Source organism: Podospora pseudoanserina, chromosome 5, assembly GCF_035222485.1.
Source record: "Podospora pseudoanserina strain CBS 124.78 chromosome 5, whole genome shotgun sequence".
Classification (NCBI taxonomy): domain Eukaryota; kingdom Fungi; phylum Ascomycota; class Sordariomycetes; order Sordariales; family Podosporaceae; genus Podospora; species Podospora pseudoanserina.
Window position 1 is genome coordinate 3,347,911 of NC_085924.1, and position 1,048,205 is coordinate 4,396,115.

The 1,048,205-nt window shown below is 51.8% G+C and overlaps 312 protein-coding genes and 5 non-coding genes across 317 annotated transcripts in view; 159 read left to right on the forward strand and 158 right to left on the reverse strand.

Annotated features, from left to right (window-relative positions):
- Positions 1 to 1,118: 1,118 nt before the first annotated feature.
- On the reverse strand, positions 1,119 to 4,976 carry QC764_507990 (uncharacterized protein). The gene is made up of 12 exons (XM_062948053.1): positions 4,451 to 4,976; positions 4,354 to 4,399; positions 3,656 to 4,302; positions 3,490 to 3,603; positions 3,213 to 3,436; positions 3,126 to 3,159; positions 2,883 to 3,070; positions 1,998 to 2,826; positions 1,748 to 1,933; positions 1,539 to 1,689; positions 1,363 to 1,464; positions 1,119 to 1,295 (listed from the first exon to the last, which is right to left on the reverse strand). The coding sequence occupies exons 1-12, from the start codon at positions 4,645 to 4,647 to the stop codon at positions 1,266 to 1,268; spliced, it is 2,748 nt and encodes a 915-aa protein (XP_062799449.1). The 5' UTR covers positions 4,648 to 4,976; the 3' UTR covers positions 1,119 to 1,265.
- Positions 4,724 to 8,769, forward strand: QC764_508000 (uncharacterized protein). Its single transcript, XM_062948054.1, has 7 exons — positions 4,724 to 5,270; positions 5,406 to 5,598; positions 5,689 to 6,156; positions 6,212 to 6,799; positions 6,850 to 6,961; positions 7,031 to 7,294; positions 7,364 to 8,769. Exons 1-7 carry the CDS (start codon positions 4,950 to 4,952, stop codon positions 8,619 to 8,621), a joined length of 3,204 nt encoding a protein of 1,067 aa, XP_062799450.1. The 5' UTR covers positions 4,724 to 4,949; the 3' UTR covers positions 8,622 to 8,769.
- A 268-nt stretch (positions 8,770 to 9,037) lies between these two features.
- Positions 9,038 to 9,109, forward strand: QC764_0083740. Its single transcript has one exon. It is a non-coding gene; the product is annotated as a tRNA-Gln (tRNA).
- A 358-nt stretch (positions 9,110 to 9,467) lies between these two features.
- QC764_508010 (uncharacterized protein) lies at positions 9,468 to 11,389 on the reverse strand. Its single transcript, XM_062948055.1, has 4 exons — positions 10,816 to 11,389; positions 10,311 to 10,758; positions 10,154 to 10,249; positions 9,468 to 10,097 (listed from the first exon to the last, which is right to left on the reverse strand). Exons 1-4 carry the CDS (start codon positions 11,075 to 11,077, stop codon positions 9,704 to 9,706), a joined length of 1,200 nt encoding a protein of 399 aa, XP_062799451.1. The 5' UTR covers positions 11,078 to 11,389; the 3' UTR covers positions 9,468 to 9,703.
- A 1,179-nt stretch (positions 11,390 to 12,568) lies between these two features.
- Positions 12,569 to 14,062, forward strand: QC764_508020 (uncharacterized protein; the record flags this gene model as incomplete). Its single annotated transcript, XM_062948056.1, has 1 exon — positions 12,569 to 14,062. One exon carries the CDS (start codon positions 12,569 to 12,571, stop codon positions 14,060 to 14,062), a length of 1,494 nt encoding a protein of 497 aa, XP_062799452.1.
- Positions 14,063 to 15,152: 1,090 nt separating this feature from the next.
- QC764_508030 (uncharacterized protein) lies at positions 15,153 to 16,053 on the forward strand. Its single transcript, XM_062948057.1, has 3 exons — positions 15,153 to 15,362; positions 15,448 to 15,513; positions 15,641 to 16,053. Exons 1-3 carry the CDS (start codon positions 15,360 to 15,362, stop codon positions 16,022 to 16,024), a joined length of 453 nt encoding a protein of 150 aa, XP_062799453.1. The 5' UTR covers positions 15,153 to 15,359; the 3' UTR covers positions 16,025 to 16,053.
- A 393-nt stretch (positions 16,054 to 16,446) lies between these two features.
- On the forward strand, positions 16,447 to 17,478 carry QC764_508032 (uncharacterized protein). Its single transcript, XM_062948058.1, has 4 exons — positions 16,447 to 16,597; positions 16,667 to 16,972; positions 17,024 to 17,080; positions 17,154 to 17,478. Exons 1-4 carry the CDS (start codon positions 16,588 to 16,590, stop codon positions 17,249 to 17,251), a joined length of 471 nt encoding a protein of 156 aa, XP_062799454.1. The 5' UTR covers positions 16,447 to 16,587; the 3' UTR covers positions 17,252 to 17,478.
- Positions 17,479 to 17,784: 306 nt separating this feature from the next.
- Positions 17,785 to 17,896, forward strand: QC764_0083790. The gene has a single exon. It is a non-coding gene; the product is annotated as a tRNA-Leu (tRNA).
- A 112-nt stretch (positions 17,897 to 18,008) lies between these two features.
- QC764_508034 (uncharacterized protein) lies at positions 18,009 to 19,033 on the forward strand. Its single transcript, XM_062948059.1, has 2 exons — positions 18,009 to 18,638; positions 18,699 to 19,033. Exons 1-2 carry the CDS (start codon positions 18,251 to 18,253, stop codon positions 18,806 to 18,808), a joined length of 498 nt encoding a protein of 165 aa, XP_062799455.1. The 5' UTR covers positions 18,009 to 18,250; the 3' UTR covers positions 18,809 to 19,033.
- Positions 19,034 to 22,076: 3,043 nt separating this feature from the next.
- Positions 22,077 to 22,947, forward strand: QC764_0083810 (uncharacterized protein; the record flags this gene model as incomplete). The annotated part of the gene is made up of 2 exons (XM_062940835.1): positions 22,077 to 22,820; positions 22,874 to 22,947. Exons 1-2 carry the CDS (start codon positions 22,784 to 22,786, stop codon positions 22,945 to 22,947), a joined length of 111 nt encoding a protein of 36 aa, XP_062799456.1. The 5' UTR covers positions 22,077 to 22,783.
- Positions 22,948 to 23,014: 67 nt separating this feature from the next.
- On the forward strand, positions 23,015 to 23,386 carry QC764_0083820 (uncharacterized protein; the record flags this gene model as incomplete). Its single annotated transcript, XM_062940836.1, has 2 exons — positions 23,015 to 23,156; positions 23,212 to 23,386. 2 exons carry the CDS (start codon positions 23,015 to 23,017, stop codon positions 23,325 to 23,327), a joined length of 258 nt encoding a protein of 85 aa, XP_062799457.1. The 3' UTR covers positions 23,328 to 23,386.
- Positions 23,387 to 26,393: 3,007 nt separating this feature from the next.
- QC764_508073 (uncharacterized protein) lies at positions 26,394 to 26,564 on the forward strand (the record flags this gene model as incomplete). Its single annotated transcript, XM_062948060.1, has 1 exon — positions 26,394 to 26,564. One exon carries the CDS (start codon positions 26,394 to 26,396, stop codon positions 26,562 to 26,564), a length of 171 nt encoding a protein of 56 aa, XP_062799458.1.
- Positions 26,565 to 28,440: 1,876 nt separating this feature from the next.
- QC764_508075 (uncharacterized protein) lies at positions 28,441 to 29,392 on the forward strand (the record flags this gene model as incomplete). The annotated part of the gene is made up of 3 exons (XM_062948061.1): positions 28,441 to 28,474; positions 28,540 to 28,851; positions 28,914 to 29,392. The coding sequence occupies 3 exons, from the start codon at positions 28,441 to 28,443 to the stop codon at positions 29,390 to 29,392; spliced, it is 825 nt and encodes a 274-aa protein (XP_062799459.1).
- A 494-nt stretch (positions 29,393 to 29,886) lies between these two features.
- QC764_508076 (uncharacterized protein) lies at positions 29,887 to 30,682 on the forward strand. Its single transcript, XM_062948062.1, has 3 exons — positions 29,887 to 30,019; positions 30,075 to 30,392; positions 30,455 to 30,682. Exons 1-3 carry the CDS (start codon positions 29,902 to 29,904, stop codon positions 30,556 to 30,558), a joined length of 540 nt encoding a protein of 179 aa, XP_062799460.1. The 5' UTR covers positions 29,887 to 29,901; the 3' UTR covers positions 30,559 to 30,682.
- Positions 30,683 to 31,044: 362 nt separating this feature from the next.
- On the forward strand, positions 31,045 to 31,518 carry QC764_508077 (uncharacterized protein; the record flags this gene model as incomplete). The annotated part of the gene is made up of 2 exons (XM_062948063.1): positions 31,045 to 31,081; positions 31,142 to 31,518. The coding sequence occupies 2 exons, from the start codon at positions 31,045 to 31,047 to the stop codon at positions 31,516 to 31,518; spliced, it is 414 nt and encodes a 137-aa protein (XP_062799461.1).
- A 446-nt stretch (positions 31,519 to 31,964) lies between these two features.
- On the forward strand, positions 31,965 to 33,027 carry QC764_508078 (uncharacterized protein). Its single transcript, XM_062948064.1, has 4 exons — positions 31,965 to 32,211; positions 32,263 to 32,419; positions 32,482 to 32,621; positions 32,721 to 33,027. The coding sequence occupies exons 1-4, from the start codon at positions 32,178 to 32,180 to the stop codon at positions 32,825 to 32,827; spliced, it is 438 nt and encodes a 145-aa protein (XP_062799462.1). The 5' UTR covers positions 31,965 to 32,177; the 3' UTR covers positions 32,828 to 33,027.
- A 286-nt stretch (positions 33,028 to 33,313) lies between these two features.
- Positions 33,314 to 33,899, forward strand: QC764_508079 (uncharacterized protein; the record flags this gene model as incomplete). The annotated part of the gene is made up of 2 exons (XM_062948065.1): positions 33,314 to 33,389; positions 33,442 to 33,899. The coding sequence occupies 2 exons, from the start codon at positions 33,314 to 33,316 to the stop codon at positions 33,897 to 33,899; spliced, it is 534 nt and encodes a 177-aa protein (XP_062799463.1).
- QC764_508080 (uncharacterized protein) lies at positions 33,899 to 36,127 on the reverse strand. The gene is made up of 3 exons (XM_062948066.1): positions 35,127 to 36,127; positions 34,341 to 35,075; positions 33,899 to 34,268 (listed from the first exon to the last, which is right to left on the reverse strand). The coding sequence occupies exons 1-3, from the start codon at positions 35,623 to 35,625 to the stop codon at positions 33,943 to 33,945; spliced, it is 1,560 nt and encodes a 519-aa protein (XP_062799464.1). The 5' UTR covers positions 35,626 to 36,127; the 3' UTR covers positions 33,899 to 33,942.
- An 81-nt stretch (positions 36,128 to 36,208) lies between these two features.
- On the forward strand, positions 36,209 to 39,157 carry QC764_508090 (uncharacterized protein; the record flags this gene model as incomplete). The annotated part of the gene is made up of 3 exons (XM_062948067.1): positions 36,209 to 36,492; positions 36,772 to 38,170; positions 38,229 to 39,157. Exons 1-3 carry the CDS (start codon positions 36,391 to 36,393, stop codon positions 39,155 to 39,157), a joined length of 2,430 nt encoding a protein of 809 aa, XP_062799465.1. The 5' UTR covers positions 36,209 to 36,390.
- Positions 39,158 to 43,334: 4,177 nt separating this feature from the next.
- QC764_0083910 (uncharacterized protein) lies at positions 43,335 to 44,675 on the reverse strand (the record flags this gene model as incomplete). Its single annotated transcript, XM_062940837.1, has 1 exon — positions 43,335 to 44,675. One exon carries the CDS (start codon positions 44,673 to 44,675, stop codon positions 43,335 to 43,337), a length of 1,341 nt encoding a protein of 446 aa, XP_062799466.1.
- Positions 44,676 to 48,635: 3,960 nt separating this feature from the next.
- On the reverse strand, positions 48,636 to 54,597 carry QC764_508110 (uncharacterized protein; the record flags this gene model as incomplete). Its single annotated transcript, XM_062948068.1, has 5 exons — positions 54,019 to 54,597; positions 53,085 to 53,958; positions 51,252 to 53,020; positions 50,186 to 51,195; positions 48,636 to 50,125 (listed from the first exon to the last, which is right to left on the reverse strand). The coding sequence occupies exons 1-5, from the start codon at positions 54,177 to 54,179 to the stop codon at positions 48,636 to 48,638; spliced, it is 5,304 nt and encodes a 1,767-aa protein (XP_062799467.1). The 5' UTR covers positions 54,180 to 54,597.
- A 739-nt stretch (positions 54,598 to 55,336) lies between these two features.
- On the reverse strand, positions 55,337 to 57,540 carry QC764_508115 (uncharacterized protein). The gene is made up of 2 exons (XM_062948069.1): positions 56,289 to 57,540; positions 55,337 to 56,230 (listed from the first exon to the last, which is right to left on the reverse strand). The coding sequence occupies exons 1-2, from the start codon at positions 56,301 to 56,303 to the stop codon at positions 55,517 to 55,519; spliced, it is 729 nt and encodes a 242-aa protein (XP_062799468.1). The 5' UTR covers positions 56,304 to 57,540; the 3' UTR covers positions 55,337 to 55,516.
- Positions 57,541 to 59,152: 1,612 nt separating this feature from the next.
- Positions 59,153 to 62,215, forward strand: QC764_508120 (uncharacterized protein; the record flags this gene model as incomplete). The annotated part of the gene is made up of 1 exon (XM_062948070.1): positions 59,153 to 62,215. The coding sequence occupies one exon, from the start codon at positions 59,153 to 59,155 to the stop codon at positions 62,213 to 62,215; it is 3,063 nt and encodes a 1,020-aa protein (XP_062799469.1).
- A 1,024-nt stretch (positions 62,216 to 63,239) lies between these two features.
- Positions 63,240 to 64,563, reverse strand: QC764_508130 (uncharacterized protein; the record flags this gene model as incomplete). The annotated part of the gene is made up of 2 exons (XM_062948071.1): positions 63,240 to 64,439; positions 64,510 to 64,563. 2 exons carry the CDS (start codon positions 64,561 to 64,563, stop codon positions 63,903 to 63,905), a joined length of 591 nt encoding a protein of 196 aa, XP_062799470.1. The 3' UTR covers positions 63,240 to 63,902.
- A 678-nt stretch (positions 64,564 to 65,241) lies between these two features.
- Positions 65,242 to 67,174, reverse strand: CAT1 (catalase A; the record flags this gene model as incomplete). The annotated part of the gene is made up of 5 exons (XM_062948072.1): positions 66,999 to 67,174; positions 66,913 to 66,943; positions 66,700 to 66,835; positions 65,648 to 66,645; positions 65,242 to 65,594 (listed from the first exon to the last, which is right to left on the reverse strand). The coding sequence occupies exons 1-5, from the start codon at positions 67,005 to 67,007 to the stop codon at positions 65,242 to 65,244; spliced, it is 1,527 nt and encodes a 508-aa protein (XP_062799471.1). The 5' UTR covers positions 67,008 to 67,174.
- Positions 67,175 to 67,548: 374 nt separating this feature from the next.
- Positions 67,549 to 69,376, forward strand: QC764_508150 (uncharacterized protein; the record flags this gene model as incomplete). The annotated part of the gene is made up of 3 exons (XM_062948073.1): positions 67,549 to 67,710; positions 67,768 to 68,954; positions 69,006 to 69,376. The coding sequence occupies 3 exons, from the start codon at positions 67,549 to 67,551 to the stop codon at positions 69,217 to 69,219; spliced, it is 1,563 nt and encodes a 520-aa protein (XP_062799472.1). The 3' UTR covers positions 69,220 to 69,376.
- A 204-nt stretch (positions 69,377 to 69,580) lies between these two features.
- On the reverse strand, positions 69,581 to 71,415 carry QC764_0083980 (uncharacterized protein; the record flags this gene model as incomplete). Its single annotated transcript, XM_062940838.1, has 3 exons — positions 69,581 to 70,563; positions 70,668 to 71,163; positions 71,227 to 71,415. 3 exons carry the CDS (start codon positions 71,413 to 71,415, stop codon positions 69,581 to 69,583), a joined length of 1,668 nt encoding a protein of 555 aa, XP_062799473.1.
- Positions 71,416 to 71,451: 36 nt separating this feature from the next.
- QC764_0083990 (uncharacterized protein) lies at positions 71,452 to 72,321 on the reverse strand (the record flags this gene model as incomplete). The annotated part of the gene is made up of 2 exons (XM_062940839.1): positions 71,589 to 72,321; positions 71,452 to 71,530 (listed from the first exon to the last, which is right to left on the reverse strand). The coding sequence occupies exons 1-2, from the start codon at positions 72,014 to 72,016 to the stop codon at positions 71,452 to 71,454; spliced, it is 507 nt and encodes a 168-aa protein (XP_062799474.1). The 5' UTR covers positions 72,017 to 72,321.
- Positions 72,322 to 72,457: 136 nt separating this feature from the next.
- GDE1_2 (Glycerophosphocholine phosphodiesterase) lies at positions 72,458 to 74,991 on the forward strand (the record flags this gene model as incomplete). The annotated part of the gene is made up of 3 exons (XM_062948074.1): positions 72,458 to 72,609; positions 72,659 to 74,862; positions 74,911 to 74,991. The coding sequence occupies exons 1-3, from the start codon at positions 72,504 to 72,506 to the stop codon at positions 74,989 to 74,991; spliced, it is 2,391 nt and encodes a 796-aa protein (XP_062799475.1). The 5' UTR covers positions 72,458 to 72,503.
- Positions 74,992 to 77,946: 2,955 nt separating this feature from the next.
- On the forward strand, positions 77,947 to 80,034 carry QC764_508180 (uncharacterized protein; the record flags this gene model as incomplete). Its single annotated transcript, XM_062948075.1, has 2 exons — positions 77,947 to 79,241; positions 79,301 to 80,034. 2 exons carry the CDS (start codon positions 77,947 to 77,949, stop codon positions 79,770 to 79,772), a joined length of 1,767 nt encoding a protein of 588 aa, XP_062799476.1. The 3' UTR covers positions 79,773 to 80,034.
- A 468-nt stretch (positions 80,035 to 80,502) lies between these two features.
- On the reverse strand, positions 80,503 to 83,203 carry QC764_0084020 (uncharacterized protein; the record flags this gene model as incomplete). Its single annotated transcript, XM_062940840.1, has 3 exons — positions 80,503 to 81,180; positions 81,261 to 83,083; positions 83,194 to 83,203. The coding sequence occupies 2 exons, from the start codon at positions 83,201 to 83,203 to the stop codon at positions 82,734 to 82,736; spliced, it is 360 nt and encodes a 119-aa protein (XP_062799477.1). The 3' UTR covers positions 80,503 to 81,180; positions 81,261 to 82,733.
- A 1,460-nt stretch (positions 83,204 to 84,663) lies between these two features.
- QC764_0084030 (uncharacterized protein) lies at positions 84,664 to 89,526 on the reverse strand (the record flags this gene model as incomplete). Its single annotated transcript, XM_062940841.1, has 5 exons — positions 84,664 to 86,602; positions 86,628 to 87,819; positions 87,993 to 88,032; positions 88,087 to 89,049; positions 89,515 to 89,526. The coding sequence occupies 5 exons, from the start codon at positions 89,524 to 89,526 to the stop codon at positions 84,664 to 84,666; spliced, it is 4,146 nt and encodes a 1,381-aa protein (XP_062799478.1).
- Positions 89,527 to 90,722: 1,196 nt separating this feature from the next.
- QC764_508220 (uncharacterized protein) lies at positions 90,723 to 95,204 on the forward strand. The gene is made up of 3 exons (XM_062948077.1): positions 90,723 to 92,917; positions 92,978 to 94,405; positions 94,476 to 95,204. Exons 1-3 carry the CDS (start codon positions 92,827 to 92,829, stop codon positions 94,541 to 94,543), a joined length of 1,587 nt encoding a protein of 528 aa, XP_062799479.1. The 5' UTR covers positions 90,723 to 92,826; the 3' UTR covers positions 94,544 to 95,204.
- Positions 90,898 to 91,908, reverse strand: QC764_508210 (uncharacterized protein; the record flags this gene model as incomplete). The annotated part of the gene is made up of 1 exon (XM_062948076.1): positions 90,898 to 91,908. One exon carries the CDS (start codon positions 91,906 to 91,908, stop codon positions 90,898 to 90,900), a length of 1,011 nt encoding a protein of 336 aa, XP_062799480.1.
- A 570-nt stretch (positions 95,205 to 95,774) lies between the features above and the next one.
- QC764_508230 (uncharacterized protein) lies at positions 95,775 to 97,968 on the forward strand. The gene is made up of 3 exons (XM_062948078.1): positions 95,775 to 96,121; positions 96,179 to 97,555; positions 97,612 to 97,968. Exons 1-3 carry the CDS (start codon positions 96,062 to 96,064, stop codon positions 97,741 to 97,743), a joined length of 1,569 nt encoding a protein of 522 aa, XP_062799481.1. The 5' UTR covers positions 95,775 to 96,061; the 3' UTR covers positions 97,744 to 97,968.
- On the reverse strand, positions 97,894 to 98,710 carry QC764_508240 (uncharacterized protein; the record flags this gene model as incomplete). Its single annotated transcript, XM_062948079.1, has 2 exons — positions 97,894 to 98,290; positions 98,345 to 98,710. The coding sequence occupies 2 exons, from the start codon at positions 98,708 to 98,710 to the stop codon at positions 98,090 to 98,092; spliced, it is 567 nt and encodes a 188-aa protein (XP_062799482.1). The 3' UTR covers positions 97,894 to 98,089.
- QC764_508250 (uncharacterized protein) lies at positions 98,089 to 99,524 on the forward strand (the record flags this gene model as incomplete). The annotated part of the gene is made up of 2 exons (XM_062948080.1): positions 98,089 to 99,311; positions 99,369 to 99,524. Exons 1-2 carry the CDS (start codon positions 99,108 to 99,110, stop codon positions 99,522 to 99,524), a joined length of 360 nt encoding a protein of 119 aa, XP_062799483.1. The 5' UTR covers positions 98,089 to 99,107.
- A 158-nt stretch (positions 99,525 to 99,682) lies between these two features.
- Positions 99,683 to 100,503, reverse strand: DAM1 (DASH complex subunit dam1; the record flags this gene model as incomplete). Its single annotated transcript, XM_062948081.1, has 2 exons — positions 99,961 to 100,503; positions 99,683 to 99,908 (listed from the first exon to the last, which is right to left on the reverse strand). Exons 1-2 carry the CDS (start codon positions 100,407 to 100,409, stop codon positions 99,683 to 99,685), a joined length of 675 nt encoding a protein of 224 aa, XP_062799484.1. The 5' UTR covers positions 100,410 to 100,503.
- A 794-nt stretch (positions 100,504 to 101,297) lies between these two features.
- On the forward strand, positions 101,298 to 103,459 carry CSR1_2 (phosphatidylinositol transfer protein csr1; the record flags this gene model as incomplete). The annotated part of the gene is made up of 2 exons (XM_062948082.1): positions 101,298 to 102,702; positions 102,769 to 103,459. 2 exons carry the CDS (start codon positions 101,298 to 101,300, stop codon positions 103,248 to 103,250), a joined length of 1,887 nt encoding a protein of 628 aa, XP_062799485.1. The 3' UTR covers positions 103,251 to 103,459.
- A 1,325-nt stretch (positions 103,460 to 104,784) lies between these two features.
- On the forward strand, positions 104,785 to 105,346 carry QC764_508280 (uncharacterized protein; the record flags this gene model as incomplete). The annotated part of the gene is made up of 2 exons (XM_062948083.1): positions 104,785 to 105,161; positions 105,239 to 105,346. Exons 1-2 carry the CDS (start codon positions 105,039 to 105,041, stop codon positions 105,344 to 105,346), a joined length of 231 nt encoding a protein of 76 aa, XP_062799486.1. The 5' UTR covers positions 104,785 to 105,038.
- A 1,022-nt stretch (positions 105,347 to 106,368) lies between these two features.
- On the forward strand, positions 106,369 to 108,599 carry QC764_508290 (uncharacterized protein; the record flags this gene model as incomplete). The annotated part of the gene is made up of 3 exons (XM_062948084.1): positions 106,369 to 106,670; positions 106,728 to 107,955; positions 108,015 to 108,599. The coding sequence occupies 3 exons, from the start codon at positions 106,369 to 106,371 to the stop codon at positions 108,597 to 108,599; spliced, it is 2,115 nt and encodes a 704-aa protein (XP_062799487.1).
- Positions 108,600 to 109,473: 874 nt separating this feature from the next.
- QC764_508300 (uncharacterized protein) lies at positions 109,474 to 113,498 on the forward strand (the record flags this gene model as incomplete). The annotated part of the gene is made up of 4 exons (XM_062948085.1): positions 109,474 to 110,058; positions 110,123 to 111,868; positions 111,944 to 112,491; positions 112,569 to 113,498. 4 exons carry the CDS (start codon positions 109,474 to 109,476, stop codon positions 112,852 to 112,854), a joined length of 3,165 nt encoding a protein of 1,054 aa, XP_062799488.1. The 3' UTR covers positions 112,855 to 113,498.
- A 2,256-nt stretch (positions 113,499 to 115,754) lies between these two features.
- Positions 115,755 to 117,411, reverse strand: QC764_508307 (uncharacterized protein). Its single transcript, XM_062948086.1, has 2 exons — positions 116,749 to 117,411; positions 115,755 to 116,691 (listed from the first exon to the last, which is right to left on the reverse strand). Exons 1-2 carry the CDS (start codon positions 116,907 to 116,909, stop codon positions 115,833 to 115,835), a joined length of 1,020 nt encoding a protein of 339 aa, XP_062799489.1. The 5' UTR covers positions 116,910 to 117,411; the 3' UTR covers positions 115,755 to 115,832.
- Positions 117,412 to 117,622: 211 nt separating this feature from the next.
- Positions 117,623 to 118,927, forward strand: QC764_508310 (uncharacterized protein). Its single transcript, XM_062948087.1, has 3 exons — positions 117,623 to 117,961; positions 118,020 to 118,612; positions 118,675 to 118,927. The coding sequence occupies exons 1-3, from the start codon at positions 117,895 to 117,897 to the stop codon at positions 118,792 to 118,794; spliced, it is 780 nt and encodes a 259-aa protein (XP_062799490.1). The 5' UTR covers positions 117,623 to 117,894; the 3' UTR covers positions 118,795 to 118,927.
- A 177-nt stretch (positions 118,928 to 119,104) lies between these two features.
- On the reverse strand, positions 119,105 to 120,175 carry QC764_508320 (uncharacterized protein; the record flags this gene model as incomplete). The annotated part of the gene is made up of 1 exon (XM_062948088.1): positions 119,105 to 120,175. One exon carries the CDS (start codon positions 120,173 to 120,175, stop codon positions 119,105 to 119,107), a length of 1,071 nt encoding a protein of 356 aa, XP_062799491.1.
- A 429-nt stretch (positions 120,176 to 120,604) lies between these two features.
- IFM1 (translation initiation factor IF-2) lies at positions 120,605 to 123,844 on the forward strand (the record flags this gene model as incomplete). The annotated part of the gene is made up of 4 exons (XM_062948089.1): positions 120,605 to 120,625; positions 120,704 to 121,148; positions 121,173 to 123,617; positions 123,693 to 123,844. 4 exons carry the CDS (start codon positions 120,605 to 120,607, stop codon positions 123,842 to 123,844), a joined length of 3,063 nt encoding a protein of 1,020 aa, XP_062799492.1.
- Positions 123,845 to 124,045: 201 nt separating this feature from the next.
- Positions 124,046 to 125,299, reverse strand: TSR3 (ribosome biogenesis protein tsr3; the record flags this gene model as incomplete). The annotated part of the gene is made up of 1 exon (XM_062948090.1): positions 124,046 to 125,299. The coding sequence occupies one exon, from the start codon at positions 125,297 to 125,299 to the stop codon at positions 124,046 to 124,048; it is 1,254 nt and encodes a 417-aa protein (XP_062799493.1).
- Positions 125,300 to 125,556: 257 nt separating this feature from the next.
- GGA2 (ARF-binding protein) lies at positions 125,557 to 128,363 on the forward strand. The gene is made up of 4 exons (XM_062948091.1): positions 125,557 to 126,365; positions 126,421 to 127,099; positions 127,151 to 127,644; positions 127,700 to 128,363. Exons 1-4 carry the CDS (start codon positions 125,820 to 125,822, stop codon positions 127,904 to 127,906), a joined length of 1,926 nt encoding a protein of 641 aa, XP_062799494.1. The 5' UTR covers positions 125,557 to 125,819; the 3' UTR covers positions 127,907 to 128,363.
- Positions 128,364 to 128,900: 537 nt separating this feature from the next.
- On the reverse strand, positions 128,901 to 131,003 carry LCB1 (serine palmitoyltransferase component). Its single transcript, XM_062948092.1, has 3 exons — positions 130,538 to 131,003; positions 129,367 to 130,476; positions 128,901 to 129,297 (listed from the first exon to the last, which is right to left on the reverse strand). Exons 1-3 carry the CDS (start codon positions 130,766 to 130,768, stop codon positions 129,073 to 129,075), a joined length of 1,566 nt encoding a protein of 521 aa, XP_062799495.1. The 5' UTR covers positions 130,769 to 131,003; the 3' UTR covers positions 128,901 to 129,072.
- Positions 131,004 to 131,215: 212 nt separating this feature from the next.
- On the reverse strand, positions 131,216 to 138,778 carry FKS1 (1,3-beta-D-glucan synthase). The gene is made up of 3 exons (XM_062948093.1): positions 137,641 to 138,778; positions 132,257 to 137,575; positions 131,216 to 132,203 (listed from the first exon to the last, which is right to left on the reverse strand). The coding sequence occupies exons 1-3, from the start codon at positions 137,859 to 137,861 to the stop codon at positions 131,867 to 131,869; spliced, it is 5,877 nt and encodes a 1,958-aa protein (XP_062799496.1). The 5' UTR covers positions 137,862 to 138,778; the 3' UTR covers positions 131,216 to 131,866.
- Positions 138,779 to 142,642: 3,864 nt separating this feature from the next.
- Positions 142,643 to 144,412, forward strand: QC764_508400 (uncharacterized protein; the record flags this gene model as incomplete). The annotated part of the gene is made up of 1 exon (XM_062948094.1): positions 142,643 to 144,412. The coding sequence occupies one exon, from the start codon at positions 142,643 to 142,645 to the stop codon at positions 144,410 to 144,412; it is 1,770 nt and encodes a 589-aa protein (XP_062799497.1).
- Positions 143,768 to 146,120, reverse strand: QC764_508410 (uncharacterized protein). The gene is made up of 3 exons (XM_062948095.1): positions 145,190 to 146,120; positions 144,194 to 145,130; positions 143,768 to 143,847 (listed from the first exon to the last, which is right to left on the reverse strand). Exons 1-2 carry the CDS (start codon positions 145,501 to 145,503, stop codon positions 144,833 to 144,835), a joined length of 612 nt encoding a protein of 203 aa, XP_062799498.1. The 5' UTR covers positions 145,504 to 146,120; the 3' UTR covers positions 143,768 to 143,847; positions 144,194 to 144,832.
- HNT1 (Adenosine 5'-monophosphoramidase) lies at positions 146,059 to 146,653 on the forward strand (the record flags this gene model as incomplete). The annotated part of the gene is made up of 2 exons (XM_062948096.1): positions 146,059 to 146,107; positions 146,169 to 146,653. The coding sequence occupies 2 exons, from the start codon at positions 146,059 to 146,061 to the stop codon at positions 146,534 to 146,536; spliced, it is 417 nt and encodes a 138-aa protein (XP_062799499.1). The 3' UTR covers positions 146,537 to 146,653.
- A 55-nt stretch (positions 146,654 to 146,708) lies between these two features.
- On the forward strand, positions 146,709 to 146,779 carry QC764_0084250. Its single transcript has one exon. It is a non-coding gene; the product is annotated as a tRNA-Gly (tRNA).
- Positions 146,780 to 147,369: 590 nt separating this feature from the next.
- Positions 147,370 to 149,366, forward strand: QC764_508430 (uncharacterized protein). The gene is made up of 3 exons (XM_062948097.1): positions 147,370 to 148,495; positions 148,545 to 148,987; positions 149,042 to 149,366. The coding sequence occupies exons 1-3, from the start codon at positions 147,692 to 147,694 to the stop codon at positions 149,217 to 149,219; spliced, it is 1,425 nt and encodes a 474-aa protein (XP_062799500.1). The 5' UTR covers positions 147,370 to 147,691; the 3' UTR covers positions 149,220 to 149,366.
- QC764_508440 (uncharacterized protein) lies at positions 149,208 to 152,768 on the reverse strand. The gene is made up of 2 exons (XM_062948098.1): positions 151,604 to 152,768; positions 149,208 to 151,542 (listed from the first exon to the last, which is right to left on the reverse strand). Exons 1-2 carry the CDS (start codon positions 152,186 to 152,188, stop codon positions 150,037 to 150,039), a joined length of 2,091 nt encoding a protein of 696 aa, XP_062799501.1. The 5' UTR covers positions 152,189 to 152,768; the 3' UTR covers positions 149,208 to 150,036.
- A 3,133-nt stretch (positions 152,769 to 155,901) lies between these two features.
- Positions 155,902 to 158,071, reverse strand: QC764_508450 (uncharacterized protein; the record flags this gene model as incomplete). Its single annotated transcript, XM_062948099.1, has 4 exons — positions 157,006 to 158,071; positions 156,842 to 156,947; positions 155,968 to 156,774; positions 155,902 to 155,906 (listed from the first exon to the last, which is right to left on the reverse strand). The coding sequence occupies exons 1-4, from the start codon at positions 157,222 to 157,224 to the stop codon at positions 155,902 to 155,904; spliced, it is 1,137 nt and encodes a 378-aa protein (XP_062799502.1). The 5' UTR covers positions 157,225 to 158,071.
- A 1,370-nt stretch (positions 158,072 to 159,441) lies between these two features.
- On the forward strand, positions 159,442 to 163,356 carry QC764_508460 (uncharacterized protein; the record flags this gene model as incomplete). Its single annotated transcript, XM_062948100.1, is given in 5 exon segments — positions 159,442 to 159,584; positions 159,626 to 160,456; positions 160,507 to 162,593; positions 162,689 to 163,090; positions 163,106 to 163,356. The coding sequence occupies 5 exon segments, from the start codon at positions 159,442 to 159,444 to the stop codon at positions 163,354 to 163,356; spliced, it is 3,714 nt and encodes a 1,237-aa protein (XP_062799503.1).
- A 66-nt stretch (positions 163,357 to 163,422) lies between these two features.
- On the reverse strand, positions 163,423 to 165,988 carry THI4 (thiamine metabolism-related protein). The gene is made up of 4 exons (XM_062948101.1): positions 165,921 to 165,988; positions 165,222 to 165,827; positions 163,917 to 165,148; positions 163,423 to 163,849 (listed from the first exon to the last, which is right to left on the reverse strand). Exons 3-4 carry the CDS (start codon positions 164,887 to 164,889, stop codon positions 163,749 to 163,751), a joined length of 1,074 nt encoding a protein of 357 aa, XP_062799504.1. The 5' UTR covers positions 164,890 to 165,148; positions 165,222 to 165,827; positions 165,921 to 165,988; the 3' UTR covers positions 163,423 to 163,748.
- A 697-nt stretch (positions 165,989 to 166,685) lies between these two features.
- QC764_508475 (uncharacterized protein) lies at positions 166,686 to 167,630 on the reverse strand (the record flags this gene model as incomplete). The annotated part of the gene is made up of 1 exon (XM_062948102.1): positions 166,686 to 167,630. The coding sequence occupies one exon, from the start codon at positions 167,628 to 167,630 to the stop codon at positions 166,686 to 166,688; it is 945 nt and encodes a 314-aa protein (XP_062799505.1).
- A 932-nt stretch (positions 167,631 to 168,562) lies between these two features.
- On the forward strand, positions 168,563 to 170,976 carry GAD2 (Glutamate decarboxylase 2; the record flags this gene model as incomplete). Its single annotated transcript, XM_062948103.1, has 4 exons — positions 168,563 to 169,316; positions 169,384 to 169,671; positions 169,726 to 169,770; positions 169,828 to 170,976. The coding sequence occupies exons 1-4, from the start codon at positions 169,257 to 169,259 to the stop codon at positions 170,974 to 170,976; spliced, it is 1,542 nt and encodes a 513-aa protein (XP_062799506.1). The 5' UTR covers positions 168,563 to 169,256.
- Positions 170,977 to 171,423: 447 nt separating this feature from the next.
- QC764_508485 (uncharacterized protein) lies at positions 171,424 to 172,050 on the forward strand (the record flags this gene model as incomplete). Its single annotated transcript, XM_062948104.1, has 2 exons — positions 171,424 to 171,545; positions 171,606 to 172,050. The coding sequence occupies 2 exons, from the start codon at positions 171,424 to 171,426 to the stop codon at positions 172,048 to 172,050; spliced, it is 567 nt and encodes a 188-aa protein (XP_062799507.1).
- Positions 172,051 to 173,037: 987 nt separating this feature from the next.
- Positions 173,038 to 173,880, reverse strand: QC764_508490 (uncharacterized protein; the record flags this gene model as incomplete). Its single annotated transcript, XM_062948105.1, has 1 exon — positions 173,038 to 173,880. One exon carries the CDS (start codon positions 173,878 to 173,880, stop codon positions 173,038 to 173,040), a length of 843 nt encoding a protein of 280 aa, XP_062799508.1.
- Positions 173,881 to 174,948: 1,068 nt separating this feature from the next.
- On the forward strand, positions 174,949 to 176,251 carry QC764_508500 (uncharacterized protein). Its single transcript, XM_062948106.1, has 3 exons — positions 174,949 to 175,299; positions 175,351 to 175,740; positions 175,810 to 176,251. The coding sequence occupies exons 2-3, from the start codon at positions 175,671 to 175,673 to the stop codon at positions 175,929 to 175,931; spliced, it is 192 nt and encodes a 63-aa protein (XP_062799509.1). The 5' UTR covers positions 174,949 to 175,299; positions 175,351 to 175,670; the 3' UTR covers positions 175,932 to 176,251.
- On the reverse strand, positions 176,146 to 177,415 carry QC764_508510 (uncharacterized protein; the record flags this gene model as incomplete). Its single annotated transcript, XM_062948107.1, has 2 exons — positions 176,146 to 177,162; positions 177,219 to 177,415. The coding sequence occupies 2 exons, from the start codon at positions 177,413 to 177,415 to the stop codon at positions 176,655 to 176,657; spliced, it is 705 nt and encodes a 234-aa protein (XP_062799510.1). The 3' UTR covers positions 176,146 to 176,654.
- A 1,022-nt stretch (positions 177,416 to 178,437) lies between these two features.
- On the reverse strand, positions 178,438 to 179,823 carry QC764_0084370 (uncharacterized protein; the record flags this gene model as incomplete). Its single annotated transcript, XM_062940842.1, is given in 3 exon segments — positions 178,438 to 179,026; positions 179,077 to 179,692; positions 179,703 to 179,823. 3 exon segments carry the CDS (start codon positions 179,821 to 179,823, stop codon positions 178,438 to 178,440), a joined length of 1,326 nt encoding a protein of 441 aa, XP_062799511.1.
- Positions 179,824 to 180,122: 299 nt separating this feature from the next.
- On the reverse strand, positions 180,123 to 181,086 carry QC764_0084380 (uncharacterized protein; the record flags this gene model as incomplete). Its single annotated transcript, XM_062940843.1, has 2 exons — positions 180,827 to 181,086; positions 180,123 to 180,725 (listed from the first exon to the last, which is right to left on the reverse strand). The coding sequence occupies exons 1-2, from the start codon at positions 180,878 to 180,880 to the stop codon at positions 180,123 to 180,125; spliced, it is 657 nt and encodes a 218-aa protein (XP_062799512.1). The 5' UTR covers positions 180,881 to 181,086.
- A 1,051-nt stretch (positions 181,087 to 182,137) lies between these two features.
- On the reverse strand, positions 182,138 to 186,391 carry QC764_508530 (uncharacterized protein; the record flags this gene model as incomplete). The annotated part of the gene is given in 7 exon segments (XM_062948108.1): positions 182,138 to 183,969; positions 183,982 to 184,568; positions 184,657 to 185,241; positions 185,301 to 185,325; positions 185,408 to 185,631; positions 185,683 to 185,966; positions 186,019 to 186,391. 7 exon segments carry the CDS (start codon positions 186,178 to 186,180, stop codon positions 182,138 to 182,140), a joined length of 3,699 nt encoding a protein of 1,232 aa, XP_062799513.1. The 5' UTR covers positions 186,181 to 186,391.
- A 201-nt stretch (positions 186,392 to 186,592) lies between these two features.
- QC764_508540 (uncharacterized protein) lies at positions 186,593 to 188,644 on the reverse strand (the record flags this gene model as incomplete). The annotated part of the gene is made up of 1 exon (XM_062948109.1): positions 186,593 to 188,644. One exon carries the CDS (start codon positions 188,642 to 188,644, stop codon positions 186,593 to 186,595), a length of 2,052 nt encoding a protein of 683 aa, XP_062799514.1.
- A 440-nt stretch (positions 188,645 to 189,084) lies between these two features.
- MAM33 (Mitochondrial acidic protein mam33) lies at positions 189,085 to 190,423 on the reverse strand. Its single transcript, XM_062948110.1, has 2 exons — positions 189,833 to 190,423; positions 189,085 to 189,768 (listed from the first exon to the last, which is right to left on the reverse strand). The coding sequence occupies exons 1-2, from the start codon at positions 190,186 to 190,188 to the stop codon at positions 189,234 to 189,236; spliced, it is 891 nt and encodes a 296-aa protein (XP_062799515.1). The 5' UTR covers positions 190,189 to 190,423; the 3' UTR covers positions 189,085 to 189,233.
- Positions 190,424 to 190,823: 400 nt separating this feature from the next.
- Positions 190,824 to 191,162, reverse strand: QC764_508555 (uncharacterized protein; the record flags this gene model as incomplete). The annotated part of the gene is made up of 1 exon (XM_062948111.1): positions 190,824 to 191,162. One exon carries the CDS (start codon positions 191,160 to 191,162, stop codon positions 190,824 to 190,826), a length of 339 nt encoding a protein of 112 aa, XP_062799516.1.
- Positions 191,163 to 193,606: 2,444 nt separating this feature from the next.
- TMA16 (translation machinery-associated protein 16) lies at positions 193,607 to 194,220 on the reverse strand (the record flags this gene model as incomplete). The annotated part of the gene is made up of 2 exons (XM_062948112.1): positions 193,607 to 193,755; positions 193,827 to 194,220. The coding sequence occupies 2 exons, from the start codon at positions 194,218 to 194,220 to the stop codon at positions 193,607 to 193,609; spliced, it is 543 nt and encodes a 180-aa protein (XP_062799517.1).
- A 404-nt stretch (positions 194,221 to 194,624) lies between these two features.
- Positions 194,625 to 197,763, forward strand: EXO1 (Rad2 nuclease). Its single transcript, XM_062948113.1, has 2 exons — positions 194,625 to 195,342; positions 195,399 to 197,763. The coding sequence occupies exons 1-2, from the start codon at positions 195,182 to 195,184 to the stop codon at positions 197,395 to 197,397; spliced, it is 2,160 nt and encodes a 719-aa protein (XP_062799518.1). The 5' UTR covers positions 194,625 to 195,181; the 3' UTR covers positions 197,398 to 197,763.
- Positions 197,764 to 197,925: 162 nt separating this feature from the next.
- Positions 197,926 to 200,209, forward strand: QC764_508580 (uncharacterized protein). Its single transcript, XM_062948114.1, has 3 exons — positions 197,926 to 198,115; positions 198,196 to 198,279; positions 198,358 to 200,209. Exons 1-3 carry the CDS (start codon positions 198,095 to 198,097, stop codon positions 199,819 to 199,821), a joined length of 1,569 nt encoding a protein of 522 aa, XP_062799519.1. The 5' UTR covers positions 197,926 to 198,094; the 3' UTR covers positions 199,822 to 200,209.
- Positions 199,663 to 202,249, reverse strand: VPS74 (Vacuolar protein sorting-associated protein 74; the record flags this gene model as incomplete). Its single annotated transcript, XM_062948115.1, has 4 exons — positions 199,663 to 201,058; positions 201,121 to 201,572; positions 201,658 to 201,904; positions 201,983 to 202,249. The coding sequence occupies 4 exons, from the start codon at positions 202,247 to 202,249 to the stop codon at positions 200,969 to 200,971; spliced, it is 1,056 nt and encodes a 351-aa protein (XP_062799520.1). The 3' UTR covers positions 199,663 to 200,968.
- A 1,163-nt stretch (positions 202,250 to 203,412) lies between these two features.
- Positions 203,413 to 205,730, reverse strand: QC764_508600 (uncharacterized protein; the record flags this gene model as incomplete). Its single annotated transcript, XM_062948116.1, has 4 exons — positions 204,911 to 205,730; positions 204,571 to 204,817; positions 203,827 to 204,516; positions 203,413 to 203,769 (listed from the first exon to the last, which is right to left on the reverse strand). Exons 1-4 carry the CDS (start codon positions 205,027 to 205,029, stop codon positions 203,413 to 203,415), a joined length of 1,413 nt encoding a protein of 470 aa, XP_062799521.1. The 5' UTR covers positions 205,030 to 205,730.
- A 7,441-nt stretch (positions 205,731 to 213,171) lies between these two features.
- Positions 213,172 to 218,466, forward strand: QC764_508610 (uncharacterized protein; the record flags this gene model as incomplete). Its single annotated transcript, XM_062948117.1, has 3 exons — positions 213,172 to 215,801; positions 215,937 to 216,089; positions 216,243 to 218,466. The coding sequence occupies exons 1-3, from the start codon at positions 215,788 to 215,790 to the stop codon at positions 218,464 to 218,466; spliced, it is 2,391 nt and encodes a 796-aa protein (XP_062799522.1). The 5' UTR covers positions 213,172 to 215,787.
- Positions 218,467 to 219,488: 1,022 nt separating this feature from the next.
- On the forward strand, positions 219,489 to 221,470 carry QC764_0084490 (uncharacterized protein; the record flags this gene model as incomplete). Its single annotated transcript, XM_062940844.1, has 2 exons — positions 219,489 to 219,598; positions 220,591 to 221,470. The coding sequence occupies 2 exons, from the start codon at positions 219,489 to 219,491 to the stop codon at positions 220,682 to 220,684; spliced, it is 204 nt and encodes a 67-aa protein (XP_062799523.1). The 3' UTR covers positions 220,685 to 221,470.
- A 2,104-nt stretch (positions 221,471 to 223,574) lies between these two features.
- On the reverse strand, positions 223,575 to 225,452 carry QC764_508620 (uncharacterized protein; the record flags this gene model as incomplete). The annotated part of the gene is given in 5 exon segments (XM_062948118.1): positions 223,575 to 223,605; positions 223,617 to 224,590; positions 224,640 to 224,698; positions 224,756 to 224,833; positions 224,881 to 225,452. 4 exon segments carry the CDS (start codon positions 225,450 to 225,452, stop codon positions 223,629 to 223,631), a joined length of 1,671 nt encoding a protein of 556 aa, XP_062799524.1. The 3' UTR covers positions 223,575 to 223,605; positions 223,617 to 223,628.
- Positions 225,453 to 226,161: 709 nt separating this feature from the next.
- NOP9 (Nucleolar protein 9) lies at positions 226,162 to 228,594 on the forward strand (the record flags this gene model as incomplete). Its single annotated transcript, XM_062948119.1, has 1 exon — positions 226,162 to 228,594. The coding sequence occupies one exon, from the start codon at positions 226,162 to 226,164 to the stop codon at positions 228,592 to 228,594; it is 2,433 nt and encodes an 810-aa protein (XP_062799525.1).
- Positions 228,595 to 228,966: 372 nt separating this feature from the next.
- Positions 228,967 to 229,641, forward strand: QC764_508640 (uncharacterized protein; the record flags this gene model as incomplete). Its single annotated transcript, XM_062948120.1, has 1 exon — positions 228,967 to 229,641. One exon carries the CDS (start codon positions 228,967 to 228,969, stop codon positions 229,639 to 229,641), a length of 675 nt encoding a protein of 224 aa, XP_062799526.1.
- Positions 229,642 to 229,868: 227 nt separating this feature from the next.
- On the reverse strand, positions 229,869 to 230,651 carry QC764_508645 (uncharacterized protein; the record flags this gene model as incomplete). The annotated part of the gene is made up of 1 exon (XM_062948121.1): positions 229,869 to 230,651. The coding sequence occupies one exon, from the start codon at positions 230,649 to 230,651 to the stop codon at positions 229,869 to 229,871; it is 783 nt and encodes a 260-aa protein (XP_062799527.1).
- A 4,163-nt stretch (positions 230,652 to 234,814) lies between these two features.
- On the reverse strand, positions 234,815 to 237,246 carry QC764_508660 (uncharacterized protein). Its single transcript, XM_062948122.1, has 2 exons — positions 236,854 to 237,246; positions 234,815 to 236,771 (listed from the first exon to the last, which is right to left on the reverse strand). The coding sequence occupies exons 1-2, from the start codon at positions 236,917 to 236,919 to the stop codon at positions 235,659 to 235,661; spliced, it is 1,179 nt and encodes a 392-aa protein (XP_062799528.1). The 5' UTR covers positions 236,920 to 237,246; the 3' UTR covers positions 234,815 to 235,658.
- A 6,105-nt stretch (positions 237,247 to 243,351) lies between these two features.
- QC764_0084550 lies at positions 243,352 to 243,438 on the forward strand. Its single transcript has one exon. It is a non-coding gene; the product is annotated as a tRNA-Lys (tRNA).
- Positions 243,439 to 244,476: 1,038 nt separating this feature from the next.
- Positions 244,477 to 246,999, forward strand: QC764_508670 (uncharacterized protein; the record flags this gene model as incomplete). Its single annotated transcript, XM_062948123.1, has 1 exon — positions 244,477 to 246,999. One exon carries the CDS (start codon positions 244,477 to 244,479, stop codon positions 246,997 to 246,999), a length of 2,523 nt encoding a protein of 840 aa, XP_062799529.1.
- Positions 247,000 to 249,856: 2,857 nt separating this feature from the next.
- Positions 249,857 to 253,223, forward strand: gap1 (RasGAP protein). The gene is made up of 4 exons (XM_062948124.1): positions 249,857 to 250,450; positions 250,503 to 250,636; positions 250,696 to 250,944; positions 250,995 to 253,223. Exons 1-4 carry the CDS (start codon positions 250,249 to 250,251, stop codon positions 252,747 to 252,749), a joined length of 2,340 nt encoding a protein of 779 aa, XP_062799530.1. The 5' UTR covers positions 249,857 to 250,248; the 3' UTR covers positions 252,750 to 253,223.
- A 792-nt stretch (positions 253,224 to 254,015) lies between these two features.
- Positions 254,016 to 256,693, reverse strand: QC764_508690 (uncharacterized protein; the record flags this gene model as incomplete). The annotated part of the gene is given in 4 exon segments (XM_062948125.1): positions 254,016 to 254,223; positions 254,240 to 254,797; positions 254,878 to 255,276; positions 255,326 to 256,693. 4 exon segments carry the CDS (start codon positions 256,042 to 256,044, stop codon positions 254,016 to 254,018), a joined length of 1,884 nt encoding a protein of 627 aa, XP_062799531.1. The 5' UTR covers positions 256,045 to 256,693.
- Positions 256,694 to 258,000: 1,307 nt separating this feature from the next.
- HPC2 (HIR complex subunit) lies at positions 258,001 to 260,037 on the reverse strand (the record flags this gene model as incomplete). The annotated part of the gene is made up of 1 exon (XM_062948126.1): positions 258,001 to 260,037. The coding sequence occupies one exon, from the start codon at positions 260,035 to 260,037 to the stop codon at positions 258,001 to 258,003; it is 2,037 nt and encodes a 678-aa protein (XP_062799532.1).
- A 1,936-nt stretch (positions 260,038 to 261,973) lies between these two features.
- On the forward strand, positions 261,974 to 263,272 carry QC764_508710 (uncharacterized protein; the record flags this gene model as incomplete). Its single annotated transcript, XM_062948127.1, has 1 exon — positions 261,974 to 263,272. One exon carries the CDS (start codon positions 261,974 to 261,976, stop codon positions 263,270 to 263,272), a length of 1,299 nt encoding a protein of 432 aa, XP_062799533.1.
- A 748-nt stretch (positions 263,273 to 264,020) lies between these two features.
- Positions 264,021 to 265,874, reverse strand: QC764_508730 (uncharacterized protein; the record flags this gene model as incomplete). Its single annotated transcript, XM_062948128.1, has 1 exon — positions 264,021 to 265,874. The coding sequence occupies one exon, from the start codon at positions 265,872 to 265,874 to the stop codon at positions 264,021 to 264,023; it is 1,854 nt and encodes a 617-aa protein (XP_062799534.1).
- Positions 265,875 to 267,290: 1,416 nt separating this feature from the next.
- On the reverse strand, positions 267,291 to 269,563 carry QC764_508740 (uncharacterized protein). Its single transcript, XM_062948129.1, has 5 exons — positions 268,959 to 269,563; positions 268,869 to 268,895; positions 268,679 to 268,701; positions 268,094 to 268,490; positions 267,291 to 268,030 (listed from the first exon to the last, which is right to left on the reverse strand). Exons 1-5 carry the CDS (start codon positions 269,040 to 269,042, stop codon positions 267,848 to 267,850), a joined length of 714 nt encoding a protein of 237 aa, XP_062799535.1. The 5' UTR covers positions 269,043 to 269,563; the 3' UTR covers positions 267,291 to 267,847.
- A 2,126-nt stretch (positions 269,564 to 271,689) lies between these two features.
- QC764_508750 (uncharacterized protein) lies at positions 271,690 to 273,507 on the reverse strand (the record flags this gene model as incomplete). Its single annotated transcript, XM_062948130.1, has 1 exon — positions 271,690 to 273,507. The coding sequence occupies one exon, from the start codon at positions 273,505 to 273,507 to the stop codon at positions 271,690 to 271,692; it is 1,818 nt and encodes a 605-aa protein (XP_062799536.1).
- A 1,861-nt stretch (positions 273,508 to 275,368) lies between these two features.
- On the reverse strand, positions 275,369 to 277,230 carry QC764_0084640 (uncharacterized protein; the record flags this gene model as incomplete). The annotated part of the gene is made up of 4 exons (XM_062940845.1): positions 275,369 to 275,373; positions 275,435 to 275,540; positions 275,601 to 276,094; positions 276,921 to 277,230. The coding sequence occupies 4 exons, from the start codon at positions 277,228 to 277,230 to the stop codon at positions 275,369 to 275,371; spliced, it is 915 nt and encodes a 304-aa protein (XP_062799537.1).
- Positions 277,231 to 278,686: 1,456 nt separating this feature from the next.
- SMC4 (Structural maintenance of chromosomes protein 4) lies at positions 278,687 to 284,992 on the forward strand. Its single transcript, XM_062948132.1, has 2 exons — positions 278,687 to 284,542; positions 284,597 to 284,992. The coding sequence occupies exons 1-2, from the start codon at positions 280,112 to 280,114 to the stop codon at positions 284,939 to 284,941; spliced, it is 4,776 nt and encodes a 1,591-aa protein (XP_062799538.1). The 5' UTR covers positions 278,687 to 280,111; the 3' UTR covers positions 284,942 to 284,992.
- Positions 278,701 to 283,681, reverse strand: QC764_508755 (uncharacterized protein; the record flags this gene model as incomplete). Its single annotated transcript, XM_062948131.1, has 3 exons — positions 279,363 to 283,681; positions 278,753 to 279,307; positions 278,701 to 278,708 (listed from the first exon to the last, which is right to left on the reverse strand). Exons 1-3 carry the CDS (start codon positions 279,520 to 279,522, stop codon positions 278,701 to 278,703), a joined length of 723 nt encoding a protein of 240 aa, XP_062799539.1. The 5' UTR covers positions 279,523 to 283,681.
- A 5,025-nt stretch (positions 284,993 to 290,017) lies between the features above and the next one.
- Positions 290,018 to 291,544, reverse strand: PTH2 (Gluconate transport-inducing protein; the record flags this gene model as incomplete). Its single annotated transcript, XM_062948133.1, has 1 exon — positions 290,018 to 291,544. One exon carries the CDS (start codon positions 291,542 to 291,544, stop codon positions 290,018 to 290,020), a length of 1,527 nt encoding a protein of 508 aa, XP_062799540.1.
- A 9,819-nt stretch (positions 291,545 to 301,363) lies between these two features.
- On the reverse strand, positions 301,364 to 305,203 carry SLM5 (asparaginyl-tRNA synthetase). The gene is made up of 5 exons (XM_062948134.1): positions 305,095 to 305,203; positions 304,587 to 305,074; positions 304,405 to 304,522; positions 302,266 to 304,340; positions 301,364 to 302,203 (listed from the first exon to the last, which is right to left on the reverse strand). The coding sequence occupies exons 2-4, from the start codon at positions 304,922 to 304,924 to the stop codon at positions 303,180 to 303,182; spliced, it is 1,617 nt and encodes a 538-aa protein (XP_062799541.1). The 5' UTR covers positions 304,925 to 305,074; positions 305,095 to 305,203; the 3' UTR covers positions 301,364 to 302,203; positions 302,266 to 303,179.
- Positions 305,204 to 305,421: 218 nt separating this feature from the next.
- On the forward strand, positions 305,422 to 308,133 carry QC764_508790 (uncharacterized protein). The gene is made up of 3 exons (XM_062948135.1): positions 305,422 to 306,887; positions 306,947 to 307,198; positions 307,253 to 308,133. The coding sequence occupies exons 1-3, from the start codon at positions 306,695 to 306,697 to the stop codon at positions 307,807 to 307,809; spliced, it is 1,002 nt and encodes a 333-aa protein (XP_062799542.1). The 5' UTR covers positions 305,422 to 306,694; the 3' UTR covers positions 307,810 to 308,133.
- Positions 308,134 to 310,783: 2,650 nt separating this feature from the next.
- Positions 310,784 to 314,057, reverse strand: QC764_508800 (uncharacterized protein; the record flags this gene model as incomplete). Its single annotated transcript, XM_062948136.1, has 2 exons — positions 313,667 to 314,057; positions 310,784 to 313,607 (listed from the first exon to the last, which is right to left on the reverse strand). The coding sequence occupies exons 1-2, from the start codon at positions 313,810 to 313,812 to the stop codon at positions 310,784 to 310,786; spliced, it is 2,970 nt and encodes a 989-aa protein (XP_062799543.1). The 5' UTR covers positions 313,813 to 314,057.
- A 163-nt stretch (positions 314,058 to 314,220) lies between these two features.
- Positions 314,221 to 317,832, forward strand: SFB3 (COPII coat Sec23p-Sfb3p heterodimer component). The gene is made up of 2 exons (XM_062948137.1): positions 314,221 to 316,450; positions 316,503 to 317,832. The coding sequence occupies exons 1-2, from the start codon at positions 314,629 to 314,631 to the stop codon at positions 317,720 to 317,722; spliced, it is 3,042 nt and encodes a 1,013-aa protein (XP_062799544.1). The 5' UTR covers positions 314,221 to 314,628; the 3' UTR covers positions 317,723 to 317,832.
- A 515-nt stretch (positions 317,833 to 318,347) lies between these two features.
- On the reverse strand, positions 318,348 to 322,158 carry UTP22 (U3 snoRNP protein; the record flags this gene model as incomplete). The annotated part of the gene is made up of 2 exons (XM_062948138.1): positions 321,516 to 322,158; positions 318,348 to 321,464 (listed from the first exon to the last, which is right to left on the reverse strand). Exons 1-2 carry the CDS (start codon positions 321,753 to 321,755, stop codon positions 318,348 to 318,350), a joined length of 3,357 nt encoding a protein of 1,118 aa, XP_062799545.1. The 5' UTR covers positions 321,756 to 322,158.
- Positions 322,159 to 322,553: 395 nt separating this feature from the next.
- Positions 322,554 to 326,882, forward strand: SKI3 (Superkiller protein 3; the record flags this gene model as incomplete). Its single annotated transcript, XM_062948139.1, has 1 exon — positions 322,554 to 326,882. The coding sequence occupies one exon, from the start codon at positions 322,554 to 322,556 to the stop codon at positions 326,880 to 326,882; it is 4,329 nt and encodes a 1,442-aa protein (XP_062799546.1).
- A 214-nt stretch (positions 326,883 to 327,096) lies between these two features.
- QC764_508840 (uncharacterized protein) lies at positions 327,097 to 327,893 on the reverse strand (the record flags this gene model as incomplete). The annotated part of the gene is made up of 2 exons (XM_062948140.1): positions 327,097 to 327,643; positions 327,805 to 327,893. 2 exons carry the CDS (start codon positions 327,891 to 327,893, stop codon positions 327,097 to 327,099), a joined length of 636 nt encoding a protein of 211 aa, XP_062799547.1.
- A 547-nt stretch (positions 327,894 to 328,440) lies between these two features.
- Positions 328,441 to 330,012, forward strand: QC764_508850 (uncharacterized protein; the record flags this gene model as incomplete). Its single annotated transcript, XM_062948141.1, has 1 exon — positions 328,441 to 330,012. The coding sequence occupies one exon, from the start codon at positions 328,441 to 328,443 to the stop codon at positions 330,010 to 330,012; it is 1,572 nt and encodes a 523-aa protein (XP_062799548.1).
- A 58-nt stretch (positions 330,013 to 330,070) lies between these two features.
- QC764_508860 (uncharacterized protein) lies at positions 330,071 to 332,441 on the reverse strand. Its single transcript, XM_062948142.1, has 2 exons — positions 331,362 to 332,441; positions 330,071 to 331,311 (listed from the first exon to the last, which is right to left on the reverse strand). Exons 1-2 carry the CDS (start codon positions 331,502 to 331,504, stop codon positions 330,450 to 330,452), a joined length of 1,005 nt encoding a protein of 334 aa, XP_062799549.1. The 5' UTR covers positions 331,505 to 332,441; the 3' UTR covers positions 330,071 to 330,449.
- QC764_508870 (uncharacterized protein) lies at positions 331,664 to 332,206 on the forward strand (the record flags this gene model as incomplete). The annotated part of the gene is made up of 2 exons (XM_062948143.1): positions 331,664 to 331,871; positions 331,965 to 332,206. Exons 1-2 carry the CDS (start codon positions 331,784 to 331,786, stop codon positions 332,204 to 332,206), a joined length of 330 nt encoding a protein of 109 aa, XP_062799550.1. The 5' UTR covers positions 331,664 to 331,783.
- A 760-nt stretch (positions 332,442 to 333,201) lies between the features above and the next one.
- Positions 333,202 to 335,496, forward strand: QC764_508880 (uncharacterized protein; the record flags this gene model as incomplete). The annotated part of the gene is made up of 2 exons (XM_062948144.1): positions 333,202 to 333,929; positions 333,984 to 335,496. The coding sequence occupies 2 exons, from the start codon at positions 333,202 to 333,204 to the stop codon at positions 335,494 to 335,496; spliced, it is 2,241 nt and encodes a 746-aa protein (XP_062799551.1).
- A 1,362-nt stretch (positions 335,497 to 336,858) lies between these two features.
- ASF1 (Histone chaperone asf1) lies at positions 336,859 to 338,552 on the reverse strand. Its single transcript, XM_062948145.1, has 3 exons — positions 337,921 to 338,552; positions 337,503 to 337,851; positions 336,859 to 337,438 (listed from the first exon to the last, which is right to left on the reverse strand). The coding sequence occupies exons 1-3, from the start codon at positions 338,027 to 338,029 to the stop codon at positions 337,045 to 337,047; spliced, it is 852 nt and encodes a 283-aa protein (XP_062799552.1). The 5' UTR covers positions 338,030 to 338,552; the 3' UTR covers positions 336,859 to 337,044.
- A 90-nt stretch (positions 338,553 to 338,642) lies between these two features.
- Positions 338,643 to 342,374, forward strand: RNA14 (mRNA 3'-end-processing protein rna14). The gene is made up of 3 exons (XM_062948146.1): positions 338,643 to 339,501; positions 339,554 to 341,057; positions 341,109 to 342,374. The coding sequence occupies exons 1-3, from the start codon at positions 339,268 to 339,270 to the stop codon at positions 342,122 to 342,124; spliced, it is 2,754 nt and encodes a 917-aa protein (XP_062799553.1). The 5' UTR covers positions 338,643 to 339,267; the 3' UTR covers positions 342,125 to 342,374.
- A 1,499-nt stretch (positions 342,375 to 343,873) lies between these two features.
- ago1 (Protein argonaute) lies at positions 343,874 to 348,176 on the forward strand. Its single transcript, XM_062948147.1, has 5 exons — positions 343,874 to 344,024; positions 344,092 to 344,225; positions 344,717 to 345,064; positions 345,123 to 345,456; positions 345,524 to 348,176. Exons 3-5 carry the CDS (start codon positions 344,807 to 344,809, stop codon positions 347,893 to 347,895), a joined length of 2,964 nt encoding a protein of 987 aa, XP_062799554.1. The 5' UTR covers positions 343,874 to 344,024; positions 344,092 to 344,225; positions 344,717 to 344,806; the 3' UTR covers positions 347,896 to 348,176.
- A 190-nt stretch (positions 348,177 to 348,366) lies between these two features.
- Positions 348,367 to 351,622, forward strand: SRO7 (Lethal(2) giant larvae sro7; the record flags this gene model as incomplete). Its single annotated transcript, XM_062948148.1, has 2 exons — positions 348,367 to 348,680; positions 348,784 to 351,622. The coding sequence occupies exons 1-2, from the start codon at positions 348,562 to 348,564 to the stop codon at positions 351,620 to 351,622; spliced, it is 2,958 nt and encodes a 985-aa protein (XP_062799555.1). The 5' UTR covers positions 348,367 to 348,561.
- A 399-nt stretch (positions 351,623 to 352,021) lies between these two features.
- Positions 352,022 to 356,470, reverse strand: QC764_508930 (uncharacterized protein). The gene is made up of 5 exons (XM_062948149.1): positions 356,149 to 356,470; positions 353,684 to 356,083; positions 353,378 to 353,624; positions 353,241 to 353,320; positions 352,022 to 353,174 (listed from the first exon to the last, which is right to left on the reverse strand). Exons 2-5 carry the CDS (start codon positions 353,960 to 353,962, stop codon positions 352,287 to 352,289), a joined length of 1,494 nt encoding a protein of 497 aa, XP_062799556.1. The 5' UTR covers positions 353,963 to 356,083; positions 356,149 to 356,470; the 3' UTR covers positions 352,022 to 352,286.
- Positions 354,498 to 358,436, forward strand: QC764_508940 (uncharacterized protein; the record flags this gene model as incomplete). The annotated part of the gene is made up of 3 exons (XM_062948150.1): positions 354,498 to 357,827; positions 357,894 to 357,990; positions 358,059 to 358,436. The coding sequence occupies exons 1-3, from the start codon at positions 357,766 to 357,768 to the stop codon at positions 358,434 to 358,436; spliced, it is 537 nt and encodes a 178-aa protein (XP_062799557.1). The 5' UTR covers positions 354,498 to 357,765.
- A 52-nt stretch (positions 358,437 to 358,488) lies between these two features.
- Positions 358,489 to 359,389, reverse strand: QC764_508950 (uncharacterized protein). Its single transcript, XM_062948151.1, has 3 exons — positions 358,920 to 359,389; positions 358,705 to 358,857; positions 358,489 to 358,644 (listed from the first exon to the last, which is right to left on the reverse strand). The coding sequence occupies exons 1-3, from the start codon at positions 359,073 to 359,075 to the stop codon at positions 358,552 to 358,554; spliced, it is 402 nt and encodes a 133-aa protein (XP_062799558.1). The 5' UTR covers positions 359,076 to 359,389; the 3' UTR covers positions 358,489 to 358,551.
- A 2,503-nt stretch (positions 359,390 to 361,892) lies between these two features.
- Positions 361,893 to 363,881, forward strand: QC764_508960 (uncharacterized protein; the record flags this gene model as incomplete). The annotated part of the gene is made up of 3 exons (XM_062948152.1): positions 361,893 to 362,223; positions 362,301 to 362,366; positions 362,419 to 363,881. The coding sequence occupies 3 exons, from the start codon at positions 361,893 to 361,895 to the stop codon at positions 363,879 to 363,881; spliced, it is 1,860 nt and encodes a 619-aa protein (XP_062799559.1).
- Positions 363,882 to 364,321: 440 nt separating this feature from the next.
- On the reverse strand, positions 364,322 to 365,144 carry QC764_508970 (uncharacterized protein; the record flags this gene model as incomplete). Its single annotated transcript, XM_062948153.1, has 2 exons — positions 364,322 to 364,998; positions 365,120 to 365,144. The coding sequence occupies 2 exons, from the start codon at positions 365,142 to 365,144 to the stop codon at positions 364,322 to 364,324; spliced, it is 702 nt and encodes a 233-aa protein (XP_062799560.1).
- Positions 365,145 to 365,951: 807 nt separating this feature from the next.
- On the forward strand, positions 365,952 to 369,957 carry SPT7 (Transcriptional activator spt7; the record flags this gene model as incomplete). The annotated part of the gene is made up of 2 exons (XM_062948154.1): positions 365,952 to 368,647; positions 368,731 to 369,957. Exons 1-2 carry the CDS (start codon positions 366,392 to 366,394, stop codon positions 369,955 to 369,957), a joined length of 3,483 nt encoding a protein of 1,160 aa, XP_062799561.1. The 5' UTR covers positions 365,952 to 366,391.
- Positions 369,958 to 370,848: 891 nt separating this feature from the next.
- SHM2 (Serine hydroxymethyltransferase, cytosolic) lies at positions 370,849 to 373,392 on the reverse strand. The gene is made up of 4 exons (XM_062948155.1): positions 373,144 to 373,392; positions 373,033 to 373,083; positions 372,600 to 372,964; positions 370,849 to 372,533 (listed from the first exon to the last, which is right to left on the reverse strand). The coding sequence occupies exons 1-4, from the start codon at positions 373,384 to 373,386 to the stop codon at positions 371,543 to 371,545; spliced, it is 1,650 nt and encodes a 549-aa protein (XP_062799562.1). The 5' UTR covers positions 373,387 to 373,392; the 3' UTR covers positions 370,849 to 371,542.
- A 206-nt stretch (positions 373,393 to 373,598) lies between these two features.
- Positions 373,599 to 376,681, forward strand: APR1 (aspartic proteinase precursor). Its single transcript, XM_062948156.1, has 3 exons — positions 373,599 to 375,038; positions 375,101 to 375,257; positions 375,330 to 376,681. Exons 1-3 carry the CDS (start codon positions 374,937 to 374,939, stop codon positions 376,262 to 376,264), a joined length of 1,194 nt encoding a protein of 397 aa, XP_062799563.1. The 5' UTR covers positions 373,599 to 374,936; the 3' UTR covers positions 376,265 to 376,681.
- Positions 376,682 to 376,869: 188 nt separating this feature from the next.
- On the forward strand, positions 376,870 to 380,386 carry QC764_509010 (uncharacterized protein). Its single transcript, XM_062948157.1, has 2 exons — positions 376,870 to 377,532; positions 377,639 to 380,386. Exons 1-2 carry the CDS (start codon positions 377,309 to 377,311, stop codon positions 380,331 to 380,333), a joined length of 2,919 nt encoding a protein of 972 aa, XP_062799564.1. The 5' UTR covers positions 376,870 to 377,308; the 3' UTR covers positions 380,334 to 380,386.
- An 853-nt stretch (positions 380,387 to 381,239) lies between these two features.
- YMC1 (carrier protein ymc1) lies at positions 381,240 to 382,697 on the forward strand (the record flags this gene model as incomplete). Its single annotated transcript, XM_062948158.1, has 3 exons — positions 381,240 to 381,815; positions 381,894 to 381,916; positions 381,996 to 382,697. The coding sequence occupies exons 1-3, from the start codon at positions 381,689 to 381,691 to the stop codon at positions 382,695 to 382,697; spliced, it is 852 nt and encodes a 283-aa protein (XP_062799565.1). The 5' UTR covers positions 381,240 to 381,688.
- Positions 382,698 to 382,809: 112 nt separating this feature from the next.
- Positions 382,810 to 385,403, reverse strand: QC764_509030 (uncharacterized protein). The gene is made up of 2 exons (XM_062948159.1): positions 383,743 to 385,403; positions 382,810 to 383,663 (listed from the first exon to the last, which is right to left on the reverse strand). Exons 1-2 carry the CDS (start codon positions 385,330 to 385,332, stop codon positions 382,914 to 382,916), a joined length of 2,340 nt encoding a protein of 779 aa, XP_062799566.1. The 5' UTR covers positions 385,333 to 385,403; the 3' UTR covers positions 382,810 to 382,913.
- Positions 385,404 to 385,740: 337 nt separating this feature from the next.
- On the forward strand, positions 385,741 to 387,078 carry QC764_509040 (uncharacterized protein; the record flags this gene model as incomplete). The annotated part of the gene is made up of 1 exon (XM_062948160.1): positions 385,741 to 387,078. The coding sequence occupies one exon, from the start codon at positions 385,741 to 385,743 to the stop codon at positions 387,076 to 387,078; it is 1,338 nt and encodes a 445-aa protein (XP_062799567.1).
- A 498-nt stretch (positions 387,079 to 387,576) lies between these two features.
- On the reverse strand, positions 387,577 to 388,977 carry cmk1 (Calcium/calmodulin-dependent protein kinase type I; the record flags this gene model as incomplete). Its single annotated transcript, XM_062948161.1, has 2 exons — positions 387,577 to 388,731; positions 388,798 to 388,977. The coding sequence occupies 2 exons, from the start codon at positions 388,975 to 388,977 to the stop codon at positions 387,577 to 387,579; spliced, it is 1,335 nt and encodes a 444-aa protein (XP_062799568.1).
- Positions 388,978 to 389,966: 989 nt separating this feature from the next.
- On the reverse strand, positions 389,967 to 393,865 carry NAT10 (N-acetyltransferase 10; the record flags this gene model as incomplete). Its single annotated transcript, XM_062948162.1, has 3 exons — positions 393,267 to 393,865; positions 390,224 to 393,193; positions 389,967 to 390,162 (listed from the first exon to the last, which is right to left on the reverse strand). Exons 1-3 carry the CDS (start codon positions 393,284 to 393,286, stop codon positions 389,967 to 389,969), a joined length of 3,186 nt encoding a protein of 1,061 aa, XP_062799569.1. The 5' UTR covers positions 393,287 to 393,865.
- A 129-nt stretch (positions 393,866 to 393,994) lies between these two features.
- Positions 393,995 to 394,682, reverse strand: QC764_509070 (uncharacterized protein; the record flags this gene model as incomplete). Its single annotated transcript, XM_062948163.1, has 3 exons — positions 393,995 to 394,079; positions 394,134 to 394,394; positions 394,450 to 394,682. The coding sequence occupies 3 exons, from the start codon at positions 394,680 to 394,682 to the stop codon at positions 393,995 to 393,997; spliced, it is 579 nt and encodes a 192-aa protein (XP_062799570.1).
- A 189-nt stretch (positions 394,683 to 394,871) lies between these two features.
- Positions 394,872 to 397,951, forward strand: NAB3 (nuclear polyadenylated RNA-binding protein 3). The gene is made up of 3 exons (XM_062948164.1): positions 394,872 to 396,377; positions 396,433 to 396,612; positions 396,668 to 397,951. The coding sequence occupies exons 1-3, from the start codon at positions 395,300 to 395,302 to the stop codon at positions 397,861 to 397,863; spliced, it is 2,454 nt and encodes an 817-aa protein (XP_062799571.1). The 5' UTR covers positions 394,872 to 395,299; the 3' UTR covers positions 397,864 to 397,951.
- Positions 397,952 to 398,470: 519 nt separating this feature from the next.
- On the reverse strand, positions 398,471 to 400,429 carry QC764_509090 (uncharacterized protein; the record flags this gene model as incomplete). Its single annotated transcript, XM_062948165.1, has 1 exon — positions 398,471 to 400,429. The coding sequence occupies one exon, from the start codon at positions 400,427 to 400,429 to the stop codon at positions 398,471 to 398,473; it is 1,959 nt and encodes a 652-aa protein (XP_062799572.1).
- Positions 400,430 to 402,102: 1,673 nt separating this feature from the next.
- Positions 402,103 to 405,966, reverse strand: QC764_509100 (uncharacterized protein; the record flags this gene model as incomplete). The annotated part of the gene is made up of 1 exon (XM_062948166.1): positions 402,103 to 405,966. The coding sequence occupies one exon, from the start codon at positions 405,964 to 405,966 to the stop codon at positions 402,103 to 402,105; it is 3,864 nt and encodes a 1,287-aa protein (XP_062799573.1).
- A 483-nt stretch (positions 405,967 to 406,449) lies between these two features.
- QC764_509110 (uncharacterized protein) lies at positions 406,450 to 409,706 on the reverse strand. Its single transcript, XM_062948167.1, has 2 exons — positions 409,527 to 409,706; positions 406,450 to 409,465 (listed from the first exon to the last, which is right to left on the reverse strand). Exons 1-2 carry the CDS (start codon positions 409,587 to 409,589, stop codon positions 406,505 to 406,507), a joined length of 3,024 nt encoding a protein of 1,007 aa, XP_062799574.1. The 5' UTR covers positions 409,590 to 409,706; the 3' UTR covers positions 406,450 to 406,504.
- A 57-nt stretch (positions 409,707 to 409,763) lies between these two features.
- On the forward strand, positions 409,764 to 412,122 carry SAS2 (SAS complex subunit). The gene is made up of 2 exons (XM_062948168.1): positions 409,764 to 410,923; positions 410,979 to 412,122. The coding sequence occupies exons 1-2, from the start codon at positions 409,931 to 409,933 to the stop codon at positions 411,846 to 411,848; spliced, it is 1,863 nt and encodes a 620-aa protein (XP_062799575.1). The 5' UTR covers positions 409,764 to 409,930; the 3' UTR covers positions 411,849 to 412,122.
- An 818-nt stretch (positions 412,123 to 412,940) lies between these two features.
- QC764_509130 (uncharacterized protein) lies at positions 412,941 to 413,434 on the reverse strand (the record flags this gene model as incomplete). The annotated part of the gene is made up of 2 exons (XM_062948169.1): positions 412,941 to 413,000; positions 413,291 to 413,434. 2 exons carry the CDS (start codon positions 413,432 to 413,434, stop codon positions 412,941 to 412,943), a joined length of 204 nt encoding a protein of 67 aa, XP_062799576.1.
- Positions 413,435 to 414,241: 807 nt separating this feature from the next.
- QC764_509150 (uncharacterized protein) lies at positions 414,242 to 420,969 on the reverse strand. Its single transcript, XM_062948171.1, has 6 exons — positions 420,328 to 420,969; positions 419,872 to 420,224; positions 419,423 to 419,795; positions 418,097 to 419,372; positions 417,475 to 417,663; positions 414,242 to 417,389 (listed from the first exon to the last, which is right to left on the reverse strand). Exons 1-4 carry the CDS (start codon positions 420,353 to 420,355, stop codon positions 418,567 to 418,569), a joined length of 1,560 nt encoding a protein of 519 aa, XP_062799577.1. The 5' UTR covers positions 420,356 to 420,969; the 3' UTR covers positions 414,242 to 417,389; positions 417,475 to 417,663; positions 418,097 to 418,566.
- Positions 414,314 to 416,854, forward strand: QC764_509140 (uncharacterized protein). Its single transcript, XM_062948170.1, has 3 exons — positions 414,314 to 415,932; positions 416,109 to 416,440; positions 416,506 to 416,854. The coding sequence occupies exons 1-3, from the start codon at positions 415,350 to 415,352 to the stop codon at positions 416,509 to 416,511; spliced, it is 921 nt and encodes a 306-aa protein (XP_062799578.1). The 5' UTR covers positions 414,314 to 415,349; the 3' UTR covers positions 416,512 to 416,854.
- A 1,048-nt stretch (positions 420,970 to 422,017) lies between the features above and the next one.
- QC764_509160 (uncharacterized protein) lies at positions 422,018 to 423,688 on the reverse strand (the record flags this gene model as incomplete). The annotated part of the gene is made up of 2 exons (XM_062948172.1): positions 423,240 to 423,688; positions 422,018 to 423,056 (listed from the first exon to the last, which is right to left on the reverse strand). The coding sequence occupies exons 1-2, from the start codon at positions 423,242 to 423,244 to the stop codon at positions 422,018 to 422,020; spliced, it is 1,044 nt and encodes a 347-aa protein (XP_062799579.1). The 5' UTR covers positions 423,245 to 423,688.
- A 596-nt stretch (positions 423,689 to 424,284) lies between these two features.
- On the reverse strand, positions 424,285 to 426,753 carry gpi1_1 (pig-Q; the record flags this gene model as incomplete). Its single annotated transcript, XM_062940846.1, has 5 exons — positions 424,285 to 424,708; positions 424,765 to 424,862; positions 424,918 to 425,379; positions 425,433 to 426,564; positions 426,619 to 426,753. 5 exons carry the CDS (start codon positions 426,751 to 426,753, stop codon positions 424,388 to 424,390), a joined length of 2,148 nt encoding a protein of 715 aa, XP_062799580.1. The 3' UTR covers positions 424,285 to 424,387.
- A 25-nt stretch (positions 426,754 to 426,778) lies between these two features.
- On the reverse strand, positions 426,779 to 428,735 carry gpi1_2 (pig-Q; the record flags this gene model as incomplete). Its single annotated transcript, XM_062940847.1, has 6 exons — positions 428,370 to 428,735; positions 428,268 to 428,305; positions 428,151 to 428,215; positions 427,989 to 428,082; positions 426,903 to 427,261; positions 426,779 to 426,844 (listed from the first exon to the last, which is right to left on the reverse strand). The coding sequence occupies exons 1-6, from the start codon at positions 428,408 to 428,410 to the stop codon at positions 426,779 to 426,781; spliced, it is 663 nt and encodes a 220-aa protein (XP_062799581.1). The 5' UTR covers positions 428,411 to 428,735.
- RRP6 (exosome nuclease subunit) lies at positions 428,279 to 432,335 on the forward strand. Its single transcript, XM_062948173.1, has 4 exons — positions 428,279 to 429,406; positions 429,466 to 429,674; positions 430,166 to 430,690; positions 430,758 to 432,335. The coding sequence occupies exons 1-4, from the start codon at positions 429,044 to 429,046 to the stop codon at positions 432,193 to 432,195; spliced, it is 2,535 nt and encodes an 844-aa protein (XP_062799582.1). The 5' UTR covers positions 428,279 to 429,043; the 3' UTR covers positions 432,196 to 432,335.
- A 5,037-nt stretch (positions 432,336 to 437,372) lies between these two features.
- Positions 437,373 to 440,252, forward strand: QC764_509200 (uncharacterized protein; the record flags this gene model as incomplete). The annotated part of the gene is made up of 1 exon (XM_062948174.1): positions 437,373 to 440,252. One exon carries the CDS (start codon positions 437,373 to 437,375, stop codon positions 440,250 to 440,252), a length of 2,880 nt encoding a protein of 959 aa, XP_062799583.1.
- Positions 440,253 to 441,052: 800 nt separating this feature from the next.
- On the forward strand, positions 441,053 to 441,845 carry PRF1 (peptide chain release factor 1; the record flags this gene model as incomplete). Its single annotated transcript, XM_062948175.1, has 3 exons — positions 441,053 to 441,105; positions 441,198 to 441,663; positions 441,729 to 441,845. The coding sequence occupies 3 exons, from the start codon at positions 441,053 to 441,055 to the stop codon at positions 441,843 to 441,845; spliced, it is 636 nt and encodes a 211-aa protein (XP_062799584.1).
- A 962-nt stretch (positions 441,846 to 442,807) lies between these two features.
- Positions 442,808 to 445,178, forward strand: SEC14 (cytosolic factor, phosphatidylinositol/phosphatidylcholine transfer protein; the record flags this gene model as incomplete). Its single annotated transcript, XM_062948176.1, has 4 exons — positions 442,808 to 443,005; positions 443,072 to 443,121; positions 443,182 to 443,305; positions 443,366 to 445,178. 4 exons carry the CDS (start codon positions 442,808 to 442,810, stop codon positions 444,065 to 444,067), a joined length of 1,074 nt encoding a protein of 357 aa, XP_062799585.1. The 3' UTR covers positions 444,068 to 445,178.
- On the reverse strand, positions 444,440 to 445,235 carry QC764_509230 (uncharacterized protein; the record flags this gene model as incomplete). The annotated part of the gene is made up of 2 exons (XM_062948177.1): positions 444,440 to 444,852; positions 445,079 to 445,235. The coding sequence occupies 2 exons, from the start codon at positions 445,233 to 445,235 to the stop codon at positions 444,440 to 444,442; spliced, it is 570 nt and encodes a 189-aa protein (XP_062799586.1).
- A 717-nt stretch (positions 445,236 to 445,952) lies between these two features.
- Positions 445,953 to 447,593, reverse strand: QC764_509240 (uncharacterized protein). Its single transcript, XM_062948178.1, has 3 exons — positions 447,042 to 447,593; positions 446,898 to 446,971; positions 445,953 to 446,809 (listed from the first exon to the last, which is right to left on the reverse strand). Exons 1-3 carry the CDS (start codon positions 447,220 to 447,222, stop codon positions 446,651 to 446,653), a joined length of 414 nt encoding a protein of 137 aa, XP_062799587.1. The 5' UTR covers positions 447,223 to 447,593; the 3' UTR covers positions 445,953 to 446,650.
- Positions 447,594 to 448,011: 418 nt separating this feature from the next.
- On the forward strand, positions 448,012 to 450,079 carry RPT3 (26S proteasome regulatory subunit 6B). Its single transcript, XM_062948179.1, is given in 4 exon segments — positions 448,012 to 448,709; positions 448,733 to 448,867; positions 448,923 to 449,978; positions 449,985 to 450,079. Coding segments are annotated over 3 exon segments (1,302 nt in total). The 5' UTR covers positions 448,012 to 448,512; the 3' UTR covers positions 449,893 to 449,978; positions 449,985 to 450,079.
- Positions 450,080 to 451,441: 1,362 nt separating this feature from the next.
- QC764_509260 (uncharacterized protein) lies at positions 451,442 to 454,043 on the reverse strand (the record flags this gene model as incomplete). The annotated part of the gene is made up of 2 exons (XM_062948180.1): positions 453,399 to 454,043; positions 451,442 to 452,875 (listed from the first exon to the last, which is right to left on the reverse strand). Exons 1-2 carry the CDS (start codon positions 453,408 to 453,410, stop codon positions 451,442 to 451,444), a joined length of 1,446 nt encoding a protein of 481 aa, XP_062799589.1. The 5' UTR covers positions 453,411 to 454,043.
- A 3,237-nt stretch (positions 454,044 to 457,280) lies between these two features.
- Positions 457,281 to 457,829, reverse strand: QC764_0085170 (uncharacterized protein; the record flags this gene model as incomplete). Its single annotated transcript, XM_062940848.1, has 2 exons — positions 457,281 to 457,478; positions 457,617 to 457,829. 2 exons carry the CDS (start codon positions 457,827 to 457,829, stop codon positions 457,281 to 457,283), a joined length of 411 nt encoding a protein of 136 aa, XP_062799590.1.
- Positions 457,830 to 457,857: 28 nt separating this feature from the next.
- Positions 457,858 to 459,336, reverse strand: QC764_0085180 (uncharacterized protein; the record flags this gene model as incomplete). Its single annotated transcript, XM_062940849.1, has 2 exons — positions 457,858 to 458,717; positions 458,778 to 459,336. The coding sequence occupies 2 exons, from the start codon at positions 459,334 to 459,336 to the stop codon at positions 457,858 to 457,860; spliced, it is 1,419 nt and encodes a 472-aa protein (XP_062799591.1).
- A 1,430-nt stretch (positions 459,337 to 460,766) lies between these two features.
- COG3 (Golgi transport complex subunit 3) lies at positions 460,767 to 463,139 on the reverse strand (the record flags this gene model as incomplete). The annotated part of the gene is made up of 3 exons (XM_062948181.1): positions 462,911 to 463,139; positions 461,250 to 462,839; positions 460,767 to 461,180 (listed from the first exon to the last, which is right to left on the reverse strand). Exons 1-3 carry the CDS (start codon positions 463,016 to 463,018, stop codon positions 460,767 to 460,769), a joined length of 2,112 nt encoding a protein of 703 aa, XP_062799592.1. The 5' UTR covers positions 463,019 to 463,139.
- A 380-nt stretch (positions 463,140 to 463,519) lies between these two features.
- On the forward strand, positions 463,520 to 465,307 carry QC764_509300 (uncharacterized protein; the record flags this gene model as incomplete). The annotated part of the gene is made up of 1 exon (XM_062948182.1): positions 463,520 to 465,307. One exon carries the CDS (start codon positions 463,520 to 463,522, stop codon positions 465,305 to 465,307), a length of 1,788 nt encoding a protein of 595 aa, XP_062799593.1.
- Positions 465,308 to 465,896: 589 nt separating this feature from the next.
- BGL4_1 (beta-glucosidase) lies at positions 465,897 to 468,681 on the forward strand (the record flags this gene model as incomplete). Its single annotated transcript, XM_062948183.1, has 4 exons — positions 465,897 to 466,197; positions 466,252 to 466,743; positions 466,794 to 468,358; positions 468,415 to 468,681. The coding sequence occupies 4 exons, from the start codon at positions 465,897 to 465,899 to the stop codon at positions 468,643 to 468,645; spliced, it is 2,589 nt and encodes an 862-aa protein (XP_062799594.1). The 3' UTR covers positions 468,646 to 468,681.
- Positions 468,682 to 473,779: 5,098 nt separating this feature from the next.
- Positions 473,780 to 476,383, forward strand: AUR1 (Phosphatidylinositol:ceramide phosphoinositol transferase (IPC synthase)). The gene is made up of 2 exons (XM_062948184.1): positions 473,780 to 474,854; positions 474,963 to 476,383. The coding sequence occupies exons 1-2, from the start codon at positions 474,379 to 474,381 to the stop codon at positions 475,951 to 475,953; spliced, it is 1,467 nt and encodes a 488-aa protein (XP_062799595.1). The 5' UTR covers positions 473,780 to 474,378; the 3' UTR covers positions 475,954 to 476,383.
- Positions 476,384 to 478,111: 1,728 nt separating this feature from the next.
- Positions 478,112 to 478,612, reverse strand: QC764_509325 (uncharacterized protein; the record flags this gene model as incomplete). Its single annotated transcript, XM_062948185.1, has 1 exon — positions 478,112 to 478,612. The coding sequence occupies one exon, from the start codon at positions 478,610 to 478,612 to the stop codon at positions 478,112 to 478,114; it is 501 nt and encodes a 166-aa protein (XP_062799596.1).
- Positions 478,613 to 478,663: 51 nt separating this feature from the next.
- On the reverse strand, positions 478,664 to 480,741 carry QC764_509330 (uncharacterized protein; the record flags this gene model as incomplete). The annotated part of the gene is made up of 3 exons (XM_062948186.1): positions 479,597 to 480,741; positions 479,242 to 479,546; positions 478,664 to 479,187 (listed from the first exon to the last, which is right to left on the reverse strand). The coding sequence occupies exons 1-3, from the start codon at positions 480,400 to 480,402 to the stop codon at positions 478,664 to 478,666; spliced, it is 1,635 nt and encodes a 544-aa protein (XP_062799597.1). The 5' UTR covers positions 480,403 to 480,741.
- Positions 480,742 to 480,891: 150 nt separating this feature from the next.
- On the forward strand, positions 480,892 to 483,613 carry GRC3 (Polynucleotide 5'-hydroxyl-kinase grc3; the record flags this gene model as incomplete). The annotated part of the gene is made up of 6 exons (XM_062948187.1): positions 480,892 to 480,945; positions 480,979 to 481,406; positions 481,464 to 481,710; positions 481,775 to 482,186; positions 482,243 to 483,428; positions 483,513 to 483,613. Exons 2-6 carry the CDS (start codon positions 481,328 to 481,330, stop codon positions 483,611 to 483,613), a joined length of 2,025 nt encoding a protein of 674 aa, XP_062799598.1. The 5' UTR covers positions 480,892 to 480,945; positions 480,979 to 481,327.
- A 547-nt stretch (positions 483,614 to 484,160) lies between these two features.
- Positions 484,161 to 486,227, reverse strand: PRI1 (p48 polypeptide of DNA primase; the record flags this gene model as incomplete). Its single annotated transcript, XM_062948188.1, has 2 exons — positions 485,491 to 486,227; positions 484,161 to 485,424 (listed from the first exon to the last, which is right to left on the reverse strand). Exons 1-2 carry the CDS (start codon positions 485,862 to 485,864, stop codon positions 484,161 to 484,163), a joined length of 1,638 nt encoding a protein of 545 aa, XP_062799599.1. The 5' UTR covers positions 485,865 to 486,227.
- A 141-nt stretch (positions 486,228 to 486,368) lies between these two features.
- QC764_509360 (uncharacterized protein) lies at positions 486,369 to 488,948 on the forward strand. Its single transcript, XM_062948189.1, has 2 exons — positions 486,369 to 486,930; positions 487,003 to 488,948. The coding sequence occupies exons 1-2, from the start codon at positions 486,541 to 486,543 to the stop codon at positions 488,863 to 488,865; spliced, it is 2,253 nt and encodes a 750-aa protein (XP_062799600.1). The 5' UTR covers positions 486,369 to 486,540; the 3' UTR covers positions 488,866 to 488,948.
- Positions 488,949 to 489,534: 586 nt separating this feature from the next.
- BCK1 (mitogen-activated protein kinase kinase kinase) lies at positions 489,535 to 496,106 on the forward strand. The gene is given in 4 exon segments (XM_062948190.1): positions 489,535 to 489,828; positions 489,841 to 491,498; positions 491,562 to 495,544; positions 495,616 to 496,106. 3 exon segments carry the CDS (start codon positions 490,233 to 490,235, stop codon positions 495,755 to 495,757), a joined length of 5,391 nt encoding a protein of 1,796 aa, XP_062799601.1. The 5' UTR covers positions 489,535 to 489,828; positions 489,841 to 490,232; the 3' UTR covers positions 495,758 to 496,106.
- Positions 496,107 to 496,172: 66 nt separating this feature from the next.
- Positions 496,173 to 499,191, reverse strand: QC764_0085290 (uncharacterized protein; the record flags this gene model as incomplete). The annotated part of the gene is made up of 2 exons (XM_062940850.1): positions 496,173 to 496,497; positions 496,580 to 499,191. The coding sequence occupies 2 exons, from the start codon at positions 499,189 to 499,191 to the stop codon at positions 496,197 to 496,199; spliced, it is 2,913 nt and encodes a 970-aa protein (XP_062799602.1). The 3' UTR covers positions 496,173 to 496,196.
- A 2,083-nt stretch (positions 499,192 to 501,274) lies between these two features.
- On the reverse strand, positions 501,275 to 502,606 carry TRM10 (tRNA (guanine(9)-N(1))-methyltransferase; the record flags this gene model as incomplete). Its single annotated transcript, XM_062948191.1, has 1 exon — positions 501,275 to 502,606. The coding sequence occupies one exon, from the start codon at positions 502,604 to 502,606 to the stop codon at positions 501,275 to 501,277; it is 1,332 nt and encodes a 443-aa protein (XP_062799603.1).
- A 274-nt stretch (positions 502,607 to 502,880) lies between these two features.
- On the forward strand, positions 502,881 to 506,186 carry msh2. Its single transcript, XM_062948192.1, has 2 exons — positions 502,881 to 503,122; positions 503,180 to 506,186. The coding sequence occupies exons 1-2, from the start codon at positions 503,099 to 503,101 to the stop codon at positions 505,913 to 505,915; spliced, it is 2,760 nt and encodes a 919-aa protein (XP_062799604.1). The 5' UTR covers positions 502,881 to 503,098; the 3' UTR covers positions 505,916 to 506,186.
- Positions 506,187 to 506,419: 233 nt separating this feature from the next.
- On the reverse strand, positions 506,420 to 508,268 carry RPN3 (26S proteasome non-ATPase regulatory subunit; the record flags this gene model as incomplete). The annotated part of the gene is made up of 3 exons (XM_062948198.1): positions 506,420 to 506,563; positions 506,635 to 507,980; positions 508,034 to 508,268. 3 exons carry the CDS (start codon positions 508,266 to 508,268, stop codon positions 506,420 to 506,422), a joined length of 1,725 nt encoding a protein of 574 aa, XP_062799605.1.
- A 1,044-nt stretch (positions 508,269 to 509,312) lies between these two features.
- Positions 509,313 to 511,683, reverse strand: TAF12 (Transcription initiation factor TFIID subunit 12; the record flags this gene model as incomplete). The annotated part of the gene is made up of 3 exons (XM_062948193.1): positions 509,313 to 509,570; positions 509,629 to 510,441; positions 510,469 to 511,683. The coding sequence occupies 3 exons, from the start codon at positions 511,681 to 511,683 to the stop codon at positions 509,313 to 509,315; spliced, it is 2,286 nt and encodes a 761-aa protein (XP_062799606.1).
- Positions 511,684 to 512,937: 1,254 nt separating this feature from the next.
- On the reverse strand, positions 512,938 to 513,993 carry QC764_509430 (uncharacterized protein; the record flags this gene model as incomplete). The annotated part of the gene is made up of 1 exon (XM_062948194.1): positions 512,938 to 513,993. The coding sequence occupies one exon, from the start codon at positions 513,991 to 513,993 to the stop codon at positions 512,938 to 512,940; it is 1,056 nt and encodes a 351-aa protein (XP_062799607.1).
- Positions 513,994 to 516,021: 2,028 nt separating this feature from the next.
- QC764_509450 (uncharacterized protein) lies at positions 516,022 to 517,079 on the forward strand (the record flags this gene model as incomplete). Its single annotated transcript, XM_062948195.1, is given in 3 exon segments — positions 516,022 to 516,345; positions 516,351 to 516,364; positions 516,412 to 517,079. Coding segments are annotated over 3 exon segments (747 nt in total). The 5' UTR covers positions 516,022 to 516,280.
- A 49-nt stretch (positions 517,080 to 517,128) lies between these two features.
- Positions 517,129 to 518,496, reverse strand: QC764_0085360 (uncharacterized protein). The gene is made up of 2 exons (XM_062940851.1): positions 517,926 to 518,496; positions 517,129 to 517,819 (listed from the first exon to the last, which is right to left on the reverse strand). The coding sequence occupies exons 1-2, from the start codon at positions 517,971 to 517,973 to the stop codon at positions 517,172 to 517,174; spliced, it is 696 nt and encodes a 231-aa protein (XP_062799609.1). The 5' UTR covers positions 517,974 to 518,496; the 3' UTR covers positions 517,129 to 517,171.
- QC764_0085370 (uncharacterized protein) lies at positions 517,141 to 517,813 on the forward strand (the record flags this gene model as incomplete). Its single annotated transcript, XM_062940852.1, has 2 exons — positions 517,141 to 517,160; positions 517,216 to 517,813. 2 exons carry the CDS (start codon positions 517,141 to 517,143, stop codon positions 517,811 to 517,813), a joined length of 618 nt encoding a protein of 205 aa, XP_062799610.1.
- Positions 518,497 to 519,606: 1,110 nt separating the features above from the next.
- QC764_509510 (uncharacterized protein) lies at positions 519,607 to 521,393 on the forward strand (the record flags this gene model as incomplete). The annotated part of the gene is made up of 3 exons (XM_062948199.1): positions 519,607 to 519,637; positions 519,735 to 520,131; positions 520,209 to 521,393. 3 exons carry the CDS (start codon positions 519,607 to 519,609, stop codon positions 520,579 to 520,581), a joined length of 801 nt encoding a protein of 266 aa, XP_062799611.1. The 3' UTR covers positions 520,582 to 521,393.
- A 365-nt stretch (positions 521,394 to 521,758) lies between these two features.
- QC764_509520 (uncharacterized protein) lies at positions 521,759 to 522,864 on the reverse strand (the record flags this gene model as incomplete). Its single annotated transcript, XM_062948200.1, has 3 exons — positions 521,759 to 521,763; positions 521,826 to 522,251; positions 522,306 to 522,864. 3 exons carry the CDS (start codon positions 522,862 to 522,864, stop codon positions 521,759 to 521,761), a joined length of 990 nt encoding a protein of 329 aa, XP_062799612.1.
- Positions 522,865 to 523,142: 278 nt separating this feature from the next.
- QC764_509470 (uncharacterized protein) lies at positions 523,143 to 524,788 on the forward strand (the record flags this gene model as incomplete). The annotated part of the gene is made up of 1 exon (XM_062948196.1): positions 523,143 to 524,788. The coding sequence occupies exon 1, from the start codon at positions 523,208 to 523,210 to the stop codon at positions 524,786 to 524,788; it is 1,581 nt and encodes a 526-aa protein (XP_062799613.1). The 5' UTR covers positions 523,143 to 523,207.
- Positions 524,789 to 525,051: 263 nt separating this feature from the next.
- On the reverse strand, positions 525,052 to 529,538 carry UBP2 (ubiquitin-specific protease ubp2). Its single transcript, XM_062948197.1, has 2 exons — positions 529,095 to 529,538; positions 525,052 to 529,040 (listed from the first exon to the last, which is right to left on the reverse strand). The coding sequence occupies exons 1-2, from the start codon at positions 529,120 to 529,122 to the stop codon at positions 525,676 to 525,678; spliced, it is 3,393 nt and encodes a 1,130-aa protein (XP_062799614.1). The 5' UTR covers positions 529,123 to 529,538; the 3' UTR covers positions 525,052 to 525,675.
- On the forward strand, positions 529,460 to 531,146 carry QC764_509540 (uncharacterized protein). The gene is made up of 5 exons (XM_062948201.1): positions 529,460 to 530,050; positions 530,123 to 530,242; positions 530,334 to 530,528; positions 530,597 to 530,908; positions 530,994 to 531,146. The coding sequence occupies exons 1-4, from the start codon at positions 529,840 to 529,842 to the stop codon at positions 530,695 to 530,697; spliced, it is 627 nt and encodes a 208-aa protein (XP_062799615.1). The 5' UTR covers positions 529,460 to 529,839; the 3' UTR covers positions 530,698 to 530,908; positions 530,994 to 531,146.
- QC764_509545 (uncharacterized protein) lies at positions 531,145 to 532,634 on the reverse strand (the record flags this gene model as incomplete). Its single annotated transcript, XM_062948202.1, is given in 3 exon segments — positions 531,145 to 532,087; positions 532,104 to 532,444; positions 532,623 to 532,634. 3 exon segments carry the CDS (start codon positions 532,632 to 532,634, stop codon positions 531,145 to 531,147), a joined length of 1,296 nt encoding a protein of 431 aa, XP_062799616.1.
- Positions 532,635 to 533,539: 905 nt separating this feature from the next.
- QC764_509550 (uncharacterized protein) lies at positions 533,540 to 535,189 on the forward strand (the record flags this gene model as incomplete). Its single annotated transcript, XM_062948203.1, has 2 exons — positions 533,540 to 535,085; positions 535,143 to 535,189. The coding sequence occupies exons 1-2, from the start codon at positions 534,104 to 534,106 to the stop codon at positions 535,187 to 535,189; spliced, it is 1,029 nt and encodes a 342-aa protein (XP_062799617.1). The 5' UTR covers positions 533,540 to 534,103.
- A 319-nt stretch (positions 535,190 to 535,508) lies between these two features.
- Positions 535,509 to 536,013, forward strand: QC764_0085450 (uncharacterized protein; the record flags this gene model as incomplete). The annotated part of the gene is made up of 2 exons (XM_062940853.1): positions 535,509 to 535,695; positions 535,991 to 536,013. The coding sequence occupies 2 exons, from the start codon at positions 535,509 to 535,511 to the stop codon at positions 536,011 to 536,013; spliced, it is 210 nt and encodes a 69-aa protein (XP_062799618.1).
- A 39-nt stretch (positions 536,014 to 536,052) lies between these two features.
- On the forward strand, positions 536,053 to 537,159 carry UBC4 (Ubiquitin-conjugating enzyme E2 4; the record flags this gene model as incomplete). Its single annotated transcript, XM_062948204.1, has 5 exons — positions 536,053 to 536,096; positions 536,314 to 536,359; positions 536,480 to 536,509; positions 536,620 to 536,803; positions 536,863 to 537,159. 5 exons carry the CDS (start codon positions 536,053 to 536,055, stop codon positions 537,000 to 537,002), a joined length of 444 nt encoding a protein of 147 aa, XP_062799619.1. The 3' UTR covers positions 537,003 to 537,159.
- A 2,456-nt stretch (positions 537,160 to 539,615) lies between these two features.
- QC764_0085470 (uncharacterized protein) lies at positions 539,616 to 540,361 on the forward strand (the record flags this gene model as incomplete). The annotated part of the gene is made up of 3 exons (XM_062940854.1): positions 539,616 to 539,619; positions 539,658 to 539,845; positions 540,296 to 540,361. The coding sequence occupies 3 exons, from the start codon at positions 539,616 to 539,618 to the stop codon at positions 540,359 to 540,361; spliced, it is 258 nt and encodes an 85-aa protein (XP_062799620.1).
- A 229-nt stretch (positions 540,362 to 540,590) lies between these two features.
- QC764_509580 (uncharacterized protein) lies at positions 540,591 to 542,450 on the forward strand (the record flags this gene model as incomplete). Its single annotated transcript, XM_062948205.1, has 3 exons — positions 540,591 to 540,778; positions 540,842 to 542,359; positions 542,417 to 542,450. 3 exons carry the CDS (start codon positions 540,591 to 540,593, stop codon positions 542,448 to 542,450), a joined length of 1,740 nt encoding a protein of 579 aa, XP_062799621.1.
- A 990-nt stretch (positions 542,451 to 543,440) lies between these two features.
- FEN1 (Elongation of fatty acids protein 2) lies at positions 543,441 to 544,771 on the forward strand (the record flags this gene model as incomplete). The annotated part of the gene is made up of 3 exons (XM_062948206.1): positions 543,441 to 543,539; positions 543,626 to 544,201; positions 544,250 to 544,771. 3 exons carry the CDS (start codon positions 543,441 to 543,443, stop codon positions 544,769 to 544,771), a joined length of 1,197 nt encoding a protein of 398 aa, XP_062799622.1.
- A 1,171-nt stretch (positions 544,772 to 545,942) lies between these two features.
- QC764_509600 (uncharacterized protein) lies at positions 545,943 to 548,324 on the forward strand. Its single transcript, XM_062948207.1, has 3 exons — positions 545,943 to 546,384; positions 546,467 to 546,747; positions 546,803 to 548,324. The coding sequence occupies exons 1-3, from the start codon at positions 546,270 to 546,272 to the stop codon at positions 548,036 to 548,038; spliced, it is 1,632 nt and encodes a 543-aa protein (XP_062799623.1). The 5' UTR covers positions 545,943 to 546,269; the 3' UTR covers positions 548,039 to 548,324.
- On the reverse strand, positions 548,309 to 549,803 carry QC764_509610 (uncharacterized protein). The gene is made up of 2 exons (XM_062948208.1): positions 549,206 to 549,803; positions 548,309 to 549,135 (listed from the first exon to the last, which is right to left on the reverse strand). Exons 1-2 carry the CDS (start codon positions 549,454 to 549,456, stop codon positions 548,847 to 548,849), a joined length of 540 nt encoding a protein of 179 aa, XP_062799624.1. The 5' UTR covers positions 549,457 to 549,803; the 3' UTR covers positions 548,309 to 548,846.
- On the forward strand, positions 549,747 to 550,726 carry QC764_509620 (uncharacterized protein; the record flags this gene model as incomplete). Its single annotated transcript, XM_062948209.1, has 2 exons — positions 549,747 to 550,241; positions 550,436 to 550,726. The coding sequence occupies 2 exons, from the start codon at positions 549,747 to 549,749 to the stop codon at positions 550,553 to 550,555; spliced, it is 615 nt and encodes a 204-aa protein (XP_062799625.1). The 3' UTR covers positions 550,556 to 550,726.
- Positions 550,727 to 551,819: 1,093 nt separating this feature from the next.
- MSS4 (Phosphatidylinositol-4-phosphate 5-kinase) lies at positions 551,820 to 554,978 on the reverse strand (the record flags this gene model as incomplete). The annotated part of the gene is made up of 3 exons (XM_062948210.1): positions 551,820 to 552,743; positions 552,793 to 553,762; positions 553,813 to 554,978. 3 exons carry the CDS (start codon positions 554,976 to 554,978, stop codon positions 551,820 to 551,822), a joined length of 3,060 nt encoding a protein of 1,019 aa, XP_062799626.1.
- A 1,867-nt stretch (positions 554,979 to 556,845) lies between these two features.
- DAL1 (Allantoinase) lies at positions 556,846 to 560,099 on the reverse strand. Its single transcript, XM_062948211.1, has 2 exons — positions 558,547 to 560,099; positions 556,846 to 558,474 (listed from the first exon to the last, which is right to left on the reverse strand). Exons 1-2 carry the CDS (start codon positions 559,066 to 559,068, stop codon positions 557,191 to 557,193), a joined length of 1,806 nt encoding a protein of 601 aa, XP_062799627.1. The 5' UTR covers positions 559,069 to 560,099; the 3' UTR covers positions 556,846 to 557,190.
- Positions 559,954 to 565,659, forward strand: QC764_509650 (uncharacterized protein). Its single transcript, XM_062948212.1, has 3 exons — positions 559,954 to 561,035; positions 562,023 to 562,114; positions 562,488 to 565,659. The coding sequence occupies exons 1-3, from the start codon at positions 560,851 to 560,853 to the stop codon at positions 565,256 to 565,258; spliced, it is 3,048 nt and encodes a 1,015-aa protein (XP_062799628.1). The 5' UTR covers positions 559,954 to 560,850; the 3' UTR covers positions 565,259 to 565,659.
- A 224-nt stretch (positions 565,660 to 565,883) lies between these two features.
- QC764_509660 (uncharacterized protein) lies at positions 565,884 to 567,041 on the reverse strand (the record flags this gene model as incomplete). Its single annotated transcript, XM_062948213.1, has 2 exons — positions 565,884 to 566,829; positions 566,900 to 567,041. The coding sequence occupies 2 exons, from the start codon at positions 567,039 to 567,041 to the stop codon at positions 565,925 to 565,927; spliced, it is 1,047 nt and encodes a 348-aa protein (XP_062799629.1). The 3' UTR covers positions 565,884 to 565,924.
- Positions 567,042 to 568,196: 1,155 nt separating this feature from the next.
- Positions 568,197 to 569,939, reverse strand: COQ1 (coq1 putative hexaprenyl diphosphate synthase; the record flags this gene model as incomplete). Its single annotated transcript, XM_062948214.1, has 2 exons — positions 568,419 to 569,939; positions 568,197 to 568,358 (listed from the first exon to the last, which is right to left on the reverse strand). The coding sequence occupies exons 1-2, from the start codon at positions 569,619 to 569,621 to the stop codon at positions 568,197 to 568,199; spliced, it is 1,365 nt and encodes a 454-aa protein (XP_062799630.1). The 5' UTR covers positions 569,622 to 569,939.
- QC764_509680 (uncharacterized protein) lies at positions 569,638 to 570,929 on the forward strand (the record flags this gene model as incomplete). The annotated part of the gene is made up of 2 exons (XM_062948215.1): positions 569,638 to 570,332; positions 570,384 to 570,929. Exons 1-2 carry the CDS (start codon positions 570,069 to 570,071, stop codon positions 570,927 to 570,929), a joined length of 810 nt encoding a protein of 269 aa, XP_062799631.1. The 5' UTR covers positions 569,638 to 570,068.
- Positions 570,930 to 572,695: 1,766 nt separating this feature from the next.
- QC764_509690 (uncharacterized protein) lies at positions 572,696 to 574,252 on the forward strand (the record flags this gene model as incomplete). The annotated part of the gene is made up of 3 exons (XM_062948216.1): positions 572,696 to 572,751; positions 572,801 to 573,254; positions 573,319 to 574,252. The coding sequence occupies 3 exons, from the start codon at positions 572,696 to 572,698 to the stop codon at positions 574,174 to 574,176; spliced, it is 1,368 nt and encodes a 455-aa protein (XP_062799632.1). The 3' UTR covers positions 574,177 to 574,252.
- Positions 574,253 to 579,551: 5,299 nt separating this feature from the next.
- On the forward strand, positions 579,552 to 585,452 carry QC764_509700 (uncharacterized protein). Its single transcript, XM_062948217.1, is given in 7 exon segments — positions 579,552 to 579,774; positions 579,787 to 580,923; positions 580,989 to 581,155; positions 581,229 to 582,809; positions 582,860 to 582,946; positions 583,002 to 584,619; positions 584,630 to 585,452. The coding sequence occupies 3 exon segments, from the start codon at positions 582,080 to 582,082 to the stop codon at positions 584,549 to 584,551; spliced, it is 2,367 nt and encodes a 788-aa protein (XP_062799633.1). The 5' UTR covers positions 579,552 to 579,774; positions 579,787 to 580,923; positions 580,989 to 581,155; positions 581,229 to 582,079; the 3' UTR covers positions 584,552 to 584,619; positions 584,630 to 585,452.
- On the reverse strand, positions 585,427 to 588,518 carry QC764_509710 (uncharacterized protein). Its single transcript, XM_062948218.1, has 2 exons — positions 587,493 to 588,518; positions 585,427 to 587,160 (listed from the first exon to the last, which is right to left on the reverse strand). The coding sequence occupies exons 1-2, from the start codon at positions 587,722 to 587,724 to the stop codon at positions 585,641 to 585,643; spliced, it is 1,752 nt and encodes a 583-aa protein (XP_062799634.1). The 5' UTR covers positions 587,725 to 588,518; the 3' UTR covers positions 585,427 to 585,640.
- A 1,989-nt stretch (positions 588,519 to 590,507) lies between these two features.
- On the forward strand, positions 590,508 to 592,710 carry QC764_509715 (uncharacterized protein; the record flags this gene model as incomplete). The annotated part of the gene is made up of 2 exons (XM_062948219.1): positions 590,508 to 591,132; positions 591,191 to 592,710. The coding sequence occupies 2 exons, from the start codon at positions 590,508 to 590,510 to the stop codon at positions 592,027 to 592,029; spliced, it is 1,464 nt and encodes a 487-aa protein (XP_062799635.1). The 3' UTR covers positions 592,030 to 592,710.
- A 1,146-nt stretch (positions 592,711 to 593,856) lies between these two features.
- Positions 593,857 to 597,666, forward strand: QC764_509720 (uncharacterized protein; the record flags this gene model as incomplete). Its single annotated transcript, XM_062948220.1, is given in 2 exon segments — positions 593,857 to 595,617; positions 595,630 to 597,666. The coding sequence occupies 2 exon segments, from the start codon at positions 593,857 to 593,859 to the stop codon at positions 597,664 to 597,666; spliced, it is 3,798 nt and encodes a 1,265-aa protein (XP_062799636.1).
- A 3,365-nt stretch (positions 597,667 to 601,031) lies between these two features.
- Positions 601,032 to 602,233, reverse strand: QC764_509725 (uncharacterized protein; the record flags this gene model as incomplete). Its single annotated transcript, XM_062948221.1, has 3 exons — positions 601,032 to 601,085; positions 601,112 to 601,739; positions 601,797 to 602,233. The coding sequence occupies 3 exons, from the start codon at positions 602,231 to 602,233 to the stop codon at positions 601,032 to 601,034; spliced, it is 1,119 nt and encodes a 372-aa protein (XP_062799637.1).
- A 230-nt stretch (positions 602,234 to 602,463) lies between these two features.
- QC764_509730 (uncharacterized protein) lies at positions 602,464 to 602,942 on the reverse strand (the record flags this gene model as incomplete). Its single annotated transcript, XM_062948222.1, has 3 exons — positions 602,464 to 602,619; positions 602,688 to 602,798; positions 602,877 to 602,942. The coding sequence occupies 3 exons, from the start codon at positions 602,940 to 602,942 to the stop codon at positions 602,464 to 602,466; spliced, it is 333 nt and encodes a 110-aa protein (XP_062799638.1).
- A 406-nt stretch (positions 602,943 to 603,348) lies between these two features.
- QC764_509740 (uncharacterized protein) lies at positions 603,349 to 605,630 on the reverse strand (the record flags this gene model as incomplete). Its single annotated transcript, XM_062948223.1, has 3 exons — positions 603,349 to 604,982; positions 605,035 to 605,242; positions 605,298 to 605,630. 3 exons carry the CDS (start codon positions 605,628 to 605,630, stop codon positions 603,349 to 603,351), a joined length of 2,175 nt encoding a protein of 724 aa, XP_062799639.1.
- Positions 605,631 to 606,488: 858 nt separating this feature from the next.
- QC764_509750 (uncharacterized protein) lies at positions 606,489 to 607,378 on the reverse strand (the record flags this gene model as incomplete). The annotated part of the gene is made up of 2 exons (XM_062948224.1): positions 606,986 to 607,378; positions 606,489 to 606,898 (listed from the first exon to the last, which is right to left on the reverse strand). The coding sequence occupies exons 1-2, from the start codon at positions 607,257 to 607,259 to the stop codon at positions 606,489 to 606,491; spliced, it is 684 nt and encodes a 227-aa protein (XP_062799640.1). The 5' UTR covers positions 607,260 to 607,378.
- A 1,536-nt stretch (positions 607,379 to 608,914) lies between these two features.
- Positions 608,915 to 609,802, reverse strand: QC764_509755 (uncharacterized protein; the record flags this gene model as incomplete). The annotated part of the gene is made up of 1 exon (XM_062948225.1): positions 608,915 to 609,802. One exon carries the CDS (start codon positions 609,800 to 609,802, stop codon positions 608,915 to 608,917), a length of 888 nt encoding a protein of 295 aa, XP_062799641.1.
- A 1,513-nt stretch (positions 609,803 to 611,315) lies between these two features.
- On the forward strand, positions 611,316 to 612,554 carry QC764_0085690 (uncharacterized protein; the record flags this gene model as incomplete). The annotated part of the gene is made up of 3 exons (XM_062940855.1): positions 611,316 to 611,680; positions 612,099 to 612,159; positions 612,499 to 612,554. The coding sequence occupies exons 1-3, from the start codon at positions 611,564 to 611,566 to the stop codon at positions 612,552 to 612,554; spliced, it is 234 nt and encodes a 77-aa protein (XP_062799642.1). The 5' UTR covers positions 611,316 to 611,563.
- Positions 612,555 to 613,658: 1,104 nt separating this feature from the next.
- QC764_509759 (uncharacterized protein) lies at positions 613,659 to 614,093 on the forward strand (the record flags this gene model as incomplete). Its single annotated transcript, XM_062948226.1, has 1 exon — positions 613,659 to 614,093. The coding sequence occupies one exon, from the start codon at positions 613,659 to 613,661 to the stop codon at positions 614,091 to 614,093; it is 435 nt and encodes a 144-aa protein (XP_062799643.1).
- A 361-nt stretch (positions 614,094 to 614,454) lies between these two features.
- Positions 614,455 to 615,073, reverse strand: QC764_509762 (uncharacterized protein; the record flags this gene model as incomplete). Its single annotated transcript, XM_062948227.1, has 2 exons — positions 614,455 to 614,742; positions 614,816 to 615,073. The coding sequence occupies 2 exons, from the start codon at positions 615,071 to 615,073 to the stop codon at positions 614,455 to 614,457; spliced, it is 546 nt and encodes a 181-aa protein (XP_062799644.1).
- Positions 615,074 to 618,104: 3,031 nt separating this feature from the next.
- QC764_509765 (uncharacterized protein) lies at positions 618,105 to 618,866 on the forward strand (the record flags this gene model as incomplete). The annotated part of the gene is made up of 1 exon (XM_062948228.1): positions 618,105 to 618,866. The coding sequence occupies one exon, from the start codon at positions 618,105 to 618,107 to the stop codon at positions 618,864 to 618,866; it is 762 nt and encodes a 253-aa protein (XP_062799645.1).
- A 2,216-nt stretch (positions 618,867 to 621,082) lies between these two features.
- Positions 621,083 to 622,751, reverse strand: QC764_509770 (uncharacterized protein; the record flags this gene model as incomplete). Its single annotated transcript, XM_062948229.1, has 2 exons — positions 621,083 to 622,262; positions 622,321 to 622,751. The coding sequence occupies 2 exons, from the start codon at positions 622,749 to 622,751 to the stop codon at positions 621,083 to 621,085; spliced, it is 1,611 nt and encodes a 536-aa protein (XP_062799646.1).
- A 274-nt stretch (positions 622,752 to 623,025) lies between these two features.
- On the forward strand, positions 623,026 to 627,190 carry QC764_509790 (uncharacterized protein; the record flags this gene model as incomplete). Its single annotated transcript, XM_062948231.1, is given in 3 exon segments — positions 623,026 to 625,531; positions 625,538 to 626,349; positions 626,431 to 627,190. Coding segments are annotated over 2 exon segments (1,320 nt in total). The 5' UTR covers positions 623,026 to 625,531; positions 625,538 to 625,789.
- On the reverse strand, positions 623,154 to 624,656 carry QC764_509780 (uncharacterized protein). The gene is made up of 2 exons (XM_062948230.1): positions 623,539 to 624,656; positions 623,154 to 623,483 (listed from the first exon to the last, which is right to left on the reverse strand). Exons 1-2 carry the CDS (start codon positions 624,269 to 624,271, stop codon positions 623,176 to 623,178), a joined length of 1,041 nt encoding a protein of 346 aa, XP_062799648.1. The 5' UTR covers positions 624,272 to 624,656; the 3' UTR covers positions 623,154 to 623,175.
- Positions 627,191 to 627,642: 452 nt separating the features above from the next.
- On the forward strand, positions 627,643 to 628,754 carry SFH5 (Non-classical phosphatidylinositol transfer protein (PITP); the record flags this gene model as incomplete). Its single annotated transcript, XM_062948232.1, has 2 exons — positions 627,643 to 628,250; positions 628,301 to 628,754. The coding sequence occupies 2 exons, from the start codon at positions 627,643 to 627,645 to the stop codon at positions 628,752 to 628,754; spliced, it is 1,062 nt and encodes a 353-aa protein (XP_062799649.1).
- Positions 628,755 to 629,143: 389 nt separating this feature from the next.
- Positions 629,144 to 629,579, forward strand: QC764_509810 (uncharacterized protein; the record flags this gene model as incomplete). The annotated part of the gene is made up of 2 exons (XM_062948233.1): positions 629,144 to 629,170; positions 629,226 to 629,579. The coding sequence occupies 2 exons, from the start codon at positions 629,144 to 629,146 to the stop codon at positions 629,577 to 629,579; spliced, it is 381 nt and encodes a 126-aa protein (XP_062799650.1).
- Positions 629,580 to 629,632: 53 nt separating this feature from the next.
- On the forward strand, positions 629,633 to 632,397 carry QC764_509820 (uncharacterized protein). The gene is made up of 4 exons (XM_062948234.1): positions 629,633 to 630,265; positions 630,359 to 630,398; positions 630,458 to 632,092; positions 632,148 to 632,397. The coding sequence occupies exons 1-4, from the start codon at positions 630,146 to 630,148 to the stop codon at positions 632,198 to 632,200; spliced, it is 1,848 nt and encodes a 615-aa protein (XP_062799651.1). The 5' UTR covers positions 629,633 to 630,145; the 3' UTR covers positions 632,201 to 632,397.
- An 880-nt stretch (positions 632,398 to 633,277) lies between these two features.
- QC764_509830 (uncharacterized protein) lies at positions 633,278 to 634,846 on the reverse strand. The gene is made up of 3 exons (XM_062948235.1): positions 634,089 to 634,846; positions 633,837 to 634,031; positions 633,278 to 633,777 (listed from the first exon to the last, which is right to left on the reverse strand). Exons 1-3 carry the CDS (start codon positions 634,687 to 634,689, stop codon positions 633,341 to 633,343), a joined length of 1,233 nt encoding a protein of 410 aa, XP_062799652.1. The 5' UTR covers positions 634,690 to 634,846; the 3' UTR covers positions 633,278 to 633,340.
- A 753-nt stretch (positions 634,847 to 635,599) lies between these two features.
- Positions 635,600 to 637,809, forward strand: QC764_509840 (uncharacterized protein). The gene is made up of 2 exons (XM_062948236.1): positions 635,600 to 635,867; positions 636,049 to 637,809. Exons 1-2 carry the CDS (start codon positions 635,811 to 635,813, stop codon positions 637,420 to 637,422), a joined length of 1,431 nt encoding a protein of 476 aa, XP_062799653.1. The 5' UTR covers positions 635,600 to 635,810; the 3' UTR covers positions 637,423 to 637,809.
- Positions 637,810 to 637,897: 88 nt separating this feature from the next.
- QC764_509845 (uncharacterized protein) lies at positions 637,898 to 638,930 on the forward strand (the record flags this gene model as incomplete). Its single annotated transcript, XM_062948237.1, has 3 exons — positions 637,898 to 638,261; positions 638,316 to 638,717; positions 638,775 to 638,930. The coding sequence occupies exons 1-3, from the start codon at positions 638,214 to 638,216 to the stop codon at positions 638,928 to 638,930; spliced, it is 606 nt and encodes a 201-aa protein (XP_062799654.1). The 5' UTR covers positions 637,898 to 638,213.
- Positions 638,931 to 639,491: 561 nt separating this feature from the next.
- On the forward strand, positions 639,492 to 640,494 carry QC764_509850 (uncharacterized protein). The gene is made up of 3 exons (XM_062948238.1): positions 639,492 to 639,674; positions 639,739 to 640,218; positions 640,279 to 640,494. The coding sequence occupies exons 1-3, from the start codon at positions 639,627 to 639,629 to the stop codon at positions 640,435 to 640,437; spliced, it is 687 nt and encodes a 228-aa protein (XP_062799655.1). The 5' UTR covers positions 639,492 to 639,626; the 3' UTR covers positions 640,438 to 640,494.
- A 205-nt stretch (positions 640,495 to 640,699) lies between these two features.
- Positions 640,700 to 641,634, reverse strand: QC764_509852 (uncharacterized protein; the record flags this gene model as incomplete). The annotated part of the gene is made up of 2 exons (XM_062948239.1): positions 640,700 to 641,568; positions 641,595 to 641,634. 2 exons carry the CDS (start codon positions 641,632 to 641,634, stop codon positions 640,700 to 640,702), a joined length of 909 nt encoding a protein of 302 aa, XP_062799656.1.
- A 2,020-nt stretch (positions 641,635 to 643,654) lies between these two features.
- QC764_509854 (uncharacterized protein) lies at positions 643,655 to 644,200 on the forward strand (the record flags this gene model as incomplete). The annotated part of the gene is made up of 1 exon (XM_062948240.1): positions 643,655 to 644,200. The coding sequence occupies one exon, from the start codon at positions 643,655 to 643,657 to the stop codon at positions 644,198 to 644,200; it is 546 nt and encodes a 181-aa protein (XP_062799657.1).
- A 455-nt stretch (positions 644,201 to 644,655) lies between these two features.
- QC764_509855 (uncharacterized protein) lies at positions 644,656 to 645,174 on the forward strand (the record flags this gene model as incomplete). The annotated part of the gene is made up of 1 exon (XM_062948241.1): positions 644,656 to 645,174. One exon carries the CDS (start codon positions 644,656 to 644,658, stop codon positions 645,172 to 645,174), a length of 519 nt encoding a protein of 172 aa, XP_062799658.1.
- A 3,071-nt stretch (positions 645,175 to 648,245) lies between these two features.
- QC764_509860 (uncharacterized protein) lies at positions 648,246 to 651,802 on the forward strand. Its single transcript, XM_062948242.1, has 3 exons — positions 648,246 to 650,056; positions 650,119 to 651,133; positions 651,194 to 651,802. Exons 1-3 carry the CDS (start codon positions 649,639 to 649,641, stop codon positions 651,552 to 651,554), a joined length of 1,794 nt encoding a protein of 597 aa, XP_062799659.1. The 5' UTR covers positions 648,246 to 649,638; the 3' UTR covers positions 651,555 to 651,802.
- A 629-nt stretch (positions 651,803 to 652,431) lies between these two features.
- QC764_509870 (uncharacterized protein) lies at positions 652,432 to 654,345 on the reverse strand (the record flags this gene model as incomplete). The annotated part of the gene is made up of 1 exon (XM_062948243.1): positions 652,432 to 654,345. The coding sequence occupies one exon, from the start codon at positions 654,343 to 654,345 to the stop codon at positions 652,432 to 652,434; it is 1,914 nt and encodes a 637-aa protein (XP_062799660.1).
- Positions 654,346 to 659,843: 5,498 nt separating this feature from the next.
- QC764_509895 (uncharacterized protein) lies at positions 659,844 to 661,697 on the reverse strand (the record flags this gene model as incomplete). The annotated part of the gene is made up of 1 exon (XM_062948244.1): positions 659,844 to 661,697. The coding sequence occupies one exon, from the start codon at positions 661,695 to 661,697 to the stop codon at positions 659,844 to 659,846; it is 1,854 nt and encodes a 617-aa protein (XP_062799661.1).
- An 8,553-nt stretch (positions 661,698 to 670,250) lies between these two features.
- QC764_509900 (uncharacterized protein) lies at positions 670,251 to 673,253 on the reverse strand. Its single transcript, XM_062948245.1, has 3 exons — positions 672,517 to 673,253; positions 670,825 to 672,432; positions 670,251 to 670,702 (listed from the first exon to the last, which is right to left on the reverse strand). The coding sequence occupies exons 1-2, from the start codon at positions 672,999 to 673,001 to the stop codon at positions 671,046 to 671,048; spliced, it is 1,872 nt and encodes a 623-aa protein (XP_062799662.1). The 5' UTR covers positions 673,002 to 673,253; the 3' UTR covers positions 670,251 to 670,702; positions 670,825 to 671,045.
- A 4,807-nt stretch (positions 673,254 to 678,060) lies between these two features.
- QC764_509910 (uncharacterized protein) lies at positions 678,061 to 681,295 on the reverse strand. The gene is made up of 2 exons (XM_062948246.1): positions 679,697 to 681,295; positions 678,061 to 679,623 (listed from the first exon to the last, which is right to left on the reverse strand). The coding sequence occupies exons 1-2, from the start codon at positions 680,154 to 680,156 to the stop codon at positions 678,245 to 678,247; spliced, it is 1,839 nt and encodes a 612-aa protein (XP_062799663.1). The 5' UTR covers positions 680,157 to 681,295; the 3' UTR covers positions 678,061 to 678,244.
- A 3,469-nt stretch (positions 681,296 to 684,764) lies between these two features.
- On the reverse strand, positions 684,765 to 685,095 carry QC764_0085910 (uncharacterized protein; the record flags this gene model as incomplete). The annotated part of the gene is made up of 2 exons (XM_062940856.1): positions 684,765 to 684,919; positions 684,975 to 685,095. 2 exons carry the CDS (start codon positions 685,093 to 685,095, stop codon positions 684,765 to 684,767), a joined length of 276 nt encoding a protein of 91 aa, XP_062799664.1.
- Positions 685,096 to 685,477: 382 nt separating this feature from the next.
- On the reverse strand, positions 685,478 to 686,469 carry QC764_509920 (uncharacterized protein; the record flags this gene model as incomplete). Its single annotated transcript, XM_062948247.1, has 2 exons — positions 685,478 to 685,570; positions 685,630 to 686,469. The coding sequence occupies 2 exons, from the start codon at positions 686,467 to 686,469 to the stop codon at positions 685,478 to 685,480; spliced, it is 933 nt and encodes a 310-aa protein (XP_062799665.1).
- A 1,155-nt stretch (positions 686,470 to 687,624) lies between these two features.
- Positions 687,625 to 692,922, reverse strand: SWR1 (swr1 complex component; the record flags this gene model as incomplete). The annotated part of the gene is made up of 1 exon (XM_062948248.1): positions 687,625 to 692,922. One exon carries the CDS (start codon positions 692,920 to 692,922, stop codon positions 687,625 to 687,627), a length of 5,298 nt encoding a protein of 1,765 aa, XP_062799666.1.
- QC764_509940 (uncharacterized protein) lies at positions 692,280 to 694,125 on the forward strand (the record flags this gene model as incomplete). The annotated part of the gene is made up of 4 exons (XM_062948249.1): positions 692,280 to 693,419; positions 693,481 to 693,663; positions 693,730 to 694,041; positions 694,096 to 694,125. The coding sequence occupies exons 2-4, from the start codon at positions 693,481 to 693,483 to the stop codon at positions 694,123 to 694,125; spliced, it is 525 nt and encodes a 174-aa protein (XP_062799667.1). The 5' UTR covers positions 692,280 to 693,419.
- A 1,068-nt stretch (positions 694,126 to 695,193) lies between these two features.
- Positions 695,194 to 697,219, forward strand: QC764_509950 (uncharacterized protein; the record flags this gene model as incomplete). The annotated part of the gene is made up of 4 exons (XM_062948250.1): positions 695,194 to 695,507; positions 695,557 to 695,612; positions 695,667 to 695,870; positions 695,933 to 697,219. 4 exons carry the CDS (start codon positions 695,194 to 695,196, stop codon positions 696,991 to 696,993), a joined length of 1,635 nt encoding a protein of 544 aa, XP_062799668.1. The 3' UTR covers positions 696,994 to 697,219.
- A 263-nt stretch (positions 697,220 to 697,482) lies between these two features.
- On the reverse strand, positions 697,483 to 698,367 carry QC764_509960 (uncharacterized protein). Its single transcript, XM_062948251.1, has 2 exons — positions 698,025 to 698,367; positions 697,483 to 697,911 (listed from the first exon to the last, which is right to left on the reverse strand). The coding sequence occupies exons 1-2, from the start codon at positions 698,269 to 698,271 to the stop codon at positions 697,661 to 697,663; spliced, it is 498 nt and encodes a 165-aa protein (XP_062799669.1). The 5' UTR covers positions 698,272 to 698,367; the 3' UTR covers positions 697,483 to 697,660.
- Positions 698,368 to 699,495: 1,128 nt separating this feature from the next.
- On the forward strand, positions 699,496 to 704,208 carry QC764_0085970 (uncharacterized protein; the record flags this gene model as incomplete). The annotated part of the gene is made up of 10 exons (XM_062940857.1): positions 699,496 to 699,660; positions 699,734 to 700,344; positions 700,395 to 700,521; positions 700,603 to 701,325; positions 701,402 to 701,550; positions 701,604 to 701,776; positions 701,832 to 701,887; positions 701,946 to 703,238; positions 703,294 to 703,376; positions 703,441 to 704,208. Exons 1-10 carry the CDS (start codon positions 699,519 to 699,521, stop codon positions 704,206 to 704,208), a joined length of 4,125 nt encoding a protein of 1,374 aa, XP_062799670.1. The 5' UTR covers positions 699,496 to 699,518.
- A 264-nt stretch (positions 704,209 to 704,472) lies between these two features.
- Positions 704,473 to 706,268, reverse strand: QC764_509975 (uncharacterized protein; the record flags this gene model as incomplete). Its single annotated transcript, XM_062948252.1, has 2 exons — positions 705,589 to 706,268; positions 704,473 to 705,530 (listed from the first exon to the last, which is right to left on the reverse strand). Exons 1-2 carry the CDS (start codon positions 705,926 to 705,928, stop codon positions 704,473 to 704,475), a joined length of 1,398 nt encoding a protein of 465 aa, XP_062799671.1. The 5' UTR covers positions 705,929 to 706,268.
- Positions 706,269 to 707,689: 1,421 nt separating this feature from the next.
- Positions 707,690 to 708,962, reverse strand: QC764_509980 (uncharacterized protein). The gene is made up of 2 exons (XM_062948253.1): positions 708,812 to 708,962; positions 707,690 to 708,737 (listed from the first exon to the last, which is right to left on the reverse strand). The coding sequence occupies exons 1-2, from the start codon at positions 708,869 to 708,871 to the stop codon at positions 708,057 to 708,059; spliced, it is 741 nt and encodes a 246-aa protein (XP_062799672.1). The 5' UTR covers positions 708,872 to 708,962; the 3' UTR covers positions 707,690 to 708,056.
- A 6,867-nt stretch (positions 708,963 to 715,829) lies between these two features.
- QC764_509990 (uncharacterized protein) lies at positions 715,830 to 717,442 on the forward strand (the record flags this gene model as incomplete). Its single annotated transcript, XM_062948254.1, has 2 exons — positions 715,830 to 716,515; positions 716,571 to 717,442. The coding sequence occupies exons 1-2, from the start codon at positions 716,305 to 716,307 to the stop codon at positions 717,440 to 717,442; spliced, it is 1,083 nt and encodes a 360-aa protein (XP_062799673.1). The 5' UTR covers positions 715,830 to 716,304.
- A 137-nt stretch (positions 717,443 to 717,579) lies between these two features.
- Positions 717,580 to 721,122, forward strand: QC764_0086010 (uncharacterized protein; the record flags this gene model as incomplete). The annotated part of the gene is made up of 3 exons (XM_062940858.1): positions 717,580 to 718,210; positions 718,269 to 718,661; positions 718,721 to 721,122. The coding sequence occupies 3 exons, from the start codon at positions 717,580 to 717,582 to the stop codon at positions 719,155 to 719,157; spliced, it is 1,461 nt and encodes a 486-aa protein (XP_062799674.1). The 3' UTR covers positions 719,158 to 721,122.
- On the reverse strand, positions 719,179 to 721,355 carry QC764_0086020 (uncharacterized protein; the record flags this gene model as incomplete). Its single annotated transcript, XM_062940859.1, has 3 exons — positions 719,179 to 719,895; positions 719,963 to 720,770; positions 720,832 to 721,355. 3 exons carry the CDS (start codon positions 721,353 to 721,355, stop codon positions 719,179 to 719,181), a joined length of 2,049 nt encoding a protein of 682 aa, XP_062799675.1.
- Positions 721,356 to 724,173: 2,818 nt separating this feature from the next.
- On the reverse strand, positions 724,174 to 726,102 carry QC764_510030 (uncharacterized protein). Its single transcript, XM_062948255.1, has 2 exons — positions 724,819 to 726,102; positions 724,174 to 724,739 (listed from the first exon to the last, which is right to left on the reverse strand). Exons 1-2 carry the CDS (start codon positions 725,801 to 725,803, stop codon positions 724,402 to 724,404), a joined length of 1,323 nt encoding a protein of 440 aa, XP_062799676.1. The 5' UTR covers positions 725,804 to 726,102; the 3' UTR covers positions 724,174 to 724,401.
- Positions 726,103 to 726,526: 424 nt separating this feature from the next.
- QC764_510035 (uncharacterized protein) lies at positions 726,527 to 728,016 on the reverse strand. Its single transcript, XM_062948256.1, has 2 exons — positions 727,650 to 728,016; positions 726,527 to 727,590 (listed from the first exon to the last, which is right to left on the reverse strand). Exons 1-2 carry the CDS (start codon positions 727,799 to 727,801, stop codon positions 726,579 to 726,581), a joined length of 1,164 nt encoding a protein of 387 aa, XP_062799677.1. The 5' UTR covers positions 727,802 to 728,016; the 3' UTR covers positions 726,527 to 726,578.
- A 372-nt stretch (positions 728,017 to 728,388) lies between these two features.
- Positions 728,389 to 733,529, reverse strand: QC764_510040 (uncharacterized protein). The gene is made up of 5 exons (XM_062948257.1): positions 733,209 to 733,529; positions 732,825 to 733,138; positions 730,063 to 732,768; positions 729,200 to 729,969; positions 728,389 to 729,139 (listed from the first exon to the last, which is right to left on the reverse strand). Exons 1-5 carry the CDS (start codon positions 733,283 to 733,285, stop codon positions 728,717 to 728,719), a joined length of 4,290 nt encoding a protein of 1,429 aa, XP_062799678.1. The 5' UTR covers positions 733,286 to 733,529; the 3' UTR covers positions 728,389 to 728,716.
- On the forward strand, positions 733,445 to 734,608 carry QC764_510050 (uncharacterized protein). The gene is made up of 2 exons (XM_062948258.1): positions 733,445 to 733,979; positions 734,032 to 734,608. The coding sequence occupies exons 1-2, from the start codon at positions 733,735 to 733,737 to the stop codon at positions 734,213 to 734,215; spliced, it is 429 nt and encodes a 142-aa protein (XP_062799679.1). The 5' UTR covers positions 733,445 to 733,734; the 3' UTR covers positions 734,216 to 734,608.
- Positions 734,609 to 735,103: 495 nt separating this feature from the next.
- CDC24 (Guanine nucleotide exchange factor for Cdc42p) lies at positions 735,104 to 742,299 on the reverse strand. The gene is made up of 5 exons (XM_062948259.1): positions 742,140 to 742,299; positions 739,118 to 742,080; positions 738,521 to 739,063; positions 738,226 to 738,468; positions 735,104 to 738,150 (listed from the first exon to the last, which is right to left on the reverse strand). Exons 2-5 carry the CDS (start codon positions 739,718 to 739,720, stop codon positions 736,432 to 736,434), a joined length of 3,108 nt encoding a protein of 1,035 aa, XP_062799680.1. The 5' UTR covers positions 739,721 to 742,080; positions 742,140 to 742,299; the 3' UTR covers positions 735,104 to 736,431.
- A 171-nt stretch (positions 742,300 to 742,470) lies between these two features.
- On the forward strand, positions 742,471 to 746,486 carry QC764_510070 (uncharacterized protein). Its single transcript, XM_062948260.1, has 2 exons — positions 742,471 to 743,136; positions 743,285 to 746,486. Exons 1-2 carry the CDS (start codon positions 742,944 to 742,946, stop codon positions 746,155 to 746,157), a joined length of 3,066 nt encoding a protein of 1,021 aa, XP_062799681.1. The 5' UTR covers positions 742,471 to 742,943; the 3' UTR covers positions 746,158 to 746,486.
- A 76-nt stretch (positions 746,487 to 746,562) lies between these two features.
- On the reverse strand, positions 746,563 to 747,219 carry VPS60 (Vacuolar protein-sorting-associated protein 60; the record flags this gene model as incomplete). Its single annotated transcript, XM_062948261.1, has 1 exon — positions 746,563 to 747,219. The coding sequence occupies one exon, from the start codon at positions 747,217 to 747,219 to the stop codon at positions 746,563 to 746,565; it is 657 nt and encodes a 218-aa protein (XP_062799682.1).
- A 651-nt stretch (positions 747,220 to 747,870) lies between these two features.
- On the forward strand, positions 747,871 to 748,676 carry QC764_0086100 (uncharacterized protein; the record flags this gene model as incomplete). The annotated part of the gene is made up of 2 exons (XM_062940860.1): positions 747,871 to 748,375; positions 748,396 to 748,676. The coding sequence occupies 2 exons, from the start codon at positions 747,871 to 747,873 to the stop codon at positions 748,674 to 748,676; spliced, it is 786 nt and encodes a 261-aa protein (XP_062799683.1).
- A 361-nt stretch (positions 748,677 to 749,037) lies between these two features.
- On the forward strand, positions 749,038 to 749,980 carry QC764_510082 (uncharacterized protein; the record flags this gene model as incomplete). The annotated part of the gene is made up of 3 exons (XM_062948262.1): positions 749,038 to 749,095; positions 749,269 to 749,564; positions 749,615 to 749,980. 3 exons carry the CDS (start codon positions 749,038 to 749,040, stop codon positions 749,978 to 749,980), a joined length of 720 nt encoding a protein of 239 aa, XP_062799684.1.
- Positions 749,981 to 751,438: 1,458 nt separating this feature from the next.
- QC764_510090 (uncharacterized protein) lies at positions 751,439 to 753,239 on the forward strand. Its single transcript, XM_062948263.1, has 2 exons — positions 751,439 to 752,735; positions 752,790 to 753,239. Exons 1-2 carry the CDS (start codon positions 752,013 to 752,015, stop codon positions 753,150 to 753,152), a joined length of 1,086 nt encoding a protein of 361 aa, XP_062799685.1. The 5' UTR covers positions 751,439 to 752,012; the 3' UTR covers positions 753,153 to 753,239.
- Positions 753,240 to 756,670: 3,431 nt separating this feature from the next.
- On the forward strand, positions 756,671 to 758,480 carry QC764_510100 (uncharacterized protein). Its single transcript, XM_062948264.1, has 3 exons — positions 756,671 to 757,167; positions 757,227 to 757,594; positions 757,657 to 758,480. The coding sequence occupies exons 1-3, from the start codon at positions 756,848 to 756,850 to the stop codon at positions 757,731 to 757,733; spliced, it is 765 nt and encodes a 254-aa protein (XP_062799686.1). The 5' UTR covers positions 756,671 to 756,847; the 3' UTR covers positions 757,734 to 758,480.
- A 4,764-nt stretch (positions 758,481 to 763,244) lies between these two features.
- QC764_510110 (uncharacterized protein) lies at positions 763,245 to 765,151 on the forward strand. Its single transcript, XM_062948265.1, has 2 exons — positions 763,245 to 764,028; positions 764,086 to 765,151. Exons 1-2 carry the CDS (start codon positions 763,887 to 763,889, stop codon positions 764,157 to 764,159), a joined length of 216 nt encoding a protein of 71 aa, XP_062799687.1. The 5' UTR covers positions 763,245 to 763,886; the 3' UTR covers positions 764,160 to 765,151.
- Positions 765,152 to 780,800: 15,649 nt separating this feature from the next.
- Positions 780,801 to 782,332, forward strand: QC764_510120 (uncharacterized protein; the record flags this gene model as incomplete). Its single annotated transcript, XM_062948266.1, has 3 exons — positions 780,801 to 781,084; positions 781,155 to 782,137; positions 782,201 to 782,332. The coding sequence occupies exons 1-3, from the start codon at positions 780,982 to 780,984 to the stop codon at positions 782,330 to 782,332; spliced, it is 1,218 nt and encodes a 405-aa protein (XP_062799688.1). The 5' UTR covers positions 780,801 to 780,981.
- Positions 782,333 to 782,500: 168 nt separating this feature from the next.
- On the forward strand, positions 782,501 to 782,902 carry QC764_510125 (uncharacterized protein; the record flags this gene model as incomplete). Its single annotated transcript, XM_062948267.1, has 1 exon — positions 782,501 to 782,902. One exon carries the CDS (start codon positions 782,501 to 782,503, stop codon positions 782,900 to 782,902), a length of 402 nt encoding a protein of 133 aa, XP_062799689.1.
- On the reverse strand, positions 782,871 to 784,674 carry QC764_510130 (uncharacterized protein). The gene is made up of 2 exons (XM_062948268.1): positions 783,928 to 784,674; positions 782,871 to 783,861 (listed from the first exon to the last, which is right to left on the reverse strand). Exons 1-2 carry the CDS (start codon positions 784,413 to 784,415, stop codon positions 783,057 to 783,059), a joined length of 1,293 nt encoding a protein of 430 aa, XP_062799690.1. The 5' UTR covers positions 784,416 to 784,674; the 3' UTR covers positions 782,871 to 783,056.
- An 18,038-nt stretch (positions 784,675 to 802,712) lies between these two features.
- On the reverse strand, positions 802,713 to 804,302 carry QC764_510190 (uncharacterized protein; the record flags this gene model as incomplete). The annotated part of the gene is made up of 1 exon (XM_062948269.1): positions 802,713 to 804,302. One exon carries the CDS (start codon positions 804,300 to 804,302, stop codon positions 802,713 to 802,715), a length of 1,590 nt encoding a protein of 529 aa, XP_062799691.1.
- An 820-nt stretch (positions 804,303 to 805,122) lies between these two features.
- On the reverse strand, positions 805,123 to 806,529 carry QC764_510200 (uncharacterized protein; the record flags this gene model as incomplete). The annotated part of the gene is made up of 1 exon (XM_062948270.1): positions 805,123 to 806,529. The coding sequence occupies one exon, from the start codon at positions 806,527 to 806,529 to the stop codon at positions 805,123 to 805,125; it is 1,407 nt and encodes a 468-aa protein (XP_062799692.1).
- A 1,165-nt stretch (positions 806,530 to 807,694) lies between these two features.
- QC764_510215 (uncharacterized protein) lies at positions 807,695 to 808,576 on the reverse strand (the record flags this gene model as incomplete). Its single annotated transcript, XM_062948271.1, has 1 exon — positions 807,695 to 808,576. The coding sequence occupies one exon, from the start codon at positions 808,574 to 808,576 to the stop codon at positions 807,695 to 807,697; it is 882 nt and encodes a 293-aa protein (XP_062799693.1).
- Positions 808,577 to 809,816: 1,240 nt separating this feature from the next.
- Positions 809,817 to 810,557, forward strand: QC764_510220 (uncharacterized protein; the record flags this gene model as incomplete). The annotated part of the gene is made up of 1 exon (XM_062948272.1): positions 809,817 to 810,557. The coding sequence occupies one exon, from the start codon at positions 809,817 to 809,819 to the stop codon at positions 810,555 to 810,557; it is 741 nt and encodes a 246-aa protein (XP_062799694.1).
- Positions 810,558 to 810,967: 410 nt separating this feature from the next.
- On the reverse strand, positions 810,968 to 811,653 carry QC764_0086220 (uncharacterized protein; the record flags this gene model as incomplete). The annotated part of the gene is made up of 3 exons (XM_062940861.1): positions 810,968 to 811,207; positions 811,273 to 811,582; positions 811,640 to 811,653. 3 exons carry the CDS (start codon positions 811,651 to 811,653, stop codon positions 810,968 to 810,970), a joined length of 564 nt encoding a protein of 187 aa, XP_062799695.1.
- A 1,771-nt stretch (positions 811,654 to 813,424) lies between these two features.
- On the forward strand, positions 813,425 to 813,792 carry QC764_0086230 (uncharacterized protein; the record flags this gene model as incomplete). Its single annotated transcript, XM_062940862.1, has 2 exons — positions 813,425 to 813,742; positions 813,769 to 813,792. 2 exons carry the CDS (start codon positions 813,425 to 813,427, stop codon positions 813,790 to 813,792), a joined length of 342 nt encoding a protein of 113 aa, XP_062799696.1.
- Positions 813,793 to 814,537: 745 nt separating this feature from the next.
- On the reverse strand, positions 814,538 to 816,857 carry QC764_510230 (uncharacterized protein). Its single transcript, XM_062948273.1, has 2 exons — positions 816,214 to 816,857; positions 814,538 to 816,157 (listed from the first exon to the last, which is right to left on the reverse strand). Exons 1-2 carry the CDS (start codon positions 816,741 to 816,743, stop codon positions 814,597 to 814,599), a joined length of 2,091 nt encoding a protein of 696 aa, XP_062799697.1. The 5' UTR covers positions 816,744 to 816,857; the 3' UTR covers positions 814,538 to 814,596.
- A 9,520-nt stretch (positions 816,858 to 826,377) lies between these two features.
- Positions 826,378 to 831,400, reverse strand: QC764_511660 (uncharacterized protein). The gene is made up of 3 exons (XM_062948385.1): positions 830,719 to 831,400; positions 827,653 to 830,549; positions 826,378 to 827,600 (listed from the first exon to the last, which is right to left on the reverse strand). Exons 1-3 carry the CDS (start codon positions 830,937 to 830,939, stop codon positions 826,579 to 826,581), a joined length of 4,140 nt encoding a protein of 1,379 aa, XP_062799698.1. The 5' UTR covers positions 830,940 to 831,400; the 3' UTR covers positions 826,378 to 826,578.
- A 122-nt stretch (positions 831,401 to 831,522) lies between these two features.
- Positions 831,523 to 832,327, forward strand: QC764_511650 (uncharacterized protein; the record flags this gene model as incomplete). The annotated part of the gene is made up of 3 exons (XM_062948384.1): positions 831,523 to 831,787; positions 831,850 to 832,159; positions 832,218 to 832,327. The coding sequence occupies exons 1-3, from the start codon at positions 831,722 to 831,724 to the stop codon at positions 832,325 to 832,327; spliced, it is 486 nt and encodes a 161-aa protein (XP_062799699.1). The 5' UTR covers positions 831,523 to 831,721.
- Positions 832,328 to 832,744: 417 nt separating this feature from the next.
- Positions 832,745 to 837,006, forward strand: HST6 (ATP-dependent permease; the record flags this gene model as incomplete). Its single annotated transcript, XM_062948383.1, has 3 exons — positions 832,745 to 833,274; positions 833,328 to 834,869; positions 835,008 to 837,006. The coding sequence occupies 3 exons, from the start codon at positions 832,745 to 832,747 to the stop codon at positions 837,004 to 837,006; spliced, it is 4,071 nt and encodes a 1,356-aa protein (XP_062799700.1).
- Positions 837,007 to 837,369: 363 nt separating this feature from the next.
- On the reverse strand, positions 837,370 to 842,166 carry QC764_511630 (uncharacterized protein). Its single transcript, XM_062948382.1, has 4 exons — positions 838,512 to 842,166; positions 837,799 to 838,376; positions 837,680 to 837,729; positions 837,370 to 837,613 (listed from the first exon to the last, which is right to left on the reverse strand). Exons 1-4 carry the CDS (start codon positions 838,622 to 838,624, stop codon positions 837,554 to 837,556), a joined length of 801 nt encoding a protein of 266 aa, XP_062799701.1. The 5' UTR covers positions 838,625 to 842,166; the 3' UTR covers positions 837,370 to 837,553.
- On the forward strand, positions 840,579 to 841,766 carry GE2 (4-O-methyl-glucuronoyl methylesterase; the record flags this gene model as incomplete). Its single annotated transcript, XM_062948381.1, has 1 exon — positions 840,579 to 841,766. One exon carries the CDS (start codon positions 840,579 to 840,581, stop codon positions 841,764 to 841,766), a length of 1,188 nt encoding a protein of 395 aa, XP_062799702.1.
- A 991-nt stretch (positions 842,167 to 843,157) lies between the features above and the next one.
- QC764_511610 (uncharacterized protein) lies at positions 843,158 to 845,002 on the forward strand (the record flags this gene model as incomplete). The annotated part of the gene is made up of 1 exon (XM_062948380.1): positions 843,158 to 845,002. The coding sequence occupies one exon, from the start codon at positions 843,158 to 843,160 to the stop codon at positions 845,000 to 845,002; it is 1,845 nt and encodes a 614-aa protein (XP_062799703.1).
- Positions 845,003 to 845,028: 26 nt separating this feature from the next.
- QC764_511600 (uncharacterized protein) lies at positions 845,029 to 846,433 on the reverse strand (the record flags this gene model as incomplete). The annotated part of the gene is made up of 2 exons (XM_062948379.1): positions 845,029 to 845,456; positions 845,625 to 846,433. The coding sequence occupies 2 exons, from the start codon at positions 846,431 to 846,433 to the stop codon at positions 845,162 to 845,164; spliced, it is 1,104 nt and encodes a 367-aa protein (XP_062799704.1). The 3' UTR covers positions 845,029 to 845,161.
- Positions 846,434 to 846,883: 450 nt separating this feature from the next.
- RPN2 (proteasome regulatory particle base subunit) lies at positions 846,884 to 854,285 on the reverse strand (the record flags this gene model as incomplete). The annotated part of the gene is made up of 3 exons (XM_062948378.1): positions 850,333 to 854,285; positions 847,341 to 850,260; positions 846,884 to 847,288 (listed from the first exon to the last, which is right to left on the reverse strand). The coding sequence occupies exons 1-3, from the start codon at positions 850,470 to 850,472 to the stop codon at positions 846,884 to 846,886; spliced, it is 3,465 nt and encodes a 1,154-aa protein (XP_062799705.1). The 5' UTR covers positions 850,473 to 854,285.
- CET1 (mRNA-capping enzyme subunit beta) lies at positions 849,500 to 854,502 on the forward strand (the record flags this gene model as incomplete). Its single annotated transcript, XM_062948377.1, has 3 exons — positions 849,500 to 853,764; positions 853,837 to 854,289; positions 854,341 to 854,502. The coding sequence occupies exons 1-3, from the start codon at positions 851,815 to 851,817 to the stop codon at positions 854,500 to 854,502; spliced, it is 2,565 nt and encodes an 854-aa protein (XP_062799706.1). The 5' UTR covers positions 849,500 to 851,814.
- A 587-nt stretch (positions 854,503 to 855,089) lies between these two features.
- Positions 855,090 to 856,130, forward strand: QC764_511570 (uncharacterized protein; the record flags this gene model as incomplete). Its single annotated transcript, XM_062948376.1, has 3 exons — positions 855,090 to 855,122; positions 855,178 to 855,597; positions 855,661 to 856,130. 3 exons carry the CDS (start codon positions 855,090 to 855,092, stop codon positions 856,123 to 856,125), a joined length of 918 nt encoding a protein of 305 aa, XP_062799707.1. The 3' UTR covers positions 856,126 to 856,130.
- Positions 856,131 to 857,582: 1,452 nt separating this feature from the next.
- QC764_511560 (uncharacterized protein) lies at positions 857,583 to 859,664 on the reverse strand (the record flags this gene model as incomplete). Its single annotated transcript, XM_062948375.1, has 5 exons — positions 857,583 to 857,867; positions 857,925 to 858,897; positions 858,967 to 859,107; positions 859,165 to 859,390; positions 859,457 to 859,664. The coding sequence occupies 5 exons, from the start codon at positions 859,662 to 859,664 to the stop codon at positions 857,682 to 857,684; spliced, it is 1,734 nt and encodes a 577-aa protein (XP_062799708.1). The 3' UTR covers positions 857,583 to 857,681.
- Positions 859,665 to 862,415: 2,751 nt separating this feature from the next.
- Positions 862,416 to 863,342, reverse strand: QC764_0086360 (uncharacterized protein; the record flags this gene model as incomplete). Its single annotated transcript, XM_062940863.1, has 3 exons — positions 862,944 to 863,342; positions 862,684 to 862,806; positions 862,416 to 862,432 (listed from the first exon to the last, which is right to left on the reverse strand). Exons 1-3 carry the CDS (start codon positions 863,032 to 863,034, stop codon positions 862,416 to 862,418), a joined length of 231 nt encoding a protein of 76 aa, XP_062799709.1. The 5' UTR covers positions 863,035 to 863,342.
- A 344-nt stretch (positions 863,343 to 863,686) lies between these two features.
- Positions 863,687 to 867,128, forward strand: QC764_511550 (uncharacterized protein). The gene is made up of 2 exons (XM_062948374.1): positions 863,687 to 866,186; positions 866,241 to 867,128. The coding sequence occupies exons 1-2, from the start codon at positions 865,599 to 865,601 to the stop codon at positions 866,727 to 866,729; spliced, it is 1,077 nt and encodes a 358-aa protein (XP_062799710.1). The 5' UTR covers positions 863,687 to 865,598; the 3' UTR covers positions 866,730 to 867,128.
- Positions 867,129 to 868,145: 1,017 nt separating this feature from the next.
- Positions 868,146 to 872,442, forward strand: QC764_511535 (uncharacterized protein; the record flags this gene model as incomplete). Its single annotated transcript, XM_062948372.1, is given in 7 exon segments — positions 868,146 to 871,035; positions 871,046 to 871,241; positions 871,299 to 871,342; positions 871,400 to 871,546; positions 871,604 to 871,712; positions 871,765 to 872,288; positions 872,296 to 872,442. Coding segments are annotated over 6 exon segments (1,038 nt in total). The 5' UTR covers positions 868,146 to 871,035; positions 871,046 to 871,174.
- On the reverse strand, positions 868,419 to 870,266 carry COX10 (Protoheme IX farnesyltransferase, mitochondrial; the record flags this gene model as incomplete). Its single annotated transcript, XM_062948373.1, has 2 exons — positions 870,090 to 870,266; positions 868,419 to 869,850 (listed from the first exon to the last, which is right to left on the reverse strand). The coding sequence occupies exons 1-2, from the start codon at positions 870,143 to 870,145 to the stop codon at positions 868,419 to 868,421; spliced, it is 1,488 nt and encodes a 495-aa protein (XP_062799712.1). The 5' UTR covers positions 870,146 to 870,266.
- Positions 872,443 to 873,416: 974 nt separating the features above from the next.
- Positions 873,417 to 873,507, forward strand: QC764_0086400. The gene has a single exon. It is a non-coding gene; the product is annotated as a tRNA-Pro (tRNA).
- A 214-nt stretch (positions 873,508 to 873,721) lies between these two features.
- Positions 873,722 to 877,978, reverse strand: KIP3 (tubulin-dependent ATPase kip3). Its single transcript, XM_062948371.1, has 4 exons — positions 877,663 to 877,978; positions 877,557 to 877,596; positions 877,373 to 877,492; positions 873,722 to 877,319 (listed from the first exon to the last, which is right to left on the reverse strand). Exons 1-4 carry the CDS (start codon positions 877,694 to 877,696, stop codon positions 874,160 to 874,162), a joined length of 3,354 nt encoding a protein of 1,117 aa, XP_062799713.1. The 5' UTR covers positions 877,697 to 877,978; the 3' UTR covers positions 873,722 to 874,159.
- Positions 877,979 to 878,339: 361 nt separating this feature from the next.
- On the reverse strand, positions 878,340 to 881,623 carry QC764_511520 (uncharacterized protein; the record flags this gene model as incomplete). The annotated part of the gene is made up of 2 exons (XM_062948370.1): positions 878,340 to 881,258; positions 881,315 to 881,623. The coding sequence occupies 2 exons, from the start codon at positions 881,621 to 881,623 to the stop codon at positions 878,340 to 878,342; spliced, it is 3,228 nt and encodes a 1,075-aa protein (XP_062799714.1).
- A 1,938-nt stretch (positions 881,624 to 883,561) lies between these two features.
- Positions 883,562 to 884,958, reverse strand: QC764_511510 (uncharacterized protein; the record flags this gene model as incomplete). The annotated part of the gene is made up of 4 exons (XM_062948369.1): positions 884,702 to 884,958; positions 884,537 to 884,635; positions 884,077 to 884,456; positions 883,562 to 884,014 (listed from the first exon to the last, which is right to left on the reverse strand). Exons 1-4 carry the CDS (start codon positions 884,766 to 884,768, stop codon positions 883,562 to 883,564), a joined length of 999 nt encoding a protein of 332 aa, XP_062799715.1. The 5' UTR covers positions 884,769 to 884,958.
- A 197-nt stretch (positions 884,959 to 885,155) lies between these two features.
- QC764_511505 (uncharacterized protein) lies at positions 885,156 to 885,383 on the reverse strand (the record flags this gene model as incomplete). The annotated part of the gene is made up of 1 exon (XM_062948368.1): positions 885,156 to 885,383. The coding sequence occupies one exon, from the start codon at positions 885,381 to 885,383 to the stop codon at positions 885,156 to 885,158; it is 228 nt and encodes a 75-aa protein (XP_062799716.1).
- Positions 885,384 to 885,981: 598 nt separating this feature from the next.
- On the reverse strand, positions 885,982 to 887,490 carry QC764_511503 (uncharacterized protein). Its single transcript, XM_062948367.1, has 5 exons — positions 887,414 to 887,490; positions 887,064 to 887,349; positions 886,757 to 887,001; positions 886,442 to 886,683; positions 885,982 to 886,378 (listed from the first exon to the last, which is right to left on the reverse strand). Exons 2-5 carry the CDS (start codon positions 887,320 to 887,322, stop codon positions 886,315 to 886,317), a joined length of 810 nt encoding a protein of 269 aa, XP_062799717.1. The 5' UTR covers positions 887,323 to 887,349; positions 887,414 to 887,490; the 3' UTR covers positions 885,982 to 886,314.
- A 285-nt stretch (positions 887,491 to 887,775) lies between these two features.
- On the forward strand, positions 887,776 to 888,345 carry QC764_511502 (uncharacterized protein; the record flags this gene model as incomplete). The annotated part of the gene is made up of 1 exon (XM_062948366.1): positions 887,776 to 888,345. The coding sequence occupies one exon, from the start codon at positions 887,776 to 887,778 to the stop codon at positions 888,343 to 888,345; it is 570 nt and encodes a 189-aa protein (XP_062799718.1).
- Positions 888,346 to 891,861: 3,516 nt separating this feature from the next.
- QC764_511490 (uncharacterized protein) lies at positions 891,862 to 894,115 on the forward strand. The gene is made up of 4 exons (XM_062948365.1): positions 891,862 to 893,095; positions 893,156 to 893,337; positions 893,401 to 893,665; positions 893,732 to 894,115. The coding sequence occupies exons 1-4, from the start codon at positions 892,079 to 892,081 to the stop codon at positions 894,077 to 894,079; spliced, it is 1,812 nt and encodes a 603-aa protein (XP_062799719.1). The 5' UTR covers positions 891,862 to 892,078; the 3' UTR covers positions 894,080 to 894,115.
- A 99-nt stretch (positions 894,116 to 894,214) lies between these two features.
- Positions 894,215 to 894,955, reverse strand: QC764_0086480 (uncharacterized protein; the record flags this gene model as incomplete). Its single annotated transcript, XM_062940864.1, has 1 exon — positions 894,215 to 894,955. The coding sequence occupies one exon, from the start codon at positions 894,953 to 894,955 to the stop codon at positions 894,215 to 894,217; it is 741 nt and encodes a 246-aa protein (XP_062799720.1).
- Positions 894,956 to 895,487: 532 nt separating this feature from the next.
- QC764_511480 (uncharacterized protein) lies at positions 895,488 to 896,313 on the reverse strand (the record flags this gene model as incomplete). The annotated part of the gene is made up of 2 exons (XM_062948364.1): positions 895,595 to 896,313; positions 895,488 to 895,531 (listed from the first exon to the last, which is right to left on the reverse strand). Exons 1-2 carry the CDS (start codon positions 895,884 to 895,886, stop codon positions 895,488 to 895,490), a joined length of 336 nt encoding a protein of 111 aa, XP_062799721.1. The 5' UTR covers positions 895,887 to 896,313.
- Positions 896,314 to 897,695: 1,382 nt separating this feature from the next.
- On the forward strand, positions 897,696 to 900,010 carry QC764_511470 (uncharacterized protein). The gene is made up of 2 exons (XM_062948363.1): positions 897,696 to 898,683; positions 898,737 to 900,010. The coding sequence occupies exons 1-2, from the start codon at positions 898,436 to 898,438 to the stop codon at positions 899,761 to 899,763; spliced, it is 1,275 nt and encodes a 424-aa protein (XP_062799722.1). The 5' UTR covers positions 897,696 to 898,435; the 3' UTR covers positions 899,764 to 900,010.
- A 1,643-nt stretch (positions 900,011 to 901,653) lies between these two features.
- On the reverse strand, positions 901,654 to 905,507 carry NMT1 (glycylpeptide N-tetradecanoyltransferase; the record flags this gene model as incomplete). Its single annotated transcript, XM_062940865.1, has 4 exons — positions 903,832 to 905,507; positions 903,412 to 903,782; positions 902,629 to 902,809; positions 901,654 to 902,562 (listed from the first exon to the last, which is right to left on the reverse strand). Exons 1-4 carry the CDS (start codon positions 905,152 to 905,154, stop codon positions 901,654 to 901,656), a joined length of 2,784 nt encoding a protein of 927 aa, XP_062799723.1. The 5' UTR covers positions 905,155 to 905,507.
- A 329-nt stretch (positions 905,508 to 905,836) lies between these two features.
- On the forward strand, positions 905,837 to 907,054 carry QC764_511440 (uncharacterized protein; the record flags this gene model as incomplete). The annotated part of the gene is made up of 1 exon (XM_062948362.1): positions 905,837 to 907,054. The coding sequence occupies one exon, from the start codon at positions 905,837 to 905,839 to the stop codon at positions 907,052 to 907,054; it is 1,218 nt and encodes a 405-aa protein (XP_062799724.1).
- Positions 907,055 to 907,738: 684 nt separating this feature from the next.
- Positions 907,739 to 908,472, forward strand: QC764_511430 (uncharacterized protein; the record flags this gene model as incomplete). Its single annotated transcript, XM_062948361.1, has 2 exons — positions 907,739 to 908,043; positions 908,103 to 908,472. The coding sequence occupies 2 exons, from the start codon at positions 907,739 to 907,741 to the stop codon at positions 908,470 to 908,472; spliced, it is 675 nt and encodes a 224-aa protein (XP_062799725.1).
- Positions 908,473 to 908,475: 3 nt separating this feature from the next.
- Positions 908,476 to 908,891, reverse strand: QC764_0086540 (uncharacterized protein; the record flags this gene model as incomplete). Its single annotated transcript, XM_062940866.1, has 2 exons — positions 908,476 to 908,660; positions 908,848 to 908,891. 2 exons carry the CDS (start codon positions 908,889 to 908,891, stop codon positions 908,510 to 908,512), a joined length of 195 nt encoding a protein of 64 aa, XP_062799726.1. The 3' UTR covers positions 908,476 to 908,509.
- On the forward strand, positions 908,487 to 908,756 carry QC764_0086550 (uncharacterized protein; the record flags this gene model as incomplete). The annotated part of the gene is made up of 2 exons (XM_062940867.1): positions 908,487 to 908,521; positions 908,597 to 908,756. The coding sequence occupies 2 exons, from the start codon at positions 908,487 to 908,489 to the stop codon at positions 908,754 to 908,756; spliced, it is 195 nt and encodes a 64-aa protein (XP_062799727.1).
- Positions 908,892 to 909,287: 396 nt separating the features above from the next.
- On the reverse strand, positions 909,288 to 912,082 carry QC764_511420 (uncharacterized protein; the record flags this gene model as incomplete). The annotated part of the gene is made up of 2 exons (XM_062948360.1): positions 911,478 to 912,082; positions 909,288 to 911,418 (listed from the first exon to the last, which is right to left on the reverse strand). The coding sequence occupies exons 1-2, from the start codon at positions 911,741 to 911,743 to the stop codon at positions 909,288 to 909,290; spliced, it is 2,397 nt and encodes a 798-aa protein (XP_062799728.1). The 5' UTR covers positions 911,744 to 912,082.
- A 269-nt stretch (positions 912,083 to 912,351) lies between these two features.
- QC764_511410 (uncharacterized protein) lies at positions 912,352 to 914,331 on the forward strand. Its single transcript, XM_062948359.1, has 4 exons — positions 912,352 to 912,925; positions 913,000 to 913,085; positions 913,139 to 914,056; positions 914,106 to 914,331. Exons 1-4 carry the CDS (start codon positions 912,759 to 912,761, stop codon positions 914,177 to 914,179), a joined length of 1,245 nt encoding a protein of 414 aa, XP_062799729.1. The 5' UTR covers positions 912,352 to 912,758; the 3' UTR covers positions 914,180 to 914,331.
- Positions 914,332 to 917,134: 2,803 nt separating this feature from the next.
- DHH1 (DExD/H-box ATP-dependent RNA helicase dhh1) lies at positions 917,135 to 920,422 on the reverse strand (the record flags this gene model as incomplete). The annotated part of the gene is made up of 3 exons (XM_062948358.1): positions 917,135 to 920,202; positions 920,261 to 920,321; positions 920,379 to 920,422. 3 exons carry the CDS (start codon positions 920,420 to 920,422, stop codon positions 918,649 to 918,651), a joined length of 1,659 nt encoding a protein of 552 aa, XP_062799730.1. The 3' UTR covers positions 917,135 to 918,648.
- Positions 920,423 to 921,276: 854 nt separating this feature from the next.
- Positions 921,277 to 922,101, forward strand: JID1 (J domain-containing protein 1; the record flags this gene model as incomplete). Its single annotated transcript, XM_062940868.1, has 1 exon — positions 921,277 to 922,101. One exon carries the CDS (start codon positions 921,277 to 921,279, stop codon positions 922,099 to 922,101), a length of 825 nt encoding a protein of 274 aa, XP_062799731.1.
- Positions 921,428 to 922,319, reverse strand: QC764_0086600 (uncharacterized protein; the record flags this gene model as incomplete). Its single annotated transcript, XM_062940869.1, is given in 2 exon segments — positions 921,428 to 921,465; positions 921,471 to 922,319. Coding segments are annotated over 2 exon segments (264 nt in total). The 5' UTR covers positions 921,697 to 922,319.
- An 802-nt stretch (positions 922,320 to 923,121) lies between these two features.
- On the reverse strand, positions 923,122 to 925,566 carry QC764_511380 (uncharacterized protein). Its single transcript, XM_062948357.1, has 2 exons — positions 923,617 to 925,566; positions 923,122 to 923,549 (listed from the first exon to the last, which is right to left on the reverse strand). The coding sequence occupies exons 1-2, from the start codon at positions 924,560 to 924,562 to the stop codon at positions 923,254 to 923,256; spliced, it is 1,242 nt and encodes a 413-aa protein (XP_062799733.1). The 5' UTR covers positions 924,563 to 925,566; the 3' UTR covers positions 923,122 to 923,253.
- Positions 925,567 to 926,074: 508 nt separating this feature from the next.
- QC764_511370 (uncharacterized protein) lies at positions 926,075 to 928,225 on the forward strand (the record flags this gene model as incomplete). The annotated part of the gene is made up of 1 exon (XM_062948356.1): positions 926,075 to 928,225. The coding sequence occupies one exon, from the start codon at positions 926,075 to 926,077 to the stop codon at positions 928,223 to 928,225; it is 2,151 nt and encodes a 716-aa protein (XP_062799734.1).
- Positions 928,226 to 928,320: 95 nt separating this feature from the next.
- On the reverse strand, positions 928,321 to 929,646 carry QC764_511368 (uncharacterized protein). The gene is made up of 2 exons (XM_062948355.1): positions 928,798 to 929,646; positions 928,321 to 928,742 (listed from the first exon to the last, which is right to left on the reverse strand). Exons 1-2 carry the CDS (start codon positions 929,612 to 929,614, stop codon positions 928,576 to 928,578), a joined length of 984 nt encoding a protein of 327 aa, XP_062799735.1. The 5' UTR covers positions 929,615 to 929,646; the 3' UTR covers positions 928,321 to 928,575.
- A 471-nt stretch (positions 929,647 to 930,117) lies between these two features.
- Positions 930,118 to 931,931, forward strand: QC764_511365 (uncharacterized protein; the record flags this gene model as incomplete). Its single annotated transcript, XM_062948354.1, has 2 exons — positions 930,118 to 931,158; positions 931,217 to 931,931. The coding sequence occupies exons 1-2, from the start codon at positions 930,284 to 930,286 to the stop codon at positions 931,929 to 931,931; spliced, it is 1,590 nt and encodes a 529-aa protein (XP_062799736.1). The 5' UTR covers positions 930,118 to 930,283.
- Positions 931,932 to 932,202: 271 nt separating this feature from the next.
- On the forward strand, positions 932,203 to 933,687 carry QC764_511360 (uncharacterized protein; the record flags this gene model as incomplete). The annotated part of the gene is made up of 1 exon (XM_062948353.1): positions 932,203 to 933,687. One exon carries the CDS (start codon positions 932,203 to 932,205, stop codon positions 933,685 to 933,687), a length of 1,485 nt encoding a protein of 494 aa, XP_062799737.1.
- A 15,406-nt stretch (positions 933,688 to 949,093) lies between these two features.
- On the forward strand, positions 949,094 to 950,749 carry QC764_511350 (uncharacterized protein; the record flags this gene model as incomplete). The annotated part of the gene is made up of 1 exon (XM_062948352.1): positions 949,094 to 950,749. The coding sequence occupies one exon, from the start codon at positions 949,094 to 949,096 to the stop codon at positions 950,747 to 950,749; it is 1,656 nt and encodes a 551-aa protein (XP_062799738.1).
- Positions 950,744 to 952,671, reverse strand: QC764_511340 (uncharacterized protein). Its single transcript, XM_062948351.1, has 3 exons — positions 951,459 to 952,671; positions 951,189 to 951,242; positions 950,744 to 951,084 (listed from the first exon to the last, which is right to left on the reverse strand). The coding sequence occupies exons 1-3, from the start codon at positions 951,763 to 951,765 to the stop codon at positions 950,831 to 950,833; spliced, it is 615 nt and encodes a 204-aa protein (XP_062799739.1). The 5' UTR covers positions 951,766 to 952,671; the 3' UTR covers positions 950,744 to 950,830.
- A 350-nt stretch (positions 952,672 to 953,021) lies between these two features.
- QC764_511330 (uncharacterized protein) lies at positions 953,022 to 954,729 on the forward strand (the record flags this gene model as incomplete). The annotated part of the gene is made up of 2 exons (XM_062948350.1): positions 953,022 to 954,516; positions 954,605 to 954,729. The coding sequence occupies 2 exons, from the start codon at positions 953,022 to 953,024 to the stop codon at positions 954,727 to 954,729; spliced, it is 1,620 nt and encodes a 539-aa protein (XP_062799740.1).
- Positions 954,730 to 954,926: 197 nt separating this feature from the next.
- On the reverse strand, positions 954,927 to 956,984 carry QC764_511310 (uncharacterized protein; the record flags this gene model as incomplete). Its single annotated transcript, XM_062948349.1, has 1 exon — positions 954,927 to 956,984. One exon carries the CDS (start codon positions 956,982 to 956,984, stop codon positions 954,927 to 954,929), a length of 2,058 nt encoding a protein of 685 aa, XP_062799741.1.
- Positions 956,985 to 957,687: 703 nt separating this feature from the next.
- Positions 957,688 to 964,752, reverse strand: QC764_511300 (uncharacterized protein; the record flags this gene model as incomplete). Its single annotated transcript, XM_062948348.1, is given in 6 exon segments — positions 957,688 to 958,093; positions 958,159 to 958,236; positions 958,300 to 958,936; positions 958,973 to 960,420; positions 960,436 to 963,754; positions 963,816 to 964,752. The coding sequence occupies 6 exon segments, from the start codon at positions 964,750 to 964,752 to the stop codon at positions 957,688 to 957,690; spliced, it is 6,825 nt and encodes a 2,274-aa protein (XP_062799742.1).
- A 566-nt stretch (positions 964,753 to 965,318) lies between these two features.
- QC764_511295 (uncharacterized protein) lies at positions 965,319 to 965,921 on the reverse strand. The gene is made up of 3 exons (XM_062948347.1): positions 965,709 to 965,921; positions 965,574 to 965,652; positions 965,319 to 965,513 (listed from the first exon to the last, which is right to left on the reverse strand). Exons 1-3 carry the CDS (start codon positions 965,869 to 965,871, stop codon positions 965,408 to 965,410), a joined length of 348 nt encoding a protein of 115 aa, XP_062799743.1. The 5' UTR covers positions 965,872 to 965,921; the 3' UTR covers positions 965,319 to 965,407.
- A 1,095-nt stretch (positions 965,922 to 967,016) lies between these two features.
- AES1 (hormone-sensitive lipase HSL) lies at positions 967,017 to 968,568 on the reverse strand. The gene is made up of 4 exons (XM_062948346.1): positions 968,314 to 968,568; positions 968,093 to 968,246; positions 967,560 to 968,026; positions 967,017 to 967,503 (listed from the first exon to the last, which is right to left on the reverse strand). The coding sequence occupies exons 1-4, from the start codon at positions 968,492 to 968,494 to the stop codon at positions 967,154 to 967,156; spliced, it is 1,152 nt and encodes a 383-aa protein (XP_062799744.1). The 5' UTR covers positions 968,495 to 968,568; the 3' UTR covers positions 967,017 to 967,153.
- A 1,371-nt stretch (positions 968,569 to 969,939) lies between these two features.
- Positions 969,940 to 970,836, forward strand: QC764_511270 (uncharacterized protein; the record flags this gene model as incomplete). Its single annotated transcript, XM_062948345.1, has 1 exon — positions 969,940 to 970,836. One exon carries the CDS (start codon positions 969,940 to 969,942, stop codon positions 970,834 to 970,836), a length of 897 nt encoding a protein of 298 aa, XP_062799745.1.
- Positions 970,837 to 982,861: 12,025 nt separating this feature from the next.
- QC764_500380 (Type I Iterative PKS) lies at positions 982,862 to 991,041 on the reverse strand. Its single transcript, XM_062947302.1, has 8 exons — positions 990,106 to 991,041; positions 989,543 to 990,055; positions 989,381 to 989,488; positions 988,440 to 989,327; positions 984,897 to 988,387; positions 984,585 to 984,842; positions 984,378 to 984,535; positions 982,862 to 984,315 (listed from the first exon to the last, which is right to left on the reverse strand). The coding sequence occupies exons 1-8, from the start codon at positions 990,932 to 990,934 to the stop codon at positions 982,923 to 982,925; spliced, it is 7,638 nt and encodes a 2,545-aa protein (XP_062799746.1). The 5' UTR covers positions 990,935 to 991,041; the 3' UTR covers positions 982,862 to 982,922.
- Positions 991,042 to 991,778: 737 nt separating this feature from the next.
- Positions 991,779 to 994,185, reverse strand: QC764_500370 (uncharacterized protein). Its single transcript, XM_062947301.1, has 7 exons — positions 994,012 to 994,185; positions 993,828 to 993,955; positions 993,588 to 993,775; positions 993,506 to 993,538; positions 993,062 to 993,451; positions 992,646 to 993,008; positions 991,779 to 992,589 (listed from the first exon to the last, which is right to left on the reverse strand). The coding sequence occupies exons 3-7, from the start codon at positions 993,759 to 993,761 to the stop codon at positions 991,879 to 991,881; spliced, it is 1,671 nt and encodes a 556-aa protein (XP_062799747.1). The 5' UTR covers positions 993,762 to 993,775; positions 993,828 to 993,955; positions 994,012 to 994,185; the 3' UTR covers positions 991,779 to 991,878.
- Positions 994,186 to 994,215: 30 nt separating this feature from the next.
- QC764_0086760 (uncharacterized protein) lies at positions 994,216 to 995,130 on the forward strand (the record flags this gene model as incomplete). The annotated part of the gene is given in 4 exon segments (XM_062940870.1): positions 994,216 to 994,234; positions 994,248 to 994,657; positions 994,713 to 994,955; positions 995,015 to 995,130. The coding sequence occupies 3 exon segments, from the start codon at positions 994,516 to 994,518 to the stop codon at positions 995,128 to 995,130; spliced, it is 501 nt and encodes a 166-aa protein (XP_062799748.1). The 5' UTR covers positions 994,216 to 994,234; positions 994,248 to 994,515.
- A 63-nt stretch (positions 995,131 to 995,193) lies between these two features.
- QC764_0086770 (uncharacterized protein) lies at positions 995,194 to 998,163 on the forward strand (the record flags this gene model as incomplete). The annotated part of the gene is made up of 6 exons (XM_062940871.1): positions 995,194 to 995,521; positions 995,582 to 995,976; positions 996,037 to 996,601; positions 996,656 to 997,212; positions 997,261 to 997,653; positions 997,852 to 998,163. 6 exons carry the CDS (start codon positions 995,194 to 995,196, stop codon positions 998,161 to 998,163), a joined length of 2,550 nt encoding a protein of 849 aa, XP_062799749.1.
- Positions 998,164 to 1,001,244: 3,081 nt separating this feature from the next.
- QC764_500350 (uncharacterized protein) lies at positions 1,001,245 to 1,003,491 on the forward strand. Its single transcript, XM_062947300.1, has 7 exons — positions 1,001,245 to 1,001,708; positions 1,001,771 to 1,001,906; positions 1,001,962 to 1,002,140; positions 1,002,194 to 1,002,230; positions 1,002,290 to 1,002,740; positions 1,002,792 to 1,002,859; positions 1,002,918 to 1,003,491. The coding sequence occupies exons 1-7, from the start codon at positions 1,001,643 to 1,001,645 to the stop codon at positions 1,003,328 to 1,003,330; spliced, it is 1,350 nt and encodes a 449-aa protein (XP_062799750.1). The 5' UTR covers positions 1,001,245 to 1,001,642; the 3' UTR covers positions 1,003,331 to 1,003,491.
- A 155-nt stretch (positions 1,003,492 to 1,003,646) lies between these two features.
- On the forward strand, positions 1,003,647 to 1,004,609 carry QC764_500345 (uncharacterized protein). Its single transcript, XM_062947299.1, has 3 exons — positions 1,003,647 to 1,003,729; positions 1,003,802 to 1,003,820; positions 1,003,875 to 1,004,609. Exons 1-3 carry the CDS (start codon positions 1,003,661 to 1,003,663, stop codon positions 1,004,471 to 1,004,473), a joined length of 687 nt encoding a protein of 228 aa, XP_062799751.1. The 5' UTR covers positions 1,003,647 to 1,003,660; the 3' UTR covers positions 1,004,474 to 1,004,609.
- Positions 1,004,610 to 1,018,643: 14,034 nt separating this feature from the next.
- Positions 1,018,644 to 1,020,217, forward strand: AXHA2 (Alpha-L-arabinofuranosidase axhA-2). Its single transcript, XM_062948344.1, has 2 exons — positions 1,018,644 to 1,020,137; positions 1,020,194 to 1,020,217. The coding sequence occupies exons 1-2, from the start codon at positions 1,018,970 to 1,018,972 to the stop codon at positions 1,020,211 to 1,020,213; spliced, it is 1,188 nt and encodes a 395-aa protein (XP_062799752.1). The 5' UTR covers positions 1,018,644 to 1,018,969; the 3' UTR covers positions 1,020,214 to 1,020,217.
- Positions 1,020,218 to 1,021,923: 1,706 nt separating this feature from the next.
- Positions 1,021,924 to 1,022,588, reverse strand: QC764_511230 (uncharacterized protein; the record flags this gene model as incomplete). Its single annotated transcript, XM_062948343.1, has 2 exons — positions 1,021,924 to 1,022,084; positions 1,022,417 to 1,022,588. 2 exons carry the CDS (start codon positions 1,022,586 to 1,022,588, stop codon positions 1,021,924 to 1,021,926), a joined length of 333 nt encoding a protein of 110 aa, XP_062799753.1.
- Positions 1,022,589 to 1,024,507: 1,919 nt separating this feature from the next.
- QC764_0086820 (uncharacterized protein) lies at positions 1,024,508 to 1,025,170 on the reverse strand (the record flags this gene model as incomplete). Its single annotated transcript, XM_062940872.1, has 2 exons — positions 1,024,508 to 1,024,910; positions 1,024,977 to 1,025,170. The coding sequence occupies 2 exons, from the start codon at positions 1,025,168 to 1,025,170 to the stop codon at positions 1,024,508 to 1,024,510; spliced, it is 597 nt and encodes a 198-aa protein (XP_062799754.1).
- Positions 1,025,171 to 1,031,769: 6,599 nt separating this feature from the next.
- QC764_511220 (uncharacterized protein) lies at positions 1,031,770 to 1,035,390 on the reverse strand (the record flags this gene model as incomplete). Its single annotated transcript, XM_062948342.1, has 1 exon — positions 1,031,770 to 1,035,390. One exon carries the CDS (start codon positions 1,035,388 to 1,035,390, stop codon positions 1,031,770 to 1,031,772), a length of 3,621 nt encoding a protein of 1,206 aa, XP_062799755.1.
- Positions 1,035,391 to 1,035,921: 531 nt separating this feature from the next.
- QC764_511210 (uncharacterized protein) lies at positions 1,035,922 to 1,037,607 on the forward strand. Its single transcript, XM_062948341.1, has 4 exons — positions 1,035,922 to 1,035,974; positions 1,036,054 to 1,036,654; positions 1,036,747 to 1,036,940; positions 1,036,995 to 1,037,607. The coding sequence occupies exons 2-4, from the start codon at positions 1,036,266 to 1,036,268 to the stop codon at positions 1,037,285 to 1,037,287; spliced, it is 876 nt and encodes a 291-aa protein (XP_062799756.1). The 5' UTR covers positions 1,035,922 to 1,035,974; positions 1,036,054 to 1,036,265; the 3' UTR covers positions 1,037,288 to 1,037,607.
- Positions 1,037,608 to 1,037,771: 164 nt separating this feature from the next.
- On the reverse strand, positions 1,037,772 to 1,042,133 carry QC764_511200 (uncharacterized protein; the record flags this gene model as incomplete). The annotated part of the gene is made up of 1 exon (XM_062948340.1): positions 1,037,772 to 1,042,133. One exon carries the CDS (start codon positions 1,042,131 to 1,042,133, stop codon positions 1,037,772 to 1,037,774), a length of 4,362 nt encoding a protein of 1,453 aa, XP_062799757.1.
- Positions 1,042,134 to 1,042,842: 709 nt separating this feature from the next.
- QC764_511195 (uncharacterized protein) lies at positions 1,042,843 to 1,043,663 on the forward strand. Its single transcript, XM_062948339.1, has 2 exons — positions 1,042,843 to 1,043,043; positions 1,043,099 to 1,043,663. Exons 1-2 carry the CDS (start codon positions 1,043,038 to 1,043,040, stop codon positions 1,043,411 to 1,043,413), a joined length of 321 nt encoding a protein of 106 aa, XP_062799758.1. The 5' UTR covers positions 1,042,843 to 1,043,037; the 3' UTR covers positions 1,043,414 to 1,043,663.
- On the reverse strand, positions 1,043,610 to 1,045,713 carry QC764_511190 (uncharacterized protein). Its single transcript, XM_062948338.1, has 5 exons — positions 1,045,589 to 1,045,713; positions 1,045,254 to 1,045,526; positions 1,044,988 to 1,045,130; positions 1,044,099 to 1,044,875; positions 1,043,610 to 1,044,028 (listed from the first exon to the last, which is right to left on the reverse strand). The coding sequence occupies exons 2-5, from the start codon at positions 1,045,350 to 1,045,352 to the stop codon at positions 1,043,749 to 1,043,751; spliced, it is 1,299 nt and encodes a 432-aa protein (XP_062799759.1). The 5' UTR covers positions 1,045,353 to 1,045,526; positions 1,045,589 to 1,045,713; the 3' UTR covers positions 1,043,610 to 1,043,748.
- Positions 1,045,714 to 1,045,963: 250 nt separating this feature from the next.
- Positions 1,045,964 to 1,048,205, forward strand: part of QC764_511180 (uncharacterized protein) — a 5,789-nt gene continuing 3,547 nt past the window's right edge. The window contains exons 1-2 of the mRNA XM_062948337.1: positions 1,045,964 to 1,047,368; positions 1,047,550 to 1,048,205. The exon at positions 1,047,550 to 1,048,205 is cut by the window's right edge and continues 2,634 nt beyond it. Of these exons, the coding sequence (XP_062799760.1) occupies positions 1,046,149 to 1,047,368; positions 1,047,550 to 1,048,205 (1,876 nt within the window). The 5' untranslated portion in view covers positions 1,045,964 to 1,046,148. The remainder of the gene's footprint in view (positions 1,047,369 to 1,047,549) is intronic.

Below are 1,048,205 nucleotides of genomic sequence, written 5' to 3' on the forward strand. Positions count from 1 at the left end.
GAACTGATAGACTCCGGACTTGGAAGATACCCGAGGCAGATTCTTTACCCACTGTGCTGTGTTTTTTTGCCAGCCGTGGACTTGAGAGATGAATTCTGCCTCGAAAATCACGGCTCACATAGCTACCCCAATCTGAAGCTCCGCCACCGAGTCGAGGATGAAAAATGGCCAGTCCTCATCCACCTCTCCATTCCATTGGTTACTCGTATGCGCATGACGCGTCCTGGGGTGAAAAACTTGTCGACACCACCCTGCTGCATATCTTGGCAACGCCTTGAAGAAAGCCTTGCGTGCTGGAGACGGAAATTCCTGTTGCTCCCTGAACAAGTGCACAAGAATGGCTAACGCTCTTCGGAAGACAAGACATGCATGCACCTTTCGGTAATTGGAAGGTCTTTGATGGTTGATGAAACAGTCCATATTAAGGCACAAAGGTTCAGCATGTATTGGCTGTCTAACAGTCTGTATGTTTGATGAGGATAACAAGCGACCAGAAGATGACATTGTCCTGTGTTCTGACAAGTGCCAATGCTGTATTGACTTCGAAACACCGCCACCGTAGTTGGGAAAACATATTACGGCTCAGCGTGGCGTTCTGCACGACGCTAGAGACCCTTAAAACGAAAGGGAAATATAGTCCACGTAGTCTTTGGTGGTCACCTCATTGGTTCGCCAGCCCATACATGGGCATCTAGGACCTTGATCAAGGCTTACTGGATCCCTACTGGGTAGATTGATTAGGGACTCAAGGCTTGTTGAGCAAGAAAACAACATGCAAATGCAGCCACCCCTGACCTAGGTATTGGCCTGCAGCCCACCGCTTTAGTTTTGCATGAAGACGCATGCAGAAGGGCTCATAGCCCAATGATTGCTCTCCTGGCGAGAGTCGTAATACTTTCTTGCTTTTCACAAAACAATCAAGTGTTGACAACTGCTCCTTTCTTTTCAATTCTTTTTTTACCTAACCTCAGTGAGTTTGAGGTAACATCGGCAGAGCCGTAATCCAGCGCGCGCATGGCTTGATTTCGGGTTTTCTCACCGTAGACTCGGGATACATATTTCTGGGATCCAATTTACCAAGTCAGATCAATGTGATAGCTAATGGGGGTGTAGCAACAGCTTGAGACAATGCTCAGGTACTCTTTTTGCGCTAGTCATAAGAGAAAGCTAAAGTCGTATTGTGGAAGAGGAGCAAACAAAGAAAGAGAAGGGCCGTTCAAGGCGACTACGTGATACCCCTTCAGATGGCGCCTTAAGACCCGCGTTTATCCACGCTTTTCGACCCCAAATAACCCCTATTTTCCTGTTAGCATTTCTTCATAATATCCACCCATAGAGGCGGGTGAAGAAGGAGAGATATACCAGAAGCGAGTCGAGCTGTTCCGCTCTAATCCCACGCCTGCGCTTTCCAAAGCCTCCACTGGCTAGTTGAAGTTTTGCCTCTTGTCTAGAGAGAACGTTGCTCTGAGAACACATACCATGTCAGTGATCTTTCCTTCTGCGATCCATACCCCAGGAAGATGTTGGGGTGTACTTACATCTTCAATGGTGTGCTTCACGATATATCGTACTATTGCCACCTGTTCTGTTTGCCCCAGACGTAAAGCTCTGCCAGTGGCTTGGAGTTCAACGGAGGGGTTCCACTGTGGCTCCATGAGATAGATACGACTTGTGACGGCGAGATTGAGTCTGCGAGAAAGAGGTATTAGTTTTGAAGTGCTTGGGAATGTAGGACTGCTCTGCCCACCCGACTGCCCCTGTTCCCAGTGTCATCAGGAGGATGTTTGCGCCAGATAAAGATCGAAAATCTTTCAGAATGCGGATCCGCTCACCGAGCGACAGTGAGCCATGGATACAGTAGAACGGAATGCGATAGCTTGTCAGAAGCTCTGATATTAGGTTAAGAGTTTTTTTCCAAGATGAGAAAATAATGCTGGTTATTAGAGGGTCAGCACTTGGATGTTTTGTCTGCATGGGACAGCTTAGGTCATCCGTACCTCTTCTGCGATAAGTGCATGGAGATATCCTTCAAGAGAGCCAGGAGCTTCGAGGGGTATTGAGTAGGCATTTTTGGAGTTGTATGACTAGGATTGCCAAGAGGAAGAGAATTCTGGACTTGTCCGACAGGGTGAAGGGGACATTGGCTGCCTGCGGCGTGGTATTGCGGCATACAGGCGCGGCAGACAAGGTGCAGACAATCCGGGAGAAGTAGGCCTCCGTCGGTATCAGGCCTGTCGTTGATGGAATATACCTGCCTAAAACAAAAAGAGCAATCTGCCTCGTTGTTCTGCTGTAGGTAACTAAGCACCTCGTCCATATCCATTTGGGGCATTGGCGAGGCCGTCCCCGACTCTCGCTTGGGGATTCCGTTGTTGCAAAAAAGTCGAAGTTTGAGCAGTGATTCCAGAACTGTTGAGTTCAGCTTTCCTCGCCCATGTCCACTCACTGCCCTATCAATCTCACGTCGGCATTGTTGTTCTATATTTTTGTACTCCTGGCGTTCTGCTGGAGTGAGCTCAACATCTCTCAGTTTCGGCTCTGGATCTGGCAACCCGAGAATATCTCTAGTTCGCCTCAGACAAATGCTTCCCAAAAGCACACGGAGATTCTTGAACCGCTCCCGTGACTTGGCTGTGGATAAGTTAGCAATATACTTTCGAAACGTTGCTGGGTTTTCGACGCTGGGCACCCTGAGAAAGGATACTAGAGCCCCGAGATCATCGACTGAGTTCTGGATAGGTGTCCCTGTTAAACACCATCGATGTTGAGCACGTAGCTCAGCTGTGGCTTGGTGTTGCTTTGTTGACGGATTTCGAATCTCATGGGCTGTGGACAACCCAGGTCAGCAAACACAAGGTCAAGCGTGGAGATGGTTGACACACCTTCATCTAGCACGATCCTAAACCAGTCAATGAAACGCAAAACAGCCTGCCCTTTACGTAGCTCAGCAGCAACAGTTGCATATGTGGTCAATACAACATCGCTTTCCAGCAGTTGTTTTCGGCTTCTGTCGTCCTGTCTTCCGTGACCGTGGTGCTTGTGCCACGTAATATAGCCGGGGTAAGTGTGTCTAGGACATGTCAGTTCCAGACAGACATTCTTGTTGTGACAATCTCATCACTCACTTCCGAATTTCATCAATCCAACTGTCTATAAGCACTAGAAGCATGTTAGGTTCATATCGCAGGCGGGGCGCGATATTCTGTGCTTACGTGAAGACGGGCAAACGACTAGGGTTGATCTTGATGCCACCACGGCTGCAGACCTCTGTCCAGGATTTTTGCCTTGAGAAAGGAATGCGCTCGCGCGGCCCATAGATCCTGCAATCGTCGACAGGACCACTAGAGTTTTCCCAAGACCCATGTCATCTGCAATAATTCCCCCTTGTACATCCCTGGCCTCTTTGGACCTCCCACCCGTAATTATGTGCTGATATCTGGGACAACGTCAGTATCCCGATGCCGGTAATAGCGTAAAGGAACCGCATACAAGCACTCCTCCAAGTCCGAATCATCATCCTGACACTTCTCCCAGAGACTCATCTCGGCGGGAAGGTCTCCAGTCTCGCGTCTAAGAATAAAATCAAGAGCTTCGGCCTGGTGGCTGTATTACATGTATTAGCAATTGACTTTTCAAGCATTCAAAGGAGACAACACACTCGAGCAGGGTCGTTCTGATGATGCTTCTGTCTGCCACAGACTTAGCAAGGATGCTATGATATGACAAAGAGTTGAGAATGCTATTGATCTCCGCAGTATCGTTGGTGGGCTCGACCTCGTTTTGCATCACTCTTTTAATCGGGTCGTTTTCTGGGGAGTGCGAATTGTGAGACTGGCTGTTGTGAAGGGCGATGGGGGTCTCAGAAACCTCTTTCCCGAGAACCTCTTCTGGGTGAAGATAATGAGGATTGTAGTAAGTAAAGCCGTCAAGCCCGAACTGTGGTTGTTGCAAGAAAAGTTGCGCCTTGGACAGAACTCTACCAACATCAGCTGCATGTCGTCGGCGACCGTATATGTTGAGATCAAAGTTGACGATGGCTGACATCCTTTCTCGCTCCCAGCGACGCATCATCCTCACCCACTCCTCATGTGAGATGAAGGCCTGCAGACGTAATTCTACGTCGCGGGAAAAGGCTTGAAAGTGTTGACACACTTTCTTGTTTAGAACGGCAAACTTCAACCCCTGAAAGTCGAGCGCATAAAAGGCGCCTTGCTCAAGAATATCAAAACACTGGAATGGTGAGAAGGTGGCATCATAACGGATAGGAGGTTGTGTCCGCAGTTGAGCCTTCAAGTCTGGTATCTGGAAAATGTGAGCATCCTGGTTTGCACTCATACAATAGTGGCTTTATACACTTCCAAAGCAAATATCTGCTTCATCGACAGTATGCTTTGTGGTGCTGATCACGACATCAGGCTCGAGATTGAGGTGTGCAGCGGTGGTATCCCACAGTTCAGGTGACTTCCCGGCCGGCTGATAGCTCGTGTGTAGATATGCGTCGCCATAATATTGCCCGTCGAGCAAAGGATCGTACTGTGGTTCAATGTGTTGGCGTATCGCATGAGACTGATCACATTGCCAAACTGCGTCAGGCTCCGTGTCTTGATGGTCATTTGCGAACGGATACGGCCTCTTGGTAGGAAACATTTTGACAACAACAAAGATTGTTGGCAGGAGCGACGAGATGGTATAACGATGTGAAGTGCTGAATCTTGGTTGGATGGTGAGTTGTGAAGTGTGGCTGGGGCAATCAGCTGAACACTGCCTCAACAGGCAGCTTGGCAGTCGCGCTTGCTGGCAAGCCGCAAGGCAACCGATATGAAGCGCGGACCACTGCAATGTTGTCTGAAAAGAAGCAAGTACCTTCGGGTAGTTTTCTTTCACTTTAAACTCTTGCAGACAATTGCCGTCAGAATCAAGATCAAGCCACAGCACTCTCAGCAATCAGGATGGCAGCATCATTGGCTAAGGCCACGGCTGTCACGATGGCCGTGGCAGGGCTTGGAGCGAATGATGTTCATCCGGGAGCTCCGTTTGAACAGGCGCTTGAGCAGTTCAAGAAGGGGCTACGACCAAAGCATCGATCGACATTCCAAACAACCACGCTTCCCGATCTTCTTGCAGCAATTGACAAAATTCAGAAGGAGCAGCACTCCAGTCGACGACTTCAAGCCGTTGGACGATTGAAGCCCACTCTCGAAGCGCTTAATCAATTGGGCAAGGTCGTTGAGACGTTTACGAACACATCAGAATTTGTCGCTTTTGTCTGGGTGAGATTGCATGAGATCTGCGACCGACTCAATTGGCCTGCTAATATCTCAGGTACCCAGGGACCATTGAAGTTCTTGATTCAGGTTCTAGCAATCTATCCTTGGTCTTTGTTCGTCTTGCTGACGGGGAAATAGATTGGTAGCTCCTTTGTGGAAGCATTCACTGAGCTCTTTAGTATCTATGAGAGTCTTGGAGAGGAGCTGCCGCTTGTCCAACAGTACGAAGCCATTTTCTCGAAGGATTCAGACATGAAGAGGGTCCTGGCCTATCTCTACAAGGACGTCCTGGAGTTTCATCACCGGGCGTTGAAATACTTCCAGCAGCCGAGTATGCGTTCATTTCTTACTCCGCCCACAAAGCGTCTATCTTCTACCTGGGGTTCTATGGTTGTGCACTAACAATGCCAAACCCATTCAGTGTTGAAGCAGCTATTTCAGGCGACCTGGAAAACTTACAAGTCTCGGTTCGACGATCTGATCAACGGCATCAAGAGGCACAGGGAACTAATTGTTTATCACGCCAATTTGTTACGTATCAAGGCATCCTTAGACGACAGACGCAACATAGACCAGCAATTCAGCCAGATCGCCGGCGCTGTTAACCAGGCCAGCCTGTCTATCAAGGCATGTTTGGATGAGCGAAAAGTCAGAGACCAACAGCTCAAGGAGATGGCTGATGCCGAGAGCAACAGAAAGCTTCGCGAGTTGCAGGGGTGGCTGAGGGCCAGCAATGTTGCCAATGATCAACAAGAGTTCTGCAAGCTTCGAGGCGAATACCCAGGTACAGGATCATGGTTACTGGATAATCCAAAGTTCAAAGAGTGGTTTGAAACACCCTGTCAGCTGATGCCTCCAGTGTTGTGGCTCAATGGTATTCCAGGTGCAGGTCAGTGTCAGAAAAGGAACCATCATTTGCCTTACGCTGCTGACTTCTTCAAAAGGCAAGACAATTCTCGCTTCTTTAGTTATTGAAAAGGCCCAGCAGCTCAACCCCCCTCCGGCCGTCTTGTACTTCTTTTGCAAACATGGCGACAACGAACGAGACAATTTTGTCTCCATCGCGCGTAGCTTCCTCTCTCAACTTCTTCCGTATAATCGAGATATACTGCTTCCATACTATCACGATAAATATCAGAGTAGCACGGAGGCAGTCCTGGACACCCGAAGCATCATCGAAGATTTACTCAAGGTGTCCATTCAAAATTTCCCGCATGTGTACATCATCCTGGACGGGATTGATGAGTGCCCGAGGAAAGAACGCGACATCATCGCCTCCTGGTTTCGCGAACTTGTTGAGGACCTTCCACAGAGTAATCCCACACAAACTCGATGTTTGTTTGTGAGCCAAGAAGATGGGGTAGCACGAAAGGACTTTGCGGGTGTTTCTGTGATCAAAATTCGAAGCGAGGACAACCTGCGCGATATTGAACAGTACAGCGCCAAGTGGGCGATCGACATCCAGAAGAAATTTGAGCTTCCCAACACCAAGCGAGAATCGATCGCAAAGCTCATTGTTGACGCTGCCGGAGGTGAGTACAGTATTCAACGCCAAAGTCCAATCGCTAACTCACCATCTAAGGCATGTTTCTACTTGCCAAGTTAATTTCCACCAACCTTCTTCATCAACTTGATGTCGAGGAGTTGGAATATGAGCTTGAACCAGGACGATTCCCGCGCGAGATCAATGCTGCGTAAGACTCCTAACCTTCAAGTTGAAAGCGCGGGACAAGTAATTGCTGACGTCTGATTTCTGTTTACAGTTACTCTCGAATTATCGTGAGAATATTCGACCATGTGTCCGAGTCGGAACAGCACGGGAGTAGGATGCTACTGAGCTGGCTGGTTTGCGCCAAACGGTCCATGAAGTGGCATGAGATCCAGGGCGTGAAGTCCATTGACTTGGAAACAAAGTCGGTAGATTTCCGACGCTTGCGGTTTCGCGTTGACTCAAAAGATCTTTGCGGATCGCTCGTTGAAATCCGGTCCGACGGGACGGTAGAACTTGTTCATCTGACCGCTAAACTGTAAGATCCCTATGTCCCCATTCCGTCTTACCATTCATGCTTCTAACCTTGTTCAAGCTTTCTTATCAGTGAAAAACATGTCAACCCAGCGCGAGGAGAATTGCAACTAGCTTCTCTGTGTGTCAATTATCTCAACTTTCCTATCTTCAACGATGAGCTTGAACCCAAAGAGAAGCATTGTCTCATCCTTAATGGGTCCTACGCGTTCATGGACTATGCCATTATTTACTGGGTGCGGCATCTTGAGGCTAGTTTGGCATCTCTGGAAAAAGACGGTACCGATGCGCGCGATATTTCCGAGACCCTAGAAGATTTTATTGAGCTTCACTACATCAATCCAGCCACTCACTTTCCCGTCTCACAAGGAAACGCTGCAAGACTTCGCTGCTTTGAGGATCTGGATTGTCATGACCGACTGCAGCAGGCAGTCATATCGACACGAAAGCAGCTTACATTCTACGGTGAGATGAACAAAGCCGAGATCGCCCTCGACCTTGTGGACATGGTGGAGAGTATTCGAGCTGCACTTGAAAGGCTGCTGCTAGGGATCCAGAACGGGGATGGGGTGGCAGCCAAGCTTGAAAAGCACTATGGTTCTAACCTCTTCAAATGTCCCAGGCTCAGCTGCAAATTCTTCACGAACGGGTTTGCAACCGCTGAGCAACGGAACCAACACCTTGGAAAGCACCAGAGGCCTTTTCGATGTGCCATTGAGGGTTGTTTGAGTGGAACCACCGGTATGGCGTCGGAGAAAGAGCTACAAAAGCACATGAAGGAATCTCATGGCGGGTATCAGTCTCACGACGAGTTTCCAGACAACGATGAGGTATATCGGAGTCTCCAGCCACAGTTATTCATAACCAACTCCGGCAATCAGACAGGTTTAGTAGTTGAAGAGCCTACCGTGGCGGAAACGACAACACCTGAAGCACCTGAAGCCCAAGACCCAGCATCTAATAATGTCGCCTGGGAAGTGATAGGACATCAAAGGCAGCAGAGTAATAAAAGACAAAAGAGGGAGTATATATGCTGGTTTTGCAACAAAGTCTATAACCGCAAATTCAACCTCGACTCACATCTTTTAACTCATAGCGAGGACCGGCCTTGGAAGTGCGACCTCTGCACCAAAGCCTTTGCGCGGGAAAGCGACTTGAAGAGACATCGGCAAGGCCATGATGAAGGGAGCCATTTTCCGTGTCAAGGGTGTGGCAAGAAGTTTGCACGCCGGGATACATTGGCGAATCACCACAAGTCAAAGTTGGGGAAAAGGTGCTTGTCAGCCTTGAATTTGCAAAACCATGCTGAAGAGTCAACTCCATCGGCGTAGAATTCCCAGCACACAAACTGTACAAAATGTACCGCGGCTACCTCAATCAGAGGCCTGGCCGCGGGATCGTATTCCTAGTTCGCCATGTCAATATTAAGCTGATCCCTTACCAAATAACATCGGCATAACCCGAATTCATGATAAGCAGAATGGGTGTGTTCAGGTATCACTCGTAGCCCTCACAAACACCACGCACCAAAGGTCTGTTACTGCAATCCCAGCCCATCCTCTGCAACGTCCAGACGACGTTGCATCATATCACATGTTTCAAGCGCGTATCATGGAAGGAATTTTGCCTTCACCAAAAGTCCCTCGGTCAAAAAGGGGGAAGTTACGAAATGCCAAGCCGGCCACTCGACACATGCCGCTTATTAAGCCAACAGCTTGGCGAACCAATCACGCAACAAATGACGCACGGTTGTATAGTGTAGCGGTTATCACTCCGGATTCTGATTCCGGCAACCCCGGTTCGAGTCCGGGTACGACCTCATCTTTTCGCCTATTTTTTTGGGCCCAGATCGCCGGCGATTTGACTTTTATTGATGTTGGCAACTTTGCCACAAAATATTTGAGACACCAAAGTAGGTTAACATACCTTAAAAGATAGTCATAGGTCTTAAAAGATAGTTTGAAAAGCTTCAAAGATAGTTAACAGACCTTAAAAGATCGTTTAAGGACCTATTAATGTACTTTTGAGGCAAAAGGTAGTTCACAGTATAGTATGGGTTAACTTACTTTTGCTGTGTGAATTACTTTGTGGGCAGGGTGGTTGGGTAATACAGTGGCTAGCATTTTCATCTTCAAGATGACTGCTATATACATGCAGCATGAAAAGTCTAATATCATCAGCATCATCAGCATGAGACAATGTCGTGGTGCCAGTGGAATTCCGTGTTTTCCTCCCACCCCCATTTTCATCCATTTTTTAAAATAAAAAAATCTAATAATCAAAAAGAAATCGCTTCAAACAAAAGAACGTAAACATGATTTTCGCCAGAAAACCAACAACCCTCCTAGTGGTATCATATTTTCCTCATCCCAACATCCAACTCCCCCTTTTATTCCCCATCCCACAACCCCTTCTACCTGGCATGTGCATTCTGGTAAGTGATAGTAGCAGTCTTGGTCTGCACAATACCACCAGGGTTAATCGCCTTCTCGGACCCGCTCTCGCTCTTCCTGATCGGCTCCGAGGAAGCATAGTCATCGCCCGTCTCGATGGCGACAACGGTCTCGAGGGGGTACATGATGTCGTCGTCAAAGCGCTGGTACTTGTCGCGCTTTTGAGATTGGGACTGGTTGCCGCCGCCGCCGCCGCCAAAGGTGGGGGGGCCCCCGGACTTGGAGAGGCCGCTGTTGACGGGGTAGGCGGAGCGGGCGTTGGAGGAGCCGAGGAGGCGGGGGACGAAGTGGTTGAGGAAGGGCTTGATGGTGGGGAGGGTGCCGCAGATGACGGAGAGGTTGGCTTCGGCGAAACTGGGAAAGGGGGGTTAATTAGGGGAGGGGGATAGGGGGGAAGAGGGGAGGCTTACATCCAGAGGAGAACGGGGCCACCGCCCCAGGATTGGTCAATGTCTCCCATGGAGACGATCAAAGCGTGGAGACGCATGATGGAGGTGAAAGACGTGCTGGATGATGGGTTAGGATGGCTCTTTTAGCTGAAGTAAAATGGCAAGTAAGATGGCTTACATTCCACCGACGCTAAAGGCAGCAATCAGAGCGATCTTGTGCTTAAGAGGGACATGAAGCTTGACAACGATGGGAATTGGCACCGCCAGCACCATCAGATCGGTGATGGCACCGAGGATAGCCGTGGCCTGGTACAGAGCGGGCCGGTTGATGCACTCGCCGGGGATGCTGATGTCCCAAGCTGACTGGACGGGGTTGCAAGGGAAGATGGCGGCGAACATGATGGCGAACGATGAACCGACGACGATGAACATGACGACGTAAACGGTAATCTGGTACCACAATTGTGGCGCTAGCCTTCGATAGAGCAGCAAAAGTGCCAGCTTGGCGCCACATTGAACCGGGTTGTATAGAATCGGCAGGAGGTAGAGCGCTCTGAGGAACAGGAGGAACTTGGTAACGGGCATTTCCCACGAGTGTGTTCCCATGATTCCTCTCATAAAGTCCCCTTGATGGCTTGTGTTAGTGTGTGTGGAGATGAGTTTCTGGGTGTTGGGCAACATACGAACGATCATGGACTGCAGCGCGATGGAGCATCCCCAGGCAATGATCAGAGAGGCATCTTCGATCTGAAACCTCCTTCTGATGAATGCCTTAGTGTAGAGATGCTGCATCATGAACAGCAGAGCCAAGAAGTTACCAACTCCAAAGAGCCAGTAGGCCTCTGTCACGCTGTTGCGCGCTGGGTTCTCAAAGTCCACCACATAACCCTCCGGTGGGGGCATGATCACCGGCACGCCATTGACAGTCGGGAGTTGCATAGCCATCTTGTCGTATTCGGCGCCGTCGACTGTCGAGAATCCGTAAGTGTGCCGTCGAGGCTGAAGAAGGGGACAGGTTGAGTTCGATGTTTTGTCTGTTGTTCACGCCCGCGCGCTTATCTATCCGATTGAACTGTCGAGCAACAGGAAGTGTCGAGAACAAAAGAAACAAAAAGGAGTGAAGCGAAGGAGACTCTGTGAAGGAACATTGGCATGTCACTCATGTCAATCCTACCGTGTCTATCTATGCATGACTGTGTCTGCTACCCTTTTCTTCTTCTGCGTGGCCGTTTGGGTGTCAGTTTGCGTGGGAACCGGGCATTGCCGATCAGCTTCATCACATAAACAGCCAATTTTGCCCGTCTTCCTTTCTCCCTCACCGACCTTGATGGCCAGAAAAACGGCAAAAATTTGTGCCGGCAGTCATCTGCGCAGCATTTTGGAAAGCATTCGGTCTGGGGCGGGAGAGTGGGAAGCAGTCAGTACAACGTCGCCAGGGTGGTCGTTGAGACTAAGAGGAGTCGAAACAAAAGCCAAGGGGAGGAGCATGGGATGTGTCAGGGAAGTTGATAGGTGCTGAATCTATAGATGAGGCTAGTCAGGCCAAGTCAAGTTAAGCGTGGCAGAAATATCCACAATAACGGCTGCCAGAATCCACTCTGCTCCCCCCACCCTGCAACCTCTTGCAGCATTTCCTCAGGAAATCACCAACAAGTTCTTCATGCTTTGCTTCTTTGCTTCTTCATTGCCCCCCCGTGTCCCCTCCGTGCTCCCCCACACGGTCCAGCCACTGCCTTCGTCTCGCGCCGCCCCGTGTCTGTGTGTCTGTCCGTTTCCCTTTCGTTGTATCAACGGCCACCCGTACCCCCACATGCTGTCACCTCCTTTCTACGCGATGTCTCCCGTCTCTCTTGACATCCGCCCAAAAGGACGTTGCCGACCAAACTTTTTCCGCTTACCGCCACTTGACGCAATGGAACGGAGGCGTGTCATTGCAGGAAGCTGTCACCTTCTGCCACGACGTCCAAGACCGAGGTCGGTAGAAAGCTGCCGACACGAAACCACAGACGGCGATCATTAACCTGCTCGCCTTCAATTACCGGTGGAGGGTTGCATATTCTCCGTTTCCCCCGCAAATAATGCCCTCTTTCTCCAATCACCACGTCGTGTTCTTGCAGGCACCGGACGATGTCGACACTTTCAACTCTTCCTGCAGCTCTCGCTTGGCCACCCGCAAGAATGGGACGACATGTTTGGGATGGCCCAGCACGCCCAGGTCTTGGGAGATATGCTTTCTGTTGCTGTCCCCAGTCTCCGGGGAGCTTTGCCGTCGACGTACCTTGCATCAATAGCCAAACCTCGGGCTTGAACCGAAACCCGGTAGCGAAACAAACCCCCTACATAAATGACTTGGCCCACTGTTGAGGAAGGGATGAGCATCCTGCACTACCAACACACTCGTTTTTATTGTCCCGTGGGCCATTACACTCCTTCAAGATGCACTTCACTCACCTTCTACTTTCATTCTGCTCCGTAGCATCAACCATGGCCGCCATCACCCCAAGACAGATCCCCTCCAAGGCCAAGTGCCTCCTCGACGCTGGACTCGGCGAGGCAGTTCTGGTTCGTGGAGATCCCCAATATGCTGAACGCGAGGCTTCATATTGGTCCAACAGCGCAAGGCTGAGTCCAGCTGCGATCCTCCGACCTCGCAATACCAAGGAGGTGGCCCTTGCCGTCAAGGCTCTTGCTGCCGCCAAACAGCCATTTGCCGTCCGTTCCGGTGGTCACACCAACTGGGCTGGCTCCAACAACATTGCCGGCGGCATCACCATCGATCTCGGCTTCTTCAACACCACCACCTACAATGCTGCTACCGAGACTGCCGATATCGGCCCTGGCTCCCGCTGGCGGGATGTCTACTCGGAGCTGATCAAGCACAAGCGTGCCGTTGCCGGTGGCCGTGAGGGCAATGTTGGTGTCGCCGGTCTTTTGCTCGGCGGCGGTAACACCTTCTTCACTGCCCGCCGTGGCTTCGCTTGCGATAACGTCGTCGCCTATGAGGTCGTCCTTGCCGACGGCCGCATTGTCACCGCCAGCAAGACCAGCTACCCCGACCTCTTTGTTGCCCTCAAGGGCGGCTCCAACAACTTCGGCATCGTCACCAAGTTCACCATGACCGCCATCCCATCCGACAAGGTGTGGGGCGGCATGGCCTTCCTTCCCAAGGACATTGCTCCCCAGGCCGTTGACGCCGTTGTTTCCTTCACCAACAACGTTGCCAATGACCCCGATAGCAACCTCGTCGCCATATTCACCCACATGCCCGACTTCAAGGACATTGTTGTTGCTACTCTCTACGCCAACATGGCCGGTGTCGAAAAGCCTGCTGCTTACAAGGAGTGGCTTGCTTTTCCCGAGATCATGAACACGGTCAAGAACACCACCATCGCTGAGATGGCATTCGAGTACAACATCCCCGCCAACCTCCACGACATCTGGTTCACCCTCTCCTTCAAGAACGATGCTCGCATCCTCAACAAGGCTGTCGAGCTCCACGTCAAGCTCGTTGAGGACCTCAAGGCTTTTATCCCCGAGCAGACCTTCACCACCCAGTGTCTCTTCCAGCCCCTCCCCACTGTCTTTGGCAAGAACTCGGTTGCTGCCGGTGGCAACATCATGGGTGTTGAGCGCCAAAAGTCTAACGGCGTTCTGTTCCTTGCTACCGCCATGGTCCAGACCCCTGAGCAGGAGAAGAAGGCTTACCCTCTTGTCAAGACGTGGGTTGAGGAAGTCAAGAAGTTTGCCGCTACCATTGATGGCGGTCTTCAGGAGTGGACCTATCTCAACTATGCAGATAAGAGCCAGAACCCTCTCAAGAGCTACGGCCCTGAGAACATCCGCAAGCTGAAGGCTACTGCTGCCAAGTATGATCCTCAGGGTGTTTTCCAGAAGTTGGTGCCTGGTGGGTTCAAGGTTTCTAACCTTTAACACATGGACACCGTTGTGTGGGAGAGCGTGACAACACTGATGGACGATGGATGGGTGAATGGTCGCTGGGATATACGAGCATACGGGTATTGACTGGATAGGGATGATAATTGGGGGAAGGGGGCTTAGCATGGGGGCTTTCAGGAGCGTGTTGTATTTTTGTTTTGTTTGCTTTGCATTTGCTTTGTCATAGCTGTTTTGGTTTGCATTCTGAGCATTAGTTTACCTTTACTATTGTAAAATCGAGACGGGCTCGCTGAGTTCTTGATACCCCTCACACCTATCCAATGTCACTTGCATTCCTCCGTATCACATGATGTCTTCCTCTGCGGTTCAAGCTCGGTTGTCGACGAGAAAACCTCTTGTTATGGCCCCACCCGGCTACTTCCCCGAATGAGGATCAACATTTTGAATCCTGCATAATGTTAAAAATCGCTATTGTCTTACATGCATATCTAGTGATCTGCACACAGCCTAGGGCTCAGGTCTGTGCGCCTGAAATCTTTGATACCAAGGCTTGAGAAGGCATCTAGCGCGTCCAAGATAGATGGGTATCTGAGCCGAGGTCGTTAGGAGAAGAGGTGTTGTTAGTTAGACACCAACGACTTTGATGGCTGTAGCACTTTATGAGACCAAGCAGTAGTTTGCCTGCCGGGCATTCAACATGTCAACTGAGAGCCTCTCACATTCGTCGCCATCATCGAGGCTGTTTGAAGTAGTCAAGGCCAAACAAAGCAACCACTATCTGGTACAAATACGCTTCTGTCCGCCTGTCGCCTTTATCAAAAGCCAGTCTGGAATGCCCTCTGCCGTCACCATGGCAATGCACGGTCCTGTCAACACAGAAAAAGGGGCAACGAAGGGGGCTACAGTGACAAAAGAAGGGTTAGGGTTTTCTTCATGAAGCTTCTGAACCTTGAGAACCAAAACTCGGCTTTGCTTCGGGCATCACATCAAATGAGCAGGAACGTGGCACATTCGCAGCTGATTGGCTGCACTGGAGGATGTGACAGAGGGGCAAATGCAATGGAGTTTCGCGATAAGACGTGGGCCAGATCCTTATCGACCGTTTTACCCCTCCCCCTCATCAAACAGCCCACCTTGTGTCGCGACCAGCCCAACCCAGTTGCGCGCGTCAAACTCATCAGGACCCGATCAAAAGGTTGGGACTTTTTTCTCTATTACCTAGAACCTTGGACCTTCATCATTCAGATTGTTATTGTTATTACTTATCGCTACCTATCTTCTGCGTTTAGTTTGTTATCAGATCGTTCAGTGCACACCCTTCTCAGTCGTCATGGTATGCCTTCACCCCACTTTGCAACTGCCTCATTGTCTTGATGAAAAAGAGACCTGACTGACGATGTCGCCGCCCACTTGCACAGGCACCTCACGGGAATAACCTCTCCAAGGATGAGATTGCTCAGTTCAAGGAGGTGTTTGAGATTTTTGTAAGATTTCCCCTCACTTTCGCACCTCACACCTCTTCTGCATCACCAAGTCACACCCGCCAAGAGGGCCTCCCTCATCCATCCCTCTCAACAAACCACCATTTACCCTCTCCCTGACTCTTCCCAGGACAAAGACGGCACAGGCGACATTACCGCTGCCGAGCTGGGCGCCGTCATGCGTGAACTCGGCCTCAACCCCTCCCCGGAGGAGCTCCAAGACATTGTCAATGAGGCGGACCTCAACAAGGACGGCGTGATCTCGTTTGAGGAGTTCCTGTCACTCATGTCAATGGGCGTCAAGGAGACGGACACGGAGCAGGAGCTGGTCAACGCCTTCAAGGTGTTTGACAAGGACGGGAGCGGGACCATCAGCAGCGACGAGCTGAGGAATGTGCTCAAGTCCCTGGGCGAGAACCTCACGGACGCGGAGCTGGACGAGATGATCAAGCTGGCGGATAAGGATGGGGATGGGCATATTGATTATCAGGAGTTTGCGCATATTATGAAATAGGGGGGTTAAAATGGGAGGGAGGAAAGGGGGGGGATGGGTGGGAGATAGGATACCTGGTATTGTTAGATGGGAATTGATTGAAATTTTTGCTTCCTATGGTTCTATGCAAGATTTTGAGGGGCTTTGTTTGAACCCCTGGACCTTGTTCTTCTACACAACATCAACTCTAGTTCATTTATGTCTTGACAAATACCAACTTGCAAAGGGACGGGGCATGTAGGTGCGGCATGTGTTGTGGTGCTGATAGCTGTTCGTGTCCTTCCTGGGGTGCCCAAGGGAGTTATTTCTATGGCTCAAACCAAAACATGAGAATAACCTCCACGGGCTACGCTTAGGCACCACCTGGGGGCAGTGGCTTGAGCATATCTAAGTTCAACGCCCACCGTCCACTAGCGCATTCCACCTCGACATAGACTTTTCCACAATCTCTCATTTCACGTCAAACCGTCTCTCATGTTTCGCACAAACCTTTTCCATTTTTTGACACATCTTTTTGGACATCCAGTCAGTCACCAACACAACCAAAACCACCATCTCGATTCGAACTGACTACCTCCATCAAGATGAGCATGCGTAAGTACACATGACCTTGCTAAACATCTTCCAACAACTAGTACTCACCCCTCTTTTTGATGATCACAGCAAAACTTCACTGGCCTACCATCACCGACCGCCTCGCTAAACTCCCCTCAACAATCCCGCCTCACGAGCAATACGCCCATGTAGCCAACAATATCGCAAGCGTGGTCCGATGGAATAAGGATCTTCTTGAAGGGATGCTCCTCGAGGCACAGGCCCATTGTTGCGCTGCTGAGTTTGCGGCGAAAGATTGGTCCGAGAGTACCGATGCCAATGATAGAAAATCTGCTGAGAGGACAAGCTCCAAGAAAAGGGAAGAGAACGAGGAAAAGTGCAGGTTTTATGAGATTTTGATCGAGGTTTTGGAGGGTAACATCAATCTTTTCTGCGTCTGAGGAAGTTTTCTAATGATTTGCATAGGAAAAATCAAGAAGTTGAAGACTCCGGTTGATGAGGAGAGTTGGGAGGATGATTACGGTAGGAATCTGGTGTTTTTCTTTTTGGGCTGTCAAGTCGGAAGGAGGTTCGCTGACTGTAGTGATGTCTACAGAGATGGTTGACGAAAATAGAGACTTGGATGACCAGTGGGTGCAGATTACCTTAGGCAGCCGTGCAAGCGGTCTGGCCAGCGCTCAACATAGACTGTAGCATTCTCGTGATCGGGTGGAATTATGTGTGCGCAGAAGAACGTTTTAGTCAAGCTTCTTTTTTCAGATAGGCTCGCCGCACTATGCACTTTGTCAATCCGCACTAGCGTGGGGCTACTTGAAAAGTCAAGGAAGACATACATCTACAACCACTATCGTTATAGCCATACTACCCATGATATTTAATTATTAAAAAATTAAATACCTATATGAAATTGCCCATGAAAACCTATTTCTTGGGAAAAATTAAATTGTTTTCGCCGTTGCACGATGTGTTTGAAGATGGTTCAACGTGAGGCCTGTTGATAGATGCATCCCTAGAATAGGAGTTTAGATGGGAGGGTTAGGGTTATATGTGGGGAAAAGCGGCCCACATAGTATGGATTGACAAAGTGCATAGTACGGCGAATGTGGCTCTTCTTTTTTCTTGAATAGCTCAATGAACCTGTTTTTACAAAGCCTCAATGGTTGAGTGAGTCTTCAACCTTACTTGTTGTTTTGGGCGGAGGGGGAAAAAGCATAGCAAAAGTAAATTGACAACTGTGAGATTCGAACTCACGCCTCTTTCGAGAGTAGAATACCATTCATTTCTGAGTGGAAGATGTGATCTTGAGTCTACCGCCTTAGACCGCTCGGCCAAGTTGCCTGGTGATTCATGTTTTGCTGCATTGGAAATAGACATCACAGCACAGACCTCCCAGGCCATCAAAGGTTGATCACGACAACACCAAAGAGGGAGCGCCACGCTTGTGTTGTCAGGCAGTACAACACTTTGAAGTCATCTGTGTGGATCTTGGCGCCGCCATGGATGCAAGTTGCTCTAGGTGGCGCCACCATGTCCATGGTGTACGAGAGCAAGATCTTGCTCTTCAAGTGAATAATACCTGTTCCCCATTTTGGACTTCCACCTTCTTACTTTCAAACACCAACACAGCCCGCCCTGTTTCAGAGAACCTCACAACAATACCATCACAAACCAACCTCACCAGGCACCGGCACAATGTCCACCAGCAAAATCTTCCCCTGGTCCTCCATCAAGCCGAAACTCCTCACCTCCGAGGGTCGTTTCATCTACGACGACAGCATCTACGCCGACGTCGCCTGTGACATCCTCACCAAAGCTGCCAAACGCAACCCCCTCCAAGAAATGCTCGATGACGCCTTGCGGGCTCTCAAAGACGCCAGAAAGCTCAGGGAGAGTGGTGGGGGTGGTAACGATGCTGAGTTGCAGTTTGCCTTCTTTTTTATCCTGACTGGTATGGTGACTGTCCAGCTTAGAGCGCAGGAAAGAGAGGTCATTTCTGAGAAGATGAAGGGGAGCAAGAGCCCTGGGTGTGAGAGCACGGATAGTGGGTTGAGTGATTGTAGTGGGCAGAGTGGTAATTTTGGTACGTGGGATGTGGTTTGAAATTGGGGAGTGGAAAGACTGACGATGGTGGCATACTTAGTCAAGATCGATCTGGATGAGATCCGGGATGTTATGGCGCGGGAGGGGGTCAAGAGAAAGGGCGTTTTGAACAAGGTTTCCGAGTGGGTTTTTGGGAAGGGGAAGAAATGAGGGTGCTGGGGATTGGAGGGCGATGATCATCTAATTGCCGGAACCAGGCCTTGGCCGGGTACTAAGACAGGTTATCACGACTTTAAGCGTAAATCAGGTGGGCGATGCTGCGATATACACGACCAGGGCAGCATCAAACAGATCATTGTGATGTGAACTTTCGTGTTCAGGTTGCGTGGCGCTCTTGGTCCAAACTCTGGGGTTTAAGATTCTTTCCCTCCTGAAGTTTCCAGTGCCTTATTCTTTGTGACAAAAGCTGGCAAGTCCAGTTGTAGGACATGCAAGTACCTTCCATATGATGCTTTGCTTCTTGTCATTTCGGACGATGCTTCAGTTGTTGTTTAGCTTTTTGACGCTATGAAACCGGGGAGTGACGTGCTCCATTGCCCCAAAGCTTCGGTTATACTCACTTTCCATAGCTCTCCACCACCAAACTGAAAAACGCTCCAAGCCAAAGCTCCCACTGAGGCTGAAACTATACATACCTGAATTGAACTTGATCATTGGAAAAGAACCTTGATCTTCAACAAAAATGATTGACATTACATTTGCTCCTCAAGCTCGACTCCAGCCAACCACCAGTCCACCACACGCGCTTGTACACGATGGCATCCTTTCAATCCCGCAGAGAAGACTGGGTAATGTACCCCCACGACTCCGACTTTTTCCCATGGCCGCAGATGGGAAAGTACTTCTTGAACAGCGAGGGAGAACTCCGCAAGCTAGACAAGGACGAAGTCCAGTACGTGGCAATCGACAGGTACTGCCACCTACGAAAAAACTACAGTGAGTACACCGTCGAAATGATCTCAAGGATATCGTGGATCTTAAGAACGCCATACGCACGAGGATCGATCAAAGTATCAAGAGAGCTCACCTGTTTGCCCCAGAACCAGAAAAATCGTGACTTTCACACAAGCGTTTGACCGTCAGAGAAATGGCGGAGAGGGAAAAGGAAGATGTTGAGCTTTTGGGGGAGTATACATTCTACTCCGTCATGACGCGCATAATCAAAGGCAAGTGTACAGCGCAGACAACATATCAAAACGGGTCTTGATATTGACAGCTTTATCAGCGGACAGGGATGAAGACAAGGAGTGGGTTAACATCACGCAGGACGCGAAGGAAGCAAGGGCCGAAGTTCATGTCGAGAGGTAAGTTGCATTTCGTACGCCAACCTCACCTTAGGCACCTACAGTTTGCGACAGGAGACATACTGACATATATTGGCTACCTACTTGCAGTCATGGTCGATGAGCTAGACTTTGAGGATAGAGAAGAGCACTCAAGTCCCCAAGGCCTTCCAGAAACAGAGAAGAAACAACAATCGTCACTATGTGAGTGGGTGGGCAAAACTTGGGGTAGCTGAACAGTTTGGGGGGCTGGAGACACTCCAAAAGGCCTTTCCCTGCCTTTTGAAAAAATTGAAAACGTTACTGACACGACCTTTTTGCTGTTTCTTTTATTCTTTTATTTGCACTTCACATGGACGGAAAGGAAAAGTCAAAAACGCCACAAAAAAAGGAAAAACGTGCCAGCTTAATCCCCAGGCCCACCATCCCCCAGCGCGGCCTATAGAGGGAGCAAACATACGAGTCAAGCAACCAGGGCATCGACAATTACTACAGAGTACCGCCCACCACGGGAATTGAGCCCGCAATGTTTTGGAATTGTAAGTGGGGCACTCGGAGTGAATGCCAGACCACATGGCCAAACACAGTGTGTGTTCTGATTTGGTGGAAGGAGACACGTGGTGTAGGTTGTTTTGTGGAGCTGATGCGTGTTCAAGTGACTGGTAATTTTGTCAGCGGTTCTCCTTTGATGTTGGTCGCTGCTTTTTGCTACGTTATGCTCTTCCTTTGCTGGTCGTTCTACTTTAAAAGACCCTCCTTGTGTGCTCTACCTGCGGGTTCTACTCTATTCTCTTGAATCCCAGTTCTTTCCTGCTGATTTCCAGCTGACGCCTCTCAACAAGACACATGATGGAACACAAGTGGCCGAGGTGGGAACCGTGGGATTGGGCGTCTCAGCAGTATGCAAAGATACCCATCCCCAACGATGTTTTTCGGGTACAAGTCAGTGCTAATAGCATTGGACTTTAGCACCGGAGATCTACTCCTTGTTGAGTCGTGGCACCCTCGCCCATGAGGTGGGCATTTGAGCGCCGTCCGCGCTCTAGTTGGCACCCTCAATGGCGATGCCGGCATTCCCGCTGTCCTCTTGCTTTCCCAATGCCAGGCGTTGTTCAACGAGGTCAAGGAGCCCTGTGTTTGGGGCATAGATCGTTCCAAGGCTGATGTGCCGGCAAGATTCGCCGCCACGCAGATGTTCTTGTATTACCTGCATGGCGATCTCCACTGCAAGCATATCGATATCTTGTGGTGGGGATTGAGAAGATACAACTAATACATCTTATAGGCCGTTTCCGTGAACAGCTTGAGAAGAGAGTTTGCATTTCCAACCGTGCTTACATGAAGCGCGGAGAGAATACCTATGGTACGTTGTCAGGATGTTGGAATATGTTGATAGAAAACTGATCGAAAATGCATAGGTATCGCTACGTTTGCCAATCACGAGGAAATCCAGAAAGCCAAGGAGAAGTGGATGGAGAAGGAGAGGGCCAGGAGGGAGCCTAACCGCCTTGAGATGGAGAAGAGAGTCAAGGAGATCTTGCCTCACTGTCGGGAGTGCCCGATGACGTAGATGCTGTTTCGATGGAGCGTTATTCCAGAAATACTGATATCTCCAAGGATACAAATTCACGGCAACTTGCTAGGTGTCTTGCATTTTCTTTCTGTTAAAATCCCTTCTACCTCCAAGTCAATCAATCACGTAGAATATGCCATAGGACTATGAACACACAGCATACTTCTGGGCAACGGGACATGGCTGTGGCGAAATATATTGCGACCTCACCACCACCAGTAGAACAGCCTAGCGTTTATAGCAGATAAACCAGGTAATATGCCCAGATGTGGAAAGATTCCAAGCAGCTTCCACAAGGAAATCCCCCATGGTTTCCCATCGTCTTGAATGGCTCCGGTACTTGGTCACGGGGACCGGGCGGTTGGCTGGGGGCTGACAACGTGGAGTGACATGGAGGGAGAGATTTCGAGAGCTTTGCGAACGACGAGATCTATCTGCTACTAGAATTAAAATTGGCTTCTGAAGTAGGCAATATTCATCAATGGCAGGGACTCTACCACTTGCCTGGAGTCGACGGCTTGTAACAGAATATATGGAAATGGATGATGAGCTGTTGAAAAGGATTGGATGGCAAAGCGCCAAATTTATTAAATTTTTTTGATTGGGCGACTTACTGTGTGGAAAGTTCCGGGTGCATACCGGCAGTGTAGTTGATTTGGTCCAGCGTAGCGGGGTGAAATGGGACCGGAAGAAGACGGAAGTGGGGCCGGAAGAAGGTTGAGCTGCGGAAGCCCCGGGTTGCCAGATCGCAACGCCAGATTATCGCGACAGACAGACCTGCAGAGGGGTGAGTACAGAGAGGCAGGCGTAAAGATGCTGACGCAGAGGGATAGGTCAGAAAGCTCTGATGCTCTTGAACAGGCTGCCATTCACTCAGCAGAGCTTCACCTACACAGATATTGGATAAGTTTCAGGAGAAAGCAGCAAGGACTTTCACATGGAAATCCACCCCCAAGAGCGATACTCCGCCTACTGTTTTCTATTCCCTCATCATGTCTGCTCACAAAGTGAATAGACCGCAGACTAGACCCGCTATAGTAACCCTTTAAGAGCCCGGTTGTGTACAGCTTCCTGTCTTGCTCTCTCCTCAGTACATCTTCTTATCCTCTTTCTCACCAAACGCAAGGCAAAAAGCACAATTTTTGACAACAAGTTCAAAGGTCTCCAAAATCTGATCCATCCGCTACGCGGAGCAGCTTTCTTTGAGCTACTACCAGTCCTACTTGCTCGGACGCCCGCTCAAGCGTTCGTTCACCCGAAGATCAAGCCATGGCCTCAAAGAACATCTTTGACTGGGAGGCTATCTGTAAGTTCTCTTTGTCGCCCGCCAACCAACTTTCCTGACTGACACTCGCCCAGGGGCGCGCCTGACCCGCAAACCAGGAACAGCTCACGAGTTCTTTTACTGCTCCATCAAAGAAGTTCGCCAGTGATCTGACCAAGGAGTTGCATGGGGGCAGAGGCATCTCCCTTCACTCCCTGATTTGTGACTGCCGAGCTATGCTTGAGGAAACCAAGAACATGGCTTACATGAGCCCACCAACTCTGGTTGAGAGTCGCAATAAATTCTTCTCGGCCATATTGGAGGTGATCAGGCAGGGCATGCAGGATGAGGGTTTGCTGGAGCATGCGGAGGGATTTGGTATTTTTTATCGGTCAGGGTATTGAGAGTCCAGAAATTGACAAACACATTGCAGAGGTTATCCCTTCCTCTAAAGACGCCATCCAGCACTTGGATGATGATTGGAACGTTGTTACAGTTGAGGAGGCAGCTGGATACAAGAAGGGCAAGAAGAAGCGGGCTGCTAAATAGAGGTGAGCTTAAATAGATACAGGTCAATTCATAAACTGAGACGCACCGGCCGTGCAGCATGAACCGTCTTTTCTACTCTATACTCTATACCGTGATGATACTGTTCCTTTTTCAGGGGCACATGTCTTAGCCATGTGTGACAGCTGCTTCAATTGAATTTGCGCGTTATATTGCACTCGAATATCCGCCCCAGAGTCCTATGCAGGGGGACAAGTCTGTGAGAATGCAGCAGTCCAAAATCAAAAGACTAGCTCATATAAAACAATGTAGTAGGTGACTCTCCCTTTGGTCATGGATATGCCCTCCGAACACATTGAGGCCCCTTGTGCAAATGATATATCGCAACATCATGTTCATATTTCAGCCTTGATACGGGGTACTCATGTCGACATTCCCTATTCACTCAAAAACGCTCTCACTCAAAGACCCTGACAAGGTGAATATAACACGGCGGGTCAAGCCAAGTGAATTAGAGATCTGAATTGCTGGGTGTTTACTTATAAGATATATTCTCCCTCTCTTCTTTGAGATCTCTACCCTTTTCCCATTTCAACCAAGATCTAACAAAGTTGCCAAATCGTCTTGATTACCAGCAAAACTTTCTGATCCCATCACAAACACCGGCCTTTCCGCTTTTGCTTGTTCCATTTATTAGCATCAAAGTTCTCGAACAATGACGACCTCAGACAATGGTAAGATTAAACTCCCTAGAAAAGCTTTGACACAAGGGCAAACAAGAGGCTTTAGATGTCATCCCGTGCGCGGATGATATCCGGAAACTTGAGGAGGATTGGGTTGTGATCGATGCAGACGAAGTGAAAGATGCAGTCATTGTGGAGAAGTCCTAGATAGCTACCAATCCATCTGTTCTTCCTAGTCGAGCGAAATACACCCAATTCTGCTCGTGTGAAGCCATGTTTCATTTTGCCGTCGAATCCAATAAGCGAGTCTGAGCCAGATATTCGGGTCACCGCAGTTGGCAAACAGGCCTATTGCAAGGGCCGTCCATTTTCCGTATAACTTCCCAAAAGTGATTTGAGCTGTTCGCCGTAACTGGCGCTGTTTCTTGGCCTGTGTGGGATTTGTTGGCGATGTGATATGAAAGTTTCCTATCGAGCGGTAAGGTAAGCAAGTTAAATTCTGGGCTCCCAATACCAGATTCCGTTCCCAATTATTTAGTTTCGGCGTCGCTTATGTCGGCCGTATTAGATAAATGTTTAAATAGTTCGGCGCCCGTATCTCGCCATCGCGGCCTATCCGGAACCTTTTCTAGCATTATCTCGTCGTTTAACTCAAAAATATTTTCGTCCCACCGCTCGTCCAAGACCCCGCCCTAAGTTCCTCCGATAGGGCTACCTTAACGGTTAGGTAATCTGACTTAGCGGATGGCTGAGAAGAGACAATTTCAAGTTGACGGGCAAATAGAGTGTAAGGCTTTGCACCGGAGGCAGTACGATACAGAACCCGAGTCTTGTAATCGATGACCCCTCACTGTCGAATGATTTGCAGGGCCTGGTAGAAGAGCTCGTCGTCGTACACATCGTTTTTGTAGCCAAAAGTGTCCCAGTATAATTGGTCCATGTTGTATTGATGCAAAGGGTATACAACTATGTAAGCGGTGGTAAATCAGAGTTGGTGGACCTTGGGGGTTTAGGTGTATGGAGAAGTTGGAGTTGGCGGAATTAGCGGGATTGGTCGAATAAGTATTTCGGTACATCAGACATGGCGTTTTAGTTATCTTAGTTTCAGATCACGCACCTGGCAAATGTGGCTGGTGGGCCTGCTTACCTGGTCTAAACCTGAGATAACCTTTGAGAAGCTTGTCAAAGTTTGCTGCAAATGCCTCTGCCGATGGAAATTCAAGCGGGTGTGGCTCATCCTCTCACATTGACGTACAGTCGGGGCAGTCCACGCAGAGAAGCTCTCATTTTTGGACCCTGAGCAACTTTATTGAATTGCATACTCTATGGTTGTAGATAGGCATGTATAGGCAAAAGATTTGTTGATATGTTCTTCCAAAGTCCCTCACTGTATGTAACCATATGACCCAAGATGTGCGGAGCTGTGACTGGCATGATTTCCGCTGCCTCCCACACGTACATGCTGTGACGCAGGCCCAAGAAACCAAGGTATTCCCTTTGAGAATGGAGAGGGAGTCCATGACCCACAACAGAACAACATGTCACGAAAACAAGTGGTAGAAGTATGACTGAGATATGAGGATTGCAGCTAGACTCACCAGAGTGACTGGACTGCCGTAAGTCATTGACTTTTATTCCGCCGCTTATATCAAACCAGTTTCAATGACATTAGCAGAGGAGCACATCGGGTCGTTACTCCAAAGGCAGTTTCACAATTGAAGCTTTGCCAGATTTCAACAATCAACACAACACGGAGGAATGATGATATTGACCACATTTTGAACTGCAATCTTGACACTGATTCCCTTACCGTATATTTCTCTTGTTGTATAGATAGGTACTTGAAAAGCTTTTCCAACTTCACTGTACACTGGTTTTCAAGTCTGATACCTACCCATCGATTCCATGATGGAGCAATACTGACTCTTGATCACGCGGAACAAAGATAATGAGAGGCCGACCTTTACTTCGGATGATCCTTATCACCTCCATCAGATCTCCTCACAGGTAATGATCGGGCCTGATGGACCCACTGATGACAGAATTTATCTGGCCCTAGGAGTACAAATTAGGTGCTTTCCGCCGTCTTGGTACCCTCCTGCTCTTTTTTCCTTCCTTCGCTTAACGAACAGTCGTCAAGCCTACCGGCCATTGCTACCTCCCTTCTATTTCATAAACTTCTTACTCGTTTTGCAATGGAATCACGTCAACAAGTCACAGTGATGAACGCCTTCGATTGGTCCATGATCCGTAAGTGCCTGACTACGTGCGACCTTGTTTTCTATCTTCTGTTGACCTTTACACTAACATTCTCTCAGGTGCCCGTCTGGACATTATAGATGACGATCAAGAGATTACACGCCTCGGGGACGTCATCAAAGCCGCCGCCAACACCATTGTCGACGAATCATACACCAAGCATAAGATGTCAATCGACGGGCTCCGTCGCGATGCTCTCAGCATGCAGGGTCAATCTCACCATATAGCATTGATCGAACCTCCTACCATTGCCAAGATCTTTGAAACCTTTTTCGCGGCCGCTATGGTCAGAATCGAGGAGCTACACATTAGAGCAGGTCCTGGAAGGTTTTGGTAGTCCGCCACAAACGTTCAAGGTGAGCAAGAACGTTGATGAAGCTGACATGAAATGTAACCCTCAGTGCTCGTCCAGCCAAAGGAGAAATTTCCAAAGGAAGAAATGGGGATCGAGATGCAGTGGGAAATGGTCGCTACGGATAATATTGAGAGTTTCCCGGCCGTCGAGGCCAAGTAGAAATCTACAAGACATATTCATTTTTATGGCCCCATCATGACCTTCGAGCTGTCGTGTCTCTTTTGAAGAGACCGAATCGCTATAGTCTCCCACCACCAATTGTGAACTTGAACAAAGTTCATGCGTTACGCGCTTATATTTTGCAGGCCATGAGCCTGTATTATATAGGTGTTTTTAACCTTGTCTCTTTGAACAAGCAGCTTTCCATGGAATTCCCTCTTCAAACATGTTCTTAGAGCGTCGCCTCGTCATGATCCTCGATTGTGACACAGATCCAGTTTTATCAGTCAAGACCCTCACCGAGGGCATGATGATGGGTTTCCACTTGCAGAAGAAGCTGTTGTTCGAGGATCTTACGAAGATTTATCAGGAGTTGATGCATAAGATCATGGCAATGCCTCAGGAGTTGGCTAACATCTGGGAGAAATAATTTGAGGCCGCGATGGAGGCTACTGAGAAGATGAGAGATGGCGAGAAATAGAATCAAGATGATGAGAAAAAGCTTCAGTGCATCGTGGAGGACTGTGGTACGTTTCCCTCAGCTGGTACATACATGAACAGGTATACTAATAAAAGACGTTATAGTACCTAATTCTTGATCTCAAGGAACAAGTTGACGGTGTAGAAGAGTATTGGGAGGTAATTAATGCAAGCGAGGTTGATAATAGATCTGCGATTATTGAGAAGCCATTTGCTGTTTAGCAGAGGGCATACCACATGGAGTTTCAGTTAGGTATCTGAATGAATCCAAGACATTGATTTCCTAAAGAGCTTCACCGTGCAATTGCTGTGGCTTTGTAATCATCTTCCAGGTTTGTCACCTCCGTGCTATGTAAATGCAAGATTGGAAAGAAGGTACAAGGATAGGTATGGTATTGATCCGGCACCCTTACCACACAAAATAATTGACACATAAAAGCTGTAGTATATTGTGAACCATACCCTGAGAAGTACTTATTAGGCCTCAAAAGATGGTCGATAGGTGAGTGTTTAAAGATACCTGGTAGTTAACAGGCCTTTAGAGATTTTTAAAAGGCCCATTGATCCCCTTTCGCGGTCTGCCATGAGTGATCGAATCTTGATGGTCGACGACGACATCAACCTCACTTCACTGTGCAACTGTGCGATTGTATGATTGGAAATTCCCAATTGGATGATGCCGAATTGTCTCCTCCCCTCTTGAAGAGAAGGTGCACCAGGAATGATCCTGATCCCCTGTTAACGCCGATATTTCTCACTGACAGAGCCACCGACGAGAGCTCTTCGAACAAAAGCAAACAAGACCAATATTTACCTAGCCGACCTGTGAGGGCTCGGGACAGGAGCCCTAAAAGCAACCTGCCTGACCCACACCAGGTAGGGAGCAACTTATTCCAACAGCTCCACGCCGAGCATCAGCTCTATCCTGAAGTGAATGTTGGGGGCCTTGTTCTACGGCGGTATGCCGGCACGGGCCTTAACTGGGCTCCGAGTGTTCACATGGGTCTGGCGAGCAAGTGAATGCTGAGACAATGAAAGCCCAGACTGCGAGTTGTTCCTTTCCGGTGATAAGTACGTGACAGCAATTTTTTCGAAATACCCTTCTCATTCCAACTCTCTCTTCTTTTCATCATCCCAAAACCTTGGACGACCGCCACCCGCCATCACAAAAAAAACCTCCAGACAAGCAAAGACCTCTGCTCTTGTCACCTCATCCATCATGGCCGACAACGTTTACATTTGGAAAGATATCAGTTCGTCACCCTCGGACACCCTACCTCTCTGCCACCTGTAAACTAACATAGCCTGCCCTGTACAGAGAAGCTGATCGACCAGAAGAACAAATACCCCGAGGGTCACGCCGCCGACAAATATGTTCTTAACTGCACTGCTCGTATCTTGACCGGAATACTTCATACCAGCCACTGTGTCGCCTGGTCTATCCTCCTCCGCGACGCTCGAGCGAAGCTTGCCGAGGCCAACGACATTTACTGGCGCGCCAGTGCGCGGGAAATGAAGGACAGAAAGCCGACTGGCAAAATTCATGTGGCCTACGGGCTGGCTTTGCAGAGGGACTTCTTCATCGAGCTGGTGGAGTGGCTCCAGTTCTCCACGAGAAACATGGATTATGGTATGTGTCCGGTTAAACCCCGGAGATATTTTTATGAGTATCATGACTGACGACCCTGGTAGACGAGGAACTCCAGAGGAAGCTGCAGGATACCGAGCAGATGCTGAAGAAGACACAGAAGAAGCTGTGGGAAGCCGAGAAGATGTGGAAGGAAAACGAGAAGTGGCTGGACAACACTGAGAAGGTGGCGGAGAAAATTGAGAAGAGGCTGGGGGAAACTAAGAAGAAGCTGGGGGAAACTGAGAAGACACTGGAGGTAACTAAGGAGAGGCTGGCGAAATTGGAGAAGCTGGAGGGGCTGGAGAAAGCAAAGACGATCGAGGAATCCGCGAAGAAGTTGAAGAAGGCAAAGAAGTTGGATGAACTCCCGGAGACGCTGGAGGAACCCCCAAAGAAGCTGGATAAGGCAAAGAAGCTGGATGGATTCCCGAAGATGCCGGAGGAACTCGCAGACAAGCTGGAGAATCTCTGCATTAAGCAGGACTTGAAAGTTTTCGATGTCGATGAGGATTGGGTCATTGTCGAGGCTGGCTCTGCTTAGAGAATACCTAGGTTTCTACATCCTTGACTTGAGATAGACCAGCAAATCAGACTGTTTTTGACCTGAATGCAAGAAGTAACTTGACGACTTCTGTTTAGGTTCCTTTTACAACAGAGCTCTTTGAGCAACCACCTGTCATGCATAGGTATCTGGGAGTAAACGACACATTTGATATCGTCAAAAACTGCCTCTGTGGCTTCCGCGTTCAGTACGCAGATAAGGTATGCTTGTTTTCTCGGGAGCCACCGGTTCTTTGGAGCAGTGCCTCATTGTAGATAAAATCTTGGGCCCACACTTTACCTTTCCATCAGTGGGCGGTGATGCTGAGCAAGTGAATTGGTGAAGGTAGCGCCAACTGACAGCCTACCAGCAAGTGAATTGACGATGTTGTCCCCAATCCCCACAAGTGAATAAGGTAACCACTATTGTACCTCATAGACCCACCGATACTCAAGTCATCACAATGATAACCACACGTATATATTTGCCATCTCCATTGCTTCCTCCTCATGCCCGCACTTCCCAAACTCCATCGACAATACACCTCTACCTCCTTCTCGAGTCTCAAGGATACAAACAACACCATAATCATCATGCCTTCCAGCGCTTTCAACTGGGGTGCCATCGGTGCGTCTCCTTCAACAAACAACCTTTACAAATCCAGCTAACACACTCTGTGTAGAGGAGGCTATCGAGATGAATGAGGTTGTCCCCGGCAAAGGTAGCAAGATGGTGTTCATGCCCGTCGCTCGCGACGTCATCCAGGACATGCAGAGCAACAAAAGAATCACCATGGCCGCTTTGCGTCAAGACTGCCAGGAAATCCTCAAACAAGTCAACAGGCAGTACCAGTCAGCAGCCCGCTCCGTCGCCGACAGTGTCACCCTCAGTGTGAAGGAGACTGCCTTCAACAAGCTGATCATCAAGAGACATTTCTTTGCCTTTATGCTGGGTTGGATCGAGATGTCGAGGGTGAAGCAAGGCATATCTGAGATTTCTGGTGTGTAGAAAACATCTGAGTGTGGAATAAAAGGAACTTGGCAGCTAACCACATGTATACAGAGTCACTGTCGTCCAACTGGATTCTTGTGCCTATTGAATCCGATTGGGACGTGGATGCTGATGATGCAGACTGGGTCATGGTTGGGAAGGCCGATTTGGTTTAGGAGGAAAGGGATGAAAACGAGGGCAGACACATAAGAGAGAGGAACGAGACATGGAGAACCAAGCACCATTGCCCTATCGATAGATCCATATCACATCAAAGGATAAAAAGACGATGAAAAGAGGAAATCTTCCTCCCAGGTGACAAAGCCAAAACATGAACAATCCTGTCGGTGTCGACGACCCCAATGTCGGCATTGCAGAGCTTAAAGCGGGCTGTTGGGCCCGCTTCCTGATTCCGTTCACTGACTCCGTGGCACGAAATAAATCTCGATGCTCCGATGAGTGTTTTGCCGTCGGTCTTGTGGGCCTGTGATGGTTCTCGACGCTCATGAGCACATGTATAAATTCCGTCCCAACTTCGCCCTTACCCATTTGTTTTTCGTCTTACCACATATTTCACAACAGGCTTCAGTCACTCTACACCATTAGGCACCTACCTAACATATCACCTGCCTCACCCCCCGTTCCCACAGTCAGTCATTGCCATGAATCTCCCAAACATTTTCAACTGGGACCGGATCGGTAAGCACCCTCCAAACCTACCTACCTAGATACCTCTTCCAACATATTAACCATACCCAGGGCGGGCCCTCAAGAAAGGTCGTGGGCCGGAGAAGATGCCGCTGCAGTCCACCTTTGACGAGATTGCCACCGCCTATTTCAAGGAGGTAATCTGGAAGGACAAGAAGGTCTCTCTCCATGATCAGCTCCGTGACTGCCGCGAGATGTTGGAGCACAGTGAGTATGCCTGGGCCGATGTTCCCACTGAGGATGACCGTACCCCCGAGACCGCTAAGACCGAGAACATCATGCTGGTTGAGGTGGCTGTCCGCCGCACATTCTTCAGACTTTGCCAGAGCTGGATTAAGGAGAGGATGGAGACGGCTGGGGTTTCGGAGGGGACTGGGAATCCTGGCGTGTTGGAGGGGACTGAGAGCCATCCAGGTAAGCGATGCTGAGCGGTCATGAGAGCTTTCCAGTGGGAGTGTTCTGATGCTAACAAAGATGTCAAATAGGTACAGAGGTTATTCCCACCAACGACAATGCCTGCACGTCCGCGGAGGATCATAGCTTTGACACCGGCTATGATGATTGGGTTCTTGTTGAGGGAGCCTCGTGCTAGGGTTGGATTGGCAGCACAGTGTCCGATGTGGCGCGAAGGCTTCTGGATGGATTGTTCATCAAGGGTAGACATGTTGATTGCATTGATGGGGACCAAAGAAGAGCAGGACTCCGGAATAAAAGATCAACTCTGCTTTAAAATACTCACTTTACCTGGATCTGGAGAGCTCTGCGACAGGTTTCGAGGAGTAGAATACCAAGTTGCTCCCAGTGACATCAAGGTCCACAATCGTCACATGAGAGGCGCTCGTGGCGCTCCCAAGTTCACTACCAGACCACATTATAGTCACTGCCTTTGACACAAAACTCAAACGCAGGTGAATATCCCATCAGATAACTGTTGCTCCCATAAAGTCCCACCCCATCCTGCCTCATGTATCAAATACATTCCTTATCGCGCCTCAAAAGCTTTCTCTCATATGCACCCTAATCCATCACCTCACCACCACAAACCTTTTTAACCAACCACCTATTCAAGTCAACATAGTGCTTCACAATGCCCAAGAACGTCTTTGACTGGGAGCCAATCTGTAAGCCCGCCTTGAATCTCCTCACAAAGACCTGCTAACAAATATAAACAGGCGCCACCCTCATGGAGGGGCGCGGTCCCGCAGACCTCCCTCCTCCGGCACTCTTCATGTCAACCGCCAGGGCCCTCATTGTCAATCTTCATCAGGAAAAGAAGATTCCGATTCGCAGACTCATTCGTGACTGCAAGGAGATGAGAGACAATAGCGGGTATGCACTGGGCGATGTTTCTACTAGCAAGAAGAAAGCTGACAATGCACCTACATTTTTAGGGACGTCTTCAAAATACAATTCGGGAACTTGCCAGTGAAGGTCATCATCCGTCGCCAGTTCTTTCAGCTTACTTTGACCTGGCTGGAGGGCATGCTGCAGAAGGCTTGTGAGACTGCTGTTGCTGGGGTGGATGATTATGGTAAGTTGATAACACTGAACTGAGGGCTTGACCTTATCTTATCTTATGACCGCTATCAAATCGAAGCTTTATCAGCTAACAGATTCTGTTCAATGGCAGATGGTGTCCCAAGCGACCAGGATATTCTCAACTCGGAGCCTGACTGGGAGGAAGTCACTGGGTTGGAGGATTGGGTCTGGGTTGAAAAAACCGATGTCGAGGCTTGATTGAGCTTGGAAGACAGCATCGCTCTTCTGTTTCTCAAGAACACTCCTTTCTGTGGGTGGCATGCGATGCAACTCAAAAATCCATCAAGAAAGCCAGACGAGCTTTTCCAGGTATTAACCTTTCAATACCTTATCTGTGATTTTTTGTGCCACGTACTAAAGAGCCACAATTGTCTCATGTCAACACACAAAGGTAATGCAGGGCGTTCTTGCAACAACCTTGAAAACTGCGACTGGCCGTGATCTAGAATTTTTTTTCCATCTTCCTCTTACTGTCAAGCCACGTTCCGCAATACCAAGCCACCAGCCGTCAACAAGAAAAGCCAGGCAGCCAACAAAATATTGTCTTTGGTTCCAAGTTAATTTTCCAACTTAACCCACAATCTTACCCAGATCATTCCCACAAGCTCCAGACAACAACTAAAACTCCCTACCCAAGATATCACGCAAAAAACCAAAATCATGGACCTCGACAACAGAGACACCATGGACGTCTCCTCATCCGATGTCCAAAACACACCCCCACCACCAATAGACCTAACCTTCAACTGGGACGAGATCCGTAACGTCCCCTCCCTCTCCCATTCTAAACCCCTCCTAACCACACATCCCAGGCCCCCTCCTCCTCAACCCCCCAACCGACCCCTCCTCCCCCGGCGATCCCACCACTATCCCCCAAGAAAACTTCCAACCTACCTTCTCCCGCCTCCTCGACACCTACATGTCCCTCGACCCATCCGAAACCTTTGACGACATCGTCTATCTCCACAAACTCCGCACCCTCTCCCAAGGATGCACCAACCACCTCGCCATCTGCACTCACCTCGAGCAACAATCGTCCATCCACGACAAAGACGACGACGTCCGGCTCCGCAGAGAGTTCTTCGAGATGCTGGCGCAGAATCTCGACGTGTTTATCAGGGGCCAGGAAAAAGTCGTCGAGAAGCTCTGGACGCAATCGGACTGGAAAAGGGAGCATGATGTCCTCGGTGGATTAATGGGGTTGAGCATGGGTGGTGCGTCGAGGGAAGCGAAGGAGGAGGAGGAGATGGAGGGGTTGGAGGGTAGTTAGGCAAAGAGATAATGAATTTGTTAACATTGATGAGAATAACAGCTCAAATAAACCCCAGCGCTTGGTTAGCTAATCTAACGGCTTCCTTTCCACCGGGGGTATCCCCCTCCAAGGCAACCAGCTTGTCTAGTCCCAGTGATTGAACCCCCACTGGATCACAAAACCTCATGACATAATCTTCAGTCGGCCGGCCGATGTGACGGGACTCGCCTTCACCGCCGGGGAAGTCAGGGGCCGGAGTACCCTCGAGAAAGGCGGCTCTTTGGCGGGCGACGTATTGTGCGCTTGCTTCGGTGGTGGGGCAGATGGGGATGTACATGACGCTTGAGTCGCCGTGGCCGTTGTGGGTTTTGTCAACGGCGTGGATTGCTGTTGTAGCATATTGTTGTTAGCTCGGGGACCATGGTGCTCTTATTAGAGGAAAGATGAGGTGCCACTCACTGTCACAATGCCAAACAACATAATCCCCCGGCCTTACCTCGGGAACATGCACCATCGTCCTCTCCAGCTCTAAATGCGGGTGTAACCCCTCCGGGAACTCCTGGCCATGTCCTGGAGACGCACCTTGCAAATCACTGGTCATCTTTTCTCCGCCAGTAAACTCCCAGTTGTCTACCTCCAGATGCCTCCTCTTGTCACCGCCAAGCTGGTTTAGTGTCTTGATATCCCTAAAGAATGGCCTTAGCAAAGTGTACACAGCTGTTTCCCTCACTAGAGGGTTGACAAGCAGTGTCCCTTCTCCAGGCCCTGACTTGCTCATGGAGAGCCACCCCTGAAATGTCCGGAACATACTGCACGCTCCGAGGCCATCGTGCAAGTTTGTCACAGCGTTCAATCTGCCGCTGGCATCAAAGGGGTCGTAGCTCTCCCAGTCACCGCGGAAGATGGGGTTGTAGATACCGCCGAGGCCGTAGCCGTTTTCCTCCCAACGTTCGACGCTGCCGCCGTCTTGGTGGGGACCCAGGGCGAATTGGGCGTCGCCTGGTTGGCGTATGCGGAGGCGGTCGGCGTAGCAGAGAGGGGTGGATAGGGAGATGGGTGTGCTCCGATTAGAGGCGTGCCAGAGGGAGGACATGAGGGTGGTTTGCGCCTTGAGGAGGGAGGGGTGGAATCTGGCGCGGGCTTGGGTGCTGGACCAGTACAGCTCGAGGACCTGGGGATGATCTGAGGGGAAGCCTGCTTGGTGTTAGGACCGGTTTTGAAGACCGTGACAACCAGAGAACGTACCTTTGGTATGTGGATTTTGGCGGACATATTCCTCAATTTCGTACTTATACGCCCTGGCTTCATCCTCGGGTATCACACCCTTTATGACAGCTACACCTCGTTTCTTGAGCTCTGGTTTCGAGGCGGCGAGGTCTTCTTCGAGATGGCTGAAGCGTATCTCGGGTACGATAGACGGACCACGTTGTGCGATGACCTCGTTCTCACGCTGCAGGACGCTGAGGAGCCGCTTCCAGCTGGCGATGACAGCCTCCTCATGGCCTTGGACCAGTCTGAGTTTGAGTTGGCGATAACGATCTGGAAGAGGCTCTGGGGCCTTGCCGGACATGGAGGCAAAAGCATCTGAGATGTCTCCTTCCCGTTTCTTGGGGCTCATGGACGCCATGGAGACGACCCCCCGCGTCTGGTACCGTGGTGGTTGCCTACATGAGCGGAGGAGCGGGGTAGAAAGTCGTACACGGCATGTTGCCGGTGGGAGTCTCGCAGGGAGAACAGCCTTCATTTTGAATGGCGATATGCGAGCAGTTATCGGAATGTTGATGAGGCTGAAGAAGATGTTGAAAACTTCGAGGGTCAAGAACCAGGGGGGTTGGTGTGTTTGAGGGACTGTAGAACTCAAAATTTCATGATATCAATGCATCCCGTCTTCCCGATAATCACGGCGTGATAATATACCCGAGCCTCGAGGTTGGGTCGCACACATCCCATTCGGAGTTGCTGCTTTTGGTGTCATTGAGCTCACGCGACTAACGTCATGGCGAGGTGACAAAGACATGGCAAAGCAGGGCCATGATGCGGCGGGCTTGCCATTTCGCGGATAGATGAAGCTGCTATCATCCACAGTGCTATGGGGTTTTAAAAACCGGGCCGAATGTTGAGGGCATGCCTTCCATGATATGCACGGCTTCCAGCGTGAACCAAGCAGTTGGGATAGTGGTGGGCTGGGACACCTAGTGGGGGTCAGAAAACAGGGTTCCGGCGCGAGGATCCATTTCTCGCCGCTAAGCCCGCCAAGGCGGGGAAACAGTCTAACCGGATAAGGAAGCCCCGACGTCCCGACAGCCGAAAATCGAGCGGCTGTCTTCAATTGCTCTCCGCCTCTGTCTGTCGGCTACCACGCAGTGCGGACTCAACGGTGGACGGCTTCAATTGCAAGACGCCGGATTGATCACTCTCCGACACTGCTTTGCTTCGCTGCTCGCGGAAATCCTCTCCAGACTGTCTCCACACTTGGTGGGACTGCAACTCGTGGGGCTGCATTTTCACCATGCCTGCCAAACCTGTTGTCTTTGTAGCAACCGATTCCTCCGGCCTGCCCGTCAAGAGGAAACAGGCGCATCAGGCTTGCGACACCTGCAGGAAAAGAAAGGTGTGTCCTGCCAATAATCTCTCCTTACTTCTTTTTCCTGTAATCCGAAGGCTCCGCCGCCGTTCCCTACAGCACATTCGACCATTCTTTGACAGGTTCAACGCAACATGGTAGACCATGGTAGACAGCTTGATGCAAAAATGAAGAGAACATTGCACCAGGGATTATCGGCCTTCAGGCATGCATTGAATTGGCCTTTACGTGTGCTTGGAAGACAAGAGCTTGCTCTGGATATTTCATGGCATACTCTTGGTTATCTACGGTGGCTAACTTTTCCAGAAACGTTGCGGGCATCTTCCAGGGAATCAATCAGTCGAAGATTCCAGTATCATAGATATCGAAAGTCCCAGGCCTTCGCCAAGTTTACGGCCTCAGAATCCAACTCCGCCTCACGCCAGCCAACGCTTAAGCTCAAAACCCCAAGACCCTCCTGACGCGGATGTGTCTGACGCAGCCGCCGAGCTTCTTCTTCGCTTCTTTTCACACGCCCGCGAGAAACCCGGACGCAGCGACTCCAGTCATGACGCGTCACAGAGAAAACAGCCGCCTATCGATTCAGCCCCAAGATTCCTCGGGGACCTGAACCCGGAAGGAATTCTAGCCGAAGCCACAATGAGCACCTGGCCGGGGCCTTCCAACTCATCTGGTACAGCCTCCAAGATCACAGATGTTGAGAGGGATAATCGCCCTGGTGTCTCTATCCCGCCGTGGGCTGTGTCATCACCAGCAGGTGAAGCGACAACAACCTCAAAATCACCGGAAGCCACGCGGGACCCCGGTGATGAAGACCAGCCGACAGGGTTCTTCTCATTCCGTGTAGACGGGTCGTGGCTCAAGGTGCCAGTACGAGATGCAACGACTATCAAACTCATCAAAGAGCTCCTTGGAAGCACCACGGAAATTGCCCCAGCAGTCTTGCCCACAGAACCTGAATGGCTTTTCATGAGGGACATGTACCTTCGAAAGATCCAACCAATATTTCCAATCCTCGACAGAGAGACCCTTGTTGATCTTCCCCAAGACAAAAACGTACGCGAAGCTATCCAAGCCGCAGTTTGCCTAGCCATCTCGACCGATCCGGAGGTCAGCGGACGCTTGACATTGGGATGTAGGAGTCAAGATGGCAAAGGTTGGGTGCGAGAATCCGTGGACTATGAAGACTATTCACAAGCTTTGGCGAGCTTCATAAACACCCGCATCAGGAGCCGGGAGCTTCCACTGGTTTACAACCTTCAAGTCATGGGGATTACTTGTCTGTACTGGCAACCAGAGGAGGTCAACGAGCGGTCTGCTCCGCTGAATCTTTTTGGGAATCTGGTGAGCATTGCTGCCTCGCACGGTGTTCATCTGGAGCTTCAAGGAAAAGGTCATCTAGCCGATCAGAGATATCCTCCGGGGACTGGGAAGCGGCTGTTTAAGTGCATTTATGCTTTGGACCGATTACTTGCTGCCTTTTCGGGACGGCCAGTGATGTTTCACAATGAGGACCTCATGGACCGACCAAAGGCTGATCCTGATGACCCACCCAGCTTCCGGCTGTTCATGTCACTCATTCACGTTTTGGATCAAGTGATAGAGATGTATCGACCGCGGCCGACGGTGACGTACATTGATATTCCTGTGTACGAGCAGATGGCGCTGGATGTTGGGGCGCAGTGTGAGCCAGAGATAATATTGAGCAAGCGCCCACCGTCTTCCCTCCGAAGTTTTCTATTGTTACTGACAGCATGACACAGCCACACTTGAAGTCCTGTACCACGCTATCGGTGTCCTCTCGGTACGAATGACCCGCGAGCGCTTCGCTACCCCTCCAGAAACCGACAACGGCAACAAGACGCCCGTAAGCTATCAGCACTTACCGCCAAGCAGTGTGAACGCACGCAGATCACACTCCTCAGACCGTATCCTCGATGTGATATCAGCGTACAAACTCAGCCCATTCCCGTTTGTGCCATATGCCCTGTCGCTTTCCTTGTCAGTCGCATACAGGAAATGGAAATTCAGCAAATTACCGATGTTCCGCACTCGTGGCAAAGCCGACTTCTTGAAAGTCGCTGCGGCCATTCGACAGCTCTCTCCTATCTGGGCCAACGCTCGTTTGAGCAGTGAGTTGGGAAACGCCGTGGTGCGCAATCTTGAGAGGAGTGAGGCGTTGCTTCGTGAGCGTGCCAAAGCAAAAGGGGGAGTCTGCGCGCCTTCCAAGCCCAAGGCTATCAACGACAGCGGTTCTGCGTTTAACATTGAGCTTCATTCACGTGCGAGATGGCTTATTGAGAAGCCTGATGAGGGCGCGAGGCAAGATTCGACAAATCCCCCTAGTTCAGGCGCCAGGCTTCAACCTGGTCTCGTTGCGGGGGCCTGTGAGCCCCTTTCTCCGTCGTCGACGCTTGCGAATACATCACAGGGCCATCCTGATACTGCAATGGCTGCAGGTAGCTATCAGATACCGGAAACGTCAGGTGTTGGGCATACGAATGTCAACTTGTTCGGGTCAATGGGTGGTGACCAAATGGAATCGGGCTCTGGGGAATTTATGGCTATGAATGATAGCTTGATATTCGACTCTTGGGACCCGACGTTTGCGCAGATGATTGACTATTCGTTTGCGAGTAACTTGGATCCGGGGAATCCGTTTGGGTCGTGTGAGTATATGGGGTTTACATGAGGTTATACATTCGATTCTTCATTTTCGGCGTTGTTGGGACCAACAAGCTTTTGGGGTATCCTTTTGGATTGGAACAGGGGCACATGCATCAACGAAAGGTCAAGGAGCAGTTGTTTGTTACAGAAAATCGAATAAAGGCAGTCAAAATGCCCGAGCCAGGTTGTTCTCATCCCAAACTTTGGTTTCTAGCGCCTTGCTGTCCTACCAGACAGATATGTAACGTCAGTTCCAAACAAAAAAGAACCAAACTATCAGCCTGCATCGTCAAAGCCGCGGTAGTTTGCTATCAGATCCTCTGTCTTGCTCCCGATCCTCCATAGATGGTTGAAGGTTGCTATTGTGACTCCAGCATATTGCAGACAGATACGCACTACCGCACAACACTGCTTTTGGGGGGCCTCGATGGGGGCCGGTCGGCGCTTGATGTGATGGTCCTGCGGCGGCAAGGCAGGCTTATAGCCACCCGCCTTTGATTCTATAACACTGGGGATGGCCTCTTTTTTCTTTTTCACTGTCACCAATTCTTCCTGAAGTACAAGTTCAGTCAATGTCTCCAGCAACGCCAGAGTCAAATAAAGATGCCGGGAAGAGAGCTCTGAGCTACAGCCCCCAAAGCTGGGGCAGCAACTTCGCCCGGACCCCTATTTCAACACTAAACCTTGAATCACCGCACGCCATGAAGAATCTTACGGACTAGAGAGAGTCACCCGAGTGGCGAGAGATGTCGGTCTGAAGCAGTATCGTTTTGAGGAGCGGCTTCGGGAAGAAAGGCTTGGAGAGGGGGTGTCATATTTGGTTGAAAGGTGCACGATAGAGCAAAATGTCTTTGCTGTCAAACATGTCAAGTTTGACCAACATGATAACCGAAGCTCTCTTCGCAAGAACCTCAAGTTAGTCGTCTTGGAAATGGGATAATGGCACATCCAGACTGTCATTTCCAGGGATATCCGATGCAGATGTCGGAAGACATACTGCCAAAAACTGAAGAAGATTTCTCTCCCTATCTTCTACATTCACACCCCTCAGTCTCCCAATGGACCTGAAGCACATAAGCGCCGACAGAAAACAAAAATCGAAAATAAAACGGGCGATAAAAAACATAGGTACTTCGGTACATCGAGCTCGTATTTTCAGGCTCTCAGGAGAAAGGATTATGAAGCATAACTTTTTACATATCTAGATATGTACCACTCCGATCTCTGAAGCCGAAATTTTAATTATCTGTGTACCATTATAAAGAATGTAATTTACTAAGGATTTAGCTGAACGACTGCATTATGCTTAAATATCCGTACGCGTTTGTGCTGGACTTGGCTCATCACTGCGGCACAGCCCAGGCCCTCACCTCAGGTATATAGTCGTTTGCTCCCTCTGGCCTAGCCACAAATATCGGGTCTTGGGATCTTTGATATCGGGGCGATATGCTATAATTATGTAAGATCTGGACGACGTTCGGGAAACCGGCGGTAGGGGGCTGAGAAGCTGAGGTGGAAGAGAACGAAACGATGGAGCATGTTCTAGATGCTGACTAAGGCAGCTTAGTGCTTCCGTGATGTTTCCCACAGCGCAATAACAAGTGAAGGTACCGACCAGGCCCTTCTAAAGTGCGTGCTGTTCGTCACTTGCTGGTAGGAACATAGTTTACATCACAGCGTTTAAACGCGCCACCCTTCCCGCTTGAATACGGGGCTCTTTCGTTCAAAAGCGGTGTCACGGGCTGGACATGTTGACAGCTTGATGACAGTAATATTCAGCTAAGCCACAGTCTGGGCTCTATTCCGTGGGTTACGGGCAGGCTCTATTGTCAAGACGTAGCTCAAAGAGCTACCAACAGGTCTCACATCAGGGCTCAGCCCGTTACAATTGTCACAGCGGTTGCACCGTGACCCTCTTGGATCCAGTGATGGAGCTTGGCACGTGCAGAGCACGGGCCAATGCGACGTGAATGACTTCGCAACTCGCTGCTGTAAGACCTGTTGGTAGCTCTTTGAGCTACGTCTTGACAATAGAGCCTGCCCGTAACCGACGGAATAGATCCCAGACTGTGGCTTAGCTGAATATGACTGTCATCAACCTGTCCTGCCCGTGACATGATGAAGCTATTTCCAGAACGCACAGACCACCAATCCATAACCTTCTAACACCGCGCACTGGCCAACACGCCCAGCCATGTCAGAGGCTCATGTTGTCAAACTTTCGCTTTCTCTTTTCCTTTTCTTCAAGTTCAGTGTACTCGTAGAATGGCCTAGCTAGTTGCAATATACTGCCTTGAGACCGTCATACAAGGCACCTGGGATATAGTATACAGTGGAGACTGAGACACTAACAAGGAGCCAAAAACGGTGACATTTGGAAAGGTTTTACATATGAGATTGTGGACACTGAACCTTCCCGTAACTATATTCATGATTTCTCTTAGAAAGCTCACACATATTGATCAGTGGCAACTCTGGTGGTATGGTGGCAAAAGTCTTATGTCGAAGCTGTCTGCCCATGCCAAGCCATTTGCACACAGCTAGCCTGAAAGATTAGCTGATAAATAGAAGCGATTAGAAAATCAAGGAATAACTCGCAAGTGCTAGATGCCAAATAGTCCTATAAAATAAACCGTCCTCCCCCACTTCCTGTGGTACGCTATGGGAAATAAAATAAAGAGAAATGTCACGTTCTTGAATACGGACTCCCAACAGGATCGGCCAATCAGAAAGGACAAGGGGACGACCAATCAGGAGAACAGGACGCGGACCTATAAGGAGAGGATCGTTGGATCATTGTGACGATCCAACGATCCGGCTCTCGGGATCATTGAGGGAAGACAATGATCCAGGGAAATGATGGTCTATATATACGGAGGAACTAGATAGCTCGTAGATAGTTACGCAGTGTGCAATACAAGTCCCATTCGTTGGTATCAGACTATTGTGATTGAGACAAGCCATTGTTGTGCACTGTTTAGCTGCACCGAAACAATTGTCTAGAAGCACCTTCAACTGAGTATCCCTTTCAGAGGTTCTGGATAGGGGTTCGTCACAAGAAAGAGTGAAAGATTGAAATGAATAGCTAGAGCATTCCGGCGGACAAAAAAGGTAAATCCTGCAACGAAATGGAATTATATCCTGACAACATTAGAAGTATCACCTGGCCTGAAGTGCAGCCCATTGCGATGGTCGTTTCGGATATCGCATACGACGACGGTTGATACTCCACAGGCAGCCATAGAATATCTCGGCAATTAAATGTAATCCGCGTACGGTTGTTGTTCAGGCCATATCCTGTTGCCGCATCCCAGAGCCGTATCGTCTGATCGTCTGAAGCCGACGCAAGCGTCCGGCCGTCCGGCGAGAAGGCGACGCTATTGACCGACGAGCTATGGCCTTTGAGCGTCTGTGTCGCGCGGCCTGTTGCCGCATCCCAGAGCCGTATCGTCTCGTCGTCTGAAGCCGACGCAAGCGTCCGGCCGTCCGGCGAGAAGGCGACGTTACAGACCGGCCTGCTATGACCTTTGAGCGTCTGTGTCGCGCGGCCTGTTGCCGCATCCCAGAGCCGTATCGTCTCATCGGCTGAAGCCGACGCAAGCGTCCGGCCGTCCGGCGAGAAGGCGACGCTATTGACTTTTGAGCTATGGCCTTTGAGCGTCTGTGTCGCGCGGCCTGCTATGACCTTTGAGCGTCTGTGTCGCGCGGCCTGTTGCCGCATCCCAGAGCCGTATCGTCCCATCCCATGAAGCCGACGCAAGCGTCCGGCCGTCCGGCGAGAAGGCGACGCTATTGACCGACGAGCTATGGCCTTTGAGCGTCTGAAGACATGCGTCCCAGTTGTTGTTAATGCCTGAAACGTTCTTGACGAGTGGCAATCTTTCCTCCCAATACTCTCTCTTTACCTTGCTGTTTGTTGGACAGAAAAGCAGCGCGGCAGCATATGTCTGCAATGGTGCCTCTTCTATAATCGAACCGTAGCTAAATGCGAAATTTACAGCATCTCTTAAGAAGTCGATAAGTTGAAACCCCGTATTAACGGTGGATACGTTTGGTGCAGGCGAACTAGGTGTTAACTTCTGATTAGTTAGTAGAGAAGATGCGGATACAGCATTGTACGACATACCCTGAGGGAACGAAACCACTTTCTGGTAGATGTCTTTTCAGATCTACCGCCTACACTAGATGCTGGCTGCATTTATTTAGCAGGTGGAGTATAATTGACCTCTTGTACGACGTACTTGAATTGCATGCAGAAGCCTTCGACATGAAACTATGCCGTCTGGAAGCTTGCGCAAAAGACTCAGGCTCTCAAGCCAATGGGTAAAATGCGTCTTCAGAAACGTATGGATCTCCTCATTGTCAGGGAGTTCTTTCCCTTGATTAGAGTCCTGTCCGTGAGCCTCAAGCAGATGATCGACCCAGTAAACGCAGGAGTACCTCACCGCGCTTAATGGGTCCGGATTAGGCGGCTGCACTTCGTGAACTAGGAGTCCGGGATTACGAAGCCCGTATATATCCTTTTTCAGGGTCCCGGACAAAGCCCGTAGCGAACGTAAGAACAGATCGCGATGAACCGGCTTGGTGCCGGAAGGAAAGACCCTAGGTGACGCATTGCCGGTAAGGTAGTCTTTGGCGGATTGATGGATGAGATAGATCTGAGCGTCTCGGATTGTGATGAATGAGCCACACATATTAATGATCTTTTCCAGCTCACCTGTGCCAGAGGCATCTGCTAAGGCCCGTAGTTCGGAGATATGAAGTGGACGATGCGCAAGAGTAACCATTGCAAGAACATGCCGGCAGGATCTTTCGTATTGCTCGACTTGATTCATCATTCGATTATAGAGTGGTTCCAAACCGGGGGGGATTTCTTCCAGCAGCGGAAGCACGTCCCTGCTCAACACAGGCTTCTGAAGCTCCTGGAAGACTAGTGCTACCCAGAGAAAGGTTCCCTCAGCCTTTTGTCGCATCTGAGATCTGACCTGATCTTGCATGGCTTCGTCATGCTCAATCGATTTAAGCCGGGTGACCTTGTAGTCGATATACAAGTCAATAGCGCGAGACACTTGCTCTGCATTGAGCTCAAGACTAAGCCTCATGCGCGAATCATCGAGGGTAAACTGCTGCTCAATATCGGGCCTATTCCGACTCGACACAATCCATTTGATCGGCACATGTGTTGCCGATGCCGTGTCTCTGATAATCTCCAAAAGTTGTTGCAGGTTTTTGTCGCACTCGTCGAGGGCGTCAACAACCAGATATGCCGCTGCAAGCCTAGAGTCTCGCAAGATGGCGTGAAAGATGTCGCACAGGGCGTAGAAAGCATTTTCGTCTTCGAATAACCGTTTCCCCGCACGGTCATACTTCGTCTGCAGGTACGAAGTAAGGCATGGCTGCTGGTCGACAAGCAAATAGATGAGGCCGCGTAGGACGGCCGTGGCGTTGTCAAGATCGGTATTGGTGCCTTGACAGAAGAAGTAGGAGAGCTGGCCGGAATTGGCCGTCTTCTCGAGCTCATTTATAATGCCGCAGAGCAGCATGGTCTTGCCCTTGCCAGCGTCACCTTTAATCCAGAGCAGCCGACGCTGTGGGTCGTCACGCCATCGTCGGAAGTCGGCGTTATCGAGAATCCAACGATAGGAATCTCTGAGCAAACCACCCTTCGTTTGCTCGATGCGTTTTTTATCAGCACGGGGGTCGGTCAATCGCAGATGGCGCAGGCAGTTCTCTTCAGATAAGTTGTAATTATTCCCGATATGAACGCGCGAACTACCTTCTGTTTGTACGCTGTCGATACGGATCGATTCAGTCTGTGCCTATTCTCGTAGTGTTCTAGATCAGCTTATGCGTAGACCCAAGCGGTCACCCTCGATTTTGACTCACGGACGTGCGATCGTCCATCTCTTGAGCCGCTGTGCACAGGAGAACGAGACGGCGGGTAGGCGGTAGTGGGGCGGTCTAGATCAATGGCGCAGTGTCCGGCAGCGGGCCGATAGAGAATCGGGAATAGAAACCGCTTTGTGATGGATTGTTGAAGGACGGCAAGAAATGGTGTCCGAGAAGTTGGGCTCCCATGGGGTTTTCAAACCAGCCACCAAGAGAGGGGTTGCAGACTCTGTCGCTACCAGACGACCAATGACAACGGTTGGCATGCTGCATCTGAGGCAAACGTTCAGCTGTTGGTTGGAGATGTGGCTGCTGGACTTTCGGCGCTGCATGGGTGTGGGGTTGTTCATGGAGATGTCAAGCTTGACAATGTGCCTGTTTTCCCAGACACAACCAGACCGACGGGTGCACTGGCCAAGGTTGCGGATTTTGGGGGTGCAATATTGTTTGAGAAGGAGTGCGGCGGCTGTGAGCGGTTCGCTGAGATATACCGGAACATTCCTGTGAGTTTTGGAAAAGTGCATTTGGTATCCAGAGTCAAATACCATTTCAATCTGCTAACATGTGCTCAGATACAATGCTCCAGAAGTGCAAAACCAGAAGGCATGCCCGATCATGCAGTCAGGCCTGCCCCTGTGCGTCATCTGGTCATTTGGCATTTTGTTGTGGGAGGCTTGTCTCGGAGGCCTTGTATACACCACTGCGAATGAGGATAAGAGAATCGAGTACACCCATTCTAGTGGGCTTCTGGAGGCAGCAAAGAAGTGCGTACCAAAATGCAGACAAGAGTCGGGAATTGATATCATCCTCAAAGCCACTCTGGACAAGACACTGCAGGAGGATACGAACAAACGAGTCAACTGTGCTAACCTGCCAATTTGCACACAGTGGCAGTGAGAGACCTTATTTCTTTGCTTTCGGCTTCAGATCATCAACCGTTTTATCATGAGCTAATAACTTCTGCCAGCACTGCTGCTTTAAATGGATGTGGACAGACCTTCCCTATCCAAGTCGACAGTCCAGATCCTACATACGAGGTACGACGTGACGTGACGACTTCTGTCACTCAAACACACAAAATGCCTCTTGCTGATGTTGGACCTGACAGATTTTGAGACCCGAAATTCGAAAAGATATCATATGGGATCTTGAACAACAAAACAGATCTTTGCGGACCTTAAAACTATCTACGCAGAGCAGTCCCATCCAGACAACGGTTGCATCGCTTGGCAAATGGCCTTATACTCTAACGGCGGGTTTGGTCGAGAGCGAAAAGACCAAGATGCATATTTCTTTGCGGAGGTTGCAGCGGCTAGGGGACATTCCGTGGCACAAGAGTCCGCTGGCTTATTCACCTGCAACCTTCCTGACGCCCAAGAAGCATATACCTCCAAGGTCGCGAGACTTCTTCGTTTGTCAACCCAGGGGGATCAAACTTCTCCTCTCGCCAGATCATGTCTCGACGGGGATAGTGCCGCAATGGCGAGACTTATCGACTTATCGCTGGAGGCGCCAACCCGAATTCATGATCACCGGGCGGAAGCACGATTTTCCATTGGTTGTTTATGCTCGAATTACCAAATGAAGCCCTACACATTCTGCAGCGACTAAAATCACCTCCAGGACAGCTCTCAGTCAACTTGGCGCTGACGCTAAACCAAGATTTCCATCCCCAATGGCCGCTTCAGCTTACTGGTACACCATTGTGTATGGCCATTCAGGTATATAACTTGCCTGCAGTTAAGACCTTGTTGGCTCTCGGAGCGGATGCACTCGCGCCTGTGTATTCCGAAAAGCAGTACAATCAAACCGACCTTCGATCCTCTTGGACCTCGTTGCACATAGCTGTGCAATATCACCGCCCTGATATCCTCGAGGTCCTTTTGAAGAGCGCTCCGCGTAAGAGGGCAATGGCCTGCATCAACACAAACTCTTTGTGGATAGCTCTTTGCTTTTCGTAAACCCTAGAGCGGCGAGCGATGCATGGTGCCAAAAGCAACCAGAACCTAAAACGCACCATTGAAATGATCCAAAGCCTCCAGCCCTTATCCATAACCGCAAGCAACGGGATCACGATAGGACTAATGCAGGCTATTGACTTACACTACTGTGACACTGCTTCTGCCCTTTTACAGGCCGAGCCAAAGTTATGTATCATGCAGTGTACTTCTCTGAGTGATCAAGGGCGCCTCCATCCCCCTATTAACTTTGCCGCTCTGCTGTCAGCGAGAAGAAACACAAAAGACAACCTACGAATCCTCGATCTAATTCACAAAACACAACAGCAAGTCCCCCACCCTGATCATCCATGTCTCGACAGCCGCAGACGAACCCGCTTACACATGGCCATCAGCGGACCGTCAAGCCTAGCCGCAGAATGGATTCTCCAGCAAGACAACCGTCTGCTCGAAGCCAAAGACGACGAAGGAAGAACCCCCATTATATTACTGCACCTCAGCAGCCAATAGCAACCTCCTCACCAACAACGGAGCCGATATCACTTCCACCGACAAGTCCGGACTCTCACCCTTGCACTACGCATGCTACAGCAATAAAACCGATCTCGTCCAAGCCATGTGCAAGTCAAAATCCAAACCTCACATCAACTTACAAACGGACAACAAATACGGCACTCCCCTCCACTGCGCCGTGATGGGAGGTTTCAGTGAAGTTGTCTTGGAACTTCTTTATACTGGTGCTCCCAATCAGACCTGCCCGATAAACTGGGCAATACCACTGCCATGACAGCAGTCAAACTCAACCGCCTTAGCACTTTGCGGCTTGTCCTGCGGTATGGCGCTGATACTGGGGCGCGGAATGCCAACGGGACAAGTGTGCGGAATATCGCTGTTTCTGCTGGGCCATCACATTGGGCAGTGGTGGATTTTTTGGGGTCCATGAAGCTTGCCTCGGGGCCCCTTGCCCAGCCTGGGGGGTCGATAGAATGTTTGCCTGGTGGCCTTCGTTCAATCATATCACCTGACTTTGGCTGGGAAACCACATGATGGTTTGAACTTTTCAGAGTTCAAGGAGGTCCAAGTGTGAAGGGTCAGATTCCAACAGGAAACACAAGTGTATCAACTCCAAGCAACCATACTTATATAACTTTCCAATCTTTTTTATGTACATACACGTCATAGTCTTCGTTAACCAAAAAAAAAAAAAGAAAAAAAGAAAAAAAGAAAAGAAAAGGCACTTCAAACCACCAGTACAAAAGAGCCAAAAACCTACTCCTGACATCTCTGTATATATACCAACCAAGCAACCACCCTACACCAAACAAACCACCCCTTCCCTCCCCTCACCCCCACTCCTAACCCTCGAACTCTCAAAATACATCAGCCCCTGCACATACCCCTCCCCAATCAACTCATACCTATCATCCTCCCCCTCCAAACTCACCGTCTTCACCTCAGGAGCAACCTCCCCCTCCCCAACCTCCTCCTCCATAACCCCCAACCCACCCCCACCAGCACCAGCACTCACACTCCCCGGCCCCCATGACCCCCAACTTCCCCCCCAATCCCAACTCTCCTGCCTCCTAAAACTAAACGAACTCCTACTCCTCTCCCTCTCCTTCCCAACCTCATGATGCTCCCCGTGACCACCCCCATTCACAGACCCCCCCGCCACCACATCCTCCATACTTCCCACCCCACTATCCAACCCCCCGTAGGAGAAAACTCCGTCATAGTCCCCTGATCCAAATCCCCCCCCTTACTCTTCTTCCTCCCCAACCCCCCACCAAGCGCTTTACTCTTCCACTTCAGCCCAAAACTAGTCCTCATGCTCGCCCTCCGCACAATCTTTGCGAAAGCCGGCGGCTTCGCGCTCGGACTTTCCCTCGGCACCTGTGGTACACTACTACCCTGCGACACGGAGCTCACCTGTCTCGGCCGACCGCTGCTCTTTCTCCTCACCACAAACGGGACTTTGGAGCCGTGGGGAACAAAGACTCGATCGCCCGGCTTGGCTGCGCCTGGGACGATACCCGCGAAGAAGGTGTTATTCTCCGGCGAGACAGTGATGCACACGGCCGGATCGGGGAACCGACTCAGGAACGCGAGAGCAGTGGCCTTGACCTTGTCGAGATTGGCTTGCACTTCTGGCTCGAGGATCCTCCTGTCGTCGTCGGGGTGGAGGGCGAGGATTTGCTGGGCAAAGGGGGTAAACCATCGGTGGGATGGGTCGGACGGTGTCTGAGGTGGGGTGGGGTTGTTGGCTTGTTGGTGGGTGTCGATGAAGCGGCTGAGGGGGGTTGGGTTTCGGGTGGCTGCTGGGAGTTCAGAGTCGCCTGTCAAGAGCTCGAGGAGGTACAAGTCCCGTCGCCATTGGTCCTTGGAGTCTTTTTTATCGGGGTTGGGGTCTGGGTGTAGGGGGGCGAGGAACTTCCTCAGGCGGTGGAGGATGCTTGCGAGGTCTAGAGTTCTGCTGTCCGGGCGTAGATCAAGGTCGAAACAAGCGTGGACGGTGTCGATATAGACGCCTTTTAGGGTGAGAACAGGGGGTGTTGTGGTGCTTGCTGGGCCCTTGAAAGTGGCGGATAAACCCAGGGGTGAGCCAGCGTGAAAGCCTTGATTGACGGCGCTCCAGGTGGTGATCGAGTTTCTCTTTGTAGCTTGAGGGTCTCGATCGTGAATCTCACTGGGCATCCAGGTGCAGAATGGGGAGCTTTTGCGATAACCTGCACGGTAAAGGAGGTCGAGTGCAAACTGGGTGAAGACTTCAGGGCTGTCGAGGTGAGAGTGACCGTAGCACATGGCAATGAAATCCTCGTGCTCACTGCGCTTTGATGTTGTTGCAGGCCTGGCCGTCTCATGCTCCTGGACCTGAAGAAACTTCCAGGGCTCTTTCGCCCTTTTAGCTTCCTCAAAGCCAGTGTCCACTGACCGAGAATGTCTGAGGACAATTGATACTCGCTGTGGGTGAAGTGAGGATTGATCCGCTTCGTTCTCCGGCTCGGGCTCGGGCTCGGGCTCAGACTCAGCTTGCGGCTCTGGTTGTACTTCTGGCTGCACTTCTGGCTGCGGCTCAGGCTGCGGCTCAGGCTCTGGTACGGCTTCCACCTCAGATTCCGATTCGGAAGACTCTTCTTCTTCAAGTTCTGTTAACATGATGTTAGCACTCACATGACCCTCAGTGTCTCCTAAAGAGCCAAACCTACCTTCTGTCGGGCGCCTAACCACCGCCATCCGCTCCCGTCGATACTCCAACTCATCCCGGATGATCTCATCATCATTTGAGTTCAGGATCTGCATCAAAAGCTGAATGTCTTGGTTATTCTTGATGCCGCAAAACTCAACGAGCAATTCAGACAGCCAATGAACTGGAATCGACTTGCGGGTGTCGATGATGTAGAACCGGAGACTGTCGTCAACAACCTCTTTGGCCACACGGCTCTTGATTGGTACACCTTTGACCTCTTTCCCGTTGACCTTGACCTTGAGCTTGATGTTGATCCTTGTGCAAGAGTACACTTGGACATTGACGAGCTGGGTCTTCTTCCGGCGAAAGGATAGCCCTGAGATGGTGTTCGGGATAAGCTCCGCAAGATAGAGCGCCTTGCCCCTTAGCACCTCCTCAAAGGCCACATGCTGAACCGCATCGCCCTTATCCGTCTCCTGCCCAGCCAGCCTCCTAGACACAAGACGTTCCTTGAGACCAAGCTCCCTAACAAGAGCTTCCATCCCGTCCATCTCAAAGAACCCAGCATCCAAAATTGACAGGGGTGCAACTCCAGATAAAGCCTCGATATGAAGCCTTTCCTCTGGAATGCACCACTCCTCCTCTGCAGAGCGCAGCACCACCGTCATCGATTTCTTACCCGTCAACCTGACCGGGAACATGGCACAGCTCGAGAAATCAGGCCTGTCCAAATCATGGGCCGAAACCTGCAGTTGCTGCGATATCTGAACCAGCAATGCCTTGATGTGCTCTGTATCAGACACATCAATGTGACTGACTTCCAGAAACAAGCTGTTCAAGTTGGCGTTGCTGATCTCGAGTAAATTTCGGAACAGGTTGTCGCGGTGAGGATAGAACGTCTTGATGCGCTGGATATATCTCAGACACGGCGGCCCATCCCAGACACACAACGAAGCGGGTGCCCACCACCCCACAGTCTGACCGCCCTTTCTGGGGATGTAGATGTAATTCTTGCCGTTTAGTGCGGATCTAGTCTTGTCAGTAATCAAGTCGAGCTCATAGTTGCACATGTCGCTGTAACTTGCCTGATATCTTTCATATCCCTCTCCTTGTGCCCATACTTCAGAATCGAACTCTCCAACTGCTCGTAAAGCTGCTCCATATCCCTTTGTGTCGTTGCCCTGCCAGACAGCTGGACCAGATAATCAAGAAACACCTTTGGCTCTGGCTCAACATGAACCCCGAAATGTCTTAAAAAATCCCACGACTTATCCTCCGGCTCGTTGACCCTCAGCAGCCGGTCAGAACGAACTGGGCGAGGTCCGGGGCGAGCAAGCATCGACTTGATGATATCGCAAATCCAACAGAACAAGCTATGGTCCTCACTGCAGTGGTATGATAGTCTCTGATCAGCCAGCACCAGTAAGCTCTGCCGTGGAAGGGCCGTGTCCATCAACCTCGCCATGCTCCCACCGTGACACGGAAACTCGAGCATCGACAGATCATTCGTCAGCTCCGACTGAGTGGAAGAAAACGTATGGATGGACTTGATATCCTCCTCGGAAAAGGTCCACTCGTAGCCATTCTGCGTTGTTGGAACGAACCAAGACCGGTAAAACTCCCAGTGGTGCTGCAGGAGTTCCAATCCTTTGATTGGATCGCGTTGCAAAAGTGCTTTGAAATCGCTGTGAAGCCGGTGCGTATTGACACCCCAATCCAGGGGCCCAGGTTGCACCACACGCAGAAACCTTCTCGCTTTGAGGGTGTCAGAGAGCCACAAAAGCCCACCCGGTAGCTGAGAAAACGTCTTCAAATAGAGGTCATGGAGGAAAAGCAATGTCAACCTTGTCTCTTTGGCAAGTGAACTCGCAGAGTAAGGGTCTTTGTCCGGCAGGTAAACCCACGACAACCTCCAAATCTTGGATGGATCAACATTCGCTGCGCACCAAAGCTCCGGGATATCGTTGTTCTTTGGCTTCCAATTCGCGCGGTACAGAAACACGAAATCCTCGATCCTGTCCTGGAGAGTCAACGCAAGGAACCTCTGATTCGGAACATCAGGTTGATGTTCCTGAAGCAAAAGATCACAAAAGCTCATCTTGTCCACAATCTGAGCACCTAGTGCCTGGAAGAACTTGGCCCGGTCGGCGTTTTGTCGGATGTCGAGATCGATCCCTAGTGGGCTGATGCTCACAGGCAGCTTTAGGTCGACATCTGATGGGAGATACAAACGGCGTCCTTTGAAGGAAACCCACGTCTTGTCGTGAACAGGGATAATCTCAAGGGTCTCAATAACCTCGCGGTGGGTGTCCAACAGGGAGTGGAGAGCCTTGCAGAGAGCGTTATGCCACGACACTGGCATTCCCCGGAACTCTGTGGGGAAATTCGAGATGAAGCCTCCCAAGTCGGCGAGGAAGTCCTCCGGAGACAGCAGCGGTACACCGAGTGCTTGAAGTTTGGCGTGAATTCTGGCGGGGTATTTGTCGGAAATGAGGTGTTGCGTCGAATATGCAGCCGGCAGTATGTTCCTTCCGTCCTGATCTTTGAGCCTCGTCGGAACGATCTTCAGCTGACTCCCGCAGACAAGGCGCCCTTTGGAGTCTTCAAGGACGGGATTCAGTGAGCAAAGGTCACGCAGACGATTTTGTACTGGTTCAAAGATGTCACTGCGTGTTGGTCCGGGGGGCAATAGTAATGGCCACCGGTAGAAGAGCTCGTGATAGCCAAATCGGTGAAAGCCAGGGATGGCATTGACCAAAGCCCGGCAGACCCCCTCCACCAAGGCCCTGTTCCACACATTGTCGATGATGCTTTCTCTGCTTGGGACAAGAAGGAAGTCACCATGGATGGACAACTATTGGCGCAGCTTCGTTAGCAAACCTGTTTCCAATACTCAACTTCCCAGAAATCCAACGCACCTTGAAGCCATAATCTCTGATTGGCAAAAACGCATAAACCATCTGAGATTCCGGTGGCTCATCAAGTGGAATCTTGAGGGGAAACACCAAAGTCACCTCCGATTCCAGACACCCTGGGCGCTCTGGTGTGTCGGGCAAGTCCGTGACAAGATGCCGAAAGGCGACCTGTTGGTTGATCACATCATTGTAATACAATGACACCGGCAACAGTGTGTTTCGGTGTGGTGGAATATGATCGGCTTTGAAGACTGCTGTCGGCTTAGCTGTAGCCGTCGAACCCCGGATGAAACTCCTCAACGCTCCAGAACCAACAACCTTGCCGACTTTGACTTCTTTGGCCTTGGAAAGAAACAGAAGATGACCAGGCTTGAGGTTCTCCAGGCCTTGTAAGACAAGGTCCATTGGATCCGAGGTGCCCGTCTGACGATCGTGAGTTGGACTGGCGATTTTGAGAAGGATGGCGGTTGTGAGCCCGGCAGCGTATTCCTCAGCGGGGAAGTCGTCGTCCCAGATTGGCCGTATCCTCCCAAGCTCTCCATCACGGTCGAATCGAAACGAGTAGTGCCCAGACCTGATCCAGACGCTTGATGCCACCTTGAAGACCGATTTGAAACCGAGACCCTTTTCTCCGATTAATCTCCGCTCGATGCCATATCCTCTCTGCGTGTTCTTGGAACTCTCGGCCGCACTGCAGATGGCCCTGACGTTCTTCTTCTTGAAGCCAATCTCATTGGACTCGACGAGAAGGTGGCGTTTCTCGGCGTCATAGGTGAAGTGAACCTGCGGAGACGCGCCCCCATAGTCAAGGTCGTCTGCATTTTGGAGCAGCTCATAGATGAAGCGGGAAGTGGTGGTGGTCAGATTCTCACTCAGTCTGGAATTGTGTCAGTATCGATCGATGTCACCCAGGTGGATCAGCAGAGTTCAAACACACGTCTTCAGCATCCCCTGGAACGCCCGGCTGGTCAGAAAGCCCGAGTCCTCCTGCCATCTCCGGATCTGAAGGATATGATCTATCGCCTCTTGCCTGGTTGCTGGAAGCCTGTCGTCGTCATTGTAAAAGTCCGGTGTTGGGAGACGGCCTGAGGGAGACATGATGTAATGGTGGTGGTCAATTGTCGGTGAAGCGAGAGCAAGGGCCCATAAAGACGACTAGGGGATACACTCTATAGTGGATACATTCTTCGATTGAAGTTTGGGAAAGGTACGGATACCCCGGTCGTTCAATTTGAAGCTGGGTCAGGTCGAGATAATGAAGCGAAAAATGAATTGTATGTATGTATGTACACAATGGGAACGAACGAGTCTTGGAATTCGGTTCCGTGAGGTGCTCGATCGAACTCCACATGTGAAAATGGAGATGGCATGAGCCCAGCCCAACGCGACTTGCTGCATGTTGACGTGCTGCTAGCCAATCCTGTGGCTTGGCGGGTGGTTGGGCGTCGTTGTAAGTGGAGCCAGTTGCGCTGGCAACTGCATCAGTGCAAGCGGAGATGGAAATGGTGATCCGAATGGAAGATGGACAGCAAAAGTGAAGCTGGTGATGCGTGGAAGAAAGATGCTGTTGCTGGTCGAGGGAGGACATGATTGGGTCTTGTTGGGCCTTTGGCAGTCCCAAGAAGTGACGAAGACGCAGCCCCTTGTTCCTCTGGCACAGTTAGCTCCGATTACCCCACATTCTCTGGAACAATGCCGCGGTTAGTGACTTGGGCAGTGTTTTTCTTATGCCCCTCGGCCCCTGAGCCCCTGAGTTGGGGTAGATAAAAAGTAAAGAATGCCCATCTGAGCAGCCACAACATAACACCCGATTCCAACCAAAACAATCACATACGACCATAGGCAGTTGAATACACGGGATCCCGTCCGCTCTCCCCTAGTTAAGCAATTGACCGCCAGACCAGTACTCAGGTGGGTGACCACTGGGGAATCCCTGGTGTTGTATGTTTTGACTTTTGTGTCATTCTTACTTTTTGCCTTTGCTTGCCTTACTAGATTGTGTTAAACTCTTGTTCGGCTTATTGAGTTGATTGAACCAAAAAAAAAAAAAAATGATTGAGAAACTAGGCAGAAAACTGCTGAACAAAGAGTTTACCAGTCGAATGTTCGAGTTTTGATGCATCTTATTCGGCTTGCTCAAAACTCGAAAAACAACGAACCTCAAGTGACTTGTCTTTGATTGGTAACTGGCTCCTTACCTTAACATATCGTAGGTCCAAGACACTGAAAGCCCCTAGTAGGTCAGAGGCACCGTTTGTCCACATAGATATTACATTATCAGGTTTTCTCTCTACTCTAACTTCAAAGGCAAATCCGTAAACCAAAACTTTTGTGAAGGTGTCGACGGCAGAAACTAGCTCAATATAACCATAGTTAGTCACAACTGCCTTTCTTAACAATGGTATCAACAACTGACAATACGTTATCGCACCCATTTACTGACTAACAATGATAACAATCGTCGGATCGCTCTCCTCCTCAGCCCCGGCATCACTATTCCGTCCGGTGCCAGCAGAATCCGTTCCGTTCCGCGCAGGGGAAGAGACGGCCACAGCCTCGGACGTGGCAGTGGCGGCGGCAGAGGTTACAGACGAGACAGGATCCGACTTTCCCGCAGCAGGGGGTGCGGCAGCTTCACCGTCTTTAGCCTCATCAGCTGGAGCGTCTGCAGGCGCACCAGCCACCGGTGGTGCAGTCGGGGATGCCTCGGTCTCACCGGCCGCGGAGGTAGCAGCTTCGGTCCCATTGGCGGGCTTCATTATCACTCCAACACCTGCCCCGGCACCGCCAGTAGCCTTTGCTCTCTCCGTTACAGTTGCGGTTATGGTCGTCTCTCCTGCGGCATCTGCACTGTCGGCTGCTGCTGCAGCTGCAGAAAGAGGTCCGAGGATGCCTTTCACTTGGGACACGAGAGCGTTGACAGCGTCGATGATGTTGCCGGGTTGGCCAGCTTCTGCTCCCGCCCCCGCTTCGGCTGGGTTGGTGATCTGAGCCGGTGGAGCGGTAGCGTTGCCTGCTGAAGTGGCGGGAGGTGTTAGAGTTGAGTTGGCAGCCGGGGCTGAGGCGGTTGTCGGTGTGGGGATTGGTCGGACCACGAGAGGCGAGGCGGACACGGTTGCTGCTGCTGTGAGAGCTATTGTCAAGGCCACCTGTAGTTGCGGATATTGATGAGAATCCTTTTCAAGTGTAAAGGGGAAAGAATCATACCTTCTTGTTGACCATCTTGGATGTGTCGTCAAAATCTATATGATTTGAAAAGAAGTGAACAGCGCCGAACCGAGAAGTATCTCCACGACCAAGAAAATTGAAAGCTGACGGAACAAGTGAAAGAGATCTATCCAGCAGATCAAGAAGGAATGTAAACTTATCGTCAACAAAGAAAGAAAGGTGAGCGTCTAGCGCCTGAAGAAAAGAGCAGAAGTGAGCAGGAAAGCAGTAGCGAGCGTTTGACAGAACAGACAGAATCCGGAGACACAATTGGGATCTCGGGTTCCTTATTATACCGTGTCTTCTGCCTCAACTGTCATCCTTCCTGTCGACCTCCGCATAATGCAACGGGAAAATCATCGACATCGTTTTGCAAATCAAACTTCTGGTAAGCATCCCATATTCCTGATCTGAATACATCTCAGCAAGGCGTGGCAAAATTGAAGTGCTTTGGGGTGAGAAATGTGAGATAAACTCCGACTCGAGAAGTCGTGTGATATACGCTTCAGTGTTGAACATCTGGCCAAACAAAAGACCAGCAGGGGTTTAGAAGGTAGAGGTTTCCGTGGCTGATCGACTAATGTGGCCCATTTTGATAACCTCGGTGGTGAGCCACATGAACTTGGCAGAGGTAATCTTAGCTCAGCACGCGGCGCAGTCGATCACGAATGTCTGTGGGAAAATAAGAGCGGCCGCAGCTGCAGAGTGCCAGAGTCCAGTCTGTGCTTGGCCCCCCATCTTCTGGGATTTTGATCCCCAACAAGAGACATGTTTCGCGGTGAGGCTTGCACGAATCACACTGCAGGGTCTGTCACGACCACGTTCACCAGCAGGCGAACCCTGGTCAGAACAGGTCCATGGTTGACGGCTTGCATACCGAGGGATTGGATAAGGCGAAGAACTGGGGAAAAAGAGGCGAGGAGCCCCTGTGGCGCACATGGCATCGGTGGTCTTTGGGACAGAACAGACAGTCAGAAAACCGTCCCAGGGAGAAAATGCTGCTGGCTCCTCCGGCATCCGTGATAAGCCGGGTACACCGACCGTCGGTTTGGCATAGTTGGCGGCTGAGACGGCCGGCGGACCGATTGGACCAGGTGAACAAAAACGAGGCTACCGGTGTGCTTCTTGTACACCTGAGCTAACCAAACAAACGGGAGCTATCCAGCCTCAGAACAGGCTGTTGCTGATGAAGCTTTGGCGATGTGCCACGGTTCGCCGTTGAAGATTGCGGAAGGGAGGGGTATCAGCTCTGAGGTCCGACAGGGGATGAGGCGCCCAGACCAGGTGGGGGGTGGTGGGTGGGTAGGGCTTGGACGTGATGGGCTCCACCACAAACCGATCCTTCACGGGTTCATCATGAACCTCTTTCCCCATCGAGATGCCTTCATTTTCTGTGCAGCGAAGCACCTCGCATTATTCTCATGCCGGTGACATTGCGATGGCAACACCTCTGTGTTGCCAGACTGTCCCGACGTGACCTCACTGCAGACCGACCGTCGCAATATCAGACAGCCTGCGCCAACAGTGTTTCATGCCACTCAGCAGCGCGTCAACGACGCCCTTGAACGCGACCTTTGTCAGCAGGAACAACACTTGGAACACTTATCACAAGCATCACAGGCGAACACTCGAGCCATTTGCAACCGCAACCTCCTATCAAAAAGACGCATTTCATCGCCATTACACATCCCGCGGCTCAACGTCTCCTTATCAACTGCCCAGACCTCTCCCCAGTCGTCAATCATACCTTATCCGCTAGTGCCATGCAGTCAATGCCTAGTGGACTGCCAGGGGGATCACGGGCCCAGACGCTCCCTCCACACACAACCTCTGCCTTGGAGACCTCGACAGCCTCATCGGTCATCTCGTCCTGCATCAGAAGGTCGCACCGTTGTAGGGTAGCCCCCTCTTTCATATTGGGACAGGGTACACGATGGTGCATCACTATCGTGCCGCCCGGGAAACTGGATGGTTCAGGAAGCCCTGATCCCCAGACCCCAATTCCACGGTACCATCATGGACGACATAAATCTCCTAGGGCATCATATCACGTACCTACTTCGCATGGCTCTTGTTCTGGCCCACGATGGATAGCTTTCCTCGTGAACTGCTGTAGATCAAGCTGATCCGCCTTTGCTTTTCTTCATCTTTCCTTCCCTTTTGTGTTTCCGATCAGCTCCCAAGTATTGCATCTGCTTACTGCCGGCCCTTCTTGTTGTCTTGGCACCTTATTATTGCCCGGCCGATAAGCAGCCCGCAACGTTGATACCTCGCCCGGCCTGCAGGTGTGCGCCGAGATTCCAGACGAGGATTGCGACTGCATACAGCCTTGACCCGAGCAATCGGCTTGGTCCCCGTCTCTGACGCAGCATTCTCGAATAGGAGAGGCCTGAGAACCAACGATACATGTAAGGGAAGACGGACTCCCACTCGCCGCCACATTGGGAAAAAGCAAGCAGCATCCCGTTCCTTTTCGTCGAACGAGAATTTCCACCCATCTTTTTCTTCCCCTCCTTTGCTCTCGACCTCGACGGTTCCTGTTTCTTTCTTGCGCGACATACGCTCCTTTCCCACCCCCTACCCGCGTCAATATAACTGCTGACGAGTCTCAACTTTGCCGTCCATCTGCAGTCCAACGCCCTCCACCGGAGCCGAAGCGGCAGTCAAAAGATTTTTGCAAGCGCCTCTTGAGTGCAGAAACGGCCCGCAACGATCACCCGTGATCACAGACGCCGTTCCCATCAAAACTCTGCCGCGCCCCGCCCATGTTCAAGCTACACCCTACGTTCGACCTAGTTTCACGCACGATTTCTCCAACCTTATTTTCAGCTATACGGCTCTCTTGAGCCTCTTGGACCAGCATCATGTCTGGACGCAGTGCCTACGTGCGCAAAAAGATTACCGAGACGAAGACGGGGGAGCAACAGGGTCATGGTAGAGCCCGGGCAAAATCAACCACCAGCTCCGACAATGTCACCATTAGCGATTACCCGATAGGGTCCATGCCAGCGCTCCGCCAGGAGAGGGATCTTGTGACAGGGGTCGGAACAACAAACGCGCGATTCTTGAAGTTCTCTGAGCATGCTCGCGAAGATGAGACGATGGCATATCGAGGAGACGTTCCCTCATATGTCCCTCAGAGCAGTGGAAGTCAGAGTGGATCCAGTGTGGATGGACGACGAGACGGCGCAAGCACTTCCCAGCGGAATAGGCCGCTCAACGATTTTGCCTATGCTCGTGCGCGGCGGCCGGTCATCAAGACGGAAGATGTGTCAGGGATAGAAAAGTCCGGACTGCGAAGCATGCTGGACAAGAGGAGTGATGACTTTCGGAAGGGGTTGGCCAAGACTTTTGCTTTCAAGAAGAAGGACAAGAAGGGGAGCAACGCTGAGAAGGCTGGCGACTTTAGACCAGAGTCTTCGGCCACTGTGCGACCCTCTCCCATTTCAGCTGACTTCAACGACGGCTATGATGCCGACGTTTCACCTATCCAGTATCAACCATCGCCATCTGGACCACATCCCGGGGTTCCTTGGGACGACACAGGAATGCTGTCGCCTCCACCCTCCGGAAAACTACCACCCACACCGGGCTCCTCAGGAGCGCCTCCTATCAGGCGGTGGATAGGAGCTGGAAGACCAGTTCAGCGCTGGAATAAGCTGCGGAAGGATCCAGAGCTGTGGGACCCCAACGGAGATGTGCTGGTGTTCTTTGGGACCAAGGGTCAATCTCCGCGGCCAAACCCGTCTTTTCGCTTGTCTTCGCACATCATTGAGGCGACCGAGTCTCGGTTCCTCATTACACTTTTACGAGAGGGCTCGACAGAAGAGGATATCCACTTGCCACCATCGCCTGCCGGCGCACCACCGATGCTGCAACGGCATAACACACACGGGCAACATCTTGCTGCAGGGGGCATCGGTCGTGGTGGGCACCCGACACCACCAGTTTCGGAAGACAACAGCTGGGAGGCTGACGGGCAGATCTCGTACGAAATGTACTTCCCAACCCCCGTCAGCATGAGCAAACTTGACCAGTTTCGACATCACATTACTACCCGCAATGTGTTTGCAATGCTCTACCACTCCTCCCTTGTTGGCTTGTCGTTATACCAAGCTCTGACGGATCTTCACTCAAGACTGGAGTCATACATGCCACCCGAAACTGACAATGTTGGCACCATTCTCAACTATCTATCTGCCCGCGGTACTGATGATGTGCGCAATGACCCGGAGACTGCCGTCAGCCTGCTGGCCTGGAGCGAGCAGAGCGACGTCCGGTGGGAGGAGGGCTGGCGCGAGAGCTTCTTGCATTGCGCGGGGATGTACTCACGGCTTGAGACTTGCTCTGATTTCCGATATCTCACTCCTATCACCAGAGCTCTTCTCGAACGCGCGTGTCTCGAGACACAGCTTCGTGTTCAAGCAGCGGAGGAGCGTCTCGCTGCCTTCCAGTATAGCGACATGTGGCCGGCAGCTGTGGCCACAACAGCCAGCACCAGTGGTCCTGTTGGTGCTGCGCCAGCCAAAGCAGCTGCCGACAGACTGCAGAACTTTTTCGTTCAGTACTACACTCGGGAATATGGCTCCTGGCCGCCGCCACTATCACCCTCGGGAGGAGCAGATCCTTATGCCACGGCAATGGTCCAAGGAGTACTGGAAGAAGAGGAAGACATCTGGCTCACCCGGACGGTCGCTCAAGCCTTGCAAAAGGACTTTGCCGCGCTATACGACTACCTCGTCAACCGGGACATTGTCTGGGACGTGTCGGAAGCACGCTCCAGCAGGAAATGGATGATGGTCAGCGAAAGCGGCAATCGAGCCTTTGAGGCTGACACCGAAGACCTCCCGATGACGGACATGCTCATTGAGTTTGACAACAAACACCGCTTCCCTCACATCCCGCACCCTTATCCCCTCGTCCCGGAATCCATCCCCCCTTCTCTCAACCCAAACAAGGACGCGCCATCCACCAGCGGAGGCGGCATGTTTGGTAATAAATCCTCCAAAAAGCCCACCGCCACAACCACCCGTGCTGGTGCGCTCGACCGCCGCATCCAACTCGCCTACACTGAAGCAACCAACATCTGCATCCTCGGCTCAGACTTCACCCACTCCGACCTCCTCGATGCCTTTTCCAAGTTTGAGAAATCCGACAAAATCTCCGAAGTTGACCCCGCCACTGCCCGACGGGGCCGATGGGTTCTTGTCTATGGTATCCTCCAAACCCTCGCATCCGTCTCGGTTGACGCCCCCAACGTCCGCTACCGCGACAATGTTACCTACCACCTCTCTCCCCGGCTCAAAGGCAACACCAAGCTCCCCCCGTGGAAAGGCTCTTCCAACCCCTCGGCCAACCCAGAGGCATCCCACGAGTTGTCCCACTGCTGGGTCATCCCCCAAACTTGGCGAGCCACTTCCCAGCACGGGGGGAGCAGCGTATCCAACAGCGGAGCGGAAGAAAACTCGACCGACGAGCAAGACGATTTTTACCCGGCTTATGGCTACGGTGGGAGGTCGTATAACTTCCCCTTGCCGTCCTCCCGGGCGCCCAGTTCGGCGGGTGGGTACAGGAATAACAACAAATCACTCCGCTCCGGCAGCAGCCGCGCACCGTCTACTGCGTATAGTAATAACTTGTCTTCTGCTGCGTCTGTCATGTCTCACTCCGAGACTGGTTCCGAGGCGGGGGGGTCGAGTATCTGGTCGCCTCCCCCTTCCTCGGCCGGGGGTGGATCACGGAGGGTAGCCTCCTCCTCGCGACGTCGGGACAATGCCAAGGTTTCGGTGGCTCCTGGTGGAGGGGGAGGGAGGTATATTGATCCAGTTGAAGAAGGGGGGTGGGCTGCCCCGGGGCAGACCTATGCCTCCCGCCCTGGGACTGGGACGGGGACGGGGACGGGGACGGGGACGGGGACGGGGGTATAACAACAAGGAGGAGGGGGATGATGGGAGGAGTTTTACTACTGCTTATACCAGTCGCGGGGGTGAGAGGGATGGGAGCCGTGTGAGGGGGGGGAGTGGGAAGAGGGAGAGGAGCAGTCCGCCGGTGATACGGGATTTCGACTTTGATGGGTTGGATGTTATTGATGATCATGCTCCTTGAGGGCGGTTTTTGTTAGGGTGGCAGGTGTAGGTGTTACGATATGGAATGGGTGGTGGTGTATCAATATTTTGAGGGGATGTTTTGGAAAAAGGCATGAGGGAGCAAGTAATGGTATTACACTGACACATCCGTTTCATCCAACGCCGCGAAGAAGGTTTAGCAGTCCTTTCCACAACTTAATCCTGATTTGAAGGGGTGTTATTCCTGGCACAACCCCCCAAGAATCCTCTTGTCCCCCCGTTGGGCATATTCCCACAGTAAATAACCCCACCCATCTTCGCACCGAAAAGTGCCAAGATACCTGGGAAACAATGTCCTCAGCTTGAGGTACGCCTCGACCCTCTTGTTCAAATCTCCCTTCCTCGTCTTCTTTTATCCATATCTTTTTGACCGCGACGATCTCAAGGGTGGGGTATTCTCTAACCATATGTGGGCCGTGTGGTTTCCAGTCCCCGTTTATCGCATATGTCTGCACTATTCCTTTGCTGTCTTTCCCGTAGTAGAGAGTGTTGCGGGGTTGCCAGGGGAGGATGCATCGTTCTGTTACTGTGCGGCCGTTTGATGACTTCTCTTCTAATGAAACCGGGTTGAACAAGTTTTGGTAGTCCTTCAACGCCATCCAAGCAGCTGCGTCGGTTCCGAAAACGGCGTCACAGGAATGGCGAGGGAGGTGGGTGTCGTCTGTGTTGTTGGCGAGGAAGTGGGTGATGTATTGAGGTGATGAGCAGGAGACAAGGGTGGAGAGTATGAGGAGGAAGCGGTTTTGTAACGTGGTGATTTGAGCTGGGGAGGTGCTGGGGGTAGTATCGAGTGAAGTTGGGAGGTAGTCCAGTAGGCTTGGAGGGCGGGGTAGGGGGGGGACACTCGGATGGTGGTAGCGGGAGCAGGCGGTTGCGAAGTCGTTTAAAAGGGGAGGATGTCATATTTATTTGTAGAGCCCTAGAATAAACAATAAACACAGAGATGTCTTGGGAGCAATCGCTTCGTTCACTCATGACAGTTGAAGGCCTTGATGTTGAACGGCCGTGTGGGGTTGTGTTGGTGCCCATCAAACCGCCGCCGGTCTTGACATTTTGCACCAAACACCCCTGATGGGCACCACAAGCTGTTCATCACAAAATATCACAGGGCGGCTACCTATCTTTCGTGTCAAAGCTCCTGCTATTGACTGGCACACAAGTTCCGATGACTTTTCAGACGACAGAGATAAAAGTGATTGGGGATACAAACAACCAAAATCGGGACATTTCTAGCGCAACACCCAGCCTGTTCATCAACAACCACACCGTCGAGGCAAATCTATACAATCCCTAAAAAGCCAAGCACAATATCAAAAAATCCCCCAAATACACAACGCTCAAAACTCAATGGTCGTCACGTCGTAGACTCGAGCCTTAATATAAACACATTAATCCATCACTCGTCAGATCTCCTGCCCTTAAACATCACACCATTTCCAAGAAAAAAAACCTCATGTAACCCCCCACCCCAGCCCTAACTCTCCCACACTCAAACATAAGCCCGATGATGGCTATGCCCCCTGCTCCCAGAATAACTCCTCGACCTCCTCGAGCTCCTCGACCCCCCCCTCGACCTACTCACCCTCCTCGTCTCCACATACCTAACCTTCTCATCCCTCGCCGTATGCCTCCCATGCACCCACGCCATCAGCGCCGTGATAAAAAAGAAGACAACATTCATGATTCCCATCGCAAAGCAAGCCTTGAGCATCCCGCAGGTCTTGTCAAAGTTAACGCTGACAACCAGCCACCCGTTTTGTCGCAGAATCGCCCCAGAGGAGCAATCTGCGTTGGCGATCCCACGGAGGTAGTACACGCCCGCGATGAGCGCGCCAAAGAGACAGAGGTCGATGAACCCGACGAATTGGGCGTTGTTGGAGGAGCGGTGGTAGGAGAAAAGAGTAAAAACTGCCCAGGCGAGGGCGAGGACGGAGACGATGAAGAGGACGAGGATGGAGGTTGGGGTCATGAGGTTGGCGGAGAGGTTGATGTTGACGAAGTAGGAGAGCATGCCGACGATGGGGACCTGGAGGGGATTGTCAGTACAGGAAGGGGATGTATGCATGGAAAAAGGAACGGGAGGGAGGGGGCCGTACGAGGGTCAATATCTCCATGAAGCGCCAAAAGGCGAACATGATTGCGAAGAGCATTTTGGCGATTTGTGCTTTAGGTCAGGCAGCTGTCTTTCGTTATCGTGCACGTATGACGTCCTCAGGGACAAGCGATCGCTGTATGTCTCTGCTCTCGAAAGGAATTCAGGGTCGAGCCTGTGTGTGTGTGTGTGTGTGTGTGTGTGTGTGTGTGTGTGTCGCAAACCAGACCCGACAAACCGGGAGGGGTGGGGCCCGAATCTGTGTTTTTGTTTACCAGCCGTTCGTTCGAGCGTTGCGCAGGAACCCGTTGGACCATCAAACAACCTTATTCTGACGTCTGTGTTGCTGCGTGGATGGAAACAGAAAGATGGGAGGAAGAGTAAAAAAAAAAAAAAGGATTGCTCGCGATTTGTCAAGAAACGCCGCGCCCACCCGACGCGGCGCAGCTGACACGACACCGCATCCTGATTTTTCCCTCCAGCAGCATCCGACATCTTCAACACCTGCAGGAGGAGGCTGGGGGGGGGAGTGGCCCGTCGTCGGTGAGTTGGATGGTGAGCGGGGGGCCAATCAGAGGGGAGATGTTGTGTGACGTTGTGAGGAGGAAGTGGGGCAGTCACCACGTTGTCGCAAAGTGGTCTGTGCGGAAGTGTTTGCAGCGAAATCCGAGAGGTTGGTGCCTGGTGGAGGTTTTTATTTTTAATTTTTTGGATGAACCTTGATGGACAGGCACAACTACTTCTTCTTCTCCTTGGAGCAAGGAGCACTGCTATGCTCTATCCCCGCACCGCCCTCGCTATCCAACTCATCAAGAGCCTTCTGTATCGCCTCCCCCACCTCCTTGTCAACCCGATTAAACATCTCGATCGTCGCCTTCTGTACTTGAGGAAGAGCCTTGCCAACATGGGCTGCAACATTCTTGGCAAAGACCTTGTCTTCACCGTTGCTCTTAAAGATCTTCCAGAGATCACGAGGCTGCTCAAAGTCTTCGTCTGTGACTTCCGACGAGAACTGGGTGACTTTGCCCACCCACTCATCGTGGGCAATATCTGCTGGGCCGAGACGAAGTGAGTGGAAGGAGGATCGGACTGGGACAGTCAGCATCGAGGCTCTGTGCCGAGTGGTCAAGTGGAGGACTTACCATAGTCCGGATCACCGTCATAGTTGCCGTCCACACGCATCGGCCCGTCTCTTTGGTACGGCGAATAGACGTACTGGGCGCGGTTGCATGGCAGCTGTTGGTAGTTGGGACCCACGCGGTATCTGGCTGCATCGGGATAGCTGAACATTCTCGCTTGCAGCATGGGATCGGCACTGGGGCCGATGCCAGGAACCATCGTGCTGGGACTGAAGGCTGCCTGCTCAATGTCCTGGAAGTGGTTGTCGGGGTTGCGGTTGAGAGTCAGCCTACCAATGGGTCTCAGCGGGTAGTCCTTCTGTGGCCAGATGCGGGTGATGTCAAAAACATTCCAGCGGTAAGTTTCCGCCTCCTTTGGATCCATGGTCTGGAAGTACATCGTCCAGGAGGGGTAGTCCCCTTTCTCAATGGCATTGTACAGGTCCTTGATATGGTAGTCAGGCTCTTCTCCCGCCAACTTGACAGCTTCATCAGACTCAAGGTTCTGAATCCCAGCGTCAGGCTTGAAATGGATCTTGACATATTTGAAGGTGCTGTCTTCTGGCTTGCCGAACTTGAAGGTGTGGTTCCCGAAACCGTTGATGTTGCGCAGAGACTTGGGGATACCGCGCCCTCCGAAGAGCTGCATGAGGCAGTGGACACCTTCCTGGTTGTTGTTGTGAAAGTCCCAGAACATGGTCGAGTCAGGGACGTTGGTTTGGGGATGACGTTTGTGGGAGCGGTTTAGACTCGGGAATTTGACGGGATCTCGGATGAAAAAGACGGGAAGATCGTTCCCGACGAAATCCCAATTGCCTTCTTCGGTAAACATCTTGAGGGCGAACCCGCGGATGTCTCGGGTGGTGTCTGAAGACCCCTTCTCTCCGGCTACTGTCGACAGGCGGGCGAGGACCTTGGTCTTCTTGCCCACCTTGCTCAGGAAAGCAACGGATGTAAAGTCTGATACATCGTGAGTGCACTCGAATTCACCCCATGCTCCTGCGGCTTTGGCGTGTACGACTCTGTGCAAATGTCAGTTAGTGGCTGCCTATGGGTGAGCGCGAGGTCGGCCCTACCTTTCAGGAATCCTCTCCCGAGGAAAGTGGGCGAGGGTCTCTATGAGCTGGGTGTCTGATAAAAGTGATAGCTGCCCTCCCTTGGGCTTTTCACCACGTAGAACAGTTGCCGCGGTTGGGTCATGGACAGGCCGGCCTGGGCAGTGCTCAGTCAGTTGTGTGTCACAACATAGAGTGCTTACTCAGAAGAGGTGATAGAAGATGCATAGGTACCCTCGGCCAATGTAACGATGGGGGCGTCGTCCTTGCACTGTCATCAGCATGAACCTGGCCTGCCTCCATCATGGTGTCTGACTTACTGGAGCCATCTTGAAGCTCTCAACCTCTTTTCTGCCGTTCCAATAATAGTGGTACAAAAGGATTGTTTGGAGTAGCAGTTATTGCAGACACAACTTAATCATTAGCACTCGATTGATATACCATCTCGCACACATCCACGCATCATCAACATATCATCAACATCGGTGGATAATCTGGTGTCATTGACGTCACCGCTCTGAGATACTCGCAGATTGCACCACCCATTACTACTTTACGATAATCGAAATTAATCCGATAAGAAGTTATTTATCTGGTGAATCCGGTTCTCGAAAGGTTGTTCGTGGAAATAATGGTAATAACGGAGTGTAAACGCATGACGTGCCAATGACAACATTACCAAAATGTGCTGCTGTAACCGTCCTGCACCACAGTCACTCAGCCACCTGCAGAACCGTGTAAAACACAGCAATCGTGATATCGGAGAAATAGGCCGCTCAATACTACAAAACCGGCAGTCACCCCTTCTTTTTCTAAATACCTCGGCAAAAGCTTGTTTCAACCCACACGTCCGGCCACGCAGACATCCCCATGGCCCCCGCAGAACCCAACGCACTGCCTTTCAGGCCAAAGGGGGAGACACCTCACTTTGCTGAGGAGAAGGAGGGTTGGAAGGGATATGTCGAATGGGAGGAATTCCCCGAGAAGAAGAAGCAAGCTCAGGAAGTCCTAAAGAGATATGATTTTCCCGAAGTGAGTTCTCGCAGCTGACCGCGGTCACCTCAAACACACACTCACCATTCACATTAGCCCCCCGAGTTCCAACTCAACCCCCTCCCAACCACCAACCCCGTCCTCACGGGCGAACGCTGGAAGCAATACCACTCCGCCTTGGGCCTAGCCCACATCTTCCACCACAGCTGGGAAACCGTCCTCCAAGAAAAATCTCCAGACATGACCCACATCCTGCAGTTCCCCTACAACGGCGAACCCCCCGGCGACCGCCTCATCAAAACAGAACTCACAAACAACAAAGACCACTTTGTCCGCAACCACGGCGGCATCCCTGACATCGATCCCGCTAAATGGACTCTTGACATTGGCGGTTTGGTTAAGAACCCGAGAAAACTCACTTTGGCGCAGCTTCAGGATGAGAGGATTTTTCCTAGGCAATCTAATATTGTCACGCTTCAATGCAGCGGTACTCGTCGGATAGAGCAGATACACGAGTACCCTGGCGACGGCGACGAACTGATCAACGCGCCGTGGGGGGAGGGCGCTATCTCCACTGCGAGATGGACGGGGGTTTCGCTTAAGAGGGTTATCAAGTATTGTGGTGGTCTTGTTGATGATAAGGGGGCGGATAATATCGAGTTTTATGGTGCGGACACGTACTTTAAGAAGGGGGGGGTGCACAATTATGTTGTTAGTGTGCCGTGGAGGAAGGTCAAGGCGCATGAGGTGCTGCTGGCGTGGGATATGAACGGGGAGCAGCTGCCGAGGATTCATGGGTTCCCGGTGAGGGTGGTGGTGTTTGGTTATATTGGGGCGAGGAGCGTCAAGTGGCTGTATAAAGTCAGGGCTATTCACCGGCCGAGCATGGCGCCGGTGCAGCGTAAGGAGTATTTGTATTATGCGCCGCAGATTGGGAAGCAGAATGCGAGGTACAGTAATGGGTTTTCCATTCAGGATATGCCAGTTAGCTCGGCGATTATTACGCCGAAAAAGATGGATCACATTGTGCATGAGGGGAGGGTTAGGCTGGCGGGGTGGGCTTACTCTGGGGGAGGGCACTGGCCGGTGAGGGTGGAAGTTAGTGGAGATGGGGGGAGTATTTGGTATGAGGTCCCGGCGGAGAATATGTCTACCAAGTACTTTTACGCCTGGAGGACATGGTGGGTTGATTTGCCGGTTGATGCGGAGGGGTGGTTGGAGATGTGCGTGAGGTGCTGGGATAATGCGATGAATACGCAGCCTACTTTTGTTAGGAGTGCTTGGTAAGTAAAACCCGATTATGGTGGAGGGGTTGGTACTAACTGATAGATTAGGAACTGGGACTTGCACGTCACTTCCTCTGCTCACCGCGTCAAAATCTACAGTATCAACAAATCGAGGCCGAACACTGCTGCGAGGCTCAAGCAGTTGGAGGAGAACAATACCCCCATCGTGCCGATCACGAGACCGATTCACTTTGATTTGGAGACTGATGAGGAGTATGCGAAGGCCATGGAGTTGAGGGCTTGGAGGGATCCGTTGGAGTAGATGCCTGGGGATTTTGCCCATCAGGTTGTTCTAGGTGGGTCAGGGGGTTCAGGGGTACTCAGTGGTAATGTGCCAAGACTTTCTAACTTCTATGCTGCACAAATGTTGAGTCTTATCCAGATTACCGGCGCTTCATCTTTGCAATTTCATGTACCCCTATTTCGTTCTTTCTTGTGGCAGTTGATGTTCTTCGATAATGTATATGCCTGTCTAGTGAACGAGAGACGTTGTCCAGCTCGTGTAGCTCTGAAGAACACGCAAATGACATCAAAGACATTTGCCGAGTGTTGCTCACAGCAGGTCACAACAATCCACGATGCGCACAAACAGCAACGCGTTTGATGACCCTATCTTTACTCATCTAACGCACCTCCGCTGCTGCAATTACCTCCAATTTCTCAACCGTATCCTGAAAACTCTCTACCGACTCCTCATCACTCTCCGGGTCCTCCTTCTTCCTCCAAAAACCATCCTCCCACGTATTCGACCTCGAACCCAAGCAAGAAAAGAATCCAGCCTCCATCAAATCCTCCTCACCCTTCCTCATATCCGGCGCCGCATTGATGACACTCAAAAGTTCATCAAATGCCCACACCAGCTCCTCCGTAACATCCTCTCTTTGACGTAGAATAGCCTTGAAGTTGCCGAGTGTATACTCCCTGTCATGATTTGACCGAAAGTGACTCGCGTTCGCCAGAATATCCATCGTTCCCACGTCACCGTACAACGCCGCAATTTTGATGAGATTCGGCCCTTTGAGACGAGGGCAGACGCTGTATTCTGACCATCGATCGAGAAAGAGGCGTAGGACGTTGTGGCTGTTGTAAGTAATTGCCGTCGTGAGAGGTGTCTCCCCTGTGATGGCCGTGGCGTTCAAGTCAGCACCGTACTCCAAAAGGAGCATGGCAAAACTGGCGTTGTCATTCCTTGTCGCATGGAATAGTGGCGTCTTTCCTTCCACCGTACGGGTGTTGACATCAGCACCGAAATCCAGCAATCTCTTAAGCGGAGTAGCGTCCTTGCTGTTCCGCGAGGCGACGCTAAGCGGGCTGCCTTTCTGGACACCTTTCGGGGGAAGAGGGTCCGGATCTGCCCCTGCCTCAAGGAGAAGTTCGACGCATGCAGTATGACCCTGAGCTGCTGCATTGGACAATGGTCCAGAGATCTGGACATCCATGATGTTGGGGTCGGCACCAAAGCTGAGCAGCGTGGCCACTGTCTGGACATCACCCTTGGCCGCAGCCCACGCCAGCGGAGTGCGTCCCATGGAGTCCTGAACATTCATATCCCCAGGGTTCCGAATAAGCTCCTCTTCCAGGATCTGAAGCGAGAGCCCAAGACAATCTTGTGAATTTGCGTAAACTTGGACGCCTCGATGAAGTCATCGAGAAAATAACTTCCCCGTATGATTGTCCTGAGAGCTTCTGTTGCCGCCTCAGATAGCCCACCTTCCAGCAAGAAATGACACGCCTTGAGTCTTGGACTATTGTCGAATTCGGATATCGGTCGGTAATCTGCGTCCGCGCCAGCGTGAACAAGAAAGTTGACGGTTTCGTACTGCTTCGCATACAAGGCCCATCTCAGCAGAGTGTAGCCGCGGCTTGTGCTGACATCTCGTGGGGAAGCAAGTCCATTATTGAAGAGATACTGCAACCCCCGTGTGTTACCCTTTTGAGCAAAATCAACGGCCTGAGAAGAGTCGGGTATTCTTCTGAGAGAATCGAGATGCAGTGATGGTCCTCCGTTGAGGCTTGTCACGACTTGGAGTCTGATGATGGTGGACCACAGTGAGATGGGAAACCAGTATTCCATGCTGACTTGCCTGGCGCGAGCACCGCGGCATTCTTCGCTGTCGCACTTTGAACTGAGAAGTGGTAGTCCAGAATACCCAAGAAACAATCTTCCCAACAAATTGTTTAGAATTGCTGGCGTTGCAGAACGCTGCTGAGTGTGGCAACAGCATCAGCAGCCGGTGTGGCATGTTGCAATGAAAGGTCGACCACGAACACCGATGGTGTCTTCGGAGCATACTGTCGCTGTTTTCATTTCCAATTTCAAGATTGTCTGTCGTATTGTAGTTCTCGCGAGGCCCTGGTATGTTGAACTAATCTGCGAAAACTGTCGCTCATGAAGCAGTTCTGTCTGCGCCCTGATGAGCGCCTCAACACGGGCAACACGCTCGTCAATGCCTGCCATTGAGCTCATAAACGCCTTGCTCATAGCAAGATGCTCTTATGTGGATTGAATGGAGGATCTGGTGGTGATTGATGACATTTCTTGTATATCAAGTCGAATCTTAACCATGTCTTGTCTGTGTCAGGAGATGCAAATCAGTGTTGCCCTAGAATAGATGGATCCAATAATCATACAAGTTGGAGGCTCCAAGAAGAATGTTCAAACTAGACTTGACTGTTCGAATGTCTTCTTGCAGGGTTTGAAGACGGCCCTGCTCTTTGAGCCATATGCCGGCTTTGAGAACGGGGATCTTGTATTCCGACGATGCCGCGGTGAACCGCTCAACGATGGATGCGAGTTGGTTTAGTTTGAGTCGTGCATGAATCAATAAATGAGGAATGGAGCTTATGGTCTGCTGTGAGCCCAGAAGATTGGACCGCTCCTTCAGGAGTGTGGCGTCCTGTGAAAGAACGACCTCGAGATCGGCCACCTCGTTCCCTATGGCATGGATGCGCCCCGGGAGGCATTTGCAAAGTGAGCGCAATTCAGAGATGGCTGAGCAGGTAGAGGCTGCAAGGCTAGCCACCGTGATGATACTGGCAGCGAGGGATAAGGGGTCCATGACTGTTGGTTGTGTGGTGTCGAAGGACCCGTGGTGATGGAATGTTCTTGGCACCGATGTCAAGTGGCATGGAATCGAACAGAAGATTGTGTCAAATGTCCTGTTGGGTGCTCATGGAGTGAAAATGGCAAGTGATGACAGCCGGCTTGTGAGTTTTGCTACATGTCGACGATGAATTCAAATGCAATGAGCAGGTGTCAAATGTTGCAGGGTTGCCAACGTGGGCAGGAGACAGACTACTCGAATGCCACATTTCTGTCGGGATAGCAAATATCCATTGGGCCAGGCTGCTGCTGCTGCTGCGAAGGCCATGCAAAAGAGTCACCATTCAGCTGAAAAGACAGTGAAACCAACTCAAAGATGGAGACACACCACACGTGACCTGTTTCGGGTGTTCCAATCAGAGATTTCGGGTTGCCCGTCGACATGAGGCAACGGTCCGGCCCGATCACAAAGCACCACTTCTATCCCCATTACCACCGTCAAAATGAGGTTTGGGCAGAATTATCACCGGAATTTTGTTCCGGAATGGAGTGAGCACTATGTCGACTACAACTTGCTCAAGAAACATGCCAAACTGGGCAACATCGCAGGTAAGTACCACAGCATGCCCCTTTACAGCGTAGTATTAACAGTCCGTAGACATCTATGAGTACTTGGACAATGCCGTTCCTGCTCTAAAAGCCTTCTACCAATACGAAATCAACACCGACAGCTTCCAGCAAGAAGATTTGGATAAACTGCAGTGGTTTGAAAGAGTCAACGTGGACGCTATCGAAAGAATTATCACAAAGCTCAAGCGAAATGGTCACACTGGCAGCCCAGATCCCAGCAGATTTGCCTTCTGGAAAAGCTCACGGCAAATGAAACTTTACAATCCGCAAAATGGGAATGGGCTCCAGGATGGAATTCTCCCCAACAAGCCGAGAACAGCGAACCCTCTCCAGGTGGCGATCAGGAATCAAGATGACGAACGGGTTCTTGCTCTGGTACAAGACTCAAAAAACCTGCGCTATCTATCTGCCCGTGGGGAAAACGCCCTCCATGTTGCCGCTCAACTTGGTCGGCTCGATTACACAAATCTTCTTCTCAAAGCTTTGGCCAAAAGTGGTCTCGACCATGACATTCCCGACATATCAAGAGGTTGGACACCGCTCTTCTTTGCCGCCGTGGACGGCCACTTTGATATCGTACAACTACTGCTCGAGGCGGGGTCTAATCAGCACAAAAAGGATCATTTCGGGTGGACTGCCAAAGAGTACGCTGTTTTCAAAGGGCACCTCGCCGTGGCTGGTCTCTTTGAAACCACCGATACCGATGGGCTGACTGGTGGACCTGAGCAGAGTCCAATTGGACCCTCCGTTTACGCTCCTGAGCACTGCAGAGAGGGGGAGCAGATCATTATTGCCACGCTGGGGAGTTCGAGGAAAGACAGGGTAGTGACGGAAGTCGATTTGAGCTACTGCTCCTCGGTATACGCCCCCGGAACAAACCAAGACGTTGCTTCTTTCTACCTAACCATATCAGCCGTGGGAAACAAGTCCCAACTCCGACGGAAAGTGCAGCTTCCCATCCTGGATGATCAAATCAACGACCCCTTTATCTTTACAATTTCTTCAGATGTCGTAGCACAGTTGATATTCCACGTTTACCGCGCCGACGAGGGAAATGTCTTGCTTGGAAGCGGGACCGCTCTTCTAGAGGGGAATTCCCATCAATTTGGAACAGGACGACAGAGTCTCATCCGCGAGCAGACTGTTCCCATCTTGGACAAAGAGACGATGAGTGTGGCCGGAACAGTCACATTCACCTTCCTCATTGCCAAACCATATGTCCATGATCTTCAGGGGTCACAAGGATTTTCTACACCAGAAGAATGGAAATCAGCGCTCACGCCAGTGTCTTCGCCACCTTTGCTCGTTGGACATCGAGGCACCGGCCAAAACCTCATCGCCAACAAACACCTCCAAATAGGAGAAAACACCGTCGGCTCCTTCATCTCAGCAGCCACTCTCGGCGCCTCCTTTGTCGAATTCGACGTCCAAGTCACCCGGGATCTGCAGGCAGTCTGCTTCCACGACTTTTCCCTCAGCGAGTCCGGCACCGATGTCCCCATTCACGATCTCACGCTGGATCAGTTTTTACATGCGAGCAAAATCCAATCTCCGCACGGAAATCCCCTTTCCATGCTTGGGAAGCCTTGTTCCCAAGATGAAGGCAACAATGCCAGACCACGATCTCGCTCACTGGGGGAACAGTTCGAGGCAGGGACGATCCAGATCCGGGATAGGATGAAGCACACGGTTGATTTCAAGCTCAAAGGTTTCAAGCCAAACACCAGGGGGGAATTCATCCAGGATTCATTTGCTACTCTCAAGGACATCCTGACGCAACTGCCGGAGGAGATAGGGTTGGATATCGAGATCAAATACCCTCGTTTACACGAAGCGGTCGATGCTGGTGTGACTCCGGTGGCTATCGAGTTGAACACCTTTGTTGATGTTGCTCTTGATACGATACGGCAGCACAACAAGAAGGGTTCCATGAGGAAGATCGTGCTTTCTTCGTTCACACCAGAGATATGCATTCTTCTGTCTCTGAAACAAAAGGCTTACCCGGTGTTTTTTATTACGAATGCTGGCAAGATTCCCATGACGGACATGGAGGTTAGAGCGGCTAGTGTTCAAGCGGCTGTGAGGTTTGCCAGACGGTGGAATTTGACTGGGATAGTCTTTGCGTGTGAGGCGTTGCTGTTGAGCCCAAGGTTGGTGGGGTATGTGAAGAAGAAGGGAGGGCTGGTGTGTGCTACCTATGGGGAGCTGAATAACCAAGCGGAGGTGGTGAGGGTGAGTAACTATCGAGTAATCATAGGGCTGAGCTAACAACCTTTACAGAAACAGGTAGCGGCGGGGGTGGATATCATTGTTGCGGACCGGGTCCGCTTGGTAGCTGATACCTTGGCGGTGCTGAATTAGGGAGGTTGATGGGGGTTAGGTGCAGGATGTTATCTGTTGGTGCTGGCAGCCTTGGGCTGCGGTGGAAGTGAAACATGTCACAAGTGCCTTGGATCTGCAGGATGCAGCATAAGTGACGTGCCCCGGTTCCATCTCATTGGGTTTAGCTTAGGAAGCTGATGCCGAGTACCTCGCGGATGGTGGGAGATCGCCATATCAGATCTATCAGATAGGCAGTGCCAGCCCATGGATGGACGAGTGACCACCCTTATCTGCCGCGAGGTACTCTCTAGTTATAGGCTGGATAATTGTGAGAAGCAGGTACAAAGCACGCGAAGTGACACTGCATTAGCGACAATGGCACGTGGCGGTTGTAAGGTGTGGTGGTGGTGGTTGAGAGTATAAAGATATCAAGCACCTCTCTTGGTTTGTTGTCGAACTACGGAAGGTTTTCACTGCCACACAAAACACGATCCCAACCCTTTGTCTTACCCTGATCCATATTATTCATCCTCACATCAAACATCCCTAAATTGTCTACCTAGGTACTTGATTTACCTACCATATTCTTTCCTCTTCCCCCACATGCTTAACGGCGTGCCTTGCCCCAGACTTCCACACTTCGTTTGCCGTCATCATGACAGCGGAATTTCGTTCCTCGTATTCAACACGTCAGACAATCATGACTGTTGTTCACCTCCTACTGGGCTAACATCAAGACACCAAAAGCATGGAAGGTCGTTTCCTTCATCGTCACCACCTCCAACCTCTCATCGATACCCACACCAATCCGACCAACCAGACAGCCCAAAACATGTCGATGATTGCTGTCAAACCATCCTCCTTCCTATCCCGGCCAAGACCGGAGCAAGTGCCGCGACTCCAGCCTTGATTATCTAGAGGATCATCATACATGGCAGCCCCCGCCCCCCTCGTCCCTGTCCGAACCGTTGAAGCGGGCGTCGATCATACAGATGGAGATGGAGATAAGTTGGCATGACCAGTGCTTGTTATCCCAGGATTCCCACAACAGGCAAAGATGTCGCCATCAATGACTGGCAGTGGGCAGCAATAGGCTGAAGCCAGTATGGATTCTCTGACACATCGTAACCACCTTGCTCCCCACTTCTTTCCCAACTGAGTCTGACACCAGGCGCGCAGAAGCAAGTCATTGGATTCGGTGATTCGGTAACGGCTTTTTGTCCGTGCTGTTGTGTACTGGGGGATCCACCGCTATCCGATTCGTTTGTTTGTCCTTTTTAGGAGATGTTTTGAGCCTTCAAACATATCGACATGTTTGGTGGTCAAAACCTTTCAAACAACAATTAAGGTGTTTTTGCCAAGAGGCTTGGTATTTTCTAAATCGGACAGAGACTTGCGAGCCAACGGCGGGCGCCGCCGCCCCCTTCTTAGCCGGCTCTTGCAGGTCAGCGCCGGCAGCTTTGTTTGCCTCAAACCCGTTCTTGGGGAAGAGACAGAGTCCCACGCTATGATGGGGGGCGTTGAAGGCATGGCGGTGGGGTTGCCTCGGGTGTTTTACCCCACCATCCGTTGCAGCTGAGGCTAGCGTTATCGGGGGGAGCTTGGACACCCTTTGGAAGAACGCCTCTGACGGTGTTATCAGACGCTAAAACTTAATCTCTGGCCAATCAACGGCCGGGAATTTACCTGTTTCATCGTGAACTTCACTCTCAATACCCACGCTCAACACTTCAACGGCATCCTCGTTCACCATGCCAATCACAATTGCTTCCATGCTCGCCGGCTCCAATGGTCCCTCTACCCCGGTAATTCCACTGTCCGTTTTCTAGTCTTGCGGCTGCTTTTCTTGGAGTTCCCGACTAGATACCGATCGATATCAAAGAGCACGTACTGAAGGACGCGTTTAGTGGCAGATGTACCACGATTAACAGACCCCCACGCTGGGGTCATCAGCGGCTTGCGGTCTTGGTCCATAGGACCCCTACTATCCGTCCAGCCGTCGACGACACCGAGGTCAATCAGATATCGCTTCACCAGCTCGTTGGCCCAAGCTCCCTCGTGGTGGTGCGCCTCAGATGTCAAACCACATCATCAACCTCGCCGTCTCACGTGGCGGTTGTCCCAGATTGGACATGACTTGCATGACATTTCTCTCGAGCACACACGAATACGCCTGAACTTATCTACCAACACCGAGGAGATATCCAGAAGCAGATCATCACAAGGCACTATTCCTTGTTGTCGCCGCCTGGCATAACGGACATGAGCGAAAAAAATGTGTCTTTGTCGTTCCTAATATCGGAATCGATAGAATACTAGTGCTCGATGGAGTTCCCGTGGGTGGAGGGGACGCTGGACAGGAGGGTCTCGCCGACCAACGGCCCCGCACCAGCCCGGGGGTTATGCGGAGTTAACTCTTCTTGGAAATGGAGTCTCTGGTGTTAGACGAGCTGTGGTGGTTGCCGGCCCCGAGCGAGCGGTCCCTCGGTTCCCCCCGCCCGATTGAGAGCTGAAGGAGAGGGCAGAGAACTACTAGCAGCATCAGAAGCAACACCAGCAGCAGCAACCAATGTGACACTCCCAGGAGATACAAGTCGCATGTGTAGACAGCGGGGATATGCACATCCTAGCCGCTTTGGACGCTGGAGGAGCTTGGAGACCTGCCGGGTCCCACACCTCCACTTCGCTGCCTCCAGGATCTTGTCCGCTTGTGGGACTCGTGCACCTCCACCGATAAGGCCTTGCAGCATTTGGCAGCCCACCCGGTTTACAGATCTGCCACCACGACACACCACGCCCTTGAGCCGTTTCATACATTTAAAGTTCTGGGACCTGGCACGTCTTTCTGACAGTCCGGACCATCATTCTCGACATTCCAACTCCATCTCTAGCTACTCTCTTCTACCCCAGCATCTGCCGGGTCCTCCTTTCTCCATCTCAGACGTCATCTGAACCTCAACTCCCCGGTGTCCACATCCGCCTTCAACGTCCACCATGGATGAGGATCAAGGTCCGTCCCAGATTGTCCCTGGGCAGACGCCAAAGAAGACCTTTGGCGATCGCCTCAATACCATCAGAAAGACCTTCACTACCAAGGAGGGTCTCATCGGCGACTATGACTACGCATTCCTTTTCCGGCCGAACCTCCCCTTCATGGCCAAATCCGACAAGGCTCCACCATTCTTCGGCCTCAACGACCGCATGCCTGTCGTCCTCGCCCTGATTCTCGGCTTCCAGCACGCCCTTGCCATGTTGGCTGGTATCATCACACCTCCAATCATCATGTCCGGCGCCGGCGGTGTCAACCTCACCACCGAGCAAACTCAGTACCTCGTCTCTACCGCCCTCATCGTCTCCGGTCTCCTCTCCGCTATCCAGATTACCCGTGTGCACATCAAGGGCACTCCCTACTACATTGGCACTGGTCTGATCTCTGTCGTCGGTATCTCGTTCGCCATTATTCCCGTTGCCACCGGTGCCTTCAACCAGATGTACGAAAATGGCTTTTGCCAAAAGGATGAGTTTGGTTCCAAGCTCCCTTGCCCCGATGCCTACGGCGCTGTTCTCGGCACAGCTGCCCTTTGCGCCCTCCTCGAAATCGCCCTGAGCTTCATGCCACCAAAGATCATGCTCCGTATCTTCCCCCCAATAGTCACCGGCCCTACCGTCATGCTCATCGGTATCCACCTCATCGAGTCCGGCTTCAAGAACTGGGCCGGTGGCTCTGGTCTCTGCGCTGAGAAGAACCCCGCCGAGTTCTTTGCCCGCTGCCCCGATATTTCTGCGCCGAACGCCCTGCCGTGGGGTTCGCCAGAGTACCTCGGTCTCGGCTTCAGCGTCTTCGTTACCATCATCCTCTGCGAGCGTTTCGGTTCTCCCATCATGAAGTCTACCTCTGTCATTATTGGTCTCTTGACTGGCTGCATCATTGCTGCTGCCACTGGCTACTTCAACCGTGCCGGTATCGACAATGCGCCTGTTGCCTCCTTCATCTGGGTCAAGACCTTCAAGCTTACGCTTTATGGACCGCTGGTGTTGCCGCTGATGGCAGTGTTCATCATCTGCGCTTGCGAGGCTATTGGTGATATCACCGCTACTTGCGATGTCTCCAGACTCGAGGTGGAGGGCAAGCTCTACGAGAGCAGAATCCAGGGTGGTGTCTTGGCTGATGGTATCAACGGTATGCTGGCTGCCCTCTGCACCATCACTCCTGTTACCACCTTTGCCCAGAACAATGGTGTTATTGCTTTGACTCGCTGCGCCAACAGAAGCGCCGGTTACTGCTGCTGGTAAGCTCATTTCTTCCCTCGCTGATTTGACCTGAAACATGCTGACTCTCCTGCCATAGCTTCTTCCTTGTCATCATGGGTGTCTTCGCCAAGTTCGCCGCCTCCCTTGTTGCTATTCCATCTGCCGTCCTCGGTGGCATGACCACCTTCCTTTTCACCGCTGTCGCCGTTTCCGGTATGGCCATTATCACTAAGGGTGTGCCATTCAACCGCCGCAACAGATTCATCCTCACTGCTGGTCTTGCTCTCGGCTATGGTGCTACTCTTGTGCCGAACTACTTTGAGAATGTCTTCAGCTACAGCGGCGAGGACAAGGGCCTGCAGGGCTTCCTTGATGCCATCTCCCTCATCATGGAGACTGGCTTTGCTGTCACGGCCATGATCTGCATGATCTTGAACCTGACGCTCCCGATGGAGGTGGAGGATGTTACTGAGGCGGTTGCTGGACAGAATCAGAGTGTGGTGACTGCGGCGAGGCCGACGAGTGCGGGGGATAGTGTTGAGGAGGAGAAGGGTGTCAAGAGCGCCTGAGGGATGGACATTTGGATTTTAAATAAGCGAGTTTTTGTTTTTCTTTTTATTGGGTTGGGATGATAATGGTTTTTGGATACATGTATATGGGCCGGGTGGGATGGGAGGGCACAAGTGTTCAAAAAGGAGGCATGATTTGATGATGACTTGGCGAGCATGGAAGCAAGCATGCGAGAAGCAAAGAAAGGATACCCTGTTGTTATGTATTAGTGGTGGATTTGAAGTGAATGGAATGAATGAAGATCAAAGAGATTGTGCAGTGCTTTGAGTGACCGAACGTGTGGTGTGTTGAGGCTTGGTGCCACGGTGGAAGTTATAGACAACAACTCCGGCATCACTGCGGGAAGACCACTCTATTTCCACCCGGTTCTTCCTGTCAACAACAACCAGATGCAACATGTTTGAGTCAGCGCACTTATAAGCGTAGGGAAAAGTTCTTCTTCATTGGTGGCAACATCCTGTCTGCCCCAAGGAGATTCATGACGAGAGCCTTGCTCAGCAGTGCAAATTTAACCATTATCCATCAGCCGAGTTCGTTGATGGCCAACCTGGAATGCATCGTCAGTAACCATACATCCACCAAGCTCTTCAAGCCTGTCCAGCTTAGCGAGCATCGGGCATGAGACCACTAAGCTTTGCCTCAGAGCGAGGGAACCCTGGCAAAATAGCCAAGCGCTCAGACTCGACCTTGCGGTGAATCTATTCTTCATATCCGCAAGTTCTACAAACGCTCCGGATGTGAGGATCAATGGCCGGTAGCTGCCAAAGCCCGTTATCCTCCAAACTCTTCTTTCCCGACAGAGTCATGAAAACAACACGCACGGCCTTGTCGGTCCCCAGAGAGCAAACCGTTCTCGTTCTAGACGTCGCCTCATCCATCCTCGAGTTCCGATAAACTGCCTGGTTGAGTTCACCATGGAGCAGCAGGACGATCCAACTTGTTGAACTAGCTAACAGTAACACCCCTTGGTTCCTTTTATCGAGGCATGTCTTGGCCCTGGAGACCCGAGGATTGAATTTGATCCACGTGACGCTCTCGTGGAATTTGCAATCCTGGTGTTGAGGATCTGGCATAATAAAACGATTGACGCATGGGCTTCAAATATGTGGACAGACATCAGCACTCCAGATTACAGACGCCTTGCTGCCAGCAAGTGGCTGAAGTCATCACCAGAGACGGAGAGCAGCATGCCTTTCCAGTGCCTGAAAGCTATCGAGCAGTGCTTGAGTCTCTGGATCGGAAGGTTTCAATGCTGGAATGATGATATGTTTTGGAGGTATTATTGTGAGAATATCATCCTGCCTCTGGTCGAAATTTCCAAGGCTCGGATACCTCCAGGCGCGTTTCTAGGAACACATGATATCTGGAGAATGAGTATTTACTTCATCACACTCGATATCCATTCCACTATTTCACGCCAGTCAGCTGTCCCCTTTCTGTACGGGAACCCGAGACAGTGTCCCAGATGCAGACGGTTTCTCACATACCACTTGAACTGCTCTCCTGAACACCCAAACCCGCTCCATTCCCGCTCTCACTCTCGTCCATATACTTGGGTGAAGTGTGACAAAAGAGCATCCACGCCGCTCGAGTCCAGGTTCGTCAAACGTTGATCCCTCCAGTAGGTTGCCTCCACACATACCAGCCCGCTATACTGCAGCGACATTCCAGCGGACTTCCAGCGCGTTGGTGCCCCCGCACAACTCGAATGCCCGAACGGCCCTCCACAGCGGCTGGCTCCGCTTTTGACCTCACTGTTAGTGAGCATGGAATTCCAATGGCTGAATTCCAATCCCTTCTGGGGACGAGGACTTGGTGGGGCTGTGCCTAGCCCTCCTGTCACCCCTCTCCCTTTCCATGATGGCCTCCTTAATTCTCAGCAACCGCCTCTGTCGAGTAGGTACTTCGCTCCTGAACCCTACCCTGCGGTTACTCGTTCGCCACTCTGATAATTCAGTTCAGGCCTAGGCACCGGATCTAAGTAAGGGGGATAGCTGAGAAGATTGGAGCTCCCAAAACAGAGCCTGTCAAAAACAGTCCAAATGACAGGTGTAGGTTGCTGTGCAGCAGCGGGGCGATGTTTGCTCCTGGTAGACCGGGTAACCCGTGCTGGGCTCTATGAAAGTTGAGTGGCTTGGGCCAGCGTTGTATTGGAATTGATGCTGTGCTGGGTGTGCTGGCTGTTGGGGGTGCCGGTTCATCGTAACTTGGGGTGGAGAGGGAATCTGGCAGGTGTGCTGGTAGAGGTCTGTCAACAACGCTGTTGTCGGGGTAGGATCTTCGTTGGAAGTCGTTTGGTCGCTGTTGGTTGTTGGCAGTGTGATGGGCAATGTGACTGGGGGCACCGCAGCCGGGAATTTGTTGTCCACCAACGGGTGGAAACTTGTTTTGAGAAGCTTGTAGATGTCGGTGTAGAGTGTATGTGTTGTGCTGGTGCGGTGATGTTCTGGTTGCTGTGCTGGCCGTCTGACCAACCCCTGAGGGGTCCAGCAATGCCGATTTGCGTTCTTGGGCATCATCCCGATCTTCACCGAGGTTCTTACTGGTGATATCGATGCCCGGTGATGGTGTTAGTGAATAGTGCTGAGATTCGCTATGGAGTAGGCTGGCGGCTTGTGAGGTGATATTTTGAGAGGATTTCTTGTGCCAATCCGAAACCCAGCTATCACCAATGGCCTGGGCCGGTTCAGAGGCACGAGACACCGTCTGAACCTGACAAAGCAACCTCCGGCGAGAGGTGTCATGCAACTCACTCCCCAGACTTGCCGTTATGCAGGTATTGCGGCTTTCCAGCGCCTCTCCATTGGAAATGTCTAAAATTGAGCGAAACTTTACTGAAAGTTCGAAGCCACATCCTCTTTCCCTTCCATCAAGGCATAACATTGATCCTAAAATTACTCCAAGAACTTGCGTTGATAGGCTATCGAGTTGGCGTGTGAAGGGCCGTTGCAGGTTGCTAATCAAGACAGGGATGGTTTTAGTGTCACGATATGCCAGTACCCGCCTACCCCCATGCATAATGTCGTGAATAGGAGCCGACCAGAGTCACCAAAATGACTCCAGACCAAGGTTTCTGAAAAGATGCGTCCCAGGGACCAAACATCAGCTTTTGTAGTGAGATTGGGACTGTAAATATCAGGCTCCGCTAGTTCCGGTGCGTCGAAGTTCGATCTATCCTTCTTCTTGGCCTGAATCATCTGTTTGTGACCGAAGCCAATCATACCGAGGTCGTAAAATTTGAAGCCATACTTCCAGGAAGACTTGTAGCCATTTTCAGCCTTGTTGCTGTAGTATTTGGCCTGAGATACTACTATGTTCAACGGGGTCAGATTTCCGTGAATTCCAAGCGAAGTATAAGTGGTAGTCTGGTCGAGAATCAGAAAAGGGTACAGTGCGTCCACAAGGGTTGACATAGCTTACCATAGACCATGTATTTCAGAGGGGCTGAAGGGTGGTTTGTTTATGTATTCGGAGAAGAAACCTTCCTAGTGGCCTTCATCGGGATGCCCAAGTAGCACGTAGCCCCAATGATTTATTCAAAGGAGCCATAGTACCGAAGGAAGGCTTTGGGGAATTCGTACAGTGTGCTTGTGGCGAATTTTAACATCGATACATCGCTTAGGTATGAGGTAACATGCTGGCATTCTCTTGCTCGGGTTCTTTTGACCAAGACCGTAGTCTGTGAAGAGCAAAGAAGGTCAGCATTGAAGGTCAGAATACATTAGGTAGTTCACTGGGCAGTATTTCACCTACAGCCTCGTGATAGAATTCGCAATCTTCGTTCACAAAGTATTTCTGATAGATGGCGCTGTTTGTTCTCCGCGAAGACCGGTCCAGGTTGCCATGGAACTACACGTCTTGGCATCAGACTGAGGTTGTGTATTATCCCCAGCCTTACAGGCTTGAACATGTTCTGATACTTATATAAGATATCCCGAGTGTTGATTCCAGCTGTCTCCAGAATGAAGATGTTCTCACTTTCCTCGTATTTCGAGCAGTTGACGTCAAGTGGGTTGATACGATCATCGCTATTCAGGTTCAGGAGCCCAGAAATACAGTTGACCATACAAACTTCTAGCGTGGTAGAATACACCAGAATGGAAAAGATACGGAGGATTCGTTTTTGAATCGCATAGAGTGAAATGCTAACAGCGGAGTGTAGGAATGCAGCTTTCTGGCTGAGAAAGGCCAACTGAGGCTGGCTCGTGGTGAATTTGGAAGTCGTTGTCTTTCTCTTTCAGTGGAGCCGAGATTATTGTTGCAGAGAAGAAAGGGAAAAGTGCTCGACGCGGTTGTGGTCTGCGGGGAATGCTATTTGAACTCTAAGCACCACGCTTTCTCCCGAAAGCTGCCTTAGGTACCTGTAATCTTCCCCGCTTACCGGAGGTGGTAAGGTGGTACAACAGGTATGCCCAAGCCTGATCTTAGTTTCTTCACAGACAACATGATGTCTTTGGTGATACGGTGTGGATGGTACAGAAGATATTGCAGAACAAGGGAAAACTCGGCTGAAAGAGTAGGTAACAGAACCCTGATTTGCTTTTGATGGTTGTCTGGCATCTTACTATGCACCCACTATCTTAAATTTCCTTCAGTAGAACCTACGAACCTTCCTCTGTTAAACCGAGCTCAGCTCCAATGCAGAATAATTAGGTATGTAGCTGCCTTCTTCGGTATCTTACACATTCACCTTGAGCGCAAGAACAAAGCACAAATATACCTGGATTAATGCTTATACTCTTGATCAATGCTGCTAAAATACACAAAGATACATACGCCCCCTAATGCAAATACTTCTATGGAGGTACACAACAAGAAATCCACCCAAACTCCAGGAAACAACCAGCAATATCCAAAACAAAGAAACTTCAAACTGAAAAATCTGATCAGTTATTCACTATCCCCCAACCCTGACTGCCCACACCCCTCGACATCATCCACACTCTCCAAACTCATCCTCGAGTCCCAGCTCCTCCTACCCCTCTCACCTCTCACTGTGGTAGCAGGGCTTGAAGACCGGTTCCTGTTAGTATTCCAAAAAGAAACGATTTGCCCGTTGCCAACCCTAATTCCCGCTGCTGCTCTTGGTGGCGAAGTCGACAGTGGTGACGGCGTTCCCCTGCCTGTCCCACTCACAGCCCGATATCGTGAAACACTTCCTCGTGAGCTACTTGGAGGTGCAGGCGGCGGGGGGAAAGATGAGTTAGGCACTGGCATGACCAGAGCAGGGGAATTCCTTGGGATGGTAGGCGTAACTGTCGTCAACTTTGGCGACGTAGAAGGAGTGGGCGAAGAGGCAACACTCAAATTTGACCGCCGAGGCGAGCCTTGTGGTCGAGAAGGGAGGTTGATGGAGGGATAGGAGAGTGACATCCTGTCATTAACGTGGTCCACCTCAGTCTCCCACCTTCTCACATTGATTGGTGGCGGTGGTCGAAAAGGCGAGGTGGTGTGCGCCGGGCTTGAGTTTGCTGATCGGGTACCCCTGTCTCCACTTCCCCTGAATATGGGCGCTGGCGGTCGGGCAATGGCTCGTTCTTGAGCGGGGGCTGACTTTGATAGGGAGGAGCGTGGTGAACTTGACGGCGAAAGCAGTTTCTTCACCGTGGCCGCTGTCCAGGTCTTGGAGTCGGACAGCATTTTGCTGAGACCTGTGGAGAAATCCGACCCTAAGGCCTCGGAGTCGGGGGCTGGTGTCTTTTGGGCTTGTGGGAGGGAATAACTGTTGCGGCCCAGGAGAGTTAATGTTTTGGGTCGAGATGGGGTTGGGTCAGGAGGCGGGACGACAGACGGTGGAGGTGGTGTGGAGAGCTTGATCTTGTTGAGGGACTGTTCAGCGTCGCTTCTGGCTGTGAGATAGTCGCTTCTGGGGATGGGACATCGTGACTGGGATGGACCACGTCTGGTTAGGAGGGAAGCCCGGGCTACTTCGTTGGTGAGCGCTACGCGTGCATTGGCGAGGACGGTTTTGTCGCGCCAGGAACTTGGCCTAGCATGGTCCTCAAAAGAGGGATTCTTGGTTTTCGCGAGGAAGCCGGCGGCATCGACGGTTGTTGTGGTTGAAGGCATGATGGTGGGAAACGGCGGGACCACTGTTGCTCTGTCCTCTTCGTCGCTGCTCGTTGGGTCCGGAAGGTTTATTTCTGGCATGTTGGGCATGGAAGCCATGCTGGGGTATGGCGCCCCTTGATCTTCGTCGTCTTCCTCCAGCAGTTGGGTAACGGGAAATTCCATGGGGTTCATCTCCTCGAGTCCAGGGCTTCGCAACTCAGCTTCCCAGCTGTTCTGGCTCTCACCACTCTGGATAGTCCCGTCGCTCTGCGACTCTGTCCCACTGCCATACCGGACGCGGTCGAAGACGCTGACAGGCTCCTCGTCATCGTCGTCCTCCGAGGCATGCTCACCACCCCGAACATTCACCTGCTCAATCTGCCAACGAATCCTTGCCAGCCTCTCTTCCAACTGTCCCCTTGCCTTGTCCATCCCATTCGGTTTTGGATATCTCCGGCTCTTCTCAAACCTCTTGACATTCTTCAACAGCTTCTCGCCATGGACGCAATACCTCCGATAGTCATCCGGCAGCCTCCCAATCTTTCTCCTCCTTCCCCCATCAAACCCACTGTGCCCCTCGTACCCGCAGTTAATCCTCCAGTCAGCCTCATCATAACTCTTACACCAGATCGCTGTAGACCTCTCCAGCCAAAAATGCGCCTCCCTCCTCTGATGCAAGCTCTCCATAAAGAAAGCCTGAACCACGCTGTGAATCCTGAGAATGTCCAAACTCGGCTCACCACTACCACTCTGCCGCGAGGAGCTTCTTCCCCCCGTACTTCCCCGAACTCTCCACATAGAACTCCCCCGCAACCTCATTCCTCTCCACCAACCCAAACGCAATCAGCACCCTCATCGTATTCCCCAAACTCGGCGCACCCCCCCTCACCCTATCCCTCGTCTTCACCGGCGTTACCTTATCCCCCAACGCCCCCATCCCAATCCCCAACCCCACCATCTCCACCGGAACATGCTGATCCCAAAAACACAACAAACTAATCAAATTCAAGCTCGCGTTCTCCCCTCTCGTCTCCAACTGCCTCACCACCGCCTGGTAAGCCTGCAACCCCCCCAGCCCATTCCTCCCGCTCTTGAAACTAGCCAGATACCGCCCCAACGGCTCTCTCGTAGCCTTGATATGCTGCGCCGCTACGTGAATCATCAGCGGCAGCCTTCCCATGGCATTCACCAACTCCAACCCCAAAGCCAACTCCTCCTGGCTAAAAGGCGGTTTGCGTTCCATTTCCAAAAGCAGCAGCTCCCTCGCCTGATCAGGCGTCAACAGCCCCAGGTGAATAACCTGCGGATTATCCCACCTCGGCTCTGACGCCACCGCTCTTTCAGTGCTAGTATAAATCAACGAGGTGTTCCTCCCGTCAGGTATGAAATCCCCCAGCCCGTCCATATCGAACTGGACACCGTCAAAGACCATCAGCCAGTCACGTCTGTTTGACAGCCAGGCCTTGACTGCCGAGACAACCTCCCTTGTAGTTGTATTCAGCGAGACAAGGGAGTTGGTCTTGGCTATCCGCCAAAACATCTGTTCAATCTCTTGCTTTGATTTGGCGCGTATCCAGAAGATGCCACCGGGGTAGTCGAGGAGGTGGGTAAAGACATACTGGCGGGCGAGGTGGGTTTTGCCTCCGCCGGGGAGGGACGAGATGAGGACAGCGGAGGTTCCCTCTGAGCGGCGTTTCCGGTCTTGGAGCATCTCGTGGAGGCCGCGGAGCTCATCGGTGCGGCCGAGGAAGAAGCTGTTGGGGCGGAAGGGGTCGGGGTGAATGAAGAGGGGTTCCTCCGAGGGTGGTAGTTGCTGAGGAGGTAAGGGTTGGGTTGGTGTAATAGCTGATGTTGGTGATGACGGTTCGGGTTCATGGTCGTGGTCGGAGTGGATGGACTCGATCATCATGGCTGGGGAGGAAGACAAGGAGGTTATCGACTCGACGAGGGAGGGTCGGGGGCGGTGACGGAGGGAGACTAGTTCATTATTGTTGCCTGCTTTAGAGGCAGAAAACTATCAGCCGTTACTCAACACTTGATGATGAAACCAAAAGACACTTCTCCTGTCCCCTTTTGTTCGGACCCTAGCAGCGTTCAGGGGTCATATGGATAAGGCAACTGCCGTCCACAAACACAACCATACTTGGACGGACCAGGCGATGACCTACCAATTCCCTGCTGATGCGCACCCGAAGCCAGCATACTTTCCTGTCGAAACCGTCAGTACATCTGATGGACACAAGGGCACAGCAGAAAACTCACATAATTCCTCGCCCTCTCAAAATTCTCCAAGCTCGCCCTCAACTGCCTATCCTTCTCCTCCAACAACCACCTCGGCGGAATCAAATTCACCCCATCCGCCACCCACTGCCTTAAAGTCGTGCTCACATTCCTCCACCCCGGCGCATTCTCCCCTTCAAACTTGCACATCCCCGAATGGTCCTTCTCAATCCCATAATACGTCACCCCCGGCAGCTGAGGCCCCGCGCTCGCAGCATCAACAACCAAGATCTTGCTCCCCTTGACATCACTAGTATGCCCCTCATGCACCATCTGAATCCTAAACCGTTGATACACATCCAAAAAATGGGAATTAATCTCCTGCAACCCCTCGTTATCCTTCTTCAGCGCCTTGAGCAGCACACTCTGCGTTTCAAACAACTTTCTCGGGATCGCCACCTCGCTCATCGCCTGGAGAACCCGTCCCCATATTGCGATGTCGGAGCCGTTATGTGGTGTCCCCAGGAAGATGATGCCGTATGTGCTGACAAAAACGGATCTGAAATCCTCCTGGTGATGGGCTCTCACATCATTGGAGTAGAGCAACGCCCTCTTGACCAGTATGCCCCCTAGACTATGGGCTACCCAGATGATGGGGTTACGTTCCGTCCCGTCGGCCTTGCGGTGGTGAGTCAAAGAGGTGATGAGTGACTGAGCGTGCTGGTGGATGAAGTTATCTGACGGGGATCGGTTAGGCGTTTTGCGGGAGGAGTACACATCGGCGTTGTACCCATAGACGAGGATATTCGCATGTTGGTCTTTGAGTGCGGCAGGCAAGAGGTCGACGGGCCAGTAGACGCCGTTTTCGCGCGAGGTCCAAGTCTTGAGGGGGTCGCCGTTGAGGCCGTGGACGAGGACGATGTCTGCTTTTGCGAGGGGGTGGGCGTAGACAGTTGTGAACTCGTAGCGGGAGGGGGGCAGGGTGATTTTGCCTTCGAGTTGGTCCTAAATGGTGGTTAGTGACGGGTTGAAAGGGGTCTTTGTTGAGAACGGCCCCGGCCCGTGAGGCGGGTGTGGTCTACCCGTCCACGCCGCTTGTCGACAACACTGAAGATGGGATAGAGCATGATGATATGTAAGCACTCACCATTCTTTCTTGCTTTTTGTGGAGAGCCGTTCAACGGACAGGAATGAGATGAAAGAAAAGTGAGAGTTGACCATTAGTTCCTCCTTGGCATCGACGACGACAAGGAGAAAACTATTGGGTGTGAAAGCCGTGATCAAAAGCGAATGAGTAAAAGAAAGTCTTATACCATGAGTTTGCCTGGTTACTATGCAACAAGCCACCAGCAAAAAAAGGCGATCAAGGCTCAGTCTTGTATAGAAACCACTACCGATCCGGTTTTCCAGATCATCAGAAACATAAACACAATAGTCGGTCGTGTGCGACATGATTCAGTCTTTACTTACACGCCCGCTCATCTTCGGGCGAGAAGTAGGATGGAAAAGCAGCACATCACCCATCAGAGTCATCAGCGGACCTCAACACACGAGCGCCTACAGTGCCCATTGTTTTGCCCCATTGAGGCAGCTGGGCAAGACAAAATGCGACGGGGCAAGGTTGGAAAAAGAGTGCAACTGTCACGAGCCCAGGTGGTTTGAGTGACCATCTGGCAGTGACCACCTGAGCATGTGCAGTGGTTGGTTGGAGTAAGTAGTTGGGGTAGCGTTCAACCTGTTTCATTTGACCGGCACAGAAACAACTCGACCAAAGGGACCTTGAAGGAACGGTCCGTCGGCTGTTGGCTCAAGATTGTTGCAGTTTGAGTGTACGCTATTGGCTTTGTCTTGCTCGAGTTCATGATGTAGCTGTGACCTGAAGCCTTCTCAGAAGTTTGCGAGGTCCTGCGCACAAGCACACATCCCAAGGCTGTCCGGCTCAAAGGCTATGTGCCACATTCGGGACCGGTCCCCGCCTTGGCTTTCTGTGACTTTTGAGTGACCGGCAGTTGAGCGCATGTGGGTGGGTTGCATCTGGGGCTGGGCTGCCTATCAAAGGTGACTGTTCAGATGCGAGTGTTGCGCGTGGCGGGCAAAGGCTAACGTCAGACTTGTGGAACATGACGGTTTGTATAAACGACAATACTTCAAAAACCTGACATTGAGAAAGCTAATAGTGCGAGCAAGAAAACGCACGTAAAAAGCATGGAATACTGTCTCGGGAAGTCTGTCCGCGAATCGAGTTCCGTTAAGCACATCGAATTCGCCACGTCTGGTCGTTTTTAAACAAAAGATAGACTTCTTGCTAGCTGGCGAGAGTGACCGTGATGGGAGAACTAATGGCCGTTAAATTGGAGAAGGATAGACTCTAAACGATAGCCCTTGTCTAGCCGGGACGAGGCAGGGTGACACCAAGGGCTTGAGGGTGCTGTTCTGCTCTACCAGCGTCCCATGGAGAACTGCATGTTCGGCCGTTCCTGGTGATGACTATCACATATGGGCGCTCCAGCTGACCCTGGAGAAAACCGGCCGTATTGATGAGAGGATAAAACTACGAGCAGGGAATGCTCAAAGGTGCCATGCAGTCGGACAATAGTTGACAAGCAACGTTCGGTACAACCTCTAGAATGTTCATGTGGGACAACGCCAGCTGCGCTAAACTCTAATTCGAGAACAGTGAGCTTGTCAGATCAACAGGTGGGGTGTGAACAGAGACCGCGCTTGTGGCGCAAACTACGATACGAGTAATTGTAAGACAACTGGACGTGGTGAGGTTACCACGGGCTTCTTCGGCTCGAGATGACCCCCACGATCCTGCGTGTCAAACTGTCTAGGTGGTGCAATCGATGGTCTTTATGCCCTTGGCGCAAGCATGAGGACGTATTCCCTGGTGCTGGAGCCGAACTGAACCATGTCCTTATTCCGTAGCTCCAAATAGCGACTCTCTGGGACCTTGTCGCCGTTGAGCATGGTACCATTGGCGCTCTCGAGGTCTATCAGGTATGGTTTCACCCGGCCAATCTTGTCGCCAAATTCGTTCCGCTTCTCGGTGTATCGGAACTGAATAACGGCATGCTGCTTGCTGATGCTTGGATGTTCGGCAAGAAGATCGACGACGGCTTGCTCCCTCCCAACTAGCCAGCAGCTGCGACTGCCAAGATCGATAGTATCAACAATGTCTTCGCCCTTGAAAACAAACAGCTTCCACTCGTCGCGTGGTGAAGGTTTCCGTGCCTCTGCTGGTTCATGGTATTTTAGGGTGATGGTCGTTCCGTCCGCTTGGGTCACCGAGTTGGAAGCAGCAGCCAGGGCGCCCGAGTTGCCAAAGTTGGGCTTTTCCTTGGGCTTCTCAGGCTCGCCGCCGTTACTGACTGCAAAAGAGTCATCCTGGGAGGGCAAGGGGCCACGATGTTTGACAAGATTTCGCTGGCTATCCGACCTTGCCTCGCGCGGTGGGCTCGGCCGTGAGGGTGAATGTCGACCCTCTGAACTACGATGGCGCCTCCGACGGTCTCTGCCGCCATTATCCGAGTCGCCATCGTCGCGTCGCTTCCTGCTGTCTCGTTCCGCACTCCTGTCCCTGTGGCTGCGGTGATCTCGGTCCCGATCTCTGTGGCCGTCCCTTTCCCTTCTCCTTTCCCTGTCTCTATCTCTGTCTCTTGAGCGATCCCGACCTGTCGGCGATCTTGAGCGCCGTCTATGTCCGCGCTCGCGAGATCGTGTTCGGTAGCTGCTGCCTCTCTCTGTGTCTTCTTCCCGATGCTTTCTTTTGCGGTCTTCGGCGCCGTCTCTTGGCTCCCTGTTCCTGTCGTGCTTTGTCGAACGCGACCTTTGGCTGTCTTGTCTTGGAGAGTGATCGCCCATTGTTACTGATTTTGAACCCTAACCCGGAAAAGTCGAAGTGAATGATTTTTCTGTGTGTTGATCCAAAGGACAGGTTCAAAGGGTCGATAACAGCAATTGCTGGAGGTGAATGCGCGACGTCTTTCATTCAGTGGGGCTTCCAGCAGCCAGCTCGCAGGGGGCCCGCAGCCTGGGCGTTGTGGGGGCAGCCTGTGCAGGGGCCTTCCAAAAGGCAGCCTACGCTCACAGAGGGATGACCGAATGACTCCAGCCTTACATAATCCTTCCCTGGCCCACCTGGCTGGAGCCTAGCTGCTCTTGGTCTCTCCCACCTTCCAACTGCTCACTGTTCACTGCTCACTGCTGGCTGTTGTTCGCCTGACCACTGCCAACTCCACCCTCTGTCATCAGCCCGACCCTCGGATGCCTCATAGCATCACATCCTCTTGCTCTTTCTGTCCTCTTCAACCATAAACCACATTCTCAGTGCCCTGCACCTGTCATTTTAGCTCCCGGTTTCCCAGCACCCTCTGAACCAAGGAACCCGCGCATACTCTCGGTCGCTAGTGACGAGTAACAAGCCCAGCAGCCAGCCAGTCACCCACCGGCCGCCGTGTCTTCGATCCGTTCTACGTACGGTGCTATTGTTATCAAATCAAGAACAACGGGAGACATTTCTCTCGTCTGATTACCCACCGCTCTTATAAGCCATCGTTTCCCGTCATCCTCCCGCTCTCCCATCGACCTTCTTCGCCTCGGGTGGCGTTACCGACACTGCCCCATCCTCTTATATAAGCCGGCACCATTCCCGCCACAAGAAAGCGGAAAGCCGCTGAGGCGACGATCTCCTCTGGAAATATCACGGCTCCTAACAAGAGGGTTCTCGCTTCAGCTGGCCCAGATACCGCTCCTCCCACTCCCGTCACCACCTCCTCCAACATGGACACTGACGACGAGTTCATGTCTACTGTCTCTAGTGAGGATGATATGCTCCCGGATGACAGCGACAATGACATCTCTGGTGATGATGGTGAGTAACCCGCCTTGCGCCTACTCTCCCGATTAAGCACTGACACACAACCTTGCATAGACTTCGGATTCGACGACGAGCCAGATCCGGATCTCGGCATCCAGCAAGACATAGGCCAGAATAAGAGAGCGCCTTACGATGTCAGCTTCAGGGTATACGAGCCGCAGGACATACAACAACAGCAAGACGTTCTAATCGACGAAGTAAACATGATTTTAAACATCTCAAAAGAGGAATCAGCAATTCTATTGCGGCACTTCAGGTGGAACAAAGAGCGTCTCTTGGAGCAGTACATGGACCACCGGGAGAAGGCTCTTGAGGCTGCTGGTCTCTCCCAAACGACATCGGGTCCACCAAAGCTGGAAGTGATACCCGGGTTCTGCTGCGATATCTGCTGTGAGGATGAGGAAGGCCTACAATCGTTTGCCTTGAAGTGCGGCCACCGCTTCTGCGTCGACTGTTACCGCCATTATCTGGGTCAAAAGATCCGAGAGGAAGGCGAGGCTGCGCGCATCCAGTGTCCTGCCGAGGGTTGTAACATCATCATCGATGCTAGATCATTGGACCTGCTCGTAACCGCCGAGCTGACGGAACGATACCACAAACTGCTCAACCGCACCTATGTCGAAGACAAGGAAACGCTGAAGTGGTGTCCCGCCCCTGACTGCCAGAACGCCATCGAGTGTGGCATCAAGAAGAAGGACCTGACAAGGATCGTGCCCACGGTCGCTTGCTCGTGCAGCCATCGGTTTTGCTTTGGGTGCATCCTGAACGATCACCAACCTGCCCCTTGCGAGTTGGTAAAGAAGTGGCTCAAGAAATGTGCCGATGACAGCGAGACGGCGAATTGGATTTCGGCCAACACCAAGGAGTGTCCCAAATGCAATAGCACCATCGAAAAAAACGGAGGTTGCAACCACATGACGTGTCGTAAGTGCAAGCATGAGTTTTGTTGGATGTGCATGGGTCTGTGGTCGGAGCATGGGACGAGCTGGTACAATTGCAACAGGTTTGAGGAAAAGAGCGGGACGGATGCCCGTGATGCCCAGGCCAAATCCAGGGTCTCTCTGGAGCGTTATCTCCATTACTACAACCGCTACGCCAACCACGAACAGTCTGCCCGCCTGGACAAGGACCTTTTTGCGAAGACGGAGAAGAAGATGGTTCAGCTGCAAAAGGAATCGGGCATGTCGTGGATCGAGGTTCAATATCTCAGCGCAGCCTCGATGGCACTGCAGACCTGCCGACAGACGCTCATGTGGACGTACGCTTTTGCCTTTTATCTTGCCAGGAACAACTTGACAACGATTTTTGAGGACAATCAAAAGGACTTGGAGTTGGCGGTCGAGTCTCTTTCCGAGATGTTTGAGAAGCCCGTAACTGAGCTTGCGGATAGCAGGCTCAAGGTGGACATCATGGACAAGACATCCTACTGCAACAAGCGGCGGATCATCTTGCTTGACGACACAGCCCGGAATTTGTCAGAAGGTTTGTCTCGGCCCTACTTTCCTACCTATGCCCGTCGAATAGTGTCAAAGTTAACAGCAATGTGTGTTAGGGAAATGGATCTTCAATGTGGAATTCAGCAATCCGACGCCAATCAGCGGGCCAAGCTCCCGTAAGTAGGAGTCACCTGTGGAGATACCCAGAGAGTCACGCATGGAGACACCAGAGACCCCAGAGAGGCCCGACAACTTTTGGCGCTTTTTACGACGACTTTTGGGGCTTCTTCATTGCGATATCCAACGACGACTTTTCAGCACTTTGTGATTGAGTGGATGAGAATCTAGACCCGGCATTCAGTATGGCCGTGCGCTACTCTTGCTGCCTTTATCTCGCAATTCTGTTTTCTGTTCCTTTCAGCGGCTCGTGGTGGCGTAGCCCAGGTGGGCGGTTTGGGCTTTTACGGGGCTTCGGGGTTTATTAGTGTTTGCCTTCAGCGTCGGACGATATCTTTTTGACCATGCGTGAGCCATCGAGAACGGTCTTTTTGGCGGGCATGGGTTAGGAACACATTGGTGGGAGTTTAACATTGCTTTGGGAAGGAGCTAGGTCTCAAGCTTCTTGTCTGTTCTGGTATTAGAGGGAAGGGGTAATGCGCATTATCGGGAAACATGGAGGAAAGGGGAGGGGGAAATCATCATATGGACTTTTTAGTTATCGGCTCTTATTTTGTTGACTCCCTTTTTACTCATGAAGAAAATCAAGCGACGAGATATAGCCATAGAATCAAGGCTCAAGGTCGAGCGAGACGATTAGTATATTTTAACAGATCACTTCTCTAAAAGTCGTCATGCGGACGTGGTGGCCGGTCGTCGTGATTGTGCCCCCGCCTTGTGATGTCTTTTTGTCTTGGCTTGGTTCCCGTGGATGGCAGTTCGTGTGGGGTAGAAGTGGCCCCGGAGGCTGAACCGGCATCTAGCATCTGGGGTTTGGGATGGAGGGGGATCCACAGCGCCGAGTTTCGGTCCATTTTTTTAGGTGATGCGCCGGGGAGCTGGTGAGACTGTTCGTTTTGTCTAGAAGAGCATATAGATAATAAAAGGGAGCCTATGCTCAAAGTGATTAGAGTTCCAAAGACCGAGAGTATAGCTACGTGAGAGAGCATAGATTGAAACAGCCAGGCGGCCTTAAACAATTACCCGCAGCTGCATATATATGCAACCTTGATGAACCACCCACCACACCCGCGTAAAGACTTTGGCCGACGGTTTCCGGGTCAGGGTCAATTCTCAACCCTCTGCCGAACAGCCTTTCCGAGGGGCGGAGACATGCCGGGGAAGCAGGGACCACGGCTACTGGCGTCGGCCATTGACGGGATTCGTAGGTAATGAACCCATTCGTTGGAAGTTCGCGCGCACGAAGGAAATGGGCCCGCGGCTCTCCGATGACTTGAGTTTACGTAGGCGCTTGTAGTAGGCTATGTTTTCTTTTGAGTCGTTGGTTTTCCCATTTTCTCCTTTTTTTTTTTTTCCTCTCTCCATCTTCAAATCCTGAGTTTTGGGTTACAAAGTTATAACAGTTACTCCTCCCCCACATCTTGTGACTGTTGTACCTCAACGGCTTGTGGCTTTTATTCCACATTATACCCGCTCTCTCTTAACTCCGAACTCACACTCTCATCGTGAAGTGAAAGCCGTCAAGATGCCTTCCACCGCTCTGCGCATGAAGACCCTCAGGGCCTACGCCAAATATGGCCAGAACGTGAGTAGTAAAGTAGAATAGCTCATCACTCATGTTACTCACGCAAAAACCCCCCAGTACGGCGCCCTCTTCACCCGCGCCTTCTCCCTCACCCCCCGCCGCTACGAGATCAACAAGATCTACCCCTCAGCCGCCGAAGCAATCAAGGACATGAAGCCCAACTCGACCCTCCTCTGCGGCGGCTTCGGCCTCTGCGGCGTCCCCGACACCCTCATCAACGAAGTCCACAACCGCCCCGACCTCACCGGCCTCACCGCCGTCTCCAACAATGCCGGCACCGACACCTCGGGTCTCGGCAAGCTCCTCAAGACGAAGCAAGTCAAAAAGATGATCGCCTCGTACATTGGCGAGAACAAGACGTTTGAAAAGATGTACCTCACCGGCGAGATCGAGCTCGAGCTCACACCCCAGGGCACCCTCGCCGAGCGTTGCGCCGCCGGCGGGAAGGGTATCCCCGCCTTTTACACCCCCGCTGCTTTTGGCACGGTGGTTCAGACGGGTGAGTTGCCTCTGAGGAACAAACCCGACGGCACACCGGATGAGTTTTCTTATCCGAAGGACGTGAAGGTTTTTAACGGCAAGAGCTACTTGCTTGAGCATGCGATTGCGGGTGATGTTGCTTTTGTCAAGGCGTACAAGGCGGACAGGCTGGGGAACTGCCAGTTTAGGCTGGCGGCTAACAACTTCAACGGGGCGATGGGGAGGAACGCAAAGATGACGATTGTGGAGGCGGAGAATATTGTTGAGCCGGGGGAGATTGCGCCTGAGGCGGTGCATTTGCCTGGGATTTATGTCCAGAGGGTGGTTCAGTCTACTGCGGAGAAGGGGATTGAGAAGTACACGTGGGCCAAGGACCCCAACGAGGAGGCTGACCCCAAGGCTGCTGCTGCGTTGGGTAGCGGTGAGACGAGGGCGAAGAGGGAGATGATTGTTAAGAGAGCTGCCAAGGAGTTCAAGAATGGCATGTATGCCAACCTTGGTATTGGCATGCCTATGCTTGCTCCGGGTTTTGTGGGTGAGGATGTGGAGGTTATGCTCCAGAGCGAGAATGGTATTCTTGGTCTTGGCCCTTACCCACGAAAGGGCGAGGAGGACGCCGATCTTATCAACGCCGGCAAGGAGACTGTCACCCTCCGCCCCGGCGCCTCTGTGTTCGGCTCTGAGGAGTCTTTCGGTATGATCAGAGCTGGCCGTATCAACCTCACCATTCTTGGTGCTATGCAGGTCAGCGCCAGCGGTGACCTAGCCAACTGGATGTTGCCCGGCAAGGTCAAGGGCTTCGGTGGTGCCATGGACTTGGTTTCCAACCCCGAGAAGACCAAGGTCGTCGTCACCATGGAGCACACCGACAAGAAGGGCAACCCTAAGATTGTCAAGCAGTGCGCCTTCCCCTTGACCGGCAAGGCTTGCGTCAGCCGTATCATCACTGAGCTTGTAAGTTTTCATCACCCCCCCCCCTTAACTTACTGGATCCTAACAGTGTCCAACAGGGTGTCTTCGACGTCGACTTCGCCCACGGCCTCACCCTCATCGAGATCGCCCCCGGTGTCACCGTCGAGGAGATTAAGGCCAAGACCGAGGCACCCTTCCACGTTGCCGAAGACCTCAAGCCCATGCTCTAAGTCTGAGGATCGGATGAGAGAGAACAGTAGAGAAGAGCAGATTTCCTTAACATGTCTTGGGAAGGTGGTCGTTATGGGTTGGTTGGCTTGGGTAACCGAAAAGATTGAATGGGAATATGTGTATATATATAATGCTGTATGTGTACATTGGGCATGGTTTTGGCTTGTCTTTTTTTTAGGATCAAAAAATAGCAGGCCTTTTGGTTATCATTTTCTTTTCTTGCAAAATGTGGTAAAATCAAGGCTTTTGAGCGCCTCATCTCTTATTCCGCGGCAAACAAACAACATCTGTCTATCATATGACACCGCCCCCCCCCCCCCCTGGAGAACTTCATTTGGGAATAGCTCAAGCCTTACCCAACACATTCTCCGCCAAACTAACACTTGTACCCGTGTTATCCGGCTCAACAGCCACACTCTTCACCTTGCCGCCCTCAACAATAATCGTAAACCTCTTCGACCGCTCATTCCCAAAAATAGCCTTTCCATCCCACAACATATCAAGCGCCTTGGTGAACTCGCCAGACGGATCAGCCAGGAAGCGCACCTATCATTCTTGTTAGCTCTTATAGGTCTCTTTTATTTATCTGTTATCACGTACGTTCTCCCTCCCCTCGGGATTCAACACATCCCCCCAAGCCTTCATCACAAAAACATCATTCACGCTCACCACCGCCACCTGGTCATACTCCTCCGCCTTGGGGTGGGCCAGAAACCCAGGCACATGGGTCGCCGAGCAGGCTGGCGAGAACGCGGCGGGGACACCGATGAGGATCATCTTGTTGAGCTTGGAGGCTTCATCGGCGAGGTTGACCTTGTTGCCGGGGGAGGACTCGTGGAGGATGGCGCCGACGTCGGGGAGGGGCTGGCCCGGCTTGATGAACCGGGTCGTGGTGGTAGAGAAAGCTCTAAGGGGGGTGGTAGCGGGGCGGAGGGCCGCGCGGGCGAGGGGGCGGAGGAGGGACATCCTTGTGGTGATATTCAGTTGGAATTGGTGAGGTTTGTTAGGGGAAAGACTGGACCAGACCTTGGGGAGAGACAAGGTGCAATATGTACGGAGATTGGAACAGGCGGGAGAATATCGCTGTAACCGAGCGCGGAGCGGTAGACGTCGGGTCAATTGGAATTGGCGAGAGCAACTGGCGGGCGGGGGAGGGAGCTTTAGACGAATGACATCACCAGCCCCTTGTCAAAAAATACAGGGGTTGAATGGAGCTTGGGCCATCCCGTGGGAGCACTTTCGGTTCTCAGGGTTACGGATACATCTCGACCAGATCAGTTCACCTTCAACCCTGGCCTTTTTCTAGGTACAAACACCTGCACGGAGGGTCCTCAAAGACTGCAAAGACACAATATCAAGCAAGATGGCCTTCCGCGCCATGTGGTACGTCGTCGGGACCAAGAAATCACCCCACGGCACCCTCTACATGCACTGCAATGTCAAGCCAGGAGCCAGCAAGAACCGCGAGGGTGTAGCTTCGGTGGGCGAAGATGCAGTGGAGATATGTGTAGCTGCACAAGCGAGAGAGGGAGAGGCCAATAAAGCAGTTATCAAGGTTCTCAGCGAGGTACTTCTGCGCCGAAAAGATAATCTGTTCGGATTGTTTCTGACACTGGCTTGACAGGTTCTTGACCTTCCCAAGTCCAACCTGGAAATTACCCAGGGCCATAAATCGAGAAATAAGACTGTCGCCGTGATTGGGCCGTGGGTCAACTCTGGCGAGGAGGAGTGTCTCAAGCGGGTCAAGGAGTATCTGGACAAGGCTGTGGAAGAGTCCTGACGGTCCGGATTTAGCATTGTTCCGCAACACTTGTCCAGCGACGTTGAATAAGGCCCGAATGCTGGCACACGCTATTACCGCAGAGGCGCATCCGTCTGACCGTTTCCACGCCATAGACACAAGCATAAGCCCTTTCCGGCCTTTTGATCCGCCAAGCGTCATCTTACGCCACGGCCCCGACCTCGGGCAGTACTACTTGTCCCCCTTGTTCCTCGAGTACTACTACTTGCGCCACGCGCACCCCCTCTTGTCGTTCCCCCCCTCGTTGACGATGTTGTCCCCCTAACTGAGGGCGGTGGTACTCGGGATGCGCGACCTGTTGCAGAGTATTTCGGGGCTGGCTTCTTGACGCTCGCTGGTTCGGCGAATGATGTATCGGTTGTCCTAGACCCAAGTTAGCTGTCTGACATCTGCCATCTGATGTCTAGATACCCACATAAAAGTAGGGTCCCCATCAAAGCCATCACTTGATTGCTGCTGCTGTTGCTGCTCTTGTAACTGTTGTTCCTGCTCCCGCGCCCTCATCCTCCTGAAACTCTCCGCCATTGGCCCCTCTGGAAAGTCTACGCAGAAAGCATTCATGTTGAGCCCGTAGAGGAAACTGGCAAAACTCTCGCTAAAGCGCGCCAAAGACTCGTGCATCAGCTGGAAGTGCATCATGTTCGCCTCGAGGTCGGCCATAGCATCGGAAAGCTCCGCAAAGGCGGGCTCGAATGCGTTGAGCGGGAAGGACGCATTATCGCCCTGGACACTAGATCGGGCTGATTCGCGAAACGAGGAGCGAGAGGAGGGTCGGAGAGGGGTTGTTGGTCTGCTTCGTGATGTTGAACGGGGGCGCCGTTCTCTGTTGCCGTGTCTGTCTCTTTCCCTCTCGTCCGACGGCATGGTGACAAGTGGTGTTTACTTTGTTTTGTTTGAATTTGGACTTTGATGCCCGAATGCAAGCGGGGCTAGCTAGCAATGGGACGCGATGACGCGCTGGCGCTGGCCTTGTCAATTTGGTGCCCCGCCATCACTCAAAAATGCGACACGTGCCACCTACGGCTAGAAGCGCTAAAACAGGCTGAGGCAGCCACTGAACGGGATGGCGGGGTTCAAAAGATGGAGATGTTCATGCAGGACAGGTTGGATATCTCGGAGGCACCGGCAAAGACAGAGATGAGCTTTAGAAGACGGGAATTTCCCCTTTGATCCAAGCGGCGCGGCGGGCACCCAGAATTCTCCGGAAACCCGGTTCTTGAATCTAGGAGTATTGCCCTGTTCCTGCTGATCGGGATTCCTGCAGTGCCCAGTTCCAATTTTCCAGGGGACGCCCGAGGACCGGGTTTCCGTTGCTCGATATCGATGTCGTCGTACCCCGCTGCCAATTGATGGCCCGTTTTCTTGCAAATTCCATACCGGCTTCCGCTCCGCTTCATCCATCTTTGCCGTCTCTTCAACCCTTCCGTGTCCTTCCTGTGTCCGTCTCTCTTCCTTCCGGTCACCTCCCTCCGAAATCACCTAGGATACCTCTGGAGTTTAGATGCCGGTGTAGGTAGTGTCACCTTTCAACGTAGGTACGTAACCACCCGCTGCGCCTCCACTTGTATCTACGACCTATCCTGCATTAATATCATTTTTTTTATTTGCGCCCTGAGAGCTGACACGGCACGTCCGGGATAGCCAGGTCTCCTTCGCAAATCATTGTTCGGCCGTTTTACGAGTTTGCTTGGCCTTGTTGGGTCTCTCCTGTTCAGCCGTGATCAGAGTGTGATCAAACCACCTGCTCGCCTTATGCAGACCTCGCTGCTTTTTAGTGTCTCGCGGTCTGCTTCCTCCCGTATATTGTTATTCACGTCAAAAAAGGGTTTCGGTGTTTCTTCCGCGCATCGTTGCATACGATTTAACCAGGTCAACTCTTCAACGTCATCATCGCTCACCTCACTCAAACGTGACCTCACAAGCTCACCCAAGACTGAGAACTCACCTCTAGTCCAGCGGCAGTTTCAGCAAAGCCAACCTCTACAGAGCTCAGCTTCAGCACTTTTACTCACTGCCCTTACCGTCGGCTTAGTATACTCAGCTTACTACTCTTACCACAAAACCTCACCCAAACCCACCTCTCACTCTGAACCTCTTCAAGACATCACCCCCGAAGACCTCACAGCTATGGCCTCCGAACTCGCCGCCGGCCGCCCAGGCAACCTCACTTCGGAGCAGGAGGAGAAGCTCCGCCAGCTCTGGAAACTCATCTTCCAAGTGTGCCGCGTAGGCGAAGAAAACCAAGCTCCTGCTGCCAACGTCCCTCAGACAACAACCACTATTTCCGCTCCCCCAGCAGAGGAAGAAAAGAAAAAGTCCCGTATGACCTCCCTTTGGTCCCGCTCCAGCAAGGCCAACAAATCGGAATCTGACGCCGCGTCCACAACTTCTTCTACCGCCCCAACCACCGCCGCCGACGGCGCCCCTGTCAACATCCAGCTCTCCCTCGGATCAAAGGATGGGGAGGCAGACAAGTATGGGCAAACAAAGCACTTTTACGAAACGCTCCAATCCTACCCCCCCTCCGCAATTAGGGATACCATCTGGAGCATGGTCAAGCACGACCACCCTGATGCTTTGGTTTTGCGATTTCTCCGCGCTCGTAAGTGGGATGTGGAAAAGGCGTTGATTATGCTTGTGTCGACGATGGCGTGGAGGGCGAAGGAGATGGATGTGGATGGAGATATCATGAAGAATGGGGAGCTGGAGGCGGTGGAGAAGAATGATGGGATCAGCAAGGACTTTCTGGCGCAGATAAGGAAGGGGATCAGTTATGTTCACGGATGTGACAAGCAGGGGAGGCCGTTGTGTTTTGTGAATGTGAGGTTGCACAAGGCGGGGGAGCAGAGCGAGGAGAGTCTGGAGAGGTATACGGTGTATTTGATTGAGACTTGTCGGATGTTGTTGAGGGGGGGGGTTGATACGGCGGTGAGTTTTTATCGCAAGTTGGAAACAAGGGGGATGGGATTTAAAGGTGGTGGTGGTGGGTTGCATGCTGACGATGAAGGGGACCAGACGATTGTTTTTGACATGACGGGATTCTCGATGGCGAATATGGACTATACGCCTGTCAAGTTTATGATTAAGTGCTTTGAGGCTAATTATCCGGAATGTTTGGGGACTGTGCTGGTTCACAAGGCTCCGTGGATTTTTCAGGGTATGTCTTTTTTTTTTTTTTTTTTACGATCCTCCTCTTTTATCGGTTGATACTTACGAAAAATAGGTATCTGGAAAGTCATCCGCGGCTGGCTCGACCCCGTCGTCGCCAACAAGGTGCACTTTACCAATAACGCCACCGAGATGCAAGAGTACATTCCCCTCAAGCACATCCCCAAGGACCTTGACGGGCAGGAGGACTGGTCCTACAAGTATGTCGAGCCGGTGACGGGTGAGAACGACAAGATGAAGGATACTGCCACGAGAGATGAGCTGTTGAGGCAGAGGGCGGAGCTTTACAAGCAATATGAGGAGGCTACGATGGAGTGGATCAAGACTGCGGATGCGGGGGTGAAGAAGAGGAGGGAAGAGATTGCGGACAAGATGAGGGAGGATTACTGGAGGGTTGATCCGTATATTCGGGCGAGGAGTTATTATGACCGCACGGGGGTGCTGTTGCCGGGTGGTGAGGTGGATTGGTATCCGGGGGAGAAGAAGAATGGGGAGGTCAAGAAGGAGGCGGTCACTTCGCCGGATGATTTGGACTAGGGGGCTAGACGGCGACTGCTGGTGAGGAAGATGAGGAGGGAGAGGGAGGGGTGGAGGAGTTGTGTATAAGACAGATGATAGATCCTAATTACTGAGTCGTTGTTTATAGAGTAGGTATGTTTTCATCTTGGGAGAATGGCTAGGCAGTATATTACTTCCCTGCCAACAAGAACAAAAGCTTTAATCCTCATGTTTGTGTGGATCATACCAAATTAGGAAGTTCGCTCTGGTAAGGTGTTTGACTCGAGGCCGGAGAAGGAGATTGCATTGGTGGCTGGGTAGGGTCGGCTGCGCACTCGCTGTCTAGCTTAACCTATCAATGGGCGGGCGCGGGTGGCGGCTTATTAAAAATAAAATAAAAACATGCTAGATGGAGTCTGAGGTCTCAGGGATGGGAAGGCTTATTGAAGTCGTCCGACGCCCAGTGAGCTCTTGTGCTCTGGCATTCTTGCTGGCGTTCATGATGTTGTAGTGATTATTTAGTTTAGTGGGCAGCGGTGAGTTGCTGTCCAAGCATGCATTGCCGTGGTGAGAGACACAGCCCTGCGTTGCCGGATGTTGCGAGTACGATCGGAGGGCAGTGTTCAGGAAGATCTTTGTGGTTATGAGCTCTGCCAGATAAGAAAGGGGTGTAGGCTGGGGGAAACGATGCTTTGTATACCCCAGACAGGCCATGATGTTCATACCACTTATAGCCATTTAAATCGTAAATTACATAAAGCTCTGGCATTTGAGGGCTGGCTTGCTGCTTCTACATGCCCGGTTTGTTGAGTCCCCCGCCAATAACGGCTGGTCAGTCTAAGGCGCCGGGTTAGGCCGGAGTTCTTAGCTATGTGTATTTAAAGACCTCTTCCTCGTGTGCGAGCGGTAACATACTGTAACATACTGGAATTCAGTAACACACCCCGAGCCTAAGGTTGTCCCGACACGATCACACGCTTTTTGTGTCCTATATTGGAGTAACCAGAAAGCCACTGTCTTTTATCGTAGCACTTTGCTGCAACGGCAGGTTGGGTTGTTTACAGTCCCGATCACATCGTGGCAACCAACGAGCTCAAGGTCACCAGCACGAGTGGTTACGCTATCCTAAAAACAGAGGTCTTGGGGACCATTTTCGATTTATCTGAGCTTATTCGGTGAGTGATTCAGATAGCAGCCTGCCATCCACGAACGTCTTGGCCGGCAGCAGGCTAAGACACAGTCCTCAGAGTGAGGCTGCAAAAAGATGGCGTTTCATCACACCACCCTCGACCATAGTGTGTATTTCGAGGTTGATATGCATACTGCCGTGAGAAGAAGCGGGGCAGGCACCCGGTTTATTGGACTTGTATGCTTTTGATGATGCTGTGCAGCAGCGCCATAACATGTGTTATTAAGACATACGTGGTTCTGGGCGGTAGAGTGCATGCAAGTGCAGATAACCCACATATGGTTGTCCAATCGAGCCTGAGGATTTCTTCGCCGGCGGGATGCCCAGCATGCTCTGGAGCTTGGTGGCGGCCGTGTAATGTGGCCGCGAGCCTTGCCATGGTGAGAGAAAGCTAGCTTGGGCGACAAGGCTCTGAGAAGGCGTCCGACGGTGGAGGTAAAAGGTTGCATTTGGTGTAGAATAATGACGGGCGGTCTATATCTGCGCGGGGGGGAGGAGGATGTTCTGGGTAGGGTATAATAACGTGAGTTCCCATTTGAGTAGGTTGGGAAGATCAAGAATGCCTCGCCATTCTTCCTGTTCTCTCACTCCAAGTGCCTTACCTTATTAAGCTTACCCGATATCTAGTTTCCACAAAGATGGATGCCCAGGTCCCGCAGATGATCAGACAAGAGGTTGATAATTACAGGCTAGAATGGGAGAAACTCCGTGACTACCTTTATACTTTGTTTCCAGAGTACACCGAATACATCGAACTTGAGGTGGGTCAAGGCTTTTTCATGCAGTCAATTTGCCCTCTCTGCTTTCAGCCACCTTTTCTAACCCGGCTTGTGCACAGACACATAGAAACGACGTCTATATCGCCTGGATCCCCAATGAATTGACACCAACTGAGATGAACCATATTTACACCAATCTCAGGACGCGCAGGAAGGGGATTCGGTGAAAGGTTTAGGCCTGCGCCTTGCTGTGATGTTAGGTTGATCGGGGGGGGGATAAACTCATGTGATGTTGATGGTTTCAGAATTAATGCCATCCGAGCTTTCTATTGTATTTTAGAGAAACCTGTCTGGTGATTGGAATCTTCTCTGGATGTCAAATATGGGTGCCGAGGGTAGAAAGACAGGCAGACTTCTTGTGGGATGGGGGGAAGCCAGTGGGGCTGGCTGGTGTTAATCAGGCAGTGTTGCTGTGAATAAACCCCAAACTGCATAGGTATCTACCCACCTAGTCAAGATGAGCCTCATTTTTATACCATTTCCACTGACCATCTTAACTGTCCAGTGTCTATTTGACAGCTGTTGGCTGCTCAGAGTGGGCACTGATTATTTATTAAAGCTTGTTTTGTTTCAAATCGGATTGTATCACGTATTACGCCCCGTAACAAGGCGGACTGCCCGAGCTCTGGCGACTGTGCCAATTTGGACCTCACCAAGCACCCAGCCCACATGCATGGAATGATCAATTTCCAAACAAATACCAACCAATGCCAAAATATCTGCAGAGTCTACACATTCCACATTTCCTGCTCAGAAGCCATTGGACTTATTGGTGATCCTATGGATCATATAACACGACGTCCCTTCAATACCAATAGACCTGGCCAGCCCACGGTCAGGTTGTACACCCAGCCTTTTTCCACGAATGCTGTGCACAAAAGTAGCCAACCCTTTCTGTTTGCAGCTGTGTCGGAGCCAGACAGCTGGAAAATGCCTGGTTAACGTGTACAGCCACGGCACGCCGAGACCACCGCTGTTTCCTTCGCCATCTTCATTTTGCTCTCCAGGCTCACTGAACATTTGGGGGGTAACGACATAGCCGCGATGCGAATACTCAAAAGTGAACTTACACCCGGCGAAGCAGTCGCATCCCCTCAACCACTTCGTGTATAAGACCCCTCGTTGCCTCAGCCAGGTAAGAGTCTCCGTGGAAGAAAGGTATTAACTGCGCAACACACAAGCTTCTCAAATGTCTACCCCGAGCACCATGGTCGACTGTTACGACCAGCTTGAATCCTGCTGTGACATCGCAGAAGCATGGCCTTCGAACCTTTTCCGCTCAAAATGCTTTCGACACACTTCGCAGTCATATCGAAAGCGAATCGCCGAGGTGCAAGAGCGGCTTTTTGATCCCAATCCTGAATATGCCTTGGTGGAGTTCCTCGAAGCATTTCATGGGGAAAATGGCTTCCATTCAACAAAGTGCAGTAGCCTGGTTGACTTAAAGCGACATCTTCGAATCAACCGTAAAGACCCGATATGTCGACATGTGTAAGTCACCTTCCCCTCTACCCAGGACCGCTGGCCAGTGCTGACTATTCGAACCAGATTCTTCGAAGCCGAACACTCCCGAGCACCTCTAGACTGTTCAAAAGAGATGTTTGTATTCAGCATGTCGTTTCTTCAAGTCATGGCTCCTTTTGTGGACCTCCTACTGGGCTTTGGGCAGTCGCAGAACAGGAAGGAGTTCCATTATACATCTTTCCGTCACGAGAACTATCTAGTGGCGTCAAAAGTCCAGAATTTCGAAATTCCACGGCTGGGTCGATCTGGTCTGGAGATCAAGCTCTGTTACAATCTATGGAGCGTGGAGACATCTGTTGGAAACAACTCAGCGGGTTCATTCCGACAGACAGCCCTCTATCACTCCTTCGACCTCCGGTCTGGCCAGTCACTTTGGGTAAACATCAGCGTTAATGCCGAGATGAAAAATCGGATCACCGACGCGGCCAGTTCATATGAGGAATTAACAACGGAGGCGTTGGTAGACATCCAAGGCTCTTTCTCCGCAAGTCTTACTACCCACCTTGTTGCTTTCGAGTGGTGTTCAGAGAACTGGCGTCAATATATTACCAAACTGGAAACGACTTTGCGAGCAATAATCAACAAGGTCCAGCGTGCTCCCGTCGGGAAAATGGAGAGCACTCTTGCGCTGGATACCAAAAATCTTCTCAAGGCACTCAAGGCCCCTATAAGCTCTTCCCAAATAGTCGAGTCGAACTTGGTCACTTCCCCGGATCTTGTCAACCCAGGAAGCCCAGCCAGCCCCTTCAATTCCACGCGAACCTTCACTCGGCGTAGTACATTGAAGTCAGCAGTTATCAGTCCGCTGAACACAAGAGCGTCTACTAATTCGACTGCAACAAGTATGCAGTCCTTCCCGGGTTCCCCTGTCCGGCGAGAAACATTCTCGCCCATACTTGGTTGCCCACCGGAATCATCGACTGAGAAGAAGGGCCGAAGAATCCACCATGATCAAGATCCGTTTGACATGTTGAAAGACATTTCACTTGAGAAGTTACAAGAGCTCAACGGAATTGGAGCGGATCTGCATACCGCTGGCCTCGTGATGAAGTTGGACTCCGATGTCCTTCGTGATGTAATGAGACATTATGAAAGCCTCATTGAAGCGGAAGAGTTTCCAGCGAACCTCAAGGCTTGTAGGCCAGTGCTTGCTGAGTTCTCTCGACGCGCCACGTCGATTGTGAGAGCCCTAGAGATGGAGCAGACACGGATTGCAACGCTGATGCTCCTCTTCCATGATGGCAGGGGACTGGTATGTTCTGCAACTTAGTTGAACCGCAAGCCTATTGCTAACACGAGAGATCATCACAGTTTGAACATGTCCTCCAGTTTCGCAACCTGGAACAGAGCAAGCTCTTTAATGCGAGTGCCAATATAAGCCAACAGCGGATGGAGGAATTCACGGAGCAAATGCACAAGTCGACACTCAATATGGAGTCAGTGACCGAAAGCATGCACGTAATAGCGCAGAAGACCGAGAAGGACACATCTTCAATGCATGTTATCACTATTGTCACCCTTCTCTTCCTACCTGGAACCTTCGTTGCCGTAAGACTCGGCCTGCCGACTTTGATCGCCCATGCATTCACGACTTTGCTAACATACAGCCAGACATTCTTCGGCAGCGGTTTATTCCAGTGGGATGAAGCGAATCTGGAAATGAGCTTTCCAATCTGGAAAGGGGAATTCTTCAAACTGTTTGCCAAGATATGCTTCCCCCTCATGGGCGCTACTATCACCATTTGGTGTTTCGTTTCCTATCTGTCTTTTTGGAGGGAGTGCTTGCGAGCATGCTGGAACAGACTGAGAGCATGTTGGAACAGAAAGAAGCTTGCTGACGAAGAGCAAGGAACAACCGCAATGGGTGTTGCGGAGAGGGAATTGAAGCTAAAATAGGGACAAATATGATGATCGGTATCTAGATGGTACATATGCAAGACCTGAGGAGTTCCTTCTCGAGCATCTGGGCGGCCTCATCTTGATCTGCCGGCTCATCAAGCCTGTGGGAAGCCAAGTCTTCCCCAAAGCATCAAGGACGCTGCATCGCCATGTACGGTGCAGCAACGCCAGGTCAACTGGGCTCTTGGCGAAAGTTCATAAGGCACAGCTATCGTTCACCAGAGAACCGGTACACCAATGAGTGATCGCCTCCCACGTCTTCGACATCGGGCTAGCCGCTTTCCCGGCGGAAGGTACAATGCCGTGAATGCCTGGCTGGGCTGTTGTGATGCGTAACTCGGCTTCCACTCCCGCCTTGCAGAATGCCTCTTGGGTCAGGTACTCTGCACAAGGCTTTTCACTTGGTTTGCCCTACTGTATGTCATGAGAAGCTAATACACTAAATGTGGGTTTCCACCCATACAGCCCTGTTACTCATGGTATCAATTGATGTTAATCCCGATTCTTACGTTGTTGATAGCGGTTAACCTGACGGTCAGCGGTTGGGAAGCGGATTGGGTCGCACAGGCAGACAGGCGTCCAAACCGCACAAAATGCACCACCCACCTCGAATGAACAGAGCCTTGTGAGGTCAACCTGGACATAATCACTCACATTCACCGTCCCCAGCGCGTCTGCGGCTGCTTTGTGACCAGCTGGTTGGTTTTTTCCAAGCTTCAATTTAACTCCGCACCCATCTGCGTGTGAAGCCCAATATGACAAAGCCGCCTCTTTACCTTATAACTTGTCATCGTTTTGCCCTTCATTGAGGGCTACCCTTCACACCTCACCACGCGATCGCGGGGTAATCGGTATCAGCTCAACCATCAAGATGGCCAGGTGGTTGGACCCATTCATCGGCTTCCAGGAAGAGGTCCCATCGCTCTGCTCACGGGGCATCAATGGCTTTGGCCAGGAAGAGAGCTATATCCCTTACCAGGCGTTGGAAAAGTATTGGGATCCCGACAAGATCAACGAGGTGCTCAATTCCCGCAAAGGCGAGTTGCAAAACCTCGATGTCGAAACTATCCAGACAAGCTTTCTCCGCATCTTCTCCATCCTGGTTTTCAGTACGAAACATAACGCCTTCAGGATCAGCTATCTTTCCAAATTCATCAACAATCATATTGACGACCACAATCTGCCCCTATTGCGGGATCAGCATCCTCACTCTGACCCTGCCATGGCCGTCTTTTCCACCGGAGAGGAAGGTCTCGCAGCATGGGAGGCGTTTGACAAGCACCAATTCATGTTCAACCCCTTTATGCTGGAGACAAAGTGCCGACACAACCATCCCCTGGCCGAGCGGTGTATCGTTCCATGGAAACGCGTCGGTGAACTATCCAGGTCGAAAAACAACTCCACCGTCGTTGAGAAATTCAAGATCAACTCGGACAGCGAGTTGCGTCAATTGGTGGTAAGAAAAAGGCCTCTATATAAGCATGCTGAATATTGAAGGTGTAGGCTGAACACAGACACAGGAAACCATTGCCGTGAAGAAGATTTGCCTACGACACGACGACGAGGACCTCACACGCGAAGCCGAGGAAACGTTCTCAAACGAGCTGGTGGCATACATTGGGTTGAAGAACAACTCATTGCAAGAGGATGCATCGCGATATTTCCTCCGATATTACGGCTCGTTCAGGCAGGGGGGTTGGGGCTATGTGCTCCTTGAATACGCCGACAAAGGAAGCTTGACGGAATTCTACGCTAGGAACAATATGCCCTACTACCCCTGGCAGGTGTACAATGTATGGAAAGCCATGCTGAATCTTCTCAGAGGCCTAGAGCTCCTTCACCATTTTAACAATCACAAGGCCTGCCCTGCTGTGCGAGGCATCCATCAAGATCTCAAACCGTCCAATATCTTTGTGTTCGAGGACCGCGAAGACCTCACCGAAGACAAGCCGCCCTACAAGCACAAGTACATCTTCAAGATTGGCGACTTCGGGTTGAGCAGCATGCGCCTAAGGCAGACTCTCCATCCAGACAACAAAGGGACCAAGATGTACGGGGCACCAGAGATCACCACACCCACGGCTGAACTTCGCCATTTAGATGGCGGTGCAACTTATAAGGTAGACATCTGGTCAATGGGGTGTATCTACTTCGAAATGCTCATTTGGATCAACTCTGGCGAGGCGGGGCGAGACGAGTGTCTGATCAAACGTCTCAAAGAGGGCGGCCCTGATGGGGCATTTCACAACCGGGGAAAAGAGCTTGCCGCCCTCGAGGAGATGTTGGAGCTAACGCTCTCCTGCAAACGGCAATGTGACGACCTTACCCAGCCTATAGCTGAACGAATCATGCTGTCAATGCTATGCGTTGACCCTTGCGACAGATCGAAAGCCAAACAGCTTATACGAGAGTTTCAGGCGATCCTAGAAAAGACTGCTGGAGGAGACAACGCCCGCAATGGTCCGACACCACGTACGGCTCTTACAGGTACCCGCACTCAACCCAGTCACAACACGCGTGGCAAAGCAGCCCATTTATCCAACGCTCAACCGCGCGCTATCTACGGTACTCATCCTTCGGGCTCACCCGATCTCATGACAGGATATCCTTCACGTGTTGCAGCAAACGATCACAACAAAAGCGAAGACGGCGAGGACTTTGGCAAGGCAGGCCATTCTCTTGGGCCACCGCTAGGGCCAGTACAAGAACCGCCCGCTCATCGCGTCCATCCTTCTGCCGCATATCGTGGCGACATCCCTACCTCTAACTCACGGGCTCCGCCTAGGAGCCTCCCTACCCGGGTCAGTGCACATGGTGTGCCACACTCCAATCAACACAACCTTGAAGATGTTGTTGTTCCCTTATTTGGCGGACAGCGCCCTCCATCATCTGCTCTTTCACCTACGAACAACCAAGGTCTAAAGCAGGCATTCTTTGTCACACAGCGGCCGTTGTCAGTCGATTCCGGAAGGGCAGCGGATAGGCATTTAGGTTCCATAGAAACCATGGCGGGTTTTCAGCCTGCCTACTCTCAGCCCGATACAACCTCGCCTGTTTACAGCCCCAGGTCAACCCGACAGGGGAAGTTGCCTGCCTCGAGACCAAGCAGTGATTCAACCGCCAGGCGTGGGGAACAGGATGGTCCTTTCGTCTGGGATATTCTTGTTCACAAAGAAAGTAGCAAGAAGAGGAAATGGCCACGTGGATCATTTGAACACTTGCTGGGACAAGCCGACGCTCTGAAGTATCAGCAAGGCAGAGAACAGGTGGGGAACAATCTTTTGTCTTTTAATCATTAGCACCCAAACACTATGGCGTTCATTTATTAACCCGAAGTGTAGATATTCATCGTCGATGACTCCGAAAGCATGTGGAAGTACTGGAAAAGTGTTGTGGATACTTTCGAGGCGCTGTCCTACCTAGTCAAGGCGTGTGATCCCGACGGCATTGAGCTCTATCTCATCTCGGAACCACAGAAGAAGAAGGCGAACAAGAACTCAACTACCGACCTTGTAAAATTTTTAAGAGAACTTAAACAGCCCACCAAGCAGAACAGCAACATCGAGTCGAGCTTCAGTCGTATCTTGGAGAACGTTAGGGTGACGATCTCGGACACGGCGAGCAATTCAAGCCGTGTGTCGATTTTCAGACCCCAATCTGGAGCTGGAATCAGCATCTATTTTTTTACCGATGGTGTGTGGGACGATGACGACAAGCAGGGGAACCCAAACATTGCTCACCCGATCCAAAATTTGATACGAAAAATGCAGCAAAATAACCACGACCGAACCAAAATCATGATACAATTTATCCAGTTCGGCAACGACCCAGCTGGAACCAGGCGCCTGAGGTATCTTGACAACGGGCTCAAGTCAGAGCTGGATGAGTTGTAAGTTCAACTGTTCAAGTCTCGCCTTTATTTCAGCTCTCGTTGCCCTGGCTTACTAACTTTACCGCCCTACCCAGTGACATCGTCGACCGCAAACCATGGAACAGCAATGTCTGGAAAATACTGATCGGAAGCCTCAACCGCAAAAATGACAAGGACAGCGATGACGAAGAACAGGACGTATTCCACAACGCACAAGAGGGTGACAGATTGGGTATCCAGGACAACAGTGTGGCGAGCTCCTCGCCCTTACAAACCACGTGGTTGCCTCCGAGACAGACCACCCGGGTCTCCTCGAACTCCCAGATGCATCCCACGAATTGTCCATTCGGAACTGGACGAGGCGAGTGTATATGCCGTTAGTATGCGGGCTGAACAACGAGATGTTTTTGGGGGGATATGCTCTTTTCTCATCTCTCCTACCGCACTGAACCCCTCCACTTTCCGTTCATACCCCACATAAAGGACGACTGTTCAGGGTATCTCTCTTCTATGTACACATGGGGTTTTGGAGATCGAGATCATTTTTATTTTTCTCGTAGTCGTCAGGAGTCTGTGCTTTCTTCGCATTTTTTTATATACTTTCGGACAACAGAACATGATTGCGGGGACTCTGGTTGGTATATATCTCTTACACAATGGGCAATTAAAGAGTCTTCGTGAGGCTGAGCATACATGTTGGGTTTATGAAAGGAAGGAAATTTGGTAGATGATCTAGGCTTGAGGCGTTTTTCTGGGAAAGCAGGGAATGGTTTACATGATCTGTCTTGGTGTTCAGGAAAGACGAAACAAAGATACCCTTCTTGTATATAATGTTTATATTACGGCCAGTATATAACCTTTCTCGTTTATTTCTCCGTTACCAGTTCAAAACATGGCCTTTTCAGCGTTAGCAAGATATATGGGTATATATCTGTACATACCTGTTACCTTTTTACAGACATGGGAACGTCGTTAAGAGGGGGTTTGGAATGAGTGTATAAGATATGAAAGCTTCCAAGTTACCTATGGTTCTTCGAGGCTTCTTGAATGTTTCTGACACTTCTTTGCTCGCTTCCCCATTCACCTTGCTCCCACATTAAACTTTCCCTCAGGCCCAGCCCAGCACGCCCTGAGCCAGTCAAGGTAGCTTTTAACCATGTTTTTCCTGCCACTGGCAATTGTTTAAGTGAGTGTCCCCTCCCGATTCATCCTTCATCACTTCTTTTCTCATTTCCCTAAATCCATCAACACTTTTTGCTCAGACAATAACCTCCCCTCCATCATGCCTGCCGGACCACAAACCCAACAGGCGAATACCGAAAAACGAGAGCCCTTGAAGAAAGCAGTCGAAGATCTTCTCTTAGACGAACCCCTGTTTGCAAACGAACTGGAGGATTTTCTAGAACAGCGGAGGAATCGCGCCTGCGTCGACAAAGTCTTGACAAATGTCGCGGAACCCAAGGATGAAGACCCAGCACTCGTTCCTGAGGTCAAAATGGAGGAAACCCCTGCACCGATGACACCTGCAGAGCAAGAGATGGCCGAATGACGCGACCTGATCAAGAAGCTTGAGGGCTGGTAAAAGGAGAAGTTCGCAAAAGCTGACGCAAATGTCGGTGACGGAGTGGAAGCCCTTTGATGACTTGCAGATTGCCGCGTGGATGGCGGTTGATATTGAGTCACTTCGGTACAACGTTGACCGAGCAGACCATGGTTTCTTCTCTAGCGAGGGCAAGGAAAGCTTCCTTGACGACGTGATCCTGGTGCCCTTTCTCGTTCGTTGGTGTACGTTGATTTCCTCCCATGTCAGACTTTATCATCATTGCTGATCCGAAAAAAAAAACATACACAGTCATGTCTAAAGACAGGTGGACGAACATCCCTTCGAACCTCAAAGACGGAGCTAGAAGCTATCATCCTCGGGAAGAAAGTGGGGCCAGATAATTCCGGCTCGTCTTGTCAGTCGGCCGAAGATAATGATGAGGAGGATGAAGATGGTGGTGGGCCAAACCGCAAACGGAGAGTCGGCAAGAAAGGCAGCATCAAGAAGAGCTCCAAAAAGAGGAGAGTCACCAAGGAGAAAGCTGTCGTCGAAAGCGATACCCATCCCTCCAGGCGCAAACCTTGGTGGGAAGAGTTGGCGGACCTGCCTGATTGGTTTGGCCTCGATGGCGGATTCAAGAGATTGCCTGAGCCCGACTGGTACGGATTCGAGGTGCTGGCCGCCGTGATTGACAAAGACAAGGCACCGAAAGAATCTTCTTGAAGGCCCAGTTGTGGTTCTTATATTGGCAGCTCTCTTTTTTTGCCGGATATTACCTACCTTTACCCCATTTTCCCCCATCTCAATAAAAAAGTCTCTCCCTCTATCCTGTCCCATCTTGATACCAGCCTTAAAATCTCCACCATAAACACCATATAAACTCGACCAGAGACTCAAGTGACGAAAAAAGCCCACAAGATATTCCCACTTATGTAAGGTAGGTAGACAGAGGATTGACCCCCCCGTTTGCAAACAACAGGCGCGACTCAATGAACACAGAGTTGCCCTCACCATCAAGGCCATGTCAACTCGACCAGAAACCCGATAGAGCGACTCAGAGCCGAATTAGGAACTCGAATTCGGCACAGTCCACAATTGGCCAACAACCTCGACGACCAAAAGAGCCACCTTCCCAAAGCTGGACAGGTATTGCCCCAACGCAGTTCTTGCTCGTTAAATCAGGACTTGTCCCTGAATTCAATCACCTCGCCCGCTGTCCATCGTTATTATCTAATGTTATAGCAAACGACTTTCAATGAAGACGGTAACTTGCCTCTGCGGGAGCTAACGAAGGAGTCTATTATTAGGTAGATAAGTGCCAATGATTTACAAAAAGAGTTTGGTCCAACTAGGTACCAAGCTCATGTCGAGGATGATATTACGTAGTCTACTCCTTTCTATGTATCGTTTGAGACCCCTGCAATATGCTTACCTCCCTTACAAGAGCCCATATCCATACAATAAGAGAGAAACATTTACGGAGCCCCCTATTTATTTTACCAGCGCCCCCCTCTATACCTATCTACTTACCCTTCCTATAATATAATTAAAGACCTTGAAAGAAAATTAATAGGCCTTTAAATTATCTTTAAGGGCCTTTGAATTATCTTTGAAGACCTTCGAATTATCTTCAAAAGCGTTTCAATCATTTTTAAAGGCCTTGAAAAATAGTTAAGATGCCTTGAAAGATAGTCAAGAGGCTTTAAAAAAATAAGCAAAAGGCCCATATAAAAAACCCACCCAACGCCCCATACGCTACCGATGCAAACAAACGCTAATATCACAGTAACTGCGTCCCAAAACAACACCAAGACCATCATCCAAAACTACTCAATAAATCCCCAATCTTCTGCGACTTCTTCTTCGGCTTTACCCCCGCGCTCTCAGTAGTAGCCTTCCTCTTAGGCTGCGTTACTGCTACCGTAGGCGCTTCCTCAGCCTGCACCTCAACATTCCAATCCCTGGAAAACTCCCATACGCACAAATTCCTCAGTAAACCCTTATTGGTGTTCACCTGTCCCGGCTCCGACGGCGTCACCAAAGTGATGGTAGTATACGGATTATCCAGTCCCAGCTCCTCATACTGCAAAGCCATGTCCATGTCCCAGTACACGTACCGGTAACACTCCACCGGCGCCCAGGCAGGCGCGTCCTTCAGCGGCTGGCCGATGACCGGTGGCGGGTTTGTCATTGGCGAGTTGACGTACACTGCCTTGATCTTGGGGAACTTAGTTGCATAGTGCAGCATGTGTATACTGAGCGAGCCTGGCATGGCAAAGAGAATGAGACTGCGGAGGGAAGGGAAGGGTTCTTTTTTCTCGCTCCAACCTCGGATGAGGTGGTTGTTTAGATTCAAGCTCGGTTTGTTGCACGAGAATCCCGAGTGAGCGGCTGTTTTGATGCCGTGGTCTTCCATGTGCAGGATGACCAGGCTGCGCAATTCAGCGAGGAGGAGGAGGTCGCGGGTATTGAATCTCTCAATATCTTTAATTTTAAGAATGGTGAGGAAGTGAACGTTGCCCGGGTGCGGCTGCATGGTTTGGATGCGTCTGGGTAACTCGTCCGGCTCGACGTCATCTTCCCAGCGGAAAGGCTTAACACCATGTGGGGTGTTTGTCCGTGAGGTGTTGATGTAAATGGCATCGGCGAGGAGTTGCCATTGGGTGTATGTCATTCTAGGTGGTGGTGAGCGGTGTGGAGGGTCTGGATGAGCGAGAGAGACATCGACTTACATTGGATTCAAGAGCCTAAAAAGCTGCCTGAGGCGGGGTTCTGGTAAAAGCACGAGATGGTTTGTTGTGAGGCTGGCCATGTGCTTAGCGACCGCGCGCATACACATAGAGACCAGATCCATCTTACGGACCACATCCTGGGGACCAGTTACCGAAGTCATTATACTGTGGGGGGTCTGTGCCAACAGTTGTTGTTGAGAGACAAGAATTGTCAAGGGAGGCCTAACATGAAGTTACAAGGCTTGACGCGTCCACAATGATGTTCGAAACGTTGGACAGTCCATGATCAAGAAAGAGTAAGTGGTGGAGGTTTGCAGCGACACCAAATGTCCATTGTGTTGGTCTGTGCAAAGGCCTCCCAGAGAAGGTTGCGTGGGAAACTCAATAGGAAGGAAGGCAGGAGCGACTGCAAGAGCACTTCTTCAGCCAGTTCAGAAACTCACAAGACGGAGCTCTGTTGAGGTTGCTCTCGTGTGCGTGTGTGTACAGTCAAATGTTCTATCTAAAAGAGGCATGTCTCTGGCATCATGGTCCCCAGTGGCCGATATAGAGCGACCACCGGAGTGTAAATGCAGAAAGTGTCAATCTATCCCCCGCTTTCCCCTCCAGACCGTCATGGTGTAAGACTTTTACCGGAGTGAATACGAAGGAAAAATGAAGTTTTATGTTGTTGAAGAAGAAAAAGAGAAAACCTTCAAATTTGGGACGAGCAGAAAGACTTTTAAAGGAAACTTTGTCGTCGAGAGCGGGGCCACAAACCATCCAATCAGAAAGCGTCGGCCCCTGAGAGAGCCCGGGCCACATCAGGCACCAGCCACACAGAGCCAACTGAATTGCACAGCCCGGGCCGTGGGGAGCCATACCTAACCATCAAGCCCCACAGCGGGGTTCCAAACCGTTTGTGGTTTATCCTTTTCCTCAGGTTGCTATTATTCCTGGCATTGCTGTAAAGTGAATATTATCTGGCCCAGATAAGAAAAGATTCTCTTGGTTCTTAGACTCTTCAGTTCAAAAAGCACCTCTCACCCTCGCAGCCTACGCCCAAGACCAGCAAAACCACAGCGCCTTAACAAAAGCGCCCAACTTTGCGATACCCCGCCATCAAGCATTTAGATCTACCCATCACCACGACCCCCATCAGTCAAAATGGCAGGCGGCAGCGGCGCAGCTAGCTCTCGCGGCAGAGGAAAGTTCAGAAAGTTCACCCGCGGTGGTATGTCCCTCCCCTTTCTCCCTCCCCCTTCCAACCCCATAATTAAACCCCAATCCAGGCGGCAAACACTTCTCCAAGAACCTCCGCCCCCTCGACGCTGACGGCAACGAAATGGGCATGTGGGGCGACGCCCCAGCCAAAGACGAAGAAGAAGACTCCGACTCTGAGGATGACTCCTCGGAGGAGGAATCCGAAGACGACAACGACGCCGTCAAAATCCCCACGGCGGCGGCGGAGGAGCTAAGCCGCGAGGAGCGCAAGAAGCAAAAGAAGGCCGCCAAGGAAGCCGCCATCAAGGCGAAGAAGGGACCTGTCCAAGTGGGGGATATGCCGTCAGACTCTGACGAGGAGGAGAGCGAGGAGGAGGAGGCCAGCAAAATGCCTGCCAACCCGAACCACTCCCGTGCTGCTCGCAACCAGACCAAGGTCCCCAAGAAGAGCGCGGATGATGACGAGGAACTCGCGGCCGGGACGAAGAAGCTGGCTGTTTCGGCGCCGAATAAGAAGGAGAGGGAGGCCATTGCTGCGCAGGAGGCCAAGGAGAGATATATGAAGCTTCATGAGCAGGGCAAGACGGATCAGGCAAAGGCGGATTTGGCGAGGTTGAGGGAGATTAGGGCGAAGAGAGAGGAGGAGGCGGCGAGGAGATTGGTAAGTTGATCGTATTGTCAGATGAGGTTCTACCCGGAGAAGGTGACTAATATTTCAACCAGGCTGAGAAGCAAGAGCAAGACGAGGCCAACCGTCTCAAGAAGGCCGAGATCGAGGCCAAGGAGGCCAAGAAGCGCGAGGCGGCTCTTGGTCCTGCGGCGAAGAAGAAGGGCAAGAAATGAGCAGACGACGACACTAGGCGTTGTTTTTGATGGACGATTCAGGCCGGCTTTTTTTGGGTTCTCTTATTACATTGTCTCTTATTACATGCGCTTTTGGTATCCTCCTCCCCCTTTGCTCGTTACATATATTTATCTTGGATTAACACCATGCCCATATGTGACCACCGTATATACCTCTATCCACCCTTCTAAATGCTATCTATCACACCTGAACCATGTCGTACACACGCATACCCATTAAACACCATATTCAACCAAACTGATCAACACATACCACCAACCCTTTCAAACATACAACTTGACGCAATAATCAGGGCATACCAGCCAACCCCTCCGTCCCCACGGCCTCCTTCCAAAACTCATCAAAATCCACCCCCTTCTCCTTGAACATATCCCTAATCTTCTGCGCCACCTCCACCTGCCTTTCCTCCGTAAAACCCCCCGGCCTCCCCGTCTCAAACTGCACAACCTCGATCCACCTAAAGAACAAATCCTCCTGCCCAATCGCCGCGAGCGCATCCCTAAACTTGAACACCTGCTTCCTTCTCTCATCCTCCTTCGTCCCCGGCTTAGCCCCCGTGTCAGAAAGATCAATGCTCAACCACCCGAAATTCTCATGGTACACCAGCACCAACGTCCCAAAGACATGTTCGTCAACAACCTTCTTGTCGACCAGCTCCGTGGCGGCGACCATACCCGCCCAGTCCAAATCCCAATTCGCGTCCATAGTCAGGTACCCAGTCTTTTGCTGCAGGAGCATAGGGGACGTGGCGGAACGGATCTGGTTCCAAAACACCTTGCGGAGGTCGTCGTTGGCGAGGAGGTCTTTACCTTTACCTAGGATTTCGACATCCCACTTGCGGGAGCGGCGGAGGTAGATTTCTGAGGGGCGAAACCCGACTTTGTAGCGCCAGTGGCAGGGGGAGCCGGTGAGGGGGGAGCCGATGAGGAATTCGTAGGGCCAGGGCCAGACGAAGATTGCGAGGGTGAAGTCGAGGAGGAAGGTGGAGGCGCGGCGGAGGAGGACCCAAAGATATTGGGAGGTGGTGAGGTCGGTGAAGCGGAGGGTGGTGGGGTTTTCTTGACCGGAGAGGGAGAGGAGGAGTTGGAGGTACCAGGGGAAGATGTGTCGGAGCCGGAGGATGAAGAGAGCGAGGACGAGGAGGTTCATGGCTACGGGGACGAGGAAGATTTTGCGCTTGAAGGGGGAGGGGCGGGGGTCGAGGTGGGAGATGTAGATGTGGGAGGGGTCGAGGGTTTCTGTTAGGGGGTTGAGGGAGGGGGGGGCCACCTGGAAGGGTTTGGGGGGGGTGTCTGGGGAGGAGGTGGTGGATTTGGGGGTGAGGCGGGCTTTGCCTTTGGATGTTTTGGTGGGCGCCATGATGGGCGGGGGTGAGGGGTATTGCAAATCGATATGTAAAGAGAAGTGAAATATGAGAAAGGGGAAAGAAAACAGTGATGAAATTTTGTGGTGGTGATGAGGAAAAGTGAGAGACTGATGGTTGGTGAGTTGTTCACGGTCTCTCTGCAAATGAGATGAGGTTTAGCTATTCAGGGGATAACCCTAACCCTTTTGAGCGTTACATCGGGGCCCCGGTTTTTGGAAAGCGCCCGCTAAATCCCCGTGGACGGATTGCGGATCCCTGTCTCTCGGCTGGGAAAGCTTGAGCCTTGGCTGAATTTTTGAAAGTCCAAGAATTCCACGGATGCTGGGAAGAGAGAGAGAGAGAGAGAGAGATAACGCGCCAACATCGCAACCCCTCCTCTCGTTTCCAGTCCGAAGCGCAATGCTCCAACAGTTTTCTACATCATGAGGGGTGGTCTATGGCAGGTGAGTTTTTTCAATTTCCACGCGCCATTCTCCAGTTCTCCATATCATAATGGCCGGTTAACCCCTCCACCACCACAGAAGCAGAGGCGTCCATCCGCCTGCTTGCTCTGCAGTTACAGCTACAGCTACAATCTCCGACACAGCCTCCGGTCAGGCACTTCCGCGAGAATCTTCTCAGCACTCGTTAGCAATGGCCTAACCGAGCCGACGACCTTGTCGACTTCGAGAAGACCAACAACTTCGGGCCAGGTCCGAATCTCGAACAACACCCGCAACAATGGCTTCATGCCAGCCTGGGCAAAGGCGCCCCCTCCGAAATTAAAGCCCCCAGCACCGAAACCTCCTCCACCACCGCCGCCGCCTCCTCCTCCCCCCCCTCCTCCGCCGCCAAAGGCTTCTACTCCTCCTCCACCACCACCCCCTCCCCCTCGTCAATGGCAGCCCTCCCCAGCACGGGACCAAAAATCAGAACGAAGCAGCACCCCCTTCCAGTTCAGCCGCCACAAGAACTACAACCCCGCCGACAAACCTGTCTTCAACCCATCAGACAGACCTACCTTCAACCCATCCGACAGACCTACCTTCAACCCATCCGACAGACCTACCTTCAACCCTCCCTCGTCTTCACAATCAAAACCGTCAAACCCCTTCCCCGAATGGGCCAACCTGACAAGAAGGCGAAGCAACAATGACACCGGCACTGTCAAAGGTTTTGACTTTTCCCGACCAGCAAGATCAATGCCGTTTGATAAGCCAGCTCCTCCTCCGTCGTCAGAGTATCAGCAGACGCATCGAAGACGGTTGACGGCTTCACAATTGGGGGGTGGTGAGCAGAGCCCCGCGCAACAACCGCACAGCAATAGTCCGAGCGATGAGTGGGCTAAGCTTGTGGCTGCGAATAAGGAGGAGTCGAGGCAGCCAAAGAAGATTATGCTTACGGCCGAGGACAAGGCTGCTTGGGCTTGGGCTGATGAGACGGGTCAGCGGCCGCAGGTGAGGAGGGTGGAGAGTCAAGAGCAGGGGGAAGGGGGGAGGTATGTACATCCGGAGGATAGGGTTGCTGCTTCGTTGCGTGGGACGTGGGGGATGCAAGCGGCCGGGACGGTTGTTCAGGTGGTTGGTGAGGAGGGGGAGACTGTCGGGAGGAGGGAAGGTGGTCGTGGGAGGGAGAGGGAGGTGGTGGTGGAGAAGTCGAAAAGGTCAAAGGGTGGAAGGAGGAGGAATGACGATGAGGATGAGGAGTTTGATGTTGACTATGCCGAGGAAAGGCGCCGACGCAAGGCGGAGAGGAAGGCTGAAAAGGAAAGACAGAGGTTGGCCGAGTTGGATGGGCCGACGCCGATTTTGCTGCCCGAGTTCATCAGCGTTTCCAACCTTGCCAGTGCGCTGGGGGTGAAGGCTAGGGATTTTGTGAGGCAGCTGGAGGAGCTGGGCTTTGAGGAGGTCAGTCAGGAGAGTATCTTGACCGGTGAGACGGCTGCGCTGGTGGCGCAGGAGTATGGGTTTGAGCCGACGGTGGAGACGGGAGAGACGGAGGATTTGAGGCCGAGACCGCCGCCGGAGGACCCCTCTTCTTTGCCGTTGCGACCGCCGGTGGTGACGATTATGGGGCATGTTGATCATGGGAAGACGACGTTGCTGGATTATCTGAGGAAGTCGTCGATTGTGAGTCAGGAGCATGGCGGGATTACGCAGCACATTGGTGCGTTTTCGGTTAAGATGAGTTCAGGGAAGCAGATTACTTTCTTGGATACACCGGGCCACGCAGCGTTCTTGTCGATGAGGCAGCGGGGAGCTACGGTGACGGATATGGTTATTTTGGTGGTGGCTGCGGACGATAGTGTGAAGCCTCAGACTATTGAGGCTATCAAGCACGCGCGCGGGGCTAACGTTCCTATTATTGTTGCCATCAACAAGATGGACAAGCCCGAGGCGAACCCCGACCGTGTCAAGGCTGATCTTGGCGCTCAGGGGGTGGAGTTGGAGGACTTTGGCGGTGATGTTCAGGTTGTCGAGGTCAGTGGCAAGACTGGCTTGGGTATGGACGACCTCGAGGAGAATATTCTGTTGCTTGCCGAGATGCTCGACATCCGCGCGGAACAAGATGGCATGGCAGAGGGCTGGGTGTTGGAGTCCTCCATCAAGCCCATCGGTCGTGTGGCCACCGTTCTGGTCAAGAGGGGTACCCTCCGCCCAGGTGATTTCATCGTCGCCGGAAGAGTCTCCACCAAGATCCGTCTGCTGAGAAACGAAGCGGGTGTTGAAATCCCAGAGGCTCCTCCCGGAACAGCAGTCGAGATCTTGGGGTGGAGGGAACCACCCGCGGCGGGTGATCAAGTCCTCCAGGCACCAGACGAAGACACAGCCAAGGTCGCCGTCCGGTACCGTCAGGAACAGAAGGAGCGCGAAGAGGCGATTGAGCAGATGGCGGAAATGGAAAAGGAGCGCAAGGAGAAGGAAGCTGCCGAACGGGCTGCCAACGGGGAGGAAATTCCTGAAGATGATGAAGCCACCGGCACAAAGTACCTCACTTACCTCATCAAAGGCGACGTCCACGGCTCTGTCGAGGCCGTAACGGCATCCATCCTCGAGCAAGGGAACAATGAAGTCCGCCCCAGGATCTTGAAATCGTCGACCGGGCAAATCAACGAGAGCGATGTCGAGCACGCACAGGTTTCTGGCGGGGCGATCATCAACTTTAATAACCCCATCGCGGGACATATCAAGGCCATGGCTGACGCGGCGGGGGTGCCGATCTTGGATCATAATGTTATTTATCATTTGGTCGAGGATGTCAGGGGACGGTTGTCGGAGCTTTTGGCGCCGACGGTGAGCTTTAGGGTGTTGGCTGAGGCGGAGGTGCTGAAGGTGTTTGCGATTAATACCAAGGGGAGGAGGTATCATAATGTGGCGGGGTGCAGGGTGAGGAATGGGGTCGTGAATACCGGGGGGAGGTGTAAGGTGCTGAGGGGGGAGGAGGTGGTTTACGAGGGTGAGTTTACGCTACTTCTGCTGCTGCTAATGATGATGATGATGATGATGGGGGTGCTAACTCTGTGAAAAATAGGGACGATCGATGAACTCAAGCATGGCAAGAAGGAGGTGACCGAGATCAAAAAGGGTGGTGAATGTGGTATCATGTTCGAGGGGTGGGATGAGTTTCAAGAGGGCGATCGTATCCAGATGGTGGAGGAGATTAGGGAGAAGAGGAAGTTGTAAGATGATTAAGCATATAAATGGGATTGGGGAGCATTTAGATGGGGTGTTTATAGAGACCGAGGCAAAATCACGCTGCATCTCATCTTCATGGTCATGAGGGCATGGTTTTTTGGTAGGCAACAAAAAATGCCCAACCAAAATATTTATGTATAAAATATCTGTACATTCCATCATAAGCAGGGACAAGCTCTTCCTTTTACATTACCACCTATTTGGAGCATTTGCTCCTCCTGACGAGAATGTCCGGCTTGTTGTCTGGACCCTGGCACGCTCCTTCTCCAGTTTTGACAACCCAATGCGATCTGTCATAGGTGTGGCATCGATAATGTCGTCAAAGTCCTCGTTATCCGACCCATTGTCCGAATCTGGTTCTGCATCCGAGTCTGGCTTCATGTTTTGCGAATGTGGTGTTGGCCTAGAGATCACTTCTGGTTTCTTCTCAAGTATGTCCTCCTTCTCGGTGAACGGTTTCGAAGCCAGAATCTTCCTCCGAATAGCCTCCATCTCGGCGTCGTCATCGCTGTCGTCTGATATCGCAAACGGGTCCTTCTCTTCCTCCTCTGGTATTGGTTGAGATTGCTTTTGTTTCCCTTTTTGTGGTGGCGGATTGCTTCCAAGGTATATCCCATCAACCTCATCCTCTTCCTCCTCTTCATCATCATCATCATCATCATCCTCCTCGTCGTCCTCCTCTTCCTCATCCGAATCGTCCGAGTCTATTGGGGCTCGTCTGTTGACATTGCCCCCCGCCCAGATATCATCCCCCTCGGCCTCCTCCCTATTCTCAGCATACTCCCTGTCCAACCTCTCCATCCATTCCTCCTGCGCCCTCTTGACCCCCGCCTCATCCTCACAGGCAGCGTACTTCTTGAGCAACTTCTCGTTGATCTCCAAAAACGCCTTGCCATACGAGAAAGGAGCGAGGATCTCCTCGGCCCATTCTAAATGTCCGCAAATCGCAAAAGCGGCCGCGAGAGCCTCGACGCAGTTTAACCTCCAGGGCTTGCCGTAGTTGACTGTGTTGGCGGCGACGAGGTAGGGGAGGAGACGCTCGTGTTTGCCGCCGACTTTGTTCCATTGGACCTCTTGGGTGCGCGCCCAGGAGCACTCGACCACGGCGGCGCCGTTGGCTTCCAGGATGGGGCGGTCGGCGGGGGAGACTGTCTGTTTGCCGTTGGGGGTGATGATGACGCCGGCGTGGCGCTGGCCGAGGTGGAGGTCGCGCATGAGGCCGAGCTTCATGAGTTTCTTGCCGGAGCAGCGTTTGGGGTCGCAGTGGCCTAGGTCCCAGCAGGCGGCTTTGAAGGCCGGGCGGGAGCGGGTGGTGGTGGAGGAGGAGGGGAGGGTAGGGTCATCGTTGTTGGGGTTGGATTCGGGGCGGTTGGAGTGGCGGGGGGGGCCGCGGTGAGGGTTCTTGCCGCCGCGGGAGAAGTTGTCTTTTTTGTGGCGGACCATGGTGATAGCTAGAGGGGGCTATGTTTTTGTGAAGGGAGGTGAGGGTGGTGAGGGTGGTGAGGGTGGTGAGGGTGGGTGGTGATATCAGGAAGCTGAAAAATGTCAGAATAATAATTTATGGTGGGGTGGGAAACGTCACCCCCACTATTACCAGCTGAGGTTTACCCCGCTTATGCAACGTTCCGGGAGCTTTCACAGGGGTCCTGGATCTACATACCCCCTGGGATTTATTCGAGAAACGGGTCGTTCGGGCTTCTTGCATGCTGCCACCTGCTTGTTTGCTGCCACCGACAGTTGCAGTCCAAGCTTCCTAATCTCAACCCCATCCCAAATTCACGTTGCTGCCTGTCTACTGGTGCTTTAATACTGGCGCTGTAGACGACTTTGTACTCATAGCACTACTTGCTTGATATTCCAGCTTCATAAGCTGTCCTTATCCCCCCCGACACAGACACCACTGACGAGCCGAGCTCCCATCCCCGTCGAACCGCCCCCAGAAAGAACAACACCACCATTAACAATGGAGGCGGCCTCGGCGCGATACGCGGCAAGGGACCGCTGGGGAGACCCGGGTCACCCGGCGCCGTCACAGCTTCTACGATACATTGCTTCGGCCTGCAGTCCCGAGAACTACGAACCCAACCTCGCGCTCAATCTCGAGATCAGCGACCTCATCAACGCCAAGAAGGGCTCAGCCCCGCGCGAGGCGGCCGTGGCCATTGTCAACTACATCAACCACCGCAACCCCAACATTGCCATGCTGGCTCTGAACCTGTTGGATATATGCGTCAAGAACTGCGGCTACCCTTTCCACTTGCAAATCAGCACCAAGGAGTTCCTGAACGAGCTGGTCCGCCGCTTCCCCGAACGCCCGCCTATCCGCCCGACCCGTGTCCAGCTCAAGATCCTCGAGCTGATAGAAGAATGGCGCGGTACGATTTGCGAGACGAGCAGGTACAGGGAGGACTTGGGGTTCATTAGAGATATGCACCGGTTATTGAGTTATAAGGGGTATACGTTCCCGGAGGTCAGGAGGGAGGATGCGGCCGTGTTGAATCCTAGCGATGTAGGTTCTTGACGGGCCCGTCTGTGAGCTATGGGCTGCGATGCTAACCGAATAGAATTTGAAATCGGCAGAGGAGATGGAAAAGGAGGAGAGGGAAGCCCAGTCGGCCAAGCTACAAGAGCTCATTCGCAGGGGCACCCCTGAGGACCTTCGCGAGGCCAACCAACTGATGAAAATTATGACGGGTTACGATACAAGATCGAAGGTCGACTACCGCGCCAAAGCGGCGGAGGAGGTGGCCAAAATTCAGCAGAAGGCGAGGTTGTTGGAGGAGAGGTTAGCGCAGTTTAAGCCCGGTGATAAGATGGCGGACGGTGATGTGTTCTCGGAGCTTGCCTCAGCCCTGTCTAGCGCCCAACCAAAGATCCAGAAGATGTGTGAGGAAGAGTCGGAAGACCACGAAGCTGTCGCGAAGCTGCTGGAAATTAACGATGCCATTCACCGGACTTTCCAGAGATACAGGCTGCTGAAGAAGGGAGACTTTGAGGGTGCTGCCAAGTTGGCCGACCCCAATTTCACCCCATCGGCGAGTGCTGGTGGGAAGGGCGCAGCCGGCGAGCTGTCTTTGATTGACTTTGACGACGCTGCGGCAGACACAAACGGTTCTGGCAGTCAAGGGGCATCTCAAGCTTCCGGATCTGGTCTTGAAAATGACCTCCTAGGCCTGTCCTTAGGGGAAACGAGTAGCTACGGCCAAACGGGCGGTATTGCTTTGGGTTTTGGTGCCAATACTAGTATGCTTTCTTTCCTCCTCACCAACGTTGGACTATGGCTAACAGTCCCAGATATCCCTGGCCCGGCTCTTTTGTCTTCGGTTACACAAAACAACAGCGCTGGAGGGAACTACAGCGCATCAACATCAACCTCACCAGCACCACCCCCTGGCTTCTCAAATTTTTCCGCCTTCAGCTCGGCGCCCTCGTCCAAGACGACCACCCCAAAGCCTGTCAGGTCGGCGTTCTCACCGCCCGCCTCCAAACCAGTTTCCAACGATCCCTTTGCCCAACTGGCCTCTCTTGGCTCCAAGCCAGCGACACCCACGCCAGCGGCACCCCAAAACAACGACGATGACGAGTGGAGTTTCTCCTCGGCCCTCCCACCAGAAGCTCCCGCCCAGCCCAGGGAGCACACGGCCGTTATCAACAACACCAATCTCAAGATTGACTTCAAGGCCTTCCGAGCGGCCGAGGGACAACCACCGGTGGATTTGCTCATGCTGTTCAGCAACAACACTCCCTTCCCAGTAACGGAACTGCACTTTCAACTAGCAGTGACCAAAGTATGTTTTTGCCGTTAGTATTGTGTAGAATACCTCATGCTGACTTTTTCGACAGGGCTATGAGTTACAACTCACGCCACAGTCCGGCCGTAACCTCTTGCCAAAACAAATCAACGGGGTCAAACAGGAGGTCAAGGTGTGGCGCTCGGGGGACAAGTCGCAGAAGGTGGAAAAGATCAAGCTGCGGTGGAGGGTGAGCTACAAGCTGAATGGGGAGGTGAAGAACGAGATGGGGGAGGTGCCGGAGTTTAGTATTCCGTAGACGGTTCCAGCGGTGGTGGAAAGTGAGGGTCTGGCGCGTCGTGGTCTGTGTTGTAATATCCGGGATTGAGCCAGGAACGGAACATGATGCATGTTGATAGTTGAAGCGGAGAGCGCGGAGGCTGAAAAAGCGATTACAGTTGGTGTTTTCGAGACCTGCGGGTGTTGGAATTACAAGACGTCTCTTTTTTTTTCTCTTCTTCTTCTTCTCTTGTTGCCAGATGGACCTGCCCCTATTTATACTACCTGACTGCAGTGACTGCAACGGTAGGGCAGTGTGAGCGGTGTGGTGTAATGGCATGGTCTCAGGGGGGAGGCTCCTTCCTCATTTTTACTCAATGACACCTGAGCACCATCCTCGTCATTCGAGCATGACCTCTTCATACTTGCTCGGAAGCCTTGCCGTTATCCCGCAAGACAATGCTGAATCATCTCAACTCGAATATATTAACTGGACACCGCATAACAATCACGAAAGCGCAGCCCGCCGAGATGCTGTGGTACTTGCTGGGCCCTCCTCACCGCCCTCTTCCTCTCCCACGGCTTTTGCTGGCCCATGGAAGAGGGCTGGGGAGAAGGGGGACGTTTTGTGCAGAGCGGTGTGCGGGGCATGGCTTGGGCTGAAGCACAGGGTGATGGGAAGATTGAGGAGAGGGGAATAATGGAAAGGGGGGATAGGCGGATGGTGATGGTGATGTTGTATATGATTTAGACAACAGCGGGGGCTATCTTGACATCTTGGAAGTGGTTACCTCGGTTTTGAGAACAAAAAGTAATAGGAAAAACACTCATCATTACTTGCATTGTAACTGCCCCAACAACCCCCTCAATAGAACGAGAGAGCCATCGAATCCAACGGCAAATACCTAACTAAATACCCTTTCCCCATCCCCATCCCCATCCCCATCCCCATCCCCATCCCCATCCCCATCCCCATCCCCATCCACATGTACAAATTATACACATCCCATTAAAACACATTAAACCCCCTGCACCCCCCCCGCTGTTCATATCTTCATCCCTTAACCCTTTTCTATATATATATACCCATCTCATCCATCCATTTCCTCTGCAGCATTAACCAACCATCATCATTATTACACCCCCACCATGGTCTACCCCATTCTATCATCCCATCGTCTATATAATAGCACGTCCCCATCCCCCTCACGCAGCAGGCAAGTTAAGCTTGTTATTCCCCTTCTTGGTCATAACCTTGGTAATAGCATGCCTGATCGTCTGCCCCGCCTTCTCGATGTCCTTCTTGCTCAAGCCCGAAGTGACACACACCTTGAGCGCAGGCTGGACAATCCAGCTCCCATCCTTCAGGCTGTTATGAGTAGAAATGCTCATCCCCTTGAGCCTGGTGATCAAAACCCCGTTCGCAAGAGCCTATATTACACCTCGTTAGTTAAACCAAGCTCATGTTCGGTACCAAGACGCAGGGGGAAACAAACATACCTCATCCACACACTCCTGCAGCAACCTCTCCTGGTCCTCCAACCCCAACCTCCTCGCCCTCACCACCTCCTCCCTCAACACCAAAAGCTGCACCGGGTTCTCCGCCGCGCTCGTGCAGACAACCCACTCGCTCCTCCCCTCGGCCAGCTGCCCCCTCAACAACCTGACATTCTCCCTGCACCCCGCCAAAATCTCGGGGTTGCTCTGCAACACATTCAAGCTCTCGCTCGCCGTCATGGCCAACATGGCCGGCAGCGCCGCAGAAAAGGTGTACGCCGCCGCCGCGATCCTCTGGTGCTCAACCACATCCCCATCCCCCGCGCAAAACCCACCCCCCGCGCACAGCGGCCCAGCCAAGCTCCCCACGATCATGTCAATCTGCGTCGGATCAACATTCTGATGCTCCGTCAACCCCCTCCCCGTCCGCCCCAGCACGCCAAACGACCAAGTCTCGTCCAGAATAATCCTAAACTTGTACTTCTCCTTCAGTTCCACCAGCTTGGGCAGATTATTCATATCCCCGCACGTCTCAAACAGTCCCTCGGTGACAATAAACCGTCTGGTCAGCTTGCCCTTCTTCTTCTGCTCCGCCACAACGCCCCTCATGACTTGCTCCAGGTCCTCAAAGTCGTTGTGGTTGTACCACCTGATGTTGCTCCTGCTGATCTCCAACCCTCTCCGAATAGAATAATTGACCGCCCTGTCAGCCACGATAACATCCCCGCGTTTGCAAAACGCGGGAATCACGGACGAAATCGCCGAAAAGGCCTGGGCGTAGACGATGCACTTCTCTGTGCCTAGGTAGCTCGCGATATCGGCCTCGGCCTTCATGTGCACGTCCTGCGTTCCGTAGAACTGGGGAGGACCGCAGGGCCCAACGCCGTACGTCCGAAGAGTGGCGATGGCTTTCTCCTTGATTTGCTCGTTGGCGTTGAGGTTGTAAAAGTTGTACGAGGCGAGGTTGGTGACGGTTTTGCCGGTGGAGAGTTTGGATTTGGGGCCCGAGGGGCCGACGAGGATGGGGAGTTTCTCGAGCGAGGTTTCTTCTAGGGGGGTGAGAGGGGCGACGAGGGGTTCGGGGGTCCATTCTTCGACTAGTTCGTCGATTTCCTTGAGCGGGGGGGGGAGGTTAGTAGAGGTTATTGTGGGGGAAGGGGGGAGAAGGACGTACGTCTTCGGTGAGCTTGACGTAGTTGACCTTGCTGGTCGAGTAACTTGGGCTGAGGAGATAACGGATGAAGAAGATGACCAGCACCAGCTCGATGGCGGATCTGACGGGGTCGTTTTGGTAGCTGGACCTGACATAGCGGATGAGGACTGCGCTGCCAGGGACCTTTTGGAAGGTGGTCGCCGCGTGGTCGAGGAAGAGGTTGAGGCGGGTTTGGAGGTCTTGGAGGTCCATGTTTGCTGTTCCTCCTCCTGCTTGTGCTTGTTGTTGTTTCAAGATCGATCTGGTATGTAGGGGAAGACACAGGATTAACAGGTCAATCGCATTGGTCAAACCCGCTCGCTCGCTGAAAAGAAAAGGAGAGTGTAAACGCCGTTCCGTCAGGTAAACTCTTCAAATGCTTGTCGCGTTTGTGTTGCGGTGTCGGTGTCGCGTGGTAAGTTGCAGCTGGGGAAAATTATTCCAGCAGCAGCAGCAAGCAGCAGTGGTGGTAGCGGTCGCGCGCGCCGCTAGGGTGACAACACAGCACAACGGCAGCCTCGGAAAACAGGGGGTCGGTCCCACACACGTCAGACCAGTGGCTCGGAGCGCTGTAAACCCACCCCACTTTACTTTTTTTCCTCTTGTTCTCAAATCCCGTTCCCGACTCAGGGGCAAGTTCTCTTGGCATCTCAAATCAGTTCAGGGGCAACCAAGATATTTCCATTAGGTACCCTCCTCTCTCTCAATCATACACACATTCAAGAACTCATCAATAATCATGCCCTCTTTGCTCAGTGACTCGTAGCCATCCATCCTTATTGAACCCATTACATTACGCAGTAGCACATCGACGACAACACACACAAGCAATCATCTTGAAAAACACGCAATGCTTCAAAGGTAATTGGACAAATATGCAACAACGCAACCCAACAATGCCATTAATCCGCATTAAGCAACTTTCAGAAGACCACATAACAAAAAGCAGCAGAGACAGGGAAATTGAGCTAAGCGTCTAGAATAATAACAAAAAAGCCCACTTTTGTATATGTGATACCAATGCCTTCCGCCAACCCCAAAATCAAAAAATCAACAAAAAAAAAAGAAAAAAAAAAGACAGAGACCAAAAAATCAAAATGAAATGATGCTCATGCTGCCAGAGGTTTGCTGTCGAGTTCCAAGAATACAACATTTCTTTTCATGACAAAAACTCCCCGGGGACCACTCCCCATCTCCCTATTCTTTTCCTTGACCAAAGAGAGGTCCGACAAAATCCCATATGGCTACTATTAAAAATTGTACAAAGTCGTGGCCTCGCGCGAGGCTGACCAAGCTGGCGCTTTGCTTTGCTTAAAAGAGTCTGTCGTTGGTGCCCGCAGTCTCGGCCGGTCTTTTCGCCGCAACTGTCGTTGGGGTATAGGCACCACTGTAGCTCGGGCGACCGGTACCGGTCATGGTGCTGTTGCGGGTGTTGTCCTGATTCACATCAGGCTGCACCAACACCATGTCGCCAAACTTCAACGTCGTTTCCAGAGTCGGCATGATGAACTTGCCGGCAACGAGCGGGCCGGCGATCAAGGCGGCAAACAAGATGAACATGGTGAAGTAGAGGATCGAGTAACGCAGGACGCGTCTCCTCCTCAACTTGGTCTGCTTCATCGAGTAAATCGGAGGCCGGATTTGACGACTGTCAAACATGTCAGCGTGGTCAGCGATAAAGATGGACGAAGGCGGACATACCTTGGGCGGAGCCAGAAGAGCATCATGGAGTGCAGCTTGTCGACCTGAGGAATGAGAATGACAGGGAGCATGAGGAAGAGGATGACATGACCGAGGACAAAGTCGGCCGCGAACATGCTCAGCTCGGTGATCTTGCACAGGAATTCACGGGCGGGCTGAGAAACGGTGTGCCAGCCGAGAGAGTACCACTTGCCGGTCCAGAAAGCGATGTTGGCGGCATCCGTCTTCATTTCTCTGGTCAAGCACAGAGTGACGATGACCTTCAGGATGAAGCGCTGGAGAGCGAGGACAGCAATCATGCCCAGGAGCGTCCTGGTAAAGTCGGCACGCTGCAGGAAGAACATGACCTCGAAAAACACAAGAAGGCCAATAACAGCGACGGCGTGGGCGATGGCGGCGAGGACCGAGCCAAACTTCTTGCAGCACATGCTCAGAACCGGACCCATGCAGCACGCCATGCCGAACATGGCGGCCAGGACGGCAAGGTTGAGACCGATGGGGGCAAAGGCGACAATGGCGACACGCATGACAACGGCCGCGGGATCGTCCACCTCCTTGGTACCAAACTCACCACCAACACCGGTCAGGGAGTTGATGTAGAGATAGGGGATGAGGGTAACAAGAACCAGGCAGAAAGGTGTGAAGATCTCGGCCCACATCATGTTGGTGAAGGCAGCACGAGGGACATCTCCCGACATCTTGGCAGACGGGTCGCCGATGACCTTGCGCTTGTAACCCGTGGTTCTTGTTCTGGACAGGCGGCAGAACGAAATCCAAGACGAGGCGTGCGAGCGCGAGTTGCCACGAGACAGCCAGCGGAGGTAGTCGCGGTAATCGATGAAGAAATCGGTCCAGGCGAACTGGTGGGGGTTGTACAGGAAGGGGGAGATGACCAAGGCCAGCAGCGAAATCCAGAAGTAAATGATGGCGGGGGTCCAGACGGTGATGGTGGCGAACAACAACATCATCAGCAGACGGGCTCCGAAATAGATCGAAGGACCGGCGAAGCGCGAGTAGAGCACACCGAAGGGGATGCGAGCCGTTGCGAAACCGCGACCAGTACCGATGTAGCGAGCACCTCCGAAAGTGACATCCATCTGCACAGAGTTGGCGTAGATCTGGCAGACAAACACTTCAAAGAAAGGCGAGAGAGAGCCGATGTGCTTGGCGAAGCGCGTGGCGGCGCGCAGCACACCGCGTTCCATCATCTCCTGAACAAACAGGGGCACGAACGAGAGGAAGAAGACGAAGAAAATCGACAGAATACTGCGGTAGACCCAGTCGACCAGCGCGTCCGTGTTGGCACAGCCAGTGGGCAACAGAGGATCCGTGATGGGAACGTCGCGGTTGTAGTCGCAGCGGACAGTCTCCTTTCGAAGGGCACCGATCTGCAGGAGGCAGATCATGAAAAGCTGGACCGAAAGCATGATGAACATGTTGTTGACGTGGAAACCAGGATGGGCGTAGTAGAAGGACAAGAAGCGATCCAACGGCAGCTGGGTTCCGAGGTAGTAGTACTCGCGGGACAAGAACTGCTCACCCATGCCCGTTCCGATCTTGGTCGTGAAGTTGAGAATGGAGCCGAAACCCAAATCACGACCCTTGCCGCACTGGTAGTACTCGCAGTGCTTGATGCGGCCACCACGCAGCAGGGCGTTCATGCCGGCGTAAATGTCTTCGTTCAAGTGCAGGCCCTTTTGAGCCTTGGACACACCGCCGCGAGTCGTCATGAAGATGCCGTTGAGGAAGTCGGGATGACCGTAATGAAGCTTGCCACCGATCTCGGCCAGTGTTCTGGCAAAGAGGGTGCCGAACGTCTGCTCCTTACCGGCAGCAACGTCACCAAGGATCCCAATGTTCTCCGAGAAGATGTATTCACGAGCACCCAAGATGGCAACAGGAGTGTGGACCGCGTTCTTGACACCGGGAGTGTAGGGGGAAACGTTGTCCGTCTTCATCTCCTCGAACTCGGCAAGAACGCTACGGATCTTGAGGCACTCCTCGAGGTAGTTGTCCTGGTTGGCGTCGATGAGCTGGATGTACTCGCCGCGGTAGAAGATGATGGCGTGGTTCTGGTTGTCGGATTTGCCGTCGCCAAGAATGGGGTTGCCAGAGAGCTGAATGCGGAACTTGGGGCGACGCTGACCGTTCTCCATGATCTCAGAGTGGCCATCAATCAGGGCAGAGTAGAGGCGGGGCTCCTCGCCCTCGTTAAGGGGAGGCTCCTCGTCGAGGTAGGCAATCTGCAGGTCGGGGTAGGCACGGAGCAAGAACTCGGCATTTTCCATCTCTTCCTTCTTGAACTTGGCGAATCGCTGCATGGAGATGCAGAGCTTGAACTTGCGACGGGCCATGCGCTCAAGCTCGCGCTCCAGCTTGTCCGAGTTGCCGCCAAACATCTGGACAACCTCGGGGTTCTCGACGCGATAGAGCAGCTTGATGGCGCGGGCGTAGTTCATGAAGCCGGAGACAGTACGGTACAGGGTCTGGAAACGGAGCGAGGCCCAAATACGTGTGCGGAGCGTGTATTCGGGGGCCGACGACTTGAAACCAATGCAGTAGAAGGGAAGATCATCAATCTTGCTCTTGGCCGTGTCCTTGCCTTCCGTCTTCTCATCCTCGCCGTTGAACTGCGAGGTCTCATCGGCCAGAATCTTGGTGTCCTTCACGAAGCAGTCCCACTCGTGAGGGTGAAGCTGCTTGAGGTACTCGAGAAGGGTGACACGAGAGTAAGGCTCGTCTTCACGAATGATTTCTCTCAGGGAGAGGAGAATCTTTTCGCTGTAGTGAGGAATCATGACGGTGAAGGTGGGCATGTTGTCAACGGGCAAGGGCTCAGGGATGGGCGTCGAGAGCGACTGGGCGAAGAAGGAGATTCTGCGCTCGGCCTCGCTGTAGGCGGGGAAGAACTCGGTCTTGAAAGAGTGATCTTCCTGCGAGACGAAGAAGGTGGGAGCACGCAGCGTCCTCTTGCCCTCCTGCTCCGAAGGAACCTGGTGGTAGAGAAGCTTCTGGACATGGTCAATGGCCAGGAGGTGCTCGCGATACATGGAAATGATGATGGCATTCCAAATCTGAGAAATCAGGACCTTGGGCTTGTACTTGATCTCCATGTCGGTGGTTGCCAGGACCTTGGAGTAGATACGCTTCGGGAGACGAGAGAAGATGTTTCTCCAGGGAGTCCAAATGGAAGAACCGAGGTAGAAGGACCGGGCGATCGAGAACACCGTGTTCAAGAGCACATACCACAGGTACGTGTCGAGGAAGAAGAAGATCAAATCCGTGATGAGCAAAAGACCGAGCGTGATCTTGGGCTGATGTTGGCAGATCATGTTGCTCAGGAAAAAGTCACCCATACAGGACGACGTGTCCATGATGTGCAGATACCGAATAGGGTCCTTGATGGAGAGGGTGAGGTAGGCATAAGACTCTCCAAACTTGGCGCCAAACACGATAAGCCAGAGGCCGTAAGACATGGCGATGGCCTTGCCCTTGAGACGCGGCCAGCTGGCAGTAAAAGTCTGACTGGCCACGTACCGCCTCGAGTTCTTGGTCAGGTAGCTTCCAAACAGACCACCGAGCGGCATGATGGAGAAGAAGATGAACGTGATGAGAGCAATGAAGAAGTGGGCGATACCGAGGGCCAGCGCGAGAGTAGTGCGCTGCTTGTCGATATAGGCCTTGTCGTCCTTCTCGGGCATGAAGACGTAAACGCCGGGAGCGACGTTGAGGATGAAGACCAGAATGAGGAACATCAACTTTTTGGTCAAGTGCTGCGCGCCCGCCCACTTCCTTGGAACGTAGGCCCATTCCGTGATGGTGGCGGCCACTTGGATACCGGAAGCGATGGCACCACCGAACCCGACGATGGACCAATGGGCAGCCTTCTCGGGCCACTGGTTGACTTCTTGTTCGTACTTGACGGTGATGAGCGTGGGGGAGTTGTAGGCCGTGTAGAACCAGAACATGGTCAGGTGAATAATCCAGATGCGGTTGAAGTTGACGAGGAGATGGAACCAGGAACGCGTTTCCTTGTAGGTCTTGAAGAAGCACTTCTTCCAGTTGACATCCTTGAGCTTGAGGTAACGTTCCGCGGGAGGAACGTCGACGAGCTTGGTCTTGTCCTCGAGCACGATGCGCTCAATGCCCTCGGGGTACCAGAAGAGCTGGTTGCAATCATCGTAGCCGATGATCTGCTCATGGTCGCGTTCGCGACGGACATAGACACCGTTGGAAATTTCGTAGCCCTGGTCTCTGCAGTACTGATACAGAGGCGTGATCACGTTGTTCAGGAAGGTGAACTCCTCCACCGGCTCAACAAGGTTTTGGCAGGCGGGCGAGTTGAGATAATCGTCGGCGCACTTGAAGATAAAGCAGAGACATTCCGCCATGAAGCGAACCTGGTTGGCCTCGCCCCAGCAGAGCAAGAACAGAGCGAGCTGCCTCACCCGATCGTGCTGCGACATGCGGTTCATTCTCGTCTTCCAGCGGTACTCGGCCGCCTCCAACGAGTCATCGCCCTCGAGATCTTCCAAAGCCTCGGCCTCGTTTTCGGGACCCGGGCCCTTGCCCTTCTTCGCCTTCTTCTTGGCCTTCTTGCCCTTCATGTTGGCGAAACCGACGGCGTCGTCCAGGTCAAGATGGGCAGCAAAGTACCACTTGCGGTAGTTGGCGTTGTCGCCACCAATGTAATCGGCATGGAGAGACAGCAGGGCCTGGTTGGGCGTCATGCGGGACGCGCGCGAATCCAGAAGTGTCATCAAGTGGTCGTACATGTTGCGCATGCTGTCGCGCTGGAAACCGAATTTCGCCGTCAAGTCCAAAAAGATGTCCTCCACCTCCTCCTTGGAGAGGGGAATCTGGGCATCCGAAGTCCAGGCGGGATAGGGTTCCCTGGAGCGCTGACCGGCGGGCAGGACATTGCTGTAGTCCATTCCGTAGTTGGGCGTAGAGGCGCCGGAGGAGCGGTTGCCACCATAGGAGATCTGCGACGATGGTGGGCGGTATCCGCGGTTGCCTCCCTCATCGTTGTAGCCGTTATTGTACTGCTCATCACCGCGTCCATAGTAGTCCATGTCGGCTGCTCTGGCCATGTCGGACCTCATCGTGAAGTCGCTGAAGGTCTCCGAATCGTCTTCGGAGCCCTGCCTTGGACCCTGACCATTGCCACCGTAGCCACCTTGACCGTACCCTTGATCGTAGTAGCCATTGTTGCCTCTCTGGCCGTTGTTGTAGTAATCGTCCTGGTACTGGTCGTTGTTGTCGTAGTAGCCGCCATCTTGCTGGTACGGGTTATTGGGGTCGGCGTTGTAGTAACCACTGGGCCATCAAAGTCAACTCTGCCCGCCTATTCTATCCATTTCGCATCAAGAGCCAGAACTTACGATTCGTCATAGTAGCCATCGCCTTGCTGATTGCCGCGGCCCTGGGCGTGACCGCTATTTGGCTGGTTGTCATAGTACTGTTGGTCGTCTTGATAGTAGGCGTCATTGCCGTGCTGGCCTCCGTGACCGCCTTGACCGTAGCCGTCATCGTACTCATCGCGGCCGTTGTAGCCGCCTTGGCCCTGGCCCTGGCCTCCCTGGCCTTGGGGATATCCCGACATGTTGGGCAACAAAGTCGTCTGCTGGCAATTAGCCAAAACTGTCACGATCGTGTCCGGACTCGGAAAGCCGAAGGGTCCAAATCAACATTTCCACCAGGCGTTGCGGGTGCCAAACTCACCGTATCAGAGGCTCATGGAGCAGTTGCCGGGGAAGTGGGTGTGGCGTTGTCGACCCGAAAAATGGGAGTCTTGTCGTGTCAAAATGTCCAAGAAGTGGCCGGCCACCGCAAGAGGAGCAAAAACTCGACAAGCTATGATTTTTGGGTTTGGGTTGGGCGCTGAAGAGCAGAGAAAGGTGCCGGATAACGTGCGTGTTGTTGATTGTTGATGCACAACAGGAGCAGAATCCGACCAACGAGGGTGAGCGATTGGCGGCGCTGTGGGGCGCAGAGAAGAGGGAGGTTGGCTTGGGGATGGTGGCGGTATGCAAGAAAACAGGCCGCTAACAATTCGTGCGTGGGTCCCCCCCCCTTTCAGCGAAACTGGGTTTTCTTTGATTGATTAATGGAAAGGAATCAAAAAGATTATGGATGGATTGGTTGATTGATTGATTGGATATGCTTCAGCGACCGTAGTGTAATGTGTCGTCCTTGAGGGTCGTTTCGGCGCGACGGATCCAGACGGCGTCGTGTCTCGAATGCCGGCACGCAGCTCAAAAGGCAGGCGACCGCTGGATTGCAACGGTTCCTACACGGGGCGACGGGCGGCGGGCGACGGCGGGCGACGGTGGGCGACTGGCGACTTTCTACTACCTGAACGAGAGACGGTAGAGGTGTCGGAAGCAGCAGGTGAGCGAGCGAGCGTCGAGAGAGAGAAAAGAGAGGAGAGGAAAGAAAGAGAAGAAGAAAAAGAGGAGGCACTGGCCACGGAAGGATGTTTGGCTAGTGTTGGCCTTGCTCTTGGGAAGGGAAAGAAGCAGGGAAATGGGCAGGAAAAAGGAGGCATTCATTCGGCCACTCGCTGAGCAGGGGAGCAGGGATGGGCGGTGCGTTTCGTCTCGGGCTCGGAAAGACACCAGGGGTGGAAGCATCTGCCAGGGGAAGACGGACGAGGGAGGGCACCGTGTCGACCTGCCAGCGGAAGCACTGTGCTGCTCCCATTTGTCAGGCACGCGCTTGCTTTCACGCCGGATGCCTCTCTGCCTCACATTCTGTTTTCCCCGGATTCAGACGAAGCTGCTGATGCTTGTTTCGCTGCCGGATACAAGTCACAGCCTCAGACATAAAACACACTTCTCTCTTTCTCTCATTCTCTCCATCTCCCTCTCTCATTCCGTCCATCTCCCTCTCTCATTCTCTCTATCCCCCTCTCTCCCTCTCCCTCACTCTCACATCAACAGGGAACGCAAGTTGGCAGCTGCAGCAAAGTCGCCGGTGCCGTCTGCAAATTGCAACCCCAACTCCTGAAGACTTGCATTTCGTCGCGCCACCATCTCGATTTACATAAGCAGATTTTGACCAATGGGAGACTCCAGTTCGGGATACCGCCGGCTCGCTGCCGGGCTGGCGCGGGCTGGCGACTCGAAATTGCACCGTATCAGAATCCACGGCTCCGCCACCCAGCTTCCAACTGTCGCCCCACCCCCAAAAATCAATTGGCCCTCCAATCGCTGCCCCTGAGAAAAGATTCCGTTCCCACCAAGGTTTCGACAGGGAACAGCTGGCAGGGCGGGCCAAGGCACATCAACGCCAAAGCTTGGTCTTCGAGAAGCACATCGATGACGACGACCTTCAGAATGGATTCCTCTTTGAGCAAGGAAAAAAACAAGGAATCTATCCCACTATTTGACCCTCTCTCCATACAACAACTCAGCTTATCGGAGACATCCCATTGGCAAACTGTCAAAACCGGTCAAAAGCCAGATGGCCGGACTAGTAGCAACTCGGGCGACAGGACGGCATATGCTGGCCACAGATGCTAGATACTACTGCAAAAGAATCCCCTGATCTCTCGACCACGACATCATGTAGCATCTCGAGGATTCGAGGGAACCGACCACTGGGCTGTGTTTCTTGTCAGTGGTCCAATGCAGCTAGAGCCCTCTGGACACGAGCATAATCGACCCACGACGTGCCGGACTGGGCCAGTGGCAAACACCTTTCGATGACAAGGTCCTCACGCCCTCACTCGCTGTGTCTCACAGTTTTATCTCGCGCAATTCCCGAAGCAGCTGAAATCGCGGTGGAGGCTTCGCTGCAGTTTCTTCCAAGGTCTTCCTTTTTTTGGCGGAGCCGCCATGGATTCGGGCTGGAGCCGCTTCAATATTTTGTACGGCACACCCGACAGGGGCTCTTTGTCAGGCTAGGCCCGGTTTTTCCGAACACAGTGCGCCAGGACTTTTTGACAAGTTTGACGCCGTCGAGGTGCTTTTGCACAAGATCTGTGCCTCTTCCCCTTTCAGAAGCTCTTCCCCCCACCCCCTTTATCAAGGAAAACGGTTCCTGTCTAACGTGATCTATTTCCAGCATCAAAAGAGGGGTGCGGCAATACCCCCCGAAAGAGAAAACAACAAGTCTGACGTTGCGCGGTTCACCTGCCGGATGACCGGTAATTAATCGATATATCCAAACGACCAACACCCACCATATTCTTGTTCAAATCTGCAAGGAACGAGGCAACCAGAATGCGAGATTCACACCTCCAATTGTCCCCCTCACTGCCCCATGACGAAGGTTGCAATGTGATTTCTCCCACCTACACTTACCTGTCTGAAACAGCAAACACACTTCACCAAAAACATTTATTTCTCTCTGTCTGCATACTTCGATCGATCGACTCCTCTGTGGATCATTGGTCTTTTTATCGAATTCCGAGTGGCAGGTCAGTCGTTCTTGGCACACTAGCAACCTCCGAAAGGGACGTTTGCTGTTGTGCTGGCCATGCATGATAAACTTACCAGAAAGATAGATATCAACAAAATCAAGAATTTGCCAAAAAAAAAAAAAAAAAAAAAAGAAATGAGCCAGCTCATCGCATGAGATCCGTTTCTTCCTTTGCCTTTTTTACCCGGACCGAGACCAGGACGGGAGACCACTGGACTGACCGGCCAATATGACCGGCCGCCCGTCATCCCATGTTGAAGACCACCTTCGAGATCAGCAGTGTGACAGAACCGCTTGCGTGGTGTGACTTGGGTGAACGTCGTCAAATACTGTGTACTGCTCGGACATTGCTCAAGACAAGTCTGGCCCCGAGCCGGGCATTCAACCTCTGAACCACTGCGCTGGTAACTGCGTTACTTGTGAGTCTGGTGAGGACGGATCTGGTAAGAAGCCCGATGAGGCGAGGAATGCCCATATCAGTCACGCTGTGCTGCTTTTTTGCTGCAACCGTTCGAATACATCTGTCAGGAGGTTACAAACACCGTAATACAGCCCCAGCACACCACCCAACACGCCAGTCTTCTTCTTTTTCCTCGTGAAGAGAACAAGTGTGAGACAGCGTTAGACCCTAACCTGCACGCCCACGATAACTCCTCATACAGATTTGCAGCGCCTCAGTGCAGTAGTCTGAGTGACAGATAGATAACCATATAGAGCAGATCAGCAGTGTCACACGCCACCTGCTGCTCTTTATACAGCAGGTTTGTTACAACACAGTGTATGTGGTGATGTGGAAACCGCGCGGCCCGCGAGGCGAAAACATTGGAAATAAAAAAAACCACATGGCGATCTTCTTGTGTTGGTGTTGGCCAATGAGCCGAGAAAACGACTCAACTTCTGGAACAACACACCCCCACGGGCTGTTCCCGATCACCTAGCTGGACCGTTATCGGCGATTCGGGTCTGTCTTTGATAACGAAAGGTTTGTTCGGAAAGGAGGGAGTCGTTAGTTTCAAGCCAGCGATTCCATCTTTGGTTTGCTGGGATATTAGATCTGAGAAGTTTTGCATCAAAAGGGCCTGTACAAGCAGTTGTCATTTCCCCCTACCATAGGCAATAAACCTTCAATCCAGGGATTGTAACCCTTCACAAAAATTTGTATTCTTGATAATACAATAAAATGAAACGTTCTACTTCCCCCGAAACGCGGAAAAAAAAAAAATAACAAAATTAAGAAATATTAAAAAAAAAAAAAAAACATACCACCCTAATGCCTAATGAAACAAACTCAAACCTTCCGCAAAAATCCACTTGCGGGGCGGGCGGGCATGATGCACGTCCCATCTTTCATCCCATCCACTCAGTCGGGCAGCAGCGGTTGCTCCTGACAACCAGCTCTCTTTTCTTCCTTCCCCAAATCCCAAAGCGCCGAAACCTGCATCTTTTTTCTTGAACGACTCACACACACACACACACACATGCACACACAAATCAATCTCACCTTCCTTATCTCGAACGGTGCTCCATTGTTTTTATTTTGTTTCCCTTTCTACGTCCCATTTTGAAGCGGGAGATAAGGCAGAAATGGCGCGACTAGCTGGGAGCGGGAGGAGGAGGAGGAGGGTGATGCACTGGAGCGATGATCACGAAGACGACACGGAGCAGGACAAGAGCGACAAGGGAAAGAGCAGTGGCGAGGAGGATAGTGATGATGAGGAGGATGAGGAGGAAGAGGAGGAGGAGTTTCCTTCTCCGAGTGCGTTGGGTACTACTAGGAAGAAGGGTGAGGTTGTTGCTGGGATGAAAAATAGCAAGGAAAAGAAGGAGGTGCCACCACCGGCGACGGTAAGGAGGAGGAGGTTGGCGCCTGTCCGGGGGGTGAGTAGTAGTTTGCTGAGGGTTTGGACGCCGGAGGGGGGTGAGGAGGGACGGGGAAAGGGGAGGGGGAAGGGGAGGAGGATGAAGGCGGTGGTGAATGAGGATGAGGTGCAGCCGAGGAAGGGGGTTGAGGGGGGAAATGGGAAGACTAAGGCGGCAAAGGTGAAGGAGTCGTTTGAGGACGAGCAAGAAGAGGAGGAGGAGCCGAGACGGACGAGGGTTGAACTCAGGACTAGAAAGACCAAGGGGTCTTCATTGAAAGAGTCGCTGGAGTCAAAACCAGAGGAGGAGCAGGAATATGTCTCTGCCAGGGAGGAAGTGAGCATTCTTGAGGACGTTTCCATATTCGACGACACGTTTCATTCGTGTGAGTCAGAGGAGGACCCGCAAGATGACAGCGACAGCGACAACGACGACGAGGGGGGGAGCTACACGGAGCAGGGTTCGGACGACGACAGTGAATTTGACCTTGGTCCCCCGCCGAGGAAAGCTCCAGCTGCGGAGTCCCAAGGAAGAGCAAAGCCAGCGCGAAACTCCAACTCATCAGTTAACTCTTCCCAATCAAAAAAAGCCAAGGCAAAAAACCTAGAAGATAGGTTTTTGCGACTTCGCCTGGACAACATCCCCCTCCCACCACCACAATCAATTCCATTGACAATTTCGACCCCCACCGAGGAACCCGGATCTTCACCGTCATCAACACCACCCAGACCCGCCCCTGCTCCCCGTCCAAAAGGCCTAGTATCACCCACCAAACTCCCTCGCATCCCCAACACCCCCCACCGACCATCAACAGACATGTTCTGGTCCCAAGAATTCGTCGAAGACTGGAACGACCAACACTCCCCAGCAAAACAACTTTTCCCTTCCAAACCACCACCACCCCCTCATCCTCCTCCTCCTCCTCTCCCAACCACAACCAGCAAACCACCCTCCTCCTCCTCCTTCTCCTCCTCCCCCGCCAAAAAAACCGCCTCAGAACGCCAATCCCTCAAAGAATTCGAAACCAACCGTCTCTCCCTCGCAGAGACATTCCTCTCCCTCCTCGACACCCGCATCACCTCCTCCCAACTCTCCACCCTGTCCGCCTCGACAGGCGGCATAAAAATCATCTGGTCCCGCACCCTAGCCACCACGGCCGGGCGGGCAAACTGGAAAAGGGAAACGTTCCGCCCGCCGAATTCCCCTCCTGTATTCCGGCACCATTGCTCTATCGAGTTGTCGACCAAGGTCATCACCACGCCTCACAGGTTGTACAATGTGCTCGCGCACGAGTTTTGCCATCTCTGCAATTTCATGATTAGTGGCATCACCACCAACCCTCACGGGAAGGAGTTCAAGGCTTGGGGGGAGAAGGTGACGGGGGTGTTTGGGAAGGAGTATGGGATCGAGGTTACGACGAAGCATACTTATGAAATTGAATTTAGGTATGTGTGGGAGTGTGGGGGGTGTGGGATGGGGTATAAGAGGCATTCGAAGAGTATCGATGTGGGGAGGCATAGGTGTGGGGTTTGTAAGGGGGTGCTGGTGCAGGTTAAGCCGACGCCAAGGGGAGGGGGTGGGAAGGCTGGTGACAGTGGTGGTGGTGGTGGTGGTGGTGGTGGTGGTCAAGAAAAGAAGCAGAGCGCGTACCAGATTTTTATGAAGGAGGAGATGAAGAGGGTCAAGGCGGAGCAGCCGGGGATGCAACAGAAGGATGTGATGAAGGTTGTGGCGGAGAGGTGGAAGGCTGAGAAGGAGAGGAATGGGGGGGTGGTGGTGATGGTGGCGGGTTCAAAGGAGGGGACGCCAGAGGTGAAGTTGCCGGTGAGAGGGGGGAAGAAGGAGATTGAGGTGGTGGATTTGACGTGATGAGGTGATGGGAATATGTATAAGAAAACTAAGATACCCCTGATAGAACATTGTAGGCTGCATACAAGAAAGCAGATTTAAGAAGCTAAGTGAATCAATCAATTAACAGCATTTCGAACATGTGTACAACCTTGTTCATGACATTGATCAAAGATGGCCTTTCGAACAAGAAAAGCAGACTGCGCTTCATTCATGGTATGCATTCAAAAGGCAATATAAAAACACTTCGTGACTTCGTCAAAGATGTCCCTTTAACAAACACACCCCCATTCCCATTTATCCTTCCAACAGCAAGACCGACCCAACACGTCCAGGTAACCCAACCTATATACCATATCTAAACACTTCCAACCGCCAACACCCGGGTATCACACATCCCCATAAATCTCACTTGACACCAAGCTCCCGTCCCCCTCCTCGCTAAATCTCGTTAAACAACCCCCAATCCTTCACATCAAAACTCTCCCAAATCCTCGCCGCATACTCGACCGCATCCCCAATCAGCTCGCCCTGCTTCCCCATCGCCAGGTCAATCTCCTCCTCGTCATACTCCCCCTTGATGTGCGGCACATTGATCGTCACGAGGATATCCGTCTGCTCCTTCTCCAGCCTGATCAGCGTCAGGATCAATGCGGTAAAGTCGGGAGCGCCCTGTCTCTCTCCCTCTCGCTGCCTGTGTGTTTGCGTCGCGATCAAGGTGTAAGCGGGGATATCTTCCCTGTTACGCCCCCCACGGTCAGTATTTGATGGGAAGGGGGAGGGAGGAGGAAAACATACGAGAGGTGGCTGATCTGAGTCTCGGTTGTATTCCACACCTGAACCGTCTCGGCCGCGTCCTCGACGCCGACGAGCTCCTCGAGGTGGGTGGTCAGGGCTTTGGCGTCCCGCTCGAGGGGGTCGTCGGACGAGGACGAGGAGGAGACGCGCTCGGTGATGTCAACTATGATGGAGGTGAAGCCGTCTTTGTCGATGTAGACTTCTTGGTTGTCGGGGACTTGGCGGAGCTTGGAGACGTCGGCGAAGTTGGTGGGGAGGTCGACTGTGAGGGCGCCGCCGAAGAGAGGGGTTGGTTGGAAGGTGTGGCGGGGCATTTTGGAGAGGGTACTCTGTCGGGCAGTGTAGGAGATGCAGTAGGTTGGTGATGGAGCTGGGGAGAGGAAAGGAGGTTTGCGACACAGGTTGCGACTGGGCAGGTGTAATAAGAAATGTAGATCAGGTATGAGTTTGCGCGGCAAGGCGGCAGTGATGGCTGGATGGCGGGGTCCAAACACAGCTTCGTGATCCGTGGGGCTGCTGAGAGTGGGCAGTTTGCGGGGTAACTGTCTCGTCTTTTGCTGCTGCGCCCGGGTTTTGGGCTGCGCCGCAGAAGATGTGTAACAGGGTCTTGGTCTTTTGGGCCTGACTACCTGTCAAGCAACATGGAAATCAAGGCGTCTTTATGTCTGTAATTCGATATATCTTCCGAAGCGCTACAAGTCTCCCTTTTGCCCTAAACAGCTTAGCTCCTTAGCTCAGCTTCCCGCCAAGCCTCAACTCGAACCTCACCTTAGCCAGGGGAGAAAGCTACGTCACTCTTCCCCCCCGCTCTCTCACTCACACACCCTCACAACTTCGTCTCATCTCACCTGAAACTTCTCAGTTGGCAAATGTCAACCAAAATGTCTGCCGCCTGCATCTTCTGCAAGATCATCAAGGGTGCTGAACCTCCCCTCCTCAATCCCCTTTCTCACAACCCCTCACTAACCCCCGCTCACAGGTGAAATCCCCTGCTTTAAACTCTTCGAATCAGACAAAACCCTCGCCTTCCTCGACATCAACCCCCTATCCAAAGGCCACGCCCTCGTCATCCCCAAGCACCACGGCGAGAAGCTCACCGACATCCCCGACGACCAGCTCGGCGAGATCTTGCCCGTCGTCAAAAGGCTCGCTGCCGCCACCGGCGCCAAGGACTGGAACCTGCTGCAAAACAACGGCAAGCTGGCTCATCAGGAGGTCGGGCATGTGCACTTCCACATGATCCCCAAGCCGAACGAGAAGGAGGGGCTGGGTGTTGGGTGGCCGATGCAGGCGACTGATATGGATAAGCTCAAGGCGTTGTTTGAGGATATCAAGGGGAAGATGTAAATCGGAGATATCAATTCCAAACGGAGCTACTGTTGTATCGTCTGTCTGATATAATTACGAACCTCCTAAGACGTCAACACACTCCTCTTTTAAGATTTGCTCCTGTCGTTGCAAAAACTTCTTTGACACATATACCCTAATCTCACCGCAACTCCCATCGAATCAGGAAGCAGCATCAGTGGTTTAGTGGTAAAATCCATCGTTGCCATCGATGGGCCCCGTGTTCGATTCACGGCTGATGCATCTAATTTTCTTTTAGCTTCTTTTTTTCTTTTCTTCTTTTCTTTTTTTTCTTTTCATTTTTTCTTTTTTTTCTGTTTTTCTTCTTTTTTTTTTCTTCTTTTTTTCTTTTCTTTTTTTTTCATTTTTTTTTTTCACTTTTTTTCTTCCTCTCCCCCCGTCTACTCCACCCCCTTTTTGGTCCATCACCTTCCAGACCAACGGCTTTGAGCTTTGCAGAAGTGCTTCAGTACCTAGGTAGTTCATCCTCACACTCAAAAGTTTACCTCGACTTAACCTTTCGAGGCTTCACTGCCTGGACCGCTCATCAAACCAGATGATGATTACATACTTTGCACCATTTATCATCCATTGTTTATAGAAACAACACCATCACACGCGGCCAAAAATGCTGGACTGGATAGATCTTTTCAAGACTAGAAAAAAAGAAGAAGAAAAGAAAGAGAAAGAAAAACAAAAAGAAAGCGGCTAATAAGTAGCCGAGTAGTGATAAGACGGCTCGGGCCATATCACACCACGTTGTTTATGCCGGCAGTGTGTCATTCTAGGTAGTTCTATTTTTCCGTCCACACACGAGCTTTCCCAAACGGTGGGCTTTCTGCCGAATGGGATAGGGATCGACGACGAACCTTCTGCATCCCTACCTACCTTGCCTACCTTGATTGTTACACGACAGTGACAACGGTGGTTCTTGTGTCGATAGGGTTCATCCGGCTGGCCGGGTAGAATGCAGGTAGGTATGGGATGAGGGGTTAGGATATGGAAGTGACGGGTGAGGAGGTCAAGGCAGTTTTATATCGTCCGTCCGTCCGTCCCCGCAATTTCTGTCTCGCTCTTGTCGGGGATTGTTCTCTGTGATGCGATCAAAAGTCATCCACGGCAGCATCACCAAGCATCATCACGAGCGGAGCAAAAATGGGACGCCCCTGGTCCCGCAAAGTCACCATCAGAGATGACACCATCACTTCCGCCGCCCACCTCACCCTTCGACAATCCCTCCTCCCCAACCTGCTCGTCACGACCCTGTTCTTCCTCTGGGGCTTCGCCTACGGCCTCCTCGACGTCCTAAACTCCCACTTCCAGCACCACCTCTCCATCACGCCCACCCTCTCCGCCCTCCTGTCCACTTCCTACTTCGGAGCCTACTTCCTCCTCCCCCCCACCCTCTCCTCCTTCATCCTCCGCTCCTACGGCTTCCGCGTCACCTTCATGACCGGCCTGGCAATCTTCTCCATCGGCTGCCTCCTCTTCTGGCCCTCGGGTGCCTACTCCTCCTTTGGCGGCTTCTGCGGCAGCATGTTCGTTGTCGGGGCTGGGCTCGCCACCTTGGAGACGGCCGCCGATCCCTTTCTTTCCATCTGCGGTCCCCCGCGATACTCGGAGATACGCCTCAACCTGGCGCAAGCAGTTCAAGGGGTTGGCTCCTTCGTCGCGCCGTTGCTGGCGTCAAGGGTGTTTTTCGGAAAGGGACTCGAAGAGCAGGGGGGGGAGGGGCTGAAGAACGTTCAATGGGTCTATCTCGGGGTGGCGGGGTTCGACGTGTTGTTGGTCGCGTTGTTTTGGGTGGTGCCCATGGTGGAGGTGACGGATGCGGATATGGGGTTGCAGGAGAGTCAGATTGACGGACCGAGAGAGGTGGGACCTTTCAGGAGACAGTACAACCTCTTCCTTGCCGTCTGGAGCCAGTTCTGTTATGTCGGGGCGCAGGTCGCTGTTGCGGTGAGTTTTTCTGACCGCAAGAAAGGGGAAAGTGGCTGACAGAGGACAGAACTACTTTATCAACTTTTGCGAGGAAGCCGGTCGGGATAGGGCTACTTCTTCTGACCTCCTGGCTGTGGGCCAAGGACTGTACGCCTTCAACCGGTTCGTGGCTGGGGGGTTGCTGACTATTCCTGCGTTCAAGCCGAGGTATATGCTTGCTGCTTATCTCGGACTATGCTTCGTCTTTGTCACGGCGGCGATGAACACCGCCGGAGCGACATCAATCGCGATGTTGATGCTCGTTTTGTGTTTCGAGTCTTGCTGTTTTGCAACCATATTCACTCTCGGGCTGAGGGGGTTGGGGAGACACACCAAGATGGGGGGATCGTTGCTTGTGGCCGCCATTTCGGGGGGCATGGTCTTTCCGCCCATGATGGGGGCGGTGGTGAGCGCGAGGGATGCGCATACTGCGATGGCGATCCCAATGATGGGGTATATTTTGGCTTTTGTGTAAGTTCTTCCTGGAAGGAGGGTGTCAAGGAGACTGGCTGATGTTGATGATAGGTATCCGGTGTACGTCAATATCTGGAAGAAGGATGTGATGGATAGCCATCGTGAGACGACGGTCGGTATTGAGAAGCCGGCTGTTGGTGAGAAGGCGTTGCAACTAGAGGAGCAACGTTCAAAGACGGAGAAGGAGCATGCTGAGGAGGGACCGGACATCCGGGTGGTGTCAAAGTAGAAGACGACCTGTTCCATTGTGCTATGTGGCTAGATAACTCCTCCTCTGCTCTTGTACCTCCAGTTTGACCCCGAAACGGCTTTCGTAACCGGCCACTCCACGGCTTGGCCGGTGAGCTTTTTGCTAACCTCTGCGTTATTTTCCTTCATGTCACACTGGCTACCTTCCGGCCTTTTCTTTTTTCTTGTGTCTGCTGTACTCATTTGTTTTTGTTTTGTCTACCGGTGGTACCCAGAAGCCATCTCCCACCGACCTTGTAAGCCTCCCTCCATGGCTACATCAAAATAAGAAACGGGGAGTGGCTTGCACAAGCACAACGCTTCCCCGTCTTTGGCTTGGCCTACCCGCCCGCCCTTTCCCTCCCGGCTTTTGTTCAGGACCACCCCTGACCTGAGAGATCGAGATCGAAAGATCCGGGACAAGGTTTCACAGTCGCATGTCCTGTGGGGCAACACATCGACGAGAAAAACTGGATCACGAAATCAGAAGCTGGCACTTATCAATTCATTCCTACCGCTACTTCCTACTCGCCTGCTTGATCAAGCAAACTTTCGTAGTAGAGGCATATTTTCTCATTTTTCATCAGTATAACTCTTCTCCCACCCTCTCCTTCGCAAACCCCACACCCTCGCTCGATACCGCTAGGTTGAACATCCAGGAGGGTAGGTTTCGTAAATCTCGAGTCTCGATTTGCTGTCCAGAAGCAAGTAGCAAAGAAACAAGCTGGACACGAGGGGGAAAAAGTACACAACTCTACGCCGTGCTTTTCCCCTCCGTCATCCTCATATCCCCGAGACTGGTTCAGCACTAATCTCATCTACTGCTCCCTCTCCAGCGCCTCAAGCTCCTTCATGACAGATGGCTTGGTAGCAATCTTCTTCACCTGCGTATCCTCCAGTTTCTCACCACCAGCATGTCTCATCTCCAGGTCCTCGATGGCCCGGATCTTCTTCTGCAAGCTGCGAATCTTCTTGGCGTTGGCGCTTTGGGCAGGCGTCATAGCACCGTCACCGCCGCCGAGAGGGGAACCTCCTTGAGGCTGCTGCTGCTGCTGCTGCTGCTGCGCCGACTGTCCAAAGTGGCCGGGTCGGCTCTGGGAGCGGGCACGGTGCGTGTTGCTACGGTTGCGACCGTTGAAGTTGTTGCGAGACTGGCTGCGGTGCTGGGAGCTGTGGCCCTGACCCTGGTTACGGCGTTCGGGACTGCGGCCCTCAGCAGGGGAGCCGTTGCCATGTTCTCGGGGTGGAGGCGCAAGGCCACCCTCGGAGCCGGGAGCATCCGTGGCATTGCCCTCGCCCTCCTTGGCCTTCTTGTTCCTCTTCTTCTTGTTCTTGGCCGCCGCTTTGGAAAGATCGCCGCCATCAGCAGCGATGGCACCGGGAATGCCGGCGGGCCTTGTGAATTCGGCACCGGGGATTTGGTTGCGGGGGCGACCAAAACCGTTGGGCCCAATCTGGGGCACACCGTTGCTAACCGTGTGCGCAGCCCCGCCCTCGTCCTCGCGCTTGAAGTGAAGGGGGGTGGACGAGCCACGGGCTCCAGGAGGACGGTAGGCGCCCACGGGCTTGGAAGGCGTCTTCACCGTGCCCAAATATTTCAGAGCAGACGGGTGGGGGGTCGGCACAGGGTGCAGCGGGTCCCCGGCCGGGAGGGCATCCGCAGCCGCGGGACGCCACATGACGTTGTACAGCTCGTTGAAATCCTCGTTGTACACGATGCCACCGCCAACGTGCCAGAGCTTGACGCCGTTGTCCACGCGAAGGCGCGGCGAGGTGGTGGCCGTCATGATGTAGCGACTGTCGGGACTCCATTGGCAGACGCTGGGGTTGCCACTCTCAATCGTCGTGACCTTGCGGTTGTCCTTCTCGAGATCGTACACATCGATCTGACCAGCCAAGTTGCCGAAGCCGGCAACGAGAGCAAAGCGGCCGGTGGGCGAGAAGATGATGGTGTTGCGCGGTCCCAGAGGGAAGGAGTGGGTAGGCACAGCCCGGTGGTTGAAGATGGTGGTCTTGGCGGGCATGTAGCCGTAGACGACACCAAACTCCTTGGAGTTGGGCGACCACGACACATCATGGATGGGGCCTTCCTTGTCCAGGGTGATCCTGGCATCAAAAGAGCCGTTGGCACTCAGGAGATACATGTTGGTCTCTCCGTAGTAGCTCTTGTTGGACTTGTCCACCTCTGTTTGTGCCAGCACAATCAGGTTGGTGCCCAGCGCGTTCCACTTGAGCTGGACCTTGTCGCCCTTGAAAAATGTCTTTTGCGAGATCGGACTGCTGAACTGGGGGACGTTGTAGACCTTGACGGCGGCCGGTTGACCCTGGAGAAGTCAGGGTTAGCAAACTGTTCGAGCGTCAGGAATCGAGCGTTGAAGAACATACCTTGCGCTCGGGGATGAAGACGGCCACGTTTTGGCTCTTCCCAGGCGCGATAGCAAAGTCGGTGACGCCCTCGGCGCGGAGACGGTTCCAAGGCGCCGACAGGTCGTTGCTGTTGTAGAACTGGACCTCATTGGTGACAAGACGAGCGCAGAACTTCTCATCGGCCGTGTACTGCAGGTTCCAGCCCGACATGTTCTTGTAGACAAACCTGCCTAGCGGCTGCTTTTCCTGGCCTTCGGGGACGTCCTCGATGGTGCGCCAGACCTTGACGTTCTTGGTAGCGTCACCATTCTCATCCTTGGCGGGACGCTCCCAGGTGCTCATGTAGGTACCGCCTGGGGAGAAGCTGATCTCGTACACCATGGGGAGTGGGAGGCTGGTCAAGACGTGGCCGACCGAGGCGTCGACAACCGAGATGCCGTCGTTGGTAGCATAGGCAAAGTAGCGGCCGCATGGCGAGTAGACACAACACCGGAGATTCCCTTGGGGCTTGACGAACCCAGGGAGGGCTTCGTAGACAGGCGCAGCGTCAAAGACGCCGATGGCCGTCTGGGTTCGGTAGGCAAACTGCAAAGGACTGGCCATGACTAGTCAAAGTCACAGATGGTCGCGATGTAGGTAGGGGGGGGGGCGTTTTCTTTCGGGTTTTGGGCGTTCCTGATGATGTTCCCGGTGGAGGATTGATGCGCAAGAGAGGGGCCGAGGAGGGTCACGCAAGCGATTGTTTTCTTTGTCACAAAGGCGATCGAGGAGGCTTGGGTTGGACCGTGGAGCGAGCGCAGAGGGTCTGTCTGGCAAGCAGCAAGTAGTTTGGCAGGGCCTTTGGCTGAAGAAAAAAAAAGCGGGACGAGTGGCTCGGACAGGGAGGCGGCACTCGGGATTCAGGTTGAGCGTTGCAGGGCAGCAGCACGAACACGCGACGGCGACAGTGGGTTTGTCGGGTCGAGGCTGGAGCTGAAGCTGAAGCTGGACGCAAAGAAATAAAAAACCGACCGTCGATTGGGGGGGAGGGAAGACTGGAGGGAGACGGCGAAAGAAGAAGAGAAGCACCCTAGGGGAAGGTTGGCGAAGGCGGTGCGTGTGTGTGTGTGTGTGTGTGTGCTGGGACACCGAAGAGGATGGGCTGCGGGAGGAAAAGGGGAGGAGGAGGATGGAGGGTTCCACGATATCGTGATCATTTTTTTACCATTTTTTAGTCGCTGATTCAGGCCTGGCCCGCCCCACCCCCAACCCAACTGCCACCACCCCCAACCCTGGAGTAGGCCATCTCGACTCAGGCGACCGGCATGTTCGCTGTAACGTTCTACTATTTTACCACTCGGCAACAGTTGCCCTTCCACTGTTCATTTTCTCAACAGCGATATCTATGTTACCTATGCTGCCTTTTCATTGAAGAGCCCCCATTCGACCCAACAGTGCTCGGGGTTGCCAACTTATCAGCGGCCCGGGATTTGGGCAATGGAGCAACTGATACGAACTGCTCAGTGCTGTCTTATTGCTTTAGTTTATCCAAATCTATGATTTCTGCCGTTTGATCACAGGCCACTCCGCACAATGGATGCCAATTCTTTATTCTCAACGCCGCACCTTCAACCCTAAAGATTGGGAGGAGGCGAAAGCGCTTGCAAAAGGCTCAGAACAAGGCCCAGAACAAGGCCCACGACTCCACCGTTGACGGGGGTGCACGGGCCGCCCGTCAACAGCCGCTGACACTCCACCCCGCTGACACTCGTAGGGCTGTCAGCTGTTCAGCCGCACTCAACGTCCGCCTCACCACCCCTTGACAGATTCAACACCAAGATGATAGTATTATCCGTTGTTTATTTTCCAAGGTATCTGTTTTTTTTTTTTTGTTTTTTTTGGAAGCATTATCAGACGCGAAGGGGAATTCTGCATACGAGGCAGACTTTTGTCGGAGTTCTTAAATGCTTACTGAGCAATATCTTGTCGTAGTCTATTTTTCCATCTACAACTTGCTACTCTGAGAGCTATCTGGCATTTTATTAGATTAAAAACCAGGCAATAAGATGGGAGGGGGCCACCATCCCCTCGAATGGTCTGTCAACGTGGCCCGTCCCAGTGACCGAATCGAACCCTGCCATGAACCAGACAAGGGGCATGGCGAAAGGACGACTACACATGCGGAAGACGCATAGGATGCCCTGTATTTGTAAATGGGTCTTGCGTGTAGGGAACTGCGGTTCAGAAACATGTCGAATGTGTGTTGCGGGTGGAAGAGCGCGTATAGCTTACCTACCTACCTAGGTGGAAAGAGCTGGGGACAATGGGGCGAAGACCATGAAAAGCTCATCGTCGCCGATGGTTTGTTTGTTGCAGGACGGAAGTTAGAAAGGCCCGGGAGGGTGTTGGGCTGGACAACTAAAGAAACTGGGAGAATATTGAGTGGGGAGGTTTGGTGGACAATACGACTTGTCTTTTGGAAGAGTTGAGAGGGTTCATTGACTGCCTGTCTACCCATGATGCAAGACAAAGTCTCTAAACCAATGAGACATTGTTTGAGAAGGTTGGATTTGTTTCTATCGGGATTGTTCCCAATCATATGTCATCTTTGTTAGGAAGTGCTGCCGAAAGCAAAGATACTTGAAAGAGGAGGACCACTCGACCATGAGCTTTCAGACCAGGACATGTGTACTGGAATATTGTTGAAGATTAGGGATGTATAAGAGCGTGTCGCATTTTTCTTGAAATAGATTTCACAGTATCTGTAACTCCCTCGATTAGCAAGCATGCGTTGAGCAGAATTTAGGGGATGGTACTGCAAGACAGGAAAACGTGGAATAACCATCCCTCTCGTAACATCTTCCAGATATAAATTGACCTTTTAGAAGCCGAGGTAAATTTCCAAAGCCTGTCGAGTATCTAGGTGTCTTTGAAGCCCTGCTGGCTACCATTGAGTGAGACTTTGCCCTCTTGTAACAGGTGATTCAAAGGGTCATCTCATGATGTGTGTTACGACTCTGTAGCGCCGGTCTTTTAAGGTGTCCACAGCGTGATAAGGGCGCCATAGTCCTAGAGCAACAGAGACAAAAACGACAAACCAAGAACATCGTCTCTTCGACAAGTCATCATTTTTCACCCACCTGACAGCACGTTTGTCAGCAACAATTCTTCAAACCCCCGGCCCGCCCACCCGCTTCTAGTCTCACAACGCTCGGCTCGGCAATGCAATGCAATGCAGCTCGCCCCGTCACGTCACCCAACCCTTTTCCAAGCGGAAAAACTATCAAGTTGGCTACCATCAATCTTGGCTGCCTTTATGAGGAGAGATCGAAAGCGTAGGAATAACCAATGCTTACGGCAGAGATTACAAATGATCATGAAGACCTGTTCCTTGGCCAAGCCAACACGCATACCTGGGTAATCTAATGCGAATCCGCGAACTACTACAAATCACAACTAGCTACATTTGCGAGAAAAGTACCTTACATATCCCACCCATCCCTTCAAGATACGCCTTTCCCCTGGCAGGTATTTGTCATGTACCAAGTACAGTTACATCAGCCTCGTGAACTGCATACAAACACCCAACTCACAGCCTCATGATGCTTCCCTTATAGCCATACAGCTTCACCCCAACACACTGAAGACCCATCGCTTACTCCGCGAAGAGTGAACATCATTCCTCTAATAACCCCCTTCCCCCCTCCGCTTCCAAGCGAATCCCCTGCAAAGACCTTACTCACCTTCCTCGCCTCTACCCTCATGAACCCTGTTTCATACTGCCAAGTTCCACCCCCTTTTTGCCCCTATCTCAACCACCAAAAAGACCCTATCACGGCTTTCCCCGTTGGATGTCAAAAAAGTATAAAACACACAAATAGTACATTGCTTTTGTAACTACCTACTAAAGTACATAGAGTACACTATTAATCCAGTTCCAATATCCATGCGTGTACTTAACCCCCCCCCCCCAAGCTTATGTATGTACGTAATTCTCCCCCCTCTGCCTAGCAGTGGCGGTGTTATTTCCATATGTATGTTGTTGCTCACTCAATCCAGTCTCCCGTCCTGACGTATATTCAACGAATCGCCAGCCAGCCAGCGGATCAGACTCCAGGTCTAGAACATCAACATCGTACACCCTCCTCTCGTCTCGTCTCACTCCCACCCCTTTCGCCTCACCGCCCCTTTGACCACTCCCACTCACTCCCTCGTCCCCTAGAGTCTGATATTCAACCCCCATCCCTCCCTCCCCTCGCCCCCAGCCCCGTCCACCCACTCCAATACCCGACCATCTTCCACGCCCCCCTCAGGCAAACCCCCCATTCCCCTCCCCATCAAACTCCCTCCCCAGCTCAAACAACGTCCTCATGACCCTCAGCCAAGGCCCATTCCCCACCTACCCTGGCCCGTCCCCCCCTCGTTGCAAAACACGTCGTAAACCGCCCGCCAATCATGCCCCTCCTGTAGCTCCATCCCCATCAGCAACTCCCCATCCACCACCGGCCTCAACTGCGTAACATAAACCAAAACAAACAACAGCCAAACCCCCCTCGCAACCACAACCCTCTGCGTCCCCTCCTCCAGAATAGAGAGCACAACCCTCAAAGAATTAACGGCCGTGACAAGATGCGCAAGATAAAAATCAAACGCCGGCCTCTCCGGCTTGTGCGTGGCCGTGAGCAGCAAAACAGAAAGCGAAGCCAGCTGGGGGAGAAGCAGCGATAAATTCCGACAGTCCAGCTGCTGGACGTACTCCACCACCGCCGCCCTTGCCGACGGGTTGGACAGGATCTGGCTGATGTTGTGATATCCCGCTCCCCCCTTCATCACGCCGCTGAACCGCCCGTCGTAGGCTACCCTTCTTAGTAGCTCCTCTGGCCCGAGGAGTTCTGATGCCGGGCGGGCGAGCTGGCTGCTTGTTAGGAGGTCATAGATGCCGGGCTGCCAGTCTACGGCTGAGAGGGTGAGGGATTGGGCTACCAGGATTGCGGAGCGGAGCTCTATCCCATCCGACAGAAAGGTGAGGGGGAGGCCGAGGGAGGAGAAGAGGCCGTAGACGAGGGGTACGGGGCCCGAGAAGAGCTGGGAGAGGGCTAGGGCGGTCGAGTTGGAGTTGTATTGGTTGTTGAGGAGGGAGAAGTAGGTCATGAAGGCGCGCTGGAAGCGTTTGTCGCCTAGGAGGGCGGTTTTGGTTGCTTCGTCGGTGACTGTGAGCTTGTTAGTACCCCAAGTGCCTAGGTGGTGAGAGAGAGGGAGAAGGGGGCAGTGGCTTACTGCTGCCCGGGGATGGGGTCCAGGTGTGGAGGCTGTCTTTGCGGCAGCGGTAGGCGTGTTTGAGCATCTCCGGGGAGGCATCAAGGAAGAGGAGGGTGGCGAGGACCTTGGGGGGCCGAGTCAGTCTAGCTGGTCATGGGAAGAATGGAGGAGGCAAAGCATACTGTGGGGATGTCGTTATGGCGCCCATCCTGTTGGATCAGGGCGTGTTCGACATGGCTTTTGATCAGTTTGCTATCAAAGACAGGGCGGGAGTTTTGCTGGCCCATTTTGATAGAGAATAGACAGATATGGGAGGGATATCGATACCGGGATATTCTGAAGACACTGGCTGCAGAGACGAATCCCATCACACTGCTGACTGAGCTGCCCTTTATATCCATTCTCAGAGTAGCAACGCCCAGGTACCGGACCGTCCCGCCCAGGTGCCGGTTACCCAGTTATCCTTCCCAAGCATTGCAAATACCAACACCCCATGATGCAGAGTTCTTGGAATCCTCGGAAGCTTATCGACGTCGGTGACGGATGAACCTGGGTTTGTCGAGCTGGGCGGACGCGGGATGACAGCGGGGGACCGATCCGGTGGCGGTCTTGGAAGCCTATCGATGTCTCGACAGGCCCATCCCATCACCAAGGTTTGGTCAGCCCGGACATAGCTATTGGACAGGTTGCGCTGTCAGAAGTGCTGGGGGAGATCACGACGATCGGCCTTGTGTGTGGGAAGACGGGGAAATTTGATGGAGCGGGCGTCTTGTGAAAGTGACGCGGGTTCTACACGAACGAAGCTGAGTCGCCGAAGCCTCCAAAAGTGCGGCATGGGGGTCACCGTTGACGACACGGAGGGAGGGTACGGGCTTCTGTGAGGTGCGAGGTGTCATTATCGATGTTTGCCGCCGCCGCCGTGGCAGGGCACAGCTGGTCGATATGACTGCATATCCCTAGAGGGCTATCCGTGAGTGAGCGGTGATGGTAGTCTGAGGTGAATGGGAACGGGAGGCTTGGCAGGAACATCAAGGCTGAGGCGACGGTATAGGGCCGAGGAGGAGGTCGAAAGATAGGATGAGGTGAGGTTCAAGGTGACAGCAGCGGGAAGCACGTCAAGTTCTCAAAAGCTCCGCTTGGCCCAACACGAATTGCAGGTCGTTGCAACCTGAGCACACGAGGGACTATTGTCGATATAAGGCTATGATTGGCTGAGGCTGGCCGATCACGACCTCGGTCAGAGATCCCTCCCGGCCAGTTGGGAACGCCTGCAAGGTCCCCAGCAGCCACTTAGAGTTGCAGGTCACAGCCGCAGCCACACCGCAGAGGGCTGTCGTTTTCCCATCCATCGGCGGCCCATTCGCCGACCCTTCCGAACCTCCCCCAAGCACATCAATTATTCATCATCCATAGCCCGCCTGGCAGGTCATCATCGACAACGTCACTTACAAATTACTTACTGCAGGAGGACACCGACTAATGCTGTGCAAGGGAACTTCTGGAATCATCTTGCATAGGCACGCTTGCTGTTGCTGCGACGTTACACATTAGTTACCTCACCTCGATTCTGCACAACCGCCTCATCACCTCTTGGCTCTATCGAAGATAGGTATCCGCCATTCTTATACGTTTATACACACCTCCCGACACCTCGGCATAACTACCTCATGATACCCATCCCTCCAGCTTACACAGCCGTCTCATAATCCTGATCCTCGTGCTCGTTGCCACCCGCTAGCTCGGTTCGAGCAGGAGCAAGCGATGAATTGCAGTCTCAGATCTGTGTGCGACTCTCTCTCCAGTCGTCGCGGCGACGCTCGACGCGATCCGATGTGATGCGATGCGAGATCCCCCTTCTTCGACAGGATCGCCCCCCCAGACGCCTCAAGTGCCCTGCTGTTTCGGGTGCAGCTAGTGTCACGGCCGCATTAGCATGTCTCGCTCATTGCTTGCAGCTTCAGCTCGACCTGCCATCCCATCGTCACCCCTTACCCTTAGCCTCGAACCCGGCACTTGGAGACTGGGATTCCCCAGCAAACAACAAGCTCCCTCTCAGCCAACCCGTGCCTGCGTCTATAGGCAGAGGGATCCAACGCCGATCAGCTTTACCAAGCAGTCTCTGATATTGCCAGGCCTACCTGGCTTTGTTTTGTTTACTGGAAAGGGGTCCAGAGTAATGTCCGACACACGGCTGTCCTACAAGGACACCATCAGGTCGCTTGCTACCTAACCTACTCTCTCTCTCTCTCTCTCTCTCTCTCTCTCTCTCTTTCTCTCCCGGCAACAAACACACATGACCCTTTCCCTAGGACTTGAGACCGTCTCGGGGAGAATGCTCTGACTGTCTGGATACCCTCTCGTTTGGCCGAGAAGCCCCGAGTTATAATGGTTACCTTGACTCTGTCTAATCTTAGCCATTTGTGCCGTGACGATGGTGTTGAAATATGACCTGTTGCCCACTCCAGGGCTTGACTGGACTGTTGGATTTGTTTTTTCAGTACTCTCATTTTATTCTTATCGCAGTCCATCCTTTCAGTCAGTCGTTTAACGGCGCATCCTTCAAGGGATACCCCGATCTTGTCACTCATTACCCCTGAACCAACCCCCTTGAAGCCACCATGCACACCATTCACAGTCTTTTGTTGGCGCTGGCCAGCTTGGCAGTCCTTGTGATGGCCGAGGGAAACGTTCTTTTCCCGTACATGTACGGGCTGAACTATACCGAGTACGACGAGGCAAAGAAGCTCGGTCTAACACGTACGTGGGTTGCTATTCCGGTTGGACGAGACCGTAACTGACAAGTCCGAAAGCGTATGCCTGCAAGTCGGAAGACGAATGGAACAAGATGACCACGGCCGACTTTGCCAAGTACAAGTCTATTATTGTCCCGGACTGCCTTTGCAACACAAGCCTGGGCACGATCAAGTTCCTGGACAATACCAAGAAGGTCTGGTCGCCTGCCGTCACGGGCAACATGGTGCTCATCGGGACGGACCCCTCTTACCATTCCAAGTGGTACAAGCTCGCCGGTGCGTCGGCTATGATCCGGGATTCCATCAGCCTTGCTTCCACGGGCAAGAATGGCACCGGCATGTACTTTTCGCTGTCATGCTACTACCAGAGCAACGCAGCTCCGACCACCATCGAGGCTCTGTCGGAGATAGGCGTCTTTAAAGTCCGGGGCAACTTGACATGTCTGAACAAGGTGCACATTGTCGCCACGGACGATTCGATGACGTCCCTTACCGATGAGATGGCGAGCAACTGGAACTGCAGTGCTCATGAGGTGTTTGCGGAGTACCCTACCGAAGGGAATGGCGCCTTTGAGCCCTTGGCGATCGCGCTCAACACGACTGGCCTGGGGCAGCGGACCTTTGCAGACGGCACGCATGGAACACCGTACATCATTGCTCGCGGCGCAACACCACTTGGCTGCGGCAACAATGTCACCGAGGCAGAGTACAACGAGGAATGTGATTATGGCAAGGCCGTCAACGGGATGCCAGATAGCCTCTGCTCGTCATCTTGCAAATGCCTGTTTGGGATGATATCGCCTGGTTTGTGTCGCGAAAACACCACGTCTAGTTCATCGACGTCGATATCGAGCAGCAGCACCACCTTCCACAACACCAGGTACGTATTTCATCTTTTGCTTGGGCTACTAGCTAACCAAAACATGGTAGCTCCATTGCCCTGAGCACCGGTTCACCCACCAACACCAGCCTCTCCACCAGCATGCTCTACACCAACACCTCCTCCCCGCAAACCAAAACCAGAAAACCACCCGTGACCATCACAGTCTGGCCTTCTAGACCCCCATGGGTTTCTTCCTCAAGCCAAGCCCCAACTCCAAGCACTGCATCATCCAACACCACCAGGAGCGACCCCGATACGCCAACCGTCATCGTTACCGCCTCCTGGCCCCCATCACCAAGCTCGGATGTCGCCACGGACGCGGAGCCGGGCACGGTCATCATCACCGCCTCTAACGATCCCGGCTCAGGGTCGCCGTCATTTACCACCTCGACACCACCCGCCCCATCCAGCTCACCGAGCAACTCTGATGACTCCAGTGGCTCCCCAGAGACAGTTGTCGTCACCGCCTCGAATAATGCCACTGAATCTGAACCTGGGACGGTGACGGTTTTGCCTCCCTCGGAAACACCAACAGGGTCGATGGGAGGCACATCATCTGTCTCTTACCCAACAGTAACAGTAACAGCCGGCGGTCCGGACAGTGGGGGGCAAGTCTCCTCCGCAGCTTCAGGCTCTGATACCCCCCCGGTGACGGTCACGGCTACGGCCGAAGTGCCAGGAGTGCCTGCTGATGGGCAGATTCCGACGCTTTCGGACACGACGTCTTATCCGCCTGGGACTGATGAGCCGAGTTGGTCTTTGACGACGACGACGGGGAGCGAACCGCAGGTTACATTGACTTTGAGGCCTTCTGGGGAATCGGGGTCCGGTGGTGCAAGTGGGTCTGAGACGGGGACTATGGGAGGTTCTTCATCACTGGGATTGGATTCATCCATGACTGGTTCCGGAACAATGTCTGGCTCGGGGAAGCCAACCGTGACTGTGTACCCGAGTGGTCAGACTTCTGGCGGGGGAGATGGGAATGGGCCGGGGGCTAGCTCTGCACCGGGGGTCAGCTCTACACCGGGGCTTAGCTCCGCACCGGGAAGTTCGTCTTCGGGTGGGGATGTATCTGGGACGGCGTCGGGAAAGTCACAGTCGACGGTTACTGTTTATCCCTCTGGTCAGAGTTCTGGCGCTGGGGGTGGTGATAGCCCGGGGGTTAGTCCAGCACCAACAACTGCTTTAAGCTCATCTCGAACAACGGTTACCGTCTATCCTTCTGGTCAGTCTTCGGGTGGTGGAGATCTTGGAAACGGACCAAGTGCCAGTTCGGCATCTGAAAGTGCCTCAGGTTCGTCTCGATCAACAGTAACGGTCTATCCTTCTGGTTCGTCCTCGGGCGGAGGAGATTCTGGCAATGGACCGGGTATCAGCGAGACAAGATCTACCAAGACCATGACGGTTGGTGAAAGCTCCGTGACAGCGCCCGGAGCTCCTGATTCTTCGAGCTCGACGAACAGAGGGTTGGGGAGTACGAGCTACATAAGCGGCAGCCTGACAAACACCGCCACGGGAGGGGGTGGTATGGGGACCGCAAGCGGGACGTCTGCGGTGTCTTCAGAGACGGGTGCTTCCGATCCTTTGAGTGGGAGTTCGACTGGCGGCACTGGGTCGGCAACCGGGTCGGCAACTGGGTCTCCCGGAACTTCTGGCTCTGGTGGTCCTGCCTCATCTGACTCGGCTACAGGCGGTGCCTCTGGCTCTGGCACCCCGGGTTCACCAAGCTCTTCCGGTTCACCAAGCTCCTTCACTCCATCAAACCCCCCCAGTCTAACAGGTTCAATCACGACATCAACACTATCCGCCACACCCAGCACCCAGTCCAGCAGCGTTTCCACCTCTGGAACAGCCTCAGCCCCATCATCAAACCAACCCTCTGGTTCCAGCTCAGAAACCTCATATTCTCCCGGAGACACCTCCGCCACCTCCTCCAACCAAGGGGGCACCACCACCAGCACACAAACAACATCCAACTCCGGCAGCCTATCCGGGTCAAACATACCTCTTCCCACATCAGACTGCGACTCCCTCTCCCCCTCCCCCTCCCCAACATCACAATGCGACACCTGGATCGGAATAGAAATAATCCACATCATCGAAATAGTCGAAATCTGCCCCTCCGGCTCAACAGGTACCCTCCCCTTCCCTTCCCCCTCCCTCCCCTCCCTCCCTTTTTTTTTTTTTTTTTCATTCTTTTTTTTCACCATCATACTAACCCAACCACAGTGACGGAAACAAAAACAGAACACCTCTCCACCCTCACCCGCCCCATCTGCGCCACACCAACCCCCTCCCAACCATGCTACCCCTGCATCTTCGGCACACCCTCCGCTTCAGACGACAACTTCACCGTGACGGTGACGTCCTGCCCGGCGAACCCAAAGACTACGGTCACGGTCACGGCGCAGATGTGTAGCACTTGTACTGTGACTACGTGGGTGGGGACCGTGCCGGGGCATACTCCTGGGGGGGAGTGTCACGGCTGCTTGCCTCATGCTAGTTCGACGGTGACGGAGACGGCTGCTGTCGAGACTGCTACCGAGGTGGTGACGCTGGGGAGTGTGGTGTCTGACCCAGCTGCTACCAGTTCTTCTGCTATCGGTGGTGGTGGTGGTGGTGGTGGTGGTGGTGGTGGTGGTGGAGAGGGTTACGGTCAGCCACCCCCGGCATCAGTCCCTCGCCCGGTGGCCACCGCCAGCTCTGTCCCTGCCGGTGGTTACGGTCCTCCCCCGCTGCCGGATGTTCCTGTTGATGGGGCGACAGCGAGCGATTATGCCCCGTACAAACCCTCGTCGACCAGCTTTGTGGTTACTGCTGCTGGGGTTGGAAGGAGGGGCCACCGTGCTGTTACGGGTGTGCTTGCTGGGCTGTTGGGGGCGGTCATGGTTATGTAATATTTGCACTTTGTTTTGATGGTGTGTGGTGGTGATCTAGGGTGGATGGATGTTGCTGTTTAGCAAGCTGTAATAATATTTCTTCTCGTCAAAAATTCGATGACCAAGGTAGAATCTCGGGTGGCAAATCATCTGGTGGCTCTGAAACGTTGATATCACTGCTTGCATTGGGGACAACATGAAGCAACTGATCATAAAGTGATACCCATTTCATGAACGTGTAGCACCCACAATCTGTCTGTGGGCGACCAAGGTAGGTAGGTAGATAGGTCACAAAGCCAAAGCTAAATCTCAAGGAACGTGGCACCTCCCCTTCAGCCTGCCGTGTGTATATGTGTTCCCATCGAGCATGTCCATGTTTGTCTGCTCAAGGTTGTCGTCATGTGAGCCTCTTAGAGCTCGGCATCGTTCTGGGCCTTGCGCTGGTCAAAGACTCTGAGGGTCTCCTCGGCAGCCTTGAGACCAGAGAGGACCATGGCACCAAAGGTAGGGCCTGTCATCTCATGTTAGCCGCAAATTGTTCGTGTTTATACATAGTCAAGAGGGAAAAGAAGACGCACCCATCCTGTTGGCCCCATCAACCTCACTCAGCTCCATACCACCAACCACCAACCCAGGCACAATCTCCCTCGTCCTCTTCACAATCGCATCCTCAGCCTTGCCCATATCCAACCCCCTCATCCCGCCCAGCTCCTCGATCTGCTTCATGCTGACCAGTCTCTTGACGCTAAAAGCGCCAAACGGCCCGTCGTGACCAGTCATGGAAACGACAACGTTGGTGTTGATCGTGTTGGGGTCCATGCAGGACTGGTCATCGTGATGCATGCTCACCAGCGTCCAGTTGGTCACCACACCCGCGATCCTCACCTCCCCAGTCTCCTTATCCTGCCTGGTGATCAAATCCTCCACCGTCGTCGCGTTGAACAGCTTGACGTTGGGCATCTGAAGGACCTTGCTCATGATGGTGCTGGTGAAGAGCGCGGCGTGCTTGACGACGACATAGTCACCCTCGTCCTCGAACGGAACACCGACCTGCTCGAGGAAAAGGTGGGCAGGCTTGCGCATGACCATGGCGGAGAAGAGCTGGCCGCCGAGCCAGGCACCGCCGCCGGGAGCGACGCCGGCTTCGAGGATGGAGATCTTGAGGTCGGGGCGGAGGGTGCCGAGGACGTAGGCGCACGAGAGACCGGCCGAGCCGGCGCCGACGATGGTGATGTCGGATTCGGTGTAGGTGTCCAGGTCGTTGAAGTAGCGGCGGGTCATGGCGCGGGAGACGGTGGACTCGCGGATGGGAGCGAAGGTGAACGAGTCCCAGTTGTTGAAGAGGGCGGCGAGGTCATCCTTGATGGCGGGGGTGGGCGTGACGTCGGTCTTGTTGTCGAGATTGACTGACTTCAGGGGGTGGGTGGCCAGAACGGCGGGCTTCTGGGGAGGGGTGACGGCGGAGGGGGCCATTTTGATGGGTTGTATGTTATCTAGGGATGTTAGGGGGGAGCTCATCCTCGAAAAACAAAGGGGAGGAGCGAGAAGCATGATCCTTTCGCTGGTATTATCCAGATCAAGTTCCGAGGCCGTATGATCTCAGCCACCTCTCCCTCGTCATAATCCAGAAGATGATGAGAAGAGAAAGGGGCACCGGCTCATGCGTTCAGATAATTACCTGATGACATATTGTCTGACAAGTCTTGATCATGAGAGTGGTTCACACAACACCACCATCACCAGCGCAAAGTGACCCATTGCTTCTTCTCCTTTGAGAAAGAGGCATGATATGTACCGGTTTGTGTTTGACCTAGGCATGTATTAGTACATCCAACCAACAGCCACCTTACTACAACAGGTCAAAAACAGGGAGTGATATTTACGAGAGAAGTTGAACTGGTATCTGTTGGATGTCTGAAGTGGTCTGTCGACAGTCGCTTTGCAGAAGAGAGAAGAAGAAAAAAGAAACCTCAAACGCCCCCGGAGAAGAACCCTCCCTTTATACCCATCCACCTCCCCAAACCTCCCACTTGCAAACTCCCCCGACCAAGGTCCGTTCGAAAAGAAGGTTCCCTAGTGCCCTCTCCACACGACTCATCCAAACCCCCACGAGATAGTCCGAACCCCTCACTACCACCACCACCAAGAGGGGTTCAAAGTTTCGAGTTGAGCATCGCCCTGCAGTCTCCAACCAGTGAACATGCTCAAACCACTTAAGAAGGTGGAGTGGCCCTCGCCCCAAGTCCCAAGATGACCACTCCCCCCCGCCCCCCCTTCCTCATGACAGTCCAATGACGAGGGCCAACTCAAACCGTATTCACCACCACCCTCCTCTATCAATCAGTCATCCCCCCTCTCAATAACCCCTCCTTTTCAAGCCATTGATTGATCCCCAAACCTCAACCACGGTACCGCAAAGATCTAGACCATCAATTGATAAGAAAACATGGCAATCAGCGGATACCCACGGCCACTGGCACACTTCTCGGCTTTAGAATTGGTCAATCAGACACAAATAAATCCCCATTGCTGACTGGAAAACCGCTCACAAGAAAGCCAAAAAATGCAAGTCAATGACATACAATACAACTCTTCCCCACTTTGCTGCTTTCTTGTCAAGACCTCGCCTGCGGCTGTGACACCACCCCCCCGACTGTTTCCGCTTCACTGCGGGATCGGAGAGGCTCTTAACCGATGCGGAGGTTTCTTGTCGACCAAAAACAAAACAAACAAACAAACAAAACCAAAAAAAAAAAGTGTCGAAAACTGCCATAATGCTGCATTGGTCATGTGTTATGGCTAGGTAGATGATGACGATGACGATGACTCTTACCCGTCAAGGGTTTGTCTCAATAGATTATATACAGGTAATGTGTGTTAAGACATGGGGGTTTAGACCAAAAAAAAAAACGACAGACAGACGTGCCAATCCACCATCTCCAACAGCCAAAAAATGACCCAAACAAACGCCCCCCCCCGCCTCCCGATGTGTGTGTGGTGTCCATGTGCCAAACGACAAAAATGAAAAATCCAACGCGCAAGTAGGTATCTGTAGGTCAATAATAATATAAAAACCCCTCTCCCCTTTCCGAGATGCCGTCTCCTGGACAGCCAGCCCAGCCATATATATAATACTTTCGTACACTCTCCCCTCCGTCTTAACCAGCCCTCCTTTTGGTCAAAATGAACAACCCTCCGCCCCCCATCCAACCGCATGCACCCCAACACCACCAACACCACAATCCCCATCCTAATCAAAACAATCCCATAACAAAAAACAACAACCCAAAAAAAATAAAGAAAAAAAAAATTAAAAAAATAAAAAATAAAAAAAAATTAAAAAAATATCACCAACACCTCAACCTCTTCCAAAACCCCGGTCTCCCAATCCCCCCCTCAATATTATTCACCCCCCTCCTCCCCAACTCCTTCTCCCCCCCTTCCTCCTCCCCCCTCCGATCCGGCAACGGCGTCAACGGCTTCGTCATCCCCCTCTTATTATTCCCCATCTCATTCCCCCTCCCACCACCACCAAGCAACTCGTCCGCCTCCATCTCGGCCAACCTCCTCCCCTCCACCACCCTCCTAACAATCAACTCAAACGTCTCCTCAATGTTAACCTCCAACCTCGCACTAGTCTCCATAAACCCGCACCCCCTCCCCCTAGCCCACTCCAGCCCAACCTGCGCCGCCACCCTCCTCCCCTCCTTCAAATCGCACTTGTTCCCCGCCACAATCTTCACCGGCGGCACCATCTTATTCCCTTCCCCACCCAACCCCCCCAGATCCACCACCCCCGCCTTCCTCGCCCTCGCAGCGTTGTCCATTCTTGTTTCCGCTTCCATATCAATCAGATCGTTAAAGTACTCCAGCGCGTGCAGCGAGTCAAGACTGGTGATGTCGTAGACGAGGAGGAAGGCGTCGGAGGAGAGGTTGGAAGAGGCCCACATGCCCCGGTATTCTTCCTGCCCTGCCGTGTCGGTCAGGGAGAGGTGGTAGGTGACGCCGTCGATGCGGCGGGTGATGGAGTACGAGTCTTCGATTGTGGGGTCGTAGTCGTCTGTCCAGCTGCCTGGCTGGCCCGAGCGGACGAGGCGGAGGGTGATGGAGGATTTGCCGCAGCCGCCGTCGCCGCAGATGGTTATCGAGATGGGGATGGGGGGGTCATTTCGGGGGGAGGTGGTTGTTGTTGTTGTTGTTGTCGTTGCTGTTGTTGGAGACGACAGGTGGTGGTTGTTTGGTGGTGAGGTGAGGGAGGTGGTGGGGGTGTGGTTCATGTGGGGGGAGCGCATTCTTTCTTTCTCTTTTTGTTGTTGTTTGTGGTTGTGATTGTGGTTTTTGGTTGTGGCTGTCGGTGGTTGTTGTTGGCTTTCAAGTGTAAGCTAGCTAGCTAGCTATGTGTGGTGTCGATGGTGGGTGTGGTGGTGGTCGGCCTTGAGTAGGATAGGGGCGTCGCCAACGGTTCTTCTTGAGAATATGGGAATTTGGAAAATGCGCAAAAGGTGGTTTTGCTGGTGCGGATGGGGCGGAGGAGGTCTTGATAATAAAGTCGATCCTGGTCTAGACGGAGTGCCCGAGCATAGGCAATTTAACAAAAGTCGTTGGCTCCCCTGTCGTCAAATGTCGGGGGCGCGTGGAGTAAAAAGGGACAACTACCGCGTAGAGCAAAGCTGGTGGGGTAGCTAGCTAACTTTATGTCAACCAAGCAGACAAGCAACCAGTTTGGCCCGGACGCGACGTCACGCGCAGAAGGTGATGGATGGATGAAAACCGTTGGCAAGGGAGGAACAGAGAAAGTGGTGAGACATGTACTGAAGTGTATCCGCCGCGTCGGGTATCGAGGGAGGGGAGTGGGAGAGAGAAAAACCGGGACGAGAACGAGAAGCGAGGGTGGTGATGTTTCTTTTTTTATTTTTGTTTTTATAGTTATTTTCCTTTTTTTCTTCCTTTTTTTTTCCCTTTTTTTCCCTTTTTTTCCCTTTTTTTTTTTTTCAAACTTTCTTTTTTCTTTTCCCAATTCCCAAGATCCCGTCAATCAAAATTGGCCCGTGCCTGATAACACGTTACAAGGTGCGCGTAGGGTTTTTCTCGGGGTCCCCTGGACAAGGTGCTCGTGCGCCAGTGTGACAGTGTGCGCGGTCCTGCAGAAGGGATTGGGAAAAGATAGGTAAGTCTAGATTCTTGTATGGCCTGAGAAATAGAAAGACAATCGCTGAGTGATGGTCCATCAGGAACGCAGCCAATCATCTAAGGCCCCTGTCGCGACTGTTCCTGAATCCACTTCCACCCCACTCTCTTCGACTTCTTGACGGCGGTGTCCATCTCCAAAAGAGGGGCTTTCAGCCTTGAAAATTCGACTGGAAATTCCCCATTGATTCCAACGCTAGATATCGGCGTTCCCTTTCTTCCAAGAAAGATTGGTTCAGAACATCACCATCCAACGGCCCCTAAACGCATAAATGCGTGCGCGCCGATGCTTCGGGCCTTAATTGGACCTTCCCGGCCTATAGCAAGAAACATTTCTCCCCTCCTTTTCCGGACAAGTTCACCACCAACACAGCAATCATCTCCTCCCCCCGCCCCAAAATATGGCCAGCGATGAGGTCATCTTGCGACAGTTCGGCTGTTGAGCCGATGCTGACCCCAGGACCCCCCCGTTGTCTCCGAATCCCGGATCCTCGGCTACCTTACGTACATACGCCGCCGTGCCGGGACCGCTCCAGCATGGCCTGCGGGATGAAAGAACGTGGAATGCGGGTGGGTGGACCTCGGCGTATGCACCCGCAGCAGGCTCTTCCCTGATGACTACAAAAAAATCAAAATCTCTCTCTCACTCTGTATTTTCGATACCTTACTTTGACTTGTCTGACTGAACCCCAACCCTGTACTTTGACATCGAACCATCCAGCAAAACAAAGATGAACGGAACCAACGGGGTCAAGAAGCAGACTCTCAACAGGGCATCCGAGGTGGAACATGTGAGTTGTCCATCTACAATGTAAACGTGTCGATTGCAAAAGCTGATCATGTGCTTGTGCTGTGCAGCTCGTTGATGCTGTGAAATCCTTAATCATCCCCTTCATTCAGGCCGCCGATGATGCTGTGCCATCCAGGGCTGCCGGGGAACTGCTCCCAAACAGGAACGGTGTCGTCTGTAATGCCCTAGTCGAGTCCAAGAGACCGGAAGAGCTGGTCAAGGAATTGGCCTTGTCTCTCCCTCAAGTAGGCCGTGGCGAGGAGGGTCTCTTGCAGACGATCCAAGATGTCCTCAAGCACAGCGTCAACACCTGGGACCAGGGGTTCATGGACAAGCTGTATGCCAGCACCAACCCCGTATGTTGCTGCTATAAAACTTTTATTCGTCAGTCATCTAACTCGGTTACACAGGTCGGCGTCATCTCCGAGCTCGTCCTCGCCGTCCTCAACACAAATGTAAGTTGTCTCCCCCTCATCTCACCCATCATCCATCCATTCCTAACCCCCTCCCAGGTCCACGTCTACCAGGTCTCCCCAGCCCTGGCAGTAATAGAAAAGCACACCGCCAAAACCTTCGCCTCCCTCTTCGGTTTCAACGGTCCCCGCGCCGGCGGCGTAACCTGCCAAGGCGGCTCCTCCTCCAACCTCACCTCCATAGTCATCGCCCGCAACACCCTCTACCCCGAATCCAAACTCAACGGCAACTCCGCCGCCTCCAACGGCCCCTTTGTCTTGTTCACCTCCTCCCACGGTCACTACTCGGTCGAAAAAGCCGCCGTAACCTGCGGCTTCGGCTCCTCCTCAGTCTGGACCGTCCCCGTCGACGCCAGCGGCAGGATAATCCCCTCTGAACTCCGCCGCCTCGTCCAAAAGTCCCTCGACCAAGGCTTCACCCCCTTTTACGTCAACGCCACCGCCGGCACCACCGTCTTGGGGAGCTACGACCCCTTTGAGGAAATCTCGGCCGTCTGCAAGGAGTTCAACCTCTGGATGCACATCGACGCCTCGTGGGGCGGCCCGGCCATCTTTTCCGCCGCTCACAAGCACAAGCTTGCCGGCAGTCACCTTGCCGATTCCCTGACTGTGAACCCGCACAAGATGCTCAACTGTCCGGTCACGTGCTCGTTTCTGCTGGGGCCGGACATGTCGGTTTTCCACAAAGCAAACACCCTTCCGGCGGGGTACCTCTTTCACAGCTCGGCTCCGTCTGACGTGTGGGATTTGGCGGATTTGACGCTCCAGTGCGGGAGGAGGGCTGATTCGCTCAAGCTGGCGCTGGCGTGGATTTACTACGGGGCGGAGGGGTTTGGGAGGCAGATCGAGGCTGCTTTCGAGCTGGCGGCGTATTTTGCCGGGTTGCTGGAACGGAGCGGGAACTTTGTGCTGGTTAGTGAGAACCCGCCGCCGTGCTTGCAGGTTTGTTTTTATTATGCGCCTGGGGGGAGGCTGAGGGGGACGGGGGAGGGGAACACGGAGGTCACGAGGGGGATGGTGGAGAGGTTGGTGAGGAGGGGGTACATGGTTGATTACGCGCCGGATGTGAGCGAGGAGAGCAGGGGGAGCTTCTTTAGGGTGGTGGTCAATGCTCAGACGTTGAGGGGGACGGTGGAGGGGTTGGTGAAGGGGTTGGAGGCGGTGGGGAGGGAGGTGGTGCCTCAGTAGAGGGTGGGATGCGCGATCAGGCGAGGGGTAGATGGGGTGTGGTATGTAGAGGAAAAGATAAGGGGTAGATGGATGTGCTTGACAGGTCTGTTTGAGGGCCTGGTAGATAGATACCTTGCAAGAGGAACCATAGCGGATTCGATATATTGGGAAACAGGGTGGCAGATAGCTGCAAACAGTCATGGAGCAAACGGAGGTATGCCTGAGGGGGAGCCGTAAAGCTCCCCCTCATTGTTCGTTACCCACTCACCAAATCGGTACCTCTTTTGCAGGTAAGTAGGTGCCACTTGTTTACCTTTCAAAATATCGACTCCTCGACTTCCCATCTCTTGCCACTTTCATCACCCAACCTTTCTCCTCCCAACACCACGACCTTCAGCCCTTCCTGACCCAGCAAGCCTTGATCTCAAATCGACTCGCATTGTCTGTCCTCTGCCACGTCAGTGGATGATGGCTTCAACAATTCCCAGTAGGCTCACCAGGGTTGGATGGCCTCTGGTGAGACGTCCAAGCTTCCGACCATCACTGCGAGCGCACATCGTCCCGAAAATCAGCCGCTTGGCTGCCGCGTAAGTGAATGTCTATGTGTAGGGGACGACGAGAAGATGCTGACAAAGCAGAATTAGCAGACCTGGCATACTGGGCAGAACAACAGCAAACACTCTCTTTTCCGCCACTTTTCTCCGGCCGTTTCACTACAGCGTCTCCCACAGCAGTGCCTGTGACTTCAACCGCCCTTGCCGCTGCTCTGGTAGTATGAAGGACAACCGGCAACCCTATTGCGAGATTTGCAAAGTTAACCCTACTGCTCACCAAGACGCAGCATTTGCCCGAGACTGGAAGGGTATTCCCGGCTACAGAGTTTCACTTCCTACTGTGATCAATGCTGGGGGGGAAAAACTAAAACTGGGAAAAGCAGCGACTCGAGAGAGAGTGGAGACAGAAACATGGCGACGACGCAGTGTTGAGCACGAAAGAGGCACAATCATGCGAATGGAACCGGGAGGAGAAACGTCAGTTCTCGACAGTAATAGCAATGACATCTCCTTGATGGCCTTCGGGGGGAACTCTTGATCACAAAGGTCCGCGGGAGGCATGCGTGTGACGAGAAACGGGTTGATACCATCGACTTTTAATCATGGATACAAGATGCGATGATGATCATTGTCGGATTGGCGCGTGTGGGCGTCTTGTGGGGAAATGAACTACACTTCCTTGTTGATGCATAGATGGCAGCTGGTTTGGGAGTGTCGAAGGGGTGTCTTGTAGACGTAAGACGAAGATTCGAGGTATAACCGATGGCCAAGACCTCACAAGCCAGGTTGAATGAAGGGTTCTTGCTTACAGACCAGGAAGAAAATAGCAGGCACACGGATTGGAAGACAATAAGTTCACGACACGGCTTTCACGAGATCAGATGGACATCAAACATGATCCCCCAGATCTCCCGCCAAGCCAAACCGTGATGGACGAGCGGGTCAACTCAGGTGTGTTTGCCAATCTTGGCTGTGGTATGGATATCAAGACACCAAAGTGGTGGCACTCTTTGTCGAGAGAGAAGCGGACACCAGAGCTGGGGATGGAAAAAGGTGGGGAGGAGGTGGGTGTGTGAAAAGCAAAGAGTGGACAAGATGGATATTCAATCTGTGGTTGCTTCTGGTTGGAAGGGCGGGATTTTGCTTCATGAGGACCGGTATCCAAGAGAGTAACAGGTATGGCGACCAGACCAGACAGTTGGGATTCTTCATGATGGAACAAAACAAAAGTTGAGCAGACTTGGACTGTGATCATCCGTCTATTTCGCGAGAAAAGCAGCCGAGAGAATGACCACAACTGCAGTAGAAAAGCCGACGAATGCTGTGTGTTGTCCGATGACTTACAAGCCCCCCACCCCCGCAAACATCATCCCCCAAAACCCCGTGTCACCCTTAACCTTCCCAAATCCCAAACCTAAACCCATTTCCCAGCGCCAAATCCCATGCATGTCACATCATAACCCTGCCGTAGCTGTATTACTTGTATCATCATCCCCCCAAACTCGTCTATTCCCCATCTGGCCATCTATTCCCTCCCCTGCTGCTCCTCAACCCACTCCCTCCACTCCTTGTAACCCTCATACTCCAACTTCTCCTTCCGCCCCTGATACCTCACAACCTTCAAATCCACCCCCTCCCACCCCTCCTCCCTCCCCGACCACCCGGCCTTCCTCATCAAGCTGACCAACGTCTCCTCCTTTGTCCACCCCTGCTCGGTAGCCACGTCGGGCAAATACGTAGCCCCGTACCGTCTCCCCCGCTCATAGAAACTGATCCTGATCCCGTGCTTCCCCAGCTCCCAATCCATCTTATCCTTTGCATCCTCAAAGTCCGTGAGCAAGGTAACAGCAACCTGCAGCTTTGGCAGCTCCGACGGCGAAATCGGATGGAACCTGCTGTCCTGCAGGGCCGAAATCAGCGCGTAAGAGGAGAGCCCTGTGGCGAGGGGTTGGGGTTCGAATGTGCCGATGCAGCCGCGGAGGATGTACCCGTGGCGGGGGTGGTTCGTGTTCCAGGTTATGAAGAGGGGGCTGCTGGAAGCGACCTCTTCTCCTTCTGGGGGCGCAGGGGAGGAGGAGAGGGATGTTGCTGGGGTTGAGGAGGTTAGGGAGAGGGAGCTCGAGGAGGAGGACGTGGACGAGGAAGATGAGGCTGCCAGCCGGCGGAGGGCGGGGGATTGTTTTACTGCTGCCTCGCTGCTGCTGCTGCTGCTGCTTGCCTCGGATGTTGTTGTTGCTGCTGCTGGTGTTGTTGATGAAATGTATTCGGCCCATGATTTCTTGATTTGGTCGAGGGTCATGGGCTTGCGGCCTTGGAGCTCGGCGGCTAGGGTTTCGAAGCAGTAGAGGCAGTGTTCGACTGATGCCATTTTGGGTGGTTATTGCTTTGTTGTCGTTGTTGTTGTTGTTTTTATTTGTTGTTTTTTTGTTTGTTTCTTGTTTGTTCGTTTTTTATTTGTTTTTTGGGTATTTCTGACGGCGGTTAGAAACTGACGACGAAAAAAAAAAGAAAAAAAAAGAGGAAACATATAAGTTTCCGGCCCGCCGTCAGGGCCCAAAATCAAGAAAGCTGCTGGCGAAGGCGGTGGCACATCCGGACGGTTTCCAGGAGAGGCGGGGGAATGGAGGGGGCAATCGATCCGGGGAGTGGTGGATAGAGACTAGACCAGAGAGGGGGGGGGGCGTTGCAGTTCAACGGCTGGGAGACACACACTGCCGTGACAGGGGCGGTACTCGTAGCCGCTGGCCCCACCCATGGAATTTTGTTTCTCGGGACGAGTCGGTCCAGTGTTCCCACGCGCGCGCTGAAGTTGGCCAGCTGCCGGTCGTGATCTGTTGACCTGGGAAAGTTTGGGATGAATCTAGGAACTTCTGGTTGTTTGAGCGCAAATGACGAAGGGAGAACCTTGATGTCCACCAGCGGGTCTTCTGGCAGACTCCACACTCTCTGACGCACCCCCGTCATGCATTTGGCCATGCTCTTTTGCTTGTGTTTGAGTACCTGCAATCGGCAGCTGTCGCCTTTCTGTCCTGTTTATGTCCTGCCTCATCACAAAAACCCTTTGTCTCTCTACAGTCGGGTCCAACAAGAGCCCATCACCTACCTCAATTCCCGAGGCGACCGCAAACAATGGCCCTCGACTGGCCAGCACGTGGTCGATTGGTCGATTCATCCGGCCTCTCAGCTTCTTGATGTTGAGGGGGTTGATAACAGCAGCGCCAAGTCTTGAAACAAGGGGAAAGCCCCGACACCTGTCCACCCGCTGTCTCTTGGAAACACCACGACTGCCAGTTCTCCATCATCTTGCAGGTGCTTGTCATTTTGCTGAGCACCGGCGCACGCACAGGGCAGGGAGCTCTGGCAAAGCTGTGCGATGCTGTGGCTCACAGACACGGAAGCCCACTCCGCCATCTGGAACGTCCCAAGCCCGGCTCGCCGTCTTCCGGCAGCTCTTCCCAGCTTCGGCGTCCCTTTTGCCAATGCAACCCCCCGAAGCGGACACGCTGCCGGTTTCAACCCCTGGATCAGAAAAGCTTCATTCCCCTAGCTCCCTTTTCTACGTCGCTTTGTTTCGTGCCATTCGCAACAAGCTTAACGGCTTGACAACGAGAGGCTAACAACCGGCCCTTCCAAGAAGGTCTAGATTCAGCGCCTGGACCGGCGCTTCTAGATGTCTTGGGAGATGTGGTATCTTCTGTTGACTTGATACTCGCATCCCCAGCAGCACATCCCAAAGAGCAACTCCCGGCTTGCTTACCCCGTGTTTGCCATGAAGCCCTCGTCTCAAGTGTGTACGTGTTTGGATTCGCGGGTGTGGCGCATGCTGATTAGGGGGGAGATCTGCTCACAGATCTCCTTGCGTACCGCTTGCCCCTTCTGAAACACACGGTTCGTCCATCAACCATCGTGGATCCTGATCTGCCACCAAAGAAAATACAAATATCAATGCCGTTGCTCCCCTCCCCGATCCCGTGTCTTGTCCCTTTTCTCTCTCCATCCCGCTAGCTTGTTCAACCTTTTGGCCGTGTTTTATTTTCCGTCTTCTTCTTCTTCTTCTTCTTCAAGTCTGCATATTTTCATCTGCTCGTCGCCGGTCGACATTATCTTACTTCCTTTCGTCTCTCCCGACATCAACATACTCAACAAAACCCAGTCAACATGAAGTTCATCGCCGCCGTCCTTGCTCTGGCCACTGTTGCCTTTGCCTACCCCACCGTCAACATGAATGGTGAGTTAAGAGTCAGGAGGGGTGGTGGCAAAAATCTACAGGCAGACACACTGACCGACTCTTATCTAGCCCCGGTCAAGCGTCAAAACATTGTCACCGCCGACGTCTCGGCCCCGGCCATGACCGATGCCTCTGGCAACGTCGTTCCGTTTGACGCCACCAGAGTTGACCAGGCCCGCCGCAAGCTCTAAGAAGCTTCCACAAGCACACAGTAACAGCACATTGTGGGCCTGCCAAACACCAAACATGACGGCCCAGCACAGCCCATATAATGAACGGCTCTACTTTATGACTCTTTGATTGGGGGAAAACAATGGGAAACGGAACTTTATCGGAAAGGAAGGGGATAGGAGGGGGGGGACAGCCACAACATCTTTATCTTTCAGCGCCGGATAACAGGAACCTCTCTGGGCAGATTTATTTTTTTGGCTTGCTTGCTTTTTGGGGTGGATGTTTTGGGGGAAAATAAAACACATTTTTCCTTGGCCTTTTTTGGCGGGGGCATCACTTCATTATATCCTAACCTGAACTCCTTGCTCCGTGAACCAAAAATCATCGACAAAACTCCTGGTATCCAAAACAAACCTCCTGCCAGCATCACCTCAACAACCCCTCCCTCGTCCTCCCTGCATCCTCCCTCTCCTCAAGCAATCACCTCCGTCCTCCAACTCTGCTGCCTAGAAACATGAATCTCCGGCACAGCCATGTGCACCACCCCCGCGTTGCGCACCACGCTGCCACTTCGCCCGGTCATGCTGCTGCTCGGACTGACATCACTCCCTACTTGCCCGCCAGCAGCCCAACCAAGCTCCCCGCTCGGCGCCCTGTCAATCTCCCTCTCCAACCCGGTCCCACTGGGCGAGATCTCTCTGACTGTGACACCCGTCCTGCCTGACGCCACCGAGCCGTGTTGTTCAGAACTGAGGTGACCGGGTCTGGGATTCACATGACGTGTCCCACTTCCCCTCCCCACTGACACGACGATCCTCACTCTCCACCGTCCTGGCGTAATCATACCTGTAACTGGCACTATCCCGATCATAAGGCTTGACAATCCCCGTGATCCTCCCCGCGGCTCCAGCCATAAAAATCCCCGGTTCCGCACGCTTAACCTCGTCAGTGAGGTGATATTGTTCGTATTTTCTCGACTCCCTGTGCTTGAGGACCGCGTACGCAAACGAAGACAACGAAGCAGCAAGAAGACCACAGTCAAGACTGAGCCCGATGGTGGGGTAATGCCCATCTAGCTGTCGCAAATGGGCTACAACATCGAGACCCAACACGGCAAGCGAGAGCACAAGTTTGACGAGGTTGGTGGAGAGGAGGAGGAAGGGGGTGAGGCGGGAGGTGATGAAGCGCGCCAGTTCGAGGATTGTGAGGAGGAGGGAGAGGAGGTTGAAGAGGATGTTTGTTGCTTCCCATCTACGCGTTGCGAGCAAAATGTTAGAGGGTGATGGGCGGGAGGGGGGCAGACATACACTACTTCGACCATGGGAATGGAACCGTTCTTCTTCTCGGCCGAGTAATGCTCGAATGTTTCTGCGAGTCGGTAGGCGAATATACCCATGAGGCAGAGGAGGATGAGGATCTGGAGGAGCCAGGAGGGGAAAAGGAGTGAGCGGCGCCACCGGGAGCGGTCGTGTTGGAAGGCTTCGAGGTCGAGTTTGTTGACCATTTTTGACTGTTTTAACAGCTACGCGACGACAATATCCAAAGCAATGATATTCGACAAAACTCTCAAGTTCTCCAAAGTCTTGTTATCCCATTCCAATTCATAAATATAAAACCCTCTCAAAATCCCAGCCGCAAGATGGTTGGGGCGGGGGACAGAGACAGAAAAGTCCAACCAAGTATCAGGCTGATGTTACTGATGCTGCTGCTGCTGTGTTTTGCCCGTGGCCGTATGTTTGTTGGCTATCAGGCTTATGTCGTGTCGTCGTCGGGTTCCGACGTTTGGTTTCGCACAATTCTCCCAATAATTCGCAAACAAAAAGCTTCATCCAATATATTCATCAAGAAAGAGAAGAAGTAGAAGAAGAAGAAGAAGAAAATAAAAAAGAGAACCCAAAAAGACGAAGCGACTCACACACCCGAGAGGCTGCCTCAACTTCTGCTCAGCCCTCAATCCGCCCGCCATCTTCTTTAACATCACTCACCACCCCACCACGTCCCCTCGACCGACAGCTGCTGCACGTCTTTCTTTTACTCTTCTCCAATTAAACAGCTCAGCCCCTCCTTCCGAAAGCGCGTCGTCGTCCTCTGCCTACTAGCCTGAGCCTTTTTCCCCTCTCGAGCCCAACGGCTGAGGGGTTGCAGATGTCGGTCACCTCATCATCAGGTGCGTCAAGCTCTGTTGTCAGTCCACAGCGCCCCCAGAAGGCTGTGAAGAAAGCAGCGTCCACCTTGGCTTGGCTGGAGGCCGTTGATTGGGCTGATCGCGGTGGAGTTGGCCGCTTTGGGGTAATGTGGCTTACACTGTGGGCGGATCCGGGGCTGTTGGGTTGGCGCGGGGGTTATTTTGGGGTAGCACTGCGAGGGTTATGCATTGGAAAGGTATTTTGTGTATAATTATTTGAGATTTTCTACTGTTCTTCGCTGGGAGCAATGACCGAGCATTAAGAGATCATCAAGACTGACAGACCATTCCACGGCGCGCTGGAATGGTTCCGAGATCCGGGCCGGCTCTTTGTCCTCCTCTTACTGGGTAGCATCAGCATAATAATTCTCCCACGAAAACCAGTCAAACGTCGCCTCCAACGGCCTCTTGACACCCCTATTCTGCTGCTGCTGCTGCTGCTGCTCCTCCTCCTCCTCCTCCTCCTCTCCCGCCGTCCCATCACCAACACCAAAGTCGATATCTCCTGGAAATCCCATGGGCTGGGGCACCCAACTGAGGAACCTGTCGATATCAACACCCTCTAGTGAGAATAAGTCTTGCTGGTCAGGCATCACCATCTCAGGGGGGTGCTGCGAGAGGTCCGGTTGGTCCTGCGGTTGGGAGAAGCCCGTCGGGTGAGTGACATCCTCCTGCAATGCAGAACTGAACGGTATACTTCCAGTTGTTTCGGCCACGTGCCTTCTCGCCAGCCTCAGGAATATCTCGGCCGTTTTTTGCAGCTTGGCCGTCAAATCTCTGAGGAGAGTGAGCAGCGGCTGCAGAGCAATGATGTACTCCACCACCGTCTCGAGCAGTCTGAGGTCGGAAGGCACTGTTTCCGCTCTGGGGTTGGTGACGATGTGCCCGAATACCACGAAGAAGGGGGTGAACGGGTAGTAGAGGAGATGCCTTGTCTCTGTCAGCTTGGATCCCGACCCAGTTGAAAGACAAATACGCACCATATAACCCCGTTGTAAACCGGATCCCACCCCGAAATCGTCATGGGCAAAATCCCAATCGCCTGCCTCGCGCTCTCCACCCTCAACCCCCGGTCCCCCGGCGAGTCCTTTGTCAGAATAATCAGCACATGCAGATACCGAAACTTGACCGTAAACTCATACAACCTCATCACCTTCTCCCTCTTCACATCAACCCCCGCTCCCGGCACCCCCCCTTGTCGTTCCCTCTCCACCCCCCTCCGAAACGTCTCATCCGTCTCCCTGAACCACTCCGCCAACCTCCCCTTCAAGACCTCCCTCTCCTCTTCTGTCCCCTCCCCCTTCCCCAAATACTCCAACACCCTCCCGCTCAGCTTGGCCAGCTCGACATTCCTCAGAAAGATATACCCCCCAAACTCGGCATCCACCCCCTCAACCCCCTTAGCCCTCCTCTGATCCGTCAAGTGCGGCCTGAAAGCCCCAAACCACTCCCCCCTCGGCATCTCCACCCGCTCAACATCCACCCCCTCCCACAACCCAACCTGCGATCGTCCGAACGTCAAAGCACAACACTTTTCCATGTTGTAAATCGCCCAAAACAGGGCCAAACCCCTCTGTTTTTCCTCTTCCCCTTCCCCTTCCCTTCCCTTCCTCTGCCCCCCCTCCCTCCCATAGTCTTAAGGCTTGCGCCATACGGCATAGGTGACTGCAGAGCATCCAGCTTACGTTTGGGCTCGCCGCGAAATCTTCCCCGTGAAAGCTGAGCATGGTGAAGGCTGCGATGTTTACCTTGCTGGGGTGGAGGTATAAAGACGCGTTTTGGAGGGCTAGGCGGACGTTGTGACGCCAGTGGGGGACGGAGGAGGGGAAGAGGGTGGCGGTTATGGGGGAGGAGAGGAGGAAGTAGTTTGTGTAGATTATCCAGCCGGGGCCACGGTGCCGGGGGAGAAGATGATGGTCGAGAGGAGGCGGGGGGAGGGGGGGTGAAGAAGGGGAGGCGAAGAGGGTTAAGGGGTGAATTCTGTTGGCGTCAGTTGGGGGGATCAGAAAAGGGGGTAAATGGGGGATCATACTGGAGATGATGAGGTTGCCGGTTTCAAGGGAGGGACGATGTACTGTCTGTTGTCGTGGGGGCCGAGGTCGAGGGACATGTCGAGGCGGAAGGAGGTGAGGGTGTTGGATAGGTCGGTGAGGTTTTGGAGGGCGAGGTTGTGGTCGTTGTGATCGTCGTGGTCGTCGTGGCTGGGGATGATGTTTCCCAAATGTGCGTTGGCTTCGTCGAGGGAGGAGATGGCGGGGGGCGTGATAGTGCATGTTGCTTTTGAGCGCGTTGATCTGTCTGTTTCGTCTGGTTGTTTTGCTGCCGGGTTTGACTCGGGCTTTGGCTCTTGGGAGCTCTTGGCCTCGGTGACAGCGAGCAGTTTTGTCACGGCGGCTGTGAGAGTCTGCAGCGTGGCCTCGATTCGGTCAAGTCGGTCAGGGAGAGAAGAGCTAACAAAGATGTTTGCTGGTTCCAGGGTTGCTGACGACGGAGCTGCCACCGGAGCTGCCACCGGGTCGGGAAACTGCCTGGCATAGTTGCATGGTCCAGGCCATGGCTTGCAAGCGGCGCATTTGGGAATTTCGCGGGTGCATCTTTCACTGTTAGCTTCCATCTCTGTGCTTCTAGCCTAGAGAGATGCTGACTTTGTCTTCCTCTTCTTACAGCTCTCGCACTTGATGTTGTCAGTTATGCCAGCCCGAGTCCATCTCTCATCAGAGCATTTCTTACCGCATAGCGAGCCACCTTGGGCCGACCCTCCATCTCTGCACTCGAACTATCCATCAATTTTCCACCTCACACAATACTTCAGCCAACTCGAACATCGAACATGTTGTTGAAGCAGTCTTTGTTATGCCAAGACCGTTGGATGCCTTGTTGTGTAACCAAAGCGATCTGGCCAATCAGATCATCGCAAGCACATGCCGTTGAGAAACAACAGCAGTCGTCCCTTGCTTTGTTGGGGAGTTGTTGGCCATGGTGATTTTCTCACAACGCTTCCTTGATAAGCTGTAAAAGTAAGCATGAGTATCACATACGACCATAGGCAGTTGAATACACGGGATCCCGTCCGCTCTCCCCTAGTTAAGCAATTGACCGCCAGACCAGTACTCAGGTGGGTGACCACTGGGGAATCCCTGGTGTTGTATGTTTTTGACTTTTTATTCCTCTTTCATATCGTTCTGTTTCCTTTAAAATGGTGTTGAAGCATGTTTTTTGGCCTTCTTATGCTCAGAAATGCTCAAAGGTGAGGTGTCGTGATTTGGCATTTTCACTCTAAACCGCTGCGAGCGATTTATCCTGACTGAAAGTGCTCTTCTAATCGGAGGGATGTCTTTGCAACCCAGGCAACTGTATTTTGACTGACCCCACGCAGCCCCTTTTTTACCTCCTGGTCTTGGCATCAGAGACAGTTTCTGTTGATCCCTAACCACCCATATCAAGTCATTTTATATTACCATGTATGCAAGTTCGCAACGGTCATGTTTCTGGCTTGATTCTGCTCCCATTTGAATACTAAGGAGAAGAACGTGATGCTATGGTATGAGATGGAGAGGAACTACAGAGCAGAGCAAAAGGATGACAATGTAAACCTTCACTCAGGCTGGTCAAAGCCCCTAGATGAGGTCGACAGGATCGAGATTCGGTCGACTATTATGTAGACACCCTGCCCCACATAATGACCAGCAAAAGTAAGTTAACCTATATTATATTATATCCCATACCTCAAAAGACAAATTAGGTCATAAGCCTTTTAACCAGAAAGGCCCATTAACTCTCTTTAAAGGCCTATCGGCTGTCTTCAAAGGCCTATTCGCTATCTTCAAAAGCATACGACCATTCTTTCAAAGCATAATTCACAATATGATATGGGTAAACCTACTTGTGTGTGTCAACTATTTTGTGGTGAGGGTGATAGGGTCATCCCCACGCCTTGTCGCTCATAAACTCATCTCCTCAAGAGTGAAATGCATTGGACCTTTTTCCGCTTGGGCTGCATGATCCATCATTCTCAGCCACTGTCCTCCCTAGACGTGAACTCTATCTAACATGATTTATGCTTTCCTCCAGCAACTTCCGGATGTTTTGGAGGACCTCCTGACTGGGATCAAGGACTGGCATCTCCCGCGGGGTCTCTTCCTCTCTGTAACCATATTCGCAGAGTAATTTTATACAATCGGCTTGCTTGTGTTTGTCAAGATAGCTCATTGCACTCTCGCCGTCATTGTTCCGCACGTTGACATCCGCCCCATGCTCCACCAAAAGATGCATAACCGATGACGGGCTTGCTTGCATCGCAGCCAACATGAGAGCAGTGTTGCCTTCTTGATCGCTCCGCGCGTCCAGATCCGCGCCGTTCTCGACCAAGAGACGCACAGTTGACAAGTGACCGCCATCTACAGCCCACATGAGAGCAGTGAAGCCGCCTTCATCTCTCGCATTGATGTCAGCGCCGCGGTCGAGCAGGTCCCTGATCCGGGCATCCTTTCCATGACTCGCCGCACTACGTAGCCCCGTCCTGGTCAGCCACATGTTGTCAATCTTGAGCCTCCCCTTTTCGGGCTCCGCTAGGTACTCGTGATGGAGATCAACGCAGTCCATGACTGACACGCCGTTGACCGTCTTGGCCTGGGCGTCGGCGCCGCTCTCAAGCAGCATCTTGACAAAGCAGGTTCGTTTCCTCAGTATGGAAATGTGCAATGGTGTCCAGCCGTCCGGGCCGCCATGGATCGGAGCCCCGGCCTGCAACAAGGCCTCCCCCGCCTCCACCTGCCCATGGTGCGCAGCTATGTGCAAGGCGGACCACCCCCCTCTGTCCGTCAAAGACACGACGGCGCCGTGCTGAATGAGCAGGTCAACGACGGCTCTGTTTCCTGATTTTACCGCTTTGAAAAGGGCTGTGCGTCCCTCATTGGTCTTTGAGTTCACGTCAATGCCCATCTCCGAGAGCAACCGGACCGTCGACACGTGATGCTGTCCTGCGGTGTGGTCCAACGCTGAATAGTCGCCGAGGTCCCGTGACGTTAGAATGGAAGGGTTGTGTTCGATGAGGATGCGGACGATGGCGTCAAAACCCGCAGGTGCCGCTTCATCTAGCGCCGTCCAGCCGCCCATATCGCGGATCAGACTGTTTGCCCCAAGTTGGAGAAGGCGCTCTACGACGGTTGTTTGCCCTTCTTTTGCTGCATCGATCAAGGCGGTACGGCCGTTGGGTGAGTCGGTAACGTCTATCGTGGCACCTCGCTCGGCCAGCAGCTTCACAACTTTCTCGTATCCATTGAACGCTGCTGCGTGCAGCGCCGTGTGATGCTCTCCGCCTCGAGCATCAACATCCGCTCCGTGGTCAATAAGCAGTGTCGCGCACTCTTCATGGCCGTAGCAGCATGCCCCTTGCAGTGCGTAGCCGTAATCACCCGCATACTGGTTTACCTGGGCTCCTTTAGCAAGCAACACTTTGATGACATCCCGATGTCCTTTGCAGGCTGCTGCCTGCAGAGCTGTCCCGTACCGGCCGCCTACAGCATCAACATCTAGCCCTTGGGCGAGTAGCTGTCTGACTGAATCAGCCAGGCCGGCGTGGGCAGCGTAGTACAGAGCCGATGGTAGCGACTCGACGGACCGGTAGATATCGGGATTGTGAATCCACGGCGTGTCTGGATCAAAATACCTGATGTACTTTTGAGGGGTGGTGAGAAGCTCCACGCAAAGACAGTTTAGGTTGATGTGCACATCATTTTCCCCCAGAAGCTGTTGGGAGATGGTGGGAGATAGACCAAAGACTCTCAGAACCTGAGTGATAAGTTCAATGATCAACAGCGACATAATTATCAGCGTGCCAGATGACTGATCAGTCGCAGCGGCGGTGGTTGCAGCGGTGGTTGCAGCGGTGGTTGTAACATGGACATGATAGGACCAGAACTGCGCAGCATATCGGGCAAGCGGGTAGGTCTTTGGGGAATCCTCTGGGGTGTCGATTTGCTGGAGGTAGACAATACACGCTTCCGCTATGCTCTGGTGTGCTGATAGTTCCGTTATATGGAAAATCTTCGCCGGCGAACCGACAATCTTGCTCCCTGTAAGGTAGTCTCGGACGGACAAGTGGGCTAGCCGCAGCTCTTTGTGCGGCTCGCCTTTTGACTTGACCAGCACCACCGAGACCAGATTGCTATGCTTGTGAATGAATCTCGTTGCATTTACTAACCGTCGCCGGGGATCGTAGTGCGGCCGCGAATTCGTCCCTTGGTCAATCGCAAACACTTCGGCCATTTCGTCGAGCTTCAGCGGCCGCTTTGAGTAACACAACCATTGCAAAATATGGCGAAACCCTTGACTCCTCCTCTCTTCGACTGTCAAGAGCTCCCTTTCGTAGATCTCTTCGAGCGTGGCGGGTAAGGACTTGAGAGCTTCATCTAGTTCTTGGATGGTATGACACCCCCACAGGACCTGAAGCTGGCAAGCAACCCATCTGAAGCTGAGGCAGGCAACAATTATCAGCTATGAAAGATACTTTTTTTTTTTTGTTTTTTTTTTGTTTTGTTTTTGGCTGGCAGCAGACTCACTTTCCGTGCGATGCTTCAATAAGGGATTCTGCAATCTTGTCTCTTTCGGGCGAATTCCAATCGCTGAACATCCCATTTTCATCTGACAGTGTTGCCAGGACATGATGTTTGACGTCCTCGCCGAGACCGCTTTCAATAGATATGGTGCGGCTATCCCAGTCGCGTTTCGGAATCTCCACACCGAGCTCGGTTCGACTCGTAAGCAGAACACGAAGTTGAGGCAGCTTCCATTGGCCGACCATGATGTTGAGGAGTTTGAGAAACTCCACCTTCTCTTTGCTTTCGTCTACGGCATCGATAACAAGATAACACGGCGAGAAAAACTCGATGATGTTACGGAGTGTTTGGCAGAGCTCTTCCACCGTCGGCTGTGTTGTTCCATTCCGGTGTCGCTTGTATAGTGTTTTGAGGGGTTGTGTTACCGAACGATTTTGCATTTGCGCCGATAGTTGCACAATGAGCGACCGGACGAGTGTGTGGTGATCTTGAGATGTCGAGGCATCCGTAAAGTCAAAGTAAAAGTAGGCGATCCCTGAAGTCGCCTGATGCTGGCAGTGATCAATGAGGTGGTTGATTATCGTGGAGCTGGAAAGTTGTCAGTGGCCATGGTTACATTTACCGCCAGGAAATTATTAGCTACATGCCAGAGAACAGTCTTCCCACACCCCGCTGAAAGAAAATCCTAGGTCAGTTGGCCCCCGTTTAATTTGCATATAGACCGCTCCTCCTGTCGGTAAACTTCTTCACTTACCTCTGCCTTGTATCCAGAGCACGGAGCGTAACGATTCCTTCCAGGTCCAAAATTCGTTTTCGTTGTTATCGACGAACCAGGCACCCGTGTCGTCCTTGCGTTTGGACGAGGCAATAAATTGTCTCTGGGACGGATTAGGCGGATCAAGCCAACGCAGTATCTCCTTGGAATCCTCTTTCTCGTAGTATTGGTTCATTGTATCCAAAATCCTATTGTTCTGGCGTCTGTTCCATATTAGCGTGGCTGAGGAGCATCACAGAACTGAGGTGACGTACATCAAAATGGAGGTTGCAGCTTGGTGAAGAATCTCGTTGGCTTTCGATACATTATCGCGCAAGTCCTTCAAGGTTTTTTCCTTGAACGGATACAGTGTCCGCTTAAATCTGGTGAATAACTTGATGTTGTCCACCGGTGGATTGCGCCCGTTATCAGAACCGGTGACATGCTTGAGCTCCTCCTCGAGCGCCGTGATCCTATCACGACAAGCCTTAACTGGCCCCTCGGCCGGGGCCTCCACCTCAAGCCTACTGCCACCATCTTTGATAGCAGCGTCAAGGTTCTATCATACTAGTTAGCGAGAAAGCTCTGTGTCGCCCAGAGTAAGTACCTACCTGAAGAATTCGGGTGAGATTGTCGACCTCCTCACAAAGGAATTGGATGTCCTTCTCAGCACTTTTATAGGTCTTGTAATATTCCGTTAGACCTTTGCAGACTGCCAAGCCCGCCGTTACCAAGCCGGCAAGACTGGCAGCAAGACCGATGGTCTCAGCCATTGGGGTCAAGGCAGAGTAAAGTTACCTACTTGCGGGAAGGAGAAGTTCGATGGTCGGGCTGAGAACACGGCTCAGGTAGGTAGGCGGCGATGCGGGGGACTCTGGGCCCATCAAGGGCAGCAGCGGGTCACCCTCACCACAAAATAATTAGCACTCACAAGCAGGTCAACCCCACATTATATTGTAAATCATACCTCGAACTTGCTTGTTGTGGGCCAGTTATTCGGGGGCAGTGCATTGGGAGGGGAGATCGCTTGTGCGTTTTTCGGGCAGAAATATACCCACATAAAAGTCTGGATTTTGTGTGGGATTTATGCCATTTATTGTGATGGAATTCGGAGACAGAGGTTGAGAGTAAAGGTTCGAGGACAGCGCAAAGAATGATAATTCTAGCTAGGTACATATGAGAAATTTAGACCTTATAGAAACCCACGCCCTTGCTCCAGGTCCCGTTCGCAAACCATGTCCCCGCCTCGGTCCAATCCAATGTATTCCCTCCTTCCCCGACAAAAGAGAATCTGAAGTATTCATCAGCCTTTCTGAACCTTGGCCAAGAAAACACCATATCCTCCAGCTTTGTCTTTGTAAACCACCCTCTAAACCGCTCCACATCATTCACCAGCACACTGATGCCCTCAATCTTCTCTCTCAGTCTTGCAACATCGTCCAACGCCGACCACTTGAAATGGATCGTCTCCTGCTTCACTCCCATCTCCAACGTCTCAATGAACGGTGCCACCACCTCCGGCACCAAACTCCCATACTGCCCATCCCCCCTGATGGAATCATATGTCTGCAACACCGAATCGAAGCCCCATCTTGCTACCCCGTTGATAAACAACCCAACCAACAGTCCCTGAAACAGCAAGCTCGGCCTCGTCTGCATCGCCGTCCCCGGTAGTAGGAGCAAAGCAAGAACATAATGGTGAAGCCTCAGCTCCAACCCCGGCATCACCACCAAAGTCGCAATCACCGCTATCGCCCCCGCATAAAACGCCAAAAACTTCGGCAACCTCCCCTCTTGCCAAAAGTGCCACGCCTGCAACGTCCCCAGGGCAATCAGCACCCCCACAACAACCACCAGTGCCACCACCGCCCCAGGCTGCTGCCTCAGATCATGTCCCTCCAGCCTCGAAATCGGAATCCACGCCTCGAAAGTATTATTCGTCAATCCCCCCAACCACAAGCCTCCCATCCACAGCAACGTCTTCTCCCAATTCGCCCCCTCATCCACGCCCTCCAACGTTCTCCTCCCTATCGCCCAGTACACAACCACCATAACAAACACCGCCGGCAACAGCCTCCCAACCATAATCCCGACCAACTCCTGTACTAGCCTCCCGCTCATCACCTCAATATCAGGCGGATCACTCACCAAACCAACATGTAGAAAGACCCCCGTAAACCCCCCGAAGAACATCACCTTCCCACTCCGTGTCCCCGCCCCAAGCAACAAACTCAGCCCAACACTTACAATCAACTGGCCCCACCTCGCATCCCCCCTCCCACACCCCTCCACTTTCTCAACCTCATAACTCATAGGAAAATAACTCCCAAACTGTACACTCTCCACCCCATTCTGGGTGCTATTCTCAAACCGGTAATACTCCCCCTTCAACTTCACCCTCCCACACCCCCCCTTCTTATCCGTCACCACCCCCGCATGAACCCCAGCCTGACAAACAAACGAATCACCCCTATAAACCCCCTCCCCTCCCCCAATGACATAAGCCCGGTAGTTGATCTGCTGATTCCCCACCCACCGTGGATTGAGCAGCTTCACGCCCGCACAATCCGCCGGACACCGAAAAGCCACACTCGTATTCCCAAACGGTTCACACAGTCGCCCGTCCAACCCACACTCTGCATTCCCCCCCCAAAGCGAGCTCACACAACCGAGATGCTTCACTTCTTGCCCATCGGCCACCACTTTTCCTTTGGTTAACACCACCGGCACGACAACAGTCAACATCCACACGATCCCAAACCCCACTAACAACATCCCCTTTTGCCACTTCTGGGGGAAGAGACAGTCAAGAACATCCACCAACCCCGCCTGCAGTCTCGGCAGCAGCCACGCCCTCGGTTCAATCCTCTGCGTTTTGGAAGGCGCAGGACCACCCCAAAGCCAGTCGCAATACCGGTGTCTTTTCCTCCCTTGCTGCCGCGACTTTGACTTCCTGAAGGGTCGGTTCTCGACATCAGAACCCGGGCTCGTCAGCTCGTCTAGTTCCAACCCGTCATCCTCGCTGTCAGAGTGTAAAAGTTGAGCCTCTTCGTTGCTGTTGTCATCATCATCGTCCAGGTGCCGAACCTCAACACCGGATTTGCCCCCCTTTCTCAGCCCATCGCTCGAACTGCTCGACCCACGTCCGATCCTCCCATTGTCGTTGTTGCTGAAAACAACGTCGCCGTCTTCGTCAGCCGCCACCCCAGTGTTGCGGGTGAGGGTGTTGCCGCTCATCTTCACCCACTAGTAAAGGCTGCCGTTTGTCAAACTAACGTTGCGCAAACCAAAAAGCCATAACGGTGCTCCAAAAAAAAAAGAATAAAACGAAAACGATACGTGAAGAGAAAAGCAAAGGTGATGGATGACAAGACAAGCTGAAAAAAAAAACAAAACAAAATTGAATCACAAATTCCAAGCAGCAGCTGGGGGTGGGTGGTGGCCAGGCACTTCCCCAGAGGTTCAGCTCGCTCACCCACCCCCTGATTGAGACCGAGCAAATCGGACCATACCCATCCCAACCACACTAGGTGAGTGACATGACTAAGCCAAACAGGGGTGTGTAAGTCAAACACCACCATCCCCAGCTCACATCAAACAACTCAACTCAATATTCTTTGCTCTCATATCTGTGAACCAAAAGAATGTCCTTCCCAAATCCATATCTTACAATTCATTCAAGTAGAGTTAGTTTACTTTCATATAATTACATGTCATCACATCCACAGGCTTCCTTTTCCACCCCTCCCAGAAACCTCAAAATGACCCCGCCCCCTACCCCAATCCAATCATAACCTCATCATTTAACTCGAGACTCTCAAATCTATCAAGCCTCAACAAACCCCCTCACATTCTCCAACCAAGCCAAATACTCCTTCTGCTCCTTCATATCCATGTAATCCGGCACAAACAGCGCCAACGCAGGCGTGATGCCCCTCTCCTCTAGATACCTCTCCAGCAAGATCTGAAGGTCCTCATCCAGGCTCCCAAACGCAGGGCCAGGGTAGGCATCCTGCGCAGCATGCACCGCATCAGGGCTGCTGCTGTGTGCAAGCTTGGCGTCCTTGTAATAGTAGACATTCTCAACAACAACGGTGCCATCCTGAGCAATCGCCTCAACATTGAGCGCGCCCTTGCCGGGCTTCTCGACGACAATGTTCAGCCGGCAGGGCATGGCATCAGTATCAGCACCACCCTCCATATCCTCCTCCTCCGCCTCCTCAGCCAAATCAGCAGCACCAGACTTGCCGTTCCCGCGGGAGTCGTTCATCTCCTCAAACTCTTCATCGGCGAGGGCGTCGTCCTCAAAGTTTTGCTCTTGGAACGAGGAGAGGTCGGCGATGGAGAAGGAGACGGTGATCCTTTTAGCAAAATTCAGTAATTAGCTTTGGCGCTCACAAGTTTTGATAGTAAAGAGAGGCATACTTTTCATTCCCAAAGTTCCTCGTCAAAAACACATCCTGCTGACCGGGCACGTCTTTGAGCTCAAACTGGCCATTCTCCAAGAAATCCTTGATGCTCGCCGGCAGCGTCTCGCCCTCCTTGACAGAAGTCTCAAACTCGAGCTCCGAGCTCAGCTTGGCGGCGAGCTCCTCGTCCACCTCGCCGGCGGGCGCCCGTCTCAAGGCGGATGTGGAAAAGGCGGCCGAAGCCTTTTGTGTGATGGAGAAAGAGGGGCGTGCAGCGGTGGCGGCAGCGGTTCTGACGACGGCGGGTCTGAGGGTGGAGGGGCGAGCGAGGACTCTGGGGGCCGCACGGGCGATGGCACGGAGGGACATCATTTTGTTGGAAGGTTTTGGGGGTGAGAAGAAAGAAACGAAGGCGAGGTTGTCGATGGGAAGGGGAAAAAAGTCGAGGTGGGATGGGTTGGGAAAATTTAGGTTTACACGGGTAGGATAAGGAATTGGATAAGCTCAAGCTCTTCTTGAGTTCTCAGAAGCTGGGGAGGGAGCTGGCAGCGCTGGGTGGCCCGTGCTTTTTCGAAGTGGGATGGCACATGGATGGCGAGTTCTAGAGGGCAAAAAAAAAAAACAGAAAAGTCAAAGGGAGCATGGACCCGGGCTGGGATCCGTTGTCCAATCAGGGAAGTTATACGTCATTGATAAGAGATAAGGTGGGACCGAGAACATGCTTGAGCAAGCAATTGGAGCTTAGAATATTGGAAAGGTTCTGTCAATTTCTGGAGAATCAAAAAGATTCAATACCTAAACATCATAACGCCGTTGCTTATAATCTCCCCTTTGGTATCCCGTTTGTGTAATCCATCAACGCCTTTGCCTATCCCTGTCCAGGCCAGCTGGATATTTTATCTTGCCTCCTTCTTCTCATGTCTCTCCGAGCCAGCCTGGTGGAAACACCACAAAGAAAAACAACAAAAACAAACAAAAAAAAACAGCATTTATGATATGAAAGAAAATCAGCTCCATGCCCTCGGCCTCTGACCGCCACTGCTACTAGTAGGCACCACACTCCCTCTCCTCCTGTGCCCGCTCCCGCTCCCATATCTCCCCTGATAGCCATACTGCATCTGCTGCTGCAACTGGGCGTACCCCGGCGGCGGACTGGGAATCACACTCTCCTTGCACTGCCAGCACCAATGCCTCGTCGCATCCCTCTCGCTCAGCACCCCTTCCAAACACGCCCCAAAGATGCCGTTCGCTTTTTGGGCGACCGGGCAGAGCTTTTCTGAGATAAGGACTGTATCCTCGCAGCGGCAGGACCCGCAGACCCGGACGTGGGTTGTGTAAGTGCACATCTCCGCTTTCTAGTCTAGGGTGTGTGAGTTAGTGATACTGCCAAGGGAGGGCGTCAAAAGAGACGACGGGCATACCTTGAACAAGAGAGATACCGGCTTGGCTCGGTGATGATAGGATATAACAAGGATGATTTCTTGACAAGGTAAATCAGGTCAGGTCAGCTAAGGTAGGTATCCAGCCCGCCAGCGTAAAACCTGTCCCCGTCCCTGAGTCTCGTGATACAGAACAGAGCAACTGTAAGACGAAGATCGGCTGCTCACTCGCCGATGATGAGCAGCAAAGAGTCGATGACCGAACTGATCGACAACAACCCGATATGAAATGGTGAATATCCGTCTATGGTGTACCGTCAAATCCTCGCCCGCCCCCCAACGTGGGGTATGGGTAGGTAAGTAAGGTAGGTAGGTATCTTTAAAAGGTGAAAAAAAGTATTGTAGATCAGTTCTATGATCTGACTGAGTACCAATCGTGAAGCCGGTTATGATGTAGCCTAAGTAAAACGTAAGGATAACAAAACACAAAACAGCCATCCATCCCAAACCCTACGTCGATCAACTCCCCCCCCCCCTATTTATATACCCTTTCCCCTCCATCCCCTTTTACAATGGTGTATATAAATAACCTCCCTCACCACCAGGAGGTACCTCAAACCCAAGCAACGCAACCACCCATCATCCGATCCCCATCCCAGCAGCAGTGTGTACAACAGCTACACCACCTTCCTCCCGGCGGAAAATCCTTCCATCATCCCATCCTCCCCCCAATCCCGAAGATCGAAGGGTACCCCTCCCATGTTCCCCCCTTCCCCCTCATCACCACCACCTAGGTCTCGCCTTGAGGGGCGAACAGCCACGGGTACCCGCACCCTAGCCTCATCCTTGTCATCTCTCACACCTGCACCTCTTGTATCATGATCAAATCTCCACCAAACAGCACCGCCCTTTCAATCTATCTCTCATCAACCCTGTGTGTTGTTCGAGAGAGAAAAAAACTGCTATTACACAAAATCGGCCAAAGAATGCAGGGTAAACAACCAAGGTAAGTAGGTGGCATACCCGGCCTAATATTCCAATCATGCCCAGACGATACATCCTTCTGTGGCAGCAGAGAGAAAAGATGTGTAATCCCCCAAGGGGGTCGGAAGTAATAGGTCATCACTATCGTTCGGGAATCGGGTTCAAGCAAAAAAAGGGCAATGGCATATGCCGTTAGATCCTACAAAAAAAAGCAAAGAGAGAGAGGAAGAGAGAGAGAGAGAGACAAGGACAGAACACAAGGAGGTTACCCATTCTTCCATGTGATACACACATATCTTCTCAAAAAACATCATCACATCACTCCGCAGCGGAGAAAAAAAAAAGAAGAAACAAGACACTTCCACTGCACTTTAGTCATAAGACAAACATCTTCCCTCAGTCCCGAGGTGAGGCAGCAGCAGCAGGCAGTCAAAGACAAGCGTAAAAACAAGAAAGCCGAAAAGTTCTTGCCCCAGTACCCGGTTGGTCTCATATTCATGACTCGATTAATAATTCTGCTACTTCCCCCCTCTCCTACCAAAAGCTCTCCCGTTGGGTCCCGGCGGCAAGCAGCCGCGCGTGTGTCACCCTCGCTACCCCCGCTCCCACATCCAATTGCCGTTCCGGAAACCAGAGCAGGAGATGGCCCACAAGTCGTTCGTCTTGTGCCCCCACCGCAGGGGAGAACACCACAGTACCGGGCAGTTTCGTCGTGCTGACGGTCATGGAAAAATGGTGGGTTGTACCGCAGCAGCTAACCATTTGGCAGGCAGACACCCACTTCTTCCCCTCCCGGAGCGACGGAGACGGGTAAGATCTGCTACCCGCGAGTGCTTCACAAAACCACTTTACACAAGGCCGGCCCCAGCTGTTCGAGCGGTAGGCTACAGATTCTTTGCACATTGGCCGCGTTTCGAAAGCATGCCATGCAGGGCGTTGTTGGCATGGCGTGGCGTGGCTTACTCCAACGTGCCTTTCGTGCGTTGCAGCTTGCTTGCTTGCTTGCTTACTTGCGTGCGTGCGTCTGCGTAGTGGCTTTGAAGTGCGGAGTAAATGGGCAGGCCATGTTTCGTTTCCGGAACATGGAAGCTCTGGCGGGTTGCATATTCAAGATAGGACAGGACCGGGAAGTTTTCTCGAGATAGATCGAGGACGAATTGTTGGCTGGGGACTGCTGGGAAGGAGATGGCGAGAGACAACAGAGACAGACACAGCATATCTGAACCACACTATCCGCCGTCGCCGATTTGGTCATAATCCGACGAGAGTGTGCCTTCGGAGTTGTCTTAGACAGCATTCTCCGAGCCGACACGAAAGGATGGAGCAAGTGCAGCCGGTCCGGGTGGTTGAAGGCTGTGTCATGGATGCGGCCTATGTGGTCGAGGTGGGCCAAGATGACAAACTTACTCTCTGCCGCACGGCATGCTTCATAGACCTTGGGGAGGGAAGCTTGACGGTTTAGTCGTGCCATCGGCGGAGATTTTGACCCAGGTCACGTTTGTGAGGAAGGCCCAGTTGGACCCGTCCCAGCGCTCAAGCATCTCGAGGTTCTTCTCCGAAGAGAGATCGGGCAGGTCTGTGGAACAGGTCAGCTCGGCTCATTTGAGTCAAAAAGTCAGGCGGTCATGGTAATAAGGTTCGGCTTACAGAAACCATTCTTGTGCTCCGTCTCAAGAGCCTCAATGGCCATCTTCAGCAGATCCTCTCTTGTGCTGGGTGGGCGTCCGGCACGGCGTGTCTTTTTGATCTCCTCATATTCCTCGTTGTGTTGCCCAACAAACTCTAGGATCTTGGCCTGGATGGCAGCTTCATCAAGAGGCTTCAGCTCATTCTCGCGTGCGGCCTCCAAGAAGAAGCGAGTACGGCGAATCAGAGGCTTGTCTTGCTTCTTGCGGGCAGCAGCAAGAGCCTTCAGACGGTCATCACGAATGACGGCTGTGTGAAGTCGCTTGGCGTTTCTGCTGTTGGCGTGAAGAGCCTCAATCTTGCCGCCCTTCTTCTTCGCGATGCGCTTCCTCTCCTTTTCAAATGTCTTGGCCATTTTGAATGATTGCTGTGTGAGGCGTTGCTGTGTGAGGCGTTGCTGTGTGAGGCGTTGCTGTGTGAGGCGTTGCTGTGTGATTGTGTTTACTGCTGTCGTTGAGAGGTGCAAGTGTCAGGGAATTTTTCGATGGGGCGGAATAGATATTGGTGGGGCTGTCCGCGATAAGGTTTAAGTGGCTGCAGGACCCCTAACCCTGGTCGTGGATGCTGGAGGGTCGCATTGCTCCTTGATGTGGGAAGAGGGGGCGCAAAGTCGAAAAAGCTATCCGTATTGAGAGCAACATCACAGAGTAAACATTGGATTGTTGCTCCTCAGACGAGAGCACACAATGGACCACCCCAACTAGTGCCTGCCAGTGAATAATATTCTCCTGCGATGCCCGTGAATAGCCAATGCCAGTGACGCAATTGGACAGAACCCCCAGGCTTCCAGAAGCCCTACAGACCCCGCATTAAAGTGACAGGCGTGTGGACCGTCGCGGGGAGCAACGTCCCTGCTCAACCGACGCGTCGCGCCTTCCCCCGTTAATAGTTTGATTTTGCAGCGCCCGCGAGGTCCTGGGAAGGAGCATCTCATTGATCAGCCAGTACCAGAGCATTGTTGAAAATCCAGCGACTGTTGTTTGGCTTCTCCAAGGGCTCTGTTTTCTATTCAGCATCGCCTTTTGGTATTGTTCAACTTCAGCAATAGGGCTACAGCACGCGTCACCGCCCTCGGCAACCCACGGGTTTTTCTGCTTTTTCTGCTGCACCTGCTGCAACTGAACGAGGAAGCGCGTCTTTCTTGATCTCGACTCTTTTTATCACCACCAACAGTCTCGACTCGAGATCAACCCTTCAACAGCAATTCTTCATGGACAAGAGATTGTAAAATAACCCACCTGTTTCCTTCACATCACGGAAACAATCTCGACATCTTCGGCCACTGTTCTCAAACTGCCTCGGCCGATCTCTCCACCATGGGTATCCAAGGCCTTTTCCCGCTCCTCAAGTCCATCCACCGCACCACCGAGCTCAAGAAGTATGCTGGCGAGACCTTTGGTGTCGATGGCTACGGCTGGCTCCATCGCGGTGCCATTGCCTGTGCCATTGAACTAGCCCAGGGCAAGCCCACTCGCAAGTAAGTCGTTCATTTTCCCTTTCACTGCCTGCCAGGATCGCTAACATTGTCATGAGATATGTCGACTTCGCCATGCACCGAGTCAGGATGTTCAAGTATTATGGTGTCACTCCCTATTTAGTCTTTGACGGCGACTTTCTTCCCAGCAAGGCCAAGACTGAGTCTTCGCGTGAGCAGCGTCGTGAGCAGAGTCTGAAGACTGGCCTCGAGCTCTTGAAAGCCGGCAAACCCTCGAAAGCCCACCTCGAGCTTCAAAAGGCCATCGACGTCACCCCGGAAATGGCTCGTCATCTCATCGAAGAACTCAAGAAAGCCGGTGTCCCGTACCTTGTCGCCCCCTACGAAGCCGATGCCCAGCTCGTCTACTTGGAGCGTGAGGGTGTTATCAGCGGCATTGTCTCTGAGGATTCGGATATGCTGGTGTTTGGTGCGAAGCGCCTGTTGACCAAGATGGATCAGCACGGTCAGTGTGTTGAGATTCAGAGAAAAGACTTCTGTTTGGTCCGCGAGATCTCCTTGACCGGTTGGACGGATGCCGAGTTCCGGCACATGGCCATTCTCAGCGGCTGTGACTATCTGGGCGCTGTTAACAACATCGGCCTGAAGACAGCTTACCGACTGATCCGCAAGCACAAGACACCTGAGCGCATCATTCAGATGCTCAAGTTCGAGGGCAAGCACAGGGTTCCCGAGAACTACTTGGAAGAGTTCAAGCAGGCCGAACTCACCTTTTTGCATCAGAGAGTCTTTTGCCCCAAGAAGAAGGACATCGTGTTCTTCACCGAGCCCGGACCCGCTCTCAAGGTCGATGAGATGCCATTCATCGGTGCTCCGGTCGAGACTGAATTGGCCCGGGCCATTGCCGCCGGAGACGTCAACCCCATCACCAAGAAGCGGATCGTCCTCCCGTCGTCCTCTCTCACCTCGCCGCCGTCCCCTGGTAAGAGAAGGATCAGTCAGACCATGGCTCCGGTCACTGTGCCGACGAGAAATCCTGGCAAACCGCCCGGCAAACCAATCAACGAGTACTTTGCGAAGCACAAACGGATTCCCTTGGGCGAGATGGACGCCAATTGTTTCACCAACAACAGCCAGAACAATTCGCCCAGCAACTCCCCTCGTCCGATCGTCTTTCCTCTTCCGCGCCCATACATTGCGGGCGTGGAGGAGGCGACCCGCCCATCTCGCCGGTATGTCAATCTCGAGGCTGCCCTGGGCGGAGAACGCCGTCGGAGAAGCGAGCCTGTCTCGAACCTCCTGGCGACGTACGAGACCTCATCGAACCGCCGCAAGACCACTGGCCCGGTTGTCGACATCTTTCAGGACGGCACCCCGTCGACATCGACTACGAGGCCCCCCAAGAAAGCGCGCTTGTGTGATGACGACCTTCCCACTTTTACAGACAACAACACCCCTGTGAAGAGCAAGTTTTTCACATCTACCGAGGGAGCCGACTATATTCGGTCGGACGATTCGGTCGAGGAGGCTTTCCGCAGCATCTGCAACCAAGAAATTATGACTGGCACCCGCATCGTTCACGGCTTGCCTTCGCCCGCGCCCAGCATGCTTTCCGCATCCATGGACACGCCTTCTAGCATCGTGGGTACGCCTTCCACTGTCATGAGCACACCCTCTAGTTCCATGAGCAAGCCCTCGGGTCTCATGAACCGGTCTTGCAACATGATGAACACACCTTCCAGCTCGAAGAGCAGCACATCTAGCAGCTCTCAGACCCCTATTTTGACGCCTCTCCAGCGTTTGGGTTTCCAGGCTTTGCAGCGCGGGAAGCCCCGGGTCGTCTCTTCTTCGGTCCTCCAACCCACCAGGCTCTCGACGTATTCCAAGAGATCGAGCTCGCTTTCGGTCAACCCCGCCTCGATTCCTCTGCCTCGTGCTGATTTGGCCGAGATTGAGGCCCTGAGCCAGCCTGTTGGCAGCGAAGATTTGATTTTGCCCTCTAGTGATGGGGAGCTCGAGCAGGATGAGGAGGAGGGTACCAAGTATTCCAATGTTTCCAACAGCGGTTTGGATTTGTCGCGGTTCAAGTACACCTGAACTGTACGAGTTATGAAGCTATCTGTGCACAGCGCTGGCGTTTGGGGGTTTGGCTCTCCCAGTTTTTATTTTGAAGGGGGGGGGGAGGGCTTTTGGGTCAGGACAAGAAAGTAAGGCTAGGGTTGTCATGACATCGGAACAAAACATGGCCAGGCGTTGAAGGGCACGAATTAAAGTATTTTTTAAACAAGGTTAAAGACTATGGGTAAAAGGGCGTTTGTAGTCAGCATCAGCATACACATGTATGGCGTTCATATAGTTTTAGTTTTTGTTTTTTTCCTTGCGGTTTGGTCTTAGAGAGGCAGCAGGGGAGTGTGGTAAAAGTGTAAGAGATAGGTGAATATCAAAGAAAACATCCAAAAATTATTCTTCAGTCCCATTGTGACTTGTGAGATGGAAGAGTTGAGGCGTGAGATGAGGCTCTCACCCAATGCCAAGACACCAATATTCACCGCCCGGCAGAACATCTGCACGAAATGTGGGGGAAGGGACGGGGGCTCCACATTGACCCAAAAAAATCAACGGCGATAAAAATCTCCCCAGACTGCCCACTTCACCCATTTTTCCCACGAGCCGCCTTGCAACAACGACTGCCCCCCCCCCCCGCCCAGACAATTCATCTACTGGGATTTCCTGACCCCGACTCTCCCGGCGCTATCGCCACTGTCACTGTCAATAAATCAACAGCGCAAAAAAGATGGCGGACGAAGAATTGCAGGTACGCAAAGCACCTACCACGGACCAGTTGGGGCCAAGCCCGCGAATCTATCTCTAACCCCCATCTCTTTCCCTCTCTAGGAGCGTCTCCGCGGCAACTCCCAGGCCTTCAACAGCTTGTTGTCGCTCATCCCCGGAACACTGTACTATGGGGAGGATACCAGTGTACGTGGCCTCCCTTTCTTGTCTTGATCTATTTCCTGCCCTGAGCCGAGCTGACCTGCGTCTTCTCCCGCGCAACAGGATCAGTGGAAGAAGAAGAAGCAGACCAAGGAGGAAGCCCGGGCCGCCAAGCGCAACAAGTTGGACCCCGACAGTGAACGTCACCGGAACGCCAAGGATCTCATGGAGGAGAAGGCGCGCAACAAGCGCAAGCTGAAGGAGCTCGAGGATGAGGACGATAGCCACAACTCCAACGACGAGGACGACGACTTTGAGATTGAGGGTATCGAGAAAGAGAAGCCGCTCGAGGGGTTGAAGAGAAAGGATACACCCGCCGCCAAGGAGGAAGAGGAGGAGTCGCCTGTCAAGAAGCAAAAGGTCGTCGCCGAGGATCCAGCCGTCGGGCAAACCCCTAGCAAAGATGCGGCCACGAAGGAATCCAAGAAGTCTGCGAAGAAGCAAAAGAAGGAGGAGGCCAAGAGGTTAAAGATGGAAGCGGCTGCACCAAGCAAGGCTGCTACCAAGAGGGATGAGGAGCCCGCTGTTCGGGAATCTACCGAAGCCCCCGACAGCGATGGCGAGGATGACGAAATGGTTCCTATTGATGTTTCGGGTCTGGTCACAAAGGAGGACGACAACACGTCAGAAACCACGAGAGATACCCCGGCGTCCGACGCCGCCAGAACCGACTCTTTAGCCGCTAGCAGCACGACTTCCATCTCCTCGGCCGTTCCACCGTCCGAAAGGCCAAAGGGTCTCAAAACTCCAGCTAACCCGGAAAACATTGCGAAACTTAAGGAGAAGCTCAACGCCAAGCTCCTCAGCCTGAAGATCGCGCGCAAGGCGGCCGACTCGGAAGGAAATGTGATCAAGAACAAGGAAGACCTCCTCGAAGCGCGGAGAAAACTCGCGCTCAAGCGTAAGGAGCGCAAGAACGAGATGCGCAAGCAGGCCAAGATTGAGGAGGAAAAGAAGAGGGAAGCTGCCCTCGCCACAGCCCGGGACTCGCCCGCGTTGTCCTCGTTCCTCCAAGAAGACGACAATGTCGAGACAAACTTTGCCTTTGGTCGCCTTCGCTTCTCGGACGGCACTCAGCTCTCTCACGACGCCGCCTACGAAAAGACACCCGGCTCCGCCAAGAAGAAGGGCCCCTCGGACCCGAAGACTGCGCTTTTGAAGCTAGAGAACCAGAAGAAGAGGATCGCCAACTTGCCGGAGGAGAAGCAGAAGCAGGTGATTGAGCAGGAGGCTTGGCTGGCGGCGAGGAAGAGGGCGGAGGGGGAGAAGGTGATTGACAATGAGGCGCTGCTCAAGAAGGCGATCAAGCGGAAGGAGAAGGGAAAGAAGAAGAGCGAGAAGGAGTGGAAGGAGAGGAAGGAGGGGGTGCAGAAGAGTATTCATGACAGGCAGAAGAAGAGGGAGGAGAATTTGCAGAAGAGGAAGGATGAGAAGATGGCGAATAGGAGGGGAAAGGGGAAGGGGAAGAAGGGGAAGGGGGTGCAGACTAAGAAGAAGGGGGGGAGGCCGGGGTTTGAGGGGAAGTAGGAGGGGTTCTGCAGGGCTGGGCGATGTTGGGGTGCAGCAGCAGGGATCAAAACAAGCGGGTTTGTGTGTTTTTTCTTGGGGGGGAATTCGGCTGTTTTTGTTTTTGGTTTGGGCGTCTGGGGGTTGCTTATGTATATATGCTCTTTTTGGTTCTTCTCTGTCCTGTTCCGCTGTTTGGGCTTTTTTGCTTGCATTGTTTGAGTGGCATCAAACATGGGTATAGGTGAAGGGGAAGGAGGTGAAAAGTGGAAAGGGGAGCGAGAAAAACACACTTGTCCGGTCGGCTGGCGTTGTTGATATATATCCTCGGAAACAGGCGTGTAGGCAGGCAAAAAGGAAAAGAATGATATAACTCTCCTTTGGAATTCCCCAGCCAATATCCAGGTCAAGTCCTTTTTTTTTTTTTGTTTTTTGAAAAACGTTAATTAAAAAGAAACTAAACAGACAGACAGACCATACATATCATGACAACCTTTGGAACAAAACAAACAAACATGAAAAACTCCAATTTTTGCTCCCTACCAAAGCCAACTACAACGTACCAACCTACCTTACCTACCTACCAACCTCCACCCAGCCAGACCAGTTACATTTCCCGTCTTGTTTTTCCAGCGCATTGCAAACAACAAGCCAGAAGAAAAAAAAAAGAGCAGCATTCAATAGTATAAAAAAACCATACAAAAACCTAAACTTTAAAGTAAAGAAGAAAAAAAAATAAAAAGGTGGTATAGCCCACGGCAGCAGTCCAAACCAAACAAACAGAATTCTAAAATAAATAAAAAATAAAAAAGCGCTTTCCTGCCTGCCTGCCCCTTTTCTGCTTGTTGTCTGTCTGTCTGCCACCTACCGTCCCACCACCCCTTACATTACGTATCGTTTGACATGGTAATTTGTCCCCCTCCACCCCCCCCCCCTTTCTTCCCCAGCTGAATATCTCCATCCCCCATTCAGACCCAATGTTTTTGTAGCCTGTCCCCCCTTGCTTCCATGCCTGCTTCCAGATTCCAGATTTCTACCCAGCCCCAGCGGTCCAGCTTTGGTAACCGTCATCGTCGACCGCATCGCTGCGTGTTGAATTTCCACATGTCGAATGCTGGATGCTGTTGTCGTTGTTCTCACAGCCCAAGTCTCCCACCAAACCAACAAACTAAAGCAGCGAATCCAACCTCGTAAAAACGCACAAACAAGCCGCCACAACCTCGAGCTGCAGCTCCTTGTCCTTTGCCTTGTTTACTTCCTATTGTAACCCCTGTCAGCATATCATCCCCCCAATCTCCCCCCTCACCCCAGTGTACTCACCTCCGTAATAACCCCCGGCAGATTCTCCCCAATATCATTCCTCACCGCCCCCCTCCCAAACGGCCACTGGCTGTACTCGGCCAGCAGCTCATCCGTCTGGTTAAACGCCTTCTCCCTCGCCTCGTGCCCCAGCGTGCTCAGCGCGTTCTCCAGCACGTTCGCCGCGTACGCCGCGCACACCATCGCCACCGTCCTCAAGTACCTAAACTCTAGCCCCTCCGGCAGCCACTGCGAATTGTTCAACACCACCGTCCGCTGCGTCAACACGTTGCGCACCCGCCTGCGAATCTCCTCCTTGGCGCCCCCGTCCACGACGGGGTGGGTCGCCATGTCAAACAGCAAAAAGTTGCGCTTTTCGGTGCGGAGGATGCCCTTGTCCACGAGGCCCTTGGCGAGCCGCTCGCGGACTTGTTTGAGTTGATAGCCGATTTTCATTAGGTTCCATGTTTCGCCTTTTTGTGGCGGTTGTTGTTAGTATTCGTGACAAAACGGGAGAAAGAAAGAAAAGAAAGAAAGAAAGGGGGATGTAAAATTTACCAGACATGAGGTCAATCCAACTGCTCACGCTCATCTTCTCACTGCTCTTCATCATCTTGAGCGCCTCGTCCAGCAGCACCTCCCCCGTCAACGTGTCATCCACCACCTCAATCACCCTGTCCGGCAGCGGGAGGTTCCTCCTCGAAGCGTTCTTTTGCATCGAGATCCTCCCGCGAAAGGCAAGCTCGAGGACGATGCAGCCGCGGAGGGCGTACGAGATGTTGTCGTTCCAGAAGGAGAGGTAACCCTACCACACCCGACGCCAAATCAGTCAACCACCAACCACCACTGCTTTGTTATTTGGGGGGGGAGGGGGAAAACATACCTGCTTATCCTTCAACCCAAGCAGCAACACCTCCTCCATCAGCGTCAACTTGGGCTGCTTCGACCTCTCGGCGCTCTCCGAGATGTCGCGGGGGTCAAACGCAATCCGGTGACCGTTCTCCCCCGACTCGTAGGAAGTTTCTGGGCCGCCGCCGCCGCCCGACGAGTTGCGGCCGCTGTCTTCTGTCGGGGTGGATGCGCCGCCCGTGGCACCGGCTCCGGCGGGGGGGCCGCCTCTCCGGCGCGTTAGGCCTGATGTGGTTGACATTTTTTTGGGGGAGGGAGGGTGTTTCGGTTTTGTCTGTCTATGCTACGTAGTATTTGTAGAATGTTATGTGGATCGGTGGTTCGTCGGCCGTGAGAGACCGTTGTTGATCTTCTTCTGTGGAAGAAAAAGAAATTCGACCGCTTTGCTTTCGTTGCTCCGGAGGCGGTGGGTGGGTAGTGTAGTGTAGTGTAAATGGGGAGGCCTAGATTGGTCCGAGAGTGAAATTCGCGATTGGTTTACTCGGTTGCTGATTGGGTCTTCGTAGAAAGCTTCCTAGCTATCAGGATTACCGCCCCGTTTTGAGTCTGGAAGAGAATGGAGACCAATGTATCAATGTCGTCGTTGTCGTCGTCGGTGCGGTGGTGGTCGAGCAGATCAATGGAACAAGCGGGCGGTCGTTTCCGCGCGTCTCTCTCTCTCTCTCTCGGTCGGGAAGCTCTGGGACGAGAGAAAGCGGAACGGCTCCTGGTTTGGCTTTCTTGGAATTGCGCAGCGGGCTTGCTTGGCAGGGTTGCGCCAGGCTTGAGGGGAGGGGGGGGAAGGGTCCAATTCGTCTTCTTGGAGAATCAAAATATCTTTGGACCGAGTCGATCTTTTTGTGATCAAGAAACTCGAGCAATACGAATATCCCTTGTGTCTCGAGGGCAATCTTGCCAGATGGCTCCCAGATTTGTGCTCTCCTCCCTTTTTGCTGCAGCTGCCTTTTCCCCTCAGGCTCAGCAACTGGCAAAAGGGGCTTAGGACGCCTGGCCGATAACGATAACAGGTGGCCTGTCAGCCTCACGAGCTCCAATGCGCTCCGTGCGCTGCTGCACTGCATGGTCTTTGTGACCTGGGCTGTGCCGTAAGTTGATGCCTGGCGCCAAGGTGTAAGTAGGGTTAGGGTTCGGGTCTGGCGCGACGACTACGAAGAAAAAAGTATAATTCCAAAGTGCTCTACTGTAGATATTCCCAATGCGCCTCCAAAGTTGTATGCATGTATATGGCCCCTTATATCATCCCCCATCTGTCCTCTGTCTTTCCCATCCCCCATCCCCCATCATGCCCACTGTAGAAACGCCCTGGCCCCGTCCGCCAGTCCCAAAAAGTCAGCTATGCAAGTGAACGAGTGTTGCTCCCTGTGTGGTTACGCTATCATGTATCATTCCATTCCTGCCCCATCATTAAAGAATGCCATCCATGTCCCAGTTGCCAGCTTGGGCCCGCCTCAGCACCTCTCTGCCCTTTTCTGTGAGCGAAGGCTTACCGGCCTTATCAGTAGCCTGCTCAAAGAATACCGGCGTCCAGGTCTCTCCCTTCTTCTCTCGCTCCCGAGCCTTCTCACGTTGGGCCTCCTCAAGCTCCTGTTTGACTGTTGTAGCCTTGCCAAATTGCTTGGCATGAATCGCCTTGGTGACTTCACTCCAAAGCTGAAGAGACTCGTTGGGGAGCTGCTTCTCAACAGGCGGGAGGACCTTTGGCGCCACACTCAATGGAGCAACATCAATGATGGTAATCTGCCGCTCTGGAGGGTGGGATTCCTAGTTGCGTGTTAGTCTCCCAAAAACCCAGTTTGAGCCATGTATGCAAATACTCACCAGAGGCTTGTTTCCAATAGTAAAGACAATCTTTTCTTTCCACGCGCCTCCAAGACGAATGAGGATATCCTCTACCGGTACGTCCTTTATTTGAGTCTTGTTGTCGTTTTCAGGATTATAGCGGAAGATGATGCCCTCCATTTTGTTGGTTGTCCGGCCAAGCCAGCCGTCATTATAGTATCGGAGGATGGCCTTGAGCTTGGTCTCAGGGCATGTGATGTAGCACATATCACCAACACTCACGCTCAAAGCGCCCGTCAGAATACCGCCCAGATGAGCGGCCGGGTGAGTGAGCTGGTATGTCTCATGATCTCGGCGGTCCACCGTGATGAAGATACCCAGATTGTGCTCGCCGGGCATAACCTTGATGGAGGTACCGGTGAACTTGGCTGTAATCTGGTCGAAGCCCTTGGCATGAAGGCCCTTTTCGGGGCAATCAATGTAGAAAGCGCTGACTGGAGGGTGATGAGAGGTTTGCTCTGTCAGGTAGGAAATCCTCACCGGCTTTGTAGGGTTGGCTGCCGACTGAGTGACTGATACGGTGGAGGCTGCTCGAGGGTCGCTGGAGCCAAGCCCTGCCGGGATGGCAGACTTGGCAGACTTCATACTAGAAGAGCTACTCCCTGATGGACTTTTTCTAAGTGCGGAAGTGTCGATTCTCGGAGCATCATCCTCAGTTTCCCAGTTACACTGCCACCTATCAGCAAAAGTCCACGATCTCTCCCAACATCAAAGTCAACCTACCCGAAAGAACTCGCCCAAGCAAGAGTTGTAGGGCTTGCACGGCTTCCCCTTGGCATATTTCAAATCCTTGGTGAACCAGAATCGTAACACCTCGAGCATGCGATCTACAGGCTCATCGGCGGTTCCAATCGCGGCGAAAGCACTCGGGGAATCGAGGTAGTTCCAGTATTCAAGGTTTGGTGTAGGCTCGAGAAGCTGGGAGGGCAGCGAGAATCGAACGGCAGCGAGATCAGACACGCCGATAAACCTGTTGAAGGTGTGTGTGGTGTGAGCCAAATGTCACCGCCGGTCTTGGGACTCTCCAAGTTCCATATCGACATAGCCCATGTTTCATACTCACTTCTTCAAAATGCCAATAAAGGTTTTGAGCTTCGATCCGTCGCTCACATGGTCCTCACCGGCGTTGGCATCGGCAGGTGTCGCCGCCGAAGACGGAGCGGACGAGAACCAGCCAGACATGATGTAGATGCTGTCACTGTTCAGTCCCTAGACCTTCCTCCACACAGCGCGCGCGGTTCGATGAAGGGACGGTAGGTTATCCAGGGACTCTTCGATGATGGGTCGAGCAAGTGTCAACGGTGTTTGGGATATGGTGGAGGGCAAAGCGAGCCAAGTCCGTTCGAAGATTGTTTTAGGGTAGAATTCGAGGTTCAAAGGGCCAGGCTAGTGATGCACCCGGTGGGCGGTGGGCTAGCGTTGCTGGGGGATCCGCCGAGTCAGCCAATGCGGGAGGCCGGGCGCCACTTCGCGGTGATAAGCCGGGGGCCAGGAGCACTGCTGATAAGGAATTTCGATGCGGGGCAAACCCGCCTTCCAGCTTTTTGATGTGTTTTAAAGTTGCGGCCAACGTTTGTCTTTATGCTGTGCCATGCCCGTTCACCAGGCGGTCCTTGCTCGAATCTTTTCAGTTATGGCCCTCCTCAGGACCAGCGGACCAGCGGGCTGGGAAGAGGGGGCAGATAAAGGTCAAGAGGCCACCCAGAAACATGCAAGTTCAATTCCAACCGAACCCCTCGAGTGAAACCCCAAGGCCTCGGTTACCTAGAAATGGGAGCTTTCCAGCCAATCAAAGCCCAGGGTTTGAACCACGGGCGTCACCAAGATGCTAATGACTACCTCGACAGTGTTCAGATAACACGGTGATGCCGCCTTGCGCCATCTATCTAGACTCTTCTGACGCTCTCTTGGCGAGTGGTTGGGGAACGTGGGAGCAAGGAAGAGCTGGTGAATTATTTTGGACATAGCTGAGACTCATCCGACCTTCAATACCAGGGGTCCAGCTGGTAGAACACGACATCACGGTTACACAGATAGGTGCGGGATCCTGCTGCAACGAAGAAAAGGTACCGACTTTTGTATGGCTGTTGGCCTGCGACAATATGAAGATGTACATGAGCTGTGTTCTCTTTCCTCCGGCCGTTGCTACTCAACGCTCAGCTATGCGACCACACTCAAGCCTTCAACACGATGCTCAGCCAGATCCAACGACAATATCTTGACTTCTGAATGGACCATTCAACGATGCAACAACCCGCTGCTTATGGGAGCCATTGCGAGCTACATCAACACCGTCTTCCAAGGAAGGTCGCTTCTCTGATTGCCTAGTCTAGATCCGTCTGACACCACGGTTGACCATTTACGAAGCAGATTCCCTATGAGTCCAAGAACTTCTTCAAGCAAGTAATAAAATGTCTGAAGTAGCGTATCTAGTAACAACTGTCCTCGTTCTCAGAGATGTCTTCCAAAGTCCTCTGAACCACGAGTAAAAGCACCCGAGGTACCTGGAGCCCCTGACCCATCTTCAAAACCTCGATGACCTGGTGCAGACAGTCGAGATCCGCTGAATATCAAATATATTCAGTATAGCGCGGCTTGATTTATTGCTCGGAATGGTCGCCAGCCAGCCCTGTGTAGCCGGAAGAGCCTTGACGCATTACATATGCAGATTCTGTCTTCGGCCACAATATCCTCTTTGACGATCAGACAGGTGTGACTGTCCTGTCCTCTTTTTGATAGAAATACCATTGTCTCTTCCTCTCCAATATCGACCAGACCATAGATGGAAATCTACGGTTGCCAACTCTTATGCCTAGAATAATCTACAGCTCGCTTATACTAAACTGAACTACGGAATTCACTACTCTCTCCCGTGAACTATATAACTGACCGCTTACCTTCAGTAATATACTTTGGAGACTGTAATTCGAAACGCGGTTTTTTTCGGGGCTATGTAGATATCTCATGTAGCCTCCCTACTCCAATCGAGGAGATGGCTTGTAAACGAGTTACAAAGATATTGTTCAGGCCTTTGAGTAGCTGACTACATAAATACCTTACCTTTTCAGGCCTATGGCTTGAAAGATAAGATAAATGTAGCTCTCTGCGGATAACCAGGTAGCTCTGAAATTGTTTTCTTTGTCAATTTTAGGGCCAACCAACAAAATTCCTTCGCTGATTTGCCCTCATGCTGTTATTACTCGAGAATCTTCAAGGACGGAGCTCGGAATTCCCAAACACAGATTTATATACCCAAGGTATATATGGGTAATATACAGGGAGACAAGAGCGAAACTTTCCATCTGGCAAATGTTTGATGTCTTCCTTCAAGATGCCGCTTCCTCGCATCACCGAACAACAAAGTCATTTTAAGATATGTCGAGGTGAAGCCTGTCACGACCACCAAATGCCATCCTCACCTCTATTCCTCTACACCACACCCTCACCTCCCAATATGCGCCATCACGCATACCGACTACAGGCAAAAATGTTGTATCCCCCGCCCACGGCACATGCAATGCCATTCCATGCCGTACTCCCAGAAGACGCTCCCCCATGCGACACCCTTTTGCTGACGGACCCTCCCTGATAAGCTTCCCCTTCCGCACATGCCGGAAGCAAGGGACCAAAACCGACAGATCACTTGCATGACGCCCCTCGGTGCCCTCCTCTCTCAAAGCTCCATCCCGAAATCCCATCCTCTGGTCCCACATCCCATCTCCCGGCTTCCCAACGGCTCCGTTCCGCAGTATCGGCCCGAGTTTAAACCCAGCTCCCACCTGCCGTTCCATGATCAACATACCCGAAGCCCGCCAGATTCGTACCTTACGCAAGCACTTTCAGGTCGGACTCGCTAAAAGACGAAGATCACCTGCAGTCGCCTGCCAACAGGAAACATAAAAATAAAGATTTTCCTCTCTCCTTCGGCTATCGAATACGAGAACGGGTACGCTGTTCTTAACGCCGGTCGACCAGTTCAGTTTATCTGGGGAATGGGGCACTTGAATTGCCGATCATTAACTCTGGGGTGGTCACCGAGTGCCGATGTTGGACTGCCCCTCGGTCGATCATCGCTGTAATACAGACACCACATGGTGTCGGGAGGGCGTATAGAAAGACACCACTTTCCCTCTGGAGTGGCTAGTTTTCGAATCATTCTTGCAATATTCTCAACAACTCTCATCAAAGCACGATATAGGGACAGCAAGAAATTACGAGAGATTACAACTCCAACCGCTGCTCAGCCACTCTCGGAAAAATGAACACTCACAACGAACGCCGCCCATCAGTAACCACGGACTCCATAGTATGAGATTGGAAATATCACCTACCTGCACAGTAGAAGACCCAGTGTCTCTGTTTCCAGAAGAGGATCAAAGCACCAGCAAGCATGTAATATTTAACATAACCGAGCCAGGGCTTCATATCACCCCTCTCTTGTACGAGAAAATGCAAAGGCAAGCCCCCTCCCCTTCTCCTGCAGCATAAACACCCGTTAACTGCAACCCTCAACCACCAGCCACACCCCAGTGTTGAGGCACGGCAGGTGCATGTATCCCCACGCAGGGACGAGGCGGGTATTGATCACCCATCATCGATCAGCTTCCTTTTCCCCCGTTCTGGAAAACCACGACGATAGGCACGCACGTGGGTCCAAAAAAGCAAGTTGACAAAAACAGTTGTGCTTATACTACTTCAAACGGCCATACTATCACCGCTTTAAATATCTGCTGAATGGGATTTAGACAGTACACTCCTCAGTGCTTCAGAGTACTTGCTAAACTTTCGTTGATTTGTTTGGGCCAGAAATAGGTGGTTATCGCGCCGTCAAGTGAGCAGAGTCGGTGTTGGATTTGCACAACTGCTTGTTGGGTCCCGCGTGGCATGCCGGCGGTGATCGGCAGTCCTAGCACCACCACACGGTTTACCACAAAGGCAGTCGTCCCCGAGCAATCCCATCATTGTCATGCCATTTTTCAAACTTTCCCATGTCCCCGGTTGCTCCCATCATCCCATTCTCTCACCAATCTCGGGCTGCATAAGGGGGCGGCTTACCAAACAGGTAGATAAGTAGGTAAGTGCTGGTGATGATCTTTTATAAATAACACTTTCGACGTCGCCTTGGGCTGCATCACCCCTTCTAGTAGATACATGATGACAAAAACACGTTTTGACCTTTTGGAAAGTGTTGATAGCCCGACATCCCCCGGATTTGTGACAGAATGCTTGAACCCAACTAAGAGTCTTGTTTACTGGGATCAGTGTGAAGAGATCGCACTACTTCCCTAGGTAGGTGAAAATCGTACCACCCCACCTAACCCTCCCTGTGTTTAGAAAACTTCACGAGATGTGTTTTTCTCGTGTTTACCTTCTATCGTTGTATCAAACTACAACTTCAAGTCATTGCTCGAGAAGGGCTTTCCCTTAGTTGATGGCAAGGGTAGGGACTTGCAATGTGGAGATGTTGTCACCCGTTTGCTAACCCGACAGGGAAAGCGCTCTCTTCTCAGCGCCGTTGAGAAGGAGAGTGACAAGAGCGTTTCTCGTTTTCTGCCAACAAAATGCACTGGTTGTGTGTTCATCATGTTTGCTGCAAAGGACGTTCGTTAGGCCAACGTGGAAACCACGCCCACCCTGACAACCGTTTTCCACACCACCCAGAGACCACGCAACGAACCCGGGGGTGGAAGCGGCGAGGTAGGGAGGTGATCAGCGTTCAGCCTGCCGCCCGCCGCGGGGTAAAAAAAGCGCTGCAACGGCGACGGTAGGGCAGAGAGAACGTTGACGGTTGACGGCAGCAGCAAACCAAACCCAGACAGGGAAAGGATTGGCCCACCAGAGAAACCATCATTCATCCAACTTTAGAGAACACAGCAGTGTATCCTGGTTGCTGGCACTGTGGTGTGAGACCCCTAAAGTATGGTCTTCTGGAATGGTCATAGTTGCCATCTAATAGAAGACGGCCATGGCCATGTCTCTAGCCTCAAGACTGTGAGGTGAAGCGGTCATTGAAGATAGAGTCATCTCTCTTGTCTACCAATGAAACAACAACCATTCATACCACCCGTACCTACTTAGGTATGACGGGAAGAATGCCTCTAGTGCCCATTCTCTACCTCGCGCAAACCCCCCTCGAGTTTACATCTCTTACACAGGCAAGGTAGCCAGTCAGTATCCGTCATCTCTCTTAGCTCTTGCAACACCTCACTGGAGTAGTGCAGCAGCCCCTGAATCGAATCCGGTCCCCTCAGTCAATATTGTGACCCTCCTCCCCTTCCACAATAACGACCCAGGGCACTCGGGATGGACCCCGACATTTACCCGTTCCTCTACCTCCACCACCCACCTACATATACCATGTACGACATCCGCATTGCAGCCCATCCATCGTCCACCCGCTACCGAGACCGGGGTTCTCAAACAAACAACACCAAAGATGAAATAAAAAACAGACGATGCCACAATCCACGGGGCCCACCCCCCAGACTCCGAATGCTGTCCCTCTCTCGCAAGATTAGCTTCAAAAAATGTCCTCTGTGAATATCGATTATGTCAGCCAAGTCTTTTTCCCGCTTTAACCCCGAAGTCGGTGAGAAAGTGGAAGTAGTATGTATAATCGGTATGTGTGTGTTTTGATATCGCCAGTGGATTAAGCACCACACTGCGGCATGTACTCCGGGTTCTGTAGCACTGTGCATTATCCTCACCACACACACACACACACACACACACACACACGGGCATCCCCCCAGTGCAGGAAGCCAAAGCAAGCAATATCCGCCGCATAAACAACCGTGAGAAAGAAAATGTGGTGTGCAGTAATATCGTAGCACTGCATACTTAGGTAAAAAGCTCGTCTCCAACCACTGGGAACTGCCGGATTTGACTCCGTGGAGCAAAAAAGATCATCAACGGGTTTCCTCGCGATTTCCGGACCCTGCCTGTGTCGGTGAATCCCCCTCCTCGGAGTCAGCCGGCAATTCAGGGTGTTTAGGGTCCCATTGGGAAATATTTTATATACACAAAAAAAAAAAGCCGATCATCTCGTGTTTGTCCGATCTGTTGGAGGTGTGTGTCGTTCAAGCAGCCCCCTTGCTCGCGTCAACTCGAGGCTCCACCGCGCTTGTCAGAAAAGAAACGCACGGACAGGTGGGGAGGGAAGAGAGAAAGGGCCCGTGCCCACCCTTGACAGGTTAAACACTGACGTCATTTTACGTCTGATATGGGGCCTGACCAACGACCTCCCCCAACTAACCGAGAAATAAACGGTGTTCGCTCCGACAAGCGGTTAAGCGGGAATGAAGGGCGGGGGGGGAGGGATGGACGGCTGGAACGGCTGGGGGTTGGGTCGAGACGAAGAAGGACGCCCAGCCTCGTCGCAACCACACACCACCTTCTTCATCAGTGATGGAGACGATGGAAGAGAGAAAGCAATGGGATTTCGGCAACAATCCGATATCGACAAAATGCAGAGGTGACATGCCAGAATGACGTAGCGGCCGCAGGAGGACCGTCTCGGCTGCAGGACTGACTGCTCGTCGGCGAATCACACACAGCGGGTGTTTCTGTGAACACGCGGCAGAGTTGATCGCCCACCCTCTCGATTTTACCCCATGATAGGCAATGATCTGATGGTGGTTATCAATTTGGCCGCCTCTGATTCGGTGCTTGTTGGCTTTACTGCTGATATCATCAATCTAGTGATTTGTTCTGAAGCGGTGAAGTTTGCGACCGTAATGCTTGAAAATTGGGGGCCGATATGCCACGTAGAACCACCACCACTGGGGCGCTGACCACCTGACAGTGAGCAATAGCTCCGGGGACGGCTCCTCTCCCGCGACAAAACCCCCCTCTTTTTTTTCTTTTTTGAAACGCTCCGGACTGGATGGAGCCATGACGTCATGTTAGTCCAGTGTCAAATGCTGGGTCCACCAGGTGCTGGGAATAGCTTCGCACGCTTCGCAACGAGAGGAGGGTATCCCAGGGATGCTAAACAATGGCGTGCCTTTAGCCAAGTCGACAGTGTGTCAAGAAGATATGCAAATACGGTGTAGAGGCTATATCAGCATCAATGTCAGTGAGCACGTGCTTACGATCATATATAGAATAGAACCGTATGCAGCCTGCTGTATTGGGGAACACAGAGGTAGTGTAGTTCACTGCTGCATAGAGATAGTTTTGTAGATGTATGTATGTATGTATGTATGTATGTATGTATGGGTGTATGTATGGGTGTATAATAATAGATCGTATGTAGAGATAGATCTCAGGGTCTTGCGCCCCCTTCACGACCCTTTTTGCAGCAGTGCTGATATTCCGCCGGCTTTGGAAGAGCAATGATACCGAATCGTAGCACTGAATCCCGAGAACCCCTTGCAGATCGGGAGATCGAGCCCGTGAACGCAGCGGGTCGATCGTGATGAGAAAAAAAAGTTTTTGGGACGCTGTGGCTGTGGCTGTGAGTTCATCCATTCCGGCCCTGAGAGCGAGCATTCCACCGCTCTGGTATTTTTCTTCTACACGACCGTTAGATCCTGTATGGAGACTCTGATTCTGGCCAGCTTTCGACCTGGACCCGGGCCTAGCACTGCATGCGATGCAGGTCAAAAGAGCTTGGCCTTGTTGTCACGGCTGCTGCTCCCGCCATCGGTTCACCTGTTGCCGCCGGGGACGGCGAGCCCTTTTCGGCAACATGTAAACACTCATTCAGCCTTATGCGTAAAGGGTTTTCGTGTCTGCTTCTCGCCTTTGTACATACATAGATGCCATCGCAGTTCATGTATGTGGGCATTTCAGACTCGGGACGGATATGGTTCCCCTTCAAGAGCCGGTGACACGGCGTAAGCGAAGGGGGGAAAAGAGATTGTGTTGCTAGCATTCTGCCACCAGAAGACTTCCAGAATGCCGATACTGAAACTTTGGGATTCGGGAGCCCAAAAGAAGTTGAGATCGACGTAATCGTGCCTCGAGCCGACACGGGTGTCCCTGTTCAGATTGGACGAGTTTATGCTGTGGGCCGGGCAGGTCGATACCACCACAAAAGGAACAGAACGAGCCGGCCAAGTGTTGACATGTCATTGTCTGCTGATATTTGCTGCTATAAGGCTCATGTGAAGAGGATCCCTGGTGGTGTTGCTGTCGATGAGGACGAACAAACGTGATTGTGAAAATAATAATATGTGGAACGCTTTCGCACGCTAGATCAATTGGGCAAGCAAGACACAACGGAATAGTGACTGACGTCATAATTGTGAGAATTTAACGTAGCGTTTTTGAGTGCGCATGTGGATGCAGATCCCTGCCAGCCATTGCTGCGCGGCCGAGTCGACCATCACCAGCACCCCCCGGAGGACCCCAGACCCCGAAAAAGAGGGGTCTTGGTTGAGCGCAAAAGATATCGATTGTGAGACTTCTTCAAGAGGTGTCTGTAGTTCTGGAGCCATGATAACCAAAATGTCTTAGAGGACACAACAATCGAAGGTGAGGCCGGACTTTTTCGTTGAACAGTGGACAGGCACCAAAACTTTGAGACGGCCACACGGGATAGAAACGGTGTGGCTAGGATAGCCCTGCCAATTCCTGCGCCCGCTCAAGGGCTAAGACGGAACCCCATACCGCAACGAGTCTCTGCCGCTTCTTCGGGTGGGGTGGAGAGGGGGGGAGTTTTGGCACTCACTCACGCACTCACACAATCCATCAAAATTTCAGAAGGACATGAGTGAGGTGTTCGACCGAAGTTGCCATTTTCGTGGCGAACCTTGGGTGCTGTATGTAAGGCAACGACAGAGCCCGTGAGCCCGTTCCCTCAGCATTGCTCAGCACTGACAAAAGTTCCCTGCGTACGGATGACTGCTTTTCCTCTGCACGGAGTTTTTCCTAGTTTTCTATCTATCAATTGACAACTGTGGCTAGAACATAGTGATCTCCTCTCCTTCTAGACCACACAGATAGATGATGCTTTCGCAGGCTTCGCAAGCTCGAGGCGAGTGGCTGAGCACAGCCACATCTCCTCTCTGGGTGTCTGGGTATGGTCGTCTGTGGTAGTCCTGGATAATGTAGCTGTACTTTACCCGACGCACCACCTTCCCAACGATATTTACCTTAATAGCCGTGCTATATGTATAACGGCGGTGCGAGGCATTGGACAATCGGATTTCCTCTACAACCAGCTCCTAACACTTTCGGAAAAGGTTGCCGTCTTACAACCTCAATTGAGAACGGACGGCCGAACCGCTCCTGCCAGATGTGGACGGAGGCGCGGGCAATCTCCCATTCCGAGGGCCCCGTTACCTCGATCTCGATCTGTTACCTTACTCACCTTGAAACCACGACGAGATTGCGCGTGGGTTTGCGGTCGAGATTCCTGACATGACAGCATGAGGAAGATGAACAGGCAGCGGCACAGAGGATGATGCATGTTTATGGTTTTGTTTGATGATGGGTGAACTTCCCCGCGCCTGCATCGAAATGGTTTAATGGGTGGATGCGACACACCCTGGCGTGGGTCAAGACCGGTATATTCATCCCTCCTTCAATCTTATTATATTCTCTAGCTGCATGCTGTCACCGTTGTCGAGGTCCTGGTCACAATGAGAAATGCGGACAAGGTATGGCGAAGGACTCGACCACCCATCCCTCCGCAGCAGCCTCGTCTCCTCTCCTCTCCTCTCACCAGCAAAATCATGATAATAATTATTGCACCACTATTTTGTGCGGTGAGATACCCATGTATCAAAAGTGTCGACTGAGTAAAGACACACCCTTGCCATTTTTTGCGGGAGAAGCACGGGAAAACCCCGCACCAGGTGTGATGTGCCCGACATGCAATTCGCAATGCCCATATAGAAGTGTTCCATGTGCTTGATGAGAAGTGCCAGACGAGATGGCCGCGTCAAGCTGAGATGGAGGGTACTTTCCATCCGCGCCGCTCTCTCACTCTCTCGTTCTCTCATCAGTTTCTTTAGTTCTTTCTTGATGGCCTGTCGTCTCCCGCTCTCCCACATAAAGATAACCAAAATATTCTTGCAGCCATCGACCGGCTGCAGCTCCAGTGGCAACCACCTGACCCTCCCGAGCGGTACGGTACCCTTCTCGCAAACAATTTCCCGCATCGTCGAGTCTCCTCTCGTTCTCTCGGCCCCGTTGTTGCTCTCTCTCTCGCTCCATGCATGGATGTACCTCGACATCGCCCAGCATTTCCGGCCCCACCCCCCCTTCGACTCTGACACTGGATTACTCTTTCCAGTTAGACCACCCTATAGCGCACCACCTTTTTCACGCATTCCCCCCATCCCCCATCCCCATCTCCATTAATCCATAACTAAGGTAACAAGGTACCTCTTGCCCTGGCCACACCTCCACCTCGGCCTGTCAGTCAAAACTCTGAACTCAGGCCTATCCCTCATCAGTCCTCAGTTCCCTCGGTTTCAATCTTTTTTTTTCTCTGGTCCACAGACGAGCCTGTGCTTTCGCGCTTATTAGCTGAGCTTGTACCAGCCGGTATATACAAGGCCGGCCGCACCTCTCGTCCAGTCCATGCACCCATAAGACCTACTGGACCTTCCGAATACCAGACGATAATAACCTTACCCTCCTCTGCCTGGCAACTTTGCCGTTTTCCCTCGCTTGCTGGCTTTTTTTTTTCCTTTTTTTCCCACAGCTCGTTCCGTTTGTCGAGCGAGCATACACATCCTCGAAACATCTGATCTCGTCGATAAGGTAGCTTGTTCCCTACCTGCCAGAGCTCTACCCACCTCCCCCACCATCCCACCGTCGCTTCCCGCCCACTCACCGAACGGTACACACACGTTCAAGCTGTCTTTGCAACGACCCACGATATATCTCACAACACAGTGCGCTTGACCGAGATAAAAGAGCGCTCCACCAAAGAGCTGTTGCCCGCAGTCGCTACCACCGGTGCAGTGTCTCCTCGTCGCAGACATGTTCCGACAAAGGTGAGTCGTCGAAGCCCTGTTCGAAAAAATAAAATGAAAAAAGATCGGACTGCCCAAAGGAGGTCCGCGCAACTCGCGCTCGACTATGACCTCGGCCCGTGAACTTTTGCTGACACGAGAATTTCCACTCATTAGGACGAGCTCGCAGAAGCCTGGGGATGATCTGCTGGCCAATTTTAGACAACAGTTTCCTGAGGTTGCCGCTGTAACTTCATCAGCCGGTGCAGCCCAGCCAGCCAGCACCACCACTGCTGGCCACCCCGCAGTTGCTGTTTCGGCGCAAGAAACGTATGTTCTTTTTCTCCTGTTAACCCACGTGTGTGTGTGTGTGAAGAAGTCTACCAAAAAGCCAAACTCGGCGCGGGGTCAACGTCTGATTCCAGAGAGTCAGGGCTTGGCGCCTCACCGTTAGCAATCGTTTGACTAACACGGCCGTGGCAGATCTCAAACTCTAAGCCATGAGGCTTTTCGCGACCAGGACCCGACTCCTCGGGCAGCAGCGGCCAACGAGCCGTGGAGATTCACGCCGTCCTTGCTAGACCCGGGCTCGTTTTCTTTTGCCAATTTTCCCCACCAAACCGGCGGCTACTATACCCCTACCCCAGGAGGCACGAATACACTTTACCATCCTACCGCTGGCGACCTCCACACACCCACCCTCGGTCTGGGAATGGGGCTTGGGACACCGTTGTCCCTGCCGACCTCAGATGGAGCTATTCACTCCGGGACTACCGCAATGGACGTGGGTGGCTTTCACCATGGATTTGGCCATCCTCAGCAGTTTCATCAGTTCCACCCTTTCATGCAGCATCAGCCTCCGCAACCGTCGTTTGCCCCATCATCGATATTCCGCCAAGATACCGGGTACGAGACCATGGACCAAGATGACTCTCCCATGAATTCCGACCCTGCAGATGAGCATATGGTGTCTATCGACAGCAAATTCCACGGCCAGTCTCCCATGGTTGCCTTCCAGACAAGACAGTTTGGAATGTCCATGTCGGTCCCTCTCCCGGCGTCTGCGGAAAAGTTCCGCTTCCACACTGCTTTGAATGCCCCAACAGCCATGATCAAGCATGCCGACGAGATTCCCGTGACATATCTCAACAAGGGTCAGGCCTATTCGCTCTCGATTGTCGATACCAACCCGCCGATGCCCATGGCGCCTGGTACCCGTTTCCGCACCTTTGTCAGAATCTCCTTTGAGGATGAGCAGCAGAGACAAAAGCCGGGCGTGTGCTGGAGCTTGTGGAAAGAGGGACGCGGAACGAACGAGGCCCATCAGAGAGGAGGAAAGCTGCAGGCTGTCGAGTACGTTGAGGCTGGACAGCCTTCCGAAGGCGACGATAAACGGGCCCGTATCGAGCTGGAGACTGCTTCATTTGACGGCTTTTCCGTGGTTTGGACTCCGGGCATCAACGGCGCCGTCGAGTGCAACATTGCTGTCCGCTTCAACTTCCTCTCCACCGACTTTAGCCATTCCAAGGGTGTCAAGGGCATTCCTGTGAGGCTCTGTGCCAAGACACACATCCTCCCATCGGATCCTTCCCAGTCACCACCGCCTTCGTCCCCTGAGGCTGAGATCTGCTACTGCAAAGTCAAGCTGTTCCGTGACCACGGAGCGGAGCGCAAACTCTCCAATGATGTTGCGCACGTCAGGAAAACCATTGATAAGCTCAAGCAGCAGATCGCCCAGGCCGAGAGTGGGATGAAGGACTTTGGCAAGCGCAAGAGACCCAGCGCAGCGCAGTCCAAGAGCAGCTCGGCAGTCCAGAGACCCGGCAAGGTGCAGAAGCACAAGCGTACCTGGTCCATGTCCTCAGCCAGCTCTGCTGGAGGCGGTGGCAGACCGAATCTTGAGGAAGATTTGCACTTCAAGCTTCAGACTCTCCAGGACATGTTTACTAGCACCCGTCCTGTGAGTGTCCTGTACCTTCGGGGTGACGATATTGACGACCCTGATCTTCATCCGGTGTCGCTTCCCGGAGAGCCCGTCGATCTCACCAGGGTGGACACGGACCCGGCCGCTTGGAGAAGCGAACGTAGCTCCATGGCTGGATCTTCGCTGGTCTCGCCATCACCGAGCTCACTTTCTCTTCATTCACAGGCCTCTGTAGCCGGTAAGCCGAACTGGCAAGACTATCAGATTGGTTCCGATGGTTCCGCACAGGGTGGCAACCAGCCCACCAAGGTCAGGAAGGTGGACGAAGCTGGTCACCTCACGGGGTGGATTGAGGCCTTGGGCGTTGACTCTTCTTACCGACCACCACAGGAGCGCCCTCCCAAACCTGTCGCGTGTTTCTATGTGGCGCGACGAAACTTCTCGGAGCCCTCTGGCCAGGAACTGCACCGTGCCGTCTACTTGATGCAAAGGACGCTCTCCGATTTTGTCGGAAGACTCTCTGTGAAGTACAACTTTGACGTTGGCAGGGTGATCCGAACAGTACACGTCTTGCCTCGTGGCATCGAAGTGGAGATGGACGACGACGTCATCCGCGAAATTCCCGAGGGCCAGGACATGACACTGGAGGTCATCGAGACGGGCGGCTCTGGTGTCAAGCGCGAATGGGAAATGGCGGTCGACGCCCCTGGGGAGTCTGACATGCCTTCCCCATCCAACAACACGGCGCCACAGAGGGGTTATGAGCTTCGATTGCGGTATTAAGCGCCATTTTTGCCTACGACACACACACGCTTACGGTAACGAAACACGCAAGGAGAGCAATATGGATTTGGCTGTTTTAACGAGGCAACAAGAAACAAACATCGAATTGGGCTGGTTCTAGAAGGCGGGGGAGTTGTAGGTTCGCGGCTTTTTTTTCGAACCGGGCACAATCTGTTTTTTGAACATCAAAATTGCAGGCATGATATGGGCAAGGGGAAAGATGGGAACCATCGTGCTTTGCTTTGGCGTTTGTGAAACGAGTTTTGTTTTCCTTCTGAGATACCAAGTCCCTCGATGGGGTCAACTTTTTTTTTGTGTGTTTTTTTCTTCTTGTGTATTTGATTGGAGGAGATATATAGGGGCCCGAGATCAATGGCCATCTGTTTTTTCTTTTTGTTTTTTGTGGGTTTTGGTTTGGGATTTTGTTGAGTGGTTTAAACTTCTTGGGGTGAGTGATGGATGTGGTGCGTCACAATACATGCCATATTTGAGTATTTTTCACTTGCGGCTATACTATTTACCTACTTTGTGTACCACATGTACTGGTCTATAGTTTTTTTTTGGGCCGGGGGGGGGGGAGGGGAAAGATTTTGCGGGATGTAAAGACAGTGGACGGTTTGAAATGAGACTACTTTGGGAGTTCGACATCAACATTACCTAGGGATGTGTTTGCTCTCTCTCTCTCACACACACGTCAAATTGAGGAAGCAGATCTTTTTTGTTTTTTGGGATGATATTACATGATGTTCTATTGGTTGTTTTGTGATTTGCTTGATCTGAGGTACTGATGTTGACATTAGACGGTGACATTGTCTGCCGCCCGCGCTCTGCGCTCACCGAGGTCAGTGGTAGTGGATGGGATAGCAAACGCGCTTCGATATGCGGCCTGTGGTCCAATGGAAGGAGGACAACCCGTTTTGATAATGGGACCGTTTCAGACTGACATATATTGGGCTTTGGCAGACAGGGATTCAGGGAGGTGTTCCTGAATGAGCGAGAGAGAGAAGACGTTTTCGTCCGACATGAGCCAGGGGGGGGGGCGGAAAGGGGAGAATCTCTTACCTAGGCGCGCGGAAAATGGGCTGACACCACCCTGGGAGATTACAGAACCACCTTACCGCGACTGCCGGTTGTAAGGAACGCTAGGAATAGGTAAGGTTCAATGTTTTTTCACCACGAAACGGACAGATATGGAAACAAAACGATGAAGCCACCCCCCACCCCCTGGTAAGGAAGGAACAAACTCTCCGGATGACTGGCTGAGGGGGGGGGGGAGGATGAAGAGGTTGAAACAAAACGAGCATAACAAATGTTGATGCGGCTGAGGAATGATCTGACTGACGGTGGATGTACTGTTGGCTCCATTGGGAATCGACTGACAACGTGGCCTGCTTGTGCTGGCGAAAAGAGAACGGACGGGATGGGGGAAAGAAGTCGGTGTCAGGGGTTGCTGTTGTTGAGAGAGGCTGATTGGGGGGGAAGGGAAGGGAAGGGGGTCAAGATCTCGATGATGGATGGGGTGGAGGCTCAATTGGGTTGGTTGGGATGAACACACTGGCGTGTGATGGTTCTCTCGGAAACAGCCTGAGCCGGTGTGTGGTATGATACCGTGTGTGGAGAAATGGAGATTGACAAGAGGGGACTTTTTGTGTGGCGATGGGAAGGGAGAGGTGGGAGAGGTGAGAGTGGTTTGAGTGATTGAGTGGTTGACAGCGAATGGACGGGACATGCGGCTCCTCAGGGGCATGGGGCTATTTTGGTGGATGGGGGTTGTGGTGGTGTTGTTGCCGGACCGAGCTAGACCTACCTACCCAGAGGAAGGATTATACGGGGGGAGCCAATGGTGGTGAGTAAACTTGGTGGTGGAGGTTTAAGGGGGCTGATCGGGAGGTTGTTACACAGGCGCGGTAGTTGAGGGCTTGGTTTTTTCTTCCTGGAAATTTATTACTATCTCAATGTTGACTAACACCATCACCACTTGCACACTTGACCGCAGCCAACCTGCAGGACATCGATCGACGAGAGGAAGCACAATCACAGTAAATCTTTTGTTTTTTTTAATTTATTTTTAGAATTTCGTCTTTGTCTAGATTTACACACAAAACTAACATTCCTGGTTCGCAGATCAGTGTCGTCGTTGTTTTTGCCGATCTTTTTCCTGTTGTTCTCTACCTACTTCCCCGAATCCGATCCAAAATGTCACGACAGCCACAGATGATCGACAGTTATGCACCCACATTTGCAGAGATTTTTTGAGAGTTCTAGAATTGTGGCTGTGCGGTTTCGGCCCTCCGTGGAGGGGGAAGAAAAAAATCACAAGCATCTCCTTCCCTATTCTCGCTCCGTTCTCATATCATCTACCAGATTGAAGGGATGGGACGCGCAAATCGCCTCAAGTTCCGTGCATGATTTTCTCGCAGCGGGAGGAAAGGGAAGGCCGAATTAGTTGCGACAAGCACAGCCGATTTACTTCATACCTACCTCGATGGCATAGGAAGAACGATGATGGGGTTTGAGACAGACTGAGGCCGGTGGTACAGATATCGACCCAGGTTTCGGATCATGCCGGTCGCCTTTGTCCGTCGCAGGTTCGAAGTGTGATTGATGATGCCGAATAAATGGAGGAACACACAGACCGGAGAAGCTGAGATGTGTCTTTCGGACATGGAACATCATGATGTGGACCTTGGCGTCTAGCTTTCACCATCGCTTGTTCGTCTTGACTTACCCCCTTTTATTTTTATTTTTTATTTTTTTCCTGTCTTGGCGCTCACCAAACAGCTATCACCCAGTCTTCAGGACGATTGACGGATGCTTGAGACAATGTCATGATCAGCTTGTGCAACGACCCCTAATCGCAAAGAGCTGGGGGCCATGGTTCATGATCCTCAAGCGGTAAGCTTTCGACAGATGGGACCCTGAAAACTGACACGAACTCTTTTTTTCCTTAGGTCCTCAACAACATATCACGAGCCACCACCACCACCACCGGAGGAAAAACATCACATCGTGCAGCAACGCACAGTTCGAAGCAACGTAACGTTATGCACACAACGCAGCACGCATTGCGTACCCGTGAGCTGCATGTATGTATGTACAGGCCCGGGGTTGAGGAGGGGGAGGGGGGAGGGATATATACACACTCTCCCCTCAATATATCTTTCCCCTCCTCTCCTTATCGATTCGGGGTCACTCGCCACATCTTGCAGGATGGGGTGTGTGTGCCACGGGTTCTGGTGTCAATTGCTTGCTGCCCAGTGTTGGTTCTCCCCCAAATGTTTCACCTTATATCTCACATGGCACTACCTAACCCTCCCTACACACCACCCACCCATCCCACTGCCGCGGAGGGACGGGAAAAGAATATATGGGGGTTTGACCAGTCAGGTGGGAGAAAGGGACCATGGGGTTCAGCTCCCGCGGGTATTGTGCGACGGGAGATCTGCGTGATAACGAGGGGTGTGCACGCATGGTCGGATACCATCTGTACTCTTGTGGCTTGTAGGGGGATGTGGCGAGTAAGTGTTGTAGATGACAGGGGGTGAATTAAGGGGGTGTTGGGTCCGACCAACCATCATCAGAACTAATAATCTGGGATGAACATCACCTCCATCTCAACTTTGCACGAGAAGGAAGATCATTTTCTAACAATAGTTCGTTCGTTCCCCCCTTCAACCGCGACAAAAGTGAACGAAACGGAACCTCCCGACTTTTTTTTTGGTTTTTTTTTATTTTATTTTTATTTTTTTTTCAGCATAGGCGAACTGTCACCATTCGCCACCCCCTCACCAGCCACGTCTTCCTTCCGCAGCAACACAAAGATTGTGGCTTTGCGTCATCTGGACATCACACAGACAATTGCACAGTTGAGCCACATTTCTGGCCCAAAAGTTCCCGGGTTTTCGGCACTGGGGGGGTGAAATGAAATGGTGGTAGTAAATGCAGAGATCTCAGATAAACCTCATTGTTTTCGCCACAGCGTCTGTTCGGGGCAGCTCACAGCCACTCTTTTGGGCGCTCCTGAGCAGTGCAGGAGCCTCAAATTTAAGGTTGGAGAAGAGAAGAGGACGAATCAGAGGGGGGAAGATGGGTGTGGCGAGTGAGGTTCGTCCCTTATGGGGCTTGACTTGACTGGGGGGGAACGTGACGGGAAAGGATAAATGAAACCAGAGATAAATGGATAGATGCATTTGCCTCCTCTTTGGGCAACTCTTTTACAGTGATGGGAGAGAGGGTTGTGGCGAGTGAGGGAGGTACTGGTACTTATTTGTTCTCCGAAGGGATCGGCGAGGGGATGTACGGCTTTTGGGTAGGTATGGGGTGGTGCCGCACCGGACCGGCATGGGAAACCCGTGTGATTGGACAGAGGGGCTTTTCGGAGAGGTGGCCGGTGGGAGGTTTTGGATTGATGTTTGGCCGGCGAGGAGGAAGGATTCGTTTGGGGAGTAATTAATCCTCTGTTTACATACTTGGGAGACTGATCGTTCAGTAACTTCAAGAGAACCCTCTACATGAGTCAGGTAGAAGTCAGGTTTAGGTAAAAAAATAAAATAAAGATCCCTAAATTTGTGCTCTCCCAGCAGCAACAAAAGGTACAAGTAGTCTGAACCAGATCGGCGATCGTCCGCCCTTCCTGAAAAGCCTCAACAGACTGTTTTGACACGTGGAGAGCCCGTGGCGAATACGTGAAGCACATCCCAGGAAAAAGAAACAACAGATAAAAATCTCTCTCGAGCGAGCAAAGAGTTTTCCCAGCCATGGGATTGTTCAAAGTCTAAAAATAACAAGATGGGAAAGTTGAGGGGCAAGAACATCTGGGTGGTGGGTGATCGGCAGGTTCTGCATGAAGACGTCACCACTTTGGAATATCAATCGTGAGGCGTGAATTGGAAGAAAACACCATGAAAGTATCCTCGAATATGAAATTCAACAAGATTTTCTTTAATTTGAGATCCGTGACTGTCACGGATAGTCTGAGACGGTGTGACTGGCGATGGTTCTGATGCATAGGTTCATGGTCGAGCTTCGTAGTGGTTGTATAAACCACGAAGGCGTCTCTGTTCTCTTGTCCACGGCGTGCCGTAGTTACCAAGTTGGTATGTATACAATCGCTCATTAACGCTGCGAAATCCACCCCACCTCAGAACCACCTCAGAACCACCTCAGATCGTAACCCCTTTCCTCACCTCCCTATTCCTCTTCTCCTTACGCTCCTCCGGACTCCCACCATCTCTGTACTGCCACAATCGACTCAACTCCCTGACCCTCATCTTCACCACCCCCTCCCGCCTAAACGTTGCCCTCTTCCTCAAGATCGTAGGACTGACACTATGAATCTGCACCTGTTCCCCCTCCAGATCCCCCTCAATATCAGCCCCCTCGTCATTCCCAATGATGACCTCACTCTCCATGAACTCATTATCCCCTTCTTCTACACACCCAACCAATTTCCCGTCGCTGTCGCGTAGGAGCTTCCCGTTGGCGTCGCGCTGGAGGGGGAACATCCCATCGAGATAGTGCTGCACAAACTGGTGACCGCCGCGGGGGCTAGACCGGGCAAAGACTCTTCCTATGAATCTGGGCATGGTGGGTGAGTCGAGTGTGGAGGTGGTGAAGTGGAGGACGCCCCATAAGGCGACAAAGTCGGTTGTGTGGGCGTAGTGCTCGATGTGGCCGATGGCGCGGTCCGAGAGCTGGGATGGGCGGGCCGAGCATGTTGAGGAGGCAAGGGAGGTCAAAGAGGGGATCTTTTCCTCTTGTTGTTCGGGAGTGAGATTGGCTTTGGCATTGGCATTTGGAGCTGTGTCGTCGGTGACGTTGGTGATTGTCCCGTCATTCTCCTCCAGAGTGGAATCTGTCTTGGCAGCCAGGGGGTTTCTCAGGGCGGCTCTCTGGGACCGGACGTGCCGGTGGGGGTTGTTGAAGTGGTTGGCTGCGTTACCGAAAGTGTAGACTTCCAGCTTGGAGAGAATGTCTTGGGGAAGTTCTTGAAGCAGCCAGTCGATAATCAAGCTGCCCTGGATTCCACCCTGAGAGTGGAGGATGAAGACGACTTTGGTGTTTTGAGGATCGTAGAGCTTTTCTTTGATGATGCGGTAGCAGACTCGGACGTCTTTAGTGGCATCTGAAGAAGAAGTTAGCAACACGGACCCGGGCCGGCAACGGGATATGACACTTGCACTGCCAGTTTCGCTGGATACAGCATTCTACAACATCGAAAAGTATACCCGCTCTGTGTTGTTATCAGCCCTCGGTTCGTCTGTTGCGATTTGATATTGAGAAGACAAACGTTTTGTTATGGATACCCAAGATGGGCCGCTTGAAGGTGACAGCTAGACGATTCAAGTTACTCTTCATCCAGTGTTCCCTATTCCATGTCAGTAAAACGCCCCCACAGCACCTCGAGAGGCATACCCAGCAGCAACACCATTGATAAATATCCACACCTCTCCCTCATGCTCCTTTCTCGCCTCGGCATATTCTGGATCACTGTGATACTCGACCTGGCCTCCTCTGCCATTCAATATCACACACAGCAGTTTGTTGACCCCCATGAAGCCAGCAATCGACCCTACCGCCGTCCACACTGGCAAGATGATCATAAACGGCAACGCAACAACGAAGGCCAGCTGTAAAACGACCAGAACCAAATGGACCGCCAAACTTAGCACGTTGCCATAGGTAAAAGACAGCTCAGACAGCTCGGCCGAGTCGGTTGGCGTCACAGGCCAAACAACATAGAATATGGCCCAGAGATAATGAAAGAAATAATAAACATCCCACATCATCAACGTCCACGGGAGATCCGTGTAGGAATAGTTGATGACCGACTCTCCTCCCGTCTGCGAGCCGATAAACGCCGTCGATGATAGCATCTTGGTGATGGGCTCCAGAGCCGACGCATCTTTGCGCCGGAAGAAGGCCATGATGGCGACGCCCAGGAGAAGAGTAGCAAAGGTGAGAAACGAAAGGGAGATCAACCCCATGATGAGAGAAGAAGAAGAAGAAGAAGAAGAAGAAGAAGAAGAAAAGAATAAGAAGTATGTACGACGAAACCAAGAAATTAAAAATACCCAGATCCACGAGGGATGCTCACATGCCCAATGACTTTGATCAGAATGGGTGCACAGTTAAGGCTGAGAGGGAGGCTTGGCCGGTGACTTGGGGTGCCTTTTGTTGGTGTCAGACGCATAGTGACGAGTGACGAGGGCTCGGAGAATTGATGCCAAGCTGAAGCACTGCAGCGGCGGGGGTCAATGTCACTTCTCTCTGCCACCTGAGAGGAGCTAACTGCTTGGCTGTGGATTCCTCTACAGCTATCTTTCAGACGTAAGAATGGAGGAGAAAAGAGACTTGATACACTGGTATCATGGTGTGCCTGAACTGTGCCTCCCTTACCCGCGCCGGCCCTTGAACCTAAGATCTGACCAAGATATCAACCAGGGGCAACGGCGCAACGGCTCAACGGCAAACGGAGATGACGTTGGATCTGGATCAAAGGTCCAGATTTCTTTTGGGTGAAGATGGTTGCATAGCAAGGGTTAGGGTTGGTGCGGGCTGGTTAAGGCGGGCGCATCTTGGGCTTGGCACAAAAAAGTTCTTATCTTATCGGAGCTCACCAGCATCTTTTTTCGCAAAGGTTTCTGTCCCAGGTCAACATCATCAACCAGGTACATCACCTCCCACACCGACACAATGGGCAAAAACAGAAAGTCCAAGCGCCAATTGATTCGTGACGAAAAACGTGCCAAGAAGCGCGGCCACGAGAACGCCGAAGAGGAAGTCCGTGATGCGAAACGCCAGCGCCGCACCGACGGCGACGAAGAGCACAACGCCGATTTCATCCCCCTCGACGGCGGCAATGGAGATATCCCCGGGTTCGTGATTGACACCGTCGGAGACAAGCACAGGGCTCATAAACATGAAGGGGGAGAGGTAGAGGCAGAGATCAACGGCCATGGCGGTGACGGTGGCGGTGGCGGTGGTCCGGGAAGCTTCGAAAGGGAATTCTTTGGCATGCTCGCCGAGGAGGAGCAGGAATATTTCCGACACGCCGACGAATTACTCGAGTTGAACGATTTCCCATCCGAGGAGGAGAAGACCATCTTCTTGGCGAATGTCTACAAGGAGGCCAAGGGCAAGGAGTTGAAGCTGGCCAGCTCGCAGTCTTGCTCGAGGCTGATGGAGAGGTTGATTCTGCTGTCGAATACGAAGCAGAAGAAGAGCATGTTTGATGCGTTTTCGGGGCACTTCATCAGTCTAGTCACGCACAGATTTGCGAGCCATTGCTGTGAGAAGCTGTTTTTGCAGAGCGCGCCGGTGGTGACGCAAGAGTTGGCTGGGGAGGTGCCTGAGGAGGTGCCGGTGGAGGGTCAGGAAGAGGAGGAGTTGACCGAGAACCAGAAGATGAGCATGGAGGATCTGTTTCTATTGACACTGGATGAGTTTGAGGAGCACCTTTCGTTCTTGCTGTCGGATCGATATGGGTCGCACGCCCTGCGTGTGCTGCTATTGGTTTTGGCCGGGAGACCTCTGAATCAGGCTGGTGTCAAGTCATTGCTGCAGGGCAAGAGCAAGGAGTATGTTACAGTCGAAGGTGCTGCGGCTAACGCGAGCGAGCTCATTTCACAGACAAGGACTGTTCCGTCCTCATTTACTGCCGCTATCCAGAAGATTATCGTCGATTCGACAGCAAACCTGGATGGAGCCGCCCTGAGAGTCCTGGCCAAGCACCCTACTGGAAATCCGACTTTGCAACTTTTGTTGGACTTGGAGCTCTCCATGGCGCCAAAGGGCAAGAAGAAGGCGAAGAAGGGCGAAGAGGAGGAGAGGCAGGAAGAGCCAGTCAAGGAGACACTACTCGAGAAGCTTGTGCCCGGCGCGCCGGCATCGTTCGCCGAGGAGACCTCGCCGGCATGCGAATTCGTCAACAGCATGGTCTACGACCCAATCGGATCCAGACTTCTCGAGACGCTCATCACCCACTGCCCAGGCAAAGTCTTCAAGGGCCTGCACGCTCACATCTTTGGGCCACGGATCCAGAGTTTCCTCAGAAACGACATTGCCTCGTACCCAGCCATCAAGGTCCTCAACCGTCTCAGCAAGGAAGATTTGGCCGATGCTGTTGAGAAGTCCCTCCCCGAGTTCGGGGCTCTTCTTGAGAAGGGGCGCCTCAATGTGGTCAAGACGTACTTTGAGCGCTGCCATGTTCGTAACGCGACTCCACAACTCGACCAGCTTCTTCAAGCGCTGACCAAGGCCTGCAACAACAACTGGAAGCACATCGTACCCAAGCTGTGCCCTCTTGAGGAAGAGAACGAGGAGGACAAGTCCAAAGAGAAGAAATTCCAGCCTGCCGAGGTCAAGAACAAGACTGCTCTCCTGTCGCATGGTTGCCAGATCGTCAGCACTCTGCTTTCCATCCCAGGGAACCCTGCCAAGGCGATGCAAACCTCTCTCTTGGCACTCCCAGCTGACAAGATTCTGCGCATGGCAACCTTGAATGCTCACACTGCCAGCGTCGTCACCAAGGCTCTCAGCACGCCACCTCAGCTCCCTCACTTCCACAAGTTGTTTGTCGCCGCCATGCTGCCCAACATCATCGATATGGCCCTGACTCATCACGGCAACCCCATCGTCTGCTCCATCATCACAATGGCCTCCAAGGGTGACAAGGACGTGCCGGTGGTGCCTTTCCACCTGAAGGAGAATGTTATGGCTAAGCTCGAGCAGCGTGAGTCACAGCTGAGGGAGAGCTGGCTGGGGCGAAATGTGTGGAGGTCGTGGAAGGGTGATCTGTGGTCTAATCGCCGGCATGATTGGGTGAGGTGGGCAAAGGAGACGAATCCGGAGGAGTTGCGGCTGGCTGCCGCTGCTGGGGGCGCCAAGACTCTGGAGAAGCAGGAGGAGGCGCTCAAGAAGAGGACTGAAGCGCTACAAGAGGAGGCTTTCCCTGAGGAAATGGAAGAGGACCAACCAGAAGAGTCGGAGCCGGTGAAGGTGAAAAAGGAAAAGAAAGAAAAGAAGGAGAAGAAGGAAAAGAAGGAGAAGAAGGAAAAGAAGGAGAAGAAGGAAAAGAAGGAGAAGAAGCCAAAAGTAGAGGAGGACGCGATGGAGATTGATGGTTGAGCGTTGTAAAATGATACCCGGGTAGCGTACCCGTACCCTGAATATTACTTGGTAGAAGAGCACACCACGTAAGCTTGGTCTGACTGAGACAAGTCCAGAATATAGGCAGCCTTTCTCATAAACCCATCCTTTTTGGGGCCATCCGCCTTGCTTACATTGACTGCATTCGGCATATTTTCTCCTCGGGGTCGTGTTGGGAGTCTTAGCGGCGATCATATGACGCGGGGTAGGCAGACGTTAGCCGGATATCACCCCCAGCTTCTTCTGATCTCGCTCACGTTCTGACATCAACTCACGATAAATACCCCAGCGTTTCCGCCCCCATTCTTTTCCTACCCCATTTTCACCTACCACGTTTTTGTTTCCGTCAAAATGCCCCCCAAAACCGTCATCGCCTTCGACCTCTACGGCACCGTCCTCTCCACCGCGTCCATTTCTTCCTCTCTCTCGTCAGTGTTATCCCTCCCGGCAGAAAAAGCAGGAGAGCTGGCTGGGTTGTGGCGGCGGTATCAACTGGAGTACACCTGGCGGTGTAATTCGATGGGGAGGTACACCGACTTCGAGACCATCACCCGCTCCTCCCTCAAACACGTCATCCCTGAGATCACGGCTGCCCAGACCGACACTGTCATGGCAAGTTACAATAACCTGTCGGTGTTTCCTGAGGTTCCGGACGCGCTGGCGACGATGGCGGAGAATGGGAGGCTTGTTGAGGGGTATGTCTTTTCCAACGGGACAGAGCAAATGATGGGTGCGAGCGTGAATAGGAGTTCGGATTTGTGGAGTTTTGGGCCGGTGTTTAAGGGGTTGGTTAGCGTGGAGGGGGTGCGGAGGTATAAGCCTGATGCAGGGGTTTATGAGTATCTGGTTGGGCAGGTTGGGCGGACAGAGAAAAAGGGGGTTTGGTTGGTGAGTGGAAATCCGTTTGATGTGCTTGGGGCGAAGGCTGCGGGGTTGAGGGCTTGTTGGGTTGATCGGGAGGGTGGGGGGGTGGAGGGATCAGCTTGGGGAAGGGTTGGGGGTGGAGGGGCCGGATTTGGTTGTTAGGGGGTTGATGAGGGGGTTGAGCGGATTTTGGAACGGATCAGATTAGGGGGGGAGGGGGGCGAAGTGTGACGATGTAGACAGTCACATGGGTATGAAGATGTACATTTCGACTTCATTACATGTACGTGATACATTGATTGCTACAAGTACATCGATTGCTTCATGGTCGCCTGGGATATCCACCACCCGACACCACCCATTACCCCTCCTTATTAGCCCTCCACTCTCTAAGCATACCCCTTCCTCTCCAACTCCCTAGCAGTGACAGCATCAAAGTCCTTCCGCCCCCTCGCAATCTCCCGTCTCCGTTCCCCCTCGAGCCTCTTCTCTTCTTCTACCCGCTCCCGCTCTTGCTGCTCCCTGAGCTCTCTTTTCGCAACCTCGGGGTGATGATGCTTCCTCGCCCAATCCTCACCACTAGCCTTTCTAGTCAGTTGTTCCCGCTCGTAGGCATCCTCCCGGCGCTGCTCATACTTCTTCAGCGGCCTCTGAACCTCCTTTTTCTGAGAAGGAAACAGGGTCACTTTGGCGAGCTGCTCTTCCCTCTGCTGCTGGAGTTTCTCAAGGGCTCTCTGTCTAACCCTCTCTCCACGCTTGACTGCCCCGTCCGGGTCCTCCGGCTCTGCTCCAGTGAAAGGGATGATGGGGGATGGAGACTCTTTGCTGGAGAGGCTGGGCGGGTTTTCGGGGACGAGGTCAAGGTAGGGGTTGACCGTTGTCTTTGGGCCAACGTGTTTGTATTGTGTGGTTCCGGCCTGGAAGAGGAGAGCTTGCGCCTTAGTAACACCGGGGGCAAGTCGACGGGCGGTTTCAATGGGGAGGAAGCAATGTTCTGGGAGTTGTGCTGGGTGGGCTGTGACTGATGGCGGAAAGACTGTGAGGTTCTCGCGGGCGAGGGTGCCGGGGGAGAGCGAGCGGTCGCTGGTGGAGCGGACTATCTTGGTTGGCCTTGAGTTGGGTAAGGATACCGGGTGAGGGTTGATGCCGTTGTCGCTATAGGAGGGTGACATTGCTACTGTCGATAGTGATGTCTATTTAGGTGGTATGTTTGTTTTGTTTTGTTGTCTTTCTCAGGGGTAAAAGTGGAGTCGCTGATGCGTCAAGACAAAAGAGGTCGACTTTGGTAACAAAAGGCCAACTTGAAAGGTGAACAAAGGTGGCGGAATGTTACATGAAGGTTGAAGAGCTCGGTGGTGCTTTTATTATTACTGTGAGGACGGTGAGCAAACGTCAGGTGAAATCGAAGCTGGTGATGGTGACGGTCGAGTGGCTGTCAACAGCAACAAAGTTAGCGACTACCAGACCAAAACTCTGCAAGATATAGCTAGACTGTTTGGTGTTTGACCAAGTTAGAAGATCAGGAAACCTACTTTTCACCTTCCAGAACCCCCTTGTTGATTCAATCTGCAATATGTACGCGATGCTTTCATCTAAAACCCCCTCTGCAGGTGAGACGCTCCGTCAAAGGACAGAGTTACGAATTTCTCACTGATTCTCAAGGTAAATACCCAACAATCTAGGTGTCTTGCTCCTTCATATTTATTTCCACAGAAGTGTCTGCGTACCCTAGAACGCGTCACCGGTCATCCCAACTAGTTCCAACATCGGCCCCTTATCACCGACTTCCCTGGTGATAGTTCTCTAGATAAGCTATTGAGGAAAGAACGAAAAAGCCATCCGGGTACTGTACGCGCGCACTGGGCTAGGCAGTACCTGCCTTCCACTTGATATTATCTCGATCAACTTTGGCCTCGCCCTCTCTCTCTCTTCTTCTTCTCTCCTCACGGCATCAAACAAAAACTGCTCGCCCTGCCCACGCCACAAGTAAGTTGTCATTTCCTGTTCGTTTTGGTTGTTTTCTTGGCTTCATCGTTCGATATTTTACGGCTGCTTCTTTTGTTTACCTCAAAAGGGGTGATCAAGTCTTGGGGTCGGTCGCCATGGCGATTCGGGACTGACAGACGACTACTTTGGGTCTGGGAATGCCTTCGACTCCAGGTTTGGCCGTCAACAACTTCTGTCGACACCAGATTCCGCCATCTACAACTTCCATCGACTTCACACTCGCTCGTCTTCAAGTTTGTTTGGCCTTGGATATGGCCGTTGGCGAGCGCCCTTGACAACAGTACAGGCACCGCCATGTCGCCAGTTTAGATATACTCTAGCTGGGCAAATCGACACAACACCGATAGGAGCTCCCACTGGGTCCGAAAATAACCTGCTGGAGGACGGCGTCTACTCCGATGTGGATTACAAGAGAGCTTCAGCCATGACAATCTGCAGAATACCCTCGACCCACACACTTTGTCCGCTTCTGAGCGCGCCTTGGGGTACATCAAACCGCAAGAGACCACACCATCACCTCTCCTTACGAGACAAGCGGCTGGGGTTAAAATCTCAGCCACAGCAGCATCTCAGAGTTGGGAATGGTTATCAACATGCCATATACTAACACCTTGTTCTCTAGCAATAACACAAACACACACTCCCCCTCTGTTTTTTTATTTTTGTTTTTTTTTTTTTGGAAAAAAAAAAAAAAAAAAAGAGGCAAGAAAGATGGGGCGGTCGGGGTATGTCAACGATCTACATCTAATGCCAATCCGAAAAGCAAATAAATGCTGATGTTCTACTAGATATGACACGACCAACCTGGGGCCGTTCGGCGTCCCTGGCTCTTCGCCCCCCTCCTCCTGTATGTTTTCACCAAGTGCCGGTTTTGCCTACTCGCGAGCAAACAATATCCTGGCAGTTGGGAGTATACCATTTTTTTTCCGTTCACGTTTGCTAACAATCTTTTTTTCCACAGCCTCGCGGAGGATCTGGGGTGGGTGGCGGTCCCGGCGGCGGCGGCCGGAAGCGCGCGGCCCCCGGTCAGGGGGGGTCCAGGAAGAGGGCCAAGAAGGCCGTAAGTACATTTTTTCTTTTTTTTTTCTTGGTGTGCAGATTCTTTTTTTGCTTTTGGGCAGCCAGTTGGCTTAGTGGCCTTGCTGGAGTTGAGTCGTTGACTTGCTTTCTTGTCGAGTTGAGGGGGATGCTTGTGTACGTCCGAGATGGACGGAACATGTCTGGTTCTATCTTGGGGCTTGGTGGCGTCAGTCTGAGGACTGTCACTTTCTCCCGTTTATTTTGGATCGGTCGAGTTGACTTGCGGCTGTTTTTGACGGTTGCATAGTTTGGGTGACTGGTCTCGGATGTCGAGGGATTGTATATGTCTTTGGGCTGCTCTGCTTTTCTTTGCAGTTGTTTCCAACTCTTCTTTATCCGGCTTTAGACTGTCATTAGGTTTGGCTTGGCTTGCTTCAGACATTCGACTACTCGGACTTTTCTGTCTCATCAACACTTGCCTTGTTTATCCTGCCCATTTGAGTCCTCGCGCCCCGTCACACCACCACTCCATCGCTCCAGCAGAGATGCTGGTATTCCGCTTCTCGAGACTCTCATCATCGGCGCAATGCCAGCAGGACCACCTACAACAACAGCAGCGTTCGCAAGAGACCTCTCAAGGCGTCTGAACACAACCATGACACTGGGCTTCTCTTCTCCTTCGGGAGTATTACTGATGGTGTGGTGAAGGAATGGTAGTCAATATGTTGTCGAGGTTGAGTTTGACAGTGCCGAAAGCTTCGGCCAACCTTCTTTGCTCTGTTACTTATTCTTCCCAGAATAAAACGCCAAGGCAGCTGTGAATAAATATCTTGCTACCTTGAACATAAAGCTAACATCACTCTCTCCTTCCCAGAAAAAAAACAACGCCGGCGAAGAGGAGGAGGAAGAGGAGGAGGAGGAGAACCCCGCGGTGGCGGCGGTGGGCGGTGGTGGTGGAGAGGCCGGTGCTGGTGCTGGTGGTGCTGGCAACGGCGAAAGGAGCGGCGGCTTCGCGGCTGCTGCCCCCGAGCCCGAGCCTGCTCAAGAGCAAGCTTTTGGTGGCTGTGGTGAGGGTGGAGGTGAGGAGATGACGGAGGAGGAGATGGCGGCGGTGATGGAGGCGTGGCGGAGGGAGAATGGGCTGCAGGAGTGAGCTCCTTGCTTGCTTGCTTACTGGCTGGGTGTGAGCCTCTCCTGGGATTGTGGTGGTGGACCTTTTTTGTCTCCCTGCTGGGTCTTGGGCCTGGCGTTTTCTCTGCTGTGTGGCTGGCTGGCTGGTTTTTTTCGTTTTTTAAAAAAAAACAGGAACGATAGGACTGGGAAGGGGTCTGGGAGGCGCTGGGGCGCTGGGTTTGGCTGGGGTCTGGTTTGGGGCTCTGTGTTGGCTTGGGCTTTTTCCTCTGGTATTCTCGGTTCTGGTGTTTTCTATGGGGAAATTCTCTCTAGTCTGGGTTATTTGGGCGGGGGAGTGGCTTTTGTGATACAGTTTTTTTGGCCTGAGAGAAAAAAGTGAATAAACCAGGAGGTGGTGGGGGGTTCGTCTTGAGTTATGGTGTTATCTTTGTTGTGAAATGTGTGATAATACGTGTGATTATGTTTTGATGTTCTGTTCCTTGCTATGTCGATTTTTTTATTTTATTTTTTTATTTTTTTTGGGGGGGGAGGGGGAGGGGGGGCGTTTGTGAGCGCTGCTGAACTTCAACGTCTCCCAAACACGGGAAATAGCCAGGATGACCATATTAACTCGCCTCAAGGCATTACGAAGAGTGGCGCCCCTTTTTTTTTCGTTTTCGAGTACTTCCAGCGAGAGGTTTTAGGACACTTTGGTCCCCATATCAACCTAAGAAGACTCGGCCCTCTCAGAGAGCTGGCTCCCTACACTGGGAAACCTATCTGCCAGTTCTCTTGCGGGTTGCTGTATAGCTTGTTGGGCGCTTGTGGACGTATAAGCGCGGTCTTGAAGTTGTTGCTTCCATGGTCAAGTAGTTTGGTGGTCGTTTACAAACATGAAAGAAAATCTATTCCCGAGTTCTTCCTTCACGAGTATTGTATCCTCTTCCACATTATGTCGAGGCTGGAATTCTGGACGCCCCTTGAGCGAGATACATGTTGAAGTGACGACGTGCTCGGAAGGCTAAAGTAGAGTACCTCAGCTCTGTCAAAAGTCACACAACCACATCACATCACAGGCCCCATAACCAACGTTTTACACCAGATTTTGTCATTTTATTACTCCAACACCCCACCCTTCAGCAAGGTCTCGAGACTCTTTTTGCTCAAAATACATCGGCTCTGAGCTCTGTTCATTTTCTTTTTGTCTTCTTATTTCATAATTGTATCTCAGCCCCCCAACGACACAACTCAACCCAGACACTGAAGCAACAACCAGTCCTGGTCTCCATCTCTCTGACAAGAGGTACATCACACCACCGTAGACCTCTCTAAGAAAACAATAAAAGCCAGAGAAATACACCCTCACCCCACCTCCAGCAACCCCCAACCCCCCAACCCCTCATCCCCTGTGTCGTATGCTTCATGTGTTGGGTATCAAAATCATCCCACCATGCACAATTCGTAAACCGTAAATGTCGTTGGATGTAAATCTCCTTCCTCGGGAGGGAGCAGCCTTCGGCTCTCAACCTGCACCAGTGCCCCAATCCGCAACGCCATTTCATCCGCATCCCAAACTCCGCGACACCGTCGCTTGCCCCTTGCTGTTGTTGTTATCTCTCTTGGAGTGTGCGTGACCATGGTCGCGGGTGACCCTCCGAAGGTGTCTGAAACCCCTCAGTCCTGTCCCATCAGCCACCATCCTCACCCCTCTACCATTAAGTAGTACCAATACGTTGAAAAGAATCCCTTTGCCAAAATGCAGACCTGTTCCAAAACCTCACCCAATCCCTTGTTTATTCTTTTGCCCTTTTCCCATGTTTTTTTCGCCTCGTTTATCATGTGTATCCCAATCGCAAACAAAAATACCACATCAAGCGGCAAAAAGAAAAAGCCAACAAACACGAGCAAAAAAAAAACTCGGGATAACCTCGCCCTATTGGCAAAATTGACGAAAAAAACTAATTCGATCGCGTACAAATACAGATTTGAACAGAACGCTCGACTCAGCTGCATCACCCTTGGCGTTCCCAGCCTTGGAATCATTGGGAAGCAGTACCGACGTCCTCAAACTCGGAAGGATTGAGAAGATCGTCCCAGTTGTCCACCGAAGCAACGGGCGATGTATCAGAAGCGACAAATGTCTCCTTGTTTGGTCCGTCACCGGCGATGTGTGACTGCTCCCGAAAGTCATATCCGGTGACGAAATCCGTATAACCGGAGCCCATGTCTTCAAAACTCATGTTGGCAAAGTAGGCCGTAGGAGAACCATGAAGCTCAGGATCGATTGCCTGGGCCAAGGTGTCGGGACTGCTGTTGGGCGCAGCAGTCATAAAGTTCTGGAACGACAACTCCTGGGACAGCATAGGTGAGTTGGATGCGCTGAAGTGACCAAACGAGTTGTGCCTCGAGGCAGAGGCCATGATCTCGGCGGCGCTGCTGTCGATTTCACTCTCGGGTGAGGTAGGGTTGCTCGACGTACCCATCGAGACCGGTGAGACCGATGCAGCTGGCTCCCGGCTGGTTGCTGACGAGTTTGATGCTGGGCTGATTGAGCGACGGGTGCGCCGCTGCCGAGGAGGGTACTCATGCGGCCCATACGGGTACTGCATGTTGTCGAGTCCGAAGCTCTGCTGTGAAGCAAAGGACGGAGACTGCGAGAGTGGCTTGGACACACCCGAGTAAACGGGCATCTGAAGCTGCATTGGCATAGAAGACATGTGTGACGGTGGATACGGCGAGTATGTTGGCGTGAACTGAACTGGGTATGCCTGGACCCGGGGCATTACACTCCCAAAGACTTGGTTGAATTGTTCGTCGACTTCCTGATAGCGGGCTCGAGTTTGGTAGTCCATTGTATGTTCGGCCAGACGGTGTCTTGGCAGGTCATCAATCTCGTCATACCACAGTCCTTTCTCGACATTTTCTTTGGTGATTTTGAAGCGCTTGCCAGTGCGCTGAAAGTGAACCTCGGATGCTTGATGTGCGGATTTGAGGCGGTCCTCGAGACTTCGGTCCATGCGACGAGAAGCAGCCACATAAGCTCTTTCCTTGTTCTCCAAGTTGGATTTGACAGACTTGTCCATGGTTGTGTCGCTCTTGGCTGGCTGAGATGTTGAGGAGGTTCGTCGCTTGTGGGAAGCGGTTGGCTTTTGCTGAGGAAGCTGTTAGCCATTGCAAAAAGAGTCGGCAAGCGCTGGAAACCTGTTGGCAAGCGTGGAGTCACTTGTGACTTACCTCTCTGACGGCTGTGTTGTCCTGCGGCGTCTCGGACGGTCGTGTTGATGGTGCACGTTTACCCATGAGGACGGCTGTTGATGGTACACGGATCACGGATCACAGTTTGCAGGATGGGTGTTAAGGACAGCCGGGCGAAGAGAGAGAGTTTCGATTTGATAGTAGTGGTTGATGGGCTCTTATGTTTAAACTCGAGAGAATTTGGAAAAGCCAAGAGACGAGAGTGGAAGAATATAAAAGGAGACAGAGTTTGGCTAGCCAGAGGAAACTAGTGGAAGTCGCGGGTGTTACGAACACCGGGCCAGAGAACTGGAGCCATGCTACTGCTTTGAGGTGGGAAGTGGCGGTGCCTTTCGGGCGCTTCGCTGTCAACGAAACTCTGTTTGTTTCTTCGATCGATTGTTGAAGCTTCGATCTCCGATCTATGGCTGGTACCTTTTGGGCGCGACGTTAGCGACCGAGGTACCTCTTGGGTGGTCCGCCAACCCCGCTTTTTCTTCTCGTGTACACTGCGTCGACAGGACTGGAGGAGCCCCCAACAAAAGCCGGACATGGTCGAGATGTGGCAGGGTCTCCAAACTCTAGGATAGCAGCCCCTCCGCTCAGGGGAAGACTCCTCGTGTCTGAGGGGACTCGATCCGAGACAGAGCCCGTCTACACCGGCCCCGTCATACTACGCATCCGGAGATGCTTCCAGCATGGTAGCATCAACATGTGACCTTAGCGAACTCCCAACTAAATCGCATTCAAGACACGATCCCAAAACCTGACAATTGATGAAGATGAACCAGTGGCTCTGTCTACATCCTGCGAGTTGCAAAACAAAAAAACTACGTCAGTTTATCAGATGAATGAACAGTGCATCGCAGTCTCTCTCGGCCGCCGGTAGCTCTCTCTGATAAATGTTGCCCGAGCAGGTGTTTGCAACCAATTGCTCTTGGCAGACATGGGCGGAAGTTTTCGTCCGGCCATAGGTGAACAACGGCTGATACCTCACCTGTTAACAGTTGGCGCAACCAATCAAGGCACGGCAGTTGCTGTGAAGTGCCCCTCCATGCCGTTGGTTTCCTGGATCTGTGACATGCGGTGCCCAGACAGCAAGACAGCCCAGCAAGATTCCTGCCGCGCATCAGGCTCCTGGTTCCATCGTTCTCTCAAAACCACGTGCGACCACAGTGTGAGCGTTTGGGCTAGGATCTGCAATCGTGGCTGGCAGGATGAAGCTTCCAAGAGCTGGGAGCTCATTTGATCAAAGTGAGGGGAAATTGTTAGCACGACATGCGATTTTCCCGCTTCCACATCAAATTCCAATCTTCCAAGGGATGGCATTTAGGCTTGGCACGTCAGTGCTTCACTCTGCGCTAGCCTCTTTGGGTCGCCTCTTTCTCTGCCACTAGCTTGACGTCATTATGATGTTTCTTTGGAGCAATCTCTCAAGGCGAATTCCATATTGCGACCGCCGGGCATAGTGTCTGTATCGACCTATTCCCACTCGCCCCATTCGTGGCTTGAAGGGGATTTTCCATCCATTGCAAAGCACCAGTCACGCTCTCGCTCTCGCTCTCGCTCTTGGTTTCTCCTTCCGCTTCCGGTCGCAATTGGCAAGCAGATGTGTGCAGTTGTGCCTGGCGTCGGGCAGGTCTGGCGTGCTGGCCCATGTAGACCCGTCTGTCCGGATCCGGGATGGGGTGCTTCATGATTGAATGGGAAATGGCAATTCTTCTCGAACCCGCAAAACCTCCTCGGACCACCCCCCGGCCTTCCGCTGCTTGTGATTCGTCAATTGTTTCTCGGAATATGTTGGGAGAATGACATGAGATGACGGGAAATATTGTTAGCGACCTTGGCATCCTCGGCCGGCGGATGCAAGTGATGCAGGTCTGAATTGATGTCTTGTTGATGACCAGCTCTCCACTTGGGGTGATCCCCCTCCCGTCCACGTCTATCAATCAAGATCTGGAGCGACGGGGATACGGTGTGTTATCGTTGATCCAGCAAACTCTGACTGCCGTCAAGCCCAGGTGGGATGATCTTGAAAATACGTCACAAAGTCCCATCCGATTGAAATCGGCGCGGGACATGTTGGACCCGGGCAAATTCCCGATCTTCGGCTGAGGACTGGTTCCGACTTGATTAGCAATGCGCCGCCGCTTTGTCAGAGAATTTTCACTTACATTGGACGATCCCCACATAATAGGTCTGTTCATTTTGTCGCCGATAAAGTCAACCGGCTCTGATATGCTAGCCACTCCCTCACTTCGCCGCCTGCATGTCCGTCTGTAGCCGAATCCTCTTGGACCCTGTATACCGGCCTAAACTTTGACATAAGCTTCTGTCATGTTGAACACAAGGGTCTGCCCCCGTCGAAAGTGCCCGGCAAAGCACGCACTGGTGCACATGCAGAAGGGTTGTCTGTCAACATGAGATGAAATACTAATCAAGTTAAATACATTTGATCAATTTGAGATGTCTGGAGCAAGTCGACGGCAACTCATCGTCATCTGCCGGCACTCAGATCAGACAAGCTACCTCTGAGGTATCAGTTCGCAGTGGTACTGCCCATTTCCGAACTGAACAAAGTTGCCCCCCAGATTCTGACTGAGCCAATCCGCCATCAAAGTTTTCTGGACCAAGGTAGAATCCCAAGAAGACATGTGAATGATTTGGTGGTATTGCAACGGGTAAGGGAGTCCTGTGACTGAAAATGACAGCAAAAAGGCATGCAAAAAAAAAAAGAAAAAGAAAGAAGAAAAAATAAAGAGAAAAAAGAACAAAAAAAGAAAAAAAAGAAAACAGAAAACTAGGAATTTAGAAATAGAAATAAAAAGTAACCATAAATGAGGGACGAAGTACTGATCTCACCGATACAACGTACGATATAAAGCACTTGCTCCCATTCAACAAGATAAAACAAGAAACGCGAATCAAACGGAGCATGCCCAAGCCATGTTGTTTTCCTGAAGTTTGAGTGTTGAAAGGAAAATAAAATCGAAAAAGACTCCAAATATGGTGCGAAGAAACCGTTGTGAGAGACTATGGTATCGATAGACGAAAAATAATGCCATGAACTTGCGAGACGAGCTGAGTTCAGAAATGAGCCCAGAGTTTGCTCGGCAGCTCTCTCCCGACGGGACAGTATTCCCACTGCAGCCAGGCCAGGAATCCAGGAATGTTCTTTCCTCGGGAAAATTTTGATTGTCAAGAACCCTGGCTTTCGAGTAGTTCCTTCCCCCAAACACAAATTCGGTCCTTCCAGGAGACCAGCCATCGTGGATACCTAGTATCAGTCGTTCCTTCCTTCATCCAAAGGCGGGATGGGCCAAAAGCTCGCCAGGGTCAATGAGTCGATCCAATGGCTCCTTCCCAAACGGCGTGACTTTTGATCAAATCAGATCTTTGAGATATTCATTGACTCATTGAGCAATCCTCAGGCCTCAAGCCACGCCCACATGCCCCGGGTCGATGGATCATGATCTTTCCGGGTTTCCAGAAGACAGCAAGGGCAACACTGCCAGAGTCACTTTCACATAGCGACCATGGCGTAATCCCACCCGAGACGTTTGGTGAGCCCTAATCTTTCAACAGATTAGCATTTCAAATTCGAGATCTCGGCACGTGGCGGCCATGAGCTAGAATCAGATGTCGTTTTAACACCTAATCAGCTCACGGTCCAAGACCTTGACATCAGAACACTCCCCTGTTGAATTCGAGGATTAACCTGGGTCATTGACCGCAGATCTTGGACGTCTGTTGCTGCAGGATTAATTCATTAGCTTGATATGACTCCCACAGAATTGAGAGATGTTGGCCGTAGCATACTCACCTGTTTTTGGGGAAAGACCTGAGCTCTTGGACATTCCCGCCGTCATTGAGCTCACAGAAGAGGTCCTCGAAGTTTAGGCCTTGGTGAAGGAAATGTTGGAAGCGTGTCCAGTGAGGAAATAACCAACGCCAGGGAAGAGGGCTCAGATCTTATACTCTTGAGATTTGAAGCTTGCTTGTAACCTTTGGCAGGCGCAAAGCCCATTCCACACTCCAACCCCATACAAGATTTGGCTTGTGGCACCAACATGAACTTTAATGGTGTCGTATCCTGGCTGCGCTTGGTACTTTACTGGCGTTCAGGTTATTCAAAGTTTCTTTTGGAGCGAAGCTCCATAAAGTCACGGAGTAAAATGAACATGAAGCAGTGGCTGGAGCTTTGCTCTACTTACTATAACTGAAAGCTGGTAACTTTTGGCGACCAAGAGTTCTCTGGATGCTTACCTGGTACATTTCCTCCTTTTTCGGAGATACAGGTCTACGAGGACCACAAGGACGAGAGGCAGGAGGCAGGAGACAGGAGCAAAGCCCCCGACTTCTGTGGGTAACTACAGCCAAGGTATCTTGTGCGCGAGGTGCTGCTCCCGGTGGATATCAGTCAGGTTGCTACTAGGGCTTCTGCCCTGTGGGCCACGGGTCACTTGTTGATATAGATAGATTTCTGCTCTTTGGAGCCGATCTTCCAGTGCGGTACAATACTATCATTTTTCTCGCAATTCTGCTGGCACGCCTCACATTTTGTAATATGGAAAATTCTTACTTAGATACCAGCCGTCTATTCTTGGCCTCATCAAGGCCGAAATCATGGTGCAGATGATGAACCAAGTCCAACAACAGCAAGACATGAAAAGAACATTGCTCTTACAGCCAGCAGCTGCCGGCTTCATCACCAGAGATATGATATTCACCATGGTATTTTACCATGTGGCTCAAACGGCACCGAAACTTCTAAGCCCGTCGAACGTTTGCGGTGGAAACAATTCAACTTTCATGGTTGTGGCGCTTTTTGAACGTTAAACGCCTAGCTATCGATAGGGAAGCACACCCCCCGGCCGGAATCGGCATGACACCTTTGCCGTTGGTGAGCCTTCCATTCACCAGCCATCTTCTCCCCGTCAGAGTCTGAGGCATTAGCTTTGAGCCTCATGGCAAGGCGGGCGGTCTCTCAACTCCCGCGTCCAATCCCCCCACTCAACCCCATCTAAATCCTGCTGAGCATTTTGTCGGCTCCTCTGGAGCACCTGGATATGACAATATTCTCACACAAATTTCCAAATCTCAGTCAAGGACCGAGATGCTAGCACAACAAGGCTACATATCTTGGCTTACGAGGCTATCGTCAAACACGAGAGCATCTCCGAACACGAGACCAAAACCTCTAGCGGTTGGCGCCCACAAAATTGTGTTGAGGCTCCACCTGGCTTCGTCTCTATTGTCCGAAACGGTCATGCCGTAGTTGTCTCTCTATCCCGTGGACATCTGTCCCCGAGTTCGGCAAGTCCGAAAGGCTCGGTTCCTAAATTTCGGCATGCATGGGACTAAGGGGGTGCTACCGAGCCGTGACAACTAATTAAGCCACCAAAAGTCAATTCAGCTCCGGGATTCTTGCACAGGCACAAGTGACAACATTGGCGACACGCAGGACGGGGGCCGACGACCTCGGAAGATAATGAGAAAGTTTTGGTGTGGTGGTTGGCGCAGAACCTTTCGCAAACACTGGTGAGCTCCTCAATAGGTATTCCCCCATGGATACCCAGGATGGTCAATGAGATGAGCCAAGCCAAGCCGAAGGTAATCTCATCTCGGCTTGCCGCCCAGGGCCTCCGCTTGGCTTGAAGCCATCACAGCTTATCTCATCTCACGGGCTTGCAAACCTTCCGGTAGCTTTTCCCGCCCCGTATTTCGGCGTGAATGCCTACCCAGTTGTTGTTCGGTATCCGGGATACCGAACAACTAAAACTCTGCACGACAAACGACTTATTCCATCCTTTGCATCAGACCAGACGTCCGTCCAAGGTACCTTTAGTCACCGCGCACACCGAATATCCATTATCTGTATTGCAACCGCACCCACCTGCCGCCTCAAAAAAAGACCACCATCCATCATGCCCGCCCTCGCAGACCCAATCCTCATCATTACGGCCGCCCTCCTAGCAGATCGGTGGACCGGCGGCCGAAACACTTCCCCTGGCATTCCCATCATCTGGAAATTCATCAGTTGCGTCCCAACACCCCTCGCAACCAACCAGCCGCCCATCCACCTGTCCCTGAGGATGAGGCTTTTCATCACTTGGCCAGATTGCAGACAGGGTATAAGAAGCCGAGAAATCCGAAGGAATATTTTGACATTTTGCATTCCGCCACACAGTATGGAGGGTGGTGGTGTTTCTGTTTTGGTCCTCTAGCGGTGCACTGGAGATCAGCCGGAGATGCAAAACAAAATCAGGGGGAGAAAAGGGGCTGCCACAGCAACGGAGCCCCACCGTACCTTTCTATTCAACCCCGATGCAAGAAACCGCATCACATAGCAGTAAAGCAAGCTGTTGCAAAAATGAAAACTTGACTCTCTCTCAAGGGCAAATTCCAAAAATAAAAAATAAAATAAAAAGGGAAATGGTGCTGATGAATTGTGCAAAAATAAACAAAAAAAAATAGCGATCGTGTCGCCGGGAATTGAGCCCGACGTGGGGGTCGAACCCACAACCTTGAGATTTCGGAGTACTCCTTAAGAGTCTCACGCTCTACCGATTGAGCTAGCCGGGCAGGCCAACCAAGTGTTTGATGCCTGACTGAGTCAGATCTTGATACTTTATAGCAAGCGCCAGAAATAGCTGCCATTCAACAAACATTTTGTTCGCAGGTGCTGATTAGCCCAAATGCAATGAAATAGTGGTGTGCCTGGCTAATCGAGCAGGAACGGTTGGGAAAGGAAAGTGAGGCGAACAAAAAAGACCAGTCAGAGAAGGCCCGATAAGGCATCACATAATTGCATTGAGGGGCATCATCACACCCGTTGACTGGGCAAGTTAAAGAGGTAGGTCTTTGTTACCCTGAGACTTAAAAGACGGGATAGGAAACTTTGGGGTGCTGTAGATGGGCTGATGAAGCAAATGTTCTAGACCCTGCAGAAATCAGGTGTTCGTCTGTTTGTTGCTGCGCCCCCCGGTCCCTGCCCCCCCACCCCCCGCGCCGAAAGGCGCCGGGTTCCGGGTGCGTGGTGGTCATAGCTTTATGGGGCCGCCGGTGGAATTTAGGGGAGAGCTTGGGATGTTTATCTTGACTTCATCTCGGTGAATTCACTGATTGGGAGAGGTTGAGGATATGTGAGGGGGTGATTTGGGATGATTGAAGACTTGATGAGATTGTTCTTCGGAGCCATCCGCCGGGACTGACTGTTTTTCAGCGATAGGAGCTTCGCGGCAGCAGCACCCTTATTCGCCTACAACCATCAGACCACCTTTTTTTCCTGCCCCGGCGGGATGCTCACCTCGCCACCAGCAGCACCACCACTGCGTATACACGAAAAAGAAGATGGCCAGCGTTTGTCTCCCGATACGGAGCGTGCAGAGCCCCTGCCATAGCATTGGCAAGCCTGGATGGTCCAGATCGTGATCGTCACTCGCTTCAGAATGTAGGTCAATGTATAAAACAGACCGGGTCTGTATCTCGTTGCTGCTATTTCCTTCCTTCTTCAGCTTTCCTAGAAGCTTCAAATCCTAGCTACTACTACTACTACTACTACTACTACTACTACTACTACTACTACTACTACAATTTACAACATCAATTTGGTTTGCAATCATGGGCGAACAACAAAGCACAAGCTCAGAACAACCACCACCACCACCACCGCCACAACCCAAGTCCATCAGCCCCTATGGCCCCGCCAGGTCAACAGTCCAGGGCGCTCCCCTCACAAAAGAGGAGGTTGAGCAATGCAATGACTTCTTCAAGGCGTCACTGTACCTCTCCCTGGGGATGATCTACCTCCGCTCCAACCCGCTCCTCACCACCCCCCTCGACAAGTCACACTTCAAGGCCCGCTTGCTGGGTCACTTTGGCTCCGCCCCAGGCCAGATCTTCACCTACATGCACTTCAACCGTCTCATCAAGAAGTACGACCTTGACGCGATCTTCATTTCCGGCCCAGGCCACGGTGCGCCTGCTGTTTTGTCACAGGCGTACCTCGAGGGGACGTACAGCGAGGTTTATCCCGAGTGTTCAGAAGACGAGGAGGGCCTCCGCAAGTTCTTCAAGCAGTTCTCTTTTCCCGGCGGGATTGGATCGCATGCCACGCCAGAGACACCGGGTAGTCTGCACGAGGGTGGTGAACTGGGGTACAGCATCAGCCATGCGTTCGGCGCCGTGTTTGACAACCCTGATTTGATTGCTGTGACGATGGTGGGGGATGGCGAGGCGGAGACCGGGCCGTTGGCGACGAGTTGGCACTCGACCAAGTTCCTCAACCCGATTACCGACGGTGCTGTGCTGCCGATTCTGCACCTGAACGGGTACAAGATCAACAACCCCACCATTCTCGCTCGGATCAGCCACGATGAGCTGGAGAACTTGTTTAGAGGGTATGGCTACCAGCCTTACTTTGTCGAGGGCGACGATGTGGAAAGTATGCACCAAGCCATGGCCGCCACGCTCGAGCACTGCGTGCTCGAGATCAGAAAGTTTCAGCAACAGGCGAGGACGACGGGGAAGGCGTTCAGGCCGATGTGGCCGGTGGTGATTCTGAGAAGTCCAAAGGGTTGGACTGGGCCGAGGAAGATCAATGGCGGGCTGGACTACCTTGAGGGATACTGGCGCTCGCACCAGGTCCCTTTGACGGATGTGCACAAGAACCCGGAGCAGTTCGCCCTGCTGGAGAGCTGGATGAGGAGCTACGAGCCTGAACGGCTGTTTATCGCCAACGGGGGCAGGATTTCTTCCTCGCTTCGACAGGCGGTCTGTCCCACTGGCAACAGGCGCATGTCGGCCAATCCGGTCGCGAACGGGGGGATGCTTCAGAAACCGTTGAGGATGCCTGATTTTAGGGATTATGCTTTGGGGGTCGACCACCCGGCCGAGACGCTTTCCGCCTCCATGTCGAACATGGCGCGGTTCATGAGGGATATCATCTTGCTCAACCCGAACAACTTTCGGCTCTTTGGCCCTGACGAGACGGAATCCAACAAGCTCGGCACCGTCTATGAAGCGGCCCAAAAAGTCTGGATGGGGGAGTATTTCCCCGAAGACCTCAACGGGGGCAATCTCGCGACAGAAGGGAGGGTGATGGAGATGTTGTCCGAGCACACGTGTGAGGGTTGGCTAGAGGGTTACCTCTTGTCCGGGAGACACGGCCTGCTGAATTCCTACGAGCCGTTCATCCACGTCATTGACAGCATGGTCAACCAGCACTGCAAATGGCTCGAGAAGTCGCTCGAAGTGTCGTGGAGACACCCCATCCCGTCCCTCAACATTCTCCTCACCGCTGTTGTCTGGCGGCAGGACCACAACGGGTTCACGCATCAGGACCCAGGGTTCTTGGACGTGGTGGCGAACAAGAGCCCGGAGGTGGTGAGGATTTACTTGCCGCCTGATGGGAACTGTTTGCTGTCGGTGACGGATCACTGTCTCCGGTCGAGGAACTACGTCAATGTTATTGTGGCCGACAAGCAGCCGCATCTGCAGTTTTTGTCCATGGCTGATGCGATTGTTCATTGCACCAAGGGGATCGGGATCTGGCCTGGTTTCTCGTCCTGCCCGGCTGGCTCGGCACCGGATGTCGTCATGGCTTCCTGCGGCGACATCTCGACTCAGGAATCCCTCGCCGCTATCTCACTCCTCCTTGACCATTTCCCCACCCTCAAGATCCGCTGCGTCAACGTCGTCGACCTCTTCAAACTGATCAGCCATGAGGAACACCCCCACGGTTTGACCAACGCCGAGTACGAGGCGATTTTCACGGGGGACAAACCGGTGGTGTTCAACTTTCATAGCTATCCTTGGTTGGTCTACCGGCTGATTCACGGACGGAAGAATGCAGGGGGGGTGGTGGTGAGGGGTTACAAGGAGAAGGGGAACATCGACACGCCGTTGGAGTTGGCGATCAGGAATGGGACCGATAGGTTTTCTTTGGCGATGGAGGCTATTGATCGGTTGAGCGAGGCTGGGGGGGTGTTGGAGGGGAGGGGAGGCGAGGCGAGGGAGTTGTTGAGGAACGAGCAGGTGAGGTGTCAGATGAGGGCTTTTGAGGAGGGGGTTGATCCGGTGGAGGTGACGGGGTGGGTGTGGCCTAGCGAGAGGCGAGGGCTCTGGAGTGAGCGGAAGCATTGATGATGGTAATGATGATGGTGATGATGATGATGATGATTTTTGGATAGGAATTTGCGAGAGATCGGATAGGGTTTTGGAGTTTTTTCCTCTTTTTCTTCTTTTTTTTTCCGGGTTATTGTTTCGGTTACCTTTTATAGAGAATGTTATAATTCTTACTTTTTTCCTGATTATTGTGATCTACCGCGCGATGAAAACCTAACGAGATATGAACATGTAGTGATAACCAAGCACGTTCTATCGTCTATGTACGGATGGCTAAACTGCCACCATCAACCACTGTCGGCAACAATAAGGTATCAACCTCCTCCCCTCTCCAGCATCATCAAATCGGGCTTCATCAACCACAAACAGTAAGACAACCCCCAATCCCCCAATGTCTCACCCCTTATCGCCGTCCACACCTCCCCCTGTTCGTACGAGAGTACCTTACACCTCGGGCTTCACCTCATAATTCACCGTCTTCTTTCACCGAAGGGTTGGTATATAACCTATTCGGGCCATCGGCCGACAATTCTTTGTTGCAATTGCTCACAACAACGTCAGGTGACACCTCGTCACACACCAATTCTTTCTTCGGCATTCTCCGAATTGTTTGTTTCTTATCACATCGTTCCATGCTTGTGACGCTGACGGTGGTATGGACAGTAGGCTGTGGTGACTACCTAGGTACGTTACGGACGGTGAGGAGTGATGGATGGATTGGGCCCGTTTTTTCCCCAGATAATAATCATGTACGAGAGAGATTTTGACGGGTTTGTGGTTGGGGTACTTAGTACAACACAGGGTACCTATGTATTGTGTTTGTGTGTGCCCCCCTAAAATTTACAACAGGGGCATTGGTGGGGGGATCAGAGGTTCCCGAAGGTAGGTATCATGAAAAGAAAAGATAGAAGAAAAAGAGTGTGGTTGCACCACCGCCGACAGTCATATCCTTAATTTTCTCAGCCAAGTGCCCCGGATGTTCATCTTTGGATGTGAGTTTTTGTCTTTGTGTCACTGGTATCAAATCCAGACCGAGGGACAGAAACGGGGGTGTGTGTGTCTGTGTTTGTTTTGACAGCTGCTGTGTACAAGTCAGTCCGACGAGAGATCTAGATCAAATGTTGTAGATTTATCCTTCTCTCGGGTCCCGGCCGAGGGAGGGTGGTGGTTTGTGAAAGGGTATGCCGGACGGCCGTAACATGGAGGAGGGGAGAGAGAGAGAGGGGGGGAAAAAGAGATCGGGATATTTATTGATTGGGGATTCCAGATGTGGAGGTGTGGCGTTGAGATTGTTGGTGTTGCTTCCCTGATCCTTGGTAGGCAGCAGTTCCAGGCTGTTGGGACGGGCGGGTATGTTTAGCTGAGAGGTTTAGATTTAGATACATGTTTCATGTTTGGCAACTCTGTCTGCATTTATTGGCAATGCACATCATCAATAAAAAGCCCGAGCGGGTGTCTGAGCGAGAGGCAAGAGATGAGAAGGGAGACAGGGCAAGTTCGGTCGCGGATCGTTTCCGCAGATAGATTGAAGACCACCCCGCTATGAAGGTGACGAGAAAAAAATGGCCATCACCGCCTTTTGTAAGGCAACGTGGAGGAGGGGCACCACGAGAGAGGGGCACGGTTGTGTTGAACAGGGCAGGGCCAAGAACACCATGGCAGGTCACCAGCCAATCGTGTGGTCCCGGGCCCTGGTGCCTCTCGGCATTGCGACAACAAGATTCGCTGACCCCCCTGGGGCCCGAAACACCACCACCACCACTTACAAGTCATTCCCATGGTTGGCCTCCTCTGGCCGCGAGGATCATGTTCCCTCTTTGTCCGTTATCCATCCATGTCTTCCTTCCACTAGTCTTGGGCGGGGATGAGGGGTGTTGAAGAGATATCGATATCATAGCTCATAGCTACACTACAGAGAAATGCGGCCTTTTCCCTGCGGTTCCAAGGGGCCCCGGTTTGATGCTACCATGCTTGCGCAACCATCATCCGAACCCTTTTCCTCTTCTACATATCTGATATATCACAGCCTGGAGAAGTGGAGGAGGGCCCGGGACAGCAGCCAAAACCGTTGGAGGAGCAAGGCGCGCACGGACACGATAAACCCATATCTGCTCAGTTATAATTTCCAAAAGAGAGCAGTTGCATTCCCACTGCCACTGCCCCCTTTTCCATCACTTGATCCTCTGTCCAGGTTTTTTATTTTGTTTTTCACATTTGATTTTTTATTTTCTGCTCAATTCTTGCGCACCGCACTCGGCGGCCGGCAATTCACTGGTCCAGCTGCCCGCCCCCACCCCCCCGTGATCCCCAATCTGGAAGTGCCCACACCCCTCCCCAGTTGCCCCGTCCTATCAACAGGGGAGTTCGGTCGACGCTGTGGAATCAGCAAGGCCCCCCTCCAAACACCAACCGGAGGTTTAGTTTTGCACAGGGGACTCCACTGGTGCCCCCGACGCGTTTCCGCATTCAACCCCCAAGTTTCCTCTCTCTCCATCCCCAGTTCCAGTTCCAGTGCCAGTGCCAGTGCCAGTGCCAGTTCCAATTCCAGTTCCAGTTCCAGTTCCATCTCCTCGTTCGCTTCGCCTCGTCTCGCCGCCAACATCCATCCATCATCGGCCATCCATTCATCCATCCATCATCGCATCCAACTGCCAGCGGCACGACACACACACACACACACACACACACACACACACACACACACACACCCGAACTCTCGCGCACACAAAGCCACCCAAAAACAGGCACCGGGCTACCACCCATCTATCCAATTTCCCTTTCATTGAACAAGTTGGTCAGGGTCTTTCAACAGCAACTCCTCCGTAGCGCGCATCTCTTTTTCGCTGCCACCCGCCCCACCGCCCCCGACCGACCCCCCGTTTTCCAGGTCTCTCTCCCTCCCTCTCTGACCACGAGCGAACACGAGCGACGGATTGAAACTGGCGATTGGAAAAACACACACATCCGGCCCCCCTTTGGTCTTTCTGTATACAACTCTCACCGTCTCCCTACTCCGTATATTCGTTTCAAACTCATACCGACCGCCACACTGTCCCCTGTTATCATCTCCAGTGCACGGTCACTTCGCCGACTGCCGGAATCCCAAAACACAGCGACAGCCCAGCACCCGCCCGCAGCGCTATCCTCGTCGGCCTTTTTCCCAGCGCGCGAGGGTCCCATTCCCTACTGCTACATCATCACCTTCCAACACTCAAATAATCAACTCGGCGCTCCTCTTCAATTGTCCTCGGCGCGGTTGCGCCAACAATGTCTGTCATGTTACAGACACCTTCCAGAGCTTCCACCGCCTCCTCCTCCTCCTTCCAGCCCATATCCCGCCAGAACACAATGTCCTCCTACGACGGCTCGCGGTCCGCCCGCCAGTCCAAGCGGTACTCCATGTCCGCCCTGTACATGTCCATGTCAGCAAACGAGTCGGACCTCGTGATTGAAGATGACCTTGCCAAAGGTTTGTGGTTCGTTGATTGAAGAGTGGGCGGGGTGCTGACCTTTTCCAATAGCGCAAAAGACATTGCGAGACCTGAAGGCCAAGATCTCGTCGCAGTCAAAGAAGAACTTTGTGCTCGAAAAAGATGTTCGGTACCTCGACTCGCGCATCGCCCTGCTGATTCAGAATCGCATGGCGTTGGAGGAGGTATGTTCGCTCTGCTTCGAGGCAACATTGGTTGCAATCACTGACAAGATCAACCACAGCAAAACGAAGTCGCTAGCCACCTCGAAGATGCCGCCGAAATGCAGGAGGGAGTCTTCCCCAACGACGACAAGACCCAGAGATACGGAAACCTGCTGTTCCTCCTGCAGTCCGAACCCAGACACATTGCGCACCTCTGTCGACTCGTCTCCATGTCCGAGATCGACTCTCTGCTGCAGACAGTCATGTTCACCATCTACGGAAACCAGTACGAAAGTCGCGAAGAGCACCTGCTGCTAACCATGTTTCAGGTATGTCTTAGCCCGAAAGAGCAAGCCGAACCATGCTAATAGCCAGAAAGTCTGTCCTCACGTATCAGTTCGACAACACGCCCGAGTACTCGTCGCTCTTGCGCGCCAACACCCCTGTTTCACGAATGATGACGACTTACACCAGAAGAGGTCCCGGCCAGAGCTTTCTCAAGGCAGTGCTTGCTGACAGGATCAATGGCCTGATTGAGTTGAAGGACTTGGATTTGGAAATTAACCCGCTCAAGGTTTACGAACGCATGATTGAACAGATTGAAGAAGACACGGGCAGTCTTCCGGCTTCGCTGCCAAAGGGCATCACGGCCGAACAGGCCGCCGAGAACCCTCAGGTTCAAGCCATCATCGAGCCGCGCCTGACCATGCTGACCGAGATCGCCAACGGATTCTTGACCACCATCATCGACGGCCTCGAGGAAGCGCCCTACGGAATCCGCTGGATCTGCAAGCAGATTCGCAGCTTGACCAAGAGAAAATACCCAGACGCCAACGACCAGGTCATTTGCACCTTGATTGGTGGCTTCTTCTTTTTGCGCTTCATCAACCCCGCCATCGTCACGCCCAAGTCGTACATGCTGATCGACGGCACCCCGGCCGACCGCCCCAGGAGGACGCTCACCTACATCGCCAAGATGCTGCAAAACCTGGCCAACAAGCCATCGTACGCAAAAGAACCCTACATGGCCAAGTTGCAGCCGTTTGTTCTGCAAAACAAGGACCGGATCAACAAGTTTATGCTGGACCTGTGCGAAGTGCAAGATTTCTACGAGAGCCTCGAGATGGATAATTATGTCGCCTTGTCCAAGAAAGACCTGGAGCTGTCGATTACCCTGAACGAGATCTACGCCATGCACTCGCTGATTGACAAGCACAAGGGGGAGATTTGCAAGGACGCGAATTCTCACTTGTCCATCATCGTGAATGAGCTGGGCCCCGCGCCGCCGCAGGTGCCGAGGAAGGAGAACAGGGTGATCAACCTGCCGCTGTTCAGCAGGTGGGAGACGGCGATTGATGATCTGACGGCCGCGTTGGACATCACTCAAGAGGAGGTGTTTTTCATGGAGGCCAAGTCGATCTTTGTGCAGATTTTGAGGACGATCCCGGCCGGATCCTCGGTGGCTAAGAGGCCGTTGAGGCTGGAGAGGATTGCGGATGCGGCAGCAACAAGCAAGAACGATGCGGTCATGGTGCGTAAGGGCATCAGGGCAATGGAGCTGTTGAGTCAGCTGCAGGAGCTGAAGGTGGTGGACAAGAGCGACGGGTTCATGCTGTTGCGCGATGAAGTCGAACAGGAGCTGCAGCATCTGGGGAGCCTGAAGGAGGGTGTTGATCTCGAAACCAAGAAGCTGGAGGAGGTGTACAAGACGATTAGGGATCACAACTCGTACCTCGTCGGCCAGCTCGAAACATACAAGAACTACCTGCACAACGTCAGGAGTCAGAGCGAAGGCACGCGACGAAAACAGCAGAAGCAGCAGGTTCTCGGACCCTACAAGTTCACACACCAACAGCTCGAAAAGGAGGGTGTCATCCAGAAGAGCAACGTTCCGGACAATAGGAGGGCGAACATCTACTTTAACTTTACGAGCCCGCTGCCAGGAACCTTTGTCATCTCGCTTCACTACAAGGGGCGGAATAGAGGTCTGCTGGAGCTTGATTTGAAGCTGGATGACTTGCTGGAGATGCAAAAGGATAACCAGGACGATTTGGATCTCGAGTATGTCCAGTTTAATGTGCCAAAGGTGCTGGCCTTGTTGAACAAGAGGTTTGCGAGGAAGAAGGGGTGGTAGTTGAGTAGGGGGGGGGGAAAGGCGTTTTTTTTTTTTTTTTTTTGAGGTTGACCGTTGATACCACTGTCGCTCTGTTTTCTTTTCCCTTTTTTTTTTTTTTTTTTTTTTTTTTCGTTGCGTTTTGGTTTTGGTTTTCTGGTGACGATTGCTTCAGCTGCACATTTGGTCTTTTTTTGCTTTTCCACTCTCGCGCGGTTCTTAGCCTGCGCCCACGGCGATGTCTTTGTTTTTCTTTCCTTGTCTTCTGCTTTTAACGATGTGATACCTTAGCCATGGGACCTACTTGCGTATTATACAGTCTTTGTGGTCAGCTGGCTGATATCTAATCTAATTTATGGAGGGGTGGTTCAGATTGGGGGTTGTTGGGGGTGGTGATGGTGGTGGGTAATGAGGACGATACACACTTGAGGGCTGAATGATATAAAACACACACACACACACACACACACACACACACACACACACAAACACACAAACACACATAAACACACAACACACAACACACAACACCAACGATTGAATTGATTGCATGGAATCATATCGGGGCTGGGGAAGGGGGGGGGAATGCATACGCGAGGATTGGGGACGGAGGCGGGGAAGGGGGGAAGGGATGAAGGATGATGATACCTTTTTTTTGTTTTGGTTTATTTTGTTACTTGCTCTAGGAGGGGGGATTGGAGTTGCCGTGTGAGATGGAGGCGTGGGAGAAGCTGCAACTTAGGTTTGGTACGATAGTTTTTTCTTGTCTTGTGTTTACTCTTGTAAGGGAGGAGGAGGTGATAAAGTTGCGGCTGGCTGGTCCGGAAGTTGAAGTTGGATTGTTGTACACGGCAAAAATGGAATGATTGAAGTTGGGGGTTGGACAGGTTCGAATTATGTGTTGTTATTAGGCCATATTTTTTGTTTATTCTTCTTTTGTTTGTGCTTTTTGATGTTTTATGAAAGGGATTCGCTTTGTTGTTGTTGTTGTTGTTGTTGTTGTTGAGTTGATGAATACTTTTGGTTTGCGTGTGCGGTTGGCTGTGTGATGATTTTGGGGAGAGGTGAGTGTGTGATGGGTGAAGAGATGGTGGTGATGGAGGTGAGATACCCCAGCAATTTTTGAATGGATAGCCTTTGACGGCAGAGAGTTCAATATGAGGATGTGTTTCCTGTTCATGAATACTTCTCTTCCTTGCCCAGATATCCAAGTACGTCTTTGCGATTATATACACAGGCATAAATCCCCCTCCTACGTGCATTACCTCCTACCCTTTTCTTATACCCCTAAACCCCCATCTCCCTTCCCCGTCCTTTCCCCTCCTCCACTTCTGTCTTTTCCCCCTCCCCCTCCTCCCCTTCAACATCCCTCCCACCCTTCGCCGCCCTCCGCGCCGCCCTCTTCCGCCTCCTCTCGGCCGTTTTCTCCTCTCTATCCCTCTCCTCCCTCATCAGCCTGATCACCCTCGACTTCCCCCTAATCCTCTCCCCCCCACTTATAAAACAAGAACGGAATCGGCACCAGCATCACCTCCAACCCCCCCAGAAACGTCCCCGCCCACTGCGGACTCATGGCTTTGTACATCGCCGGCCCCGCCAGCGGCAGCGCAGCCCCAAACACTGACCTCATCACCGCGTTCCCTGCCAGCGCGGAAGCGGCGTATATCCCGTACGCTCCCGCGAGGTAGTTGCTCCCGTAGATGAACGAAAGCGTGTTACCCATGCCGAAGGGGACAGAGCCGAACAGGAGGGAGATGGAAGGGTGGATTGAGGCTGGGAGACTGGTCCAGCTGAAGACGAGCTGGCCGATGGGGGTGAGGACAGCACCGACGCACATGATCAACGCTGTGGCTTCTGGTGCCGGGCGGGACGGGTTGAGGGGGTCGCGTTTAGGGGAGGAGTTTATCATTTTCCGCCACAAGGGTTCCAGGAAGATGGAGAGGAGGGTGCCGAGGCCGATGCCGAGGAAGGAGAGGCCGGTGAGGGAGGGTGACCAGCCGCGGTGCTGGGTGAAGATGATGGGGTAGGCGATGAAGCAGAGGTAGAGGATGCCGTAGATCACGGATATCCTAGGGGCCATTGTTAGCCGGGGATGTTCCCGAGACAAACAGGAAGGGGGACAGGCAGGCACCAGATATTAAAACACCACAGAATCGGCTCCGTCACCGCGAGCACAAACGGCCGGGACAGATTCAGCTTCAACAACCCCCATGTTGAAACAGACCGCTGGTCGTATTTACACCACCAGTTCTCATCCCCCGTCTCCTTCCTCCTCCGCGCGGCTTTCTGCTTTATCAGCGTGGGCAGGTAGGATTCCCGGACGAAAAAGGTGAGGACAAAAGCGATGCCGGAGAGGATGATGGCCAACCAGTTTCCCCACCGCCAGCCGAGGTAGTCGTTGACGAAGCCGCCGATCAGGGGGCCGGTGACCGGACCGTTGAGGGGGGCGATGGACCATAGTGACATGCAGAGGGCGAGGTACTTGTCTGAGGAGATGTCGACTACTGTTCCGGGAGAGTTGGAGATCATGGCTGAGCCGAAGAGCGCGCTGGGGGATTTAGCATGCTGACACAAGGAGAGGGGGGGAAGGGTCATACCCGAAGAAACGGACTATCACCATCTCTGACAACGAGTCGGCTAATCCGCAGGGGATGATGAGAACAATAAACGCGGCGAGGCAGACGAGGTAGACTGGTCTGCGGCCGTAGAGCTCCGACATGGGGGCTACGATCACCGAGCCGGCTGCTAGGCCTAGGAGGTAGGTTGTCAGGCCCAGGGTGGCGATGGGTTTGGAGGTGATGTCGAATTCGTCCATTATTTTTGGGAGGGTGGCTGTGTAGGAGGTTGAGTAGAGCACTACAACCCAGGTGGAGTAGGAGACCGTGATGATGGTGTAGGTCCTGTACCAAAAGGGCCAGTTCATGGGGTGCTCGGGGTCGTCCGTGGAGATGGTGACTTCGTAGTCTGGGGGGCGGGAGGCGGCAGAGGTGATGGAGGTGCGGCCGGTGCGGGTGTGGGTGAGGTGGTTGTTGTTGTTGTTGTTGTCGGCATCTTGTTGGTAGATGGCGTCGGTTTGGGGGATGGATGTGGTTCGGCCGAGGGCGTGTTCGAGGGGGGATAGGGGGTCGCCGTTGGAGGAATCTGAAGAGGTGGTGGTGAGGTGAGAGTGACGGGAGGAGGGCCGCGAGGTGTGAGAGCGAGACTCCTTTTCTGGGTGGAATGGGGGGCTGTCCAATGTCGTGTTGTTGGATGAGCCGCCGGTAAGTGTGTGGGATGTCCCGCGGGCAGCGCTCTGGTCAAGCGAGTCGGCTGTCATGATGAAGGTCTACCACGACGGCCAGGAAATGCTTGAGAATGTCGAGGACTGGTCCTAAGATGTGAACATGTTCATACGAATGGTCGGCGGATACACAACAGCCTTGATTCCTGTTTATTTTCCTTCGGCAGCATGCCTTGGTTGGGGAACACAGCGGGATTGGGATTGGCGGATGAGTTAAACAGAGGTGGTTGAGTGAGGATTACAATTCGTATGTATGTATTTAGTAGCACACTCGGATGTGAGCTTTATTATCCACTCTCTTCTCTCTTCCAGGCCACTCACATGCAAGTTATCCCCGTCCGCATTTCCGTCCTGTCTTTTTTCCTTCCTTTTTTTCCTTCTCTGGGCGACGGGTGGTGGGCGCGGACTTAAGAGAGCTAACCACTGCTAAAGTAGCGCGGTATCGGCAGGCTCCATCATCACTCCCCCCCTGTTTGATTTCCAATCGGGAAGAAATTCGATTGCGATATCGTTCGCAAGCCACCCTGGGTTAGGGAAACCCGGGGAAGTGGAAAGTCCTTGCGGAGCCAAACATTGATGTTGGGCATTGTTCAGATTCACCCAACACCACATTGCCTACAACAGGAGATATCGAGACAAGTGCCGGTCTGGTCGTCTTCCGACAAGTAACATGGCCATATCCCGCCCCCTGACCGACTGGATACCTCCTCCAAGCAGGGTGGCAGGGCCGGTGACAGAAGCACGACAGCAGGGCGCACCGTGCTACCCCAGCTTCGCGGGGCCCCACACCATCCCTGCGTTGCCTCGGTAGCTGACAGGGCAGCGGAAGTTCGGGACTCTTCTGGGGCCGCTGCCAAGAGAAGCGTCTGAAACTGGGATGGCCTCATCTGATCTTTGTTGTTAGCTTCGTCCGAATTCGAGACCATCCAAAACTCTTCGTCTACCACAGAGCTCACTGTCTGAATCTATCCAACAACGGCCACCACCACCTCAACGGCCACGGCGCCAGCCTCACGCACCACAACGGCCGCTACTAATTCTAATCATCAGTGAAAACGCGTCAAATCGCACACGGGTCTTCCAGAATATAAACTGCTGTCCTCCTCCTCTGTTTTGGTCGATACAGTACATCTCATTCTTTGAGTAGTCTAGCGAGGAGCAACACCTACCACTCCCTGAACAACACATCCAAGGTGGGTGAACAGTACCTAATCTTTAGATGTTGACGTCCGTGAAATCGAGGGAACGAGGGCGTAGGTGAGGAGCCGGCGTTAGACAGCCCAATCTGGACTTCAATACTGGACAGGTTTCAACTGGCTACTGAAAAAAAGATGAACTATCGTGATCGGGGACCGCAATCTCCACGGAATTGCTGTTCATCTTCCATCAAGCTGGAGTGTAAAGAAGTGGCGGCAAAGATGGCAAAGATGACGTGAAACTGGATTAAAACCGCTGTGTTGATGCATCCAAATAAGCTAATAGACCCCATTCCTCCGACCAGTCGAGCATGCATGTGTATCCCCTGGCTTCCTCCTGCCGTCAGCCCATCCAGCAATGTCATACATTATCCATTCATCACCCATCCCCCTCCAACAGCGTCTATCCGAACCTTCCTCGCTCCAAGAATTTGTGTAAAGAAGCCCTTAAAGAAGCCCAAGCTGGGCGAACGAACCTCAGCAACGGGTATGGCGCTGAATCGAGTCTCGCCGAACGTAACCGACGGAACACCCCTCTCGCCAGCACCACCAGAGACCAAAAGGAAAAGTAAACGTATTTGCGTGTTGCGAAGTGCTGTTGTTCATTCCAACCATAAAAACACCCCCTCCAAAACAAACGCCCAGGTCGCCGCCCACATCCCACCGATGAACAATACATACACCCTTGCGATTAATGTAAAATAAACAGATAAACTCCCCACACCCCAGCGCTGGCAAACTCGGCGTCAGGTGATGATGACTTTGACAGTTGAAAAGAAGAAAAATGTCGCCCATATTACAAAGTGACACCTGTTCCAGCCGCCGGAGGCGTAAGTGTCAACAGATTAAGTGCACCAGCGGGAGACGTGTTCGCAGCTGGACCCGGTGTCGTCGCACCGGCTTTGCTCGCCATCTGCGCCAGCGCCTCCCTCTCCGCCTTCTCCCTATCCCGCTGTTCCTTCTCGAGCTTCGTGATTCTTGGCTTCCTCACGGTGCCGCCTCTCGAACCGGGCCCGCCACCTCGGCCCCGTCCGCTCTCGCCACCGCCACGAGCACCACCCCTGGATCCTCTTCCACGTCCACCACGACCGCGTCTCGGGGGTCCCTCGGGCACAACAGGCTTCTCCACCTCGGGGATCAGAGGTCCGCTGTAGACGAAGAATCCATCCCTGCTCGCAGCTGCCTGCTCTTCCCAGAGCATCTCAGAGTCATCCACAAAGTCATCATCCTTGTCGTACTCGTCCTCCTTGAAATTCCGCTTCTTCCTCGCCGGCTTGGCAGGAGCAGCTTCGGGGCCGCTGGCCGGATTTCCGTTGCCCATGCCGCCCATTTCCACATTGCTGTTGTCGGCCTCGCTCAGGTCTTCCTCCATTTCGTCCCCAGTGTCACGGCCGCTGCCATTCTTCTCCTTCTCCAAAGCGGCCGTGGCAGCTGCGATGAGAGCCTTGCGCTCCCGCGAGGCAGCCAATCTGGGGTGCAAAGCGTCCCATCCGTAGCGTTCCTCGGCCATGCGCATGAAGTTGACATACTTGTTATTCTCACCTTGCTTGAGCGGGATGTGAAGCGCGATGCTGGGCGGCTCGACCTCCTCGCCGGGCTTGGCCCTCCCGAAATCCAAGATGGAGCGCTCGCTGGCTGGAAGGGGCGGCAGCGAGTCCTTCTCCTTGACTCCGTTGATTTTTGGCGAGCTGCTGGTGCTGCTGCGCGCCTTCTTGTTGGCCTTTGTTTCTTGCTGGACAACAGCCGCGATCTTCTTGCTCTGGACAGGCGCGGGCGGGGCAGCAACCGCGGCAAGCGAGGAGCCGCTCGGAATCGACGACATGCTGGTAAATGAATTCATTTTGGGTTCTGGCTTGCTAACGGATGCAGGCGCCGGAGGTGGCGGCGGGGGACGTCTGGCTTCGGCCAATGTGGGCTTGGGCATGGTAGCGGGGGTGGCCAGGACGGGGTTGGCCGGAGAAGCAGGGACTGATGATGGCTCCTGGAAACGCGGCTGCGAAGTAGTTGTTGTAAACGATTGCGTCGGTCTGGGTGAGATGATGGAGGTCGGAGGATCGACTAGGCTGGCAATAGATGGCGATGCGCTGGCCCTGTTGGGAGCCTGGGCAGGCGCGCGAGGGGAGCCAAGCGGACCTCCGGTGCCATAGGGGTCGCGAGATACCATGCTTTCCCTAATGGGGTCATAGTTGCCTCGGATGGGATCAAACATCTGCCTGGCAGGCGCCGTCGGCTGGGGCTGTGGAGGTGGCTCGTCGCTGTTGAGGAGATTCTGCATTTGCATCGAGGTCATGCTCTCTCTCTTGGGCGGCGTCTGGACGAAGCCGGCGCCACCGTCCAACGACATGCGCATCGAGGTGAGTTCTGTGATCTTGGGCTGACGAGCTGCTGCTGCTGCTGGGGGACCAGAGGCAGCCCGCGCATCCATCTCCGAGTTTGTCTCATTGCTCTCGGTAAGAGCGGCTTTGCGTTTCCTCTGGACAGGCGGGGCATTGGGGTCCTTGGGCTTCCTCGGCCGACGCTGCTTGGGTGGCTCGACAGTCCCATCAGGTGCGACCTTCGGCTTGACTGTGCTACCAGGCTTCCGGCCCGGCTTTTTCCTAGGAACGCCGGCGGCGGTCAGTTGTGTGCCGGGCGGGTACTCGGAGGCTTGCTGTTGCTGGACCTGTTGCTGCATAATGCCGAATCTGGCAGCTGACCCGGGGTCGACAATGATCTCGTCCATTTCAATGTTGGCTCTGGTGGCGTTGATGATCCGAGTGGGCGATCCAGGCTCGGAAATGGCAGAAGGCGGTGATGACAACAGGGAGGGTGATGAGCTGTGATACTGCTGCATCGCGGTGTTTTGATCCTCCTCCACTGGGCGTGCCCCCTACAAGCTGCACAAAAACCCCCTTTGTGTGTGTGGTCAGTTGGGTTTAAAGATGAAGTAGCTCAAAGGCGTATGCGTATGGTGGTGTATCGGTATCGGTATCGGTATAAAGATGGACAAGTTCAAGGTAACGTATAACTAAATATAAAAACCAGCTGGTGATTGGCCCCTTTTTTTGCTTTGCACCGGTTTGGGATGCGGAGGCGTTGGTTGGTCCAAGCGTCTCCTCCGTTGGTTGTTGTGTCGCGGGTGGAGTTTGCTGCGTCTGAATGCCTTCACCCGCCAAGGGCGCTGCAAAAGAGACAGCGGTCGGCGACAAAATGGGCGGTGTCCGGGCTGTTTGGGGGGATGCAGCGGTCAAAAGCGTATGGATCAATTCGGAAAATACGCGGGAATCGAAATACGATAGTTGCGCGATGCAGGCACACCAGGCGTCAATGAAACTGATGGGAGTCGATTCTTTTGTGGTGGTTGTTGACTGCAAAAAGTGTGGAAAAAGAGAGTGAGAAAAGGAGGAAATTTTGGGGTGCTGGGCGGCGAGGAGCAGGACGGGGATGGGCTCTGTTTTGGAACTTTTTTTTTATTACTTTGCAGCTGGCGAGGGAAAACCGGGGCTTGACCACCAAAGGGACATTTGTTCTGGAAAAAAACGAATTAAACACCATTAACAAGAACACTCAGACCAGGTTGCCAGTCCAGCCAGTGATGGAGCCAAGCGAACGGCCAAAAGAGGGAAACGCAGTCATCAGATACATCAGACGGTTTGCCGATATCAGATTAGGTGATGGGATTGCCTCTCTGGCAGCTGGCCACCGCCTGACCAACCACTCATAGAGGGAGTAGGGTGACCGGAGGGGGAAATGCCTTGGTTGCTCTGGCTGGGAAATGGAAGACGATAAAATAATATCAATGCTCTCTGTCGTCACAAGGCCTGGCTGTTAGAGGTCCCCCACCGGTGGGAAGTGACTTTAAAGTGTGACAGGGGAGAGGGGGGGTTCGTCGCAGAGCCGAGAGCGCGGAAGAGGCTCGCGCGGGGCGGCTTGGGTCCTGCGGTATCCTGCAGTGCCCTGCACACGGTACGGTAGGTACGAGGGTACTTCTGGATCTTGTACCCCGCCCCCGTTTCGCATTCGGGGTGGGACGATGCGTGACATTCTCCGCAGTGTCCGACCCACAATTGAGGGACAAAATAAACGTGCCGGGACAGGCACAGGGCATCCCTGATCGATGCACAAGCCACATCCAATTCCACACCGTCTCAATTCTCCGATCTATTACAACAAGCCGGTCGCTGTCTGTATACAAGTCAGAAGATGCTTGGGACGCAGTGAGAGAATGGAGAAGAGATTATATTCCAGATATACACCTAGTTAGACGTGGTAGACTTCTGCAGCGATATATCCGTCCCTGTGCCTTCCGATCCCGAGACATGGCGTGTCTTGTATTCGTGCACTAACGATGCAATTTTCCGCTGCTTCACGTGCTGTGGCGCCGGTCTGCTACAGCCAACCGCTCCACTCTGTGCGAGTCTCTTCTCTCAGTTTCTCAGAAAAATAGCCAAAAGTATCGTTTTCTACACCTGCGAAACACTGGCCTGCATCTGAACGAGTGTTTCGAATGCCGTGCACAGACCAGGCCCGGTGCATTCGGCCTTAGATCGACGCTAGCAGTGACGGGTAATTAGATAAGCAGCCACCCCTGTCCAGCTTCCAAAAGCTTCGTTAAAGTGGGGGGCCAATAACGATAACGGATAACGGATAACTTGCTGGTGACGGAACCTTTTCTATCAACACAAAGTAACTTCTTCACCAACGCTCGCCCATTCGACCATCACCACACACACACACACACACACACACACACACACACACACACACAAAAAAAAAAAACCCCCGACAAAATGGAGGGATTCGGACTAGAGGTACGAGACGTTCTCGAACACACACCCGACGAGGTCAAGCCCCCGAGCTTCCCGACTCCCGCCAACCAGTCCACGACCGGATTCCCAGCGCCCAAGAAACGAGTTTCTGCCTTCAAGAAGCAGCGCCAGAACAACAACACGAGCATGCTCCCGACTCCTCCAGCCCAATATGGCCCAGAGCGGCCACCAGCACCAAAGCCTGAGGTGTCAGAAAAGCAGAGAATCGCCGAGGAAAATGACGCCCTTTTGAACTCGTTGCCGCCCGATCAGATCATGGAAGAACAGCGCGACCTTTTCAAGAACCTTGATCCAAAGCTCATCCAAATGCTGCTCCGGCGCGCAAACCTCGACGATTCCGGTCCCGCGAAATTCGATCCGTCCCCAGAACCCTCTTCGAGCGCGAAAACAACCCCCGTAACAACCACGACCAAACCCCCCAAAGTCACCGTCGAGGACGTCTCAGAAAACATACCACCACCACCATCCAAGAAAGATCCCACAAAACCCAAGAAAACAGTCACCTTTGACGAAGACGCCGCTCCCCCAGCTCCCCCAGCCAACCTCATCCCCGTCAAAAAGATCACCACCACCGACCCAAACCTCGTCATAACCCCCTCCAACGCCCCCGACGAAGCCCACACATTCCACACCCACTACCCCCAGCCCCCCACTGTCCCCGACCTCGACCCCGAAGACCCGGACTTTCTCGAGAAAATGCACTCCAAATTCTTCCCCAACCTCCCCGCCGACCCCTCCAAGCTCGCCTGGATGGCCCCCATCCCAACCCCGGGATCCGCCGCCGACAAAGAATCCCCTTACTACCCAGGCCAGGACTCACTCCCCGTCTCTGCGCTGCGCTTTGACTTTCGCGGTTTACTCATCCCACCGAGATTATCCCGGCAAATCCCTGTAACGAAGGGTCTTCACCACCATGGTGAGGCGCCCGAGGCGGCGGGGTATACTATTCCCGAGTTGGCGAGATATGCGAGATCGGAGGTCCCAGCGCAGAGGTGTATTGCTTATCAGACGCTGGGCAGGATGCTGTACAGGTTGGGAAGGGGTGATTGGGGGAAGGGTGAGGGTGGGAGGGTAGGGGAGGAGGACGATTTGGCGTTTGGGTTGTGGAGGTGTTTCAAGGAGAATCGGGTGGTGGAGAGTATTGAAGAGGAGGTGCAGGGGGAGGAGGGGAGGGGGCACAGGAGTTGTTATGCTTATGCGACGGAGGCGTTGTGGCTGTTTGAGAAGGGGGGTTGGAGAGAGAGGTGGAGGGGGATGTGAATGGGGTGAAGAGCAGAGGCTGATCATTGGGCCAAAAAAGAATAGCATCAACAAGCGAAAACGGTATGTCAAACGAGGTTACGGAGCTGCATATGAAGACAATCGAGCGCTGGACTGTGAAAAATGACATGTGACTTGTTGAACATGCGAAAAGATGGAGAAAAGCATGGCCTAGTAGCTATGCCCGGCAGCTGACATACTTTGGGTGTGAACTCTGCCTCGAGTTCAACTGTCCAGTTTCTTGTCTTCCGGTCCCAGCAAAACGGGTGGTATTCAACTAAATATATCCGGACCACCCATTCAGTAAGAGCACCAACCGTGGTGATCACGACATTGTTAGGTGGAGGGAGAGAGAGTGTGTGTGTGTCTGTGTGTGTGTGTGTGGTAATTACGAATTGAAAGGCGAAAAGCAGTAGTAAGAAAAGGGATGACGATGATGATGACAAGATTCAGAACCGTCACATGGGAGTGATTTATAGGTAGCTTCCTGTCAATAAGCACGCGCGCGGTGTCTTCACCACCAAACAACCACACTTGTTCCCATCCAGCATCAAATACACCGAGAACCACATCCACATCCAAATCATCATCATCATCATCATCATATACAAGACAAATCCCCAAAACAAAATTACCACATTGTATCATACAAGTTCCCTTCCCTTTAACCCAACCCCCTATCATCAAAGGATCTTTCAGTCATTAATTCCCATTTCTTTTCAATCCCCTACATCATACTCCCAGCCCATCACTTCGACCCCCCATTAGCCAACCCAGCCCTCAACTCATCCACCTCCCTCTGCAACCTCGTTAAATCAGCCAATATATCCACCCCGTCACCACCACCACCCCCAGGTGTGGACACCACCACCTCATCCGTCGTGTCCGGTGTTACCGCCGTCGCCACTGCCATAGCACTATTCCTAACACTACCACCACCACCCCTATGCTTCGGCACCGGCGGCGCCGGCTTGCTATTCCCACTACTCCTCCTCACCACCCCCTCCCCCGCTGCCCCGACAGGTTTCTTAGCCCTCACACTCGCCCCCCTAGCCGGAGGCGGCGGCGGCGGCGTCAACTTCTCCTTTGCCGTCCCTCCCACCGGTGGAGGGCTGGCAATAGCTTCCACCACCGATCCCGCCAGCGTCGGTGTGACCACACTGTTATTATTGGGCGTACTACTCCCAGACAGTGTCGGGGGCGGAGATACAGCCTCACCACTGGGCGACGCCACCACCCTCTGCGATGGTCTCCTCGGGGGCGGCGGTGCCGGCGCGTGGATGTTGGCTCGTAAGGAAGAAGACCGGGAACGGGTCGATTCCATTGATGATCGACGAGTACTGCTAAACAATTCCTCCTCTGGTGAAAAAGGCCTAGGCTCGGACCTGCCATGATGTGGTTGTCGTCTCGGTGGGGGGGCAGGTTTTCTTGACGGTGGTGGTGTCGGCAGACTAGAGGTTGGGGAGGGGGAGCGTAAAGCGTGGATGATGTGAAGACCTGGGTCGGGCATGGCAGGCTCGGGAATCTTCCCCGCTGCTTCGTGGTCGAATATATTGCCATCTTCTGACACCGAGGGCTGTGAAGGGAGGGGTTTGTTAACGTCTGACGGGGTTGGGGGCCGCTGTCGAGATGGTGACGTGACAGGTTTAGGGCTTGCTAGTGATGATGAAGACGAGGTTTTGCCGCCTAGGGAGCTGCTGCTCTCCTGGCGGGTCGGGTCTGGTCGGATGAGTTTTCCATGGCGGGAGCTCGGGGGAGGGGGTTTCTTTCTCAGGATGGTCGGTGCAGGTTGGAGGGTGGCGGCGGGAGGGTTGGGGAGTAACCTCTGCTGCTCATCTCCAACCGTCTGGCCTGGTATTTCCCGTGATAGACGTGGCGTGTCCTGCAACTGTATCGTTATCTCCGTCCCAGCTCTTTCCTCCGCCCTCCCGAGATCAGCACTCGACCGTGCCGGTGTTAATCCCCCGGTCTGTCCAGTCAACAACAGCCTCCTGAACGCATCCACATCCAGCCCTCCCCTCGACCCTCCTGCCCCCACCTCAGTTTCCCCCCTCTCCTCCAACCCTGGTTGTCCCATCTGGAAAGATATCCTCGGCACCCCTCCCTCCCGCCGCCTATCCCCCTCTTGCACCGCCAACTCCTCAACCGAGCTCTTATTCGACCCCCCACCCACCCCAAAAGGATCTACCTCCACCACCTCCTCCTCCTCCTCCCCCTCCTCCTCTTCCTCCTCACTACTCTCACTACCACTATCACTCTCCTCATCCGGCTCCCCAATCGGCGGGAACCTCTCCCCAAACCCATCGCTCTCCTCCGGACTACTCGGCGGCGGGCTCTGCACCCTCACCTTCTTGACAACCTTTTGCTTCAGAAAACTCGTCGTCGGCGGCGGCTGAGCCGGTCTCGGTACACCCTGCAATGTTTCCCAGAATTGATCACCGCCGCCGCCCCCAATCGTCAAACTCGAGGTATTATCATCCCCCTGTATCGTCGGCGGTGGTGGTGGAGGAGGGGTCGTCGACTGCAGATCTGGGACGTCGGTAGTGGCAACGGGCTTGCGACGAAACGGGTTATTGGAATTGAACGATGGCTGGGCGGCCATTGTGTCTTTGACCTGTAGCAGAAAGGTAGGTCAAGAATATAAAAATATAAACAAGCTATAGATTTGAGAGGCGCGCGGCTGGCGCAACAGCTGCAATCACGCAACAAGATAATAGGTCGGTTGAACAGCCCAGGCGTGTGCCTTGGTAGTGAGGTTTGGTAAAAAAGAGCCACTTAGGTAAGGTACGGTGGTGGTGGTGGCATCGCTGATGGGTGCCTGATTAGAACCGAACCGGCCGCCGCTGACTTCCAATAAACTTGGACAGTGACGCGGGTTGTCGGATGCGGGTCGGGATTAGCGGGGTGTAGGTTTGTTGACGTTGGCTGCTTGTCCGTCTCCGATGCACGTTTCCACAACAGCTTGGGTGATGAAAAATGTAGATAGCTATCTAGGTGGTAGGTAGTGTGTCAAAGGATTAGACAGCAAACGGAAGCTCCCTCCCCAGAGCTGAGCTGTGCTGTGCTTCCTGGGCCACGCCAACAGTCGATCAGGCACAGCAACAGCACCTGAACCAGATGACGGCAGAATCCCTTTCCAGAACACACACAACCACGTTTCGATAAGGAACCTTCCGATAAGACTGGCAGTGTACCCCGCTAGCTAGCTCCGAACGGCAAGACCCACTTGAGAACATGCAGGACATGCTTGTCTGGGCACGGACCAGCATGAATCGGCATGTAAGTGCCACAACTGGTGAAGCCTCAGATTTCTCGTTGGCCCACTTTGATTGACACCTGTGCCGTGGTTGGGTATACATATGAGACAGACACATGTGTATTTTGATAGATGTATCCGGGCCGCTGAAGAATACATCCTGATCGCAATCATCAATCCCAATTTTATCGCGAGATTTCTGTCAAGATGAATGAGTTAGCTGGCTGATCACATTCCCCCATCTCAAGCGGTGAACAAAACCTCCCCCCGCAACAACGCCCCCAATAATCCCGCACTTTCTTCTTGCTCTTACCTTTCCAAATCTAGATTTACCATCTCAGCAAGTTCCAAATGGTAGTCAACCCTCCAACTCAAAACACATCCCCAAAAAACAACCAAAAAAAAAACAAGGAGTGGCCGATGAGGAACCGCACCCCTGACCCCGACCCCTGGGCGGCAGAAAAATGAGAATGGGGTCAAACCGAAAATGTAAACAACCCCCGGTCGACGCGCCACCTACGCGTCGAGGAGCCCCTCCCCCCACTTGTTGGACCCCTTCTTTCTCTCCTCTCTGTATCCCTCCAGATCAAAACCGCCATTCACTCATTCACTCAAAACTAACGTGAGACCTCTCCAAAGATGTTGTCAGAAAACAATTCAATTGGCATGTATAATTACAACTCATCAGGCCCCAAAAACCCCCCAGCCGAGATTTTAAGCCCATCTACCCACCCTACCTCCAACAAAAATCCTCTAACGCCTCCCTGCCCCCAAAGTCTACCCTCTTTTGCGCGCGCGCTTCCCGGTTCCAAAGTCCTTTTCCGAATCATATGTGTTTGTAGTGATGTCGCGGTACGAATGATGGTTGGGTATCGATAGCAGAGAAAAACCAAATGCATCTTGAATGATTCCAACAAAGGCTGCTCGCAAGTGATGATGATCGTCGTCCGACCCCTTCCTGTCTTCATGGTTGAAAATGTTTGTTGTATATGCAAGCTGTGGGAAGAAGGGGGGGAGAGGGGGGTATAGTAGAGCCAATAACCTTCGTCAACAAAAAGCATGTTTTTCCCACACGTTCTTCCCCCGTAATAAAAAAAAAATGTGATACAGGCCCTCCGAAAACAATAAAAACCCGCGCGCGCGCAAAAATGGTGCCTAGAAAAAGCGGCCGCTTATCCCAATGATAACCCCCAAGATGATAGCCCCAGTGATAATCCTGAACGCCAAACTTAATAAAATAAAATAAAAAAAAGCAGAGCCGTCACATCAAACAAGTATAAGAAAAAACCATCATGACAAGAAAGACTCACCCTCGGCTTCTACGCCGAGGCAGCTTCCGCCTTGTCAGCCTTCTTTGGTGTCTTCTCCTTCTTGGGGGCAGCGGCCTTCTTGGGAGCAGCCTTTTTGGGCGCGGCCTTGGCGGCGGGGGCAGCCTTGGTGACGCGACCGGACTTGGTCTTGGTCAGGACAGCAGGCTTCTCCTCAGCAGGGGCTTGGGCAGCCTGGATAGATAATGTCAGCGGATATTCAGGAAAAGTCACGTGGGTGTGTCATAGGATGCTCACCTTCTTGGGGGCAGCCTTCTTCTCCTTCTTCTCCTTGGGCGCGGCAGCCTTCTTGGGGGCAGCGGCCTTCTTCTCCTTTTTCTCCTTGGGAGCGGTCTCCTTCTTCTCCTTCTTCTCCTTGGGAGCGGCAGCCTTCTTGGTGGCAGCCTTCTTCTCCTTGGGAGCAGCCTCCTTCTTCTCCTTGGGCGCGGCGGCCTTCTTAGGGGCAGCAGGCTTCTTTTCCTTGGGAGCGGCAGTCTTCTTGGCGAGCTTGGTGCCGCCGGAGGGGCCCTTGGGCTGCTCGAAGATGCCCTTGTCGACACCAGACTTCAAGGCCTTGTTGAAGAGGGAGTCGAACATGTTGTCAGAGGCATTGATGGTGTTGTTGCTCTTGACATACTTCTTGAGGGATTGACGGCTGGCGGCTGAGTCAGTCCGAGGCGTTCATGTGATGTGTGAATGAGATAATTGTGAGGTGAGAGTGGGCGGGTGAGCCAAGGAGGCTGTGGTGGGCGGTCGCATTTGCGACACGCGCATCGTTGTGGATGTTCTCGCTACGCGAGATGGGTGGATGGGAGAAGAAAAAAAATGCAGAAATTTTCTTACCTGGAGCCATTGCGATCCTTGAGCTGCAGTTCAAGAAAAAGCAGCGTCAGTAAATGTGATCATGAATGCAAAGTGGGCAAAATCCGAGCGTAGTGAGACGTGGGATCAAAGACATCATGAGCTTCCTTCATCCTCATCTCACTTGCGACCGGACGCGTCGGCATGAACCAACAGGGGCAGTGAAAATTACCTGAATGATGGCATCCGTGATCATGTCCTGAATAAAAGTTAGATACGACTGATCAATCAAGAACATGTCTAATGTATAGACTCTTCATACCTGGTAGGAGGGGTGGGCGGGGGCGGCCTTTGCCTTGGGGGCAGCGGCGCCCTCAGTCTTGGTCTCGGTCTTCTTGGGAGGCATGGTGATGGTTTGAAGTGGTGTTTGTTTTGTTTGGTGTAGATGACAATACAGATGCTAGATGCTGTTCGAAGCGGAAATGGACGAGTCGGACAGAGAGGGTGAAGAACGGCTTGCAAGTTCGGGGTGGACGAGAGAAACCAGGGACAGGAGGGTGGGCGGGCTGTCGCGCTCGGGGGGATGATCGGGTGTTTATATATGGAAGCGGGGGTCTCGCCCACCCCCGAGTGATTGTGCTGATTGTGCCCTGGAGCTGCCCAAATTCCCGGGGCAAAAGCTCGCAGCTTTGGTGCAAGGTATGGCCCGTGCCCCCCACTAGAAGCATGCCTAGAGCTCCCAGGCATATGGCAGACACGCCCGTTCCCAGCATCCATGTCACCCTGTCTTGCTCCGAAAAAGCCCAGATCATGTGGGGACCTTACACTCTGTGAGGTGGCATCATATGGCTGCATCACCGAAGTGCATGAGGCGTGAGGTGTGAGTGAGAGACGGAAGCGAGTAAGTGAGTGCAGCCCAACGTGCGTGGCTACCTAGGTCCCTTGGTGAGGTGATGCCATCTCTGTTTTACGCACACCCTTTCGTCACTCAACCCCAACCCGACGGCATGGCCTGGATGGATGGATGCCCAATCATTGTCTTACTCAACCATTCACTGCTGAAGAACTTCTACTTCTTGTGGATGATGGGGGCAAGGGACGAGGCACAAGGTGCATGGCGGGGAAGGCCAGTCATACAGTTTTCTATCTACTACTACGTACACTACCCAACAACCATGAGCATGGGAGGGGTGGTTGTCACCCATCATTCACCACGGGGTCATCCGAACGGGGAAGCCTTCTCGATCTGCCGCTAAGCTGAACTGGAACCCTGGACTGTTCGTCATCGTCATCGTCAAGATCACATAAGGAACCCTGGATCATGTCAGTGCTAAAAAGGGAAAAAAAAAAAAAACAGGTGACATGCCGCTGCCAGGCAGGCGGGGTGAAGGGGGGAGGGAGAAGAAAAAAAGGATGCAGAATGCCAGATGGATCATGGAAGGGAGGGAGAGAGAGGGGGCAGCAGGCGTGCCGGGATTCTTGGGGTCCTCCTTCGATCACTTGCCGCTCCCCGTTATTTTGGCGCTTTCCCTCTTTGGGCGGGCATTTAAATCGGAAACAAACAAAAAACTCGCAGCGTGCCTATTTTCTGATTGGCCCGTTCAACGACACCGGATCCACCTTGTACCTCGAGTTGTCAATCATGCGCACCCCGCCTGTCGAAAGAGCATCTCTGATCTCGAGCTCGCCCCGACTCCCCCTTCCCTCGGTTTGATTCGAGTTCCCACGCTTCTTCCCTTTTCTCGACCCGGGTCCGCAGCACATGGTTGGAATCACCCGACTCTGCTCTTCTTTGTGTGCTTTTTATTTCATTTTTTGCGCCCGGGGACCGCGGGGCATTGTTCCAAATACCGATGACCATTTCCGAGACGAGAGTTGGCATTCAAGCATCTGTTTTCGGACGCGATTTGGCTTCACGCGCCTTGGTCGGTCCAACCCATCGCCCTCTGGCGCATTCAACATAGCACCTCACCAACCCCTGCTTTGTCGTAGAAGAATACATCAGTTCGATCGGGCAATTGATGCCGTTTCTTCCATGTGTTTATTTTTCGCATTGCACCGTTGTTGCCTGAGATATCTGTACTTGAAGCGAAAGTCACTCCTGATGGTGGGGCGGCTCGCGAGCTGCTCGTGAAGCTTTGGTTGAAGCTATCCGCATCTCAACCCTTCCACACTTTTGCCTCTTCCCACAGCCCACCACATTGCTTTTCGCTCTTCAAACATTGATAGATCATTCCGAGTGGCTCTTGTTTTTGTTTTTGTCACTTTTTTGGTTTGCTGCTGGTCAATTGAGGCCAATTCAGGCACCATTTCCAACGCCAGCAAGGTGATGTCGTGTCGATCTGCACGTTTGGCCAGCACATTCACCCTTCGATTGGTCCACCACAACAGCTTTCTTTTCCTCGATATGAAACGGTGATTATCTTTTCTGCGTGCCAGGTTCACTCCTGCACAAGTGTTCTCGAGGGAAGTCGTTTTTTCAGCATTGCTGTGTGTCACTTTGATGCTGCCGCGTCACGCGGTCAACATGGGTTTGGCATCAGGCGAGCCGCCCGGTTTCTTGATGTTCCTGGATTTATGTCAGCCACACATGTGCATGGACAGCAGATGATGGTGTTGACGAATGGTATGCGATAAATGGTGAAGAGATATCATTTTGAGCGAGTACTGTGATGATTCAGGAGGCTGGTGTTCACGTTCCTGTTCAGAGCGACTTCGATGGTTGGGCGTCATCTCACGAGTCGACCTGACCAACCGCCACGATTACGTCGACACTTATCCTGCCACCCACGTTTCGGTCGGGGTAACTGAGAAGAGTCATCATCAAGTGTGCAAATTTCAAAAGAAGTCAAAGGTGGACATTTGGTGTCTCGTGGATCTTGTCAACTGAAATATGCCCAACTAGTTGAAGTCTGATTAGTCGGTAGTCTAGTGACCACATCTGCAAACTAGGTTCAAACTAGAGATAGTCCATTCGTACAGCATAGAGATAGCTCAGAGCTTCAGACATTAGCCAATACATACCATCCATGTGATTTTCAACTTCTATGTCCTCAGGTGGTGTTCACAATAACCTGCGCCGGAAACACCACCACCTCCTCCTCCCCTTCTCCTCTCAAATCCCCCTTCTGCACCACCAAAGGAAACAAAACAACCCTCACCACAGTCCCCTCGAGATCCCCCTCCGTGTCCCCCCGACCACCCGGTTGCGTCATCAACGACGAGATAAAATTCACCGTCGCCGCCAGCTCCCCATCCTCATTGTACTCGGGCATCAACGGCGGCAACACCATAAACTCAGCCACCTGCGTCCTCATCTCAATCGACAGATCCACCGCCTCACTCACCACCCTCCTCAGCTGCACCCTCAGCTGCTCTTCCAAATTCCCCGGCGGCGGCAACACCTTCGACAGCGCCTCCAAAATCGCCTCTGCCACCGCAACGGCATCCCTATCCCTCTGTTTTCTGAACGATTCCCTCCTCGACCACAGCCCCAGCGTGGTAGCCCTCCAAGCACGAACCGTCGCCGTCGGCCCAACGTCCGTTAGCTGTTTTTCTAATGACTTGAGCTTGAACCTCTGCTCCCGGTCCATGCCGAAGAGGTAACGGGTGAAAATGAATTCCCAGATCATTGACATGGTGACAGAAGTAAACATGTCCCGGCGTTTCACCCTGTCACGGAGGTAGTTATCGGGGTCGGAGCCGTCGAGGACAGAGTTATCTAGCCTGTTGATGATTTTTTCATCGTTGATTTCCGAGGTGAGGCGACTGGCGCGCATGTCGGAGAATTTGGAGAAGCGGAGGACCCATTGGGTGACGGTCGTGAAGAGGTGCTGGCAGCGCTGGCCAAAGTATTCGGTGGTGTGGATTGTTCCGAGCTGGGTTGGTTGGGCTTTGAGGATATCTAGGCTTGTTGGCAAGCTTTGGGAGGTCGTGGGTTGGGTGGCAGCCTCTTCGGGAGTGTCGGTAGTAGGTTTGGGTGCAGGTTGAACAACCTCGGATGCCGTGGATGGCATCGGCGAGACTGCTGTAGGGTCACCCCTCCGGTCACCGGATGGCTCGGATGTAGACACGAGAAACGATCGTGATTGGGTTTTTGAGTCGAAGCTGATATTTTCCAGAGCCATGATCGATTGCGGACTTTTCGTGCTAGTCCTGTTGGTGACGACCTCCTTCGCCAAAGCCATCATTCGTCGGTAGGCTCTCGAGTTGACAACAGTGTTATCAAATTCGAACTCGACGCCCTCGGCCACAGTGTTCCCATCCCCACGGAAGATCGTGTCGGCAGTCCTCCGCGGATTCAGAACAGACTCGGCAATTTGAAGCTGAGGATTCGCCAACCGCAAGGACGCCGCCTTGGTCGCTTGCCTGTCTAGCAAACCTTTCCCGTTTCTGACACCCTCGAGAATCTCATCGGTAGTATTCATGTGCAACACTTGAACCAGAAACGCAATCGCGGACTGCTGTCCTTGCAATAGCGATAGGTACCCCTTCATCTCCCCCTCATTTCGCACAATCCGCGCTTTAGTCCACCACGTCCGCACAAGCGAGCGACGGGACTCCATCAGTGCGGTGGCATCGCAGAGTTTTTCGAGGGAGTCCTCGAAGCAGGTTAGTACGACTAGGCAACCGGTGAGGGTTGTGTCGAGGGTGTGGACGACCTCGGCCTGGCCGCGGACGGTGTGGTTTTGCAGGATGAGGGTCTGGAGCTGGGACAGGCCGGTCTTGATGGCGGCGCATTGGGAGGAGAGGGCGGTGATGGTGACTTGGGCGTTTTGGAATTTGGTGCGGAGGGTGTCGAGGGCGCGGGCTGCTTGGAGGCAGATGCCTGTGATGCCTGCAATCGAGGCTGTTATCGAGAGGGGGTCCATTGATGGTGCCTAGTCACCCACAATGGGCCGCGCCGGTTGATGCCGAAAAAATACGGCACGTTAATACCATCTCTCAAGACAAGTTTTGGAATCTGCGTGATCATCAGGAATCGTATCCAGCTGGGGGCGCATAAGGCATCTTTCGAGGCTATGCTGCAGGATTGATTCTTGGCGGCACATAACTGGTCGATGGACTTGTTCGGAAGAAGTGAGGAAATACCACTCGATAGCGATCTACACCTAGAGTTTGAACTTTGAATTCAACAGTGGCTTCAGCTGTCAATTCGGAATGATGGACACGACTGATCTTTTTGCTGAACCATTTTGAACAGCCGCTAAAATAAGTACCTTAGTCGAGCAACTAACGTAGACCATGAGTTGCTACCCGGTAGCATAACAGTGGCATATCACGAACTCTCTTCGAAACCAAATCGCAGTTCGCATGAGGATGTCACATCCTACATTATTCACACTCCCTCAGATTCAAACCCACAAGTGACACCAACATAATGTCATCAAATAATCAAACAACATGTCTCACGACAGTGAAACACAGAAGAGTAAGGAGCAACGTCACTGCAGCACAGTATATATATTAGGTCCTTTTTACTCCTTCCAACAGCAGCCCTGAAATCTTGACCAGGGCGCCACATTGTGGTCAGGACAAATGGTCAAGGTGGAGGAGCTGCTTATTACCCCCCGGCGGGAGCTTGCAACCGACAGCTCCCGAGTTCGATTCCGAAGTGAAACCCACGGGTTTTCATAGCCGGCCACCCTACAACTAAAGGTTGGTCGGTGAGCTTTTGCTTTTTCTGGGCCCAGTTAATAGATTATTTTGGCTTCCTTTTTGGGTTTTTTTTTTTTTTTTTTTTTTGGCCCAGTTGATACAGTATTTTGATTTTCTTCATCCTGGAGACAAGTAACTGGGTATCGATTTTTACTTCGAGACTTGAGCCGAAGGTCTTTGAAACCAGACATTGGTCGCCATCTGACAATGTTTTCATAACGACTCACATCTTGTCCAACAAGCCAAGTAGTTTACTTATGCCTTTAACATGCAATTAATTCGATTATTTCTCGAGATCAGCCACTGCGATTGTACCTCGAGTCAAAAGTCTCAAAGACAAACACTATCTTAATCACCGATATACCTTGGTCACACCCGGCAACATTTCTTTTTGGTAGAAATCCCGTCAGACGAGCCGGGTCGTTTTCTCAACACAGCTCGTGATCCACCCGTCGATTTGAGCACCATCTTATAATCATGTTCGAATGACATTTTGCTACTGGATAACACTATCTGTACCATAGAGAGAGAGCCATGATACAAGGCGGCAGTTGTTTGGATTTCTAGTTCGTTATATTCCTGGCCGTTCCGCGCATTGTAATCCCACGAAATAATAGCCTTCTCGTCTTCCAATGCATCAGGAAGGCATTCGCTAGAGCAATTACACGGCGCTGGGAAGGGATCTGTACTAAAAGGTTTCAATGATCCTTGCTTTTCGTTCGACTGGAACAAGGCATCTATCAGACTCAGAAAAAAAAGGGAAAGATTACATTCCACGCCTTGGTGATATACCCGGCTTGATCATCCTTGGCGTACGCCGCTACACGAGAGAGTAGGCCGGGAAGCAATGGTGGACATGATTTTATATCCGATGCAATGGATTGCCGAGGACGATCAAGGTCAGGCTTCTCAGCTCCAAGCCAATACCTTGCACTATCGACACCATTGATAGGTAGGTATTGGCATCTCAAGAGTCGATATCGTCTACAGACCAACCGAAATTATGCTCTCTTTTTGACGTACGTCATTCATGATTTTTTGCTGCGAAATTCAATTTGGACAGGACAAGCTCCATTAACCTCAGCAGCTCTCCCTCCGGTCGCATTGGAATATAGACATATGTAATGGGGATTGGGGGACTGGTTGGGTACCGTTGACTGGGCCGGTCTAACCGGTCGAGAAAGTGAGAGGGGATGAGGGCTGTGTAAAAATAGAGGTTGTCATCCTTGGCGGCCAGTAGATGAACCTATTCAAAAACACTGTTGGCCCACCCCAAGCGTGCGGCATCGCATTAGGTTATACGTACCTTGTAGTGGTCAGGACGGCTTTGGTCTTGGTAGGACTGCTCCTGCGCAAGGGCAATCAGAACGGCAGCGATATATGGATCCTCAATGTCTTTGGCCGGTCGGAGGCGCCGTTGCCGCTTATGCTGCGCCCGGGCAACGGGCGAGTTGAGCCGACGGGATCGGAAGAGGGAGATGGATTTGTCGCGGCGTCTTTGCGCGGCTTCGAGATCGAGATAGGCAAGCCTTGGGGGGGTTGGGACGGGCGAGAAGAGAGCGTCGGTCGCGAGAGACGCAACTACCCGTCGACTGAATTGGAAGTTGAGCTTGGTGCCGTCGTACTCGTTGAGCTTGAAGTACTCGAGGAGAGCGCCCCTGACTAGCGTCTTTGCTAGAATGCTACGCGGTAGTTGACGAGCAGCATGCCGGAGCCCTTCCGGGAACCGGGCTTGCTCGTGCCCGTGCGGTCCAATCACTTCGCGGGCGAAGTAACATCCGAGAAGGGCGAGGTGCTGCGCTGTCCAGTGTAGCGGCCGCACAAACAGACGATCGCGACTATGTTTGCGCAGAATGTCATTTTATTGATGCCAGTTCGGTTTCTCGGAGGCGCTTGAGCGGTACCTCCGGTTTCCCTTCAGTCGCAGATTTGGCAGTAGACATTGGCATTTTGTGTTGGGTAAGGTTTGTTTGGGAGAGTGGTCGCGGTGGGATGGACGCGTTGTTCGAATTGCGTCACCAGATCATGTGATATAATGTCCCAGGCTGTTCGCAAAATGGTCCACGCCCCACCCTGAATTCAACCAATCAGGGCTTACATTCTACTTACAAAATATACGGGCCTTAAAACTCTTCCAAATTCTTAATTTTTACGCCAATAGAGCAAGATTTATTAATCCCAAGAGCTCCTTTATATTCTATGCGCTTCTTTCTTCTTCTAAATGGCCTTGTTATATTTCAAAACGATGAAGTTGGGGGTTTTGGTCTTTGGAAGTGTTCAAAGTGTTTGATGAGTTGCAAGAGGAGACCGTGGACCTCATTGACAACCACCCTGCATAGAGTCCAATGCTACCTACCCAGCCCAAGGCAAATGTGGTCCCTTATTGCGCTGGAAGTAATGTTGTGCTTCATCGTTCTTCTATATTACTCAAGAACCTGTCCAAAAGTTCAGATGAAATCTTCGGACACCGGGGCGCGACCAGCCAAAAGGCAGAAGCTGGATGGCATCAACGTTATCCTGAACACGAGCAACGAGGAGCTGACGAAACCTGCTAGCAAAAATGGGGCCCTCGCCATTTAATCGCTTATAGGCTTCGCGTTGGCCATAAATCCCCATTTCTACCGACCTTCCTCGATATTCACCACAATTCTTGTCCCGTATGCGGGGGTCACAATACACCGTCTCAGAGAGTCGACATTGACCGAGTTAGGTCCTTGATTGGGGAAACTCCCCGGACTTTGTGCCAGCAGGCCGAAAGTGAACTTCTTCGACTGCCCGAGGGCTTTTTCTGGGCCGCCCTTGCCCGCACAGCTCGCCACGAGCTTCTTGAGCCTGTGGCAGAGAAGGTGTATCCGCAGCGAGCGAGGACATCCGTACAGAGGGAAGGCTACATCCCCCTCCGGAACGGCTATACTCGGTTCCTCATCTTCTACCATACCCTCTTTATCCGATTTTGGTAACGATACGGATGATTTCGACGAGGACGAGAATGAGGCCCGGCGTGGTAAACCTGAGGTGGTCACCGTTCATCATGTCACCTGTTTCCTACAAGTTGCCCTAGGACTTTGCCTCCTGCAGCATTCCGCCGCCGAAACTAGGATGCAGGTCGAGGTCAGACCACGGGCCGGGCGTTTTCGGTCGACAATTCAAATTGCCGGAAATCCTATTACGGCTGAAGACAACGGAGGGGTTTGTCGTGTGCGTCACAGGGGGTATAGGTGGACGATGGACAAACCTTACTTGGCTATTATCGAAGTAAAGCGAGCATTTTAGCCCATCAACGCTGATGACAGAACGGCATCATACCACCCAGTCAGACCGTACGAGAATCTGGCACAGTATCTTGGCGAAGCCGTTGTTACTTAGGCAAACCCCCAGCATTTCAAGAAAGGGTCAAGATTTTTCTACCTCATCTCCCCCTTCCCCTCCTTCTCCTAGGTTAATCGTATATAGCTGCTCGTGCTTACTTTACTTCAGAGCGGTTTTGATTGCGGCCACGAATACCTTTCTCCGCTTTATTCGAGCAAAGGGCCCTTGTCGGTGATGCTTCGAAGGAAGTCTTTGTTCAAATGCAGAGTACGAGCTAGTTAAACCTTCAGTCCATATAAAGCGAGACGGGTCGCCCTTTGTCACGTTCTAGCATTAGTAGCATGCGCATGAAGTTTAAGGTGGAACTGGAATTCTATCGATGTTTGGATTCTATAGTAAAGATGTGGTGGTGTGCTGTAACAGGCGAAGCTCTCATGACAAGGGCCACCAAGCCCGCCAATGGTAACTATGTCCCAGGGTTCTATCAGCAGGCACTCAACGACCAAGCCTGGATCTCGAATATCAAAAGGCATCTCAACAAACTGTGTGAACGGGTGCGCCAACTCGATGACCACGCTGGTAACGAAGGTGAGATGTCGGACAAAGATATCATCTCAAGACTACACAAGTAGGTAATGTTTAACGCCGCTTCATACCAACCCACACCCTAACACTTTGTCCAGAGAGCCAAGTACTTCACCATGCTTCTCAACTCACACAGACAATCATCACACGTCTCGCCACCGCACTGCCATTGACACCACAGATTGACAACCATCATGATGATATTCATTTTACCCTTTACCAAACGCCCCGAGAACGCCACGCTAAATAAGCTATACTATGTATGCTCTTGGCAGCACACAAGACAGCCCATAAAATCCCAGTACCATAAATACAGAATACAACAAATTCACTCACCATCCTCATTGCCCACTGTCGAGAATTCATTCTCCAAGTGTATGAGAAAATCACCACCTCCCAACCCCATTAACCCCCACCTGCTCCAACCCCCCGCCCCGTAACAACCTCCCTCATGACCCTAACAGCCCTCGCACTCTTCCCCCCCTCCCCCCCTCCCTACCCCCACAAACTCATTAAACCACTCCTCCTCCCTCCCTCCAACGGCAAACTAACCAACTCCCTCACCCTCCCCCCACTCTCCCCCACCCTCGATCACACTCCCCACCAACCTCTCAAACAACCCCCTCCTCGCATTCTCCGGCCACATCCTAGTAAAATACAACGCCTCCGTCACGCTCGTCCTCGCCAACGCCCCAAACAACAGCTCCAAACTCTCGCCCGTCTTGAGCACCGGCTGGACAGTGTTATAATACGCTAACGGCAACGAGTAATCATCCTCCGTCTTCTTGGCGTGCTTGACCAGAACTGTTATAATATCGTCGGCAAACTCGCTTGGCAAGGAAGGATGGCAGAGGTATTCCAACGCAAACTTGAATTCTGACCTGTCCATATGCCACAGCCCCCGCATGAGGATCTGGTAGTTGGATGGGAGCCCCGACTCGTCGGCGAGGGAAAGGGCTAGGTTGGAGGTACGGGGGCCGCGTTTTTCGTCAAAGTCGAGGAGGAGGTAGAAGAGGACTGAGAGGCGGGCGTGGGGGGAGATGCCGGGGGAGGAGGTGATGATTTGGTTGTGGAGGGAGCGGAGGGCGGAGGAGGAGTGAGGGGGGTAGACTTTTGATGCTGGAACAAGAATGTTAGTATCTGGGGGGGTGGGGGGAAGGGGAGGGGAACAAACCATCTTTGATACCTAGGCGGTGGAGGACTCGATCGATGAAGAGGACGCCGTCGAAGGATTTGCGAAAGGTTTCGATTTGGCGGGAAAAGGTTGGGTCGTAGGGGGATGGGCCGTCGGTTGGGAAGGCGGCGTTGAAGTGGGTGAAGTCGAGCATGTTCATTTTGGCGGTGGTTATGGGAGGTGTGATGTTGATGGGTTGGGTTTGGGGGAATGTAAACAGAGGAAGGCTTCAAAAGCTTGATGAAGCTTCAGATGTGACGACGTGCGACCCGACCCGATTGATTCATGAATTAGAGGGAAAAGAAGCTTGGTTTAGCTTGTCTAACGGGGTGCGGTGGAGCTGATAATGCCGTTAAGCGGAAAACTGTCACGGGATAGCGTGTTCTCGAGATGGTCAATTCAGACGCGCGATAAGAACGCGTTCGACCAGTCAATCGTGGCTGGTGTCTAGTGGCTAGTGGCTTTTGGCGGGGGCAGACGTGGCTTGTGATTTGTTTACAATCAATCAATGTCAACAGACGACAACTGGGGAAAGCGGGGCCTGAGCTCTGGGATTTGTCGCAGCGACTTTTGGACTGAAACGACTCGACAAAAACTCGACGACGACCACCAGCGCGTTTTGTGTTTCTGTTGCGTGGGAGATCTGCCAGGCGCTTTGTGTATCTTGCCTTTGCGCAGCGATCTGTTGCGCTGTTTGTTGTTGGTTTTCTTGATTTCTTTTGGACGTTTGTAGCACACACACCGCAAATATGTCGACGCGACAGTCCCGCCGGATTGCGACCCGGCGCAACACCACTATTGTCGAGAGTTCGGAGGACGAGCTGGGCGACGGGTCCCCAAAAGTGAAGCAGGAAGAGGAGGAGGAGGAATACACACCGGCACCGGTCGAGAAGAAAAGACCAGGTCGGAGGAGGACCACCACTACCGAACTTGCACCAGCTGCACCCGCCGAGACACCAGTGAGGAAACCCAGAGGACGCCCAAAGAAGAGTCTTGCGCCTGCGGTCCCCCCCCCTTCCGCACCGCCTGTTATCGAGAGTACCGAGAATGTAGATCCCGACCAGTCGCTCGCCAGCGTAGCGGGTGCATCATCAGCTGTTGACGTCGACGATACCTCAGTTGGGCCCCCACCATCGACAGTGAAGAAGCCTGTCGCGGCAGCCGACGACTCTGTTGGACCACCACCATCCACAGCAAAGAAGCCCGCTGGAAGACCACGAAAGAGTGTCGCGCCCCGTACAAGCAAGACACCCACGCCGGCGCCTGAATTGAACGCTCCCACCCAATCTCCAAAGCCATCTGTGCCGCCATCAGCACAGCTCCTACGCGATGCCCCCCCGCTTACCGATATCACTTCTGCGACCAATAATGCCCCGCCGAATTCGCAACAAGACGATACCGTGATTGCGCCCATCAAACCGATCAAGCCCATGGATACAGTGCTCGAGAAGCCAATGGATATCATGCTGAAGTCGCGCACAATGCAGATCCCCGTGATTCAAGATACCGGCCCAAAGCCGCGCATTGTCATCACTTATCTTGTGCTCACCAACTTTAAGAGTTATGCCGGCAAGCAGGAGGTCGGGCCTTTCCATGCTTCATTCTCCTCGGTTGTCGGTCCCAACGGTTCGGGCAAGTCCAACGTCATCGACTCCCTGCTGTTCGTGTTTGGTTTCAGAGCAAGCAAGATGAGACAAGGCAAGATCTCGGCCCTCATTCACAACTCGGCAAAGTACCCGAATCTGGAGTACTGCGAGGTCGCGGTGCACTTCCGTGAGGTGATGGACCTTCCTGGCGGAGGTCACGAAGTCATCCCAGACTCAGACCTGGTCATTTCCCGCAAGGCCTTCAGAAACAACTCCAGCGCCTACTACATCAACGGAAAGACCTCCAACTTCACAACTGTCACAACGTTGCTCCGGGACCGCGGGGTCGATCTTGACCACAAGCGTTTCTTGATTCTGCAGGGTGAAGTCGAGTCTATTGCGCAGATGAAGGCCAAGGCTGCCAACGAGCACGATGATGGTCTTCTCGAGTATCTTGAGGACATCATTGGCACATCCAAGTACAAGACACCTATTGAGGAATCAGCCGCCGAGGTCGAGACACTCAATGAAATCTGCTTGGAAAAGAGCGGCCGTGTTCAACACGTTGAGAAGGAGAAGCAGAGCCTCGAGGACAAGAAGAACAAGGCTTTGGCTTTCATTCGTGATGAAAATGAGCTTGCCATGAAGCAGTCCGCTTTGTACCAACTCTACATCAGCCAATGCGAGGATAACCTAGCTGTCACAGACGAAGCCATCAGTCAGATGCAGGAACAACTCAACGCCGAGCTCGAGAAGCACAACGGCAGCGAGCAGATCATCAAGCAGCTGGAGAAGGCTCACGCCAAGGGCAACAAGGAGTATGAGGCTCAAGAAAAGGAAACTCAGGCCCTGATCAAGGAGATGGCCAAGTTTGAGCAGGAGCGCGTCAAGTTCGAGGAGAAGCGGAAGTTCTTGGCCGATAAGCGTAAGAAGCTTGAGAAGACCATTGCCAACTCTGAGAACTCGGCAGAGCAGGCCGACCAGACCATTCAGGAATGCGCTGAGGATATCGAGAGGCGTGCGGCTGAGATCGAGAACATCGAAAGGTGGATCAAGGAGGAGGAGGAAGAGCTGACCAAGATCCGCGACAGCCTCAAGGGCAAGACTCAGCACATGTCCGATCAGATTGCGGCGAAGCAAAAGTCGCTTGAGCCCTGGAAGGAGAAGATCAACCAGAAGCAATCTGCTATCGCCGTGGCGGAAAGTGAGTTGGCCATCTTGGAGGAAAAGGCCAAGGCTGGTGGTGTTGCGCTTGAGGAGATGGAGGCCAAGATTGTGGCCATTCAGGAACTTCAGGCGGCCAAGGCGGAAGAGTTCAAGGCGTGCCAGGCTGAGAAGGATGCGCTCAAGAAGGAGGGCAGAAGAGTGGTTGCTGAGCTGGAGGAGCTTGCTCAGGAAGAGCCAAAATTCCGCGCTAAGCTGTCTAACCTGCGGCAAAAGGCGGACGAGGCTCGCTCAAGCTTTTCGGCTACCAAGACGCAAGGCAATGTCCTAACGGCGCTTATGCGCATGAAGGAGTCTGGTCGCATTGACGGCTTCCACGGGCGGCTTGGCAACCTCGGTGCCATCGACAAGAAGTACGACGTTGCCATCTCGACGGCTTGCGGTCAGCTTGACAACTTTGTCACGGACACTGTCGAGGCTGGTCAGCAGTGCATCGAGCACTTGCGCAAGACCAACTTGGGTCGCGGCAACTTTATGTGTTTGGACAAGCTGAGAGTCCGTGACTTCTCACCCATCAAGACTCCCGAGGATGCGCCCCGTCTGTTTGACCTGGTTCAGCCCAAGGATGAGAAGTTCAGACCTGCTTTCTACCATGCGCTCCAAGATACATTGGTTGCGGAAGATCTTGCCCAGGCCAACCGCATCGCCTATGGCGCCAAGAGATGGCGTGTTGTCACTCTGGCCGGCGAGCTGATTGACAAATCTGGTACCATGTCTGGTGGTGGTACAACAGTCAAGAAGGGATTGATGTCGTCCAAGCTGGTGGCCGAGATCAGCAAGGAGCAGGTGGACAAGGTGGAGGCTGATCGCGATGCCTTTGAGCAGAGATTCCAAGAGTTCCAAGATCATCAACGTGAGCTGGAGGCTCGTCTTCGTTCCCTCAAGGAGCAGATCCCACAGCTTGACACCAAGATGCAGAAGATCAACCTCGAGATTGGGAGTTCATCCAGGAACTTGGCGGATGCTCAGCGCAGAATTAAGGAACTCAGCAAGGAGCACCAGCCTTCCCAGACAGACGACAACCGGGTTGCCGTATTGCAAAAGGAGATTGCCAAGCTTAACAAGGAGATTGAGAAGCTCCATGGCGAGACTTCTAGTGTCGAGGATGAGATTAAAGAGCTGCAGGACAAGATTATGGAGGTTGGTGGTGAGAAGCTCCGGCAACAGCGCACCAAGGTGGACAATCTCAAGGATGAGATTCGTTCCCAAAACGAGGAGGTCTCCAGCGCCGAGGTCCGCAAGGTCAAGGCTGAGAAGCAGAAGGTCAAGCTCGAGAAGGACCACGCCAAGGCTTCCAAGGAGCTCGAGGCTGCCAATCGGGACCTGGAGAGACTCGAGGAGGAGATTGAGAACCAGGGTACCAAGGCTGAGGATTACACCACCAGAGTCGAGGAGGCCAAGGAAGCTCTTGCTGCCAAGAAGGAGGAACTTTCCACACTCAAGGCCGAACTTGACGAGAAGACCACCGAGTTGAACGCCACCCGTGCCGTCGAAATCGAAATGCGCAACAAGCTCGAGGAGAACCAAAAGGTACTCAAGGAGACGCAAAGGCAGCTTGCCTACTGGGAGAATAAGCTATCCAAGCTCTCGCTTCAAAACATTGAGGACCTTGAGTCCGGCCGACCTTCCCAGCCTGTAATCCCCCAGTCCCGGCCCAAGACGCCAGGTAACGAAGACGAGGAAGAGGATGCCGAAGGCGAACCCGAGCTCGACGCCGAGGGCGACTCCCCCATGGGCGATGCCACCGACTCAGACGACGAAGACCCTGCCGCCCAGCTCCAAGCCGAGGCGGAAGCCACCTTCCTCGGTTCCGGCCGCGGTCCTAATCCTGCCTCCAACCCACTGGAGCTCCCACGCTACACCCGCGATGAGCTCTCTGACATGTCAGAAAAGACGCTCAAGGGCGAAATTGCCGTTCTGGAGGAAAAGACCCAGAACGTCAATGTTGATCTTGGTGTCCTGGCTGAGTACAGGCGCAGAGTAGAAGAGCACGCCGCCCGCTCCCAGGACTTGGCTTCTGCCGTTGCTCAAAGGGATGCCGCCAAGAAGAGATGTGACGACCTCCGCCGGCTGAGGCTGGAAGGTTTCATGGAGGGCTTCTCCACCATCTCGCTCCGTCTCAAGGAAATGTACCAGATGATCACCATGGGCGGCAACGCCGAGCTGGAGCTGGTCGACTCCCTCGACCCCTTCTCGGAAGGTATCCTCTTCTCGGTCATGCCCCCCAAGAAATCATGGAAGAACATCTCCAACTTATCTGGTGGTGAGAAGACGCTTTCTTCGCTTGCGTTGGTGTTTGCGCTGCATCATTACAAGCCTACGCCGCTGTATGTCATGGACGAGATTGATGCCGCGTTGGACTTCAGAAACGTGAGTTTTTCCTTCCTCTCCTCCCCTTCCGCAACAGTTCTAACAGTAATACAGGTCTCGATTGTGGCGAATTACATCAAGGAGCGCACGAAGAATGCTCAGTTTATTGTTATCTCGCTGAGGAACAACATGTTTGAGCTTGCGGCGAGGCTGGTGGGTGTTTACAAGGTTAATCACATGACCAAGAGTGTTACTATTGAGAATAAGGAGTATGTCAAGGGGCGGCAGCAGCAGCAACAGTCGTCGCAGCAGCCGGCGCAGTCCCAGAGGGGAGGGACGGAGCAGACGACGAGGGTGTTTGGGCCGGGGATGGCGAGGAGGGAGGAGAGCGGGAAGGAGCCGGAGCGGTTGGGGAGCAGTAGTAGCGCGAGTAGTAACTTGACTCATCGGCCGAGGTAAAAGGGGGGGGGGTGGGATTTTGGTTGGATTAGGTCAAGATGGGTGGCTTGCATGGGATGGGTTGGGTATGATGATGTTGCATGGATGGGAAAGGGGTGTTGTCTTTGTGTAGTTGTGATGTGTTTATGAAATGTCTTTTTCTGTTTGTTACACACTGGGATGGTTGTTTTGTTTGGGCTTGTGTGTTGTTAGGTCCGTTTGACTTTTTGCCGGCCTGGTGTTCTTCTCTCTGCTGGGGATGATTGTTAGTTACTCCATGATGATGGCATGCTCCGATGTCAGTTAGCACATACGACCACAAGCAGCTGAAAATACGGGATCCCGTCCGCTCTCCCCTAGTCAAACAGCTGACTGCCGGACTAGTACTCAGGTGGGTGACCACTGGGGAATCCCTGGTGTTGTATGTTTTGCTTCCTTTTTGGAAATCTTATATGCTGTAGTCCGTCTCTCTCAGACACCCCTCCTCCGAGGCAGCTGCCGTACAGGCTCGGGAGGTTTATAGGTCTGGCTTTCTTTGCTTTGGCTAGGTTGGCCGGGGTTTGGGTGCTGTGTCATGATCTTTTGCTGTTGATTTGGTCACCAAGAAAAGGCCCTGCAACAGTGAGGACGTATCGGCGTATCATGGCATGACTACGGTAGGATAGGGGAAAATTGATGGCCCCGTCTTTGTTGTAACATAATCCAGTAACCATCGGTAGTCATACAAAGATACATTACACCACTGTCCAGAACTCAGCGGAAGAGTGACGCGTTGGTGCAATCACACAGCTGGAGCGGTGACATGTTTGCCACACCAATTCATGTTTTCGGATCAGCTTGAGTGGCTTGCGCCTATGTGGAATCAAAGATGAAAAGTCAACACAGCGATGAATCATTCAAGATTTAGACTTTCGACCAATGCCTAGTAATTCCCAAAGACATCCTCTGACTTTGCTCCGTCTCCTACTCTGTCTTTCTTCATCTCCTACTCTCTCTTTCTGGCCCTGCTTCCCATCAACATTTCGGCCTCGATTGTACGCAATCCACCTAACCTCGCTACTTTTGCAGACCGAGGCGCTTGATCGACCTTCATCGCAACCTGTTCTCTCATTCCGTCCATCCGAGATGGCGCCAAGTACAAAACCACGGCGCAACAAGGGCATGGGCATCCGCGACCAGGTAGAATTGCGGCCAGATCAGGAGTCCGACATTCTCCCTTCACCAATCCAGCAACTCGACAAACGAATCGGGTACACCGACGCCATTGAAGAGTCTTTTGAAGAAAACTATGAGCAGTTGACCGGGGAGAAGCAGGGAGGTTTGGAGGCCGTTTGGGAATTTGCAAAAGGTGGCTCTTTTCAGAGCCGACTACGCCGCGTTGGCTTTCGCCGTCAGGCAAAGGAATTCGCGTGCCGAGGATCTTGCCGCAGGAGGGGTTCTGGTGCCGCATTTTCTGAAACTGTGGTGTTCAAGACCTGCTGGGGAGACTGGTGAATATCCAATCTTCCGTGATGGCCTCAGCAACAACAACAGCAACAACAACAACAACAACAACAACAACAACAACAACAACAACAACAACAACAACAACAACAACAACAGCGACAACAACAACAAACGTCACCCACCCCCGCCACCACCACCACCACCTTGCATGTCTTGAGAATCCTGACAAGCACCAAGGCCCACCCTCACACCACTCGACATCATTTCAAAGGTCGGACACGATAAACCACAACATTATTCCCGTGGTATCAAACCAAAAGAGTGCTAGCAACAAGATCTTGATTGAACGGTGTTTGACGCTTTATGGGAATGTGCTCTTCTATCCGGGGAAATACCTGGAGGGCGGCACTAGTTTCGGGATGAAGGGGATGTAGCGAGAAAGCTATTCTCTGTCTTCTTTGAGAGAACAATTCCAGATTACGCCAACTGGAACATGGTAGCGGTGGATCCAAAGCTGCATAGCTTTTGGGAGCGGGGTCTCTGCGCATATCGATGCTTGGGTGCAAATCGGATGGATGGCTCACGATGGGGAACGTCAAGGGTCAGGGAAGAGTACGATGCGGATCACGCTCCAATTCCATTGGATGCCTGTGGTAGACCGAAACGCTGTTGGAGAGACGATCGGGCACCTACAGAAATCGTGGGGGATAATGGCCAAGACAAATGGCGATCATGTCGGGGAAGAATTAGGCTTTATTTCTGGGGAGAGGTGGTGTGTGGATGTGGATTCGGAACATGTCAAGGAGATAATGATGGCGTTTTGCATCCGGTGGTGGGTGGTTGTCATGACTGCTTTAGCTGGGGGGGCCTGGGGCCTATGATGCTGTGCCGGATAGCCCGCCGGATCGGTTTCTTGAAGATGGGAGATTCAAAGGGATAGAGCATGACCTTCAGGTTATCCAGTTAGGTCCTAATCTTGACTGGAATAAGCTCTGGCTGACCACCTGGGTGGTTCTACTGCATGTGTGTGTATCGTTAGGCTCTGGGTTGGGTATAGTTGATGGAATGGCCAATAGATCATACACTGGAACCAGCTAAACAGGAAAAGAGAGATTGTGCGTGTGAAGAGAAGTAGCTCAATACCAAGATGCGGACTGTTGTACTAAATTGATTGTCAAGTATGCGAATTTCATAGGCCGGCACAACTGCATCTTTAGGTGGACTACTGACTCCCTTGGTAGGTACCTATGCTTTTACAAGCCCAGCTTAGTATGACAGAAACATTCTGTGACTCCTTGTCAAAGCGTATTCAGTGAGTTTCAGATGTGTGTTGTTCATTATGACTTGATTGCTTTGGCACCGCAGGTAAGGATGGCTTTAGCTTGGCTACCCACCTTATGATTCCTCTTTTTTTTTTTTTTTTTTTTTTGTGGACAAACAGGCCATGATAGTCCAAGCGAGCATTCCACGTCAGATGGGCAACGACAAACAATGGCTGTCATGGGTGCAAGTAGAGCCCAACAGTTCGTCTTGAAAACCCAGCCGCTCAGAACCTTTGGGGACCGAAAAATGATTTCCTCTCCCATCATCATCATCATCATCATCAAACTTGGCCTCGGCGGAACTTTCTCGAAGTCTTCAGCGCTCTCTTATTCAACCAGGCATTAATCAAGTCTCACGGACCAGTGTGCGCGGTTCTTCTTACCCCAAACACTGGCGCTGAAATCATGGATTCTACCGCTTTTTGACCAAACTGTAGAGGATTTGGTTTAAAAAACAGCAGGTCAATCCTAGAGTCAAACCCGGCAGCTCTACCCGCTTTGAGAGAGTGGGTTCTTGAGCGGGCTGATAGCGTCCCCTCCATCTCCCCAAGAACCAGGGAGGAGGCTGGATTCTCTTTGCAGGTTGAATTTGGCACTCAAAGGACGACCCCAAGCGGGCCGGTGCCTCCAATCGTTTCAGCGACTGTCGCCGCCCCCGACGCAATCAATCCCTAGGCCCTTTCCTCCCAGTGGACAAAGTTAAATATCATTTGGAGCCAATCGATGGGCTGGAGAAATGGTGGGAGGACAACTCTGCCACACTCGCCAAGAAGCCCAAGGAAGAGTTCAGGAAGTTCGGTGACCGAGAGGCCGCAGCATTTGCTGATGGTCAATGTTGACCTTCTCAAGCAGACCCTGCGGAGCTCCGAAAGAGATATTGCGACCTTCCTTCAAGGCACCATTCCGACACCGTACATGGTTAAGCTGTGTAAGTTCCCCTATTTTGTAGCCCACAATATGCGTGACAATGAGATGGAAACTGCGATTAGGGCATTGAGGTATAATTATCACGGGTCTAGGTTATTCGGAAATGTCTTTTAACCATCTCAGCTACCAACGCATTTTGCTTCAAAGCCCGGCGTTTTTATTGGTCTTTCCCAAAACATGGGAAAAAGACCACGTCTTCGAGAATCAAAAGCGGCGTTCTCAACCCTGAAAAGAGTCGCGAGTCGATCGGTGTCACCTCAGGGCAGGTCGGAAACTTGGGGGGGTCTGGCTGAAGAAGCTGGAGGCACCAGACGACTCCGCCTACTAACCCTGCCACGCCGACCGAAGCCTCCCCAGCCCAGCCGGAGTGAGGGAAATTAGACCGGCACAACCTCCCGAGCCAGCACGGCAGTTGCCTCGGAGGCCCCCTATGCCTCCTTTTGATCCTCCTGCCTCTCCAGCGAAGATAGCGGAGCGGACAGCGACGGCGACAACGACAGCGACAGCGACAGCCATCGAGGGACAGCCACGTGAGCAAGCGACAGTCACAGAGGGACAACCGCGCGAGGAAACGTCAACAACAACGGCAGCAGGCGCTGGGGGCGAGGGCCTGCGAGGAGACTGACGTGAACGTCAGCAGGTTTGCGGCCGGGCCCGACAATGGTTAGTGAGTGGAGCTGTCTTTTGCTTTGGAAGTTAGCAGGTGCCAGTAATGGAGTGTGGAAGTAAAGGATGGACAAAAACCATGGCATTTTCTGCATATAACAAAGGGGTTCAAGACCTGGGAGCAAGATTTTATTCTTAGACGATTTAGCGAAGTGATGGTTTGATAGAGCATATGTCCACAGCGAGCAAGGTTTCATGATTTCTGCTGCCCTCATCAGTGTACCCTCTCATGCATGTCACCACACCCAAGTTACTCTTAATCATCCAAACCTTCTGGTTATTCCTTCTTCTTCCTCTCATATTTTACTAACCATCCGTTGTTTACATACAACTATTCCCTCCCCCCAACATATGTATGTACACCCCTTCCCTTTCCCCTTCATGTTATGTACAACCTTATCATCTCCCCCCCCCTGATCACCATCAACTCAAACCTCAAAAAAACACATATCCATGCAGGTATTATTCCCTTCTCTTCCCCCCCTGTTGAAACTCAAAAACGCCACATCATGTATATCCCTAAAACTCAAACACACAAAAACTAAAAACTTGGCTTTCTCGCTTCAGGGGTATTCTCCTCTTTGCTTCCCTATCCTTATCCATTTCCCATCCCGTATTGCTCTGTACCGTTCAATGTACCCAACCCTTGTAACCTATCACACAAAAACTCAAAAAGAAACCCGTACTCTTCATCATCCATCCGTCATGTCTGTACCCATATCATCCCACCTGGTTCCTACCCCCGAAAGTTACTGTTCAGCTTCCCGATGCTCCCCGCCTCCACCCTCGCAAAGTCATGAATAGCCGGCAATTGCGGCGGCCTCCCAACCCCCCCATGCGCCGTCCTCGGCGAGCTATTCGCCGAATTCGACCCGCCACCCACCGACGGCCCGGCACTGTTAGGCTCAGACGACACCGCCGAGGAGGCGTTGGTCAGCGGCGGGGTAGGGTGAGAAAGCAGTGCTGACAAGCTCGCTTTTGTGCTTGCGCTTGTTGGATCACGGTTTCGACCGTCGGAATTTGGCGAGACAGAAAGGGCCCTGTTGGGAGGGCTGGCCGTGTGTGTGGTGATGATTGGACGCATTGGTGGTGGCTGTTGGTGTTGCTGGGGTGGTTGGACTGGGGCGAGCTGGATCCCACCATTGAGAGCAAGTCTCGGGTCCGAGATGGCTTCTCTGGCCTTAGCTTGAAGCTGCCGAGATCGGGGAGAGCCAAGAGGTGCTATTCTGGGTGGTAAGATGGGTGTTGAGACAGATCCTGGCTGGGAGTATGGGGCGTGGTGAGGCGGCTGAGATGGAGTTGGGGCGGGAAGAGGGAGCTGAGGCGGTGGTTGTGGTGGCCGCTGCTGAGGCAGTTGCAATGGTGGAAGAGTGGGCGCTCTTTCTCGCTCGTACTGGTGATGGTTTGCCGAGTGATATGGCTGTTGAGGTGGTGGCGGTGGTGGAGGGCCATATTGCAGCTGGGGAAGATGGTGACCGTATGGTGCTGGATGGGCACCAGGATGAACTGGGTGGCCGGGGTGGTGGTGACCATTGTATGGATGACCGTAGGGCGGTGTCGTTCCCGGCGACGGTGGCCAGGGTTGATAATGGCCGTGGTGAGCGGGATGCGGAGCATATCCCGGGTAGCCTGGGGGAAGATGATGAAGCTGCTGTACCTGTGGTGGGTAGGGCGGCTGCTGCATCGGCGACCGTGTCAAGGCCGATTGATCGTTCAGGCTCGACTCGGGGTACATGCCCTTCTGCGGAATGATGCCTCGTAGTTGGGGGTCGGTGCTCGGTGTCTGCAAGTTCTGTGAATTTCTGGTGTAGTACGAAATGAGGTGAAGATGCTGAGAGTTGGAGGTGGTGATGCTGAACGATTGCTTCATAAGGCCGTCAGTCTTGTAGCGGTAGCCAGCCGCCAAACTGTCTGGCTCCCCATCATCCTGATCCTCATCACTGCCACGACCAGAATCCGGAGTTCTCCCAGCCCCCCTCCTCGAGTTCCCAAAACCATTCCCTCGCTTGCCTTCCATCTCGCGGTATGTCAAAAAACTCCCAGACACACGGCTGGCGCTCCATGACTTTCCATCAGTCCACCTCCGCATGCCAGCTTCCCTCTCATCCCAGACATAAACCGACCCGGATCGAATCTGTTGCCGTTCCTTTTCGGACAATCTTCTTTGAACTCTAGGCAAAAGTCCCAGTCGGCAAGCCTCGAAAAGTTTGATGGCGTCGGCAGGCGTCTTGACCATGCCGTGATATGTCTCCATTGTCGTCATGGTGGGGGATAGTGCTTTGGAAGATGTAGGTTGATGCAACCCAGGACCGTTGGGCCAAAGAAAGAGAGACTGTATAGTCAACCAAGATATCCTCCTTTCCTCCTCAACTGCCAAACTTATTGCACCACCATTCAGGACTGGAGCCTCGAGCAAGTTTTGTCGACAAGAAGCTTAAAGGCGCCACAGCAAAACCCTATGTGATATGATGTAACCAGTGTCAATGTTTATCCCTTCCTATGGTGGATTCATGAAGAGGCAAGCCGAGCCGATAGCGGGTCCATAACCTGTGGGAGCGAATTAGGTAAACGTGAGACGTGTAAGGGGTGAGGGCTTGGCAGAGAGACGACGGGCGTTTTAAGCCTCAGCGTGGATTTATAGCCTTTTTTTTTCTTTTTTAAGAGATGTGGAGGAGAGGAGAGAGGTGGACGTGCTAGAGTGACAGAAGCTTGATCGAAGCATTGCCCTTGGCTGGCGATACCTGGCACACGACGGCACACGGCAGGCAACAAGCAGCCTTTTGGGCGCATAAACAGCTTCCCACGTCAAACCCTGGGGTGTGGTTCCTCGCCTTGTGTCTTTGTGTCGTCGACCACGTCAGGCTCACGAGACGCGAAGGGTTACAGCAGCACGGCCATGGGCGGAGCACACACAGTCCCACGCTTCACCATGTCCCCGTCCGCATACACTTGATGGGGACGAAGGTCGTGGGGAGTCGTGGGGATACAGAAGCCTGCCCTTTTTGAGATCCGGTATGGAGAATTATCAGGGGATACAGTTGCACTCGCACTTGCACTTGCACTCGCAACGCGTTGTTATCTGTGTTTCAAGAGACGAAATAGGAAAGTTGACGAGGAAGAAAACAAGCTGGAAGCGTACCTATCAGAATGTGTCTTGTTTTTGTTTTGTTATGTTGTGTTGTGTGTTATGTGGGAACGTGAGTAACCGCTTGTTCAGCGAGCTAGTAAAGGTAACGGCGATGACAGTTAGTCGTGGTGTGGTGAACGGTGGACGGTGAGACCCAGGGAAATGCAAAAACCGAGAAAAGTGTCTTTAGGTGCAGGGCGATGCGCGCGGGTTGTATCGGGACGTTTCGACTTATATCGAGAAAATGACCAAAAAAAAAAAGGCAGTGGAAATAAGGTGCGTGAGGGCACCGCGGTTGGCGGCTGGTGGTGCGGATCCGCTGCAGGTCGATGACGATGCGCCCACTGGCACATGGGTGTCTCGGAATGTGGGAGCTTTCAGAAGGGTGTCCCGCTAGAGAGAACCCACTCCAAGCCCACCAAGCACCATGCCAAGCCGAGCGATGCCTCAGGTCTGGCAAAAAGGTTAGACGGGGGGGCGTCTTGGTCCTGGCTGTTGGTGCCTGCCTGCCTCTGGGAGATCATCAGATGGAAATTGGAGAAAATGAGGCCGTGAACAGCACCATTTTGAAACAGCTAGATACGAGGGTTCCTCCCTCCCTCCATCTCTCCATCCTTGCCTACCTTCGGAAAGATCAAGTCAGTTTTAAAACAATCCGAGTTGATCTGGCACAGGCACAGACACTGATGACAGGTGAAATGCAATTCATCTTCTCATAATCACTCGTCCCACGCCCCCCCTCCCGGAGCGGAGAATGCCAAGCAAAAGCCAAGAGGGCCAAGCAGCGAGGCCAAGAAGGCCAAGAAAAGCGGAGCAAAGGACAGCCAGGACCAACTCCACAGCAAAAAGGCGCGAAGCTCTGTCCCTTTCATCCCTGGCCAAAATTACTTCACTTTTTGGTTCAGCACTCCACCTGTCCAGAAAGTGTGTCGTAAGCTCTTACAGATCAATGAGTCCTACGAGAGGGGAGAGGGGGCCTAGATCTCGCTTCATTTCTGCCTCCTTTTCAGTCCACCAGGCGGAGAGATACTCAGAATTCTACCCAAGCAAGGTGGTGGGTAGGCCCTTGTGTCACACATGTCGGATGTCGTTGGTCCTGAGATGATCCGTTTATGGTTACGAGCAGCTGGTTACGAGCAGTTGCCTCTTGCAGTTGGGTTGATGATGAATCTCCGAACAAAACTCTTATCATCTCACCCATCATCATTATTACTCCACCAACTGTTGTTGTTATGAATCGCTTGGACCTCGGACCTGACCGGGACTCATCGTTGTAACACGCACACCCCTCCCCCAATCCACATGTTGTTGGACCTTGTAGGTAATTGGACTTTTGTTGTGTGTCACAAGAGAGGAGCAGCAGCAGCAACTGAAGTTGTTGCGAAGGTCTATTGTCGCACAACGTCCTGCCGAGCTTTTGTGTTCTTTGCTGTCAATTTACCAACATCTGGATCGCCACGCTAAGGAGAAGAGGGGGGCGCAATGTGGTTATCAATATTCGCAACCGTTGGGTCCGAGAAGTCCACTTGGTCTTGGTGATTGATATCAATGGCTCCCCCCCCAAAGTTCCAAGACTCTTGGGCCACGCACGCCAACACTTGGGTCCTGCTCGAAGTTTGACTAGTGCCCGCTTCCAGTTCCCTATCCAAGTCTAGCCCAAAACATTATCTCAACGTCCCAAAAGGCGCACGTGGAAAGCTGCAACCTGTTCACTTTGAAAGAACAACTGCACTGCACTTGCTGACCCCTTTGTGCTCCCACCTTTTCTCCTCTGTCATCGGAACTAAGCGCCTTGGTTACCTCCGAAGCCGAAAACTTGACATATTTTGGACATCTTCTCCCCCTTCCCATTGGGTGTGTGGAATAACCGCCTGATTAGGAAATCTCACTGTCATGTCAGACGTTAGGTAAAAAGAAGGGGTCCAATCCAGGAGGGAAAAAAAGTGTGAATAACAAAAACGAGAAAAGGCAGATGGACCCCTGTACGGATTTGCCATGGAAATACCGGCTTGGGATAGGATTTCAAGCTTATTTCTCTCTCCCCATGCTAGCGTGATTGGCATTTGCCTGGATCACCCTTCAAGCCATCAGCCTTGGCCTCCATGCTCCATCCATCATGCCGCCCAATGTTGCGACTCTGGGCCAACTTGGCATCTTTCTCGGATCAAAAGGTCGCTGACAAGACCCCGTGACTCCGAATCCGAAGAGGGAACTGCTGCTCGCTCCACCAGCTCGTGACGAGACACCCCTCTCCTTGAAACCCGCGAGGCGCCGGGTGTGCCGTCAGTCCCGTCGTTGTTGACATGTCCGCCCACACGGACGACCGAGTAAGCTTCGCTTCGCTTAGGACATCCGTACGGGTAAACCTTTTCGAGCGGGTGTGAACACCTTCTGGAAAAGCTGTGGACTTGATTACAAAACACCAGCGCCCCCACATGAGGAGGAATCCCTGTCGCAATTTGTCTTGGGATGTGCCGTGATGGCCTTGGCCGTTTCTGGGCAACACTTTAAACTTGGAGTGTGGCTTGCCGCGAGGTACCGGTACCCTGTGGGGTGTGTGGCACACTGCAGCTAGCAATTCCTCTGCTTGTCACTGTGGAAGCAACAACTGCGAATGTAACTGCACAATGAGAGCCTCGACGAGGCGTGGTGAAGCGTGTGTGCCTCTGATGAAGAAGAAATGTCGTTGGCCATCGTTGTTTGTCCTGTGGGCAGGGTGTCTGCAGTTGGGCGCCCCATTAGTCAGATCCTTTATCCACTAGCGTACCAAGTGAATCGTATTCGCGTTCCGAAGATGCGAACCCAAGATCGGAATTCGTCACTGCTCCCGCCTGCCGCGATCCATGCTATCCTGGGGTAGGCAACGGCGGAATATGGTTGCCGGAAGCGAGCCCAATTATTCGTCAACAGCAACGACGACGACGACATTTTAGTTTCACTGCCTGAAGTGAGATCAGACAGTTATGATCAATAGTCAGGTCCTACTATCATTTTCATCTGACTATGTCAACCACCACGGCTGTTATGCGCCGGAGCCTAGTATCAAAAAAAAAAATGAACAGTCAAGGCGCAGGGACCTTGTGTAAGTTTGTGCAACAACAGCAACAACAGATGCGGCTGTTGGAAATGTGAGGGCATGCTTAAGCTTGAAGCTGTGCCTCTCGCCTCTCGGAAAGGTGAGTGAGCAACAGTGTGGCAGTCGTAATATTTGGCCCAGTAAGGCGACGCCCTCGGAAAGATCCTCGCAGCTTGGCGAGCCAACAAAGTCGGCCATCACACCAGGGCTTTTACTTGTTTGTCCGGAGTATCATTCGTTGTTGGTGCTGTTGGTGACGGCAGGGTATGCGTCAAGATCTAGGTTGAGTTTGTGCAACTGCTCCCCGTCGTGTCAGTCATGTCGATCGAGGCCAGGGGCGGACTTTTGCTGCTGTTCGTGATAAAAAAACAAAAACAAAAAAACAAGATGCTTGAGGTCAGCTGAAGTGGTCAATGTTCCGGTCCCGGCTGGGCACCGCAAAGAAGGCCGGTTTTCCGTCGAGCCAAGGCACTTTGAAAAAGAGAAGTGGCATTTGGAAGCTTGGCAGTGGCAGTTGTGGATGGTTGTGGGTGGTGGCACTGGCAGAGCATTGCGCTGAAGGGAAGGTGTGACTGGTATAGAAATGCAGGCCGAATCAGGAGATAATACCTGACGACTAATCATGGCCAAGCTTCTTGTTGGTTAAGCATGATTTTAAGCGTCAATAGTTTTCTGGGCGTGTCACTTTCCCTCACTTGTTCGGAGCCTTGGTAATCAGTCACTCATCAACCTCAACAACAACAACAGCAACAACAACAACAACGTGTCAGAAGTCTCCGCTGGGGAAATTCCCTTTTTCTTTGTGCCTCAGTCTGACCAAAATGCCGGAACCCAATGGCAGCAAGCCGCTTATTCATCAGTAAGGTACGCGGATACGGTAATTACGGGATACCAAGCTTTGCGGCGGCCTCCGTCAGCCTCGCATGCAATTGAGGGGAACATGTCGTCTGTTTAAGGTTAATAACGCACCAAAGAGCGACGCCAAAAATACACTCCCCGGAACGGCCCTCCTGTTCCCCGCCAAACCCTCCGTTTCGATTCCTCCAGTGCTTGACCCAAGCACAGAAACACCAACAGGTTCAGCTCAGCGTCTGACCATGCGGTTGGCATGTAGCACATGGCGGATCGATCAGGCGGCTGGCCTGCCATAATAAGTCGCTTGCAATTTACCCATCTTCTGTCTCACAAAGTTGGGCGCCAACGAAGGGAATATCTCGATGGAATACCTAGGAGGCACCAGTACAACACTCGTCCGCAGTACCGGACGTGCTTCTCGGACGTAAAGCGGAGGAGCCCTGCAGCGGATCACACCCCGACTCGAGGAGCATGGTTACAGATGATGAGAGATCAACCCTTTTGGGGATGTGAGCTGCCGAGACCGAACCCCGAATGCGAGCCTTCTCATAGCTTACCTCACCAACCAACCATGGCTCCCAAGACGAGTTGGCTTATCTGTCCGAATTGGAAGAAAGCCACCGAGGAAGGTCACAGTCGGACTCGGGCGGCTGGGACGGATACCATGCGACCACGGGCGGGCCTGTATCTGCTGGTCATCTGGCTGATAGGCTGCGATCGTGTGCCCGAACCATCGTACGCCTGACGACGTGCCCTGCCGTCGTCTAACTACTATGGCGATAGGTCCTCCGCTCAGCAACACCGCGTACAAGGCTTGCGGCTGCTCGCGTGGGCAAACATACTATGCACCGTGCAACCCCCAACTTGACGCTTGAGCTGCAGTGCTTGTTTTACGAGGGACTGCAACGGGAAAAAGCTGCATTTCGACATGCCTCAAAGAGCTCACTCGGCGATGAGGCGTACTGTGGCCGTCCATTGGACCAACATGTTCTGACCGTAAAACTCGGGTTCCAAGACGACCCCGAAACCTTGGGCACGCCTCATGAAGGAGTGCTGGAGCAATTGCCCAATGAGGCTGGTCTATAGTTGGATCACCGAAACTGATTCTCCACGAGGCTCTAGCAATGCTTAAGCTTAATTCGACGAGGCCTTTGTTTCCATTCACCGAGGTTACACGAGCGTTTGAATTGGGAACCCAAGCCTCAAATAAGGACAAGGGGGGGGGGAAAAAAGCATATCCTCTTGGCTGCGGGGTTCTCAGCTTCTTGATCAGGACAAAAATCCATTCCATGTCACTTTCTTTTTACTCATCGTGTGTGGGCGTAGGCAGCCTCAACTTTCGCAAGTTTACCCCCAGACGAGTTACCGTCGGCAAATCTTGGTCACAAGGGGCCAAACACAGTACGAATTATTCCCATTTGTGCAACACAAATGCGATGTTCTGGAATGTGGGATGGGCCGAACCCTCAAGTCCGATCTTTCTGCGCCTTTTCTATTTGGTGTTGAACAGCTGACGTCCGTCCTACGAGCAACAAGTTGAACACACACAAGTTGCGACTGTCACGAGTTCACAACTTGGTTTTCCCCGTCGGACCTTTCGGCCGGTAGGTAGCTACCTGAGTTTTTCTTCAGTTGACGGTTGGCACCTCAACCCCCAAGCCCCCGAGTCAGGGGCACAAATCCGCTGTCACTTCCCCTACTACTGTGTATAGCAACAACACCCACAGCATGCCTTGGCGTATCTAGCGTATCGCTGCACGGGTTGCACAGGCCGTATGCAGTGACAATGAATGGTCAATCGGCAAAATCGGATCAGATCCCATCATCAACAACATCGCAGCGAAAGAGCAACTTTTGAACCTACCCACCCACCCCAAAACTTTGTGCGACACAAACCTCTTTCTTTCATGTTCCCCTCTCTCCTCTTCTGTCACGTCAAGATTGGGGGCTGATCACCGCTCGACATCCGCAGCGTAGCACGCGGCTCCTCCGCTCAATATCGGCAGCTGCTGTTGCAGTGATGCAGAAGAGACGGAGTATGCCGCAGCGTCCACAACCTGTTTTCAATTGTCAAAAACCAGCTCAACAAGTACATACAGTGCACGGCTGCAACAAGACATCGAGGAAGGCCTGATAAATTGGGTCAAGTTTTGAGGAAATGGTGTGTGACTTTTGACCATTTTCCCGGATGCTGGATTGCCCAATAGTTCTGAGAGGGGGGAGGGAATAGACAAGACATCAATCACATCACGCCAGGAGAAAGAAACACCGGATCAAACCCGCGGCCCCCCCACACTATGTCTTGTCAACAACAACAGGCAAAAATTCTTGATGATTTACGGTGTTCCTGTTCTAAGAACGTGCTCCCTCGTAACCTCTCTACAAGCGGCAATGATCTTCGCTTTTTGGGTAATGTGCTGTAACTACCGAGACCCCCTTTTAACCCCCTTTTTACAAATCATGGGAGGGGGGTCTCTGAACCACGACGACCGCCGAACTTTCGCCGGTTGGAGAAAAAAACTGTATCGTGGGCCTGCCCGTCTATGGTTGCAGCGGGCGCCCATGTCGGTAGAGCGAAAAAAAAAAAAAAAAAAGCTTGAGTTTCGTAAGCTTAACAATGGGGAAGGTGGTAGAGAGGCGGCCTCGGTGAATGGGTGGGGGGGAGGGGAGTGAACACAGGGAGGGAGGGATACGTGTCGCGTCGTGACGACATGAGTTGAAGAATGGATGGATGGGGGTGGGTCAAGGTTGACAACAATGATGACTTTTTGCGCAGAGGTTGGCTTGTTTTGACTTGACTTTGTCCCCCGACTCGGCCAAATCTTTTCATCCATCAAACGCTGGGTCTTGGTTTGCTGTCTGGGTTGGGTACGTAAGGGAAACTGACTGTCTAGGTCGTCAGAAACTCCCAACCCCGTTCCGAAGAAGCAGTGTGATTCTATCCCAGAAGGTGACTTTTTGTTGGAGCGTCGAAAGAAGGTGTGGCTGCATGATCAACATACACTCCCGGACGGGAAGTCGGGTAAGGCAGGGTTAGGTAGTCAAAAGGGAAAGAATTTCTTGCCCCACGCGGAAGTCTGAGAAAAGGTTGATCAACCGCCGCGGCAAATCACCTATGCAAAATAAAAAAAGTGTACCTTGCCTTTGAATAATATCAAGGTCGGATAAGGGAGGTCACATCGCCTAATATCTATCTACGCATCGAAGGCCACGGTAGGGTGGATTGATTAAGCTGCTTGCCGCACCACACAGGGGAAGGTGTATGGACGGGAAGTTATCCCGTTGAATGATGATCAAGATGGGTGTCCCTTTCCCGTGCCTCCGTTATCGCCGCTTACAACCGGCATGATGATGTGTTTTGGGGGATTACCGTGGGAATAACGTCGGGGGAAGTTGGGGGAGGGAGGGACACATGGGAGGGCCAAGACATCTGCCGGCGTCGGTGGGCGAGGGAGTTTATATGGAAGAGATCGGCTCGGCATTCGTGGTATTGTGAGGCAGTGGGTGATACTATCGCCACTTGTGTTCTCGGGAAGGACAACGTGGAGCAGGTAAGTGGTGGGTTGTAGATGTCGGCGTTGAGAGGGATGCAACGTCGCCTTTCGGGGTCGACGATATGGTGTCCGCATATGGTGATCGATCGACGGAGAGACGTGGTTATTGCAGAGGACTTGTGATATCACCGAGGTGTTTGGAAGAAGAAGTGGTGGCTTCTCGGCACTTGATTGCGGTACCTAGGTAGGCACTGATCTCGAGGATGGATGACAAGGCAGGAGCAGAGACGGGGGAAAGTGTTCATCAATACTTTTTGTGTCTGGTCGTCAGATATGACGGTGAAATAGGCAACGGTATGTGCAGCAGGGGGTCTTGCTAAATTGCCAGCAACAAACAAGAGCAACAGAACATCTTCCAAGCCTCTCCAAGCATTCAGACTCCCGTTGGAACCTTCATGGGTCTGCCCTTCAACATTTACACGTGGCTAATAGGCAGCAGCGAACGAACAGTTCTAGGCACTCGTATTGACAAATGCCTAGACAGCACTCTTTTCCATCTCCAATAACCATTGCATCTAGGCATCAAACAACCCACCAACCAACATCCACACGCCCAACCACCCATTCAATATCAACCCTTCCAAAGCCAAGTTTCTCGTCAGCCCCTTTCCCACCTCCCCAAAACCGCAAACATCTCCTGAGCCAAGTTATACCAAGCACCAACCACCTCTGCTGGCAATATAAAGCCCTATGAACTCTACAAAGCCAAGACAATCCTTCCAACACTCAACCGCACCTTCTCCAAGGCTGGATAAAGAGACTCTACCTGACCGGTTAAAATACCTCAAGCCCTACTGAAAGCCAAGATGGAATAAACACAGGGCCAAGCATTCTCGCGTAAAACGAGAAAACCTAGGTGCCCTGCGGAAGAATTAGCCATCCCGTTGCTGTAGCAGCCAACCGAGAACGCCACGCCGAAAAGGTTGAATTGACGCAGATCGAGATTCAACGCTCTTTGTTGCCTTGGCAGCAAGTAGGTAAGAACACAAGAGATTTGGGTAGTTGATAATTCTGCGTGTTGTTATGAAGAAGGATGTGAATGGTGTCTCTTGTGATTGGGACGGACTAGATTTGGGCAACATGAGCATCAATACAGGGGGTTGGAAAGGGTCTTGTTGATAGGAATATCGTTCATGTGTTTGTAGATGACCTATAATGACGTCTCTCCTACATAAAATCTGGCGGTATGAGAAAGGTCTCTTTGGTAGGAGCGTTTCTGGATGTGGAGAGAGAGACAGAGAGAGAGGCCTACAAAAGATGTCCGATGAGCAACACAGCTCAACATGCCCCTTGGTACCTTAGGTATTACTACAAATCATCATCACCCTTTGCCACTGGCTTGCAAAGTTATACAAGGCACTGCAACAGACGGGTAGAATCCTTCACCGACGTGTCAAGAAGCCATGATTCAACAACCCCCCAAGCTCATCACCACAAACCACCGCCATCCCCCGCCGCCATGAACCCCTACTGGTGCATCTATACGAGCCTGTCCACAGAATTTCGGTAATGTAGCCCATCTCTGGAAGGAGTGGGGCTTTGCGTCTTCGGTCGGCTGTACATCCTTCCTGCGATATGAGTAAGTATTTATCTTTGTATCTCGAGATTTGGGGGCGGAAAAGGGGAGTGGTGACGATGGGGTGTATCGTGCTTGTCTCGCGCCCGAGCAGGAGGGAATCGATAAGATAGAACCGAGATGGAAGGGGAATCTTTCCTCTTTTGAACTAATGTTAGACGGGGCCATGGCTCTGCTGGAACAAAGACTTAGCTTATCTAAGTTGTGATGATGTACATGTTATGAGTAGGTATATGGTCTCAGGGTTTCTATGACAGTCTGTGTATGTGACAGCTTCTAGACGTAAAGAGATCCCTGTCAAGGGGAGGTTTGCAAGGAGAAATATCAACGTTGACAGACTATCTGATGAGAGAATGCGCTTAAAGGGATCCAGTACAAAAGCATCTGATGAGGATGTGTGACGGGACCTCTCTATTAACAGCCCACAAGGATGTCTAAGAGGCGGAGGCTGAGGCTGAACACCACGATAGTTGCCATAGTGGGTTGTCTCACGAGCTCGCTGACGTTATCACTTGGTCACTTCTGCTAACTGGAGGTTGTGACTGGAAATGTATGGCTGGCCTTGTGGTAGTGTTGGAAGCAAAGGTCATCATCCAGTGGTTACGATGTGCCTTCTCGCTTGTCTCCCCGCCAAGGCGATGAAAACAACAGCACCAGGTTATTGAGCCCCTTACGGAGCAGCATCGTGTGGAAAAGCAGCTCCACAGCTCCACTCCATGCCCATGGACGGAATGCTTGAGGTGGTCAGTTTGTGCCTCCTTCGCATAGTCATTACGAGGCACTCGACTATACCCACCCATAACAAGACAACTGGCGAGCACGCCGACATCTCATCCTATCACCACAAGACCTCAAAAGTTCCCAACAGTACTACGGCCGAGCATCATCAAACTCCAAAAGTCCATCAGGGTCCAAGACACTTGTCCCTGCCAGGCAAAACGAGGCGTCGGCCAGGATAGACATCCATAAACATCAAGCACTCAAAATAAATGAAGAGGGCAGGAAATAAAACTCCGTCATCTGAAACCAGATTTCTACATGGTGATCTCACCGACGCACACATAAAAAGACCAACAAGCCCCGCGTTGACCGCTTCTTCGAGAGCCCGAGACAAGCAAGACGCAAAGCGGCAGCTGCTCACCGGTTAGCAGTCAAATCGACAACGTATGTACCCTGTAGCAAGATGTCTTGAGCCCGGGGAGGGAGTCAGGGAGGGAAATGGTCCATGGGGGTGGTTATTCAAAACTTGGATTGAGCTGGGTATCTTTTGAGGTTGGTTGAAGGGGGGGGGCAAAAGCGCGCCGGCCGCAGATCAACTGATCTCGACTTTTGTATGCACGCAACCGGAGTCGCGCGCCTGGACCCAGTGAAGAGGAGCGGTTCGCTGCTTCCAACATCATCTAAGGCCGTAAAGATGGTAACGTCGCACACGGGTAGATTCCATTGTTGAGTAGCCGTGTCAAATCTGACATGAAGGCCGATGTCCCTCGCGTGATGTGCGCCTTCGGGTGGATCTCGTCGGTATTGGCAGGGGAACCAGAATCACGCGTTTCCAATCAGGGACTTGGACCGCCGAGAGGAATGACGGTGATATGGTGTCACGAGGTGCGGGCAGGCAAGCCATGACGGCCAGGTAGGTAGCACAGAGGGCACAGTGAACGGCACCAAAGATGTGAATGAAAGACATCCCGATCCCTTAATGCCATGCTTTTAACAGTCGCATCGCCCATACCAGCGTGGGAATGAGACAATGTCTCGCACCGTTTGAACCCCCGACAGATAGCTCAGCAGCCGATCGAAGCCCAAGCCAAACCCACCGTGGGGAGGGCATCCCCATCGACGCAGGTCGGCATACCACTGAAGGCCGTTTCCAGAATCGTCCTCGGATGCAGTTTCTGACGGAGACTTGATGATCCCTTGACGCGTCATGATGTCCAACAGAGGTTCCAACTGGTGCTCACGCATTGACCCACCCGCAATTTCACAGAGTTCGGGAACAAGCAAGTCGAAACAGTCGACTGTGACTCTGGAAGGATCTTCGGAGCCGGGACCCCGGGTTGGGCGCATGTAGAAGGCCTTGATATCACGGGGGTAGTTGGTGACAAAGACCGGCCGGTCCTTGCCAACCGTCGAAGCGATGAACTTTTCATGCTCAGACTGCAGGCCGGCACCCCAAACCGGCTTGTGCTCGAACTTGTCTTCATGCTGCTTCAAAATGTCAATAGCTTCCGTGTATGTGATACGGGGCCAGTCTGGCTGCATCAGGCCCTGCCAACGACGGTCAACCTCTTCCGCCGGAGCCAGATCTTGGCCAAAATGGGGTGTCCGTGTCAGCAAAGATTTAACTGTGTCTGACTGGTATAAATCCGTGCCAAGTTGACGCATCATGTCCTCAGCGAGGTCCATGACGGAGTTCATGTCGTCGACGAAGCTCATCTCTGCTTCAAGCATGTAGAACTCGCTGAGATGTCTTGATGTATCGCTCTGCTCGGCGCGGAATACAGGGGACAGGGTCCAGACATTGCCGACTGACTGTGCAAGGGCCTCTAGATGAAGTTGGGTCGAAACTGTGAGGTACTTCTTGGAGCGGAAAAAAGAATCTTGTGAATCAGCAGACTCCTTGCCAGGTTGGCCGGCCGTGTAATTGGCCGGGTTCAGAGTAAAGACCTCGCCCGCACCCTCACAATCGGACGATGTGATGATGGGCGGGTGTGTCTGTACAAAATCCTGGCGAGCAAAGAACTGAGTCAACGAAGTTACGGCTTCGGACCGCAATCTCAGCAAGAGAGCATTGAGCGGTGTTCTCGGCCGCAAGTGCGGCAAAGTACGAAGGTACTCGGGTGTCTGATATTTCTTTTGAATGGGAAATGTCTGGAGAGCAAACTGTCAGAAATGGGTGGGTGTCGTGTGGGCGTATGCCATGGGAGCCACATACCTTGGCATCTGAAGAACCCAAGACCTTTACCTCCCTGACTTGCAACTCGTGGCTTTGTGCGGCGCCAGGAGAAGCAACCCAGGAGCCGGTGAGTCGGACGGCCGCGCCGACAGTCAGGCTACAGATGTCGGAATCAGCAAGATGAACAACCGAGACAGACGTGTCGGAATGATTGCTCCCACCCTTCAGCCAGACCGGACTCGATAACGGCCTGCAGAGGATCCAGCGAGGAACCATCGGCGAGCGAGACAAAGCGCCAGGCTTTCAGGCCACGGACAGACCGGACATAGCCGTGGACAACCACATTGTCAACGTTTTGCTCAGGTTTCCACTTGAGCAGCTGAGAGATGGCACGGGCTGGCTGTACCGGTATTGGTGCTGGTGCTGGTGCTGGTGTTGCGGTTGCTTGGTGTGATAGACATCGACGGGAGCTGTGACTCGGGCGCGAGAGCATTGAGATACGCGAGACAAGGGGACTTGCTGATGGCCGCATGGCAGACCCCAGAACGGAGGGCCGCATTGCTGCTCAGATCTCTATCGAAAATAAGCGTATGAGCTAGAATGGACAAAGTAAAAGAATTCCAGATCAAGCGAGGTGCATCCTGGTCCCGTCTGTCGTCCACCACATACCTAGGTATCTCGTAGTGAGTGAGTGAGTGAGTGAGTGAGTGAGTGAGTGAGTGAGAGAAAGTGTGAGTGTGTGTGTTAGTGTGTTAGTGTGTGTGTGTGTGTTTGTGTGTGTGTGTGTGTGTGTGTATGTGTGTGTGTGTGTGTGTGTGGTTGTGGTCTTGGCATTTTTTCTACATGGAATGGATGGGGCTATTCTGAGAAGTGGGGATGGGCTGGAGTGGGGGCAGCTAGTAGCTGGGTACCCGCTGGGTCGTCCCATCTTTGATCCGAACCTCACCTGCCGTTCTCGAGACGTCTCTCATTGGTGATTGGTCGGAATTCTTGCCTGTCACCATCACCTGGCTCCCTGGCTGCTGCTGCCGTCACTGACAGCGTGCCATCCAACCACTAAATATGGCATCAAGACCTGAAAAGGGTGAAGCCTCATGCAACCCGTCGATACCACACCTTTTCTCCATCTGAAAAATACTCTCATTCTGGAAACCTCCGCTGCGTCTTCTCTCGCACTTCCGAGCCCTGGAGCCATCAACCGCCATCCATCATCCATCATCCATGGCGATCACTTGCCCCGCTCCCGACAATGGACCACACCCCCTCTTTTTCTAGCAGAAGCACCAGAAGCAGCCCCGCAAGGGAATAGTCCGTCATGGAAGTGTCAGACATGCAGCTTTTCGCATCTTTTTGCTCTTTAGGTTGGAAAACCTCCCTCCATCTTTCACTCCCCCACGGCCCGCGTGTCGATCCTGTATTGCTGAGAGATCCTCGACGAATTGCCGTCTCATTCGATCGAACTGAGAGGAGGGCCCATGTCTTGCCCTCATTGGTCTTCACCGCAACTGCTTGGTCTATTGGTTTCAGCAGCTGTCCGGGGTTCACTTCGGACTCGATGAGCTATTGATGGCCGCTCTTGTGTGCCATGTATATCTCCTCGCTGGTCTACTTGGCACGCATACACACAGGCGCGGGCCAATGTCTTTGGTTCCCAAGAGGCGCTGGAATACCAGATTGACTCAGACTCAAGATGGCGCACTCGATGCAACACAGCAGACACTCGCAATTCCATGAGTCTCGGCAGCTTGCGTCGGCCTGAGGTCCATGGCAAAACAGCTTTTGCTCTGTCCTCCCTCACAAGGTCCCGGCTTTCCGTCGACCTCGAGGGCTCTTGCGGTGTGTCGGGGCCGGCCATGTCTGAAGGCTGGCTCTCTCTTTCAACCAAGCTGGAAGCTGACGAAACAAGTTGTTTTGGCTCTTTCTTTGCTTTTTTGCATGTTTCAAACCGTCGAGTTACACGGGGGAAAAAGAGGGTTCTGCTGCAACATGGACACATGGACTCGGTCAAAGCAACAAGGTTGCCATCCTAGGCCGCTGTCGTCTTGTGGGCTTTGGAGATCTCGGACTTGCTTGCTGTTATCGGCACATATAAAGCAGCTGGATCCCTCCCAGCTCATCTCTGTTTTCAGTCTGTCCATCAGCAGCAAGCACAAGCAAGCAGTCTGAACTAGAACTCGGGCTTGGTTTGGTCATATTGTGCCGTCTCTACCAGGACTATAGTCTTTTGACAGTTCAGGACTACCTTCTTCGCCGCAAGCAAACAGCCCCCAAAGACAACACACACACACACACACACACACACACACACACACACACACACACACACACAATGCCTTCCTCCAGCTCCAAATCCTCCAAGCCCAAGCCCTCCGAGGTTGCGTCGGAGACAAAAAAGTACTACACACCCTTGATCAAACACGAATACGCAAACCGATGGCAGACCTGTTCCTACATCTGCCGTCAGCCTCTGATAGATATCCAGTTCGAAGACAGGCCCCCTAGTGTGACACCCCCCGTCTTTTGTAAGCACGACGCTCCACTGCCGGACACCATGTCATACAGCATGCTAACCCGAACTCAGACGTGTCCACGGGTGACCCGGTTGACATGACGATCAACTGGCAGATCCAATCGGGGACTTCTATCCCCTTCATTTGCGCGGCAAACGACAGGCGTCCCGGGGGCGACTGGGAGACCGGGGCGGTTGGCTACGAGGAACGCCTCTGCCGGCGAAGCACCCTTGCAGCGGCCTTGGCTACCCCAGGGCAGGGTTCTGACCTCAACGACCACTATCCCATCCCCATCTGTGCCGGGATCATGTCTCAGGATGTTGGTAAGTGTTCTGACCTGTTGCCTGCCTGCTGCTCGACACTAACACGGCTCACAGTCGTCTTCCGAGGGCCCCACGATAAGTACGAGAAGCTCCCGCTGGAGCAATGGCGATCTCTCCCGGTTGTCTCCGTCCCACCACCGCGGTGGCCCAAACTGACGCAGAACGGCACAAAATACTCGTTTGCCGACGAACGGGAGATGGTCAGGGACAAGCTTCGGGGTGCTCTTCGAATCTGCGCCTATTATCGCTATGACACCGTCGTGATTGGAGACTTTGGGTTGGGCAATGGCTACCGGAACCCACCACAAGAGCTAGCGGAGCTCTGGCGGGAAGTGTTCCTCTACGACCCCGACCTCCGAGGCCGTATCCGATGCGTCATGTTTGTCTTTGAAGATCCCGCTCAAAGCACCATGCAGCTCATCCTCGACGAGATTGCCAAGAAGGCCAAGGGGGGTTCATCCAGCAAGTCGAAGAAGGGCGGCTCCAGTTCTTCCAACAGCAATTGCCCCACCGACTTTCAGATATTCAACCAAGTATTCGACACTGCCGAGATCCAGAGAGTAATCGCAAGGCCGGATGCGAGATATGGGTTAGACAATCTTCTTGTCTAATAACTAAGCCTTCCCTTTCCTACCCAGTCGGTTAGGCGTTTGGAGTCAGGTCGGTCCAAAATCATTTGCGGATTATGCCAGCATTTGTTTGTGGGAGTGTGTGCAACGAAAAAAACTCCGTTGTGGTCTGCTCTTAGGGGGTTCACGGTGTTTGATTTCTCTACATATTTCTCTTCTCCGGTTTTTGTTCCATCACACATCACAGCACGCTGGATTGGCAGCTTGGCTGTAGGCGTTGGCCATGGTGGGGTTGGTCCCATATCACTGTTCATCATTATCCTAATATTGTGTGTTCTCAGAGCCAAATAATACGTTATTAAACCCTGCCATTGCTGTCATCCCTTGCTTACCTTGTGGCTATCAGGATTTCCTGCTTTTCTGACAGTCCTGTCCAACGGAGAACGCCACAGACTGGGCTGACAAGAGCCCCGAGGGCCTGGACCTTGGGTTGCGGGCCGATCAGGTTGTGCTGACCGGGTCGACGGCAATAACAGTACCGTGGAACAGAACAAGGCAAGTCATACGGACGCACCCCACCCTTGCCGATTTGACAGGTTTGCATGTTGGTTCGACATCACTGCTCTCTGGCGACGGGCTGTCACATTTCTAAATCCCGGACATGGGAAAGACAGGCATTGTGGTCTGCATGAGATTTTCTCGAGGGACACATGTTGATTGGCGTTTAGAAGGAAACCGGTCAAGAATGCGCGAGATTTCCCCCAAAAGGCCATGGTGGCGAACGCACGCACTGCATACTTGATACTTGTGAACCCTCACCGGGGCTCCTGGTTTGGGATGGGTCTGCATATAAGTTGCTCTTGCGGCATGCTGAAGCGAATAGAGTCAAGCCGGCACAGAAAGGAAAAAGAACACCTAAACCACGCAGGCATTGATATCATTCAACAGCAGCAAAAGCCGAACCACCCCCTGCCCTGTGCGCATGTGATATCGAAGTTCTTGCGGAGGGGACGTGGTTCGACACGCAAAAGCCCGGGCGAATAGGAGGAGGCGGTGTGAAGCAAGGAGGCTGTCATGTTTGCTTTATGGGCGTACATGGTACATGGCATACTGCATGGGACATGGGACGTGGGCTTGGCTCTAGCTGTACAAGGTGAGGTGCATTGCATATACGCTAGCGCTCCCAGCAAGGCATCTTGAGAAGAATGCACATATCCGCTTCCGTACCACAACCTACCTTATCTTCCCTCCCGCACACACACACACACATCGTCTTTTCCTCTTTCCCCCCACCGAATCACTATGTCATTCCTATAGGTATACCTACCTCCACCCAACCTTCAGCTCCCATTCTTCTTCTGCTTCTTCGGGCACCGGCGTATCCCCGGCATTCACTCCTTTTACGAGTCCTCGTCTATCATTTGTCCCCCCATCACTGAAACGTGCCTCCTCAAGCCACCACAATGCGTCAATTCTCGTACGAGAAAATAATGGCACGTTTCCAGAAATATTGAACCACCACCTACGTACACTCAGGGTCCTTTCCCAAGGGACCCCCCTCATCAACCACAAAACCAGGACTTAAAACTCCCCCAAAAGGTCACGTTCGAGACAGGTCCCACAAAATGGATATGTACCACATCCCACAACGTGAGTCGATAGCCGCGTGCTGTGTAAGTGTAATCATCACACAGCACAAACATAAAACCCAACTCTATAAGCAAAAAAAGAAAAAATAAGAGTGTATTTTTTTCTCCCACTCGGTACCGCTCTGTATGTATGGCCCCGTGGGTTTGCTGCAGTGTTGGATGTCTGAGATCGAGTGATACAGATCGTAAACAAGGAAGGTAGAAAAAAAGCCATGTACCGCTCCTCAAAACTACGAAGCACGGAAAGAAAACAACAGAGATAGCGCTGACTGCGGGACTGCAGAGGAATTTCTCACTTGGCTGCTAGTCTCTGTTTTCTCTATTCAACAAAGACAGCTGGAATAATGTGCTGTGATGTATAGCTGCCCAAATGGAAGCTAACAACCTGTCTTGAAAGCCACACGTGCCATACAAAAAGAAAAAACATATCTTTGACAAAAGAAAATAGACGCCTTCCACCCCCTCATCTGTACCTGTATACCCAACCAACCCCCTCTTTAGCTAGGTAGTTCCCGTCAACAACGAACCCCCTTATTAACCCCCTGAATTTCTCCCACCCCCCCATCCGCCCACGCGATCTGATCACCAACATGCATTCCGCCCCTGATCCATCACCAAGGAAAATTCCATGGTGATCATCACCTAACCTCCAATCAACAAACATACCTGCCTTTTTCCCTGCTATCCTATCATATCCAACCAACCACACACCCCACCCAACCAACTGCATCATCGGCAAAACAGCAGAGATGTGATATGTGAGAGGTCATGCCGCTGTTTATGTATGTACCTATGCTAGCCGCTTTTTCCTACTCCCCACCAATGAGACAGGGACAAGACAGACATCAGAAGAAAGAAAAGTTTCCATGATGAAGAACCTTTCTCGGCTCGGGTTCTTGTGAGCGCGCCGAAGAAAGGAGCCGGGGAGCCGAGGGTAAGGGGGGAGATATCGCTTGCCGGTGTCGGCGGAAAAACATGAAAGCAAACAAAAGAGAGAGAGAGAGAGAGAGAGAGAGAGAGAGAGAGAGAGAGAAACAGGAAGCACCTTGGATGGAAGAATGCATACCTGATGGAAGAATGCATACCTAGGAACCTGGAAGCTCAGTTCTCACCAGTCATAAGGTAGGTAGCCACTTTGGCAACAGCGTTTCTCCTAACAAAGCTGCTCTGGCAATTCGGGATAGTTTGATAAGCCTAACAAGATCTCACCCCCAGTTCACAAAATTTCTCCTCACATCACACTCAAAACTCGCAACCAAACATTCCTTTCACGTTTCTATTGCTACCTTTGTAACCATAATATCACCCCTTTCCCACCAGTACAACCCCCCTCCCTGTTCTACGCTCCCGGCACAACAGCCAAAACATCATAAATCTTCTCCCTCACCGCATAAAACGTCCCCCTCCCCCCCCCACCACCCCCCCATCAAACTCCTTCCACCCCCAGGCCCAACCGCAAACGGCAACGCCACGCTCTCCAACTCTATCCTCCCAGCAGCACTCTTCCTAACCGCAACCGTCTCGTCAATCAACAGTGTCCCCTCCCCCCTAAACTCCGCCTTGTGCCCAGCATGCAACATCGCCCTCCTCAGATCCGCCAGCCTCAGATCCCCCGCATGAAGCGGTTGCGAAGCCGCCTTCACCGTAGCCGTGGCCGCCAGGTTAACTGGTAGCACATCCACCGTAGGGAGGGTGCGCGGGTTGGCATCATTATTGACCGTGGTCAACGCCATACTCGAAGAAGGCGACCCCCCTTCTTCCGTCTTCTGCCGTTTATTCCCCTCATCGTTGGGGTCGTCCGAGGGAATAAACCCCCCTCCGGGAAGTAGCACACCCGTGATAGTAGCAATGCCCAACCCATTAACATCCTGCCATTTGAGCTTCTTGGCCAGATAATCCGAGAGCTTCACCACCCAGGCGTTCGTGTCCACCGAGGCATTCACAAACGTCCCCACCGGGGGTGTAAACACATCTACCGTCGCCGATTCATTGGACGAGTTAGCCGCCAGCTGCGCAGAAAGCAACTTCTTGCAGTCAGCCGCAAGAGCCTGTGATTCCTGCTCCGTTCCCGCGACGAGAACCAACCGACGGGGTTGGATGAGTGGGATGAGCATATGCAGCGAGCGTTTATCGTGCAGACCGGAAAAGTCGACAAACGCGATGCGGAGGTTGACGCTCATCTTGTGAGTGGTCATGACGAGCTTGGCAGGTCCGAGGACGGGGGCGTCTTCTTCCTCGTCCAGTTCGTCTACTTCTTCCGTCTGCGGACCATTTCCTGGGGCGCCAGTGGCGCTGGCATCGTCTGGCTCGTCCGAGTGGGCACGGGCGGGTTGCTTTTCCCGTTTGCTGTTCGCCGTGGCCTTGTTGGCGGCGTTGACGGCAATGAGACTTCGCTTTTTGCCCAAGCTGTCTTCTTGTTTGGTCTTGGCTGGGTCGGTTTCTTGCCTGTCGGCTACTTCTCGCTCTTCGGCGCGGAGGTAGTCTTCTGGTCGGATGAGGTCGCCAAACTCATCGTGACGTCTTCGTTGGGCTACTGCTGGGAACATGGCTTCTCGCCCCTTTTTACCCCTGACTTCGTAGTCATACACACCCCGCTTCTTGATGAGGATGTTGACACCCAAGTCTTCGTCGTTTAGGACGACCTTCTTTCGGCTGGCTTGTTTGATGTTGGCAGAAATATTGAGTGCTTTGCCCTGTTGTTCCGTTTCCGACTCCTCAGACTCGGTGGACGTGTCGGAGAGAGCATCGTTCAAGTCGGTCCAGGCTTCCCAAGTCATTCCACTTCCGCCATGTGAGGTGGCTTGCAGTTGTTGTTTTGTCGCAAGCCACTGTTGGTAAACACTGAGATCGTTACCTTCCAGCGCCTGTTTTGACGCATCAGCAATCTCTAGTTCTCGCCCACCGGCGTAGACCTGTTCAAAGGTCTCGCCACTGGTGGTCTGCTCTGTTGCTACACCGTCCTTTCTCTCCTTCCACCACTCCCAGAGTGTCCTGGCGATCGATGGCCTGTTCTCGTTCAGTGCTGGCTTTTCGGTTAGAAGAACAAGATTCCTTGCGTCACCGGCAATGGACTTGAGAACCTCCTTCGAGAAGCCCCACTCGAGGCTGGAATCTGTAGCTAGAATAACCCGGCCTTTTGGTTCAAGATCCTCCAGTGCTTGCTTGAGAACCCACGAAACCTGTCCCTTTCTCTCTAGCAGCCGCAGGTGCTTAAAGTCGAACGGTCCGGCCACCTTATGGTCGTGATGATGTCCGCCCCTCTGGCCCCTGCTGTGGCTTTCCTTGCCACCAGCCGCGGCTTCAAACTCCCTCACAATCTTGTCGTCCATCCACTCGAACAAGCTCCTGGCGTGCTTCAGAGTACTGCCGATGTTGTGACCGGCCAGATACAGCTGCGCATTTCTGAATGTTTCGTTATTGTTGTTGTTGTTGTCCACCTCGTTCCTCCAGGCGTGCTCTAGAAGATATGAAAGCTCCAAGACTCTGGCACTTGAATCGACCGGTATCAAGACTGTCCCTCCTCGCGCAATACAGAGCTTGATCGATTCCAAGAGTTGCTCATCACGCTTCGCCCGAGAGAGGGTGGCGTCAGGTGTTCGACTGCTGCACACCAGAGCTGTTGGTTTTCGGAGTTGTTCGATGACCTCGGTGCTGCCTCCCCCGCCATGTCCACCGCTCAGCCAAGCGGCACCTGAAAAGACATTTTCCTTGCCTTGGTTCCAGTCGACGGCGTAGACAATAGATTCGAGCCCGTGCTGAATGTGCCAGATGGCTCCACCGAGTGTCCGTCCCGAATTGTAAGCTGTGACTGTCAAGTTGGTGATATCTGGGGAGAATGGCGAGGATCGAGGCTGTTGTGGTTGTGAGTATTGTACGGCCTGAATATTAGCAAAGTATCGTGTGATCTCCTCGGGGGATGGTGGCTGAAGCAGCAGGTTGGGGTTCAGTGATGGGGCCTGGGATGATGCGTAGGCCACTTCGGCGAGTGAGGACGTTGGTATTGTCGTCGCAGCTAATGGGGTGGAGGCATAGAGATCTTGTGTCAGGGTACGGCCGAGATCAATGACTGGGCGTGTCGCATAGGCGGGGATGGTTGAGAACAGGGGGATATGTTTGCAGCAGTGCGCATAGGCTCCGATGTGGGCGACAGTCGCATGGGTCAGGAGGATGAATGATAGAGTCGGGACTTGTCTGGAATAAGCAGTTAGTGGCCATGCCCATTGAATCATATCTATGGAAGGAATCCATACTTTTCTAGTTCCCTGAGCTTTTCAACAGCAAAGGTCTCGTCCCAGCCGACATCCACCAAGATCTTGACACCCCCATCGAGTTCGAGTAGCGACTGTGATGCTGTGGACTCGGAGAGGGCACCTTGTAATGGGCAGAAGCTAAACATGGCTGAAGTAGTTGATGAATGGTGGTCAATTGCTGCCGGGAATGGCGCATGTTTTGTAGTCAAGTTTTGTTTCTGGCAAGCAATGAAGAAACCAAGGCTGAGCGCAGCAGAAATGCGCCAGAGACAGCCCCGTAAATGGAGAGCCTCTTGAAGCGCGTCACTGTAAATGGGACGCGACGGACTGGTAACAGGCTGCAGGAAAGCTTATCGATTAAAGACAGGACAGGCTAAAGACACTGTGCCACTGATAGAAAACAATTACATGTGTTCTCCATCTCTTTGCTTCCAACACAGTCTATTTAGCATCCTGTCATAAGCGGTGTCGGGCGGCAGAATCATGGCACTGGCGCAAGGATCAATCCGGTCGGCGGAAGCTGCCGAGTGGACAGGTGGAGGTCCAGACGGCCAGGCACCGCCAACCCCTGCTTCCACCAGCCGCGGGGCCTCTCATGCGACAGCCAAAAAAGGACAGCTCGACCTGGAAGGCCAAGGTGGGACCCCTCTGTTATTAAGAGAGGACACTTTCTGGTTCTTCTGATTGATTGTGACCAGCACCAGTCAGCTATAACACTCAAATCCCCGGTGACGATCTCGAGGACGACTTCTAGAACCCAAGCTTCGCCCAGCTCAAAACACTCCTCGATCGATCGATCCACAATTATCACCCCCTAGTGCCGGCCCCGTATCAGCAGCAAGCAACTTACATACAACGGCCAACTACCGAACGAAGCTCGCCAACAAGCCAAGCACCTGACCGAACGACTCGAGCATTGAACCGCCGATTTCCCATCCAGCTCCCGTCCCGAGACTGACAACATGGCCGAGTTCGGCATGTACCACGCCCTGGGTCAGGGGGAGAACATCGATCCCAACGATCCCCATCGTCGAACCCAACCAGCCGCTCCTCAGTTCCAACCACCAGTTGCCCCGAACCCCTACCAGCCCCAGGCCTCCTCCCCATATGGTGCGCCAACACCTCCGGCACAGCAGCCGTACTACGGCACCCCTTCCCCAGCCGGTGTTCCCCCCCCGCCTCAGCTTCCGGGATATGGAGCTCCCCCAGCAGGAGAGCCAGGTTATTTCCAGGGTCAGCAATCTCCTGCCGATGATGGTGGTTTGGCCGCTCAGATGGGAGGAATGAGCCTGGGTCCTGATGCGGGCCACGGTGCGGCGAGGAGGAAGAAGAAGGACCGCCATGCCTACCATCAGGTCGAGGCCGTGGGATCATCACAGCCCTTCAATGGCATTCCTCCAGCTGGAACACCTGCTACAGCCTTCCTCAACGCCGAGCCCTCGGCAGCCGGTGCTCGCTATGGTGGCTCTCAGTTCCCAGCGCCGGTAAGCCCAGGCTTCAATCCTGTTCCGGCTTCACCCGCCGAGTTTGCGGCGAGGGGTGGCGGCTTTGGTGATGCCACTGCCTCCGCCACCATGGTTTCTAGCGGGGGCCAGGACAGAGTATCTCCTGACGAGATGCCAAGTGTGCCCCTTTCCCGGGACTCGGTCCAGCAATACTTCCTCACCAACGTCTATCCTACCTTTGAGCGCCTGGTTCCCCCTCCCGCCACCACCTCCTTCGTCGCCTTTGACCAAGGAAACTCATCCCCCAAGTTTGCCCGTCTGAGTTTGACCAACATTCCCGCCACGGCCGAAGGACTGAAGAGCACAGCACTGCCCCTGGGTCTTGTGTTGCAGCCTCTTGCCCCTCTCCAAGCCGGCGAGCTGCCGATTCCCGTCTTGGACTTTGGTGATGCCGGCCCGCCCCGCTGCCACAGATGCCGTGCTTACATCAACCCCTTCATGATCTTCCGCTCCGGCGGCAACAAGTTTGTGTGCAACCTGTGCAACTATGCCAACGACACCCCTCCCGAATACTTCTGTGCCACCAGTCCCCAGGGTGTTCGCGTGGACCGCGACCAGCGCCCAGAGCTTATGCGGGGCACCGTGGAGTTTGTGGTGCCCAAGGAGTATTGGACCAGGGAGCCAGTTGGTCTCCGTTACGTTTTCGTCATTGACGTCACCCAGGAATCTTTCAACAAGGGCTACTTGGAGGCCTTTTGCGAGGGCATTCTCCGTGCTCTGTATGCTCCCGAGGATGACGAGGAGAAGGATGAGAATGGAGAGGTGAAGAGGAGGATACCGGCGGGCGCCAAGGTTGGCTTCGTGACTTACGACAAGGAGGTTCACTTTTACAATGTGAGCCCGTCGCTGGAGCAGGCTCAGATGATGATTATGCCGGACATTGAGGATCCTTTTGTTCCGCTCAGCGAGGGCTTGTTTGTGGATCCTTATGAGTCCAAGACGGTCATCACGTCTCTTTTGACGAGGCTGCCGCAGATGTTTTCGGACATCAAGAACCCGGAGCCGGCGCTGCTTTCTACCCTGAACGCGGTTGTGGGTGCGCTGGAAAAGACTGGTGGCAAGATTTTCTGCTCGTTGGCTGCGCTGCCTACTTGGGGTCCTGGACGTTTGTTCATGAGGGATGATGGAAAGCATCCTAATGGTGAGCCGGACAAGAAGTTGTTTAGCACGGAGCACCCGGCCTGGAGGAAATTGGCCGAGAAGCTGGTTTCTATTGGTGCTGGTGTTGACTTTTTTATGGCGTCGCCTTCCGGGGGTTATCTTGATATTGCCACTGTTGGTAAGTATTACCTTTGTTTGCTTATCGAAATGACCCGCTGACATGGAACTAGGCTATGTGTCTGCCACCACTGGCGGCGAGACCTTCTTCTACCCCAACTTCATTGCTGGCAGGGACAACACCAAGCTTTCCCTTGAGATCAAACACGCCGTAACCCGTGAGACGGGCTACCAGGCCCTCATGAAGGTCAGGTGCTCCAATGGCCTTCAGGTATCGGCCTATCATGGCAACTTCATCCAGCACACATTTGGCGCCGACCTGGAGATCGGTGTGATTGATGCCGACAAAGCCCTTGGTGTCACCTTTGGCTATGACGGCAAGCTCGACTCCAAACTGGACGCCCACTTCCAGGCTGCCCTTCTTTACACCACCGCCTCCGGCCAGCGCAGAGTCCGCTGCTTGAACGTCATCGCTGGTGTTAGCGAACAGGCGAGAGATAGCATCAAGTTTATTGACCAGGATGCTGTCTACACTATTCTTGCAAAGGAAGCCTCCACCAAGCTTGCTTCTACTAGCAGTAGTCTGAAGGACATCCGGGCGGGTCTTACGGAGAAGACGATTGATGTCTTGGCCATGTACCGCAAGAATTTCCTGGCTCAGGCGCATCCACCCGGACAGCTGGTTATGCCGGAGAGGTTGAAGGAGTTTGCGATGTACATGCTTGGCATGATCAAATCCCGTGCTTTCAAGGGCGGTAATGAAACATCTGACCGGAGGGTGCACGAGATGAGGATGATTCGCTCCATGGGCTGCCTGGAACTGTCTCTCTACCTCTACCCGAGGATGATACCAATTCACAACCTCGCTCCCGAAGATGGCTTCCCCGACCCCGCCACCGGACACCTCAAGATGCCCCCTTCCACCCGCACCACCTTCTCTCGTGTCGAACCCGGGGGTGTGTACATTGTGGACAATGGCCAGCAGCTCCTCATCTGGTTCCACGCCCAGACGAGCCCGAACCTGATTGAGGACTTGTTTGGGCCTGGAATGGACGAGCTGAGGAAGCTGGACGCGTACACGAGCCAGCTGCCGGTGTTGGAGACGCACTTGAATGCGCAGGTGAGGAATATTTTGGAGTGGTTGAGGGGGATGAGGGGAAGCAAGGGGTTGACGGTGCAGCTGGCGAGGCAGGGGTTGGACGGGGCCGAGTACGAGTTTGCGAGGTTGCTGGTGGAGGATAGGAACAATGAGGCGCAGGGTTATGTGGATTGGTTGGTGGCGGTGCACAGGGGGGTGCAGCTTGAGGTGAGTAAGGGGACGAGGTTGAAGTGATCATGTCAGTATGATTTGACAGGGTTGTGACGTGAGGGGGGGGGATGTGTGTGCTGACGAAAAGTGATTTATAGTTGACCGGTCAGAGGAAGAGGGAGGATAAGGATGGGGATGGGGGGGTTATGGGTGGTTTTACGGGGTTGAGGGCGGGGTATTGGTAGGACCGAGGACTTGGGGGAAGGATTGAGGAGATGATGGGGAGTTGAGATGGTGGAAAGGGGGGTGAGTTTGTTGGAAGTAGATACCATAAAATGGAATTTGTGTCATGTTGGTTTTTTTTTTTCGATCTCTGGCATTCAATGACAATTGGGAGCGTGGTTGGTGATATCGGGTTACTTACTGGTTGCGGCTCTATGTAATCCAGAGGGTGAGGTGAGTATATGGAGTTGGCTTAGGCATGACTAAACTAAACCAGAACCGAACTATAACTAGTTACACAGGTTTATAATGTCATAAGCTTGAGTGGGTTATTTAGCTTGGGTGGGTTATTTCAATGACAATCTTTCGAGCCGTGTATACTGCAAGGGAGGGTATTGTTTATTAAAATTTCCAAACTCCAAATGATGCAAACCTTTACCCTCCCTTCCATATACCACCTCAAATTATGTCCAGCCAGTCAAACTACCTACCTCATCTCAATCCTCTCCACCAAATCCCCCCCCAACCTCGCCATCTCCCCCACCATCGCCTCCTTATTCATCTCCACCTCCACCTTGTCCTCCCCATCCCCCTCCTCCTGCTGCTGCCTTCCCGGCCTATAACTAGCCAACATCCCCCCCTTCAACACCCTCCTCTCCATCCCCGGATTCCAAATCGCCCCCACAACATTATCCCCCTCCCCACCCCAGAAAAACACCAACGGGCCCCCAAATACCTTCACAAACTGCTCCAGCAAGACCTCCGCCGGGTGCGCCACCAAAGGGAGTAAATCTTCCCCAGTAACAACATCCAAATTCTTAAACTTACTCCCCCTCCCCTCCCCCACCTCCTCAGCAGGATCAACATTCTCATACGTCCTCATCGCATTCTTCAACGCTTTAGGATCAAGATGAATAAGCACGTCATACTCCTTAAGCGAAGGGACAAACAGCCTCCTCGGGTCGAGCAACAACTGCTCCTCCCTAACAACCCTACAAGCCGCCTTCGCCAGAGCCGTCATCCTCGTCGCCACCACCCTTGTCGGCTTCGGCTCATTGTTCAGACTTGTCCACGCGATACCGGTCGGCTCCTGGGTGGTGGCAACAAAGAGAACAGTGTGGTTCATCCCCGGGTCAATCTTCCTCCACGCTTCCATCCTTGTCACAATAGCAAAGTGGTCAGAGTTGGTCAGTTCATTCCCCGAGTCGATGATCAGTGGTTCAGAGCGCCAGTCCCAACGGGATAAAAATAGCAAGACGCGATTGAACCCGGTGGAGGGAGAGGAGGGTGCGTCCCAGGGGTAGGGCGACAGGAAGATGTGCAGGGTGACGAGCTCGATGAACTCGGCTGTGAAGTGGATGGAGAGTTTATGGCTGTTGAACCAGTGTTTCACCAGTCTTATCGTTGGGCCCAAGGCGGGGAAGCGGGTGATGCTGGTGTTGATTGTTTGGTTGTGGAGTGGGAGGTTGTTGTATAACCTCTTGAAGGCAGCCAGTTGAGTCGTGGCTCTTTGTCGGAGGTATTGTTCCTGAGTTTTGTCCTTGACTTGTCGTTCGAGAAGAGACTCTTCCAGGTCGCTGTGGATGCGAAGGCGGAAAGCTGGGCCGGATTCATAGACTACGTCGAGGAAGGCGAGGTTTTCGGTTTCGAAGTGGGCGTCCTCGAGACCGACGTGGGTTTTCACCCCTTGTTTGCTGTTTTCGAGGAGGTTGCCGATCATGAGTAGGAAAGCAATCTTGGTCCTCTGGATAGCGGCGATGCTTTCGGGCCATTTACCCGAGGCTTCAAAGGAAATGACGCAGTCCATTGGGCGAGGCCCGGACTTGAGAGAGCCAAACACCGGAGGTTTGACAGAGGCATGCCGAAGTTCAGGGCAGACAGGAGCGATCTGACGAACGCGCAGGGGGAGCTCGTCGAGGTTGCGGATGTCGCGTTCAAAGGTGCTAAACTCTTTTCTTGCTACATTGTACGAGGTTGTGTCGGCGGGTTTGATGGAGAGGAGGGCAACCAGGCCGTTGCCGTAGAAGCTGATGTCGTCCTCGAGATGACCAATACGAAGGTGGAGCGCGAGGATGTACCGCATGATCTCCTCGCAGATCTCGAATGGTGTTGTTGACTTCCAGACCAGTGTCTCACGGATCGTGTCCCGCTCAAAACGACGCAACTCGGCCTTGTCGCCCCAAAACCTGCGGAACCTGTCGCATTCCTCCTTCTCTTCGGCCGTTGCGCCAGCAGAAGGCCCCTTGTCCACCACGCGGCTCATGTTGACGGGGTCAAACAGTACACCAACTTCCAGGGCGGTTCTTGTCTGGTCCTTGGGCTTTTCCGCAAGAGACCATTTTGGCTGCTCGGGAGTCTGAATATGAACAACCCTCGCTCTTTCACCCAGTTCCTTGTCGCCCAGCGCTCTCTTGAGCACTCTGTAAACCTTGCTACCGAGCTGCCAAATTCTGCCACGGGACTCGGAATAATCGTTTCCAATAACTTGGTCCAAAACATCGCTGTAGTTGAGGTGGGCAAACAAGTCAAACGTGTGAGAAGGCAGGTCGGCCCTGAGGATGAAAGTAGGCGTGAACTGGTCGGCAGAGCTGTCACTCAACAGGCTTCTGGTCCACTTGGCGTGTTGGTGCAGCAAAGCGGCTGACCAATGTCCCATCTTGAAAGCAACATTCAGTCCCCGAGAATAATCGTACAGAATCGGTCCAGACTCGATATGTTCCTCCAAATCAATATTTTCAGCGCCAAGAACGCATGGCTTCTCTGAAAAGTTCATCACTGACAAGAACTGAACCTGAGCCTTGAACAGTTGGGTGGCGCTGAGCGATGTCGACAACGCCGCATGCCCCATCCTTTGGCCTCCTTGAAGTAGAAGAGCGAGCAAAACCGACCACTCAAAGTGACCGAACCCGCCCTTGGAGATATCACCGCCGAACCCTCTCTGCTGGAGCCATGTCCGTCCCAAAATACAGGCCTTCTTGAACGCGGCGCACTTCTTTTCGGTCTGGCGAAGAAGTTTCAGGTACGACAGGAAAGACCCCTCGGCGACCACGGTCGAGTTGTAAAAGGCGGTAGGGTGCGCTGGCGTTTCCGATTCGGTGTCTCTCCCTCTTCGGACCAAGGAAGCGCCCAGATGAAGCTTCCCCTTGGGAAAGAAGCCCTCTGGGGCGCATGGGATGATCCGTATTCTGTACTGCAGACGCCCCTTCGATCCCTCATCTGTCGCTTCTGGTGACTTTGGCTGAATTGCGAGAACGGGAGTCAATGGGTTGCCGTTGAGGTACTCGTAGGATAGCTCGGCCTCGTTTCCAGACCCCTTTTGCAGAGCACTCGCAATAACAGCCAGATAATATGCCCTCTTGTAAAAGTATCGCAGGTCGAGGTAATCCTTCTCTTGCAAAATCTCCTGCGGCAGAACCACAATCATGTCCACGCTGTGATCCTTTTGCGTCTTGACCATCGTTTTGGAAACATAGCTGCCGACGACATTGAACTGAGAGGGTTTGGCGAATGCGACCTTGTAGTTGGAGTTCTTTGGTGGTTGCGGATCGGGGAAGGGAATCTTGATCTTGGATTTCTTTTCGAATTTTGTCGCAGCCTCGAGAATCTGGGCCTGTCAGCCACCACACGCGCGCAGCAGCAAACCTGATGTTCTTACTGGGAGAGGTTCTTGAGACTTGATGGTCTCGATGGAACTCTTGATCTTGTGAAGCAATTGGTCGGCGCCTTCAAAAGCAGTCTTGTAGTCGATGCGCACTTCCTCCAACAACTCCTCGGCCTCTAGGATGAATGCTCTGGATCTGGACACGCCGCCAGTCGAGACTGCTGCTTCGAGAGCTTTCCCAGCGCCATCTTGGCTGTGGTCGAGTTTTCTTCGTTTCGCCGGTCCGGAATCCATGTTTGCGATGTTCGGAGACGTGTATAACGAGCTTCCTCCACAGATGCTGCTTCTCTTGCGACACCAATTCCCCGACTTTTTTTCTGCTGGGATGTTGCGATAAGCTACTGTGATAAGCTAGAAAGAAGTCTTGGCAGTAAATTTGGGCGGAGGTCGGATTATCCCTGTCCGGCAGGCATCAAAATGTGGAGTAGAGATCTTGAAGAGGTGAGTGGGGGTCGCTTTTCACTTCAAGAGCATCCCTCGAACAGTGCCATACCCAAGCACCCAAGGTAAGCTGGCACATGCTGCTTCAGGGTTTTAGTTGATGGTGACTCGGAACTTGCAAGTACTGTGTAAAGTGAACCTGGACCTTCCCCGTGATCTCTGGTAGGCACGTAGGGCTAGTTTAGGTCTGATGACGTTGTCCTACCAAGAGTCAAAACATCAAGCTGTTGAAGACGAATGGCCAAGCTAGATTTCATTATCGTGGTGAACTTAATCAAAGACACTCTATCAACAAACAGCAACTTAATTAATCATATCCCCTGTTTCTTTCCTACTGTTGACTGCTGTCTAGATTGAAATAAGGCAGCTCTGGTGGGGGATTAATAGTGGGTCCGCTGCCCCTCCACTCCTTGTTTGCGCCGCTGTGGCAGTTGCAGCACGACGCCTGGCATTCTGAACTGAGCATCAACAGCTTCATTCATGACCATCGAATTCACCATTGTTGAACTTGTCGTCGTTGCTTTGATTACTTTTTTCTTTTACCTGTTCCCAGAAGCCCGATGAGCGAGGTCTCATTCACCATCCCTCAAAATGTCCAGCACCAAGGCCATGCTAAAGTCCGTCAATGACTTCATCAAACAGTCGAAATGGGACGATGCCAGAGAAGCCGCCAACGAGGTCCTCCAAAGGGACCCCAAAAACTACCATGCTCACATCTTTCTGGCTTTTGCGCTGGACAAGAAGAACATGCTCGAGGATGCCGAGAACACCTATCTTGCCGCCACCAACATCAAACCAGGCGACACCCAGGCCTGGCAAGGCCTGATCAGGCTCTACCAAAAGCAGGGCAACAAAAAGCTAAAGCAGTACAAACATGCTGCCATCAAGCTTGGCGAAATCTTTCGGGACACCAATGAGATGTTCAAGTTTCAGGACGTTGTCGACAAGTTCGTCGACCATGCACGTACACAGGGCGAACGGCTGCAGTACGTCGATGCCTTGGACATCCAACTGCCAGGAAGCCCTCTGTACGAGGCCCTAGAAGGCCGTGTGCCTCACCCTGCCAAGACCTATGAGATTCAGGCCAAGATTGTCGAGCCCGAGGAGAAGAAGCGGATAAACACGCTTATTGGCGAGAGGCGCACCAGAATCGGAGCCCGCGTCAGCGAAGTTACTTTGGAGGTCAAGAGGGAAGTCTACCGCCAAAGCAAACTCGGCCACATCTACAGACAGCTCATCGACTGGACTGCCGATGACGAGCTCCGGCGCACATGCGAAGAAAAGTTGCTTCAGTATTGTTACGACCGGCTCTTGGCTTGGCCTCCTGGGGAGGAAAAGCAACAAGAGATGGAAGTTGTTCGGAAACTGGCAAACGACATGGTCATCATTAGACACCCATTCAAGTTTGCCTGGGACATTGCTCTCAACTGGCAGGACCACAAGGAGATCAAGGAATGGGATGTCACCATTCTCAGACAATATTGCTCATTCTTCCCGGACAGTGACCTGAATAGAGTCATCATGGGGTTTCTTACTAGCGACATCTCGCCATTCCCCAAGGAAACACCAGCGCAGAATGATGTCACAGCGGATGGTGAGCCAGAGGACGAGAGCGAGGACGACGATGCTGGAGGTGTGCCCACTACATATGTTCCTCTCACAGAGGAGGACCGACTGTTGATGATGACGGAGGGCATTAGCTCTGGCGATTCGTTGTTTGCGTACCGACTCATGGGCGAGTACTACCAACATCTCGAGGAGTACGAAAGCAACGTCGAGTTGATGCGTAAAGCAATCGACCTTCTCAAGACAGAGCGGACCAAGACAGGCCTGGCGTTCCGGAATACAGGAGATGCCTACTCTTTGTATCTCGGCACCGCACTTGTCTTTTACCAATCTCCTCGTCACCATCAAGAAGCCAAGAGCTTGTTCGATGGTGTTTTGGCGCACGATCCCACATCCACCCCAGCCATGATTGGCGTGGGTCTGATTTATGAGGAAGAAGAGGAGTATGACGAAGCAGTTGGCTTTTTGGAACGTGCCCTGCTGGGCGACCCAACCAATCTCCGTGTCAAGACGGAGGCTGCCTGGGTCAAGGCTCTGAAAGGAGACTTTGCTGCCGCCAAGGCCGAGCTCGAGGCCTGCATGCCACTGCTGACCGAGAAGGGGCAGAACAACAAGGAGTTGCTTTCGCAGACGAAATATCGTCTCGGTTATTGCATTTGGAACCTCGACACATCCAGGTCTGCCAGGAAGAGCCGCAGCGGTGCCTACAATCACTTCCTGGAGTCCCTCAAGAGCAATCTCAACTACGCCCCGGCCTACACTATCCTCGGTATCTACTATGCAGACTATGCCAAGGACAAGAAGAGAGCTCGGAGATGTTTCCAGAAGGCAGTTGAGCTCTCCCCATCTGAAGTTTTGTCTGCAGAGAGACTTGCCAGGTCTTTTGCTGACGACGGCGACTGGGACCGTGTCGAGCTCGTTGCTCAGCGAGTTGTTGACTCGGGCAAGGTCAAGCCGCCGCCTGGATCCAAGCGCAAGGGTATCAGCTGGCCCTTTTCTGCTCTCGGCGTGGCCGAGCTCAACAAGCAGGATTACCACAAGGCCATTGTTTCTTTCCAGGCTGCCCTCAGAATATCACCAAATGACTACCACTCTTGGGTTGGTCTCGGCGAGAGCTATCATGGCTCAGGTCGGTATATCGCTGCCACCAAAGCTCTTCTGAATGCCCAGAAGCTGGAGGAGTCACCCGATGTAGAGATCACAGGACAAGAGACGTGGTTCACCAGATTCATTCTCGCCGAGGTCAAGCGTGAGCTTGGCGACTTTGATGACGCCATTGACTTGTACAAGCAGGTCTTGGAAGATAGACCGGGGGAAGATGGTGTCGCTATTTCGCTGATGCAAGCGATGGTGGACAATGCTCTCGTCAGTTTAGACAAGGGCTTTTTTGGCAAGTCTATCGACCATGCTGTGTCAGCGCTGCGGTTTGCGGTTGAGACTCCTGCGGCCATCAAGGACACTTTCAACTTTTGGAGAGCGATTGCCGATGCCTGCTCCCTCTTCACCAGCGTCCAAGGCCGGTTGTCAGAGTTTCCCAGGGAGCTGGTGCAAGGGCTGCTCGGAAGCGACGAGGCTGCCCCCGAGTACCAGGTGCTGAAGGATATCGATGGAGTCGGCACCGCCGTTGTTAGCACCAACGGCATTTTCCATGACAATGAGAAGATGGGAATCGATTTGACCAGAGCTATGCATGCCACCATCCTGGCACACAAACGCGCCGTTCACCTGTCTGCCAACGACATTCATGCCCAGGCCGTGGCGTTCTACAACCTGGGATGGGCCGAGTACAGAGCTCATTCGTGTCTTCCAGCTCATCTGAGGAAGAAGGCTACGAGGTATCTCAAGGCTGCTATTTCTTGCTTCAAGCGAGCCATTGAGCTCGAGGCCGGCAACTCTGAGTTCTGGAACGCTCTCGGAGTGGTCACCAGCACTGTGAACCCATCCGTTTCGCAACACTCGTTTGTGCGCAGCCTCCACATAAACGAGAGAGGTGCTCACTCTTGGACCAATCTGGGTGTTCTTGCACTCCTTCAAGGCGACCTCCAGCTTGCCAACGAGGTCTTTACCAAGGCCCAATCTGCCGATCCCGACTTTGCCCATGCCTGGCTTGGTCAGGGTCTTGTCGCTCTGCTCCTGGGTGATCAGAAGGAGGCCCGCGGCCTGTTCATCCACTCGATGGACATTTCTGAAGCATCCTCCCTCGCCACCAGACGTCTGTATTCCGTCTCCATGTTTGACCACATCCTGTCATCCCCATCCGACCTTCCCATCACTTCCTTGGTCCAGCCCGTTCTCGCTCTCGGCCAAATTCAGGGCCTCAAACCTCAAGATCTGGCCTACGGTCACCTCTCTGCCTTGTTCCAGGAACGAACCCAAGAATACCAACGGGCCGCCCACAACCTCGAAAACATCTGCACCCAAGCCGAAGCAGAATACGAAGTCACCGAGTCCCCCCAAGCACTCAAGCACTTTTCCATTGCCAAAACCGACCTCGCCCGCGCTCTGTTGGCACAAGGCCTCAACGTCGAAGCAATCGAAGCAGCTGAAATGGCCATTCAACTCTCCAGCGACGAGTCCGACAGCGAGCTCACGGCCGGGGAACGTAAGCGGGTGCGCCTCTCTGCGCATGTGTCTATGGGATTAGCGCAGTATCACCTCGACCACGTCGACGACGCCGTCGACTCCTTTGAGCAGGCGATTCAAGAATCGGACGGCAACCCCGACGTTGCCTGTGTCCTGGCTCAGGTCCTTTGGGCAACCGGTAAGGATGACGCGCGTGAGAGGGCGAGAGATGTCCTGTTTGAAGTCATTGAGCAACACCCCAGCCACGTCCAGTCGGTCTGCTTGCTGGGCGTGATTGCGCTGTTGGATAAAGACGACGAGTCGCTTGAGGCTGTGGTGTCAGAGCTGCAGAATCTTCGGTCGGGTGATGAGGGGGTGTCTGCTGCGGAGCAGAGCCAGCTGGGCGAGGTTCTCAAGGCTGTGGCTGCGCTGGGCGCTGGTGGTGGTGCTGGTGGTGAGGAGGGCCAGGCGCAGGCGGATGTCATGTTCCATCCTTACTTGCCGCATGGATGGGCGGAACTGGCTGGGCTGGAGGGGACGGCGGGGGATGGGGAAGGGGCGGCGGAGATGGCGTTGAGGGTTGCGATCAAGGGGGTTGCGCCGAGGGGGGATCTGCCGGCCGAGGAGCTGGCCAGGGCTTATGCCGGGACGGGCAAGGTGATGGATGCGCAAACGGCGGTGATGGTGGCGCCTTGGGAGGGGGCGGGTGGAGGAGTTTGGGGATGCCATCATTCGTTCTTAGGGGACTATGTTGATGTTGGAGCGATGAGTTTGCGGTATGATCAAGGGTAGTTTTTGAGTTGTCTAATGTTGATTCAACCCCCAAAAAAAAAAAAAAAGAATAAATCAAGTATCTTGTTCTTGCGCGTCTAGCAAAACGAAAATGCAATGGGTATCTCTAGTCTTTTTCCCCTGCCTCGCTTGCCCCTTTTCCATCAATAATTTCATCCAAACTAATCACTCCCCTCCTCGCCGTTGTCCCCCCTTTAAAATCCCATCCCCTCTCTCAACAACTCCCCTGACCTCGTTCCCGCCCACCCCATCTCCTGCCATTTAACCAACAACCTCCTCGGCAGTTCCCACTCCTTCTCCGCTTGCGGCCGGTCCCCCTGCTGCACAAACCCCTCATCCTCTCCATCCCCCTATAAACCTCCCTCACCAACTCTTTCGTCCTCTTTTTTCTATCCATCCCACCACCCCCTTGTCGTCTCCCCTGCTCCCCACCACAATGCTCCCTCATCTCCTCCCTCAACCCCCTAGCCATGTCGTACACCCTCCCCACAACAAGATCTATCGTGCCCGCCATTGGGTTTAACGGATCCATCGTTGTTCTCATTTTGCGGATTGTTTCAGTGGCGGTAATGAGCTTGGAGTAGTTGTTGTAGACTAGCGCCTTTTTTTCGGCGTCGAGGGCGCGGATTTCCGAGAGGAGGCGGGTGTATGTTTGGAGGAGGGAGGAGAGGGAGGAGGACTCGAGGAGGGAGGTTAGGTACTGCGTGGGGGAGAAGGAGGGGGGAGTCGAGGATTGAGGCGGGGGGTTGATGCTGGCGGGGGGAAGGGGGAGGAGGTGGTGGTGGTTGTTATAGAAGGGACAGTGGTGCGGAGGTTGTAGTATTCGCGGAGGGGCGGCGGCGCGGGAGCGTTTGGGGGTTGGTTGGTGGGGATGGAGAGGTTGGGGGAGCTGGGGAGGGAGGTGGAGGGGGGTTGATGTCGAGGGAGGGGCGGGCGGAGGTGGTGGGGGTGTAGAGGTTTGAGGAGGAGGGATTCGACGGGGGGTCGCGGGGGGGTGGCTATTGTTGACATTTTGGGGATGGGATTGGTGGTGGTGGTGGTGGTGGTTGTGGTTCTACTGGTGATGGGTGGCGTCGGGTGTGGTGGTGGTGGGTGTGTTGGTGTTGGGAATGGGTAGTTGTGGGTGATGGAATAGTTGAGGTTGATGAGGCTGACAGAGTCGTGTTTGGTTGATGAAGCTGAGGTAAGGTTATTAATAAGGGTTGAATTGACGTCGTGTCTCTTGGAAAGTGGGCGGATCCTTCCCGAGGGAGTGGGACCGCGCTAATTCCCCGCGGATGCAGGGGTCTTTGTTAGCGGCTGACCTTGTAACGACAGTGGGTCTCGATGCTGAGCTTCAACAACTTCAGTTGAGAAACCGAGATGATGGGATGGGGAGTCATCTGAACTTGACGAGAGCTTTGTGAGATTAAATCACGGGAATAAAAGCTTCTTTGTTTGCTTTGGGTAAGAGGCAATTCATATCGAGGATTGCTGTGAACTAAAAGTATACCTATTCACCACCTATCCTTCAATACAAACACCATATGAGAGTATCGCGAACTAACATTATTTAACTATGGCTCCAGAACCGGGTCGGTCCCGCAACAATCGACGATTTCATCCTTATGGGAGTTCCTATGTTGATTCCCCGCTCAAGTTTCTGAGGCGACCTACTGATCCGAATGTTCGGCCGCTCTCAGCAGCAGATTCTGGCAGCGAGGACCAGCAGGACGATAGCACGCTTTCTTCTCTTGCGGACAGTGTACTACTTGAGAGCGACTCGAACGACGGGCCCTCTCACCTAGACGACCATAGCGATACAGAAGAGTCCCACGAGCTGGGGTCTTCTTCCAATCCCATCGACCTGACTAGTCTCCTTATTAATTCCCAGACGCCACCTGGCAAGAGTGTCGCCGGCAAGACCGTTTCACGGTTTAAAGTTGCCCCTCAGCCCGATTTTGGCAATCAAAAGTCTAAAAGAGGTGGGCCACAGTCTGGGAAAGCTCCGGTCACCCCAAACGTGATCCAGCCTCGGCAACGCTCTCACTCAGATCTCATCAGCCACAACCCAGCAGAGCCCAAGGCAGCAGCATCCCGGAATCACAGCAATCAAAACCACACAGATTCCCAAGGCACAAATCCCACCAAAGAAAACAAGATCAGACTCCGAGTCCCGCCCCACAACCACCCAAGGACGACCGTTACCAATATCTCACCTCGATCTGCTCCACAGCAGAATCGCACCAGTCAACCGGACACTTTACCCCCTATGACCCCCCAAAAGCGACCCCCAACCCAACCCGTTCCTCACGGCCGTCCCACCCAGCAACGCCGGCTCATGGCCCCCCCTCCCGCAGCACCATCCACTATCGGACCCAGCAGCCCACCAACCAACGTGCCCCGGCCCCCTCAAAACAACCAAATGGACCTCTCCCTCCAACTTCAAACCGCCCTCTCCACCACCTCCCTCCCCTTCCCCTCCCTCCCCTTCCTAACCCGCCTAGTCCAATCCCGCAACCCCCCTCCCCCCTTCCCCTCTTTATTAGCAACCACCCGCGCGAGAATATTATCCTCAGACATCACCACCGACATGCTCGACCCAGCCTACATCAATTCCCACTCCCTCCCCTCTGAGATATCGAACCCTCTCACAAAATCTGCCACCTTGCCTCACGACGTGGTGGTTCAAGTGTTGGATATCATCAACATCTCCAAGTCAAAGTGGGAGCAAGTGGAGGAGTTGGAAGCCAAGGCTCGGGGGGAGGAGAAGAGGGGGAGGGAGGTTGTCAGGTTACCTACCGCGAGGGGGGATGGGGAGGTTGATCAAGGGACGCAGGCGGGGACACAGTTCCAGACGCAGCAAAGGGGAGAAGGGAAAGCAACGCATAGAATTCTTTTTCAGGATCCAAAAGGGGGAAAGATTTACGGGCTGGAATTGGTCAGGGTGGAGAAGCTTGGTGTGGGGAAGACGAATATGGGGGAGAAGTGGCTATTGAAAAAGGGAACGAGCGTGAGCAGGGGGGTGGTGATGCTCGAGCCGGGGAGGTGTGAGTGTTTGGGTGGGAAGGTGGAGGTTTGGAATCGGGCGTGGAATGAAGGGCGGTTGGAGAGGTTGAGGGGGGAGGCGACTGGGGAGGGCACTGGTTAGGATCGGAGTTCAAAAGGGGTGGAGGGGGGAAGGGGGGGGGGTTGTTGGTACTGCAGCTCAGTACAATGTGTAGTAGCCGTTAATTTATATCCTTTCAAAAGGGGAACTAGGCATATCAAGTATATTTTGGGGTTTATCAGCCATCTAGCTATCTTTCAAGGTCTATTAGCTACTTCTAAAAGAATTTCGAGCATCTTTAAAGGCTTATTGACCATCCTTTGAGGCATAGTTTAGGATACTATTACACGTCAGCTTACCTTGCAGTGCCAGTTACTTTTTGTCCACAGCGTAGCGAGGTTATTGTTTTGCTGAGGGTGTAGCATCGAAAGAGTGAAGAGTAAGGTGAAAGTGAAGGAGAGTGATATGGGAGGCACTGATGGCTGCTGAGCCTGCGGTTGCTGCACCTCCGGTAGGTCCCCCACCCCGCGATCGGCCACCTAAACCGTCTGCATCCTCATATCACTCGGCAAATCTTCAACATCCACTATCTGGAAGGGATCCTGATCCTCCTCGCTAATCAACACCTCCAGCCCCTCCACCTCCTTCAGCTCCTCCTCCAACTGTCCCTTGAGGACATCCCTCAAGAAAGCCCTCTCCGAATTACTGTGAAACACACTGATCACCGCCTTCCCCTCCATGACAAGCTTGAGCGCAGGATGGTGCGACATCTCGCCGGTAACAATCAGATCAGCGTCCTTGACACCGGCCAGTACGCTCTCCCCGCTCCCTGGGCAGACAGCCACTGTCTTGACCATGAACTGCCCTTCTGATTTGGGGCGGGCGACCATGACGTGTTTTAGGCCGCCGAGGCCTTTGGCGTAGAGCTTTACTAGTTCTCCAAGGCCGGCTGGTTTGGAGAGTTGGACTTTTCGGCCGTAACCAGCGCCGGCGAATTTCTCGGGGAGGGAGGAGGCGTCGACTGGGGTTACGGTGGAGATGGTGGTGGTGCGGTCTGGGAGGGAGGAGAGCATCTGGGCGAGCCAGTCGGCCATGCCACCTGGGGCGGCGTCGATGGCTGTATGGGGGGAGTAAACGGCGATGTTGTGTTGGGCCAGCAGCAAAATAATGCGCTGTTGGGGGTCGGCCAGGGTGATGGACTTGAGGCCGCGGAAGATGAAAGGGTGGTAGGAGATTATTACAGAGGCTTTGCGGGAAATGGCCTCTTGGGCGACCGCGGGAGTGAGGTCGTTTGTGAGGAGGACCACAGGGGAGGTGGTTGTAGCTGTGGAAGGGGTGGTGAAGTTTTCTTGGAGGAGGCCAACGTTGTCCCAGTTGCGGTCGGCAAGAGACTCAGGGTACCTGCAGTCCCGTTAGTATTTACACATTGAATAAACAGCAAGAAGACTTACAAGGCCTGCATGGCCTTGACGACTCGCTCGGTAAAGGCAGGGCGCTGCATGGCGGCCATGGTGAAGGTTCTCGGTTGGGTAGAGTTGGCAAAGGACGAAATGAGTCTTGGTGTTGTTCTGAGGAGAGAAGAAGTGAAGTTCATCTGTGACTGAGCTTTTGTTGATGAGATTTTGTAGCGAGAGTGAGGTCACAGGTGAAATGCTTGCAGTGTAAGAGCTTCAGTGAGAGACAGACAGTGAGAAGGTGGAGAGGTGGGGTGAAAGGTGAACGAACGAACCAAAGCAAACTGAATGCTGGATGGGAGCAATTCCACACACAAAACCCCAACCCTTATCAAATCTTGCCAAGCATAACATGGCGGGGCAGTCACAAAGTCTGAGCAACATCACTATTCTTCATCGACAGAAACACACACCATACCATGGCCCAGTCAATCACCGAAGAATCCGTAAGGGCGGCCCTCACCGACCGCCTCAAGGCCTCTCATGTCGAGGTTCAGGACATGTCCGGTATGCCCGCTGCTTTCCTCTGTCACATGCCCCCTGACGTCATTTTCAGTTGAGAATGAACCCCCCCGATGCTGACACAGTTTGAATCACAAGGTGGCTGCGGGCAAGCCTTCACATCGTTGATTGTCTCGCCCGAGTTTGTGGGCAAGAACTCGCTAAAGAGGCATCGGCTGGTCAATGCCGCCCTCAAAGACGAAATCGCGCAGATACACGCCTGGAGCGCGAAGTGTCAGACACCGGAGGAATATGAAAAGGAAAAGGCAGCGACAGGAGGGAATGACGGGCCGCCGTTGGATGGGACGGCAGGAGGGGAGGTGACGGGCGTCAGTCAGTAGGAGGGGGAGGCTTTTGGGGGCGGTAGAGCAAGGCGTTCTGGCCGGGTTTGATACACCATTGGTATAAACAATTTGTTTCTTGATTATTTCTTGTTTGTCCAAAAATGACAGCCTTGACAGATCGCGTGAGAGAGGGGTTGGGACGAAGGCTGAAGGGGCTGCTTTCCCAAATCGGAGGTCGGTGGAAGAAGGTGTGTGTCACACACATCTCAGGCTCCCCCATGGGATGACTACTTTCCAAACTCTTTTCATCTTTGGCTCTCGATAGTGCGTATTTACTTCAACTCGCATCAATTTACCTCGAATCTATCAGTTCAGGAAGTTTGAGCTTCATCATGTGATACTCCGGCTCAAAGACTCCATCTGGCCGGGCGCTTGCCGTCAGTAGCCGCCAAGTACATTTTGTACAGCCTCACTTGGAGATCACCAACATTTGGCTGATGCCACCCACACACCCTGCCCACAAAATAATTGAGACACCAAAGTAAGTTAGCCCATATCATGCAATGAACTATACCTCAAAGGCAATTTATCAGGCCTTTGAACGATCTTTCAAGGCCTGTTAACTGTCTTTGAAGGCCTACCAACCATCTTTAAAGGCCTATGGACTATCCTCCAACCCATGTTAACCTACTTTAGTGTCTTAATTATTTCGTGGTGAGGGTGCCACACAACTACGAGGGCCTCCATTGCGGCTGGATTGTTTCAAAGACTGCCATTCGCTGCTGTCCCACGTTTTCCATCCAATGTTTGGTTTCATCACCCACGCCGGCTTGCTACTGCATTATCCCGTCGATGGAGGGCGGACGAGGCTGGGAGGGAGCCATGCTGACCATGACTGACCCGGTTTGAGCAGATGTGAAGGAAATCCTGGCCACAATAAATGGCCGTCTTTCACGATGGTCTGCTTGGAGTACGTGGTATTCTCTCATGTTCCAACTTGAGCTATACGCTCACCCGGTCTGTTAACAGCACCTTGATCACTACTGCGAAACATGGAAAACTCTCGTGTGGATGAGTTGCTCAAATCATTGGAGCTTCTTCAGCAATCCATCAAAACTCTCCATCAGTATCGAGAAGCGCAGTCCAATCCGGTTCAGCGTCCTCGCCCATCGAGTGTTGACTGGCCCGCCTCCACTCTTCAAAGAGTTGCCACCATCTCCAACGCACCTCCTCAGTCCGCCGTCACTACATTCGCTCGCCGGCTCACAAATGAGTCTCCGAGATCACGGCCAACACTCATCAATGATGGAATCCCAAAGAGAGAACACTCCCCCGACTTTCTCACCTTGACCAGTCCGCCCGCCTCCCGCAGCAGCAGCTCGCAATCGTCGCCGTCCTGTGTCATAGAGGCATTGCCTAGCATAGAGAAGACCGAGGAAGAGCTCGTCTCACATCTCCAATCCATTAAATCAACCGAAGATGGATCCACATCAGGCACCATAATTGCCCTGGCAGACGCATGGGAGAGGAGGGACGAGTTGACACCCGCCAACCTGCTCACATCGTTCGAGACAGGAGAGGGCACCAAATATGAACACACCAGCTATCAGATATATGAGGTCGACAGAGACGGCGTGCCCACTCAGATACGTCCACTTTGTCTTGTAAAAGGCTCAGCCTGTCCCAATCATGGGGACGAGAACGGAGATAATAGAGACATATCCGTCTGGCCCGTTCTGAAGACTATCAACGCCAACGGGAACGCTGTCGGTAGGATATCGTCAGTCACCCCTCATCCCATCATCAAAGACCCCTTGTGCTGACCGCCCTGAAGAATTCTCCAAGAACCCACCCCCGTCATGCTCGCCGCCGCCCATCTCACCATGAAAGACCACTTCGACATGGACGAGCTCCTCTCCCACCTCGTCACCACCGCCGGCAACAAAGGCAAAACCAAAGCCTACCTCAACCGCTCCATCGAGCCCACTCCCCTCCGTCAGCGCTCCTTCTTTTTCGTCTTCAAATACTACACCATCATCGCCTCGGGCCACCCCCCTACCCCCTGGCAGCCCTTTGATCCCCGCCCATTAGACCACCGCTCGCCGGATCACATAGACATAACCGAATGCTCCTCCATCCTCGCCCTCTCCCTCTCCGGGCCCGTCTCCTCCCAGGTCAAAGTGCGGGCAAAACGCAAGACCAAGTCGGGGAACCTGTACAGCACCTTTGCCCCCTGGCATTTGGTCAACATCCAGTACTTTCCCGACGACCACCACTCCCCCTTCCCCACCATCCGCTCCGACGGCACGCAGAAACACTTTCTCAACGGGCCGCACGCGTTTTTGGATGCTTTGAGGCTGGAATACCGCGACGCGATCAAGCGCTACACCGAACTGAACGAGTCGATAACAAAACTGATCACGCCCCCGAATCAGTTCATGTTTGACGTCCGGCTTCGGGACAAGCTCCTGTTTGAAGACTCGCACTTTACCTACTCGCGGCGGTATTTCTGGGCGTATAACACGCTGGGGGTTATCAATGAAGGCATCAAATCCATGAGCGCGGCGTACGTGAATAACTTCACGAGGGATTTTTGGGAGGGGAGACACCCGACGCTGTGGCCTTGTGCCAGCAATGGCGGCGACTACCTGGGCAAACTGGATATTCTGCGTCAGGACCTGGAGCAGGCGGTTTCGGAGCTGAAGGTGGTGTATGATAGGAATGAGGCCACGAGGACGGAGATTAGGAGTCTGAGGGAGCAGTTGTTTAGTGGGAGTTCGGTCAAGGAGAGCAGGAGGGCGATCGAGCAGGGGAAGAATATCAAGATACTGACGAGCGTGTCGATGGTCTTTTTGCCGTTGACGTTTGTGGTTGGGGTGTTTAGTATCACGACGTTGGAGATTGAGCCGGAGGATTGGAGGTTTGGGGTTACGCTTGTTGGGGTGTGTGTACCATTTTTTGTGCTGATTCTGGTGTTGCAAAGTATGGATAGTGTGAGGAAGGGGTGGGGGTGGGTGAGGGGGTTGGGGGGGAGAGTGTTTGGGCTGACGGGGAAGGGGAAGGGGAAGAGGGAGGTGGGAGGGGGTGGGGGAACGGGGTTTGGGGGCGATAGGAGGCATTTGTATCATCATTATCAGGAACGGGGGATCGGGGGTGGGGAGGTAAGGAGGGCGCAGACGGGGTTGGGGGGGGAGGGAGAGGGGAGGTGGTTTGGGAGGGGGGTGTGGAAGGGTTGGGGTTGGGGTTGGGGTTGGGGGGGGAGGGTGCCGAACTGGAGGAGGAGAGAGGAGTCGCTGGATTTAAGGATGGAGAACGGTGAGGTTGGGAGGGAGAAGAGGGTTGGATGAGGCATGGCAAAGCTCAGAATTTACAAAACACAAGCGAGGATATAAATTTAATATGAGAGATGCTCAGGGGAGCTGCCTCTTTAGCTTTTGGGAGCTACATCCCAACATTCCCACGAAAACATCATCCCACCATCGGAAGCCAAAGAGGTAGCTCCCCCGAGTATCTCTCAAACTCATTATTCCCACCATTCGCCATGGTGACAATCAAAGTACTACCGCCTTCTAGGGCTCTTGCCCACCTCTCCTATAGACGACCGCCGCAGCCAACTCGACACTCTGCGATTCTCGCCCCCACCGGTCGACCATCTTGCTGGTCGCCCAAAGTTAATCGACAACCTCGAGGACTTTTGGAAAGAGCATTTGCACAAGGTTGATCTCACAGGAACCGAATCCGGAGGAGGCAGTTTTGGCCAAGGGGGCGGTTCAATGACTTGCAGCGAGCGGCTTTGTTTGGATTGGGCTGGCCCTCGGTGATCTCCACCACCTTTGGACCGACAGATTCCGACACTTGAGTGCTTGGTGGCTGGGGCAATTCTAATTCCAGGTGCCGCATTTTCTGAACTTGTGGTGGTGGTCGAGCAACTTGATGTTAGCTTTGGTGGTCTTAACCTGCTGCACACACCGCCAGAGTTGAGACGTGTTCTGGGTCCTCCGGATGGAACATCGCCGTTCCAACGCCCCTTGGAGGAGAATGTGGCAAGCCATAGGATCATCCCCTGGGGGTTGTTGAACCAGGAAGGTACACGGAACCGGACGCTGGTCGAGTGGTGTTTGGTGTGCTACGGCTTGGGGTTCTTTTACCCTATGAAACTTTTACCAAGCGGGATTAGTTTGAAGGATGAGAGGGAGATACCCAGGAAGCTGTTCTCCGCGGCGAGAACAACCACAAATGATAGCGGGTGGAATGTAGTCATGCTTGATGACCTAACACCACGCAATTTCTGGGCAAGGGGGTTTTGTGAGTTTGAATGCTTGAGCGCAGAGAGGATACCGGACAACGGAATGATGCGAATTACTCTCGAGTTTCACTGTATGCCCGTTATTAAGCCGGAGGCGGCTTGGGAGATAGTCGGGGACCTGGAAGAGTCGTGGGGGCAAATGGGCAGGACATATCGCGATGTTGTTGGAGAGGGGACAGGTCTTATTTCTGGGGACAGGTGGTATGTGGATGCTGAACATGCAGAAATAAATTGTGAGATACAAGAAGTAAGGTACTGAACCCGAATCGACTGTCAGGTTGGTCATGCCCAGTTATCTATCAGCTTTTTAAGATCTGGAGGAAGGGGTTGCTGGTCAGTGGTCGGCTCGACAATGCCTTATCCAGATGTTGTTCACAAATACACGTGAGACAGAAATTAAACGTGAATGCGACAGAAACCATCGCCAGCCGATGTGATCAATTCAACAGCAGCAGAACGTCTAGGGTATGAATTCCGAAATGCCTCCAAACTTCCCGCAGTCCCGCTTGCAAAAATGACAAACACATATCCGTCACATCATATTCCTGCTTTATGTTTCCTTCGCACTCCCAACCCTTCAAGGGGCGGTTCAGTGCACCATGGCATCAGCCTGGGGGGCTGGGGCGCCAGAAGGGGCGCCAGCGGCAGGAACGGCAGGCTTGTCGACCTCCATCTCATCAGTTTCCATCGCGTCGCCGTCGAGCTCTTCCTCCTCGAGGTCGTCTTCACTCTCTCCCTCGATGTCGACACTGCCGTCATCGGAGAGCTCTTCCTCGTCAACAGCACCGTTCTCGCCCTCAACGCCTTCCATGGCAGCATCCTTATCAGCACCAGAGGCCTCGCCAACGGCAGCAGCCTCCTCCGCTAGCTCGGCCTCCTCCTCCTCGGCAAGCTCCTCAGCACCATACTCCTCCTCATCAGCAACCAAATCGGCCTCAGGCTGCTCAGGAGGGAACTCGGCAGGAGCAGTAGCCTCGGAGTCCCTATTTTTTCAAGTCGTATTAGCAACCTGCCCCACTCTGTCGCAAACTGTAAAATGTAACATACCACTTAATGTTGAACCTAGTCACACGTGGCTTCTCAGCCAACACGTTGCGCTTGATCTTCTCGATGATGGGCTTGGCAGGGGGGTCGTTCTGGAGCTCTTCGGACTCGTACTCGTTGTTGACATAGTAACCAACACGGACGAACTCGCGGCCGTCGTAGGCGCAGGTGAGGAGGATGACGGTGACGCCGAGGAGCTCGTCGTCGGGGATGAGCTTGGTGTCGGGGGGGTTGGCCTCAAAGGCGAACTTGTTGACGCCCACGGGGATGGGGCCGACGAGGAGGGAGTCGAGCTCCTGGTCGTGGGAGTCGCTTTGGGCAGAGCCGACGTAGGTGAGCTTCCACTCGAGGTCTGTGTTTTTGAGATGAGAGGGTTAGATATGGGTGGAAACAAAAGTCGGAAAAAAAGTTGCAAACATACCCTTCTCAAGTGGCTCCAGGCACTCGAATGTGATCTCAAAAAGGTACTTGTCGGTGAACTTGGCGGGGTTGTTGGCCACATTGACGCCGAGAAGCGTGACGACAGACATTTTGAGTTTGTGTTTTCAAAATAAGATAAAACAGTTGAATCCAGAGAAGAGAGAGTGTGTGTGAGTGAGTGTGTGTGTGTGAGAGAGAGAGAGAGAGAGAAAAGCAGAGTCGGCGCCTGTTGTGCGTAGTTGGTGATGGTGGTGGTGGTGAGAAAGTGGAAAATGGTTGGGCGGTGATGGTGGGAAAAAGAAGGGAAGGGCAACAGGAAAGGCGCTAAGAAGGAAACAGAGATTTGTTTGTTTTGAATGGACAGCGCTTCGACCTTTTTAATTCTGGTCACTGGATGGCAACGCAGTCCCGTCTTGTCTCGTTTTAGGTGGGCAAAAAAGGTGGGCACTTTTCAGCTTGAACTCATCAAACACAGAGGCACAGGCTCCGTCGCGCTGCCACGGGGGGGCATTGACTGTTGAGTCGTGTCGCTCTCTCAGGGTCGCGTAGAGTGCCAGCCAGGGAGTCGCGTCTCCTGGGCTCCTAATTAGGTCAGCGAATTGCCGCCCAATTCCCCACTGTCCTGTCTCCCGCTTCCCCACTGTGCGTGCCACCTGGCCCAGGCCCACCTCTATCCACAAGCCACATTGAGCCACAGCTTGGCAGAAAGAAAACCAAGCGCATGTAGTCGCGCTTCCATCTCTTGTCCATCTCTTATCACACCTTGAAGACGTGTGTCGAACTATAAATCTTCGACGACGGCGACAACAACAACAGCAACAACAACAACAACAACAATAACAACAACTTTGCTCCACAACGGCATCATTGAGAACAATAGCAGCATCCTCTCTTGAATAGCACAGCCTACATTCAATATCTGGGTCCTGCTTACTGCGCGACTCCCAGTCCCCAGTCCCCCAGTTCTTTGTGTGCGCTGCCAAAAAAAAAAAAAAAAAAAAAAAGGCCTTGCTGGTCAGAATCTCCGTCTCTTGTGATCCATGCGACGCAACGACTCTCAGTGACTCTGCGTAATCTTTTCTTCTTCTTTTCGCTAGCTTCCTGCTCCCACCCACCCTCTCTTCCCGCCTCTATCGCCATCACAAGTGCTGTGTCTCTCATCGACGGTGGACCTACCTACCCCAATTGCGGTTTCCCCAAGCAGCACTGATCCGAGTTTTCTACCATCACCACCGTTTGATATCGGCGCATCACCACTTTCGACCTCGGCAGCCTTGCCAATTGCGGCAGCGATTCCTTCCCCTCGACCGAGACCTTCAGGTCATTATCAACATCTTCACATTGCACAATGGCCGACGCCCCGACCGACGACGGGCGAAACAATGGCTCCCTTAGCCCACCTACCGAGACCCCAATTCTGGTACCTGTCGACAAGGTCGCCCAACTCGAGAAGCGAGTAACAGAAGACCCTCGCGGAGCCTTGGACGCATGGCTCGCGTTGATGGCCGAGCACCGGTGCAGAGGCAACATTGCCCAGGCCAGAGAGACTTACGAGCGGTTCCTGACCATCTTTCCTCAGGCGGTATGTCTCTTGCGCCCCCTGCCTCAACAACGCAATGCTAACAATGGAATAGGCCGAGGTCTGGGTGCAATGGCTGGAGATGGAACTCGAAACCGATAACTTCAACGAGGCTGAGCGCATCTTCAGCACTGCTCTCATATCCACACCGAACCTCGCCCTCTGGACAAAGTATCTCGACTATGTCCGCCGTCGCAACGACCTCAACGATGGGAATGCTCGCCAAATTGTCTATCAAGCGTACGATTTCGCGCTCAACAACATCGGGTTCGACAAGGACTCCGGCAAGATCTGGGCCGACTACATTCAGTTTCTCAAGTCCGGGCCTGGCACCCTGGGAGGAAGCCAGTGGGAAGATCTGAAGAAGATGGATCAGATCCGCTCCGCTTACCAGAAGGCCATTTGTGTGCCCATCGCTAACGTTAATAACCTGTGGAAGGAGTATGACCAGTTCGAGATGAGCCTGAACAAGCCCAACGGTCGCAAGAACCTCGCCGAACGGTCGCCGTCCTACATGACGGCCAAGAGTGCCTACATCGCCCTCGAGAACACCACCCGTGGTCTGCAGCGGACGACCCTCCCCGTTCTTCCCCCAGCCGCTGCTCACTTTGACGGGTACCAGGAGTACATGGAGCAAGTTGAGATCTGGAAGAGGTGGATCGCTTGGGAGAAGTCTGATCCTCTTTACCTCAAGGAGGACGAGAAGCTGCCTGGCCTCTACCAGAAGCGTATTCTCTATGTTTACCGGCAGGCCCTGATGGCGCTGAGGTTCTGGCCAGAGATGTGGCTGGATGCGGCCGAGTGGTGCTTTGAGAACAACATTATTGATGACAAGCCAAAAACTAGCGACCAAAAAAATGACGTGTCCACAGGTCTTGAATTTCTGATTCGTGGCATTGAAGCAAACCCAGAGAGCGTCCTCCTTGCACTCCGGTACGGTGACTACATTGAATCCACTCAGCAGACTGAGGACAACGACAAGGCCAAGATTGCGCTTGGTCAGGCTGTGCGCGCTCCCTACAACAAGGTGCTTGACACGCTGTATGATATAATCAACAAGGTGAAAGACCGTGAGACGGCTCACATTGCTCAGATTCAGGAGGCGGCCAAGAAGGCGGCTGGGAGGGATAATTCGTCTAGCGGGTCTGATGATGATGAAGATGATGAGGAGGAGGGTGAGGGGTCGACCAAGCCGGCGATGGATGCCAGTGCGGAGAAGCAGATACAGGCGGTGCAGCAGGTTTCTGCTATGCAGACCAAGATGCTGTCAAAGACCATCTCGTTTGTCTGGATTGCTCTGATCCGGGCCATGAGGCGGATTCAGGGCAAGGGCAAGGCGAACACGGAGATGGGTGGTATGAGGCAGGTCTTCCAGGACGCTAGACAGCGCGGTCGGCTCACCAGCGATGTTTATGCGGCTGTTGCACATATGGAGTGGACAATTTACAAGGAGCCCGCTGGTGGAAAGATTTTTGACCGTGGTGCGAAGCTGTTTCCGGAGGATGAGGATTTTGCGCTGGAGCACATCAAATATCTCCATTCTTTGAATGACTTTACCAGTAAGTTTCTCGCCCTCTTTAGTTTCCCACTCATGGCTAACCATCTCACAGATGCCCGCGTCCTTTTCGAGCGTGTCGTTTCTCGCCTAACCTCCAAGCCGGAGAACGTACACAAGGCCAAACAGCTTTACGTCTACTTCCACAAGTACGAGTCCCAATTTGGTGAACTCGCCCAGATTTCCAAACTGGAGAAACGCATGGCGGAGCTTTTCCCGGAGGACCCGAAGCTCTCTCACTTCTCGGCGCGTTTCTCAACCGAAAAGTTCGACCCTATCACGGCGAGAGTTATCGTCTCTCCTGCGGCTCAGCTCCGGCCGAAAATACAACCACCTGGTTTGATGCCCTCGATTGAACAACATCAACCACAACAACCCATCTCCATCCGCAACACCCCCACCCCGGCGCCTCAATTCCAACCAACAATTACCAACTCCCCCAAACGTCCTCTTCCCCTAGACGACGACGAGTCAAACCCGCCTCGCAAGATTCAGAGAAACGATTACAACACCGAGTTCGTCCGTGGCGCCTCCCCCCTAAAAGGAGCAGCTGGCCGTAGACTGGACCAGCAGCGTCGTATGCAGGGAAGTGCTGGAGGCGCGAGCTATAGCAGCACCCCTGCCCCTATCGCTCGGGACATCACCTTCCTCCTCGGCTTAATCCCCCGGGCTGAGGCCTACGATTACCACCGTATGAACCCAAACAAGGTCGTCAATTTGCTCCAGTCGACGAACGTACCAGAGTACCACGTCTGGAAAGCCCACGCCAATCCAAGCCAGAACCCGCACCACAGAAATGTTTCCACCGATTTTGGGAGCTACGGTGGTGGATATGGGAACAGGGACTCGCCGGCCCCAAGGGTGGGAAGTCCGTATGGACAACAGAGGTTGGTGATGGGGCAGGGGCAAGGCTACAGACAGAGTAGTCTCAGGCCGGGGAGCGCCGGGAGTGGAGCGGGGTATGAGCCTCCTCCTGCGGTACCTGGGCAGGGCGCCGGCGGGTATCAGTTTGGGGGTTTGCCTCCCCCCCCTCCTCCACCGGGGTATGGAGGTTATGGTGGGGGGTATTGAGACGATAGGGGAGGTTTGTAGCTGGGGGAATATAATCATATCTTGGGGAAGGTAGAGGGATTGAGGGTTCATCATGGCGTTCTGAGGAGGTGCATACTGTATAGGATAGGAGTTTTCTTTTGGGGAAGGCTAAAGGTGGTGCATTTGTGGTTGGGATTGGGGGCAAAAGTTAAATGGGGGATTTCGGGAGAGATACAGCCCGACCTGTATATAACGATTCGAGCCATAGTGATTTTTCCCACGTACCGATCGGAATTGCTAAACTAACTTATTTTATATGAGCCAGATAACGATAAGACTCCTCACACCAACCGAATCGTTATATACAGGTTTCACTATAGTGTAGTAGGTTGGACGGGGCGGGTGAATTGTAGATGTTTTGTTCTTTCCGAGGTTTCAAGGTCTTTTGGATAGTGATGATGGATTCATATTCAGTGGCTTGTGAATTCTTCTCGTGAGAGAGTCTGTCTGCGCCAGATGGTGGATGTCCTGCAGTGGTGATCAACTGTCATATATTTGTGACCGGGAGTGCGACCTCCCACTTTCAGTGAGCATCTGTCTATGTGTGACATGTGCGATATATTATGTCCCGTTGACTGAATATCGGTAGTGGAAATGTGGCACGACCTGATATGTGACACTCATAATATAGTCAACCCCTTCTCCATGACCAAAAACACAAAAATGTCATCCAGGCTAGGCCATCCATCTAAGGCAGGCAGTGAAAGTGTCACTGACAAAGATCCCTTCCGTCTACTTGAGGGTTGTCGTTGTCCGGCCGAAATGTTAGTCAGCCGAGACCAAAAAAAGGGGCTGGTCTTGGCAGGGGTTGGTGTCAAGACTGGTAGAACCAAGATGCTTTTGTCTCATGTCGGGTTGTACAGGGGTGGTGGGATAAGCTTATTTTGACGACTGGTCTTGTTTTGGGGAGGAGACGGATGGTAAGATGTTGGAGAGGAGGGGTGGGATGGGATTGGGAGCTGGGATTGCTCAACACTTTCTGTTTTGTTGAGTGTTTTTGGGAATGGTTTCATCACCAATATCTCGTGGTGTCTTTTCAGGGAAGAATACGGACTTTGGATTGGGACTGGGATAGATACATTAGTGTATTGCACTGTGGTCTACTAAACGTCTGGAAATGCCCATAGTGTCTTCAACAGGCCAGGCAAATATAACCTTTAGGGTATCTAATTTCTTTATACACTCAATGTGTGTGGTACCTGCCTATGCTTAAGAGAGGAAGCAAAGACCTTGGCTCGAGTTCCTTGCCCTAGTGTTCCACAGAAGAGGTGAGAAATGTCAAGTGATCGGGTAGCCCTAAGTGAACGGGGAGGAGGTGATTCCAGCTGCAATTCATGATACTGTGCGGATCAAAAGAAGAAGTTTCTTTTCCCAGGTGAGGGAGCAGGTAGATTGTTTAGTTTTCTCTGTTGTGGTGTGATAAGAAGGGAGCAGAGTATTTTCTTCTCCTGTGGTCCGGAATGATACGCCAAGGGAGACCACGGAAGATACATGATGCTCAGAGATGGGTGATGGTGATGTGGTTTCTCCGCCTCAAGATAGCTCGCTCTTCCAGCTCTTATGCCGACGGTGGCCGTGATGATGAATAGTCTGATGTGCTCCCTCAACGCCCCTTCCGTCTTTCCCACGTAGGCCTATCGGAGCAGCGAGTCCTATCGCCAACCAACAAAGGAAGCCCTATCACCAACCTCGCTGGCGTCATACGCGTCCCCCCACTTGCCCATCAAACAGAAGAGCAATTCCTTTGTCTTCCAAGGCTGTTATCGCTGCTTACAACAACCATTACCCGCTTCCTCCTCCGATATTCACTTGCTCCAGCTGATCGTTGCTCAGTGGGGGGCTGATTAGGAATTCTGGGCCCTCAATTCCTGGGTATAAAGTAAGGTCTTCCTCTCCCACAACTCCCACAACTCCCACAACCCTTCCTCTCTCATCTTCAACCTCAGCCATCGGCTACCCTCATTCTCTACTCTCCTTCAACCCAGAGCGGTATCAAACTTTGACATCCCTCTATCAAAACCTCTTCAGTCTACCCTTCCGTGGTAGCAAAACCGCGACTTGCTTCGGCATCCACCAAAAGGTACATTCTTGAAGCCATCGCCATTTGGCATGATCCCCCAACATCACACATCACCACCAAATCATCACTCGGTCGCACGCTCTCTGTCGGAACAATCAGCACTGATCAGCACCGATTCACACCGGGTCGCTGCATCAGGCACACCCAGCAAGTGGGGGTCGTGCATGTGTCTACCCAGCTCGTTCCTTCCCCCCTTGTTCTCGGCACTCATGGGCACTCATTGCGCCTTTTCACTGGGATAGCCTTGCTGCCTGTTTGTCTCGATCTGTTTGCATCTACTACACACACCTCACAAAACTCACTCTCCCCTTAACCTCCAAACCCCCAAACAGTCTCTGTCCAGTCATCTGTGATTGATTGTCGCTCTCTCCTTCCATCCTCTGCCATCCCCTACATAACCTCTCCCGCTGCCCCCCGGCCCTCTCATTCTCTTTTCTCTTCTTCCTGGCCGCTTTGATCCACAGACAGCGATTGACATAGCAACGCAACAGTCCTTCTAGGCAACTCGCTCTCTGCTTCTTCGACAAGAAGCCAACAGCTACGACACTCTTTTGCCCCATCTCTTACAGCCCATCGTCGCCATGGATGACACTCAGGAGTTCAATCCCAAGGACTTGCCTTCCTACCCCAAGCATACCGACTTCAAAGACTTGAGCACCAAGGCTGTTGAGAAGCGCATTGATCTCACCCCCGAGGCTTACGTCGAGGATCTTGACAAATTCCACCCCTTTGCCAGCCGCCCTGGTTGGAATGACGATGCCAAGGCCCGCAAGGTCAATGTCGCTATCAACCAGTACCGCATCAAGGTTGCCAAGCTGCCCACCATCTTCCAGTACAATGTAAGCAACTCTTGACAGGGAACATCGTCTTGTGCTCATCATTAAAACACATCTGCAGCTTGACGTTTCCCCCAATCCCGATGCCAATGTGGTCTTCCGCAAGTGCTGGGAGAACCCGACCTTGCAAGCCCACATGAAGCAGTTCAAGACCCCCGAAGGCAAGTCGGGCGACTGGCTGTATGATGGTGGCAAGATCCTCTGGTCCCGCAACGACATTGGCAATCAGGCTGTCAAGAAACAGATAGACCTCCGCGAGAATGAGGATGGCTCGCGTGGCAAGCCCCAGCCGCTTTTCATCACCATCACCAAGACCAAGCAGTTGAACCTGGAGGCGATCAATGCCTATCTGGCTGGCAAGATGGGCTGGGACAATGTGGTTCTGGAGACTATCAGTGAGTTATCACATGTCCAGAAGTTCATGCTGTGCTGTTGGAAAAGCTAAACATGTTATCTACCTAGCTTTTCTGGACCAGGTTTTCCGTGCTGGTCCCACTAGGGTTTTCGGTTTCATCGCCAACAAGCGTACGCTTATCCACCCCCAGAGCTCTGAGAGCATGCCTCTCAACGCTCTCACTGAGGCTATCAAGGGCATTTACTCTGCCATTCGCCTAAACTCGTCCAACATCACCGGCGGTCAGGGCCTCGGCGTCAATGTCGACGTCGCCAACAACACCTACTTCATTGGTCAGAACATGGCTCAGCTGGCCCGCCACTTGGTCATCAACTTGTGCCCCAATGTCGGTCCCCACAAGCCTGATGAGTTCTTCCAGTTTGTCAAGCCTGTCCAGGACAAGAACGGCAAATGGGGCATGTCTGCCGGGCTCAAGGCTCTCCGCCGCTTGACGAATCTTCGCTTCAGGGTCACTCATCGCGGCAAGAAGGACAAGAATGGGAACCTGATCCCCTCCCCCATCTACAGGGTCAAGGGAGTCGTGTTTGAGCCAAAGTATGGCCAGGAGGGTGCGTCGGCCAAGAAGGTCACTTTTCAGCGCAAGGAATTCAATGAGGCCACGCAGGAGATCACCACCTCCGAGATGTCCATTTACGACTTCTACGAGCTTCATTACAAGAAGCGTCTTCGTCTCTGGCAGCTGCCTCTGATTGAGACCAACAAGGCCGGGTACTTTCCCATGGAGCTCTGCGAGGTGGAGCGCTTCTGCCCCTACCCATTCAAGCTTGATGGAGACATGACCACCAAGATGTTGCGGTTTGCTGTCCAGGCTCCCAAGGAGCGCAAGATGCAGATCGAGAAGATGGTTGCCCAGCTCCAGTGGGGCAATGACAGGTTCCTCAAGCAATTCGGCATCCAGATGGACAGCACCATGCCCAAGGTCGAAGCCCGTGTCATTCCCAACCCCGGCATCTCATTCGGCAACAAGATCGTCAATCCCGGAGTGAGTGGTCGCTGGGATCTTCGTGGGCTCAAGTTCATTGAGCCCAACCCACAGCCACTGAAGTCGTGGGGCATCTGCGTCACCCAGGACTGCTGTGACCAGCCCACTGTCGCCGCCTTCTACAAGAACTGGTCCAATATCTACAAGGGCCACGGCGGGCGGATCCAAAATGACCCCATCATCTTCCGGGCCCAGGGCAGTCAGTACACCGAGGTCGTCCAGAATGCCTGGCATACGGTCGGCAAGAAATTCAATGCGAACCCTCAGATCATCTTCTTCATCCTCAAGGACAAGTCGGCTTGGTACTACGAGCGCTTGAAGCGCAGCTCAGACTGCCGCTATGCCATGCCGACGCAGATGTTGAACCTCCAGCAGGTCCGGAAGGGCCAGGCGCAGTACTGCTCCAACGTCTGCTTGAAGGTCAATGCCAAGCTAGGTGGATGCACTGCCGTGGCCGTCAAGACTCAGGCTGGGCAGCCGCTCAAGCCCAACTCTGTGGCGCCGCACTTTGACAACACGCCTACCATGTTTATTGGTGCTGATGTTTCCCACGGCGCTGCTGGTCATCTGTCGCCTTCGGTTGCTGCCATGACTGTCTCCATGGACAAGGCGGCCACCAAGTACGCCGCTGGTGCCCAGACCAATGGCTGGAGGGTTGAGATTATCCAGCCTTACAACATGATGCAGATGCTGCAGCCCATGATTAAACAGTGGCGCCAGCGGAACGGTACGTTTCCCAAGCGCGTATTCTACATGCGCGACGGTGTCTCTGAGGGCCAGTACGCCCACGTCATGCAGCACGAGTTCCCGGCCATGAAGAAGGCGTTCGAGGCGGCCATGACTAGTGAGAAGGCTGCCGCCCCGCTCTTCACCATCATCATTGCCACCAAGCGTCACCACATCCGCTTCTTCCCCGACAGCAACGTGGCGGACAAAAACGGCAACGCCCTCCCGGGCACCCTGGTTGAGCGTGAAGTCACCCACCCCTTCCAGTACGATTTCTACCTCTGCTCCCATGTGGCCATCAAGGGCACGGCGCGCCCTGTTCACTACACGGTTCTGCACGACGAGGTCAAGCTGCCTCCTGCCAAGCTTCAGGAGATGATCTATCACCAGTGCTACCAGTATGTGCGGTCCACCACTCCGGTGTCTCTGCACCCTGCCGTGTACTATGCCCACTTGGTGAGCAACCGCGCGCGTCCCCACGAAATGGGCCTCTTCACCGACCGTGTCCCCGAGGACGTCAAGCATGGTATCCTCCGCGCGGCTCTGGGCAACTATGCCAAGTTGCAGAAGGCCAGGAAGGCCAGGCAGAAGGACAGCCAGACCTCCCAGAGCGACGAGCGCGACAAGATCTGCCCCAAGCTCATGCCCCTTGGACGGGAGGCCAAGCCCGGGGCCAAGGAGGCGTTCGAGGCGGGTATGTGGTTCGTCTAAACGACGACCACCATGACATCACACCATGTTATTTTGTAATTATATCATGTATATTGAGCCTGGCAGTAGGGGAGATGGTTCCATGACGGCTATCAAGGGGGAGTGACATTTCGGACGAGAATGCAAGGAAAGTCGATGGGAGAGCCTCTGACCGCGGAAGACCTTGGCTGAGGACTTGAATTCAGAGGACAGACAGGTGTTAGGAAGCTTATAGCATCCTGCAAATCCATCGTTGCTTTTTGAAAATCCTCATGTCTGCTTCAGTGTGATTTGCGATGTGGTGACGACTTGGTGAGATGTTTGATGTGGTACAGATAGATTCAGTGGTGAGGAGGAGAGGTAGGTGAGTATTTATATAACCCCTTTTTCCACCACTCTCACCACAGCAACGGGTTGGAGTTCAAGCTAGGGTCCAGCTTATGTCATGCATCTATCTTGCCAAGGATCTCGCAGCAAAGTGTAACCCCACCAAAAACGTCAGCGGCCGCTCGTCACAAGTGTGTGTGCCCCGCCGTGCCGAGCACATGCTGAGACCTGCAGTCTTGGGGGATGTGCCGCTGTTTCCGGCGAGAAAGTTGTTCTCCAACCTTTGGGGATTTTTCCCACTTCCTCTCCTTTTCCATTAACCCCCCTTGACATCAAACAAGAAGAGGCGCGACAGTAAATATGGCGTCCTTTTTACGAGCCAAACAGAGCGGTGTTGCGACCGACCTGTCTGCCGGGCTGCTACCGGGGAGTTTTAACCCTGACGAGCTGGCCAGATATGGGATCAACTCCCAGGTTAGGTACGCTCCTCCCCTTTTTTTTTTTGTTTGTTTGTTTTTTCCCATCCCTTCATCTCGTCGGCCAGAAGACAAATCTAACGGGATATATTTGCGGGATAATCAGTTGTCTAGCCTACGCCCCGACCCGATCCCTCCTCGCGGTCGGCACATCCCCATCGACCTTTTCTCCCAGGGGGAAAATCTACGTCTTTGGTCGTGACCGCGTCCATCGGATCCTCCAACCTCCCAATCCCTCCGGGGGGGTTTCCTATCGACAGCTCGCCTTTGTAAATCATTCGTTGGTGTCACTTGATTCGAACAACGAGGTTGCCTTGTGGGATTTGGAGACTTGCACCCAGACGTCAAAGTACAGCTACGTTAAAGTTTCTAGTTTGGTCACTGATCCTGCTCTTGACTGGGCTTTTGTTGGGTCGGCGTCTTCTTCGGGAGATGTGCAAGTTTATGACCTTGACCGAGCGAGGCCGGTGCCGTTCCGGTTGGGGAATTTGGCGAAGGAGGTTTACCCGAGGGAGATGATTGGGGATCGGGCGGGGGTGGCGGCTATGGCGCTACATCCGAGGGATATCGGGAAGCTGGCTGTGGGCTATGCCGGGGGGGTGGTGGGGGTTTATAGTTTTAAGATGGGGGGGGTGCAGAGGTGGTATGAACCACCGCCGGCTGGGGGGATGATGATGATGAGGGGGAAGGTGAAGTTGACGAATGTGGTTTGGCACCCGTCGGGGACTTTTCTCATGGGGGGGTATGAGAATGGGGTGATGGTTTTTTGGGATGTGAAGGAGGGGAGGGTGGTTGGGGTGAGGGATGTTTATGGGTCGTTGGATGATTTGGAGGGGGATAAGAGGGATAGGGTGCCGTTGGGGAGGGTGAAGTGGGCTTGTAAGGGGAACAATCCGGATGATACTGGGTTGGTGGTGCAGGGGGGGTGGGATAGGGGAGAGCAGCAGAGCGGGAAGAGAGGGATAAGTTTTCTTGATTTGGGGCCTACGCCGGTTTATGCGACGAGTTCGTGGGAGGTTTTGGGGGGGTACGTCAAGGGGAAGGGGGAGAGGGTGGTGATGGAGATGCCGCCGGGCGCAGAGGTGGTGGATTATGTGTTGATCCCTAGACAGAGTCCTTATTTTGATGGGGCGCAGGATCCGCTTGCGGTTATGGCCATGTTGAGCTCTGGGGAGTTGATTACTATGAGTTTCCCGTCCGGGTGGGCGATTAGTCCGACGAACATGCTGCATCCGAGCTTGTCGTTCGTGCACCCGTTTGTGCAGAGGATTGGGGTGGCGAGTTTGGGGAGGGAGAGGTGGTTGGGGATGGTGGAAAAGAGGAGCCAGGGGGAGGCGATACTGAAGGGAGGGAAGGTGGGCAATACGAGGAGGAAGATGGTGGATGTGAGGAATGTGATTTTGGTGGCGCACGCGGATAGCACGGTGAGGATTTGGGATGTCGGATTTGGGGACGAGGTTGAGAACCCGGGGCAGTTGCAGGTTGATGTGGCGAGGGCGGTGGGGAGGTTTGAGGATGTGAGTGTTAGTGAGGTGCATATGGCCGAGGGGACGGGGGAGTTTGCCGCGGGGACGAAGACGGGGGAGGTGGTGGTTTACAAGTGGGGGGTCAATAAGTTTGATGGGAGGGATGCGACGACGGCGCTGGATCCAAAGCCTGGAGGACTGACGGATATCAGTACGAGGGCTGAGCCTTCACTCAAAGAGGGTCTTCAACCCTTTGTGCTCTACGAGATGGCACAAGGTCCCATCTCGGCGCTTTGCGTCTCAGACGTAGGGTTCATCGCAGTCGGATCAGAAGGAGGACACTTCAGCATAATCGACCTCCGCGGCCCATCCGTCATCTACACCTCCCCAGTGACCGAGTTCATCACCCAAGAAAAGAAGTCCTTCTCCCTCAAGAAATCCTCCTCCTCCCACAACAAGTTGGAATTCCCCACGGCTATTTCCTTTGGCGTCATGACACTGGAAGGAGACAGCTACTCCTCCATCTGCTGCTTCGTCGGCACAAACCTAGGCCACATTGCGACGTTCCGCCTCTTGCCGTCAGGGCAATCTTACACGGCAAAACCCGCCGGCTTCATCAAGACCTCAGGCGATAGGGTCATTTCCCTCAGCCCGATCAACTCGGAAACTGGCTCCCCGGCCACAGCAACGGGGCAGTCGGTCGCTGGTTTGAGGTCAAACGTCCAAACCCCCGGCGTTTTAGTCGCCGTAACCCAATCCGAAATCCGGATTTTCAAACCCTCCACCAACAAGGGCGCGTCCAAATCTTTTGACGACCAGCTCTGCGACTCTGCCAGAGTCACCCACCCGCCTAATCTCCCACCGTCGGTTGTCTGTCTGTTCGGTGACCGCACCACCAGGGCGTATTCCATCCCGTCGCTCAAAGAAGTCGGCCGCGCAAGTTTGTCCATGCTGGACCCCTCCCGGACGCTGTCGTGCGTGATATCAAAAACGGGAGAGCTGATAGCGTGGAACGGACCGTCTGAGATTGCAGTCATGCCCGTTTATGGGAGCGGTAAAGGGCTCCCTGTCTCGACGGATAGTTTGATTTCGCCCGAGAGGACACTACCCCCCAGACCGACGATTTCGAATCTTCAGTGGATCTCGGGGACGCAATATGTCAGTCCGACGGATTTGGATTTGTTGATCGGGGGGGAGGGGAGGCCGCCTTCGAAGAGGGTGGTGAGGGCTGAGGAGGTGGAGCGTGCTGCTGCTGGTGGTGGGGGGTACGGCGGGAGCAGGAGCCAGCAACAACAAGAGGGCTGGGGAGATTATTTGGTCAGGCAGGTGAATGAGAGGACGGAGAAGCTCAGCTTTGTGGACGATGCGATGATGAAGCTGCAGGAGGCGAGCAGCGGGTGGGCGGAGGATGTCAACAAGACGGTCAAGGAGCAGAAGAGGGGGTTGTTGCTGGGGGGGCTGAAGAAGAGCTTCTTTTGATTTTTTGCGAGGTTATCTAAGGGTATGGAAGGTGTGGGTAAGGTTGGGTCAGGGGAGTTTTTCGGATGTGTTTTAGATACCATGAATGGATGTTTCTTCGTTGCTTTGCAATGTGGCTAACTTGTGAGGTTGTATGCTTTGTTTGCTGCGAAAGGGAGGTGGATGTTTCATACCGCTCATGTTAGGTTGGCTGGGCATGTCTATCTTTTATCATGTCTGTTGTCTATTTTGATGGCGAATGATTTGAGATTTTTGGCCATCTCATCTTCTACTAACCAAGCCAGCCTCGTCCACAATGTCTCCCTCGGATGCCTCTTTCCAATAGAGTGTGTGATTTAGTTTCAAGAGTGTTCTCACCTCACATAATAATCATCGTTTAAGCCCCCTTCTCACAAGTTCACAAGGCACAAAGATATTCGATAGCAGCAAATTCATCAGATACCTCTTTCTCATTCGCATCAACAGCGTCGCCGCCCCGGTATCATCGTGAGCTAGGTACATGAAATGTTTCCATATTTCCATATCATCATCTCGATCAGGTATATCCTCCGCACATAGGTAGTGCTAATAAAAAATTCCAAACAATTGCCATCCCAATAGTTATCATCCCTATTCCAATCAATCAGGTATCATTAATCGCAAAATTCCACACACACACACACACTTAGTAAGTGTAACGGAACCCAGGCTCATAATCCTCATCGCCATCAGCCTCAAGCTCCTTCTCGCCCCTGTCGGCCGCGCTGTTGGACCGGTAGAAGCTCAAGCTGAGAATGCCAACCAGGATCAGAGTAAGACCGCTGGTGGCAATGCAGGCATAGAGACCGGGGCGGTAGTGGGGCGCGTCCTCGCCTCTGAAGACGAGCGAGCCGGCGATGCCGCCGATGCCGCCAAACATGACAAAGGTGGCCGAGCAAAAGGCGCGCTTCCACTGGCCGCGGATGTTGTTGGCCTGGTAGGACAGGGCGGTCGAGACGTTGGCGTTGGCGCCGGCGGTGACGAAGAAGACGCCAAAGTAGCGGACGGCCGAGCTCTTGGCGAAGCCCATGATGGGGAGACCAATCATGCAGAGGATGATGTTTCCGACAATGACGGGGCCGCGGACGTGGTACTTGTCGCCGATCCAGCCAGAGAGGTAGATGACGATGGCGGCAAAGGCATAGGGAGGAGCAACCAGGCACTGAGCCTCGCCGACCGAAAATCCGAGCTCGAGGTTGAGAATGATGGGCAAGAAGTAGGCGAGGGCGTAGGTGACGGTGGTAGTGTTGAAGAAGATCATGGCGTAGGCCCAAATCTTCCAGTCGAGACCGGCACCGAGGTACTTCTTGATGGAGAATTCCTGGACCTTGACATCACCACGGTCGGCGTTGACGCGAGCGCAAATCCACTCCTTCTCGGTGGGGCCAAGGAAAGACCATGACTCTCTCTTGGAGTCGGGGAAGTCGACGAGGAGCCAGTAGCCGACAAGACCGAGCACGCAGGTGATGATACCTTCAATGACGAAGATCCATCTCCAACCGTTCATGTCAGCAAGGCCCTTCATTTGCATGATCTGTTTGTGATCGGTCAGTTACTGGTTCGCTGATGCAAAAACACATATATATCCGGGGAAACTCACTCCGTAAGCCAGGATACCAGCAAAGGCACTGGCGCAAGAACCAATGAGATAGAAGACAGCGTTTCTCTTTCCGACCTCATCTGTTCTTCATGTCAGCGCAAACTTCTCACCATGATGATAACACAGGATTGGCTTACATCTAGTGTACCAGGTGCTCAAAAGGTAGACAGCGCTGGGGAAGAAGCCAGCCTCCAACACACCGAGAAGAAGTCTCATGCCGGCCATCTGCTCCCAGTTCACGACGAAACCCATACCAATCATGACGGCACCCCACAAGACAGTGATGGCAGCCAAATGCAATCTGGGACCAATTTTGCGGACAAGAATGGTGGATGGGGGCTGGAAGATGATGTAGGTGACGAAGAACAAGAGGGAGATGAGAGACTGTTTGTCGATCATGTTAGCCATGCAGTCCAAAACCCAAGAGACAAATGGCAACTCACGTAGCGGTTTCCAATCAAGACGAGATCAACACCCATGCCGGCGATGTTGGCGGCACCCAAGTTGGTACGGTCCATGAGCGAGATGCAGTACATGGCACCGACAGTCAAGACGAGACGGCGATCGACCCGTTTGAGAATGGCCTTCTCCTGCTCTGGCGTGAAGCCAAAGTCGGCAGGCGAGCGGTGGACATCCGAGCCAGCCTTGGAGCCAGCCTTGGAGTCAGCATTCTCAATGTTGTTGACTTCGCCGGCGGCGACCTTCTCCGAAGAGGAGTTCATTCTTCCCTGGTCGTGGGGGGGGGGTTGCGGTGCCCTTCTGGTCTCCGACTGGAAGAGCTGTTTGGCTGAAACGGGGGGGGATGGTCGGTCGAGGTTTGGTGAAGGGTGAGGAGGTGAGGACGAAGAAGGAAGGACGACAGCATGGGAAAGTCGTGTCTAATGTACCCCAACCCATTCCTCGCCCCCGTCACATTCTTGATCGACTTTAGCGACTCGCACTCTGCTCATCCCCGTCACAGCTCCCATAACTACTCCATTTCCCCCGCATCCTGTCAGCTAGCTACCGTCTCCATCGAGCTGGACTGCACGCTACACTAGCACACTAGGTAGGTAGGGTCTTGGAGTCGAGGCCAAGTTCCAGGTCCCCTGTCCAATCCAACCGTCGGCTGCATGTCACTCACACCGCATCCTTGCTCTCTGCTCGAAAGAAACCGAGGCCGGTGGTTGCCAAGAGGAGCCGGACCTATCGCAGCGCCGCAACGTCGGACAGCAAGCCTGCCTTATACACCACCGCTCTAGATCCATGATGCCAGTAAGCTCCACGCATCCTGCCAACTCAAGCCGATAGTTCCAAACGCTCAAACAGTCGGAAAGCCCACACCGGTCCTCCTTATCGCAGTATTCTTTCTTCTCGTACAGGCCAGATCGAACCGGCGATGACCGCCTCTTTCGTGTAAGCAAAGGGCTCCATCTCCCAACATTCAGAGGGGCGAGCCCGCCTCCCCGCCTTGACAGATGGAGCCAACCCCAGGTTTTCCGGCCCCGTTTCCCACGAACGGACCCTCTTACCAAGACTCTGGGAAGGGGTGAGCAAAGGTTGGCGGGGGAATTTGGTGGCCTCTCAGATCTTCGGTGAATCTCAGCAGATGGAATTCACTTCCGGATTAGGATGGCATCACCGTTGAGCGTGCGCATCCAAGCACGTGGAGGCGAGACCAGACTAACGTTATTGGTCTTTTGTTGTACGGTAGTGCTGCAGGCTGGACTGACGGCAGCAGATACTGAAGTGAAGTTTGTACCGGAAATCATCTCGCGGCCACCTTGCCGCACGCCAGTGCCGCCCCCTTTCCCCAGTGTTCGTTGAGAACTGCGGAGAAAACAGGTCCACTGCTTGTCTCCTCTTCCCCAGACTCGAGAATCCACAGTGGCACAGTGGCAGGTTGGCTCCAATTTTCTCCGCATTTTAGCACGTCTTGAGGCTGCGTTAGGCGCGGAAGCTAAAATGTCGACGATTCCAAACCGAGACGTGACCGAGTTCAGGCGTTGCTTGCGATTGGTTCGAACGAGTGCGGGGGAAAGTCTTGGACTTGTCTTGGCCAGGTCTTTGGGGGCAGGCCTGGGGGAATGGTGAGGTCGTTGAGGGGCTCATACGATGGGTGTCGACGCCAAACAGCTTGTTCATGACGCTCTGTGGCGTCGACCATGGCTCTTGATTCCCCTTGGCAGCACCGACTTGGTTGAAACCGTCGCTAGAACTCGGCACGATGGTACTGAAGCCGAGGTAATAGGGCAGAGCCAAGTATTGAGGCTGACTGCTTGTTTTCGTGGGTTGACGACTTCCCGTGAAGAGTGTTTTTTTTTGTTTTTTTTTTTTTTGGGTGGTTTGGAATCTCGGAAGAAACGGGCGGAAACAGGCAGGAATTAGAGAAGCTGAAAGCTCGAGGTCCACTGTGGATATCATGAGGTTGTTAGTGGACTCATCGAAGTCTCCAGACTCCAGAGTTCGTCGTGTTCCCAGCATCATGACTCGTGAAGTATCGGAAGGGGGATCTGCCCAGATCTGGGCAAATCCGGGGTAGCGCTACCGAGAGACAGGATGGACCACACGTGCGTTACGTCGTGCAATAATCCGGGGACTCGGACGGCTCCCGAAGACGCATGGTTGACCTTTGACGGAAGCCATCTTGGTGATTGGAGTGCCGGCCGTGGTCTCGACCTCGGTCGCTAGCTTTTCCCTTTTCTCCAACTTCTTAGGGCTCGATAGACGCATTCTTTGCATTCTTGGGGGCGGTCTGCCATTGGGTCATGTGACGGATTGGGTATGTGATGGAGATGGTTGGAGGACGTTGGGTAGGAGAACAGGGGTCGAGGGGGGGGGCCCATGATCCAAATCTCCTTTCTCTGTAGCGAATGGATGGTGAGTGGATGCCGAGGTCAGAAAATAGGGATACGAAGAAGACACGAACCGTTGGGCAAATCTTGGAGAATATGATGAATCGGAGACGAGATTGCTCCTGATGAGGAAGGGGCAAATGTGGTTCAACTGGTGTTGGATGCCCTTTCCCAACCAGTTTCTTGAGCATTGAGAAGGAACGGGGATGTCTGACAACCAACATCTACGTAGCAAACATCAATCCTGGGCAATAGCACCAGCCCGACCACATCGAAACCGGGCTGCCAGAAATAACAAACAGGTTGCAATCCCTCGCTCGCTCGTCCTTCTCCCGAACTCCAAGACCGGCACTTTGGGGATGCCGGCACACGTCTCCCCGCAAAATCCACCTCTTTACCCCAGGGAACTGCAACATTGAGGTGCATTCCCGGACCCGGCACCTTTAAACGCCTGGTAGCGTCTCACAGCAGCATCAGAGCGAGCATACCCAGAGTCGGGTCAAACCATCACTGTTGCCTTTTCCTCCTCCATCCCAAGACCGCAAATCTTATTCCGGTACTTCACAAATGTTTCTGAGAATGTTAAACTTTGAGCTTTCTCGATCTGGATCGAAACTTCAACAATGCGCTCGATCTCTTGTCACCAGCTATTGCTGGCGCAATGATCGTGGACCACGCCTCGCCATTGTTCCAAGTCATCGAAGAATCTGCTCTGCTGCTGTCCACGTGTGAGTAACAGTGGTGGCCGCATCTGAGTCTGAAGCCTGCGCGCAAGTATCAATGCATCTCACATGTTCTTCTTCAAGCTTGAAAAGCACCTGTTGTGGTGGATGACGTGTCTTTGATTCTTAGGCGAGCCATACCATCCAAGGATAGACCAGAACACCACTCTTCAACAGACCCGACGAACCCTCCTGCTTCTTAGGCATCTTCGCAAACCACGAACCGGCGCTGCTTCGGGCTGTCGAGCCGCTCGGCATGGTTGGGAGCAAAACCCATCTAAATAAATTGAACACCCCCAATCCGGACCTCCCCCTTCCGCCCTCGATACGCCGCAACATGACTTCGCGGGAACTCTGCACACGCAAAACGACCTCGAACCAGGGCTTGGCCATGTAAATAGATTCATCAAAACACCCCGGCACATGGGCGGGAGCACAGCGATTGGACAAGTTGTATACAAGAGGTGTCATTGACACCCAAGATGAGCTTGACTGCAAACAAGCTATAAAGAGACTCTTTGTCTTGACGCCATTGCCATGTTGATCTCCTCAGCTCAGTCTTGACCATCACCAGGTGTTTCTCTGCCCCCAGGATGAAGTTCTTGTCCCTTCTTGCCGCTGCCTCCACGGCGACGGCTCATACCATCTTTGTCCAGCTCGATGCCGGGGGCAAGGTGTATCCTGTCTCGCACGCTATCCGGACCCCCACCTATGATGGCCCGATCACCAACGTTAACTCGAATGACTTGGCCTGCAATGGGGGGCCAAACCCGACGATGAAGTCGAATGAGGTCATCACCGTCCAGGCAGGCACGACGGTCAAAGCGGTGTGGAGGCACACGCTGACTTCGGGGCCAAATAATGTCATGGATGCTTCCCACAAGGGGCCGACGTTGGCGTATTTGAAAAAGGTTAGCAATGCGCTGACCGACACGGGGATTGGAGGGGGGTGGTTCAAGATTCAGGAGGATGGCTATAACGGGGAATTGGGGGACCAGCAAGGTTATCAATAATGCTGGGTTGCATTATATGTTTGTTTCCTCCCCCCCTTTTTTTTTCTTTGTTGTATGAGCCTTCGTGGCTGATATCAGTACTAGTGATATCCCCTCGTGCATCGCCCCGGGCCAATACCTCCTTCGCGCCGAGATGATTGCTCTCCACGGCGCTGGTTCGTCCGGTGGTGCTCAGCTTTATGTACGTCCCCTTCCTCCTTCCCCCTTCCCCCTTCCCCCCTCTTACATCGTGCTAACGCAGGTTTGTAGATGGAATGCGCCCAAATCAACGTCGTCGGCGGGACTGGCGCCGTCTCGCCCAAGACGTACTCCATCCCCGGCATCTACAAGTCCAACGACCCGGGTATTTTGGTCAACATCTACTCCATGACCACGTCCTCAAAGTACACCATCCCTGGCCCACCCCTCTTCACCTGCGCCGGCGGCAGCGGAGGATCAGGTCCGGTGACGACCCAACCCGAACCAGTGGTGGAGGTGCCAGCCCCGACCCAGCCAGAGCCGGTGGACAGCGGGTGTGAGGCTGCGCAGTGGCAGCAGTGCGGTGGGCAGAATTATTCTGGTTGCACCAGGTGCGCGGCTGGGTTTACGTGTAAGAATATCAATCAGTACTATCATCAGTGCTCGTAGGGGTACTTTTGAGAGAAGGGGGAAGGGCACGGTGTCGGTAGCGTTGGTAGGGGAAAGATCTGGGTTGGACAAAGTTGCGCATCGTTGTAAATACGTGTAATTCAGTACACATCTCTCAGAGCTTAGCCTTTGGCATCTCAGCAGCAATGCACTCCACCTCAACATCAGTCCCCAAAGGCAGCTGGTAAACAGCTACACAAGTCCGCGCCTATGCGATGCACCCCCATCAGCAAATACTCAGTCGGCCAGCAAAGGTTGCAAGACCTACCGGCTTGGGCTCTTTGGTAAAGAACTGATCATAAACCTCGTTCATGTCCTTGAAGTTCTTCATGTCGGTCAAGAAGACATTGACCTTTGCGACATGGTCTAGGCTGCTTCCCGCCGCTAGGAGGACCTCCTTGAGGTTGTCGAGGCATTGTCTCTGGTTTGTGTGTCAAAAATATGCAAGGTATCCGAGAAAGGAGCCGATGGATGGATTCTTACCACGCGATCTTGGAAGGAACCCTCGATGAACTTTCCAGTCTTGGGATCGGTGGCGAGAGAGCCGGAGCAGAACACCATGCCGTTGTGCTTGATGGCTTGGCTGAGCTGCGGGATGGGCGCGGGGGCGTTTTGGGTGAAGACGGCGGTGGGGGCCATGGTGGCTAAGGATCATGGGTGAAGTATGTTTTTGAAACGAGGAAGTGATTGGTGTTGGTGAAGAAGAGGAGGCGGTGTGGTTGGGAGGAGAGAAAACAACTCCACAGATGTCAAGCTAGAGATGATGGATATCTCGCCCCGCGTCCTATTGCTGATCAGGGAGGTGCATAGATATCCTCTTGCAGCGCAACTCCGTGAGGTCGTCAAGGCGGGGTTGTCTTTTTAGAACAGGATTACGGTTCTATATAAGCAATCGAGGTTTTCCATTGAGCAACATCGTATCTTCAAATGGGCAAGAAAGACTCTGGGTGAATATTGACCCCTGGTTCCTGGCGATTAACCCCTGTCTCTTTTCCTAGAAGAACACGCCAGCAACGGAGCACAGACCACCAAAAACGCAAAGGCCTGAATCCTGACGTAACCACAGCGTTCTCAAAAATCACTGGCTTGACTTACACCACCAAAACGGTGTGAAATTGCAACGTCTAACTCATTCACTCTCACAACATGTTCCCTAATTTTTCACCATAACCATTCTTTTTTTGACTTGCACTCTCGTACTTGAGTCAGCAATCCAAATCGACACCAATTCACTCGATGAGAACCCCCATCCTCCTCAGCGCCCACCGCGCTGCTGCTCACTACCGCCCACTCGGCCTCACAAAATCTCATCATGCCGCCTTGTCCAACTCAACTCTCATAGCTCACTCACGTCTTCACTTCCAACACCGATTCAACTCCTCCTCCTCCTCCTCCTCCTCCTCCCCCTCCTCCTCCCCCAACCCCCCCCTCCCGCTCAACCTCACCCCCAAGACATCCAATACAACAAAACCCTCAACCCACCCCCCACCACCCGTCCCCCCCTTTTTCCATCCCTGAAAACAACCCCTCCCTCTCCCTCCCACGGAACCTCCTCGCCAAAGGCAAGGCCATCCTGACGTTTTACAAAACCGGCCTCAAATCCATCCTCGTGAACCGCCGCCTCTGCTACACGCCCCTCGACTCTTTGCCTGAGCCGCTCAAGCAGTTGAAACCCTACCCCGACACGCGCGCGGCGCTGATACTGAAGTCCCGGTTGAGGCATGATTTGGGGAGGCTGATGCCCCTTTCGTTGATATTGCTTGTCTGCGCCGAGTTCACGCCTGTGGTTATACTGGGGGCGCCGAACTTGAAGGTCACGCCGTTGACGTGTCGGATGCCGAGGGAGGTTGAGGCGATCAGGGGGAGGGATAGGGTTGTGAGGAAAAGGGCGAGGGAGCTGTACGGGAAGGGGGAGGGGGAGGTGGATGTGGTTGTTGGGGAGGTGCTGAGGGTGGGGAGGCCGAGGTTTGTGCCGGGGTGGATTTATCCGGGCGTGATGAGGAAGGGGAAACTGGAGAGGAGGCTGGCGTGGATTGTGGCGGATGATGCGATGATTGTACAGGGCGGGGGGGAGGGGGAGTTGGTGGTGGAGGAGGTGAGGGTGGCGTTGGAGGAGAGGGGGGTTGATGTGCTGGGGAAGGGGAGGAGGAGCTGAGGGGGTTGTTGAGGAAGTGGTTGGAGATCACGGCGCAGGTGGAGGATTTGGATGTGAGGAGGGAGGTGGTCAAGAGGATGGTGCTGCAGGGCGAGGAGAGGTGGGGGAGGTGGGAGAGGTGGGAGGAGAGTAAATTGACGGTGGAGGGTTGGATTTGAGATGTTGGTATGATTGGGTGGTGCAGCGTGGAGCTGAGGGTTGGGAAAAGCGCGGGTTGGAATTTGGAGGAGGTTTGAACGTACATGTTTTTGTTTGTGGGAGATAGACCTTGGCGTGATTAGATTATAGACAGTACAATGTAGATACACCTTACAGTCATGACAGGTGCATCTCCGGCTTCGCCTGGGCGATGAATCTCGGTTGCTGACTACACTCCATATGGGCGCTCTCGACTGCCTTCCTAACGAGGCTGAAGATTTCTTAGGTTGCGCAACTGCACTTGAGTTACTGGAAGACCACACGCCGCAGAAATAAAAGGACAACCTCGCACGGCTGCAAGCCGTATCAGCAGCGCCTCAACAGCTACATGTGAGTCGAGGCCCTGTATTGTCTTGATGGTGCCCGCAGTAGGTGTGTTGGCGTCGTACTCTTTGAGCGCCTGGGCAGATCACAACACCTGAAGAAATGCTTCACGAGACAGGCGAGAAGATGGATTTGCAGAAGGGCCGGGCGGCAGGTAGTCGACATGCTGAGCAGAACATCAACCACCCCCGAGGGAGCCACAGTTTACATATTACTCCAGCCAAGCAACTTTCACCAGCAGCCACCTCAATACCCTTCTCGCACCAACTAGCCAGGTGGTCAAGTTGTTTTGGGTAACGAGACTGCTGGAACATGTGGAATGGCACCCGCGAAAGGGCCCAAACCACCGCCGGTCACCTTCCACAGAATAACTGACGGGGGGAGTGAAGCACACAACCCTAACCCCCAACGTGGTATGACCCCTGTTGAAACAATTTGACAGCTTTGCTCTGCTGCCCCCACATTTTCCCACGATCTCCAAAATATCCCGACGAACGCCCCACCCCACTCGCTCGGCGGGCCTGGTGTCAAAACGTGGCTTGCGTGGAGTGTCCAGGAATGGTAATAGCTTTTTGTGTTTGTCTGGCCGCGGTTCCATGTTTTTGTTGAGGAGAGCAGCTGGCTGAAGCTGAACCTTCCTTCGGTCATTACTCGTGTTGTTGTTTCAACTTTCCGAGGTCCAGCCTCACTCGCTGTTTACATACATACATACACCACCGGATCTGCCTTGACGGAAGCCTCGGGGAATGGCAAATAACCACTGAGAAAACTTGGACAAAATGGGACTGTTCACCTACCGCTTCATCGAAGGCCTGACCGAAGCCGAAAAGCAGGCACGGCGCCGGGCGCTGGACAACTACGGCCTTGCGGCTCAGCTTTCGGATTTGCTGCCGGTGGTGTTGATCTTGCTGTATAGGCTGACGAAGTGGGTTGTGAAGGAGAGGGTGGATGGGAGTGCCAATGGGGAGTATGCTGCTGTGCCGAGCTCGCCGGTGATGAAGAAGAGGAGGGAGGAGGGGGTGAGGTCTTGGAGCATGAGGAAGAGGCGGTTGCGGTGGTGGTTGGGGGAGGATGTGGTTGCGGCGGGGCATGTTTACGGGCAGAGGGATCGTGAGTTTTTTTTTTTTTTTTTTTGTTTTTTGTTTTCAGGAGGTGTAGGTACAAGGGTGAAAGCTAACGGTTGATAGAATGGATTGTTGGGGTCGTGTGGTTTCTTTGGCTGGCGGTGCTCTCAATCAAGGATACGGGAGAGGGCGAGTTGTGTCTCTACATCCATGTAAAGTGAGATGCTAACAGTCATGACAGACTACCTCCATCTAACCAAACGCTTCGGCATCGTCGCCGTCTCCCAGTACCCCCTCCAATACCTCCTCTCCCTTAAGTCCCTCAACCCCTTCTCCTACCTCCTCAAATCCTCCCACGAACAAGTCAACCGCTGGCACCGCGTCTCGGCCCGGGTAACCACCACCCTCTTGTTCATCCACGCGGCCCTCTACCTGAACTTCTACATCCAAAACAACCGCCTCTACCGCCTCGGCGTCCCCCTCGTCCTCGCCGGCGTCGTCGCCTTCTTTTCCCTCAACCTCATGCTCACCACCGCCCTCCGCCCCGTCCGCCGCTTCTCCTACCGCCTCTTCTTCATCACCCACCTCCTCCTCGCCATCTCCATCCCCTTCCTCGTCCTCTTCCACGCCGCCCCGGCAAGGTCATACATGATCCAGGCCCTGCTCGTCTTTTTTGTCGATCTGATCTCGAGAAAAATGGACACGGTGACTGGCCACGCAAAGTTTGAGTCCATCCCGGGCACGAACCTCGTCAAACTCAGCGCTGCGATCCCTCACGTCAAGATCAATCGGTTCAGGGGCAGCCCGGGGAGCCACATCTACCTCTCCATCCCCGCAGCAGCAAGAGCGACTTTCCAAGACCCGACGAGCATATCGCACCTGCTGTTTGAGTTTCTGTTCAACCCTTTTACTGTCGCGAGCGTGGGGGAGCAGGAGAGCGAGGTGACGATGATTGCGAGGCACAATGGGGGTCCGATGACGGCTGCGCTGGGACATTATGCTGTTTTGGCTAAGCAGCAGCAGCAGCAGCAGCAGCAACCTCCTTCTCGATCCGCCAACAGTTTGTCGATTCCCGACGCGAGAAACGAGGGGAAGATCCCGCTTAACATCGAGGGGCCGTACGGATCGGTGACGCACTTTCCGAATTTCGGCCAGTTTGACAGGGTGCTGCTCGTGGCGGGCGGTGTAGGGGCTACGTTCACTGTGCCGGTGTACAAGTCTGTCGTGGCGGAGAACCCGAACGCGAAGGTGAAGATGGTTTGGAGCGTGAGGACTGCGGGGGATGCGACGTGGGCGCTGCTGAGGGAGGGGTTGATGGATGATGAGAATGTGCAGATATATGTCACGGGGGTGACGGAGGGGAGGACGAGGGGTGGGGTTTGGGATCAGCAACAGCAGGATGGGGGGGAGGGGAGTGGAGCGGAGGGGACGGAGATGAGCAGGATGTTTAGACGGAGGAGCGGGAGTAACAGCGGCGGGAGCGGTGGTGGTGGGACGGGGGGGAGGTTTACCAGTTTACATAATCGGCAGAGGCCGGATTTGAGGAGGGTGGTGGATGAGATGTTCAGGCATGGGCAGGAGGAGAAGGTGGCGGTTGTGGTGTGCGGGCCGGAGGAGATGGCGAGGGAGTTGAGGGAGTATGTGGGTGTTTGGGTGAGGAGGGGGAGGGTGGTTTGGTTTCACAAGGAGGGTTTTGGGTTTTGAGGGGGCTTTGATGGTTGGATAGATCGAGAAAGAGATTCTCAGAAGTATGCAGTAGTCGATGTAGACAAGGGATGTAACCTCATAGCCAGAACGTTGCTCATTTTTAGTTCTGGTAACCTGCAAAGCATGCTTGATACGAGATGCTAATTTGAACCCATACTTCACCAGCTGTTGACTTGAGAGCAACATCAGACGTCCCCCCCTCGCTTATTCCGAAGGTAGATCATACAATTTCCATCCAAACCCACCCTCATATCTAGCATAACGAGCGATAAACCCACAAACACAACCACCATGAACCAGTAAATAAATTACGCCACCCCATTTTCCCCAAACAATAATCATCGTTGTTGGTTTCCAATATCCATGCAGCTTCTGTGATATCTTGTTTTCTTCTGGCAAAGACCTGAACATCAACCAGCAAGTCGTCACCCAGGTTCCTAATCTGCTCTCTTCTTCCCGTTCACAACCCCCACCCTGCCAGCCCCTGAAGCAGCCCCCCCGATATCCTCCTCACTCTCCTCCTCTTCCTCCTCCTCATCATCCCAGTTGTCCACCTCATTCTCATCCCAATCATCCACCACCTCCTCCAAACTCTTTCCCCTTTCTTCCGTCGCAGCAGCAGCAGCAGCAGCAGTCGTCACACCCTGCTCCTGCTGCCCATCAAAACTCCTGCCCAACCCCAACCCCTCCCCCAACTCCAAATCCTCCTCCTCTCCATCATGCAACCTCTCCAGCTCCTCCCCAGCACCACCCTCGCCACCATATCTCCTCTGCCGTTTTCTTTCCAGCATCCGCTTATGATACCACGAACACAACCCCACCGCCCCCAACGAACCGACTAAATTGGCGACGACATCATATGGATCAAACTCCCGACCGTTGGGGAGAAGGCCTTGCAGAATTTCCGAACCGATGCCGCCGCCGACGGTGCAGATGGCGAGGGTTAGGTTGAGGGTGCGGCGGCGGGTGGTGTCGATTACCCAGTAGAAGGCGAGGGTTAACAGGAAGAAGGTGAGGAAGTGGAGGGCTTTGTCGTTGAGGGGGAGGGAGGGGGAGAGTTGGAGGGTGGAGAGGCCGGCGTAGGCTGAGAGGAGGAGGAGGAGGGTGAAGACGCCTGGTTGATGGGGGAGGGGGGAGGGGCGGGATGTTAGTGGATGGTGTATATATATAAGGTTAGGTGGGGAGAAGGGGAATGGGGAATGGGGAATGGGGAATGGGGAATGGGGAATGGTTACCTGCGAAGGGGAGCCGTATTCTCATTGTTGTTGTTGTTGTTGTTGTTGTTGTTGTGTGTGGTTTGCTTGGCTATTTCTCGGGGGGGGGTTGAACGTGGGGTTGTTTTGCTAAGGTTGTCGGTCTGTCTGTGACAGATATGACGTTGGGCGCGCGCGAGATGAATCACCAAGATGAAGGCTGACTGTTTTCTGTAGTAGGAGTGATTTCCGTCGTCGTCATTGTTTTTTTCTTTTTTTTCTTGCTGTGAGTCTGTCGTTGGTTTAGGTCATGTCAGATTTGAGCTGCCTGCTGTTGTTACCTTCTGAGGCTGGCTGCTGCCCATGGGTGAGCTTGCTGGGTTCCAGGTTTCGGCTTCCTGCAGCACCCGCCTGGAGCTTCAGTGGGCTAGGGGGAGAGGGGCTGAACGTGGCGCCGTAACGGGACAAAACGGGGCCGAACTCTGGGGGAGGAAAAGGTGGGGGTGGCAGGCCTGCCGCTGGGAACTGGAATCCCTGCCCGCTTGGGAGAGTGCTGTAATTCCAGAGAGACAGAGCCTCACTGCAGGTCGAGCGCTGGACTGGCACTGGACTTGGTTAGACCAGGAATACACAAAAAACAGAAATCACGTCTGGATGAATACAAATGACATCTCAGAGTAACCTGTCCCTTGCCACACTCGACGGACTGCTCTCCTAGGCCTGGTTTCTGCAAGGAGTTGGGCGCACCGAGCAGCGGTTCACGTGACTTTCACTTTTCCCCAGCCAGGGTGGGCAAGACAGGGCAGCAGAAACTCGCGGGCGGGTACATGGCCCTGGGGTGTAGGAGCTTGACTGAAGCAAGAAATTGGGGATTGCACAATGCGAAACGACTGTAGCAGGCTCTGGCAGGTGGATTGAGCCATATTCTGTAGTTTTGAGTCCTCAAGACATCAAAAGTCGAGTGCGCGACAGCATCACCTCTCCTCCTTCCAAGTCCCTTTTGGCAAAAGCACTGCAGCTTGCAGCCAGCAAAATCGCGGCGCCCCCCTTGTTCCCAAAAACGGCAGAAGCCTTGTCCTAAACTTGACCTCACGTCCAACTCGCCCCGAAATCACCCACGACTGAATCCATCAATACGCAACCACCTCATCGCCGACCGGGCCGAGACTGTGCAGACCATCTCTCTGGATGCCCACGCTTCTTCCCATGTGACCAAGACGTCCTGAATTGCCCTGGTGTCGGCAGAACACGAGCGCATATCCGGCGCATGGCGACCGAGCCACCGCACTCCCCCCAGCATCCCCGGACCGGACAATGTCCATCGCAAATGGCCAGAATGCCTGGCCGCCGCCATCGGCAAGCCAGGTCAACGGCGAACGAGGCCACGGTTATCACGGTGGTGCTGCCGACGACGGCCTGCCGCGGACCAATACCCCCAGCGGCGGCCACCACCCGCCCTCACTGATGCCTGAGGCGTCCGACCTCGACGACGAGCATCGCCGCGCCCTCTTCGCCCAAAAGTTTCAAGTCGCTAACCGCCGTCTGGAGAGGCTGTTTGGTGACGACGGGGGCTACGACCAGGCTGCTCTCGCGTCCTTCACGCGTCCCCCGACCCCACCCGCGCCTTTGATCCCCGCCGCGACCGACCACGCGCCGATCCAAGAACCGCCCCGCAAGCGGGCCAAGCGCGTCATCGACGAGGACGATTACGGCGACGACGACGACGACGATGGCGACGACGACGAGGATGACGAGGAATCCCAAGACGGCGCCAATCGCATTGCTTCTAAACACTCTAGCGCCGCTGCTGCCAAGACTTTGCTCTCCCCATCGAAATCGGGGAGCTCCCCAGTGCATTCGGTGCCATCCCCTGGGAAACAGAGCAGAGAGGATGGATCGCAACAAAAAGTCAAGTCGTCAGAGGATGCGCGCAAGGAGTTGGAGGATGCGCGCACCGCGACGGAGGAGGCTGCCAAGCGCAGCTTTCACACGCTATTCTACACCCTAGAAAACGACCGGACCGCCATGCTCGAGCACCAGCAGCTGGAAGAATCAGAAAAACAGCTGCAGGCCGAGATGGACAAGACGGGTCACAACAGCACAAGTCAGCCGGGGAGCCAGGGCGGCCACGGCTCGCTCAGCAATGCCAACCTGGGCGCCTCGAGCCTGACGTTAAAGCACCTCATCGCCAGGATAGACCTCAAAAGAGACCAGGTTCGGGCCTCGGATGCCGAGCTGCGCTCGCTCATGAACGAAGTCCGCAAGAACCGGAGCAAATGGGCGAGTGAGGAGAATGTAGGACAGGAGGAGCTCTACGAGGCACTGGACAAGGTGCTCAGCGAGCTCAAGGCGCACACCGAGTTTTCGACGCCGTTTCTGAACCGCGTCAACAAGAGGGATGCGCCAGATTACTACAACATAATCAGACAACCGATGGACATGGGGACCATGACGAAGAAGCTCAAACAGCTTCAGTACAAGTCCAAGACCGAGTTCGTCACGGACCTGAACCTGATCTGGGACAACTGCCTCCGGTACAACCAGGACATGGCCCACCCTTTCCGGCGCCTTGCCAACTCGATGCGCAAGGAGGCCGAGAAGTTAATACCCCTGATTCCGGATGTTGTCATCAGGCCAAGGGCGGAGGTGGAAGCCGAGGAAAGAAGGAAGCAAAACGGGGGAGATGACGAGGACAGCGACGACGAGCCGATCATGTCCTCGCGGGGTCGCAAAGCAACAAAGGGGGCGAGCAAGTCCCGGAAGGCGCAGTCGGACCAAAAAGAAGATACCCCAAACCTGGAGACGAAGCCGGTGCTGCAGTTGAATGGACTTTTAGCGAGGCATAGGGAGGGGTCCGAGATTGACGGCAGCAACGGCTTTGGGACGCCGCCGGTGGCTGGATCCATCACGCCCAGCGGCTTGAACGGGCATCATTCCGGTGTCAGTAATGCTGATGCGATGGATATTGACGGGCCGTCGCTGAACGGGATTCATCTGAATCAAGCGCTGGGCGAGGCGGCGGAGCAGGCGTTTGAGGATGATGATTACAAGATGTGGAAGCAGGTCACGAAGAAGGACCGGGCGTTGATAGCGAAGGAGCGATATCGGTTGTTTGCGGATGGGCATTTGAATGTGGACGAGCCGGCGTTGTTGAGGACCAAGGCTGGGATGAGGCGGTTTCTCAAGTCGCAGAGGGAGGCGGAAGCGCATGGGCTTTTGCCGGGGTCGAATCAGGCTGATGCTTCGGCGGCTGGGTCGAAGGATGGGATCAAGGCGTCAGAGACGTTGGCGGAGGGGATGGAAGATGATGTGGTGAAGAACATACCTGCGTACTATGAGCCTCAGACGATCATCCCGGACATTGATCCGAAGCTCCAGTGGGTGGAGGATGGTGAAGGGCAGGTTATCAACCAGTTTGAGGACATGCTGCAGCTGGTTCCTCAGGGGCACTTCATCTCGCCCGTGAGCAAGCTGACGAACAAGTTTGATGCGAACATTCGGCAGATGCAGGAGACGAGGAAGCTGTGTTCCAAGATCAGCGTCATCAAGCAGATGCAGATCCAGACACAGGTATGTTTTTTTTTTTCGTTTTGCTTTCTTTTTTCTTCTTTTTTTTTTCTTTTTGGGTTTTGATAGCTTGCTAACAGTAATAGATGTACCAAAACCAATTCCAAAAGTACAATCCCGAACCCTTCATCGAGCAGGATATCGAGCCCCACTTCCTCGCCGGCGAGGGCCCGGTCATGGCGGGAGAAGTCTGCCGCGCAGCCATGCAGCGCTCCGTAGCCAAGATCTTCTACCACGCCGGCTTCGAGGAGCTCCAACCTTCTGCCCTCGACACCATCACCGACATTGCAGGAGACTACTTCCAAAAGCTCGTCCGAACCTTCAACGTCTATCGCGAAGCAGAACTCAAGCCCGCCACGGGTGTCTTTGCGGAAAGGGGCACAAAGTTTCAACGCCGGTACACCCCCGAAGAAGTCATCCTCCACACCCTCGACGAAAACGGCTACGACATTGAGCAGCTCGAAGCCTACGCCCGTGACGACGTCGGCAAGCTAGGCAGCAAATTGTCAACCCTCCACGAAAGGATGAAAGCCCACCTCGCCGACCTCCTCCGGCCGGCCCTCAACGACGCGGGAGCCGACGGCTCGGGGGCCTTCAACGACGGCTCGGAGCAGTTTGTGGGAGGGGACTTTGCCGAGGACCTCGGGGAGGACTTTTTCGGGTTCAAGTCTCTCGGTCTGGACAAGGAGCTCGGGCTGGACATGCTGTCTGTCCCGCTGCACCTGCTCCAATCCCGGGTGAGGAACCAGTTTCAGCTGCAGACCCAGACGGCAGGGGCGGGGGTGGGGACGGTGGACATGTTTGAGCCGCTGCCGCCGTCGGAGCCGGTTACTAGGGACTCGATCCAGGAGCAGATCGGGCTGGTCAAGAACTTCTTCTTGGCGAAGCTGCATGCTAACGGGGACGCGCCGCTTGTGGAGGACGAGGACTTGCCTGTGAAGCAGCGGAGGCCGAGGCCGAGGTTGGGGGCGACGGGCAAGATTGTTAGTCCGCAGAAGCGGCCGCCGAAGGAGCAGATTGCGCTGGCGAAGAAGAAGAAGAAGATGGAGAGTAGCGGGTTGGGAATGGTTACTGCGGGGCAGAATGCGGGGAGTTTGGTTGGTGGGTTGGGAGGGGGGAGTCCGAATAAGAGTAGGAAGGTTGTGGTTGGTGGTGGTGGTGGTGGTGGTGTTGGGAGCATAACGCTGCCGACGGTGGCGGCTGGGGGCGGGGAGAGCGGGACTGAGAAGGAGGATGGTGGTGGGACGCAACAAGCGGGGGGGAGTGGTGGTGGGATGGGGATGATGAGTCCGGATAGTATGGATGTTAGGTGAGGGTGAGGGTAAGGGTGAGGGGTGTTTGTATGATAGTGTTTGGGAGGGGAAGGGTAAGGGGATGTATAACTGATGAGATGGAAAAGGGGTTGGTTTTTTTTTTTTTGCGGTTGACTGACTATGGTCATAAACTTCATTTTCATCTTTCTTTGGTTTTTTTTTTTTTTTTCAACGTATCTTACTTCTCTTTCTTTCTTTGGTAATTTTCTTTTTTTTTCAGACCGGGACCGACATTTGTTGTTATTCTTATAGTAGTATTTTCTCTTTTTTTTTTGGAAGAGAGGGGAAGGAAGGGGTTGATGTATCAAGGCGGGGATAGAGGTGAAATTGGGGGGAAGATAGGGGGAGTAAAGTCATAGCATGTTGCGTGGCATAGTATAGCACAAGGCTTTTATTTAGCGAAGCGAAAGAGAGACGTACATATACACGCTTTATACACTGCTGCTAATGTTTTGGGGCGTTGTTGGGTTCTGTTGATGCTGTGTTGTACGTTGGAGGGGGATGGGGTGTGATGGAACTGGGTGTCTGTAAGTCATTGCAGATAGATAGATGTACAGGCTGTTTACTGTAGGTAATGGTTCATGATATTGGTTGGCTACTTGGGTATATAGGTGGTTTGGGTATGGGACCTATCTCACACATCAAGAAACAATAGTGTAGAAGAAATATCTACGGAATTTTCAATCGGCTGCTGTCTGCCTGAGATAGTGACAAATGAAAGAAAGAGTGATGAATATCTTGCGTTGGAAGATGAAGGGAGAGGGGTTCTGTCCTGTTAAAAATGTTCCTTTTTTGACATCCTTGACATTGTCCATGGGACTGTCCTCATGGTTTTACTTTTCCCTTCCTGGCTTGCGACTTAGCAAGTCAACAAGTAGGATGGCTCTTTATCCTGCAAACAACTTCTCCCAGCTTTCCCCTGCAAATTGATCATGTCGACACAACCTTACATTTCACCCAAGAAACCGTCACATAACACATGTATACTTGGACGTATTTCAATTTCGTCTCTCAACTGCTACCCAACGACCACATCCGCATGTAACCCTCCTCACCTCCGGGTATAACCAACCGCGTTGAAGCGGATGAAAAGCAACCAGCCAGAACAGCCTCTCCTTTGATCCAGCACGACATACATACACATACCGTACCAACTCACCATGTTCAGACACATAAAATCATCACCCCATACTCCTTCCCTACCCCCCTTGTTACCCAATACCTGGCAAGTTGATGACCAGTAACAAAAAGAGATCACCTCTCCCATACAACATTGCAAAAACGCCGCCAAGATATGCTCTTTGCAAGTGATCATGAAAAGAAAGTGACTTCTTTCTCTGTTAATTCTTTTTTTCCTTTCCCATTTGATCTCTTTTTCCATGCAACCCAGATTTCCCGATTCGTTGAGGTATATCTCCGTGATCCCAAGCACCATTACTTTTTAGATGCTATGACACAAAACAAAAACCATGACCCATAAAATAGAAAAAAACCCCGCCCTCTACCTTTTGTTGAACAGGTGGCAAATTATACGCCGGATATCATTCCCCTTCCACATAATTTTTGAAACAAAACACTGACCCGTTTAAAGGCCAGCGTCGACTCTCCAGCCCTCAACGGGGAGGGGGAAGGTGGAGGACCACTCAGCGATCTCCTTCTTGAGCTCGTTGATGCGGGGAACCTCGCCAGAGGCAACCTTGGCCTTGAAATCCTTGAGCTTGTTGGCCTCCTTGGGGAGAGCAGACTGGACCTCCTTGCAGAGCTTGATGCTCTCGTCGATATACTTGGCGACGCGCTCGAAGTCGGCCTCGCCGAAGCCACGAGAGGTCATAGCGGGTGTACCAATACGGAGACCACCAGGGGTAAGAGCGCTCTTGTCGCCGGGGACGGCGTTCTTGTTGCAAGTGATGTTGATCTGCTCGAGGAGAGCCTCGACACGGGCACCGTCAAGAGCGAAGGGGCGGAGGTCGAGGAGGACCATGTGGGAGTCGGTACCGTCAGAGACGAGCTTGTGGCCCTGTTCCTTGAAGACTCTCTCGAGGGTCTTGGCGTTGGCAACAACCTTCTCCTGGTAAGCCTTGAACTCGGGGGAGGCGGCCTGCTTGAGGGCAACGGCAAGAGCGGTGATGGTGTGGTTGTGGGGGCCGCCCTGGTGCCCGGGGAAGACGGAGAAGTTGATCTTGTCCTCGAGGTCGTAGAGGGTTTCCTTGCCAGTCTTGGCATCAACGGAGCGGACGCCCTTGCGGAAGAAGATCATGGCACCACGGGGACCACGGAGGGACTTGTGAGTGGTGGTGGTGACGACATCGGCATACTCGAAAGGAGTGGGGATGACGCCGGAGGCAACGAGACCAGAGATGTGGGCAATATCGACAACGAGGTAGGCACCAACCGAGTCGGCAATCTTGCGCATGCGCTCGTAGTCGATGAGGCGGCAGTAGGCCGAAGTACCGGCGACGAGGATCTTGGGGCGGAAGAGCTGAGCGTTCTTCTCGAGCTGGTCGTAGTCAATGATGCCAGTGTCAAGGTTGACACGGTAGGGCATGGTCTCGAAGTAGGTGGAGACAGCAGAGATCCTAGGGAGGCCCATGTTAGCTCTCTGTGGGGTAATGAAGATCCGGGGAAAGCTGGGAAATGCTTACTTGCGCTGGGGGGTCTGGTAACCGTGGCTCAGATGGCCACCGTGGGGGAGGTCGAGACCCATGAGTCTGCCGTGAGGAGGCATGATGGCCTGGTAGACCTGGAGGTTGGCAGGGCTGCCGCTCAAGCACTGAACGTTGACACCCCACTTCGCGGGGTCGAGGTGGAAGGCCTCAAGGGCACGCTTCTGGCAGAGAAGCTCGATCTCGTCGATGTGCTGGTTGCCGCCATAGTAACGAGCGCCGGGGAGACCCTCAGAGTACTTGTTGGACATGGGGGAGCCGAGGGCATCGAAAACGGCGCGGGAGGTGACGTTCTCGGAGGCGATGAGGATGATGGACTCGCGCTGACGCTGGATCTCGTGCTTCTGTAGGAAGGGTCAATGCTGCTGTTCCGGCCATGTATCGAGGCTATTCAATTCCAACGGAGGCGTACCATGATCTCAGCGACCTCGGGGTCAGAGTCCACGAGGGACTTCTCGAGGAGCTAGAGGCGGTGAGTCAGTATGTGAGGTCTTCATCATGGGAATAGAGTCTGTTTACGAACCTGCTTGTGCTCCTCGGAGAGGGCGTATGTGCTGGAGGCCATTGTGTCTTGTGTGTAAGTCGGATAACTTGGGGGATGATGGTAGGAATTGAGTTTGGTGATGAGGAAAAAAGAAGAGAAAAAAGTTTGAGAGTGAGACGAGGATTCACAGGGTCTTTGTCTTTCTTTGGCGGGGGGCCGTCTGGAGGGGGGATCGGAGGGAGGAAAGAAAAATTTGGGAACCCCCACTTCGTGACTGAGCATCAGTTGCGGAGCTTTGCTGCGGAAAGGAGGGGCAACAGGGGCGTTTGGAGGGGCTTCGGTTGGGACCTCACGGACCTGCAACACCCAGCCAGTGTCATGCCAAGCTCATCATGCATCTATCGAAGTCTACCATGACCGAATCGGTCATATTCGGCCACTTTTCCACAGCGATCTCGGTCCTCTGTTCCTGATGTTTGAAGGTGGAGGTTATCTTGGGAGTCTTGGCCATCTCTCTATAAGACTTTTACGATGGAACTGTAGCTAGGTATGTATTCTGGACACTACTACAGACGCCAATTCGATGTGGTATCGCACTATGCGGTCACCCACTTCAGAGAGATCTACGCACCACACCGCATGCACCGACAGACCGACCGTCCCGACGTCGCTACACTGGAATGTCTGTCGTGAGTCTGGCCCGGGATCGGGACCGGAAAATCGGATCAAGGTGGAGTTGCGTGCCGATATCTCGATCCGAACAGTTGGGAGTCATTGGCTGTCTCTGACTTACACCGGTGAACCTGGGAATGGATAACGCGTCATCTTGCCATAACCCGCTTGTAATCTGATATAGGGGGGGAGTGAAGTCTCTCTTTTAAGAGGGCGTCGCGGCTTATCGATAATTTTTATACTCCCATCTTTTATTTTCATTGTTCATAAAGCCTCAAACTCGCAAACTCTACACCGGAAAGCCTGCTTTTCAGACTCTTCGAGCTGACCTCTCAGTGGATTGAGCGCCAATCAGACCAGGGTGCCATCAAGGTTCTTGCCGCGGCTCACCATGGCGAATGCCATCCATCAATTCAACAATCCATTCAACGACACACCGGCTGATGGCTTCAAAGAATGATGTGCGCTCGGGAGCCTGTTCGACAGGTCACGGGATCGACTATTAGATGAGGCGGACAGGTCGGACAGGCGGACTGGGTGGACAGTTCTGCACAGATGGGCTGGCTATTGCTGGCTGTATGGTAATGGAATCCCCGGAAGCGAGAGTCACAGTTGGATGAAACGGTCAGCCAAGGTTCCCAAACGACCTGCGTGATCAATCCGCCCAATCGTTGCCATGGTTGCCGTACAATACCACTGTAATTACGATACATCTTGTGCCTGGCCGCTGCTTCCCCGCGCCAAGACGTCATGAGGCAGGGGAGACCACACGCAAGCGGAGGTATCACGATACCCGATACGGTTACTCTGTATTTCTCACCGGCCCGTCCGTCGTCAGCAGCGCCACCCTGCCTCTCTGTCTGCCGCCTGCCACAACAAGCCAAGGCTGCGTGGCCAGCCAAGCAGCACCCCCAGGCCCCAGGGCCACCCCAGACCCAGCAACCTTCGTCACCGTTAACCTCTCCCCATCCATCTCCAACTGACTTGCTCCAACTCTCTTTCTCCTCCCTCCCCCCTTCCATTTAACATCAGTCTTTTGACTGCATCCATTTTCCATCAACACCATCGCCCACAAACCTACCTCCACACCTGACCGACCCGACGCTCTCTTATCACCACCGTCTCTCTTTTCCCGCAACCCGCTTATCGGACTGCCCAACATGAAGGGCGCTCTTCTTACCGCAGCTGTGCTGCTCGGAGCCGCTCAGGCCGGTGGCACCCACAAGCTCAAGCTCAAGAAGGTCCCTCTTGCTGAGCAGCTGGTATGTTTTTATCCATTTTGGAATGTCTGCGACAGTTGTTTGCTAATGCTTATCGTGTGCAGGAGGCGGTCCCTCTCGAGACTCAGATGAAGCACCTCGGCCAGAAGTACATGGGCATCCGGCCTCAGCAGAGCCATGCCAATGCTGTCTTCCAGGGCTCGCTCGCCGACCCTAAGGGCATCCACCCCGTTCCCATCTCGAACTTTATGAACGCTCAGTGTATGTGCATTCCATCAAATGACGCTCTGCGATAAGATGCAAATGGCGCCATACTAACCCGTGCTGCGACAGACTTCTCCGAGATTACTATTGGTACTCCTCCCCAGTCTTTTAAGGTGGTCCTGGACACGGGAAGTTCTAATCTTTGGGTGCCGTCGGTGGATTGCGGGTCTATCGCCTGCTACCTGCACTCCAAGTATGACTCCTCTGCGTCTTCGACCTTCAAGGCCAACGGGTCTTCGTTTGAGATTCGGTACGGCTCTGGGTCGCTCAGTGGTTACGTGTCGCAAGACACCATGACTATTGGCGACATCAAGATTAAGGAGCAGGATTTCGCCGAGGCCACCAGCGAGCCTGGTCTGGCCTTCGCCTTTGGCCGTTTCGATGGTATCATGGGTCTCGGTTTTGACAGAATCTCGGTGAACGGGATTGTGCCCCCCTTCTACAAGATGATTGAGCAGAAGCTCATTGATGAGCCCGTGTTTGCTTTCAAGCTTGCAGATACCGAGGGCGAGTCCGAGGTTACATTTGGCGGTGTCGACAAGGACGCGTACAAGGGCAAGCTTATCACGATTCCCCTCAGACGTAAGGCCTACTGGGAGGTGGACTTTGACGCCATCTCCTATGGTGACGACACTGCTGATCTCGAGAACACCGGTATCATCCTCGATACCGGCACCTCCCTCATCGCGCTGCCCAGCCAGCTCGCTGAGATGCTGAACGCTCAGATCGGTGCCAAGAAGGGCTACACTGGTCAGTACACTGTCGACTGCGCCAAGCGTGACTCGATGAAGGATGTCACGTTCAACCTTGCTGGCTACAACTTCACTCTCGGCCCCTACGACTACGTCCTCGAGGCTGGCAGCAGCTGCATCTCGTCCTTCTTCCCCATGGACATGCCCGAGCCGGTCGGACCTCTCGCTATTCTGGGAGACTCCTTCCTGCGCAGATACTACTCTATCTACGACCTTGGCGCCAACACTGTCAGCCTTGCCGAGGCCAAGTAGTACAAGCCACGGAAGTCGCTTTCCATCGACGACCCGGCCAGGAGAAAGAAGAAGAAGGGCGGGAGACCGTGATGACAGGATGCCAGGATGGGATGGGATGGGATGGGATGGGATGAACAGCGCAGGGATCGGAGTTGGTTTCATTTTGTTTTTGTTTTTTTGCGGTTGTGGCTTTGGTTTGATCAGTTTGTATTTTTGCTGTTTTTGTCGTTTCCGGAGTTGGCACAACACAAATCATCATCAATCAGTAATGCGGCGGATGGAAACTGTACCTTACACGTCCAAAGCAACAAATTGCGCACAGAGTAGTGTTTTCCTTGTGTAAAGTAATTATGGGATAGCAATCCAGTAAAACATATTACTGCATTATTTTTACTTTACTTTACTCGGGAGTGTACTGTGCTCCGTACTTCCGTAGTTATGCTGTGCTCCGTGTCATCCATCTGTCTGATGCTGCGACAGATGCAGCCAAATGCCAAATGCAGAGTGCAGTGCTGGGCAGCAGGGGCTGGGGGGAAGGGGGTGGCTGGTCACGTGCCGACCTGAGGGAAAAGTGCTCCACAGACTGGACGGAAGGGGACTAGTGTGGATAAGCCTCGCGCTGGCTTTTCGTAAACCAGTCCTCGGGGGTTGAGTTTGAACGACGGCCCTCCGCCATCACTCCTCAGCCCTTCGCAGCCTGCAACAGACAAAAAATAGCCATCGGATGCCGAGTGCCGCCCCAAGTCTGACTTGAAATCCAAAGGGCACCCCTTTCCCCATCCCGTGCTCCTGTTTTGGATGAATTTGGCCCGTTGAGAGCGCGCCCGTGGTGCAGACGACAAAAGAGGCTGCTTGCTGAGGGTACCGAGTAAGCTGCTTGCTTTGCTGCCGCTTGGTGCTGCTGCTGCTCTCCCTTTCGCGAACAGGAACACGCGAATCGCGCGACAACTTGCAACCCACGCAGCTAAAAATTCACCCACCTTTTTTTTTGCACACGGCCAACCATCCCACCTCCCGGGGGTCCATCACCACCTCGACGGGTCTACTCATTCCCCGCCAACCATGGCTACGCCCGACGTCGCCGCGCCGAGTGTCAACGGCGTCGCAGCTTCGTCGCGTGCAGACTCGCCCGCAGACTCAATTAATTCCTCCACCAAGCGGAAACGCGATGCGAACGACGACCAGCAGGACCACAACGACAAGAATTCCAAGCCCCAGGTGAACGGCCTCCAAAAGTGCCACGATGATCAATCCCTCATTCGCGACTTTTTTGATGTTTTACAAAGGTATGCGCTCTCTTGCCTTGTATCAATTGCTGTGCCTTCATGACAGCACCGTTGCTTCGCATCTCTGCCCTTGGCTACCCTGGACCACTGACCTCATTCCCATCAGCCACGACAAGACCACTCCAGCCATCCTCAAGCGCCATCTCCAAGTTCCCGCCCCCGACGGTGAGCCCTCCCTCAAAAGAGCCAAATCCGAGGAAGACGAGCCGACCACCATTGCCGACAAGGTGTCACAGGGGGCCTACCGAATTCTCGACGACCTGATGTGCGATCTCACCAAGGCGGTAGAAGACCAGGTGAAGGAACTCAAGATTGAAGATGGTGCTGCCAACGGGGACGTCATCAGCCAGACGAAATCCTTCAAAGCCGCGGCTTTGGAGCTGTACCGACGAGAGCTGTCGTACCCCAAATTGCCCCAATCTTTACCGGCGGTGCGACCTGGCCAAAAGGAAACAGGATCTGAGGGTAGCTTGGTCTTGTCGACGTTTGGTCAAGCCCCGAATTTAAGGCCACTTTTTACCAGTCTGCAACATCCTGCTTCACCCGATGGAGTCGTCAAGCCCTTGGGAGACGGGCAGTTGCCCAATGGAGTTACTGCGACCAAGATTTACCCAGACGTGTGTGCGGCCAGCGACAAGAATGCCCGTTCGCTGACACTAGGAGAGCTGTTCCCTTCCCCAAGAAACCTGCCACCTCTGCAACCACCAAAGGCGCCCAAGAACACCACTAAGAGCAATGTTCTTACCTTTTACCACCCCGAGCTTACCGAGAAATCCAAGTATCGTTCTGGCACTTATTTTTCCCAGCCCCTCTCCACTGGACACTGGCTGGATTACAGCAACGCGACACCGGCCATTCACGCCAAAACCAAGCAGCGCGAACGAGCCCAGAGCTTGGCAGGAGTCAAGCCTTCATCAGTTGAGCTGGAACTGTCGGAAATGGAAGCGCTTTTTCGAGGCGCCTTCTCCAGCTTCGCCCCGAGCAAAGATGACTCGGCTGCGATTGTGCCTTCGAGCCTCATCAGCCGGATTTGGTGGCAGCGGGTTGGTCGACGAAACTTTGAAAAGATGAACGAGGAGGCGTTCGATGAGAAGGAAGAGGAGAATGCTGTCGATCCCGCTTTGGTAACCGAGATTGACGATGATTTGGTCAAGGAAGCCATTGAGAATTGGGATTCTGTGGTTGTTGACCCTACTTTGGATGAGGTACTCGGAAAGAGGTCGGATGGGGAGAAGGAGGTGGAGGACCTTCTCGACGAGGTGACTGACATGATTGAAACACTATCCTCTTTCCAGCGGAACCGCAACCTGACTGTACCGACCAGTCAAGACCGGTACTCAGCCGACCCCAACAATGGCGATATGCTGCGCAACGGCAACGCCTCGCAACAGCCAAGTGAGGAGGAAATGATGACGTATGAAACGCTCAAGGCACAGCTTGCCTTGATCATCCAGAGCCTGCCTCCCTACGCCGTCGCTCGTCTCAACTCGGACAGGTTGGAAGAGCTGGCTGTCAGCACCAAGATTGAGGTTCGGTCAGATGACTACAGGGGTGTCATGGAGGAGGATGAACCAGCACGCCTTGCGCGACAGGCCGCTCAAGCTGCAACAAACGCCGTCCAGCGCCAGGCGCACAGGACCCCGAGCGTTTCTTCCGCCACATATGGCAACCACCAATATCCCGGTCAGTTCCAACCGTCGGCCCGTCCCATCGCCAACGCGCAGCACTTTCCACAAACACCGGTTCGGCCTCAGCAGAACATGTTCCCGCGGGCCCCGTCTACCGTCCCGATCCCGCAGCCGCATCACCAAGTCCAACCCCGCCAACCCCCCCCTACCCAGTACAGGCCAGCACCGGGGCCGCAAATGTATGCACCGCAGCTTGCCAAGGCCCAAGGGCCCTATGGCCATTCTGGTGTTCCTCAGCCCTACGTCAACAGTCCCACGCAGCAACGGATGCCACAACCGCCGCCGCCACCTCATTCTAACTATATGGGGCAACAAGGCGCACCTCGTTATCCCCAACAGGGTTACCAGCAAAGCTTTCCCCAGCATCAGCAGATTCACCCCCAACATCAACAGCACCCGCAACATCAGCAGGTGCCACACCACCAGCCGCTGGCTCAACATCCACCGCAGCACCCACATAACCCGCAGCACCCGCCACAACATGGGCAGCAGGCGCCTTTCCCAGCCTACGCTAATGGCGGACCTATGCAGCGGACTATTTCTCCGCAGATTCCACAACAGAACCCATATGGACAATCGCCAAACCCGCCGCAACAGCATCAGCAACTACCCCATGGGCGCCCACCTTATGGACCTGGTACTCCTGGGATGCCGCCCAACAACGTGCAGCAGCGCGGGCCTTATCCTGCCTCGCCAAACATGATGCAAGGGGGCAACAGACCGTCTTCGAGCCTTACTGGCTTTGCAACCGTTATGCCCGAGGTACAGCAGCGCCAGGTCATGGAGCAAGCTCGCGCCAGAGCGGATGCGGAGCAGCGTGTGAGTGGACACATGGGCAAGGTTGCTCAAGGCGAAGTTGTGGGCTTGGCAGGGATTGGTCTCGGTGGGCAGATGGACGTCCATAAGATGGCAGCCGCCAACAAGATGCAAATAGGCAACAACGGGGCGTCACCAGGGCTCAAGATGGCCATGCACCAACCAAGTCCGACACCTCCCATGAATGGCACACAGACACCGGTGCCCGTACCGCATGTTCCCAGCCCGATGCAGGGCGTTGTTCCAACCCCGAGCCCCGGACCTCAGGGGCCCTTTGTCAAGCCGACCATGCCTTGAAAGTGTTCACCAAGGGTATAAACAATCGAAAGAAGTATATGCCTCTATCCACATGGAAAAAAGCATTTGATGGATGGGTTCCCAGAAGTGGTGTATAAAAGGGGAAAGCAAGAGAGAGAGAGAACGTTCTCAATGATGTAATGGATGGATGGATGGATGGATGGATGGATGGATGGATGGATGGATGGATGGATGGATGGATGGATGGATGGATGGATGGATGGATGGGAAATAGATAACCACGAGGAAAGATGGGGCTCGGAGAACGGGAAGTGTAATATCATATTCTTATTTTCTGTTTCTTTTCGTAGGGAGGGGCAGGAAAGCGACAGGCAGGAAAGGTTTTTTTCAAGTCGGAACAATATCGGGCTTTTCTTGTGTGCTTTTCTTCTCACCTTGATTTTGTTTCTGTTAGCGGACAGGGCAAGAGGCAGCGGCGTTTTGAAAAAAGACTTTTGAGTTGTTCATGAGCGGAAACTGGCACTGCCTTGGTTCAAAAGGGAGGGTGGTTTGTTTTATCTAAAGACAATGCATTATTATTTATGATACTGTTAAAAGGGGTAGTTGTTGGATGTATGGGTGGTAAGATCTTTTGTTGCTTGAGTTGAATTGCCCAATCAAGAGCTGTCTAATAATACAACTTACAACTTGGGCAGTTGAACAGATGCCAAAGAATTGAGTCTATCTGGCACATGTCCTGAAAGACTCCAACATGATGAGTCAAAATCTCTATCCCACCAATGGCGTGCTCCTTGCCAATGTTCGCGTTGAACGCCTCTCAAAATCTGGAATGCCAGTCCTTGATATCGTGAAATCGGATATATGCATACATCTGCGTTGTCCCCTGCTCGAGACTGCCTTTTATATTTCCACCACCTCAATGAACCCTTCAACATGTCGAAATCCCACTCCCCAAAACATTCCAGCTTCGGATCTTTATTTTGTCCTTCATTGATCAATCTGTTACCTCCAGGACATCACCAACAGCCATATCTTCGTCAACCAGTGTCATGCATCTACCCCGATATTGAAACCCCAAAGCACGCCATCAGCCCCCTGTCCTCGCCTGCCAGTTCAGGTTCCCCACACTCTCTCTCACTCAGGTCCTCCACAGTTCGTTTACCCCAAGGTACAGAATAGATACAACGACCCCACACCCCACCACCACGTCTTATAAACGGCCACGAACCCGAGACCGGCCCTTTTTTATTTTCTGGGAAAGATAACACACCCCCATTGTGATTTTGGCAGGGCCGGACGGTTGTCGTTGTTGTTGTTGTTGTTGTCGTTGTAGAGAGCCTCTTCTTCTTTTTTTCTTTTCTTCTCCTTTTCCAACAAGTTCAGACTTCATAAAGATGGCCGCCCCAACAACCCCCCAAGACCTCGCCCTCCCCGAACCTGCCCCCTCAAGCGGCGGCGCATCCCAGACATTCAAAGATCTGTTTTCCGGCGCAGCAGGCGGAATCGCTCAGGTCCTGATCGGTAATGAACCCCCCTTCATAATTCAACAACTCTTTTTTTCTATCCATCCCCGTACTAACCTGTTGTTGTTTACTCAAGGCCAACCCTTCGACATAGTCAAAGTCCGCCTCCAAACCTCCACCCTCTACCCCTCCGCCCTCGCCGCCGCAACCTCAATCTACACGACCGAAGGCCCCCTAGCCTTCTACAAAGGAACCCTCACCCCCCTCCTCGGCATCGGCGCCTGCGTCTCAATCCAGTTCGGCGCCTTCCACTACGCCCGCCGCCACCTCGAATCCTCCCTCCCCCTCCCAATCCCAACTCTCATACTCCCAATACTATTCCGCCGGCGCCTTCGCCGGAGTAGCAAACTCGGTCCTCTCCGGCCCCATCGAACACGTCCGCATCCGCCTGCAAACCCAACCCCACGGCCCGGCACGTCTCTACTCCGGCCCGCTCGACTGCGTCAGACAGCTCGTCCGCCAGGGGGGGTTTACCCACGGCCTCTATCGCGGACAGGCGGTCACTTTGATCAGAGAAGCGCAGGCGTACGGGCTGTGGTTCTTGTCGTTTGAGTGGCTCATGAATTCGGACGCGAAGCGCAACAGCGTCGACCGTAAGGAAATCCCGAGCTGGAAGGTGGCGCTGTATGGTGGGCTTGCCGGGGAGGCGCTGTGGTTGGGGAGTTACCCGTTTGATGTCGTCAAGTCAAAGATGCAGACCGACGGGTTTGGACAGGGGCAGCAGAGGTATAGGAATATGAGGCATTGTTTCGCGCAGGTTTGGAGGCAGGAGGGGATGAGGGGGTTTTGGAAGGGCTTGGGGCCGACGCTGCTGAGGGCCATGCCTGTCAGTGCGGGGACGTTTGCCGTGGTGGAGATGACGATGAGGGCTATTAACTAGATGAAAGACAAGAGGAGAGGGGAGTGATGGGAATGCTCCTCAACGGGCTTGGATCCACCACGTCAAGGAGTTGGGGAGTCTTCAACGAAAGCGAATGTATTGCATGTTGGTCGGGATATTGTACACCAAAAGGGTCGGATGATATCCATTTGATTTTGATTTTTTTTCCCCCTTCTCTAGATTTCTAGCCAAATGAAGCGATTTGTTCTTCTATTCCTACTCGGCATTCTCAACCCTCCTCCCCAAAATCTGCCTCGCATTCGCAGCCGTCAAGCCACCATCCGCAACCCCGACCTCCTCCAGCATCTTCTTCGCCTCGGTATTGTCTGTGTAAACCATGTCTGTGGCCTTCTTCAACGTCATTCCTTCTCCCTCGAGCGGCAAATTCAACAACCTGACCGCATCACTCAAGCTCCCCAAGGCATTCGACCCATCGGGGATATACCTCTCCACCACCCCCTCAATCGCGGCCAGATCCCTCGCAAACTGTGCTGCGCCTGAAGCGGTGAACTTGTGCGACATTAGCACCTCCGTCCAGAGAATATCATTCAGCTTCTCCAGCGCCTGCCGCCAAACCCTGCGGAAGGCAGCGGTCCCCAGTGCCCGGGAGAGGAAGTCGAGGTCTCGTTTGAGGATACGGAGTGGTTCATCTAGTTCTGCCGTGATGGCTAGATTATCAACCTCGTCCGAGATGGTGGTCCACTGTGCGCGGTGGAGGTAGGCTCTGAAGATTTTGTGGTGAGAGCTGGCTAGTGCTTCCGACAAGAGCTTTTGGGCGGTTTGCCTTCTCGCGCTGTAGGCGGCGATGGTCTCGTCAAAGAGGACGCCATTGTCATTGTCTTCTGTGCCGACAACAGCCGAGGTGCGGTTCCGGACGTGGTCGTAGCTCATGCCGCCGGCGAGGTTGCTTTGGTCTTCGGTAACCTTAGCGCGGCTTTGGAGTTGTTCCCACATGGTGATGAAGAACTTTTTGCCTATTAGCTTTTTTCGGGGGTGAAAAAAAGAAAAAGGAAAAAAAAATAAAAAAGGGAGGGGGAAAGAATACCTCTTCGTTGCTCCAATCTTTCAGCGCATTCACCACATGATCCGCACTCCCATAGACCTTACACAACGTCTCCAAAGCCCCCGTCCCCTCCAACGCAGCAATCTGCTCCTTCGTCACCCCAAACGCCCTCCCTACCGTAGACGTAATGCTCAAATACGCCTCCAGCGTCCCCCTCAAGTGGTCATGATACTCATCCAGAATAGTAAGCTGGATATCAATCAGAAACCTCAACTTGTGCGAAAACCTCCTCACCCTCTCATACTGCGTCGTGACGCTCTTCAACAGATCCGTCACCCTCACCGCCGCAAACGTCGGCTTCGTCTTCCCCGCCCCAGCAAAATCATAGTCGATCATCCTCGCATCCTGAGTCTTCATGATACCCTGGTATCTCTCGAGCGCAAACTGTTTTTCGGCTTCCAACCAAGTTCTAAAGTGATCTTGCAGAACTTCCGAAGTCAAACCCCCCCATCCCTCCTCCACATCATCATCCCCCCCATCATACGCGAACCCTCCCCTCAACGTCTCATCAAAACTCATGAGCTGCCCCATCAAGCTGCTCAAAAACGCCGCATCCCCCCTCGTAGCCTCAAGCGTATCCCTCACCTTCTCCCTCACCACCGGCAACATGGCCGTAATAAACCCACACACCGGATCCATATACACCATCCTTTCTCTCACCCCCGTCTCGGCAAACCTCGCCGCCAACACCCCGCCAAAATTATCCCTCAGGAAATCCTCCCATTTCTCCAGCAAGGCAGTAAACCAAGGGAAACAATGCGCCCCAATCGCCTGCGGCGCACTGGTGGGTTTATCACTCATAAAATGAAACCTAAACTCCTTGACAAAAATCTGGGCCATGACCTCAAACGGTAAAAGGGTAACCACGGTCGGTGAGTAGAGAACTTCAGGTACCTGAAGATCAATCAGCTTCTCAAAACAGCCAAGCCATTCCTCATCCACTTCTGCATTGTCGGGATCAACGTTGGGCCATTTCCTAGCTTTGAGGACCGCTTCCAGCTCGGCGGACATGGTGGCTTTCATCTCGTCCCATAACGTCTCTGTGACTCCCTCGACAAAGTTAACCAGATGCACCGCTGCCCCGTCTGCATTGTTTTGCAGCTCCTTGAGTCTAAGACAGAGCTGCTTGAGCTTGGTGTACGGCTCCAACGCCTGCTTGGGAGACTCGGGGAGGTGCGATCGGGCTTCCTGGCGGAGTTTGGCCACGTCTTGGAGGAGGAGGAGGTATTTGTAGGCTAGGTCCACCTTGCGGAGCTGTCCCATCGGTGCCTCGAGGCGTTTGATTGCTTCGTCGGGGGCGTCGGAGGAGGCGATGATCTGGAGGCGGACGTCGATGGAGGATTGGAGGCTTTGGAACTCGTCTATTTGGGCCATGAGGGCGTTTTGGCGGTCGGATTCCGACTGCCTGGCCTGGGCGAGGGCGGCGGTGGCGTCGTCGAGTTGGGATTGGAGCTGGGAGCGTTGGTGTTCAACCGAGGAGAGGAGGGTGTCGAGGTGATCGAAGTCGGTGGTGGATTGGAGCTTGTCGTCGAGGTAGTCCTCGAGGCGGATGTCGTGTTCCATGGTCGTCATGGTTGCCGGAAGAGACGTCAGAGCTGTCGTCGTTATAGAGAGATGTTAGGTTGGGTAGGAAAGTGAGAAGCTCAAGGCTGTTCAGGGTGACATGTCCTGAGCTTGGATGGCAGGTGGGGGAGGTGGAGCTTGGTGATGTGGTCGCAGCTCCCAACGGCGGGCGTATTTTACAGAACCTGGCGTAATTACATCCGATAATACCCCGCCGTGACGACATTAATTGCCATTTGCCGGCCGGGATTTTCGAGGCCGAGAACTTCCCCCGAAGCTGCCGTCCGAAAATAAAATCTTGGGATTTCTCCCTGGACCCTGTTTTCCTTTTTTCTCTAGGTCCGAGGGCTACTCGGCAGCACGTATCCCACCACCATTCCAATTGGCTCCTCAGTCAATCCCCTCAATGGCCCCAACATGAGGCCCATTCTCCCCCATCTCGGGTTTGCTACCCGCAGCATCAGCACATCCCTCGCCCAGGTTCCACGACGACCCCTCCTTGCGCAGGGTCGCAACCCCCGGCCTCATCGTGGGATTCAAACCACTCCCTCTCTGCTCCGCGCAGATGGCGGCGAACCCAAGACGCCCACCAAACCAACTCCCAAGGAAGACAAAGCCCAAGATGAAAGATCAGACAAGCCCAACAACCACCAGCAGCAAAAGCGCCGCAAGCCCCCCCTCCGCAACTCCCTCCACCGCGTGGCCATCGTAGCCCAAAAAGGCAAACCCACCCCCAAACCAACCCCCTCCGAAAAAGCCCCCGATGCAGCAGAAGGCTCCTCCACCATCTCGGCCGTCTGCGTAGCCGACTCGTTCGACATGGAAAAAGTGGTCGATATCTTGTCTAGTCACAACTTCACCCTCGACCCTGACAACTCGGGCTTTGAACTCTCCGAAGTCGTCCACGCCCGCGGTCTCAACAACGGGGATATCTTTGTCTTCCCCTCAGGAACGGTGGTCACCTGGGCGCTCCCCCCTGACGTGGTCAACACTCTCGCAACAAAACATTTGCTACCAGCAGCGGAACAGCCTTTTGTCGAAAACAAAGAGGTGGAAGACCTCGAGTTCGTCGCCGACCCAGAGGCAGAGGAGTCAAGGGTGAATGGAGACGTAGTAGTCCTCGGCACAAGAAGGGAACTCGAATCCGGCGAGGGGCTCGACACAACCCTGGCCAAAATCGCCTTTTCATCCGGCCTGGCAAGGAGCACCAAGCTGGCGGTGCTGGAGTCCTCCCTGACCCGCTACCTCGAAAGCACTCGCCACATCCCCGACCGGCTCTCCCAGGGGCTCCGCGCCCCGCTGTCGAGAGATTTAATCCTCAAAAAGGCGGGCGAGCTGTTGAACTTGAGGAGTCAGCTGAATCACTACAACGACCTGACGGACTCCCTGCCGGATATCTTTTGGGATACCGAGGAGAAGCTGGAGACGTATTACGCCAAGATTGGGAAGGCGCTGGATGTGGGGGTGAGGATCAAGACGTTGAATGACAAGATGACGTATGCGCAGGAGGTGATCAATATGACGCAGGGGGTGTTGGATATCAGCGAGAAGATGTCTAGCGAGGCGCACAGTACGAGGTTGGAGTGGATTATTATAATACTGATTGCGATTGAGGTAGGGTTTGAGCTGAGGAGGTTGTATATGGAGAGGGGGGAGGACAAGTTTGAGGAGAGGGTTTTGGAGGAGGTGAGGGGGTTGAGGGAGGAGGTCAGGGGTTTGAAGGGGGGTGGGAAGGAGGCAGCGGCGGCGGCGTGAGATTGGAAGGTTTTACATACAAGTTTTCACACAACTACTGTTTAGATATGATACCCAGCTCTTTTTACAAATTTTATTTTCTGGTTCAAAATGATTTGACGGAGAAATATTATGCCCAGTGGGTGATGATAAGCAAGGTGTGGTTTGTCGGGTCTCCATACACATGTCATACATAATCACATGAACCGTAGAACAGAATCTGTTAAAACAGGAAAAAAAACAAAAAACAAAAAAAACTTGTAGTCGCTCGCTATATTGGTATTTGTATCTGTTATCCTCCCACCTCACCTGAAAAGAAACCCCTTTCTGTCCCTAATCAACATAGCTCTGTCCCGTAGCAGAGCTCCTGACCCATTTCCTGGTTGAAAACGCACTACTCCCAAATCATCAACTAGGAAACCCGCTATCCCTTCCCTGAGTGGAACAAACATCAAGAAACCTAAACCTGACCATCATTACACACCCTCCCCCCATTTCACTCTCCCTTCTCAGACATCATCATCGCCGACTCTCCCCTCCGCTCCAAAGCCCCTTGCTCAACTCAACAACCCTGTTCGCCTCACTCCCCGGCCTCAAACTAGCCGGCACCCCCCCCAAAGGAGCATCCTCCATGCTAACATCCCCATCCTGCTGCTGCTGCTGCGACCCCCCACTCACAAACCCACTATCCCTCCCACCACTCCCAGTCGTCGAACCCCCCATCCCCGAAATCCCACTATCATCCCTCCCTCCCCCAACTCCAACGCCCCCCGCCGGCGGTATCCCCCTCTGCGCCTGCAGCCCCCCCCGTCCCGGCTCACCACTTCTCCCCCCGTTCATCCCCCCCCCATTCTGCCCCTCCCTCAACTTGTTAATCGCCCTCACCGTATCGATAGCAGCATGCAACGTCCTCCTCGCATTGAAATTCTTCTTCACCGTCGGCAGCAGATTAGCCCCCTTATCCCCCTCCCCATCCTGCCCCTCCCCACCACCACCATTCTTGTTCAGCCACCCGGCCACAAAAGGATGCTGCAACGCCTCATGCGCCGTCATCCTCTTCCCCGGATCAATAGTCAAACACCTCTTGATAAAGTCCTTTGCACTCTCGCTCACCCCCCTCCAGTACTCCAACGGCGTAAAGCTGTAATCCGCATTCAGAATCGCCTGCATCTCCTCAAAGTCGCTGTCCCGATCAAACGGCGTGTACCCGCACAGCAAAAAGTACGTAATCACCCCCAGCGCCCAGAGATCAACCGGCTTGCCGTGGCCCGTCTTTTTGAAAATCTCGGGCGCCATGTACCCCGGCGTGCCGCAGGTGGTCGTCAAGACGTGGAACTGCTCCTCGTCCATGATGCGCGAGAGGCCGAAATCCGCAATGAGCAGGTCGGCGTTGTCCTCGGGGGTGCGGAAGAGGAGGTTCTCCGGCTTGAGGTCGCGGTGGACGATGCCGTGGTCGTGGAGGTAGGCTATCGCCGAGAGCGTCGCGCGGATGAGGTCGGCGGCGTCGGATTCGTAGTAGGAGCCTTTGCGGCAGATGCGCTCAAAGAGCTCGCCGCCGAGGGCGAGGTCGGTTACGAGGTAGAGGTTGTTCATTGTTTCAAAGTAGTCGACGAGGGTGAGGATGTTTTGGTGGCCCATGGAGACTTTGCGGAGGACGGCGATTTCGTTGCGGACCTGTTCATTTCCCCCAAGGTTAGAGCAGACACTTGGGGAGGTTGTCAAAGGGGGGGGCCAACATACCATGTGCTCACGTCCAGCCATCAGCCTCTTGTTAATCACCTTGGCGGCGTAGTACCTGCCGGTATCAATGTGCACGCACTCCTTCACGACCGAGTAAGACCCCGCGCCGAGGGTCTTGCCGACTTTGTATTGGCATGGTTGGATGTTGGGTTGGGCAGGTCGGCCGCCGGGGGTGGCCATGGTTGGGGATGTTTTTCTTTTCCGCCTGTCAACTGTAGCTGGGTAGGTATGTCGTCGACGGTATGGCGGTGTCGCTTACGAAGCTCGCGCGCGCGCGCAAACTGTCGGTATCGCCGTCGGTGGTGTATGTCCGGTCCACAAGATCAACCGCACTCTCCACCTGTTCTTTACACTTGTCGTTGTTGTCGTCGTCGTCGGTAATAGTTTGCCTGGGCGCCTTGCGCAGCCTTATCCTAGTTGGTGTAGCAGTAGCCAAAGGGGGGAAAACTCCTCTGACCGCAATCGGGCAGCTAACCAGCCAGCCAGCCTTGCTGTAACGCAGTGAGAAGTAAGTGCCAAAAGAGGGGGTCCAATCGGACCAAAAGGGATTGGATGATTTGTCTCGGTAGAAATTGAGGGATTGGTTTGGGAGGGAGGGAATAAGTCCGGGGTTTTGCTATTATATATATGGGGAGAGTGACACAACAGCTCAAGGGGACGGCCGGGGGAGTGGGAGGGGGAGGGCGAGGAGAGGGGTTCGTGTGATTGTTTCTGCTGTTGTTTCCACTTGATGCTCCAACTCAACAACTTAAGGTAGTATCAAAGCTGACTCTGCCCAACGAGCAAACACTGAAGACTCTTTTATGTCAACAAGACACCAACAAAAAGAAAAGAAGCTCGTTCCGGCATTTGTCTCCGTCAGCCGCACCCCATCTCCAGCTTCCATCGTGACCCAGACCACTCGAGACAAGCACCCAGTTTCTGCCCCTCGTTCTCCCAACCAATCGCGTCGAGTGGGGAGCCCCACTTCCCCCCCGTTCAGGGAGTCCACCCAACGGTTCGCTCCCCCCTGTCAAACATAAACATCTGGCTGGGACTTCTGTGTAACATCGCGAGTCCCGTCTGTAGAGAATAGGGTTATGGAAAGTCTTGATTCAATTCCTGTCAAATCAAGACTGGGTATCTTCTTTTGCCAGTACAAACAGCTCCCTACATACTCTTCTCTTGAATTACCTCTTGCTGCTCTTCTCCTTCTTGGGCTTCTTCGCCTTGGAGTGTCCCTTCTCCTCACCACCATCCTCAACAGCCTTGCGCTTTGTCTTGGTCTTGACGCTCACCGTTGTCCCTGACTTGCCGCTCTTGGCCGCCTTGAGCACCTGTTTCTCGGCATCCCTCCAGACTGTCTCGTCGTCTTCAATCTCATACCTTATGACAAGCATATTAGCAAACTGCAACCACCGACCGTTCATTGGAAAATAACACTCACTGATCCAAAGGCAAAGAATCAATCATCTCCCTCTGCCTCTTCCTCAGCTCCGCAGCAGCCTCGTCCCCCGCCTCCTCCAACTCATCCTCCAAGCTCGTCTCCAACGGCACAAACTTGTTGTCCACCACCTCATCATCATGCACACCCGAAGCATTCTCCCTGCTCACCCCGAGCCTGCCCTGATCCGGCATCTCAGCCTCAATCGCCCCCGACACCACCGAGCTCAAATGCGACACAATCTTCCTCATAATCTTGATGAAAATCGCCAGCAGCTGACTCGCCGGCAGGTTCAACTCATCCGCCACCACATCCACCTCCTTCCTCTGCAAACCAACCGCCAGCAAAATCGCCTGCTGCAGCCCACTGAGCTTGACATCCTTCAACTTGCCGTTGAAGAACAAGTGGGCGATAGTAGGAACAAGATCCAGCACAACGTGGTAATCAAGCAACCCGTTCGAATACGACTCCAACCTCTTGTGGTCAAAAGGAGTGAGCACGTTGTCCAACTCGGCCTTGCTCAACTCCCCAGCCTTGGCTGACGGGTCCAACTCGGCACCCGCATGCGCGCTCTCCTCAATCGTCAACGCCAAGATGGAGGGGAACTCCCTAAACTTGTAACTCAACAGCGACAAAAACCTCTTGTGGAAGTCATTCGCAAAAGCCCCCAGCCAAGTCGAGTCATTGCTGTCCTGCAACGGCCTGAGCATGACACACGTGTGCTCACCCGTCAAGTCATTCGCCGTTTGCCTCAGGTAAACCGGAGCAAACTGTGACCTCTTCCAGAACTTGTGCAGCGGCTGCGTCAAACCGTAGCTCACACCGACATAGTCCAGTTTTTCCGGTCTCCTCTCTGCCAGTTTGGCGAACAGGGGAGGGAGCTCAGACATGTCTCTGACTTTGATGTCATCGAACAGACTGCCTCTCTCCAGCTCGGCACCCGTGACTCTTGGGGCGGCTTGGGCCATGGTCACATCGTCATCCTCGGACAGGTTGGCGAACTTGCCCTCGTAGTAGTTGACCAACAACTCCAAAGCCTTGGAGCCATAGCCCATGGAGACGTAGTCGGGGTTGGTGGCGATACGGACAACGCGGGCGCCGGAGAGAGAGGCGAACTCGTCATCTTGGAATTGTTGGGAGACCAGCCAGGGGATCAAATCACCGGCTGGCTGTGACCCTCTGGCCAAGCTGTTGAGGATGCTCTGTCTGCTGATTTTACCTTCCAGAGACACCTGGATGACGCACAGTGGTTCTGGCAGTCTCCCTTCCGAGATGGGTCCGGTAAGCACGAAAAGCTCGTGGGCGGGCGCATCAGACATGAGCTGAAGATCATTGGGTGAGTTCTTGTAGTGGGAAGCGACATAGAGCGCGACCATTTGCTGAAGGAAACGCTCTGAGACTGGGTGAAAAGAGAAGAGTGTGTCGCGATTGACGTGGAGGAGCTCACACTGAGAAGGGTCGGGGCAGCCCTGGGTGCTGAGTTTTGACCTGGGGAGTGTCGCATCGAGGCAGAGAAGGGTGTTGAGCCACTTTTCCACGCTGTCGCCCTGGGCGTAACGAATGGGTTCGGAGAGGGTGATCTCCTTGAGGGAGCGACCGCCAATACCGGCAGTTTCCTTGGTAGTCTTTCCACTTGCTCTGTCCACCTCGGCAGTGCCAGACCCATTCGGGTTTCCACCAGTCATGGACTGTTCTCTGAGCTGCTTGATCAGCTTGAGCGAAAGCGACCGACCGGTACCTTCGTAACCGCTGACTGTCGAGGCCATGAAAACCAGGTAGGGGCCCATGAGCTTCTTGACAAGGGGAAGGGGAATAGCAGCCGCCTCATCGATAACCACCAGCTCGGCCTGTCCGAGAACGTGCGCATCCTGAGGGCGGAAGTATTGAATGGTTTGACGGTGATTTCTGTGAATGTTGACTCTGACAATCGCCTTGTTGAAATCTGGGTTCGTCGACTGAATGATCGAGTAATCGGCGTGGTCCTTGTAATCAAGCGCGTCGAATCCCTTGAACACAAACTCAAACAGTGTCTTCAAGTTTTCTGGTGATGGCGAAGTAATAAAGATATTGCTGTATCCATAGGCCACGGCCGCCGCAATGGCAACGCCCATCGCCGCAGACTTTCCGCGACCACGCGCAGCCGTCAGCGTGACCGTATTCCTGAGCGTCTTTTCCGCAATCGCATCGACGAACGTCAACAGGGCCTTCGCTTGGTCCGTCGTCTTCGCAAGCTTCACAAGCGACCCGATCGGCTGTGTATCCTGCAACGAATCCTTGATCTTCTCCAGCTCCAACTTCGTCTTGCTCAATGGCTCGTCCTCCTCCGGTGGTGGCAGCGCCTTCACCCCCTTTCCTCCGGAAATTGGCAACACGTTCAACTCGTCATCGATGACCAGGCACGAATCGCAGCTCCCGAGCGAAAGAATAAACCTCTCGTTAAACCTCGCCACAACGTCATCGTGCGCCTCGGTCCTGTATCTCGAGTGGACATCCATAGACATGGTGTAGAGCTGCTTCAGGGAGTTCATCCCCTTGAGCAGCAAAACCACCAGACCACCACCCTCGACTGTCTCGATCGTCCTGGCGAGAATATTCGGCGTCATGGCCTCGAAGTCTTGGAGGATCAACATGCCGTAGGTGTTACCGAGGATCTTCTCGGTCTCCTTGTAGTAGACATATCGGATATCGTTGAGAGAGATGAACAGCTCGAATGGGTCCTCGGAGTTGGCCTCTCTTATCCCGCGCTTGATTTCCTTCTTGATCTTGTTCTCTCGCTTCTTTCGGTGGGAGGTGAAGCCGAGGAGCTTGTTCTTGTAGGTCCAGAGCACCTGCTTGTTGTGCCTCACCTCCATGCTGGACATGATGTAGTAGAGGTGGACGATGGCATCTTTGGCGTGGTCGCCAACGACGACGAAGAAGGAGCGCTTCTTCTCTTGGAGGCCATTGCGGATCAGTGTTGGGATTCGGGAGTCTCTGTGAGGCAGAAATGTCAATTAATACTGGTCGAGATGAGCGATGTACGCCAAGAGAAAGCAAGAGAACATACACTACTTTTTGGGTCGTCATTGTCGCGGCTTTCTTCTTTGCGAATTGGGCCTTGGACAAATTTGGAGAGGGACCCAGGTTTGCGACAAGCTGCAGGTGCTGGGAGCTCTCAATTATTTTTTGTTCTGCCGGGCGGTGAGCCGCCAAGAAGTCTTATCGGCTTATCAACCATGGGGGCTCCACAGTGAGCTGCACTAGCGCGGTTCATCAATTGACTTCGCGATTTCCTAATTGGGACGGCGAGGTCAGTGATGACTGACTCTTGAGTTGTGCTTGGGAGGTGTGATTGCCAGGACCTGGGAGAAAGTTGCTTGAGCGAGAGAATTATATTGGATCAAGGCGGACAAGTGTAATGACAGGTAAGTATTCAAGATATTCCATTTTCTCCCTTTTCTGTACCACGCTGCTACCGCGCTGCTGTTGCCCTATTGCCGGACAAACATCGCACCCGGTGCAATGAGCCGTGGCCTGGGGGCAAGCTTCTGTGGACGCGCCACAGGGTGTTTTAGCACCGTCTCCTGCTTCCACTCTGCAGCAAGGAGCCATCGGTGCTCCAAGTGGTGTCAAGTTAGCATAGCAGTCTGAAGCGTTCGTTCAAGGTGGCTGGTGTGCCTATAGGGGTCCCCGTGCGGCGGTCAGGCTGAAGGTCTCGGTTCAAGTCCGAGATTGGGCACCACCTTTCTGTTTTCATTTTCTGGTTTTCCAACATCAACTCCGTAACCAGTCTTGTCATTCTGAAGCCCCCTTCCGGTAGGCCTTTTTGGAAGAATGGTGCTTTTTGGTTTTTATCCTGGTCTCTGTGGCGCTCTTCTTCCTGTCACGGGATCAGTATCTAGGTAGCAAAGACTGGGAGATGGATGCTACACACAGTGCTTCATATTTGGCAGCTTTTTCTGGCCGTGTTGCGTTTGGCACGGTGGCTTCATACAGCTGCTGGAGCTCGTCAAACAGCTTCTGTCGGTTTTCTTCCGAGTTGGCAGTGCGGCTTCTCTGGGTCTGGGCCTGGAAAACCAGAGAGTCACTCCGCTTGGAAAAGTATTTCGATTCCCTAACACCAGCATGTAGCAGTTTGGGGAGTCTGGATAGTAGCTGTGGAACAGGCCATGTGGTAGTTGCTTTAGTTTCCGTCCTGCCCAGACAGTCAACAAGCTGAGGCTCGACACACCGGTGGCAGATGCACAAACTTATTCACATGTTGGCCGCCAGGACCGGATGAGCGGGCAAACGATGTGTTGCCTTCTGGAAGACTGTCAATCTTGAATGACTGGTGCCATCTCCGGGCTTCACTAAGCTGCTCTTCGTCAAAAGATGCGTCGAAGGCCTGGTGTCTAATGAATCGCGGGAATGGTGGTACTGACACCCAGCGACTTCCTGAAAACAGGAGGTTTAATGGCTGAGGTCTACGAAGCAGCGACATTCTTTGATGGATGCTGTTGTTATTGATTGAGGAATGCAAACAATGGAAGACAATCCATTCATTGGTCGTTGTTGTGCTGAAGAACCCCACTCCCACTTCAACCCTGAACGGCAGGTCACGCCAAGCAACCCTAAGCTCAGGTGGGGCTTTTGATCGAGCATTTTCTTCCTCCTGCAAATAATAATATGTTTTATCTCCTCTCAGCCTTGCGCTTGCAACTGCCCCCAGGCTCCTCCATCATCGAAAGTGACTGCGAGCTTGTGACGGGTCCCCAGTCGGCGTTCTTTTTGCAAACCTTCATCCGCCACCGCAAAAAATATCACAAAACCAGAACCAGTCGCTTTCTCCCCTCTCTCACTCTGTGCATCCAGTCAGTCATCATCCATCCATCGCCAGACAAGATCCATCGCCAAAATCCCCCGTCTACAATCCACACAACAAAACTTTAAAGTCCACCCACGTCTCTTCTTCCAACCCAAGCCTTCCCCGTTCCTTCTTACCTCCACCTCTCACGTCTCTGCGCCAAACTTATTCGGCTTTTTCTCTTTCTTTTTCTGATCTCTCTGGTCTCACGTCCGCATCCCGCATCCCGCATCCCGCATCCCGCATCCCCCTTGATGTCGGAACAGTCGCCCGAAATTGTGGCCGCCGCCAGTCTGAGTCCCCTCTCGCCCAAGCCCATCTCTGTCCAGATCCAGAGCAATTCTGTGGTGCCCATGCTCCAGGACCAAGCAGCTACCGCTGACACAGCCATGTCCGGCACCATCGTGGATCCCGGTCTGGAGACTCCGGATGCCCCTGCGCCAGTCTCCGATACTATCGTAGTGGCCGGTGACTCGTCGGACTTCCACGATGATAGCGACGGCAGCATTGACTACGGTGAAGAGGACGAGGCCGCCGAGAAGCCCTCTGCCACCTCTGACGGTGCTGCCGATGCTCCTCCCGACAATGATGAGTATGCAAGAAGCTTTGATTCGCCTGTCGACCCCCAGAGCTCGAGTAGCGAGGCTGGTGCTGGCGAGCCTCAGCCTGATGTATCAGAGGAGGCTGCCGCTTCCAATTCCATGAATGACCAAGTCACATCTGCACCTGCTCAAGCTCCAGCTCCAGCTGTCATTGCCCATCATGAAGATCGCCTTCCTCCACCCGCATCGTCGACAGCAACCCAGCCTAATGTCAACAGCTGGCCAACGCTCACATCCATTGAGAATGAGCCACCTTCCCAGTCCAGCGGCCCCGAAACTTCCAGTCCATCAGACGCACCGACGTCCACCCCCAACAACAAGTCCGCTGCTGCATCTGCTGAGGCCGCTGACATCCAAAAGCTGGTAGACGACATCACTGCTCGAGCCACTGCTACTGTCACGTCTGCAGATACCCCAACATCCGTATCCGCCCCTTTGATTTCAGGCCCCCTTCCCCCATCACTGCCCCCCAAGCCATTATTATCGGCTCAACCACATGCCTATCAGCCACGTGGTCCCAATCCCACACACAACCACAACCACCCGTTAGGACCTTATAGACATTCGCTTGACTCCATGGAGCCACCAGCCTCGGCTCCTGGAGCGGCTGGCGCCGGTTACGCAGCCTCCTTTTCCAACCATGCCTGGGATACCTTCGTTAACGACGAGAGGACGTATACCTCGGAACAAAACTGGGATAGGTTCCCCGAAGGCGCCCGTATCTTTGTCGGTATGTTGGCCCCGATGTTGCTGGTGTTCATAGGCTGACTGACAAATGTGTATAGGCAATCTCTCCAGCGATCGGGTATCAAAGAAGGAGGTGTTCGCCGTGTTCAGCAAGTATGGCAGACTAGCGCAGATTTCCATGAAGAGCGCCTATGGTTTTGTGCAGTACCACAACGTTTCTGAAGCCCAGGCCGCACTGGAGGCATGTCAGGACATGGAGCTTGGTGGCCGCCGCATTCGTGAGTGTGCCCTTGTCTCCACGAAAAACAATCTCTTAACTAACCTGTTACACAGACCTCGAAATATCCCGTCGTCAAAAGAAAAAGGGTGGAGATGACAGAGGGCACTCGCCAGATCGACGCGGTGGTCCTCGTGGCATGGCAAATGACAGGCTCGACTTGAACAACCAGCCGAGAGACCCTGGTTGGAAGAGAACCAATGACCACCGCCGCTCCGCCTCGCCCCGCCGAGACGACCCTCGCGGCTTCTATGCTCGAGATCGTGACAACGGTCCAATGTCACACGACCGTCGCCGGTCCCGGTCGCCCCGGCGCAGCCGTTTTGGCAGTGAATCCTATAGACGAAGAAGTCCCAGTCCACATCGCCGCACCCCATCGGATGTAGACCGCCTCGACATCCCTCGCCGGTACGGTAACGATGTTCCAGACGTCCAGATCCTGCTCCTCCAAGATCTGGACCGGCCCTTTGTTGACTGGGTACAGAACGCTCTCCATGCCCATGGCCTCAAGACAGCCGTGATGCATCTCAACCCTCGCTTTCCCCGCAATACAATCGTGCAGCGCCAGGTGCTCGAAGGTGTTCATGCCATTATTGACCTAGACCAGAAATCCCGTGACTCGGGATTGATATCACTGCAACTGTTCATCCGCAACACAGGCACGGGGAGCAATATCCGGTTTGAGAGTTACAACTCGCTGAACCCGGAACTGGCGGGTGGGCTGGTCATGAGGGAGAAGACGAGAGTCGTGCATGCTCCTCCACCACCTCCACCGCCCCATGTCGCGGCATATCCTCCAACTTACCAGCCTCCTCCTGTTGCTGCTCCCACTGCTCCTTATCAGAGTCCCATTGTTCCACCGCCTGCCACCGGATATCAGAGCTATCCTCCAGCGTCATCCATTCCACAAGCTGCTCCTGCTCCTCCTGCTACGCCTATTGATAATGATTATTTGAGGTCTCTGTTGACCGGTCTCCAAACCCAGCAGCAGTCGCAACAGCAGACTGCTGCTGCCAGGGCACCTGCTCCACAGATTGATATCAATGCGTTGCTTGGGTCTTTGCAGGGTGGTGTACCGCAGCAAGCACCACCGCAACAGTATGGGGTGCCACAACCACCACAGTTCCAGGGAGCAGCAGGGTACTACGGCGGTGGGCAGAATGCGGTTGCACCGACGCCGGTGGCATTGGGGAACAATGCGCATATTCAGAACATTATGGAGAATCTCAAGAGGGCTTCGGGGAGTAAGTAGGGTGGTGTTGCTGCGAGGGGGGGGAGTGGGCTCGAACTCTGTTGATGATGGGTATACTGTAGCGATCAGCGTAATGAATACAATTTTAAGACAACTTGAGTACCAATTCTGCATTCTCCCTGCTACAAACGCCCAGAACCGCACTGCTTGTCCCGCCTCAAAAGATAATCAGTAGGCATTTAAAGATAGTCGATATGCTTTGAAACATTAACTATCTTCAAAGGCATGTTGATTATGTTTTGGAGCCTATAAATTATTTCTCAAGGCCTATTATCTATCTTTGAAGGCCTATTATCTATCTTTTAAGGGCCTGTTATCTATCTTTTAAGGGCCTATTAACTATCTCTAAAGGCCTTTAAAGATAGGTAACAAGCCTCTAAAGATACCTAGTTAGTGCGCACTCTCGCTATCCCTTGAACCTATTCACCATCTTTAAACACCTATTCCTTTGGAACAAAAGCTATGAATTAAAGAATCACCACACGTTATACTGATTTCTGTAGTGCTAGGTAATTATAAAGATCTAGAGCGTGGTAAGGTATCACAATGTTCATTTTTTTTTTCTTAATTTCCAAAAGACCAGACGTCCAGACATTCCGGTAATCGCTTAAGCACCAACAGTAACCGTCACCGTCTCCCGCACCTGCTCCGTTACTGTCTCCCTCTCCGTCACCGTGACCGTTGCCTCTTTCTCCTGCCCTCCGTTTGCCACGTCTGGGATTGTTGTTGTTGTTGTTGTTGTTGTTGTTGTCGTTGGCTCTGGAATAGGAGTGGGAGTGGCGGAGGCGGTGGCGGTGGTGGTGATGGTGGTGGTGTCCTCGATAGGAATAACCGACAATCTTGTCCTCGTTGTTGTAGTGGTTGGAACCGGCTCAGGAGTGGGAAAGATGATCGGGGGAGGGGTGGCTGATGTTTGGAGAGGTTCGCTCTCGACAGGCGCGGGGAGGAAGGGTTCGACGCTTGGGAGGTTGGTTGTTGTGGGGAGGGGGATAATGGTCTCGTCGAGTTGGGGGAAGCGGGGGGTTGGGCTGAGGGTGAGGGTCATGGTTATTGTTTCTGAGGTCAGGTCGATGGTGGCAGTTTTGGTGATGGCGGTTGTGAGGGGGGTTGTCTCGGTTTGGATGGGAGCTTCCCCTGTTTGGGTGACTGTCTCGATGCCGGTCGAGATCGTGATGGTTGCTGTGCTGGTGATGGATTGTGCTGGTGACTCTGTGGGGGTAGTATCGACGTCTGTTTCGGTGACTGTTCCGACGCCGGAAGAGACTGTGATGGTTGCTGTTGCAGTGAATGTATCCGCTGGTGTGCTCGAGGCAGGTGCAGTGGTTGCGGGAGGAGTGGAAGGGGCATCGCTTGTGAGATTGGGGATCATATCCGCTGGCACAATTCCCAAGGTCTCCTGCGCCAGATCAGGATCGACGCACCCGATGATGACGCCGTTGACCGTATTGTTCAGGGGCATGGCGAAGCAGGCTGTGCCGGAGGGGCACTCGCGCTGAAGCTCAAAGTTGTTTCCATTCTCGGAGCACTTCACGACGTTGTGGTTGACGCAGGCGGCCTGGCCTACATTGCAGGCGGTGGACATGGTGGTTTCTGAGAAGATGGTGTTGTACTCCTGGGCCAGGGCAATGTTGTTTCTGAACTCATTGGTGGGGATGCTTGCGGTCGCGGTTGGGAGGTTGGTGATGGCGGTGGGAATGGCGGTGTTGGGCTCGCCGGTGACGGTGACGTTGGCGGTTGAGGTGGCCGGTGTTGATGCGGTTTCGGCAGGGAGAGTGCTAGTAGCACCACTCTCTGTCGGGCTGCTTGTGAGGTCGGCGGGCTCGGTAGTAGCGCTGCTGGTGAGATCGGTACTAGCAGTCCCAGTCGCGGTGGCCGATGGAGTAAGAAAGGAGGAAACAATCAGCGGCGTGCTTGAAGTTGGCAACGGCTTTGATGTCTCAACGGAGGTCTCCGTCTCACTGGCGAGGCTCGTGGCGGGCGTGGATGTTTCGACTAGAGAGGTCTCGAGGGAAGCAGTCGCGGTCTCCGATGTCTCCACTGTTGAAGTCTCGACAGTCGAAGTTTCAACAGTAGAGGTCTCAGTCGCAAGAGTCTCGGTAGCAGTAACCTCCCCCACCGACGTCTCACCCACAGAACTCTCCGCCCCCGAACTCGCAACCGAGCTGACTGTAGCCCCAGGTAAGCCCGTCACCGTCGCCTCAGCAGTAGAAGTCTCCAACCCCGCCCCGGCGCTCGTCTCTGGCGCCCCAACCAACGGCAGCGTAACCTGGCTAACCAAACTCCTCGTCGTTGTAGTAGGTACAGCCTCCTCAACCTCCGTCACCGTCGTCTCCGGCACAATCGTCGTCACCACCGTGGTCTCGATGTTCGTACGCGTCGTGATCACCGGGCCCCCAACGGTAGTATTAAACTGCCTCGCCCACTTCATCCTCCCCACCCCCTCCTCCTCCTCCACCGTCCTCCTCCCCTGATGCCCATTCCCATTCCATCCCCTCCTCCACTTAAGAGGACCGGCCTCTGCAACCGACCCCAAAAGTAGCGATATTAATGTTGTTGTAAGGCGCATCTTTGCTTTGCCTTCGAACCAAAGAAAAAGTGTATAAAAAAAGAATACAAAAAGAGAGATGTAGGACCAGCCCAGAAAAATCCGTTATGCTATGTAGCAAAGAGAGGTCTCGTTTTTGATGGAAGATATGCTGACACAGAAAAAATGATATAGATATATGCCACGCAAGTGATGATGATAGACAAAAGATGAAAAAGATGACAACAAATGAGATGTTTGCCAACTGGCAAGGATATTGGGAGTTGATCGACAAGAGAGAAAAGGAAAAGATATGTGTGTGTGTGTGTGTGTGTGAGACAAGGGATAAAGAAGAGAAAGAGAGGGTATGACGTGCGGGAGAGAAATGTATAAGAGATGGGCACACACACCCACGTTCCCCGAAAGCCCGTAACCGCGTCTCTTTCTCACGATATTACCTGCGCTTCCCCCTCCACTCCAGCCTCGGTATCATCACATATCATCACCGCCCCAGCATCTTCCACCAGGCCGGAACACCTGGCCACCACCCAACCCGCATCAGCGCGTGGACATCTCCAACTTCGGCCAAACCCTTTGGTTGGCGGTCGTTGCACAACTCCCACCCCCAGTCCAGTTGGCAAACCCCAGCAGCAACCGCCCGCCTTACAATTTCTTTCACTGCCGGGGATGTCCCACAATGCGTCTAATCTCCAAGCGCTCACGAACCTACCATTTACTTCCCTCTCACCAGCCTGACGTTTCCTCGTCGTCGTTGAAACAAGCGCCGAAGCGTTCTCATTGGTCCACAACCTACCCCTGCCAAGACCGACTTCGTAGCCGCTGGCACCAATCGCTTGGGAATTCCACCCCCCCGCCCCCCTGTGAGCCTCACTTTTCTTTGAACACTTCATCTCTGCCGACTGGAGTGTCCTCAAATCATTCCGAGTGGGCTATAAAGAGGAAACAAAAACCCCTCATTTTTCACACAGCATCTGCGCACAATCTTTTGCTGGATGAGCTAGCTACTATACATAACCCTCCTTTGTGTATGACCAAGATAACATTCCTAACCCTCACCACCTACACATGCGCCAGAAATCCAGTAATCCTACCCCCTCTCATGAAGTAGTAGCTGCCTCGAGTTTAATACACCCTGCTTCACAACGTCACCACATGAACACACAAGTCACAACTTCAATCCTTTGACATGTTCAAAGACTTCTTTGGCACTGTCGATAATACATGCATCCAAACTTATATACCCATCCCCCACCCCAACTTCCTGCCGACACCCCTCCTACCCGAATCATATACACAAATAACGACTCTGAATCCAGATCATGATCGCATTTCCCCCTCTCTTCCCTCCATCTCTCTTTCGATATATACATACATCTCTTCCAATGCAAAAAAGCTCTACTCCCACCAAGCCACCCCGGGTATCTTATGCTGAATCGACCGAAACTGGAAATATGCTGCCCCCTCCTCCCCAAAGCCCCAATACACTCATAATGTGTATACTAAAGAATGCCCATTCCAACACAACCAAGCGTTTCAATGTCCATCATCCCCCGAAATCCGCACAATCGTCGGACCGGGCAACTTCTCCGCTGATGTACACGGCGAAGGAAGCGACTGCACCGCATTGTCCGACTCGCTCTGAGCAACCTCAGAACTGCCCGCAGTAGAAGCTTTCTCCGCCATTCGAGCCACCATCACCCTCTCAACCTGCTAAATTTTGCTGACGTGCCCCTCCCCCCCTTAACTGTCTCAGACAAAAGCCGGTTACCATACCCGTTAATCTCCACACCCTCCACCTCATCAACATTCGTAGCCACCAACCCCGCCATCTCCTCCCACTCCTCCCTCCTGAGCTGCTCTTCCACTGCATCCTCAACACCTGTCTCCATCGTACCCTCCCTCCTCCCCCGACCATCATCCCCCAAACACCCCGTCCAGGCTTCCCGAAACTTCAGCCCCAACGCCACCGCCATGTGCCTCGACACACTATTCCCCACCAACTTCCACTTATCCGACTGCCTCCCCAGCAGCACCTCCTCCTCCAAAAACCCCTGCGCCCTTCGAGCCTCTGCCAAGGTAAAGGGCCTGCTCTCCCTCCAATGCAAGCCGTTCGCGGTCCTCGCGTCCCGAGGGTCCAACGCCGTCGTGATGGTAGGGAACGCAAGGTGTGGCGCAAGTCTTGACCACCCCTGTGCGGTGCTGGCAACCCGACCGCGCATCGTGCCCTCACCACTGGGGAACAGCTCCCTGTCCGCCGCCGTCATCACCCCCTTTCCGCCATTCCACGTCTTGACGAAATTCATGCCGTGGGGGAAAATGGGAATTACTGCCACCTGCTGTCGAATAGTTCCGGTGAAACCTATAGTTAGACGGTGCTCCGGGTGAGATACGCAAGCATCTACCATGCCATCGATAATGTCGGGCAGATCTGCCGTCGCCTCAGACGAGCTGGTGTACTTGAACGGCGTGGGAATATCAAGAAATCGCCGGACATAAGCCTCGCCATTGCACAGTTTCCCAATACCCCGCTGTTTTGTCCCCGGATAGTGGGAATGTGAGGGTGCGGGTGCTTCAGGCAAGCGCACGTCGGGGGTTGCAATGAGGAGAAACACCCGGTTACGCGACTGGGGCGCACCGTGGGTCCAGGCATCCCCATTCACCAGCTGAGCTTGGTAACCCAGGCCGATGACAGCACAGAACAGCTGGGACAGCGTGTCTTGGCTTCGGTTTTGGTGTGCTTGGACGATCGAGGCGACGTTTTCGAGAACAGCGTACTTTGGGCGATAAAAGTCGATAAAGGCCGCAAAGGACGCCACCATGGACTGGTTCTTTGTTTGCTTGAGGTCCTTCTTGTCTATGGTCAACAGTGAGAACCCAGGGCAGGGGCTGCCCGCTGAGATGACTTCCACATCGCCTGGTCGAGGAACATTATCCGAGAACTTTCCCTCCAGAGCTAGCCGTAGAAGGTCATCCACCGAGCCATAGAAAGGATGCACGATGTCTTGGTCAGGGGCGTTGGCCATATAGGTATGGATAGCCTTGTCCCAAGTATCGGCAGCCCAACGCATTTCAATGGCGCCACCATCCTCAAGACCTCGTCCCAGGTTACCACTCCCACAGAACAAGTCCATTCCCCTCAGCTTGCGGACATTGTCTGCCCTTGGATCAAAGCCCTGACGCAGGGTCAAAGGCATGTTGCCAAGAGGAACAACCTTTTGTCGAGTGCCGTCAAGTTGGTGGGTGATATAGAAGAGATTCCCAGTTCCGCCGCGATTGTATGGGCTTGGAATAGGTGAATCAGCCTCGAAGACGCGCACTTGACATCTCCCTGTGATTCTGTCAGGCTTCATCACCACAAACTTGTCCGTATAGACGAGCTCGTTGGCGGCGGCGCTCTTGACCACAGAATCGACCTCCCCGCGCCTGAGGAGCCTCCGGAGCCGCACGAATATGGTCTTGCCTTGCTTGAACACCTTGACAATCTCACAAGGCTCCGTATATTTGTCCGACAAGTTCAACAGTACCAGGACTGTGTCGCCCGATCTGTAACCGAGCTTCTCCAACCCATGAGAGCATCTGATGTGCGACTCTTGCAGTGATACCCAGCGTCGGTGTTTCACAATGTAAGTGTGCCGGACAAAAAAGTCGTCACCGCTGGTCTCTGGGCTGCCGAACCAGTTGGCTTTGTGGACAGCCATAACCTCGTGCTCTTTAACCCTGGCATGCTTGCCCTCCTCACATGTACAATGATCGCTCAGGAATAGCTCGTTCGGCCAAGGGTATCGCATCAAACAACACGGCGTCTCTGCAGGTCGGTATAGCCATGTGACATCGAAGCTTCGGGCGCCATCTTTGGCTTTGTGAACCTTTTGGACCAGACCGAACCAGCGCGAGTCGGTCACCCCCTCTTCCTTCTTCCACTTGGTGTTTGTGCTTTCATCGTCGTGTGGAGTAGAGATGGTGTCGCCAACTTGGATTGCATCAGTAACGTCGAGAGGTAAAAATTGTGTGGTCCCTCGGCGCCTCCCCGGAACATTGCACTCCATCTTGATCTGAACATCTGGTGTCGCTTCCCGGGCCGGCACTGGTGTTCGAAGCCCTCCATCTGGACTTGACACCACATGGAATACCTTCCCAAGAACCATATGTCCAAACAACTCATTGATATACGGCGTTACGATGGTCGGAGCCACCTCAACATCCTGCTTCATCGGCCTGCCCTCCAGAAGCTTCGGGAGCTCCGGCACAGCTTTGGTAGACTCGTAGATATCGAGATTCATCGCCTCCCGAAATAGCCTCATCGAGCCGGCCTTCTTTTCCCCGTGAACCCCAAAGACTTCTTTCCAAATAAAGTCGATGTTGTTGACGATTGCAACCCTGAAGTCAATCCTAGGATACTGTCGCCGCCACTTTCGGAAAGCGGCAGATCCGCCATGGGTGCTCTCAAGCCACTCAGAGAAAGAATTCTTGAAGACTTCGAGACAAAGACTGCGGTTTTCCTGGAGCAAGTAACCAGCATAGTCGACGACGTGCTTGGCGAGATCCATGGCCCATACAAACGGTTCGTAAAACCTTTTGTATTCAATCGTTGGCCTCCGCAGTCGATAGTAGACCTCATTTCTCGAATTAAAGACCGAACGAACCCAGACTTCGCCATCCACGCTCGGGTGCTCAACCCCATAGTTGCCGATGGGAAGTTCAGCCACCTCGACTTTCTGAACAAAGTACTTGTGACCCTTCCAGCTGAGCACACCGTCAAAGTAGTACCGGTCGGTGGGCTTCCTCATGCCTATGTGCTGCAATGACCTCATTTCCAAAGGATAGTGTTTCGTATCCAGATAGAACGAGAACCGGTCCAAGTCAAATTCCATGAAATCGCCATCCATAGCGCCATGGGCCTCCTTTAGGGCCTGCACCGCAATGCGCTCCTTAACCACGGGGAAGGGAGGTACAAATCCATCGTGCTGGGATCTTGGCGTAACAAGTGTCGAAACAGGTATCTCGACAGAAAGTGGCTGGTTTGGAGGGACCGGGCTAGGCAAACAAGGTGGTGGTGTCTCATTGAGGGTTTCTGGTGCCTCCTCGAGAATTTCTGATGTCTGGGCGATGACTGCCTGGGCGACAACCGCCATTTCCAAACTGACGAGTTCGGGCTCTGGAGACTGTGATGAGCATGATCCCTGAGGTTCTGGCAATGATACTGGCGGCAGGCAAGGTGCATCTGGGAGGATTGCGCGGCAGTTGTCTGGCAATATTGGGGGCGGTGACCAGGACGAGTCTTCTGGCCCTGGCAGGTACACTGGCGGCAGGGAAGGTGCGTCTGGGAAAATCGCATGACATTGTGCTGGCAGGACTGGCGATGATGATGGTGGTAACGAGTCGACTACTGGTGACGGCTCATCCTGGTTCTGAAGGAGAGGCAGATGATCCAGAGATGCTGGGAGCAACGGCCGTAGTTGGTCCAAGATGGCAGCTTCCATCTTATCATGCGTTGGGATGAGCTCATTGAACTCGAGGTCATGTCCCATGGAGGGCCACGAATCCAGCACCCTCACCATCCCGAGATGGTAAGTGTGCCAGAAAGAAGCCGAGAGAAGCGATGGATCACCTTGAGACAGGCGACATGAGAACCGTCCGGGTCGGAGATGGTCTTCGAAAGCGAAAAAGTCGTCCAAAATCCTCGGCCGGGGATCCTCTCTCCCGAAGAGCAGACAGTGACAAAGTCGGGAGTGGGTGTACGGTATGCGTACCAAACATTTAGCAATAATCCACCCAGGCAGGGAAAATAAAGATAGAAAAGTTGAAGCAGAGACCCTTCCAGACCAGAAGAAAAGATGGCTTCACAAAAAGCAGAGAGCAACAAGATAGGGAGGTGTCTCAATCTGGAAGTCGCGTGGTACCTCGCGGTTGTACTCCGGGGTTAGTCGCGCTGAGAAAACAAGCCATCGGCCAATCAGATGAGTCCATGCAGACTCATGCAGACCCACACTTCTTCGAGAGCAACAAGAAGTCAACAACGAGAGACAGTTGTAGTGAGACTTGAGAGGCATTCACATTTCTGTATTTCTTTATTTTTACGCATAGTACCTATCTTAACTAATCATCATCAAAAGCCTGCTCAGAAGAAGCACGAGCAATCCGATCGGCCCAGCGTGCAGCCAGAGTCGAATCAATAACATCATCCTTCCCATATCCCCTATATGCGCTGGGCCAGGCCCATGTACAACCATGGTGCTCAACTAGATGCTCCAGTCGCTTCCGAACGCGCTCCATCTCTGCCTCTTCCACCAGGTCCTTCCCTATCCGAGCAAAGTACGCAATGGTGTGCATCATTTGCTGGTGGGCATGTTGCTTTGGCTCTTTGATCTCCTCGGAGAAGTAGTCCGACATCCACCCGTCCAGGACCCAGTCCATGATATGCACCATCTCCTTTCCATCCCCGCAGCAAGCCATCGCTTTCATGTAGCGATACACTGTCAACGCACTCATGTGGTATCGTGTCATGTCTTGGGGAAACAGCCGAGTGCCCGCTTCAACCGGCCTAGAGAGGTTGACAAAAGATTGCACCGCCCGCAAACGTGCTCGAGCAAGCAGGTTAGCCAGCCGTTTCTTCCGTGGTATGGGTCGCCGCTCTGTGAGGGAATGTTGAAATGTTGCCATTTTCAACGTCTTTCGAATCATGTAACACAGCGCCAAGAACGCAACGGTGTCATCACCCTGGATATGCAGCGTTCGCTCATAGATCCTTAGAAACGCATCCATCGTCAGCACAAGGTGGTCCATCCCGTGACCTCTCGGGTTGTGCAGAAGAACCTTTTTCGAAAGCGCCGTCAGAATTGTGTGCCATGGCTTCCTGTCGTTCCGCGAAAGTACCGGTCGAGCCGCCTGGCAGAGATGGGCGAGCAAGATGGCCTCAGCCACCGGCCCACATCCGAACTCGCGTGTGAAGAGCGTCGTATGTCTTGTATAAGAAGCACTATCGACATGGACCCGACACAGCATAGCAACCCAGGCATTGACGAGCTGAAAGTCTAGAGCTCCGAGAGCAGCTTTGCCTTCCTGGGTGTCCCACCGCCTGAAATCAGACAGGATATCTCCAGCAAAGTGGAACGGGCTATCTCGAACATAGTTCAGGGCTTCCTGTTTCGAAGGTGCGTTTGTCAAGAGAATGTCAAGATAGTGCCCAACTGGTTTGAGCCCTTGTGAGAGCAACGTGTGATATAGCTCATCTGGAGCCGGAGGGGTGATTCTGGCAATCTCGAGAGCAGTCAGATTCCCGTTATTGATCGGAAACGTTTCTTTGACGTCCCCTGGCCGGAGTCTTTTGACAGATGGCGCTTTATGGGCATAGAGCTTGGCCATCATCTGACCAGCAACTTGGGCGTCTGGTTGCATTGCGGGAAGAGGAGGTCTCTGGAACAATCGCCAAGCTTCCCGGGCGTTCCTAGTTGCTTTGATTTGCAAGGCCCAGTTCCGGTGCAGGTTGAGGGCGGCATGCTCACCTGACACTGTTGGAAGTGGCACGCTTCTTGTTTGAATGGACGGTGGCTGGCCAAAAGTCGACCCTGCCAGCACCGAGATGCCCTGGTCGATCACGTTGGTAGGGTAGCCAGCCTCGCGAGCAAGGAGACCCGCCATGGAGCTCCGGCTCAAATCCTCTTCGGGGTCACGGCGCTCGTCAACCCCGTCGACGGCTTGCCGATAAGGAGGCCATGTTGCTGCGATTCGCTCTGCGTTCTTGATCTCGCCCTTGCTTTTCGGAAGAGCAGCCAAGACCGCTTGTATAGCACTGTAGCTCTCCTTGTCGGGAACTAGGGGAGGGTCGAACGATGATGCAATGCTAAGGACAAGTCGTTGGGCGGCCCAGTTGTAGGGCATATTGGCAAGTGGACGCATCCTCGACGGCCAGCTAAAGTATTGGAGAGCTTTGTTGAAGACAAAGGATCGGACTGCATGGCTGCTATGTCCCTTGGAAGGGTCATCAGATATAGTGTTGATGTAGTCGACGACCAACTGCGCGATTGCCGTGACTGCTGATGGCCATGAATCCCGTGTATGCCAAACAAGGCGATGTAGCACTCCGTTGAAGTGCCACCACGTCATATCCCGACCCCTCGACTGCGGCAGCAAATGCCTATCTTCACTTTCAGGCCGATGTCGGTGAACGTAGTTGTCCGAGAGATACTGGACCAGGTCCATGAAGCTTTTGGGATTGGTAAAGAGCCGGTCCGTGGCGAACATGGCCTGTAGCAGGAAGAATGGCTTGCGGCAGCTGCTCCTAAGAAATCTTTCAACTCGCAAGTCGGCATTATGGCAGGAAAGGATCCATAACCAGGTGGCAATGTCTTGCTCCGTGATCCCTTTGGAAGACTCTAGCTGTTTTATTCGCGCGTTCCAAGCCACTGTGTCCTCGAGATAGCGAGCTAATGGGATGTGTTTGCGTGCCCGGGCACGCATGTATGCGTCTCGCCGGAGCAGTAGTTGGGCTGTCAGGACAGGGAGGCGGGATGAAGTGTTGCAGGCTACACCGCGAGCAAGAGGCCATTCACTGATGGTCCACTGATCGCTCGGGAAGCGCATGAGGGCAGCTAGCGTCATGGCGGGCGCAGCCCAGTCGAAGTCCTTGTGGTATGACGGGGTATACTGAAATGCCTCCCCCTTCCACGCATCGCCCGCCACAGGTCTTGCCCAGCCCCAGGTGAGGGCCAAGGAAGGTCCTGCACGATCCATCCACAGCTCATCGTCCTGCTCTTGCGCTGACAGATGATCCCAGAGGTTGGAGTACTTTTTGGGGAGGCAATCGACCCGTCGTGGGAGTTCTGAAACCTGGTTTTCTTCTTCTTCTTCTTCTTCTTCTACTACTTCTTCTTCTACTTCTTCTCCTTCTTCTGCGAACTCTGTCTCCAATGTCCTCATCGGTTCCGAGAACCTTTGCGGGAGTGGGGCATCTTGGCCGCTGCCAAACGTGCTGAAGTGTATGCCATTGTTCGGTAAACAGATGGATGCTCTGGTAAACGATGCTTGGTTTAAATACTGTCGGGGGTGCCCGTGAAGGCGCTGAGCAGAGGGAGTTAGCAATAGCAGTTCATGTTATGTAGAAATATCATTTCGACAGTACCAGCAAGAGATGTCCTCTGTTCTTTGCACCACCCCTCAAGGCGATGATTCTCGCGCCAAGCATTGGTACAGGCAATGGCCGGTCATCGTGGCAGCTACGGCTCACTATTGTTCGTCAGGCACTGTCATGTGGTCGAGAAAGAGAAACGTCGAGAGGAGCTATTGTTGCTATCGATCTCCCACGTTGAGGTTCAAAAATTGAAGATTCAGAAGCTTGGACATCCATCCATCCAGTCGCCAAGCTCCACCTGCACCCCACCAGCAGGACCAGTGGTATCTCTTGGCATCTCTCATCGCTCGCAGTCCCCACAGCTAATCCCTGCTCAAGCTTCGGTTTCGAAGCTCCAGCCTCGTCGCGACTTGCGCCTGCTTCCCAATTGCTCAGGGGCATCACGAGCAGGCAAGATGCCCGGACTTGTTAGGAAGAAACGAATCAGCGACGAACCAGATACACAAGATGCTCCCGCTACGACATCCACCTTACCAGGTGCTCCTTCACGAAGAGCAACTCGTCAATCCTCGACCGCCCCGCTACCGACACCAGAAGATCCCGAGCCACGACGCCGTCGCCGCCGCGTTGAAAGCGAAGCGGAGGAAGAGCTACCCGTGACATTGCCACTTCGCAAATCCCGAGCACTTCAAGGGAAGGAGAATGTGCCTCTGACCACAGGGGAAAACTTACCAAAAGCCACGCGCTCCACACGGCATAGCGGCGGACTTGAGGCTGGGGTTGCTGAAAACCTTACACCATCGGTGCCCTCTCAGCCTGCTCCAGCGTCACTACCTGTCCCCGCGGTCCCTCATCGCTCGCCTGTCGCCCCTCGTCCGGTTGGTAGACCACCAGGTCGACCCTCAAACCACGCACAGACAGTGCCTCCAAATCAATCCGTTACCGTGGGACGAAACAAGCCCATCACCATGGCTACGTCAGGCTCGCAACCGGGCCATCCGGCGTCGAAAACCGACTCTGTAACGGCGACGAAGACGTCCGATCGAAAGAGTGCCATCAAGAATACACAGACCGACCGAAACATAGACAAGGTCGTCCTTGGAGACCTCTGTTTCAAGACTTGGTACCCTTCCTACTTTGGCAAAGAAGTCCTGGACAATGGTCCCGGCATGCTCGACCGTCTCTATGTCTGCGATTGTTGCTTCAAGTACTCCAAAGAGCTAGTCGCTTGGTGGCAGCACGTTCAACTCTGTCGGGCAAAGAACTTTATTCCAGGTTCAAAGATATACACCCACCCCAAAGGCCAGCGAACCGTTCTCAAGGCATGTGGTCCACCGCCCAAATCCGGCAGAGGTAGGAAGAGCAATGCCAGTCAAAAGATGGTAGAGGAGTTGGTTCAAGACCAAGGGGAGTGGAGCATCTGGGAGGTTGACGGCGAGGTCGATGTGGTAAGTTGTCTAGGGCTGGTATTCGTCATGACATAAAACTAACTATTCTGAACAGCTGTTCTGCCAGAATCTCTCTCTGTTTGCCAAACTCTTCTTGGACAATAAGTCTGTCTTTTTTGACGTCACCGGCTTCAAGTATTTTCTGCTCGTCTACACAACCCCGGCTGTTCCAGCACCGTCTTTGCCAACACCGCCAGAACACCCATCATCCTCATCCGGCTCCGGCAACGCTCCTCGCCAACCACGTAGCCAGGTGGTTGGGTTCTTCTCGAAAGAGAAGATGTCCTGGGACAACAACAACCTGGCATGCATCCTCGTCTTTCCACCATGGCAGCGCAAAGGCCTTGGGTCATTGCTGATGGGCGTAAGCTACGAGATCTCCAAACGGGAAGGAGTGCTAGGTGGGCCTGAGAAGCCCATTAGCGAATTGGGAAAAAAGGGGTACAAGAGGTTTTGGGGCAATGAGATCGCGATGTGGCTTCTGAGTATCCCACCGACGAGCTCGGGTGCCATAGAGGATGGACAAGAAGTGGCGACAGTTGATGTTTACGACTGCAGCAAGGCCACTTGGATAGTTCCTGAGGATTGCTTGATGGTGTTGAGAGACATGGGAGTTGTGGAGGATGCAGGGGTTGGGCCGGTGGTGAAGCATTCTGCGCTTGGTACACCCACGGAACTGGAAGGTTTGACCGGTGCGCCAGTGCCAGCTCCTGATGGTGTTGCCAACAATGAGAAAGAGGGCACGCCACAGCAGGAAGAGCCAGTGGCTCATCAGCGGCGGGTCATGATCCGGCACGAGGCAGTGATGGAGTGGGTGAAGAAGAACAGGATCAGCTTGAAAAAGCCATGTGATCCAAACGGTTTTTTGGAGGGCTATGCCATGAAGAAGGAGAATGATTCTGCGGCGGCAGAGGAGTCGGGGTAGCATTGATATCCATCATCATTCAGGGAGCATTCGAATTTGGGTTGGATCAGGAGTTATGGGAATATGATACCAACGGACGGATGAGTGGGATAGGCTTCATGGATTAGGTTAACAGTACTGGGCTATTAACGAGCGATTCAGGGTTTACAGGACGTGGATGGCAAACAAAAACAATGGATCTTTTATGTACATACATTGGAGGCTTCAAGTCGCTGGCCAAAATTGATCAAGGTTCCCAAAACCAACTCGAGATATGACTGACGCTATCACAACAATAGGAAGCTCCGATAAGAAGAAAAAAATAAAATCAAAAGCAACACTGTGGCAGATGTCGTGGACAAAGGGGGGTAGTGAATGGGAAAGATGTGGGTTGTTGCGCTGTCTGAATATTGTCGATACTTTGCTGTTGGCCACTTAACCAATGACGAAATCTATTCTCCCTTGGATTCTTAGGGTTTTGGTAGGTGTCTGATGACTAGACTTTTTTTGCTGATGTATATATCACGATATGGTCATCCTGTCAAATCCGTGTTATGCCGATTTAGTACCCCCCTTGGCCGATAGAATTTGACCATACAGAGAATGTTTACCTTATTTCTTGTTTATCTATGAATCTAAATCAGGTCTGTCGAGTTCAAATCCAACACCCAGATAGCGTAGACTTCTCGTAAAGACGCACATCTAGTCTTGATCATCGATGGCTAGTACACATGTAAGACTGGCACGGTCCTCTCACATAACCAGCCCCAACTTTCAACAGACAATCTCCCACTTCACCTCGCCCCAAACCGGAACAGTCCCCTCATATAGTAACCCACTCTTCCTCCCCAAAACCCCCAAAACACCCATACTAAACCCTCTTCTTCAGCAACAACAACCACCTACATCCTCCACCATCATCACAACAGAGGTCATTCTAAAACTAGCAAATTCTGTCCGGGAGCTATCTAGTCCAGGCATTCCCACACCGTTACCCCATCACCACACCCTCCTCCCTCTGGGATATCTCCCCATCATATGTTCTTCTCTCTGGTCTCTTATCAGACCTCCGATGATGCTTGTGAGCAAGGCGCACGCAAGCGAGCGAGAGAATCAAAGTACTCTGAAATAGTCTGCGCTCGCTGTCATGGCTGCCAAGGGAGGTGTGAGGTCCTGAGATGGCGTGGTCAGCACAGCATCGGTATGGTCATGGTTCCGAGAGAGAGAAGAATGCAGCACGGTTGGAAGGTACTTAGGAAAGGAAAGGAAAGGAAGGATACAGTACAAGAGATGTGGGCCAGAAGAGAGAAGAGCACAGTATGATGGAGGAGGAGGGAACCGAGGAAGGATAGAATCGTGCAGTTGTGCATTTGTCTAGAGGGCGGTAAAGCTAGCGTTGCGATGTAATCCGCTAGCGAGCGGAGGGAGCCAGTCAGGGACCTCTGGGAGGTCGGAATGTGTACCTCTCTTGTGGAGGAGTGGTTGTTGTTGTTGTTGGCGTGTTGGTTGGTGGGAGTGGCGGCGTAGGAGTTGCTGGTGAGGGTGGGAGAGCGAGTATCTTGCTGTTTCAAGATGTTTGGGAGGTAACTTGGACTGCAAAGCGGCATGATGGGTACTTAGGTAGGGTGTAAATGAGCTTTGTCTATAGTGATGTTGAAGCCCAGATTTCTATATAACTTATCAGACAGCCCGAACTTACATTTTGTCGAGGATAAATACAGCAATCACTTAGTCCAGATTTACGTTATACAGGACAGATACATCATCTAAACCACCACAGTGGAGTCCTGTCGTCCATTATCCAGTCCACATCCATCCACGGTCTACAACCCAAAAACCCCATCAATCTGACATCCGTACATCCAAAAGTCCAAGCCAGCCTCAACCTATGTCACTATCGACCCCTTGAACTATCTTCTCCCATCAACAACAACGACAGCCTCTAAACTCTTTCCAAATACAAACCAACTACATCAATAACCCACCTTTCCCCTCCTCGCCCTCTATCTCCTTTCTGCAAGAGACTCTTTTCCCATTCCTTACTCTCCTACACAGATACCTAGCTGATCTATATCAAACATAAAAGTCTCAAGCTCGAACCCATTGCTCATAATGTTACATAAGAGAATGGCAAACACCAGCCAGGAAGCTTTCAAGAGAGTGTCTCAAGCTGAGCTCCTTCAAGCTATGATTACCTGTCGTTACTTCGAAATTACCTAGTGAAGATAATGTTGCCTGGAGGAACAGTTCTCGATCATGGGTTTGGACTGTCGTATTCAGAGGAGCATCAACTCCCATCATCATTCCTCATTCTCTTCAAACGGGCAACTGCCCCCTGTCCAACATGACGTTGCCCCTGCTCAGGAGCTATGGCCACATCAAAGAGGTTCATCACGATTCACAGGCTTCAAACTCGCAGCTTCGAACTCACCATTTCGTCTGATTATAGACCATAAAGCTCAAGATCTCCATCCACAGCTTCAGTCCTCGATAAGTCTTTAATTACAAGACATCTCGGTCCTCGGTGAAGTACCAACCGCGACCTCTTCAGCCACCTCAGACATCCCGGTATCTCCCGGCCTACACCACCACCAAATCTCACAATGTGGCGCCGACAACAATGCGTCACTCTCAAATTACACCGGCCAGATATAAATACCCTCGTCACTCCCAGTCTCAACAATCACAGACTGCCTCTCATTATCACCACCAGTTTCGGCTCATGTGCAACACAATCATCATAAACATATTTAACCCGGCAGCGTTCCGGCCACCCGGGTAGCCCGATTCGGTATTTACCCAACCAATTCGGCAAAGCCTATCATGTTTCACCGCCGACTCACCTTTTTCCCTCCATTCCGTCATGCTGCCTTACCGAGCAGATCGTTGGAAGCTTTCAAGGTTCGATCCGGGTCAAAAGTTTTGTGGTTCGACCAACCAGCGAAGCTTCCGACCCTCCCCCTTTTGCCAACACTGCCGCGCTCATCCGTTACACAACATTTGCGGCAACAGCGGTGTTTGTCGGAGTCTGATCCCGTTGGGAAGATTCGAGAATTGACATTTTGGTGAGTTCCATTCAGAAATTGACAATCAGAGTCAAAACCAGTTCCTACCAGTTGAGCCCGATGGTTGAAAGCTTCCCAAGCTTCCTGGAGCTTCAAATGCCCCTCAGTTCGAAAAAAGAGGCATTTTTCACATCCTGTCGTCATGCCTGGCCCTGGTTCTGGTGGTGGAGTTAAAGTGGACGGCTACCGGCCCTCAACAAGTGAGGTTGCAGGAAATCGCCGCTAAGTGGGGGCCTCGTGGGGGCTTGCGATAGACCCTGGTCAGAAAACAGGAGCCGCGCCAACCTCAGACATCAAACCCCAAGCTGAAAATTTTCAGTGACACAAAAACCGAGAGCTTCGTTGGGTTCGAACAAGACCAAGCTTGTGCTGCCTTGTCCAGGTCCAAGGACCCAGCTTCCCAAGAGGTTCGTCGATGGCTCCCATGCTCCGTAGAAAGCTGCCGGATCCATGAATCATGCCCCCTCCGTCACCGAGCTTGTTGCTTTGCTCGAGCTGTGCTCCTGGTTGCTGGTGCTGGTGCTGCTGCTGCTGTTCGTCCCTCCGTAAACCTCTTGTAGAATCCGGCTTTGCCCGGCGGAATTCCCTTTCGTCCCCTGGAAAAGTGGTGCAGCTGCTGGGCAAGTGCCGCACAGCAAAATTTTCCCTCTGGCTCTCCTCGCAGACCTGGGAATTCCAACTTCTGACCCACTTTCAGAGCTCTCGGTGGAGCGATTTCCCTCGAATTGACCACTCACGTCGCCCATCATCGATGCTCGAGCCCGTTGCCCGGACCAGCCCGAGGTTCCGCTTTCCCCAGCTGACCACTTGTTCTTCCTCGCACTTTTCCCTTCCCTCCTCTTTTTCCCTCTCCCACTCAGCAGTCGAGCCTCACCTCCAAAGAGCATCTTCTCGATCCCCGTCTTTTGCATCACCTCTGCATACCCCCTTCTCATCAGACACAATGGCCTCCACCCGTGTTCTCGCCTCGAGACTGGCCTCTCAGATGGCCACCAAGGTCGCCCGCCCTGCCGTCCGCGTCCCTGCCCGCGCTTTCACTGGTGAGTAGAGTCGAACAAAATCTCAAAACCTCATGCCACACAAAAAAAAACAAAAAAGAGACGAGCGAATTATTCAAGAAGTCGCCCATCGTCCCAAAAACAAAAACCACCATGAAACCATCCGAGAGAGTGTTCGTTCGTTCGGTCTGACAATCTTTTTTTCTTCGTGTGTGCAGCCGGTACCAAGGCCACCCCCCTCCAGGCCGTCAAGCGCCAGCAGATGTCCTCCATCATCACTGCCACCCGCCAGATCACCCAGAAGCGTGCCTACTCTTCTGAGATCGCCCAGGCCATGGTCGAGGTCTCCAAGAACTTGGGTATGGGTACTGCCGCCATTGGTCTCACCGGTGCTGGTATCGGTATCGGTCTCGTCTTCGCTGCCCTCCTCAACGGTGTTGCCCGCAACCCCGCCCTCCGTGGCCAGCTCTTCTCCTATGCCATTCTCGGTTTCGCTTTCGTCGAGGCCATTGGTCTTTTCGACCTGATGGTTGCCCTCATGGCCAAGTTCGTAAGTGTTTTGCTTCGGAGGTCCGGCAGAGTCAACGACCCCGCCTTGCTAACAAAATGCCTCAGACCTAAGCGGTTCACCACCACCGAGCGGGATAGGCGACGATGCCTCACTGGGAGCGATCGTCTGTACATATCGACAAGACGGGAGCGAGAGTGGGGGGAAGCGGCGTGTACGAGAGAGGGTAATAGTGTTTTGCGACATCTCCAAATCGCATTCGCTATTAGACATGGGCGGGGTGTGCATGGAATAATGGCATAGAATCGCACCATAGACGGGGCCCATATTAGACCTAGATCGGGGAAGACTTTCGAGGACGATCTGACCGTCGATGTCGGCTTTTGCCGGCACCTGTAAAATACTCAACCGCGATTCTCCCAGTTCTCTGGGGACACCACAAAAATATTTCATTTTGTCTCTGCCGTTTCAGCATCACCACTTCTTTTCCAGCGAGAGAATACACTTGTCAGACTTGTTGAGAGTGACTCGTGGCTCTGTCTGTGCTGTGTTTGCGAATGCCATCAGTTTTGATATCTCTCAGCACTTGATGAGATGATATGATATTGATAATCCCTCGTGTCTTGGCCAGCGGGTAAACAGGGGCTGAAGGCGGGGTATGTTCAATTGCCCAACACGAACAACATGCATTGTGCACTCACAATTCCAGCACACCAAAGGGAACATGAAACGGGGGAGCCACGTAGAAAACATATCAATTGACCTGGCCATTGGGCAGTGCTCTCCCTTGCCAGCCCTCACTCGAGGTGAATGAGAAGAGTGTGACCGATGGGGAGTCCCGGTACCCTGATGCATACACTGGGGGTAGGTGAGCACCGGGAGCACCATCATCACGAACCGTCTCGGCGACGACGGGCACGGGATAAGGATCACGGGCAGCGAACGGGCTACGGGGTACGGAGCTTGCGGCCGGACATACGGAGGGCGGCACCTAGTTTCTAGCGTTAGATCTTTGTTTTTGGAAAGCAAGGCACGGGGACGACGGGGGAGGGGGGGGAAGAGTAGATGGACTCCACTGTCAACAACAAGCCGGAATGTCTCCACCAGATAATGGGGCCGCTCCTTGTGTGTTGTGTGCTTAGCGTGCTCGGTGCTGTTGCAGTGCTAGCTGATAGCGGGACCCATCTTTTACATATATGCCGTGTAAGTGGTGATGGTTGATGTTGATGATATCGTGACGCTTTCCTTTTGGCAGAAATGAGAGAAAGAGGAAGAGAAAAGGGGACAGACGAGTGAGGAGAAGAGAAGGGAAATGGGAAAAAGGGAAGGGGTCAGTCGCCTCGACGTTCATTGGTGGCATGGGATGGGACACTCATGAGGGGAAAGGGGACACGGCCGTGCTTGCTTCCTTGCTGCCACCACAGAAAGAAGGAGGAAGCGGACGGGAAGTCCATCGTTGTTGTATGGCCACGTCTATGTAACATGCACCTGCCTTCTTTCCCTTTCGGCCAGAACACTGCATCATCATCTTGCATCTCATTCGTCTCCCTTGCTTCATCTCTCTCACCGAGAAAAGTATTCTTCCAGCAAAAGATATACAGATCAATACATCTGGTCCAGAGAGCGCTGAAAAGGAAAGGAAAGAAAAGGAAAGGACGGCATCCAGCGTATGCATCTCGTGTTACACAAGCTGGGTTCCCCGCTTTTGAACCATATGTTCCCCAGGTTTTTTTTTTTTTCGGCCAGATGTGTGATGGCGGTGGCGGCTGGGGAAGGTGAGACGGGACCGTCGAGAGCATGTTTCTGGGGAAGCAAGGGAGAAAATACAATAGATTGTATCTGTGATGTGCTCGAATGATGAGGACAACGACCCTCCCAGATGGTTTTGACGTGAAGCATCAATGTTGAACTGTTGGATACCCTTGTGTCGAGTCTGTGGAAGACAGGGGCGTGGCAACTAATCTCCTGCTGCAGCCCGAACGGATGAATCGGGCGAGAATGGTAGGCTGCATAACAATGAACGACGCGTCCGAGAACATGGCACACAATGCATTCGAAAAGCCCAAGTGCTCATAACGGTCGTTCCTGTAATTCTATCGTGTCTATCGCTATTGCTTGCTCCCCTTTTCCATGCTTACCGAAACCCAAACACCTATGCTTACGCCCACTCAATTCCTGACCAACAAGCTGCGGCCAGTCATCTCCTCGGGAATTGGCAGGCCCATGGCGGCAAGCACAGTAGGGGCAACATCGCCGAGGACACCCTCCTCCTTCTTCAGACTCCAGCCCTCGGGGGCGTTGGCCATGATGAAGGGCACCTTGTTGGTGGTGTGAGACGTCTTGGGCTTGCCGTCGGGGAACTTCATCTCCTCGGCGTTGCCGTGGTCGGACGTGATGAAGAGAATGTAGCCGTTCTTCTTGCATCCCTCATAGATCTTGCCAATGGCCTTGTCCGTGGCCGCGCAGCCAACGATGGCAGCCTCGTACACACCAGTGTGACCAACCATGTCGGGAGGAGCAAAGTTGTTCATGACGAAGGGGAACTCGCCCTCACCAAGACGCTTGACAACCTGCTCGGCGACACCGTCGGCGCTCATCTCGGGAGCCTTGTCGTAAGTGGCGACGCTCTTGTTGGAGGGCACAAGATCCTGGCTCTCGTCACGGACCTCGAGAGGGAACACCTTCTCAACACCACCGTTGAAAAAGAAGGTGACGTGGGCATACTTCTCCGTCTCGGCAACGTGAACCTGCTTGACGCCCTGCTTGCCCAACCACTCAGCAAGCACATTGCCCATGTGCTGGGGCTTGAAAGCAACCTCGAAGGGGTAGTCGACCTTGTACTGGGTCATGGTGACCAAGTTGATCTTGGGGTAGGGGAAATCCGGGAGGACTGACCGGTCGACGTCGCCCAAAACCTGCGTGATTTGGCGGACACGATCGGAACGGTAGTTGAAGAAGAAGACGTTATCACCATCTGAGAGATATCAGCACTGCTTTTAAGGCAATGACCGGAATGCCACACACCCTGGATGCGAGACTCCTGGCCACCAACAATGATGGGTTTGAGAAACTCGTCGTTCTCGCCCTTGTCATAACGCTCCTTGATGGTCTTGACCGGGTCGGTGCTCTCCTCGCCTTCGCCGAGGACAAGGCCCTTGAGAGCGATCTCGACACGTTCCCATCTCTTGTCACGGTCCATGGCATAATATCTGCCGACAATGGTGGCAATCTCACCAATACCAAGCTCCTTGATCTTGGCGAGCAGTTCCTCCAGGTAACCGGCACCGGACTTGGGGTCGGTGTCACGGCCATCACCAAAGAAGTGGATGTAGACCTTGGGGATGCCATACTGCTTGGCAGCCTCGAGGAGAGCATAAAGATGGGTTTGCTTGGCGTGCTGTTATCGTGAACAAAACGTCAGCGGATATCCCCCAACATACACCGGCAGCCCCGGCAACCCGGTCAGCACCTACCACACCACCATGCGAGACCAAACCGCACAAGTGAAGACGGCCATTGCTGTTCTTGGCCGCCTCCATAACCTTCTTGATCACATCGTTCTCGGCGAGCTTGCCCTGCTTGATCGTTTGGTCGATGCGGACGACATCCTGCCAGACGACACGGCCGGCACCAATGTTGAGATGGCCAACTTCGGAGTTGCCCATCAGCCCCTCAGGGAGGCCGACAGCGAGGGAGGAGGCATCGAGCTCGGTGAATCCGGTGGCGCTCCTGGAGAACTCGTCCATGACGGGGGTTTCGGCGGCAGCAATAGCATCGCCATTCTTGGGAGACTCCTCCGAGGGGATACCCCAGCCGTCAATCACGACTGTAATACGAACGAACCAACATCATAATCAGCCATCCCAGCTCCAGATAGATCAGGATATAGCCCAGCACGAGCGGGAGATCGGGGCGGCGAGGAGACGTACTCAGGCAAGCCTTGTGATCGGGAGCCATGTTTACTTTTTGGAAGCTTTGTAGCTAGGTGGGTTCTTCGTAGGTGTAGGGTTCGGGTTTAACTGGAGGGCGGCTCAATGACACCACGACCTCTTGAGGAATTGTAGGATTTAAATTGACAACCTGGAAGATGCGGGATAAAAACCTCAGATGATCAGGATCTTTTCAGCCAAAAGAAAAAAAGAAGAGCTTCCAAGCTTGGTTCAGCGCAAAAGGAACTTGTTGGGAAGGCCGATGGCGGGGTAGTTAGTCCCTCAGCGTCTCTCTCTCGTCCCACCCCCACCTGACGTCGATGTCCATTTGAACCCACCGAAGCGTCATAGCGTCCTTTTTGACAACCGTCCAACCACTCACAACTGTCAATTTGAGCACCTTCCCCCACGGCGCCGCACGGGTTCCGGCGCCAGGAACGCGTACCCACACCCGTTGACTTTGACATCGCGATTGCAATCGTTATCGCGAAGCGCCTTGCGAGAGCATCACTTTTTGCGCCCACTTTCAGAGACCACTTCACCGACAACCACCGCACGCGGGGAACCATCCTGCTGATCATTCAGCCAACCCTCAACCATCACGACCCCCCGACAACTCCCTACCTTTGAACAACATCTCAACCTCCCCCCACCTCTCCAACCACTCCCAACGGCGACAATGCCCCCCAACCGCCCCCCAATCAAAGGCCCCCCCCCCCCCCCCCTCCCTCTCCCCCTCCGACCTAGACACCCTCCCCCCCTCCCCCCCTCCTAAACCCTCCGTTCCTCCCTCTCCTCCTCGTCCCAAACCAAACCCCCTCCCCCTGTAACCGGCACAACCCCCTCCCAACCTCCAACCCGCAAACCACCCTCCCCTTCACAACAAAAAGAAGTCGCCTCCTCCACCGACCCAATCAAGCACAAGCTCCAGCGCGCCCGCCACTCGATAAAGCAAATGGAGGACATCGCCCGCCTCATCCCCCAGCAAGAAACCGAAATCATCGAGCTCGAAAAGCGCCGCAAGAAACAGGCCGAAATGCTCGCCAGGATCAAGGAGGAGGGCTTGGTTTTTAGCAGGGAGGGTGATAGGGAGGGGGAGGAAGATAGGGAGGGGGAGGAGGGGAGGGGGGTGATGGTGGAGTGAGTCGGGCCAAATAACATGAGAGGAGGGGAATGGGCTGCGGAAGGACAAGCATACACCAAAGGGGGGAGGAAGAACGGTGGGGAGCAGAGATCAGGCTGTTGTCGGTTCAGGCTTGAGTTCTTTGGAGAGCACAAGGGGACGACGAGGAAGAATGGATTGGCTGTGGTGATGGACAGACGAGCCACTGGTGGACAGGCCCCCAGTCCCGAACGAAGAATATACGATGGAGCTGGTAGACACTGGCTTGAACAGACAACAGAGCAATCAAGACTCCGTTGGTTGCCGCGATACGGCTCGGGCATCAATGGAAAGGAGACACTGGTGATTTCAAGCCATGGGCGCAGCGATACGTCCAGATTTACGGCCAACAGCATAGCACAAGATACGAATAACGAACGATACCCAAACACAATAACAATAATTACTCAAATTACTTGACTCTATCAACATCCTTCCCCATACTAAATATGTATTACTGGGGAACCTACCCCTCTGTTGCATAACCTACAGGCGCAGTTTGCCCTTTAAAAGAAAGAAAACACCCATCTAAGCAATCCCAAACCTCCCCAGCACCCCCTTCACATCCCCTCCCTCATCCCCCATCACCCCCCTCCAAACCTCCCCTTTCACCCTCTCCCCCTCCCCCAGCACCCCCCAGTTGGGACTCTGCCCCTCCTTCAACCACAAGAAATCCTTCACCTCCTTCCACTTGTTCTCCCCCTCTGCCCCTGTCTCCATCCCCTCCGGCAACGGCGCAAACCTCACCCCCTTGCACCCCTCAATAATCGGCTCGCTCCTCACCCACAAATAAAAGTCCACCTCCTCACAGTCATGAATCCTCACCTGCCTCGCCGTCACAACAACCACACACCTCTTGAGCCCCGTCACATGAACCGGGCCATCCACATGCCCCGCCACAACAACACTCTTCTCAACCCCCTTGAGCATCAAACTCGCAAACGGCGCCGCCCGACTAGCTTCCACAGTAGGAGAGCAAAGGTTGACCACACAGCTAGACAGATCAATAAGCTGCCCCACCGACGAAGTCCGCGAGTGATCTGCCGGCAGCGTGATGACAGCATCCCTCTCCCCCTCCACCTTGATCGCCCTCGGACTCCTCGACCTTCCCCTGCTCCCACCACCACCGGGCGACAAAGGCGGTGAGATCGGCGGCTGGCCATTCGTCTTCTCCCCCTTGGTCCCATCCCTGTTGTTCACCAACCGGCGGGAATCACTCTTCGGGGCATCATCACCATCAACCGCTGCCGGCGGTCTTGGCCGGAACTGAAACCGACTCTTGGGCGCGAGCTTCGCCGTCGTCTCATCCAGCTCTTTCCGGAGGGTGTTCACCGCGTCGGTGTACACCCTATGATCGTACGCCGGCAGAAAATGCGTAGCGTCCCTCACGTCGTTGGTCAGGCGGGAAATGTTGGTCAGGATCACCTCTGTGGCATCCTGGCGCTCGCCGGCGACGGGGGCGATGGAAGGGAGGTGAGTGATTTGTTCTTGGATGTTGGCTTGCTGCATGCGAAAGTTGCGGTAGAAGCGCTCTTTGGCGTCTTCTTGGTGGGCCATGTTGATCATCCTGATGGTGCTTGGGTGGACTGGGTTGATGAATAACCCTGTTGTTGTATCTGGGAAGAAAAAGAAGTTGGCTTCTGCTGAGGGGTGGGTGGTGCATGGCCGTGTTAGTTGAGCGGTGTGATATCAACAGATGATGTGAAAGTGTTGGGTGTGTTCGGCAAAGACCACAACATCAGACGATCACATCATGAGAGAAACGAACCTTTATATATATATGTGTGTGTGTATCCTCCCAAAATGATCAACGACGATCCCCTCAATAAAACGCTGGTTGATTACGTGTATGGCTTTCTCCGGCGGCGGTTGAGACAGACCAGATGACAGGTAACGGTGTCGTCGGTTCAAGAATAGAGTTGTGTCACAGGTCCCAAAGCCAAACCGCCTGGTAGTCTCCAAATGATGCGAGTGGGTGGTTCTTCGTTCGGGCTTGACAAGTCAAAATACAAAATGTTAAGGAGACGAAAATAAAAGTCACGAGTCAAGAAAGTCGTGAGGCAACAAAAGTTGAAACAACACAGTTCAAGAATCAACCCGGCAGCACATGCCAGGCACCAAAATATACCTACCCTCTCCCTCCCCCAAACCAGGGAAGGGGGTGATGACTGGGACCCAGGAAATGGGGAAGGCATCAACAAGGTGGGGAGTACTAAATCTGGAGATACCCCGGGGAAGCTATTGATTGCATTGGTGGGGTAGTCTTGGCAACACACTTTCGAAAAGTCGGTCTCGAACGACCCCTTTCTCTTCAGTTCAAAGATGTCGGTGAGGTGAGCCCCCCTGACCCCTAACCTCGAAGAGATCTTGATTACATCGTTACAATGCGAGATCTCGCCATGTGCTCGGATTATTTTCCTTTCATTTACACTACTGGCTGGTGGTCCCCCATCATCAAACGGTCCGTCATTTGTGGCAGATGGCTTGGCTATGTTTTCTGGTTCTTTTAAACCACCCCCTAACGCCTGACATCTCCCTTCATGATCCAACCTGGCCTCATGATACATATACCCCAACCTTATCTACCTAATCCATAAAACTTACCTCATACCTGCATACTCCATGTCTCCATTACCTACGTGGCCGTCGATCTAGACTTTTCATCAGATACCGAAAATTCCCCCGACACAAACAGTCGGTCAAGCAAGCAAAGCAGCCGGAATACGGCAACATCGGTGAAAAAGTTCCGAATTATATGTGTACGTCTGTGTGCGATTCATACATTACGCTTTCTATTGCCCCGTATTATATATATTCATATATATATATATATATATTTCTAGAGAAAACCTATATAACCTACCCCAGCCTTTTTTCTACCTATACCGCATGCTTGCCCTACCCATAACTTCGTGACCTCCCACCGCCAGAATTAGTCGGATATCTCCTCCCGTTGGCCAGTGCGGGTATATACAGCGGTGCCGTTCTCCGCTTTGGAGACGGCAGCGAGTTGACCGCGTCCCACATCTCCATGATGCCGGCTCTGCGTGCTGGAAGCATGCTGTACTGCAGACTGTACAAGTTTCTGCGATCAAGCGGTGGCACAAATTTGCCTGTGAGTAGGCAGAGCAATACGCGCGGGGACAAGTAGTGTTTTCGGATGCGGTGTCCCATCTGAAAGTACTGATGGAACATGGCTTTGAAGCTCAGGGGTATGGACTGATCGTCGTGTCAGTTTCAAAGCCAGGCAGAATAACCGAGAAATAAAAGCCTACCTTCAAGTGAATTACAGAAGTCGAAGGTATTGGTTTCGTCGTGTCATTAACGCCGTGTCTAATTTCTTGGGTATCTCGAAGTTCAAAACGAATTCCGCCTACAAACACCAGTCAGCACACTGCAAAACCATGATGTAGAGCATAAGAACATACCTGGTAACCTCCCAGGGTCTTTGATCCTCAACATAAGCGCAAAAAGTGGAAAGTGATTCAAAAATGAAAGCATGGTATCAAAAACCGCCTTGAGCGATATGATGACCATGCGGGCGATGGCAAAATTAAGGTAGAATACCACCACGGTTGGAAGCAAAAAGAAGAGCAAGGTGAAAAGAATGGTGCCAACGAGCAGCTGATCCAGGTCGTAGTCGCACGAGTCGATGCGGTTCCTCAGTACATTGTGCTTCTTGCCGCGAAATAGGTGGAAGAGCGAGATCAGGATGTTGAGCTGCCAATGGTAGATCCTCGCAGATGCCAAGTAGAACGAATAAATGTGTATCGTCAAGATCGATGTCAGATCCGAGAACAAGGCGATTGGCATGCTGGCTCCGGCAAAGCTGGAGAAACCAATAAACCAAATCATGTGAGGTAGAACCGGACGGAGAGTCTCAATACAACCTGTGAAGGTTAGTGACGGGATGAGATGGGATGGTTGAGCACAGAATACTCACTGGACCAGTACTCAATAACCCACAGAAACAAATCCCCTAGAAACAATGCCAGTTCGCTGTTGAGCTTCAGCCCCGCTGGCCATCCCATGAGCCACGAAATACTGCTCTGCAGAGCCTCGACCGTGTACTGCGTCAAGAGGTGGCTGATCTCATCCGCAAGCCAGCTGGAATTGTCGATGACGTATGACCCCAACGCAATACCAATAATAACATCATTGGCTACCAACCACAAGCTGTTGTAGAAGCGAATGTAGTCGGGATGGCTGGTGGTAACACTCTCCCAGTCGTTTTTCCTAAGCCGCAGTGTTACATACTGCATCGGCCAGTAGCAAAACTGCTGAAGCCGAATCTCGACTTGCTGGGCTGTGGCAGATATGTCCTTCAGCGCAGCATATTTTGGTCGAGCCCGCCACTCGAGCACCGTCAAGAGCACCTCGGCAGCGATCCGATGCGCCATCAGCCCGATCACGAACAGCTTCTTGATAACGGGCAGGACATAAACCGTCACCAAGTTCCATAGCCATACCAGTATTATGTCTCGCATGGTTGTCGCCGATTCAACAACCCTCTCAGACACACTCAAACTTCTCTTGGGCCTTGTTCCTATCCTCGAGACATTCTTCTGCATCAGCTTCTCGAGCTCCCGCGCCCAGTTGATTTGATTCACAATTTTGGGCAGTGCTCTCTCTTTGGCCGACGGGGTCCGCTTGAATATAGAGTGTTGCTTCAATTTCTCGACCAGTTTTTTCTTCTTCTCCTTTTTGAGCCGCTCCTCTCGTTCGTCGGCCTCCTCGGCGCCGTCTGAAAGACCGATCCTGAATGTCTCATGCTTGTCGCCCAGGGCCAGAGCTATGGGACTCAAGGAGATGTACTGCATCCTTCCGGGAAAAGGTCGTTCGAAGAGTATGATCTGAATATTCGAGGCCCTGGCGCATGTGATTATCGGTACACGTATGCTCGGCCCGGTCGTCGCTCGGATCCATGATGGGTCGATCTGTACGTCGTCTGAAGTATTCGACAGTCCCAAAATATGCAGAGACGACTGCCCGCACAGCTCATAGATGCGGCTTACTGGATGGGGCGCGTTTCGCGTGAGGGTGCCAAGCTTCAAGGCGCTGTCGACGTTTCGGGGCTGGCCAAGATGTCAGCTTTCTCCATCCTTTTTTGTCGAGCGTTATAAACCCACCTCCACCTCTTCCAGAATGGCCAGCACAAACACGTCCAGGGCCGAGTTCCTCCACCCCACCACCACACCCCTCAGGTCGGATCGTGGCAGGTCGGCCGGCCAGAATATGCGCATCAAGCCATCATTCTCTGGCATGACAGACAACAAGGCGCGAGGTCACCTAGAAAGATCCCCGTCTTCTCAACTGCTCTCTGGCCGATACGCCGGATCCGGGTGCTCGCGGGTGCTGGACAGTGTTGATCAGCAAAGTCTTTTCCAGTGTTGAGGAGGGGCAGGCGTCGTACGAGAGTCGACTCCCGGGCTGCGAGACGTTCCACGGGTATAAAGATGAGCAGGAACACAAGTGAAAGCGCGGCAAAGCCTTTGGCGGCTCGAGACTGTGCAGACGTGCGCAGGTTAGACAACGAGGCGGGGGGGCTTAAGCGGAGACGAGGGGGGAAGAGGGGGTGGGCGAGCATTACAACCACTCCGTAATCCCAAGCAAAGATGGCAAGCTCATAGAGGCGAGTGACCAGGTCCCATCGGGCGGTGATGTAGCCAGCTACGAAGATGCCGAGTGTCAAGACGGAAAAGGGGTGCATAGAATCGCGTGGGGGTGGTGGTGTGCTACCGGCGGAGCATGCCTTGGGGAGTTTGTCGTGGGCTGTGCGTGTGCAGTGTTGTTTGTTGATCTACGGATAGACTTGTCGCGCTGCTGCTGCCAGGATACTGTGTATGTATGTGCCGGACGTCTTGTCTGTCGTCAGTTGACGGGACCAAATGCTGTGGCTGGGGGTACCGGTATCTGGGGAAAACGAGGGCTCGGCGGGCGGGCGTGTGAAGCTTAAAGAGGCAAGCAAGTGGAGCTGGCAAGGTCGGATGAAGGCCGCCAAATTGCTTGGGGCTTGCGACGAAGCTTGTTCCAGACTCTCTGCGTCTCTTCGATCGATGGTGCATCTGATCATTTCAACAAAAAACCCCATCACCGTGTCTCCAATCGCCAATCAGAGCCCGCACATTCCCATGAACCGTGCCCCACTTATCTCCCTTTCCTGGCAGCGCGGGACAGACAGCCATCTGGTTTGAATCCGAGCCTCCGGTGTGGTGGTCAACGACGGTGACACAGTTTTCTATGAAGATGTAGACTTCCGTGTATACGATATGGACACCGGGCACTGTATTTACATCTGACACCAAACAGGTGTGTGGCAGATCACTGAGTGGGTGGGTAACATCAATAGACTCCAGGTGGAGGACCTATATGGCACAGTATACATTTTATTCTACGCATGTACGAGTGATTAAGATCAGGGTCATATGGTTTGAACCACTCTCTCTAAAAAAGCCTGTGTCAGAAAAGTCAGGAGTGATACAGAGGTGAAGGCACTTACACTTCTTCTTCCCCAGCAGCGCTGCATCATTCTCTTTAAAGTCTTCGCGGGCCTCGTCCAGCAACTTGTCTATCCCCCGTTCCTTGAGTGCGCGCTGTGTAATGTTAGCCCGTCATAAATCCACCAAAGTTTTCAGACGGTCCATCTTACCTTTAAGCATACGTTGTACTCCTTAAACATGGTGGCGCATTCGTTATTGTCCGAGGTACTGATCCCCCTCAGGTACTCTAAATATTCATCAGTCGTTCGTCTTTACATGGTTGGGCAGGGCGTGCCTACTTTCGCTGTACCATTTCAAGAAGCAGGTGTCGTAGCGTCTGAGCAAATCAACCGTTAGCGGTGACCATGAATGACACACACGGCCCTATGAGACGGACTTACTCTTTCAGCTCGTTGCATTCTGGGGCAAGTGATTGAGACATTTTGAATAGGCCCCAGACCTCGGTAGCAAGAACAATGAAGCAATGCTAAGGGATTTTTGAAATGACAGAGCCGTGTTGCGCCTGGATGTATTGCACTGCGATGGCAAATCCGGGAAACGATGCCGCGTGTTTCGGCGGCCAGCCAGCAGTCTCGATATAGGCGAACTCGTGACTCCAGAAGAACTCCCAACAGAGGAAAAGCTTGGGCCAAGTTGCTATCGAATGGAAGGAAGCTTAGGTAGCGACTCTGATTTTCTCCCAAATAAAACTTTAGCTTTGCAAGTTGGAACTTCAAGTCTTCCTTGACATCTCATCACTCTTAAACGCCACCAAACTCCAACACATGTGAGGTGACCTCCAATTGCCAAGCGAGAGAGGAGAGCCAGGATCTTATCTTATCGGCAACACACCTCTTTCGAGTGTACTTTCCCACACAGCAATAAATCCCAGCAATTACAAGTACCACGCTACTCTCAAAGCCGCTTAGCGTCGCATCCACCCTGCCAAAGCGGATCCACCGAAAAGTTCAGGAACTGCCCGTTTTGAAAACAACCAGAAAGCTACCACCTGCTGCGCAAGACAACCACCCCATCACTGGCAAAAGGCAGGACTGTTTGCGACATCGACAGCAGGATGGAGTCATCACAAGATTACAACTCTCTCCGAGAGGCCATCCAACCCGCCCTCATCACCGTCACTCGATCAGCCGGTGTCGTCGCAAACGAGGATCTCCAATTCCAGCGCACCGTCCGCCCATCCGTCGGCGACAAGCTCGACAAGACCGCCGATCGCATGCTGGGCTTGGTCAACGGGTTGCTCAAGTCTTCCTCCAAGGTGACGGGACAGTCGACGACCAAGCTGGAGGATATCGACGATATCGAGATCAAGTGGAGAGGCATCGTCGACGTGATCGATTCGTTCCTTGAGAAGGCCGACACCTGCCTTGACGAGTATACCGGTTTGATCAAGAGAAAGAATGCGCCCACTGTCGAAGAAGTATGTTTTTTTTTTGGTTCTATACATGTTTTACCGTGTCACTCTAACCTCCTTCACAGGGCCGCGACCCCAAGCGATCGAAATCGACGGCGCCGCTCGACTGGTCACTCAAGCGCGCCAACATTGTCAAGCCCCAGAATGGGTTCGAGAAGAAGCCCAATAACTTTGACAAGGGGCCGTGGAAGCCCATCTTGACGAAGAAGCCACATGCGATTGTTCCGTTGGAGCAGTCTTTCAACACCATTCTTAATGAAGAGCACACTACCCAGTATGAACCCCCGTCCCTTTTCAAGAATTCCCTAGTTTCTCCAGTACCCCCAGTGGATAGTTCTGTCCAAGAAAAGGAAGCCGACCAAGAAGAACCGCGTCTGGCCATCCAACCCAGAAGCCGAAAGGCTGTGGGAAACTGGCGCTGGAGACAGAAGATGCGGGACAAAACATATCAGCAAGCTGTGACGGCGTCTGTGGAGGTTTCCAGAGAAAACTCCCGAAGGGGTTCCTGAGGACCCTTCGGAGGAGATTTTGAAGGATTCCCTAATGTGGATTCCCATGGGAACCCCCTGGAGCTTCTTACGGAATCGCCAAAGGAGGTCCCCAGGGATGTCTCTGAGGAAGCTCCCGGCAACACTCTTCAACAGGCTTCTAAAAAGGCTCCAAGGGATTTTTCCGCTCACAGTTCTGGACTTGGTCCCCTCGAGCATTTTGTCCAATTATGTCTCTGTAATTTTTCCCAAAAAAGAAAACTAACAGACCCCTCAGATACCAGAATCCTTACCAGCCCGAAATTGAAGCGATGAAATACCCCAGCCATGTGTTCGAGTCAAGAGAGCCGATCAAGTACCTCGACGTCGAGAGCACCAAGCCGATTTGGGTGGACACGTGGGAGGGAGCGCTGGAGATGGTCGAGGAGCTGAAGAAGGCGAGGGAGATTGCGATTGATTTGGAGCATCACGACTTTCGGACTTATACGGGTCTGTTGTCGCTCATGCAGATCAGCACGAGGGAGAAGGATTGGATTGTGGACACTTTGGTGCCGTGGAGGCACAGGTTGGAGGTGCTGAATGAGGTTTTTGCTGACCCGGGGATTGTGAAGGTTTTTCATGGGGCGTTTATGGATGTGGTGTGGCTGCAGAGGGACTTGGGGGTGTACGTGGTGGGGTTGTTTGACACGCATCATGCGTCGACTGTGTTGGGGTATGGGGGGGGGAGTTTGGCGTTTTTGCTGAAGAAGTTTGTGGGGTTTGAGGCGGATAAGAGGTGGCAGCTGGCTGATTGGAGGATTAGGTGAGTACATGGTGGTGATGATGATGGGTTTGAAGAAAGGTGAAAAGCTAATGATGACGTTGCAAAGGCCGTTGCCGGCGGAGATGCTGTATTATGCCCGGGCTGATACGCATTACTTGCTTTATGTCTACGACATGATCCGGAATGATCTTGCTGCCGCGGCGCACACTGTCCATCCGGATGGGAAGCCGATTGAGCGGGTGATTGCCAAGTCCAAGAAGACTGCTTTGTCTAGGTACGAGAACCCTGCTTTTGACGAGGAGACTGGGCTGGGGGATCGGGGGTGGTATAACTACCTTGCGAGGTCGAGTTATGTCTACAACAAGGAGGAGTTTGCGGTTTTTAGGGCGTTGTGGAACTGGAGGGATAAGACGGCAAGGGAAGAGGACGAGAGCACGGGGTTTGTGATGAAGGAGCATGTTATGGCGGAGATTGTGAGGATTATGCCTAGCGACAAGAAGGCGCTTTGGAGCTTGCTGGATGGGCACGCGAGGAATTTGAAGGGGAGGCTGGACGAGTTGTTTGGGGTTGTGCAGGAGGGGAGGGAGAAGGGGCTTGCCGGGGGGGTGAGTTTGTTGCAGTTTCTTAGTGGGGGGAGTGGTTTCGCGCAGGCGCAGATTGTGCCCATGGTGCAGAAGGAGGAGGCGGTGGATATTAAGGAGTTGAGGAGTGAGAAGTCGCAGTTGTGGGGGAATGTGCCGTTGAGTTCGGCTTGGGAGGATAAGGGGGGGAAGAAGGAGGGTGAGGATGATGAGGTGCTGGAGCTTCCTCTTTACTATAGCGCTGCGCAAGAGGAGGAGGAGGTTGGGGGTGGTGATGTGGAGGAGAGGGTTCCAGTGCTCAAATCTGCTGCTGAGGTTTATGGTCAGGAGGAGCAGGAGCAGGAGAATCAGGAGTTTACACTCAAGACGGGGAGAAAGCGCAAGGCGAGCGAGGCGGATATGTACTCTGGTCCGGAGGAGCAAGTGGAGGATGAGGAAGATGTTGAGGAGGATGTGGAAATGGAGGATGTCACCACCCCTGCAGATGGTGAACAAGAAGATGACTCGGAAGAGGAGGATGTCGAGGCGGCGAAGAAGACTGCTAAGCAGGAGAAGAAACTCAGAAGGAAGGCTGCTAAGAAGGCTAAGCGGGAGGCGGCTGCACAGGAGCAGGCTGAAGAGGGGGATGAAAAGGAAGCGGAAGTGGATGAGGAGGCGAGGAGGGAGGCGAAGAGGGCCGAGCGGAAGGCTAGGAAGGCTGCTAAGAGGGCTGCCAAGGCACAGGAGCAACAGCAGGAGGAAGAGGAGGAGGAGGAGGAGGAGGCGTTTGATTACAGCAAGGCTGCTTCTGTGCTCAAGGCTGACGGGGGGGCGAGGTCGGAGTTTGATGACAAGAGGAAGGGGAAGAAGGGCAAGAAGGAGAAGGTCTTTGATCCGTATGCTGCGAAGACGGGGTCGGATTTGAAGGGGGTGAGGAATAGGAATTATGAGAGGGCGGGGAGGTCGGCTACTTTTAGGAAGTGAGAGAGTGTGAGGGTGGGTGAATGGGTTTGCATTGATGAGGGAGTAGTGTTTGGGAGTATTACTGTGTGGGAGTAGACTATAGCATTGCATCAGATACTTCATTAGAAACCGGTGTCGAGAATTGAAGTTGAGTTTTGTCATTTTTGCGAGGTTTACATGGAATATGAAGCATTTGGATTTGGTTTGTGTATTCTGTGACTGTGGAACTTGTGGTGGGTTGGCATTGTGAGGGGACACCGTAGAGTACATCCGCCAAATGAGAATGTAGACACCACTTGTCATGATACACTTCAACGCCAGTATGTGTCAAGAACGGATCAAATCGTGTCATGTAATCTCTCCCATCTCGCATCACTCACTGTCTTTTTAACGCCCGTGGCCCAGTGAGGATAGCGACGATAAGGGGCCCCCTTTTTACCAATGCACCATCTTTCCTCCCCCATCGCGTCTAACCAGCGGCATCGAGCGGGAAGCCGATCTTGTGGTCTTTCCACCGATCTGACTGACACACCTTTATCCCTTGGGATACAAACCGAAAAAGACAGCTGGCCCGAGTAAATATAGCGTGGCTGTTCCCGTCATGGTTTTGTTTTGTGACCGGAGTCAGTCAACCTAATACAGGAAGGGTAGGTAGGTAGGTTGTTATGTTGTTATACACCTCTAACACTGTGAGGAATTTCAAACTGATGAGTGAGACAAACCTATCTTGGAAACTCTAGGAGGCTTTTCGGTGGGCATGGCGAGATTGTCCCTTGGCTGCCAGCGGAGGTTTTGCGGGAAGTCTTGGGAGCGGGCTTGGTAAGCCCCCCTTTGGAACGGAATTTATGCACGGCTGTTTTGTGGTTTTCGTATGTAAAGGTAGGTAGACAAGTAATATCACATGCGGAAATTTGGGACCAAAACCCTCCCCCCCAAAAAAACACACAAAAAAAAAACAAGAAAAGTTGGTACATGATTCTTTCAGGACGAGAAGGATCGTGATGAGCGAGAACGCAGCCTGGTTGGTCAAAACCCGCCTCAATCCCAATCTTGTGGCGTCTTCTGTCAAGTTTTGATATTTCAATCTGACCAGGTAGAGAGGAGCTTTTCGGAAATAGAGTTCTATCGAGCTTCTCCCAGATAGGCCCATCATCCATAGAACTTCGGACAGATGACTCTCATTCGTCCGGAAATCTGCCCACGCTCACCTTACCCAGTGGCCTTTTTTTTTGTTAAACCTCCTTGGTTTCACTTGAAGGTAGGGCATTCAGCCCGCATGACTGGAAGTGAGCTGATGTGCCGACGTAGCTTCCTTGCTTGAGTATCAACGGAAGCGGAGGTAGAGGAGGGGGGAAGCACGGGATAAGGGTCCCCAAAACCACTTCCCACACTCCCCTTTCTATCACGATCCCTCATACAATACTCCGATGGGCGTCCAAAGAGTGAACCACGTGGCGGGCTCCGTTTCTTGCCGCAAGACCCTGATGACCCATACGATATCACGATGCAGGGACCTGTGGGCTCTCGCTTGTGAAGGTTTTGGTCATCGCGGTAGCGGGTTAGGCATCGTTCGCCGTGAGCTAGCTCGGTTTTGTCCCGTATCTTCACGCTAGGTAGCGAGGAGAGAGGAGCTTGGAAACCTAACGGGAATGGGAACCGGGTTGGGTTTTGTACGAGGCTTCTTGTGTGATTGGAGGCCGAGAGGGAGGTGGTGATTTTGTTCAAGGTTGATATTGGAGATGGCGACAGGGTACAGTTGCTAGAAAGCCCGCATGCTGGGCTACTGGAGAATGGCGAAGGAGAGGAGCCGGAAAGATGGCCGGGTTGAATCTGTCAGTTGTCATAGTTCCGTCTCACAGCAGCCACACGGCAGGTGCAAACGCCCCATCTTCTTCGAGCATGGTATGATGGTTGACAAGTCCGACATGATCCGATTCGGTCGATGCAGGTTGGTAGTGACTGCAGGTAGACATCGACGATGTCTTCCTGGCCAGCTGTTTTAGTGTAACAGTTCCCTTTGGCGGCACAGGAAGCTTATGGGTTGAGGGTCACGAAGGCCTAGAATTGAGATTTCACTCGAAAACCGTTTCCGGGAGCAAAATGTTCCGTGGTTTGCGGTGGTTGTGGGCTGGCGGCCGCAGACATCAGTTGTATCGCCACCGGTGGCACGATCTGAGGAGAATAATACGTAGGGCTGATCACGAAGCTCTTGAAGTGCTTCAAAAGGGCTTGTCGACGTTTTACCATGATGGATTAGATAGTGGCGCTCGTGTTTCCGCTGATCTTCAGGGAACAATGGCGTTGTGGATGGCAAAAGGAAGCCGCTAGCTCGGCCCGGACCGGTCGACTTTCGGTAGGGTATACGCAGCAATCCACGGGTGTGTTTGGAGAGAATGAGAAACTGTCAAATCGCGAGATGAAGCGCCCTATCACTCACATAGTGACATATTCCTGGATCGGAAAAGCGTACCAGATCTCGTTCGTCAATGAAAGATTCCGAGCTGCCCTGATCCCCATTCAGGGTCCAAGTGATCGACAGAAGGTGCGACATTGAGACCCCAATTGAGACCCGGGGAGGCGGACAGCTGCTGCGAGCTCGAGTTGTCATTGGAGGCCACTATTAGGCCCGCAATTCCCCAACGCCTCGAGCGATATTTTCGAAGCCCATCTCGGTTGTGTCTTTTTGGGGACAGGGAAACCACTGTTATTACCAAAGATTAAACACAGAAAAAGGCGCACAGAGGAGTTGTCGGTTCACTGCAAAGATCACGATCTTGACTCTTTATGTCTCCACAGAGTGTGACAACAGAGCAGAACAGAGCAGCGGCAGTTGCATTACGGCCACTAGCGCAGAAACACTAACCGTCACAATTGACGTCATAATTAGTGGTCAATCCATTATGATATCCCTGCCGCGAACAGAGACCAGCATGGAGGACCCTGCAGCGTGTTCGCGGGGTAACATGTCAGCATGTGCAAGGTGGTGAGGTGACTGGTGGCCGGAGCAGCACTGGTCGGACCTCTGGACCATTCTCCGGGCCTGTCAGGGCGCGTTGTTCACAGCCCGCCTCAGTCTCCCTGTCCAGAGAACATACGGGCAGAATTGCCATTTATTGACGTCTGGGGTGACAACCTCAGGACCTGGTGTAGCCGTTGTCTTGCTTGTGCCCGGCGATGGAGCGGAAAAGCTCGTGACAGACTTATGACTGGCGCCGCAATCGAAGGTTCCTGAAAGGGTCCTCAAACATGGGCCTCACATACGACCCTGACCCCCGCGAGAGTCGTCCAAACATGGATGCGTGCTGTTTATGCATCACCTGGCGTGTGCTGTGAGGCACGGAGGGTTCACTCTACGGGCCGATGACAGGGCAAAAACAAGATCTCGAGAAACCGCCTGCCTGTGCAGCAGTCCCCACCGAATAGCCACACAGCGCAGTTGCAGTCCGCTTCCCCGTGAAGTTCGGCGAAATTATGACGACTGGATTGTGTAGTGTATGTAGGGTAGGACACAGCAGTGTATTGTTGATGTTTTTTTTTAATGCAGTCGAGAGATGAACCGATCCGAACAGCGGACCGAGAGTCGTTGATTGATACCTGTCGGATAGTACACAGACGCTAGAAGACCGAAAGATGAAGCTTCGTCGAGAAACGTCGTGGGCTGACCTCATAACCGATGAAGCTTTTGGGCCAGTAGGAAAGCGGAGTTACATTCTCATCGAAGACAATCGAACAATTTTTGCTGAATGACCCCGCGGTGTGTCTCGAGCGGGCCAAGTCACGCAGTAGTGTGGTAGCAGAAAGACATGGTGGCCAACGGTGTGCTGTGTCGAGAATCAGCATAGAAGAGGCAGTAGAAGTCCAAACAAAAATAAAAAATGTAGTGAAGAAGCACAGAAAAAGGAATGCATCCGGAGGTAGTTCTCCTTTGCTTTCCAGGTGGGATTGAGCTGCTTTTGAGCTTTTGGGGTGAGGGCCAGCGCGATGGGACAAGTCGTTTTGTTTCGGGCAACTTATTTCCTTGGTCGAGGGCCAATGACCAATCAGAGGCGGTCCAGCCAGGACCCTGAGGAGGCCTAGACCGATCACCCTCGATCCCCTTACCTGTGCTCTTTGAGCGCGGATCGGGGCAATTCGTGTTGCATCTGTGAAGCGGTGCCAGCATCAAAAAGCGAGAGGAAAATAACCAGAGAAACAATGACCGCAGCCCACCATGGACCCTGGACCCCCATCGAGATGCGCGCAGCCTCCTTTCCTTGGCCATCTTCAGAGAGCCGTCGCCTGAGGAGCCTGCCATTGGGGTGTTAACTCACTGGTCCCTCCCCCTACTTCCCCATCCAAAGCCCTCTGGCTTCATTTGAATCCTGCCTTGGTTGTTCCCCCTGCACACCTCACCTCACACGCCCTCAACGCAACCACAGGGCCACACACACACACACACACAACAATACACCACATCAAACAATAGAGACAGACATCGCCAGCTTCAACAACACACAAGAACACCACCCGACCCTAAGGGTATCAAGGTATGTGGAGACGTTTTCCCTATATTGTATCTAAGTCTAGAAGTGTGCTTTTCTCAGCCTTGCCATGGTGGGCCAGCGTTGTTGCTTTCCCACCGGGCATTCCACCACCCTGCTTTTTTGTCAGTCCAGTCGTTCCGAGCGCTCAAAAAGAAGAAGACACCACTCTGTCCAAAGCGCGCGCGCCCGCTGCACCACACATCTTGGCTTTCCACCGGTCTTCTTCCCTTTCCTCGCCAATTTTACCATTTGCAGCAATTCACTCCTGGGGCAGCGGTTTTTGGAAAAGCAGTGTCGAATCCAGAGCGTTCGATCGACACCATGACAGCCGGAGCTCCCTCCTCGTCCACCCGCCTGTTCAGCGAGTTTCGCCACAGCCCCCCCTGTCTGCATAGTGTTCGAAGTTCCAGCATCAGCAGCTAGCTCTGCGCAACGTTTCTGATGAGACTTATTAAATAGGCCCTTTTTTCGCAATTGCCTCTTGTCTGCCACGGCTCTACAGCCACGCACACTCTTGTCTCTTGAGAGCTGGGTGTGCACCACAACCGTAACCGACCGCACCGTTGCACGCGACCGAACCCTCGGGACGGCGCGGACTGTTGCGGGGCGCGCCGGTAGACCAAGTCGCCGTCAAGCTTCAAAAAAAAAAAAAGGTCGAGCATGTAACGGCCCCCCATGGCGGACGACACAAGTCACCAAGTCACAACTGATTTAGGTCACCCTTTGCCGCGGCGATCCACGCCCGAGAAGTCGGTGACCCTCTACCACCACCGACTGGCCCACGAGGCCAGCAAGAGATTTGAAAATGAAAAGCAACAGTCCACCCTCACCTCACACCCACAGCCGCAAATTCATGCGCACCCACAGGCCACAGCGTCGCCCAGGAGGGATTCTTCCGGAGAGAGCAATGAAACTGATCCCAAGACCTGGTTCGATCGCTCCAACAACAACCCAGTCGGTCATTATGATGCCTCGATGGACGTCGACCCACCGTTTTTCCAAAAGGAAACCGACTCTTCCAACGAGGGGCGAGACGGAGGTGGTGTCATTCCAGATGCCCCCTACCCGTTCGAGGGCGGCCTTCGCCAAACTGTCACCCACAGCAGCAGTGCCGACGACTACCGCAGTGTCATTGACGACTTGACCATCGAGAACAAGCGGTTAAAGGAGGAACTGAAGCGGTATAAGCAGTATGGCCCGCCCATGATGCAGAAGGAGAAGCTGTTTGAGATCAAGATTCACGGACTACCGAGGCGGAAGAAGCGCGAGTTGGAGGCCACGCTGAGAGACTTTGCCGCCAGTCTTGAGGGGTCGAGTGATTCACCATCGTGGAGGAAATCGAGCCGACAAGAAAAGAAGAACATGTATTCTTCTGGGGACTCGAAGCATGCGTCATCGTCTTCCTCGCACTCGCGGCCCGTGGATTCGGCCTATGCATCCATGTCTACCGGACCTAGTTCCCACGGTCCCAACTCGATAGGGAGGTCGCTCGGACGCCCTTCTGTTGGTTCTCGCGCAAAGTCGTCGCAGCAAAAGGTGGAGAACTACCTTCGAGACACCCCCGACGGTCTGCTCCCGCGTCAGATGGTAATGACGGACAAGGAGAAGAAGAAACTGGTGGTTAAACGTCTCGAGCAGTTATTCACGGGCAAAATCAGCGGGAGGAACATGCATCGGAACCAGTCCATGTCCTCGCTCGAGGCGCCCGCACTACCACCGGACGCCGTCATGGGACCACCCAAAATGTCGGAAGCCTCGCGAGAGGCGTTCATCCAGCCGCTGGATCCTAGCCAAAAGAAGACTCGTTCGAGAGATAATGCGTCGACATCCAATGGCGATCAGACGGAGAGCGGCGGTCACGGAAACGGAAGCGGCGATGGCAATGGAAGCGGAGGCAGAGGCGGAAACAACACATCACCTCCCTCGGTCCCGCTGCCAGAACAGCGTCCAACTAGGCCAGTCGATTTGGACCCCGACCGATTGCAAATACCGTCCGAGAATCTAAAGTACATCCAACATCTTGGGCTGGTCCCCGAAGAGTTTCTGGTATCCAAACAGACCGAGTATGACGATGTTGCACCCGATGCGGACGGCTGGGTGTATCTCAACCTTCTCGGAAATCTCGCCCAGTTGCACATGCTCAACGTCACCCCGGGTTTCATCCGGGCCGCCGTCAGTGAGAAGAGCACCAAGTTCCAGCTCTCGCCAGATGGCCGGAAAATTCGATGGCGCGGAGGCACAGATGGGACCAAGTTTAGCAGCGACAGCGGGGACGGCTCACAAAAGAGCCCCATGACCGAGGACACTGATGGTTCCAATGAGAGTGGCCAGCGCAAGAAGCTCAAGAAGGGTCAGGGCGGTCATTCCGACTCCAAATTTGTCCCGCAGGCATCCTCTCACTCCGACCTGTTCCACTACAAGCCTCTGTTTGTCCATCGAACTTCTTCGGCAGAAACGTCGGTCGAGGGCACGGGATCCCTGGCATCGGATGAGGTCGAGGATAGCAACCTTGAAAATTCCAAGTATGGGTACAGTGGCTCTGGATCAACGCAGCGCAAGAAACGGCGACACGACGGTGCCATCATCTACTACAGCGGTGCCCCTTTCTGCACGGATCTGTCGGGTGATCCTGGTGACATATCACCCACCACCTATATGACCTCGACTGGCCGGGACTTTCCGACGCTCGACTCGGCACCGTCTCTGCTGCAGAGGAGCCTGTCTGGGTCGTCTCTCGTGATCCGACCGCTCAGCGATGCCCGGCCGTTTGTCTCGGAAACCCTGGGCATGGAAATTGACAAGTATCTGCCCAGTGACGAAGAGACGGACGACGACATGGAGTTCCCCTGGTCAGACAGCTCAGCACTTGTTCGACCGAAGATGTCCGAGACACCTCTCGAGCCCTGCGGTCTGGGCGGTGTAATACCAGAAGACCACTTTGCTGTGGTTGTGGTGACCCGTCGGCCAATTAACTGCGTTGTGGACACGCACCTGCGCGATAGGTCGGTGTCGGTGGACAATGCGGAAGTTATTGCTCGTCGACTGGAGTGTATGAGGACCTCGTCGCCGCTGCCACCTCGACGGAATAGCAGGACGGGTGGAACCAACTCTCCCATTCACATCAAGTATGTCGAGGGACGGATGCTTCGTCTGAAGCCGGCTTCTCTGCCGCCCCCAGCCATGTATCTTCCTCCTTTTAGCAGCGAGTCCGACACGGATTCTGGAAGCATCGACATGACTTCGGCAGAGAATGACGATGTGGAACAGGACAGCACTTCCCAGAGCTTGATTTCGAGGCGGGCCAACCCTCACTTCTCGGATGCTCGCTTGGAGGAGGATGAATCCGAGGAGTCTGAGGAGCTCGGTGATGTGAATATGGGAGCAGATGCTGTGGTGGGAGTTGTTTCGGACGATGCCCACCGTCCGCCTGCTGACCGGATGGAGAGCTCGAGCACTGGGAAGGTGGCCATGCTTTTACACCCAGGAAGCTCTGTTGCGACTGCGGGAGGGGATGAGAGCGGATATTCTAGCTCGATGGAGGATGATGCTACTTGAAGTGTTGCGTTATATGGAGGGAAATTTGGGGGGCAGACTGACTTAGCATTTTCCGGACATACGTATGGTGTTTTTGGTTTGGCTTTTTGGCATTGGGAAAACGAGGTGATATATATGTCTCGACTTTTCGATACAACAAGGGGGCGTTTAGTTGGTGATTTTTTCGTCAAGTGGAATTTGTAGCATTTCAGATACCACGACAATCCGGGCGGGCAGGTTTGCTTTGGGATACCTATAGAGACTTTTTGATCTTGGGATACCTCTGGAGGCCATATGTGGGGGAGGAGGTTAAAAGGTCTTTTTTGGCCGTGGGATAATTTGCAAAAATAAAGACAAAAGAATTCATATCACTGAAGGGTTGTTCCTCGAGTTGTGATGTTTTTGTTTTGTTTTGTTGTGTAGTTGATTAAAAAAAGCCCCCTGAACGTGCATGTAGGGTACCCCGCAATGCCTACTAGGAAGAGCTCGAACTGTCACCGATCTACCCCGCCAATATTTTTTGACCGCTTTACGTACGGGAACAGCAACAGGCGGGCGGGCAGTAACCAGGCTAGACTACCTCTTTGCTTGTCATTGAGAGAGCGCGCGATCAGGGTCAATCCACTTTGCGACCGAGGACGTGGTGTAAACGTCTTTCAATAACAAACAACACCTTGACCGAGTCTTTTTTGCGCGCGCACAATCAGCTAGCTGGCTAGTAGCTGTTTCGATATCGCGACCTTACCCACCTACCTACCCAACAACTAATTGACCGACCGAGACCGACCGAACAATCGATTCCAACCAAGACATTCACGATCATGGCTACCACCTCCGCCACGGTGAAAGGGAAAGGCGTAGGCCCAGACGGGAAGTCAGTCTTCCCCCCCCCTTCCCTTTTTATTTTATTTTATTTCTTTTTTATTATTAGTACCAATCCCATTTACTGAACCTGTGTTTATGTAGGGACACCAACCCCCGAGGAATCCCCTACGCGCCCTTTGTCGACAAGGTAGAAGACTACGTCTCCTCCCGTTCAGACGTCGAGCCGACGCTTCGGTCGTTTCAGGAGATGGTAGCAAAGTACCAGTTTATGGAGCAGAACCTGCAGCGGAGGGTGGCGGGGTTGAGGGATAAGATGCCCGACATTGAGAAGACGTTGGAGACGGTGAGGTTTTTGAAGTTGAGGAACGAGGGTGATGACGAGGGGGAGGGGGGGGAAATCGAGACCACGTTTGAGCTGAATGATACGCTTTACGCCAAGGCAAAGATTGGGAGGACGGAGGAGGTGTATTTGTGGTTGGGGGCGAATGTTATGCTGAGTTATCCGATTGAGGAGGCGGAGGAGTTGTTGGATGGGAAGTTGGAGGCTGCGAGGAGGAGTTTGGGGAATTGTGAGGAGGACTTGGATTTCTTGAGGGAGCAGATTACGGTGGGTGATTGCTACTGACTACTTGCTGACTATACTTTTTGGATGATGGCTGACTGGGATGATAGACTATGGAGGTTGCGGTGGCTAGGGTTTATAACTGGGATGTGGTGCAGAAACGGAAGGAGAAGGAGGAGGAGGAGAAGCAAGGGAAAGGGAAGGAGGAGGGGACGGCGGGGGGGTGATGATGGTGATGATGATGATAATGAAGGGAGAGGCTGTGTAAGAGTCGAGATTCAAGAGTCATCAAAAAGAAACGAGACATTTGGCAACAAGGTGGCATGACCATGATGAGGATATTGCCAAGCGGGACTTGTATTACTGGTGATGGGGATCAACATGCTGGATGTGTCTGTTGCGGTTCGGGATGGTGGCCGGGACGTCGAGTGCAACCCAAATGGCACAGCACCCTATGAAGCACTTGAGACGAGATGTGGCCCGGTTTGTTAAGATAGGAACGGTGGTGGCCGTTGGGGGGGGGGGGCCGTTGGGAATGGGCCGTGGGTGTAGGTAAAAAGTTGGTAAACCGTCGACTTAACGGGTCGACCTTCAACTGCTGGTTAAACGGTCAGAGCTATCCATCCAGCTGGCTTCATGATTGTGATGTTCTTGCGGGAGTCTGAGTTGTGTACACAGAATAAAGAGTAAATGATGGCAGCTGTCAGCCCCACCCTTATACCCCCTTAGTGCGAGGCCTCGCTGGTGCGGGCGGGGCTGGCCGAGCTGCCGGTCAGGGGATTATCGCGGGCAGGATTGAGTTGGCGGCGGCATTTCAGGCACTGAGGGTTACTGGTTATTTGAACCAGACAACAACAGGATTCCCTGTCTTTTTCCAACATCCCCCCTTTTGTTGATTCATCTTTCCTATCATTTGCCATCCGCCACTTGTCTCAAACGCCTTCTGCACCCTTTCCTGCAGCAGTCAGTCAGTCTTTTTCCAATGCAAGTACAATAGCGCGCATCATCCTTTTTCGTCCCATCATCTCCTGTCACCGCCCAACTTTTTACTGCCTACTCACCTACTTTTAACGAACACCTAATCTAACATCTTCTTCCTCAAGAACGATAGACGAAGTATTGAAAGACGCCCACGACACCCTAGAGCCCGACCCGAAGAAACCGAAGCAAGAGACATAAACGCAACAAAATGGCTGCCGCCGCGCCTGTCCCCCGCCCCTTGGAGCTCGACCCCAAGTACGATGACTACGACTTCCCGACCACCGCCGCCGTCCCCCTGAGCGGACATGCTGGCTACCTGACGGCGGAACAACAAGCTCAGGTCTCGCAGCTGCGTCTGATGCTCGAGTCTGAGGGCTACACCAAGCGTCTCGACACGCTCACACTGGTACGCCTTGCACCGGAATAGCTTTCTATCAGGTTCAGGGTCGGGATACTGACAGATGGGAAACAGCTCCGCTTCCTCCGTGCCCGCAAGTTCGATGTCAACCTCTCCAAGCAAATGTACGCACACCTTCACTGGGGATGGATTCCACAGTCAGGCAGGGGCTAACAACACGCCAGGTTCATCGAGTGCGAGAAGTGGAGGCAAGAGACCAACCTCGACGACGTCGTCCCCAACTGGGACTACCCCGAGAAGGAGGAGGTCTTCAAGTACTACCCCCAGTACTACCACAAGACCGACAAGGTACATAATTCATCTGGGCTCCACCTTTTCCCCCCCCCCTATTGCTAACCCCACCATCAGGATGGCCGGCCCGTCTACATCGAGCAGCTCGGCAACATTGATCTCACAGCCATGTACAAGATCACCACGGCCGAGCGCATGCTGACCAACCTCGCGGTCGAGTACGAGCGCGTCGCCGACCCCCGCCTCCCGGCCTGCTCCCGCAAGTCGGGCGTCCTCCTCGAGACGTGCTGCACTGTCATGGATCTCAAGGGCGTCGGCATCTCCAAGGCGCCCCAGGTGTTCAACTATGTCAAGCAGGCCAGCGTCCTGAGCCAAAACTACTACCCCGAACGCCTCGGTCGTCTGTATCTGATCAACGCTCCTTGGGGCTTCAGCACCGTCTGGGGGGTCGTGAAGGCGTGGCTTGATCCGGTGACGGTGCAGAAGATTCATGTGTTGGGCAGCGGGTACCAGAAGGAGTTGTTGGCGCAGGTTCCTGCCGAGAACCTGCCTAAGCAGTTTGGTGGTTCGTGCGAGTGTGCGGGCGGTTGCCAGTTTAGCGACATGGGTCCTTGGCGCGAGGAGCAGTGGGCCAAGCCGGCCAAGTGGGAGAAGAAGGAGGGTGCTGCTGCTGCTGCTCCTGCGGCGGATGCCACTATTCAGAATGCTGGTGCGGATGTGAAGGAGGGTGGCGCTGCTGCTGCTGCTGCTGCCGGGCAGGGGAATGCGGCTCTTCCGGTGGACGTCAAGGCTGATGCTCCTGCTCCGGCGGCTGCGTAGGTGCAGTCATTGAGGAAGGAGGATGAGGTGCTGCATCGGTGTGGTTGCGGGGACATGCGGTAGTGTTCTTGCCACTCGGTAATGAAGGCCGGCTTCTTTTTGCATTGTAGTTACATGTAGACAGTGGGCGTGGAGCGGGTGTTGGTAGTTTGCGATTGTATTCAGATGGTACCTTACATGTGATAGGCGTGGCGGGGTGGGAGGAGATGAACAAGAATCCCTAAGTTTATCTCTTGACTTGAATGGCATAGTAATGTTTTTTCTTGGTTGAGAAAGTGTAGCAATGGTGGGAGGTATTATTATTTTCCGTAACGCCTCCTTTGTCCTCTGTCCCCTGACCTAGATACATATATATATATATACATATATATATCACTTGTTCTGTTTACCAACCACATACCCACCCGCCACCCTCGCCCTCTCCATCTTGGCCACAACAGCGGGCATGTCTCTCTTCAGCCTCCCCAGCGTCTCCACCGCCTTGGTGTACGTCCCCTCGACAACCTCCTGTCTATCCAACTCGCCCATTCCCTCGAGTGCCTTTTTCCCGCTTTCCAACCCTTCCTCCCTCGCCCGTTGCAGCACTGCCGAAAGCATCTCCTCGTCTGTGGCTATCTGGGAGTTTGTGGCGGTCATGTAGGCGGATGCGGTCGCGGCGGGGACGCGCCGCTTGAGCTGGGCGATGGAGCGGAGGAGGTCTTCCTCTTGGGAGACGAGGGACTCGATCCTGTCGCGCTTGCGGGGGTCGAAGGGTTCGTAGTGGTCGGTTTGGGGGTTGTGATGGTCTTGCGGGTCGGAGGAGAAGAGGGTTTTGGGGAGGGGGGGCCGAGAGGGAGCCGTTTATTGAGAGGGAGGGAGGGAGAGGGTGAAGAGGCGGGTTATGTACTAGAGCGTAGCGAGCGTCAGCGGGCGCATCGTGGGATGGGATTGGGAGTTGGGGAAAGGAAAGGGGAAAAGGGGAAGGGGGGGGAACGTACGTCGTTTACCAGCTTATCAATCTCGTTGCGCAACTCGTCTTCCTCTTGGGGATGGGGTTCCCTTCGTCGTCGAGGACGGGGGGGAAAGCGGCGTTGATGCTATCGGTCGCTGCTTTACGGACGTTGGTGATGAGGTACCGGAGGTCGTCTGGGGATTGGAGTTCGATTTTTCGCTGGATGGAGTCGTCCATTTTTATTTTATTTTATTTTTGTCACAAAAGTAGGGAGGGGGGGTTGTTTGTCGACTTTCTTTCTTTGCTGGTTGGTTCGCAGGGAGGGCCGGGGATCAGATATTATAACTGCTCTAGTTATGCGCTATTTGCCGGAAAACAAGAATCTCTTTTTCTCTGTTCCCCTCCCCGGGTATAGCTTCGTCTCTCGTATCGTCGTGGTGTTTCGTGTCGTCGTCGTCGTGCTCAAGTCCTGGATGTTATTGTCGTCGTTGTCATATCAAAACATCCGTCCATCATCCCCCAAATCGCGACGCCAATATATCTTATCGATACTCTGAACGCCCAGTCTTCAATTAAGCACCTGGCCCGTGCACACCACCTTCCCCGGACGCTAACCCCGAACTGCACAAGTCCAATCTGCCTGCGAAGAAAGCAGAAGTGGGGTTCACCACTTTGGTGGGGCGGAAGAAGCGGGGGGGCTTACAGCCTGCTCTCGGTGTTCCGCTACTGAAACCCCCATAGTCTCTAGGTTATCAGCTGCAGGTTAAGCTGATCTATCAACACACCCCCGCTTACATCCGGTTCAGACAGGGCGAGCGAGTGGTTGATATCTCAACTTCTATTGGCAGCAGACAAGACCGGGACCGGAAGTTCAAACAGGGACAAATCAACCGGGGACACTCTCGCTGACGCCAGACAGGGCTGCCAGACAGCAAACTGTTCGACAGTAGTAAATAAATAATATGTCTCCGTAACGAGAGCCTGGAATTCCAAAAGCAAACTATGTCAAAGGTCTGAACATGAATGATTACCAAACACCGCCTACCACCTGTGCCCAAAATCCCAATTACGCCTGTCAAAGCCACTCCCACGCGTGCGACAAAAGCCGAGAGAGGAGATTCTCCCCTCAAGGCAGGAAAAAAAAAGAAGAAAAAGATAAGAGAATAGTACCACCCGGTGTCACGCCCATCCCACCGTCTGAAAAGGTGACTGACATATGCCCCGTCCCCGGCCAGCCACACCCGCCCCAAGTGTTGTTGTTTCCTTGTAAACAATAATGATATTTCCCCGAACCCCCAACTAACGATGAACAAACAAGAACTCCTGGCACCAACCTAGCCGTGGGCCAAAAGAGCTACCCAATGGTAGACCGAAAGGAAAAGAAAGAAAAGAGCCGGAAAATCAATGACGACCTCCTGTCCACTTATGTGATGGTTTTCCTCGTCGAGTAGACGGCTGCTGGAGGTTGGACGAGGTAAGAAGTCGAAGTGAATACTGATGCTGAACAATTGTCGAGAGTTTCTGAAAGAAAAAAGCTTGTCTAATAGTGGTTGATGAGTTGAGTTGTCGTGGAATACGGTTCGTGAAAATCGTTGTAGTATAATCATGCTGTTCTTGCCAAACATGGCTGCCTGTGTGTGCGCCTTGGACGTTTATTGAGGCAGCATCTTCTTGATCTCCTCGTCACTGATGTGGATCTCGACGATGGGATCACGGCGCTGGTCGAGCGGGGTGTATTCAAAATCGCTCATGGATGGCAGGAAGATTTCGGGATTCCAGACGAAGCCTTGTCCCCTCTCGAGGTAGGTCACCTGGTGGCACCGTGTGAGTGGCGGGGGTCAAGCACAGCATTGTAGCACTTCTGCCACTGCTGGCAGCCAGGACAAGGAAACAACTTACCAGTCTCATGGGTCCTTCGTGATCCTCGCCGCCAATCCGGATGGTCGTGCACTCCTGCTTGGTGAAAGCAGAGCCTGCGTGTTCATCATTAGCATCCCGTTTGGGATTGGGGGGGAAGCAAAGAGTAATGAGGTCAGGACTTACTCAAAAGGCTGGGTCGTCTGGCGTGCACCTTTTGCTTCTGAGGAGCCCTAGGTGAGGCCTTGGGAGAGTGGCCTGGCGTGCTCGGGGAGCTAGAGTACGACGACGGCGACGAGCCATCCTGGCGGTTCGCCTGGCGATGGCGCTGGTCGGGAATGGCGATCGAGGTAGGCATGTTGTCCATGGCGGGCTAGGACTAGGAGACTTTAGGCTTTGGTAGGGTAACAGAACAAGACCGCCAGGTCTGTCGGGGCGAATTGAAGGTGCGGGGGAGGTAGTGTGGATTATTGGGTTGGGTTACGACTATGCTGCTACTGCCGAAGGAACGCGCAGAGCTGCAGGGACGGAGATACCATGTATTTATTCGCAGAGTATACTCCGTAAATGTTGGAAGCAGAGGAGCAGAGGAGCAGAGGGAGCAGAGGGAGCAAAGGGAGCAAAGGGAGCAGAGAAGCAGAGAAGCAGAGAAGCAGAGAAGCACAAGCACGTCAGACGGTGAAAATGGCGGGGCGGGGGACCGGGAGTGAGGAAGATGTAATGTGAAAGAAAGGCGAAGAGAAGGGTTTTAGAAGAGGCAGCAGGCGGGTAAGACCTGAGGAGGAGTGAGTAACCCCTCAGGGTGTCGGGTCGTCTCCCGAATGGTATGCGTACTGTGTACCTGGGATGTGACTAACATGGGAACCTTTGTCTCCAACACAACGAACCCCTCCAACCATCCAGGATCCACGCCATCAACTGACTCAGGCCATTGCAGGGCAAAGGCAAGATAACGGCGACCGGCATCTCTGCCTCCCACCCAATAGCTGGCCATCCTCAGCGATGAACGCTACGTGGGAGGGCTGAACAGGCCTTGGCTCGTGAAGTCGGTAGTGAGGTAGCATGCCACTCTTTAGTGTGGGGTAGGATGTAGCCAACGTCCTTCTCCGCACCGCTTGCCTAATGCTGCAAGGCAATCTCATGATTGCGCCCAAGGGGCGACTAGAGATTATTCTCAGTTTTGTGCTACAGAAACTTGCCATGGAAGACAGTTCCCTCAGTGTCATCAGTTCTAGGTCGAGCGGTGACGAGGAAGCACGGCAGCAGCTCGTTGCAACAAGCAGCAACCTTGAAAAGTTGGACCTTGAATTGCAGAAGCACAGGCCACACCAGTGCCCACCTTGTCCTCGACCTCTTTCGGCCTAGCCCCCCCGCCTCATCAATCAGACAAGGCTGCCGAACCAATCCCACCGCTCAGAATCCTCAGGCTCCAGGCGGGTGACGAGCCACTTGGAAGCTAATCGCCAAGATATACCTGACTGCTGCTGCCACGCGCCACGAGGCGAAAGCAACAACGACAGAACACCATCGAAACCACTTTCCATACGAAAACATTTGCAATTTGCTTGCATTTTGCATTCCGGCATCACCAGAACCTACCGCACTATTCAAATTCATCGCATCAGCCTCGGGAGAGAAAGGGATATCTAGGGCAAAAATGGGTGACGTCCTGGTCGAAAGCGCTGCCAACAGCGTCCAGCCTCACAAGAAGAGCATCCCCTCCACCATCCCTAGCATCGAGAACTTCGAGGGCGTAACGACAGAGGGCAACGATGAGTACGAGAACCTCAAGCGGCTGCAACGGCAGCTGGAGTACATTCAGCTGCAGGAGGAGTACATCAAGGACGAGCAAAGGTAGCCGCTCGCACTTTCTGCAGTCGACGTGGGACAGGAGCTAAACCTTTTGGTGTTAGGAGTCTGAAGCGTGAGTTGGTGCGGGCACAGGAGGAGATCAAGCGCATCCAGAGCGTCCCCCTGGTCATCGGCCAGTTCATGGAGGCCATTGACCAAAAGTAAGCACGCTTCATCCTCGACCCTCGACCAACCCAGCTAACAAACCATTACCAGCACTGGCATCGTTCAGTCCTCCACCGGCAGCAACTACGTCGTCCGCATCCTGTCCACCCTCGACCGCGAGAAGCTCAAGCCCTCCTCCTCGGTCGCCCTCCATCGCCACTCCAATGCCCTCGTCGACATCCTCCCCCCCGAAGCCGACTCCTCCATCGCCATGCTCGGCGCCGACGAAAAGCCCGACGTGACCTACGCCGACGTTGGTGGTCTCGACATGCAAAAGCAGGAAATCCGCGAGGCCGTCGAGCTCCCTCTCACCCATTTCGACCTCTACAAGCAAATCGGCATCGACCCTCCCCGCGGTGTTCTCCTCTACGGCCCCCCCGGTACCGGCAAGACGATGCTTGTCAAGGCCGTCGCCAACTCGACCACGGCCAATTTCATCCGCGTGGTCGGGTCCGAGTTCGTCCAGAAATATCTCGGTGAAGGCCCCCGCATGGTCCGCGACGTCTTCCGCATGGCTCGCGAGAACGCCCCGGCCATCATCTTCATCGACGAAATCGACGCCATCGCCACGAAGCGTTTCGATGCTCAGACCGGTGCCGATCGGGAAGTCCAGCGTATCCTGCTCGAACTCCTCAACCAAATGGATGGTTTCGACCAGACGGCCAACGTCAAGGTCATCATGGCCACCAACCGAGCCGACACGCTTGATCCTGCCCTTCTCCGTCCCGGCCGGCTCGATCGCAAGATTGAGTTCCCCAACCTTCGTGATCGCCGTGAGAGGAGACTGATCTTTACGACGATTGCGGGCAAGATGAGCTTGGCGCCAGAGGTTGACTTGGATAGTTTGATTACGAGGAACGATCCGCTGAGCGGCGCCGTGATTGCGGCGATTATGCAGGAGGCGGGGCTGAGGGCGGTGAGAAAGAATAGGTACAACATTATTCAGAGCGATTTGGAGGATGCGTATAGCAGCCAGGTGAAGGGGACGACGGATGAGAACAAGTTTGATTTTTACAAATAAGCGGGGACATGAAGGGGGAGGGGGGAGCGGAAACCAAAGGTTCAGGCTTACAACAGCGAAGATTGATGGCCAGGTGTGTTTTTGGGGTGGAGGGGGGATGGGTGGCTGCTTTGTTAGAGGAGTCGAGATGCGTAATGTACAATATAAGTATGGCATGGAATAGATGGCGTGTCTTGTCTTTTGCTGAGCTTTGGTTGGTGATGGTGTGAAATGGTGCAGTCTCCTTTAGGCTTCGGTGTCAGAGCCTGCTGATATTCTCCTCGTTACAACATTCCACAATACGAAGCCCCGAACGCGTGTGTGTCAGGGACAGGTGTCTACATTCATATCACTTTCAGGGGGGGCTGGCAGAGTGTGTTGACAAAAGTTTCTTTGATATCGTTGAATACGAACAACCCATTAATACTATGTAATACACACTAACCTCACTCTTCTCTCTCGATGAAAAAAATTTGCACTTTCTCAACCAACGCTCGAGATAGCTAGGAGGAAAATCATGTAAACGCTTCTTGAACCCACAGAAGATGCCAACAGCAACAGCAGCAGCAGCAGCAGTAGTAACTCACACACACACAGAAACACAGCAAAAAAAACAACCAAAAAAAACCGGGTATATCCTCCGACAATCCACCAACCAACCAACCAATCAATCAATCAATCAATCAATCAATCAATCAATCAATCAATCAATCAATCAATCAATCAATCAATCAATCAATCAATCAATCAATCAATCAATCAATCAATCAATCAATCAATCAATCAAATCCACCGGTACTCCCCCATCCTTCATCCCCGTGTGTCAGTAGTTAGTAGAAGAACCATCCTCTCTTTTCCCCCCTTTCATGGGCAGAACAGCGAACAAGGCGCGAGAAGAAAAAAAGCCGTCTCTCCTGCTCCCCACCGCTTAGACTTTGAGAAAAAAGAAAAAGAAAAAAAGCCCGTCTAATGTATATCCGCCCCCAGTTCCCTCAGTTTGTTCCCCCAGAATTCTATTTGCAGCAAGCAAGCAGGCAAGTTCCTGCGCTTTTTATGTATCCCTTTCCATCCCTCCCTTTCCACCCTCTTTTCTTCTACAAGAAACAAAAAAAAAAAATAAGAAAAAGTGTATCACCCTTTTCCTCATTACTTCATTACCCATTACCCTCCACCCTACCCCCCTCTTTTTCTTTCTCGTTCTCCCGAAAATCCACATCTGGCTTTTCGTATAATCGCCAAAATAGTCGGAGAACCCCCAATGAATGGTGTGATGGTACAAATATCCGCCCCCCCCCCTCCCCCTCCTCCCCCTGTCTCATATCTTACAACCCCTACCCCTCCCCTTCCTCCCCCAACAACCGCCCTAAACATCCCCTTCACCCTCTCCATCCTCTCCCTCTGCCTAACCTTCAACCACCCCTCCACCGTGACCAACTTCTCCTCAACAACAACAACAGGAACCTCCTAAGTCCCCATCGCAACCCCCAGTTCCAACAGCAGCTTCACAAACTTAGTATGCAGCTCCAGAAAAAAGTCCGGCATCCCCACCAGCTCCGCCAACCCCTCTGCTTCAACGCCACCCCTCCCCCGCCCCCGCAAACCCACTGCCCATACGTCTCGACAAACCCCCCATGCCCCCCGTTAGAAAACTACTCCTCTCATTATTATTACCCTGTTGCTGCTGCTGCTGCTGCTGTGGTGGTGGTTCGCCCATAGCAAAACTCCCATACCCCGGGCCAGGCATTATCGGACTCGAGGCGTTGCTACCGCCCGTCGATTCGGCAAGGGCGCGCTCGGCTTCCGCTTCGGCGAGGGCTTGGATCCAGGTTGCCATGTCCCTAAAGGCTGAGGCGACATACCCAAAAGTTTTCATGGCGAGGCGTTCGCGGTGGGTCGACAAGGCTAAAAAGGCGTACACCCGCTTATGGCCGCGGGCGTGCACATCTGGGATGCGGAAAATGTAGGCCGTGGTGTAACCCGCTGCCGGGTCGCCAAAGAAGATGGGGCCGCCTGATACGGCGTTGCCTACGCTGTGGGTGGTCACAAAGGCGGGTGTGATGGGTGAGGCGCAAGGGGTGGACATGGCTGACGGGTTGGTAGGTGAGGTTTGTGGCGCTCTAGGTAGAGTTTCTAGCGACAATGTCCGCAGACAAGAAGCCCGGACGATGGAAAAGGATGAGGGGGCCAGGGGTTCGTGGGTGGAGATGTACTCTAGGTAGTGAGTGTGTGAGTTCATGTTAGCCACCGAGCTGCTTTCGCTCGAGCGGGAGGCGACCGACGCTGCGGTGGGCGTGCGGCGGTGGGTTGGTCGAAGTGTTGGGTTGGAGGACTCATCCTCGGATGCGGTAGAAGAAGAAGACTGTGATGTTGGTGGTGAGGTGGTGTTGTACACTCTTGCGCAAGGCGCCTTGGAGCGCAAAGTAGGACCGCGTTCGGGTCGGGAGTCCGCCCCGACGCCGCCGCTTCCGGGTTGAAGTTTTGGTAGAGTCAAGGCGCAGTTGTCACACGGCCCGGCTCGGCGGGTCACATAATCATCATATGTCTTGCGGAAGGACGAGTCTTGCCATGGTTTGGACTGCTGCTGCTGCTGCTGATGCTGTTGCTGTTTTGAGTTGGGTGGTGCTCCTTCTGGTGGTAGTTGTGGGCTCTGTGGTGGTGTTTCCACCGCCGAACCGCCGAGACCGCCAGATAAAGATGATGCTGCTACCTGCGCGGCACGTCGTAGGGCGGCCCTGTGGGTTTGAGCCTCTTGTTCGGCTGCAGGAAGTGACGAGCTCCGCCGGGCGTCTGCAAAGTTCATTCGTCGAAGCGCCTCCGTGACAGCGGTGGTGGCTTGCGTTGACTCTCCTCCCGGCATCGGAACGCTGGAGCGCGGCCGGTCGGGGCCTGACCCGGGACGGTCATGCAGCTCATCGTCATAGCATACGTTGCAGGGGACCGGCAGCCCCTCGGTGACCATCAGGGGCGTGGGCCCGTGAAGATCACAGTAGTGGGCCAGACACAGCTGTAGGTGAGGAATTAGCATCGTGTCGTGATGAGGGCAGGCATGGCATGTGAAAAGGGCAGAGATGGAGGAGAAAGAAGGAAGAGCATGGTGGCATCGGGGGAGAAAGAAAGGGAGGCGCATTTGTCAAAGAGACTCGGTTTCGCTGCTGATTGAGCCGAACGCGTTGGGATGGGACGCTTATGGGCTCGGTCTAATCCCTTTGAAATGAAACACCAGCACGTGGAGGAGTGGCCCAATGCCGATATTTGCTGCGCGGTGGCTCCAAAGCTGCCGGACTGCTGGGACTCTGGTCGTCAAGGCTGAGAGGCGTGGGGGTGCACAGCAGGAGACAGTCGAGAGAAGTCGTCCAAAGTGAGGCGGTGAACAGTTGTTGGGTTGCATTTGGAAGATGCGACAAGGGCAAACGGCAAGCACAGCATCAGGCATCGAATGACCATGCAGCCAGCCATGCATCGAGGTATTGGGGGGGGGGAGGAAGATTATGATTATGGGTGATTCTTGCGAGCGACGAGCAACTTACTATCGACGTCATGACTGGGTGCTGAGAGTGGTAGGTAGCTTATCGCAAAACTCTCAAAAATATCATGCTGCTGCTGTTTGGCGCCAACGAGATAGATGAAGGTGGTTTGCGACGCGGGGCGCGCGGGTGGGAGGTGGGTTGTGGCGACAAGGCTGGCAGGTGGTTCGACTGAGGAAGTGTATGTTGTTGTTTTCGTTTTCTGTTTGCTGTTCGTGGCGGGGGTGCTGGACTCTGTAACGATCGTCTTTCTCTCCGAATCAGAGGCTGGTTGGTTGAGGTGGTGAAATGATTGAATATCTCGGGGGGTCGGGGCAAGAGGTGATCAACCTCGGAGTGAAATATCGCGAGCCATGGCAGCTGTGGGATTTGCGGGGAGGGGGAGGGGGGGAGTGCGGCGCCAACGATTCGTGATGATGATGATGATGATGCTGATGCTGATCAAGACCCCTGTAAGGTACTTTGGGAGGGTTGAGGTACTTGGGGGAAAGCGACCTAGCGTATCGATAAGGTAAGGTAAGGTAAGGTGGTAAGGCAGCGATGAGAAAAGCGTTGGCTATGTGGCAGCAACAGCGCCGGTGGTTTTCTGGGAGTAGTAGAGCCGATTGATCGCCAGTGGTCGAGATCTTGGGGAAAAAAAGAACAAAAATGAGGTGATGCAGGGCTGATGGATCCCTCTTATTCAATCCTTCTGGAAGCGCGGCGGTTGTGCCATAGTGGAGTTGCTCTCAACTGCTACGCCGAATTGGGGGGGACCCCCGGTTCTTCCGACCGGCACCAGGAACCGTGGTCCTTGGAAATTTCACAGCCGGGAGATGTTCGAGGCCTTGTCCACCATCTTGGCAGGTCCTTCCTACAAGAACAACACGAGAATGAAATTATATGTGATACCTACCACGTCTTGTCTCTCTGTCTCTCTCTCTCCCTCTCTCTCTCTCTCTTTCTCTCTCTCTATCTCTCTCTATCTCTCTCTATCTCTCTCTAGCTCTTCTCCTCTCCTTCTAAGAAAAACAAAATGTCACCATCGGCCAATTGACCGGCCGCATTAGCTTGATGTCGACAGTGACAGTGACAAAACGATCCTGCCCGCACCCCGCGCTCTCCAACCTTGTCACTCACTCATCCAGTGCATATGCAACTGCTTCCCAAAATATCCTCCCCTCTCACAAAACCATCGGATGTCTTTTCTGTCTCTCCAGGCGAGAGCCCCAGCTAGGCTAGTGAGACGTTCATCTCCGTGTCTTAGTCACTAATACACCGGTCTGTGACCTGATTGCCGGGTTTCCACGTGGGAGAAATCCATCTGGACCGCTGCCACCCCCCCCCTCCCGGCTCCACGGGTTGATCAGGCTGATCTTGGTCTGCAAATCGGCAGCGTCTTATTTGTAACCTCTACGGGACACCATTCATCCGGGCCTCTGTTTTGGGTTGAACAGCATCGACAAAGTCCCTCGTGATTTTTGTCACCAGGTTAGTTCTCTGCCGGTTGAATTGCATCTCTCACCTACATATGTCGCACAGTGGCACCGTTACAAGCGACCGTTGACACTTGCACTCTTGCCGCCGTCGCCGCCTCTTGGCCCTGAGAAAATCCCCACACTCACACCTCCCTCTTTAAGAACAAGTCTCAAGCCCCTTACCCATGTCTAGCACGCGGCTCTCCTTTTCTTTCGTTTCTAATTCGGACATTCCGAATTGATGCCCAAGAAGAACTCCGCCCGAAACAACGGGAAACAGTTTCTTGACACGAACCGAAGGGGGGGGGAAGAGTCCACGAAACAGTCGAAACAATTTCAACCCTCGCCAAACATCCTGCTCATGCAGATGAGAACATGGGGGGAGAGGGGCAGGGTAACGATTCCATCACCTCGATTTCGTCACCTTGATTTCATCATCCCGCTCACACAACGCGGCTCGCTCGCACTCGCTTATTTGTCTACTTCAGAACATACCTGTTCTCTCTTGCGGTTACCATTTTTGATATCTCTCAATCCCGTTTAGGACACACACACACACACACACAAACCATGCTTAGGAAAATCTTGGTGGTGTGTGTGAGTGGAGGACACGGTCACCACCACCACCAAAACACCCAACGTATCAAGAACCAAAAAAAACCAAAAAAAAAACAGGAGAGATATTTAAGCATCTTTTTAGCCTCTGCGCTTCTCCGGTCCGAAACCCACTTCTTCCCGTTGTCTGGGAATTGACCTACCTTCCTTCCATCACACCGTAGTAAAAAAGCAACCTACCACCTGCGACGCTCTAACGACGTCAACAAGGGTGAGTTATAGGTATTAGGTGCCGTAGCTAAAAAGGGGGGGGGGGTGGTAATGCTAAGGTACAAAAAACGTTGGATTATGATGCCGGGTGTTACTCTACTTTTTTGCTAGATAGTTATATCCCGTCGTCGTCAACAGCACTCTGTCAACCAATGTCGTTGAAGCCTCGCCTCAAAAGAAAAAGACTACAAACACCACCACCACCACCTCCTCCTCCTCCTCCTTCTCCTCCTTCTCCTCCTCCTCCTCCTCGTGTTACTGAGAAGTCTCGCAAGCATCCCCAGAATCAACTCTAGCAGCCCCTCCCAAATTCTACCGAGGGTAAACCTCCCCGAGGTTCTCGGGATATCTAACCTCGGGGACGACATCAGTTTGTTTTTGTTCCCGCCGCCCCCCACCCCTCCACCGGCAAAGTTTTCTTTCCTGTCGGGATTCAACGTCGTTTTTTTACCCCGGATTATACAAAAATTCCTGGGAAGGACCCAAAACCCGGATATTCTGGCATTTTTCCCCCCCCCCATCTGCAACAGTGTGATGACAACAGGTATGGAGCCCAACCTTGGATCCAGTCAATGCCAGTTTTATCCGGCCGACACCTTGGATTGATGGTACCCGGCTGGGCAAACTTGACGGTTGTAATCTGTTATCTTGCCTTTCCAGAAGGAAAAAAAACCGAAGAAAAAGAAATAATGCTTTACTGGATCGGTGGCTGTTGCTTGTTTTTCTCATCGTCATCAGCTCGTCATGACCATGTGAGCTGAAGTGAAATCAGTTCGTGATCTTTTATGTGCAATAGCGGCTACAAGACATCTTTTACTCCCCTGATGAGGTAGCTTGGACTTGAGTGATATACCCCAACCAGGGTTATACGTAGTGTGCGTGGAAAAACTCATGGAGAATTCCGAATTATTTGCCAGAATGTAGGATGGTAAAATACAAAAACAACCCGGCCCTTTTCGAGGGCCAGGATTTGATCGTAGCTATCAAGGAGACATCTCTACGCTGAAGGGGACGTCTCTCTTCGTTTCACTCTACTTCCACACCTTAGGGTACACATTGATGTCAAACTGTGAATCGTACAGAAATGTCAATGCAATAGCACCTCTCTCCTTTCCTTTCCTATCCTATCCCCCATTTCCTCATCCTATGCAACCACATTCCCCATCCTATGCAACTACATCCCCTAAAACCATGCCAAAATACCTGGGTATCTAAAAGGAAACAAAAACAAGAGAAAAAAAAAGAGAAAACCCGCCCCCATGTTGAATCATACAAAACTCGTCAATCCTATCTTACCCCCTCCAATAATTATAGTAAAAACTCAAAACAAAAAGAAAAAAAATCCATCTAACATGTATGCCTCCCCAAAGATATATATGCCCACCCATGCGATGAAAGAAAACAGAAGAAAAAAACGCTCAGACAAAGAAACAACAACCAAAAAAAAACACCGCCCCTATTATCCCCCCCTTAAAATGCAATTGCTCCTCCTTCCCACACACATCTACTGGAAAGTCTCAAGCAAAAGGATCCCTCCCCTCACTCTTCTCAAACTCAACCTCCACCCTCTTCTTCGCCGGCTCCCCCTCCCTATGATCATCTTTCACCTCCTCCACCTCCACCTCCTCTTCTCGTCCCTGTCCCTCCCCCCTCTCAACCCAACAACAACCTCTCCACCACCACCACCACCACCACCACCACCACCACCACCATACCTCTCCACCCACAACTTCCTCAGCACCCCATAAATAAACTGATACTGCCCCTCCGCCTGCACCATCATCTTCCTTTGCTCCCTCAACTGATTCACCGTGTCGAAAATCAAATCCTCCCCAGCACCATCCCCCAGTCTCACTACTCCCCCCCCTCGCTCCCCTCACCCTCCCCATCCCCATCCCTATCCCACTCCCCCTTCCCTCTTCCCCCCTCTTTCACTGACCGACCCGCGCCTCGAGTTGTTCGCAGTAGCAACCATCTCATCCCACCGCTCCAACACCCCAGCCTCCAACTCCCTCATCAAATGCTCCAGCGCGATAAACGTCCCCGACCTCCCCACCCCAGCAGAGCAGTGCACAATCCTCGGATTATGCGGCCCCGCATTCTTCTCCCTCGACAAGCCCATCAGCGTAAAAAAAGAGTCCAAGTCCTCCATCGCCGGGACGCCAAAATCCGGCCACTTTTTATAGAGAAAGTGCCAGAGAATCTTTTCCTCCACTGGCCCCCCCACCACTCGACACACTCGATTCAGTAGGTGAGGGGACATAATCCTCCTCCAAAACAGGAACCTCGAGCGTGCCAGACGACGAGGTGGCAGCACCAGGAGACTTCATCTTGACGTCCATATCCGCATCCCTCTCCGTTTCCCTCGTCGCCGCAGAGCTCGGTTCAGGAGTTTTATCTCGTCCGTTGGTGAAAAGCCGAACCGGAGAGCGGGATTTCTTCCTGTTTTGTCCCCCGCCGCCACCGCCGCGGGAATGGATTGTAATGACCAGCTTGCGTAGCTCAATCGCGTCCCCTGCCGGGGTGGGCTCCAACCCGTCGCACCGGACCGTCGCCCTGAACCCATCCCCAAACTCATCCCTCTCGTTGATCTCAAGTGGGGGGTCTTCCTGGCTCCGTGGAAAGTAAGGAAAACACTTCTCCATGTGCCCCTCGTGCGTCTCGGTCAACATGACAATCACACCCGGCGATTCGACCTGTTCCACCACCATCCTCCAGACGTGGTCCATCGAGTTTTGCTTTGGACCCTGCATGGCGATGTACCGGTCTGGTTCTCTCGGCCGGCCGCTGATGGGGAAAGGGTGCAGGACGATGGGGGAGGCGTTGACGTAGTCGAGTTTTCCTTCTGGGACCTGGAGCTTGATCCGGTGGTTGTGCCAGGGTTGGATGTTCATGTACCTGTCCAGTTTTCGGAGATGGGGCCCTTTCACGCGAGCCCAGCGGAAGTCGGGGGAGAAGCTGGACGAGTTTTCGTTTTCGAGGCCTTGTTGGATGCGCATTCTTTCGAGCCAGACTAGTTCGCCGAATTTGAATTCGATGTCTGACACAAACACAAGTTAGTGATGTGAAAAAGTCAGGGGGAGGAAAGGGAATTACTGACCTATCTCGTTTGATTCCAGAAACGCGGGCATCTTCACCTGCTTTGGTGCTCGCAACAATGAGGATGATGATGATGATGATGATGATGATGATGGCTTCTCCTTCAGTTGTTGCTGTTGTTGTTGTTGTGGTTGTTGTTGTGGTACCTGCAGCGACTGCTGTCCACTCTCCCCATTATTCTCCCCAGCCGTCTGTAGCCCACTCGTATCCATCTTCAAACTCAAAGGTGACACCGGCCTGCCATCAACCGAACCAGCAACCGGCGCAGTCGCCAAAGGTGAATGCGGCATCGACGCGGGAGGCGAATCGCGCGCCCGCTTCTGCGACCGGTGGAAAACCCGACTAAAAGGGCTGAGCTTCCCGCCAAACGGTCTCAGCGGCGACTCGGGCGCCGGCAGAGGAAGATCGCCAGGTGGAGGGGTGATCTTTCCGGTTGGATCAGTCGTCGAGTTGTTGTTGCTGCTGCTAGGTCCAGCAAGACCGTTGGTTATTAGCGGGGGACCAGCAGGCAGCTCCTTTTTGGCCCGCCTGAACCGTGGGAGGTGGGCCATGGTTGGCATGGATGGCGATGAGCTGAGGAGGAACAGGCGCCGCTTGATGTGCTCCGTGGCGTTACGTGTTGGGATTACGGTTTCGGTTTGGCTGTGTATGTGGCACACAACACGAAGCAGTTCGGATTATTATTATGGAGATCGTTGTGGTAGGGAGGGTAGTGTTGAGGCGGTGACTGGTTGCGCAAGAGAGAAAAAAAAAAGGTTAAAACGGAGAGGGGCGATGAAACGGTTACTCAAAAGGTGAGGAGAGACCAGTGGGCGAAAGGTGCGATGGAGGGGAAAAAGTGAGGCGGAGGAGGGGACGACGAGGTAATATGTCGGGCGGTGGCGGCGACGAGGGGTAAAATAGGTCGATCTCTTTTCCACCCCCCGGTATTACTTGCAGTAGGTGAGCAGGTCACCTCTTTCGTCGGAGCTCTTCTTCTTGTCGGGTCGTCTCTTTGAAGATTAGATCAGAAAAAGGGGGGCCCCAGGACAAGGCTATTGTTTGTCTCTGACCCGGCCGGGAGCAAGCGAGTTTGTCTCTCTCTCTCTCTCTCTCTCTCTCTCTCTCTCTTTTGAGGAACATCAAACAGGAGCCTCTGGAAGGAAGGTGACGTTTTTGTTATTTGTCGCAAAGGAGACTGATGACTGGTCGGAAATGTTGCGCTTCTGCATCTTTTTATGCAACTGACTTGGACGCCCAGAGGCGGCTGCACAGCGGGTGCTTTGCAAATCCCGCTCCAGCGCTGAAATTAGCGGCAGCAGTGGAGCCCCTTTTCATGGGTTAATTTTCCTTTGGAATTCCCGCAGAAGCTCACCAGTGGGTGTTGGTGACCGGGGCCCTGGCCGGCTTTGCGGCTGGTGAAGAAGCCAATGAAACCTCACACCAAGCGTCATATCAGACGGATGATAATGGTACCCAACCTCGAGACACCCGTCAGGCACATCTGCCATGGCAATGGACAGCCCTGACTTGCTCGTCCTCTCACTGCATATGCAGCTGACGTGCTAACAGCCTCACGCGATCACCTCAGTCAACAGATCGACATTGTTCTGTTGGCCACATAATAAAACAGAGAGATTGGTCACGGACAGGTCAATGTGTGAAAAAAGGTCACCTGTGTCTCTACAAGACCTTGATCTTGTCCCTGCTCTACTTCTTCCCCCCCCTCTCCCTCTCCCTCCCCCTCCCCACCTCCTCCACCCCAGCCTCAACCTGTATCCTAACCGCCTCCCTCAACTTCTGCACCACCTCCCCCTGCCCCGAAAACGCCCTCTCCAGAATCTCATCCATCTCCCTCTCCACCTTGGCCACATTCCTCCCCCCCATATTCTTATTCCCTCCCCCACCAACCTTCAAATCAACAAACACCCCCGCCCACCTCTTCGTAAAAGCAACAATGCTCCTCCTCAGCTCATCATCCAACTGCTCATGAACATCCACCTCCCCTTCTTTACCCCCTCCTCCCTCCTTGACCCCATTCCCTCTGCCTCCTCCTCCTCCTCCTCCCAAACCCAGCAGTGAACTTCCCGGAATATACCCCCAATCGTCCCCCCAAACTGCCCACCCGTTCCCAAACCCCCCTGATTAGATTCCCCCCTACCGGCTTCAATATTCCGTCCCAAATCTGCCCAAAATGCTGCATCTCCCTGATCCTCCCCGAGACCGACTGCGTACCAATATGCACGTTTCTGATGTCGCCAATCTCGAGCGTCACAAGCTCGTTCTTGAGGATAAGCAAGTTCTTAATCATAAACAGATCTGGGTCGGTACCCTTGTGGGGAGCTGCGCGGATGCGGGCCTCGGCGCGGTGAAGGCATGAGATGGACTCCCGGAGCAGGCTGAAGATGATGGGGGAGTTGCGTTGCTATTGGACAGGTTAGATGGGAGTGTGGATGGGAAAGGGGGGCGGGAGAGAGAGAGAGGGAAAACATACGCAGCGTTCTTTGGGCATGGATTGATCAAACATGACCAACAGCTCAATAGCTCGCTTGATAGGGGGGAAAGCGTTCGAGGAGGAGTCATTGTTGGTTACTGGCCCGATCTTGAGCGAGTCTGGGGCGACGGCTGCCTTGGTGATGGATTTGGATATCTCGGCTTCGAAAAGAGCGTCGGTGAACGTCCAGAGGTGCTCAGTAAGTAGCCGCGCGGTGAGCTCCCTGCAGTGAGCCACAAACGGGGTTTCATCCTCGTCGAAGTCCAACAGGAGATACTCGTTGGTGACCCAGCCTGTTATGTTGCACACTGTTCTCAGGTCGCTATTGTGGAGAACAGACTGGAGGTTGGTGGCGACAGGGGCGACGTTTGTGCCCGTGACCAAAGACCCGGCGTGGGAGGATTTGAGGGCGGTGAAGGCAGATTTGGGGTCGGTTGAGTATTGGGTCTCGATGGCGAAGATTTTCCGGAAGAGGGAGGCTTCATTGTAGGAACGCTCGTAGCACTGCTTGACGAAGTTACGGGCCGCGGTCTCGACGGATTCCTTGGCTTCTGAGCGGAAGGCGTCGAGGTCGCTTTGAATTAGTGGTTTCAGGTCTCTTTCTCTGACGGCCCAGTAGGCGTAGAAGATGTTGTTGGCTGTGTTGGCATATATGTCCCAGTTGAGTGCTGTTTGCGGATGGCCGTTTTGATCGTAGACGTTGCGGATGACGGTCTGGATGTTTGGTATTAAGGAGTAGGACTCCAGCAATGTCTCTTCAAACCGGCCATAAGCCAGGGCGTGCCGTGCGGACTCGGACCCCGTAGCCAATATTTGTTTGGAAATTTCGGCAGAAACTCGGTTGAGGCGATTGGTGAAGCCAACTTCGAGCAAGTGCAGAGCCTTGGTGAGCAGGGCCTGATAGCGGGCAAGATAAGACTCGGCATCTCGGTACGTCGTGTTTTTCGTCATGAAGGCTATGCAAGAGTCGAGGCTTGACAAAATATCGGCAAACGCGTCGTCCTCCACAAGTCGGCCTGCTCCTGGAGCATTGAGTCGTCTGCTGACATTGTCCAGATACGCGTAGTAGTGAAGATCTGTGCCAACATCATCGGCCAGCTTCTGCAACCGTTTCTGCTCTGTGAGTAGGTCGTCGCATTGGGCCTTGAAAGAGCCGGTTTGTTCGTCAACTGCCCGGAACGACTGGCTCAGGGATTCGAGAACCTTGAGAGCACTATTCGCATCTTCAACGAGGGTGCCCAAGTGTCGTTCGGTCATGACCAGCTGATCGTGGTACAACAGGAATTCCTGTTGACTTGCTTCCAGTAGCTCCTTGTCCAGCTCGGCATCGTGAGCGTCCTGTTCGACCGGCAGCTTTGCCGCCAAAGACTCCGAAACGCCCAATGCTTCCCACGTTCGGCCATGTCGTATCCTCCTCCCCTTCTTCTTCTTGTGGTGTGGCCTTCCACCTATTTGGGCCTTGACAATGTCGTAGAAATCCGAGTACGACTTTGCTCTTCGTGACAAGGTAGGTTCTGGTGGGGAATTGGTGTCTTCTTGGTCTTCGAAAAGAACTGGGAGCGATCCCGCGCCATCGACATTGTCTACACCCTGTACATATGGAGCTTGTCAGTCAAGAGTATTTCTTGAGTATATAGCTCCTGAGAGCCCAGACCACTTACATTTGGAGGCTGGAGCAGTGACTTCTTTCTTTGATGGCCTGAGCTTTGCGCCTGTCGCTGCTGTTGTTGGTAGTCGGGTACAAAGCTGTACCAGGAGTCTTCAAACATTTTTGTTTCTTAGCTCCCGTGGGATTCGGTCGATTTGTTGCTAACACCGGCTCCGGTGGCCGTCTCCGTATGTCTTCTCGGATGCCGCGTATATCTGGCCGCAACGCAACAGGCGGGACCCTTCACCGCGGCCGACAGCACGCCCTGGCTCCCTAAAAGTGCCCCACAATCCAGTGGTGGGATGCGGGGCGCACGGGCCGCATGTTAAGCTCTTTGATGCCAAGACATGAGCTTGGGGACCATCTTATTGAAGAAAAAGGTTCATGCCTGCTGCATCCGAAGACAGCCTCGTGAACACCCAGTGACCTCACCATATCTCGGGCCATCACGGGTATTTCAGTCGAACTCGGCTACCCAAGGCATTTTCGTGGTCAGGGTATGAAGTCGACGATAATCCGAGCTCTTCTGTTCTCTCACCTCTGACACAAAGGAATCTGGAAGCCAATCAGACCCGGCATATAAGTCAGCACTCAGAGACAGTTCAAGATAGCCTCGTCTGCCATGTATCGCACAGCTCTACGACAGACCGCCAGGACAGCAAGGCCTTCGCAATGGGTACGGCATTCGAGTACCGGGGGGGAAGCTCAGCCTCGCCGTTCCATCATCCCTCTCGTCGCTGGAGCTGTCCTTGTGGGAGCTGGCGCTGGTGGTTTCTGGGCTTACCAAAACTACTCCCAACTATCCAAGCAACAAGAACAGGTTCGAAGCCCTAAACAGGCAGAAAAGGCCGAGATTCTCCGTGAGAAACCACGGAAGAAGGCAAAGTCTAGGGAGGAGAGCAATGAACTGATCAGCCCTCAACATGTCCAAGTCAAGCACAGTCATGACCACCCCGGCGTCTATGCTTGGGGTTCCAATGTGGGCAAGGTTGCTGCTCCTGACTCCAAGGAATCCAACATCAAGACACCACGGAGGATTCCCTTCTTTGACGGCCAGATTCTCAGGGATTTGAAGCTGGAACGAGACTTTGGCGTGGCAGTCAACGAGAAGGGCGACCTAGTTCAGTGGGGTGTCGGCTACAACAGAGATGCCCCCGGCCCGGAAGTTACCCTCAGGGGCAAAGATGTCACCAAGATCGCCGTCTCCCGGGACCGTGTCATTGCCCTCTCGTCCAACGGACAAGTCTACTCCATTCCTGTTGCCAAAGCTGACCAGGCCTTTGCCGAAAACACACCAAACTCTCATTCTTCCTGGTCCATTTGGTCCGGCTCCCCCAGCCTCACCCAGCACTACAGGACCCTCAAGCCTGCCAACTTGGGTTGGAACGAACAAGTGGTTGATGTCAAGTCCGGCCTTGAACACTGTCTGATGCTCACCTCCAGGGGTCGCGTCTTCTCGGCCGCCTCTAGCACAGAGGACTTTCCTTCCCGAGGTCAGCTCGGTGTTCCTGGGCTGACGTGGCAAAACCGCCCAGCTGGTCCATATGACCAGCCTCACGAGGTCGGCGGACTGCGCGGTTTCAAGGTCAGGGAGATCGCCACGGGTGACTACCACTCCCTTGCCCTTGACAACGAAGGGAGGGTCTTTTCCTTTGGTGATAACACCGTTGGCCAGCTTGGCTTCAAGACCGATCTCACAGCTACCCATATTGACACCCCCTCTCTGTTGCCCGTCAACCAGCTCTACGCCGGCACCAACCTCAAGCCCAAGGTTACCTCCATCGCCGCTGGCGGTCTCAGCAGCTTCTTCACCGTTGACGCCACCAAGGTTCAATCAGAGTCTGGGTCGGAAGTCATGCCCGCCTCTGAGCTCGGCAGAGTCGTGGCCGAGACGTGGGCTTGTGGTTCCGGTATCCACGGCGAACTCGGCACAGGCAAATGGCTTCACGTCTCTGTTGCTCCCTCCAAGGTCAAGGCTCTTTCCGATCTCTATGAATACGACGAGGCAACCAATACTGTTCATCCTATTCGTCTCAACAAGATCGCCGTAGGAAGCACACATGTCTGTGCTGTCATGGACAATGTGCATGGTTCCAAGGGGAACTCTAAAGGGGGTCCACAGTTTGGGAACGATGTCTTGTTCTGGGGAGGGAACGAGAGCTATCAGTTGGGCACGGGCAAGAGAAATAACACGAACGTGCCGATTTATATTGGGGCGTTGGATGGGGACAGTGTTGGGGCTGGGAAGATGGATGGGGAGCTGGGGAGGAATAGGCTCCAAATTGCGCCGAGGGCGAGGGTGAATCTGTTGACTGATAAGGGGGGGAAGGCTGGGAAGGGGAGGCAGGTGGATGTGGAGCAGAGGGTAGAGTGTGGGAGGTGCGTGAGCGCTGTCTACTCTGCCGTGTAAGATTGGTTTGTTGGGGAGATGGACATGTATAGATACGTGTAAGAACAAAACTGTGGCAATGGGATGGATGGTCAAGGAGTTGTATATGATGAAAGAGGGCAGGCAAAACTCCAATCGCATCTCGATTTTTTTTTTTTTTTTTTTTTTTGGCTTGGGAAAGGTTTCGATTTCATCATTTTGTCAACAGCACATGAACCTCATACATCCGAGTGCTTTATGATGCAACAACTCGCAACATTTTCGACTACCGAATGTCTACCTATGCCTTTGTACCTGCAGCTCGGGAACTAGCCGGCGGGTAATACATCGACACCACACCACCGCACCCCGTCCCGTCAAGATGAGCATATTCTAGATCCCGAGACGGGATAGAGAGGGGGATTCGCCATGGCTAATCTGCTAACCCCTCCTTCGATGATCAACGACGTCAGCTACCATGGCTGTGATTGACGGGAATATTTCATTGCCATTGCGTCGCAGCTTGCAGATATTTCACATCTAGGTCTCGTCTCCCATTCTGGACATGCTTCTCTCTCTTTGATTTGCCCTTTCTGAGGTTTTGAACATTGCGCTCTTTAAATCAGCAAAGATGCGGCTTCAAACCTCTGCAGGGTTGCTGCCATTGATATCCCTAACCACAGCCTTGACGGAGACCCCCTTTCTCGGCTTCCCCTCCCCATGGATCTCGCCCGACCCATCCGATACCGAATGGCAAGCCGCGTACGAAAAAGCTGTGGCCTTTGTTTCTCAGCTCACCCTCACTGAAAAAGTCAACTTGACAACCGGAACGGGCTGGGAAGGCGACAGATGTATCGGCAAGACCGGCTCGGTCCCAAGATTGGGGTTTGAGGGGTTTTGTCTGATGGATGGGCCGTTGGGTGTGAGATATGGTATGCCCTCCTGTCTCCCTTCTCCAACACCTCCTAACTGACAGTCGATGATAGTCGACAAAGCTTCAGCCTTTCCCGCGGGCATGAACGCCGCAGCAACCTTCAGCAAACGCCTCATTCGTGCCCGGGGCGAAGCGATGGGTGAAGAGTTCCGCGGCAAGGGCGTTGATGTCCAGCTTGGTCCTGTTGCTGGAGCCCTAGGCAGAACACCGCAGGGAGGGAGAAACTGGGAGGGTTTCTCTCCTGATCCGTACCTGACTGGAGTGGCGATTGCGGAAACGATCAGGGGGATCCAGAGTAGGGGTGTGATTGCCTGTGCTAAGCATTACATTCTTAATGAGCAGGAGCATTTCCGCGGGAGTGTGGATGTGAGGATTGGCGATAAGACGATGCATGAGTTGTACTTGTGGCCGTTCGCGGATGCGGTGAGGGCTGGGGTGGGGAGTGTGATGTGTAGTTATAACAGGATCAACGGGACGTATGCGTGTGAGAATGAGTGGGTGCAGAATTACTTGTTGAAGAATGAGCTGGGGTTTAGGGGGTTTGGTGAGTTTCTGGCGGTGTGTCTCCCGGGAGGATGCTGATGAGAAAGACAGTGATGTCCGACTGGGGAGCACAACACAGCACCCTTGGCTCGGCCCTCTCGGGGCTCGATATGGCAATGCCAGGTGACATGATGGGTCCCCCTTCCGCCTCATCACCCCCCTACGGCTCGCACTGGGGCGGCGCGCTCACCCAAGCCGTCCTCAAAGGCGAGGTTCCCCAGTGGCGCCTCGATGACATGGTCACCCGGATCATGACCTCCTTTTTCCGCGTCCACGTCGGGAGCTACACCTCCCGCCCAGAACCCAACTTCTCCGCCTGGACCCGAAACACCACTGGCCCCCAATACAAGTACTCCAACCGTCCCTGGACCACCGTCAACTCCCACGTCGATGTCCAAGCCAACCACTCGGCTCTCATCCGTGAACTAGCCGCCAAATCCACCGTCATCCTCAAGAACACCGGCATCCTTCCCCTTTCCAAATCCTCCCTGACCAGCCTAGCAGTAATAGGCAACGATGCCCACGACAACCCCCACGGACCCAACTCCTGCCCCGAGCGAGCCTGCATCAACGGGACGGTAGCAATGGGATACGGCTCTGGCACGACCGACTTCCCCTATCTGATCTCACCCGCCACGGCCCTGTTGGGCCTCTCCCAGGAGTACAACATAACCTTTTTCAACACCACCTCCAACTGGGACCTCCCCACCGCTCAATCCACCGCCTCCAACGCTTCCGTCGCCATCGTCTTTGCAACCGCCACCTCGGGGGAGAATTTTGTGTCTATCGATGGGAATGCTGGCGATAGGAACAATCTCACGTTGTGGGACAACGGTGACGCTTTGATCCGCGCCGTGGCGGCTGTCAACCCTAACACCATCGTTGTGTTGCACACCTCGGGCCCTGTCGTCATTGATCACGCGGATAAGCACCCGAATATTTCAGCTATCCTCTGGGCCGGGTTTCCCGGTCAGGAATCTGGGAACGGGCTGGCGGATGTTTTGTTTGGTGATGTCCACCCACAAGGCCGCAGCCCGTTTACCTGGGGTAAGGACTTGGAGTCGTACGGGGTTGAGTTGTTGACGGTGGCGCCTGATCCGAGGAGTCCGAGGCAGGAGTTTCCGGAGGGGGTGTTTATTGACTATAGGTGGTTTTTGAGCGAGGGGAAGGGGGAGAGGGGGAGGGTTACGTATGGGTTTGGGCACGGGGTTGGGTACACGGAGTTTGAGTATGGGAATTTGGTTGTCGAGAGGGTTGGTGGGAGGGGGGGGCACGAGGTGAATAAGGGGAGGACGATACCGGCGCCGGTGATGGGGGAGGTTGTTGATATAGGGGATGTGGATCGGTGGACTGAGCCGGAGGGGTTTGAGGGGTGGAGGATTCCGAGGTATGTTTACCCTTGGGTCAATGCGACTGTATATAACAGTGAGAATGGCACCGCGCGATCACCTGGCATTGGTGACTTCCCGCCGGAGGCTAGGGATGGGGGGGTGCAAGAGGAGCTACCGGCCGGTGGGAAGGAGGGTGGCAATGAGGGGTTGTATGAGGTTTTGTTTGAGGTGAAGGTGGATGTGAAGAATGCAGGGACGAGGGAGGGGGTGGAGGTTGTTCAGTTGGTGAGCTGCCTTGTTTGCTTCTTCTGTTGTGATCCCGTACGGCTGATGATGAATAGTACCTCTCACCCAACAACCCTCTCGCCCCGTCTCTCCTCCTCCGCGGCTTTGACGACGTCCTCCTCGCCCCCAACGCCACCAAAACCGTCACCTTCTCCCTCACCCGTCGTGACATTAGCGAGTGGAACACCGAAGCCCAGAACTGGGAGATTCTCACCAAGTATCAGCAGACCGTCTTTGTCGGGGCGAGCTCGATGGATTTGAGGTTGAACAGGACACTGCCCCTTTGAAGAGACGTGAGAATCACACACTGAGCTAGGTAGCGATATCATGAACAGTTTCAATCTATCATCTACCAAGCTGTCTTCCTTCCTCTCTTCCCTGAACACAGCCGGCGAACTCTTGGATACTTCCGCCATCGGCCGCAACATCTCGACATTTACGCCTCGTTGATCGCGTTCTCACATGAGGCACCAGAGTCTGGTATCACATGCAAAATGATCCGTTCTCGAGGCCGAATTCTCGAACATTCTGGCAGCTGGACAGATCTGAAGCCAACATTTTTCAGATCCACTTGATCGAAGCCAAATCGACATGACAGATACCACTCGCGACCTCAGCTCGTCACTTCTCTTGATGTTGTAACCTCATCTTTCCGCCCAGCTTTCACTTCCAAAGCGTTCCAACATTGACATCTTGCCTATTAGAACTTCCATCAGGGGCTTTCTCCCATGTTTCGCAGCTCAGAGACGATCCAATTCCCAGATCTGGTCCCCGATCTCAACATCCATCAAAAAGCCACACACTCCACCGGTACCAAAGCCCCCCCTCGAACTAACAACGCCTCCGGAGAAGAATGAGAGCAACTTCGCACAGCACTGGCAGTTCACAGTCAAGCCATCAGATTTGCAAGTGTGCACGAGCCATCTGGTTTGTCTATATAATCGAGTCTTTTCTCCCATTTCCTTCTCTGTTTTACATCGAACATACCACACCACCGTCGACTTTGACATCAACTTCGACATCCATCGATATCATCTTTAACATTGTCTTCAACATTGTTTTCAACATCGTCTCGACTCGGACTTCGACAACGTCGACATCGACATCAACACCACCAGCGACGACGAACGATGCGACCGACCGGACGACAACGACGACGACAACATTCCCTCTTCCCGCCCTTCCCTCTCTTCCCATGAGCACACCAACACACCCCCGGGTGGCACGATCGGATTGTGGACGGTCAACTAGGGGGGTAATAGACTCTGGGTTGTAGCTGCTGGGATAGCACGATCCGACCGTGGACGGTTACCTGGCGCGAAGCCTCCCTCGTTCTTATGGATGGGTGTATGGGTCTGGCGGATATGATTCGAGGAATAGGATGGTGGAGTCTGGCTGGTTGTTGCTGCCTTGGTGAGGGAGTTGTGGTTCTTTTTCTTTTTCTTTTTTTCTTTTTCCTTTTTCCTTTTTCCTTTTTCCTTTTCCCTTTTCCTTTTCCATGCCATATATTGCCATCTATCTTGCCGTCTATCTTGCCATTTATCGGGCGGCGAAGTCGGACTCTGTCACCTCCTCGTGGTGTCGCCTGGAAAATCGTCTCTCCGAGGAGAGCGAGGCCAACGCAGAGACGCATGCGACTTTTGTAGGTAGCTACGAGAACAATACAAGACTTTTTTTTGGTCATGACTTTCAATGCCTTTTTGTGTGTGCCTTCGAGACTCTGCCTTGTGATTAAACAACTCTTGTAGCGCTCCTCTTGCGATGCATCCAAAAGAGATGGGGCAAATACCTCGACACCCATCCCATGATGTCGATCATGGTTTTGGCGTCTGGAGAGGTTAGACTTGAGATCATTGGGGGGTTTCTGTTGCTCCTGACTTGTCTGCATCACGAGAGACCACCAGGATGGAGGTATAGCTCAACCTGTGCGAAACATTCTCTCCCTGTCTCAAGGTACCACCACCACATCGGGGCTTCAGTTTCCAGAACCCATCATACCCTGTGAACCAAAGACATCCCCGTTCCGTTGTTCAACAACAGGCCTTGTCGGAGCTCAGACTTCTCACCACGTTCCACCTCAACCCACCTGGGTACTTGACTTTCTTCCCCTCCAAGTTCGAACACTGCCCGATTCATGTACGCTGTGTGATGGGCAAGTAAAACGCAGAGTTAAATCGAAACCACTCTGCAGCTATACGGCCATTAAGGATTTCTTCAGGGGATTTGTGTGGAGGTTTACACCTAACTTGAGGTGTTTCGTGGCTTTATCCAAGTGTTTTTAGCTGTGCTTTTACTTTGCTTCTTACTGCGTAACGGTAGCATGGACCCAGGTTGTCGGGAGTGATGGCCCCGGGTGGAGGGGGGGAAGGGTGGGGGGGCTATGAAAAGGGGGAGGGTGGTGCTGTAATGATAAATGGGGAAAGGGGTGCTCTGGTACAAGAGACTGGTAGAGCGATGGAGAAAAGCATCATATTTCTGTTGTTGGGATCTCATGTCTACCCATAAGACTTGGCATTTTTCTTTGATGAGTTGCTGAGTATGGCTGCTGTTGAGTCAAGTCTTTTGATGAACGATAAGGGAGAAAGAGGCCTTGTGGTGCTGCCGGTAGACCAGAGAGAAGCCTCGGGACTAACCACCTAAGGTTATAATCTCACGCCCCAGCGAACAATTTTATCAAACCTCGGTTGCCCCGGCTGGTGTAAGTTAGCACAGCGGTCAACCGCGTTCGGTCCTGAAAAAAAAAAAATTGATATAAAGTTTCCCCTGGGGGTACACAATTTCTTCCAAAGCAGGCGCGCAGCCACAGACAGAACCCGAGGTCGAGCAATGAGTTTGTCTTTTTTGTTTTTGTCACATCTCTCCTCGTCCAACAACACCCTCTTCTCATGATGCCTTCAAACATGTTCTCCAGCCCAAACATATCAACTCTCACCAGCCACACACAGACAACCACACCCCCGCTACAAGAATAAGCCCTTCCCACACGCCTGCCCGCCCGACAGGGATACATCCCGGACTTTTCGGGCTCGCTCCACAGTCCGACAAAAGGGACCCGAGCCCCGAGCCGCACCTTTCGCGCCCCGGAAAGCCAAAGCAACCCGCAAGAAACATCCACTTCTTCGCCCAGCAGATGGATGTCAAAAAGGGTTGGCGGGCGCTAAACAAACCGGCAGACTCGGAGATGACCTCCTTCCCTCAGTCATGAGGCTCATAAGAGGTACTAACTTGAATGCCGGCTCATCATGGTGATTCATAAAAGCGAGGCGAGTTTACAAATCATTCTTAAAAAGCCACAAGACCTGGAGACCTCTCTCCCGGAGTTAACAGGAAAAATACCGATGGTGTGGAAGGACAAGGCGGCGGTCTTCGGTAGTGTTCAACAAGACAGAAGGCCTCGGCAGGGTGGTAGGGTTCCAGTCAACCATCGGGCGGGTACACCCTACAGGGCGATCGGAAGAGCCGCTCTTGCTGAGGGAAAAAAAAAAAAGAAAAAAAACCATGTCAAGGTGGTTCCCGGTTCCCGGCGACAGGGTATTACAATGTTCGCTTTATGCCGAATCACCTGTTCTTCGGCTGCTTCCTGGATTGAGCTTGACCGCCGGAATGCATAAAAGAAAGAAAAAATATTTTTTCTTTTCTCGAAGAATTACAGAATATGGTTCGACAGGCGATATCCACAGGGCCGGATCAGGCCTGCAGGTGGAAAAAGAGTCCACGTCGGGTTGGTGTGAAGCAGTCAGAGGGGATTACAAATGGGAGAATTGATATGTCCGAAGCCCGATCAGATAAAAATGAGGCTTGACGATAGCAAGGCTTCCTATAGGTCAGTTTTGTTATACGCGTAAAGTGCTAGAGGTAAGACCGCGGGTTGGAGACAATGTCGCGTGCTCTGTTCTGTAGCGAACATTTTCCCAGGTGGCTGGAAAAGAAAGAGACCCCCCTTCGAATTCGGGTCCAAGGTGGAGATGGCGTCCGAAGCTATTAAGAAGCGAGTTCTCTCAGATTCATGTCATGCAGCAAAAAGGGCATTGGCTACCTCACAATTTTGCTTCATCTCAAAGGGAGATTGAGAGAATCCCAATCTCGAAACCCAAGAGTTGGTGCGGTCTGATGTTTTTGGTGCCGGTTGCCGAAATCCGCGGGTGGAATAAATGGTTGCGACGAGCGGTTGCGCGAGAGTTTCACTGATCCACGGCCGGGCTTGCAAATCGATGAATCGAACGAGCAAACCAACAGGATCGGCGCTATAAAACCGTGACAGAGCCATCCTATCCACCAGCAGGCCAGCCCCACCGTTTGAACCTTTTCATTTGGAGGAAGAAAGAGGCGCGCAGAGGCACAGCTGATAGCGTTGGCTCGAAGAGTGGAAAGCTATCCTACTTATCAGCCTTTTGGAAGATGTTGGACGGCAGAAGACATGATGCCGAGATGCCGAGTGCAAGCGGCACAAAGCAAAAGAATGCGCAACGGTTTCTCTGGCGAAACCCCACAGGCGGGAAGCAAGCCACATGTCGCTGGTGGGCTCAAGCCTCTCCTTTGACGCACGTCCGCGGTTAGGAAGTGGTATCGCTGACCAATTGTGCCTCTTTTATCCCATGTTCCAAGACACGACAAGGTCAAATCCTGTCCGGAAGTGCAAGTGGCTTCTTTACCTTACTCTTCGAACAAGTCGTTTTCGCTCGTGGGCTTCTGGAGGTTTGTGTTCCTTCTAGAAAGTGATGACGGCATCACTTACACCACAGCAAGCATAATACTGTGTGTGCGACTAGCGTGATGTTCACCGCTGCAGGGGCACTCTTGCTGTCATTGATATGCAGCAAGCGAAAGAAACCCACTGCGGCATTCAAACTGACCCTGTCGCCCGGGCGTGATGACCAGGTGGCTCCCGGCGAAAATCACACGGGGGGTGTTGTGTGTGTACTTCGGTCCGCTCAATTACTTTGTCTGTGGTATCTCTTCAAGACTCGAGTCGTTGCTTGTATTATTATAGAGAAGAAATAAGCCAGACAAGAGAAAGAGAAAGAGAAAGAGAAAGAGAAAGAGAAAGAGAAAGAGAAAGAGGAATGAGGAGAGTCGGTCTTGTCAAGTCTTGGCCTCTCCAGCCAAGTGCTTGGGAATACCATTTTTAGTGCCTCGTTTGCTGGTGTGTTGCTCGCGTGTCCCGTAACCTTAGTATACCTTTGGTATGTGTGTGGGTGCGTACTTTGTACCGCCTAGCTTTGCTTCGCATGCATTCCCAAGTGAACCCACCCGTCCTTCTTTTAAACAAGGGCCACCGCCGTCATACTTTACCAAGGAGGGCCCCCCAGTCACAATCCGTCACACACTTAACCTCACTTGCTTCCCGTCCCATTCTTCCCCATTTTGCGATCTCGAGGTGTTGATCCTTTTCCCAAGTAACACACACACACTCAACGACAACCGACCGCAGGAAAGACGTGTGTTGGTGTGGCGTTTGAGCTGCTTTTCCTTCGTGGCTTTTTTTTGGAGCCCATTTTCTCTTTTTCCCAAACGGCCTTTTTTGGGGGTTGCTCGACAAGACGGAAAAACCGACGAAACGAACAGGACGGACGACCAAATCCAGTAATTCCTAGAAATTAATAATCAGCATCAACAAAGAATAAAACGGTCACAATCTATTCGACAACGACGTCAACCACGAGCACCTCACCTAAACTACCGGTTCAGGCCAATAGTGTAAAAAGAGTTAAAGAAAGCAAGCACGAAGAGAAATGCAGATGCAGCGACGATAGCCGAACCAACTCCAACAAATCACCTCTTCCCCTTTCCTCCTTCTTCATCCTAGGAAAGGGCCGGTTTGCCTCCCCGCCGGGTGGTGCATGTGTTGTGTGTGTGAGTGTGTGTGTGTGTGTGTGAGTGTGTGTGAGTGTGTCACACCTCAACCTCAACCTCAACCTCAACTCAACCTCAACCTCAACCTCAACCTCAACCTCAACCTCAACCTACCTACCTAGCGACGAACCTATTTTAGACGATTCCGGCGCATCACCATCGCAACCATGCCAGACTTCTCCCCCGTCCTCCCATCAACAACCTCGGCACCCCCCTCCCCGCCACATTCCCTCTCCGCCAAAACCATCACCACCTCCCCAAACCCCCTATTACCGCTCTACAACCTCGCCGCCAACATCCCCATCCCCGCCAAATTCAAAAAGGCCAAACCCTCTCTTCGGTTACAGCGGGTAAAATCCAAAGACGAAGCCGCCTCTCACGATGTAACCAAACTGCAAACATCCTTCGCCATCCTTCCCTCTCTCAAACAGCTCCAAACCCGCAAATGGACCCTCTGGGACCTCCAGCACGTGGTGACGTTTGGGTGTTTGGCCTTTTGTCTGCTCATCACACCATCAGCCCCGTTTGTCAAGAGCGCCGCGATGGGGTTGCTAGCGGTTCTGCTGGCCATGCCAGCGACGAGACAGTTTTTCCTGCCGTCGTTGCCGATTTGGGTGTATTTGTTTTATTTCTTTGCCAGCAGGTATGTTAGCGACCGTCATCCGAGAGAATCTTTTCCTTTTTTTTTTTTTTTTTTTTTTTTTCCCTCTTTTTTTTTCGTTGTCTGATGCTGACGATGATGATGAAAAAGGTTCATCGCCCCTGAATACCGCCCCCACATCTGGGTCAAGGTCCTTCCCGCGCTAGAAAACGTCCTCTACGGCGCCAACCTGAGCAACATCCTCTCGGCACACACCTACACCATCTTGGACATCATCGCCTGGATCCCCTACGGCCTCGGCCACTTTGCGCTTCCGTTGGTGACAACGGTGATGCTGTTTTTGTTTGCCGCCCCTGGGACAACGCCCGTCTGGGCGAGGGCGTTTGGGTACATGAGCATCCTCGGCGTGACGATCCAGATCCTCTTTCCTTGCACGCCTCCCTGGTACGAGGGCCTGCACGGCCTCGAGCCGGCGCACTACGGCATGGAGGGCAGCCCGGCTGGGTTGAAGAGGATCGATGAGCTGTTTGGCGTGGACATGTACACGACGAGCTTCACGACCGCCCCGGTGCCGTTTGGCGCGTTTCCTTCCCTGCACGGAGGCGATGCCGTGCTGGAGATGCTGTTTTTGCAGTACTGCTTCCCGAGGTTCAGGGCTTTTTTCGTGGGGTATGTGGTTTGGATTGCGTGGAGCACCATGTATCTGAACCACCACTACGCGATCGACCTTGTCGGAGGAGGGGTGATTGCCGCGGTCACGTATTACATTGCGAGAACGAAGTGGCTTCCGCGCCCGCAGCTGGACAAGACGACGAGGTGGGAGTATGAGTATGTCGAGTTTGGCGACAGGCCGAGGGTGGCGCTCGACGAGGAGTATGGTGGGATGGGGTTGGGACTGCTTCAGCGACGGGGGAGCGACGAATGGACTCTTGGGAGCTCATCGAGCTTTGACTCGATGAGCAGGGGTGACACCCTCTGCGGGAGCAGCAGCTCTTCGCCGAATATCCTCAGCCCGACGACGCCGAATGATGACCACCATGGGGGGGACCTGTGGAGCAAAGTCCGGACGACGAGCCCGAGGGCGGTGGGGTTGACTGGGGTGGTGGTTGAGGAGGAGCAGAGGGAGGTGTATGTGAGGTGATTTCTTGAGAACCTAATCGACACATCCATCCTTTTCTCGCCATTTCTTCGACTCGATTCCGGTTGCTCTTTTTCGATCGCCTTTTTTTATACAACACGCCACTACTGCTACTATCGTTATTATTTATCTGTCGGGGCCAATTCATCAGCATTTTATTGGTTTGGGGTTGGGGGCAAACAAATGGCATTGGCAGGGCATTTCGCAAACTGTGTGTGTGTGTGCGTGTGTGTGGTTATTTGGTATATACCCCATATCGTTCGCTCGCTTCATTTATATATATATATGTGTGTGTATACTGGAAAGGGGGAAGTCAATCTGGATAGACAGTCGTTTCTGTTTATTGGAGAAAGAACAAATCAGACTTTTGGATGGACGGAAGAGCGAGGGAGGGGGGAGGAGGGGGGAGGAGGATATATCCCATATAATGAGAGGTTGTCGAAGAGAAAAGGAGGGTGCGGGGGATATATGCCATCTGTTGGTCTTTTTAATGATAATGGCTTTTTTATTATTATTTTTTTTATTGGTCGGGGGAAGGGAAAGGATGCGGTGCATATAATGGATCAAGAGGGAGGGGTTGCATACCTAGTTGGGGAAGGGAGAGAGAAGAGATGGGTGATGATACCTGCGATTTGGATTTTGTCTTGAGAGCGAAGGGGATACTGGGAGGAAGGAAGGGTTTGCGATATCTAGGAGAAGGAGGAGGAGGAGGTGATGATGATGATGATGGTGGCGGTGGTGGTGGTGGTGGTGGTGGTGGTGGTGGTGGTGGTGGTGGTTTTGTATCATATAACGAATATCTCAAAGGAATTTAAATCAAGTCAAACAAGTGATTAGAGGAGGGATGGGTGTGTGATGTTGGAAGAGAGGCTCTTTCCCCTCCACCACCGGGACGCCTTCGGAGGGTTTAACCACTCTGGCCGGCCGGGTTCGGGTTGGTAGGCGGCGGCGTGGAAAAAGGGGGTTTCGGTTTCAGCCTCACAGCCTTGTGTCGTTCGGTTTTTTTTTTTTTCTTTTCTCTTTCTCCCAAGATTGTCACGAGTTGGATGGGTGTGTCAGATTCGCTTAATCGGCCGGTCCCAGAACGCCACCACTCCGAGGAGTCATATTCCCCAATCTGTACTTCTTTCCATCATGGGACACGGCGAGGGGAAAGGGGGGGCTATAAAAGCATGGGAGGTAGGGTCTGGAAGCGGGAACGGAGAATATCTTGTGTGTCAGGTAGACAGACAGACAGGTAGATGCTGTGAGACGGGAGGTAGGTAGGTAGGTAGAAAGATGCAACCCTTCGGAGAATGCAACATCAAAGATAATAAAAACCAAAAACTCAGAAAAAGGGTGATGCCGAACCGAAAACGGGAGATTCTTCTTATGATATATACATGACAGTCAAAGAGAGAGAAAGAGAGAGAGAGAGAGAGAGAGAGAGAGAGAGAGAGAGAGAGAGAGAGAGAGAGAGAGAGAGAGAGAGAGAGAGAGAGAGAGAGAGAGAGAGAGAGAGAGAGAGAGAGAGAGAGAGAGAAATGTTTTCAGCTCGTGGGGTCAAAGTCACGATGAATGAGGAAAATCGGCCAGAATATCTGGCCTAGTTCTGATTTTGTTGTCAAAAGCGAATGGTGTGTGTGGTGGGTGGCACCGGGCTGAAGGGAACGGCCGCCAATGCCGTCAACCATCTTGATAAATCGCTGGGAAAAAAAAAAGACGAGTACATTAATCTACAATTCAAATTGTCTGCATTCCCGTATCTGTCTAAACCCGACTAACTGACTATCTGGGCTCTGTGCCCATCCCCGAGTCTTACATACAACTGACTGACATATACCTCTCCCAATCAACCCACAAATTTACACCCATCTCACATTACATGCAATGTAAAGGAGAAGAAAGAAAGAAAAGTATGCATATCAAAAAAAGACAATAAACAAACATCCATCCATCCAGACCCATGTATGGAAAAGCACGAAAAAAGGTATCTCAACGCCCCACCCACCAACCCGCCGAACCCTTTATGCCCTGACGAAAAGAAATACTTTTGATGCCTGATGCGAAAAAGAAAACCGAAAACCGAAATTAGCGCGCTCTTGTGTGGTTCACTCGCGATGTAAAGACCCGAGACCAGATACTGGGCAACTTCCCAGCCGTGCAAGACACATGCCAGCCATTAGAACCGCACCTTCGACTTGCTCTTGAGTTTATTCTTCTTCCTATCAGCCTTCTTCTCCTTCTTGTGTTTCTTCTTGAGCGGAGAATCATCACGATTCTTGTCCTTGGCAAAGAGAACCTTGGCTGTGCTATCCTTCACGCCAGAGTCATATTTCTTGAGAATGCTCTTCATTGGCGACGAAAGAACTTGCGAGGCAGCACCAACAGACGGTTTTCGCGTGGACATGCTCTTCGAGGGCGATGAAGGGATAGTCGAAAGAGGGATACTCGAGGAGGCTTCGTCCGAGGGCTCCTGCTTGATCATGTTTTTCAAAGGTGAGGGGAGTGGGGGCATAGACATGCTGCGGGCGCGGCCCGGGTAAGGGGTCGACTTGCCGGGAACATGCACCCGGGTGAGCGACGTGGAATTGCTAGCAGGACTGCTGCTCGGAACCGTGTATGTGGGCAAGGTGAACGTGGAGGGCGGCAAAGAAGCCTCGCGCTTCTTGCGTTCCGACATGGACTGGTAATCGTCGGACTTGACCACGGCTCGCGGAGGTGAAGAGCCCACCTAGGCGCTCTTTCCGGCGGGAACAGGAGGCGGAATCGGCGTCACTTTACTTGCAGTCTTCTTAGCCTTGTTGTCCTTACCATCAGACTTTGTGACAGAGGAGGCGACAGGGGTAGCAGCCACGTTGTGCCCAGGGATGGGGGGAGGAGCAATAGGGGTCTCCTTGATGGGCTTAACAACGGGGGCACTGACTGCTGGGGTGCTGGCACCAACACGAGACTTCCTCGCCTTCTTGCTGGGCGTGGCAGCTGTCTCCTCTCCACCGAGCTTGCGCTTCTTAGCGGCCGCCTTGCTGGTGGCAGCAGCGGGGGCGGCGGGGGCGGCATCGCCCATCTCGACGTCTTCGTGCTCCGACTCGTCACCCATGACGGTGAGACCGTTGTTGGTGGCGCCGAACGGTGTGTAGCGAACCTTGAGCCCCTTAGGCTGGGGTCTAGGCGGCACGGGCGGGGCAGGCACAACGGTCTCCTGGCCGATGTGAGTCTTGCGCTTGATGTGGAGGAACTGCCCGATGGGCTGGTCGGCTAGAAACCGTCAGCAAACCCTCTATTCACCAAGAGAAAGAAAGCTTCACTCACCACTCTCATACTTCTTGCCATCCTTGCCGGGAATCAGGATCTTAACCGAGTGGCTCAGCTGCTCGAGTTCACCGCCGTAATCCACGCCCTCGTGGGTAAAGAGTGGCTGGCCAGAGATGAGCTTGTCCGTAGAGATCTTGTACTTCCTGATGACGTCGATGCCAATAGACTTGGGGGTGGTGAAGCACCAAAGCTGCTTGCCCTCGGCCTTTGCATTCGCAAGCATCTTGGCAACGCTGGCAGCATCGAGATCGGGGTCCACTTTCCGCAGATCGAAGCGTTGCTGAATGAGCTCAGCAGGGCGACTTGTCACTTGTTAGCAAGGTTCCCTCATCAAGCACAGGATGATTCTCACGATGACTTGACGGCTGCGGCGTTTTGGGCCTCCGGCTCAGGCTCCGACTCGGACTCAGATTCAGACTCGCCGACGGTCTCCTTGCTCTTCGCTTTGCTTTTTGCCTTGTCCTTCGAAGCAGCTGGAGACTTGGCTGTCGACGACTTGGCAACTGGAGCAGGTTTGGCTTTGGGAACAGGCTTCTCAGCTTCGCTCTCGCTCTCACTGTCACTCTCCGACTCGCTCTCCGACCCGCTCTCCGACTCGCTCTCCGACTCGGCCTCTTTGGCTTTCTCATTGACCTTGGCGCCGTTGACCTTGGCGCCGGCGGCAGGAGCATCCTCATCACTCGACTCCTCCGACTCACTGGACTCGGACTCGGACTCGGAATCGGAAGCAGCAAGAGCGGCTGCCTTCTTAGTGCTCTTGGCCGGAGCGTCCTTCATCTCGACATCGCCATCGTCGCTGTCGCTCTCGCTCTCGCTTTCGGAGTCGCTCTCACTGGAGCTCGAATCTGAGGCTTCGACATCCTTTTTGGTCTTAGTCTCGGTCTCGGAAGCAGGCTTCGTGCCGTTGGTGGTAGGCTTAGCAGCCTCCTTCTCTTTCTTCAAGTTCAGCTTATCGGCCCAGTCGTCATTGTTGTCGTCGGCCTCCTCGTCGGTAGAAGTGGAGGTGCTGTCGGTGTCACTGTCGCTCTGACTCTCGCTCTCGGACTCTTCCTTCTTCACAGGCTTGGGCAGCGCCTTCTGGCTCAAGGCATTACGGAGGCCAGCAGCTTTGGCGATATGCTGGGACAAGGTAGCAGAGGGCGCTTTGGGCCCCGCCATTGCGACTGTTTTGTGAGTTCAATAAAGTAGAGGGTGGGTAGTAGAAGTTAGCGGTGGCTGGAGGTGAGCAAAAGATTGTGCGATTCAAAGGGATGTTGTTGGTGGTTGATTTGTTGATTTTTTTTTTCTTTTTGGAAGCTGTCGAGTCGAGTCGCTCCAAAAATTCACGATGCGCTTCAGGAAAAGCGAAAAGTTGCTAATCCCTGCAAAAAAAAAGCGCGACGGGTTGTGGAGAGGTGGGGGCAGTTGATTGAGCGTGCTGATTGGCTAACCTTTCACTGCCGCCCTGGGAGAGCCTCTGTGAATAATCGTGGTGAAAGATTTCGTGAGAGGAAGATGAGACACTTGAAATTAAAAAGACGCAGAGTTATTTATTTAATTATTTATCTATTTTCATAAAGTTTAGAAAACTCAAAACAAAATTAAATAAAAAATTAAATAAAAAAATGAGTTAAAAAATTATATAAAAAAAAGAAATACAAAAATTAAATAAAAAAATAAAACAAAAAAAAAAAAATTAAATAAAAAAATAAAATAAAAAATACAATACAGAAATTCCCCCAAAAAAATCCAAAGAAAATTAAAAAAAAAAAAATCAAAGCTCTTATTAAGATTCCAGATGCCACCGCGGAAGGAACGCCCTGAAAGCCTACAGAAGGCAGGTACTGTCCGTACGCATCTCCGTTTGCAAGTCAAAAAGTTCAGGTGGGGCGCTCGAGTGCCTCTGTCTCGAAGCTTGAGAAGCCATTCCATTTCTTCAACGAAGTGAGCGAGTCCAGATCTTAGTGTCAAACTTATGCAAGAGACTTCATAGTAGAGAAACTGGACCCTAGTTTCTCAGGATCACTAGAGCATCCCAGTCAGCGTTTTGGACCAAGATCATTGTGGTCGTTGAACTCTTTTTACCCAACCACCTACAGTGGCAATGGCGATGAACAATAAGAGAAGGAAACTCGAGGGCGTTGACATCCCTCCCAAGGCCCCTGCCTCTCCTGCTACACCTGGTATGAATGAATAAAGAGCCCCGTAGTCATAGTATAGATAGGCTAACATTGTCCGAGTAATGAGCGCGTTTGCTGCTCGGCAACAGCTCTGGGGAGCCCCATTGCCAGTCGCAAAAACGCCTGTGAATAAAAATCCAACACCTGCCCAAAAAGATTCCACGCCTGCAAAAACAATACCTACTCGTCGAAATAAACGCGGGGCTGCCAAGGAGCAGGTTTCTACGCCTGTCAACGAAGACCCAACACCCGACCTCAACCGTGAAAGGGGTGATTCGATTCCTCCATCGCCTATTCTTTCCCCAGTGTACGCACGACACATACGCCTCGGGTTCCATAGATATTCTGAGCTGTGCTAACTGTTGGCATAGTCTTGGAACACTCATACCCCCAGTAGTCAGAGAAAGACAGCCTCAATACTCGTCCTTGAAGCCACACAAGAAGAACTATCAACAGAAGCCAGATGGTTGCGTGGCGCTAAGAACGCCTGATGGAGAGCGGCTGGTGATACTGGGAAGCTATGGCATCGGAGTCCATCAAGGCGAGGCCACCATCGCCGGTGCTCAGTTAACACCACTGGATCCAGTCCAATGGATACACGCTCCGCACTGCCATGCTCTCCCAGTCCTCCGTACTTCTGAAGACACCGTGGTTGAGCTGCATCCCCATCCCGCAGCTGATGGGTTGCGCCAGTTGGCAAAACTGAACCCTGCCTTTGGAAAACTCTGGAACGAGGTCCCCACCCAAGGGGTGCCATCCAAGAAAGACTCGACATTTCAAATTGTTTGTCTGTTCCACTCTCGACTGTTACGGAATTGTTCATGCTAACCCTCGAATAGTTGTTCTCCCCAGAAGACGTCCCTAAAAAGGTCGCCCTCCAAGAGCTCGTCTCCCCGCCAGAATGGAACAAGAAACTGGCCTCTCTGATCGCAACCAAGCGAAAAGGGGCCTCATCCCCCATCTTCTTCCTCTGCGGCCCCAAATCATCCGGGAAATCCACCTTTGGGAAACTCCTCGCCAACCGTCTAATCACCGACCGAGCCGGCAACAAAAACGCTCCTTGGTCACCCATCTACATCTTAGACATTGACCCAGGGCAACCCGAATTCGGCCCCCCCGGCGTGATCTCCCTCGTCAAACTCACCTCCCCCAACCTCCAGCCCCCCTTCTGCCACCCAACCCTCGAACCAGTCACCTCAATGATCCGCTCCCACGCCATCGCCGCAGTAACCCCCGCCCTCGACCCAGAGCACTTCATCGAGTGCGTCATGGACCTCTTTACGACCTACCAGACCCAGACCCATCCCGGAGAAGAGAAGAAACCACCAATGGTAGTCAACACCCCAGGCTGGATCCAAGGTCTCGGGTTGGACATTTTGTCTGATCTCATCAAGGGAATCAAACCGACAGAGGTGGTGTACATGTCGACCGAAGGACCAGAGGAAACCATTTCTGGTCTTCAAGCCGCCATCTCTTTTATTCCCACCACCGCATTCAGCACCCTCCCCTCGCAAAACACAACCGAAATCCTCTCCCCCTCCCGGATCCCGTCGTCTCTCCGTACGATGCAGGCAATGTCTTATTTCCATCTTTTGCCGTCGCTGTCAACTTGGAATTCAACACCGCTGTCACATTGCCCCCCTTGGAGGGTGAGGTATACGGGTCCTGACAGGGGATTCAGGGGTATCCTCTGCTACGACTACCAACCTTCACCGAGAATCTTGGCAGAGGCAATCAACGGTATGGTTTTGGCGCTTGTGAAAATTTCCAACTTGGCCGCGTTAAGGGGACTAGACAACATAATCGAGGCTGGGAGTGGGAAGATGCCGTTGATAGACAACCCTATGGGGAAGAGCCTCGACCCGAAGTTTTCGGAGCTGGTGGGGTTGGTGCTTGTGAGGGGGGTAGATGAGAGGAGGGGCGAGCTGCAGTTGCTCACGCCGGTTGGGATGGGGGGCGTGGAGAAGGGAGAGGGGAGGTTGGTGTTGGTGATGGGGAAATTTGATACGCCCAGCTGGTGTTATAGTGAGGAGTTGTACTTGAGGGATCATGATCAGGGGAAGGGGGAAGAACAGGGGGAGAGCGATGGGGAGGAGAGAGGAGGGGAGGAGGAAATGGAGGTTCCGTGGATTCAGAGGTTGCATGGGAGTCAGAACCGGGGGGCGGGGGGGAAGGTTTGGAGGGTTAGGAGGGATTTGGGGAGGAGTTAGATGGTGGAGGGGGGATGAGGTTTGTTGGGGTGATGATGGTTTGGGATATAAGGGGTATTTTTTTTTTGGTTATCGGGTTGTATTTCATCTAACTTGCTGGGACCTTCAGCCTCCACCAATGACACCGACATCGGTTACACCCCCATGTGCCCTCTTGGTTGGACCGATCATGCTTGACACCTACTACCGCCCATCCATCTCATGGAAACGGACAGACAGGAATCGAACTCACATCACTGATAAGTGAAGGCTGCTGTGCTGATTACACCAGTTGGGGTCGTTTTTGTGCGAAGCTTCTTACGGGACGGGGCGTTGGGAATGGGGTTTATGGATGGAGCGGAGGGGTGGCGTTTTGATTGCGGGAGGTTTATTGTAGTGAGGGAGGTTGACTGTGTCTTGCAGAAGGGAGCATGACACTGATAGAAACACATGGACAGAGATCACATAGCTGAAGAAAGAGGCAGGTTCGGAAAACATGGCCATGTCCCATCCATATACACCTCTACACAAAAAACCCACCATTAATACTACATCACTCAAACAAAACCTAAAAGTCCAGGCCCCCCTCCTCCTCCCTCTCCCTCTTCACCCTCACAAACTCCCTCTCCTCCCTCAACAGCCCATGCACAAACCCCCTGAACTGATCAATATAAGGCTTGATACTAGTCTTCTCCCACTCGGCCCCCCTTCTGTCTTCATCATCCCCCTCCTTCTTCACCACCCCACCCGCCGTATCAATCTCATTCACCAACCCCCCAATCGTCGGCACACCCAACGGATCAAACCCGTCCAGATCATCCGTATCAATCGGCACACAAACCCTCCCGGTCCCAGGGTGCACCACAAACGGACTCTTCAACAAATGCGTCTTTTGCTCCGTAACCAAAATATCCAGCCGTGGATACGTATACTCCAGCACAATATCCTGCTTCGCCTCCAACAAATCCTTCGTATTCACACTCCCCATCGTCTTGGCCACCGAATCAATATCCCCCCACTTGACCACCGACGACCGCCCCGGATTAGCCTCCCACTTCTCCTTCAGCGCCACCCTCAGCTTAACATCAGGAAGCAACATCAACAGCTTCTCCGCCCTATCCTCCTCCCTCCACGGGTCCTGCGCCTCAAGCACATCCGTCAAAAAGTGCTCCTTGAGAATCCCCAAACTCCTCGCCAGATGCGGATGCAAAGGCCTCCTGACATTAACCCTCTTCCCGGTCTTCTCCCCCCCCTTGACCACCGAGAAATAATTCCCAATCGCCTTCCTCTTGTGATCATCCAACCCCCTCGCCTTGCGATCACAGACCCAAGCGTGCGCACCTCTCCTCCCGCTGTACACCCACATGACATGCTCATACCCAAAGTCCTCTTTCAGCGCCACCCCCAGCACCTTGATCGCCATGGTGATGAACCGCCAGCACTTCCCACAAATGTTCGCCTTGTCGCAGCACGTCCGAACATCGTCATAGTCCGTCAGATCGATGTCAAAGCAGAGCTCCTTCGCCACTGGCTTGAAGGCGCTCGAGTTGCGAAACGTCTTTCGATCGCGGGGGTTGGCCGTGTAGATGGGGCCGATCTCGATGCGCTCGGGGAGGTGCTTGAAGACGTCTTTGCGGAGGAGGTCGAGGGTGGCGTAGGATTGGAAGCGGAAGACGACACCCCCGGAAAGCCAGAGGGAGAACTCGCGGTGTTTGAAATCGGGGGTGGGGGTGGGGGAGTGGTTGAGCCATTGGAAGTAGTGGCGCCAGGGGAAGAGGAGCTGGTAGAAGGCGCGGAGGAGGTCGGGGTTGGAACCACCGCCGGAGGGGCGGCTGGGCTGGATAAAAGTGTCAGTGTTGTGATGGTGGGGGGAGGGTGGGAGAGGAGGGGGGACATACCCTGGAGATGAAGGCGGCACTTGGCCTGTGACGAGATCTTTGTTGGTGTGGTTGTTCTTGCCAGAGAACTCATCGTCCGAATCGGAATCCATCCCGTCGAACAGATCCTCGAGTTTGATGTCGGATTTGGTTTCCTGCTTGATTTCGACGGGGGCGTCTTCTTCTGCTGGGGCGCTGGAGGGTGGTGGTTCTTGCTCGACGGCGGCGGGGGGAACTACAGGTGGGGATTCGACTTCGTCGACGTCGGCCATGAGGAGGTCCTCGTCTGTTAGGCCGCCGTTGCCTAGGTTGAGGGTGGTGTCTTCCATTGTCGGGGTGAGCTCAGTTCGAGCTGGGGGGTCTTGTTGTTCGGGGGTTGATTCTGAATGAGGCATTGTTTTGATTTGTGGTGCTTGAAAGACTTTATTGTCTGTCAGTTTAGTATAAGAGCCGTTGTTGGATTGGCACAGAGAGACTTGATGGTGATGCTGAATGTTGCCTGTTGGGGGAGGGACCCTGGTGGCATTGAATTTTGGACAGGACGCGTCGAGCGAATCTCAGAGCGCGTCGCGCGTAAAGTGGCCCCCACTTGTACCGCTGGGATGGTAGGAACATAACCCTAACCCTGTCACTTACATGAGAGCGGCAGCTTTCGGGACCGCATCAGAGACGCATACGCAAAGATGGATCTCAAGGTTGTCTCTGACAGGGCTGGAACCAGGAAAGATGGACGCCCCGATGGTACATACATGCCCGCGATGCCTTCTGATGAAAGGAGAGATTTGTCTCTTGTTTTCTTCACGATCCGAATAAGACTGCAGTTTTGATCTCATATCCAATCACTGCTCCTGCTGGTTGCCACTTGCGTCTTCAAATGATGGCCGGCCCAAGCGTCCGGCTCGCCTGGTCACCCTTGTCTCGCCCACGTCATTCACTGCGCCCAGGCGTGGAACAAGGGGCAGGCGCTCACTCAACAACGAACGACCACTGCCCTAACTCCCAAGCTGAACAAGCCCACCGTTATCCGTAACCTTCTGCTGCCTTCGACCCTCGAGATTTAAAAAAGCAAAAATGACCGGCGCCGGCTTTCGATTGATTGTCGAAAACGGCAAGTTTCGAGACGCCCACGGCCGCCAGATCACCCTCCGAGGCATCAACGTCGCCGGCGATGCCAAGTACCCCAGCATACCCGACCAGCCTTCCCACGTGGCCGAGAACTTCTTCGACGGCGACAGTGTCAGGTTCACAGGACGACCGTTCCCCAAAGAAGAAGCCCATCTCCACTTCTCGAGGCTAAAACGCTGCGGTTACAACACCATCCGCTATGTCTTTACCTGGGAGGCCATCGAAGCCGCCGGGCCGGGTATCTACGACGAGGAGTGGATTGATAACACGATAGGTGTCTTGCGCGCTGCGAGGGACTATGGATTTTACATTTTCATGGATCCTCATCAGGATGTGGTGCGTATTTTGTTGTTCTTGTCTGGCTGCGGCAGAGTGCCTTGTGTCTGATGCTATCCGTGCTCGTTACAGTGGTCGCGATTCTCGGGCGGATCTGGGGCGCCCATGTGGACGTTGTACGCTGCCGGTCTGAACCCACAGAGCTTTGCTGCGACGGAAGCTGCTATTGTACACAATGTCTATCCGGAACCCGAGAAATTCCCCAAGATGATTTGGTCAACCAATTACTACCGCCTTGCTGCGGCTACCATGTTCACCTTCTTCTTTGCCGGCAAGACGTTTGCGCCGAAATGCATCATTGATGGGATGAACATCCAGGACTACCTGCAAGGGCACTTCATCCGTGCCTGTGAGCATTTGGCCAAGAGGATACACGAGGCTGGCGACATTGAGAACGATGTCGTCTTTGGGTGGGAGAGCTTGAACGAGCCAAACAAGGGCATGATCGGGTATGAAGACATCAGTGTGATTCCGAAAGAGCAGAATTTGAAGAAGGGCACGTGTCCGACGATATGGCAGACCATTCTGACCGGGTCAGGGCGGGCTGTCGAGGTTGAGACGTGGGATATGGGTCAGATTGGGCCCTACAAAGTAGGGCGGACGTTGGTGGATCCCCATGGCGAGGTTGCGTGGTTGCCGGCCGACTACGACGAGTCCCGTTATGGGTACAAGAGAGATCCCGGGTGGAAGCTGGGCGAGTGCATCTGGGCTCAGCATGGGGTATGGGACCCGGCTACCGATACGCTGCTCGAGAAGGACTACTTTGGGATACACCCGACGACGGGGGAGCATATTGACTATCCTTATTTCACCAACAACTTCTTCATGGACTACTTCCGGGCATACCGGGATGCTATTCGAAGTCACCACAAGAATGCCGTTATCCTTCTGCAAGGCCCGACGATGGAGCTCCCCCCAAAGATCAAGGGGACTCCGGATGGCGATGACCCTCTTCTCGTTTATGCCCCGCATTGGTATGACGGCATCACTCTGATGACCAAGAAATGGAATCGGTACTGGAATATCGATGTAATAGGTGTCTTGCGCGGGAAGTACTGGACGCCGGCTTCGGGTCTACGGTTTGGTGAGACGGCTATCCGGAAGTGTTTTGCGGAACAACACGCAACCATGAGGCAAGAGGGCTTGGACTACATCGGGAACGTGCCTTGTGTCATGACCGAGTTTGGTATCCCATACGACATGGACGACCAGAAGGCGTACAAGACGGGGGATTATGCCAGCCAGTCGGCTGCCATGGACGCCAACCACTTCGCCGTGGAGTCTTCCGGTCTGGAGGGTTACACGCTGTGGCTCTACATGACCAAGAATGTACACGAAAGAGGAGATCAATGGAATGGTGAAGATCTTTCCATCTTTTCGATAGACGACAAGCTGCTTCCTGTCTCGCCGATACCCCGATCACCCTCGACATCGAGCCTCCTCAAACCCGGCGACGGCAGCCAGCGCAAAGAAGTTGATGATGACGGCAGTGTCACGCCAGCTAACCTCAGGCGGTCCCTCACCAACCCGTCCATCTCGAGTGAGGTGACCAGTCGGCAGCCCGAGCTCACTGTCGCTCCTGGGTACCGAGCTGCCGAAGCCTACGTGCGACCGGCACCTGTCGTTACGGTCGGAACTATCAATAATTACTTTTTCGATCTCAAGCAGTGCCAGTTCAACATGACCATCATCGCCCATAAAGCAGCCGAAACAGACACGCCGACGATCATTCTCCTTCCTGATTACCATTTTCCAAAGGATGAGTGCATTGTGGAGGTGAGCTCGGGGAAGTGGGAGATCAGCAGTGATGAGGAGGAGTCTATTATGCTGCAGAGGTTGAGGTGGTGGCATGGGAAGGGAGAGCAGGTGTTGAAGATTACGGGGTGGTCAAGAAGCATAACATTGGGGAGGGAGGGGGGTATTATGATCAGCTGAGTAATGCTGTGGATTTTGTGGGGAGTTGCTCGGTGATGTAAATGTGAACGATGGATTGAGAGGATGGGGCACACGCTCTTTTTGGAAGGGGCTGGGGGGGTGGGTTGAAAGGGGCGCAGCAAGTACATATACATATGATTCTTGAGGTTTGATAGAGAGGATCAGCGATACCTTTTACATTTTATTTTGGTAACATAGCGCGTTTGGTAAGTAAGGGAGTATATATAATGAGGGATGAGTAAATGAGATATACGAAATTGGGAAGTTTCTGGATCGTTCCTGTTGGGTGTATCATGATGACTGGGGATACTTGACACCCCGACTCTTTGAGGTACCTTACCAGAGCCTCGGACAGGTGATATCATGTTTGGGTGCCCGGCTGGACGGGATCATGCCCATTCCCACAGGGAACGGTGGTGGTGCAGCTAGGGGCAGTGGTGAAGACGGCGTGAAACTCTTATCTACTTAACAACGGCTGCCTTGTAGACGGTGGTAAACCAAGTCCAGATATCAATGCATCTCTTGGGGAAGCGCCCTGAGAGTGAGTGCCCTAGTCCCTGAGCTGCAGGAGGGTGGTGTCCGCTGCTGCACAGCCAATACCCCACTCCCACCACCCCGGCTTCGCCCAAGATTGGACCCCGCTTCATCATCCCATTCGTCCACCCACCGTGGACCTCTGCCTTGTGAATTGCTGTCCAACAATCCCGAAGCGCTTCTGCCCATCGCACATTCTAATAAACGACAAAGAGAGAGGAGAAGCGGGACACAGCCGCGCTGCCGCCCTGGCCTGGCCTGGTCCTTCTTCCTTTCTCTTTTCTCCACCCCGTCGTCGTCGTTGTCGCAAATCACCATCTCCACAGGTGCTCCTTTCCGACCTTGGATGCGCCGAGGATCTGATCAGGATCACAAGTGATCGATTACCTGCTACCTGCCTACCTACGCCGCATCTTTTCTCTCTCTCTCTTTCTCTTTCTCTCTCTCGTGTGCCATCGGCTTGTGACGACAACGAGGCTTCGAACGTCCACCGCTGATACCACCGTCGATTACCTACCTGCCGTCCTACCAAAAGTTAGCCACATAAATCTCTCCGCGCTGCTGTCTTTCGTTTGGTCCAGACGTGATTGGGTTCCTCGAACAAACCAGGCAACTTTTTTGACAACCTCTTTATTATACACATCATCTCTCGTGATCTCTTCTTCTGCCAAAACTCTCTTTGCTCATATAGTGCGCCCACCTCTATATCTCGAAAGCGGGAGCGTATCTCCCCTACCCTCCGCTCCCCGAAGTGTGTTGGGCAAAACAAAACCAACATCGATTTTACACTCCCAGAGTTTCTGTAGCTATAAAACGAAAAAGAGGAAGACAAAATGTACAACCCTCCCGGACAAAGGGACGCAACCCGCCCCTTCCACGTCCCGCCACCTCCTCCGCCCATGTCCCCTCCTCCGCCAACCGTCGGGATCAACAACCCCATGATGACAATCCCCCCTCCTCCCCCTCGCCATCCAAACGCCCCCTCAACAGCCGGCAACGTCCTCCTCCCTCCTCCCCCCTCGGGCCCCCCACCAAACAGCGGGTTTCCAAACAGTGCGATTGCCCCCCCGAGTGCGCTGGGATCAACCGCGCCGTGGCATGGGACATGGGGAAGGGCATACGACGGGAGAACAGCGTTCAACATCCCGCCTCCTCCACCGGGTGGTGGTGCTGGCGGTGGTGGTGGGGGGGGGAGTGGTGGTGTGCTGAGGGCTTACGATCCAAAGTATCACGCTCAGGTTCTTGCGGCTGGGAATAACGGGGCGACGTACACTGTCCCGCCTCCTCCACCTCCGCAACAGCAACAGCAACAGCAACAGCAACAGCAACAGCAACAGCAACAGCAACAGCAACAGCAACAGCAACAGCAACAGCAACAACAACAACAACAACAACAACAACAACAGCAGCCGCAGCAGCAGCCGCAGCAACAAAGTGATCAGATGGGGGCGCTGACAAGTGCGACGTATATTCCGCAGGGGGATACATATGGTGAAGGGGTGGGTATACCCGGGCTGGGGCTGGAGGATAGCGCTATAGGGTGGAACATGGGTGCATATTTGGAGTCTGCCACGGCGACGCCGCTGGATGAGAGCTCGGGGAGGGATAGGTTGTACGCGAATGCTATGGCGCAGCGGGGGTCGTCGACGACGAGCAATGCTACTGTCTCTTCGGTTTCTGTCCCGCCTGAGCTGGCGGCGCAGTGGCCGATGGAGAAGGTGCTGGGGTGGTTGCAGGCGAATAGCTTTTCGAATCACTGGCAGGAGACGTTCAAGTATCTTGGGCTGGACGGGGCGAGGTTTTTGGAGTTGGGGAGCAGTCATGGGGGGAGGGGGAATTTTGGGATGATGCATCAGCAGGTTTATCCGCGGTTGCTGGCGCTGAGCGGGCCAGAATGGAACCAGGCGAGGGAGAGGGAGGAGGGGAAGAGGATGAGGAGGTTGGTGAGGAGTATTGTTACGGGGAGGCCGGTGGAGGTGAAGGGGGGGAGGTTAGGCGGGGGACAGCAGCAGTCGCAGCATGCGAGGCAGAATTCGACGAGCGCCCCGCCCGCGGTGACGGGGGGTCAGACGGGGAACAGGTCGGCCGAGAGCCCTAATGTGAGTGTGGATGATGGGTGTTGGGATACGGGAGTGACAGATGCTGATGATGGTGACAAACAGACGCCCAATCCGATCAAGATCCCAGAGTTGGGGTTTAGCAGGAGGTTCTCCCAGTCTCGCGCCACGACGATGCCTACGCTCAGCAGCACCATGCCGACGGATCACAGAAACATGATGAAAGAAATCGACACCAGCCGCCGCCACAGCCCGACGTTGAGTGAGTCAGGCGAGGCGGGTGGCACATTCCGTGGTGGTTCGACCCCGTTGGGCGGAGGCGGCAGCGGCGGCGGCGGCGGCAGGGACAGCCCGAGTGCTGGAAGCCCGAATCCCGCCTCGGGTCTTTTCCCGTCCTCCACTGCCGGAAATCTCTCAGCGTCTCCACACAGCAGCAGGTTCGGCCACCGATCGCGAAACAGCACCGACTCTGTCTCGTCCAGTGCAGCAATCTACGGCAGCGGTGTACCTGCCGACGCGGCCGCCATGTTGAAGAGCGGCATGAATATCGCAGATGTGGTGAATGCTGCCCGGAATGCGAATGACAGGCGGCATGCCCAGGATGGGGGGAGGCCGTCTCCGCAGGAGTCTGGTGGCGGGGATAGGAGTGCGGGGGAACCGCCTGGGAGCGCAAAGGGGAGTGGTTCGTTCTTGTCGATTTTCACGAGGAAGAAGCACGGGAGGAAGGATGATGGGTTTGGGGGGGATGAGGATTCGCCGACGAGTCCGGGGTTGAGTTTTAAGCCGCAGAGCTTGGGGGATAACAGGCCGGGGAGCAGTGCGGGCACGTACGGGCATCATCATGCGGGCAATGTGAGGGCGAATCGGGGCGGGCCGAGGGTGTTCATTCTTGCCACGGCTGATTGTTGGAATTATCGGATGCTGGATGTGACGGATATCGAGACGGCATCGGATTTGAGGCAGTTGATCTGCATCAACTTGGGGCTGCCCGAGAGCGAGGGGGCTCACCTCTACCCCACCGAGCTGGGCAGGTTTGAGCATGATGGGGAGGCTCTTGATGATTCGAAGCTGCTGGCCATCAAGGCGCAAAGGGCTGATGCGATTGGAACGCTGAAGCTGTTTGTCCGTGTGGGTGGACCGCCACAGATGCGCCAGACGGGAGCCCAGATCGCCATGGACGAGGAGACTTATGTCAAGCTCAACGGAAGGATGCGGTCTAGTTCGTCGCCGCCGACCTCGAGGCAGAACACGCTGACGGGCAAGGAGGGAGAGGACAAGATGCTGACTGCAGAAGCGATCGAGTACCGGACCGAGCAGCTGAGGAAACAAAAAGAGTATCTTGCCAAACGTAAGCAGGTCGCTGAAAACAATCACGTTGCTGACAGGAGCCCCTCGTCTTCCATTGTTGGCAGAACCGTCGATTTCGACCAGCCTCGGCACTCGCCCTTTGAGGACCGAAAGATGGACACTTTGCTGCCCCAGCGCAAGCCGCCGGCACCCCCTAGCGACCCCTCGGCCACGCTGATCAAGGCGAACTCGTTGAAGAAGACGGGCCACGGCCTGCGCCTGTCGGGCGACAGCGGGTACCACCCCAAGCGGAAGACGTCGTCTGACTTGCGCAGCAGCGGCGACGTCGTGTTTGAGAAGCAGAAGCGATGGGGTCCCGTAGCCGACCCGTCGGCGGGCATCGGGGCGCTGCTAGTGGGCATGAGCGACGGCATGGCCAGCATAGCGCGGCCCCGGCCAGGGGGTGGCATGATGCAACAACGACAGCCGTCGCCGCACCGGGTGGCCACGGAACCTATCACGTCCCAGGAGCTTCAAAGAGGTAAGAAGGCCATGTCAACTGTCAACTTTGGACCAGCGCACCAGCGAGAGAGATCTGGTTCTGGCGGAGGAAGTCCGAGACCGGGAGGGATGCCGGGCTCGCCGGGCTCTTACACGTGGAGCTCGAAGAACGTGCCCTTCCTTGTTCCGGACTACTCTCCCAACGGGACACCTGCTCCTCCCCCGGCGTCGCGGATGCCGGATGGTGGTAGGAGTAGTGGTGATGGATGCCTGGACCAGAATCACAACCACCAAGCTCAAAATGGAACAATTGCTAAGATGCGTAATGTAGCGCGCGCCCCGTCGCCCGGGAACGTTAGCCCAAGCTCCCGACGGCGGCCGAGCGATTCCTTCAGCAACCAGGCGGCTGTAGCCAAGAAACGGAAATCACACGGCCCGGATACCGATTTCACGGACAACGATGTTACCTTCTCGGCGAGCTCGACGCGGGCGAGTAAGAAGGTGGACGACTCGGACTCGGATGATGATTCGGATGATGGGCTGTTTGCCATTCCCATCGCGGCGAGGAACTCCGGTCCGGACAAGGGCAAGACGACAGCGCCAGCCGAAGGGAACAGCGGCGATTCGGATGGTGCTTCCGGCACCGGCACCGGGAAACGGCCGAGTTTGAGGCTGAACACGAGGTCGGGGAGCAACAGCCGGGCGAAGAAGACGCTTTCGGTGGCGTTTGCCGCCTCACCGCAGTCGAGCAGTGCGGGGGGGAAGACGCCGTTGGAGGATGATGATAGCGGGAGGTCGTCTTCGCAGAGGAGGGGGACGCCGGGGACGCCGCAGAGTGAAGGGGGGTGGGACTCGGAGGAGAAGGACAGCAAGATTAGCAGGAGGAAGTCGTTCATCGAGAAGGACGTGTGGGCCAATCGTCCTCCGACGGACGCGCTGGTTAACAACCTGGAGGATTTCTTTCCCGACCTGGATGTTGACCAGCCGGTGCTGGAGGAGGGGCTGGATCAGGAGCCGCCGTCGCCCATTGCGGAAGGCGATGAGAACAATCAGGGGAGCGCTTCGGTGCCGCCGTTGCCGCCGCTGCCGCCAGGGTTGTCGACTGGGAAGTTGCACACTTTTTACAATGACAACGACACCTTGGGATCGGATGAGTCGACGCTCAAGGCGCTTGAGTCGAGGCCTGTGTCGATGCAGTCGCTCGCGCATAGGAGCATCAGGCGGTCGGGAGGGGGCGGCGGGTTGGGGAGGATGAAGTCTATCCGTGAGGTGGCCAGGGGGGCGAACGAGTTTGGCAAACGGTACACCCAGGGCCCTGGCCAAATCGACGCTCAGAGCTCCGCCGCCGCGGCGGGGAATAGAAACACCAACCTGATGAGGAGGAAGAGCACAAAAATGTTCAACGCCAACATCGTCCAGATCCAACCCGACAGGGGGTCCCTCAACCTCGCCATGGGAGGGCTGACCACCATCCCCCAAGACAGCCTCCCGACCCGGTCCACCAACAGCAGGGAGAGCATCCCCAAACGCCAGACCACCTTCCGCTGGTTCAAAGGTCAGCTCATCGGCAAGGGAACCTTTGGCAGAGTTTACTTGGGCATGAACGCCACGACGGGCGAGTTCCTCGCCGTCAAGGAAGTAGAAGTCAACCCCAAGGCCGCCCAGGGCGACAAGAAGAAGATGCAGGAGCTGGTCGCCGCGCTGGACCAGGAGATCGACACGATGCAGCATTTGGATCACGTCAACATTGTGCAGTACCTCGGCTGCGAGAGGAAAGAGACGTCGATCTCCATCTTTTTGGAGTACATCTCCGGCGGCAGCATCGGCTCCTGCCTGCGCAAGCATGGGAAGTTCGAAGAACCCGTCGTTGCGTCTCTAACTCGGCAGACGCTGTCTGGGCTGGCGTACCTCCACAGAGAAGGCATCCTCCACCGCGACTTAAAGGCTGATAACATCCTTCTCGACCTGGACGGGACGTGCAAGATTTCGGACTTTGGGATTTCGAAAAAGACGGATAATATCTACGGCAATGACAAGACGAATTCAATGCAGGGGAGCGTGTTTTGGATGGCGCCCGAGGTTATCAGGAGCCAGGGGGAGGGGTACAGCGCCAAAGTTGATATTTGGAGCTTGGGGTGCGTGGTGCTGGAGATGTTTGCGGGGAGAAGGCCGTGGAGCAAGGAGGAGGCGGTGGGGGCGATTTACAAGATTGCCAACGGGGAGACGCCGCCTATTCCGGAGGATATCAGGGAGGTGATTAGCCCGGTGGCGATTGCGTTCATGTTGGATTGTTTTACTGTGTAAGTTTCTTTTTCTTCACAACGGCGCCGGGGGCGGGGGAAGATGTGGTTTGCTGACAGTAAGAGAACAGGGTCTCGAGCGAACGTCCGACGGCTGATGTTTTGCTCAGCCAGCATCCATTCTGCGAGTTGGACCCAACGTATAGCTTTTTGGATACGGAGCTGTATGCCAAGATTGCGGGGAGGGTTAATGATTTGGGGAGGGGGCAGTAATGAAGGCAAGGGGAGGTAATGGATAAAGGGAGAGTCTTTGGTTTTGGGAGGGAGACGAGCAAGCGTTTGAGCGTTTGCTACACACACATAGATATATACACACACATACATACAGGCATGATATGTACAAGAGGAGGGGAGGGGCAAGCATAAGATAGCTTTGTTGTTATATAACTTTTTAGGTAGGAAGAAATGGAAGGTTTGTTGGAGGGGATATCACGATGTATTGGTAAAGTTCAGAAACCAAGAGAGCGTCTTTCTATTTCAAGCAGTTCTCTTACTTGCTTGACAACATCATGATAAAAATCAACAATCCAAAAAAAAAATAAAGGAAAGAAAAAACCATCAACGCCATTTTATCCCTTTGCGTAACTTGATGAAAAACCCCCAGGATCCAAAATCATATACATTTATATAATATATATTTCCATCTCCCCCTCTACGTCGGCCTCCTAAAAGGATGCGCCTCCGTATTCAAAACCCACTCATCCAAACTCACCACCTCGGGCTCCGCAAACAACAGATAAAAATACTTCAGCGTCTCCGCCAGCCAGAAACTCTCCATACTGTCATCCATCCCGCCCGCGTCACCCTTGGCAGTGACGTCCCTTATTGCCGAATGTCCCACCTCTGTCTGCGTGTGTTTAATCACAGACTCGAACATTTTCCATCCCTTTTCTTGCCACTTGGGATCGCCTGTGATGCGGTACATGTACCAGACCGACTCGATTGCTTCGGGGCTAAGTAAGGGATACAGAGTTAGTATGGGATGATGGGGAAAGAAAACAAACAAAGAATAAAAAATAAAAAATAAAAACATACCGGAGGATGTAGCGTTTATCGCTCAAAGAGGTGAAGCCGGGGGGGATGATCTCATTCTTCAGGCGATCGGCAATGTACTCTTCGTGAGTCATTGGTTTGATTGGCTCCGGGGGTAGGGTCAACTCCGTAAGGGGGATTTGGCTGTCGTCGTCGTCCGAGTAGGTTGTTGCCCAGTCATCATCACTGGTGTTGGTGTTTGTGACGGGGGCAGAGTTCAGATCCAGGCTGTTTTGCAAGTCCGCTCCTCTAGGCTCGTTAAAAGTTCCATTCAACTGGCGGCGTTGGAAGCGAGAGGGGAACGACCCCTCCCGTGCTTGGGGCCTTTCCTCTTGCTGCTGCTGCTGCTGTACCGGCTGCTTAGGCTCAGCCTTCTGGTCAGACCCAGCACCAGTGTCAGAATTGTCGTTGCTCTTAGCCACCGGCCGTCTCGCCGCCTCCTCCTTTGCCTTCTCCACCCTCTCCTTCTGCAGCGCCTGCTCCTTCTTAATCTCCTCCACCTGCTCCTTCCAAGCAGCCTTGCTCTCGTAATACCTCTCCATCTCCTGCGCCCGATACGAAGCCCTATAGTCCAACTGCTCATGCCACGCCGTCTCGTTAAACTTGCAATCCGTCGCCGACTTGCAAGGCATAATCTTGGCGTACTCAGGCATGATACCCGTGGGCATAACATCGTAGGCCCAGAAGCAACCCTCCGCAAGCTTCTTCCCAATCTCGACATCCTCCGGGCTCTCAAAGATCTTTCCCCCAAGTCCAAACATGCCACCCAGAAAGCAAGTCAAGTGAGTAATCTCCCACTCATAGTCCAAGCTGTCGGCCGTCCCATCTTTGCTCGTCGCCTTGGCCGAAAACAAAATATCCGGATCCCCCTTCGCCATCGGCCTAAACAAGAGATGCTTCTTCACCGCCGCCACAGTCTTCTCATGCATGGTCTTGTACTTCGGCACCAGCCCCCCCAGCAGCAAATACTGCTTAGGAAAGTACTCATACGCCGAATCCTGACTCCCGCCCATCCCGTACGACCCCCAAGCATTCGAACTCACCAGCCCCTGAGGAGCACACTCAAACCCGTCCGGCAACTTTTTCTTCCCCGGCCTTCCCGGCGTCATTTGATCCCTCCCCCCAACTCCATCATCCCCCCTGACAACCTCCTCCCTCCTCTGCACCTTAACCCCCGTCCCCCCAACAACTCCCAACCCATCAACCCCCACCACCCCAAGATCAACCCTCCCATCCTCCCTCTCCTGCTGATCAACCGGGAGCCAAGGCGCACTCCTATTGCACCCACTGGCATCCAAATGCTCCGGGAAAATCCCCTCAATCGCACTCCTCCCCCTTCCCTTCCAATTCTGCAACTCCTCAAACGCGTCCGTAATCCTAGCCACAGCATCATAATACTTGTTCTCCCCCGTCAACTGCGCCAACCTTGTAAACTCCATGCTCATGCTCCCCAGCTCCGCCACGCCCGCGTTCTGCGCCGCCCGTTTCGGCGCAATGTTGTACGCCGGGTGCCACTGGTAATACAAGATCGGCAGCCTGTTGGGCGTGTCAAAGACGCTCATCAAGATCTCGGCCAGCTCCTCCGCCTTGTCCAGCAGCACTTTGTATTCCTTCTTCATGCCCGAGATGTCATACGCCGCAATCAACCCCCCCAGATAACGGATTATCGTTTCAAAAACGGGAATGTCCGTTCGGTAAGGTGTGGTGGTGAAGTCGATTTCCGCAACTGCCTTCAGCGCATCCTCAAACTCCGACTTGAGACCCATGATCCAGAGCGTGTCGAGGGAGTCGACGAGCGTGGCTGCCCAGCCGCAAAAGGGGTCATGGTGGGCTTTTGACACGGGGCGGAGCTCGTCGTGGGTCCAGGCGTAGATTTTGTAGCCCTGCCAGGCGCGCTGGGCTTCGGCCTTGACTTTTGCCAGGCGGAGCTCGCGCTTCTCTCTGGCCTGGGGGGTTTCGGGCTCGAATTTGGCCTGGATGGTGGGGATGGGCTTTGGTTTGCCGGTGGGGAGGGGGATGATGGATTCAGGGGGGATGGGGAACCATTCCGAGGGTTTGGTCCAGTGGACTGCTGTGGTGGAGGTGGTTTCTAGATCAGGTTCGGAGGGGGTGTTGTCGTGGTTGTGGGAGCCGATTCCTGAGCCGGGGAGGCGGTCGGGGATCGTGGCTGGGGTTGTTGATTTATCCTTTGGAGGCTGTTCTTTCTCGTGGGTGCCCTTGAGGGGGGGCGGTTTGGTAGGTAAAGCGTAGGATCCCTTCTCCTGGCTTTCCTCCTTTAGGCTTGGGATCTTGACTGGTGTGTCGCCGTGTCCGTGGTCGTGGTCGTGGTCGTCTGCCACTTTGGGCGTTGGTTTCTCCTCAACTTGGACCTTGGGCGCCGGCGGCTTGACCTCCACTACTGCTGGATCTTCCTTGACAACGGGCGGTTTGGCAACAACGGGCGCCTGGGCTTTCTCGGCCGGTTTTGTCTCGACCTTTGTCTCCCGATGTCTTGTGCTGGTATGCCATATCTCTTGCGTCCTATCCCATTGTGAATTCTTGGAGACGTGGTACAGCAGGACGGTGATGACGAAGGCGCATATCAGGAATACGCGATATCGACGGAGTCGGAACATTGTAGCGGCGGCGGTTTAGCGACGGATAACCGCAGAAGGTATGGGTATTTGCGGAAAGGCGCGCGCGCACAAGCGTTCCGTTCAACTCGATGCCAGGATATATCTCGAAGTCGGGATGTATGTATGGGTGGAATAAAAGTATCCAAAAAAGAGCCAGCCAGCCAAGGGGGTTATTCAAAAGCCAATATCTCCAAGTGGATGGCATGGCGGATGACCGACCCTATTCAATATTCAGGAGAGCTATCGCTGCCCCATGGGAAAGGTCAGTAAAAGCCAGCTTCTCAGGTGACAAGTGAATAGGAAAGAGCAAGAGGGAAGGCCAGAACTCACTTAACCCAAGCCAAGATGTCCCGGAAAAATCATGGAAAAGAGAGCAATGGTCAGAAAGAGGAAGGCGGTTCATCAATCATTCAAGGGTTGTCTGGCCTGGTGGGTGGGAAAGCGCATGCGTGCCAAGCCGATGGCAAAGCTGCCCCCCTGTCGTCTTGAGGGAGGGGGGGCGTCTGCTTGGTGGTTGGATATTTCTTGGCATTGGATATGTCTTGCTCCAAACGGCAATCGGACACCTGTTGACTTCCTTGCGTCTTTCTATTGTAAAGGATGAAGAGGGGGGGGGGGGATACAACACTATAGCCGTTCAAATCCTCTGCCGTTTTAACGTAACAGATCTTTAGCGGCCAGTTAGGCTACCTCGAGGTTGGGATGAAGCTTTGACATTCCCGTCTCTACATAACTTGCTTGACACGGCTGATTCAAGCTGGCCTGGCGTAGATGCAGTATGTCATTCAACCGGTGGCTTTGACGATAGCGGGAATCGATATTAACCCGGAGAATAAATAAATCAATTCAACCTCCTCAACACGTCCAGGTTCGTCAGCTTCGGCAATGCAAGGCCGGGAGTTGCCAAGTCACCTCGTCCCACTGATCTGATATTGCGGGGTAGTTCCCCGCCATCAAAGTTAGCGTCCTGAACTCACGATGCTGACATGCAGCGTTTCTGCTTGAGAGATGGACGCTTTGTTTTGATTATGAGCCGGCTGGCAAGACAATCATATTGTAAAGGCTCTCACCTAGATTAATACCATGTGGCTCAGGGGCGAGCTCTTTGTGCAAGCCCGAATCCGAGCCACAGTAACGAATCATACGGCGCTCAGACATCAGACCTTGAACACCGATAGAAACCTCACTCAAGGCAACAGAGATATCTGATGACAATAGATTGAACAACGAATCAACTCACTGGATCATTCGAGAACTGCCGTAAACCCTCAGTTGTTCAAGACGATGATCAGGGTCCAGCTCCTGCATCTAGAAACGGAACTGATCGTCCGCCCACCTCCACAACCAAACTCAAGAACAACCAAGGAAAGCTTGTGCCGACACAACCGGGCCGTTCTCAACATCACCCGCAAAAATATGCCATCACAAAACCAGAGAATTAAATATCAAATCAGGGCTCCAAAAGCACTGCATCAAGTTGGGGGGTATCTAACACTCAAAAGAAACCTCTTTCAGAAACCTTTTCCTTAAAAAAACCATGGATCCCTCGTAGCGATGCCCGGAATCTACCACGTCCCCATATTCACATATGAACATCTGCCCATGTTGTCCGAGACTTCCAGTCCCATCCTCCAATCCAACCTGGCGCCTACCTAACCCATCCGTGCATTCTGCCTCCGGCTCTTCATCCTCCTCGTCTTCCTCCAGCAAACGCATCCACCAAGACCCTCATTTCACAAAAAAAAAAAAAAAAAAAAAAAAACTCCCCTTTCTCGATCCCCATCTCACGCTTCAAGAGCCGGAAACGTCTCTTTTCCTCGGTCGAGATCCACATTCGCTTGCGCCAATCCTCGATCGGATTGCCACGCTTGGCGACTCTGACCTCGGGGGGTTCCCAAACCCCAGAAGTATAGGTATGAGGACTTTGCACCTGGGGCCTCTCTTGCTTAGGGATATCCTCCATGTCATCGTCCGAGTCACTCTCGGTGTCGCTTTCCACGCGTCTCCCTTCTCTGGTGACGAGTCCAGCGGTGGCTGTCTGAGTGGGAGGAGTGGCGGCCATTGTCTGATTGGGAGAGAGGTTCTAATCCATCTCCGGCTTGATCTCAGTGTCGGTCGACTTGTCCGGCTCATCCTCCTTCTGATCCTCCTTGGTATCCTCCTCCTTGACATTCCCCTCGTCATCACCCCCAGCTTGACTTCCATCACCCTCCTTCAGCACACCACCCTTCCGCTTCGGGATCACCTCCAAAAAGGCCTGCCCCCAGTCACCACACTGCAGCCACTTCCCCATAATCTCCACCACCTGGTTCGTCGTCAAGACAAACCGGCTCTGCATGGCCATGAAATCCCCGATCGGCAACTTCGCATGGCGAACCTTGTGTTCTTGCGCTCTCTTGTAGCAAAGACCCTTCTCCCTGTTGCGATCGACCAACCCTCCAATGATGTACGCGGTCCCTGGTTCCAGTCTGTCGAGGGTATACGGCGAGTCGGAAGTGAGGTAGACAATGTTCTTGTGGACACTGTCCTCCTCGACATCCTCGGTCGACTTGTTATCAAACTTCTCATCGAGACTCATGTGAGGGACGTTGCCCGTCTCCTTCGAAGCGACGTGATCGGGAAGGTTGTACGCGGTATAAGGCTGAATAAACTTGTCGATAGCTTGCTGGGCGCAGTCGACAAAGTTGTTTTCGGTAATGATCACATTCTTCCAGTTGAGGTGGGTGTTCTTGAGCTTTGTCTCAAATCTTTCCTTGAGCTTGCCCCCAAACCCGCTGAGTGACAGATGGGCTTGGTTTTTCTCCTTGCGGTTCATTGCGTACGATCTGGTGAGCTGGCTTGACAGGGAAATCAGTTCTCCTTCGCGCATGTATTGCTCGAAGTCGCAGTCGATGACAACGGAGATGGGGAGGAAGTTGGGTTCGAGAGGCTTCTTGGTGGGAATGAGGGCCATTGGGTCGAGTCCCTTCTCGACAGCTTTAGCCATCAACTCCTCCTTCTCTTCTCGACGCTGGGCTTGCTTCTCGTGGCGCTTATCTTTGCGCTTCTGCTTGCGCTGCTCGGCGTAGGCTTCATAGGCGGCTTGTTTGCGCAACTTCTTGAGCTCGCGCTTGGAGGGACCAGGCTTGACCTCTTCGGTGGCAGGGGTTTCGGTCGAAGCCGGAGTCTGCCCAGCTTGCTCGGCCGGGATCATGTTGGTATCGATGGCAGCCTCGGAGGGGTTGGCTGGCTGCTCGTCGTTGTTGACAGAGGGGGTGTTCTTCTTGATGGTTCTGTTATCGAGCTCGCTGACATCGGTGTCGGCCTTGCGTTTGCCATTGGCAGTCGAGAGGTTATTGGAGTCGCTGGTGGTGGCCAGAGAGTCGGTCATCTCGACGTCCGGTGCGACGGTTTGCGGATCGGTTAGGGTAGCCATGTCGCTTGCTACGGGTAGTAGCTTGACGGGAGGTTTGTAGCAAAGGGAAACGTAAAGATGGCAGGTGGAATTCCGAGAAAAGAGGATGTGAGAACTGGAAAAGACGGTGCTTATACAGTGGTGGAAGGGTAAATTACAAGAGAAGTGAACAATGGCAAGTAATATTCACTTGGTCTGCAATTGTCAATTCACTTGAGCTGCTCCCGGAGGTGGGGTGGTGACCGGAGCTTTAATTTTTTAGTGCAGGACAGTGGCAGAATTACCCCACCACAAGCTGGGGTTACCGGGCGGTGAAGGCTTAGTTGGTTGGCTGGACAGCGCGCTGAGGCGCGTCTTCTTTAATTGAGTCGCGTCTCCCAAGACCAGGGGTGGGCAAGTCACCTAAATTGACAATCCCGACATTTTGGTTCCCCATCCATCTCAACTTCGGGATGTCACCAAAGCCTGTACAACTTTGAGAGTGTACAGAACCAAATCACAGCCACAGCCAACATGTCTTCCAGACCAGAGCTCAAGGTAATACTGACCTTGTCTTCCTCAACTGCTGAACATGTCTAACAAAGACACCAACAGGTCGATGATGAGCACGGCTTCATCCGATACTACAAGTCCCTTCCCAAGGTCGACGAGGACGTGATTCGCATATTCGATCGAGGTGACTGGTACACTGCACACGGAGAAGATGCCAATTTCATCGCGCGCACTGTCTACAAGACCACCTCGGTTGTCAGACAACTGGGCAAAAATGACCACACCGGCCTGCCATCAGTCACCATGACTGTCACCGTCTTCAGGCAGTTCCTTCGGGAAGCGTTATACAAGCTGGGAAAGAGAATCGAGATTTATGCCAGCCCCAACGGCCGCATGAACTGGAAGATTGTGAAGCAAGCCTCGCCAGGCAACCTGCAAGATGTCGAGGACGAACTTGGAGGGCAGTTCGAGGGGGCGCCAGTGATCTTGGCCGTCAAAATCACAGCCAAGGCATCAGAAGGCAGGACGGTTGGCGTGTGCTTTGCCGATGCCAGCGTAAGAGAGCTCGGTGTCAGCGAGTTTCTCGACAACGATCTGTACTCCAACTTTGAGTCTCTGGTCATTCAACTCGGCGTCAAGGAGTGCCTCATGCAGATTGACAAGGCAGAGAAAAACAAGGATCCAGAGCTGGCAAAGCTGAGACAAATCCTCGACAGCTGTGGTATTGCCGTTTCGGAGAGACCAGCAGGCGAGTTTGGCACCAAGGACATTGAACAGGATCTGGCAAGGCTGCTGAAGGACGAGCGGTCTGCGACGTTACTCCCACAGACCGACTTAAAACTTGCTATGGGCTCAGCAGCTGCTCTGATCAAGTATCTTGGTGTTTTACACGACCCTTCCAACTTTGGACAATATCAGCTCTACCAGCACGACCTTGCCCAGTTCATGAAGCTTGATGCCGCCGCGCTCAAAGCCCTCAATCTCATGCCCGGTGCCAGGGATGGTGCCAAGACCATGAGTCTGTATGGTCTCTTGAACCACTGCAAGACTCCTGTTGGTAGCAGGCTGTTGTCTCAATGGTTGAAGCAGCCCCTGATGGACAAGGCCGAGATTGAGAAGCGTCAGCAGCTTGTCGAGGTGTTTGTCAACGACACTGAGCTTCGACAGACTATGCAGGAGGAGCACCTCAGGTCTATCCCTGACTTGTACAGGCTATCCAAGCGCTTTCAGCGGAAGAAGGCAACCCTCGAAGATGTCGTCAGAGCTTACCAGGTTGTCATCCGCCTGCCCGGCTTCCTAGGCACACTCGAGGGAGTGATGGACGAAGCCGCCCGTGACCCCCTCGATGAGGCTTACACCAACAAACTCCGCGAGCTCTCCAACAGTCTAGTCAAACTCCAAGAAATGGTCGAAACCACCGTCGACCTCGACGCCCTCGAAAACCACGAGTTCATCATCAAACCCGACTTCGACGACGGCCTCCGCGTCATCCGCAAGCGCCTCGACAAGCTCCGCTCAGACATGGACAAGGAATTCTCCGAAGCAGCCAACGACCTCGACCAAGAGCGTGACAAGAAGATCTTTCTCGAGAACCACAAAGTCCACGGCTGGTGCATGCGCCTGACCCGGACAGAAGCAGGCTGCATCCGCAACAAGTCCCGCTATCAGGAATGCTCAACCCAGAAGAATGGAGTCTACTTCACCACCAAAACCCTCCAAGCCTACCGCCGGGAATTCGACCAGCTCTCCCAAAACTACAACAGAACCCAATCCGGCCTCGTCAACGAAGTTGTCAGCGTAGCAGCCTCGTACTGCCCCGTTCTCGAAAAGCTAGGCGGCGTCCTCGCCCATCTGGACGTGATCGTCTCCCTCGCCCACTGCGCAGAGAACGCCCCCGTCTCCTACACCCGTCCCAAAATCCACCCACGAGGTCAAGGACAAACGATCCTCACCGAAGCCCGCCACCCCTGCATGGAAATGCAAGACGACGTCACCTTCATCACCAACGACGTCTCCCTCACCCGCGACAGTTCTTCCTTCCTGATCATCACAGGCCCAAACATGGGCGGCAAGTCAACCTACATCCGCCAGATAGGCGTCATAGCCCTCATGGCACAAATCGGCTCCTTCGTCCCCTGCGAGTCGGCCGAGCTGACCATCTTTGATTCGATCCTCGCCCGCGTGGGGGCAAGCGACTCGCAACTAAAGGGGGTATCAACCTTTATGGCCGAAATGCTCGAAACAGCCAACATTCTCAAGTCAGCCACCTCCGAATCCCTGATTATCATCGACGAGCTAGGCCGCGGAACGTCGACGTACGACGGGTTCGGTCTCGCGTGGGCGATTTCGGAGCACATAATCCAACAGATCGGGTGTTTTGCCCTGTTTGCGACTCATTTTCATGAGCTGACCGCCCTCGCGGAAAAGTACCCGCAGGTTCAGAACCTGCATGTTACGGCGCATATTACGAGCGACAGGGACGTGAAGAGGGAGGTGACGCTGCTGTATAAACTCGCTCCGGGGATCTGCGACCAGAGCTTTGGGATTCATGTCGCCGAGCTGGTGAGGTTTCCGGACAAGGTTGTCAGGATGGCGAAGCGGAAGGCGGACGAGCTGGAGGATTTTACAAGTAAGCACGAGGCGGGGAGTGTCAAGTATGGGAAGGGGGATGTGGAGGAGGGGAGCGCGTTGTTGAAGGATGTGCTGGTGAAGTGGAAGGATCAGGTCAAGGGGGGGGGGATGACGAAGCAAGAAATGGTGGAGAGGTTGAGGGAGCTGGTCAGGAGCGATGAGAGGTTGGAGGGGAATCCGTTTTTTCAGAGTGTGAAGGCTTTGTAGGGGGATGATGGGTTCGAGGGGGAAGGGTTTCAGTGTGGACATCATAAGATTTTGTAATGCGTTTGCTTTCGGACACTGGCTGGGTTGGTCAAGGGTAGGGGAAGGGTTATGGGAGTAATGATTTGCATTTTGAGCAATGGCAAAGAGGTTGTGTGTTTACATTTTGCCATGAGCAAAAGGCGGGGCAAGAGTCAGCTCATATGTTGCGAAAGAAAACTTGAAATAATACAAACCTTTTGCCATCCAATCCCATGTCAGATCACCGGAGGAACAGTATCAAAACAACGCTGCTCATATTTCTCACCGCGTCTTCGTCTAATTCTCCCCATCCCCCCTGCCCCCTTCCAATCTCTCGCTGCCTCCCCTCCCACCCTTCCCCAATATGGTAGTGTAAGTTGTAAAGGTACAAGAAACATCAAAAAGAGAGACCAGAGGCTGGAGCGAGAAAACGAGGTTAAAAAAAACTACAGTAAACGTCCCCGACACGCGCACCCACCCCCCAAATTACATCCCCTCAAACTCCCCCCCCAAATCATCCTCGTCCAGATCCCCCTCTTGAATCTCCTTCGCCATCTCCCTCTCCCTCTCCCTCGCCTCCTGAGCGTTCTTGAGTTCAAGACGGTGCTGGTTCATAGGGAACCTCATAGCCTATCATCATCATCATCATCATGTCAGCAACCTCATTCCACTCATCTCACAATCAGTCGGCGCAGACGTACCTTGACACTCTCATCATGCAAACTCAAACAAGCCCTGATCCGATCGTGAAACGTCTCCCCCGGCTCGCTCGTGGCGTAAACATCCCCCACCTCCTTGCTCTTCATGTACCCCTTCTCCCTATCCAGCGTCGCCTCGATAACCCCATCCCGGATCGCCTTGGCCACGATGTACTCGGCGCTCTCCTCGCTGCCAAGATGCAGCCGGATGCAGATATCCCGAAGCGAAATCCGGCTGTAGCTCAAGCTCATCATCCGGATCCCCGTCTTGATGACGTTCTGGCGCAGGCGCAAGATAAGAGTATACGTCCCATCCCGGCGGAAGGTGTCCCCGTGCTGAGCAACAACGCTCTCAAAGTCCTCCAAATCACCCACCCGGACAGCCCGGACGAGCAAAAAGTAAGGGTGGAGCGAAGCCTCCATGGCAGGCTGTCGAAAGGTCGCGCGGTCGGGGATGTCGCCCATCAACAGCTCAACCACAAGCAACAGCTTGGTGGCAGTCTGGCCGAACCCAAGAGCACACGCGCTAGAAGGCGCCTTGCGTGTGGCGGCGGTCAAGTGGTTGTGAGCCTCAGTATAAAGCAGCTGAATGGCCCGCACCTTGCCGAGATAGTACAAGTACCTCGCAACCTGGTTATTCGCCGCATTCTCGGGAAACTGCGTGTGCGAAACCAACAAATCCGCCTGGGAAATGTGCGATGTCAACAGGTAGCTCCGGAGCAGCAGCACAATAACCGAAGCCTGCGTGTCCGTATCCTTGCGCAGAACCGCCGTCCTCAGCGCAGCAAGCAGCGTCGGCCGAATCGTCACAATCGTCGACTGCGACGACGGCGGCAAGGGCGCAAGCTGCTCGGCAAACAGCTCAAAGTAAAAGTACACCTTGGCCGAAAGCCCATCGAGCGCACGACGGTTGAGCTCCTGGATCTTCTCAATCAGGTACCTCGAAAACTCCAGCCCCTGCTGCCACTGCTTGCCGTCATGCAGCAACACCTGCGTGAGAATGCCCAAAAAGACACCAATCTCGGGAATAACCTCCTTCTGCTCCTTCTTCACCCCATTCTTCCCAGAACCAGCCTTGGTCGTCGGCTCACTGTCAATCTCCATCTCCCCTCCCCCTCCTCCCACCTTCCCACCCAGTTGCACCTCCTCCCGTCCAATCGCCTTCAACAAACCAACCGCAATCTCGGCCCCAGACGAGCTCGCCATGTACGTCTCAGCAACAACCCTCGCCAAAACATCCCCCGTCAGCCGTTTCCGAATCGACGACACCGACCGCAGCGCACGAAGGGTGAATCGAGCATCAAAAAGCGCAACGGCACGGTCCAAGAGGGCAAAGTTGCTCTTGATGTCTGTTTTCCTCGTTAATCACCACCACCACATCACCACACGGGATGAAACCTACCAGCAACAGTCTTCTCAACCGGATCCTCCCCCTCCCCCTCATTCTCAACCCCCTCCATAACCACCACATCCCCCTCCACATCCTCCTTCTTCTTGCTCGGCGGCACAACAACCGTCATCTTCTCATCCTCTCCCTTCTTTCCCTTGCCCTTCATTTTGTTGTTGTTGTTGTTGTTGTTGTTGTTGTTGTTGTTCCCTCCTCTGGCAGGTTCCCTGTCGGGTGTCTTTCCAGGCATATTTTGTCGTTCGTCGTTTGTTAACCGAAACACCCGCCCGCCGGTTGAGTTCGGTTTCGATCGTCACGCTTGTCTGTAGTGTCGTTGTTGATGTCAGCCAAAACGAACCTAGGCAGTAGATAGATAGGTAGCTCGTGTTGGGAGGAAAGTGGCACGCACGCACACGTACTCGGTCGACTGCTCTTCGTCGAAAATAAATAACTCGTGGAGAAAACTTCAAGGTCAATAATTCCTTGAAGAAGAAAGAAAGAAAAAAAGAAAAAGTCGTCAAACGTCGATGCAAGAAAGCTTTGCCTTGCCTTGCCCCCCAAAGATGGATTGATTGATTGTGATGAGCGAGCAGTCCACACAAAGCAAGCAGCAGCCGAACGAACAACGCGGCAGCACGGACCAACAGGCAGGCAAGGCAGCGGTTCCAAGTACGCAGCCCTGGCCATCGGTACCTGAGGTTTTGCCCGCAACTGGCAGGCGTGCGGAGGTATCTCATTGGGCGCCCGGTACTTGCCATTGCAGCTGGAAGCTCCCTGACCCACTTTCGGGCAGAGGCTGAACCACTGGGATCAGCTCTTGTGACGTTGTCGATTTGCTGCCTGTTGCCCCACCTTTTCCCTAATTGGGTCTTACAGCAACTTGACGTCTTCTCCCGTTTTGTCTCGAGATGATGAGACATTGGATATCACATATGTAGAAACACTCCCTCAGAGATGACAGCAAAAGCGATTGATTAACAGCCCGACCTCAGACCAAGGCTACGCTGCTACCCTACATGACTAAGCATGATGACTGGTTTCCTTTTCATGTAATGATCCCTCCCGCCCCCCCCCTTATTCCCTCCAAAATCCCAAGGTATCAGTAATTCCCCCCATCCCATTCCATGCCTTGCCATGACGCCCGAGACGAAAGAAGAAAATAGAAATAAAAAACCCGCCTTACAAAACCCATACCAACACATAAAAAAAGCGACTGTGCTCCGTCTAATTACTTTTGCTCAAGCCAAGCATGAAAACCCCTCTGTAAAAAGAAAGGACGAAAAAAAGAGAGAATCTAAAGATCCCCCTTGCCAGGCACAACCTTGGCCGCCTGAACAGCACTCATCTTCTTGATCCAGGAGCTGTTGGGCTGCATCTTCCTGACGGTCCTAAGCTCCTCGGAAGAATAGCCTGGGATGCGGATATTGTACGTTCGTTCCAGGACAAGCTGCAAGTCACGGATCTCGAGCACCTTAGACCCGCGCTCCTTGGCGTTGCGGCAAGCCTGATGGAGGACATTGTCGATGAAGGCATCGGCGAGGTTCAGTACCGACTATGGCAAAAAGTTAGCAACTGTGAAAGAAAAGAGATAAAATGAATGAATCGCTGACCTCTTCAACATCCGGAGTCAACATGTTGCCATCTTGACCCTCGGCAGTCCCACCGCAAACCTGGCGAACCAACTCGTCGAGCTTCTTCTTGTTAAGGATGCGCTCGCCCTCGCCTTCGATCTGGTAGGCTGGCGTCTTGGGGAGGACGGGCTGGTTCAAAACACCGCCGGCAGTGCCGCCTCCACCGCTGAGCGTGGGACGACCGCTGCCAATGCCGCCAATGTGCGGCACCGGTTGAGGAGCCTTGATGGCCTTCTCATCCAAAGTCTTGGGGATGGCGAACTTGGTGTTCATGGCGGAAGCTTGGGTCTGAATCTGTTGTTGCGATGGGTGCGCGTGAGAATGACCTTGCGGGCCTGTTGCGATGGAAGCCGACGGAGGTGGAGCGCTGCCCGGTGTCGTGTTGGGCGGGGGTCCAGCAATGGATCCGGGGCGGGACTGCGAGGCCGAGTTGACAGCGGCAGCGTTGACAGCCGCGGCGTGAGTAAGTGGTTGGATATTGCCGATGGTGGGAGTCGCTGACTGGGGAGTCTGGATGCGGGCCGAGTTTTGGGTAGGAGTTCCGGCCGAAGGTATGCCGCCGCGCGCAGCAGCGAGTGCAGTGTTGAGAGGCGCAGGCACCGGAGTGGGTTGGGTGCCAGGCTCAACCTTAATGGCCTGGGTCGGAGGCTGTGAATGCGACTGTGACTGCGACTGTGGCAGAGGCACTTGGTTGGACGGCGCTTGTGAGATGGGAGTGGTTTGCGACTGCACCGGAGTGGCCGGGGTCTGGGATGGAGTCTGATGCGGGTGCTGCTGTGCTTGCGACGGTGCCTGCTGCTGCTGCTGCTGCTGCTGCTGCTGCTGCTGCTGCTGCTGCTGCTGCTGTTGCTGTGGGGGCTGGTTGTTGTTCACTGCTCCAGGTCCCGCCATGCGACCCGCAGCCAGCTGCTGCTTTTTGGCAGCTTCAAACGCTGCACTGACGGCTGCCGTGGCTGGCTGCATTGCTCCTCCCGGCACACCAGTCACCCCCGCTCCACCAACACCTGCTCCAGCCTGGCCTGCTGCCGCTGCTGCATCACCACCACTACCACTGCCAGCTCCCGGAGTGCCGTTGGGAGTGCTGCCTGGTTTGTTGGTAACGAACTGTTTCCTGATACTATTCGCCAGATTGAGCCCCTCGTTGTGCATCTTCTCAAAGATCTCCCTCTTCTTCTTGATCTGCTCTGCATCGTTCGGTGACAGCCCAGGTTTCATCAGTGCATCAAGCTGCCTCATGCTGTTCCTGCTGGTTTCCGACTGGATGAGAGCCCGGGCGTACTGGTTCTTGACCGTCTCCAGCCACTTTGCTTTGTCAGTCGTGTTGGCCGGCGGGGTGAAGATGAGTTCAGCTATGTGTGAAGCGATATAAGGCGGCATCGGGCGAGGTTGCCCCTGAAGAGCTCGATTTGCGCCCCCAGCCACCTGTCCAGCCTGGCCTCCTGTCTGCGCTTGACCCTGAGCCTGAACCCCTCCTGGCATTCCGCCAGCGCCCTGAACATTCGGTCCGGCATTGCCCTGGTTGGCCTGGGCTTGTCCGTTGTGTTGCTGAAGCTGTTGCTGCGCCTGCTGCTGGAGCTGAAGCTGCTGTTGGAGCTGAAGCTGCTGCTGTTGAGCCTGTTGGGCGGCCTGGGCTTGTTGAGCAGCGCGTTGCTGCATTTGCTGCTGCTGAACTTGAACCTGTGTGGCCTGGTTAACTTGGTTCGCTTGTGCTGCCTGCTGAGCATGCTGTCGACGGCTAGTGACCTTGGAGGCTAGCATGCGACCGAAGTCGGCGATCTTGTTTTTCGCAGTCATCTGCTCCTGGGAACCCGGGGGGGAGTTGTCGTGCATTTTCCAGAGCGCAGCCAGACCCTGGGTATATTTAGACTTCTCTTCGGCCGTCAGGATGTGGATTTGCTGCATCTGTTCTGGCCGGTATAGTGGAACATTGTTCGGGGGAGGAACACCGGTCGGCCGGTTCGGGACGCCACCAGGACCTTGAATTCCCTGACCATTCGGCTGACCAGCCATCCCCTGGCCGGGCGCTTGGTTCATCTTGTCCGCTTTGTTCGGAATGACAGAGGGATTGTTCAGGTCGCTACTCTGGAGCCTGTACCGGGTCGCAGCCGCTTCGAGACCTTGTATCGAGCGAGTATCTAAAGTAGGGTCAATTAGCTGCTGATGTGGAAGCAGAAGTGTATGCCTCTGTGATAGGGAAAAAAAAAGCGAAGCGTCTCCAAAGACAGAAGATTTCTCGACGGGCTTGTTGACAGCCCTCGATTTGATGACGAGGGGAGATGAAGTTGAGGAAGATGAAGTCGAACAACCTGGAAAGGTGACGCGAGGCGTGTCGTTGAAATCGTGTCGGAACTTACCGCAATATGGTAGGGGGACAATGGTCCGTGCGGTTTGCCATATATCAGAGCCTTACTGCCAGCACTTTGCCGTGAACTCTTGCAAATATTTTGCCAACTTGCTGCTTGATCAAATTTGCAAAGAAAAAAATATCTTAGCATTGATATTGGATAGTCTAGCCCTACGAAAAGGCGGAGTTTTCGAGACCCGCGCCGGCGCCCGCGCTCTTGTCTTCTGTAGACATCAGGGGAAACAGGGAGCTCACAAGTCCTAAACAACAGAACAAAGCATTGAGCAGAAAAGAAGTGGCGGAATCTTTTGAGCGAGTAAAGGCATTGCTCTTCATGAAATCTCAGTCAAATCTTTTTCTCAAGTCCACGAACAATTCTTCTTGCCTGTAGCTGTTTTGCCAGTGTCTGTTTGGGAATATAGCACTCAGGCTTGTCGAGTGCCTCACCAAATTGTGAATAAAAAAAAGGGCACCAGATCACTACACATTAGACGCTGAAACAGTTCTTCAAGCTGTCTGATGACAATCCAAGGACCGTGACAGTCTTTTGAAGCCTCTTGGGCATAGTCTCTGAGTTGGAGTCTCCATTCTTGTCCACAATGTGCTCAGCTACACACCTACTGAAACTAATAATTCCGAGCTTCAGGGCCTGCATCAGCAAATCCACGATATTCAAACACTCCAATGATCAAGTTAGAGAGGATCAAGCAGCGGGATCCAGACACTCCATCAGGTATTCATCGTAAATCAAGCAAAGCAGTCGTCATCACAATGTTCAAATCCTCTTACCCCAACAAAAAGTAAATTTCCCGGGCAATGCTTCCACATTTCATATTCCAATCATCAACTCATAATCATAATCATCAACATCGTCATCGTCATCATCATCATCATCATTAAATCTCTTCCCCCCTCTCCCCGCCCCCATTAAATTACTTCCCACCCTAGGGCGAATCCACCTCCATGCTAACATACTCATAATAAGGCAACTCCCTCGCCAACTTCTCCCCCACCCCTCCCACCTCCAAAAAGACCCCATCATCCGACTCGGGCTCATCCAACTCCTCAATCCTCGACGTCCTCGCCTCATGCTGAAAAATCGAGCTCCTCCTTCTCATGTGATGATCCACCATGCTAACCCGTCTCCTCATCCTCCTCCCCCCCGTCTGGTCCTCCGACGAATTTGGCCCCAGCCAAGGCTTCAAATCCTCCAAATCAGTATCACTCCCGATGCTCTCACTGATGGTCCTCTTCCCTATGCTCCCGCTCGTCATCCTCCTCTTCTTCTTCTCCTCCCTCCTCTTGATCAAAAACTCGCGATACTCGGCCTCGTCGAGGTCCGTCTCGTCAGACTCATCGTCGCAATTGAGGTTGTGGAGGCTGAAAATAAACGTCCTGTCTATTACCGCCGGCCGTCTCGTCCTTGAGCGGGAGCGGCTGCGGTTGGACTCGGCGTATTCAATGTAATCCGGCCGGAGAACCCCATCTCTCTCGTCGTCGCTGTCGGCAAAGTCGGAGAGCTCCTCAATGACGAAATTGGAGTCCGTCTCGGCGATGACACGGCCGATTGTGATGGAGGCTGACCGGCCTATCCTGGCCGATATGTGTGGAATCTGGGGTAGAAGTGGGGATGGCTCTAGCTGTGGCTGTTCAGGGGTCGCGGACCGGGATGGCCCGGCGGGTTGGGAATCGTTGTCGGATTCGTCTTCCGACGACGAGGAAGAGGAACAGCTGGTGGTTCGTGGTGATAATTGATCTGGCCGACTGCCATTGAACGCCACCGGAACTCCTCCGGTCGACAAAGGGGGGGGCGCCATGGGCCGGAGGTGATTATGGTGGTGGTGGTGGTGACGGGAGTGTGGAAGCGGCGGCGGCGTGGGCGCAGACACCCCGGGGGGCGGGGGGCTGCTTTTGCGGCCAAAAACCGGGGAAGCCGTTCGCGGGGTCTCTGGCGGAGAGGTAGGCCCGACGTTTTGAGAGATTTTCCCGTTGGGCCACATGGTAGGTCTAATAAGTATGGCGATGCAAGATTTGCTTTTTTTTTGATTTTTTTTTTTGGACTTGCTGCAAAAACCGGTGACGGAATTTCTATGCCCTCCGTTTCGGATGGGTAAAACAAAAGATGCTTGCTGCTGGGGTAGGTACTGTCACAGCGGTGTGTGTCGAGTGGTGCCAGTCTCGTCTGGGGAAACGTCTTATCGATTGCCCGCTCTCGTGGGAGAGAGTGTGGGGGTTACCGAGCAAAAGAAAAAAAGATGGCGGGGAAAAGATGGAATGGCGCGCGCGCAATACTGTGCTGTGCTGTGCTCTGCTGCGATGCGATGCAAGTAATGCTGGCTGGCGGGCGGAATGGCGTGAGTAGGTAGATGTACGGTACGGGAACGGGGTGTTTTCAAGGTGTCAAGACCCAAAGAGTGAATCTCCAACGAGGAGAAGATATCGGACTTCGGTTGGTTGTCATGATAATATCGATCCAGAGTCTAGGTGCGGTTCCGTGCAGCCCAGGCTGATTCCCGATATTGGGGAACGTGTCTGAGCAGGATCGAAAAGCAAGCAATCGGGAATTGCGGGGTGCTCGATAAAAAAGGACTGGTTGGTTTGCGCCGTTGCGCTACGCTGGTGGTGCCGACGAAGGAGCTGACTGATGAGGGACTGACTTGTCTGACGGGTAAGCCAGTGTGTGGAAGCCGGCAGCTCGGAGGGGCGAGGTTGTGTGTCCGGTGTGTGTCGTAGAATAAATGAATTGTCCGTCCGAGCAACAGAGGACAAAAACAAAGCAGCTGACGTCTCTTATCGGGTCCGGAGATGGCTTTTTATCACAGGGCTACTACATATATACTCGGAGTGGTCGGTTGGGCTCCGGATCGAAGAGCCATCTTATACAATTTGGCAAATATTTCTCCTGTGCCTGGCTGCCATGGGTTGCAGCAGGGGTTTCAAGCCCCCTACTACTAATAACGAAGAAGAGCCGCCAACAGCAGGTTCTTGTCTTGATGGCGGCGCCTTTGGGCAGCAATGCTCCGTCTAATCCCTGAACATTTCCCTCAGACGAAATGTTACAGGCGGGACGCAAGCAATCGACATGACGACAACAAACCGGCCGTCGGTCAGAGAGCCGGATGTCTGAGTCCTCGGCTCCGTTAGGGGGCGAAGGCGGTGTCTTGATGGTTGAGTTGTCACTGTCCCATCGTGTCATCACCACTGCGCAAACGAGCATGGAAGCCCTCGTGCAGCATTCTCCCGCTGTGTCCGTCCACAAGGCTTGATGTCCGGGGCAGGCACCTTTCACAGGAACTGGCAACGAATCAGGGTGTAGAGGCCCACCAAGGTGGACGTCAAAAATAGACTTGTTGTCCAATAAAGAAGGCAGAAAAATTATTCTGCCGGCTGCAGGATGCGTGTCTGCTGCTGTGTACGTGGGTGGCAGGAGAGGGAAAAAATGCTTGGATGAGCAGATCCCGTTGCCATCTTCGCCGATGCGCATTCATACGCTCACAGGCGCCGGGAGAACTTGGGCTCTGTCATTCCGCAGCTGAGCCAGATATTGAGGTGTTGTGCTGTGAGAATCCAGAGCTCTTCAAGAGCACCGTGGAGGTTCCAAAAAGGCTGTGGAGCGTGGCATATCCCAGTGCCGGTTGGGCGTCTCCGTTCCGGCACATGCAGGTCGTGAACAGGGGATCCTTCCATAGCCCTTCACGAGAGCGGGCCGTAGACATCGCCGGTGGAGGTGTTGACAAAATGTGCTCATCTGTGAGAGGTATGGCATTCGGCCGTTTGAAAAAACGGTGTGTAAGGAATACACGAATACATGATCTCGCAGGAGCTCTCATCGACGAGGTGCGAGAGGTCCAAAGCTGCTTGTTCAGCGTCAGGTCCGGGTTATCGTTGCTCAGTTGCCATGTGACGGAACCGCTACCGAACAGGCCGAGACAACTGCGTCATTTGCGACAGGCTGTGGTTAGTAACTCTCAAGTCGGGCACCTTGGATTTACCCAACGTGAGGTTCGTGTCGACTTCGAAAATAGGTAAATAATTTGTAAGAAATGATAACGAGGGGCGCTTCAAGAATTGGTGCCTGTGCCTGTGCCTGTCAATCATTCCCGTCACGTGATAGCGAGGTGATTTATCGCGGGGTTTATCGATCTGCCAAGAGATCGGATAACCACCAACCCCAGCCCAAGCTCTCAATTGTAGATCGCATCTTTGTCTCCCATTCACACCAAAACCCGACGCGACATCTTGCCTCCCAGACGCGACATCTTCTTCTCGTCCCACAACATAATCATAATGTCCTTGATATCAACCCACCTCGCCCAAATCGCCCTCTCCTGCGAAGGCATAGACAGCCTCCCGTAAGTCCCCTCTCCCAAAGTAAACAAAGCTGGAAACCCCCCAACCTTTCTCTAACCGCCCTCCAGTTTCCCCACCGAAAATCTTCACCAACGCCCTCCTCTCCAACCCAGACATCACCTCCCTCATCCGCGACACCGAAGCCCACGAACGCGCCCTCTTCTCCGTCCCCGCACCCCCACCACCACCAACCACCACCCCCCATCCCGAGCAACCTAAACCTTCCAACCGCAGGCAAACAGTCTTCAACGTCGCCGCCGGAGAAGTCACCACCGGACCAGCACCCAACTCCTCCACCCGCCGATCCACCGCCGTCGCCGCCGTTTTGGGCGGTGATCTCCACGCGCATCTGACCCGTAGACACAAGGAAGGCGAGGCCGACATTGAACTACTACTACAAGGTGCCGAGAAGCTTTGTGGTGTCTATGCCTTACCTGGAGCGCTGGAGAGGATACCGCAACTAAGAAGAAAGTGGGAGATGCAAGGGCATACGCTCGCATATTACGAGCAAAAGGTCGCCGAGCAACAAGTGCAATTGCAGGCCATGAATCAACGAAACGAATGGGATGAGGACGAGGAAATGGAGCATGTGGAGGAGGAAAAGGGGGATTACATCACAGAGGAGGATTTGCGGCGGGACGAGGAGGAGCTGAGGAAATTGGAGAGGAAGAGGCGGGAGCTGCAGGCCAAGTTGAAGAGCTTGGAAGGTGATATTGGGGGTTTGATGGATATTTGAGCAATGATTGCGCTATATTCTCATGCGAACAAGGGACTCTTAGGTTGACAAGAGAGGTTCTATGCGGGATGATCGGCAGGGGTACGTTCAAACTAGCAGCTTACTCCTTCGGAAGAAGCGCTGACAGCAGGAGCAGAAGCCTTTATCCTCTTCAGAACCTCGACCAACTTCTCGGGATCTTGGGCGCCTTCCACTCTGTACTTTCCATTGATGGTGAAATTGGGCACTCCGGACACTCCATCCCGGTACGCCTCCTCAACCTCCTTGTCGACTTCGGGTCCGCCCCTGCCCTCATCGAGCCAGGATTCGACCTCAGCCTTGTCCAACCCTCCCTTCTCGCCGGCGGCGATCAGAACGTCATGGGAAGTGATGTCTCCATCTTCCTCGAAATGCAGCTTGAAAAGCGCAGAGATAACACTGTTTTCGAGCTCGTTCGACTTTGTCTTTGCCAGCTGAACCAGCCGGTGGGCGTCACGGGTGTTTCCGATCCTGGCCTTGAACGAGAAGTTGATGCCCTCGGCTTCGCCGAAGCGCTTGAGCATCATGGTGGACATGGCCAGGCGGTTGGGATCGCCGAATTTCTTGAGGAGGTGCTCATCGCGGTCAACCGAGGTTTTGGGGAGGGAAGGGTCGAGGTAGAAGGGGTGCCAGTGGATTTTGAAAGTGTCGGAGCTGGCGTTGGGAACGGAGGCTTTGTAGAGGTTGATGGCGCGTTCGAGGCGCTTTTTGCCTAGATAACACTGGGTTGAGGGGGGCGGGGGAAGGGTTAGAGGCGCTTGCATGGAGACCATGTTGGTGACTGTGGAGGTGGTGGTCATGGCATTTGTGTAGGGCTGAAAGACGTACCCATGGGCATATGGCGTCGGAGACGATTTTGATGTCGAAGGCCGTCATTTTGTTGGAGGTGAGTGGACAATCACAGGTGTTTTGTAAAAAATGCAGGCATCAAATTTGGGGATGAGGTTTATGTGAGGAAAAGTGATGATGCCATCGCTGTCTTAAATTTGGAGGTTATCACCCCCTCACCTAATGGCTGACAAATCCGGATGTGGGTGGCAATTCAGTGAAGGAAGTCTCGACTGGCTGTTCTTTAAGTTAAATAGATATCTTTCTCAAAAGTGAAGCTGACCATAACCACGATATCCTCAATCAAGGCAACGACAACAAAGTTGACGGACGACAGCAAGTGTTGACGTCGGAGACGGAGTCTCGGTGCTCAGCCCGTTCCATGTTCCAATCCAGTTGGAGGGGCTGGAGCAGAAGCGGGCTCCATAGTAAGCGCGTTGCCCGTCGCGATTCCTTAACAAGAAAGTGTTAAGATTCAAGGGGAAGGAAGAAGGGAAGCAAGCGTTGGTCTTTTTGAAGGGGGTGACGCAGCTCTCTTCTGGGTTCTGTCAAAACAGAGAGGTTGGGGAAGCAAGCCCTCAACTGTGAAAAAGCAGCCAACAATGCGTCACCAGGTGGGACATCTTCCCACTTTACGCGGCGCATAACCCCTGTCTCTAGGCCTTTGCCAAGAGCCGCAAAGCCAGCTCAGCGCCCGCACCGCAACACCACCCATGTCTAGCTTTTTGCCCGGACAACGGATCCAATGTAAATAAAGTGCGGTGGTTGGGCAACAGGGGACGGGGCCAGACACACCAACGACTGGTGAGAGCAGCAGTTGGAGCAGACAGACAAGAAAGCGAGAAAGAAGAGAGAGCGAGAGAAAATGCAGATGGCTAGCAGCAACATCGTCGTCTCTTGATTTTTGGCCTTGTTCCATCTTTTTTTTTTCTTCCCCGGATATCATCCGCTCTTTAACTTGTCCCGTCTCAGAATATACCCTCACTAGTTAGCTGCCCATACCAGCCACCGGCATTTCTGCGATTTTGCGCAAAGCAACATCCCATCCCACCCCCCCAATCCCCACCTTGTAAGTTGCGTTTTCCAGCCTCCATTCTTGTCTTGTTGGTGAAAGCACACACCACACCCACAGCTTTGGGACCTGCAGAATTCCTGACGGTTTTCCCGCCCTTGCATTCTCCTCTCTCAGTCTGTTGCTCTAACAACTCGATCTCTTTTTTTTGCTTCCCACAGTATCACAGACATACACGCCAGTGCAAGTCGTGCAGATTTTCAAGGGTCTGCCCCGTACATACTACTGGAGTAGTAGTCCCGTCGTCCCACTTCATTACTCAATTATACTGCAGGTGGTGTAGTCTACCTGTTGTTTGTTGTGTGTGTTGTGTGAGAAGAGAGAGAGAGAGAGAGTACCTTGCGGGTCACACTACGAACGAGTGGCATTCCTGGCGAACTACATCGTCGACGACGATCTATCCGAGACCTACCAAAGAACAATAGGCGCCACTTACATTCCAACTCCGACAAAAACCAGACTACACTCCTCCTCCTCCTCCTCCTCCTCCTCCTCCTCCTCCTCCAACCGTCACTCCGGGCGTGTGTTCCTACCGTCGGAGGGCGGGTGTGTGTGGGTTTTATTCTTTGTGAGTGAAAGGGAAGTGTGTGTTGGACGTATAAAAAAAACATGGCGACAAGAGTACAATTAGGATGGTACCGTAAGTCTTTTAACCTCAACCAACCGGGCGCATGACCTACCTTTTGCGCTCTCACGGAGAGGAATGCCTAGCTGACTTCTCTCCCTCAAACCACCAGGATGGGTACCATTCCTCGGCTACCACCACGTGCTGATGATCCTCATCGCCGTGACGATAATCCTGCTCTCCCTCCTCCTAGCAGGCTGCTCCTCCTCCTCCCCCCTCATCCCCGACATCTTCCTCCTCTCCATCTATTACGAAAAATATACGGCCGTCCCCGACACGGCCCAGGTCGACTACCGCGTCTCGGAGGCGATCTCCAACATTGTCGGCGACGCCAGCCTCCAGGCCAGGGTCGGCTACTTTGGCATCTGCATCTCGACCGACGGCGGGAGCTGGCTGTGCTCCAACAATGCGACCTCGCTGGCGAACGAGATCTCGGTGGAGCAGGACCCGCTGAACCTGATTTGGCTGTCGGCGCAGTTTAAGGATATGATTGTTTTTCCCTATCTCTTGTAAGTTTCTTCTCTCTCTCTCTCTCTCTCTCTCTCTCCCTGTTTTGTTTGTGTGTGCTGACGGATTGGGGGGTTAGGATCATCGCCATCATCTTCGCCTTCATCTGCCTCCTCCTACTGGCTACCTTTCCCGGCTGGCACGAGGAGGAAGATTCCGAGGGTTCAGAAAGAGAAGTCAAGCCTTTTCCCTCGAGACCGGTCAGCCAAGTCGCGCTGGCGATTATCTTTATTGCGTCGATTTTTGTGCTGGTTAGTGTGCTGTGGCAGCACACCGCGTCTGTGGCGGCGAGTATTATCGCGCAGGATTTCGGGAACGGGTCGGTGCTGGCGGGGGTTGGGTCGAGTGCCATGGTGATGGGGTGGTTTAGTTTTACGTTGTTGATTATTGTTACGATTGGGTTGTTGGTCATGATATTGAGCATGGCGGTTCTGTCAGATATTATGGCTTGAGGGGAAGGGGGTTATGAATTTATGTTGGGAAGGGATGGGGATAAGGGGGAGGAGGATTAAGTACATATTTTTACGACAAACGGCGACGACGACAACCTCCGACGGCAAATGATACCCACCACCACCACCACCACCACCACCACCACCACCACCACTACCACATACCTAACTATGATTTCTGAATCTTGGGATGAGGATTTTGGGAAAGGGAAGGGAAGGAAAATATCGTGGGGATATTTGTTCACTTGTTCATGTTTGGAAGCTCTTTTGCCTGGCTTTTTTTTCTATCATGATTTTTCTGTCTTTCTCAGCTTGCACATCTTACGGCATGGGTGGGGGGTGGGGGTTGGCAACTCAGCAGCACAAAATTCCTCTCTCTCTCTCTATCTCTCTCTCCAACAACAACAACAACAACAACAACAACAACAACAACAACAACAATAAACATGAATGTAATGATGGATGGAATATGGAGAAGGAAGGGAGGAGGGAGGGGTATTTATACGAAAGGGAAAGAAAGCAATCGTCACGATTACTTGGGATGGGACTGGATATGGGCGGCTTTTTATACCTTGCTGTTTTTTTGTGTATTGGGGCCGGGGAAGCAAGCGTGCGTGTTTAGGGGGTAAAGCAAGCGTGCAATGTTTGCATAGTTATGTCTCTGTGAGAGAGAGACGATGGCTGGTTGTGGGAAACTTATACTAGGTAGCGTTTATACAGGAGTTAAAGAGGAGTCGATATGGGCTTGGGCAAAGAATTGATTTACTGTTTTAGTTGCTTGATGCTGGAAATGGAATATGTGATGTCCTTTGCTTGATTGACTTTATAAATGTTTGTTTGGGCAGTGCAACGTTGAAAATTATACGCAACTCAAGTCTCACATGAAAAGCGCTTGGTTTAGCTGCTCTATCAAAGTCGTACGCAAAGTTGTACATAGACACATACAAAGAGGGTATCATCTCTACACCGAGTAAACACCCAAAACTCCAAAACCGCAGGTTTCCCAAAACTCCAGCCCTGTGCCGTTCAAAATACAGTTCACACATCATGCCTCCTACGACGAGACCGCTCATCTTCCCTTCCGTTGCCCACCACACCGCCTCTTCTCCTGCTGCTGTCGTTTCTTCCACCGTGCTGACTGCAGTGAGGTGGATCAGGCCTCCAGTGATCACCCGCCTTATCCTGCCAGCTATAGCCCCTTCCCTCTCTTTCTTCGGTATCCTCCTCCCCGTCATTATACCTACGCTTCTTCCCCTCATCAAGCGAAGGGTACTGCACCCCCCTATCCCACCCCTCAAGACTAACATTCCCTGGTGGCTCGCCCCGCCACCTCATCCAGTTCTTGAGTTCATGTAGAAAGAGTGCTGTCCTGTCATCACCTGTGTCGGGTAGGGTTATATAATCTCTGAGTAGATTCTCGGCGTGGGCGGCTCCGGATGGAGACTGGAGGTCGACGGTTTTGAGCATGGCAATTACGTACTCGAGAAGAAACTCCCTGTTTTGATGGATGCTGTCCCCCGTTGAGGGAGCTGCCGTAGTTGGGGGGAAGAAGACCTGCAGTTCTCGGCGGAGGAAGAGGCGGGCTTTGGATAGCAGATGGGGGGTGGAAGAGAGGACGGCTGGTGAGGGCACGGATGGAGAGTAGCTTGTGTGGGGGGAGGAGCCGATGTCTAAGGGAGGGGTGTTAATACCGGAGGGGATACAAACGGGGCGGGGGTGCGGACGCAGAGAGAAGAGGTTGTGCCGGTAGATGTGCTGGCGTTGTTGGAGGGCTTGGTCGGGGGTGCTGGATGGTGGTGGTGGCTGATGGTTGCTCTGTCTTCGGCGAAGGTTGCGCCGGACTGGGGGGACTTGGATAGAGGTGACGTCTCCGAAAAGATATCTCTCGAAATCCAATGGGCCCAATTGGAGAACGTCTGCCGGGTTGGTCGCTCGTGAGACTGTCTGCCGGGCAGGTTGTACTGGTGTGGGTGCTAGGGGTGGGACGTTGTAGAGGTGTTCGTTTTGGGTGTCGGCGTCGGTATACCGGACTTGGGTGACGCCTGTTTTGCATAGGGGACAAAAGGGCCGTTGCTGAAGCCAGCTGGCGAGGCAGAGGAAGTCATAGTTGGAGTGGCCGCATGGGAGGGCAGTCGAGGGGGAGGTGATGGTTTCGAGGCAGATGACGCAGGGGTTTTCGTCGCTGTCGGAGGATTGGATCGAGGTGAGGGTTAGTTGGAGGACTTGGGATTTGATGTCGGCTGGGTTGGCGTCGTCTGGGAGGGGTATTGGTGGTTCTGCCATGTTGTGATGGGTGTCGGTCGGCTTGTTGACTTGTGCTGGAGGTTCACCCAACAAAATGCATATGCATCTAGGTACAAAGTATGTATTAAATACATAGAGAGATCTGCTCTCCTTCAGCGAATCTTTTAAAGTTGGGCTGCAGGGACCTGGACGAGTCTTGGCGCGCCCCTGCAGTGATCTCACTGTGGGGCGCGGGGTGGACGTGCTTAAATCTGACAAGACGCGTTTGGACGCGTCGAGGTACAAAGGTACAGAGGTACCTGACCATCCTTTTCAAGACAACCAAGACCGTCCCTCCTCACTTATCACCATCTAATTGCACCCACACAACCGCATTGCCAGGATGGACGATCAAGCCAGAGCCGAATTCGAGCTCCAATCCCTCCAAGTGCGAGCCGAGTTGAAAAAATGGGAGACCGACTGGCAAGAAGAACACGGCGGTAACAAGCCAAGCCGCAACGACATTAAGCAGAATCCCGACATTGCCAAAAAGTACAAGCAATACAGCAAACTCAGAGACGTCCTCTCGGGCAAGATCCCGCCAGAAGAGCTGTCAAAACCCTCAAGACCAAAATCGTCCTCCCACCGACCACCCCAGACCCCGTCGAAGCACTCCAAGACGGCACAAACACCACGAAAACATCATGTCGCCAATCCATACATGCAGTCCCCAACTGCCCGAACTCCCGGAGCCGTGACCCCCTCGACAGCCCGCAAGCTCTTCAGCCCAGTCCTCCCAACCTCAATTGGACCAACTCCCCAGAAAGACGGCCGAGTCCTTGGCCTATTCGACCTCCTAGGCAAAACCCCCTCCAAACCAACCGAATCTCCCTTCCCCAAGCCAATAGGCTCAGCAACCCCCAGCAAACGCCGCGCCTCCGAACTAGGCGACCTCACAACCCCCTCTGCCAAACGAATTGCCCACGATGCTTCCACCCCTCTCGCCGGAAGAACCAACCTCTTTGGAGCTGTCACCACACCCCTCCACGAAAAGCCAAACAACACCACCACAACCCCCTCCACAACCCGCAGCAAACTATTCAATACCCCCGCCTTCCTCCGCCGGACCACCCTTCCTCCTCCAGTAGACGAAACCGACGAAAACGGCCCCTGGAAAGTCGGCCCCCTCCGTCTTCCCCGAGTTCTAAGCCGCAAAGGCGTCAAGGTCAAAGGTCTCTCCGAAGTCGTCGCCGATCTCCGAAAAATAGAAGACGAGGCCCATCAAGATGAAGAAGATGCTCTCCGGGAAATGGAAGCAGAGGAACTCGGCGTACCAGTCACCAAACCTGCCGTTCCCAAGTTAGCTACAGTACCAGAGGGCGTCGAGACAGAAATCGGGGACGGCCAGACAGTACCACCCCAACCAGCCCAACCCAGATATACCGAAGAGAAACCTGTCCTGCTATCACATTTCGACAACGAGGCCTACGATGACGAAATAGATCTCAGTAGGGAAGGGGTAGATACGCAAGGCAACCCCCTTCGAGTCTACAAAAAGCGAGGGCAGAAGCGCACCACAAGAATGGTCAAGATGAAGCCTACCCGTTTCCAGCGCCCTACCGACAACTCTCCCCCTGATTCCGACGACGAACCCATCCCTGAAACGCAATACCCCGACCAGCCACCTCAGGCTCCTCAAGACGACTTGTTACTCTCTGGCCCGGATTTTGAGGGCAACGACGAGGATGACGACGATTTCGACACCCTCAGGCCCACCCCCAAATCTACCGGCAAGGGGGCTAGGAAGACCTTGGCCGAAACAAAAGGGAGGAAGAAGGAGGATGAGAGAGAGGAAGGGACGGTGAAGAAGGCGGTCAGAAAAGTCAAGGCGACTGCGCATGCGAATTTCAAGAGGCTGAAACTCAAGCAAGGCGGGGCGAAGGGCGGGCCGGGGTATAATTCGAGGTTTAGGAGGAGGAGGTAGGTGAGATGGGAATTGGATCTGGGGACCGGGAAGGGGAGGGAGTATTGTACACATCACTGCATTACATGGCATCACTTGGCAAGAGAAAGGGGATGCAGACCACAGGCTGGCTGTTGGGTATGTTTTGCAGGGACAGGGAAAGGAACGGAAATAGAACTCAGAGAGCATAACTCGTTGTTGAAAGGTGTATTTTGCAGAAATAAGGGCAAGGGCACGGAAAGGGAATAGCATGGGCATTCTAGCATAGCAATCTGCAGCATAGCATTCGTCAACTGGTAATTCGCAAGTCATCTACATTGTTTCCTCCGGCTAACCTACCAAACGTGATTGACATTTATGCCTCTTAGCAGAGCATCAAATCTAGTGTTGATACCCAAGTGTATTATAGATCCCTCAACCTGTCTCGTCATTCTTACAAGCAACACCAGATGGCATATTCCATTTCACTGACAACCACACACCATTAACTGCTCTTCAAAGCCTACCAAATCGCTTGCTCAACCCCGACGTAATTCCTCCCTCTTGAAATCACACCTCCCCCCTTACCCCAACCAACCCTCTCGATCGTCAAGAACATAATAACACAAGCTAGACAGTCTCACCTACACCCATCACCTCACTCACACCTCACACAGAAGCTCGTGGTGCACATCCACCACAGTCCATCGCTGGGTCTGTTAGCTATCTTTCGAAGCCTTTTCCTTAATCAAACCCCCGTGAAAGATAGTCACCACGCCCCCCAAAACAGTCACCACCCTTCCAAGATTCGCTAGGTAACATGCCTCTTTCTCATTTTAAAAATACCTACCTTCTCAACAACTCACACACACCTCCAACCCAAACAAATGCTGCCCAATCATGCCATCGCCTCAACACGCCCACGCTGCTCACCCACCTCGTACCCTCTTTCGGAGCGGCGTGCTCACCAAGCCCGCTACCTTGTCAGCACGTACATAGGCCGCCCAGCAAGGCTCAGCCGCAGTCCCCGCCTGCTTCCTGAAATCCTCCTCGCTGTGCACCGTCACCAATTCGTCATTGTATTTGTGCCACGCGCCCCGCTCAAAATCCTTGATCCACACCCAATAGTGGCCGGATCGGGGGGTTCCAGTGTGGCAAAACACCGCGTGAAGCCTGTATTCAACCTCCCCGACCACAAGCCCCTGTTTCTCCTTGAGAAGCTCTGCCGAATCATCAGCCCGCTGGCGCTCCTCGAATTGCTTCAGTTTCTCGGGGGAAACCGCAACCCACCCCCCTTGAACCTCCTTGGTGGCAAGAGCAGTCCTCTCGTCGGCATCAACGAGCTCATAATCCCCATCAGCATCAACAAGACCATTCTCAGTCACAAGCCTGTCAATATCCTCCTCCGACAAAATCTTGGCCGAACCCGGCTCGAACGCCCGTGGCTTGGTATTCAGCTCCTCCAACCGCTTGTTGAGAGCCCACAGCCTCGTCCGCTTCCCGTACCGCTCGTCCCCTGGGACAACATCCATGAAGAGATCCAAATACAACGGATCGTTTAGCTCCACTGGATTCTCGTTCTTCAAGTCGAGCGCACGACTCCTGGGGAATAGAAAGTGCAGAATATCAGCAGGCCTTTTGAAGACCGAATACGTCATCTTGTTTGTCTCTTCATTCAGCTGGACATCCATGCCGCGCCCAATGGCCTGGTACAGATCCTCCTTGACCGCCTTTGTCTCATGAAGCGGTGCCATGATCATGCGGTTGCGGTCTTCGTGTGTGGTCCAGCCCTGTACGTCGTCGTTCCCGCGCGTCCGGTTATAGATCCTAAAGTTGCTGTAAAAGTGATCGTCAATGGGATCGGGTATTTCCTCGCTTCCGTCCTCCCCGGCATTGCGGCGCGCACGGGCTAGCTTGAGGGCTGCTTGCAGGTGTTCCAGTATATTTCCCATGGCCTCGTCGACATCCTGTTGCGCAGTGCCCTTGACCTCGTCTTGGTCAAGTTCCTTTACCAAAGCTTCCAGGGGCCCCGCCTTCTCCATCTTCTTCCCCGATCCCGTTGACGCAGCAGCTGGTGTCTCTCCCACCAGCGTCTGTGAACTAGATACACTGGTCGTCTCAACGTGCTCGAGTTCGAAGGTCTCCTCGCCATTCACCATCTTGGCATCAGCGTCTGTAGATGTCGTGATCTTGAGCTCGGGAACCGCAGAGTTGGCAGCCTTGGGGCCAGTGGCCTTGGACTCAGCAGTAGAGCCTCCCTTATCAGCTCGGGCCATGGCGGCGTTGGCAAGCCGCTGGCGTGGTTTGACGTGAGTGTATCGAGTCTCTTCCATCTCGTGGAACAAAGTCTTGAGCTCGCGCGCGAATTCATGGCCGAGGAAAGCTTCCTTTTTTTGGCCTTCTTCCACCCCGCTCACACTTCCACTCAGGATCTCGCCCACCCTGTCTGTACTGGCCTCGGGCGTGTCTAGGTCCAAGGTCCGCAACAGGTCCCTGATGACATCGACTGTGTAGAGATACTGCAGAATGCTGTTCAGGTAGCAAGTGTTGCGAATGTTGTCAAGCCCGACGGGCAACGTCAGGTCTCCAGCCCCGACCTCCATCTCTTGTCCATTACTGACAGGATCGCAAAAGTCCTGGTTCTGGGTTTCGCCGCTCACGAGGCTCTCCAGCTGCCCGCTGATGGTCTCGAAGTCGCCCAAGGCCTCGTCAAAATCCTTGTCACCTCTACGCTGTCTGGCCATTCTCGCTCCAATGAGATTCATTGCCGTCACAACAACCGCGGCGTCCTTTTCATTGTTGTTCACACTTTCCAGAGCGGCATAGGCTATGGTATCAGGTGCTGTTTGGGCCGTTGAGTCGAGCACGCCATTGGCCTCGGCCTCGTCCATGTCCACCACGGCAATGTAGACCAAATCCCTTTGGCCTAAATCCCGAGCAATTTTGGCCAAGTGCAGCCTGTGCAAATGTCCTGCTTCGGGCCTGGTTTCTCTGTAATGCTTGTACCGCTCGATGATCCGGTCCTTGGTCAGAGTTCGGCCCTGTGCCCTCCAAAAGCCGAACCATTCCCAGTCCTTGTCATATTCACTCTTCTCGGGGCGAGGCAAGGCTTTTTGATCTAAGTGGACGGCGTACATCTGCATTTCCTCGTCCCCGTGGTAGGCCAAGAAATTGAAAGCCTCCCTGTAGTAGCGCTCGTGATCCCGGTCCACGGCGGCTTGCCGCTCATATGCCCAAATCAACATGGGTTCGGTTGTCTTGGAAGAAGCCCCCAGTAAATAGAAGTAGTGTAGATCGGATTCCGACACTTTCCAGTGCACGGTCCGCGTCTGGGCATCGTCAACTCCGAGTACCGTCTGCAGTTTTATGCGAGCAGGCGAATGCTGATGAACAAGCTCAGGCCTCTTCTGGTCGATCACACTCTGTATCTCGCTCTTGACGTTCTCAAAGAAAGATCGCTCTGAGTACAGGAGTGTCCTGCCGCCGTTCTCCGGTGGGACCTGTGGGGAGATGTAGAATGTGTCTTCGGCCTCTTGCCTCTTGGTGAAGCCCAGGTAGAGGAAAAGTTCCTCGCATTCTGGACCGAATTGCACCATGAACGTCTTGTTGCGCTCCGATATCTTCTTCTCGGCACTGGTGGAATCATTAGACATGATGTTTGTAATGTACATGTTCAGTGTCATGAGGGCGCTGGATTCGAGTTTAGCGAGCTTCTCTTGCGTCATGTCCTTAAATCTGCCCGGGTCCTCATCCATGGCCCTCTTGAGGTTTCTCTTGGCGCGCGACTCATCCGTGACGATGTCGATCCACCTGCTGGCCAGGCGTGGTGCTGACACATCGAGCCGGATGCTGAAGCCGCAAAAGCTGCACCGGTAGCTGGTCTTGCGCATCAAAGGGCCCAGTTTCTTGTCCCTACTAGGCCAAGTAACGAGGAGTTGCTTCCCCTTCTCCTCGCCGAAGGATTCGTCATCCCCCGGTGCCATGACAAAGTGATGTTGAGGATGGCCAGGGCTACTAAATTCTGGCTCGGCCCAGGTGAAGACGAAGTGGTACCGGCAGTGCTTGCATAGACAAGCCATCTGGTGGCCGTGTGTCTGCGAGGGAATCATGATAAGGTCGTGGTCGTCGTTGGGACCGACTGGGCCGGGGCGGGCTCCTCGCAGATGGTAGCAAGACTGGAGTCGGGGTTCAGACCAGTTGGCATGCTGCAGAGCACCCCGGTACCAGTCCTCGATGAGCCTTCTGGCAAGGCGGCCACCTGTGTTGAGGGAGTCCATGGTTGATAGGCGGGGCACTGGTGGGATGTGTTAGAACAATCTCGACATCAAGAGTCGCAAACAAGACTTACTGGTGGATGATTCTGTATTCGTATGCATGGCTGTCTGTCTGCTTGATAAACGGAGATGATGGAGATGATGGATGAAATTATGGGGAACAGGTTGGGTTTGCGTCACAGCCGGCAACTAAGCTTCCCTTCGTTTTATATTAGACAGTGAGTCCGGAGTTCCTGATGGTAGCTCCTGCTACGTAGAATCGATTTTTGCCTCTGACGGCTGGCAGCTGACGCAGCCGTGGAGGGAGCGGTGGGAGGCACGACCTGTGATGATGGAATGGAGCAACTGGATGGATGGCACAAGGAGGGGCAGTTGGCAACAACAAACAAAGTACCGCCGTGACCCGACTTTGTTTGAAGAGCTAGTTTCCACGAGTTTCCACGTCATGGTTGGCATGTTAAAATAATCAATAACCATCAATTCAGTCTTCAGCAGCCTCAATACTTTCTCCATTGCCATCACCCCCAAACTACAAGAACCCATTTGTCCAGCCCAGACTTTCTTGTACAGACACACCTTGCTCCAGACTCCCAAATCCCACCTCCAAAAACCAACCAATCAAACCCTCTAAAATCCAATGCACGTCCCCTTCCACGCCCCGTGCTCCCAGAAATCCAATTCGCAACCCGCAGCAGCAGCAGCAGCAGCAGCCGCCGCATCCAACTGACATAACGATATTCCCAAGCTCTCAACCCATACCTTGATAAACCTCCCACCACCCCCCTCAGCAAACCACCCCCCCTCCAAATCCAGCCCAAAATGGCGCCCCACGCCGGAGGGGACTCCTCCTCCTCCTCCTCCTCCTCCGACAAATACAAGCCCCAAGATGCTGTCCACGCCGCCCTGACAATGGGTGCCCTCTTCGGCACCGGAGGTCTCTTCCTCGCCGCCGTCAAGACTTCCCTCGAGAAGAAGCACGTCGGTCCCTGGGCTGTCTTTTCCAAGCACGGCAACATCGCTGCTACTTTTGGTACCCGCCACCCTCACCCCGTCATGTCAATCAATTGGTCGCATTCATACTGACATGGATATATAAAAACAGCCGCCGTCGGCTCAGTCTACGAGTTCTCCCGCATCGCCTCCGCCAATCTCCGCGAGAAGAACGATCACTACAACAATGCTATCGCTGGTGCTTTTGGTGGTGCTGTCTTGGGGTTGAGAGGTAACCCAACCCCTCCTACTGCTAGCTAGCTAGCTAGACCTTGCATGGAAAGGAAAGGAAGGAAGATGTTGACAAAAACCAAAAACAACAGCCGGCCGCATCCCCGCCATCCTGGGCTACGGCGCCGTCATGTCCGTCACCTCGGCCGTCTTCGAGTACACCGGCGGCCGCATCCAAGGCGCCGGCCGCAACCCCGACGTGGACGAGTTCGAGCGCAAGGAGATGCTCCGCAAGAGATACAGGAGGCCGGTGGAGGAGACGATTGCTGAGATTGGGGAGGGGAGATGTGAGTCATATTTTTCCCTGCACCTTTGACAAAGGAAAAATGCTGACATTGTTTGACGCAAAAAACAGCCATCAAGCTCCCTGGATACGATGAGCGGAGAGCCCAGAGGCTCAAGGAGGCCTACGGCTTCGAGGTGAAGCCTGTATGCGCGGATCCTGAGCGTGCTTGAGAAATACGGGTATAGAGGTTTAGAGAGAAAGAGAGACAGACAGAGGTGGCTGGGTTCCCCGGAAAAGGCAAACCATTTTTGTACACACATAGCCGAGAATGGGGGGCTAGCCGGTGGCTCACCTCGCCAAAATGAGAGGTGGTGTAAATGGAAAGGGCTTTTGAATTGTGGTTTTCAGCATCTTCAAAATTGATGCTCCTTGAGCTTTCTGGTATGATTCTGAGCCAACACTGCAGCTTGAGTTCCACCCCGTCTTCATCATTGAGAGCGAATTAAACTAACAGGCAACAAATGAGAATCTGAGCTTTGCCTGTAGCGTAACTGGGAATGAGCAGTCAAGATGAGAACCGGAAGAGCAAGCATCAAAGCGGAAATCAAGTCTGATTTTCTAGGTTTACAAATCTCTATCTCTTACCCCTTAGACCCCCTCAGAATCCAGCCTACCACTCACTCCTTCTGCACCCCCTTCCCCGACCTCAACAGCTCCACAATGTCAGCCATAGTATGCTTCCTCTTCATCACAAGCCCCTCCTTCCCATCCCCCTCCTCTTCCTCCGTCAGCCCCCTACACTCCTCCAGCTCGTGATCCCACCTCCCCTTCGTCGCCCGTCTAGCAACATCCAACCAACTCCTCCTCCTCTCCTCCGAAGTCGCAAACGACAACCTCGACCCCTTGGAATCCCTAGTAGAAGAAACCTCCCCCGGCCCCGACCCAACCCCATCCTCAGGCCTCCAAATATCAGGCCTAGCATGTGTCTCTTCCCCTTTATGCTCCCCCTCAACCTCCTCACAATCCCCTTGCCCCCTCAATTTCAATCCACTTCCACCCACCCCAGCACCAGACTGTAACCCCCCCTCCACAAAATAATGCTCTCCCGGTTTATACCTAGGCGTAGACTCCCCGCTCTCATACCGGTCCTCGCTGTGATCCCCCCCATCAGGAAACTCAGGAAACGACTCAAGCCTATAAACCGGCTCTTCCTCCGTCTCCCTCGCCCCCGGCGAAACCGCAGAGTCAGAAACCGACAGCCTTCTCACCACCTCCTCAAATCTCCGAACCTCCGACAGCTTGCTCGGTCGAGCCGCTCTCTGCTTTCCACCACCCAACCCCAACCCCGACCCCGACCTGCTGCTGGGCGTCACCGCACCGCTCCCCCCAAAAACAGGTGTATTCGCCGGCGGAAACGGGGCAAAACCCCCCTCTCTTCTCTCCGCCGAAAGTGCAGACCCCAACTGTCGCCCCATTATACTACTATCCCCCACCCCACCGCCAGGACTCACCGGACTAGCTGGTGACCCAACAGCGGTATTTGGTGTATTGGGTGGTACTACCACTACACCGCCGCCACTCCCATTCCCATCCCCCGACCCGGGAGGAGACATCTGCCCACTATCACTCACCAAACCCACCCCCTCCCTCCCCCCTCCTCACCCTCTCCACATCGTCTGCCCTCAAAGAAAGCCTGTCCAGCTCCCCAGCAGCAATCATCATGCCCGCAACAGCAATCAAATCCAGACTCGGCCTCCTTCCACACCCCCACCGTTTAAACAGCGGACTCGCCCCCTGCGCCGGCTCCTCCAGCCGATCCCGATTAGCCCGCCGCCGTTCCCTCCCGTCTGCTGCGTGATGCTGCTCACTTTCCGGCTCTGTAGCAGGAAAGGAGACAGATTTCGAGCGCCTGATCTTCTGGCGGAACTTTTCAAAGGCGCCCCGCCGAGTTTGGGAGGGGGATGATGGGGAGGAGTTCTACTGGGTTGTTAGCTTGGGGGGGAGGATAGGAAGGAGGGGAGAGGGGGGGATGTTACCTATTCCCCTGCTGGTTGGGGGTGGTCGAGCTCTGCTGGGCAGGTGATCGTTGAGGCTGATGATTCTCTAAGAGGGGGGTGTTCATCGATTTGATGGAGGGATGATCCCGGATATTTACTGTTTTGTTCATCAAAAGATTTGAGTCGGGAGTCAGGCAGGGCGCCGGTACTTTGGTTGGGGCTTTTTCCTTTGAGGTTAGGTCTTGAACTTGTTGGTAGGTTGGAGGCGCTTTGACGGCGGTGTTTGATGGGAGTGGTGTCTACAAGGGGGATTCTGCTTGGTGGCCGTTTGGGAGCTTCGTCGGGAGAGGACTGCTCGGGTGGTTCGGCGAGGTGCCCGTCGTAGCCAAATTTGGGTTTGCCTGGGTATCCTGCTCGCTAGGCTCGGTATTGTGAGGTTGTATCTGACTGGTTGCTGGAGATGAGGTTCTTGGAGGGGGAGTAGCGGAGTTGCATGTCGAGGGCGGAGATCATATTGTTGGCTGGGAGGTAGTTGTAGGCGAGGTCAATGCCAGGGATGGTTGTCCAGCAGCAGCTGAGGAGACGGATGGCGGCAAAAGTGGCTAGGCTGTCGTTGTTGTTGGTGATGATGTCTTGGAACATATCTGGTTCGGCGGTATTGGACATCGTAAGGTCTGCTGCTATTATGTGTGTCGAATATAAGTGTAGGTATGTCAGACACCGGGCGGCTGCCCGGTTCTGGAACAGAGTAAGGTATCGCCAGTGGCGGGATTACCTGGCGTTTGTGATCATGATAGCTAACGATACTAAAAAGACATGGTAAAAGGTAGCATGGAACTGGTAATGGTCACTCCGGAGGTGAGTGAAGAGAAGTTGGATGTTTTAAGTTTCTCAAGCCAGGTTCTTCGAGCAGAACGTTCTTGCTCTGCTAGTCGGAACACGCTGCGATGTCATGCTCCTTCCTTTGAATTGGTTCATCGCATGTCTCTATTTTACAATACTGTTACCATTCTCAGATTGAATCGGAGGATGTTACTTGTCAACCTTCAAGGAGACATCTGCTCTCTATTCAGTTGTTTTCTTGCCCCTGATAAACCCCTGTCAGGGGCAACGGATATCCAGTACATAACCCTAACCCCCATAACTCACCAGCCTCGGCCCAGGTTATCCGTGGATCGGCTAGTGGCGGGGATGAGCACTGGGGATCGGGAAGCTATCGGGGCCATGGACAAGGAGGAATGGGAAACACAGCGGGGAATGAAATACAAGGTGAATTCTGCTCCAGCCACCAACGTCAGTATACCGACGAACCCAATTGACCATGTCCAGACTCCTCTGCAGACGATTCCCCGCCCGGGCCCTTCTTCAAGCCCGGCCAGCACTCCCGACCCGGAGCTATGCGTCGGCATCTCCAGCTGTGCAGTTCGACTGGGAGGACCCGCTCGGAGCAAAGGACCTGTTGACGGAGGAGGAGCTCGCAGTCTCCGAAACGGCTGAGCGGTATTGCCAGGAGCAATTGCTTCCCCGAGTACTACGTACGAACCGTTGAACCCGAAACCCTCCGAATCCGCCTGCTTGGGCTAACGGCACGATAGAGGCATACCGCGATGAGCACTACGATCCAAAGATCCTCCGGGAGATGGGCGAGCTAGGTCTCCTGGGAGCCAACCTTCAGGGGTATGGATGTGCTGGAGTGTCGGATGTGGCTGGAGCCTTGATCACTAGGGCCGTCGAGAGGGTGGACAGCGGTTACCGAAGCGGCATGTCGGTTCAGTCGTCGTTGGTCATGGGTGGAATTCATGAGTTCGGTTCGGAAGAGCAAAAGGAGAGATACCTCCCAGACATGGCAAAGGGCAAGCTTCTTGGTGCTTTTGGACTTACCGAGCCGAACCACGGCAGCGATCCGGGCTCCATGGAGACGACTGCGCGCGAGCACCCGACCAAGAAGGGGTGCTACCTGCTCAAGGGGTCCAAGACTTGGATCACCAACTCGCCCATCGCCGATGTTCTCCTTGTCTGGGCCAAGCTCCAGGAGACTGGAAAGATCCGCGGATTTCTTGTTGACAGGAAGGACTGTCCTGCTGGCACACTCGAGACACCCAAGATCAGCAACAAGACTGGACTCCGCGCTTCCATCACCGGAATGATTCATCTCGAGGACTGCCCTGTCCCCAAGGAGAACATGTTCCCTGGGGTGGAGGGACTGAAGGGGCCGTTTGCCTGCCTAAACAGCGCCCGGTATGGTATCTCTCTCGGTGTGATGGGTGCTTTGGAGGACTGCCTGGCGAGAGCGAGAACCTATGCTCTGGAAAGGAAGCAGTTCAAGGGCAACCCCCTTGCCAAATATCAGCTGATCCAGAAGAAGCTCGCAGACGCCGCCACTGATATCTCATACGGCGTCCTGGCCTCCATCCAGGTCGGCCGGTTGAAGGAGCAAGGCAAGGCTACTCCCGAGATGATTAGCATGGTCAAGCGCCAGAATTGTGACAGAGCTCTGTGGAATGCCAGAGTTCTCCAGGAGATTTTTGGTGGCAATGCTGTCAGTGACGAGTATGGTATTGGACGCCATGTGGCGAACCTCTATGTGACTCAGACCTATGAAGGCCAGAGCGATATTCATAGTAAGTTCTACCACCCGAATGCTGACAAGAAGCCATGCCCTGGCTAACTGTGTATAGGTCTCATTCTTGGAAGAGCCATTACTGGCGTTCAGGCATTTGTCTGAGATAAAGTTGGTCTGTGAGCATAGATAAGACTAGAACCAGCTGTCTCATCTGAATAGAGACTACGCTCGCAAACAATATGAGCAGACGGTTCGAAGCGATATCGTTCTTCATCTTCGTCTTACACATATATGACGGGTGCTGTATAAACTTTATACCAGGGCTGATAAAGACACCTGTGACTGCTTATCCAATATCTTTGAAATGGGGGTTTCATCGGGCTTTCCAAGTCACGAAGGAGAAAGCAGGGGTTCAAAAAGGAGGAGTGGACAGTTTGTACTATCTAGACCTTCCCTATCGTGGCATAGAAAACTGTTAGTGATGGCCACTTGTGGCGGTGGGCTGGGTGGAGGGGCGGCAGTGACGATTGGGCGCCAAACAAGCAGCAGCCCAGCGGCTGGGTCCCGCCTGAAAATTCGCGGTGGTCCCAGCGTTGCGCCCCCCTCCCCTGCTCGCTCAGCTTTTGGCGTGGGCGTCCTCGGCACCTATCGAATCGAAATCCGCCTTTGTCGACCCGCCCACTCTCCCCTCTTTCCTCTTGCAACCTAACTTGACCAACTTCGCATCCCTCTGTTTTGACATCTCTAAACCGCAACCCCCTCTTTTTACAAAGTAAGCTCTTCGCGTGCCTCCAAAAAAAACTCTTTCTCTTTACCTCTGCTGCAATCTCTGCTCTCTCTGCTCTCTGCTCTCTGCTCTCGTGCCTTTGTACCTTGTCGCCACGGTGCGCCGTCAGAACCGACGATTCATTCGGTTTCCGTTTTCTTCCACAGCCAAAGCTGACACAGCCTTAAATTCAACAGCGCCCCGGCCTTCTTCGACGTAGCATCTCGTCGTCGAGACACACATCACACAAACCTCAGAAATGGCTCTTAAGCGCATCAACAAGGAACTCGCTGACCTCGGCCGGTATGTTCAAAAATTCCCGATTCTCTCCGTTTGCTCATTTCCTGGACGCCGGGAGCCTTTGGCCGCTCCGTCATTCGATGGTGGGGCCGGGCTTTGAGCGGGGTTCAACAACCACGCCCAAATCCCCGGGAGACTGCTCCAACTGCGTCTAGGATATGGACGATGGACGACGACACGCGATAGTTTTGGCAGAGATGCTGATGTCTTGATTTTACAGCGACCCGCCCTCTTCCTGCTCTGCTGGCCCAGCTGGCGACGATCTTGTAGGCATACCCCGCTATCTCCTGTTTGCACGCCGTGTTCGATGACGCGAAGAGCGCGTGACCGCCATCACCACGTTCGGAATCATCTGTGAGCCAACTGCTAACATGGCAAATCAACAGTTCCAATGGCAAGCCACCATCATGGGTCCTGTAAGTTGCTTCCCCTTTCCTGTTCAAGCGCTGGAGACAAGAACACGAGGCTTGGCCTTGGCGCTGTGAACAGCTGCGATAGGCCGCAATGTGCTAACCAGAGACAACAGAGCGACTCGCCATACACCGGGGGTGTTTTCTTCCTTCAGATTCAGTTCCCTACAGACTACCCTTTCAAGCCTCCCAAGGTTCAGTTCACAACCAGAATCTACCACCCCAACATCAATGCGAACGGCAGCATCTGCTTAGACATTCTCCGTGACCAGTGGAGCCCGGCCTTGACGATCTCGAAGGGTATGTGTTTTGACGCACTTGACAGACATACTTGGACCTGTATACTGACTCTATCACAGTGTTGCTTTCAATCTGCTCCATGCTGACGGATCCCAACCCCGACGACCCGCTTGTGCCCGAGATCGCCCACGTCTACAAGACGGACCGTGCGAAATACGAACAGACAGCTCGGGAGTGGACCAGGAAGTATGCCGTTTAAGGAGGTAGTTGAAGTTGTTAATGCGGGCGAGGTGGATGGTTGACTCGGTTAGCCCCGGGAAATCTTGGCCGGCAGCCTCAACATTTCTACCCTGGCTGTATAGCGCGAGCAAACGACGAATACTCTCTGGTGTTTGGTGAGCGTGCGAGCTGGCGATGGATGCTGGAAGAGTCATCTAAACTGGACGGTCGGCTGGGGATGGAGCGGGAGAGGTAGATGCGCAAGAATCAACAACTATTTCACTGCATCATCAGATATTACTACACTCTGGGGAGCGGTTCTTGGGATTTTTTTCGGGATGCATTTGTCTTTGACTACCCCTCACATGTTCTCTTTTTCTTTCTTTCTTTCTTAGGAACACAGTTGTGTCACGTATTTCTCCAAATTGCTATTAGACACACGGGACGCGGCAAGCGAATTTGATCAGTGGTGTTTTTTTCAAGGTGATTGTGAGGTTGATTCCATGACCACTGTGACATGTCCGAGTTTGGGAGGCAAACCGCTGTCAGGGAAATAGCCGAATGCATGCCTCCGGGCCAAGCCGGGACTTGCTCCGAGGGAGCGGTTCCGGGTTTGTCTTGTGATAACATGATTTGTGACATGATTTTGATAGGGAATATTTGATGATGGAACATTTACGATCTGAATTTACGAAGGATCAAAACTCGGGTTACGGGTTTTGTGAGTAGGCCGGAGAGGGGCACTCTCCATCCTATTTCTAGAGGGAGAACGCGTGAAGGAACAGTAAGCTGCTTATGAGGGGAGGCGAAGATGGGACAAGAAGGGGTGGAGGAGCATTTGGGTATGTTCAGAGGTGGGAAGATCTTGGGTTGGGTGGGTTGATTTGGGTGGGTGGCTCGGGGAGACACGTGTTGTTGGTGGCTTCTGGCTTCTGGCTTCTGGCTTCTGGCTTCCGGCTTCCGGGGAAGGGCGGAGGCACGGAAGGGGGGCTGAGTTGAGGGTGGTGGTGGCCTGTATGATGGGCTCTTTTGTGTGATGGGAGCGGATCTTGTCCTCTGGTGGTGGTGGGCTTGTGTAGATGGCCGGTTGGTGGTCATACTGTCGATCCGAGGGGATGGGAGTGGTGGGTGGTGGGTGGTTAGAGGTCTGGTCTGGTCTGGTTTGATGGAATGGGTCGGACGTCGGTGTTCAAAGGGTTGGTTTGCCCGATGGTTGATTACGAAATATCGTCAGATGGTAAAACAGGAAAGGGGGAAGAGGGAGGTTATGTTTTGTTGTTGTGTTTGTGTGTAAGCCGAGGTCTAGATGCAAGTTTGGATTTACCTCAGGGATGGTGCAGTTCAGGTAGTGGTGCAGGGCGAGAGATAAAGATAGGTAGCAAGTAGAGGAGATATAGGAAGACGACGTGGGTATGAAACTTTGAGATGAACGGGAGAGGTGCATGCGTTTTGATGCGTGATGTGCGTCAGGGTTTGAGTGGTAGGTAGGGCGGTTATGTATGCATGTTCGGCAGATCGAGACGGGAGTTTTCTTTGGGGAGGCTTGAAGTGGAATAATAAGGGTGGTGGTGGTGATGGTGGTAGATGAGGATGAGGTGAGGCATAGGATGAAGCAGAGGATGAAGTTGTTTGTAGATGCTACTGGCTGATATCTCCCATCTGGATGTAGGATGTACGTAAAATACCATATCTACACGCGTGCCGTGACTGATTGTATGCAATATCTGCGCCGACATCCGACTGGGCGTGAGACTTCAGATTTTCTGGGCAATCGTTGACATCGTGAACTTGACACTGACATCACCTTTTACCGCCGCTGAGTCAACGAACGGCAGGTAAGCATACATCCAGCCCGGAGGCTTGGGATTACACTTGGCGGCACTCGTGGGCTCAAATTATCAAAATGGTCTGATTTCTGCAGAAGGAATCGGCGGGGCATTGAGGCATTGCTTTGCTTTTCTCTTTTTCTGTGGCGAGACGCACTGGTTGGTCCCGAAACTGAATCGTCGCTTGCGTATCAGGATCCCAGCCGAAACAACAACGACAACGCTCGGCCGCCCTCCTAGTTGAACAGGTGTGTCCAATCAGGAGCGTTCCTGGTCCTTCAATGTGGAGCTGATCTGACCCCAGCCTTGGCACCCGCTCCTGACAAGTCGAGCTACCGCCGTTGGCTTTTTCTCCGACAGCTTGCAACGAAAGAATCTCTCTCAGCCTGTTGCGCGCGAATGGGAGCTGGCGGTTAATGACCCTCGAAAAGAGGTATCTCCGTACCTGCAAAACATCCGAACAATCTTGAGGCAGAGGTGGTACTGCGGTCTCGAAAGTGGCGCCATTTTCCACCGTGCCGTACCCTACCTCGACGGGTGATCGGTCTGATCACAGACTGCCGCTGGCCATTCAGCAGTTGTGTACGCTGCGAAGCCCTAGGTCAGCCAGTTTCGGTTTGGTCACACGGCGCAAAGGACGGAGTTATACAGCGTCAGGATGGGTGATCGGGATACACTTGATATGAGGTCTTCAGCAGCTAATGATGTGTCTACAGAGAAGAACAGAGTCATCTGGGCTGGGCTTATCATTATGGCGTAGACATCCGATACTGACCTCTTCGAGCACAAGGCCAGCGGCGAGGAGGACCCTTGCTGCCGTTTATAACATGGGTGAGCACCCGTTCGGCCCCCCTGCAGTGGTGCCGCAGAGCCCCGCCCCGAAGGACAGCGTTACAATTCTCTCGATGTCGTTTCGACAACGTGGGGAGAGGCCGGCCGCAAGTTCCAGCCTCGTTCGATTTCTTTGGATTTCCCTGAGGACCACCGCTACCTGGCCCCTGCTTGGCATGCTGCACCTGCACAAGCCGTTGCCGTTGTCTCCATCTTGTGTGCCATCGTGGTTCTAGGCGCGCCTCCAGCTTCTCCTATCCCTCTGCCACCCCTGACAGTCTCCACGTTCTCTCACGACAAGAGCTCCAGGACGCGATAACCCCCTTGCCGAGTCATTTTGCATTCGTTTCTCTTTCTTACCTACTTCGAGTTCCCTCCTCTTTTCTCCCTCGTCTCCGGCAGAGTGGCCTAGATACCTAGCACACGCAAACTTGGGTCCCAGCAGCCGCCGTACGCAGGCATTTGTGGACAGGTATGATCCTCACACATCAGCTCATGTTTCTGGTGACTTGCTTCGCTTGGCACCTCACATAACCACACTGGCTCCCGCACCTTCGGTGCTGCCGAACCTTCCCCTCTCCCTTCTCCCTCTCTTTTTGCTCGGCGAAGTGCAATCGTTTCGAGGTGTGTGGTTTTGCTAACCATACCGCCTCCCGGCCGTTCCTGACATATGCAGGCTCCATATCCGCTCATTACTATTCTGTCTCACGGCCGAGGCCTCACATTCACGACTGTCGTTTAATGGGTCTGGTTCGCACGCTTTCAGCAGGTTCTGACGACGAATTATCGACTCTTGGATATTTATAACACGCATCAACATCTTTTAATTGGGAATCGCTAGAGGAAAACGGGGATCGACTGCCCCAGTGGGAGGGTAAGAGAGACGAGGATTTCGAAAAGGACAAAGAATCAGGAGGAAAAGCAGGCTGAATTGCTGGATTTAATCGAGACGACGACGACTATCACCCACCATGTCGGGTTACGGAGGTTACGATGGGGGTTTAAGGAGCAGCGGGTCAATGAAGCAGTCGGAGAGATCAAGATGGACGCCACTTACACGGATGTTGTTGTCGGGCGAAATGACACAGGAAAGGCAAAAGGAACTGACTCCAAGGGAAAAGTTCGACAAGTGGATGGTGAACGAAGGATATCGCCGAATGTAGGTGGTTTGCTTTTGGATTGCGACGATGTGGTGGGTAGGTGAAGGCTGACATATCGCCAGTTTCGTCTTCGTTTTCATGTTCCTCCACGCCATCTTATTCGCCTTCAGTTTCGTCAATTTTGCGGTGAAGGAGAACTTACAAATAGCCCGAGACACATTTGGCCCGACGTTTATGATTGCCAGATCCGCTGCGCTGGTCCTCCACGTCGATGTCGCCTTGATTCTGTTCCCCGTTTGCCGTACGCTCATTTCCATGGCCAGACAAACGCCCCTGAACGGCATTATTCAGTTCGACAAGAACATCACTTTCCATATCACCACCGCCTGGTCGATCGTGTTTTGGTCCTGGGTTCATACGATTGCCCATTGGAACAACTTTGCTCAGGTCGCCGCTAAGAACAACTTGGGCATCTACGGATGGCTTCTCGCCAACTTCGTGTCGGGCCCGGGCTGGACTGGGTACGTGATGTTGATCGCGCTCATGGGAATGGTCATCACCTCGGTTGAGAAGACGAGACGCGCCAACTATGAACGATTCTGGTACACTCACCACATGTTTATCGTCTTCTTCTTTTTCTGGTCGATCCACGGTGCTTTCTGCATGATTCAGCCCGACTTTGCACCCTTTTGCATTTCGATCGGCACCCAGGCTATCGGCGTCTTTTGGCAGTACTGGATGTACGGTGGTTTCGCCTACCTGGCCGAGCGTGTTGCCCGTGAGATTCGCGGCAGACACAAGACATATATCTCCAAGGTCATTCAGCACCCGAGCAACGTCTGCGAAATTCAGATCAAGAAGGAGCACACCAAGACCAGGGCTGGACAGTACATCTTTTTCTGCTGCCCGGCTGTTTCTCTCTGGCAGTATCACCCATTTACTCTGACCAGTGCTCCCGAGGAGGACTACATCTCGATCCACATGCGCGTTGTGGGTGACTTCACCAGGGCTGTTGCTGAGACTTTGGGCTGCGAGTTCGACAAGAAGAAGGGGGATGCTTCCAAGGTTGTTGGCGTGGATCAGTCCAACGATGAGGTTGATCCCGCTCTCCGCCGTGTGCTTCCCCGTGTTTACATCGATGGACCCTTTGGCTCAGCTTCCGAGGATGTGTTCAAGTACGAGATTTCGGTTCTGTGCGGTGCCGGTATCGGTGTCACGCCTTTCGCCTCGATTCTCAAGTCGATCTGGTACCGCATGAACTACCCTCAGAAGCGGACACGGCTCAGCAAGGTCTACTTCTTTTGGATTTGCAGAGATTTTGGTTCTTTTGAGTGGTTCCGCTCGCTTCTTCTCGCTATTGAGGCGCAGGATGTGGACAACAGAATCGAGATTCACACGTACCTGACAGCCAAGATCAAGGTCGACGACGCGACGAACATCATGATCAACGACGCCAACGCCGACAAGGACACGATTACTGGTCTCCGGTCGCCGACCAACTTTGGTCGCCCCAACTGGGATATGATCTTCAGAGGTATCCGGAAGCTTCACACGCCTGCCGAGGCTGGTGTGTTCTTCTGCGGTCCCAAGGGTTTGGGCAGCCAACTGCACGTCTTTTGCAACAAGTACAGCGAGCCTGGGTAAGTTTCGATGATCCCTAGACGGACAGTTTCATCAGTTGCTGACAACTATGACAGGTTCAACTTTGTTTGGGGCAAGGAGAACTTCTAAACGCCATTGCCACATCTTTGCTTCTTTCCCATGATATCCTCTCCAACCAGCAACGGTGGACAACGTCGCGGAGAAAAGTTAGCCCTGCGACCATGATCTGAGTGCGCGGGACGCAATGCATAGCAGATCCCGGGCTGGAGGATAGCAACGTAGGGGCCAACACCGACGCTGGCCGCGTCCTCAACTCATCCCGCCGACGACCTGTCAGGACACCCGGTCGGGAGTCCTCCCCGCTCCACTGCCCGTACAGTTGGAGAAGAGCCCACTTCATACATCCTGTTCGGATGGTGGATTGATTACTCATACGCATACCCATACCCTAGATATCCCACCCTATTATACCTCAGGGGCAGCCAACAGCAGCTCTCTCTCAGCTCGCATTTAGCGCTTTTGTTACATATTCTTCTTGCTATTTATATACACTTGTACCTAGTCTTTACAATATTCCCCATATTCCCATTTAAGCAAATGTTTTTTTTTCTGGCTGTTTAAAAGACTGTTTGATAATTGAGTTGTGGTAGAGAGTAAAGTGTAAATATTAGACGTGGCTTTTGATGGGCGAACCATGCTGAAGCGTGCTTTCCCTGAATTGATACCACAGAGAACACCAGAAAAATCAGCTCATTGGACTTAAACTTGGGTAGTTACAGTTTTCACCTTTAATAAGTTACCATCTACTGAATAATTCAGCGCTCCTTCCTACAGAGCATTCCGTACCTGCCAGCTCCCCCCACTTAACCCAGGCAGCACACTTCCTCCCCGACAGGGGTCTAAAGTGGGAGACCCACTTAAATTCTCGCTCCCAATTCGCGAAGCGCGTCTCACTTTACCTCAAAGAGCTGAACGCGTCAAACTGCGCTCTCGTCCAATCTTTGCTCTGACATCACGAAGCTTCGACCTCCCCTCCTCACTCTCGCAACCCTCGACAAAACCAGCGATTTTCTCACCACAACACAAAACAGCAGAGAGGACAAGAAAAAAGTCGCAACCATGGGAATCAAAAACTTATTCCAGATCATCAAAGACGAGGCGCCTGATGCGGTCAAGGAGGGGGAGATCAAGAACCAGTTTGGGAGGAAGGTTGCGATTGTAAGTTTGTTGTCCACTCTTTCAAACCCACCTGAGAGCGGTATTTTTTAAATTTTGGGGCTAAAAAAAAACCCAAAAAAAAACAGGACGCCTCCATGTCAATCTACTCGTTCCTCATCGCCGTCCGCTCCGACGGCCAGCAGCTCATGAACGAAGACGGGCAGACGACGTCTCATCTGATGGGCATGTTCTACCGTACCCTTCGAATGGTGGACAATGGGATTAAGCCGCTTTATGTTTTTGACGGCGCGCCGCCCAAGCTCAAGTCTGGTGAACTCGCCAAGCGGTTCCAGCGCAAGCAGGAGGCGCACGAGGGGTTGGAGGAGGCCAAGGAGACGGGGACGACGGAGGAGGTGGAGAAGTTTAGTCGGAGGACGGTGAGGGTGACGAGGGAGCACAATGCTGAGTGTCAGAAGCTGTTGAAGCTGATGGGGATACCGTATATTGTTGCGCCGACCGAGGCGGAGGCGCAGTGCGCGGTGCTGGCCAGGGCGGGGAAGGTGTATGCGGCGGCGAGTGAGGATATGGACACGCTCTGTTTTGACAGTCCGATTTTGCTGAGGCATTTGACGTTTTCGGAGCAGAGGAAGGAGCCGATTCAGGAGATTCATGTGGCGAAGGTGTTGGAGGGGTTGGGGATGGAGAGGAAGCAGGCATGTTACGTTTTTGTCATGGTTGTGATGTTAGATATGGCTAACATTCGGGGATAGTTTGTCGACCTTTGCATCCTCCTCGGCTGCGACTACCTCGATCCCATCCCCAAGGTTGGACCCTCGACCGCCCTCAAGCTCATTCGCGAGCACAAGACTCTGGAGGGAGTGGTCAAGTTTATGAAGGAGGATCCCAAGAGCAAATATGTCATTCCTGAGGACTGGCCCTTTGAGGATGCCAGAGACCTCTTTTTCAACCCTGACGTTCGTCAGGCGGATGACCCGCTTTGCGACTTCAAGTGGGAGAAGCCTGACATCGAGGGGCTGGTTCAGTTTCTGGTCAAGGAGAAGGGTTTCTCTGAGGACAGAGTGAGGGGCGCGGCGGCGAGACTGGAGAAGAACATGAAGAGCAGCCAGCAGAGCAGAATCGAGGGCTTCTTCAAGGTGCAGCCCAAGACGGAGGAGCAGAAGAAGGCGCACAAGCGGAAGCTGGAGGAGCAGAACGAGGCGAAGAAGAAGAAGCTGAAGGACGAGAAGAAGGAGAAGGCCAAGTTGAAGGCTAAGCCGAGGGGGACTGCTTGATTTTATATCCTGTCTATGGAAGGTGGTTTGCTTTCAGGACATCCGGGGGAAAGGGGGATCTGGTAATGGTCACACGGCTGGCTTGCTTTGGATGGGAAGGTAAGCTAGGTCTGGCGTTTATGGTGTTGATACTGGGCGGGGAATTAGGTTGATGAGCCTCAAATCGGGATTCTTTGCTATTATTGGGGAAATAAGGAGAAGCATATATCACGGTAGTAGCCTGGCAGTAGCCTGGCAGTAACAATGACCAACCACAATGCACTGTCAACATGACATGTTCGCCGCAAGCTGCATTTTGCATTTTTGCATCTCGACGGATCTCCGAGTTGGGGTTTGCATTGCACTGTCTTTTGGGGAAAAGTGCATAACCTGGAGAGGGCTGTTTTAGTGCAGGGGTGGGTGCGTGCCTGATTAGGAAGATGCCTCGGCTTGTTCTTGTTCGGTGGGTTAGCGGTCGAGCGGTAATCCGGGCGATGCCAATTGGTTCATCAGTTTAGTTGCTTTGGGGTTGCATGACATCACAGCCGAGGGACCGTCATTTTGCTGCTGCTGCTAGTTGTTGAATATTTTGGAGGAGCGGGCTTGTTTGAACTTGTATAAGGAACGGTGCATGTGACTGTTCCAAGGCGGGACGAGGAATTGTTCTGGATTCAGGGGCTGTCTGGGGAGGGAGGGGCACATGACTCTTGAGTTGATAGATTCGACAATCATGTATCATCTTGGAATGGCTGTGATCCAACGGACAGATATCATCCTCGGGGATTCCTTTCAAAAATGGAGGAAGCTCGTGAAATTCAAAACCACTGACGGGGATGGTGGATTATCTACCCCACGTTTCTCCCCCCTGATGGTTTATTCTACCCCACATTCCAGAACAACGTTGCCCCTTGTGTGTGTGTGTGTGTGTGTGGTGGTGGTGGTGTCCTTGTGCTTGCTCCGAGGCTTAAATGTTGGAGAGGGACTGGGTCTCGAAGATGTGTTCCTCATGGAAAATGTGGTACCTGGCGGACAAGGGCAAAGAAAGACATGAATCCCGTTCAGACGTTAAGGCGTTGTCCGTTATATCTAGGCTCGCAACGGCGCACGATAGAGCAAACGCGGTGCAACGGTAGCTGTTACAACAAAACCCCGAAATCTGAAGAGGCTGGATAAGAACACAAAGACACGTGCCCCCGGACTTTTTCCTGGAACAAATTTCCGGGGTAGAGCATAAGGTACCAGGATGGTAAAGGCGGGTTTTGCGGAGAGCTCGGCATGGTTTGCATGTGATTATCCTGCACCGCTGACGAAAGCGGCCCTTTATGGAGACACACCCGCGCCCGCTCATGAAGGGGGGGAGTAGTTAGTTTTGCTTGATCGCAAAAGCTGTTTCGTGTGTTTTTTTCTTTCTCTTTTCCTCTCTCTCTCTTCTTCATTCCCATCACCTATCCTGGACTGGTTGAGAGTTCACCACACACACACATACACACATACACACACACACACAACAACCGCCACAATGTCCAAGACCTTCACCCAAGCCGACGTTGCGTCGCACAAGACGACTGATTCCTTGTGGATCACCATCGACGGCGATGTTTATGACCTGACCAAGTTCCAGGATGACCATCCAGGTGTGTGCACATTCTTCTTTTGGCGCAATAGATTTGGTGTCTTATGGGCGCGCAATGGTTGCTGACTGAGATGGTTTGACAGGCGGCAAGAAGATCCTCCAGAGAGTCGCCGGCAAGGACGCCTCGAAGCAGTTCTGGAAGTATCACAATGAGGGTATTCTCAAGAAGTATCAGAAGCTCCAGATTGGCTCGTTAGATACCAAGCCCAAGAAGGAGGCACCCCCTGCTCCCGCGCCCAAGAAGGAGGCCCCTAAGCCTAAGCCTGCTGCTGCTGCTGCTTCTTCTGCCCCTGCTGGGGAGGCTGAGGCTCTTGAGCCGTTTGGAGAGCAGATTCCTTTTGGTGATCCTGCGTGGTACCAGGGCGTAAGTTTTTCTCATGCCATGGCTCTCTGTGACAGCAGCTAACAGAATAACCTAGCACCACTCCCCCTACTTCAACGAGACCCACGCCGCCCTCCGCGCCGAAGTCCGCGAGTGGGTTGAGACCGAAGTCGAGCCCTACGTCACCGAATGGGACGAGAAGAAGGAGGTCCCCGCCCACATCTACAAGCAGATGGGCGAGCGCGGCTACCTCGCCGGTCTCCTCGGCACCCACTACCAAAAGGACTACGTCAAGAACCCCATCAAGTCGGTCCCCGCCGAGAAGTGGGATCTCTTCCACGAGATGCTCCTCACCGACGAGCTCTCCCGCGTTGGGTCCGGTGGCTTCGTCTGGAACGTTATTGGTGGCTTCGGCATCGGCTGCCCCCCCTTGGTCAAGTTCGGCAAGAAGTCTGTCGTCGACCGTGTCCTCCCTGGCATCCTCAACGGCGACAAGCGCATCTGCTTGGCCATCACCGAGCCCGACGCCGGTTCTGACGTCGCCAACCTCACCTGCGAGGCTAAGCTCTCGGAGGATGGCAAGCATTATATCGTCAACGGCGAGAAGAAGTGGATCACCAACGGTATCTGGTGCGACTACTTCACCGTCGCCGTCCGCACCGGCGGCCCCGGAATGAACGGTGTTTCCCTCCTGCTCGTCGAGCGTGACTTCGGCGGTGTCTCCACCCGCAGGATGGACTGCCAGGGCGTCTGGTCTTCGGGCACGACCTACATCACATTCGAGGATGTCAAGGTCCCCGTCGAGAACCTCATCGGCAAGGAGAACCAGGGCTTCCGCGTCATTATGACCAACTTCAACCACGAGCGCATCGGCATCATCATCCAGTGCCTCCGCTTCTCCCGCGTCTGCTACGAGGAGTCGGTCAAGTACGCCAACAAGAGGAGGACGTTTGGCAAGAAGCTGATTGAGCACCCCGTCATCCGGCTCAAGCTGGCGCACATGGCGAGGCAGATCGAGGCGTCGTACAACTGGTTGGAGAATGTGATTTACCAGTGTGAGAAGATGGGCGATACCGAGGCTATGCTTCGTCTCGGCGGCCCCATTGCCGGTCTCAAGGCTCAGGCTACCGTCACGTTTGAGTTCTGCGCCCGTGAGGCGTCGCAGATTTTCGGCGGCTTGTCCTACTCTCGCGGTGGGCAGGGTGGAAAGGTCGAGAGGCTGTACCGTGATGTGAGGGCTTATGCTATCCCTGGCGGTTCCGAGGAGATTATGCTTGACCTCAGCATCAGGCAAAGTATGAGGGTTGCCAAGATGTTGGGTATGAAGCTTTAGGGGAGGGTTGTTGTACAAAAGATGGGTGCTGTAAGAATGGTGTACCAGTATGGGTGGTCGGCGGTAGACGGCATCGTTTCATATTTCTCTCTCTTTTGGTTTTTCATCATCTGTTCTTAGCATGATATCAACTACAGATTTGTGTTTTTTTTTCTATTTTTTTCGGTTATAAGAATGGCATTTGGATAGGATGTTCTGGTGGTGGAGCTGTCATGGGGTGTAGCGGGAGCATAGAAATATATCTGATCAACATAAAACTTGTCTTCAACTTGCTCGCTATTGTATAGTGGACTTGCACATGGTTTCGATGGCTGTGCCCCCTTGTAATCGTGAGGAATGCTAACACAAAGTGTCAAAAGGCCCCGTCCTCTAAATGTCATGGCTGAGCTCCCAGCAAGAATCCCACACAGTGACGAAGAATGCCTCCTATATTCTCCCTCTCCGCATCCACACTAGAAGATACCCCCAAATATACATCTACCCCTGCTCTTCAGAGCGCCATCCATTCCAAACCATCTATCTCCCGATTTCGAGAATCATACATTTGCAACCCCCAAACGCCAGCCAAACAAAAAAACCCCTGCGCTTTCCCATCTATGATACCAAATAATACAATTCTTTTTTCCGGGTGTTCCCTGAGCACGGGAGAGAACCCACCCTTCCCTTATATCATCACCTCGTGCCCTCCCCCTCCCCCGGCGGCATATCAACCATCTCATACCCCCCACCATCCCTCCCCTCCCCTCCCCCGTCCCCTGCTAAACCCCTGCTCCAGATCTTCCTCCGCGTCCCCCGCCCCCTCACATGCTCATTCGAGTTCCTCAGCTCCCCAGGCTGCGACTGCCCCTCGCATGCCCGCTATTGTTGCCGGCACCATTCCCCCAAACGAAATCGGCTTCAGCTCCCTATACCTACACCCCCAAGTCCCGAGCACCACCCCCAGCACGCTAGCGCAGGCCATGCTCACCCACCAGGCCATGTGCTTGGGGAGCTCACCCGTGTAGAAGGTGACGACGACAAGGTGGATGAAGTGGAGGGAGAGGGCAAAGTCGGTGACGAGTTTGGATCGGCCTATCAGGACTACTATCGCGGCGCCCCTGTACAAACAAACAAACGTCAGTACCGGGTTGAAAATCACAATGGGGGAGAGGAAAGGGGAAAACAAACATCAACACCCCCCCGTTCAACATCGCGAGGAACCCGCAAAGCCACCCCTGCGTCGTGTCCCCTCTTATGCTCTGCCATCCTAGCACCAGGTCGAGGGTGAATGCTGTGCCCGCTACCAGGGCGGAGAAGAGGAGGAGGGTGAAGCTGAAGGTGTAGTACAGCGCCTGGAGGGCGAGGATCTGGGAGGCGATTTTGAGGGGGGGGAGTTCGGAGAGGGAGCCTGGGCGAGGGGGCCGGCGGCGGCGGGCCATTTTGTTATCGTCGTGTACGGTGGGTATGGAACGTCTCGCTATCGGGGCATATCTCGAGGAGGGAACGCGCGCGCGGTCGCAAAAGTCTGGATGGGATCCGTGTACTCGGTAAGGAGCTCGGAATCCTCCTGGGGGTGTATTATGATGGGGTTGTGCCGAGCCAGTCGTCGATTATCTCTCTATCGTTTGTATCTTGCTTCTTCGATATACCTGTCTCTCCAAGCAGAGTGTTTCAATCAAGTCCCCGTCGTCAAGCCCAAGGAAATGTTAAAAAAAAAAAAAAAAATTCAATGTCTGGCGCATCAAATGTCAAAGAAAGATATCTGGCTGTGCTGTGCTTCCTCCACAGGCGCACCGCTGCAGCCCCCCGTCCCGTCCAACGGTACGTAAGATTACATAATCTAACCTTGAACATTAGCAGCCCGCCCAACCCCCCTGGCTCCCCACATTTTCCCCAATCCCTGTTTCCGGCCGGCAACTGCCATCATCTTCAACCCTCCACCAGCACCACCACTATATCCCACCACCCGACGACAGCAAGCAAAACCGCAACAATGGGCTGGCTATCCTCCTCCTCCCCCGAAGACCAACGCTCCCAAGAAATCCGCGCCGGCACCGTCGCCCCCTCCCGCGCCGAGCGGGCCCGCTGCTGGGAGGCCCGCGACGGGTATTTTGCCTGCCTGGACAAGAACAACATTGTGGACGCGCTGAAAGAGGAGAAAGCCGCTGGCAAGGCTTGCGGGGCGGAGGGCAAGGTTTTTGAGAGGGATTGTGCTGCTCAGTGGGTAGGTTTTTGCAGCCTTGTTATTTTTATTTTTATTTTTTCACCTTCCTTCTGTTACTGGGATGGGGTGGAGGGGGATACACAGGATATGTCTCTCAGGAGGATGGGTGGAAAGAGAAGGGTTGGAGGGAGGAGTGGTTATGAACTTTTGTTGGGTCTCGGAAGAATGTTTTACTGATACGACCGAAAATATAGGTAACATACTTCAAAAAGTGGCGCGTTCAAGACATCCAGAAACGTCAACGCATCAAGGAGCTCGAGGCCCAAGGCGCAAACAGGCTGGACGTGCAGACCGACTTCACGCCAAGGGGTTAAAAGGGGGACTTGAGAGCAGGGGAAGGGAGAAGTGTGACGATAGGAGGAAGTGTAAATGTACAATATATACAACCTCACCAGGTTGAACGGATATCAAAATATGGAGACGAAAATACCATAGGGGAAGGAAGGAACAAGGCGTTTACAGGAGCCATACCCATAAGAAGAACCACAAGATAAATAAGCGAACATTCACAACTCATCATCCAAAGCCAATAAAATCAAATGATAAATGTAGTAGTATAACAACATCTATATACAATCCCCTCTCCTTCTCCCACTCCCCCCTCCCCCATCTAAATAAGCACCACCACCCCCTCTCTCCTCTTTCAAAGAAAACCCAAACAATGTAAACCCACTCTCCCAAACAACAGCACCAAGTAAAAAAAATCCTATTTCAATTCCCATACAGCAAAACAACAACAACAACAACAACAACAACAACAACAACAACAACAACAACAACAACAACAACAACAACAGACATCCCATACATTTCTCCCCACCAACCCACCCGACCATCCAAAACATCCAATGCAGACAGGCGGTAACAAAACGTCTAAAGCACTACTGAACAACACCCCTCTTTCTAACAATAAACCTCAACCATCAACCAAGAACAAACTGTGTCTCTGTAATGAATGAAAAGTGAATGAGAAAAAAAAGAGCGTCCATAATCAGGGTCGTCAGTCAGCCTCAGTGTAATAGTAGTCCCCTCCAACAAACATCTCGGCCCCTTTGGTTGATTGTAAAAAGAATAATGTGTGTGTAATGTCTGATAAAAACTGTATGTTGAATAAGAAAGCAAGAAGAAAAAAAATGAGTTTTTGTGTGTATGTGTCCTTGTAAGAGAGAGAGGTGTTTTGTGCAGTTGGTATCATGAGGTCTGGTTCTTCCAAGATAACGACACACAGAGAGACAGAGAGAGAATGAAAAGAAGGAGAGAGAAGAAAAACGACAAGAAAAGGGGGTTCCTGGTCCACCCCCACTGAATTCAATCAAACGCAACAGCAACAAGAAAAACGCAAAGAAACAAAGCCAAATCCCAGTTTCCATCCATCATCCACCCCCTTTAGTAATCATTAAGCCGCTCGCTACACAACTTTCCCTTTCCTACTTCCCCCTCCTCCTTCTCATCCTCAATCCTAATCGTGACGATCGCCACCGACGAACCCGAAAACCACATCTCCCTCGTCCTCTCCCAATCCCTCTGATCAGGCGTCACCACCCTCTTGCCCTTTTCCATTGTCGAGCCGTCATCCCTCTAAGAACTCCCATTGACCCTCGGCAGCGGGGGCAGCGCCTTATCCAAACTATCCCTACTGATCTGGTTCTTCACATGCCCCTGATCCAACCGGCTCTTTTGGCTCCCCGACACGCTCCTCAACCCGCCACCTTGACCATACCCGCTATCCACGCTGTCTGGCTTCATCATGATGTGATGCGAGACGCCGCCATAGCCATGGCCTGTTTTGGGCGGCGTCGGTGGCGGTCTCCCTGAATCGCTGCCCCTACTCCTACCACCCATCAAATGGCTGGTAAAGGTCCCTGTGCGGAAATCATCACCGTCCTTTGCGGGGGTGGGCGGTCGGTGGTCGTCTTCTTGACTGAGACGACTCGTGTGTGATTTCTGACTGCGGCGGGACTTGGTTGACTGGCTTTCAGCCGCTTCCTCTACCACCGGCAGAACTGCTGTGTCTCGACGGTCACCAAGCGGCGGGGACTGATGTTTCCCGCTGCTGGAACCAGGGTTATTGGACGGAGAGGCGGTAGTTCGGAGAGTGCGATCAGGTATGTTCTCCTCGCTCGGGCCGCGATGCTCGCTTCTCCTTGCTTGCTCCTCAGCCTTTTGCATCGTGAGCTCAACCTCGGGTAATTTCATGCCCGACGACGAGGCTCCCGGTGGCGCTGGAGGGAGGTAGCTTGGTACTGGAGGAGCTGCATTCGACGAGCGGCCCCGGAGACTACTCCAGCTGCCTACCCGTTGTCGTTCCTCCGAGGCGGCAGCAGCTGCTTGAGCCGCGTCTCTTTCTTGAGCTTCTCGCAAAGCCTCCTCCTGTGACATTGTTACGCCGTTGATAAAGTTGATGAATCTCTCGCCGTACTCGTGTGGCGGGAGGGCCGAGATCTGCGTGCGATCGCTCGACAGGCCCTTCCAAAAGTGCTCGATCTTTTTGATCATGCCGTACTGTAGTCATGTTAGCATACCCCCTCCTTCAGTCTGACGAGAAACTTACGTGAGTGAGACAATCAATCACCCCCAGGTAGTAAATCTCATCCCCCGGTGCATTATCCTCATGCGTCGCCCTGAATCCTCCATCATCCTGGTTAAACACAAAGCCGGACTTCTGCCCGTCCTCAAGCTCATCCGGCATCCGGCTACTAGTTTCGCCCATGGGCACTGGCTTCTCCGTCTGGATCATCTGCCTCAGCTCTCTCGCCTTCCGCTGGTTCTCCAGCTTTGACGGCGTCCTCATCAGAACCGAGTGAGGGTTCTCATCCTCCGGAACGCCATTGCCCCCGGGGTTGAACACCCGCAACGTCTTATCCCGTAAGTTTTCCTCGTTCCCCCTCTGAAGATCGTGGATGCCTATCAGCAGCGAGTAATCCATGATGTGCAGCTTCTGCAACAACCGCACATCCTTCTGCAGTTGCTCCAAGAACATCTTCTTTTTCTGAATCCCCAGCTCAAGATGTCTCTTCCGGCGCAGCCAGTTCAGATCCTTCAGCGTTGCCCTCGGGTTGTTCGCCAGCTCCTCCTCCCTGTAGTCTCGCCCAATCGTCGAGCCCTTCAAGTCGAAAGTCTGGTGGATGTCCCGGTGTGGCGGGAACAGGTTGTTCATGACGACAAAGTGGATCTTTTTGCCGTAGGGCATCTTGACCCGGTGAAGACCGTAAAACTGCGAAAGCAGAGTGTTGGGGTTGTTGGTGACATGCTGGTAGTAATCCTTCAAGATCTTCCTGAGAAACTTGTGCTCGGCGTGGTGGATCGTCTTGATGATGTACTTGTAGTCCCGCGAAAAGTAGAAAAAACTTCCACTCTTGCCCGGCGACCCAAGCTCTGACAAGATGTACTTACCCGTCAAGGACATGAGATAGTCGGCGGGATCGAGGCGGAACAGTGCTCGCAGGTGGCGGAAGACCCACGGAGCATAGTCCTTGAACTTGAAGTCGTACTTGGCCGACGGCACCAGTTCATTTCCGGCACTTTCTGAATGTTAGCTTAGCTTTCTGGAGTTGCCGATCGTTCCACTCACATATCGAAAGTAGACTTCTGCTTGACGTCGAAGTCGGCGTCCGTCAGCTGCCGGTCAAGTTTCGCGTTGGTTCTCGACACGGCCACACGGATGCCAGTCAACATATTGTATGCCGTCACCCAGTTCGCGTGCGTCTCATCCACCTTTGTCCCGACCAGCACCCTGTCATCATCCTCAATTTCCCTTCTTCTTCTCTTGGTAGCGCGCTTTTGCCTGTACGCTTCGGCCCACCGCATGGCATCTTCATCCGGCATCACCTCATGGTGGGCCTCCGAGTGCAGAGATCTCGTGTTCCTCCTAGCCAAACTCAACGATGCTCTCCTAACTCCGCCGCCAATGGTGGGCGAGAATCTGCCGCTAGCATAACCTTCGGCCCCATCCCGCGATCCGCGCCCTTGTGTTACCTTGGGAACCTCGAGTGTGTGACGGTGCTTGATCCCAGGGGCAGGTGGTGGTGGTGGTGCTAGCGGGCCTGAGGCAATCGGGCCGGGAAATGGGGGGGAGGAATATCTGTGTGGCGCCTTTTGGTTTTTCGGTTCCGGGCTTAAAGAATCGGACGTCGCGGTCGAGGCGTTGAGAGGCAAGGTTGCTACCGACGACTCGTTGTTATCCTGAACTGTGCGAATACCCCCTTTACTTATTGGCCGCGCATATGGGTCGGTCTGCGCGGTACCGTTAACGTCGAGTCCTGAACTGACAGATATCCGCGGAAAGGCCTCTTGCGGGCTCGATGTTGTTGAATCATTCCCCCCATTAGCCTTTAGCGTCCTGTCCACCAACACTGTCGAATTGCCATTCGGTATTGGTTTGCGGCTCGTCGAGTCGATCGTGGTGTTGCCCGATCCGTTCGTCAATCCTCCAGCAGGACTGCCATTTGGCAGCGTGTTCATACTTGGGGGAGCCTTTTTCGGATATTCCCCATTCACGTCGTGGTTGAGTCGCGTTCGCGGGTCGGCAGAGGCCTCGGAGGTTTGTGAAGAATTAGACGAGTTGTAGGAGCTCTCGTCGAAGCTCTCGTTGGATGTGTGCGAGTGTGGCTGGCGCGCAACGTGTACATTGAGTTTGCCGGGGTTCGACAGGCCGTACTGGGCGGCTTGATCGAGGTGCACGAGGCCCGAGGATTGGGAGTCGATTGCCGCACTTCCGTCCGGCAGGAAGGAGGGCATCGCGTGTCGGGTCGTGAGATGGGGGTTCTGGCTGTTCCAAGATTCGATTGATATTACGGATGGTCGGCAGTGGCGCACATGCTCTCTCACACTCTCTCGATAACTCGATACAGACACGGGGTGATTGGCAAAGGGAAGGAGGCAGGGGCAGGACAGCGTCAAACAGGAGAACAAGGAAGTGTAGTCGGAATTGATGATGATGATGATGGATGGGTTCCGCCGCGTCGGGCTCGATTCGTCGGCTTTGGGATGCGAAATGGAGGGAAGGGCAAAAGCAAGGCCGAGTTGGATTGATTGTGTCGACGGTCGGTTGTGGTTCAGCTGGTCTGGGCGGGAATCTTTGCTGCGCAGGGGCCGAGAGAACAAGCAGAACGCCGCTTGGCGGTACGGTACGGAGCAACAGAGTATGTACGCTGTCGTGGCATTCGCTCTCAGGCTTTACTTGTTCTCTTCTGGTCCTCGCAGCGTAGGTAGATCAACAAATTGGAAGGATTCATGAGTATTTTGATTATGGACGAAAAGAAAAAGGAAAAAAAAAACCCCGTCGGTGCTGTGCTGTGCTGTACTGTGCTGTGCTGTGGTGCTGCGCTGTAGCCAGGCGCAGTGCTCTCGGTTTAGGTAGTTACCTGTAAAAAGCCCAGACCACCCCGCCATTTCAAAACTCCAGTGGTCAGCAACAACCCCGTTGCGAGGCGACACGGGACTCGGCGCCGAGACAAACGCACCCCGTTACTTTTGACCTTGCGACGATCACCAGTTTTCAAAGAGTGCATTTCCGCTGGCTTTAGGGAACATTCCGGGATTTCCAAACTATATGTCTTCCTTTTCTCCTGATCAGTCTGCATACGTAGAACTGAAATGGCTGGAAAAGAGAGGACATTCCCAGAGCACCATTTCCCTTATCTCTCTCCAAAACTGGTCGGCCGACCCATTGCCCGACCTTCCGTTCAAAGGTGATCTCCCGTGCTTCGCGTTTTTCACTCCCCCCCCCAAGCAATTACATCATTTTTGTACATACTTGGTCCCCAAATCAACCCGGCTGCCTCTCGTTTATTTACCACCATCATCAACAAAACAGTGGGTTTTGCCGTGTCAAGTTTGCCCATAAAATCCCACCTGCTCATTTAAAGCAACGGCTTCCCCTGTCTCTGGCTGCTCCGTCCGTCGGGCCTTCGGCGCCTGAAAAGGAGGCTTGGTCCCTGGCATTCCTTTGGGTACAGGATATAAGTAGCTAGGCCCAGTGTTGAGACGACTATTCTGTCCGCAGCCCAGCCATACAGAGCCCTTTGTTCCCACATGGCAGATACCAAGACGGAAGACGGCAACAGCGGCAACAAAACCCTCCTTTTGCACACATTGTCAATCCCTTCTCGCCAAAAAAGTCAGCTGTTTCAAACCCTTCAAAATCATCTGTCATGAGTATTCTCTCCTTTCTCAACGGAGTTTCCCGTCAACCCCGTCTGCGCTCTGCAGAAACTGTTCTCGCTTGCCTGTTCCCAATTCCCGGTCGTGCAGCTTGTTAGCGTCGTCATGGAGGCTGAAGGCGGAGTTTGTAAGATTGCAGAAGGGAGTTTCTATTTCTGGCATGTCAGTCAGCCAGCCCCCCTGAATACTATCGCAGCCTTGTTTTCTTTTGGGACTTCCAGAAGGTTTCTTGATCAGGCTTATGAAAAGAATGAGACACATCCTGGCTGAAGACAGAAAGGATATAGTATCACAGGTGTCCCGATTTGCATTCATCTTCACAAAACAATTAGTATAAACTAGCCATCTTTTCAGCCCCTATCGGCCACGGCGTCTACATCTGTATTTATAACCATCCATTGACTGATTTTCTCACCATCCCTATTCCATCCACAGCATACAAGTCCAAGAATAGTGTCAACTTCAATCATGAATTCAATTTGCGTCTGTCTCACTAGGTATCTCGTGCTCGTGCTCCCAAATCCCGTGCTTTCGCTCGTCATCCCATGCAAAAATGTTGCCAGTTACATTTGGAGAAAAAAAAAAAAAAACCCATCCATTCCAATCAAAAAGAGTCCCGGTGTTCCCATCCATGACATGACCACCACATATTCTCCCATCGCGGGGTATCCCGCCAAAAAGAAACAAAACACATTCATACAATGCAACCCAAGATGCAGATGCCAACATGCAGAAAACAAGGTATGCCCATCATCACCCATCATTCCATTCAACCTCGCCCCAACCCTTAAGCAGTCCTCCTCTCAACAATCGCCTCCCCCCTCGGCTTCCCCCCGACAAACCCCCCTCCCACGGCGCCAAGCTGGAAAACCTTCTCCCCCCTAACCCAACTCTCCCTCACCCGTCCAACAAACTGCCTCCCCTCCCACGGCGACACCTTATTCTTCCACCTCATCTCCCCGCTCCTCAACACCCAGCTCTCCTCGCTATCAAACACGCAGAAATCCGCGTCGTGCCCGACCTTGATCGCGCCCTTGCGGTGATACAGCCCCACCTGCTGCGCCGTGGCCTGCGAGCACATCCTGACCATGTCCACCAGATCCGGCGCCGGTAACCCGTGAGCGGCTCTGTCAGTGGCGATGGTGTGCAGGATGGGAAGACCAAGGCCGACAGAGGAAATCCCGCCCCAGGCAGCGAAGAAGTCGCCTTGGTTGGTGTTTGTGATGGGGAGGAGACGTTGTTGGGGGGCGGGGTTGGGGTGGTGGGTTGTGTCGGCGCAGCATGTGGTAGCAGTGGTGGTGGAAAGGGGGTTGGTGGGCTGCTCCTCGATGGGGGAGGGGGTTTCCGACGCAAGAGTCATCACCACGCCTGAATCCGTCGGCTTCAGCTCTGGCCGGGAGGAGGCGTGGGAGCAAGACTTGTCGTGGGTTTGATCAGAGGGCAAAGTCATATCAACACCCGAGTCGGAGTGATGCATATTCGGCCTCAGCGAATCATCATCCACCGTCTGAAGATGCGGAGGCAGCAGCTTCAGCTCTGGCGTGCAAGGGCTGTGGTCAGAAACAATAGTCTTGATGCACCCCTCCCCTTGCGCCTCAACAATCTCCTCCCACAGTCGGTCTTGGTTGGTCTGCGACCGGATGGGAGGGCAGCACTTGTGACGGGTGTCGCCGTCTTCAATGTCATCTGCCGCGAGGCCGAGGTAGTGGAAGCATGTCTCGGCCGTGATGTTGACGCCTTCCTTGCGAGCATTGCGGAGGATGGGGATCGCCTCTACGGCGGAGAGGTGGACGATGTGGAGGTGCAGCTTGGGTGCCAGCTCGGCCAGGGAGACGATCTCCTCGATGGCATACGTCTCAAAGGCTGGGGGGCGAGACTCCAAGAAGGTGCTGTAGCTGAAGAGATCGCCTTTGGGGGCGAGAGGTGGGTCAGAGATTTGGACGTAATCGCCCACAGACTCGGTGATGGGGGGGAGCATCTCGGCATGGAACATCAAGGTGGTGGGGGAGTCTTTGAGTGTGGTCATGGCCAAGGCGATGTCTTTGGAGGACACGGCTGGGAACTCATCCACCTGTGATTGGGTTAGCTGACTGACTGGATGGCTGGACATAGATCTGATAGGGAATAGGATGGGGTGACTAACACCAGAGTCGATAAGGAAACCCTTGAAGCCACGCACACCAGCCTCGACCAGCGGGAGCAGCTCGCCTGCGTTGCCGGGGATGACACCTCCGTAGAAGCCCACGTCGACCCAGCATTGGCCCTGGCTAGCACGAAGCTTCTCTTGGAACCCTGCTAGGGTGGTGGTGGGCGGGATGGCGTTGAGCGGCATGTCGATAACGGTTGTGACACCGCCAGAGGCGGCTGCCTTAGTGCCCGTGTTGAAGCCCTCCCACTCGGTACGGCCCGGCTCGTTGAGGTGGACATGGGCGTCTACCAGACCGGGGAGTAGGAACTTGGGGCTGAGGTCATTGTATGTGGTGTTGGGGGGGAAAGAGCTCCCGGGCAAAACTTCACGGACTACGGAGAGAATCTTGCCGGTCACCGGTGATACAGTGACGGTGGCTGGTGTGAGAAGGAGGGTGTCATCTGGGAGTGTGATGATGGTGTTTGTCGAGGCCAGCACCACAAGGGGCTGCTCGTTCTGTTGGAGCGTGGTAGCCATATTGAAGAGAGAGGTGTGTCGATTTTTCCCCCAAAGCCACAGCTCGAAGGGGTGAGGGAAGTGAAGTCAGAAAGAGACAGGGGATCAGGATAGGATGATGCTAGGCTATCGGGACCCGGCGATATGGTTTGGTAGTTTGCAGGATAAGGCGTGTGGGCTTCCTATAAGGGAGGGGAGAGAGTCTTATCTCTGGGCTGCGGGATGGGTGTGCGGCGGTGCGGGACAGTTTTGATAAGTAGCCGTGAGACGAGAGAGAATAAAGGTTGCACGGCGCAATGTGATCCGTAGGCGAGAATGGGGGGTGTGGTGTGGTGGTAAGCAAGATACAGGGTCTTGGCCGGTGGGAGCAGTCAAAAGATGAGATGTGAAAGTGAAGATAAGATATCGAGTCACCAACGAGGACAGACACAAACATATATATATATATATATAAAGAGAGGGAAGGAAAGGGAAATATCCGGCACGGTTTCTTTCCGGCCTTGTTTCTTTGCTTCCTTTTGGCAGGCAGTCAAGGCAATGGCCTCAGCAAAATCCACTCCATCCACCTTGAACACACCGTCAGATACCGAGAATTCTCCCAGGCATTGGAACGGCTGCCATGATCCAGACCGCCCCTCTCTCCCTCCCGGGAGGGAGACAGATTCCCATACACCCATACCACTTGTTGCGGTCTCGGAATCGCATTGTCGCATGCAGCAGCACAGGAACGAGGTCATTATCAGAGGATGGCCCACCGAGCTGATAAGGCGCTTGGTGGATCTCTTTTTAGATGCCAGGACCCTGGCGCCACGACCTTATCTCTGGCAGCTGACTGGCCGTGCTGATTAGATCGGATGCGGCCGGGCTGTATTGGGTTCACGCCCTGCCGATCAGTGGCTGAAAATGACGGCACGCCCGTCTTTCAGAGCATGGGCCACCCTTCTGGCCCCCGCACATTCTGGACCCCACCGGGGTGCGGCAGGCAGACCTGCTTCCTTTTTTGGCGGGGATCCGAAGCTATCGTGAGAGAGTTCACGCTTGTGAGTTTTGATCGAGTAACGATCGAGTAAGCTTCTAGAAGGATGCGGATCTGATTCGCTGGACCGGTCTTTAAGCACTTTTCTCTCCCTTCTTTGTCTGTCCGGCATCGTCCGTATGGTCTTCGTATCTGGCTCTGGATGATATCCCTCACCAATGAACGAACCCGGAAGTTGCTCACCTCACCTCGGCCTCGCTCTCCGGCCATACCATCCCCGCAACGCCCCCCAACCTTTCTTTGTTCGAGCCCCGAGGTGAAGTCATCTCGGTTTGCTGTCTCCAGGTCTGGCCTGTCTGCTTGTTGTTCTCTCGCCAGTTCTTTCGCCCACCAGAGAATTGTTGAATATCAGGCGGTGTAGCTGCTGACCAGACCCAGCCAAATATGGTCACGATGGCGATACCGATAGTGTTTCCAGAACCACTCGGCACGCCACGTATCCATCATCGATGTGTCATATTAAGTCCGATTCAAGCCAGAAAGCTCTGCAAGCTCTGGTGTTGTCTCTTTTCATGCTTTAAGCTTTTCGACCTCGCTGACTCGGCAATGGTTCCGCGGACCGAGCACATCATCACCGGCAGCGGCCTGCTGGGTTGTTTCTTTTGAGGCTAGCCCAGCGGCTGTCACCGGTCCTCCCAAGAAACACCAAGCATCGCAGCTCGCCTACGACGTTTACATTTGTCATAATTGAACGGTTTGGCCTCTGGGGTGCAGCGGGTTGACCGGGACGTGGAGCGGTTCTGGAGCAGGTCAGCGTGGTGGTGGTGATGGACTGCCGGACAGGGCATTGTGTGTGGCTTGTGGATGCTACCGTACCTTATGTTCCGGAGGACCCTGAGTGGCAAAGCTTTTCTCCGAGAAAACTCCCGGTGAGTCCGGCCGAGATTGTCGGTGCCTTTCCGGAGCCGAGGTGCTTGGGCATTGCTTGTCTTGATTCTTGTCTGAGTGATGTGTAAGTTGGCGATGGCTTCATTCAGTCATATAATTCTTCGGCGTACTTGGGTGAGAATTAGAAAATGTGTTGGTAGAAAGCTCAGCATGGTTGGAATATCAATGACGCTAAAGCCCCAGAAGATAGCAAATAGCTTTTTTCCAAGGCCATCTTTCATCAAGGCCTATTGTCCATGTCAGAAGTTCTACCACCTTCTTACAGGACCTATACATCATCCTGAAAGGATTCCTGGCTACTATCTTGAGGTTTGCCCAAGATCTTATTGTTCTAGTCTGACAGAAGGTCAGAAGGCATGTCCAAGTTGTTTCCCAGGTACCCACATTTTTATTTCTGAGCCAAGGACATCTGTCGCTCAATGGGAGACATTGAAGGCTTAGAGAATCATTCATTGACGACTGTAAAGGTACTTCCAATCAGAGATGGACATCCTTCTTGATTTCCTGTTTTCGGTGATAATTCACCAAATAAGGGGCTTCTTGAAGGCTCTCTTTGATGAAGAAGCTAAGGGTCATTTTACTTTCATCTTATAACGTCCAGACATTCTACTTCCTGGCTAATCTCATTGTGCCCAGGTAGCTGGCCAGCTCAGACTTCACTCTCTAGAGCAGACACAATAGCAATTCGCACAGCTTGCTCCCACCTCGCAACGATGGAGTTATCTCTGCTTCCGCCTGTTCTGATGCTACTGGGGAGCACACACAATAGCACATTTCCACAGATTGCTTCTGCCTCACGTTAACAAAGCCCTATCTGTTTCCGCCTGTTAGAAGTCCAAGAGCCTTGTGACTTCATCCCATCTATTCACTTGTTCACTTGCTCCTGGGCGGGTACCTGGAAGTGGACGGAAAAGCCACCGTCCCATCTGTCCCCGGCGTCAAACCCTATTTATTGCCCATTGCTTGGTTTTTTGCTCTGTCATCTCTTCCTCTCGCACAACAAACGGCCAACGGCTGAATACCTCCAACTGCAGGTATTTCCCAGTCACAGCCTCAAGTTTCCGCTACTGATCTGCCAAACCGCTTGGTGCCAACCTACCAATTCAAGAAACTACAAATTTGGAACAGCACCGCACAACAAAGGTACGTGCAAATATTCACCACTCTCCAGAGTTCCGACTCCAACAACTGTACGACCCGTTCGACTCTCTGACACCTTCCTCCCTAGATCCAGGCGGCCCTCCCTGCCCCTCTCACATATGCCCTCCTTTTCCCAACCATTACCCATGGCGCAGTCATCCAACTGATTCTAGTGGCTAATAGCTTTTAGGCAGACGATCATTGGAACTGCTCACCCACATTCAAGGGACTGGAGCCAACTAGCAACAACCGAGATCGACTTATTCACTGACTCAGTCGTAATCAGCCATCCAGTAGAAGTCAAGACCTGTAAGTGAATTGTCGACATTACCGTGTTTAATTGCATTTGGAGTGGCTTGCTAACATTGTTCGACAGCTCCAATCATGGCTTCTGCCAACGTCAGGAATGGGTTTCCCAAGGATGTGCAGGCCTACGGAAACTGGCCTGGCCAGTATCTTCTTCTCAGCTATGGCGACAGGGTCCGCATCATCGCCCACGCAATGACTTATGACCAGCTCATCAGCATGATCCGTCACGGATTTGGCATTGGCCGATACGACAATCTGACCCTACTTTTCAAGCATATGATGCCCCAGGGCAATACCATCGAGGCCGAGCTGGATGAGTCCGCCTACTATCTCATCAAGAACCAGTCCGAGATTCGCTGCGTCGATACGCTTCAGTACCTCAACACGAAGCGCCAGGCTCCCCAGGTACCTCTTGCGGTTTACACTCAGGCGAACGTTTATCCCAGGTACAGTTCTGGGTACGACAGATTGTTCGCACCTTTTTCGACTGCGCCCTCAAATCCATATGTGGTGCCTATGTTCGCCCCTTCAATGCAGCACCAGCATGTTCCCCAGATCACTGGAGTGATGGCCACCGGTGAAAAGAGCAATGCTTCCGGTGGTGTTGCTGGCCAGCCTACGAGCACCGGAGCTGCCACAGCTGCCCAAGTTTCCCGGCAGGCCCCTGTCAACGAGCTCGAGAGAGATCCCAGGACTGGTCTTCCAAAGGGCTGGCTTATGTTGTCTGACGACGAGCTGCCCAGAGACCCAACTGTGAAGCTGGGTAACAACCTTTTCGGTAAGAAGGCCATCAACACTACCGCGACAGAGGGACCCAACCAGACCAAGAATTCCATCATCCATCCCAATCTGTGGAGGCCCGTCATCACGTCCGAGAAGCAAACCGAGGCGCCCCAAGACAAAGGGAAGGGGATCATGAAGAAGGAATCAGCTGGGGAATCTTCCAAAGAAAAGAAAGCCACAGGGTGGCGCGAAGTCACTGCTGCTTACACTGCCATGAAGTCTGCTTTGACGTCACGCTCTACACCCGTGGATCGCCGTCTCGTTTACGATTATCTGGTCGCAAGCACCTATATGAATGGCGGCAAGGAGCCGCTCTGCGAGCCCGAGAGAAAGTTTGTCCTGAGCGTATTCGGCCGTTGCTATGCAGCGAAACCAATCAAGTACCTCGCGGATCTCCGCCACGACAGTGAGATCTTGGAGATCCTGCTCAGTCACACCCCTGGTTGCAACATGAGGTGCGCGGCAGATGTCAGGGACAAGTGCACCTGCGGCGGACCTCAGGGGCCCAAAGAGTGCTGTGAAGAGAGGCTCAAACCCTCCACGATCGGAAACATTTTGGAATGTGCAAAGAGTCGCCTCAGGGATGCTCTGGACCGCACTGGCATCGTCTCGCAGCGCGACATCAAGGGCGAGACGTTTTACTTTCACCATGAGAAATGTGTCCAGAGCATGTGCATCTGTGCCATCTTCGCAACTCTGGCGCAGCATGAACCTATTTGTCTGATGAGACGTCGCCTCGATGTCGAGATGGTCTGTGACTGTGACCGCAACACCAAGTGCAGTCAAGTTCCGAAATCTCAAGACACAAAGTTGATCCAGACCACACTTGGGTGGGTTGGTGATCTTGGGGAGGTTGATGGTGAGACCTGTGCCCAGGAAATTTTCCGTCGGAAACATATTGACAGCCTCGTGCGCAACTTTCACGAGCTCACTTGTAGTCCGCTCAAGGATGAGAATTGCGGTGACTGCTCGGTGTTCCGGATCCTGCTGGGGCATCACTGGGATTGTCCCATGAGGCTAAAAGTGGACCTCGGCGATGAGTGCCAATGCGACCGGCTTCGGCGGGAGGACGATGAATATCTGGAAGGCGATGATGAGGTGGGCAGTATCAGGTGGGTTACCGATGGTCTGCACGACGCAGCGAAACTGTACCGCGGCAACAACCTCACCAGGGAGGAATGGAAGGAGGCCATAACGGACTTTCACAATGAGTGGTGCCACGGATGGTGCTGCTGCATGCGTCTGAGGGATATTACCGAGCATGATCCTGACTGCGGGGGAGTTCAGGATACATTCGAGGATTGGAAACTTTGCAGCTGCAAGAAGAGTCTTAACCCTCGCGGCACTTCTGACGTTGCAGAAGAGGCCATCCATGTCGAGGCTTCTACCAAAGTCAAGGAGTCTGGTGTTGATGACGAGAGCGACAATGGCAAGGAGTGGACACCCACCACCAGTGTGGTTGACGAAGATGATGACGATCTGCCCGATCTCATCCCTCACCTTGGTTCTGATACCGGAGGCTGGAAGTTTCCAGGTTGGCGTGAACCCCTGTTGGAGGAACGTACGCGCAGTTTTGAGGCGCCAGAGCACCTCAGCAAGCAGATGACATCGAATCAAAATTGGCTTCGCAATATGACAGACAAGAAGCCGACGGAGGGGAGGGATATCAATCTCGAGGAGCTGACCGCTACGAACAGGCAAGGACTGAGCATGGACGAGATGACGGAATTGATTGCTAAACAAGTCGACAGATTGAATCAAGCCAGTTACAGGTACTGGGAATCTAAGAAGGCGAAGCTCGAGGATGATTCGGTGAAGGAGAGTTTGCAGACCTCTGAGGGGGAGCACGGGAGCAACGACAATGAGTCGAACGCAACCGCGTCTTCCCGGGTTTCCCTCAAAATGCCTGAGGCGAACTCGGGTGCTTCCAGCTCCAGGGCTAGCCACAGGGCCACTGTGGAGGACTTCCCTGAGATGCCCTCGGAAATCGCTACCGGGGGTGGCTTTGATTTGGCGAAGAAGACTCACTCAGCCTTTGGCCAGCCAGACCTGTGAGGAAGAGCAAAGGGTTGGCGACATCAAGTCGAACGTGAGCACGTCTTCCTGGCTGTCCGTCCGGATGCCTAAGAAGAGCTCTCGTGCTTCTAGCTCCGAGGCTAGCTACAAGGTCACTGTGGAGGACGGTGTCGCTACCGGGGGTGACTTTGGCTTTGGGTCGTTGCTGGCCTTCTTTCCAGGAGTAGTCGATCTGCCTGGCACCCTCTGCCGAATCCAATCGATCATGACAGGGATCTTGCAATTTCTTTTCTTTTCTGGGCTGGGTTCGTCGGGCGATAGGTGCATTGGTTGGGCGTTGGTTGGCTTTTTGATACCCGAGACTGGTAGTCTCCATGGACTTTGGGACGGGGTATTATGCAGGTACTGGATCCTGAGAGCCAAGGATTCATTATGGGAGAATAAGAAAAGGTGGGAGGGGGGAATGGAAAAAGGAAACAATCACTAAAAAAAGGAGGTATGTTTGGTAGTGTAGTCTAGGTTCATCTGCTTGTTTGGCAACCATAAACGCTGGGTTTCTGTATATCCTCATGCTTTGTTTTGCTACGTGAGGGATCTGTTTTGTTTTGGCCCAAAGAGCGCACGTGAATGTGAAAATAACTTGTTTTGGTTTCCTGATATTTACAACGCTAGGAGACTACCGACATGCCCCATTATTGAAGATGCTCAAAGCCTAGCACCGCCCTCCTCCCCCTTGACCTCCACCATCAACTTGCCGGTATTCTTGCCCGTAAACAACCAGTCAAAGGCCTCCTCGGCACTCCTCACACCACCCTTGACAACCGTCTCCTTCCTCCTGAGCTTCCCCTCAGCCAACCACTGCGCCAGCTGCTTCCTCGCAGCATCATACTCGGTGATGTAATCAAAAACAATAAACCCCTGCATCCTGATCCTCTGGGTAATCACATTGAAGAAGCTCGCCCCCGGCCCCTTCTTCTCGGCCGAGTTGTATTGCGAAATCCCGCCGCACATGACAAACCTGCTAAACTGCGCAGCCCTCGCCATGACCATGTCAAGGATCTCCCCCCCGACATTATCAAAGTACACATCCACAAATTTCGGTGTCGCCTCCTTGAATTTCTGCTTATAATCCGGGGACTTGTAGTCAATCGCCTCATCCAACCCCAGCTCTTCCTTGAGCCAACGGCACTTTTGCTCCCCCCCGGCAATGCCAATCACCCTCGCGCCGGCGATCTTTGCAATTTGCGCGGCTACTGAACCGGTCGCGCCAGCGGCGGCGGAGACGACGACCGTGTCGCCTGGCTTCGGGAGGCCGATTTTCGTCATGCCGAAGTAGGCTGTTAAACCGGTGGACCCAAGCACGCCGAGGAGGTCGGTGAGTTTGCCGCCCTGGGGGAGGTCGTACGCTTTTTCGACTTGGGAGTCGGGCATGATGGCGTATTCTTGGATTCCCGAGGCGGAGGTGACGATTGTTCCCGGGGAGAACTTGGGGGATTTGGAGGCGAGGACGCGGGAGACGGTGAGGGCGCGCATGACTTCGTTTAGTTGGACCGGGGGGATGTAGGAGCGGCGGTCGTCTAGCCAGCCGCGCATGGCTGGGTCGAAGGAGACTGAGGGTGGGGGGGGGGGGTTAGTATGCGCAAACTTGGATGCTATGAGTGAAGGGGAGGGGGGGCTTACTGTAGAGAGTCTCGAGGAGGACTTGGCCATCTTTGAGGTCGGCCTCGGTGGGAGCGGGGGAGGATTTGAGGGAGAAGGTTTTGCCTTTCTCGATTGGGCCGGAGGGGCGTTGGGAGAGGACGAGGGAGGTGTTGGTTGTCATGATGGTTGTTGTTGTGGTGATTGATGGGTGAGGAAGTGTATAAATGGAGCCTGTATGGGAGGTTGAGATACACACACAAATGAATGAAGAATATGAGATCGAGAGATTACAATGAAGTGAGGAGTGAGGTCAAGGGAGGATTTATATACCTATACCTCCTCATCAACATGCAGGGTCCAACATCCTACTTCTAAGCGATGTCATGAATCCTCCCCTCCCCTCCTTTCTCGCCCCCCTCTCTCCAGCACAAAGTGGAGCGTCGATGGTTATCCGCTCCGTTCCCACGCCTGCATCGAGGGAACCATGGAATTCTCTGCATTCGAATCATTTCTCTCTATTGCAGCAATTCTGCATGTCGACTGCCAAACATTCTCCGCAGTTTACCTTACCAATCCTGCCCCCCGCCGCAACGAGCCCCTCCATCGTCATAGAAACCGGGGGGCTGCCGGCTTGGCTTTCCCAACTACCGAGGCTTGTTTTCTTTGAGGGTGACAATCGACAATGCCTAGGTTGGTTGGTGATGTAAGCTTCCGAATGATCCTAAATTGCCAAATTATGTAAGTGACCGCCGCGGCGGTACCGTTCGGAACACCGTTCATGCAGCTGGCGGCTCTTCTTGTTCGGAGAGTTGTGGGTTATGAGAGTAGTTGAGTGGATGCGAATCCCGAATCCCGTGTTACACCACTGCCTTATAAACCACCAACAGCGTCAATTACAACCTGACCAATTATGCCGTTGGCCATCAAATCGGTCCGTACCATATTTGGGAGAAGCCTTCCGAGAGTTTAAAGCATATAGGTAGATTATGGGTGAGCTGAATGCCGTCATGACCATCCATCATCCATGAGCCTCCGAATCATCCACAACGCCACCCCCTAAACCTTTTGTTTACGTTGCTTCTCATGTTGTACAAAATACTTCTTCTCTATTCCCAAAAAAGAAAAAAAAAAGACCCATTCTTTGAACCCATCCGCTTTCCCAAATGCAGAAAAAAATGAAAAAGATGTGTTTCCGCCTATGTACACTTAAATGTGCTTTTCCCGTTGCGCGTGGTTGATGTTAGTAGTACAATAGAAATGCCCAGCCCGAGTTCCACCCCCGGAGCCAAGCTTTTTAGACTTGGAGATCTAGATCTTGAAGCTGTGTTCTACACATCTATTTCTTCCGCTTCAGAGTCTTGACAGCCATCTCGATGAGGCCATCCTTGGCCTCGCTGTCTGGGAACGGCGCGATGGCATCAATGGCCTTCTGTGCGTAGTCCTCGGCCAACGCCCGTGTCTGCTCGATACCATCACTCTGCGCAACCAGGTCGCGTGCCTAGAAAATGGTCAGCCGGTCGATTCCTCTCACGGAAGACGATGAGGAAATAAAACCCACCCTCACAACATCACCCTCCTTCTCAAACTTCCTCCCAACCAGCGCGCCGAGCTCTGGCATCGTCTTCCACGCAAACAGCAGAGGCGCCGTCGCAAGTCCCAGCTCCAAATCCGCCCCCGCCGGCTTGCCGAGTTCTTGCTCGCTCCTGGTGTAGTCGAGCATATCATCCACCAGCTGGAACGCCAAACCCAGGTTCTTCCCATAGGCATACGCCGCATCCACCGTCGCCGCATCACTTCCACCAAGCAGCGCCGCCGCGCGACAGCTCTTGCTGATCAGCGACGCAGTCTTGAGATACGTCTTCTGGAGGTAATACGTCAGAGTCTCCTCAGACCATTGCGGGTTGCGCTCGTCGCGCGCAGTGTTCTTCAGCTGCATGAACTCGCCCTCCACCAAGTTGGCAATGACCGTAGCCAACAGCTCGATAACCTCGGCATGACGCAACCTCGCAAGAGCCACAGACGCTCTCCCGAGAAGGAAATCGCCTGCCAGGACAGCCATCTTGTTGCCAAACTCGAGGTTGGCAGATGGTGAGCCTCTTCGGGATTCAGAGTGATCAATCACATCGTCGTGAAGCAGCGAAGCAGTGTGAATCAGCTCGGTGATCTCGGCGAGTCTCCTTTGCGAAGGGAGAATGTCGGGGTGGTCGTTCGTCTCGGCTTCGGGGGCAACGGCTGTCGCGGAAGGGTTGAAGTCGGAGAGGACGGAAAGCGGGGAGATGGAGCTGTCGATGCCCATCGAGGCCTGGAGGGTGGCCTGCTGCCTCTGGGGGGCTTTGGGGCAGAGGGAGGTGGCGCGCGACATGAGCAGGACTATTAGTGGCCGGACATGCTTGCCTTCGGCTTGTGTGTAGTACTTTGCTGCTCTGTCCAGGGAGGGGTGGCCGGACCCGAGGAGTTTCCTGATGTTGCCTGTGAGAAACTTCATCTCCTTGGCGACGATCCGTAGGGGGTCAACGGAGGGCATGTCCCCTCTGGTGGCGCGGGTGATCGCATTGTTGACGATGTTGCCGGCGACAGAGACGGCGGCAGCCCAGGCGGAGGAGTCTCGTCTTCCGGTGTGGAAAGGAGCTCTGGACTGAGCTATCCTACTATCGAGGGGAGCTGTGAATCTGAGGCAGGTGGAACATGTTGTCGTCGTCGCCCTCGAAAATGTTGACATGCGAAGCCGGCTGACCCCGCGCACCATTGTAGGCCCCTGCATTTCTCTCTGGAGGTGGGATGTTTCCCACACACACTCGTTCCCGGTCGAATCCTCCTCTGTGATATCCAATTGACCTCTGTAGGTTTACTGTGTGGTCATCTGCCGTATCCGGGAGGAATTCGACGCCGAGGTATCCTCCGAAAGCCGTGATCTCCGGCCTTGTCGTACGAAAGATCTCTACGCACACAAGTTGCTTTAGGCCGGTGATGTGGGTCCCGAAAACTTCCTTTCCGATAATTTTTTGGCATCAGGTTCTGAAAAAGGTGGCGTTCTCGGCTTGTGGTTGTGGCTGGTGGCCTCTGAGGACCCACCGGGTGCCTGCATCCTTGCAAGCTTTGTGAGGCTTGGCGATCCGTCATTCTGGGCCGCATCAGCTTGAGCTCCAACAAGCTCTCGGCGGCGTCGCAAACAAAACATTGTCTTCTTACATATCATCAACACCCAACCATGGTGCTCCTCACAATGACGCCCTCCATCGTGGAGGCTCTGCAAATCTGGGACAATCTAGGCTACCCATCAAAAGACAAGCTCCAGGCAGGCAAAGACGACCCCGCGCTCGACGATGCCGCTGTCGGCAAGCCCATTCTACACTCACAGATCATCGAGCTCTGGTTAATACTCAGGGATGCCGGGCATGAGGAACATACTTTGGAAAACATGCTGAAAGGCGCCTGGGTCTACGTCCCACCACCGCCACCAAAGCCAGAACCAGTATGTACCCCGTCTTGTATCAGACGCCGGTTGGTGCTGACGAAGTAATAGTCAAACGAATACAAAGCCTTGATGGCCCGTCTCCGGCGCGAAGAAGAACAACGAGCATACGAGCGAATGACCAACCCACTTCCCCCAACCGAGACCTTTGCTCAACGATTTCCTGCTGCGAATATGGCGAGGAGCTTTGCTGCTGTCAATCGAGTAACGGTCGATAAAGACCTCGACGATGACGACGTTACATATAACGACGTGCACAGACAGCTGATTCTGATACTGAACTTTATGGTCAGTATCCTGGGTGTGGCAGGCACTCTGTGGGTGTTGGCCAGATGGTGGAGCACACCAGCGCGACTGTTTCTGACTCTGGGGGGAAGTCTGTTGGTGGGGATTGCTGAAATTGCTGTATACTCGGGATACATATGGCATTTGGGTGAGGCGAAGAAGCAGGATAAGAAGTTTAAGGAGGTGAAGCAGATTGTACAGACGTGGGCTGTTGGAGGGGATGAAAAGGAGGAGGCCACTCTTATTGGGGACAAGAGCTCGTCAGATGAGAATACGGATCTCCGGAGGCGCAAGAAGGATGCTCAAATATGAATGGTTTGTAGCCCCTTATGTTTACCAAACCCCTTTCGAATTATGAGCTTTTGACCTTGAATTCCATGTTGGGCGCAATGGCAATTGTGACTTTTGAATGGGGGAAACATTTACAGTGGGTAGGGGTGCTAATTGAGTGGGGCTGCCCGCGTCATAGCGCGCTGCGGGGCCCAACGCGCTGAGCAGACGCGTTCTGCGCAACGCGATCTTCGATCTTGACCCATGTCGCTACCGAGTACAACTTTTCTGCAAGTTGGGATCTTGGTGCATCTTCTTGGCAGCATTTTTATCTGATTATATCGCCGCATCTCTATCGTCCGAATAAAGCTCGCGCGCCGTTACAGCTCGTTTTAGACTCAGTGGGCGCAACAATGTCACTTGATCCATCACCAGAAGCCGTCTTCGATTCTTCGATATCGACCGCGACGACTGGCCTACCACGCCAGCGCAAGAGACCTCTGCGAACCTACGGTCGTCAGTCCACCTCTGCGAGAGACAACGACCAGAAAGAACGCCCTTTCAAGAGGCAAAAGGTCGCGCCGCCGGTGGTGGACCGAGAGAATCAAGAAAACAGGGTGCCGAAGTCGACGGAAGAACCACCAGTACCATCACTGCCGGAACCCTCAAAACAGGCGCCGACGATACCGGAAAAGAAGGGCGGGTCGATATTATCGTACTTCAAACCGCTCTCCCTCCCTGCCCAGTCTACCTCCGACGCACCAACCATAACTCCAGCCACCCCGACGACCCTCTCCGACGCACCAGACCTCGACAAAGACTCCACAGCAACAACACCCCCCTCCTCCCCACCACCAGGCGCGCTGTTCAAAAGGTCAAGGGAGAGGAGGAGATTGCAAAGCAAAGTCACGATATGCACCCTCCCAGGTGTCGCCTTTAGTCGAGAGCCGTCCCCGGAACCCATCATCGCGTCAGACGGGGAGGAGATCTACGACCAGATTGTTGTCAGGGGCGACTGGGGGGATGAGAACGACACAGCCAGTGAGGTATCGGAGGATACAAGGTCGATTACTACGGAGACGAGGGAGAGGAAGCGGACGCTGTTGAAGCAGAAGCAGATGGTGCAGACTGTTTTGAATCTGTCCATCAACAAGGACCCGGGGATTCATATATGTAAGGACTGTGGGGTGTTGTATAACCCGCTGAATGAGCAGGATAGAAAGGAGCATAAGAGGCAGCATGCGGCGCATGTGAGGAATTTGAGGGAGAAGTTGGCGTTGTGAGTTTTGTGCATTATTGGGCAGCACATCATGGCAGGGTAATCTTTGTGTGGTGTTAGCTCTGGATTAATGATTGGTTTCCATCGTTTTTTTTTATCATGGGATGGCGTTGGTGTGTGTTTGAAGATGTTTGGGTGGGACAGGTTATGATAAGTAGGAAATACCCCTGAATTGATTACAAAGAACAATGCAAGGTTTTATCAACAGAGAGTGGCCGGAATAGGGGGTCTTTTTCCGCGATTGATCGATTTGCTAATAATTCAGGGAGATCGACCTCGAGTCAAGATGAAAATTGCCGGCTTTGTGACGGGGTGATTGGATTGACTGAAGTGATGAGATGGTGACATCATGACCACCACGGATCCGCTGTGCAACGGTATGGATGAACAATTGATTGAAAACACTTGACCACGGATTCTTCAAGGATATAAAGGGTTGGTTTTTCTTCAGTTCTGTGGTCTTTTCTGTGGTCTTTTCGACTTTGATCAATTGACAGGTGCCGGAACGAGTAACACCAACACCGCAATCATGGTCCATCAACACGGCGACCACCACGACATCCCGACCCATTCGCTCATGAAGCGGTTTGTCCCTCCCCCCCCCCGACCCCCATGTCTAACAAACACAACACAGCATCGGCGGCTGGCTCCCAACCGACCACCGCATCCACCAGGAATGGCTCAGCCGCACCATCGACCGCGCCCACAAACGATCCGGCCCCCCGGAGCAGACCAAGCTCATCCCCGTGCTGCAGGAGTTCAAGGAGCTGATTGAGGGCAATGCGAGAATATACATGTACTTCAACCAGATGTGGGACGAGGTCCCGCGTCGTCCTCCGTACAACAAGGACCCGACTGGCAAGAGCCAGATCAGAGACTACAAGCACATGCTTGCTGTGCTGAACGAAGTTTTTGGGAGAGCGCCAGAATGGACGGATGCTGCTGCTCATGCTGGCATGGTGGGGGTTCCGATGGCTGCTATTTTCGACTATGCGATGGGGACGCCGAGCGGGCATGCGGCGTTTTTGGATCCGGATGTGAACAAGATGTTGAAAAAGGTTTTGAATGAGTGGGGGAGGTACCTCAAGGTTTGTTTATCTTTACTGGGCACCTGATCCCTGACCGACTGACTTACTGACATGATGGTGGCAGACGCCGGAATCCGCCGAGGTTTTGGGGGATCACTCGGCTGGCTGGTTCGGCGAGACGGGCTACAAAGACCTTATGGAGGTGGCCAACACGCCGACTAAGACGTCGTTCAAGTTTGAGGAGATGTATCATTGTGATCCGTCAAAGAAGCACTACGGTTTCACATCCTGGGATGACTTCTTTACCCGCAAGATCACGGACAAGTCCCGCCCTGTTGCTAGCCCGGATGATGACAAGGTTGTTGTCAACAGCTGCGAGTCTCGGCCTTACTGCGTGGCGAACAACGTCAAGTTGCGGGACAGATTCTGGGTCAAGGGACAGCCTTACTCTGTAACTGACATGCTCGCGCACGACCCCCTGGCGGAGAAGTTTGCCGGGGGGACGATTTATCAGGCGTTTTTGTCGGCTCTGTCGTACCACCGCTGGCATGCCCCCGTGTCGGGCACCATCAAGAGGGCGTTTGTTGAGGATGGGACGTATTTCTCGGAGCCGCTCATGTTTGACCAGAGCGGGGGGGAGGACAAGGTTGATATTGACACTAAGGGGATCCAAGGGGCCTTGGGATACCTCACTGCGTTGGCGACGAGGGCGGTGATTTTTATTGAGGCGGATAACCCCAAGATTGGGCTCATGGCCTTTATCGGGGTGGGGATGGATGAGGTGAGCACGTGTGAGATTACGGTGAAGGAGGGGCAGAAGGTGAAGAAGGGGGAGGAGTTGGGCATGTTTCATTTTGGGGGGAGTACGTATTGTTTGATGTTTAGGAAGGAGACGAGGTTGAAGGGGTGGCCGGATATTGGGAAGTATGCGGAGGCGAATGAGAATTATCCGGTTAGGGGGGCGTTGGCGGTTGTCGAGTGAGTGGTGATGTTGGAGGCTAATGATGGTGTTTGTATTGTTGAGTAGTAATTTGAGACTGGTGTTATGTTGATGTCGGATGAGCTCAGGGGTTATTGTTCCGTTGTGTAAGTGTCAAAACAAAACAAAACACCATGAAAACTACAAAAAGCTCACCAGCGTTGCTGGCTACGAAAGCCCTCTATTTGGAGTTTCACCATTCCAAATTGCTCTCCCCTATTATTACCTGGGGGAGGCAGTTCATCCAGGTATTTTTCATATTTAGAGCCGAAGTCAATGGCTATGCTCATAGATGTTCTCGACTAGGAATCAAACCTGCCACCATTCGTGGGCAACCCAGTCTGTTTCTACAGTACCCGACAGGTTGTTCGGTCGTCGCTTCTGGCCACTGCGCTTGACAGGCAGTCAGATGCCAATTGAGTTGGCGAAAGTCTGAGAGCAATTGGGGTATATGTGGGGAAGGAACACTCTCCCAGATAGGCTGTGCTCTGGCTGTTCCCTCCTTGATACATCAGACAAGATGTCCACCAAAAAGAATTTAGTGGGTGCTGAATCGACATGCCAACCACCTACTGGAAGAGACATTAAATGACCTGGATAAAGTCAGGTAACTACCTTGGTTCCTTTACAAACCCCATTTCCTCGCCTTCAACCCGAGACCGTATGCTGGAATATGCACCTCTCCGTTCCTCAGCTGGACTTGGGATTGCTAGATGACGCCCCCCATGCTGACAGGGCGCAAGATCAAGAACTGACATGACCTGACATCGGGTGCTATCAGCTGCACGAAATGTGACAATTCCTCCAACAACCAAGCTCGAAAACTGCACTTTTCACCGTCTTCCATCGGCAGTTATAAACGCCCCCAAAACACGCTGGAAATAGAGACTGTCGGTCGTCGGATGTGGCTGTCACAACCTGGATCGTCCTTTCGGGGACCGAGATATGTACTATAGCTTGACATGCAGATACAAGCAGTGGCTGGGGTAGATGGCTTGCCTCAGCTCTTCCTCACCGACACACCCCCCTCAGTACCTAGCTAAGACACATAGACCGCCTCCCAGCCTTATGAGGAAAGATCTGGAGATGAGAAACAGCAGGAGAAACTGAAACACTGACAAGAACTCTAGGCTTTCTTCACTTTCACCTGATAGATGGTTGAGTCGGGAGGCGAAGATGCAGTCTGTCTAAGACCTACATATCAACCTCCCGTTGGCTTCACCTCACGAGCTGCTTGCCATATCTTCACAAAACACCGAACGAACCGGTCTCCCAAGGTAGCAAGCGGCAGCTGTGTGCAAGTTCAACAAGTCGAACCAAATCACGAAATATCACTAAACAAATCCTCTGAATCGATTATGATACATCACACCACACCATCAGCTCACAACCAAAAATCCAAAAAGTTCCAGGCCACCCATCACCAACAACCATCTCGGATCAAATTAACACTGGACAGGAATTCTCCAATCCCGGAGAGTCCCGGAGATAAACCACCCATTTATTTCCCTCCCACCCCGACTTATTCCCCCTCTTGCATACATCAGTCACCAAGGCTTCCCCCCCTTCAAAAAAAAAGCCTGCAGGTCGCACCGGTGTGACAGATCTCAACCCACCATCTCTGTTCCCCATCTCGCCGTGATAGTCTACAGTGGGAAAAAGTGTGGTGTGAAAACCCCAAGCTGCATGCTACTGGGGTCCCCCATAGGGTCGGTTATTATGAGTGGTCTTGTTGGGCTGATTGAGAAGCTCATTGGGTGGGCCTACCTACCTTCGGCGGTGGCGTCTTTTTGGGCTTTGGGGGAAGCGGCTGCATTACCTTTGCTCCAAAAAGATAATATTGACACTTTTTTTCCAGTTGGAAGACCGGGCAGGATGTGTCTTGTCTCTGGTGATGCCATCTAGAGGGAAGGGACGGGATGGATACTCCAGCCGCCCGTCTCATCATAGGGAACTTTTGTTATCTGGTTGCGTGACCAGTTACCCAAAGCAGCCTTGAGTTGATGGGCAAGAAACTGACTGCACTTGGGACTGGTTATTGATAGCTTACCGAGGACTTGCTCGGCCCGCTACTGTTGTGCCTTGTTACTTACCATCCCCGGAGTTTTCGACTGCAAAGGCGGCGGTGGCGGTCAACTGTGAGACTTGACCTCTCTTATCCTGCCGGGTTGGCGATGTGAAACAGACGTTTTGTTACACAAGACTTCTTGCCCAGTGATAGGCTTTTGACTTGGTTTAGAGATCTCGGGAGGGCGAGGTGCCGGAATTATCACGTTACCGGTTGGGAAGGTGGGATGGAGAAGATCATGAAGTTATATCGGTTTGTTGGAAATGTGAGATGGCGATCAAAGAGTCTAGACTTTGTGTGTCGAGTTGAGATGCGAAACTTGTGTCTCTGAACGGCTGCTACCTGTAACTTATGGACTTTGGCGATCGTGGAGTATGGGTAGAGCTCCATTCTTCTCATCAAGCCACCGTGCTTCACTCTTCAGATATGATATCCAAAAGCTTTGCTAGCAATCATCTCTCCATCCATCATACAAACCTGTTGATTAGGTAGACTTCATTCAACCCAGGTTGTGATCTGCATGTATATTCCAGGCTCTACATCCACAATATCCATCCACCATCCTTAGCCTTTTGCTCTGTTGGTCTGAACTCCGTTTCAAGCCCTACTTCGACTTCAGCTGTTTGTGACTTTGGCTCGACGAGGCCTGTATCTAAGCTTCTTTTTACCCACCCACCTTGTGGAGATCAGAAATTGGCGGCTGAATGTATGTATGTATGTATGTGTGCATGTCTCTACATCCTCTTTACTCTATGTATTCCCATCATCTCCCATCCTTTTTATACCCAACCCCTGCCCATATCAGCCTCCATATCCCGCCCCGGCGGCCCCTTGCCCTTCCCCGGCAAACAGTGGATCCCCAGATCGGAGTGGGGCCGAGCGGCAGCGCCGTCACTTAAGCGTCACTTGTGTCCGTGCCCGCCGAACCGACACAGCGGATTTTCCCCTCCCTCCCACTCTTTGTCTGTGCGTACACCACAGTCCTCCTCATCATCATTAGTGCAGTGGCCTTCTCGTTTACGGATGATCGGGCATGTGGGAGATGGGATTATTTTCGGGCACTTTCGTTTTCAGTCCAATAATCTGCACGCTCAAAGTAAGTATGTCTCGCTGCGCAGGATTTTTCCTGCTCACATGCTCACTTGCCCAGACAGACAGACAGCTCTCTTCCGCTTCGTTTGTTGGTAGGTATCGGATAACGTCGCGGTCGCGGATGCCGAGACAGTCAGCCATCCTAACAGCAAACAAGGTGAACAAGGCGCGGGGTAAAAAATCAGGTCAGAAATTCACAAGAAGCGGTCTGTCTGCTGTTCAGCTCACCACTTTGTCAGAAAATGGATTGGTTCAGTCGGTTATCGGCAGCGGAGCTCAATGTCGTCATAGCTTGATTCGCGGGGTGGATATACGCTAATTGTAAATGGGGGAGGGACGGAGGATGGCGTGGATGGGGAGACGTTTACGTAGGAGAAATTTAGAGAGAGGTGAACTGAGTGAGTATGTATATGCGGTTTTTGTCAGGTGGAATTTTTCTGAGAGAGGAGGAGGGAATTGTTGATCGTATACTCCGTAGTGGAGAGAGAGATCAACTGTTTCGAAACAACGAGTAAAGAATGAATGCTGGTGGTTCCCGATATGGCAGGTGAGAGGTGAGCAGGGGGCTGTTGAACTTCATGGCTAGTTCTTGAGAGAACCTCATGGGCTACACGAAAAGAGTTGTTCAAAGAGTTGAGAAGCTTATTATCAGGTTGGTTCTCTTGCTTTCCATTGACTCCTCAAAAGGACTGTTATTCCGCGCGCGAGCTTAAGCTTCCCTGATTTTCACCCAAAACCACCAATTCTCTTCCCCCCTCATTTCCCCGCATCGCATGTTGTGCGTGTCGAATTGGAGGACACACACACACCTCTCCTCCCTCTCCTGCCCATCACCCACTCGGCCGCGCAAGAATAACCCGGAGAAGATCCCGGGGTTACATATTTCCAAGAAAGGCCTGCCCCCGGTGTCGCAGAGAGTCAAAGTTTTCCAGACTGATATATCAAGCTTGTAACAGACAAAAAAAGGTGGTGTGATAATGTCGCATTGGACAGGTTTTGTCCTGCCAGATAACTAAATCTCGATCCCTTTCATAAAAGAAAAAAAAACGACTTGTCTGCTGCAGCTGCAGCTGTCACCTTGCTTTGAGGGGAAGAGAGATGTATCATGAAGCGCGAGAGAGGCTCTCAGGGAAGAACCCCGGCATATCAATCTGCATGTATGTACACAACAGCGAATGTATGTCCGCGGCACAGTTGATCCGTGGATACCTACCACAATGCACCTCTCCTCACAAGCACGTCGTCAGGGGGTGCATGATGCCGTTTCGAAAAAGCCTTCTGACAGTGAAAAGACTTTGGAAACTCTGCGGGGTGGTGGAAATACCAATGCATCGTTGCTATCATCCATATTGTTGTTGTCCCTGTCAAAACATCTGTCATGGATTATAAAAACAGGCAAGCTGCTGAAATGGTCTCATTTTGACATGCAGAAGAAGTTTTGGGAGACATGCAGCGTGGGGGGGTTCCATTTCTTCGCTTCTTTTTAATGTGCAGTTGTTGTCTCGGGCCAATCCAATGGCTGTCTCTGGCTTTTTTGCTCATCTCCATTGATGAATCAAATCGTCTTTGCCCAGGTGGAGAACATTGGCGCGAAGTGCATGCCGTGGCAAAGTGCAGTACTGACTGGAATCCATGGCATGATGATAGTGCAGAGTCGAAGAAGACTTTTTGAGTATAACTGTCAGAAGAAGAGCTGATCAGGACTTTGAGATTTGTGTGTTGACTTCGGGCAAATAACGTCCCGGGAAGGAGAAGGCAAAAGACGGGACTTTCTGAGCCAATAGAAATTGAAGAAGGGATACGGAGGACTGGAATACGAAAGCCAGTGGAGGCTCGTGCCAAAGTGTTGGAGGTCAATGCTGGGGAAAATCGATTCAGATAATGCAGCTTGCCGGAATCGAAGAAATGGCGATATTCGGGTCCTTCGTGTGCTGCACTCTACACTCGTACAAGACAGACCAGTCAAGGCGGCCCAGCGGCCTGTCACCGGAGGGGAAGGGCCGCTGCGGATGATCCCCATGCAGAGGAGAGGTTAAACAAACACTCCCGTGTCTCTGTAACCCTCTGTTTTGCTTTGCCAATTTTGACATGCTGAGCACATGTACTCAAGACCAGGTTGGGAAAGAGGATTGTGATTCATGGTGATCAAGCTTTCAGCATATGATGATTTTAGCTGAATTGGGAAAATGAGTACAGCCAGCTAGTTGGATTCATGTTGATGGAAGGCGGGGTATCGCAACTGGGGAAAGGAAACGTTCAGGCAGGTCTTGCGAGACAGATCGATCAACGATCAGACTCCAGCCTCTTCTGAGGTGGTGCAAGTGGGACAAATACTGTCTCGAAAATCTCCGGGAAAAGCATGGCAGACGTCAAGTCATTGCACAATAGCTTTGTTCGCCGTTCGCCCGTCGAAGGTCGGTGATTTGTCGTGTGACATCCCGGTGGTGGTGGTGGTGGTGGTGGCTGGTGATTCTCAAGCAAGAAGATGGTGGTGATGGTTGGGCATCCACAAGGTTCTCACCCAAACCCAACCTGGCCGCCTCAACTCGCTGCGCCGAGAGTAGTTCGCTTCAACCCTCGACGGCACAGGGAATCGGGTTGCAACGGAGCACATCTGTGAGTGGTCAACCACCAGCGAATCCCACGAATCAGCCCCGCATCTGATATCTGTGCCCAACGACACCAGTCAGTGAATCTCTTTAGCAGCCGCGGCAATGTTGCTTTGATCGATATGCTGAGTGTCCAAGCAGCCGAGATTGGTGACACTGCATGGTAGCTCACCGTCCAAGACCGATAGATGACCTGGGCTGGGACAAGGCTGGCTGCCATGGACGCTTCGACAGAGGCGCCACACGCAGCCATGGTAATCTGTTTTTGTAAAAATACCGAAGAGTATTGATGCGCAGTGCCATGTTGCACTCAACAACAATTTGATCAATGCTGCCGTCGACGATATACTGTCGCCGTCATGGTCTAGGCTCTGTTCAACGTCCGGAAGCGAGACGGCACCGGAGACACGGCCGTGCTCATGATGTTCAGGACCCCCTCTACAGCCGCCGACGTGCATAACCGCACTGCCGAATTGCATGAAGGCGTTTGGGAGGGTCTGCCATGATATCATGGCACATGCGGTGCATCACCGGAGATTATTCAGCTCGAGAGCTTGCCATCGGGTGACTGGTGACCTGGGGATACCCTTTGGGCAACAAGGCCGGTGTCGAACTAGGTAACCTTATCTGTGGCGGCTTCTTTTACTGGCGATGGTAGAAATCTTGGTGAGAATTTGTTGGACACGCTACTGCGGCAGCAGGAAGGGTGCCTCTGTGGTCATGACATTCTGTCTTGGACGGCAGGTGTGGGGGCGTGATCTCCGTGTCTGATCTGAAGATCGTCTTGTTTCCATCTGGCTTCTCCCGATCATGTATTTGATGAGGGGCTGAGGGGGCGGTTGTCGTTCGCCGGGCAGGCAAGACACAGAGACACGGTGTTGAGATGGATGGAAGTTCCCAAGAGCGGAATCCGAAGCGCACAGACCATGGCACCATTGGCGGGAAGTTCTTCAGCTGTGCACAGGCCATGATGTGGTCCGAGTAAGGACTGGACCCTGACAACAACGCTCACCACCAAAGGTTCCCTCTGATGAGAAGCCGTGCAGGAGGCAGCAAGGACGGCTCGCAGGTCTCTTGCAGGCTTAGATCAAGATGTCGATGCACTAGCGGCATCAGCCCGGTCCTTCTCTGATTGATTGTGATGGGATCGCGTGCGCCAAGAGGAATTCTTTGCGAGGTGTCGTCGTCGACCAACAACCTTGATAGCCACATCGTATGTATCCTTGCGGATAAGTGGCCTGCCCTGCTCGACAATGCGGGGAAGAAAGAGACTGATGAGAAAGTAGAGGCCGAAACCCCACGACACGGAAGCAAAACTCGACGCGCTGTCTCTCCGTGTCATTCGCATCCCACTCCCAGGGACATCTTGGCTCAGCACCAGCAATGTAACGCTACATGTGCCCCCCAAACATTTTCTCTTGTCGTCTTGCCGCTAACAGCTAGCCTTGTTGTATTCCTATCACCACTCACCGCAGAGAGTCCGCAGAAGCGCAGGAGGCAGGGGCAGGGGCAGGGGCAGGGGCATGGGCAAGCACAAAAACACATTGTGGAGAAGCCCTCCCCTCCACAGGATCACGACTCTGTACCCTACCCAAATTCGCGAGCAATGGTTCCCTCTCGTCCACCTCGTCCACCTCGTCCACCTCGTCCTCTCCACCTCCACCGTCTCCTCTGTCTCTTCACCTCTAATGCCTCTACTCTGTAGACTGCCCGGTTAACCGTCCGCCACACCGTCCCAATCAAGCGCTGCGCAGCAAAAGCAAATAAGACACTGCGCTCGACCTGCCACTTGAGCCCCCCCCTGCTCATCCTCTGCGACATCTTCACTCCATCTTGTTCAAAGCCTCTCCAACTCTTTCCTCCCACACTGTACTTCGGTACAACTCTCTGTCTCTCTACCTTCTCCGGGCCTATCTTGATCGGCAAGCCAACCAAGGCTGCAAGTGTCACCCCCGACCTAAAGCGGCTCTATCCTGTCTCACACCCTCCAACTCGTCGTCCCGTTCCCCAGTTATTCCTCCTCTTTTCCTCACCCTTGGTATTTTGTCGCCTTAAGAGCCACGGCGCCTCATCCCTATCCTCTGCAGACAACACCCTTGTTCCTACCCCGTGGGCATGGTGTCGTTATTGACGAGCTATGAGTCGTTCCCTTCCTGTCGTGTCCAGCGACGGAAACCTGCCGTGGTCAGACAGCCATAGCCATAGCATGGACTCCGATGAGATTCCTCATGTTGGCTTGCCTTCCCCCTGGTTGGACTCCCTTCCGACAGCCTCCAACTCTCTGTCCACATCGTCGTCGACTTTGAGCTTCGCCCGTACGGGCCAGCTCTCGCCCCAGCTGTCACCCATCAGCACTGGCATGGCCATGTCCTGCGGAGGCTCCTCCTGCCTTGCCTCGCCGTCCCTCTCGCCCCCCACTGCTGCCATGAATTCGCACTCGCTTTCCTCGTCGGCCTCGACGGAATCCTCATGGACCATGAATTACTCGGGCTCGGGCTCGGACGAGGGCCATGAGCACGAGCAGCTTCCGCGGGGCGCCATGAGCCACCACCATGACATACACCATGAACACATGCCCTGGGAGCAGGACGATCCAGATGAGCTGTTGATGGCCCCAAAACTGGAGCCCTTGGATGATGATGGATTCTGTATGGATGATTTGGGGGAAGCCCCTGCCACTCCCATTGGAGGAGTTGCCCATGCGCTGGGGCTCGACCAACCAAAGCCAAAACGACCCAGAGGACGTCCTCGGAAGCACCCCCTTACCCCCAATCTGACTGCCAACAAAGTCACCAAAGGCCGCACCAAGACTGGCTGCTTGACATGCAGGAAGCGAAAGAAGAAGTGTGACGAAGCCAAGCCGCGATGTAAGTGAGCAGCTGTTGTCTTTGGTCTACATGGTCTAATGCTCGGACAGGCATGAATTGCGAAAAGAACGCCGTCGTGTGTGAAGGCTATCCGGAGAAACAGATTTGGAAAAGCGGCAAAGAAAGGGCCGAAGAGGGTAGGCAATCCCTTTCCCCTCTGTCCATGCTGTTCGTCCTAACCATTAGCTTCAGAACGTCTCAAGTCACACAGCGTCATGTCCATTACGATGCAGCCCATCTTCCACGGGCTCGAGACGGTCGAAGACATGATCTTCTGGAAGCACTACAATGAACACCTCAGCGCCGTGCTTACTGTCGAGGGTGAACACAAGAATGCTTTCAAGGACATGATGGTGCCCATCGCGGTCAAACACCAGGGCCTCATGCATTCCATCTTGTCTTTGGCAAGCAAACATATTGACTTTGACACACCCTATGGAGCCACCGTCTTGCGCAACAACCCCTCCACAAGCCTGGAACTCATCCGGGAACGATCCATTTTCCATCACGACGCCGCCAGGCAGAAGTTTTTCGAAGATGTCGAGTTTAGCAAAGGAAAGCCCTGCACCGATGACGAGGTTTTGGTGTCTGCTCGCTATGGACAGATGCTGTGCTTCCTCTTGGAAGCTCTGGCAGAGGGTAACCCCCGTGGCGAGCATCGCGTCCACCTTTCGGCATACCGCAGTCTTATCGCCAGCTCGCCTCCTGGAGATTCGGCCTTCTTGTCGTTCATCGCCGAGTTTTTCCAGTACCACATCTTCGCCGACGAATTGATCCACTCGTCCGACAAGTCAGGCTATCGTTCCATGTCGGACGCCCAAGAGCTCCCGTCGGTCCCTCATATCCACCCGCCTCGACTTCTTGGTGTTGCCGATGGACTGCTCGAACATATTGTCCCCATCACCACCATCAGAAACTCGATCCGGCGTAACATGGCCGCCCACGAGCCCGTTATTGTCGACTACATTAGTCTCTATCGCGCAGCCGAGATCGATGCTGCGATTCGAGAATGGGCTCCCCACCTGCCCCCTGGTGATAATCGCGGAAATGTCAGCCTCCTTTACAAGCACATGATGCAGATTTATCTCATCCGTACCATTTGGCCCCCGGTCGCCACGTCACCCACGCCGACGGCCGCCTCCGTTTCCTCGTTTTCCCACATCCGCAGCTCGCCATCCGTCGGCCGACCGACCTCTTCAGTAGTCAATACCCCGCCGCAGTCTGCCTCTACCAGCTGTGCCTCGTCCCCGAAACTTGGAGCCTCCCACCCAATGAGCGAGCCAAACGTCTACAAACGAAACAGTACCGGAATGGGTTCCTCCTCGAACGTATCCCCGATTCGCAAGAACAGCGGCGGAGGTATTGCCGCAGCGCTGGCCGCCGAGAACCGACCCGACTCCCCCCCTCCCATCCGTCAACCTGTTTCCCACGACGATCGTATCACCCGCGCCGTCGAAGAGTCCCTCGACATACTCGACACCTTCAAGCCGAGCGATCCCTCCCAGACCCTGTTGTTGCTGCCGTGTTTCGTCATCGGCACCGTTTGTTTCAAGCCCCTCCAACAAGAGCGCATCAGGGCCGCCATCAAGTCTGTCAGGGGCTACACCGGACTAAGAAACGCCGATCGGGTTGTGGAGGTGCTCGAGGAGGTGTGGCGACTGATGGAGATGGGTGAGTGGGTGCGTGTGTGGGACTGGGGTCGTGTTGCAAAGGATATGGGGTTGGATTTTATTCCTGCTTGATATTTCTTTCTGTCTTGGCATTTTGGTTCTGCAGCATGTCCTTGCCCTTTCTCTCCCTCTCTCTCTCTTTCTCTCTCTCGTTGAAATATCTCTGGCGAGTTTGAACAATGTTTTTCTTGTTTCTGTTTGTGGAAACGCCAGAGACAATATACCCCCCCCCCCCCCCCCCCACCCCATATAAAGCAGTCTCTTGTTTTGTTTGTTTATCACATCATGTATTTTCCCCCCTTGTATTCCTCGTACTTTCCGTTTCAGTGAACGGAACAAACAAGTTTATTGTTTTTTGTGTTGCTGTTTTTATCTGTCTGTTTTTGCGGAAAAAAAAAACATACAAAACAAGTCGTTGGCTTTTGACAAGAAAGAAAGGAGACGGACACATAAAAAAAGAATTACGTTGTATTGGTAGGAGTTTGGGGATGGGGGCTAGGTTAGGTCTGGGGATATAAGGGGGTAGGGGGGCATAGGTAACGGTACGGAGCAGAAGGGTTTTCGGGTTCTAGGTCAGGGTTTTTGGTTGGGGGTGGGTTGTAGTAAGTAGGAAGGTTTTCTCTACGGGGTTGCTGCATAGTACGGTCGTTATTTTCGGATTTGTTGTTTTTTTCACCACTTTCCTCTTTGGCTACACACACATACACACACACACAAGAGGGGTTGGAGTTGGAACATTTCTTTTCTGGGAGATTTTTGGTGCATGTATATCTTGGGGATGGGTTTTCTTGGTGGGGGATTGGAGATCATAAAGGAACATTTAAGGGCATGTAAGCGGATAAATGGGGGGTTTGGTTTTTATAGGTAGTTAATGGTTCGGCATATTTTTCGAGGATAGGAGATGGAATTTACACACACAGTCACGTTCGTTACATTTTGTTTACTCTTTGTCATTGACTGATGGTGATATTGACTGGTTAAGAACTCCAAACATGCTTCTTGGCTAGGCTAGTGTGATGCAAGATATCTTACAGGGATCCTAATGGGGGACATATATCTTACATATTTACTCTCTCCTCTTTCTTGACCACCAGATGTGATGCTCCGGTTGATGCTTATGTACACTGACCCCCACCCCCTTCTCAAAACTACACCCCCTATCTAGTCATCACTCTTCCCATCATCATCATCATCCTCCTCAACAACAGTAACATCCCTCTTCTTCCCCTCCTGCTTCAACGACACCTCCACCCCCCCATAACTCTTCTTAATCTCATACTTGCCCCCCCAAACCAAATCCTTCGCCATAATCTCCCTCGTGCGCCCCAAGCTCTCAATAGCAGCAATCCGATCAATAGTAGCCTGCAAATGCTCCCTAAACCCGGGCTGCGCCACAATCTCCCTGAACGCAATATGCATCGGCACACTGCTCGCCCTCACCTCGGCCTTGCTCGTAATGCTAAACAGATTCAACCTATCCAACGCCCTGACAAAATCCGCCCTCGTCATGATCTCCTGCGCGATATGAAGAGGGTAGCTAGGCAGGATATGGCCCTTTGCGGGATCATACGTCTCCTCCATCTCCTCCTCCTTATCCACAAGCGCCGTGGCGAGAACCACCGCAGCAGCCGCCCACTTCTGCTGGTCCATCACGTCGTCATCCATCTCCTCACCCAAAATCCAGCATTGGTTCAAAAACCAGGTTTTTTCCACTCGCTTGATCTCCTCGCAGGTAGCGAGCATGTCTTGTGATTTCGCCACCCTGTTGAGAAAGTTGAGGCGCCCGCCGACACGGTCGTAAATCTCCTCTAGGATTTCGCTCGACGGGACCTCAGAAAAGTATCTCCTGCGGTAGTTTTTCAGCGCGGCAATAGCCTGGTGCTTGGGCAGGTCAAGGACCGTCAGCACGGCCATCCTGGTGGAAAGCTGCTTCAGTCTCTCGTAAACCCAGTAGTCGTCGCTGTTGAAGACCATAGTAACAAGATTAGACGCAGCCCACTGCTCCGCCCGCTGCTGAAGCAGTTCAATCAGGTCCTTCCCGTCATCATCGTCCCGGATGAGGTGCATTTGGTTAATGATAATCACCAACGGCCTGCCCACCCTTGCCCGTCTTTTGAGCGCGACTTTTTCAACCTTGTTGAGGGCGCGTTCAATGTCGAGGAGGGCGGTGGTGTCACGGGGCCCGCGCTCGGAGAAGTAACTCCCCATGTAATCTTCGTGGAATTCATAGTCTAGCGCCTTGCCGAGGCGGATGCGAAAGATTTCGAGGTCGGCGTGGGCTTCAAACATGGCCACGCCGTCGCCGTCGATCTTGCGCATCGCTTCGAGGAGCATGGAGGATTTGCCGGTGCCTTTTTCTCCGATGAAGAGGTGGTAGTGGCCTACCTCCTTGCCGGCGACGATTTCGTCCACGATGGACTGCTCGGGGCGCTCGATCCAGTGGGTTGCCGCGGCGGTTTTGGAGAGGGGGAGGTCTTTGCCTATGGCGGCTAGGTCAAGGACGGGATCGCCGGGTTCGAAGGCGTTGGACATTTTTTTGAGGACAAAGTACTTGTAGGATTTGTGGTAGGTGTAGGCTGCGAAGGCGAAGCCGGTGCCGAGGACGAGGATGGAGGCTAGGGAGGTGGCGGCGGACTCGAGCATCTTGTACCATATGGAGGGTTCGTGGCGGTGATCGTCATCTGGGGGGGCATTTTGTTAGTATCGGGCGTCTACTCCGTGATGGTGTTTTGGGGGGATAGCATTGAGGATGTTGTAAGTGAGAGCCTCGTAGGGGACATGTTGGATTTAAGGGTGGATCCCTGCACCAGTCCCGACCCCTGGATGTTGCGTCATTCTGATCATCCCAAGCTCTCGGGTCCCTGATAGATATGCCCATGATTGGGTCAATTGTCGGCGCGTTCCTGAAGCTCTCGAGATATCTCACGCGAGCTCAGGTACCTACGTCATTCCAGTCGCGAGATGCCCCAAGTGCACGCAAACCACCAAAATAAAAGAGCTGAAAATAACGTACCATTGCATTTGTCTTTGTCCTTGGAATAATGTCTCCTTTCCTGTCGTGGTCCAGGTTGTGGCGTCCAATGTATCCTTCTCAACGTCGTGGGTGGTGGTGGTGGTGGTGCGCTCCTCTCATTTGGTATCATCCTTGGCCCACGAGCCCAAAGCCCCCTTTGTGCTGCCACCGCTGCTGCCCCTCCCGAATATCCACGGGATGCCAACCGGCTCCCTGCCCGTATTAGACCCATATGTGGTGATTATCGGCGTTTCCCTTGTGGCGAAGAGAGTTTTAAAAGAAATAAATGGCGAATAGAAGTCCGGAAAGACAAGAAGTGAAAACGGGGGGAAGATGTAACAACACCCAAGCAACGACCCAGAGGAAAAAAGTGGTGGCTCCCTCACTGCCCGCGGCAGTTGGGCTTTTGCTAGCTGCAAGAAACAATGATAGCGCCTGAGCTAGACTGGGATGTCGCTACCGGCGGGGCGGGAGTGATCGATATGAGGATTCGGAAAATGTGGCTGTACAAACAGGAAATTATGGGGGTTGAAGTGAGTGAGTGACTTTGACGATGTCTGATGATATCAGGTAACACCAAAAAGAAAAGTTCGGGAAATGGAGTTCAACGAGTGGATAGCGGGATCGCCAAGAACAAACAAAAAAAAACAGAAAGAAAAAACAAAGCCAATTGTCAAAATCTCCAACAAGGGATCTCGTGAGTTGGTGAAGGTGTGTTGTTTGTCTCTCTCAAAAAGAGGGAGAGAGAAAAGAAAGGGGAGCATTGAGCACGGGACAAGGGACGGAGACGTGATAATTGGAAAGCTATCTAGGGTTACAGCGGTGACATCAATTTCTGGGCAGGCAAAAGGGTGGTCAATTCGCGTTGGCTGTCCCTTCTACCGGCAGGCCCAGAGGGAGGGCAGACGGCGAAACACAGCGCCCCGAAACTTGACGCCGTTCCCACAAATAGCGTAGCGGTCGCTGAATTGGCGGGCCCGATAACCCACAAGCTCACCAAGCTCACCCAACAAGCTCAGCTGAGGGATTTCGATGGACAGGGACCGACTGCACAGTAAGAAGCTTGGCAATGCGGGGGGTCCATTTTTTGGTGCTTGTGTTCTGGAGGCCGCACCTCGGGGCCAGACCACGTGGGCTTGGAATGGGTGTTGTGCATGTGCCACTGCCTGCCGGCTGGTTGTCAGCTGCCAAAGCTGCCCCTGAGCCCCTGAATTCAACGACATCTCAACATGACGGCGATGAGCACTTCGATGACGGGGCATAATGTTGTTGGAGAAAGCATACGTGGTGTTTATTTATTTGGTTACTGGCGGCTCTCCAAATGCCAGTGACAGCAAAACCGGAACTGCAAGAGGGATAGAAGGGAAGCTTTCTCTTCTGAACAAAATCTACTTGCTCTCCGCCATCCCCCACAGCAACAACTCCCGCAAATACTTGGAGTAACATAATGCCGTTGTCGTCTCTTCTCAGAATTTGCCTGCTGACCCCGAGGCGGAACCACCTGGCTTACACCAGATAAGTGACAACCTCCACGCAGCATGCTCGAAACACTGGGAGACCAGAGGCTCAAGCACCTCCCATGCTATGCGCAATCTTTGGGATGTGCTACTATTATGTCTCTGTCAAATTCTCCGGAAATACTGTGTTTTTCCTTTGTATTTGCCATATCTGAGAGATGTGTAGACCGGAAGATGTCGTTCCTTCCAATATTGACGATTCCCAGCCATTAAATACCGTGGAAAAAGCCCTACAATTGCAACCCTCAAGGTAAACAATGGAAAGAGCGATCTGAATAGCCTCCTGGACCGTGCGCCCGACCATCGAGGTGCGCGGCTTTCCAGGTCTCTTGACAGAAAATCTCACGACTTCTGTTCTTAGTCTTCCTCAACTCCCCCGATCAAATCGCCTGCTCTCGCCGCTGCTCTCCGACCGCCGGCGCCCGCGAACGAACTGGCATCTCGCCAGCAAACGAGAGGAGTATGGTATGTGACATTTCCAATATCTCATCCTTTTTCCCATCGCCAGCGTTGTTCAGATTGCTTGTGTGGTGTGGTCGCTGCTGGCTCATGAGTGCAGGTTCGATGGCGGCCATCCCACTTTCAAAATCGATCACTCAGTGATGTCTCTTTTTTGGACATTTTTGTGCGTTTTTGAAAAGAGTTGCTGCGGAAGTTTTGTTCCGGGGATGGGTGGCCTGGCCTGATATTTCAGACACTGGGGTTTGGCAGTTGCTGGGCCTTGTGCTTGGGAGGAAGATTAACTCGTGAAAGGGCTCACTTGGGCAAGTGCTTAAGTTGTTGAGTTTCCCAAGGAACTTTGGCTTACTCCCATACCTCCTTTTGCTTGTTTACTTACAACACATCACCCGAGTTACCTTACCTTCTTATTCACTTACAAGCACTTCTTTTCACATCAACCTTATTCATCTGCCTTCATCCTACTTCAGCATACCCCCAATCTACCTCAGTCTTTTCTTTCTTTTATCCCAACTCTCGAGAAACTCTACACCATCCTCTTCCATTATTATGATCATCTTCACCAACTCTATCCCAACAATGGCCATTCCTTATCCCACGTTTCTACACCCTTCACCTCATTCTTCTACACAATCTTGCCCAACTTCTCACACGCCCAATACTGGCTGTTCAACACTAACATGTCAACTTCATAGTACCACAACACATTTCGTCCAGATTCACACCTCAACCCGCACCTCAAATTCATCACCTTCTCACCAACCTTCGAACATCTTTCGCAGACACTCACCTCACTTTCCTCTTTCCAAAACCTCCTCATCCTGCCTGATCACAGCCACAAAGACTACACTCCTACTTCGAAATCACACAACTCGTTTCCCCAATCCAAAGCCCCAAACTCACTTCCCATCAAGCTTGGTCATAATCAACAAAACCCCTCAGCATTTACAACACCATCCTTTGCTATTTTCTCAAACCTCACTTTCACCCCAACCCCTAAACCTGGTGATGGTTTCTCAAAGCTAACAAGACAGTCACAATGGAAACAAGAAACTGGAGCGAGGAAAGCGCAGCGGGCGGTAGCTCCTCCGTCTTCAACTGGCTGGACGAGCTGGCCAAAGAGGCCTGGCTTAACGAGGAGGCAGAAGAAGACGTGGGGGTCCACGGTGACGGTTTGGTCAGCGAAAACTGGCCTTTCCCTGTCGTGGAGGCTGCGAGGCCACTCCCGCGTCTGCCCCCAACGGCGTTCGCGGGCCAACGGAGCCGGCGGCGGCAGCCTCGCTTCCAGCCGACACTCCCTGTGGTCCGGGACCTGTCACCGGCCCCACCCCCGCCGACTCCAAGCTGCGCTCCGCCCCCGCCTCCGACGACGTCTGTCGTCGGCCAGGCAGAGGAAAGCTTGGACCGGTTGGGCCCGGTTGACAAGGGCAAAGGTAAGGCAGTGGACGAAGAGCAGCCGGCTGGGAGACCCACCTTCCAGCAGACGGTGGCCGCAGCACCCACATCTTCTCCCTCCCAGGCACCGCCAATTCCACGGCTGCCCTCACCATTGCCTTCCTTTGTGTGCCGTATGTTGGAGACTTCTGCCCCCCCCCCCTTGGCCGACCGCCCGCTGCATCCCGATCTTCTCAGAGAGAGGGTGCCGGTCGCGACTGCCTCACCGCGTGAGTTTACATCCTATCTCTCAGTTCTCTGGGGCTTGATCACTGACTTTCTGCGTAGCAACTTCGGCCACGACTCTGCCTGTGCCGCGAACCAGGCCACCCATCCCACAGCTCCCGCCATTCGTCCACTCTCCTTCGCCAACCAAGAGAGCCTCAACCACACCAATGGCACCAACAGAGAGGCCAGTCACACCTCTGCAAGTCGCTCAGCCAGAGCTCAAGAGTCGCTGGAGCCCCTCGCCTCCCCCCTCACCGACCAAGGTTCAAAAGCTCATGAAGGCAATGAGCTTCGCAAGTTTGAGATCCCAAAAGTCGAAAACCAGTCTTCGCGAGCAGTCGAGTTCCTCCTCTGTTCCTCCGGTTCCTGATCTCCCTCCGACGACTCCTGACATTACAAAACGCCAATCCGATCGATCAAGTGCAAGCACAAAGATGAGCTTTGGTTCTTTCGGCAAAGGCTCTTTGGGCAGAGGTAACTCGTCCTCCCAAAAGTCCAATTGGGTGGCAGCAGCATTCGGCCGTGATTCCTCCTCCATCACACCTCCAAGAACTGCTTCTGGTAGGACCGAGAGAAGCTCGACAACAGAGAGAAGCTCCGGCAGCAGTTTGACGAGCTCGGCGTTGAGCAGACAAGCAAGCACGATCACCCCAGAGAGACCACAGGCTGGACTGTCGTCATTGCCTCTTCTTCCAGCAGCTTCTACTTTCCACCCCGAACCCCCCTCCGCTACTCACATAGTTCCGCCAATGCCACCTGTGCCTCAGTCTCCCCCCCACCCTTCAGATCTGCACAGAAAGATCTCCATGCCGAGCATGTTCCTGCGGAAAAAGCAGTCGAGCTTGAACAAGAAAGAGGACCCTCGAGAGAACAAGGGTGAAGACGAGGAGGGCAAATGAGGGAGACACCAATCCTTCAAGCTATCACTGGCCAATTTGAACAACCCAACAATTACCACAGGGTCACGACCAACGACCGTGTGCCACACAGGGCAATTTACGATTCAACACCGTCGACCGCCGTCTTCAACAACACGTGAGTCTTCATACAACAAGTCCAGTATGTCGTTTACTTCATCTCCTTTCACCTTGAACATTTCCTATTCTTGATTCTCCTTCTATTTCACTACTTTCGCGTTTTTCTTTTCTTTTTCTCAATTTCGGTCTGCATTTCGAATCCGGCGTTTGGCACACAGAACATTCGCCCATGGATAGAAGACTTCTACCCCTTTATACTTGTACCAGAAGTTCCCGGTACGAGGGATCAAAGCAGCATCCATGATACCCCCATCGTTCAGCTTACGGCAGAAATAAGTCTCAACGAACATGGTTTAGAGAGATGATATACCCTGAGACACCCATCCGCATTTCATTATGGTCAAACGGAGCATCACCACGGAAGTATCACCATGAAGGCATACAGTACTCAGAAAACATGGTCCATCACCAGATACCCGGTATTTCAGGTGTTAGTATTGGTAGGCGGCATCACCAGTGAGGAAATACAGTACTTACAGGGCTATGGTTGCATTGACACGGCGTCAGGGCGAGGTGGATCACAAAAAGGGGCATGAACAAGGGCGTGCAGAATTGGGAGGAAAAGTCATTTTGCTTTGCATTTACATGTTTGGGGTTTGATAAGGGGTTACGATCATTGCTGGCATGGGTTTCGTGTATTTTGGCATTCACAAGGGAAGGGTGACGGTGTATGAGAACGGTTACGGATGAATTCAGATATTTTGGGGCTTTGAGACGTGGATTTTTGTGCATGTGAGATGCGTGAGATAGGCTGCTGTCTACGAGCTGTGCTCTCTGTGTGAGCCGTAGCTCTGTGTAGGGTATGTCTCCTGTTCACAGAGATGTTATTCAATGCAACGAAGGATGTGGTAACCTCGGCTTTTAATCTCATGTAGGTGAACGTCTCACCATCTCGACCTTGTATCTGACCTTCTCGTCCTTATTACTGTTTAGTCTTTTCACCATCGCATTCATAGCTTTAGGTAGGTAGCTAAAAGATGATATGTGCATCCTTGGAATCGATAGCTCAGACAGGCGACAGTCAAAGCTGGGACCGTGGACACCAACAGCTGAAATAGCTGAGATGGCAGCTTTGGATCAAGTAGACTGGGGGATTAGAAAGCTCAAACATTGGTGGATCCTGCTTGGATAGATGGGCGTTGAAGGTCCATGTTACTCTCAAGTCGACCATAAGGTAGGTCAGACAAGACTCTGCGCAACACCAGGAGAGGAGAAAGTGAAGAGATATGCTGCATAACCCCAATCCGTTGTTTTTCCACTTGGATTTGACCCTTCGAACCTGCTGACTTTTGATGCACGACTCAACAGTTTAACATCACGCGTCCGTTTGCTAAATTGTCGAGGAAGTGCGAGGTGGTGGTCGGAGTCTGAGCTCAAAAGCCTAGAAACCAACAGCTAACCCCAACCCTAGGTACCTGGTCAACGCGTCGGTGACTGCTGACCCACCAACGCGTGCAAATCGTTTGCCAAAAAAAATTTAGGCTCCCAAGAAGACCTACCCGGCACCCCACGTGGACCAACTGCGCCCTCAACTTTCTATCGCAAAAACCCCTGCGGACTATCCCAATTCTTCCATGCAGAAAAAACGACTCCACAAACCATGCAAGATTTGCGCCGGCGCTCTCCAGCAAACTGAAACTCTGGGTCTGGATTGATTCTCCTCCCTCCAACTTGGCGGCCGCCCGCCGTATGACAATGGGCCAAGAACAGAGCGCTCCTCGCGAGAACGACGACGACAACACGGACATCCAAAGCGGCCGCTCATCCCCACTTCCCCGCTGGGACCACCCGGAAAACCAGGAGCAAGTAGAACGACAACACGCGGCTACTACCGAGCCGCTCCCCGAGACCGAGCCCCCTCCCGAGGCGAGCAAGAAAGAGAAGAAGAAGAAGAAAAAGAAGAAGGATCGCGAGAGGAGCGTTGGTGAAGTTATGGACTCACCGGGCCGATCTCTGTCGCAGCTGACGCCGCTGAAGAGGAAGAAGACGCGTCCTCCGTCTTTGGGGAATGTCGAGAATGTTGGTCAGAGCCCGGATGGTGGTGGGTCGGCGAGGCGGAAGTTGAAGAAGTCGAAGCGGATGTCGTTGGGGACGATTTTGAATGACAATGCCGATGCTGTTGAGAACAACGACAGTCAGGACTCGTTTGTTCCCCAGCCGACGCTTCCAGAGCTCGAATCTGAGCCTCGGCTTGAGAATAATGAGGAAGAGGACGAGGGAATGGAGGATGCTATGGCTTCTCAACGGCGCAAATCGAGTAGCAAGAAGAAGGGCAGGAACAAGAAGGCTGAGCCAGAACCAGAGCCGGAACCAGAGCCAGAAGTGGAACCAGAGCCGGAGCCGGGGCCAGAGCAAGAGCAAGAGTCAGTGCCAGAGGTGGGACCGGCCCCTGAAGCCGCCGCCGTGGAGGATGATAGGGAATTGGACGAAGCTGAGGAGGATCTTGCCAACCTGAAGACTGAACGCCCGGATCACAATTCTGACGATGACGTCGACATGGAGGACGGTTCGGTAGCACGATCCCAGCACGTTTCCGAGACACCCGCCCCTCAAGAGGAAGAGGAGGAATCGCCTACTTCGCCCATCGTGCACGTTAAGTCCGAGCCAGGGGTGTATGGCGAAGACGAGGACATGTCGAGGCTTGGGCAGGGAGATGCCACGGACGAAGAAGAGTCACCTGTGCCAACCAAGACCGAGAGACTGCAAAGGGTGATGGATGAAGCACAGTCTGCCTACGACTCTGGGTATATCGAGACGGATGGCAGCAACGAAAGAAGTCAAAGGTTCGCGACTCAGGTTTCGCCCGCTCTGGACCATGAAGAGGCTACGCCGTCGGAAGATGAGGTAATGCAGAATGTGAAGTCTGCGCCGGAGGAGGATGAGGAGGAGATGAACGGGACACCGGCGAGTGAGGCCAGCCCTGCTCAGGCGCTTAAGGCTGCGCCTGAGAGTGAGGGTGAGGAGGAGGGAACACCAGAGAGCGAGGCCGAGGAGGAAGAAAGCGAGGTAGACGACGAAGAGCCGGTTAATGACCCCCTCGAAGACAGTGCGGACGAGGAGGAGGTAAGCGAGGAGAGGTTCTCCGAAATCCCCGAAAGCGACATTGAACAACCAGAAATGCAGCACGAGGAACCGAGAGTCGAACCACCGTCGGAAGCTGGGAATGTGCCGACCAGTCAGAGCGAGCAAGCTCATGTCAATGGGACCACCGTTCAATCTTCACCAGATCTTGGCGGCGACGATGTTGCTTATGCGGCTTCGCCATCACCCCCTCCCCCCTCATCTGTCAGGGCCCGTTCTTCCACGAAACGTAAGGTGAAACGTGCTTTCAATCCCGACGCCCCCGTCAGCGAGCCAGACGCACAGCCGAAGACATCCTCAGCTCGCTCCCAAAAGAAGCGTAAATCAAGAGATCAACTAGGGGAGCCTGAGGAGGAAGAGAAACCTGAGGAGCCCGAGGAGGAGCCCGAGGAGGAGCCCGAGGAGGAAGAAGCTCCTGCTCCCACCCCAGCACCCAAGAAGAAAAGGTCCAAGAAGATTCGTGAAGTTCTTCATGAGCAAGAGGGCGGCGAGATCGACGAGGAGGCCCCCGCTGCCTCTACACCTGCCCCAAAGCAGAAGAAGACACCAAGGTCAAAGAAGTCGAAGAAGGCGGCCTCCGAGGAACAAGAAGAGAAACTCGATAAGCACGGTTACGCTACTGGGAGACTTACTGCTGTTGAAGAAGATAAGGTCACCAAAGCAGTGAACAAGTTTCGCAAGGACGAGGGCCTAACCCAGGCTGAAATCAACAGGATCATACAAGAAAACCCTGCCGTAGCCGTGCACAATGCCAAGGGTGCCCCGACATTGCATGCCGCTCTTTGGACCGCTGTGTGCGAGGCGTGCCCTTCAAGATCACGGTTGAAGCTGCAGAAGTTTTGCAGACGAAAATTCCACAACTTTGTGGCACGTGGTCAGTGGACTGCTGAACAGGATGAGGAGCTACAGGAAATGATGAAGATTCACGGCAACAAGTGGACAGTCATCGGAGGTCTGATCAACAGACATCCCCAGGATGTTCGTGACAGGTGGAGAGACTATATCGTTTGCCGGGACAAAGTAGTGAAGCATGACTGGAGCAACGAGGAGGAGGCGAAGCTCACCCAAGCAGTCAAGGAGGCCGTCGACAAGATTCGGAAAGACCTCATCTCGAGGGGGGAGGACGAAGGACAAGCCGAGAGCCTGGTCAACTGGCAGGCTATCAGCGAGGCGATGGGCCGGACGAGAAACCGACTTCAGTGCATGGAGAAGTGGAAGAGAATACTCAAAGCTGAGCCGATTGCGGACCGGGACAGGGTCATCACCTTGCTCCCTGATACTGACAACTGGAGGGTGAAACTGGCTCGCCAGGATTTGACCAAGATTACACCAGCTGAGAAATACAGATTGGCCTGCGTCATCCGCGATGGCTGCACGGAAACCGAGCGGGAGATCGACTGGAAGAAGATTACCGAGAGGATCTTCAAGGACAAGTATCAGCGTCAAGCCCTGGTTGTTATCTGGGGCCGGTTGAGGTCGTCGGTGCCACACCATGGGGATAAGACCGTTCATGAATGCGCGCAGCATATTGTTGATAGGTATGATGAAGAGGGAGGATTTGGGGACAGCTACGGCAACTACCCTGATGAACAGTCCCTTCCTCCCAGCGCCAAAAAGCCTCGCGGCAGCGCCAAAAAGCCGAAAGAGCCGACGACGAGACGCCGCTCGACCTCCGTCGCCTCCGCCAAAAAGAAGAAAGAGTTGAGTGAAGCTTTTATTGTTGACGAGACTGATTCTGAGGGTGAGACGGTGGAGGACACTGCGATGGAGGATACGGTGATGGAGGATGCTGCCTCGATCGCTTCCGATGCCCCACCGATCGACTCTGATGAGGAGCATGAAGAAGAAGCGCCCGAGGAGGCCGTAGACGAAGAAGCAGAAGCACCACCTCAGTCCTCCGTCGTGAAGCGCCTCGCCCCTGAAGAGGACGACACCTTGGATCAAGAAGACGAAACACGCCCCCCATTTGTGCCGTCCCCCTCGGTCGAAGCAGATGCAGCCCGCACTCGTCGCCGCGAGCGTTCTCTCTCGAACAAGCCCCCCACCCCTGCCGCCATCGAGGAAGAATCTGGTGAAGAGGTCCAGGACGAGGACATGGTCACCAGCACTCGTCTCAAGTCGGCCAAGAAGCGCCCCGCCACCGAGGAGATGTCGCCCCGCAAGAAGAAGAGAAAGACCAACTCGGAGAGTACTGTCCGGCCTGCGGTCCTGAGCAGTTCTTCGCCTGCTGTTACGTACGGGAGGAAGTCGAATAGCAGGAAGGAGAACAAGAAGGCGGCGGCGGAGGCGGTGAAGGTGAGGCGGGCGAGGGCGTTGAGCACGATCAGCAGTGATATGGATGACATGGATGATATCCCTGCGAGGCTGCCGGGGCAGACGCCGCCGGGGAGGGTGACCAGGAGAATTGCGAGAAAGTAGGAGTATTGCAGGTCTCGGTGGCGGGAGCAAGGGAGGGGAGAGGAGAGGAGATGATAAAGCGATTTGGGGGAGTTGAAGGATGATGATGTCAGAGGGGAGAAGGGGCAGGTAGTCAGTCGTGGGTATCCAGCGAGATTGAGTCGAGTTTGGAGCGGAAGTTGGGTGGGGGGAAGCGTGTGTGTGTGGTGAGGAGTGGGGGTGAGGGTTTACATTTTAATTGCATGGATTGGTTCTACTTGTATGATACTTGATGTGTTTTCGGAGAATTGTCAGCGTGCTTGGTAGATAGGAGGTGATGGAAGGGTGTATGTTTTGCATCTATAGAATGTTGTTGTGTGTACCATCTTGCGAACTCAGTGTTATGGGATGGCCCAGCTTAGCTTGGGCCGGAGCATGTAAGTCAGATCATCGTCCTTGTTGTCGTTGGCCTCATCCCTGGTGTTATGCATTTTCCTGGCGTAGGCGTTGTTGTCTTTGAGGAGCATTTCGCATTCTTTCTGCACCCTTAATCAGTCAATCACCAGTCGGTAAGCAGGTGATGTCGAGAGGGGTGCTCACCTAGCTTCTGTACCGGTCTGTGAACTCGACGGTTAAGATCTGGATTGCTTCTAGCTTGTTCTCGTATTGGGGGCACCAGGTCTTTGAAGCCGGGCCAGGGGGTTAGTAAGGTTCGGCAGAGAGTAGGTAGGTAAGTTAGATGGCTATACCTTTAAAACGAACTCATCTTTGCTCCCGCAAAGAATGAAGAGCTGTTGCTCGAGGTATTGCGTGTCGTAGCACCTGTTTTTTTGAGGGGATGTCGACTCTTTTTTTGCTATGAGTTGGTTAATCGTGACGGTTCCCTGTCAAAGACTGTACATGGTCCGAGCTAACCTGTTGGTTCTTTAGGAAGTGATCTCATGCTCATCAAACAGGCCAAGACCGCCTTCGAGGCAGCCTCCTGGCCAACTGCAGTGGTTACCGGGCGGTATATGTTTTCCCTCGGGGACAATGTGCGCAACGTGCAACCCGTTTCTCCTCTTTCCGGTCGGTACTTCAAAGAGCGCACTTTAACTGCGCTCTCCCATCTACATCTATCTTCGCTACGTGACCAAGAGGGCAAATCGTTTCCAACGCTCATACCATCTGCCACAGGAGCCACCCCTACTCTATGACACTCCACAACGGACACCCATCTGTGGAACTCAGCTGATTAAGAAACTGCACGGCATTTTGGGCAGAATCCGTATCTTGAAGCGACAACCCACCAGAAAGGACCTTATCTCAATGGGGTCCCCGCGGTCGACAACCAAGGCAGACGAATCAAAGGCAAATAAGGAGTTGGAACTGTGATCATATGTCGAAGCTCCCAATTTGGATTCTTCACGGGCTGCGAGGGTATATTATCGTCTGAAGGTGGGCGCCTTGGTCCTCGGAAGGTAGGTGCTGATGCTGGAAGTCTTCCTCACTTTGGGGTTTGTCCCTCAGCCCATCTGTTCCTATCAGTAACTGCAGGCCGTTAAAGATGAGTTTTTCCTTACCAGGGAGAGTGATAAGTCATTGCTGTAGAGGTTGGTAACCTGCTCGCAGCAATGATATGCCATTGATGACAAATTTCTTGTGCTTGATGTATCTCGTGTGACTTGCGAATGCCGGATCCAGAAATTGCATGTGTTTACTTCAGTAATCAAGTGTGAACCAGACAGTCCCGGCAACACACCCCCCTTCAATGCCGCTGCCCGGTGTTATTTGATTCGTTAACCACTATGCTGTTGCACTTGGAATATTAGAGATGGGGGGCAGTAACTAAACATCATCGCCAACATCTTGATGTGCATGTACTTGGGGAGGCCAAAGTCCAAAGTCTGATCATCTCTGATGTCAACATAAACTCCTTGCACTGCTCGGCTTGCAGCTGCTCTGGGCCACTCAGGGTTAGGCGTGCTGGTGCTCTGCCAACAGCACTCTGAGCAGTGCCCATCCCCCCCCAACCTTCTGTTCTAGTACCTATAGTTATCACAGGTTTGCACCTGCTGGAAGCTGCAACAGTGAGAACCATCCCATCGGACCTCCTTCCATCTCTCTTGTTTGTTATATTCTACTCCGTAATCACAGCAATCCTCCCATAGTCAGCTGCACTAAAGGCAAGCTGCGAGCTTGGCTAGTGATCAAATGAAGTCTGACCATCGTGCTCAGCGTTCCTGCGTCCAGTGATAACATCCTCTCTCTCACCATGCAGCCCTCCCTTCTTCATGAAGCCGCCATCCTACTCCCCATTGTCAAAATTGACCCGGTTAATGCCCCATATAGTGACTGTGTGGCGAGAGATGTATATTGCAGTGGGAGTTCGAGCTGATAGTGAACGCTGTGGATCATACGGCCTGTCTACGGTCAACCCACTTGTTGTTCAGCATATAGTTTGCTATTCCCATGAAGAAAAAAGCCAGACAACCTGGCCAATACACAAAGCCCGTCAGCAATCATAGCCTGTCAAACAAGCAACGCAAGTAGCAATTCGGATAGGTGCCCACACAAACGACTATATCCGTTACAATATCACTAGAAGACCGCAAAACCGCAACAGCAGACCACCACCGCCATCTCACTCCTTCCATATAAAACCCTTTGAAGCCACCCATCCCAAAACCGACCAGACCTGTCTTGTCACCGACCACCAAAAAGAAAACAAGAAACACCTTTCCCACCCCCAGATTCCGAACCAGCCGATATTACCACATCAACGCTCCTCAAAATAAAACCTCCCCAACCTCTCGCCCTCCTTCGGACTCCCCAGACCATCCCCTCTTCCCCCTCTCTGACCACTCCCACCACGCCCACCCTCAAACTGCTCCCTAATAATCCTCTCCGCCGCCTCCCTACTATTCGCCCCAGTCCCCGTAGACTCAGACCCAACAGACAACGTACTCGGTGACGTTACATGGCCCCTCTGCTGCTGCTGCTGCTGCTGCTGCTGGGCCAAAGCCAGCGCCTGCTGCTGAGCAACATGCTGATGCGACCCCGGCTGCTGCGTCTCCCTGATAGCACTCGTCGGATGCGTCAAAGGCTGCCCCTCCTGCATCGGAACCGGCCCCCCAGTAGTAGTATCAACAAAGACATCATCCCCCACACTGCCCGGTATCGTAACCCCCTGCGCGGCAGCCACCGTCCCCTCCAGCGCAACCCCATCCACCATCCTCGCTCGCTGAATCTCCCTCGCGGCGGTCTGGCTGACGGGGGTGTCACTGTTGCTGCCGTTATTGTTACCGCTATTGTTATTCTCCGCCAGCCTTGCATCAGCAACCGGCCTCCCAACCCCAAGCCCACCACCAATATTCCGCCCCGTCATCCCCAACCCCCCCCCAGGCGCACCCTCACTAAATCCAGAGTTACTCCTCTCCAAGCCCCCTATCCCCCCTTGCCCTCCACCACTCGGCATCCCCCTCCGATGATAAATAGGCCCACTAACCGTACTCCCCGCCCCCTCCCCAAAGCCCACCAAACTCTCCCTCCCATCATCCTCCTCATCGTAAGTCCCCGCGCTCCTCCTACTCAACCCATCATCATCCATCTCATCAATCATCATATCCTCATCCACATACCCGCTCCCCCCCGCAACACTAGCACTATCCATCTCAGTCAACATATCCTCATCCCCATCCTCCCTCCCCCTCATCGTCGTAGTCCTGCTCCTCCCGCTGACTGACCCACCCCCCAGAGAAGGGGACACTTCTGTTGCCGAGGCAGACCCAACAGTGCTCATCTTGTTTTGCATTTGGGGTTGACCTTGAGCATCAAAGTAGGCTATACCTGTTGGGGGTTGGAATTGTTGGGTTTGGGTATAGGGTTGGATAGGTTGTTGTTGGCCGGATCGGAATTGTTGTTGTCGAGAAAAAGCGGCGGGGGCCAGACCGGTGAGGCGGGAGATGCGGTCGGCGCGTTCGGCTTCGAGGGAGGAGTTGGATGGGTCATATTGGGGGGGTAGGCCGCGGGGATTTAGAGGGTGAGGGTGGTGGTGGACGGTGCCCTTGTGGCCGTCTTTGATGGCTGTTGTGGAGAGGGCCGAGAGGGAGGTGGTCGTGGAGGTTGGGGTTCCGCTGAGTGAGAGTCAGGGGGTGATTAGTAGAGGTGGAAGGGGAAAGGGAGATACATACGGAATCTCAGGGGTGTCTGGGTTGGAGGGGCCTGGAGGGAGGTTGATGAGGGTTGGATGGGAGGTCTGCGACATCTTTGCTGATGGTATATGTGGGTGCTGGAGGTGAGGCTTCGTGCGAGGCTGAGGGCAACTGATAATAGGGGTTGCGACACACGGAATCTGTGCTTTCTGAGTTGTAGTCCGACGATGCCGACGAGGTACAAAGACGAAGTGGGTGATGTTATCCGCGCGTTTGGCTGGCTCGCTGTTGTTACTTGTTGATGCTAAAGAGACGACGAACAAAACGCGACGGAGATGGATATCAGAAGCAGCTGGATGAAACGGAGAAAGGATCGCTTGGTGGACTTGCATGCGCTGCTCCCATCCCAAAGAAAGACGAGCGACGGCTTCGCGGGGCTGCTGGACGGTCTGAAGTCGCGGAGGGTGTGGGGCCATGACGTCTGACCTGGGAGTCTAACCAATCACAGCACGAGATGCACCCTTGTGGTTCGACGCTGCGGGGTCAAGCAACTGTTAAGCTTTGAGCTCAGCGGGACCCGCTCCATGACAGCGGCAACGACGACCCTCTCTCTCTCTCTCTCTCTCTCGTGGTGAAAATAGCATCAGATACAGCGACGCTTCATTTATGATAACAACAAGAAGAAGATATTCTTATATCATTCGTATCAAAACTTCCCAGGCATAAACCCCACCACCTCCGTCTTCTCCACAATCCCCTTTGCACCCTCCCAAAAAGCAGCATACGCCGGGTCTATCTTGAGATAATATTCCCTGTCCTCGTCACTGTCGAACTCGCTCACAAAGGCATGAGTTACTCTGTCCTGTTTACCCCTTCAGTATACTGTTATCATCTCCCTAGAAACCACAGATGACAAGGAAAAGAACGCACTTGGGCATCACTCATGTGTGTATTCACCCCTCCAATTATATTCTTCATATACGGCCGGTTGGTCTCTGGATGGAGGCAGGTGTCTTTAAGCGCTAGGAGCTTGTCACAGACCTGACACAAAAATGGTAAGAGCTAGGCTTCTTGACTGGGTGATGAAAAGGTGTGGGTGGCTGATAGGCGATGACTGACTTCTTGAACCTCCTCCGGTGTGGCCAGCGGTTTGAAGCTGAACATCACCACGTGCATTACGCCCATGTTGACTGTTTCTTGCGAGAAGTTGAAGATGAAAGATGATTCTTGTGTGTCTTGTTTTGCTTGATGATGATGATATGCCTGAACTTCCAGTGGGGGTGGTCAATCTGATGCTTTTGAGGGTCTGATCTTTGTGCTCCCACTCATCCAACCCCGCATCCATTACATCACTGTTCACCAACCCAACTCGTGATCGATCAGCAGCATCTCGACCAAAAGTCACCTGTTCCAGGCCTCACTCACCAGGCTCACAAATCAGGGGATGATCACCTGTTCTGAATGCAACAATGCAAAGAACCATAACAATGGAATTGTGTGGGTATCTGGTACGAAACCCATCTCATGCAAACATGCGGAAATCCAAGGCCAAAAAAATTAACATAGAGAAAAGACCATCACCCCATCACCCCTAAGCCTTGCAGCACCCCTTCATCTCCCCCCCGGTAACAGCCAACCCATCCACCTTCTTCGCCAGCTCATCAGCCGTATTCAACGCAGTACTGCAGTTGAAACTCTGCTTCGAACTCGGCACATCCAACGCCGGGTTCTTGTCAAAAAAGTTCACCGGCCTCAGCATAACCTTCAACATCTCCATCGGCATAACCGGGAAATCTTCAACCCTGGGGATGTGATTGATCCCAAAATTCACCCACAACACCGGGTCCTGCTCCTTTGTCAAATCCTCCTTCCTCTCGGCCCAGCTCCTGACTCCCTTGCCGCCATGGCTCTGGTTGGTGTACTTCCCGCCCGCAAACAGCTCCCCGTCAACATACTTGGTGACATAAAAACTCCGATCGGCAAACTCGGCGCGCTTGTAATGGTAGCTGTCCTTGTCTGCGAGGATGGGCTGGAAGGGGGGCACGTGAACCTTGTAGCCTACCGGGAGCTTGTTGACCGTGTTCTTGACTGATGGGTTGAGGATCTTGAACGTCCGGTTCTTGCTCGGGTCGAGGTCGTAACCACCGGTGGTGTCGATGACCGTCTTCTTGACCATGTAACCGTGGCCGTTGGGGTTGAGCTTAGGGTCGCGGGGCATAGCCTCGGCTTCTTCGTACGCGATCTGGTTGCCGTGGCCGCCGATCATGGGGTCGACGCGGAGGGAGAAGAAGTGTTGGTGGTAACCGCCGAGGACGCCGGGGTGGACGACGGTGCCAAAGGGGTGCGGCACCTCGGTGAGGTCGAGGTCGAGGGGCTGGGTGGACAAGATACCCGTTGCCCTGACTTCGTACGTGATGTCACCGGCTTGGTTGAAGATGAAGGCGAGGATGTACTCGTAGTTGCTGACCGTCAGGATAGACTGGAGGACGAGCTCGCGGTTGCGGACGACGACGGCGCGGTTGGTGCGGTAGTTGGTGTGCTTCCAGAGGAGACCAGAGTCTTGCTCGTGGATGCAGACGACGTTGGGGGCGTCGACGGGCTTGCCTTCGGCGTTGCCGAGGACAGAGGAGATGTAGTAGATGCTGCCGAGGCAGTCGCAGCCGAGCTGGAGGTTGTTGGCTGTCAAACCAGCACCGACGTCACCCAAGTCAAAGGCGCACTTGCGGTGGAAAGGGTTACGCGGGTCACCGTAAGGGATCGCCATGTCGGAGAGAGACAGGCGGTAGAACAAGGGGCGGTTGTCGTAGTGAACATCGTAGAGGACCATGCCCTCTCTCTGGTTGAAGCCGACCTTGAAGTCCCACTTCTGCCACTTCAGTGTCCGGCCGAGCTCAGAGAAGGGCTCAACTGTGAAAGAGGCTCCCTCAGGCTGGACAACCTGGAGAGGCTTGAGGTCGGTGCGCATGGTGTGGGCTTCAGGGATGTACTCGTTTGCTGGGCGGTCCTGCCATGTGAAAGGCTTGATGGTCTCGTCATGGCCGGTAGGCATGATGTCGATACGAACCAGCTCGAGGGTGGCCGGGTCAATGACGGGAGAGACGGGAAGGGGGAAGGAGTAGTGGCAGCTGTCCTCTTCGGATGAGTTCTTGGGGTCGCGAAGGTAGAGGTTGCATTGCATGACACGCTTGTCGTCGAAGAACTTGGCCTCCTTGATGCCGTCGGCACCTGTATAGTGTTAGTTCATGTTCGGGTCCCCAAGATCAGCAAAAAGACATACCATAAATCCAAGGATCCATCACAACCACCGCCCCCTCGGGAAGACCCAGCTTCTCAATCTCGGCCTTCACCTCGGGAATCTCCAGCACGGCCTTCTCAACCTCCTCAAGCTCAGCCATATCACTGTTGGGGTGCTCAAAAGGCCCAAGCTTGGCGTTGAACTCGACCTTTTGAGTGGTCAAGTTGACAACCGCCTCATGGACATTGTGCTGTATGGAGTTTAGCATTTTGAGCAGTGACGGTGGAGTGGAAGGGCAGACTTACAGTTCCTCTAAGTGTATAAACAATAAAAGACTTCCTCTCAAGCGGCGCAGGCTTCTCACCCGCCCTCTCTGCAGCAAGCCAAGGGGCAAGAATCTTCTTCTCGGGCTCATGAAGAGTGTTGACCTTGAACTGGAGCTTCGTCCCTTCAGGCCAAACAGACCTAACCAAGTCCGCACCCTTGCTGATCTCCTCACCAGTCAAAGGACCAAGAGGATGTGTTACCGGCGCAGCCTTGGTCGCCTCGCTGGAAACAATAGCAGCCTTGACCGCAGCAGTGTTGTCAGTCTCGATGACCGGGGCCTGGGCGGCCTTTGCGTCTTGATTGGCAACCATTGTGAGGATGTGGCGAGTGTGTCTGTGTTGTGTGATGAAAGGAGAAACAAGTGAATCAACCAAAGAGGATTTCCCCTTTATATATCAAAACCATTTACTGAGGCGGAGTGCAAGGAGAGATGAATGAACAGTTACTCCACCCTATCCTCATTGATAATGATAAGACAGACAGGTCGAGATACGGGATAGCTAGCCCAATCTGTTCCTAAAAACCGCAGGTAAATGGTGGGTTCGCATCCCGGTTCTTGCGCGCCCAGCTGTTGTCCAATCCTTTGAGCCGTTGACTGCCGTTGCTGTCTTCGGTGGTGTGCCGGTGTGGCGGACGCATACGTTGTCCCCACGTGAACCTACTTCGTCGACCATCTGTTCTGTTAGAGTCTGCCATAGATTGTTCCTCACTTCCGTTACCGTCAGGACCCCGCCCTGATATGCATGGGCTTCCGTGACACTTGCTCGACATCTCACACTAGTATCAACAGGATATCCTGGTGTAAGCAAGACGTGCAACAAAGAGTGACACTCTCGATCGGATGCAGGGGGGATGGAGGTGTTCGATAAGGCGGGAAAGCCCCGCTCGCTTACCCCGCTGATCTCCGCATCCGCATTCCGGACACATCGGAAACGTCATGCTCCAGGCCGAGATTCTGAAAAAGTGATCTGAACTCCAAGAAAAGGTGTAGTAGAAAGGCACAAGACTTTTAGATTCCGGTGTATGAACTGTAGATAGAAGTCTGTATGCGTGTCCAAGATCGATGTCCAAAAGGCTGAGCCAGCCCCGAGATGCACGCTGTGCTGTGGTGGTGAGATCGGTTACCAAGCCAAACCAAACGAGAGCGGAGGGGTTCACACAAAGCCCAATCACAAGAAGGAAGACGTAACCCTCCAAGACCCTGTAACAAGCCAAAGACGGGAATACCATCTGTGCAGCTCCTCCATCCATCCAGGCATTGGCCCCTGAATACCTTCAACCCTGCTGTTGCCGTTAAAAAAGCAGCTCTTAAGTCCAAGAACCACCTCGCCACGAGCCTTGTCAACACTGGCACTGATGACAAAAAGGCCATCCGAGTCTCTTGGGCCCGCATTCCTCGGCGTATCACCGCAGCGGACAACAATCTCAGTTGGTGTCTTCTCAACAACCTCAAAGTGGTCAGTCAGCTGTGTACCTGGCTCATAGGTCGACTTGGATAGCTGATCAGTAGTCCATAGCTGGGCAGCGGTGGCGGGTCCCTGGTATTTCCGGGCAAGATAAGCCCGTTGAAAGCGATATCCTGCAGGAGATGTAAAGTTAGTTCCAAAAATGGATATGGCGTGGTTTGTGACTGGTTGGGTGGGCGGTGGATGAGGGTGAGCCTCACCTAATCCTCCCCAGACACCACGGCAAAACTCCAGAGCCAGATCGCCCTCGCGCTGGAGGAGCTCGGGCTTGATTTTATCAAGTGGAATGCGCTTGTAGACGAGGTCTTGCGTTGAGGCATTATTGTGTCGGTTGTATTTGCGGAAGCTCTTTGAGCGCCATAAGGGGTCGTCTTCGGGCAGCGGGCTCTCAAGGCGGGTGGTTGTGCCAAGATAGCCAACAGTGCCGGCCGTGGCTAAGAAGGCAGTCGTGAATGTTTTGCGGATGATGCCCATGTTTGTTGGTTTGTTTGTTGTCGCTGCAAGAAGGGTTCACCTGGTCTCGGTTGTATTGAAAGGATGGTGGCCGATGGGTTGGCCACTGTTGGGTGAACCCGATCGGTTGGACGAGCGGCTGGACGGCTGCGGCACGGTCGGAGGTTGGTTGGGTTGGTCGAAAGATGAGGGGCATCTCCCGATTAATTGGTGCATTCTGATTGGCTGCAGTGGATCAGCCCTATTCCGCTTCTAAGATGGGCAAGTCCACTTACACGGGACCTATCGGCAGGGCACATGACCTGAAGGCCGCTACCACGGCGCTGGTAAGACTCCACTGCTATCGGATTTGTGTTTGCAACATCAAATTCATGTTACTGAAATTTTGGATCACTTATCGGGAGTCGATAAAGATCCCCATCTGTGTTGTTTTCCTAAATCTGGAGCTGAGTGCTTGAGTGAGTCGATTCATGTGGAGCACGTTGTCTTTTATCATTCTCACCCATCAACTTCGATCATGACATGTCAAATTACCAACTACACTCCTGAGGCGCCATCGTGGCATTTTTCTTTTTTTGGATTTCCTAAGCAACCTGGCTTAGCTGGTGAGTTCCCCTACTTCAGTGCCACCTCCCCCAATACTATTCCAGAGTCCATCCACGCCCCTGACCACTATGGTAAGGAAATAGGTTCATTATCTTCGTCGTCTTTGCCGGTATCGGCATCATGATTATAGGCGCCCCGGGTTGTGATGGTTGAATCAAAACACTCTGCCCAACACTTCTCCTCGCTCCCTTCCGTCCAAACAAACTCGTATACAACATCAGATACGGTTCTGTACTATACTACCACCCAGCTGACTAAACACACGGCCACACCCATGGCCATACATGTAACATACTGGCAACAAAAGAAGAGCGAAATCATTCAAGAGGGAGTAGAGCGGGTAAAAAAAGAACTCTCCACGCTAGAAATTTAGAAACTTGAGATCCTTATTGTTGTCTAACAAGCTTAGACAGGAGATCCTTTTGGACTTAACCGATGAATTGCGAGTTAACAACATAATGAAGGCCGAGACTTCCCAGAATATACACGGCCTGTAAATATGTGCTGGCTTGAACTCGTTGTTTGTATCTTGGCTTGGTGTTGTGTTTGTCTGAGGACTGTGAAGCATGGTGGATACAGGCTCGGAAACAGGTATGACTGCCCTTGTGTTGATGGGTATGATATTCCGAGTTTAGTTGCTTTAGTGATTTTCGATAGCAGGAAGTTGGCTAGGTAAGGTAAATAGTTCGATAGCACCCTGGAAGTTAAGGAGCGGCACTTTATATACCTAAAGGGAGGTACAGTAAACTGACCAACATAATGAAGCTGGAAGGAGAAGGAACTGATACTGGATCAAGAAGTGAACTCAAATTTACTGAGATATTGTGACCGAATGATTGGCCCTTATAGACTCAAATTTGCTCTGACTGCCACAGAGGTTAAACTTTTATAATTATCTGCCAGGCTTTTGTCACCAAGGTATCAGACTAGAGGTAACTTTGTCATTGACGCAAACAGCTCTGTTCAGCCACCATTGCTTGACTCATTGGTATTAATCAAGTCATGTGGATGAGATCGCACCCGGGGCCAAAGGTTTAACCCATCACCAAGACTGGTCCCTCTCCCTCCCTTCACTGGGTCCTGTTCTGTATATCCGATTCCTCATACCGAGGAGGCGGTGTTTCATTCCCCGATTGTGTGGCTGTTACACTTGCCCCTGCGCGAGCTTGGGAGCTCTCAACATCCGCCATCCTGTGATGTAAGATACTTAGGTTCTCAGCAGTCAAAGTGCGACTTTGAAGCGAGCCCCTCTGTGCTGCTGATGTATTGATCCGAGATTGTTGGCTGGTCGAACCGCCCCCACGGGACCTAGAGCGCCTTTGAGTGTATGTATTTGGCCTCGGTTGTTCTGCGGCTGTATGTCTAGACGGCTTCGGCACTGCCGTTCTTGCTCGCTCTGGTGCGGCCACCATAGGGACCTGAGGTTGCGGTGCAGAATTCACAAGCCCTGTCCCAGGGGCTGCTCCCTCTCCTCTAATTGCAGAAGAAGCTCGGTCGGTTTCGCTCTCACCCCCAACCTCCAGGTCCACATCTGTCTTCCTTTTGTTCTTAGCCTTCTTATTTTCCTTCCCAAACTCGGGTAGATTGAGACAAGGGCACTCCACCCCACAGCACGTCTTGATACCGATCTTCTGCACCGCTGCATAAGGGAGCACAGACAAAGACCCAGACGCCATAACGACAAGGAAGCCGCCCAGTCTTACAACCAGGAGAGCCGGTAATGTAAACACAAACAGGAAATAGAGCATAAAGTAGCACGGGAACAAGCAGCCCTCCTGCTGGCAGACCCTGATACACTTGGGTTCGTCATCGGCCCATGCACGCGAACACACCATCGCACTGGCGAGAAGGAAGGATATCACAGCCCAGACGATGGCAGCGACTATCACTATTGATGTTGACCGGTTTCCGGTGAGGTTCATGAACCACTCATCGATTGATGGTGGCATGTCGTCCATGTTCCAGGTTCTTTGCGGTGATGGTAACGGCTGGGGTGATGATGTTGCTGGCAAGCGTTGATCCGGACAAATGAACTTGGATGAATGGAGGCAGCTTCGTGATGGCGATGAATCGTGAAAAAATGGGATTCCGGGTGCGGTGTAGGTAATTTTGCAGGAATTCACTGCCTCAAACTTGCTCTGGTTAATCGTTGTTGTTAAAGTTTGCAAGTGACTGCGGCACTCAACAGCCACCGACTTCATCGGCGTCATTCTCCACCGCGGGGATAGATTCAGGTTGTCAAGGTGTAAATTGCAAGAAGGGTATCTCTGAGGGAGTGTAAGAAACTCTAGGATCTAAAATACATGATTCAAAGGATACAAAATTGAAGTGAGGTTGAAGTCCATCTCTTGCCGTGAATGTTTGTTACATCAATGGGTGAGAATACATGATTTCGTTCTTCGAGAGCTAAACGCACATTGTAAGAAAAGGCCAATGACAAAAGAGAGAAAGTACAGAAATGAGATCTTTGGCTTGAAATGAGGGGTATCCGGTAGTCTAATAAACAGCATGACAAAAGGAAGAAATGGCGAGGTGCCAGGCAGGTACCGCAGAGCGCGATCATAAACGGTAACTTAAACGAAGAATTAGCACAAGTGGGGGATCGCAGTTTGGACAGAGGACGTACCAGAATAATACGAGAAAAAAATTAACTCATCGGTAATCATAAAACATCCCCATCTTCATCGTCATCCTCAAATATAAGCGTGGCAGCTCCGACACCGTCTCAAGCTAGGCGTCGATGGCCTCGGAGTGGGGATCCACCTCCGGCAACGCTCATGGTTGCGGCGCCGGCAGGTGGCCCAGTCATCTCCATACCAGCAGTAGTTGTCATCGTCACGACGGTAGGTTCGGCGATATCTTCTGCGGGTGCGGGCATAGCAGAAGTAGTACCCGGTTGTGTGGCAGTAGCTGTAGCGCTCACAAAAGATGCACCATTCCAGGCCAGTGCGGAAGTTGTGTCCGAAGCCGTAGCTGTATTCGGGGGTGGACGGGTAGGGCCACACCATTTTGACCAGGCTGCTGAATCTCAGTCTGGTCAACAGTGGTGGCTGGGTGATGGTTGATATCTGTAGTTTGGTGTAACTTTGGTGTAGCTTCCAGGTCGTCAAAAAGAAACTTGAGATTTTAACGAGTGCGGTTTGAATGATCAGTGATTACACTGAGAGAAAAAGAATGAACACCCGAAGACGTCCAACACAAAGAGGCAGCCTTTTAAGCAGCATTTTCATGCTATTTCCCCAGCCCATCATGCGGGCGCTGTCTTAACCTTTGGCCATTGCCTGACCACAATGATTCATAGCAGAAACAAAGAATAAAATCACGATGGCGAGGGTTTGCAAGATATAAAGTTTATGCCGTGGCCCAACCTCGACGTTGGTGATGTTTTTCAGGTCATGCATGATGGGGCTGGGAGGCCATGCTGAAGTGGCAGGCGACCAATCTGATGGTCGCGCGTTGGGGTCAGCTGCCCGACTTGCTCCCACCTGCCACCTGCCAAACTCTAAATTTCCATTTTTCCTTGGTTTTGCTGTTTGATTTCCACCGTTTGAAATTATGGCAGCCAAACTTGGACGGAGTCCGGTGGACTTACCAGCTCAAGGGTGTTTACCGTGGTCGGATTTGACCTTCGGTGAACCACCAGTCATCAACAGAACTTGATCTTGAAGGTCGCTTTTTTGTCGTTTGATTGACTTCCATCCACATGATCGAAATCAATCATGCGCCGCCAGATAGTTAACCAGCACTGTTCTCAACTGGTCAATATTTTCTTGGATATTTTCTTCTATTCTCCAAATCTCTTGTTGCCCAGATCGACGGTTAGGGTTCCGAATGATGTAAGCTCACTGACGAGACATCGTGATATGAACTGCGCTCATATTCTCTGCAACAGAAATGGTAATGTAAGTGACGATCAACTACTGCCGGCCATACCGATCTTACTAGACCATGACCGTGTAACCTCAACCTTGTTCCTCATCTGGGTGCTCCCTTCATACAGATCTTTCACCTTGACCGGTCGATGAGTCTTGGCATAATCTGCCACCGCAGATTCTTCCACGATGACAGATTATATCTCGCGTAAGCGGCTTGTCTCGGCCAGTTACTACTCAACTAGTTATTGCTCTGTCTGCCTTTCCATCCGGCTGCCGGCAGTTACTTCTTGTCACCATGTTATCTACCGGAATGCTACACCCCTGAACTGACTGGGTTTGATGCAGATATCCCAAAGCCTTCTCGTACCACATCTATTAGGTTGCACAGCAGAACTTTACAGAAGAGCTCTGCGTCACCGAATGCTGGCAGAATGACTACGGTATCTAAGAAAGGAACGTGTATTGCTGAGTGTTCAGATACTGACGACAAAGACAAAGGATCGATCAAGAATGACCCTGTGCATGGACCGCAGAGCCTCTGGCGGGAGTGCCCGTCTTCGGGTCAGGGACAAGCTTCCGTTCCCGCCTCGACGGCTCGGTACCTACCTTGGCCTTTGGGTGTATTAGCTTTATGAGTAAGCAACCTGCCCATGTCGGAGTTCATGTTTAACTCGCCCGGCAGACCGGCTCTGTGAGACAAGAGAATGGTAGATATGGGATGATGACTGCCGATGACACAAGTTCGCTCGCTTTCCCCTCATGTTGTGTACGTGCCACAGTGAGGAGGTTGACAGGAACCTACGAGGGCTCTCGCACTATGGGTGCCACGGCATGACGGCATCACAAATCAGGCACCGAGTCCCTGACCTCAACAGACAGACTACAGTTGCATCCCGTCGATCCGGAGGCCTGACAGGTCGTTCAGTTCCGTGTCCTTCTGCATCATGATGGCCACGTCCCCTCTGCAGTCTGCAAACCCCTGAGGCTTCCGACATGAGACATTCCACCCAATGAGAACGTCGACTGTAAGCAGCCACCTGAATACTTGGACATCAGTTAACGTGGCGTGGTAGGTGAAACTGGACTATCTAATGGCTGATACAGTGATACTGAAGAATACCAATAGTAGATTTTGGTTTGAGTCGGTCATTGCATTGTATTCAGAGCCTTTGCGGACTTTTTACAACTTGATGGCGGAAATTAGGGACTACCTACTTACCTACATCGCTCTATCAGCCCCGTGTACAGTACGCGCCATGCGTGTTGGCTGAGGCGACAGGTTTCTCCCCTCGGTCCGAGCTGGCGAGGCCTTGGACGTCCCCATCGTCACAACTCGGGCGTAGTTCGAACTGAATCTCACCACGCTGATCATCATTGACATATAGGTGATGATACGGGGAAAGAAAGCACACCTCACGGCGGTGAGCTGATTTCTCATCTTTGCATAAAATGCATATCATGGAGGACTCAATCCGTCGGACGATGGCTCGAACGGGCAGGTCGACATTCTGACAGCGCCGCTTCTACTGAGATATTTTACAGCACGGAGACACGGAGTAATGAACATGGAGGCACCGGCAGAACAGTCTTTCACGATGCTGACTGTAAATGAGACACACTCACCATCATAGTCCGTCGAAATTCCTTTTCCGGGCTTCCAGAGGCAGGCTGACTACAGCGGCAGAGATATGCCGGTCTTCGGAACAGGCTTGGAGTCCTCTCCTCTCGAAGTCACTAGATCCTGGCTTCTCAAGGTCCACGACATGAAAGCCACAGGTCAAGTCATGTTGTGACATCTATATCAAGGACGTTCTCTCCTCACTTTCGCTACCCCTTTCTTTTATCATCATTCTCACCATCAGGAGTCCAAGCATACCAACAATAGTACTTTACCCACCACAAACAAACCCTTTGGACCCCCCCTCCCAAACCCACCAAAATGTTCATCCCAACCAGCACACTCACCACCCTCGCGGTGGCCTTCCTCTCCCTCACCTCCGCAGCCCCCACCACACCCGCCCCGGCCTCTCCCCTCGAGGTTGAAGCCCGTGAGATTGCTGCCCGCGCTAGAGGACAGTTCACTTGGTACAACACCGGTCTGGGCGCTTGCGGAAAGTGGAACAACGACGGTGAGCTCGTTGTTGCGCTTAACCGCCATGTATTTGATCCTCAGACCCCGAATGGGAACCCTAACAACAATCCTTTGTGTGGGAGGATGATTCGGGCTAGCTATAATGGGAAAACGGTTGATGTTAGGGTTGTGGATAGATGCCCTGGGTGCGCTGCTGGCGATTTGGACTTGAGCCCGACTGCGTTTCAGAGGCTGGCGTCGCTTGGTACAGGGAGGATTACGGGGGATTGGTGGTGGATTTGAGGAGTGGATATGTGGGGGAGAAGGGAGGTTGAGGTGAGATCTGACAGGGAGAATGGTGATCGGCGACGGGTGGTTCGGGTTGACTGGAGGATACTTTGTTTGTTACATTCGCTTCTTGGGGTGGGATGTGTTTGATGGGGGAGATTGATGTGTGCGAGATTGAGCTGTTAGCATACCTGGAGGAGACCAGACTGGAGGTACATTTAGCTAGTACATTCGCTTATATTGATTTACATCTTTTTTTTTTTTTAAACCTATCACTGCTTTGCTGTGCTTTTATCAGTGAATCCAAAGAAAGCCCGAATAGAGAGAGACTGCGAACAACAAAACGCTTGCGGGTACCTACGTGTAGGTAATGAGCCTACTGTGGCAAAGGTGAAGAATCATGAACCTTCCCCAAATCCTGCCTCATCTGATCCGTAAAAAGGTTATAGATAACCTTCCTCAACTGCCTCTGCTTTGCATTTTTGCCCGCCACCGAATCTTCAGCCTTGAGCACAGTGAATGCACGCCGTACAAAGGGCCCAACGTTGCTGTTCTCACCGACAGTCTCCGAGGAGAGAGCCCTGAAGATCCTCTTCCTGCCCGCCGATCTTTCGACGATCTTGAGGACCTCGGCGCCATCCTTCTGATCAAAGATTTCCCACACCTTGATCGTATATGCCACAAGTGCCGCCAGTCCGGCAGAATACCTATGCTGTGGCAAAGGAGCTCCCGCTCACTTTCTTGACACTGCTGGCCAGGGAGATCTCGATGTCCTCTCCAAGCAGGATGAAATCTGATCTCTGGTGGAAATTGTCGCCCACAACGTTACCGCTCCGCGTCGCCGAGTTGATCTTGATGACATTGCTGAGGCCCACGGGGGAAAAGTTTTCAATAGGCAGGTTTCGGAGAGACCCAAACAACGCGGCCTTGTTCTTTTCAACAGCTTCCTTGATGAGCGCCTCAGGATCGGGCTTGTGGGTGTCGTCATTCTTCATCTCGTACGTCCAGCCAATCGAGATGATATCTACATTCTGCTCAAGGGCTCATTGCAGAGCCTTGACGCAGGATGCGATGAAAAACTTCTTGTTGGGTTTCGTTTGGCTGAAGTTATTTAGACGGGCGATCTAGAGCTCGGCACCTGGGAATACCTCGCGCACGCAGAGCGCCATCTCAGTTTCATGTTCGCGAGGCTGGACAGAGAACTCCACCTTATCCAAGCGGATTGTCTTATGAGCCAGGTCTCCGAAGATAAATACCCTGGGTTGTCATGGGGATATTATTGATTTGTATTCACAGTAACAGACATTAGCATTGATTTGACTACCAACAAGTACGAGAATGGCCAATACTTACATTTCCCATCGATGGGAAAGCCGCAGCAGGCGATGACTTCTTCTTTGCGCCCACTCAGCTGGCTATCGCAGCCGAGCATCGTGGGACGCACCGGAAACCCCATGAGCCTGATGAGATCCAACGACCCGACGTAATTGACGACTTGTGCTTTGGGTTGCAACTGCAGGCCCGAGTTGACCGTGTGGTCCATGGGCGCATGGGAAAGCCCATGACAGTAGTCCCGCCACCTTGGTAGTGTTTGGGTTCCAGTTCCGGAGACTGGGAAGCAAACGGCGATTCAAAGATGCCGCCATCGCCATCGTTTCTGAGACGAAACAGCCCGGAAAGAGCAAACGAGAGGCAAAGGTTGTGACGCTCTGGCCAAACGGTGAGTTTATTCTCGGCAACCCATCTCGTTGCACGTTGAGGTCGTCTGCTGAGTTGAGTACAATCCACCAAGGGAGGAGTCACGGTGCAGGATGAAGGCCAGATCACAGTTCTGGTGCATCACCAATATTAAGGTGCAGCAATAATCAGCTATGTTGTACCATTTCATTGTAGTTGCTGTGCTATATAGTTGCATTGTTCTTCCAAATTCACCCTTTCCTGCTCAGCTGTTCCCTCTCTGAAGCCATCTGAAGCGAGCTGTCCACGTTTAGCTTTCCGGAATGCCGCTACAAACGAGTTACTACTCCTGTCGCCGCCTATTGACCCCGCCCGCATCGCGCTGCCTTTTTCAGCATTCAGATTACAGACATTCTGCTCACCATGGCCATCCATATTTCTTCCGAAAGCCTCGTGGGACACCGCTGTTTGCCAGTGACAGCCGTTATATACTTCGCCTTTTTCCCTTTCCACACCTTCATGACCCCAGCCGCCCAGCAGAGATTCGACCATCTGTGATTTTATCATCGATTACCACAGCTCATACATCATGTCTCGCATTCGAGACAATCAAGAAAAGACCTTTACGTTTGTGAACTACCTACCATGCCCATATCACTTGATATCTATGTGCGTGCTAATCGCTCTCACAGGATACTTCTGGTTGGTTTTTAAGATCAGCCATCCCAGAGCGCCCTCTCGCCGCTAGTAGAAACCATCCGTGGCTTGATTCCAGAGGCAGCATTGGTTGAATACAGCATTCTCGATCACGACGTGGATGAGAGCGTCCTCTCCGACAACGACCAATACCCACTGTTGGATTTGATGAGAAAAGAGGCTGAGTTGCTTCTCGAGACAACCAACAGAGAGATCCTCCAAAGCAGTGGAACCAAACATGGCAGTTACAGAGGAGAGTTACTGTATGCGGGATGGGGGCTTGGGGGCCTGGTTGTGAAGCAGGTATGTCCGCGTTAGGCCCTCGCTCGTCTTCGTCGACGCGCCGCACATGTGGACAGCTCAAGACTGGTGCGAAAAGTGACTACTACGTCTAATAAAGACAGCGCCTTCCGGAGATCTGCAAGAAAGAGTTGACAGAGTACTCTCTGGACTCGCCAGCCATGTCTCTGATCTTCCTGATTCGTTTCTCAAGCTCATGTTCAAGTACCGCGTTCTCAACGTGTCATCTAAATGTGGGCAACAAGACCAAGTGCACAATCAAGCAGAAGGCGCCCGCGGGGCCAGTAGTGCTCCAAGGATACCAGGCATGCGTTTTCCTTGGATCGAGGATGTCAAGATCCAAGACCCTTTCGTGGGTCACTTGCCGAGTTTGAACCTCTTCAGAAAATGCTTCGGGCCTGACGACAAACTCATCGGCATCCCACACGGGGACGGAAGACCCCCACTCCATCATGCCGTTATCAACTCTCTTACACTATTGGACGAGTACATGCATAGCGTCTGCCACAAATTTGGCGTCAACAGGCGTTCTCAACTGGTAGAGGTCCTTACCAGTTCTGACACGAGCGGTCTTCCCCCTCCGCACTTGGCAGCTCAAGAAGGTTGTTACGAAGCTACACGGGTTATTCTGTATTATGCCACCCGCTTCGACATCATTGAGGCTATTGTTGGCTAGAGACAACAGACAACACATTGCGCTGCATTACGCAATACGAAACGGGCAGAAGGAAGTTTTCAGGCTTCTACATGGAGCGAGAATCAAGGGGCACACCTCGCCATGTACTCATTGATACCCCTTGCCAGACAATCTAGACGGATACACCACCCCGGAGGATCTGTCTGCAAAACTAGGACAGCTTGATATACTCGAAATTCTCCATCCTACAGCAATAGATCTTACACAGTCTCTGCTCTCAGCGGCTGCTAGCGTAGACCAGTCGCTGACTGTGTGAGACTTGCTTAACCACGGCCTCAATCCGAAAAAGGCGTCCGAAAATGGTGGGGATACACCTCTAGGCTTAGCAGCGGCCGGTGGATTCCTCCCGGTGGTCCGACCTTTGTTAGACAACAAAGCAGATATCAACCTTGCAAATGGGGATCGGGAAATCACCCCTCTACCTCGCCGTCGAAATGACAGGCGAGAAGTTGTCCAGGTTCTTTTAGACTATCACAATCAACCACTAGACTCGAGCTCGAGTTCTTCTAGCAGTCGGTGTGAAGACGAACATGAAGCCAGTTACTTCAACCACATCATAGTCGATGCGCCCGATATTTCAAGACTCACACCTCTTCCTGTGGCAGCGTCTCAAGGCAACACGCACTTCGCCAGCCTGTTGATCAAGTTTGGAGCCAATGTTAACGCCAAAATCTGCTGTACCCAAAACTCCTTTGCATCTGGCGGCCAAGAATGACAAACTGGGAGCTGCGCATCTTTTGGCTTGCCAGGGAGCTAATACTTTAGTTCAGGATAAAGGTGGGCGGTGTCCCACTGAGTATGCAATCATGAGAGGCCATACAGACATGTTCGAGCTTCTTATTCAGGACACTGGCGACACTAGATATACTGACGCACTACCACAACGCGATTTTGTCACTTCTGTTCAGTGCTCGGCTGTCAACATCGTCAGGTGCATCCTTGATCGACTCCCACGTATCGAGAATAGCTCCGGGGGCGTTGACTCCTTTCTGCACATCGCCGCGCGTGACTCGAACGGCGAGATAATCAAGCTCTTGCGCGACCGCCTCCCAGGACTTGACACAAACCACGCAGGGGTCAAAGGAACGACGCCCATCCACGATGCCGTCGCTCATATAAATGTGGAAGCCCTGCAGCAGCTGCTGAAAGCCAACCCGGATCTGGAGAAGACTGATGACGATGGTAAAACGCCGTTGCTTCTATCTGTCCGCAAAGGTATGTCTCCAGGCATCTGCAGGCTCCTTCTAAATGCAGGGGCTGCCAAGCTACTTCTGGAGCATGGGGCCCAGGTTAACAATCCAGGAAAGACAATGGCCCAAAGCCAGGTCGAACATGGAGCTGACATCAATGCCAGGAAAAGTGACCTCTGGACCCCGCTTCATATAGGGTGCCACTGGTCAGTTCCTGATACTGTGTGACTCCTTCTCGAGAAAGGGGCCGACCCAAACCTCAAGAATGAAGACGGCGACGCACCATTGCACCATGCTTTGAGGAAAGAGTCACTCCAGGTTCTAAGACACAGCTGGCTGGTTAAGGAAGGGGATGCAAGTGTCATGTAGGTATGGTAGAGGTCATTTTCAACTTTGGGTTAGAGGGGTTTGTATAGAGGTGGTCTATAGAGAGGAGAGATACAGACAATGTCAGCTCGGGGACGGGTGTGAAGGCTGTAGTGAGACAGATGAACAGGGATATGAGATAAAGATTGAGAGACATTGAGATTGAATAGCAACAATGTGTTATGTAGATTGAGAATGGTGGGATGCAAGAATGACACCTTGTCGCAAGCCTGGAGTGGCCAATGAGATCTTTCTCCACAGCTTGAGGATGTGAAGTGCTTTCTAAGAGATGATCGGCCCGGTATCATTGGGATGTAGCGACGAACCAGGTAGGTATTTGGATCTTAGTCAATGTAATATGTATACCTACTCAGATGGTGTTATTTGATGGTAATTACGGCGCAAGTATAAATATGGCTTATTGTTCCTCTCCGCATTTTGTTACCTTGGAATGGTGGAATATATAGTGATAATACCGTAGTTCTTCTGGTTAAACTCTCGCTCAGCTGGAAACAGGCAAAGAGTTTCAATAACTACTGGAAAAGTTGTTGTGCTGCGTAGCATGATATGATGGCCACAGCTAGGGTACAGTTGAGTTATCGCGGCGGTGCGTCATAATGTAGCAACCAGCGAAGGGAGTATGGCGGTGCTTGGCTTTAGTCAGAGACACCATCGCATTGCTCTTGGTGACAGAACACGAAGAGTCATAATGTTAATGACAGAAGAAAAAACACCAAGGGAACCCCGGGCACTCAACATCAAAAATAAGCTTAGGGAGGGGGGAGACTTGCAGAGCCCCAAGCGAGGGTGGCGTTTTTTTTGGAGCCCTCAAGAAGGCACATCCGTGGCCTCAATTATTCAAACCCAGAAACAGAAAAAGCCTGGGTTAATGCTATCCATTGGTCAGATGATGAACAAAAATAGCTTTAGTTAATTCTAACCCCTACTAACATGATGGACAAAAAGCGCTGGGATTCAAGAGAGAAAAGTCTGAAAATTAGATACTGAATAGGCTCAGATCATCCAAATGATTTACTTTATAGATCAGAAAAGTCCCAGACTAAATACGTAGACAGAAGGATGCCTGAGGATTTAAGTACAGCCATCAAGCTGGCAGCAAACCTAGTCTACGTATGATGGTAGATGCTTGATAGCGAATGACCCGTGCAACATGGCAGGTTGTGGGATACCGGATTCATTATACAGGTAACCGACCGAAGCTTTCCATCCTGGACACGCAGAGATGGAAAGAACAGCACATCCCAATTTCATCGACGCAGAATTCACCAAACCCGGCGATCGCCCACGGGGCACATTTTCCCAGTCATCGACCAACTACACACCTACACATTCCCAAGAGCACACGCGATCATGGGCAACTTGCAGTCAAAGCTGTGCGGCTCCGACGAGCGATCAGAGGTGGTCGACCTCTGGCTTTGGAAGATACCCTACAGCAAAAGGCAGCATTGCCTTTATTATTTCGAGAGACAGCTTGTCGACTTCTGCGGTAGTAGGGCAGACTTCGACATGTTGGTAGGTCTTTTCACATCTACCACCCGTGCCGTTCCTGCCTTGTCAGAATAAGTAGCACTTGCTTACTGCTGTTTCGAAGATTTTCTACCCACCTACACACCTGTGGATGAGAGATGGCACAAAGCTGGTTCCCACATCTATGAGATTGCGGATTGTGTTGAGGGGCTGCTATATGGGAGAGGTATGTACGCCTTCATTTAGTCACGCAGGAATGAATCACAATGCTGCTAACACAAACTTGCGCTCTCTAAAACAGCGAGAGATATTCAAGCTGAAGGATGACAATCACCAGTACTGTCTCGAAAAGAGAGAGCTCCGAGAGAACGACGAGCTGCTAGACTTCCCAGCACCTCCCCAAGATCACCGGGTTGAGGAAGGGTTTTTTTGGTCGTCAAAGCTGTACCCAGCTCGTTCCTAAGGATGTTGTGAAGCAGTTTCGGTTTCATTTTCAGCCAAGACTTTAATAATCACAAACGAACACACATTTAACGGCAGAAAAGTCTCCAAGCACTGATCATACTTTAGAAGCTCATCTAATAAAAATTTCAATCCCTCCTCCATCGCGAGCCAAGCAAGCTAAAGCCCCCAGACCCCCCTCCCCTTTCCCTTCCCAAATCCCTTCCCCCACCCCTTCCCCCTCCTCCCCTTCCCTTAACCCACTCCCCACCTCTCCCCGTCTTCAACTCCCCAAACCCAACCTCCATCTCCCTCCCATTCCAAACAGTATAATACCCCTTCAACACCGGCGTCCCCAAAACCCACGCCAGCCTCCCCCTAATCGGCTCCCTCGCCGTCTGCGTCGGGCTGACAAACACCGCTTGACAGATCCCGGGCCTAGAGTCATCGAACACCCCCAGGTTAAAAGCCCCCTTCACCAACCCCACCTCCACCGACCTCTCCCCAGTCCCAACCGTAAAAGTAATATCTTCCGTCTTCGCGATCTCATCCAACACCTCACACGGCCCTCCCCAACTCCCAAGATTATCCAGCGGCCCAATCTCAGGCGAGAGAAAATTGTAGATTTGCGCCGCGGTGGTGAAATCAGGCGTGAGAATAATCGCCGACCCCGTGTCCAGCAGCGTGACGTCGTCACGGATTGCAGAACTGGTGTTGCTCAGGAGGTACTGGCTGTTGACTCTAACCGCTCTCAACCCCGCAACCCAACTCGCCCTCATAATCGAAAGCTGAACATCAAGGCCGATGGTCTGGACGGTAGAAGGGTAATACAACCTTGCATCCGTCCCCCCAACCGTCAACTGCGGTTTTTGCCCCAACAGATAAAACCCAAACTCAGGCCCAAGATCACCACCAGTGTTGTTGATCCAGTTCCAATACGCCGTCTCAAACTCCGCCGTCGTGTTACTCGCCTGGTCTGGCCAAAAGTCTGTCGGTAAAGGTCCGAGACCAAAGATGCCATCTGCTGGTTGGGTCGCCAAGCCAGAGGAGTAATAATCGCAAAGCAGAAACTGCTGGTCATAGCCAGTGATAGGAGGGGAGGAGATGGCGACCGTATCCGTAACAGCCGTGCAGTTCGCTCCCTGGGAAGTATTCGTCGGCCTCGTCCCCCCGCCCGCCGTCCCAAAAAACAGCTGCAGCGGAATCCCCGGACTGGAAGAAAACGTCGAAGACAAAAAAGGGTTGAACAAGTTCTGCTCTGGGGAGCATGTCGTGCAATTGTCCCGCGGGAGGAGGAGGTAAGGGGAACCGGTGTCAAAGATGACTTTGCTGTGTGTTGGGCAGAAGTGTTAGCTGATATATCATACCAGAACAAAAAGAAGCTTACAATCTCTGCGGGGGAGTCCCGACAGTAATCTCACCCGCCCACTGAAGATCAGTCTTTCCCCTTCGCCAGACTTCGAGAGGGATGTTGACCCCCGATGACCACGTCGACCCGACATCCTGCTGCGCTTCATTCCCTCCAAGCCCGGGGATTCTCCCAGGGAACCTGTAGATCTCGTATGGCTCGCGGCGGTCGATGGACAGAGCTGATCCAGCAGCTACACAGAGCGCCGCGCTGGCGGTGAGTGAGAAGGGAAGCTTCATGATACTGAGTGTTAGGCGAGGGGTATCTCGATCTTGAACGTAAAATGAGTGTCGTGGAAGCTGAAGCTCGTATCTCGTGAAGCATCCAAGCGGTTTGTGACGGTTCAAAGATCGCAAGAAAAAAAAAGGGAAAAAAGCAGGAAAATATCCTCCTAAAGAAGACCCCATCATCAAATATCATAGCAATGAAGCCATGTACAATTGTTTGTTGTTGACAATCCTTGGTGTGTCTCATCCATCAACCTTGTGTTACGATTGTCTACCCCTGAGAGGATAATACCAAGATGTGAGACCCACCTGAATGCCAGGCACACGCTGCCAACAATCAGCATCATGGCGACCCGACAGAGCGGAACAATCCCAAGTAGCTTAGTATTATGCTCGGTCATCCGATCTGTCGAAAAATTCCAGCCCTTCTAGAAAAGGCTTGCGGAAGCAGGAGCAAGGGACAGTAGGCGATGGCGCAGGCAGGTCATCCAAGTGATCAAAATTATCAATTATGACGACATCAAATATCCAAAAAGCCATGTACACGTCGTCCGTGGTATTCTCCAAAACGCACGCGACCAAAAATAAATACCACAAGCCAACATTATCATCTTTGCCCTCCCACAGGACCACGCATCGGCCCAGTCGTCGCAAGTTCAGTCGGCACATTATGCCCCATCCTGAAAGCCGTCGAGTCAGTCGCTGACAGCTCCGCCATATTCGGGCTCGATCCCATCGGCGGGGACTGGTGATAGTAGGTAGGCGTCTGCGAGAACTCCGAGACCGTTCGGCTGTGGCCGTGCGGTTGGTATGCTTGGAATGAGTGGTGTGGATCATATGGCGAAGGTGATCCTCCAAGCCCTGCTTGCTTCGGCGGGTGACCGAATCCAGGGAAGGAATTTTGCAGATAAGGAGCTGAATGCTCGTCAGCTTGAAAAACGGGAGAAGTTGGGAAGGGACGTTGGCTTACTGCTCTCGGGGCTGCTGAAGGTCGAGGTCACGGTTGGCTCATAGCCGACAGGTTTGAAGGTTGGAGTTGGCTGATAGCCACCTGCCTCTGTCACGAATGGTCTCATGTGGTTTTCTTGACTCTGTCGTACATTGCGTCGCCATCTCCAGAGAAGGAAGGCAATGAGGGCGAGGAAAAGGACAGCAGCTCCTGCCGCTATGCCCCCGATTGCTGCCGGGGGAAGGCCACTGTTTGAGCTTGGCGTGGTGGTTGAGAGCTCTGGTCGCGGATCAGCGCCCGTGGTTGGAGTTGGTGTGGCGGTTGGTGTGCTTTGAGTTGTCGAGGTCGGCTCAATGCTAGTGGTCGTGGGTGAAGCTCCAACGAAGATTTGGCGATTATCCGGGTCAGGACTGAGGCGGGCAGCAACAAGCCGGTCCGTCGGGCACGATCCTCTATGACATGGGTTTATCTTGCAACAACCCAAGAAGGGTGGTGTGTTGCCAGCACAGGTCCACCACAATGCGTTCGAATCCGAACTGTCGCATTCCTGGGCTGGAAGATCAAGGTAGCTGTCCTTGGAGAAGGATGCTGGCCGGAGGTTTTCTGGGGGACACGTTCCCGGTTCTCTCTGATACCCAGTGGTGCACGGGTTGATGGTGCAGCAGCCGATGAACTCAGTCTTCTTTCCAAGACAAACATAAAACGTGCCACCACTGGGGCAACTCGCGCCGAGGGAAGGAGGGATGTTTGCCATGTCTGAGATAGCAACATTCAAAGATCAAAACAAAGATGAAAGGGGAGACTGACAGAGCACCAAAGTCGCACATTGTCCACGAAAGAAAAGAGGGGCGAACACAGCAGAATATCAATCCCAGACCTCATCCACTATCGTCAACCAGGCTGTAGAGCCTGCAGCTGACACAGTGAGAAAGCTACAGTATGCACCCTTACCCGCTCTGGACATGGAGCCCTGCCAGTCAATCTCAACACCAACATCGATAGCTGCAAGCCCACCGCACACCCATTATGCAGCCGGATACTTCATAGCCACAATGTGCCATGTTCGTGTTGAGCTTCATCAACTAGCTACATGACGTCAATCCCACCTTTCCTGTTGCCTCCATGAGTTGCATTGCCTCAGTGCCGACCATGTTTCGTTCCATTTATTTGTTTCATCGTCTTGAAACTCAAAGGGCACTTTTCAAGAACCACACTCTTGGGGAAAATAGCGCTTTCATGAGCCGGCGAGGGTCCAGACCGCTACGGCAATATCCAATCCCCTAGCGGATGAGGCTGAATTAGCCCCTGCCCCAGCAAAGAAGAAAAAAGAACCACACCAGATCCCGATAATCCCAAATAAGCACTTAGACTCCAGACAGTGTCCACCCAGAGCGCCACTCTCGCTCATCATCCTAGTTGGCAAAATGAGAGGCGCGAAGAAAGAGCTGGCAGAAAGCCAAGGTTTTTGGCAATCGTATTTGACAACAGGCATCTGCAGCTCTGAATAAAAATAACAAGTGAAACATTTCTGCCTCAGTCAACCACTGGTGCCAAGTTGTGATGGGGTGCTGCAGTCGGGCGGGGTTTGCATGGTGGTGGTGGTGGTGGTGGGAGACAAACAATCTGGTAAAAGATGGCGTCGGGACCAAGACAAGGCTGGCGCAAAATGGTCTGGGCATTTGAGCTTGGGTTGTCGGATGGAGTTGGTTGAGTTTGGGGGCCGGGAAGGAAGGGCGGGCCGAGGGTTTGATCCAAGTGGTCGGGTTTGAGGAGGGACGAGGGTTGTGGTACTGGCGATGAAAGTGAGGGTTTGGTGATGGTGTTGCTGCGCTGTGTTTGGTGGTGGATGTGGGTTGCGGTCTCGTTTCAACTGGAGGGATGTTGGATGCCGAGCACAAAGTGTAAAGGCATGAGAATTCTGCAGGAGCAAGACATGGGGATATAAGTGCCTGGGTTGGAAGACTTAGCACCAGCCGAAACAACAGGGAGCAAGCTGGGGCTGTTTGGTCCAGTGGTATGGGTATGGCTACGGCACCACTTCGATCCAAACTGAGAGAGACTAGGCAACACCGTGAGCCTGAAAACCCTGGACGATGGGGATGCTCCGAGTTCAACCCCCAGCAGGTGGTCGGGCACGGAACTCTTTTGCATTTTTCTCTTCCAACACCAAACTGACATTTTGCCCTCTGCGATCCAATTTTTGATCACCATCCACCATCTAAGCCTCCTTCCGTGACGACTTGGGTCTTTAGGGCTCGATCGTGGTCAATGGATGGCCAAGCAGGCTTTTGACGGCAAACATCACCTTGTCCTACGACTCTGTTTTGTATGGCAGTCAAGTTGTCTCGCCCACTGCCAATCCCAGCTTTGCACCCGAGATCAACTATATATGACTCACCACCTTCCTTCCCGGCGTGACTGGCAAACACGATTTGAAGTTCAGGATATGAGGTGTTTATGGGACTTGCCGCCGCTTGCGACGCCGGTGCCAGGAGGTAACGGTGACAGTCGCACGCCAGCTCAGCAGTCACACTGCTCGATGCATGGAACAAAGATGGAATGGGGCCGTCGTCAACTCAAGGCAATAGGGCGACGACGCATCATTTCTCGGCCCAGGCATAACTACCTTGAATTGCCTACAACGGGTGGGAATCGTCCAACTTCGTCGCTATTGATGATGGCCTTCACACGTGTACGCACCATGATGCTGTTGCTTCTCAGCAACAGCAGCACCGTCTGCCATGCAATACCATCTCCAAGCCTCAAAATCCAGACCTATACTACGCACCATAGTGGCAATACAGACGAGGTGCTGAATGTCCCCTTGTACCGGTACGTCGTAACCCCAAAATCTCTCCGCAAATTGTTTTTTCCCACCCCAAACTGTTCCTAAGAAAGTGTCTCGCGTGCCAGGACCACAGTCACAAATGCCATGATAGCCTCGGGGCCGAACTCCCAGTCTGCCCGAGAGAGTAACAGCAATATGTCGTGCTTCTCCCTCGGTTACGGTCTTTCAGCTCGAGACTGCGAGTACATGGCGTCAATCGGCATGTTCGACCAAGGCCGGAACGCCATCTACAACAACGGCAAGATATGGATTGGGCGGGACGGGCCGAACACCTTCACCTTCATCAACGGTGCTGGGGTGCCGATCATTCTCGTCATGTGGTACGCTTTCAACAAGGACAACACTTCCAGTTTCATGAATATCCGCCGTCCCGAGATCACATACTCACTCCCCGAGACCGGAAGCGCAGTCGAGATCTCTGCTGCGAATGGGGTGCCGGGGGGTTGGTCAATGATTCATAACTACTCTACTCCGCTGAGCGAGTATGGGCAGATCAGGAACACGTTCGGGGAGTTCAGCACGGGCGATTACGCCACGGTTGATGTGTCGAGGTTGGTGAATATGGCGGGAAACTCGGTGACCGTTAGAGTGTTTGGCCACCAGCCTGTCGACACCACTCTACAGCCTGTATGCATCACTGATATGCGCACTTGCGCGTATGTGTGCACCAGCAGGAGTGTGGGATCGTGCGGAGCGACGGGGAGTTATCAGTTGGTGAACTGTGGCGGACCCAACGCGGTGGAAGGGGTTGATGAACACGGGAATCCCACCGGCGGTTGCCAGGGGTGGACGAATGGGGGGCATATCGAAGTTATTTTCCTTTGAGTTTTGGGGATTTGGACGGGAATCGGCGGCTGTTTGTTGGGGGAAAAAAAAAACCAGAACGAGGGTTGAGAGTGGGGTGTTGAAAGGGAAATTTGACAATGTTTGATTTCTACTCTCGTTATATTCGATACGAATAACCAAAACCATGGACTGGGGTAAGAGCCACAGCCTGAAAATGACTGCTCATGAAAAGTGAAGGGATTCCGAAGTTGCCTTGTGGCTGGCAGTGGATCATCAGATCGCAGGGGCCTGTGGGGCGATTGATAAGCTGTGTGGCTGTTATCAGATGGTCGCACAATGCCCCACTTCGCGACCACATCATCTGGGAGCACTGACCGTCTCACCACGGCAGATTCACCGGTGATGCTTTGTTGCACCTTTCTTTCTCTTCTCAGAAGAAAAAGTTGCCGAATCATTGTTTCATCGCTGATTTTGGCCAAGCACACGTGAAAATGAGCGACACAAACAAAACCACCGACGTTGTGGCTCCCGCCGACGCGCCGGTAGTCGCACCGGAGCCCGTCACCGCCACGGCCCCAGCTACTGAACCCGCTGCGAAGCCGGAGGCGCCTGTCACCACCGCCATCACCTCAGCCACAGAGCCCACCGCTACCGCCACAACCACCACTGCTGCGCCTGCCGCTACAGAGACAACCGGTGATGCCAAACCTGAGACAGAAAAGGAAGCTTCTCCACTCGCCCAGCTCTGGGAAGCCGCCAAGAACCATGGTCACCCTGAGATCTGGGGTGTGCCCCTTGCCGACCCGGCCAACCACATTCCCAGCCAGATCGTTTTCCAAAAGTATCTCAACGCCAACGATGGCGACCTCGCCAAGGCCAGAGACCAGCTGATCAAGACTTTGGACTGGCGCAAGAAGTCTGACCCGTTGGACCTGGTGCGCAGGATGTACTCCAAGTCCAAGTTTGAAGGGCTGGGGTTTGTCACCACCTATGTTGTGGACGGCAAGGAGGTTGATGAACCCGAGGAGAGAGAGATCTTCACCTGGAACATTTACGGTGGTGTGAAGAGCATTGATGAGACCTTTGGCAATCTGGAGGAGTAGGTTCCCCTGACAAGTCTCACTGCAGTAGTCAGCTAACTCGCAACAGGTTCATCAATTGGCGCGTCGCCCTCATGGAACTCGCCCTCCAAGAGCTCAACATCTGCGGCGCTATCAAGCCCATCACCGCCGACTACGACCCCTACAAGCTCTTCCAGGTCCATGACTACAAGTCCATCTCCTTCCTCCGCTCCCCTCCTCACGTCAAGTCTGCCAGCGCCGAGACCATCAAGGTCTTTGCGCAGAACTACCCCGAGCTGCTCAAGGAGAAGTTCTTTGTCAATGTTCCAGCTATCATGGGCTTTGTCTACGGTTTCATGAAGCTGTTTGTCGCTCCCAAGACCATCAAGAAGTTCCATCCCATGTCCAATGGCGCGAACCTGGCCAAGGAGTTTGCCGAGAGCAGGATCAAGGGGCTGGGGGAGAAGTTGCCGGCTGAGTACGGTGGTAAGGGCGGGGAGTTGAAGGCTGTGGGGAAGGAGCCTTTTTTGACGGCGGAGTAATTGGTCGATTGGAAACTGTTTAGGATCAGTGGATTGGTAATGGCAAGAAAAGGAACAGTAGGGGCTGATAGAGGGAATCGGGACAGAATGGCCTGTCTGTTTGTTAATGCAGAAAGAAATGGACTACACCAGAAATTGGCAACTACCATTATCACGAAGTGTGATGCCTGAATTGCGTCAGCCTGTTTTTATGTAACGTGCATAAGTATTGAACTTGAATAACCCCGCATTCCACATGGTGCTGTTTGGAGGACCCCACCTTTTGTATAGCTAGCTATTTCTTTGAACGACCGAGTTTTGAACGGTGCTGTTTTTGTCACTACATCGTTGCCATCGCGCCCTCAGCTCATCTCCCAGACCACTGGAACTACCTTACCTACTGTGATAAAATGCCCCTCATAACCGGCCTCCACCATGTCTGTCCCGTCCCGTCCCCTCCTTGACTTGGCTGTAGCTAATATTCCATGACAGGTCAACCTCATCGTCCCACCCAACACCCTCCCCGAAGCCAACGCGTTCTACGGGAAGACGTTGGGTCTGACGCCCCGGCCGGTGCCGCAGTTGCAGAAGGACAGGCTGGCGTGGTTTGATATCGGGACGTCGGGGCAGCAGGTTCATATTGCTTTTGGGAGGCCAGAGGTTGATTTCACTGAGGAGGCGAAAGGGGCGTCGAGGCATCCGTGTTTCAAGGTTGGGAGTTTGGAGGAGCTGGGGGAGTTGCAGAGGAGGGTTTGGGGGCATTTTAGGGGTGGGGAGGAGTGGGAACGGGGAAGGCCGTTGGGGTGTGATGAGCCGGGGAAGGAGGATTCTGGTGAGAACTCATGAGGCGGGATATTGTAGGGGGAATGGTACTAACGGGTGGTTAACAGGTGCGAAAGGGGTCGAGTACCCGACGAGGTTCTTTGCGAGGGATTATGCAGGTAATCGGTTGGAATTTACGCTGTGAGAGGGGGTGATGATGGGGATGGGGTCTTGGGGTTGTGTTCACTAATCATCAGGTGATTGGGATGGCTTTCATGCTAGCTATGCTAATTGATCATGATAGTACTGAATTTGGATTTTGTTGGCTTCATACCTATTCTTTGATAAGGCTGACCGAGGCCCGGTAATCCCGTTCCCATTGCGGCCGAGTGCGGGTTTCTCATGGCATTCCCCTGTCAATCCTCATTCAGAATCCTAATATCTGCAAGTTCACGCTCAGACCTTCCTCACAGTTACATCAAGACCAAATGCTGGGTTATGCTGGCAGAGCATGCAGCTGCTATTGGTAAACCCTGCTCTGACTCAGCGACCCGAACAATAGAATCTTCTTCGGATGTTCCACGCATACTTCTTTTCAGGGAGGCAAAGTTCCCGCGAATGATTTGGAAGGTGCTGTGCTTGGGCTCATTATGGGTGAGCACTTGCTTCTTGGCTTCACATATCGGGTTGGTGAGATGCCGACCCCGCGCCTACGATCAATGAGCGACCTCGAGAGGTGGAGATGGAGGGGGAATGTTACACTCAAAAGGGTTGGTATCTTGCAGCCTGATGCGGATAAAAAGGGTGGTCTGCTGCCTGTTCCACCCTTGAATCTCTTTTGCTGATCTTAACATCCCTCCAAGATGGCAACGGACGAGATCTATGACTTTATCATTGTTGGTGGTGGGTAGTGATCAGTGACCCTTGTTTGCATGCTGATTATGGTACTAACAATGCTACAGGTGGTCCAGCTGGCAGCGCTCTGGCGTATGGCCTGTCTCAATGCCCGAAGCCGCCCAAAGTTCTCATCCTTGAAGCAGGTGGTGACAATGAAGACAAGAACCTTCGTGTCGATGGTCAGCGCTGGTTGACGTTCACGAAAGAGGGGATGAACTGGGGATATAAAACCACCCCTCAAGAATTTTGCAATAACCGTGAGATTGACTACTCTCGTGGCAAAGGCCTTGGCGGGTCAACCGCCATCAACTTTGGTGTCTTTACCGTGGGTGCCAAAGACGACTACGACACTTGGGCCGAGATGACCGGAGATGATGACTTTGCATGGGACAAGATCAACGACCGGTTCAAGAGGATTGTGACAGTGCACCCGGAAGTTCCTCCGGGGACAGATAAGAAGTATGCCTCGCTCACACAAAATGGCAGCAATGGTCCGGTCCACGTAGGGTATGCCGCTGAGTTCGAAGAGGACCTCCTCCCGCTTCTTGAGCAATTCGAGCAAGGCGGCTTCCCCCTGAACTCAGACCACAATTCTGGCAACCCTCTGGGCATGTCGGTTCTCATCAGCTCAGCCTATCGCGGCCTCAGATCAACAAGCAAAGACCTTCTTGCCAACCTCCCGCCGAGTTTCACCGTCTTGACCAACTCCCCCGTGCAGAGGGTCATTTTCGACTCCAACAAGAAAGCCGCCGGCGTCGAGTCCAACTCTCGGGTCTTTCACGCCAAGAACGAAGTCCTTCTCTCCGCTGGCGCCCTGGACTCGCCTCGGGTTTTAATGCACTCCGGCGTCGGCCCGGCAGATCAGCTCTCCCAGTTCAATATCCCGATCATTGCTGACATCCCCTCGGTCGGCCAGAATCTCCGCGACCACTGCTTCGTCCCGCTTGTATACAAACGCTCACCCAACTCCATCACGCCTCTCTCCTCCCGTTCAGCCTTTTGGTCTGATCAGACACAAATGGATGTGGCTCTTGAGCAGTGGAAGACCAACCCTGGTGCTACACCCGTCAACCCCTGGGGCAAATACGCCTGTGAACTCGGCATTGGCTTCTTCAAGCTTGACTCTATAACCAGCTCAAAGGAGTTCCTGTCCCTGCCAGAACAGGAGAAGAAATACTTGAACAAAGAGACCATTCCGCATTACGAAGTCATCACGCACTTCCCCATGCATTGGTTTCTCCCAGGCTTTCCTGCAAACCAAGGAACCAACACTCTTATCGATTACACCTGCTTCTTGGTCTTCCTCTACAACGCCCAGACTTTGGGGACTGTCAGACTCCAATCATCTGACCCGGCGGTGCCATTGTTGTTTGACCCCAGGTTCTTGGCTCATGAGTTTGACCGGAAGGCTGCCGTGGAGGCATTGAGGGAGATAGTCAAGTTTACTGAGAGTGAAAATTTCAAGCAGGGGGTGGATGTGGATGGGATTATTGCTGGCCCGAAGGGGAAGGACGCCGGTGATGAGGAACTGCTGGAGTATTGGAAGGAAAACATCTCTAGTAGTTGGCACATGACGGGGACGTGTAAAATGGGGGAGGTGGTGGATGCTGACTTTAAGGTGAAGGGGGTGGAGGGGGTGAGGGTGGTGGATATGAGTGCTGTGCCTGTGTTGGTCAGTGGGCATACACAGGCTGTTGCTTGTAAGTGAATTGTCTTGGAGTTGAAGTATGAGGCCTATGGCTAACATTAGGGTAGATGTTACGGGATATACGGCCGCGGAGAAGATTTTGAGAGAGTATGGGCTTTGAGTTAAATGAATTATAGAGATGAAAGATCAGTACGGTAGAAGTGCTATGTAGGCCCTGCGGCATTAAATGGTGACCAAGCGGGGGTATCTTTGGTCAAAATCACCTGGTATGGCACCTGTGAAATCTCTAAACCCATATCCCGTATCGCGCCCATTTCACACGGCGTCGTGTGATAAACTCCGCAGGGTTCAAGAACTCTGATCTGAAAAATCCATGGTCAAACACATTGCCAGGAAATCATCGTGTCTGTGTGACAGACTCGCCTAAACGCGTCCCTTAATCAGCGGCGTGCAAAATACCCTCTAAAACCACAATGCTCTTCTGAAACCTCTCGTGTGCATTTATCATCTCCTCAAACCTCTCCTCGAGCTGGCCAATGTGTACCTGCAGACTCGCAATGAAGGCCTCGTCGTCCGGAATAATGAAGTTCGTATTCTCCTCTCTTTGAAGGTGCTCCTTCGCCAATGCTAAACGCCCCTCCAAATCACCATCCACCACATCGTCATCCTCATGCATATTCTCCTCCCACTCCTCATCCATAACACCAACCATCGCAGATGCTGGCAATACGATTTATTGTCAAGAAATAGTGCTTACCCCTCGTGAGGGGCCATATCATGTCAAAATCAGCAGCTTTGTTAGCTCCCCAGACCTGAAAACAAGCGGCTCGTCGTCTTTGCTTGTATCCAAGGTTGGCTATGTCGTTGTCGGAAGGCATTGTATGTTGTGCGATTGTGTTGTCTAGAAAGCTGTTAGCACCACACCTGTCTTTGGGGGGCGAGATGTTCTCGACTTACTTGCGTGATGAGGGGATTCTGTTTGAGGAAAGTGCTTTGAATTCAACAATAAGGACTATCCAAAATGCGCTTTCCCTGATTGAGGCTATCAACGTCCATGTGGTGCCTTGGACTGCCTCTCGGGGATTGCTGCCCGAGGAGCCATGATATCACCACTACCGGTGAACACCTGTACCAGCAGTGCAAGATATTATTACAGGGTGATTTATGGACTGATGGTTGAACATGTCCTCACAAGGGATAATCGACATCTGATGGTGTTGAAATATAGCATTTGGAAAATGGGTGGTGAAATAGCAAGAGTTTCGAGGCCAAAAGGCCTAGCCTCTCAGAGTATGTGTCATCAGTCGTCTTCCATCTCCGATACTGCCTCTGCAAACTGCTTCCATAACTCAGACATCCCATCAACATTTTCATGCTCTTCTCCTCCATATAAAAGCCACATCTCGTCTGCTCTCTGGATAAATACCCCTGCCTTTTTCAGCTCGTTCAGCTCGATGTAAGCTCTGGCAAAATGGGCATAATACTCCACCAGCTGCGGCTGTAGTTCTTCTTTTTCGATCAACATCATCGCCTCCCTGACCAGCTGGTCAACCCTCTCCACACTCCCCAACTCAGCAGCCTTCCCCAAGGTCTGGTAGATCTCCAGGATCCTGTCTCTCCGATCATCAGCAGCCTCCCTCTCCCTTGCCGGCGCAGCGCAAAGTGCACACTGACACTGAAACCCCCACGGCTGAAGGACCGCCTTCCTCTGCTCGTGAGTGTACCCGAGCGGTGCATCTGCAATCCCATGTCAGCAACCCGTTCTACCCCCAACTGACAAAACAAAGCAAACTCACAGCTATGCGCCACCTCCTCCCCCTTTCCGATTCCTCTCAGAGCAACCACTTCCATAGCCATCTTACTCGGCACCCACCTCCAAAACGCATTCGGCCTGCAGTTGTGATTCACCCTCGACCCCTCAAGAAAAAGCGCCAAGTGCCCCTCCCCCGCGATCTCAATCCCGAAGCCGTTTGTCCTTAGCACGTCCACGACTACAAAATATTATTAGCATACCCGTCCTGACTCCATCACATGACAATATCACTCACCCCAATCCTTTTCATTGCTAGGGTTACTCCTCGCCAACCCCTCCACCTCCCTCCTCGTCTCCTCGGGCAGATTTCCCACCGCCACATCAAGCATCCTCCTCTTGTTCTTGGCCGAGTACCGATCCCCATTGATAAACTCCAACCTGACGATCAAGACGGGAAAGCCAACCATTATCGTCTCGTGTTGCTTGAAGTTGCCTGTTGCAACCAGACCAAGGCCGCGGTTGGGGAGAGGGGCGATTTTCCATTTTTCTGCGGAGGTGTTGAAGCGGCGGAAGGGAGGGGGAACGAGGGAGTCATCAAGGGCAGGGGAAATTAAAGCTGCGGCTAAGGGGGGGAAGGTGATGACGGAAAGGCCTTGGTTGCGGATGTGGGGGGTGGTGAAGATGCAATCGGGGGGTCCGGACTCGTAGCCGTCTGATGGGGTTGGGCACCAAGGGGTGGGGGACCAGAAACTGCCGTCTGACTCGAGGGGGCAGGTTGGGATAGGGGAGGAGAGGAGGGGGGTGGTGAGGCAGGTTGTGTATTGGGCAGATGCGAGAACTGAAGAGGAGAAGGTAGAGATGACGAGGAGGGAGATGGTGGCAGGGAGGCGCTTCATTTTGATGTGGGGAAGAAGATAGGTCAGTTAAGTGAGGGTACCGTCATCTCAATCGTGGACGGTGCTGAGATATAAGTCGGCTTACAAGAGCGAGGAGCAGCAGAGACATGATACACAAACTGAACATGACACATGGTCGGTTCTTGTTTTAGTCTATACAGCCGGCTTAGCCAGGAAATTATATCAGACGGGTTAACCAATGAGGGAGGTTTTGTAGAGTCTTGTGACTGGTTGAGCTTGGATAGTGGTGGTAATTAACCGAGTGGAGGGCCAGGGTCATTCCAGACAGAGTCCTGGGCAGGAATCAGGATTGACCTTTATATCTATGAATGTATTGAAATGTCCGCATTCTATGAAGAAGCTGTTAATACTGGTATATGCAAAGCAATGTGATAATTATTCAATCCCTGGTCTAGTCTCACAATGCCGACTAGGTTCAGATGATAGTCGGAGGAGTCAAGAATCAATTGATGAATCAGGGCAATCTCAAATTGCCAGACTGGCCGACACCGCTCCTTGGAAAGTTTAATATCTTGTTGACTGCCCCTGAATGTTGACCTCGGACTGGTTGGTTGGTTGGTGAGCCACAGCAGTCTTGGTGCCGCATGTCGATGTCCGGAACCGGGTGGGATTTTGTGGTGTTCGTGTTCACGTCAAACACGTCAACAAAAAGACATGTCCGATGTGGAGTCTCCCTTCCTTGCTGTGGCCGGGCAGCAACGAAACAATACCAGTCTAAAAAAAAAAAAAATAAGAAAATGCGTGCACGTCCGCGATACCCGGCTATCTGGCCAACCACGGCCCGTCGTTCGCTTAAAAGTGGGGATGATCTACTCCAAGAAAGGAAAAAAATAAAAAATAAAAAAGGGGAGATGCCCTGGAAGCTCGAGCTCAAAAAAAAAAAAGACAAAGCTTCTTGCCCCTCTTCTCATTGTCGTAATCAACTCCTCTTTTTTTTATTTTTATTTTTTTTATTTTTCTTTTTTTTTTATCTTCCATTCACTGCCAACGTTCTTTCCTTTTCCTTCTTCCTCACTTTGCCTTCGCTCCCCCTGGTCCCCCACCATCACCTCTTTTTTTTCTGCACCTGCATTCAACCACTGGCTTTCTTCCCTTCAACCATGCCTCCGTCAAAGAGAACCTCATTACAGGCGGAATCTTCTGCCTCCAAAGACCAGGTATGTGCCTCGTGTTCCACCTCTTTTCTTTTTTTCATGAGCCCGTTTGTCTATTTTCACTCTCACTCTTTCAAAGCGGCAAACAAAGTCCCATTTCCACGCTCATCTTCTCGATTTTCAAAACCCTCATCTTTCTCCCTCAACCGCTCCATTCGATACTAACATTTTTCAACTGAAACAGAAGAAGAAGAAAAACAATACCACAACAGCTGCCGCACCAACGGCAACAACCGCACCAGAGGAGTCAGAGCCTATGTCTCCTCGTAATAGCATCACGGTAGCACATCGAACCATGCCTCCTCCTCCCGCTACGCGCGCTCGCAGCAGCAGCGCTAGCAGCAAGTCAGGGTCAAGTTCTCTTTCATCCAGCCACAGCAGTCCGCCTCCAGTCAGTGTACCCAAGGAGAAGGCGACGCCAACCCCAGTCTCGGACGAGGTGGAGATGAGATCTCCAACAAGTGCGAAGGCTGCTCCAGTATCAACCAGCCCCAGTGCTAAGACTAACGGCAATCCCGTGGTCAACTCCGATACCAACGGCACTGTAGATGACATCCCGCCAGTGGTACACGCCAAGGGCACACTTCAGGTCATCGCTCCCAGGAAGGCCCAGTCACAGATGATGCAACCAGCTTACTCTTTTGAGTTTTGCAACAATATCGATGAGATCACTGTGCGTCAACTGGAAGAGGACATTGCTGCCTACCACAACGACATGGCCTTTGTTCAAGCCCAACTCTCGGATGAAACTCTGACCCCTCAGGAGTCCCGCACTTTCCAACTGCGGTTGCTTGATCTTGGCCACCAGATTCGCCATTGCAGGCACCGGATCGAACAGATTTCATTCCAGAACCGCAAGATGGCCAAACCAATTGGTTATAGCCGTCCTGCATACAACAATGCCGTTACCCCTATGGTCCCAGCAGCGACAGCCGCAGCCGCAGCGGCTGGCGGCATCAATGGCACGTCCTTCTTCACCGCCAAGCAGCGCCCTGACGACACGGTGTCTTCGACGCCGACAACGTCGAAGCGCCCTGCTGAAGACGATGAGGATGAAGGAATAACGGATGGACCCTCCAAGAGAGCCAAGCAGTCCCCTTCACCGACCACAGTAGCCCAACTCACCGAAGAGTACGATTTGAGCGAGATCGAGATCGTTGACACGGGTGAAGAAGGCGACTTACCCGGCGTCATCACTGTTCTTCAGCGTCTCGGGTTTTGGAAGTGCCGCCTCTGCTGCTCTCCCAAGTATTTGCTCGCAGGCAGTGGTAGGTCACCGGCTGCGCCATGCAAGTGGCCACTGAAGGACATCAGCAAAATGATTACGCATTTTACGGAAATGCATAGCGAGCATAGCGTCAATGAGCGTTGTTATGAGTTGGGGATTGCGCTGGCCAAGAATCGCGGACCGTTTGAGTACTGGCTTCGGAGGACGAGGAATCAGAATATTGGGGATGGCAGGTGCCTTGACGAGGCGATTTACAAGTTGGTCAATGGGCAGATGCCCGCTCTGTTGAGGCAGCACAGTCGGGCGGCAGCGGGGGTTGCTATGGAGTAGGTTATGGAGCTCTGAAGGGTATTGCTCTGTATGGATGGGTTTCGCCCTGCTTTCAGAGGGTTGCATCTTGTTTCTACGGGGTTTTGAAGCATAGGATTTTCGCGTCGCGTTGGTGGTGATGGGTGGTCAGGGCCATCATGTGAACGGGCCGTGATCGCAGGGCAAAGCGAGACAAGAGCGAAAGCGATGGGGAGAGCGACATCCTGGACGAGCGTTCATACTGTATTGAATCCTTGTTGCATCAGATATTTGGTTGGAACACGGTTGGTGTAGTGTTGGGCGTGCTTTCCTGTAGTTTTACTTCACCACAGAGAGGTGTCCCTGGGATCACGGGCGAGATCAATCCTGTTCCGACCAGCCATCTGTGAGGTATGACGGTAACCCTCCACCTGCTTACAGACCTTCGGATCTATGGTCATGTTAAAACATTTGATTTTGTACTCTTTGCAGTTGCCTCTCCCCCCACCTGACTCAACTTACCTTATCAGAAAAGCCTGTCATCTGCCAGCTGATATGGGAGCACAAGCCTGGGGTGCTGTGAACCCCAACAATTCACTTGGCTTCGGCCACTCACTCGTGAGCACCTAGACAGGAGCAGACGGTAAGCGCTCACCTATCACCGCTTGCTCCTACCCTGAGGGAATTGATCGCCATTTCCCGGGCTGTGGGTCTCTGGTGGCTATAAAGCGTGATCAACCTCTGCGACTCCTTCCACACACTTCATTCAACCTCCTCCAGTCCATCAGCTAGCAGGTACCTAACCAAGCAATAGAAACCTCAACACCAGCAGCATGATCTCTCTCACCACCTTCCTCACCAGCACTCTGGCCCTCTTTGGCGTTTGTCCATCCTCACTCCCTTCCACTCCCCATCCCAATTAACCCACCCAACAGGCTGTTGTCCACACCGGCTTCGGCCCCGACGGCAAAACCATGGTCGATCTCACCTTTGACCTCCCCATTAACCCGGCCGAGCCGAACAGCGCAAAGATTAGCGTCACCGGCACCATCGAGCAGGCCGTTGCAAAGATGGAGGGGGAGTACCCCGGCTGGGACGCGACGTTTACGTCCCAACCTGGTGCCGCTGGTGGTGGTGGTGGTAGTGTCTCGAGAATCTTTGAACCGGACCACTACGACTGCAATGTCCCCGGGGATGAGAACGCGTTGCAGGAGCAGATCTTTGAGGGGATTGAGTACCTCCGGAGGTTGAATGATACTGCCAGGAACGGGCCCGGGCCAGAGAATTGTGGGAGGGTTAGTTGTAGTTGGAATTCGGCTATTATTTGGTGTAATAATGTGAGTGTTATGAGAGGGGAGGGCGGAGGGCGGTTGGGCTGACCTGTGTAACTGCAGAATGACTTTGAGAAGGAGCTTCAGTGGAGGGATATTGCTAATGCGGCGGCGTATGTTACTGTCAAGTGTGCGCTTGATGAGACGGTGTATGTCAAGGGGCATGGTGAGTATACTAAGGAAGGGTGGTATGTGGTGTTGCGGAGGGATTGGTGCTGAGCAGGCTTGGTGAGTGGGGGTTTAGTTGGGCTGGGATGCAGTTTTTGAAGCATTTTTAGGTGGGAGTTGGGTTAATGGCCTGGTGTTGATGTTGTCGTCACTTTGAGGCGAACACGGATAAGGCACCGAGCTTAGCTACTTAAATCGCATGGATCCTCTTTTGCGAATAGCTTCGCTGTCACATACCTACCTTCATTTTGCATTCTGTGATCGTCAATTATCTCATCTCATGCCTAGAAAGTTTTGCTGGTGGAGAGCCGCGCAGGTGGGTTGGCCTCCAGCAACGGGTGGCATGTTCTCCGCCGCCCCTGCCTTACAACTCGGGGCTGGCTTCAAAGTAAGTCAGATAATCATTCTGGTCCACAGCCCCGGGAGCCATTCTCGTCACTTGGAAGCACATATCCGCACGCTGCGGACCGGGAGCAATGGTGGACGTCACGAGCTCCACCTCGAGGTACAGGCCAGCCTGGAGCAGCATTAAAGCAGCACTTACGGCCGAGAAATTGTTGGAACATCTCGTTATTTCATTCACATAGTTGAATCGGATCATGCAGTGAGCCTACTTGCTCCTGGGTGGGCCACGGCCACTCTCGGGTGAGTATATATTCTTGTCCTCCTGCTCCCGTTGTCTTCTCCCCTTTCCTAACACTCCATCAGACTCACAACCATCACCACCAACCATTCACCGTGATCACAATGTTGACAATCTCCACCATCTTCGCCAGCCTTCTGGCTCTCTCCACGGTGAGACCATACCTCCACACCCCTTGACTTTCCATCATCAAAGTCTCACTAACTAGTATCTCAGGTCACTGTGGCCATTCCCGCCCGCCGCGCCGATGACCCCGGCCCCAACTCGGGCATTGACCCCCAGGGAATCCTCGGCTACGGCACCGTCCCCATCTCCTGGGACCTCCCAACCGACCTGAACAACCCCTCCGCCGGCACCATCACCGTGACCGGCACAGTCCAAGAAGCCGTCGCAGCCATGGAAACCGCCTACCCAGGCTGGAACGCCACCTTTCAGTCCAAGCTTCCGGCCCCCACCGTGGAGCAGCAGGAGGACGGCGACGATACCTCTGACTTGGGCCTCTTCTCCTTCCCCACGCGCGAGTCGTTCACATGCGACCTCCCTTACGTCCAGGCCAGCAAGCGTATGATTTGGGATGGCATCCGCTACCTCCGCACATTGAGTGGTTCGGCCAAGAATGGCCCCGGTAGCCCGGGCAAGGGCAACTGCGGGAGGGTGAGCTGCAGTTGGAGTGCGGCTATTTGGTGGTGCAATGATGTAGGTTTTGTCGTGTGTGGTGTTGATCTATGGAAAATTACTAACAATGACGAAACACAGAATAACTTCGAGAAGGAGGTTGGGTGGAATGATATTGCTGATGGTGCTGAGTTCCTCTGCCGCTCCAACTGTGTCCACAGAAAGAAGGACGTCTTGGGCCAGGTGTTTTACACGGATAAGTGGAGTGTGACTGTTCGTCACGATCAGAACAACTGCTAGAAACCACGAGGATGGTTGGCAAAAGGGCAGGGGGTGTTTGGGTGGAGCTGTGTCCGGATGAGACAGCAATGATAGTCTCGAGTGGATCTGCGAGACATGATAGCCTCACATTGCACAAATAACAGACAGCTTGGTTGAGGATGATTCCAAGGTGAACTTTGTTGTTGTGATATGTCCTGTAGCTAACCAAATGGACCATACAATCCCAGATATTCTACCCAACCCAGTACCTATCGTCAGGCCCTAAAACATAGACCAGCCCTTAACGGGTGCTGCACCTGTAGGATCCAATGGTGGTGCGATCGCCAAAGGTAGCGCAGCCGTTGACGCCGTTCTTCCAAATCTGGTCGCCAGTGCAGCCCCCGTTTCTGTAGAAGATGCAGTTCTCTCCGGTGCCGTGGCGGATGGAGACGATGGGAAGATGGCCGCTGCAGGCCTGGGCGGGGGCTCCGTTTCTGGCGTAGTGGGTGCAAGACACGCCCGGCATGGACTGGCCGAAGGTGAAGCAGGTGTCGTGGAAGGTGCTGCCGCGGAGGACGCGGTTCTGGACCTGGTCGTTGCAGATTCTGCTGTCGGCGTAGCCGATGACTGTGGAATAGGTTAGTGATGGGGAAGAGGGCAAAGGGAGGGGGGGTGTGGTTGACGTACTCTGCCAGGCTGAGGCGGACTGGGCCGCTGCGAGGAGGGAGACGAGGGAGGTGAGGGAGAGCTGCATTTTGGTGGTTGGTTGGTTGGGTTGTGTGGAAGTGTAGGATGAGGATGGGTGAAGATGATGGGACTGATGGGGGTGATGAAGGTTGTACTTGTAGTTTTTGCATTGGCTCTTTGATGGAGAAGAGTTTGTAGAGAATTGTCCGAGTGATCCAATCGCTGGTTTAGTCGGCCCACTGCTTGTGGAGGAGGATGTTTGCATTGTCGACCAAGCCATGGTGATTTTCTTTTCGTACTCGGCATCTTGGGTGTTGATGATCGCGAGTATGACGGGTGTTTTGGTCGGGGCGAGAATGGATGCTCCATAGCTCCATAGTATGAGTAGGGATGATGATCCTGATGTGGATTCACTATTCGTATGAACGAACCGGGGAAGATGGTGTACCGTAGTGTGGTGAGGTGTTGTTGCAACGTTAATGGGTGGATCGTATATGGAGGTAGGCTAGGCAACAGTACCGGTGATTGGATGTCTAAGGTAGCGTACATTAAGGGGTGCTTCTAATTCCTATTAGTTGAGCTAGGGCTAGATCAGTGTGGAGATGTCGACTCTATGCTACTGATGGTCTAACTCCTTGGTTTACTTCCACCGATCTGAGTTGCGCGTTGTTGAGGATGTTGGGTGTTTTGGTCTCTTACCTTATCTTGTATGGGCTCTTCCTGAGAGCGTCAACCCCGAAGCATTGAGCCGTGGTAATGTGCGATACTCATGTCATCTTGCACATACATCATTCTCCAATTGACCTACATTCCACTATCTAAATTTCCCCGAGCGGCCTCGGACTCAGGCTCCACGTCCCAGACGCTTGGGTCTTGTGTTGTAACCCCCTGGAGCCACGGGTACGCGGCACTCTAACCTTGAATCTACTAACCGCTCAGACATTGCAACCTTACATACCATTTCCTCGGATTTTCGGTACACGAATATCTGAGTCCGAACCTGCTAGCATGGTTTTCTTTCTATTGCTCCAGCTGGGTTTATCCGCAATGCTTTCAACCATTGATGCTGACCCCACTGGACAACAAAGATTCTCGCGTTCACTCTTCACCGATCTTTGACTTCATAGCTCCAAAGACAAACTGGGCACCTCTTACCTGTCCAAGTGGGAATTGCTGTGCACAGGAAGGGTGGATACTGAGGAGCCAGTACATTATGCTGTACCGGGTGTGCCGGTGACCCGGTAACCTGTATCCACCATCGCCTTGGGGTTGCACCCGAGGCTTGAAGCGGCAACTTAATCGGCGGGATGGGTCTGGCCAGGCGTGGAGTGATGGGATTGTTGATGAGGTTTGAGAGTCCGATGCTCCGGATGTGCGGGAGAGCAAAAATGGAGAGTTAGTATTGTTGTAGGACGTCCGTCGAGGGGAATCTCCGGGAAAGCTATCCAACGCCCGTCTTCGGCGTATCCTCAGATCTTGATATCATTCCAACGGTTTGGTCTCTCGCACTTTGCGGTTCAACAACACATCGGAGAGATGGTAGTTTCAAAATCCCACTCATGAATTTCGCACGCAAAGCCATGCTGGCACGAATAGGGTTACAGCTCGGTGGGGCTTAACCCCAGTGTGAGTTGATGACCGGAGGAAGTGGAGAGCATCAGATCCCCTCTCTAGGGCCACTAGTGGCAATTGGGCAGCTGAACCCCTCCCCTTTCCCCGTTAACGCGCTTCCTGATCCTTCATCACCATCTCGTCGACACGTTGGTAACGACTTGAGTCCAATTCCCAGTCATCGGCTTCCCGCCACGTCAGTAGCCAAGATGTCGCATACATGGGTCAGTCATCTACCCCCCCTTCTCCACCAAGACGCCACCGGTGCTGACAGCCTGGGTCGCTCAGGGTCCCTGAAGAGACACCAACCCCGGAGAGCCTCGACACATGTTCAACATATGAGCGTCCTCGACTCTTCCAGGACACCTGGGTGGCATCCGACTCTAGCAACGCGAAGTGCAACCTGATCACCTTCCTTGCCGCGGTCCAGAAGCACAGGCTGCCCTTTCTGCGCGAGACAGACCGGCAACCGTCTCTGCTGGCCAGAAAGGGTGGCCCGCAAGATGTGACTCAGGAAACGCTGAGGGAGGGCATTCACTATGTCTACAAGCACGTATCGGAGAAGGACAAGTCCTTCCCTAGCGAGACGTACCGTCGTCTTATTGACGAGATCAATTTTTGTGCCGCCCAGTTGTGAGGGATCACACACACATTGCCCGTCTGCGTGGGATCTGCTGGGAGGTTCCGCTTGTGAAGCCCCTCGAGAACAGTGAGGCGTGGCCAATCCTTGTTTTCGAAAAGGCTCAATGGGGTGATCTTTGGCGGTTTGCGAGGACTCCGGCTGCTCGGGAGTTGGGCTTCGAAGAGCGACTCAAGATATGCCTTGAGGTTGGCCGTGCCATTGCGGATATGCATTTCAATCGTGAGTTGCCGCTGTTCCCGTGGTCGCCACGGTGTTCACTGACTCTTGAACTGGTTAGACATCATACACGGCGATATAAAGCCCAAAAATGTCCTCATGTTGAAGAGGGAGGATGGCTCGCTATCAGCCAAAGTCGCCGATTTTGGCTACCTCGCCTCTTCTGGTGATAGTAGCAACCTGTTGGAGCTGCCCAATACCTCTCCATGGCATGCACCCGAGCGCCAGGAGCGTTCTAACCTTGCGCCAGCCGAGGTAATGACTGCGGATATCTTCTCCTTTGGCATGGTCTCTCTATGGTTTGTATTCGAAAAACAGCTTTTGAAGATGGCGCAAAGTCCCGATCATGTGTCCGTGTCCTGTTTGGATTACCTGAGTGACCCGGGGCCTGATAGGAGCCAGGCTATAGCAAACAAGCTTCGCTCCACCAACTATCTGCCAGATCCAGCTATCTTGAAGATTCTCGCAGGCCAGCAAATTTTCGCCGTACCACTGGCACAAACACTGATCTCAGGACGGGATGGCCTTGACGGGAAGCTGGGGACTGAATTTAAGCCACTTTTTGAGGGTACTCTTGCACTGGATCCGAAAGAGCCTGTGGCTGACCTGAGAGTGTTACTTGAGCTCAAGGCCCCAGATCCGTAAGTATCTGTCTATCAATGAGAAGAACAAGCTTTCAGTTGGTTATTATCATACTAACCAGGCGCGCAGGAACATGCAACCAATTGGCCTCGGCCCACATGTCAGAGGGTAGTTGATGTGGACTTCAAGGTACTTATGAGCCTACCCAGGTACATATTCATGCTTGATATACATCCGCTGGCCATATTGCCCATGTAGCTCTCGGATAGCCTGCGGAGGCTATATGCCTGTGACTTCCGACTGCGGTATTGCGTTCTCAGAGCCCTCGCCGAGATAGTGGCATCCAATCCCGAGAGTCCATGCGCTGCCGACTTGGCACTTTGTCATGACCTTTGCTTTGGGAGCCTGAAAAAGACCAAGGAAGTGACGGACAGTAAACCGGATCTTGACCTCGACATTGATCTGGCACAGAAAATGGCTGCACTGGACTTGGAGGACTGGGCTTCGCCTGGGACGAAATGAGCCGCCTTAACTCTGGGGTCGTGAGGTCATACGTCGAGCAAGACATTCTCGCCCAGGCCGCAGCAGTGACCAGACAGGACTTGGAACACGTGCAGCATCTATTGAGTCCCGGAAACACAGTGGCTCTAGACATCAAGTGCAGGTTGTTTGGGATTCTACTGGCTCAAGGTCGGTATGATAAAGCCAGAAGGCTCAACCGCAAAGTCATGACGGAGTCGATGGTAGCACTGTGTGCAAAGCACCGCCGGAGTCTCATGGCCTCGAATCATCTGGCCGTTATTGATTATCACCATTACTACGAAGACGTTGAGGGTGAAGGTCAGAAGTTCCGGAATGCTATGGCACTGGCCGCTGAATTCTTTCACCAGTGGAAAGAGGCTTTCGGCGAACACGATCTCGACACATTGAAGAGCATGAGCCTTTTGGCAGGGCTTGTCGTTGAGCAGACGCAATGGGTTCGAGCCAAGGAGATCCATACTCCTGGTGAGGATTACGAAAGAAACGCTGGGGCATGATCACCCAACGACCTTGAGGAGGGTGACAACGCTATCGATACTGCTGTACAAGCTAGAGCAGTCCACCGAGGCGAAAAAGGTATGCGAAGAGGTCTTTTCAAACCCGAAAGAGGCTTCTCGGAGAGAATCACGCGGCCTCTCTCAATGCCATGAATCAACTGGAGCTCGTTGACAGCGGCGATGATCCCTACGACGACTTGGTACCCTTTGGGGCGTACACGAGGGGTATGCAAGCACTCTGTGACAATCACCGCACCTATACAGATTCCGTCATACACTTGACACGCAGAATGGCCGCCAAAGATGCCAGTGCTAGGAAACAGGCACTGGTCTTCCAGTGGGACATTGTGCAAGTCTACAAGCGGAAGGATCCGACTCTGACGCGTGATGTGCGCGGCCTGTACCTGCAAACTCTGAGACTGGCCAAAGCCCTGAATGAAGACCAAGACAACAAGGACTTACTTGACCAGGCGCTCGGGTATCTGCAGTGGGTCCTTGGCGACTGTGCAAAGAAGCTGGGGGAAGCCAACAATTTTGCGCGCGAGGTGGTCCTGGAAATGGGGCGGGCTAACATGGTGAGAGGCGAATTGGAAGAAGGCACTGAGCAGATTAGTACTGTGGTGGATGTACGAACTGCCTAGTATGGCGAGGATCATCTTGATACTCTCGTGGCTTTAGAGATGGAGGCGGAGGGGGCCTGGGAGATGGGCTTACAGGCTCGGGCACTTGATTGCTTGAAGGATTGTATCGAGGAGGTGAAAGCACTTGTGCGGTTTGAGCATGGATTTACCAAGAGAATGCGAGAACGCTGGCAGATTTGGGCTAGCCTTGGCAACGGTGGAAGAGGCAACTCTAGCGGGGGAGGCAGTAGGGGGGGAGGTAATCGGGGGAGGGGTAATAGAGGACGGGGGCAATAGGGGAAGGGGAAGTAGGGGGCGGGGCGGGTAGGAAGCGGGAAAGAGGGGTATGTAGAAGACGATTATGGGCAGTAAGTCAGGAACGTTGGCAGGTTTCTACGCTGGGTAGATGGTGAAAGATCTGTTCGCGCACAAATTCACATTTCGATACACATATTCAACCTGGCAGGTAACACAATGGACGGTTCCTACCCACCCGGCAGAGCAAGAATTATCCTGTTGGGCGACAATTTATTTGGCACTTTATGGTGTGACATTCATATTGGCAAGTGCCGAGTGGAACGACAGCATTGATGCGACACTCTAGTCCCAGAGCCATGTCCCGATGCTGCCCTAGAAGAAATTATATCAGCTTTTCTAAAAGTACTGACGCGTTGGTCACTATGCCGTCAGCAATATTTGAGAAAATAAGTTGGTTATTGGGTTGTAGAGATGGAGCCAGATTTAGACTTGAGGACATCTAGCGTTGGAGGCAAAGAGGGACGAGTGCCTATACCTTGTTCATGGGGCTCTAGATGATGTTGCGTAAGCGCTTGGTACGACATACTTTAAATGTGTCTGTTTGTTGCTAGGTATGGCGTGATGGTATGAGGGCGGTTTGTGGGAACGATACTGAAATCATCCTTTGGGTTTCAGCATGAAGCCCATCAGATAGCGGAGGTACCTGGCCTTTGTGGAATTCATCCATCTCCTCCTATAACTCGCAGCTCGGCAATCGAGTTTGACTCCGTATCTGCATGATCCAGATTATCACCAGTCCCTCGATAGGTATCTGCCTTGTTTGCCGGATTGCAGAGGGGGTGTTACACTACATTTGCTAGTACGGAAGGTATCGTCAGGAACCGCAGCTTGGATGCCCTCGTTGACCCTTTTGATGACCTACTTCACATGGCGATCAATTAGAATATCCTGTGGGCTAGGTTTCACAGCATTGAAGTTGGTCACTCCTTTGACTGTCAGGACGGCAAGCTCAACACCTGAGGTGAGACTGGGTTACCAGTCCCACTCGCTAGAAGAAGGTGATACACTCACCGAGTTCTCTTGCACTATTCCGCTATCTCCGAGGTCACTAGCGCAATTCTTCCCAACTGTCAGTCACGTTCAATGCTACTGTTGCAGTGACGGCACGAGACCAAAAAACCCCGAGCTATCCGTTCGCTTGGGAATAATAAGGTGGTCCTGTCAAATAGATTAAGTCGGTAGTTCGACCTTTCAAGCCATCCAAGCGAGGAAAATAGGAAGGATCATGTGGCATCAGGGACTGCATGGAAGAAGCCGTTGGGGATTCTGAAGGAGGTTTTTTGTGCCGCGCTATTGCAGTCTAAGAACAGGGAACTCGATGGCTATGCTGTGGGAAATATAGTGTGTTTAATATCAAGCAATAAGCGATTTCCAGGCGCCCGGTTCTGCTCTTGTCAACTCAGCCCTGCCCATAGGTTAAGTGACGAATTGACAGCTAAAGATCGACAATCTTGACAGGCGGGGGGACCTGGGGTAACCGTGCTGGATCGGACCCAGACCAAAGAAATCAAGCTGCGGATTTAACACAGTTTTCGATCTACATACCCGATGAATCCCTCAATCACGAAAGTGACGGTCATAGCTACGCCACGGCGTATAAGCTAATAGCACCGAATCGCATGGCTGTACTTTGCAGTCTCCTCGGAACAAGCTGCCGATGGGTCCTATTGCTCCTCAGCCACACAGCAAAAGCTGGTCGCTGATGGGCGTGGCCCCCTTCTCGAATTTTGAAACCAATCAGTGCTTACCCTTTGCGAAGGAGCAGGTGCAATCTCCCTCAGAGAACACGAACAGAATGCCGGCATCCCAAGGTTACATTCTTCGCACTGCGACGTTGGGACCGTGCAGGAAGGATGTTAGCGAACTGACACGTCCCGCAGGCTGGCGTTGGGACGGTGGCACCCCATGCAGATCAAAGCCGGGCTTCGCACTTCAGCGAGTCCGTTAAGGGATGCCGAACCCCTATCGTTCTTCCAGAAGCTTACGAGCCTAAAATAGATGAATATTGCGACGGTGATATACATCTTGTTTCTCACAGCATTAATACAACGCCATCGCTAACTCCGCGAACCACCATAGTTACCCCTGGGTATTGTTAGTGGTGGGCTGTTACAATATGGACAGGTTCGAGAAAGGATTCGTAAGCTCTTCAATAGTGTGATGTCAACTTCCAGCCGCCGTAACGCTCAATAATCAATACGCCCATAGCAGACTAACAAGGTTGGCCGTTTGAACTTAAAAAGATGAGATGACGGGTGGCGCCGGCTCGGATTTAGGTCTGTACGACTAACCTCAACCTTGGCATAAGGGACGTTTGTAGGCCAAGTAGACGTCGGATGCGATATGCAGCCGTCTTACTCATGCACTGAGATCTCGACCTGATTCATGTGATTAAGAAGAAGCTCGCCGGATCTTGTGTGACCGATGCCAGAGCCCTGGAAACCAACACGAACAACGATGACGCTCTGGCAAGGTTGACAAGGACCACTTGCTCCCGGGAGCAGCCACGTGCAGCCGCATATCACATATCTCTACTGCTTACTTACTTTCCTACCCATGAGCCATGGGTCCTAGGTACTGTTCCTCCCGACAAAAACGGCTCCCGCGCCACACTGACCTTGACAGCTCGCGGGTGCGCTGCGCTCGGCCGAATCCTTCTTCACACCGAACTCTGCTCCATACCCAGGGTAGTTTGGATACCAACTAGGTTCCCATCACGAAAGCCCTCTGACTCCTATCCGCAGTCACCCACTATGGAATGTGTAACCCCCCGCGCGGCCCTAATTTTCATCCCATATTGCGACCCTAACGTTGACGCAAGGTACACTCCGCGGCTCGTACCACGTGGCCCCATGTCCCTCGTCTGAACAATAGGGGCACCCGCAAGCTGGGAGCAAAGACCCAATCCGAGCTTGTCACCATTCAAGGAAAGGATCGTCACCTTGCAGCTTTTATTGACATCTAGCGCCTCCTCTGGTATCAACATCAGCCATGACAAGCCCTCGAGAGCTGATGTCGTATATACGAGACGGCACAAAGTTCCTCGACAGCTTCATCGTGTATCAGGCACTGATACCTAGTCGTCCAGGAACAAACATGACAATGCTTAGACACGGCTCTTTGATCCCGCAGGGTGCGTGCTCAAGCTGACCACCACCGCCATCCCCACGCTCTGGACGAATGCGGCGCTGTTAAAATTACCATCACCAATGCTTCCCTTTTCTGTGAAGTCTGCCTGGAGCGGTGGCATGATCGGTCCGCCGTTGCGGATGAGGCAGGATGAAGCTATCCTCGTGGACATGGAGTTATCGGGCTGGCCGGAAACCTTCCTATACCCTGGAGGAAATATTGATTTCAAAGACGCCTTCGTTGAAGACATCACGAGTATAAGAAGATGGCCATGTGCGCGTTATCAAACACCTTTGTCTCACATCTTCAAGCTGAGAAGGAGCCTTCGGAATACTACCTACTTCTTACACTCTTTTGATATCATTACTTTGCTTGACCAGCCGGTCCATCAGACACTATGAAGCAGACGCTTCTTGCCCTCGGGGCTTTCTTTACAGCCGTCACGGCTATCGCCCTTCCTCTTGACTCTTTGCAGTCGAACCCTCATCTCACACCTCTGAAGCCTCGTCAGGGTTGTGAAAACACTCCGACTTCCCGTGAATGCTGGGGAGAGTTTGGTCTCGATACCAATTACTACACCACCTGGCCCAACACCGGAAACACCAGGGAGTACTGGCTCTCTGTCCAGCAGGGAGACTGCTCCCCTGACGGCTACCTTCGAACATGCATGACCTTTAACGGCACTATTCCTGGCCCCACGATCTTTGCCGATTGGGGTGATGACCTTGTCATCCATGTCACCAATAACATGCTGGAGAACGGGACAGCCATTCACTGGCATGGTCTCCATATGAGGGATAACTCTCTTAATGATGGTATGTTGACTTTCTCATACTACTCCCCCACGAGGGATCATAATGTTAACGGGTGTTGATAGGCGTGCCTGGCGTTACTCAGTGTGGTATCCGCCCTGGTGACACCCAGACCTACCGGTTCAAGGTCACCCAATATGGCTCGACTTGGTACCACTCTCATTTCTCTCTGCAGTACGCTGAAGGTCTCTTTGGCGGCATGATCTTCAATGGTCCGGCTACTGCAGACTATGAGGTTGACCTTGGCAACTTGTTCCTCTCTGACTGGGGCCACACCGAGGCATTCCATCTCTGGAGTACTGTCGCCAAGGGCGGTAGGCCTCCCACGCTTGAAACAGGTCTCATCAACGGCACCAACACCATTACTCCTAACTGCAACCCTGCCACCGACGCTCGCTGCGTTGGACAGGGTGCAAAGCACGAGATCATTTTCAAGGAGAACACAACATATCTCATCCGTCTCGTCAACCCAGCTGTTGACTCAGTGTTCGACTTCAGCATTGATCAGCATGACCTGACTGTTATCGCCCAAGATCTTGTCCCAATCAAGCCTTACACCACAGACTCGGTTCAGATCTCCATGGGCCAAAGATATGATATCGTCGTCACAGCCAAACCCAAGAACAAGACCGCCGACGGCAACTACTGGCTCCGCGCCGGACTCATCGCAGGATGCAGCGGTCCCAACCTCAACGCTGCAAGCATCACCGGCATTGTCCGCTACGACGAGGATAGCACTGCACTCCCCTCCTCCACCAACCACAACACCATTTCCACCAGCTGCCTCGGCGAACCTCTCGCCAGTCTCAAGCCCTATCTCGAACTGAACGTGACAAACATGTTCAACACCACCCTCGAGAACCTGGGCACCAGGCCACAGGGCGTCGACGGCGCGGAGTGGTTCCAGTGGACGCTCAATACCTCCTCCCTGCACCTCGACCCGTCCCACCCCACGCTGGAGCACGTCTTTAACAACGAAAGCATCTTCCCCACCCCTTACAACGTGGTGGGTGTGCAGCCTTCCGGCACCGGTGAGCAGCAGTGGCAGGTGCTCATCATCCAAGACCAAACTCAGATTGGGTAAGTTTCTCCCCTGCCCTTTCCCCTCACCATCCATCATTGACTAACGCTCCTTCTCAGCGCCGCCCACCCAATCCACCTCCACGGTCACGACTTCTGGGTACTGGCCGCAGTTCCCCAAGCAACCTTCAACGGCGACACCTCCGGTTTCAACACCGCCAACCCCTCCCGCCGCGACGTCGCCGTCCTCCCCGGGCGCGGCTACCTCGCTATCGCGTTCGAGCTCGACAACCCCGGTGCTTGGCTGGTGCACTGTCACATCGCCTGGCACGCCAGCCAGGGCTTGTCCCTGGAATTTGTTGAGAGCCAGAGCAAGATCAGGAGCGGACTGCTGCAGAGGGACATCGATGAGTTTGAGCGGACTTGCCAGAGGTGGACGGGCTGGCCGCCTGTTCACCCGCAGGAGGACTCTGGTATCTAAGTGAGATTTCAGGCTCCTAGGAGGTGGTAGTTTCTTTTGTACCTGCTGTACCTACATGGGGGTTTCTTTGAATTTTTGGGTCTTGGATAACTGGTTGGTGGTTGCGCATAGACGGGGTCTCGTTATGGGGTTGTGTTAGTGTATGAGAACACTCTCAAGGTATTTCGTGCAGGGTAACAAACTGACAGGGAAATGTACTTTTCGATTGGGTTTGTCATTGAAACATTGGTTCATGTGCACTATGTGGGGATGAATGATGTTTGGATGAGTGATGTTTGGATGAGAGATGTGTGGGTAAGTGATGCCTTCGAGAGTAATGTTTCAATGACCAAGCGAATCCTGGACAGCCGTATCTTATGAGATGAGAAGTGCCTGGATAAATCATGCCTGGACAGGTAAGGTAATGTCATGATGAGTCGTGCCGGAATAAGTTATGTTGTGACGGTTGATGCCTCACACATAAGGATTTCCTACAACGACAATGTCTGTATGAGTAATGTTTGCATAGTCAATATTTGCATAAAGAATATCTGGATAAAAATGTCTGATTGACCAAATCGCTTGATCAGTGATGTCTAGATAAGTGATGCCTGGGCAAATGGCACCCGGATGTGCGAGGGAGGGTGTGGGAGACTACGCCTGTTGCATTGTTGGGTAGCGTAGATGAAGTAGCGTTGGGTTGTTCGTCCGACGAGGTTCGTACTGCCTCCCTTGTTCTCGTCTGTTCACTGACTGCGTTGCAATTACCCATCACGGATTTATGAGTATATGTTCCCAGGCAATAGACGGAACGCTACAGCCAACGTGAATGGCGTTCCTGCTCTCAAGTGGACCTCCACAAGTCACTGTCGGTCCATATATCGTACACAAATCACACTTATTGAGCCTCTTCCAGTCTTGGAAGATACACCTGCTCAATCCTCACTCTCATGACCCTCTCAGCAGAAGCAGGATCCATCCCCTTTCCCTGCTCGGGACCAGCCCTCATCATCTTGCCGACCAAGAATCCCAGCTTGCCCTGGGGGTAGGCTTTGCTCTTTCCCTGCTTAAACTTGAGGAAGTCCTGCAACACCTTCTCCTGGCCCTCGATCACCTCATCAGCAATGGCCGCATAGTCTGCCTCGGTAATTTCCTTGTACCACAAGTCTTGACTGTCAATCTGCTCAGTCACTCCACCAGTCGCAATCGTTCCCCGGAAAACATCCCAGAGCAAATCCTTCGCCACCTTGGCCGTGACCTTCTTCTGATGCAAGTAAAACAAAATGGCAGCCAAATCCTGCTCCGGCACTTGACTGGTGACCTCCTCAGCAGCGGCCTCCCCCACCTCTTCCGCCTCAGCCAACTTCCCCAACTCATGCAGACACCAATTTGCCGCCAGCATTGTATGCCTCTGCTCCCCCCCTTCCACCGCCTCAACCCCTAACATCCTCTCCAACTCCTCCAACACCCCATAAAAATACTCCAACCTCCCCTCCATCAACATCAACGCCATCGCATCCCTCTCGCTCAACCCAAACCTCCCCATCAATACCCCAACCTCCTCATCCGGCAACATGCCCATTGTTTCCTCCAACCTCTCCACCAAGTCCCTCCCAATCACCACCGGCCCCAAATCCGGATCAGGCATATACCTATAATCCACCTCCCCCTCCTTCCCCCTCAACCTCCTCGTCTCCACACTCCCTAGGCTCCACCCCCTCGTCTCCCCTTCAATCCTCCCCCCCTCCTCCAACACCCTAATCTGCCTATCCCTCTCAGCAATAATCGCATCCTCTACAGCCTTAAAACTACTCAAGTTCTTAATCTCCGTCCTCGTCCCCAGCGCTTCTTCCCCAGTCCTCTTGACAGAAACATTGACATCCGCTCGTAAACCACCTTGCTCCAGCCCAGAAACACAAGCATCCACGCTCTTAAGCAGCATCTGCACCTTCCTCACAAATGCCGCCGCTGTGGCAGGGCGGTGGATACACGGCTCGGTGATAATTTCCACCAGCGGCACACCCACCCTGTTGAAATCAAGATAGTGCGTCGAGTTAGGTTGCGCGAGCGTCTTGGCCGTGTCCTGCTCCATTTGGACTTGTTTTATCCCCACTGTTACCTGCTCCCCGTCTTCTGCTGCGATGCCATCTCGCGGGTACAAGGTTACCGAACCTGATCGGGCAAAGGGGTGGTAATACTGCGTTATTTGGTAACCAGAAGGTTGGTCCCAGTGGAAGTAGTGTTTTCGGTCGAATCGGGAGATGAACTCGATGTGGCAGTTGAGGGCTAGGGCGGCGCGGATGGCGGGGATGAGGGTTGTTGGCTGGAATGAGGGTTGGGAGCCGGGGATGGCGAGGTCGAAGGGGGCGACGTGGGTGTTGGGGTGGTGGTGGTGGGCTGCGTCGTCGGAGCTGCCGCTGGGGGTCGAGGCGGGGGAGAAGAGCTTGGAGGGGGTGTTGAGTTGGGCATGGATTTCGATGCCGACGGTGAGGTCCCAGCCGGGGACGGTTTGGTTGTCGGATTTTTTTAGCTTTTTCTTGGGGGAGCCGGAAAGTTTGGCGGCTTTGGCTTGGTCTTTGAGTTGTTTGCGGAGGGGGATAATCTGGGATTGCTGGTCGGAGGGGGTTGGAGGGGTGGTGGACAAGGTTCGGAGGGGCAGTATTGGTGGTGCGAGGGTGGATGATCTAAGATGGAGGCAGCCGCGGCGGGTTAATTGGCCGGTTAGAAGGTATTTTCTCAGCTCGGTGGTGGGTATTCGCGCCATGGTTGCGGTGTTGACTTTGCCATCTTTAAAAAAAGTTCGAGGCTTCATTGGGATGACGATGAAGCTTGGGTGCGACTTTGGAGGTGGCCCAAGCTCCTTTCCCTTGTTGCCAAGACTTGCCGCTAAATGTGACGTCTGCTCCACAACCTCCACACTCTTGCCACAATATAATTATGACACTTGAGTAGGTTAACATGCCTTTGAAGGTCAATTCATAGGTCTTCAAAAATAGTTTGAAGGACACCAAATATAATTTAAACACTTTTAAAAATAGTTTAAACGCTTTTACTAATAGCCTTCAAAAGATCATAAAAAGCTCTGTTAAGAAAGTCAACAGGTGTTGCAGTTAAGCTAACAGGCAGGACGGACTACGTGTGGGGTACGACACGCACAGTCAATCGTTAGTAGAACTAATCAGGACGGGGAATAGTGTGACGAACCCCTATCCAGAACCTTTGAAAGGAATACTGGTCGAAGGCACTTCTGAACAATTCTGGTTCAGTACAGCTAAATAGTGTACAGCAATAGCTTGTCTCAATCACAATAGTCTAGATACTAACGATTGTGACTTGTATTGCATACTTCGGAACTGTCTATCTACACCAGCCAGTTCCTCCGTATATTGAAATGGTGAGAAAACACACAAACCAACCACAACACCACAAATATACCCTCAACAGGGTCTCTGAATGGACACACCTGCGTGGCAGTGGCTCGCTCGCAGGCCGCACTCCACGTAGGACAAAGAAAAGACTCTATGGGCTCGCAGACCACATAATAAGCACCTGATCGGCCTGATCAGAGGGCCAGAATTGCCTGCACGCGTGCAAGGCACAAAAATATGAAGAAATAAAAGTCGATGTCCTGTCTAAAATAGAATGTCCGAAGCAGACCGCTTATATACATGACCCTTGAACCCCCGAATCCTCCGAGAGCCCCACTTCCTTACTCAAACCCTTAGGCCTGTGGCCGCACCCCAAACCAGTAGTAGCTTTCGTAACCGTCGAGGATTAATAATTAGTAATTACCTTTTATATAAAACGCTATATAGTAATTAAAGTACTTAATCTAATTTAGGCTTACCGGATTAATAATCTAGTTATTATCGGTAATTATAATACGTTAGGTAAACGGTAGGTTATATTTAGTATATTAATTAGTAAAGTAGTATTACGTAGCTAAAATAATAAAAGGAGGGATAGCCTAACCGAAGGTATTAACTCCTTAAATTACCGTTACCTATTCGCGGTTATTAAGCTAAGCTAATTTCGCCTTATTAAGGCCGTCTAAGGTCGTAATTACTATACCCGCGAAAATAATACTTATTATAAACCTAATCTTATCGAAGTTATAGATATCGTTATTTATAATACTATACTTAGCCTTAATATTCCGTATAAACGCGAACTACTTACTAATAATCTTTAGATCCTTACATTTGGCCCTCTGGTAGTCGTATCTACGCGTAAAGCGCGTACGGAGCTTTAGCTAGCATTTAATAAAGTTATATGCCTAGAGTTTACTAATAGGGGGCGCGTCGCGTACGCGTAATAGTTAGTTAGCTATATCTTTTACACTATATAATCTTGGTGGAAAAGCTCGCGTATATAGCTTAATAATATATTAAATAATAGTATCTTCTTTGGATTAAGTAAGCTTTTTCGATTTGGGCATAGTATCGCGTCGTGCAGGCCGGCCGGCGCGTCGGTGTTTAAGCGTACTGCGATCGACGTTATATATCTTGGCTGCCGCTAATACACTTAGGTTTTTATTATTTTAAAGAGCCTAAAGGGCTAAGATTATATAGGCTTCCTTTGAAGTAGATGGCATTTTGGATTATTGAGAAAATTAGGTTTTGAGGGTGAGGTTAGGCGTTGCGTGAAAAAAGTGGTCGCTCGCTTATATTGGTCGCTCGCTTATAATGTACGTTATCTACGTTGTTGGCATCGAGTTCTTGGTCTTCAGTTACAAGGAGATCGGATAAATTACTGACGACCTCTTGAATGCGGGCGTCCCTGATGATGTATTTCGTGTTACCATCACTGAGAAGGACGTTAAATGCAATGGGCTTCTCGTGAGTGCCATTCGTTGGGATACCTTCCAGAGATTGCTCCCTGAGCGCTTTGGTCCATTGATACTGGCATGGAGACTGTTGGGGACCCATATGGCAAACTTTCGAAGCGCGGCTCTCCTGCGGGAACTGCAAACCATCCAGTTTGGGCAGTATAGCCTCGCTCTGGCTGAAGTAATGATGTTAGCGGTCCCGATGACCCTGCCTGACACATGATCTTCGATCGAGTCGTCCCTCCGTAAATGGAGGACAGATGCCAAACTCATCTCCTAGACAAATTCCATGAGCTCGCCCACCGTGTATCTGGAGAGTCCCGTCCGAGAGCCTCGTAATTGTAACAAATGCTGAGGTGTTCATATTCGTTGTAGAGGCGGAATGTTCGAAGAAAGACCGATGCTTGCTTCCATAAAGTTCGGGACTTTGTCGTGAGCAGTACTCCCGCACCTTGGCCCTCACATAGCTGTACATATCCCGTTGCCTTTTCCCGAGTCCACCATACTCCTGAAGAGCCTTGAGCAGAGAGTATGAGAGGACTCCATGGTGAAATCCATCAGGAAATTCGAACTCATGGGCTTTCTCGTGCGGGCTGCTTGCAGTCATCACAGCATACCTCGTGGGATTCAAGAGCCAGTTGTACTGCATCAACGCATCCCGGATTATTGTTGATGGCTGTATGTCATCCCGTACTGACGCTTCCCCAGTCTCCTTGGTCGTCGCGACATGGCTGAAAGGAACGAATCGGACTTCGAGGTCATCATCACGATAGAAGCTACCAGAGAAGCAACAGACTAGGACAACCGTGACGAATAATCCCTTATCCACCAACCCTTTCAAAAATTGCCCAAACTTTGATCCTCGGAGAAATCTGAGCGAGTTGGGGTTTCCCGGTTATCGTAAGACCGCCAAAGTCAAGTCTCCAGTTGAAGACCTGGAGAAGGAGCCGTACGGTAGGCATCGAGTCCCATGCCCAGAAAAATGGATGTAGACAAAGTCACCACTCCCGCCCTTTTGTTTGACCGTGTTTATAGCAGCCACAAAATTTCGGTACGTTGCTTCAGCCAACTGGACAGAGGCTCGCTCTTTGTGCGTGGATACTAGTACTTGATGAGGTGCATGTCAATAGTTGAATTTAGGCATCTGGCGCTGCTGACTGAAAGTATGCCCCGATGTCCAAAACATCGTTTACTGATCCCTGGAGTGGCTTGTCAGGGTTGGAGTTGATGCCGACGAGGATCGCGAAGCGAGAAGCCTGTGCATGGCTTCGAACTTGAACCTCTAGGAATGCTGGTAATTCTATAGAATCGTTGCTGGGTATCGCCGAGTCAAATGACAGCAGATGCTAGTGTCAGTGATATTCGTTGTACAGAGACGCCTTCTCTCCGCAGAAGGATCATCGAATGATAACAGGGTGGTGAATATGGTTAATTAGCTCGACTACCGTGGAAAAGACAGCAAATTTAATTGAGGAGAAGGTTGCTGCATGTATTCATCAGAATGGCAGCCCGACCCAGACTGCCAAAAGCTTCCAGCGCCCACGACCCGGGCCACCACCGAGACACACCGCTTCCCGCATAACCCACATTTGATCAGGCTGCCGCCAGATCATCCACATCTATCTCCTCTCCATTTCGGACCGGGTTGCCCTTTCACCTTGATGAGATAGTTACATACTCTTCGTGACTGGTCATGGGTTCTTTCTTCCTGGTAAGCAACAGCAAAGTTTTTTTGTGGACTGGTATGCTAAAGGTTCGAAAATAAATTCCTTCCACGACCTCTACCAGAAGAGTTTGCTGCCCGACCATGCGTCATCTGTTGCAGAAAACACCTGGTTGGTGAGGCAGTCTAGCACTGGACGTCACGGGAGGCAGTGCCCCTTGCTTGGCATGCATTGAGTAGGTATGTATAAAAACCCGTCAGAATAGCGGCTGAGCATGGCTGACAGATTTGTTCAAAGAGACCACGAATCTGGGACAAAAAACGCTAAATGTTTTCAGTCAAAACAGTTCAATGCATTTAATCCCAAGCACTTGCATGCACTCAGTCAAATGAAGCCCCTTTCTCTTTATCTTCTCGCGTTAGGGAACACTTCTCCAGGACCTCCACTTCCGAACCACACCATCGGCATGAAAAAGAGTATTGACAATCTCAAATCATGGCGTTGTATGACCTGTTCATAGACTAACCGAAACTGGCACAGTCAAGGACGTCAGAAATGGGTATCCACGTTACACAGCACTGCTGTCCACTCACGACCCCTATCTTATTTGCCGGCGGTTCACCAAGATCAGAGCTAGGCTTATGCTCTTGAAGAAGGATAAGCTCTGCGTGTTGGAACAGACACTCGATAAAATCTACCAAGAAGAAACCTCTCCGCTCTTCCTCGGGATGAGCCGTCTTGATCAGAATCCAGCTAGACAAGATGTTTTGTCAGAAATCGAATCCTCTCTTGCCGAGTATGATGCATTCGTGGAGAGAACTCATCGCACGCTATTGCTTGCGCCCGGCCATCCCAGAGACGTCCAAAGTCTTCGTAACTAGCTTGAGGGGACGGGTTGCATTTCCAAGGTCGAACAATCGTATATGTCCCACAAGGGAGAACTCGCATGCTTGGCTCCGCCCGGTGATACCGCGTTATTTCACCTGGAGTCATGGATGGAGGACAAACTTCGTCAGTTGTTTAAATCCTCTTTCAGAAAGCTACGTACTAACCCTACCCCCTGGGAAGGTAAAAGGCTGACGGCTTCATTGAGCAGAGCCCATATCACAATCTTTTGTCGGATCGGAATGGTTTTATGTATACCGGCCCATGGGTTAAACGAACAGCAAAAGTACTTTGTTGTTTTTGATCACACTCCTACTGATCATGCCGTGGTTTTTTGAAAATCTCACCAACATCTTGTCCATCAGACTCTTCGTAGTCATGGCATGCATTATCTCTTACCTCGTCATACTCTTCGCCTTAACCAAGTCAAGGATCATGGACTTGGTGTTGGGAGGTGCAACGTGAGTTCTCGAGCCCAAGACTTTTGCGTAGCCTTGGTGTGTACTCATCCGAGACTTTTAGGTATGGCACCGTTCTTATTGTCTTGGTGTCCAGTACCACGGACCACTAGAATATTTGGAATGGCAACAACACAGCTTTCTGGGGATAGCAGCCTTTTCAGCCGGTCGTTCTATAGATCTTGGTGTACATATGCTACAAAACATCCATGCACACACATCACACATAAAACGAACGTGCGACCACTGCACTTGACCCCGAGATTACCACAGGTCGGCGCGGGTACATCTCGAACCTACTCAGGGTCCATATACAGCCTCACAAACGCATAATCCTCAGGACTACCTGCGATCGTGGGAACCGTTCACAAACTTCACTCCCTCCATCCTCAGATCAGCCAGGCTGATTATAAATGCGGCAAAAACTCCGTCCACTCCACCGTCTCATACAACCCCCTCGGCGCCCCCCTCAAACTCACAAAAGCCTCCACAACCAAATACACCCTCGCAACCACAAAGCCCCCAAAACCACATACACCCCCAACCTCCGTCCCCACCTCACCAATTTCCCCCGCCCCTTGCCATCTTTCCCCGTCAAAGTAATCGGCATAGAAGGATTAACCCCCGAAACCCACCCATCAAACCCAGGCCAGCACTGCCTCGCAGAGAAAAAACCCCACAACACCACACCCGAAGCCGTTATCGTCAACGCAGAAACAATCCACAGTATCCTCTCTGCCTCTGCAACAAAGCTAAACGTCTCGAAATTGTTGAAGCCCGCTGAGCAATGCAGCGCTCCATAAGCTGCGGCTGTGGCAGCGAGTACGGCACGGAGGCGGTCACGGTGGATGTTGACTTGGCCAAGGGAGAGTTTATGGAGAGAGGGGAAGTTGACTATGTGAGGGGCGAGGTAATCTGCCTCGCCGAAGAAGTGGGCTAGTTTGGGGCCGAAGCCGAGGGTGAAGTAGTAGGGCTGGTAGTCGGGACGGGAGGAGCAGAGGGTGCGTAGGCGGTCGGCGGCGTGGGAGGCGGTTTGGAGGAGGGGAGGGGGGATTAATGGTCGAGTTTGCGCGGTAGGGTCGGTGGAGGAGGGAGGTTTTTGAGCATCGGGGAAGCCACGGCGGCAGTAGCGGCTGTGTCGCATGGAGAAGGTGTCGTATGGAGGCTTGAAGTAATCGAGGCATTGAGGGGAGACCAGGGGTGCGTTCAGGTTGAATTGGTAGCGATAACTGGTGTTTCTTGCATTTGGTGGTCTCTTGCTCTCAGCTGTGGCCGTGTCGGTTTCGGACCAGAGCTGACCAAAGCCGAGGAAGGCAGCTGGGTTCCTGGAGCCAGGGGACCCGATGGAGAGGTGGGTTCTCAGTTCTGACAGCTCTTGACGGGAAGTCTGCGAGACAAGTGCGGGTGTTTGATCTGGCGAGGAAAGTGCTGGCGATGGATAACTCTCTGGCAGTCTCCAAATCCTTTCATCATCTTCGTCTTCCACCACATGCACAAAGCACCTGATGTCCATGATTCCATGCTCATCCACGCCACTTGTCTCTGGCGAGCAGAGGTGCATGAGCGCCAGCGCCTCGCTCCTTCTCTCATCAACTGGGAGCAACGTCGGCACCAGAATATCCAAGGGCTTGTGCCACCACAGCAGGTAGATACCCAGCGCACAAGCAACATGCCCGCAGGTGTTGATCTCCAACAAAGATATTGGCAGATGCTTTGTCGCTCGACCAATCACCTGAATCACCATCCACCCAGCCTGGAAACAAACAATGCTCTTTGCCAGCCAATCTGCCTTGCTCTTATCCCTAATCTGAGACTCTTGAATGGTAGGCAGATCCCCCAAGAACGACAACAGTCTGATACCCTCAGCGGTAACAGTCACTCGCCTCGGCTTTCCATCGACATCCATCCCAGCAGACTCAGGGAGATCAGCCACAAAGCCGCCCATAACGGCAAAGAAGCACTGCCCAACATCCCAGACTTGCCCGTTACCACCCCGACTCTTGACATCAATTTCGATTTGCCCCTTCAGCCAGGTAGCGACAATGAACTGCGCTGCTGCTGTAGCCACAACCACCTCAGGCGCGAAGATTCCGTAGACGACCCATTTCGCCTTGTCAAGAAACTGAAGCCGAAGGCTGTTACTGTGAGACTCGGGTGGTACGTTGAGGTGGAGTGCTGAGAAGACGCAAAGTGTGAGGGTAACGACACATGAAAAGACAAGAGAGAAGGTACCCCGCCCATTGGGTTCAGGCTGCCAGCCTATTTTGTCATCCTCTCCAAAGACGAAGCCCAAGAAGAGGAGAAATAGCACGGCGCTAAATGTTGCCATTTGGCTGAAGCACCATTATCATTTTCAGCACTTCTGCTGCACAAGTCAAATCTGAGGTGCAGTTGGGAAGGGCTTTTGACCTGCCCAAGATAACGACAACACCTGCAGCTGAAAGATTGAGGTTTTGTGGGCGTTGCTGAGAAGTTGCCCACTTAGTATGAGTGTGCCTGGATAAGCCGACTCCTCAGCGAATGAGAATGCTACAATTCTCCAAGCTCCGTCTTACGCGCTGACGCATCCACACCTGATGCGACTTTGCTGGATTACTTCCTTGGCTGGGGTTTGTGTCGAGGAGGCTGAAGAAACAAGACAAGGCAGACTGGACAATATGGGTTAAACCTGCTGTGATGTGTAGGTAACTGGTGATTCTCCAGATTGTGTTCGACACAACCATGAGGCCGTAAGCCATGGAGACGGGTTTTGCACGAATACTTCACTTCAGCATCACCGAAAGAGTTCAGTGATTCATTTTCACCTTTGATTGCAACGTTCATCAAGTTTCATCAATTTATGCAAACCTCCCCTCTAGCCCCTACCTGTCATTGCCCTGCCCCACGGCGATCAAAAACCACCCTTAATCCCCCCCAACGTTGAGTAATAAAGACTGTTCTTTCCAGCATTGAGTATAAATCAAAATTACTAGTTAAATAATACAATAATCCTTTCAAAAATCTAAGTTATCTATTTACTCCATTTTTTCCACTTTAGTATTGAAGTAGATCTAGTTTTTTATAACGATAATAATAATAATAATAATAATAATAATATATTCAGAGCCAATCAAATTTAAACTTTTACTTAATAATAACCGATTTACTGTAATTATTGCAATTTAATTAGTATAAAGTTAATTAAATACATAACTTTAATTAATAAAAGAATTATATATTAACATATTATTATTATTTATTTTAAATTTTAAATAACATAAATTAAAACATATTTTTTTAAAAAAATTAAAGTATATCAGAGATTATGTATTTTTGATTTAGTCTATAGAGGTTTAATTTAATTTTTATTCTAATTTTATTCTTCAAAACTTTATTTTTAGAATCTTACTAAACAAGATACTATACCCTTAAATTTTATTTTCTTAGATATTAACATTATTATGTTTATTTGAAACTAAATCCAAATATAAAAACAAATCTATTACCTACGGTTTTCAATAAGTAATACTTCAATAAATTATTGAAATTAAAAATATATTATTAATAAAAAATATCCCGTTTAATTTCCCTTTATATTTTTAATTTTATTAACGATTTCTTTTGGAATATTTAATAAATGTAACTAATCCTTCTCTTAAATCAAACTCATATATAGCATCTATTAATACAGCGAAAAAAAACAGTTAAATAGATACTTTATTGTCACAATCGTGGCTCAAGAACCAACGCACGGGGCGCGGGACGCTCCTAGCCAATTATTACGGACCAACTGTGACAAGGGCTGTAATATCAGGGCTTGGAACTCATGGTTCAATTCAGGCTAATAATCTTCAATGGCCTCGAAGTCTGTGATACCGAAAAGAAGAAGAAGAGATACAGTCTTGGTGTTTCTAAACGCGTATTTTATCCTTCCTCGCGTGGCCCGTGCCCTTGTTGGCCTCAGGCCATCGCTAAGTCCTTCGATATCCTCCTGGCCAGTGGCCTTCCTTTGATAACCGCCATGCCTCTGTTTGTCTGCCTCACTTTAAATGAGAGGTTCTCAGTTACCCTCCCTTGCAGTTATCGGCGGTGTTATTGGGCCTGCAGGTAGTTGGCTTTTGCCGGTATTTCCCCCTTCTTATACTCGCCCTCGTATCGGTTTTATGCCTTAAGGTGTTTTAGTTGTTATGGTTGCGTGAAAGGTTTAGTTGGCTATTAATCGAAAGGTTCTTTTAAACGGGCCTAATATTTTCTTATTTAGCTTTTTAGAGGGTCGACGGGTTTTAATATACCTAGCGTTAAGTATTATAAACTAATCCTATTTAAACAAAAGTATTTCTTTTCTCTTCGAGTTTACTTACCGCTTTATACGCTTACGGGTATCTTCTAAAGAATTCTACGCTTCTTTATAAACTTAGGTTATTTAGTATACGTATAGCCGGCTCGAAGGGTTATAAATAATAGTATTCGACGAGGGGTTATTAAAGGTAAGGTAATAACCGTAGTTAATAAAGAAAGGCGATATACCTATTAGTATTTTATAGGTATTATTATACGTAAATTCTACTATAGAAAGTAATTTATTTTAATTAGCTATTTCGTAGTTAATAAAGGCGCGGAGATATATCTTTAATTTTTAATTTACGATTTTTATTTATCTATCTATTTAAGGATAAAAGGCTATATTTATACGGCTATTAATACCGACGAACTTTAGAAAGTCCTTCTAAAAGTATACGGTAAAGCGTAAATCGCGGTTAAAAATAATATTTACCGGTACGCCGTAAAGTCGTTAGTATTCGCGCGCGAAAATCTAAATTAAGTTATTAGTTTTCTTCGCTTCTATACGTAAAGGAATAAAGTATATTATTTTAATAAATATATTTATAATAACCTAAATCGAGTTACACTTAAAAAATAATAAAAAATCCGTAATAAAGTTTATAGAGATCGCTTTCCACGGCTTTTACGGAATCTTTATTAGTTAAAGTAACCCGAAGGTATTATAGTGTAAGTACTTATTTTATTAATATTTTTTATATTTTCGTACGTATTCGCGAACTTCCTAATCTATACTTAGCTATTAAAAATTACGTCGAATAAGGTCGATAGTCCTATTTATACTTAAATAACCTACGATAACGGAATTATATTTAGATTCGAAGATCTTTTTTCGCAATGCTAGGTCGTTAGGGATCCTCAATAGGTTATTATAGTATAGTAGACCGTAGTCCTCGTATTTATTTTTAAACGGTATTACTAGATTCTTAATATAGTCGGTATCTCTATTAATAGCTATCTTAACCCGGGTAAGGAAATCGTTATTTTACGCCGAGGTAATTAATATATTAGTAAGCCTTACGGAAGAAACTAGGAAAGAAGGTCCTTTATTTAACGGTAAAAAGTAATAATTTTTTAAAACCGAAGTAATCGGCTAATCTTTATCTTCCCCTTTTTTAAGCCGATACTAATCGAGTTTTAAAAGTACGTCGGCTTTACCGTTAAATTGTTTAGACCGATATATAATAATAAAGTTATAGGCGGCGAGCTTTTACGCTTACCTTACTTAGCGTCTATTTAAGACCTTCGCTATAGTAAAGTATATTAGGTTTTAATAATCGGAATATACTTCGATATAATATTTTGCCCCTTCGAAGTATTTTTACTATTTTATAAAACAATTGACTATAGTTAATAGCTCTTTATTATATATTTTATAATTTATTTTTAGTTTAGTAAGCTTTCTAAAGTAAAAAGTAACCGGGTAGAGCTTACTATCGTTCCCTTTCTAGGACATTACTTTACTTAAGGCAAAGTTAGACGTATCCGTCTTTAGGACCGTTAGCTTTATTAGGTCGAAGTAAGCAAGGATAAGAGTAATAGTAAAGGCCTCCTTAAGCCTATTAAATATTATTTCTATAATTTATATTTATTTTTATTAATGTATATCGAGCTTTAAGGATACCGTAAGGGCTTAAGTAATAGCAGAAAACCCCTTAATAAAGCGTCGATAAAAGTTAGCGAAGCCGATAAAGGATTAGGTAACCTTAAGTATAATAGGTCTTTCCCAATTTAAAATATAGTTTACCTTCTCTTTAGATATAAAGATCCTATACTTAAAAATAATATATTTAAGGTACTTAACCTACCTTATAACCTATATATACTTCTTTATTAAAATAATAAAGTTATTCTCTTTTAACCGCCGTAATACTTTTTTCGTAAGCCGGTTATATTCCTCTATAGTCTCGGCGTATATAAGGATATTATTAACGTACGCTAATACCCTTATATCGATTAGGTTACTAAAGACTTTATAGACTATAGCTTAGAAGGTAACTAAGGTATTAATTAGCCTAAAATATATAACCGTAAACTCGAAAAGACCGTAACGGTAGCGGAAGGCTATCTTCTACTTATCTCCCTCCTTAATTCGTACAAAATTAAATCTACTTTTAAAATCGATTTTAGTAAAGTACTTAGCTCCGGTAAAACGATCTTATAACTTATTAATAAGTAATAGAGGATACCTATTAAAGATAGTAATACTATTAAGTACTCTCTAATCTACTACTAGTCGAAGGTCGTCTTTATACGTTCTTTTCTTCTCGATAAAGGCGTCTTTATTTATTATAAAGAGTAGAGCACTATAAAGGGACTTAAAAGGCCTAATCTTTCCTTCGGCTAGCATTTTATTTAGCTATATACGTAAGAACTTAAGCTCTTTACCGTTAAGGGAGTAAATAGGCTCCTATAGTAATATTTTACTATTTATTAAGTCGATCGTATAGTCCTAGGGCTTATAATTAGGTAGCCTTTTAAATATATTATAAAGGACTAATAATATTAGGTCCCGGAAGCGTTCGGGAATAAAGCTTCGATCGTCTTTAACGTTAAAAATAATTTTATTAGCCTTCCTAAATACCGATAGACTAATATATCGTTCGCGGTATATAGGAATAGTAAATATAATCTTTATAGGATTTTAATCGTAAAAGCTAATTAATTAGTATTTTTAAAGCTACTAGTATAGTAGGATAATATTATATTTTATATCGAGCTTATTAACTTCGAATTATAATTTAGTAAAGTAGTTTTTTAAGTACCTAAATACTACGGTATCGGTATATAATATTTCCTTATTAATATTTCCTTTTTTAATAAAGGATTAAAGGTAGAATTTAGGAGGGTAACGGAAGGTCTTAATCGCGAAATATATAGCTATATCCTTTAATAAGATAGGAACGGTATTACTAAGATCTAAAAGAATATATACCGGGTATTCCCGAAGGTACGCGTTAGTACTTTCGATAATATTTATATTAACGATAGGCCTAGTCCCTACCTTAGGCCGGTATCGTAATTATTTATTTTTATTTTCTTCGCGAGGGCACTTAACTCCCGTAATAATAACGCTAATAGGCCGATTATATCCTATTAGCGTAGTTAAGCGGCCTAATAAAAACCCGTTTCGGTATTAAATATATCGTTATTATATACCTCGAAGACTAATAGGTTATTATTATTAAAATATATTATAATAGTATTAATTCGTACTTTCTTTAAGGGTATTATTTCTTTCTTTTCTTTCTCCGCCTTCCTTTTAACTTTAGCTACTTTAGGGAGGGCTAACGGAAAGTTATTACTAGAGATATCCTTTTTAGCGAAGTAGGCGAGGGTATAGTAGTTATTACGGCTATATCGCTAGTATATAGACCCGTCCTTTTTATACCTATCGATATTATTTTAGGAAATTTCTATTAATATTTTTTTTACGGTTACTTATTTAATATCTTTTAAATCGGGTTTAACGTTTAAAGCCTTAAAGGGTACCTTATTGCTTCTTAAAAATAGATTTAACGGTTATTAAGAGTGATTTTAGTAGGGAGGGCCCGACTTTAAGCGCTCCGAGGTCGAAGTAAGTATATCTTTTTCCGCCCGGTAACCGACTAAAATACTAAGATTAATAAGTATATTCTTATAAATATAATTAATTTCCTAAATAACGTAAAAAAAGTCCTTATCTATCTCCGGGACTCCTCCTTATTTTAAATAAATTAATTTAATAATTTCGTCCGGAAATACCTTTAAAATATAGTTTTAAAACGTAATTCCTAACTATTAAATTACTTCGTTAAGGTCTATAAGCTCGGTTAAATATTATAAGATATTTCTTTAATATTAAAGCTTTTATATTTTATAGGCGTTATAGTACCTTTCGGCTATATCCCGAAAGCGTTCTTAAATAGTAATAATATAATTACTTTAGATATCCGTAAGGCCTAACCTCCGTACTTAATTAATTCGTTACTAATACTATATTTAAGCTTTATTAATAAAAAAGGATCTAACCTAATTAATCTTAACTTAGTCGGTAGGAAACCCTATAGGGTAAAAGTCTATATATACTTTTACTTTAAGTTATTAAAACCTAAACTTAAAAAGGTCTTTACTATTGTAGGCTAAGGGTTTTACTATATATACCGGGTTAATTTAAACTAGTACCTAAAAATATTAATAAATAAATCGAATAAAATTATTTTAACCCGAGGGATTAAATAATTAGAGGCGGTTACGTAAGGCTAGAGGTCCTTTAAATAGTCTTCCTCCGGCTTTATCCGTAAGTAATCGCCTTTTACGGTAATCCTCGTAAGAGTCCTCTAACTTCGAGTTATTAAAGTTAAAAGGAGGTTCCCCGTTAATAGCGATAAATTATTATAGAAGGAAGCTTCCTCCTCCGCCACCGTTAGGTATAGGCGTTATATATATAGGACCGGCTCGAAAGGATTTAAATTAAATATTAACCTATTAAACTATACGGCGTATTTAGGTATCCTATAGTACCTAAGTAGTTAAACGTTTTTATATATATTAAGTAAAGGATAATATTTTTAATAATATAGCTATAGATAAATACGATAGTCGTACCGATATCTATTAACTTACGTTACGCTAAATAAAATTAATATCGGTATTAAGATTCCGCTCTATTTAAATACGGAATTCTTTAAGATCTTTTGCTATAAACTTCTTAACCTATTTTATAATATACCGTTTATAATTATTAAAAGTAACGGGATTAATAAATTCTTTAATTAAAAGTCCTATAATATTTCGGTCGCGTTAGGTAGCCTATTCCTAAACATTACTATTAAACCTTTTCTAAAATATAATCTCCTTTTCGAGGGTTATTAAAGTAGAGTAGTATCGGTTAGCCACTTCGCTAAGTTACTCGATAGTTTATTAACGCTACCGTTCGTCCTAAATAATAATTATAATAGTTTTCTAAATCTAGTTCGTAAAAGTAATATTATTATTTTTAACTTATTAACGGAAGTACTTAATTTATTATTTAAAGACTTGGACCCCGAGCTTAACTATATTAACGTAAATAATATATTATTTACGGATATACTTATATTACTATTTAAAGTATATAAGTTTTTAATAATTAATACGCTCCTTATATTACTATCGAGTAAACTATTATATACTTTCGTAGGCCTTGTTTATTCGGCGATAGAATTCGATAATCTATAGTGCCGGGTTATAGACGGCTTTAAGTAAAGGCTAGATCTTAAAAGGGTCGCTTATAATAACTTTAAAGTCTTAAGGCGAGTAGAGCGTAAGTTCTATATAGTCGTCGACCTAGATAGGCTCGGCTAAAGGAGAGCGATAGTCCGCTATATTATAGGTAGAGATAAATATACTGTCGAATTCTTTTTATAGGTTTCGAGCGGTCGTATACGTAAGTAATACCGTGACTAATAATATCGGAAGGGAAATATAGGCTGCGTAGTTAGGAATAAAGGGTCGCGGAATAAGCGACGTATTAAAGGAGTATTCTCCTATAGTAAAGTCGGAGTCTTCGTCGTCGTTAACCCAAGGGTTATACGGTAATAGAACGAATCCTTTAACGATATCTGAGGGTGGCGCTAATAATAATATAGTGGACATCAATAAAGGAAGAAAGCGGGGTAAGTAGCGATAGCGCTATAGCGTCGTAGTGCAGTAATTATCGTCTTCGATTATTTAAAGATTATATATAATAAGGGCTGTAATATTAGGGCTTGGAACTCATGGTTCAATTCAGGCTAATAATCTTCAATAGCCTCGAAGTCTGTGATACCGAAAAGAAGAAGAAGAGATACAGTCTTGGTGTTTCCAAACGCGTATTTTATCCTTCCTCGCGTGGCCCGTGCCCTTATTGGCCTCAAGCCATCGCTAAGTGTGGGGCACCAAAGGGCCCAGGTTTTCCCAGACCCACACCGGTTTGCTCTTAGGGCTGGATTTTCTTACTGTTTTCTTTTGAACTAACAACCAACTACTGTAATACTAATTTGCTTACCAATTTTGGCCATTTTTTGGCCTCATTTTCGCCGCCGGTGACTTTCCTAGGTCGCCAGCCCAACACCAAGTCCTTCGATATCCTCCTGGCCAGTGGCCTTCCTTTGATAACCGCCATGCCTCTGTTTGTCTGCCTCACTTTGAATGAGAGGTTCTCAACGTGCAGTTACCCCTCCTTGCGGTGGTATCGGCGGTGTTGTTGGGCATGGTTGCAGGTAGTTGGCTTTTGCCGTGTGACACCAACCGAAAGTGTAGAGAAAGGCTCGCGGTGATCCAGGTGAGCGGAGCGACAGGATCACGATGAGCATAGTGTGACGAACCCCTATCCAGAACCTCTGAAAGGGATACTAGTTGAAGGTACTTCTAAACAATCCTGGTTAGATACTATTTAGCTGTACCGAACCAGAATTACGTTCAGCTTGACTTGGCTCATCTCATTGACCACCCTGGCCCTGTCCGTAATTACTCTGTTCCCAGCCCGTAGAACCCGGGTCAGCATGTGACTCCGCCACATGCCTTTCCACCCCAACTGCACCCAGATCATTTCCTTGACCACCGGCCTCCAATGCATCTACTCCCGTCCCCATGTTGTTCACTGGTGCTTCGGTGTGATACATCGTGTTGATCTCATGTTGACCTAGTATCGCTTGTGCTGAGCGTCCGGGATTAGCAGTCTATTGTTATCCATGTACAACCATCACCAGAAACTTACACCCCTGAGCAAGTGACTGTTCTTCAATTAGACCCTGCTGTCATGTCAGACAGGCCTGAAGGGGGTTGTGTTCATTCCAGGATGTCTCAAGACTAAGTGGGCACCCTGAGTGGGGGCAACACCATCCTCCCATCCCATTTCCAACGGTATTGGTAATTTGGTTATGATAGACATGTAAATTGGTCACACGGCCACATGGAGTGGGACTACAGGCATACAGGATGGCAAAGTCCGTATTTGTGTGGCAGCTGGGACACTTGTATCGTACGTTGATATACATTTTGAGTGCCTTCGGAGTGGAAGTTAAGAGTATTAGGCAATCGATCTCTGAGCATAGAAACCATAACAGGTTGGACAGAGGTTAAAAAACAGATGTCTTGGGACTTGCACATGGACAGGATCAAGATCAATTCCATATGAAATGACATGGTACACTGTACCACGGTAACGTAGTCCGACTTGAAAAGCGTTCTGTATAAATCATGAACAAGTTTGCTATTTGTGGTGGGTTTGTAGGTTTGCATCATGTTTCCTTTGATGAGGACCAAAGGTGCAGTGTGGAAAGCCAAGTTTTGGTGAAGACGTTGTGAACGTGACGATCGACGTGTGATGTCAAAATAAGCTCTTGTCCATCCCTGTCTAGCCGCTTGGCAGCCACCCCTTTTTAGCTCTCCACACCCGCCTTTGCCATTCGGACACCAGCTCCACCTTTTCCATAGCACATTCCCAACTCCCAGCCTCATTCACATCACCAACCCCGTCGTAAACAGCCTTCTCTGGCCAAGGGCATATGGGTCGTTGCATGAACACGCCCGTGTTTGAGTCAGTTGGCCGATGCCAAGTCGTGGCAACAAGCTTGTCGACCGCCTTCCCCTCCTCGGTCCACGCCATCAGTGCCAACAAAGCATCATGGTCGACATCCTCAAACCCCGGTACGGACCAAGTATCGCTCCCCATAAGTCCTGCCTGAAAAGCGCCTCCAATATTCCATGGTGCATTCGGCTTGCAATCCGGTGTTGAAAAACAGTGTCCCATGCCAGGAATTTGGAAATACCGAATGAACTCACGTACCCCATCCAGGTCGCCCCCAAAGGTGTCAATGGTCTTGTTATAGTACCACCAGGACCCCTTCTCCGGTACCAGGCCATCTGCCAAACCATGATACAAGATCACCTTGCCACCTCGGTCCTTGAAATTGGAGATGTCGTACTGGATAGCTGAAGAATGACCAGGATCCAGTCTTTGTGCCTTGTCGATAATATCCTTCCCAAGCTTTGAGGTACTAGTCCAATCTAACTCCTTGTCGTCATTATCAAGCAGAAAATCTCTAACATACCCCAGGCCATACGGGCTCGGTACCGTCCCACCCAACAAGATCGACCACTGATTCTCAGAGCTGAGTGTCAAACCAGGGTACAGCAACTCCCCATCCTCGGATAGCCACCCTTCATAAACCTTCCTAGCTGTCTCTGCCTGCTCTGCAGTCAGGCACTTACTGATGTTTGTCCCAAACTCTGAGCAAACCAAGGTTCCAAGATCAAACTCGCACTTGTCAGGACTGCTGACAATGCCATCCTGTACTCCATCCACATTGTCACACTGTCTGATGACCTCTTCGAGTAGCAAGGAGAACTTGTTCAATGGAATATAGTACGGGTTCAAGTCGTCGGCAGGCACATTGTACAAGCCTATCTGCATCAAGAACGGGTTCAGCCGTGCTGTCCACCAGGCAGGGGCCCCAATCAGTGCGCCGTCGAAGCTGTCGGGGAATTCCTGTAGCTCTCGCAATCCCTGGCGGCCACCGGTCGAACAACCGCTGTAGTATGTCCAGAGTTTGTCATGGTCAGGTTGTTGGTAATATCTTTGAAAGATCTGTTTACCCAAAACAACGGAACCATGCATGGCTCTCCAGCCCCAGAGTTCCTTCTTCTCGGCGTGGCCATTTGCCCAGGAGGTCTCGAGGGCAGTCGAATTGTGACCGGTGTCGGTCGAGAGGGCCGCCATGCCGTGGTGGGGACCTGCTGCCCTGTTTTCTTGTTGTCAGCACCGATCAACAATGCAATGATTGCGGTGAAGGCGATGCCAGGACCAATCGGACCTCGGTACTCACATGTCAAGCCAGTTGATACCACCGGAGAAGCCCCCATTTCCCACCACGAGCAACCTCTTTGGCGAAGGGAGCTTATCAGGCAAGAACAGCCCAAAACGGTAGCTCGCCGTGCTGGAGTAGTCGATTCGGAGGGTGACGGCGCATAGCGGAGGGAGATTGGTGGGGTTCACTGGGTATGCAGGGTCGGAGGCTCCTTCACCATAGGAGCCGTTCGCAGGGACAGGGATCACGTTCTCGACGGTCGCAGGCGTATTGAGGGTATGCAAGATAGAGGAAAGATATTGAGAATTGCACTTTGGATGTCTCGCCTGCCGGTCATCGTGTTGTCCTTGGGACTGTCGAGATTCAAAATGGTGATTGCGTTTGCATGTCGATGTGATGGTGGCGAAGTGGAGATTTGGGAGAGGGGAAGGTGATGTAAGGGCGTGCAAGGTGCTGAGGAGGATCGCGACTGCTGTTGTTGTGATGAAGCGCCACAGGGTCATCGCTTATTAGTCATTGGTTGCAAGAATATTTGGATGTGAAGGACTAAATGAGGCGGTTTTGAAGGGGGGTCGTCCAGACGTCAAGTGCCTGAGGAAGATATATACCCAATCGGCGGTTCTACATGTACTGACAGCGGCAATAGTGATTTGGGGTGAGACATGGGGTTTGGGGACAACTGGGTTCATTGCCACGGTATTCCTGTTGTGGCAGAGGGACTGGGAAGGTGGCATTGTGGACAGCTCGTTCTGCCACTTGCCATTGAATATCCATCGTGATTAGTTGCAGTCAACTTGGTGACTTTTCAAGGTCATTTAGTTCATTATTGGACGCTTCTCAATCTGATCAGATGACGGGTAGCAAGTCCGTGCCGGGCCAAGTGATCCTGGTGGCTGGGATCCTAGACTCGAGCTTCCAAACAGTAAAGCTCTCCAGGCACACTGGAAAGGTCATTGTGACGACAATAGGAGACTATGGAGCAGCTGTTACCGGGAGTATCCATGGACACAGTTCTCTAGTCGGAAACTGCTAAATCGATCAGTCCACCTTTCCCCAAACACTACTGAAAAGTCCCTTTTATAGTGACGACAGCCGTAACTCTAGACAATTTCTATCCTTCCACGTCCAATCCCGGCCCAACCCCGGCCCAATGATCTATTCCCGTCGCACCAACACCGACCCTCCGATAGCGGCTGAGACCCGGGGAACCACCAACCTCCTCCAGCAGTATAAAAGTAATATGTCGTCTTGTACCGCAACACAAATGTGTTATCAGTTTCGACGTGCCAGCACATCCGTAGGCAAGATAGCCTGGGAAAGGTGACGACATCCGAGGTAGCTGTCCGGCTGTCCAGAGATATCCACGACCAGAATTGATTGCCATCTGACGTAATGGATTATATTCCCTTCATTCCAGAAGTCAGACACGGTTCATCCTGTTGATCCCGCTTGGCCTTGGCGTGTACAAGTGGCAGCTCAGCTACCGTGCCCTCTAACACAAGAACCTCAGTGCCCATGGTGGTAGCATGGAAGGTTGGCAGTTTGTTGAAATCCAGGGGCATGGAACCTCGTGCTACCACGAGATCGGATTTCATCGAATCGGAAAGAGTGTTGGGTTAGACAACGCGACGCTGACAAAATGTCCAAAACCATAAGGGTAACGTTGGCGGGACTTCGAAGTGCTTGTCCCCATCATATCCGTTATTAGTGCTTTCATCATCACTACTCGCAGTCACAGCTTTGGTCCTCTGCATCTGCATCAATGGAGACCTCGCTGCTGAGTCAGCCCATCAGCCTCGTTGTATGCCTCCTTAACAACGATTTTTCCACCATTCCTCTCAATTGGCCGCCAACTTTCGTTAATTTATAGCAAGCCCATGTGAACCGATCGCTCCCACAGCCCAAGCATGTATCCTCCGAGATCATTCATCTGGCTAAAGCTCTGTGCAAGATCAGCAATCGCAAGTAAACGGTCCTTTCCGTAGGTCAGGGAGCACCTTGAATATTTCTCAACGAGCCGATACCAGTCCACAGAGGCCTGGAATGAATCGGTCACAGACCATTTGCTATCCTCTGGATGGAGAAGCAGCGTGCTCCCTGATATAATGTCATCAGCAATCGGACCAGCCGCATCATCGAAGAAGACATGGTGGTCTACAAAGTGTAAGAGTCGTCGTGACAGAACCCGTTTTGAAACACCCAACCCCGTCAGTTGAGAAAGCTTCCCGTAACTTGATCGCCAAAAGAGCCCAGAATGGTTAGGTGGGCGATGGTACGATGGGGGGTGAAGAAGTAGCTGGGTGAACGCAGTACTAGTGTCGGTGGAGGTTTCAGGCTGGTATCCAAAAACCCGGTTGTGCTGTCTCGAGCGGTGTGATCTGAGATCGTGCAGGAGGCATGGCTGTAGACTGCAGCCATCCGCGCAGACTCGCGAGCCCAGTCGTCGGCGTCGTCCTGTAAGATGCACAGTGCATCAATCCAGAGGTACCGATGCCGCAGTGACCACCTTGACTGTTGACCCTGATCACATCTTTCGAACTGCTGACACAGTCAGATTATTAATGTTAGAAGCACCTTCCACTCCCAAATCAAGTACCCTCGTCAGAAGAAGTTCCCCTGACATTGCGGCGCTACCCGAGGCCCCTGAATGGTCACCTGTGGCGTTGATGCGGTCATATTGTTGGCCTGGTAGCTTGGCAACACTGACCCCAACTCGTGACCTCATGGCTTTCCAGCATTCCTGATCTTGGTGCCCTGAATGAGGCAGGTGTGTTAGGATCCGAACCAAACGTTTCCCCAGCAGGAGTACTGATACCAAGGCGACTTACAGGCTGCAAGACTCAGTTTCCCAGCTCCAAGGAATAGGAACCCGACTGGGTGATTTTCTCTTTGTCCTATTCCTGGATCGAAGTAAGCCAAAGATCCAACTGGCCCACGGGGATTGTATGTGTGTTAGTAAATGTTGCACCCCAATTCAGCGGCATCCGGAGATGTTGAAGCTGATGAAATGCGGATGCAAGATGAGCCCCGTGAAAATTCAAACCATGGATGTGCTCGTGGAATCTTCCTTATAATAAGTTTCTTGATATCGAGCTCCAAGCCATGACTGATGCCGGATTCAGAATCTCCGATTATGTATCTCGCGGACCTGCAGACTTGTTCATTCATAAGTTCGGTCCATATCGGCGGGGCAATATTGCCTTCCTCGCGGCCGAAGTTGGCGCAATCAAGATGATGCCAAGGATGGGGATGACGAACCTATGATTTTTTGGTCCAAGGAAAGATTAGGAGTGATGTCTGAGAAGGACTTGATACGGAAACTGGGAGGCTATCACCACATAGCTCCCATTCACCACTGCTTCCCAAGTTTGACTGTGGGTGGGTGCGACAACGCATTGAACGTTGATTGTCCCTATATCGAAGCCATGAGACATCACATCTTGAATCATTCGCCAAATATTCATTTTAACTGTTCAGGCATAAACCCTATCGCACGTGCCATCATCATGAAATCAAAAAAACAGCTCATGAAGGCAATAGAGGGTGATCGGGATGGACCACTCGACAGAATCGGAGGGTGCACAAGTATTTTTATTGTCTACAATGGCCAGAGGGACTTCGGTGTCTCCTCCAAACGTGTGCCAAAAGCCTCATCGACACAATCTCAGATGACATACGTTCGGAATCAGGCTACTCTCCAATCATGATCCTGGCAAGGCGAGCGCATGAGCATGATGAGTATCTCAAGTCCGCGGACGTTCTCTTCTCAGCAGGGTGCATTGCCCAGGTCCGAGTTGAATATGCCTCTTGGCTTTACCATATCATTCAAGGATTCTTCAATCTTTTCCTCAGACACCTAGTCCAAAGGCGGAGGTCACTGGTCAAACTAGGGCAGCGCGAGTTGAGGATATACCGGGATTGGGGTATGAGTGTGGTGATGGACAAAGAGGCCCCCCTACTATATGAAGCATTAACAAGTGCTGGCATTCCGGTCTCTTCCCATCTCTCCGTCCCGGCGTGGTACTGTACCGTATTTCACAGCCTTGACATCGGTATTCAAAACTTTCCGGTACTGTGGCAAAACAGATCTCGTGATTACGACTGTTCTAATGATATTGGACTGACTTCAGTGATGGTTTGGTTGGACAAAGAGTTCAGCATGAATCGGCAAGTTGAGAATGTCAAGGTTGAGGAGCGAAAAAGGTTGCTTGGATGGACATGGCTGTCTTGACATGAGGCAGAGAGATCCGAGGAATCTGGGGCTGAATCGATATTCCACCGGTTGGCACTACATGTCTTCTATGATCGGACTCACAGCGACCAGCGACATGTGCTGGGGTAATCCCCCACCGCAAAGAGGGGGACATTACAATCCACCTTTGGCATGGGAGATGGTATCGAAATTACTGCGAATTGACAGCAGAGAGAGATGCAAGTGCTGGTGTACGCCTAATATGGGTGGCTACTCCGGACTCACATCTCTTTGGAAAGAGTATGGTTTCACACTTTCAGTACTCATATACCTCAGCAGATATAGCACGAATAGGTCGCCTACTGACCTGTTCTGGCGACATATCCTGACCCACCATACTCCAAATTTCATGGAACATATCGTTCTTCACCAGAAAGCATCTCTGTGCTTTGTTCAGTTTCTTACGTTTGAAGCACTGGACCTGACGCATACTTGCTGCATCCTGGAAGACCTAGGGACACTCGAATCATATGGACCCCCTAATCCCATGAAGAGAGCCTTTCATGACATAGCCAAGAGAACAAAGATCCCCAAACTCAAACACTACAATTTGGCATTACCTTCCTCCCTCTTGGGTATCCATGTTCGCATGAAGCCGTGGCAGGAGATGAAATATCAGACAGACATAACGGAATCACCCCGTGTTATCGCCAATTGCGACAACAAAATTATCGAGGAAATCATGGCGGACCCTTTGGATCAAGGAAACGCCCGCATCCTTCAACAGCTCATGGCAGAATTTGAAGAACCTTTGTCCCAACTCGATACATCGGATCCACGATCCTTGGAAAGATTTATATGGGGTCCGTGGCGTCAGCGTATATCGGAACTGTATGTTGTCAATCCCAGGCTTATTGCACAGATGAAGGAAGTTGCTAGCAATGTTACCACTTGTAAATATATATACCCGTTTGTTTACCTGCTTTAAAGTCCCTCGCATAGTAGGGCTGACCATGTGGTTCACAGATGAAATACCTGTTCGACTGCAGACCTTACTCGGCGAGAAATTCTCCCTGCTTCGTCTGGACACCGAGGGCACAAGTTCTCAGATGAAAAATGTGGAAGAGAAGCTAAATGAATGGGAACGAGACTGTCCGTATTGCAACGTCATGGTACCAGAAGAGCCGGAGGAAAATGAAGGCAGGGAAAAGGATACCAAGGGAAAGCAGAAGGCCACAAAATGGTCAGGTGCAGGTACCAGGTAAACAATAACTTGGTGAGAATTACCTTAAGGGAAAGCAGGTAGATGGGGTCAATATTCATCATATGGCTTCCATGTTCAAATACTGATTCGATGGTAGAAAAGTTGAGATTGCTCATGCCTTCATATCTGGTATCAAATGAACCTCGTCCCGTGAATTCTAAGCATACAGCTGGTGCCTTGTTACCCATGCCCTGCCTAACCATTGCGCCCTACCGTCTATTGGATATCACAGAAAGAAAACATTACAAAGATTAGGTACTGTATCCAAACCCAAACCGAAACAACACCCCTTAAGCCATCCCCATCTCAACCGGCTTCCCCTTAACGCTGTTCCACTCTACAAACACTGCTCCAAGAATACTAATCGCCGACAAAGCAGTGAACACCGTAAAGGTCTGCGTCAGTGCATCATTAAAAGCCCAAGTAACAGCCCCCAAATCCTCCGGCCGAACCACATTCTCCACGCTCGTAGCCCCAACATGCAGAATCGTCATCGGATCCGGCATATCAGGCACATACTTGGCAACATTCTCCACCAGCTTATTCGTAAACACATTCTGCGACACCGCCACAAACAACGCCGCCCCGAGTGTCTGCAAGAAAATGATCAAGCTCGCCCCCGTCGGCACATCCTCAATACTCAACACCGTCTGCACAGCCATCAACGGCTGCTGAAACCCAATCCCAATCCCCGCCCCAATAATAATCTGATACCCAATCCAAGCCCCCGCTCCCACATCCGGCGTGAACGTCGTCGTCAACCCAAACCCAATACTCGACAAGATCGAGCACGCAATCATAAAAGGCACATACTGCCCCCAAATCGTCACCGCCGCCCCAGCAATAACACTAACCAACACCAACGAAATCAACATGGGCAAGTTCATAATCCCTGACCCAACCGCCGTGGCATCCTTGACTGACTGGAACCAAATCGGATAATAATACGCCGCTCCCAAGAAAGCCCCTCCAATCATCATGATGAAAAACCCCGAACTCCAGACACTCCTCTTCTTGACAATCCTCGGGGGGACAGTCGCCAAATCCCCCTGGTAAATCTGCACTCCGACAAAGATGATAATCAACACCCCAAACAGCACAAACAGCAGGATAACCCTCCAGCTGTTCCAGGCGTACTGCGTCCCTCCCCACTGCAGCGCAAGCAACAAGCAGATAATCGCCGGCATAAACACCGCCGTGCCAAACGGATCGAACCGCATGATTCTCTGCGCGAGCGTGTCATTGTTCTTGATCTCCCTCTTTGGATCGGGGAAGATGAACATGATCACCGCGATGGTAACAGCACCGATGGGCAGGTTGATGTAAAAGCACCAGCGCCAGGTGACGTGATCAGTGAAGGCGCCGCCCATAAGAGGGCCAGAAATGGAGGCGAGACCGTACATGCTGCCAATGGCGCCGGTGTAGATAGGGCGTTTGGCCAGGGGGACGGAGTAAGCCAGGATAGTGAGGGCACCAGAGAAGATACCCGCCGCACCGACACCGGCGATGGCGCGCCCGATGATGAGGGTAACACTATTGTTCGCGACGGCGCAGATAAGGGAGCCGACCTCAAAGATGAAAATGGCGATGAGGTAAACCCATTTGATGGAAAAAAAGGTGTAGAAACGGCCAAAGAGGAGTTGGAAAGCGGCGGTGGTGAGGAGGTAGGCTGGTGAGAAAAAAACAGATTAGTTTGACTGCCGTGTGAAAGGGGAAACTAGGTAAGGGTGAGAACAACATACCACTGGCATACCAACCCACGTCTGGCAAACTCTGGAATTGATCCGTAATTTTGGGAATAGCAGTTGCAATGATCGAGTTGTCAAGTGCCATGAGAAAGACGCTCAGGCACAGGGCAGTGACAATGGCGGCGAGCTTGATACCTGTTGGGTACTCTTCGCCATCTTCTCTTGTCTTGGAGGGCTCGAGCTTCTTGCTGCCAGCTTGGGAGACGGCGGTGGGGTGCTTGGCAAGAATGTTGTCCGTCTTCTCATTGTCAGCTGCTGATGTGGTGATTTCTGGTTGCTTGGAGACCTTTTCCGTCGCATCGGTTGAAGAGCCGGCGTCAATGTCTGTCCTGTCCCCAGAGTTGGAAACCTTCTCGTCCTCTGATATGCTCTTGGAACTTGGGGCGACGGTCGGTGCTTGCGACTCGGCTGTCAGCCCGTCCGTCGCTGGCTTGTCCAGCGAATTACTAGCCATGGTGCAGTTCCCAATGTGTGTCGAGTGCTGTTTGAGTTGCGGGGTATAGATGAAGGTTGCTGAGGACGATGGGGGAAGTGGAGATAGTTTCAGATGGACAAAAGAGAGACCAGAATCTCGGGGCGGGACCCTGACGTTGTTATATCTTTAGACTGTCTAACTACTGTGAAAGAAAAAAAGTACCGGGTGCCGCAGGGGGCCTTTTTACAGTAGGGGAAAGTAGCCGAGCGTAGGTAGGTAAGCTGGGCGCTGTGCCTTCAATGCGGTCAGCTCAGCGGACCGGAGATAAATGTACCACTGGAGATAGGAATTGGACCGCACTCCGACCCATGATCGCGGTGGCTTGCTACCAAGACATCTTGGGGGCCTTAAACGAGACGGGCATCGCGAGAAAGTGCTCACGCCTGCCGGCTTGCAGGTCCCCGAGACAAGACGCCCGGGACTTGAGCGACTTGGACCTATGGCAAGGTCCAGGTGTCACGGAACGTGGGGCAGGTATCCGTAGGGTCGGGCTCCAAGGATCAAAGAAACGGTGCTGTTGACGTGTGGGCTGGAGAGTTGTCAAAGAAGCGGACAGTTTCTGTGGGGAGGCTTCCGGAGCGAATTGGTAAGCGACCAAACGGGGGAATTTTGGACCGATTGCGGTGTGTTAGTAAGGGCGTCTCAAGAAAATGGAACTGATTGATAACAGTGACGTTCCACAGAGCGTGACTGAAACCGACATGTTGTCGCAAACGGAAGTCGCCTCCTTCTGCAATGCTGCCCCAGCTGCATCCCCAAAAATCCCCTAAATCCCAGCACTTCGGTCTCGGTGATGGCTAAGATGCCGCTAGGGACAGATCCGCGCGGCTGGAAAACTTCTGTTTGCACCTCTCTCCTCCCTTTGCTTGCTCTCGGCCATCATCCATCGCATCTCAGCAGACCGAGATGTTGCATTGGGTCGAACTTCCAGAATCCTTTTTCTCTGATGGAACTTTGACGAAGATTCTTCGGAAACATTTTTGTCAGAGGTGATTGATGGCCACGCCAAGATGTTGGACGAAAATGCTCTTCTTTTCCTGCACTGCACTGCGCCTCAGAATCTGGCGGTTCAGGCCGAGATGCCCCCCAAAACACGATTCCCATTCGCTTGATGACTCGTTCCCATCATCGGCTGCCCCGTCTTTCAAAGAAGAACAAACCAATAACACCCCAAATTTGCAAAAAAGGCAGCCTTGCTGACTTTGATAGGCCAGATTGCGGATTGCTCGGACAGCGGACCCGAAATCACACCGATCCGAGCGGCCAGCCAACCCAGTATCGTCATCTCTTCTTTGTTGTTTGTGATCTGAACTATTGAGCGCCGAGCATGGCACATGTGGCACAGACCCAAACCCTCAGGGGAATTTGATCTCGAGGGATGTGACCAAAATCAGGTCCAAGGTCCAAGTTCCAGTGTCTCGCTAGAGTTGACTCCAGGGTCCAACACGCTGTAAACACTGACATCTCACAACATCATCACAGTGTCACCACTCCACAAGTTTACTCGTTTCTTTGGCTCCGCAAAAGCCCGGGTCGAGTTGCGTTGCAGCAGCACACAACCTTTCACAAAGTCACGTCACTCTAGACTCCGACCACCCCCCACAATCCAATCTCTATTTTTACTCGTGCTATGCCCTCCCTGCACTGATCAACAGTCAACCCGGGTGATCCACCAGCCCGATCAAAAAACACATTTCTCCTCCGGCAGATTAAAACCCCGGATACCAACGTCGGAATGCGGCCGGCCACAGCTCCACTTTGCCTCCGCATATCCCCGGACTCCATCCTCCGGGGCCGTGAGTGGACCCCGGCACCGAGATTCGCCTGAAGATGCCTCGACAGAGTTGAAATAATCTATTCGACCCCGCAAGTTAAATTGCCAGATCTGAGACAGCAGAAACAAAATCTCAGCACGTAACGCACGTGGGTCGTAGAGTCCCATCTCGCCTCGACCGGTTGCACCATCGCACCGTTGCCCAGAGCAGATACACGATCTACCGGTAACTTGCAGATGTTTCATCGGATTCAGGGGTAGGTATATCGGCCTGTACTCGACATACGGTAATCAGATGGGTTTTCACAGTGATGTATCCGGCGACAAGAAGATCAGAGGTTCAGACCTGGGGATTGTTGAAACCGTGAGTTTCTTTGGAGCCTGCGGGATAACTCACAAGATACATCCAGTATCACGGGCTGGAAGTCCACTCTGCAATTCGCCATGTCGATGTTAGGCATTCGGTAAATATATGTTTGCACTTCGTACCTTACCTGAAAGTGCTTGGCAGGTATACGAGCTTTGAGCCCCCTTTCTAGGCATCTGTATCGCCATCACCGAGAGAGGCAGATCCAGTTCTTGAAGAGGAATTGCTCCATACATGCCTGCATTTCCACTGCCTTAAGTGTTTGTCTAGGAAAATGTTACAGAAGTTACCAACCGTATCCCGTGAAAGGCGAATTCGTGAGGCCATGGGCACACTCGAATTATCCCGATGTCTTGTTCATGCTCTCAACGAACATCTCCAAGCGTTTCACTGTGGTAGTGATCTCGTCGATCTTGCCGCTGTATTCGTCTTGCACCCTCCTCCGCTCACTCTCCATCTCTTGCAAAGCCTCTCCTATATTTCCAAGCCTTTACAAGATGCACTCCCCTGCCTCAACCCTCAAAAGACGTCCTTCTGCCCCTTGTGAGGCCTGTTCGGCAGCATCTTTCAACACCAGCTGGGTGGTAGATATTAGATCCAAGACGTATTTGTTCCAAACTTGCCCCAATACCATTTCAGTACTCTTGGAGAAGTTAGCAAACAACGAGGACGTGTTGAACGTCTCACTACTATCGATTGTGCGCCACGCAATTGTACCGTGACAGTGAAGCCGTAGCTTGTGCACCACAGCTCCGGCTTCAGCAGCACGTCGAAGTCTTTCCTGATCTTCACTTCACTGCTGTTCCAAACTTGCCAGCACTTCCCTCAGGTTGTTCAACGCGGTGGTAGGACTCTCCGGAAAATGCTGTAGCAGCTGACAGCATGCAATCGCGCCATGTGCGCATTCTATGTCCTTGAGACCTGTCGAAGAAAAGTCCGCGCGAGGATTTTGGTCTCACTCGTCGAATGCCGACATCACGTCCTTGGTTTCTCCTTGAAGTATATGCATGATACCGTCCCAAAAGTCGATGTCGTACTGGGAGGGCAACCTCTGCTCCGCTGCAAGGTAGACGCTGGTGATGAGGACTTCCACCTGGGAATTCGTATGTGGTCCTGGAGACTCAAAATAACTGCACTGCCAAGTGCTGAAGTCGGCGTGGTTTTGGATATCCTCCATGTAAGGCATCTCTTCATTCACAAAACCTGTGGCTTGGCGTCTGCATTCCCTTTCGCGCATCTTGCTAGGTGTCCGGTCGTAGATGTTCCAAGGTTTTGTCTCCAATTCAAAATGAAAGACGACCGGATGTGTACTGTGTATGTCGCGCTGAAGAAGAAAGTTCGTCACTGGCTCCATGCTATGCCGGTTAGAGAGTTGGTAATTGACTGCCGATCCGTTGAAACTCGTTTCACAAGTCACGAAAGTACCGATTTTGTACCCATATTCTAGGATATAAAAAAGCCCCAAAAGCTCCTTCACACGAAACCTCGTTACGTCCTTATGATCAATTTCCACATCCATTGTGCGGTTCTATGCTGTGATGCTGAGCAGCGCGGAGCCGTCTGCGACAAGGAGTCAGTCATGAATCGAGGGACATATCAATAATGAAAACTAGAGAATGGTAAGCAGTTTCCAATAATAATGGAGCGACTTACGAATTCCACCGCTGAATGTTTCCGGGAGGTGCTGCGGCGCTGGATCTCGCACCAGTGACCGAAGGGTGGCACAGATGATTGAGGATACCGGGTCGCGTTGCAGATGTCAAGGAATCGACGAATGAGGTAGGTAGGATAAATAGAGCGTGAACGGCAAGGTTTCTTTATGCTGGTGAGGTTGCGATGCCTGACGGCAGAAATTGAAGACGATCATGATGATCGAGACTGCAAGATGTTTAGCTAAGGTTTGTGCTCGGATCTTGAGAAATATTCAAATTGTGGGGTTCAAATTAACAGGCAACCTGTTGCCTGAAGACTGGATAGAGAAGGAAAGAGCAAATACCCTTCAGCATCGCTCCTGCCTGCAAATAGCTCGTGGCTCGAATCTCCCCACTTTGCTCTTTCCTCAGCCTGATCAAATCGCTGGAGCAACCAGGTAACTAGCTAGGTAAATAGACCGGAGACTTCAGTGTCTCAAGCGGGAGTGCACCTGATGGGAAGCTCATTTGTTTGACGCAGCATCTGCTACCGCAACATAATCACTTATTTTGTCAAGAATGGATTGACCTCCCCGTTCACACCGCTTTCGTGGCACATACTTATTTGAGGGTTGAGATCATACATTCCTCATAGAACTGTCACAAGAGTAGAAGCTGAAGCCAGTCAGAGTGAATATGTCTTTTAATACGGTGTATTCTGCCAGCAAAATAGCATGAAGCATATATAACTTCATGTCAAACTCGTATGTCTGCGGTTGAATATACATATACAAAGACAAAATGAAACTTTTAATCTATGCAGAAAAAGTCCCACTAGCATATCTCTTGGTCCATTGCCGAGCTGTAGCTAAATAGCTTTGTCGATCTGTCTCATAGACCCTGGCAATCTCCTCGTTCAGCGGGAAATCAATCCGCGGTTCTTGGAGTAATTGATGCAGCGTATCGACAACTTACAGAGTTAGCCTTGATGTCAAGTTCACGGAAGTAAGAGTTTCAGGACCTACTAATGGACAAAGTAGTGGTTGGGACCCATGGTATGCCCGTAACAGGAGGGTTGATATCTCCAGCCATTGTGATGTTCGGGTGGTAAATCCGCGTTAGAAACCTGACTTCTGGTGCCCTCATAGGGTAATCGATCGGGAAGCGCAGGCTGAAGATGAACACACCCCCAGCGTAGGGACTGTCGCGCTGGTTAGAAGTTAGTGGTTGTATTTTAGCTTGAGTCAAAACCCCAGCGTTCAACTTGCCGGCCCCACGATAGTCGCATCCAAATAACCCCTCTGAATACTCGTCAGTATAAACGTATTGAACAGTGCCTCAAGAAAGGTTTGTCTTTACCCAATTACCCCTCGGGGGGATTATTTCACAAAAGGCCGGGCTGCGTTTCGGGAAAGCTTCCAGCTCTTGTACAAGCCGTGGGTCAATCGCTATATCAGTTCTCGATGGCCTGGTAGGAGGGGCGGGCTTTCGAAGTTCAAGCGACCTGCTTGCAAGGCTTGTGAATCTTTCAACCTCTGGCTGCGTCAGTGGCAGGTTGACGACCGAGAGCGTTGACATTTTGGACAGTGTAATACCGGATAGTATCGACCATGCCCGCGATCTGGTGGTGTTGATGGTGCTGACCCCGTCTACAATTTCCCTTTCGTTTCGACGATATACCCAGGTTCGGAACAGAACAATTTCGAAGGCTCTTGATAGCTGGAACTCGGAGTCTGTCATGCCATCATCATCTTCGCTTTCATTGGTCGATGCCTGATCTGGAGGTGTGTTTAGTGGGAGGTCGGTGTTAATCACACCAGTCTTGGCCAGCTCAAGATCGGCAGTAGTCGGGTCCTGTCTGTCTCCGGGAGTTTGAAGAGCACTTGACGCATCATTCATGTCGAAAACCGCCGTGCTCATCTCCTCGAGCTCTGGTGACAATTCCATGCCAGCCAATCTGTCAGCTAAGCCCTGGTTATCATCCAGTTCCTGTTCAAGATGATCACGGAGTGCACCGGCTTTCTGGCGTGCCTCAAGGTTAGTCACACTAATGGAGGCGGCTGTCAGCAGAGCTCTTAACCATAGAGGGCAGGTCACATGCCATTGGTATATCTGGAGCATCAGGGAGAGTGATGTCTTGTGTCGCTGAAGCTGAGTCAAAACTCGCAGGGCTGCAGTTTGCTGCCATCTCCAGCTCACAAGTTGCCATGTTGACAGCTTCTCTCGGTCACAAAGCGGCCGCACAATAGATTCGAGTTCAGAGAAGGTTATGACTGTACGGGTGAGAATAGCGACGAGGTCGCCAAGCTGTATAAGGGCTAGTCGGCTTGGGTCGAATCGTCGCGTTCGGTCAATGAATGATTGAAGATTGCAGAAGATGAGCCGGAGATCGTACACTTCATTCAGCAGGTCGGCGATGGATCTTGGCGCATCGGTTATATCACCAAGGAGGCTCAACACTTTGGATGCGGCAGCAACTATGCCGACAATCGATGCTGTAATGCTAAGAGGGTCCGCCATCTTATGACACAAAACATTGCGATATGAGATGATGGGGAAAGACGATGCGGGGTAAACACAGGTGAAGGAGCTTCAGTAAGGCAGTCAAACCTCAGAACCTGGTTGGGGCTGAGCACTTGGCCACTGGGACTGGCCCAACCAAACCTGGGCCGTCAACAAGTCACATACCTTACCTTACTTAACACATCAGAACTCCCATTTTCCCCCTCCACCTTCACACAAGTAGTCCAAACAACTCCTGCATTCCCCTAGCACCATCTCTCCCTTCTCAACCCCCAGCACCTACACACAACCGGTAGTCCACACGCCTGATCTTTGAGTATCACGTCAACGACTCCTCAAAGAGCATTTGTCTCATACAGCATGTTCCACCGACGTATCAGAAGCGTGCTCCTCTTTCCTACCAACATGCCACCAGAGCCCTGTCCCTCCCTCCCCTCTCACTGCACCCAGCCACGAAAACATCCCTTTCCAGTCCCATGCCATTCTTCCACATCCACCCATAACAACGGCCATACGGTACCGCTCGCTAACGATTTCAGCAAGAAACGGGAACCCAGCAAAAGGTATTTTCCTGCCTCGCTCACCTATAACAGGGTATATTCTGTGCGTGTTCGAAATGTTCATATCAAACTCAGGTGAATAACAAACTGTGTTGACATATTCTCTGGCACCATCACATAACGTGAAGTTGCACTCAAGGCAGAGGCATCACCTGCCCCCAAAAAGTGTTGAGATTTATTTTTGACCCTTTTCAATCACCCCCCTCCCCACCTATTCCTCGTTTGAAAATATGGCAATATGTTAATAAATCGTTATTCAGCCCCCTCCCTTCCGCTATCACTCTACCAAAACCCAACCTCTCAGTCTAAACAACCAACCCCTAACAATACCCCAAAAACTCTCATCCCATATAGTAATGCTACCCCCCCACCCCCCCCTCCAACCCCCAATTCACTCATCTATGTGATACACAAAACACCCCACCTTCTTTTTCTTCCATTCCTTTTATTCTTCCAATGCCGAACCAGAAAATAATAATAACAATACTCAATAATCTTTATATCTCTTCCATCATAAACACAAAGACAAGAATATTCAATCCATATCATACAACCAACGCGCTCTTCTCTCTCATGTCTGTCAAAAGAACCACTACCTCTTCCTTGTATCCTTCCCCTTCTTCTTACTCTTCTTCTTATCCTTTGGCAGATCCAACGGCGTCCCTTCCAGCGCAGCCGTCATAAACTTGAGCATATAATCGTCAATAGTCTGTATCCTCCCCCCCCAAGCATTGTATTCGACCTCCTTTTCTTCCACTTCCGCAACCTCGCCATCATCAGCAGACTCAGAAAACAGCCCAAGACCAGACGGCTTCGTCGTTGCTGATGTCGGTGGCTCCGTCCCTTCACGCGGTGTACCATTCCTTGCACTCGACACCCCAGAAGGCTGCTGCTCCGAAAAGTCAGCCTCATCTTCCTGGATTTCCTTCTCGGCCACCCTCGCTGCAGCGACATCCTCCTTGTCTTCTGCCTGCTCGAGTACACGGCCGACGTTGCGCGGGTTGGTGCTCTCCACGCCGCCAAGGACCCTATCCATGGCGGCGTTGGCGGCAACGTCGTTTTCGTTGGCACAAATCTCTCCGCTTGTGGTGATGACGTCGCGAACAGAGATCTTGTTGAAGTAATCCGTGGTGAACTCGCCCTCTTGAATGACAACGTCGTCGAGCATTTGCTTCTGGCTGGCTTTGCGGAGGATGTTGGCTTCGATGGTGTGTTCGCTAACAAGACGGTAAATATGCACATCGCGGGTCTGACCGATACGATGAGCTCGATCTTGACATTGTTTGTCCATGGCCGGGTTCCAGTCTTGGTCATAGAAGATGACTGTGTCGGCACCCGTCAAATTGATACCAAGACCGCCTGAACGGGTTGAAAGAATGAAGCAAGTGATTCGAGTGTCGTGGTTGAAGCGGTCCGTCAAAATTTGACGCTGTTCAACCTTTGTTGCACCATCAAGACGCAGATATTTGTGGCCATGAATGTTGAGGAACTGCTCTAGAATGTCGAGAACCTTTGTCATTTGGGTAAAGATGAGTGCACGGTGACCGCCGGCATGCAACCTGCGCAGGAGCTTGTCCAACGCTTGGAGCTTGCCGCAGTCGTACTGGAGGAGACGCTTATCGGGGAACTGGATGCTGAGGCGCATTCGGGCTTCGTGCCAAGGATCAACAGGCCGCTCTTTGGGCATGTAGGGAGCATACTTGACTGGTGCTGAAAGCCTCATATCTGCCTCCTGGAATGCTTGGATGCCCTTTTCCCCAAGTAGGAACCTGTTCAAATCACCAGTGACCACTGCCGGGGTGACACATGCAAACTTGGTGATGGTCGTCTCCATCGACTCTGCTCGTTGTTGAAGAGTAGGGATTGCACTGTGCAAGAAGTGCAGATCCTCTTCAAACCAGCTCATGATCTTTTGAGGGAGTTTTGGTCGCTGCTTGTATGGTCGACGATGAGTGTCGAGCGTTAGCATCTCGACAAGACGCTTCCCGTAAATGGGACGTTGTTGACGACGGAGGGCGTTCAGATAGACGCAATGCTGAAGCTCTTCAAACCGACCCCACCGGGCGGCGCTCTCAAGATACACAATATTTGACTTGACAGATGCTGGATCCAGGTTATGGTAGGCGTTGTTGGCCCGAATCTTTTGCGCATCTCTCAGATCGGGAAAGATACGGAGCGCGCTAAGCTGAGCGATGCGATCGGCATGGGACGTGGACATGTCCTCGTACTGTGTTGGGATCATGTTGAGGAAGCTGAGGCTCACTGTGCTCATCAGCTTCTCGGCCAACAACTTCTTCCTGACAATACGCTCGTTGATCTCGTAATCAGCTGCAACAGAACGTTGCATGCGGAACGAAGTCATGATAGGGCGATCAACGAAGAGATCCGGATGGTTGCAGACCTTCCTCAGTTGCATCAGACAGTTAATGATAGACATGTAGTTGCCAGATGACAAGGTCTCACGGGTGTCAGCCCGGGACAAGAAGCCATCGTAGAGTTCTCTCTGGCGTTTGGAAAGACGACAGAACTCGACATGCTCGTACTTGGCCGGCATCTGTTTCTCGACATCGGCCTTCAGACGGCGGAGGAGGTATGGTCGAAGGACCTTGTGGAGCTTGGAGATGATAGCCCGTGCTTCATCATCCAGTTGCTCTCGTCCGCTCTCAAGAATTTGTGATTCTGGCCTAGAGAACCAATTATGAAACTCCCTGAGATCAACGAAGCCTCCCTCGCCATTTTCGGGGGGGGCAAGAAAGTAAAGAAGTGACCAGAGCTCTGTCAGGTTGTTTTGCAGAGGGGTACCCGTCAGGAGCAAACGAGCCTGCGTGTTGAAGCCAAGCAGTGTTTGCCACCGCTGAGATTTGAAGTTCTTGATGTTGTGAGCCTCGTCGAGAATCATGTAATGCCATCGCCTGCGCCGGAACACCTGTTGGTCTTGGAGCACCATTTGGTATGATGTGATGCAAACGTTCCACACGTCATCATTGGTCCACCCCTGTCGTTTTCTCTTGCGCTCTTCTTGGTTACCATAGTAGGTGAGAATTTTGAAGCCAGGACACCACTTCTTGAACTCCATCTCCCAGTTGAGCATGACACTTGTTGGGACAATGACGAGATGTGGACCCCACACTTCGTGATGGCATGCCAGATGCGCCAGCAACGCGATGGTCTGGATGGTCTTGCCCAGGCCCATTTCATCGGCGAGAATTCCGTTGGTGTTGTTGGCATATAGGGCTGCCAGCCAATCCAGCCCGTGATGTTGATACTCACGCAGCGTTCCACGAAGCAGAAAGGGTATTTCTGTCTTTGGGGCATCTTGCTGTGGAGTGAGCTCTCTGCTGTCAGATTTTGCGGCATTGAGCTGTGATGTCGATACAGGCGTTTCTGCGTCAGTTGGTTTGGTGTCGTTGGATGTCCTTGGCGATTGGCTTCTAGATACACTGTGGGCATTGGTCATTGGCTCCGTCTCGGGGCTATGGTGATGGTTGGCTGCCATGGACTGGGCATCGAGGGCTTCGTCTACTATAGGTGCGTCTACCATCGACACATCGACATCATGCTCTGATTTGACCCTGGTGGCAACTGGCCGTGCTTGGCTGGCGAAGGTACGAGCTTCATCAACGGGCTGTACATCAACTGGTGGAGGTATTGGAGACACTGACGCTGTAGACTTAGTGGCGGACACGTCGACTTGTGGTGGTGGATGTTCAGCAGTGGCAGTTGCTGTCGCAGACTGGGGATTCTCTACCAGAACCTCTGCCAACACACCACTCATTGGTTCGCCTGCTTCAGCAGCTGTTGAAATCGACTCAGATGCTGACTCTTTCAGATCTGGCATCACAGAATCCCCTTCCTCCGTTGGCGCGGGGGCATCTGAAGGATCAACGTCGGCCATCTCTACATCTCCATCGCCTTCAGCTGAGGGTTCCTCAGGCGCAGCCTCCACCTCAAGTTTCTTCAACTCAGACTTTTTGAAGAACAAGGATAGCAGCCCAGCAGGTTCGTCATCCGACTCCTCACTGCCTTCGTCTTCTTCTTCCTCCTCACTTGAGCCAAGGTCGTCATCCATGTCTACCGATTCATCGCTGGTGTCCATATCAGTTGGACCACCATGTGGAGTGTCGGCCGGCGTTGTGCCCATGTCTGGTTTCGAATCATCGACCTCCTTTGACTCCAACACCGGTAGGTTGGCGTATTTCTCACGTAGTTGGTCTTGCGTCAAGCCTTCATCGGACAGAACAGATTCCTTATCATCATCATCTTCCGACGACGACATGTTGCTCTCATCATCAGCCTCTGAACCCTTATCAGACTCAGAAACATCAGAGATGTCCTCTTCGTCATCCATATCCGAGTCCATATCTTCGTCATCATCGTCGTCCTCGCCTGACATTTCCTCAGCATCGTACTGTGTTTGCCTGGCTTGCAGCTTTTGTTCCGACAAATTGACTGCTTGGTTCAGCGCAGCCTTGACGCGTCGCTGCTCCTCAGCCTCCCATTCCACAAGCCGTCGACGGTTGACCTCTACCCTGACGTTCTCCCATGTCCCCACTATTGCCTTCCCAACTTGCCTCCACCGTGCCTTGCTCTTCTCTCGCTCCTCAAACTCAATCTCTTCAGCTGTCTTGGGTTGCGGATTTCGCCGCCTCCATTCAGCCTCGCATGCAAGGGCTATCCTCTTTGCTGTGGCACGATGTCGCTGCTGCTCATTAAGCATCAACTTACGAAAGTTGCTCATAGCCCTTGTAAGGTGATCCAGATGTGCCCATTGCCGTGGTGGTTCCTCCTCCGCTTCTGGCTCGAATACCGAACATCTCTCCTCTGCCAGCAACCCGCCTGGTTCTACCTCCTTCTCGACCCGCAAAATGATGGAGGCATCCTCTTGCACGAGCTTATCAGTGTATCGAGGACCATCTTCGGCGGTGATCAAAAGCCCTCCCTCTTCCACAGGAATATTGGCTGCTCGCACGACGTACTCTTCGAAAGACGGGCCGAGCTTTGGTCGTAGATTTGCTTGGTCCCGATGGACCAAAGGTAGCTCTGTCAGGGGTGGGCGGCGGAGTTTGATACGGGGGGTGAATCGGATAGCGGCTGGGGAGGTACTGTCATCGTCATCGTCATTATCTTTAAGGCGACGCGTGGAGCGGCGCGTGCCAAGTGATTGCCTCGTAGGCGTGGTGGGTCGCCTTGGGGATGTGGATCGTCGACGACTTCGTGCACTCGATCGGACTTCCTGGGTCATCGATTTCCGGGGTGGAGGTTTGGACATGGAAGCCTTGGATGCTGCGTGTTTGCTGGAGGGTATCGGACGCTTCGATGCGCCTCCCGAAGCGGGGGTTGAGCTGTTTGCACTTGCAGAACCATTAGCTTGCCCACGCCCTCTTCGAGGAGGACTGGCTTGATTATTTCCCCGTGGCGTTCGCTTGTCCTGCTCCAGATTCACGAGGTTGATGCGCCCCGATTTGCGACGGCCATCCTCTGCTATCAACCTGGTTGGCCCTTCGGCCTCAACCTTCTTCCATGGCGGGGATTCGACCTTGGGCTTCCTGATGGTATTATTTGGGGTCGTATCTCGGACTCGTCGACGTTTGGCAGGTGGCTCATCATCGGTGGACGGGGTGTCGTGGGCATGGTCGATGCCGTTGCTTTTCGGAGCCTGGTTGATGGCATTTTGTTTTATCTGATCGAGCTTGGCCAGGACCTGTTCATCATCCTCGAATTCACTAATTTCGCTGGATGAATCCTTCGTCTCTGGGGGTTCGAGGTCGAGGTCGACGGTCTCGGGATGGCTGGTGAATGATGGTTCGGCATGGTGGTGGTGGCCATTGTTGTCGCCGTTAGTGGCAGGCGGAAGAGCGTGTGTTGGGCTCGGCGACGCGATCTCTGTCATAGTAACAAGGGACAGCGCGAGGCAAAGAAAGCCGAGAGCTCGACGAAACTGGCATCTGGCAGGCCGAAAAACAGGTCAGGCGAACGGGACGGTCGCGGGGAATCTCGTGTCGGAATTTCAGCATGTCCAGGCCGCTGTGGTGGTTGCTGCGGCGTGAATAGTGTCGAAAAAGCCCGTCGTCAGCAAAACTTTTGAGAGCCGACAAAAAATTCCAACTCATGACCAAGCTTGATTGAAAGGCGATTGCCGCGGCCGCCCAGTGCGAGGGCGCGCCGTGGGCTTGGCTTGGCCTCTGCTCTGCTTCTTTTTGGTGGGCTGCGTGCATTGTTGCCTGAGGTGTCCACTTTGTGACCTCTGAACAGCAACATCCAGCCAATCACAGCTCTCACAGCTCCAACCACGACGAGGCCAAACCTCTGGGGGAGAGCTTCGAAACTCAATCGTCATCAATCAGCCCTCACCTCACACTATCGCATTGCGGCACCCCCAACGCCACGGCATGTCACCATTTGCCCTTTCACCCTCTTCTCGACACATATGCTAACTCGCTACTCACAGATGCTGTCCAGTCGAATTGTGCGGGCAGCGCCCCTCCGGACTGCCGCCCTTGCGGTTCGCCGACTCCCCCTCATTCAGACCCGAACTTTCCTCCCCGAGTCCATGGTCGGCCGCGCCAAGCTTGACGAGAAGTACCCCGACTCCGACTACCCCAAGCTGACTGCGGCTGAGGATCCCGAAATGGTGCGTTGAGGAGGTCGAGGAGGAGCTCTGGGTTGAGAATGGCCGGCAAAACTGACAGGAGCATAGAACGGCGGTTATATCAACCCTCCCCGTGTCAAGCGCCAATTCCGTGACCCTCACGCCGACTGGTGGGACAAGCAGGAGCGCAGAAACTTGGGCGAGCCGGTTCACGAAGACAACGATATTCTGGGCATATTCTCCACCTACGAGTACACATGGATCAGCCCTGGCAAGGGTCTCGCCCAGCTTGGCGCCTTCATTGTGGTCTTCCTCGGCGTTGTCTTCACCGTCAAGCAGGTTTACCCAGACCGTGTCAGCTACCCCAGAGAGTTTGAGGGTGGTTTGGTCAGGGAACTGGGTGGAGAGGGTGCTATCCGCGTAAGTGGACAGTCATTGGACCTGCGTTTGGGTCAAGCTAATCATTGGAAACAGGCCAGAATGGAAGGTGATGAGGACCCCTGAAGTGGAAGTAGTATGTGAGGAGTTGTAAATATCCAGGTTTTAATGACCTATGTTGTGCAATTGAGTCCCTTTGTCAAAGAACAGCTCAGCAGGCAGTCATGTCCGGCCAGGCTTTTGATCTAGTTTCGGTTCATCGTCTACTGACATGGATCTTGAATCCCAGCTGGGTGGCGACTGATCCGTGCCCTGCTTTCCGTTGATGCCGATGGAGGGTTGGGAGCTGTGGGATCTTGGAAACGTGGAAAGAGCTTTAACTGATCCTGCCGCGATTATTGGTATCAGGAGGGTGGGGAACAGCTCATACAACGGGTGACCCAGCAGGCGCGGTGATGCCACCTTTGACTTTATTGATAAATATAGGACCCTTTGCAGTTTCCTGAGTTAGCTTGCCAGCTTCCTCCAAAGAGGCGGTTCCCGGTTTTCGGAATAGGTTTTCTGTTATGCCGCTTCCTGCCGTCTTTCTGAATCGGTCTCCAAATCTCAGCTGGCAACCTTGACGACACGGACGTATGATCTTATGGTCTACACCAAAGAAGCAAGTGTTTCCCGCTCATTTCAACTGCAATTCCGACAATCAAGCCGCCCCCGTCACTTCCTCGGTGCGATCTCTCAGTCTCAGCATCCGAATCGCCCCAACTTCCACAGTTAAAGCACCCAATTGACTGTCTTGGAATTACACCACACAGTTGAACCGGGGCCGAATCTACTCGAACCCCATCCTTCTTCGTCCCTTTCCAATGATGCTGAGGGAAGTACCGGTCACACCGTGCGTCATTGGGTCCCCTACCCCCGGTAGCTCCCAAAGATGCCTATCGGCATGGGCCCGCCAAACTACCAACGCGGGCACCAAAGTGACGTTGCTGATGTTCTGATATCAGGCATCTCCGCTCGCAACTCTGTTTTTGGCTTCTTGGGAGTTGCCAGCCTTGATGGCTGTGTAATTGGCTTGGCCACCTTTCTCTTTTGTTGCTGTTCTCTTGGTACCAGTTCCTTTCCTCTCCATCATCATCGAGCAAGTCTTATCAGTCTCTCTTCTCGACAAAGCATCCTCCTCTTTCGACCACCACGATGCGCTACGACGACTGGGATGTCATCCTTTTCCCGACTGGCCGAGACGCCAAAATTCCCTTCAAAGAGTTCAAGGTCGCCTGCCATGCGATTCCCGATGTCGAGTTGTCCCACATTCACGGCTCAGCTGGTATGTCGGTAATGATGCCGGTAATGACCTGCTTTGTCCCGAGTTTGCCGGCCGGGTCCTCGTTCCAGATATCTCTTCACTGCTGGCGCAACCCCGAGATCAGCCAATTCACCCGGACTTACAGCAAGCACATGGAGCTAGTCAAATATGAGGCCCGCATTCTCCTCGACGGACGCTTGGTTGCGTGGGTACTGCCTGGCTCTTGATGAAATCCCCTCCTGACCGGCAACTAGTTCGACTGTCCTTGACCGCAAAGTCAACGGCCCACATCTTATCACTAGCACATTTGGTTTGTGGTGATTGTTATCCTTGCCAGTGATCTTGCAGTAACATGTTCTGGCAGAATTTACCAAAACCGGCGAGCTTGAGCGACTCAAGTTTCCGCATTTCCGTCGCGAACTTATGTTTCAGAGCCACTGGAATCCTGCGGACGACATTGGCCGAATCAAGGTCGTGATCAGCGAAGGCTTCCCTCGGGACTCCCTCTCAGTTCCCATTGAGAGAGTCAAGAACGTCGTGGCATTTTCCTTTCAGCATGCTCCTCTTGGTCCGTCTTGTTTCCCGGACCTCTGGTAGCAACTACGGACCGAGGCTGATGTGATAGCACAGAGATTCTCGAGGCCAATGGCATCGCATGGCCCAATCCTTCAATGTGGCGACGTCCTTCCGCGAACCCTTCGATGCCAGTCCCCACATACCAAACCAACGATGGAGCAGAGCTTCACAGCCACTCTCCACGCCGCAAGTCATTGCTTCTTCGCAACGTCAAAAGCCAAGGGTTCCCTACTCCTCCAATACCGGGCAGCATCTTCCAGCCCCAAACAACGTCAGGATATCTTGGCAGCTCAACATTTCCCACCCCTCTTCTTCCCCGTACTTCTGTCAATACGTATGCGGACCCTTTCAGTTCATCGTCAGCATACATGGACTGGGTAAACTCCATGAGCTCCATCGTCAATAGCGGACAGTCAAGCGATTCAAACAACTCTTTCAAGGCCTTTTGGTCGAGCTCTACGATGCAGGCGCGCAAGCAAACAAGTGACATTAGCATGCCGGATTATAGCGCCACCATGGACGAAGTCGATGACATGAAGGTTCCGACCAATACGCCTACAGCCTTGGATCTAGATCATCAATACCATCTGCCTCAGCATCGCCACGATGCGTCGCTGCTGCCCCCAAATCTTGCATCCAGTCTGACACAGTCACTCTTGAACCAACCCATTCCGCTTCCATCGTCAGAGATCAAGTCCAAGAAGGAGACCAGACATCACCTGGGAATGGGGTTAGGGGAGGTCGATCCCAACACGGCCTTCCGAATGGGAACACCTATCCCCGGATCAGGGGGTGCGGCCTGCCACTCTGCGCGGTCATCCTCCACAACATCATCGAGCGAAGAGTGCGGAGACCGCGGTGGGTTGTTCGGAGACAAGGGAAAGGAAAACGCTGCACCGTCGACGCTACCAGATCAGACGGTTTTCTCTGGTAGTTCGAGAAGCACCTCAGGAGGTGAGCTTTGCTATAACAGCGGTGTCAAGAGGAACAGAACGTTTACGCCTGCGAGTGCGAGGGCCATTGATGACGAGGATGAGCCAAGAAGGGCTAGTCCCCATGTCCGGGTTGCCGATTATGCTAGTGACAGTGAGACTCTCGGGACGTCCGTTGCTTGATTGGTGGGGCTGGGGGGCGGACGGTTTTGTGTTACAGCTACATTTATGTCGGCTCTTAGTGCTTGTTTAATGTTTTGTCTGAGCTGGGACTTGGGCACTGCAGGCATATTCTATGGTCGTGGGTTTACAATATTCATTCACGTGTGGAGGGTATTGAAGCAACCAGGACATGCATAGGAAAAAGATGGGTCGAAATAATTTGTATGCATAGGATATCGCTAAACAAGCTCGCTCCCCTCCATGGCTTTGGTGTGTCATGTGCCCTGTTTGTTCTATCTCAATTAACTTCAACCGACCCCTGGGAAATTCTTTTATCCTGCACTTTGCAGTCAAAGGTCCTGTTCATAGAGGCCAGGCTCGAATCTACCAAGGAACATCACGCCATCATATACGCTTGTAATGCTCAAGAACTCAGTATTCGTTTCTAGTCTGGCGTGGCCAGTTGCTGAGACAGAGACCTAGCTAATAGTTATCTAATGAGTGTAGTTACATTCTCCTCTTTCTTCATCCTTCTCCATAGTTGACCATATCAGTTTCTTTTTTTTCCTTTTTTTTTGTGTGTTTCTTTTTCAAAGTAGACCATATCAGTTCCTTCATTGTGGCGCGCCCATGAGAGATTGAAACACCCCCAGACTCTCCTCAGCGAGACACTTTGAGATCATCAACCTTAAAAGGTGTGCAGGTAGTGACCGACAAAGCTCTTGCCGATGCTGGTAACCTGAGAGGCGAGCTCGCCGGCGCCGAACGAGTTGGCCAGCGTCTTGGCCCACTCGGCGGCATGGCCCTGCACGGTTGCGACGATGAAGCGGTGCTGGTAGGGCTTGTTGTCCTTGTCGTGGAGGACGAGCCAGCGGTTCTCGCCTTGGGCGTTCTTTTGGCCGTATTGGAGTTTGTCGTTGATGGGGAGGATGAAGTTGTCTGGACCGGGGGATAAGGGGGTTAGTATGGGATGGGATGGGATGGGATGGGATGGGATGGGGGGGTTGGGGGGTTGGGTTGGGACAAGAGGGGGTAAGGGGGGAGAAGCGCACCGCCTTCTTTTTTAGCACCGGGGAGCTTGCTCAGGTGAGTGGGGCTGGACTCGTCCTTGTAGAAGGTGTCTTGGATGTAGAGGAGGACGTCGGCTTGGTTTTGGGTGATGTTTTTGGCTTTGACGATGTAGTAGTTGGCTTTCTTGGTGCGGAGGGATTGGGACCAGGTGATTTCTTGGAGGGCGGAGTCCGCGTCGGGGGTGTAGGCCGGGATGGAGAGGGTGTTGCCTGCTTCGGGGGTGGACATTTTGTTTTTGGGGGGGTGGGTTGTGTTTGGGTGATTGGTGTGGTGGTTGAAGTTATATGGGAAATGTCTGTTTGTTGTTTTTGGTGAAGAGAAGGGAGTGGACTGTGGAGGGAGGATGGAAGGTCTTATATGGTTTTTTCCAGCTTGGACTGCTTTCTAGTCGGATCCCGTCTTTGGAATTCATCATTTGCCTTTCGTGCTTGGGGCTCTTGAATGTGCTAGCCACGAGCTCGTTACCCAGTTTGGCCCTGTTGTCGAGTTTGATCGCATCATCATCATCATCATCATCATCACCACCATCCATGAGGAGGAGCACAACTGGCAATCGAATCACACATCTAGACCCAATAGTGTTGTGGATGTTTCATATTGTCTATCCCAAAACCGACAACTTTCTCCATCATTCAGCTTCTTTCCTTGCGTTGAGGCGCATGCCACAGTTCGATTTGGATCCTTCGCTTGAGGCCAGATCGAGTCCCGACTTCCCGCTGCCAAAGTCTAGAATGTGATATTTCACGCTTGCAGCACTGTTTCCGAGCGGTGCCTGAAAACTTGCTTTCATCCTCGTGGTGATGCGTTGGTGTCAGCTCGTTCTGTAATGCCAAAACTAATACTTTTTCGGCATTTAAAAGATGCTGGCGCTCGGGGAATGCATCATTGCATCGGATTTGGAAATCGGGATGTTGGTGATCGAGACCCAAGCCACGTGCCCCGCTTGGAGTTTAAATCGACGTGCGGTCTTCAAGACAGGAAAGGCGCTGCGAGTGGAGGCTGGCTGGGAATTGCTTTTTTTGGATATTTTGATCCCGGGAAAGAGTAGGTTCTTTGATGATATCACGATGTATTGCAGATGGTGATAGCATCATTGCAGATTGCTGAAAGCAAATCTCCTGTTACCTTATCTGGAGTTGCCGATTCATGCTGCCATTGTCACACCGCCAATTCTGTTGAATCCGTGATGATCTCGATTGTTTAGGAGCGCAGTTTGCGCGATCAGGCCAGAACGTCCGTGAATAAAAGATGGCCGGAGGAGGCTTGAGAAAGGAGAGCCGAAGCTGCAGCAGGGGAAGATTGTGATAGGAGAGGCGAAGAGAAATTGAGACTGCGAGACTGCGAGGCTTTGCCGGGGGAGAGGACCCGAACCAGATGCCTGTTATGTGGAAGTATAGAATGATTCGTATTTCCAATACTCTTCAAAGCAGACTCCTCTTCTACAAGGCAAGATAACGGGCCAGTCGATTTCCACAATGTCTGGCAATCCATCCGACTCCATGGGCCAAGTCTCTTCTGGCTCAGAGCCCCAGTTCACAAGGCAGAAACGCATGAAGTTCGAAAATGGCCAACTCGTTGAATACTGGATCGATGTCCCCGTCGAGAAACCGAAACCTGGTGAGTAGATTTCAGGTTTTTTAGTAGTTTTGACTTTCACAGCGATGAATCATCACTAATCTTTTGCGCACAGTCGAGAAGCCGAAAGGCCCGATGGAGCTCTTCAAGGAATTCAAGTTCGACGAGGACATCTCGCTCGGCTCCATCTTTCCCAGTCTAAAGGGGACCGACTTCGATGCCCTCACCATGAAGAACACGTCTATGATCTGGCTTGGCCGGGATGCCTCAGCGCTCAAGAAAGCTGGGCTGTGGTTCGAGACGGATGTTGAGTTCCGTGGCTTGTTACAACCCATTCACGACGTCCTCCGTGATGTCTTCGCTCAAGAACAGCCCGGCCTGCATCTCTCAGCACACCTGGGCATCCAACAGGATTACAGCGACGATCTCATAGCAACTGGCTTCACCTTCAAAGGGAGTATCAACGGCATCAACCGTGGCTTTGGCGAGTTTCTCACTTTCCGCAACGCTGGTGTCGAGCTCAACGTTGTCCCGAGTAAAGGTGTTGATCTTGAGACTATGTGGGGGTTCTTTGGCACGCTGCACCTGGCCATCCCCAACTCGGTGGTGCCCCTTGTTCTGGAGTACAAGCTTCAGCCCAAGGCAGATTCTCTGGATATAGCTATGAACTTTGGCGGAAGTGAGAAGTGGGAGAGTGTCTTTGGCGTCTCAGGTCTTGATGCGAGTGTTCCTCTTGTCCACCTCGGCAACCCACCACTGACAGAATGCTGTTTTAGCTCGACAAAGTCACCTTTGGGACTTCAATCATCAAGTCGGACGTTGGGAGGACCTTGGAGTTCTCTATTCTGTCAACCTGGAATCTCGGTGGCGTTGTTGTTGAGCTGAGTGGCCACGTCAAGAAATGTTTGTATCCCTTGTCTCTTCGCCTATTTCACCTCGTTGATAGCCAACCAAGAACTGAGCAACGCTAACCCAACTGATCAGCCGGCTCGCTCCTCCGCGGATACATCATGACGCTGGCAATGGATGACATCCGCCGGCTTTTCAACACCATGACGGGCTCCAACCTCGACCCTGTGGAGCAGGACGTCCGCTTTAGCGAACTGACCGTCGAGATATCTCAAGGGCGGCTGGTGTTGTACGGCGAGGTCTGGGTTGACTCATACAAGGTCGCAGCCGCTGAGGTTCTCATCTCGGTCGACGGTGTCATGATATCCGGTGCTGTTGACGACCTTCACATCGGTGAAGATGTTTGCATCAAGCAAGCCCGCTTGGAGTTGATCATTGGTAATGTGAACCCGCCCAAACCTCCTTCTCAAGATCACGTGGAAAAAGGAAAGGAGGCCACAGGGGGAACTCAACCGCCGCCTTCCAGCGTGAAAGGAGTTCGGGGACAATCACCAGCTCAGAAAAAAGGAACCCCTGTTGCGGCCATAATCCGCGGCGATGTCGAGGTCCATACTGGCGATGCCCACCTCAACTTCAAAGTCGCGGCCGCTATTACAAAGTCTGCTGACGGCCCACTCAACTACTTCGTGTACGGACGGCTTGAATGTGAGAACGTCAGTATCGGCAAGATGCTGGGGGGTGCCATGGGAGATGACCACCCTATGGATCTGCAGCTTGACTGCGTGACGCTGGTGGCGGCGAGTAAGGACATTTCTAACGATTACGGCCTGAATACGGCGCGGTTCCCGATCAAGGAAGGTGAAAATTTCCCCCGTCCTCGGTCACATACTCTGGGTCGATAACAGCTGACAGCGGACGTGGATGCCCACAATAGGAATCTTCCTTTGCGCTGAACTAAAGTCGGTGCCGTTTGTTGGTGACTTGTGCAAGGGCACATCGCCAGAGGACAGGTACATCCTCCGTGCTGGATATTCCAAGAAGGGCGGTCTCAGCGTCGGTATCATCTTGCCTGAGAGCATTCGAGTAGGTCAAACACGTGTGAAGTCTTCCACTCGCCTGACTGACCATACCTCCAGATCGAGCTATCTCCTACCGTGGTGTCCGGACCATTGACACTCATCATTGAAACTCAGCCCGAGTTGCGTGTACTCTTCCAAGCTACACTTTGGGTCACCCCCGAAGGCGAGGAGAAGCCTCTCCAGCTCGACCTTGGTGTGGCGGCCAACAACCTGCAGGCCGCAGCCTATGCGTGAGTCCCCCATATCAAACTAGAACCCTTGGCTCCTCTGCTGACCTGTGAATAGTCAGATGTCTGGCTGGTGGAAGAACCCCTTGGGTTTGAGTCCTAGGCTCAAGATTGGTACGCGAATAGCTCATAGTGATAGCGCCGTGGTTTCAGGTTGCTGACATCTCACTAGGTCCCCGCCTAACCCTGGAAGTCGAGATTGTTTACGAACAGTTCCTCGCCACAGGAACACCATCCGGCATGGGCTTCGAAGGCGGCTTCGTCGTCGACGAGGTAGACGCCTACGCGCTCGCCATCAATCTCGGAACCAACCCCAAGGAGACGCTAGTCAAGCTTCAAGCAACCCGCTTCGAATCCAGCCAAGTCATCAACCTCGTCAACGCGGCAGCAGACCTAGACATCGACAAGCCCGACCGCGAGATCATTCGTTTCCAGGACGTCAACGTCTACGCCAGTCCGCTCGGCTGCATCATCGGCATACAGGTTTACCCCCCTGGCTTCGTCGTGCAGGGCAAAGCCTTCATTCTTGACAAAAAGGTCGAGATTGACTGCCGGATCGGTAGTGAAGGCCTCAAGCTCAAGGGGGAAATCGAAGGCTTCACCCTTGGTCCTCTTGCAATCCGGGGCGGGAAGTGCGCTGATGGCACTCAGGGAGAAAATGCCTTCATTGACTTTGAGATCACCAAAGAGCGGCAGTGTTTTGAGCTCAGCGGGAGCGTGGCGCTCTGGGATCTTGAGGCTGGTGTGTTTGTCAAGGCACAGATCATGCCTGATCCGGAGCTTGAGTTCAATTTTGAACTGGCGTGGAGTGATCTCATCAAGTTTCAGGTCGATGGCAAGCTCATCAAGCCTGAGCCTGCTGACAGGGAGTTGGAGAAGGGCGGTACTGGTGCCAATACCGGCGCTTTGGCGAACCTTGAAGATGCCGATTTCCAACTCCATGCTTTGATGGAGCAGCGGATCCTGACAGAGATCTCGGAGGCGATGCAGAAGTGGTTTGCAAGTGCTCAAGCGTCGGTTGATCAAGGTATTGAGGAGGCCAAACGCAAGGTGGACGAGGCAAAGCTTGAATTTGAGCGTAAATGCGAGGAGGCCAAGCAAGAGGTGAAAAGAACGCAGGCCAAGTTTGATGCTGCCATGGAGGCGGCCCAGGCTGATCTGCGAGCGGAAGAGGAAAAGTGCCGCCGGGAGCAGGTTGAGAACGAGCAGTACATCCTGGAGGAAGAGAAGCGTGCCGATGAGCACATTCGCCAAGCTGTTGCTGTCTTGGACGGGAAGAAACGGGGTTTCCAGGATGACATGGACGGCAAGAAGCGTGATCTTGCCCAGAAACGGCGCGATGGCGAGGAAGCCATCAATGGCAAGATTCGTGATCTCCAGGGATCGCGGGAGAAGCTCCAGAGGGATTTCGGCAACGCTATTCAGGCGTTGGAGAGTGCCAGGGCACGAGTGAATGAGGAAGAGTGTAAGTGGTCCTCGCCCCAGGGCATGTCGTGAACACTTTCTCACTTTCCATCTAGGGCGCGTCGATCGAGCAAGACGGGACTATGACGATGCTGTTGACGACCTTGATGACGCAGCATGGTACGAGAAGCCATTCAAGGTAGGGAGACTACTTCTGCATTTTGGTTAACTTGTACATACGCTGACGTGCAAACGAAATCCAGGCTTTCCGTGTTGGAGTCCTCGGAGCTGAGCTGGCTGTCATGAAGATGGCTCTTGGTGCGGCGAATCTCATCCTTGATGGTGCAAGATTCATCGTCGAAGGCGTCGCCTACAACATTGCACTCGGGGCTGTTAACCTGGCCGAGGGTGCTCTCCGTGCCGCCCGCGTCATGTGGGACGGCATCATTGCCGCCGCTCAAGCCGCTGTTGACGGTGTCGTGGCTATCCATGCTGCCGGAATAGAGATAGCAAAAGGGGCTGTCGTCATTGCAGAAAAGACTGCTTTGGGGATCAAGCAAGCTGCAGCAGCGACAAAGGGTGTTCTTTTGGCAGTTCAGGAAAAGATCTTGGAGGCTGCTCGAGCTGTGGTCAAGGGAGTGGCTGAGGGGATACACTTCATTGCTTTCCAGACAGCACTCGCGGCGCTCGACTTTGCACAGAAGAACACCACGTGGGTCGACATTGCAAAGGCAGGCCTCGACGCTGCCAAAGCGGTGGCAGCAGCTGTTCTTGCAGCTGGCAAGTGGCTCGCCCAGCGGCTGGCTGACACGCTCAATATCGAATTGGTCGAGCTGACTGGGTCTCTCAAGACCATCACCAAAGGTGGACCTTTTACCATCCGGGTTAAGGGTTTCATTCTGGGCGAGGCCTTTGACTTCCGGGCGACGTGGAGTCCGCGGGATGTTCTGGGTTTCGTGGTTGGGCTCTGTAAGGAGCTGTGGGACAGGTTCATGGAGAATGTGTTGGAGTTGTTTGAGGCGAGCAAATAACGAGACAGTGGGAGGGTGGTAGCTTGCAAGATCAGGTAACTTAGATTAGTATCAGATTCCCAATGGACACGGAATTGTTTTGTTTTCAGGGCAATCGGACCCGTCTTCCTCTTGAAATATCCCTACATGTCCTCAAAGCCCTGGAGAGCCCCCATAGGTACCCTTCCACAATTAAAAACCACAATGAATCGTACAATGCTATCCAACCCTCCCTTCCCCCAACCAAATCCCCAAACCAAGACAAAAGAAACAGCCTCAAAGAAATCACCTCTCATGCCCCTGCCCCATAACCTCCCCACTAACAACCTTATCCAACACCCCCCCCCCACCTGCAGCAAACATTCCCTGCCCTCCCTCCACCGCCGTCAGTGGCGACACTTGCTCTGCCCTAGGCATAGTCCTATTTATAGTTCCCACCCCCATAGGCGTAACAGGCACAGCCCCGACATTCCCAATAGTCATACTATCCGCCCCCACCGTCCCCATCGTTCCAACCCCTTGTTCATCCTGCTCATACCCCGGCAGTTCCTGCTCCCCCATCTCCCTCACCCCAATCCCAACCCCGATCTTCCTCCCTTTTTGATCACCACCCCCCTCCGAAGCAGGGAGCTCAAACCTCCCCGGAGTGGGCGTCTCCCCCCGAAAGTAATACCTCAACCTCGACCCCGCCCTACTCCTCGCGTCCATTTCCTTTGGACTGGGCGGGACTTCGTCATTATTGAGATGGTGGTTAGCATTAATATTAGCCCAAGCAGCAATTGCAGCAGCGACATTTGTCCCCGTCGGTGGCCATGCAGCAGCGGAGGCAGAGGCAGGGTTGTGGCTAGAGAAGTCACCGTCTTCAGAAGGGGGGCCAACGTTGGTGTCGACTCGGCCGAAGGAGTCCCTTTTTTCGTGGGAGCGGTACCCCCCGCGGATGGTGGTGCGGGATGGGGCGCGGAGGTGCCAGCCTGTGGTTAGGGTTGAGGGGTCGTAGCGGTGTTTGGATTGGGAGGGGGGTTGGGAGGAGCGGGGTGAACGGGGGTGGGCGAGGAGGTAGGTTAGGACGAGGAGGAGGGCGAAGATGGGGATGCCGATTCCGAGGCCGATGCCGAGGCCTATTTTGAGGGTTTCTAACGAGGTGGAGGTAGTGTCGGAGGGGGAGGGTGATGAGGGGAGGAGGAGGACGCCGGGGCGGATGGGGAAGGGGGAGCTGGATGATGATGATGAACAGCATGTGGCTGCTTCGGAGGGGGTGTTGCCGCAGCAGAACTGGAGGCCGGAGGAGGAGTTGAGGGTTGAGGGGCAGGGGATTAGGGGTATTGATGGGAGGAGGCTGTTTCCTGTGGTGATGTTAGTGAGATTGTGCTAGTAGTTGAGACAGAGGGGGGGAGGGGTCACGTTTGTCTGGTTGGCAGAGCCGGTTGCATGATGAGTCGTTCCAGTCTTTATCTGTGCAGCCTTGCTGTGTCATGAGGTTGTTGGCTTGTGGGCTCATACATAGTCCGTTGGATAAGCAGTAGTCGTTCTTGTTGCAGCAATGGGTTGTCGTTTTCGTATCTGGTGTTGATCCTGGCCCATAACACGGCACTTGGTTCGTGTCTTTGTTCCCCCACGTGTCGTAGCATGTTGGTTCCTGCGCTCGCACTCCATCAATGCGGCCGCTGACCAGCAGCAGGGCTAGCGTATTGGCCAGCCATATCGGTTTATGCGATGTCATTTTGGTTGTTTTGGTTGTCATCGACGTGCTGGTTGCTGGTCACAGTCGATTCCAGTCGTCTCATGTAGATCCACCTTTTTTCTTCCCTTGCAGTCGAGTATTCAAAAGTCAGCAACTCAAAATCAAAACAAAAAAATGAAAAAAATGGAAAAGACAATCGCGGAGGGAATACAGAGATTGAAATGAGTTATTTACGGAAGGATTTCTGGGGTGGGCGAAGGGTGGCGGCGGAGAGGATTCCAACGGCGCAGTCATCGTACTGGCCAGTGCACATAGACACCAAGTTGTGAGGGCTAAAGTGTGGGTGTTTCAATGCTTCGATGTTTCAATGTTGTGCAAGATGTGTTTTGTTGCGGCACGGCTACTCTACACGGACAAGAATGCCACGAGAAAATCAGGAAACCCTTGCAGTGGCAATCTGCAAGTCTAATCACAATCCACGGCCAGAACCAACAAGGATCGTTATTTAAAAAAGGTTACCATGTTTGCCTTATTCTACTCAACGGTACCTAGGTAATCATGTAATCGACCCCAAAGACCCTCGAGAGGAAAAGGTAGCATAGGGGGAAGTGATCGTCTCTTGTGCCACCTTACACACGCAACACCTGAGCACTTCACCTCGAATCATGTCCACTTCGTACAGCACCCCAGACACTCCGAGCTGTTGGCCCCAAGAGCTTTCGCCTCCGTGGCACAGAATCTCAGCTCTGAAAGCCGGGCAGGCTGCCGTTTAGACTCGTCCGTGTCTCCGGAAGAACATGACATCGGAGTTAACCAGGGTTTGACGCAAATCAGTAAGAAGCTTAATTGATGGCATATGATGGTCGGAGTAATCTCCACAACCCAGGTGAAAAGAGCCATATTTAGGAGCGACCAGATCAGCCGAATGAGCTTGTCCGTCAACATTCTACACCTTTACCCCTGCGATGGTCTGCTGTGCCGCCCACAACAGCACGCGAGCCTGTGCATCGCCGCCGCGTACCTGCAGGAAACAAAATGTGCACTGTGAAGAGGGAAGGTGAAGACGTTTCAAGTTGGGGCAGTTCGGTCGATGAAATTGGTGATGTGCCCATCGATTATCGTGTCGAGATCAAGGTTGGAGATGTCGTCCTTGAATTGCACACCTAAGGTAGGTCAGTGCCGTGTGTATGCAGTTTAGTATGTGACTGTCTCAGTGCCCGAGATCACCAACAATAGCAAAGACCTGCGCCCGCAGTCTCCGTGAAAGAGGCCACCGAGCCTCGGGGTCCAAAACCGCGCTCCATCTCCGCAATCTGCAAGCTTGCGTCCCACAAGAACCTACCCTAAGCTCTCAACCGTTCCATATCACGATCTCTTCCACATAATGGGCGGCATATAAGGAAGGTGCCAGCCCTCCAGTTTCATTCCAGGATACAGTTCCTAAAAGCTTCATCCCACAATCCCCATCATCCTCGGTCCAGATTGTCAAGACCCTCCCAATTGATCACATTAACCTTGCTTGATACCCTGATCCTCGCTTGCCGCCACCTTTGAGCGGGCCAACCCGCCCTATTTTCGCATATGCATCTACCCGGCTCCTGTAGCGACCGCGCGTATCTCAAATCAAAAGCATCGGCACGTTTTCCCCCGCGCGGGCCATGTTGAGGTGATCGGCTTCATATAGCCCTATGTCACAGTAAAGGATCCCGCTGTGGGAGCTTGGAGATTGAGGGCGTTGGTACCGAACGGCGTGGATTCCTTTTCCCCCTGAGAGCTGCTACGTTCTTGAAAGGCAGCCTTGCCGATCTTCAAGCATATAATCTGAGTGTTGAGAGATCATAGCGAAAGTAAATAGAATGATATCTAAGTAGGTAACAATGATTTGAAGCCTGTAGAAATAAATCGTTGAAGGTCGGGTGGTGGAGATCACACCGCAAACAGAATTGGGCTGAGCAAAAGCTGTGCCATATCGAAGCATGAAGCTTTGAAAGGAAAGAAGACATCCGTGATCCATTCTGCTTGCCAAGAATGCTGTACAACGCGGAGAGTAGCACCCTGTCGTGATATTGATAAGGGGCTACTGTAGAAATAGCAAAGCAATATGGCAAACTGTGATGTGGTAATTCTGCTGGCTGTCGGTCCGCGTTGCCAACCTCAACAGCAGACCTTTTCCGAGACCTCCTGCACGTTAAGCAGGGCAGGTCATCGGCCTCGGTCCAGGAATAGGATACGGCTTCCTCCCATTATCCGGCACACTAGCCACCCAAATCTGCAGCAAAATCCCCGGATCATTCTGCTTGTACGCACCCGGAATACTAACAGTCTCACTCGGGACATGGCTCCTGCTGCCCGACACACTGAGCTGAGCACATGATTGATAAAACTGAGCCCCCATGTTGCTGTACGCAGAGTGCAAGGCCAACAGCTCCTGCCGCAGTAGATAGTGGCCCGGTGCCAGGCATGTAGGGATCGTGGCGTAGGACCAGCCCTTGTTGGCGATCATGGTGTCCACGCCCCATTTTCCAGTCTGAGTGTTGAGGCCCTCCTCAGAAATCTTGAACCACTTGAGGTTGTTGGGAGATGCTGTGGCCGCGTTGTCGACCTTGGCCATGTAGGTTGAGATGGGCCCTTTGTGGGAGGAGGCAATGGGGTGATCAGGATCGTTGGGCCATTGAGCACCACCGATGACATGGCCCCACCACGCGCCAATTCTGTCACCGGCCTTGACAGAAATTACTTGGTTGGACTGCGTGCCTCGGATACCACAGGCTAGCTGGGCGTCGTTGACGTTGATGACGGGGTTGGGCTGAGAGGGAGCGCGGAGACCGTGGAGTTGCGGGTGTTCGACGCCGTTGACGGAGACTTTCTGTTGTTGAAAAGTGGAGATCAGTCAGTCAAGGCGACGGAGAAAGGGATTTGGGAAAATGGTGTGATCGTCCGTACCTGGAAGATGCTATGAGTCTTGGCCAAGGAGGCCAGAGCAACAACAGAGATGAGCTTCATCACAGCAACGACTGACGCAGAACTAGTCTCCTAGTTCTTGGGCTGGACTGGCGAGAGTATGTTTGCGAGATCAGAGCGGGTTTTAAATACCCTTTTAGCATCCAGCGCTCCCTTGCCCAGGGTAAGCCGGTGCTGAAGCTTTGAAGACGCATCTAGTCATGGACATCTCCTAGCCTGCTTGGCCAATATAGCAATATAGGGTCGTCATCTTCGATTGCAAGCTCAGCAAAATTACTGGATGACATCTCGTCACCAGCTGGCCTTAGTTGTGGGGCACCAAAGGGCCCAGGTTTTCCCAGACCCACACCGGTTTGCTCTTAGGGCTGGATTTTCTTACTATTTTCTTTTAAACCAATAACCAACTACTGTAATACTAATTTGCTTACCAATTTTGGCCATTTTTTGGCCTCATTTTCGCCGCCGGTGACTTTCCTAGGTCGCCAGCCCAACAGGTTATAAGCTCTTTTGACGCTTAAATCACTAAGCAAACCGAAGTCGACGCCCTCGTCGACAACCTAACCTCGTAAGGCCGAATACTATACCGGACCTTACGACTTTTCGACCCTTATCAGGCCAATATCACGCAATTAGACCTTTCGACGGTAATTTTAGAGGCGTTAAGAGAGTTAATTAACTTCTTAATTAACGGAAGCCTGGTTTTAACCCTAACGCTTATCTTAACGAAGAATTAAAACGACCGACCACCCTTTACCGATAAAAGTATAGTTTATAGCGCTAACTTTCTCTTAACTAAGTTTCTTTAGTTCTACCATTTCTATAACCTTTTGGCTAAAAAATTATTATTTTCCGGCAGTAGTTAAGAACTCTATCCTACCTTATTAAAAGACCGATAACGGAGTAAGTATCTCGCTCTCTATATAAATTAATTTAACCCACTATAAGCAGCTATAAAATTAAATAGTGCCTTTCTTTAAATCTTTCTTTTAATATCTTTTTTATAGTATCTTTCTTACGATTTCTCTTTAACTAATTTTTCTTTTAAAATAACTAGCACTAACGTTACTATAGCCTAACTCTTAAAGCTTATAAAAGTTATAAGAAATACTAATACCGTCGCTATAGTTAAATAATAAACCTTTTAAGCCTTACCGGCTCTAAACTTAAAGACCGATCTTTCCGGTTAGGAATTTTAGTTAACTTAGTCCTTTATATATTATAGCTTAAAGGACTATATTAAGGTTAATATATAACTATTAGCGGAAGAAAGGATATTTACTTTTGATTAATAATATACTAATAATTTAAATATTTAAAACCTAATAATAATTTCCGTTAAAAAGCCCGAAATTTAATAACGAATTTTTAATCTCGATTAAAAGGCTAACGGTATTAATACTTATAGTTTATATTAAAAAATTATTTAAGCCTTATAATATAATACTTTCGATATCGTTAATATACTTTTAAAAGAGTATTTTACTTTTAAGTATATTAACTTCGTTTTATTTTAAGCCTACTTTAGCCGGCTCGAGGTCCTTCGCCGTCGTTTTAATATAATAGAAATTAAAATCGGCTACGTAGCTTACCTTTAGGCTACCTTAAACGGTATTAAAACCGCGTACCCCGATTTATACGACCGGCTAGTAAAAAAAATAGAAAATAGTATTATAACTTAAACGCTCCTTTACTAAGAGTATAACGCTAAAGCTATTACGGAGGAGACTATACCGGCTTACTTTAAAATTATTATCGAGACTACTAAAGCCCCGGCTGCAATTATACCTTTATATACTATATTATTAACCCTATTAAAGAAATACGATTATTATACTAAAGGTTTAAAAAAAGGTAATTAATATTATATAGGCTATAGTCGTTACTACCCGAAGGGTAAGGCTTATTAATAATATAACTTTAATAAAGCTTTAAAGGATTAGGAGTATAAGGAAAAAGTATAAACGGATAAGTAAAAAAGGCGGTAAAATATTAATTCGTTAATAGGGACTTTTTAAAGCTATACTAATAGCGTTATTAATACTAAGTTTTCGAGGGACCGACCTACCTATAGTACCCTAATACTATTTAATAACTTCGCTAATATATTACTTTTTATTTATTATAATAATAATTAATTAAATTTTCGTTTCGGTCTTTAAAGGTAATACTTTCGTTAATAAATACCTTTAAAGTCTAATAGGCCGTTAAAATATTTAAAGACTATATATATTATAATTCCGGATACGCGGATTTCGTATTTAATAAACTAAAGTAATTTACCGAAGTTTATTTATTACCTAAGGAAAGGAAAAAAAGGTTCCTTTCGTCGTTAAGAGATATTATAAAATATAGCTATTAAGGAGCCGTAGCGCTAAAATCTACCCTTTTAAATAGCTAGATTATTATTTTAAAGTTTAAAGAAATAATATATTACCTATAAGCGCCTATTAATTTAATATCGGCGGGTAAGCTACTCGATAAAGGTATTTTCTGGGACTAAAAGAGTTATAACCTAGTCTTTAAAAGTACTAAGTAAGTAATATATAAATTAATTAAAAATAATAACGTATATTAAATAAATATAATACTTAACGCCGATTTCGGTAAAATATTTTTAGTAAAGACTTTTATTAAGGCCGTAATAATATTTATTAATTACCGGATAATATATCGCTGTTTAATATACGTTAATAAAGACGATATTTATAAGGCTTATACGTAGGTAAAAATTAAATTCGTCGGTAATAACTTTTTCTATAAGCCCTACGTAATAGTAAAAATAATAAATTAATTAGGCTTATCGACCTTTACGTAAATTAATAACCCGTTCGACTTTATTTATATCGACGTTATTACCTATAAAAACCCTAAATATTTAAATTATAAATACTTTATTTACTACGTAAATATATAAAATAATTATAAATAAATTAATTTTATAATAAAGAAAAAGTAAGTATTTGATAAGGTTAAGGATTTCGAAACGAAGATCGCGCGCTAAACTAAGTATAAAATTAGTATTATCGGTTTTAATAGAGGTACGGAATTTACTTAAGGCTCTAGGACCTTTAACGATAGTCGCTTAGCTACTTAGGCCGACTAAAAGGGTATTACTATCCTTAAGACCGTACTTTACTTACTATAGATAAATAGAAAGGTAAAGAAGGTTACGAGGATTACGTTTAACCGTACTAAAGCTATTATATTAATTTATAAAGTACTAAAAAAGCTATTTTTATTTATTATATAGTTTATAATTTACGTAAGTAACCTACTATCTTCGAGGGTTAACGAGGGAGATATTAGTATTTACGAAAAGTATATTATAAAGCTTAATATATCTAAGGGCGAGCGGAAGCCGTATATTCGGTACTTACGCTTATACTTTTACGACGCGTATTACTATATTAAATTAACTTACCGGGCTAATTTAAATAAATTTATCGTTAGGGTAGAGAAAAAAAAGTTTATCGGCTATATAAATATATATATTAAAATATATTAGGTCTAGAACCTAATTATTAATAAAGTTATAAAGGTTAATATTATAAAGTTTAACGAAAGCGATTTTTATAAACTTAACGATAATAAATATAAAGATATTAAGTACAAAATAGTTTTTATTAATAATACTATAGCCGAAAAAAAAAATATTATTATTAATAGAACGGTATCTTTAAGAAGGAAGGTTACCTTTAATAATAAACCTATTATTATACCGGAGCCCGCTATATAGCGGAGTATTTTAATAATTAATAAAGGGAAGGTTAAGGACCTTAAGTAAACTATTTTACTTACTTTAAAAACTACGTTATTACTAATACTACCTTTATTATTTAAAACTTTAAACGTAAAAAACTTTTTCGACGCTAAAAAGGTAAAGGATATACGGTCCGAAGTACTTATTTTACTAAACTATAATTAAGTGCCTTATACTATTAACTCTCTTACTATAAAAGAGCTTACTTTCCCTATAAGGCTAATAGGAAGGGAGGAGGGTAAGGCTATAGGGGAGCCTAGTAATAACTAGGCTAATAATAGGTTATTAGATTTAAGTATAAATAGCTTAATCGAAAACTTTAATAACGATTTCGAGCTTAATATAGGCTATATAAAAAAAATAATAATTTTTTTACCGACTTAAGAGCAGTTTCGTAAAATAATAATAAGAAATTAAGGCCTAAATTTTTATAAAAAGCTATAGTAAGGTAAATACCTTTATTAAAGTTTTTTTATAGTATATCTCGATAACCTATAATTACGTAAGGTAATAACCTACGCCCTATCTATAATTAAAATCGACTACCTTTTATAAACTATTAATAAGTACTATATACCTAAGAACTACCGGTAAGTAAAGAAACTCGAAAATTATTATAAATATTAATTACTTACTATAAAAAAGTAGGACGCCGGCTTATTAAAAAAGGACGTTTACGAACTAATAAATACGCCGAAAGGCTATAACGTTTTACCGAGTAAATAAATATATAATAAGAAAATAGACTTTTATATTAATAAGGTAAAGGCTAAAGTAAAATAAATAATATATAATAACTTTAATAGGGATTCTTAAGCTATATAGGACGTCTACGCCGCCGTTATAAATAATATAATAATTAAATACTTTTAAGTTATTATAGCCGTAAAGGACTAGGAGTACCTTTAATATAACTTTAAAATAATATTTTTTAACGTTAAAATCCTTAATACTATATAATACTATATATAATTACTAAATAGTTTAAGTAAATTATTAAGTAAAGTATATTAGCTTAAAAGGATATTATATAGTTTAAAGAAATTACCTATTTATTAATACGAAATAGTAAAACCTATAATAATTAAATTAAGTTTCGATACCCTTTTATTAAACTTTTACTTATTCCGTTATAAAAAAATAAGTACTTTAATAGTCTTATACGTAAATAACTTATTTATATTAACGCTTACGACGAAAATTATTAAAGATATTACTACCGGGCTAAAAAGTAAGTATAGTATTAAGAAACTAAGCGAGCCGAAAAGGTTTTTAGGTTTTAATATTATAAAGAACCGCGGAAAGAAATAGATCTACCTATCCTAAGTAACTTATATCGACGCTTTACTCGAGAAATTTAACTATAAAGATATAGCCGGCGTAATTACGCTATAGCTAGCCAAACTAAAGCTTCCTTTTACGTAAAAAAAAAATAACCGCGGAAGTAAAAAAATATATTCGGAAGATTAATTCGTTAAACTAACTTTCTATTAATACTTAACTTAATATTACTTTTACCGTTAACCGCCTTTATAAAGGTAATTCTAGGCCCTTACTATATTATTTAGAGTTAATAAAGTACTTTTTCCGGTACTTAATTACTATTAGGAAACTATATATTATATTAGGGGATTCCGAGTTTTCGGTAAAAAATATAAAGTTTATAAAATTCGTAAATACCTTATACGTAAATATCTTACTTTAAAGATATTCTATTAGCGACTATATTATTTTCGTAGCTAATAAACTAATATTATAGAAAAGTAAAAAGTAGACCTTCGTTACCCTAAGTACGACGGAAGTAAAGTTTATTAACCTAACGCCTATAAAGTATTTACTATAGTAGGTATTAAAGATATTAGAAGACTATAGTATACTATAGTTAAGGCTATATATACTATATACCGATAGTAAGAACGCCGAAATTATAGTTCTAAACCTTTAAAATATCGCTAGGACCTAATATATTAATATACGATATAAGTGGGTAGGTAAATAAGTAAAGGAAGGAAGATTTAGTATTTAATATATCTTTAGGTTAAAGATACCGGCGGATAGATTTATAAAGGTACTATAAAGGGAGAAGCACGTAAAGTTTATATAGCTATTAGGAATACGAGATTTTCCGGTTTAAGATATACAGGAGAACGTATATTTGTATGGGAAAAAGGCTACTAGGGCATTGGGCAAAGGAGTTAAAAGAAGTAGGAAGAATCTAGGCGTATATTGGCCTTCGGAGGATATTAACGATGGCTTCGTTTTGGACGGCGGTGTGCTGTCTGTGGGGGGGTATGGGGCACTAAAGGGCCCAGGTTTTCCCAGACCCACACCGGTTTGCTCTTGGGGCTGGATTTTCTTACTGTTTTCTTTTGAACCAACAACCAACTACTGTAATACTAATTTGCTTACCAATTTTGGCCATTTTTTGGCCTTATTTTCGCCGCCGGTGACTTTCCTAGGTCGCCAGCCCAACATTGGTTGATCATCTTGCCCTATCGGAGACGTCCCCTCCGCGGTCCCCAGCCAGCCAGGTTCGGGATTTCATTTTGTCCCCAGATTCATCCACCTATCTGCCGGCACACATTCTGCCAAGACATAGTCAGCTTTGGCAAGGCCAGTCTGATGAGTAATTTCTTGTCGAGACTCATTCATTCCGCTGACGTCGAGATGTCGAGAAATTGGAATGCTCAGGAGTTCAAGTGTAGTGGGAGGCGTCCGCTAGCCGTTGTCTTGTTAAGTACTAAAGGATTCGGTCGGTGGTATGGTCGGCCTGGCTGATAGAAATAGAACGACTGCGTTCAAGGCTTGTAAGGCCAAACCAGGTTAGGATTCTGTATCCTGAAAAACATCAGCATCCATAATCAATGCTAGGCGACGTGGATCTTCTGGAAGCATCAAACACGTACAGCCTAGTGCAGGAACACAGAAAGCTTTGACACATATAGATATTCAAGCATTGACCAGTCTTGTGGTAGAGGTGGTCGGCGAGAGCACATCATTGGCCCTGGTGGAATGCCACACATGGCCAAGAGTGCGTCTCACCTTGCTCACCGCGAAGTTGGATGTCTGAATCAGACCATGACAAACATGCCGACCCCCGCGGAGATTCCCTATCGTTGTGGTCCCGATAGCAAGAAATATCGGGGTAGACCTGCATTGGTGTAACCTGTTGTGCTTGTCGTCGATCAAGGAAAACACCGGTTTGCCTTTGATAAGAAGAAGAGACGAAATTGGATTTATGGTCGACATCGGGAGCATGCTGCTAGCAACGATAAGGCAGACGAAAGTTGAATGGTTCCAGGCGGTCGGGTCGGCTGCCGCTTCAGGTGGCCAGCTCGTGGGATGCGCCGTGCCCCATAGGCACATGTGTCGCCCCGGTCCAGTGAGAACCGGTCAAACATGCTGGCCTCTGAATGGCTCTCGGGGGTCTCGGAGGAGGTAACGGCTTTGGTCCCGGCAAACGCGTGCGTGGGGGTCAGCAAGAGCAACGCACACACGTATCCGGGCCATCAGCAACTGCCATGTCGGACTCTCTCTGAGTGCCAGGTGCCTGGCCTGGTTGCTGGGATGGAAAGAGCATCCGGCAAACAGGCGCTAATGGCAACAGCAAAAGGGATTTCCACGTCTCTTTACCTCTCCCTCTCCTCTCTCGTTTGCCAACAAGCACTCCAAAGCATCAAACCACCCCATCTTCCCCCTTCAACTTTGGCGCAGAATGAGCTTTATACCAATCAAAGGCCGTAAGGCGAGGGTCCTCGTCTTTGGATCTGGCGGCGTGGGTACAATGGCAGCATACGCACTCGAAAAAGGCGGCATGGCAGAGGTGACGACAGTCTTGCGTTCCAACTTTAAGGCCGTCACGGAGTCGGGATTCAAGATCAACTCCATCGACCACGGCCTTGACATAAGCTGGAGTCCTACTCACAGTGAGTTGCATGGCCCCCACGGAACATGCTGAGCCTTGCTAACCAGCAAACGCAGTCCGAAACGCCAAAGATGAGAGACATTGCAGCGATAATGCCTCTCAGCCATACGACTTCATCGTCGTCGCTACCAAGAACCTTGCCGATATCACACCCGGCGTAGCCTCTCTCATCGACCGCGATGTCATATCAGACACGACAGCAATTGTCCTCCTCCAGAACGGTCTCAACATCGAGCGCCCTATTGTCGACGCTTTTCCCTACAACCCGGTCATATCTGGAGTCCCTTACATCGGTGCCATCGAGAGCCCCCCAGGCACAATTAACCATGTCAACCACGACGAACTCATCATCAGCCCTTTCCGCAATGACAATATCCCATGCAAGCTATCCGAGGATGCGGCCATGAATTTTCAGGAAATCTATGGATCATGTCCGAACGTGACCTGCATCTATGAACGTAGCGTGGAAAAGGCTAGATGGAGGAAGCTGCTTTACAACGCCTCTTACAACACAATTGCTGCCATCCTGGGCATGGACACATCCCGCATGCGTGCTTCAGAGTTCATCATCGACGACTTGGTGCGGCCGGCCATGAAGGAAATCCAAGCCACTGCCCGGCAAGTATCTGGGGTCCACCTCACGGATGACCTAATCGAGACAGTCATACGCCAGGACAACTACAAGGCCTTCTTCCGACCGAGCATGTTGCAAGATATTGACAAAGGCAAGCACATTGAGGTGGAGAACATCATCGGAGAGCCAGTCCGCGAAGCCGAAAAGGCAGGTGTCGAAACACCCACCCTCAGGGTCATTTACAGTCTTCTCAAAGCCTTGCAGTTCAAGATCAAGATTGTTGAGGGCCTCGTGGAAGTGCCAACGAGCGGTGAGAAACTCAAGTATGGAACATCAAGGACACGGGGAGGGTAGAGGTGGAGGTGTTCAGGTTGAGGGTTGGGGTTATTTGCGATGAAGCTCTCTGACCCCTGCCTCACAAGCGGTGGGGTTGACGCTAGCGGTGAGAAGTGGAAGACGCGTTTTGAGCGCGTCGTGAGTTCCACTCTTGAATGTTTCGGAATCATGCCCAAAGAACAGAGACAATGAATATCGCTAATCTTATCAATCCCGTTGATGAAACGCCGGCCTGGGAGCCGAAATGTGAGCTGAAGTCGGAGCCGAATGCAACCCCTCCTGCGGTTACACCAGCAGTAGATCCTGCAGCACCACCACCACCACCACCACCACCACCACCACCAACAGCACCAACAGCACCCACCGTCGCCCCCACCACCGCGGAACCAGAACCAGACCCAAAGCCAGCAGAAACCGAATCAACCAACACAAAAAGAAAGACACCTCCTTCCTCCACGCAGCCAAAAGCAACCCCCAAACGCGCCAAAACACCTGGCGATCTCTCGAGAGAATGGCAGAGGCAATATTTTCAGGGTGCTCCCCTGTCCGAGTTCAAGGGGATAACATCTGGTGAGCTGTTGTTGGGAACAACGGGATATGTTGCCTCGCAAGCACCCATCCAAGGGCAGATGATGATCGAGATTATCGCTGCGGCACCTGACCAACCGCTTGGTGGTGCGGTTAGGCTGAAGGCCTTGCCGGAGGGGGTCCGGCCTGGAGAGGAAGAGATGATGGGGGAGTTGGGACAGGCGCAGGATGTATTTTTGTTTCCGCTGAGACATGTTGGTATGTTCTTTTCACTATGCCGTTGTCTTGTTTGGTAAGATGTTGACGAGGTGCACAGAGGACATCATCATCACACGCGGTAAAGCCCTACAGAGAGAAGCATGGAATATCCTGATTGTTCCATCGCAGGCGGTTGGGGCACAGCCATTAAGGTGGTCTCTTCCCGAGATTGTCTCGTTTAGTTGGACGGGCAACTTGATGGGGAGGGAGAAGGCCAACTTGAGGCTAGGTGGGAGGGCGGCGAAGACTGTTGAGGAGGCAAGTAAAGATAAGAAGGTGCTCAATGCTTTGTTGTGTGTGGATGTTCTGGAGGAGGCGCTGAATGAGGCCTTGGAGCCGTACCGGAAGAGGGTGCAGAAGGTGGACTTGATTGATGAGTTTACCAAGTCTTTGAGGGCGGATGTTCAGGCTACGTTAAGTTCTGCTCCAGAGCTAAAGGGGAAGCCCTGTGGTATGATGATTTCTTGTTGCGTCAGACGATGAGTGAGATGACTGACAGAACTACCTTAGGCAACATCCATGTTTACCCGGCCGGAATCCTTTTCAAATCCAAGTCCAGGATTCTGTACATGCCCTTCCGTAACATTGAATGCGTCACATTGACAGTAGCGTTCTGCCTGAACCAAAAACAGCTAGCAGGTCTGTCCATGGGTGTGCAAGTCAAGAAGGGACAGCGAGAGCTCGAGGCTGATGAGGCTGAGGCGAAGCGTTGGGAGCGCGAAACTGTTGGCATTTACTTCAAGAAGATTGAACTGAGGTGTGTCCGAACGCTGAAGCGATGGCTTGAGGAGGCGGGAGTTCGCAAGTTGGAGCTAGAGAAGGAGTCATACTACGACTATGCAAAGGGTTCGATCACGGGGGAATGTGTACCGTATGTCCTGCCACCCCCTACTGCTAAGCCTTCGCCTCCAGGTGGTGCGCGAGAGGTGGCCAAGGAGCAATCATGAAGATCCAGGACAGATTATCAGCTAGACTAGGACGATATCTCGCGATGGCTCAGTGCTTAGTCTGTCAAGCTCGCCAAGCCCATGAAAATATGCGCCCCCAACTAGCACATAACTTCCATCGCCTTTCCCACTGTCCCGGACGATCAACGCAGTAGCATTGCCATCCAGCACGACCACTTGATCACCAACAATAACCTTCTCGGGGGCTATCCCACAAAACCCTTCTTCAGTTATGCAAAACCGCGTCCCCGCTGTCGCCCTGTTCGATCTGTCCTTGAAGAAGCAGAATGCCCGAAACGGCTCCACACGCGGCATAATAACTGTCTCTCCTCCCTTCAGCTTATCCCTCATGGGCAACGCTCTGGAGAGGGACGAGAGTTGGCCGAGGAACGCCTCGAAGCCCTTCTTCAGACGCGGCAAGTCGTCCGTGTCGAAAGCCAGCGACCTTTTCCGAATGAACAGCTCAAAAACTATTTCCATTGGATTTACTTCTGGCAAAGTATCCCTAATCATAATGGTTGCCTTGACAGTAGCGACAATCCAGTCCATCCAGTCCTGTGAAGGGGAAACTGGAAACATTCGCTCGCTGGTTGCTTTGATCGTATCCACTACAACACCTCGTGCACAGAGTTTGGTATCGTCGAGGACACGCATACTGGCTGTTCGTGCAGGTCCTGCTTGAGCTGTGAAGACCATGCGTGCTCCTGGGTTAACTGAAGGCGATGTGTCGGCCCAGTTCTGTTGGATTGTGGTCAGCTTCAACCCAGCAAAGCACAATATGCAAGATATATATGATGTCTCTCACCGGAACCCATGTGGGCAATTCAGGATCCCGGTCCGCAGAACCAGATATCCCAGAGCAGCGAAGCAGTTCTTCAGCGTACCCTTTCTCAATCAACAAGCGGGCAAACCTCGTGAAGACCTTGATATGGGTCTCACTCGGCTCGTAGCTAACATGTCCCATATACTCTTGCCCATCTTTTGCCAACCCGATCAACGCATACACCTTATCGCGGAGATCTGTCGCCATGAAGAATTGGCCGGCCAGAACGATGAGCTCGGCCAAAGTAGCCGGGCACTTCTTCCATATCACCCTCTTCTCAAACATCAGCCAGGCCCGCTTCAGCCCTCTGTGGGGCTGACCACTGTCAGCCAATTCCTCCCCTTGACGCTGCATGTATGCGCGGTTGTCAACTTCGCTATACTCCCTGATAGCGTAGCATGCAACGATAACAGCACTTGCATCCAAACGCGCATCCCCAAAATGGAACCTGACCTTCTTGGCGGAGAGGAACTCTTGCAGAATCCAAATCCTCTGAAAGTACGGAGATGCAAAAAACCGGCGCCATGACACCCAGAAAGGGCTATCGACGGTCGGCAGTCCATATCTTTCAAGGAACTTGGTAGGGCCTGGGTCGGCAAGGCCGAGTTGTTGGAGTTGCAGTTCCAGGTCGTCTGTTTGGGGAACGACCTTAAAAGTATGGTCCTCGCCATCCTCCCCATCCTCGCCATCCTCGCCATCCTCGCCATCCTCGCCATCCTCGCCATCCTCATCATCCTCATCATCCTGACTATCCTCCCCCTCCATCTCCGCCCTCAACAACCTCTCCGCCCTGCAAACCCTCCCCACCAACTCCACCACCCTCCCCCATCCCCTTTTCTAGCAGCACAAACGCAACCACCCTCTTCGCCTGCTCATAAACCCTCCTCATCAACCCAATCTGCACCCTCTTCTCCTCGCAATCACTTTGGTCAATACACAACGCGTCAACCCACAACCTTTTCCCCGCATGCAACTTCCTCACCGCCCTCAAAGCAGCGTATAAGTTCCTCGTGACCGGGACTTGTCGCCCGTCTAGATTTATGTAGACTGGATCTGACGGGTCACCCCAGACGTAGGAGAGGGCGGAGTACCGCTGGAAGGGGTGCATTTTTCTGGGTTGAGTTGGGGTGGTGTCGGTCCAGACGATGAACTCGTTGGGTTTCCCGGGGAGGGGGGGGCTTGTGTACATGACTGAGAGGGATTTGATAGGGCGGGGGCTGGTTTCTGGGAAGAGGTTGTGGTCGGAGTTTAGGTCAGAGGGGAGGAGGTAGCAGTTGATTTCGGGGGAGGAGGGAAGGGCGGGGGCGAGGACGAGGATGCGGATTGAGGTTGGGGTTGGGAGGGGGGTGTAGGTTGCGGTGGTTGCGTCTGTCATTTTGAAGGAGCTCGTTGAAAGTAGGCGCGCTGGATGAGAAAACTCAGTAGGTAGCCTGTGATCGTTGAGGGTGATGTTGACGAGAAGGTGTATGAGTTGAGGGCGCGGATATGATGAGAATGTATTACAGCACAAGGTGTTATCCGGCTGGCTGGTGCCTGATTGTGGAACAACTGCCCCCTGTTATTGTGTCAAGGCAGTAGTTGTGTTTGGCTTTCTTTTCGGCATAGAAAGAAATGACTGGTATGCTATGGTTCCTACTAGGCATGATCCTTAACTGTAAGACTCCTTACTTGCAGCCTTGTAAACAGAGCGAATTGCAAAAAAGTAGAATAGCTCCAAACAAATCTGGCGGGTATTGCCGCTGTCCCAGTGGGTGGTGCGGCGCGGCTCCTGTCGCGTCAACCTGTCGCCGAGTTTAGCCCATCTTCGGCGCTCCTCGGCTGGTGTTTGGCTCTGCATATAGCAGAGATCATCACCACATCACAAAAGGCCGGCCCAATAACACGAACCTCACATCTACACCGTCCTTTATTTGCATTAAGATGGTCCGGTTCAAGCCTGTGTAACCACCAGCACGAACACAAGTTCAGCGCACTTGAATATTGAACTCCAGCCCGCCAACAGCATTGTAATACCATCAGGAGAAACTCCGATAGTATGACGGGTTTAAACTTTTAACTCCCTGCTTATTTCCCGTCGTCATGGGCCACTTTCCATCCGAGACGGAGGCCGTGGCAACTGGAGTCGCACACGCCACGAGTTTTGTATGGATATTGGTGTTATAGTGGTGACCTGACGCTGACATACAACTCCCTATCTTGGGTATTGCTCGCCTCATGTCTCATATCGTTTTCCTATTGCTGACACGCCAGGTCCTTGTGCTAGGTACAACGCTCTAAATCGGCTCCGGGAGAGCAAAGTTGGGGGCCAGATTTGACTGCTACTGTGGCTTTTCTCCCACTTGCGCTCCAATCCCACGCCGTGTTACACATGCCGAAATGTGATTGGCAGAGAATACCAAAATTGAAAAAACCGGTGGATTATATTTATTCTTTATGGAGACACGCTCTCCCCCTGCTAGATACGGACTTGTGTCTCGACGCTGAGTTTAAGGTGTGAGAAGGGCTGTAAAGTCAGCGTTTGGGACAGGAGTTCAATTCAGCGAATAATCTTCAGTGGCCTCAAGGTTCTTGATGAAGACCCTTCTGACTTTTGGCTGTCTAGTGAGTTTATTTATACCTAGCTCTCATCAAGTGCATAATATTTGTGTAAGTGGTGTTGGTAGTGTTGTTGGTCGGGGTCAACAGGTAGTTGGTCTTTGCAGTGTAAAATCAGACGGAGAAAATCCCTGAGGGATGTTCCTTAGATGTTTGTGAGATGTAAGGGTATCGTCCTTGCAGACACTCCTGCGACTTGATCAGACCCGAGAGATGTCTCCAAAGTTGAGTATAAAAGGGGGCCACTCTTCCCATCTCAAACCATCAGATAACCTCCAGCAGCCACAACAACAATAACAACAACAACAACAACAACAGTCAAGCTTCTGAAGCATCTTGGCTCATCTTCAACTCCTCAGCTGCGCTCCCGCCGTCCGGCCCAGAAACCTGATCCTCTCCAGGTCTCATTCCTCACCGAAACCATACATCCTCCTACATATCTCATCCTCTTCGCCGCCATGGTGTCTAGCTTCACCGTCCCTAGCGATCAACCGGACGGTGTCTACGGCGTCAGCTGCGCCGAAAACGGCACCGAGACCCACACCCTTCTCGCTCGAGCCATGAGCGAGGAAGAGTTTGCCCAACTCACCGCTCGCAACGCACACGAGGAGCTCACCAAGCCTCCATCCCGCATCGTCTGTCGCCAGTCGAACGCCACTTACTGCGGAAGCTCCCAGCAGAACCGGGACCCCGGCTCGACCGACAAAGCCGTGGGGGCTCTCAAAAATCGGTGCAAGCCGGGCGCCATCAACAGCGGCCTGAACTTCTACTCCAAGTGTGGATCAACAGTCGCCCTACATCTGCAACTACGGCAGCAATGCTTGGCTCTGCACCCGAGACGACCTCACCAGGGATTACGCCCACAATACTTCAATCTGTGGTCGGTATAAGTCGGGGTGGCGGGTGAGATGGCCACAAGGAAACACCGGGGCTCAGACCGGTTACGGGACCGTCAATGCCAAATTTTGCGGCCCGGGGGTCTAGGCCAATGTGGTACTCATCCGCTCGAAACGAAACCTCGAAGTTTTGGTCCACCTTTGTTTGTCATGAAGGATCTTTCCTTCGTTCGCTAGTTTAATTTGCTCTTGGGTTCATGGTTGTTTTCTTTGGCTCGGTTCACAGGATATAAGGACGTTTTGGTGTCATCACATTTGCCTCTACCCCTATTCAACGCCTCTGCTCGTGGCTTTGACAAGGGTTGTTCCCGCGCCCATACTCGTCCGCTAGGTAGCTTTTGCTCCGCCTATAGCAATGCCAATCTTTATATGCCTAATCTTTCTACCTGTCACGTTGGTGATTGAGTGCTATTTTCATTTCCCCCCAGCGATTCACTGGTCTGTCTCGACATTAGTTTAAATACAAGATACATTGACTGTGGTTGCCCACAGAAGGCAGGGGCTTCGCTCCTGCCCTCGTGGTCCTCCACCTATATCTCCGAGAAAGGAGGAAATACTCTAGATATAAGAATGGGCCAATAAACATCCACAGAACTCTTAGTTGCTAAGGATCCTACATTACGATCATTTAGTTACAGTAAGTAGAGTAACCTCCAGCCATGCTTTTCACCATGACTTTACGGAGCTTTCGCTCCAACAATACCAGCAAGAATTTTGATGGGCCCGTCAACCTTGGCCTCCCACAATAATCACCTGTACGACTGTTGAACACTGTGCTCACACAGTAGAATCGAGATTAAAGGTCTTGATTCAGGTGGCCTTTGTGAAATGGTATTTGAAGGATGCTTCATGAACTCGACAAGGGCCTGCACATTGGTTCTACTTGCCCATCCGACCCTACAGCAAAGTCTAGACTCTAGCCTTGACCTCTCACAAACGATTGAACCGGCATCGTCGGCAAGCCATGATCCTGCACTGCCGACACTCATAGATGAAAATCGGAAGCTCATTGTGGCACTCGTCGCACTCCTGAGGGCCTCGGCGTGACTTCCATCTCTCGTGTCGACACTCGTGGTTGATAATCTGGTTCTGCCTCTCTTGCTCGACTAGGTTGGCTCGCTGCCAGTCTGGAAGCTGGGCGGCTCCGGCGTTGCGACCCACAATAACGTTTGCCCGATCAAGGAGGCGGTTTTCCTCCCACTGAGGACAACTGCAGTTTTTCCAGGGCTCTCCGCAAACGTAGCAAAACTCCGCACCGCAGCGGCAAGCTTTGGAATATCAAAGTCGCAGTCAGTTCATGTCCCTCACGAAAGACTACAGGAATCCAATTTTGGGAGAAAAACTCACTAATGTGGTAACATCCGTGACCGAGCTCGACAAATCTCAAGCAAGACCGACATTTCTGCCATCCCTCAGCCGCCGCGAGACGGATGAGCTCTTGCGTGGCAGGGTCCTCTGGGCAATCACTGTTTGCATGAGCCGCCTTCTTGCACACGTCACAGGTTCTGGCGCTGCACCGTGGGCATGTTGCAATGTTTCCCTTGATAGCCTGCGGTGGGATAAAGGTTGAGCAGGTTGGTAGGTGACAGTAAGTTCGGTTTGGCGTCTCGAGCTCAATCTTCTTGGCCCGAAACTGTCCAACTAGCGCTGACGGGAGGAGGTGTCGGCAGCCGTCCAGAAGGAGTTGATTTCCGCAGCAGCGAGGCGGAAAAAGCGACTCGTCCAAAATTGAAGACTGAAATAGGGTCTTTATACAACCGCGGCAGTAATCGTGCCCGCACCCGTTGCTGTTGACCATGTCGAAGGAGAAGAAGGCGTTATTGCACGCAACACATTCCTTCTTCTTGTTGTTCTCTCCTGACACTTCCTGTTTTCTGCTCGAAGCCCAGGCAGATGATTCCGCATGTCCACTCGTGCCAGCACGATCCGGAGAGATCCAAAGCTGTTCCAGCCTTTCAAGCGTTTCGCCGTCGAGGGCAGGCGTTGCTGGCCGTGGAATTGTGCTGCTGTACGAATTTTTCGTTCCAGACAACTGAAATGCCATCTCCCTGTCACTGGCGGCTCGCTGCTCTTCTGCTTCCAGAGCTCGGATCACAGCGGCGTCTTGTCTCACTGCTTGCGTAATGCTCTTGCTTATGGCTTCGTCGGCTAGGAGCTGGGAAGTGCGCAGTAATTCATCGCGGTATCCTTCGATGGCGAGGGCGAAGTCGGGTTTTTCTCCCGCGTGGCCCTTGCCTTTTTGGCTGGCCGTTTCTCCAAGAGCATGAAGGTCGTCGAGTTGCATCTGCACCATGAGACGCAAGGTCTCATGGTCGAGACCAGACAGGTCCATTACGCCAAAGGTCGGTAGTGTGTTATGGTTGTTGGCAAGAACGGGGTCGCGGCGTGGGGATCTCCAAGAAGAGGATGAGGTCAACTTGTCAGGGAAGAGTTTTCACCTTTTCATTCGGCCGTGGGGAAAATTGGGCGAACAGCAAACGGAATGTCTGCATGTCTAACGAATCTTCATTGGAGAAACGGGTAGATGCTGCAGGCCTCAATGTGTTTGATGACTGATGGCTGAACCGGGGCTTAAATGGGTTTTTTGAGTTGGCCGGTGGCCGCCACGCACCACAACAAACACTGGAAAAGCTCAACAATGAAAAGTGCTAAAAGTTGAATACGAGATAGGCGCTCTTCGGTACGCCTATCTCACCTGTGTGGCTCAGGTGGCCTGTGTCGTGTTCGTGCATCTCAAGCCTTGATTGGGACTCATGATGATGAACGACACCATCTTCATGATTGGTCCACGCCAAATTCTGACTTCCAAACGGTAACTCTTGATACACACAAACCCAAGTCGCACCTTCCCGACTCAAATACAGCAACTTATCTTATATGTGTGATGGGGTGATACCCAGGTTAGGGTTCTTTATCTGGGGAGGCGTAGGAGGCGGAATAGTTGAACGGAAAGAGCATTTTGTGGGTGGTGGAGGTCGGATAATGCTTAACGGGTATAAGGCATTCAGCAGACCTCCTTTTGCGAACAACTTTTGGTGGAAACCACGCTCAATTATCCAGCACACGACTACACCCACCTATATAAACCCCCACCACACAATCCCATCTTATACAATCCTAAATGTAACCGCCGTACACCCCGACTGCGACCAAGTCGGTCTAGCAACATACAAATAAGCACCACAGTTAAAAACCACCCCAAACCCCCTCTCAGGAATCCCGCAGCTCATGATCCCATTCCCATCCACATTGCACGTCACCATCGGATCCCCCTTACTCGCAGCCTGCGCGTCCGTCTCCATATACAACACGCCAACCTGCGCGCTGGTCTGGGTGGAGTACAGCTTAATATCCGGGTTGGAAACCAACCAAGGCTGTCCGCTGGATGTAAACCCAAAGTCCGCCGCCACTGCCGCGCCAACATTGTTGATGTCGTACTGCAAATAGCCATTGACCATGGTGAGGTATCTCCCCTGACGGGGGCCGTTGTTCAGGACGAGCTTGCTCTGCTGGGTTGGCTGGATGATGTTTGTTACTGTTGTTGTGGTTTGGAGGTTGGTGCTGACGGTTGTTATGGTGGTTACGGTTGCGGGCTTGACGAGCACGGTGGTGACGACGACATTGATCACTGATTCCGAAACGGAGGGGGTGGCGCTGCTGACTGTTTCGTAAAGGGTCGAGGTGGAGGTGTCGGCCGTGGCGGTGACCGTCTCGGTGATGTCGCCTACGGCGCCGATGCAGGAGCAGGCGGAGGAGTATTCGGCTTCGTCTGAGCAGACGGAAGCCGCCGGCAATGTCGAGGTGATGGTCTCAGTCTCGGTAGTTGACGGCTCAGTCGTCGCGACGGTCTCGACTTGGCTCACAGTTGACGACGACGACTTTCTCGTGCACCCCCTGCGCTTCCGCATTTTCTTGCCAACGGGTGGGGCAGGGCTGGCAGTGACGGTGGTTGAGACGGTAACGACATTTGTAGTGGTGTACTCGGTTGCCGTCTGGACAAGACTATCATACGAGGTTAAGGTCTCCTCTAACGTTGACGTGGCGGTGGTAAACGACACGATGACATCGATGTATTCAACAGTCGTGGTAGCAGTGGCAAAGACTGTCTCGGTGGGCGTTCTGTTTAAATTGAGCTCAGCAACTGCACCAAACCCGCTAGATATAAAACATGAACCTACACAGTCGACACGACAGGCGACCCGAACTGGGTCACACAAGACGAGAACCGCACGGCCGCGTCATTGCCAGAGAGGCCAGCAACCTGGTTCAGACAGCTTGTATCCAAGCATGCCGGATTAAAGGGGCTAACGGAGACTGTTGCGACAGGCATCTTGAGTAAAGCAAAAAGAGTGTAACGATGCCTGAGCTGGAAGGGAAAATATCAACGAAAGTCGGTCCTTGAAGAGGAGTAAGAAAGACAGAGGCCAGACGACCAGCTCGTCGTTGTCTTTCCCATCCTTAAACCCAAACGATAGAAAGATCTGCCTGGACCATGTCGTGGGAAATTATTTTGGATACTCTCCGCGTATTCAATGCTGATCGGTGATGGCTCTTTGCTGGATGCCAATTCAGGCCCTTCCAGCCAACCAAAAGACTGGGGACCCCCTGGCATAAACAGCTGAGCCGCCCCGTAAAAAATCGATAGCGCATCCTAAAACGAGCATTGTCCAGCCTGCTGGTGTTGATGGTCTGTGCCGTGCAGAAGCGAAAAAGAGAAGCATTTCTCCCTGTTGCTGACTGAGCGAGCTCTCGAAGATATTGACCCCTGAGAGACAATTTGTTCAGGGGCAAGTAAACACAAATGTTACCTCCTTGCATGCTTCAAGCTATTCGGACAAAACGAGAGCGTGGTGCTGCGTAAACACAAAAAATCAGGAAACCTTGGAAGACCAAATCGAGAAAAACACAATCACAAATACACCTCAATTGTAATCCATAACATAGCTATCCACCATCCCACATACCATCCATCTCAATGCACAATATACCTACACAATCCCAAATATAATACCACCCTCCCTAACCCAACAAAGGTATCTCCTAGACAGGCCACACCAAACCAAGCCAAACAACGGGGTATTCGCTTTCCCGAGGAAGAAAAAAAGGATAAACAAATAACCACAACAAGACAACAATGCCTATATCCATCAACAATCCCAACCATTCATCCATCCCATCTATGCAGTGTCATCCATCATCAATCCCAACCCATGCCAAACTGAATCCAAATGCTAGTAAAACCAACTCAAGATGAAGAAGCCGCAGGTCTCCCCCTCCTCTTGGGGGCAGGCGTCCCGTTAACAGTGGTCATCCCCAACTTGGCAACGTCAGTCCGTCTCGTCGGCCTCCCAGCGGCCTTCTTGATGCCCGAAGCCGAAGCAGTGGCAGATTCGGCAGGCGCGGCCGCAGTGGCCTTGGTAGCAGCTCTCGAAGCAGCAGGCTTGGGCAAAGCAGTCTTCGCCCTTGAAGGGATAGCCCGCTTGGGAGCCGTGGTGCTCTCAGCAGAGACAACCTTCTTCATAGGAGTCGGCGTCTGCAGTCTGGTAGATCTAGTGCTGCGTCTTGTGGAGGCGGCAGCGACAGGCGCGGCAGCCTTAGCAGCAGCAGTCTTAGGGGCATCAACCTTAGTGGCAACAGACTTAGGAACAGCAGCCTTGGGAGCAGCAGCCTTGGGAACAGCGGCCTTGGGAACAGCGGCCTTGGGAACAGCGGCCTTGGGAACAGCGGCCTTGGGAACAGCAGCAGTTGATGTGGATGCCGTAGCGGCAACAACCTTCCTTGTCCTGGTTTTCGGAGGCTCAGGCTTGTTCTCTGCCACTGACGCAGCCTTTGATACAGTAGGAGGAAGCGGCACCTCTGTGATGGTAGGAATAGCGAGCTCATCCATATCATCATCATCCTCCATGGCCCGTGACATCATGAAGTTGGTCGTTGTGGTGGTGTTGACGACAGGAACATCGTTGACATCGTTCGCATCGGCAGCCGGTAGGACTGGGGACTCGCCCTGGTAACTAGCCAGTTCCTCAGCCCACCTGACGTTCTTGACCGTCTGATCTGGGTTGGTGCGCGGCTCCTTGGGCTCGGCCTTGGCCTCGTTGACTTTCCACGAAGAGTCCTCAGCATGCCTCGCCAGAATCACAGCAGGGTGGACAGCTTGGCCCTTGTTCTTGCGGGTGTTGACCCTCGTCATGGTAGCCAAGTCCTTCTCCTCGTTGCGCTGCCTGGCCATGTTAAGGGTGGCATCCATGGTGCTGTCATCCATGGCTCCCATTCCAGGCAGCCGCACCGGAATCAACGACAAAGCAATCGAGTTTGCCGAAGGTGCTGTGGGCCGGAGAGTTCGAGTGCTTCGGGCACGGGTAGACCTCCGGGGAGCTTCATCATCCGGTGGTGGGGGAGCAACAGGAGTGCTTCTGTCGAGGGTGTTTTCCGAGGAACCGAGGACGCGCTTGCGCCGGCGCTTGGGAGGAGGCGCCTGACTGGGACTATCCGGGGCATCTTGCGGGGCGACCATATCCTTAGCTTGGCTGTCCTTCAAATCTTCGAGCTTTCTCTTCTTAACAGGGCTGGGGCTGTTGGGGCTCTTCTCACCCAAGGGCTTCCTATACGCGGGCGTATCGGCCTCTGCATTGAGCATGGGCGAACCGGTAGAGGAGGTGATGGTGCTCATTGACCCAGACCGACGCTTGAGACGGGAGTTTTGCGCTATCGAGGCTGCTGCAGCGGCAGCGGCGGCGGCCTTTGCGTTCTTATCAGCAGTCACCCGCGTCACAAACTTCCGCAGCAATTCCGCCTCCGAGTCGTCGTGCCTCGCCTGCAATTGAATCGTATCGTTCTCTGGTCGAGGGGGCGGCACCGAGGTGAAATCGTCATCCACTGCCATGGTAAGCTCATCGCATGCTTCATCAACTACCTCTTGTTCGACTACTTCATCTTCATCCAGGTCGTCCGACTCAGCCTCGAGTTCATCAGCAAGTGTTGTCACAGAAGGTTGCACAAGCTCAGTTGGCGAGGATTGACGGCCATAAATTGGCGTAAAACCTGAGGCCCTAGATGCGTCGACATTGTCTTCAGTCCTTTGTTCAGGTGTTGAGACCTTCCCTGTCTCCTCGCTTTGTGCGATGGGCGTGGCTTGAGGGGGTGTGCCAGGCGCCAAGACTTTGGCCTGGGATACAATAGCCTCGTCTTCGGCTACCTGGGGAGACAAGGGAGCATCGCATTCAGGAGTGGGAGAGCTTGTCTTCTCAACCTCAACGGGTTCCTTCTCGTCTACGGTATCTTCAGCGACAAGGTCGACAACCGTGTCTGCATCGCTCTCAAATGAGAGGGCCACAGGAAGAGGGGCGGTCTCTGGCAAAGATACCTCTTCATCCTTCGCATTGGCCTTGGTCTCTGGTTGAGAGGGACTGGCAACAGGCGAATTGGTAGGCTGCTGTTGTGGCGAGGCAATTGGGGGCGAGGTAGTCGTGGTGGTGACGAGATGTTCAGTAGAGATGTCGACACTGCAAATGCTGAGGTCGGAGAGCTCGCATGTATCATCCATCGAGGCAAAGCTATCCTCATGGGCGCCTGGTGTGGAAGGTGAACCATCCAACTGGTTGAAACGGGGAACCTCGTCTTTTCTGGCGCTGCGCTTGATACTTCGCTTGATGCTCAACTGGAGAACAGCATCAAGATCGTGGTTCTGGAGAGGCGTTGAGGGACTACCAGGGGCCACCCTGGTGCTGCGAGGGGTTGAGGGAGCGGCAGGCATGTCGTTCTTCTCAATGGAAGATTCCTCAGTAGCCTTGAGAACAACGCGTGGCTCGATGAAAGAGATGGCCTCATGTTCTTCGATGACCATGGATGTGTCTTGGACCTCGACAGCAGAAACGACCTTGACGGGGGATTTTCTGGGAGATTTCCTCGGAGACTCAATGATAGTGGACTCCTCGTAAATGGTTGACAGACCTTCGGGTTCGTAAGGGGTGAAAGAAATGTCGCCTTCGGCAGCCTGGTGTTCATAAACCGGTGACTCCTCGATCTCTGCGACCTGCTCTTCCTTGACAAGCGCGGACACCTCTTCCACCTCCGTGGGTTGCTCCTCAGGGGCTGGCGACTTTTCAACCTCGGCTGGCTGGTGTTCCTCGACCGGTGACTCTTCGATAGAGGCCGGGAGCGGGGTAGAATCCTCGAGAACTGATGGCTCGTCCCCTGCATCTGTCGCACATGGAGCAGGGCTAGCTGCTGCCTGTTCTGGCTGTTGCTGCGGGCTGGCATCCTTGGCTGGTGCGCTTTCTGTCATGCCTGAGATGTCAGTCATAAGAGGACTGAAGAAACCATCCAGAGGTGCAGATGGTTGAGGAGTTTCATCAAGTTTATCGACACCAAAGGCGAATCGCCTGGGGGTCGAGGCAACAGCCTTGGATGGTTGACCAAAAATGTCCGAGTTGGTCTTGGCATCAATCTCGATAACATCCTCCTTCGAAGACAGAAACCCTCCGCCTAGCGTACTGCGGCGGCCCTTACCACTATCCATTCCTTCGGCAATCAAGGCGTCAAGGTTGTTGAAGCTATGTCGTCGATTTGGACTATTGCGCACAGCGTCCAGACGAGAGATGCCAAGAGATTTGCGTTCAGTTCTACGAGCAGCTGCAAGAGAAATGCGTCGACGAGCTTCGTGTTGAGGTTCCGCAACGCTATCTGATATCGGTTGGTCAAAGATGAGGGGAACAGGACTGTCGGTATGTTGCAGCTGTGAAGCAATGGCTCTTGGGGTCGTTGTTGCTGGTGGCAGCATTGCTCCAGGGGTCGAGGTAGCAGGTGAGGGTTTCGAGGGAGATTTCTCTGGCGGGCTCATCTTGGGCGATTCCAACACCACCTTTGTTGGAGTTGCGTGGATTCTGAAGGCCCTGAGCGGTGAGTCGGACACCTTGATGGGCGACAACATCGTAATTGCGGGCACCTTCTTGACAGGCGACAGGGCAGACACCGATTTCTTGGTGGGGGAGAGCCTAGGCATCAGCAATTTCCTTGGTGATTCGTCTCCGTCTGGAAGGAGAGTAAAGCGTCTACTGAGTCTGCGCGTTGATCTGTTCAGTGAAGCCTTGTCGTCGATCTGGATCGTTGGCTCGGCGGCCTGAGGAGCAGATGGTATCTCGAAGTCGGTAGTCCGGTCCATGTTTGGTGGAATTGGCCAACGGGAGTTATGTCGCTTTCTTGGTACCCAGCTCAGTCGGTTATCCGGGAATGTCGCGTCCTTGGTGGTGAAGCTCGTCTCCAAATTCTTGGCTTCCTCGTTAACTTTGTTCACGAACGCTGTCGACAATGTTAGTCCCTCCCCTCAAGCACAACACGATGCAAGATGAGCGTACCTCTCGCCTCGCCCAAGTCCACACTTCCAATAAGGCGTGCGTTCCTTGGCCGGTTGGTCCATTTCGCATCACCGTAGACCGGAACATGAGCACTCCCCCTCACGCGCTTTCGCGGGTTCTGGCCCCGCGCATCCTCAAGCTCGGCCATGTCGCGTAGATAGGCATCGCGCGCAGGATTTGACCCACTCGAACCGGGGACGCGTTTCCAAATCTTTCGCTGTCTATGGCCTGCCGCGGGGTCGACCGCAACGCGCTGCCATGGTTTTGGGGCTGGAATCCTTGGTGGGAGGAAGGCATTGGCTGTGACTCGGGGTCTGGAACGTAAACACACTGTCAGCTGGAATGTCCTCCAAAACTCCAAAGGGGAAAAGTCGAAAGACATACTGCTCTGTAAAATGCAAGACATCATCAGTTTGCGCCGCGGCGGCGGCCCGTTCCAAGCCACCTGCGAAACCGAGCATCTTGAACCCAAAGTCGCTGTGGTGGATCTCGTGAAAAACTGAAGATTATTCTTTCGGCGTGCAAATGCAAAGTTAAAACAGGACGAAAAGTAATGATTCAATGCCTGCTACTGCTGCTTCATGTCGTAAATAAGTGTCGCTCGAGCACCAATGACGCGTTGTCGTGAAAGCTGCAGAAAAGAAACCGCGAAGCTCGCCAGCGCGTGTCGGTTGATCCCCCGGTGCCCAATGAATTTCAAAGTGGACATGGGTTTAGACTTTGAAGGAAACGGGCATTTGTTTACATCTTGAATTTCCAGCGAATCATCGAGCACCGCTCTCTTGGAAGACTTCCCGGATGGTCCTAGCGCTCCAAGTGCTCAACACCCCACGCTCCACACCGTCTTCCATCCTTGCACATTTCGGTCTTATCAGCACGTGAGCTCCTAATCTCTCTGTATCGTTCAATAATGGTGGGTCCTAATCGGCGCAACATTTCGAGGAACCTTGAAGCCGACGACAGCCCACCTCATTTGCGATGCAATTGCTGTTGCCATAACACGCCATTTCATCCCGCCCTTCTAATCTTGAGCGACAGCAATCATAACCATGTCCAAGAACCCAATCCGTCTTCCCCCCCTCCCGAGGCTTCGGGTCCGCAACCCAAACAAGCGCGAGCAAAACCCCTGCCTCACCATCATGTCCTCTGTCCTCGGTAGGTCTGCTCTGTTTTCCGACAAGGTCCACAGGAGCTAACTCAGAAACAGCGTGCTGGGCTTCCGCTGGCCACACTGGCAGAGCATGCAACACAGTCGAAGACGCCCTCCGCGCCTGCATGGACGCTCCCAAGCCCCCTCCAAAGCCAAGCAACACCATCAACTACCATCTCCAGAGACTGTCCTCGAAGCTTATCAAGCAAGCGTCCAAGAACAAATAAACGGGTTGTTATGAAAAAGGAAGGAACAGGGAGAAGGAGATGAGGATGAACTAGACGGGATTGATTGCCACCTTCTTGAACAACACGCCGTGGGACAACGGTGAAGCTCTGGGTGTTGACAGCCGTACGAGGGGTTTCTGGTGAAAGGGAAAGCCTGTGTTGCGCCGGAAAATGGACGGCCATCTTGACGTGGAGGAAGCGCATGACGGAAGCCACGACTTACGGAGCTGGGCAGCGGAGCAGGGGAACGTTGGTATAAACAAAACGGGCCGAGCAAATTGCATCGGGGAGGGGCGTTAGTGCTTTTTTGGCTGTAACAGGCTTTGACAAATACCCGCCGTCATGAAGATGATGGGTTTGTATATAAAATGTACAATATGAAAAATATACGTAAATACCCAACACCACCACGGACAGACTTGTTGAGACGGCCAGTTAGCCTTGGTCCAGCACTTGACCATCCGACAGCTCTAGTAGCATCTATCCAAAGCTCACTCTCCACCAGAAAAGTGCGAATAACATTCTGAGGGCTGCCGGAGAAATCTCAAATCCCAAAGCCAAAGAGCTATGCCATGACTATCTGCGTCGTCTTCAAAATGACAAGTTGAACAACCTGAATAAGAGAGCCATCAGAGTAAAACGAATGTCGAACCCTGGGAAAAAGGAGGCAAATACTTACCGACCAAAGTCAGTGTTGTAAGAAATGAAAAACACACGTATCCTACCGAACCAATTTCGCTTCCACAAAAACCATGATTTACCTTACTCTCATCCTAAAACATTCCCCATCAAAGACTCATAACCCCCAACTCACAGGGAATACTAAGTTGCCATTCCAAGTAAAACCAGGTGCAGACTTCACGCTGTTAAATCACAAGCATATGTAACACCTAGATAACACAACCCAAATCAAAACCTTTATCATCTGTATATATCAAGACTGACAACATTGTATATCTAGGTAGGTACCCCCTCGATCAAACCAACGTCTTCCAAAATTCTAATAGGTACCCATCTCCAAAAGAACAACACTAGAAACCACCACAGAAATATTTTCCCCCCAGAATCAAGGTAAAAATGAGTGTCAATACCCCCCCGCCCCCCACCAAACACGTTTCCGCAAAGGAGTGTCACCCATCCACTCATACATCATCATCCTCACATCATCCATGATCACGTAAGAAGCGTCTTCAGCCCCCAACAACACACCACAGCAAAACCAACGCTGCAAAAACAACAAAAAATAACTGGGTATTCATGGTACGAACAAAGTACGAACGCAAGATATAAAAAAAAAGACCAAAAGAAAAGAGTCTAGCGACATTCAACAATGACAACAACAACATCATCATCAGCACCCCTCCCGGCACCCTCCACTGTTCCTCCCCCCTTAATATTACCTCACCATCATTTATAACTTCTCAACTACCACAACAAATAACCATAGCCACCGCGCCAACCATACCTCCCTAACCCCACAAATAAAGATAAAGAAAACGAAAAGAAAAAAAAATGAACGTCTGTTTTGGATCTCCAAGAAAATAAAAACAAGGAGAAACCCCCTCAGCTAAACCAAGCCCCCCTCCTAAAAAGCCTCGAACACGCTCCACCTCAGCAAAGGTCTCCTCTGGAAAAAGAATGACACAGTATGGAATGTGGTTTGTGTCTATAATATGGTGTTATGGTGTCCATCTTCGTTGGTGTTGTCAAGGTAAGCTGTGCCATGGTTTTGGCTGTGGTGCTGTGGTGGAATGATGATCCTGTCGGCCGTCAAGCAGCAGTGTCGTGGTGTTGTGATGTGGTGTGTTGGCGTTGCTGGTGATGTGGTATGCTGTCGACGCTGAAGTGTTCATCCTCCTCCCCTTCTTGCTGTAACCACGCCCCTCTCCTCTTCTCCGTCTCCAACCCCATTCAAAAAAGCAACCAGACATAAAAAAACATTCAACCGATCGCTCCTCTATGAGTTTGATGATGAAAATCCCGCGCAAAGATTGGAATAAACCGAAGAAAACAAAAAAAGGCTGATGATAGAAAGGAGGGTATGAGATAACGCGATGTGTGTGCTTTGAGAACGGGACAAAGGAAAGAGCTCTAGGAAGGCACTGTGTATGGGTGTCGTCCCAGGGCGAGATGTATGGTGTGGTAAGCTGCGTGAGATAGTGGTTAAGAGCGAATCGCTCCATCCTTCTGCGTGTCAGGCAAAGGAGAAGAGAATAGTTTGACTGGTGGTTTACATCTCACCGACACAGAAAAGTTCAATCTCATCCATGCCTTGAGAACCGCGCATGCCCTCTTGCCACTCGGAAATGGCGATTTGGATGTCCTCATCGCTTTCAATGGTCACAAAGTCGCCATCTTCATCCCGATATCGCAACCTCAGCTCTCCCTTAGAGATGCTGCTGTTGGTGAACTTGCTGAGCCGGTGATCGATGCGGTCAATCAGGTTCACGTAGTTGAGCTTGTCAAAGTGAACGATAAGAGTGAAGTAATTGCCGGTATCGTAGTTGACCCTTACCCGGAGTTGACTGGAAAAGGCAGTGTCTGGCGTGGGAGGAACCATGGATTGGCTGGAGGTGATCGGCGCCGTTACCAGACCAGGGGCAACGGGCCTTGAAGGGTCCACGGGAGCCAACGGTGCCAGTCCAGGAGGCGGAGGGCCAGCCGGTGGTGGGATGTTGGCACCACTGCCGGGTGTACCTTGACGGGGATAAACAGGTTGTGTTGGGAACTGCGCCATGCCGCCATACTGTCGTTGACGTTGCGCACCTGGGGAGCTGGTGTTTGTGCGCAATGGCAGATCGTTTGCGGGGCTGCCCGTGTTGCTCCTTGGGATATTGGAGTCATGCCGTACATGGATGGGGTGAGGTGGATGTCCCTGGTTCAAATGAGCAGGGATTCCTGGGACTGCTGGAACGGACTGGCCAGTTCGGGCGGCTTGCCCATTGATGTCAGGCGTACTATAGCTACGGCTGCGCTGCTGCTGCAACTGGGCCGCGTGCGCCGAGTCACGTTCGCGAGGCATTACTGGCATGGATGGACCTCGGGGGTTCCGTCCATTTGCGGTAACCATGCCATACGCATTGTTTGGAGTAGACCCATCTCTTGATGGGGCTCGGGGTGCGGCAGGGGCTGTATAGCGATTGCTATCCTCGGGTGCCCATCCAGGTTGCGGTGTGCCCGTTTTCGGAAATGGATAACCTGTCTGGGAAAAGATACCACTCGTGGTACTCGTCCTGCTGGACGCTGGAGACTCGGCTACTGGCGAAAAGTAGGACTCGGCACCACGAAGTGGCGAGGCCTGGTTGGTCTGGATGTTCAGTGGGGTGGGAGGCTGAAGAAGGGGGAAGCTCGACGGCGGTGCTCGAGCGATGCCTGCCAGGGATTGCGAGCTGTCGTTGGTGGCTGAGCGTGTCCGCAAGCTGGTGCTCGAAGCATTGCGCGGCATTGTTCCAGGTAACGCCATGGGCGGGTTGTACGCAGCCGGCGTGGCAGTCCCCGACGGTGCGATCAAAGTGGACGAATCGTCATCATCATCATCGTCCTTCTCGGCGTATGGGTTTTCCAGTCCACTACTCTGGGAAGCCATCCACGTGAAGTTTGTTGCCGGTCTCTCCGGGCTTTGTTGCACCTGGCCTGTCTTCTCCTTCCGTTGCTGTTCCAGTCCAGTCGCCCACTTCTTCATCATTTCCTCATTCTGGAACTTGATGATAAAGTTCTCCACGCCGGGATCACCCTTCCACCAAATTTGGACAGTGTATGAACCAGTCTTCGACAGTGCTACCACATCGGTCACATTCGTCATAAAAATCCGACCCTTAAGCTGGAGCTTATTGTTTTTGTTGCGAACCTTCGGTCCAGTCGACTTGGTCTTGTCCTTCTTATCCTTATTCTTGCCTGGGAGCAACTCTTTGCAGCAAAGCAAGATGTTCTCAAAGAGATAGATCTCATACTGCGTGGGTAACCCATCAGCATCATATATCTTGTTGTCAAAGACCCCCCTGATGAAAAGGTAATTTGCACTTACGTCCTTCTCTTGATCACTCTTGCCCGGGATAACGGTGTAAACACCGTGCAATATGAGTTTCCCAAATTGGCTGACTTGGTGGTTTTTCCAGTCGTCAACCCTGCCCATCAATTCTTCCAGTGCTTCGTCGAGCTCTGCGCGATCGACTGCTTCGTTGGCCTTTTGTAGCACGCGGCTGGCTGCTTCAATACCTGCCGAAAGGTCTGCTCTGACTGTTTCATCGTCACACTTCTTGAGCAGTTCCTATCTCCAAGTCAGTACACGGCACACCAGTAACATGGGAAAATACACTTACGTTCAGAAGAAGTGGATATTTGACCAGTCTTTGCATCGGCTTCAGCAAGAACCCGTCAAGCGTGTTCAAGTCGCAGGCTACAGCGTGTGCTGCCGTCTGGATCTTGTCAAACACCTGGCTTGCTAGTTTGCCAGCCTTTTTCTGGTTTGCAATGAAGGGCTGGTAGCAGTTGTTGAATACCTCCTCGTAGGCTACAAATGGGCTTCCCCATTCTTGCCTGGCAGCCGGCATTGAGTTTGTCGTTTCTACCCTGATTAAGAATTTGCGCTGGCAGTCCAAGATGGCATTGATGTTAAGGAAAATGTTGTGCACAACATCTCCTGGAATAATGCCCCTCTCTTCTAGTGTCTTCTTCAAATCCTGTAGGTTCTCGAGATCCTGGACGTACTTCCGTTCCGTGTCTACCATCTCGCGCACAACGTAGTCTCGGTGGCTCATTTGAGAGCCTGGTTGCATCATATCGTCTTCGGGATAGGGCTGAACTTCGAGCATAAGACCCTTGACCTCGAGAAGATCAAGAACATAATTGATTACAGAGGTAACCTGAATCATTGTTAGCAAAACACCCAACTAGATCGGTGGAAGGAATAAACACACCTTGACGAAACCCGTCGTGTCCTGTCCTGTCAAATCCGTAATGATGAAAGAATCAGCTGCGGGAACATTGAGCTTGGATTTGCAAGCCTCGACAAATCTCAGGATCGCAATCTTTGCCAGCTTGGACTTGTTGGCTCCAGGGGGTTCATCGACCTGGAGTGGCACTTCGGGTTGGAGAGCATTGTAGATAGCTAGCAGTGGAAACCCTGATCGCAGCAGCTCCCAGAGCGATTCCACTGGTCCCTCCATGGATTCGGCGGCCATTTCATTGAGTTGCTCTAGATACCCCTCAAAGCCGGGAACCTTGGCCAGCCGCTGCTTTAAAGAAACGCATATCTGGTATAGAGAGCGCGACGCATCGGCCTTTTGGTTGATGATGTTATTGGTGGCCACGACATTACCAGTGGATGATGCGGCGAAGGTTGTGGCGTTGTTCAGCGAGTTGAGAGACGTCGAGGAATTGGTAACTGGAAAAGTGGACGAGCCAGAAAGCTGGCTCACGCGTGGTGGCGCGCCAGGTACAGTCATGCTGGTTAATCTATCGACAACATCCATTGTTGCGGCAGGGCCGGTGTTCATGCGGAGTAGGGGAGCATGGGCCATAACCAGCTCTCCATCCGCAGACCGCCGTGTGGATTTGCCTGTAGAGGCAGTAACCGGAGTCGGCGTCGACGTTGGGCCTCTACAGATCTCGATCGGTCGCTCGGTCGGGGGAAGGGATTGAATTCGGGATACAACGGCGACGCAGCTAGGTGCTCGCTGTGTAGGGCGATGAATGTCAGGTCGGTCGGCTCGCGGAATGTTGCAACCTAGCGAGAGCTGAAGTCTACTTTTTTCGAGGATCTCGAGTCGCACCGGGTATTGTCGACGCTAGGTTGTGGGCTCCCGCCTTGTTTGCCTTGTCCCGCAGCGCTTGCTTCCTCGCCGCCACTTTGTATCGCTTGTCGCCGGAATGGCAGGTGCTGGCCGCGGTGCTCTCTACCGGTTGCTAGTGCAAAGTGCCCAATCCGTGATGCTGCGAGCCTCGACGTCGCAGTCTATCAATGTCGTCTTCGTCGTCGTCGTCGTCGTAGTCAAGAGCGTTGCAACACCGTGTCTTATGTTCCAGTCGTCTTGTCGGGCGTGGCCGATCCCAGTTCCTGCGTGGTGCTGCTCTCTCCCGTGGCTGGGGTGGCCTTGGCTCGTCGGCTCCCTTTCTAGCAGACAGCGTGTGGCTGAGTGGTGGTGGTGTGTCGGTGTGCGGTCGGTGCGTGCGAGGTGTTGAGCCGGCTCGCGATGTCGCAAAAAGTGCGAGGATAACGTTGACGAGAGTGCTACTCGATCTCGCGCACGTAGCGGGTAGCAGGTGCGGTGTTGAGATGTGGTTTGAAACGAAAGGTCGTGGCAAGGACCGCTCTCGGAGATGGTTGGTTGGCGTGCGAAAAGGATGAGCCAGCCCGGGGTTGGGGCGTTGTCTCTTCAGCGTGTGGGTTCCAGTTCGCTGTGGTCTGTGGTGGTGGTGAGTGCTGAGTGGTGCCCGTGGGAGAAAATGGGGGCCAAGAAATGTGCGGGCGGGGCGGGGACAACGGCCGGGTGTGATCAACGGCTGGCGGCCAGTGTCCCTAACTTTAGGTACTTGACCGCTGACGAGATTCCGCTTAGGAAACGTCATTTTGGCCTCTATTACTGCTGGGAACGAATGTAATGCATTTTTGATTGTCTATGTGACTGTCGCTGCTGCTGTGATGGGCCACCCTTGGCTATAGAATCGAAACATGAATGTTGATATCTCCTTCTCAGCCTTGTTAGTCGTCAATGTCCCTCGCGGTAACCGTAACGTGCTCTCTGCAGGAGAGTGACATTCTCCCCCGTCTCCCTCTGTGTGTGCCTGGTCGATCGGCCAATAGGTCCAGTACAAAGTGCGGTTTACCTGACAATTCCATGTCGTGCCGTTCCGCATGACTGTTTTTGGAATCAAGTGTCCTGTGTCGAGTGTGTTTGGGAATAACACATCCCTCGAGCTTTGCCGAAGCGTGTTTCGAGCCTCCATCGTCCAAGTACTTGTCTACCCGATCTTTTTCCTGTTCCAGAGAGAAGATAACAGCTCTTGGAGAATCAGGATATGGATGTCTCTTAGAGCCAATGCTTACTATAAACAATAAGGCCGCGAGTAAGTGAATGCAGGTGAGTTATTGCGTTCATGTACATTCAAATCAGAAGGGGTCCAACTTGCTCCACCTCCCATCTTGGTACGTGCTCCATACTGGGGCTAGTGCCTTGCCCAACCAATTTCCAACATTTTAAAGCCCCCGGAAGACGGCAGCGTTTTCCTTATGGCTTCCATTTCTGAGATGGTTGCTCTTCTAGAATATCTCCCTCGTTGTCGTCTTTGCCGTTTCCAACCGGCGATGCATGAGGCGGAGGGGTCATGCCCCTCCATCAGGCATCAGGCATGATTTGGGGTGGGTCCAAAATGTTTCAGGCGTTTCCCCAATCTTCGGCGCTAATCCATATTTGACTTCCGAGTGGACCACTCCCTAAAAGCTTAAGCCAACTCTTGACAACCCCAACCCTTCTAAAGCACGACAACTTCAACAGCAATGGTCCCGTCACCACGTTGCTGCCAAAGAGCCTGCAACAAACTCGGAAATCCCGCCGTCAAAGATCTTTGTCATTCCATCAGGCCACTGCAAGAACAATCAACAATGAAATCCTCTGAGTCTTCTCGGGCCCTGATGCACCCCGAAATTCCATTTTGAGACCCGATAGTGTGGTTGCGGAATTTTGGAAGAGAACAAGATCTTTTCCATGATCACCTATGACGAGTCTGTGCTCGTCCCTCCTTTAAAGCGTTGAGTTGTCCTAAAATCGAAGCCACTAGGCTTTACTTGGTGTTGTTTAGGAAACAAAAGAACCTGGGGCTCTCAATGTGGTACCTGTATGGTTGTATATTTGAACGGCTTCAGCCACTCAATCATATAAGGCTTCATTATTAGAACAATCATCACCACATACACCATAGTAACTACAAATGCCCACATACCAGCTTAGAGTTCAGCCTCGTCGACGGTGGCATCTAATGGAATCCAACTCAGTGATTAGAATAAAGCGGGAAAATAAATGCACAATCTCATCAAGAAGCCGCCGAGTGTAAGGAAAGGTTTTACAGCAAGTAGACACTACCTACTCAAAACCGACTTTTGGTGATGGCTCCGTGCTGTTGTTCCATAACTTCAATTTGAGGTGTAAGCGGGGCTAACCGCTTTGAGACCGCAGTAGACCGCCCGGACCACAAAGTATGAAAAGTGGGACCAATCCCCAATGCCGGGTTTGTCAGCGACGCAAGACTTGATGATGTCGATGCCCCAAACATAGAAGGCCTAGCCACTGCTGAAGAAGAGGGAAACAGGTATCTTCGAGTGACACACGACAAAGGAGACTTGTGGAAGCATGCACAGCGCTTGGCTTCTCTCAGCCTGCTCACCAGCTAGAAATCAATCATTGCGGAGGATTCGCTGACCAGCGCAGCGAATCACCAACGGACCCAGCTCTGGAGTAAAGGCACGTTCAGTCGCCATTCCAGCTTCCAGCTCCGCACTGCCCTGTCAGTGGTCTTTGGAGCCTGAACGCAACCACCATTGTCCAGGCACACAACCACAACAACTCCCACTTGCGCATCTCGCTCTCGGACGCATCACAAAACAGAGTCGTCCTTGTGTCTTCGCTTTACCTGCCAACCCGAGGTCGTGTCTGTAGCACCAGGCTCTCGCATTCTAGGAGCGACATACCCCAAACTTTTCCGCCCGCCGACTCCTGGCAGCGCGCTTACTCCGTAGTGTTGCAAATCATGGCTGGTTTCGCTTCCCAGGCCGACGAAGGTTACTCAGAAGACCCCCTGACCGCGATTTCCGCTTCTGCATCCTTCTCCCACAAGACGCGCGACGATTCGGTCTCGGCCCTGAGTTCCTCTCAAGCTGCATCGGATTTCCCGGCATGGATGCTTCAACATATATCTAACCTCTCCATCTCTCGCAAGACCGGTACGTTGCGCTCCAAGCTGTTCCATCAAACAAAGGCTAGTGGCCGCGGCGGGTGGCTGATGCTCCGGTTGCACCCATGCCATGCTTCCCGATGATCCTATGGTTTTGATATTGTGCCGACTCCAACTCTAACCTTGACACCGGACAGAACTTGCGATGGCGCTCTTAAATGACCTTCCTACCTCTGTAATCTCGGAAATAGTAGAACACCTCAACCCCAGACTCAACATCGACTTCATCCGCTACCTGCCCCCCGAGGTGTGCCTCAAAATTCTCAGCTTCCTCGACCCTGTCTCGCTCATCAGCGTTGCGCGCGCATGTAGAACATGGTACGGCCTCGCTTTGGATCGCAAGCTGTGGGAACAGCTGTATTATATGGAGGGCTGGTCTGCAAAACCGAAAGAGATCGCCGCCTGGGAGAAGAGCATCAATGGAGTTCGTCAGGGAGTGTCACGGCGAGTTGACTCGGAAACTGAGGGTCATGCGCATAAGAAGCGCGCCATTACCGTCTCTTCAAACTTCGATGCCGACATGGATAGTGTCATGCTGGACGCGGGAGCAATAAAGCAGGAGCCCGCCGAGATAGACGCGTCAGAAAGCAGTCTGTTTGGCGGACCGACAGGAAGTGCTGACAGTGGTAGCATCTCACGAAGACTGGATGATCTGGAAGGAAAGAGTGTTGGTTCAGGTTCGGGGTCGGCACACAAGAGCGCCTCGCTGGACAAGGGCAAAGGGAGGGCACGCTCACCAGAATCCAGTTCTTCAACGCGATCCAAAAGCAACTTCTTGGACACAGTACTAGCCACGCCCCTATCAAGATTACCGAGATCCACGCTATGGGTTCTGGATGACCACGACCGCAGATATAAGCTTAATTGGAAGCACGTATACACAATGCGCCGACGCCTCGAGTCCAACTGGGACCTAGGAAAATACACAAACTTCCAGCTACCCCATCCTAATTATCCAGAAGAAGGGCATGGGGAATGTATTTACAGTCTGCAGTTTAACCCACAGTATTTAGTCAGCGGCAGTCGAGACCGGACGATCAAGGTGTGGGATTTGGAGACACGGCGCTGCCTCCGCACCTTGTCGCAACATCGCGGGTCGGTTCTCTGCCTGCAGTTTGACTCTGACCCCGAGGAGGACATCATCGTGTCAGGCAGTTCGGACTCGGACGTGATCATTTGGAAGTTCTCGACCGGAAAGGTGATCCAGACACTCAAAACTGCCCACCGGGAATCTGTACTCAACGTCAAGTTTGACAAACGGATCCTGGTCACTTGCTCCAAGGATAAGCTGATCAAGGTCTTCAACCGCCGACCTCTGCGCGCTGGCGACCTTGGATACCGAGAGGTGAGCCCCGTGCCCACCATCATCAACTACGGTTACAACATCGCTATGGCTCCCGAGGACCTCCCACAAACTCCGGCTTGGACTTTGATCGGCGTATTGGAAGGCCATAGTGCGGCCGTCAATGCTGTTCAGATCCACGACCGGGAAATTGTGTCTGCAAGCGGTGACCGCCATATCAAGGTTTGGGATTGGCCGACTCAGACATGCAGCCGCACAATTGTTGGCCATACCAAAGGAATCGCATGCGTTCAGTACGATGGCCGGCGAATTGTCAGCGGTAGCAGTGACCATGAAGTAAAGGTGTTTGACAGGGCGACAGGTCTGGAGGTAGCGAGCCTTCGTGCGCACTCTGCTTTGGTACGGACGGTTCAAGCTGGATTTGGAGATTTGCCCTTCCAGGCCGAAGATGATGCGGAGGCGGCAAAGAAGGTGGATGAGGCTTACTTCAAGGCGCTCGAGGCAGGGCTACTTGACGGCACAAACCGCCCAAAAGCTGGTCGTCGGCAGGGAAATGCAGGATCCAGAAGACCGGAGGACATCTGTGCCTACGGTGCAAAGCTCCCACCTGGAGGCGGAGGGGGCAAATATGGCCGGATCGTCAGTGGCAGTTATGATACTAGTATTATCATCTGGCGCCGAGACAAGGAGGGCATCTGGAAAGACCAGCAGCACCTCAAGCAAGAGGAAGCCGCTGCCGTTGCGGTCAAACTGGGACGGACAACACTTCCCCCGGTGTCGAATTTCCTGGACGCTGCTGCTGCGGCGATCCCTTTACACCCTTCGGTGCGACCGGGTCCCTCGCAACAACCCGGCGGTTCGTCAAGCACGCTCACAGCAAACAATTCCCTACCAACACAGACCGCGAGCGCACCACCAAGCACATCGGCTGGGCCTTCAGTACCGCCTCCGAGACCGGATAGCGAACAAATACGGGCGCTAATTGACGAGGCATTCCAAGCAGGCGCCCAGGCCTTTACACGCGCCATCGGCAACCATCCCATCATCTTGACACAGCGACAGTACATTGAAGGCAAGATCGACCGATTGCAGAACGCTGTCACACGAAGTCAGCTTCGACAAGCCTTTTCTGGTGCTTTGATTAGAGCTCAATTCGAGCAGACCAGGCTACGACGGGAGGCTCAGCGGAACGCGGAAGCGATTGCGGCAGCAACGAACGCACTGGCGGGCCCTTCAACATCTTCACAACAACACAGAAACAATACCGAGCCTGCTCAGGCATCATCATCATCATCGTCATCGGCAGCAGCACCGGCGTTACCGGCAGCTCGACTGTTGACGGCTAGCCAGCAGCAGGCGGCCGTAGCGTATCAGGCACATGCGGAACTGGCTTCTGGGGGACACGGACGTGTGCATCAGGTACAACTCCCTCCTACTCCTTCTTCCACCTCCACCCCCACTGCCCCGGCTCCTCCCCCTATTCCTGTTCAGACAAATCATCACCCTCATCATCACCATCCACACGTTGCCCATCATGCTCCGGTTGAGGGCCACGACGCGGCTAACCCGGCGCGCGTTTTCAAGCTTCAATATGATGCGAGACGGATCATTTGCTGCAGTCAGACGAGTGTGATTGTGGGGTGGGATTTTTGCAATGGGGATAAGGAGTTGGAGCAGGCGGCGCAGTTTTTTGGGCCGGTGGAATAGATGGGGGGATGCAGGAGTGCGAGATCTTTGTTGGAGTTTTTGGAGGAAAATGGGTGCTGCTGTATGGGTCTCAAGAAAGGTGCATGTGTATAGCTTTGTAGTTTGTTCTCAGGAACTTGTTTCTTTCTTTTTTTTTTTTGCCTGATCATTTTTTGGATCGATACATGACGACATTTGGGAGCGGGGGAGTGGTAGCTAATTAGAAGGGGTTTTTTAATCATAGCATTATCCGACCGGGAGATATTCGAGAGAGACCATGATGGCTCTTCAGCAGGTGTGTCTGTGGCAATGGTGGGTGTTGAGCAAAACTTTGTTGTCTTTTTTGCCTATAAAATGTACCATGATCCCCACACTCCATTCCTTGTACACACCCGCGCTCTCTCTCCCATCTTTTTGGCGGAGACCTTAACCAGCAGCCTCCTTGACCTTGCCGGCCTGCCCAGCAACAGGCGGCTCATCGATAAACTCGGGCACCTCGTCCTGCATAAAACTCGGCAGCGAATTCATGTCCCCGCCCATCATCTCCCTTTCCAACTCGACCTCCTGCCCCAAGGCTTCGAGCTCGGCATCCAACTCTGCCTCGTCCACATCTTCGGGAATGTCGTAACTCCTCGCCAGGCTTTCCTGTATCTCATTCCCCACGTCCAGCAGATCCGCCATCTCGTCCTGCAGGCGCTCAATCTTGTCGATGTCGACCTTGCCGTACTCTTTTTTCAGGGCCTTGTTTGTTTGCTTTAGTGCGTCGATGGTGACCATTGTGTTTTTGAGGTTGTCCTGCATTGTCTGGGCCTGCTCCATGTTCCAGACTTGGGACTGGAGCTGGTCGCGCTGAGCTTCGTATTGTTTGCGGCGCTGGAGGACTTTGAGGGCTTTTTGCTTTAGGGCGGTCTTGCCGGGGCCGTCGCGCATTTTGGAGAGCTTGGTTTGGTAGGTTGTTAGCTCGGTGTTGAGGGCGGACAGCTTGACGTCGATGGAGGAGATGCGGGTGTCGAGGGAGGTGATGGCGGTGTTGAGGGTTGGTTTGGGGGCTTTTGGGGCGGGGGTGCCGAAGAGGCGGTTCATTTTGGCGGTTTTTGGACCTGGGAAGGGCTTGGAATTTAGGGGGGAGTCTGTTGTTCGGAAGAAGGGGTTGCGATGGCGATGATCGCAATGGTGGTGGTCGCGATAGTGGTTTGGTGGTTGGGTTTGGAGGGAATGCGACAAGCGATGGTTGGCTGATGACGATGATGGGCAAGGCAGCGATGCTTGGAGGAGCTTGTGTGGGGGTGTTTGTGGGGAAGCGGCTGTTACATAAGCGAGGCTTTCGCTTATCGGACTTTGCTAAGATAGAATGGCGGGCAACGCCAACCCCGATTTGCTGATTGTTTGGTAATCTAGGTATCAAATAGTACTCCCTTTGCTAGGTTTTTAGAATGCCGACGAAGAGTATGGTTGACATCACTAGCGACGATATAAAGGCAAGTACTACCTACCTCAAGTCTTTCATTTCCTCAATATCTTTACTGTATCGATCACTTTCTACTCTAAATTCTTCAAATCGATAATTTGGTACCCAAAGTATCTTAGCCTCGACGACCACACCATCGCTGCAAGATGGCATCCAACACCCTCCTTGTCATCGGTGCGACAGGCCAGCAAGGCGGCGCCGTCGTCAAAGCCCTTCTTGAACTCCCAACACAGACCCACCGCTCCGCATCCTCGCCCTGACCCGAAATGCCCAAGCAGACAGAGCAAAGAAGCTCGCCGTCTCACAAGGGCGTTCTTGAGCTCGCTGAAAGCGACAACTCAAAGCCAAAGCCAGTCTTTAACTCGCTACCCAAGGGGTCAGTCAACAGCATCTTCATCGTCACCACGCCAGCCATGGGCGGCTCCAAGCTCACCGAGGAAGAGCAAGCGCTGCCCTTGGTCGATGCCGCTGTGGAGCACGGGGTCAAGCACATTGTCTTCAACTCTGTTGAGCGCGGCGGTGATGGGAGAAGCTGGGAAAACCCGACCAGTGTCCCACATTTCCTCGCGAAGCACAACATCGAGATTTACCTTCGCGACAAGGCGGAGAAGGAGCAGGGCAAATTCACCTGGACCATTCTTCGACCAGTGGCTTTCCTCGAGAACTTCAAGCCTGGCATGTTTTGCGCGGTATTCACGGCGATGTGGGCGAGCGCCTTGAGTGCGGAGACGAAGCTGCAGCTTATTAGTGTTCGCGATATTGGCAAATTTGGTGCCATAGCACTTACTGAGCCTGCCAAGTGGTCAAAAAGGCTGTTGGTCTTGCGGGCGATGAGTTGACTTTGGATGAGGCTCGGGCGAAGTTTGACAGCGTGACGGGGAAGAAGCTGCCGCAGGCTTGGGGTACCTTTGGAAAGGCAATGCTTTGGGCTATCAAAGAAGTTGGCATTATGTTCCAGTTCTTCGAGGATGAGGGTTACCACGTTGATATTGAGGCGAGGAGGAGGGATGTTCCGGACCTTCAGAACTTTGCGGCGTGGCTCAAAGCGCCGAGCAATGGGTGGGCAAACTGATCACCTCCAATACGGCTTTCTTTCCTCTCAGTTGTTTATGTAGACACTGCGACGCCTACCTAATCAGTCTGTACTAATACCATCCGTAACCTATCGGGACGGCGTGTCTTCCAAGAGTAACCTTTCGTTTGGCAGCTGGGAGTAAGCAAAGAGTCACGATCTACAGTATCCATAGCCAATGTCCAGACCACACTTTGGCTGCCCCTTTCACCGTCACGCCATGGAATACCCAAGATGGCAAAGAGCACATTAGGCAGTCATCCTACTTTAAATTACTCTTTTCCACTCCTTCCCAGGGTAGTGTTTTGCTCGATCTTTTCCTTCCAGCTTAGGTATCATTACAGTTTTCTATTCTCTCAAGATGCCTATCGCAGGGGTTTCGCTCAGCCCGTCCAATCTGGCGTGCTTTGCCACGGAGTGTTTGTACCAAGTGGTGGGGTTTTCTGATGTCGATGCGGCCGTCTAGTTCTCTTCTTGTGTGGCCGAGTTTGGCAGGCCCGTTGTGGTAACTGTGTAGGCTCTTTCCTGCACCTCGCCTCCTGTGTGGATGAAAGATACTAACTTCGGCACATCAGAACGCCCACTGAAATAGCTTTCGCTACCGAAACCACAACGCTCAGTTACATTGACACCGTCCTCTCGCTAACAACGTCCACTTCGACTGTGGAGGAGACGTCGACCATAACCGCAACACAGGAGGAGGTAACCACTGTGTATACAGTCACCAATGTTGCCACCACCACCGCCACCACCACGGCCACTGCCGATCCAACTCCTGAAGGCAAGACGCGGAAGCTCCAGGCCCCGTTTGGACCATTTGGACCATTCGGTCCAGGAAGGCCATTTGGTTCAGGGCGGCCATTTGGTCCAGGGAGGCCGTTTGGTCAGGTTGGTCCATTCGGTCCATTTGGTCCATTTGGCTTGAGGCTCCGCACTAGAACGTAGTCGTCAACTCAAAGCCGCACCACCAGAACGTCGTCACTAAGAATGTCGTCGTCAAGAACGTCGTTATCACCCGAAGTTCCATCAGACAGGGGTCATCAACTCAAAGAAACATTGCGACTTCTACGACGACCGAGACTACTGAGACGGTCACGGCAACTACGTCTTCTGCTCCTGTTTTCTCCGACTACACCGAATACTGGTCCGCCTGCTCGTGCATTGGTGCCGTCGCCGACATCACCGAGACAGTCACCGCTGAGATCGCTGAGACCTCTATGTCAATGATCTCTGCAACAGCTAGCAACACCATTTCCTTCACTTCTGTGTTTGTTGTGGACAAAACCGTCACCACAACTGATTAGCCGCTCGTGACTGTGTCCACCGCGCCAACCCTCCTCACCAACAGCAGGACTACAACAACCACCACGACCACTGTTTAGCCAGTCCAAAGGATCAATGTGGTTGGGGTTGGAGGCATCTATTCAGCCCGGTACCTCTCTGGCTCCGACAACAGCTATATAAGCTCGGCTGCCAACTTAGCTGGTGCAACTAATATTTGTACCGCCCTGGTGAACAGCCTCTGTTGGCCGCCGACCCTACAACAATGGCTTGTCTCAATCACAATAGTCAAGGTACCAACGAATGTAACTTAAAAATTGCATACTGCGGAACTATCTGATGCCCATCTAGTTTCTCCGTATATTTCGACCTGGACTGTTGACTTCCAGACGGTCCTCGGTCCTCACCTTATTGGTCCGTCCTGGACTGTGGACCGTGAGCCCCGCCGCGGGCCCCGGTCCCAATCGTATTGGTTCTCTAATGATTGGCTGCGGGCGCCCAGCACCCCGCACACTGTCTGACCTGCTTGTTGGCTTACTGCGACAACAGCCCCGAGGGGATCCTGACGCCAAAAAATGCACCTCATCACGAATGCGCGGGAGGTGTTCCGGAGTAATCAATGGGTGTGAGCGAAGTAGAATGGGCGACACCTTCCGGCCTCCGTTGCTGCCGTCGTTTGTAGGTCGTTACGGAGACGGTGGTGGTCCGGGAACGCGAACGGGATCTTGTTCGGCAAAACATCGGGCGAGCGACGTACTAAACCCGCTGAGTCATCATTTACTCCTGCAATTCCCAAGATTTTGTCCTGAAATCTCTCCTCCTGTACTCACTCAATCAATCAACACCACTATTCACCTTTGCATGGTCTAACTTCACTGCCCTCTTGCCTGTATACTTCTGAATAAAACATATTGCAAAATGAGTCAATGTAGGAGAGAGAGGATTCTATACCACGCTTTGAAAGATAGTTGATAGCCGTCGAGGGGTGTCCATCAATAACATGTGAAGAGCCTTTGGTACGCCTATGTTTTCAAGCTAAAAAGCCGCATGTCAATTATTACTATTAGTGTTGGTTACAGTGGTTCGTCATATCATCTCTGTCCTCAAAGAAGACTGCAGCAGTCCCATGTATCTACCTACCTACACAGGACCGTTTAAGCTACATCCTTCATTGGGTTTGGGCTTTGGTTTTGCTCCAGTTTAATTTAACTGCCGACCTTGTAGACATCAAAGTGCGAGGTCGAAGTTAAAAGGCATGACTTTTGGGGAGTGGTAAGATGCTCGATTAGTGATCTACCGATATTCTCTGGACCCCGAAATTTCTTTTCCTTCCTTTAAGATATACAGATTGCACAAAAAGTATCACATATGACCATAACCAACTGCAAACTCGGGATCCCGTCCGCTCTTCCCTAGATAGGCAGTTGAGTGCCGAATTAGTACTCAAGTGGGTGACCACTGGGGAATTCTCGGTGTTGTATGTTTTAAAGGTGATTCCATCACTTTTACCAGTGGCAACTCTTTTTCTTTTTTTCTTCCTTAACAATATTGTAATTTTGTCCTGGAGAACCCTTTCAGGATGTCTGCATTACGGTGAACTTCCCAATTGACGAATCAACCCCGACCCCTCATCTCCTCGCGTTCGCTTCTTTTTCTCGCTTCTGGTTGAGCTGCATGTCAGGGTAGTATTGCACGGCGACCTGTTACTAAAACATCTCCAGCGGACCTAAATTTCAATAGTGGCCTCCTCCCCTCTCTCTTTCCCTGAGTTTGGCTAACTATGACCCTGGGCGCATAAGAATAGGGCAGGCAACCATTACAAGCACTTGGCGACTCGCCTCATAGGGCGACAGGGCTCTCGCACTCGGTAGCGTGGGTCCCATGGACGGATGCTATGTAGGGTTCGGAATAGGAGATGAGGCTGTTCAGCATCACAGGTGAGGTTGCTTTGTATATTAAAGCCAAACTTCACTCCAATGCTGTTGAGTCCTGTCTCTTTTCCACCCTCACCCACGCCCGCGTCTTCAACTTCCCGTCATCAACTCCATCGGCATCATGAAGGTCTCTCTCGGCTCTGTGCTCCTTGGAGCGCTGCTTGCCAGCACACCCGCTGAGGTTGTGGCCCATCCTGGCCATCCCAGTACGTGCGTGGTCACCACCAAGCGCAAGGAGTTCCGAACCTTGTCCAACGTCCAAAAGCTCAACTTCCTGGCCTCGGTCAAGTGCCTCATGAACCGCCCCCCTGCCCTTTCAGCCACATACCCAGCCTCGACATCACGATGGACCGATTTCCTCCTCGTTCACCAAGCAAATACCCCTTTTGTTCACTGGGTGGGCCAGTTCCTCCCCTGGCATCGTGCGTTCCTTCAGGACTTTGAGGATGCCCTCCGCAATGAGTGCGGTCTTATCGGCGGCATCCCCTACTGGAACCCGGCCCTTGACTTCGCCAATCTCACCGCATCACCAGTGCTGTCTGGCCCTCTATCCTTTGGTGGGAACGGTGTTGGTCCCGTAGTCGTCCCGCCAGGAGGCCAATCCAGCGATGGCAACTGCGTCATTGATGGCTTCTTCGGCAACGTCAGCGTCCGGGTTGCCCAGGGTCCTCCTCCGGGCCAGGTTGCAGACCGGTGCCTCCTGCGCTACATCCGCCAGGACTTTGCCTCCTACTGGATGAACCCCAGCCATGTTGCTACAGTTTTGGCTCAGCCTGACTACGCAACTTTTGCGCCTCTCATTGAGGGTGATATGATCCCTCCTGATGTTTTCCCTACCATGGGCGTAAGTCTTTGCTTCGAATACACACCAGGACTCGTAGCTCACACTCTCTGACAGATTCACACTGGTGGCCACGCTACTATGGGTGGTGACATGTCTGACATGTTCACCTCTAACTCTGACCCCATCTTCTACCCTTTCCACGCCAACATTGACCGTCTCTGGGCCAAATGGCAGGCTGCCAACCCCACTGCTCGTCAGTACGACATCTCGAATCCCATTGCTCCACGCGGTGTTATTCAGATGTGGCCCAACCCTCCTGCCGGCAATGTTACGCTTGACTATCAGCTCTCGCCACTCAAGGTGGGCGGCTCTTCGACTGTCACCACGGTTGGCCAGATCATGAATACCAAGGGCAAGGGGGTGCCGTCTGCGCCTGGGAAGCCTAATGGGGTTTTGTGCTATGAGTATGTTGAATAAGATGTTATGTTAGCTTGGCGTGTAGTAAAGGAATAGAAATTTGAGGACACCTATCTGGTGCTCTCCTTTCAGCAGAACTCGTGTTTGCTACGCTGTGTCGTAGCTTTGAAGTTGTGCTTTTTGCTTTTCTATATCTGCTAGGCTTTGTTGGAAGAGGAGCTAGAAGGGGGTGTTTTGCCGCTGTGATGACTTTAGGGGATGATGTCGATTCCAAAGAGAATAAATCTATTCGGGATTTTTTTAAGCTGATTCGAGACGGGTATAAAGCTAATGTGACTCTACTTCCACTCCCTCACACGCCTCCACGCTTCAACACTGTGCAGTCTCACACTGAAGTATGAGTTCCCTCTCTAGGTCTCTGCTTCATGGCACTGGCTGCTTGAATCCTATTCCATGGAAGATTGAGCCAAAGTAACGGTCCAAAGTGTCTTTCGAGAGCTGTTGCTTGTCCTCTTTCAGGCTATCCTTGTTCGACTGCGTGTTGCTGTTCGGGCTAAGAGATGTATAGTCAGTGAAAGCCAGCAGTTTGGCGCAATGAAGCGGGGTCGTATCAATGATCCGAATCAGAATAGGATTACCCACCAGGTGATAAACCCCCTCTTGAAAGACTGGCTATTTTGATTGGGGACTGATTCGATATGTTGGGGGGGCTTGGTGTGGCCAGTATGAGTACCTGGGGTAATGGGAACAAAGACATCCTTGTCATTGATCTCGAACGAATATAGCAGGCGAAAGTCTTGTGCGGGCAGTGGGTCAGTTCTTCATTTTTTCAAGACTTACACAAGAAGGCGGAGACCATTCAGGGGTACATAGGGTATATAACAATAGTTGACCTGACCGAAGTATGATATACTGATCCGCTGTGGCCTTGGGGGTCTTGGTTACGGTTCTCGCAACCAGGTGTCAGCATGCCTGTCTCTCTTTGTAAATATACCTAGAGATAATAGCCCTCTATCTAGCCCGAGCGGATTGGGAATACACCTCCGTGTCACGTACTCTAATTTCTGCCTATTTGATAGTACCTACCAGATTCCTTGCTCTGGCAGAATATAATGGGATGCAAGCTGAGCTATCTAGTGTGACTCATAACGATCAATCCAGCCTTGGACAACATAGCTCAGGATAATAAATACTGCACAAATGTACATGTACAGAACGAATATGATTCCCTGTTTACATTTATTCAATGAATCCCGCATGATTCCGTGGCCCCATGGAGCCTCATACTTCGTATCAAAATCAGTCGCACCTTGCACGCATGCAAAGGTCTGCGCCACATAGCACTCTATTGGTAAAAAGGACCCCATGAGTCCAGCCCTGGGGAATCAAAAACGCACATTCTTGCATGCGCCAACATTACACCGCTGGACGCCAGACCAATACCTCCTGCAGGAAAGAGGCTGCCAGGGAATCATAGGGGAACCAGAGAGGAAATCTGTGCGGCACACCTGCTTGGGTCAACCAGATTATTGCATACTTGTGGAATGATTTTCTGCAAGACAGTCTCTATTTACGGTCAACGGGGGCATAGTTCGTATTAGACACGCCATCTCAGTCACAGTGACGGGTAAGATGTCTAAGAGCAGTTATGGTGTCCCTGAGAAATTACAAGTGCTTGCAAATGCTAAGCTTTTCCAGTACTTTTATAGCACGGGGAGGCCATTGGCTCACTCAACAAAACCCACTTCAGCCCGGTCAGTCATCAAACTTTTCTGCCTAGATACCTTCCTAGAGATCGGCGTTTAGGGATCGGTTTGACACATAGAGGCTTGAGGTACGGACAGGAAGACAGGCTTGGCCACTGCGGAACTTGAAGTCTTGGGTTCATGACACAACTGAGTTAAGATGTCTAAGTATAAAGCCCCTCCGTTCTGACTAGGCCTGGTAACATCATTCTCATGCTTCAAGTTTCTCTCCAACTCTTTTCTTGCACTCAATACATCAACCATACCTTATATTCACTCTTTAGGGACACCGTTGCACCTGCTGAAGTTGCAGCGGAGGTCCTGCGTGAAACCACAATCTGCCAGTAGATCTTGACCCTTTTTACTCAGAATTACATTTTGTCGTTGCTGTTAGGAAGCCAGCCAACTGAACCATCGCTAGCAAACCACCACCTGCACGATGGGGATTGTTTGGCTCTCGAAACCCCTTTTAGCACCAGACGGCCGCAGTCATGGGCACAACCGCAACTTGGACACCAAGAGGCACGGGTTACGACTACAGCGATTGCGTCGACCCGGCGACTACTACCGACAACGTCGACCTCGGCGCGTTGGAAGGGTACCACATGTTATCTGTGCGACCTGCCCAAAGCATTTGCAAACACCAAGGATTTCAAGAACCACTTTGGCGCAGTGCACCTTGATCGTCGAGACTTTAGATGCGCAGGGTGCCTGAGTACATTCAAGATCAACTCAAACTGCAACAGACATATTCGAACTGCTCTCAATTGTCAGGAACGTGGCGCCATCGTCGAAAATCTACACAACCCACGATCGGGGTTTCCTCGAATGGGTTTCCCCCTCACGCTTTCCCTGTCAGCATTTGATATATCTCACCTCAACTCAAACATTCGGCATCCTCTTTGGTCGAGGCATGAAAGAACAGGAGAGGGGATATCATGTGCTGGCATGTGTCCTTTCTGCTTGGTTGGGAATGGACGGTCCTGTCTTGGGCGAATGACACCGGTGTCTTGAAACCAACAAGGCGCGATTGAAGATGGCAGGGGGCTGCTAATTCTCGTTGCGCTTATTTCTTCTGTCTCTGTCTTCTCTTTGCACGCGGCCTTCTTACAGCAGGGTCATGGTTGCTGACCTGCGAATTTGGTTTTGAAAAGCTTTACCCTGTACTTAATCACTATTTCGGAATTTAGTTGATGTTGGCTTTAAGCCCTTTGGCAGGCATTTTCTTTGCCTTTCCTTTGCTTCTTTGCTCTCTTTTTCTTGCCTTTTGCTCACGGCCCGGGCTTGCATCACCACATGTATTTCTAGCCACTTCACCTCTCATTCCGGTAGATTTATACATCATCTTCATCTTCACACCGTTGAACTTTTGCATTTCAGTTGGTTGCTTTCACTCTTCTCTGGATTTGAACGTTTCTTCCCTGTAAGGTTAGATGAGATCGAATAGATTCACCTAAGGTACCCTAGTTTCTATACTTGGCGTACCTACCATATTTCGCAATCCGCCACCAACTTCGTCATAGTCAGTGAGTGTTTTCGGGCTGACTTTATTCTCGGGAAAGGAAAATGAAGAGTTCAACTCCCCTACAGCGGTTAAAGTCACTCCCTGCATTTGGATTGGTGATGATCAATATAAAAACCGCAGTATCGGCGGCTAGTATAGCCATCCGTATTTAACCAGCACCATACCCATCGGGCCGGAGATATTTTGCTTCATGCCCAAACACAATACCAGCCGCATGGCGCCAGAGTGCCGGTTATCCCAGGTTTGTGTAGATGAGTTCTGATGATCCATGCTACCCTGATCTGCTGACAGCCCTGCTCTCCCTTCCACAATCACCATCCATATTCTCGCGACGGTATTCCGTTCGCCCCCTACATGACCCGAAAAAGAGCAGTATTTGAGTGTTCTGGGAAGGAATAACTCGATATAACTTCCCCATCCCCACTCGTGTGACATACACCCATTTCCTTTACACCAGTATCTGCTTCTGCATCTTCCTAGTCAATATGCTCGCAGAAACCCTCACCACGGGGCTGCTGCTCATTACGAGCGCCAGCGCCCTCCCAGTGATGAGCCCACTGGAGTACGTCAAGCGAGCCGTCAACCCCGGCGTCGTCATCAACAAATGCAGCCAGCCCAACATGCTGGCACTTGCCTACGACGACGGTCCATACACATACACCTCTCAGCTCGTCGACATCCTCGACAGAGGCGGCGCCAAAGCCACCTTCTTCTGGTGCGGTACTCTGTACGGATGTATCTACCGCCAAGAAGCCGCCGTCAAGAAGGCATTTGCCTCTGGCCATCAAGTTGCCTCTCACTCATGGTACAGTACTCCCCTTTCCACCTCACCCGTCCATCATCAGTCTAACAACCTGCCACCAGGTCCCACAACAGAATGGGCTCCATGAACGCCAACCAAATCCGCACTGAAATGACCCGTGTCGAAGACGCCCTCGTCAACATGGTCGGCGTCAAGCCGGCCTACATGCGGCCTCCTTATCTCGACACCGGCGGCCAGTTCTTGAACACGATGAAGACGATGAACTACAAGGTCATCACCAACGACATTGATTCCGGAGACTGGAACAACGTCAGCCCCCAGCAAGCCCAGCAGCGGTTTCAGCAGGCGGGTGCCCGTGGCAATGGGCATATTCCCCTCATGCATGAGGTGTATCCCGGAACGGTTAACACGCTGACGCCGTGGTTGATCAACTGGGCGAACCAGAATAACTTGAAGCTTGTTACTGTTGGTAAGTTGTTTTGACGAAGAAGAGTCAAGGTTTTGACAGTGTGCTGACTGAGATGGAAATAGCTGAGTGCGTTGGTGATCCAGAGGGCTCATATCAGCCTGGTAATTGGACTGCAAAGGTTGGGCCGTACAACTGCTAAAGCAAGTGTGTTGGACTGGTCATGTTCAGGGGTAAGGTCACCTTTCCAGGGAACTTGCTTCCCAAGACAACACGCATGTAGCCACCAAATGCAAACACCTCAACCAAGGGGTCTCTCCTCACAGAAAAAACTGCAGTCATATCCCAACTGCCAATCCCACTACCAATAGCGTACCGATAACACAAGAACCTCAACGCTGGGAACTCGGCCCGAGGCTCATGCAACCGTCATCCTGACACACCTGCAGCAGCCAAGATACCCGTCACACCGAGGCTTGGCTACCACTTCGGAAAAGAGTGAGGCTGTCAAAGATAACTCTGCATCTTTAGCCTCTTGTCAATCCTGCCACACATCCTTTCGCAAGTCTAGCATCATTCCCAGGGTCACAATGAGGCCCTCACCAACACCACAGTGCCAGTACCTGACAAGCCATACCTGCATGACTAGACCTCAACTACCGCCGTCACTGCGCCATCGACTAGCCACATAGCCGTTACAACTCCAACGTCCCGATAATGCACCTCTAGGTTGCTAAGTTGTCGTCCTGTCCCTGCCTTGTTTTGTCAGCTCTTCTGCAGTAGCCTATCCTATTTGGAGCTTGTGTCTCTTCTCATCCAAGCTCATGATATCTCCAACCAAAGCAATCGACTGCCCATTATTAAGGCTTGTTGCTGTTTGCAACCTAAGCTCTGACCTGAATCCAATCTTTTCATCAGTCAATGTCCTGAACTCTACTCCGTAGCATCCATCACAATTCCAGCACCAAGCACCAAAGCATCAAGCACCAAGCACCAAAGCATCAACCACCAAGCATCAAGCATCAACCACCAAGCACCAAGCCTCACACTCCACCCCAACGCCCAGCCTTTCTTTCCAACAACAACCGTTCCACAAACCCACTCTTCAACCACATGGGAAAGTGGAAACAGCGGAAGATGCCCATCCACAGCGGAGCTACGGTCCAGAACCTCTTCTGAACCAAAAAAATAAAAAATAAAAAAAATAAAAAAAAAACCCCCGCCAAACGGGAAGGGTGGAACCCATCATCATGAACAATACATATGCAGCACCATCTAGCTGCCACCGCAAACTCCCAAGCGCTAGCCAAAATGTCGACATGTTCCATCGGCTTTTCGTCCCTTTTGAGCTCTTCCCCCCCTCCTTTCTCAGCTTGGTCGTGTGGGTAGGCATGCAGCAGCACCCTTATTACCCACCGACGACGCTTTCCCCATCCGCGTTAGTATTGCGAGTGAAACTCCTTAGGTAATAAATTCCACGACGGCTCACCGGGACGTTTCGACGGCACATTTTCCCAACCAACCCATCATGAAACAGGTCCAGAGAAAACAAAAAAATGGTGATAATCGCGAGCGAGTGCGAGTCCCGCTGAATGCTTCCTTCCCAACCCCTCCCGACATCGGCTTTGCGCTGTTTTATTCTTACGTCTTTGACAAGAGACCGATAATGTCGGCCATTCTTCCGTTTCAAGTGAACATAACGGCAGCTTCGGATTTTAGACCACGACCAGAAAACCAAGTAAGAATCAGACCGCGGCCCGATGGTTTGGAAGGCACGCCCATCCATCCTTCCCTCCCGCCCATTCCAAGCGAGGGCTTGGCTCGTATTATTACCGAGACATGAGGTGCCGGTAGCGGGTAGGATTGAAAGGATGGCTGTGGTGTTTTGGGAAATCGACAGATGTCATCCTACACACGTGAGCGGGACACGATGCGGAAGGTGCTCTTCTCGGCCTCAGAAGTGACCGATGTCCGACACAGGCCGCCGGCGTGCGGTCAATGCCAGAAGAGGGCCGGCGCCCGTGCCAAGCCGGAGAGGTGGGGAACTGATATAGCTCGGCGCCGTGATGATGTCCCGCCGGTGTCTGAGCTGATACAGCTTGTTGTATCCCAACAAACTACGGGATCCACACAGCTTCATCAGATTCCAGTTCAAACCCTTCTCCTTCAGCGCGATGATGCAAACCAACCTGATCTCCGCGAATAGACCGAAACACCCACAGCACAACAATCCGACACCATCTCCCAATATGGTGTAACAAGCGTTAGTGTCGGTCGCAAGCGCCCTACTGCTGCGCTAACAGCTGGGCTTAATAAGAAACAAGGCCCCCCCTCAAAGATGTTTCGCTTCCCGCAAGTGAAGCCCAATGAAGCGATATTGAACCAGGAGAACTAAGGCCGCCCCAAGACGTCCACGATTGTGAGTGAGACATTCCAGAAGGGTTCTAACGCTGGCCGGGGAGGTGGTGTCGGGGGGCCGAACCGGCATGCCACACTTCTTCTCGGCCGCAGATCTGGCTCCCAATTGGTTCAAATCTGCGCGCCACGAAAAGGAGACATCCTTGAGGTCGGAGCGGACTCCGGTGGGATGAAGCCAACCAGGAGCGAGGAAAGTCGCGACCAGAAAACGCGTTGATGAAGTGCTGGAATTTTCGGTGAACGTGCTGAGATTCGGGAAGAACTTTGGAGGTAGCTGGGACTTCTTGATGGCTCCTGTTCTTTTCAATCCTCTTGTCCCTCCTGTTCCATTATCAACGGGTTTGCATAATGTGATCTCTGGGCGATCCTTGCCAACAGCTTCAATGTATCAAAAGGGCCAGACGGAAGGTTCTTTCCCGCCATGATCCCGCCATTCTTCAGGTACAACTCGGCATGACTATTCTGGATATCGATTCGATGTCATGTCGCTTTCGCTCACTTTCTTATTGCTGATGCAGGTCGACGAATATGGAAGTCGACCTGAATGCTGGCGTGGTGAAAAGCGGGCCAAGACCACCAGCAACCTTTAGCTTGCCCCAGTTCCATGCCGGCGGTGTCTGGAATCAAGTTTCGTCGGTCCAATTGGCCAGCCCTTCGTTCAGGGTTTGATAAGTTGACATAGCCTCATCAGCTCGTGACATCAGCAAAGGTGCCGGCATGTCTTCGAGGTATGTAATGCATCACGACAACACGACATCGCGACCATGCACCACACCAACGCGCCGGGGAGACGACTTCTGCGACCTAAAGGAGGCCGTTCTCTTATCGGGTTCGGCCCTTGCGGCATGCTCGTCAAGCGATAACACTTACATACGGCGCAGCAGCATTACAGAATCAACTTGCCACATGTACCTCGTCATGTCCAGCAATGGTATCTGGAGGAAATGATGTTAGTCCCCAAGTCCTGAATCCAGCTATAGCAATAGCATGCTGATCAGAGACCACTAGGTCAAAGCAACAGGTACGGAGTATACCAGCGTCGGTGGCATGATAGCACGCCTAACCCAATCTCAGCTGAGGGAACGGAACTATCGTGAAGCCAAGGGTCCCGGTGACATGGATTCGGTAATTTAGTTTAGTGCCGCACCGTGGAATATCTTTCAGGAAGGGATAGCAGCTTGGCTCGAGGCTTGCATGTCAAAGGTTTGGGTGCTGATAAATGATAAAAATACTCGTCAGAAAAGAGCCTCAGCGTTGCAGGGCAGCCTCGACAATGTCTTGGTACTGCAGAAGAGATAGAATGCGGTAGCCGAAGATAAAGTGAAAACGAGCATGAGGAAAATCGACTGACATCTGGAGTGCCGAATCGCCGAGGACAACGGTGATACGAAGGAAGCTCGGCAGGGCCATTCGGATGGGCCGAAGATTGACCATGTCGGCGTCGATCGTACAAGTGAACCATCAAGGTGCTGAGCGACAAGAGATCCTTCCCTTTGCGGTGATCTTGATTATCCATAAGCACCGGGCTCAGAGTCTAGGCCATTGCGGGTGTGGAGGACGATGAGGATTTGCAAACAAGATCACCTGCCATATTGAGAAGCTTGTTGTTGATAGCAGACGAAAGGTGAAGTTGAAAGCTTCTCTCGGTGAAGCTATCAGAAAACGGCCGCGTCGGGGACGGTGTCGCAGGATGGTGGTATCTTCGGCTCTTTTCGCTGGTGAAGCCGAAAAACCCCACATAGCACCGGGACCTGCCCAATCTGGGGCATTGGGCAGTGGAAGCGGAGCTGGTGGGATGAAGCTCTGGCGATTCATGAGACAGACGCAGGCGATGACTCGCGTGATTTGTGTCCTTTCAGAAGCAGGTGAAGCTTCCACTGCTTCTAAAAAGCTTCCAAAGTGGGCTCTGACAACTTGGCCAGGTAAATGCCTGCAGAGCGAGGCAATTTTCCACGTGTTCTGGCAAGCCCAAGCAATGAAGCTTTGACATATCGATTGCTTTTTCTCCACCATTGGGCCAGACGCTCCGAGACCCCTTCACTGCCTCAACCAGCACGTTCCTTGTGAACAGAGGAGTTCGTCTCGTTTTTTTCTTCGACACCGAATGGCCTTTTCGGGGTTTCGGCATCAGTGGCATGTGAAGAGGGACTTCAGCTTGTTTATTGTCGGAGTTGCGGTGCGAGTGACAGCGACAATGCGACCGAAGGAACCTGGACGGACGAGCCCTGGGGAAAACTTGTCATTTCATCAGTTCCATGTTCCCAACCTGGAGAACGAAGCATTCGGTTACGACGGAGATCCAGAGGGAGCAAATCCATGGGTCTGTGTGCCAGACACATCAGATGAATCTAGGAGAATAATAATTATGGCAGGGCCTCTGTTGACCGGTGTGGGTCAAACGGTCGTGCAGAGGAGGAGTGAGCGCGGTCAGCGGCCAGCGCGCTCGCTCACCTGAACGGAATCTCCGCTGTCCCGAAACATTGGTGATTTTGGTGCATTGGCACATCGCGGAAGAGCCCTATGGAGGAAGGTGCACCGAAGTACCGAGTAAAGCCTTTTTGCCCCATGGTTTCGCACCCTGACAGCTGTCGCGATGTTGCAATGTCGCAACCGATATTGGCGACAGACGCACAACACGGCAGACACCACGTGCTCGAGTACTGGTGCGCTCCTCGACGCTCGCGCCTCTCGCCTGTGCTTAGGCTTGTACAAATAGCGGTTGCGAAACAGGCGCTGATTCGCTATGCCTGGTTCTTGGAAGTTGTTGTGGCTTTTCTGATTTCTCTACGGCATTACGAGAGTGCCCCAGGTGACCGGTGAAGTCGATATGAGTATCGAGAGATCGAGACAAGAGACAAGAGACAAGAGATGGCAATGGAACAGCCCAGCAGCTCAATAGCTCACAGCAGGAATGCGCGGAGGAGGTCTGCCCGAGGGATGATGGTTGATACTAATGATGGGCAAATAAATGATGGTTGGGCTGGTACGCTGGCACTGCTGCTGGTTGATGGTGAGCCAAACTGGGGTGAGGATACTGCGGCAATCGGTAGTGGGTACCTCAGCCAAGCCCCTCAACGCCTCAGGTCCCGACCGTTCTGGCTCTCCCGCCCTCCGTTTCCACCTCAGCACCGCACCTCAGCTGTTCGTTCCTCTCCTTCTCTCCGAGGCATCACGGCCGGTACCTGCCTTTACCTCCATACCTGTGTTCAGGTACTTACTACCTGCCCGCTTCTGCTGCCAGCATACCTATCTATCCGTAACATCAAACATATCATTTGCTCCTCCTGAGCGGTTTCTGAGACGGATGTGGCTCGACTTCTTTGCACCAGCATTGCAAAAGATGCCGCTTTAGGTTTAGGGAAGATATCGCCATGAACGAGACAACCAATTCGAGTATGGCTTGTCTCAGTTTCTCTCCATTGGGAACCTCCAAAAGAACGCTGCCGGATTTTCTTCCAAGCTTCCATTTCCCACCAGGGTAGCCCTGCCCCCGCTTCTCTCACACCCCTCTCGGCCCGGCTCAATTGCTGGCTCCTGTCCTCTTGTCCCCCCTGTCTCCTGAGGACTGGTAACTCTAGGTAGCTCCCCTGTCCTAGCTCTGTTGCATCCTCCACTGAAGCTAGCGTCTCCAATAGTGCATATTTCCCGACCCCTACCTCACCACACACCCAGGCTTCGAGTATGCATGGTCGATAGCATGGGTTCCCGGTCTCGCTCTCCAGCTTGACAGCTCTCCTGCGGCTTCTATATCTACTGTACTCCTCTCGACATTCCACGATACTATCTTGACTTTCGATCCCACCTCACTCCCAACATCTACGAGCTCACTGATTTCCACATCGAGACCAAGACTCTACACCACAAGATCCTCAGCCACCTCAGCTTTGTCTTTCACCTCCGTCCACCACCTCAACCAACCACCAACAACTCAGTCAAAATGTGCGACTACACTCAACGCGAATACTCATGCGGTCACTTCCGCTGGATCGCCTCCAAATGGTGCCGGGATTACACTCTCACTCACAAGAGATGCCAACCCAACGTCACACACTTTGAGTACCGAGCAGAGGAGGTCTGTGGTATGTCTTCATCATTTCACTCTTTTTCCAGACCACTATCTAACACATCTTCAACAGGGGAGTGCAAACCAAAGACCTACCCCCCGTGGGAGCACATGATCAAGCGCTCCAACAAGCAGACCCTCTACTAAATAACCCTCAACAACTCTACCTACCCATTTTCCTTTTGTCATTTATACCTAGAATACAACGACAAACAAACCCACGACTACAAGGAGTGAAGGGAACAGAAGGTGGAAGAAGGATTACATCAGGCCATCAACGACACGCCAAAGAAGAGAGATTTGCGAAGCTCAACAGGGCTTTGCCGAAGCGACACCTGGACGGGTTTACGCTACGCCAGGACATCACAGCACGCCACCTTCGCCTTCCAATAGGCCGAAAAGCACACAGCAGAGTCCCACAAACCGGGAGACACAGCAATCCAGAAGCCCAACAGCCCGGCCCACCAACACCACCACCACCACCACACACCTACCTATCACGTCACACCAAATCCTCCGGCTGTTGTGATGTGCTGGTTTGTGCTGTGCTGTGCTGTTGTGCTGTGCTCCCCTCAACAAGCCCACTACATCAAAAGTGGTATTTTCCGTCAGCCGCCCAACGCCAAAAAGCCAAATAAGCCGACACTTCTCCACCGACACAACAAACCACGCTACCAAGCCTGATGTCACCGTCACACTCGCCTCTTGTCCGGTTTTTTTTCTGTGGCAGGAACACACATTACTCTGTACTCATCAAGGTGCCCACTTCACGACCAACACGACCACCACCGCCGCCGCCGAATAACAACACATCATCACTCCACAGGGGGTTCTAGCCCTCTGCATTGTACGATCATCACCACAAACAAATTTGTCGTTTCTTGAGTGTCCTTTTTCACCACGTCTTTTTTTCTTTTCCCTTTTTGTCATATGTTCATGGGCTACACGAGCAAGCGAGGCGCTTGACTTTTTCAGGGCTAAGGGACGCTGGAGTTTCCACACATACCATTGGTCCATATCTTTTTTTTTTTTTTGGAAGGAAATACTATTACACGGGATAGCAAGAGAGGGAGAGAGGTGTTTTTGTATATACATTGGAACCGGGACAATTTGGGACTATGGGCTACCACAACACCGCACACGCACACAAAATTCTCCGTTAAAGAGAGAAAGAAAATCAGTTTATTGTTTTGTTTTTTTGTTTTTTTATCATCTTTTCATGGGAGAAAAGAGTTTGCTTTCTCCCTATTGCAAAAAATAAATAAAGAAATGTCATCATACGCACTTTGTTCCTCATCCATCCCTTGGTATTGTTCCTGATCGCCCTTTCGCAACGTCACATTTGACGTAGGTACAATTGATATCAGAAGCCTAGGTACCTACTTTCGTCCGCCTCACATGTCTCTCTTCTCGGCCCTGATCATCAAAAAAAGACATCGCGAAATGTGGGGTGGATAACCACAAGCTTGACATCAGGGCATCGTCATCCCGCAAGATTACGCCGTACCATTGGGTTCAAAAACGGAAACAAATCTTGATCATCATCAGGTTCCAGGCCCGCAAGCAAACAAAAAGATTGCCGCATAGGCCAAAATGTTTTGCGGATATACATCTTTGGAAAGGCCTTTTGAGCAAACAATTCCAACAACAGCAGCCCAACCGGAGAACCACGCGCACACAAAAAAATTCAGAGGCCGATGAGAGAGGCCATCGCGCGCGCCTCGGCACTTTCCCATCTACCGTAACTTAGCTCCGGTCAACACTACCCCTAGGTAGGTAGGCAGGTACTCAACTGCATCACTTGCCTTATTTACTTCCACCAAAGATGACTGCCCAAAAAAAGCGAAACATCTTCCCAGAATGCTGCACGTGGTCAGCATCAGTTTCCCCTTCTCACCAAATCTCTCTCTTGTCTGTGATGAGAACATCAAAGAGAATGTCGTGTGACAAGTTTCGCTCTCAAGTCCAGCCAAAAGACAGACTCGAGATCGTTGACAGGGGGTCCCCCCAACTAACCAAAAGAGGTCAGCCGCGAAAAACAAGGGCCCCGCCATGCTGGGAATGACGGCGGAAGTCGTGCGGGTGTGGGTGGGTGAGCGGAATTGGGGGAGGGAAGAGGGGATCATCCATTCGCCCTCCTCCACTTCTTGTGGTTGGTTTCTGATGACCGAGACAGAGAGAGAGACAAGAAGCAAAAAAGCCCGGCATTTGTCTAGTGTATACCTACAACAAAATACCTTGCTGACCTTCATCATTGTCAAGGCGGCACAGAGGCGCGGCAACTACTTACTTGGGTGGTGTATCGATACCTCATGGTCGTTGTTGCCAGTTGGTGGTAAAGCTGCGAGGTCCGTTTTACCGCCAATGCCGCGTCAAAGAAAATCAACACAATGCGTTCATCAACGGGGGGGAGCCATCGAACCCCCCACATTTTCGCTTGTGGCAGCAGCCCCGGTTTTGCAACTGGCAGACCGGTCAACCAGACACCCAGACCTTGCGCCCTCCACACCACGACACTGCCCTGCACCACCATCCGTCAACAGATCAGACCGCCGCGCAACGCCAAAATAATGCGGTTTTGCTGGTCCGGGGACCCAGCTTGTAGGCCCGTGGTGGTGGTGACACAGCTCCCGGACTGGCTGGCAGAAGAACTTTGGTGTGGTCGACAGATCAGATTCCGCTTCACCGGACGCAGGTATGTTTGTGACCGGTACCACAATGGGCACAGAAGAGTGTTGTCTTTGACGACCTTGACATCGGTATTTTGGGGACTTCGATACAGAGTCTCGAGCTTCCGAGCAGGCTCGCAAGTTACACTTGGTATTTGCTGTGCCTCCCGGGGAGCTGGCTGCAGCTAGGATGTTTACAGTTGGGCAACAACTTGATTGGGGGTTCGACGGCAAGCAGCAGCATGCGAGGGGGGGTAGGGGGGGTGATATGGAGTGATTGTCCATTCGGTTCCAGTCAGATGGGAGGGCATAGGCAAGCTGCCAACAACTATTGACGCCCGATCAACCTCTGATTCTTCAGCTGTCAAACTTCCAATTCTGCACCTTCTGGCCAATTCATGCTACCCCCATCAAGTCCAGGTTGCGAGTCGGGTGTGGATTGGCGAATGAGGTGCCATGGAGACGACAGGATGGTATGGTTTCCGGGGACCGGCGTACGCTCTGCCTTGGAAAAGCAGTCTTGGAACAGGCGCAAAGACCATGAGACAAGGCCCGAAGCCACGATCGGGATCTGGGAATCGTATTTGGCGTTGCGGCCGCAAAAAAGATGGCGGGATGCAATGCCAAGTCACCTTGCACATTAATCATCTGGCTGCATCTTCCAGCTTCGGCCCGCGACAAAGCCCTGAAGCATCTCTCGTCTCTGTTCGCGGATATGCTCAGTGTCTGTCGACTCAGGCACCATGCGCGCGGCGGGTACCAGTTGCACGGCACCTGCTTTTGCCTGGCAGATCCAGACTTGGCTCGAGGTCGATTCCATGCAGCCACAGGCTGGGCCAACTATTGGCCAGCACTTTTTTCTCTTTTCGGCTGTCAACGATCGGGAAAGCATGGCTTTTGCAGTAGGAATGTCGAGCCGAGACATGATGATGTGGACGGGAGGGCGCCTCACACCGGACCTCGAAATTTTCGTAGACTGGCTTCTGTATGGCCTCTCGAGTTAGCAATGGTAATACATGGGGGGGGTCCACGTGTCTGTCTTTCGGGATAGCCTTTGGAACGGTGAAGCTGTTGTTGAACTTTCGGTACCGAGATGCTTAACTACGGGCTGACATGTGCTTTCGACGGACCGGCTCAGGCTCGACAGATTCTCGTGCGCTCGAATCAGGATGATGTCAAAGCCCCGGTCAGGCTTGAAACGGAGCCCCACGTTGAGGCGCGCGGGGTTGCTCGGAGGGGTTGCTCGGAGGGGTATCCAACTCGGACCACATGCGATTGTGGCATCAAGACAACTTCCGAAGTTTGCGACAGCTCGACGTTTGGGCGTGAGACATCTCTTTTCTGGGTGTTTTTGGCAGGAATTTCGAGATTCTAATCGAGAGGATGGTTTGATGTGGCATTCAAGGATGTCGCAAGGCCGGGGGGGGTTGATATCAGTTGACGTTTAACTGCTCTGGGACGACATGTCCCGTGGTGGGATGAATGGCCAGAGGTTGGCGACGTTAGTTGGCCCTTGAGTGACATTGGCTGCATTGGTCTCTGCTAATCACCGAATGTGCAACAAAGTCCTCGCCGTCTCGATGCTGCCCGAGTGTCACCAACACCAACACCAACGCCAACACCCTGCTGCCGGCCGTGTGCTAGTGTCTAAATAACCATCGCGGCAGGCAACACCGCCTGACGGACAGCTACTCCCCAAGTCTGGTACGGCACGACACACCACAGACGGAACTCGGTCAGCAGCGTCAGCACCATCCCGGCACACACACAACCCAGCTTTCCATGCCCTTCTCCGTCCGAGCGCTAGACGGCTTGATGCTATCAGAAATGACAAAGATTCGAAGATCGATTCCAGCGGCTTCCTGTCGTCGCATCGGTATTATGTCTTAGTCAGTCTTCTCTTATGAGATGCTTAAAAGCTACAGTACTCGTCTGAACCTTGCTTTAAACCCCTAATCACATGAGGACGGGGCGCTGCAGCTAGACGCCAGCAGCTAGCCGCGCATGTATAGCTGCTATCCAGGTACTTTGTACGTAGCCAAGACCTCGAACGACTCGAGCTGCTGGCCGTTAACAAGAGTCGATAGGTTCCAACCACAAACTGACACAACATGATCAGCACCTTCGGCTTATTTGGCTACAAATCTAGACCTATCCCTGAGTGTCAGTTGAGACGAAAAAGACCCCGGGCCTATTCATGCAAGAGCCTCTGCGGATCCTGGCGGGGACCACGACCGCTGTGAGCGTTACCTCTTGGCATCCCTCTGGTTCGTCGGTTCTCGTTGGTGTCAACGGCGGGGCATGTGCCCTTGCAACCTGCACTTCATCTAAACGACTTGTCGTCGGTCCGCTTGTCCGAACTCGGGAGCCCGGGACCGTTGTGTTCATGTCCAGGGCTTCCTCAACGCCATGGCTTGGAGGATGGGTGAAGTGGTGTTGTGTACGAGCTACCAACTGTACCTCTGTTGGGAGGGAGCCGTGGCCCTCACTCGTGCCGAACCATCCAGCACGCAAGTTCTTCCAACCGGCTTTCCTGAACAGATCACCGTCTCTTGCAGACTATCTCTCCGTGTGCTCCTCAGAGTTCTCATTGTCACCCAGTCAGCCAACAATCCAATTTTTGTGGTCCCCCAGACCAAGGAAAACGTCCCGCACAGCCTAATATCGATGCTGCTGGTGAAGCAACGCCATGACCTCGGTGAACAATATCGCGAACCTGTCATCCCACTGATAGATACACATGGCCCATAGAAACCATACCTCAAGGCACAAGGAACCAGGCTTTGACAGATTACGGCTCCCATTCTTCCGCAACAAGCGGTCCAAGAGGTCCAAGAGATCCCTCGACACTGCATTTCCGCATATAGAGGCCCTTTGGCAGCCGCCTCGACCTGCAATCAACACCCCTGCCCGGCAGGCATGTCTGGCATCTGCAATCCAACGTCGAATAAATTATTGATCAACGCCCCCGGCATTTTGAACCAGGATTACCACCACAGTTCTCTGGTTTGCTCCGAGATGACCACCCCTCATTCTTTCTTTGATCCCACAACGAGTGCATATTTCGTCAACATCTCCGGTGGTACCGAGCCTCCGCCGTTGCAGTTGTCTGCCGATCGTCTGCGGTCGTTGTTCTTTTCCAGCGAGCTGTCTCGGTCAGGGTTGAAACATCCAGAGCTTCTGCAGTGGGAAGTGCCAGTCATTCCTCAGCGGTTGAGATCGTGCGGTATGTTGCAGAGAACCAGTGGGGAGATGCTGAAACAAGAATGCGGGCGGCATGGTGGCGCATCGCTACAATGTTCGATGTGCCTATTCTAGAATAGCCGATCAATCATGTCTCTTTCTAGGGAATACAGGTCTCAGATGACTCTATTCTTTCTTCGACTGTTTCATCTACGATAGAGCTGCAAGTTATTGCGGTACCACCGTCGATCCCGGAATATCACCAACCCATTGGAGAATCTGATACTGGTGTCTCCGCCTCGAAAACTACAACGAAAAAGGTTCTGCGAGTTTGAATCAACATGGGTGAGTTTGTGCTGACCACCGGTCTCCCGAGGTATCAGCGGTCCTCTTCGTGCCAATTAGGGCCGATATTATGCTATCGATGGAGGGATCAAATGAGCAAGATCACGACGAATGGGCCCAGCATGCCCGTGGATTACTGGCACAATCCCGTCTTAACACGGGCTGTATTAAGACTCCACTTCTTCAGCGGTTCCCAAGTTGGGTAACACTCACCCACCCAGCTGGCTCACCGGTGGTATATCAGATCGCTGTTAAGACCCCATTGGGACGGCTGGGCAGCCGCTTCTCCCCAGTTCAGCGATGAAGTGAACCAAGAATGAGCCGTGCCGTACGGATGCACTGCGGGGATGGTTATGGCAGTGCCATTCCGGCCCAGGTCGTTGTATCTGCATCACCTGGTGGAACCAAAGAACCCTTTATCAACCTTCAACATCGTTGCTAAGTGTTGTACTGATAGCAGAAAGATCAAAACGTGTCAAACGGGCCGGTTCTTGTTCACGTTTCGAACGAATATTCAGGCCCGGTCAGCGGTACAAGTCCCAGATGTCTCGCGGAGAGTGACGTTGCCCGTAGGCTCACACTCCATGTCACCAGCCGTGGTTACACAAGCCCCCTCGCCACACCAAAGGTCATCACCATCGGCGTATTTATTGCCATACTTGTCCTACCACTGCTGTATTATGCCTTTGAGGGTGGTAAGCAACACATCAGTGCCCGCAGCTCTCCAGGTAAGCCAGCATAAGTCTTTCCTGAACCATGCTATAAGCACGTCAAGATCTGGCTGGTTAGGTAGGTATATCCGTCATGAAGTTGCTGTCAAGTATCAGAATATGTTCTGTTCCCAAAACTAACCAACCACGACGAATCTGATGTCAGCTTTGGACCCAGGCTAGCTCACCGGGGAAATTCCCGTCCGCATTGCGCGCGCGGCGGGCCATCCCACCCACCACCCTTCGGCGCCGTCAGCAAAGGCGGTATGACCAGCGTCTTCGGCACCCGGAACCCACCCACCTCTCGTGAAAAGAAGTGCGCATCACATCAACAAGGCCTGGCCCGAGATACCGAAAATCACGTTGGTTCTTTTCCTGTGCGAGCCCGAACCTTGCCACCGGTGAGGAGAGTATCGAACCATGTGCGGTTTCGAAGGATTGTAGTCCAAGCGCAAAGCGGCACAGCAACACTGCTCAGAGAGGCTGGAATATGTGTTCTAGCTCATTACTTTTAGGTATTCTTTTCGTTGTTTCGGTTTCATGAAGGCATGTGGCACCTGCTGCTGGGTCACTTCCAGGGTTCCGTGGGGGTGATGGATGGAAATCCCAACCCCGCGCATTAGTTCGGGCAAAGTTCCCACGTGGGGTCGTTGACGAACAGGGTGTGAGGTCTTGTTCTTCACCGCTGTCTAACAGGCTCGCCATGTCGAATACCTAGAGATGGCACGCCATCTGCAAGTGCTAGTGGTCAAGGAAGCGTGATGAACATGTGTTTGCCAGTACCTGTGACCGCCAAAACATGCGTGCTCGCTCTCTCTCTGCATGTAGGATTTCCTTCTACCTTGGTCTTGTATGCCCGGTTGGCAGTCACCCATCGTGCCTATCTACATCTTCCTATACGTGCGGTTCACTCCCGCCAGCAACGTTACCAGCCTCACGGCACTTGAGCCCTCTGACGCCCCCACATTGTGATATCAATAAGTTGGGAATCCTCCGCGGAGAAAGTCGCTTCCCTCCTCATTGCTTTTTTCCCCATTGGTCCGAGAAAAGGGGGGCTCAGAGTTCGGATTCATTCAGTGTTCTGGAAGGAAGGCTTGGTTCGGCACAGGTTGCCGAACCCCTAGTTTAGAGCAACCCCCGGATCAAGGCCGGGCTACCTATCAATTGTGGGACCGGTAGGTCGGGGCCGGGGGTGGAGTTCCCGCTTAGTAACTAACAGATCACCCACCTGCACGGATGGTCGTGGGATTTGTTTGGGTGCTGTACCCCTGGCTTTCGGCCTGTAGAGGGATCGCATTGCCTTTTGGGGAATAATTTTGGGGTTCCGCTCTGGAGCAAGGGGATCAACGGGTATCGATAAGATAGATAGATAGCTGGGAGTGAGGTTGTTATGGGTGGTGGTATGTATATGTAGGGGGGTTGCATACATGCATGGAGTGTCACGGGACAGGATGAATGCGGTGGGATGGGTGAACTGATGCGAACAGGTCTGGTTCCTAGGAATCCTCGACGGTGAGTGCGGCTTCAGGATAACTTTCTCGTGCAGGTTCAAAGCAAGGGAAACTAAGGTCACCAACACAACGCCTCAAAATGGCGTCAGGGATGAACGGACGGATGGTGGATCTGACGTCATGGCAGATCCTGTCATTATGTCTGTCTTGAGGGATTTCGAAACGGCGCGTCCCACCGGGGCGAGCGCGGGCGCGGGATGAAAAGAGATGACCATCTGATCTCGAGGAGTAGTTGACCGCGTTTGAGATGGATGCACGATGAGGGAGCGGAGTTTGGGCAATGTGTGAGGTATCAGATATGGGATGTGGGGGTTTGATCGAGATTGGTGTGTGTGTGTGTGGGTGTGGCTGCATGAACCAGCTGGAAAGTCCGACGTGTTGGTGGTGGAGAGTGCGGGCTTTGAACGTGCAAGTACGGACGTGGGGGTTTGAGGGATGGGATACCCAATGGACTTGGGTTTTGAGACAGTTTGCGATGAGTTGGCGGTGTGTATGAGGGAGGTGAGTGAGACCGGGCAGCAATGCGTGGGTTGAGTTGGGAATATTATTCGTCTTTGATGGAGGTACATCAGCCCTGGAAGGTGTTATTGGTATCAAAAGCCTTAAATCTCGTTCCCTTGCCTCGATAATATCTTAAGATGGGGCGGTGAGGAATTGTTGCGCGGGTGGTAATTTGGTCTGGAAAATACAGCGAGATACCAACATCTAGTTGGAGATGGGCTTCAACGTTGGACACCCAAGTATCTGTAGGTACTTACTAAAACCATGACTGAGGCAAGATGAAGTACCTACTGTCTTTCACTTGCCGCCGGCAGGCATCTGGCGGTTGATGAAGGGCTGTTGAGACCACGCTCTTAGGGGTCCGTTAACTGACCAGAAGCCACAGCGAATATGCTCTCAACATAAGAGATGGGCCTGAAGCTGTCGCACGACCGAAATCTACCACTTGGGCTCCCGAAGCTTATTTCGCACGGAGATGCTCTGTCTATAGCCGGCACTTGAAAGTACCTAGGCTATATAGTGCTCGTGTCATCAGGCAAGTTTGAATGAGTAAACTTCAGATGATATTGGCTGAAGTTGGGATGAGAGATCGGGGACGTTTAATTTTTTAGATGAAAGACTAGAGGAGTATGTAGGAGACACAGAAAAGGAGTTCAGACTATAGACATAATTGCTCAGACAGAGGCCATCAACTGCACCTACCATTGACTTTTATCTCTTAGAAGCCGGATGGAATGTATAGGAGAATTTCCCCGTTGTCTAATTGGAAGATCATAGGATAGATTGTAAAGCGCTTCGTATTATTAGAGTGGATGTCGCTATGTCTATGAACGCGTTGACACAAAGTGAGTCATACACTTTAGTGCTCGATACCTAGCAGAGTGTTTAATGGACCTTTGTTGAAAATGATGTAGTCTTCTATTTACCGAGCAAGTGTTCCTTAATTTCCATGAGCTGCGAGAGCCTGGTAACTGCCTGAAACCTAACTTATGTTTTCTTATTAAGAGGAGGAGAGGTAGTAAAGGTACCTAGTAAGTACCGTGTTCATGTCTTATGATGATGCACTGCCCTGGCTTGATTCCAAGTCATGAACGATAGGTAGTGACGTAACCTGTTTCACCAGAACTACACGAAACATCGCAATACTCCGCCTCTCCCCTTGTTTCCACCACGGTGCTGCACTGTCCTCTATGCCAGTCGAGTCGCAGCGTCATGGTTGTCAGTCTGTGTGACAGTTGTCGTCCGATCAGTCGACCGAACCAGTGCATGCGTGCACAGCATATGCCGCTCTTGTCAAGCAAAAGCCGGAGTAGGCTGCATAAGATGAAGCTCATGTGACTTGAACGAACCACTGTGTTTCCTGCTGATTGGCGAAGCAACCGTAGTATTCATTGCTCTTCCGATATGCCTATCGACATAATACCTGAGATGATCGATTAAGAAGGGACTATAGTACCAGTGAGCAGACGGCTCGCCAAGCACTCAACGGAAAAGGTCATACGTCAGGATGTATGCCGTGTCTCAGAATTCTTCTCGTGGCAACAATCCAGCTCATAAACCAAGTTTCTGGGTCTAGATCTCAGTCCAAAAGCTGAAATTGATAAATACACTGTCCAGAAGGCACACCCCCCACCCATAGCCCCTCCTTCAATCTCTCTCAGACATGTCATACCACCTCTAAAGGGTATGCCGACCATATCAAAAAAACCATGGCAAAAGCATAACTGACAAATGGACCTTCTGCATGTTGTCGGTCGTTACCATCTGTCGGGTCCATCAGCTTCAACTGCCAACTCAGCTCTTGAGTTTGAAGCTGAAGTGGGTAATCTATTCGTTGTCACAAGGGAATTACCAGGTACAGCATATAATCATGTGAGATATGACTGTGGACTCGGCCTTGATTCCTTGTGTTTGAGTGCAGCTTCCAGGAATTCAATCTCCGCATAATAACTTGTTGCTTCTTCTGAGAAGGACTGGAGGCGGAAGAATGAGTGGTGACAGGATAGATTGAAACGAAAGCTGGAACTTGCGGTGCAACGCACCAACCCCGGCATTCCAGACCCTAGGGACTCCCGCCCTGGATCGCCGTGCAGCAAGTTGTCAGTCAAGGACAGAAATTAACATCAGACATACTCATGGCCCTCGAGGATGGCCATCCCCCCTGAGGCCTACACCTGTCTTGTTGATTACCAGAAACACTCTCCGGTTCCATCTGTTTCGATTTGCCGGGGGAGCAACCTCAACTAGGTACTCAGTATCCGAAGCAAGCGAAGCAACCTAGCGATCTAGACACAAGTTCCTGTAATAATGCCCAAATGTGCACTCGAGAACAAGCTGTTCTCAGAGAACCGCCACAACTTAGTGTCCCATCAATCATAGAAGGGACAGACAGGTCAGATTGTTGGCGAAGGAGGTACCCCGGGGACATCTCAAAGGTACAAAGCCACAAACGGAGCCAGTCTTCTCGCTTCCCCAAGTATGCCCCTCCGTTTTGACAGTGACATATCACTGCCCTTTTCGTCGTCGTGCATGGGAGGTGGGCGCTCCCTCCCGCCAGCCCGGTAACGTTCCCCTACGGCACCCTTGGCGCCTTCGCTACGTGGCGAGTTGGGCCCCAGCGTTTGCATCGCGATAGGGTCGTGTCTCGCCTTTATTTGGCGTTTTGTGGCTGGAGCCTAGGTTCTTGTGCTAGCTTGCTAACGTTCGCTGTTGACCAGGAGAGACACGGACAGGCTGCTCTTGGGGCGAACTGGACGCCACGACGATAAGCTGTGATGCAGGAAGAGAGGGGCTTTGAGAATGGTTCGTCAAATGTATGTACTGTACCTGACAATTCGTACCCGATGGGTGGAACCCGGTGTGACAGATCTCATGCAGCTTGCCAAGTTGGTGGTGTCGTTCATGAGATTTCCTGCTTCCAATTTTTCGTGCTTCCAGCCAATTATCGGTTCAGAATTCCCGACAATGACAGCGCTGACAGTGGAGGCCTGCGATCTTGGTTGGATCGGAACAAGCACGGGAGATGTATCGAGGGCTGCTGGCACAAACAGCCCGAGTCACGAGATGCAGATGCCGCATTTCACCAGCTACCGGGTTCTCGGAACTGAGACGCAGGATGGTGTGAATGGGTGATTGATGAGCTTTGTGGTTCCTTGTCATGGGCCGGATTGCAAAATCATTGCAGGTATGTCGTCCGGGAGGTATGGTTTGCTACCCCTACGAGGATCCCGTTAACCAATAATACGCCGTGATAGAAAGAGATCCCATGTTTGTTAGAAGCAGTTGCTTGAGTGTCGGTTGTTTTCTTGGTTCCTGAATGTCGACAGCCTGCCGAGTCCCTTTTCATGGCTGTCGGCTGTTAGCTGAGCAAGCCAGTTTTGGTCGGCGAACTTGGCGAGGACAATGGAATCGAATGTGCAGGGGGGCACAATAGATGATCGATTCCCGAAGGAGCACTGCCGACTCAAACATAGGCTTCCGGTCGCTGTATCCGCACCGCAAGCTAGCCAAGGACCGGGCCGATGATCGTTCAGTTGTATCACAACGTCAAAGATCACCATTTCATTGTGTTTCGTCCCGGTTGGCTAATTTGTGATGAACAGGTGTGCAAGCATGGTGGTACCGCGGGCGCCCGGACACGGCTCCGGTGCAATGTTTGCTCGATTTGTGGCCGAATCGGACAGCTCTGACTGGTCACTTTGGCTTCTTCTTATGTCGCTATCCTGTGAAAAGGTTGAAGTCCGAGAGAACGCGGCGGTAGTGGACATTGGAGAATATCGGAAGACGACATTCCTCAGCCCGCGTTCAACCACCGGGGCTTATTTCCTTCCTCGAAAGCAACACGGTCCAAGTCGGCGAAGCTAACACCAATAGTGTAGACAAGTTCATTTGGTTTCCCAGGATTGTTTTGTCCCGCACTACTGCAGCCACCCACTGAACAGACTGGCGGGGCGGTGGTCTGATGCCCAGGAACTTGGGGTTCGGGGTAGATGGAAACGGTACAGTAGTAAACGGAATCAAAATTGAGCCCTCCTTGTTACGCGATGGGGTTAGCTAAGTAGGCAAAATGCAAATACAGCAAGCATGCTTTGTAGTCGACACCTCGATTACTACTTTACTACTGGCCATATACCGAAGTCGCTCACATCTGGTTGGATGTTCCGTATTGTTCTTCATATGTAGGGATATGCGGATAGATCCAAGTAAAAGCTGACAAGCAAGTGCCATGACAAATTGATGTGGAATGTTGTGTTGACCCAAATCGCTAGCTCGGATTCATTGCACAAAAGAGCGTGACTGGTGCCTTCCTGCCTTCGGTGCTGCCCCAACGCCCCTTCCCAATCTTGAACTTGTCAAAGGTAATTCAGGCAGGCGCGTTTGTCTTTCCAGCTCCACCCACCTTCCTAACTCCCGGCATAGTAAGTATTTGAAATCCGGCCGAAGCACCGTGTAATTCCGTGACCGTGATATTCCGCGGTATTATGAGACGAAACCCAAGCAACACGTGCCCTACCATAGATCGCCGCTTTTAAGGCCTCTTCGCCCCTTGGCTCAGCTTCTGCTCAGCTAGTTATTCATCAGCCCCGCTCAGTTCCCCATCGGCCCCAGTCCGTGACAGAGGCAAGTATCTCAACATTGGCATTCCACAGGATATCTGACGATACTAACTTCGTTGCCAGTTCATTAAGGGACCTCTAGCAAAAGAAATGGGCATGCCGAAGCATAAAAGGCGTCGAAGGTTCGCTACGAAAAATATGACCAGTACGTCTAACAAAAGGTAGGAATCATCGCTCGGCTCTTGAATCCTTCTTCTCATCCCTCTTTACTTTAGACCGCAACATGCCTTAGGTTACTACGTGCGGTAGTATGTGGTTCTTAATACTTCCCCTGAGCCAGGGACAGACCTTCTTTGACTTCTTTGCGCTACATCTTGTATCTAAGAACGCAACCACTAGGAGCAATTGATCCTTTTTGACCCCAGATCCTCACATTTATTAACTCTCGTGCTGTGACATTACATGTCATCCAAAAGGCTAGTCCAGGCCATGATGTGCTATCTCATAAGCTGGGCTAACGCATTGTAAGGTCTCAAAACAGGGGCCTATTGTGTTGTAGCCGGATTCAGAGTCAGACATGTGGCCTAAAGATTCCTGTGTGGTTGCGATAAATTTACTCTTATCTATATAAAGAAATACCCCAGACTAAGCCGCTCGAGCAGAAAAGCAGCCTCTGGGACAGTACCAATAACTTACTATCCTAGTCTACTTTGCTGGCCAAGTGCAGCTCAAGGTGGGACCAAAACAGGTCCCTGGATACACAAAACTACAAACTAACAACACCAACATGGCATCTACTAAAATTGGCGACGATGAGAGGAAATAGTTATTTACACTTCGCCCCCTGACCATGTTACAGTCCTTGCCTCGTCGAACTTTCACAATGGCAATTAGTAAGCACACTCAAGGGGCTGAAAGAGACCGAGGCAATGAGAACTCCAAGAAGAAATGAAGCAGTTTCAAGAAGAACGGCCTTAATATTCATCAGCCTTACGATGCTGAGGTATATATATGCATACTTCGGAGAGGTGAGAAGTATGAGTTCAAGTCTACTGAGAAGGCTTTGCCGCTGTCGGACGAGGAAAAGGTGAGAATATGGCTTAGTGGCAGGTGGATTGCTACTGACAGAGCCCAACAGAACAAGAGCTTCCCGCTGCCAGTGCTCGTGGCTGCTGCATATGTTACAGATGAAATGGGTGGCCTAAAAGTTTCCATGTGGGGAAAGGAACGGGGGCGGAAAACTGATCGAGAGTCGTGTGTAGGGAGCCTGTCAGCTAGGCTCGAGCAGAGCAGTCCTATCGGTATAGAATAGATTTAAGAGATACATTATTTAGCTTCGCTTTGACCCCAATTTTCTATCAGGATAGCTTGTGACAATGGTCATGTCTGACAGAGGGGGGGAAGGCAGGGCGGACCAGAAGCTGACCCCCATCACCGCGAGGCGACAAGAAGGCGATGGTCGAAAGAGGAAAGGGCCACCAGTGGATAACTTTAGCCTGTCCCTGTCACGTCAGATGGTTGAAGATCTGACACTATCCGGGGTGGATTTACATCTTGTGTCTCCAAGACAGAGTCAGTCAATGCCATGATGGCATATATAGGAAGAAACCAAAGGAGAATATGAGAGGGTGGGGTGAATAGTGAATAGTGAATAGAGTTGATTCCACGGCTCGGGAAGGTGTAGGCCCAGAGACAGCGAGCGCTGTCGAAAAGGAGGAAGGAGGAGAGGCACTGACGAGGATGCAGAAGTCTAGTTGTTCCTCTCGAGTGGACGAGGCTATATATAAATTCATTCTCTTGTTCTCTGGTGTCGGGACTCGGCATATTCTCGCAAGGCTCTTGAGGCTTTTTGACGTTTACTTGAGGAGTTGTACGAATCATTGAACTGCCGAATCACACCAGTGCAGCTTCGGTGACAAACATGATCCTCCTGATCCTCGTTGTCTCATCTTGTGCCTTGCAAAGGATCAAGTCCTGGTCACTAGCAAGGCGGAGTTCTCAGAAAAGCCGAACTAAGCCTATCATTGTGTACAGGTTTCCAGGGATCCATCGGCATATTGCTATTAAGGGTGGAGTGACCTTGCCAGGCCCCGACCTCAGTCACCAAGGTGTGGGACGTTGGACTAATGGAGCATGTTCACCCTCGCTCCAAGGGGCTGAAGGCATCGGCCGAGAGGGGAGCCTGACAAGGCAGGCGAAAGAGGAATGAGAACCGACAGAGACGCGTGGCGATGCTTTTGGTGGGCTCAGTTACTCGGCTAGTCAGGGGAATACTTGCATGAAATCAGCAACAAGGGGTGACCAACAGAATGCCCCCAACCTAGCAAGACTCAGGACCCAGAAGGAATGCTCCTAGTAGTCAGGGGGCCCCTCTCCGTGATCGCCTTAAAACCATTGACATAAAGCTTGCTCCTAAAGGAATAGTCGAGTCGGTATCCTTCCTTCCGGTCAATCTCCGCAGTTTAGAATGCCTGTGATGCGGCTGTGGCCGCTGTAACCTTCCTATCGGAGGAAAAATATCATGCGATTCCTCCATCACTGTGACTGTCTCTGAGACTAAGCCACTAGCAGTCAGTTTACCGGCGATCTCTCTGCCTTAGCTTACCAAGTCGGGCTCTGTAGCCTAAGGAGGTCACTCTCGTTCATATTCCCAGGCTCCATCTCAAGCCCTAGAACCTCCTCTTGTTCCTATTTGGGAGTCAGGCAATAGGAAGGCGGGAGGAGAAGACATATGGAGGAGGTGAAACCTCCTCGATAGTAGTGTCATAGGGTAGGCGAGGAGCATTTGCCGCATGACGACAAGTGTCGAATGGGACGCTTAGAGGCTGGCTGAAACCTACGGTCCCATTCATGTGATATGGCCCTGACTGGCTGACCACTTGGGGGGAGAAGCCATTGGAGGCATTGGAGGCCTTGGAGGCTGAGACCAAGTCCAACAGGAATTAGAATCAGGTGTATCGAGTCTCGCGGACTTAGATTCAAGGAGACTGAATCCTTAATGCGGGCAAATCGAGCCGGGCCCAAAAACAGGACGTTGTCCCAGATCTGGGACCTTGCAGGGGCATGTGATCCCAAAAGTTGGCTTGTGCAGATACCTCAGCTTAACCTCAGCTCCAGCTCAGCCCACCCCGGCCTCAACTCAGGCCCCCTCAGCCCAAGCTCAGCACCAACTCAGCTTAGAGCGCCAGGAGCTCAGTTCTGGAAACGGAAATGGATGTTGGTGTGCTTGAGTCTCGTCTCCGAGTAGTTTGGCATTATATAAGGCATCGTGCCAGATCCTCAATCATTCTTGTTGGTTGGCTCGCACTAGAAGTGTAACGTAAGCATGTCAGCGCTGTTGGGTGGTACATGGACACAAGTGCTGCTGTTGGCGATCTTGTGCGGGGGAGCGTCGGAGTCAAAAGTTGTGACATCCATCATACTTAAACACCGAGATTTCACAAACCATTAGGCTTCCTCAGTCCTGACCTATCCACCTTGCACAAAATAAAACCATGACATCCAGGCTCGACTCCATTCTTGAAAAGCATGTTGCCCAAGGCAACAACACGGCGAACAAGGTCTTGGGGGCATCACTGGTTGTCGCGAATGAAGATGGTACAGTACTTACCCCTCCCGTTCACTTGAGAAGGTAGGTAGCCATTAAAACTGACATTGTTTTTCCCAGAGGTGATTTACTTTGGCTCAGCAGGCCGCATTAAAATGGCCCCTGATGCTCCTGCATTTTCGACCGACTCTTTCAGCTTTGTCGCGTCTATGACCAAAATCATCACCATCATCTGTGTCCTTCAAATCGTCGAGCGAGGTCTCATCAGACTGGAAGACGATATCCGCCCGCTGGTCCCTGAGCTGGCTTCGGCACAGATTCTGAAGGGTTTCGACGAAGAAAATGGTGGTGCCCCCATCTTGGTGGAAAACACAGTGCCCATTACGCTGAGACATCTCTTGACGCACACCATAGGCCAAGGGTACGATGTTGGTGACCCAGATCTGTTGCGATGGTCCCAGTACATTGGGAGAACAGTCAATGCAACCACCTCGACGCGGGAAGGCTGGGACACGCCTCTCAAATTCGAACCAGGAACGGGTTGGTACTACGGCACTGCAATCGACTGGGCGGGATTTGCTCTTGAAGAGCTCACAGGAACAACACTTGGCGAATACATGCAGGAACACGTTCTCGATCCACTGGGAATGAACGAGACCACATTTCATCCGTTGAGACCGGAGATCTGGGAAAAGGTCAAGGACCGATACGTGGAAGTTTCTTATCGAGCTGCGGATGGTACACTAACCGAAGGACCACTCATCACACCGCTTGAACCGCCTGTTGAAAGTGGTGGCTCTGGACTGTTTACAACAGCTGCTGATTACATCAAGTTCTTGCAAGCTTTGCTGCAGGACACAAAGGGCAAGGGTAATCTGCTGAAGAAAGAAACTGTTGACGAGCTTTTCCGGCCTCAGTTAAACGACAAACAGAAGGAGGACGAGGCAAATATTTTGATCGGGACAGGTTTCGCACCGGAATTTGATGAGCTGACTGCCAGCGAGATAAGCTGGGGGTTGGGTGGCGGCATTAATTTGGTGGATCTGGCAACGGGAAGAAAGAATGGAAGCATGATGTGGTCTGGGGTGGTCAACCCGCATTGGGTGAGTCTCTCTTTTGTTTTCCCCCTCATTCATTGCAGCTGGCTGACGTTGATGACTCTCAAGATTATGGACCCGACTACCGGAATCACCGCAACACTGTTTGTCAGTGTCTTGCCGTTTGGTGACCCAGTTCCAGGCAGGCTTTTCAAGGAGCTCGAGGCCGTCATATATGGCGAGCTGCTGTCGGAATGTTGATATCTGGAATAGTGGCCTTGGTATAGACGAAAAAGTGATGACGACATTTGCCTTTGAGGTAGTAGGTGGCCTGTGCTGAGGCTGTTTTTACTTGCTCTTTGCCAACTATCGAAGACTGTGTTCCAAACATGGCAAACCTTTGCAATTCTCACTTTGATAACGTCTGACATGAGAACCACGAGATCCGCCAGTAAGAAACTGACAGAGAGCCTGTCTAACCCACCAAAGAAAGCCAACCAACCGTCAAAGTCATTCCCACCCAAAACCGACGACGGCCATTACATGATCGTCAACGGTCGCAAATGGCGCGCGACAGATCCCCTGGTTCCCGATAACGCCCTGGCTGAACTAAAGCATTTTCTCGCCAAAGGGAGATCCGGTGCACGCCGACAGAATAAAAATGACATGCAAAAGCTGCCGTTATCGCGCAAAACAACCGGACTGGCCAAGCTCGGCCTTGGAGAACGCGGCAAGCCAGAATGGTGGAACGATACAGATGAGGGTCGCAAAGAAAGATGGGAGAATGCATTGATCCAACTCCGGGAGCTTCACGCCGAAAGTTCAACATGATATTTACAACAGCCCAACCCCAACATCCAGTCATGCGACACATCGTATATACTGCCATCAGACCCATGATAATGCTCATTTCGACCATGATACCCTCATTCCATCCATGATACCCTCGTGTCATATCTACCATGATAACCATAACTATCTCATCTCAAAAGTCCACATACCGCTCACTCTTCCCCGTCCTCGTCGTCATGGTCGAAATACTCGACATAGTCGACCACCGCCTCTTCACCCCAGTTTCCTTGTTCTTCTCCTTTTCATTATCGCACAGTGCCCCCCTCGAAGGCCTGGTATACCGGTTGTAATACCCCCACCCCTGCTCACTCGCCTTGACCTCCCTCCCCCTCAATATCAACCTATACTCCGTCACCGCCGCCTTGGCCATCTTTTTCTCCTTCCTCAGCACATTCCTCAACCACAACCCTCTGGCACCGGTCCCATCAAGCAACCTCCTCCTTTTACCCCCCGCACCCCTTGTTTTAGACGACCTGGTCTCCTCATCAGCCCCCCGTTCAGTCATGATCTCCCCTGCTTCCACTGCCACCATGACAACAACCTTCCATTCCCTTCTCTTGAACGCGTTACTACTGCTTGTCGTCCTGTCGTTGAGCAAATCATAGATTTCGTCCTGGACTTTCCAGTCAAGGCACCGGAGCCGACGGTCGAGATCGCCGGCATGCATGGAGGGGGGTTTTCCGGTGCGGGCGGTGAAGTGGGTTTTGTCGGAGGCGATTTCAGACAACAGTTCGGTTTCGGTGAAGTGGATGTTTGGGGTGATGGACAGGATGCGGCCTTCTTCGATTTCGGTGCGTCGGCAGAGGGGGAAGGGGAGGCCGAGGAGGCAGTAGCGGGTGGTTAGGCGCTCGATGGGGGCGTGGTAGGTTATTGTCCAGGATTCGAGGGTGGAAGAGTTTGAAGTACTGCTGGAAGTGGAGGGGCCGGGAGAGGCGTGGCTTTTTCCCCCGCGGTGTGGTTAGTGAGGTGCCTGTCAAACGGTGGGGGGATGGGAGAGAATTTACAGGGCTTTGGATTGATAGAGGAGGTCCCCGAGGCAGGAAACACTTTTTGGTCGGTTTTGAAAGGAGAGATCAGGGGTGTTGACTCTGAATGGTGGGGAGCGGGTTTGGAGTATGGTTGATTGGGATTTGCTTCGTTGGACGGGGTAGGGGATGGTGGGGGTGGTGGTGGTTGCTTCTTTTTCGAACCATGTTGATGATGATCTTGACGAGGAGGTTGGCGGTGGGGAGGCGTATCGTGCTGGTGGGAAAGGAGCGACTGTTACCACCGTTCTTGCCCGCGCTCGTGTTGCCGCCACGGCTATCCTTTCATCAAGGGAGAGGTAGTCGGCTGGTGCCCCGAGGAATACGACTTCTTTTTCTCCGTCTTGACCGTCGAATTGTAGCCCGGATATGTCATCGAGGTAATCGAGATCGGGGATGGAGGGTAGGCTCGGCGGTCGCATGCTGGTGGTGCTGGTCCCACTTCCGGATCTCCTTACCGCCGCCATCTTTTGGGTCTTTTCGCCCTGTCCAGTTCCCTTCTTTTCTATTTCTTGCTTCAGCTCGGTATGTGGAAATGAGGAAACGAGGAGAAAGGGTCGGTTTAAGCTTTATGGAAAACTGGGGAAAACTGGGGGCCCTGAGTAGGGTCCTGAGTCCTGCGCCCGCCGGGGGTCCGGTTGATGCCGGAGTTTCTTGTGTCAAGAACTGAGACTTGCCCACTTTTCGGCGTCAAACCGTCAACCTCGTTGTTCTGGCGGAGGCGAGATTGACTCGGGCGATGCTTGTCGGGGTTGGTGTTCTGGAAGGGGATTCTTTCGGCCGTTGCGGCAGGAGAGGTGGGGATGGCGGTTTATACATATCGCCAACATTTGTCGTGCCGGGAAAAGTTTATTTTGACGGTGCTGTGGGATGAGGCAAAGAAGTATCATCGGGCGGTTACAAGTGCGGCGTTTTGATGGGTGAGACGCTTGACATCCGATTGCATGTTGCGAGCCATGTTGTGTTTGGGGGAGGCGCAGCTGTTGAAGATTGCCGAGGGCTAAAAAAAGGTGCCAACGGTTATTCTTTTGTCGGCTCGATCCGATTGAATGCGGCGTACATGTAGTTGGCGAGGGTTTGATGGGAGCATTCGCAAACTGTGCCTACCAACTTTCCGAAGGGGTAAAAGGCGCAGCACTTGGAACCAGGTAGGTATTGAGCATTCAAAGATATGATCACTATCCATCACACATTCGAAACTGTGACATTTACAACAGCACTCTTCGGTGTACATCAATCAACCTATTCAGCACTATTGACAGCCTTTCGAAACGGCTGGGCAAGACATTGCTTTCATCCGCCTAGATTGTCAACGTGAGCAGCCACATGCATCACACATCAGTAGGTAAGTAGGTAAGGTATGTCATCGCAAGGGGCTTTCTCCACTCAAAACCTCCATAACGATCTGCTTAGTTCGACCGCCAACTCGGGACAGTGTAAGCTCTTCCCTGCTTCTGTGAGGCTTTGGTGTGTTGTGTGGGTTGGCCGGGAGTCAAGCTCTGAGACTCTGCGGCCGGTGGGCGGAATCATGATTAGTGTCCCGTCAGAGGAAACTATGAATTGGCGAGGTGATATTCTGTGGAAGCCAAAAAATTTCCCGTCCGCAAAACTAGGCCGGTGCGACTATTGCAAATGGCAGTATTGGTGCTTCTGTCCCAAACTTCTCTTGTGTGCACGTATGTAGACAGCCAAGTACCTAGGTACTCAGCCTTAGGCATGTGATATGTTCGTATCTTGGGGAAGATTTCCGGAACCTCTCTGCCATCTCTGTCAGATAATCAAAACGGGCCAGCATCTGACACAACACCTTCTCCGCCTGTCGCCAGGCCTTTTCCTGCTCGTTTTCTCTTCGAACAGCACCTAGAGTGGATGTGTTGTTGAGAGGAGGGGGCCAGAGAAAAATAGTCATGAATTTGAACAGTTGGCGAACGGAGTAGGATGACAGAGCAAACTCAAGGGATTCCCCTTCGATATGCTCTGATATGATAAAAGAATTTGGTGCAGAGTGCAAAGCTAAGTATATTCTTGCAACTTTGATGCCTGGTGGTTTTGTGGAATTACCTTCCGGGTAGATTAGGTTTTGGATACATCGAAGCGATATGTCTTCGGGCGGGCCGGCCAATCTACCACCTCTCGTTGGGAACACGAATGGTGAGGGTTCAACTGGGACCAGGTGATTCAGTTCACCCGCCTCTTGCCTCCATGTGGCACATGATCGCTTCAGATTTTCGAGAATATCATGTGCATACATATGATCCGATAAAGATGGTTTCAGCTCTCGAGTCCGTTAAGGTGTGGCAAGGCCGAATAGGCTCAGCCTAGCAATCGTAAGTGGGCTACAGTTATTTAAAGAATAAATGCTCTAAGTTAGGCTATCCCACTATTCATTATCTTGGCTGGGCAATACCACCTCTGAGGAGCTTAGTAAGAGATAGAGAGCAAAAAAACACGTGTGAGGCTTAGAGGGTCACTTACTGTATAAGAGGCACAGGATCTACTAGATCAGAAGGCTGTAGGCGAGCAAGTAATCCAGGAAAACCAACAGAATAGTGGTAGTGCAGGGGGGTTTTGTACGAAGATTCGGTGCTGTGGTGTGTGCGGCAAGCCAGGCCATAATGCACGCACGTATAAGAAGGCTGCAGAATCATCTGATTTATCTGTTTCTGATTCAGTTATTGTTATTTCTTAGTATTGTGGTTGCGCAATTGAGGGTAGTTATAGTGAGGTAGTGGAAAGTGGCTAACTCGCTTGTCTGGCTAACTCGCTTATCATGCACGTTGCATTCCATCTGAGAATAATAGATAGGCCTCGTCGCCCAGCAGCCAGCGCCGGACAAACAACGAAGAACCGTCCGCACCCACGACGATGTCTGTCTTTACTTGCAAACTGTGACCATCTCGATCCTTGTACCCGACCATGATACTATCACCTCCCTCGGAGGACGTGACAATGGAAGTCACCTCGCACCCCTATCCGATGTCCAGCCCTATGCTCAAAACCTTTCGCAGCCGCGTCCTCGACACCCAGCGGAACACGTGGGACGCCTCGAAAACATACACCCCCGTGTACCCGTTGTAGAAGGGGATGGCCTCTTTGCGGTCGGCATCGTACTCGTAGAAGGGGTCGGTGTGGGCGGTGCGCATCTCGGACAGGACTGAAGGAGGGAGCATCTCGCGGAGGGCGGACGACAGGGCCCAGTGGACGATCATGGTCCATTCTCGAGAGCGCTGGTCCAGGTAGAGCTCCTTTTCGAGGATCGTGACGGGGAATCCGAGCTGTGGCAGTGTTAGTTGAGTCGAGGTTTTCCGAGAGCAAGATAACGAGTCGTCGCAACAGAAACACAACCTTTTGGAGTCCGTAGGCGAGGAAGAGTCCACACGCCCCGGCGCCGATGATGGTCACCTTGAGGAGTTGGTGCTCTGGTTTACTGCTGACGGCTATTTTTCTCGATGGTGGTTATCCTTCGCGATTAGTTGTAATAGCTGTCGTCGATCCCTTTGCGGTGTTCGGTGTTCTTAGGTATGAGGAAGGGAGAAACCCTCCTCCCTCTTATATGCCATTTGGAGACCTACCACCATGGCCACACATAGTCAATGCTGGCTGCCAGTCTGCGACGGTCGTCTGGTTCCCCCCTTGTGTTCCCCTTTTTCTTTTAACATTGATTCGACTGATCACCTCGCTTAAACATCTTTCCATTATAGCGGAAAAAAGCGGCAGGCCCGTTTTGTGATTATTCTCAACTGCCGGAAGGAACCTTCAATCTTGCACATACGGCGATGTTTTCGTCCGTCCTTTCGGTCGGTCGGAGCTGGACGGCGCGGCCCCGACCCCCACAAGGATTCTTTGTCATTAGAGAAGTCATGTTATAGACGATGACAAAGTCTGCATATGTAGTACCTCAGGGTTACAGCCATTTCGGTGTCCCGGGCCACCCGGAGGAAACGAAACGGTAATAGCGGCCATAGGGTTGTGCTATTGTGCTGCTACGCTGTTGAAACCTCCGAATATTGTCAACGAGACAACGTCTAGTTGAACACGTATTTACCTAGGTTAGAAGTGAAATACGCTGCTAGATTTTATTGCAGATGTGTAGTACGGCCTCGTATAGCTCGCCCTTCGGCTTTACTAATCTACGCGCGCACTCACTAATAACCGGGGGGCGCTGAATGCCGAGTGCGACTTTTTTTCTTCTGTTTTTTTCCCAAAAGGACTTGCAAGGCTCATAAAAGTTTATGGGTTTTAATGGTTAAAAAACACTCGGTCTCCGTTCTTCGGACGCAGCCATGTCTTTTTGTATTTCTGTCCTCGACTTCTTACTCAGTTTCATCAATGAGTGTTACTATCCTCGGATTCTTCCCCAGAGTCACCATCATCATCATCTTCTGAGGAGGATGTTTCTACAATTCTTCCCCGCCTCTTCTTGCTACCTTTCCCCTTCTCAGTCTTCTTCTTCCTTCTCCCTTTTCCCTCCTTCTTCTCATGCCGAGCCCCGATGTCAGCTACATCCAGATCACCGGCTACAAAATAACCCGAAGTGGTGACCACATAATCTAGCACCACCAAATCGATTATATTTGCTACTCGAGGCGCCCCCTTTATAACAAAGTGGCCTAGAATATTTTGCAAAGTACGTCTCTCTTTTTAACACATACATCATATACTCAAACATTGAAATTTCTCGATCAAAACTACCTAATCGATCAATTATTTGCCGCTACTACAACATCATATTATTAGATCCCCGGACTTCTCCTCGCCCTTGTTTCAAGAAGATTTTAATATCCCACGCGTGGCTTAATTGATTCCACCCCAAGACGTTACCGTTATACTTTAATCGGAATAGGACACACGAATAGAAGAGAACTCGCCAAAAACGAGCAAGGAACAAGAAATTACGGAACCACTTATCAGTTAAGAGACACTTGCACATATACCAAGTACCATCCTAGGGTGAAGAAGCAGACGGAGAAGAAGCAAGAGAAACTATGCGAAATAAAGGGAAGAGGTTTCCAATATAACCGTGAAAAAACCACGAGGGTAAATAAGAAGGAGGCAAAAAAAATATCGAGACAAAAATCGTGAAATAACGACAGACCAACAACAGTGCAATTACAATAATTGACAACAACAATAACAACAACAACAACCACAACAGCAAAGAATTATTATCACCTCATACCTATACCCCTTTTTTTCCCAACTTCTGCTTACATCAACCATTAATCAATCAACTTCTCAACTCTCATGTCACCCAACCTTACTACTCAACATAAAAGATCTCCCACTTCTGCCCCAGCGCCTGCCCCATCTTCTGGTCCTCCACCGCCTCCCCTTCCATCTTGCCGTGCACGTACGCCTCCCCAATGAACATCATGTGCGTGTCCTGGTCCGGTAGTGATGTCTCTGAACTGTTGGTACCAGCAGGAGGAATCTGCCGCAAGATGACGGGCACCGAGCAACCCTTCAGGATGCAGATGTAGTCGCCCGCCTCCATGGTGGGTGGGCCCAAGCCGAACAGAGGGGATGGTTTCTTACTACCGCCGCCGCCGTTGCTTCCTGAATGGTTGCCGTTTTCGGGGAGGAAACCGTTGGCGCCGCCGTTGGTGCTATACCTGCGCTCGTGGCGCGGTCTGTCGCAGTCGTTGTCGGTGCCGTCGTTCTCTCGCTGAAAGGCCGGAAGGCGAGCATGTTCGATGGGAGATTTCAGCTGGTGTTCGTGATGCGTCATCTCTGTGCCACCACCATCCGTAGTCTTGGTATTGTGAGCAAAGTGTGAGGATCTGCCGGTGGTAGCGGACCGATCCCTCTCCGTGGTGGCCTGGAAGAAGCGCCGGTTCCAGGTGACGTTCTTGACGCGTGTGAGGTACTTGCGGATGAGCTCCGAGTTGTCCTGCAGCAGCTCGCCGACGTTGAGGTCCCCGTTGTTGAAGGTGTCGGCGATCTCGAGGCACCGGAGGCAGGCGCGCTGGTACCACGTCGGCGGGATCTGGCCGTCGGGGTCCCGGTCGGCCACCAGGGTGCGCCAGATCTTGTCCGGCACGATCCCGGATGCGTCCTGCTCGGTGCGGTTCCAGCCGCCCATCATCAGCGACTCGCGGAGGATGACACCTCCCGTGTTCCTTGGCGAGATGGTGGTGATCCTCGCCAGAGTGAAGCCCCGGAGAGGGAGGAGGTTCTGGCTTGACAGGGGCTTGGTTTCCAGGATGTCCTTGAGCTCATTCTTGTCGTACTTGCTAGCCTCGCCGTGGGCCTTGTAGTGGGGGCGGTCGACGGGCCCGACCAGATTTTCGCCGTTCTTGCGCCCGCTGTACACCTCATCGGGGGTTCCGAACTCGGAGTCTGACAACAGAGGAATCCACGACGGCAGCTTTGGGGCGGGAGGCGCCGGGAGGGGGAACTTTGGTGGGTCTATCTTCATTGCCCAAGGCCGGCACAAGATGTCGAGGGACTGCGATGATTCGATGCAGAATCGAGTGAAGTCTTTGTAGACTTCCACCGAGTCCTTCCTATAGTCGACCTTGAGGTCCGCAGTCTTTCCCGTAAGTTTGTAAATGTTGGCCGACTGCGGGGTGTCGGAAGCGATAGACACCAGACTATAGATGAGATCCTTCTTGTCGGTGGCATCGAATGTCTTGAGAGACGTGACCAGAGCTTCGAGCTTTTTGACAGGCCGCATGATGTTGTCGCCTTCTGCTGTCCGCAAGAACAACTTACTGGTGGCTTCCAGTAGGATGTAAGCGCCAAATGACTGGACATTTCCCAGCGTCTTCGGGCCGTCCCTCCATTCCTTGTAGTCAAACAGGTTTGCGATAGTTTCCTGATTCGAGGCCAGCAGAGAGACTGCGTCGGCAAAGTCAAGCCATTGCACCATCTTTCCCCCACAATGGACGGTAGCCGCGCGTGCCAACGAGACCTCCTGTACAACCCACCGCCGAGAGAACCATCGATCTCTCATCAACTCGGCGAGGCAGTGCCACTTGCCAGCCTGCTTTGAGTCTTTGGCGTATCTGTCCAGCACAGCAAAGTCCATGATGGAGGTGATAAAGTCCATGGCCTCGTCACTCCGGCCCAGGTTGTCGCTCTCTCCCAACCAGATGCAGACGTTCTTGGCGTTTTGGTAGATCTTGATGAGTTGCTCCAGTTGCTCGGTTTTCTCGACCAAGTTCGCTTGGTTGATGCACACAACATCAACCCAGAGGTGCACGGGCTTATCGTCCCGTCGCAGTCGAAGCAAAGCTCGAAACAAGTTGTTGCGGATTGGGATGCGCAGGGCACATCGTGCGGTCGATCCCCAAGTACTTGGTTCCGTGCTGCTGCTTGGCCCATCTTCGAGGACGAGGTATAGCCTCCCATTGCAGGCATCGTCGCCCCAGTTGTATGACAACGCGGCGTACTCGGGTACCGACCTTCCTTTTTCCCACTTGGATGTGTCTAACGAGCACAGAAGAGGATAGTGGTCGGCGGGGGCGGGCCAGACCACCAAAAGCCTGATCTCGTTTGGCCCGAGTTCCTTGTAGAATTTAAGGTCCTCTTCTGTGAGTGAATTCGAGAAATGATCCCTTTGCTGGCGAGCCGCGAGACTCTTGCCCTCGGTCGTGGCCGATGCTGTGGTCTGTGTGTCGACCTCCTCGAGCCACCAACTTTCCAGATCCAGTTCTCTCTCGAGCACCACTCGCAAGTCCGCCTTGCTGTCGACCTCCTCGCTAAACTTTCGCACTTCTCGGATCTTTTCCTCCAGAGATTTCACCCCGTCAATCACCTTTCTGAGAGACTGCATGTGACTGTCTTCACTGAACTCGGGTTCATCGTCGTCTGAATCCGTTGTCGATCCAAAATGGTAAGGTAGTCTTATCTGCCAAGCCCAACTTGGCCGACTTGCCCGGTGGCCTGCCTTTGTTGACTTCTTGCGGGCCAGTTCTAGTGCGCTCTCTCGCTCCTTTTGCCGTTCAAGATCTCGAATCTCCTGCTTCTGCTCCTCCTTCCTCTTCAGCCGCCATTGCTTGTCGTATTCGTTCTCGGCGTCTTCTCTGCCCTGCTCTTTTTCCGTCTGTGCAAGCAGGGTAGTTTTTTGCTCAAGCTTTACTACATATTGTTTGAGATATAACACTTTCGATTCCAGGACGTCCCTTTCTACCTTGAGTTTAGCGCACTCGCTCTCGAGTCTTTCCAAATCCGCCTTTTTCTTGGCGATCTGTTTTTGTCGTTTACGCTCTTCTTTTGCTTTCCTGGCCAACTTTCTTCTCGATCTTGACTTGCCATGTTCCTTGCCGTCTTTGTCTAGCTTCACTGCCTCCTGAATCATTCCCAGTTTGTCGCCTCCCTCTGAGATTTCAACTAGGGGAATACCCTGTTCGACAATGACCACTCGCACATGCTTGTCTCCGGCAGTCTCCTTTTTCTCGTCACCCTCGGTTACATCTCGCGTTGCGCTCATATCCTTCTCGATTGAGATGGTTTCATCCAGAGCATGGTCCTTTGGGGAGATCTCTTCCTCCTTCAAACTTTGGAAATCATCCTTCTCGGTACCAAGACTGTTGTCACTGTGCAAAGTCCTCACCGTATCCTCTTCCAAACCGTCTGAGTCCGCATGATCGACCGGGTCCGCGTCCGGGTGGGGCTGCGGCTCGGTGTCAACGTGGTCTTGTTTCACGTCGCTATCCTCAAGTGTCTCTTGTTCCTCGTTGGGAACAATCTCGGCCGTCACATGTTCGACAATGTTGGTCGGAACACTGCCATTGATCTCCCGGTTGTCGTCTTTGAGCTCAGTAGTAGGTTCTTGAGGTTCAGGGTCGAGCTCAGATTCCGATTCCGTCTCGGACTGAGTTTCGGACTCTTCGGGGCTACTTGATTCCTCAGATTCCTCCTCGAACTGAACCACCGACTGAGACTTTTCCAGTTCCTTTTGGTCTCTTCGCACTGCAGCCATCTTCTCTTCGCGGTCCTTGATATCGTCAGCAAGAAGAGATGACTTGAGAGTGGTAAGCCTGAGTTCGCGCTGATACTTTTGGAGTTTATTGGTGCTCTTCTTCAAATCCTTGGTCGATCGTCCACTGCCACCGTCGGCAATCGCTCTAGGAGCGAGGGCGTCGACCAGGGCTCGCTTGGTGGAGTCGATCTGCTCGCCGACTTGGTTGCAGAGAGCCCGAGTCCTTTCACTCATCCCTTTGACCTTGTAGTTGATATGTAGAAAGTTGCGTTCTGTCTCCTCGATCTCGGTCCGCGAGAGGTACTTGTCACGCATCTTTTCCAGTTTTTGTTTGAGAGTATCTTCCTCCGCTCGTAACTTTGCAATTTCTTTCTTGAGCTGATCCTGACGAGTCTTGGCTGCTAGAGTGCCGGCCTCCCGGAAGCCGAGACGATCGAGCCTGGCTCTGGCCCTGGGGGCGAGCCTGGGGAGGTCAATGTTCCTGGGATCAAAAGGGGCCATGATGGACAGATATGGCGAGTGGGGTTTGATGGGATGGACGGAATTGAGAAGTGTCAGAAATGTGAATTGAAGGTCAATAGTGATGCAATATGGGAAAAATTGAGCGATGAAATTGAGGTAAAGCTGGTGTCCGTGGGCCTTGGGGGAACCTCGACAAACCTTGCCAGTAGTGCTTAAATATGAGGCAGCAACAGCACGATGTGGCGCTAACCTCTGAAGGCAGAGAGACCCCTCGTGCACCAAGTTTTACCGGATTTTAATACAGCATAAGGTGGTGTCCGGGGACGGAAATTACCATTCTGTTTAGACACCATCCACCTACGGCAACTGACGGTTTAGAATAGCAGGGCCAATGTAGCCGTCTTCTGTGGTCAATCATGACCGACAGCTCGAGCCTGGTCGTCCTTTCCGGCGGACTGCAGCAGCGAGACCTGTCACAATCATGTTTCCCCACCTCTTCAATTTCCTGATTTTTGAGCCTTCGTATCTCGGGTGAACCATCTCCTTCACACCCTCATTGGAATATTGAGCAAATCTCCCTCCTGTAGGACCCCACTGCTCCCATCCCGATACAAATTCCTCAATGCGGAAATGACCTGCCATAGAAAACACCTTCAACGAGACCAGAGCCTCAATCCACACTAAAAATTAAACCACCGGACTCTCGCCATGTCTGCCCGAGATGTGGCCTGATTCCTACATTGTCCATGGCAAGAAGGTGGGAATGACAAGAAAGCCCAAACGACAACTGTATTAGCTACTGACAAAAGGCACCTCTTAGACCCCTTGTTCTGGCCAAGTCAGTGATGTTCGGTAGTTGATCTTTTTCCCAACCCTGGCCCGAGCTGAAATGCGGGCTGGTCTGTCAAATGCCTATCATTTCTCGCTAGGCTTATCATACAGCCTCATAGCCAACCAAATGGCCTTGTCAAGCTTGCCGTGTTACACACACTCTGCAAGAGAAAGTCCCCATTGGTGATGGTGTCAAGACAAGGCTCTGGGTTTTCGGGCTCCAAATGCGAGGAAGATCACTGCGAGCAGCGAGACAAGCGTGGATCCCGAGTCAATATGCAGCTACCTGCACAGACATATCAGAGTGCATCATGGGTAGACTCCATCCACATTTGCTGCGTCCCGAATCCGGTGCAGAAATATTGAAAAAGTGCAGCCAACTTTTCTCGCCTATCAACTACCAAACCTCCACCTTGGGGTTGGATGTGGCTTGTTTCGGATCATGTCGGCAACTCCATTCATGACCGGATCAGACCTTTTTTTCTTTTCATTTGACCATCACCGTCGATCCTTCATGATGTGCTACCACACCTTGGGTGATTTGATTCCGTCGAGACAGTCGTGTGAAGCAAGTGAGAAACATGTCTGATTCCGTTTCACTCGTTCATAAGGCTCTCGAGTCCAGCGAGCCTCGAGAGGTAGTCGATTTGCCGATTTGTCGGGCAGCGATATTCCACCTCAGGCACACCCAGTCCAATGTTTAGTGAAAAACGAGCACATCCTCCATGACTCTATGAATTTTTGTGAAAATCGATCGGCCAAATCTCCCCAAGAAAGCGATCACCCGAACGAACCAGTCAACACACCACCACTGCCAAAACCGACAAGAACCATGTCCGTCTTCAGAAAGGCACATCATACCCATTTCGGACTTGGCCCTTTTTTGACAAAGCAACGCTAACGGCAAATCACAGAGCGTGCCCGTTCCCATCCTTCCCGCCACCCCAGATGTCGCCCTCGACGCAGCGGGTATCGTAGCCCTTGCCGACCTCACAACAGTTCAAGAGCGCACCGTCCTCACCGGAACAGCAGTATACCTTGACGCCTTAGTTCTCTCCCCCGGCATCCACATGCAGCAGAATGCTCCCGAGCTGAACCTGGGCGAGTATCCTGCCTGCGCCGCACTCACCAGCGGCTATGTCTTCCGCATCGAGAACTCAGCCATGGTGTACTACCTCCAGCAGATCGGCCGCACCGGACAGCTCACCACTCTCAGCGTCTCACAGGAAGTGGCAGGGGGACTGGATGGGTTCTGGTCCTCCATCTTTGCGTATCATAACGGCACGTTTGTGTCGGCCCTCTCCTATGGGCTGATCGTGCCCTGGACCATAGCCGTCCTCGTCATACTCGGCTTGGCAGAGGACTGGTGGGGTATCGGGGTGGTCGGTCTCCTCATCCTGTCCCGTCTTTGCAACGTGGTCGTCATCCGCAGAAGATCCGTTCCGGGCTGGGCCGGTGCATCCGAGCCGGGTGTCCAGGGCGATCTCCTCGTCCTACTCAGTCGAGACAGATGGATCCGCATCAAGGGATACGTGGACGACCTCAAGCTGGTCACCTCTGGTCAGTGGCTTCGCGATCAGACCCGAGTGGAGAGCTGGGTGACGGCTTTTGTGACTGTTATTGTGTATCTAGATGCCGCCCTCGCCAGCAACCTCACCCAGTTTGGCAAGATTCTGCTGTTGGCACTCTTGATCGGCTCGGTTGGGTTGCTGGCGATCGCGAACAGCGCGACGGAGGATCTCTTGATGCATGGGAGGATTGTCAAGCTCGCCTGTCCCAGGGAGCCTTTTAAGCGCCGTCTGGACCTGGCTAACAAGCTGATCAAGGAGACCGGGCGGGATGACTGGGCTGTGAGGTTGGGGATGATTGTGAAGAGCGGGTGTCAGTGCCAAGAGGACCAAAGGGCGACGATGTGATAGTTTGTCCGATACGACGTCAGATGTGAAGTCTCGGGGACGTATCTCTCCTTTTCTGGACGTCGTGCACAGTTGAAGGAGTTCGGGTCAGGATACGGGATACGAGGACAATACGACCATGTTGATAGATGTTTTGATTATGTAACGTGCGTGATAAGCGAGCGCAACAGACAAGGGAGCACAACACTTTTTAACACCCTACTACAACTATCCTCAAATATATAACCACAACACTAGGAAACTACAATAACTAAATTAGAAACAGATGAATCAGATAATTCTGCAGCTTCTTTATAGGTACGTGCATTATAGCCAGGCTTACCGCACAGACCACAGCACCGAATCTTCGTACGAGACCCCCCTATACTACTATTATTCTGTCGGTTTTCCTGGATTACCTACTCGCCCAGAGCCTTCTAATCTAGTAGATCCTGTGCCTTTTATATAGGAAGTGACCTTCTAAGCCTCATACGTATTTTTTTAACTCTCCGTCTCTTACCAAGGCCCTCGTTAGCCTTACGTAGCAAAGAGACCTCTATATAGAAAAGAGCCACCTTATATATTATACCTAATATTCCTTTAGTAAATTATTCTATAGCGGTTAGTATTAAGGTTAGAAAGCTAGCCTAATAGTTAGAAATTCGAATATTAATAAGCGTCGACTATAAAGTAACCTCTCGAACGTTATATAGTGTTTAAAAGACTTAAAGGTAGTACGGTAGTTAGGCTTAAGGCTCGAAGTATTAAAGTCCGAATACGTAACGTACATTATCAGTGAGTCGTGTATATCAGTGGGTCGCGCACTTTCTACCACCCTACTACAATTACCCTCGATTATAATACACCAACATTAGGAATTAACTATACTTATATCAGAAACAGCTGAATCAGATGATTCTGCAGCCTCCTGGCAAGTGCGTGCATTATGGCCAGGCTTGCCGTATATACCACAGCACTGAGTCTTCGTACGAGACCTCCCTGTACCACTACTACTTTATCGATTTTCTTGGATTACCTGCTTACCTACAGCCTTCTGATTCAGTAGATCCTATGCCTCTTATACGGCAAGTGACCCTCCAAGCCTCACACGTGTTTTTTTAGCTCTCCGTCTCTTACTAAATGCTTTATTGGCCTTTCGTAGTGCCGAGAGCTCTATACGTAAAAGAGCTACTTTATATATTACAGTTATCGTACCTTTAGCTAATCGATTTACAGTAGCTAATATAGATGTTAAATAGTTACTTTAGTGGTTTAATATCCGAGTTTTAATAAGCTTTAACTGTAAAGTAGCTTCTCGAGGGTTATATAGTGTTTAGGAGAGCTAAGGAAGTACCGTGCCCGGCCTTAAGGACAAAGGTATTAGCGTACGAAGCTTTATATTTAGCTTAGAAAATACCTTTTCTGGATCGTATAGTATAAGGCTAGTACCCGTAAAGTTACTTTATATATTCTTTTCCGTTATAGAGGTAAAGAAAGCCTCGCGGAAAGTATAGAGGAACTTGAACTTACTTACGTAATTAATATATATATATATTAAGTCCTTAATCTAGTAGCCGTACGCCTATTTTAATAGCCTAAAGTAGCCGATATCGAGTGGTTAAAGGTAGTATAAAGAATATAGAGGTATATAAAACGTAATAATATTATTTTATTAATAATAGCGTTCGAATTCGGTCGAGTAATAGCTTTCGTAGCCGTCGAGGATTAATAACCGGTATTTACCCTTTATCCGGGGCGCCGTATAGTAATTAAAGTATTTCATTTAATTTAAGCTTACCGGATTAATAGTTTAATTATTATTAGTAATTACAATATATTGGGTAAACGGTAGGTTATATTCGGTATATTAGTTAGTAAAATAATATTATACGGTTAAAATAATAAAGAAAGGGATAGCCTAATTAAAAGTATTAATTTTCTAAATTACCGTTATCTATTCGTAATTATTAAGCTAAGCTAGTTTCGCTTTATTAAGGCCGTCCGAAGTTATAATTACTATACCCGTAAAAAGAATACCTATTATAAACCTAGTTTCGTCGAAGTTATAGATATTATTTTTTATAATACCGTACTTAGCCTTAGTATTCCGTATAAGCGCGAACTATTCGTTAATAACCTTTAAATCCTTATACTTAGCCCTCTAATAATCGCATCTACATATAAAACATATACGGAGCTCTAGCTAGCGTTTAATAAATCGATATACCTAAAGCTTACCGACAGAGGGCGCATCGCGTACGCGTAGCAGTTAGTTAGCTATATCTTCTATACCACGCAATGTAAGTAAAAAAGCTCGCGTATATAGCTTAATAATATATGTTAAAATACAGCTTTTATTTGTGGATTTTACAGTGTATCTGAGCCCTATATATTACAGGGCCTCAGAGGCAAAACGATGGCTTGAATCAGCAGTGTTTAGGGACTGCGGTTACCGAAGCGGAGGCTCGGCCTCCGGAAGCAATCCGAGGTCCCGGAAAGCCGAGCGCTAAGGCTGGTGCCCTGCAGTGGTCAAACGGTAGCGGCAACGTGGCCTGTAACGTGGCCCCTAACCTTATATTTAGTTAGTGTATTTAGCGGGCGTTCGGGCCCGGAAAACACGGGTTTAGGCCCGGAAACGGAGTTACCTTCGGGGAGTAAGTAAAGGGCCGATAGCCTATAAGACCTCTGCCTTACACTCTATCCAATATAGTATTTTTTAGTCTATAAAGTTTAATTAATATACTAGCTTACTATACTTATCAGTGCTTTACAAGCCTATATTATAGGGCGCCGCTTCTTTAATCCTCCTTCCTTCAGTGCCACGACAACTATCGAATACTGCAGTTAAAGTCTTCTTCGCTTTTAGTATACTGCGCCGATAGCTATTTAAGCTTATATTTACAGGCCTTAATAGTATCTATTTTAATAATTTGTATTTTTATTTATGCTTTTACTTGCTTATTCTATATACAGGATTAAGAGGAGAGGAAAAGTTTATTTATATAAGTATATTAGTTTTCTAATAGGTTCTGTGGAGCATTAGGCCCTTAGAGAGTAGCAAGGTACTTTATAGGATAACTAAGCTATTAAAAGTATAGCTTAGTTTTATAGACTTCGATAAACTTTAATAGCTAATAGATCTTTTCTTAATGTCTTCCGGGTAAGTCTCTAGAGAAAAATTTGGAAAACCTACTCAGCACCTTATTAATTAAGTTTGAATTAGCACCTATTATATACTATATATTAATAAGTATATATTTTATTTATAAAGAAGTTAGCTATAATTAACTCTGCGTAAAATGTAAGAAAAATAAGTAAAGCGCTATTAAAGCTCAAAAGCTTTAAAGCTCTACCGACGCTAGTATTTATAGTAAAACTAAATCTATAATAATAAGCTCTTCTCTAAAGCTTAGGTATCGAGAAAAATAAAATATATAAGCGTAGCAACGACCCTTTTAGCAGATAGCAATATATATAAAGGTTATCTCCTTTACGTTTAATTTATAAATAATCCCTATTTAAGATTATATAACGAACTTCTATCTAGAACCTCTAAAAAGGAGACTTGTCGAAGGCGCTTCTAGATAATCTTAGTCCGGTGCAGCTAAATAGTATATAATAATAGTTTATCTTAATCAGAATAGTCTTAATACTAACGAATATAACTTATATTATATACTACTGAATTATTTAAGAGCTATTTAGTTCCTCTATATATATAGACCTTCTTTTGCCGTGCTTACTCTGCTTAGTACTTAAGTACACTAAGCATCCTGCTCACTCTGCTTCGCTCCTGAGCCTACTAAGTATTCTGCTTACTCTGCTTAGTACCTAAGCATACTAAGTACTTATTTTGCCCTCCGAGTTAGTTCTGCGGGATTACTGGTATTTACTAGGGATCTAATTCCTATTAGTTATCGTTTTGTGCTAATAATTAGCTAGTGGTGCGCCTAGTGCCTCGCTTATATTAGGAACGTAACAGATTGCCTTTAAGTAAAAACTGCTTAATGCCTTTACTTTACGGATATTAATTGGCGTTCCTTTAAGCAGGAGCCTATATATCCCTACGTATTAGCTAGCTACTTCGTATTCTAGCTATATCTTTACGCTATTTGCTGCCGCTTCTCTCTTTTCTATCCGACTTGCTCCTAACCGTTCCTAACTCCGCTACTCTTGCGCTTACCGACGTCTGCTGAAATGGTGAGAAAATACACAAACCAACCACAACACCACAAATATACCCTCAACAGAGTCTCTAAATAGACACACCTGCGTGACAGTAGCTCGCTCGCAGGCCGCACTCCACGTAGGACAAAGAAAAGACTCTATGGGCTCGCAGACCATATAATAAGCACCTAATCGGCCTAATCAGAGGGCAAGAATTGCCTGCACGCGTGCAAGGCACAAAAATATAAAGAAATAAAAGTCGATGTCCTGTCTAAAATAGAATGTCCAAAGCAGACCGCTTATATACATAACCCCTGAACCCCCGAATCCTCCGAGAGCCCCACTTCCTTACTCAAACCCTCAGGCCTATGGCTGCACCCCAAACCACTGCTACCTACTCTATACTAGCTAATATATTTAAAGTTCGCGGCCTCTAACTTAAGAAACAATTAGTTCCTATATCGGCAGGAATTATATAACTAAACCCCCGATAGCTCTATTTTCTTTTTATAAAAAGTCTAAAGTTATAGGGTTATTAGTAATACCGAGAGGAATAAAAGCTTTAGTAATATAAATGTAAGTACTGCCTTCTAAATAAGTCTCTTATCCCTTCTTCCTTTCCCCCTACTTATATTTTTAGTTTAATATATTCGCTAGCGGTCCTAAAGAAAGTAGGCCGAGGGCAGTGCGCCTTACCGCTACTCCGTTTATATAATACTATAGATCTATAGCCATTAAAGTTTAACGCCCCTTATCCTTTAACGTTAGTATAGGCCTATTAAATTAATCTACTAGGTACCCCTACTGTTCCCTAGTATATAGGAAGGCAAAATGGAAACTCAGCGGACAGGTAGTCTGCTACATATATTCTCGCCGTCTATAACTATATGATTTTTGAAATGTAGTAATATAATAATTTATAAGTGTCTTCTTTTGTTTTAAAAAAAATAAATAAGTTCGTCTATGTCTAGAGTTGTAATTTTAATATAAATAGTGGTTCTAGTGTGTTTGATAACGGGCTACTGGCATGCGCAAGGAGAAAACGGAAGTCATGATCAGTTTTGGTTGCGGTAAATATAACCGAACGGTCCTTAAACCCACTTCACCTCAGGGTGATACTCACTGCGCTTACCTTTTGCTCACCTTGTGAGACCAATACGGACTGAGCCAAAAAAATTGTCGGGTGTGACTATATAGATAGATATAGAGAAACCATACATCGCAATCGGGGCAAGGTTTGTCTGACCCGGACCCTCCTCACACGCTGGCTCATAGGCTTAACAACTTCCAATATTCTCTTGCTTACGGCAAATGCACGGTGCCTCCTTCTTGAAAGGCTGAGCATTTGCAAAATAATGGTCAGTAGGAATATGCGTTGGCTGTACGTTGCAAGATGCAAGAATGCTTGAGAAATAACTTGCCTTCCAATGGAGCCCGCACCATCCTGACAAATCTGGGTTGGCCAGCGGTACGCACCCACTCAGCTTGCTAAAGGTTGCCGTCGACATTCTTATTAATCATAGTTGGAGATCGAAGGGGTAGATAGGTGATCTTGTTTGGGATGATGACTTACAGGGTATCCGGAGGGTATCAAAAGGATTCGTAGATGTTGGTGGTGTTGGAATTCTGGAGCTAAGTAAGATCAGGTACAGTGTTCCTGTTCTTATATCTATCAGTGTAATGGTTCTCGAGGGCGAGGTCTGCGGCAGAACATGATCATTCTCCATTAAACAGTCTAACAAGATGTCATTCTGCCAAATTGAAACATAACATGTGCTAAATCCAAAACTTGTAGCTATTGCACTAGTCAAGAAAGTTGGGTTAAACATATGTCGGATCGAACCCACTTTCCCAGCAGGTTAACCCAAAGGTAGGTAGGTACCTCAGATATGCGACCATCTGATACGTCGGTTATAAGAAGCCCACCGGACTTTAATGGCACTGCCGGAACCTGCTGACTGCTGTCATATCACTTAAATATCTGCAGGGACCTAGTGATCCGCATTGTGGAGGTAAGGAGGGCTCTGGGGGCTCACGAGTGCCACCTACCCTCGAGAGCTACCTATGTTCGGATTATAACATCAATTTCTTTCTCCCAACCCATTGCGAGGCTGTCCACCAGCATGCTACATCACACGTCCCGCATCTATAACTGGGAAGTGTTTTGGCGGCCTTCCAGATTACCCTGTGTAAGAGAGACACGTAATCTTTCACGGGGAGACTGAGTCTGTCAGACAGTTCTGTGTCAGTCATATTTTGGAGAGGCCAATGGTTAATATCTCTTGATGGGAATAGAGACCTGTTTAATGGAACTCGGCTGACGGAAACGAACGCTAGAGCCAAGAGCCACGCAAATGGCGGGGACCTTTGGTTTGTCACCAGCGCCAAAATGCCATGGACCATGGCCCTCGAAGTGCCAACGAAGGCAAGTGACATTTATCAGCATTTATCTTGTGTATTTATTGCACCTCTCATGTCCACTATCACGAAAGAGCGATGATCTCCTTCTCCACAACCTCCACGGGGTTCCCTTTGGCGACATGCCCCGCCAGCTCCCGCACCCTCAAACGATACTTGTCATCCCCCAAAATCGTATCAACCGCAGCCGCGACAGCGTCAGGCGTAGGCCTCCCGGTCCTCAGGTTTATCCCCGCACCCGTCCACTCGACCCTCGCCGAGACCTCGCACTTGTCCTCCGTCAGCCCTGCAGCCACGACAGGCACCCCGTTCACGATGCAATGCACGAACCCCCCATATCCCGCGTTGAAAACCATAACATCAGCATGCTCCAAGACAGAGTCATACGGCAGAAAGTCCACCACCTTGACATTCCCGAGCTCAACACCCCGAGGCAAAACCTCGGGCGGCGTCTCCAACCCTTGCTTCCCCAGCAAAGCAATAACCAACACATCCTCCCTCCCCGCCAAACCCTTGACCGTAGGCGCCAACAACATGGTGTAGTCCCTCGCCAACGTCCCCTGCGACACAACGACGATCCTCCTCCCCTCCTTCCGTTCTAGAACCTCCGGCTTCCACCACTCCGGCCATTTATACCCCTCCTTCCCTCCCTTCTTAGGCGGCAAACTCCCGGCAAACATGACATGCGGAGGTAGATCCGGCCGGGGGTACTCCAAAACCTCATCACAAAGCTGCAGCGTGACATCATGAGCAGTATAACTCAGATTCACCATCCACCCATCCGGCACCTCCACCCCTCCACACCTCCTGATATTCTCCCTAAACCCATCATACGCCTCCTTCACCACATATTTATAATACCACTCCTTTAGCACCCTATCCCGTTCCCTAACCCCCTCCCCCTCCCCAGGAAGAATCCCAAGCGGAAAAGGCGGCATGCCCTCCCCATCAAGCATAACAGGCGTAACATTTATCCCCACCGTCTTGGGCACCTCCTCCCCGTCATCCCACCCTTTGATTTGACCAAGACTGGCCCCGTATTTGAAAGGTAAGAAGCCGAACCACATCGTCTCGTTGACCACGATAATTTTCCTCTCCTTGCCATACCTGTCCCTCAGATCCTCCAACGCGGCCTTGCTAGACAGAAACTGGCCTTCTATCTGCCCGATGAAGAATGTTTTGAAGTCTTGCACCATCCTGGGTAATCCCTCGGGGTAATTCGCCCTTTCCATTCCCCATTTTCTATACGGACCTTTGGCGAGGGAGAGGGACTCATGGATGGAGATGAAGTGCGCTCCTGACGAGGCGATGATGTGGGCGTGTTGGACTCCGCCGACGAAGTGGACTGGGTAGCCTTTCTGGACGAGATGGGTTGCGATGGCGGTCAAAGGGAGGACATGGCCTGGAGCGGTGGAGGATGTGCAGAGGATTAGGATTGCGGGGAGGGAGGGGTTGGAAGGGGGTGGTTTGGGGAGGGTGGAGAGGTCGATTGGAGGGCCGAAGATTCCCGGGGGAGGACCACCCGGGCCGGGGATGACTCCTGGTGGCGGGCCAGCGCCGAGGGGAATGCCGGGGGGTGGTCCGCTTTGGGCGAACGGGGGAGGGCCGTCGGCTTCGGCGCCTGGAGGGGGTCCCGTGCTGGAAGGGATGGCCATTTTGGGGGAGTTGGAGGCCTTGGCTGGTTGGGGGGAGGTTGGGGCCGGTTTCGATAAGACTTTGCCCATAGTCTTGTTGATGGTCGGTGAATAAAGCTTGACGATTGGCACAACGCTGAAAGGTTATGCAGAAAGGTGGTCTTTTAGACTACAAAGAGCGGTAACAAGATTGTTCGGACATGGTGGCGGGTCCCGGATGGCCATCGACACTTATACCAACAGCTCAATGCAACATATTGCGGCACAGATAAAGCCAAGTCGTGGTACCCGAAGACCGTAGACCGGGCGCCGGAGTCCGCTACCACCATCAAGATGCAAGGGCGCAGGAGATACCGTGCATGGCAAGATGATGATGCATCGACGATTATGGGAGCAGCAAGGGTTTGCGTGTTTTTTGTCTTCTCTTGGCCGTCTGGTGGTAATAATCATCTCCTCATCCCTTGCCTCCATTGTGCAGGTCGTTGCCAGTCGGCAATTCTTCGGGCCCGACAATTCCTGCGGTTGAAAAAGGGGGTCGACAACAATAAAGCGACAAACCGATCATCTTAAAGCCGACGACGTGCATTCGGGTGCCGGACTTACAATACCACCCCTTATAGTACCATCCACCCGGAGCCCCAACTCATTTAGCCAAATTGGCCGGCATAGAAGGCTGCCGCCAGGATCTAGTCCATGTTGTTTATCCAATCTCGAGCCGACCGAGATTGGCATTTCGGGACCGACTTGCACCTTATCAACAACCAATATCTCCGGCAACTTTGGTGACACAAGAAACCGCTAGAAAATGAGTTCTGTATTGCTGCATGTCAACGGATATGATCTATTGTTCTCCTTTCACCAGTTTTTCGAGATGATTCGGCACCAATGCCCTGCTCAGTTCATCCATGGCAGCCTCCAACACCGCTTCGTACTGACTCCGATATCTCACAGCCAGCTCCTGGTTCTGATTATCGGCACTTTCAATCTCGATGCTCTTAAAGCGTTGGTAATCAAACTGGACCTTGGCACCGATCGTCTGTTGAATCCTCTCGAGGAGCTCGTGAAGCTCAGTCGGAATACTCTCCTCCGTGCCTTGAGCCCAGTGTTGAAGTGCAGCAAGTTCGCCAGCGGATGTTGCTACAGCAGAAGCAAGGTCGCGGATAAGCCCCGGTTCGATTCTTGAGAGCCCTGGCAAAGAATTCAGACGGGTATCTTGCTGAGAAAACACCCTTGATCTTCCCGCAACGGAGCTAGGATCGCTGAACGGTCGTAAGGAAATAAGAAAGTCCTGCAGTTCGTTCTTCTGCAATGTCGAAGGCGGCCTTCGGCTTTTGACATGAACATAGTCGTTGTGAAGGGTGTCTGTAACCGGCAGAATGAACCCATAACCAAGCAGCAACTCGCTGTTACTTTTGAGGCCGTAGTTGTTGAAGACTTGCTGGCCTGGCTGATAAGCATTATTGCAAATCAGCTGGCAAGTACCATCCACTTCAAGATTCCACTGATATTGGGAGGTCGGATCATGGTTGCCGATATCAAGAAGCGGCTGCAAGATGGAGAAGTCGTCGACTTTTGTGCCATGAGGCGTGAGACCCAAGACGTGATCTTGTGTTTCTTGTGAGAGGATCAATGACGGACAAAAACTCCGACTGGTAAAGATGCAAAAGGCCCACTTGTAGAGCAGCTGGGTGTATTCCTGCCACCCCGGGAAATCTACTTCCTTCAGAAGCTTTCTGGCGTGCTTGTACTCCTTCTTGATGTTGGCCTGGATCTCGCGGACGGCGACATGGGCGTTTGTCTCCTCGAGGCATTCAATGTCGTCTTCGGGCCAGACAGCTGGTAGGGCCCAGGTATCGACGCGATCGGGCTGCGGAAGGGTCGAGATGTATGGCCACCAGTATGAGTCTTTCTCTTTCAAGTACTCCTTCATCAGGAAAAAGCGACCAATAACATGCGGTGGGTTCGATGACATGAACTGCGGTGGGAACACCGGCCGTTGCTCTTTGTTTTGTGGTGCCCTGCTGACGGGTCCATCAATCAAGGCGTTGATGTATGAGAGGGTTATCGCAACATGGCAGGCGACAGCGCAAAACCCTGGCGCCAGGGCCTCATTTGCGGAGGGTTTGACCCGTAACGAATATCCTGTGACATCGTCTTCGTAAACTTCCAGCGAAGGGTGTAATGCGGCTCCGTGATCTTGAGCCCATCTCTTCAAAGTGTCAAAACGGCTTTGGTCGAATTCCTTCATTTGCGTGGTTGTTGATGGTGATTTGTGCTCTGTGGTGGGAATGACGAAGTGCCGATGCCCAAAGTTTTCTGGCAATCAGCAGGTGCTTAGTCAGCAGACAGAGCGGAGCACAAGCTTGAGTGCCTCTCTAAGCTCTGTAACCATCATGTTTGTTTACTTCGGTGGGGATCTCTGCAATGGCTGATGTCCTCGCTGTGTTCTCGTTTGTTTTCTAAAACAAGCTGGACACGTGTCTTGATGCTGATCTCTGGGTAATGACGGCTCGCAAAGCAAATGCGGACTTCATTGACCTGTCTCTAGCGCACATTTACTCAAAGAAGCTAACTATTTCTCGAACATCGTCTTCGGGTGACTCGTCTAAGGCGTCAATGAAGCAATATAGTCGGCGATTGCTTATCTTACTGCCGGAAAGCATTCTCATTCCGATCGTTTCCCTAGAAGGCATAATCCTCCAGCTTCGCTCAGCAACCATCTCTAAAAACTCACTTCGCAGTTGGCTGAGGTGGTGGGCAAGCGGTCCGACCTACGATACCTAGTCGAGCAGCACTCACAGTCGGTCGGTTGAGTTGACGAAAAACAGAACCGTGCGAGGCTTCGGGCGGTCACCGTTTTGCCAGAGCCCCGGGGCTGGTCCAATTGGAGTGTGAAATGTTCTCAAGCTGCATGCATGCTGCCGCCAACTTGGCGATGAAGACAAAGTCGCAGCAAAGGTGTACACCAATGAAGAAGCAAGGGTTGGAATTCATTGGCACGTGCCAGTGTTGCCACCAAACCTGCCGGTGCTGCTGTTGTTGTAACTCAAAGGGGCCTAGGTTGATACCTGGGCCAGCAATTCTAGGTAAGATGCTCCAATAAATCCCGGGCCTGACAACATTTGTTTCATTCGACCAGTATTCTCGGACATTGGTGTCCATGTCCAGCCATATATCCATCCATCATATCCTACACTACCCCACCCGCTCCACAACCACCATCTGCTCCGTCAACAGCCCTTCATCCTCGGGCTGTTTTCTCTCCATGCAAAAACAAGTCATCACCACGCCCAGCACCATCTCCCCAGCTACAAACCGAAATTTCTTCACTGCCTCCTCTTGCTCAAGAAGGTCTTGCAGATCAGACAGGTCAATCACCTCGTTTGACTCCTCGGCCGCTTGTATCAGCTCTTTTAGACTTCCCTTCCAGGTAGGAACTGAGCAAAGATATCCACCAATGGCTGCCACATCACCAGCTCGACAATGATACAGGCCAAGCTGTACATGTCAAATCTTTTTTGGTACGTCTCCCTCCCTCGCCCTCTAGCATCTGGATGACGGTAAAGATCCGCTTCCAAACTCCGTGTCAGGAAGGTGGGTGTATTTCTGTGACTCGAGCGTGTCGGACGGCTGTATTCATAATCGGCAATATAGGGGTCTGAGCCGAGGAAGAATTTGTTCGATGAGCCGTGAGGGGCGAGGAAGAGGATATTTTCGGGGCGGAGGCCTTTGTGCAGCCAGCCGGAAGTGTGGAGTTGGAGGATTGTTTCTGCCAAGCAGAGGGCGATTTCGAGGCGGCGTTTGAGGGCGACGAGGGGTTGGCTGGAGATGAGGCTACGGAGGGATTTGTAGTCCCAGTCGAGGATCCCTTCAGAGTTGTTGTCATTATGGTGATCCGGGAGTTCTTCAGGCATGCTGTAGACGATTCCGTGACGCGAGCGGAAGGATTTGTCCGAGGTAGAGAGGGAGGTGAGGAAGAGGGCCAGACATTTCATTTGGTTGATGTAACGTTCCCATTGTGTGCTCTCGACGGTTTTCCACTGGATGAGAACTTGCTTCTGCCGGTAGGTCGCGAATCCGAGGTTTGATTCGAATAGGGGAGTGGACCGCTCGTTGATATCAGTCCAGGGCTTCAGGGAACGGCCCAAGACGGCGAGTTTGGGCATCCGCAGGCCGATCTTCTCGCTTGTCATTTTTGGTGTTATCTCATCGTCTCTTTTGTCAGCGCCCAGAACGAGACGGACTTGTTTGAGGTATTGCGGCGGCGTTGATGGCATGTTGGTAACGCCCGGCATCGCTGACCAGATCCTTGATCTGACAGGCTCCTGACGTTGTGGTCGTCAGGGAGATGAGTTCGCGTAATAGTTGGCTATATTTTGTCTTTTCTTCTTGCCGCTCACTGGCCTCAAGAAGAATTTCGAGACGGTCGACAAGTTCGGCGATCTGTTTCAGATATGGTTGCAACTTTTCCCTATCCCTGGCTGCCCAACGAAGTCGTTTGATAGGGGGGTTGTGTTCCTGGATGATTTTGCCAGCTGTTGTTCCAAAATTCGGCTCAACTTGGCAAGGAGTTTAGCCACCCCTTTCTTTTCGCCTTCGATCGCCTGTTCTTTCTCAGCCGCTTCGAGCTCTTCTTCCTTCACGTTGACAAATTTACGACACACCTCTACCGGATGACGTCGTGGAAGAACCCGATGTCTCGGTCCGAGAGAGAACGGACTCTCGTGCCTCCTCATATGAGACAGCAACTGAGCTTGTAGCCGGCACCGCCCAGGATCAAGCCAAAATTGATGCAAAGGATAGCGAACAGCCTGAAGGCCAGGGAAAGAGTGGTGGACAGAGAGTGCTACGCGACTCCGGGTTGGGATTTCTAGAATACGAGAGTAATTCATCTAATGGGGACGAGATTCTCCAGCTTCCCGGCCCCTTTTTTCCAGTCCGACAGCAAAGACATCTTGCGCTAACCCCCCAACGGAACTGCTCGAATGCCATCCCGCTTGATGTCCAAAAGTTGATGAATAATACCTGGGACATGGCCTCCAGTGCGCCAACATCAGTCATGTCCGAACGGACCAAATCCTGAATCAAGGGTTTTCTGTTTCTCATTCCGTCTACAAAACAAATTGAGGACGTCTTAAGTTTCCACTGCCAAAGAGGATCAGCTTCGGCTGTGAAAGCCATCTTATACCATGTAACAACTCCTAACAACCCCTCAAGCACCGCTAAATCTTCCATCCTTTGATTCACGCCATAAAGGGTGGCACCTCGGGGCACAACAAATGCATCCGGGAGCTTCTGGCAGCAGGAGTCAACCCGAACCACCGGTCAAAGAAAAGCGGTTTGACACCACTTCAAATCGCACTCAACCGCCCAAACTTCAAGGGCTACGCCAACCTCATCTGGTTGCTTTTTACCAGCGAGCCCCGCAAACTTGATCCTAACGGGACAGACCTTCAGGGTGAGGTCCCTCTGTTCAGATTTTTCCTGGGCGCAGATGAGGAAACACTGGAGGCTCATAAGCGGGGTAGTTTGATCATGCTTCTGAAAGCTGGCGCTAACCCCAACCGCCTACAACCCGGTACTGGTAATTCACTCCTTCATCTTGCCGTCAGAAGAAAGGATGTTGTCGTCACGGCGATCCTCCTTCATGTTGGCGTTGATGTCAACGCCTTGAACCTTTCTGACACCTCACCGCTTCAAATCACGGCCGCACAGTTCCACCAGCCACAAGGTGGTGAAGAGGTCCTCGATCATCTGCTCAAGAACGGGGCAAAGGTTGATCAACCGGCCGGAGCGCTGCGGCGAACAACGCTGCACTGGGCGGTAAGAGCTGGGAATACGACAGCCATCCGCAGGTTGCTGGATGGAGGGGCGAATGTGACTACTGAGGATAAGGAGCAGAGGGATGCGATTGCTTTGGCGGTTAAACACACCAACAAAGTCTTTGTTTCAAAAACTGTGCCCGGAGTCGGTGATCACAGACTCGGAGAGGCAGTCAGAGAGGTCGAGGCGGGTGATCACATTGAGATTATGCAAGGTTTAATGGGCAAGGCACCAGATGATTACCACATCAAAGGATTTTTGCATCAAGGGACATGCGCTACTCAAAGTGCTGCAAAATATATGACTGGTGGGCTGTTGAAAAGGCTGTTGAAGATGGGGCTTCACTTGGAGACGCCGTCTAAGAACGGTAGCACAGTAAGGGAATTCATCGAGGTTGAGGATCGTGGTCCTGTGAAGCAGGTCGCGAGGAAATGGGTACCTGCAGCCAGATAGTATGGGTCTGAGCTCGCAGTTGTGCGGCTGTTGAAAAGGAACAAACCCGAGTCAATACTAATTCTTCTTGAAAGACTGTAGGTATGTGGAGTTTACAGGCACCTTATCCAATGGATTGTCCATACTTTCAAGTCAGTGAACACTACCTCCGCTCTCCCTTGTTCCTGATGCTCGCTTAGGATCCAATGTTATTGAAGGCTTCCATTGCTGGGCCACAAAACCATTGCGTACAACAAATGCAAAACAGACGGGGTATGGATGTCATGCTAGTAGCTCCAAGGAAACTGCCACTCATACTTCGCGATCTCTGCAGGCCCTCAGGTCCTAGTCTAGCATGGTACTGTAGCTAACACCCCAGCAGTCCACACAAAAGCCCATCATCGTCCTCTTCAAGAATCTCCTCCTCCAGCTCAATTATCTCTTCCCCATTCCTTGTTCTCGTCCTTGTCCTCGTCCGGGTTATTCTCCTGCGCGTGGTTCTTGCGGCAGTGGTGATAATTCTCGTCACAGTCGCCGTGGTCTGCCTGATATCGGTCGCTGTTCTGGTAACAGTAGCAGTTGTCGTTCCAATCCTGGTGACTGGGCTCTCCACCGTCCTCGTTGTCGTCGCAGTCGTAGTTGCAGTCCTTGTCACCGGCACGGTAACAGGGCTTCCAGTTGCAATAGTGGTTACCGTCCGTATCGTTGTGGCTGTGGCTGTTGTAGGAAGTAGTACGGAAACCGTCACTGTTCTAATCACAGTCACAGTTGCCATGGTGCTCGCGGCAATGGTGTTGGTCTGCAAGATGGTGCTGGTCTGGAGAACGGTGCTAGTGGAGAAGAGTAAGACGGTCCTCTCGACAATCTCGGTTTTATTGACCGTCTGGGTCACGTTGGTGATGCTAGTGCGGAAGACGGTCTCCGTTTTTTGGCATGATGTTGCTGGTTGCTGGGTAACGGTGCGGAAGGTTGACGATGCCGGGATGTCGCAGAGACCGAAGGCGGGGTTGCAACCAGGACCGCAGTGCTCTTCCGTATTACCACACCTACATATCCGAGTATGTCAGTAGTCAGTCTATACTTGAAGGATGATTCATGATGACTGCAAGTCAGGCATTGTTTTGTGCCAAGCCAGCCCCTGAATTGACCCCTGAGATTGGAAAGGGGGGGAAAGTGGATACCCACCATCCATGTGCTGAACAGCATTGTCCAAACGTTGAAGTAATACACGTGAACTCTCCACCACACTGGCCGTCGGCACTGGCTTTGGATGGTGCCGGTGACTGTGGAAGGGATAAGACGGCGCTTGGGGCTATGAGTGTCACGAGAAGGATGTAACGGAGTAGGTAGCCCATTTTGGGCAAACGAGGGTCCAATCACAGAAGGTGGAGATGAATAAGGACTGATATTGTGCACATGAGTTCTATTGGGTTGTTCAGGAGTATCTGACGCGGCCATCACGAATATATACCGTCTACTCAAGTTAACCATCATCTTTCTCCAGTCGCGGTGTCTGTTGTGGAACTCGAGCGGGTAATTCCGACATGAGCTGAAGCGATGGTTCCCGAAAGCTGGATATGGAGTTCTAGCCCGGCTCAAAGATTCAACGGAGCGGCTGATAATCTATGACCTATGAATAGACGCCCGGGTCGATATTGTCCGGGCTCTATCCGCAGCTGTCCATATTGACCCCGAAGCCCAGAAACTCGGTACTTGGCATTTGCAGATCATTTCTTAGATAATTAGATTCTGTTATTTGAAGAGAGGTATCATAGATAGCTATGAATACTACGCGTTGAGGCCTCTAAGCTATCATCACAGCGAAAGGCAGCTACTAGTAGGCTGATTAGAATCATGGCTGCCCGCTAGTTGCAATGTTGGTGATTAGGTTGGTAAGAACCTATAACAACGTTCTCGCTCTCAAAGTTCCTTGGACATGACTGGAAACATTCCGGTAGCGACATGATGTTGGGCTTCAACTGCAAGAGGCTTCACGGCGCAGTTTCTTGGCGGCGGCGATGAGGATTAAGAGCCAACAATGAAGTTGGCCCACTTCTCAGGGCACAGCATCCCAAACGCAAATAATAACCAACCTTCATATTTCATTTCTGGCTTCCCTGAGTTATTTCCCAACTGTCCAGACAAGGGTGATGTTATTCATTACGTTGAAATCAAGGGAAACATCATCCACCTCAACACCTAGCGACGTCGACGTGAACAAAGCATTCGATTCTTTCTAAGACACCACTCATGGCCGTCGACGAATTACACCGAGCGACACCCGAAGCTATGCAAACAGGTACTACTTTTCTCAGAAGACGGGAGAGTCCAACTTGGCTATCACAACGAACACAACCATGAGGTTTGGGCTATTTCCGGTCTCGGAAGAGATGGGTGTTTCGATGAATCTCACGATTCATGGTCACCAGAGGACATCATAGCTGGTGAGATCCCAGGTTGTGTTGAATACCTCGAAACGCTCCTTCAGGAGAACGGCGCGTGTGGACACTCACCATTGATTGGCAGCGAAGCACCTCCACAACACACTTCGGGTATTCCTGCTCGACTGTGCTTTTTTAGTCAATGGTCAGATCCTGATTGAGGTGTCAATAATGACATCTTCTTCGTCGACACCAAGAATCTTTGCCACGCTTGCTACCTGAAAGCAGTGCCAAGAGGCTTCAACGTCTGGAGTACGAGTTATTTCGACAGATACAACAACTACGTCGACATGGAATTCCGCCGCTATTTCGAAGATTGTATTATCAGAAACGAAATTCCAAAAACACATGGATCGAAGAGCAACACGTTCTTACGATTGCGCTGGCCACGATGCTACAGTGCCAAGACAAGAAAATTGGCCTTTGACGAGCAGTCATATCCCCAAGATGCCAGGAGCCACCATCACGCATGAGTGTTGGCGGTGGCTGGTCTGGAATTGGCCGCCCTTTTACATTGATCAGCTTTGTGTGTATCCGCCATACACCGTTCACACTGATCCAATCAAGAAGCAAGAAGAGAACCAACGAGTTTCGAAGCTTAACGCAATTGCGTACGTCGGAGCCACTCATGGAATCCTAGCCAATCCGCCAGGCGGTAGGGGGGAACGGACTATGGTCGAGCTGCGTGTTCTTGGAAGCCGCGCTCTTCACCAACCGGATAATTTTGGAGATCCTACCGCATTGCTCAAATTTGGCCCAGGATATGTGAGTTGTCCGCAACCACCTTACAGTCCACTGAGCCGCTAGACTGCTAATATGAACCTTGAATAGATCGTACATGGAGACACATATTGAACCCCCCCGCAAGTAGAATACAGTTCTCGGCTGAAGAAATACTCAGGCTTTGGTGCGATTGCCATGCGGCAAGTAATGGACCCAAAATCAGCCCCGTCTGAGAGGCTGCCAGAAGAGAAAAAAGTTCTAGATGATCGGAATACCAACAGGGCCGACGGCTGAAGAGATTGAACGACTTCAGCAGTTTCCATACCGCAATTACTCAGAAACTATACGAAGGTATGAAGAGCTTCGTGCCGAGCTTGAAGTGCGAATGAGGTATGTCCATCCATAACCTCTTTCAAGGATATATTTTGACTCTGAAAATCAGGGAGACAACTGTATCAGCTGAGCAAACGCCTCCTTCAACACCGACTAAGCATTCTAAAAGCCATCGAACACCCAGAACAATCAAGCATTTCCCTGCTTCAAGTGCCCCAAAGGTGTCTTCAACAAGGACACCACACGAGAGGCCCACATTCTATAGAACTTATGTTGGGAATCGAAGACTACTCCCCAAAAACAAAGAAAATACTGTTCCAGGAAGGGAAAGGCTACATGGGCTCTATTGTCACGAGGCGAGCCCGTATGTATACCGTGGGCCATTTCGGATTGTGGAGCATGACAGAGATGTTCGAAGTCCTAGAATATCAGGACATCGGGACAGGTGCTGGGAGGTCTGAGATTTGTGATGGCCGAGGTATCAAAAGTAGGGCTGCTCAAAGTCACAGGTATCGCAATAAATAGCTAGATAGCTACGTAAATTCTGAGATGCGTCAGTACAACTACCACGAATACGCGTCCACGTCAAGCTCAAAACTCGTGGACCCTTTCTTTCCAACCGCTGCCACAGCTGCCCTGACATCATCACAGAGCCCACCCGGTCCAGAGACCACAACGCCGATGTTGCAGTATCCAACTTCGGCTTCTTGCTCTAACAGCCGAGAAATGTCCAGTCTCCTTCCGATTCGGACATCTTTCTCGATCTCGCTCAACACACCTTGAACTTCCTCGACCAGACACCTCGCCGATTCTTTGACACTCCAAAATAATTTGATGTTCGGATGGCTGGCAATCCACGGAAGCAGACTGGTGATGCCAATCCCACCTCCAATGAGAAGCAGCCTATCGCAATGGCGAATCTCCCTGGTAGAAGTATTATGATACGGGCCATCCATGAGAGTCAAAAGCCCATCGGTGGCCTTCAGGTGCTTGGTAATCCCCATGGACTTCTTGATGAGCAGGGTGATCCCCGTTTCCAGAGACGCAGACGCGGTATCCTTAAAGCCGTGGTGTTTCTCAACATCGTGAACGTTGATGTGAACACCTGACTCTTTCGCTGTCGGACTGCTGCTGCCGCTTGATTGCTCTGGCCGTTGCCTTTCAACCCGGGACATCAGGCTTGTTGGAACGATTGAAAACGGGTGGTTCTCCCACGGCCGCCAGAGACTCAAAGTGGGAAAATAAGCGTAAACATGCAGCCCAGGCCCATCATTGGCAAACGACGCTCGGGGTATGTCAACCCGGATGTACCCATTCCCCAAGTCAGTCACCTTGCTTCTGCGAACCCCGTTTTTCAACACCTTCCCTACTCTCGCTGCTCTGTCAAAGAACCAAACTGCACAGGCGGCATAAATCCAGGTCTCATAGCCGTAGGAGTCCAGCCCAATCCAAAGAACAACGTGATACCAAAGCCCAACAACGAGAATAACCGACAAGACAATGTGCGTCACTAAGAATATCTCATACGACCATCTCCTCAGAGGCAGAACACTCGCAAAGAGAATGGCAACACAAAGAACAGTAGCCGCAACGCCCCAAGCCCAATAGTCAGAGTCAACCACTGCTTGCTGTGGCAGGAAGATTGGTAGTGCCAGGAAACTGTGCACCAAAGCATGGAGGACAAACAGTCTTGCCACCCAGCGATGAAGAAGCAGATACGTAGCGTGAGACCAGTTCGTCAACCAAAGCAACAAAACGTTGTTCCTTGACGCGAACAGGATGAGAAGGGGGAGGAGAGCATAAGCTGCTATTCCTGTGCGGTAAAAGATGTACGCTTTGATCTCCATACTCTCGCCGGGGTAGTAGAGGTGTGGTTGCATGGACTGGTAGTTGACTGACATGAGGACTATGTTGATGATGAAGAAGACGGCGATGTATGCTGCTTGGCCAATGGTTGGGGCATTGCCGAGGAGGAATGGCAAGGAGCGAACGGAATAAGTGCCGATGCTGCTGGGTTGGGTCAAGTATGGAGTGATCTTGGACAAGAGGCCAGAGGTAAAGGGGAGGTGGTAGAGCCAGGTCAGGATGATGGGTATGCCGAAGCCAGTGACGAGGATGATGACTCTTTGGCGGGTCAGCAAGTAGACCTGGTGTTTAGTAGGTAGGGAAAGAAGACACACCCATATTCCGCGCCTGTCTCCTGCTCTTTCGTCACACCCAAAGCGGTATTCAACTGGGCTTGATACTCGATCTCCGGAACCAAGGCGGTAAAGTTGAGCACCGTCGTGGTATCCACTGGCATTTTCCTCGGTGGCTCAGTGATTTGCTGCAAGGATTCCTCGTATGACCACTTAGGCGGTACCGGCGTACCCGTGTTGCCAAAATTCGTCATATCGCGTGTAGCATCAGTCTCCCAGAACGCTTGCAATTCCGACATGCGATGGGCTCTACACTTGACATGCAGACACCAGGCCAGCGTGGTGAGCCAGGCTGTGTCATTGGCTTTGCACTCTGAGCTCGTGGTTGCCCAACCGAGGAAGCCCTTTGGGATCTTTTCAGAGCATTCTAGGGGATAAGCTTGGAGTGCCCACTGGCATGCGGAGGCGCAGTAGATTTTGAAAGGGTGAAGGCCGAAGCCGACTAGGTCGGAGAAGACAAGGTTGGCTTGGAGCAGGCATGCTGCTAGCCAGATGGCAGGGGAAGTTCGCATGATGTTTGCTGCTGGCTTGAGTCGAGGAGTCCGCTGGTGCTTGACTTCCCACCGACAGTCAGGCAGGGGGCCTGCCTGTTCTTATCTCACAGTGGGCACACCATCACTTATTCGAATTGTCAAGAAATGTTCCGCGGAACTGATGTGTCCAAGCGTATCATTGCAGGTTTGAAGCCCTCCGAAGTATGCAATAATGTTGTGCAACAACACCTACATTGATGTACGGTTTTCGGTAGTTGGCATCCTGCAATCCTCCTGGCATCTTCCGTGATCAATCAGCGCTTTGGTGCTGATTCATGCTGACCACCCAAGCATTCTGCCAATAGGTCTGATAGACGCCACAAGGTTGTGTTACCACTTTCACAGTTGGGACTGCATGGTTCGTTGGTGGTTCGGGATACAGAAACAAGGCCCGTACATGCATGCGTCACAAGCCAGTATATGGTGTGCCCAAACTTGTGCCGTGGGGTCGCGCTTCTGTGAAATAATTCTAGGAAGACACATTCATCTCACGTGGTTTATGGCGGCTCACCTACTGTGAGGTTTTCCAACATTCTGAACTCAAAAGAGACAGTAGAAGCTAAAATTATTGGGCCAAATGAAGGCAGAAGCTCAGACTGGCGGAAATTACCCATATGCTGATACCGAGTCACTCCTTATATTTCATTGAAGTTATCCATTTTCCACCCACTTAACAATGGCTTGATGGCCAGGGCGAACTGTGACATTGAGGATGAGTATATGCTTCCACATCCTGCCTGATTAACACCTGGAACTTGAGATTTGTAAATATCAATCATGGGTGAGATTGAATAGGTATCCTACTATTCGGGTAGTCGGTCTTTGAAACTTTTTTGTCTCGTCCAAGAACGGTTAGCCCAAAACCAGGCTCGCTTCACCCTCGGCTCACTCTCGGCTCACCTTAACCAGCTGCACTTAGCGGGCGTTCGGGCTCGGGATCGGAGGGAGTTTTGGAGAGCGATTGACAGACCGAAGGCCAATAAGACCCCGCCTCAGACCCTGTTCACTGTGTTATTTCCTAGTCTATAAGTTCAATCAATATACTAGTTCACCACATCTATTCTGTGCCTCGCAAGCCCATATCACAGTTATTACCTTCTATATATTGTAAGGCCCCGTCCCTGCAATCAAAGTCACCTTCGCTCTCAGTGTACAGCGCCGATAGCTATTCGATCCTATATTCTACAGGCATTCATAACTCCTTTCTCAACAATATCTAAAATATATAAGCCGCAAAAGTTGATACATAATTACTACACCTACCCGACAATATAGTAAACCCAAACACCATTCGCCCGTTACATATCCGTTCCTAAATTATATTTCCTAAGCTAATATCGATAATAGTAAGTACAATTACTATATTTAATATAGCATAAAATACCGTACAAGTACTACCTAAAACCGGGGGGGCTCTTTTCCTCTGGGTTAAATAAGTAGGGAGACCTCTTGTATCATGAGGTCATAGACGAGGACTAGATCCGCCTAATTACGCGGCATCGGTAACTATATAGGAACAGAACTACGGGAGGCACAGGCAAGGCCGTATATAGTTAAGGTAGGAGAGCAGCGTCAAGGGACGGATAGTGGAGTGATAGATACTGAGCGAGAATGGATGTAAATACACACGCGCCCCCCCAACACAAGGACTGGCATCACGACCCAATTTCCGATTTTTGATGCGAATTTGTTGGCTGGGCCTTTTTCGGTTTCCGGGACTGCAGGCTGAGCATTGTCACCCTTGTTGTCAGCCCTGTATGCAGCACACTTGGTGCATCACCGGCATTGTTCGACACCCGTGACGCAGGGAGGAGCTTGGGAAGATCAAGACTGTGAGATCAAGTCCTTCCTACCTTGCCGGAGTCTTTCATTCGGGCGTAGAGCTTTTCGTCTTCCCGCTCCCACGGTTTGTCTTTGGGAAAAATAACTTTTCGGAACCTGTTTAGTAGTGGGATAAGCGGTGCGTAATATGGCGTGAAGTTATCGGCGATTGTCTTTATAAAGATGGCCTCCTTTGCCACAGTTCCGAGTTTCAGTTTTGCCAATTCTTCCGTGTCAGCATAATTCCACTTGTCGAACTGGGCAACAACCTTGTCCTCACCAGGGCCGTCGCAGTGGATGCATATCCAGAACAGCCTAGAATAATGCCTCGAGGTCGTGCATGAACGATTGCTGCTCGCCGAGAAGCGCCCCAATGGCCATGAACACTCTCGCACCGGTCTTCCCTTTGGCTCCCGACGCACCTTCTGGGTCCCCTTTGATGGCGAGATCCAGGCCGATCAGAGACGGAGGCCTAGAGGGGTTGTTCGTGTCCCCGTTCATCAAGAGGTTGTTGATGGAGATGTCTCTGTAGGGACTCATGCCTAATCAACGTGAAGGAGGTGGCCATGTGCCCTAAGCATACTCTATCTCTTGAGGGAAATAGGTATCCCTAAGCGCCTGCAGCGCCCGAACTACACGCTACGTAAGTCCCGACCTTGGCTGCCAATCTGGCTCCAGGCTCGAGCCAAAACTCGAAAAGGACACTTGATCGGCAAACATTGCGAAAAACGGCGTCCTCTGTTGCTCTTCAAGCTCAGCCTATGCCTAGTCTCCTTGACGACTCGGTACTTACACAGCAAACACCTTCTGTTACGCCGGCGGGCGAGAGGCCGTCAATGCGGCGGCAAAATTCATGATTGAAGTCGGGGGAGGTAGCTTCCCACTGGTGCAGCCCACCTTGTCTACAAGTCTCTACTTGCATCTTTCCGCTGTTGCAAGGTGTCAGAATAGTCAATGAGGCCCACTGTTAAGGAATTGATATCTTGGCAATGGGACCTGAGCCACTGGATTCGGCCTTTTCCAGCCACCCGGGCAACTCACCCTCACACAACACAACGATTGACACCGTTTTTGGACCCCATATACGACAAAGAAGCAAACGCGAGGTGGAGTTTAGACGCGAAATCACGCTTTGTCGTCACGCCTCCGTATTGGTTGTCCTCTTTGACAACCACATTCATCAATGCCATTTTTGTGCCGTGTGTCTCAACTGCAGCTACTTTTGGCCGGACAGCGCCGTGAAAAACTGGCCATATTCCTCCTCCTTCCATCGTAGTGACTCGAAAACTTTTTGCACTACGTTAACGAATGATGATAGAATGGCCAGCCCGGCCACTTTTCCTTATCATCGCCAGCAATCTTCCTTCGAGGGAATTATCTATCCCTTATCCGAGGCGTCGTTAGAGCCGGATCTGCGTGATCACGCGAGGCGCAAATTTTACCGCATTATCAGTTACTTCGAAGCTATAGAATCGAGAAGCGACCGGACCAGAAGTTATTACAACCGTCTCTTACTCGTCCGCCTCACTTATGACTATTCATGCTCAGAGAAATCACAAGATATTTTTCTCCGAGCTTTTTTTCAGTCCGTGGTGCTCCCAATAAACGGCGAAGACGACATTGATTTCAGTAATACGGAGCTGGAAACCGCCGTGGTTCGATCTGCAGAACATTTCTTCGACAACTTTTTCCTCCCTCATAAGACCCGGCCTCCCCTCGCCGTCTCAACTTCTGCTAATGTCTCCTAGTAAAAGCCTCTACAAAAAAGACTCCGCAGCCTTCCCCAGTATACCATTCCGTCATTCGGCGAGCGCAAGGAAGAGAATTCCAAGACTTCGTCGGCACGCCAGAGCGAGTGTCAGAGCTTCGCGGTCAGTGCCTCATCCGCGACCGGCATCGTTGTGTCATAAGTCGTTGATTTGACCAAAGCGAAGCAATAAATCGTATGAGAAAAAGCGGCGATGATGCGAAGGATAACGATGGGAACTTGCTTTTAGACGAAAATCAGTTTGAGAGTTTAGAAGTAGCACATATCCTTCCACATTCCCTTACATCACGGGATGCAAATTCCCAATTGGTTTGTTTCCCGTCCCGCTATACATCTAGTATTTGAACTAGCCAATCGCTAGTCTCGTTCGAAAGAAGCCGCGCTGGCGATCCTTAATATGTTTGACCATGGTGTAGTAGTCGATTTACTTACTGGTAATGACATTGATCGACCGCGGAACGTTAGTACGGTAACTCACAACCTGCACCGTTTTTTTTGGCGACTGAGGGGTTTTTCAAGCCTGTTGCTGGCCAACTACCACACACCTACCTAATCAACTCCTTTCTCCCTTCTGGTATCGTACGAGGTCTGCTCCCTGTTACGCGTCTTCTTCACAATCACCAGCGGCAGACACCGCCACCTCTCCACATCACACACCATCAAGATGCTTCCGTAACACAGCCGCTCTATAATCCTAGTGCAGCAACGGTAGTCGAAGGAAGAGAAAGAGGCTGGCAACCAGGGAACAGATCATCGGGCGTCCACAAAATTCTTAATCCGACAGGCTTGCAATCAGCGCGAGGCGGATACTAACCCCAAATTCCCCGAGCTCTCAGTCTCAGTCGGGCTACTCTACGAACAGTAAAGCCACAAGATGCGAATTTACCAGCGCCTACCATACTCGTCGGTCCTCCGTCGGGAGCTCCGTCACCATATCCCGGCTCTCACGCCCCCACACGGCCAACCTCCGGGCTTTCTCAATTACTTTCACAACCAAGTTTAAACCGCAGCCATTCATTAGCCCAGCCGCAAAGACTATCGCATCCAGTTACGTTAAAGCACGAGCATAGCGGACAGCCAGTCTTTCCAAACTCACCATATGGAGGCCCGACCATGGCCGGTAGGGGGTTGCCTCTATCCAATGCCGCCGGTGATGGGCGATTGGGCCCAGGAGCTTTAGGTTCACTTCCTCCAGAAGGATCCTCTACCCGAACAATACAAATCTTAGAAGGGCAAACGTTCTTAACAATCACGCCGAGGTATAGTAAGGAAATAGTAGTTCCAGTAAATGTTCACCAAGCGTCCGAACAGCTCAATGAGAAGAGACAGCGTAACGTAGCGTCTTCAGGAAAATTCCGGCAGCGAAAGAAGGAGAGGGAAAGGGAATAACAATAAAAGCTGCAAAAGCTAGGGGCGAGAAATCGAGAGTTAGAAAGAAAAAAGGATAAGCTGGAAAAGCAGTACTAAAAACTAAAAATTAAGCGTGACTCTTATAAAAACAACTAAAACCGCTGGTATTAGCGAGTAGGCGGAAAGACTACCAAGTCCGTCTACTTCTCGAGTTCCGGCGCCTTATACTGCGGCAACAGATAGCAGGGCACACACACCGCGCCAAACTCCAATGCCACTCTCGCCTACACACTCACAGTCGCAACCTCCTTCGTTTTCACATTCTGCTATCCATCCTCACCCGCATCCAGTTCCGCACCCCCATATACGTCCAAAGACCTACGGCGAACCGTCTACCGCAGCCTTCGCCTTATCCACACCAACGACATTACCGCCCATCGCCGGTACTTTTGCGTTTAGAATACCACCACTCCACATATCACATTCCTGGGCCGTCTCGATTACCACCTCTTCGATTCGAACCACAAGCAGGAGCAACTTCCTCGACAACACCTGCCCACAGGTAGTCCCCCGTTTTTACTACCAACCACCTCCCTCCTAAACCGATGACCACCAAGAGAGCTCATACGTACCGCTGGGTGGGCTACCGAGACACCGCCATCTGAAGGGAACCCAAAGTGATCAACACTACAGACAACAGTATCTCCGATCGACCTATTTATACTTCAAACACCCTCAACCACAGTCTTCTGGGATGAATCCATATTACAACCCGAGCCTTACACAAAGCAGCGTTACGGCAGCGGCGAACAACAGTCACCGGGCTAGCAAGAAAGATAGCGCTGGCGTGGTGTCTGTGGACCCGCTGCGAATCAAGGAGACGTGGGGTATTCGGCGATATTGCATTGAATGCGGTACTGAGAAGCGGTACTACCGGCCTGGGGATCCGATTGAGCTGTGCAAGCCGAAGGAGGCGGTGTGGGTGGTGCCAATGCTGGAAAATACACCGACGACCGGCGAACATCAAATGTAATGACTGTGGCTCGTTTATCCCATCGTCAACGCCAAGCAGGAGGAGTGGGTGAGTAGCTAAGCCTTGTCCCGACAGTCTGGAACGCTACGTCAGCCCTGATGCAGCTTCGACCACTAGCCACGCGCGATGTTATAGCACATGCACCACCTTTAAGCGGGGTGCGGCATTTGACTTGGCAGGTGATATTCAGAGAGGGTCACAGCGTGGACAAGGCTATGCGCAATGGGTGCAAATTGACGGCCACCCCTATGCAATCCCGCGGGTATTCCGCACACACCTTCACTTTATATAAGGTTACACTGCCAAGATCCCTTCCACTATGGCAAGCGCAGACTGTTGAAATCGCTCTAGTGGATCTGAATGAATCAAGTAGGTATGATCAAAGCGTTGTATCTCATTGATTGCTCTAGGAACCCTCGAGGGATAAGACCTGTGGAACGATAACAGTGGGAACCATCTAATACCCCATAATTCGCCAAGACCTTTCTGCCATGGCCGCTCCGTGACCATGGCATCTGCTGGCCTGGAGTGCTGGCAAACCTCTTGGCTGGGGAAGCGTAGTTCACATATTCACCCAGACGTCCGAACTCCTGTCGCGAGAGGGCCGCCTTGGAACATGGCTGAACGCACCCGCTCTCAGCTACTCTTGCCTCGAAAATGAACCACGGCGGGTTAGAGATAACAGTGCAGATACCCTGTTAACTTAACTGGTGGATTTGGGGTTATCTGGGTCATAAGTGCTTCAAACGGTTTTTGGAGTCGTTCACCGCTTGACGGGATCCTCCATCCGGATCATCCTTACATAGAATTCAGTACGACTCACGACGCTGTTCCAAGGCATATGGTGAGGAGGCGAGAGTGCGTGTATTGTAGTAGATACGGAAGGCGGCGTCTCTATAGCCTATGTTAAGCGTAATATCGTTCTCTAAATTGAAAATCAAATCCTAGACAATTGATTTAATATAGAAGTTTTATATCGTGATAGTACGTCGTAGGTTATATGTTTTAGGTAAGAAAGCAATACTGTTGTGGGTTGAGGAAATATGTGACAATAATATTTATTAGGGAACCTAAAGATAGGCCTGTTTGCTAGTTATCACCTTCAACGCCTCCGCCCCACCTGGTTACCAATCAAGGCTGCCTGCATAATAGCTCTTGTAGGTCCCGTCGGTATTACTAGACCAGCACGGGAAGATGCAACTAAACCATCCGCTTCAGTTCTTTGATCGAGCACATGTAGCAAGCCCTGTGGGTATAAGCACAGGTATCGAGACCAGTAGAAACTTCGGACTGGCATTCGTGGCATTTCCAACCGCACTTTTTGAACGTCTTCGTGCGGTAGAAGCTGTTGTCGCAATGGCCAGAGTCATATCTAGTGCTTGTCGTATAGTTTGTACCCGGTGCAGCGCTGTAGTTGACCGTTCCAATCATAAACAGCAGCTCTGACGGCATCTTCACACTCCATCGCACTCTTAGGGATCCAGACAACATTGCCCGAGAATGGAAACGCCGACGGTCCCATCCAACCCACGGAAGGATCTTGCCCGTCGAAGAGTAATCCCGACGACGGAATGTTGGGTTCCGGCATACCGCCGAAGAGACGGAGAGGGGCCAGCATTGCCAATACCCATCGTGAAGAAGTCTGAAAGGGAGGGGGCTGAGGTTGAAGTAGTGAATACGGTATCCAATAGCGAAAGGGGCGGTTAAGAATAGAGCGGCAATCTCTGTGTGCAATGCAATCCAAGTGTGCTCTTCAAACATACTACTGCATGGCCAGCTTCTGAATACCCAGCACACGCCGGGTCAGCACGTTGTTTCAAGGGAGTCCCTATTGTAAGTGCACGACTTCAGCCTGCAAGAAACCGGCTGTGAGGCCCAATGAAAAACAACCGCATCAGAGTATTTACATACAATTCCAACTGATGTTTTGCAGCATATGATATTCCTGATAGATTGACTGTCTACCTACGAGAGCTTCTCCGTTACACCCAACCCCTTTCGAATCGAAAACAGATGCAAGGAAACTGATTGCCAGCCAGTTCACTTCAGCCAGGGCGCATATCCTCCAAATCCTGCTTCCGAATGGTTGCAATCATGACTTCAATTTGCACACCCTTGGGTGCCTCTGTCGAAGCCGAAAAGTCACCAGCAGGTATCCAAACCCAAAGCAGCTTGTGGCGGTCTCGCACGGTGACAGCCTGCCCCTCAAGTACCGTGATTCTCAGCCGGCTGGATATCTGAGTTCATCGTGCAGTTTTCAGGGAAAACATTCGGAGTTGATCAAACCCGCGACATGATGCATATACCTGGATGAAATGGGTCAGGCACACTCGGACACAGGATGCATTCACCAACGTAAATGAAATTACTTCCTAGACGCAAAGTTCGCAATCGTCGTAACATAATGCCACTACTCCCCCCTCCTTCTTCCCTTTTTTTTACCCTCCTTTCCCTCCTCCCTTCCCCCCTCCCCCCCTCCCCCTCCCCCTTCCTCCCCTTCCACCCCTCTTAAACCCCCCAACCACCTCCGGTGCTCCTCCACCCGAGCCTGACTCTCAGCAATAACCTTGTCCATATGTGCCACATTCTGGGTAAACTCCTCCTGTCCAGCACGATGTTGTCTGGCACGGACAAATCCACTTAATAGAATGGCAAAGGCTTCGGCTGTTTGATCCCCAATCCCTGCTGTGTCGTCGGGTGGCGTGTTAGTCCCGGCGTCATGATGTGAGGTGGGCTTGGGGGTGGTCTCGGGCGCGGTCTCGGGCGCGAGATGGGCGGTATGGGGCTCAGGATTGTTGACAGGGGAGGTTGTGGTTTTTTTGTCGGCCATCGTGTTGATGGGAAATGTTATGAGGAAAGTGCTTTGTTGATCTGTTGGCCCGAGGGAGTAAGTGAGTGCGTAAAGTTGAGGTTGGGAAGAATAGAAGGGTCGCTTTTATGGAGATCAAAAGACGAAACATTACACATCATACCCAAGAAGAAAGTCACTGTACACTCACAAGCCTAACAACTCTCCACCACACGACCATCGTACAACATGTCAGAAGTGTTGATTTGATCCATCCTACAGGTATCAAACATCCCTTCCCTCCAACCCCCCCCCCACATAATCCGGGCACCTCACTGATCAGCCCGCAAAGGAACATCAAAAGGAACAAACAAAATCCTCTCCCCCTCCCCAGTATCACTAACATTCTTCTTGCCATCCCCATCCCTCTTCCTCTCCAACGGCTGCAAAATCGGCCTAATCCCAAGCCTAGTCCTCTTGCTTTTGTCCAGTACCACTTTGCGGTTTTCTCGTCGTGAGTAGATGTCCCTGACTGCCGCCTCGATCGCGGCCCGAGGGGGGGGCTGCGAGGGGGGATTCCTGATTGCGATGGAAGTGACTCGCTTTTTCAGCTTTGAGGGTTCTTTGGGGTTGGAAGGCTCGGGGTTAGTGGCCGTGGTTGTTGGCTGTTGAAGTTGCGACATGATGATTCGGGAATGTTGAGCGGTTTGTGTTGGTTTGATGGATATTTTCGTAGGCCTAAAATAGGTGATTGGTGTCAGTCTATGTAGGCAGCGTTTTTATGATAAAGCGGCAATGAGCTACAATAAGTACCTTTATCTATCCAACCATTGTAACAGTCAACTGCGCGTCAGTGGGTCTGGTCTGTCAAATGACATTCTGTCTCTTGACCTGACACGTAATGTGAATCACAGTACAGCGACGATGATATTGACTATGTTTTGTTCTCCAAAATGACATCTGCTCGGTTGATTGCATGTCACAGGTTGTATCTTCAGTCCTAAACACCCAAAGAAAATCATGCAATATACACAACAGCCCAATAAAACTCCAACTAATACCGATGCGTCTGAATCCCCCTTTTCCCAAAAAAGCCCTTCCTCAGCACATTGCTACTTGCCCTCTTCATCAACTTCCCAAAAGTCCCCTTTTGATCTTCAGACCCACCACCACTATGACTATCATGGTCTGAATTAATCTCACCAAGCTTGTTGCTCGATATTTTCTTCGTGATTGACTTGGCATGCCTCTTGATCAGAGTTCCCAAAGGAATCTTGGACGGCTTCCAAAAATGCTGTTTCCAGTGGTCATCCCCATCATCCTCCATGTGCTGAGCATCGGAATTTGGTGACGACTGTCGTAACTTATGCCGACCTTCATCATTCGACTCCTCCCCGAGATAGGTTATTTGTGAAAGGGGACTCGGCTTAGTAATAGACGGCGATACCGGTCCTGAGGCTGGCGCTACAGTCGACTTTGGGGTGGTGTTAAGGCCGGGCGACGAAGGTGCAGATAGCGGGGGCCGAATGCCTTTTGGTGTCCGGTTGAAGACTTTGGATAGAATGGTAGAAGTAAAGCGTTGGGGTGACTTGGCCGGTTTCATCACGACCTTCGTCAGATGTTCATCTGCGGGCAGCTTAACTATTGTCAAAACGCCACCCGGGGGGCCAGGTCGTACTTCCTCGTTCCATTGAAAGCCGTACTTGGTCTTTCCCGGGACCAGCTTCGATTCGGCGAGTTTGACCTCTGGTCGCAGTCTGCACCCGTAAGAGCCAACCCAGCAGCGCGGATCACGCGTGTGACGAGTGATCTGAAGCCTCCCGGACCGCGTCAGGGCTGACCTCTGACCAGGCGTAAAAGGGAAGGTGGCTGCGGTGCGATACTTGCGGTGTTTTTCAATTCGTGTCTTCCAGCCAGGGCCTCTGGGAATCTCGTCTTGTCCCCAAACGGCGTATATCAGCTCGTTCGCATAGCTCCGAGTGGTGCCCACTATGGTAAGACTGTCGATGTGGTGGCCTATCGTCTTCAGTGGGTCGAGGATGCAAAGATAGGCATCTGGATGATATGGTACAAATTCTTGAACGTGTTAGCAAGTGTGTAAAATTGCATTGGGAGCATAAAGGCTTACCCTCATCGTCGTTCTCTGCGGTCTCATCGCTGGCGTGACTGGTGTCTGACCAACCCGATGATTCTTCCTCTGTCTCTGGCTCATCATGCCTGACTCTTCGTTCTGCCGACCCTTTCTTCCACTTCATTCCTTCCCGAAAGCCGTAATACCTGCGCACCATCAAACACAAATTCCCAATGTTGACTCCGTCGGCCCTGGTACACTGCAAGTCGGCAAATCTCAACACCAACTGGCGAACTCTCTGAAGTCCTCTCCATTGATCCACACCGACAGCAGTTGGATGAACATTCCCTCCCAACTTTGTGTAGTCAACCTCCAGCGTGATGTATCTCATCAGAGGAACGAAGGAGTCCATCAGAAGTGTCGCTGTCGGGCAATTCTTCTCCGCCACAAACGGGCTGTACACAACGTGAAATCTCCGAGCAAGGAAGAAGGCGGCGAGAAAGTCGACACGCATGTCGTAGCAGACTGACATGTAAGGGTAAAGCGGAGATATTGCAGACGCAAAGGAGTCCAAACATTCTGTAGTCCACAGCTTGCGACCATCCAGAGGATTCAGGGGCCATATTGGCTCATAGCAATGCGGAGGGTTCATGCGAACAGGCTTTGGATTGAGGTTTCCCGTATTGTGATCGTTGAGAATCATGTTGGTAATCTTGAAGCGGGCTCGATCGGGCAATAGGAAGTAAAGACAACGGTTTGATCTTGCTAGGCCTTTGAGCTGAGGATACCTTCCATTTTGGAGTCCTGTATGGTTTAATGTGTGTGTGCCATCGGGGTCACGGGAAGCTCTTTCCCTTCTCAGACGAAGAACTCCTTGCTGAAAGGACAGCTCTTTGTCAAAGATGAACTTATCCGCCGGGTTGTTGAGCGTTCTCTCCCACGTTACCTCGACAGTCCGATCCCAAGGAGGGTACTCGAGGGGAACAGGAGCCCGTTCCGGGGAGCGGAGAATTCTTACCGGAGGCGCATACCCAACGAATCTGGGCAGTTTCGGAGATTCTTGCTTCTGTATACGTGGCTCATTGCCACAAATGAAGAGTCCACCACTTGCAAGTGGATGGAATGGGACAGCCGGTTTATCTGCTGCTTCAGTTCCCACATCATTGGCAGGGACTCGAACGGTCGGCGTGTCCGGAGGCGCTCGCAAATCTGATGGACTTTGACGCCCCTCTGAGCACGACGGCGACGTTTTGCCGGCGCTTGACTCTCCTTGCCGCGATTGGGACTCTTTTTCAACAGCCGGTGTGGGTATTGGTGGGGAGATAATGCGTGTTGTCGAAAGTCCTTGAATCTCAGCTGGGTGTTTAAGATTCACGTCCACACAGTGCGGTGAGGATATGCTCTGAAACAGTGCCTCGGTAAATAAAGCAGGACTGCCTGGGGGTTTCAGTGGACACTTTGGCGATGCTGGGGTCGGCGGGAGTGTTGGCACAGTTGGAACTGCAGCTAGGGTTGTGGGGGGCCTGTTGGAGGCTGCCAAGGATGGTGGAGTCGGAGAAAGCTTCACAGAATCTCTCGAACCCCCTTGAGTTACCGAGGCGCATGACGAACACCTGCGTGAAGCAGAAGTAGAGGCTGAAACAAGCTTTGACGAAGCAGTTGAAGTTGCAGATACCGGGGTTGCGGGCAGACACGCATGTGCCGCGTGATTTCTTGATGGAATTTGCATCTGAAGCTGTTTGCCTTGGGTCCTTGTCAAACTTCGAGATTTTGCGCTCAAGAGTGGATAGTGAGACGAGCACCCACGGTCTGGATCCTTGGCTATTCTTGTGTCTTGACTTTCTTGGGCTGTAGAAAGCCTTCCAGAAGACGTGGCAGTCGTTTGACTGGCTGCCGAGTTGGCCAGGGTTCTCGTCGAAACAGAGTGCCCAGATACCCTTTCTGGCCTCAGTGTTACCTCATGAGTGGATGAACGCCTACTGGGTGTGGTCGGAGTTGGTAGTCTCTCGGATATCCCTCCAGGCGCTCCCCCAGGAGCAGTCACAGTTGTTTGCTTCGCCAACCTACCGCTTCCTTCTTGATTAACAAGCGTTTCAGTTGACGCAGTCCCCAATTGCCTCGAGGTTGCTTGGATTGTGGAAGGCCTTGATGACGATGTCCCTTGCTTATCTTGTGTTTTTACGGCATCCTGTACCGGAGATGATCTGGCTGGAATGGCGGATTGAGTCGCAGAAGCTCTGACGGGTTGACGGGGAGTAGGGGATCTGGTGGGAGGTAGAGTTCCGTTGGTTGGGTTGCCAACCGTGGAGGCAGAGCCAACCTCCCTTGTCTCGAGTTGGGCGAGGAGTCTTTTGGTCTTTGTGAGTGTCGGCGTGGGTGCAGGAGAAGGCGCCTTTGAGTCAGTTTGCCACGTGCGTGGCCCTGATGATGGTACAGCCAAAAGGCTAGCGGGGCGTGGTCGAGGTTCGGTCTTTAGTACTCCAGATGAAAGCAAAGCAATAGGGGAACCCAGAGCGACTGGTATGCCAGAAAGCGATTGTCTCCTCGTCTCAGTATTACTTGTTGCCCTAGGCGGGACAGGTGTTTTGCTTGATGGTGTTGCACCTCGTCCATGTTGTGTCGTGGAAGGTCTTGGTCCTATTGGCGTAGTTGAGCTCCGTGGCCCTGGCAGGGAATATGATGAAGAACTTGTGAGTCGGCTGTTGCTTTTGGATTGCTTGGGGCCACCTGACGGCTTTGGACGTATCTTCACTCCCACCATTGACGGCATCGAAGACGGTTTACGTAACGATGAGGCAGACAAGGACCTGTGCGGCGCTGCTTGAGGACTGTGTGACTTCGAACCGCCAGGTAGAGCTGTATTTTCTCTTTTGGGCGTAGGGGGCTGGGTGGACGGTGGAGTTTGTGCGGTTTGGATTGTCTGCCTGGTGCCAGTGAATGTTGGCGCAGATAGCCTAAATATCGGCATGTTAAATTTGGACTTTCAGGCTTTGCGATATGGTATACATCGGGAAGGCTTGCGTCCATCAAGTACGCGGGTGGGACAAACAAGGGCGGGGATGGGCTTGTGGAGGCAACTGGGTAGCACAAGGCCAAAAGTGACAGAACAAGTGAAGTACTGACAACTCAGTTTGTTTCAGAGGTATCCGTGAGCGAGAGCCACCCAGGGCTAGAGGTGAGGATTTTCTGATGTTGCCCGTGGTGGCCGGGAGACCACCATCCTCGTTCTCGAGGACAGCTCCATCGTCAGGGGCCTCATAGTCATCATCCTCCAACAGGCGCGCAGTGCTCCTTGGTTGTCCGGCTACGGCTGTTGCGGGCTCCGGCGGTCGTTGTCTCTCCATTTGTATATAGATGGCTGTGTATTCGAGGTAGAGAAAGTTGGTGATGCTGCCGTGTTTGATGGCAGTGGATGCTCGGCGCAAGCCATTCCGATCCCGCCTTGGGTTTTCGCGACTAAGCTCCTCCTGACTTGTGCCACAAGAGCCGAACCCAATGAGCACGCATCATAGCTCATGGCCCCTTAAAGTTCCCCCACCGTGGGCAACGAAGCCCCAACGGCGATGTGGTTCTTAGGACACGGCTAACGGCGCCACACCAACAAGGCGAGCCTTTCAAGGCGGCGGGGCAGCCATCATATATCTGGGGAGTTAGAATGGATGAGACAAGCCCAGCTCAGGTATACGAAGAAATAGGGAGGTCGCTGCAAGAATTCTGCGACAGTTGCTGGCGTGAACGAGATGGAGATGTTGTGGCACACAGCGAGCAGCAAAGACAGTCTTGGCAGTCACTTATTGGAATTGGCTTGGCGGATGTCAAAAGCGGGTCCATGCCAAGACGGCAGGAAGTGTGAAGTGGTCTAGATAAGATAAGATCATGCCGGGGTTGTTATCGATAACAGCCTAACCCTGGCAACCCCGCGAAAAAACGTCAGTCACCCCGCCATAAGCTCTGGCGGCTGCTTGAAGCTTCTGGTGCTGTCTCGTGGCGCCCGCCCTTGGTATTTTTGCCTCCTACTTTTTGCGATAAAACATTTGCTGACGGCGCCTCCCATAATTGTGCTACTCTCTTGATAGCTGCACACATAAACCAACATTTACCTGAACCGCAAAGACCAACCATCACCATGTCTGTCGTCGGAGGCCCCGTTCCCAAGAACTTTGACGCTGAAAATGCGGACAACCTCGAGGATGTGCGACTTCCCTCTTCCTAGGTTACCTGCCCAGCGCTTCCATTGACACTATGATGCCGTAGATCGAGAAGCAGTTCGCCGTCAAGGCTGTCCAGCACATGGCCACCTACTGGTCCATCCTCGAGAAGGTCAAGGGCTCTACCCTGCGCCTGACCAAGATTGACGACGAGATCTACGAGCACCTCAAGACCGACTTCCCCGAGTTCGACCCCGCTGCCACCATTGATGAAGACGAGATGAAGAGCAAAACCGGCAAGGAGAGGTGGCGCAAGTTCCTGATGGCCTACGACAAGAGGGTCGATGACTACAACTTTGGCACCATGCTGCGCTCCAACCCCAAGGCCGAGTACACCGAGGAGGATACCATCTTCGGTATGTTTTGGCTGAAGGAACGGACCTCTCGAGAATTGATCACTAACACCTTAAACAGTACCAAGAATGCAATTTTACGCCATCGAGATTGCGCGAAACAAGCTTGGCCTGAATGACTGGATCTACGAGAAGGCGCAGCAGGAGAAGGCTGCTGGATCTAGCGCCTGATGATAATACTTTTTCTGAAGTTAGAAATGATACCTACCTCTTCACTGTTCTTCTCAAGTGAGATGATGTCCCCTGTGCCTGTACCCCGCTCTGGACCCTTGTGCGTGGCCCCCCACCATGCTTTGTACCCCTTAGTATTGTCCTCGACCACAACCCCTGAAGAGCACCACACCACAATACCAACATCGCACAAAGGCTTACAGCTTCACCACGCGTCCCATTATACTCAGGAACCAAGAGGCGGCAATCATGGAAGCCACACAGACTTTTTGTCGGGAATCAGTTCCATGCCGAAATCCAACTTTGTTTTCCCATACTTTGTCGACGCACCCATCTCGATCAAGTGACAGCACTTGGTCTCATTCGTCTCGACCAATTCCATGATCCTCTCTTCCCGAGAGACTTATCACCATCGGCATGGTTTCCTCGTCAATTCCTCAGTCCTCTTCCCTCAATGGGTACCCTGCTCGAACGACAGAGCGGGACGACATCGCCATCAAAATGGAGGAGACACCAAGCGAACGAGAAAAGGCTGGGCCAGTCCCGACCACAAGATCGACATTCGCGACGCTATTCAGCTTCACCCGACCGAAACACATACCTCTCATTCTTCTCTCGTTTCTCACTGCTTCCTTCGTTGCGGCTGGCCGCACTGCTTATGCCATCATGCTTGGCAAGATCTTCGAAATTGTGTCGAAATGGGGTGCCGGCACCCTGACACCCAACGAGTTAGTTTCCCAGATCTCACAATGGTCCATCTACTTCGTCCTTCTTGGGCTGGGAGTATGGCTGTTTTCTTCGATTGACATTGCCCTGTGGGTGGTGTCTGGCGAATTGAGGGCCAGGACAACAAGAGAGATCATGTTTGGATCGTTATTGCGCAAGACGGCGGGGTGGTATGATCTCAGGGGCGAGGGTGTTTGGGCATTGCTTGTGCAGGTTCAGACGTAAGTCGCATGATTTGAGGTGCTGAGCAGGAGCCAGACTGACAAAACGACAGGCAGACCCGAGAGCTTCAGCTGGCCACCTCCCAAACATTGGGCTTTTTGGTCTGCGATGTGCTGGTCTTTGTGGCCTGCTTCATCGTCGCTTTTTCCTTCTCCTGGAAACTCACGCTGGTGCTGCTCGCTACTGGCGTGCCATCGGCTGTGATACTCTGGGCCCTCGGCCGCTTGCTCGATCCCGCCATCGAAGGGCAGAAACGAGAATTAGCAGAGGCTGCCAAGCATGCCACCGCCGCAACCACATCCATCGATGTCGTCAAGGTTTACAATGCAGCCGATCAGGAAGCCTTTCAGTTCATCTCAGCCATCCGCCGGTCTGCCAAGTACTACTCTAGGCAGGTGCTTTGCAACTGCGGCCAGATGAGCTACATCAAGATGTGGATGATCATGCTGTTCGTGGTGGGCTTTTACTTTGCCGTTGTTCTCGTCGGGAGAGGTGATCTCACTCCGGGAAATGCACTCACGACCTTTTACGCTGCTTTGAGTGCTTTCAAGAGTATAGAGACTCTGGGGCCCGAGTGGCTGATATTGGCCAAGGGAATGCAGGCTGCGCAGCTGCTCAAGAATGTGGCCGGTGAGGAGGCAAATGAGGAGCTCGACAAGAATAACGGATGGAAGAAGCCTTCAAGCTGCACAGGCGACATCAAGATGACGAATGTCAGCTTTGCCTATCCCTCCAACCCAACCAAGACGGTGCTCGAGCCATCGACGTTTCACTTTCCCGAGGGAGAACTCACTTTTGTTGTGGGCAGGAGTGGTTCCGGGAAGAGTACGCTGGGAAATCTTCTGCTGAGATTCTATGAACCTACCGATGGCCGCATTACTGTCGACGGCCATGACGTTACGACACTTGATCTGGAATGGCTACGCCGCAATGTCACACTCATTCAGCAGTCAAGCATCCTGTTCAACGATAGCTTCGCCAAGAACATTGCGTTTGGTGCCACCGAGCCGGACAAGGTCCCCCCTGAAGCGATCCAGCATGCCTGCGGCATGGCGCTTCTCCAGTCCACCATCACAGGCATGCCTGATGGCATCAACACGCAACTCGGTTCTGGCGGCCACAACCTCAGCGGTGGACAAAAGCAACGGCTGGCACTTGCCAGAGCAAAGCTTCGTGATCCCCCTGTGCTCATCCTCGACGAAATCACCAGCGGCTTGGACCCCATCAGCAGAACCATGATCATGGAAGCTATCCGCATCTGGCGCAAGGACAGGACCACCATCATCATCACCCACGAGGTGGGACATATTGGAGATGACGACTTTGTCTATGTCATGGCCGATGGTCGAGTTGTCCAACAAGGTCCCAGCAAGGAGATTGCCGCCGAAGAAGATGGACTCTTTGGGTCTTTCCTCGCTTCGGCAGATGATGCCTGCTCTTCAAGAGGGTCCGCCTCAACCGACAGCGACGTTGATATTGTCTACGAGCTGTCTGATGACGAGCCAGTCCAGGAGGCCAGCTATGGGAAATTCCTCCGCGGGGCATTGATCGACAATCCTAGGATGCATTCGCTCGGTTTTTTCCCTCGCATGTCGTGGACATCTGATCCTATTCAGCCTCCTCCTCCTCCTCCTCCTCCTCCTCCTCCTCCTCCTCCTCCTCCTCCTCCTCCTCCTCCTCCTCCTCCTCCTCCTCCTCCTCCTCAGCAGCGTCGACGGTCCACTGCCGCTAGGCCCACTTCGCGCGTTTCGTTAAGGCCGCAAAGCATGCACATCGTCACGACAATGGGACGGGAAATGCAGAGCAGCAGGATTCCGATTGCGAGACTGGAAGAGAAGCCGTCGGTGGCGGAGAGCTCGGCGTCGTTGGACTCGCTGGACAAGTTCTTTTTGGAACACTTGGCGAGCAAGAAGGATAGAAAGAAGGGACGGACGATTGAGGGTCATCGGTTACCTTCTATTGGGGCCATCTTGAAGACTGTTTGGCCTACGCTTGATAGGAGGGGGAGGTTACAGTTGATAGCTGGGTTGCTTTTGTGTCTGGTCATTGCGGCTGGCAACCCGGTTTTCTCCTTTATCTTTGCCAATCTCATTGGGGCGTTTTGGCTGCCTGAGGGGCTGGAGTCGGCGGGGAGCACGTGGGCGGGATACCTGGCGATTGTTGCGGTGGTTGATGCCAGTGCGACGTTTCTCGGGTACTTTTTCCTGGAGGAGGTTGCTCAGAAGTGGGTGAATGCGCTGAGGGCTGAGGCCATCAGACGGATCCTCAGCCAGCCCAAGTCTTGGTTCGACAAGGCGAATCATTCTCCTAACAGGATAACGCAATGCCTGGATCGGAACGCGGAAGAGATGAGGAAGTTGGTGGGCATGTTTCTGCCGATTGTGCTGACGGTTTCGTTGATGATTCTGACGTCGTTGGTTTGGGCGTTGATCATCAAGTGGGATCTTACTCTGGTGGCTTTGGCTGGTTTGCCTGTGGCTATTGCGGCTGCGAGGGGGAATGCGGCAATGAGCGACAAGTGGGAGTCGATTGCTAATGAGGCTGCTGCTGCGACGAGCGCCATCTTCAACGAGACGTTTGCCAACATCAAGGTTGTGCGGGCGCTGACTCTGGAGAGGTACTTTTCTGACAAGCACACCAAGTCTGCCCATTCGACGTATCTTTTGGGGTATAAGCGGGCTGGGTTTGTGGGCATCTTTTATGGCTTTTATCAGTCGATTGCGTTTTTCCTGACGGCGTTGGTGTTTTACTATGGGGCAAAGATTCTGAGCACCAATTCGACGACTGTTACGGATGTCATCAAGGTCATCAACCTCATTCTCTTCTCCCTAGGCACCTCGGTCATGGCGTTGAGCAACGTCCCTCAAATCGCTGCTTCAAAAGCCACCGCCACGCAGATCCTCTATTACGCCAACCTTCCCCACAACTCAAGCCACGAGGCCAAAGGAGACCGAAGAGTTGACTCCCCTCTTCCCGTGAAGATGACCAACCTCCGCTTCGCCTACCCTGGCTCCCCGAAGACGGAAGTCTTACGGAGCGTCAACCTCGAGATCCAACCGGGAACATGCACCGCAATCGTCGGCTCATCGGGCTGTGGAAAATCCACCATCGCGGCTTTACTTCTTGGGCTTTATGAACCACTAAACGACACCATCCCGTCTTACCACCGGCCCCCTCCCGCCGATGTTTCTCCCACCCCATCGTCATCAAAACGGTTCTCGAATATTGGCCCTAAACTCACGCTTTCCCCTCCCACGCTAATGTGGGAAACCACCACCACACCAAGCGTCTCTCCGCGGAACTCGATCCCGCTTTTCCCTGCCAGCCCACTGGATCAAAACCCTTTCTCTCCCCCACCCTTGACGTTTGCAGGGTGGGCTGCTTCGACCCTGGACACGGCAGCGCTGAGGGAGTTTATTTCCTATGTACCCCAAACTCCCATCTTGTTTCCCTATACGATCAGGGAAAATATCACGTATGGTCTACCTGACTCGTCGCCTTTGCTTACGGACGGAAATAATATCGAGACTGCCGCGCGGGAGGCGGGGATTCACGATTTTATCATCTCTCTTCCCCTGGGGTATGATACCTTGGTTGGGGAGGGTGGGCAGACGGTGAGCGGGGGACAGGCGCAGAGGTTGTGTATTGCGAGGGCGCTGGCGAGGAGGCCAAAGCTGTTGGTGTTGGATGAGCCGACCAGTGCGCTTGATGCGGAGGGGGCGCAGGGGTGAGGGGGTTGTTCAGGATTTGGTGGAGGGGGGGGGACAGGGAGATGGCGGTTGTGGTTGTGACGCATAGTAAGGAGATGATGAGGGTTGCGGGGAGGTGGTGATGGTTGAGGGGGGGGTTGTGGTTGAACGGGGGGTATGAGGAGTTGATCAGGAAGGGGGGAAGTTTGCGAGCTTGGTTACGGGGGTGTGGGAGCCGAGGAGGGGAAGGGAAGGAGGGAAGAGGGGGGAGGAGGTGATGATGGGGGGTTGAGGACGAGGAGGGAGGAGGCATTGAGACGGTTGGAGGGGTTTAGTTTTCGGTGAGGGGGGCGGGGGGCGGGGAAGTTCTTTTTTTATGAGGTATATGGGTTATGGCGTTTATGAGGGAGGGTATGATGGGTTTTGGGATCGAGACGCGGAAATGGTATATACGATAGATTGGTACACAGAATTTTCACACTTGGCTGCAGCTGGCTTTTTTCTTTGTCCATTTCCCAGATTGTTAAGCGCATGTTTGTGTAGTTCAGTGTCCTTGTCGGTTCATTGTTCACAACTCTTCCGCGACCGTTCAAACCTCCGAGTCCAAGCCAAGGCCCTCCCAGATCGGACCTCCGGGGATAACATATGTCTGCACAAAACGAATCAGTGTTTTCTGGCCAAGAAATCATCATCCCAACAACCAACTTGGACGCACCGTCGTATTGACATTCTCCTCGGAGTAAATGTCAACAAAAACACTCTCGTCTGCCCCCTCTGCTCGTCAGCTCAACCCTTTCCCTTTTTCCCTTCCCAATTCACAACTAGGTAACTCACCATCTTGATCATACGCCCCAGGGAAAACCTTCAGATACCCGCCCGGCACCTCCCCCTCCACCCCCTTCCCTTCCTTCCCCCCCCTCACCTCCAAGTGAGCACACTCGGGATAAAACTGAGGCCTGAACCCAACATGCAAACTGAGAATCTCATGTCTAATGATATACCTCCCACTGCCCAAACCCTCTGGCAGTCTCACCGGCCACAACCCCGGCTCCCCATCCCATCGCTGAAAACTCTTCTGATACCACGTTCCTAGCTCTAGTGTCCCATCCAATAAGCCTGCCTCCCATATCTTGAACCATTTCGCTTCGGTCAGGTTGACAGCGTTGCAGTTGTCGTCCGGGCAGCGGGTGAGCCAGGCGGTCATGGGGCCGACGGGGTGAAGCCAGTAGTAGTACACCGCCGTGATGACCTCGCCCGCGCTGATCGGGATGGAGGACGGGGGGGGCGTGCCGGGGTCGTTGCATGCTAGGAAGGGGGAGGTGGGACTGAAGAGGGGGTCGATGGTGATCCATTGGCGCTGGGTGAGCCAGGGTTTGTTGAGCTGTTCTTCTGGTGGGGTCGAGGGGTCGTATCTGCCTTCTCAGTCAGTGTCTTGAGTTGCAAGACAGGGAAAAAGTGGATTCATCGCTGGAGGTTGCAGGTGTCTTGGTGGTGGTAGAGGTCGAGCAGAAGGAAAGAAAAAGGAATGCCGTCACATCCGTCCCTACCCTCGATACCAAGTCTCGCCAACCGTGTAGTTGGACAGTCCCCCGTGTGCAGACGCCGGCCCCGGGAGGAGGGCAGCAGCCAAGAATGCCGCCAAGATCACCGGTACCATCATCACGACTTCCCACCAAAGTCAGGTTTTGGGGTCCGTAGGAGAGGAAAAGGCTGGGCACAGTGGGCAGGTATGCTTGGGCAACGGAGGGTGTATATCAAGTCCGAGGAGGCTCTTTCGTTGTGGAAAACTAGCCCACTCTCACCTCTTCTGCAAATTTACATGGCTGTATATTTTCCACTTTCGCAAACCAGCTCCAGTTGGAGAATCCGCTTCCCAGCAGATCGGGAATGGCCAAAATCTCATGGAACAACTCACGACCCGTTCGCCATCAGACGAAAACTCGGTCGTCCCGGACGAGATGAGCTGCGCGCTCAGGGATGGACTGGTCTTCCCTAAAGAGATTCAGGAGTGATCTCAGGCACGTTCCCCGCACATAATCTAGATAAATAGACCTTGTGACGAAGACACGGCGTTGTACATATGGCGGCTATATTTGACCGCCACTGCCCACCCGGTCTCTGGGTAAGTGGCGGCAATATCAACAACCAGCACCTGCAATTTTGACAAAATGTGCAATAATCATGAGTGCAAAATTGGTATCACGATCTCTGCTGATTGCCTCGTTGATTCGATAAAATGGGCCGCAAAACAAGGATGCGATCGAAAGGTTCAAGAACCAAACGCCAAGCCCAAGGTAGGTAAGGCGTATCGATGGTGGCGAGTAAGTGATCCCATGTGGCACTCATGTGGCAGTCGTGTGGCCGCCGTGTGGCATTCATGTGGCATTGAAGGACCTTGCCAGCATGCCCTGCAACATGTCGGCAGTCTTAGAGAGCTCAATCAATTGGTCTGGGGTACATGGGGTGCCCCGAATTCTCCGGCGTGGGGCACCATCGACTTTTGCCGCGAACCCCAACGTCACTGCGAGATCTGTCAAGCTGGCTTGGCGGACATATGGCCCACTGGAGCCTGAGTACCCGTGACGATCGGGGAGCCAAGCTAGTGACAGCCGTTCTGGAACGCTCAGGTTGAGTTGGGATGTTGGTAGGTCTTGTCAGGGGCAGACCGGTATTGCTGTATTAGGTACCACCATCGACGCAGCGTCGTCTTCCACTTGGTAGACGATCAGTGGACCGATGTTCTCCAGATCCAACAAGTTTAGAAACCTCAACGATTCGGCCAAGACAAGATGGAAACGAAACAAACACAACAATAAAAGAGATGATAAATCCTGCCCCAAGCCCGTCTCGTCAATCCCACAATCGGGACTGGGTCAGCCGTGGCTGCATTCGGAAGCATCCCGTCGGCCGGTGCCAATCGGCGGTCGAAGTAGAGGCCGAGGGTCAATGAGAAGGTGTGTGTTTGATCTGCGATGCGCCGGCAAATATCCATATTACCCCCAATCAGTCCCCAATCTCGTCGAGAATTCACACGGGCTTGGGAACACGTGCAGCCTCCGCCATCATCCAAAGTGCCAAGACAGGGTAACAACAGACAGCCGTCTTTGTTTTGCCTTCTGCCGCCGCCGCACGCATTTTGACCCCTGTTGACAGGAGACAACCACATTGAATTCACCCTGCCAACCAACCAAATGTCAACCATCGCCATCGATCTGGGTGGGGTACAGCGTCCGTTCCCGGGGGAGGGAGGACAAGCAAGGCTGCACCGTCTTCTTCGCCACGCTTGAGGAATCTGAGAAGCGGATTGGAGGAATTATTCTTGTAGGGGTTGACCAAGATTCAATATCAGCTCGACCCATGATTGATTGCAGCCGGCAAGGCCGCAGGGAAGCAAGCGTCCGGAGAATATTGCAGATGACGCCGCGCCAGGCACAGCTCCCGCATCCCTTTTTGCCCCCTACCACCGAACCGGGATGGGGCTCTTGAGGGGAGGCCGAGCGAGTAGCTGAGTCCATATAAGGATCAGAAGTCGTCAAACGACTTGCCATGGGAAGGGGTAACCAACTCTTTGTGTTCATCTCTTGACAGCACGTCTCCTCGCAAGAATCGTCATCATGGTCCATCTCGCTTCCGCCCTTCTCGTGGCCAGCGCGGCCTTTGCCGTTGCCGCTCCCGCCAACGAGATCTTTGAGCGTCAGACCTGCTCCGTCCAGGCCAACTACCCGACCCAGAACAATTCCAAGCTCCCCGATCCGTTCACCAGCGCCAGCGGGCAAAAGATCACCACCAAGGCCGACTTTGAGTGCCGCCAGGAGGAGATCAGCAAGATCATGCAGCAGTATGAGTTCGGTGTCTACCCACCACCCCCCGACAGCGTCACCGGTACCATGAGCGGAAACAACATCCAGGTCCGCGTGACTGTCGGCAGCAAGAGCATCACCTTCAGCGCCGGCATCCGCAAGCCATCCGGCAGCGGTCCTTTCCCCGCCATCATCGGTGTCGGTGGCGCCTCCATCCCCATCCCCAGCAACGTTGCCACCATCACCTTTGGCAACGACGCCTTCGGTGCCCAGTCCGGTATGGGTTCTCGCGGCCGCGGTCAGTTCTACGACCTCTTCGGCAGCAGCCACTCGGCTGGTTCCCTTACCGCTTGGGCTTGGGGTATTGACCGGTTGATCGATGCTCTGGAGAAGACCCCTGCTGCGGGTATCGACACCACACGTCTCGGCGTGACCGGCTGCTCCCGCAACGGCAAGGGTGCCTTTGTTGCCGGCGCCTTCGTCAAGCGCATCGCCCTCACCATCCCCCAGGAGTCCGGTGCCGGTGGTGCGGCCTGCTGGCGCATCTCTGACCAGCAAAAGTCGTCTGGCGCCAACATCCAGACTGCCAGTCAAATCATTGGCGAGCAGCCCTGGTTCTCCAAAAACTTTGACGCGCACGTCCGCTCCATCACCAACATCCCGCAGGATCACCACTTCCTCGCGGCCATGATCGTGCCCCGTGGTCTCGCCGTGTTTGAGAACAACATCGACTGGCTCGGCCCCGTCTCCACCACCGGCTGCATGCGTGCTGGTCGCCAAATCTACAAGGCTTACGGCGTGCCCAACAACATGGGCTTCTCGCTCATCGGTGGCCACAACCACTGCCAGTTCCCCAGCGGACAGAACTCGGAGCTCAACCAGTACATCAACTACTTCCTGCTCAAGAGCGGCACCGCCCCCGGCTCGGTGGAGCGCAGCACTTCCAACGCCAACACTGATGCTTGGTACCCATGGGCCGCCAGCGCTCCCACCCTTTCCTGAGCGGTTGCAGGAGTGTGAAGATGTTTGGGTCAGGGGTCGAAAAGGTGTGGTTCTTGTCGATAGCAAAGCTCGTTTGAGGGCTGGGAGGAGGACTGGGCATGTAAATATGGGAAAATATATGACGGGTTTTCTGGAGCTTATCTTTGTGCCCCGAAACAGAACGGTGCCTGGTGATGTGTCGAAAGCTGCCCCAAAAGAATCCTGTTGTGGTGAACCACAACGGTGATGCTTTGCCGAGAACTCGATGATAAGAGTGGTCCGGATACCAGCTTCGTGCTTCCCGGTGCTGGGTGAGCGATGTCGTAAGTAGGTTGCAGACCGAGAAAGATCAGGGGTAAGGTCTCGAGGATCAATGGACAATGAGACCAATTAAGGAGAAGAGATCCCCTGTGATGTGCCGTATCTATTGGTCTTCCTGACTGTGAGAAAGTGTGGTTGGAGGACACGGGGAGATGTGGTTTGTCATCTGCAGTGGAACAGAGCTCAGGAGCTTGGACCTTCTTGTGGCCCCTGCTATCAGCTGGAAGCATAAGCATTCCGGGGATAACCGGGTTTACACAAGCTGTGGGTATTACGGTTGACAGTTGCGGGCCGGCAACGCGGGGTGGGTGGTGGAGTTGCTGAAGTTTACACCAACGACAGCTCAAACCAGAGTCGTCATTGTCCCAGGATTTTCCATCTTCTGATATCTGCTTCAGTCCAATCGCTTTATCTTCTTCTGCGGTCTTGTGCCGTTTTGCATTCCTCGATTCATGACGCCCCATAAGCCCCTGCTGTACAACATGTCCTCATGGAAGGAAGTCTTCCCACTCGGTGCCCCCAGTTGGTTGGTAGGCCCATCTGATAAGCTTTCCAGGTCCAATGTCTACCGAGAGAGGAGGATGCAGTTGGGAACCATTGGATACGCCATTTTCGGACATGTTTGTCTTGGCCCGCAATATTCCACCATCTGCGCCATCTATTGCCTCGACATATTCCCGTGTCTGGAGAACGGCAGCCGAGTTGGGCGAGGGCATTCGGGCCTTGGCAACACCCCAACCAGGGCATCCTTCCCCCTACATTACCTAGCACCGCCGGTGGATATGGGGGACGGAGGGTGAGAGCCCATCTCAGCCAAGAACGATCGTCTCCGGGTTTAAACACGGACACAGAATCCCCCCAGGTTGGTCATCATCCTGACAGAGGCAGGATTATTGATGAGACAGTTCCGTCGGCCCGTACAGCTGAAAGTTCTGTATCCTTTCTATTTTCATTATGTCAATGAAGCTGGGGTATCTGCCCCGGTTGACCCGTCTTCCAAATAGCTTTGGAAGCTGACCGCTTGCTCCTTTTCCCCCTTCTCTTCACCTTTCGTCTTGTCTTTCCTCGAGCTTTTAGGCTCAACAGCAGTCATGGCAAGCCCCGGGCCGTCGACGACAACGGCTGTCGACAGACATGCCAAAGAACTCAATATTACCACTCTTTACTTGACCTTCGAGACAGCACTCCCCAGTCCTCTGTTCAACCAGAATACTCACCCTGCCACCCCAACAAGCAGGGTTCCACAACCACCCGACCTGACGCCCTATGCTGATCCTCGAACTTGGGCACCACATCGCAAGAATGTGCTCCTTTTCTTGTCATGCGTAGCAACCTTCTTGACAGCCTACACCTCAGGCTCCTACTCTCCGCCCGCCGAACTCATACAAGCCTCTCTTTCGCCAGTCCCTTCGAGCGTTGAGCCTGTTCTGGCCGGCATCACCACCTTCTGCGTCGGCTTTGGGTTTGCCCCGATGATGCTCGCCCCTCTTTCAGAGATGAATGGCCGATATCCCGTCTTTGTGTGTGCCGGCATCGTCTACGTCGTGTTCCAGGGTGTCTGCGGTGTGGTGACTTCGCTCGCAGGCATGCTGGTTGCCAGATTCTTGGTTGGAGTGGGGGCAAGCGTTTTCAGCACCATGGTTGGCGGCGTTATTGCTGATATGTACGCAAACGAGGAACGAAACACGCCGATGGCCTTGTTCAGTGGATCTGTCCTTGCCGGTACCGGACTCGGGCCCATGGTTTGTGCCGTCATGGCCGAGCGATGGGGAGATGTTGAGAGATATCCGAACATGTGGAAATGGACTTGGTGGCATCAGGTGATCATGTCTGGGGTGTTGATGGTGGCTTTTGTGGTGTTCTTCAAGGAAAGCAGGGGAAGCGTGCTGCTGAGCCGGAAAGCCAAGGCGCTGAACAGGTGGTACGAAGAGCTGGAAAATGAAGGTTACTATGGGCTCTGCTTTGAGGACGAACAGGGACAGGAGAAGGCGAGCGAGAATATGGCGAGCTCAGAAGACAGCACAGACGACAGATATGACGAAAAGAGATCGTTCTCGCCCTCAGCCAGTAGACATGAAAGGGGCCCTTCCATTAAGCGCGTCAGATGGGTGGTCAAAGAAGACGAGGAGCGCGCCTCTATCGGCAAAATGATTGCCATATCATCCTCCCGCCCTTTCTACCTGCTCTTCACTGAGCCGGTCATTTTCTTCTTCTCCGCCTGGGTCGCCTTTGCGTGGGGAGTCCTCTATCTAACATTCGGCTCCATCCCTTATGTATTCCAGCATGTCTACGGCTGGTCTCTCGAGCAATCGGGGCACGCTTTCACAGCCATTATCCTAGGCGCCGTCGTCGGAACCACAATGAGCATCTACCAGCAGCGGCTGCTGTCTCATCCCAAATGGGTTGACCCTCGCGAAGTGCTGACCTCTACTTCCACGACTACATCTTCCCTGTCGGACGAAACACCAGCGCCAGCAAATGGAACAGACAAGATATGGTCCATCCTCCGAACCTACTTTCCCTCTTCCTCTCCCGAATCCCGCTTGTATTTTTCCTGTCTTACCTCTACACTCCTTCCTATCGGCCTCTACCTCTTTGGCTTCACCGCCAAGCCAGAAATTCACTGGATCTTCCCCGCAATAGGGATATTTCTCTGCACCATGGGCATTTTGAGCATCTACCTCGCAGTGTTCAACTACTTTGCCGACGTCTATCATAAATACGCCTCTTCTGCCCTCGCTGCGCAGTCCCTGTGTCGGAACTTGGTTGGTGGCGCCTTCCCTCTGGTGACGAGGCTGATGTACAGGAATCTGGGAGAGGCCAAAGCAGGGGCGGTCTTGGGGACTATTGCGGTTGTACTATCGGTTGTGCCTTGGGTGTTGGTTTGGAAGGGGGAGGAGATCAGGGGGAGGAGTGTTTTTGCTTTTGTCGCTTGACAAGACAACATGAACTGATCTCGGCTTCACAAACTTGAAATCAAAAGCCATTTCCTCTATTAAATAAACACCAAGGGAAGGAAAAACGTTTAAAGACATCACAAACATGGTATCATGACTCATAACAAACCAAGCCCCCTCAAACTCAATCAAGACTCCTCAATCAACATCTTCATCAGCCTCCACCTTTGCCCCCTCCAACTTCTTCCTCGCCTCCTCCACCATCTTATCCTCATTGACTTTCCCATTCTTCGAGTCCTCCCCGTCCTCCCTTATCTCAACATCATCCGCCAACGGCGCCCCCTGTTCCCCCTCCAAAGCCCCCGACCTCTTCTTCAACGCCTCAATCGCAGCCGGCTTCAAGCTCCCATCCTCATTGACATCCCCCTTCAGGTGCAGTGTAAACAACACTACCAGGTAAACCTGCTTCGTCTTTTTGTTGCGGAGGACATACCTAAGCTTGGTGTGAGCGTTTGACCTTGTTACTATCAATCGTCGTTTCAGCACTTGCTGCTTTCCCACGGTGCAAGGGGCACAACGAGGTTGAAAAGTGTAAAGCCAAGATAGGTAATAGTTGACAAAAAGAACCCCCCCTCCCCCAAAAAAAAAAAAACAGACATACCTCAACCCCTGCCCATCCCAATACCTCATAATCCCCAACCCAAACCCAGGCAACCTCAACGCAAACTCCCCAAAGTCAATGTAAGGGTTATAAAAATCAACCGCATACTCCCTCCCATACTCCCAAACCCACCTCTCCAGATTCTCCCCCTTCAACCCCCACTTCATCCTCCCCCTGCCCTCCCGTGGAACCCCCCTCTCAATTCTCCATTTTTCATCCCCCCCTTCCCCAACCCAAATCCCGCCCTTCTTTGGGTCATCCTCCACCCCAGGCCCAACATGCACAGCGTTAAAGCTACTCAACCCAGCTCCATACAGATACGGCGTGTCAGCGTACGGATCCCCCTCCAACCCGGGATCAACCCACCACTTGACAATCCTCATCGCGGCCCCGAACCCAGGCGGGAGTCTGTCACGGATAGGATGGTCAAAGTCATTCCCGAACTGCAGGTCCCCTCCTTTTACACCAATTTCATCATCCTCTTCAATCTCCTCCCCTTCATCATCCTCCGCTTCCCCGATCTCGTTCCTGTGCGACTCGTCCTTCTCCGGAGCGTGAAGCTTAAACTTGAAAGCGATCGAGTACTGGTCATTATTGGACTTGTGCGGCTCCTGTTCAAAATAAGGAGAGGTTCTGGGAGCAGTGGGGGGGACAGAGCGGTGGTAGTTTTGGATACGGACGTTGAGGCTAGCAGAAATCAAATCGGACGAGATGGTGGTTGGGGTGGGAGAGTTGACGTTGACGAGCTGGTGGGTCGACAGGTCGTAGGACGGCCCGGCTGTGACGCGGAGCACGTATTTGTCTGCCATTTGTAAGAACCTACACTGCCGTTGCTGTTGCTGTTGCTGTTGTTGTTGTTGTTGTTGTTGTTGATGATGTTGATGTTGATGATGATGATGATGATGTGGTGTGTTCAAAATGGTGATGGGTTATTGAAGATGGGGGAGTATTGACTGGCCGTTCAGGAATACAGGCACTTATTTAACAACAGAATTGACTGAAAAGCAGCTTGAGTGCACCCGTCATCATGGCCGCCCAGAATTAATGACGTCGTCGGGCACTATCAATCGCCCCACATGTGATATTCAGGGACCAGCTCGCGCAGCCAATCAGATCAAGACAATTCACGCTGAGTCTTCAGAATCGGGAAACTGACCAACAAGAGACAAGTGTTGGCACAGGCTTCTCTATGTATTCAGCGCTCACTTATTACTTAGCATATAACAAGTCTACCATATCATACAGTCGTCACCAACCATCTACTCCTCATCCTCGGCATCGGTAAAGTACTCAAAGTCCGCGGGCTTGGGCGCCTCCTCATCACCCTCATTGTCCTCATCAACAGCCGTCAACACACCCGCAGCCGCCGCCGCTCCGCTTCCGTCGCCACCAGCAGTCGAGGAAGAACGTCCCTGTGGTATCTCCCGAGCAGCCTGGGCAGAAAGGCGGAGAATCTCGTTAAGCTCGCTGCCCAATCCCGCCCGGCTACGGGCAGCCTCCATGCTCTGCAGCAATTGCGTGGCTGACGTCTGGGCACCACCTCGCCCGGTCTGCGCGCCAACCACGGGAGCTCTCTCGGTCGTCACCTTCTTCAGCTTCTCCTCAATCAACGTCTTGGGCTCGTCGGGCTGCGTGTCGTGGAGCAAGAGGGGGCCACCGGTAGGCTAGAAACACGTTAGCACCTATCATAACAAAAAATTGTGCAGACAAACATACCTTCTTGACGGGCTTGTAACGTCCCGTCGGGAAGCTGATGTACTTGAACTGGCCTGGAAGAACACGAGACATGTTCTCAACCTCGTAGCCAACCTTCTCCTTCTCCGCCTTCTTCTTGGAGTCGACCGAGCCTTCTCTCTCAGCCCCGGTCTCCTCCTTCTTGTCCTTGGGCTCCTCCGTCTTGGCCTTCTTGTCCTCGTCCACATCCATCTTGTCTCCAGCGGGAGCAGGAGTCTTGGCAAGGGTAGGAGTATCAATATCCATGCTCTCACGACGCTGGGCACGCTCCTTCTTCTGAGCGCGACGCTTGGCCTGTGCCGTGGTGGACAAGATGGCAGTTGCAATGAGCGCCGGCCCCTCCTCGGTCTTGACTTCTTGCTCTGGGGGATAGTCAAACAGGCTCGGGCGAGTGTTGCAGTGAAATTTGAAGCTGGGGATCTCGAGGTCGTGATCAAGTCCGATGATGGAGGTGGGCACGAAGCTCAGCGACAGGAAGTGGGTGAAGGGGAACCAGTACCAGTACTGCGTGAAGACGGCCATGCCCACAATGCCGGGCATGTTGAGGTTGCCAGTCTGGGTCTGGAGACCAACCGAGCAGTTGCGGCCGCCAGCATCCAGAATACCCATGGCAACGGCGGCACCAAACTTGGTCATGGCATCCTCATGACGATCGCCAACAACCTTCTTGAGAGTCTTTCTGATGGCGGCAACCTTGGGGTTCATGACCTCGTTCTGCTGAATCATGATCATAGACAGGGCGATCAGGGCGCCCTGGCGGACAAAGTCGGTAGGATCCTTCATCATGGGCTCGAGCAGGTCAATGGCCTCATCCAGACCGGTGCCGGCGCATGAGATACCCAGAGCCATGGCGGAGCCGTACCGGACGTGAGGGTTGTAGGATTCAGCAAGGAGCTCCACCATCCGGGGAACACTTCCGGGCTTGCGGAAGAGGATGAAACCAAGAGACATGACGGCGATACGGCGCACATCGTCGTTCACGTCGCTGACAGCAAGGTGAAGGAGCTTGCGAATGGCCTTGTTGCTTCCAGTACCGCAGTAGGCCATGGCAACCGTGAGCACACCTCCATAGCGCAGCGTCGGGTCGGGGTCGGCAAGAAGGCCCTCAATCATGACATCGGCATTTTCCTGTTGCCCAAACATGATGAGGGCCATGCCTAGAGCAAGACCGCGGACAATCTTCTCGTGGGTAGTTTCGTGGGCATAGGTAAACATGGTCTCCACGGCCTTGGCGTTTCCGGTGCCCAACATGATCAAGCCCATGGCCAACCCAACAGCCTCACCGTTGAGGGCAGAATCGGCAAAGAGGACCTTGGTAAGGTCCTCAAAGATCTGCTCGTCACCCGTGGCCATGCCAGCGATGCCAAGACCCAAGGCACCGCCGTGCTGGATGACTTCTTCCTCGGCACCGTTGAACTGGCCACGCAGATATTCAAGAGCATCAGCGCCATGGTTGGCGTGGATGAGGCCATAGGCGTAAAGAGCGCCGCCCTGGCTAAAGATAGAGCCACCGCTGCTGACTCCAGTCTGCTTAGGAAGATAGGGCTCCAGCAGCTTGCGGGACTGGGTGATGTTGCCGCGGTGAATGACACCGAGAGCAGCCGTAGCAGTGAACTTGGACCAGTTGATGGCCTTGCCAAGCCAGTCCAGGTTGTCACGGAAGAATTTGTCGTTGGTGGTGCCGGCATTCATGAAAGCATTGCAGAAAGTCACAGCCGTGTGGAAGATGGAGTTACGACCTTCCAGGCTGTCCCGGACCTTGTTCAGAATGGTGATGTCTGTGTGGTTATTGCGATAGAGGAATTCGAGGTTGAGCTTGATCGCCTTGCTGCCATCGAGAATGGAACGAATATTCCTGTAAACCTTGGCCGTCTCCTCGGGGAGTTGCTCCTCTTCCGAGCCTTCTTGGCTCTCGAGTAGAGCCTCTTCTTCGGCGGGGCCATCCTCGGTCGCAGTCGCTGGGGGCTCGGGCGCTCTGCCGGACGGAAGAGACTTGAGCACCTTGCCCAAGAACTCCTGGGTAGCGTTGTCGTAAAGATCAAATGCGATTTGATAAGCAATAGCAATCGAATTCGGGTCGCCCTTGGTTACTAGTTGCCTAATCATCTTGTCGGCCTCCTCGTCCGAGTCAAGGTGAACCACACACTTGGCGATGGCAAAATAGTCTGGGTTAGGGATCTCGCTAAGAAGATCCAGGATCAGGCGCAGGATCTCGGTTCTCAGGCCACGCTCTTGGACAATGTCCATGGAGATCTTGAGAAGATAGTCCATGAGCTCCTCGGCTGGGCTCTGTGTGCTATCCTTGGACTGCTTGCCCTCCTCGCTGGCCCGCTTGATGACCCTCCGGAGAACCTCGAGGTTCTTGGCCTCCACAGCGATACCAACAACCTGTCTGTATTTTCCCTGCTTCAAGCAGCTCTCAAAGAGACGCTCGATGACATTTTGAAGGGCTTTTTGGGTGCTGCTGTCGGTGATTTGGACGACCGAGTTGGAGCGCCCCTCCTTGGTTGGCTGGAAAGTGGGGTCCAGGATAGTGTTGTCGGTCGAGGCACGCGAGAGGAAAGACTTGGGTGGCAAGGTCGACTGGGAGAAGGGCGTGGTTGGCGACATCAAGGCAGAGCCGTCGATAGAGCCAGTGCCAAAGGTGGTTTCTAGAGAGATGTTGGCCTTGCTCTGTTTCGAAGGGACATGGCGGGCCGACGAGACGGCAATGTACTGATCGACGCACTTGGAGAGGATAGTCTCCTCGAACTCGCCAGGAGCATCGAAGTTGAACAGGGGCCCAGCGGCCAAGGCAAAAGTCATGCTCTCATTATAAGCCTGGAGATGGAAATAAACCTTGGCCAAAACGAGGGCAGCGAGGCGACGCTCGGGGAAGGACTCGTCCTCGTAAAGGGCCTCACTGTGTTGCTCAAAACACAAACGATCAGCTTAGATCGGCAAGACACAGCGCGGTTGATACACAATCACGTACATTTGACTCAACGAACTGGCAACCTCGGTCCAAACAGTGTCGATGTCGTCGTTGAGAGTCTTGAGGGCGAAGACCTTGAGCTCGGGCTCCTCGTCAGTGAGAAAAGCCAACACTCCGCTGGCTGTAACGAGGCCTGGCATTGTGTCGATGCGCTTCGATGTCGGGGGGGGGGAGAGGGGGTTAGTGATTGTATTTCAATATCTCAGCGAGGATTTCGCAGATCAAGACTCGAAAGTAAACTGCGCGCTAAGGGTCGAGATGGATGATGTGGTGTTGAGAATGTGGTGTTGTTGAAGCTTCGTTGCTTGGAGCTTGTTGTTTGGCAGCGGCGCTTTCCAGGTTGGACTCCAGTCCACGTCAGGAGCTCTGCCTGCCTGCCTGCCTCGCCCAGGCTTGTCTGGGACAAGGGCCAAGAGAGGCCAAGGCTGATGTTAGTCAGCGGGTCAGCCAATCATGGCCACTTCGGAAGCTTATATTTTGCGCTCCGCCATCTGGTGGTCCATGCTCCCCCCAGCTTTGTCATAAGGCTGGATGGACAGCCGGGGCAGCTGGGGTCGCTGAGTGCGACAGCTGTCCACTGCGACCGGAAACTTTTGTGTTTGTCGGCTTTTGGCTTTTGGCTGTGACGGGAGCCTCTTGCAGTCAACCAGTCTATATCTCCCTTGTACAGCGTAACACTCAACTTCGGTCAGCTCAAGCTGGTGCAGAGCTGGATGAGTGGATCCTTGAATATAGACGGCGTGTATCTGTACTGATCTCAGGGCACGCCACTGCCACTGACCTCTTGAGTTGTGCCTCTGGACGGCATCGATGCCGGAAGCGGGAAAAAACGTACTGTTAGGCCGTGATTTGAGAAATCCCTCCCCCCCCGGACACGAGAGAGCAACAGAACATACTGATACCTACCGTATGCGCGCGGACGGACCAGGTCCCAGCCCAGCAAGCGACTCCACAATCCACTCGGCGGACCTGCGTTTGGCACAAGGCGTTTGCACACATCAACCTTTTTCCTAGCTCGCCATCCTCCCCAGCCCCCATGACGCCCATATCGTGATAAACACGCCCGCGCTCCCCTACCTAAATCCCGTCGCCCCGCTCATCCCCTCCTCCCATCGCCTGTTGCGCCCCATGGCCCGCGTCGCGTGGTGATGTGCGACTGAATCCGAGAGAACGAACCGACGTGTCTGTCTGGCTGCGCATCAAGAGCAACGACGGAGATGCGATGACCAGCTACAGCTACACATCCCGAACCTACCATCCATTCATCCCATTGCTCCTTTGTGCGCGCCCCGAAATTGCGCCCCGATCCTGTCGCCATCGCCGTTGCTGTCGCATCGCTATTGTCTGGAATAAAGGAACATGCAAGAGACGGTCCATCAGCTGAAGTGAGCGCAGAGAGTAGAGAGCAGAGAGCAAGGTTGGAAGTAGAGAGAGACGACAGATAAGAACAATCAAGTCGTTATATCACAGCTGTGGTTCAAGATGGATCTCAGGGTCATGCTGAACGACAATGGGCCTGCTGCCTCGACACCCAGCAAGCCGCCACAACCACCAACACTGCAGCCAGCACCGCAGCACCACCAGCAACAGCACCACCATCAGCAGCAGATGCATCCACAGCCGACGCTGCCATCGACGCCGATCCAAACAAACCCCCACCAGTCGTTCCGTGACTACGGCCAGCAGCCTCAGCCATCCCCGAGCCGTCACGTATCGCATGACTACGGCGCCCAACAGCGGGCACCATCAGGCGCCTTCGCATCGCCGCCTCCCTATCCGAGCGCAGGTCCATATGGCGCCGGTCGACCACCTCCACCATCCATCCAGCCGATGCCAATGCCACCAGCCGAGCTCCGGTCGCCGAGCATGAGCTCCGGGCCCGTCCCGTCCCCGTATCGGCAGACACCAGGCTCCTCCTCAATCAGCACGGCGAGCGGCTACCCCTTCCCACCACAGCAAGCCCCCACCAGCCCTGTGCAACGACACCAGTATACGCCGACCAGCGCCTACCCCAGAGAAGGCTACGGCCAGCCGACGGGTGTTGCTGGTATGACAGGGCCGCCTTCTTCGTATATGCAAGGGTCGCACGTTCCGCAGACGCCTCCGGTTGGCACTCCGGGCGGGCCACACGCCTATGTCCAACGATCGCACTCGGCCCATTCGACGCCGACACCGACGTCAGCACACAGCCAACCGGCACAATATGGCGCGCCTTTTGTGCAAGGCAGTCCCGTGGCAGCCCCCCATCCGCTTCCGCAGCCGGACCTGCAGCGACAATCCTCGCTGCCACCCACGCCGGGAGGGGGAGCAGGTGCCGTCCCTCTGTCGGCGCGCCCTGCGCAGGTGTCAACAGGGTACGGCCAGCCGACCAGTCCGTACGGACAACGGCTGCCAGCTCCAAGCTTTCACGGGCACTCGACACCACACACCTCTCCACCACCTCCTCCACCACCTTCCCTGCCCCGGAACTCGAGTGTCCAAAGTTCAGGCCAGCATGACCCACACAGTCGAGACTCAGTAGGCCGGGGCCCACCTTCACACGGTGACAGAGACCGGAGCCTTAGCGTCAGTCCCAAAACTCGAGTCCCCAGTTTGCCAAGCAGTTCTGGCCGTCCTCGTTCTTCTGTTTCCGACTTTGATTCTCGTATTATTAATCCCCCCATCCATCCGCCACCACCTACCACCACCATGGCCCCGATTGCAGAACAGGACGCTGCCCGAGACCGCGCCTCGACTCCCGCCAAGCGCAAACTCGCCGAGCGCGAGCTTCGACCCGACGAACTCGAAAACCGCGATACGCGACCGCCTCCGCTGCGAGACTCCAGCGGCCGCCCTGCACTCGTCGATGCCGGCGCCGTTCCATTGAATGCGCGACGAGCCATGGTTGCGCCCGAGAAAAAGAGGAGAAAAGTGTACACACAACCGCCCGTCTGGGCGCAGTCCCAGGACGGCCGTCCACTGCACAAGGCCAACAGCATCTTATTCCACCCCGTCCCCTTCTCCGGCTCGGTATCTCATCAGACCAACGGCACCAAGACCGAGCCCCAGCCCAGCCGGCAAACATCCCCCGAAGAAAAACGTTCCATCGCCGCTCCCCGAGACCACCAGTCGGCACCACTACCACCACCCGGGCCGCCGCAGCCGGATGCTGCCGCGATAGCGTCGGGGCTAGGACCATGGGAACCCAGCATCGTCAACACTGCTCTTCCCTACGACTCTTGCACAAAACACATTGCCGATTGGCTAACTCATTTCGTCCTCGGCTCACCAGACATCCAAGAGATGGAGGCCAGGGGTGTCAAGTTTGAGATTGAGGCGAAACTGGGCACAATAATAGACAAGGATACTTCGGAACGTCTTCGCCTACCAATATACACTGAGTGCGTGCTAGAAGAGGGGGAATGGGTCAAGTTTCAAAGTAGCATGTCCGAGGTAAATCTTTCGTCGCCCCCCCCCCCAACCCCCTTACCGCCCTTTCCACCTGCTAACCTGTGTCTTCTTCAGTCTGAACACCGCTCCTTCAACGACTTCCTGAACGAGATGGTCAAAGAGACCCACGTGAACCGCACGCGCGTCCCGATCGAATATCTACACCGCCGCGAAATCGACCGATTCGTCGAGCTACCTCCCGAGATCCGGGACAGGCACCTGCCCAAGTGCGTGACGAGGCTTGCTGGCCGAAAGCCACCACGGGTGAGGATCACGTACGAAAAGAAGACGAATCAGGTCTTGGCTCGTATAGTGAAGGCTCGGGTTGCGGACACCAATATTCACTTCCCGCGATCACCGCTAGATTGTCGCATTAGTATCAATCTGGAGTGGACGTGGGATGGGCCACCGCAGGTTCTGGATCAGCTGGTGAAGGAGCAGGGCGGGGGGGGTTATCAGAGGGATAAGGACCGGTTGTGTTATAAGCACCGGTTTTATCAGGTGGATTTGACGCAAGTTATATCACAGGTAAGGTTATGTCGTTATGGCACACTGTGGATTATGCTAACGATTTAACAGAACAAGGAGCATGAGTTGGAGGTTGAACTGGATCCGGCCGCGCTGTTTGATCAGGGGAGGAGGGCGATGGATCATCAGCCAAATCAGTATATGGAATTGGTGGGCGGGTTGGTGAATAATATCAGGGTGTTGGCGCACAAGGCGACGGAGTTTCGTAGCTGAACAGTGTATTCGATTGGTAATGTATTTTTTTGGGATGAGGAGGGGCAAGCTTGGTGTTTTGGGATGGGGGATGGGGTTGTGGTAAATACCAGAATTTATGGGATTTGGTCTGAATGTGTACTGCCATCTTCAATCTTTGCGAGACATCAAGATCATTTAGATGGCTGGCTGCTCTTGGCTTGGCTTTGAGGTCTTTCCCTCTTCCACATCACCAAAACATCAATATCTTTTAACAAAAATTCTATTATCATCTTCTTACTTACATCGTTGCTCCATCCCTGGCGTCAGTCATGATGTGTCCTTTAGTTTTCCCCGATGATAGCTACCGACTTGGGAAAGTCGCATTTCTGACCCCACGTTGCACCATCCCCAATGCATTACCCCATCCATTCTGCTTGTTTGCCGCCATCACACGCCAGTCTTGCAACATAGGCTGATATGACTCTCGGCATATAAACAGATACGTTTGCCCCTTTTCTCCAACTTTTTCTCCTCATCGTTATCTCCAACACATTCTTCGTCTTTCACATCTGTTTCCCTCCCACAAACACACTTCACCACTGCTTCATTCTTCCAGTCAAATCACAATGGTCTCCGTCAAAACCGTCGCCGTCCTCGGCGTAAGTTCCTCTGTCCCCCACTCCCTCACTCTCTTGAAGACTAACGAATCCCCAGGGAACCGGCAACCTAGGCCCCTCCATAGTCCACGAACTCCTCTCAGCAGGCTTCACAGTCACAGGCCTAACCCGTTTCTCCTCTACCAACTCCACCCCCGCCTACCCCGACAGTGTGACTGTCCACAAAGTCGATTTTGGATCTTTTGACTCCCTTAAGGATGCCTTTTCAGGCCAGGACGCTGTTGTCTCTGTGGTCGGCAGCCCGGGGGTTTCAGCCCAGAGACTAGCTGTTGACGCTGCTATTGCTGCGGGAGTGAAGAGGTTTATCCCGAGCGAGTTTGGGGTTAACACGCGGAAGGTGAGGAACAGGCCGATGGGAGCGATACTGAGGGGGAAGGTGGAGGTGGTGGATTATTTGATTGAGAGAGAGAGAGAGATTGAGTGGACGGGGGTGAGTACGGGGTTGTTTTTTGACTGGGTGAGTTTTTCCGCACAACAACCATAGTACAAGTTGTGGGAAAGGGATGCTGATATTAGGTAGGGTTTGGAGAAGCACGGCTTGAGCACCATCAACCTTGACGATAAAACATCATCGATTGTCGACTCGGGAAACGAAAAGTTTCAAGTGAGCACGCTTGCGCAGGTGGGCAGGGCGGTTGTCGGGGTTTTGAAGCATCTGGAGGAGACGAGGAATAGGTATCTCGTCACGTCGTCGTTCCAGGTGTCGCAGAACGAGATTATACAGGCTGTGGAGGAGCTGACGGGGGAGAAGTACCCTGTTGTGAAGAGGGAGAGGGCGGAGGACTTGCAAAGGGCTGGGGAGGAGAAGCTTGCTGTGGGGGATTATAGGGCTTTTATTGATTTTCTGAGGGCGTATAATAATGCGGATGGGGCAGGGAATGCGGTGGGGGAGGAGGAGAGTTCGAATGGGTTGGTTGGGTTGGAGGAGGAGGATCTGAGAGAGTGTGTGAGGGGGTGGTTGGTGAGGGCGGGGGTTATTTCCTGAGTTTGAAGACGAACGGCAATAGGGAGTAATGTTACTATATCATTAATCTCAGTTTGATCGAGTCTTGGCTGATGGGTCGGAATGGCAGCATAAAGTCAGTCTCATCGTGATTCGTATATGCACCACCGCCTCTCACATCTGCCATGATTCTGCCTTGACCTTATCCCCCCAACTTTCGCCCCCCCCCGCTCCTACCCCAAACGAGTATTAGTAACCCTCGGGATGACCTCACTCTTGTCTTTCGACAACTTCATCGTTTTTACTCGACCAAAACTCACCCAACATTTTTTGTTTTCCCCAGCCAAGCGCTCTACATCTTTTACCGCTCAATCCTCACCACTCCCTAGGGTAAAATGGATTACTTCGACCCACCACCACCCTACTCGCCTCCCTCCTGTCCAACCACCCAAACCTCACCACCACCACCACCACCAATACTATCATCCCAACCACCACCACTACTATCTTCCCAACCACCACCACCAACCTACAACCCCATCTCTATCCCCCAACCCCCGAGCAAACCCCCAGCAAACCCCCAGCAAACCCCTCAAAATCCTCTCCCAAATTCCGAACTCCTCCTCCTCTCTCACCTCCTAAAATCCCACCCCTGGCCCTCCTTCTACGGGCCCCTCCCCAATCCCTAACCACCGCCTTATCCATCGCCTCATTATGGGGGAACACCCCCCTCGTGCACTCCCTGCTCTCAACCCACGCCTGTAAGATCCGCGATACTGTCCACTCCACAGCCATCCACGCCGCCCTCCGCGGTCCCTCCCCCGAATTAGCAGTTACCTTATTCCGGTTCTTCGGCCAAGAAGCCTGGATCCTAAAAGTCAAAACCCAGGATGGGATGACCGCGCTGCATGTAGCAGCCAGGAATGGGGTTCCTGCCGTGGTGATTGAGGAGCTTTTTGCGGGAGTGGGAAAAGAAATGCTGGAGGAGCGGGATGGGAGGGGACGGACGGCGTTGCATTTGGCGGGGCGGTTTACCCATCGGGATACTATTCGGGGGTTGCTTAGGTTAGGGGCTGACCCAAAAAGGGTGTTGGAGAAGGAAATTTGGGAGGGGGTGGAGCAAAAGGAGAGGTTGGGGGTGCTGGGGTGTTGGGGATTGGTCTATCGGGTGTTGAGGGAGGAGGTGGATAAGCTAGGGGGACGGTTGGAGGTTGATGAGGTGGTGATGGAGGGGGGTGCTAAACAGGCGGAGAAGGTGGTGGAAGAGGAGGAGGAAGAAAGGGTGTTGAGTCATGGGAGTTATGCCGGCCCGAGCATGAGCCGGACTGCGATGCCGCTCATGTTGTTTTCGGACGAGTATCAGGCTTGGAAGAGGGGGTGTGATGCACTACTCCAGGAGTCGAGGGCGCAGAGGGAGAGGGATGGGAGGAATGAGAGCTGGATGTTGGATGTTATGGGGCCGAGGCCGAAGGGGTCACGGGTTGGGAGGGAAGATTGAATTGAAAACAGACACCGCTGATTAAGATCTTGGGATTGTTATCCTAGGGTATTACATGTACCAATCATGGCCCGATTGATTACTCCTTCTTTGATTCGATTCAAACAGCCTGGATACGCTCGGAGTGATCACTGGCGTTGCCCTTCTCTGGCAGGGTTTCGTAGGGAGTGCCTGTCGTGTTGGAGCTTTCGGCTCGGAGGATGCGAGAAAGGCCGATTTCGTTGTTGATCTCGGCCATTCTTTCAAAATCGGCTGCTGCGGTCCCTTCAGAGCCAAAGATGATGTCCTGAGGTTTCTATCAGCTTGGGAAGATTCAGGGTTAACTGAGTGGGAAGAATCTTACCATCTCCTCCAGCGTCAACCTCTTCGTCTCGGGCACCAAAAACCACACAAACGCCGCTCCCATGTACGTCAGGATACCGAACAGAATATACGTCCCGTAGGTAATTCCCTCCAGCATATCGGGCGTGACTTGCCCAACAATAAAGTTATTCATCCAGTTGCTCGACGCCCCCAACGCGACACCATACGGCCTCGTGCTCAACGGCCAGATCTCGGCGACGATGATCCACGCGCATGGTCCCCACGAGTAGCCAAAGTGGATGACAAACAGCCAGACCATGCACACGGCTGCCCAGCCAGCCGCCTTGTGACTCTCCCACTGGTCGATATTCTTCGCGACAATGACCGCGATGATGATGTGGCATGTCGCCATGCCAATCGCGCCAACAGTCAACACCGGCTTGCGCCCTACGCGATCGATCCACAAAACCGCCGGGATGGTCGCAATAAACATCACAATCCCAACCACGCCCGTGGCAAGAAGCGAGGTGGAAGTATCATCCAGGCCGAGCTGTTTGAAAATCGAGGGTGCGTAGTACAACACGGCATTGATCCCGCTCCACTGCTGGAAAAACATCGTCACCGTCGCCACTACCACCCTCTTGAACATCGCCCGGGTCTGGAACAGTTTCTTGATGCTGACGAACTGGAGCTTGAAGATATTCCAGGCTGTCTGCTCGCGCAGGTTGGGGAACAGTTCCGCGACACTTCTCTTTTCAAAGAGGGACTGGGCCTTGATTTCAAGGAATTCGAGCTCGACCAGCTCGTGGTCTGGCGAGAGTCCTCGGAGGGAGGAGAGGACCTGGCGGGCTTCTTCCTCGCGCCCGTGGTGGACGAGCCAGCGGGGGGAGAAGGGCATGAAGATCATGCCGACGAAGAGGATCACTGCCGGGGCGAGCTGGAGGCAGATGGGGGTGAGCCAGGCGGCGTCGGATTGGGTTTCGGCCGAGGTGCCGCCGATGAAGTTGGTGCCGCTGTTTTTCTCTTGTCAACAACCTTCCCCCCTTTTGCTTCGTTCTTTCTTGAAAACACCGGAGGCTTACTAGTCAATCCAAAAGGAAATCATGATCCCAAAGCAGATCGCCAACTGCTGCGTCGCCACAAGCGCACCTCTCACCTCGGGGGGAGCCACCTCGCTGTTGTAAATGGGGATAATCATCGCCAACGAACCAACACCCATACCCCTATTTTCACCGTCAGCAACTTGTCCTTTTTCGTGATGATAGATGGGGGGAACTCACGTAATAAACCTCCCCGCCAGAATGGCATCATGTCCCACCCCCGTAATCGCCGTCGCCTGAATCACCACCCCAAGCATAAAAACCGCACTAGCAACCAGAACCGAATACTTTCTCGACAAAACCTCGGCAATAAAACCAGAGAGAAGCGTCCCGATCCAGGCGCCGAGCTCGAGAATGGCAGTTAGCCACCCCTTCTTGGTTGAATCGGTCACGTACTCGCCCATGTCTACATCCAACCTGTGGTTAGCATGAGTTGGTTGGAAAACAAGGGGAGGAGAAAGTAGGCAAATACGTCGTTCAAAAGCCGGCATGGCCAGAATGCCACTAAACATCCCCTGGTTGTACCCATACAGCACACCACCAATGCAGGCAAACAGCGCGATGCGGAACACCCTAAAGTTCTTGATCAGGGCCGAAGGTCCAGATTTGCCCATCAGGGTCTCGCGCTTGTGGAGGGCTGCATCGTAGAATGCGCCTGCGCCGGCGTCGGCTCCGCCCATGGTGTGTTGGCTGATGTGTTTACTTGCTCCTGTCTCAGTGAGGACGATGCTGTCTGCTGTTCGATATCAAACCAACCGCTGGACCAGGTCCACAGAGTGCATGTGAGAGAGTGTGAGAAAGCAAGTAAAGGGGTCCAAAAGGTCAACAAAGCGGGGAGGACCCCCAATATATTACTGCTGATCTCTTCATGTAGGCGCAAACCAGTCCCCCTTCATCCGCCCACATGGATAAGGTAGATAGACTCTGACCGGATGGAACCTCAGTGTCACCACCCACCTCGTCTCTTGCTTGCCAATGGGCCCATATCTTCCAATTGCCCGGGAACCGAGTCCAAAATGCGAGTATCTGTCGTGGCACGTCCGTCCGCACCCTTTCCTCTTCAAGAAGGAGGGAGTAGGACTGGGTCTCAAGCTTGCCTGTCTCTATACCTTAAACAGGCGAGCGTAACATTCCCGCACGAATCAGCAGTGTGAACCTGCAGTCACTGATGCTGATCGCATCCTTCCAGCGCACCTCTCTGCCGGTCATGGTTCGTAGGAGTCTAGAGCGGTGGTAACAGCGGCAACAAGGTCAGGATCATGGCTCCCGGGATGAGGGGTAAACTCAATCCAACTTCCGGAGATAGACAGTGTCAATGTGACCGTACTTTTCTTTCCCGGATGAATGGGGGAATGTGGGATTATGATGGGGATCATTGGCCAGGTCGGACGATGCGATGCTGTGTGCTCAAACTCGGGAATTGGAACAGAGGAGGCCAAAAGCATCAGAGGCCGGAGGTAATCACCACCCGGTGACACCATCACGCACTCTCTCAGTCTATCCATTGACCGCCAATTTGAGAATCCGAAAGACTTCTTTCATTTGTGACCAACCCCAAAAAGAGAGCACTTACACCACCACCATGCCGCTTGACATGTCGTCAACAAAAGAAGCCTCTTCAAGCCACCAGCCAAAAGAACCATCTTGCCAAGTTCCTCGGCGCAGATCCTCCCTCTCGCTCGCGCGGCAACTGCCCGTCATGCCACACAGTAGCACAGGAAACAAGCACTTGTGTGGTTTTTAGCCTGAAATGCTTGGCCTGCTTGCTTCAACTTCCGCCGCGAGCCCATTGGACAGCTCTCGGGACCAAACGCTGTCATTCGCTGGGCAAAAGCCGTTGACAATATCGATCGGGCCTTCTTTCTCTGTCGGTTATCTTGGTTCGACGGCAGACACACACTCGTCCTCTTCTTTGTACGGTATAAGAGAAGGAGTTTGCCGTGATGTGTGGCGTCTTGGTGTTTTGTGGGGGGAGACGATGACGAACGGCAGCTGCTTTGAGTCGTGCGGGTGGCTTGGTGGCTTAACGGCGCGCTGCGTTAGCGCACTTGGCCAGTCTCTTGTCTGTTCTGTCAGCAAGAGCCCCCTGTCTTTTGTCTTCTTCGGGGATAACTAACCCGAGCCAGTGTTGAGGTCTGGGAATATTATCCCGCCATGGAGCGCCAGGAGCAGCAAGTAAGATGTCAAAGACGTTCGGCCGAGGCTTGCCGACATCCTGGATTGGAAAGGCAGTGAAGACGGGACTGTACTTTTGACAAGACCGATTCTTGATCACCTCGATACCCCGGATGACCTATGCCTGCCCGCGGCATCGGTGAGCTGAATCTGCCCGTCATGTTGGTGGTGCGGGGTCTATAAAAAGTCGAAACATCAAATGAGGGGTAGCACGCAGGTGAGGTGAGAAAGTAAGTAGTAGGTGTGAAGGCCGCCAGCCCTCAACCAGACTGGCCTTGGGAAACTCCTGGGACCGAGACCGACACCGAGGTCAAGAGACCTATAATTCTCGTGAAGGTTTCACCCCGGAAACCATCGGTGGCTTCGCAGTGCACGTTGGAGACTCTCAGTTGTGAAGTCGAAAATTGATACCGATTTGGGCGAGAAGACTCGAGATAAAGCCAATCATCATCGAGGCTCAGCTGATCTGCATGACCCTGTTCCAACAGTGCCCAGAGAGGCGAAGCCAACAGAGAGTACATAAGACTGCGTTTAGTCATGGCATACGGATGGAGAGAAGGGGAAAGTGAATATTGCGCGCCGCTCGCCAATGTTTGGAAGTATGGATGACAGGTGCCAACTTGCAGAAGGGTCACAGTGGCCAGTCTATTTCCGCCGACAAAGTGTCAATATCACCAAGTTCCAGACTGCCGGGTGTGATATTCAGCTCATGCATAATAGTATGAATCATGAAACGACGATTGAGATGCTGCAAGTGCCAGATCTGTATCGACCATATGGCTGGCCGAACGTTGTATATGCATGATGGTGCAGTCTTTTTGGATACCTACCGACTGCAAGTTTGACAAGAGACACAGCTGTGATAAATATTAGCGAACCAGGCGAGATGGTTCTTGTTACAAGCATGAGGTGCTGCTTGAATGCCCTTCCAGCTTCCAGATGGCCGTGCTGCTCCCGGTGTCCGGCCGGTTCAAAGTGGGGTTGTGTGACCGGCACCCGGCGACCAGTCCCGGCGGGGTGCCGATGGACCGGGCCGGTGTCCACTTCGCATCAGTTAGCTGCTTGTACAGTCTTGCACTGGCATAGCTCATGTCAAGTTGATTACATATGTAATACCAAGCCACTCTGTTGGTTCATTGGCGTAATCGCAGAACCAAAATAAACCCAAGTGCCGGCCGGGGTTTAGTCCAAGAGGATGGCAGTAAGGATGTGATGAGGCAGGGTTCGAACCAACAAAGGTGTGTGCGGGATTGATCTTATCTCCTGGCCTTATCTTGATAAGATTGCGGCGCGAGCATCCATTCAGAAGCTAGACTCACGAGACGAATGGTGAAACGGAAACTCTCGAGATGGTCGCACAGGATGTTGGTGAGTACAGGTTCGAGAAGGCAGGCCGGGCCCGAGTGCAGGAGTCACGGTCGTCGGCCGGCAGCCCGAGTGGTTGCGGGAAACCAAAAAAAGATGACGGGACCGCGAGCTCTCCCACGCATATCTGGTATCACGCGGGAGATTGACAAAGATGACCAGAAACGCAGCCGAGGTCGACGTTGGTCTCGCCCAGGTCAAAAAGTTTCGAAACAAAAACGTTTAGGGCCGGCCGCTCTGTCAGGCCGGGTCTTGACTTTGGCCGTTCCGTCAACTGCCGTGCTATGCAGGTGTGGTTGGGTCAGATGTATGTAGGTCGGGGGCAGAAGGAGTGACTACGGTATGTCGTAAAAGAGAGGGGCATAGTCAGCATTTGGCAGCGATGAAAAGAGTTGGTGGGGTTGTTGAAGGGTGGTTACCACAAGGTGTTCTGCCTCCTCCTGTTATGCTTGCGCCGCTGGGTTGAGTTGGAAAATATTCCCCGGAGGCGTGTGTAATTCCCCTTCCCATGGAGCTCGTACGCCTTGACGAGTCCAAGTCCCGGAACTACTCACATGTGAGGTTACATGAAATGGTATTCCGGGAGTTGCCCAAAAGAAAGTTGAGACGAGAATGAGGCGGAGTGATGTTGTCTTTGTTGACGGGTAGGTGCCAAAGAGGCAGAACGACTGGGCAGCCAGGGCCTGATGAGATGAGATGAGATGAGATGATTTGTCTGCATTTTGCTGGGCAGTAAATCCAATTTACGATCATGCCTCGGATTTTGGAATACTGTGTAAGAAGTTGTGGGTGCTTCAAACAGCAAGAGACAATTTGGGGGTCGCAACTGCCAAAGCATCGCATCTTGACGAGGAAGAAGCTTGGACCCCAAATCCATGAAAGACGGGATGGGGGGGGCAAGTGGAAAATCCTTAACAATTCTGCCGCAAAAATCAATGGCAGTCTGATAGTGAACGCTGTGCAACCCCCAATGCTACAGTGAGTGATGCTCCCAACGGTGATGATCGTCCCTTGCAGCTTTGTTCCTGCCGCCGACAGGGATCACTGATCTTGTGCAGCCAATAAACACCTAGCCAGTGGATCCGGAGCACGTGCGCCTTCCCAAAATTAGAGCGGGAAGGCAGGACGCCTGGACAAGCAAGCCCCACTCGCTACCCGCAAGATCGATCTTCCAAGCAATTTGACGCGCGCCTCTGTCCCGTCAGTCCCCGTCCGTCTCTTTCCTCTCATCAATTGCCCGGAGAAGGCAGCCAATCCCACAGCTCTTTTGTTTCTGAGAGCCAGATTTATTTCGTGTCATCTCGTCTACTGACAGCCGACAACACGCCTCCAGCAGATGGCAGTCCATACTGACTGGCTCGCCAGTTGAATTCCACCGTGTCGCAGGTTCCACGTTGGCGCTGTACCCCGCGGCTACCCACCAACATCACCTCTCCTCGCTGCCGGGCCGAATTACGTCAAAGATGTTTTCCACGGCTGCTGCTCTTCTGCTTCCGATTGTAACATTGCTACCGAGCGCTACAGATGCTCAGTCCCTGATAATCTCCTTTGCCGCTCTAATCTCGCGAGACGCTCTTTTGCCGCCTGTCGCGCGCCAGAGCTCAATGCCATTGTTTACCTTTCTCGATGCCTTCTTGGTGAGCAGTCCCGATCGGTGGGATTCCGGGACACTCTCGAGGACCGGCTGTTGGGCCTTGTGAGACCAGCCGGCCAGTCGCAGAATCGCCCGGCCGGATTTTGATCGCCTCCTCACAAGGCCATCAATGGCCTCCATTATCAGGTCCGGTGTTTTCCTTGTTTACGGGCAGTGTAAGGTAAGATAGGTAGGTGGTATTTGTTGGTTTTGGATTCCGTTGTTGTTTCTGACTGATATCCATCTCTCTTGAGACGGCAATTACGCAAAACCATGATGGATGTCGAGTGCGGCGAGAGGAGGCTTGGGTACCGTATGCACGAGGCTGGCGGTAAACTCCTACGAGCCGCTCTCTGGATGCTGGTACTATTTTTTGCACACGCCTGCATGTCTTCCGCTTCCCGCACCCCACAACAGCCATTCCCGCTTTGGGATGTTCTTCTTCGAGATACTTGTGTTCTCGCTGCATCTACGAGAGCTGGCGAAGTCACGGCACAGTACCGCACCATGCCCTAAGCGAACGGTGAGAGAGAGCCTGTTGGGTCCTCGACACCTACCTACCTACCTACCTTACCTACACACCTCATCACCGTTGCAAGTGTAATCTCGCGTTTTCTTACCTTCTCTCTTCGTCCTGTCTCTTGTCCTTACTGCCGCCAGTGGCCGGTGATTTCTCTTCTATTGTCACCTTATCCACGGACCCCCCAACCCCCAACCCCCTGTCTAGCCCCCAGGTCCTCTTCGAGTTAACCGCCCTACGAGTACTTCCGCGTGCTCCACAGGGTCTGCTTGGTAGCCGCCCGCTCTTCAAACAGACGCCATTTCGAAACCCATCAGCCATTGGCAGAGGCCGCTGGCCGCTCATCAAGGTCTTTCAGATACAGATGCGTAGTTTCATCAGTCCAAGCTTTCTTGTCACTATACTGCTCGTTTCAGATCTCCTACCCCGGTCTTGGGTGCCCTTCCCTTTTTGGCAACCAGAGATCAAAGCCTGGGTCTTATTCTCTTTCCACCCTTGTTTCTTTTCCGGTCTCCATCTTGAGCCTGAGATACTATAAGTCGACCGCCTCTCCTTCTCTCCTCGGCCGGCCTTCTCTAGCCAGTCATTCAGTCCTCGAGCCCTTCGACCCGCCTCACCGCGACCCCTTTCTTCTTTTTTTCCTCTCCATTGTTCATTTTGTCATTGTCAGGTTTTCCTACTCTGGTCTCATCTGGTTTTCTGGTCTCATTTGGTCTTGAAGAGTTTCCTCATCATCGTCTCCTTGTTGTCATCATCAAACTGGGTTGCCGGCCTACCTTTTCTTGTTATCGACAACAACAACTACAACATCATAAACAGACCCACGAAGCCCGCCTGATAGGTAATACACTCGACCCGGGCCAAACAGAAACGCAAGATCGTCACCGCACCAATAAGGACCGAGGAGGCGAAAAACATAGCATGCCCAACTTGACTCGGGCACCAAGCAGCAGCGGAAGCAACGCCAATAACAACAACACATACTACCATTACCCCGACGTCACATCGGCGCCCGACACAATGTCTTACTACCAACCCACCCGGCAGCTCTCCGGGTTCTACTCGGACCTCACCACCACCGCCGGCGGCAACCCCATGATGGCCGCTTCGTACGATCCCTACGCTGTCAACCCCGTCGGCCATGCGGTCCCGTCCCTGCAGATCTCCACCCACCACCAACCACCCCACATGGGCGGGCCAGTAGGAGGCACCCTTCCCACTCAGCACCGCGCTTCCTCGGGGGCGTGGAACCAGGAAGACGACCGCACCCTCCTTGCTCTGAGGGCGATGGGCAAGAACTGGAACCAGATTCAGCGGGAGGCCTTCCCGGGGAAGACGGGGAACGCCTGCAGGAAGAGACACGAGAGGTTGATGGAGAGGAGGGGACAGAACGATTTCGACAACAGGAAGCTGGAGAGGTTGTGCAAAGAGTACATGAGTATGCGCAAGGAGATTTGGCAGCCCTTGGCGGCGAGGTGTGGGGAGAAGTGGAACGTGGTTGAGATGCAGGTTTGTGTTTTCCCCCTCCCTTTCTTGCTTGTTCCAATACTGACAAGTGAAAAGTGCATGTCCAACGGCCTAAAAAACATCCAATCCCACGCCCGCGCCTACGCCCGTCGTGAGAGGTTAGAGACTGGCCAACCTTTGCCTTCGAGCTACGACGATGACATTGGGCTCGGGGCTCTCACTCCTATCGACGATGTGGCGGAACAGAGTTATTCCTCTCCTGAAACTACGGGGTCTACGGGTGCGCATAGCACTCCCGGCGCGGCGAGCAGCAACGGGAGCAGCGGGCATGGGATGGGGCATCACTATGGGGGCATGCCGCAGTATCATCAGAGTTATGGGCATCACACGGGGTATGGGCACGGGTACAGCAACAGTGTGTCGAGCACGGGGACGGCGTATGGTGGGCAGCAGCAGACGCAGCAGCAGAGTCAGAATGGGGGGCAGAGTCAAGGGGCGAGTCCGTATATGGGACACGGGGGGAGGTTGCCTAGCGTTGGGGATATGGGGATTGATGCTATGCTTAATCGGGGGCAGCAGCAGTGATTTGGTTTTCTCTTTGCCTTTTGGGATAAGGAGTTTTTTGGTCGGGGGTTTGGCTTCAAAAAAGGCGTTCGGGGGGTGGTTGGGTGAGTTCGGAATTGGGGTTCCGGATCGGGGTCGGGTTCGGGCTTTACTGTTTCTTCTTTTTTTTCTTCTACCTTTTTTTTTCTACTTACCTTTTCATCTTTTGGCAAGGCGTTGGGTTCCGGATCGGAGGGATTTTTCTTCTTGTCTCTTGTTCTGTCTCTATCAGATACCACACCATTCCTTGGCATTTTTCTTTTTTCCTCATAGTCATCACTTTTTCCTTTGTCTTAACTCCTACTTATCATGTCATGCTATATGCTATAGAGAAGAAAAAGGGGATGGATTGGATGGATTGGATGGATGGAATAATGGGAGGAAGAGATTTGAATGAAATGAAGAATTGTTATGTTTTGATCACTTTTTTTGGTATCTAACGCGGGTGGTTTCCCGCAATAATTGGCGAGAACCGGTGAGGTGTAAGTCGATTGTGGTGGGGGTTCTTGGTGACGAAGCGGCTGAGAGCGGCTGAGAAGCAGGTTGGGGGTGCAACAGCGACGACCGTTGGTGGGCGGGGGCGCGGACGGTTGCACGTTGGTACCAGAGTTCAGATTTGGAAATGTGGACCAGTGTGTGTGGAGTACGCACGTAGCAAAAGGCTCAGTTGGGACAAGTTGACTGTTGTGGAAAACGGCAAGGTTTGTTGATGGATGAGGTGAGGCGGTGGCACGGGGGAGAGACAGGGGGGAGGGGAGGGGTGTTTACATCAAAAGATTCGGTATCTCGGGCATTTGGTCAGGATGTAAACTCAGGTTCCAGTTCAGTTCAGTGTTCATGTGTGGCGATGAGACAAAATACCGTAATGGTGAGGAATCACTATATGGCAAATGTCTTCCTCGAAACGAAACAACACAAGTGTAAGATGGCGGCGGCGCGGTGGTGGGCTACTTGCTCCGCACGGCACCAAACGGGAAATAACACATTCAATGCATGCTGCGAGTCATATCTCGTAACCTCAAAAATATAATGAGCAGCGGGCGGGTATCTGAGTGAATCCAACCCGGCCCTCAGGCGGGTGTGAGACTGGTTGGTCAAGAAACATCAACTGCGGGGAATAACCCCCCAGCGCCAGGGAAGGAAGGCAAAGATCGCGAGGATCGGGATTATTCACTCCCCAGCGGCGGGACAGAGATAAAAGTAAGCTGGTCAAGTCCGGATACGCTTGCTGACCAAGGTGAAGGATTCCCCGAGAAGAACAACAATGACATAATCGGGCTTCTGGCATCAACATCCAGCTGTTGGTCCCCGAGATGTACTGCCCCAGCAACACACAAGACCCAAAGGAAGAGGCAAGATTGAGTTCTTACACATTTAGCCCCTCCTGCGACCTACCTTATCCAGAACCCATCATCGCGTTTTCTGCTTCTTGACCACAAACGGAGACCCCGTTCTGTCACCGCCCGCACATCTGACAGATGATCGATCATGCAAAGAAGAAAGTCAACATAGACAAACGCCGTGCCCATGCTTTTTGAAGAAAAATATAAAAAACATATCAGGTAATCTTACAATAAACTCTCTAAAGAGTCCTCGAGCTTTCTACACCAGGGCACCATTCGGCCTTCCCGAATCCCATCCCCAGTCCTGAAGAGGCAGACAACTAACCACCTACTCCTCCTCCTCATCGTAAAACTCTTCCAGTTCATCCTCCTCGGGCTCCCCCATCACACTCCTCCACACCCTGCCCCACATCCCCTTCTTCTGCGCCAATGCCAACACCATCACAACAGGCAAATGCCACACACTCGCCCAAAACAACCCCTTCGCACTCCCCTTGTGCCCCTCATGCCTCCAAAACTTGACCGCCTCGGCAACAAGCCACAAGTTGACCGGCGCGCTCGTGACAGCAAAACTCCACTCCGTCACCCCAGCCGCGCAGAGCCCAAGACAAATAGGAATAAACACCAAGCTGTACCTCAGCGCAACCCTCGAATTCCTCGCCGGGTTCGTCCAGGCCAGCATCCTCAACCCGGCAGCCTTGTACTCCTCCCTGATGCCCCACGACAGCGGCATAAAGTGCGGAAACTGCCAAGCAAACAATAAACTGGCAAACAGCCACCCTCCCAAGCTGGAGCCATCGCTCGCAAAGAGGAGCTCCCTCCACGTCCCATCGGCCGTCGCGCTCTCACCCGCAGCGGCAGCCCAGCCCATCAGAGGTGGGATACCGCCTACAATGGCGCCTACCCATGTGTTGAGCACGGAAAGCCGTTTTAACGGGGTGTACATGCCGGCGTAGATGGCAATGTTGCTCGCGCCGAGGAAGGCAACGGTAGGGTTGACGCCCCAGTAGAGAGCCAGTGTGCCTGCTGCGCCGCAGCCGACGGCGAACAAGACGGCCGCTTTGGTGGTTAGTAACCTCCTGACCAGCGGTCTCGCTCGTGTGCGGGACATTTTAGCGTCGGTGTCTGGCTCGTAGAGCATGTTGAGCGCGTTGGCGGCTGCTGAGCAGAGGGTTGTGCCGGTTGTGAGGAAGAGGAGGGTTAATGGTGAGAGGGAGGGTGTGGCAGTCGCGGCTGTGGAGAGAAAGGCCGGGACGGGGTATAAAGCGTAGGGGACCATGGCTGAGAGAACAACCAAGACTGTCAACCGCGGTTTCGAGAGTGACAGTAGAGATGATAGCTTTCGTCGGAGGGAATCGGCTGGATGTTGGGCTGCTGCGGCAGCGAGAAGGGACGAGGCGTCGGGCGCCATTGTTGCCGTCGGGGCATCGCTGGTAGCAGATGAGCCGCCCGATCCGGCTCCGGCCAGGACGGCGGCATTTCGTCTTTCGGCTTGCCGCCTCCGGTGGGGAAGCAAGGTGCTTGTGTCGGTCACATCGGGCGTCGATGCTGTCGGAGCTACATTGGTGCCATTGAATCGAGCCAAGAGGCCGTTCGACACAAAGTAGCCGGTCCGTAGGGGGGTAGTGTTGCGCGGTTGTGTTGACCTGGTAAAGAACCTCGCGGGGTAGTTCGGGACAGGCCGTTCGGCTCCTCCTTTCAGGAGGGCGCGCTTGGTGCACTGCCAGCACACGCTGTTGTCGAAAACACCAGACCGGAGTCTGAGACCGGGTATTGGCGGTGGCATCGTCGTTCAGGTGCCGGCTCGCATCGCCATCGTCGCCGTCAATTGGACCTTTTTGGGTGAAACTCGATCACCAGCTCCTCTCCAGCTTCAGCGTGAGTGGCTCGCTAGTATTTTTTGGCCCGCGCGCCAAGCGGTTGTGTGGCAGCTGATGTGGCTGATTGCGCCCCGCAACGTTAGCTTTCACTGTGGCTCGTTTGGGAGCTTGGGCCTCACCTGGAACAGACAATCGACGTCATCTCTTTTGATGCTGAACGTTTTGACAATTCCATCAAGACCCGAGCGGCCGCTGAATGCGCCTACGATGGAAACCAGAGGTGTATAAGCAGACACCCCCTCGGTCCTGCCTTTAGCCGCGCGTCCGGAAGTTATGAACCCGTTATGCAGTTTGATCCTTCAACTCCGAGTTCAGGAGAAAACAATGAACAGCGTCTACACCGCCAATCGCACCACAGCAATCTCGGAATTCCATCCACAGTCCAAACAGTTGGTCCCAGGAGTCCGGTTTGCCAGCTTGACGGAAACACAGCACAGGAAGATGCGCGCGATCATCATCTGCTTGCTAGGTATTCCATCATCATCATCATGCCATGATGGTTAGACCCCGTTGTTTGTCTGTATGTCGCAGGGCCATCGCATCCGAGACCGACCACAGTGCGGCTGGCTAAGCGGATACAGCTCCCGTTCCCAGCAACGGCCTACGATCACGGCCCAACAGCGATCTGGCGTTACATGGCCCAGCTGGCCCAGCCCGTGGCTTTTTGACAGGCCTGGTCGTACCAATCCCGGCAGTTCGGATCTGGGCGTCACTTAGAAAGCTTCCGAGAGGACCTGAGAGCGAGCTCGGATTCTGCAACAACACAAGTGCCGAACGCCACAAAAATATTCCTGCCAAGATGGCAATGCTTCGGGATCTCGAATGCCGTGCTAATTGTTCGACATTTCTTTTTTGATGCCTGCGTCCGGGTACGAAGCCCGAAGCTCCGGAGGGTGGGTCCGTCTTCGGTCCGCAAATTGCGGGGGCCCCCGGAGCGGCATCCGGCACTACGGCTGCAACCCGAACGTCATCACTGGTTTTGGTCTGGTGCTTGCCAACGCACTTTCCCCGCTCATCCAGTTTGTCAGAAAATATACCCGAAACTGTCAAGATTGGCTGGGTTTAGTGACTTGCTGTCGTCAACAACTTCATTGAATGATCAATATTCGCGGCTAGGTTCTGTAAAGTCCAACTACTTGCTTGATTATCACCGACTCCTTATTTCCACCCCCACGTCCGCCCCCTCTTGCACCCGAACCCAATCATGACTAGCCTGCTCGATGAGCTCAGGGGACTTAGCTCCGTTGCTTGTGACACTCTTGACGCCGAAGGTGAACATCCCAGGTCTCCTCAACACACATTCTCACTGACCTGATTCCCCTGTGTAGTCGCCTCCAGATTCGGCCCATTTGTAGATTGCACCTCCAATCAAGTAAGTCTTTTCAACATGGAAACATCCCACCAATCGTACTGACAAAGATGTGGATAGGCCATAGCATACAATGAACTCAGCAAACTCGACTCAGACGGCAAGCTGGTCTACCAGCAACTCATACACGAGTCCATCGAGGTAGCCCACTGGATGTTTGCCAAACAATCCGACGCCACCCTCGAAGAGCTCGCCGTCGAGCTCATGGTATGCTCTCTCCCCTCTCTTTCCCCCCTTCCCGCAATAGAGACTAACACCCTCAAGATGGTCAACCTAGCCCTCCTGATAGCTCCTCACATCACCGGCCGTCTGCACATCCAGACGAACCCCAAGCTAGCTTACTCGACAGCCAAGACTATCAAAAACGCAGAACGTACGTGTTACCACATCCTCCCTCAAACGCTCAAATACTGATTTCAGCATAGGAGTCCACTCCCACTTCACCCACCTCTCCCCCTCCCTTTCCCCCAGTAGAATCTGCATCAAAATCCCATCCACCCACGAAGGCCTCCTCGCATGCCGACACCTCGAAGCAAAGGGCATCACCACCCTCGCCACGACGTTGTTCTCTCTCGAACAAGCCATCCTCGCCTCTGCGTCCTCCTGCCGGTATGTAGCCCCTTATGTCAACGAATTAAAAGTCCACTTTGAGCAAGGGTACGTCGACCCGGATAGGAACAACTCCCTTTTTCTTTGCGGGGTGATACAGGAATATTTCCGGAGGAGGGGGGTCGGGAGGACGGAGGTGATGGCGGCGAGTTTTGTGACGGTGGAGGAGGTGATGCAGCTTGCGGGGGTGAGGAATTTGACGATTTCGCCTGGGTTGTTGGAGGTGCTGGCGGGGACGAAGGTGGAGGGGTGGACGGGGGCGACGGTGGGGATGGTGGGACGGTGGGTTGGGGGGAGGGGGGGGTGGGATGAGGGTAGGGTTAGGGAGGTGGAACGGGTTGTAAGAGAGGGGGATGAGGGGGGGGGAGGATGGCTTTTATGAGGGCGGAGGGGGGAGGGCGGAGGGGAAGTTGGTGCAGGCGTTGAATTTGTTTGTAGGGGTGCAGGAGGGGTTGGAGGAGGTTGTTAGGCGGGGGGTGAAGCAAGGGCTATGAGAGGGGGGCGGGTGAGGTTGTGGTGAGTGCACAAGGGTTGATGGTTAGCTCTGAGTGATGACGGGACTGGGCGAATAACATCCATGGCCCCATTCAACTTCTCAGTGTCTTTACTGGTGAGCGGCGAGGCTATGTGCCGAGTACACGAAATGAGAAGCCCAGAACCTCCTTCATGAACACCAATCCTCTCGACAAGTTGGTGAGCCAATCCATCGTCCCAGATATCATTTTCAGCCTCTGAGCCAGCTAGTCAAATTCCCGATCCATGTCTCGGCTAGTCAACACCAACTTTGTGACCTTTCTCCACATTCAAGTGTAAGTTGCCAAAAAGGCGCCGTTGTGGCACAGTTGGGTCTATCAAAAACCAATTAACGCCAACAACATTCCAGCTGCATCTCCAATTACAAGTTGAAATACTCGAAATTACAGAGCTGAGATATCTCAAACTAAAGCCTGCAAAAACTTGCAAGCTGAACCAATTCTTGTGGCACGGTTCACCTTGGACCTTTTGACGCCTCTACTAGTGTAAGTGAGCTGACATGTTACACTGGCGGGGGCGGTTTCAGGGTGCTTTGCCGTATGCGTATTGATGTTCTTTTTAAGAATCATTCATTCAGGTCCTCGCCTTTGACGTGCGTTTTCGAAAGAACATGTTGCCTCATTATGATTGATGAACCAACCAATAGCTTAAGGCGGCTAGTGACAAACCTCGTTGTATGAATGAGGTCTTGATTGACTCCGTTGCACCTAGTCCGAATATTCCCCAGTCTTTATATCAATCGACAATGCTTAGCTCCCCACCAACTTGAGGCTGAAAGGAAAAATCGAGAGCAGCACTATCTGACCCTTCAATTCGCACCATCCAAGTCTGCCTCCATAAAAACCCCCCAAAAAATGCAACAGGACATCACCATCTCTCAAAAATAAGAAAAAAACTCCTCCAAAAAGGAGTTCCTCCCTAAGGGAGGATGGTCGGGGCCACCCGGGGATTGAACCCGGGACCTCTCGCAAGCAATGCTGTAGGGTGAACCCTAAGCGAGAATCATACCACTAGACCAGCGGCCCTTGTTATGTTGTGTTTTCGTTCTTCCAAACTTCAACTTTTGTGGGTGGGTGGATGGCGGCGAAGGGCTCCATCCGCATGCATTTGTGGAGTACTCGGTATGAGTCAGTCCGAGTTGCTTCTCTTGGTTCTCGGCAGTCTCAACAACAACCACAGACCAAGCATCTGGAAAACCAATCTCATGATGTAAAAAGTATCACCGATGCAGTGCGGTGTCACCTCCCAAATATGTTAAATGTATGCACCAATCAAATGCGCTCAACATTAACTACAAGTCAACACACACACAACACCACACAAGCATCATCATCAAACCTCAAACTTCATATATCATCTACTTTACACCTCCCCAACCCCATAAACCATACACAAATTCATCATCAACCCTTGCTCTCTCATAAAACAAACGCCACCCCTCAACCCAAAATAAGCAATAATTACTCACCCCAAACCATCCCCCTTCGCAAAGCAATAATGCAATAGTGTGCGCATGTTGATACAACACAGAAACACACCCACCCCAACCCGTCCCATGCCCCTCAAACTAATCAACACCCTCAAACTTTGTACCCAGTCCGGTCTGGTTCATCAACAAGCAAAACTCCTAAACTCCCAATCACCAAACAGAATCCCCCTCGGTGATATGCAAACCCCCTACCGCCAAACCATACTAGGCCTACTCCTCAAACTCCCCCCTCCCGTCCTCGTCCCCCCATCCTGAGCCTGTCCCGAAAAAGCCTGAATGGTAACCCTTCTAGCTTTCCCATCCCCAATCCCCGGCAGTCCATCAATCCCCGGAAACGCCGGCCCCGGCTGCCTAGCCCTCGAACTTCCCGGACTATGCCCCGGCCCATCCTTGTTCCTCAAACTGCCACCACCCCCCATATTCATCCTCCTCGCCTGGCCCTGCGTGAGCCTACCGTTCGTCCCCACCGAAGCAACAGCGCTGTTCAGGCTCAAAAACGACAATTCCCCTCCCTTACCCGGGGGAGAGCAGCTGATAGGCGGCGACCTTCTCCTCTCCGCGCTCCCGCGGCGATGGCGCGAGATGCCATTGGATGCGGCGGCCGATGTGGCTGGCCCCGAGCACGACAGCGATGCCCGGTGTCCCGATACTGACCCCACTGTCGACACGCGCTTGGCGTTCGAAGAGGCGGTGCCAGACATCAGAGACAGGCGCTCCTTGCGCTTGTGCGAGTGCAGAGCACTTCTGATCTTCAGCGGGTCGAGGGTGGACGACTCCGAGTCGGAACCCGAGCCGAGCGATGCTCTCGGTAACCTGGAAATGCCCGATGGCGACAGGCGCTGGGGCTGTGGCGGCTGTGGAGACTCATTCTCCTGCAGGGTAGAAAGAATGGAATTATTGGAAAGTTTGGGGCTCACACTTCGGTATTGAGGAGGCGACAAGCTGTTGCCTGCTCTACTTACGGGAATGCTGCGCAGCGGCGACGGTTTATCCTCGACATCGCTCGATCCGGTCAAGTTCAACGTAAAGGTAGGCGGTGGTGGTGAGCTGGTGCCAATCTGTGACGTGCGGGACTTGGAAAGGAACCCAGCCTGGAATCGGTTCGTCGAGGGCTTGCTGACACGAAGGGTCGATACGTCGGGCAGAGACATGATTGAGTCGTCATCATTCGGAGATTCGCAGGCTGTGGGTGCGGGAACCGGGGCTGGGGCTTCCTTGGGCGGCGGCGAATCCGGGTGGTTGAGGTATGAGGGAGCCGGGGGAGGAGCCGGAAGGGACTTTTCGGTGGTATCGATAAGGGAGGCCTCGGCCGGGGAAGAAAACTTCTGGGGCGTCTTCTCGAAGTCAGCCAGGGTTCCATCCTCCGTCTCGTCATCGCGCCAGCGGACAGAGTTCTTCTTTTTGACAGGCGTGAAAGACACACCCTTCCTGGCGGTGCCGACCTTACGGCGTCTCGGGGATGAAGCTCTCATCGGAGAAACAAGTACCTGCTGTTGCGCTGTCGACAGTGCGGCCAGACCTAGGGGCGCCGGGATGGGTTTGAGGTTGTGGACGCTGAGCGACTTCTTACGCTTGGGGGTCCCGCGCTTGGTGGGAGGGAACAGCTCGACGGGCATCATGGATCCGTCCGGCTTGACGACGTGGGAGGCTGCCGAGTATCCGGTTTCCAGGAGACGGCTGATAATCCCCTTGGCGTGAGTAATGGCTTCTTCCTCACTCATGTTGAGCGTCTCAGACAGCGACGACAGAATCTCAAACTGAGCCGTCATCAGGACCTGGAGCACAGCCACATCACCGGCCTTGTCCTGCTCCAATACTTCCCAGTAAGCGTCCCGCACAAATGCAGTCTTTAGTGACTCGGCTTCCCGTGTCAACGTGTCTCTCTCCGACGTGTCAGCAATCCCGTCGCCCTTTGGTAGCTGCCCGAGACTGTGGTGCAGTGCCGAATCCAACGCCCTCTCCCAGTTTGACCTTTCCATCTTTTGCCGGATATGATGTCTGCTGCTTTCCAGCTCGACCAGAACCCCGTGCGCCGTCTTGCGCATAGCCGACAAGTTGGACGGCATCGCATCCTCGTCACCCCTGGAATCGCACACAGCATCGAAAGCAGCAATCCACGCTGACAGGAGCCCGCACCTTCTTTCAAAGATTTTGAGCTTCTTCATCATGTTGACCTTCTCCTGCCTCTCCTGCGCCGCATTTTCATATGCTGCACGCAGCCTGGCAATTCCTTCCTTGACAATCCCATCCCGCTTGTCCATCTGCTTTTGAAACTTGGTGAAGAAGATCTTCTCGGCATCCTTTTGCTGCGCCTTCAACTCATTAATCATGGCCATCTGCTCATCAATCTTGACCAAAAAGTCCTTGACGTGGCGGTTGACGTTGAAGACATTGCGGGTGACCTTGGTCTGGATGTTCTTTGCGCGATTGGCATATCGGAGTGTGTTTTGGGTCTCGTCAAAGTGCTCACTCGACGGGCTGACACACACAATCATGACCGTCTTGCAGTTTCCACCAAGAGAGAACTTCAAGAGACGTGTGAGCTTGCTGTTGCGGTAGGGAACGTGATTCTTCTTTCGTGGATCGCACAGCGCATTGATGCAGCTGCCGAGCGCAAGGAGTGACTTGTTGATGTTGGCACCCTCGATCAGTCTTTCTCCTCTGTTCTTGGTAGCACTGGCGCGCTCACTTCCGGCAAGATCGATGATGCTGAGAGTAGCCATGGTATGTGGTTCGTTGATATCGGCATTGCGGTCCTTCTGGGCGATGTTGATTTGGAGCACGGCGTGGGATCGGGACGAGACGGCGTTGGCCGCTGTGGGCGATACTGTGCGATACTCGTTACCCTGCACTATCATATCCATAACCTCCTGCACGTTGTTCGGGCGGTGGCTGGTGAGACCGGGCACCGAAACAGCCTGGTTCGAATCCTCGCGCAACATCAGCCCTTGCTTGCTCCCGCCCGGCACCAACAGATCGCGGATCGTTTCGTTGTAGATTTCGAGGTAAGAAAGGGTGATCTCGGTGTGCTTCTCATCGCTGCGGTCCTGAATCTTTTCGAACAACTCCTGCATTGTCAAGAAGATGATACCCGGCGACTGAGGCGTGCCCGTGATGGTGTGTGTTTTGCCACAGCCCGTGGCGCCGTAGGCAAATACCGTGGCATTGTATCCGTCCAGAACGCTGTCCAGCAACCCCCTGGTTGTTCCTTCGTACAAGTCGGCCTGCGTCGCATTTTCGTCGAATACTCTGTCGAAAGCAAAGACTTGGTCCTTGACCTTCTTTCCGCGGGGAACGACTGATCGGGAGAACTTTTGGACAGGGTTGTCCTCAGGCGGATCGAAAACTCTGCAGAGTGGTAAGCTCGAGTGTAGACTATCATCATGTTTGTTGGCACGTACAGGCATCTGTCGTCGACGACCTTGATCACTGATCTGAGCCCACGTTGGTGCAGTTTGGGAGTGGGAGCCGCAGCGAGGGAGCCATCGCCAAGAAATACTGTGCTATCGTCGTTCCTGACTCTGTAGGGGAGTTTTGTCAGTTTCGAGACTCGGGCTGCTCGAGGGAGGGGCCAGATATGCTCACAGTTGCGCAGCTTCTCGAATGGTGAAAGGTCGCACTCGCACTAGTTCCCGTCAGTAGGTAAACAAACACCCAGCCCACCAACTCTTCCCTCCGGTGTGTGCCCTACCTGCGACCATAATAGACGAGGCATTGGGATCCATCCTGGGCCCTCTGGATGCCAGCCGCCCTCGCAGCGCGGGCGACCTGGCAGAATGTGGGACAACAAAGCCGTCAACAAAGGCCCCTCGGTAGTTTCTCGTTCTGGCGGTGTGTGGTGGTGGGTGGGTGTATGTGATGCGACGAGATAAAGTTAAACCAACAAGAAAAGAGCGGAAAGGAAAGAAAAGGCACCGTTGCCTCTGTCGAACGCAAGACTCCCAGAAGGAAAGACAGGCGACTCCAGCGAAGGAAAGGAAAGAAATGACGTCCCGGTCCTGGCTTCGTTTCTTCCTTTAGGTGTCTGAGGCGGCTGTTGATTGGCGCATCTGGCTGTTTTGGACGCTCCACTATTTGGTTTCCACGGCGACGTGGCTAGTGCAGTCTGTGCTGGCACCAGCCCCATGTTGGCCCCGCCGGCTTCAGGCACAAAGCGCCTTGGCACCGCTGGGCACCTGACGACACTTGGGGCCAATTGCTTGTTTTGACTGCCTGAGGCTTCACTTAGACCAAATTCACAGCTGCCTTTTCAAGATGACTTCGAGTAGGTCTCATTTACAACTACGTATACAAACAATCATACCATCCCCGCTCCCCTTCATATACTCATGTCATCTTTAACCATTAATCCACCAGCCAACACCCCCCCTAATGCCCATGCCCCCCCTTCGAGTCCCCCTTCCACCCCCCAATAGTATCAACCTCATTCAAAATCGTCGTCCCATTATACCCCCCAACCTCATCCCTCCCTACCGAAAAGCTCTCCGGCGGCCCAAAATAACTCTCCCTCACCCCTCCCACATCAATCACAACCTTCTGCACCACCACCCCCGGCATCAACGCCCAGATCCTCAGCGTATACGCCCCCTCCCTCGGCACCTCAAAAATACTAGTAGTGTACCGTCCCCTAGCACCCCAAACCTGATCCGCCACCGCATTCTGCCACCCAGCCGGCATCCCCGTCCCCACCGTCGGCCCAACAGGCCTCACATTCACCACCTTTTCGTCTCCCCCTTTAGGGTACAACGCCACGGCATACTCAAGCGGGTTGTAATCACCTAGATAGTTCAGCGCCGGGGAGATGTAAAGCGTGACATTAGCAGCCGAGTGGTTGCTGAAAAAGTAAACATCGTACTCCAACGCCGGGGCGGTCTCAACAGTAAGTTTCTCCGTGTTGAGGGGCACCATACCCACACCTGAACCAGTTCGGCCAAAGTGAGGGAAGACCTCGTACGTGACGTTATTGCGGTTCCATTCCGACTCTTCCTTGGGGGGGATGATGGCCTTGAAGTGGGAGCCCGAGATCGAGACGTGGCCGTCCGACTCGACGAAACCCTCTGTAAAGTTGGAGGGGAGAGAGCGGAGTTTGACGGGGACGTTGACGCGGGGGAGACCGAAGCCGTATCGGTCCATGCCGCGGCAGGGGGTGGTGACGTTGATGGGGACGGTGGAGGAGTTGATCTGGGGGTGGGCCCAGTCGATGGTAATGTACACCCTGGTGTCGGCCGTGTCGGGGCCGACGGTGCCGTTGTACTGGGAGAGCTTGACCCACGGTTGCCAGGGGGAGGCGGTCCAGGCGCAGTCTTGGGTGCCGCGGGAGAAGACGTCAAAGTACCTGGTGATGGGGCCATAAGGTTCCATGACTGGGACGGAGAGCTGGTTGGCCGAGTTGGGGTGGTACTTGTCGTCTCCCTGGACGGTGGCGTTGGAGCCCTCGACACCGATACCGACGTGGCCAGCGAGGGAAGCAAAGTCGGTTTGGACGTGGACCATAGCAGGGAGGGTGTTCCTCATGGGCTGCTGCCAGTAGCCATCAAAGCCGAGATGCGTCTGGTCCATGAAATGCTTCCACTTTCCATCCAACAGCGCGTCCCATCTCCTCGTCAGGTTGGCATCTTCCGAAGACCAAGACAAAACCTCCGAAATGACCTTGTTCGCCGCGTTCCTCTTCTGGCCCGAGTAAAACATATTCCTCGCGCCCCCAATCTGAATCTTGTTGACGATCTCCCCCGCCATGATCGGGTGAAGAATCGTCTGGAAAAACGTCGGCTGCTGCTCAACCGGCAGATCATCATAAATCGCCTGAGCCTCCTTGTGCAGCTCCGCCCACTGATACAACACCGCATCCGCCTCCCCGTAGTTGATCTGCGAATACACATGCGGCTCGATCAACTCAAACTTCCTCCTCCCCGCCAACATCCCATACCTCTCCAAAATATCCCCAATATGCACCGCATGCTTCGGCCCATACTCCCTCGTAGCAAACAACCTCGCCCACTCCTCCGTGCTATCCTTATGCCACCTCTTGTAATCATACGCCAGATCAAAGTAGTGACTGATCGGCACCTCCAAAGCCTTCATGTCCCCCACATTCACAATCCAAATCCTATCCGCCCCCCTCGCCGCCGACAAATGCATTTGCTCCGTCGTCTTGCTCAGCTGGTTCGTGTTAATCCACTTGTAACTCCTCGTATCCCCCACGTAATCAAAGTGATAATAAACCCCCGCACCCCCCGACCGCTCCGTCTCATTCAACAGCGGCAACCGCCTCACATTCCCCCAGTTATCATCCGCCCACAAAAGTGTGATATCCTCCGGAACCTCCAACCCCGCAAACAGATACGTCATGACCTCCTTGTACAAACACCACGCCTGAGGAACAGTAGTAACATCCTCCACCTCGAGCCCCTCAGCCATAATCTTCCGCTGGTTGTCCACCAAAACGGTCAACATCTCGACAATGTGCTCAACCCCCAACCCCTCAATGTGCGTATCCCCCGTCCCCCTCATCCCCACAGTCCACAAGCTGTTCCTCGCATAAGGCTTCGCCCGTTGAACTCCATACCGGAAATACTCATCAATCGTCTCATTATTCTCATTATACGCCCACGGCAACGGGTAAAATTTCCCAAACTCATTCTGCGCCCTCATCAACGGCTCGGTATGGCTCGTCCCAAGCACAATCTCAAACGCATCCGCCAGAGGTTGGTTCCCCGGGTCATCAACCATAAACATCGTCGCCCAAAGCGCAGGCCACAGGTAATTCGCCCTGTTGCGGAGCAAGACCTCAAAGATGAGGCCGTAAAACGCCGGGCCGTAACCAGGACCGTAAGGGGTATCCTCCCAGTGGGAAGCAACCCAGTTGGTGAGAGCGGGCTGCTCATCGTTGAGGAAAAAGCCGCGGTACTTGACTGTGGGGGAACCCTGCACCTTCTTGTTCTTGATGACATAAAGGTTCTTGCTCTTCTTGGGCGGGGTGTCGGCCCAAAAGTACCACGGGCTGACGCCGATTTGCTCGCTGACGTCGTAGATGCCGTAGATGGTGCCGCGGGGGTCGGCGCCGGCGATGACCAGGGCTTTGGCGATGCCTGGGATGGGGTTCTCGACCACCTGGCTGGTGAATGCTTCCCACTTGCCCTCCGTCTCGGAGACGTCGACGGCCCCCGAGGCAATGAGGGCGTCGATGATGGCCGAGTGACCGATAGTGCCGGCAATAATGACAGTGTCGGCCGGGGATGGGTCAGAAAAGTCTGGGCCGGTGAAGTTGGCTGTGCCCAGGGTAGAGAACTGTGACCTTGTCAGTATATTAGGCCCTCATTTCTCGAGCTGTTCTGACGACTCACAAAGGTGTTGTTCTTGTTGTTGATGGGGTTATACGTGTACGTAATCGGGGCCGCGCCAGCCTCGCCATTGCTGACCGTGTAGTTGATCCCCGTGACCCTGCCGAAATCCCGAGCAAGATCGTGGGCAGCACGGACAACACCCCAGTACTCATCCGGAGCCACAAGAATCTGGCCCGTAGACACAGATCCGCCGGCAATCTGGAGAACAGAACCAGTGGCATTAGGAGAAATAATGCGTTCCTGGCCCAGACCTGCCACCACGGAGCTGAAGGCGAGCCAAAGGGCTCCCTTCACACCCGTAGCGAACATCTTGGATGACGAGCGTAATGTTCAGACCGGGATTGCTCAGCTACACCCAGGAAAAGGGGCAACAAGATCGAGATAGGTGAACAAGCAGGAGAGGCGAGGCATTCCCGGGGAAGGTACACCGTACACGATATAATATACCCAGCTTCCTGGATATGCAAGGCACCGAACGCTCCACTGGGAGGCAATATGGCAAACCACATGGCCTCGCATGGCCCAGAAGGGGTATGTTGACCGGTTTTCCTGGGTAAATAGATTACCCACGAGCCACCTCCTCATGGCGAGGTCGTATCCGTTACCCCTCCAAAGGTAAAATGGTATACCGGTGCAGAAGAGTGCAACCGATCACTATTGGAAACTACCCGTGGTGTAATTCGCCTCTAGCCATCACTCGATATTGGACAAATACCAGCGCTGGAAAGCCAAGAATATGGTAGAGACCTCCCAAGACCCGGGTGACGACGGGATGGCGGGTAAAAGGAATCATGAGCGGAGATCACTTGCAACTCGCAAGCTAAGCCCTGGGAGACATCGACGACATCACCAAGGTCCTCGCCAGCCACTCGAGTACCGCGATCAAATGACTTGGCAATGGTAGGCGGAAGTGCGTTCGCCGTTCCTAGGGCCAACGGCTTTCCTCGGCACCGCTCTTCTAGAAGGTTATTCCCGCAGCCCGTAAGACAAAAAGGTGGGGGAGTGCTAGCCAGGAGCGAAGCAAGGTATATGTCGTAGTACCTTATGCATGTTGAGTTGAGATGTGCTCATGAGGGGATGGCGGGGAGTAGATCCTCTTAGAAAATTGGAGACGGGTCAACAAAGCTAAAAATTGAGCTGAACAAGTGGTAGGGACTTCGATGCTTTATTCGACATGGACTCTGGGTCCTCATTTCTAATTCGGGAGCCTAATCCCATACTGCTAATTGTTGTGAAATATCGACAAACGGGAGGATATTAAAGCAATGAAGAGTTACCCATGTGAAAACTAATTGGAGAAGGCGGACGGCGGACGGCTGAGTGGAAAAGGCGGAGGCGGAGACGTGAGGTGGTGCTGTGGGGTTGGGGAGGCGGGACTCGCAGAGTGACGTTGGGCGTTTAGCCGCCAATTCCATGTCTTGGCTCACATCGACAACCATTTTAACCTTTCGGAAATGGCAAGACGACACCAGTTACCGGGCTCACTCGTGGGCCGGTGGTGAATGTGATGCATCCGATGCCGACGAGCTGCTCCTATGAATGGTCCAGATCGACAAGGTGGACCGTGGAGGTGCTTGTTGTTGAGGCATCACTTCCTGAATCGGGCACGTCGGGTGTGCTGGTGTGTTGTTTGCGACGGTGGAGGTGTCGAACGACTTTGCCAACGGCCTTGTCGGATTTGTGTATGTGGTTGTACACCGGTATGTAGTATGGATGCGTCCTCCTTGCATTGTGCTCAATGGCAACCAAGTTGACATCAGAGCTGGGCCACGGTCCGGATCCCGAGTAAGAGACCCTTGATGGCTCAAAGTTGATGGGCACATTACCTGAGTAACCGGTGAATGTGCACCTCGGTCGGTAGATGCATTCATAAACTTCCTCTCCTGAGCACCATTAGCAACGAGCCTGGGAAATGGCAGACTCACCCTCAAACACCAGGCTCGCGTAGCGCGGATGATCACGTTGGGAACTGAGTACTTTGAGTCGGCATATGTAAACCATCATAACGCGCTATGCCATTTTCTGTTCTTAAATTGATTGATACATAGAAGGGAACGTACCTAACAGTTCCCACAAGCCCGCCCATTCCCAACGTCTCTAGACCCAACAAAAAACATACAGCTGCAAGTGCAGCTGGAGGTTCAAGGTGTATGCCGGTCTCGAGAATTTCCGCAATGGCCGAATCGCAGCTGCCAAATGAAAGCCATCAACGAATCTCTTGATCCAAACGCTCTTCACACCAACAGTTCACGCCGCCGCCTCCTCAACCCACCGATATCTTGGCAGCAAGGCCATCTTCTCCTCGGGACTGACCTCGGTGTCATCGTACACCATCCGCATCCCCTTCTTCTTCTTCTCTGTCGGGGCTGGCTGCTCGTCTCCGTTCTTGGCCGGTTTGATGCCCGCCTCAGCCATCCTTATCAGCTGATCGATATCATCGCCACCGGGTGCTCTACCGGCATTGGCCGCAGATTCGTCGACTGGTGAAGCACCTGGGAAGCCAGGAGGGGCCACACCACCGGGGTACGGGTAAGAAGGTCTCTGCGGGAGTGCCGAAGGGATCGGGCCACCACTTGGAGGTCTCGCCGGGAGGCTGCCAAAAGCGCCAGGGGCTGCCCCGGGGGGGTAAGCAACAGGAGGGTATGCTGGGGCTCCTGCAGGATATGGGAAACCTGGCTGCGGTGGAGGGAAAGGAGAAGCCTGTTGAGGGAGTGGTAGGTTAGCACTGCTCTGTGCACAGAATGAATTGGAATGGCACGTACAACCTGAGATGGACTTGGGCCATTGGCTGGGGCAACAACTGGGAGGGGGGTGCCATTTGCGATCGCTTCCTTTTGAGCGGCAACCTTTGCGCGATGCTCTGCCAACCGCTTCTTGATCTCCTCGGGAGTCTCGATCTTGATCTTCTTGGTCGGACCTTGTCCACCGGACAGCCCCCTTGGTGGATTTCCAGTAGCAGCCTGTCGCTCCGCCTGGGCTGTGTAGAAGTTCTGGATGATGCGCTGGTTATGTTGCTGGATGATGTCCTCAGGGACGCCCTCCATGCCGAAGATCTCGATGTCGAGTCCTTGCCGGTTAGCCAGAGCATTCTCGACGCTGGTCAGATTTTCCTTGTGAACTTGGTTCATGTGAACAGAGAGACCTATGAATATGACATTAGCAATTGTGCGGGCTGATAAAAGGCAAGGAATGGATGCGCTCAAGGCGGAGGGCAGTACATACCACCGGCGGTGTTCAATCGTTTGCCACATCGTTCACATTTGAAGTGCTTCGCTTTCTGATGGGAGATCAGGAGCTTCAGATCCTCAAAGTCTCTCTCGCCTTGGAAGTGTTAGCCAAAGACAATAATCCAATCAATCACAATCAGTCGCGACAGGGTCTACGAACAGTAGTAGCACCACGGCCGGGCCAGGAGCTCTTCAATGTCCGGGTGTCCGCGCTTCTTCTTGCCCATTTTTGCGATTTGCTTCTTTTTGGTTTGTTATCGAGATATTTGATTGATTCGAGTCTCGGAAATCGCGTGTTTGCGCAATCGGCCGCAGAAAAGTCGTCGAGTGTTGATGTTTGGAATTGGAGGATGGAGTTGAAGCAAGTGGCACAATTGACTGCGCTCCCAAAATGTTCGACCTCTCAATGCGCGCGACAACCAGCCGCCAGATTACGCTAAGCCTTTTCGGAGATAGTGGATAACAGGCAAAGCACAGAGTCACGTGTCAGTGCACGGCCTCTCTCGTAAACTTTCCATTGACCCTAACCCTTGTTCTCCTCCAGCAACGCCACAACAACCAACAACCAACATCTGCGGCTGTTTACCGCCATCCATCTCTGTTGATGCCAAAGCTCAGCGCTTACCGGCAGCAGCAGCGGGACAAGATGTCGACCTCTTCAATTTTCTGCGAGGGTGGCCGCCCCAATAGCAGAGAAGCAGGCACATTATGCACGTGTTGCCCTCATCCTCGGACTCCTCTTCGCAGCTGCATCTATAACAGATGCACTTGAACATTGGCGTCTCCTTTTTGCCGCCACCATCGCCGCTGTTCTTCTCCCCATTCTCCGTGGCCACAGGCATTTTTTTCTTTCTTGTAGAAAAAAAAAAAAAAAAAAAAAGAAAAACGAGTGATCGTAAAGTGGTGAAATCTAGACTATATCTGTTAGCATGTGAAACAAAATAACAACGTGTTATGCTGGGATGGAAAACATAAATCTTATGCTCGTCTGTTCACGCCAGAACAACCAAGAGCACGCTGTCTCTAGCACGAGCAGGCCCTCTTCGGATAGCGCGAGCAAGCCCTCTCTAATGTGCGAACAGGCGCTGAAAATAGGCAAGCAGGCCCTCTTATAAGTGCGAGAAAGCGCTCAAAAATGGGCGAGCAGGCGTTCCAATTACTGGGTGACTTAACGTTCAACACGGCGAGCAGGTTCTTAACTCTGGGCGGGCAGGTGCACAAAGTCGGCGACCAAACGCTTCATTCACACTTCTGCTCAACTCACATACACATGTCTCTTGTTTGATGTGCTCATCACGGCTAGCTTGCTATTTCACAGACTAGTTTTGAAGAAGGGATATCAAAGACATCGCCGTGTCCTGGCTCCAGAAAAAGGCAACATCACTTACGAAAAATCGCTTGGGGCTCGAGTTTTCTGGCTTTTGTGGCCAGATTCTTTCTTGGGAGTCGCTGAGGGAAAAAAAAAACCAATTTATGAGATAGGAACAGCGAGCAGAGTTTATCACTGGCACTGCCGAGGGCTTCAAGAACTGACCGGCCTGCACCATTCGTTTTGGTTGTACTCTACGGGGCTCTATGGTGATCAACGGGGATGTGTTCCTGCCCAAGCTCATGATGATGGTATTGGCAGCCGCTGCCTGTCGAAAGGGGTTGAAGAGATAGGGGCAAGGCATTCAGCTCAGTAGTAACGCCAACACCTAACATGGCCATTGTAGAGGTGTTTGAAGTGAAGGATGGTGAATCCAAGGTGAACTTGCAAGGCAAAGATTTTATTCAAGCTGATTCCTGCTTTTGTACCCCGTCCCCACTGATAAATACAACCATGACAGCGGCATATCTGCCACAGAAAATTGGTCAGTGTCAGCATAAGTATGTGTTTAAGAATGTCTGCAAGACTTACGTTGCCGCAGCTACTAGAACCTCGCTGTATTTTGCGTCAGTGAGCAAGGATGTTATGGCTGAAAACGCAATCGTCCACACGATAATAATAATCAGTGGTTTGTAGCCATCCGTAACAAAGGACATGATCACTATGGGGACAAGCAAGAGACCGGCAGAAAGCATTCCTAACACTGCTCTTGTTATCCTGTTTGTTGTCGCTTCAGACCAAATATGGACTCCATCTGTCCTTGGAGACAGCAGCTGGATCGATGATTTTTAGACCCCACAATATTCCAAGTGCCAGGGGTAGTTGATAAAGAATAGGATTACTTACCCTGGCGAATTTGCCCACAATCCTGTTGGCAAATGAGAACAAGGCCCCGCCATTGGGGTTCACGTACAAGGCGACCATGCCACTGAACCCTCCATGCATGAGGTCTTGGTATGCTTCAGAAAGAAAGGCCCAGACCGCGGGGTGATTGCTGAGTCTGGCTCTGCTATAACGAAGAAGACTTGCAACATTTTTTTCTTCAGGCTCAAGAAGCTCACTAACTTTTGCATACGCAACAAGAGCTCGGTCTTGTCTAGATCAGCTAGGCAACACGAGAATAGGTAGCCTTGTGAAAAAGAATATAACTCACTGTATTTGTACAGGACTTCGTCCAACTCATTCATGTCAAAGTTCGGGTCGTCTTGTTCGTGCTTTCGAGCCAACTCATCCAGCTGGTTCTGCAAATGCAAAAGGTTGCGAACGTTGAGGGTATGGTGTCCCTTGAACATAGCCCAGTTGTCGGCTGATCCCATCATGTGGGAAAGGGCTCTGGTAGCTGCTTCTTGGGTGGCTGGCAGAGAATGGGCTACCACCCTTTGATTCAGGGGGGACTGCATCTGAGTGGCCATAGCATTGTCCGAGTGGACTGGGTCCAACTGCTCTTCGATTTCTAGCAAGAGACGAAAAGAAGGTTGATTATTTCAGAGGCTGATACTGTACCTGCTCATCGGTAACCCCTCTTTGGCACTACCTATCTTTTGGATGTTTGGGGGGGAGGGGGTTGCAAGGCTAGAAAACCTCATCTTTTCAGCTCACTGTTAAGACTGACGTAACCTCTCTGGATTGCTTACGCAAGTCTTGTCCAATTACCAGCAGGTGGCTCCACGACATAATGTAAGCGAAGGGGCGATAACAAGAGAGAAGTTCTGGCCCCCACAAGACTTTCCATCATAACTCCTTTTCTCTACTTCAACTTCTAGCCAAGGGGTACCTGCTCCAATCGCTTGTTTCCCTTTCTTGAGTTTTAGCTACCTTATTTACCTTACTTACCGAGCTACAGCTCGCCTAGGTAACAACAAGCTATGCTACCACCTCCTGATTTCGACCATGACTCGGAGCGCCTGAACAGACGTGGTACAGACAATGCAGTTAGCGACAAGGTATCCCCACACAATAATCTAAAACTACAGCCACCTGCGGAGAACACCTCAGTGGACACTTCCCGCACAGAGGAGACTCATGAGACGGCTCAAAAGCAACAAATCTTCATCGAAGTAGCGCCCAATATCGCCATACCACTACTTATCAACCTCTCAACAGCCACCACAGGCAGCATATTTGAGCAAATCGACAAGTGGTTCGTGGATGGTCGCTCGAAAGACGCCTTCTTTTTTTACTTCAATGGCAAAGTGATGGAATCGCGGAAGTTGCTCTCGGAGTACAATCTTGAGCCAGGCTCTGCTTTGCTCCTTGAGAAGAACGTTGAGGTTATGCTTTGCACCGCACGGTTTGGGACCTTTGAATCAGAGCTCGGTAGAGATAGTTCAAGAGTTGTGGGTGGGGAGAGGATCGGTACCTTCGACGACTGGCCACCCCGGGAGCCTTCGATGATGAAAAAGTTCCTGACATGTTCTTTTCCGAGGTTAACATGAGAAATGCGGTGAGGATATCTTGTCTGATTAGTAGATAGATGGCTGTATGCAACCCACCTCGTCCATTCACACCATCTTTCCGTATAGCCACTCAATACTGTTGCCCGGTACCAGCAGAACTTTCAATGGTCGCTCACTGATTGGCCATCGTCCCGCTACACAAATATGTGGTTTGCGGCTGAGCTCCAACTTGATCTCTGTAAGCAGCCATTCCCAATGAAGCTCACGAACGATCATACGATACAAGAATAGTCCACACATGTTGCTGCATGACTCATGTCGCCATTTGTGGAACTCATGCAAGACGCCATATGGCTGGCTTCTAAGCGTGAGCCCATGTAAAACATTGGGAGTAGCCACTTCAAAAGATTATATCCCACACCATACGCGAACGTTTCCTGGAGTTTTATGGTCAGATTTCAATGAACATATGTCATTTTTCCTAGATGCCTTCAACAGCACAATGACGCCAAACACCTACTCTCCAACAGCTCCGCCTCCGACTGGCACCGCGAATAACGTAAACCAAGAAGATGATCAGTCACCATTCCCGACCCAACACACGAGTGAGGCACCATATATGCTTCCACAACTGCCTCCTCCAGCACCAAGCAACTTATTTTACCCGCCACCTCAACAAGCTCAGAGATATGGATCATTTCACGGGGAGCCACCAGCCCCGGCCCCGTACATATCTCCGGGGCCACCTCCTCCAGCACCAGCAACAAATCTGCATGATAGACGGGAATTTCCTACTATGAGACAGGGCTATTATGAAGATCTAAGACTAAACAACTACTTTTGCACGCCAGCAAACCCTCGTGGTACACCCACCATAGCCCAAAGATGCGCCTCATTTCACGAGGAGCCGCCGGCCTTGGTCATGGTCAGAGTTCCACCAAGAGAAGGGAACCGCTGTGGCTCGTTTTCAGAAGAGAAAGGTGGTTGGAGGACTCGACATCCGAAGCTGGTGTCATTTTTGAGGCTCTTTGGATGTATCAGAGCTTCCGGGAAGGGATAGTTGATGTTGAGTGCACTGTCTTTCATTGTGGAAGGTCGTCATGAGAAACGAAACACGAGGCGAGGCATACCAGGTTTTCAAGATACCTACGTAGGTACCTTAGGCAGTCAGGCGTTCACCAAAATCAGCAGCTATAACCCCGCTTCCAGGTTTCACACCATCTTTCCGCAGAGCTCCTCGTTGATAGGCTGTCTTGACGAGGGAGGTGTCTGCGTAGCGGCTCACCAATTAGCTTTCGTCATGAAAACGTGGTTCGTGGCTTACAGCTGAGGCCCTATCCGAGAGATGATAAGCATCTCGGCGAGAAAGGTTGCCCGAAACAGCGGCGATGTGACAGGTTTAGACCTCTAATGTCCGATCGCTCTCTTAAAAGCCCTGAAATCTTTGTGGAAGACAGGTACATGACTTTGTCCCACACATCTCCCGACAATTAGAGCCCCATAGGGCTGTTCAAAGCACTCTTTATCAAAGTCTTCAGTCCCACCATGCCGCCTCTCATATCCTTGTTGAAACGTCCCACCAAGGGAAGCCCGCGGCCTATCCCCGGTCAGGCTTTAAGGCACGGTTCTTTTGAAGATTCACGAATTCAATTTGCTGGGTTGGAAACATCTGGTCCTCTTAGGGGGGGGGGGTCCAGTGTGGACATCCCGGCCGAAGGAGGCCGGTATGGAGTGTATTATCAACAGTCAGGAAGCCAAAGACTTTGGCATTCAAGATTGGCGTCTTGTTTGAGAGTGTTTGGATGCGGTTAGCTGGTTTTGCAAAAGAGGGCTTGCAGGGTGGGATCTGATCGAGATCGTTGTTTGTTTACAAGAGAGAGATGCCGATAATTCAAGTAAGCGAGTACACGTACCCGTCTCAGTCAGTGTATCTGTGTACATAAAAGCTCAAGCCAACCATGGAATCCTCTCAGATAACGGATTAGTCCTGATCAACTCCGGGCAGGGCACATCGGTGGCGTGGGTTTCGAAGGTACCAAGGCTAGTGATATGGAGGTCTTGTAAGCATTGCAGAATCCATAAAAGTGGCGTGACCATCACGAATATAATCTCCATAATTATACACCCAAAAACAACAACAAGAAGACCGCCGACAGGTATCGCCAGAAGGGTGCACAATCTTTCGCGGTTCCTCAACTCGAACACCATCAATAGCCCAACAACCATGAAACATGCTCCGTAACCAGCACCTATGCAAGCTAGGAGCGGCATTGTAGAGATCCAAGAATCCAGCATCCAGCTCCCACCTCGTACATAACCGTCGTGGAAGAGAAAAGAAATCGAGGGATGATAGTTGAAGATGAGGCAAACCAGCCGAGTGGTTGCAATATGCTTGAATAGCTGAGAAAAGCCCACAGCCTCCGTGACCTCACTTGGACAGACGTCTCTGAAGATAAAGCCAACAGAATCAATCGTCTCTGTGTTGAGCTACTCGGGAATAGGTTGATCGAAGATTGGGACGCGCAAGATGTAACACAGTGTAAAGATCCCAACAACCAAACCTGCGCAGGCTAGCTCGAAGATTCTTTGACTCACCGTGGAAACAGCGTTCATTTCCCTTCGTCACTGGTAGAGGACAATGGTCCCAACACATAGGGCTAGGAAGAAGGTAGCTGTGATCAGTCTCCCGACCATCTCTGCGGTTCCCTTCCAGGTCACAGGTACTGGATTCCACGTTTGTTCCGTCCCATCTCCAACCAAAAGTTGATTCTCTTTCGAGGTTGACTGCTGGTAGGTGAGCCGATTTGGGGGCACCTTGCCAAGGAGACATCGCAAATTCACCTTTAGTCTGGCTTCTGGATTGTGGTCACCTCGGTTTCGATCGAGAATTGGACTAAACCTCCGGGAAAGTAGGCCGAATAGGTAAATACTGAAGATGAAGACCAGACCCAGGACATATGATATCACATAACTCAGGGGCGCGAGCCAAAAGTAAGCGGACTCCATGTCTTTTCCTTGATCTTGAGAAGTCGGTAATAAGAGAAGAGCGTAGTGACGCTGACAACCAGGAGCTTGATATACAGCTCTCCAGTGCCGCGTCGTTCATCGATGGGACATGGGTGCTGGGGTAGAGTGGTTGTTTCCAGGATGTGGTCGCCCATCTTTGGTCATGATTCAGCTGAGTTGTAGAATTCTCAGAAAGAAAATGAGGCAAACTCACTCAGATTTTGAGTGTGTTGGACTTGTCCAGCTCATAAGCTATTGGCTTGGCGGTCGGTGGCTGAGCTATTGGTTTTCGTGGAGTTCGACGCTTCACTGAGCTCCTCTCCTTGACAGTCATTGGGCACCATATTGTAAACAGAGGCCTTTTTAACAATACAATAATTGTGCCTTTCATGGGAAAGCCTGACAGGCCTTTGGTGCTCGTGGAGCTTTGTGGTTGACTTCCAACTGAGGGAGCTTATCTTGCCAGCTTATCTGAATGTCGCAGTAAGAACTGAGGCCGCCCCTCGCAAAATCACGACCAACCACAGGCCGATAAGACCCTACAGATACCTTAAGTACGCATAAGCGCCTGCTCGGCAAGGCTGCCTGCGCAATTCGCAAACCCCGTCGCCAGTTTACCTAGACGTCTCGATGCACCGCCACCTCCGCTCAACACTGAAAACAATGAAAGGATTTCCCCCGCTGCTGCCCCTGGAGTCTGAGGAACTCTCGAACATCCCTTGGAATTGTCATATTTTTAATATCCAGCATCTCTTACTCTGATGAGATGGCCGACCCTCTTTCAATCGTCGGTGCTGTGGGCTCGGTGGCAGGCATCATCGATGTCCTGTCACGATCCATCAGCGCCATTGCAACCCTCCGCAACCAGTACAAGGATGCCGACCTACTATTCATGAATCTCACCAGTCAGCTGAGCGTCCTACGAACAGGGCTGGTCAAAATAGCAGAATGGGCCGAAACACAACCAGAGCCTCACTATCAGCTAAAAATGGACCTGGATTCGGTGCTGATGTGCTGCCAAATCCTGGCCAGCAAACTCGACAACCACCTCGAGAGTCTACATCAGGGACGCGTGCGGTTGAGCAGCATTGGAAAGTTGAAGCTCGCTTTGAACGGATCCAATATCGACGCCATCCAAAAGATGCTCGGACAACAGACGGCCACCTTGACACTACTCCTAGCAGCCTGCAACACCAAATCACTTGCTGAACAAAGAGAGCTCCTCGAGGCGCCATCCACACGAACCGCCATCGCCGCGATGGAGCAGGACTCGGCCTCTCTGATCGTGCACGAAGACAGAACTTCAATATGCACCGTGGAGACTGACACCCTGTCGAGACTCTCTGCCATCTTCCCATTCGACAGCCAACTGCTCACCACAAAGGTTTACGGTCGTGCCTGGAGAACAACCTTCTTGAACCGTGGTCCAAAAACATCCCGACGAACATTGTCTGAAGCAACGACCCTATTGCCAGCTGAAACCGAAAGGAGGATGACGATAACGATACACCGAGCCCCCAACAGAAGGAACAGTACTAGCAACATCCCCATCGGCCCTCCTTTCAATTCGAAAGTCAAAATCCTGCTTTTAGGAGCTGGGGGTTCAGGCAAGAGCACGCTGTTGAAACAAATGCAGTATGTCTGGGGCAACCAGAGTCAAATGCCGATGTCTCATGACAAAATCCGCATTAGACGTGAAGTTGTCCAGGAACTTTGTCGCTTTTTCTATTTACTCCTGTTTGGCCAGGAAGACGCTGTGGCTCAATTGGTGTGTGGAAAAATGGTTAGTCGCCTGCCCCTGGAGCTCTACCATTCATGCTCTGGACACTGACATTATGGACAGGACATCCTCAAAGACGCCATCGCTCTTCATGAGATGGACAACTTTGCAGATGAGGATGATATCATCTTTTGTGATCGGGTGGTTCCGCTAATCCGCGAGGTTTGGGCTGATGAGACCTGGCGCGCTCGTGCAATGAAGAACCTGAAGAAGAAAAGGTCAAAGCCGCCATTTGATGTTGAATAGTAAGGTGGCGCCCTACATCATGTGTCTTTTCTCAGGTGCTCGGCTAACATTTTCTCTTGTAGTTTCATGCGCCATCTTGATCGAATTTCTGACAAAAACTACGTGCCAACTGACCAGGACTTGATGCACATTTCACCAGTGGTCCAAACACTAGGCATCTCACGCTCTGTCTTCACAGTTGGCAACATACCCTACTCTGTATACGACGTTGGAGGCTCCCGATCCGAAAGACGAAAATGGATTCACGAATTCGAAGATGTTGATATTGTCCTCTTTCAGGCTCCTGTAGGGGCATACGATGAACGACTACGTGAAGATAAATACTCGGTACGTTTTATTCGCCTACCTAAAAGTCCGCTCTTGCACAATTGCTGATATATACCCTCCTTCAAGTTCAACATGGAAGAGTCATTAAACCTTTTCGAGTCCCTTGTCAACTCAAGATGGTTCTCCAACACAACATTCTTTGTCAACTTCACAAAAAGAGACCTCTTTGAGCAAAAGGTCAACAGTGGTCACGTCCCAATTTCTGACTTTCATCCTGAGTATCAAGGAGACCCAGGTGATGTGAAAGCAGGGGTTCAATTTTTCATTGACGAGTTTCAGACCAGAGTTGAGGAGCATCCGGGCGGTTCTATCCATATGACTGTTCTTGATACGACCGACACAGCTCAGGCGACATTGTTATTGCAAAGGGTTGTTCAAGTGGCTGAGGCGAAAAGGAAGTCTGCCTTTATTTGAGTGGGATTCGAGCAACACCAAGACTTGAAAAATACCCAACTATTCGTTCTTCCCACTCTCGTGTCGTTTGACATGCACCTCAGACACGCCATGATAGGCCGACAACTCTGGGATATACTGTGTATCTTCCAACTCTCAAGCTTCTCTGTGATGTGACAGCTCCATGGTCCCGTTGTCTGCTGGCATCTCCCACGGGAAATGGTCGTTGGAGCCTAGCTCTAATTGGGTCTCCTTTTCATCATCCATTATGTGCGGGCTTTCCTCAGGGCTTTTATCACGTCTACTCCGTCGTCGATGTCGTCGGATGACAACATAAATCCCGATGGCAATGAGCAAAAAGATGATAGTGGTAGAGACGATAACCGCTATCTGTGCTCCCTGACTCAAGCCAGAGTCCCGGGTCCCAGCTTGGGCCCCAGGAGACGGCAAGCTAATAGGCGGGTTGTCCCTTCCCATCGCATCGGGCGAAGTGTCTGTTACGATTGCCGATGACGACCCCGCGCCTCTTTCGGCGTGTGTTGTGAGACGTGCCAAAGAGAGAGCCGCTGAGCTGCTTGCAGGATCGAAAGGCAGGCATAGTTGACTGGGCAACAGTTCCCTGCTGAGGATTAGTCTCACAGATGGCCTTCGCATGAAAGGTGAGAGAGAGGTCTGCTCACTTCCAGTATCCTCGTGACAAGCACGGTAACCTTCAAAGTTGGGACATGGCCCTACAGGCTCCGTCGAACTCAAGTTCTCGTCCCAACCTGGGAGGTGGCATGTCCTCTCTCCGCAAACGTATCCTATCGGACAACACCCGTCGATTGTGATGTTAGGACTACAAGCGAAATAGTCCTTCCTGCCGCATGCAACTGATTCTGTGGTGTTGGTGGCCATCTCAAAGTCTTCCGAAAGGTGTTGTAAGTCCAGTTGTGAGGCAAGAAGAGCTGCGCAGGAAAGGAAAGCAGGTCTCCTGTGGCCTGGAATTTGAAGTGGTTCCCAGTTAGCCCAAATTCATACGCTTGCACCGTCGTTCCCCAGCTCGAGCGTTACATTCAAGCTTGCCTCATCACCCCGCTGTGCTACCCAGGATGCAGGTTAATACACTCGCAGTGTGTATGATTGGCTCGCTGTTGCGGTATTGGGAGCTATGTCTCAACCGACTTATTCGAATTTGGCTGCCTGACCACCTTGCCTACCTTGTGTACTTACAAGCACCCATCCTCGCAACATATATCTTTCGCCGTGTTACTTGGGCCAATTACTCGCCCGTGGACTTGATCAAGATCTTTATAAAGAACAGCTGATATGTAATTCTGAACTCCAGATGACATCACATTGATAGAGCCATCCCCAATCCTAGGAGAGGTATTCAACGTTCGACTGGTGGATACACATAACTCCCCATCCTTGCAGTTGACCGTCTGACCTAAATATTGCAGCACTTGTAATTTGATCCACCAGGGCAACGTTCTAAGCACTTGATCAATAACTGATGTCTAAAAAACAAGGAAATACTGGAGCGGAAAGACGTACCAGATATCCATCTACCCAAGCAACCGTTCGACGTCCAGGTGCACCACGAATCGGCACCACAGGGTTGTGTGGCAGCGTTAGGAGTGATACCGACCAAGCAGCACTTGACGTCGGACGGGTCGTTGGGACAGGCACCAGTCTTGTATGAGCCGCCATACGAGTTGCAAGTCGATGTCCTGACGCAAATGCCAGACTCTCCCCACTTGCCAGTGGCCGCGCTGCCTGTGCACCTGCCGTTGAGAGCGGCCAAGGCAGCCAGGGGAAGAGTGGCGAGGACGAGGATGGAGTGCATTGTGGTGATTTGGTCTTTGCTGGTCAGAGTATAGGTTCCAAGTTGAAAGACGAACCTTGCGAAGCGAATGGTTGGAGGTCCAAGTCCACTCTATTTGTATCCCCCCTCCCCTCACACCAGTGCCAGGGTCCCTGATTCATCAGTCCACAGTCTAGACCATATTCTTGCTCGCAAATGGACAAAAAGCTCCTTTCGTTACCGATCATTTTTTTTTTCTCGATGTAACTTCGCTACGATTCCTAAAGACAAATGGGAAGGGCTTCTGGCCTGCCCAGACACGGACAGTTGTAACATCACGCGACCAAAAGGTTATTTTTACCTCCTGCTTGGACGAATGTAACATCTTTAGCCAACCGAAAGTTAGAGGTGTGGGAGCAGCTCGAGTAAAAAGTTTTGATATTACCCGGACTGAATGGGAGGATGGTAGGTCTGTCCTGCATGCCAAGCTGAACCTGGGGCTGGTCGTCATATCATTTGTCTTTTCCATTCGACCAGATGAAGGCGGTCAATGATCCAGCAGCCGAATACCCGTACATCTTACAAGTTGGTATGTGGACGGTTGGCTGTGTTGTCCTATGCCGGGGTGTTGGACGAAAGAATTGTAGAACAGAGAAAACTGCGAGTGACGCCTCGGGCAAAGACAATAAGTGATGGCGTTGGAAATGTACCAGAATGATCAACCAAGGCTCAAAAGCCATGCAAAATCGACCAATTCTGTGAGTCTGGCTGCCCCATTAGGCTGCGGCCATTGGTCGAGATACCTACCATTCGAGTGTTTTGCAGATCGAATTGGACACTCGTGAGTCGACACCGAATGCCGCGGCCAATCCCAGCAAAACCTTGCATGGCCCATTCTTCGTAGATCCAGACGCATTTCTCTATTCCTTCCGTTCCTTCGCATATGGATCCAGTTCATGTCGAGATCCAAGTACTAGTCCAACTAAGTCACTGTCGTGAAAAAAGAAGACTTTATGAATTTGCGGGCACTCGAACAGCTTGCCCTTGTCTTCCGAAAACTCGGCAACCCCATCAAAGCTTCGGGTCACATTACAGGCAATAATACTGTCATCTTGAGAACAGAAAGGAGCGGGTAAAAAGGCGACGCTGGCAGCAGACCCATTCTCTAGAGCTTACGCCATGGAGACAAAGGGGTCAGGGGAAATAAGGTTAAATCCTACTGACGACGACATGATGATTGTTGGGATGGAGATTGTCAAGTGTGAGGTTCGATCGCGATGATGGGAAACGATGAATTCGATATTCTTGTCGATCCATATCACGCCTACAGAGCATTCCAGATGGCCAAGGCTCACAAACAAACGACAAAAATCTCTCGCTCGCTTGTGATTCCTAGAGTGGTCGAGACAAACCTTGACAGCTTCCTCTCCCAGCTAGGGTCTGTGCGGGATGCGTGGTGGATGGAGATCCTCGGCCTGAAAAACGAACCGTCGATGACTGGCTATCGATGGACAGCGGGGATGCCACGGACCCTTGCCCCTGCTTTTCCTTGCAACTGCCATCCCGAAAAAAGAAAGGGTTGGTCTTGGCAGGAATGACAGGGCAGCAGCAGTGGAACATCACCTTGCTCGATAGCCTGGAAGATCTGAGCGTCGCAGATCTACGCCGAAAAGGGTTCCCACCACGTGCGGGTCAACCAGTGGAAGTTCTCCCAAAACCTCCCTCCGATCAATATATTCGCATCAACCCCGCACTGTTTCGAAGTCAACGTCTCAACAACGCTTCGGGACCGCAGACATGCACTCGGACTCCCCTCGGGTCCTCGATGACACCCTCTTGTGAAGAGAGACAACCTCTGATTGGGGCTCTGACGCATTGACATCAATGGCGGCTTGGAGATATCGACATCTCGAGACAAAGCGCCATTGTCCGTCATCCAAGACAAGAAGAAAGACACACACACTGTTCGAGAAGCTCCGGAAGGGCTGACGAACAGGAGACACGAGACACGAGACATTCCGCCAGAATGCAAACGGTTGACCTGAGACCCTCCGACCTTCGCCTTGCTGCAAGGAATTTCGACCCCGTGAATGTCATGGCAAACAGAGGAATACCACCCGAGTGGGTAAAGAGAGCAGATCCTCATTCTTCTGCCGAGCCGCGAGACTCGCAAACATGCCTGCGATGCCGACGCCCGTCGGATGCTCAGCTGTTGTCGTGGATGCACTGATGGCCTCAGCTGGTTGGCCCACATGGCTTGCGTGCCATTATGGATACATAGCGCCGGGTCAAAGCAAACAACGATTGACGCCTCTAGCCAAATTGGTGAGATCAGTCCGTTTCAGTGGTCATAGGTACCGCCGAGTGGCGTCCCGGCCCGCATTGTGGTCAAAGCTGCTTCTCCTGACCCGACTCCTCTCCCCCCCCTCGATCGCTATTTCCAAGCAAGCCCTACATATCTTGGCTGTCTCGGCCTGTTTCTTGGTCTGCTCCTCTCACTTCATCACGAATGTAAAACGAATCAACGTCCGCCCGGGAACTGCTCCCTCTCCTCACTTCCTCTGCGGTCTCCGAGACTGCTCACCGTCACCATGCCGCTCAAGGTTCCAGAATGGCTTGACTGGTACAAGAAGCCCGAGTACCGGGACATCAAAGAATATTCGGCACACGTCAATGCAGGCGAGCGCCCTCAGAGTCCGACTCCGGCTGCCATTCCAAGCCGCCTGAGGCTCGACCGCATTCTCGCAAACAAGACATGCAGTCCGATGTCCCTTTATGACTTTTACATGTACCTCAAGTACATTGAGTTCTCGGCCGAGAACCTCGAGTTCTACATCTGGTGAGCACTTACACTTGACCTTCGCCCGCCAACAGGACTAATGGATGGCACAGGTACAAGAACTACGAAGCATCCTATGAAAAGGGTCTCACGCCAGTTCACACGAAGGAATATGGGGCTATTCCCAGCGCAGCAGAGTCGACTTCATCCATTGTCAAGGAAAGCCAGGCAGCCAGTTCATGCAGTACCAAAAATCCAGAAAACGGCGATGATGAGGACGCAGACCCCGAGAAGACGCTTCACCGCATCTCCCAGCTCATCGTTGCCAGTGCCATGTGCAATTCCCGCTCGTGCTCACCAGCCGCCCTTCAACTCACCCCCGACCAGTCCAATGGCAAATCCATCCAGATCACCTCCTGCACCTCCGACTCTGCTCCAGCCACCATGAAGCTCATGAACTCCGACGGCCAGGTCAGCCGCCACGAACTCGACACCATCATTCATCTCTTTCTTATGCCCTCCGGAGAGAAGGAGCTCAACATCCCCGCCGCCCTTCGGGCCCAGACTCTTGCCGACTTGCAGAAGTCGACTCACCCCTCCGCACTCAAACCAGTTGCCGACCATGTCTACGGCCTCATGCACAACTGCTCCCACCGCAACTTTGTCCGCCTGGGAGTAGGCAATGGGACATTCGAGACAGTCTGCGTGGCAACCATGCTGGGCATTGCCAATCTCATTGCCGGCTATGTCGTCGTCATGTGCCGCGCCTTTGTCCCCTACCGGGGCTCCCACACCCGATGGGAGGCCTGGGCGGCGTGGCCCAACTGGTGGCTTGGTGTCTCGCTCATTCTTGCTGGCCTGCGAGGCAGCTGCTTTTTCCTTTTGTTGTTTTCCAAAAGGCAGAGGCTGCCGTGGGAGAGATTTGATGACAACACGGACAGCGTTTTGAGGAACGAGGGAGGCTTCTTGAAGTCGGTGTCGAGGTTGATGATTTTCGATAGGAGGCTGCGGGTCAAGGAAAAGTATCTGAGGAGGCTGCAGAGAAAAATTGTGTTGCAGAGCTTGGTGGGAGGGGCGATCTTTGCGACGATTTGGGTGGCTGTTTTTATTTTCTTGCCGGTTTGGAAGGAGACGGTTTGATGATACCCATTGCTGTTATTGTTGTTCTGTAATGTTGGTTTATTTGTGGGGGATTTTGAGAGTTGGTGATGACTGATGATGCTTTGGTAGAGAGATGTATCTGCTCGCTGAGGAAGGGGGGTTGTACACATACAGATTATACAGTGAGGCTTTTTGGATATGCTCCAGCTGGGCCGATCGACATAAAACAAACATAATTCTCTTTCGTCACTAACATCTTATTCATCTCTGATATTGTATACTTCTGGTCCATTCTGATTTCCCATGCCACCTTCCTTGACCATGGGTGTTTGCATCGTGAGTGACCTGATTGGAGCAAATAAGGTAAACAGAACTCAGGGCCAATAGAAGGTAAGAGGTGAGCAGAGGACCATGCAAGCAAACGACCTTGCCCAGTGTCTTCAGGCATCACCTGGTTTTCGTTCCTTGCAGACTATAACAGAGAGAGATCCCGATATTGCCAACCAAAACACAAACCCGATCAGTCCCGCCGGTTCATCAGGCATCATCACACCTACCTTACAGGATCGTGTTTCTCACAGGAGAGAAACACCACCGCCTCCTCACCAACCAAGATCGACGTAGTCGCCCTTCGCCAATCACATTTACCACACCAACCACCAGTTTACAGTCCGCGTCAATGTCAACAGCGCCACCCCACCGCATCACCCAGCGCACAATTTTGTTCCGGCACATCGTCGTCATCACTGTATTTTCCGTCTTCTTTCTCGTCTTGGACTCGTTCTGTCTATTCCTTGTCTACCTTACTCACTCCGACTTCTTCGTTACTCCTCTTATTATCTCTGCTTTCGCCGCAACAGCGTACGATTTGGTCCTGTTCTTTTGGTCGGGTATATACTTGAACCTCCTCATGCAATACCATCTGGTAGCGTTTAGTGTCAATTTTTGGGATGGAAGGACCGGGTATCTTGACTGGAAAATGGGAGTGGGCTACTTTGTGGGAAACTTGATCTGCGATGCGCTGGCGTTGATGGCTCATGCTAGGGTGATGCTGTGTGCGTTTTCGTGGCACCTAACTGTGGGGAACGACCTTGAACCTTTGAGACGTGATGGCAGAGTGGCTCTTTGGTTGTTTGTACCTATTGTTCCTGCTATTGTGTTATGGGGATAGAACAGTAGTAGTTATGGGATGGATGGTTTGGGACCAGATGCCGGAGAAGAAGCAAGAAGTGAGGGTGGCTACAGAAATTTCGTGCGCCCCTATATCGATTGGCCGCAACTACATCATGCATTTACATAGGCCTCGCAGAGACTCGCCCACTGTAAACCAACGCTTGGCTTCTCATCACCACTTCAACTACCACTTTTAACCACCACTTCCAAACCACCAGACTTGAATATCACGGCTAAGGACTAAATCCTCAGATATACGCCCAGTCACACTGAAAACAACAGGAAGAGCTGGCTGACGTTGAAAGCGACAGTTTTCCTAGACAAAATGTAGGGTTGCCTGTGCACGAAGACCCCTCGGTCAATTGTTGACTTATTTGCCCAACACGGCTACGGCCAATTGATCTAGGAGCAGACGCCAATTTTTGTAGCCACCCTTGCAAGAAGCAACAACTGCTGATGGGACGGCTGAAAGCTGGGAGGGTGACCGAGTAGAGACAAGAAGAGAAGAATTGGGTGACGGTTTGTCTGATCATCAAGCCCTATCAACGACTAAAGTTGATGGTTTGGCCTTGAAATCATCCACCAACTACTTGATCAGGCAACGCGGACATCTTGGTGGTGGTGGACTGTGATAGTCTTGCAAAAAGTCTAACCCCGCTTTAATCGCCCTGGATTTATTTATCTACGATCTTCGATAGGCATCTACTAGGCTCACCTAGTCTGTCTATACCTCTCCAAGTCTACCCCCCCTCCCACTCACGCCCTCCCATCCAACCTCTCGCCCATCTCACACCACTCCCCAATCAACTCATTAAACCACTTCGTCCTCTCCATACTCGGCGCATGCCCCATCCCCTCCACCACCAACCCCTTCCCCGGCTTCAGCCACTCCATCAACACCTCCCCATGCGGCGAGCTAATCATCCCATCCTCCGTCCCATGCATGACCAAAATCCTCTCCCTCCCCACCTTATCAGCCATCTCCTGCAGTTGCTTCTCACTCTTGTAATGCCACCCAGCAGCAATCAACTGCAACAAAAACCCCTTCAACCCAAACCGCTCCTTATCCATCCTCTTGTGCATCTCCTGCGCTACAAACCTCTGCGCATTACTCTCAAACCTCCCATACTCCTTCAAATCCGTCCCCGCAGGCGGCAAAACTTTCGGATCTTTCCCAGCAACAGGCACCTCCGCATCATCCGGCAACGGCAGCCACCCATGCGCAAAAATCTGCCTCGCCACCCCAGCCACACTCTCATCCGGACTCTTGGGCATCAACATCCCCAACCTCGACTTGATATTCTCCAACCAAGTCAACTCATAATTCTTAATCTCCGTCGCCGTGCAACAGAGCCCCAAACTCGAGATGGTCCCGGGGTATAAACACGCAAACTCCTGCGCAATCATCCCCCCGAGCGAAATTCCCACGACATGCAAACACCTCTTCTCCTCTCCCGTCTTCAGAAACCCGACCTCTTCCGACGTGACGAGGTCATAAACATCCCTCGCCATCTCCCTGCTAGAATACCTCATCAGAGGCTTCCCACTCCCCCCCACCCCCCGGTTGTCAAACACCAGCACCGAGTACCTCTCCCGATTCAAATGCCCAAAGTGATACGTCTGCCTCTGCCAGCCAGTCAAAAGCCCGCCGAGGCCCATGATGAACTACTCACCTTCCCAGTCAAACATCAAAGCGAAACCAAAAACAAGCGAAAAGAAAGGGGGACGTACGACTAGCTTGATGGGCCCATCCCCGTGAACCTCCCAGTTGATCCCAAACGGCCCTCCCCTCCCCTCCGCCACGGGACACAACCCCTTGCGGTCCGGCTCCAGGTTCCAGATGGCTGTCGGAAAGGCCGGGTGGGCGAGCGTCTCGGCCACGGTGGGGATTCCGAGTTGGGGGTCGAGGGTCCTGTTTGGTAAGGTTAGTGAGATGCCCATGAGTGAGGAGAATGAGAGGTTTGTGGGCTTGCATTGTGATCGAGACGGGTAGTCAGATCAAATTTATCCTATGCTATAAATCTGCTAGCTTAGGCACGGTGTTGACAGGATGATAGATTTCTGCCAAATTTATATCCGGTCGGCAGTCTGGTCGTCTCAACTTTTGTTGTTATCGCCGCCGGAGCGAAGCGTTCCTGAGCCTGAGCCTCGGCGCGAGCGCCACGGCGGCCCCCCTGACCCAAATGACGTAATCAGCATGTGAATCCATCAAAATATCCCTGAACTGTCCGCGGTGGAAGGGTTAGGGTGTTGACAGCAAACATTGATATGGTGGTCTATCATTTATACAAATCATAGACAATTCTTAGAAGCCGATCCAGATCAATGCTATCACTGATAGCGGTAGTTCACATGGCTCAAAAACAACCGGACAGTCTACTTTTGTATCCAGCATGAAAAATGCTCCCTGAACGCCTTTTGCTTTCACGCTACCACCACCAAACACGCATCCCAACAACTCGAAGCTATTACATGGCCCTGACTCAAAGCATTACAAAGCCCACACCGCTAGACGTGTTCTCCTCCAGCAAATTCCTCTTGTTGACACCACCGTGGATAGGGTTGGCCTTGTAGTTGAATAGATAGTAGTGAAGCTGCCCATCGCCGGGGTGGAACTTTTGCTGCTCCAAGAACAGCGAGTTATCCATCAGCGACAGCGCATTGAACACGTCAAACTTGGCCTTCTTGGCAAGAATGAGCATATCAGCCATGAGGGCATTAAGACGAGCCTTGAGGGCCGGGCGGTCGTCAGGGCTCTTGAGAGCAACATCCGAGGCGTAGTAGAAGAGGTAGGCGGCGCGAATGGCAGAGTGCTTCTTGGACCGGATGACCGACGACTCGAGGCAGTAGAAGGAGAAGAAGTCGGTGATTTTGCCGTCGTCGCCCTGGAGACATGTTAGCGCAGAACAGACATAAACGGGGCGAGATGCTAACCTCAACAACATATGACCAAATCACACGCTCACCAGGCGCCTCTTTGTTATGCAACAACCAATGCGACACCTCTTCCTTGGACCACACTGGAGTCAGATCAAAGCGCTTCAGGTACGCCTCGACGAGAACCTGCACCGCGTTGAGATCCCTGGCTTCCATCTCACGGAGCCCACGAGTCGACGTGTTCTCGGGGACCCTGAACCTAATATCTTGCAACTTGGGGGTGCTGTTGGTTGGGCATGGGCTGAAGCCAACCTCATACAGCTTCATCCAGTTCAAGGCGCGGTGGTAGTATCGGCAGGTACTAACTGGCCGAGGGAGGACAATACCACCCGTGTAAATGGCCTGCCAGATGCCATCAAGGTTGATGCGCCGTGTAATCTCCTTGATGAGCACTGGCGCAAGGCGCTTCCCTCTGAGCTTCTTGTGAATGCAGAGGAAGTTGACCTCGGAGCTTTGAAGAATCTTGTCCCGTATCCGCATCTGGGTTGGGATGGCAGAAATGAAAGCGCAAAGGGTATCGCCAGTGCGAATCCCAACGTGCCATTCCTTGCGCCATCCCGGAGACAGCAAAGACCACCTCAGCAGAGAGCCAGAGTACTTGAACCTAAACATGGCCTCGTCATCCTCCACGTAGTGACCATACAGAAGCTTCTCTACCTCTTCCAACTGCCTCTCGTCCGTGAGATCCATCGTGACCCAGCGGAACTGTGGAAGCGCAAGTTCAATGGGTTCGGTTGGAATGTCCTCCACTTTTTGGACTCTGACGGGACCCTCCTCGATGAGCTTGGGCTCCTCATCGAACTGAGGTACTGGTTGTGTGCTCCAGAACTTGTACGAAGCCATATCCTTGCGGTTCTTGCCACTCGTTGCCAACCCGGTCATGATATCCTGTAACTTGAGCTTCTTGAAGGCTTCGATGGCTTTGGCCGTGTTGTCCGACGAGCCCGGGGCATCCTGTGCGCCGAGAAGTTCATTCCGCAAGGCAGGGTTGAGGGTGAGGAATTCAGCGATCTGGTCGTTTGAGAGGCCCGCGATGGCCTTCTTGGGGTCGGCCTCGACATCGGCGGCGGTCAGCTCTTTGGGAGGGCCTCCGCCGAGGGCTTGAGCAAGAGCTTGTTTGGCCTTTTTCTTCTTGCTCTTCTTCTTCTTCTTTGCGGGAGCTTCTGTGTTTGCGCCTGCTTGTTGTGTCTCCTCCGCTTCGGACCCCGACTCCCCTTCCGACTCGGCTGTGGTGCCCTTGGCAGAGCTTAGGTTGACGAGAGCTTCAGCAGCCTTCTCCTGCTCCTTGGTCGGGTCGACCTCTTTCGATTCGGTCGACATGTTTGGGCAATATCTGGGACGTGGAAACCAATGTGCGAAGATTCGAGATGCATGAAAGGTTCAAGTCTCTCCTTTTTGGAACTTCGGCAGCAGAGTTGTGGTGTCGTGTCGGCAACGGAGCTTGGTGTTTCAAGCAGGTGTGCGGGGCAGCTTCCAGGTTACTTCGACGCGGGCCCCCCTCCAAGCTTTGGGAGTTTGTAATGGTGGGTCTCAACGCCCAGCTCTTTATCGATAAGTCTTATGCAGTATTGCTCGGTTCACTGTTGTCAACGATATTGCGTCGACCGACACTCATCATCAGTAGGTATCCCGAGATATACCGGCCTCATTTCGCTTTCTTAGAGCATACTAAATGTCAAGATACAAAATCATCCAGCCTTGTTGAAGTCACGCAAAAAGTATGGATCGAGTGCTCACCTCGGATTGCGGGGCGATGAGCTTCTGATTGGTTACGCAGCAGATGTTTCAATCCAAACGACAGCGCTCCGCCACTGTTGCCTGTCGCCGCCCAAGTGTGCAGTGCTCAGTTCCCGACCCCTGCCGTCCTCTCGGTGTTTGTGGTTCAAGGGGCGTTCAGCCGCTTCTCTTTATTCGCAATCTATTCAGCTTTCTTTTTCATGCTCGTCCAACATCATCTCAATCAAGCACCTACATCTCACGCCAGACGGTAGCAATCGCAAGCATGGGCAAACCAACCCCTCCGGCCTATACACCCGGCGCCGGTAGCAGTGCCGACGCCGACCCTGACGCCTTGTCACTCCACACTCCCACCGGTGGTGTTAGCGACCCAGCCTTTCCTCTTGATCTCGATGCTCCCGACCTGGGAACTGATGACCTCCCACCTCTCTACTCTGACATCGACAATGACGCTGGCAGCGGTGCCCCTCTTTTACCACCTGGAACTCAATTCGGCCAGTCCGCCGACCTGGCACCCAAGCAGGTTGACCAGAACACTGGAGTCGAGGTCTTTGTCACCTCGGTGTTCGAAGCCGACCCTAAGCTTCTAGAGAAACAGATCAACATCTCTGCTGCAAAGCCACCGAGGCCATTCGTGAGAATCCATGGTACTCACCGGCAGATGGTGGAGGAGAACGGCAAAAAGACTGAGAAAGCCGTGACCGACTTTGAAGTCTCTGTCGAACTCACGCCCTATCTCTTCTCTGATGTCGCCACTCAGCTCTCATGGCGTGAGACACGTACGGTTGAGAATAACGAAAAGACCTGTCGAGGCACTGTCTTCAGAAAAAGAGCTCCTGGATACAAACAAGACATCGAGGTTGGCACAGGCCCCAAACCTACCCTGGCTGAGTGGTGCCACCGTTACTGCGCCAGCCATGCCACCGTCAAATGTTTTGTCCTCCGCCGTCGTGTTGTTGGCTTTGACGAGGAGAAACTTCGAAGTCAGCTCGACGCTCTCGTCCGCAGCACCAACTACCGCGGCAGCGTCTGCATCACCTTCCCGGTCAAGGACGAATATGTATTCATCTACAACGACTGCTGGATCAACAGGTGGCGCCACACGAACTGGATCCGCTGGATCTTCTATCTCACCTTCCTGTGGATCTTCTCCTGGCCATTCTTATACTTCTTCACCAAGACCTTTGAGGTTGTGACGGCGGATTGGGACTTTTCCAGGCCGCAGGAAAATGGCAGACTGGCCTATGTCAGCATGTCGGAGGATCATATCTACAACACCTGGGCAAGGGCCATCAGCCGTGCTGTTTTGGGGAAGAGGCAGGCGTGTCTGGACCACAATGATCTTGTTGCGTCTCACACTGATGGGCCGGATGTTGTGGCTGACGTTATGGACGCGGTCAATGCTCCGAGCTTTGTGAGACGAGGTGTCACGGCCATTGCGCATGTCAACCGTCAGCTTGGATGGGGTTCGGACTGGTCGTGATGCGGTTCTTCTGTCTTTACCGTTGTTCCTTTTAGCGATTGGGTTCATTCATACCCCCTAGTTTATCTCGTTCCCCCATAAAATTGAAAACTGTTTCTGGACACCACCAAGACACATTGCCATGGACGAGGACCATCCCCTAATTCCCGAGACCGAGCACCGTATGAGGTGTGACATGTTCGACCAACATCTCTCTGCCGAATATGACCGTCCCTTTCAAGACACTCGTAATTCCTCTTATCTGCTGCATCTGAGCGCGGTGAAAGCGCAGATGCGGAAAAGTTGACCGCATTGAGCAGCACATTTGGCTGGTCTGGTGGTTAGTCGGGGACCCACCCGTCCGCATCGGCCGCACCGCCCGCACCGCCCGCAAATGCCCCACTCGCTGCCGTCCGCATGGACCCACACCTCCGCAGCCTCCGGGGTGTGTATCCGCTCCGGCCGGACGACATTCCGCTGCATTGTGTCTGACGAACCTGTGAGATGGGGGTTGTACTCGGAGATACTGAGACATTCGTGAGCCCGGGAGTTCCCTGGTATTGAGTGATTGTACGATGGAGCGTTCGTGTATAAAGATGCTGTTGTCTCCTTCATCTCATCTTGTAAATCATCATCACGAGTACAAGTTCCAATAACAACTACCACATAACCACTCCAACGCAACCCTACAGAAACCAACACAAAATGTCCTCCCCAAAGACTTACCTCATAACCGGCACCACCTCCGGCATCGGCCTCGCCCTAGTCCAACAGCTCCTCTCCCAATCTCAAAACGTCATCGCCACGGGGAGAAACATCGTCTCCCGTTTCCCCTCCGACCTCGTCACCTCCCACCCCGACAACCTCAAGTTGTTAGAACTAGACATCGCCTCCCCCCTCCCCCACCTCCAATCCATCGCCGCCCAAGCCTGGGACCTCTTCCCAGGCGGCATCGACGTCCTATTCAACAACGCAGGCATGTCAGCCATGAAACCCTTCGAAGAAGCCTCGTACGTCCACCCTTATCCCCTTTCCCGTTTCCCAACCCCCCGCTAACCCCAGACATCAGCGAAGAATACATCTCCCAAATCTACACCGTCAACCTCTTCGGCCCCATGCGCCTCACCCAAGCATTTCTACCTCTCTTCCGGAACAACCGTAAGGGCGTAACAATAGCCTTCACCTCCTCCTCATCAACCTACACCCCCCTCCCCTTCATGTCCCACTACTCCGCCTCCAAATCCGCCCTCTCCACCACAATCACCTCCCTCGCGAAGGAACTCCTCCCCTTCCACATCTCCGTCCTGGCCTTCGAATGCGGTGGCACAGTCACCAACCTTGGCCAACCGCGCCAATCATCCCTCTCCCCCTCCCCCTCCCCTCCTCCCTCTTATCACCACCACCACCACCACAAGAAACACCCTACGCCCAAGGAATAACCTCCCTGATAACCATGTTCACCCGTGATCCGCCAGCTTACATGCCCGGGTCCCCCTCCAAAATGGCAAAAACCATGGTCTCAGTCATCAACAAGATCCAAAAGGGCGAAAAAGTACCCGTCAGGTTGGTCCTAGGGAGCGATGCCTGGGAGAGCGTGAACCAAAACCTGGACGAGACGCAGCAAGTCCTGCAGGAGTGGAAACACGTCAGCTGGGGGACCGATCGGGACGGGGTCAAGGGGGGCGCGGAGGTGGATTACCTTCGTGCTGTTAGTATCTTGTGAGAGCGATGATGGTTTCGTCGTAAGGGATAGAGGTGTTTGGTTCTAAGTCGTTGATGAGCAGAATATACAACAAGTCGATCATATAACACACAACAACAACACCACCCTTTCACCCATCTCCATAGAATCTTTCATGTTAAATAGGGGCAAATACACACAGCAGTAGTTTATTCGTAACCAAAGAAAAAGTTCAGCCCCACGTCAAAGTCCCAAAACTCCAGCCCATGAATACCTCAAGTCTCTTGTCGCGCAACACACAAAGAGAGAGAGATCTTGAAACCTAGTAGCAGCCCAGCACCCAACCCCATCACCAAAAATGAGGATACTGAGAATAAAAAATAGTAATAAAAACAAAGGCAAGAATTTCCGCGCGCGGGCAACACATATTTTTCAGTTTTGCCCAGGTATCCCCACCATCCGCAACGCGCTGTTGTCCCAAAAAAAAAAGAAAGAAAGAAAGCAAGAGCATAGTTCCACAAGGATGAAGAGTTGATACAAATATTTTCCACCTAGCACCAACCAACCACCAGCCTACTCCCTGCTCGCCTTGCCAGCCACCGTCGCAATAAAGCTTTGGTACTGCGCATCTTCGTCGGCTGCCTCCACACCATTATACACCAACCCCCTCGACCGTGAGGCCAGCTCCTGCATTTCCACCTTGGGGTGCTTGCCGCTACCCCTAGACCGTGAGCTCAGCTCAGTCATCTCGATCTTGGGCGGGTTGGTAGCCCACAAAACCTGCGGGGCAGACGGGGTTTGGTGTGCCGGCTTCTTTTCCCTTTCTTCCATCTCAGACTCCTTGTCCTTGGCGGCCCCGTTGGTTATTCCGCCCATCTCGGTATCTTCTGTCTCTGTGCCGTCGCGCCTCGGCAGCCGCATGGCCAGCAGGACATACTCTGACCTCGTCATCGTCTCCATTATCCCCTCCATATAGCGCCGAACCTCTTCCTGAGGAGCCACAACTCGAAAGAGATTCTCGAGGTGGCGGCCGCTGGGGGCCAAGAGCCTCACGGTGAGGGGCTCGTAATAATCTTGGTCGGGGTCCGCCTGCGGATACTCTGACTTGCTGCCCCGGCGGACTACCAGGAAAGACGCCACGACTTGCTGTCCCGCTCCGGGAGACATTGGTATCTGTTCCAGAATGCTGAATTTCGGAAACATGTATCGATCACCATTGCCACCAGCAAACTCAAAAAGGACAGCCGAATAATCTGGCTTGGGAGGCGGTGGTGGTCCTTTGGATCGAAGGGCTTGCTGTGGCTGAGGCGCCGTTTGCGGGACTGGTGTAGAGGAGGCCGAATTGTTGCCACTGCTATTCACTCCGTTGGTGTGCTTGGCTACTGTAGGTGTCGTTACCGACGCTGGCGTCTTCGGGGGGTGGGCTTCCTTCTCCTTCAACGCCGTCCGCAGCTGATCAATTATCAGCTTCAGGTCAGTAGCGTCTGAGAACTGGGTCTTGTTCTCCGATACACGTCGGACCATTTCCCTCGTCTTAATGTCATCCAGGGCCTTTTTGACCAAGGCCACAATGAGCGGATCGCACCCATTCGGTGCTCTCAAATCTGCAGATGTTTGCTTGGCATTAGAGGTCAAGACAATATCCAGGATGGCCTTGACTTCATCCGCAAAGTACTTCACTGTACGGCCGTCTACCAGTAGCCTTTCAGCTGAAGGCCCAGCGGTGCTACCGCTGCGCTTATTCTCCGCTGTGATGGCATCAATGATGGCCTGGAATCGGGCAAGCTCTTGTTTGGCAGCTTCGCCATTGGCGACACGCTTCATTAGATCTCGCAGCTCGGCATCAGTCCCTGCTCTAGAGGCCAGCATCAAGATGATCGGATCTGTTCCCGGCGCCGGTTTTCCTTGCGCAGGTGTCCCTGGGGCCGCCGGAGCACCATTCATCGGAGGTTTAGCCAGCGCGGGGCTTTGCCCGGCAGGGAAAGCCGCAGCGCCTGCGCCCGCCACCATGGTGGGATTGGGCGAAGGTGGAAGTCGTGGCGGCTGGGTGCCAAACGGCGCCGTGATATGTGGCCTCGCTGGTGGTTGCGGGGTGACTGTTCCTGGAGACAGGACTGATTCCATGCCTCGTGGAGAGGCAACTGGTCTAGGCAGAGCTGCAGGTATGGTGGGCGTCATGCGCGATACTTCTGGAGCCGGCGGTTGGTTGGGAGTTGGCGGCTGACCCGGTCCTTGCGAATTTACCCCAGCTGGCTGCGCCGCCGGAAGAGTGGGAGTCTGGGTCGGTGTCTGGGTTTGCGGTCGCGCCTGACTTGGTGCTTTCGTCTGTGTCTGAGCTTGACTTGGAGGTTGAGTCGCTGGCGCGGGAGCAGAAGACGGCGGCTCGGCAGATTGTGTCACTTTTGGGGTAGCCGGTGGGGGCATGACCCCATTCGGGGGACCATATTGCAGAACTGGTCGCTGGGTGATCGGTGGAGGCGGAGGCGGTTTCGGGTCCTTGACAGCATACATGGTTGCCTCGAAACTGTGCGGCTCCACGATAATGGTCACATTTCCCAGCTTCACCATGCTGTCCTTTGGCGGGTTGTTCGGTTCCTCAATGATTTGTCCCTTCTTCTTGACCGGTTTGGACCAATACTTTGGGAATATGGCTTCCGACATCCATTGCTGCCGTGATCGTGCGAGAGACTCGGAAAGGACACCACTGGAAAGAATATGTCAGCATTTCGCCCTGCCACAGCATGACAAGCCAAGGGAGCGCACCTCTCTGTGACCGACTGATAATCCTTATTTGAGAGATCGTTTGGTTGTGGCGAGTCGACGGTTGGCAGGGGCTTGCCAGCACTGATCGATTTCGGTAACGGCGTTGGAACCTCTTCAACCGGGGCGGGTTCTGGTTCTGGAGCCGGGGCAGGTGTCGGCGTCGCAGATTTGGAGACGGACTTTGGTGTCGAATCGGTATGCCTCCGTTTGGCAGCCTGCTCAACCCGGGCGGCAGCGCGTGCTGGAAGCTTCCTCTTCTTCTCCATCTCGCAAACTATTCAAGCCCGACGTGTAGAGTTGGCAAGTAGCTCGTCATAAGCACATCGGGATCGATCGAGATGTCGAGCTGGAGCGTCGATGGCGAGCAAGCAATTCGATGTTGATGGCGGGAGGGAGATTTATCTAGACAGATGAGGTTAATTAAAAAACAAAACAAAAGAACCCCCAACGAAGCAAAGAAGAGCGCGCGAGTGCGCGTGGGCAATTGAAGGGTGATCAGTCCCAAGACGTGCTGCTGATGGCAGAATGCAGCTGGAAAAGAAGGGACCGAGACCGTGACGAAGGCACCAGCAGTTCCAACCCCCAAAAGAAAATGGGTCCAACTGGGATTTGGGAAGCAGCACCTTTAGCAAGCATCGGCAAAAGCTGGGGGATGGATGCTGCTCGATTTATCAAGCACGCATTTCCTGTGCGCTAAACTATATCTGGACCCATCTCCTGCCGTCTGATTGGCCCTAGCTAATCACAGGCCATGAATGCGCCGCTGTAATTAATTGGGGATGCCGGATTGGTCCCCAAGCACCTCACCTCACAAATGGTTCTCTTGTTCCTACTCCTGCTGTATCTTGAGGTTTGGTAAAGTGCAGCAGAGTGATCCATCTCTTACATATCCCAACATGTGTCCCATCACAATGCGCTCCGTGTTTTCCAGAGCAAAGTCCTGCTGATGATGAGTTGTTGGACAGTGCGGCTGACCGGGATATCTGGTGGGGATCAACTAAGCCGCATGATCACAGTTACCGCCACTAACAGAGTGTCACGCATTTCATGCAGTGTTCTTATAGCACCACTATCAGCTCACAAGGTCAACTGCATGTCCCTGTCCAAGCTCAGCAGTGCAACCAGCCACACATCTGACGACGTAACACGGGCCGTTTCCAAGCTTCAAGCCACCATCTTATAAGTTAGCAAAGGCGTTTTTTCAGGGGCGTTGGCATGCTCATACTTGTTTCGTTTTGATTCATTGCAAAAACATCCTCCTATATAGACGGACATCTTCTCATGTCCCTGAAACCACTCACTCAGGCTGCTTTATCCCGGAGCTCTGCATCAAGGATGCTGGACCCGGCTGTTATCTCCGGCCTCTTCGTGGGGCTTGTTCTCGGTGTTCCTGTTGCCGTATATGCTCTGTTTCTTGGGTTGAGCTCGATACCATTCTTTCAGCGCCAGTATGACTTGACGTCTTTCATCTCTTACAGCTTACTACTGTTCTTTAAAAAACTGACTGCAATGCACGTCCCAGGTTCTTATATGCCCACAATATCCACAGCCTGTGGTGGCCAGGCGCTCGAAAGAGATCCAACCAGCCCCAACGATACGGCTTCGCAAGTCAGTCTCCTGCCCACTTTCTCATGAACCTCATCACACTGACTTCCCCCCAGAAAACCAAGCAACCCCCTTCCTCCTCGGCACCCCTGACAACGAGTCCCTCTACGCCTGGCACGTCCTCCCCCTAACCCTCTACAGCAAACATTCTCCCACCCTTATCTCGCGCCCCGACGAGGGCACATGCCACAAAGACTTCACCAAAACCCTGCAGTACGACCTCCTTCTCAACGACCCCGACGCCAAAGTGGTTGTATCCTTCCACGGCAACGCCGGCCACCTCCTCCAATCCCACCGCCCCCGAGTCTACCACACCCTTTCTCTCAATCACCACCTCTTCACCCTCTCCTACCGCGGCTTCGGCCTCTCCACCGGCTCCCCCACCGAAGACGGCCTCAAAACCGACGCCATCTCCCTTCTCAACTTCCTCCTCAACGAATGCCGCGTCCCACCTCAGCGCATCGCTTTACTCGGGCAGTCCCTCGGCACGGCTGTCGTCGCCGCAGTGACGCATCATTTTGCTGTTAACCACCAAATCGACTTTGCTGGCTCGGTCATTGTCGCTGGATTTAGCTCGTTGCCCACTATGCTAAGCGGGTATCGCATCGCGGGCTTCATCCCCGTGTTGAGGCCGCTGTCTTGGTGGCCTTGGTTGTTGAGGGTGGTGATGGGTAGGGTGGTGGATAAGTGGGAGAGTGCCGCTCGCTGGCAGGAAACCACGCGTGAGGTGAAGCGAAGGGGGGGTAGGTTGAGGTTGGAGATGGTGCATGCGAAGAATGATTGGGATATTCCTGCGGATGAGGATGGCAAGGTGTTTAGGGCTGCGGTGGGGGGGCTGGTGGGTGATAAGGTGACGGAGGGTGATATTGACAGGTTGAAGGGGGAGAGGGTGGTGGGGGATGAGAATCAGGGGTTTGTGGCCGAGTGGATGGAGGAGGGGGTGGTGGTAAGGCAGGAGTTGGTTCCTTTTGGAGGTGAGTAATGTCAACATGAAGGTGATGAAAGGTTGCTGACAGACTGCAGGACACAACGATGTCACGTTTTATGCGCCAACGCTGTTGGCTATCATGAGGTCATTTGAAGGGGTGGAAGAGTGAGATGTGAGGCTGTGGAGGGTGGTAGGGAGTGGGTTTAATGTTTATACTCTGCATAGAGACTTACGAAGTAACTTTTATTGCTCATCATTCCATAAGGTGCATTCCCATCTTGTGGTTTATTTTTACGATGTGATTACCCATCCCATCACTTGTCATGGTGCTGCATTTGACCAATACTCAAGCCAATAAATGGAACAGCTCAGACTACTACATACTAAGCTTAGACAAGGTATCTGGTTAGAGCACAACTCGGTCTGTTGAAGAAAGGACTGGGATTGACAGAATGTAAGCTCAACTTAGGTACCCAGGTAGACTGGTAAATGCAGAGGCTTAAGCTGGGAGAGCAGTTAGCTGAGGCTAGGGGAGGTAAACAGTTGGAAGCTTGGAAGGCTTGAATTATGAAAGAAAATCCATATCTATTATGAAAGCATGCCGACTGTGAGCTTGAGAGGTAAGCTCGGGGGAGGATCACGACGTATTGGTTCGTCACTCCATAAGATTACACGTCACAACTCCATATATCGGGCCTCAAATCAGTGTTGAATCTAACCATGACTCAGCCCCCTGTACGATACCCCTGATTCAACGATTAACTATCTAAGCCTTACCAATTAACTACTTATGTAATCTCCAAACAAGTGTGGAGAAACGCAAGTCTTGATGCAGTAGATGGACAGGGAAGATTGAATACCTAGTTCGACTCAGGCAAGGTGGGAAGGTGACATAGATGGGTATGGTATCCTCGTTTGGATCGTTTGCTTTTGTCAGAGGATACCATCATTTTCAATCACAGGCTTCAAATCAGCTGTCTGGGTTCCAAGCTCAACAACAACCGCCTAAATGAACCCCTCAATGAAGCCCAGATTGAGCCCCTGATTGATTGATCCGGACCATTCTGTAAAGCCCTCTCCATTTTAGACCGCAGTTTCCATACCATGGCCATCTAACTATCCGGCAAATGTTGTGGGTGTTTGATAGAAGCCACCAGCATCAGCCTTTCCCTGATCCGAGCTCCCCACCTTGCCATCGTCTCCAACCTTCTCACATCCCTTGTCTTTTCCTTTCTTGTCATTTACCGGACTTATGGGATTTCGAAAGAAGTCTGTACGCGTGGCTGACCCGGCACCGGAATCGTCACACGGGAGAGGTGCGTAACCGCGAAAGTTTCGGTCCTGAGCTTGGTCTCAGATCATATCCTTCCAGGGCTATGCCCTTGAGTCGGCTGCTTCTTTGGTGTCTTGTTCTTGAACCCAATTGATTGTCCACTCGACGAAGTGCATGGCTTCCGTCGGGTCTTCGGCGAAGCTTCTGGGGGTTGGATAGGGGCTGACGTTTGAGTGGACATAATAGTCAGTGTGGTTGCTGGTAATAGAAGTACTGAATCCGCTGGATACAGTTTGAGGTAAGCTGAGAGTGATGGGGAAATGCTTGGAAGATGTATGAAAGGAGCAAAGGAATAGTTATACATACATACCGTAATTCACCTAGCTATTTTACCTCACCATTGCTACCTAGGTGAGTCATCCGGGGATGCTCCGAAACTCTTAGATGATTGATCTACACAACCACATGCACATTATTGACCCCAGCCAGGATTGCTATAGAATTGCATCCTTCTAAAGTTGACCGTCCAGTGTTTCTGGTTGATTTCCAGCTCTATACGTGACCTCAAGATGCTTCGCTGCGGTTACATTAGCTGACTGTTGGCTGACAACGCATCCTCAGTGATATATTGAGCCGTCCAACCCATATGCAGCGCAAGCTATGCGAGGTAATAATGTTATCAGCCGTAAATCTAAACATCTGACGTGTTGAGCGCAGACTTTGTTTATTTGCCTCGGTCTTTGAGCATAAAAGCTTTCCTTGTCATCGTTATGTCACAGACTTGTCGGATGTACCTCTAGTCACCGATCACAGGGCTGTTGGTGGCGAGGTAAGACATTAGAGATGTACCCCTCTTGATTTCCTCAGGGTCAGATCCACTATTCTTTTCAGATGGCCTTACTTCTTTTGATGCTTGGTCTTGGTTGTGTGTGGACTTCCAAATCAGTAGCTACTGAGAGTGATTAGCTAGCTACTTACCTACATATGAGATCTGATCCATTACACGAGGCTCGTGGACTTCTCTCTCACCTACATTCTTGACAGCTTACTTTGTCCAATGGCCGTCCCAGCTCCTTCGGTCCCTGAGTTGCAATCAGCCACCGTCCTGTTAGATACAAGCGGTCAGGATGTTCAGCAGCCGAGGGGGTAAGATGTCTTCGCCAACTTCCTGTATGCAACGGACGACAAAACTACCTTCCAAATCGAACGACGTTTCAGTGTATTGGCTGCGTTTGACCTTCAAATGAACGGGGCAATCCTGCTATGGGGACGACCAATATGAAGTGGGAGAGGGAGGGGAGAGGGGAGGGATAGGGGAGGGGAGAGGGAGAGGGGAGAGAGGGAGAGGGGAGAGGGAGAGGGAGAGGGAGAGGGGGTGAAGTAAGCTTAATTGACCACACTCCAGCGACAAACTCGAATATGCCACGCCGCATGGATTCGGGGGGGAACAGCCGTTCATACAGCCAGTTCATGGTTGTGGTAGCCATGGCGATCTGAGTTGGGCATGTGTTCTATGTCGCTGTCGTGTTCTTGTTCTCTATAACTGCAGGAGAGACTGGGTTAACGACGAGCGGCACAGTTGTATATAGTGTGTTTTGTCTTGAAGACGGTGAAGAGGGGAGGGGAAAATCTCTCGTCACGAGCTGAGGCCACGCGGCACAAAGAGAGAGGGACCAGGACATATTGCATCATGAGCAAATTATGGACCGGATGGGATTGAAGTCATACCGAAAGACCAGAGCACTGCAGGCCGACGACGGCCCAGTCCACTCATCATCCAAATTCAATATCAAGCCGCACAGGACACCAAAAAGTGAGGAGATAAACAACATCAATTGTCTATGTAACTTGTCCCAAGAGGCCTCAACCGGTTCACCAAGCCCAAGCTTAAATCTTTCGAAAAAAAACCCGCTCAGTCAGAAAACCCATCAAATCCTCCCAGAGCTCCCCAAAAAAAAAAATCATCTTTTCCTGTTTTCTGTGTTGTTTTTTGTCAAGTCCTCCAAACCCTCCTCAATCGTATTTGTTGTCGATGGCTGATCATGATCCTCCCAGATACCGAGAAAATCGCCGAAGAGAGGTGATGACTTGTTCCAAAATTGCTTTGACAAGAGATAGAGTCTCTGCCAAACACCAAAGATATGCCAGAGTCGCTGTGAAAATACAACCAACCAGTCCGCCGGACAAGGGCTAAGATGGCCGTTGCAAATCCGAGCGCTGCCGACCTGTTCCCTTCCAATTCCAAATCTGCTGGGACTCAACATGATCCCCCAGACTATCGTGAGCCTGTAAACAGTCCGTTGTCCTTGATGGGCGTGTGAGAACACCATCCCACCACCGCCGTGAGCGCAAGTCGACTCTATGCGGAATACCACCGTTACCCCAGCACCGAGCCAACGCCGAAAACGCAGCCGCATACACTCATTCCCTCCAAGCCCAGCCGGAAAAAAAATGACAACAAGGAAATCGTTGAACGCCTCCAGGAGCACGAGGGAAAATATGGGTACAACTCCATGCCTTTTCCCCAACCAGGCAAACGCCAACAGCCCGAACCTCCAGTTCCCATATACGCCGATTCCCAGTTAAGCCAGACCCGTGAAATGAACCAAACGCCGTTGTATATGAACCATCTCGCCGGAAAACCCATTACCCAGGCTCACACCACCTTCTTCCCAGCCCAACCGTCTCCTCGAGGGCTCCAACCAACCATGCGAAGTCCATGTGCGCGCCATTTGATACTTTTGTGAAGGAAAAATTGCATTTCCCAGGGGCATCTTGGCCCAACTCGTCCTATCCTTGAAGAAGAAATTGTGTCCCAGTCGAAAACAGGGGCTGGGCCTCTGCAAACGTGATGAAAAGACCGAATAACGCGAGGACCTGAGCGGGAAAAACAGCCAAAAAATGAACGAGTACATCGCAATACAATGTTACAAGACTTCAAACCACCCGCGTGCTAACCCTGACGCTCGCTGCGAATTTCCAGTCGTCGAGGAAGAAGCTGACTGTAACGCGATGACGACGAAAGATGTTCGAGATTAAGCCCGAGGGCAAGAAGAGAAATTAGTTGTTGTGATGTATGATACAGCCGATCTTGCTCGAGATCGTGTGATGAGGCGCCATAAAAAATGCTTGGTAGCCTAGGCGCTGTTGCTGTGTGAGAGTGCTGGTGCAGATGCAGGTGTCCTCGAAGAAATCAGTCGCGAAAGGTAGGGTCGACGGTTGAAGCCGCCGGGGCCGTTGGGAGTTGACGGACCAGAGGCGCAGAGAATATGTACAATGCCAAAAGGAAAATAAACAGAAGAAACACGTAACGCCATGCTCATGGTGTCCCACCTGCGTGACGTAGAGGAAAGAGTTTCAGCACCTTAGTTGGGCCCAGAAGGGGGCTGCTGAATAGGGGTTTGCCCCTGACCACCACGACCACCGCGGGTCGGATAGCGGGAAGGCTGGGTTTGCTGGAACCCACCGCGGCCTCGGCCATTGCCCCGGTGACCGCCGGGGTTTCCACGGGACTGGTACCCTCCGCGGGGCGCAAAACCAGTGTTGGTTGCCCGGCCGCCTTGGTCCGGGAACTGCTGGAAGCTGTTTGACGCCTGATTGCCTTCAATCTGCTGGGGAGCCCGTCCCTGCCAGTTTCCCGAAGCACCTCCCGGGCGGGGACCAGCGGGTTGAGCCTGGTGAGTTGGTGGGTTCATGGGCTGCTGTTGACCCTGCTGCTGGTTACCAGCGGGCCTGAAGTTGGAAATGGGCCGAGGAATCGACTCGGGATTCTCGTAGACGTAGAGACTCTTGTCAATGGTGGCAGGAATGGGCTGGATTTCAGTGCCCAAGTCACGTTCAATGTTGTAGAGGTTGAACCTGTCATCCCAGTTGATCAGGTTGATGGCCAAACCAAGATGGCCGTAACGGCCCGAGCGACCGATACGATGAAGATATGTCTCGGCATTCTTTGGGAAGTCAAAGTTGATCACCACATTGACAGCCTGAATGTCGATACCACGCGTGAGAAGATCCGAGCAGACGAGGTTGCGGCAAACACCGTTCCTAAAGTCGTGGAAGACACGGTTGCGAGCGTGCTGCTGCATCTTGGCGTGACTGTAGAAACACGAGTAGCCCAACTCAGTGATCTTCTTGGCCAAAAGCTCGACACGGTTGGTCGAGTTGCAGAAAATAATGGACTGGTTGATCTGCAGCTTTGAAAAGAGGGTGTTTAGGCAGTGCACTTTTTGCTTCTCCTCAACGTAGGCGTAGTACTGGGTGATACCGCGCAGAGTGAGCTCGTCCATGAGGTTGATCTCGTAAGGTTCTTTCATGTTCTTATCAGAGAAATCCTTGACCGAAATAGGGAAGGTGGCTGAGAACAGCATGACCTGGCGATCCTTGGGGTGGAACTGGAGAAGTTGTTCGATGACGGGGGTGAACTCGGCCGAGAGAAGCTTGTCAGCTTCGTCCATGATGAACATGGGGCATTCACTCAAATCCGCCACCTGCTTTCCAGCCAAATCGAGGATTCTGCCCGGGGTGCCGACCACAATATGGACGGGGTCCTGGAGACGGACAATGTCATCGCGGAGGCCTGTGCCACCAGTGGTAACCATGACGTTGACGCCGAGGTGCTTTCCAAGCGTCTTGCAAACCTGGGATGTCTGCATGGCGAGTTCTCTGGTCGGGACCAGGATAAGACACTGGATCTTGTTGATTTTGGGGTTGATCTTTTGGAGAGCGGGGATGACGAAGGCAGCTGTTTTGCCGGTTCCGTTCTTGGCGCGTGCAAGAATATCACGCCCGGTGAGCGCAACTGGAATGCTTTCTTCTTGGATGGGCGAGGGCTTCTCGAAACCAGCTTCGAAAATGCCCATCAGTAAGGATCGCTTGAGTCCGAAGTCCTCAAACTCCATGCCCTTGGTGTTGGTGACATCCTGCGCAACAAAGGAGTGTTAGCAAATCTGGTCAGGAACAAGCATGAGGGGGACAAACCTCGGTCTGTTGTCTGTTGTCTTTCGTGGGAATTTTCAAGTTCTTCTTCCACTCGTCATCACTGATCTGTTAGCCACCACGGTTCATGGGGGTCGAGAGCAAGATGTCCGCCACATACTTCAAGCTTGTCGCCTGGAGCTTGTCCGCGAGACTGTCGGTCATTTTGGCAGCAAAAGGAGGGAAATCTTGGGAAAAGAGAGGTAAGTCGGTCGGATTCGGTGGCGCGGAGGTATCCCGTCCGTCTTGTTCAAGTGAGGTCTTGTGGTCGGTCGTGGTCGTGTCAGAGGCGCAAGACTGGCTCTTCCAGATTGCGAATCAAGGTGGATGTCGTGCGGTCGGTGGGTTGTGGGTTGTGAACTGCTATACCCGTCGCGGCATATGTTGGGAATCGAGTTGTGGGTTTGATTTGGTCGACCGATATGTCGTGGAAGCTGTGGAGCTAGCTGCTCGTCTGGTGGTCTGGTGGTGTGGTGATCTGGTGAGGCTTGCTTCGGTGGTTCGGGGAGTGGAAAGTCAGGACAGAGAAAACAGTGCGGTTCTCTGCGAATGGGATGTGGGTGGTGGGGGACAGTGAACAGATTGTTGGGGGCTCGAAGTGGTTCGTGTGTTGCTCGAGAAGTCGGTGTAGAGCCGGGAGAGTGATCTGGAGTCGTCGATGCGGGGCAGAAAGATGAGGCAGGCAGGGCTGAACAATTCTCTGCAGCAACCACTCGAAAAGTTCGGGACGATGATGGTTTCCTCGTCACGTGCCCAACAGCGGTGCTTTCTCCTAGAACAGGGGCGGTGCTTTGGCAGCGATAAGATAACCGGCTGTGGGGTTGATCCACACTGTAGAAAGGCCAAGACGCCGATGGTCCCGTCCCCTCCATCGTCCTAGGTCCCGCATCTTCCCTTTTGCACTTCAACCAGACACTAGTATCCGCCACTGTCGCGATCACGAGTTGTTCTTGTGTTGCCGGCGCCATGGTCCTTTTCCTTCCTTCAAGCCCTGAAAACATGATCCTGTCAACTTCACCATGATGCTGCTCAAAAGACATACCGTTACACCATTTGCCTTGACCACTTTTGTGCTGCCATCAGCTTCGATAACGTCATCGTGTCAGCTACCGCGCTGCCATCTCCAGAAGCGCTCATACGCCTCGGTTCAGGACAAGCCACCGAAATGGCCTACTTCTGCAAGCCCCACTCCGTATGAGGTCTTCGGACTTACCAAAGACGATGTATACACCAAAGCACGGTTCAACCAGTTGGTCAAACTCTATCATCCCGATCTCCACCATCACTCGGCCCACGATGGCATCCCCCATGTGACGAAGCTCGAGAGATATCGCCTCGTCATTGCGGCCAATGACATCCTCAGCAATCCTCAGAAGCGTCGACTCTACGACCTCCACCGAATTGGCTGGGGAAATCACACCGACCCACATGTTGAACATCGGGCGGCAGGGAGGTCATGGAGGAAGGAGCCTGGGAACGCCAGCCAGAACGCCACTTGGGAAGACTGGGAGCAATGGTACCAGGAGAGGGATGGCAAAAAGCAAGAGCCGGTCTTCATGTCCAACTTTGGCTTCGCCACCATCTTGGCATGCTGTGCTGTTGTTGGTGTCTGGACCCAGGTGGCATATGCCGAGAAGAAGTCGGCAAGCATCTTGAACCTGCAAGCCCAGCAACAGGCCGTCATCACCAGAGAGATGATGTCGCGCGAGAGAGCGAAAGCGGCCATGAGCCGCGAGGGTAGGGTTGAGACATTCTTGTTGTCACGAGAGCTTGGAAAGTCGGAATATGATTTACCAGGACACGGAGCCTCAGACGGTGGAGGTGGTGAGGCCGAGGCGCCATGAAGTCGGTCGGGTTGTATTCGGTGATTTCTGTCAGCGAGTCGCATAGTCGGTCATCCTAGACTGTATACAGACCTGTACTGTTTTCTGATGGTGCCTGTTGCTTGATTCAAGCCAGAGAGACACTGATTGTATTGGAGCGACCGGCCCTCTTGTCGTAGTGGTCGTTTCGTTGCCGCTGGCGAAAGAAAAGAAGAAGAGAAAACCCCAGATTCTCTGCGACAACTCCAGAAGGACGGCGTCTGCCCCCTTCCAAAGTAGGTTCAACGAGTCGCTTGCACGTGGCGGGGTCAAACAGGAGCTATGGAAGGCTTATCGGGGCATGATCACGTGGAGAACCGGATAATAGAATATCTGAAGACTTTATCAGAGTTCGGTCTATCACTGTGTTGTGCGTCTCGGGCGTTGAGGCTGCTTAGGGCATTGTCTATGTGCACGGGCCAAATCCCTTATCCATCGGTGTCTTGTTCTTTCCTCTTGTCCCCGAGCCATTATCTGTTAGAAATGGTGGCTGGGACGAGGCTGCGGAAGACCTGGGAACCGAGTTGAAGAAGATGAGAAGGTGGTGGAGCTTAATTCCACTGGAGTAATACCTCTCCCTCACACAATGGTGGCCATAGTCCGAGATCCCATATCTATTTCGTCATGGGAAAGGGCATCTTTCATCCTCATGTTAAGTATGGTTCACGGAGCTTGCATGACTGTTAAAAACAGAGACTCGGTTTTAATGTGTCTGATATGGCCTTCTTACCTGAAAATAGAATTCATTGGCCAGCAGAGCCTCACGAGGAGGCTATTAGACCAGATGATATAACGCCGAGGTCAGGTAATGGAGATGGATGACGAACTTTGACAACATACATCAAGCGCAGATGCTTCAATTGTGTTGACAGGCTTCCATCGATGGGAACAAGATGTTGGCGAAAGGCACCGACATTCCCTGCCTCCGCAATGGGTAAACTTTCAGGGGTTGGCATGCCAACACTTCTTCACAACACGCATAGTAGGTACCGAACACCAAGTCTCGAAATCATCGTGTTTATTCCACTCTACCAACCAAGCATATGGCCTCTAACTACAAAAGAAACCTCTTGATGCCCCTTTCCAGCCCAGGTCAAACCCCAAATTCCGATAACCTAGAGACCGATATCTAGTCTAGATGCCACTGACCGGCAGCAAGATCTTGTAAGCCATTGCCTGCCTCTTCCCCAGCGGAGTCCGAAAGATCCTCCGGAGATCCATCGGAGTCGCGTCCTTGTCCTGCGTCAGCTGCCTATGAACCTCCTTGATCAGCTGCCTGACCTCCCTGACAACATCAAGGTCCATACGCCGGGCCTCATCGCTAGGAAGCATGAGGAAGCGGTCGACATCGATGTAGGTCTTGTCGGCGTCGTGGAACAGGGTGAGCCAATCTTCAGGTTGGCCCTTGATGCGGCGCTGTTCATGGTAAGCTTGCCAAGGGTAAGGTTAGTAGCAGATCGTGATGAAATTGTGATGAGACGGGAGGCCAAGACTCACTTGTAGAAAACCACCTCCTATAAATCTCCAACCGCTCCCTATCCTCCCTGCTTCCCTTCGGAACCTGCACGACAAAGTACAAAACTTCCAACCCCGGCATCGAGTCGATAAACCCCGCCACCTCATCCGGACACATGGTCCAGTCCCCATGAGGCACGATGCTCCCGTCAACATGGATGCAGCACTGAAAAACAGTGTTTTGCTTCGCGCAAGCGCGCTCAGAACTCTGCTTGTACACAACACCCACCTTCTTCAAATCAGCCATCCCACCCGGAGTCTCCGTCCCAAAAACAGACTTCTTGGTCTTCTCCCCCTCGTCCCTAAGCCTGGATCTCCCCGCGGGAAAAGACAGCTCAGGATCAAAGTAAGGCACGAAAAACTGGTTATTAACATGAAAGTAGCGAAAGTCAGACTTGGGGTTTGACGTCGCGCCGGCGAGGAAGTCGAGCACGACAAGGTCGTGGTTTGTGTCCATGGGTCCCCAGGCGCGAGAGAAGGGGAGGTTGCCCGGGTTTTTTGTGGCGAGAACAACAGCCTGCTGGGCTGCGCGGCTGACGGAGCCCATGTCCTTGTTGATACGATAGCCCGAGCCGTCAGTGCTTTTGGGTTTGGGGTAGTAGGTCAGATGCCAGGTGGGGTCGACCCAGTTGCCTTTGTCGTTGGTGTAGCCCGGGATGACGGCTTTCTCGACGTTCATGAAGTGGATGCTGGGTTTGCGGAGGGCTTGGGTGAAGATCTCTTGCTGTATCTCGAGGGGGAAACGCTTGAACTGGGGGAATTTGACGGGGCCTTCGTCGTTGTCCTTGGAGGCCTTGGAGGCGGCATGGGTTTTCTTGGTCGAGGTGGTTGCGGTGGCCTTGCATTTGGTGCTTTCGGTGCTGCTGGCCTTGAGGCGACCCTTGGGGGTGGCCTTTTTGATCAAGGCCTTCTTCTTTTTGGGAGGCATGGTGGCGGTCGTCTGATGCTGTGGGAGAGATTTCGGCGAGGGAGAGAAACCGAAACTCTTGGAGGAGAAGAGATTTGGGAGAATAAAAACAACCTCCTTACCGACCTCACTGTCCTGGACTGTCAGGGAAGGAACAACGGGTCACGAGGGCGGCGAGCAGGTGATAAGGAGCGATAAAGGCCCGATAAGAAAGGCAGAAAGAAGCTCAGATGTTTGGCGGTGTATCCTCTGGTGGTCATGGAGGCCAGGGCAATGTTGGGCTATCTCTAACAGATCCTCATATCGTCTAGAAGCTGCGGGTGTGTAGATCGTATCGCCATTGTTCATCGAAAGTCTTTGAAAGCTTGATAGTACAATGACCCTCCTGTGCTTCCGCTGCTTGGGATGGTTGCTCTCTCGACTTCCACGGAAGCCTGATAACGAGCATGACAATGAATGGCAAAACCCCGCGGCAAAGACCGAGAGCAATAGCCCGCCGTAGGGTTTTAATGCAGTATCGACAAGACTGCTTTTGGTGTGTTGTTGGATTAGGAAGCCTGTTGATATTTAATTTGCACTGGAACTTAGAACTTGCAGTGTGGTATTATGCCTACCTAAGTCCGCATCACTCAACTATTTGGGCCCATTGGCCACATTGGACCACAAAGAAAGCAAACTACAAGACTGAGTGGGTATGCAAGAGTACCAAGGTTCAAACGTTAGGACAGAGTCGTTGAGTGAGCTGGACACATCATTTGCCAATACGAGACACAAGATGTTCTTGCGCACCTAGCTGATTGATGTAAGCACCAAACTGTATTGATACAACTATACAAGATCTCGTCACCTTAACACAGAAATTTACAGAAAGAATATTAGTATATTTTACAGACAGAATATTGGTAAGGGCTTGTGTAACGTCCTTTGAAGCTATAATTGTGCATTGTTGTGGCCGCAAAGATGAGGAGCAACATCACAAACAAGATATTGCTAAAATGCCTCTGCACTGGGTTGTAGACCGTATTGGTCAACATGACAAACACCTGATTGGTTTGAAAATACCATTCTGTTCTTCTCAAGATCCAATCAACATTTTCCCCTGCTTCCATGCCCTATGCGTTGTCACCCAAAATGCAGTTTTCGGTCGACATTCCAACATTCCCTACGTCACTCACGTCAAATACCATCGCTTGACACCTCACCACGTGGCACGACGCGTGCAGGAATGCAACAAGTCGCGACGGTGACTCAATCAATTAAAAGCCGCAGGGAGGGTTCCCAGCAAACTGTGCTTGATTGGGTCGCGGTCGCGTTCCCCTGGGCCCACTTTTACCCTGAAAAGGGAAAGTAAACAAACATGCCTGATTGCGTGCAGGCTGCAGCTGTGGGGGCAACCGCAGTGGCGATCAGGGTTGGGTTTTTCGTTGGGTACAAAATCTGAGGATTGCCTTTTCTTTGAGTTTGGTATCCACTGATGCTTGTGTGTGACTGGGACATTTCGGAAGACTATTCTTCTTCTTGGGTTGATGAACAATGGCGGATTCAGATGTTCCCATTGCGCTTCGGCGCACGCCGAGGAGGACGGCGGCGAGTGTTCGGTTTCAGGCTTCGTCAAAAACTCCAACAAAGGGGCAAACTTCATCACGAACAGCCCCACCAAAAACATCAGATTCGGCAGTTGCAACGACGCCGAGGAGGCAGACAACAAGAAAACGCGTGAGATTTTCGGATCCGGGACCGATTATTGGGACTGGAGCAACACAAGTGGAAGATGAGGTGTCGACGTCTTGGACGGGCCTGACACCCATGATATCCCGGACTCGTCTGGCCACAGGCACCCCTAAGCGCCGACACTCTTCAGCACCAGTCTACTCAACCGCAAATACCAGTTTTGAAAGCGAAGAAATCACCTTCCTTCCCCTCCGCCAAGTTCTCGATGGCCGGGTTAAACGCCGCATTAGACGGAATGGGCTCAGCGAGGAGATGAACACCATTTTCGCCGAACGAAAGACCAAGGCAAAGCAGACAAAAGAGGAGATGAACCGTCTGAGGCAGGAATTAAAGGAAAAGGACGAGGCGATCATGAGATTACAGGAGGAAACGGTGATGGTGGACTCAGACCGGGTATGGGAGCTGGAAAGGAAGGTATCACGGTTAAGGAGGCAGTTGAGCCAGATGTCAGGGGCAACATCATCACCCTCTAGGCCGTCAACAGCAGCAAGCAGCAGCCCCCCACAGCAAGACTGGACAGACGCCGCTCGTGATCCCTTCTCAAAGGATGCCTACTCTATGGATCTGGGCATGGACGACGACCTCCCAGACAACGACACAGACGAGGAGATATTTGGCGATTCCACCATGGCCGAACTAGCATGCAGCACGCCCACCCGAAAGCCAAACGCCACAGTCCACCACACCTCTGCCTCCTTCCGGTCGTCATTCCCCACCCCGCCATCAACCAGCCCAGCTCGACAATTCAACACCACCGACGACCCCTTAACCCCCTGCTCGTCCAAGCCCCGCACCACCACCACCACCACAACAACAACAACAGCCACCTCAATAGCAATCCAAACCTCCCTCCCCGACCCCGCCATCCCCCATCTCCAAACCAAACTATCAACCCTCCAACGCGACCTCGACATCTTCAAAAACCAGTTAACCTCGCACCTCTCCCTCCCAACCGGCACCGCCCCCTCGGACATATTATCCTCCCTCTCCCAAACCCTCACGTCCCTATCCGACAAGACCCACGCGTTGACAACCCTGAACAAATCCCTCTCCTCCCTCGGGTTTGCCCCCTCTAGCACTCCAAACCCAGACGCGCTGGATATAATAACCGGCATATCCTCCACCTTGCGCTCTTGCCGCCTAGAACTGGAGTACTTATCCCCCGGGGAACTAACCTTCCCCTTGTCTGGTTCGGGGGGACAAGTTCTCAAGATGATGGTGCAAAAACTGCAGGAGCTGGGCAAGAGGAGTAAAGACGCGGGGGAAGTGATTGAGGAGTTGAGGGAGCGGGAAAGGGGGTTGAAGGAGGAGTTGAGTGCCAGGGTTGACTTCACCGATCACTTACAGGAGAGGTTGGCGAAGGAGCAAAACGACAAAAAAGAGTTGGAGGCCAAGGTGGAGGAGTTGAGGGAGGCGGTGGATAAATACACCAACGGCATTTCCAAGCTGGAAACCCTCATCAGCGATCTGGAGGAGAGGTTGGAACGGGAGAGTATTGAGCAGCAGCTTCACATCACGGCGCTGGAGCGGGGGTATAAAGACCAGTTGGCGGAGGTGAAGACGAGGTATGAGGAGGAATTAAACGGGAGGGAGGAGGCTATTCTGGGATGGCGGGCCGAGATTGAACGGGTGAGGGGGGAGTTGAGAGAGACGGGGGAGTTGGTAGGGAGGTTGAAGGATGAGGTGGCGAGGATAGGTGGGGAGAATGATGCGCTCAAGGTGGAGAATGCGGTTATTGCTCAAAAGTATGAGGCTGAGAAGAAAAGGGGGAAGAGAATTGTCGGGGAGTTGGGACGGGTGCTGGCTTTGGCTCGTGGGGAGGAGAGTGAAGATGAGGAAGTTGTGCCGTCGGCTGGTATGGAAAAGGGGACGAAAAAGAGGAGGTATGACGGTCGGATGGTGTTCACGAAGGAGGCTGAAGCCGAAGAAGTTGAAGCCGTTGGGGTTGTGTGACGTCTTGGGTATTGTATTTCTCCTGCATTTATTGGTTGTTGGTGATCAGGGTCTAATCACGTAACATTGTCTCATTTGTATGCTATGACGGGGCCTCCCGCTTTGGCGTTGATGCTATCAATTCTGTGGAATATCTATCTGTTCTGTTACACCCACTGTTCTCCTCATGGACGGACCGACCATCTTCTGTCGCTGGGTTGTCCTCCTGGATTATCTTATTTTGCCAGGAAGGATTCTGTAACTTCATCATTTGTGTCATCCACCTGTACTTCGCTGTAGGCCCACACCATATCGGGCAAGAGTGGCAAAATGTAGGACAATTGAGGGTGTTTGTGCCATCCTTTGGGTTTTCAGACCCTGGTTTGACCATGTAACCTCCATTGCAACTTCACCACCGGTACCAGCGCCTCCGGGCTCACATCATCACAAAGCCTGATCCAGTTCTCCCTTCTTTGTTGAAACATGACGGGTGGAGGCGTGGCAGGAGGCGGATGCACAACGCCAACAGATCCGTTACCTAGCCAGTGTATAAGTCAACAACCCATTCATAGCAGAATCCTGGCTTGACGAACCGGCTTGGCTTGCCAAAGCCCTCCTCGTTTCCTGATCAAACCATGTTGAACTGGTTTGTGCCATTGACGAAACCCTCTCACGCCACTCATTCACAGAGTCAACCACCAGACACCCAACTTCCACGCCATCATCCGACCGGTTGGCAAAGCTGAGGGATAGTGCTCGCCATATCGCGTGACCACGCTGCAGCCGGGAGGTGCCCAGGAACTTATCCAGGCGGGAATAGGCAATATCCCCTGGCTCGGCGAAAGGCCCCCAGAGCCCAGTCGACAGGGTCTCATCCCGGGTCAGGTGCAAGTCACTCTCCATGACGACCACCTGCAAGCATCGGGTCTGGGCGGCTTCTTTGAGCTGTCTCCAAAGCTCATGGGGCGTGCGGTCATCAGGGCAGCCCTCCCATATTTTCCAGTCAGAGAGGAGGCGGTGATGGAAACTTATAGTGATGCCCGAGGAGAAGAGCCATTCGAGTAAAGCTATGGCATCTAAAGATAAGGCGTTGTCTTCGTAGGAATCAGGTGGCTGGATGTAGAGGGTATCGGTGCTGTGATTGAGCCACTGAATGGGGTTGAAAGCGTGGCTGAGGGCGGGTTCGATGGGTTTTCGATGGAAAGCGGCTTCATGCAAGGCGTCGTAGCACACTGCGGCGATGGGTTGGGTGATATCGCGGAGAGGCCACAGGTTGACATATGTCCACCAATGGTCCCTCCTGTAGCCAATCGATATAGTGCGCTGTCGAAAACAGTACCTCCAGATTTGGCAGCGTATCTCGGCAGGAAACTGCTGAAACTGGGGGAAAGTGGTGGTGTTGGAGGTCATCCCGACGTTTGGAGATGCAGGGAGGAATTGTCTCCCCACCAGGCAGCAAACCCGCCAGACAACATTGGATATTTAACCTCAAAGTTCAGGCTGACGAATCGGGAAGACCAATGCCCCGCCTGCTGAGCCCCCATCGTGGAGCTACCCCAACCCTAAGCCAAGCCGACCGTATTTTTGCTCAAGCCAAGCCCTAGGGTTTTCTTTTGAGGCTTTTTCAAGCACTAAAAAAGTGGTGATACCTGGGTTTTTGGTGGTGAGGGTGCTTCCCGAACCTAGCTTAGGGGGTCCCCGGCTAACCCGGCTATCTAGGGCACCTGGGTGGGTGAGGGTTCTGGCCCGACACTGATGAGTACTGGGTAGATATTTATACTAAAAATGCCGGCGCTGGAACAGCTACTGGAAGGCTTATAAACTAGTTAAATCAGATGAGCCGGGATAGCTTCAAGCTAAGCCGAAGGTCCCCTCCTCCGAATTTTGTTGAGGGAGAAGGCATGGAAACAAAGTCGATGACCAGTTTATATCCACCTCGACTGCTGCCACCCAAAGGCTGTGTGCAAACTCTCCCCTTCGAAAACTCTGATATTAGCTTTTGGGTTTGGTGCAATAAGCAGGGCCACTGTTGAAGCGTATCTTGTGGTTTTTTCTTTCTTTGACTCAAATCAAATTACTATGAAAACCCCTCTACCAGCGGATTGCTCCTGGTTTTCTGCTTTCTCTTCCTCCCACAGTTGGTATTTTGCTCTCGCCCTCTGTTTGTTCGCCGACATGAGAAGCACTACCACAACAACTTCTATCAGCGACAACTGGTCAGACATTGATGCTGACAGCGATGATAGCTATTCCATGGTTGAAGCCCCCTCCGACTCGGGCTTCAACTATGGTGCTGGCACCGGCCTGGCACCGGCAACCACGACAGTACCTACACCAACCAACCTACCTGCCCAAGGCCCTTTCAGCGGCTCTCACCTCACTGCCGGCCCTGGCACCGGCCCTGATACCGAAGAGATATCGACAGTCCCGGACGCAGAAGAGGCTGATGATGCTCAGTTTCTCTCCGAGACAGTGACGGGCGACACCATCGAAGCCTCCTCAGAGGCACATGGGGGGGACGCTTCGGCATCTGAGTCCGAGGAGGAGGAGGAGGAGGCTCGGGCGCAGCTTCTGTCGTACCCTTTCCACGGGGACAAGGCAAGAGGTATATCTTCACAACTTCTGGACTGCAGGCAGGCCATGTTACAAATTAGGGACCACCCGGCCGTGCACAGCAGGGTTCATGGTGTAATCTTGGGTGCCTTGAACCACGTCCTTGAGTCTACGTGCGGCCCTGGACCGCACTTGAACAAATTCATTGCGGGATCGCATGACTACCATGCGTTCCTGGTTCATGACACCTCGGGATATTCGATTGAACACAGCCCATGTTTGCACGAACCAATCGTGGCCGCATGCCTGGAATTGAGAAACAAGTTGGATGGACCAGATGGTCCTCAGGACATCGTTGGGGCAGTTGGATCGCTGGGTGATTTGTTGATGACATGGACAAAGTAAGCACATCGTCTTGCCGGGTCTGTGGCACACATCGCATCTTACTGACTCTTTCAGAAAATTGTCGCACGTTAGCGAAGCACCGTTTCGGAGCGTCTACCTCTGGGCCACTTTGATGGACCTGCGACCCGCCATCTACACCACGGCCAAGCACCTTCTGGCCATCCGTGAGACCATCAACACAAGCTTGGCGAGAATGGAAGGCGGCGCCCCCGAGATCTGCTTGAATGGTATGCGCAACATCAATTATTTCTGTGCCTTTGGCATCTCGTCCTGCGATCGTCTCCTCGGGGCGATCGCCAGGCGACTAATGCCGGGTAAGCATTTGTGGCGGTCGGGAGGGCAGTCGAGAGGGCTGAGGAGGAGCATGAGCGAGAAGGAAGCAGTTGAATTCAGCCAGTACTACGCTGGTCTGGACATTACAAAACTGGCCCATTTTCGGACCGATATCAAGCTTCTCGAGACCAAGCTTGATCGTTCAACCAGGTACACGGCTGCTGGGGCAGAGTGGCGAGACGTTGTGTGCAATGACCAGGTGGGAGAAGACAACTGGACACGGCCAGCAAGCCTCTGGCTGGCTCTCTTCCAGGAGAACACCTGGGCACGGCAAGCAAGTCCCTGGCTGGCTCTCTCCCAGGAGAGAGAGAAGAAGGCATGGCGGAGCTTCTACCTGAACTTGGCTGCGACGGTGAATCTGGGAGAGCTTACTAGGGCCTTCAGTGCGATTCCAGGGCTGACCAGCTACCTGGAAGCATACCGACGTAGTGTCTGAGTTTGAAATTGGAATGGAGATTAAGGTAGTGCAGGTAGTTTTACAATAGGAGAAAAAAAACAAGAGAAAGCACTGGCTGCGAGTTTGAAACACCGTGCGCTTGGGTACACACTCACACAGTGTGGCACTGCACTGTGGTGAAATTAAAAATCACGGATTGGTCGGGCACCTCTCTGTCATCATTGCGGGCAACTACCTTACCTACTGCTGGCCATCACATCACGCCTGGGAAGATCCGGGACAGGCCGCATGAGACAAAGACCTGGACAGCATGGGCGGCTTTAAAAGACTTCAGCCTATCATTCTGGATGGTTTCTCCCACGACATTCAGCTCGGCCAGCCTTTCGACACGTCATGGGGCGCTGCCTGGTTGACAAGCGTCTACACCGACATAGACCACGACCTGTTCCGAAACATGGACCCAATAGCCTTTCGCAGGATAAGATATGGGAACAATGTTGCTGTTCTCTTTGGCGCGTTGGTGGAATGCGCTGAGTTCTACGAGCTTCCCTCGTTCTGGCATGTCATCTCTCAAGGCTTCAGCGCCAACGCAGACGCAGTGAAGTCGATAGTAACAGTCTTCGTCGCTGCCCGCAAGGCTGTCAAGGACAGATACCCAACCAGTGCCTCATCCCAAACAGCAAGGTCGGCCGACGAGTGGATCGACATTTTGGATCACCGAGGACGGAACACTTCGCTTTTCCAGTTTGCGCCTAGCAAGGAAGCAGACCTTCGAGCACGCGCTGCTGCCTTTTTCAAGTCCCAGCAAAAGCAATGGCTGAATGCAGCTTGGGTCCCTCTGAAGGACCGGCCTATTTCAACACAGTCCCAGCTCTCGAGCAGGAGCTCAAGGAACAACCGACCAGCTTCGCCTGGCAACCAATCTGCCTATCAAGCTGGCAGCACTAGTCGGTCTAACCCACGCAAGCGGTCTGCCTCACCGCCACCTGAACGCAGCCCAAAACAAGCCAGGATGACGTCGACTTCAGCCACCAACCATCCAATTCCAGTCGAAGCCCAGACCAAAGTCCCTCTTCCAGAGTCGACAAACACGCCACAGGCATCCCAGCACCTGGTAGGCATCAAACTACCCACCGCTCCAGGCGGAGAACCCTCGCCGAGATCCTCCTGGCTGCTCAAAGCCGGCAGCCACATCCCCAGCAGACCCTCATCAATCGCAGACCTTGTCCCGCTCTCAGACTCGTCCGAACACGAAGGGGTGGTCAAACTCCGCAATCGGATTTCCATCCTAGAGGCAGAGCTCGCCAACGCCAAAGCCGAACCCCCACCCCCCTCAAAACCTAATGACTTTGACCCCCAAGAGTTGAAGAGCACGCTTTCGACTATCACGAATGCGGTTTCGACACTGATGGAATCATCTCATTACATTGTGGACGGGTTGCAGAGTCTGCAGAATGATATTCTTTCCCGGCCGCAGCCACAAGCACAGCAGCTTTTGACGCCTGATCCGCCGGCGTTTGAGGCGAAACTGGATGCGCAGCATGATTTGCTGCTTGCGCTGACGAAGCAGATGGCGGCGGGGAAGGAGGAGCCGGAGACGGTGGAGGAGGCGCTCGGGTTGGTGGAGAGGGATGTTAGGGGGCATCGGGAGAGGTTGTTGAGGTTGTATCACAAGATGGATATGGATGGGGGGGAGGAAGGGGGGAAGGTTGATTGGGTTGCCGGAATATTGGCGGGGATGGAGGATTTGGAACGGAGGATAGGTGAGGGGGTACCAAGGGGGGGTGGTGGTTGAGTAAGAGAAAAGGAACGTGAGATGAGTTTATGGAGGAAATGGGCGCGGCAAAATATAGTTACCTAGGTATTTTTATGCTTAGCTGGTGGGAAATGGCGTCGGGCGATCTTGTATGGTCAATGTTTCAGGAGGTGAATGGCGATTATTTGGGCATGATATATGTGTTATGGTATGGTGTGAATTGACAAAATGCTACACAGGCACAGGAATAAAATTACCATGGCCATGCAGGCCCAGAATATAACCACCAGGAAGCAACCAGAATGGTGGCCCCACATATCCCCAGGCACAGTATATTCTGTATCAACACCGGAATCTGGACATAATTCGCCACGTGACTTCTCGCCGCTTTATCCAAACTAAATCAGGCGGAGCTCAAGACCGGCTCATCTTCGGCTCTGATCTGCTCACCCAGCTCAGGGTTTGCTCAGGGTCTGCTCACCTTTCTCAGGGGCTACTTAGGGTATGCTCACCCTGCTCAGGAATTGCTCAGAGTTTGCTCATCCTGCTCAGGGATTGCTCAGGGATCATCCTGTACAGTGATTGCTTAGGGTATGATCACCCTATTTACTACGTGACGTTGGTAGATTAGGTGCTCGAAAGTTTTCTCTCAAAAACCTTGAATTTGTGCCTATCAGCTTGACCTCCTCCTTGCTCAACATTAAACATATGCTAGCTCATCCACTACCTTAACTTAAATGTCTCTGGCAACATACAGATTGTATGCTATGCTTAACGTCTTACCTGTACACTGCCTAAGGAGAAGAATCTCGTTAACTGCTGGAGCGGCTTTCGGAGTCGTTCCAATCTGGATATTGAGGGTTATGACCAGTGGCCTTTGCTGGAGCCAAAAACAACTTCTTGATGTAGCTAGTATGCGGAGCCAGTCTGCAAAATAAAAACTATATATTCGTCTATTTTTAGGCTCTCGAGCACGTAAGATTTTAAGCTAGACATCCTAAACTTTCTGTAATTTAAGCCGCTGGCTAGAGCCGTTTTTGGAGTCGTTCGACCCTACAGGTATTAAGATGATAAGGGGCTTTTGTAAGCGCCAGAAGCAGCTCCTTAATATAGCTAGCGCGGAGCTAGTCTATAAACTAAAAAATATATTTGATCCTTCTTCGAGAACGTATATTCCTGCTTTATAAAGAGCAAAGTAGTGGACGTTGCGGGCTACGGCTAGGGGCTAGTATATATTCCTATCACTAAACCGACTAGGTTTTAGACTGTTAGGAACCGGGGGGCCGACAATTTAGTATATATAAATTTTAGCGCTAGACCTAAGTGCGGGTATAGGACCTTTAAAAGTAATTAAAATATTTTCCGCTTACGTATTTACTTACCTATTTATAGGAGATATTAGCCGGGGTCCCGAACTTAACCTAGCAAGTAATCTCTATTAGTCCCCTAGAACTATATATTATATACTTATAATACTAATATAAAAAAGGTTAGAGGAGGCTATGTCTACCCTATTTATAAATAGTTAGCGTTTCTTTTTAAATCTCCTTTTTTTTTTATATTCCTCCTACTCTTTACATTTCCCCTCTCCGTTCTTATTCAAGAACTTAGAGGAACTTTTTATATCTTTCTAACCTATCTATTTATATACTATAAACTTCCTAAATAATCGTTTAAAATATACGTAAGTAGTAACGAATCTAGTAAAGGTAGCCGAGCTAAGAAAAAAGTAAAGTCCGACTAAAGTAATTAGAATCGAGGAGGGAGAAAGGGGATAGATCCGAACGATTTAATTAAAGTAGCGTTATAGGATAGGCTTATTAAGGATAAATCTAAAATTAACGGTGACCCAGTCCGAAAAACGTTTAGTAATACTACTGAACCGCGGTATAACGAAATAATAAAGATTTAGGAAGCGTATATTAAGAAGATTACTCTATTAAATTTAATAGAGTATTAATATAAGTTAGGTATGCGGCAATATTCAGAATATTAAACCCGTTTAATATAAGGATAATAAAGTATTTTACCGAAACCGTTATACGTTTAACTAAATAGCGGTTAAATAAGTCTCTGGAGAAGCCAATAGTTAAATCCATACGAGTTAAAATGCAAAGATTTATATCGCAGTAGCAAAGAGCAATTAATATAACCATTCCCGAAATCGTCCGGGAAAGCATATGCTATATAAATATAAATAAATAGCTCGTTTTTCTATTTACGCTAATCTAATATAATAAAGTATATCCAAGATATGCTCAGATATAAAATTCATCTATCGGTAAAGGAAAAAGTACCGAAATACTTAACGATAGAGAATTACATAGCTATGGAAAAGCACCTCTAGTTAATTAACTACTATAATTATATTTTTCCCAGTCAAGGGAAATGTATTGCCGCTTTTAGACTTAAGTAGAGTGTGTAGTTAGGAGCAGCACTGCCTCTTCTACTCTACCCCACTATCAATTTCAGTTTGGAAAAAATGTGTTTAATTTCGAAATGTCTAAATTAACCAGCTTAAGTTCGAATACCGAATTTGCAAGTCGAAGTAAAAGCCTGGTTAAATCGTCATATAAACCAACATACTGCTTATTTTAACTACAGTTCCGTTTTATCTTTACATACCTACCTAAGCTCCTTTATCGCATTTAATTAACAAATTAGCACGGCGTTATACCTTCCCAGTTCCTTAGCATCAGCTACCGCTCTCGCAAGCTTAATTACTGCAGTTAAATTATTATGGGAGCTATTTTATATAATAAAGAAAAATACAAGCAGCGTATACTAAAAGGTTAACGTATATTATAAGCGAGTCGCGCATATAAGCGAGTCGCGCACTGTTATAACCCTAGTACAGGACGGTTGTGGGGCCGCAGGAATAGGGGCCAATTAGGAGAACGTATAAGGGAGCCAATTACAGTGAAGGACGAGTGATTAGTGTGATTAGGGCACTAAATAAACTAAGCAAAGTGATCAGTGTGATCAGAGCACTAAGCAGACTAAGTAAAGTGATTAGTATAATTAGGGCACTAAGCAGGCTAAATAGAGGGGATTGGTAGCCTCGGGAGACTAATTACGGCTTAGTATAAAGACTATATATATGGAGGAACTAGTTAGTATAGATAGATAGTTCCGTAATATATAATATAAATTATAATCGTTAATATTTAAACTATTATAATAAAGATAAGCTATTATTATATACTATTTAGTTATACCGAACTAGGATTATTTAGAAGTGCTTTTAACTAATATCCCTTTTAGAGGTTCTAAATAAAAGTTCGTTATATATTATATATTTATTTTAATTTTATTACGGATAAGTTAAAAGCGTTTTTTTACTACTATAGCCGGACTTAAAAACGTTTAGATGGGAGGCATTCCGCCTAGCTTAGGCGCCGAAGGACCTTCCACTAGATCTATACCTTTTACCGTAAAGTAGGTCTTTAAGCGTCTTAAAGAACTCGAGGATAAGGCTTAATAAACCTAAAAGTAAGTTTTTATTATCTCGATTACGTTTAAGTTAACTATTAAGTTCCCGGTACCGGAGCGCTATAAAGGAGAAAAGGTAAAGTTTATAGGGTTTTTAATTTAATTTAAAACTTATTTTTGTTAGTATCTAAATTAATTTACTAACGAAAAATCGAAAGTAATTTTCGCGGTTATTAAACTTCAGGATAGGGCTTTCGTATAGTTCGAACCTATCTTTAACGACTATTATAAGTAGGAGCCGGAGAATTAAAAGAAGATTATTATGGAATACTTCGAGAGCTACCGTACCTTTAAAGTTAAGTTTAAGAAAGTATTTAAAGAATATAATAAAGTAAAGCGCGTATAAGGGAGGCTTTTAAATTTATATTAAACGCGTTTAATAATAAACCATGTGGTTTAATTAAAAATCGATAATTTATATAATACTATTAACGATAGAAGAGTAATATAATTTTTTTATTATAGCTTTAAGGATAAAGTAAAGGATAAATTATATAAAGAGTCGAGGCCTAATATTATTAATAAGTATATTGCTATAGCTATACGGATCGATAATTAGTAATTTAAGTATCGTACGGGAAAAAAAAGCTATAGTAAGGTATTTATAGTAATAACTATAAAGGATATTTGAATAATAATTATTTTAATATTAATTACTTCGGTACTATATACTCGAGACCGATAAACGTCGACGTTATATAGTAATAAAAGCCGTAAGACCGGGGCTAGGGTAAAAATAACTTTAAGTATTTTAATTACGGTAAAGTAAGATATTTTAAAAAAGTTATAAAGTATTTAAACGGCTCGGATAGAAAAAGAAGATTATATTAATTATTATATCGAAGGGACCGAGGGTTATAAAAATAATAGTTATCGGGTACTAGTAAAGTAAAGCGGTAAGCTCTGAGTAAAACTTTAATTAATACGCCGGATAAAACGATATAGAGTTTTAGGAAGTAAAGGAAATATTAAAAAGGCTAAAGGTAAAATACGAGGAAAGAGATTTTTAGATATAGGTATTATAGAATTAGTTAGTATAGATCGCTACGGAAGTTATTATAAAGGTCGCTAAAAGCGATAGTCTCGTGTAAAAACTTATTAGGTAAACAAAATTAAAAAGGTAATGTAGTATGTATAAAATTATTATTTTATAAAATATATTATAGCTTATAAAACTTTTATATAAAAGTTAAAAAAAGTATTAAAAAAGTAAAAAAGTCGTTAGTATCGAGATCGCGAAGTTACTAAAAGATATACTAATATTTATATAGTATATACCTTATAAAGGAAATACGGTATAGCTTTATCTTATATATTTAAAGTATTAAAAAAGTATTTTAATTTTAATATATTATATATAAATATATAAAGTATTATTAAAGTAAATTATTATATAGCTACTAACTAGTACGTAAAGTAAATAAAGAAAGTAAGCTATAGTTAATTAAAATAACTATAGCCTAATAGGAAAAAGCTTAATAGAAGGACCTAAACGATTATATTTTATAAAGGGTTGAGGACCCAGTTAAACTAAAAAATAGCCTTTAAATTATATAGATTATATTAAAGTATATAAGGTATTATATTAAATATATAGACGGTTAAAATATAAATAATAATATACGGTTATAAAAAAAAGTAATACTAAGATAGTACTTAAACCTAAACTACGTTATATATTTATAGGAAAAAGTTAAGTAATATTATTAAACTAAAACGCTTAAAATTAAATAAAAGAATTATTATCGAGCGTAAATGCGAAAAAATATTAAAGACGGAAAATAGGAGAAAGCTAAATAGGTATAGTTAAAAAACTTTATATTATTAAATAACCTAGAGTAAGAAAACGCTTTTAAATAATATAATTGCTTAAGAAACGATTTATAGCTTTTCGCGGGAGCCGTTAACCTTTAACGGACTACGAACGGTATTTTCGAAGGTATTAGCGTAAAGCGAAGGTATAAAATAACGGTCCGGCGTTCGTTAGTAAAGTTATTATTATATAAAAAGAAAGTAAGAAAGATAAACGCTTTTAGGTTACTACGTATTAAAAAGATTTTTAAGTAGTAATATTAATAGATAATAGTATAAAGACGAACTTAATTTCGCTATAGTTTGTATATTAGGCCCGTATATAATAGAAAAAAAAAAGAAATAAATCGTTATATAAAAACTATTTTCTATATAAAAAGTCTATAGAAAAACATTACCCCTAAATATTATTGTCGAAGGAAAAATAATATTAATTATATTTAATAGTATAAAAATAGGACCTTTAAAGGATATAATTTTAAAGTAATTATAATATAAAAACTATAATTTAAATATCGATTAAAAGGACGGTATACGATTAAAAGAACTTTAAAAATATTTAATTAACTATAAGAAATTAGGAGTAGGTATAGAGTAAAGTATAAAATAAGTATCTTCCACGGTACTATTATAAAGAGCTTAAAAAGTAATAGTATACTCTATTGATATAAATAATAAAATCGAAAAAGTAAGGTTAATGGCGTTAATAGAAATATCGGAAATTAATAAATATATTTACTATAATAATATAAAGAAAAGTAAAAAAAAGGCGGTACTAGTAAAATATCGAAGATACCTAGCTTTTATAGCTAAGTATTTAGAGGGACTTTTAGAGCGAGGACCGTAGGACTATAAAATTAAATTAAAAGAAGGAGCTAAATTACAGTTATTTAAGGTTTATTATACTAACGATAAGTAAAGTAAAAAGCTATAGAAATATTTAAATAAAAATTTAAAAAGAAATATATTAAAGAGTTTATATTATTAGTAAAATACTTTATATTTTTCGTACCGAAAAAGGATAATAGCTTACGACTATATATAAACTACCGTTAACTAAATAATAAAACGGTAAAAAATAATTACTTACTACTATTAATATTTAAGTTATAAAGTTAACTAATAAAGGTATAATACTTTACATATTTAAATATATTTATCGGGTATACCTATATACAGATTAAAGAAAAAATTAAATAAAAAATAGCGTTTTATATACCTTGTTAAAATACAGCTTTTGTTTGTGGATTTTACAGTGTATCTGAGCCCTGTATATTACAGGGCCTCAGAGGCAATACGATGGCTTAAATCAGCAGTGTTTAGGGACTGCGGTTACCGGAGCGGAGGCTCGGCCTCCGGAAGCAATCCGAGGTCCGGGAAGGCCGAGAGCTAAGGCCGGTGCCCTGCAGTGGTCAAACGGTAGCGGCAACGTGGCCTGCAGCAGTCAAACGGTAGCGGCAACGTGGCTTGTAACGTGGCCCCTAACCTTATATTTTGGTTAGCGCATTTAGCGGGCATTTGGGCCCGAGAAACGCGCGTTCAGGCCCGGGAACGGAGCCACCTTCGGGGAGCAAAAAAAAGGCCGATAGCCTATAAGACCTCTGCTTCACACCCTATCCACTGTGGTAATTTTTAGTCTATAAGGTTCAATCAATATACTGGTTCACCACACTCATCAGTGCCTCACAAGCCTATGTTACAGTGACTCTCTTCTATATATTACAGAGCGCCGCCCCTGTGATCCTTCTTCCTCAGTGCCACGGCAACTGTCGAATGCTGCAGTCAAAGTCTTCTTCGCTCTCAATGTACTGCGCCGATAGCTGTTTGAGCCTATATTTACAGGCCTCAATAGCACCTACTTCAACAGGTATTATAAAGCTAAATCTAGTTTTATAGAGTTTTGGTTTTAATATAGTAGGTAGGTAACTAATAAAAAGGATTAGGAAAATTATTATTAAAATTATATTAATAATAATATTATAACTTTTTAATGCGACTTAATAATATTCCGTTATACTACTATATATACCGGATATTATCTCTATTATCTTGGGAGTAAAGGCTTATTAATAGATAAATAAATAAAGTAATTTTTTGATCGAAATAATTAATAATAATACATTTAAAAAAAAATATAATACGATTTATATTTAAAACTTTAATATCGAAAATCTTATTCAATACCTATAGTTTCTATATAATATAAAAGTTTAATTGGTATTAGAATTCTAGTATTATATATATGACGTTTATAGGAATAGTAAACCTCGTACCGGAATCGTGCTAGGCTAAAGCCAGGTTAATAGGATTAAAGTTTCTATTACTTTATAAAAAAAACGGCTACGCCCCTAATTAAAAAAAGTTTAGGTATGCGAATAACTAGATAAAAAAACGGACCGTTAAACGTCGTTTTTCCCGACTAATTAATTATGAGTTTATTAATATTTTAGAAGCTAAATTTAGCTAATTTAACGTAACCGAGACGCTAACCGTGTTTAGTATATACTCTCTACATTACAGTACCTAATATAGTAGCGTCTCGGATAATAATTATCCCAGTTTAAATACCCCGCTCTCGTCCTTACCTAATAGTTTACGTTCGCCTATCGGTAGCGACGATTTAGTTAACCCAAATATACGGACGGAGGGCGACCTAACGTCTATCGGCAGCTCTATTGCGCGCACTTCTACGAAGATAACTACCGCAGAATCCGCTATAGGGCAATAGTCTAATAAGGGCTGTAAGATTATCGATGCTATATTATAAAGGTCTCGAAAACTACTGCCTAGCGATATAATGTAATTTAATAATAAGGAGCTAACGATTGTTAATACTAACGTTTATAAAGTAAAGAAGTTAATTGTAAAAAGTAAGATCGGGAAGAGGGTATAGGATAAAGTAAAGTAAGTAAGATACCTAGAGAGTAATAATAGTTGGGTTAAAAACAAGAATATTGGTCTCAGAGCTATTACCTAATTTAGATCCGAACCCGTCTAGAAACTATTCGAGTTTAAGAAGCTAATCACACAACAAAAGGCTAAAGGGTACATCGAGTATAAAGCCAAGTGGCAAGGGCAGCCGACTACTAAAAAAATCTAGATGGAAAAGGGCGACCTTAGCCGGAAGCTTGTCGACGCTTTCGATGCTGTGCTAGCCGAGGCCTAGAACTAAGCTTCAGGATAGACGTTTTGTCTGGTATATAAGAAATTAGGTTGTAAATAATAATCCTTCGAGGCCTATATATAAGTAATATAGAGCGCAGGCAACGTTCGTAGATTTAGGGCCGGGTGACGTATCGGCGTATACTGGATCGTGAGGTCGCCTTTTTGTACCGGCTCCCGGACCTTCTCGCAGACGTTACCAATCTTCGTAGCTACCTCGCCATCCCACGATCGTGAGACTCAGTTGAGAGACGATTTAGCTTATTTAGCGGGGACGCCGAAGCCGTAACAACTTCGAAGCTATAGCTTTAGCTTGCGCTTTTCTATCTCTGCTCTCCTATCCTAGCGCTATACTCCCAAAACTCATTCGGTTTCTCCTTAAAACCCCCAATCTACAGATAGGCATGTTAGCCAGATTCGATTACTAGATAACTATCTTGTGGCTATGCAGCCTATACCTCGTAGCGATAAGCTATAAAGAAAAGAATTATATATAGTAAAAGAAAATATCGTAAAAGTTCGTCAAACGTAGTAAAAAAGCTAATATATATATAATCTTTATAAAATACGCTCCCGAACTAAAAAATAACCCTAGATCCGTAATACCTTAGTAAACCCCTCTATAAAACTAAATAAAATAGATTAGGAATACTCGGCACCCTTTACAATAAGGCTTTTTATTGTGCTAGACCGCGCAGTGGAGCGACGAGCGGCAGTTCTTCTTCAAGTTATTAATTTAGCACCGGTATAGCAGCATTATTTACTTTTAATCTGCGTTAGATCAGAGTAGGATAAACTAAAATAATTGGCCAATCCATTTTTAGGCTTAACGATGGCTTTCAACTGGCTATGCATGGATCGCTAAAGCATACTACTAACCTCTCGTGGAGAGCGCTTGGAACCCTATCTATGTTTAAAGGCTTGCATAGCATAGACAGAATGTGCGGTAAAGAGAAATATAAGTAATACTAGGGGCTGGGAGTCCAATATAGCAGGCAGCTGCTTGCATGTGCTGTCGAAGTTGCGCGCAGCGGTATGCGTGCTTAAGCTCGAGAGTCCAACTGGTGCCGCTGACGATTTAGAGACTAGCGTTTCCTCTGGCAGATAGGGTGGCCTGGTCCTCTGCTGAAGCCGGGCCACGAGTCCATCTACCTAATTTTTGGAAAGGTTTTGTCCAACACTTCGCGGGGTGGAATTCCTAGAGGTAACGTTTTGGTGTAGGATGGTGGATAGATGCTCTTATGAATAAGGTAGTTAAGTTCGTCGGAGACGTTTTGCCTGTCACTTAAAGTCACATCGCCCCCGTCTCATCTATGTTCAGGAGCTCCACCGTCAAAAACCTTGTGCGAGAGCTTCGAAAATCCTGCTCGAGAGCCCTAACTGCGGCTGAAGAACCTCGATCCGCGTCGGCCAATCTTCTATTTTTGGGCTTGGCGATGGCTTCCAAAAGAGCAATAATTTAATGGCCTGGTGAATAACCCTTGCTAATCCCTGTCGTTCCCTGGCAGGCCCTGTGCGTTACTACTTCGGCGGTAAATGGAAGTTTCCTTAAGCCTTCGGCCGCTTTAAGGTCCCAGATTATAGAAATTTGGAATAAAAGCGATATCTTCGAGCGTAAGATCCAAGGTGTTAGGGCCTTTTGCGGCGAACCCGCTACAAATTGTTCTTAACTTTTACCTAAATACGGTTTCTCCCTAGGAGCGTAATTAGATAGTATCTAGTACTATTCTGAGGCAAGCCGGATCCTGAGCCGTTTGTAACCCTTATTGGAAAGCTCAAGAAATCCCTATTTAGGAGCTTCACTATAAAAACCTACCATTAAATCTTAGAAGGGCTTATGTTCGAGCTAATAATTACTGTCCCTCCTGCGATATCAGCCACCTTAATCCAGACTGTCTCGGCGTACCAGTCATTCGTTCCTCGAAGCGGTCTACCCTGCACCGTCAAAATCCCTGTTCTCGAGCTCTATTTTTAGACCCCAAAAAAAGAAAATATGCTGGGCTTCGTAGCACAGAGCCGCGGGTGGCGCCCAACAACGACAGGTTGACGAGACTAGAGGGCGTTCTCACAGATAGCAAGTCCCAAACGCCACTGTGGGTCGAAGACTTGGATCAGATTCGTGGACATACTTTCCGTCTGATCCCCCAATGTGTCTCACCGCCCAAGCACTGGTAGACAGATACTAACCCTCAGAGTGTGATCAGCAACAAGCTGGCTGATTTTTTTACTTTCTTTGCCTACTTTTTTGCTTTCCGCAACTTTTCAGAGCGCTGAGATGGGAGAACTCCCTGATATTTTGGGCATTGAGGCAAATTGTGTAAGCGATGGCTGAAGGATGCTGGGAACTGGGGCGGGGATGAGAGTTTGAGACATTTTTCCTAGAACTAGTCGAATTTACGACCTTGATCCACTCAGACGTCATCAAGGACACCGAGGACCCTGGGGACCTGGTCAAACTTGCCCTGCGACTTGGTTGCTAACATGTAACCTTTACACCACCGCTCACGTTTAGCACAAGGGTTTTCACGCTGCCCGTGTGATGCACTAGTAGCGCGGGCAACGAGCCGTGTTCCGCTTCATGGAAAGGCATGATCCTGCTCGACTGCTGAAATGGGCAGGTAAAATCAAGCGATCTAGTTCTCCGCAGTATGCTTCGATGTTTCCAACGTCCGCCTGGTCGCGGCCCTAATAGCCAGTTGAAAGCCATCGTCAAGCCCAAAAATGGATTGGCCAATTGTTTCAGTTTATCCTACTCTGATCTGGCGCGGATCGAGAGTAAACAATGCCGCTATGCCGGTGCCACATTGATGACTGGAAGAAGAACTGCCGCTCGTCGCTCAACTGCGCGGTCTAGCACGATAAGGAGCCTTATTGTGAAGGGTGCCGAGTATTCCTGATCCATTTCATCCAGTTCTATAGAGGGGTTTACTGGGGTGTTACAGATCTAGGGTTGTTTTTCAGTTCGGGAGCGTATTTCATAAAGATTATATGTACATTGGCTTTTTTCTTACGTTTGACGAACCTTCACGACATTTTCTTTCACCACATGCAATTCTTTTCTTTATAGCTCATCGCTACGAGGTATGGGCTGCATAGCCACAAGATAGTTATCTGGTGATCGAATCTGGCCAACATGCCTATCAGGAGGGTGCTTAAGGGTTCTGGGGACTTTGGCTGATCAGACCTCCCAGTCCCGGCTGCTTCCTCTGCTCCCTTCCCTGGTAAACTTTCGAGGGATCGCTGCACAGAGGTGTTCTCCGGCGCTGTTGGGGCGACTGCTACAGGCGCACCTGTTTCCTCCGCGCTGGAGTTGTCTTCGTTTTGTTGGTGGAGGAAGAGCACGCCACGCTCGGCCGCAGCTGATCTGTCATGGTGGGCGAGATAAGTTGGCGCATAATAAGACTCTGAGCTTATAACCACGGCACGTGAGTCAGCATGTTACCAATGGTGTGTTTACAGCCGCGTTCAAAACTGGCTTCTGGTTCTGAGTTGGCTAAGCGCGTTGGCCAGTGCGCGCTGATGGAAGGTTCTGGTGTTGGAATGTCGAGTCCATGCCAAGGCTCGGCCCGTTACAGTGGGAGCACGCTCCAATTGTCTGCTGTCTTGGCTCAAGCCGGAAATGGCTCCCCGGGCAAAGCAGCAAGGATGCTAGATATGATTGGAATCTGCCATTACCAGGTAGCCTTGCAAAGCCAAGCTCCCGGTTTCCTTGCAAGGAGTCAGCGCCAAAAGTGACTCTCAGAGCTTGCTGTAGGAATCTGGAAGCGTGGGATGGTCTCCTTTGCTGGAACCAGAAACAGCTTTTCCATTTTGATATAGGCAACATAAGAAATCGCTGCTACTGAAGCCATAAATGGCTTTTAATGCAATTAAGATCGCTGCCTACACAGGCAAAATGAAAAGGCCGTTTCTGGCTTTTCGTATGACCAGAAAATGTGATCTTCCATACAGTGCTCAATCAAGTTAGAAATAACCCAAGGTTTCGGTGATCCCGATGCAGGAACGGGAGAAGACTTGCCTGATTAAGACTAACTCAGTAATAAGTGTTACCCTTAGGGTTATTCTTTAGCAACTTCCACCAAAACCCCCCTGCAGCACTTAAGGTGCTCAGGGCCTGCTCAGGGCCTTGCTCACCGTGCTCGGGGTTTGCTCACCGTGCTCAGGACCTTGCTCACCATGCTCAGGGCCTTGCTCACCGTGCTCAGGGCCTGCTCAGGCTCTTGTCCCCCTTGCTCAGGAGATCTCCACTTCTGCTCAGGTTAAAGCGGCGACTGCTCAGGTCCCAGAACGGAAATGGAAATCGTCCATGTCCAGATTCCGATATTGTTCAGGTTATGACAATATGGAAATGTGAAAGATGATATATGCGCCTGCTTGTCAACAGAGCTCAGACGACGTTGCTTCCCCCTAATCTTCTTCCCCGCCTCCACAACCTCCTTGTTCGTCTTGCCATGCGCCCCTTGGCAAGCACAGCCTCAATGCCGTGGTCGCAACCATCAAATGTCCAGCGGTGATCTAGGTTCTTTGTGTGACCTGCGCCTTTGAATTCCAGGGCGAAGAGGTGGTATCAGGATATGGCACTGGTGAAGGCTAGCTCGGTCACCGGTGCTAACTAGTGTGCACTAGGCTCATACACAAAAGATGTAAAGCCAAAACCCGGTTGGGATCCGGAACACCGTCCTCAGCTGTTCAGCGCCGGCTGTCTTGAGAATGGAACTCGCTTCTCCGAACAAGCACGACCGAGGGTAACAGCTAAAGTTACGAATGTCGTTCACTCGAGGTACCTACATTATCCAGGAATAAAAACCGAAATCAAGCAGGAATACCCCAACTCTCATCCCTCAAGCCCCCCAAACAGTAGCCAGAAGAAGCCTGTGGTATCCAATCAAAGCTCCAGTTAATACCGCTGTGTTTGTCCAGCTCTTGACAACCCAGCAAATGCAAGACACCCATTCCATCATAACCATGATTCATTGCAATGTCCTTTCATCTCGTCATAACACACACCCCTTAGAGGCAGCCTTGACTAGTGCTGAAACTCTTGTCCTCATCCAGATCAGAGAGCGTACCACCTCAGGTTCTGTCTCATCATGGATGGCTCGGCATTGCCATCCGTGACACTGCTGCCTTCCTCGCTGATCTTGGAAAGGGGCCTAGTGTCACCCGAGTCAAAGGCGGTGTTGATGGTGTGGACAAAACCAGTGTTTGACAAAGTAGGGGTGGGGATGGTGGTTGTGATAACCAAGGGCTCCCCAGGCTTGGGTAGTTTGGAGCAAGGGTTGGCTAGAGAGTGGGGGAGTGGATTGTTCGACTGACCTGGCCGTTGCCTCTGCGGCCATGGAGGCGGCGATGTAAAACTGAAGGACCAGCGGCGGTGATGACATCCATATCGTCGAGAGTAACCTTCTTCACGGTGTTATGGTTGGTGATGGGTGGCTTTGTCTGGTCAGTCTCAACACCAAGCCTCGGCCTTCCCCTCGACTGGTCAGTCCACGAGGAGCCATCCCCAGTGCGAGCGCTACCGGGAGCTCCAAGAGTTCCCAAAGGAGAAGGGTTCACAAGGGAGACCGGCGGTGGTGGCGTAGGCTTTGCCATGACGGTAGCATCAGTAGAAGATGACTTTTTCTCCCGGCTCGCACCACCATCATCAATTTTGTCCTCGTCATTATTTTTTCTTCTTTAACCTCTTCTTACCTAGCAGGAGCTGCTTCGGCTTCCTTCTGGCCATCAGGGATGGCAACTCGCGGGGCACCACACCTCGTGTAGATGTCGATGCAGATAATGCCGAGAATCATGGCTGGCATGAACGCCACGATGGCCCAGATGACAAATGCGTGACCGGTGTTTTTATCGGTGTACCAGATCCCTTTTTTCTTTCGCAGCCTGAAGCGGATCCTTATTAGCGATTGCACATGGACGGATGGACTGAAACCGGAGAACTTGAACAATACCATAACAGGCGGATGGGGGTTTTCAACCACGGCAGTACCCAAGGGGTCAGAGGTCAAGGGAATGATGGACGACGCGGTCAGCGTTGAGACGATGAGTGTCGAGGTAACCGACGTGGATGTCGGGATCAGCACAGGATGGGTCGGGGACGGGACTGCCACCCGGAGGCGGGGAGTAGCGGGTGAGAGGGGTACTGAACGAGATATGGCATCGTCAATCTCGTCATGAGTCCGTGAAGCAACTACGAGGTTTTCTAAATGGCATGGTTTTCGGTTGGATTTGTTCGTGGCCTTGTGGGAGGGATGCTGCAACCCTAAAAGGAGAGATATTGAGAGGGTTGAGGGTTTTTGAGGGCCGTGTGCGTTCATGATACGGTAGGCAAGCCATGTGTGTGGTTAACTAAGGTAACCGATGATAAGCTCGCCTGGCAGAGAAAGTAAAATTCTTAAAAAAACAAAAAAGGGGGCGGGGGGAAAGAAACCAAATACCTGTTTCGGATTTGAACTTGAAGCCTTTCCCAAGGAAAAAAGATGTCTGTCTAGGCATCCACGGTCCCCAAATCATAATCGGCTATAAGACCAAGTCCACGTGTCCGAAGACACTTGGGACTGTCGGAATTTGTTCTCACAAACCACGTTTAGGGTGGTAGACGGCAGGCAAGGCCTGTAGTGGGGGATTCGCACAGGTGGCAGGACAACACCGTCAACTGGTGGACATTTTTGTCGCGAATTGAACGGCGGCTGGTGGCAGTACAAAGTGTTAGTTATAATAGAGGCACCAGCGCCGAGTCTCGGTTGGTTTTGTGCCATTGTGATATCAGGTACTTGAGATAGAGGTTAAAGGACGTTCGTTTTCTGTTTCATCCAATCACACACAGCCAGGCACGCATACGTCATCCAAGCCCAACAGAACTGGGCCCGCCTGCGATAGACACACCAACACAAATTCATTATGGATTATTTCTTATCCATGAAAATAAACACCATCCATACTTGTGTTATGGAGCGGCTGACAATTGCACAACCAAATCATGATCAGCCACTCGCTTACCAACCTCATTTTCATCCGCATCTGCATTTTTCTCCTTGAATATGCTCTCTTCATCGAGCTCTCACTTCTCATTCTCACCTCACTCTTTTTCGGGCCTCAACCAACATCGGGCTCCCCCACAGCAATAGCCCTCAAACTATTCATCCTCACTCTCTGCATTCTCGAGATATCCTCCCTCCTCTTCCTCTATCTCCCCCACAAAGAACGCCTGCTCAAAAGCAAGGCCATCTACCCCTCCCCACCACTTACCCGCTCTCAACGTCAAGCGCTCTTCCAACAATGCACCGCCAACGTCCCCGACTGGCACCGTTACCTCCAACTCTGGTTCCTCAACGCCCCCCTCACTGAGATAAAACGCGACAACATCCGTGACTTCATCCTCTGGGGCTTCTTCGACACCGACTCAACCGCCCCTCTCACCCCTGAAATCGAACCCGAAATCGACAGCTACATCTCCCACATCGAGACCCTTTCCAATCGTAAATTCCCTCCCGGCCGCGGCAACTCCACCACCGCCCTCCGCCTTACCTTTGATCCGATCCAAACCCGCTACAGAAGTATCATCTGGTATCTCCTCGTCTGTGCCATCGACGCCTTCACCCACCTCACCCTCTACCGCAACAGCTTCTCCCACCACCGCCCCTATTGCCCCCCTCCTCAAACCACAGCAACTGTCGTCTCTCCCAAAATATTCCACTCCTTCCCACCCCCAGTCCTATCCCACCTCTTCCCCCACCGTCCCCCCTCCCCGGCAAACCACCTCTCTTACTACCTCCGCCCTCACCGATCCCCAACCCACAAACCGGTAATCTTCCTCCACGGAATAGGCATAGGCCTCTACCCCTACCCACCCCTCCTCCTCTCCCTCCCCCAGGAAATCGGCATCCTCATCCTGGAAAACCTCCCCTTTTCCTCCCGCTTAACATGCCCCCCATTGTCCAAAACCCTCTTCCTCCAAGAACTATCCTCCATCCTCTCCCACTTACCGCACTGCTGGGAGGAATTCACCCTCGTAACCCACAGCTACGGCTCCGTCCTCGCAACCCACATCCTATCCGACACCACCCTCTCACCCCGCGTCACCAGCCTGGTGCTAATCGACCCCGTGACCATCCTGCTCCACCTCCCAGATGTGGCCTACAACTTCACCCGCCGCCAACCCGCCAAAGCAAACGAATGGCAGCTGTGGTACTTTGCCAGCACAGACCTCGGGGTAGGGGAGGGGCTGGGGCGGTATTTTTTCTGGAGGGAGAATATCCTCTGGAGGGAGGACTTGACGACCACGACGACCCCAAGGAGAAAAGTGGCGGTTGTGCTGAGCGGAAGGGATCTGATAGTTGATACCGGGACGGTGGCCAAGTACCTTGCTTGTGAAGAGGGGGATTGGACAAAGGAAAAGGATCACAGGTGGACAACAACAACAACAACAACAACAACAACAACAACAACAGCAACAACAGCAACAATTGACGTGCCAGCAAAAAAAGCACACAAAACACGGGACGGGATAGAAATCATCTGGTTCCCCGAGCTAGACCACGCGCAGGTTTTTGAACAGAAAAAACACTATCAACTTGTTGCTGAGGTGGTGGAGAGTTATTCTGGTCACAAAGGAGGACGGAAAATAACATTGTAAATAGGTTAGATGTTTCCTATATATGCGTAGATAATTTCCATTTATATGTCAATAAATAAATAAAAAACAAAAACACCCAAGTCATGACCTCCCCTCCTTCACCTCCGCTCCGCCCCAACTCCTCAAGTTAACCTCCACAGGCGCCGACCCGCTCCGCACCACCACCATCACCAAATCCTCCACCTCCGACTCGTTAACAGCCTGGTGCTCGAGCCACGCAGGAATATACGCAAAGTCCCCCTTTCCGAGCACGTGGCGTTCGGGGTGCTGCTCGTCTTCGTCTTTTGGCTGGGCGAGGAGGACGCCCGTGCCGGATGTCACGTAGATGATTGTTTCTTTGAGGGTCAGGTACATCAGGGTCATGGATCATTGCATGGTACAACACTTTCTAGGATTATGTATCAAGTTGGAAAGGAAAGAAACAGAAAAAAAAACGTACCTTGCTCTCCGTTGTGGTGTATTAAAGAGGATGATCGGGGCTTCACAATGAGGACTGGCAAAGCGGGATATTGGTTGGTAGCATGCTCATCAAACTCAACAGCTAGCTAAATGGTGGTGGGTGTTGGGAAGGGATGGATGGATGGATGGATGGATGGCCTTCCCACCCTCAGCCAGCCAACCGGTGCTTTCCATGCGTGGGCAAACCACGGTAACCCACTGATCATGGGGGCCCGGGAACAAGTAGGGGACATCGGGACTTAAAACTCACCTGTCGCGCACATGCTCTCCGCCTGCCCAACTATGGCGTCCCTGCTGATAACCCGCGGCCCTTCTGCCGCTGGCGCTGGAGTTGGTGCTGGAGTCGGCGCTGCTGCTGGTATCACCGTTTTCGGGGATACATCTGTCCGGTCATCGGCTTGTTGATCACCTGATGTGTGGTGCTCCGAGGGGGGGAGTATATCGGCGGATCTGGTCACAGATATGGATGCCGGCATGATCATGGGCAGGACCTCCTGGACGATTGGGATCAAGGACGCCATGGTGTGGAATAGTTCACGCGCGTCCGGGATATACATCCGTAGAGGCGTGGCTATGACAAAGTAGGAAGGCGAGTATGACGGACAGGACTTGGCCTGCGAGGTTGGCACTGGCACATGAGATGCGATGCTGAGTGGAGGTGGTGACTGTAACGGTGATGATTTGAGAGTGGTTCCGTTTGGGATTTTTATCGTCGTCGGGTTCTGCTGAGGGATGGGTGAGTTGGCACGGTTGACGGTTGGGTATCAGGGGTCAGCCCCGGTGGTCGCCAGTAGCCCAAAAGAACAATTCGCTGGTTTCTCGTCTTTAGATGCGGCCTGCTTTGAAGTCCGACACTGAAAGTCACACAATGCGCATCGGATGGTAATTGTGAGTCGTCTTCTGCCACCTTCCGTGTTGGTGAGCTAGCTGTCAACTGGCCGTCCAGATCGATACCGGAGATCAGGAAACCTGCGGCGCAACCAGAATCGGGAGTGTTTGGTGCAATCGACAAAAGAGGGAGGACGTCGATGATGTCTTGATGATATTGGGTGAAGTAAATAACAAATGTGATTGAGTCGATGTCTGATGTTTCACTCTCATCCCGGAAGGTGAGGTGAGGATTGCGGTGAGGTCAGTGGAGCTGAGCTGTCCGTTGGGCAGCTTGATAAGGAAGGCGATAAGAAAGGTACTTGGTTGTACGTACAATTTGGGTGCAGCCTTGAAGTACCGCCTGTGACCCCACTCGAGCTTCACTGCCGGACCGGGGATGGCGGGCTTGAAGCTCCGACCGAGCAGCTTCCTGCCGTCGCCACTAGCTTCGGCACTCAGTCCGGTGTCATATACACCTGCCCTATCTGGACTGTGATGGGATCTGCACATGTGTCCCCTCCGCAATGGTGGCCGTCTTTATCACAGATCAGATACCCGAGCGCCGGTCCCGGGCAGCAGCTCGAACCCTGCACTTCGTGGTTGTGTGACATGTTGGGGGTTGGGGGGGGGGGGGGGGGGGGAAGCAGGGGTTCCAGGGTGTCCTCGCGCGATATCTTGGGGATAAATGATGAGAGTCGTGTCGATGATGCAAAACCTCATGTTAGCTGCCCTGTCGCTTTGTCTCCAACTTTGTCTTCTGCATCTGGTGGTGCGGGGTAGCTCTCTCCCTTCCGGTGTCTCCTGCCACCTCAGCTAAAAGTCCACCTTCCATTTTTTTTTTTCTTTTTTTGGATAAAGAAGGGGAAAGAGCACCTTGATGGCAGAGGTGGAGTGAACCCCGCCTTTTCCCCATCTTTGACATCTCGAGGAAACGCCGGCTGAAATGAGCCATCTTGAACACGACGCCGCAGTAGTGATGGGAGCCGAAGAACTCTCCAGGCTGGAGCTGCTTCCCGCTGAGCTGGTATACAGCATCTTATCTCACCTTTCACCCTTTGACCTTGTCGCTGTCTCGGCGACATCACGCACCCTCTACACCCGTGCCAGTGCCGATCACCTCTGGCAAGCTCTGATTCAAGAAAACGTCCCTGGTATCCAAGTCAGGACTCCAGCACCATGCCGGAGCTTCAAAGCTCTCTACCGGGCCCATGATCCCTACTGGTACCTGCCAAAATACAAGATATGGTTCGCAGATGTCAACCTCACCGGCAGACTCATCATCGTCCGCTACGACCCCCGAAGGGGCTGCATCGAAGGCTACCAACTCGTCGCCGCAAACCGAAGTCGCACCTTTCAACCCTGGGAAGCCAACCGCAACGTCTCGATTCACCACTTTGACCCTGTCGTTCAACTTCACATGGACAAGACCATGATCCAGCTGGACGCCGTCGACTCTGCCGACTCTCTTGCCTTCGACTCGGACAGTCCGGCTTGGGCCCGTTTCAACACCATCAACCTCCGCCTTGTCCGTTCTCGCACCTCCTCGATGGAAGGTAACTTCTCTCGCTCACCCTCCCCAGCTTCAATCGCTCCGCCTAAACCCTCACGTCTCCTCTCTGAGCGTCAAATGCAGAATTACACCGACTCGATGTATGCAACCATCTTCCACACCCGCGTCCTTTCCTCCGACGAGATCGCCTTCTGCGCCTCCCCCAAGTTTCCCTACGGCTTCATCTGGCCACCCCCCGCCATCCCCTCGGGCCACCGCGTCTTCGGAACAGCCGCCAAGCTCTCCAGTGGACAGCACTTCAAACCAGAGACCCGCCCCTCCTCCCGTTCCGACCTCTCCGACAAGGCCTTTGTGATCAAGACATGGCTTGCCACGCGCATCCCCGGCCGAGCTGTTTACAATATGTCCGTCATCGCAGATCCGTTAACCGTAAGCATGAGGAACCTGCCCCTTGCCGTCCGGGGAGACGACGCCGTAGACGACGCCCTAGACGACGACGTCTCAATCCGGATGCAGATAGGGCAGGAACTCGCTACTTATGCCACACTGGACCCGAAACTGTACACCCCGACAAAAGAAAAGCCGTTTAGGGGGATCTGGGTAGGGGATTACTCGGGTCACGGGTGTGAATTTCTTCTTGTCACGCAACCAGATGATGAGACGCCTTTTGATGCCGAGAGTATCCAACCCCGTGAGCAAGAGTCACCCGACGAGTTTGAGAAGCGAAAACACGACGAAACTGTCTATCGTGGTCCGCTGGAGGCGGTTAAACTTACGGGTGACCCTAACGTTCCCCGAGGGGAGGTAACCTTTCGAGTTGCGGACCTAGGAGAAAGGGGGCTCGTCAATATCTGCCAATATGAACCGTTTGAGGGGGTGAGGATTGTGAAGAGCCAGGGACATGTGGGCTCGACGGGATTTGTCAATGGTGAGTTCTTCGATCTATCTACCTGTGGCGGGAGGGACGAGGATGATGGCTGACAGACCCCATAAATTTATTTGGGATGGCGCGACAGATAGCTTTATTGAGTCGCAGTTGTTGTTGATCAGCCACGATAGGCTGGCGCAGTATTGGTCTGAGTTTGGCCATGTGAGTTTCCTTCAGAGGGTGGATATTGATGGGTTTTTGGCCCCGGCGTAGAGAGCTTTTTTGGGGTTGTGATGGTGGTGAGATAACAGATTGGCTATTTGCATAGAGCGGCTTGCTCCGAGGTGTAAATCATGATCAAATTAATGTATTTGAACCAAATAATTGGCGTTTTCCTATTTGAGGCGCCATGAAACCTCATGATATATCCCCAAACGCCATATCTACCAGACCGTCCCCAGCCAGCACCGTCACTTGCCATTCCCAGTACTCTCAGAAGCAGCCCTCATCCCCTCCCTAACCTCTTCCGCCTCCTTCCTGAACCCACACCCATACGTCTCCCCCGTATTCCACACCAACCCTCCCTTACCCCCGTTCCCCTTGGTGCACTCGGGACAAATCTTTACCCTATGCCACGCCGTCGCCAGGTTGCCCCGGACATTATATATCCCCTTGTGGCTCTCCGGCTGGGTATTGTAACTCTCGTCCGTGGCCTTGACAATAAGCGTGGTGCACTGCTTCTTAGGCAACTGTCCCATCAAGCTCACCGACCGGCCGAATCCATCCTCACAGTCCTGCCCAACCTTTGCCAGGGCCGGGGGTAAGGGGACAGTGGGTGGGAGGGAGAGGACGGGAAGAGTACCGTTGTATCTCCACCTTGTCCACCCCCAGCTCTTGTTCCCATAGCACGGCGTGGCTGGGTTGGAGCAGTCGTCCACGAGCTGGGCCTGGTCCCACGTCGCGCCGCCGTCGAGGGAGACATCAACGCGCGTGATTTTTCTGCCCCCGCCAGAGTAGGCGTATCCCTGGAGGGCAATGGGTTCATTGTCCGGTGTTGTTTCCGGACAGGGGGTATTGCCGTCAGAAGAGGTCGGTTTGGGGGTGAAGCCCACCTTTTGCGGTGTAGCCGCCATATCAATCGTTCTCCGCCCCCCATTCACCCTCTCCCCACTCCCAATACCTCCCCCCGGCATCCAAGAAACTTTCTTGACACATTCCCCCACCCAGACCCCCGTTATCGCGCTCGTCACCGGCATCTCCTGTATGCTCGGCGCCTTGTCCCAATCCTCCTTGCCCCCTTCGTTCGGCCCGAAGCTCTTGTAATCCCTCCTCTGCCACTGACTCGTCGCCTCCTCGTCCGAGATGACAATCCTGCTCAGCCACTTTACGCTCCTGGCAGCCACATTCCCCGGCACCACCACCCTGAGTGGGAACCCGTGATCCCTCGGGAGTGTTTCTCCGTTCATCCCCCACGCGAGCAGCACGTCCCCGTTTTGGTCGGTCGCTTTCGGGAGCGGTATACTGGCCGAGTAAGCCTCCCTGCCGACAAACCAAGCGTGCATATCTTTTTCGTTCTCTTGTTGTTCCAACTCGAGCCCAGCATCTTTTAGTAGATCTTTCAGCTTCACGCCCTCCCAAACCGCGTTACTTATCGCGCCGACCCCCCACTGCAACCCGTTCGTTTTCCCTGCGTGTCGCGTCATGTCGTTCCTCCTGTTTCCACTGCACTGCAACGTTGCCGTAACCCTCTCCGTTTTAAATCTCTTTTTCAGCTCCCCAATCGTATACCTCCTCTCCTCCCCATCAGGTAACTCCACCACCAACTCCCCCCCATCCTCTTCAGGAACCCACATATGATGCCGCACATAAAACATCCCATTCTCGGTGTAAAACCCCTTATCCAGCTCCTGGTTAGGCGGCTCCGCGTTCCTAGGCTTGTAAGTGTGCGTTATAAGTCTTTTGTCCCGCACCGGATCGTTTACGAATGGGTCTTCGATGCTCGTGGCGGGTGGTTTCCCGTCTGGACCGAGGTCGGAAGGGTGGATGTACCCGATTAGATACTCTTCTAGGATCTCTTGGACGTGAGGGGAGTTGTGGATGGTGAAAATTTCCCAGTAGGGCTCTAGGGAGCCGCCGGCGGCGCGGAGGATGACGTCCCCGCCTGGGTGGGCGGGGAGCCAGGAGGTGATGTTGTAGACTTTGTTGTTGAGGGTTACCCATGGTTCGGGGGAGCTGGGGCCGTGAGACTGGTGGATTTCGGAGAGGTGGTAGAGCGGGAGGGAGGGGGAGGGGGAAGGGTCGAGGGAGGAGGTTTCGGATTTGGATAGGAGAGGGAGGGTGAGGAGGAGGGAGGTGGTTAGGAGGAGGCTGGCGAGGTGGGAGGCTTTGGGGGGTGGTTTTGGGTGATGGGGTGGGCTGGTAGTGTGTAGCGGTCGAGGGAGAAGTCGGAGGTTGATCGGGGGCGCGCGTCGGGGCCGGCTATGGTTGAGGAGGGAGGTGATGGCTATTCGGGGGATGCGTGTCGCCATGGATGGTGGAGGCTGTGTGTGTGTAGATTTGGTAAGCTTTGTGCAAATGTCAGGAAGGAGTTTAGATAAAAGAATACAAACCGGTCCAGAGATATCTTCTCGTTTTCTCTCCACAAACCCAACAGGATGGAAGGGTCATCTGATCGCCCTGTTGTACAGGGAACAACATAAGACACGGGCGTCGGAAGCGGCTGCGGAAGCGAACACGGCGTTGGGGGCGGTCGGACACCTACTAGCAGTCATCCAATGTCTGCCCACCACGCAGCGGCCGCGCTGTTCACCGCCAGACGAACACGATAGGAAGCCATACCAGAGCAAGATTCAGTTGGGCAGCCGATGGTTGCCGTCGATAGAAAGAAGTTGTTATGTCAGGGTCCAGCCAAGCTGCACGTCGGGAGCGTTCCGATTCGAAAACACCTCCTGTGATTGGCCAACCGACTGCTTCACAAGCCCGCCTGGAGCCCGCACCAGCGCGGCGCTGTGCCGCTGTGGAGCAGAAGCTTTTCCCCGGATTTTCAGCGGCTTCGACGGCGCCTTGGCTCTGAAACTAGCGCTGTCTTGGCGGTGCAACTACAGTCCACACTGCTCATCAAAGGCAAAGAGAAAAGAAAACCACTGGTGGTACCTATCCAATTCCAACTACCTTATTTTGCTGTGAGATTTTGTAACAAGAAAAAGCAACGAAAAAGGAAACCCTCTCCATCTACTGCTTGCCCAACCTCTCTTCGTAGCTATTGGCCTCAGGTTCTTGAGGCTCATCGTACTCATCTCCATACCCATACCCACCATCCCCATACAGGTCATCCTCCCCCGTGGCCCCGAGAACATGTCCGTACGGATACAAGCCGTCGTCATCTTGATCGGCCTGTCCCATGAGATCCATGTACCACGCCCACGGGTGCTCAGCCTGCTCAGCCTGCTCCGCACTCTCCGTCCTCTTCAAAGCCGACGGGATGGCGCCCTGGTGCTGCCTCGGCGGCGACTGTCCCCTCTCCAACGGCTCCCTGAAACTAATGTTCCTCGCCCTCTTCCCAAGAGTTTGTATAGGGATCGCTCGCCTGTCAGCCTCAGCCTTCACCTCTTCATTTTCGTTTTCCAATCGCGTCGTTCTAAGGTAGGTCATGTCAGTCTCTCATGCGATCACACGTCCCAGATAATGAATGGAGACACTTACAGGCGCCTATACTCCTTCTCAGACCTCGCCAACTTGCCCAATTCGGCTTTGATCTCTTTCCATCTCCTCTCATCGTGTCTATTTCCCATCTGTGTTAGCGCCACCTCATAATGGGGGAATACTAGACGTCGAAAAACTTACTTGCTCATCTCTCCGTTCGCGCTATTCTTCTTCTTATCCTTCAACACATTCAACCGATCCCTCTGCTCCTCCTTCTTCCTCACCGTCTGGCTAACAAGAGCTAGCAATCGTTGCCACTGATTGAGCGGCCCGTCCCCAATCATCTGCTTCACTTCATCATCCCACTCGGCAATGGCCTTGAACTCCTCCTCCAACACCTTGTCCTCTTGGGCGATCTGCTGTTCCGTTTCCTTGTCAGGCTTGTACGTGCCGTCCTCGGAGTCTCTTCTCTGTCTCTTCCCCGGGGGCTGCTTCGTGGCACTGGTATCTGGCGGCAGCTTTCGTTTCCCAGGCTGGTTCTCCGCGGGGGTCTCCTCATCCTCATCAGAGACAACGAGGAACTCGTCGGATGATTCGGACGTCTCGCCGGTGGGGACATAGTCGGGATCCTCCTCTCGTTGCTGACGCCTTCGCCTCTTTTCCTCTTTTTCCCTTGTTCTTTGCTTTTGTTCCTCGGTCAGCGGACGACGTGCAGTCGGTTTCTTGCTGGACGTTGTAGGCTGTGGAGCTACTGGAGGCTGTGGAACCACTGGAGGTTGCGGAGGTTGTGGAGGATCAGGACCCCCCGTTGGTGGTTCAGTCTGCTGAGTACCACCACCGCCGCCGCCGCCGCCACCACCACCACGACCACCACCATCACCATCGTTTTCATTGTCGCTAACTGGAAAATCGTCAACCTCACCCAGACCAACACGGCCTGGTCTGATCCTTGTCGTCCTCAATCCCCACTGGTTCCCATCATGTCCCAGTCCCTCCATGATCTCCTTGTACTGCCACGGTTTCAACCCCTGTGGAAGCCCTCTCATCCCGATCCGTCTTTCGATCTGCCCCACCATGTGTCTCTGACTGACAGTCCGCATGTTCTCCCGCATGGTCCTAGGGCTGAAGCGCTGCCCCGGAGCCCTATACGGTCCTTCGTCCGGAAATTCAAACCGATCGGGCTCGTCTGCCGAGTTGTCGTCCTGTGACGAGTGATAATCTTCCAGGGCACCCTCCTCATCCTCATCTGCCTCCTCCTCCTCCTCCTCCTCCTCCTCCTCCTCTGTCGAGCTGCTCACCTGCACCGGCGTGGTCTGAGTCCCAGCCGAGACATCGGTACGTTTCTCAGGTGTATCCCCAGCGCCATCAAACCCCATCCCATCCACCTCATCATCATAACCCCCCCCCACCGACACCAAAGTACTATTCCCCTCCCCAACCCCAATACCCAACCCCGGCGTCCTCCCAGTCTGAGCCATATACCTACTCCACTTCCTCGGACTCCTCTTCCTAATCTCACTTACCGGGACCCCCCCTTCCCAACTCCCCCTCGAAGCCGCCACCAGCCCAGCCATGCCATCATCCTCATCAAACCACGCCGGTCTAGCCCGCACATTCGGCACGTCAGGATCAAACGGGGTCTCCCACTCAAACCCCGTCAGATCCTCCGCCGGGATCCCCTCGTCGGTAAAAACCCCCAGCTTGAGCGGTTTCCCGACAGGGTTGGTGCACCACTTCTCCAACCACTCGACATGTATCTCATCCCCGTAGTGCTCGTCCCACTTGGCGGCATCCCAGCCCTGGCCGACGAAGTCCATGCAGATGGGGCATGGCTCACGCTTGTGCACTTTGCGGAAGTGGTCGACTGCCGTCTCGGGGGTGCGTAAAACAGGGAGGTAGCACTGGAAGAAGGGACAGTTTCTCGTCTGGAGAGCCAGGTCTTGAATGGCCCTCGCGCGGAGTTCTTCCGGCATGGGTGGCGGGCGGAGGGTGTAAGGTTGGATGCCTACTTTGGAGATGAGGTTAGGGGACATGTTGGGTTTGTGGGCGGTGACCACCTCGCTGATGACGGGTGGATCTTCCAGGGGAGGGTCGGTAGGGTCGATTGTGGGAGGTGCTCCGGGGGGGAGCTTGGTGGTGTACAGCAGCTTTGCTTTTGTCAGCGTGTCCAACGCCTTGATGTCTTCCAGCGTGGAGTAAGGTGATTTGGGAGGGGAAGCTGGCTTCTTGTTTTCCGCGCCGGGACGCGGGGGACGGGGGGTGGTGTCTGTTGGGTCGAACTTGGAGGCGTCACGCTTGCCGGGAGGATAGGGGTTGGCAGGACTGGTGCTGGCAGGACTGGTGCTGGCAGGAGCGGGTGGGGTGGGATCACTTTCGCCGGTGAGTTCTTGGATCCTCTTCCTGTATACTTGGTCTAAGGTTTCCCTGTTTTTGTAGCCGGCTGCTTCTGCCTCGTTGTTGGCGTGTACTTGGTTCCAGTAGTTTTCCTTTGCCGTGATATCTGGGAGACCAACCCCGGGCTTGGTGCTTGGCCACTTTCTAATCCAGTATCCAGGGCGGTTTGGATTTTCTACCCAATGCTGGGGGTCGGGCGAAATCACACCCGTCTTTGCCGGGCTCTTCTTTGTTGGCTTGGCCGTGGGGGTTGGTTCCTTCGTTGGCTCTTTGGGAGCCCTCTTCGCCGCCCGTCCTGCAAAGGCCTGGGCGATACGGGGGTCGACAGCACCCTTGGGCTTACGGGGGGCTGTGAGTGGTGTCGGAGATCCCCTGGGCTTTCGGGGTGTCCTGATTCTAGAACGTGCGACGGGTTTGACCGGTTTGACCCGGGGTGTAGTATAATGGCTCGGCGTTGGCGTTCCCGTCTCAGTGGGAAGGGTCACTCTCCGCCTCTTGTGGCGGGTCGGACTGGGAGTCGGCTGCATACGGGGCTTTTCTTTAGGCTGCTCCTGTTGCACAGGCGCGACGCTCAGATGTAGTGGCCGCGTGAGCGGTGGTGGCTCGGATTGTTCCGGCAACTCTGGCTTGTCCTTCAGTATCTTCACGAGTTGAAAATGATCTGGAAGGAATTCTAGCACCGGAACTTTCAACTGTTTCTCCCAAGGCTGCCACGTCCCCAAGTCTTCCATCGGTGTCGCACGATACAATTGCCAGTCAAAGTTGTGCGTAACCGGCGGCGGTTTGTATCTGCCCCATAGCTTTTTCTGTGGAGTTTCGGTGTAGATGTCGCGATATCCGAACGGCTGATGCTCATAGATGCCCTCAAAAACCGGCAACGATTGCTCATCCACCTTGTTGATCCGCAGGTAAGGGTGGACAATGAGCCTCCGGGTCACTTCCCATTCAGTCTCAGTCATGGATGGACTAACAAGAATGTCAGGGAGGTCAGGGTCAAACCCTTGGGTGATGCTGAAGTGGTCCGTCTTGCTGTCAAACGGCCCCCCATTTTCCATCACTTTGCCCACGAACTCTCGGAGTTTGTCAAGTGAGATCTCCCATAGAGACAGTGGACACTCATGCACCGAAGCCCCGTCGTAGGAGGCGTCCTGGAAACTATACCTCCTCCAGACCGGTCGTGACACGATAAACTGAGGGAACAGGCTGAGTGGGCTGGGTGCTTGAACACCCTTCGGGTAGATCGCTTCCTTTGTCAGCTTCTCTATCTTCGCCATCAACTCGACAAACGCCTCAACAAGAGGCGTAAAGGCTCTGCTTAATGCCGGGGTAAACTCTGCATCCGGGCTACTCGTATCGAGTACGTCGACAAGGCTTATGTAGAGGGATGGAGGTACACCCGTTTCGTCAGCAACAGGGTATTTTCCAAAGTGTGGCCCGAGCCAGTTCTCGCCAGGAAAGAAAACCTCGAGGTAGGTCAGCCCAGCGAAAGGGACCCCTTCTGCTGTCTTCCAGATTTCACTCGCAAGGATCGGTCTCAGCAACCTCTCGGCAACAATCGATGGAGCCGTGAGTTCCAAGTGCGTCAGATACCAGTCGTCAGACGCGCTGTCATATGCCTTTGTCTGGCCAGGGGCTAAAATGTGCCATCGATCGGAAACCTGCCCCGACCCCCCTGGAGCGAATGCCCGAAGCGTTACCGCGTAAGTGTATTTCTTCGCGTTGACTATGTCGAGTTGCGCCGCAATTACCTCCCAATTTGACTTGAGAAAGGCCAAGCCTCCATATGTTACCGGAGCTTTGGTTGGATTGCCCTGCTCGTCGGTGGTGAAGGCATTTATCAGCGCAGCTGGGATCGCTGGGCGGCCTGGACGGTCACGGATAGCTCCCGGTACTAACACACGGCATACTTGTTGCATCCAGCGGCTGTACTGATTCGTGAAGAAGGCAGTGGCAGGAGCATCGTCCCCGGCAGGCAACGGCAACCGAAGGTAAGCAACGTCTGGTCTACCTCTCCCTTTCAACTGTGGCCAGTCCAAGGTGACCTTTCCAACATGGTGTCTGGCTCCCGGCTCCCACTTCCAGGGAATGGGGTCATGTGGACCTGCCACGAAGGGGATCAGCTTCCCAAAGTACGCGCTGTCTCCTGGACGGTATTGCTTGTCGATCTGCTGGCAAAGCCAGTTGAATGCGACGCGGTCCTTGGCAAGGGCACCTACCCCAGCACACTGCACGCGGCAGGCATGCTGGTTGATATCAGCGAGAAATGCGTCCTTCTCCTCTTGCAACTCATAATCCTTGCTGGGATCCATGATGTAGAGGTTGTAAGTTACTCCAGCTCTGCTGTCGAGGCCAAGCAGACGGTCAACGGCGTCCACAAAGCTGTTAAAAATCCCACGACGGAACCAGACAACACCCTGATACCCATGAAGCGGGATCATCAGGCTCTTTCCAGGCTGGAAATCAGTTTCCTTGGCGAATTGCTTCTCCAACTGACCAACCTTGGTTTTGAACGTCGGTGCCCTGTTCTCGTCCAGTGACCATCGATCCGAGGCATTGTCGAGGGTCGACAGCGGTGGGTATTCTGCTAGATTCCTCCACTGCTTACTTTTCGGAGGTTCCTCATCTGCCATGCCACCTCTGATGTGCAGGTTGTCGTCGCTCTCGTCCTCTTCCTCTTCCATGTCCCAATCGTCATCTAAACCTCCACCGCGAAGGCCTATCTGGTTTGTTTCCATCATGTCGAGATAGGCGTTCACGTCCAAATCACCTTCGCGCGAGGCAAGGTCCTCCAGCGCCAACATGTCCACATCGGAGCCTTCCTTGGTGCTCTCCCCATCAGACACGAGGTCTTGCTCTTCCCCCATCACCACATCTGACCCACCATCTGAGCTCACCTCCACCGCCTCGAACCATGTCTCCTCGAGCTCGTCCTCCCACTCATCCTCTTCCAGTTCTTCGAGATCATTCTCACCTCCTCGAAGCCCTGCATCGTCCTGGAGCCGGGGCATCCATGGCGGCGGTTTGAGCTGCCAATTCCCCTCGTCATCAGCGTATACATCCAGGTCATTCTCATGATAAGGCCTCCGTTTCAGCCCCGCAAGCGACGGGGGCTTCCCTATAAAACCAGATGACCTCCCTCTGAACCCAACCGGCCCATCATAGTAAGGCCCATACCGCTTTTCTTCTTTCCTCCTGGTCAACAACAGTCTCCTCCCACCACCCATCCTTTTGGGTACTGGCGAGGCGGTGACATTATTCAGGGCTATTTAACATGTCAGTAAGAAACCCCAAAACAAAGGAGGAGGCGGAAAGAAGAAACAAACCCTTCGCAGGCTCCGGAATATACTTCTTGAAGTCATTCAAAAAGTAATACCTATCCTCAAAGTACTGCTCCCGAAACTCTTTCGACCCCGGCTCGAACATATTACCCTGCACCTCAGCCCCCGGCACCGGGATGGGCACCCCAATATAAAACGCCGCCAGCCTCGACGGCAAATCCCACGCCTCATCCTCAGCATCATACCCCAACACCTTGCCAATCTGAGGCCTCAACCTCTGATACCCAAGCATATCCGCCTCCTGAATCAGCGCCTCAGCCCGGTTGCTGCTGTACGCGACAGGGATCAAAGGCCAAATCTTGGCCAGCTGTTGCGTCGTAAAGTTGGCCTCGAGAAACATCCTCAGTGTGGTGCTAGCATCCTTCCCATTGACAATCTCCCTAACAGCATTCCTAAACTGCTTGGTGATATACCCAAACCGGTCCTTTGTCCGCGCATCCGGGTTCAGCCGCGGATCCAGATTGTAATCCTCCCGTTCATGGTCCGGCATGAACGGGTCGTCGATCCGATAGAACCTGGGCACCTCCCGTTTCCCCACCAAGTCCTTTTCCTTTTCCTTTGCCTCCCTCGCGGCCTCCTCCACGTCCCAGAATCTTTCGGGAACCTTGTCAATGTTCTTAACCGACGTGAGCTCGCTCGTGGGATCGAGCGGGTGGTAATCTTTTCTTTCCGCTGCGAGCTTGTTCCATGCGTAGGGCGAGGTTTTTTTCGCGCTCCGGTGGCCGAAGTTGAGTGCTTTCCATTTGCCGTAAACGGGACGTCGATACGGTGGTGTCTTTGCCGGCGTGACAGGCCAGGCGCCTGGGGGCTCGGGGGTGGCCATCAGTTTCCAGTCTTGTTGTGTCCCGGCCATCCGCTGCTCAGACGTGTCTGACCAGCCGGCGTTGAGAAAGTTCCAAATCCTTTGAAACATGTGGGCCATCTTGGAAAGGGCTTGGTTGTGGTGACAGTGTGTTTAGGTCGGGTGGTGGTGGGGGAGAAGGTGAGACGCCGATGGGGCGGGTTGGAAGCTTCATGGTGGTGGAAATATTCGAGGCTTGGGGACAAAGCGTGGTCAGTAGACAAGCTGGTGTGTTGTGTGGGGAGAGCTGCGTGCTATTTTCTTTGTTCTTCGAGTCAAAATACGGACTGGAAATCACGACCGCCATTGGGCTGAGGGGCAACAAACAAAGGCAACAGGGCTGCTTGCGAACATGGAAATTCTGCGGATTGTGTCCGGAAGGGGTAATGCAAATAACAAAGGTTTGTGTTGACCTAACATTCAGACTCAATGATGGCGATGAGATTGAGTTTTTTTGCTGACGGCTGCGTGCCTTTGAACCTGTCAATCGTTCTTTGGGCGAGTTGCAGAGCAAGCAATGCTTTTTGACCTAACAATGGCATTCATTGAATGATGAGGTTTGGTACGGGGGTACCATGTGCCCTCTCCTCCCTCTGACCTCGATGACGAAATTCGACAACATATCAACTTGCACAAATGCAATGGTTGTATTCAGTTATATTATACATTATGCCCTCAATCACTCCAACATCTCTTGAGTTGTCGCTCATCAAGTTCGACCATACACCCGCCTCGATTACCCGCAACGGAACGAGCTGATACGGTTATCGAACCTTCCATTCCCATCGCTAAGGTTGGCGTCGTCTTGGTTCTGGTACACCAGCCCCTGGCAGTTGGCGTGTCTGCAATGATGGTTAGAACAATGTGAAATCCTTTGATTGAAGGTTGGTGCTGTGACTTACTCCCACCACTGGCAATGCCATCCTTTTCCAGAGTGGCGTATCGAACTGATGACATCGTTCCAGCTGCCAGAGAAGTTTACTGGAGGACTTTGTTAACCCTTAGTTGCTCAGAGAGAAGGAAGAAAGGTTGCTTACCGCACTCGTTGCGGCCGCCATAAAAGGTCCGGCATTGACCACCCCACCAGGGGTCCTTGCAGGCATAAACACTGATCCGCTCTTGACCCCCATTCGACTGGGAGGCCGTGACTGGCAGGACGCCAAGTGCCACAAGGACCGCAAGAGACTTGACGTTGAACATCTGGATGGTGTCGAGAGCCACGAGAAAAAGGCTCCAAGGGTGATGTTCGAGGGTGAAAGAGCAGTAGGTCGTTGTTTGTGAGCCGGGCGGCCTTGTTTTCTTATGTTTTTTCTAGGGTCCTCCCCCCCCCGATCCTTCGGCGACCCGTCAAGTGATCGGCAGTCATGAAGTTGGGGTGATTCAGATGAGATCCAGGATCATGATCCACTATTCAGGGTCCAAGATGATCTCCCGAGCTCCCCTAGACGCTAGTGCTTCCGCCTAGCTGGTACTATCGCATCCTATATTTGATCCTAGATTAGCACGGATATCAGGGTGGCCTCCAGTCAGCAACGCGACAGGTCCGGATCTGCTTCCCGAGTCTCACGTTCTGTTAGCTGAGGTGAGATGGCAGGGGTCCAATCCCACAGTGGAGTGCAACGGCAACAGCTTCTAGATCGACAATCTGGTTCTGGTGTTGGCTGCCGTTATTCTCGCTGTCTTAGCACGGTCCGTGTTGTTGATCCAGACCGTACTAATGCCTAGGCGTCCTCCAAGTCGTTTGCCACGTGACACTCACGTGTTATGATCTCTTTGCAGCTGGTGAAAGCGTTCACAGCCGCACCACCGCAACGATCGCAGTATCGCATCACGGCCAATGTCGTCTTTTCATGAAGTCTTGGTTAAGACAGCCTCCCCATGGTCAAATCACACTTCCATGCAACATCCCATCCAACACAATGGAAGAGAACTCAGCCTCACCAACCCGCCAAGCCAATAATTCGAACCTCGCAATGCTAAGCTTGACGCGGCCTGTTTACCCCTCACAGTAAAACAACATCTTCAACTTGTTTCAACTCTGTCGAAGCGACAATGGACAAACTGATCTCAACCGACGAGAGTCAACTGGAACCTCTCTGCTCTGGATGGGCGGCGAGGGACATCAGAGTTCTTCCCCCAAGTTCATCGGAGTTCTTCCCCCAAGTTCATCGCCATCAGCGGCTCTGTGGCACTTGGCTTAGTGTTGATGGCACCCACTGCATGGTTGGCGGTTATTTATTTCACATCACTTGCCTGGATGGAGCAGCTACTTTATGATGTTGGGGTTTCCCCAAAGTGATAGCCTGGATATTTTTCCCGTCGAGGTGCCTTGCAAGGAACTGTTGTGGGCCGATTCATATCTTGACAAAATCTTGTGGTTGGGCTAAACGGAGAACAACGCGAGTCACGATGCCTCCCAGTATATGTACCCAGCAGATGATATGTACACGTCTCATGTCACTTAATATGCCTTCATTACACCCTACTCGATGCAAACCTTCCCTTCAAAGAAGCTTCCATCCCAAGCCTCAACCACCTCCTCAGCAACCAACCGGTTAATCTCAATCCCCGGGTGGTAATCATTAAACCACAAGCACGAAACCCCATTTCCATTCCAGCACTTGGCATCCGGCGAGCCATACTCAGTCGGGTTATCCAACGCCTCATTGAAGGCAACCCCCGTGTCGACAATCTTGATCACCGACCCAGCATTCGCTGCCTGGAAAGTCGCGGCCCGGGAAGCGATAGCAGCGTTGTACTTGGCGATAGCGGCAGCCTCGGTTTCCTGAGCCCACTCTGTCTCCTCAACCATGACAGGAGTGCGATGAATCGCTTTTCATAAAGTCAGCACGAAATTCTCCGAAGGAACAGGAAAAAGGAAAGCTTACGCGGCACACCCAAAGCAACAAACTGCCTCGCCCCCGCATCATACAACACCTGCAGCTGCCCAAAATACGTATCCATAATCTCGCTCAGCAGCTGGTCATACTCCTCCTTCCACCAGCTGTTCCCCACGTCGTTCACGCCGATCCAGATGCCGAAGAGAGCGTTCTCTGCTGTCCAGGGGGCGTAGGATGGCTTGGTGGCGATGGTGTCGGTGAACTGCTGGACTTGGTCGATCAAGCTCAGGACGTCCTCTCTCCAGGGCTGGACGAGGGTGGCGTTGGTGGTGGCGCCGCCGTAGGCGAAGTTGTAGGTGAGGAGGGTGGAGGCGTTGTACTGGGAGGTGAGGAAGCCAACCCAGTTTAGGCCGCCGGAGGCTGTCCAGCCGGGGAGGGGTGGGTTGCCAAAGGGGTTGGAGGGGGAGGGTTTGGTGGAGAGGGGGTCGAAGCCTGTTTGGGAGTAGGAGTCGCCGCTGAGGGGTGGTGTTAATCTTCATCGAGCTGGAAGGGGGCAACAGGGACAACATGGAGGAGCTTACAAGTTGATGAAGTACTTGGCGGTGGAGGTTGGGCTGGAGGATGGGGCGGCACTTGTGCTGGTCGACTGGACAGAGCTGGTGCTGGTGCTGGTGGTAGGGATGACTGTCGGGGCGGCAGTGGTGCTTGTTGTCTGAGAGCCTGGCACACACTGGTCTTGATGGTTGTCAGTCGCAATGCTATGGGAGCTATCTGTTGTCAGGAACAGGATTGGGAGACGTACGATACCAGTCGTTGTAAGCCGTGCAAACAGCACCAGAAACGCACACCTTCGACCCTTGATATCCAATCCCACCACACTGTCCCCAAAGATTCACAGCATTTTGACGTCTAGTAACAGCAGCTAACCCGGGCGCCGCACTCAACAGAGCCACCAAACCGGCCTTGACAATTTGACCACCCATTATTTATTCGGTTCTCAACAGGGGACAGAGAAGATGAGGCTCGAACTGAGATGAGATCAGCTGGAGAACAACAGGATCCTGATCAAAGCAACAACGGGAGATCGCACCTTATATTAACTCTTTCCCGCCTTGTCATTCTCCCAAATATGGCCTGGTTCCGGCTCGCCGGGCTCATGGTGGTAAAAACACTCCATCGCACGTGTTCGGCTGTGGGAAGGGTGTAAAATGATTGGTGGATTCATGCTGAGCAAGGGGTAAAGTGGAGGTCCCGAATGCAGGAGGGCGGAGGGAGAAGATGCGGAATACCACCCCGAACAGCCGAATGTCTTGAAAACACGAGGTGATGTTGCCATGGAGAGGCGGACGGTGGAGGAGGCAGCTCCATCAGGGTAAGGTAGTAGGCTAAAGTTTGCTTCCCGAGGTTATCAACAGGGATCCAAACTTGGTTCGGGACCAGCGGTGCATGGCCGGCCGAGATATTGTGAATCTTTGAGTTTGACGACCTGTACGTCAGACATATTAGGAGATCATGTCTCCAGTCCGGTCTGGACACTCCTGATGAACTTCGAACACAGCATTTTTGGCTGCAACTACAGTTTTATAAGACCGTACGCTCATGCACCAACAACCCTCAGATCTTTCTTTCACCACATCAACACAAGATCGATCCCGTTGATCGCGAGCGCGCACATCAGAACCCTGCTGCAAAGGAAACGAATGGCTTCCAGCAAACAACAATGATTCCTACAGGCCATCAGCAGGGGACTTTTACCCTTTTGGTTTCGTGCGTCGATTATTGCACCATGTGCCAACAGCTTTTGAAATAGACGCTTTCGAGTGATACCGCCAAACCTCAACTTGTCATGTACTATCTAGCGACAAGTCCGACATCGAACTGCTTGAAGAGAGGCGGCTCATTGGTGGACTTGTTGAAGAAGCCGTTTCTGACTCCTCAGTATAAATCTCGCAGGCAATGTGAGGTGGTACATTTCCGGCCGAGTCTGCCAAGTTGATGTCTGGGCCTCTCCTAAGGAGCAAATCCAGGATGGACTGGACGTTTCTCCAAGGCCATCGTGAGCGTGACTCTACCAAATGTTTCCGAATAACTTGATGCAGTAAAGGAGCACGAAGTGATGGCAGCTCCTAATCATATTTCATGGGGTCGATATCGGCTCCAAAGTCAAGCAAGACACGGATGATTGAGTCATTTACTGACCCAAGCCAGTCTATCACCTTCTAAATAGTGTATTCTAATGGAGTGCGAGCAAAGGTTCTCTTGGTGACGTCCGCACCGGCCATCAGGAGGAAAACCAGACTCCAAAAAACTCTGTGCTGAATTGCAATCCATAGAGTTCCACTGTTCGATAGATCGCTATCATGATCACGCAGAAACTTTATCGAGCTCTTTCCAAAAGCATCAATCCATATCCTGGCCGAAGAAGCCGATGCCGCAGAGCGTGGAAAATGTCCTTAACAATTCCGAGATCATCACCGCAGCAGGCCGACCTCCCATTCTCCGAACTCAACCTGGCACAGTACTAGTATTTGACCCAACTAACAAGACGCTGCCAACGCCGCCCGTCATGACGACCAAAAATGGCAACTTCAGCACCACCAGGGAAACGGTCTACGCCGACCAACCACCCTACCCAGCGCCCTTTATCTGGGCCGGTTCCATGACGGCTATCGTTTATCTTACACAGCACGTGGTTTTCCCTCCATATGTCGTGGATGTATTTGGGGTTGAGGAGCCGAACAATGAAGTTGCACTCGGAGGAACAGTCGTCTGGGCAAAGGGAGAAGTGAAGCCTCAGCAGACTTTCACTTATCTCGAGATCAACTTCACCGCCGGCATCGTTAACCCTGCTACAAGCACATACGTGAAGCAGAATGTCATTGAAGCGGATGACAACGACCTGGACGGAAAAGATATTGTGGAAGGGCGATGGGTTAGAGAGGCACTATATCTGACTTCCGATATCATGTCCTGTTTGGCCATTTCGAACTCAACTGGAATATCCTCATCGCAGAGCTTGGAGAATTACACCGAAACCATGATTCGGTTCTCGTACATGGCAGCCTGGAGTCTGCTGCAGAGGAGCTATGAGCCGAACAGCACACCACTCACCGTGGATTTGTACGAGGCGAGGATACAGGCTGTTGTTTCACAGTGGAGGGTCATCAGTTGGCTCGGGATTAATGTGGCCTTTTCACTGTCTTGGATCACGGTCACAGTATTAATGAAAAGGAGCATAGAGTTGGCGGGGGTTGACACAGTTCCTGATTTTATCTTGCGGTTGTATACCCACTTTGAACATCTCGCACAGCAAGAAAATACGTGAGTAAATAAAGCATGAGATCTATATCAATGCCCATGAAACCATCAAGCGACCGAACCGCATGAACATGGGTAGGTATTCCGATCCATTCCCTAACCGGAAACTCAGGGACTTAATCCCCATACCTCAGCCCTACCACCCATCGTCACAACAGCCTCCATGCAGCCGCGTTATAACCCCCAAGACCAACAGAGAGCGAACAGCCCCATCAGCAGTGAATTCTTCGGTTATTTGGACACTGTGATAGTAGCATGTGAACCCAACCAATCTCAGCGCCCGGACCAAAGAGCGACTCGGACAATTGCGCCATGTTGGTGAATACAAAGCTTCGGCAACATGTATTTGTTGTTACCCACCAAGAGTTACACAAGTTGGCCACATGCTGTGATGGTTGTCCTGATAGCTTTTGCCATAGTGTAATATTTTGGGAGGCGGAAAAAGAAGGCTTTATAAGCACTATACTGCTGAGACACCATAGATGTACCTGTGCATCATCACTGAGTTCGTCAACATGCCCAACAAAAGAGGAGACAAGTAAATAGTCGCTCAGATACCAGGTACTAAGAGCTGGAGCTTCATGCCTGCCCTGGAGGACGAAACAACAATAGCAAACTTATTCATCACTGGAGTACTACTATCAACGAAATCAACATTCTTTGATACCTGGTATCAATGCTCCTGAACATTGTCAAAACATGCATTCGGAACCAAATGAAATCTTGGTTTTTACCTAGATAAACATTTGTACTTATATAAAGCGGGTGATATTTTATATACTTGAATTTATATATTCCGGTTATAGTTTTATTACTTTTTAAAATTTTAAAAAAATAAAGTTTTTTTTGAATTTAAAAAACTACTTTAAATTCAAATAATCCTATTAATATATTTCTGATATTTACGATTGTCCTAAAGATTTTTAAAATCTTTAAAATTTAGAAGGAAGTTAACGAACTTATTAATCCTGTTAATTTTTAAAAACCTTTACCAGTAATATTTTATTTCATAATATTTCAATATATTTAGCTTAGTTATATAAGTTTTAATTTTTTTATTTAAAAAAAGTACTTTTATTATTATAAGAACATTTCATTTTTAAAAATTAAAATTGAAAAATTTAATTTATTAAAGCTATATTATTATAAAAGTTTTCCGGAGAACTTTTATAATTTCTATTTAAAACTGTTTTTTTATTTTAACCCAGTTAAAAAGAAACATTATTCTTTTTAAATTTATTTTATTAATACATATATTTTACGGTGTATTTTTAATAAATCGAAAAATCTACTTTTATTTTTTTAACTTTTTTACTATTAGGAATAATTCTATTTTAATATTTTACTTATTATTTAAAGGTTTTAATAATATTTATTACCGATATTTAAGTTATTTTTATTATAACGGAAATAAGGAAGTTTTTTTTTTTAAAAAAAAATATATTTTACTAAAAGAAATACTAATTTTAGTTTATTGAATCTCTAGATTTTTAATTAAATAACTTAATAAACTATGTTATTTAAATTATTTTGAATCATTGTAAAATTTTTATTGTTACTTTAAAATTTTTGTTTAGTTTATAAAGTTATATAAAGATTTTTATTATTAATATTATTGACCGAATTATTTTAATTTTTAAGGATTTTATATTTTATTAGGCTTTTAATAATAAATTGTTATTCCTTTCAATATATATTAATTAAAGTTCGTAATTTATAAAGCTATTAATTTTAATGTTATAGTATATTTTTGTTTTAAAGACTGGATAATTGGTTGTAGATTTATTTTGTGAAAAACTAAAAGAAGGTTTATGTAACGAACTTGTGTCTAGAACCTCTAAAAGAGATACTAGTTAAAGGCACTTCTAAACAATCCTGGTTCGGTACAGCTATAACTATCTATCTACACTAGCTGGTTCTTTTGTATATATAGATTTTAACCTCCAAGTACCTCCGTACCAGGATCTATCCTTTAATCCCTAGATCCTCTTATCCGTGTTATTTCCAGCCCCACAGGCCCCACTTATCTATCGCTCCTGTTTTTTTAATCTAAGCAACTTCCTGCTCTTCTAAACCATAATATAAATGTGCTTTACCATTTATTATAATTATAATGAGTAGAATAATTTAGTGCGAAAGCAATTATATTATATATGTTCAATTATAAATTTTCAATGAAGAAGTAATATTTATAAAAACTTTTAATGTTTTAATTTATTGCGATTCCGGTTTAGTATATTTCGAAGGATAGTTAATGTTATTAGAAGATTTTATTATTACTGACTAAGTAAATATAATTTTATATAATATTAGAAATCAAAATTTAAAATATACGAGATTTGATAAAAGTATTTGTTAAAATAGGTGCTATTGAAGCCTGTAAATATAGGTTTAAATAGCTATCGGCGCAGTATACTGAGAGCGAAAAAGACTTTGACTGTAGTATTCTATAGTTGCCGTAGTATTAAAGGAAGGTGGATAATAGGTACGGCGCCCTATAATATATAAAAGAGATTTACTATAACATAGGCTTGTGAGGCACTAATAAGTGTGGTAAACTAGTATATTAATTGAATTTTATAGACTAAAAATACCACAGCAAATAGGGTATAAGGCAGAGAGGTCTTATAAGCCATCGGCCTTCTACTCGTTCCTCGAGGGTAACTTTATTTCCGGGACTAAACGCCCCCTAATTGCGCTACCGTTTGACCACTGCAGGGCACCAGCCTTAGAGCTCGGCTTTCCGGGACCTCGGATTGCTTCCGGAGGCCGAGTTTTCGCTCCGGTAACCGCAGTCCCCAAACACTGCTGATTCAAGCCATCGTTTTGCCTCTGAGGCCCTGTAATATATAGGGCTCAGATACACTGTAAAATCCACAAACAAAAGCTGTATTTTAACAATATATTATATTTTTGAAATATAGAAATTAGTAGAATTATAAGTTTATTCTTTGTAAAAAAAATACTTAGAATAACTATATTGGCCTCTATTAAATATATAAAAATCCTATTTTCTTTATAGAAATTAGTTAATAGTGTTACTAACTCTATATTTATATCGGAACCGGTATTATTAAACTACTTTAAGTTGAGATAAATAGTAAAATTCTGGATATTAATGATATCGATTATAATCTAAAAACTAATAAGTAAAACTTTACTATCCAGAAAGGTTATATTTTTAAAAACTATACGCTCGAGGTTTATCATATTAAATTATTAGTACTTTCTATAAAAATAAAAGTAAGAATATAAATTCAGGTTAGCATTTAATTATAATAATGCTTTAATAAAGTTATTTAATAATATTATATTATTAATATTAAATATTAAAGTCCTATATATTACGATTTATTTTACACTCTTTTTTAGCCGTTAAATAAACTTAAAATAACGGATAATATTAATAAGAATTACCCGGAATAATTTTACTATAATAAAGAAAGTAATTATAATATAACGAACCCCTATCCAGAACCTCTAAAAGGGATACGGGTTAAAGGCACTTCTGAACAATCTTAGTTCGGTATAGCTAAACAGTATATAATAATAGCTTATCTCTATTATAATAGTTTAATACTAACGATTATAATTTATATTATATACTACGGAACTATCTATTTACGCTAGCTAGTTCCTCCGTATATATAGACCTCGGAACCCTAAGATACTCGTCCTACTACGGCCTTAATCACTCCTAATATATTATATCCCGCAATATACTTATCGTACTATACCTTTAATTACCTTTAGCACCTTATATCCTACAGACTACTTATAAGCTTTAGCACTATAGTATTTTTATTTATACCTAATTAGCCGTCCCCTAACTTCCTTAATAATTAGTTAAACGTCCTGCGTCCTATATATAACGTAACTTACTATTAGTTTAACTATAATATAATGCCTTTCCTTCTAAATCGACGTTCCAACGACCGTATCCCTAAAATAGTATCTATATCTCCGCTTCTTTTATATTTCTATAATATATCCCTCCTTTTCCTATTTAAGCTATTATATTTAATTATATAAGGAAATCGATTCGTACGAGTACCGACCGTCGCCGTAATTAAATATAATTCCTTACGAAATTTAGTTTCGTAATACTTAAATATATTTATTATAAAAAGAATAACCTTTAATATATAGCTTTTCCTCGATACGATCGGTGCCTTCCGTGTATTAACTTTAGCCGCTTCTATTATAACGTTTATAGCGTAGATCGTAAGTTTTCTCCTCGACCCTCTTTTTTCTTCTCTAACTAGCTCCGTAGTCCGCCCTTTAATTAGGGAGAAAAAACGCTTAAATACCAAAAAGTAAGTTACCTTAAATAAACTTTTTCGTTTTAAGGTATAGTCGTACGTTTTTAAGGTTTAAGCCCTCGCTACCTTTTGCTATAAGTCTCGGTTCCTCGAGGAGGAAGAAAGGGAGTCTTCCACGCGGCCTAATACCCCGTATAGCTCGCCGGTAGCGGATACCTCCGCTATTCCTTTTTCTATTACCGCTTCTCTTTCCGACTTTTCTTTTCTAGATCCCTCCTTAGGCTTTAACTAACCTCCGGTCCTTCCTTTGGATTTTAATATTACCGGTCTTTCCTTTCTAACTGCGTTAAATACCGTTAGTAGTACGCTTTTTATTCCTTAAAGTACTTAAAGCGTATAATATTATTTATATTAAGTTCCCTTTATACTTTCTAACCTTATAATATAATATATAATATATTAATTACTATATTGAAAGCGCGGATTCGACTTTTATCGAAGTTCTTTTAGCTCCGTCTTATAGTTATTTAGTTATAAGCCGGGGCTAAATCTTTTTATTTATTTAAATTTTAGTCGGTCCGAATATCGTTAATAAAATTCTTTTTATTTATTTAGGTAGTTAAGGTATACCTATAGCTTCTACGAGTTATTTATAGCCGGATATTCTAATTAATTAATTAAATACTTTAATTAGCTTTTATTAAACTATAAATCTAGTATTTTTTTTATATTATATTTTTCCTCTTCGTCCTCCGCTATTACCTATATATTAGCCTTACTTATATATAGTACGGGTTTTAAAAGTAAAATATAAAAGGTATATAACCGTAGACGTATCGTATTAAGTAGCTTTAATTCGAATATCGTTTCCGATATTTTCTTTTTAATTTTAAATAGTTTTACTCTCCTATAGTTTAGCTTTTTACTAAGTTTTTTAATACGTAGATTACGTATAGAAAGGAATACTATATTTCCCCCTTTAAAGTAAGGTCCTTCGAGCTTTTTAATATTATAGTATTTTTATATCCTTTTTTTTATAAACTTTATTTTTTACTTAAGCTTACCGTAAAATATATATATTTTATTTACTTTAATCCTAGCCCTAGGTACTTTTACTATAGGTCCCTACTGTAAGTTTACTTCGTAGCCGAAATTCGCGAAAAACGATATAGCTTTAATCGTTTCGGTTAATAATATATTATATATTAGTTATACCGTAAGTAATAGTTTAATCTAATCGTCCTATTTAAAATTAATATAATTCTATAAGTATTATTTTACAATTTAGTTAAACCATTCCGTTTAACCGTCCGTTTAAAGGTAGTAGGCTAAAGATACTTTATTTATTACCCCTAACCTTATTATTAACGCTCTTTAAAACTTCGATACGAACTTAATATCGCGGTTTATAATAAACTCCTTTAGCTATATATATATTAATATAATATACCGTAATATTATATCCGTTAATTATTTTATTAATTAAGTCTCTTTATAAGGTAAAAAGTATACTTACTTAGTAAGCTTATCGACTACCGTTAATATATTATTATACTTAACGCCGGTTACTGTATTTTTAGATTTTAGTAATTTAATAATAAAGTTTATTATAATTAAACTTTATAGTTGTTTTACTATTAATAGTAGCTTTAGAAATCTATAGGGTTTATACTTTATAACCTTTATCCTTTCGTACGTATAGTATAATTAAATAATTTCTTTAACGTTATCTTTAATCTTTAATTAGTTAAAATACTATTTAATCTTTTCTATAGTTTTAACGATACTTATATATTTTCCGAACTTTAATACGTAAATCTCTATTATTAATATTATTTTATTACCTAGCCTTATATATACTCGATTTTTATACTATAACCTTCCCTAATTATTTTTTTAGATACCTTATAACTCTAGCTTTTCCTACTAATATTATTCTATAATATCGTTACTTAACTTCCTTTAATATTTACTAAAAATAGTTTTTTTATAATATATTATATAATATTCTATTTACGGTTATAATAGATACTTAAAGGTACTATCTAGCGCCTCTTTAAATAATAATAGTAACTCCCTAAGTATATCTTTATAGTGGTCGGCTCGCCGGTTAAATACGTTTATTTTAGCGTTCTCCGAACCTTTTTTATAATTAATTTAAAAATTAAATTCCGAAAGAAACTTTAATTATTATATTTACCGCGCGTTAAAGATTTTTATAATAATAAAATACTATAGATTTTTATAATCCGTATAGACTTATATTTTATATTTAATACCGTTAAGGTATAGCCTTTACTTTTCGAATACTTCGATAATAATAAATAGTTTTTTATTATAGATTAAGTAGTTTTAACGTACTTCCTTAAATTTCTTTAAAAAAAAAGCTACCGGGTATAACTTACCGTTATCGTCTCGCTACCCTAATTATTTACCGATTATATAGTTTAATATATTTACCTCGACTTCGAATAGTTAATTAAGGTTTAATAATTTAAGTACCGGGTCCTTTAAAATAGCTTTTTTTAGCTCTTAAAAGGCCTACTTTTCTTCCTGCCTTTACCGGAACTCTATATCCTTCTTAATTAAGTAATTAAATAGCTTTATAATATTTATATAACCCTAAATAAATATTTAATAAAAATTTATAAATCTTAAAAATTCCTTAATATATATTTATAACTATAGCGTAGGTTAGTCCTTAATTACCGTAATTTTCCTTAGTTCTATATAAACCTTACCTAGTAATATTAAATATCTTAAATATATTATTTTTTATATATAAAACTCGCTCTTTTCTTTATTAATTAAAAGTCCGGCTCTATATAACGCGTTAAATATCTTTCGTATATACCGTTTATATTCCTTTAAAGTATATAAGTAAATAAAAATATCGTTAAGGTAATATATTATTATTTTATCGAGGTACTTCCGTATTATATAGTTAACGAAAAATTAAAACGTCGCGAGTATATTAATTAGCTTAAATAGTATTACGAAATACTCGAAATAACTATAAGGTATATAAAATACTATTTTCTATTTATCTCTTTCTTTAATCCGTATATAGGCGTACCCGATAAATATATTTAAGCGTATAAAGTATTATACTCCGGCTAATTAACTCCGTAATTTAAATATTAACGGTAGTAAGTAATTATTTTTTACCGTTTTATTATTTAATTAATAGTAATTTATATATAATCGTAAACTACTATCTTTTTTCGGTACGAAGAATATAGAATATCCTATTAACGATATAAACTCCCTAATATATCCTTTCTTTAAGTTTTTATTTAAATATTTCCGTAGCTTTTTACTTTACTTATCGTTAATATAGTAAACTTTAAATAGTTATAATTTAGTTCCTTCTTTTATTTTAATTTCGTAGTCCTACGGTCCTTACTTTAAAAGCCCCTTTAAATACTTAGCCGTAAAAGCTAAGTATCCTCGATACTTTACCGGTACCGCCTTCTTCTCGCCCTTCTCTATATTATTATAGTAAGCGTATTTATTAACTTCCGATATTTCTACTAACGTTATTAACCCTATTTCTTCGATCTTACTACTTATATCGATAAAATACATTATTATTTCCTATATTCCTTACGGTAATACCGTGGAGGATATTTATTCTATACTTTACTCCGTACGTACTTTTAATTTTCTATCGTTAATTAAATACTTTTAAGGTTTTTTTAATCGTAAATAACTACTATCCCTCTAATTAATATTTAAGTTATAATCTTTATACTATAATTATTTTAAAATTATATCCTTCGAGGGTCCTATATTTATAATATCGAATATAATTAATATCGTTTTTCCTTCGACTATAATATCTAAAGGTAATATCTTTCTATAGACTTTTTATGTAGGAAATAGTTTTTATATAATAATTTATTCCTTCTTTTTTTTTTATAGTATATAGGCCTAATATACGAATTATAACGAAATTAAATTCGTTTTTATATTATTATTTATTAATATTATTATTTAAAGATCCCTTTATCGTATAGTAACCTAAAAGCGTTTATTTTTCTTACTTCTTTCCTATACGGTAGCGACCTTATTAATAAGCGCCGGATCGTTATTTTATATTTTTACCTTACGTTAATACCTTTAAAAATATCGTTCGTGGTCCGTTAAAAGTTAACGGTCCCCGCGAAGGGCCGTAAGTCGTTTCCTAAACGGTTATATTGTTTAAAAGCGTTCTTTTACTCCGGATTATTTAGTAATATAAAGTCTTTTAACTATACCCGCTTAACTTCCTTCTATTTTCCGTCTTTAATATTTTTTTATATTTACGTTTAATAGCGGTTTTTCTATTTAATTTTAAACGTTTTAGTTTAATAATACTATTTAATTTTCTCTTATAAGTATATAACGTAGTTTAGGCTTAAGTACTATCTTAATATTATTTTTTTTATAAATATATATTATTATTTATATTTTAATTATTTACGTATTTAACGTAGTACTTTATATACTTTAATACGATTTATATAACCTAAAGGCTATCCTTTAATTTAACTGGATTTTAAACTTTTTATAAAATATAGTCGTTTAGGTCTTCCTATTAAGCCTTTTCCTATCGGGCTATAATCCTTTTAATTAATTATAGCTTACTTTCTTTACTTACCTTATATATCGGTTAATAGTTATATAGCGTTTTACTTTAATAATACTTTATATATCTATATATAATATATTAAAACTAAAGTATTTTCCGATATTCTAAATACTTAAAATAAAGTTATACCGTATTTTTTTTATAAAGTATATACTATATAAATATTAATATATTCTTTAGTAACTTCGCGATCTTAATATTAACGACCTTCTTACCTTTTTAATACTTTTTTTAACTTTTATATAAAAGTTTTATAGGCTATAATATATTTTATAAAATAGTAATTCCGTATTTACTATATTACCTCTTTAATATCGTTTATTTAGTAAGTCTTTACGTAAGACCTTTATCTTTAGCGACCTCCGTAATAACTTTTATAACGATCTATATTAATTAATTTTATAATATTTATATTTAAAGATCTCCTTTTTTATATTTTGCCTTTAATCTTTCTAGGGCTTCCTTTACCTTTTAAAATTTTATATTTTCTTATCTAGCGTATTAATTAAAGTTTTTTTCGGAGCTTACTACTCTGCTTTATTAATATTTAATAGTTATTACCTTTATAACCTTCGGTCCCTTCGATATAGTAATTAATATAATCTCCTTTTTCTATTCGAGCCGTTTAGGTACCCCATAATCCTTTTTAAAATATTTTACTTTACTATAATTAAAATACTTAAAGTTATTTTTACTTTAACTCCGGCTTTACGGCCTTTATTATTATATAGTATCGACGTCTATCGGTCCTAAATATATAGTACCGAAATAATTAATATTAAAATATCTTTATTTATATTTATCGTTAAAATAATTACTACCGAAATATCCTTTATAATTATTATTATAAATACTTTTACTGTAGTTCCTTTTCTCCGTACGACGCTCGAATTACCGATCGTTAATCTATATAATTATAGTAATATATTTATCGATAGTATCGGGCTTTAACTCTTTATATAATTTATTTTTTACTTTTTCTTTAAAGCTATAATAAAAAAACTATATTAACCCCTTATCGTTAATAATATTACGTAAACTATCGATTTTAAATTAAGTTATATAGTTAACCGTTAAACGCGTTTAATATAAGTTTAAAAGTTTTTTTTACGCGCGCCTTACCTTATCGTACTCCCTAAATACTTCTTTAAATTTAGCCTTAAAGGTATAGTAGCTCTCGAAGTATTCTACGGTAATTTTCTCCTAATCCTCCGGCTCCTACTTATAATAATCGTCGAGGATAGGCTTAAACTACGCGAAAGCCTTATCTTTAAGCTTAATAGCCGCGAAGATTACCTTCGACTTTTCGTTAATAAATTAATTTAAGTATTAACGAAAATAAGTTTTAAGCTAGATTAAAAACCTTTTAAGCTTTACCTTTTTTCCTTTATAACGCTCCGGTACCGGGAACTTAATGGCCGACTTAGACGTAGTCGAGATAGCGAAGATCTATTCCCGGGTTTATTAAGCCTCGTCCTCGAGCTTTTTAAGACGCTTAATAACCTGCTTTACGGTAAAAGATATATATCTGGAAGGTCCCTCGGCGCCTGGGCTAGGCAGGACGCCTCCTATCTAAATATTCTTAGGTCCGGCTATAGTAGTAAAAAGACGCTTTTAACTTATCCGTAATAAAGTTAAAGTAAGTATATAACGTATAACGAACCTCTATCCAGAACCTTTAAAAGGGATATTAGTTAAAGGTACTTCTAAATAATCTTAGTTCCGTATAGCTAAATAATATATAATAATAGCTTATCTTTATTACAATAGTCTAATACTAACGATTGTAACTTATATTGTATACTGCGGAACTGTCTATCTACGCCAGCTAGTTCCTCCGTATATATAGACCTTGGAACCCTAAGATGCTCGTCCTGCTACGGCCTCGATCACTCCTAGCATATTGCATCCCGCAATATGCTCGTCGTGCTATACCTCTGATTACCCTTAGCACCTTGCATCCTGCAGACTGCTCGTAAGCCTTGGCACCATAGCACTTTTGTCCATGCCTGATTGGCCGTCCCCTGACTTCCTTAATGATTGGCTGGACGCCCCGCGTCCCACATGTAGCGTAGCTTGCTGTTGGTTTAACTGTGACATATAATCAAAAAGATTAATTAAGTTTTCAAGTTTAATTTTTCGATTTGAAGTAATTTAAACTTATATAAATATATTATTATATTCCGGTATATTTTTTTCTTCTTCTTTTACCTATTCTACCATTTTTTACCGTTTTTAAAAAACGTTGGTAATAATAATACGTAGTTAAAATAATATTTTACGAAAGGCTTCAATATTAAAAAGAAATTAATAAATGATAAATCTCGATTAAACTGGGTATATATATGAATTATGAATAATTATAAAGTCAAAATTAATGTAATTCTAAAATAAATTTAATTATGTCGGATTATCGGTTAATTCCGGATTTATAAAAACCAAAAAAGTTACCCAAATAATAATAATAAATATTTTTTAGTATTAATTAATAATAGATTATTTCTAATTTTTACTTTAAAAAATACATAAAGCAGATATGAAAATTTTATTAATAATATTTATTATATTATTACTATAATTTACTTTAATAATAATAAACTATTTAACCCGTTCGTTATTTTTATATAAGATAATCTAGGTTTCGAACTTAGTTATATTAGCGAAATAATTATTTTTAATAAGCTATTTATAATTCAAATTTTTATTGGATCTTACTTAGTTAAAAAAGCACGAAAAATAATATTTTACCTATTAAAAAAGTTAATTATAATAAGGCTTTAGTATTTTATAAAACTTTTAATTATAAATTTATGAGTATTTCCTTAACCTTCCCGCATTACTTTATAATTCAAAAAGTCGTAAGAATATTTACTAATAATAGGAAAGGGGTTTTATTTCGGACGAAAGAGGTATAGACCGATTAAAACGGTAACGGCCGTTTAGATAAATAGTTAGGCCGATATTTAGTTCCTTCATACGGCTTTACAGTGTTGGTTACATCAAAAAGTGAACATCATCATCAATATCATTGTCACCACTTTTATATCTTATTGGAGGATCCGTCCAATTACTCGACTAATAAACTTTAATATCAATGCGAATTGACTTTGATTGGTTGGACAAGAAGATAGCCAAGCATGATTCATTATGATTCATTATTTGAAAGGATAGTGGACCTTTGCTAGCAGCTACACAGCCTCATGCTCTTTCAGCCAGCAATCTCTCCACGACACTCATCGCCAGACTCTCAATCGACGGCGCCCCCATAATCTCCAGAACCGTCACCTCAGTTCCCAGCCGCTGCCGACACCAGTTGCGCAACTCGATAGCCATCAGAGAATCGATGCCCAACGATACCGGGCTTGCCGTGACATCCAGGCTCTCGACCGGCTTCATCATGAAGGTCAGAAGCGTTGTGCCAATGTGCCGCGAAATGATGGCGCTGGCAGACGGCTCAGAAAATATCTGAGCATTGTCGCTCGCAGCAGCAAATAATTCGTCGAGATCAGTGCAGCCATCCTGCTTCTCCAGCATTGCGCTTGGCATACTGCCCGCTGTGCCGGCCTTTTGCTTCTCATGGCTTCGCAACACACCGAATCTAGGGTCTCGACCCCACAGCGAGACGGCACGATTCTGGGCCGAAGCTCGCGACTCATCAACCCTCAGCCCAATAGCCAGCTGACTCTTGTTGACAAAGGATTCAGCGGTTGCGGACCTCTTCGGAGCAGGGGGGCCTGATGTCTTTATTGCAAGCTCTAGAGCATCAAGAACCTTTTGCTCGCCCAGGATATGCGCACCCTTGGACTGGAACAGCTCTTTGACGGCCTTGTTCTGGCTCACGTAGCCGACATCGCCCACAATGCCGACATCCATGACCGACGCGCAGAGACCGAGATGATGGCGATACTGAACAAACGAATCTAGGAACGTGTTGGCAGCAGCGTAGTTGGCCTGCCCCCGGTTGCCCCAGACACCAGAGGAAGACCCAAAGAGAACGAAAAAATCGAGGCTTTCGTCCGAAAAGGCCTTGTGCAGGTTCCATGTCCCTTCAACCTTGGGGCCCATGACTGCCTCCCAGTCGCTGTGTGTCATTTGGGGGAATGCGGCATCCCTCAGAACCATGGCCAGCTGAACCACACCAGCAACAGGGGGCCGTGCCTCGGATGCGACCCGGCGGACATCTTGCAAGCTTGTTACACTACCCTTGATGACCTTGACAGCGCAGCCCATGGCGGCAAGCTCCTCGGTAAGTTGGGAAGCTTCTGGAGCATCTTGGCCGCTTCGAGACAAGAAAACCAGATGCCTTGCGCCGCTCTCTGCCATCCAGATGGCTACCTGTCGACCCAGGCCACCCAGCCCACCGACAAGAAGATACGATGCATCTGCACGAAGGGAAAACCCGCTCCGGACAGTGGCTGTAGCCGGGAGAAGTAAAGGGTCCCCAGGCATACGCACCACCAGCTTGCCGGTATGCTGTCCTGTCTGCATGAACCGCAACCCGTCTTCCAGCTGGGACCAATCGTAGCAAGTCATCGGGAGGATAGGATGGATCTTTCCTGCTTTGTAAAACGCCATGGCCCGTTCCAGCAAACTGTGATGAATGTCAGCGGGCTTGCAATACGAGCTTCAAGCCGGGAACGAGATGTATTGTACCTTTTGGCCATTTCTGGTCTCTTGACGTACATGGGCGCAAGGTCAACGCCGAAGAAGGAGCGGTTCTCCTGAAACATGTCCATGGCCAACTTACCGTGGCCGATGAAATCTCTCTTGCCAATCTCGACCATGCTGCCAAACTCGGCAACGCATTTCCACTGGTGCTTTGTTAGCCTTGGAGCCGGGTGTATGTGCACGGGTACTGACCGAAGCATGGAGGAGATCCCCCGACAGAGAGTTGAGAACAACATCAACGCCCTGCTCCTTTGTTTCACGATAGACGCCATCCACAAAGCTAGAGTCTCGAGAGTGGAAAATGCGCTGTCTCGGGATGTCAAAGGTATCAACAAGGTACTGGACCTTTTCTTCGCTACCGACTGTTGCATAAATCTCCGCTCCTACCATGCGAGCAACATGGATCGCTGCGATACCAATCCCGCCACAGGCGGAGTGGATGAGAACGGACTGTTGAAGGACTTAGCACCTTTTAGCGATCAAACAGAGCTTGGACCGACTTACCTGACCGGCTTTCAGCCTTGCCAGATCCAACAAGCCATGGATAACCGTGCAGTACACGCTCGGAATTGTCGCTGCTTCTTCGAATGAGATCTCGTCTGGTATCTTGGCCACAATTCTTGCCTTTACCCTGGTGGCATAGCTGTTGAACGCGCCCACAGCCACCCTGTCTCCCACTTTGAGGCCATTGGAAGCAGCACCGGGTCCGACAGCGCTGACGACACCGGCGCACTCCAACCCCAGCCCTGTCCCCTCGACCTTTTGTCCGTCAATCACCCCCATAGCGGTCAGGATGTCCTTGAAGTTCATCCCTGCCGCTCTTGTGTCGACAATAACCTCATCACCAACCAGCGTGGATGCACCAAGCTCTGAGTTGGGGACATTTACCCATTCGAGGCCTTTCAGCGATCCCCGTTTCGTTACTTTGAGCTTCCTAGCCGCTCCGGCGGATGCCGAGTCAACTTCGAGAGCCAAGCTGTCCTCCACAGAAAAGCGATGGAAACGAGGGACATAAACGGTGTTTCTGACCAGGGCATACTCGTAGTCGGTCCCGGAATCGTCGTCGCCTTGGTCTCCACCGGAGGCGATTTGCTGTTGAAAGTGGCAGAGAACTTGGCAGATTGTATTCATCTGTTCGTCAGAAGCCAAAAAGTCCAGGTTTTCGAGCTCAAGGGTGGCAAAGTCGACGAGAAGCTCATTGCGAATAGTGCGAGCGAGACCAAGAATACGTGAGTACTGGGGCTCTGTGCAGTTGACTTGGGACGATTTAGTCAACCACAGCATTCCAAAGCCGCTTGAGCTGCCAAGGTTCGTGGTAAATGCCTGGAGCTGGGAGAAGGCGGTTGGAGATAAACCATCGAGGAAGGGCTTGTTTGTCTCGAGATCGAGAATGGAGATTATGTCGCTCTTTGGAGTGTCATGGAGCCCAATGATTTCCACTTCAAAATTGCGGTTCTGGAGGGCCTTGACCACGGCGTTGGCAACGGGGCTTTCTGGCTGCGCTGACAGGACGGAGATGCCTCGGCGGTCCACGGGAGGAGGAGGAGCACACGATGCGACCCAGGTAATGTTGAGCTCGTAGAACGCGTCCTCTTCATTGAGCATAACCGGGTGAGCATGCTCAAACCCAGCTTTGGACATTTCATCAATCCATCTTTGATAGCCAACGTATGGTTCGTCGAGACGACCATCTGCCTCTCCCAGCCACCAACCCGAAAGCGGGCCCATGGTGTAGTTGAACCACTTTGTCGTTGGGGAAAGCTCTTGCAAAAGCATCTGCCCATCAGGCTTCAGTAGCTTCCTCACGTTGACAAGCGTCTCGTGCAGGCTGGGCGTGGCGTGCAAGACGTTGGTGGCAATGACGAGATCATATGAGCCAAGTTTAAATCCCTGACTTGCTGGGTCAATACTGATATCAAGGGGCATAAACTCCATGGCTTTGACTTTGTCGAATCTTTCCTTGGCCGCAGGGAAAAAGCCAGCAGAGATGTCGGTGAAGGTGTAGGACGAGAAGGAATCCAGCGAACCCAAGACTACCTCGGTCGTTGCTCCAGTGCCGGCCCCGACTTCGAGAATCTTTAGGTTCGGCTTGCTGTGGCTCAGCAGTCTTAAGAATTGGCTGTAATTCTTGTTGTCAATGAAGTTGTACAAGTTGGTCAACACATCTCCCTTTCGAAGAACCTCGAGTGCTTCAATGTCGCCGCGGAAAATCTCCTCGATTGCATCAAAGATCCTGTGAACAGCCGTGCCAATGATGGATGCCTCTGTGTTCTCAATCTCCCTGGCTGTTTGGGAAATAAGAGTCACTCGCTCCGTCGAGGATAGCTGGAGGAGTTCGTCAACATTATCGACGAGGGCATATCCCCGACTCTTGGCCTGTTCCACTTGGGCGTGCAACCAAGCATGAAATTTCCTGAGATGCTCATGGGCGATTGTATGGATGACGCCCTCCAGGCGCTTACAAGCCTCGATGGAGCAGCATAGCGTCAACTTTTGCAACAAGGGAAATGTTTCTCGCTCCACCAGGGTCCGGACGTCGACCAAGTCTCTCAGGTCTTGAAAGGCCACATGGGGCTTCCATACGAGGTGCGCGCCAGCATGAGGATCAACTTCAGGAGCAGGCTCTTCTTCCCCCACAGGGGACAGTTTGATGTCTCTGATGACCAGCACAATATCCTCATTGTTTCGACCAACGCCCATGCATGTGCCATCGACGCCTCCTCTGACTGTGTAGTCAGCCCCAGCCTCCACAGTCATCTCATTATTGGCACCCAAAGTCCCGATGTAGACATCACCAAGGAACGTGGGGACGATCGACCGCTTGTGCATGGCTCGTGTCTGTCCACGGCAAGCCGCTGCCATGAACAACTGGAGACAGCAGTCAATGGTCGTCGGGTGAAGCTGATAGACAGAGTCGTTCTCATCGATTCGGTTGACGATGTGAGCCACAGCCTTGTTCTCGGCAGGATGAGCAGAAAGCCTCTCGATGCCCTGAAACCGAGGACCGTAGTTAAGCCCGACATTGCGCCACGTCTGGTACCACGGTCCTGCCGCAATCTTTCTCGGCAGGTCCCTGATTGCGGGCACCTCGACGCCGTCAAGGTGTCGTCCACCTATGACCTGACCAGAGCAGTGCTTGGTCCACGCCCCTCCGTTGCACGACGAGATTGTAAACTCGTACCACGCCGAGTTCAGGCTCGTTGTCAGACGGTGGGGACGCAGCGTTAAAACGGTCTCGTTGTGCCCCGAGTCTCGGCATATCATGGCGTGGCCGATGGATACCTCTCGGAGAGTGTAATCAGTGCAGCCCGTGACCTGTCGAACGGCTTCACCTGCCATGGCAATGTAGCCTGCCGCAGGAAAAACGATATCGGGCCCGACCATGTGATCTCTGATCCAGGGGACATCGGCGAGGCGCAAAATGTTTCGCCATGCAGGCTCAGCATCACCACACTCGGCAATGTGAGACCCCAAGAGGTCGTGACGGGGAAACTTGGGAAATCTCCTCATGTGGGACAGGCGGCTTTCGTACCAGTAGTGACCCTCATAATGCCAGGGATGGTTGGGGAGGTTGGTCAAGACTTTGCCACGGGGGTTGATGTCTTGAAATGCAAGCTTGAAGCCTCTTGTGAATAGCTCGCCGGCGAACGTTAGCATGTTGATAGTCCCATCTTGGCCTCTGACCAAAGTAGGGAGGTATTCGACCTTGTTTGGCTGAAAGGTTTGCATGATCTGCCTGAGAGGACCAGCAAGCGCCGAATGAGGTCCAATTTCGGCAATAATGCTCTCGGGAAAACGAGCAAGGACAGTTTGAACAGCCGTGTGGAAGAGCACTGGTGATTCCAGATTGCTTCTCCAGTACGAAGCATCCAAAGATCCTCCCTGGTCAAGGATTTTGTTGGTGACGGTTGAGAAGAACGGTACCGAGGGCGACTTGCTTGAAACAAAAGGACGAAGCATTGTTTCGTATATCTCGCCAACGCTCTTCATGTGATCTAGAGTTCTGTCAGCTTATTTTCTTTGATGGAATCACATGGACAAGCTTACGGGAGTGGTACGCCATCTCCACCACCAGCTTTCTTACAAACACATCAGGGGCTTCCTCTTTGATCTCGGCAATGACTTGGTCGATCTTGTCCGCGTCGCCGGACAAAGTCACGCTGGTTGGACTATTTTCGCAGGCAACCACCACGCCAGGGACGAGAAACAGGTCCACCCCGTCTTTGCCCAATCCAACAGCGGCCATGGCTCCTTTTTGGCCGGTCTGCTGTCCCATGACAAAACCTCGCAGATACGCAGCAACGATGGCCTCTTGCATGTCTAAGGCGGAGGCAGCATATGCCGCAGCAATCTCTCCGCTCGAATGACCGACGACACCTGCCGGGACGACTCCAAACTTTCTCAGCAGGTTAACAATGATGATCTGAACGGCTGTGCAGAGAGGCTGCGAGAACTCTGCCTTGTTGACATTGCTTGTCTCTTTGGGGCGTAAAAGTTCGTCTCTCAGAGTCCATGCCGGCGGACATGGCAAGCCTGACAACACCTTGTCCATGATATCGAGGTCGTCCGAGGCAGAGGGAAAACTGGAAATCAATGTTGATCCCATACTGGCCCACTGGCTGCCTTGGCCATTGAATGCGAAAACGACACCCGAAGGGGTACTGGCCGCCTTTTGGGGCGCGGCAAACACAGTGGGTGCGCTTTCAACTGCCACCGCGTATGAACGGAAATCGAGATGTTCCCGCCGCTCTCCAAGGGTATAAGCCAAGTCTCCCACAGAGTCAGCATGTTTGTCAAGATAGTCGACAATGTCTCGGGCTCCTTTGAGGACGGAGTCAGGAAGGCTACCCGTGACAACCAGGAGTCTGGGCGTCGACTTGGGACTGGTCAAAACCATGGGAACCGAAAAGGAGTCTGCCGAGTCCAGGATGACATCTTGCGGATAAAGTTAGCTGTCTGTCGTGGCCACCAAATGAGCACACACTTACGGGCATTAGCGCCGCCTATTCCAAAGCTGCTGACGCTGATACGCTCGTGGCGGTCTCGGGGCCAAGGGGTCGGTTCCACCGGCACTCGGAGGCCCTTTTGGAACGGAACTGCAACAATTCCGGTTAGATAAATGTCGGAAAACTGCATGGCATAGGTCTTACTCTTTGGGTTCGGCTTGTCAAACTTGATATTGGGAGGAATGACTTTGTGCTCAAGCGCCAGAACACTCTTGATGACGCCAGTTAGGCCAGAAGCACCCTCGGCGTGGCCCAGGTTCGGCTTGACAGAGCCGATGTATACACCCTTTTCGTAAAAGACGTTGGCAATGGCGGTTGTCTCGATGGGGTCTCCAGTCTTTGTGCCTGTGCCATGTGCCTCAACCATGGCCGTCCGGGTGAAGTCGCTGATACCCGCTTTGTTATAACAGTCTCGTATCAATGCCTCGTGGCTTTTGGAACTGGGCTGCGCAATGCCTTGCGTCTTGCCGTCGAAGTTGGTTGCTGTTCCCCTGATGATGGCACGGATGGGGTTGCCATCCCTGATGGCCTCGTCGAGGCGCTTGAGGTAGATCATGTTGACAGCTTCGCCTCGGGCATAGCCGTCAGCGTCGGCGTCAAAGGTCCGACATGAGCCATTTGGGCTGAGAACTCCCTGTTCAGCAAGAGCCTGAGTCACTATGAACTGTTAGCTTCTGTTCTTCTTGAGTAGGTGTTGAGGAACCTACTGTTCATGTTCATGATCAAGTTGGAACCTCCGACAATGGCACTGGAGATGTCTTCGTTCTGTATTGCCTTGGTGGCCAGATCAAGGCAAATCAGCGAGCTTGAGCAAGCAGTCTTGACGATGAAGCTTGGTCCCTTGAAGTCGTACTCATACGAGATTCTGTTGGCCAACAAGAAGTCTTCTGTTCCAGTGATCCGGTAGGGTCCGGCCTCCTGGGTATCTCTGGATTGCATCTCAAACCAATCTTGTCCAAAGGTTCCCACATAGCAACCAATCCGTTTGCCTCTCCAGTCCGCTTCGCCTGCATTCTCAAGGCATTCCCTGGTGATTTCCAGGAGCAACAGCTGTTGAGGATCCAGCTTTTCGACTTCGTTCCTCGTCATGGACAACAACGAAGCGTCAAACTGGGTAAGGTCGCGGTCCAGAAAGTAACCATGAGTTGTGTTGACCGTCCCACTCTTGCCGGTGGAAGAGAGGAAACTATCCACATCGTAGCGTGAGGTTGGAATGCGACTACGAGCGTCACGCTTGTTAACCAGCAGATCCCAGAACTGCTCGGAGGATGTGATACCTCCAGGCAGGCGCATAGCCATGCCGCAGATTGCCACTGGAACTGAGGGATTGTTGCTTGCACGCTTGGAGTCTGATATGGCAGCAGCAAGAGCATCCGCCGTCATGATTGAAGTAGGGATATCATCATAGGCTGTTGTGACCGAGCCCGCATCCGAGCCGGAGCCGGGTGTCTTGCTGATGATCTCCTTGACGCCAATCTCACCGGAGAGAAGATGCTTGGAGTCGGTCAGAGCCGGAGGTGCTTGGTTGAGATGCATGATGGCGTTGAGATAGCAGAGAGGCACGATGACTGCCTAGGCAGACCTAGGGCTTTGAGTCTACGACGAAGCTAGAGCGGTCTCTATATAGTGGTGCGAAGACATTTCCTCACATGCTGTGCCTGAAAGTGAGATACTTCGACCCTACAAGCCTCTTTGAAGCCGGGGTGTAAGGTACCTAGTTCGGGCACCTGCCCTGGAGAACGAACAACAATCTGTGAGCCTGTAGGAACCGGACTTGCAGCCCAAAACAGTCAGCTCCTCCGCATACCGAGCTGTCTCGACTGCCGGAAAGTGAGGAGGAGCCGTGATCACCGCCACGTTCCTATTCCCACTCGCACTCGGGAAGGAACAGGCGCAGCAAAGCGAGCCATTCCGGAGATGTGTCAACCTTGCCGTAGGATAACGGCGGGTATACTTCCTAGATACTACCCGAACTACCAGTCCACGAACAGTCATTCCATGATACTATCAACTTGAATGGACACTAGGAAAGTCTTGGTAAGGCTCAGCAATCGTCGGGTAGAGAAGGCTGATATCTACGCCTCTCTTCCCACGACTGATGCATCCGGTGGTGCGTGAAGGGCGGGTCGTTGGCCTCTCGATATTGATTTTGCCACGGTTCTGCTTCTACCGGAATTAGTAACCCATTGTTTCGGTAATCAGGGCGCGTAGGGCTGATAACAAATCATGATAGTCATCACCAATTGAAGGGATCTCGATATCAGGTTTACTTGGCGGACCGAGTCACCGAAACTATTTGACAGTCGGATGAAGAATCCTCCCGCCCTGTGGCACAGCAGGGATACTCGCGAAATGGGCCACCATGCACTCCCGGCCGGTATGCTGGCCAGTGGCGTAGTCAGTCAAGATGGCTACGCTTGACTGGCAAACGGAGTTCTCATGGTTGGCAAATTTGATGTTCTATTCGACATGCTGGCAGCCTAGGCGCTCACATCCCCCTTTGGGGAATGCCTGCCCTGCAGTTTATGTTCGGAATCCAACTTCCTATCTAGGGTGTGGTGTTTCATGAAGAAGCTTGCCAATAAGCACGACGCTGAGAGACCCACCAACAGGCTGAATACTCCATGAAACCCTTTCACATAAGATTCTAGTATCGCATCCTTTGTGGGGCCGCTTTGCATGGCGTGGAGTCTCGCCACAAATGACTCTGCATCAACTGCAATGACGAGAGCATCAGCGACTTTCCTTTCTTCAAGTGCTCTCAGCAGCACATTTTGGAATGTTGTGCCGCCCAAGGCAACTCCCAAACACATGCCGAGTGTCCGCATAAACATGAACATGGTGACAGCATACGCGACATCAACTGTCTTGGCCATGGTCTGCGTAGCCACGTTAAGCGCGCTGAGCAAAAGTCCCTGGCCGATGCTGGAAACAAGCAAGATGAAGACAGTTGCTGCCACTGAACGGTCTCGGTCCAAGAGGAATAACAGACCATTCCCCAATGTTGTCACTGCCAGCCCACCCCAAACAGCCCATAAAAATGACCCGAACCGTGTAATCATCAGGCCTGTGACGATGCTGGCGGGGAAAAGAACTAGGTTTACCGCCACCATGATGACAGCCACTATTGTCGGGTTTATGGCCTTGATGGACTGGTAATAGAACATGATGTAAAACAGGTGCGAGAAGAGCTTTGACGTTATTAGTGTGGGGCCCTCAAATAGGGGTTCAGGGGTGGGTGACGCACCAGAAATCCATGAACTGTGGTGCAGATGTAAACAAGCACCGCAGACAGGCTGTTAAAGACTGAGACCCTCAAAAATGGGAAAGCAGGGACGCGTTTCTCATAAACCACCGTTAGCAACAGGCCAACCGCACCCACGATGATTGGCACAAGTGTTTGATAGGAGTTCCATGGAAATTGGATTCCTGCCCAAGTGAGCCCGACCAAGAAGCTTGAGATGCTGGCGATGAATAAAACACCACCAGCCCAGTCAACAGCGGTAAGGTTCTCCGCAAAAGTTCTCTTCTTCTCTGGCCTGAGATTGACTGTGAGAGGAACAATCAAGAGCCCAAGACAGCAGATGGGAAAGTTGATGTAAAAGAGCCACTGGTTTTGTTGTCAGCATTGCTGCCTCATGAAAATGATCGATTAAAACATACCCTCCATGTTGTGTGCTCAGTAATCACACCGCCAAGGACGGGACCACAGATGGCACCTAAGCCCCAGGCCAACAAGGTGAAGTTGCCGTATTTTGGTCTCTGCCTGAGAGGCACAATATCCGACACGATGATGTAGGACATTGTCTGGATGCCCCCGGCCCCAACACCTTGCAAGGTTCGGCCGGCCAGCAGCTGGGTCATGGTGTGGGATGTGCAACATACTACTGTCCCCACGGTAAAGAAAAGAAGCGACACCATGAGCAGCTCACGGCGACCAAAGATGTCAGACACGGCGCCAATACAGGGAACAAGTGCTGCATTGGCCAGCAGAAAAGATGTGCCTGTCCAAAAGGTTGCTGCAGAGGTTCCGCCGAGTTCATGGGCGAGTGTCTGGCCTGCCATGTCAGTGCCACTGCCATTTTTTGGTCAGGAGAGAGAACAAACAGGCAGTGCTGGAATCAGAATCATCACATCAACCTGACGGACAGTCAGCAAATGCGCAGGGAGATGGCTGCTATGTGCTCACAGCAATGATGAAAGAGATAATGGACAGTGTCAACAGAATCATCCACTCCTGTCTCCCGGCCTTCCATGCGTTTAACTCTCCCCCCGCCTGTTCGCTGCGTTCGATGCTAATCTGTTGGTCCGTTACGAGATGAGCTGGAAGTTGGCTGGCATCGTGGGGTGATTGCTGTGCCATTTTCCTTGCGATCGCTTAGAAACAAAAATCAGTATCGAATCAGACAAGAGGCAGAAGGACACCCACCATCGCCAGCAAAAGGGTGGTTGTGCTTGGCCTTGAAGTTATGTAGGACTGGGGCTGCTTTCTTGCTCGAAGATGCCTCGGCTTGGGTGAAGCTGCCATGATGACTAACAGTTTACAGTTTACCGCATCTGCCAGATAAGGAAGGTTAACTCGGCAAAATAAATGAAAACACGGCGCAAGATACCTGTTGGCGAGTTTTGCCCCATCAGAGCATGCGTGGAACTCCCTACCTCTATTCGGTGTCTCTGGAACACACGCGCGTGCAATGCAACTCGTGTGTGACGGTCCCGGAGAAGGCGCAAGGCGGTGGCTAGGAACCCATTGTGTTCGTTATCGGCCTGCGAAAGAGGTGATGTGGTGTGCCGGCTCGAATATGGGTGGGCAAATAATCTATTACGCCACGCTAAGCCGTGCTTGCTAATGGACCATGAGACACTGGGATGCGGCACAGAATACCTGACACAGTGCCGCATTTACCGTACTGAATGTCTCTCCCGCCGTGTCCTCGCCCGCCTGGGTTGCCAAGCAACCCCTCAGCCGACCCAACGAGAACCACGGCTGGAGTGGAAGAGATTGGAACACCGGACATATTGGCCCAGAGGCAAACCAGTACAGACGCTAGATTGCTCGACAAGCTGCTTTTATCTTGAGCGCTCAATAATCAACCCTTTGGCGACGAGACATCGACATGGCCACGCACAATGTTGCTGTCGCCCTTGACAAACGGGAGTCTATCCCTGGTCCGTCACCGCTCCCACTGTTGGGGAATATTCGAGACATCGATGTCAAAAACACTGTTAGAAGTCTTAATGAGCTCGCTGACTCTTATGGTACGCCGAACTGCTTTTACAATAATGTTTCCCACTGTAGCTGAACCAAACACAGGACCAATCTACCGCTTGAAACTCGGGGTCGCCAATGTCATAATCATTTCCAGCTATGGACTCATCAATGAAGTCTTGTCCCGGAAGGAGTTCATTAAGTATCCCGTTGGGACCGTGATGCGCATGAGAGACGTGATTCATGACAGCCTTATCACTGCCTTCCACCATGAGGAAAACTGGGCGATTGCACATCGCACCTTGGTTCCTGCTTTTGGACCCTTGGCCATCAAACAAATGTTTGGCGGTAAGTTCGGCCGCTGGTTCTCCAGACTCTGTGTGCCATGACTAAAACAATTGTGACAGAGATGCATGATATTGGCTCTCAGCTCGTGCAGAAGTGGATTCATTCGGGGCCCACCACTGCTATCGACGTCGCGGCAGATTTGCAAAGTCTTGCGTTGGACACACTTGCGCTGTAGGTCTCTTCTCAGGTCTATTACCCAGGGCTGTTTGCGTGCTAAAAAACTGGGTCGAGATGTGCGATGGACACACGATTCAACTCTTTGTCTCGAGATGCGGATGAGCCACACAAGCTCGTCAATGCCTTGAACGGCATATTTTCCGAAGTCACAGTGCGGGCTGCCAGACCAGCGTGGTTTACCAAGCTGCAGTGGTCTGCAAATCGCAAGTTCGACGAGAATAACGCTTTTCTCCGCAAACTCGCCCACGAGGTGATCAGTCACCGCCGAGCAAACCCATCCCAGAAGAAGGATTTGTTGAATGCCCTGGTGAACGGCAGAGACCCGGCCACAGGTAATTCCTTGACAGATGATTGCATCATAAACAACATGATGGCGTTTCTGATTGCTGGTATGTTTTGTTCCCGTCACTTATGTGTTTTCAGCTTTTATTGATGCTGTCGTGTTGTAGGATCAGAGACAACTGGCAATTTGCTTGCGTTCCTGCTTTACTACCTCCTGGCAAACCCAAAGGCATACGCAACGCTACGAGAGGAGATCGATAGGGTGGTGGGGGGTGACCCTTTGGCCCCCGAGCATCTGAACAAGTTGCCGTACACCAAGGCTTGCCTGAGAGAAGCACTTCGGCTGCAACCTACGGTTCCCGTTCTAGCTGTCAAGCCAGTGGATGTAGATGGCCCGATCGTACTGGGACACAAGTGGGAGCTCGACGGACCGCAGACCATTCTTATTTTGCTTCACCATCTTCATCGAGATGCTTCTGTTTGGGGTGAGAATGCCCAAGACTTTAACCCTGAAAGAATGTTGGACAGGAACTTTGCGAAATTACCACCCAACGCATGGAAGGTTTGTCTACCCCTGACGCTCTTGCTCTTCAGTAGTATCTAACATCGCCGGGTTGCTTAGCCATTCGGAAATGGGCAACGATCCTGTATTGGGAATGAATTCGCCTTCCAAGAAGCCACCATTGCCGTTGCACTTCTCTTTCAGAAATTCGACTTCTCATTCGCGGACCCGGATTACAAACTCACCATCAAACAAGCGGCAAGTATCAAGCCAGCAAACTTCTTTGTACACGCCAAACTAAGACCTGGAGTCGATGCTTTGTCGACTAACCAGGGCGTTGTGCACGAGGACACCATCGGGAAACCCGCTCCAGCCACAGAGAACGTATTTTCAGGCGTCAATAACCTAAAACCGATCATTGTCTACTACGGCTCCAACATGGGAACATCAATGGAGCTTGCCAATAATCTGGTAAAGTCAGCTATTCAGCGAGGTTTCCAGTGCACAGCAGCGGCTCTTGATGAAGCCACCGGGAGTCTCAGGCCGGGAGTTTTGTCTGTATTCATCAGCTCGTCTTATGACGGACAGCCCACAAACAACGGGGCCAAGTTCATTGACTGGATCTCAGCATTGAGTCCAAACTCCTTGACGGGGGTTGAATTTGTGGTTTTTGGGTGTGGCAACCGTACGTTTTTCGTTTTACTGTTTTCCATCATACGGGCTAACCTAGAGGGAACAGGGGAATGGAGGGACACCTTTCAGCGTATCCCAAATCTTATCTTTGCTCTCTTGGAGAAACAGGGTGCGATATCCATCGCGGCAAAGGGAAGTGCAGATGCTGCCGAGGGCGATGTGCTCGCCCAGTTTGTGACGTGGCAGGCCAGTGACTTTTGGCCGTGTGTTGCAAACCTTCACGGCGTCGCTCCTGGAACTACAGATGAAGCATTGCGTGTTGCGGTTGTGCATCACAAACCTACTTTTCAGCCTATTCAGACGGGTGTTAGCGCCATTGTGAAGAAGGTCTATCGGCTTACTGATGATCGAGTTCGACCGAAATACCATCTTGAACTTGAGCTTCCGGAGGGGCACAACTACGAGGTCGGCGGCTATCTCGAGATACTGCCGCGCAACCCCCTAGAGCTTGTCAAACGAGCGCTCAGAGCCTTGGGGCTCAAAGAGGAAGATGTACTTGAGCTACACAGCTCGGCTTCAACCCCGCTACCTACTGGTGTGCCACTCCTGGCAAAAGACCTCCTTTCTCACCATTTGGATCTGAACCAGCCAGCCACTGTCAAGGTATGTTTTTCTTCATGACATCGGCGGCTTGTTTGCTAAGGAAAATAGCAACTGGAGCTGCTCAGGGATCACTGCGAAGTGGCAAAGGACAAGCAGGCCCTGGACTCGATCCTCGAAGAAGGCAACAGAACCAATGTCTTGACTCGTCGTCCGTCTGTCCTTCAGATTCTAGAGGCTGTCAAGATTGGCAACCTTCCCATGTCCACCCTAATAGGCCTCCTCCCACCACTCAAACCCAGACCTTACTCTATTTCATCCTCGCCATTATCATCGCCGTCAAGATGTACTTTGACTTGGTCCGTCTTGCAACACCCAGGTCTATCCCATCCTCGGTTTAGCCAAATCACCACTTACGGCCTCGCTTCCAACTTCCTGTCTGCGCTCAAAGACGGAGATACGTTGTCCGTTACAGTGAAACCCAGTCATGCCGCATTTTGGCCCGTTTTTTATGGACCTGGAGCGACACCCGTGATCATGGTTTGTGCTGGTGCGGGCCTTGCTCCTTTCAGGGGATTCTTGCAACACAGATTTGAGCTGTTGAGGCAGGGTTCAGTGCTTGAGACCAAAATGCCACCTGCCATGCTCTTTGTTGGCTGTCGGTCCCCTGCTGACAAAATCTACGCGGATACCTTGAGAGAGTGGGCTTTGGCTGCGAGAGTCGACATCTTCTACGCTTTCTCCCAAGACACGAAGAATACAGAGAGTGCAGGGTGCAAGTATGCTCAGGATAGACTTTTGCTGGAGCGAGTTCGGGTGATGGACCTGTGGGAACAGGGAGCAAGAATGTATGTTTGTGGGAGCAGGCTTGTGAACGAGGGTGTGAAGGAAGTACTCAAGAGGATGTATGTTGAGGGTGTGAAGAAGCAGAACGGCCAAGATCTTACGGAGGCGCAGGTTGAAGAGTGGTGGGCGAGTACAAGAAGGGACAGGTACGCGGTTGATGTGTTCTAGGCTGGGTGTGAACATAGAATCTTTATGTTTATATTTACCCAAGTAAGCAGAGTAGGCACGCGTCAAGCGAGATTCGCCAGGTAGAGTTACACAATATTGCTTAATAGGTAACGTTAGGTAGGTTGGATGACAAGGAAGTGGACTACATATGGATGTGGCCCAGGTAGGTTTGAACTACCCAAGCCATCTACCCACATTAAACCCTCCACAACCCTGGACCTCCGAAAGGCCCCCGATATCAAAACATACTTTATATTCCACCTACCAAGACCAAAAATAAAGCTTTTCTTTTACCTTTTTCTTCTCCAAGTACCCACCAATAGGTAAATATACCGAGGAGGATAGTAAAAATACCTAGAAAGGCATTGGCGCTAGTATAAGCCAGCGAAAAGCTTTTAATAAGTACGGGATTCCACGCTCCACCCTAAAGTACCGTGTTAATAGTACCCTACTAAAGAACCTTACCTATAAAAACTAATAGCGACTTTCTTACAGTTAAAAAATATTATTAGTTAACAAATCCTTTATTAAGAAAGCTTTAACAGCTACTTTATTAACTAAAATAAACTGATCTTAATCCCTTTAATAAATATTAAATATTTTATTTTATTATTCGTTATCCCGATATTAAAATAAAAATGAAAAAGAAAGTTAATTATATTCAAGTTAGTAAAATAACTTTAAAAATATTCATGAGTTCTTTAATTTATACTTTGTTATTAATTAAATCAAGTTTAAATATAAATATAATTATAATAAAATAAATATAATAAAAGGCTTTAAGAAAACCAGTTTAATTATCAAGTTTTAAAGTAAAATGAAAGGTCTATATATATTAAATAAAACGGAATAAGAACCTAAATTACTATACTTAAATATATTTTATAAAATAAAAAAGTGCTTTCCTCCGAAACTATTTTTAAAGATAAAGACCTTTAAAAATAGTAATTTAAAAATAAATTATATAAGGATTAATATATAACTATATTAAAGAACAGCTAGACTAATAATAACTTTACTATTAATTAATTTAAAAAAGTTTTTATATTAGAAATTAAATTTAAAGACTTATCAAAACCCTATCTTTTTATTTATAATAACAATAATTTATCATATTAGTAACGATTTTATAACTAGATACTATAGGAATAATATTTCTTTTTTTTTATTTACTATTTTTAGATCCTTTAAATTTTTAATATTAATTACTTTTTTAATATAAAAAAATATGAAAGGTTTATATTTATTAATAACGTCCTTACTAATTATATATTGGCTTGGGGTGCGGCTCACAAGCCTGAGGGTTTAAGTAAGGAATTGGAGCTCTCGGAGGATTAAAGCATTCAGGGGTTATGTATATAAACGGTCTGTTTCGGACATTCTATTTTTGACAGATCATCGACTTTTATTCCTTTATATTTTGTGCCTTGCACGCGTGCAGGCAATTCTGGTCCTCTAATCAGGCCAATCCGGTGCTTATTATGTGGCCTGCGAGCCCATAGTGTCTTTTCTTTGTCTTGCGTGAAGTGTGGCCTGCAAGTGAGCTACTGTCACGCAGGTGTGTTTATTTAGAAACCTTGTTAAGGGTATATTTATAGTGTTTTGGTTGATTTATACGTTTTTTCACTATTTCAATATTTAACGGTAAGGTCGATTTAATTTATTTATATAATTTTATTTATAAATAAGCCCTTAAGAAAAATAATATTACCGGCGGTTAGCGTAAGAAAGAATTATAGTTTATATATAAATGTAAATTACTTTTTTTAAACTAAATACTAATCTTTATAGTACCGTTAAATTTCTTTTTATAAATATTTACTTTCTATACTATAAGAGATTCTTAAATAACTAAAAACGTTAAGGACTTACTTAAGAATTCTATACCAGCCGGAAAACGGTTTACAGTCAGGACTTTTATTAGTATTATATTAATATTAAAATCTAAAATATTTATTTGTAAAACTAATACGGTAAGGTATTAATAGAACGCCTAAAGGGCCTAGGAAATAAAAAAGGCGGAAATTAAATAGAGAAGACTCGAATTCCAAGTTTGTAAGGCTCTGTGAACTGGAAGAGGCCCGCATTAAAGAGAGGGTGGTGGAAGAAGAAGTAGTAGCTAAGGAGGATGTGGAGCAGCTAGAGCCAGCCCAGTCTGTGCGGCGCAGCGCACGTCATCGGGTTTAAACCAGGCGCAAGCGAGAAGCAGATGCAATTTCTGACTCTGACAGTGATTGAGCTACATTTCGGTATTTCTCCCATAGAAATTGACCCAATATTAGTCTTGTTGTGGCCAGTGTGATTATTCAGGGGTAATCTCAACAAGGTTGTGTGGCTGGTGTGGTGGTGGTGGACCAGATCCACATGTGGTCCATTTCCTGGTCATCCAACCTATCATTTAGTGTTCTTTGAGGAGACTTTTGCCATGGCTTTCAGTCACTTCCAACTGGATATCCTCCGCTGTCATACCTTGTGTACTTGCGTTGATAGCCCAAGCCTGTCCCGGACAACATCAAAGGACAATAGAAGTTTGAGCTGGGTCAAAGTCCTGGAGTCCACAAGTCAGCTGAGACTGTCATATTCTCCTTGAATCATGTTGCCATGGAGTTTCATCAATCGATACCTAGGTAGTTCAGTTTTGCCCCTTTGAGCCGCTCTTAGATCACGAATCAATTCAAGGTACCTCACACAGTGCGCCTGTTCCGCTCAATTTGGTGTGGGTTGTAATGGCGTCTGATAAGTGCCTAGGTTGGGTGCCACTGAATAATCACCCACAAGCAACGCACAAGGTAGATCGTACCACGCGTTCCGCCTATAAAGATGCCAAGGGGGGCACAGAGAACAGATTCCGAGGTTGTAGCCCCCAATTACCTAGCCCTGTGTGCCCTCTTGGCGCACAGATCACGTCGGTTCGCGAATCATAGACATTTGTGATATCACCTGGAACCAACGCTGTTCGCATTCAATAAATTTATGCTGTGCCACAGTCCGACCCGAGAAGGATTCTCAGAGTACGGCACTAGCAACTCCTGCTCATGTTGGGCCATGTTACGGGATTGGTCGGGCATGTAGTCGTCATCAGTTTTCCGAAAACATTCTTCTCGTTCATGTTGTGACACCCTCAACTGCAACAAACTTCTGTTGTTTAACCGCCCCCTGTGCCGCAAAATGCCGCCATCAATGCGGCAGTAAATGGGGCCAGTCGAAGGACCCTCCTTGCCGCTGGAAGCTGGATGAGAGGGACGTGGTAGTGTGTTTTTTTACGCTTCGAGAAGGCACAGCTGGATTTTCTTGTTTATTTGCGGCATCGAAGAAGAAGCAAAGACTTGGCAGGAGAAGAGTGCAGACAGACTTGAGAGTGTGTTTCTTGCCGGCTTTCTTACATATGGAAGGTAAAGAAACGGTTGATATCAGGAGTGCGTGAGGCCCAGGTTGGGATTACTCTTCTGCCCATTTTGAAGCAGTCACCAGCAATCGTGATGGAATCTCCGAACGGAGGGCAATCCCCTTTGGCAGCGGCTATTGCTGCTCTGCCATCTTGTGCTGTAGGCAGAGGCCCTTCCCTTCTTCCTTTGAGCCAATCGTCAAGACACTGACTTGCAGCTAGTTGGCCTGCATCCAAGCAGCCATGGCGAACTCGACATGTTCACCGCTCGATAATGCCTGCCGGTGTACCAATGCAGCTTACAACGCTCAAGTTAGCCAATGTGTGCTTGGAAGCTGCACAATCAGGGAAGGGCTTAGTGAGACTTTTGTGCGCACAATTTGTCATGACATGAGATTCTGACAATAGAACAGCAACCCGAAATATTACGGCCGGTATCTGCGGCGTTGAGCCCTATGTCGACCATTCCGCCAAAGGAATTTTCATCGCCTTCACTGCCTTGACCACAATCTTTGTCGGCCTTCGGTTTTTTGCGAGACAGGCGAGAAATGTTCACGTCTGGTGGGATGACGTTATGAGCTTCGTGGGAGTCGTAAGTGTTGGGTTAATAATGTGCGGAAGTATGCGCTGACATGTAGCAAACAGGTTTCCGTGATTGCTCTTCTCGGAATCATGATGAACTGTGAGTCTCGATTTCTCACCTCAATTCATTGTATTTTACTGACTCTTTCTCACCAAAAGTATATGAAATCGGCATGGGGTCCGATATGTGGTCCATTAAACATGAAAACATCACACGAATCTTTTTGTTGATGTGGGTGGCCATGTTTCTCTATGGTGTGGCCAGGACAGTTTCTAGAGTGTCCATTATGCTGTTTTATTTTCGCATCTTTGAGAACACCCCTGGCCGCCGTCTGAGGATTGCGGTTCTGGTTCTGGATGTTCTCAGCTGCTCTGCTCTGATCCTGCTGGTCCTCTTTCCGTGCCGCCCCATCAGTCACTTTTGGGACCGCTGGGATGGCGAGCACGAAGGGACCTGTCTTGACTTTTACGGCGAGGCAGTTGGCATCGGTATCAAGGACATCATAGTCGATGTCATCATCATTACACTTCCTCTGCCTTGGATTTCCAAGTTGAACTTGAATCGCAAGAAGAAGATCATGAGTTGCATCTTGTTTTCTGTAGGACTTTGGTAAGCCAGCTTATGTCAAATCTCGTACGAGTCTATGCTAATTATTCCCAGCGTTATTATTGTCAGTGCCGGCCGAATTGCTGTCGTGGACAAATTTGTTCACTCAACGAATCCCACTGGTAAGTCGCTGCAAGATGACCCCTAAAATTGTTTGCAAGCTAACATGTCATTCCAAAGTTGATATGATGGATCTTGCAATCCTCTCTGTCGTTGAACTCTCACTCGGTATCATCTGTGCTTGTCTCCCGAGTGTAAAGCCACTGCTCAACTCTCAATACGTTCCGTTCCTAAAGTCCACCAGGGCTACCAAGGACTCCGCAACGCCAAAATACTACCCGGAGTTCAGGAGTGGAAATTCAGGGCAATCTGGTGGCACTAGCCAAAAGAAGATACGCGTCACGTACTCAACGACTGCGACTGATAGCAACAGCGCAGATAGAGACGAGAGTCCCTTGGTGATGCATCCGCACGGTCCGTATGTCCAACTTGAGAATATGGAATCCAGAGTGGGAACACCAAGGACAATGAATGATGGGAGACACCATCAAGACCCGGGCGTGATGCCGCCGAGGGGAGCTTATATGGCGTGATCGTTGTGAGGGTTAAGGCTGTATTACTAGCTTTCTTTTTGTATTACAGAGCTATCGTGATATTGTGAAAATGGTCATTTTGTCTCTTGTATGTCTGACCATCACATGGACTGAGTACCTACCTTACTCTTCAGGACCGTGTTCGAATGCAAGAATGCCACATGTCTGTTGTCAGATAAGTACGAAATCTTGGGCACTCTCACCCGGTGCCAGCTCGGTACGCAATTCAGCGCTGCGCAGCTGCTGCGCCGCTTCTGAGTGTATAAGAGAGCCCGTTCCCAGCTCCTAAATATCTGCAACCCTCAACCCCCATGCTCCTCACTCCATATCATGTTGTCGCAACCAAACCCCAAGGTGTTCAAGATCCTCTGTCTTCATGGCATTGGAACTAACTGTGAGGTATGCTTTTTTATATCGTCATTGTGTTGTTGATGCCATGTCGCCCAAGACTAACAATCTGTAATCGTTCAGATATTGAAGCTCCAGACAGGTAATTGAGGCCCCATGTTTCTGCAACACCCGCGCTGACTGATTCATGGCATAGCTTCCCTCCGCCAACATTTACCGTCAGGATGCACATATGACTGGTATCCAGGACTCCATCCTAGCCCGCCTGCGCCTGGTATCAGAGAGGCGTTCGGAACCAGTCATCAGTGTTTTTCCTACTTTGATGGCTCAGCAAAAGGGGGTATGGAGGCAGTGGATAAACTGGCTGATCATCTCCTCACCCATGGCCCCTATGATGCCATTCTTGCTTTCTCGATGGGTGGCGCGTTGGCCGCAACCCTCTTGCTCCGACCAGACCAGCAAGATCCTCAAGTCCGAGAAGCTAAGAGCAAGATCAAGAGTGTCGTTTTTCTTTCCAGTATCATGCCATCGGGCTGGGATGAATTGGAAAGCGGGAGAGTTACCTTTTTGAAGGCGAACAGGGTATCCGAGGAAAACAAGATTGCAATCCCTACTGTCCACGCTTGGAGCAACAAGGACGTGCATTACCCTGGGATGGCGAAGCAGGTTATGAATATGTGTAAACAGGAGACCAGGGTGGAGGTGAAACATGGTGCTGGTCACGGAATTCCCAGTGTCCAGGGGGAAGCGTCCGAGCTAGCAAGGGTCATAACGCACATGCTAGAGAGACTTTGAGAGGGTGTAGAAACAGTTACTGGGAAGAGCATAGCATACCAATATGAAGCCGTGGGGCTGAGGTTGACAGACGTTGTGGATCATCAAACATCAAGTTCACAAGTTGCCAAGAAGACCACCCGAAACTAAGTACAGGAAAGGCGAAAGGAGAGTGCGGGTGAGCATAAGCTCCTGTATATACAATGAGCCGGAACCAAAGGTTGGCGAACATGGGCCCAACGCTCTGCCAACACACTTAGGTAGCTGGCATGTGACTTAGTGGTTCAGGGGTTTCAAGATGTCGCGGCGATGAGCCTTTTGTGTCTTAATTATGATGTTTAGCTACTGGCTTCCTATTATTTTTCCTGTTATATCCGTGTTATTTCATCAAACTATCTTTTTATCTTTTACCCCTCACGAGAGGCCGCCTTATATGGTACCAGTGCCACTATTGTATGCAAGCTTCAACCAATGAGCGGCAAGCAGTCTGTGATGCCTGCACGCTTGGTCTGTTAGGTCGCAACATAGTCGGCCTCCAGCTTTGGCTTTATACAAACATCACCTGCATTTCAAAAGGTGCGACTCAAGGTAGGCCAAAGCTCAAAAGCCTTTGACGACAAACAAGGCCAGAATGGGGCTCAGAAATCTGTTCCGGTTTGGGCAAAAGAAGAGTAGCGCCTATAATCCCTCAGGAAGTATTAGTGTGGGGCACCAAAGGGCCCAGGTTTTCCCAGACCCACACCGGTTTGCTCTTGGGGCTGGATTTTCTTACTGTTTTCTTTTGAACCAACAACCAACTACTGTAATACTAATTTGCTTACCAATTTTGGCCATTTTTTGGCCTCATTTTCGCCGCCGGTGACTTTCCTAGGTCGCCAGCCCAACAGGTTATAAGCTCTTTTGACGCTTAAATCACTAAGTAAACCGAAGTCGACGCCCTCGTCGATAACCTAACCTCGCAAGGCCGAATACTACACCGGACCTTACGACTTTTCGACCCTTATTAGGCCAATATCACGCAATTAGACCTTTCGACAGTAATTTTGGAGGCGTTAAGAGAGTTAACCAACTTCCTAATTAACGGAAGTCTGGTTTTAACCCTAACGCTTATCTTAACGAAAAGTTAAAGCGACCGACTACCCCTTACCGATAAAAGTATAGTTTACGGTGCTAACCTTTTTCTAGTTAAATTTCCTTGGTTCTACTATTTCTACGACCTTTTAGCTAAGAAATTACTATTTTCCGGCAGTAGTCGAGAACTCTATCCTACCTTATTAGGAGACCGATAGCGGAGTAAGTATCTCGCTTTCTATATAAGTCAATTTAACCTACTATAGGTAGCTACAAAATTAAGTAGCGCCTTTCTTTAAGTCTTTCTTTTAATATTTTTCTTATAGCGTCTTTCTTACGATTTCTCTTTAATTAATTTTTTTTTTAAAATAGCTAGTACTAACGTTACTATAGCCTAGCTCTTAAAGCTTATAAAAGCTATAGGGAATACTAATACCGTCGCTACGGTTAAATAATAAACTTTTTAAGCTTTACCGGCTTTAAACTTAAAGACCGATCTTTCCGGCTAGGAATTTCAGTTAACCTAGTCCCTTATATACTATAGCTTAAAGGACTATATTAAGGCTAATATATAGTTATTAATAGAAAAAGGGATACTTACTTTTGACTAATAATATATTAATAACCTAAATATTTAGAACCTAATAATAGTTTCCGTTAAAAAGCTTAAGATCCGATAACGAATTTTTAACCTCGGTTAAAAGGCCGACGGTATTAGTACCTATAATCTATATTAAAAAATTATTTAAGCCTTATAACGCGGTACTTTCGATATCGCTAATATACTTTTAGAGAAATATTTTACTTTTAAGCGTATTAACTTCGCTTTATTTTAAGCCTACTTTAGCCGGCTCGAGGTCTTTCGCCGTCGTTTTAATATAATAAAAATTAAAATCGGCTATGTAACTTACCTTTAGGCTACCCTAAACGGCATTAAAACTATATACTCCGATTTATATAACCGGTTAGTAAAGAAGATAAAAGACGGTACTATAACCTAGGCGCTCCTTTACTAGAAGTATAGCGCTAAAGCCGTTATAGAGAAAATTACGCCGGCTTACTTTAAAATTACTATCAAGACCACTAAGGCTTTAACCGCGACTATACCTTTATATACTATATTATTAACCTCGTTAAAGAAGTGCGACTACTATACTAAGGGCTTAAAGAAAGGTAACTAATACTATATAGGCTATAGTCATTATTACCCGAAGGGTAAGGCCTATTAATAGTATAACCCTAATAAAGCTTTAAAAGATTAAAAGTATAAGGAAAAGGCATAAGCGGATAGGTAAAAGAGGCGGTAAAGTATTAGCTTATTAATAGGGATTCTTTAAAGCTATACTAATAGCGTTACTAATATTAGGTTTTCGAAGGACCGACCTGCCTATAGTACCCTAATACTATCTAATAACTTCGCTAATATATCGCTCTTTACTTACTATAACGATAACTAATCGAATTTTCGTTTTAGCTTCTAAAGGTAATACTCTCGTTAATAGATACCCCTAAAGTCTAATAGGCCGTCGAGGTATTTAAAGACTATATATATTACGACTCCGGATATACGGATTTCGTATTTAATAAACTAAAATAATTTATTAAGCTCCACTTATTACTTAAGGGGAGGGAAAAGAGGTTCCTTTCGTCATTAAAAGATATTATAAAGTATAGCTACTAGAGAGCCGCAGCGCTAAAATCTACCCTTTTAAGTAGCTAGGTTATTACCCTGGAGCTTAAGGAAGCGGTATACTACCTATAGGCGCCCGTCAATCTAATATCGGCGGGTAAGCTACTTAATAAAGGTATCTTTTAGGACCAGGAGAGTTATAACTTAGTCCTTAGAGGTACTAAGTAAGTAATATATAAGTTAATTAGGAATAATAACGTATACTAAATAAATACGATATCCGGCGCCGATTTCGGTAAAGTATTTTTAACGAAAATTCCTATTAAAGCCGTAATAATATCTATTAACTACTAAATAATATATCGCTGCCTAATATACATTAATAAAAATAATATTTATAAGGCTTATACGTAAGCGGGAATTAAGCTTATTAATAATAATTTTTTTTACGAGCCCTACGTAATAATAAAAATAATAGATTAACTAGGCTTATCGACCCCTACGTAAACTAATAACCCGTTCGACTTTATCCGTATCGACGTTATTACTTATAAAAACTTTAAATATCTAAATTATAAATACTCTATTTATTACGTAAATATATAAAGTAATTATAAATAAATTAACTTTATAGTAAAGAAAAAATAAGTATTCGATAAGGTTAAGGATTTCGAAACGAAGATCGCGCGCTAAACCGGGTATAAAATCAATATTATTAGCTTTAATAGAGGTACAGAATTTACTTAAAGCTCTAGGACCTTTAACGATAGCCGCCTAACTACCTAAACCGACCAGGAGGGCATTACTATCTTTAAAACCGTACCTCACTTACCGTAAATAAATAGAAAGGTAAAAAAAGCCGTAAGGACTACGCTTAACCGTACTAAGGCTATTATACTAGCTTATAAGGTACTAAAAAAGCTATTTCCATTTATTATATAATTTATAATTTACGTAAATAACCTATTACCTTCGAGGGTTAACGAGGAAAATATTAGTACTTACGAAAAGTATATTATAAAGCTTAATATACCTAAAGGCGAGCGGAAGCCGTATATTCGGCACCTACGCTCGTACTTTTATAACATATATTACTATATTAAACCGGCTTACCGGGCTAATTCAGATAAGTTTACCGCTAAGGTAAAGAAAAGAAAGTTTATCGGTTACGTAAATATATATAGTAAAATATATTAGATTTAGAATCTAATTACTAATAAAGTTATAAAGGTTAACGCTATAAAGTTTAACGAAAGCGATTCTTATAGGCCTAACGATAATAAATATAAGGATATTAAATATAAAGTAATCTTTATTAATAATACTATAGCCGAAAAAAAAGATACTATTACTAACAAAATAATATCCCTAGAGAAAAAAGTTACCTTTAATAATAAATTTATTATTATATCGGAGCCCGCTATATAGCGGAGTACTTTAATAATTAATAAAAGGAAAGCTAAGGACCCTAGGCAAACTATTTTATTTACTTCGAAAGCTACGCCGTTACTAACACTACCTCTACTACCTAAAGCTTTAAATATAAAAAACTTTTTCGACGCTAAAAAGGTAAAGGATATACGGTCCGAGGCACCTATCCTACTAAACTATAATTAAACGCCCTATACTACTAACTCTCCTACTATAAAAGAGCTTACTTCCCTTATAAGGCTAATAAGGGGAGAGGAGGGTAAGGCTATAGGGGGGCCTAATAATAACTAGGCCGATAATAAGTTACTGGATTTAGGCACGGATAGCCTAGTCGAAAACTCTAACAACGATTTCGAGCCTAATATAGGCTATATAGAGGAAGCGGTAGCTTCTTCGCCGGCTTAAAAGCGGCCTCGTAAAATAATAATAAGAAATTAGGGCCTAGGCTTTTATAAAAAGCTATAGTAGAGTAAGTACCCTTACTAAAGTTTTTTTATAGTATATTTCGATAACCTATAATTACGTAAAGTAATAACTTACGCCCTATCTACGGTCAAAATTAATTATTTTTTATAAATTATTAATAAGTACTATATACCTAGGAATTACCGGTAAGCGAAGAAACTCGAGAATTACTATAAATATTAGTTATTTACTATAAAGGAGTAGGACGCCGGCCTATTGGAAAAGGACGTTTACGAGCTAGTAGATACGCCGAAAAGCTATAACGTTTTACCGAGTAAATAAATATACGATAAGAAGATAGACCTTTATACTAATAAGGTAAAGGTTAGGGCGAGATAGGTAGTATATAGTAACTTTAATAGGGACTTTTGGGCCATATAGGACGTTTACGCCGCCGTTATAAGTAGCGTGGTAGTTAAATACTTTTAAGCTATTATAGCCGTAAAAGACTGGGAGTACCTTTAATATAACTTTAAAATAGTATTTCTTAACGCTAAAATCCCTAATACCGTATAGTACTACGTACGACTACTAAATAGCTTAAGTAAGCTATTAGGTAAAGTATACCGGCTTAAAAGGGCATTATACGGCCTAAGGAAGTTACCTATTTACTAATACGAAATAGTAAAACCTATAATAGTTAAACTAGGCTTTAATACCTTCTTATTAGACCTTTACCTATTCCGTTATAAAGAGATAAATACCTTAATAGTCCTATACGTAAATAACCTACTTATATTAACGCTTATAACGAAAATTATTAAAGATATCGCTACCGGGCTAGAAAGTAAGTATAGTATTAAGAAACTAAGTGAGCCGAAAAGGTTTTTAGGTTTTAATATTATAAGGAACCGCGGGAAGAGGCAGGTCTACCTATCCTAGGTAACCTATATTAACGCCTTACTCGAGAAGTTCGGCTATAAAGATATAGCCGGCGTAGCTACGCCGTAGCTAGCTAAGCTGGAGCTCCCTTTTACGTAGGAGAAAATAACCGCGGAAGTAAAAGAATATATTCGGAAGACCGGTTCGTTAAACTGGCTTTTTACTAGTACTCGGCTTAATATTACTTTTACCGTTAACCGCCTTTATAAAGGTAATTTTAGGCCCTTACTACGTTACTTAGAGTTAATAAAGTACTTTTTCCGGTACCTAGCTACCACCAGGAAACTATATATTGTGCTAGGGGGTTCCGAGTTCTCGGTAGAAAATATAAAGCTTATAGGATTCGCAGATACCTTATACGCGGATATCTTACTTTAAAGATATTCTATTAGCGGCTACGTCGTCTTCGTGGCTAATAGGCTAGTATTATAGAAAAGTAAGAAGCAGACCTTTGTCGCCCTAAGTACGATAAAAATAAAATTTACTAACCTAACGCCTATAGGGTATTTACTATAGTAGGTATTAAAGATATTGGAAGACTGTAGTGTACTATAGCTAAAGCCATACATACTATACACTAATAGTAAAAACGCCGAAATTATAGTTCTAAACCCTTAGAATATCGCTAGGACCCGGTGTATCGATATACGGTATAAATAGGTAGGTAAATAAGTAAAGGAAGGAAAATTTGGTATTTAATATATCTCTAGGTTAAAGATACCGGCGGATAGATTTATAAAGGCACTATAAAGGGAGAAGCACGTAAAGTTTATATAGCTATTAGGAATGCGAGATTTTCCGGTTTAAGATATGCAGGAGAACGTATATTTATATAGGAAAAAAGCCACTAGGGCATTGGGCAAAGGAGTCAAAGGAAGTGGGAAGAATCTAGGCGTATATTGGCCTTCGGAGGATATTAACGATAGCTTCGTTTTGGACGGCAGTGTGCTATCTGTGGAGGGGTGTGGGGCACCAAAGGGCCTAGGTTTTCCCAGACCCACACCGGTTTGCTCTTAGGGCTGGATTTTCTTACTATTTTCTTTTGAACCAATAACTAACTACTATAATACTAATTTGCTTACCAATTTTAGCCATTTTTTGGCCTCATTTTCGCCGCCGGTGACTTTCCTAGGTCGCCAGCCCAACAATTAGCGAATCGTAGGATACGACCGCTCCGTTTCTTCCTCCGATTCACGGGGGCCCCAAGGATATCACCAGGACACCATACCCCTAGGAGCCAAGCCCACCAGCAAAAACACCTGGTCAGGCACAGAGTTCGATATCCCTTCAGTTGTGGAGTCAGGCCTACAAAAGCATAAGAGGGAAGAACAGGGAGCTAGTGGAGGCTTATGAAGGGGTTCTGAACGAGCAGGCACTGCTTCAAGGACATTCGGGAACAGCACTTATATCTGGAGGACTTGCGGGAACGACAAATAAACAAGCTCGCTTTAGTCTGCTTGTCTCCTCCGCACAGGGTAGTCAATGAGATGAGATGAGATGAGATGGCCCTCATCTTATCCCATCCCACGGATCAGGCCATCGGCTTATCCCACGGCTCTCACGATTTATCTCATCTCACCGGCTGATGAAACCTCCGGTATTTTTTCCGGCCCGATAACCCTCACTCACAACCACCGACTACCACCCACAACTACCCACAACCCTCACCCAGGCGATACCCTCACCACTTTTCTGGGGGTTAAAAGGGCCTTAAAATATATACCCTCCGTGAGATGAGATATAAGACGAGACGGGGCTTTAATTTGACTTATCCCACGCAAAAATAAGGCCGCTTTGTCTTATCTCACGGTCCTATCTCACAAGATGAGATAGGACAGTTTCATCTCATTAACCACTCTACCTCCGCACAAAGATACATTACAAAAACTACGAAGTATAAGGAGGTAAAGACGGCGGTAATCGATACTGTTACATTCCTAAAGGCTATAAACGGAATAACAGGTCCGAAAGCGCATACCTTCCCACCTACAGCAATAACATAGGCGAGAATCTGTGTTATACTCCCAATACGTCGCCAAATATCCAATATTAAACGGCAATTACTAACAATAAAGTACAAATTCTCGTTTAACGAATGATCGTGGACGCGAAAATAATAAACGGCTTAAACTATATTATCTCTCGGATAAGTTAGTATATAAAACTATCGAAAATAATCTTCAAAAACAACTAACAGTATAATATAAAACTCTTTTAACTTTAAAAACCACTCTGAAACTCTATCGCCAAAACTTATACCGCTTTAATAAAATATAAAATAATAAATATAGCCTATTATTTTAAAAATAATCTATTTACACATAACGTACATTATAAGCGAGTCGCGCATATAAGCGAGTCGCGCACTGGCCATTGCGACGCTTTCTCTCTACACTTAACATCATTTTTCTCTATAACCCAACATACCACCTACTTTAAAGGAAGCGAGGGTAATCTTAGCCCTTAAAGCTCTCCAAAAGGACGAAAAATTACGCCTCAGAGCCGCAGCTAAGCTCTATAATGTACCACCATTAACCCTCCGTGACCGACGCGCTAGCCGGCCTACACGACGCGACACTACGCCCAATTCGAAGAAGCTTACTCAATTAGAAGAGGATGCTATTATTTAATACGTTATTGAGCTATATGCGCGAGCTTTTCCACTAAGATTGCGTAGTGTGGAAGATATAGCCAACCAACTGCTACGCGTACGCGACGCGCCTCCTATTGGCAAGCTCTGGGCACATAACTTCGTTAAACGCCAGCCATAGCTCCGTACGCGTTTTATACGTAGATACGACTATTAGAGGGCTAAGTGCGAGGATCTAAAGGTTATTAGCGAGTGGTTTACGCTTATGCGGAATACTAAGGCTAAGTACGGTATTATGGATAACGATATCTATAACTTCGACGAGACTAGGTTTATAATAGGTATTATCTTCGCGGGTATAGTAGTTACGACCTTAGACGGCCTTAGTAAGGCGAAACTGGCTTAGTTTAGTAACCGCGAATGGGCAACGGTAATCTAGGGAGTTAATACCTTCGGCTAGGCTATCCCTCCCTTTATTATTTTGGCCGTACAGTACTACTTTACTAACTAGTATACCGAGTGCAACTTACCGTTTACCTAGCGTATCGTAACCACCGATAATAGCTGGACTATTAATCCGGTAGGCTTAGATTAAATTAAGTACTTCGACTATTATATAGCGTCCCGTATAAAGGATAAATACCGGTTACTAATCCTCGATAGCCACGAAAGTTACTACTCGACCGAATTTAAGCGCCACTACTAGCAGAATAACATTATTACGCTCTATATACCTTTATACTCCTCCTACCTCCTTTAGCTACTCGATGTTGGCTACTTTAGGCCGCTAAAATAGGCGTACGGTCGCTAGATCGAGGACTTAATGCGTATATATATTAACTATATAAGTAAGCTCGAGTTCCTCTATACCTTCCGCGAGGCCTTTTTCGCCTTTATAACAGAAAAGAATATATAGGGTAGCTTTACAGGTACTGGCCTTACGCTATATAATCTAGAGAGAGTGCTTTCCAAGCTAAATATAAAGCTTCGTACGCCAACACCTCTAAACTCACGGCCCGGCACTGCATAACCTTAGGTCTTCTAGACACTATATAATCCCCGAGAAGCTGACTCGCAGTTAACGCTTATTAAAACTCGTATTGCTAACTATTAAAATAGCTTCCCGACTTTAATATTGGCTATTGTGGACTAGCTTGCTAAAAGTATAATAACTATAATGTACCAGGTAGCTCTCCTTCGTGTAGAGAACACTTTACTCCGCAAGGCTAACGAGGCACTAAGTAAGCGCCGGAGAGCTAAAAAAATACGTATGCGGCTCAGAGGATCACTTACTATGCAAGATGCAAAGGATATACTTAACTAGAAGGCCGTGGGTGGGGAGGCAGCGTAAGAAACGTAGCAGGATGGCGGTAATGCAGGGGGAGCTCGTACGAAGGTTCGGTGTTGTGGTGTGTGCGGCAAGCCTGGCTATAATGCACGTATATGCCAGGAGGATGCAGAATCATCTGATTTATCTGTTTCTGATTCAGTTATTGTAGTTTCCTAGTGTTGTGGTTGTGTAATTGAGGGTAGTTGTGGTAGGGTAATAGAGAGTGCGCGACTCGCTTATATGCGCGACTCGCTTATAATGTACGTTACCTCAATAATACTATTTAGCTGTAATAATTAGAAACAAAAATTTACGGAAACAATTAAATAATTAAAAATCAATTTTTATTATTGAAGTTTATAATGGAATAACCGAAAAAATCATTTAATTAACAATAGAATTAATTAAAACAGAACAACATAAAACGGAAACAAAAATAAAATCAAATTATAAATAGTTTTAAAATAGTAAACTGTAAAAAGTGAATATTACTTCATTTAAAACATATTTTTGGTATATATAAATAATTTTAAAAATAAAAAAGATTTAAACACTAATTAAAATTTTTCTCGTGGCTTAATATTCTAAAGCGATAATATATTATTTCTTTCTTTAAAAATATATTAAAATAACGAAAACTAAACTTTACATTTTACACTTCGTTATATGCATTTCTTTGTAACTATAATATAATCATAAATGACTGTAAAGGTAATATCAAAGCCTATAAATAAAAATTTTAATTTATTATTATATTTCTGGCTTTTTTTTCAAATAGAAAGCCAGTTATATAGAAGCCGAATAACTTATTTATATAATAAATATACTAAGTAAATATAATTTAAAATAGTTTTATACTTAACTGTTACGGTTCTGGAAGATAGTGGGGCTACGAGGGACTAATTAAGACTAGACCGCGCCGTCGAGCGGGGCTCACGGTCCAGATAGGCAACGGACCAATAAGATAGGGACCGGGGACCGCGGTGGGGCTTACGGTCCACGGTCCGGCACCGGCTAATTAGGAGCGGACCGAGGACCGTCTATAAGTTAACGGTCCACGGTCCACGGGTCTATATATACGGAGCAACTAGCCGGTATAGATAGATAGTTCCGTAATATATAATATAAGTTATAATCGTTAGTATTTAAACTATTATAATAAAGATAAGCTATTATTATATACTGTTTAGCTATACCAAACTAAGATTATTCAGAAGTGCCTTTAACCAGTATTCCTTTCAGAGGTTCTGGATAGGGGTTCGTCACATTAACAAAACCTTTAAATTAATTATTACTACTAAATAATAAATTAAAACCTAATAAGTAGTTAAATATAAATCGTTTCTTTATTACAAAAGGCTATTTCAATATCTTAAACTTATTTATAAACTTTAATACAAACTATATACTTTTTATAAGTACTTTAACAGTTAACTCAAAAGCTTAGAATATACATAAACTACTTAAATATTATTATAGTTATAATTTGTATTTGTTTAAAATAAAAAGTATTGTATTATCGGTGGTTAAATTATATTATTAATTGAAATAATAAATATGAATATTAAATTATTTTTCATAATCGGCCGCTCTAATATAGTATAATTATACTATCGATTTTTAATAATAATTCAAAAGGAAAAGGTTAATTACAAAATCAAAATCTTAAAATAAACTGTTAAAGTCCGATATAATTACTTTTACCGTAATTAACTTAACGATTTCCCCGAAAAAGCTTTTTCTAATGCTATTAAAATAAATTATAAAGAATATTATTATATATTAGCGAGTGTGTTAATTAAAAATAAATTCTTGAAAAATCCTTTCAATTTTTATAACATGAAATATAGAACTTTATATTAGTATTAAAACTTTTACCGTTACGATATTTTTAAAAGTCTAAAGAAAAGTAAGGAATTAAAATAATAAAATATTTATTATTATTAGAATTTGTTAAAATACAGCTTTTTTTTGTGGATTTTACAGTGTATCTGAGCCCTGTATATTACAGGGCCTCAGAGGTAATACAATGGCTTGAATCAGCAGTGTTTAGGGACCACGGTTACCGGAACGGAAGCTCGGCCTCCGGAAATAATCCGAGGCCCCGGAAAGCCAAACGCTAAGGCCAGTGCCCTGCAGCAGTTAAACGGTAGCGCAACCTGGCCTGTAATGTGGCCCCTAACCTTATATTTGGTTAGCGCATTTAGCGGGCGTTCAAGCCCGGGAACGGAGTCACCCTCGAGGAATGAGTAGAAGGCCGATAGCTTATAAGACCTCTACCTCACACCCTATTCACTGTGGTATTTCCTAGTCTATAAGGTTCAATCAATATACTGGTTCACTATACTCATCAGTGCCTCACAAGCCTATGTTACAGTGACTCTCTTCTATATATTACAGGGCGCCGCCCCTGTAATCCACTTTCCTTCAGTGCCACGGCAACTGTTGAATGCTGCAGTCAAAGTCTTCTTCGCTCTCAGTGTACTGCGCCGATAGCTATTTGACCCTGTATTTACAGGCCTCAATAGCACCTACTTTAACAGTATTTTTAAGGACCGGGATCAATACCGTACTTATTATAAACTTTATTCTGTTAACAGTTTTTTTTTAAAAAAAATAATGATTTTATTCACAATTGAAAAACCCCCAAATAATTATTGGTTTGGGGTGCGGCTCACAGGCTTGAGGCAATGGGAATTGGGCCCAGCAGTGGTTCGAAGGACACATAGCATTATACGCTCCGGCTAGCTTGCTATAGAGATTTAGAACTGGTGGATTAGGGTTAAGCCGAGGTCGTGCACTCTTTGCTTGAGGTGTTCAACTGCCGTAGGGATATAATTGGTCCGTACAAGATCTTACTAATGTTCCCCTGGTAGCCGTTTTGGATGTGGGCTCTTTGTTGTTGCGCAGTAAATGTCGCTGTCTTATTAAACGTATAAGAAGTTAATGAGTCTAGAGAGGCAAAGATTTAAGAATCTGGGATCTATGGCTAGGCCCCAGTAAGTTAACAACCTTATATTTGTCCAATAAGCGGTGAGACTAAGCTGAGAGGTTCCCAGATCGTGGTTGACTCGACCAACATTTGCGATCCCACTTTTTACCCCAACCCAGACCAGTTCGACGGATACCGGTTTTTGCGCAAACGTGAAGCCGGTGACACAACCAGTCAGTTTGTCCAAAGCAGCCAGGACTTTTATGTGTTTGGTGGAGGCCGGCATGTTTGTCCTGGACGGTTCTTCGCCAGCATTGAACTGAAGCTCGCACTGGCTCATATCCTCTTGAAGTACGACATGCGCTTCGCAGAAGGTTGTGATCCCAAGCCCATGATGAATGGTCTTTATGCGATGGCTGGTCCGACTGTTCAGCTCGAGGTGAGGAGGAGGAGAGATGGCGCTGTGGTGAATATTTTGGGTGAAAGGTTGTGATTTGAACGGTTAGACCTCTAGGGAAGAATTATCACAGGTAGAAGCGGTGTGGAATTGATAATTCGTATAAAGATAGTGTATCATTGGGTCAGTACGTTAGTTTCGATGTAGGGTAACGACAGTTTTGGGACTCAGACATGTTAATGCACCTGCTGTGGCTGGTGACAACTGCTGTCTTATGGTGGTCTGGATGTGACACCTGTCGCCCGGTGAATCATTTCTCCGACATCGACACCCGCCTGCAACCTGGAAGGCAACAGCCGTCCTGGGTTGTCAGCTGCCGATATATTTACCTTTTCTATTACTCTATTTCACAGTGCAGCAGACCAACAACCATGGATAGCAGCCTGTGTTTGGTGCAGCAAAGTCCAGTTTGATGACTCTCTCGTCAAATGCAAACACACCACAGAGAAGCCGTACCATGATCATAAAAGGCTATTTCCAAGCCTCCTTATGCTTGACAGGGGAATGTGGATCTTCCCCGCCGACTTGACCATTTATGACACTTTCCCGATTTACCAGCTCCAACAAGAGCAACTTGGTTAATATGTCCCGGCTTAAGTCTTTTGGATCAAATGACAGAAAAAAGAAAAAAGACAACCATCATCTAGGTAGGTACCTGCCTAGGTAGTGCCTGGTCAGTTCACAATTTCGATTCCACTACCTACCCCATATTCATCCAACACTCGGCACCCGCCATCTTCCACTCATCGTCGTCATATCGACTTAGTTGAGAGTCATGCTTACCGAATCACCCAGATTGCATATCTCATACTTTCAAACACGTGCATAGAGAAATTCCCATTCGCCTAGGACCTTTCAGAACATGGAACGGACTTTGGGTGATGTCCGATGAAGCACATTCGAAGCGTTCAGCTGGTAGTTTGGGCTAGCGACACCTTGGCAAACATGCCAGTCATATCGATACTCTTTCTCTTTTGTTCGAGCAAACAAGTTGAGCAACAAATGTTGAGATTTGGGTGACCAAGACAGTATCTCGCCATACTTGCCCCCATACTTGGGAAGTCGGGATTACAGAGGGTTGTCGAAACAGCGTTACATCGGCTTCCCGTTTGGGATCGGATCGTGCAAAAACCTCTGCCGAAGCCATAACGGGTGAGTTATCCGGCAACACTTACTCATAAATGGACACGGAGGCAAGTCTCATTGGCCTGCCAAATCATCATTGGAGCGCATCTAGACTTGCCCGGAAATTCTCTGGCCCACCAAGCGGCTAGCATCTCGCTGCATGATCATCCCCAGTTTCTTGGCCTCGAAAGGCGAGGCTGTAACGGCTACGCGAACGCCCGCCAACCTGGTTTTATCGTGCATACGGGCATTTTGGCAGTGAAGTGTGGAGTCTGAACGTAACATCGTGAGGTTTCTGTTGACAAGTGATCTCCATCTCATCTCGGGCGCTAGAGCGTACTTGGGCAAAGTCCTGAGACAGGGGAAATCATAATGGCGAGAGAGAGGATTCGGCAGTTGTATCCACAGTCAAGTTCTTCTTTGCCCTTTTGTTGACGGAGAAATATGCCCGATGTGGGTTGAGGCCGTGACAGCTGTAGCCCAGGGCCGATCCTAGGTTGACAATGGCTTATTTCAAGTATATAAGCCAGGTCACCTTCGTTAGACGCTCCTCGGGTTCACCTGCCAGGCATCCAGTCTCTTGTCTGATCATTAAGTCGCTAAGATGAGAATCAACTCCAGCGTTCTCAGCCCAACGGCACTGGCAGCCCTGTCTCTCCTCGGATTTGCAATCCCTGGAGCTGATGCTGCCTGCAGCTTGCCAACCTCGTACAGGTGGAGAGACTCTGGCATTCTCGCACAGCCAAAGTCGGGCTGGGTCTCCCTCAAGGACTTCACCCACGTCCCCTACAACGGCCAAAACCTCGTCTATGGCACATACCACGACGGCCGCAACTATGGCTCCATGAACTTCGGCCTCTTCACCAACTGGTCCGACATGGGCCGCGCCAGCCAGAACCAAATGAACAACGCCGCCGTCGCCCCGACGCTGTTCTACTTCCGCCCCAAGAACATCTGGGTCCTCGCCTACCAATGGGGTCCGACAGCCTTCTCCTACCGCACCTCCACCGACCCGACCAACCCCAACGGCTGGTCCTCCGCCCAGCCCTTGTTCTCGGGCACCATCGCCAACTCGGACACCGGCCCGATCGATCAGACCCTCATCGCCGACGACAAGAATATGTACCTCTTCTTCGCCGGCGACAACGGCCGCATCTACCGCTCCGTCATGCCCCTCAACAACTTCCCCGGCAATTTTGGCACCTCCACCACCATCATCTTCAACGGCGCCAAGAACGACTTCTTCGAGGCTGTTCAGGTGTACACCCTCAAGGACTCCTCCCCCACGACTTACCTCATGATCATCGAGTCGATCGGTGCCCAGGGCCGCTACTTCCGTTCCTACACCACCACCAACCTCGGCGGTTCGTGGACACCCAACGCCGCGAGCGAGAGCAACTCCTTTGCTGGCAAGGCCAACAGCGGCACGACGTGGTCAAACGATATCAGCCATGGTGACTTGGTCCGGTCGAGCAACGATGAGAGGTTCGAGGTTGACCCGTGCAACTTGCAGTTGTTGTACCAGGGGAGGTCGGGGAGCAGCAACGAGTATAACCTGTTGCCGTACAGGCCTGGTCTGTTGACGTTGACGAACCCGGTCGGGTCGCCTAATCCCAACCCTGCTCCTGGGCCGACGTCGACTGCTCAGACGACGCCGCAGCCGACGGGGGGGAATGGGGCGACGGTGCCCAGGTGGGGACAGTGTGGTGGGCAGGGGTATACCGGGCCGACGAGGTGTGAGGCTCCGTATACGTGCACGGTTTCTAACCAATGTGAGTTTGCTTGTTGCTCTGAGGATGAGGGATGATATGCTAATGAGATACTACAGGGTACTCCCAATGCTTGTAAACAGACACCACAATACAGGAGTGACGTGCAAGAAGGATCTGGTCATCAGCTTGAGGATTGGCAAAAGGGATAACGGCAAAAGAAAGCAAGGAATTCTTTCACCCACACTTTTTGTACCTACCTACCTACTTCATAGTACATATTCAACCCTTCGCTCTTACTCTCCCAGTCCCCACCCCAAAAGGCAAAGGCTTCCACAGCACCTTAACCCCAAACCACCAAAGCTCATCCTGCCACGTATTCCAATAATGACTCCCAAACGGCGTGACCCGATTGATATACCGTATCCCCACCGCATCCAACGCAGTCTGCAGCTCCCGCGCCTGAGGGAACACAAAATCGTAGAGTCCATAAGCAACCATGATCCCCTTCTTCAACAACCCCGGGTTTTGTACCGCAGAAGACGCATCGATATACGGCGTGGTGGTAGCAGGGGAAAACATCCCAAAGTAGTCAAACATGTCGGTGGCATTGACAAACATCTCGTACGTGAGAACACCCCCCATGGACAATCCCGCAAAGGCGCGACAGCTGGTGTTTTGGCAGACTTTGTAGTTTTGTTCAACCCAGGGGAAGAGGTATTTCTCAAAGTTTTCGCGAACGTAAGGTGCGGGAGGGATGGGGACACTGTGGGATCTGTTGCCGTAGATGAACTTGCCTCCTGAAGCGTCGAGGTTGTAGAAGGAGGGGGTGACCACCACGGTTGGGGGGATGTGCTTCAGGCGGATGAGGTTATCCATCACGTGGCTCATTCGTCCGAGGTTTTCCCAGTCGGCGCCGTTGCCGCCTGCACCATGGGAGAGATAGAGGAGGGGGTATCTCTTCTCGGGGATGGTTCCGTATTCGGCTGGGAGGTAGATGGAAAAGTCGTGGACGTCAGGGGCCGGATGAATCGATCCGGGGGAAGTGTAGTTTGCTGTTTTGACTACACCACGGTGACCTTCTGGTGCGTCGAGAGCGTAGTCAAAATTGGTGTTGAGTTCTGGTGAGGCCTGAAATTTGGCATCGAAGGGGACCTGGAAGCTGGAGGCTACTTGATCGCCTTGGACGTTTTGAAATGGCGGGAGGTCTGGGTCGATGACGAGATGGCCTGTGTCGATGCTGCAGTTGGGTGCGTAGTTGCAGTTGACGAGATACGCAAAGCTGTAGATGCCGCTTGGGAGGGGTGTTGTGTATGTCCATATACCATCATCCGAGGACGTCATCTCATATGGCCACCTGTATAGCGGTTCTGCTGGGAGCTGAGGTGAAGGATTGCTGACATAAAAGTCGCCCGGCTGGTAGTCGTGGGGATCATAGCGGCCGTTGAAGCGGTACGACGTTCCTGTTGTGTGGAACTGGTCGGTGAAAGGTTGAATTCCACCTCCTATTAGCACCCGCTGCGCAGTTGCGTTGACATAGCGAAAGTCGACCTCGTAGCCAGTGGGACCACGGCCCGTCTTGCGAATGGTCACCGAAGCCGAAGCTTCTAGCGACAGTAGGCTCCCAATCGCAAGAAAACTTTGTAAAAGCATGCTGCATGAAATGGGATTTGCCTGCTTCAAGGGAGCTTGAAGATTAGTGGACGGTCGGTCTTTATAGGTAGCTCTGAAAGAATGCTCATCTGTCCCGGAGACCGGGTTGACAGGCACCTCATGCGGGGTTATTTGGATAAATTGTTCAAATGTAAGCTAAGTCGGGGACGCAGCACCTGTTGGATAAAGTCCCCTTCTATGCCACCATCGCTTGTGCCATCTTCCGGATATGCGGGCTTGGAGCACCTATGTAATTTTCTCCCGAGTTTTGCTCCAAGCTCCGCCAACTTTGGACCATTCCGCGAAGCTCGAGACAAAGCGCCTGTCGGTCAGACTCCCCCAAGTCTTTCCAGCCTTTAGCTAATGTGGGCGCGTCAATCAATGCCATGTACAAGAAACCTTGACCATCGTCATGAGCCCAGCCCAACACCGCTGGCACTGGGACCACTCCATGTAGGCGCTAAAAGACATACCGCTGGGGTCAACATCTCTGACTTGATGACCTGGATGCCATATTTAACCAGCAGGCCAAGCTCGGGATACCGAGCCGGTGGCGCAATGTTTCGATTGGTTGCTTTCGGGTGGCCCGTTTTCTCATTCGTGTCTCTAACCTCAGCGGGTGAGGGAAGGAGTGCGGTGGGATAACTGCTGGTAAATTGTGTACTGGGGAAGGGTATGACGTCTGACAACTGCTCTAGAGGAAGGGAAGTCATCCTCGTAGACACGCTGTGAGCGCAGGAGAGGCGGCGGGTGGGCGCCAGTTTGAGTGATCCAACAGGGGGATTTTGCTGATTGTGTGTTGAAGACATACTTCGTAGTTAAGGATGGAACTATTTTGAGGATGCCCCCGCACAGTGGCATAAATACATTGACCAGTGCGGGCTGGGTGCACGCGCCACTCGACAATATAAGATGCAATTGTTTTATGCAACTCGCTCTCGATTCCGGCCATGCAAATCATTGAAGACCATATCAACCGTAGGTGCATAATGGGAAAACTGTTACAACATGCAGTATTGCGTTTCCGTTGAAACTTCTTACTGTGCTGTTTATTACCCGCCTACCTACCAGGATTTGCATGCTATTGGATATCCAAATACCTAGGTAGCTGAGCAATCTGTCTCCTCTGGATTAGTGGTGTCGAACCCAGAGCAGGTACACAATATGCATTTCGTACAGGCCAAGGTGCAAGGTGTTTGGCTGACCTATAGCAACGGGAATTTACGAGACCCCCAACGTCGAAGACTATCCGGCTATGAGTCTCGTCCATGGCCACCATATCGGGTAACTACAGGTGGGTATGTTGAAGAAAGGCTAGGAAATGGGCCACTGCGGCGTAGAGCCTTGACGCGTTGAGATATTCTCACAGACACTGTACTAGATGCGCCTAGAGAAAAACTCATGAAACTTTTGAGTAGGGCATGAAACAGCATTTCTGGGTTGAGAAAATGCGGCCCCACGCTTCATATCACTCTATAAAGGACGAGAGACTTCCCAGCGTTATTCTAGCTACACATCACCTTTTATCATCAGTCTTCGCTTGTCTTCTTGTTATCATCTTTATCGTTTCTTCGATTAGATTTGTTTTTCCTTTGATTAAACTCCATGCAATCATCATGTCTGGCTAGATCAAAACTTCCACTATCAACTTGAAGCCCAACACTTCAAAGTCAGCGATTTCCACAAAAGCAACAATATCTGCCAAAGCCCCTGTGTCTACCAAATTATACACTCTTGTGATAACTAATCTGCCGACCAAAATTGGGGCTGGGAAACCCACTCCTGCCAGGACATCTCCTAGTTCTACAAAGGAAACTGCCACTGCAAAGCGAGCTACCCCTTCCCCTGGTCAAAAGCAGTCCTCCGGGCAGCCAACAATTCGTGTTAGGCTAAAGAAGGCGACCGCAGCCAACAGCACCGGTAGTGGCACTGGTAGCAATGGGGTTTTTAACCCTCCGCCACCACCACCACCTGCTCCTCCTCCCTCTCCCCCTCCAGCGCCAGGACCAAAGCCAGTGATCCCATTCTCCACTCAGTCATATCTCATAGTCCAACACCCAGATCTTAACCTCCCTCGACCCGGATGTTTACTCTTATCCTTGGCCATTTTGGAAACGGGAACCGCCCCCTTGATATGATTGACCTTTACTGGGTCAATGGGAGATTCTTCAACCAGGCAATGTGGAACAATGGCACATATAAATCTGAAAAGCCAGGGATACCTATCTGCCCGTTCGAGGGCAGCGCTGCTAGAGCACCCGCGCCATCCAGAAGCTTGAATCCTGTTGAAGAGAGGGTGAGTCCTCCATTTTTTCCCTGAGCACAATGTGATGATGATACTGACTATGCATTGTTTTGTAGGCTCCAACACCTGCCCGCCTGACGAGAATCACACAGCGAAATTGCCACACTTGGATCGTCGGGACTGGTGAAATGCCGGTAGTTGATCAGATATTGCCTCAGTCCGTGCTTGGTTACTTATTGGAGATAAAGCAGTGAGAAAATACCATGAAGGCGGCGGTGATGACCTAGGTAGATATGCCCTCCATTAGAACTTTCGAGCGGTAATAGTTCCCAGTCCTGATTAATACTGCGTCAGCAGTTGTTCAGGTTTTAGCCTGTGATTCTTTGTGTTTTCTGTTATAGTTTTGGGCGAAGGCTAGTTGATTTGATGGTCCTCGTATACCTAGATGGTGTCCTTCTTTTCCTGTATGTTCAACCGGAAATCTTTACGGAGATAGTCACCGCCTCATACCTGTGTGAAATCACCTCATGCGTTGTCAGTACTGCTTGTTTGCCACCAAATAATCCACAACTTCTTGCTCCAACAGCCCTTCCTTGACCAACATCTCCGACGTTTCCACAATCCATGTCTGGCAGTTTCGCTGCATGATCCTTGTCCGTCTGTCAATCTGCAGGCTGTTAGTCTTCAGACCACAAAGCGAATGGAACTGACTCACCTGATCGTCGACCGCATCGCGAAGGGTCTTCTCTGGAGCAGGAACGTTGAACAACATCTTTTCCATCTCGGACCTGGGCTCCACCTCAACCACCGGATCTTCCCCGACACGGAACACCGCGTCCAGCGGCTCAACAAGATTCATTTGAATCCAACCCAAACGCACGACACGATCCGGCTTCCGGCCTGTCAAACTGATATCCCAGCCCCTCTTGACTTCCAACCAGAATCCATCTTTGACGTTCCCGGCCGCCTGCAGTACCACTCCGATGCTTGGATGGGTGGGCGACGAAATGAAATATTCCCAGTGATTGGCAAACGGCCAGCCGTTATAAACCAAGAGTGACAGCGACACAGAGTTTGGAGGTCCGGTTGCAGTCACGTTGAGTTGAGGGCTTGGCTTCCACTGTGACACGTGCTTGGAGGCTGAAGCTTGAAGCAGATCGGGAGGGGGCAGCGGTGGAGGATGGGGTGGCGGAAGCATAATTTGTCAATCGTGGAGTAATGTAAAATGTTGACCTGCTGAGGTGTTCTTGTGCTGTTTGACGTGTTGGTGGTTTCATCAGTTGGGCACGCAAAGCCACAAATTACTGCAGACTACACAGTAAAGATCAACATTCGACACTAGCTTTGGGGGCCGGCTGTCTGGGCAGTCAACCGCTCCCGACCTACTGAGTCAGCACCATGGTTCCCACACAGGCAGCGTGCATACTTGCTCGATTTTATTCCGTGATGTCTGTCGCCCATCTGTTTGCAGTCCAACCCCCACCCCCTTCTGGCTTTTGTCGCTTTATGTCACACGGCAAAAGCCAACCACCCGCAACCACGACCAACAACACTGTCGATACCACCGCAAGGAGGGGTAACTGCACGCTGTGAACCAGTTGTCAAAGTGAGGCAGACAATCAGAAGGCAGGGCGGTTATCAAAGGAAGCCCACTGGCCCTGTAGGATACTGGAGGACTTGGCAGCGGCCTGAGGCCAACAAGGGCACGGGCCAGGCAAGGAAGGATAAAATACGCGTTCAGGATCACCAAGACTGTATTTTCCTTCTTCATCCTTCAGTATCACGCTCTTCGAGGCCATTGAAGATTATTAGCCTGAATTGAACCATGAGTTCCAAGCCCTGATAATACAGCCCTTGTCACACTTTACACAAACGTGATTTCTCCAGCGCTGTCCGCTGCACGCGATTTTGCCCCTCGTCATGATCAAAATCTAATCCTTGCTCATGTTTCCTGCTCCCTTTTCACGAGGATTCATATCCAGCAATATCCACGAACTTCATGGCGTCCCTCGGACAAAGTGTGATTGATCTTCATGCTGACCTTGTCCACAAATACCATCGACATACCGGAGCCATCGACCGGATATGGCGCAGCCTCAATTACGCCCAACGTTCCGCTTGCATGAAGGCCGGAGCTGCCAATGGTGAGGTCCTGCGACACCCTCTCGACTTCAAGCTCGGAAACGTCTACAAGTTCATTCCAGAATGGAATCTCCGGGACATCACCAAAGCAGGCTCCGACTTCTTCCTCGACCTCTTGCGCTTTAGAGCCACCACTCAACTCTGGTACCAGTATTCCACTGGTCTCAGCAACGGACCTGGCGACCATGCTTATATCGTCGAGACCATGGAGAAGAGAAATCTGCGCCTCGCTCAAGAATACAAGAATTGCTTCACTGTGTTCCTGCCTCAGGAGGGTGAATATGGCAAATCGTACAAAATTCTCAGCAAAGATTCCGGCCTGATGCGGGGTCTTAAACCTGCCATTGATGCTGGTCTCTGCGTTTCGCAAAACACTGGTGATCTGATCTTGCTGAGACAGCAGTATCTCTTGCAATGTCTCAATATCATGATCGAGGACATCTTGAAAGCCGGTTCCACGGCCAGGGGTCTGAAGGCCCCGGCCAAGTCGAAAAAGCCTGACACGGCTGTATCAGATGCACTGTCGAAGCTCCAGATGCAGGATGGCAAGAAAAAGGCCAAGTCGCAGCTTTCTCTCACGGACCTAGTAGCCACTGCTCAGAATCAAAAGGACGTTTTGGACGAGAACCTCAGCTTTTTGTCGACCGCGCCTGTTGTCCTGACCTACTCTGTCAAACACTTCTTCTTCAGCCGCCCCGAGTTAGTCCCCGATGAGAAAGGACGTCGGCTACCTGTTCACACCGACAAGTACATTAGCGGTGCCGTCTTCGAGACACTCCACATGGCGGTCCAGGATGTGGTTGCATGGGACTATCTCACTCGTCTTTTGCTGCTTCTCGAAACCAACACATCGGACAAAGTCTACCGGCCAATCATTCTACAAGAGATCTCCAACGTCTGTCACCATGAGTACAGCCGTGCGCAGGCCATGTTCAAGCGCATGTTGCAGACGGACATGGGCTCGAAATGGTTCAAGAGGACCTCCAACGTCTACGACAAGGCGGGGAATGCGCGCGTCACAATGAAGGGTAAACCTGAGGACCTCACTGCTACAGACCCCCTGCTTCATTACATGCTTCGTCTTGTACACCCTGACACAACAGCTGCCAAGGCAGCGGAATGGTTGACGAGGCTCGGTGACCTCATGGAATCCCACCCCGACGAGCGGGCTCGCATCAGCAACAAGGAAGGCGATGCCCTCTTCAATCTGGCTGTTATTGTCGGCTTCATTCAAGATCTTGCCCCCGCCATCTCGATTCCCTCACTGTCGCGCAAAAAAGGTCAGATGTTTGTTTCCCGGTTCGGTGAGTTGGAGGCGGAGCTCAATGCCTTGAAGGACCAGGTGGACTTGCGGGAGTTTGCCGTCCCCATTGATAACCTGCTGGAGCCTGGGATGGCGGAGGAGGCTCTTCGAAGTCTGGATAAGTTCATTGTTGGGAAGGTTGGCACCAAGATTGGGTTCCTGTACCAGGGTACGTTGGCCGATTGTTTGGAAGATCTTGAGAGACAGTATCAGCAGGTCAAGGAGAAGATGGAGAAGAAATAGGAGCCGACACCGCCTCCCGGTACACCGCCGAGGACAAGGAAGTACTCATTGAGCAACGCAAGCAGAAGGAGAAGACGCCTGGAACTCCCTCTTCTGTCTACGAGATCACACCGCATGCCCCGACGGCAATTGCCCCGGCTGAACCCCCCACGAAGCCATTCAAGGTCAACAAGGCCGCGGTCGATGTTTTTCCACACTCTGTTCAGTTCCACTGAGAACCGGGGACGTTGAACTGGTCGGCGTTTGTGGGTGCTATGACTGAACTGGGCTTTTCGGTGCTTCCGCGTTTTGGCTCTGTATATAACTTTTATCCGCCTATGACGATGGAGGTGAAGAGGCCGATTACTCTGCATAGACCCCATGGGTCCGAGATTGGAAGGCATTTGATCTTGACGTTTGCGCAAAAGTTGAAGCGGGTGTACGGGTGGAATGCGGATAGCTTTGTGGTTTGAGATCATGGGAACTCTGGGAGCTTGACCAGACTTGACCTATGCAGTTAGTCTATTAGTCTACTACGTAGGTACCAACTGGGACGCATTTATTGACATCTAACCCGAAAAAGACTGTTGACTTTTACATCTTCGCTCAAAAGAGAAAGCCCGACCCCTCTCAGCGATCCACCATCCATGTTGCCTTCATCACTAATCTCGGTTACTCGAGAGACCAAACCTGCTGCCCCCCAGACAAGGACCCGCTAGCTTACTCACTTCCACTCGCCACCTCCTTTCCCTTGACACATCTCCGTCTCATACCTATCCCAGCCTCTTCGTCAAAGCTGAAGGTGGAAACATCCACCACTGTGCTGCGAGCACCATGTAGTCTCCGATATTCACCCAATCGCCGCTCGGACTCTACAATTCCTGTTTCGACATCATATCCGCAAGCCGCCTATGCCGCGCTCCAGATGTCCATGACTCCCTTTCTTTCTGCCACAGGTGTGAGTGTCCTGGTTGTCTCCGGGTCATCTCGGTCCCACATGTGGTAGACATTTCCTCCATGAGAGATGATGCATTTGAATGGTTCGATAATGAGGAGAGTTGCCAGCTTCAACACATCCTCATATTCTAGTTCACCCTCTCCATCCAGATCACCCTCATCATCTTGTCTGTCATCCTCACTCCGCTCGGGTTCGTCAACGTCTACTCGACTGGGTAACTGTTCCCAACACTTTTCCATGCTGATCCGGAACAGTGGAGTTGCTAGGACAAGTGGAGTTGCTAGGACAAGTGGAGTTGCTAGGACAAGTGCAGTGAGTGGAGAAAGTCTTGATACATGTCTCGGGAATCGCGTTGCAGTGGTTGATTTGGATCCCCTCCACAGTTGAGTCTGTGGTGCAACATAAACAAATCATAGCGAAGCGCGTCGATACAATTAACAATGCTATCCAAATCGAAAACGCCCCAAAGCAAGGGCAATCTCCACGAGAAAGGCTGCCACGGATCTCTAAAATCGTGCAGCTGTCGAGCAAAAGGCTGGCTTTCATCATCGCCACATAGGAACAGCATATACCAGGCATCTTCGCGTGAGGTATCTTCCCTCATGGTATCCTCTTCACCAATACACATTTCAATCAGTGAGAGGAACTCGAGCACTTGATCAACAGGCATAATGCTCACCGACAAACTCTTAAACGTCAACCTCGCTAGTTCATAGAATGTTGTGTTTTCAACGCCTAACAGAAGCTTAGCATAGCCGGTTTCTTTGACAAGATAAGCGAATACCATTGTATGCCCTGAATATTATGGATTTCTGTGGATTTAGTAGCAATTAGCCAACATGCTCTCTCATGCTTCCAGGTTTGCAAGTCCCAAAGTACCTCCAGAAGCCCCTCCTCATCCTCATCACGCGCACGAATCGAAAGCTCTCCTGTATGGATCATCTCCCTGATTTTGTCTATATTGTCGGCTACCACAAGACTCGTAATGACTGATTCCTTTTACTTGTACACAGGATAGGTCATTATACGCGGACAAATGCTGTAAAAGCCTTGCTGGTCAGGACCAGACGAATGGGTGATGGAGATCCCTTGTGAAAGGAGCCAAGGTTGTGGTGAAAAATCTACGTGCACGCGGAAATGAACGGAATTATTCGTAGACATAATACCGCGCACCCTGTAGGTTTGAACATTGATCCGGAGCTAGCCCCAGCGCATCGGGATCCAATTCGTACGGGTTGAGAGAGGCACCTCCTTGAATCCTGTTGGTGATCCTGTGTAGGGCGAGTTGCTTGAGAAAGACCTTGTCGTGACCTTTCGTGGGTCTTGGAACTTGGCGGGGGACTAATCTGCAGGAATCATCGCAAACTTGGAAGCTGAGCTTGATTGGCAGTTTCTCAGATCAGGAACAGTCAGCGCCAGCTCATCTATTACTTCCCGAACACCATCAAATCTGCCCATCATAGGTTCAAAAACTCGTTGCCGCCTCTACCCGTACTATCCGAGCAAGGAGGTCCTGATTATCCCATGAAAGCCCTACTGTGGATACCAATGTTGAGAGGCGTTCAAAGGGTGTTTGCTGAGATACCTGAAGGCTCTCCGGTCGGGATTGAATACTGGTCATGTTGCTCTCTGTGTTGTTTGGGTCGAGGACAGAAGGGTATTGTTTTGGCTGAGAACTGTCTTAACCATTTCTCTCGCATCGGCTGCTTCCTGCGCGTTAAAACTCGCAGCATGTTGCGCAGATCCAAGAGTGCGTCACCGAAGCGGGCATGTTGCTCCTGGAGCTGCTTCATTGATACCTCTCGCCGACTTGTCGAAGCCCTTTGTTCGGTGGCCATGCTATGAATATCGCAGTGGATGGATGTCTAAGTGTGCCTGTTGACCTCATTAATTGTGGTCAGCTCATTCTGATGCGTCGTCAATATCGTCTAGGCAGGCTTGGTCTCTCACCCTGTGATCATTGATATCGCTAACGTTGCTTCCCCCTTACGCTTCTCAAGCCTGCGCAGTAGTGCTGCCCTCTCTGCGCTGTGGAAAACAAATTTGACGCGCTTCCATTTTGATAGATCAGCTGGAATGAGATCGTACAGAACATGCATGTCCTCGGAGAAGCGCTGGGAAAGTGGCCTTATGAGCCGGGCAAGATCAGGCTGCGTCGATGAAGCAAGTGACGACTGCTGCACTTCAGTCGCGTATGCTTGGAGCTGCTGGAATAACTCCTGAACCACAGCAAGGGCTGTACCACAAAAGTTATGAATCGCCCTGCGTCCGATGGACTCAAGTAGTTCGGGTTCTGACATCTCTGCAGTTCCTGCACATCATCTTTGGCGTGGATGAAACCAGACACCAGCCCCGCTGTCGTCGACGAGGCTCTCAATGTCGCGTCAAGCAGCTGAACAGCGGCAGCTAAAGTCCCAAAGGGCTTCCATTCTTGCTCTGTAAATGTCTTGTCGTTGGTCGCTCTACGCACGAGGGGGCCAATGAAGGTGCAATGACTGTGCTTCGGCTTCCTTCACGTCCGAATGAAGTTGAGTTCAGCTCCTAGGCACCCCAACACGAAAGCAAATATCGGGCACGTGCATTGTCCTGCAGACTTAGCTAATCCTGGCTGGTCATACTGCCTCATGACTTTGGCCACGCAGCCACATCAATTTGGAGCTTTTCTTGTGCAGTTACGCAACCCCATTCGTCAATTTCCAACGTGAGGTAGGGTATCCTCTCTGAAGGTGCGACCGCACCTAACTTGTCCGTGCGACCTTAGCCTTGGTGACCTAGAGTGGCGATGTCCTCGGCATGCAAGTGACATCTGACGATGGCTTCACTCAAGGATATTGGTTGTGGGAGAGCTCAGGAATCGGCCTTTGGGCTGAGGATCGGGAGGGTAATCTGGTGCTTCTGAGGATCTTCGGGTATATATTGGTTGGACTTCTATGCTCTTTGAAGCAGGTACTCTTCCTTTGTATCTAGCAGTTCAATATTGCTGGTGCTTTGCCATCATCTCTGATTTCACATCACCACTGTCGGAACCACTTGTTAATGCCTAAAGAACACCAATCAATCCTTCTAAAAGAGTTGGAACCTAACCATCTAATTCACTCAATATCATATCTTGAACACCTCTTTAAATTAGTCTTTCCGAGTTCATGCCTAGGAGATCATACAAAGTCTCAACCTAACCATCATTAGACAGAACCACCTCAAACTCCCCCCTAATCGGATCACGCTCCCTCGCCCCCCTAAAATAAGCAAGCGTAATCAACCTAACCACCCTATCCCCCTTCCCATAATCATTCAAGTACGCAAGCGACAGTATCGAACTAAGCTCATACACCTTCCTCACACTAACAAAACCACTACTACTCCGCGGCAACAACCTCAACATCAGCACATCCAACTCAGGGTCATGAAGCTTGGAGAATTGCAGCAGCGCATTGAACCGCAAGTTACTCAAGATCGTGGCTCCCGCGCCTTGGTATGTCTTCATGAGCATGTTCCTCCCTTGGTATTTTGTGTCTCCTAGCGGAATGCAGACGTCGAATTCCTTGAGCATGTAGTTGCTTTGGGTGTTGCTGACGAGGATGGAGAATACGATGTCTTTGGGGAGGTTGAGGCTGTTGGTGTAGATGGCGTTCTGGTTGGGTGTGTAGGCTGTGCATTTGAAGACTGGGGGGCCGGCTGGGTCTTCGGCGGCTATGGCTGCCCTGATGGCTAAACGGGCGAAGTGGGGAGTGGACGGCGATGGGGGAAGGATGGGAGATGTGACGGTGGGGATGCTGCGAATGTGCGGTGCGTCACAGGGTGAGTATGCCAAGGGGGCTGGTTCTGAGGTATCCAAGGAGAAGATAGAGCTGGCGGCTGTTGAGGCTGCGCGGGGGCGGAGAAAAGGATGGTCGCTGTCATCCTCTGAGCCCGAATCCTCATCGCCAGAGGCAGCGGTGGGGGGGAAGAGTTTTGGGACGATTGGATGGTTGGTTGAATGGAGGGTGCGCAGGGTCTGCGGTCCCTCCGGTACCGCGAAAGCAAGACTGCGTATCATGGTGGTGTTCTCGGGCGGCTGTAGGCTCGCAATGGCTGGGACGGGCTGGCCAGATCCTCTCTTCTTCAGGTCAATTTCGAGGTAGTAGATCGGCTCTGTTAGCTGCATGGCGAACAAGGCGGAGTTGGGAGTGTCATCTTCAAAAGGAACAATATCAGGCCCCTCGGGATTGTTGGGGTGCTTGTACGGCTTCATCAGGTTCTTGTCGTTGAGCATATCGAGTTGCACCTTTGCCAATCTGGTTGACCTCAGCAAGCGCAGGTCGTCTTCGACATCTGGCTGTACAGCCCTAGGAACCGTATTCCACAGAAAAAAGTTGTCTTTGGAGGTTGGGCTTTGCTCAATGGGTGGCTTGAATGGCAACTGTGGATTGCTGGGGTCCAGTTTGCGCTCCTCCTTGTCAACCGTGTACTGTTTCCTCATGTTGACGGTGAGATGGTCTGCTCCAAGACTGTTTCCTACTGCGAAACACGGCTGGTGGGGAGGCTGGGTGAAGATCAGTTTGTCAAAGTCCACAGAGCCAGGGGTACGATCGAGCAGACCGAGCATGACACCGTCGGCAACAATCTCATGGCGTAACAGTGGTGCCTGCGGCGGAGCCTCCTGGTCTTTACGAACAGTGTCCACTTTGAGATCAGGAAACATGGTGACCAGATCGGATCGGAGGTAGAATCCATATGTGGGAACCTGCGGACGATGTTTCTGCTCTTCTGGGAGGTGCTTGATGAAACGGTTGACGGCCTCCTTGATAGCTGCACGATCCATGTCTGTCCCTTTCTCATTACCCAGGCTAAGAGTTCCGTCAATCATCGCATCCACCCAGTTGGGATCGATGTAGAAGAACTTGAGGCTTTCCGGACTGAGGTGGGATGGGTCACTGATGAGATAATGCGCAGGGACGCCAGAGAGAAACATCCGGTCCATGACAAACGCAAGTACAACCATCCAGTCAGTAGAGACAGGGCTGTTTGTTTCGTCATAGACAATTTGGTGTTTTTCATCACTGCCCTGGGCAAGAGAAAGCTCGAGCGCTGCCTCCGTTGCCGCTTCGAGATATTGCTGCTCTATAATGCGGTTGTTGAGGTCAAGAGCACGAGTCCTTTTGGGCCCGAGGATGGGTCGGAACCAGCGCACCCAGGAAGAAGTGGGTGGTGTTGCTGGATCAGATGGTCCGTCTACAGGATCAGGGGTTTCTGTTGGTAGTCCCTCGCTCATCTCATGGAGTCTGTTGACTGTATGTTTCATCCCATCCAAGACTTCGGCAAGTGTCCTCACGCTCGTCTCCCCTCCAAGTTTCTTTGCCGCTGCAAGCTTGATCTTGTGCATGGCCGACTTATGGATAGCGCCCCTGAGCCGGGATAGTGCGGCCGTGAATCCCTGGTCCCCTACAGCGAGGACCCTGCCCAAGTTCCAAGCAGACGAATATGTCACATCCACAATTCCCAGCTCTTGATCAAGGACCTGAAAATCCTGACCTGAGTTGGAACAAGTGTCGAAATACGGGTTCTTGGGGACAACTGTAGGGGTGAAGGGACTTCGATAGAATGCCATAGTTGACTCGCCAGTCTGCAGTCGGTACTTGACTAATGTGAAGCCATCTTCCAGTCTTTTTGCCAGGCGCTCACTAACTCTGTTTCCTTTCAGACTGTCTATGACATCCTGCGGTGGCCGAAGAACACTCAAAGATCTGCCCAAATCGACGAAGGAATCATAAACGTTGAGCATGTTTGGCGGCATGACGGTGTAATTCCAACTGTGCAGAGAACACAGACAGACAAACTGTTTCTCCTCCGGGTTGGGGAAGGTCATCTGTTCGACACCCTCAATCGAGACGAGGTGAACCGCAACGCTGACTGGCGTTTTGTTTTGCATTGGCCCAGATCGTGCGCCAACGACGATGGAGAATATTCCGACATCCTCTGTACCGCTGATGGCCATTCCCGTTGTGTTGATCTTGCGCACGTGCGAGAGGTATGCGTACTGAGACACGTCTGGCTTATCCTTCTCGATCCTGTTGCCATTCTCGTCGAACGCCGAGAAAAGTGACTTGAACAAGTTCGATTTGATGAAGATGAATTCTCCTTTCTTGTCGTTGACGTTACGAAACCCCTCTTCTCCATCTTGGATGGGGTTGGCGGCGTTTGTGATCCCTCTCATCTGTCCGACGGTCATCTTCATGGATAGCGTACTCGTTTGTTGCCACTCCTGCCCGGCAGGTAGATTCGGCAGTCCCTTCAAATCTCCTGGATTCAACTTGATCTCTTCTTGCGTGAATGTGAACAGCGCCAACCACGGCACCCTCCGCCTAGTATCGCCATTACCCTCCGTACTGGGGCTGCCAATTCTCTCCCACGGTAGATGGGGATCGCTCAACACAACGTGAGGCAGCATCCGGTTCTCTTCGGGGTACCCCGACGGCGGATAGACGGAATAGACGGACTGTTCAGGCAGCATGAATTGTGGTGCGTCGACGGAGAAGGTCTGCTGAGAGAGGAGCAGCAGTGGCTGGTCATTATTCATGGCTGTGACGGTCTGCTCCGCGGTGATAGTGTACTGGGGTCCTGCGACAAGACTCGGCGCCCAGAAAGAGTTGAGCCGTTCCTCGCCGGGGAGGAGATCTGGACCGTCATCGTCTTCGCCCAGTAGGGCGAGGCCTTTAGCTTTGCGGGCTTTGTAAACATTTCTTCGGGCATGGCGGAGGGTGAGATGGCGGGGGGAGTTGATTGCCCGAGACTTGCTGCCTGTGAAGATCGCCATTTTGGACTAAACCCCAAAACTGGAAAGCAGTCCAGGACTATAACTGCAGCGTTAAGAGAAGTATCGTGAAGTGAAGAATGAAGTAAGCTGCTGTTGGGCAAAACGTCAGGACGATGAGGAACTTGGGAAGTTGTGCAGCAGCTTTGGTTTGGTCCGAGATTGGCCCACTTGCGATTTCCTCTCTCCCCATCTCCACAAAATAGGCCAGTTATTTTCGAAGTACCTCGTTGTCTTCAAGATCAAAAAGTGACTTCGGGCGATACTTTTCCTGTTGAACAATGAGAACCACTATCCCCGAAGCAGGCAGACCGGAACCCCGCAGGGGTCACCTGCATTGCATGACAGACGGAACAGAGAGACCTATCGAAAAATGCAGTACTACACTGCGTCACTGCATGTCTCAAGCGCGAATTCCGCAAGCTGGCATAATGGAACTTTGAACTGTCTGCTTCAGCCAGCCACTTTTGAGGATCATGATGGGTACGTCTGCATCATGAGCCGGATTGGGAGGTGAAGCTGTACATCATGAGCGCTGAGTTGTCAGGCATCACGATCGTCACATGAAATCATCCGGTGTCAGGATTGTGAGTTCATATTGTTCGTCTTTGGGTGATCGACAACCACAGCGCGTGGTGGTTTGAGGGGCCACTGAGCTCCACGAAGGAAATTGCCATTATCGTTACCTCATATTTACAAAAATCATGTGCAGATTTTGCATGACAAGACGGTATATAAATTATGATGGCTCTGCTTCCGCATTCTGCCTTTACATCCTCTCACTTTGTCACCATCTTTCCCATTACCTTGACAAACAAAAGACATCTGAACCGTTCCACAAAGTATTTCCCATCTCCTTCAGGACTTGAATAGCAATCATGGTCGGCGTAACAACCATTGCGAACCTCAACGCCCCAGCCGGCAAGCAAATCAGCTTGTACTACAACCTCAAAAATCAGAACCTTGGTCTTCAGCAACGCAACGAGTCCACTTCGCAAGACCCCCCCACCGACGTCTATGTCTCTAGCATCACCGCTCAAGTTGGATGGATTGAGAACCCATCCCAGGTGGCCAGCGCCAACTTGACCGGTCTTCCACTTGTCTTCGGCTTCACTGAAAAGAAGGCCGATCCTGCTGTTCCCAAGCAGCTGAATCACGACGTCTCTATCCTTTCCCCTGTGTATAACCCTGTTGGCCAAACTCTCAAAGACAACAAAACCATCGCTGCTGTCAGTGACGGTGTGTCTGCATCTGTCTTCTTCCTCACGTATGTGCCCCATCTCACCTTTCTACACTTCTTCCCCATCCCCTCTTACTTTCGTCTGTTCAGTCAACCAGGCTTATTGACCTTTTACCCAGCGGGGGAAGTGGAAACGCCTACAAAATCGAGGAGGCAGTCGTCGGCCAAATCCAACCAGACGACTGGTCCGGAACCGCAGTCATCATCCAGGACTCATCCCTCGCTGCGTACTATTCCGAGCCCGGTGTTCGTCGGATCATTTACCAGGCTGCCGACAACTCCGAGATCCACGATTATCGCCCCAAACGAGGATGTAAGTAAAGACCTAGCCCGGAACTCATACCGATTAATAACCATTTTTTGACAGATGTGAACATTGGCAACACCAACGCCAAAGATGCCAGTCCTCTTGCTGTTGTCACGGCCGGCAGCAAGGCCTACCTCTACTACGTGAACACACATGATCAGGTGAAGAGGATCGTCAAGAGTGACCTCTCCAACCCGGACTCGTGGGGTCAGGAACAGGATGTCAACGCGCCTAAAAAGGTTTCAAAGGAGAGTCAGATTACTGTCATCTCTGCGGGTGGCAAGAATCATTTGTTCTATGTCGCTCAGGGGGCGTCCGATACTACGTTTGAGCATATTGTCGACAGCCAGTGAGGGCGGGGACGAAATGTTGCTTGGATCTGACTTGGCTGTCCACCTTTTTGTTAGGTTGGCATCACGATCGCTTCCTTCTCGGATAGGGTCTGGTAGCATGGACTCGTTAATTTATATCACATTTGAACCCTGGTGTGTTCAATACTTTATGTTCCTACCTATAAAACTGAACCCCAGCCCCTTCATCCGCGCTGATCAGGAACCGGCAGAGGCAATACTGCAGCTAATCACCATATTTGAGACTGTAAAGGCGTGTGTATTGTGCACGGTGTCAGATCTTCACTGTGACTTCTTCGCTAATTTTGCTATCCTCCAGGGCCATGAGTCAACCTTGCCTTTGGTATTTGGATGCACAATCAAGTATGTATTGTGTGGATAAGGTGGTGGGCTAACACCACAAAACTAAACTCGACAAATATTCTGAACTCCCAAACTAACCAGCTGACATGTATCCCAAGCCCTACGTAAACCTACCATGGTACTATCATGTCCTCGTCCCCTCTGCCTTGGTGTCATCCTCCGGCTTCTCCACCATAATCGGCCTCCGCAACTGCAAAAACCCCTCAATAGCCGTATACGGCGCCTTTTCAAACCCAGGTGCCATAACATTTCCCTTCCTCTCAATCCCATAAGCATTATAACTAGGAAATTCATCCCCTTCAACATCAAACGGCTGCAGCCAATTCCAATCCCCAACGCCCAACGACGGAATAGCAACATCTCTCTTCGGAGCATCCTTCATGGACTTGGTCGTTAATCGACCATCCTTGCTGAACTCGCCCACGTCCTTGACAACATTCAACGGACCAGCATGGAAGAAAGCAACCATATTCTGCATGGCATCCTGCCATGTCCAAGACGGCAGCTGCAGGGATTTGGCAGGCAAAAAGGAGGAAAACGCATGGACCGGCGTGAATGGGTCCAGTATAGCGCCGTAAACCTTCATTTCTTTATTTCGAAGGTCGCGGTATTGTTGTGGGGAGAGGTACGGCCCGTCGTAGTGCCCGCCAGAGTGCGGAAATGGGGCTACCCAGAATGGTTTGAGCTTCGGATAGGAGGTGTCGGGTGTGTTGTCCATCGGAATGAGATTCTCGATCCCGGAAGGGGGAGCAGGCTTTTTGTTGTCCTCGTTGAAGAAGTAAGTGTAGACGTTGTTGAGGACAAGCTCCTTCTCGTTGTCTTCGACGGTGGGTTCGGCAATGGTCTTGAAGTAGCCCACTAAGCCGTCGGCCTCGCGGGCCTTGTCGCCGAGCTTGATTCGGAATTCGTAGCTAGGTGCGGGAGGACGAGCATCCTGGGCAAGGAGATAGCGCTCGGGAGTGGCGCTCGCGACGCTGGTCTTTGTGCTCTGGTTTACGAGGGCGGGTTTCTCTAGTTCCAGGGAGATGCCCATGTTGACGAGGGCGAGTGGCTTGCCGACGATGGAGCCGAGGAACTGGGAATAGGCACTGGGTGAGGGGGGCATGTTCTTGATGGCGGTCGAGATCATGATCCATAATCCGCGAAGGTAGTTGGCATCTTTCATCTTCTCGATGAGCTCGTCGAGTTGTTTGTTGTCCTTGACCGTGGGGGCTTTCTTCTCGTTGGAGTCCCCGGCCCCGGGCTCGGGAATGTTATCATCGTAAACGAATGGGAGCCATTTGGGTTCACCTATGGCGCCATCCCGGCCGCCGACACGAACTTCGCGATAAAAAGTGCCATCGGCGAGGAAGATTTGGATGCCTTGATCCGCGTAGTTGATCACAAGCCAGCCCCAGATGGGATTCTCCCACTCGTCCACAGGGCGCCAGTAGGAAGAGACGGTATCGGGCTTCGGAGGCATCTTTTTGCCTTCATCATCTAGGTGTCGCTGGCGGACGACAAAGTCTGCGTTGAGACGCGCAGCTTGGTTGATCTGCGGCGGTAGCTGCATGAACTCGCACTTGGGCCCTTCGTTTTGCAAAACAGTGTTGGCGTGAGTCTTGCCGTTGACTGTGACGGTCTGAGGTTCGTAAAAGTCGCTGATGGCGGGATAGATGGGAGGATGTTGACGAGGACCAGCGAGTGGCTTGGGGTCGATGGCGACAAGGGCTTGTCCAAACTTGTCAATCACATTGAACTTGGTGAACCTGAACTGCCCATGAGTTACGGGCTTGAAAGGGCAGAAGTCCTTTTTTGTGTAGTCATTCTGCACCGAGTAGGGCGTCAATGCGGAGTTGTTCTGAATCATTTGGATGCGTTCGTTTGTCAAGCCCGCAAGAGGGAACTCGGCCGCCTTAATCGCACTAGTGCTCTGCAGACCATCACTCGTGATGAACTTGTTCTCTGGTTTGATGTGTGTCCCCGCTGACAGAGTGAGCAAGCCTTCCGTGAAGCCATTCAGAGGACAGGAGAGGAAAGGTAGTTTGGACAAGTGTTGCTGTACCCAGGTCCTCTCGTCATCATCAAGGTGCTCCTTCAAGATGGAGGGCGGTGTATTTTCAAACAGCTGATTCACCTTCGCCGCTAAGGAGAAGCTTGGCTGAGGAAGAATGAGAACCCGGCCGGAGAGGAGACATGTATCGCCCGCGGCAGCTGGTGTGCCAGTCTTCATCTTCTCCCAGAGCGGCGTTTCGGGCTTTCCGTCTGCATCAACACCTGGAACGCCGTATCTGATCTTCTCAGGGGCGGAAAGGCGAACTGCCTGGCCGCTCAGATCCCAGTACTCAAAGGGGATGTGAGTATACTCCACGGCCCATTCAACGTAGAGCGGGAACCAAGGCTGACGATTCTCCCATCGATCTCTCCAGTACTTGTTGTCATTAGTTGCAGAGAGCTTGTCATGAAACTGGGGGAATGCGTGATCTTTCTCAGCAACGGCATCGTCTGCGGTGTTGCTCGGCATAAGTGTCCAGAACTCTTTCAGCAACGTCTCCACGGCGCTCAAGGCAGATTGTCCGGGGAATTTCGTCGTCACCTGTGCTGCCAAGTTGCTGATGTCCCCCGGGACGCCCGTCTTCGTAACACATTGTGAAGACAGCCTCGCTGTCCCACTGTCATTGAAGTCAGAAGGCCAACCGGACTCAACCCCCCCAAGTAAAACCGTCGGGTCTCGATGCTGAAAGTAAAAAGGAAGCGTGCTCGTCTTCAAGTCCTCCAGCAGACTACTTTCCTTCATTTTCTTCTTGACTTCTCGCATTGTCGTATTCAATTCCTTCATGCGGTCTTCCAACTTGCTCAACTTTTCTGCCAAATCGTTTGTCTGACGCACATACAGATCATTGTTCCGATTGGCAAAATTTGCTTGATCCGTGACGTACTTCCACCAAATAGAGAACATGTCCCACCTGTACTGCTCTGCAGAGCGCGTACAGGCATCAACGAGCTGCTGATTGATGTTCAATTCGGCAAGCAGCTCGACGGCCTTGGGGTCTGGCTGGGTGGGCTTGCCCTTGGAGTCTTGACCAGCAATGAAATAATGCTTGCCACCCTGGACGCGGCCGAAGTTCCAGTTGTAGACCATGTCTTTCGCTTCGCGCTGTCCCTCTACACCGTCATCCCTGGCATGGAGCAAAGAGTCAATGGCAAGAATGTCCTCCTCCAACCTCTCAACATCCTTGTCTTTCTCCTTGTGCCTCCTCGCGGTAATATAGGTGATTAAAGCGTCCATAGGTGATGTTCCTACCGCCATGGACGGCAATGAGTCATCCTGAAGTGTTACCGAAAACTTATCAGAAGGCGCTTCAGGCTTGGTATTCATGCCCCAGTGGACATCGTACAAAGCACCGTGGAGACACATCCTAACGGCGGATGTATCGGTGAGGAATGTCTCGACCTCACTCGTGCCAGTGTCCTTCAGCTCCATGTAAATAGCTTTGAGCTTATCCTCATGGGTGAATTTTCCATTCTTGTCAAACAAGGGGTCAGTGCTATCAGTGGAGTGCCAGCCAACGAGGTAGTAGTCTGCCGTAGCGGAATCAAGGTAGTGTCCTTCTGATGGCTTTGGCGGTGGTGCACCATCATTTCCCCTTGCGAGCTTCTTCTTATCATCTTCATCGAGGTACTTGAAATTGTCGACAATGCTAAAGACATTCGCGTTGTGGAGCTGGAAATCCGCAAAGAACATGTTGCCGCTCTTGAGAAGACTGATGTCCGTGTAGGAATTCTGATTGCCAGGCTGATAATCAGCCAAGGGGGTCTTCCTTCCGATAAAGACCTCAGCCTGTTGCTCGATATCCACCCCTTCGCCTTTCTGCCCAACTACAAAGGGGCTAACATCGGTCTGAAGATCAAACGTGACAGGGATATCGTCAAGATCCCACTTGTAGTCACTCTCCAGCACCCAGGCCTCGTACTCGTTGAAGTATTTCTTCAATTCCTCCTTGACCGAGTCCATGTGGAGCCTTCGGATGATGATCCACCGCGTAGGGGGCTGCAGATACTCTGGCGTGTCTGAGTTCTTTTTGTCGCCGCTGTCCTTGCTGGGTGGTTCTGTCCTCGGGGGGAGACCAAGTCTTTCACGTTCCTTGTCGTGCCGTTTCTCGTCAACGGAGTCGGCAGCTACCACTCCAGACCTATACATGTCTGGGAGAATCCAGTGGAGATAGACGCCATATCTGTTACGGCGCGGAGTAGGGTGAGGTTGGTCGCCCAGGTCTGTAAGGCGCATGTTCGTCGCAGCAGGTGCAGCATTGTGTAGGTCGGAGTGCCCAAGAACATCACTCTGGATGAGAAAGTTGTCCAGGCGGAGGAAAGTGTAGTTTGGCTGCGTGATGGGGATTATACGAGAGTTCTTGTCGTCAGCTTCGTTGGCGACTTTGTCATTGAGAATAAAGGCTTGGAGCTGAAGAGGGACGAGGACGACACTGTCATTTGGTGAATTCTCCATCTTGGTTGTGCTGGTGTGTCGTTCCTGGTATCACCTGACTCGAACTGAAGCTCTCTAGGATGGTTGAGGCTGGCTTGACAAGATGGGGAACTACTCCCACAAGCTTTGTCTTCCAGATTGCTCATTGCTGTGACCTGGGCGACGGTATCTCCGCTGGGATGAAGTCAGTGTTCCTTGCACGGTGCATTGTCCAGTGTCCTCCGTTGACTGTTGCATTGCAGCTCAATTTGTGGAAGCCACAGATGCTCCGAATATGCACTCGATCGAGACGTGATAACAATTGCAGCAACAATTAGTCTCCTGCAAGTTTTCAGCTTTCCGCTCGCAACTGCCTGTCTATCATTTCTGATTCTGGCGTTGTACATCTGATCTTCTCTTCTGGTCAAACCTGCATGGTACAATCATGGGAATGAAGCATACCCATCGTGATCACATCACAGCTCTCCGGCCCTGGCCCTCGCCAATAGAACGGACCGACGATGGGATCAGCGCGGTACTTTCAGCCACCAGGTGCACCTTTGCCCAAATGCCTCAAGCTGCCGCACATGCGATTTATCCTTGGTGACATGGAGCCTATAGGACCGCGAGGTCGTGGAACGTGTGATAACATTAACGCACGCTGAAGACTGCGGCTTGCGCACGCACCACCTCGCAGGCCGCATTTGGAAGCCCAGCAAAGTGCAATTCAGAAGGAAATGGTGGGTGGGAAATCAGTGTTCCAGGCTGGGCGCTGATTCTCTAGACCCAACAAGAACCTACCATAGATGACTTCGTCAACGGCGAGATATGAATCACATGACATCGTTCAAACGGCTCATCTCTCTTGGCTCCCAGCACACAATTACTGTCTCCATAACCTCTTCTCAGAATACAATCACTCCGGTTGCATCCTCCCATTGAAATAATGGCTGTACGTCAAGAATGTCCTGTCCATTTGCTTGCATACCTAACATCAACTCCTCTAGCCTCCTCCGAAATGGACAGATGATTACACCGAAATGGGTGGCGATACAATCTGGGGCCCCGATGGCGAGGCGGTTGCTTACATCACTGCTGCCGGCCTTGACAAGACCAACTTGAAGCCACTCTTCACCCTCCTACCCTCGGTCACTGAAGACTTGACTCTTTTTCAAACGGGGTCGCCGCTCAAATTCTATCTCTGGAGCGCCGACGACTACAGTCTTCACAAGGTCACTTTGGATAGCTTGGATGAAATCTTGAAATGGCTGGAGGCTGAGGACAGGCCGTTCTATACTTTGCCATCGGAGAGGATTCTCTGACGGCAGGGTGGTTCAGAAGGGGATATGTGATTTATCTCTTTTTCCACCTAGTTTGCAGCGAGGACTAAAACTATCATCCTGTTGAAGATCACTGTTGCTCTGTCATGGCTACCCATGCATTTCACGAAGCTCGTGACATTTTGTTGGAAACTGGGGTTGCGCGATACTTATGATTTCTCCCACACTATGCAGAGATAGCGAGCGGATGTAACTTCTTGCTATAGAAAACTCTCATTTACACCATACCATGACTATCAATGAAACCCCTCATCTCCATCTCAAAGAGATTGAAACAGCATTTCTAACGATTCCACCCACCTCAATGTTGACTCATGCTATGTTGTGGTATCGAAGGGCAAATGGACCACTGGGTCGAACTGTTTAAGGTCGGCCTCGTAAATTCTCCCCATGAATGTGCAGTTTGCGCAAGGACCTGTAAAGAAATCTCGGATCTTCTCCTCGATATTCTTTCTTTGCTGAGTAATATGCTCGTATTTGTATTCTCTTTCGACTTTGAAATCTTTTGACTTCTTGTCAAAGTCAGGATCCAGAGTTGTGCCTCTTGGACTCAAGGCTATGCCCTTTGTCCGGGCCCTTTCTTGAGGAGTGCGGTGTCTTTTTCACCAGATATTATCAGCCAGCTGTGTATGAAATGGTAGACGCAAGCGAAAGACGTCGTACTTACGATAGCATATGGAGAAAGGTGTACGTCTCGGCGCAGTTTCCGTATCGGAAGGTGTCTATGCTTCCCCCGGTCTTTGCCCACTTCCACCCCATGGTCTTGGAATACCCAGTAAAGTCCCAGTGGGCCACGATGTTGACTATTCCCTTGTCTCTATCGCAAATGTCCCATCGCGCCTTTCGAAGAAGACCGCCAAAGTTCCTTGTGCCGAGGCTACCGTAGTAACCACCGAGCGACGCGCCCAACGAGAACAAGTTTGGCTCTCCAGAGGCCTTATCTGCTTCCGTCCATGTGATCTGGTACATGTTTGGTTGTGACGATTTCTGCTTGTCAGACCGGACTACTACTCTTGCTGTGGGGAAATCCGGATCGGGCTCAAATTCTTCGATGTCTTCTTGGGAAAGAGGCGTACTGCCCCCTTCCAGCATCACACCAGCCCAGCGTGCATATAGCGCAAGAATTGGTATGTAGAAATTCTCGACTGTGGCGTGGGGTGGCGCGATCCCGAGCTTGGAGAGAAAGAGGCCTAGGAGGTCCGGAAGTAGAAAATAGAAGTTGTTTCGTAGGTCGTCCTCGACGACCTCTTTGAAGCGCTGGCGTCTTTTGTCATCTTCGAGTTTGGAAATGTCGTTGTCGATGAGAGCTTGAGGCAAGAAGTTGAACCTCCATTTCGCTTCGGTGCCGCGGACATGAAGGACGCGCTTGTTGTTCACTTTAGCCTTTTCCTCTCGTAGGACATGCTGCTCAGGAACTGGCTCTCTCCACTCAGCACCTGGAGAACTGTGATGCAATGTTAGTCGGGCGGCACGTTGAAAGCTCCGAACCAATTCTGCGTGTCTGGATGCCGTCCGAACGGTTCGTCGCACTAGATGGGAAAGGATTCTTATCATACCACAGCAGCTTGATCTTTTCGAGAACTAATCGCAATTCCTTTTGGTGCGCCTCGTCTATCTTCTTAGCAGCTTCCCACTGCTCCTCCGTCCTCTTCCCCTTCGACACAATGCTCTCCACTAGGCCTTCCATTTTTTCAACAATCTACCCAGCAGCTATTAGCCTGGACTCATTCAGAACATCAGTCTGAAGGCCTCGATGACGAGTATGTGAAGCCAAGACTGGTGATAACAGGGAAGGTCTGGCACTTCATTGCTCCTCACTCACTTTTGCAGTCTCTGTAATGACATAGAGACTCTCAAATGTAGTGTCGGGATCGCCTCGCGTGAGAATTTCCCACTCCAAGGGTGCCGTGGAGGATTGCATGTTGGCAATATCAAAGTGAAGATGGATTCTTTATTTGGTCGCTCTTTGAGAAACAAAAGAGGGAGATGTCCTTACCTGGGATCAAGAGTGCACGAAGATCGTGACCATGAGTTGGAATAATGGTGGGTCCCTTATACAGAACCTGAAAGAAATGGGTGTCGTCTCTCATGACGTCTGCGATTCAGTGTAAGTATCTATTTGTCGAGGGGGAGAATGAGTACTTTCACGGCACTTACGAGAATGGGAGGGGTTGCTCTGCTGCGGGCCGCCCACTTCAGCAATTGATCCTTGGGTTCAGCTGCATTGTTAGGTTGTCAGCCCATGGCTTGGCGGACGAATGGGTGTCTAGACTTTTGCATCTAGACTTTTCATGCATGTATCGCGCGCTGTCCATTGTACCCGGCGTGCTTTTACGCAGTTGATCGACTTGAACTTGTTCCCAATCTGTCAAGGTGCACCACCCTCATGTATGCGGGGAGTCGGATCACATAGCACTGTGCCAACACCAAACAGGTGCTGCATTTGGGACACCACTTCAGCAGTACCTTACGTACTCGGAGTTCAAGCATCGGTGACACTGCTCTCTCTCATGGGGTCCCATGCCTCTCCAGTCGTCTTGTTTGATCGCGAAATGTCGTTACAGTAGGAGGATGGTGCACCGAAGACCATGAAGTCGGCTTTGGCCTTGACTACGACACAATTTATGATTAACTACATTTCATTCTTGTGTTATCATTACCGATACTAAGATACATAAACCACGCCACTCACTCAGTCAACCCGTCTTATCGCCAAAATGTCAAACAAAGACCCTCCCCCGCCTCCAGCTCCTCCCTCTGGCCCATTCACAGTCTACTCCAGCGTCGCGAAGCAGGGTGGCACGGGCTCAGTCAAGACTCTAACAGCAAAAACAAACATCGACAACTTCGTCCGTCAGCTTAGCTCAAGCAGTCTCGTCTTTCCCAGAGCGCCAACATCCCCTTCTCCTGAGACGATCCCTTTGGACCCATCTGATATCACCTTCAAATGGCTTACGCTCCTCGATCCCAAGGGCACCGTGAGTGCAGGTTTTCATGATGCCGCCACTCAAGACATCGATAACTTTCAGGTCCGCATGGCAGCCCCTTGGGATCTGGTGTTCAGTTCTGCGCCCACATTCCTTGTAACGACATTTGGTTCTGAGGGCAATCCGGGTTTAGCACCTGTGTCCAAGGTCCCCGTACCTGGGTTGAAGGATACTGGCAGTCTTCTGTACATGGGCCTCGACCCAACGACCACGCCCGTCACGGCGTCTGTGAAGGAACTCTTCGCCTTCGCTGGGCTGAAGTCACCGCCTCTCTCTGAGTTTGCGCCTTGGGGTGTCACGCTGCGGGTATCAAGCGATCCAGCCAAGCCGATTCGTAACGCGCTTTGGTACAGCCCACTTAACTACGATCAGACCATTCTCCGTCTGCAGTTCAGTCTCAGTGACGCAGATAGAGCCACCTTGCAAAGCTACATTGCCAAAGCACTTCCATCCCTCGAGTTCAGAAATGTGGATTTCATCTGCCGCCGCACCATCACCGGTATGACTATAGGTGGCAAGATATCAGCTTCCGCCCAAGGTGAAGTCCTGATCGAGACAGAGTGTCATCTTTTGCCCAAAGGCCACGATCTTCAGATCAGAGCGGGAATCAGCATTTTCCATGACCAGTACCATCTAACGTTCCAGCTCGACAAGCAGATCAAAGGTCACTCTGCCCTGGGAGACATACTGGCCTGGCTTGCAGAGTGTGTAGGGCTTCAGTCCGATGACTTCAATTTTGTGACGGACATGCTTATGCAGCAGGATGGGAAGGCCTTTGGGGATGCGCTGGAGTTGCGCCGGATCCAGATTGCTCTCGGCACTGATGACGGCGGCAAGACAACCAAGTTGATGTCTTTTAGTGTCGACATTCAGGCCACGGCAACATTTGGGCATGAGAATGGCCCTGATGGCAATCCCAAGGACGCAGACCCTGTTGTCTTTCTGCTGACGTACTTGTGGGAGAGGGGAGGACCAACATTCGGGTCGATTAGAGGGAGCTTGTGGAATGGGAAGCGCCCTATTTTCTTACCTATTTTTCTCTTCCCATCTGTTTCATACCTACTTGTCGCTACTTTTCCAGTAATATACCAAGTCTAATAGCTAACACGCTTTTCCAGACTTCAACGATAGCCCTGACAGGAACTTGGCGCCTGGGTTCGAGGAAATCAACTCTCTCGTCCCCACTCTCGCCAAAGTCCGCAAGGCCATCAGCATCCCGGGCCTCATCCCAGGCTTGAACATCGAGAACGTGCCACACAATATTCCCACTGATATCAGCAGAGCCTACATCGTGCTCAACCAAAGCAGTATAGCCGTGGGCGGTACTGTCCAGTCGCTGGATTTTACCTCCCAGGATAAAGACTACCCCGTACCACAGCTTAATCTTGGATGGGTCAGCATCGACGCTTCGTACAACTGGGCCAAAGGGGCAACATCTCCTCTCAACGTCAAGGCCTCCTTTCTCGCCGAGCTCAGGCCGTCCAAGAATGCTACACACAAGGAGCCTGCCACGCTCGTGGGCGCCATGGTCTATGATAGTGGCAAGTGGACTTTGAGCGCTGACCTGGAAGGACTATATCTCTCCTCTCTCTACAACTTCTTTTTCCAGAAGCCATCGAACGCCGACCCCGATGCAACTGGCGAAGCAGATCACGTTCTCCCGCTCATCGAGGCCATCGAGATTGAAAGCATGAAGCTCACCTACGTCTATGACAAGACGCCTACTACGGGAGACCAAGTTGTTGGCAGCTCATTCACCTTTGACGGAATTTTGAATGTCTCTGATT

What these genes read in the sequence shown, in the direction of transcription:
- QC764_507990 (XM_062948053.1), bottom strand. Translation starts at nt 4,647, where the DNA reads ATGTTTCCTACCAAGAGGCCGTATCCGTTCGCAAATGACCATCAAGAC. An exon ending in AGTCGTTTGCCCGTCTTCAC is followed by an intron (nt 3,160 to 3,212) that starts GTAAGCACAGAA and finishes ACATGCTTCTAG; the next exon opens with TGCTTATAGACAGTTGGATT. An exon ending in TGAAGCACACCATTGAAGAT is followed by an intron (nt 1,465 to 1,538) that starts GTAAGTACACCC and finishes ATGTGTTCTCAG; the next exon opens with AGCAACGTTCTCTCTAGACA.
- QC764_508000 (XM_062948054.1), top strand. Translation starts at nt 4,950, where the DNA reads ATGGCAGCATCATTGGCTAAGGCCACGGCTGTCACGATGGCCGTGGCA. An exon ending in AATTTGTCGCTTTTGTCTGG is followed by an intron (nt 5,271 to 5,405) that starts GTGAGATTGCAT and finishes ACGGGGAAATAG; the next exon opens with ATTGGTAGCTCCTTTGTGGA. An exon ending in GAAATACTTCCAGCAGCCGA is followed by an intron (nt 5,599 to 5,688) that starts GTATGCGTTCAT and finishes AAACCCATTCAG; the next exon opens with TGTTGAAGCAGCTATTTCAG.
- QC764_508010 (XM_062948055.1), bottom strand. Translation starts at nt 11,077, where the DNA reads ATGGCTATGCAACTCCCGACTGTCAATGGCGTGCCGGTGATCATGCCC. An exon ending in GCTGCAGTCCATGATCGTTC is followed by an intron (nt 10,759 to 10,815) that starts GTATGTTGCCCA and finishes CAAGCCATCAAG; the next exon opens with GGGACTTTATGAGAGGAATC. An exon ending in GGCCCCGTTCTCCTCTGGAT is followed by an intron (nt 10,098 to 10,153) that starts GTAAGCCTCCCC and finishes CCCCTTTCCCAG; the next exon opens with TTTCGCCGAAGCCAACCTCT.
- QC764_508030 (XM_062948057.1), top strand. An exon ending in AGGAGGTGTTTGAGATTTTT is followed by an intron (nt 15,514 to 15,640) that starts GTAAGATTTCCC and finishes GACTCTTCCCAG; the next exon opens with GACAAAGACGGCACAGGCGA.
- QC764_508032 (XM_062948058.1), top strand. An exon ending in TTTGATCGAGGTTTTGGAGG is followed by an intron (nt 16,973 to 17,023) that starts GTAACATCAATC and finishes TGATTTGCATAG; the next exon opens with GAAAAATCAAGAAGTTGAAG. An exon ending in GAGTTGGGAGGATGATTACG is followed by an intron (nt 17,081 to 17,153) that starts GTAGGAATCTGG and finishes TGATGTCTACAG; the next exon opens with AGATGGTTGACGAAAATAGA.
- QC764_508034 (XM_062948059.1), top strand. Translation starts at nt 18,251, where the DNA reads ATGTCCACCAGCAAAATCTTCCCCTGGTCCTCCATCAAGCCGAAACTC. An exon ending in TGGGCAGAGTGGTAATTTTG is followed by an intron (nt 18,639 to 18,698) that starts GTACGTGGGATG and finishes TGGCATACTTAG; the next exon opens with TCAAGATCGATCTGGATGAG.
- QC764_508076 (XM_062948062.1), top strand. Translation starts at nt 29,902, where the DNA reads ATGCCCGCACTTCCCAAACTCCATCGACAATACACCTCTACCTCCTTC. An exon ending in TTTCAACTGGGGTGCCATCG is followed by an intron (nt 30,020 to 30,074) that starts GTGCGTCTCCTT and finishes CACTCTGTGTAG; the next exon opens with AGGAGGCTATCGAGATGAAT. An exon ending in AGGCATATCTGAGATTTCTG is followed by an intron (nt 30,393 to 30,454) that starts GTGTGTAGAAAA and finishes ACATGTATACAG; the next exon opens with AGTCACTGTCGTCCAACTGG.
- QC764_508078 (XM_062948064.1), top strand. Translation starts at nt 32,178, where the DNA reads ATGCCCAAGAACGTCTTTGACTGGGAGCCAATCT. An exon ending in GAGATGAGAGACAATAGCGG is followed by an intron (nt 32,420 to 32,481) that starts GTATGCACTGGG and finishes CTACATTTTTAG; the next exon opens with GGACGTCTTCAAAATACAAT. An exon ending in TGCTGGGGTGGATGATTATG is followed by an intron (nt 32,622 to 32,720) that starts GTAAGTTGATAA and finishes GTTCAATGGCAG; the next exon opens with ATGGTGTCCCAAGCGACCAG.
- QC764_508080 (XM_062948066.1), bottom strand. Translation starts at nt 35,625, where the DNA reads ATGAAGGCTGTTCTCCCTGCGAGACTCCCACCGGCAACATGCCGTGTA. An exon ending in CCAAAATCCACATACCAAAG is followed by an intron (nt 35,076 to 35,126) that starts GTACGTTCTCTG and finishes AACACCAAGCAG; the next exon opens with GCTTCCCCTCAGATCATCCC. An exon ending in TGTTGTTTGGCATTGTGACA is followed by an intron (nt 34,269 to 34,340) that starts GTGAGTGGCACC and finishes ATGCTACAACAG; the next exon opens with CAATCCACGCCGTTGACAAA.
- QC764_508220 (XM_062948077.1), top strand. Translation starts at nt 92,827, where the DNA reads ATGGACACTGACGACGAGTTCATGTCTACTGTCTCTAGTGAGGATGAT. An exon ending in TGACATCTCTGGTGATGATG is followed by an intron (nt 92,918 to 92,977) that starts GTGAGTAACCCG and finishes AACCTTGCATAG; the next exon opens with ACTTCGGATTCGACGACGAG. An exon ending in AGCCCGGAATTTGTCAGAAG is followed by an intron (nt 94,406 to 94,475) that starts GTTTGTCTCGGC and finishes AATGTGTGTTAG; the next exon opens with GGAAATGGATCTTCAATGTG.
- QC764_508230 (XM_062948078.1), top strand. Translation starts at nt 96,062, where the DNA reads ATGCCTTCCACCGCTCTGCGCATGAAGACCCTCAGGGCCTACGCCAAA. An exon ending in ACGCCAAATATGGCCAGAAC is followed by an intron (nt 96,122 to 96,178) that starts GTGAGTAGTAAA and finishes AAAACCCCCCAG; the next exon opens with TACGGCGCCCTCTTCACCCG. An exon ending in GCCGTATCATCACTGAGCTT is followed by an intron (nt 97,556 to 97,611) that starts GTAAGTTTTCAT and finishes AGTGTCCAACAG; the next exon opens with GGTGTCTTCGACGTCGACTT.
- QC764_508307 (XM_062948086.1), bottom strand. Translation starts at nt 116,909, where the DNA reads ATGACTTCGGTAACTGGTCCCCAGGATGTGGTCCGTAAGATGGATCTG. An exon ending in TTTAGGCTCTTGAATCCAAT is followed by an intron (nt 116,692 to 116,748) that starts GTAAGTCGATGT and finishes ACCACCACCTAG; the next exon opens with AATGACATACACCCAATGGC.
- QC764_508310 (XM_062948087.1), top strand. Translation starts at nt 117,895, where the DNA reads ATGGCAGGCGGCAGCGGCGCAGCTAGCTCTCGCGGCAGAGGAAAGTTC. An exon ending in CAGAAAGTTCACCCGCGGTG is followed by an intron (nt 117,962 to 118,019) that starts GTATGTCCCTCC and finishes ACCCCAATCCAG; the next exon opens with GCGGCAAACACTTCTCCAAG. An exon ending in AGGAGGCGGCGAGGAGATTG is followed by an intron (nt 118,613 to 118,674) that starts GTAAGTTGATCG and finishes TATTTCAACCAG; the next exon opens with GCTGAGAAGCAAGAGCAAGA.
- GGA2 (XM_062948091.1), top strand. Translation starts at nt 125,820, where the DNA reads ATGGAGGCGGCCTCGGCGCGATACGCGGCAAGGGACCGCTGGGGAGAC. An exon ending in GGGTTTTGGTGCCAATACTA is followed by an intron (nt 127,100 to 127,150) that starts GTATGCTTTCTT and finishes TAACAGTCCCAG; the next exon opens with ATATCCCTGGCCCGGCTCTT. An exon ending in TTCAACTAGCAGTGACCAAA is followed by an intron (nt 127,645 to 127,699) that starts GTATGTTTTTGC and finishes CTTTTTCGACAG; the next exon opens with GGCTATGAGTTACAACTCAC.
- LCB1 (XM_062948092.1), bottom strand. Translation starts at nt 130,768, where the DNA reads ATGGACCTCCAAGACCTCCAAACCCGCCTCAACCTCTTCCTCGACCAC. An exon ending in ACGTCAAGCTCACCGAAGAC is followed by an intron (nt 130,477 to 130,537) that starts GTACGTCCTTCT and finishes CCCCCGCTCAAG; the next exon opens with GAAATCGACGAACTAGTCGA. An exon ending in TGCAGGAGTGTGTGGATGAG is followed by an intron (nt 129,298 to 129,366) that starts GTATGTTTGTTT and finishes GGTGTAATATAG; the next exon opens with GCTCTTGCGAACGGGGTTTT.
- FKS1 (XM_062948093.1), bottom strand. Translation starts at nt 137,861, where the DNA reads ATGTCGGGATATCCCCAAGGCCAGGGAGGCCAGGGCCAGGGCCAAGGC. An exon ending in GATGGCTACTATGACGAATC is followed by an intron (nt 137,576 to 137,640) that starts GTAAGTTCTGGC and finishes TTGATGGCCCAG; the next exon opens with TGGTTACTACAACGCCGACC. An exon ending in CTCTTCTGGCTCCGCCCAAG is followed by an intron (nt 132,204 to 132,256) that starts GTATGTCCGCCT and finishes CATGTTTGACAG; the next exon opens with TCGTCAAATCCGGCCTCCGA.
- QC764_508410 (XM_062948095.1), bottom strand. Translation starts at nt 145,503, where the DNA reads ATGCCCCGCCACACCTTCCAACCAACCCCTCTCTTCGGCGGCGCCCTC. An exon ending in ACTCAGATCAGCCACCTCTC is followed by an intron (nt 145,131 to 145,189) that starts GTATGTTTTCCT and finishes GGGGCGTAACAG; the next exon opens with GGAAGATATCCCCGCTTACA.
- QC764_508430 (XM_062948097.1), top strand. Translation starts at nt 147,692, where the DNA reads ATGGGACGCCCCTGGTCCCGCAAAGTCACCATCAGAGATGACACCATC. An exon ending in GGGCGCAGGTCGCTGTTGCG is followed by an intron (nt 148,496 to 148,544) that starts GTGAGTTTTTCT and finishes GACAGAGGACAG; the next exon opens with AACTACTTTATCAACTTTTG. An exon ending in GGGTATATTTTGGCTTTTGT is followed by an intron (nt 148,988 to 149,041) that starts GTAAGTTCTTCC and finishes TGTTGATGATAG; the next exon opens with GTATCCGGTGTACGTCAATA.
- QC764_508440 (XM_062948098.1), bottom strand. Translation starts at nt 152,188, where the DNA reads ATGGCCAGTCCTTTGCAGTTTGCCTACCGAACCCAGACGGCCATCGGC. An exon ending in TCTTCATCCCCGAGCGCAAG is followed by an intron (nt 151,543 to 151,603) that starts GTATGTTCTTCA and finishes TGACTTCTCCAG; the next exon opens with GGTCAACCGGCCGCCGTCAA.
- THI4 (XM_062948101.1), bottom strand. Translation starts at nt 164,889, where the DNA reads ATGCTTCTCGCTCCTCCCCTTTGTTTTTCGAGGATGAGCTCCCCCCTA. An exon ending in TGATGGGGCCAACAGGATGG is followed by an intron (nt 163,850 to 163,916) that starts GTGCGTCTTCTT and finishes ATGAGATGACAG; the next exon opens with GCCCTACCTTTGGTGCCATG.
- QC764_508500 (XM_062948106.1), top strand. Translation starts at nt 175,671, where the DNA reads ATGAAGTTCATCGCCGCCGTCCTTGCTCTGGCCACTGTTGCCTTTGCC. An exon ending in CCCCACCGTCAACATGAATG is followed by an intron (nt 175,741 to 175,809) that starts GTGAGTTAAGAG and finishes ACTCTTATCTAG; the next exon opens with CCCCGGTCAAGCGTCAAAAC.
- MAM33 (XM_062948110.1), bottom strand. Translation starts at nt 190,188, where the DNA reads ATGATGTCCCTCCGTGCCATCGCCCGTGCGGCCCCCAGAGTCCTCGCT. An exon ending in AGGAACTTTGGGAATGAAAA is followed by an intron (nt 189,769 to 189,832) that starts GTATGCCTCTCT and finishes TTTTGCTAAAAG; the next exon opens with GATCACCGTCTCCTTCTCCA.
- EXO1 (XM_062948113.1), top strand. Translation starts at nt 195,182, where the DNA reads ATGGGTATCCAAGGCCTTTTCCCGCTCCTCAAGTCCATCCACCGCACC. An exon ending in CAGGGCAAGCCCACTCGCAA is followed by an intron (nt 195,343 to 195,398) that starts GTAAGTCGTTCA and finishes CATTGTCATGAG; the next exon opens with ATATGTCGACTTCGCCATGC.
- QC764_508580 (XM_062948114.1), top strand. Translation starts at nt 198,095, where the DNA reads ATGGCGGACGAAGAATTGCAG. An exon ending in TGGCGGACGAAGAATTGCAG is followed by an intron (nt 198,116 to 198,195) that starts GTACGCAAAGCA and finishes TTCCCTCTCTAG; the next exon opens with GAGCGTCTCCGCGGCAACTC. An exon ending in ACTATGGGGAGGATACCAGT is followed by an intron (nt 198,280 to 198,357) that starts GTACGTGGCCTC and finishes CCCGCGCAACAG; the next exon opens with GATCAGTGGAAGAAGAAGAA.
- QC764_508660 (XM_062948122.1), bottom strand. Translation starts at nt 236,919, where the DNA reads ATGGGTAAACGTGCACCATCAACACGACCGTCCGAGACGCCGCAGGAC. An exon ending in ACAACACAGCCGTCAGAGAG is followed by an intron (nt 236,772 to 236,853) that starts GTAAGTCACAAG and finishes CAGCTTCCTCAG; the next exon opens with CAAAAGCCAACCGCTTCCCA.
- gap1 (XM_062948124.1), top strand. Translation starts at nt 250,249, where the DNA reads ATGTCTGTCATGTTACAGACACCTTCCAGAGCTTCCACCGCCTCCTCC. An exon ending in TGAAGATGACCTTGCCAAAG is followed by an intron (nt 250,451 to 250,502) that starts GTTTGTGGTTCG and finishes CTTTTCCAATAG; the next exon opens with CGCAAAAGACATTGCGAGAC. An exon ending in TGCTGCTAACCATGTTTCAG is followed by an intron (nt 250,945 to 250,994) that starts GTATGTCTTAGC and finishes ATAGCCAGAAAG; the next exon opens with TCTGTCCTCACGTATCAGTT.
- QC764_508740 (XM_062948129.1), bottom strand. Translation starts at nt 269,042, where the DNA reads ATGCCTCCCAAGAAGACCGAGACCAAGACTGAGGGCGCCGCTGCCCCC. An exon ending in TCACGGATGCCATCATTCAG is followed by an intron (nt 268,702 to 268,868) that starts GTAATTTTCACT and finishes CTTGAACTGCAG; the next exon opens with CTCAAGGATCGCAATGGCTC. An exon ending in AGAAGGCTGCCCCCAAGAAG is followed by an intron (nt 268,031 to 268,093) that starts GTGAGCATCCTA and finishes TTATCTATCCAG; the next exon opens with GCTGCCCAAGCCCCTGCTGA.
- SMC4 (XM_062948132.1), top strand. Translation starts at nt 280,112, where the DNA reads ATGTCGACGCGACAGTCCCGCCGGATTGCGACCCGGCGCAACACCACT. An exon ending in CCGCGTTGGACTTCAGAAAC is followed by an intron (nt 284,543 to 284,596) that starts GTGAGTTTTTCC and finishes ACAGTAATACAG; the next exon opens with GTCTCGATTGTGGCGAATTA.
- SLM5 (XM_062948134.1), bottom strand. Translation starts at nt 304,924, where the DNA reads ATGCGGCCCTCCGTTCTGGGGTCTGCCATGCGGCCATCAGCAAGTCCC. An exon ending in GAGTCCGGTCTGGCTGAAGG is followed by an intron (nt 304,523 to 304,586) that starts GTGGGAGCAATC and finishes CGACATCTGTAG; the next exon opens with CCTGACTGTCGGCGCGGCCG. An exon ending in TGGGTTCTTCAGATGCCAAG is followed by an intron (nt 304,341 to 304,404) that starts GTATGTGGCTCC and finishes TTTGCTCTCCAG; the next exon opens with ACATTTCCCATTCAAAAGAA.
- QC764_508790 (XM_062948135.1), top strand. Translation starts at nt 306,695, where the DNA reads ATGCCTTCCTCCAGCTCCAAATCCTCCAAGCCCAAGCCCTCCGAGGTT. An exon ending in TGTGACACCCCCCGTCTTTT is followed by an intron (nt 306,888 to 306,946) that starts GTAAGCACGACG and finishes ACCCGAACTCAG; the next exon opens with ACGTGTCCACGGGTGACCCG. An exon ending in GATCATGTCTCAGGATGTTG is followed by an intron (nt 307,199 to 307,252) that starts GTAAGTGTTCTG and finishes CACGGCTCACAG; the next exon opens with TCGTCTTCCGAGGGCCCCAC.
- SFB3 (XM_062948137.1), top strand. Translation starts at nt 314,629, where the DNA reads ATGGCCGAGTTCGGCATGTACCACGCCCTGGGTCAGGGGGAGAACATC. An exon ending in TCTTGATATTGCCACTGTTG is followed by an intron (nt 316,451 to 316,502) that starts GTAAGTATTACC and finishes ACATGGAACTAG; the next exon opens with GCTATGTGTCTGCCACCACT.
- QC764_508860 (XM_062948142.1), bottom strand. Translation starts at nt 331,504, where the DNA reads ATGAACTTCACTTCTTCTCTCCTCAGAACAACACCAAGACTCATTTCG. An exon ending in GTCAAGGCCATGCAGGCCTT is followed by an intron (nt 331,312 to 331,361) that starts GTAAGTCTTCTT and finishes ACGGGACTGCAG; the next exon opens with GTACCCTGAGTCTCTTGCCG.
- ASF1 (XM_062948145.1), bottom strand. Translation starts at nt 338,029, where the DNA reads ATGTCTGTCGTCACGCTTCTCGGCGTCAATGTGGCCAACAACCCCGCC. An exon ending in CCTGGAGCCACTTGAGAAGG is followed by an intron (nt 337,852 to 337,920) that starts GTATGTTTGCAA and finishes TCAAAAACACAG; the next exon opens with ACCTCGAGTGGAAGCTCACC. An exon ending in ACTAGGTTCAACATTAAGTG is followed by an intron (nt 337,439 to 337,502) that starts GTATGTTACATT and finishes TTGAAAAAATAG; the next exon opens with GGACTCCGAGGCTACTGCTC.
- RNA14 (XM_062948146.1), top strand. Translation starts at nt 339,268, where the DNA reads ATGGCCGACGCCCCGACCGACGACGGGCGAAACAATGGCTCCCTTAGC. An exon ending in TGACCATCTTTCCTCAGGCG is followed by an intron (nt 339,502 to 339,553) that starts GTATGTCTCTTG and finishes ACAATGGAATAG; the next exon opens with GCCGAGGTCTGGGTGCAATG. An exon ending in TTCTTTGAATGACTTTACCA is followed by an intron (nt 341,058 to 341,108) that starts GTAAGTTTCTCG and finishes ACCATCTCACAG; the next exon opens with ATGCCCGCGTCCTTTTCGAG.
- ago1 (XM_062948147.1), top strand. Translation starts at nt 344,807, where the DNA reads ATGGATGACACTCAGGAGTTCAATCCCAAGGACTTGCCTTCCTACCCC. An exon ending in CCACCATCTTCCAGTACAAT is followed by an intron (nt 345,065 to 345,122) that starts GTAAGCAACTCT and finishes ACACATCTGCAG; the next exon opens with CTTGACGTTTCCCCCAATCC. An exon ending in TGTGGTTCTGGAGACTATCA is followed by an intron (nt 345,457 to 345,523) that starts GTGAGTTATCAC and finishes TTATCTACCTAG; the next exon opens with CTTTTCTGGACCAGGTTTTC.
- QC764_508930 (XM_062948149.1), bottom strand. Translation starts at nt 353,962, where the DNA reads ATGAACTCCTCTTCGGAGAAGGTCGCCGCCGGCGAAGTCAACAACATT. An exon ending in TCTTGATTGGAAACCGCTAC is followed by an intron (nt 353,625 to 353,683) that starts GTGAGTTGCCAT and finishes ATCGACAAACAG; the next exon opens with TCTCTCATCTCCCTCTTGTT. An exon ending in CTGGTATCCTGGCTTACGGA is followed by an intron (nt 353,175 to 353,240) that starts GTGAGTTTCCCC and finishes GATCACAAACAG; the next exon opens with ATCATGCAAATGAAGGGCCT.
- QC764_508950 (XM_062948151.1), bottom strand. Translation starts at nt 359,075, where the DNA reads ATGGCCCCCACCGCCGTCTTCACCCAAAACGCCCCCGCGCCCATCCCG. An exon ending in GTTCCTTCCAAGATCGCGTG is followed by an intron (nt 358,858 to 358,919) that starts GTAAGAATCCAT and finishes CACACAAACCAG; the next exon opens with AGACAATGCCTCGACAACCT. An exon ending in TTACCAAAGAGCCCAAGCCG is followed by an intron (nt 358,645 to 358,704) that starts GTAGGTCTTGCA and finishes TGCATCGCATAG; the next exon opens with GCGCGGACTTGTGTAGCTGT.
- SHM2 (XM_062948155.1), bottom strand. Translation starts at nt 373,386, where the DNA reads ATGCTCAGTCACGAAGTGGGGGTTCCCAAATTTTTCTTTCCTCCCTCC. An exon ending in TCTCCGAGGAGCACAAGCAG is followed by an intron (nt 373,084 to 373,143) that starts GTTCGTAAACAG and finishes CACCGCCTCTAG; the next exon opens with CTCCTCGAGAAGTCCCTCGT. An exon ending in CCGAGGTCGCTGAGATCATG is followed by an intron (nt 372,965 to 373,032) that starts GTACGCCTCCGT and finishes CCCTTCCTACAG; the next exon opens with AAGCACGAGATCCAGCGTCA.
- APR1 (XM_062948156.1), top strand. Translation starts at nt 374,937, where the DNA reads ATGAAGGGCGCTCTTCTTACCGCAGCTGTGCTGCTCGGAGCCGCTCAG. An exon ending in TCCCTCTTGCTGAGCAGCTG is followed by an intron (nt 375,039 to 375,100) that starts GTATGTTTTTAT and finishes TATCGTGTGCAG; the next exon opens with GAGGCGGTCCCTCTCGAGAC. An exon ending in GAACTTTATGAACGCTCAGT is followed by an intron (nt 375,258 to 375,329) that starts GTATGTGCATTC and finishes GTGCTGCGACAG; the next exon opens with ACTTCTCCGAGATTACTATT.
- QC764_509010 (XM_062948157.1), top strand. Translation starts at nt 377,309, where the DNA reads ATGGCTACGCCCGACGTCGCCGCGCCGAGTGTCAACGGCGTCGCAGCT. An exon ending in TTTTTTGATGTTTTACAAAG is followed by an intron (nt 377,533 to 377,638) that starts GTATGCGCTCTC and finishes CATTCCCATCAG; the next exon opens with CCACGACAAGACCACTCCAG.
- QC764_509030 (XM_062948159.1), bottom strand. Translation starts at nt 385,332, where the DNA reads ATGACGACCATGGAACACGACATCCGCCTCGAGGACTACCTCGACGAC. An exon ending in AAGATTGGAGCAACGAAGAG is followed by an intron (nt 383,664 to 383,742) that starts GTATTCTTTCCC and finishes ATAGGCAAAAAG; the next exon opens with TTCTTCATCACCATGTGGGA.
- NAB3 (XM_062948164.1), top strand. Translation starts at nt 395,300, where the DNA reads ATGTCGGAACAGTCGCCCGAAATTGTGGCCGCCGCCAGTCTGAGTCCC. An exon ending in AGGCGCCCGTATCTTTGTCG is followed by an intron (nt 396,378 to 396,432) that starts GTATGTTGGCCC and finishes AAATGTGTATAG; the next exon opens with GCAATCTCTCCAGCGATCGG. An exon ending in GCTTGGTGGCCGCCGCATTC is followed by an intron (nt 396,613 to 396,667) that starts GTGAGTGTGCCC and finishes CCTGTTACACAG; the next exon opens with ACCTCGAAATATCCCGTCGT.
- QC764_509110 (XM_062948167.1), bottom strand. Translation starts at nt 409,589, where the DNA reads ATGCTTGGCGCGAGAATCATCGCCTTGAGGGGTGGTGCAAAGAACAGA. An exon ending in ACAGAGGACATCTCTTGCTG is followed by an intron (nt 409,466 to 409,526) that starts GTACTGTCGAAA and finishes CCCTCTGCTCAG; the next exon opens with CGCCTTCACGGGCACCCCCG.
- SAS2 (XM_062948168.1), top strand. Translation starts at nt 409,931, where the DNA reads ATGCCCGGACTTGTTAGGAAGAAACGAATCAGCGACGAACCAGATACA. An exon ending in TTGACGGCGAGGTCGATGTG is followed by an intron (nt 410,924 to 410,978) that starts GTAAGTTGTCTA and finishes TATTCTGAACAG; the next exon opens with CTGTTCTGCCAGAATCTCTC.
- QC764_509140 (XM_062948170.1), top strand. Translation starts at nt 415,350, where the DNA reads ATGCCCCCTCCGTCACCGAGCTTGTTGCTTTGCTCGAGCTGTGCTCCT. An exon ending in CCCTGCCCGCGCTTTCACTG is followed by an intron (nt 415,933 to 416,108) that starts GTGAGTAGAGTC and finishes TCGTGTGTGCAG; the next exon opens with CCGGTACCAAGGCCACCCCC.
- QC764_509150 (XM_062948171.1), bottom strand. Translation starts at nt 420,355, where the DNA reads ATGGCTCCCGATCACAAGGCTTGCCTGA. An exon ending in CGATCACAAGGCTTGCCTGA is followed by an intron (nt 420,225 to 420,327) that starts GTACGTCTCCTC and finishes TTCGTATTACAG; the next exon opens with TCGTGATTGACGGCTGGGGT. An exon ending in TGGTCTCGCATGGTGGTGTG is followed by an intron (nt 419,796 to 419,871) that starts GTAGGTGCTGAC and finishes TCACGATAACAG; the next exon opens with CACGCCAAGCAAACCCATCT.
- RRP6 (XM_062948173.1), top strand. Translation starts at nt 429,044, where the DNA reads ATGGAGTCATCACAAGATTACAACTCTCTCCGAGAGGCCATCCAACCC. An exon ending in ATGCGCCCACTGTCGAAGAA is followed by an intron (nt 429,407 to 429,465) that starts GTATGTTTTTTT and finishes CCTCCTTCACAG; the next exon opens with GGCCGCGACCCCAAGCGATC. An exon ending in CTGGCTGATTGGAGGATTAG is followed by an intron (nt 430,691 to 430,757) that starts GTGAGTACATGG and finishes GACGTTGCAAAG; the next exon opens with GCCGTTGCCGGCGGAGATGC.
- QC764_509240 (XM_062948178.1), bottom strand. Translation starts at nt 447,222, where the DNA reads ATGGACAACATGCCTACCTCGATCGCCATTCCCGACCAGCGCCATCGC. An exon ending in CAGACGACCCAGCCTTTTGA is followed by an intron (nt 446,972 to 447,041) that starts GTAAGTCCTGAC and finishes ATGAACACGCAG; the next exon opens with GCTCTGCTTTCACCAAGCAG. An exon ending in ACGAAGGACCCATGAGACTG is followed by an intron (nt 446,810 to 446,897) that starts GTAAGTTGTTTC and finishes CGGTGCCACCAG; the next exon opens with GTGACCTACCTCGAGAGGGG.
- AUR1 (XM_062948184.1), top strand. Translation starts at nt 474,379, where the DNA reads ATGCCAGACTTCTCCCCCGTCCTCCCATCAACAACCTCGGCACCCCCC. An exon ending in TTTTATTTCTTTGCCAGCAG is followed by an intron (nt 474,855 to 474,962) that starts GTATGTTAGCGA and finishes ATGATGAAAAAG; the next exon opens with GTTCATCGCCCCTGAATACC.
- QC764_509360 (XM_062948189.1), top strand. Translation starts at nt 486,541, where the DNA reads ATGACCGGCGCCGGCTTTCGATTGATTGTCGAAAACGGCAAGTTTCGA. An exon ending in TGGATCCTCATCAGGATGTG is followed by an intron (nt 486,931 to 487,002) that starts GTGCGTATTTTG and finishes TGCTCGTTACAG; the next exon opens with TGGTCGCGATTCTCGGGCGG.
- BCK1 (XM_062948190.1), top strand. Translation starts at nt 490,233, where the DNA reads ATGTACAACCCTCCCGGACAAAGGGACGCAACCCGCCCCTTCCACGTC. An exon ending in GGTCGGCCGAGAGCCCTAAT is followed by an intron (nt 491,499 to 491,561) that starts GTGAGTGTGGAT and finishes GGTGACAAACAG; the next exon opens with ACGCCCAATCCGATCAAGAT. An exon ending in ATGTTGGATTGTTTTACTGT is followed by an intron (nt 495,545 to 495,615) that starts GTAAGTTTCTTT and finishes GTAAGAGAACAG; the next exon opens with GGTCTCGAGCGAACGTCCGA.
- msh2 (XM_062948192.1), top strand. Translation starts at nt 503,099, where the DNA reads ATGTCTTCCAGACCAGAGCTCAAG. An exon ending in CTTCCAGACCAGAGCTCAAG is followed by an intron (nt 503,123 to 503,179) that starts GTAATACTGACC and finishes AGACACCAACAG; the next exon opens with GTCGATGATGAGCACGGCTT.
- QC764_0085360 (XM_062940851.1), bottom strand. Translation starts at nt 517,973, where the DNA reads ATGACGGCCTTCGACATCAAAATCGTCTCCGACGCCATATGCCCATGG. An exon ending in CCGACGCCATATGCCCATGG is followed by an intron (nt 517,820 to 517,925) that starts GTACGTCTTTCA and finishes CCCTCAACCCAG; the next exon opens with TGTTATCTAGGCAAAAAGCG.
- UBP2 (XM_062948197.1), bottom strand. Translation starts at nt 529,122, where the DNA reads ATGCATACGAATACAGAATCATCCACCA. An exon ending in GAATACAGAATCATCCACCA is followed by an intron (nt 529,041 to 529,094) that starts GTAAGTCTTGTT and finishes ACATCCCACCAG; the next exon opens with TGCCCCGCCTATCAACCATG.
- QC764_509540 (XM_062948201.1), top strand. Translation starts at nt 529,840, where the DNA reads ATGGCGCCCCACGCCGGAGGGGACTCCTCCTCCTCCTCCTCCTCCTCC. An exon ending in CAACATCGCTGCTACTTTTG is followed by an intron (nt 530,051 to 530,122) that starts GTACCCGCCACC and finishes ATATAAAAACAG; the next exon opens with CCGCCGTCGGCTCAGTCTAC. An exon ending in TGCTGTCTTGGGGTTGAGAG is followed by an intron (nt 530,243 to 530,333) that starts GTAACCCAACCC and finishes CAAAAACAACAG; the next exon opens with CCGGCCGCATCCCCGCCATC.
- QC764_509600 (XM_062948207.1), top strand. Translation starts at nt 546,270, where the DNA reads ATGTCCAAGACCTTCACCCAAGCCGACGTTGCGTCGCACAAGACGACT. An exon ending in GTTCCAGGATGACCATCCAG is followed by an intron (nt 546,385 to 546,466) that starts GTGTGTGCACAT and finishes ATGGTTTGACAG; the next exon opens with GCGGCAAGAAGATCCTCCAG. An exon ending in ATCCTGCGTGGTACCAGGGC is followed by an intron (nt 546,748 to 546,802) that starts GTAAGTTTTTCT and finishes AGAATAACCTAG; the next exon opens with CACCACTCCCCCTACTTCAA.
- QC764_509610 (XM_062948208.1), bottom strand. Translation starts at nt 549,456, where the DNA reads ATGGCCCGCCGCCGCCGGCCCCCTCGCCCAGGCTCCCTCTCCGAACTC. An exon ending in TTGAACGGGGGGGTGTTGAT is followed by an intron (nt 549,136 to 549,205) that starts GTTTGTTTTCCC and finishes TTGTTTGTACAG; the next exon opens with GGGCGCCGCGATAGTAGTCC.
- DAL1 (XM_062948211.1), bottom strand. Translation starts at nt 559,068, where the DNA reads ATGGCTACCACGCTCCAACAGAACGAGCAGCCCCTTGTGGTGCTGGCC. An exon ending in GTTTCCTTATCGACTCTGGT is followed by an intron (nt 558,475 to 558,546) that starts GTTAGTCACCCC and finishes ACCCAATCACAG; the next exon opens with GTGGATGAGTTCCCAGCCGT.
- QC764_509650 (XM_062948212.1), top strand. Translation starts at nt 560,851, where the DNA reads ATGGACTGCCGGACAGGGCATTGTGTGTGGCTTGTGGATGCTACCGTA. An exon ending in GATTCTTGTCTGAGTGATGT is followed by an intron (nt 561,036 to 562,022) that starts GTAAGTTGGCGA and finishes TCCCAGTCACAG; the next exon opens with CCTCAAGTTTCCGCTACTGA. An exon ending in AACAGCACCGCACAACAAAG is followed by an intron (nt 562,115 to 562,487) that starts GTACGTGCAAAT and finishes ATTGTTCGACAG; the next exon opens with CTCCAATCATGGCTTCTGCC.
- QC764_509700 (XM_062948217.1), top strand. Translation starts at nt 582,080, where the DNA reads ATGAGTCGTTCCCTTCCTGTCGTGTCCAGCGACGGAAACCTGCCGTGG. An exon ending in TGACGAAGCCAAGCCGCGAT is followed by an intron (nt 582,810 to 582,859) that starts GTAAGTGAGCAG and finishes ATGCTCGGACAG; the next exon opens with GCATGAATTGCGAAAAGAAC. An exon ending in CAAAGAAAGGGCCGAAGAGG is followed by an intron (nt 582,947 to 583,001) that starts GTAGGCAATCCC and finishes CATTAGCTTCAG; the next exon opens with AACGTCTCAAGTCACACAGC.
- QC764_509710 (XM_062948218.1), bottom strand. Translation starts at nt 587,724, where the DNA reads ATGGGTCTAATACGGGCAGGGAGCCGGTTGGCATCCCGTGGATATTCG. An exon ending in GGACAAAGACAAATGCAATG is followed by an intron (nt 587,161 to 587,492) that starts GTACGTTATTTT and finishes ATGCCCCCCCAG; the next exon opens with ATGACGATCACCGCCACGAA.
- QC764_509780 (XM_062948230.1), bottom strand. Translation starts at nt 624,271, where the DNA reads ATGGCAAACATCCCTCCTTCCCTCGGCGCGAGTTGCCCCAGTGGTGGC. An exon ending in CTTCAGCAGCCCCGAGAGCA is followed by an intron (nt 623,484 to 623,538) that starts GTAAGCCAACGT and finishes ACGAGCATTCAG; the next exon opens with CTCCTTATCTGCAAAATTCC.
- QC764_509820 (XM_062948234.1), top strand. Translation starts at nt 630,146, where the DNA reads ATGGGTGAGCACTTGCTTCTTGGCTTCACATATCGGGTTGGTGAGATG. An exon ending in GGAATGTTACACTCAAAAGG is followed by an intron (nt 630,266 to 630,358) that starts GTTGGTATCTTG and finishes CATCCCTCCAAG; the next exon opens with ATGGCAACGGACGAGATCTA. An exon ending in GCATACACAGGCTGTTGCTT is followed by an intron (nt 632,093 to 632,147) that starts GTAAGTGAATTG and finishes ACATTAGGGTAG; the next exon opens with ATGTTACGGGATATACGGCC.
- QC764_509830 (XM_062948235.1), bottom strand. Translation starts at nt 634,689, where the DNA reads ATGAAGCGCCTCCCTGCCACCATCTCCCTCCTCGTCATCTCTACCTTC. An exon ending in TAGCAATGAAAAGGATTGGG is followed by an intron (nt 634,032 to 634,088) that starts GTGAGTGATATT and finishes AATATTTTGTAG; the next exon opens with TCGTGGACGTGCTAAGGACA. An exon ending in GGAGGAGGTGGCGCATAGCT is followed by an intron (nt 633,778 to 633,836) that starts GTGAGTTTGCTT and finishes ATGGGATTGCAG; the next exon opens with ATGCACCGCTCGGGTACACT.
- QC764_509840 (XM_062948236.1), top strand. Translation starts at nt 635,811, where the DNA reads ATGCCTCCGTCAAAGAGAACCTCATTACAGGCGGAATCTTCTGCCTCC. An exon ending in CTTCTGCCTCCAAAGACCAG is followed by an intron (nt 635,868 to 636,048) that starts GTATGTGCCTCG and finishes CAACTGAAACAG; the next exon opens with AAGAAGAAGAAAAACAATAC.
- QC764_509850 (XM_062948238.1), top strand. Translation starts at nt 639,627, where the DNA reads ATGTTGACAATCTCCACCATCTTCGCCAGCCTTCTGGCTCTCTCCACG. An exon ending in GCCTTCTGGCTCTCTCCACG is followed by an intron (nt 639,675 to 639,738) that starts GTGAGACCATAC and finishes CTAGTATCTCAG; the next exon opens with GTCACTGTGGCCATTCCCGC. An exon ending in CTATTTGGTGGTGCAATGAT is followed by an intron (nt 640,219 to 640,278) that starts GTAGGTTTTGTC and finishes GACGAAACACAG; the next exon opens with AATAACTTCGAGAAGGAGGT.
- QC764_509860 (XM_062948242.1), top strand. Translation starts at nt 649,639, where the DNA reads ATGAAGCAGACGCTTCTTGCCCTCGGGGCTTTCTTTACAGCCGTCACG. An exon ending in GGATAACTCTCTTAATGATG is followed by an intron (nt 650,057 to 650,118) that starts GTATGTTGACTT and finishes GGGTGTTGATAG; the next exon opens with GCGTGCCTGGCGTTACTCAG. An exon ending in CAAGACCAAACTCAGATTGG is followed by an intron (nt 651,134 to 651,193) that starts GTAAGTTTCTCC and finishes GCTCCTTCTCAG; the next exon opens with CGCCGCCCACCCAATCCACC.
- QC764_509900 (XM_062948245.1), bottom strand. Translation starts at nt 673,001, where the DNA reads ATGACCCTGTGGCGCTTCATCACAACAACAGCAGTCGCGATCCTCCTC. An exon ending in GGTATCAACTGGCTTGACAT is followed by an intron (nt 672,433 to 672,516) that starts GTGAGTACCGAG and finishes ACAAGAAAACAG; the next exon opens with GGCAGCAGGTCCCCACCACG.
- QC764_509910 (XM_062948246.1), bottom strand. Translation starts at nt 680,156, where the DNA reads ATGGCTAGTAATTCGCTGGACAAGCCAGCGACGGACGGGCTGACAGCC. An exon ending in CGTGGGTTGGTATGCCAGTG is followed by an intron (nt 679,624 to 679,696) that starts GTATGTTGTTCT and finishes TTTTCTCACCAG; the next exon opens with CCTACCTCCTCACCACCGCC.
- QC764_509960 (XM_062948251.1), bottom strand. Translation starts at nt 698,271, where the DNA reads ATGTCCACCCCCGAAGCAGGCAACACCCTCTCCATCCCGGCCTACACC. An exon ending in CGGTGCTAAAAAAGAAGGCG is followed by an intron (nt 697,912 to 698,024) that starts GTGCGCTTCTCC and finishes CCCCCGGTCCAG; the next exon opens with ACAACTTCATCCTCCCCATC.
- QC764_509980 (XM_062948253.1), bottom strand. Translation starts at nt 708,871, where the DNA reads ATGAAGCTCATCTCTGTTGTTGCTCTGGCCTCCTTGGCCAAGACTCAT. An exon ending in AGACTCATAGCATCTTCCAG is followed by an intron (nt 708,738 to 708,811) that starts GTACGGACGATC and finishes ACTTTTCAACAA; the next exon opens with CAGAAAGTCTCCGTCAACGG.
- QC764_510030 (XM_062948255.1), bottom strand. Translation starts at nt 725,803, where the DNA reads ATGGACCTGTCTGGTCTCGACCATGAGACCTTGCGTCTCATGGTGCAG. An exon ending in TCACGGATGTTACCACATTA is followed by an intron (nt 724,740 to 724,818) that starts GTGAGTTTTTCT and finishes GATATTCCAAAG; the next exon opens with CTTGCCGCTGCGGTGCGGAG.
- QC764_510035 (XM_062948256.1), bottom strand. Translation starts at nt 727,801, where the DNA reads ATGCCTGTCGCAACAGTCTCCGTTAGCCCCTTTAATCCGGCATGCTTG. An exon ending in TCGCCTGTCGTGTCGACTGT is followed by an intron (nt 727,591 to 727,649) that starts GTAGGTTCATGT and finishes CAATTTAAACAG; the next exon opens with AACGCCCACCGAGACAGTCT.
- QC764_510040 (XM_062948257.1), bottom strand. Translation starts at nt 733,285, where the DNA reads ATGCTCGGTTTCGCAGGTGGCTTGGAACGGGCCGCCGCCGCGGCGCAA. An exon ending in GTCTTGCATTTTACAGAGCA is followed by an intron (nt 733,139 to 733,208) that starts GTATGTCTTTCG and finishes TTTACGTTCCAG; the next exon opens with ACCCCGAGTCACAGCCAATG. An exon ending in CGCGTATAGGAAGCCCTTGG is followed by an intron (nt 729,970 to 730,062) that starts GTGAGAAGAGCC and finishes TCGCCCCGCAAG; the next exon opens with ATGCCCCGGATAGTCCCAGT.
- QC764_510050 (XM_062948258.1), top strand. Translation starts at nt 733,735, where the DNA reads ATGGTGGGTCCTAATCGGCGCAACATTTCGAGGAACCTTGAAGCCGAC. An exon ending in CATCATGTCCTCTGTCCTCG is followed by an intron (nt 733,980 to 734,031) that starts GTAGGTCTGCTC and finishes ACTCAGAAACAG; the next exon opens with CGTGCTGGGCTTCCGCTGGC.
- CDC24 (XM_062948259.1), bottom strand. Translation starts at nt 739,720, where the DNA reads ATGGCCCATGCTCCCCTACTCCGCATGAACACCGGCCCTGCCGCAACA. An exon ending in AATATCCACTTCTTCTGAAC is followed by an intron (nt 738,469 to 738,520) that starts GTAAGTGTATTT and finishes ACTTGGAGATAG; the next exon opens with GAACTGCTCAAGAAGTGTGA. An exon ending in AGAGTGATCAAGAGAAGGAC is followed by an intron (nt 738,151 to 738,225) that starts GTAAGTGCAAAT and finishes TTACCCACGCAG; the next exon opens with TATGAGATCTATCTCTTTGA.
- QC764_510070 (XM_062948260.1), top strand. Translation starts at nt 742,944, where the DNA reads ATGGCTGGTTTCGCTTCCCAGGCCGACGAAGGTTACTCAGAAGACCCC. An exon ending in CTCCATCTCTCGCAAGACCG is followed by an intron (nt 743,137 to 743,284) that starts GTACGTTGCGCT and finishes GACACCGGACAG; the next exon opens with AACTTGCGATGGCGCTCTTA.
- QC764_510090 (XM_062948263.1), top strand. Translation starts at nt 752,013, where the DNA reads ATGAAGGTCTCTCTCGGCTCTGTGCTCCTTGGAGCGCTGCTTGCCAGC. An exon ending in ATGTTTTCCCTACCATGGGC is followed by an intron (nt 752,736 to 752,789) that starts GTAAGTCTTTGC and finishes ACTCTCTGACAG; the next exon opens with ATTCACACTGGTGGCCACGC.
- QC764_510100 (XM_062948264.1), top strand. Translation starts at nt 756,848, where the DNA reads ATGCTCGCAGAAACCCTCACCACGGGGCTGCTGCTCATTACGAGCGCC. An exon ending in CAAGTTGCCTCTCACTCATG is followed by an intron (nt 757,168 to 757,226) that starts GTACAGTACTCC and finishes ACCTGCCACCAG; the next exon opens with GTCCCACAACAGAATGGGCT. An exon ending in CTTGAAGCTTGTTACTGTTG is followed by an intron (nt 757,595 to 757,656) that starts GTAAGTTGTTTT and finishes AGATGGAAATAG; the next exon opens with CTGAGTGCGTTGGTGATCCA.
- QC764_510110 (XM_062948265.1), top strand. Translation starts at nt 763,887, where the DNA reads ATGTGCGACTACACTCAACGCGAATACTCATGCGGTCACTTCCGCTGG. An exon ending in CCGAGCAGAGGAGGTCTGTG is followed by an intron (nt 764,029 to 764,085) that starts GTATGTCTTCAT and finishes CATCTTCAACAG; the next exon opens with GGGAGTGCAAACCAAAGACC.
- QC764_510130 (XM_062948268.1), bottom strand. Translation starts at nt 784,415, where the DNA reads ATGGCGGCGGTAAGGAGATCCGGAAGTGGGACCAGCACCACCAGCATG. An exon ending in CTCTATCAATCCAAAGCCCT is followed by an intron (nt 783,862 to 783,927) that starts GTAAATTCTCTC and finishes CGGGGGAAAAAG; the next exon opens with CCACGCCTCTCCCGGCCCCT.
- QC764_510230 (XM_062948273.1), bottom strand. Translation starts at nt 816,743, where the DNA reads ATGCGAACTTCCCCTGCCATCTGGCTAGCAGCATGCCTGCTCCAAGCC. An exon ending in GAGACAGGCGCGGAATATGG is followed by an intron (nt 816,158 to 816,213) that starts GTGTGTCTTCTT and finishes GACCCGCCAAAG; the next exon opens with AGTCATCATCCTCGTCACTG.
- QC764_511660 (XM_062948385.1), bottom strand. Translation starts at nt 830,939, where the DNA reads ATGGAGAGACAACGACCGCCGGAGCCCGCAACAGCCGTAGCCGGACAA. An exon ending in CCTCTGAAACAAACTGAGTT is followed by an intron (nt 830,550 to 830,718) that starts GTCAGTACTTCA and finishes GCCGATATTTAG; the next exon opens with GCTATCTGCGCCAACATTCA. An exon ending in CGCAGAGAACGACGATGAGG is followed by an intron (nt 827,601 to 827,652) that starts GTAAGCCTTTAT and finishes AACACGTTCAAG; the next exon opens with AATTTGTACCATATCATCCA.
- QC764_511630 (XM_062948382.1), bottom strand. Translation starts at nt 838,624, where the DNA reads ATGATGGTACCGGTGATCTTGGCGGCATTCTTGGCTGCTGCCCTCCTC. An exon ending in GGCGAGACTTGGTATCGAGG is followed by an intron (nt 838,377 to 838,511) that starts GTAGGGACGGAT and finishes CTGAGAAGGCAG; the next exon opens with ATACGACCCCTCGACCCCAC. An exon ending in AGGAGAATGTCAATACGACG is followed by an intron (nt 837,614 to 837,679) that starts GTGCGTCCAAGT and finishes CGTTTTGTGCAG; the next exon opens with ACATATGTTATCCCCGGAGG.
- QC764_511550 (XM_062948374.1), top strand. Translation starts at nt 865,599, where the DNA reads ATGCCCAACTTGACTCGGGCACCAAGCAGCAGCGGAAGCAACGCCAAT. An exon ending in GGAACGTGGTTGAGATGCAG is followed by an intron (nt 866,187 to 866,240) that starts GTTTGTGTTTTC and finishes ACAAGTGAAAAG; the next exon opens with TGCATGTCCAACGGCCTAAA.
- KIP3 (XM_062948371.1), bottom strand. Translation starts at nt 877,696, where the DNA reads ATGGATCCCAATGCCTCGTCTATTATGGTCGCAG. An exon ending in CTCGTCTATTATGGTCGCAG is followed by an intron (nt 877,597 to 877,662) that starts GTAGGGCACACA and finishes GACGGGAACTAG; the next exon opens with TGCGAGTGCGACCTTTCACC. An exon ending in ATTCGAGAAGCTGCGCAACT is followed by an intron (nt 877,493 to 877,556) that starts GTGAGCATATCT and finishes ACTCCCCTACAG; the next exon opens with AGTCAGGAACGACGATAGCA.
- QC764_511503 (XM_062948367.1), bottom strand. Translation starts at nt 887,322, where the DNA reads ATGGCCACTCAGATGCAGTCCCCCCTGAATCAAAGGGTGGTAGCCCAT. An exon ending in TTGTGGGCAAATTCGCCAGG is followed by an intron (nt 886,684 to 886,756) that starts GTAAGTAATCCT and finishes TCATCGATCCAG; the next exon opens with CTGCTGTCTCCAAGGACAGA. An exon ending in GTTCTAGTAGCTGCGGCAAC is followed by an intron (nt 886,379 to 886,441) that starts GTAAGTCTTGCA and finishes TTTCTGTGGCAG; the next exon opens with ATATGCCGCTGTCATGGTTG.
- QC764_511490 (XM_062948365.1), top strand. Translation starts at nt 892,079, where the DNA reads ATGGCCGACCCTCTTTCAATCGTCGGTGCTGTGGGCTCGGTGGCAGGC. An exon ending in CCGCCATTTGATGTTGAATA is followed by an intron (nt 893,338 to 893,400) that starts GTAAGGTGGCGC and finishes TTTCTCTTGTAG; the next exon opens with TTTCATGCGCCATCTTGATC. An exon ending in TACGTGAAGATAAATACTCG is followed by an intron (nt 893,666 to 893,731) that starts GTACGTTTTATT and finishes CCCTCCTTCAAG; the next exon opens with TTCAACATGGAAGAGTCATT.
- QC764_511470 (XM_062948363.1), top strand. Translation starts at nt 898,436, where the DNA reads ATGCCGCTCAAGGTTCCAGAATGGCTTGACTGGTACAAGAAGCCCGAG. An exon ending in AACCTCGAGTTCTACATCTG is followed by an intron (nt 898,684 to 898,736) that starts GTGAGCACTTAC and finishes TGGATGGCACAG; the next exon opens with GTACAAGAACTACGAAGCAT.
- QC764_511410 (XM_062948359.1), top strand. Translation starts at nt 912,759, where the DNA reads ATGTCCCTGAAACCACTCACTCAGGCTGCTTTATCCCGGAGCTCTGCA. An exon ending in ATACCATTCTTTCAGCGCCA is followed by an intron (nt 912,926 to 912,999) that starts GTATGACTTGAC and finishes TGCACGTCCCAG; the next exon opens with GTTCTTATATGCCCACAATA. An exon ending in CCAACGATACGGCTTCGCAA is followed by an intron (nt 913,086 to 913,138) that starts GTCAGTCTCCTG and finishes ACTTCCCCCCAG; the next exon opens with AAAACCAAGCAACCCCCTTC.
- QC764_511380 (XM_062948357.1), bottom strand. Translation starts at nt 924,562, where the DNA reads ATGCCTCCCAAAAAGAAGAAGGCCTTGATCAAAAAGGCCACCCCCAAG. An exon ending in TAGGAGGTGGTTTTCTACAA is followed by an intron (nt 923,550 to 923,616) that starts GTGAGTCTTGGC and finishes ACCCTTGGCAAG; the next exon opens with CTTACCATGAACAGCGCCGC.
- QC764_511368 (XM_062948355.1), bottom strand. Translation starts at nt 929,614, where the DNA reads ATGACCTCCAACACCACCACTTTCCCCCAGTTTCAGCAGTTTCCTGCC. An exon ending in GGCTTTGGCAAGCCAAGCCG is followed by an intron (nt 928,743 to 928,797) that starts GTTCGTCAAGCC and finishes TACACTGGCTAG; the next exon opens with GTAACGGATCTGTTGGCGTT.
- QC764_511340 (XM_062948351.1), bottom strand. Translation starts at nt 951,765, where the DNA reads ATGTATATCCCGGACGCGCGTGAACTATTCCACACCATGGCGTCCTTG. An exon ending in GGAGAGCATGTGCGCGACAG is followed by an intron (nt 951,243 to 951,458) that starts GTGAGTTTTAAG and finishes CCGCTTTGCCAG; the next exon opens with TCCTCATTGTGAAGCCCCGA. An exon ending in ACACCACAACGGAGAGCAAG is followed by an intron (nt 951,085 to 951,188) that starts GTACGTTTTTTT and finishes TGACCCTCAAAG; the next exon opens with AAACAATCATCTACGTGACA.
- QC764_511295 (XM_062948347.1), bottom strand. Translation starts at nt 965,871, where the DNA reads ATGTTCAACGTCAAGTCTCTTGCGGTCCTTGTGGCACTTGGCGTCCTG. An exon ending in TGGCGGCCGCAACGAGTGCG is followed by an intron (nt 965,653 to 965,708) that starts GTAAGCAACCTT and finishes AAAGTCCTCCAG; the next exon opens with TAAACTTCTCTGGCAGCTGG. An exon ending in TGGCATTGCCAGTGGTGGGA is followed by an intron (nt 965,514 to 965,573) that starts GTAAGTCACAGC and finishes CCATCATTGCAG; the next exon opens with ACACGCCAACTGCCAGGGGC.
- AES1 (XM_062948346.1), bottom strand. Translation starts at nt 968,494, where the DNA reads ATGGGTGGTCAAATTGTCAAGGCCGGTTTGGTGGCTCTGTTGAGTGCG. An exon ending in GGCTTACAACGACTGGTATC is followed by an intron (nt 968,247 to 968,313) that starts GTACGTCTCCCA and finishes ACAACCATCAAG; the next exon opens with ACCAGTGTGTGCCAGGCTCT. An exon ending in TGTTGCTTTGGGTGTGCCGC is followed by an intron (nt 967,504 to 967,559) that starts GTAAGCTTTCCT and finishes CTTTATGAAAAG; the next exon opens with CGATTCATCGCACTCCTGTC.
- QC764_500380 (XM_062947302.1), bottom strand. Translation starts at nt 990,934, where the DNA reads ATGCATCTCAACCAAGCACCTCCGGCTCTGACCGACTCCAAGCATCTT. An exon ending in CTTGATCATGAACATGAACA is followed by an intron (nt 990,056 to 990,105) that starts GTAGGTTCCTCA and finishes AACAGTTCATAG; the next exon opens with TGACTCAGGCTCTTGCTGAA. An exon ending in AATAGGCGGCGCTAATGCCC is followed by an intron (nt 989,328 to 989,380) that starts GTAAGTGTGTGC and finishes TTTATCCGCAAG; the next exon opens with ATGTCATCCTGGACTCGGCA.
- QC764_500370 (XM_062947301.1), bottom strand. Translation starts at nt 993,761, where the DNA reads ATGGCACAGCAATCACCCCACGATGCCAGCCAACTTCCAGCTCATCTC. An exon ending in TTATCTCTTTCATCATTGCT is followed by an intron (nt 993,539 to 993,587) that starts GTGAGCACATAG and finishes ACTGTCCGTCAG; the next exon opens with GTTGATGTGATGATTCTGAT. An exon ending in CCACAGTTCATGGATTTCTG is followed by an intron (nt 992,590 to 992,645) that starts GTGCGTCACCCA and finishes ATAACGTCAAAG; the next exon opens with CTCTTCTCGCACCTGTTTTA.
- QC764_500350 (XM_062947300.1), top strand. Translation starts at nt 1,001,643, where the DNA reads ATGGAATCTCCGAACGGAGGGCAATCCCCTTTGGCAGCGGCTATTGCT. An exon ending in CTGCTCTGCCATCTTGTGCT is followed by an intron (nt 1,001,709 to 1,001,770) that starts GTAGGCAGAGGC and finishes ACTTGCAGCTAG; the next exon opens with TTGGCCTGCATCCAAGCAGC. An exon ending in TCACTCAACGAATCCCACTG is followed by an intron (nt 1,002,860 to 1,002,917) that starts GTAAGTCGCTGC and finishes GTCATTCCAAAG; the next exon opens with TTGATATGATGGATCTTGCA.
- QC764_500345 (XM_062947299.1), top strand. Translation starts at nt 1,003,661, where the DNA reads ATGTTGTCGCAACCAAACCCCAAGGTGTTCAAGATCCTCTGTCTTCAT.
- AXHA2 (XM_062948344.1), top strand. Translation starts at nt 1,018,970, where the DNA reads ATGAGAATCAACTCCAGCGTTCTCAGCCCAACGGCACTGGCAGCCCTG. An exon ending in GTGCACGGTTTCTAACCAAT is followed by an intron (nt 1,020,138 to 1,020,193) that starts GTGAGTTTGCTT and finishes GAGATACTACAG; the next exon opens with GGTACTCCCAATGCTTGTAA.
- QC764_511210 (XM_062948341.1), top strand. Translation starts at nt 1,036,266, where the DNA reads ATGGTCGGCGTAACAACCATTGCGAACCTCAACGCCCCAGCCGGCAAG. An exon ending in GCATCTGTCTTCTTCCTCAC is followed by an intron (nt 1,036,655 to 1,036,746) that starts GTATGTGCCCCA and finishes CCTTTTACCCAG; the next exon opens with CGGGGGAAGTGGAAACGCCT. An exon ending in TTATCGCCCCAAACGAGGAT is followed by an intron (nt 1,036,941 to 1,036,994) that starts GTAAGTAAAGAC and finishes ATTTTTTGACAG; the next exon opens with ATGTGAACATTGGCAACACC.
- QC764_511190 (XM_062948338.1), bottom strand. Translation starts at nt 1,045,352, where the DNA reads ATGCAATCCTCCACGGCACCCTTGGAGTGGGAAATTCTCACGCGAGGC. An exon ending in TCATTACAGAGACTGCAAAA is followed by an intron (nt 1,045,131 to 1,045,253) that starts GTGAGTGAGGAG and finishes GCTGCTGGGTAG; the next exon opens with ATTGTTGAAAAAATGGAAGG. An exon ending in ACCTTTCTCCATATGCTATC is followed by an intron (nt 1,044,029 to 1,044,098) that starts GTAAGTACGACG and finishes CTGGTGAAAAAG; the next exon opens with ACACCGCACTCCTCAAGAAA.